A 1,117,845-nucleotide genomic window follows, 5' to 3' on the forward strand; every position below is an offset into this window, starting at 1 on the left:
GATGATTTAACGTATATGGAAGGAAATGTGTGTAGGTTATATGCAAATACTTCACCATTTTATATAAGGGACTTGAGCACCCGAGGATTTTGGTACCCGCGGAGGTCCTGGAACAAATCCCTCACAGATACCAAGGGACGACTGTATATCTCTTGCATTTTCTCAGCCCTGCCCAGATTGCTCCCTCCTGGGCCTTTGTTCCAGCAGTTCCATCTTCCTGCAGTGCTCTTGGCTCAGACCCTTACGTGGCTGTCTCCTTTGTATCACCTTTGTAACCTTTGTATCATTAAGGCCTTCCCTGATCATCCAATCCAAAGCAGCCAGTGTCCATTCCAATACCCACGTCTCCACGTCTCCACTGCACTTCTCACCACTTGATGTTCTCTTGTTTATTCATTGTCTGCCTCTTTCCACTAGCGTACTAGCTTCACTGGGGCAGAGACCTCTTCTGCTTAGTCATCACAGTTCCCTTTGCTCCTGGCACACAGTAGGAGCTCAATGAAGTGTCTGTTGAATGAATGTTTCAATAAGTGAGAAAAATGGGAGGCAAGTCTAGGTGAAAGATATACAATACATAGAAGATATGTATTGAAGTGGAGAGGAAGGAGTTGAGGAAATGGGTCATATTACCTTCCTTTTTCATTTTTCACAGAAAAATCATAGTAAAATACTATGTAGAAAGTGAGGTAAGATTGGGCTCAGAATGGATCTCAGAGGAATGTGTTAAGGAATCAAAGAGGAAGTGGAATAGAGAAATGAGAGATACAGCTATGCTCCCAGGGAATGGAGAGAAAGTTCTTGGAGAATTCCCAGTACAAAGTGGGTAACTAGGAGTTAGAAGTTCTTGCTCTTGATGGCAGCTGTTCTGTTTTTGCTTTTCATTCTCTTTTATCTTTTTTTGTAGTTTTCTTGGCCTACTTGAAATAACAATACTAACACTCTGAGCATGTCATGTGCTTGGCATGGTGGTAGATCTTTTCATGTGTTTACTGCTCATCTCATCAACACAGTAACCCCTGAGGTGGGCGCCGCTATTAGTCCCACTTTATAGCTGAGAAAATGGAGGCTTAGGGTGGTTGAACAGCTAGTCAGTGGGAATGCCAAGAACCAACCCCAGGCCTGCCTCTAACATCTACCGTCTTAACCACTCTGCTCTACCAGCTAGCTGTATTTTCCAAGAGGTGATCAGGGCAGGTTTTCCTTCAAGTCTCACTGTTGCTTTGGACCTACAGAGTAAAGGTGCAAACGTAGGAGAAGTGTTTGTTGGCTCTGGTCCCACCAGACCCCAACTCCGTGCCTCTGGCCTAGAAGGAGTAGGGAACCCACCAGGCCATTTAGGGAATGGTTTCCTCATAATTCGGGTTCCCTTTATGTGTTAAATGGGACTAAGCTGTGGCCCCATTAGCTCATAAACCCATTTTCAAAGACAGCTCTCTGAGACCTTTCCCGCTCTATGATAATTGACATACTCAACTTTCCCGCAGTTTTTTGGGTCAATTTTAATAATTTATATCTTTCTAGGAAGGTTTGCCAGGGGGTTCTTTGTACTGTATTGGGTTTGCCTGTGTAATTCTCTTAAACACTACTGTTTTCTCATTGTTAGTTTTACATATTTTAATTCTTTCTCTCTCTTGTTTTTTTCCATATCAGGTTTATAAGGAATATATCTATTTTATTGGTCTTTTCAAAGAAACAGCTTTCAGATTTGCTTATTCTTTCTATTTTTTTGGTCTTTCTTTTGCTTCAGGTTCTGATTTCTCTTAAATTTTTTGGATTTATTTTGCTCATTTCAGATTTCTTAAAATAGGTATTAAATTATATATATATAGTATATATAATATATACATATATAATGATATTATATAATATATTACATGATATATTTATCATTTTATATTATTATATATAGTTATATAATATAAAATCACATATATTGTATAATTATAATGATGTCTATATAATATAGATATAATTATACAGATAATTATATTGTAAACATACAATTACAGATATAAAGAAACAATTATACAGATATTATAATTATGTATAATATTTATCATTATATATATGATATATAAAAAACTTCATTTAACTCAGTTTCTTTTGTGACCCATAAGTTTTGGTGTGAAGCATCTTTTTCATTGCCTTCAAGATAGTTTGAGTATCACCTTTGATTTCTTCAGTTCTAAAGTTAGTTTAGTATATATATCCTAATTTTTAAGTAAAGATTTTATCTTTTTATCCCCGTTTTATTGGATTATTATCAGATTATTTGTTCTGTAAACCTATACTTTCTCTGCAAAAATTTTTAGTGTATAATTTGTGCCTAAATTCATAACCAAATTTTATAAATGGTTGATGGAAAAATATTCTGTAGTTGAATCTCAGGATCCCTATATCACTATCAAATGTAGATAATTGAATGTAATACTGATTTACTTCTAATTGAGATCTATTGACATCTTTCACCATAATTGCCTTTTAATCAAGTTCTTGCACTTCTGAAGAGCTTTTGCTTTATATATTTAACTGTTATGTTGTTTGGACCCTTCAGTCTACTGATTGTTATACTTCCTTTATAAAAGTGTATCTTTTATGTTACATAATATCTCTCTTTATCTTGTTTGGTCAGTTTTTCCATAAATAATTAAAATGCCATGGTATTAAAGTTACTCTTTTTCAAAGTAGCATAGGCAACTCTGTTCCCATCACGCTGTACTGGGCCTTTGGGTTTATCTTTCTAAGACTGTATGTCTCAATATTGAGTCTATGAAAATAAACTATAAACAATTCCATGTTACTTTTTGCCGTTTAAAAAACCTACGTATCCTCAGTGCGCTTAATTTAGACATTAATTATAGCCAAATGGTTTTTCTCTATTACAAAAGATAGTACATAATTTTCTATTGGACCCAAGATACAGTTCTGTTCTACCTGAGATCATCAGACTTACCAGTCCCACTAAATACCCCCCAGACATTGGTGCAAGAATCTGGCAATATTAGTAAGACTGCATTAGATTCCCATTCAGAAATCCTATGCTTTCTAAAGAAGGAAAAATGTAGAGATGTATTTTTAGACCACTATCTTCTGAGCCAGCCTTTGAAGTGCTTTGGTGATTTATAAAGATAAATACTTTTCCTACTCCTAGGCCCATTTTTTTATAATTGAAGTATATAGTTGATGTATAATATCATATAAATTACAGGTGTATAATATAGCGATTCACGAATTTAAAGGTTATACTCCATTTATAGTTATTATAAAGTATGGGCTATATTCCCCATGTTGTACAATATATCCTTGAGCTTATTTTATACATAGTAGTTTGTACCTCTTACTCCCCTACCCCTATGTTGCCCCTCCCCCCTTCCCTCTCTCTACTGGTAACCACTAGTTTGTTCTCTGTATCTGTGAGTCTGCTTCTTTCATGTTATGTTCACCGGTTTGTTGTATTTTTTACATGCAAGTGACACTGTACAGTATTTGTCTTTCTCTGTCTGGCTTATTTCACTTAGCACAATGCCCTCCAAGTCCATCCATGTTGCTGCAAAGGGCAAAATTTCATTCTTTTTAAGGCTGAGTAGTATTCCATTGCTTATATATGTATATATATATATATATATATATATATATATATATATATATACACACACATCCACATATATATATATATATGTATGTATATATATCACATCTTCTTTATCCATTCATCTGTTGATGAACACTTAGGTTGCTTACTTCCATATTTTGGCAATTGTAAATAATGCTGCTTTGAACATTGGGGTGCAAGTATATTTTCAAATTAGTGTTTTTGTTTTTGTTTTCAGATTTACACCCAGGAGTGAAATAGATGGGTCATATGGTAGTTCTATTTTTGGCTTTTTGAAAAACCTCCATACTGTTTTCCACAGTGGCTGCACCAATTTACATTCCCACCAATGATGTAAGAGGGTTCCCTTTTTTTCCACATTCTTGCCAACATCTGTTATTTGTGTTCTTTTTGATGATAGCCATTCTGACAGGTGTGAGGTGATATCTCATAGTGGTTTTAATTTGCATTTCCCTGATGATTAATGATGTTGAGCATCTTTTCATGTGCCTGTTGGCCATCTGCATTTCCTCTTTGGAAAAATGTCTATTCAGGTCTTCTGTCCATTTTTAATTGGGTTGTTTGTTTTTCCAATGTTGTGTTGTATGAGCTGTTTATATATGTTGGCTATTAACCTTGTATCAGTCATATCATTTGCAAATGTTTTCTCTCATTCAGTAGGTTGTCTTTTCATTTTGTCGATGGTATCCTTTTCTGTGCAAAAGCTTTTAAGTTCTAGGTCCATTTTTGACCTGTAATATGGAGTATGAAGGCAGGAATAACTAAGGCTATAAGAGGAGAGAGTATAGTGCATGTAACTATTGAGTATCTGTGCATATGACGAGCATTGCTGTCATTTCCAGGCTGTATAACTGAACAAATACATAGGTATAGTTTACTAAGTGAATGTATGGATTACAAAGTGCTGTTAATTACATGTGAATTCATTGATCTGTTCAACAAATACTTGTTGAAAGTCTACTGTGTACCTGACTCCAGCCACGTGCTGGTGATGCGGAGGTAAACATGCGTTTATGCTCCTGCTGTTTATTTGACTGTGAATGGCTGCATGGTTAACTCATGGCTTCAGATGCTGGAACTTATTCTAACAAGTTTCTGAGCTGCTTCGCAAACCAGATGTCTTTCCTCTTCCTCCTTCTCTTTCTTCTTCTTTCCATCCCCTTTATTACTGTCATAGGAAATTTGAAGTAGAAGGAAAGAAAAAAAAACAATGTTACATAAATGGTCACTTTTTGGAATAACTCTACATTTATACAGTGCGTCCTCGTGATTTTAAAAATGCCATCATTTTAGGCTGGACTTTTTAGGATGTTCACCATGCTACCACCATTCGGCAGTTACCTTAAAAAAAAAAAACACTTCCCCTAAAGTGACTCCTTTACTCACTAGCATAACCTGGCCATTAAATATTAAGAATTGCTTGGAACCCATACATTAAGTCAGGCTATGGTGAAACAAAATTAGCAAAATTCGAGTTGGTGTCAGAAATCAGGTGAAGCTGCTTTGGGTAAGGGCCGGCTCGTCAGATTACCATCTGCATATGCGGCTGTGGACCAGGTGGGGGCAGCAGAGAGCGGGCTGAGGTCCAGGATCCTAGGTCACAGGTGAAGGTGGCAAAGGGTTAGGAGACAGAATCAAGGTTTTGACTGTTATCTGAGAGAAAGGGAGGAAAGCAAGAGAATTAGAAACTCAACAAAGGTCAGAATTCAGGGAAGCAAGGATTGAAATACGACTGACGTAAGTCAAGAGCTGGGTGGTGAAAGCAAAGGGAACAGGAGAAACAAGAAGGTGAGTGTGGGTGGGTAGCCGGGAGGTGCCAGAGGGAAGCCAGCCTATCTCCCCAACATTGCTTCCAGCACCTTCCCAGCACAGGTCCCTGCTTGGTCCTGCTTGGTCTTCCAAGGGCAGTGGCTCTTAATGGACTGAGATATGGGAGACAACAGCCACGTCTCTCTGGAACCGAAATTGCAAGGTTCTTATCTTATTAACAAACATTAAAGTAAGTCGAGTGCACTTGGGACGATTTGGGAGTGATCAGGGTGTGGCGACGTGGCTTTGCTTGTGCTTTTTCTTTTGGTTACTCCAGAGAACTAAAGCCCTCAGCATCCTTCTGTTCAGCTTTTGGAAGATTTTTCACAACCACCCAGGAAATACAGTTCGGTGCTCCTGTTTACTTAATGATCTACTCCGCTTGAAACATCACGCTCTCCCCGTGCGGTCTTGTCATAATTGTCTTCAAATGGTGCTAATTAACAGCCAATACATGGGCACCATTCCCTCCCCTGACGTGGCACCCTGGCACACTGCATTTAGCACCCCTCGTGGGAAGGCATCCTGGAGATCCCTTATCTGCACCCTCTCCCCATCTACCCCTTACCACTCATGGAAGCTGCCTCACCAGAGAAACCGCTATTCAGTAAAGAACATTACCAAGTCCTAGCAGATGGCTACTTATCTCAAGACACGTATATTCACCAAAATCCTAGCAGAAGGATTTTGGAGAATCCCTTAGCGCTGATTATAACAGAGTTTGAACTGTGAAAAGCGGTTGGGAAATGCAGACAGAGTATGGAGAAAGAAAGACCTGGGGAGAATACAGGAAAGAGTTCTTGAAAAAGAAAGGAAAATTTGAGTTAGAACATGAAATGATAGGCACTGATTTTCTTGGGAAAATGGATGGAAATTTTTTGGTGCGTGATGACCCGGAAAAACAATCAAAAATGGGTGCCTTTTACTCTTAGCTGTGTCGGAGGCAGCTTAACTGCTACTTTGTTGATCAGAGAAATGAACATCTTCCTGCCTTTATCTCTCTTTCTGTAAAATGGGAATTCAAGTGCTTGCTGACAGTGTTTCCAAAAGTTTTGAAAGGTAAGAATAGAGAATATTACTGACAGCCCAGTGGTTCCCTGAGAGGTTTCTGTGAATGAGTGCAAACACATGGAGTATTTCATTAATGAAGTTCAGGGTGTCCAGCTTTTCCTTCGAGAGTAAACCTACGCCCTGTGGTATCCATTCGGTTTGCATTGTTCTGTCATGTTGTTTGTAAATCTTTGCAGGGATCACCTAGTATTTTGTTCTTTACTGTTTGAAATACTCTTTTAAAAACTGAATATAGAACTTCAGTCCCTGCCGGTTTGTTCTTTTCCACTTGGCAAAGGTTGATTGATTTTATTTTTCTTTTGGCCTGTGTTTCTCAGAGGTTTGAAATGAACATGGCTCTTTTTGTTTACTTCTTTACCCACATTGTCAATAAGAGAATCGCTCTGGGAACAGGGTACGCAGTGTAATTTCTGCAGCAGAGTTTGCAAAGGGAGGAAGTCTTGACATAAATTTGGAATACTGTATTGCTTTAGCTTTGTTTTTTCAGGCGTTGGAACTGTTGCCGGGGAGTTATTCTTTTCCACTAATGAAAGTTCACACATTCTCTTAAGCGGTACTGTTCAACATGGCAAACCTGTAAAAAAAAATAATGAAAAATATGTTAAAGCAAATGTAATGTAAGAAACAGGAAGTAAATACACAGAAACAGTAATATACAGAAACATGACAACTGGCGATGTCATGATGTGGTTTGACTGTATGTGTACGAGGTACAGGAATGGCCTTGAATGGGACAGATTCATAGAAAACAGTGTTGAAAGATTAATCCAACCCAGGGGTTTGCAACTCTTGCTGCACATTGGATTCACCTGGAGATTTTTTAAAAAATGATGCTCTGGTCTCTTCCCAGAAATGAGAACATCTGAGGGTGTGGTTTAGGCGTAGACATTTGTAAAGACTCGTTAGTTGACAGCCAGGGTTGAGAACTGCTAGTTACCAATGGAAAAGTGCTCATTAGAAGTCTCTCCAGGCAAGGGATCTTAGCCTAGTACTAGACACCTGTGTGGACCGATGCACATTTGTGGATTTTTTCTAGCTGTCAATAGGCCTCTTCTTCTGGCACTGCTCCCATACTTTCTGGCTCTTCCTGACTTTCAAAATAATAAGCTTTTCTTCAGTTGAACTTCTGGAGCACTTAAGATGCTATGAAAATGCTGAGTGAAATGGTATGAAATAGTATTGATAGCCTTTATTTAACCTGCATTGGAAATATATATATTTTTCAAAGGTCCTGATCCAGTTGTGGAAAGATTGTTTTTGAGAATGGATGAAATGTCTATTTTGTATCTCAAGGGCAACACCTGCATCCTCGGAGCCAGCTGTCTTCCCCCATGCAATTCCAAGGATGCCACGTGTCCCAAATGGGACCTTTGACATGGCCTAAAAGTTCCCTATTAAAAAGAATTCACATTAGCTTGAAAGGCGATTTCCAGACATTGAGACCTATTCATTTCATTTATATCTGCTAGTCTGTTACATCCAAAGAAAAGCACTCTGAGAGAACAGGACTCAGAAGAAGTAAATAAACGCATTTGAGATGAAGAGGGAGGTAACAGCCAGGAACAGGCAAAGCAAACCCAGGTGAAGCCAGATAATAGGGAGATTATAGGTACCTGAGGGTAGGGAGGCAGAGACCCCGGGAGGCTGAGCAGAAGAGAAGAGATGCTGGGCTCCACTGTCACCAACCAGGAGCCACTGTCTTCAAACTTTTAAATACCATCCGTACACTGATGACCTCCACCCCCCATTTATATTTCCATTCAAGCCCTTTCTATTGACCTAGATTGTCAACTTATATCCATTTGGGTGTCTAAATTGGCATCTCAAACTTAACATGTCTAAAGCTGGACTCTAGAACCCTCTCTTCCTCCCACCCTGGGCCCACTGGTGTCTTCCTTATCTGAGTAAATGACTGCTCCATACTAGGGTTCTGGAGTATGGACCCCAAAAGCCTTGGGGGCGTTCTGGCCTCCTTTCTTTCTCTCACTCCTTGGACGTCACATGTATCAGCAAGCATGTTGTCTCTACCTTTCAAGTTCACCTAGAATGTAACTACGTGGCCACACTGACCACCACTGCCCTGGTGTAAGCACCCTGGCTTCTCACCTGGGCTGGGGTAGTGGCCTCCTCCCTGGTCCTTGCCCCTCCTGTCTCTCCCCACCCTACCCATAGGTCTGTACTAATCAGGTATTGTGGGCCTTTTCAAACTGGAGTCATATCATGTCACTCCTGCCCGAAGGCCTCCAGTGGTTTTCCATCACACTGAGAGTAAAAGTCAGCTCCCTTTGGACGGTCCTGTACAGCTTGGAGCTCCTGTTACCTCTCCCACCTCTTCTCCTTTGTCTACCCCTGTGGGCACCAGTTCAGCCCCTCTGGCTCCACCCTGTTGCCCAGATATGCCTGGGACACTCCTGGCCTTGTGCTTGCTACTACTCTGGGCTGTTGCAGACCCAGGATGCTTCTCCCTCACCGTCTTCAGGTGGTCACTCAGTGTCATCTCTAGGGTCACCTGTCTGATTGCCACACTTAAAGGTCAACCTTGCTTTTGTGCCCCTTGTCCCCATTCCCTGCTTAATCTTCACCTTCACACTTGTCACCACTTGAGCTTCTCTCTCTCTTTTATTTAGTAGTTATTGTTTACCTCCCTTCTTCCTCCACTAGAATACAAACTCCACGAAGTCAGGGATTTTGGTCTAATTTGTTTCCTATGTTCCCAACACCTGGAACAATACCTGGCATGTTACAGGGGCTCAGTAAATAATTATTGGATGAAAAAAAGAAATGAATGGGTGTCCTAGCTAATCTCTAAAATCCTTCCCAAGTGACTGGGTTTGCCGTGCTCTGTGGCCGAGTCTTGGCCTTATGCCCTAGTCTCCCCAGAAGTGGAACTTCCCACGTCTTGGACAACCTGAGGCTCCATGGCCTATTGTGTGACTTCCGCACCTGTCCTGCCCACCTGGGGCTCTGCCAGTGCTGGGGTCGGTTGTGGTCACTTGCTGTCCCTGCTCCGTCAGCCAGCTGGGGTCCTCCTCGCTCACAGCACTCACACTCCCTCTGTCCTTTCCTCTCCGGACCCACCTCCTGGCTGACACCTCACTTGGGCTCACATTCTCATTTTTCCCTTAAAAAAAGCAAACTCTGGCCCTCACCAGCCTGGAGTTTTGATACATTGGTCAACCTCAGGCTTACTTAAGCATCCCTTTTCAATAATTCTTAATGATGCTTCAGGCTGGCTCTGTGCAGCAGACCCATAAATAAGGATTCTTTCAAAGGTTGCATTGGAGTGTGAGAAGGTGGGAAAAAATGCTTCAGGATGATTGGACCGTGGCTGTTCTGAAATGACTGATGAAGGTGTGTGGTCAAGGGTTCCCACGGCCCTGGTAGGCTCTGATGGGGGGGAGGGGACAACAGTAGATGGGAGAGGGTCCTGGGCCTACCAGTTCTCCTCTGGCTTCTCTGAACCCTAACCTAACCCTAAGACAGCCCACGGCTCTGACTGTTGATCTTGTGATATAGAGGTTTCTGGGGGCAGGAGTGACCATGGAAACTGGAGGTTGTTTCTGGACTATTTCACAATACTTTTCTCCAGGAAAAAGAAAAAAAAAAGCCTCATTCTCTTCATCCCAGGGTTACATAACCTAACATTTCCCTTGCTGGTTGAAATGAATACCCTTTCTTTGCCTGAGTAAATAGGACACAAACTCTTTGGGACAGACTGCTTCCTCTGCTCGAGAGCGTCTGCTGGCTCCGGCTGCTTTGGTTGGTTTAGTGGTGACCCACAGCTTGGCTTGGGCCAGTTCTCCTTTCACGGCTCCTCCTTGGAGTGTGGATTCCAGCAAAACACCTTTTAAATGTCTCAACAAACAAAGACCCCCCTGTGGTGACTCTGGAAGACAGGCTCCCTGTGAGGTACTGGGGCTGTCTGCGGCTGGAAATCTACAGTTGCTTCTTACACACATCTCTTAAGTGCAGAAACACCCCAAGAAGCACTGAAAACGGAAAGATTACAAAAACCAGTTACAAACCCTCACACGCATATCAACTGTCTGTCCCACCTTTACAGGAAAAATGTTTACCTGCTAACTTAGTATTCAACCTTGATCTTCTAGGGTTCATTCTGAATGCCAGGAGCTGCTTCCTGTTACTACTTGGTCATTGCTGGCTGGCCCTAAGGTTTTAAAAATCAAGATCTCTTTGGAGTTTTACAAGTAAAGTGTTAAAAAATGAGAAATGACTATCTCAGTCTATTTTAGAAGAAAGGTCCAAATTGTAAAACTTTATTAATTTGGTAAAAGGTGTTAGTTCTGAAAAGAGAAAGTAATCATACAGGCAATGTTAAAAATTTCAAAGAAACATAATAGTATACGTCACAGCGTTTATAATGATAAGCCCATGCCTTTAGTAGTTCTTAATCTTGTTTAGGCTTCTTAAAGAATCACATGGAGTTTCTAGACTCCCTTCTCAGAAAAATACACATGTGTTTATGTAGCCAAGAGGTTGGCTACGATTTCAGGGGATTCCAAATCCCCTGGAACCATCCATGTGGATCTTTGCTTTGGAAAGTGGAGTAAGCTAAACCAGAAAAGGCTAGATGATTTTATAAAAGAGAAATATAGATATATATAGTAACCAACCACAATTTGATTGTGGGGAAAATGATTAAACACATTCATTGCCCAAGTGATGGCAACAAAATTATATTCATATTATTATCCTTTTTAAGCACGTTTTACCCTTACGATGATCTAGTGATCTAAATGATTGCCTTTTATTTTCTTTTATCCTCTTATTTTACTTAATGCCCAAACTGTGTAATTGAAATATGTTATGCCTTGTCTCTGATGTAATTATCTAGTTTTGCTTCTTGTTTTCTATGTTTCTTTTTTTTTTTTTTGCCTCATGTCCTTACTTCAAGGACCTTAAAGGTATTAGGCCTTGAGGGAAAATAGTTTCCAGTATAGATTGTGATGTTGTAGAGGAAGCTTTCCAAACGCAGGCAGGGATGTGCTTGGGGGTTGAGGCTGCTCGGTCCCCCTGTAAAAAATGGTCAAGCTGCATTGTTTCTGCTACTTGGAGGTCAAGGTAAATGTACGTCTCCTAGGCCGCTGGGGATGACAGAGGGATGGGGATTGGGATGAAGAGGACTTTCTGTCTCTTCTATTCAAGTTGAAATTCATTTTAATGAAAAAAAAAATCTGTGTGTCCGGCACTGTGTGAATTACTGCCATAGAGCTAGGTGGAGTATGACACATACCCAGGTAACCTGCAGTTGACCGCAATCAGTTGGTGGTCGAGGTGTGGGAGATGCACAAGTAACTCAGTACCAGACAGAATTTTCATTTCCCTGAGTGTTATCAAGTGTTCAGTAAAACTATATTTCAGTTCTGATGCATCAGTTATTAGGTTGTCATACAATTCATCTGTTGAAGGGTCTATCCCTTCTAGACACAAACTCCTCAAGGCCATGTCTATCCATCTTTGCCTGGCATAGAGGAGGTGCTTCTTAAGTACTTGTTACTGGAGGCGACAAGTGCAAGCAATGCTCAGTGGGGATTCAGAGGTGGGTGGGCAATCAGGAAGGGGCTCCCTGGAGAACATGTTCTTTGAGACGAACTTTGAAGAGGTGCTAGGATCATAACTAACCCAGACGGGGAAGAGGTCCATACATAAGTGTGGGATACTGGGAGCAGGGAACGAGACCACCTGACCAGAGCTTGAGGCTGAAGAGGTGGGCTGGGACCGGATTCTCAGGGAGATGGTGAGTGGTCGCACTTAATTTGCTCGTGTAGTGACATGACCACGACGATAAGTCAGGAAGGTAATCTGGTGAGGTGTGTTCAGTGGACCAGGAATGGGAGGGGCTGGAGGCAGTCAGATGCTACTGGGATGCTATTGCAATAGTCCAGCTCAGAGCTGAAGAAGGCTTGAGTAGTAACATGAAGAAGGAAATAGAAGGGATGGAGGCTGAAGATGTTTTGGGGACAGAGTCTGAAGTTCTTGTAATCCATATTTCCCTAGAATAAACCAGCCCAGGAAAAAAAAATAGGATGAAAACAACAGTAAAATAATATTGTTCTCGCTCTGTTCTCCGTCAACTCTTTTTTTTTTTTTTTTTTAACAAGCTGAAGTCCTATCAAATTCTTCCTTCCTGTGTCCCCAGATGAATAAGCAGTTGCTGCTGAACTTGCCCCAGGTGTTGAGAATCACTGCAGGCCTGCTGAAGCCACCAATATCAGCCAAGGCGGTTGCTGCTGGTGCCAGTCAGAGGCGCCAATGAGGGCAGGGTTCACTTGCTGCTAGGTGGCCAGATCCTCAAGTGGGGAGAGCTGCTCACTCCTAGTTGTCATGTGGTTTAGGAATCAAGGCTTCCCTTTGCTCCCAATGTCTTACAGAGATTTTTCTTCTGCTTTTTATAGCAACCTGTTCTTGCAGTACAGTTGACAAACAGTGACAAATCTGTGCTGTATTTAAAAACCGTTTTCCTCTGGCCCTGGCTTCTTGGCCTTGCATGACATTTGTGGGGTTCTCTTTTCGCCTTAGAAGTTCTCCTATTACTCCATGAAAATAAACTCCTGGAAGGGCCAACCTTCTCCAAATGCTAGTTGAGACCTTGCTTCCCACCAAGGAGAAGCGTGTGTGTGTTTGTGTATCTGGCAACCGAGACGGATGGGATTGAGCAGTGGTCAGGGGCTGGTGTTTGGGGAGAAGATGGGGGGGCAGGGTCTTGGGGGAGTAAGGAGGGTCATGGAGAGATTTTCTTTGCTCAAGAGTGACTAGCTTTTCCACTTTTCTTATTTTAAAGATTTAAAAAAATATTTAATTATTTAATTTATTTTTGGCTGCATTGGGTCTTCGTTGCTGTGCGCGGGCTTTCTCTAGTTGCAGCGAGCGGGGGCTACTCCTCGTTGTGGTGCAGGGGCTTCTCATTACGGTGGCTTCTCTCGTGTGGAGCACGGGCTCTAGGCATGCGGGCTTCAGTAGTTGTGGCACGTGGGCTCAGTAGTTTTGGCTTGAGGGCTCTAGAGCGCAGGCTCAGTAGTTGTGGTGCACGGGCTTAGTTGTTCCGCAGCATGTGGGATCTTCCCGGACCAGGGCTCGAACCCATGTCCCCTGCATTGGCAGGTGGATTCTTACACTGCACCACCAGGGAAGCCCCTAGCTTTTCCACTTTAAACCATTGTATTCTTCAGATGCTATTTCCTTTGTCACCCCTATCAGTATAAAAGCCCATTTATTCTTCTAGCAGAAGTTTTTTTCAATAATTATTTCTTCACATGGGATGTTTGTGACTTGCTATATATCTTTTTCTATATAAAGAAGAGGCATGTGGTTTATGAAGGGAAATTTTAAAGGCCTTTCTATAGATGAAGGGTAAGGTTTAATTGAATTTGTTATCTTTTTGCAAAAGTCTTTTCTGCCTAACCTCTTTGTTATCTGAAGGAAGTTGGTCCTTTTTTTTTTTTTTCTTTTTTGAGAAAGAGACTATCTTTATCCCTATAAGCTTCAACTAGAGAGTTTCAATTTGAGTCATCAGGTATTGGTTCTATTAAGGCTCTGTTTTCAAATACCCTGGACCTGTACATTGAAAACAGGACTGCTGGATATTGTGCCTTCTGCTCCTTAAACTAGCACCTGTGATCCGGGATGAGTGTTTTAGTTACAGTTTATTATGGCAAGGAACACAGACTCCCTTGGATACCTGGTAATAAGGGTTATGGAAGAATCTGTGTGACATTCACAACCCGGCCAGTGACCAACGCAGCTGTACAGACCCTGCCACGTGCTCACGGGCCCAGAGCCCCATATTTGTTCATCTTGGCCATTGGTTTCTGTGTCCTCACATAACTTCATTTGCTAAAAGGGCCTTTGCTAACTGTGGCCTCCAGTCTACCCCAAGACATACTTCCTGCCTGCGTGTCTTGCTATCTCAGTCTAGATTTCCAAAATTCATACATCCTGAGAGCTGAATATGATTGGTCAAGTTCATCTTTTCACATTAGGCCATGTCCTTGGTCCCTGCCTATCTGGGTTAGATGCTTATCTCTGATCCAATTAGCTCTGATCTGAGGTGGGGCTGAGGGTCCTATGGATGTGACTTGGTTGTCTAGGCAACAGGAGCTGAGGGCAGGGCAATTGCCCTTAGAGAGCTGAGTGAGTGGGTGCTTGGGTACTGACTGGTATCTCAAGGCAAGCAGAGCTTCAATTTTGATTGCTCTTCATGAGGCAAACTGAATGTGCAGGGCCTTCAGAGTATGATGAAATCATACTTAGAGCGCTGCCCAAAGCAAACATCTTTGCTAATAAGGGCAAACAAACAATTTGGGCAATTAACTATGTAATTGAGTCCCAAACTCTGCTATTGCCTGGGGCATCAGACAAAACCACTCCAAATCAAAAACCTGAGTTTTATTTTAACCTGAATCACCCAGATCACAGCAGAATTTTGCTTGAATGACCCAGACAGATTGTATCCATTTTCTGCTTTACTTTGCTTGTGAAGACCAGGCTGCTAGTGATCACTTCTGGAATGAGAGGAAGTATTTAAAAAAAAAAAAAAGTTGGAATCTGGAAAGATCTAGAACTTCCTTGTTCTGTATTTCTTAACAAACAACATGCCACTGTAAGGGAATGTGTATGTTGATTTTTTAAAAAATAAAGATATAGTGGATAACCTGACTTCGACAAAATAAAAAAGGCTTCATTTTTCACTTACAAAATGCATGTGAGAGAATTAGGCATGAAGGTGTGATACTTCTCTTTGAATTATACTTATGAGATTAAATTTGCATCGTGTTTGTTTCAATTACACTGTATCACGCTGCTTCCCTTACATTGTTCTTTTCTTCCTATTTGTTTTTTCATTATTCAGTCTATCTAACAGTGGTGAACACAATTTAATTAGAAACTTTTCCTCAAAGGAGATTTTTTTTTTCCCTAGAAGAAAGTACAGAATATTTTAAAACAACGTCAGTCCAAGCAGACATTTTTATTTTTAGTGTTTTCATTAGCATGATAAACTTTAAGATGATTCATAGTAACCTTTCTATATCAATCAGTAGAAACATGTTCTTACCCATTCACTGATAACGTCTCAACTTTTTCTTCCAATGATACATGTAAAACATTTGTGTTCCCACCATGTGCTGGTTTTGATTCTGCAGTGGAGTGTTAAAAGCTTTGGTGATTGAGTCAGACCACCTGAGTTTGAACCATGACTCCAGCTATAAAATGTTGGGGTAGGTACTTAACCTTGGTATCCTATGGTTTCCTCATCTGTAAAATGGGTTTGCAATGGTACTTACCTCATTGAGTTGTTGTGAAAGTGCTTAGAATAGTATTGACCTCTAGTGCCTGCTCAGAAGGCCTTTGCTGTTATTTGTACTCTCCCACTTGAGAAAGCACATATTGGAATACAAATGAATGTCAGAAATAGTCTTTGAAGGATGATTGATCTAATTTTTATTTTATCTGAATTGTATATTATACATTTAAATTTTCTAGCGAGTAGAAAATAATCTATAACCTTCAGAATTCACCGGATGTACTATTTTGAGAAATGTTGCTCTAAATAATTTTCTCCTCTGTATTGATATGCACAACTGATTTTAGCAGGTAGCTAAATGCTATTTGAAAAGCATACCTCACCCATTCTGGCAAATCAAATAACTGAAGGATTTAATTAATTTAGAAAAAAATATTTTGCTTTCAAAATGTTTTAAGTGTTCAAAACATTTTAGTGAATAATTTACCTTTTGCCACAAATCATAATAAAAATAATAAAAAGCTAATAAAACTGCCACAATGCATTAATATACATGATGGGTTTTTTGGTAAGTGACTCTTGTTGAAATTCTATGTTTCTTAAGTCAAAATGAAATACTTTACCCATTACCTAAAATATGTCTTGCTCTATGTGGAAATTAATCTCAGACAAATTTGCATACTCAAATTATTTTACAGGCTAACTTGCAAGTATAGAGATGCTGGAAAACAATTAAGAGCCTTTATTTCTAAATGTTTTAAAGCATTGATTGTGAGAATTTTGATTTTCTCTCCTAAGCTGATTTTGAGATGCATGGCTTGCCCTACAGATGTCAGCCTTCACTTGGAGATTCTAGAAAGCCCAGGAGCAAGAGAGCCTCCTCCTCTTCACCCTCTCTTCTACCATTCTCACTTGCAGAAAACCAGCCTTTCTTCAGACTTGAGCAGAAAAATCTAATATGTTCCCCCCCACCAAATCCTTTAGAATACATACTACCCATGCAAATGAAACAAAACAAAGCATCCCAGAAACTCTTAAATGGCTGGAGGAAAAGCCAGATGTTCATGGGAAGATCAGGTGGCAGAGGAATGGCTTCAGAGTCAGAGAGAAGCTAACCTCTGCGAGATACTGAAGTCAAGAACCTAATTCATCAGTGACCAGACATGCAGAGTCGTTGAGTCAGTGCTGAACGAGAAAGAGACGAAAACGCTCACCAAACAGGTGTCCCGACCCCTTAACTAATCTGGGCTTAACAAAATTTATGTGCTGAATGAATCCTTGATTATTATTATTTTTCCAACTCAGCATGCCTGTCTAGACTTCAAGCTTCATTAGTAGTGAAGAGAAAATCAGTTGGATTACATTAAAAAAAATTTCAGGCAGATTAACAGATGACTTACACCCTTGTGAGATGTCTACCTTGGCCCAAGTGCTAAGATAGTTAGAAACAGGCCTCATGTGGAGAAAGAAAGGCCACCCCCTCCTCTATTTCGTACGGGAGATGTTTCCACTCCTAGTCAAATGGTGGTGCTAGTTCTTTATTTTTGAGTTCCCACATTTCCTAATTTCATGGTCATAACAGCCTCCTGTCTACTGCCTCAGAACAGCTTTCACCAAAACTGAAAATAAAGGCTCCATGCTCAGAAGCTCCTTAACGGGCTTGAAAGGTTCATGTTCCTTTCCCTTGCCCCTTCTATAGCATAAGAAGACAGTCTTTCAGTGACATTCTTCTCCTCAAGTAGGTACTCCGATTTCTTCTTCTCAATATATTTTTTTCTTTTTGTTTATGTGCTACTATTTACAAGCATGATGTAACTTTAGAGCTTCCCTCTCCTATGAAAAGATGTTCATTTTTCTCTTAATGCTCCAGGGATATTTTGCAAAGTTACTGGCAAGCATTACTACGAAGTTAAAATGTTAAATCTAAACTTGGTACAGTGAAAATTCACTTTTCAAATAATATTCAGCTGAGTCAGAGGGCAACCCGACTACCCTTTTCTTAGTACAGCACTGACAGGCTGTCTGCCTGTCCCAGATAACGCCTATTTATGTGATCCAGCTCTAGCTAGGAAGTTCTGGATTATTGAAATGCGGCAGAATTTCTAAAGTTATTAATTGGCCTGATCACAGACTAGCATGAACACGCTACCTGTTTTCTTAATCTTTGGTGCCGTAACTTATGTGAGTTTGAACTAAGCAATCTGAATAAGCCATTATTTGCTTCCTGAAGGCAGTCAAGTTTTCTGAAAACCTACGCCATCTAGCAATCCAAAAGTCAGCCACCCTGTCTTTAAAGTGCCCTGTGATTTCAGGTAAGTTCTTTTGGGTCTTGTTGCCTCAGTTTGCTCCCCTGTAAGAAACTCCCGGTCGCTTTTTACAGGGGATGGTATGCACATAAATGCCTCCCCACCACAAGCAGAGTGCTACTTGAGTAATGATGTGGCAGTCACAAAAGACAGGGCAGTGTACTTTCATTTTGGTTAGAGGAATGCCACACGTTTCAGGAAATGCGCGTTGAGTTCTAAGTTTTGTGCTGTGTCAAGAGGGTAACCAGTTTCTGCTCTCCCAGACATACCCATAGAAGCCAACATGATTTTTTTTTTAATCTTAATGTAAGGATTGGGCTTTATCAGGACTTGGATCACGGCAATGATTCCTGTTCAAAGGTGCCAGATTTCTATTGGCTTTCTGGGCCAGATCTAATAGGCTTGCAGAGCAACTCCACGCACGAGGTTGCTGGGAAACTCATCTGGTTTTGAATGCAATGTATATATCACATATATCATGTATATGGTGTAGATTAATGTTGAGAGTGAACTTATGAATATGAGGTAGAAGAAGTATTTGGGTTTTATCTTAACATGAACCGAGAGACAAAGGAAAAGAAATTAGGTGGGCACTTTTGAGATCTAGGCTTCAGACCCCATTTCTACTTCTTACACCCCCTTCTTATTTCTCCAAAGCAAACGTTTGCTCCAATTTTGTGAGTATCCTATGAAGACTGCTCACTAGGCTTTAACACACGTGGCTATACTATTCCAGAGGTTAGATGTAATACCATACAGTGTGTTAGATTTTAAAGAAATTAGGAATAAAAATAATGTAATTATCAGAGATAACATGGAGGGGGAAAAAAGCAAAATTTTGAATATGAATATAAGGCTCATATTTCCTAGCAGGATATTTTTCTTAGACCCTTGGAGATATTTGTTTTGTTTTATGGCAGTGACAGTCAGGAAGAGGATAAAGCTCATGCATCTCAAACTTGCAACAAGGACAAAGTGCAACAATTATCTTTCACTTCAGTTAACTCTATCTTTCATTCAAGTTTAGGATGTAGAGCTAACTACCTCCTTCCTTCTTCCTAATACCCACTGTAAACCTCTGTACGATATAAATATTTGCACTGCATGCCTGCTAAACATTTTTATGAGGTTTTCTCTAGCTTCTTTGAGTATCTGTCTGTATTCATTGAGTCCAGCTGATCAGAACAACTGCTGGGGCTGAGGGCCTTGTAGTTAGGCTTCAGTTTGCCAGAAACAGAGAACAGCTCTGGTTTATGGTTGCAGATTGGCTGCAAAGATTAATAGGCAAGGATGAGAGTGACCCACCTCTGAATACACCGTCCACAGTTTTGTAAAATATTCATAGCCATGTTTCACCCGTACTGGTTGAGAAGTGGTCCTGCCCTTTCATTTCCATCAGGGCTGTGTCTCTGTCCTTAATCCCCCTGTGAATCTCCCTGCACAGGGTGTAATAAAGTGCTAGTTTTAGATGCAGGTACTTAACAGGTGGCTTTTGATGAAGGTGATGGTGAGGACGGTGAGCTTGCCTTCTGGGCAACATCTCAGTAGACTTCCTCTGGATCATTCCCACTGGACCCCGACAAAACCTTGCACATCAGTGAGTTTATGAGTCTTTCTAAGGAGTGTAAAAGTGTTTTCTTTCACAATCTGAAAGAGTCAGGATGCAGAGGCTTGCATTATCTATTCACCCCTAAAAATATCTTGCAGCTTCTGCTCAGGTTTCCCCTAGCAGGAACTCTCTGGGGAGGATTCAGATATTCAGTAGTTCAATTCAAATCCACAGGAGACTGCTGAGTCCAAGCCATAGCTCCCATCACCTTCTAGTTGTGATACTTAACCTCTGCCCTCAAAGTTCTCATCTGCAAAGTAGGGATAATAAGAGTGGCCACTGGATATAATTGTGTGGAATAAATGATATTAAAGCACTCAATGCGGTCCTCACGTGTTAGAAACTAAATATAATGAAGTCATTTTTATTCCAAGCCTAGTACAGTATCTTATAATAGACGTTGGAGGAGTAAATGACCAGACCTCATGGTCAGCACCACAGACACTAGGAGTTTGCATCCATTGGACCATAACAGGGAACTTGACCTGAAAAAAGAAAAGACAACAAATGCAGCCAGCTGAGCTTGCCACGGTTGCAGTGCTGCTGCTTCTGTAATGAGCATAACGTGTTGGAAGAGAAGGAGCAGAAACCCTTAGTATCCTACCCTCCATCATGACTTCTTTTCCTTTGTGACCCTAAGGATAGTCACATCCATTTGTGATAAGAAGAGTAGCAAAGAAAATGGGCAAATACTTGGCTGAGACAAGTATGTATGAAACTTGGCACAAATGCTTCACATTCATTTTGCTGTCCAAAGGAGTGTTTTGCTTGGTGGTTGGGCAAAACCTGAATCTACGCACGTGTGGAGTTGTACCCTGACTTCTCATTCGGTGTGATGCCAGAGACCTTGGATGGTCTCTCCCTCACTGGCTGTATAACAAATACTTCACGCCCATGAGGTGGTAGGAACAGCAATTATATTGAATATTAACAATTCCCGTTTAAGGAGCTCTTGTTTTGTACAATGCTTTTTAAAGGCATGATCGCGTTTAATCCTCACTACAGCCTCAAGTGGTAAACAATAGTATGATTCCAATTTAACAATTGAGGACACTAAGGCTTTGCAAATTTAGGTAATGTGTCCAATGTTAGATGGCTTTATAAATGACAGTTCTAAGACTTGAAGATAAGCTTCTCTGTTTCCCAAGCCCATGCTCTCAGCCATCATTTGACAGAATATTCATTTCTAAAGTTTTTGATCATTATGATCCTTGCCTTGGAGAAGCAAGTTGAGCATCTAGGGCTGACGAGAGGTAATATCATACCCTCTCCAGGCCTCAGTATCTTCATCTGTAAAAGGGGAATAACGATATCTGAATTACAGAAGTTTTATGGCCATTCATGAGGATTAAATTAAATAATGGACGTGGAAGACCTTTATAAAAAGTTCAGTTTTATGAAATACAAGTTTTACATATGGAATGCATAAATAATGACTTAGTTACATATCAAATCTTGTCACCATGTGAATGAGAGTGGCCCTGGAGTGAGGCTATGAATTGGGTTTGAGAGGTAGGTTGGTTTATGTTCCAAAGACCTGAGAGTGTGTGCAGTGGTGGAGGTGTGGGTGGAGAGTCTTGGCCTCCGGAGCGTGTGGCAAAGCTTGTAGATAGGGTGGGCAGAAGGGGTGGGGCTCTGGCAGGATAGTGGCAGATAGGCTGGGAGTCAGCCCGTTCCCTCTCTGAGTAATCCTCTCCCTGGGGCATCCCTGCCGTCTTCGGGATGCTCTCTGACTTCTCTGAGAAGACAAGTGGCTAGAAGCTGCCCTTGCCGTTCTGTTGTAAAAATCCACAAAGGCTGGTTCAGCTGCACACCTGGAGCTTCATTTTCCTAACCCCGGCCTTCAGGAGCTTCAGCTGGCTTCATCCTTCTATTTATAGCCATCCCCAACTCTCCATTCTTTGAGGTTTCCTGCTAAGAATGAATACAAATGGGGCACAGTCTTCCACCTCCTCTTTCTCGCTGCCTTGAAGAAAAAGCACAGCCCCTTGTGGGAACTGGCAGTCACGAGGGGGAAGAGACAGACCCCAACAAAATGACAGCTTAGGGAAACTGACAAGTGTAAGACTTGGTAAGTCATGGCTCCTGGTCTAGGTCCTTGCCCTTTGCTGGGATAGTAGATTGCCACTGGGGTTTTGGCATTTCTTTTTCCTCTGATTCCATCAAACTGTTCTCTTATCAGATAGCCAGCAGCTGAGCAAGCTCTCCAAACATACCTCTTCCTCTAGGTTGGTTCAGGAGCCCTTAAAACACTTTCACAAATGGATAATCTGCATTTCTGAGACCCTTCCTCCCTCTGCTGTTCGTAGAAATAGTCTCCATGGGGTAATTTCCTTTCAGAATTTCTAAAAAGATACAAAGAAATCTGCAAGAAATTTTGAGTTTATCTCACAGAAAACATTTGTCTTTTGTATGCTCATCTTTATTTACTATAGCCATCATCTGTCAACGTTCATTTCCTTAAAACCATGTACAGTAAATAAAGATGATCACATCACATCTGATAATCCATTTTAATATACTTCATTTTAAAACTATGTGACAAATACAGATACAGATTTCTTTTCTTTCTTTTCTTTTTTTTTTTTTTTTTTTTTTTTGCTTATCTTTGTTTCTATAATTAACAAGTGAAACTGGTACCACTCAAGACAAAAGGACATAGATGGCTGCCTCTGTACCTTTTAGCAAGAAACACAAAACTCTTCCCCAAAGCCTTTTACCTCACCTCCAGGCTTCCCTTGCATCAAATTTTACTAAAGGATATTTAGAGATTAGAGTTACTCAGAATCCAATACAGTTCAACTTGGTACACACTGTTAATTTTTTTCCTGATTTTATTTAAGGAATGAGCTGTGGTTTATTAAGGTCTGTCCAGAGTCTCTGTTCCCAACCAGACTGAAAGTGCCTCAAGTGCAATGATGGGCTTTGTGCCGGCTTCACTCTAGTGCTGTGGGAGGTCCTGAGATGTTCGGTACATACTTGTGTTCAATAGAGCCTGACATATTCCTTGATCCTGAGGTACAATGTTGTATGATAGATCTCTAGAGCTTACTTAACTGAAACTTTATGTCTATTGATTAATAACTCCCATTTCCTCCTCTCTCCAGCCCCTGGTAACTACCATGCCAGTCTTTGATGTTATGAATTTGACTATTTTAGATACCTCATATAAGCAGAATCATGCAGTACTTGTGTTTCTGTAACTGGCTTATTTCACTTCCTTCTGGTCCATCCATATTGCCACATATTGTAAAATTTACTCTTTTTTAAAGGCTGAATAGTATTCCATTATATGTATATACCACATTTTCTTAATCCATTTATCTCTTGGTGGACTTTTAGGTTGTTTTCACATTGAACAAACTATTTTGAATAGTGCTGCAATGAACATGGTTATGCTAATATCTCTTCCAGATCCTGGTTTCAATTCTTTTGGATGTATACCCAGAAGTGAGATTGCTGGGTCATCTGGTAGTTTTATTTTAATTTTTAAGAATCTCCATACTGTTTTCTACAGCAGCTAAACCATTTTGCATTCCTCTCAACAGTGTGCAAGGGTTCCAATTTCTCCACATTCTCACCAGTACTTGTCTTTTGTGGTTTTGATAATAGCCATCCTGACAGGTGTAAGTGATATTTCATTGTGGTTTTGATTTGCATTTCTCTGATGATTAGTGATGATGAGCATTTTTTCACGTATCCACTGGCCATTTGTATGTCTTTGGAGAAACGTCTATTCAAGTTCTAAGTCCCTTAAAAAATTGGATTGTCTTTCTGATATTTAGTTGTATGAGTTCCTTACGTATTTTGTAGATTAACTCTTTATCATATATTCAGTTTGCAAATATTTTCGTCCATCCTATGGGTTGTCTTTTCACTCTGTTGATTATTTCCTGTGCAGATGCTTTTTAGTTTGATGCAGTTCCACTTGTTTATTTTGTTTTTGTTGCCTGTGCTTTTGGTGTCATATCCAATAAAATATTGGCAAGACCAATGTCATGAAACTTTCCCCCATTTTCTTCTAGGAGTTTTACAGTTTTAGGTCTTACAGTTAAGTCTTCAATCCATTTTGAGTCAATTTTTGTGTACTATGTAAGATACCATCCAATGTCATTCTTTTCCATGTGGATATCCAGTTTTCCCAACACCATTTGTTGAAGAGCAATCATTTCCCCATTGTGTATTCCTGGCAACCTTGTTGAAGATCAATCAACTGTGTATGTACTGATTTATTCAAGGCTCTCTATTCTATTCTATTGGTCCATATGTTTGTCTTTATGCCAGTACAATACTGTTTTGATTACTGTAGCCTCATAATATTTTTTGAAACCAGAAAGTGTTATGTCTCCAGCTTTGTTTGAACAAGTCCAATTTTGAGGCCCCATTTCCCTCATCAGTTGAATGAAGGCATTGGACTAGGGGAGCCCTATGGTCTCTGTGGCCATGCTTTATGATTCTATAGTTCTTGCTTTCAGCAGTCTCCACTTAGAACAGTGAATTGAGATACTTATATAAGCACAGTCAAACCCATGGGCATCTATGCTGGGAATAAAATATACATCATCATTCCATTGATTTAGGACTCTAACCAGAAAAAGAAGACTCTGATATCTCTTGCAGCTGCCTGAAGTGTTTTATGTTTATGAATCCAGTGATTTGAGGATAAAGAGAAGGGGTCAGATTGTGCTTTCTTTTTGCCTCTTTTTTTCCCTTCTCTTCTAAGGGTAAATAAAAGGCAAGGATACCAATTAAAAGAAAAAAAAGGGCTTCCCTGGTGGCGCAGTGGTTGAGAGTCCGCCTGCCGATGCAGGGGACACGGGTTCGTGCCCCGGTCTGGGAGGATCCCACATGCCGCGGAGCGGTTGGGCCCGTGAGCCATGGCCGTTGGGCCTGCGCGTCCGGAGCCTGTGCTCCGCAACGGGAGAGGCCACAACAGTGAGAGGCCCGCATACAGCAAAAAAAAAAAAAAAAAAAAAAAAAAAAAGAAAAAAAAAAGAAAAAAAAAAGAAAAGGCAATGACTTATTGGGGGTTGGGAGTTGGGGGAGAAAGCACACTAAATAATTTAATTTCAGTTACAATAAATCTCAAGTGATAATACTCCACTCCTGAGAATGCTTTCTGGTGGACAATGCCTGGGCATCGTATTTTAAGTAGAAAAGTACAGGGACAGGGTGACATCATAATATTCAGCATGAAGAACATTGCTCACATTGGTTTGCTGGTGTATTCCTCCAGATTATTTAGGCTTCACAAATCAAGCAAAGAGGTACTTCCAATCTAGTTTGTGAAGGAAAAGATTCATAGAAGAGTGTTGTTTTCTAGGAAACGAAAAAGCAGAAAGCAAAGGTCTCCTGCTTACTATGGCATTCATGTTGCATAAGCAATATTAATATAGTTGAGTATTCATCATTCAGAGCAGTTCACAAATTATTCATGTTCAGACTACACAGGGCCCTTGCTTCACACTCTTCTCACCATCTGGATTCTATCCATTTTACTCCTCCCTCAGCCCTTGGAATAGAGGCGAAATTTAAGTGGGCCAATTTTCTACTTGTTAGCAGCCATGGTAATGTGTCCAGTAGGGAAAGGGATTTATACTGTTAAAGTGAAGGAAGTTTTTGGATTGTTTAAGGCTTTAATTTGTTGACGGGATTTCTAGAATCCACTAACACCAATATTTGAGAATTGAGTACACTAGGCAACTTTGTAGATTTACAAAAGTGTAGCTAACAAGGGCTGTATTTAAATTTCTTATCCAGCTCTTTAGTTCTAAATTTATTGCCAATTTTGTTTATCAGACTTATTCTCAGAGGAGTGGTATTTGCCGTGGCCACAAGGAAACATCTGTGAGCTTAAACCTTAGAGGCAGATAGCCAGTTAGAACATTTGACATTTAAGGCTTAGATTGCAGAAGAGAAAAATTAATCAAGGCAACCCTTAAAACTATGGAGAAGGCAACTAAAAAAAATGTCTTATCACTGACAAACTGAAGTATTGAGTTCATGTTAATTAAGAAATGTCAGGATTTATAATGAATCAACGAGGAGTGTCGTATTATGGCAAGTTTGGAAGTTGATGTCAATCTCTATTGCCAGGATTTATGGTAGATTATATAACGGAATCCTGAGCTCTAAGAGATCAAAGGAAAATGCTGGCTCTTTCTTCATCCATTCTCTTCAGTCAAGCCTACCCAGCAAGAAGCCAAGTGGAGAGCTGAGCAGTTATCTGAAGTGGGCAGTAGAGACAGCCAAAACCAGATAATACATAACCAGAAAGTCACCGTGGAGGGAAAATGAGGACTGAAAATAGACGGGAAGGGGGTAAAATGTCAAACAGTTTGGTCAGTGTCCACAGTCCAAATTCACTGGATGACAGCCAATTCCTGGCTTCATGTAATTATTTAGAATGAGTCTAAAAGACTGAGTTAAAAAAAAAAGACGAGTTCATTACCAAGGTTGTTGTATGTTTATGCAAAATTTCTCTGTATCTGTATTTACTATCTGTGACATGTCGAATTCTGAGTATTTCTAGGGATTTCACTATTTTAGATTAGTATGTTGAGGTGATTGAGGAAGCCCATATAATCTATAGTCTTACATGGAGAAAGAATTTTAGATTAATTGAATGTTATATTTAATTAAACTTTCCCCCCTACAGCATGGGCTTATGAATTTTCCATCGAAAACTCTGATTCTCTCTTACCTTTACCATTTCCTCATGTGGCAATTTCTGTATCCCCTGGATTTTAGTAGAACATATCAAGGAATTGTACAAGCCCACTGGAATAGGATTTGCATTACCGTTGGTTAAAAAATGAAAAATAAAACTACCAAAGTCTCAGATCAATGTGGTTTTTTTTCTTCTATTTGATATGAAAACCATAAACTACTTACTCTGAGCAGATGTTTCCTAGACCTAAAATATAGTTATCAGTCCTTGGCCCCTGTAAATCTGTCATTGTGTACCTGCTAATCCTGAAGCCTCCTTAATTCAATGTTAAACTTTCCATTCGTTGTTTTTTTATTGAGGAAAAGTTCATAAATTAGGTTCCCTTCTGCTTGGAATTAAGAAAAAACACAGTCAGGCTAGTATTACAGAGAGAAAAACAAAGTTAAGAAGTTAAACAAGTATTTTTTTCACTCTATCATGTCTTGTACATTGAAAGCCATTATGTATAGCATTTTAAAAACAAAAAAATAACCCAGGGCCTTTTTTCAATAGCTCAGGCTGATGTTTGAAATTCACAGTGAAAACTGCCCACAGAATACTCTTGAAGTACTCCAAGGGAGTCAACTGGAATATCTTATAATAAAGTAAAAATTCAAGAAGAATTTTGCATGCAAGTAAGGATTAAGGAAGTTGTTTTATAAGTAATAGGATAAAAGTGTGTATTAAGTGTCATTGCTAAACTTCTCACTTGCTCTGGGTAGTGACTGCTTTTCCCATCATAGAGCAATGTCTGAATCTCTGTTGTAAACCCATACAACACAGCCACAGCAGGTGCAACCCTGCTGCTGAACTCATGTTTGGAGATACTGTGGGCCAGGACTTTTTGCTCTAATAGCAAAATTGACCTACAGAAATGGAACTCATCCTATGGACCTGAGTTGATGTAGTGGATGGTGTACTTAAAACATCCTCTGTATGCACTGTGTGGTCGAAGTTTCTTTACATGTTATCAGGGATGTTAAGGAATGTATCTACAATGCTCAGTAGTCCACTTTACGTACAGAAAGCCCAAACTTTTTTTTTAAAAAGGTCTTTTATTTCATTCTTTTTCCTCTCAGAGTTTTACCATAGCTGCTAGGAAGTAAAAACATTTCCTGATTTGATTTTCACAACCTCCTTCTTCTTTTGCCAGTTGTATGGTACTAATAAGAAGCAAAATATGTGTGTGTGTGTGTTTAAATTTTTATTGAAGTGTAGTTGATTTACAGTGTTGTACTAGTTTCAGGTGTACAGCAAGGTGATTCAGTTATGTGTGTGTATATATACATATATGTTCTAACATATATATGTATATATATGTATATATTATTTTCAGATTCTTTTCCCTTATAGGTTATTACAAAATACTGAATATTCCCTGTGCCATAGAGTAGGTCCTTACTGGTTATCAGTTTTATATATAGTGGTAAATATGAAACCCCAAACTCCTGATTTATCCCTCACCCCTTTCGCCTTTGGTAACCATAAGTTTGTTTTCCATGTCTGTGTGTCTAGTCTGTGTGTTTAATTTAACTCTAAAATAGGAGAACATCTTCAGAGTATAGACTTTGTATTTTCAATTACCTACCTAAAAATAGAGGCAAGATTCTTACATTCTCAGTCACTGAGAAACCTTTCTGTTGAATTGAATTATTCGAAGTGGCAAGTGGCAGGTTCTTAAGGGAAAAAAAAGCTGATTAGGTGAACATGTAGCCATTTCACTTTATTTGTGATCACCAAGTAATCACATTGTTTTTTATTTAAAATTTAAAAGAGAAAATAACTGACTTTCAAGTCCATTTCTCATTCTCTCCATGGAACATTTCTAAACTAGTTAGCAAACCTCTTGAAAAGCCATGCATATATTACAATGAAAGTACAAATTGTCACCATTGCCTAGGAGCCAATTTGAGAGGCTATTTATTTAGCAGTTTGTGAATCCAGTACAAGCATGTGATATAAAAGATTAAAAGCCCCTCTGGTTTGTAAATACCATGCTATCATTCGAAATGTTCCAAAGCCCAGGAAGTCTGAGTCAACTGAGTAGTACTGGAAAGTTGATTTTTATGTAACCTGCCCAAATTACAAGGGAGGGCTGGGGTATGGGACCCAGGTCTGTCTGCCAATCAGCTAGAGATGCTAGTGGGTTAAACCTGATTTCTCTAAGGATCAACCTGGCATTGCTCAGTGGATCACTTCCTCATTGTAGAACTGGCCTCTTTTAGGGAAGTATTTCAGGAAAATTTTTTGTTGGACCTTGTCTACCCTGCTGTATAGGAAATGAAGGTTTCTAGGTGAAGCCTTTACTTAGTGACTAACCAAAATGTTAATGTCACCAATGCCAGGCTTGGCCACTGTCCCCAAGAGTGCAGTGGGACTGGTCGGGCCAGTCTTCAAGGGAGGGTGGGGCTGTGCTATTGTTCCTGGGTCCACGGAACCTGCAGAGCCTTGTCTGCAAGGGCCTGGCCGACTGCTGGCTGCTTAGAAGACCCGCAAAACCTCCTCTGGCTTAGGAATTTTAAACAGCTATAGTTCTAATCGTTGTATTAAGAGTCTGAGCAGCTGTGAAGGAATTCTCATGTGAATCATAGAACTGGGAACAGGGTGAACTGCCAGAGCTTCTTACTTTCAAGGAGACAGTGCCCGTAGCTACTTGCCAGCTCAGAGCAGAGAGCTAGTTTGGAGAACAAGGAGATAGACAATGAAGAGGAAGGAAGGAAAAGGTTTTTAACCAAAAAATGAGTCCTTTACCCACCTGGGGCTGAAGAAAGTAGAGCCAGTACAAACCACTGGGAGTTTGGGTCCTATGCAATTTTTTTAAGATGCTATTCCTTTCCTCAACTTTTGTGTTTCTACATGCTTGTCGGTCTCTGAGTGGGCTTGAATTTCTCTTCGCACTTTGAGGTCCTGGATCAGAAGCTGATTATCCCGAAAAGGTCTGAGGTTGTGCTGTTGCCAGGACTTTGAAAGAGGTCTGAACAAAACCACTGGGATTCCAGATGCCATGGAACCTGGGGCTTTTTGTGCATTTATCTTGTGTCACTTGGGTAATAACACCAAAATAATTCCCCCCCATTTTTTATTTATAAACAACACAGAATATCCATGTTTCTCCCACTCCAAAAGCTCTATGTTTTAGTAAATGTTGGTCTTAAGTATCAGTAGAAAGAATCTAAGGGCTAAAGAATAAAATACATAAAATATGTTAGTAGGTTAGTGTAGTACCCACATGTGGGGTTGCCCGCTACCATTGCTTCTTTCTTTTCTTAAAGATCCAGCTCTTCTGTTTAAATAGCCAGTTCTTTAAAGTCCTGTTTCTTTTATGATCTACTTTGCTCATCCCTGGAGTCAGTCAGTCAAGTAAGTAATATAATGACAGTAATACTACTTCTCCCTGTACTGACCGCATTTTCTGCTGGCCATGGTGCTTTGCACCTTGCAGTGAATAGCTTACTTAGTCATTACAACATCTCTAGGAGTGGGTATCATTATACCCACTTTCTAGGATGGTAAACCAATGTTCAGAGAAATCAAGTAATTTGCTGAGGGTCATCCAGTTGGTAAATGGTATAACAAGACTTGAACTTAGAACAGTAACTCAAGAGCTTGGCCACTGTAAATATGGGTTTTCAGATTATGTTTGGAGGCAAAGGGCTTAGCTATTGAAGGAAATACAGAAGTAGTATTTAAAAAAAAGGCTTCTTCCCTCGAGAAGCTTATAATCCACTGAAATGAGGAGCTCAAATTTCCACTGTGAAATATTTGTATCCCCTTTGCCTGGAACAAATTCTTATGATTTCCTTTTTTTACTGTTTAGAACTCATCCACTCAAGTCAAGAACTCTGAGTGTAAGCCTTTACCAGCTTTGGGCAGTGACTTTTCTATTTTTCATCATCCTATGAGTACACTGTCTTGCCTGTAAATGAGACTTAATGGAGATGACTGATTATATCTGGATCAATTCAACTTAGCAAAAAGGCAACAGGCAAAGGTTAGTTGACCAGTATCCTCATTTGCCAAATTCAATTCCCATTCTGACTTCTCTCTCTCTAGTGAAAATGTGACATCAGATTTGATTTCTAGAGAGGTGAAGGGGTCTTTGATCAGTAAACCAGAGCCATATCATCAGGTTTGCTTTGCTAATTGAGTTTGAAATAGATTAATGGTAAACATTATTTTGGGGTCCCATGGGCACATATGAACTGAAGATGGCAAGAGATGACTCAGATGGATGTATAAGGACTGACAGAGGGAAGAATAATCCACAAAATTGGTAAATCACACATGAATAACCAAGAACTGAATACAATATAACAATATGTGTTCATTTCCACCATTGAATAAGTTACCATTATCCTCTCTTCACTCTCCATTTGGGTCAAATTACTTCTCTGCTGTATTTCTGTTCTTCCTGGTACCTATTTGCCGTGATTTCTCCTAGTTTTGACTCTATCTTTTGGTTTTAATCTTGTCTCTAAGTAAATTGCAGCCCAGTAAATATACTCTAGTATTGTTTATTGTAACTCCTGCCTTTAGGCCAGGTGCCATGAGAAGGCACTTCTCTTATTAATTTATCTGTTTGGATATGTGCTAACGGGAGCCCTAATGCATACTTTGATTATGGTTCGTTGAGTCTAAAAGATGCAATTTTGTTCATTCAATTTATTTTGGCCTGTCTATGTAACAGTGCTACACAGCTAATTATAGTAGTTTTCTGTTCATATTGTTGACCTGACACATAGTAGCAAATCAGATGGATCAGAATTTTCTATCCAGTCTGAAGCTATATGTATACAGCAACAATATATTCTCATAAGAAGTGAAAATCTTAGTCATCTGGAAGTCTGGGTTCCATGATGCCTAAGAGAGCTAGACACCAGGAGCTAGAATCAGCTGAGGACATGCACACATACATCCACGTCCACGTTTTCTTCCCATTACAACATGTAGCCACTGTTTGGGCACCTATTTAAGTAATAATGTTACTGACCATCAAAGTGTAAATATTTTGGTACTAGTTGAGTACTAAAAACTTTTCAGAATAGTTTTGTGAACTTTACTTAGCACAAGCATGCTGAACACATTTCTTCCAATTGCTTTGGCAACAGGAGACATTGGCTTGTATGTTTTAAAGAAATCCACCCATGTTTCTGTTGATCTTTCTTCATCCCACTGGACCATGGGAACAAGATGTAGCTGGGAATCCTTGTCAACCAGGAAACCAGAGTCCTTTCAAGGGATGGATAGGAAGGCAGGTGAGAGGGGAGAAGCATGTTTTAGAGGGTTGATGTTTATCTTTTGGCCTGTCAGGGAAGATTTTCTGGGATAAGAACAAGGCTTATTGATTATCCTTCCTGTGCCATGAAACCTCACCAGCTCACTTCACTGCAGGTTTGTTTGTCCTCTTAACACCAATGCCTTTGCCTTGCATTTCAGCTGAAATCCTTTCTATCCAGGAGGAAAACCAATAGAGAAAACAGGGGAGGTGTTTCCAGTTTTGAGAGCTCAGATCAAACTAGAGATATCTGCTCTAACTGGAAATCTGAAGAAACAAATTATGAACCTTGTTCACTAGAAATGATGTAAAAAACAGCTTTGCTGGTTTTCATAGGAAGGCTTTCTGTGTAGCCTCTCTGAGAACTGGCTACATGAGCAATTCATCCTCGAAATTTGAGGATGTGTAGTATCCAAGGTTTAGGTGACATTGGAGGAACAGGGTGTTAATCTAGGGGATGCTGGACTTTGACTTTTGTCCACGTGGTGTAGACACAGGTTAAGCTGCTGAGAGCTTTGACACTACTTTCTAATGTTGAAGAGCTTTGGAGGAAGGTTATGCTTCTGAATGTTGAATTATGTAGAAGTACCATTTTTCATTTTTAAATCAACTCATCACCTTTCTTTTGCTTCCATTTAAAAATAGTTGTTGTGTTTTGCATATTTTATATAGAATGCATGTTAATTTGAACATTCTTTGAAAAGAGAAAAGAATAAAGATGTAAATAAAAATCACCTACTCACCAGCCATAGATAATCACTAACAATATTTTAATATATTTTCTTATAGTCTTTGCTTAGTATTTATGTATGTGTATATGTATATATATTTATTTGCATATTTATATAGTAAATAAAAAATTCCCACAGTATAATGTTAACAAAAACCCAAAATACAAAACAATTTCCATTTGCAAAACATATACATATATATATACAAAGTATGTATTTTACAAACTGAAATTATGTTGTATCTTGGATTTTCATTAACATTATATTTGTATAGCATTTGTGTATAACATATATACATAATATGCACACATATACACACACATACACACAGGTATGTATTTTGCAAATTGAAATTATGTTGTATCTTATAGAAGTTATTTAATTATTTAGGTGTTTCAACATGCATTTTGTCTACATCTATTTCCTTAAAAATAATTCCTAAAAGTGGAAATACAGTGTCAAAAGGCAAAGCTGCTTTTAAGCTTCTTGAGGGGGTACTGCCAGATTTCTTCTATTTCATTCTGAAACATTATTATTTTGCAGAAACTCTCTTAAAAGATTCCAAGCAAAATTTGTCTTAATCCCATGTAGAAATCAAATTATTATTTTATTTGGCCATATCACCTCTGGTCCTTGTCCATGAACTTATGCTATTATTGACTATTTCTATTAAGATAATGGATAGAATTTTATTTCCTACATTTTCTTCTGTTGTATCATGGGTAGTTTCTACTATGTTACAGTATTTTTTTATCTTTCTTGTTCCCTTCCTCCTTCCTTTTTGCTTTGCCTGTACCCCTTCAGAGAAACCAGTGAATACAGCTTGATGTGTTCCTCTATTCCTTTCTCGATGGTCACACACAGCACTGTGATATACATTGATATACAGGGGAATGGTCCCTATTTATCTTAAAATGTGGGATCATGATATACACAGTATATGCATGTGTGTGTGTGTGTGTGTGTGTGTGTATTACTCTGTGTCTTGATTTTCTCACTTTGAAATACGTCTTGGAGATTCTGAGAAGGATGTCTTATTCTTTTCCATAGTTGTATGAGGTATGAATTTTCTAAAATTTATTCAGATATTCTGCTATCAATAGACATTCTGTTGTGAATAGTTTTCAACACATAAAAAAAGTGCTATCACTACAAATATTTGTAGACACATATTCTTAGCTGTGGGTGGTTTTATTTTTATGGTCTAATTCCCAGAAGTAAAATTACTGGTTCAAAGGATATGTGTATCTTTAAATTTTAATGGGTTTTCCCATATTATTTTCTAAAAATATAATAACAAACCACACTCCCACTAGCAATGTTTGAGAAAATAATTTTCCTCACATTTCCACCAGCACTCCTATTTCTCTACTTCCTAATTTTTGCTAGTCTAATGAGTAAGCATTAGACATTTCAATTTTTTGACTTCTAATGAGGTTAAGCATATTTTCATATTATTATGGTCCCTTTGGATTCCTTATCTGTCAATTACCTATGTGTATTCTTGGCCCCTATATAGTTGCTTTTTTTCTTATTAATTTTTAAAACTCTTTGAATATTATAAATTTTGGGGGGGTCGCATTAGTTGCTATATTTTCGCCATCAACAATTTGTTCTTTGATTTTATTTTTGTAATTTTCTTCCACAAAATAAAAAAAATCTTATGATATCACATCTATCACTCTTTCTTTACAGAATCTGGGTTTCCAGTCTTGCTTTAAAAGGTCTTCCCACCTAGTTTCTTAAATTTTCTTCTAATTTAAATCCTAATTTTTATTTTTTGTATTTGTAATATTTTACCAGTAGTATTTTTCCATCTTGAATTTATTTTTATATAAAGCTAGGAGGTCCAAGTGTATTTTCTTTTAGATGGATAGCCAATTGTTTAAGCATCACATAGTCAGTAAGCTGCCTTTTCTCTAGTAAATTAAATTTCTGCATATACTAGTGTCTATTTTTAAAATTTTTTTCTCTAGTCCACATGTCTGTTTATCTATTGCCAGGCCTGAGCCATACTGCTTTCTGTGTAATAGCTCTGTAATTTATTTTAGTATCTGGCAAGGTGATGCCCCTCCCCCCACATTCTTCTTAATTTTGGTCTAGTTTTCAACACTTAAGAGTTCCATATGAATTTTAAAGGAATTTTATTAAAAATAATCAAACAGATAAAAGCAAAGCATATTGATTTTATGGTTGTAACTAACTTAAATGTGTGCTCTAATTTTCTGTGGTTTGACAGTTTTGTGGTCTTCACATTTGTTTAGACCTTGTGTTAGGAACTTGCATATGATTAATTTTCTTTATACAGGATTGCTCTCATATCTTGTTGTATTTCCTTTTAGAGTAAAAGTAACCTAGTAAGAGGAATAACACTGAAAGGAAATGTATTAAACCATCATTGACATTAGTTGACCCTGGTGGTAGGATTATGAATGAATTATTTTAGCCTCTTCCACTTTTCTGTATTTCCCAACTTTTCCATATTTTTCATGCATTATTTTTATAATGGTAAGACGTCAATACAATTTATTTTTAAAATGGAATGGGAATAATAGTGCCTTGGAAAATCATACATACAATAGTTTCCCATGGAATTCTATTGTTATCTCCCTGGATCAGGGATTCTCAAGGAGGAAAGTTGGTGGGTAAGGGGAAGAGCTCTTTGTTAGTGTTGTATGTGCAATTTAAGAAAACATTTTCCTTATTATTCACCATTTTAACCATAGCACCTAGCTGGTGTCTAGAAGCACTCTGAATATTTGATCATGAATGAACTTTATAAAACATTATAACAACATGTGGTAACATTTTGTATTTGGAAAACAAGTTAAAAATCTATTGTTTTCACAGTATGAAATGAGAAAATGAAATTCAGTAAAAATCTCTTGTTGCTTGGTGAGAATATACATCTTCCCTTCTATGAATCAGTAATAAGAAGTTTTACCCAGGAGGCCAATTCTCTCCAGATGGTGCTATCTGGAGAAGGAGCATGATATTTATCTCTTTATACAAAGGACGAGAAACACAACACTGAATTACAATTAAGTGTCACATCTTATCATCTTACTGCTTCAGCACCTAGCACAGAGACTAGCACTTAATAAGTGCTTAAGGAGTATTGGCAGACTAATTTTAAAATACTGGATTATTTTTGGTGACCAAAGAATTGAGCATTATTAGGCTTCTCATTTTAAAAATGTACATGATATTTCTGTCCTTCTATCTGTTACTAATATATTATACTAGTGAGAAATATTATGTAAGGACTGGGAGGAGAAAACCCACATCTGTCCTTGCCAGTGGGCTGCATGTGGAGGTGATGCAGTGGTTTTACTCTCTAAATGACTGAAAAATAGGTTATAGTTCCTGTTGCTTGCTGACAATTAGTAGTGTCTGTTTAAATCATGCACTTTTATTGGGCCTTAAAATTATCTTTCAGTTAGTTTCAATTTCATCAGGACAAGAGACACGCTGAGGAGAATAGATTGCTGCTCACTATTTTGTTTGAAGATTTCAACTTCATTCCACCCCTTTCCAGTTGAGTGCCCTTGCAGTTCTTCCTTTTCTCTTTCTCATCCTACCATTTTACTTCCCCCTTCTTTCTTATCTTCACCCTTCTTTCCTTGTTCCTGGAGAAGCATTGGAGAAGCAGCCTGAATCAGGAAGAGGTAGGGAAAAGAGAAAAGAAACCTAGACTCGCTAGTTCTTCATTCCTCCTTGTGTCACCTCCCTTTCCTCATGCTCCGACTTTATCTGCAATCTTAGATACAATCCAATTTATAGTATTCACTCTTTCATTCAAGAAGTATTGAGCTCCTACTATGTCGGGGTGGTGTTCTGGATGCTCAGCTCCAGGAATGAACAACGTAGACAAAGATCTTGCTTTTGTGGAGATTACATCTTATGGTGGAGGGAGGCAGATAATAAACAATAAGCTTGACAAGTAGGTATAGATGTCAGAGGGTGGTAAGTACTCAGGCAAAGAGCAAAAGTAGAGCAAAGGAAGGTAGAAGGGAGAGGGGCTACGTGGGTGTGGAGGGAGGATGCAACAAGTTGGTTAAGGCAAGCCTCGCCGAGAAGGGAGCACTTGAGCGAAGACATGGACGAGATGAGGAAGTGAGACAGTGGGGACCCAGGGAAGAAATTTCCAGGCAGAGGGGAGAGCTGGTGCTAAGCCTGGAGGAGAAGCATTCCTCATAGGAGGCCAGTGGGCTTGGAGCCCAGTCCGGGAGAGAAGGTCAGAGGGCTAAGGAGAGGATGGGACAGGTAAACTGCTTTTCAGTTGGGGAGTTGAAAGGGTAACACTTTGGATAAATTTAAATGAAAACTTTCTCAAACATGCTTTCATACTATCTAAAAGACTCAACTTTCATGTGAAAACTTTATTAGCAAGCAGACTGCTATATGGTTAACCTTCCCTCAGAGCTCTAGGTAACTTTTGTTTCATAAACTTCTCTTCCTTTTTTGAATTCACCTATACAGAGAAGAATTATAAAGGATCCACAGAAAACTAAAGCAGAGTTCTCCCAGAGCTATGGAGATAGAAATATATTCAAGTTGCCACTGAGTATATTTATGTGTTTAATGTTTGAGGGGGCAGAAGTATTCGACTTAGTGATTGCTTAGAAATGTGACTCATCTAAATGGATAAAGAAGATGTGGCACATATATACAATGGAATATTACTCAGCCATAAAAAGAAACAAAATTGAGCTATTTGTAATGAGGTGGATGGACCTAGAGTCTGTCATACAGAGTGAAGTAAGTCAGAAAGAGAAAGACAAATACCATATGCTAACACATATATATGGAATTTAAGAAAAAATAATGTCATGAAGAACCTAGGGGTAAAACAGGAATAAAGACACAGACCTACTAGAGAATGGACTTGAGGATATGGGGAGGGGGAAGGGTAAGCTGTGACAAAGCGAAAGAGCGTCATGGACATATATACACTACCAAACGTAAGGTAGATAGCTAGTGGGAAGCAGCCGCATAGCACAGGGAGATCAGCTCGGTGCTTTGTGACCGCCTGGAGGGGTGGGATAGGGAGGGTGGGAGGGAGACGCAAAAGGGAGGGGATATGGGAACATATGTATATGTATAACTGATTAAATTTGTTATAAAGCAAAAAAAAATAATAAAGAAAAAAAAAGAAATGTGACTCATCTAGTTCCATGACTCAACTAGGAGCTTTCAGAGAGAATGTAAGGTCAGAACCTAGTGATTGATAAGAACAAAGAAGAGGGCGTAGATGCATACATGTCTAGCAGGGAGGCCAGGGTGACACACTGGAGGTGAGTATTCAAGGAAGAGGCAACAAGGAACATGTCTGGGTAACAGGGTAGGGTTTGGCACAGTTGGGGGTTGCAAGTGGTTCATCACGGCTGGACTGCAGGACTCTGTGGAGAGACTGGGGGTAAGCAGATCACTCAGAGGCTTGCACTGACCCAGCAGGCTACCAAAACCCAAATAACAAAAATCAGATACGAATCTAGAGAGAGCACTCTGGCTGGAGTATGAGCATGACGCAGTGGACAATTGATGGAATGAGATTCTTGAGGAGATAGGAGTAGATTGGGCCATTGGAGTTCATCTACTGATATTTAAAAAATATGAAAAGAAATTTTAGGTAGCAAAATCAGGACAGAGCTACCAACTCTTTGGAAATGATGGGACTAGGATGTTTGGAAAGAAGTCAGATCGTTCACTTGTTTATCATCTATGCATTGTGTGTCTCTGCTCAGACCCAGGTGGCTGCCCGATGCTCTGAGAACAAGTCAGTGTGGGAGGTGCTCGTAAGAGAAGGATTCCAACTCCTCCTTCACAGAACCCCAGTTCATCAGACTCAGTGGTGCAGAATTGCAAGGATGGGCTTTTGGCATATCCACGATAACAGGAATTCACTCTTGTTCAAAAGCGATTCATTCCTCCAACCAGTGCGTGTTAAATATAATCAATGTACATGGCACCGTGATCGGTTCTCGGGGAGCTAGCTGTATATGTCGAGGATGTTTCATTTTATTTGAAGTGAATCACAGACATGTAAACTAGTCAATTATACATTTCAGGCAAAGTCTGATTCGCTTTCCAAAAGACAGTGACACATTAATTTCCTCAGAGACTGACCTGCCCTGGAAGCACTGAGAGAGTCTTGTTTGGGAGACTGATTATAGTCAGGATCTTGGAAAGTAGGTGGGAATAACTGAGGCAGAGAGGGATATACCTGAGAGGATGGTAACAGCTCTTGAGCAAGGGATGGGTAACATTGGGGTGAGCGCAGTGGGTTCAGGGGGCAAGGAGGGCTGGGAGGAGTGAGGGCTTGTGCTGGAGCAGGTACATGGGCCCTGATTGTGGAGAGTTTGACAGACCTGCCTACCAAGATGGGTTGGCTTCCTCTGTAGGTGACAGACAGCCATTAGAGCTCTTCAAACAAGAAACTGACACACCGAAAGCAAGTATTTCCATTGAGAAGTCCCAAGATACAGGGAGGATTAGATTGGGAAGAACCTGGCCTCAGGAGGAGGCAAGGGCAATGCAGAGAAAAAGGCAGATATGGATGAAGATAGAAGGAAGAGAGGAAAACGCTGACCAAAGATCTGTCGGTGTGTGGGAAAGCCTTTGGTAGGAAAGAGAGTCAGAAAATGTGAACCAGCCTGGCTGAGAGTGAAGTGCGTTCAGATGAAGCAGTAGAGACCCTCTACCAGTCATAATTCTGGCACTAACAGACCCATGTGTCTATAAATCCCAATATGTTTCTGGGCTTGAGCAACTTCATAGTCTTGTTAAATTGAAATAAAAATCTGGACTTCTTTAAATCCATCCTCTTTCCATAAAACAGTAATGGTCTCTCATAGGTATCATTTATCTTTGGATGAAGCTGCTGAGGCAAAATCCTGTTAAAAATGAATTCATTATCTGAATGAGCTGTCATTTTATAGTGTGATGTGAAGGAGGTTTGGGGGGCAAAGCATTAGGACTTTTTAGCAAAGTATGTTGCATACCATTTGTTATAAACCATTCTCTGCCCCTCTGTTTATAACCATATAAATGTGACAGAAATGTAGGCTACAGGTCACACTTATGTAGAAACAATGTCTACAAAATGTTAAAGGTTAGATAATTTCAGGCTCTCAGTAATAAAAGCTGTGTAGTTCTATTAAAAGGTAATTTTTGTATCTTGCCAATGTCATACATTTTTGATCTATGGATTAGGAAGGGGATGGAGGTGGGGTAGGCATTGGGCATATGGAGTGTTTAGACAGAGAGAAGCCCTTTAGATTACGTATAAAATATAACTAGGAGCTTTTGGCTCCTAGAGAGAAAATTGAGAAAATCCACTTCTTTGGAAACACTGCTAAAACGACAACAGAGGAATGAAAAAAGGCATAAATCCATGAGGACAGAAACAATGAGAGAGGAGGTAACAGCAAACTGGAGTGATGCATGAAATTCTAGGATGTGAAAGCTGATGGATGACTGGTAACCCACCGAGCCAACCAGTTCAGGTGAAACCCAAGCCTGTGTGCTAGGGGCAGCCATTGAAAAGCAAATCCATCAAACTGTGGATCCCCAGAAAGGCATGGGATTTGGAGACGGCAGGTGCCTCTGAAGATGAGGGTTGCGATGGGGCTGAAAATAGAACTGGTTGAAAATCTTTAAAAGGAGCAATCAGAGCAACAGATGCACTTCCGATTTCCGAATCGTCTACAGTGTAGTGGAGAGGGGTAAATGTCTTCCTGAAAATAGAGTGAAGACTGTCCTGCCAAATGGAAGACTCCTTGCACCTTGCATCTCAATACAGACAGCAAAGCTCATACCATCCAGGCAGCAATTTGGAGGAGTTGTCTCTGAGGAAACAGTCTAAGAGAAAGGACCCTCTAAAACTGATATTTAAGAGTCTCTCAGTGAAATGACAAGGTCCCACCTGATTAGAGATGCACACGTAGAAATATGATTTGGATTAATCAAGGATCACCAGACAACACCAGTAACATGAAAGATAGACACACAAATAAATACACACACACACACACTCCAGTTCTGTTGGAGGAACTATATAGGATGAATAACATCTTGTACCTTTCTTGAGCTACTCTTTGCCTAAAGGAGGCAGAAACAATCTACTTGGTCTTAGCAGCATCAATGCTTGGACTGCTTTCATTCTGGTCTCAGTGCCTGGCTCTTTCTCAACTTCAGATTTTTTTTTTAACATCTTTATTGGAGTAAAATTGCTTTATAATGTTGCATTAGTTTCTGCTGTATAACAAAGTGAATCAGTTATATGTATACATATATCCACATATCCCCTCTCTCTTGCATCTCCCTCCCACCCTCCCTGTCCCACCCCTCTAGGTGGTCACAAAGCACAGAGCTGATCACCCTGTTGTATGTGGCTGCTTCCCACTAGCTATCTATTTTACATATGGTAATGTCTATATGTCAATGCTACTCTTTCACTTCGTCCCAGTTTACCCTTCCCCTCCCATGTCCTCAAGTCCATTCTCTAATTCTGTGTCTTTATTCCAGTCCTGACCCTAGGTTCTTCAGAACCTTTTTTTTTTTGAGATTCCATATATATGTGTTAGCATATGGTATTTGTTTTTCTCTTTCTGACTTACTTCACTCTGTATGACAGTCTCTAGGTCTATCCACCTTACTACAAATAACTCAATTTTGTTCCTTTTTATGGCTGAGTAATATTCCATTGTATGTATGTGCCACATCTTCTTTATCCATTCATTAGTTGGTGGACACTTGGGTTGCTTCCATGTCCTGGCTATTGTAAATAATGCTGCAATGAACATTGTGGTACATGTCTCTTTTTGAATTATGGTTTTCTCAGGGTTTATGCCCAGTAGTGGGTTTGCTGGGTAATATGGTAGTTCTGTTTTTAGTTTTTTGAGGAACCTCCATATTGTTCTCCATAGTGGCTGTATCAATTTACATTCCCACCAACAGTGCAAGAGGGTTCCCTTTTCTCCACACCCTCTCCAGCATTTATTGTTCATAGATTTTTTTGTTGATGGCCATTCTGACCAGAGTGAGGTGATACCTCGTGGTTTTGATTTGCATTTCTCTAATGCTTAGTGATGTTGAGCATCCTTTCATGTGTTTGTTGGAAATCTGTATATCTTCTTTGGAGAAATGTCTGTTTGGGTCTTCTGCCCATTTTTGGACTGAGTTGTTTGTTTTTTTGTTATTGAGCTGCATGAGCTGCTTGTATATTTTGGAGATTAACCCTTTTTCAGTTACTTGGTTTGCAAATATTTTCTCCCATTCTGAGGGTTGTCTTTTGGTCTTGTTTATGGTTTCCTTTGCTGTACAAAAGCTTTTAAGTTTCATTAGGTCCCATTTGTTTATTTTTGTTTTTATTTACATTTCTCTTGGAGGTGGGTCAAAAAGGATCTCGCTGTGAGGTATGTCACAGAGTGTTCTGCCTATGTTTTCCTCTAAGAGTTTGATAGTGTCTGGCCTTACATTTAGGTCTTTAATCCATTTTGAGTTTATTTTTGTGCATAGTGTTAGGAAGTGTTCTGATTTCATTCTCTTACATGTAGCTGTCCAGTTTTCCCAGCACAACTTATTGAAGAGAATGTTTTTTTCTCCACTGTATATTCTTGCCTCCTTTATCAAGATAAGGTGACCATAGGTGTGTGGGTTTATCTCTGGGCTTTCTATACTGTTCAATTAATCTATATTTCTGTTTTTGTGCCAGTACCATACTGTCTTGATTACTGTAGCTTTGTAGTATAGTCTGAAGTCAGGGAGCCTGATTCCTCCAGCTCTGTTTTTCTTTCTCAAGATTGCTTTCACTATTCGGGGTCTTTTGTGTTTCCATACAAATTGTAAAAATTTTCACCTAGTTCTGTGAAAAATGCCATTGGTAGCTTGATAGAGATTAAACTGAATCTGTGGATTGCTTTGGGTAGTATAGTCATTTTCACAATGTTGATTCTTCCAATCCAAGAACATGGTAGATTTCTCCATCTGTTTGTATTGTCTTTAATTTCTTTTTTTTAATATTTGAATTTTATTTATTTTTTTAAAAAGCAGGTTCTTATTAGCCATCCATTTTGTACACATCACTGTATACATGTCAATCCCAATCTCCCAATTCATCACACCACCACCCCCTGCTGCTTTCCCCCCTTGGTGTCCATACGTTTGTTCTCTACATCTGTGTCTCAAGTTCTGCCCTGCAAACCTGTTCATCTGTACCATTTTTCTAGGTTCCACATATATGCGTTAATATACGATATTTGTTTTTCTCTTTCTGACTTACTTCACTCTGTATGACAGTCTCTAGGTCCATCCACCTCACTACAAATAACTCAGTTTTGTTCCCTTTTATGGCTGAGTAATATTCCATTGCATATATGTGCCACATCTTCTTTATCCATTCATTAGTCGGTGGACACTTGGGTTGCTTCCATGTCCTGGCTATTGTAAATACAGCTGCAATGAACATTGTGGTACATGACTCTTTTTGAATTATGGTTTTCTCAGAGTATATGCCCAGGAGTGGGATTGCTGGGTCATATGGTAGTTCTAATTTTGTTTTTTTGAGGAACCTCCATACTGTTCTCCATAGTGGCTGTATCAATTTACATTCCCACCAACAGTGCAAGAGGGTTCCCTTTTCGCCACACCCTCTCCAGCATTTATTGTTTGTAGATTTTTTGATGATGGCCATTCTGACCGGTGTGAGGTGATACCTCATTGTAGTTTTGATTTGCATTTCTCTAATGATTAATGAATACCACATCTTCTTTATCCATTCATCTGTTGATGGGCATTTGGGTTGCTTCCATGACCTGGCTATTGTAAATAGTGCTGCAATGAATATTGGGGTGCATGTGACTTTTTGAATTATAGTTTTCTCTGGGTATATGCCCAGTAGTGGGATTGCTGGATCACATAGTAATTTTATTTTTAGTTTTTTGAGGAACCTCCATTCTGTTCTCCATACTGGCTGTATCAATTTACATCCCACCAACAGCGCAAGAAGGTTCCGTTTTCTCTCTAGCCTCTCCAGCATTTGTTGTTTGTAGATTTTCTAATGACACCCATTCTATCTGATGTGAGGTGGTACTTCATTGTAGTTTTGATTTGCATTTCTCTAATAATTAGTGATGTTGAGCAGCTTTTCATGTGCCTCGTGGCCATCTGTATGTCTTCTTTGGAGAAATGTCTATTTAGGTCTCCTGCCCATTTTTCATTGGGTAGTTTGTTTTTTTAATATTGAGCTGCATGAGCTGTTTATATATTTTGGAGATTAATCCTTTGTCCGTTGATTCATTTGCAAATATACCCCATTCTGAGGGTTGTCTTTTCTTCTTGTTTATGGTTTCCTTTGCTGTGCAAAAGCTTTAAAGTTTCATTAGGTCCCATTTGTTTATTTTTGTTTTTATTTCCATTACTCTAAGAGGTGGATCAAAAAAGATCGTGCTGTGATTTATGTCATAGAGTGTTCTGCCTATGTTTTCCTCTAAGAGTTTTATAGTGTCTGGTCTTACATTTAGATCTCTAATCCATTTTGAGTTTATTTTTGTGTATAGTGTTAGGGAGTGTTCTAATTTCATTCTTTTACATGTGGCTGTCCAGTTTTCCCAGCATCACTTATTGAAGAGGCTGTCTTTTCTCCACTGTATATCCTTGCCTCCTTTGTCATAGGTTAGTTGACCATACGTGCATGGGTTTATCTCTGGGCTTTCTATCCTGTTCCATTGATCTATGTTTCTGTTTTTGTGCTAGTACCATATTGTCGTGATTACTGTAGCTTTGTAGTATAGTCTGAAGTCAGGGAGTCTGATTCCTCCAGCTCCTTTTTTTCTTTTCCCTCAAGACTGCTTTGGCTATTTGGTGTCTTTTGTGTCTCCATAAAAATTTTAAGATTTTTTGTTCTAGATCTGTAAAAAATGCCATTGGTAATTTGATATGGATTGCATTGAATCTGTAGATTGCTTTGGCTAGTATAGTCATTTTCACAATATTGATTCTTCCAATCCAAGAACATGTATATCTCTTCATCTGTTGGTATCATCTTTAATTTCTTTCATCAGTGTCTTATAGTTTTCTGAATACATGTCTTTTGTCTCCTTAGGTAGGTTTATTCCTAGGTATTTTATTCTTTTTATTGCAGTGGTATATGGGAGTGTTTCCTTAATTTCTCCTTCAGATTTTTCATCATTAGTGTATAGGAATGCAAGAGATTTCTGTGCATTAATTTTGTATCCTGCAAATTTACCAAATTCATTGATTAGCTCTAATAGTTTTCTGGTGGCATCTTTAGGATTCTCTATGTATAATATCATGTCATCTACAAACAATGACAGTTTTACTTCTTCTTTTCCAATTTGGATTCCTTTTATTTCTTTCTCTTCTCTGATTGCTGTGGCTAGGACTTCCAAAACTTTGTTGAGTAATAGTGGTGAGAGTGGACATCCTTGTCTTGGTCCTGATCTTAGAGGAAATGTTTTCAGTTTTTCACCATTGAGAATGATGTTTGCTGTGGGTTTGTCATATATTGCCTTTATTATGTTGAGGTAGGTTCCTTCTATGCCCACTTTCTGGAGAGTATTTATCATAAATGGGTGTTGAATTTTTCAAAAGCTTTTTCTGTATCTATTGAGATGATCATCTGGTCTTTATTCTTCAATTTGTTAATATGGTGTATCACATTGTTTGATTTGAGTATATTGAAGAATCCTTGCATCCCTGGGATAAATCCCAGTTCAACATGGTGTATGATACTTCTAATGTGTTGTTGGATCCTGTTTGCTAGTATTTTGTTGAGGATTTTTGCATCTATATTCATCAGTGATAGTGGTCTGTAATTTTCTTTTTTGTAGTATCTTTGGCTGGTTTTGGTATCAGGGTGATGGTGGCCTCATAGAATGAGTTTGGGAATGTTCCTTCCTCTGCAATTTTTTGGAAGAGTTTGAGAAGGATGGGTGTTAGGTCTTCTCTAAATGTTTGATAGAATTCATCTGTGAAACCATCTGGTCCTGGACCTTTGTTTGCTGGAAGATTTTTAATCACAGTTTCAATTTCATTACTTGTGATTGGTCTGTTTATATTTTCTATTTCTTCCTGGTTCAGTCTTGGAAGGTTATACCTTTCTAAGAATTTGTCCATTTCTTCCAGGTTGTCCATTTTATTGGCATAGAGTTGCTTGTGGTAGTCTCTTAGGATGCTTTGTATTTCTGTGGTGTCTGTTGTAACTCCTCTCTTTTCATTTCTAATTTTATTGATTTGAGTCCTCTCCCTCTTTTTCTTGATGAGTCTGGCTAATGGTTTATCAATATTGTTTATCTTCTCAAAGAACCTGCTTTTAGTTTTCTTGATCTTTGTTATTTTTCTCTTTGTTTCTATTTCATTTATTTCTGCTCTAATCTTTATGATTTCTTTCTTTCTAACAACTTTGTTTTTTCTTCTTTCTCTAGTTCCTTTAGGTGTAAGGTTAGATTGTTTATTTGAGATTTTTCTTGTTTCTTGAGGTAAGCTTGTATAGCTATAAACTTCCCTCTTAGAACTGCTTTTGCTGCATCCCATAGGTTTCGGATCATCGTGTTTTCATTGTCATTTGTCTCTAAGTATTTTTTGATTTCCTCTTTGATTTCTTCAGTGATCTCTTGGTTATTTAGTAATGTATTGATTGGCCTCCACGTGTTTGTGTTTTTTACGTTTTTCCCCTGTAATTCATTTCTAAAGTCATAGCATTGTGGTCAGAAAAGATGCTTGATATGATTTCAATTTTCTTAAATTTACAGAGGCTTGATTTGTGACACAGGATGTGATCTATCCTGGAGAATGTTCCATGCACACTTGAGAAGAAAGTGTAATCTGCTGTATTTGGATGGAATGTCCTATAAATATCAATTAAATCTATCTTGTCTATTGTGTCATTTAAAGCTTCTGTTTCCTTATTTATTTTCATTATGGATGATCTGTCCATTGGTGTAAATGAGGTGTTAAAGTCCCCCACTATTATTGTGTTACTGTCGATTTCCTCTTTTACAGCTGTTAGCAGTTGCCTTATGTATTGAGGTGCTCCTATGTTGGGTGCATATATATTTATAATTGTTATAACTTCTTCTTAGATTGATTCTTAGATCGTTATGTAGTGTCCTTCCTTGTCTCTTGTAACATTCTTTATTTTAAAATCTATTTTTTCTGCTGTGAGTATTGTTACTCCAGCTTTCTTTTGATTTCCATTTTCATGTAATATCTTTTTCTATCCCCTAACTTTCAGTCTGTGTGTGTCCCTAGGCCTGAAGTTGGTCTCTTGTAGACAGCATATATATGGGTCTGGTTCAATCTCCCCTTGGGTCACTGCTCCTTCCCCTAGGTCCCAGTGCTGACACTACTTTGGGTGTGCCCTCAAGGGGTGGAGTCTCTGTTTCCCCCAGTCCTGTCGAAGTCCTGCTGTCAAATCCCACTAGCCTTCAAAGTCTGATTCTCTAGGAATTCCTCTTGTTGTTGGACCCCCAGGTTGGGAAGCCTGGCGTGGGGCTCAGAACCTTCGCTCCAGTGGGTGGAATTCTGTGGTATAAGTATTCTCTAGTCTGTGAGTCACCCACCCAGCAGTTATGGGATTTGATTTTACTGTGATTGTGCCCCTCCTACCGTCTCATTTTGGCTTCTCCTTTGTGTTTGGATGTGGGGTATCATTTTTGGTGCATTCTAGTGTCCTCCTGTCGATGATTGTCCAGCAGCTGGTTGTGATTCTGGTGTTCTCGCAAGAGGGAGTGAGAGCACATCTTTCTCCTCCTCCATCTTGGTTCAGGGCCCTGTAGTTTATTTTTCTTGTCATTAATTTCTTTCATCAGTGTCTTATAGTTTTCTGTGTACAGGCCTTTTGTCTCCTTAGGAAGGTTCATTCCTAGGTATTTTATTCTTTTTGTTGCAATGGTAAATGGGATTGCTTCCTTAATTTCTCTTTCAGTTTCATTTATTTCTGACCTGATCTTTATGATTTCTTCCCTTCTGCTAACTTTGGGGTTTTTTGTTGTTGTTTTCCTTCTTTCTCTAATTGCTTTATGTGTAAGGTTAGGTTGTTTATTTGAGATTTTTCTTGTTTCTTGAGGTAGGATTGTATTGCTATATACTTCCTTCTTAGAACTGCTTTTGCTGCATCCCATAGGTTTTGGATCATCGTGTTTCCACTGTCATTTGTTTCTAGGTATTTTTGATTTCCTCCTTGATGTCTTCAGAGATCTCTTGGTTATTTAGTAGCATATTGTTTAGCCTCCATGTGTTTGTATTTTTTACAGTTTTTCCCCTGTAATTGATATGTAGTCTCATAGTGTTGTGGTAAGAAAAAATACTTGATACAGTTTCAGTTTTCTTATACTTACCAAGTTTTGATTTGTGACCCAAGATATGATCTATTCTGGAGAATGTTCCATGAGCATTTGAGAAGAAAGTGTATTCTGTTGTTTTTGGATGGAATGTCCTATAAATGTCAATTAAGTCCATCTGTCTAATGTGTCATTTAAAGCTTGTGTTTCCTTATTTATTTTCATTTTGTTTGATCTGTCCGTTGGTGAAAGTGGGATGTTTGTTAAATTTCCCTACTATGATTGTGTTACTGTTGATTTCCCTTTTTATGGCTGTTAGCATTTGCCTTATGTATTGAAGTGCTCCTATGTTGGCTGCATGAATTTTTACAATTGTTATATCTTCTTCTTGGATTGATCCCTTGATCATTATGTAGTGTCTTTCTTTGTCTCTTCTAATAGTCTTTATTTTAGTCTATTTTGTCTGATATGAGTATTGTTACTCCAGCTTTCTTTTGATTTCTATTTGTATGGAATATCTTTTTTCATCCCCTCACTTTCAGTCTGTATGTGTCCCTAGGTTTGAAGTGGGTCTCTTGTAGACCGCATATGTATGGGTCCTGTTTTTCTATCAATTCAGCCAGTCTTTGTGTTTTGGTTGGAGCATTTAATCCATTTACATTTAAGGTAATTATCAATATGTATGTTCCTATTACCATTTTCTTAATGTTTTGGGTTTGTTTTTGTAGGTCTTTCCCTTCTCTTCTGTTTCCTGCCTAGAGAAGTTCCTTTAGCATTTGTTGTAAAGCTGGTTTGGTGGTACTGAATTCTCTTAACTTTTGCTTGTCTTTATAGGTTTTAATTTCTCTGTCGAATCTGAATGACATCCTTGCTGAGCAAAATAATCTGGTTGTAGGTTTTTCCCTTTCATCACTTTAAGTATGTCCTGCCACTCCCTTCTGGATTGCAGAGTTTCTGCTGAAAGATCAGCTGTTAACTTTATGGGGATTCCCCTGTATGATATTTGTTGATTTTTCCTTGCTGCTTTTAATATTTTTGTTTGTATTCAATTTTTGGTAGTTTGATTAATATGTGTCTTGGTGTGTTTCTCCTTGGTTTTCTCCTGTGTGGGACTCTCTGTGCTTCCTGGACTTGATTGACTACTTCCCTTCCCATGTTAGGGAAATTTTCAACTATAATCTCTTCAAATCTTTTCTCAGACCCATTCTTTTTCTCTTCTTCTTCTGGGACCTCTATTATTCACATGTTGGTGTGTTTAATGTTGTCCCAGGTGTCTCTGAGACTGCCCTCAATTCTTTTCATTCTTTTATCTTTATTCTGCTCTTAAGCAGTTATTTCCCCTATTTTATCTTCCTGGTCACTTATCTGTTCTTCTGCCTCAGTTATTCTGTTATTGATTCCTTCTAGAGAATTTTTAATTTCAGTTATTGTTAATTTCATTTATTATTTAATTTCATCATTGTTCTTTTGCTCTTTACTTCGTCTAGGTCCTTGTTAAATGTTTCTTGTATTTTCTTCATTCGATTTCCAAGATTTTGAATCATCTTTCCTATAATTACCGTGAGTTCTTTTTCAGGTAAACTGCCTATTTCCTCCTTATTTGTTTCGTCTGGTGGGTTTTTACCTTGCTCCGTCATCTGCTACATATTTCTCTGTCTTCTCATTTTGTTTATCTTACTGTGTTTGGGGTCTGCTTTTCACAAGCTTCAGGTTCATAGTTCCTGTTGTTTTTGGTGTCTGCCCCCAGTTGGAGAGGTTGGTTCAGTGGTTCCTGTAGGCTTCCTCGTGGAGGGTACTGGTTCCTGTGTTCTGGTGGGTGGGGCTGGATCTTGTACTTCTGTTGGGCAGGGCCGCATCCAGTGGTGTGTTTTGGGGTGTCTGTGAACTTAGTATGACTTTAGGCAGCCTCTCTGCTAATGGGTGGGTTTGTGTTCCTGCCTTGCTAGTAATTTGGCATGGGGCGTCCAGCACTGGAGCTTGCTGCCTGTTGGGGGACCTGGGTCTTAGTGTTGAGACGAAGATATCTGGGACAGCTCTCACTGATTGATATTACATGGGGCCGGAAGATCTCTGGTGGTCCAATGTCCTGGACTCGGCTGTCCCACCTCAGAGGCTCAGGCCTCACACCCACCCAGAGCACCAAGTCCCTGCCAGCCACATGACTTGGAAGAAAAGGAAGAAAGAAAAGGAAAAAAAAAAAAAAAAAAAAAAAGAAGAGTTAGAACCCCAAACCAAATGGTAAAAGCAAAACTAAATAGACAAAATCACACTAAGAAACATACACACACACTCATAAAACAAAAACAAAGAAACAAAGAAATAAAAAAATGAACAGTCAGAACCCTAGGACAAATGGTAAAAAGAAACCTAAACAGACAAAATCATACAGAGAAACATACACACTCAAAAAAAGAGAAAAAAAAGTAGAAAGCAACCAAACCAATAAAGAAATCCACCAATGATAACAAGCAATAAGAAGTAAACTAAGATAAACATAAAACCCAGAAACAAATCAGACTCAAAAAGCAAACGCCAAGTCTACAGTTGCTCCCAAAGTCCACCGCCTCAATTTTGGGATCATTTATTGTCTATTCAGGTGTTCCACAGATGCAGGGTTCATCAAGTTGATCGTGGAGATTTAATCCAGTGCTCCTGAGGCTGCTGGGAGAAATTTCCCTTTCTCTTCTTTGTTCTCACAGCTCCCGGGGCTCAGCTTTGGATTTGGTCCCGCCTCTGTATGTAGGTCACCTGAGGACGTCTCTTTCCCACCCAGACAGGAGGGGCTTAAAGCAGTATCTGATTAGGGCTCTCTTGTTCAGTCAGGCTGAGGAGAGGGAGGAGTACGGTAGTCATAATTGGAAACGTGGGGTGAGCCTGTGGTGGCAGAGGACAGTGTGACATTGCAAAAGCCAGAGGCATGCCATGTATTCTCTTGGGGAAGTTGTCCCTGGATCTTGGGATCCTGGCAGTGGCATGCTTCACAGGCTCCTGGGGTGGGGGGGGGGGCGTGTGTGGGTAGTGACCTGTGCTTGCACACAGTGTTCTTGGTGGCAGCAGCAGCAGCGTTAGTGTTTCATGCCATCTCTGGGGTCTGAGTTGATAGCTGTGGCTCACGCGACTCTGGAGCTTGCTTAGTTGGTGCTCTGCCTTCTGTGGGTGCATGGAGCAGGAATCCCCTCCCTCATGCATGCCAAAGCAATGGTCTCTTGCCTCTTAGGCAGTTTCAGACCTTTTCCCAGACTCCCTCCCAGTTAGCTGTGGTGCACTAGCCCTCTTCAGGCTGTGTTCACACAGCCAACCCCAGTCCTCTTCTTGGGGTCTGACCTCTGAAGCCCAAGCCTCGGCTCCCAGCACCCTCCGCTCCAGTGGGTGAGCAGACCAGTGTCTCAGGTTGGTGAGTGCTGGTCAGCACGTATCCTCTGTGCGGGAATCTCTCCACTTTTCCCTCTGTACCCATGTTGCTGCGCTCTCCTCCATGGGTCCGAAGCTTCCCCCCCGCCCATCCCCCATCCCCACAAGTGAAGCGGCTTCCTAGTGTGTGGAAATGTTTCCTCCTTCACAGCTCCCTTCCAGAGGTCCAGGTCCCATCCCTATACTTCTGTCTCTGTTTTCCCTTTTTTCTTTTGCCCTACTCAGGTACGTGGGGAGTTTCTTGCCTTTTGGGAAGTCTGACGTCTTCTGCCAGCGTTCAATAGGTGTTCTGTAGGAGTTGTTCCATGTGTAGATGTATTTTTGACGTATTTGCGGGGAGGAAAGTGATCTCCATGTCTTACTCCTCCACCATCTTGAAGGTCCAATTCTTATGGATTTTTAATTTTTCAATAAAACCTTTTCTCTTCATTTCTGATCACACATCAAGGGGGGTTCAAACCAGGAAAAATTTGTGTGATGCCGAGTTCTAGAGAGCCTTTCAAGTAGGGCTCCAACAAGGGTCCTCTTGCCTGGTGTCACTCTCACCAATAGACAGAGTTCAGTTCAGAAGCAAAGGACAGCATTATTCTTTGATCAGAGGATGGAGAGGTGCAAGCTCATGCTCTAGAACACATGCTGTCCCCACAGGTGGAGCTGCTTTCCTGGGTTCTCCTCAGTGGGGAGGAGGCGGAGTTCTCAGGGTTCACAGTCATGCTGCTCACAGCCTCATCTTCAGGTTTAAATCCAGAGTTATTATGGGTGGTAACACCTGGAACTAATTTATGGATGTTTTCATAAACCATTTCTAGGAATCCCAGAAAACCTAGGAGAAGGTTTTTATTTTGTTGTACTAAAAGCTAAATTTTAGATTTTAAGTATTTTATTCTGTGTTGTCAGCAAATGAAATAAGAACACATTTGCTGTCATTCTATGCATTTTCCCTCATATTTCATCGTTGTCATTCTATGCATTTGCCTAATGTGTCATTCAGAATGAAGAATTTAGAAGGATGAGCTTTCATTTTGTGTATGTGATTCCATGGAGGGCTTTCTGCCAAAAATTTATTACAACGATCCCACCTCTGTCCCCTGATTAAGGAACTGAAGACTCTTCTCCATGACAGCTGTTTGTTGATCCACATCGCTGTACTACCATTCATGTGTCTTGAGGTCATCTTGGGGTGGTATATTTAATTGGGTCCCTCTAGTATTGTAAAACTCCAAGAACACAGAATTTATTTAAGTCTTGAGTTTTTTTTGTTTGCTTTTCCAGGAAACCTTATGGCTATGTCCTTTGATTTGGGACTATAGAGTTTCTGGATAAAGTCTCCAATTCTTAGTTTTCTGGGTAAATTCTTGGGAATTGGTAAAACTCCCAAGACTACTCTTTGTCATATTTTTCTAATTAACAGGGAAAGAGCCATATAAATCTTAGATTTTTAAGATCTTGGGTTATTGTATCTACCTGTCTATTTCATATCCATTAATTGTGGTAACATATTGTGTATAAAACAAATCACATCTTTACATGTGCGTTGAGCATTTCCTATGTGGAAGGCATTATGCAAGAGTAGAGCAAAGAAATATAAGCCATGATATTTGTTGTCTTGGTGTGAGTGTTCTAGTTGGGGAGATGAGTTGTGAAAAGTAAAATAAGAAATATTTATATAACAGACACTGTAAGAGTTTGCAAACATTATTAAGACTAATTATATGTCAAAAATTATTATAGAATTCAAGGCAAGAGCAACGAACTTAAATTGAGTTGCATAACAAAAACTTATAAAAGGATGACATTGTGTTGGAGGAGTGGATTTGGGCAGAAGGAGAAGAAAGAGAGGAGCAAAAATAAAGAGGTGGAAAACCATAAGGTGTATTTGATGAATAGAGAGCAAGGAAATCATGTATATGGCGGAGGGGCACCCTTGATCCCAAACTTCTGGACTGGTCAGGATGCTTGGGTTGTAAGAAGCTGAAACCAAATCTGGCTCACTTAGGCAGAAAAGGAATTTACAGTATTGGGTCTTCCAACCCATGTATATGGTATATCCATCCATTTATTTAGGCCTCATTTAATTTCTCTTTATTTTTTATAGTTTGAACAGTTTTTTGTGTAGATTTGCTCATCTTTTGTTAAATTTATTTTTTATTGAGTTTAGTTGAATTACAATGTGTTAATTACTGCTGTACAGCAAAGTGACCCACTTATACATATATATTTATTCTTTTTCATTTTCTTTTCCATTATGGTTTATCACAGGATATTGAAGATAGTTCCCTGTGTTATACAGTAGGACCTTGTTGTTTATCCATTCTATATATACCAGTTTGCATGTGCTAATCCCAAACTCCCACTCCTACCCTCTCCCACCCCCCTCCCCTTGGGAACCACCAGTCTATTCTCTATGTCCCTGATTTTGTTTCTGTTTCATAGTTAGGTTCTTTTGTATCATATATTAGATTCCACATGTAAGTGATATCATATGGTATTTGTCTTTGTCTTCCTGACTTACTTCATTTAGTATGATAATCTCTAGGTCCACCCATGTTGCTGAAAATGGCATTATTTCGCTTTTTTTATGGCTGAGTAGTATTCCATTGTATATACGTACCACATCTTCTTTATCCATTCATCTGTCGATGGATATGTAGGTTGTTTCCATGTCTTGGCTGTCATAAATAGTGCTGCTATGAACATAGGAATGCATGTAGAATATTTGCTCATCTTTTATTAACACTTTTGTTCCTAGATAGTTGATACTTCTATGTTACTGTCAAAGATATTTTTAAAAATATTTCAATTTCTGTTGATGATACATAGAAATATAGTAGATTTTTCCATGTTGTCCTTGTATCCAGCAAACTTGCTAATTTAACTTATTAATTATAATAATTTTGTCTATAGATTTTTTTGAATTTTCCAAACATTTCATACCTTGTATGAAAAATGACATTCTAATTTCTTCTTCCTAGCTTTATTCTTTTTCTTGCCATATTGCATTGACCAGGACCTTCTAAGACAATATAAATAGAAGATGATGGTAGGGATTCTCATTTCTGATCTCAGAGGGACAGCTTTTAACATTTCACCATCAGAAGTGATGTTTGCTCTACAGGGTTTTGTACATACTTTTCAAAAAAGAAATCAGTTAATCCTAACTAGTTGAATAACAGTTATTTTAAAATTAATATAATATTTAATTTTAATATTAGTAATATAATATGTATTAATATAGTATTACTCAATATAAACTTTATTAAAAATTTTCTGTATCTATTGAGATGGCCACATAAATATTATCCTTTATTCTGTTAATATGATGAATATGATGATTATATTAGTTGATTTTCAAATGAATTTTTTGTTTTTGAACTACATCCAACTTGATTGGGATATATTAATTTTTGTCAAAGTACAAGTTGATGAATCACACTCAGAAAAAATAGGACTGAGGACAGGAGAAGAGACCCCTTTGACTGACAGTCTTCAAAGGGAGAAGAGGATTTCCTCCAAAGCCAAGTCAGGAGGCAGCATATCTTTGTGACTAAAAGCATAGGTTTTGGACTCCAGACTGCCTAGTTTGATATGCCAGCTCTGCCTCTTACTTGGTGTGGATCTTAGTTCTGAGTGGCCTTCTCTGTGTAAATGATGATAATACTCTATCTACCGCATAGGTTTATGCTGAGGATTAAACAGTACAGCACATTAAAGTGCATAGGTCATTCCAGGCTCTAGTGAGTGATTTAATTTCAGTTATTATTATGGTTATTAGAAAAAAATCTCCTATAAATGGAGAGTTCAACTGAATGTTGAAAATTGTTTAAATGTATTTACCAGAAAGATTTTCATCAACTGAAAACACTGAGTAGTTGTTTGATATTTTGTCCTGATTCAAAACCTTGAATAATTTTTAAAAGTCATTTGTGATATCTGACTGTTCAACGACTTCCAACCTTTAAATTTTTGACAGCTTTATTGAGGTATTATTGACACAATAACTATGTCTATTTAGAGTGTGCAATTTGATGTTTTGACATATGTGTTACCCATGAAACCATCACCATAATCAAGACAAGGGACATATCCACTCACACCCCCAATGTTTTAATCTCTTTCCCCACCCCTCCCCAACCCCATTGGCCACCAAGAAATGGCTTTGGTGCTCTGTGGCAGTCTAACCCTGCCTCCAAAACCATGCAGAGGAAGACAGCAAAAGTGCTTCCCTACTCTGTAGTTCTACTGGATTTTAATGAACATCAATAGAGTTTGAGCCATATAAACCCAGTACTAATACAGGGTTTAATACTGTACTAATACAGTAAAATACAGGGTTTGTTTCAGAAAAGGTGATACTAAAAATGCACGTAGATGAGGGACTTCCCTTGTGGTCCAGTTGTTAAGACTCCACGCTCCCAGTCCAGTGGGCCTGGATTCAATCCCTGGTCAGGGAACTAGATCCTGCATGCATGCCACAACTAAGACCTGGCGCAGTCAAATAACTAACTAACTAAATAAATAAGTATTAAAAAATATATATCTCTTTATAAAAAAATAAAAGTGCATTTAGATGAAAGTGTTTGTTTATTTGATTTCCAGCAACCAAGGTGAGATCTTATCAGCTCTGCCATGACAGACAACACTTTTATACTCCACAACCACTGTCCCATCCTTTTGTTTTTCACTCACTGTCAGTCAATTTCCCAGGGAGCATATGCAGCCTATGTGTCCCCAGCATTATATGGCAGGAACTGGGGGAAATAATAAGGCTTGGACCCATCTTTAAGAAACTTAGAGTTTAGTAGAAATGAAGTGAAAGGAGTAGTAGGGTAAGGAAAGTAGTAAACTTGTTAAGCCTACCATGTGCTAGACACCGTGCTGAAATGGTTTGTACACATTCTTATTTACATCTCTCAGCAAGCCTATGAGATAGGTCCTATTAGCCTATTTACAGATGGGGAAACTGAAGCTCAGAGAGGTTAAATAACTTGCCCAAGGTTCCTGAGTTATCAGTGGCAAGGCTGAAAGTAGTCTGTAGCTCAACATCACATTAGTCTTGTTGCTGCCACTGCTCTGAATTGCACCCTAGACCTAGTAGTGAATCCCTTCTTGACCCTCTGCTTCTCCCTCTGGTCCAATTTTTATGCACACCAATCTGAATTTTTGAGGACCCAGACACTGGGCTCCTGCCTTCTCCCTGTTCTTTTTCTTAGGGCCAGGGTCAGTCATCCTGGTCCCCAACCCTGCCGGAGCTTCTTCTTCTGCTGCTTATGGCCCCGGATGCTGACCATCTGCTGGCTCTACCTTGCACCCTGCCTGCTTCCCTGTTTCCCATCTCAAACTCTGCCTGCCCATCACTCTTGACGGGAACTCCCTGCCTTGTCCTGTTGGCCTGTTGTGGCCCATTCCTGGGTCCTGCTCTCTGACCATCTTCTTTTGTTCTGGTCCAGCCTTTCATTATCCACAGCTGATCTGTCCTCAAGGTCTGCTCCTTCTCAGAGGAGCTCAAGTCCTGGCTTCTTCAGGTCCTATAGCTGGTACCTGTCTCATCTGCATCATTTGACTTCATCAGTACCTCCTTTTTGAGATATCTCTCCTTTTTTTGATCTAGATTTGGACTTACTGCATGAATCATTAACAAATAAATGTCTCCACAATTAATCACTTCCAATTTAGAGTTCAGTCTAGTAGATGATAAGGAAGTAATAGCTCATATTGAATAACTTGACCTCACCAAGAGAAACCAGGATCCCTGTGTTTCATGGGCATGTAATGATATGAAGGTTACAAGCATAAAGTGCAGTGCTGAAGACATTCCTACTGGCCTTCCCTGGTGAAATGTTCATACTAATTTTTCCTTTTATCTCTGAGACCACTTTTACACAATTTTTAATAAGTCATTAAATTAAATAGATTCAATTTTCTCTGTCTAGCCAAACTGCAGATAGAAGGATCTTTATATAAAACTAATAATAAAAGACATTTTTACCTGCCTCTTTTCTCTAGAAGGGTGCCGACACGTCACCCATGAGCGAGGGGCACACTTGTTCTTTGTACCTTCTTTCTCTCTCCGAGGGAAATTGATTAGCAGACAGAAACGGGGGTGCAGATGTGGTTTTTACATTAAAAAAAAATTTAAATCCTTGGAAGGATTGGGCTTGGCTGGCACCTAGGGCAGCATGGAAACAGCAGCTGCTGGCAGTATCCATGTGGAGGCCTAGCCCAGAGTTACACCAGAGGGGGTTTGAGATGTCGCCAGGTCTCTGCGTCTTGGAGTCACTGTTGCGCCCGACGTCAATCTTTGTATAAGGCTTCTATAAACTCTCTGGGAGTTTATGCCAATCCAGTGCTTCAGCCATGGCTTACCCATGATGGAATACTGATCATATTTTAGCCAGACTTCATGGGATACTAGCCATTGATCACAGTGAGATTGAGTTGCAGGGTCTTTGGTGATGTTTTGTTGTTGTTGTTTTAAAAATTTTTATTGGAGTATAGTTGATTTAAAATGTTGTGTTACTTTCTGCCATACAGCAAAGTGAATCAGTTATACATATACATATATCCACTCTTTTTTAGATTCTTTTCCCATATAGGTCATCACAGAGTATTGAGTAGAGTTCCCTGTGCTATACAGTAGGTCCTTATTAGTTATCTATTTTATATGTAGTAGTGTGTATATGTCAATCCCAATCTCCCATTTATCCCCCCCCCTTTTTCCCCCCTGGTAACCATCAGTTTGTTTTCTGCATCTGTGACTCTATTTCTGTTTTGTAAATAAGTTCATTTGTACCCTTCTTTTTAGATTCCACATATGTGATATCATGTGATATTTGTCTTTCTCTGACTTACAGCATTCAGTATGACAATCTCTAGGTCCATTCATGTTGCTGCAAGTGGTATTCTTTCTTTCTTTTTTATGGCTGAGTAATATTCCATTGTATATATCTACCACATCTTCTTTATCCATTCCTCTGTTGTTGGACATTTCGGTTGCTTCCATGTCCTGGCTATTGTAAATAGTGGTGCAATGAACACTAGGGGGGTCTTTGGTTTTTAATAACCTTTATCATCTGCCTTCTTCCTTCATCAGAGAGATAACATAAGGTGTCTATATTACCACTTTCACTATGCAGCCGAAAGAACAGGATAGAGGTTAAATCTACAGTTATGCATTGATAGACTGCAGCAGGCATCTACAGCAGTAGAAAATGCTGTTTTCCCATTCATCAGAAAAAGAATCACCAGTCCTAGTGAAATGGGCCCACTGTGAACCAGAAGACAAGAAACAGACAGGATACATGGAATTTTGAACAACAAGAGAGAATAGCCTACTCTACCCATATGTTTGATCACTATTATTAACTGGGCTGCTGATAATTCTGAAAGCTTTTTCATAATTCTTTTCTAGAAAGATAAAATCTAAAAATGCAAGTTTCTCCAAGTTATAAATGGTAACTTTTTAGAGTTTTAGAAAGCTATACTTCTTTTTTTTTTCTAGGGTAACATTTTTATTTTTATTATAAAATTGCCACTATAAATAGCCAGTCAAGTTCATCAGGCAGTTAATTTACATTGTAAAATATATATGAATCATTAACCTAAATTTAAAAAGTAGCTGATATCCTGTTGTCACATACTGTATGTGATCCCTTTTGTCACAAAGGTAAAAAATGGTTTCATAACCTTGCCAATATAATACCAAAGAATTAAGAACTTATTTGTATTTGCTAATTGAAGTTATTCTGGTTATGAGCCAGAAACTGTGCCTAACTCTCTGATGAAAATAAAAGGATTTTTCACTTTCAGGATTTTCTTATGGGTAAATAGGGTTCCCCTGATTTTTCTGGTGTGTGTATAATTATATGGGATGTATATATCTCATGCTTTTATGCTAGTGAGTGTTAGTTCAATTTGGTTATGTTTTTAGTTCGCCTGTTGCATTTAAAGAGAATTTTTTGCATATAGTGCCTTAAACCAGAAACTTAACCCCAATGATGAAAAAGACTTTGGGGTTTTCATAGAGGTTGGTAGGGGACATATTTTGGGGGAAAGGGTCTTTTTACAAGGTATCAGATCCAATTTTGCAGACTGTGGCTACTCTGACCATGAACCATGACGGATCGTATGAGCCATGATATTGAGATTGAAAGGGATGGTTGCCTTTGGACAAGAGAAGAGCTAAAAGCTTTTGACCTCTGCTCTGAGTCTAGCCTCTCCAGCCCCATCTCCCAGGGTTGCCTGGCTACACGTCCTATACTCCAATCCTTCTTCCTCTCATGACCATCACCCTTCATTCTCTTGTTCCTTCATCTTGGAGTTCTCATCTCCTCTGGACCTGTGAAAAGCCCAGATAACAATAACAGATGACATTCACTTCTGGAGCATACTATATACTGTTCAGTGTTCCAGGTACTTTACACATACTGATTCTTTTAATCTTCACAATAACCCAATGATAAGAGGTTCTATTCATATCCCCATTTTACAGTTGAGAGAATTGAAGCACTAAGGGCCTAAATAATTTGTCCAAGATCACATAGTTGGTAGTAGAGCCAGGATGTGGACCCAGGAGTCCAACACAAGAACCCATGTTATTGGTCACCACACTATCCTGAACCTTGAACTCAGATCAAATATATAGCACCATCACCATATAACTAATCAGCAGCATGTTGATCTCTTCTGCTTGATTGTATGCTACTTGTGATGAGCAATATGCACCCTTTCCAGCACCTGGGAGCACACATAAGTGCTGTCCTATAACCTTAATTATTGTCATCATTGTCATCCTCATCCTACACTTCATCATCTACCACTTATTAGGCACATTTATGTGTCAGGCACACTTCACATAAATGAGATTTAACTCTCACAATGATCTTAATGAGGTTCTAATTATCCCTATTTTATAGTTGAAAATACTTTACATTTAGGAAATGGCAGAATGGGAGTTTAAGGTCTCCAGTGGGAGAGACCTTCAAGATGGTGGAGGAGTAAGACATGGAGATCACCTTCCTCCCCACAAATACATCAAAAATACATCTACATGTGGAACAACTCCTACAGAACACCTACTGAACGCTGGCAGAAGACCTCAGACTTCCCCAAAGGCAAGAAACTCCCCACGTACCTGGGTAGGGCAAAAGAAAAAAGAATAAACAGAGACAAAAGAATAGGGACGGGACCCGCACCAGTGGGAGGGATCCGTGAAGGAGGAAAGGTTTCCACACACTTGAAGCCCCTTCACGGGCGGAGACTGTGGGTGGCGGAAGGGGGAAGCTTCAGAGCCACGGAGGAGAGCGCAGCAACACGGGTGCGGAGGGGAAAGCGGAGAGATTCCCTCACAGAGGATTGGTGCCGACCAGCACTCACCAGCCCGAGAGGCTTGTCTGCTCACTCTTCGGGGTGGGTGGGGGCTGGGAGCTGAGGCTCAGGCTTCGGAGGTCAGATCCCAGGGAGAGGACTGGGGTTGGCAGCGTGAACACAGCCTGAAGGGGGCTAGTGCACCACAGCTAGCTGGGAGTGAGTCCGGGAAGAAGTCTGGAACTGCCTAAGAGGCAAGAGACCATTGTTTCAGGGTGTGCAAGGAGAGGGGATCCAGAGCACGGCCTAAACAAGTTCCAGAGATGGGCGCAAGCCGCGGCTATTAGTGCGGACCCCGGAGACGGGCATGAGATGCTAAGGCTGCTGCTGCAGCCGCCAAGAAGCCTGTGTGCAAGCACATGTCACTGTCCACACCTCCTCTCCGGGGAGCCTGTGCAGCCTGCCACTGCCAGGGTCCCGTGATCCAGTAACAACTTCCCCGGGAGAACACACGGCGCACCTCAGGCTGGTGCAATGTCACACTGGCCTCTGCCACCGCAGGCTCACCCCGCATTCCATACCCCTCCCTACCCCCGGCCTGAGTGAGCCAGAGCCCCCTAATCAGCTGCTCCTTTAACCCCATCCTGTCTGAGTGAAGAACAGATGCCCTCAGGTGACCTACACGCAGAGGTGGGGCCAAATCCAAAGCTGAACCCCAGGAGCTGTGAGAACAAAGAAGAGAAAGGGAAATTTCTCCCAGCAGCCTCAGGAGCAGCAGATTAAATCTCCACCATCAACTTGATGTACCCTGCATCTGTGGAATACCTGAATAGAAAACATATCATCACAAAACTGAGGTGGTGGACTTTGGGAGAAAATGTAGACTTGGGGTTTGCTTTCTGCATCTAATTTGTTTCTGGTTTTATGTTTATCTTAGTTTAGTATTTAGAGTTTATTATCATTGGTAGATTTGTTTATTGATTTGGTTGCTCTCTTCCTTTTTTTAAAAAAATATATTTTTTTCCTTTTTCTCTTTTTGTGAATGTGTTTGTATATGCTTCTTTGTGTGATTTTGTCTGTATAGCTTTGCTTTTACCATTTGACCTAGAGTTCTGTCTGTCCGTTTTTTTTTTTTTTTTTTTTTTTTTTTTTTTTTTGCGGTATGCGGGCCTCTCACTGTTGTGGCCTGTCCCATCGCGGAGCACAGGCTCCGGACGCGCAGGCTCAGCGGCCATGGCTCACGGGCCCAGCCGCTCTGCGGCATGTGGGATCCTCCTGGACCGGGGCACGAACCCGCGTCCCCTGCATCGGCAGGCGGACTCTCAACCACTGCACCACCAGGGAAACCCTGTCCGTTTTTTTTGTTTTTGTTTTTAAAGTATAGTTTTTAGTGCCTGTTCTCATTGGTGGATTTGTTTTCTGGTTTGATTGCTCTCTTCTTCCTTTCTTTTTATTTTTTTCTTCTTTTTATTACTTAAGATTTTTTAATTTTTAATAATTTTTATTTACTTATTATTACTTTTAAATAAATTTATTTATTTTTAATTCATTTTTGGCTGCCTTGGGTCTTTGTTGCTGCATGTGGACTTTCTCTAGTTGTGGTGAGCGGGGGCTACTCTTCATGTGGTGTACAGGCTTCTCATTGCAGTGGCTTCTCTTGTTGCAGAGCACAGGCTCTAGGCACGTGGACTTCAGTAGTTGTGGCACGTGGGCTCAGTAGTTGTGGCTCATAGGCTCTAGAGCGCAGGCTCAGTAGTTGTGGTGCATGAGCTTAGTTGCTCTGCGACATGTGGGATCTTCCCAGACCAGGTCTCAAACCCAAGTCTCCTGCATTGGCGGGTGGATTCTTAACCACTGCACCACCAGGGAAGCCCAATTTTTTATTTTAATAACTTTCTTTTCTTTCTTTTTTCTTTCTTTCTCTCTCTCTTTCTTTTTTTCTTTCTCTCTCTCTCTCTTTCTTTCTTTTTTCTTTCTTTTTTTTTCTCCCTTCTCTTCTGAGCTGTGTGGCTGACAGGGCCTTTGTCCTCCACCTGGGTGTCAGGCCTGTACCTCTGAGGTGGGAGAGCTGAGTTCAGGACTTTGGTCCACCAGAGACCTCCCAGCTCCATGCAATATCAAATGGCAAAAGCTCTTCCAGAGATCTCCATTTCAATGCTAAGACCCAGCTCCACTTAACGACCAGCAAGCTACAGTGCTGGACACCCTAGGTCAAACAACAAGCAAGACAGGTACACAGCCACACCCATTAGCAGAGAGGCTGCCTAAAATCATAATAACTTCACAGACACCCCAAAGCACACTGCCAGATGCAGTCCTACCCACCAGAAAGACAAGATCCAGCCTCATCCAGCAGAACACAGGAACGAGTCCCCACCACCAGGAAGCCTAAGAAACCCACACACCAACCTTACCCACTGGGGGCAAACACCAAAAACAATGGGAACTACGAACTTGCAGCCTGCAAAAAGGAGACCCCAAACACAGTAAGTTAAGCAAAATGAGAAGACAGAGAAATAAACAGCAGATGAAGAGCAAAGTAAAAACCCACCAGACTAAACAAATGAAGAGGAAACAGGCAGTCTACCTGAAAAATAATTCAGAGTAATGATAGTAAAGATGATCCACAATCTTAGAAATAGAATGGAGAAAATACAATAAACAATTAACAAGGACCTAGAAGAACTAAAGCACAAAAGAACAATGATAAAGAACAAAATAAATGAAATTAAAAATTCTCTAAAAGGAATAAATAGCAGAATAACTGAGGCAGAGGAATGGATAAATGATCTGGAAGACAAAATAGTGGAAACAACTACCACAGAGCAGAGTAAATATAAAAGAATGAGAAGAATTGAGGACAGTCTCAGAGACCTCTGGGACAACATTAAATGCACCAACATTTGAATTATAAGGGTCCCAGAAGAAGAAGAGAAAAAGAGAGGGACTGAGAAAATATTTGAAGAGATTATAGTTGAAAACTTCCCTAATATGGGAAAGGAAATAGTCAATCAAGTCCATGAAGCACAGAGAGTCCCATACAGGATAAATCCAAGGAGAAACATATTAATCAAACTATGAAAAATTAAATACAAAGAAAAAATACTAAAAGCAGCAAGGGAAAAGCAACAAATAACATACAAGGGAATCCCTATCAGGTTAACAGCTGATATTTCAGCAGAAAATCTGCAAGGGGAAGGGAGTGGCAGGACATATTTAAAGTGATGAAAGGGAAAACCTTCAACCAACATTACTCTACCCAGCAAGGATCTCATTCAGATTCGACGGCGAAATTAAAATCTTTACAGACAATCAAAAGCTAAGAGAATTCAGCACCACCAAACCAGCTTTACAACAAAGGCTAAAGGAACTTCTCTAGGCAGGAAACACAAGAGAAAGAAAAACCCTACAATAACAAACCCAAAGCAATTAAGAAAATGGTAATAAGAACATACATATCGATAACTACCTTAAATGTAAATGGATTAAATGCTCCACCCAAAAGACATAGACTGGCTGAATGGATACAATAACAAGACCCATATACATGCTGTCTACAAGAGACCCACTTCAGACCTAGGGACACCTACAGACTGAAATTGAGGGGATGGAAAAAGATATTCCATACAAATGGAAATCAAAAGAAAGCTGGAGTAGCAATTCCCATATCAGGCAAAATGGACTTTAAAATAAAGACTATTACAAGAGACAAAGAAGGACACTACATAATGATCAAGGAATCAATCCAAGAAGAAGATATAACAAGTGTAAATATTTATGCACTCAACATAGGACCACCTCAATACATAAGGCAAATGCGAACAACCATAAAAGGGGAAATCGACAGTAACACAATAATAGTAGGGGACTTTAACACCCCACTTTCACCAATGGACTGATCATCCAAAATGAAAATAAATAAGGAAACACAAGCTTTATATGTTACCTTAAGCAAGATGGACTTAATTTATATTTATATGACATCCCAACCAAAAACAACAGAATACACTTTCTTCTCAAGTGTTCATGGAACATTCTCCAGGATAGATCATATTGTGGGTCACAAATCAAGCCTTGGTAAATTTAGGAAAATTGAAAACATATCAAGTATCTTTTCTGACCACAATGCTATGAGACTAGATATCAATTACAGGGAAAAATTTGTAAAAAATAAAAACACATGGAGGCTAAACAATACACTACTAAATAACGAAGAGATCACTGAAGAAATCAAAGAGGAAATCAAAAAATACCTAGAAACAAATGACAATGAAAACACGGTGACTCAAAACCTATGGGATGCAGCAAAAGAAGTTCTAAGAGGGAAGTTTATAGCAATACAATCCTACCTCAAGAAACCAGAAAAATCTCAAATAAACCTTAATCTCAATCTAACATTACACCTAAAGCAATTAGAGAAAGAAGAACAAAAAAACCCCTAAAGTTAGCAGAAGGAAAGAAATCATAAAATCAGATCACAAATAAATGAAAATGAAATGAAGAAAACAATAGCAAAGATCAATAAAAGTAAAATCTTGTTCTTTGAGAAGATAAACAAAATTGATAAAACATTAGCCAGACTCATCAAGAAAAAAAGGGAGAAGACTCAGGGCTTCCCTGGTGGCGCAGTGGTTGAGAGTCCGCCTGCCGATGCAGGGGACACGGGTTTGTGCCCCGGTCCAGGAAGATCCCACGTGCCGCGGAGCGGCTGGGCCCGTGAGCCATGGCCGCTGAGCCTGCGCGTTCGGAGCCTGTGCTCCGCAACGGGAGAGGCCACAACAGTGAGAGGCCCGCGTACAGCCAAAAAAAAAAAAAAAAAAAAAAAAAGTTAAAAAAAAAAAAAGGGAGAAGACTCAAATCAATTGAATTAGAAATGAAAAAGGAGAAGTAACAACTGACACTGCAGAAATGCAAAGGATCATGAGAGATTACTACAAGCAACCCTATGCCAATAAAATGGACAACCTGGAAGAAATGGACAAATTCTTAGAAAAGCACAACCTTCCGAGACTGAACCAGGAAGAAATATAAACATACCAATGACAAGCACTGAAACTGAGACTGTGATTAAAAATCTTCCAACAAACAAAAGCCCAGGACCAGATGGCTTCACAGGTGAATTCTATCAAACATTTAGAGAAGAGCTAACACCTATCCTTCTCAAACTCTTCCAAAATATAGCAGAGGGAGGAACACTCCCAACCATATTCTATGAGGCCATCACCCTGATTCCAAAACCAGGCAAAGTTGTCACAGAGAACGAAAACTACAGGCCAATATCACTGATGAGCATAGATGCAAAAATCCTCAACAAAATACTAGCAAACAGAATCCAACAGCACATTAAAAGGATCATACACCATGATCAAGTGGGATTTATCCCAGGGATGCAAGGATTCTTCAATATATGCAAATCAATCAATGTGATAAGCCATATAAACAAATTGAAGGAGAAAAACTTATGATCATCTCAATAGATGCAGAAAAATCTTTTGACAAAATTTAACACCCATGTATGATAAAAACCCTCAAGAAAGTAGGCATAGAAGGAACTAACCTCAAAATAACAAAGGCCATATATGACAAACCCACAATCAGCATTGTTCTCAATGGTGAAAAACTGAAAGCATTTCCTCTAACATCAGGAACAAGACAAGGTTGCCCACTCTAACCACTATTATTCAACATACTTTTGGAAGTTTTATCCACAGCAATCAGAGAAGAAAAATAAATAAAAGGAATCCAAATCCGGAAAAGAAGTAAAGATGTCACTGTTTGCAGATGACATGATACTATACATAGAGAATCCTAAAGATGCCACCAGAAAACTACTAGAGCTAATCAGTGAATTTGGTAAAGTTGCAGGATACAAAATTAATGCACAGAAATCTCTGGCATTCCTGTACACTAATGATGAAAAATCTGAAAGTGAAATTAAGAAAACACTCCCATTTATCATTGCAACAAAAAGAATAAAATACCTAGGAATGAACCTACCTAGGGAGACAAAAGACATGTATGCAGAAAACTATAAGACACTGATGAAAGAAATTGCAGATGATATAAACAGATGGAGAGATATACCATGTTCTTGGATTGGAAGAATCAACATGGTGAAAATGACTCTACTACCCAAAGCAATCTACAGATTCAATGCAATCACTATCAAACTCTCAATGGCATTTTTCACAGAACTAGAACAAAAAATTTCACAATTTGTGAAACACAAAAGACCCCGAATAGCTAAAGCAATCTTGAGAAAGAAAAACGGAGCTGGAGGAATCCCTGACTTCAGGCAATACTACAAAGCTACAGTAATCAAGACAGTGTGGTACTGGCATAAAAACAGAAACATAGATCAATGGAACAGGATAGAAAGCCCAGAGGTAAACCTAGGCACATATGGTCACCTTATTTTTGATAAAGGAGGCAAGAATATACAATGGAGAAAAGACAGCATCTTCAATAAGTAGTGCTGGGAAAACTGGACAGCTACATGTAAAAGAATGAAATTAGAATGCTCCCTAACACCATACACAAAAATAAACTCAAAATGGATTAAAGACCTAAATGTAAGGCCAAACACTGTAAAACTCTTAGAGGAAAACATAGGCAGAACACTCTATGACATACATCATAGCAAGATCCTTTTTGACTCACCTCCTAGAGAAATGAAAATAAAAGCAAAAATAAACAAATGGGACCTAATGAAACTTCAAAGCTTTTGCACAGCAAAGGAAACCATAAACAAGAAGAAAAGACACCCCTAGAATGGGAGAAAATATTTGCAAACGAAGTAACTGACAAAGGATTAATCTCCAAAATTTACAAGGAGCTCATGCAGCTCAATATCAAGAAAAACAAACAACCAAATCCAAAAATGAGCAGAAGACCTAAATAGACATTTCTCCAAAGAAGATATACAGATTGCCAAGAAACACATGAAAGGATGCTCAACATTACCAATCATTAGAGAAATGCCAATCAAAACTAGAATGAGGTGTCACCTGACACCGGTCAGAATGGGCATCATCAAAAAATCTACAAACAATAAATGCTGGAGAGCGTGTGGAGAAAAGGGAACTCTCTTGTGCTGTTGGTGGGAATGTAAATTGATACAGCCACTATGGAGAACAGTATGGAGCTTCTTTAAAAAACTAAAAATCGAACTACCATACGACCCAGCAATCCCACTACTGGGCATATACGCAGAGAAAACCATAATTCAAAAAGAATCATGTACCACAATGTTCATTGAAGCTCTATTTACAATAGCTAGGACATGGAAGCAACCTAGGTGTCCATCAACAGATGAATGATAAAGAAGATGTGGCACATATATACAATCAAATATTACTCAGCCATAGAAAGAAATGCAATTGAGTTATTTGTAATGAGGTGGATTACCTAGAGTCTGTCATACGGAGTGAAGTAAGTCACAAAGAGAAAGAGAAATACCTTATGCTAACACATATATATGGAGTCTAAAAAAGAAAAAAAAAGCTTCTGAAGAACCTAGGGGCAGGACAGGAATAAAGATGAGAAGTAGAGAATGGACTTGAGGACACGAGGAGGGGGAAGAGTAAGCTAGGACGAAGTGAGAGAGTGGCATTGACATATATACACTGCCAAATGTACAATAAATAGATAGTGGGATGCAGCCACATAGCACAGGGAGATCAGCTCGGTGCATTTTTACCACCTATAGGGGCAGTTCAGGGAGGGTGGGAGGGAAATGCAAGGGCGAGGAGATATGGGGATATATGTATAGCTGATTCACTTTGTTATAAAGCAGGTATTAACACACACACACACACACATACACACACACAGCCAGAAGACCCCTCCAGTGAGTTCCAGAATCCTTTTTCTTAACAACTGTACATTATACGGTCAATTAATTAAGAAAATCAAAAAGGAACTGAGTAGGTAAGAAAAAAAGCAATGAAATGACGAGTTTTGCTTCCCCAGGTGTTAGGATTTCTTCCATACTTGTGTTAGATTCTAGAACACTCATATCATGTGTAGCTGTCTCCACAAAGGATGGGCCAGGTCGTTCACCCTGGTTTTCTTGGACTCACGATACTTCTGTCCTCCCGTGGATGCCTCCACTTTACTCAATTATTTTCCTCCACACGTTCTATTGATTACGTATTCATTTGGGATAGTTGGGTTATCTCTTTCATTTTGAAACTGTGAGACAGTTCCCTTAGTTTCCAACTTAGTATGAAGCTCTTCAATTAGATTGCTTTTCTTATAACACCTCAGCTCATATCAGTGCAGAAATGAGAATTTTAATTTGTTGTAGAATTGAGAAGTTATTTTGGAGCATAGGGGTACTTTAAAAAAGGCAAACTGGTGTTTAAATAATGAAGGATTTTCCTAGGCTTCTTTGGACAGCCAGTTGGCCATGCAAGAGACCTGACTGCTTGTGAGAGGATGAGAGGGTTGATCGTGTACAAGAAAGATGCAGAAAAAGAAGTCGGCATAATCCAAAGTCAAGTTCCATCTTCTCTGGTCCAGATTGGAGCTATCACTCCAAGGATCACTGAAGGGCATTTTCCCCTGAGCTGTCTTTGGAGACTGCCAGTGGCTTCAAATGCCAAGTTGTGACCACCTCAGCTGCTATAACAAGGTTAATTTATGAGAACTTGAGAGGAACTGCTTGGCTTCTAGCTGACCAAGTCCCACCTGCAGCTTGATGCTTCCCTGGTGTCTGAAGCAGTTCATCACTCTTGCCCTGCCTGGGGAGGGGGCCTCACAACCTGGGTGAGAAGGTTCAGGGCTTTTTGCTGCACTTTTTGGCAGCTTGCTGCTGTCTGTTTAGGGACAAAGCTGAGTTCCAAAAAATGAAAACAAGTATAAACTGAAATGAAGTCTAGGTCCCAATGGACCTTTGGATGATATAACAATAATTGGCTAAAATAAAAACGTTTATAAAGCAGACAGTGAACAGGCAAATGATAGCCTTTGCCCATTCTTTCATTAGAGGAGAATCCTATCTTCCACGACTGTTATTTTTGGGATAGCTGATAGCTAATAGAACCAATCTAACATCTACAGGGTTTTTTTTCAGAGTTCTGGACTAGGTTTCTTAGCATAATGCATTGTTGTGATGCTTATGGTCTCCAATTTTTTTTGCCAAGCCTACTTCATCAGTCCCCTGGTGTCCCACAGATTTTTGAAGCATTGGAATCCTAGCAACAGATTTTTCATTTAAGTAGGATCGTCCTGATCACCAGCCTCCCACAGGCTGGTAAAAGTTTTGTGCTGCTTCTGAGCACTCACAGAGCATCCCTAGAGCATTTTTTTGTTGAGCCTGCTCTTCCACCAGTTTAGTAGAAAAATATAACTTGCTTGTGAATCTACAATCAGGTGTCAAACCAAGACGGCCTTCTCCTAGGAGATAATACCACCTCAGTGGAGAGGTGGTTTTTATTGATTTGTTTGTGAGTATGATTTTGTCTAAGGATATGAATAATAGAGAAGCTCTTTAACCTTTTTAAATTTGGAAGGCCAAATTAATAGTAGTCCATTCCATTCCAAGAATTTTCTGATTATTTTTAAATTCACTGTCCCTCAAATCTTATATATATGTATATATATATATATATATATATATATATATATATAAAAGCAACATGTAATAAAGTGAAAGTTGAAATGTATAATACATCATAAACTTGAGTTTTTGAAAGATTTCCCCCCTAATTCTAAAACTAGAAACAACAATATTAAATATTTACTATATTCCAGGTACTATGCTAAGCAGTTCACTTCTATTAGCTCATTGAACCCACAATAACCTTTTGCTGTGGTAACTATTATTATCCCCATTTTACAGACAGGAAATTGAGGCACAGAGAGGTTATGGAACCTGCACAAAGTCTCATCACAAGTAACAGCGTAGGCATCTGAATCTTGGGAAGTCTGGTTTCACAGCCCATGTTGCTAATAATTGAGCTGAATTTAATGTAGAGAACTTCAAAAACATGAAAAAACTGCCCATTTCCCCACCATTTAAAGATACCTGGTAAATGGAAACAATTAAAACTTAGCTATACATACATGTATAAAACCATCCTGTTGTATACAGTGAAATTATAGGATGTGATATGTCAATTATGTCTCAATAAACCTGGAAAAAAACTGAGCTGCATTTACTTTCTGAATTTTTATGTGCATATAACTTAAAAAAGATAGCTTATTTGCACATACTGTTTAGTACCCCACCCCTACTTCCATACTTTACCATGTCAAAAATCATTCTTCTTGATCATGATTTTTTTGCTGCCTAATGCTCCATTGTATGGAAGTACATAATTTACATAATTAAAATTCTTATTAAAAGACATTTATGGTATTTCTTCAGTGACCCATTGGTTGTTTAGCTTCCATGTGTTTGTGGGGTTTTTGCATTTTTTCTTGTAGTTGATTTCTAGTCTTAAATCTTTGTAGTTGGAAATGATGCTTGATATGATTTCAAGCTTCTTAAAAATTTGTTTGTTTTGGAACTTCCCTGGTGGTCCAGTGGTTAAGACTCCACACTTCCACTGCAGGGGGCACGGGTTCGATCCCTGGTTGGGGAACTAAGATCATGCATGCCGGGTGGCACGGCCAAAAAATTTTATTCGTTTTGTGGCATTGCATGTGACTTATCCTGGAGAATATTCCCTTGAAAACAGTATGTATTCTGCTACTTCTGGATAGAATGATCTCTCTCTATATATCTATTAAGTACATCTGGTCTAATGTGTCATTTCAGGCTAGTGTTTCCTTATTGATTTTCTGTCTGGATGATCTGTCCATTGATGTAACTGGGGTGTTACTATGTGTTATCAATTTCTACCTTTATGTTTGTTAGTATTTGCTTTATGTGTTTAGGTGCTTCTATGTTGGGTGCATATACATTTATAATTGTTATATCTTCTTGTTGGATTGATCCCTATATCATTATGTACTGTCTTTCTTTGTCCCTTTTTACAGTTTTTAAAAAAATCTATTTTGTCTGATATAAGTATTGCTACCCTGGCTTTTTTTGTGTGTCCATTTGTGTGGAATAACTTTTTCCACTCCCTCACTTTCAGTCTGTTTCTGTATCTAGATCTGAAGTGAGTCTCTTGTATGCAGAATATATATGAGTCTTATTTTTGTATCCATTCAGCTACTCTATGTCTTTTGATTGGAACATTTAGTCCATTTACATTTAAAGTAATTATTGGTAGGTATGTACTTATTACCATTTTGTTGATTGTTTTCTCATTGTTTTTGTAGTTCTTCTGTGTTCCTTTCTTCTTTTGCTCTCTTCCCTTGTGATTTGATGATTATTTTTAGTGTTATGTTTGACTCCCTGTCTCTTTTTTTGTGAGTGTGTCTATTATAGGTTTGTGGTTTCCATGAGGTTCATATATAACAAAATATGTAGATATAGATATATTTATAGTTACATATAGATTTTAAAAAATTTGATGATCTCTTAAGTTGGAACACATTCTAACAACCCTGCATTTTTCCTCCTCCTCCCACATATTTAATGTTTTTGCCATCATATTTACATCTTTTTGTTTTGTATATCCCTTAACTACTTATTGTGGCTATAGGTGGTTTTACTACTTTTGTCTTTTAACCTTCCTACTAGCTTTATAAGTGGTTAATCCACTACCTTTAGTGTATGTTTACCTTGACCAATGAATATTTTCCTTTCATAATTTTCCTAATTCTAGTTGTGTTCTTTTCTTTTCCACTTAGAGAAGTCCCTTTAACATTTCTTGTAAAGCTAGCTTAGTGGTGCTGAACTCTTAGCTTTTCCTTGTTTGTAAACTCTTTATTCCTCTTTCAAATCTGAATGATAGCCTTGCTGGGTAGAGTATTTTGGCTGTAGGTTTTTTTTTTTTATCACTTTAAATATATTGTGCCTCTCCCTTCTGACCTGCAAAGTTTGCTGAAAAACCAGCTGACAGTCTTATGGGAGTTGCCTTGAATATAATTAGTTACTTTTCCCTTGCTGCTTTTAAGATTCTCTCTTTATATTTAATTTTTGCCATTTTAATTAGAATGTGTCTTGATGTGTTCCTCTTTGGGTTCATCTTGTTTGGGACTCTCTGAGCTTCCTGAACTTGATGTCTGTTTCCTTTCACAGGTTAGTGAACTTTGCAGCTATTATTTCTTCCAATAAGGTCTTTGTTCCTTTCTCTCTTTTCCTCTGGGACCCCCTTAATGTGAATGTTAGTATGCCTGATGATGTCCCATAAGTCTCTTAAACTATTTTCATTTTTTAAAATTCTTTTTTCCTTTTTCTGTTCAGCTTGGGTGATTTCCACTACTCTGTCTTTCAATTTCTTGATCTGTTCTTTGTATCATCTAATTTACTGTTGATTTCTTTTTGTGTATTTTTAAATTTCTGTTATTGTATTCTTCAGCTCTGTTTGTTTCTTCTTTGCATTTTCTAACTCTTTGTTAAACTTCTCATTGAGTTCGTCCATTCTTCTCCTGAGTTTGTTGAGCATCTTTATGATTATTATCTTGAGTTATTTATTGGATAAATTGCTTATCTCCTCTTTACTTAATTCTTCTCTGGGTTTTTGTCTCATTCCTTTGTTTAGGACATATTCCTCTATCTCTTCATTTACCCTAATTCTCTGTGTCTATTTCTCTGTATTATGTAGGTCAGTTACAATTCCTGATTTCATAGAAATGGTCTTACGTAGCAGGTGCCCTATGGGTTCCAGCAGCTCATGTCCCTATAGTTGCCAGAGCTATACGCTCTAGGGGTGTCCCCTCTGTGGGCTGCATGGGTCCTTCTGTTGTGGTTGGGCTGACTGCTGTGGGTGCACTGGTTGGTTGCCAGGCCCTGCCTCATATGGTGGCTGCTGGCCTGCTGATGGGTGAGGCTGAGTCCCAGCATGACTGGTTGCATGGCCTTGGGAATCCTAGGATTTTGGTGGCCTGGTGGTAGGCAGGATTGAATCCAGGCATGCCTGGCTGTGGGGATTGGGGCCCCAAGACTGGTGTTGGCTTGCTGATGAGTGGGTAAGCCCCTAGTGCTAATAGGGTAGAGGGAAGACTCCAGTATAGTGCTTGTCAGCACAGGTGTCCTCGTGGTAGAATGAGCTCCCCAAAATGGCTGCCTTCAGCTTCTATGTCCCCAGGGGGAGTCCCAGTTGCCTCCTGTCTCTCTGGATATTCTCTAAGATTGGCAGGTGGGTCTGATTCAGGTTTCTTTCAAATTACTGCCTCTGTACTGGGACATGGATTGTGTGCCCTTTCAGAGCAGAGTCTCTGTTTCCTACAGTCCCCTCTTTCTCTTGTATTCAAGCCTCACTGGCTTCAAAGTCAGTCATTCCAGGGACTTGTCTTCCCAGTGCAGGACCTGTGGGCTGGGGAGCCCAGTGTGTGGCTCTAACTCCTTGCTTCTTGGGACAAACCTCTGCAATTGTAATCATCCTCACCTTTGTGAGCTGCATACCTGGAGATGTGGGTCTTGACTATACTGCGTCTCTGCCCCTCCTACTAATTCATTGTGGGTCCTTCTTAAATCTTTAGTTGTAGAAAATCTTTTCTTCTAGTCTTCAGGTCATTCCCCTAGATAGTTGCTCTATAAGTAGTTGTAATTTTATTGTGTCTGTGGGAGGAGGTGAGCTCAGGGTCTTCCTACTCACCATCTTGGCCAAACCTCAGGATATGCACATTTTAAGTTCCTTGATTTATATTGTCAATTATTCTCCAGAAAGATAGTCTCAAGTTACATTAATGCTAGCAGTCAACAAGAAGGCTTATTTTCCTGGACACTAGATGCCTCTAGGTTATTATTCTTCCTACTCTTTTTATTTACTAGACAAAACAAAAGAAAAAAAATCTCATTTCAGTGCATATTTTTTGATTTGCAAGAAGTACAAAAATTAACAAATATTTTATTTATCCCTTGAATAAGTATATGTGGTTCAAATGTTAAAGAAACAAAATATTATACAGGATGAGTACCTCTAATACCGGCTTCCCAGACATCCATCAGTAACTCTCTCAGGAAGCAACCACTCTAGCATTTTCTCAAGTAGCCTCCCTAAAATAATTATGCACATATAAGGAAAGGCACATGGAAGTAAACACGTTTGTGTGTGTGTGTGTGTGTGTGTGTGCGCAATGCATGTGTGTCATTTTTTCCCCACACAAACAGAAGCACACTGTACATATTGTTTTGCCCCTTGCTTTTTTCACTTAACAAAATATCTTGAAGATTTTTCCATATTAGCAAGCAAAGAACTATCTTACTATTTTTAATGTCTATATACTACTTGGACATTATTACTTGGACATTATTTAAAAAAAACAAATTCTGATAGATATGTTGCTCAAAACAATTGATTCTCACATCCACTATGATGGCTACTATCCAAGAAAAAAAAAAAAACCCAGAAAATATCAAGTGTTGGTGAGGAACTGGAACTCTTTATAAGGAATTATAAGGAAAAAGCTGCAAATATTAACATTTGTTTATTGTCTATGGGTATTTCTTCTTCTTCTGCAATTGCCTGTCAATATTTTTTGAGCCTTTTGTTATTGTGGTTTTTTATTATTTTGGTTATTGTTTATGATATGTAAAACTTTTTTATCTAATAAAATTACCAGCCTATTTGTACTAAACGATGCAAATTTTATTTCACATTTCATTGTTGGCCTTTTAATTTTATTTTATGATTGTGGGTGTTTTTGTTGTTGTTCTTTGTTTTGGTGTGGCTATAGAGAATTCTTTTTATATAATCAAATCTATCAATCTTTTTGGTTTGGTTTGTGAATAATTTTCCTGGATGATCAAAGCCTCCAACTGTCCCTTTGTTTACTTGGATTCTTTTGACATAGAATCATGGGATTTGGACTAGAAAGACCTTAGAGTTAACAGAGGAAAATTTTCCAGTCAGTGCAAAAGCCCCTATAGCAACACTGATAGATACAGGTCTTCCTTTGCTTGAATGAATCAGTGGCCCAAAACTCACCACCTAACAAAACACATTCTATTGACCAGCTCTGTTTTATAAAGCCTTTTACTGAATAAAGCTTTAACGTATCTCCTTGAATCTTCTATCTAGTTTTGTCTTCTTAATAAGCACAAAACAGATTTATTTTCTCCTCTACATACAGTGTTTCAATTGTTTTTTCATAATTTATTCCTTTTTTATTTTTTAAGCAATCCATATTTTAGATGTATTATTTAATGTTGCAAGAAAACACTCCAAATAGTATGGAAGCATTACCTTATTGTAATGAGTATGTGTGTTTTTACCACCTTAACCATTTTTTTTTTTTGGGGGGGTAGGAGGTTTTTTTTTTATTAATTAATTAATTTATTTTTGCTGTGTTGCGTCTTCTTTTCTGTGCGAGGGCTTTCTCTAGTTGTGGCAAGCGGGGGCCACTCTTCATCGCGGTGCGCGGGCCTCTCACTATCCCGGCCTCCTGTTGCGGAGCACAGGCTCCAGACGCGCAGGCTCAGTAGTCGTGGCTCACGGGCCTAGTTGCTCCGCGGCATGTGGGATCTCCCAGACCAGTGCTCGAACCCGTGTCCCCTGCATTAGCAGGCGGATTCTCAACCACTGCACCACCAGGGAAGCCCCACCTTAACCATTTTTAAGTGTACAGTTTGCTTGTTTTAAGTGTGTTCACGTTGTTGTGCAGCACATCTCCAGAACTGTTTCATCTCACAAAACTGAAACTCTATAGCCATTAAACAACTCACCATTTCCCCCTCCACACAGCTCCTGGCAACCACCATTCTACTTTCTATTTCTATGAATTTGACTCCTTCGGACACGTCATATAAGTAGAATCACACAGTTTTTAAAGTTTATGATTGGCTTATTTCACTTAGCATAATGCCCTCAAGGTCCATCTGTGTTGTGGCATGTGACAGAATTTCCTTCTTTTTTAAGGTCACACAATATTCCATTGTATGAATATACTATAATACATTTTGTTTATTCCTTCACCTGTGAAAGGATACTTAGGTTGCTTCTACGTCTTGGCTATTGTGAATAATGCTGCTATGAACATCGGTGTGCAAATATCTCTTTGAGACCCTGCTTTCAATTATTTTGGATATGTACCCAGAAGTGGGATTGCTAGATCATATAATAATTCTTTTTTTTGAGGATCATATAGTAATTCTATTTTTTGAGGAATTGACATACTCTTTTCTATAGCAGTTGCATCATTTTACAATCCCACCAACAGTGACTAAGAGTTCCAGTTCCTCACCAACACTTGATATTTTCTGTTTTTTTTTTTTTTGGATAGTAGCATCATAGTGGATGTGAGAATCAATTGTTTTGAATAACATATCTATCAGAATTTGTTTTTTAAAAATAATGTCCAAGTAACAGTTCTCCAATTTCATGTATTCCATAAAAGCAATCTTATAAACTAGAATGGGTCCATGAGTTCTTATATTTGGAGGACTTTTATCTCTTATGGGTTGGTTCTATTTTATATATATATCATTTATAAAATCGTTTCTATGGGCATAAGCTGAAATTCGGTGTCTGTGGTCAAATTGGGATTAATTTGAATTGAACTTGATTAAGATGAAATGACTTTATTAGCTTCATATTGACTTGGGAGTTGGTGGTGGCTAAAGAAGGTACTGGGACATTACATTAAAGAAGGTACTGGGGCAGTGTTGAAACCTGGTTTACCTCCTGCCTCTGTTAGGTTAGAATATTAGTGCTGCTTTCAGCACTCAGCAGGTATTTCCTAGTGTCTTAAGGCAGCAGGACACTTCCCACCATTTTCAAATCATGGAACATAGGCTGTTGGTAGAGATTTCTCTATCGTGAATCCCTTCTAGTATTTCATGTTTTATCTTATTCATAAGATGAGGCTTCACTGAGTTTTGGCTTCACTGTCCTGGCTTGACCACTAGGTGATTTGGGGTCAAGTTTCTCAATCTTGGTAATTGTTAGATTTTTAACCTTTTAAATAAAGATTATAATGCTTGTACCTACTTCATATTGTCATGAGGGCTAAATGAGATAAGGCATGAAAAGCATTTAGCAAAGTCCTTGGCATGTAAGTGTTACATAAGCATAGTGGCTGTTGATGTTGTTATATCTTGTAATCATACTGTTGAGGCCAATAAAACTTTATTCTCAAGATAAAGGTCTAAAACCATGGTGTGGCTCTTTTTCTAGGGTAATTTTACTAGCTCGGATACCCTCTATTTATCTTCTGGGTAGATGGTTTTTCTTTCTTTCTTCTCATGAACATGAAGGGATTCCAAGTCCAGTTTTGATTGCATACTGTCAAAGTGAAAAACAGCTGTTGTCAGGATTATAAAAGTCTTCGCTGTGTCCTGTGTGTGTGATATACCTCAAGGATTTGTTTTTTGCTAAAGCACTTTCCTTTACTCTCAAATGATAAGTCCATACAGGCTATAACCCCAAACCTCTTTGATCTAATTTCCAAAATATGACCATGCCATAGATTAAATAGTTTATTTCGCCTTGTTGTTCATGCTCTGACTTGATTTTGAACTTCTGTCTTTACAGGCATCATATTTCAGTTTCTTCTGGCAGAGATTCTTTCCTCCTTATCTTTTGGTTTCATCTGTTAGCAATTTACCCACAACCATCCACAACATGGTCCTCTCTTCCCTCCCTTTCTCCTTCTTTGCCTTCATCCCTCCTTCTATCCCATTTTCTCCATTATCCACTCACACATACTTATTGAGAAGCTACTGTGTGGAATGCACTGCACTCCTTAAGATCTGGACCTGGGCACTGTCTTTGCTGGTTTCGTCACTGCAGATCTAACAGGTCAGTTGATTTATGGCTATATTATCACTAGGTTCCCCTATATTTGTTGAAACAAATATTCTCTGAAGATAGAAGAGAAGATATTCTCTGAAGATAGGCTGCTTCCCAGGCCCTTAATTTCCTGTGCTGTCCCGGAGCTGACAAAATGTTTCCTCACCTCTAAAGGCTCTCACCTCGGCCTTCACCTCTGTCTTGAACTTCCTTCTTATTCTCCAGGAACATTCTTCACATTTCTTAGAGCTTCCTTAGTTAATTTTTGATAATTTTTTTTCTTTCTCTATTTTTAAAACAAAGCCAAGTATCATCAGAACTTGTTTCTGGCCTGTGCATGTCTATGGCTGAGTTAACAGGTTTAAAAAAAAAATCTGATGCCCAAGCACTCAGAATTTGGTTCACTCTGAAAATTTCCCTTTAGTCATTTGCTTAGTGTTTCTACCTCTTCTCCTTAAGCTCTAGGCTTTATTTTGAAAATATCGAGGCTGACGTTTGGCTCTTCAGGTGGGTGAATGTGGCTAAGTCCACTGATGGGTAAGGCTTTCCTCTACTCTACTTGCTTTGACCACCTGTGACATCTCTAGAGGCTGCTGTCAGCAGAAATGGGGCTGCTGCTGTAGCTGTGTCTGCCTCCAGCTAGCCAGGTCCCTTTATTGGGAGGAAACTGTTCCGTTTCTGACAGGGGCGTGAGAGGAGGGTCTGTCGTTCACTGCCGTTCCCTAGCAATACCCAGCAATATCAATTTTCTCTCCTCTGTGCCCTGATGGCAATCTTTCCATTATCAGAATCATCTCCTCCTCCTCTTCCCTTTTTCTTCCTGCTTCTTTTTCTCTTCTTCCTCCTTTTCCTCCTGGTGACTTTATCAAAGCTTACCTTAAGTGTTTCTCACTATAAAGCCTTCATATTTTTAGAATAAACTTCATTGAATCGTCTTCTGTGCTCCTACGCTTATCTCTCTGTTACAGCACTTATAATTTCGTATTATAGCTCTCTCTCTACCCTGCTCACCCATGAGCTCATACAGGGTAAATGCGGGGTATTATTAATATCATTTCCCTTAAACGTAGCAGAGTATTCATGCTGAGCAGATAGAGCAGGGTGGTTAAAAGCACTGACTCTGGAATGAGCCTGCTGAGAGTCATATCTTGTCCCTGCCAGTTCTTAACTGTGTAATCTGGGCAAATTGTTTAACTTCTCTGTGCCTCAGTTTTTTCATTTACAAACTGGAGATAATAATAATGATGCTTAGAACAGTTTCTGCCATACAATATGGCCAGTTAAATGTTTGCTACTGTGTGAATTGAATTCAGTTTAATAGAATCATTATAATCAAGTTCACCAGTCATGTATTTAGTGAAGGTGTGTATGTTGTACATTGATGGTCATTACACCTAGAATAGGGCCAAGTATATAGACATTCAATCAATATTTTTGAGTGAAATGCATGAATGTGCTGAGCATTATAGACACAAAGAAATATAAGTCCTTATTTCTTTCTTTCAGATTTCACAGACTGATTGGGAATACAAAAAGGAGATAAGATAATATTTGAGTGCTACATGAATGCACCATTCATCTGTCTATGGACATTTGGGTTGCTTCTACCTCTTGGCTCTTGTGGGGAATGCAGCTATGGACATGGGTATGCAAATATCTCTGTGAGACCCTGCTTTCATTTCCTTTGGATGTATACGTAGAGTGGGATTGTTGGATCATATGGTAATTCTATTTTTAGTTTTTTGATGAATTGCCATACTGTTTTTCATAGCAGTTGCACCATTTTGTAATCCCACCAAGAGTGGACAAGGAGAAGTCATTCATTTTTCAGCTGATTTTAAGGGAACATAAATAAGCTAGTTTTTTTTGTCTCTAATATTACTATGTACTTGCAGTATGTTTATACCTTTAAAAAGTGTGTTACTGGTAGGAAAGTATTAAACCACACTTCTTCATCTCTGTACAGTTGTAAGAATTGCATAAACCAAGATGATTCTCAAAGAAAATGACTTTGTATTTTTTTAGGTCAAACTTTGGTAACCTGTAGTGTGCATAATTAAAATGAAGGTGGTTTATTTCCTTCTGGATTCTCTGGACTCTCTGTTAGCATCTTCCTAAACTCACTGAATAATCAAGTAATTCTCAGTCAGTGACTCCTATTTCCTGATTTAGGCTTTTCGTTGTTTTCTGAACATTTCTATCTATGTAGTTTGCTTCTTTTTAGACATATCCCATTAGGATAATCATGAGCAAATTACAACTTGAATGCCACTTGCCTGTGCTTTCTTTTTCAAACAGTGGAAGTGCTGAAGTTAATCAAACTTGTGGACCTCAAAATACAAGTAGATCAATCACTCTTGTTACTGATGAGCAATTAGCTACTTCTTTATTACTCCAGGAAAACATGATTCAGTTCAACAAAAATATATCATCTCAATGAAAAGAGAACAATGAGTACCTCTTCCTCTTTTTTTTCTCTTGAGAAGTATGTAGCCCCAATATTTGATTGATTTATTTTTTGTCTTTTTAAGCTTGTGAGGTTTGTATTATTTTAGACAGAGGCCACAAAGAGGATGATTGTTTAAAATTATCCCTGTAATAACTATAAGGGGTTCCAATAATTTTATTAAATGGTACATGATTATTTTTGTGTTTTATAACAAACGCTATGTATTTTAATACAAAGGTAAACTTTTTACTATCTCAGGTTTATTTTTTCATCAAAAAGTCCTCTAGCTACCAGATAACATGACCAGATTACATTTGATATGGTGGTTAAACTGAAGTGCTATATGAAATATAAATGAATCTGGTTGAGGAAGACTCAAGGTGATGAAAGATACAAATTTGGGTGATTATATGCATTTGATTTTAAGTTTTACTTTGATTAAAAATATTATTAGGGCTTCCCTGGTGGCGCAGTGGTTGAGAGTCCGCCTGCCGATGCAGGGGACACGGGTTCGTGCCCCTATCCCGGAAGATCCCACATGCCGCGGAGCGGCTGGGCCCACGAGCCATGGCCGCGGAGCCTGTGCTCCGCAACGGGAGAGGCCACAGCAGTGAGAGGCCCGCGTACAGCAAAAAAAAAAAAAAAAAAAAAAAAAATATTATTAGAGAAAACATAATGTGTGGCAGCTCTTTTCTATATCAAACTTGGATTTAGATGAGGAGCCGGTAGATTAGGTCAAGGATACAGATTCTGGAGTCAGAGCGTTTGGTGCCAGTCCAGTATCTGCCACTTGTGAGCTGGGTGACACTGGGCAAGCTACTCAGAGCCTCACATTCTCATGTGTGAACTATAGTTAATAACTGGTTGTTGTGGTGTTTAAATGAGTTAATATATGTAACCTGCTAGATCTATGGCTGTTATGGAGGAAGTGCTTGTAAGATTTTGCTACTGTTTCTCTAGCATTGGCCGTGAATCCTTGGTTGTTCTATCTTCTTCATATTATCTCAGGCATCAGTGTTGTTGTCATCTGCAAAAAAATAGGTTTTTCTTTTTTACTGAGTGGTTTTAAAATGTGGACTAACCAAAGGTCTAAAATCCCCTTTCCTTTTAGTCACTTAGTAGTGCATAAATGGAAAGAGTGGTGGATGGAACATTCTGTACCCCGAAAGCTCTTAGACTCTGGCTGTATCAAAAGAGTCAATGAGTGCATCACAAGTATATTCTGGGTGACTGCAAGAGCCTTTAATGCCTGAATCATTGACGATGCAGATGTGCTGCAGGAGGCAAACCCCTAGTACATTGTTTCTTTTACTACAGAAATATTTCTGAGCCCAGAAATAGAACCCAGATTACTATTCACGACTACAGACTTTTAATTTTAAAAGTAGTTGCTGTTTTTCTTTTCTGTGTTTTGTTGTATATATATTATCTCATCTGGTCTTTACAATCATCGTTTTTGAAGACGAGTATGAAGAGCCAATGTGATTTTGTGTGTGATAGTGTTTTAAAAACTTTTCCACAGCTTTATTGAGATAAATCCACATAAATAAAACTCACCTATTTAAAGTGTATACAGTTCAGGAGTTTTAATTTATTTTTATTTACTTATTTCTTTTAAAAAATTTATTTTATTTATTTTATTTTTGGCTGTGTTGGGTCTTCACTTCTGCGCGCAGGCTTTCTCTAGTTGCGGCGAGCGGGAGCTACTCTTCGTTGCAGTGCACGGGCTTCTCATTGTGGTGGCTTCTCTTGTTGCGGAGCATGGGGCCCAGGCCTGCGGGCTTCAGTAGTTGTGGCACAGGGGCTCAGTAGTTATGGCTCACGGGCTCTAGAGCGCAGGCTCAGTAGTTGTGGCGCACGGGCTTAGTTGCTCTGCGGCATGTGGGATCTTCCTGGACCAGGGCTTGAACCCATGTCCCCTGCACTGGCAGGTGGATTCTTAACCACTGTGCCACCAGGGAAGCCCAGGAGTTTTTAGTATATTCAATGTATTATGCAACTATTAACAATCTAATTTTAGAACATTCTCAATTCCTTATGCCTCTATGGAGTCCCATTCCGGGCATTTTATATAAATGAAACAATACAATATCTGGTCTTTTGTATCTTATTTCACTTAGCATAATGTTTTCAAGGGTCATTCATAGTGTAGCATGTATCAGTACTTCATTCTTTTTATTGCCAAATAATATTCCATTCTATGGATATAGTACATTTTGTTTTTCCCCTCATCAGTTGATGGAAATTAGGGTTTCCACTTTCTGGCTATTGTAAATAATGCTGCTATGAATGTTTGTATACAAGTATTTTGTGTGGACATATGTTTTTGATTCTCCTGGGTATATACCTAAGAATGGAGTCGCTGAGTCATACGGTAACTCTATGCTTAGCATTTTGAGGAACTGCCAAATGGTTGCAGAATTTTACATTCTTACTGTATGAGGGTTCCAATTTCTCCACATCCTGACCAACATTTGTTATTATCTATATTTTTGATTTTAGCTATCACAACCGATAAGAAGTGGTAAAAAAATTTTTTTTAATTGAGAAAAGTAATGGGACAGGGGGCAAGGAGGAGGTGCTATAGGTTACTTCTCTTCATCTCCCTCCCAGATTTGGGTCAATGTTCCCCAACAACACTGATGAGCGTAGAGCCTTCAATCTTCTGGGTGGCCTTGCCCTACTTCCAGGTATTTTTTTTTTTTTTTGCGGTACGCGGGCCTCTCACTGGGCCTCTCACTGTTGTGGCCTCTCCCGTGGTGGAGCACAGGCTCCGGACATGCAGGCTCAGCGGCCATGGCTCACGGGCCCAGCCGCTCCACGGCATGTGGGATCTTCCCAGACCGGGGCATGAACCCGTGTCCCCTGCATCGCCAGGCGGACTCTCAACCACTGCGCCACCAGGGAAGCCCCCAGGTATTTTAAAAGGGGTATTTTGTAGTTTTCCTTTAGAACCAGCAGAAAGATGTCTCCGATGAAGAACATTTTCTGGGTTTCCACTGAAAAAATTTTTCATAAGCAGCTACAATTTTACCAAGCTTTCCAAAGTGCTTTTCCTTCAGAGTAAGAGACAACCCTGTTACCTCCTTGAAGTAGAAGCCCCTTCCTTTGGAACGCTAACCCTAAAACCAGACCTTCTCTGACAGGTGTTTTATTTTGGCAACAAATGAGGAGATATGGGATTTGAGAAGTCATTGCTAAGCAGGTCAGCTTTGTTCAGAAATCAGGTCTAATTTTACGACTTTTTTTTTTTTTTAAATCACATTCTCTCAACTGGAAATCAAAAGTCAGGGTTCAGATTGTTCATCCTGCCTCTAGGCAGGATGGAACCCAAGATTTGTTTCCGGAGTCCAAGATGCATTTGAGGAGAAACCTGGAAAAATAACCCAAGTGGAGAAAAATAAATGATTCTATTGATATGTGAAAAGCAACAGAAAGAGGCAATCTTGATGCACTGCAATCTATGTAGTATAAACGGTCTCATCACCAGTCTTCAGACACTTAAAACAGTGTCCAGTAGGTAAGTTAGGTATTTAAGGAAGCACGGTAATCTGCTATGTGTCAACATTAATGGGCTCAATTTTTGGCTGATCCTGACTTCGCCATATGACCTTGGGCAAGTTTGCCTGAAATGGATGATATTAACTTCTTTAGGGAAAGGGTTGGAATTTCTTTTGAGTCATGATCTATGGGGTCCCAGCTATGAAACAGGAAGAAGCATATGCTGATATGTGTAATATTTATATGTATTTGGTCCATAATCATACTGGCCATTTGAGAGTTACATTTTGATTATTTTCAAGTCATTACTTCTGGATTTTTCTCTCTTCACTTGCTCTCAATAATTCCCTTCCAATAACTCAGCTTACCCACTTAGAATGTGTCTAATGCAGACAGTAAGACACAAAGAGTCTTGGAATATGAATAAGAACGATGATACACATAGGACATTTTTGTCTGAACTTGAATGTTTTATGAAATTATTGTTAGAGAGTAGAATTGGTAGAATGTACTGCAGCTGTAAATTTAGAAAAAAATGGAAAGCATTAATATTTAAACCAGGAGGTTTATGTGGTACTGGTAAATGTGGTCCAATTTTTAACAAAGTAATTTTAGACTTCTCATAACAATCATCCTACAAAAACACAAATGATGATATGAGACACAGATATAACTTAGTTCACAATATTTCCCAAAACTACAGTCTACCAGCCAGGCAGTACGGCACACTAGAGAGAAGGTAATTAAGAAAGTGCTAATAGCGTTCCCTTTTGTATCCCACTCTACAAGGCATGGGGCTTGAAACAGCATATTATAACAGGGAGATACTTTACTGTAATAATGTCTAAATAGGAATATTTAATATGCATTAAGAGGTCCTCATTTTCTTGCAGTGCCCTTGTAGGTGGCTCTTTAAGATTTCTGTCTCTATGCATTCTAACAAAGGAGTCGGCTCCGCATTTTGGTAGGCAGACTTTGCAGACATGTAGCTTTGGTAAAGGAGAGGTGGATGGTGTATGTGTGCCCAGTGTGTTGGTGAATCAGCACTACGGTAACAGTAGCTTTTAGCAGCTACCAGATTTGCTAAAAGCAGCCATGTCCAATTAGCAGTAAGTGCCATGCATCTGCAGTTACTAGGAATTCAACCTCTTTTGAGGCTGTATCTTAATGTAGCTTTATTTATTTTATTTTTTTTACCAAAAATAACAAAAACCTTATACTCTGGGAGAATAAAGAAAAATCAGCAATGGCAATATGGAAGCACTCTGAAGTGTTTTTATTGATTTAGAATATAGAGGGAAATGTAGAGTTAATGACATTTTAAAAACTGCATTATTTCAAAGTACTATTTTACTACAGTTTACTTCCAAATTTTGAATTTCCTCTTCATATTAATCTTGCAGTTGTTTCCTTAGAAATTTCTAATATTGCTGTGGGTTCCCTATTCATGTTTCCATGACTTTCTGCAAAATATTGTTGCCAGGATAATAAAAATAACAGTTCCAAAGACATAGAAAAAAGACATAGAAAACAAAAAGATGTTCAATTTCTTTTCAAGGTGTCAAATTCACTGCAATGGAAAAGAATACAATATACTACTAAAATGTTATTTTAAACATATAGTACTTATTTAAAAATATTTTCAGCATTTATTTCCTTGAACATTTGATATCCCCCCCTTTTTTTCCCTGAAAATGTTTGTTTACACTCAGAAAGTATTTCTGCAAGTTCTGGCAGTATAATATTTCTTCCTTGTCTTCACTGCTTTCTCTTTTTTAAAGGATATCATAGGAGAAAGACAACTGTTGAGTTAAGCATTTTCTGGAGCTGCTACGTTCTAGTAAGACTAATGGACTAATAAAGTAATTACTTCATTGTAAGTGGAGGGTATATCTTTCCTTCATTTTCCTAGTTCTTTTAAAAGTGCCAAGAACACCAAAATAATCAAATATAATGTAGGACATGGTAACTTTTATTTGCTGCTTATATTCTGAGATTTACCATAATGAATAAATGAGAAGTGTTAAAATTGCAGCTTTGAAACATACTTATGAACTACTTGACATCTTCAACTGTTTATGTGTTTTAAGAGTTAGGATTGTGATATCATGACAAGAAGATGCTATGGACTATTTTGGTTTGTACTGCCAACCGCTCAGAATGAGGCAATTTCTATATACACAAATCTGTTTGGAAAATTATGCAAATAGGAAGTTATTCTCAAAATCGGTTGAGTGAATTTTAATACGTTAGTTGCTGACCAATATCATTAGTTGAGGTGCATAGATATTGCCATGGTGTTTATTTATTAAATGTGTACAATTATTTAGTATGCATACGTTTGGCTGGACTTTATCCACATGGAATTTCTAAATCTTGCAGTTTCTGATTTAACCTGTTTCTGTGGAAAATAATGGAAGCACATGGTCAGTTAAGCCCACCTCCTCCAGCTTCTTCTCTCTTTTCCTCTTAGGTATCTTTGCCCTTGTCTGCATTTCCTTTTGCTCGCCTGTTCTTCAAATCCATCATATTTTGTCAGTGACATCAAATCTGCTGCTCTGGGAATGTGTAGAATTTTATGATGCTCAAGATCAAATTGATTGTGATAATGCAGAGGCATCAGATATTGCAAGGGGATGAGAAAGGGGAGTGGTCTGAGATGCTCACACAGACAGAAAGCCTTCAGAATTAGCTGGAAGGAGAGAAACAAGGGGGAAAAATCCCTCAAATCAAAATAGTTAAAGGAAATATACATTTTTGCATTCCAGATATGATTTAGAAAAAGAAGTCTAATTTTAATTAAGAAAGAAAATCGTCTGTGATTTCCAAAGTCTAGGAAGCAAAAAAGTATCTGTACTTCATATGAAATTAACCAGCCATTGTGAGCTAAGCAGTGATACTCTTAAGTCTGACTGTCATTATAGAGAGAATAAAACTCTCTCTCCTTCTCAAGTAATATTTATGAAACAAAGGACCACTGAAGATGATAAGGGTTTTTCCCCTGAGATCTACTTATTTAGCCAAAAACTTGATCGATTTCTTTTGTTCAGGCTAGTGGCCATATTACAACAGCACTCAGTCCTCGTTGACCTGACTTGGCAGAATCGCTAAACCCAGTATCCATTTTCAACCCTTATTTTATTTGACCTGCCTGTCAGCCAAACTTGACCCAGTCGATCACTCCCTTCATCTGGAGACTTCCCTTCACCCCAACATACTCTGCTCTCCGGGCTTTTCTCCTTCTAAACTGGCCACTCTTTCTGTCTCTTTGGCTTGTTGCTCCTAATTTCCAGTCTCTCAAAGTAGGAGCTCCCCAGGATCTGGTCCTTGGACTTCTTTTCTTGGTCTCAGTCACATCTGGTGTCATGGCTTTAAATACCATCTATCACCCTCTCTCTCCTTGAACTCTAGACTTGTCCCTGCCTACTTGACCTCTCCATCTGGATGCCTAAGAGGTTTCTTAAACTTATCATGTCTGCAAACAAACATGCCATCTTAACTTATGGCAAATCCTTCCTTCTGATTCTCATGCCAAATACCATGGAGTAATTCTTAACTCTTCTCTTCCATGTTCTCAATCTAAACACCTGAGAATCCTGCTGGCTTTAGAATAAAAAATACATCAGAAATGTAACTACTTCCTATCACTTCCATCCCCATTGCCCTGGTCCTAGCTACCACAATTTCTTGTCTGGAGAGTTGTAGCAGCCTTGTAACTCGTTTCCCTGCTTCTGCCTTTTTTGCTCATGATCAGTCTGTTCTAGCACTTAAAATGGAAGTCACATAATGTCATGACTTTGTTCAAAATCTCCCAATAATTTCCACTTTCACCCAGTAAAAGCCAAACCTGTCTCCCACCCCTTCTTACCTCTTTGATTTACTGCTTACTCTTACTTATTCTGCTGAAGACACACTGGCATCCCTAGTACTCCTTGAAGCATTGGACATGCCTCTGATCTAGAACTTTCACATTTGCTCAGACACATGGCTTGCCCTTCATTCTCTTGAGGTCATTTTTCAAATTTCACTTGAGGCAAGGCCTTCCCTGACCACCATATTTGACATTGCAGCCCTCTCTAGCTTTCCCCCTCTTCCCTGAATATACTGCACTCCCTTCCTTGCTTCATTTTCTCTCTTTATCACCTTCGAACCTATTGTGTACTTTACTGATTTATTTTTCCTTCTCCCACTGGACTATAGGTTCTGGGAGGGCAGAGTTCTATGTTTTGTCCATCGCTGTATCCCCAGTAATTAGAACAGTGTCTGACACATAGTAGGCATTCAACTGATGTGTTTTGAAAGAATTGAGAGTAATAAATTATGATTGGTCAAAATCAGCTAGGTGATCTCATAGTATAACATTCCTTGATTGGAGGAGAAGGGAAGTATGTGCGTGGTGGGTGGGTGGAGGAGCTGCATGGAGCCATACTTGGCAGTAGGGTGAGAGTTCACAAAAAATGATCTAACCTCCCTACTTGGTGGGTCCTATTATCCCCTCCTGAGTCACATCAAAATGGCTTGACTATGCCTTTTACTAGTGCTGAGGCTATTTTAGCATTCCACTAAAAACCATTTAAAATACAAAAACAAGGCTGTACTACTTTAACTCTGACCTTAGAAGACTCTCAGTTTTATAACAGTTTAGAGAAAATGTGGAAAGGTTGAATATGTTTGCTGGCCTCAATCTTTTTATTACTCATCTCTATAAAGAGGCTTTTAGGGACATATTAAAAATTTTCCATCTCTCTTGTCTCTTGCTTTCCTTCTCATCTTTCTTCATTGCACCCAAATGGCCAAAAGCAAGACCCTGAGAGTCTGGAAGAAATGTGTTATGGTCAGAGCAGACTGGGGTGGAGCTGGCCTAGAACCTTGGATCCTGCCCTCAGATGTGCTACTCAAGTTATAGCTCTCGAGCAGAGTGAGCTCATGTGTATTCCCTATTACCAAGAACTCACTAGGCTTTTGTTTCCCTCAGAAGGAGAAGTTCTCATTTGGAAGTTTTATGTGTTTGTGTCTTCTCCCAAGTGTTTCTCTGTGTCTGACTAGATCTAAGATGAAAGCTTTGGTTCTGAGATCAGGTGCCACACCAAGAGGCAAGAAAAGAGATAGCAGAGTGTGGTGTATTAAACTGAGAAAGTAGGTAGTTTTCTAGACAAACTGAAAGCCAGAAATGACATCATCTTGTAATAGCTTTCCTGTAATAAGGCAATGGTCTGAACTCGAGGAACCTGTTAAGTCTGCTTCCAAACACAGAGACCATTTCTAGGGTTAGATGTAGAGTGGTATGTACCCTCAATTCTATTCTGAAACAAGGCAGTTTATAAACTATAAGGTAGCTGATAAAACCACAGGAATAGAAAGCTTTACAAAATCTCCAAAAACACTGGGAGTTTTAAAGTTCAATGTTCATGCCATATGAATGCTTTTTTAAAAATTTTATTTTATTGAAGTTTAGTTGATTTCCAATGTTGTGTTAATTTCTGCCATACAGCAAAGTGATTCAGTTATACATATACATTCTTTTTCATATTCTTTTCCATTATCGTTCATCACAGGATATTGAATATAGTTCCCTGTGCTATACAGTACCTTGTTGTTTATCCGTTCTATATATAATAGTTTGCATCTGCTAATCCCAAACTCCCCATCCATCCTTCCCCCATCCCCTCCCCCTTGGAAACCACAAGTCTCTTCTCTATGTCTGTGAGTCTGTTTCTGTTTCATAGTTAAGTTAATTTGTGTCATATTTTAGATTCTACATATAAGTGATACGGTATTTGTCTTTCTTTTTCTGATTTTCTTCACTTAGTGTGATAATCTCTAGTTCCATTCATGTTGCTGCAAGTGGCATTATTTCATTCTTTTTATAGCTGAGTAGTATTCCATTTTATATATGTACCACAGCTTCTTTACCCATTCTTCTGTCGATGGACATTTAGGTTGTTTCCATTTCTTGGCTACTGTGAATAGTGCTGCTATGAGCATAGGGGTCATGCCATGTGATTTCTTTGTAGTTTCATGTCTTTGTTATTTAGCATTCTTTAGAGACACCTGCTTGATAAAAATACAGCAGGAATTTTTGGCCAGTTTTGTTAGTTATGGGCTGGTTTGTTTTTTTTTCCTAATAGGAGTAGCAAAATAGATGCTAAGAAGCAAACTACTTTCATGATTATAGATGTCTCACGGGGCCTTCTTTCATCAGTGGAGCTTAAAATGCACTTATCTCTTCAGTTCTTTTTTATGCATTTATTTAAGTTTTCAACCTGTTTGTTCTTCATAAATTATTCCATAATACTTGAACAGGAGCAATGATAATCGTGCATTTAGAATCATAAAATGACAGCAGGTTTGAGCTCCAGGGGACTTCAGAAAAAGCCTAGCCCAGTTGTTTATTTTACAGAAGAAGAAAAGGAAAGCCAGGTGGTGACTCGCCCAAGGTCTTACACTGAACTGCTGGCAGAGCTGGGCATTATGAAAGCTGCCTCTCCTAATCTCTCAGCTGTTCTTATTATTAAATCACAAAGAGGTTATTTCTCAAAATGAAGAAATAACATAAAGTTATTTCTCAAAGTAGCCTTTCTGTATTTTTTGGTCACATGGGAAAATAAAAATTATTATGAACTTTGGAGTAACAACAACAGCAATGACAACAACAAACTCATCAAGACATATTCTATGGTCTAGAGAACTCAAAACAAAACCAGAATATTCCTGTGATTTCCATTGCATGAGACAATATGGTTCTGCTAATATATTAAAAAAACTGTGTTTATAAGTTAGATTCTTTTTATTGTATTTAAATATTCAAAGAATTTAAGCTATGTTAATATTTTCCTGGCACTCCCAGCCCTGCATGCCATACCATGGAGCTTTGTGCTGCAGAACACCACCTGGTGGCTGATATCTAGACAATGGATATCTTGGGACCCATTTTCATTTTTGATAAAAATGTCGCAGCGTGTGGCTCCACTTGGTAAATATTTCTGATGATGTAAATCTGGTGCCATACCCAAGTAGAAATGGTCCTTACTCAGGGTCATTCTCAGTGAAGTACAGCCTCTTTCCTCTCATCATCAGAATTTGGGTCCTTCTGGGACTTTTCTTTATCAGAACTGAAAAAAGTTGGTGGAAATCTGAAAGTTATAAAATCAGTAAAAACTTTAATCAAATGTGTCTGAATCTATGCTACAAATTAAGCTATATAGAGTTTACAGAAAGCTTTAGCTGAAGCGTACATACCTATGTGTGAACAAGCTGTTATCAGGGTTCACCACATCATGTAAAATCTAGGTGAGACTGGCACAGCCCTCGATTTGTGAAGACCAATTTCTCTATGCCTTCAATATACACATATTCCCAGAAGACTTGTTTAATTACTTCATTCAATGCGGGTCATTTTACTGTCTTGCATGTCTTGTCCACTTTCCATACTGAGTGGATTCTGGGGGGGAATTTATTCTCTTCCTTTGATTTCCACAAAAGGCTACCCAGACAAGACCTTGTAGTTACTGCCAGATTTTACCGAAGAAGAAAGAGTTTACAGCACAACAAACAAGCATCTTGAAATAGAATATTAAATATCCCTCTTCTTAAAAATATCTTGTCCAATTCAGACTTCAACATCCTTGCTGCTCTCAATTTTCCCGTCTTCTTTTCTCCTTTTTTCCATCTTGTAAACAATCCCAGCCTCTGTACTATTGCGTTTGGGGTTGTTGTCTTATGCAGAATATTTCAGCTCATTCTTTGGTTTGTTGTCTCCTTCTTGGTCTTACTTGAGTCCATGCATTAAAAAAAGCAAAACAAAACAACTCAATATACCATTGAGTTATTTTTTTAAGTGAAGAAAATTTTCCTCTGAAAGGTGCCACTTGTTAAGATTTTATAAATAAATATGTAAATAAGTTATTTTACACACACACACATACACACACAACTACAATTAATATATAGCCCCCCAAACATCATAGTCTGGTGTTAATTCTAGCTGTTCTTCATTTAGGATTGGTGAATGTTTTGGCTCCATGTGGCAAAGGGAAAATTACCTGCTGTATTTTAAATCTGGGTCCTCTTCTTTTAATTGCCTAACTTCTGCATCTTCAGTCAATCTCCTTTTGGATTTCATTCACTTCAGATAAGTTTTTCCTTTTGTATGGGCTACTCTACTAATCATAGAGAAAATTCAGTTTGTCTGCAGTTGCTTAAGGATCTGACCTCAATGTACTGTCTTTGGTGTATAGTTGTTTTTTTTTTTTTAATGATGGATATACTTCATTATACATTTGTCAGTACCCACAGAACATACAACAAAAAGAGTGAACTATAGTGTAAATTATAGACCTTAGTTAATAATAATTTTCAATGGTGGCTCATCAATTATAATACATGTACCACAGAAATGCAAGATGTTAATAATAGGGGAAATTGGGATGGGGGGATATATGGTAACTGTGTACTTTCTGTTCAGTTTTTCTGTAAACCTAAAACTGCTCTAAAAATAAAGTCCATTAATTGAAAAAATCATTAAAGTAATCAAAATGCTACATTGGAAAATATTCACTAATGCAAAAGAAATGGGTGAGGAGTGGATCTCCACATTGTGTAAGAAATCTGAGATCCCTTGAAAACCTCAGCTAGTCTCACTCTGCGGGTCAGAAGATATGTATAATTATCATTGAGAAGGATGAGTACCACAAACAAATGGTCATCACTGTCCTTCTTAGTAACTGTTTCCTGCTGACATTCTCTCTTTCTACCTCAGGAGTAACAGGTAGATTTCAGAAAATCCCAGGTCACAGACTTCAGGTCATAATCATACAAGAGAATAAGGGTTTTCAATATATAGTATCATGTCATTTACATATAGTGACAATTTTACCTCTTCCCTTTCAACTTGGATACTTTTTATTTCTTTTTCTTGTCTGACTGCTGTGGCTAGGAATTACAATACTATGTTGAATAGAAGTGGTGAAGGAGGGCATCCTTGGCTTGTTCCAGATTTCAGTGGGAAGGCTTTCAGCTTTTCACTTTTGAGTATTATATTGGCTGTGGGTTTGTCATAAGAAGCTTTTATTATGTTGAGATATGTGCCCTCTATACCCACTTTTTTTTTACATTTATTCTTTTTTTTAAATTGGGGTATAGTTGTTTTACAATGTTGCATTAGTTTCTACTGTACAACAAAGTGGAGTTCCCTGTGCTATGCAGCAGGTTCTTATTAGTTATCTATTTTATACATATTAGTGTATATATGTTGATCCCAATCTCCCAATTCATCCCATCAGCCCCCCACCCCACTTTCCCCCCTTAGTGTCCATATGTTTGTTCTCTACATCTGTGTCTCTATTTCTGCCCTGCAAACCAGTTCATCTGTACCATTTTTCTAGATTCCTCATATATGTGCTAATATATGATATTTGTTTTTCCCTTTCTGACTTACTTCACCCTGTATTACAGTCTCTATGTCCATCCACATCTCTACAAATGACCCAACTTCATTCCTTTCTTTGGCTGAGTAATATTCCATTGTATATATGTACCACATCTTCTTTACCCATTCATCTGTCGATGGGCATTTAGGTTGCTTCCATGACATGGCTATTGTAAATAGTGCTGCAATGAACATTGGGGTCTTTTTGAATTATGGTTTTCTCTGGGTATATGCCCAGTAGTGGGATTGCTGGGTCATATGGTAGTTCTATTTCTAGTTTTTTAAAGGAATCTCCATACTGTTCTCCATAGTGACTGTATCAGTTTACATTCCCACCAACAGTGCAAGAGCGTGCCCTTTTCTCCACACCCTCTTCAGCATTTGTTGTTTGTAGATTTCTGATGATGCCCATTCTAACTGGTGTGATGTGATACCTCATTGTACTTTTGATTTGCATTTCTCTAATGATTAGTGATGTTGAGCAGATTTTCATGTGCCTCTTGGCCATCTGTATTTCTTCTTTCGAGAAATGTCTATTTAGGTCTTCTGCCCATGTTTTGATTGGGTTGTTTGTTTTTTTAATATTGAGCTGCATGAGCTGTTTATATATTTTGGAGATTAATCCTTTGTCTCTTGATTTGTTTGCAAATATTTTCTCCCATTCTGAGGGTTGTCTTTTCATCTTGTTTATAGTTTCCTTTGCTGTGCAAAAGCTTTTAAGTTTCATTAGGTCCCATTTGTTTATTTTTGTTTTTATTTCCATTTCTCTAGGAGGTGGGTCAAAAAAGATCTTGCTGTGATTTATGTCATAGAGTGTTCTGCCTATGTTTTCCTCTAAGAGTTTTATAGTGTCCAGTCTTACATTTAGGTCTTTAATCCATTTTGAGTTTATTTTTGTGTATAGTGTTAGGGAGTGTTCTAATTTCATTCTTTTACTTGTAGCTGTCCAGTTTTCCCAGCACCAGTTATTGAAGAGACTGTCTTTTCTCCATTGTATATCCTTGCCTCCTTTGTCATAGATTAGTTGACCATAGGTGCGTGGGTTTATCTCTGGGCCTTCTATCCTGTTGCATTGATCTATATATCTACTTTTGTGCCAGTACCATATTGTCTTGATTACAGTACCTATGTAGTATAGCCTGAAGTGAGGAAGTCTGATTTCTCCAGCTCCATTTGTTCCCCTCATGATTGCTTTAGCTATTTGGGATCTTTTGTACCTCCACACAAATTTTAAGATTTTTTTTTTTTACATCTTTATTGGAGTATAATCACTTTACAATGGTGTGTTAGTTTCTGCTTTATAACAAAGTGACTCAGTTATACATATACATATGTTCCCATATCTCTTCCCTCTTGCATCTCCCTCCCTCCCACCCTCTCTTTCCCACCCCGCTAGGTGGTCAAAAACCACCGAGTTGATCTCCCTGAGCTATGCGGCTGCTTCCCACTAGCTATCTATATTACGTTTGGTAGTGTATATATGTCCATGCCACTCTCTCACTTTGTCACAGCCTCCCCTTCCCCTTCCCCGTATCCTCAAGGCCATTCTCAAGTAGGTCTGTGTCTTTATTCCTATCTTACCCCTAGGTTCTTCATGACATTTTTTTAAAACTTAGATTCCATATATATGCATTAGCATACGGTATTTGTCTTTCTCTTTCTGACTTACTTCACTCTGTATGACAGACTCTAGGTCCATCCACGTCACTGCAAATAACTCAATTTCATTTCTTTTTATGGCTGAATAGTATTCCATTGTATATATGTGCCACATCTTCTTTATCCATTCATCCGATGATGGAACTTAGGTGGTTTCCATCTCCTGGCTATTGTAAATAGAGCTGTAATGAACATTTTGGTACATGACTCTTTTTGAATTATGGTTTTCTCAGGGTATATACCCAGTAGTGGGATTGCTGGGTCATATGGTAGTTCTATTTGTAGTTTTTCAAGGACCCTCTATACTGTTCTCCATAGCGGCTGTACCAATTCACATTCCCACCAGCAATGCAAGTGTTCCCTTTTCTCCACACCCTCTCCAGCATTTATTGTTTCTAGATTTTTTGATGATGGCCATTCTGAGCGTTGTGAGATGATATCTCATTGTAGTTTTGATTTGCATTTCTCTAATGATTAATGATGTTGAGCATTCTTTCATGTGTTTCTTGGCAATCTGTATATCTTCTTTGGAGAAATGTCTATTTAGGTCTTCTGCCCATTTTTGGATTGGGTTGTTTGTTTTTTTGTTATTGAGCTGCATGAGCTACTTGTAAATTTTGGAGATTAATCCTTTGTCAGTTGCTTCATTTGCAAATATTTTCTCCCATTCTGAGGGTTGTCTTTTGGTCTTGTTTATGGTTTCCTTTGCTGTGCAAAAGCTTTGAAGTTTCATTAGGTCCCATTTGTTGATTTTTGTTTTTATTTCCATTTCTCTAGGAGGTGGGTCCAAAAGGATCTTGCTGTGATTTGTCATAGAGTGTTCTGCCTATGTTTTCCTCTAAGAGTTTGATAGTTTCTGGCCTTCCATTTAGGTCTTTAATCCATTTTGAGCTTATTTTTGCGTATGGTGTTAGGGAGTGCTCTAATCTCATACTTTTATAGGTATCTGTCCAGTTTTCCCAGCACCACTTATTGAAGAGGCTGTCCTTTCTCCACTGTCCATTCCTGCCTCCTTTATCAAAGATAAGGTGACCATATGTGCATGGGTTTCTCTCTGGGCTTTCTATCCTGTTCCATTGATCTATATTTCTGTTTTTGTGCCAGTACCATACTATCTTGATTACTGTAGCTTTGTAGTATAGTCTGAAGTCAGGGAGCCTGGTTCCTCCAGCTCCGTTTTTCGTTCTCAAGATTGCTTTGGCTATTCAGGGTCTTTTGTGTTTCCATACAAGTTGTGAAATGTTTTGTTCTAGTTCTGTGAAAAATGCCAGTGGTAGTTTGATAGGGATTGCATTGAAGCTGTAGATTGCTTTGGGTAGTAGCGTCATTTTCACAATGTTCATTCTTCCAATCCAAGAACATGGAATATCTCTCCATCTATTTTTATCATTTTTAATTTCTTTCATCAGTGTCTTATAATTATCTGCATACAGGTCTTTTGTCTCCTTAGGTAGGTTTATTCCTAGATATTTTATTCTTTTTGTTGCAGTGGTAAATGGGAGTGTTTCCTTGATTTCACTTTCAGAATTTTCATCATTAGTATATAGGAATGTAAGAGATTTCTATGCATTAATTTTGTATCCTGCTACTTTACCAAATTCATTGATTAGCTCTAGTAGTTTTCTGGTAGCATCTTCAGGATTCTCTATGTATAGTATCATGTCATCTGCAAACAGTGACAGCTTTCCTTCTTCTTTTCCAATTTGGATTCCTTTTATTTCCTTTTCTTCTCTGATTGCTGTGGCTAAAACTTCCAAAACTAAGTTGAATAAGAGTGGTGAGAGTGGGCAACCTTGCCTTGTTCCTGACCTTAGTGGAAGTGCTTTCAGTTTTTCACCATTGAGGACGATGTTGACTGTGGGTTTGTCATATATGGCCTTTATTATGTTGAGGAAAGTTCCCTCTGTGCCTACTTTCTGGAGGGTTTTTATCATAAATGGGTGTTGAATTTTGTTGAAAGCTTTCTCTGCATCTATTGAGAAGACCATATGGTTTTTCTCCTTCAATTTGTTAATATGGTGTATCACATTGATTGATTTGCGTATATTGAAGAATCCTTGCATTCTTCTAATAAACCCCACTTGATCATGGTGTATGATCCTTTTAATGTGCTGTTGGATTCTGTTTGCTAGTATTTTGTTGAGGATTTTTGCATCTATGTTCATCAGTGATATTGGCCTGTAGTTTTCTTTCTTTGTGACATCCTTGTCTGGTTTTGGTATCAGGGTGATGGTGGCCTCGTAGAATGCATTTGGGAGTTTTCCTCCCTCTGCTATATTTTGGAAGAGTATGAGAAGGATAGGTGTTAGCTCTTCTCTAAATGTTTGATAGAATTCGCCTGTGAAGACATCTGGTCCTGGGCTTTTGTTTGTTGGAAGACTTTTTATCACAGTTTCAATTTCAGTGCTTGTGATTGGTCTGTTCATATTTTCTATTTCTTCCTGGTTCAGTCTTGGAAGGTTGTGCTTTTCTAAGAATTTGTCCAATTCTTCCAGGTTGTCCATTTTATGGGCATAGGGTTGCTTGTAGTAATCTCTCATGATCCTTTGCATTTCTGCAGTGTCAGTTGTTACTTCTCCTTTTTCATTTCTAATTCTATTGATTTGAGTCTTCTCTCTTTTTTTCTTGATGAGTCTGGCTAATGGTTTATCAATTTTGTTTATCTTCTCAAAAATCAGCTTTTAGGTTTATTGATCTTTGCTATCGTTTCCTTCATTTCTTTTTCATTTATTTCTGAATTGACCTTTTTGATTTCTTTCCTTCTGTTAACTTTGGGTTTTCTTTGTTCTTTCTCTAATTGCTTTAGGTGCAAGGTTAGGTTGTTTATTCGAGATGTTTCCTGTTTCTTAAGTTAGGATTGTATTGCTATAAACTTCCCTCTTAGAACTGCTTTTGCTGCATCACATAGGTTTTGGGTCTTCATTTCTCCATTGTCATTTGTTTCTAGGTATTTTTTTATTTCCTCTTTGATTTCTTCAGTGATCACTTCGTTATTAAGTAGTGTATTGTTTAGCCTCCATATGTTTGTATTTTTAACAGATCTTTTCCTGTAATTGATGTCTAGTCTCATAGCATTGTGGTCAGAAAAGATACTTGATACAATTTCAATTTTCTTAAATTTACCAAGGCTTGATTTGTGACCCAAGATATGATCTATCCTGGAGAATGTTCCATGAGCACTTGAGAAAAATATGTATTCTGTTGTTTTTGGATGGAATGTCCTATAAATATCAATTAAGTCCATCTTGTTTAATATAGCATTTAAAGCTTGTATTTCCTTATTTATTTTCATCTTGGATGATCTGTCCATTGGTGAAAGTGGCGTGTTAAAGTCTCCTACTCTGAATGTGGTACTGTCGATTTCCCCTTTTATGGCTGTTAGTATTTGCCTTATGTATTGAGGTGTTCCTAGGTTGGGTGCATAAATATTTACAACTGTTATATCTTCTTCTTGGATCGATCCCTTGATCATTATGTAGTGTCCTTCTTTGTAATAGTCTTTATTTTAAAGTCTATTTTGTCTAATATGAGAATTGCTACTCCAGCTTTCTTTTGGTTTCCATTTGCATGGAATATCTTTTTCCATCCCATCACTTTCAGTCTGTAGGTGTCTCTAGGTCTGAAGTGGGTTTCTTGTAGACAGCATATATATGGGTCTTGTTTTTGTATACATTCAGGCAGTCTCTGTTTTTTGGTGCGAGTATTTAATCCATTTACATTTAAGGTAATTATCAATATGTATGTTCCTATTCCCATTTTCTTAATTGTTTTGGGTTTGTTATTGTAGGTCTTTTCCTTGTCTTGTGTTTCTTGCCTAGAGAAGATCCTTTAGCATTTGTTGTAAAGCTGGTTTGGTGGTGCTGAACTCTCTCAGCTTTTGCTTGTCTGTAAACGTTTTAATTTCTCCATCAAATCTGAATAAGATCCTTGCTGGTTAGAGTAATCTTGGTTGTAGGTTTTTCTTCTTCATCACTTTAAATATGTCCTGCCACTCCCTTCTGATTGCAGAGTTTCTGCTGAAAGATCAGCAGTTAACCTTATGGGGATTCCCTTGTGTGTTATTTGTTGTTTTTCCCTTGCTGCTTTTAATATGTTTTCTTTGTATTTAACTACTGACAGTTTGATTAATATGTGTCTTGGCGTGTTTCTCGTTGGATTTATCCTGTATGGGACTCTCTGTGTTTCCTGGACTTGATTAACTATTTCCTTTCCCATATTAGGGAAGTTTTCAACTATAATCTCTTCAAATATTTTCTTAGTCCCTTTCTTTTTCTCTTCTTCTTCTGGAACTCCTTTAATTCGAATGTTGGTGCACTTAATGTTGTCCCAGAGGTCTCTGAGACTATCCTCAGTTCTTTTCATTCTTTTTTCTTTATTCTGCTCTGAAGTCGTTATTTCCACTATTTTATCTTCCAGGTCACTTATGCGTTCTTCTGCCTCAGTTATTCTGCTAGTGATCCCTTCTAGAGTATTTTTAATTTCATTTATTGTGTTGTTCATTGTTGCTTGTTTGCTCTTTAGTTTTTGTAGGTCCTTGTTAAATGTTTCTTGCATTTTCTCTATACTATTTCCAAGATTTTGGATCATCTTTACTATCATTATGCTGAATTTACCAAGGTAGACTGCCTATTTCCTCTTCATTTGTTAGTTCTGGTGGGTTTTTATCTTGCGCCTTCATCTGCTGTGTATTTTTCTTCTTCTCATTTTGCTTATCTTACTGTGTTTGAGGGTCTCCTTTTTGCAGGCTGCAGGTTCGTAGTTCCCGTTGTTTTTGGTGTCTGTCCCAGTAGCTGAATTTGGTTCAGTGGGTTGTGCAAGTTTCCTGGTGGAGGGGTGGACTAGTGCCTGTGTTCTGGTGGATGAGGCTGGATCTTGTATTTCTGGTGGGCAGGTTCGTGTCTGGTGGTGTGTTTTGGGGTGTCTGTGGACATATTATGATTTTAGGCAGCCTCTCTGCTAATGAGTGGGGTTGTGTTCCTGTCTTGTTAGTTGTCTAGCATAGGGTGTCCAGCACTGTAGCTTGCTGGTTGTTGAGTGAAGCTTGGTGTTGGTGTTGAGATGGAGATCTCTGCGAGATTTTTGCCGTTTGATATTACATGGAGCTGGGAGGTCTCTTGTGGACCAGTGTCCTGAAGTTGGCTCTCCCACCTCAGAGGCACAGCACTGACTCCTGGCTGCAGCACCAAGAGCCTTTCATCCACACGGCTCAGAATAAAAGGGAGAAGACGTAGAAAGAAAGAGGATAAAAGAAAAGAAAATAAAGTAAGAGAAAATAAAATAAAGTTATTAAATAAAAAGTAATTATTAAGAAAAAAAATTTTTTTAAGTAAAAAAACAACCCCCCCCCCAAAACGGACGGATAGAACCCTAGGACAAATGGTGAAAGCAAAGCTATATAGACAAAATCTCCCACAGAAGCATACACATACACACTCACAAAAAGAGGAAAAGGGGAAAAAATAATAAATCTTGCTCTCAAAGTCCACCTCCTCAGTTTGGGATGATTTGTTGTCTATTCAGGTATTCCACAGATGCAGGGTACATCAAGTTGATTGTGGAGATTTAATCCGCTGCTCCTGAGGTTGCTGGGAGAGATTTCCCGTTCTCTTCTTTGTTCGCACAGCTCCTGGGGCTCAGTTTTGGATTTGGCCCCGCCTCTGTGTGTAGGTCGCCAGAGGGCGTCTGTTCTTCTCTCAGACAAGACGGGGTTAAAGGAGCCGCTGCTTCGGGGGCTCTGGCTCACTCAGGCCGGGGGGAGGGAGGGGTACGGAGGCGGGGCGAGCCTGCGGCGTCAGAGGCCGGCGTGACGTTGCACCAGCCTGAGGTGCGTCGTGCGTTCTCCCGGGGAAGTTGCCCCTGGATCCCGGGACCCTGGCAGTGGCGGGCTGCACTGGCTCCCCGGGAGGGGAGGTGTGGATAGTGACCTGCGCTCGCACACAGGCCTCTTGGCGGCGGCAGCAGCAGCCCCAGCGTCCCACGCCCGTCTCTGGGGTCCACGCTTTTAGACGCGGCTCGCATCCGTCTCTGGAGCTCCTTTAGGCAGCGCTCTTAATCCCCTCTCCTCGCGCACCAGGAAACAAAGAGGTAAGAAAAAGTTTCTTGCTTCTTCGGCAGCTCCAGACTTTTCCCCGGACTCCCTCCCGGCCAGTTAGGCTGTGTTCACGCCGCCAGCCCCAGCCCTCTCCCTGCGCTCCGACCGAAGCCCAAGCCTCAGCTCCCAGCCCCGCCCGCCCCGGCGGGCGAGCCGACAAGCCTCTCGGGCTGGTAAGTGCTGGTCCGCACCGATCCTCTGTGCGGGAATCTCTCCGCTTTGCCCTCCACACCCCTGTGGCTGTGCTCTCCTCCGCGGCTCCGAAGCTTCCCCCTTCACCACCCACAGTCTCAGCCCGCGAAGGGGCTTCTAGTGTATGGAAACCTTTCCTCCTTCACAGCTCCCTCCCACTGGTGCAGGTCCCGTCCCTATTCTTTTGTCTTTGTTTTTTCTTTTTTCTTTTCCCTACCCAGGTACGTGGGGGAGTTTCTTGCCTTTTGGGAGGTCTGAGGTCTTCTGCCAGCGTTCAGTAGGTGTTCTCTAGGAGTTGTTCCACGTGTAGATGTATTTGTGATGTATCTGTGGGGAGGAAGGTGATCTCCGCATCTTACTCTTTTGCCATCTTCCCCCTCTCCTTCAAATTTTAAGATTTTTTGTTCTAGTTCTGTAAAAAATGCCATTGGTAATTTGATAGGGATGGCATTGAATCTGTAGATTGCTTTGGGTGGTATAGTCATTTTCACAATATTGTTTCTTCCAATCCAAGAACATGGTATATCTCTCCATCTGTTTGTGTCATCTTTTTGATTTCTTTCATCAATGTCTTATAGTTTTCTGAGTACAGGTCTTTTACCTCCTTAGGTAGATTTATACCTAGGTATTTTATTCTTTTTGTTGCAATGTTGAATGGGATTGATTCCTTAATTTCTCTTTCTGATCTTTTGTTGTTAGTGTATAGGAATGCAAGAGATTTCTGTGCATTAATTTTGTATCCTGCAACTTTACTAAATTCATTGATTAGCTCTAGTAGTTTTCTGGTGGCATCTTTAGGATTCTCTATATATAATATCATGTCATCTGGAAATAGCGGCAGTGTTACTTCTTCTTATCCAATTTGTATTCCTTATATTTCTTCTTCTCTGATTGCTGTGGCTAGGACTTCCAAAACTATGTTGGATAATAGTGGTGAGAGTGGACATCCTTGTCTTGTTCCTGATCTTAGAGGAAATGCTTTCAGTTATTCACCATTGAGAATGATGTTTGCTGTGTGTTTATCGTATAGGGCCTTTATTATGCTGAAGTAGGTTCCCTCTATGCCCACTTTCTGGAGAGTTTTTTTTATCATAAGTCAGTGTTGAATTTTGTCAAAAGCTCTTTCTGCATCTATGGAGATGATCATATGATTTTTATTCTTCAGTTTGTTAATATGGTGCATCACATTGATTGATTTGCATATATTGAAGAATCCTTGCATCCCTGGGATAAATCCCACTTGATCATGGTGTATGATCCTTTTAATATGTTGTTGGACTTCTGTTTGCTAGTATTTTGTTGAGGATTTTTGCATTTATATTCATCAAGGATATTGGTCTGTAATTTTCTTTTTTTGTAGTATCTTTGTCTGGTTTTTGGTATCAGGGTGATGGTGGCCTTGTAGAATGAGTTTGGGAGTGTTCCTTCCTCTGCAATTTTTTGGAAGAGTTTGAGAAGGATGGGTGTTAGCTCTTCTCTAAATGTTTGATAGAATTCACCGGTGAAGCCATCTGGTCCTGGACTTTTGTTTGTTGGAAGGTTTTGAATCACAGTTTCAATTTCATTTCTTGCAATTGGTCTGTTCATATTCTCTATTTCTTCCTGGTTCATTCTTGGAAGGTTTTACCTTTCTAATAATTCGTCCATTTCTTCCAGGTTGTCCATATTATTGACATAGAGTTGCTTGTAGTAGTCTCTTAGCATGCTTTGTATTTCTGCAGTGTCCGTTGTAACTTCTCCTTTTTCATTTCTAATTTTATCGATTTGAGTCCTCTCCCTCTTTTTCCTGTTGAGTCTGGCTAAAAGTTTATGAATTTTGTTTATCTTCTCAAAGAACCAGCTTTTAGTTTTATTGATCTTTCTATTGTTTTCTTTGTTCCTATTTCATTTATTTCTGCTCTGATCTTTATGATTTCTTTTTTTTTCTAACTTTGGGTTTTGTTTTTTCTTCTTTCTCTAGTTCCTTTAGGTGTAAGGTTAGATTGTTTATTTGAGATTTTTCTTGTGTCTTGAGGTAGGATTGTATCGCAGTAAACTTCCCTCTTAGAACTGCTTTTGCTGCATCCCATAGGTTTTGGGTTGTGTTTTCATTGTCATTTGTCTGTAGGTTTTTTTTTTTTAAACATTTTATCAAGAAGGCACATTTCTTTTTATACAGCAGGTTCTTATTAGTCATCAGTTTTATACACATCAGTGTATACATGTCAATCCCAACCTCCCAATTCATCACCCCCCCCACCCCGTGGCTTTCCCCCTTTGGTGTCCATACGTTTGTTCTCTACATCTGTGTCTCAATTTCTGCTGTCTCTAGGTATTTTTTGATTTCTTCTTTGATTTCTTCAGTGATCTCTTGGTTATTTAGTAGCATATTGTTTAGCCTACATGTGTTTGTGTTTTTTACCTTTATTTTTTCCCCTGTAATTGATTTCTAATCTCATAGCACTGTGGTTGGAAAAGATGCTTGATATCATTTCAGTTTTCTTAAATTTACTGAGGCTTGATTTGTGACCCAAGATGTGATCTATCCTGGAGAATGTTCCATGTGCACTTGAGAAGAAAGTGTAATCTGCTGTTTTTGGATGGAATGTCCTATAGATATCAATTAAATCTATCTGGTGTACTGTGTCATTTTAAGCTTGTGTTTCTTTATTAATTTTCTGTCTGGCTGATCTGTCCATTGGTTTAAGTGAGGTGTTAAAGTCCCCCACTATTACTGTGTTACTGTCAATTTCCTCTTTTATAGCTGTTAGCATTTGCCTTATATATTGAGATGCTGCTATGTTGGGTGCATATATATTTACAATTGTTATATCTTCTTCTTGGATTGATCCCTTGATCATTATGTAGTGTCCTTCCTTGTCTCTTGTAACATTCTTTATTTTAAAGTCTATTTTATCTGCTATGAGTATTGCTACTCCAGCTTTCTTTTGATTTCTATTTGTGTGGAATATCTTTTTTCATCCTCTCACTTTCAGTCTGTATGTGTCCCTAGGTCTGAAGTGGGTCTCTTGTAGACAGCATATATATATGGGTCTTGTTTTTGCATTCATTCAGCCAGTCTATGTCTTTTGGTTGGAGCATTTCATCCATTCACATTTAATGTAATTAGCAATATGTATGTTCCTATTACCATTTTCTTAATTGTTTTGGGTTTGTTTTTGTAGGTCCTTTTCTCTCTTGTGTTTCCCACTTAGAGAAGCTCCTTTAGCTTTTGTTGTAGGGCTAGTTTGGTGGCGCTGAATTCACTTAGCTTTTGCTTGTTTGTAAAGCTTTTGATTTCTCTGTCAAATCTGAATGAGATCCTTGCTGGGTAGAGTATTCTTGGTTGTAGCTTCTTCCCTTTCATCACTTTAAATATATCATGCCACTCCCTTCTGGCTTGCAGAGTTTCTGCTGAGAAATCAGCTGTTAACCTTATGGGAGTTTCCTTGTATGTTATTTGTCATTTTTCCCTTGTTGCTTTTAATAATTTTTCTTTGTCTTTAATTTTTGTTGATTTGATTACTATGTGTCTCAGCATGTTTCTCCTTGGGTTTATCCTGTATGGGACTCTCTGAGCTTTCTGGACTTGGGTGGCTATTTCCTTTTCCATGTTAGGGAAATTTTTGTCTATAATCTCTTCAAATATTTTCTTGGGTCCTTTCTCTTTTTTCCTTCTGGGACCCCTATAATGCGAATGTTGGTGTGTTTAATGTTGTCCCAGAAGTCTGTTAGGCTATCTTCATTTCTTTTCATTCTTTTTTCTTTATTCTGTTCTGCAACAGTGAATTCCACCATTCTGTCTTCCCGGTCCCTTATCCGTTCTTCTGCCTCAGTTATTCTGCTATTGATTCCTTCTAGTGTATTTTTCATTTCAGTTATTGTATTGTTCATCTCTGTTTGTTTGTTCTTTCATTCTTCTAGGTCTTTGTTAAACATTTCTTGCATCTTCTCAATCTTTGCCTCCATTCTTTTTCCGAGGTCCTGGATCATCTTCCCTATCATTATTCTGAATTCTTTTTCTGGAAGGTTGCCTCTCTCCACTTCATCTAGTTGTTTTTCTGGCACTTTGTCTTGTTCCTTCATCTGGGATATAGTCCTCTGCCTTTTCATTTTGTCTTTCTGTGATTGTGGTTTTTGTTCCACAGACTGCAGGATTGTAGTTCTTCTTGCTTCTACTGTCTGCCCTTTGGTGGATCTGGTGTATAGTTCTAGCTATTACCTTTTTTATTATATAAGTTTCAGGTGTACAGCATTATAATTTGACATCTGTATACACGACAAAGTGTCACCACCACAAGTCTAGTTACTATCCATCACCGTACAGTTGACTCTGTTCACCCACTTCACCTACTCCACAACTTTCTTCCCCTTTGGTAATCACTAATCTGTTCTCTGTGTCTGCGAGTTTGTTTTTGTTTTATTTTGTTTTGTTTTTCTAAATTCCACATGTGAGTGAAATCATGCATTGTTTGTCTTTCTCTGTTGACTTATTTCACTTAGCATAATACCTTCAGGATCCCTCTGTATTGTCACAAATGGCAAGATTTCACTTTTTTATGGCAGAATAGTATGTATGTATGTAGGTAGGTAGGTAGGTAGGTAGGTAGGTATCTATCTATCTATCTCACATCTTCTTTATCCATTCATCCATTGATGGACACATGTTGTTTCCATATCTGGGCTATTGTAGATCATGCTGCAGTGAGCATCAGGTGAATATATCTTTTCAAATTAGTGCTTTTGTGTTCTTTGGATAAATACTCAGAGTGAAATAGATGGATTATATGGTAGTTCTATTCTTAATTTTTGAAGAATCTCCACACTGTTTTCCACAATTGCTGCACCAATTTACAGTCCCACTAACAGTGTACAAGTGTTCCCTTTTCTCTACATCCTCTCCAAAACTTGTTATTTCTTGTCTTTTCAATAATAGCTATTCTAACAGGTGTGAGGTGATGTCTCATTGTGGTTTTGATTTGCATTTCCATGATGATTAGTGATGTTGAGCATCTTTTCATGTGCCTGTTGTTCTTGTTTGGAAAAATATCTATTCAGATCCTTGGCCCATTTTTAAAATCAGGTTGTTTTTTTTGTTGTTGTTCTTGTTGAGTTGTATAAATTCTTTATATATTTTGGATATTAATCCCTTATCAGATATATGATTTGCAAATATTTTCTCCCATTCAGTATGTTGCTTTTTTGTTTTGATTATGGCATCCTTCACTGTGCAGAAGCTTTTTAGTTTGAGGTAGCCTCATTTCTTTATTTTTGCTTTTGTTTCCTTTGCCTGTGGAGCCAGATCCATAAAATATCACTAAGACTGATACCAATGAAGTTATTGCCTATGTTTTCTTTTAGGAATTTTATGGTTTTGGGTCTTACATTCAAGTCATTGATCTATTTTGAGTTAACTTTGGTGTATGGTGTTTGATAGTGGTCTAGTGTCATTTTTTGCATGTGGCTGTCCAGTTTTACTAACATGTTTAATTGAAGAGACTATTCTTTCTCTATTGTATGTTCTTTGCTTCTTTGTTATAAATTGTTCATATATGTGTGGACTTATTTCTGCGCTCTCTATTCTGTTCCATTGATCTGTGTGTCTGTTTTGTGCCAATACCATACTGTTCTGATTACTATAGCTTTGTAGTATAGTTCAAAATCAGGATGTATGATACCTAACTTTGTTCTTCTTTCTAGAGATTGTTTTGGCTGTATGAAGTCATTTGTGGTTCCATATACATTTTAGAATTATTCATTCTAGTTCTGTGAAATATACCTTTTAAATTTTGATAGGAATTACATTGAATTTGTAGATGGATTTGCATAGTATAGGCATTTTAACAATATGAATTCTTCCAAACCATGAATATGAAATTTCTTTCCATTTATTTTTGTCTTCTTCAGTTTCTTTCATCAGGGTCCTCTTGTTTCAGTGCACAAGTCTTTTACCTCCTTGGTTAAATTTATTCCTAGGTATTTTATTCTTTTCGATGCAATTGTAAATGGGATTGTTTTCTTAATTTCTCATTCTGATAGTTCATTATTAGTGTATAGAAACACCATGGATTTCTTTATGTTGACTTTGTATCCTGTGACATTACTGAATTCATTTAGTAGTTCTAACAATATTTTATGGTGTCTTTAGGGTTTTCTGTATATAGCATCATGTCATCTGCAAATAGTGGACCCCAGACCAATTAAATCATGATCTCTGCAGTGGTAATCAGATCTTAATAGTTTTTAAAGTTCCCAAGGTTCTTCTAATGAGCAGTCATTATTGACAACCACTTCTAAGGTGCCTTCCAGGTCAAAAATGACTATGATTCTAACTTAAATGAATAAGAAGCAAATTTGTCATAAAGACTCTATTGTCTACTCTTCCATGCATGGGTTTATTCCTCCAGAAATAGTCATTTCTTTACTAAGGTGTATACTTATCTTTGGAGCATCTGTTGGGACACATGTTGTGCAGCTTGTACCAAAACAGCATGATGTGTGCTGAAATATTGCTTTGGGTTTTATAGATTGTCTTATAAATTAGTTTTGCTGATACCTTGTTTGATTTTTGGTGAGTCGTGTGGATGTCTTTCTTTGCAATCCAGGGGGTTGCTGTCACTTTTTTTTTAAACTCGTGAATTCTACCAATTGATTTTTAAAATTAAAGAAAATTGTATAACCATTTAAAGTTTTTTTTATTTTTAAAAATATTTATTTATTTATTTATTTATTTATTGGCTGTGTCGGGTCTTAGATGCGGCACGTGGGATCATTCGTTGTGGTGCACAGGCTCTTTGTTGCGGTGCGTGGGCTTCACTCTAGTTGTGGCGTGCAGGCTCCAGAGCGTGTGGGCTCTGTGGTTGCAGCATATGGGCTCTCTAGTTGGGGCATGCAGGCTCAGTAGTTGTGACGTGTGGGCTTAGTTGCCCCTTGGCATGTGGTTCCCTGACCAGGTATCAAACCCATGTCTCCTGAATTGGAAGGCGAATTCTTAACCACTGGACCACCAGGGAAATCCCTGTAACCATTTTTTTAAATTGAAGTATAGTTAATTTAAATGTGTTAGTTTCAGGTGTACAACAAAGTGATTCAATTATACATATATATGTATATATTATATATGTATGTATATTCTTTTTCAGATTCTTTTCTGTTATAGGTTATTACAAGATATTGAAAATATCTTGTGTATATTGAACATATCCTATGCTATATAGTAGGTTCATGTTGTCTATCTATTTTACATATGGTAGTGTGTATATGTTAATCCCAGACTCCTAATTTGTCTCCCCCACCCCCTTTCCCCTATGGTAAGTTTGTTTTCTATGTCTGCGAGTCTATTTATGTTTTGTAAATAAGTTCATTTGTATCAGTTTTTTAGACTCCAGATATAAGTGATACCATACAATATTAGTCTTTCTCTGCCTGAGTTACTTCATTTTTTATGATAATCTCATCTCTAGGTCCATCCATGTTGCTGCAAATGGGCTATCACTTTTAAAGGGTGATAAATCTCCTTAAAATCCCAGCTCTCCCATTTACAAGTTCTATGACCTTGGACTCATTTCCTCACTTTTCTGTGCCACAGGTTTCTCTGTAATAGGGATAATTTTAAAACTTACTTTATAGGGTTTTGAGAATCATACTGGTAAAGTTAGTTTACATAATTAGCACTCAAAAATGACCACTAATAATCTAGTATCTGAAAACATATTTTAAAATGTATTTGAATATATTTCAAAATGTTATTATGTATAAAGATATGTAAATTGTATTTTACTATATTAAAATGGATAAGTTTAAAATACATAACAAATATATATGTTAATATATTAAAATATTCAACATGTGTTTAGATTTTTCTGTGTATTTCTAAAAGCAGTTTATTTCCTTAAGTGTTACATAATACTTATAAAACATATTTATATAACTTCCAAATAATAACCTCTGTAGCTCCTGGAAAAGTAGGGCTGTGTTTGATATTCTTTTGCATCTCCCTTAGTTTCCAGCACTCTGAGAACCACTCAGAGTCACTGTTCCATATGCAGAAATCTTTAGGTACACGTCTTCCATTATTTCTACACATTCTCTCCACCTTGCTACATTCTTCAGTGGTGTAAACATATTCCCTCTCCTCCCACAATGGAAAGAAATATGCATATTGAGCAATTCCAATGCCCAAGAGCAAAAATTACTAGTCAGTGTTGAAAACAAAAACAAGTTTCATTTTTGTGTGTGTGGTGGTTGTTCCTGTTGCTTTTTGGTGTGTGTGAGCTTTTGTGTGTGTTTCTTTTCTTCCAATAAGTTTGTCCTCTGTTTCATTTCTTCCATCAATTTCCAGCATTCTATCTCCAGACTATATATTTCAAGGACCCTACCCCCAGCAACTTCCCACTGTCCTTCATTCATTCTCAAGGGCAGGGGGGATGGTGCCAGTCAGGGGCTAGTGACAGGATAGTGTTTTCTACTGTGTTGGAGGAGCTAAGAACTGATTAAGATTCTCCAAGGCAGAGAAAGACATGGGCATCCAGTCTTGAAAACAGTTTGTTGTTGGTTGTTATGGCAGAAGAGAGGTGAATTAGCTTGAAGAAGGCCAAAGAAATTACCCAAAGTCTCTGTCTGTAAATGAACTTATCTACGAAACAGAATGAGAGTTACAGATCTAGAAAGCAAACTTATGGTTACCAGGGGGTAAGCGGGGGGAGGGATGAATTGGAAGATTGGATTGCCACATACACACTGCTGTATATCAAATAGAGAACTAATAAGGACCTACTGTATAGCACAGGGAACCCTACTCCATACTCTGTAATGGCCTATATAGGAAAAGAATCTTAAAAAGAGTGGATATATGTATAGGTGTAACTGATTCACTTTTCTGGGCACCTGAAACTAACACAACTTGTAGATCAACTACACTCCAATAAAACTTAAAAGAAAAATAAAAACATGAAATTGCCCGAAGCTCAGGTGCCTTTCTAAGACACACCAACCTTCATTCACTCACACATTCGGCTACCAGGTGATGAGAAGGCAAAAATGGATGTCATCTCCAGTTTTGTCTTCAAGGAACTCACAGCCGATGGGGGCCTTGGGGGATGGACAGAGGATTAAAATACAGTGTTAACAACTGTATTCCCCTCAGCCTGGGGGAATGAGTAAAGAATTTGGAAGGGAAATGGAAGGGAAATGATGCTGAAAGGTTAACATAAATCAGACCAGTTAAGGGAGCGGTAAGGAGAAAGGTGGCTGTGTGGTAAAGGAAAGAGGCTAGAAACTGCAGGAAAACACAGGCAGTGGGGTGTTGCTGGAGCATAAACTATGACGCTCGCCTCTCTCTTGCTTTGCTGTCAACAGGTCAGATTGGCAAGTAGGGTGACCATCCGTCCTGGTCTGCGGCAAGGTGAGACTTCCAAGGTTAAAATGGGACAGTCTCGGCACATCAGGAACATCGGGCTCCCTATCTTTGTGTGGGTATCTGCCAGCTGAATCATCTGCCTGTTTTTTCTTTTGTTTGTTTGTTTGTTTGGTTTTGTTTTCTAAGTAACAGAAGAATATGTTAAAGATGGGATATGGAGGAGAAAGAAAGGGGAGGTATGATTTTTGTGGCTTGGAAGAAGACACCCTCCATGAAGGATGTGGTTATGCTATGGAGGACTGCTTTCCAGCTCAGGACAAAGGCAGGGACCACGGAGAAGAGGCTGTGCCCTGCACTTGTGAGAATGAAGGGTAATGGCAGATTGCTGGGGTAGAGTCCTTGAAGTGCCTAGTCTGGAGATAGAATGCTGGAAACTGATGGAAGAAATGGAACAGAGGACAAACTTATTGGAATGTCTTTAAAAATGTGTGGTTTCTGTCATCAGTTCATTCGCCATGATATAGATGGTTATCAATAGTTACATTCATCAAGATCTAAAATTTCTACCATTTTCAGATATTTATCAGTCACATTGAGGGTCATTGAAGTGATGTTAGATAATTTCCTCTAAAAGTTGTGTTCTATTAATCTATACAAATATCAGTGTCTACTGCATGCTTTTTATTAATCTTGGGGCCAGATAGCAATTAAACACTCAGGACCTAAGAACATTTTATAATATAGCGCTTCATGTAATTCTGTAAGACACTGAACACATTTACCTCTTTTCTTTTGGGCCTTTAAATCAGAACAGTGCTGTGCAATAGAAGTATAATGTGAGTCATATGTGTCACTTAAAATTTTCTAGTCATCAAATTAAAAAGTAAAAAGAAGCCAGTGAAATTAACCTTGACACATTTTATCCAACATATCCAAAATATCATAATTTCAAAACGTTAGCAATATAAAAATTATTAATGAGATATATTACATTCCTTGGCTTTGGACTAAGTCTTCAAAATGTTGTATGTATTTTTCACTTACAGCACATCTTTCATCAGCCATATTTTATCTATATATAGATATCATAAAACTTACAGTTGAAAAAGCAAATTCATATACCCAACTTGTCACAAACATACTTAAAAGTTTTAAAAGTTTTCCAATGACTGAATTGAGTGTCAGTTTTAAATTTGAAGTCAATTGAGTTAATTAAAATGAAATGAAATTAAAAAAAAAAACCCTTCATTCCTCAGTCACATTAGCCACATTTCAAGGGCTTATTAGCCACATATGGTTAGTGGCTGAAGATTAGAAAACAGAGAAGTAGAAAATATTTAGTAAATGAATTTGAAAGCGGGTACATTTTATTATTCTCCTTTGTCATGCTTTTTTTTTTTTCTCTTTAGCTGTTTACAACTATAAAAGCCAAAAGACTCTCTCCATCTTTTTTTGTAGGCATTATTTCCATATATGTCCTGTAGATGGCAGCACTTTCTTCCTGAAACTGTAAGAGGGAGGAGTTGCTAGGACTTGTCACTCAGATTCTGGCGTTTTTCATAGAGTCAATTCTTTGGAAAATTTTTTGGTGGCATAGGTTAGACTCTTTTCAGTTCTATTGTCATTCTGTATAGATGGCTGCTGATTATGGAAACAGTCTCAGCCTCTAATCTAGAAAATTGCACATTCCTCAATTTGGGGTAAAAGAAAAGCAGCTCTAAGGTGAGAGAAGAAAGAGATGCAATTAAAGGACTCCTATCAAAACGCTTTCATTTGCTCAAATCCATATTTTGGAAATGGTGATTCCAAGTGCTGCTTAATAAAACTTTTCTAAGCACATGAGAGGTAGATTTTGTTTTAAAGACTGTGGCAATGTTAATCTGTTTTTTTCATTTTCCAGGCAACTTTGTAAGTGAATGTTTTAGAATGCATACATACAGTTTCATATTTCTTTTCTATGTAAGACATCCACATCCATTATTAAAACAACTGAACAGGGCTTCCCTGGTGGCGCAGTGGTTGGGAGTCCGCCTGCTGATGCAGGGGACACGGGTTCATGCCCCAGTCTGGGAAGATCCCACATGCCGCAGAGCGGCTGGGCCCGTGAGACATGGCCACTGAGCCTGCGTATCTGGAGCCTGTTCTCCGCAACGGGAGAGGCCACAACAGTGGGAGGCCCGCGTACCACAAAAAACCCCCACAAACAAACAAAAAAACAACTGAACAAATAACATGTAGCTAAAGTTATATATATATGTTTAAAGTTGATGGATTAACATTTTAGCGTCCCTCCCCTCCCCTTCATTTTGTGTTTGTGATAGAAGAACATGAGATAAAAGGGGTACCAGCAATAGGCATTGGAGGGATTCAAGTTGAGTTTCTAAGGACCGATGTGCATTTTTTTAAAACATCTTTATTAGAGTATAATTGCTTTACAATGGTGTGTTAGTTTCTGCTTTATAAAAAAGTGAATCAGTTATACATATACATATATCCCCATATCTTTTCCCTCTTGTGTCTGCCTCCCTCCCACCCTCCCTATCCCACCCCTCTAGGTGGTCACAAACCACCGAGCTGATCTCCCTGTGCTATGTGGCTGCTTCCCACTAGCTATCTATTTTACGTTTGGTAGTGTATATATGTCCATGCCACTCTCTCACTTCGTCCCAGATTACCCTTCCCCCTCCTCGTGTCCTTAAGTCCATTCTCTATGTCTGCGTCCTTATTCCTGTCTTGCCCCTAGGTTCTTCAGAACCATTTTTTTTAGATTCCATATATATGTGTTAGCATACGGTATTTGTTTTTCTCTTTCTGACTTATTTCACTCTGTATGACAGTCTTTAGGTCCCTCCACCTCACTACAAATAACTCAATTTCATTTCTTTTTATGGCTGAATAATATTCCATGTATATATGTGCCACATCTTCTTTATCCATTCATCTGTCGATGGACATTTAGGTTTGTTCCATGACCTGGCTATTGTAAATAGAGCTGCAATGAACATTGTGGTACATGACTCTTTTTGAATTATGGTTTTCTCAGGGTATATGCCCAGTAGTGGAATTGCTGGGTTGTATGGTAGTTCTATTTTTAGTTATAGAAGGAACCTCCATACAGTTCTCCATAATGACTGTATCAATTTACATGCCCACCAGCAGTGTGAGAGGGTTCCCTTTTCTCCACACCCTCTCCAGCATTTATTGTTCATAGATTTTTTGATGATGGCCATTCTGACCGGTGTGAGGGGATACCTCATTGTTGTTTTGATTTGCATTTCTCTAGTGATTAGTGATGTTGAACATTCTTTCATGTGTTTGTTGTCAACCTGTATATCTTCTTTGGAGAAATGTCTATTTAGGTCTTCTGCCCATTTTTGGATTGGATTGTTTGTTTTTTTGATATGGAGCTGCATGGGCTGCTTGTATATTTTGGAGATTAATCCTTTGTCAGTTGCTTCATTTGCAAATATTTTCTCCCATTTTCAGGGTTGTCTTTTTGTCTTGTTTATGGTTTCCTTTGCTATGTAAATGGTTTTAAGTTTCATTAGGTCCCATTTGTTGATTTTTGTTTTTATTTCCATTTCTCTAGGAGGTGGGTCAAAAAGGGTCTTACTGTGATTTATGTCATAGAGTGTTCTGCCTATGTTTTCCTCTAAGAGTTTGATAGTGTCTGGCCTTATATTTAGGTCTTTAATCCTTTTTGAGTTTATTTTTGTGTATGGTGTTAGGGAGTATTCTTATTTCATTCTTTTACATGTCCCTGTCCAGTTTTCCCAGCACCACTTATTGAAGAGGCTGTCTTTTCTCCATTGTATATTCTTGCCTCCTTTATCAAAGATAAGGTGACCATATGTGTGTGGGTTTATCTCTGGGCTTTCTATCCTGTTCCATTGATCTATATTTCTGTTTTTGTGCCAGTACCCCTATGTGCATTTTTGTATAGCTCGTGAGGACCCCTGGTACAAAACCCCATCAAAGTGTGGTGTGTTTTCTTGATACTCTTTGAGTGGCATTTTAAAATCACAGCCTCTCTTTTCTGTAATTATCACTCAGTCTGTCTCCCAAATAGAATCTCAAGGTGCTGGTTGAATTCTAATCATGATTTTGCTTATTTTAGTTTTATAGGTAGAATATTCATAGTGTAACTAGTATAATAAGTCTAATACCAATGCTTTTGACTCAGAATGTTTACAGTTTTCTTAATGTACTCTTTACTTCTTAAGTTCTAGGATAGTCTGTGAAATGGTAGAGGAGAAGGTTTGAGGAGAGAAAGAGACAATTTTATTTAGGACAGGTACACGTCACAAGCTGTACAAGATTCTTTTGCATGTGTTTGCTTTTATTACCTCTTCTAATCTAAATAGCAGTTTTTTTATAGCTAAAGAAACTAGACTTGGAGAAGTACTATACCTGTCATTTAGCAAATTTCTAGGTATATTTCAGAAAACCTACCCCAAATATTTTCGTTTCTTATCTTTTTAGCAGAGACCACATATAAGGACTTTCTATATGAAGACATCTGAGGAATTAAAACATGGTGTCATTTCTATAATTTCTTGCCCCATATATTTCTGGTTGTCTTTCTACTATTGCATTTCTTCTATTCTGTCTGCTTCCTTAAGCAGTTTTTTTGTTTGTTTTGTTTTCTTTTTCAAAATATAATATTTACCCAAAGTTCAGCACTTGGCTTTTTTTCCTTTCTCCTTCTTCAATTATCACGTCTGATCCCATGGCTTCAACTATCTTCCTATGTATGTTAATTTCCAAATTTGTGACTTCATTCTTTCTGTTAGTCTGAACAGGATAATTGCTGAACAAATAACATCATAAATCTCAGTGGCTTATTTCTCTCTCACACACAAATTCTAATGCAAATATTCTGCACCTGCTTTCCCGATGGCTCCCCACCAAGTGGTGACTCAGGGATCAGCTCCATCCAACTTACCCTATTTTATGTCTTGGAGCCCTTTAGCAGTCTGGCGATGCCTATGGGCCTCCTCTAAGAATAGTGTTTGTAAATGTGGAAAAGAAAAAAAAAAAGAGCTAGTAACCAAAATTCAAAGTTAATTACAGAATAGTGACAGGTAAATATATTTCAAGATATCTGCATCAAGTGTAATGTGATATGAAATATCTGTGATTTCTATGGGAGACAAAGGCACATTTTGCTAACACTGTTGTAACCACTGACCACATTCATAAATACAGGGAATGCTAAGGTCCAGTTAAAATTCATGAAAATACATTTCCCCCATCCAAACTCACAGGACTCCCTGAATGGCTTAGATTTAAGGTTCTAGTGGCTCCACAATTACCAAAGACTTCTTGGAGTCCTTTACTAGATCTTATGCATTCAGTTGACTGACAAAGACCTTGTAGGTTAATATGAGACAATTGGGGGCCAAACCAGGAAGGGACATACACCACCTGCAGTCAGAGTTTATGGGCTAGAACAAGTTGTACTGTCTTTCTGAGGAAGAGGGCTAGGAACTGTATTTCAGCTGTGTGTGCAGGAAGGAGGTAAGATGTGGAGAGCATGGAGCAATAATTGCTTCAAGCAAGAATTATCAATGGATGCTAAAACTAAGAAGGAAAAATATGACGAGAAACAGAATATTCTTTATAGCTTTGTAGTACTGCCACACAAGATACTTTTTAATTGGGAAGGGAAAATATTAACTTTATGGAGAGGAAGAGATCTAGCCAGACATGACCTTATCCAAGTGATCAAAGGTGATGTCATCAGTAATGAAGCAAACTGGCACAGGTGATGCACAAAGCAGGAACAACATCATTTCTGTGATGTTCCTGCCCAAAATGCACAACCTGAATTTAGTCAAAGGAAACATCCGAAAAACCCAGGGTTGTCCCCAGACCACTTGAGAGAAAATTCACAGCCCTCGCCCCCTGGGCCCAGCGTCCCAGGTCCAGAGGGGACCGGGCTTCCCGGGGTCCCCCGAGTGCTGCTCGAGCCCCTCTCCCTGGTGGTGTCCAGGGGGCGGGGAGCCCACGTGGGTGGGACGGGGCCGGTGTGGGAGGGGCGGGGCGGGGAGGAGCGGGGTGTGCCCCCGTGTGTGGCTGGGGGAGGCCACTGCCTGTTTAGTACTTGCTATTGCTGCACTTCCACTTCTCTCCCAGCGAGAGAAAGACTCGAGTGGCCAGGCCCAGCCGCAGCAAAGCAGCCAGACACGAAGAGAGGGGCTGTTTGCTGGGTGGGGGTGGGGGGTTGCTCTGCGGATGAAAATTCGAGGGCCAGCATCAACTCCTCTGCATTTTCGTCCTCCAACCAGCAAACCGAGAAACAAACACCCCCAAGAAGAAGGAGAGTAAAGTCAGCATGAGCAAAAACTCCAAACCCCTCTCCACGAGCGCCAAGAGGATTCAGAAGCAGCTGGTGGACATCACTTTAGACCCTCCACCCAACTGCAGTGCTGGTCCCAAAGGCGATAGCATCTATGAATGGAGATCAACCATCCTACGGCCTCCAGGGTCCGTGTATGAGGGTGGCGTATTCTTCTTTGATATCACTTTTACCCCAGAATATCCCTTCAAGCCTCCAAAGGTTGCATTTTGGACAAGAATCTATCACTTGTAGTATTAAGTCAAGGAGTTATTTGCTTGGACATATTGAAAGATAACTGGAGTCCAGCACTAACCATATCTAAAGTCCTTCTTTCTATCTGCTCACTTCTTACAGACTGTAATCCTGCTGACCCCTTGGTGGGAAGTATTGCCACTCAATATATGACCAACAGAGCAGAACATGACAGCTTGGCCAGACAGTGGACCAAGGGGTACGCTACATAAATTGGATTTTTACAATACTTTACATTATTTGTCTGTCACAGAGAGAGCTGCTTATGATTTTGATGGGGTAGGGGAGGGTGGGAGTTGGTAAAGAGTAGGGTATTTCTATAACAGATATTATTCAGTCTTATTTCCTAAGATTTTGTTGTAACTTAAGGTATCTTGCTACAATAGACAGAATTGGCAATAGCAACGTTTAAAACTGTCATTAGTTCTGCAATATTAACTGAAATGCAGTACAGAGAAGAATAGACATTTGGGTTCAGTTGCTTGTAGTCTGTAATGTGAAACAGCTTAATTTGTACAGGTTACACACATGGCCATTTATGTCAAGTCCTTGCAAGACTATACAGTTTTTTGTTTTAAAAAATTGGAATTTGTTTTCCCTTCTTGGAAGGGAACATTGATATTTAACAGCTTTTAGAGACTGTCATCCCATATATATAAAATGGACACATGGCTATACGACACCGTATAGGAAATGAGTAGTTACGTATTTTATTTTATATGCCAATCTACTTTCTTATGAAAAGATAAGAGGTTTGCATCAGAACTTGTGAAAACCTGTAGTAAAATACCTCAAGCTGTTAACTGTAAGACATGGAATAGGAGTTGTTCAGTGGATTGGTTCTATGTTGAGGACTACTGAAGTCTGCATTTGTTACTGTGCTAATAAACAATATTAAAACAAAACAAAACAAAAAAAGGAAAACCCAGATTGAGAGATAGTCTACAAAGTAGCTGGCTGGAACTCTTCAAAATTGTCAAGATCGTGAACTGTTCCAGATTAAAAGAGGCTAAAGAGACATGACAACTAATGCAAGGTTGATTTTGCATTGGATATTGAATCAGAAAGTGGGCATTTGTAAAACAATTGGTAAAATCTGAATAAGGTCTATAGGTTAGACAACAGTAATGTATCTGTATGAACTTACTGATTTTTATCAGAGTTCTGTGGTTAAGTAAAATAAAATAACCTGTTTTGAGGACGTACATCCTGATGTTGGCAACTTACTCTCAAATATCTCAGGAAAAAAGAATAAATAGGTAGATAGATAAGTAGGTAGATAGAATGATAGTAAGAATGATAGAATGAAAAAGTAAGTGTGATAAATTGTTAACATTTGGGGAATCTAGGTAAAACATGTGGGAATATTTTGTACTATTTTTGCAAAATTTCATTTAAAATCTGAAACTATTTCAAAATAAAAATATTGTTAAGCCTCTTTTTTTAAAATAGATCTTTATTGGAGTATAATTGCTTCACGATACTGTGTTAGTTTCTGTTGCACAACAAAGAGAATCAGCCACATGCATACACATGTCCCCACATCCCCTCCCTCTTGAGCCTCCCTCCCACCCTCCCTATCCCACACATCTAGATCATAACAAAGCACCGAGCTGATCTCCCTGTGCTATGCCGCTGCTTCCCACCAGTCAACTATTTTACAGTCGGTCGTGTCTATATGTCAATGCCACTCTCACTTCGCCCCAGCTTCCCCTCCCACCCCATGTCCTCAAGTCCGTTTTCTATGTCTACCTCTTTATTCCTGCCCTGCAACTAGGTTCATCAGTACCATTTTTTTTTTAAGATTCCATATATATGCGTTAGCGTATGGTATTTGTTTTCTCTTTCTAGCTTACTTCACTCTGTATGACAGACTCTATGTCCATCCACCTCACTACAAATAAGTCAATTTCATTTCTTTTTATGGCTAATATTCCATTGTATATATGTGCCACATCTTTTTTTTTTTTTTTTTTTTTTTTTTTTTTTGTGGTACGCGGGCCTCTCACTGTTGTGACCTCTCCCGTTGCGGAGCACAGGCTCCGGACGCGCAGGCTCAGCGGCCATGGTTCATGGGCCCAGCCGCTCCGCGGCATGTGGGAACTTCCCGGACCGGGGCACAAACCCGTGTCCCCTGCATCGGCAGGCGGACTCTCAACCACTGCGCCACCAGGGAAGCCCACCACATCTTCTTTATCCATTCATCTGTCAGTGGACATTTTGGTTGGTTCCATATCCTGGCTATTGTAAATAATGCTGCAATGAACATTGTGGTACATGTCTCTTTTTGAATTATGGTTTTCTCAGGGTATATGCCCAGTAGTGGGATTGCTGGGTCATATGGTAGTTTTATTTTTAGTTTTTTAAGGAATCTCCATAGTGTTCTCCATAGTGGCTGTATCAATTTACATTCCCGCCAACAGTGCAAGAGGGTTCCCTTTTCTCCACACCCTCTCCAGCATTTATTGCTTGTAGATTTTTTGATGATGGACATTCTGACTGGTGTGAGGTGATACCTCATTGTAGTTTTGATTTGCATTTCTCTAATAATTAGTGATGTTGAGCAGCTTTTCATGTGCACCTTGGCCATCTGTATGCCTTCCTTGGTGAAATATCTATTTAGGTCTTCCACCCATTTTTCTAACTGGATTGTTTGTTTTTCTGATATTGAGATCCATGAGCTGTTTGTATATTTTGGAGATTAATCTTTTGTCTGTTGTTTCATTTGTAAATATTTTCTCCCATTTATATATATATATATATATATATATATATATATATATATTTATTAGTTTCTGCTTTATAACAAAGTGAATCAGTCATACATATACATCTGTTCCCATATCCCTTCCCTCTTGTGTCTCCCTCCCTCCCACTCTCCCTATCCCACCCCTCCAGGCGGTCACAATGCACTGAGCTGATCTCCCTGTGCTACGCGGCTGCTTCCCACTATCTATCTACCTTACGTTTGGTAGTGTATATATGTCCATGCCTCTTTCTCGCTTTGTCACAGCTTACCCTTCCCCCTCCCCATATCCTCAAGTCCATTCTCTAGTAGGTCTGTGTCTTTTTTTTTTTTTTTTTTTTTTTTTTTTTTCTGTACGCGGGCCTCTCACTGCTGTGGCCTCTCCCGTTGCGGAGCACAGGCTCCGGACACACAGGCTCCGCGGCCATGGCTCGCGGGCCCAGCCGCTCCACGGCATGTGGGATCTTCCGGGATAGGGGCACGAACCCGTGTCCCCTGCATCGGCAGGCGGACTCTCAACCACTGCGCCACCAGGGAAGCCCAGGTCTGTGTCTTTATTCCTGTTTTACCCCTAGGTTCTTCATGACATTTTTTTTTCTTAAATTCCATATATATGTGTTAGCATACTGTATTTGTCTTTCTCTTTCTGACTTACTTCACTCTGTATGACAGACTCTAGGTCTATCCACCTCATTACAAATAACTCAATTTCGTTTCTTTTTATGGCTGAGTAATATTCCATTGTATATATGTGCCACATCTTCTTTATCCATTCATCCGATGATGGACACTGAGGTTGTTTCCATCTCTGGGCTATTGTGAATAGAGCTGCAATGAACATTTTGGTACATGTCTCTTTTTGAATTATGGTTTTCTCAGGGTATATGCCTAGTAGTGGGATTGCTGGGTCATATGGTAGTTCTATTTTTAGTTTTTTAAGGAACCTCCATACTGTTCTCCATAGTGGCTGTACCAATTCACATTCCCACCAGCAGTGCAAGAGTGTTCCTTTTTTTCCACACCCTCTCCAGCATTTATTGTTTCTAGATTTTTTGATGATGGCCATTCTGACTGGTGTGAGATGATATCTCATTGTAGTTTTGATTTGCATTTCTCTAATGATTAATGATGTTGAGCATTCTTTCATGTGTTTGTTGGCAGTCTGTATATCTTCTTTGGAGAAATGCCTGTTTAAGTCTTCTGCCCATTTTTGGATTGGGTTGTTTGTTTTTTTGCTATTGAGTTGCATGAGCTGCTTATAAATTTTGGAGATTAATCCTTTGTTAGTTGCTTCATTTGCAAATATTTTCTCCCATTCTGAGGGTTGTCTTTTGGTCTTGTTTATGGTTTCCTTTGCTGTGCAAAAGCTTTGAAGTTTCATTAGGTCCCATTTGTTGATTTTTGTTTTTATTTCCATTTCTCTAGGAGGTGGGTCCAAAAGGATCTTGCTGTGATTTATGTCATAGAGTGTTCTGCCTATGTTTTCCTCTAAGAGTTTGATAGTTTCTGGCCTTACATTTAGGTCTTTAATCCATTTTGAGCTTATTTTTGTGTACGGTGTTAGGGAATGATCTAATGTCATACTTTTACATGTCCCTGTCCAGTTTTCCCAGCACCACTTATTGAAGAGACTGTCCTTTCTCCACTGTACATTTCTTCTCCCATTTTGAGAGTTGTCTTTTTGTCTTGTTTATAGTTTCCTTTGCTGTGCAAAAGCTTTTAAGTTTAATTAAGTCCCATTTGTTTATTTTTGTTTTTATTTCTGTTTCTCTAGGAGGTGGATCAAAAAAATCTTGCTGTGGTTTATGTCATAGAGTGTTTTTGCTATGTTTTCCTCTAAGAGTTTTATAGTGTCTGGTCTTACATTTAGGTCTTTAATCCATTTTGAGATTATTTTTGTGTATGGTGTTAGGCAGTGTTCTAATTTTATTCTTTTACATGCAGCTGTCCAGTTTTCCCAACAACACTTACTGAAGAGGTTGTGTTTTCTCCATTTTATGTTCTTGCCTCCTTTGTCGTAAATTAGGTGCCCATATGTGCATGGGTTTATCTCTGGGCATTCTATACTGTACCATTGATGTATATTTCTGTTTTTGTGCCAGTACCATACTGTCTTGATTACTGTAGCTTTGTGGTATAGTTTGAAGTTGGGGAGCCTGATTCCTCCAACTCCGTTTTTCTTTCTCAAGATTGCTTTGGCTATTCAGGGTCTTTTGTGTTTCCATACGAGTTGTAAAATTTTTTGTTCTAATTCTGTGAAGAATGCCATTGGTAGTTTGATAGGGATTATATTGAATCTGTAGATTGCTTTGGGTAGTGTAGTCATTTTCACAATATTGATTCTTCCAATCCAAGAACATGGTATATTTCTCCATCTGTTTATGTCATCTTTGGTTTCTTTCATCAGTGTTTTACAGTTTTCTGAGTACAAGTCTTTGGCTTCCTTAGGCAGGTTTATTCCTAGGTATTTTATTCCTTTTGTTGCAATGGTAAATGGGAGTGTTTTCTTAATTTCTGTTTCTGATTTTTCATTGTTGGTGTATAGGAATGCCAGAGATTTCTGTGCATTAACTTTGTGTCCTGCAACCTTACCAAATTCATTGAGTAGCTCTAGTAGCTTTCTGGTGGCATCTTTAGGATTCTCTATGTATAGTATCATGTCATTGGCAAACAGTGACAGTTTTACTTCTTCTTTTCCAGTTTGTATTCTTTTTATTTCTGTGGCTAGGACTTCCAAATCTATGTTGAATAAGAGTGGCAGGAGTGGACATCCTTGTCCTGTTCCTGATCTTAGTGGATATGCTTTCAGTTTTTCACCATTGAGAATGATGCTTGTTGTGGGTTTGTCATATATAGCCTTTATGTTGAGGTATGTTCACTCTATGTCTATTTTCTGGAGAGTTTTTAATCATAAATGGGTGTTGAATTTTGTCAAAAGCTTTTTCTGCTTATAGTGAGATGATCATATGGTTTTTATTCCTTAATTTGTTAATGTGGTGTATCACATTGATTGATTTGCGTATATTGAAGCATCTTGCATTCCTGGGATAAATCCCACTTGATCATGGTGTATGATCCTTTTAATGTGCTGTTGGATTCTGTTTGCTAGAATTTTGTTGAGGATTTTTGCATCTATATTAATCAGGGATATTGGTCTGTAATTTTCTTTTCTTGTGATATCTTTTTCTGGTTTATCAGGGTGATGGTGGCTTCATAGCATGAATTTGGGAGTGTTTCTCCCTCCCTCTGCAATTTTTTGGAAGAGTATGAGAAAGATCAGTGTTAGTTCTTCTCTAAATGTTTGACAGAATTCACCTGTGAAGCCATCTGGTCCTGGACTTTTGTTTGCTGGAATATTTTTAATCACAGTTTAAATTTCATTACTTGTGATACATCTGTTTATATTTTCTAATTCTTCCTAATTCATTTTGGGAAATTGTACCTTTCCAAGAATTTGTCCATTTCTTCGTGAGTGTCCATTTTATTGGCATATAGTTGTTTGTAGTAGTCTCTTATAATCCTTTGTATTTCTGAAGTGTCAGTTGTGATTTCTCCTTTTTCATTTCTAATTTTTTTGATTTGTGTCCTCTCATCTTTTTTCTTGATGAGTCTGACTAAGGGTTTATCAATTTTCTTTATCTTTTCAAAGAACCAGCTTTTAGTTTTATTGACTTTTGCTATTGTTTTCTTCATTTCTTTTTTTTTTTTTTACAGTTTTTTTTCCTGTAATTGATTTCCAATCTCATAGCAATGTGGTCTGAAAAGATGCTTGATACAATTTAAATTTTCTTAAATTTTTTGAGGCTTGATTTGTGACCCAAGATGTGATCTATCCTGGAGAATGTTCCATGTGCACTTGAGAAGAAAGTGTATTCTGCCACTTTTGGGTGGAATGTTCTATAAATATCAATTAGATCTATCTGGTCTATTGTATCATTTAAAGCCTGTGTTTCCTTATTTATTTTCTGTTTGGATTATCTGTCCATTGCTGTAAGTGGCGTGTTAAAGTCCCCTACTAGTATTGTGTTACTGTCAATTTCTCCTTTCATGGTTGTTAGCATTTGCCTTCTGTATTGAGGTGCTCCTATCTTGGGTGCATAAATATTTACAATTGTTATATCTTCTTCTTGGATTGATCCCTTGATCATCATGTAGTGTCCTTCCTTGTCTCTTATAACGTTCTTTATTTTAAAGTCTATTTTATCTGATATGAGTATTGCTACTCCAGCTTTCTTTTGATTTCCATTTGCATGGAATATCTTTTTCCATCCCTTCCCTTTCAGTCTGTATGTGTCCCCAGGTCTGAAGTGGGTCTCTTGTAAACAGCATATATATGGGTCTTGTTTTTGTATTCATTCAGTCAGTCTGTGTCTTTTGGTTGGAGCTTTTAATCCATTCACATTTAATGTAATTAGCAATATGTATGTTCCTATTACTATTTTCTTAATTGTTTTGGATTTGTTTTTGTGGGTCTTTTTCTTCTCTTGTGTTTCCCACTTAGAGAAGTTTCTTTAGCATGTGTTGTAAAGTTGGTTTGGTGGTGCTGAATTCTCTTAGCTTTTGCTTATCTGAAAAGCTTTTGACTTCTCCATTGGATCTGAATGAGATCCTTGCTGGGTAGAGTAGTCTTGGTTGTAGGTTTTTCTCTTTCATCACTTTAAGTATTTGCTGCCACTCCCTTCTTGCCTGCAGTTTCCGCTGAAAAATCAGGTGATAACCTTATGGGGATTCCTTTGTATGTTATTTTTTGTTTTTCCCTTGCTGCTTTTAATATTTTTTCTTTGAATTTAATTTTTTTTAGTTTGATTAATATGTGTCTTGGTGTGTTTTTCCTAGAGTTTATCCTGTATGGGACTCTCTGTGCTTCTTGGACTTGGGTGACTATTTCCTTTCCCATGTTAGGGAAGTTTTCAACTATAATCACTTCAAATATTTTCTCAGACCCTTTCTTTTTCTCTTCTTTATCTGGGACCCCTCTAATTCGAATGTTGGTGTGTTTAGTGTAGTCCCAGAAGTCTCTGAGGTTGTCTTCAATTCTTTTCATTTTTTTTCTTTTTTCTGCTCCTCAGCAGTTATTTCCACCATTTTGTCTTCCAGCTCACTTATTTGTTCTTCTACCTCAGTTATTCTGTTATTGATTCCTTCTAGTGTGTTTTTCATTTCAATTATTATGTTGTTCATCTCTGTTTGTTTGTTCTTTAGTTCTTCTAAATCTTTGTTAAACATTTCTTGTATTTTCTCAATCTATGCCTCCATTCTATTTCCGAGATTCTGGATCATCTTTACTATCATTACTCTGAATTCTTTTTCAGGTAGATTGCCTATTTCCTCTTTACTTATTTGGTTTTGTAAGTTTTTACCTTGCTCCTTCATCTGTGACATATTTTTTTGCCGTCTCATTTTTTTTTAAAATTTTTTATGAGTGGGATTGTGTTCCTGTCTTATTCGTTGTTTGGCCTGAGGCTTCCAACACTGGGATTTGTAGGCTGCTGGGTAGAGCTGGGTCTTGGGGCTGAGATAAGTAACTCTAAGAGAACTCACTCTGATGAATATTCCCTGGAGTCTGAGGTTCTCTGTCAGTCCAGTGGTTCAGACTCGGAGCTCCCACGGCAGGAGCTTTGGCCCAACCCCGGTCTCATGAACCAAGATCCCGCAAGCCACTGGTTCACTTTGGGGTTCCTCCCATCTCCTTGGGTGTCAGAGTCCTTCACCAGCGGCCCAGCAGGTGCCCTAGCTGTAGGGAGATGCTAACTCCGTGTCTTCCCACACTGCCATCTTGACTCCGCTCCAGCCTGACTCTTATAAAACCAAGGAGGATGGTCCAAACTTTTGTTTGCCTTGTGCTTTTCTATTTATCAAAGAACCTTAGGTAGTGACAAGCTGGGTTGGTCACTGGTATTCTATTTAACATCAGAGTATAAGTCTAGGAGATTCTGAGCCATGTGGAAAGAACATAGTTCTCCATATTTTGATCCATTTTTCCTAAGAAGTGTACATTAGTGTGCTTTAATGTATGGATACGACTATTAATTTGCATCCCAATCCTGCAGATTCTGGAACATTTTATTATCTTGTTATCCTCTTACACGTTTGGGTAGATTTGAATGTCTGAATTGTCAATAGTTTTGCCAAGACTTCATTGGAAAATCTGGTCTTGCAAGTTTATTTGCACAAGGCATCTCTCTAAGCATGGCTTCTTGAACCCCAGAAGAAAAGATCTGATTAAATTTGTTTATTAACAAAAGCTTATAGTATTGAATGGCAGCCTCTGGGAATCTAAGGAAATATTTACTTTCATTTCTTACTGAGGAGCAACCATTACAGTCATTTTACACCCTTTAGAAGTGACGATTTACTATTAAATGTATTCTGATCTTCAGTATCCCTGGTCTTGACTCTGACTGCATGTGTGTGCCCACTGTATTTACACACACACACACACACCAGTGAGGTTATGGCAATGAGGAAGTTAAAGATCTTATAATTTAAAATTATCATTTTGATGTCTTCAGATGCTAGATTTGTTGAAACCTGTCTGATTGTCATTTGCCTTAGAAATCAGGTACTGTACACTGGTAGGAAAAGAGACATCCCAAACCAAAAACCCCTCATGTATTTGTCAGGGCTCCACAGCAAATAAAATCCAGTTGAAGCTACCCCAACCTTATTGAGGTTAGATCTTTGTATAAATAATCTGTCTATTCAAAACATGTCTTAAAATAAATACCAGTGAAAGGTTTGGGGCTCATCTCTCAGGTGCAATGCTGAACACTGTTTTAGTATACTTTTTCTCAGTTGTTGCTATTTCTAGAGAACTTAAAAGATGTAAATTTCTATTGATGACGAATGATTGAACTCTATAGCCCACTGGAGATCCCTTTGATGAAAGCCAATTATGTTTCCAAGCTAAAGTATGATCAGCTAGTTACTAGCAACTTTAAGTTTCCAGAAAATGGTTTGACTCCCAAATTGTTTAAAATCTATTTGTAATAGTAGATCACATATAAATAAAAGAAGTTTAGCTCTAAAGAGCACAAAAGAATAAAGAATTTAAACCCATGCAAAATCCCACCATATTAATCATGATCTATTTTAATTTTTTTTTTTTTTGGTGTGGATTCCACTCTGCTCTATTCATATGCATTTACGTTTTATTTTAAAATAGAAGACATATGATTTGCATTAGGCTCTTTGACTTACAATGGTATTAAAAAACCTTTCCAATGTTTCTACAGTGTTAATAATTACTTGCTATATATGCATAATAGCTTATTATAACATTTCACCCCAGAAGTTTTTCAACTATTTTATTAATTTTGGAATTTGAAAAATTTCCTCCAATTTAAAAGATAATAACTGCTCCTTCCAAAAGCATCTACATACTTTTCCCTTCTACTGAACTATTTTCTGAGGACAAATTCCCAAGAATAAGATTGCTATATCTAAGAATATACATGGATACATTAGATAGATATAGATGTGTATGTGTGTGTGCACGCACACATGTGTATACTCTTACCATTTATTATTTCCAAAATGTCTTTCCCAGTTTACAGTGGTGTACACACCCTGTATAAATGGATATATACCATTTTTTACTATCAGCTTTCCAAATTTGGTATTAGACCCAATTTTTGCCAAACCTAATTATGGAGGGCAATGCAGGGCTGTGGGGAGTAGTTGGGTTTTGAAGTTAGACGGTTGCAGGATCTGGTCCTGGTTCCTAGGGATTCCATGATATTAAGTCAAATTGTTTAACCTCTATAAGTTTAGTTTCCTTTTCTAAAACATGGTTAATGGTATTTACTTCATAGAGTTTTGTGGGTATCAAATGAAATAGTTTATAAGGTACATAAACAGGAACTGGTTGAATAAATATTTGTTGAATAAGGAAAAAAATGAATACATGTTCATTCTTTCAATATCTACTTTCTCTACTACTCTTACAAGAATAGTTTTCTCAGTATAAATAAAAAGCAAGATCAAGTTTATCTTTAAATGGTAAATCCTTCCCTCAGTAACATTAAAGACTGATTAGTATTTTGAGCATTCCTCCAAAAACCTGTATCAGTTCTTTTCTCAAAAAAATATCTTTTATAAGGGAAATATCAGTTAGGAGGTATTTTAGCAGAAAATTCAAACTGGTTTACACAATTAGAAAATTTATCTCACGTAACAGATTCCACATGAGTGGTGGAATCCACAGTTGGTTGGGTCACTGGCTTAATCATGTCATCAAAGTCTCAGGTCCTTTACAACTTCTGCTCTGTCATTTCCCATCCGTCCACTTCACCCTGAGACTGGGTCACCGTACTGTCAAAACGTTGATGTCAACAGCCTGTGGAGTAATGTTTTCTTGTTCACATCAATAAGGGGACAGAGAAAAACTCTTCCTAAAAGCATGGAATGTTAGTTGTTTCCCGTCAAATTAAGTGGTGTACTCACCCCTTGACCAGTGGACTACCTTGGATTAATTGGAATCTCCCTCTGAAGCTGGGATTGTTGGTGGTGAGGTTGGGGGGATGCACGATTTAAATTAGGATTCCATTAAACTGAAGGAAATGGCTTTGGGGTTGGCACAAGCAGTTTCCACTCTGAAGAAAATGTAAGTTTTGGACACATTAATCCCTACTTGCCATGTTACGTGAACTTTATCAACTTGAAAAATTCCTCCAGAAAACTTAAATCCATTCTCAATGCCATTGATTTTTTTCAATAGCATTTAATTTCATAGCTAGAAATAATTGTGATTCAAACTATTGCCTTGATTTAGAACTATTATTGATCCTTTGGATTTTGCCTCACAATATAACCATAAAATGAAGAGACAACAGGGCTATGCATACATTCAGAAAATATTTACTGAGCTACAGCTATGCCTGGTGTTAACTGCTAATGATGCAATGGACAACAAGTCAAGGTCTTTGATATTGCAAAGCTTATAATCTAGTAGACCAATAAGTCCATGTTTTCAGTGGTATCAGATAGGATTGTACTGAGTTCTTCTTAAGTTTATAGTCGAGCACTTAGTATAACTGCCATGCAAATAACACATTCCATCTTGTTATAGGAAATAGAAGACAAGCCCACTTTTTTGGTACTGGTGTCACAAATTTATTTTTCTTGACTAGATGTTTTGCCAGGAAGTGGTTGAACTCTGGCTAATTGCTATCAGAAGGAACAGCTCAGCATAAATTACCCAGACTTAAACTCTTAGTTTGGGGTAGATTTTCCCCAACATTTAAATGGACAATTCCAAACAGCCTAAGCCAACAGGTTAATTCATTTAGCAGCACTTGTACTAATAATAGCCCCATCAATATATAGTTTTTAACATACACTGTTGCATAGATACCATCTTTATTTCTCCTATGGGTTGCCATAATGGCAGTTGAAATTGTGAGTAATGGAATGACAGGGAGCATTTAGGATCTATAATTGACAGGCTTGGTGATTGATTGAATGGACAGTGCATTTCTAGGTTGAAAGTAATGGAATGTGGGGGTGGGCGCATAGTAATATAGAGAACACTGAAGGGAAAATAGTTTGAGACAGGCAGAGGGTAGATTAGGTGTTCGGTCTGGGACAACAACCAAGTTTGAGGTTTGTCTCTGTCATCTCAGGTGCCTATAGCAAAGTACCATAGACTGGGTGGCTTAAACAACAGATATTTTTTGGATGGTTCTGGAGGCCAGGAAGTCCAAGATCAAGGTTCTGGCATATTTGATTCTTGGTGATGCCCTCTTCCTGGCTTGCTGATGGCCACCATCTCTCTTTGTCCTTATGTGACCTCTTCTTTGTGTGCTTCCTCTTCTTATAAGGACACTGATCCCTTCATGAGGATACCACCCTTATGACCTCATCCTTATTACTTCCCAAAGACTCCACTTCCAAATGTCATCACATTGCCAGGTAGGACTTCAAAATATGAACTTTCAGGGAACACAACATTCAGTCCATAACAAGGTTCTTATAAAATGTCCACATGAAGATGTCAAATCAAGGGTTGGCTATTTATGTCTACATTCCCATCAATCAATAAGCTTCAGAGAAAATGAGCTTTTAAGACTTCCTTGCACAATAGGAAAGTAAGATCTTGATAAGATATGATGGCATGATGGTCTATGGAAAAGTTTTAAAGAAAAACACTGAAGATAGGTGGTATAAGTCAGGTTGTATTAACCTGGATAAAATAGAAGGGTACAAGTATAGGGGAAAGATAGGTGAGTTAAGATGGAAATTCTTTGCCTCAAAAACCAATTCTGATGATTTGTGAATCTAACTTATGTGGTGACATTCTAGTAGATCCAGGACAAGTCACTTCAACATTATGTGCTCTTAACTTTTCATTTATAAGTCAGAAAATATTACACAACACTTGCTACACTTTTCTAAGAGCTGAACTGAGAGTGTTAATGCAGTTAAAATGGAAAAGAACTCTTTATTTTGTTTGGAAGAGATTTCATTATAAATATTTATTAAATTAGGGTAAAACACTCTAGAAATATTTATTATGCAGCATTAAAATTTTAATTATCAGTAACAAAGACAGGCATAATTTTGACTGTTTTGTAACAGTCCAGTTATTAAATATAATTGATATATAACTGTAACTAATATATAATTTAACTGTAATATTTAATTTAAATATAAATAATCAAATATAATTGATAAATATAAGTGAAAAAGGTTAAAATTAAACTATCTAAAGAGGAATCTTAAAATTGACCAATTCTTTCCAAGAGGTGATGGGGTACGTGATTAAATTAATATGTACAAAGCAAAGAAGAATTAAACCAATATAGATAATCTCAGACTTTTTTTTTCTTTTTTTTTCATTTTTTTAAAGTTTATTGTTTTTATGCTTTTTTTTGCTTTATAACAAGTTTAATCAGTTATACATATACATATGTTCCCATATCCCCTCCCTTTTGCATCTCCCTCCCACCCTCCCTATCCCACCCCTCCAGGCGGTCACAAAGCACCGAGCTGATCTCCCTGTGCTATGCGGCTGCTTCCCACTAGCTATCTACCTTACGTTTGGTAGTGTATATATGTCCATGCCGCTCTTTCACTTTGTCACAGCTTACCCTTCCCCCTCCCCATATCCTCAAGTCCATTCTCTAGTTCAGACTTTTTTTTTTTAAACATCTTTATTGGAATATAATTGCTTTACAATGGTGTGTTAGTTTCTGCTTTATAACAAAGTGAATCAGCTATACATATACATATATCCCCATATCTCCTCCCTCTTGCGTCAGTGTTTTTGATATCGTTGATTAGTTATGTATATAATTTTGCTATTATAAATCAGATTGAGTCTGTTTTTTTTCATAAAGATTCTGTCATAATGGGAGGCAAAAAAAGGTTAGAGAGATGAAGGGTCTAGAAGTCTCTCTGCACCTCAAATTAGATCTGAAGATGATTACGTTGCCTATTTCAGTTGTTTCTGAGCAAAAAGAGAAGAAAGTGAAAGTGTTCAGATCAGAGAGGGAAAGTTTGAAGGGCAAAAAAAAAAAAAAGAAACACAAAGAAAGCACCTGAATCAGTTAGAGACGTCAGATATGCACCAGCCGCATGGATTATACTAGAATTTTCTACGGAAGTCTTGTAAATCACTGAGAAATAGTGTACCACTTATTTGCTTAACATTTTCAGTTAATGTGCCTCAGGAGTATTTTGCGGATAACGACCCTCACTCTCTACCTTATTACGGAGGCAGAGCTGTTTCTCTTTGTCCCGTTCTCCGTCTGTGATATACTTTTTATTGCTCAAGAGCTATAGAATCATGTCCATGCTATTGTTGTCTGCCTGATGGGAATTCACGTAATTGAAAGCGTTTATCCTCTCTTAGTAGAAAAATTGGGCATTTGGAAGTACTGAAATCCCCCACGTTTGTCCACAGCCTAGGAAATACTGTTCACTCAGCTTTGTTCTAAAGTTTCCACTTCTCCCAGTATAACCTGTTGAAAATTTAGTCCTGCACAAGAACTAAAGCTGGAATTTCTTGTGGCAGGCTAGCTGTCCATGGTCATGTAGTTACACCTTTGGTTGCTATCTTACCACTGATCAAAAAATAAAATTGCATTCTTTCAGAAGAAACATGGAATGACCGGAAGAAAGTCCATACTGTATTGTAAAGTGAGAAAAAACAAGTTACAGTGCAAATGTTGAATAAACTCTATTTGTTGAGTAAGCAGCTCTATATGTAACATTTATGTATATATGTTTAGATATTTGCTTAATTATAGAGTGATAACCTCTGGGCAGTGAGATGAGGGAAAGTGAGAAAAGACTTTCACTTTTTACATTATACTTTTTATTTTATACACTTCTGTATTTTTTGAATTTTTAAAAATGAGCAAGTGTTATTTTGTCATTAAAACAAAAACAACTGACAAAAACCTCCAGGAAGTAAGAACTTACTTGGAATGGAATATGTTTAAATAATTAATTTGTCGATACTGCTTGACTATTATTTTCTCTTGCTAAATCAAAACTCCGCTGCTTTTCTCAGGAGGTTGTTTTAAAAAGGAAGGGTAAGTGTTTCTAATTAAATGAACAGCTCAACCTTCCCACCTCCAGCCTAAATTCCTCATTTTGGTTTTGTTAGTAACAAACGGTACATGCAGATTTTTAAGGTAAATCAAGGAATGTGGGTGTTCAACAGGGCAGTGCACAGCGCCATAGTCAGTGGGAAACCATGCTTTTGTAACTGTTGGTTTATCAGATTGGAGCAGGAAGGGAAATTTTGAACAGCAGGACGTGAAGTCCCAGTAGGGGTCTCAACTGCTCAGATGTACTGGGCACTGTGACATGCACCCAAATGTCATGGAAGAGTGGCCCTTTAGCTTATGCACCAATCTGAATCTCTCTGAACTTTCTTGATTCTACCGCAAAGTAATATAGAGAAATTAGTTGCTATTAACTTTTGTAATAACTTTTGCATTATATACAAAGGTGGGTTGTACCTTGTGTGGCCATGGGTATATGCAAAACAAACGACCAAACAGAAAGCTAGAGTCTGATCCCTTTTTGGTTTTACCTTTTAAAAGCAGGGTTTAGCAAAATATGTGGCAGATTCTCCAACCATTTACCAAATAGACATTATCTGCTTTTCAGGGGATTTATGGTAGAGGCCCCCGCTGAGGGACCTTTGAGAGCAATGAAGCCAGAGGGACAAAAGGGCTAAGAGTGATGATTGTTCCATGATAACCTCCACGCTGGTGAGCAATTCAAAATTGAGTTCTGCCGACTTGAAAATCCACATTTGCGAATCAATGATTGCGAACTTTGTATTCTTATCAGGTGGACAGTCTCAGTGTCCAGTGTTTTTTAAGCCACCCAGGTTGTGGTATTTTGTTATGGCGGCCCTGGCAAGTGAATACACTCTCTCCTTTGTGATAACACTCAGTCTCTGGAACAATCCTTACTCATTCTTCTATAGAAGCAGAAAATCTATTGATGAAAACTAATTACCTTTGCTACAGTGTATGTTCGAAGGCCGCTGCTGGGCGGCAACCTGGTGACTCAGGAAAGCTAGCGTTGTTTTCTTGCTTCACGGGTCTTTGCACAAGTAGGAATTGAGGCATTTTCTCCTTTTCACTGATTTAGGGGGAGATCCTGCTTGTTGTAAAGTCAAGAACAGAGTTTTCAGACAGAGGCTTATTATCTTTGAAAAAACGAACCTCTCACATCCTCTGTTGCCAAGTGATTGGGCTGTGGAGGTTCTAGTTGGAAAATTGATCCCTGGGTCAAGTTCAGAGGGTGAGCTGCTTTTTTGGATTGTTATCAGTAATGCTATGGTGTCAGATGGCTTTCAACTAAATAAACATACGTAACACCTTTGGTAAAGAGAAAGCGGTCTAAAATAAGAATGAGGAACAGATTGGAACACAATGCTTTGCACAAAGTAGGTGTCCAGTAGCTATTGGTGGAGTTGGAATAAGTGAATTAAGCAGGGCTATTTTAAGGAACATTGTCATTAGAGAGTTAAAGAAGGTTTCTGGAAGGGTTTGGTCAGTTTTGGTTCATGTTGCAATGATGCTGGATTGAAACCATTTCACTAGCTGGTAAAATCTATTAGCATCCAGAGATAGAGACTGTTACTCACTTGCTCTTGTTTTACTTCTATAAGTCTGCTTTGGTCACTCCGAATGGTGCCATTTTGAGAAGTACAGCTATTTCAGAGAAAACGGTGAAGTTGGTGTTGGCAGGGTGGTGAGAACAAAGGGCTGTTCTTCAATAATGAATAACTCTGACATTTTGTTTGAAGTTAAGTTGTGTTGTTTGAACTTTTCTGCCTCTGAACAAAGCATAATATGCCAAGAATGGGTAACAATTTCTGGATCACTGGGGGCCAATTAGTTATGGATGGGTAGTGATGGCACTGCATGGTGGTCTTCCTTCAGTTTCTAAAACCTTCTGCTGCTTGTGATGGACTCTCAGCTTAGTGTTTGCACAGTATTGGGAGAGCTGTGTTATCATTACTTTCTACCACCAAGATGCATCTGCAGAAGTCTGTGATGATCACAGAGCTTAGAGACGATCAGTTAAGTCAGTCTATATTTAGGAAAAATGTCTTCCATCCATGGTGTTGAACATTTTCAGGTGAAACTGAAAGAAGCCAATATCTTTCTAGACATTTATTGGTACCTTAACAGAATTAGTTGATTAGATGGGTAGAAAAAACCTGGGACTCAGTGAAGTCACTGGTAACCATTAAATAACTATACATTTATTCAAACTGCTTTTCTCTTGGTTTGTCACTGACTTCATTTTAATGTTATTTTAATTGACTTTTCCTTCATCTTACCATAGAGAAATAGTGAAATAACAGGGTTAAGGTGGACCTTGAGCCAATGTCTATTCCAACGTATCCCTTTGATTTCAGGAAAGGTCAGACTTCAAAATGTTATCTGCATGACTACTCTCTAGGCATCCAATTCTGTCACTGGGTAAAGCCTGTCAGAAGAGGTAAAAGGAAAAGTTAGGACAAAAAGCAGACATTAAAAGGAACACAATCTCTCATATGGAGCATACATACCCCCAAACAGCAGAACTGCTTACTGATGGAGAAAAATACTAGCAAGTTAAAGTAGTGGGCTTTAGAGTACTTAGAGCAGTGGGCAAGGGAGAAACAAAATCTCCTGCAAGAGATGGATGTTCAAGGCCTCTTTACACTAGGTCTCAAATAGCACCAGCACTGGGCAGGCCAAGAGAAGTCAGGTCCAGACATCTGGTCTATCCAGAAGATGTGCTGGGTTTTTATGATTTGGAAAGTAAGGATGTGGTCAGGAAGTCAGTTACTATACGAATGGAAGTGTAAGGCCCTTAAATCCCAGAAGGGAGGCCAAAGGAAGAGGATAAGGGATGGAGGGGCAGTTTTAATTGCAAGTAGAGAGGTTCAGGACTTTGGAGGCAGGGAAGAACAGGTAATGCAAATTCAAGGAAAGAAGCTGAGTCAGAGTGGATCTGGCAGCAGGAATCAGATACATTATTAGTAGGATTCCTGGAGAACCTAGGGGAGGAGTGGAGACTAGTTTGGGGAAATAGGCAGTGCCCTGGCTAAAAGAGGCCAGCACAAGCAGGCTGAAACCACAGTACTGAAATATTAAGAAAAGAGGCCCGGGAATCCAGTTCAGGATGGAAAGGATTTGTGGGGGCAATACCAATGGTTACTACAGCAATTTTACTATGAGAACTACCAAGGCAGAGACTGTTCTCTGCCCTTCATATGAACAGACTGGCAGGATTATTTGGCAGCTAAAGCAAACCATAGAGCTGTGGGTGCTGGTGGCTATTAATTGCAGGAGAGACAGCAATGAGTTCTCACTTACGCAGATGGAGGGGGAACTGTTGTGTTCAGAAGACCGGCCACAGGACAGTCTTGGTTGGAGAAGGAATTGTGTATAGGGAGAAATAAGAAGTCGGGCTGATGGGACAGGCTAGCAGGTAGGTATTTGGGTTTTATATGGGAGGCAAAACAAGTCCAAAATGCTTTGTTGAGGATGAGAGTGGCATCTCAGAAGGGTTAATCTGGGTTTATAGGGAAGCCAGCTTTGTGTATGAAAAGCCAGAGGAGGGCATGTCCAACTCTGAGGTTTGGGTTTGCTTTTTCTTTTATCTCAAATAAAGGCATTGGTGAGGATGGTGGCTGTGGAAACTATGAAGAAGAGGTGAAATTAGCAATTAGGTATTTCACTGGACACAAATGCCTAGTGTTGATGATGTAAAGAGCAAGAGGTTGTGGTTAGAACGGTATTAATACCAGAATGGGCATGTGAGGACCAAGAATCCCTCTGGCAGACAGAGGCCAGAATAATTAACTCAGAGGAAATGGGTGACCATGCATGCTTAAAAGGTACAGTAGATTATGCAAAACCAGGAAATCCACGTCTTGACATTCAACTCCCCAAGACAGAACTCGTTCCTGGACTAATTTTTAAAAGTAGTTTCCACTTTCCTCTGAAAATCACAGACAGCCGTCATTCTTGAATTCTACCTTTTTTGTCATGTGGTTTCCCATTTTTTCTTGTTTTGTGCACAGAATACAGAAAAGCAAACACAACGCTGTGTAACTGTACATTGCTGGGAAAAGCCTATTCATTTCTTTCTTTTTCCTCCCTTCCTTTCTTTCTCTTTTTCTTTCTTTCTTTCTTTTTCTTTCTTTTTCTTTCTTTCTTTCCTTCCTTCCTTCTTTCTTTCTTTCTTTCTTTTTCTTTCTCTCTTTCTCTCAGCAGTTATTCCTTCCTTTTCCTTATATGTTTCATTACTTAACCCAGTTGTTCTCAACTGGCAGCACATTAGAATCACTCTGATTCTAAAAACAATACATACAGCTGACTCCCCCAAGATTCTGATTTCATTGCTACGGGGTGGGGCCTGGGCAGGAAAATGATTTAACAGCTCCTTTCATGATTCTAAGGTGTAGCCAGGATTGAAAGCCACTGGACTTTCAAGTTTTCTCCGTTCTTCCGAAAAGCAGAAGCCCAGACTTGGGTGGAATTCAGATGAAGATTAGGCTTACATTTTTTTTTTTTTTTTTTTGCGGTATGCGGGCCTCTCACTGTTGTGGCCTCTCCTGCTGCAGAGCACAGGCTCCGGACGCGCAGGCTCAGCGGCCATGGCTCACGGGCCCAGCTGCTCCGTGGCATGTGGGATCTTCCTGGACCGGGGCACGAACCCACGTCCCCTACATCAGCAGGCGGACGGACTCTCAACCACTGCGCCACCAGGGAAGCCCTAGACTTACATTTGATGCCATTGGTTGTTAATGCTCAGTCCACTCAAACTGTCCCAATAGGGCATTTGGTATCAAAATCATGAGACAAAACTACTGACCCACGGTCAGCTTCAAACACTTAGTACTCCTGAAAGTGTTTTTGCTACTTTGTACATATAATCATAGTGCAGTAGACATTTCCAGCTAGATATTGTCTCACTTTTTAATGTGATTTTTAATCAAAATCTAACAGAGGGTTCTTAAATATAACTGGGTCATAAATATTCAGATTTTCATCATCACTGTTGTAGGGTGCAAACACTTGCAAAACTAAACCTTTTTTTTTCTTTTAAAACTATACATCTTTTTCAAACTTCCTTTGAAGTAGAATTTTATATGTGGATGAATCCTTGAAGGTTCTTTTAATGTAATCTCTTAATTTTATAGATGAAGAAACTGAGATCCCAAGAGATGAAATGATTTCTCTAAGGGCACACAGCTAGTTAAGGACAGAGAACCTATTAGACCTGGACCCTGATGTGCTGATTCCCAATCCAGAATGTTCTTTCTTCTACACCCTGCCTCTCCCCTGTTTCCATTCCTTTATATTTTCATCTATTTCAACACACATTTACTAATTGATACACACCAAATTGTGTACGACAGGTCAGAATGACTTTAAGTTTTTATTTAGTGGAGCAGAATAAAATATATTTCTAATAAACAGTGACAAATATTTGTTTAAAAAGTACTGTGCAAAAGATATATTTTCAGATTAGAATTTTACTTTTCCAAATTAAATTTTTAGTGGAAACAGCAGAGCTCTTAAGAATAGCTGATATAACTGATTTTATTGTTACTCTGCTTTTTTGTAAAAGTCTGAAGCAGAGGTGAGTAGTATCAAAGAATAATAATAACAGCTAAAATCCTAAAAGATTAGGTACACATGGGCAAACTGTAATATGCTATATAAATTATATTATATACTATAATATCATTAACTGTAATATGCTACAGAACCATATACTATAGTCATGTAAATCATAGAATTATGAAAAATTGGGGACTTGGATTATTATGTTCAAACCCTTTGTTTTAAAAATGAGGACTTCAAAATTTCCTTGACTAAAGGTCAGCCAACAACCTGTTGGAATTGGAACTTAAATCTGATTCTCCATCCTTCTTGTTTTGGTATTAAAAAAATGAAAGAAAGAAAGAAATTTATCACTTGTTTTCTTTTTATTTATAAAAGTAATGTATGGTCATGTAGAAATATGAATATAGAGAATATTAAAGATTATAAAGAGGCAAGTATTGTGTGTATTTTTATAGTCTGATTTCTTCACTTTATGTAAGATGGCAAGTCTATTTTTGAACAAATTATTTTTAAGAATAGTATTATAATTCAACTTATAATTGAATTTACTTAAGGATAATGATTTATTTAGCCATTTCCTCATTAATAGATATCTTTTTTTAGTTTACTTCCAAGTTTTTAGTAAGTGATGCTTCAATGAATATCTGTTTGTTATCTTAGTGTGAATCTTAGATTAGTTCCTTAAGATAAATAATTTTTAAAGTATAAATATGTGTAAGACTTTTGATAAACACTTCCAGATTTCCCTCCAGAAATGTGTATACAAATTTAAAAGTGTGTGGAATTGCCCATTTCACCACTCTGTGTTATTCTGGCTACCTTCTATAAATCAGGCTACCCCGATGTCATGACTCTCCGCCCGAAATCTAATCATTTAAACATAAAAAGTGTATGTGTGAATGAACAATTAAGTCCTGACCAAATGTGGAAAAATGTTAAAGGTAAATCAAAGTCAACTGAATATTCAGTATGCCTCTAATTTCCCAATCTTGTTCATGTTCTTCCCAATATCCACTTGCTGAAATCTGAAATAAAATTTAATCTTATTTTGTACAACACTTGAGATTTCTGAGCTAGTGGTTTTAACAAACCATGTAACAAACCATGGAAACTGGCTACTGTGCCAGCACCATGACCTTCATAAGTCACCTAGTAGCAACCTACATGTCACCCTGTGTCCCCCAAGGCCACCGCAATGACTCTCACTGGGGGAAAGAGTAAGTGGTGGCTGACATCCAGCTCTCAACTGCTCTCAAGCCAAAACACCTTTGCACGGGGCAACGTCTGCCTGGAAAATGGGGCACATTCTGCCAGTTTCCACAAAGACAGTGGCAGCCCAGTGCCCACTGCTCCCTCTCTTGAGGAGATGCTGGCTGTTTTGCTGGCTGGAACGGGAAGGGCATTTTGTTGCTGGGAGCCAGGTTCTTAAGTGCCACTGGTCTTTGCAGGGCAAGTTTGGCAAAGGAAACCCTCTTGGGGCTGCAGGAACCTCATAAGCATTAAGTGTAGACAACAGCCAGAATGGGTTGATTCCAGAATAGTCCAAGAGAAAATGGTGTTAGCAATTCTGTACATGTCTATTTAGAAAGTAATTTCATATCTCATATTTCACTTTTTATAAAAGATATATGTGACTGTGTGTGTATTTAAATATACTCTTCATTTTGGAAGTTTTAGATTTACAGAACAATTTTGAAGATGGTAGAGCTCTCCTGTATACCCTACTCCCAGTTTCCTTTATTAGTAAGATCTTACATTAATATGGTCTATTTGTTACAATCAAGGAGCCAATACCAATACATTATTATTAAAGTCCATACTTTATAACAATTTTCTTAGTTTTTACCTAATATCCTCTCTCAATTCCAGTATCCAGGATACCATATTACATTTTGTTGTTATATCTTGGCTGTGTCAGTTTCTGAGACTTTCCTTATTTTTGATAACCTTAACAGTTTGGGGGCTTACTGGTCAGGTATTTTGTAAGGATGTTCCTCAATTGGGATTTGTCTGATTTTTTCTCATGCTTAGAGTAGGATTATAGGTTCTGGGGGGAGGAAGATCACAGAGGTGAGATGCCATTCTCATTACATCTCATCAGGAGTATATACTATCAACATTTATGTTATTTATGACTTGACGTTGACCTTGACCATCAGGCTGAGGTGGTGTTTGTCAGGTTTCTTCACTGTAAAGGTACCCCCTTTCCATACCGTATTTTTGGGAAGGAAGTCACTATGCACAGCCCACTCTTAGGGAGTGGGGAATTATACTCCCGCTCCTTGAGGGTAGAGTATGTACATAAATTATTGGGAATTCTTTAGCATGGGAGATTTGTCTCTTCTCCCCCATTTATTTTATTTATTCAATCATGTATATCAGTATAAATTCATGGATATCTATTTTATACTTTGGGTTATAATCCACTTCTACTTTATTTATTTTGTTGCTCATATTGTTCCAGCTTTGGAGGAAGATAGATTTTTTTAATATAAAAACACTCTATCAAAGAACTAAGTCAACTTCAGTAATAGGAGAAAATACTTTTTACCCTTAACTGGTCTCATTTATACCATTCTCCTACCAAATGCAATTCTGATTGCTTGTAATGTAAAAACTGGTGTTTATTTTCTCATGTGCTAAGATCAGAGAACAAGTGACAAGTTTTCAAGGCTGAGGTAGGCAGCAGGTAACTCAGTGTGATAAGAAGTCCCTTTCCCAGGCCTCTTTCTAAATCTCCCTGGGGGCCCTGTTGCTCCTGGGATGAAGGTCGCACTCTTGACTCGGTTATCTTAGACTACATGATGTAGACACCGTGACTACTTCCACCTCCCTCACTGGGTTCCAGTTGCTATAGGGCCTTTTAAATTTCCTTTAACATATTATCCTTCCCACCAAAAACCTTTGGCATATACTAGTTCCTCTTGTTTTTTAATAAAAGGGTATCTCCCACCCTAAAGCCACGCCTTCTGTTCAGATTTTCAGCAATGTTTATCAGTTGGTTCATGCAATTGTGGTGACTGGAAAATCTGAAATTTGTGGGGCAGGCCAGCAGGCTGGAAACTTAGGCAGGATGGAATGCTATTGTCTTCAGGCAGAATTCCTTCTCCAGGAAACCTGAGTTTTTGCTCTTATGGCCTTCAACTGATTGGATGAGACTCACCCACATTGTAGAAGGCAATTGTAAGTCAACTGACTGTAGATGTTAACCATATCTACAGAATACCTTCACAGAAACACCTAGGTTAGAGTTTGATTCAATAACTGGGTACTGTAGCCTAGCCAAGTGGACATGTAAGGCCAACCGTCACAGGGATGAAGACAGAAAAGTGCTATGAATGGGAAAACAGCCTAGTGATAGTTCAGGGAGAGCCTGGAATGGGGAAGGAGAGTGGAGGATGCACTTTCGTTGGAGTGGTCATGGGAAGGTGACATTTGAGCTGAGATGTGGAAAGGGAAGAAAGAAAGGAAGGAGTTTCTACAAATTCCTAGGTGATATTGATGCAGTTGCCTTGGGGACTATACTTTGAGAACAGTGGGGTTTAAGGGTACACCTATTATAGTATGCCATTAATCCTGGGAAGGCCCCTAACATCTCAGAGTGATCATTTTTCCTCAAATTGCCTTCCTCACATGCCCTGAGAGGCTGAGAGTTTTGTTGAGAAGGTAAAATCTCAAGAGGGAAGCTTTGAAAGATCCTAGGACAAAGTAAAGATAAAGGCTCCAGGTACGGACTAGGCTGTCTAGGAAGTGACAAGAAGCACAAATTCCACCCATTATTAATGAATGAGTTATGAGACTGTGATTCTAGGTTATCACTCAGGGCAAGCCACTTAACCCTTTAGGGCTTCAGTTCCCAACTGATACAAGGAAGAGGTTATAATGGACAAGCAAGTCTGAAATGCACTGTGGTGATATCCTGTGGAATGAGATTGGTTGGGTGGTATGATTCAAGTACTTTGTTATCAAACGATGTCTGTGTGTTTTGTGCAGAGAAGGGGTTCTTCCCATATTAATGGCTTTTTAACTCTCAACGTTTCTTACAAAGGAGGAAAACATTGGTGCAGCAGGGGTTGCAGAGAACCTGGGATTGGACAGACGAATGTTCAAGCGTTTATGAGCCTTGCCCTTCACGTGAGTGGGGCAGCAGTGAAAAGATTGTGGCCCATTAACCTAGATGACCTTTAACATCCTGTCCAGCCCTAGCATCCTTGCTTGTCTTGACCTAGTTTTATCATAAAAGTCACAAGGCTGGTCCAGGACACAGCTGCTAGAGAGAAGTGGCTGGGAGTGGTCCGTGTCCTGAGAGAATGTTCCTGATTCTGCTGGGGCCAAGATCAACCTCCAAAGTCAGATGTTCTTTGCAAACCCTGTGTGCTCGAGTCTGCCATCCACCCTCCAGCCAGAGGCTGCCTTTTGTGCCCTTGACACAGTTCCAGTGAGCTACAGGGCAGGGACCTCTGCTGGAGGGCAGCGGTCCCAAGAGCTAGAGACCTGGCGGAGTCTGGGGCTCTTTTAAATGAATACACCCTTTCTTCATCTCATCCTTGCTGGACTTGATTTAGAGAGTAGTTAATGAAAGAACATGCCCATTTTCTCCCAATCTTGTTTTCAAACAACACCAAAGGCAAACAACCATTTGGATACACAAATGTTGCCGAAGGGGACATTTGGCTTTTTACAAGGGGTAAACATCTTTATTCAAGGGTATAAACTGAACCTCTCAGAGTGCCTTTTGTTGACTTGTTTTAAAAATCCGTAATTTGACATATGAACAGTTATTAAGATATTTTATTCTGGTAGGCATCACGCGTGTCCTTGAAAAGAAATAGTAGATATGTTGACTTTCCTGGATTAGAAAATTTCTTTTCTTTCTTTTTATTTTTTAAAAAAATTTTAACATCTTTATTAGAGTATAATTGCTTTACAATGGTGTGTCAGTTTCTGCTTTATAACAAAGTGAATCAGTTATACATATACATATGTCCCCATATCTCTTTCCTCTTGCGTCTCCCTCCCTCCCACCCTCCCTATCCTGCCCCTCTAGGTGGTCACAAACCACCGAGCTGATCTCCCTGTGCTATGCAGCTGCTTCCCACTAGCTATTTATTTTACGTTTGGTAGTGTATATATGTCCCTGCAACTCTCTCACATTGTCCTAGATTACCCTTCCCCCTCCTTGTATCCTCAAGTTCATTCTCCAGTAGGTCTGCATCTTTATTCCCGTCTTGCCCCTAGGTTCTTCTGCCCATTTTCTTTTTTCTTTTCTTTTTTTTTAGATTCCATATATATGTGTTAGCATACGGTATTTATTTTTCTCTTTCTGACTTACTTCACTCTGTATGACAGTCTCTATGTCCATCCACCTCACTAAAAATAACTCAGTTTCGTTACTTTTTATGGCTGAGTAATATTCCATTGTATATATGTGCCACATCTTCTTTATCCATTCATCCGTTGATGGACACTTAGGTTGATTCCATGTCCTGGCTATTGTAAATAGAGCTGCAATGAACATTTTGGTACATGACTCTTTTTGAATTATGGTTTTCTCAGGGTATATGCCTAATAGTGGGATTACTGGGTTGTATGGTAGTTCTAGTTTTAGTTTTTTAAGAAACCTCCATACTGTTCTCCATAGTGGCTGTATCAATTTACACTCCCACCAACTGTGCAAGAGGGTTCCCTTTTCTCCATACCCTCTCCAGCATTTACTGTTTGTAGATTTTTAGATGATGGCCATTCTGACCGGTGTGAGATGATATTGCATTGTAGTTTTGATTTGATTTCTCAAATGATTAATGATGTTGAGCCTTCTTTCATGTGTTTGTTGGCAATCTGTATATGTTCTTTGGAGAAATGTCTATTTAGGTCTTCTGCCCATTTTTGGATTGGGTTTTTTTTTTATTTTATATTGAGCTGCATGAGCTGCTTGCATATTTTGGAGATTAATCCTTTGTCAGTCGCTTCATTAGCAAATATTTTCTCCCATTCTGAGGGTTGTCTTTTCATCTTGTTTATGGTTTCCTTTGCTATGCACAAGAGTTTTTTTTTTTTTTTTTAAACATCTTTCTTGGAGTATAATTGCTTTACAATGGTGTGTTAGTTTCTGCTTTATAACAAAGTGAATCAGTTATATGTAGAGATATGTTCCCATATCTCTTCCCTCTTGCATCTCCCTCCCTCCCACCCTCCCTATCCCACCCCTCTAGGTGGTCACAAAGCACCAAGCTGATCTCCCTGTGCTATGTGGCTGCTTCCCACTAGCTATCTATTTTACTTTTGGTAGTGTATATATGCCCATGCCACTCTCTCACTTTGTCCCAGATTACCCTTCCCCCTCCCCGTATCCTCAAGTCCACTCTCTAGTAGGTCTGTGTCTTTATTCCCGTCTTACCTCTAGGTTCTTCATGACCTTTTTTTTTTTTTTTCTTCTTAGATTCCATATATATATGTGTTAGCATACGGTATTTCTTTTTCTCTTTCTGACTTACTTCACTCTGTATGACAGACTCTAGGTCCATCCACCTCACTACAAATAACTTAGTTCCGTTTCTTTTTATGGCTGAGTAATATTCCATTGTATATATGTGCCACATCTTCTTTATCCATTCATCTGTTGATGGACACTTAGGTTGATTCCATGTCCTGGCTATTGTAAATAGAGCTGCAATGAACATTTTGGTACATGACTCTTTTTTGAATTCTGGTTTTCTCAGTGTATATGCCCAGTAGTGGGATTGCTGGGTCATATGGTAGTTGTATTTTTAGTTTTTTAAGGAACCTCCATACTGTTCTCCATAGTGGCTGTATCAATTTACATTGCCACCAACAGTGCAAGAGTGTTCCCTTTTTTCCACACCCTCTCCAGCATTTATTGTTTCTAGTTTTTTTCATGATGGCCATTCTGAGCAGTGTGAGATGATATCTCATTGTAGTTTTGATTTGCATTTCTCTAATGATTAACGATGTTGAGCATTCTTTCATGTGTTTGTTGGCAATCTGTATATGTTCTTTGGAGAAATGTCTATTTAGGTCTTCTGCCTATTTTTCGATTGGGTTGTTGGTTTTTTTGATATGGAGCTGCATGAGCTGCTTGTAAATTTTGGAGATTAATCCTTTGTCAGTTGCTTCATTTGCAAATATTTTCTCCCATTCTGAGGGTTGTCTTTTGGTCTTGTTTATGGTTTCCTTTGCTGTGCAAAAGCTTTTAAGTTTCACTGGTCCCATTTGTTTATTTTTGTTTTTATTTCCATTTCCCTAGGAGGTGGGTCAAAAACAATCTTGCTGTGATTTATGTCATAGAATGGTCTGCTTGTGTTTTCCTCTAAGAGTTTGATAGTGTCTGGCCTTACATTTAGGTCTTTAATCCATTTTGAGTTTAATTTTGTGTGTGGTGTTAGGGAGTGTTCTAATTTTATTCTTTTACATGTAGCTGTCCAGTTTCACACCACCACTTATTGAAGAGACTGTCTTTTCTCCATTGTATATTCTTGCCTCCTTTATCAAAGATAAGGTGACCATATGTGAGTGGGTTTATCTCTGGGCTTTCTATCCTGTTCCATTGATCTATATTTCTCTTTTTGTGCCAGTACCATACTGTCTTGATTACTGTGGCTTTGTAGTATTGTCTGAAGTGCGGGAGCCTGATTCCTCCAGCTCCTTTTATCTTTCTCAAGATTTCTTTGGCTATTTGGGGTCTTTTGTGTTTTCATACACATTGTGAAATTTTTGTTCTAGCTCTTTGAAGACTGCCATTGGTAGTTTGATAGGGATGCATTGAATCTGTAGATTGCTTTGTGTAGTATAGTCATTTTAACAGTGTTGATTCTTCCAATCCAACAGTGTTGATTCTTCCAATCCAAGAACATGGTATATTTCGCCATCTGTTTGTATCAGCTTTAATTTCTTTCATCAGTGTCTTATAGTTTTCTGCATACAGGTCTTTTGTCTCCTTATGTAGGTTTATTCCTAGGTATATTATTCTTTTTGTTGCAGGGTAAATGGGAGTGATTCTTTAATTTCTCTTTCAGATTGTTCATCATTAGTGTATAGGAATGCAAGAGATTTCTGTGCATTCATTTTGTATCCTGCTACTTTACCAAATTCATTGATTAGCTCTAGTAGTTTTCTGGTAGCATTTAGGATTCTCTGTACAGTATCATGGTGTATAAATTTTTACAATTGTTACATCTTCTTCTTGGATTGATCTCTAGATCATTATGTAGTGTCCTTCTTTGTCTCTTGTAATAGTCCTTATTTTAAAGTCATCTTGTGTGATATGGGAACTGCTACTCCAGCTTTCTTTTGATTTCCATTTGCATGGAATATCTTTTTCCGACCCCTCACTTTCATCTTGTGTGTGTCCCTAGGTCTGAAGTGGGTCCCTTGTAGACAGTATATATACAGGTCTTGTTTTTGTATCCATTCAGCCAGTCTGTGTCTTTTGGTTGGAGCATTTAATCCATTTACATTTAAGATAATTATCAATATATATATTCCTATTCCCATTTTCATAATTGTTTTGGGTTTGTTATTGTAGGTCTTTTTCTTCTCTTGTGTTTCCTGCCTAGAGAAGTTCCTTTAGCATTTGTTGTAAAGTTGGTTTGGTGGTGCTGAATTCTCTTAGCTTTTGCTTGTCTGTAAAGGTTTTAATTTCTCCATCAAATCTGAATGAGATCCTTGCTGGATAGAGTAATGTTGGTTGTAGGTTTTTCCCTTTCATCACTTTAAATATGTCCTGCCACTCCCTTATGGCTTCAGAGTTTTTGCTGAAAGATCAGCTGTTAACCTTATGGGGATTCCCTTGTATGTTATTTGTTGCTTTTCCCTTGCTGCTTTTAATATTTTTTCTTTGTATTTAATTTTTGATAGTTTGATTTTATGTCTTGGCATGTTTCTCCTTGGATTTATCCTATATGGGACTCTCTGTGCTTCCTGGACTTGACTGACTCTTTCCTTTCCTATATTAGGGAAGTTTTCAACTATAATGTCTTCAAATATTTTCTCAGTCCCTTTCTTTTCTCTTCTTTTTCTGGGACCCCTATCATTCGGATGTTGGTGCGTTTAATGTTGTCCCAGAGGTCTCTGAGACTGTCCTCAGTTCTTTTCATTCTTTTCTCTTTATTCTGCTCTGTGGTAGTTATTTCCACTATTTTATCTTCCAGGTCACTTATCCTTTCTTCTGCCTCAGTTATTCTGCTATTGATTACTTCTAGAGAATTTTTAATTTTGTTTTTTGTGTTGTTCATCATTTTTTGTGTGCTTTAGTTCTTTTATGTCCTTGTTAAACATTTCTTGTATTTTCTCCATTCTATTTCCAAGATTTTGGATCATCTTTCCTATCATTACTCTGAATTCTTTTTCAGGTAGACTTTCTATTTCCTCTTCATTTGTTTGGTCTGGTGGGTTTTTACGTTGCTCCTTCATCTGCTGTGTATTTCTCTGTCTTATTTTACGTAACTTACTGTGTTTGGAGTCTCCTTTTCACAGGCTGCAGCTCCGTAGTTCACTGTTTTTTTTGGTGTCTGCCCCCAGTGTGTAAGGTTGGTTTAGTGGCTTGTGAAGGCTTCCTGGTGTAGGGGAGTGTTGTTCTGGTACATGAGTCTGGATCTTGTCTTTCTGGTGGGCTGGACTGTGTCCAGTGGTTTGTTTTGGGATGTCTGTGAACTTAGTATGATTTTAGGCAGCATCTCTGCTAATGGGTGGGGTTGTGTTCCTGTCTTGCTACTTGTTTGGCATGTACCCCCTCCCCCCCTTTTATTTTCTCCAAACACTGCTTGGTCACCTAAACTTCCCTTTGGATTGTACCATCTAATATTTAGGGATCTCAACTCAACAGTAGGACCAAAGAGCTCCATTTTAACATTTTGTTTGTTGATATATGCATACATTTGACCAAATAAACATGGCACAACTTTTTCTAACCTATCTACCATCCAATCACTTAATTCAGTTAAGAAAAAGACCCAAATAATGAAGCCAATCTTTCTACCACCAAGAGTCTCCATTGTGTTATCCTGAATTGATTCCTGAACTTAGTCTCCACCTTCAAGGAATGTCTAATATGGTTTGGCAACTTGGTCTTATAACTGAAATTTCTGGACATGAATAAAAGACAGTGTAGAGTTGGGTATCATGAGATTTTCCCCAAGGTACCATTAATAATAAATGCTGTTAATGATCATGGGGATTTATGGTGTTTGAGTAGAACAGTTGCTTCTGGTCATGAACAGAGAAAGACAGTTGGCCTGCTGCTGGGTGTATGGTACTGGGGGCCTCAGAGCAATTCTGCTCATTGCTCTTGACTTTGTCAGCTGTGTGGTGGACCTGGGGGTCACTGGGCCACATTGTTACAGAGTTCCTGAAGGTCACAAAGAGAAGGCCATGGTGGACTGAGCTGGGATGCAAGGATCTCAGAGGAAACTCGGTGTAACTACCAGAAAGAGCCTCTCTTGATCTGGTAGGCAGGGCGGGGACACTCAGAGACACGTGGCTTTCGAAAGGGCATCGGCTGGTCAGAACATCTCATCTCACCCTATACTTCCTGAGGCAGGGATATTGTTCCATATTTCAGATAGTAATATACATCTGGTCTATGCTGTATGACTCAAAATAACAGGCAAAACATAGAAAAAAACCTCTATCTACATGAAGTTAGATAGTAAGTTGGAGTGATTTTAATCAGTCAATCAATCAATTAATTAATTCATGAATTCTCTTCCAATATATTTAAGGAACACCAAATATGTGCCAGGCAGTGAACTAGAGACCTGCAAGCTTCTCAAAATCTAGTAGGAAACACCACGCAAAAACAATACATATAATTCAAAGTGACAAATCCTATAATAGCAGGTTGCCTACCTACTCCCCATGAAGAATTAAACCTAGGTGGTTCAGTTGTTAAGTTTAGATGCATGTACTTGTAAGATAAAAACACATTTAAAAATATTAGCGGAATATGATGTTATCTTTAATGCCAGGCTATTTAATTGTGTCTTGATTTCCAAAAATTTGGAATAGAATATATTTGACTGTGGAAAGGAGTAACATCAGACCTCCTTTGATGTCTATGCTTTGGATCAGAAAGCTTATAAATACATAGCAATAGGGTTTTCTTCTAATATAAAAACAGCTATTTAGCTTCTTTTGCAAAAATGGAAAATTAGTCATAAATATAAAACCTCTTTTTTCCATTAAAAAACATTGAAGGTCACAATGTATTCCTGTTTTCCTGTCTCTTATTGGGACCCACATTCTCCAAATTCACTGGTTGTGTTTATTGATAGGACATAAATGACAAGACTAAGAGATACGGTTAAAAAAATTGGGTGGTTTGTGGGTTCAACTTTACTGATAATTCTGTACATAAAGGGATTCCAAATTAGGCTATGGACACATTTGCCATTTGAGTCCCAAGAATTTTGGTTGTATAGTAAAGCATCTTAATACCTGATATTTAACAGTGCTTCAAAATATTTCTTTTTATTTTTGTGAAAGCCGCAGTCCTTTTCCTGTCACGAAAGCCAAGGTTTTGTCAACAATCTACCACCTATTTACAGAGGTTTAAAATCTGCTGATGAGTATTTACTTGTCTGTATGGTGCCTCAGTGGGAGCAGTAGAAGGTGGTTTGCAGCAATGGGTGTGAAAACATTGTAAAATAGTTAAAACTGGCATTTCAATAATTCATTCCCAAAACACACTGGATTCATAAGTGAGTGTCTGTTTTTCAAGTTTACATAGCTTGCTTCTGGTGTTAATGTTCTATTCCACACCTAAGGTACCACTATGCAGAGTTATTTTTTATCCCCAGGGAAACAGTCCTGATTTGCACTCAATTTCAATGATGCTGTGCTAAGCAAACTGTCATTTTGGAATGGTAATAAGCAAGGCTTCAACAACAGCTCTTTAGCTCATCTAAAACCTTCTGGTACCACAACCCTAGGTCTTATCACCCTTTCTGTTACCTTTAATGCATTATTAGCTTATATTTCTGGGGCCCCTGTACTTGTTAACTACTGGAAAAATAACGGTGGAAACTGGAGAGAAGAATGTGCACTTCCGACATCATTGCATTTAATCTTTGCAACAACTTTTTGAGGTAGGGATTGTCCCAACTTTATAGATTTCAAAAACTTTAATTTGTCCAAATTCACTCAACCTCTAAGTGGTCCAGCTAGTATTCAAACTAAAATATGTGAAAAGATGCACAGCCGCACAATAAAAAAAAAAGTGCAAATTAAAACTGCATGGAGGGGGATAGCTTCAAGATGGCGGAAGATTAAGACGTGGAGATCACCTTCCTCCCCACAAATACATCAGAAATACATCTACATGTAGAACAGCTCCTACAGAACACCTACTGAACGCTGACAGAAGACCTCAGACTTCCCAAAAGGCAAGAAACTCCCCACGTACCTGGGTAGGACAAAAGAAAAAAGAAAAAACAGAGACAAAAGAATAGGGATGGGACCTGCACCTCTGGGAGGGAGCCGAGAAAGAGGAAAAGCTTCCACACACTAGGAAGCCCCTTCACTGGTGGAGACGGCAGCAGTGGGGAAGCTTCGGAGCCACAGAGGAGAGCGCAGCAACAGGGGTGCAGAGGGCAAAGCGGAGAGATTCCCGCACAGAGGATCGGTGCTGACCAGCACTCACCACCCTGAGAACCTTGTCTGCTCACCCATGGGGGAGGCTGGGGGCTGGGATCTGAGGCTCGGGCTTTGGAGGTCAGATCCCAGGGAGAGGACTGGGGTTGGCTGCGTGAACACAGCTTGAAGTGGGCTAGTGCGCCACAGCTAGCAGGAGGGAGTCTGGGAAAAAGTCTGGACCTGCCTAAGAGGCAAGAGACCATCGTTACAGGGTGTGTGAGGAGAGGGGATTCAGAGCACCACTTAAATGAGCTCCAGAGATGAGTGTGAACCGTGGCTATCAACGTAGACACGACAGACAGGCATGAGATGCTAAGGCTGCTGCTGCAGCCACCAAAAAGCCTGTATGCAAGCACAGGTCACTACCCACACCTCCCTGCCCGGGAGCCTGTGCAGCCCACCACTGCCAGGGTCCCGTGATCCAGGGACAACTTCCCCAGGAGAACACACGGAGCACCTCAGGCTGTTGTAACGTCATGCTGGCCTCTGCTGCTGTAGGCTCCCTCCGCATTCTGTACCCTTCCCTCCCATGGCCTGAGTGAGCCAGAGCCCCCTAATCAGCTCCTCCTTTAACCCCGTCCTCTCTGGGCAAAGAATAGACACCCTCAGGCGACCTACATGCAGAGGAAGGACCAAATGCAAAGCTGACCCCTGGGAGCTGTGAGAACAAAGAAGAGAAAGGAAAATCTCTCCCAGCAGCCTCAAGAGCAGTGGATTAAATCTCCACAATCAAATTGATGTAACCTGCATCTCTGGAATACCTGAATATACAATGAATCATCCCAAATTGAGGCAGTGGACTTTGGGAGCAACTGTAGACTTTGGGTTTGCTTTCTGCATCTAATTTGTTTCTGGTTTTATGTTTATTTAGTTTAGTATTTAGAGCTTATTATCATTGGTAGATTTGTTTGCTTTCTTCCTTTTTTTAAAATATATATATATCTTTCCTTTTTCTCCTTTTGGGAGGATGTATGTGTATGCTTCTTTGTGTAATTTTGTCTGTATAGCTTTGCTTTTACCATTTGTCCTAGGATTCTGTCTGTCCGTTTGTTTTTTTTTTGTTGTTTGTTTGTTTTAGTATAGATTTTAGCACTTGTTATCATTGATTGATTTGTTTTTTGGTTTGCTTGCTCGCTCTTCCTTTTTTTATTTTTTGTTTTTTAATAATAATTTTCTATTTTTTATTTTAATAACTTTAGTTTCTTTCCTTTCGCCCTTCCTTCCTTCCTTTCTTTCTCTTTCTTTCTTTCTTTCTTTCTTTCTTTCTTTCTTTCTTTCTTTCTTTCTTTCTTTTCTTTCTTTCTTTCTTTCTTTTCTTTCTTTCTTTCTTTCTTTCTTTTTCTTTCTTTCTTTTCTCCCTTTTCTTCTGACACATGTGGCTGACAGAGTCTTGGTGCTCCAGCTACGTGTCAGGCCTGAACCTTTGAGGCGGGGAGAGCTGAGTTCAGGACACTGGCCCACCAGAGACCTCTGGGCCTATGTAATATCAAACAGCGAAAGCTCTCCCAGAGTACTCCATCTCAATGCTAAGACCAAGCTCCACTCAACGACCAGCAAACTACAGTGCTGGACACCCTATGTCAAACAAAAAGCAAGAGAGGAACACAACACCACCCATTAGCAGAGAGGCTGCCTAAAATCATAATAAGTTCACAGACACCCCAAAACACACCACCAGACGCAGTCCTGCCCACCAGAAAGACAAGATCCAGCGTCATCCAGCAGAACACAGTCATGAGTCCCCTCCACCAGGAAGCCTACAAAACCCACAAACCTACCTTACCCACTGGGGGAAGACACCCAAAACAACGGGAACTACGTACCTGCAGCCTGTGAAAAGGAGACCCCAAACACAGTAAGTTAAGCAAAATGAGAAGACAGAGAAATACACAGCAGATGAAGGAGCAAGGTAAAAAACCAATCAGACCAAACAAATGAAGAGGAAATAGGCAGTCTACCTGAAAAATAATTCAGAGAAATGATAGTAAAGATGATCTAAAATCTTGGAAATAGAATGGAGAAAATAGAAGAAACATTTAACAAGGACCTAGAAGAACTAAAGAGCAAACAAACAATGATAAACAATGCAATAAAAATTGCATTCTAAAAGGAATCAATAGCAGAATAACTGAGGTAGAAGAATGGATAAGTGACCTGGAAGATAAAATAGTGGAAATAACTACCACAGAGCAGAATAAAGATAAAAGAATGAAAAGAATTCAGGACAGTCTCAGAGACCTCTGGGACAACATTAAATGCACCGACATTTGAATTATAGGGTTCCCAGAATAAGGAGACTAAAGGAAAGGGATTGAGAAAGAATTTGAAGAGATTATAGTTGGAAACTTCCCTAATATGGGAAAGGAAATAGTTAATCAAGTCCAGGAAGCACAGAGAGTCCCATACAGGAAAAATCTAAGGAGAAACATGCCAAGACACATATTAATCAAACTATCAAAATTAAATACAAAGAAAAAATATTAAAAGCAGCAAGGGAAGAGCAACAAATAACATACAAGGGAATCCCCATAAGGTTAACAGCTGATCTTACAGCAGAAACACTGCAAGCCAGAAGGGAGTGTCAGGACATATTTAAAGTGATGAAAGGGAAAAACCTACAACCAACACTACTCTACCCAGCAAGGATCTCATTCAGATTTGATGGAGAAATTAAAACCTTTACAGACAAGCAAAAGCTAAGAGAATTCAGCACCACCAAAGCAGCTTTACAACAAATGCTAAAGGAACTTCTCCAGCAGGAATCACAAAAGAAGGAAAAGACCTACAATAACAAACCCCAAACAATTAAGAAATGGTAATAGGAACGCACATATCGATAACTACCTTAAATGTAAATGGATTAAATGCTCCAACCAAAAGACATAGACTGGCTGAATGGATACAAAAACAAGACCCGTATATATGCTGTCTACAAGAGACCCACTTCAGACCTAGGGACACATACAGACTGAAAGTGAGGGGATGGAAAAAGATATTCCATGCAAATGGAAATCAAAAGAAAGCTGGAGTAGCAATTCTCATATCAGAGAAAATAGACTTTAAAATAAAGACCATTACAAGAGATAAAGAAGGACACTACATAATTATCAAGGGATCAATCCAAGAAGAAGATATAACAAGTGTAAATATTTATGCACCCAACACAGGAGCACCTCAATACATAAGGCAAATGCTAACAGCCATAAAAGGAAAAATCGACAGTAACACAATAGTAGTAGGGGACTGTAACACCCCACTTTCACCAATGGACAGATCACCCAAAATGAAAATAAATAAGGAACCACAAGCTTTAAATGATACATTAAACAACATGGACTTAATTGATATTTATACGACATTCCATCCAAAAACTACAGAATACACTTTCTTCTCAAGTGCTCATGGACCATTCTCCAGGATGGACCATATCTTGGGTCACAAATAAAGCCTTGATAAATTTAAGAAAAGTGAAATCATATCAAGTATCTTTTCCAACCACAACACTATGAGAGTAGATTTCAATTACAGCAAAAAATCTGTAAAAAAACCAAACACATGGAGGCTGAACAATACACTACTTAATAACCAGGAGATCACTGAAGAAATAAAAAAATACCTAGAAACAAATGACAATGAAAACACGGTGACCCAAAACCTATGGGATGCAGCAAAAGAAGTTCTAAAGGGAAGTTTATAGCAATACAATCCTACCTCAAGAAACAAGAAACATCTCAAATAACCTAACCTTACACCTAAAGCAATTAGAGAAAGAAGAAAACCCCCCCAAATTTAGCAGAAGGAACTAAATAAATGTAAAAGAAATGAAGGAAACAATAGCTAAGATCAATAAAACTAAAAGCTGGTTCTTTGAGAAGAAAAACAAAATTGATAAACCACTAGCCAGACTGATCAAGAAAAAAAGGGAGAAGACTCAAATCAATAGAATTAGAAATGAAGAAGGAGAAGTAACAACTGACCATGCAGAAATAGAAAGGATCATGAGAGATTACTACAAGCAACTATATGCCAGTAAAATGGACAACCTGAAGAAATGGACAAATTCTTAGAAAAGCACAACATTCTGAGCCTCAACCAGGAAGAAATAGAAAATATAAACAGACCAGTCACAAGCACCGAAATTGAAACTGTGATTAACAATCTTCCCACAAACAAAAGCCCAGGACCAGATGTCTACACAGGCGAATTCTATCAAACATTTAGAGAAGAGCTAACAAACACCTATCCTTCTCAAACTCTTCCAAAGTATAGCAGAAGGAGGAACACTCCCAAACACATTCTATGAGGCCACCATCACGCTGACACCAATACCAGACAAAGATGTCACAAAGAGAGAAAACTATAGACCAATATCACTGATGAACAGAGAGGCAAAAATCCTCAACAAAACACTAGCAAACAGAATCCAGCAGCACTTTAAAAGGATCATACACTGTGGTTAAGAGGGGTTTATCCCAGGAATGCAAAGACTGTTCAATATAGGCAAATCAATCAATGTGATAAACCATATTAAGAAATTGAAGGAGAAAAACCATATGATCATCTCAATATATGTTGAAAAAGCTTTTGACAAATTCTACACCCATTTATGATAAAAAACTATTGAGAAAGTAGGCATACAGGGAACTTACCTCAACATAATAATGGCCGTATATGACAAACCCACAGCCAGCGTCGTTCTCATTGGTGAAAAACTGAAACCATTTCCACTAAGATCAAGAGGAAGACAAGGTTGCCCACTCTCACCACTATTATTCAACATAGTTTTGGAAGTTTTAGCCATAGCAATCAGAGAAGAAAAAGAAATAAAAGGAATCCAAATCGGAAAAGAAGAGGTAAAACTGTCACCGTTTGCAGATGACATGATACTATACATAGAGAATCCCAAAGATGCTACCAGAAAACTACTAGAGCTAATCAATGAATTTGGTAAAGTAGCAGGATATAAAATTAATGCACAGAAATCTTTTGCATTTCTATACACTAATGATGAACAATCTGACAGAGAAATTAAGGAAACACTCCCATTTACCATTGCAAGAAAAAGAATAAAATACCTAGGAATAAACCTACTGAGGGAGACAAAAGACCTGTATGCAGAAAACTCTAAGACACTGATGAAAGAAATTAAAGACGATACAAACAGATGGAGAGATATACCATATGCTTGGATTTGAAGAATCAACATTGTGAAAATGACTATACTACCCAAAGCAATCTATAGATTTAATGCAATCTCTATCAAACCACCAATGGCCTTTTTTCCAGAACTAGAATAAAAAATTTCACAATTTGTATGGAAACAGAAAAGTTCCTGAATAGCTAAAGCAATCTTGAAAAAGAAAAACAGAGCTGGAGGAATCAGGCGCCTGGACTTCAGTCTATACTACAAAGCCACAGTACTCATGACAGTATGGTACCAGCACAAAAACAGAAACATAGATCAATGGAACAGGATAGAAAGCCCAGAGATAAACCCACACACATATGGTCACCTCATCTTTGATAAAGGAGGCAAGAATAAACAATGAGAAAAGACAGCCTCTTCAATAAGTTGTGCTGGGAAAACTGGACAGCTACATGTAAAATAATGAAATTAGAACACTCCCTAACACCATTCATAAAAATAAACTTAAAATGGATTAAAGACCTAAATGTAAGGCCAGACACTATCAAACTCTTAGAGGAAAACATAGGCAGAACACTCTATGACATAAATCACAGCAAGATCCTTTTTGACCCACCTCCTAGAGAAATGGAAATAAAACCAAAAACAAACAAATGGAACCTACTGAAACTTAAAAGCTATTGCACCGCAAAGGAAACCATAAACAAGACAAAATGACAACCCTCAGAATGGGAGAAAATATTTGCAAATGAAGCAACTGACAAAGGATTAATCTCCAAAATATACAGGCAGCTGATGCAGCTCAGTATCCAAAAAACAAACAACCCAATCCAAAAATGGGCAGAACATCTAAACAGACATTTCTCCAAAGAAGATATACAGATTGCCAACAAACACATGAAAGGATGCTCAACATCATTAATCCTTAGAGAAATGCAAGTCAAACCTGCAGTGAGGTATCACCTCACACCGGTCAGAATGGCTATCATCAAAAAATCTAGAAACAATAAATGCTGGAGAGGGTGTGGCGAAAAGGGAACCCTCTTGCACTATTGGTGGGAATGTAAATTGATACAGCCACTATGGAGAACAGTATGGATGTTCCTTAAAAAACTAAAAATACAACTACCATACGACCCAGCAATCCCACTACTGAGAAATCCATAACTCAAAAAGAGTCATGTACCACAATGTTCATTGCAGTTCTATTTACAATAGTCAGGACATGGAAGCAACCTAAGTGTCCATCAACAGATGAATGGATAAAGATGTGGCACATATATACAGTGGAATATTACTCAGTCATAAAAAGAACCGAATTGAGTTGTTTGTAGTGAGATGGATAGACCTAGAGACTGTCATACAGCGTGAAGAAAGTCAGAAAGAGAAAAACAAATACTGTATGCTAACACATATATATGGAATCTAAAAAACAAAAAAGGTTCTGAAGAACCTAGTGGCAGGACAGGAATAAAGATGCAGAGATAGAGAATGGACTTGTGGACACGGGGATGGGGAAGGTTAAGCTGCGACGAAGTGAGAGAGTGCCATTGACATATATACACTACCAAATGTAAAATAGATAGCTAGTGGGAAGCAGCCAAATAGCACAGGGAGATCAGCTTGGTGCTTTGTGTCCACCTAGAGGAGTGGGATAGGGAGGGTGGGGGGGGGAGACACAAAATGGAGGTGATTTGGGGATATATGTTTATGTATAGCTGATTCACTTTGTTATACAGCAGAAACCAATACCATTGTAAAGCAATTATACTCCAATAAAGATGGTAAAACAAAAGTGCATGGAGATACTATTTTGACAAACATCAAGAAGTTCAAAGATCCACCATATTAGTGAGTGTGTAGGAGTTCAAATTGTACAGCCACAATAGAGGGCATTTAGGTAATATCTAGTAAAATGAATATTGGGCACATTAATCCTATGAAAATTGACTTATATACAAGGTTACTAATTATAGCATTGTTGATAATTTCAAAAGTTTGGGGACAAACTTAATTCCCATGAATGGGGAACTGGCGAAATAAATTATGATTCTTCCACACAGTGGAATACTATGCAGCCGTAAAGAATGAGGGAGATGTTTATGCAGCAAAGTAGAAAGATATATTGTTAATGAAAACAAGAAACATGGTGCAAAACAGGGCATATGTTACTATTTTTAGAAAAGGATGTGGAAGTGTGTGTGTGTGTGTGTGTGTGTGTGTGTGTGTTCTATATGCATGGAATATCTTTGGAAGGAACCTTTTAAAAACTGTAACATCTGTTGCACCTGGAAAGGGGAATTGGTAGGTGGCAAGCAGAGGTGGGAGGAGATTCTGTCAGTATGGCTTTGGAAATATCTTTTGAAGATTAAAGTACAAACTTCATGATATACTTAAAAGTAAATAAAAAATTTTAAATGAGATAATATCTATAAAGTACATGATATTTGCTCAATGAACAGCCATTAGGCTTTACCTTAGGCCTCTGGTGAGATATCAATAGAGAAATCAACTCTAGAGAAAGGATGTTTTGGGATGTCTTAGTTGTTGTCAAACCAATCCGAAAGAAAAGTCTCCAAAACTGAGTATCAGCTCATACTGCACTAGCTCAGAGTGAACAGAGATAATCCTCCCTACCAGACCAGCTTATAGAAAGGCTAAGGCAATCTGGTTCCCTTTGCCAACCTCTTTCCTCCTTACATATAGATGGGGGGTGGGGAGGAGGTGTTTGCAGATGATGAAACTGCCAAGAATATACACAAAGCTATTACAGCCATTGTGAGCAAGTGCAGGCTCAGAGTTATGAGGTTCTGGGTGAGTTTCTATGAAAACTCCTTTAAACAATGTGAAGGGTTTGTAACTGGAGTTGCAACTGTCCAGTCAGCAAATGCTAGATTATGCAAAATGGTAAGTGGGTCTGGTGGGCAGAGATGGAAAAGTATATTAAGTATAGAGTGAAGGGTGAATTTGGGCTGATTGAGAAACATTCATTTGAATGAATGCAGCATTATTTCAAGGATAAGCATGTCCCGATTCTTGAGCAAGAGCTATTTTTAGTTAAATCTTTCTTACGCCCATTCTGAAAAAGCTAAATGATCACGTCAGAAAGAGTCAAAGACCACATTTTGCATGAAAGAAAAACCAGTGGGAATGGGACTGTTAGACCTAAGCTTTTCCATGTTTTACCCAAGCACTCAGAAAATGACTTTATTGCTTTTTATGTTCTTCTCTCTGTAGCATCTCAATGTAGCAAGGAAGTAAATTTTAGGTATTTGGAATAGTCTCACCTTCAGTTTTTCTTTGGGAAAGTCATTAGTCCCTTTGATTTGACTGTTATGGAACATATCTTATGAAAGCCATAACTTTGCCCCCAGGCACTGCTTGGGCTTGTTTATTATAGATCATTAATTGCTCACACAAGAACAAAGACTGTACTGGTTAGGGTAAGGACACATCCTCGTTGAAATGTGAAAAACAATTCCCTCAGGCACTCTGGGGGTTAATCAAGAGATAGTTTGATATCGCTCCTTCCTGTTTGGAATTTTCGAACAGCTTGAGAAAGAAAAACACAGGATATGCCTTACCTAGAGATACCTTCTCCCAGGCCCTTTTGCAAATCTACAAGTAGAGATTTCCTTAGTTCAATAAGATTTCCCTTTTTAAAAAATTCAAATACCTGCATGTGAAGTGAGAATGGAAATTAGTTCAATCAGATATGTTCCTATAAACTGCAGGCTGAAGTTAAGACTTTGAACAAGCTAGAATTTGGATGGGATGGGGGTTGGGAGAGTGGAGAGTTGTACAACTTGAACTGGGCAACCCACCCAAATCGAGACCTGAGAAGGTTGTGTTGAAGAAGGAGTGTTGTGACCGGGACTGTTGAAAGGGGAGGCAAGGGAGTTGAGATCACACATGTAAGAGAGAACACAGTGGCTGGGCAGGCATTTTTTTTCTTTATTATTATTATTATTTTTTTGGCTGTGTCGGGTCTTAGTTGCGGCATGCGGGATCTTTCATTGCAGTGAGGGCTCTTCTTTGCGGTGCGTGGGCTTCTCTCTAGTGGTGGCGAGTGGACGCCAGGGTGCGTGGGCTCTGTAGTTTGCAGCACACAGGCTTAGTTGCCCTGTGGCATGTGGGATCTTAGTTCCCCGACCAGGGATCGAACCCACATCCCCTGTCTTGGAAGGCGGATTCTTTCCTACTGGACCACCAGGGAAGTCCCTGGGCAGGCATTTTTTTCTGCTGTGAGCTTGGATTAGAATTCTGGGCCTCATTGGGGTGACCTCTGTTGCCTAGGGCTGGCCTCAGAGAAGAGGTAGGCTTGACAGCACATAAGGAAGAGGTAGAGATGTATTAAGGACAGAAAATTGAGAAGAAGGGCAGGGTGGAGAAAAGGGGAAAAAAATGACAATTTGTACATTTTAGCCATTTATTAGCATAAGGCATAAAATTTTGTGGAATTTTTTTTTGTATTTATGGTACAAAAAGTTGCTGGCAAGTGTCATGAAAAGTAATGTTTTTATTTGAGAATCAACCAAAAGCTTGCCACTATATTCTTCTGAATCTAGTGTCTATAATGTTATTCCCAGCAATCTTTCCAGTTAAGAAGCTATGGTTTTCAGGAAGCCTAGCACCTGTGGATCATAATGTAATTCCTGTGATGAGTATGATAGCAAAATGGAAAGATCTCTTTCAAATTAGATTCTCTTGGAAATTGGAATGTGTCAAATACAGTAAAGCAATTTTTGGGGTTAAAGATATATTTGCAAGTTTGTACAAGTTAGAAGATACAGGAAGGATATAAAGTTTTCCTTTAGCTAGAAAGTTTGATTTGAATGATATAGGTATAAAGGTCAGACCTTAATGAACCCTCTTCCAGGAGTAATGCATGAAAATTCATTTCCTCATGTTCCTAAGGCAAGCTATTTCTCTGAACACAAGTTGTTTCAATGTTTTTAACTTATGTTCCAAAACCCTTCTCCCCCATTTCTTTACCAGTGACTTGAGAATGTGAAGCAGTCTTGTTGTGTTTTCCAGAGTTGGAAAATTTTAAGACTGTAAGAATAGCCCACTGAGCTATTAAGATTATGTCTTAGTTTGTTGCTGCTGATCATGGCCCACACTAAAAGAAGAAAGAATGAGGTGTCAACAGGGAGAGAATAGGGGTGGTGTAGAAAGAATGATGCACCCTAAACTTGGAGACCCAGATTCTAGTCCAGTTCTCCTGGACTAGACATTCAGCAAGTATGACCTTTCTTTATGGATACAATTAAGAGTTTGGGCTTGACAACCCATAAAGGGGTTATTAATTCTAATAGCCTATTATGAGATAAGAAATCTGAGTTGTTCTAGAAAATATGAATCTGCTTCCAAATTCTCCTCTAAGCTCTGGTTCTGAGTTCTTGCCTTTATATTCACTTCTTTCGAATTAAGTTATTGAGGAATTCAGTTAACAATGCAAATGTGATATCTGGGAGGGGTATAAACATTCATTATTCAAATAGTATTTATTGGGGCCAACTATGCATCAGGCATTCTACTAAGCAATGGGCTCATAACTTGGAAAAAGACAGTCCCTGTGTGCCTTTTAAAAATTTATAGGTCAGTGGGAGGATACAGAGAAATACACAGGAAATTCCAACAGCGTGATAAGAGCCATAACCAGGGTTTTTTAGGGAGCATTCATAGACAGGCCCTGAAGAAAATGGAGAATATCAAGGAAGGCTTCCTGGTGACTGTGATAGCTCAAGGGAGACTTAAAGGATGGGTAGGACTAAGTCAGATGAAAAAAAATAGGAGGAAGTTTCCAGGTAAGGTGAATTGAAAATATGAATATTTAGATTCAGACAGAGTCCACAGAGTGTGAGGAACTTGAAAATAATTCAATATGGCAGGAGCACAGTACCTGTGGGAGAGAACGCTGGAGAAATGAGAATAATAATTCAAGTCCTTTTGCTCTTGAGAGAGACTACACTTCCCATAGTATGGAGAATGGATAGGGGAAGAAAAAGGCTGGAGGCACATCTTGGGAGAGAAGATAGCAGCCTGAAAATAATAATGATGATGAAAAAAGGTAGTAGACTAAAAAGAGATCAAGGAGACAAAAGTAAAAATGATTTGTGAGAGATCAAACATAAGGAGTGAGAAAGAGGGTCGAGGCTGAAGGCTGGGTTTTTTTTGACTTGCACAATTACACGAACAGCAGTGCCATTTGCTGAGATAAGAAACAGAGGGAGGAATAGGTCTGGGGAAAAAAAGTTAATTTTGAACAAGTTGAGCTTCGAATGGCGAGCGCATAGTAGGTACTCAGGAAGTATTTACTGAATGAATGAACATGTAAGTAAAAATGTCTAAGAGGTATCTGGAAATGGCTCCTAGCCAGCAGAGAGCTCTTGGTTGGAGATTTCTATTTTTAAGTCTTCAATCTACAGATGAAACTTAGAACCCTGGGAGTGGTTGAGATCATCCAGAGGGAGAGGTATAGAGGGGACAAGAGGGCCTAGGGGCTGAACCTAGAGGAATACCAACATCTGTGGGCAGACAGAGGCAGAGATGCTATTGGACAAGGCTGAGTAGGAGGGGCCATTAAAGTAGGACTACATACTAAAGCCCTAGAAGTAAGCTCTCTGAGGGCAGAGACATTTGTTGTTTATGTTTGGGTGGCTGCTGTGGACTTAACTGTGTCTTCCCTGAATTCATATGTTGAAGCCCTAACCTCCAATGTGACTGTATCTGGAAATAGGATCTTCAGGAAGTAATGAAGCTTAAATGAGTTCACGGGTGGAGCCCTAATCCAACAGGACTGTGGCCTTATGAGAAGAGAGCGCTCTCCCCACCATAGGAGGACACAGGGAGAAGGCCAGAAAGTGAGTCCTCAGTAGAACTTGACCAAGCTGGCACCCTGATCTTGGATTTCTGGCCACCAGACCTGTGCAAAAATTAATTTCTGTTGTTTAAGCCACCCAGTCTATGGTCTTTCGTTATGGCAGCCTGAGCTAACTAAGACAAGGCCCAGCACTTAGACATGGCCCTGGTAAACAGTAGGTAATCAATATTTTTTGAGTGAATTGAACACATGAGTTATTCTTTGGCATGTTCATAAATATATCACTCTCTTGAGACCGTAGGATTATAACTGAGGGGGTTGGGAGAAGGGGGGAGCCCTGGTAAGCATGGCTAGCCTAGGGTGCTGGGTGCTGAGGGAGCCAGTTATCCAGATGAGCGTGGTAGCAAAATAGGAAGAAAGACCCGAAAAGGCTCAAAATGTACAAATCTCCTTTTTTTGTTTTACCATTTGAATAAGGCTGGTTCTGAAATTGGGCCAGGTTCCTTGTTGATTACCAGGTGTGTGTGCATGTGTGTGTGTGTGTGTGTACAAAGGCCCTCCTTAACAGTAGAGAGTACTATTTGAATAAGCTTGAATTTAGGCATAATCTGGATATTGCTCTCCACAGAGAAATAATACCCTAAGCTGGCAATGAGATTCCTCAAGTAAACAGCAGATAAAGGGAGAGAGTGGGACACGGGGTAATAATAATTGGAATAATTGGAATTCTTTTACCACTCATGGTACTTATAGAGAAAGCACTTTCTAAACTGTCTTATGCCACATGCTATATAGTTAAATTACATAAACAATTCTCTAAAAAATGTAATGTGAAAGTTACTAAATTCTATTAAGCTGAATTAAATTAAATCTGAATCACATATTGATTCACAATAAAGAGTAGCCATTCTGCCTGGCAACCGAAAATCCAAACTATCTCCCTCAGGTTCTGGGTAGGAAGACAGGAAATGGCATCTGAGGTGCTGAGTTTCATTAGAATAAGGATTTTGGGTTTGATTCTTGGCTTAAAAATCATTACAATTTTTAAATTTTAGTTTTTGGAGTGGCTGTTTAAGAACATGCTAGAGAATCCGGATTTCATTTGCTCCTCATTGACTCATATCTTTGCAGGCTTCTGTAGCATTTGATCATGTAAATCCTGTTATAGAAAAAGGTCCATGAATAGCGTGTTAGCAAAATTCTGTGGCCTTGAGGGAGCTGGTCCCAGAGAGAGGGGTCTGACTGAGAGGAGAGCTCTGTACCTTGCTGACCTCTGTACCCTGACAATGCTGCATGCCCAGCACTGGACTGTTATGCTATTGGTTGGAAATGCGGTATATTATGTTCTCCAATATGTAAGAGGTCATGGTCCACATTTTGGGCCAGGAGGCAAAATAGATCTATGATGATAGAAATCAGAACAGTGGTTGCCTGTAGGGGTTAGGTGCTGTCTAAAACAAGGCATGAAGGGAACTTTCTTGAGTGGTGGAAATACTCAATGATTTCATTAAGATGGTCATCACATGGGCATATCCAAACTTGTCAAACTGTACACATAAGATATGTGCATTTCACTGCATAAAAATTTTAATTCATAAGACAAAAATCAAAGGTCAGTTGAAAAAAACTCTACGAGCTAATCAAAAGCCCTTAAAATAAATAGTATGAAACATTTTTTTAAAGGCAGAAATTTAAAAGGAAATTATTTTTCTTCTACTTTAGAGAAAAATAGATGGTGTCAAATAAATGTGCAATGAAAACTCCCAAACAGAGCATTTATGATCAAAATAATAATCAATTTGAACAGGGCTGGAGCTCCATGTCTCAGATTGAAGGAACCATTTCTAGGAGTGTAAGCTATTTTGGAAATATTTCCACATTTATTTTCTTTCGTGTTTCTGTTGGAGGAATCATGTTTTTGTAAATGTAAAAAGCTTTTAATGGAGCTAGAGAAGAAACTTTGTTTGGTCACAGTATTATCTGGTTACGAACTGAAAATTCAGAGCTCTCTCGTGAATCATGCTGCCAAGAATTGCAGGCTTAATCCTCAAGACTGTATGCATTTGAATTGTGACTTTATGGCCTCAGTCAGTATGAGGATACCAAGATAATTGTCTAGCAAAAAGTTTGAAAGTGGGAGAACGTTACTTGGAAAGTTAGCTTTTAGAGATGGGTTACCCAGATAGATATAATATTATTTTATCCTTTTAAGTATCTGGATGAATAAATTAGCCTATATTTGATGATCTCATATGGCCAGGCACAGGGCTAGGCACTCAGAAAATACCCAAATAACTCTTTGCAGACCCTGTCCTCAAGGAACTTCTGAGCAGGATGAAGGGATAAAAGTATATATAAATAACGAGTTCAAGAATGAACGTAATATTGGGTTGGCTCAACGGTTCATTTGGGTTTTTCTGTAAGCTGTTACAGAAAAACCCGAACGAACTTTTTGGGCAACCCAATACATGCATGAGAATTCAAAGGAGAGGTATTCAAAGGAGAGGAAATTACTTTTGAATAAGAAATAAAGGCATTTTCGATGGGATAGCATTTGCCGGGGGGTGGGGGGGGCTTCCAAAAAGGCTTTCCGCTGACAAGCCAGCAGAGTGGGGTTTGTAGGCAGAGAGAATGGCATCGGGAAAGCTTTGAGTGCTTGGAGTGTCAAGTTTTTTTTTTTTTTCTTTTGGCTGAAGCATTGGCTACACATCACGGGGAGGTACACTAGACAGGATATTATGGGAAGAGAGGAAGGCCTGAACGTCAGAGGAAGCTATGATCTGGGTGAAGAGTAGAGCCGGGTCATGAGAAGATGGATCTCAAAGCTGTAAAAACCAAGGAAATAAAAGGCGGCAGGATCTAGGAAGAAGTGAGGGGGAGGGAAGAGGCAGGTGTCCCTACGCGACTCTTACAACAGGTAAGGTAATGAGGGGCTGCAGGAGGGCCATAGGGATGTCAGGGAAAGGGAGAAATCGCAAAGCTAGAAGAGTCAGGAGTGTGGAAGGCAGGGGAAAGACCGCCCTCAAAGAAGACTGTGAGACTTTAATCTGGGCGACTGGAGGGGTAGGGATGCTTTTCACAGACTGGGGGGTTGAGAGGAACCCCATGTCTGGAGGAGAGAGAATGATGACCCATAGTTTGAAGAAGCCAGCAATGCCCAGGAGACTGCTGGAAAAGTGGGTCTGGAGATGCACTCAGGGGTGGAGCTAGAGAAACAGACTTGACCCTAGTTCACCTGCGAGTGCCAGGAAGTCACAGAGCGGGGGAGTGTGAGCCTATGCATCGAGCATGGAGAAGAGGAGGGAGGGAAGAGGAGGGAGCCCGGAGCAGGACTGAGAGGCTGTTTGCCAGAAGCACTAGAAGAAAATTGGCAAGGTGCGGTGTCCTTTCCCACCCACTCTCATGAAGCCTGGGAGACGGCTCTTACCAGGAACAGGAAGGAGAATGCTGGAAAGAAAGTGTGCAGGAAAACGGCCTTGATTGGACATCTTGAATTAACTTTGATGGTTAGCTTCAGAATAAGCAAAGTCTATGAAGAGATAATGAGGTTTCTTATCCTTCCCACGTTCAAGGAGAATATTTGCAAAGTCCCTGTCCTCCATCCTCCACTCCTTTCTGTCTTCTTGTTTCCTCTCCTTCCTCCCCCCATTCCTTCCTTCCCTTCCCCTTCCCTCTCCTCCCTTCCTTGCACATTCCTGTTTTATTTTGGACTGGCCTAGTGCATGGGTGGCCATGGCTGACCTAAAGGAGGAGTTAGGATTCACCACCATCAACAACAAAGGGTTCTGTGCTCCAGTATGGCAATATTTTGGGTCTTTCAAAGCACAAAATATATATTAGCATTATGACATCATGAACATTTTTGCAACTTAAAAAAAAAAGTAACTTTTTACTTCTTTCTTTGTACTGGTCTCAAGAGTCGCTCATAAATCTCTTGGTAACTGCATAGAGTCCCAGGCCAGAGACTGGCCACTCCTGGCATTGTGATTAGAGTCATTTAATACCCAAGGCAGTGACTAATGTCTGTCAACAAAGGCTCCACTAGGTGTCACATGTCCTGAGACACTGGGTGAGGGCCCCTAGGAGCCCCTTCTTATTGTGTGTTAGCACCATGGTCAAGAGAAAAGTTGAGAACCTGGTGGATCCATGTGGGCACCATTGAGAAACGAGAGACCCTTTCCCCATGATCAATGCCTCTATAACCAGAAAGCCTAAAATCAGTTCAACAAAGGTACCCACCTTTGTCTTATCTTCCTACTCTGGGCCCTTAATAATATATCTTTTCATGTTTACAGAAAGCAGTCAGCTGAGCTATTCATGGAAAGGTTTGTGGGTTTGGTTAACGAGGTGGAGGAATATTATGTTTCAGTTGGAAACACATCCCTAGAATGCCAAAACATTTATTCCAAAGTCTGGTTTCCTGGTGCAATCAGAGGCAAGGCAACAGTGTGTCTGTTCAGAGACTGGGGGCTGGGGGCCAGCAAGGCATCGGATCCAAGTGTATCCCAGAAGGCTTTTATTGTTAAATTATATTCTTCAGGAAAAACCGCCCGTGTCACATTTTGTAAACTTGATATCTACGCACTTTTGACTGGCATCCTGTTTTAGCGTAAGCCTATGATTTACAGCAAGCCTGTTTTCCCTCTTGCCTAGGATGGCAGCAGAAAACATGGGGCACTTCCTAGGCTCGAAGTATAAGGAGCAAAAAAGGGCTGGAGTTTTGCTTCTCCCCAATTATGCTGACTTGAGTGTGCTACCTTTCTCCCCATGAGCAGACAGCAAGCTTCTCCTCACTCCCCACGGCCATTCATCCATCTCTGTGCAGCAGCCCAGTTGCTGTGCCTGCCGGGAGGGGCTGCCAAGTGCCCTGCCTACTGGCTGCTTCCCGATTCCCTGCCATTCCACATACAAACACATCCCCACACGCTCTGCCTTGCTCACACACGGAGCCACAGGCACATGTGAGCACATTCTTTCCTTCATTCTCACTGTCTCAGCCCTTGACTTCTACAAGCCCATGGAACATTTCTGGAAAGACGCTCTTGATCCAGCAGGGTAGGATTGTTTTGATTTCTCTTTGTAGCTTTAGCATTTTGAGAAAGCAACTTACCTTTCTGGCCAGTGTCTGTATCCTAGCAGGGAGATGAGGATTTGCTGTTTTCCATGGGTTTATGTGCGCATCTCCTTCTGCTTTCAGGACTTGTAAGGTTCTTTGTGTAATTTACATATAATTCGGCAGGTTCATATTTTTAAGAGCCCTCTGAAGTGCTTTTGCATGGGTTTAAAAAAGACATTTGAAAATTGAAAGTGTGATTTACCGACACGAAGTCATCTGTAAAAAAATTGCTTTGGAAAGTAATGGTTGCTGGCCATAAAGAGAAATATCTGTGATTCACCTAATGTGTTTTTTAACCCTTTCTTTGCTTACAATCTATAGTTACTGTTGCTGAGCTCAATTTTGGCTTCATAGTAAATCAGCTGCATCTGCATATTACCCCCAAATGGTCTGTCTGTTCTTGTAAGAATTAGGTAAAATGTGTGCTTATTAGTATAAAGATATCCCAAAATATTACTATCAGTAACAGCATCCTTGTCATTTATATATGACACAAATATTTTGTCAGGTATTCTGTCAGGTGTTTGGTATAGCAGTTAAAGCAAAGTATCTGATGGTCATACCAGAGTTCATTAGGCTGGGGCAAAGGAAGTTTATTAAAAAGTATAAACTGTCCAAGATTATAGGTGCACAATATATTTACCATATCTTTTAAATATATACTTATATATACAATTATATACTATATAGTATATATATTATATATTATATATATATATAATGTACTTGAGCATGTTTAGTTTTTAATTCAGTACAAAACTTTTTTCTATTTCTCTTTCAATCTGGATATTTGATTCTGCATATCCTAGTCCAAGTGAACCAAGAAGGTCCAATCATAGGATGAAAGAACAGAAATGTATCATTGCCTTTTCAAATTTGTTGGTTAGACCAACAGTGTAACCTAATTGCCAAAGGTTTGATTAATGACCTGAGGTTATTTTTTTTTATGGTAAGGTCACGTTTCATATTCAGTTTTCTGAAGTTTTGGTTGCATAATCAGTGGAAGGCATGAAGACCCATGTCCGCCTAACGGAAGGTTTTTGTAAATCGTCATTCACATTAGAATTCCTATTGGGAGCGAGTACAGTACTGTGGTCCAGCACAAACAGACGAGTCGGGCTGGGAGAATCTCAGAAGGTCGTGGCTGGAGGGGACCACTTTGGGAGAATTTTGAAGATGAGGAAAACTGAGGTCGGGCAGCACTCTCCTGCTGCAAAGCGCGGCTCTTCCTATATGTACACCTTGAATCTCCACCCCTTTCCCCCCAGATGCCTCCCATCAGTCCCGGCAGCTGCTAAATATAGCTGTCTGCATATGCAGCCGCATACCCCACTCTATCTGCCGTATCTCGGTTACAGAGTGGTCCTCCCCAGGGTCATTCTATGTACACACTACATATTTCCAGCCAACGAGGAGCGTGAATCAAACAGTAAGAGAGACAAACAGAGATAGATTGGAGCCTGGCACGGGGCACATAAGGTAGCACGTTAGAGAAAGCCGGCCCCTGGATTAGTCTTCCGAGTTTATTTTAAACCCCGTCTTCTCTGGGCCACCTTTAGGAGATCCCTCGGCTCCCCCGCCCTCCTGCAGTGAAATTCAGCCTCTATCCAGCAGCGACAAGTAAAGTAAAGTTCAGGGAAGCTGCTCCTTGGGATCGCTCCAAAACGAGCTGCGCCTGGAGTGATGTTTAAGCCAACGTCAGGGCAAGGCAACAGCCCCTGGCCGGCTTCCAGCACCTCTGTAATGCATACGAGCTCGGGAGACCGGTACTTAAAGTTGGAGACCCGAGCCCGGGAGTTGGCGGAGCGCGCTCGCGCCGGGCTGCACTTGCTCGCGTCCGGCCGGCCCGCTCCATCGGACGGGCCGGCTCCCGGGGCAGGGCCGGAGCTCGCGTCGCGGCGGGACATGCGCTGCGCCGCCTCTAACCGCGGGCTGTGCTCTTCTTCCAGGTGGCCGGTCGGCTGCTGAGCCCTCTGCCGCGGGGGGAGACGGTTTGCGCCTAGCCCGCGGCCACTGACCATGACCATGACCCTGCACACCAAAGCGTCTGGCATGGCCCTGCTGCACCAGATCCAAGCCAACGAGCTGGAGCCCCTGAACCGCCCGCAGCTCAAGATCCCCCTGGAGCGGCCCCTGAGCGAGGTGTACGTGGACAGCAGCAAGCCCGCCGTGTACAACTACCCCGAGGGCGCCGCGTACGATTTCAACGCCGCGGCCGCCGCCTCCGCGCCCGTCTACGGCCAGTCGGGCCTCGCCTATGGCCCCGGGTCCGAGGCGGCTGCGTTCGGCGCCAGCGGCCTGGGGGGTTTCCCGCCGCTCAACAGCGTGTCTCCGAGCCCGCTGGTGCTCCTGCACCCGCCGCCGCAGCTCTCGCCCTTCCTGCATCCCCACGGCCAGCAGGTGCCCTATTACCTGGAGAACGAGCCGAGCGGCTATGCGGTGCGCGAGGCCGGCCCTCCCGCCTTCTACAGGTACCCGCGCCGCCCGCTGCGCCACGTCGGGGTGGCCGCCGCGCGCCCGGCGGCGGGAGGGAGCGGGGGGCGAGGGGCCGCGCCGCCGGGAGCTCGCGGGGCCCGCAGGCCGCGGGGCCGGGCGCCCAGCAACCCGGCCGCCGCCGGAACCGCGGACACGCGACCCGAGGGCTAGCGCGCGGCCCGGCCCAGGGTCACGCGGGGATCTCGCGTTCGAGAGTCAAGTTCCCTGGCCTGGCGGCTTAAAAAAAAAAAAGCAACATTCTGTTCTCCACGCCTCCCCCACCCCCGCCCCCAGTGTCTGCGTGAGATGCAGATCCGAAACCCCGTGTGCTTCCTAACTAAACAAATATTGGAAAACTGTGCAAAGCAGAGGTTATTTGTGTGTGTGTGTGTGTGTGTGTGTGTGTGTGGAACACCCCAGAGCAAATAAACACAAGGTGCTCTGAGTCCCTAGAAAATGTTCCGCTTTGGTATTTAAGGCTGAAGGTGTCTGGGGCTAGCGGAGCTCAGAATTTTATTTATTTATATTATTAGTATTATTTTACAATTTTGCTTTAATGTGCTTGCAAAATTTCCTTTCTCCTAGAATTTCGGGGTGGAAATATGAACGCTATGATGATGGTGATGATAATGATGGTGAAGGTGATTCCCTTGGGAAGCTATTCCTAGCACCGCTTTCCTCGCCCTCCCCGTACCACCTTGGAGGGCTGTAGGATCGAATTGCGCTGCTCAGAGGAGCAATAGAATTCAATGGCTCTTAAGGAGTTTCTGATTTCTGAGTTACCCGGCTGAGTCCGTGTCAGAGCAGACAGAAGACTTCTGACAGCCAGAGATTTATAAGTGTCCTGTGTGTTTAACACATGCCACATCGAAGCTCGAGTGTTTTGAAATACTTTCCTGACAGCTAAGTTTCATTTCTGGCCTACCGGGGAGGAGAATGCCCCAGGACTGGGGAGCAGGGGTTCAGCCCGGTTCTGTGCTTTTCCTTCAAGGGCGCAGAAGCAGTTGGTAGTTTGGGACACTTTTGTGACTTAAGAGGCAAATGTTTTGTGTCCTTATTTATTTTTCCCAGTAGAGATTATACTTTCCTTCTCCCCTCTTCCTCCCATTTCCCTTTTGACAGCGTCTCCCTTCTCTTCGTGATGGACTTGAGGAAGGCTTAGGCAGGTGGTCTGGGTGAATACCTGTGCCCTAGGTGCTGCTGGGAGGCCTCAGGGCACCCACGTGGCTGGGTGCTGAGTTAGGCACTGCCTGACTGTACACTGGTGCCTGGACTTGCCTTCCACTTTCACCCAGATCCTTCTGTATAGCAAGCTGTGGACTGATTTTCCATTCAGTGTTCTATATCCAGAGATATTTGTAGCAGGAGAAATAGGAGGAAGGTGCAGGGTGGCCCCAGAGGATGGTGACGGCAGACTCTCGGGGTATCTGAACATACTCCACATCCTTCAGCCCCTCAAAGGACTTTAGAACATCCCACAGCCAAGCAGGTCCAGCCTGAGTTATTCCTCAGAAGACAAACAATGAACAAAACTTTAAAAAGTTGGCATCTATCACGTTAATTTAACTTGTTTTAATTCAGGGTTAAAATGGGAAACAAAAAAGAATTTATTCTGCCCACTTAAAAAAAAAAGTGTTAGAACAAAGTATAACGATTAAGTCTAACTCAAACCTTTTAAACTCCTTGTTGTGAAGGAAGGCACTGGTATGATGTGAATTCCATAACCTTACGGTAGACTCCAGAAACTATTTTCTTTTCCATTTAATTTTCAGTTCTTTTATTGCAAATTAATGCCACTGAATTTCAATGGGCACTAATGAGGCTGCTTCTCAGTGGATTATTTACTGCCTTGCTGATAATTACAAAGTGAGCATGGTCAAATAAAGAGGGGAATCACATTTTATTCAAAATTGTTCATCATCCCAGTGGCAAATAATATCGCTATAATATGCCCCATCTTAAACTTTTTGCATTAGATGATATTCAGATACTTTTAGAATAATAAAAAAATACGTGGAACTTAAAAAAATAAGGTAAAAAACTCATACACGTGGGATTCTGTGTGGGAATTCAGTTTTAGAATAATTTTTTTCCTTTGTCGTTTATTTACCATAACATCCTTTCTTTTTTGTTTGAATTCTGCCTTTATTACCCAGGGAGGAAATGAAGGCTCTGTGAAATAGAGTTATTTCAAATAGACAGATGTTACTTAATATTTTTCCCCGTCTCAGGTTTGCTGTTTGACTCTGCGTAAAAAGAACTGATCAGATTCTTTTAGGAACCTCTAATTTTCTTCAGTAGTTACGAAAAGTTTTGGGGGCCAAAAGCAATGTTTTCAAACTGCTTGTCATGACCCAGAGGATCACCAAATTAGTTTAGTGAGTCTAGAACATTTTTTAAAGGAATAAAATAGAAAAGAATATAATAGAAAATAGCCGAGTGGGTAATATCTAATAAGGGAAGGTTTTGTTTCCTGAAAATTTGTTTTAATTATACATGCTTGTTTGTGCTGGCTGTGATTAAAAATGTATTTCTTACGTGGTTTGAGGTAAAGAAGTTTGAAAGCTACTGACCTAAAATGTTATGGTCAGTAGAAAACAAAAAGTTTAGTTAAGTGGCTGGTTGTTTTATCGACACAAACCAAAAAGCAGTTTTGATTGTCTTTATTTTATTTTTCTCTTACAAATTAGCTGGTGGCTTTGGGTCAGTTAGATTAAGCTTTATTACTTCTGGTTCTTAACTTTTCCATTTATAAAATCTACTGTGTGGATTGTCCACCTGAACGTCCCACAGGGATGTTCCGAGAATTTGTGCGAAGTTCACATCATTTAGCGTTAAGATGCTATGGGTATTTTCTTATTTTGGCCACAATATGTAGCCTTATTTATGTATGAAGAAATGTAACAGATAAAACTGCCCTGGACATATAGTAATGGGGAAAGATGGTCACATGTACCAACAAATTGTTATTTAAAGGGAATAAATTTGTAAATAGGCAAGCTGTGACTCTGCAAAATATGTCTTACCTAAAATGTCATAAAATGTCATGATGAAGGCAAGTGGGAGTTATCTTATCCTGGGTTCCTTAGCAAGTTCAAATATCTTAGGGAGTTTGGATAAAACTGAAGATGAAAATTAATTATATCCACTATGTTTTAAAAAATTCAAATGAGGTATTTAATACTCTGTGCTGATGTCAGTTTTATTACTCAATATTCTTAAAGGCTAAATATTGCCCACTTCTCCAAAAAACTTGACCAATATACAAACCTTTTGCATCAAAGCCAAAGCCCTAGTGATTTGTCTACTGCCTGTATGCATATATTTAGTGCCTAGTTTGTGCATTGGTGAACACTTAGAACTATTTCTCAACTTTGAGCAAGGCTCACTTCTAGGGAGAGATTTGAATGGTTAATTTTCAAATTTTCAGTAATTCTTTCTTTGTAGTTAGGTGATATCTCAGCACCCTTTTTTCCTGTTCTTACTTTTTTCAGTCATTTAAATTGTTACTGTTTACCTGACTCTTTGTGTTGGTCTAAGAATAGTTCAAGGAGCCACATATTGCCTCGGGAATGAGTATATTTTAGGTTGAAACGGAATCACATCTTCAAACCCCATTTCATTTTCACCTACTCTATGTGGCTTGTACGTGTTTTGTAGAAAGCCCCTGAAAGGTAATTGCCACTTATTCTAACCTTCTTTCTCACACTCCATTAATTTGGATCTCTGGATTACTTTTGTGAATATATTTAAGATGTGACATTCATAATTTGGGAAGATTCAGGTTCAGCATTTTGGTTTCTTATTATTTTAAGGATGTAAAAGACAGGGGTAAGAAATTGACAATGACAAGAACAATAGATATCAGAAAAAACTATAAAAGATGTCAGACTTTCTGATCATGATAAGACATTAGTACTTTTGTCAAGCGAGCTAGTATATGTGAAAGCAGTACATAAGCTATACAAGCAATCGCTATTTTATTATTTTATTCACATATTAATATTTGTTCTGGTGCTTTTGTAAGCTAAAAATAAAACTGCAGGGAAGAACTGATTTAAGTGGTCAGGAGTTTCACTGCAAATATAGATTGATGATAATATGAACTCATTTTCTGTGGAAGCCAAATTTAAATAAAATCTTTATTACCATCTGCAACATTTGTTTGCAGTCTGGGTTATCATAAAGAACGTCTATCTTATCGATACATTTTTTTAAAAAGTCAGCACCCCGATTATGTGATAATAGTTTTACGTAAGGAAATATATGAATTTTAATTCTATTTTTTCTAAAATGCATATTCAGCACAAAAATAATAAATCTAACTCCCCCCAGTGACTTCAGTATTATTTTTAATGTAACTTTAGAAGAACCCAGTAGAGAGGGCTAAGTGGGTTCCCTTCTTCTCTAGGACACATTGACTTGATAGAGGCAAATTACTCATTTGGTTTAATTCTAAGTCTCAGTTTGCTTATCGAAGAAAGGAAAACAGAGTGGCCACAACTGTTTAGAACCCAAATTCATACTCCAGGAAAAGATGCTATATCAATCCCCAAAATACAGCTGCTTGAACACAAACCAGCCAAAGTGAAAGTATAAAGGATTTCATGAAAGGAGGCAGTCCATCAAAATCATCCAGCAGTTTTATTTTATATTTTAAACTCTGCTGATGCATTGACAGATAACATCATTTTAAAAAACAGTGTGTCTGAGCTGTTCCCTACTCCATCCCTAAAACATACTCTCACAGCGTCCTCTGAAATCTGAGGACTTAAGTGGGCTGGAGGTGAAGGGAAACACCTTTATGATATTCTTGAGCTCATGAGAGAAGAAACCATGAATGCTGAGTTCTGCACCTTAGAGAATATTAGTAGGAATTATGGGGGAACATTTTGCATTAATCAACAACACTTTTAATTATATGTACATGTTTAAACCCTATTAAAAATACGAAGGCTAGAAAGGCAACTGTTCTGGTCCCAAATGACAAAATTTTATATGGTTTAACAAAGTGATAATTGAATAAGGAGTAGGACTGACTCTTGGAAGTATTATGGTGGTGTGACGGTGGAATCCACGATGATGGTGGCGGTGGCGGCAGAGAGAAGGAAGAGGAGGAGGGTGACGGTGACGACAATTATGATGCTAGCAGCCGGGAGGTGTCGAAGTCAGTTGGGGTAGTATTTCTGGATGCCTATTATGTAGCCTGGCGATATCTATCCAAACAGAAATGAAAAATTTTTAATGTACTTTACTCATTTTTGTGGAGTTATAGTTTACATATATAGTTAAAATTTTCAATAATAATACTATCAATAGCATGAATACCATAAATCTATTAAGTACCTCCCATTGCTATACAGAAATTTAAAACGAAAAGTCCAAACACACCTGGATTTTTTTCTTTGTTTCTCCCCTGAACTTTTTAGAGGAACACGTTGAGTTCTTAGTTTGTTCCCATAACATCTTCTCCTTTAATCAAGTGTGTCATCTTTCATGAGATAGTAGGTGACTTTGTCTTTTCATTTTCTACTTTCTGAAGCTCCGGTGAATTAGGCTTGGGAAAATTATAGTAGATCAATGAAAGTTAATAAAGTTAATTAAGAAGCGTTCAGGACTGGATATTTCCCAGTGAGCCCTCGATAAACTCAGCTAGGGTCCTTCTTTTTGAGGGTCCCCCCAAAGTTGTCACCTTCAAGATGGGCCAGTGACCTCTGAGGTTTCATATTCAGATTCTCACCTTCAGCTTGGAAGCTACAGAGCTGTCTGGCCCGAAGGCTCCCCCTCCGTGGTTGTGGTCCCATTTCCAGCCTGCATCCCTCGCCCTCATTCCTCCTGTTCCCAAACAGTGGCGAGTGCAGGGACCCAGCAGCCTTCGTGTGTGCATGCCAGGCACTACTTACTGGGCAGTTTTCTTGGCAACTCGATTCACAATTCACTTCTCTCACATAAAGACTTGGAATTTCTTTTAAGACCCTGAAAGTAAAAGAGAATTCTCTTTTAGTTTCCTGCAACTAAATAGTGTTAGAAATAGTAATTTTTGCATTGGCATCCTTTCTCTTTCCTCCTCTGATCTTTGTTTTGATAGTCTGTTCTCCTGTTTTCTTGTTTCTTTGCTTTATTTTCTACTGTTCTTCCCTTTAAACTCTTCTTGGCTTCTTTTCGGCTATCCAGCTTTCTTTTTTCTTTTCTCTTTTAGTCACTCCATCTGTGTAGTCCCACAGTTTTCCTCCCATCTTTTCTGGTTTATTTCTTTATTGACCTCTGTTGTCTGTTATTTTAATAAAATTTGGAACAGGGCTCATCAGAGTTCCTCCCTAGCCTGGGAAGGCCAGTGGTATAAGAATATGCCTTAATAACCCATTCACTACATTAAAAGTGGCATTAACTACAGTAAAAGTTTCAAAAACGATTTTTTCTTGTCTTTAAGGATAGATGCTTAACAAAAATTCTGGAAGAAAATTTCACTTAGTAAAATTGCTTTCGTGGATCATTCATTCATTCATTCATTTGGCTACGTTGTTCCAAAGCGTGTAGCTCATCAAAGGCATAGATGAAATATCAATAACATGTGTGTTTGTATTCCTAGCAGTTAACATATCAGTGTTAGCACAGAGCAACCAGGAGTCTTACTGCATGAGTGGGTGAAATCCTAGGGCCACAGGCTTCTGCATGTCAATTTGGTATGGAGGTGATAAAAAGTGCAGCCTTTGCTGTGGTCTCCCGGTGGCCTACTTTTCAGGAATCTAGATCCACGTGAACTTACACCATGCATTTAAGACCGACTGTAATTTCCCTCGTCGTCAGCAAAGACATTCCTCTTTAAACAGTCGTAGGTACATCCATAATTCATTTTACTTACTTCATGAAGGTATTTTAAGTGTTTTTTTTTGAAGGTTTTTTTTGATGTGGACCATTTTCAAAATCTTTATTGAATTTGTTGCAGTATTGCTTCTGTTATATGTTTTGGTTTTTTGGCCACGAGGCATGTAGGATCTTAGCTCCCCGACCAGGGATTGAAACTGCAGCCCCTGCATTGGAAGGCGAAGTCTTCTGGACCGCCAACGAAGTCCCTAGTTTGGTTTTTTTGTGTTGTTGTTGGTAAAACTTTCACTATACAACATTGTCAGAAACATAATTGATTTTAAGGGTGCTTTATGCTAACTTTGACTTCTGCTTTTTTTGGCGGGGGAGGGGGGAAGACATTTCTGCTGGATTATTTCAAGCACTTCAGAGAGAGAGAATGTGCATTCTAATTTGAGTACAGGATACAATTTAGTTACAGTGGGAAGATATTTTCTTTAGTTATCTGACAAAACTTGAGAGGCCTCCAGAAGCCTCTTGGATTTCTAATAGGAGGAATCCCTGAGCACTGGTCCAAGCAGAAAGCCTATCTTACATCACTGTATTTCTCTCAGCCCTTGGCAAAGTGCATGGCACACCAAGTCCCTAGAAGCATGGTAGGCAGGAAGCACCAGTTACCCTGATTCCCTCTGGTCTCTTGCAGGGAGAAAGGCCAGTCCGGAAGAGATGTTTAGATGGGATTGGAAGAATGTGGGGAGTTTGCAAATACCCCTTTCTCAGGAATGAAAATGCAAAGGACTCCACTGGGCATTTCAAGTTCAGTGATTCCCAGTATTCACAGACTGCACTTTTATGAATTTGCATACTTGCTGACATTTTTGTAACCTTCCGATCAGTACTCATCACACTTTCTCAGTCATTCACAGTAGCACGGCCGTGCACGAAGTAGTGAAAAATTTGAGTCATCCAACATGCACGTTCCTAGCTGAGGTCAAATAAGGTGAGCTCTGCCTGCTTGTTTTAGCTCTCAGACTGTAAACAAGTGTGCTGTTTGAGGTCCATTTAGTGCCACTTTGTTTGTGTGTTTTTTGCATTTTTGCCCTTTTCATTAGTGATTTTGCTGTTTAAAAAGCATCGTGCTGAAGTGCTGTCTAGTGTTCCTAAGTACAAGAATGCTGTGATGTGCCTTATGGAGAAAATACGTGTCAGATAAACTTCATTCAGCATGAGTTATAGTGCTGTTGGCCATGATTTTAATGTCAACAAGTCAACAACATATGTTAAATAAGATGTCTTTAAACAGAAACACACACACACACACACACACACACACACACACACACACATGAAACAAGGCTGTATATTGCTTGGTTGATAAAAATGTTACAACCAGAGGCTCTCAGGAACTTAACCCTGTATTTCCCCTAGGAGTGATGGTATGGTATTCACCAATTCATTGTTTGTGGCTTCTACTGTGTACTTCACAGAACTTAACTTGCAAGTAATAAGAATTGATTGTATATAATAAAGTGACGAAAGCACAGGTTTGGGAGACCAGCAGCTTGTTTCTTGACCCTTGCCCAGTTGTAATCTCTGGCTCAGTGTGCCTCAGTTTACTCAATTGTAAAATGCCAATCAAAATAGAACCTACGTCTTTTGGTTGTTGGGAGGATTAAACGAGTTCCGAGACGTCAAGGGCTGAGAACACACCCAGCACGTAGCCAGCCACAATTTTTCATTACTTCTTTAGAAGGGAATTGGCAACTCTGCACTGAAGAAGGTGACTATGAGAGCTCTTTAAGAGTCTGGCATGTTTGTAACTTCTCTATATTTGTTTATTTTGCCTTCAAGGGATCAACTTTAATACCCTATTGTGATTAGAAGTTAAACTTTTCCAACCTAAAGGAAGCAGGAAGCTAGTATTTTTAGAAATGCTCAGTGTAGGCCAGATACTGTGCGAGCAAAAGAAAACAAAGCAACTGTAAAAAACTCCAAATAAATAAAAAATAAATCAATCAATAAAAAAGAGGGAAAGGCATTAAGTATGCTGGACTGAAGCAACGCTAGAGAGGGAAGTAGTTGAAATTGACAGAAACAGTCTATGGAGAAGCCATGACGTACAAGGGCAAGGAGGGAATTTCTCTGTGATTCTGAAAGAGGGACACAGAGAGGGAAGAGGGATGGGAGCCAGCATTTATAGAGCGTCTGTAAAAGTGGATTTTCAACCTGGCTGCACGTTAGAATCAAGGAGGATTTCAGAATCACCCAGATGATTAAAAAACTACTGAGAGTGGCTTCCCTGGTGGCGCAGTGGTTGGGAGTCTGCCTGCCGATGCAGGGGATGCGGGTTCGTGCCCCGGTCCGGGAGGATCCCACATGCCGTGGAGTTGCTGGGCCCGTGGGCCATGGCCACTGAGCCTGCGTGTCCGGAGCCTGTGCTCCGCAATGGGAGAGGCCACGGCAGTGGGAGGCCCGCGTACCGCAAAAAAAAAAAAAAAAAAAAAAAAAAAACCTACTGAGACCTGTGCCGTATCTCGACAGTTTGGATAACTGCCCTGGGGGTTAAGTGTGAATAAGCAATCAGTCCACTGATTCGAAGTCTCCCAGCACTTCTGTAAGTGTTATCACATTTAATCTTCCTATGCCTGTCTGTCACGGTGGCCCCAGGGTTTTGCTGTGTTCTGAGCCCAGGAAGACTATTCATACCCAGGGCTGCCTGTTTTCCAAGTCTCCATTTAACTGAGTCTCTTGGGTTTCAGAAGCAGAGGGAGGGAGGAAAGAGTGCTGAGGAGAAAAATGACAGTAATGTTAATTTCTACTCCTCATCTTTCCAGAATAACGTATAAAGTAGGCGGTTGCATTGGATATTGACTAGATACAAAGAAGGCAAATGGAAGAGTATGAGGTTGCAGACTTCTGCCACAGGATATGAAGATGAAATTAGGAAACAACCAAAAACATGAATGCAAATACAGTTGACCCTTGAGCAACACAGATTTGAGCTGCTTGGATCCACGCACAGGCGGATTGGTTTCAACATAAGTACTATAGTGCTACATGATATGCTGTTGGCTGAATCCACAGATGCAGAACTGGGGATACAGGAGGAACCACGGATATGGAGGCGGGCTATAAGATATACCAGGAATATTTTTAATTAAAGTACAGTTGATTTACGGCATTATGCTCATTTCAGGTGTATATACTCGGATTTTTGATTGGGCTGAGGGTTGGTGCCCATAATCCCCGTGTTTGTTCAAGAGTCAACTGTACACACCTATGCCGATTAGCGGGCATGATTTGGGTTTTTGGTAAAGGTTTAGATAATTGGAGGTCATTGAAATCCTTGAACCTTCCTCTCCAACAGGGTTCTCTTCTCTTTAGTTCTTCCGATCGTTGCCACACACCAGACTCTAGCCTTCTTGATACAGCCTCTAAATATCAGTACAATTGTTTGATTGAAGTGAGCATGGGACTCCTCTGATGTCCACACGATGTTCTAGACCCTACACCATGAGGCGCTATCAACCCATGGGCCCAGGGCTCTCTGGTTCTTTGTGTTTTGTGTCTGATGCTCAGAGTTGTGATTGATAAAACCAAAGTTGCTTTTCCATAATGAGCCCAACCCTCATCTAAGGAGTCTGTGTTTAACATTAGAAAATGGCTAGCAAAGGTGTTAGGTGACTGGTAGGCATATTCACAAGTTGTAGCGTTTCTATGTTGAGCAACTGTAATTCACAGAAATGCGGTACCAGGCATCTTCTTGCAGGTCTCAAAAACACAGAAAGAAGCTCCTTCTCAAATGCCTTTCGTGTCCTCCTCTCTTTTCTCTGCACACAGCCAATTGTCTATTATTGCTGTAATAGTTCCTTACTGATTTTGAGCTTTCAAACTCTAATTTTCCAGTTTACCTGAGCTTACTACCCAAAGTAGACATTGGATTGGGTCCTTCCTCTCTTTCAAAGCCTTCAGTGGCTTTTCACCATCACAGAACAGATGCATATCCTATAGTGCCATGTTCAAAGCCCTTGTAATTTGACTCCAACTCATCGTCTCCTGTCACTCTTGTTCAAAACCAAATTTAAGGGGCTTCCCTGGTGGCGCAGTGGTTAAGAGTCCGCCTGCCGATGCAGGAGACATGGGTTCGAGCCCTGGTCCGGGAAGATCCCACATGCCATGGAGCAACTGAGCCCGTGCGCCACAACTGCTGAGCCTGTGCTCTGGGGCCCATGAACCACAACTACTGAAGTGCATGCGCCTAGAGCCCGTGTTCCACAACAAGAGAAGCCACCACGATGAGAAGCCCATGCACTGCAGCGAAGAGTAGCCCCTGCTTTCTGCAACTAGAGAAAGCCCGCGTGCAACAACAAAGACCCAACACAGCGAAAAATAAATAAAATAAATTAAAAAAACCAAAAAACAAAAAAACCAAATTTAAACGGTCACATTCCCACTTCCATTCTTCAGTCATCTCCATCTCTCACATAATATACCTTTCTTTCTTCTTGTCCCATCTATGTTAGGCTGAGTCTACCCAAAAGTCAAAGTTCAGTTCAAATGCCACCTCCACCAGATGGGTTATCCACCTGGCATTCTTTCAGTGTTCATTGTGCACATAGAGCACCTTTTTGGGTACCTCTATTATGGAAATCACCATAGAATGCCTTTCATTATGGTTGTGAATAGATTTTTCTCCCCCATCTATTTAATTGTTACCAATTATTAATAACATTAATGTTCATTCATATATTAACTCATTATTAATGAAATGATTGTTTCATTAATTTTATAGATTAATTTAGAGTAATTGTCTACAGTTTATTAATTAATGTGTATATTCACTCAGTAAGCTTTATCAAATGTCAATCATATAATGACTTCTGTGGTAGCTACAAAGATTGGACACCTTATCTGTCATTAAGTTGCTCATAGTTAAGTGAGGGAGCTGACAAGTGTATAGACAATTGAAAACCAGTGGAATAAGAATAGTGATAGAGGAGGGACCCACTAGAGGCACTGAGGAGGGGCACTTAACCAGACAGAGGGCTCCCATCTACTGAGGAACAGATCCAGAAAGGTTTGATGGAGGTAGGATTTAGGCAGTCAGAGAAGAGTGGGTGAGGCTGTGAAGAGATGCTGAGTCTGATTTCCTGGTCCTCCCTAGAGTTCCAGCCCAGTTCCTTGGACAGAATGAATGCCTAATAATTTATAGAGCCAAATTGTTGAATTAACCGAAAAGAGTAAATTGTTACAAATAGGACAAATAACTTTAATAATAGCAGTGGCTAGTATTTTTTGACCATAGTGCAGTAGGCACCTTGCTGAAAGCCTTAAACGGATGATCTTGTTGAATCCTTACACCAACATAAGAGGCTGATACTGTTATTATTCCCATTTTATGGGCAAAGAAACTAAGAGAGGGCAAGTGACTTGCCCAAGCTCACACAGCCAGTAATGGAGAAATAGGGAATCTAAATTTAGAAGGTGAACTCTGGAGCTCAAGTTTTAACCTACTATATCATGCACAAAAATTGACAGGATGTCTTCTGTCACTGATTTATTTACTTGGCAGTTGGTTTAATTCCTTGTAATATCTTTATATTTAGTTGTGACAATACTTTCATCTTAGACTACATCCCAAGACTGCTTCTTTTAGTTTTATGGGAAATGACTATTTTTATGCTGCTTGCTAAAATCATGTTTAAACATTTTTCCATTTAGTAAGGGAACGTTTTCCCTTCTGATACCAGGAGGAGCCATTAAATAAAATCCTACAAAGACTTCCCGATAGCCACCTTATGCATTTCTCTGAGTGTGAAACCCACCCAAGAATTTAAAATCTGGATTTATACTATTATAATTAATAATTAATATACTACTAATAATATAATATTATTATAATAATATATTATAACATATATATAATATAATAATATATATAATAAATTATAATATAATATACTAATAATTAATATAATTATATTAATATATATAATAAATTATAATATAATATACTAATAATTAATATAATTATATTAATATATTATATTAATATATACATAATATATATATTAATAATTATAGTATTCATTTGGTCCAAACCTCTTTTTACACAAATAAAGCCATAAAATCAGAGTATTTTAAATCTAGGCGGGACCTTAGGCCTGATGGATTCCCACCTCTTTATTTTCTAATTGAAGCAACTGAAGTCTTGAGAGGGGAAGTGACTTCCCCAAAGTTCCCCAGCTGGTGTGGGCCGAGCCAGAGCTGGCACCTATGTCTGTCTCCAGCCCACCACGTCCTACTTAGCAGATGGAGGTGTGACCAGCCTTTGTTCACTGAGGATGGCGGGGCCGTGCCCTGCGTGCTGTAGTTCTAGCATGTAGGGTAGAAGCTCAAGCAACGTGGAATGAAGGAACGCCTGACGCTGATCACTACAAAACTACAGCGATGGCTCAAGTGAAGGCACCAGCCATGCCTGTCTAGACAGGCCATGAATTCAACTTCATGTTTGGCCCCGTGAGAATGTTTAACATTGGTTTAACACTTCAGTTTTAAGAATCGGGGAGACTTATTTCCTATACTTAACATTTAGATCATTTCCTCTCAGTTCTAATAACTATACAGTCAGCCCTCTGTATCCAAGGGTTCTGACTCCGAGGACTCAATCAACCGCCCACGGAAAATATTGGGGGAAATAATTCCAGAAATTTCCCAGAAACATAACTTGAATTTGCTGTGCACAGGCAACTGTTTACTAGCATTTACATCGTATTCACAACTGTTTATGTTGTATTAGGTATTGCAAATAATCTAGAGACGATTTAATGTATGTGGGAGGATGTGCATAGGTTATATGCAAATACTATGCCATTTCATATAAGGGACTTGAGCATCCATGGATTTTAGGATTCTAGGCGGGAGTGGGGGGTGGGGGGTGTCCTGAAATCAATCCCCTTCGGATACCAAGGGATGACTCTATCTTGTTACTTTGTGTTTGAAGATTTCCTTTCTTGTTTTTCTTTTTTTTCCTCTTGGGCTTAAAGGTTAAGAATTACCTGACTGGATTTCTCTAGAGACTTATACTGATTCCTTTTAGATTTCTAAAGCAGTTGGATGCTATTTTTATTCCATAATTACCAATGTGAAAATGGAACTTGCATTATTTCATAATAGATATTTCACCTTAGTATTGGCAAAATTAAAAAATAATTCAGTCTGTGCTTGATCCAGCAGCCTCGTTACAATAGGCATTTTTTTTTATAACAAGGTCCCATGTTGAAAATCATGTGTCTTCTTTTGGACTAATCACTAAACCCAGTGTTGGCTATATACTGTTTACTATTAAATTTTTCCCCTTGTAGTTTAATACTGTTCCAGGAAATGAAATGTAAGTTTAATAAGAATGGCAATTGATGGAACCATATGTCCCAGGTATAATTAATGTTCCTGATGAATGTGTTAAAGAAGGGCATGGCTGATGGGTTATAACTGTACTAAACCAAGATGATTTGACACCACTTATTCTGTAGAAATTTATATTTATAGGCTAGGATTTATAATTAAAACTATACTATTTTTTTGACTTTCATTTTTTTAATGAGTTAAAGAACTGTTAGAATTGTCAATTAAAATATATGAAAAGAATGTGTTAATAATCTTACAGTTAGTAATACTGTAAAGAGAGCATGGAGGGATTAACTACACTTTTTTTAACATTTGATGACTTTTTTTCATGGAAAGGAGGATTTTTATATGTGGGGAAGAACAACAGTTTGAAGTGGAGAAGTTACTATAGATTTCTTGAGGTTGCCTTTCCCATTTCTTTTCTCTTTTGTGAAAAATTGTAGACCAAAAAGTATTTTCTTCTGGTTGTGAAAATGGTATCAGTAGCCTCTCAGCAAAATGACTTTCACTAAGAAGTTGAGGACAAAACTTCCGTGGTGATATTTTGAGAGCTTTTGTCCCGCATTCTGCATTCTGGTGGTTCCTTGTAGCCCAGGGATGCTATTGGTATATACAGAAAGGATAATTAGGTCAATGGTGACTTTTTCTAAGTCACTATTTCTCCTTGGAATATGATCATTTTAATATTCTCAAGGTATAGGCTAAAACTTTCTAATTGGATCTACAGGAAGGAGAGCAGCAGCTGGCGGATGGAAAGTGAGAATGATCAATTAATTCAAGGCCACGTGCCTCATGGTGTGGTGCTAGATCGTACTTAGCATTGAGTGAGCTTCTCTTTGGTGATCTAAGCCATGTGAATCAGAAGGTGCATTAGTAGTTTAAACTCCTATGTAATTTTAGTAAATGAGTAAACACTAATTTACTGTGATATCCCATTGGCCCAATAGTTAATGCACCTTCAAAATTGCCTAATTTTGTCCAAAGCAGACTTCTGTCTCTTGACAAGAAAAGCATGGTTAAGCCTGTGGTGTAACCTTTCCCACTGTCCTGGACTCAACTCTGTCATTTCTGCCAGGCTCATGCATCTCTGTTGCCTTCTCTTAAAAGCATCATATTTAGGATTGCCCAGTAAAGTATAGGATGCTCAGGTAAATTTGAATTTCAGATAAATAACAAAAAACTCTTTTAGTCTAACTATGTCCCACATGATATTATACTAAAAGATTCTTTGCTGTTGATCTGAACTTCAACTTAACTGGGTATCTTGCATTTTTATTGGGTAAATCTGGTAGCCCCAGCCATATTACCTGACTGTTTACTGAGCTTCATTTTTGAAGGCTGAAGGTTATGTTTTATGGCTTTCTCTTCCAGCTGGAACACGGATGTCCACCTGCCTTTTCCTACCAGGAAAGGAGGCACGCCGATGTGGAATCTGTACACTTAAACTTTTGTCATCGTTATTGATTATAATTAAGGACATAGGTTTAGAGTAAATACAGAATGATATAGCTCTTCATTCTGTTACCTGAAAAGATAGACAAAGTACAAGGGAAAATATTACAATGTAATATTACAATATTATAATTCTATGTGAGGAGAAAATCAAAGAGTAAGGACCTAGTAAAAAGAGACCTGTCATCAGAACACCTAGTTAGATAATTTTGTGAGTGAGTAATATACTGAGTGAACTTTTTTTGGTTGTTTGGGGGGAATTCTCTTATTTTTGCAGCATTCTGATTGATTTCAGAAAATAGTTTAGAAAAATTATTCTCTGAAATGCTTTCTAGAGCGTGAAAGATTTAGAAGAAAATGTACAGCTCCTATCTAGATAGAGCATTGAACAGATCTGCACTCCCCCTCATCCATTTCTTTAGTTTTTAGCACGTTGGGGTGGCTGACTCCATACAGGAGAACTTGAGCTTGGCTATGGTGGCTTGGGAGATGGCGTGCTGCGTGAGGGGCCTCAATGCATGGCTGCAAACGGGCTTTCAGGGATGGCGTGTGGCATGGGGGACCTCCAATACATGGATAGTAGGGGGTTTGTAAAGAAATCAAGGCTAAGGGGTGAAATAAGGAGCTGCCTGGGAGTCTGTGGGATAAGTAATTGCTCCAACAGTCTTCTGAGTATAGGTCAGATAACTGTACGTGTGTAATTTTCTAGAGGGAAATTCTCTGAAGTCTTTTTGGTGAGACCATGGGGAACAAAGTGTGAGTGAGAAGTCCCAAGTCTTTGGAAACATTTCCTTTTACTCAGCCCAAACTCAAGGACATTGAAGAACTCCCAGAGTCACATGCCAAGGCATAGCTGGGGTTGGGGGGAGGGTTGGTGGGAGGAAGAGTTAGAACTCAGTTCTTAGCTGCTTGGGAAACTTGTTGCTTGAGCTGGCGGCAACTGAGGCCACTGGCTAACAGCTGAGTGATTTTGCCCCAAATGGATGTGAGCCAGGTTTGAACAGAGCACTGGGGATGGGAGGGTAGTAAATGGAAGTTTGGTTGGTTTGATTGTTTTCTGCTTCATAGCATGCTTATACCTTGCAGAACTATGGCAGAAGATTCAGTATTTTATGTAAGAGTATTTCAGCACGAAAGATAACAAGTCATAAATACCACTTATAAGGGTAATAACAATGTATAATATTGACTTCCCTGTGACCAAGGCCAAGTCTTGTAAGAAGACTGAGCAAGTGGAGTAGTGACTGGGAATCTGAGCCCTTTTTCTCAGAGATTTCAGATTGCTTCTGACTGCACTGTCTAGACAGAACCATGAGAGGGTACTGTCTAGAAACCAGAGGAATCTCAAGAGGCTGCTGTCCAGAAATGAGAGGCAAGTCTGCAAATGCAAAGGCTACAACATGCCAGCCTGTGCTGGGAGGCCTGAGACACTGATGTTTCCAAAGAGTAGCAGAGCAGCTGTTTTCTTTTTTTCTTCATTTCACAGTATTTATTAATTCAGTTTTCAAGATCAGATCATTTTAAAAATCACCTGAAAATTCTTCCCTAAGAAATAACATTCCTGTAAGTTACAACTGTTTTTCCAGGGTACAAATCAATCAAGTCTTTTAAAAACAAATTCTGTCTAATCCTGGGTGGATTTTTAGAACAGATCCATTCTGGAGAGTCTCTGTGACCTCAGAAGCCCAGCCCTGACCTTCTCCTCAGCCAGGCATCTGGGGGTGTCAGTAGCCTGAACTCCGTGTGGCAGCCATGATGGTGGTGAGGCTGCAGCACAGGCCTTTGGTGACCTGTCTTTATTCCTCAGGTTTGGTCTTCAGGAGTGTCAGGATGTTCTGGAGGGTGTGGGGTGGCAGCAGGACAAGGGGTGACCATCATGTGATCAGGTAGTCGGTGTCGGTGGCCAACTGCTTGGTGGAGTGCAGGGCTGGCTCAGGGATGTGGAGGATCGAACTCCTGGCTGCTTGAGACTCAGTCTCTAGAAAACTTTGCTGCATTAACTTTGCTGACTTCCTGGGTACCACACTGGACCGTTGGTCCAAGGAGTATTTGAAATCACTGTTTGCCAGTCTGGTTTAGAGTCACCAATGCAGCCTGTCTGACATGCTCTTACTTCACCCTGTTGATGTTGTAGGACCCCCACCTAGGTTCACCGGATGGCTGACCCAGTTTTCCCTTTCATTTATTCATTCATTCATTCATTCCACAACCGATATTTATTGGCCACCTACTCTATGCCGGGCACTATGCTAGGCACTGGGAACAGACCAGTAAACAAATCAGACCAATCAGGAAAGGTCCCACTAGGGAGGCGACACTTAAGCAAAGATGTGAAATAGGGAAGGGCATGAGAATATCTCAGTGAAGAGTATTTCAGGCCGAGGTCACAGCAGTGAAAAGGCCCTGGGACAGGAGTGTGCCCTGTGTGTATGAGACAGGGAGGCTGGGATGACCGAGTGGAGCACCAAGTTGGAGGTGAGGACAGAAAGGAGTGTAGGCGTCAGAGTGAACAGGGCCTTTGCAGGTCATTGTCGGGGTGCTGGCTTTTCCTCTGAGTGAGTGGGAGATCCCACAGTGGGTTTTGAAGAGCGGAATGACCTGATCTGAGTTTTTTTTGTGAAAGTTTTCAAACCTTGACAGACGTGCAGTAGCATAACGACCCTTCATGTATTCATCACCCAGCTTTGGCAATTATATTTTCTTTGTACATATTTCTGTATGTGTGTCTGAAGGATGGGGACTGTTGTTTAAACAACACAACTATACTGTGATTAGCATAGTTAAAAGTTACCAGTACTTTTGTAAGGATCAAGAATTTGCATTTGATTTATACTTTCAAGGTCAAGCCGTTGGGATTTCCTGAGAGTTTTGATGTAGCATGTGGGAGGAGTCAAGGATTAGACAGTAACTAAAATCCCTTTCAGTGTCATACATTTATTGGCACACTACTATGTATGTATTTCAGAATAGGTTTTAAAGATTAACATCAGCATCTGCCTTCAGGATCTTTCGTTTCTTTTTGCAAATATTATCCAATGCTATCAATTCCCTATAGCTAGAGACAACAAATGTGGAAAAGTGTCACAGAGTTACTCACATGTTAAGTGACTTATTCTAAAGTCCCGTAGATGGTGGTTGAGAAAATCCTGGTAAACGGGGAGTGACTTACCCAAACTTGAAATTTCTTTTGCTCTATTATCTATTTTTCTCTAGAAGAAATTTGGGCTGGCAATTAAGATGGAGTTACTAATCTCTCGAGGCATTTTTAATTATTTCAAGAGCTATCATGCAGCTAGCTCCATGTAATTCAGGTGAATTATTAAATTGAATTAATTTAAATGAAATCAAAAGATTAATTGGCTGCCTCCTATATATTATTAGATGTTGTTCACAAGGTTTCCACAGTCTAGTGGGCATGGAACCTGTGGAACCATTATTGTAATCAGGGAGGCAGAGAGAACGTGCCTACAAGGTATAGAGATAGCAGAGGGAAGAAGTGAGCCAGGATGCGATTAGGATTTCTCCTGGATCACAGGGGCTGGGCAAGGGTATTCTTGGCAGAAAACAACATGAGCGAAGGCATGAGAAGAGTGAAGCCATGAGAAGAGTGAAGGCATGAGAAGAAGAGTGAAGCCATGAGAAGAGCGAAGCCATGGAAAGAGCGAAGCCATGAGAAGAGCGAAGCCATGAGAAGAGCGAAGCCATGAGAAGAGCGAAGCCATGAGAAGAGCGAAGCCACAAGAAGAGCGAAGCCACGAGAAGAGTGAAGGCATGGCAGGTTAGGAAGTGCACACAGTTGGCTGCTGGAGTACGCGGTACCTGGAAGGTGGGTAAAGGAGCAGCAGGAGATGAGTCTGGAGAAAGTCGAGCTATTGCAGAGAGCACTTTGCATATGTTACCCTAAGTCAAAAAGGTAACAGTAGCATGTCAAAACTCCAAAACTCCCCACAAGTTCCAGAGTCGCTGTCCCTGGTAGGGTGTCTCACACACACCAACCCAATCTCATCTCGCCATGAGATCCACATAGTGTGTGACTCTGTAGGTGTCCCATGTGCTCCTAGGGTCTCTGGATGACATAATCTGCAATTGTCATTGCTACACCACAGAGCAGTCTACTGTGTCTTCTCAGAAGTAAGCAAGATGTTTTTTTCTTTGTTGCATCAGCAGCAAAAGAATAGGCTGCTCTTGGAGCTTGCTTCCGGTAGAGTGGATTGGAAAATCAAAGAGGGCTAACTCTGCAGGTTAGTTCTAACTTCCGCATCTAAGAGAGCTCTTGATACCTACCCAGAGGTGTCAACATCTCTGGTCACTGATTATGGTGAAGAATTTGGCCTTACTATCGAGAAAGGTTCTGTGCAAAAGAACCTCTGTTCATTTTAAACCATATCCAAATTGTCTTCTATTCTGGAATCGTTTATTTGCTTCAGAACCCTCTCCAGCCATGCGTGTTGACTGAGCAGAGCCTCAGTAGATGAATTATGTCTCCTTTGTCTTTGATATCTCAGCTATATTTTCTAGTACCCAGCTTCCCACCTCAATCATTGTTAATAGAGGTCAGTGAACTAAGAATATGTCAAATATACAGATGTACGTCCCCCTCCCCGTTTCTTTGTTTATCTATTTCTTGTCTGTCTTCCCTCTATTTTTTTTTTCTTCTTGTTTTCTCATGCCTCATATTAGTGAGAAGTGACATTTCTGCAGGCAAGCCACTTTGGCAGTTAGAAACACAGTGGCCATCACTGACAGCTCCTTCTGATGGAATGGGTGTTTGTCCTCTTTGATTGGTCATGGGACTGAGTGCTGAGCAGGCTTAAATGCAGTGCTAGGGCCTCTTACAAACTCATCTTTTACACATTTTATTACTCTTGGGAAAGAGTTTTGAAAAATGGGCTGTGCACTGGCGAGACCCACTGAAGAAATTCTAGCTGGTTATAGATGTTATTGTTGGTCAGAGGCATGGGTCAGAATCATGGTCACCCAGCGTAAAGGCTGGAAAGCAATTTAGAAAACATAGTCGAGACTTCTCATTTGATAGAGAAGAAACTGAGACCCAAAGAGATTAGTGACTTGCTTAAGCCATGCAGCTATTATTGGCAGCTTTTTATCTAGAACCCAGGAGTTCTGACTCAGTGTGGAATTTTTCCACCACAATACCCTGCCTCCCTCATTGAAGTTTATTACATTTGCAGTGAAGCTACCCCTAATGACATACAGATTCCCAAAGAATTTTTTTAAGTAAAAATTTCCATTTGCAATTCTAGACATGTTTGTGTGGTCTTTTTATGTGATGATTTACTGTCCCTGTGTCTTGGATGGGATCATCAGTTTATGATTTATGGGATGATTTATGGATCACACTCAAAAGCAGACCAGAGGCCAGTGTTAGAGCAGCACTGTGTTTGGTATTTTGGGGTTCCGTACCTGGAGTGCCTTTTCCCAAAGGCCCAAGTCTTCCTCCTTGAGTTGTCTGCTTTCCTAGGACAGAAGCTATCCTTCTTCTCTTCCTTCTGTTCCTCCTCTCCTTATTGTTCTTCCTCCTTTTGCATATGTCCTTTGTCCTAGGATGCTCCCTGGCTGGTAATAAGTAGATACTTACCCAGTGCTGTTGAATGAGTGAATGAATTTCTTAATATTTCTGCATGTGAGTAGATGATTATTCTCCTGATATAGTGTCTTATTTTCTGTGGAAATTAGACTGCAAGTCAGACTTGTTTTAAGAAGGTGTGCTGTCAAACCACAGCTCTTTCCTGACTTAGCTCCTTTGTGTCACCCATATGCCCCATGTCTTGCTTCTTACTTTGGGCTTCTTATCCTCACCGTTCATTAGCACTTGCAACGGGTTGGTGAGAGTAGAGAAAGGAGAGGTGGTGAAACTCCAATCAGGTCACTTGGTTACACATTAGTAACTGATAAAAGATAAAAAGATACTGGCTAAATGGGTTTTTTAGGGAATTTTATGCCAGGTTGTTCTTGTTTCCCATTAGTGTGGAAAATCAACACTTGCTTGTATTTGGGGGTGAAGATATTTTTTTAAGTGAGTGGGAAAACCTCTTGACATTTCACAGAGACTTAAGGTTTGACTGGCAAATGCTAACGTTTCTGTGCATAAAGAATTTCAGGACTCTTGTATATAAGCACTAATGACATATTATTTTCTATTTGTTGATGAGTTAAAATAAGCGTTTTCTGAAATCATATTTTTAGGAGATATTCAAACTTTCATCAGCGCGTTCTTCTGTATGACTCTCGGCTCCATTATCTCTGTTTTCATGGAACATAACAGAGTTCTTAACCTTTGCACTAGAAATTGAATTAGCATTTTCCATTAAAAAAGTATTATTGGCCTTGTAATAAATAATTACGGACAATTTCTAACAGGATTACTATTTATGAGTTTAGGAATGAGATGATTTTGTTTGTAATGATTTTGTTTCCCGTTGTGACATACTCTGCCCTTGACTTGTGATGAGTTGGGGTGCAGTTCCCAAGGACTCTCTTCTCTTTGGGGAGCCTGGGCTCTGGGATCAGACTGCCTGTGTCCTTGACACCATCCTTTCCTTATTGGATGACTTGGGTGAGTTAGCTAATCTCTCTGAACCGTGGTTACCTCATGTTTAAAACCACCAGTTATAATAGTACTGCTTGGGGTAGTTTGAGGGTTAAATGATTTAATTCCACGTAAAGCACTTAAAATAATGTCTGCCACAACTATCAATTTTGTGCGAAAATTTGCTTGCCTACTCCTCCAGCTGCTAGACCAAGGGTCATGCTGGGTTTTCCAGAAGTCCAGGGTGTGGTCTGAACTTTGGGCAGAAGCTGAAATAGCAACCATAACTCTCTCCCTAGATAATTTCATGGAATCGAAGTGAACTGCATTTATCACCAGTCACTTTTTGGAAGAAGTTTTCTTTTGTACCTTTTAGGGAAGAACATTATCTGCCTCTGTTTATTAACCGGAAGATACAACAAATACAAATAAAAATTATTAAGTGGGTAATATGAGACAAGAGATAGAGTAAGTTTTCAGGTAAGCAGTATAAATGAGCTAGAGTCTTTAATTTCCAACAAAGTTGAAAGGACCTATATTTGTTATCCAGAAAATAATTTTTAACTTGCCTACCGCAGAACATAACTACCACCTATTTTACTGGGCTTCCCAAATGTGGCCCAGGACTTATTTAACTCTAGCTTTTCTAAAAATGAGATTCAGAATTTTCCCTCTCTAGACTCTACCATTTTATGTCAACTTTATTCTTTTTAAGAACATTTCTATACTGCCATGGAAAAAAAATAAAGGTCATATTAAAATCCAAATACAAAGTTGCATAGAGTAGAAATACCCATAGGTAAGTTCTGGCCAAAGGCACGAACCACCTCTAGCTTATGCCCATCCCTGTTTATATTTAAAGCAGAAGGGAGGTACACAAGAAACCATGTTCCAATTGATTTGTATGTTGGTACACACACAGGCATCAATAACTGGCTTCTTGTTATCTTGATACAGTGTTCTGGTATTGCAACAGATTCAGCTGTGTCTCTTGCAAAGTTGTTCTTAATTCTTTACTGATTAATTTATCCAGTAAGTATTTATTGGGTACTTTCTGTGTGCAAAGTACCATACCAGGTGCTTTGGGGGTGATAGAAAATACTTAGAATATAGTTTCCATACTGTTGAAAAGCTTACAGCCTGGTTGGGCAGGCAAGACATACAATATGGAGCATATAACCTTATTCCACAGTCAACTGTCAGACGCTTACTAGTTGTCATTACTGTGCTGGAAACTGGGAAGCAAAGGCGACGCTAATAGGATCTCTTTCCTGGAGACTCACAGTGAACACATATGATGATGAGGAGGGTTTTGGAATAGTTATATATGTGATACTCTAGGAGCGCATGTTGATGCTATTGAGAAGTTCAGTGGTTGCTACCTGAGAAGGGGCCATTTTCACTCAGGAGATTTTTCCTTTTTGGCTAAGACAGGAGGCAGTGTGGACAAAGGCCCAGACATGTGCTAGCCAGGTTGGGGAAGTGAGACACTTAAAATTAACCCTCAAGGGAGGGACGGAGCTGGAGACTGGACAGTGGCCAAGTCATCATGGTCAATACTAAAGAGCCTGCATTTCACCCATAGACCTGGAGTGGGTGCTCTTAGTCTGAAGTCTTTTAAGGAGACCAATCATGGACTTCAGGGGGCCCATGAACACCCAAAAATTATAAGCAAAATCTGTGTTTCTGTAAATAAGGGTATTTTCCTGGGGTCCACCCAGAAGAAGAAGATTCAGAAGCCGTATGATAGACATTGAGGAGACATAAAGGATTTCATGTCCATTTTGCCTCACTCTTGCTGTGGTGTGGAGGACAGGGTTGTGATGTGGGAGTTACAGGCGAGTTGGGAAGACTTTCAAGAAGACTCACCATGTCTGTACCTTCATTCAGATGGCAGATGTTTCTTAATCACTTACCTGTGTGTCAGACTGTGCTGAGCATGAGCTGGGAGACCATGGTGAGTAAGGTAGCCACAGTCCCTGCCATGGTGGAGGTTACAGTGTATGGGGAAGGGTAGATAATTAAACAGAACACAACCAAATGTGGGTCCATGGCTTCAATTATTTATTTATGTACTTGTTCATTCAACAATTATTTCTCTGCTAGGCTCTCTTCAAGGTTTTGGGGGAAGGAAGCTTACATTTGGGGAAGACACACAGTAAATAAACGTTAACATTTGGTTTGATGTTGGGTAGCCATTAAGCGCTATAAAGAAAAACCAAACCAATACAAAAGGGTGAACGGTAATTGGGAGGCTACTTTAGAGAGGTCAGGAGAAGGTGAGAAACCCTGAGTGGAGGGAGGAAACAAGTCTGGAGAAGAGCGCCGAGACCTGGACGCACTTGGCCTTTGTGGCACAGCAGCGACTTCAGCGCTTGGAACTTGGTGAGTGAGGGAAGCCGTGTGAAGAGTCCAGGTGAGAGTGACAGCCAGGGAACAGATGGCGCTGGGCCTTTGAATTTTATTCTTGGTGTGGTGGGAAGCCATGAGGGTTTTGAATAGCGAAGTATGATTCTGACTGCATTCTGTATGTGTGTATGTGTTTTAACACCCCACCAAGTGATGAACTCAATTTTGACCCTTGCTCCCTGGAGATGGTATCAGATCCCATAGGTTAAGGGCTTAGTCTCCTGAGGCTGCCCTTCAGATGCTGATCGCAAGGCCCAGTCATCATCTGTGCTTCTGACCAACGGGCTTTAAGTCCAAGTTTCCCATGAGCCTCTGCTTGGGTTTGATTAATTTTCTAGAATGGCTCGCAGAACTCAGGGAAACATTTTGCTTACTAGATTACTGGTTTATTATAAACACTTGACTTACTAGATCACAGCCAGATGGAAGAGATGCATAGAGCAAGGTATGGGGAGGGGGTGCAGAGCTTCCATGCCCTCTCCAGGTGTACCCCTCTCTCCATACCTCTGTGTGTTCACCCACCCAGAAGCTCTCCAGCCCCTTCCTTTTGGGTTTTTATGGAGGCTTCATTACCTAGGCATGATGGTTAAATCACTGGCCATTGGTGATTGATTCAGCCTCCATCCCCTCCCCTATCCACCCAAATCAGGAGGTGGAGCTGAAAGTTCCAACCCTCAATGCTTGGCTGGTTCCCCTGGCAACCAACCCTCCTCCCTAGATGGGGTCCAAAAGTCACTTTGTTAACATAACAAGAGATACCTTTGTTGCTTTCATCACTTAGGAAATTCCAAGGGTTTTAGGAACTCTGTGCAAGGAATGGGGATGAAGACCAAATATATAATATTTCTTATTATAAATCACAATATCATAGGGAGTAAAGGCCTCTACTACAATAGGGGGAGTTCAGGGTACATCTAACCTAGCTCATGGAGGTCAGCAAAGCTCCCTGGAGGAACTTAAGTTTAAACTTTGAACTGGAGAATAAATAGGAGTTATTCAGTGGGTGAGGAAGGTTTTTCCAGGAAGGGGGAGCAGCATGCTTGAACGCCTAAGGTGGATCAATGGGCCACAGGGCCAAAAATGGGAATACAGGAGTAAGAACAGGCTTTTAGGGAAAGATCCTGAGTTTAGTTTTGTGCACATTAAGGTTGAGGTTTCTTAGGGTCATTCAAGAAGAGCTGCGGAGTGGCTAATTAGCATCTAGGTCTGCTGTCCAGGAGAGGAGTATGGGACGGCAGTTTCTTGTGCTCACACACATGGCTGAGATTCCCACAAAGAGCTGTCAGCTGAGACAGCCGAGGGCTGGGGGCAGAACCTCAAGGAACATTGACATTTAGGAGCCTGGTGGGGGAAGAAAAGCCTGCAGAGGAAATAGGGGTGTGGAGTAGTGGCCAGTGAGATCTGAGTGGGTGTCCAGAGAAGTGGTGAAGACTTTACCTGCTGTAAGAATTTAAAGCTGAACCAGTGTGAGTTGGAATATGGAGGATAAGCCTTATGGAATATGGGAAGCGAAGCATGGTTTTATCTGACAGCTGAGATGTGTAGGTGATGGGAGGTGGTGACTAAGTGGGGAGCATAGTGTGAGCAATTTGTGAGAGGTGGATTTGATAAAATTTTGCTCAGGGAGCTACAAAGAGACCAGTTCTGATTGGAGCAGGGAATTCAAGCACTTGGGCTTAATTTTATTTGTTGATGATTTTTTAACTTGAGTTTTCCTGGTTTATGACTGCCCTAAAATTATAGGCAGAAGTTTGAAAGTGTGTTTATGTGTTTTCTAGACAGTTTCAGCATTTTCATTGTATCGTCAAACAAGTCCATGACCCACCAAAAAGGTAATGATCCCCGGGTATAGGCAATTAGAAGTTATTGAGAGATGAATGTTGTCTTTTATGATGATTCTTTTGGCAGTGGTTGGCAGGATGAGTTTGAGGAATGATGGGAGATAGGACTTTAATTCTAGTAATTCAGACATGGAGTATTGGTCTCTTATGTGAGAATGAGGAAAACCAGGGATGCAAAGAAGGATAGGCATTGTGTTTTGAAGAAATGATGGACTGAATTTGATGATAGCTTAGATGTAGGAGGTACATTTAGCAAATATATATTAATGACCTACTGTGTGTCAGTTAAAATTGGGAGCAAATGAGACATGGTCCCTGCCTTCATGGAATTTACTGTTTACATATATTTGTAACATATATTTGTCAATAAACATATATTTGTCAATAATGCCTCAAACATGGGACTGGAAATTATGGTAAATGCCATGAAAAGAAAGTTCAGGGAACTTTGAATGCTCACAGTTTCGGGGATTTGATTGGTGAGGGGACGTCATGAAGTTGTTCCACTAGCACTTAATCACCCCCACATTTCTAGGGAGTGGATATTTGTTGACTCTTTTAACTTTGCAAAAAATATTGCCTTTAGAAACCAAGGCTCTAAAAAAATTTTTAAATGCTTGGCTAATCAGGGGAATAGTGCTTTTGGATGGCTGGTACCATGATTTGTGGTTAGAAAAACAAGAGTATTTGGTTACACTGAGCTTCAAACTTTCCCTTTGATTAATGAAAATCTTCCTGGCAAATACTTTTTAATGGGCTCTGTTTTTACTTGGTCCAAGAGAGTCCACTCTCTGACATCAATATGAATGCCTTCTGACATCTCTCTTAATCATAGTGAATATGTAATATTAGTGGGGCATCCATTTGGAAATATTTAGTTGTCAAACTGATGTAATGAAAATGGAACTAAATCTAATGAGTTGAGTTTCTAGTTTCCATAGGTGCAGTGGTGGTGTCTTTTGTTATTTGATGCTCTCCAGCTTCCGCCATTCTTTTTCCTGCCATTACTTTACTCCATTCCTTAGTCACTTGTGTGCCTCAGAGTTGCAATGTGTTAAGTCACTGATGCAGAACATCCCTCCCTGTCTCATTCAAGCTTCTGCCCAACTTCTTTTCAGAGAATCTTTAAAAGTATCTGTAGGGCTAAAGAACATCTAATCTCTTAATACGTAGCCTAATAGACTAGTCAACTTCTTATCTATGTCTTATGAGGAAGTGTCCAGGATGAGAAACTCACTCAATTTGGTGACAATTTAGTGAGAATAGGAGACAAGTTTTACAAAAAGGGAAACGTTTTAGCAATTCGGCAAAAGAGTTAGTTAAATCTTCACATAGGATAAAGGGAGAGGGCATTTTTATCCAAATGGATAAAAAGGCTTTTATCCAAAGCCTCTTATTAGGAAGGCAGAACCTGAAGACATTTAGAACATGAAAGGTAGTTAATGAGAGTAGTTAATGTTGGTCCTGCGGAAATAAGGAGAAGCCAAAGGGCCTCTGAGGCAGAGGGAGAGGAAGAAGGATTGCCCTAAATGTAATGTAAGCACTTCCTACTAGAGAGGTGTGAGGCTAAAGGTTCCGGGTCTATGACAGCTGCAGTCGGGCAAGGCCAGACAGAGGACAGCTGGAAGAGGTGAGTCCGGGACCTGTGAGTAGGCTTATCCCTGGGGACTGGTCTAACCTTGGGTTGGTGCCTGAGCCACCCTTGTGTGTTGGTCTGAGTCCAGACATGGGCACCTCCCTCTCTGATCCTTTCCACTGCAGATAATGGGGCCAAGTGAGTCTGCATCCTGAGGACACAGATCTCTATCTGGATGCAGCTGTGCCAAGTGAGCTTGGCTTGACTCTCAAGACAGCCTTGAGCATCGCATTTCAAGGTGCCGCAGGGCTTTGCAACCCATGAGATGATCTCACTTGCCTTTTTGCTTGATCTGGATTATATTCATTTTTATGCACCCCTGGTCTGGGAGTCTTCATCAAGCAGGACTGAGCCAGAATGATTACTGACAATGTTATATATGTGAACTTCCCATCTGGATTAAAAAGTTGCTTTATGGAGAGGAAACATGACCCGTGTAATTTCCCCGCTCTTCTTCTCAGAAGCTTTCTGATTTTATGCCCTATGTCTACAGTAGACTTTCAGTATTCCAGGGCCATCTTAAAGGTAAAGTGTGGATGAAAGGCATTTTGCCAACAGCATACAGCTCTGCTAGATCTGGGGAAAATGGGCTTTTGCTCTTACATCTTTTACCCATATTCTTAAAAACAGTATTTGCATATCCTATTTATATTGTTTTGAAAATTGTTATATTATTGACTCAGTCATTGCTTAATTTGTTTGATATCAATATTTATTGAGTTCCTATTCTGGAAGAGGCTCTGTGCTATAAACACTCAGCGTCCCAAAGATAAGACACAAGGAACTTAGTGGACAGCAATGAAGATGAGGATGTACAATTGAAGGAGTGATAATGTAGTAAGTAGCGGAAGAGAAGTAAAGAAAAACCTGCTATCGAGTTCAGAACAGGGATACGTTATTTCCAGCGTGTGGGGATTAGGAGTGGCTGATAAGAGGGGAATTCATGCATGGATGATGCTAAGTGAAAGAAACCAGTCACAAAAAGACAAAAACTATATGATTCTACTTATATGAAGTAGCCAGAATACCAATGCATAGAGACAGAAAGTAGAATGGAGTTTGCCAGGGGCTGGGGGGAAGAAGAAATGAGGAGTTGTTGTTTAATGGGTAAAGAGTTTCAGTTTTGTGAGATGGAAAATTTCTGGAGATCGGTTGTACAACAGTGTGAATATACTTATCACTGAACTGTACACTTAAAAACAGTTAAGGTAACAGATTTTATATTATGTTTACCTTGCCACAATTTAAAAAAATATGGTATTTTATTATGCAGGGATGGATGGAGGATACTTGACACCTTGGAACTTTTGCCCATGCACATACTGTTCACTCACTCATTCATTCATTCATTCAACAAACATGAATTGGATGCTTGCTATGTGTTAGGTGCTGAGCTGCTTCCCGAGGGTCGATACTAATAAGGTTTATAAGACATCGAATCTGTCAATGTCAAGCTTGCTCACCACCCCTTCGCTCCCCACGTGCTAAGCTTCTGTAGTGAAATCTTCACAGCTGCTACCTGCTGACTTGAATCGTGCATGAGACCTTAGTAAACAAACAGTAGAAAGATTTGAGGTTATTTGGGGGGGCGTTGACGGCATGGTGATGAAATGGAAGGAGATGGGTAACCGAATATGAACTAGAATTGAAAACTGTGAGGCAGCTCTCTCTAAGGATATTAAAAAAAATAAAAGTCTCCTGTTTATGGCTGCCAACCTAAGAGCTAAGTCATTTAGAATGGAACAGACTGGCAAAGTCAGACGCACTCAACCCAAGGAGCTCCTTATTTTGTGACTATCACGGCAAATGTAGTTTGAGAGCCACTGCCACAAAATTGTGGGCGATGTTGATGAGTGAGAAGGGCAGGGAAGGGTTGTACAATTTGAGCTAAAAGGAAAGGCAGGCTTGTGAAGGGAAGGAGCGGGGACAGTCAGGGTGGTCTGGTTATTTGGGCGGGGAGTGGAAAGCCGGAAGCATGAGCTTCCTTAACCGAGAGACCCTGGCAGCTCTATCTTCAATTCACTTTTTCTCATCTTATTTTGTTTTTGTTTTTAAATGTCATAGGCTTCATTCCATCTTTCCTTCCAATATTTTTCTACTTCTTTTTTTCCCCCCTTATATACCCTGGAACACTCCATTCATTTCAAGGTATTCTTGAGTGCCATCTACATTTCAGGCACTGTGCTGGGCTCTGGCTATATACTCCCCAGTTCTCTCATACCACCTTTATTCTGTTGCACATGCCTAGCCAATCCTGGGCCGGTGTCATTTCTGCTCCTGTGCGTGGTTGGATGAGACACACAAACTTAGTCTTGTCTACTCCTTTCCTTACCTCTTTGCTCCCTGTCTCCTTCAAGGTGTCTTCAGTGAGGCTGTTCCTTCTACCTGTTTCTTTAATCCCAACTGCTTGACTTTCCTTCTTGACTTTGTTCTGTTTTCCCTTCTCCGTACCTTCCACCATTCCCTCCCTACTGGCCCATTCCCTTCAGTCTCCATGAGGCCTTCTCAGGCCCCTTCCATTCAAAAAATGCCTTTTTGTCTTTATATGCTTTAGTGACAACCGTATCTCTTTCTCTTCCCATTCACGTCCAAGTTCTCAGAGGAATGGCCTTCACTCATTTTCATTTCCTTATGTTCCATCCACTCTCCACCCACTGGATTGGCTTGTACTCTCTACTGAAACTCCTTGCTAAGTGTCCTCCTTGTCAAATCCAACTTCATTTTATCAGTCCTGGTTTTATTGGACTTTTCTGCACCTTTGACACGATTGGTCACACTCTCCTTCTTAAAGCTTTCTACTTCTTTAAGCTTTTTTGCTTCCCCATTTCCTTGGTTCTCCCAGAACTTTCTGAGTGTGCCTTCTCAGATTCTTTTCTGAGATATGCTTCCTCCCTGAAAATTTTCAAGGTTGGTGTAATCATTTGTGTTCCTCTGTTCTCATTCTACATGTTCTTGAAGAGGAATACTGAATATTGACTAGTATCCTCAAATTACAGTCAAGTCATAACAACTGATACCTGGGGTTACCTTGTAACAATGATGTAAAATTTTGAATTATCTTTCTATACATGTTCTATGTTGCTCATCAGTTCATCTGACTTTCAAATGTTCCAGCTGTTTTATGCTTTGTCTCCATTTTCTAAAGGCCCTTAGTGTGGTCTAGAATTGGAATGAGTATTGGTCTCTAATGGTTCTGGGTTAATTGAGAATCCCTAAAAAAATGAATAAGTCTATTAGAAAACAGCTAATTTCATTTTGTCATTTTCTGGATAATATATTCTGGTGTAGGAAGTCCATTTTTTAAGAAAGTTTGCAATAAACAATTTCCCCTGAAGGTTAATATAATAGGCAAACCCCTTTTGCTGCAACAGACAGCAAGAGGTAATGAAAGATTAGCTTACATTATGATTCATTATTTCAAAATGTCAGAATAAAGTGGATCTGCTACATCTTCCAAGCCCTCTTATTCTTTAGAGGAGAGTGCATGTTTTGCTTTTCTAATGTTAATGGATTCACTGTGTTTTTTTTGTTTTGTTTTTTTGTTTTTTTCTCCTATTTTTTTCCCCAGGCCAAATTCAGATAATCGGCGCCAGGGTGGCAGAGAGAGATTGGCCAGCACCAGTGACAAGGGAAGCATGGCCATGGAATCTGCCAAGGAGACTCGCTACTGTGCAGTGTGCAATGACTATGCCTCAGGCTACCATTATGGAGTTTGGTCTTGCGAGGGCTGTAAGGCCTTCTTCAAGAGAAGTATTCAAGGTAATAGTGTGTTGAAAACAACTTATCCCATTTTTTAATCCTAAGAGGGGAAGCAACAGAGGAAGGCATATGATCAGCCATTTGTACAAAACACTTATACCTAGTAGGTCCACTAGTATCTATGGTAGAAACATGGAGAAGAGACAAGATCCCAGGAGAAGGAATTGGCAAATGTCAGGGCAGTTGTGGTTGAGTCATTATGCTTCCTCCATTTGGCAAGATCCCAACAGTCTTGAGCAACTCTAGAGGAAGAGGATTTCAATAGCTGTGTCTCTGAGATGTTGTCCATGCCATGACTGGGGGATGGCAGGTGGATATTTATGTGTTGTAGGCAACTAGGCTTATGTGATGTAGTGTGATATTAATTATCCATATATAATTATTTCTCCAGCTTAGCTTTGCGCAGATAAGCATTCTGATCTTTGCTCCAAACCAATTCTAATTTAACTCGTTCTTCTCTTGCTCTTCTTCCATCTCTTTGTTGTCTCAATGGATGACATGACCTTTTGCTAAAATGAGAAGATTCAATGGCTGGTGACTTGTAATAAGGGATGTGTTACCTGTATCAAGCGGTTATTAAGTATACACCTGTAAGATTTCATTCATGTCATTTGCAATGTCTGCTTCAATCCTTTTCTTTTATACAGTTTTCCAAGTGCAGCTTCTCTGATAGACTGCCAGCTACATTTCATTTCTACTCCAGGAGTGTCTATATTGTTGCTATATTGTCTATATAGGATATACTGGGAGAAACAATCATTTTTACTACCTAAAATATCTATGCTAAAGATCCTTTGACAAAAACAGAGATCTGACAATGGTTTAAACTAGCTGGATTAACCTTTTGTTTTAATACTGGACCATTTTTCTCTGTTCTTATTCTGTTATCTTTTCAGCTTAAACAAAGTTTAGTATATAAATACTAAGAATATTTCTGATGGAGTTTTTGTGTGATTCCTTCAATGGAAATTGAGACTGAAGTAACTTGTTGAAAACCAGAGTCTACTAAATTAATAGGTACTGATTTCAGACACTTTTGAATAGAGAATGAATCACTATTCTCATGGACTTTTTGCTGTAGCTCTTCACTGCCCTGATGTGGGGTGAAAGCTGGGGGATGATACACACTATTTATTTTTCCTTTCAGTGCCAGTGGATGGATTTTTTTAAAGGCTATTCATATCTTAATAGAGTAGTATGTGAGGTCAACTTGGTCCATTTTAAAAGCACTTTTTCTTGACAACTATTACTTTCAACATCTTTTAGAAATCTATTGTAAGACTGGGACTTTTTTATTAGAATTTTAATAAAATTTATAATATTATATGATAGTGGATTTTTGTATATAGATACATACCAACACAGATTATTTAATTTTACTAGCAGATATTAATACTATCTTAATTAGAAAAGTGATATTTGTATTTTGGTTTAATTTAGTATAAGCCCTTAAAGGTCTTTTGACAGCCATCTTCATTTGTGATTCTTCTTTTCACTTAATTTTATATAATCTAAGATACCATTATTTTTATCAAGCATTTAATCTGGTATGGAAAAATCATCTGATAGAGGTAGATTTAGTGGGTAGATTCAACTACAAACTTGGACAAGTCATTTATCTGAGACTGAGTTCCCTCATCTGTAAAAATGATTTAGAGCAGGGGTCAGCAGTTTTTCCGCAAAGGACCAGAGAGTAACCAGTTAGGCTTTGCAGGCCATTCAGTCTCTGTGACAGCTACTCACTTTGGCATTGTGGCCTGCAAGGAGCCATAGGCGCTGTGTAAATAAATGGGTGTGTGCCAATAAAATTTTATATACACAAACAGGTAACTGACCAGGACTGGCCTGTGGGCCATAAGTTGCTGACTCCCGATTTAATGTATGACAAGAGAATTGATGGTTTCCAAATCTAACATTTTGTCTTTCATGTTTATTGAGAACTTACTCCGTACCTGTGCTAGATAGTCTGAGGGAAATAAAAATATGTGTAAGAAGTAATCCATAATCCCACAAAATTTAGAATTTGTTTGGGAAATTTATTTGGGGAGGCAAAGGTACACGTTCTCATGATAGTATTAGAGAGTAAGTTAGTATAAAGTGCTGTGCTATGATACAGATAGGGAAGACAATAGATGAATATAAGAAAAGAAGATATTGTCAGTTATAAATGTAAAAAGACTGAGATTGAAGGTAGAAACTATCTTCCTCCAAGGAACAATGACAGTATTTTCACACATTATTTTCTTCACGTGTGTTCAGCATTTAGGAGTGTGCTGTGTAACACCACATTGAACTTAGTATTGTCTCTAGGCGTTAAGGCATCGGAACAAAAAACACAGGAAAAAAATACTTATAAAAATTAAATGAAGTAAATGTAAGTGTATAAAAAGAAATATTTTGTTGATATGGCTTTATCTCAAGTTCAAATATTCAAAAAATGTTTGCTTACTCTTTGATAGTTAAAATATGTATCTGATTTCTAACTTGTACATACAGACTAAATAGTAGGATTTCATTATACTATATGAAGTTGTACATATAAACTGCTTACAAATGCAATTTCTATGTGGCTTCAGAAACTTCTTACTTATCATGGTATGAAGACATTTATAGAAGGTTTCTTAAATGAGATGACTATTGAGTCCAAAGTTCTACAGGAAGCCTGGAAACAAGGCAGAGTTATTAACTTTTATAGATAGAGAGGAACCTTAAATATTATAAAGTTCACTAATTTATTAATTTGTTCATTGAATGCCTCTGCTAAGCAAAGCACTGTGTGAGGTCCTGGAGATACAATTACAGTAAAGACATAGTCCTTACCCCCATAGAGCTTAAAGGTAGTAGGAGAGATGGACAAATAAACCAGCAATTAAATTACAGTGTGATAAGTACCAAGATGAGGGTGAGTGCAGATTTTACAGGAGTCCAAACTTCACTTATTCCTGGTGGGGCTTGAGTCAGGCTCTCAGAGAAAGTTTCCTGATTTAAAATTGTCTGGAGAATTTTGCAAGTGAGCAAAATGAAGAAGGGCAGGTTGAGTGTTCAATCATATGAAAATGGGACTGAGTATGCGGGTAAGGACCAGGAGGTAAGATAGAGTTTGGGGAGTTCTGTGAATAAAAATTAACAAAATTAATATACCATCAAAGACATTCCTGGGCCATATATTTCTTCTTAGACTGTGTAAAAACAAAGTAATTTATTTCCTTTTGACTTTAATGGCATTTCCATCTATTTGATTTTTTTGTGTATATAAAAGGAAAACAGCAGAGCAATAGAGTCTTTCTCATCATAGTCTTGATAGCTTGGAACTAAAAAGTTTTACTGAACTTCTGTGACTCTTTATAAATCACGCTGCCCCTCAAATCTATTTAAGGACAGTGAAGGGTCTGACATGCTGCAGGTAGAAAGTTCTGAAGATGCTGTAGCTCTTCCTGTTTTTCTTGTTGCTTAAGAAGAGAGCTAGAAATGAGTATCCATCAGATTACTCTAGTGCTCTAAGTGTTTAGTTGAAGAGGTAAAGTGTTTGACTTGAAAGCATACAAATTTTCATCCCCTACCTGGTGTATGAACTTGATTACTCAAGAAATTGAATAATGGCCTCCAGTTGAACGTACTTTTTTTTTTTAAAGTGAAGTCAAGGATACGATTTAAGGGAGATGTGTGAAATTGGATATTCTGTGAATTTATTAATCATTGCAGGTAGAGGAGCAGTGTTCCTTAAGATGTGTTGTAGGCAGAGACTCTTGGATGAGTTACATAAGCAGATTTGGTTATAGGTTCAGCAGCCAAGTACTACCTTTAAACATTATTCCAAGGAAAAAAGACTCCATGGAGCTCGCTGCTTGGTCATAATATTACAAATAAATATTATAAAGATCATATTATGGTCTTATATTATAAATGGTCATGAGGCACAGTGGAGGCTCAAACCTGTCTGTACACTCCTAGCTGCACTGCCACTTTATATTTTCTTTCTAAGGCACCTATGGAGGATGCTTAACACTATGCTTTACAGATATGGCCCAGGCCCATGTTGACTTAAAGGTTAGCTAAGGCCAGAAGGACATGGTATTAGGGTAGAGTCTGGTTATGGTTCAGCACAGTGGGGGTCTTAGGTCCGACAAGGATAACTGATGTCCTTACCCACCAGGCCCTAGAAAGCTTCAGGGTGAGAGTCCAGCACCCTGGATAGCTCCTTCAACAGCTGCCAGGGGTAAGCAGAGACTGACTTTCTAAAGAACTTCAGGCCCGTTCAGCTGGTCTGTGAAAAGAGAACTTAGTTCTTTTGTGCTTAGGAGTTCACTCTTGTTTGCCCAAGATGGGTGAGTTTTTAAGCTAAGCTTCCCATTTCCAGTCGCCTTCTGTCTTGACCTATGTGCCCCTGTCTAGAAAAGGCCAGAGGATGGGGTAGAAATGGAGGCTGCTCTCTCCTTACAAAACTGTCTTATCTCTGGGGTCCTTTCCCAGATGCATCTCAGAGTTGATCCTGGCAGTATATGCACCCCAAGATACGAAGTCTTTTGTCTCCACATTTCCCTACTTGCTCCTCTGCAGTCTAGTCTCCAGGTGACAGCAGGAGAGGTCTTTTAGATACATTAATCAGGTCATATGGTCTTAAACTTAAACTCTCACTGCACGTAAAGTCCAGATTCCTTTCTATGCCTTAAAATACTCTGCATGGTCGTATTCCTGCTTCCTTCTCTCCCCATCACTGTAATCCAGCCATGATGGCCATCTTTCTCTTCTCCCAACACATGACACACATTCCTTTCTCAGGACCTTAGTATATACGGTTTCCTTTTTACCTTTGCTTGCAACACCCAGCTCTTTACTTGGCTGGCTTCTTGTCCAATCTCTCTACACAACCGCATTCTCTGAGAAGTCTCCCCTGATTACCCCACCAAAAATAACCCTACAAACCTTTGCCTCTAGTTTTTTTTTTTTTTTTTCTTTTTGCGGTATGCGGGCCTCTCACTGTTGTGGCCTCTCCCGTTGCGGAGCACAGGCTCCAGACGCGCAGGCCCAGAGGCCATGGCTCACGGGCCCAGCCGCTCCGCGGCATATGGGATCCTCCCAGACCGGGGCACGAACCCGTATCCCCTGCATCGGCAGGCGGACTCTCAACCACTGCGCCACCAGGGAGGCCCTTAGTTTTTTTTTAAAAATACCTTTCTTATTTTCATTTAAGGCCCTTAAACCCTTAATGAACTTTTAAATTTATTCATTTGGTTGATTATTATCTGTCTGCAACAGGTGCCACCTTCAAATATTCCTGCCCAAACTTGGATGGAAGCTCAGTGAGAGCTGATTTCTGGTTTGGTCTGCCCTGTATGTTGCTATAACTCCCATGTCTACAGTCATGTGGGCACATGTCTGTTAAATGATAGAACATGGCAAGAAGTCAAAAGAATAGTAGATAAAACCTGCTGGAGGGCTTCAGAGAACAGAGTTATTTCATCAGGTAAGGCTAGCAAGAGAAGTGTTAATGCAAGTGGTATATTTGATATAGGCCTGGAAAGAATTGGAGGATATTCGTAGGCATTAAGAAGTTTGGAGAAGAATTCCAGAAATGTGAAATAGCGTAAACCAAGAAATGCACAGTGGAAATTGGGTAAATCAGCTGTGAAAGAACAGAGGGCTTGCTGTCTTCTCTCTGCCTCTTTATTTTCCCTCTTCGTCTCTCTACAAGCAGGCATTCCACAGAGTTTGCAACCTCTGTTCCTTTCACCTTCTCATCCTTTTCTCCACCCAGTTTCCTAAGCAATGTCATACATATCTGTTATGGGTTAAATTGTGTCCCCCCCAAAAAAGATATGATGAAGTCCTAATCCCCCAGTACCTCAGAATGTCACCTTATTTGGAAATAGGGTTGTTGCAGATATAATTAGTTAAGATGAGGTCATACTAGAGTATGGTGACTAATGTTCTTATTGGAAGAGGAAATTTGGACAGAGAGACAGGGAGGATAATGCCATGAGATGATGGAAAGAGATATTGAAGTGATGCATCTACAAGCCAAGGAACAGCAAGGATTGCTGGCAAACACCAGAAGGCAAGTAATTCTTCCCTACAGGTTTCAGAGGGAGCATGGCCTTGCTGACACCTTGATTTCAGACTTTTAGCCTCCAGAACTGTGAGGCAATACTTTATGATGTTTTAAGTTACTCATTTATGGTACTTTGTTATGGTAGCCCTAGGGAACAGTATTTAAGACCTACAGTATAACAGCTATGTAAATATCTTCCAAGTTTAGCTCCCATTCCAACCCTGCTTCTTAGTGATGCCTACGTATCCCTGACACTAGCCACTCCTCGTAACTACTTTTATATCAGTTCCCTCACCATTCCCTCAGGCATCTACACTTAAAAGCTTGGAGTTAGTTATCCTCATCTTTTCACTCTGCAGTCCTTCCCCGTGATGGTTCCCATCAAAGCTGTTGTGTAATCCTGTTGGGTCTATCTCTTTAATGTCTATCCATCCAATTCCCACTACTTAGAGTTTGCCCCATTAACTTTCACCAGGATCATTGCAGTAATTTAATTTTTCCTTTTTCCTTCTTCATTTAAGTAAGTCACTTCCTTCATTTGTTTTCCTTCCTCCAAACCTGTCTGCACACTGACAGTCTATTAACATTAGCAAATCACTAATCATAACAATACTTTGCACAGAATTCTTTAATGACTTCTGGGGCCCATGGAATTATCCTTAGACAACCAAGCATTCAAGGATTTCCCCAGTCTTGTCCTAGCCTATCTTTCTGGTTGTCTTAAAGTCATCGTTTCTACTTCTAAGGTAGACTCTCTAGACTGGACTACATACTGTTATTCAAACATGACCATCCCATTTCTTTGCTAGGAATTTCTTTCCGGATTTACCTGTAAAATTTCTTCTTGTCCTAGTCAAAGTGATTGTCATCAAACCTCTGATGTTAATGCAGAAGTTCTCTTTCTTCTTGGCACTCCGTATTATAGTCAGCACTTTGTATCTGTGGGTTCAACTAACCCCTGATTAAAAAATATTAACAAAAATTCCAGAAAGTTCCAAAAAGCAAATTTTCCTTGTGCCAGCCATCTATTTACATAGCATTTACATTGTATTTACAACTATTTGCATTTACATTATATTAGGTATTGTGAATAATCTAGAGATGATTTAAAGTATACTGGAGGATGTGTGTAGGTTATATGCAAACGCTATGGTAATTTTATATAAGGCACTTGAACTGCCACATATTTTGGTATCTGAGGGGGATCCTGTAACCAATCCCCTGAGGATACTGAGGGATGACTGTACTTTGTTCCCATTGCCTAGGATTGCAGGTACAGGCATACCTTGTTTTACTGCCCTTTGATTTATTGCTTTTTGCAAATACTGCGTTTTTTACAAATTGAAGTTTTGCAGCAACCCTCTATCGAACGTCTATTGGCACTATTTTTCCAACAGCATTTGCTCACGTCATGTTTCTGTATCCCATTTGGGTAATTCTCACAATATTTCAAATTTTTCATTCTTACTATGTTTGTTATGGTGATCTGTGATCAGTGATCTTTGATGTTACTATTGTAATTGTTTTGGGGCATCATGAACTGCATCCATATATGGTGGTGAATTTAATTGATAAATGTTGTGTTCTGACTGCTCCACTGATGAGCTGTTCCCCAGTCTCTGTCCTTCTCCTTGGACCTCCCTATTCCCTGAGACACAACAATATTAAACTTAGGCCAATTAATAACCCTACAGTAGCCTCTGATTGTTCAAGTTGAAGGAAAAGTCAATTGATATAGCAAACTTCATTATTGTCTTATATTAATAACCTTACAGTAGCCTCTGATTGTTCAAGTTGAAGGAAAAGTCAATTGATGTAGCAAACGTCATTGTTGTCTTATATTAAGAAATTGTCACTTTGAGCAACCACCACCCTGATCAGTTATCAGCCATCAACATTGAGGCAAGACCCTCCACCAGCAAAAGGATTACTCGCTGAAGGCTCAGATGATGGTTAGCATTTTTTAGCAATAAAGTATTTTTTAATTAAGACAGGTACAGTTTTAAGACGTAATGCTATTGTGAACAATAGATGACAGTATAGTGTAAACATAACTTTTATATGCATTGGGAAACCAAAAAATTCGTGTGACTCCTTTTATTGTGATATTCACTTTATTGCAGTGATCTGGAACCCAACCCTCAAAATCTCTGAGGTCTGCTTGTATTTGTGTATGTGTGTCTTTCTCTTACTGACTGTGAGTCTCCCAAAGGCAAGGCGCAAATCAAGGCTTCATATTACGAGTCACTCAATGAATAAATACAGGAATGAAAGGATGGTTAGGATCAGTTTGCTTTAAGCAACACAAAGCCATTACATTTTTTCAGTCATGGGAGAGATATGACAAAACAGTCTTTAATTAAGATTAATCTGCCAGAGGCATTTAGGAGAGACCAGAGAAGGGAGCAACTAAAAGCGTGAGGATGAATTTGGCTGATATTCACATACCTTGGACATACTAAAAATCTGAACTTTGGTATTTGTGAAATGGGAAAAAGGAATAGAATGAAGGATATTCTAATGAAAGAATCTATGTTGTTTTAAGATGATTCAATATGAAGTATCTGGAAAAAAAGGAAGTTAAAGAGGTTCAAAAACAGAGGGAAAATGCTGGTGTCATCAACCTGAACTGGGAATATCAAGAGGAAGGCCAAATAGATAGGGGTCGAGTAAGTTAAATTCCAGACGTACCGAGTTTGACATGATAGCTGGACATTCAGATAGAATTATCCAGCAGCTACAGAAACAGAAGCAGCACTCTGCAGACAGTCCAGGAGTGGGAATTGGAATCAATTTCCTCAATTAATTTTAAAGAAACTTGATGAAATGAATGGTTTAACTACCTCCTGAAGGTTGTCCCTTATTAATAATGAAGAAGTAACTCCAGAAACATCCTCTTGATTCTCATGATAATATGAGTTTCCTGGATCTTACCAAAACCTTGTAAGAAGCACTCTCATTATCAAACGTGTATGTTCAAGGCCCTTCTAAACAGGAAAATCACAAATTAGCCCAATAGGGCCAAATACTGCTCTCCAGGATCTTACAATTTGAGAACATGCTGGTACCAACACATTAGCTGTACAAATAGTAAATGGCAGGGAACAAATCTAAGCATTTTTATGATGTTCAAATAAAAAACAAGCTTCCCCCCACCCCCAATTATTAATACTATGGGAGTCCACAGACATCTTTTCTAACCCAGAAAGATGCAAATTGTGCAACAGAGAAATAAGGTAATTGGGGCCAAAGGGCAGAAGAGTTTTAGGGTGTATACATATGAGCTATCATGTAATTTTCAAATGAAAGCATTTATAATGAAACTTTTTTTTTTTTTTTTTTTTTTTTTGCGGTTCGCGGGCCTCTCACTGTTGTGGCCTCTCCCGTTGCGGAGCACAGGCTCCGGACGCGCAGGCTCATCAGCCATGGCTCACGGGCCCAGCCGCTCCGCGGCATGTGGGATCTTCCCGGACCGGGGCACGAACCCGTGTCCCCTGCATCGGCAGGCAGACTCTCAACCACTGCGCCACCAGGGAAGCCCCTATAATGAAACTTTTTAAAAGAAAAGTCTTACCTCTAGCTGTTGGTAAACTTGCCAAATGTTTGGCTCCTGGCTGTCAACGGAGAAAAAAGAAAGGCCCAACCCTAAAATTTAAGACTTGAAAACCTCCTTCCATGTAAGCGTGCCATCCCTATTACCAATTTTAAGTGCTAGTTACTCTTTAATGCTACAGTATGAAAATTAGAGGTTTGTGCGCACATGAATGCATGCATTTGAAGACTGGCTCAGAAAAGCAAAATCATAGTCTTTCTACCTGTGAAATGACAGTGGCTCTTCTTTTTTTATCCTTCAGCCAAATAATCTTTATCTTGGAGATAATTAAGACAAAATGCATCTGACAAATAAAATCAGTATAGAGCCCCTATTTCTTGGCAGCTCTTGTGGACACAGCTGAAGCTTTTAGAGGTCTTTAAAAACCATGGCAACAAATGCCTTTGAAGGGTAAGCAAAGGTTCCAAATGTTTTTAATCGCTGGTGTTTTTATGCTACCACTTTAAGCATTCTTTTTCATTTTTTTGTCCATCTGATTGAAGTTAAATTTCCAATTTCCCTACTAAATGGTTCTGTCCTGGTCATGGCATTGACTATTTCCATTAAAGTAGTAGACTTTGTGCCCATATATAGTGGTTAAGCTTATCAACAATTCCATTAGAAAGCCTTGTTTATGAGTGGCATTAATTTCACACAAAAGTTATAGATAGCCTTTAATAGTTACATTTTCAAAGGGCATTAACTAGCCCTCAAAATTATGTGCTAACACTGTTCTTACAGAACCTACCAATGGCGGCCCATGGCCTAATCCTGCCTAAATTTCCCTTTCCTTCATAGAAAGCTGCTGTTGATACCGTTAAAATGCTATTTCCTTTTAGATCCTTTCAGAGAGAATGGGCTGATTCTCTGATACTCATTCAGAGAAAAGTATACTTTGAGATGTAGTCTGATCATTTCTGAACTATATATCATACTTTGCTATTTCAGAACTGTGCATACAGGTTATACTATAACCTGCTTGCCTGGCTTTTTGACTGAAAAATAACAACACTCAAGAAAAATCTGTTTCATAGATCTGCCATCCACTTTGTAAAACTTTTTCTTGGAATTATGTTAATTCTCTGCTCATGTGTGAGTTTTAGAGCAGATTTAATATTTTTAAAGAAAAGTAGTGCTTTACTTGAGTAACAGAGAATATAGTAGGGGAAATATTTCTGTTATTTTCCTCACATTTTCGTCTTCCTTTCGCTGAAATAAAAAAGAGATTTCATTTTTTCAGTTGCTAAGAAATAAAGGAACAAAGAAGTAAACAATTTAATTATTAAATTATAATTTCTCTCTGCCATAGGTACTATTCTATTTTCTTTGAGAAAGAGTACATGGATTTTAAATTTTATCCAGATGAGCATCATCTTTATCCGATCCATTTGGCAGTTTCAAAATCATGTATTAGGAAGTGTGGAGGGAATAAGTAAAGAAATTCTTAAATCATCCCCCAGGGGTGAGTGGCTAGATTACATTTATAAATATACATTTTTTGTGTGATTCAAATCTAAGCACAGCGATTTAAAAGAATCCTACACACACTTTACTATATTTCATTAAGTGATGCACACAATATTTTCCTTATACACCAGAGAAGATAAATTATAGTTCTTAAGATAATTGAAATTCATAATTGTTTTGTTCCTTTGACACTTCAGAGTTCCTAACGAGAGATTTCATTTGAAAATTATGTAAAAGTACACTTAACCACTGCTACTAACCAGTGACACGATGGTAGATTGTAGTCACCTTGGAGATGGTTTTCTTCTTTATTTTGTTTTTCTGACTGCTAGCATGTTGATCACTCTTCCTGCTACACAGGTGCCTGCAGACCAGCCCCATCTCTGCCCTCTCGACCCACCTCCTCATGTGCAGTTCCTCATACTGGCCTCTGTCCTTGTCAAGTTAATTTGGTGGGTGTCTTCACCAACCCCTTGTGGGAGTTGTTCTCCCTCTGCCTGTGTTATCTGGTACATGCCATTCTCTCCCCTCTCACCACCCAACCTGATTTCTACGAAGTGTTGTCTTTTACCAGACCCAATTCTTACTTTTCCTTATTGCACTTTTCTTACCTCATGTCTTCTTAGCCTACAGACCTCCCTGCTCAAGTTCCTCACAGCATCCCTACCCAAGAGGGCTAACTCTTCGAGCTCAGAGACTTAGAACAAGATTTTTTTATGCAACAGATATTTCTTGAATGACTATTTTATTTTAGCCCTGGGAGAAATGCAAAAATATAAAATCCATAGACTGTGAGATCCAATTAAGAATTCAGCTTGTACAAAAATGGAAGGATTGTGATAATACACACTAAACCATAGAAGCATTAAACTCAGCACTACAGGAGATGCCTCAAAGCAGTATAAAGGAACAAAGGGATATCTCAGAAGATAACGGTTATGAGTTGAGAGGAGGGAGTGGGCACAGAGCACTGGAGTAAACTTGAAGACGTCGTGGTGTTTAAATTGATACTCTGTTCAGAGGACCAGGTGGAGAGTTCTACTTCATTGTAAGTGCCCTGTGATTTAATGTTGTGATCTCATGGCTCACTTCTGCATGTTTAACACTGTAGAACATTATATATTTTAGGGGAGTATGGGTTTTTTATTTTTATTTTTTTTGAAGTTTACCTGTAGTTTATTTAAAAAATTTTTTTTATTGAAATATTGATTTACAATGTTTTGTTAGATTCAGGTGTACAGCAAAGCGATTCAGTTTCATAAATATATATGAAACCCATATATATATATGGGTTTATTATTTGTAACATATCTTAAAAACATATTCCATGTGTATATCTGGACCGCTTTTTTTTTTTTTTTTTTTTTTTTTTGTGGTACACAGGCCTCTCACTGTTGTGGCCTCTCCCATTGCGGAGCACAGGCTCCGGACTTACAGGCTCAGTGGCCATGGCTCACAGGCCTAGCCGCTCTCGGCATGTGGGATCTTCCTGGACCGGGGCACGAGCCCGTGTCCCCTGCATTGGCAGGTGGATTCTCAACCACTGTGCCACCAGGGAAGCCCTGGACTGCTTTTATTAGCAGTAAGTCTATCATGTATTCAGAAGTTGATAACACTTTACTTATTTCCAGGATAATGTGCTATTTCAGTTTACTTTTGAAGTTTGACATGGAAATGATGTTAATAAAAATCTAAAGATGTTCCTCTGAAGTAATATGTAATGTAGCTATTATGGAGGTAAATGTATTTGATATTTGATGTGGATGAAAACAATTGGTCCCAAGCTAAGATGTATTTAAGTAGGCTTAGCCTAGACTCCATAATTTTTATGTTTGCAACTTTCTTGACTTTTTTCCCTGGTTTTAATCGTATGAGATATTTATGAAACAGTGTTCTAAAAAATGGCTAGAGACTTTCACTTCTAAGCTTTGACATAAACTTCCATATAATGTGAACCACTGGTAGATGATAAACTTAGATACATCCTTTAATTTTTAAAATTGTGGCAGGAAACCTGATCTCAGAGGAGAAAAAAAAAATAAGTTGGTCAGCTTTAATCAATTTTGTAAAGGGCATTTGGAGCATTTCAATTCCTCTCTCCTCCATTCTTTTTATATAATACTTTATCCTAAGGTCAGTACTGTTGAGACAGTTGGTATAAAGGCATAAGATGACGACAATACGTGAATTTAGATCCCAGAAATGGGCTTTTTTTTTTTTTTTTTTTTACTCTACCACCTGTTCTGTCTGTGTTCCTTCCTGACTTTTTGTAAATCCACACAAGGACTAGGAGGGGCAAGGTAGGTGCTGGTTCAACTCCAGAGCTGAGGTATCCTGCTCCTTTTTTCTTATTTTTGTATCTCCTTCCTGAACCAAGTAAGGGCACCAGAGTCACAATCCTGAGTTTGGATCCATTTTCCTAGAAATACAGGTACTGTTAAGGGCCCTGTGGACCATGTATTACTCATTAAATGCTTCCTAGAGAGACGCTTTTTCTGAATACAAGATAGGAGAAAGTCTTTGAGTCAAAAGTTTCTTGTAAACACTTCCGTGTGTGTTGTATGTATTAACATACATATGCACATATACATAGGTACATACATAAATACACATATTCACATATACTCATATATAGAGAGGGAAAGAACTATGTACAGACTGGAACTAGGTACTACAGTATATTAACAGTGACTCTCTCTGAGTTATAGGATTATGACTAAATTCTAATCTTTTTGATAACTGCAGTTTAATTTTTCTAATAAGTATCTTTACTGGTGTAATAAAAAATTATTTTAAAGATCCATGTTGTAACTGATTTATTTCACACTAGTATTTACTTTACTTTTTCCTCAGTAGAGGAAGATTGTCATGTATCTAGCAAGTCTTCATACTGAGTTTCAAAACATTTTTATTCTCTGTTTGCAAGAGGACACATATGCACTGAAGTAACAGCTTTCATTTTATTATTCACGGGTCCAAGTGAAATTGCATCAGGTGGACATGAGGTAGCTGAGGCCAATAAAATAGTGTTCCTTATGCGTTGTTGAGAAGCTGTAGCAGAGGAGGTGAAAGGCCTTGTGTCAATGATACCTAAGGAATCTAGGTCTTTAGAGTAGCTGGCCTGACCAGCAAGGATGAAATATTTCAGTCATGCAGCCAAACAGTGATTGTTTACCCTAATCATACATCCCAGGGAGGAAGAGCCAGCTTTTTGGGAGGACCTTGGGTGTTAACAGTTGTTGATGGCAGTTGCACGCTAGTAGAACTGAAACACTGTGGAAATGAGGAATTGCAATCCGGATGTCCAGAACTGGCAGCTCTCAACTTCCTTTTCATATTTCTCGAGTCCCACAGCATGAAAAAGTCTTTATATTTCCAAAGGATGTTCCCAATCAAAGACTTAAAATTTAGTCATTGAAGAGGACTAGTGTTAGTAAGAGTTTCCCCCCTTTGATTTGAATATGGTAGGACAGCCACTGAAATTCACAAAGCCTTGCATTAGAATGAGGCTTTTTTTCCCTTGGTGTCTTAAACTTTTGGCTAAGGTACTAGACTCTGCATTACACCAGCATTTTCCAGACCTTTCAAGAAAAAGGATTAAAAGGGGAAAGGGGATAAAATTTCAGGACTGATTGAGAAAACACATCCTGACAGTAAGCTTTCATGAAAGGAGTGGTGCTTTCAAATGCATTTGCATCTTATGTTTGTCGTGAGGGCTCCACACAGTTGAAGAGCATACTGTACATATGGATGCCATACATGAGTTGATTACTCTGGAGACAGTGCTTGATCCTCACCTCGACTGTCTGCCCTTTGCCATAACTCCTTGTGCCAATGGCATCGTGACTGGTGACATGTACTTTAGCAGTTCATTCTGCTCCCACTTCTTCATTTAGAAATTTTGTACTTTTCATTCTGAAAGTGGTTGGATAAAGGGTAGCAAAGTCATCTTGAAGCAGCTGGAAAAATTGAAAGCAAAGAGTTATCTTTGGCTGTAATGGACTAATCACTGTAATGGTTCTATTCTTTTGTTTGTTTATCACAAAAAATAAATTTATACCTTTAAGAAGGCCTTGGGATAGAAAACTAACTACTCAGGGACAAGGAGCAGATGTTCTGGTCTTCTCGAATAAACTGTCTGATGTGCCAGGGAGTTCCGGGCTCTGCATTGGTGGCTCCTTGCTACCCCAGGTGGGGCTCAACGGTGGAGGACATCTTCTCTGTGCTAATGTGCCCCTGAGATGAGCTGTTTCTTCTTGCCTCGGGGCAAAAACAGAGTATTTTGTTGCATTAACTCTTAGAAATGTGAAAAGCGAGTCTTAGTGATTTTCTTTTTAGAGATGTGAAATTTTCTCACTTGACCGTCATAATGCTGGAGCCCCTTTATCCAAATTAATTTTAGTTTTTAAGGCCATTCAATTTGTTTTAAATCCCTTCATTTTTACCTCTTCAAGAAGGCAGCTCTTTGAAATACTACTACTACTACTACTACTACTACTACTACTACTACTACCACTATACTACTCCTAGTAGATTAGTCCCTTTAGTTCTTTTGCCCTTGAGTAGTTTGCCTGCATGTGGCGAAACATGTCAGAGTCAGGAAACAATTGGAATAGACAAGGTGAGAGGTAAAATTAGATAGAACTGGGGACAAATAGAGGAACACAGAACGCGCAGCCTGGGAGCTGATGGGAGCCCTGCCTCATCACGTGGAAAGGTTGCTTTGCCGAAGGAGACGCAGCAGCTGATTTGGAAGTAGAACTGGCAACGATTCATAGCAGATTGGATTTTGAGGGAGAGAAAGGGGATGACTGTGGCATGTTGTCAGGATGATTGGAAGAACACAGGCTAATGCTTGCAGTTGTTTTTAATGATGCCTTTGGACCACCGAGCAACCGGGAGTTGAACGTGAGATGAGTTCTGGCCTACCATCCCACCTCTTGATCCATTCCTCTCTGTTTTTAGTATTGTATCTGTGAATTAGTATCTTACTTTCAATTGCTTCATTTTTTCCCTAAGGAGTTTAGCTTTGTATTTTCAGTAGAAAAGAGACCACAATCGTACCTCATATGGTGCCATCCTGCTTTGGACTCCCCTTTTGCTTAAAGCCATAACTGGATTAGGGATTGCTGTGATTTATCATTCATGATATGAAATCATCTAACTACTTAATAGTGTATTTGAAATGAAGGGACTAGAAACTAAAGAATGAATCATTTATCAAGAAATAACAGGTCACATTGATTTATTTCTGCACTTTAGTAGAAACTTGTTCCTTCAAAATCGGCTTTGTTTCAGTTACCAATTAAGTGGGGTGAACTGTTATTAAAAAGGCCTATGTGTCATTACAGTAGCATTCTTCAAAGAAAATCTTTACAGGAGCAGTTATCATGGGGCTATCTGCTTGGTACCTGCCAATATGGCAGTAGATTAAGAAGGGTCAGAAAAACAAGGCTTTTAGTATGGAATTAGAGGCAAACAATTTTAAAATTAAACTTTTTGGATATGTACATTATTGGAATAGACTTTATTTTATGGTTGGTTGAGTCTAAATAGTCCGTTTTAAGTCTTGCAATGTCCTGATACTGACACAAAAGAATATAATCTCTGTGAGAGCAGTCCCAAACTGTGGGCTCTGCTTCCAAACTGAACAAGCATTTTGCAGTAAATTAGAAAAAAAAATTCACAATAACCTTTATAATTGTTGCTTCAAAATGAGAATTTGGAATGGCACCAAATTATTAATCAGTAGAAAGAATAGGTTTCAAAAAGGTAATTATACCAAATTTAACACTTCTTGAAATATTATGTATTCTGTTAAATAAAGTGTAGTCCTTCTTCCATGTTCTCAGTGAAGATAATTCAGGTAGCTTGAATCAGGAATCGGAGTACAGATTGGCTTAATAGTTTGGGGCTTACTGACTATAGATGACTTTCGTCCTTTATCTTCTTGGGCAGGAGAGGCAGCCACGTTCACTTTAAAGCCCAGAAGTGAATTATTAGTTGAGTTTAGCCCTTTTCAGAGGCATGTTATGACTTTCCTACATTCTTGGACTGTTAGACTGCAATTCTCCATTGTTTAAAAAGGTGTTTGAATGTATTTTATTAAGAGGTTTGAATAAATAGCTATTTTTCTTACATTTTTGCTTTCTTTTTCAAGACTAAGAATAGTTTCCAGCTCTGACAGTTAGCCTTATGCCGACTGAAGTGAATTTTTGGATAAGATGAAGTGTTTCGGATGATTTACACTTGATTGCATAAATGTAGCCTAGCAAGTTATATAATGTGAAGAGAATTACTTAAGGGTAAAAAAGGATTGTTTAACTATTAAGAAATGATAGGTTATTACAGATTGGTTTGAAGGTCTTGTCATTTAGGTGCTGTCCCTAAAAAGCTGAGCTCTTCTGGTTTGGAGATTGAGTTTATAATAATAATGATGGTTAAGACTTCCCTGGTGGCACAGTGGTTAAGAATCTGCCTGCCAATGCAGGGGACATGGGTTTGATTTCTGGTCCGGGAAGATCCCACATGCCATGGAGCACCTAAACCCGTGCACCACAACTACTGAGCCTGTGCGCCGCAACTACTGAAGCTTGCACGCTCTAGGGCCCAGGTGCCGCAACCACTGAAGCCTGCGTGCCTAGAGCCTGTGCTCTTCAGCAAGAGAAGCCACTGCAATGAGAAGCCTGTGCACCACAATGAAGAAATGAACCTTTAAAAATAATAATAATGATGGTTAATGTTTAATAAGTACCTGCCCTGCACCAGGCTTTACGTTAGGGTTTCATATGCATCATCTCATTTAATCCTTCACAAAATTCTAGGAAGTCAGCACTAAAATTACTCTTATTTACAGATGAGGAAAATGAGGTGTATAAGAAACAAAACCAGTATTGAACCCAGCCAGTTGGACTGCAGAACCCATTTGTGTTGTATTAACCACTGTGTTCTTTGGCATCCCCCAAGGGAAGGAATGCTTCTATAAGGGACACTGGAAGTGAGGACTGCCACCTGACCATAGTTGGCTCCTTGTCCCACTAAGATAACAGGCAGAAATGGTGGGTACAGAGTTGGCTGGGGTTAGTCCTGTTTGCCAGGGGAAAATGGGGCTGTTAGTGTCCACTGAGCAGAATCCGAGCCACCCCCTGTGCCTGCTTATACCCTATTGGCATAGGAAAAAAGTGAATGATGACTCCACCCTCTATATCAGGAGGGGACCAAGACCCTTCATGGATAAAGGTTTGGGTCAGCAGAAATCAAGGGATGCCAGGCCCAGTTGGGGCAGGAGGAGAGTCACATACTCAGCATGGCTTCAGGACAGGAGCATCTGCCTGTGTTTTGGGCATCTGCTACTAATTCTCTGCTGGACTATCTGAGGACCGAAAAATGCAGCTCACACTTAATCTTTTCCCCATTCTTTATAAAAGAAGTGTGTTTTCTTTTGCTTAGTGAAGTTCTGGTGGTTAAGTTTATTGCTTGGCCCATGGGTTGCTGAGAAGAGAGAAGCAACCACTAGATGGGAATGGCAGCAGAACCAGAAAAGAAATGAAGATTGTTAACGCTGGGCTAGTGTTGGTTTGAAATTTTTAAAATATTTTTTTTCTTTTTTGATCATTAAAAAGCAATGAATTCACAAATACACATGGTTAAATGTTAAACAGTACAAAATAGTATATGATGAAAAGTTAAGGTATTCCTCTGCTCTTATTCAAAAATCCATACTTCCTTTCTTGATAGGTAAACACTATATTAACAGTTTCTTCCGAAAATTACATAAATACACATACACATACTTATACACACAGATGCATATTTTGGTCACATAAGTGGTATCATACTCTACACATTATTTTGTGCCTAGTTTTTTTCACTGAATAATGTATAGTGGAGATTTTTCCATATTAGTACATACAAGTTTCATTTTATTTTATTTTATTATTATTATTTTTTTGCAGTACGCGGCCCTCTCACTGTTGTGGCCTCTCCCGTTGCGGAGCACAGGCTCCGGATGCGCAGGCTCAGCGGCCATGGCTCACGGGCCCAGCCGCTCCGCGGCATGTGGGATCTTCCCGGACCGGGGTACGAACCCGCGTCCCCTGCATCGGCAGGTGGACTCTCAACCACTGCGCCACCAGGGAAGCCCTGTCCATAGTAATACCTTCTGTTGGCACAAAGTTTTATGGTTGACTGAGTGTTTGCATATATTATCTTTCTGGGCCTCATGGTAGCCACTAGGGAAGGTATCAAAAGGCCCAGAGGGGTTGCCTTGTTCATCCAGGACGCCATGGGACTCAAATAGAAGTTTGGTGCTCCTGGCACTGTGGCATTCCCTAAATATGCCTGTATTCCTTCCACTTAGTGCCACGACCACCAGTGGAGGTCAACTCTTGGCAGTAGGAAAAAAAAAATCATCAATCTGGAACCCCAAGAAGCCAGGTGAAAAGGAAATGTGTACGTCAGGAAAGTGAGAAAAGAGAATAATCATAGTTTAGAACTAGATTGGGCCCTAGTGATCAACAGATTCACCCCTTTCCCTGTACAGATGAGGATCTGAGGCCAAGACATCAAAAAGCTTGTTCAGACCATACAGCTATGCCATTTTATTTCCTCAGGCTAGTTCTGGAGAGGGGAGGGAAAGGAGACTCTAGATTTTCCCAGGCTCTCTCATTCTCATCAACTACAATGGGGTGTGGACTGCATATAGACCTTTGAGAAATGAGAAAACTTTCCAAGCACGGTGAAGTGGCTTGTCTGAGAGAATTCTCCTCCGGGGCAGTATGACCATGTAGACTTGAGCTGTCTGGATGCCCAGACAGTGTGGATTTTAATACCACTTCTGCTTCCCACTCATTCACTTACTGAGCGTCTGATATTCTCACAGCTCTTTGCCAGGCTACAGGGCTCCTGCAGCTTATGGTGAAGTAACATCTCCCACCATGAGGACCATAAAATGCAAGAGATTATCTGTGCTATTTTGGATTTAAATTTACCATGCAAATAGGTACAATTAAGTACAAAACAATTCTCCTTATGCGTAGGTTTTGTTTTGTTTTATCCAACAACCATCCTGTAAAGGTTCACTGGCAACACAGTGAATGAAAACCAGTATCCAGGGCTTCCCTGGTGGCGCAGTGGTTGAGAGTCCGCCTGCCGATGCAGGGGACGCGGGTTCGTGCCCCTGTCCGGGAAGATCCCACATGCTGTGGAGCGGCTGGGCCCGTGAGCCATGGCCGCTGGGCTTGCGTGTCTGGAGTCTGTGCTGCGCAACGGGAGAGGCCGCAACAGTGAGAGGCCCGCGTATCGCAAAAAAAAAAAAAAAAAAAAAAGAAAACCAGTATCCATTTATTTCTACTTGTTAGGAGAAATTGTTATTCAAGCTGAGAAAGAAGACTAGTAGTTCTTTCTAAGTTTGAAAGATTGTCTTTTGGTTTATTTCCACATATTTGAAGTGGACTTCAGTTTAAGAAAGTGACTGAACTCATCTGTTAAAACATGCTAGAAGAGACCTCTGACCATGGAATCAGAAGTTCCTGCCTCTTCTTTTATCTTTACCAGGATGTTTGAGAGGAGCTTCACTTGGGGCGTTAATTTTGGAGGCCTCCTGAAGGTGGATGAAACCCCTTATTTAGCAGTTTCATGGTCAAATGCCTACAAGGGAACATTCAGGTGTGGCAGCTTGAAGGACATTCATATTCCACACCACATCGGATCTTAGTAAATAGTCTTTCCATTTTCTCCTTAAAGCACCACAATGACCCAGAGATGGCAGGGTGGGGTGATGCACTTATCGGTGGTTCTAGGCATCCAGGACTTGAAGCACATCTCTGCTCAGGCTCTGAGTTTTACCCTCTTGCTCTGATCACTTGTCCATTTTCCTCTTATTTGCTCTTCAGCTTGGGACAAGAACAGTTTGATATTGTTTCTACTGTTTTTGGCCACCACTGTTTGGACTTTAAATGAACACAAGAAGGAAGAAAGCTTGAAGAAAAGCTCTGGAAACAATTGAACAGAGCAAAGGAGAGGGGTCTTGAGGTGAGCAGAACAGGACTGGCATGGAACTCATTGCTCTGATTGTCACGCTGGTCCCCTCTTTGTCTGATACTTATCAGCTGTTCCGGGGGAACAATTTCAGAAAGTCCTTTTCTGGGCTGTGGAACAGCACTTGCTTATGTGTTGAGCCCTAAGAGGCGTTATGGGAAGCAGTTCATGGTCTCTGGGGTTTGACAATGAGCTGGTGGTTACTGATTTCATTATGTTTTCCTTTATTGCAGCTGTTGGTTTGATCCTGTGCCATGGCCTTAAAACAATTGTGGTTTTGCACATGGTAAATGAGGCCAGACAAGGAGAGGGATCATGTTGTTGCCCTGGCCAAAATTTTTAGCAGACGGGGGTCTGATGAGGGCAAGTAGATAGAAGATTTCCCCTTTACTTCATTTAGAAAAATAAACTTTCCAGGACAAGTATCTTTCCTAGAATTCCTTTAAAGTTTTTTTTCCCTTTAAAAATAGACTGAGGTATAAATAATACTTTTATTAAAAAATACTTTCATTAAAAAATAAAAGTAAAATGTCATTTGTAGGTGGTTGCTGTCCCTGATAAGATATACTAGAATTGATTAGCTGTAAAAATTAATTTGGGGATCCATTATGAAGGTATACTGTTTTTATTTGCATGCCATTATGTACAGATGTGGTTGTGAAATCGTTCAAATCATGGCACACTGAATGTCCTCACCGGATTTTTAGGAATGTGTTCTCTGAGACAGCCAAATTCTGTTTCATTTTGTTTGGCTCATTGCATTGGCTGTAAATCAGAGAATATTCACTTTAATATCTGAGTCAAATTTTGGTTCTAAACATAATACTGCAGTTGTTCTTTCACAGAATGTAAATTTTTTATTTACTTCCTCAATACCTTATTTCTATTTTCTCTTTTTTCTTTATTTTACACTGGAGCGTGCTGAAAGGTTTTCTGGAAAGATTTTTGTATAATATATGTTGTAACCTATGGAGGAATGTATTTCATGTGATTAAGCTCTCATAACTTTAACTGTGGAAGTATTAGGAATCACAGGTTTTATTTAATTTCCTTGCTGCTTCTGAAATGCCCTCCCAAAGATATAATACAGTGATTACATTAGGGAATTCTATTTTTATTACAGTGCCAATTGTAACGTATTTAGGCATTCTGGTTCAATAGTTCTCAAGTTCTTTCCATTTCACCAACGCTATTGTGTTGTTACTGGGGGAACCAGGACTTGTGAATGACACAAACCTGGATTTCAGTCGTGGCTCCTCCAGCAACCAGCCAAGTGGCCTTCAGTAAGTTACTCAGTCTTTTGAAGTCTCAGCTTCTGCTTCTATAACATGGGAATTGCAGTACCCTACCTCCTCAGTTATGATGTTAAGATGAGATAAAGGGCTGAAGTCACTTAGCACAGTGCCTGGTCCATGGGGAGAACATTCTAATACCATACACAAAAGTAAACTCAAAATGGGTTAAAGACCTAAATGTAAGACCGGATACTATAAAACTCTTAGAGGAAAATATAGCCAGAACACTCTTTGATATAAAACACAGCAATATCTTTTTTTTTTTAGCAATATATTTTTGGATCTACCTCCTAGAGTAATGAAAGTAAAAACAAAAATAAACAAATGAGACCTAATGAAACTTAAAAGCTTTGTACAGCAAAGGAAACCATAAACAAAATGAAAAGACAACCCATGGAATGGGAGAAAATATTTGCAAATGATGTGACTGACAAAGGATTAATCTCCAAAATATGCAAACAGCTCATGCAGCTCAATATCAAAAAAAGAAACAACCAAATCAAAAAATGGGCTGAAGATTTAAATAGACATTTCTCCAAAGAAGGCATACAGGTGGCCAAAAACTACATGAAAGGATGCTTAACATTGCTAATTATTAGAGAAATGCAAATCAGAACTACAATGAGGTGTCACCTCACGCCAGTCAGAATGGCCATCATCAAAAAGTCTACAAACAATAAACGCTGGAGAGTGTATGGTGAAAAAGGAACGCTCCTACACTGTTGGTGGGAATATAAATAAGTTGGTAGAGCCACTATGGAGAATGGTATGGAGGTTCCTTAAAAAACTAAAAATAGAGCTACCATATGATCCTGCAATACCACTCCTGGGCATATATCTGGAGAAAACCATAATTCAAAAAGAGACATGTACCAAAATGTTCATAGCAGCCCTATTCACAATAGCCTGGAGCTGGAAACAACCTAAGTGTCCATCATCGGATGAATGGATAAAGAAGATGTGGCACATATATACAATGGAATATTACTCAGCCATAAAAAGAAACGAAACTGAGCTATTTGTAATGAGGTGGATAGACCTAGAGTCTGTCATACAGAGTGAAGTTAGTCAGAAAGAGAAAGACAAATACCGTATGCTAACACATATATACGGAATTAAAAAAAAAAAATGTCATGAAGAACCTAGGGGCAAAACGGGAATAAAGACACAGACCTACTTGAGAATGGACTTGAGGATATGGGGAGGGGGAAGGGTAAGCTGTGACAAAGCGAAAGAGAGGCATGGACATATATACACTACCAAACGTAAGGTAGATAGATAGTGGGAAGCAGCCGCAGAGCACAGGGAGATCAGCTCGGTGCTTTGTGACCGCCTGGAGGGGCGGGATGGGGAGGGTGGGAGGGAGGGAGATGCATGAGGGAAGGGATGTGGGAACAGATGTATATGTATGACTGATTCACTTTGTTATAAAGCAGAAACTAATTTAAAAAAATAAATAAATAAACTTAAAAAAACCAAAAAGACGCATGCCCTCCAATGTTAGTTGCAGCACTATTTATAATAGCCAAGACATGGAAACAACCTAAATGTCCATCAACAGATGAGTGGATAAAGAATATGTGGTGCATATATATAATGGAATATTACTAGGCCATAAAAAAAGAATGAAATAATGCCATTTGCAGCAACATGGATGGCCCTAGAGATTATCATACTAAGTGAAGTAAGTCAGACAGAGAAAGACAAATATCATATGATATCACTTATATGTGGAATTTTTAAAAAATGGTACAAAAGAACTTATTTACAAAAGAGAAACAGACTCACAGACCTAGAAAACAAACTTATGGTTACCAAAGGGGAAAGAAGAGGGGGGAGAGATAAATTAGGAGGTTGAGATGACCATATACTCACTACTATATATAAAACAGATAATCAACAAGGAACTACTGTATAGCACAGGGAACTCTACTTAGTATTCTGTAATAAACTATATGGGAAAAGAATCTGAAAAAGAATAAATATTTGTATATGTATAACTGAATCACGTTGCTGTACACCAGAAACTAACACAATATTGTTAATCAACTATACTCCACTATAAAATAAAAGTTAAAAAAAAGAATTTCATTCCTTTTTAAGGTTGAATAAAATTCCATTCTATGTATAGTAATCCCCCCTTACCTGCACTTTTGCTTTCCTTGGTTTCAGTTACTTGTGGTCAACTGTGGTCTGAAAATATTAAATGGAAGTTTCCAGAAATAAACAATTCCTAAGTTTTAAATTGTGTACAATTCTGAGTAACGAGATGAAATCTTTTGTCATCCAGCTTTGTCCTGCTCAGTGATGTGAATCATCCCTTTATCCACTGTATCCCGCTGTTAGTCACTTAGTAGTCATCTGGGGTATCAGATCGACTGTCGAGGTATCATGGTGCTTGTGTTCAAGTAACTCTTATTGTACCTAATAATGGCACCAAAGTGTGAGAGTAGAGATGCTGGCAATTCAGATATTCTCTTACTGTGCCTGATTTGTAAATTAAACTTTATCACAGGTATGCATGTGTAGGAAAAGACATGGGGTGTGTGTGTGTGTGTGTGTGTGTGTGTGTATATATATATATATATATATATATATATATATATATATATATATATGTACTGTCTGTGGTTCAGGCATCCACTGGGGCTCTTGGAACAAATCCCCTGCAGATGGCGGAGGGACTACTGTATATATCACGTTTTGTTTATCCATATATCTATCAATGGACATTTGGGTTGTTTCCACCTGTCAGCTATAGTGAATAATGCTGCTGTGAACATGGGTGTACAAATATCTGTTTGAGTCTGCTTTCAATTCTTTGGGGCATATACCCAGAAGTAGAATCTCTGAATCGTATGATCTCCAACTTCATTTTGACTTGCCTCCCAAGCTTCAGTATTGCATTGACAATAACTTGCTTGGTAGTTGGTTCTTGGTGTGCTCCTGAAATCTCAAATGCAACATATTTAAAATTGTTCTGTACCTCTTTTTCCCACTGGCCTCCCAAATCAGATCCTCCTTGTGATTAATGACTAGAACAGTCTTCAAGACACCCTGGCACAAATGACCAGAATCTTTGACTTCTTTCTTCCTCCTCTTCTGTAGCCCTAAGAATTTGGCAAAGCTATTTCAAACTTCTTCACATCTTCTCTCTGCCTCATCTACTTTACTACTCAGAGATATTAGTGCATATTTTGATATGAGTTTTTCCTTGGCATAACTTTGAATACTTCAGGATTCTTCATTTTTTTAATGAAAATTATACACTCCCGTTTTCATTAAAAAACCCTTTTGAACTCTCATTTCTACAAGATTCCCTGCCAGTCCTCTTTTTCCTTTTGCCAGCGGGGCCCCACGGCATCACCGTTTGGACTGGTTCTTCAGTGCTAGCCAGCAACTCCCATAACACTTCTTTCCTTTGGTCACAGTCAATGAATGTATGGACACTGCTAAGATCAAGCAGCACTCATGAGTCAGGGTTGGAGTAGCTGGAGATAATGCAGGAAGTCAATATTTTCCTTGGAGTGTAAGGGAGGACTAGACTTCTGTTCCTTTGTACAGTCATGTCCAGGAGAGTTGGACCATTCATTTCATCCCTGTCATCTAAGTGAAATGTTATTGCCAAAAGAATTCAATATTGGTTTGGCCTTGCACAGTATTTTTCTTTCAGATAGTTAAATAGAAGACAATAACATTGGTCTTATTAATTCCTCACTTTTTACTTTCTCATGCATGAGCTTTCTAAGAAGCAGAATACTCAGTGGTCAACCAGTTGCAGAGAATCTTACCATTGTTGCCTATGGAAAGTAGATACAGTTCCTGAGTGAAGGTCTTGTCCTTTGGGGAAGTTGAGCCTTCCATATATGAATAAGAATTCAATCTCTGGAGTAAGGGAGCCCTTGCTTCAAAACCCATCTCTGCCACTTGCTTGCTGTGTGGTTTTGAGCAGGCTTTTTAACTTTTATCATAGGTTTACATCTGTAAAATGGAGATAAATATAATCCCTTCCTCATAGAGTTGCTGGGGAATTAAATGAAATAATCCGTGTATAACGCAGTGCCTGGCACATCATGGTCAGTACCCAAATGAGTCAGTTTTCTTAGAAGCAAGAATGTTTGGTCATACGATCTCATGCACAAGTGTGAAATGAACAAGCTGAGGAGGGGCTGTAGCTGGAAGCCCCCACTCAGGTTGGGATCGTTGCTTGTTTATATTGCAGTGCTTTGAAAATTCATGAGCAAACCCTTATTTTTCCAATGCTAAGGCTCAAAACTATGTTTTGACATGTTTTCTGTACCTTAACACCTCAAGAAAAGTATAATTTTTCACGATAAAACAAAAAGTTAGAGGTTTCCTCTTGGCCAAATATGTATACGATCCTGTGATTCCATATCAAATTTGAAACTGTATTTAACACTCTATAAATGCATATTGATTCTTAGAAGGAGAAAGAAATACTGATTTTGTCATCTTATCTGGCATCTTAAACAATTTGTGTACGGCTCTTGGATACTTCAAATTCTAATTTCAATGGGCCTTTAATGAAAAGGTGACCAAGCTTTATAGATGCTAGCTAAATTTATGGATTAATCAGGTATAAAAGAATGGGACTTTGAAAATGAAATACTATTTTGTTGAAACCATACAATGAGACTTTCAGATAAGATTAACTAAAGTTGACTTTTTTTTTTTTGATTTGTGGTTGCTTAAACACTGGAGAGTTAATTTATCTTTAACTTGAGAATTCATTTTCATTTCCATGCCTTAAAAATATGAACAGTTAGCTAACTGCTCATATTTTGATAAAAAATGCTAAGTGCTTATTCCTTACCATGCTTGGATTTTTGCCTGACCTCATCAGTCTTCTTGATTTTAATTCATTTTTCCCCCAGGGAACTGTGTATATTTTTACTGAGCTCATTTATAAAAAATCATAAAATAAGAGTTGATGTCATATAATTTGAAGTTTTTCTGGTTATGACTTAAATCTGTGTGTGTGCTTCCTTCAAACTTTGAAATGTGTCAGTGATAGAAATAGTTGGAAAGCACAGTTCAAGTACAACTTCTGAATCCACAAGTTAGAAAGTAGTAAAAAAGGAAGAAAAAAAAAGTACACTACATACCTATCACAGAACTGTTATTGAGGCAAGTTGATGTTCAGATTTATGTAATATTATTGAAGCAAATATTTTAAATATCTTTAACTATTAAGACGAGCAGTACACATTGTATTTTAGCTTCAGTTACTGAAGGGTCCATGTATTTTATATGTAGGAAACCCTACAATTAAGATATACCTCCTTCCCTACTAATACTTTGATGCTGTTAATAATTCATTTATAAGAATTAAAATTTTTTATGGGAAGTAATAAAAGGGACCCATTATTTTCACAGCTAAATCTGTTTCTTTCTTTTTTTTTTAATAGATTTTAATGAAAGGCCAAGTTTCCAACTTTTTTATTATTACTGGTTTATAATCACCTTCTTTAATTAAGACTTTATTTTTTAGAGCAGTTTTAGGTTCACAGCAAAATTGAGGGGGAAAGTACAGAGAGTTCCCAGATACTCCCTGCTCTCTCTTTCTTGGTGATGGCAGTGAGAGGGGGGAGATGAGAGGAAGAAATTGTTAATCACCTTGTAGAACTGAACTTCAGAAAAGTCGTAAAGTAGAAGTTCCAAAAAAGTTAAAACACTCCTAAAAGAAATCACTATTAGTAAAAGGAACCATATTAACATGCATACATAACGAAAAGGTTAGAGGGAAAAATAAAATAAAATTCACAAAAACATTTCTATAAAGAACAAGCTTTGAAATAATTCGAATGTGTTGATTTTTATTTGGGGGCAGTCATAAAATACACTCATCTTAGAAAACCAGCAAGGCATCAGAATAGAAATAGTGGTGGAGATAATTCATGGGTAATCCAAGCTCTTACTTCTCGCTTCCTGACCTGTCACATCTGTGAAGACCTGCTCCTTTATGCTAATGTCTGGCCCCATCCAGTGTTGAAGAGCAGACTTGCCTCTCCCTCTGCTGGTTTCGTCCCGTAGGACCAAGTCTTGATTTTGTGGACCTGAGTTTTGGGGTCCTGGGATGTAGTGACCATTGCTTTGTTGGGGGTCACCGTCTTCCTTTATACAACTCCAGTCTGCCCCCTCAGGAGGCCTGTGCTCCACAGAGGGGGTTCAGGGGGCGAGGGAGGGGCAACACAGAGCTTAGGGATTCCATTTTGTTCCGATAACAAATATATGTTGAGCTCCACTCTGTGCCTTGGTAATGTGCTGGGCACAGGATACCTGGTGACAAATGAGACAGAGATAGTCCATTCCTTGTCAAACCCAAAGTGACCTGGGGGTTGAAACAGCAATTAAAGGGCAATGTGGTAGGTGTTATGACAGGACAAAAGACAGGCATCACTGGAGGGGCAGAAAGGATTTCCCAGAGGAATTGCTATCTCAACTGATAACACCTGAAATATGAGTAGGAGTCAATTGGTCTGAGAGTAGAAGTGTGTTCCCACAAGAAAGAAGGGCATGTGCAAAGGGGTGAGAAGGAGCACAACATGAACAGAAAGACACAGCTAGAGCTTGGATGTGACTTAGAGGGTGGTGAGAGAAGGCTAGGAGAGGAGGTAAGGGCTGATCAGGAACAGCTTGGTGAGCTGTCTTGAGGCATTTAGATTTTATCCTGAGGACTTTGAGGAACATCAGACTATTAAAGTGGGTTACTGACATGATGGTGCGTGATTTTATAAAAATCCCTCTGTCAGGGGTGGGATAGGGAGGGTGGGAGGGAGACGCAAGAGGGAGGAGATCTGGGAACATATGTATATGTATAACTGATTCACTTTGTTATAAAGCAGAAACTAACACACCATTGTAAAGCAATTATACTCCAATAAAGATGAAAAAAAAACATTTTACAGAAGAGACATAAAAAAAAAAATCCCTCTGGCAACGTGGTGGGGCATGATTGGCAGGGGAAGGCTGCAGGCTGTGGCTGTCGTGATAACCTGGGTGGGAAATTCTTGGGGCTATGGTAGTGATGGCGGGCCCAGGACAAAGCTGATGGGGCTTTGAAAAAGAACTTTAAAATAATTGATTTGGTAGGTGTTTATACTATGTGTGTGTGGGGTTTGAGTGAGGGAGAGGGTAGAGTCTAGAACAACACGCATGTTTCAGGCATCATGGTGTGTTGGTGAATAGGAACAGGTGAATGAGGAGAGAAGATGGTCACTTAAGTTTGGGACACATACATCTCAAAGAGTCTGTGAGACAGTTGAGTCTAAATGAACTGGGGGCAGGTGTGGGAAGCTTGGTAAAGAGATTTGGTCTGAGGTGACTGCCAGAAAGCACTGAGGGAAAAGGGTGACAAAAGGAAAGATACACACTATTAAATTCCTCTCAGGTTACTGCTTGTTTTATGTTATTGTTTTCAGCTTTACTGAGGTATAAGTGACAAAATGGTACGATATTTAAAGTGTGCATTGTGATGATATGATATATGTATACATTGTGACAGGATTTCTCCCCTTTGAATTAGTTAACACATCCATCACCTCATATATTTACTTTTTTCTTTCTCTGTTTGTTTGTTGTTGCTTTTTTTCTTTGGGTGAGAACATTTAAGTTTTACTCTCTGAGCAAATTTCAATTAAACAATACAGCACGATCAACTATTGTCACCATGTTATACGTTAGCTCCTCAGACCTTATTCATCTTACAGCTAAAAGTTTGTTCCCTTTTATCAGCTTCTCCCCATTTCCCTCACCCCAGCCTCTGGCAATCACTTTTCTATTGTTTCTATGAGTTTGACTTTTTTTTTTTTTTTTTTTCAGATTCCACATAGAAGTGATACCATGCAGTATTTATCTTTCTCTGTCTGGCTTATTTCATTTAACTGATGCCCTCCAGGCTCATCCACCTTGTTGAAAATGACAGGATTTCTTTATGTTTTAAGGTTGAACAATATTCCATTATATATATTCTGCATTTTCTTTATCTGTTCATCTGTCAACAGACACATAGGTTGTTTCCATCGTTGGTTATTGTGAACAGTGCTGCTATGAACACGGAGGTACAGATATCTCTTCGAGATAACAATTTCATTTCCTTTGCATACATGTCCAGAAGTGGCACTGCAGGATTGTATGGTGGTTCTATTTTTAATTTCTTGAGGAACCTCCATACTGTTTTCCACAGCAGCCGCGCCACCAACAGTGCACGAGGGTTCCCTTTTCTCCACATCCTCACCTGCTTGTTTTAATTTGGTCTGTTGTTATATTTCTTTAGAATCTCTGAATATGGGCCATTGCTTATTTTTTGTAACGAACAAATATAGACTTTCTGTGTGATGGTAATAATGCAAAAATAGCTGAAAGAGGGAAAATAAGAAGAAAGGGGGAAATGAAAAGTCAAGGAAAAGAATCCCAGAGAGGCCTGGGGAAAAGCTCTGTGGGAGGCCCCTGGAGCCGTGGGTGAGTCTGGTAATCCCTGCTTACAGGCAATTCCTAGTAATTCCTCTCCCCACTCTTCACGTTTTCTGCTTATGGTTCACTTGCCTCATCTCCTCTCCCACCCCCACTTCCTATTATTCAAACCCTACATTAGCTCAAAGGCTTTAGTTTTTGGTGGGCAAAAAAAAAAAACCCAGTGATTATTTCTCCAAACCTTCACTTGCAGCTCACATCTTGGATTTGGCCTCTTGCGCTTCATTCTATGCAAGAGGAACTTTTGGGCTGATCTGGTCACAGGTACACAGAGTTCCTCAGTCTCTTCAGTAAAGACACTGTATGTTTCATTAAGATAGTTGGTGCGAGTTTTTTTTTTAAATGAACTCTAATTCAATAAGATTTTCTCTTCCATTATTTTTATAAGACCAAATAATAACATTTAAAAAGAAATTTCTTCTTTAAGAAACTTAAATCAGTTCCTTTAAGAGCACATCTTTACAAAATTATACTCATTAGGCAACAAAAAACTTCCATGTTTTCCTTTCTTCTGATTAAGTTGAAGACTTACAAATAGTTGTTAATGGTGTTTGGTTAAGAAGAATTGGTTTAATTGTTTATATGAAACAAGTACTTGTTAACTTTTTCTTGTTGCCAATTTGTCAATTCTAAATTTTCACGTAGGTTAGGTAGGAGAAAGCCCAGCTTTGTCACAAAAGGTTTGCATTATGAACTTGCTTCTCTTGTGCATCTATTTTTGTTAAGGGATGAATTCGATTGTACAAATCCTGCATATTTTATGTGTTAAACATGTTAGTTCAGGAATTTCACTTGGTTTTTAAAGATACATATCTACGATGGCTGTCCAATCCAAACATAAGATTTAACCATTGACTTCAGACCCAATTCAGTTCTCCCATCTTCTGGCTTGCAGAACTTCTGGCTTTTGGGAAAGAAAGTGAATCAAAGTAATTTTTGGTTCGAATTATTATTAACTGTTTTCTTCTGATATAAACTTATATTTTAAGAGTTAAAATAAGTCAACATGTACTACATAAACATCATGGAAGACCAAACACTAAGAGTTTCTTTGAGGTGTCAGAAGAATACACCTTTTGCCTAGAGTTTATATCTGCCCAGATAAATTTTATTTCTGATTCTATTATTTCCTCAATTTGCCCCTGTTAATAGGGAAGATTCTAAAAGTAATAACTATGCCTGGGTGTTCGAGGCAGTGTGTGGTCTCTTACTGAAGTTACAAGGTTTTAACTCTGTTTGTTGATTCCTCTTATGCAATAGAAGAATGCAGATGTTAATTTAATGTGAAGCCTGTTTATACAGTGACTTTTATAATGTATATCTAAAGATAGAGAATCGAGTTTTATGAGACCAACATTTCTTATCAAGTCCCCACTCCACCCTATTCTAATTGGGCTGACCCTTAAGTTGAATAAAGAGCAAAGAGGTCTGTAGTTAAAACATTTCACTACATGTTGAGTCTTGCCCTTAGTAAATGAGAAAAATGGAGACTTAAAAGAGAATCTGAATATACACTCACTGTTTTTTGTGAATGGAAAACATATTTTAAAATAGTATGTATCATCTTTTTAGTCTAATTCAGGATGTTTTCCCAAGAGGTGCAAGTATTTAGACTCATATAAATGGGCTGCTTTATAAAAACATGCCAATAATACTTTTTAATTTGTGAAGTTTAATATTCTGTACATTATCAACCAGACTTCTTCTGAAGGATAACGAAATGGAGGTGACTTCTAAATCTTAGAGCAGAAACTTCATGTGGGCAATTGGATAACTGTCCCCAGAGCTCAGAGAAGAGGGTTGGGCTGGGAGTTTAAGACTGTACGTCATCTGTATTTAGTGGTGATGAAAGCCGTAGGCGTGAGATGGATTTTCTGGTGGGAGAATTCAGAGTCACAGAAGAGGAAAGGGCCTGGCATTGAGCCCTGTGCAGTTCTGGATTGTTGTGGCATGGAGGGAGGCAAATCTGCAAACTCTGGGAATCTCCAGCTTGAGAGGTAGAAGGAACCTCCCAGAATGCTGGGAGCATTTTTTGTTTCAGAAGCCGAGGGAAAAAAGCATGTTTCAAGAGGAAGGAAGGAACTGTCAGGTGCTTCTGATGGGTCAAGTGTGATGTGGCCTGAAAGTATCTATTGAATTCAGCAACAGAAGTCATTGGCTGTTTCCGGGAAGCTGTTTTTGTGGAGCAACAAAGGTGGAAAACAGATTGATGTGGGTTGAGCCAGGCAGGAGAAAAGGAGGAAAAAGACCTCCAGTGCAGACATCTGTTAGGTGTTGAGCTGAGAAGGATGGACAGGATAAAAGACAGAAGTTCGAAAGTGCTGTGGATCAAGGGAGACCTTTTTTGTGGGTCAGACTTGCATGACATGATAAAAGCCAATAAGGTGAAGTAAACCTCTGTGAATTACAGGACACCATTAGAGAAACAATCTTCGGAATTATTGGAGAACCAGAAGGGAAAGAGAGGGAGAAAAGGATAGAAAGCTTATTTAAATAAATAATGGATGAGAACGTTCCCAAAACAGGGGAGAGATTTGGACATCCAAGTTCATGAAGCTCATAGGTCCCCCCCAAATTTCACAATATTATATGCTAATTATATCTTAATAAACCTTGGGGAAAAAAAGCCAGTTAGAAGGAAGCATTGAAGCGAGAGAGATTCAATAAACAAGAGAGAAAAGAAAGAGGATTTAGAATAAAATAACAGCAACAACAACTAATATTCGTTCAGTGTTTGCCCTTCCCAGAGCACCGTGCTAAGCCCGTGACATGTAGTCTCACATTTAGTTCTTAGAATATGTTATGCAGCGGTGCCGGGGGGAAAGTGTGGCCTAAGGATGTTAACCAACTTGCTCAGTGTCCTCCAGCTAGTGAGTGGTGGACTGACTTACTACCTTAAGGACCGACCTTGGTCACCACCACAGCCCACCACCCCCCAACTGGAATGTAGGTGTTCTGCGCTGCGTTTGAAGATCTGCTTAAAGATTCTTTAAATTATATTTTAAGACAGGCCACTTTGAAACCCTCTGTCTGAAAGTTCTAACAGCTCTATTTGGACAACAATTTTGGTGGGTGGCCTGGGTCCAAAAAGAAAAAAAGTCCTTATCTACTGAGAAAGCTTAACCTTGAGAATATATATGTAAAACATCGTGCCCCCAAATATAGGCTGTGTGAACTGAAGGGGATTTGCCCAAAGAACTCGCAAAGCAACTTGGGGAGGCAGAAATTAGTTGTGGGAGAGTTGTTTTTTTATTTTTAACATCGCAAGAAGGACACAAAAAAGGATGATGGGTTGAGGCAGCAACATAGAAAGGCCAAAGAAGAGATGTGAAAACATCCCACAGACAGCTTCCCTGTAGATTCCGACCAACTAAATTTCCTGAAATAATACTAATTCTGTCCTCTTACTTTCGATAGGACATAATGACTACATGTGTCCGGCTACCAACCAGTGCACGATTGATAAAAACAGGAGGAAGAGCTGTCAGGCCTGCCGGCTACGCAAGTGCTACGAAGTGGGCATGATGAAAGGGGGTAGGTACCTTGGACCCAGGGCACCCGCCATGAGGTCCTTGTCCCCCACCCACTGCTGGCCATTTCCATTCTAGTCACCACGGGAGTGGAGTGATTTCTCTTCTAATTAATCTTTTTCCTATTCTCACTTTTCTTCACAACAAAACTATTTTTTATAACTCATTTTATTAAAAAATAAGAAATCCGAACACACCATTTTGTGTTTCCTATTTTCAATGTAAGTAATTATATTTAAAATCAAAATTGTGTGGGAGGTGGTGGTGGAAGGAAAAGAAGACTGCTCAGCGAATTATTATAGAAATATGTTTCAGTTACTCTTTACATTCCTCATGCTAGAAAACCGTATCTGGGAAGAAACGTTCCTTACACCGAGACTTGTACATGTGAAAGCTAAAGAGCTAGGTTGTCATCTTTCAATCCCTTCACATCCCTTAGGGAATTTGAATTTCAATCAAAAGGCAGCTTTCTCCTTTAGAAGTTGAGTTAACTAGCAGCTCCCATAATCTCAGTGTCCAGTATGGAGCTGGGAAAAATGCAGTGATTTCTGAGCACTAGCATCACGAGGTGGTCGGGATCTGTGCCCGTGTATTTGTGCTGTGGGTGTGTGTATGTGTGGTTTTCTGTCTCCTCATGTATCCAGTCTTCCAGTTTTCTTATACAGGAATCCAGTGTCTGGTTCTGGGAATATTAGGTGCTCCATAAATGTGGTTGCCTGATTGATCTCCTTGTATTCTTTGGAATCTAGTCTTGAAGAACACTTCTAGTCTTGAAGAGCCTTCAAAATACTGGGAGAGAACAAGAGGAAATGTGTAATTGAAATAAAGGAATGGGTGCATCCAGTGTTTTAGGATGATATAAAGGAGAGAGACAGACCTATGATGGTGCTGCCTGCTGATCAGAATGGGAAAAAATCTTTCTGGAGAGGAGGCTTGAGATTAGTTAAGGAGAACAAAGTGGCCATGAAAAAGAGTAGCAATTGTGCAAATAGAGGGAAGCTAACCTTTAACTCATTAACACTTAGACAAAGGGGGAGACAGAGGAAAAAGCAACAATCATGCCTGATTGTTATGGCGCTTATAGGCAAAGATTCCTTTGTTAATGGCCATAAATAAACCTACCGGTTGAGATTTTGAATACAGCATTTGGAATAAATTCTCTTGATGAACAGTCGAAATGTTGAATTTACGCATTGTGTGAGCTGTGACTATATGTCTTGAGTGTCTGAAAAAGCAGCTTTGATTCAAAGGATGATTAATTCCAAGAATTTAATAGCCACATTCAGAAAATGACACTTTGAGTCATAAATGGATTAAATATTTAAGGAATTCATTTTCTTTGTACTGTTGGAGAATTAGTCAGGCTTAATTAAACTCACAAAAAGCTTCTTAAGGTAACTTGATAAGTGACAGGAATAAAACAGCTACATGCAAAAAGTTTACTTTGAAAGAGTAGAGTCCAAGTTTAATATTCTTCTTTGAAAATTGTAGGTAGATTAAGCCCAGACTCTTAAATTCTCTCTAAAAGCTGAAATGATCAACTTGTAAATTAGTCCAAAACATTTTTTTTTCTTTGAGGGTACCCATACATTGACCCCACTTCATAGAAACAATTCTGTTTTTCTTAATTAACATCCAGATACAATCTGGATGCATAAATATAAATTACGCATATACATTTTTATCTAACAAAAAATTTAACATGGAAAGACATACTAAAAATCTTCCCACTGCTTTCAAATAGGACTTTAGATAATTACTGCACATAGTCAATCTATGTGTGCATGCATGTACTTGTACATGTATATTTATGACTGCAAAATATATATCTATACTAGTTTGCTGCTGTGTTAGTCTGCTCAGCCTGCCATAACAAAGTCTACAGACTGGGTGACTTAAACAGCAGAAATTGATTTCTCACAGCTCTGGAGGCTGGAAGTCCAAGATCAAGGTGTCAGCAGGTTTGGTTTCACCCTAGACCTTTCTCCTTGGCTAGAAGGTGGTCCTCTTCTCGCTGTGCCCTCACATGGCCTTTTCTCTGTGTGTGTGCATCCGTTGTGTTTTTTTCTCTTCTTTTAAGGACCCCAGTCATATTGGATTAGGACCCCACCCTTAGGACCTCATTTAATCTTTATTACATCTTTAAAGACACTATATCCAAATTTAGTACTCTTCTGAGGTACTGGGGTTAGGGCTTCAATGTGATTTTTCGAGGAGACACAATTCAGTCCATAACAATTTCCCATAGAGATTCCTTAGCAGTTGTTAGTATCCATCTGCATAAAATGAAAACATGTGTCTTTCTGGCAGTTTATACATGTGTATAATTTTACAACAAGCTTTAAAATTGTAAAACTATAGGCTGTGAGAACATCTCATTTTAATTATATGTATAGTGTTTGCCATAATGCAATATAATTTATTTTTTTTCCACAGTATGGGATACCACACATAACCTCATGACACCTTGTATAACAACTCCCCAGATACCACCCAATAAAGACCTAATTTACAGCTGGAAGTACAGTTATAGCCAACTATAAAGTTTGAAATTACTTGTAAAGAACAGCTGTGACTAGATAAATCTTTACAACATTTTCCTACTGGTTTCACAAGAATCCAGTGTCTGAACCAGGCTAGAGACCAATTAGAATACTGAACCTCTCCATAAGAAATAAAATGTTTCATTTCAGATAAAAGAGAGAGAACGACAAACTTACCTCCTACTTTTTTTTTTTTTCTGTACGCGGGCCTCTCACTGTTGTGGCCTCTCCCGTCGCGGAGCACAGGCTCTGGACGCGCAGGCTCAGCGACCATGGCTCACGGGCCCAGCTGCTCTGCAGCATGTGGGATCTTCCCGGACAGGGGCATGAACCCGCGTCCCCTGCATCGGCAGGCGGACTCTCAACCACTGCGCCACCAGGGAAGCCCCCTCCTACTTTTATAGCAAGGCAGAATACATTTATTAAAGTACCCTAAAGATCCAAAACAGTGCATGATTTATCTACATGAAGAAATTTATTTTAATCTCTTATGATGCCTGCTGTGCCCTGAAAATCCCAACATCATTATTAGATTTGGTCCTGAGCCAAGATGGTTCAGTAAGATGCAGGATTTAAGACATGCTTTAGGGGATGCACTTTCCCACCTTAGTGCTGCTGGTTTCTGCCGAGCTTGCAGTTTCCTTTTCATGTGTCTCCCTCCCCTTCAACCTTAAGTGGCAGATTAAATGTCTCTTCTTCAGGGAGGTCTTCCTTTTGCCCCACACTAGGTTAGCTTCCTGTGTTCTCCCTTTCATAGGAAACAGCTCTTCCCTGAGCCCTCCTCACTATTATTGTTAGTTGTTCAACATCTATCCATGAACTCCACGGTGGTGGAGACTCTCTCTGTCCTGCCTACTGATCTAGCACTAATCAAGTCACAAAGTGAGTGATCAAGAAATTTTTTTCCCATGAAATAATGACTTAATTCATTTAAATAGTTATTTGTTCAGGGCTGCTTAAGGGTGAGCTATTATGAAGAGTACAAACATGGATAAATCACCTAGTCCTTTCCATCAGAATCCTCATTGTACAAAGAGGACATGTGCACCTGAAGTGGCAAATAAAAATCTGGAAGACAAGTTGAGACCAGGATGGAAGATGAAGATGAGAATGGAAGACCAGCAGCCAGTGGAAGTTCAGAGCTTTGGCCAGCCGCTGCTGGGTTTAGTCCAACCCAGAGTGTTATTCAGACCATCTGACTTCCAAGGTGTATATTATTATCCAAGAACTTGGCATTCTAGCTTGGTTTGGTGGAAAGGGGAAAACCTCAGAGATGGAATTCTTGGCCCAAATACTGCCTTCCCCTCAGATTTGCTGAGCAATCCTGTTACAGTCATTTTTATGAGTTTCATTATCCTCAGATGTAAAATAAAAATAAGTAATTTATACTTAACAAGTTTCTTGTAAAGGTCACAATTCATAACATGTGAAGTACTTTATAAAGTACAACACAAGTGTTAGTGATTACAGGCAGACCTCAGAGATATCAGGTTTGGTTCCAGAGCATCGCAATGAAGCAAATATAAAGTGAGTCACACAAATTTTTTGGCTTCCCAGTGCATATAAAAGTTAATGTTTATGCTATACTGTAGTCTACTAAGTGTGTAATAGCATTATGTCTAAAAAAATGTACATACCTAGTTAAGAAATACTTCATTGCTAAAAAATGCTAACCATCATCCGAGCCTTCAGCAAGTCATAAAAGTAACATCAAAGACCACTGATCACAGATCACTATAACAAATATAATATTAATGAAAAAGTTTGAAATATTGTGAGAATTACCAAAAAGGAACACGAAGACAGAAATGAGCAAATGCTGTTGGAAAAAGGGCACCAATAAACTTGCTTTATGTAGTGTTGCCACAAATTTTCAGTTTGTGAAGAACACAATATCTTCAAAGTACAATAAGATGAGGTATGCCTGTAGATCTTCTATCCTAAAAATAATTCCTATCTTACCTAAATACTCAGCACAGATTTTTTTTGGAAGGAAAAGAATGGCAATTTTATCACTAGTACTAAGTATAAATATCTAATTCCTTTGTGGAGAGTAAAACCCTGGCTCAGACACATCTGCTTTTTTCTTTTTGGCATCATATGCTGGATATAGCTTCATGATGAATGAGCTTTGTTGTTTATCATTTTATGATGCCAGAGATTTATACAAACTTGTTAAAATTCCTCCCGATAAACTTGGAAGTGTGTTGGTGGCAAGGTTTTCATTTTTCAGACAAGGAAATTGTCACCAGAAATTAATTGATGTGCAGGACTCATGCACTACCCATCTTGGTTGTGCTTCCTTGTAACACATTAAGAAGAAATTTGAGATAAAGTAATAATTGTCACTAGTCTTTATTTTGGTGACAACATTGCAATTTAATTTTGAGAAATATTCCAAAACAATAAATAAATTTAGCAAATTAATGTTACAATTTTAAAGTGAGAAAATAATAAAAATAATAATATAGATGGGGAAATGTATGCTGTGGGTTCAGAATAACTGAGATGCCTGATGAAGAGCTGGAAAATAAAATATTTCCTTTTGCCTAAGTTTAATATTTATAGTCATATTTATAGTCATGTGTTACTATAATTTGTTTCATTGATGGGATGAGCTTCCAGTCCAGAAAATTAGGTTTCCTTTGATCCTACATTGGCTCTTTTTTTTTTTGCCAGAAGTAACTGTTTATTAATGTTAATGACAGGAGAACCAAATCAATGAATTAAGAATGAAAATGTGAATTTCTTTCTTGGGATAGTCCAACAATTCTGTGAGACTTGTAGCTGCATGTGAATCCAAGCTTTTTCAGAAGGCAGGGTTGGGAATTCATGTTATTTTCTCTGTCTCTTTTGTTTTCTGTCTTTTCTCACTCCTTTTTGGTATCATCTAGTCCCATGACTTTAAATACCATTTATATGCTGATGACTGCCCAGTTTATACCTTTAGCCCAAAGTTTCTCCCAAGTCCATGACTTCTGTATACAACTTCTCAGGTGTCTTCCTCACTTGAGTGTCTAAGAAACATCTCAAACTTAATTTGTTCAAACCTGAATTTCCGTTCTTTACCCTCAAACATGCTTTATCTGCAATCCTTCCCATCCTAGCTAATAACTTCATCTTTTGAATTGCTCAGGCTAAAACAAATGGAGTTAACCTTGATGCTTCTCTTTCTCCCACACCTCATGTTCAGGAAATTCTGGTGGTTCTATCTTCAAATATTTTTGGAATCTGACCACTTCTCACCACCTGTATTGTTGACACTCTGGCGTGAAACACCACCATCTTTCTCCCAGCTTATTGCTAAAGCCCTATCTGCTTTTTTCCTTGCTTCCCTACCATCTATTCTCCCTAAAGATACATTAAAAATGGAAATCAAATCATATCACTTCTCAAAACATTGCACGGCTTCCCCGTTCACCCAGCTGACGTCATTACAGTGGCCAGAAGACCACGTCTCCTCCCCATTCTTACTTCTTTCGCCTCTTTTCTTATTCCTCTCTCTCCCACTTACCCTAAACCACGTGAGCGTTCTTACGTGTCAGGCGCACTTATGTCTTGGACCAATTACTCTAGCTTTTCCCTCTCCCTGGAATGTCATTCCCCCAGATATTTGGACACCTAACTCCATCACCTCCCTCAGATTCTTTGCTCCATTATCAATTTATCAATGAGGCTTATCCTGATTGTTGCATTTAATAGCGCAGCCCACACATCCCGCATTTTCACCTTCTAATACACCATAGAATTAATTATTAGATGATTTATTGCTTGATGTCTGTCTCCCTTACTAGAGCATAAGCTCCAGATGGGTGCTTACAAACAAACAAAACATGCTTGTATGTTTTGTTCACTGATGTATTTCAAGTGCTTAGATCAGTGCCTGCATCTAATAGACAGTCGAGAAATAGTTGTAGCATGCATGAATTAATAGAATGAATGAGCACAACTGAAAGTACACTGTAAGTGTTGAGCTATGAATAGATTGAGCATCAAGAGTCCTGTTTTTCTAATGAAGGGAGAATATCTGCTTGGAAATTAAAACCTGTATAGGAATTAGCTTTCACCACATAGCAGAACCTCACCTCAACATCTCAATGGCAATACAACAAGAAGCATCCATTACACGTCAGGGAGAGACTAGGAAGCTGCTGATATTGGCAGGGCTTACTCATATGTCGGGAGGTCAGCGGGCTGTTTTGGCTGGAGCAGCTAGGATGACTGAGTTTTGCTTCACACGCCTCTCATCCTCCAGCAGGCTAGTCCAGGCGTGTTCTCCCAGTAATGGCAGAGGCACAAAAGACAACAAGCCCCAAATCACAAGCCCATTTCAAGCTTTTTGCTTGCATTATCAGCTGATGTCTAAGGGCCAATGCCCGTCAAATGGCTGAGTCCTTAGGTTTCGTGAGAGGGGCCTTCAGAGTTATCTGGCAAAGGTTAAAAAACTGGAACCATTTTTGTAATCTATCACAACCAGAAATATGAACTTTTCAGATTTGAAACTGAAAAATAATTAGAGAGTCATGGACTCTTAACACTTGGAAGGGACCTGTAGGTTCATTTACCCTTTTCCCATACTCAGTGCAGGAATCCCCCATCTAGCTTTCCTGACAAGCTGTGTGAGGGGTGCTGAATATGGATGTGAATTTTATCTTCGCGCCTCTTTTACATACATGATGAGTGGACACAATAGGGCAGGAAAAAACCAGAAGTAGGCGTGAACCAGTACTTCTGGAAAAATATGGGCTTGTTTCAGATGTGCTGTATTTCCCTAATTCATTTAGATGTAGGTTTCATGTATGTTACAACTGGTTATGAATGGATGTTAGAAAACAATTAAATGTAAGGCTATTTTAATATTTCAGTAGAAGTTCACTGCATATATAAAATGAACCAAGAAACACTGACAATCATACTTTTGCTTTTGTATAAGTTATAGAATACTGATTTCATTGTTTTATGCTGAAGTAATTTTGATTGCTTATTTAGAGGTCATTTTGGTTTTTAAAGGACAGGAAGAGGGATCTTCATTTACCTTTTCACGAATGACCATGTCTCACCTTGAATGTTAAAAGAAATGCTGACGGGTTTTTTAAAAATTCCAGAAATCGGTCTTTCTTGTTCCTATAATTTGATTTTGCAAAAGCAAATCATTTTTGAGATGATGTAATGACCCCTTCTGTCAATAGAATTTACAAAATGCAGAACTTTGGGGGCAGTAATTGTATGAATAAATTGCTGTTTTCAAATTCTATAAGCCTAACACCTCATAAATTTTCATGTGTTTACATTTTGTTTCAATGATTGTGATTAGGATAATAAACGGTGTTTAGAGCTGAATGAACTTAAAAGATCCCCTAGTCCACCTCTTTGTTTTTCAGCTCATTGTTCTTGTCCAAGTCACACAGCTAGTTAACCACTCAGACCAGAAGCCAAGACTCCTGACACCTGGTTCAGGGCTCTTTTCATTGTATTGCACTGCCTTACTGACCTGGAGTGATTTAGATCATCATGAAATGTAGACACATGTATAAGTAAGATGCTAATGTCACACAGACCAAATTATGACTTAGGAACAATTACTATGGGCACAAAATACTACTCTTCTTCAACAAAAACATTAATCAACGCATTTGGCTTAGTTGCACAGCAGAAGTACCACATTACATTTATATGGAGTGTGTGATGGTTATTTTAAAAAGAATTACTTAATATTTAATTACTTCCTATTGCTTAATGTCATTTAAAAAGGACATTTTCTCCTTCAGGCCAAGGGTTTTCACTATTTTCAGGTAACAGTTGCAATATTTGTTGAAAGCCCATCTGTTTTTATTTTTTAAATATTTAGATTATTCTGCTATTAAACAAGGTAACTTTGTCAAGTAAAAGGAGACCTGGCTAAGGGTCCAGTCTGAACCTGGCTCTTTCAAGACCCTTGGGCAGATCACTTAATTCTTCTGAACTCAATTGTCACTTTTGAAAAATATGGGCTTAGGACTGAGTGGTCTCTAGAGCATCTTTCAGATCTTAAATCTTGTGTCTTATGATGGGAGGGTCAGAATTTAAAGCTTGAGGTATGTATACAAGTTTCCCAGTATGAGGAACCACCTCACTAGCAATCATATTTATATTTCAAGCTAAATTTGCAGAGCAACCAGCAACTGGAAACACCTGTTGGAATGGACAAAGCTATTCTCTTCATTGATTAGCTTGGAAAGTCAGTCTCTTTGGAGTGAAGAGTGTCACCAAAATGAGTTTGATGTCCATAGTGATATGAGCAGATGGCTATAATATCACTACACTTTTTTTAGCCACATCAAAGAAAGAGTTCAAGAACAAAGTTTGTTGAGATAGGACTTTGAGAAGATCAGTAAATTCTTGTCTGTTATTAAAGATGTAATAGTCATGCCTAAGACTTGAGTCCCAGGAGCTGGTGAAACCTTCTAGTGTCTGCCTTGTGGAACAGAGAAAGGAAGAGGCTGAAAAGATAGTGAATTTTGAGAAGTACCTGGTTAAGTACCACACAAGGGAGTCTGGTGAGTTTTCCTTGAAAACTTATTCAGTAGACGTAAACCAACACACTTTAGCTGAGACCTCTTGGAAATCACGGAAATATATGCCAGCCCTAAGAGAGACTAAAGGTAAAGTGAGGAGTCATTATAAAGACATGTTCTGGTTATATCTGGAGGTGACACATTGTTTAGTTTAAGCTTGACTGAGCAAATAAAAGGTAGTGAGAAACATACAAAGTTTGTACCTAGGGGTTGATATCTTTAAAAGCTTGCTTAAGACTAGACTAGTTACTATTATATTTATTTTGTATTACATTTTTGGCACTGTTATTTAGAAAATTTTACCTAACAAATGCCAGGTCAAGTCCAAACTTCTTAGCCTAAGTCATTTACAGATAACCTTCACTGAGCATTTACTATGTGAAGGTGTTTGGAGACACAAGGGTAAAACATGGTCACTGAGCATAAGCTCTAGATAACCTAATGATGGAAAGAGATTTTTCACATAAAAGGTGACCAAGCCCCCTCATTCCCTCAAGAGACCTAGGATTGGAGTTGGCCTAAAAATTCTTGCTGCCTCAGTTTACCCCCCAGTTGTGACCCTAGTGATATCTTTCAGTGCTCCCAGGGATCAGGCAAGCTCAAGTTTGCTGGCTGGCCCTTTGTACTTTGGGGTTTCAACTTCCGGCTGATATTCGTGGGGATATGTCCTATTGCCAAGTTAAGTTAAGTCCTGCCCATACTAGATTTATTTCTTTCTCTCTGTGGGTCCCAGTCTCATAGAAAACATACTTGCATGAAAACGTTAACTACTTCATCAGGCTCTTCTGAGAGTTAAAGGCATGAATTATCTTTCGATAATTTAAAGTGGGCACACAAATGTTAGGTTTCATATTTCATATATGGTGTAGCATGGTGGTTATGTCTTTAACTTTGGTAATCAGACCCCATGGTTTCAAAATTTAGCTCTGTCTAGACGCGTATGACCATGAGCGTGATACTTAACTTCTCTAACCCCAGTTTCTTTATTTGCCAAATGAGGACAATAATAACATCTACCTAACAAGGTTGTGTGAGAACTAATCTATAGCTTTTAGTATTGTATTTGGCCTGTAGTGAACCCTCCATAAAAGTTGGTTACAGAAGTAATAAAGAGTACATTCAATTGTTGCCTTATGTACTTAATTCTAGTCTCCATATAAAATTCAATTCTACACTGTCACAATTAATCAAGGATTATTTAGTAATTAATTATTATGTATTTAGTTCAGCTTGGATAATCAGTGATATATAAAAGGTAGTGCCTAGCCTCGAGGAACCTATAACTTAGACTCCTGCCAAGCCTGATGTTCAGAGTTCTCTATCTTCTGAATCACACCTATTTTTTTTCAGACTCTCTTTCCTACTGTCCTAAGAAACCTTTGGCTACAACGAGCAGGTCCGCTTTTTGACCACAGAATGTACCTTATCCCTTTCTGCCTCCCTTCAATCTGAAGTTAGTTATTAATACTTTCTTTATTAGTAGTAAGTTTCCCTGATGGCTAAAGCCCCTCTCTTTCACTCGTTTAGGACTCCCTGTAAGTCATCACCTTTTTCCTCTGAATAGCTCTTATATTCCTTCCCTGTGTTAATCAGGTCAGGTGAGCTGCTTGTCAGTATCCTGGTGCTAACCCAGGTACTGAGCATCCTGAACCCTGCCAGCCTGAGGACAAGCTGGACACACTGGTGTGAAGCCAATTCCAACCTCAAGAGAGCAGTTTCTGCCATCTTGACGCTTGACTGCTGCTTGACCTCACCACCCTTGATTTTTTTTTTTTTTTTTTTTTTTTGCGGTACACGGGCCTCTCACTGTTGTGGCCTCTCCCGTTGCGGAGCACAGGCTCCGGACGCGCAGGCTCAGCGGCCATGGCTCACGGGCCCAGCTGCTCTGCGACACGTGGGATCCACCCGGACCGGGGCACGAACCCGTGTCCCCTGAATCGGCAGGCGGACTCTCAACCACTGCACCACCAGGGAAGCCCCACCCTTGACTTTAACATATACTTCATTGTCTACCTTCTGCCTCCTCATTTTCATTTCTAATCTTTGGCATGATCCCATCTGCATAAAGCTTTGATTTTTGACTACTAAGTTATTTATCTGACTGCTCATTTCTCATTGCTAGAATTGTGTCTAGACTTTACTGTCACTCATAGATACCCGGACCACTCAGCTCTGGCCTCAGTACTGTCACTGAGTCTCATCCCTAGGCTGGCCTCTCGAGTGGTAGAGTGCCCACGACCCTTAGCTTCTGGTCCTTTGATTGTGCGGTTCCACCAGCACCCAGCCAGCTGCCTGGTACTACACTTAATATATCTTTGTTTATTTGAACACTTAATTGAATGGGATATAGGATTCACCTTCTAGGTGCCAGATTGAGTTCAGCCAAGCTAACGACTTAGTACTGTATTTTAAAAATATATTCGTCTCATGTCTATGCAGTTAGCTTTTTAATTTCTGGAAGCAGAGAGTGTCATATTCTTGTTTTATTGATAGCACAGTGATATCTTGTAAGTATTTGTTATTGATGGTGAGTTTAATGCTAATAGGAGAAGGAGAAGAGGTGGTTTATCTTAATGTTTAGATAAACCATTCTCTTGGCATTAGTCTGTTGTTCAGATCACTAAGCATGACTGAAGTAACACCACTAACGGTAATCATCTCTCCCTCCCCCATCTTTCTCCCTCTCTCTTTTTGCCTAGTGGATAGACCTGGGGGAAATGTATTATGCAATTTTAGGCACAAAAAGTAATGACACCAAATACTACAGCTATCATAACAAATAAATAAAACTGTACATTAAGTCAAAGAAAAGCAAGTTTTAGGAAGTTAAAAAAAAGCCGTTTCCAAATTTATTAAGTTAAAATAAGATTTCCTCATTATTGAATTATTTGGGTAATATTTAGTATCACAGGTAAGATGAACTATTTTGTTGGTTGTTGAAACTTTTTATAGATATTTGTTTTGAGAAGTTCTAGGTATAGCATCTTTATTGTGGATAATTCCTGTTTTATTTTTCCTTTAGCCTATAGTTTTATGTTCCTTATTTTGTTTCTTGAGGATTCAAAATATGCATTTTGCTATACATGGGAATTTCCTATAAAATATTAGTTGTAGTACGATGGTTTCATAATGAATTTTCCAGGTATTCTTTCTTGCAGGCAGATATTATTAGCTCTTTTTTTAAAAAAAACATATTTTCACACATTTTTATTCCCTCCCTCTCTCTCTCTGTCTCTCAGTGTGGTTTCAATTCATTAAATGAAAGATTAAAAAAATAAGTTCTAAGGATTTTCTTTAATAATAATTGATTTTGGAATAACTTACCTATGTTTGCTCCAGGACTGCAGTTCACCATTTATTCACTTGAGGACTTCCCAAAATTAAATGTTGTACATGTGGAATTGATTCACTTCACATGGATGTGTTGTTTACTCCCAAAGTGATGTAGGTTTCTGACTTTAAATAGTGGTAATGGGTCAGAAAATTGCCCATCCACATCTGTCAGATAGTCAAGGAATATATTTTGAAATTAAACCACTGGGAGGATAAGGAAATCAGTACTAGGTGACTCTTTGATTTAAATCCAATAAAAAATTTAGAGAATCATCTGATACAAGGACAAATAACAAAACAAACAAACAGCAGAACAAACCCTAGCAAGATGAATTTCAAAAATACTGAGAATATTAAAAGAATAAAATACAGTCAGCCCTTTGTATTGTGGGTTCCACATCCACGGATTCAGGCAACTGTGGATCAAAAATATTTGGAAAAAAATTCCAGAAATTTCCAAAAAGCAAAAAGTAGGAATACAATTTTATTTTTTTTCCATTTGGATAACCAAATTGTCCCAGAGCGATTAATTAAACAATACGTTATTTCCTCATTGATCTATAAAGCTACTTCCTTTTTATATGAAGTTCCTCTCTAAGAGAGAATCTGATTCTGAGCTCTCTTTGGTATTTCTTTCCTCTATTTGTCAATAAAACCACAGTTTTACTTTCCATAACTTTGTAATTACTTTGACTTTTAATCCTTCTTGAAAAAAAATTTGTTCTTTTTCAAAATTGTTTTGGCTATTTATGGCTACTTTTGCTTCCAAAAGAATTTTTAAAATCAACTTTTAATGAAATTACATTGAATTTATAAATTAGTTTAGGGAGGTTTGACATCTTTATGATACTTAGTCTTCTCACCCATTAACATTATATAATTCTCCATTTATTTTAGGTCTTTTTAAATGACTTTTAATAAAAATTTAAAATTCTCTCCCAAAGGTCTTGCATATTAAAAAAATTACTCCTAGCTATTTTGTGTTACTGACATTTTAAAGGCATATCTTTTAAAAAAGTTACATTATCTTATTGTTTCAGACATGTCATATATTTTTTAAAAACATACAAATTCAGGATTGCATTGCTTATTCATTTAAAATTTTCCCATGTTGCTGAGTATCCTTCAATATAAGATTATTTGTGCGGTTGCATTAATATTCCAAAATGGAATACTGTAATTTATTGAATTATTTCCCTAATTATTGGTATTTACATTGTTTCTTGCTTTCACAATTTTAAACAGAACTGTGAACAGCTTTCTTGCTAAATCTTTGTATACCACAATAATTATTTATTTAGGATTCACTCCTAGAACTTGAATGGCTGAGTCAAAAGTTATGCACTTTTCCCATGACTTTTGATATATATTGTCAGAATCAATCCAGTGGTGTTGGTTCAGAAATCATAATATCACATAAAAGAACAGTAAACATTACAAATTATGCTATATAAAGATATATTTCTTGATGTGGACTATATCATGAAGAGAGCAGAATATAAATAATATTTAAGTATTTTAATTATTTAGGCTTATACTGAGCAATAAAGAGGAGAGTGAATAAGTGAATGAATACATGATTCTGGAAGGGTACCCAACAAGAAGCTAGTAGCAGTTAGCCCTGGGTAAGGGTCTTATGCATGATTTTTATTTTCTACTTTTTTCTTCTCTGTCTTTTCTGTTTTCAACAATGCACGTGAATTATTTATGAATAAAATTAAAAAAAAACTTTGATATTTTTATATAGGTTTAATGGAATAATATTTCTCCTTCATGTCTTTAATTTTTAGGAAACTTTCTTCATGGCAATTCTTTTTATATGTTTCTTTCTCTCTTCTAGGAATGAGGTTGCCAGCTATCTTACTGTAACAACTGTGTACTTTATTCTTATTGTGGTTAGCTGCTAAATTTCACAACTGTAATTATTTTATTCCCCATTGGTACTTAACTATGTTTTAGGCAAGCTCAGAAATATCATGGAGTGAGTTTATTCAACATCAGAAACATGATATTGAAATGTCAATAACCAATGACTGTTTTGGAGTCAGTCCCTCTTGAAGGTAAACAGGGAACAAAGAGATTTCGGGAACAATAAAAGCTTTCCAAACAATTGAGAAAAAAGTTGTTTTGAAACAATAACGTATGCCCCATCCTTTTATTTCAATGTGTTTTCTTAAGGCAATTACTGGCAAAGAGTTTGATAATATTATGTTTAAAGTTATCTTTTTTCTCAGCCAGGAACCCCACTGCCATCAGGTTTTCTTTCCGAGAGATTTTGTAACTGGTACACAGTAGCTCATTCTCACTGCCTGCTTCACGTCTACCAGCAGCACACCTTGTTCTGAAATATTGTGAAGTTGAAATGTTTTTATTTGGGCAACTTCTGCAATCAAGGTAATTCACCCCAACTTCAATGAATAAGCTGGAAAAGAGCAAGCCAACCTCTGTGACCTTAAACTTTCACTGAAACTTAGAGACGGGTTAGCTCAGCTGGTGAGAGTGGGGTGCTAATGACACCAAGGTCGTGGGCCCTATCCCATTACAGGGCAGTGACACTCGGAGGAAGAGCCCCACTGCCTTGGCACAGACTCCCTGGGCCATCTGCTAGCCATTCACAGTGAGGCAAAGGAGTGTGGATGTTTTAGTGAATCATGTCGTAACTTAGGGTGTCTCCAACTCGAAGCCAGTTGTGGGATCAAGGAAGGGAGCCAACTGAGGCTGGGAGAGGGGCCCTAGAGTGTCTCAGGCCAGGACACAGTGGTGGAGGATGAGAAAAACTAAATGGGCTTCAGGAAGTGGCTGTTAGTCCAAGCACTGTTTTCAGTGGGTGTGGCACAGAAGACTGACTGGGCTCAGCCACCAGGAGGGTTCTCAGGCGGAGTCGCGGCATAAGCCAGTGTCAGGTATCTGCCTGGAAGGGACAGGGTCCTCCACATCGGAAAGGGCTCTGGGGCCGGCGTCCATCACTGGAAGATGCGTAGGCAAGTGCCATAAATGGTTCCCCAGCTGCCACTGAGTTCGGGGCTGAGACTCACCTCTGAAAACCTTGGGCAGAAGCATGACCTCTAGAACTTGGCCAACTGATCTGTAGGGGAGTGATGTAGGTGAGGAATGGGGGACGTTTGGTGACCTGCACAGTTATCTGCTCAGGTCTTGGGTGTGGATGTGGAAAATAGGCTGTGCTGAGTCTGGGAGCCTGATGTAATCACAGGTTTCACCAGAGGGACAAATAGGAAGGCTGACATACTGTCGTTGTCTGCACCGGCTGGCTTGGGGCCTGGGAGAAACTGAACTGTAGGTGTGGGCCACAAACAAATTCAGCTGTAAGACGCTGTGAATGAGGAGACAGAGGACAAAAGAGGGGGCACTGTGACCAATTATCAAGACTGCACAAACTAGGTGGAGAGAATGTTCTATTGGCGGTAGCATCCTTTTCATCTCTGACATAGTTCCTGAAGGATATACTATATATCTCATGCAGACTGTTCAGTGGAATTTCTGTGAAGAGGGAAATGTTTGGTTTGGAAGAAAATAATTTCTTTTTCTTTTTTTTGTGTCTCATTAAGAAACTTGTGTTTCAGCTTGTGTTATAGTTATATCATATGTTAGTACAGGAGTACAGCAAAATATATACATCTATGGGGGGTGCTTGCTCACGTATTTTTTCCTAATAGAGATGTGTAATCAAAAAAATATAGACCTCTCTGGTCAGTAGTATAACCTATAGACAAAGCTATCCCTGGGGCTAACCAATGTGATTAAATATCCTTAACTCAGATATTTTGATAAAGTAGTAACGAGGGTAGTATAGTTACTGAAAGATTTTCTTTACAGTTTTTTCAATAACTCTATTAGCCAGTTCACTTGTTATAAGTTTCATAGCTCTTTTACACTCAGTGAATTTTCCTGTTTCTTCCCATGTCTGTATCTTTCCGATGTTTCATTTTCCTGTATCTTTATAGCTCCCTCTAACAATCTCTGAAAATCAATCAGAAGCTTCAAAATGTGTCATCTCACTTTGTAACCTGCTCTGACTCCGGAAGGGCCTGCCTCACAGCTGCCTCCATAAGTGATGTAAAATGAATACAGTGCCAGAAATTCTAGTCCTGGGAGCATCTTCTTACTTAAGCTTATTTATTGCTCTGATTTAGAGATAGCAATCCTGTTTCCATTGCCTCTTCCCAAACCAATTAGGTTAGACTCTCTGAGGGAGGTTCCCAGAATTGTTTTCAAAACTCCCCAGGTGGGCTTCCCTGGTGGCGCAGTGGTTGAGAGTCCGCCTGCCGATGCAGGGGACACGGGTTCATGCCCCGGTCCAGGAAGATCCCATATGCCGCGGAGCGGCTGGGCCCGTGAGCCATGGCCGCTGAACCTGCGCGTTCGGAGCCTGTGCTCCGCAACGGGGGAGGCCACAACAGTGAGAGGCCCGCATACTGCACAAAAACCCCCCCAAACCCAAAAAAACTCCCCAGGTGATTCTAAGACATGCTATTTGTTCTCCTCGAGCACTGTTCAGCATCCTCAGATATTACTTAGTTTTTGCACCTTTGTCTACTGTATGGCCCAATAGGTACCCACTAGCCACTTGTGGCCATTTAAACTCAAATGAGTTAAAATTAAATAATATTATAAATACAACTCCTCAGTTGCACCAGCCACATTCAAGTACCCAGAATGGCTAGTGGCTACCGTATTGTCCAACCCAGCTGTAGAGCATTTCCATCACCACAGAGAAGTCTATTGAGCTGTGTTAACAACTGGGAAACATCAAATTGGAGAAGTGAAGGAGAGAGGGTACAATACAACAGAAACCCCAAAGCATTTGGTGTGATTGGTAGATACTGTATCTTACATTACATTTGGAACTTAGTTTATGAATCCCTTCATTTTTAGATTCAGTTGAAATAAGTTTTAACTTAAATGAAGGACTGGTTTGATTTTATATGATTTGCTTACCCTATCTTTGTTTAACTTATCTCCCTTGTTAGAGTGTTTCTAGCAGCATCTCACTTAATCCGTAACTTATTTTTTGTTGTGTGTGTCATTTAAAAATAATTTAGTCATAGGGCTTCCCTGGTGGCACAGTGGTTGAGAGTCTGCCTGCCGATGCAGGGGACACGGGTTCATGCCCCGGTCCGGGAAGATCCCACATGCTGCAGAGCGGCTGGGCCTGTAAGCCATGGCCGCTGAGCCTGCGCGTCCGGAGCCTGTGCTCCACAACGGGAGAGGCCACAACAGTGAGAGGCCCGTGTACTGCAAAAAAAAAAAAATAATAATAATAATAATAATTTAGTCATAGAGGTTATCCTCTCTGAAATCTATATTGCTTTATGGAAAAGGTGAACAGCTGGTGAAAATCGTCCCAAGGTTTCTAATCCCACCAAACGAAAATATGGTGCCAGTCATTGCCTTGTACCATGACATTTGTGAAATCCAGGGAGGGAAAGATCTCATGCTGTAATAATACATCAGTATAAACACCCTACTAGGCCAGTCCTACAGATTCTTATGATTACAGGAACATTAGGAGTGGGAGAATGTCAACCTTAATATCATTTTCATTTATTAAAAAGCAAAAAGCTAAGAGTAGCCATTTTACCAGCTGAGTCTTTACTGACTTTTGGTGAGAATCACTTTCTCAAATTACTTGAAATCCCTTTCTTGACACGATGCTTCCACTTACACCATTGTGTAGATTTTCACCCGTACCTCGTTTGTCACTTTGTATGCCCTTCTGCTATTTCGGACACTTTTATTAAGTCCCTTCCTTGCACGTAAACAGAACACATCAGTCCATTAATGGAACTCATTATGCTCATTTGTCTTTGCCAAGAACTATTGGAAATGATCACAAATGACTATGTAATTATAATTAAGATCTTTTAGATGCATTTGCTTTATTTTTAACAAGTTCATTCTGTTAAGTTTCACCCTATTTCAAATAAAGACATTTGTGGGTACAAAGAAGAATTATTAAAATGGCAGTTTAACACATATCTTTGGCAGATAAGCTGGTTATTGTATTTGATAATTGTAATGAATAGCTGATAATATACAGATAGTGACTCGAGGAAGTTTATTCTCTTCGGATACCTATGAGAAACTTATTCTGATAGGACCTGGTAACCAAAGTGATCTTTTTTTCCCATTTTAGTCCATATATCTTCAGTTTTAATTTTGTTCTCCCAAAGAAGGCTGAGTCCCAGTGTGATATTTCAGATTTTGTAAAATCGTAATATTATGAAGAAGAATAATGTATATTAGATCTTCTTTTCACATACTGAGCTAAAAATTATAAGCATCACTAAATTACCAGAGAATTCTTTTAACAATCAGGCCCTTAGTTCAAAAATGATTCCTTTTAAAAAGGAATTATTGTGATAATCTTGTAATTTTCAAAGTAGCATCTTTAGAAACCCCCTGTCCACCATTATTCTTCTTGTTTCCATTCCGGATATTTCATCAAAACTTAAATTTTTCTTTCCTCTGCTGCATGTGGGCTTTACGTGCCTTCTCTCTTAAAAAATAAAATCTTTAGTTTCAGGAGCTCTGTGTTCTATTCCTTCACTTTAAAATCATGGGAAAAATAACTGTCATTTCCTTATCCCTGTCTCCAATTCCCTCATCATTTTCAGCAAGCCAATTTTCTCTCTTTTTTCTGTCTACTGTAAGGAACTTTTTACTTTGCTTCATTCTCTGCAATTCAGGGCTCACAATTTCTTTGAGCTTCTCAGATTATCCTTTGTACTTGTGTCTACTTTTTTATTAAAATATCTTCAGCCTTTTTTGACTTCATCATCTGTACATTGCCGTATTTAAAACCCATCTGCTTATTGATTGAAACTAACTCTCTGTCCTGCTTAATCATATTGGATGTGTAACTTCTGAATGAGTTAAAAAATCATCATGTACTGTGAAAGAATTTGCCAGCACGTTCATGTTACTGCATAGTGTGCATTGAAGCTGAAGTAAAATAACTCATAATAAATATAATATCAAGAAACGATAGTGAGAATCTGCATATCCTGTGCACTGAGTGAACAGTCAATAAGGCAAATCGTCATGACATTTGACAAATCATAGTAGTATTGGGGGTGGTATAGCGAGTAAAAGGGCATGGACATTGAGATTAGCAGTCTTGAGTTCTAATTTTTTTGTCAGTTCCTAATTGTGTGCCTTTGGGTTAAGCCATCATTACCTCTACAGGCCCTTTCATTTATAAAATTGGGGTTAATATCTCAGATGTTTCAATGAAGTGATATGTAAAGCACCCTCCACAGAACATAGTATAATTGCCTCCATAATGATAATTCTCGTCCTTCCAAGAAATGGGCACTTCTGCTTTGAATTCAGGATAGGTGAACTTCAGCCTAGATCAAACCATTTTATTATCATTATTGCATAAATGTACTCCATGGGTAGCTAAACTTGCTTTCACTTCCTCTACCAGCTAAAACCTTGGTATCAGCTCTAAAGAATGTATTAGATGGAATAGCCCATCTGATCAAATCTCAACTAAATATTCTTTCTAGTTTTTAAAATATTTCTTATTCAGTTACAAAACAAGTCTATCATCTGGCTTGAAACAATTTCTTCTACCTTTTCCCTAGTCAGACCATTCAGACAGTCATCACTAACTTAATGACTACACAGGCTTTTTCTGGAAGGCTGGAGGCCCTAGACACTGAGGTATTCCTATGAATAAACCTAAAATCCATGTGTTCAATTCTAATAGCTTCTTTCTTAATTGAATCAAAGCCCTGCCAGTTTAAACAGGATAATTTCAGATTGTTTACTGGACATCCCAGAGTCACAATAAAAATATACTTTATATGCCATAACCATTTCCAAAAATATAGTAAGCTTAAAAGAGATATACACTTACCAGTTGTCAAGAATCAAAGAATTTGATGAAGCTGATTATATATGGGGCTGTGGCACCAGCCCTCGTGAGAAAGGGCAGAAGTCCCCCTGTGTTCTCTCCACAAGGGACAGTATGCTTCTGGGGAAGCCCTTTCTTTCCTTACTAAGAAAGCTGGAATCTGCAATTAATTTTCCACCTATATCTCCCTTTGGAACATATCCTAATTACATATCTATAATTTCATGAGCTATGAGTAAAGTCTAAGAACTTTTCTCTGAAATGGCAGCAATAGGAGTATTTTTTTTTCATTTGAGCTACAATCTTCATTTTGATGCTCAACTCTTTATCCTTTATCATAACTTCTGATTTGCACTAAACATGGGCAAAATGACTGGCTTTTAGACATGGACACAGGTGCAATACGTATGAGGCCAGGGAACCACCTAATTATCTTCACAAAGTATTAGGACTTCAAAGAATTCAAAGATTCTGTAAGTTCGACTTATGACTGGACTGTTATTATGATTGATGTGTTATCCAGGCCTTGAGCTGTTTTTACAGATGTTTTTTAAGTTTGCATCTTATTTGAGTTTAAGAGTGTTCCGGCCAGCTTATTTTGGAATATCTTCTGCTACCCTAACTACTGACATCAGCTTTTGCATTCTGACTGAGGACTTCTTTCTTTTTTTCTCTCTCTCTTCCTGCATCCTTAGCAGTGTAAATCTAGTTTTATAGGAAACCAGTAGTTATGTCAGGTTGCTAGGTACCTTCTCACTGAAGAACAAGTATTCTGGAGCAGCATATATTTAGTATTTGACATTTAATAAACATGCTTAAGATATTTTCAATAGAATTTCAGCTCTGGCAATTGTAAACAAAGGATCCAGTCGGTATTTGTTAAGGCAAACAGATGTGGACACGCTTCCTGCATCGAGATGCATTAAGTTTTCTGAAAAGTGGATAAGAACTTGTGAGAGTGAATAATGGAGTTCAAATCAGATGGGGCAAGATATTTGATATTCAGGAATAAATCACAGTATAATAAATCTGTTACTTTGCTTGGATTGAATGAGGAGTCACTAACACTGAAATATAGTCAAAGAAGAGGAAAATGGAGATTTTATAGAGGAGAGCCTGGCCCCAAGGTGATACTTCTACCCTCAGTGGAATGTTGTCTTCTTTGAAAGGCACTGGTTCTAGTCAGTACATGAAACATTCATTGATTGTTACCTAGGAAAGCTCATTTATTTACAAGGTATAGAGTTAAATCTAGCAGGAAATACAAAGATCTAGGCACAGTCCTTATCATTAAGAAACTTTCAACTCTTGGCATGTTTCAGAGAGAGAAACTTTCTGGCTTGGGGCAATAGGGGCTCCTTTGGCATAAGTATGGTGACAAAGAATTGCTCCTGCTGTATCAGTGGTAAGAATGAGATATTTCCTTTTGCTGAGCTCTCTATTAATATGGGTTGTAGAATTTTGTGATCCTTAAGGCTCTTGATAATTCTGTTTCCTCCTCCTCTATTATTAGTACTTGTTCAAGTCAACATTTTAGGAAAGGAGCCCAGTGATTTCTGTTAGCTACCAGGTCAAGTAATAAATTCATCATTTAACATATATTTATCGAGCCCCTAATTTGCCCAGGTCTGAGCTGTAGGGTGTATGAAAGACTTCTAATAGATTTAAGGTGACAGGGTTCACAAATGAGAGTTTGTAGAAAGGAATAGACCCTTTTAAGCCTCAAGAAATATGACATTCACCCACTTGAGGATTTGTTAAATCACCAGCAAGGGTGAACTAGTCTGTTGATCCAGTTGTAGGATTGTTGTAAGATGACTGTCCCACTGGCAGGCACTTCTTGTCCAAGAGAATGTAATTGGGTGTTGGTGACTCAAGCGAGGCTGGGAAGGCTCATCCATGACCAAATTAAAGACAACAGGGACTTCATTTGTATCCAGTGCTGCACGGATCAGCATGAGACAGAGAAGAGACCCATGGGGAGGTGGGGAGACAAACTTTCTTTTATAAGTTGGAGAAGGGAAAACTGCAGGTCTGAGTAGCAGAACTGCTAAGAAATGGGAGAAAAGTGAGAACCTCACAGGCTAAACCTTGGTGTCTTATTTATTCCTCTTGGCTACAGAATGCCTGCCAGCGGGAGACTCATCACTAAGATATTACAGGGAAATGAAGCCAGGCAAGAAAAATATGTATTGCTTTTCTCCTCACCCCATAAATTTTGTTATTAATAAATCAGATTCTTATAGAACAGCCTGCCACAGCTGCCTCTAGAAACAAGGGTTTATTAGCCGGATTTTTATGAAAATGCACAGTAGTTTTATGAATGAACATTATGCTTTTAAGTCAAAATGGATGTCATTGAGACCACATGGGATCGTGACTTACTCCACACTTGATTTGGACCTGGACACTTGGTTTTGTTGCTGGGATAAGGCAGCATGATTTGACATGCGATTAAAGGTGTGGTAACCTGTGATTGATTTCCCTTTCTTGGCACTCTCTGTCTAGACTTTTGGGAAAATTCCAAAACAGTGCATTCCTATATGAAGGCTACCTCTTTGGTTGCTTCAGCTTCCAAAAGGGACATTTGTAAAGCAGTACAGCAACAAATCAGAACAGGAACAATACAATCCATTTGGAAATAAAATTTCATCAAAGTAAACTGGATAAATTATCAAATATTATCAAAGCAAATTACGGTTTTCCAATACGATTTGGTGAAGAGAGAGACGAATACTCTCTCCGCACTTGCTTGCAGAATTCCTTTTAAAAATAATAACATATATGGGTTTTGTTTTCCAGATTGTAAACATAAATACATGCTAATTGCAGAGAAGAATCACTGTGTACTTCTGCAGTTGGTGTTTGTCAAGTGCTTTTCTGGCAGACGACGCCAGCTCAACAGGGCAGAAACGTGGGTTGTTGTAAACTTCTGGGCACACACTCTACGATGGAACAGGCATGACCAGGCAGAGCTGACAGCGTATTAATTAAGCTTTCTCCTGTCATAGAACTTCAGCTGCTCCCTTCCATCATTGCTGAGTTCTTATTGTCACAGCAGATAGGAACCTAGCTCTAGGGCCTGGGAAGAAGCATGAAGACTGGGCTGGGGTAGCATGATTGGCCACCATGGGGGGCTCTGGTTACCCTTATGCCAATGGCATAATTAGAGCAGGTACCACTGGAGTCCTAGTTTAGGAGGAAAGGGGGGAAATGTGCTCTTTGCATCCACAGGAGGAAACACTGCTCATCTGTACACAAGTTTACTCATCAAGGACCATTAGCTCACCATGGTTAATCACCCCAAAGGAGCCTAATGTTAAGAGAACTTGCCAGTTTATTTGAATTTGGGTGCTGGCAGATGACACCATGGGATATTATGGTTCTTCATGAATACTGCAGTCTATTGAGAGGTTGATAGATAGGCCACTGGGCTGGAGGAGAAGGACCAAGTTAGTTGGTATACAGCACTTGGGACAATTGAGGTTAACTGGTGGTGGTGACAGTAGCCTGGTGGAAAAGTTAATAATTAACTACTTTCAAGGAAAACTGAATTAACCAATCTTGTCTGGCTCATGTACACGACCTCCTCCCCAATACTAACAGATTTATTCCAAAGTTATGTAAGATAATGGAAACAAAACTTAACAATATGGGGAGGGGACAGAGGAATCAAGTCATAAAATTAGACCACAGGGCACTGAGGTTACAGAGCTGGATCAGGAGACTGAATGTGGAAAGACTGATCCTAACTTGCTTCTTTTATTTAACAATTTATTTAGGACTTTTGCTACTTAAATTGATCACATAAAGTGAGTTGTCTTACCAGAAAGACCGATTTCAAACACTGCTATAACAAAATTCCAACAACTGGAATTCCAAGATGTTTTAATATATGAAACTTGTGTTATTAATATATTCAATATGATTCTAGGTCCTACCGACTCATTTATGTATTCCACCGCCATATCTATTGAAGTCTAGTAGGTAATTACGTCTAATGGTAAACAAGACAGATGTAATCTCTGCCTTCATGTGGTTTGTAATTGAGTAGTCTTTGATATTTTGTTGTGATTGTTGTCTGTCTTTAATAGGAGATGCTTATAATTTTAACTTGTGTTAAACACTGACCATAACTAACTCTCTCTCTCTCTCTCTCCATCTCCTGCTCTCTCTATATTTTAGGAAAAGATAAAAAGCTACAACAGGGTTAAATTTATGTGCCCAGTTACAAAGCTTATTCTACATCCTGAAAACTTTTTAAGCAGCAAAGATATAATCTTTGTAGTTTCAATTTATAAGTCGGTGTTTCTGACAGCCTTAAATTTTCCTCTTGACTAACTCCATGGTCTTCTCCATACACAATGCAATCATGAATGTAGAATTATACTTTGATGCAAGCTCTTGGGTAGGATGACTCAGCTGTTCTCCTTCAACATAGCGGCCTGAATGGCAGTGACTAGTTATTCCAAACAATCAAGACACAGTATAAAATTAATTTTCATGTTATATAAAAGCACTTCTTGCTCAGTGTTTTGCCCTTGACTTTTAAGAACTAAATTTTTCATTTTAGATCAGTTTTACATTTACAGAACTATTGACGGGATAGTACAGAGAGTTCTCAGATGCCCCACATCCAGTTTCCTCTTTGGGTAACATCTCATACTACTATATGGTACTTTCATCACCATGAATGAACCAATATTGATATTTTGCCATTAACTGAAGTCAGTTATTGTTCAGATTTCCTAAGTTATTACCCAATACTTTTCATCTGTTCCGGGATCCCATCAGGATATATTATATTAAGTATTCATGTTGTCTTAGGCTCCCCTTGATTGTGACAGTTTCTTTGTTTTTGATGACCTTGCCAGTTTTGAGGATTACTGGTCAGATACTTGGTGGAATGTCTCTCAATTTGGATTTGTCTGATGTTTTTCTCATGGTTAGACTGGGTTAATGAGTTTTGGGAGGGAGACCAGAAATGTAAAGTGTCATTGTCATCACATCATATCAAGCATACATATAATCAATCAATATGACTTATCACTGTTGATGTTGACCTTGACAACCTTACTCGAGGCAGGATTTGTTAGGTTTCTGTATTGTAAGGTTATTCTTTTCTTCTCCTTTTTCACACAGTTAGCTTTGGAAGGAAGTGCTTATGTGCAGCTCATACTTAAGGAATGGGGGGGTTATGCCTTAAGGCTGGAGTACTTACATAAATTAGTTGGAGTTGTCTATTCTCAGTTAACTTATTTATTCAGTCACTTATTTATATCAGTATGGACTCATGGATATTTATGTTTTGGGGTATAATCCAGTTCTTATTTATTTTGCTGCTCATGTTGTTCCAGCTTTGGCACTGGGAGCTTTATGAGTTGGCTCCTGTATTCTTTTGACATACACATCATTGAACGATTTTTTTTTTTTGAGCACATTCTTCCTTTTAGTTCTGTCACTACAAGATGGTTCAGACTCATCTTGTATATTTCCTTCCCCAGTCCTAGAATCAGCCATTTTTCTGTGGAGTCATGGTTCTCTTATTGGAAACCAAGATCTGAGCAGTAGATGTACTTTCTGTTCCTGGGATATTGTTACTTCTAGGACCTCTAAGGTGACAGTGCAAGGAGATATATGTGTTTGTACTAGCCCATGTATATACACCTATTTATAAATATTTTTATTTATATATTTTTATACAGCTTAACATCTGTATCTGTCTTAAGCTAAACATGAATACACACTGATGTCTCCAATTCTTACCATTACAGCATGGATCATTCTAGTCTTCTCTTACTTACAAGTCACTTCTTTCTGCAACAGTGTGAAACCTGGCTCCCATTATGTGCCATTCATTTACTTAATTATTTAATTCCAACATACCTAAGCGTGGTTTCACGATTCTTATAACCTTTAAAGGCCAAAGGGGCTATACACAAACACTGTACTCTGGTTGATAAAGTTATAACAATTAAGGGTCTTTTTATGGCCCAGAATGGGGTCTGTCTCAGTGAATGTTCCATTGGAACTCGAGAATAATGTGTATTCATCTGTTATTTGATGGAGTCTTCTGTAAATCTCAGTTAGATCAAGTTGATTGATAGTATATTTGAGGTCAATTCCATTCATATTGATTTTCTGCTTACTTAAGTAATCAGTTATTGGCAGGGAGATAATGATGTTTCCAACTATAATAGCAGATCTATTTTGCTTTCCAGTTCTAAACTTATTGCCTCCCAACAGAAGTATCTTTAAAAAATGGATATAATATATGGAAGAACTGTTTTTAAGCCTTGGATATCAGGCAGCGTGGGGCAGTGTTTCTTGAGAAAGGGAAAATAGATGAGGTGAGCCCTACTGTTGCTCCAACTTCCTGCCTGGAGAGAAATTCGAGGCCATAGCCAGGGAGGGTGAACTCAGGTGTAATTAAACACAGAAATTAGTACATGATGGTTATCCAATGAATGACACAAGAAAAGAATAAGATGAAATAAAAGCTACAAGAATGAAGGAGGTAGAGCCACTAGACTGGAGTGGGGTCCAAGATTGACTATGGAGGAAATGAGATTTTACTTGGGATTTGGTGGCCAATATAAGAGGAGTGGAAATTGTACAAGGTGGAGATGTTGGAAAGTATTATAAAAAGTGGCAAGGCCAACCCTGTTTCATAAAAAAGTAAAGGTTTGTGGAGGGGATTTGTAAAGATAGATTTGAAAAGTACTTTGGGATTATTTGTGGAAATTCGTGAGTCAGTGTAGTGTTGGATTTTATTCAGTAGGTTAGTGGCTTTTTAAATTTAAAATACAACCAGTAAACTCTTTTAAAAATAAGTTATTTCCCTAATCCCAGTACAAAATACATATATATATATATATATATATATAAACAGCTGCTTTAGACAAATGGGGGGAACGGGGCAACCAGAAGCCCTAATTGTACCCCTATTGCTTAGAATTGCCGAGAGTCTTCAGAGCACAGTTAAACGACTGCTGTAGCTAAGGAGGTCTTTGAGAGCTTTAGATGGACAATACATAACAGGATAAAATAGGTGTGTCATGGAGATTTTTCAATTGCCAGTTGATTTGATTGGAAGGAAGATTGAAGGTAGGCAGGGAGACAAATTAGAAGCTGCTGCATCAATCTAGGCAAAAAGGGAGAAGTGTGTGAACCACGATGGTGACAGTAAAGACAGAGTGAAAGGGAGTAAAGGAAGATATATGTGAGTAAATACAGGTTGGGGTGATTTGTTGGATGTGAAAGGAGGGAGAGGAAGAGCATTAAGTAGCTTTAAATGAACTGGATAATTCATCACCTCAAAGTGGATCATTGATGTACCATCATCAATGATCCACTTAGAGGCTATGATAATATTAATAATAATCTATAATTACATAATTCACCTGGGTTGAAATCTCTGTGCTGCTCTTGGTGTGACCTTGGTCATGATAGTTATTCTAAACTTCTTTTTTTCTGTTAAATGAGGACTATACCAGTGCCTACCTTACAAGATTCATTTCTAGTATTTGAAGGGAAAGCATTAGAATTGATGCAGGGAAGTTTCTCTGGTGCAAGTTTCATTAGTTCTTATCTTTATTTAATTCTTAACTAATCAGCACTCCTGTTTTCTTCAACATGTTGAATTAAAAAGCTTTTAGTATATTTCTCTGCCTGGGTTTTTAATACCTCATGAATAATGTGGAATTATTGAGAAACAAAAGAAAGGTGATTATGCAAATGTTTGAAATATTTAATAATACATTAAAGTAGTCTTGGGAAATTGGAGAAATAACTTTACTGAAGTTATAGTAGCTTTTTGTAGAGGCAAAGGGTACTAAGAAGAAAAAAGATCATTTCAGAAAAAGAAAATTTAAAAAGCAGAATGCATTAGAAGCAAATAAGCCAATGAATTCTATTACTTAACGAATATTCAGATAGCATATTCATTTTTCCTAAGATATAATGACCAAGCCAAAGAGTTTAAAAAATTTAAAAAAAGGATGATTAAATAAACTCAAGTATTAGAAGCAGTCTTTCAAAACTCCTAGTTTGATGCATTAAGACAGATCTTTTTATTTTAGGGCCAGGACATAATTGTTTAAGCAGTGGACATGTCCCCAGCCCCTTTCTCCCTGCCAGGGCTCAGCCCCTACTGATGGACCTCCCCAAGCCCAGGCAGCCTTAGAGAGATTCCTGAGGGATCTTAGAGAGTGCCCTGGGCATCATCTCTCTCCCTTTCATTCTCATTCTCACATTGGTCTGTGCTTATTGGTTTAATAAATGCCCTGAAATTAACACTTCCTAGTGGATTAGAATCACTGAAATTCACATTGAGTATTACTAAACAGAGGTTCTATACGCCGCTTCTAAATCCTTACAACAGTGCTACAGGGTATTAGGGAAGGCTTAACCCAAGGGCATAAAATTCAAAGTGGTGGCATTTCACATGTGTGGTGGGCTTGCTTGATGAGAGAGAGTTTGTTTCTCGAGCCTGAGGGTAATCACTGAATTATTGTAAGCTTATGAAATTTTAAAAGGAATGTAGAGAAATTTGCTGTGATACAACTCTTGTCTAATCAGTGACACAACTTGAGAGCTAATAACGTTTGTACGCTAGCATATCCATTACATGACATCTGAATTGCGCTGCTAAATATAGTGCTCAACCATTCTGGGAAATTACATTTTGGGGTACTGAATGGCAACACATCTTGTTTATATGGCGTTACAAGTCAAAGTCCTACTTGTTACAAATAAACGTCTTGACTGTCAAGAGGCTGCCTGTTTAATACTTGCATGATCTAAGCTAATTGTTTTTCTTCCCTCCTGCTTTGTGAACTTTTGTTAAGATAGCAAAATAGTTAAAATAATTTACACAAAGGAAATTGAGCTTAAGCAAAAATACTTATCAATCTATGTTGTCTGGAAAAATTCTTGATAGGGAGCATAGAATGAGTTTTTAAATTTATCTTTGGATTTCAATTATGCGTGCCACTCCATATAATTAGGAACTGGCTGTATATTCCATAGTGACACAGGCTGTATTTATTGGTTGTGATCTGCAATTCTCATTTAACCTAGGTTAAGATAGTAGAAGTTGGGCCATTTTTCACCTGTTCCACTCAATTCCAGTTTGATTTTTTTTGAACTACTATGAAATATGCAATATTATCACTGGTAGTGACACCGATATGTCACTACTTATATGACAATTACTGCTTACAAGTAGAAATGGTTGCTTTCCTCATTGAGCTGTGCCTTGGGATCCTATCACATGCAGTCTGCCACACAATACGTACAACTTGCTATTTTTGTTCTGTTTGTATATTTTATAGAGGCTTTGACATTTGAAAAATATGGAACATTGAGGGGTAAATTTAAGAAAATATTTGTTAGTGCTAATTGAATCTACCTTACCCTATTTGATGATTTGATGATTTTATAAATATTTATCTCTTTCCTCCATCTCTCTGGTTCTGTTTTACTATTCTGCATTCCAAGCCTGTGGACATTTTTGTCTTGTGTTCAACAACGTGAATCAAATATTTGAGACTCAAAGTGGTGTGGTGATTCAGCTCACTGCTCTAAGAAGTGCTGTACCTAAACCATTTGAGTAGTCAGCTTTGAAATTTCTCCAAGAAAGGAAATCTCATGCATTGGCTCAAATGTAACTTTGTCTCCTAGAGAAGCCTTCTTTGTCTCCTCCGATTAGCACCTCCTCCTCCCTTCCATAGTGTTTTGGGCAGTTCATGCATTCATTCCACAAATAACAGAATAACTTTTGATTCATGGCTTTCTCCCTCCAAGCTGAAAACTTGATGGAGGGTAACATGATCTTTGTTTCCCACTGCATCATCGGTGAATATACATTGTAAGTATTGAACAAATTTTTACGAAAAGAACAAATACTTTGGTAAATAATTTTTTATAACTGTCACTCCTAGAACCTGAATTGAGTTTAAAATTCTTCTTCTGGAGATCAGATTGTCTGATCAGATTGTATGATTGCTGGGAACTTCTAAAGTGGGTGGTAATACTATGTTTTGTTTTGCTTCATTAACCTATCTACTTGTCTTTATTTTGGAAATCTTTTTAAATGAAGATAAATTACAGTTATAACATAAAGCATCATCTTCATTTTTAAAAAGTAAAATGCATGTGTATAGTCATAACTTGATTACTCAGGTAACTTGCTTTCATCTTAGTGTAAACAATATCACCTTTAAACCATTTCTTCTTTATTCAAGTCACTTGCTTTTATCTTTCCATGTAGATCTAATATTAAAAGATTTTATTGGAATGCTGCAGCTTTCCAATAAGATCTGTCCACATTCTCTATCTCTTTATAAAGTTATAGAATAGGGGGACAAAGAGTATTTGCGTTATACTCTGTTTAATATTGAAGAACAATGCATTTTTTTTCACCCTAGTTCCCACCCAAAGTAGGTAAATAACAGTCAGAATCATCCTGTCAAAATTCTGACCTCAGAATTTCCTAAGAAATGTGAACCTGTAGGAATTCTTTGCTTTTGATCTTCTTTTCCTGTTTTTCATTCCAAGGCCACTGGTCTTACATTCTAAATGGAAGAACATAGAGTCCTACAATCTCAGGATGGAAAGTATATTGAAGGTCACGTAGTGCAAATACTGGGTAATTGAATGCCTTTGGTAACACCCCTGTAAAGTCTTCATCTAGCCTATTCTTGGAAACCTCCAGTGATCTAACACGTCCTTTCCTGCGGCAGCAGATTCTATCTTTGTTGTCAGCTTTGACTCCTACAAACTGATTCCTTGCAGTGAGCTCTAACTACTCATAGTTTCCACATATTTTTTTCTATTTTACCCTTTGGGCTCATAAAGAGCAAGTTGAACCCATCTCTCTTAGTCAGTTTGGGGTGCTATAACAGAAATACCATAGACTTCATAGATTAAACAGCAAACATTTATTTCTCACAGTTTGGGAGGTTGGGAAGTCCAAGCTTGACAGCACATCTGGTGTTTGATGAGTGCTTGCTTCCTGGCTTGTAGGCAGCTGTCTTCTCATATCCTAACAGGGTGGAGAGAGCAAGCTGGCACCCTGGCCTCTACTTATAAGGGCACTAATCCCATTCATGAAGGCTCTACCCTCATGACCTAATGACCTCCCAAAGGCCCCACCTCTGAATACCATCACATTGGGGATTAGATTTCAACATATGAATTTTGGGGGGGACACAAACCTTCAGACCATAATGCCATTCTATATAGTATAGCCCATGTGAAGGTGACACTCATGTTTCCTCAAAGTCTTTTTTTCTCTAGGCTAACCCCTTTTAGTTCCTCAGTGGTTCTCCATGTGACCTGATTTCACATCTCCTCACCATCCTAGTTCCTCTGAATAGATTTGTTTTGCTTGTCTCTGCAGCATCCAGCACTGAGTGTGATACTCCAGGTGTGCTCTGATGAGCTGAGAGTAGGCTGAGTATCACCTTCCTCAGTTCAGATATTATACTCTCGTTAGCACATCTAGCAATGAAAGAGTTGAAATGTCTGACTATGGACAACGACTGGTCAGATACAACGATTCTTCTCATTTTACTTCTTTACTATTTTACTTCTAGGTGTCCTTAAATTTGTCGACTTTGTTGGATACAGTTTTAAAACTCTGTTAACTGGAAGAAACAAACAAACTTCATTTCAGAGCTCGGATCTTGCATCATACTTAATAGAGAATGGTCTCAGACAAGTTCGTTAACCTTTCTAAAGCAGCAGTTTTATAGTATTTACCTTACAAGAATATTGTGAGGACTAAATTAGTTGTGAAATGCTCACATGTAAAGTATATATTAAAGTGCTTAAGCACATGGTGAGTGCTCAGTGCATGTTAGTGATAATAATCTTTACAATTGTTACTTATTCTAAGAGTTCTGGGAAATGCTTATTTTAATACTGAAGAAATAGGAAGGGTTGTGGCTTCATTATATTTTTGGTATTATCTAACATATCTAATCTAGACCTACAAGAATAAAAGCTATACATAAAAAATTCACCACCGCACATTTGTTCAAATGCCTTGACAAATTAAAACAAAATAGAACAAAGTTCTGACATTAGTTATTCATTTCGAGTAAGAGAACAGGTGATATGTTATAAAGAATGTTGACTTCTCATGTGTTTAATATTAAAAATAATTGTATTAACTTTTTACCAAAATGATTATTTCTCTTATATAAATCTAAGAACTGCTGCTATCTGCCATATTTTGGAAAGATTACAGTTTTTGAAAATATGGAAGCTAGTATCATTTTTGTCCTTTAAAATATTTGTTTTTGCTGATACATTTCAGCACCACAGCCTGGACTTTTCCAGGTTAAGATGCTGAGCCAAACCTCAGAGTCAGAGTCTCTGCAAAAGAGAGTGGAGTCCCCTCCTCCCCTATAATTTAGTTAGTGGAAACCACAGCTGGTAAATCTTTGGGGGGAAACTATTTTCAATTATTTAAAAACTTTTGTATCAGGAAAATAGAAATACATTTGTGTCAATCTTAGAACCAAGTAAGCAAGTTGAGGGTTGTGGGTCAATTCCTCAGGTGGTGAGGTACAGTTTAGTAGCAATGAAAGACTGACTGAACACCTGTAGGATCCAGAGGCTGTCAGATACGTTTTGGATAAATCATTCCTCTTTAGTGTCTTCCATTAAGAGGTGTAGTTGGATGATAAGGATGTTTATTAAATGCTTTTTTAAAGATGCCTTTTTAAATTACTGTTGAAAGAATATTCATAGCAGAAGCAATCTTTGATATGAGCCATATTTCAAGAATAATTATTATCATGTCCTTTTTACAGCAGCTGTTACACACACACACACACACACACACACACACACACACATGCACCCCAGTGGCTTGTTAGACCAGCTTGTACTGGCTCACAAAAGCTTACTGTTAACTTTTCAGGGGTTTTGTATGCTGCTTAATCTCAGACAACTAGCTTGAAATTTGCCATGGAAATGGGAATAGTTACACCATGGAAATTGGTGAATGCTACAAATCAAAGCCTTTTTTTTTTTCCCATGGACAGCTGTTGTTAAACACTTACCAGCACAACTGTGCCCCAAACTCTTTCCTCAAATAAAATAAAGGGCTGTTAGCATTGAAGATGGTTTTAGTGTGAAAGTTTATATGAGAAAAAGAATAAACTGTTTTTTTCCCCCTGTGTTCTCAGGGATACGGAAAGACCGCAGAGGAGGGAGAATGTTGAAGCACAAGCGCCAGAGAGATGACGGGGAGAGCAGGAACGAAACGGAGCCCTCTGGAGACAGGAGATCTGCCAACCTTTGGCCAAGCCCACTCTTGATTAAACACACTAAGAAGAACAGCCCCGTCTTGTCCCTGACAGCTGATCAGATGATCAGTGCCTTGTTGGAGGCTGAGCCCCCCATTATCTATTCCGAGTACGATCCTACCAGACCCTTCAGTGAGGCTTCAATGATGGGCTTGCTGACCAGCCTTGCAGACAGGGAGCTGGTCCACATGATCAACTGGGCAAAGAGGGTGCCAGGTAAGAACACTAAGCTCGACTGTTTTTTTCAGAGCCAGTAACTATTCATGAACTGGTTGCGGTGTCATGGGAGAAACAGTGGGAAAAAATTGTTATCTAATTGGTTTCAGGGTTACATCAGAATTGGTTAAAATTTTTCAGTATCCATACACTGTAATTCTCCTGGAAGTTAGGATATAATGTTTTGAAATCAAAATCTAGATGATTAAACTCTTTAATCTGACATTATTTTTAACCCATCGATATTCACCAAAAAATTGGGGATGGACTCTAGGTAATAAATGCATTTAATATTATATGTTCACAGTGGCAGAAATTTTTAACACTAAGTGATCTATGCCCTATAAATTTTTAATATTGAGGATTTTTCTCCAAAACACCTAAATTATGAATCATCAATTTTACCTTAAAAGATTTTATTTTAAGGTATTTATAGACTAAAGAGATAATTTTTTTTTTTTTACTGAATGCCACTTATTCATTCAACTGCCTAGTCTTAATATTTTAGGACAAAGGTAATACAATAGAAAAATAAATTAAGTTCTCATCCCCGAGAGGAGCTTGTAGAAAGATGACAGTGGCTGAAGTGATACTTGGTCCTCCAGTTGATACTCTCAGAACTGGTGTTCCTGTAAAACTTGACTGTTGCTCTTGTTGTTCAGGGAGAAGAACTCTAGTTATTATGGAAACAAGACTAGAAAATGACCTCCTCCATGCCCCATCATATCCATTCAGGAGCTAATGTAGATTAACCAAGGCAAGAGGAAGTTAAATCTTTTTTTCTGGGCTTATAGATCAAATGAGTAATGGATTTAGACAGCGATTGTCTTGTGTGCTTTCTTTTAATAGGTTAAATTAATTATTACCTATGAAGCAGGGGACTTTTTTTTTATTAAACTAAATAAATGTGGAATTTTGTACTTGCATTTTAGAGATCTATTATAGGCCAAGAAAAACATATATCTGGCCTTAGATATTGGTTCATGTGTTTGCATTTCTTAACATATGAACATGTCCTTTGAATAAGGAGCCAGCAATGTTGTGATCCAAACTTGGTAGAGGGTATCTGTTTAGGTAGCAGAGGTTGGGTTACATGGAAACATGGGGATTAACAGGCATATTTAGATTTCAGGCTCAGTCCAACTGGCAAATAAAAATTCCCAGCCATCTTTGGAATTAGGAGTTTTAATGAGCACTTACCTACCTTAGCATTCCCATGTGAAGCAGATCCATGATAAGCAAATATTGGAATTTACATGTAATGTAGTTATAGGTTTTATCTTTCTATTTATTATTGCCTTTGTTTAAAAAATAGTTTGGGAGAAGAGGAAAAAAGAAACGAACAACTAAGGGTCATATCCCTGAGAGCCAACTCTAGTTACTGTTAAGTTTTATTGTCCTATAAGCATATATTTTCCTGAATGAAGTTATGGTAATACTAATTCTAGAACACTGTTGAAGTCAAGTATATATTTTTCATACTTATCAGTAGACTTCCATCATGACATTTTTACAATTATAAAAATTTGAAGGGCATTTGAAACAATGAGAACTAAGTTCAAATACATTACCAGTGGATGAAGATTTCATGGCAATAACCTTCTGAATTTAGGAATAAAATGGAGCTGGAAATCAAGGGAAGGAAAATATTATGTCCATGCTTAGCCATCCCATTGTTAAACCCAGAACTAAACAAATTTATGATAATGTGATGTGTAGCAAAACCACTCTATAACTTGATTATATTAGTTTAAAAGACCTGAATGATTCCAAAATCCTTGGACCAAACTCTATCTTGTTACTTGATATTTAAAAAAAAAGAATTATTAAGGCAAAAATGAAATTATGTATATGCTATTGGAATATAGCTGTTGTAAATCAAAAACCTAGTAGTCTGACCAAGCAGAATAAAAAGAGTCATTGATTTTAAAAAGATGAAAAATGAGGGAAGAAAAAATGTCTTCTGGAATCATCTTTGAAGATGATTGTCAAGCTTCTCAGAAAATTTGACAAAGTCACATTTTGAAAAGCTTTTTTGTATCCAAATACTTTCTGTCATTAAAAACATAGTTCACACCGAAAATCTAATATAGATAATATTACATTTATATGGTCACAGTTAGAGAATAATAACAATAATAATAATTTAATATAGAGGGAATAGAAAACATCATTAGTAAGAAGGGCAGTAAGAAAGCAGTTGTAGAAGTACCTGGAATTAGCTGTATGATACAAAAACCTGCATAGAACATTTGGATATCCTCAGATGGCTATCAGTATAACAGAGATTGTGAATTGACTTCATTTTTAAAAATTTCAGCATTAATGGAGTATAATTGACAAATAAAATTATATTTAAAGTGTACATTATGGTAATTTGATATACTTAGACATTATAAAAGGTTTCCCTACACCTAGTTGATTAAACATCCATCACCTCACACATTTACTTTTTTTTTCTGATGAGAGCATTTAAGTTCTACTTTCTTAGCAAATCCAGTATACAATACAGTGTTTTGAATTATAATCACCATGTTTTATATTAGCTCATCAGATCTTTTTCATGTTATAGCTGAAAGTTTATACTCTAACCAACCTCTCCCTATTTGTCCCATCCTCTAAACCCTGGCAAACACTTTTCTACGAATTTGACTTTTTTTTTTTTTTTTAGATTCCATGTATAAGTGATACCATGCAATATTAATCTTTTTCTGACTGGCTTATTTCACATAGCATAATACCATCAAGGTCCATCCATGTTGCCACAGATGGCAGGATTTCCTTCTTTCTTGTAGCTGAATAATATTCCATTATATATCTATGTAGATATAGATTTATCAGATCTTCCTTATCCATTCATCTGTTGATGGCCATTTAGTTCATTTCCATATCTTGGATATCTTGGCTATTCAAATAATGCTGAAATGAACATGGGACTACAGATATCTCTTTGATATCCTGTTTTCAATTCCTTTGGATATACACCTAGAAATGGGATTGCTGGATCTTATGGTAGTTCTACATTATATTGGGGGGGAACTCTTTATTGTTTTCCACAGTGGTTGCACAAGATTACAATCTCACCAACAGTATACAGGATTCCCTTTTCTCCACACCCTCACCAACAGTTATTATCCATTGTCTTTTTGATGATAGCCAACTTAACAGGTGTGAGGTGATATCTCATTGTGGTTTTGATTTGTATTTCCCTGATGATTGGTTGAGGATATTTTTATGTACCCATTGGCATTTGTATATCTTCTTTGGAAAAATGTATATTCAGTTCCTCTGCCCATTTTTTTTTTTTTTTTTTTTTTTTTTTTTTTTTTTTTTTTTTTTTTTTTTTTCTTTTTGCGGTATGCGGGCCTCTCACTGTTGTGGCCTCTCCCGTTGCGGAGCACAGGCTCCGGACGCGCAGGCCCAGCGGCCATGGCTCACGGGCCCAGCCGCTCCGCGGCATATGGGATCCTCCCAGACCGGGGCACGAACCCGTATCCCCTGCATCGGCAGGCGGACTCTCAACCACTGCGCCACCAGGGAGGCCCCTCTGCCCATTTTTTAATCATAGGCTTTTTTCTTTTTCTTTTTTTTTTTTTTTTTTTGCTATATGTGCTCTTCATATTAACCCTTTATCAGATACATGATTTGCAAATATTTTCTCCCATTTGGTAAGCTGCCTTTTTGTTATGTTGATGGTTTCCTTTGCTATGCAAAAACTTCTTAATGAAGTCTCACTTGTTTATTTTTGCTTTTGTTGCCTTTGCTTTTGGTGTCAAATCCAAAAAAAAACTATTGCCAAGATTGATGTCAAGGAGCTTTTTCCCTATGTTTTCTGCTAGGAGTTTTATAGTTTCAGGTCTTACATTCATGTCCTTAATCCATTTTGAATTGATTTTGTGTGTGTATGTGTGTGAGTGGTGTAGATAGGGGTCCAGTTTCATTCTCTTGCATGTGAATATCCAGTTTTCCTAACATATTTTGAAGACACTATCCTGTTGCTATTGAGTATGCTTGGTTCTCTTGTCAAATATTAGTTGACTGTATATGCATGGGTTAATTTCTGGGCTCTCTATTCTGTTCCCTTGATCTACTTTTTTTAAAATGCCAGTACCATGCTGTTTTGATTACTATAGCTTTGTAATATAGTTTGAAATCAGGAAATGTGACACTGATGCCTACAGCTTTGTTTTTCTTTCTCATGATTGCTTTGGCTATTTGGGATCTTTTGTGGTTCCATAAAATTTTAGGATTTTTAAAATGTTTTTGTAAAAAATGCTATTGAGACTTTGATAGGAATTTCATTGAACCTGCAGATTGTTTTTGGTAGTATGGACAGTTTAACAGTATTATTTTTTGCAGTCCATGAGCATAGAATAATTTTCTATTTCTTTGTACCTTCTTCAGTTTCTTTCATCAATGTCTTATAGTTTTCAGTGGTCAGATCTTTCACCTCCTTGGCTAAATTTATTCCTAGGTATTTTATTCTTTTTAATGTAGTTGTAAATAGGATCATTTCATTCATTTGTCTTTTTGATAGTTTGTTGTTCGTATATAGAAATGCAACTGCTTTTTGCATATTGCTTTTGTATCTGCCAACTTTACTGAATTTATTCTAATAGTTTTTTGGTGGAGTCTTTAGGATTTTCTATGTTTGATGTCATGTCATCTGCAAATAGAGACAATTTTACTTCTTCCTTTTCAATTTGGATGCCTTTTTTTTCCTTTTTCTTGCCTAATTACTGTGGTTAGGACTCCCAGTACTATGTTGATTAGGAGTGGTGAGACAGGGTACTCTTGTCTTGTTCTTGATCTTAGAGGAAAAACTTTCAATTTCTCACTGTTTAGTATGATGTTAGCTGTGGGCTTTTTACGTATGCCCTTTATTATGTTGAGGTATGTTTCCTCTACACCCACTTTGTTGAGAGTTTTTATCATGAATGGATGTTGAATTTTGCAAATGCTTTTTCTACATCTATTGAGATGATCATATGGTTTTTATCCTTCATTTTGTTAATGTGTGTTGATTGATTTGTGGATGTTGAACCATCTTTTAATCCTTAGAATAAATCTCACTTGATCATGGTGTGTGATTCGTTTAATGTATTGTTGAATTTGGTTTGCTAATATTTTGTTGAGAATTTTTGCATCTATGTTCACCAGGGATACTGACCTGTAATTTTCTTTTCTTGTAGTGTCCTTGTCTGGTTTTGGTATCAGGATAATGATGGATTTATAAAATGATTTTGGAAGTGTTTCCTCTTCTATTTTTGGAACAGTTTGAAATTCTTCTTTAAGTGTTTGGTAGAATCCACCAGTGAAGCAATCTGGTCCTAGATTTGTCTTTGTTGGGATGTTTTTGATTACTGATTAGATTTCCTTACTAGTAATGGTCTGTTTGGATTTTCTGTTTTCATGATTCAGCCTTGGTAGCTTGTGTAGTTCCAGGAATTTATCAATTTCTTCTTGTGTCCAATTTGTTGGCGTATAGTGATTCGTAGTAGTTTCTTATGATCCTTTGTATTTGTGTGGTATCAGTTATAATGTCTCCTCTTTCATTTCTGATTTTATTTATTCACGATCTTTTTTTTTTCTCTTGGTAAATCTAGCTAAAGGTTTGTCTATTTTGTTTATCTTTTCAAAAACACAGCTCTTAGTTTCAAAGATCTATTCTGTTGTCTTTTTAATCTTGATTTCATATTTCCACTCTAATCTTTGCTGTTTACTTCCTTCTACTAGTTTTTGGCTTACTTTGTTCTGCTTTTATATTTCCTTAGATGTAAAATTGGTTGTTAATTTGAGCTCCTTTTTTTCTCAATGTAATGAGTGCTTTCCTTTTTTCTTAATGCAGCTTTAAACTTCCTTGTTAGACTGCTTTGCTGCATTTTGTAAGTTTTGGTGTGTTTTATTTCAGTTTTCATCTGTGTCAAGGTATTTTTTTATTTTTCTTTGACCCATTTGTTTTTCAGTAGCATGTTGTTTAATTTCCAAATATTTGTGAATTTTAAAGTTTTCTTCTTCTACTTGATTTCTAGTTTCATACCATTGTGGTTGGAAAAGATACTTTATATGATTTCAATCTTCTTAAATTTATTGTCTTATTTTGTGTTCTAACATATGATCTATCCTGGAGAATGTTCCATGTGTGCTTGAGAAAAATGTGTTTTCTGCTGCTATTGGATGAAAAGTCTGTTAAGTCCATCTGGTCTAATATATAGTTTAAGTCCAATGTTTCCCTTATTGATTTTCTGTGTGGGTGATCTACGCATTGTTAAAAGTGGGGTATTGAATTTCCCTACTATTGTTGTATTGCTGTCTATTTCTCTCTTCAGGTCTGTTAATATTTGTTTCATGTGTTTAGGTGCTCCTATTTGGGGTGTATAATTATTTGAAAATATTATATCCTCTACTGGATTGACCCCTTTATCATTAAATAATGACTTTTTGTCTCTTATTAAAGTCTTTTGTTTGAATTCTATTTTGTCTGAGATAAGTATAGCTATCTCACTTTCTTTTGGTTTCCATTTGCATGGAGTATCTTTTTTCCATTCTTTCACTTTCTATCTGTGTGTGTCCTTAAACCCAAAGTGAGTATCTTGTAAGTAGCATAGAGTTGGATCTTGTTTTCTGATCCATTTATTCACTCTATGTCTTTTCATTGGAGAATTTAGTCCATTTACATTTAAAGTAATTATTGATAGGTGTTTACTTACTGCCATTTTGTTGATTTTTTTCTGGCTGTTTGTAATTTCCCTGTTTCTTTTTTCTTCTCTTGCTCTTTTCCTTTGTGGTTTGATGACTTTCTTTAGTGGTATGTCTAGATTCCTTTCTCATTATCTTTTGTGTATCTATTATAGGTTTTTGCTTTGTAGCTACCATGAAGCTTACATACAACAACTTATATTTATAAGTCTATTTTAAGTTGATAACTTCTAAAGCTCTATAATTTTACTCTCCTTCCATGTTTTATGTTTGGTGTCACAATTTACATTTTTACTACTTTTCATGCTAGATCTATAAGTTAATTACCCACCATCATTACAACATTAGAGTATTCTGAATTTAACTCTATATTTACCTAATTAGTGAGATTTTTACTTTCCTTTTTTATTGAAGGATAGTTGATTTACAGTGCTTCTGGTGTAAAGAGATTCAGTTGTGTGTGCATGTGTGTAAATTCTTTTTCAGATTCTTTTCCATTATTGTTATTATAAGATATTGAATATAGTTCCCTGTGCTATACAGTAGGTCCTTGTTGTTTACCTATTTTATAGATTTATATGTTCATATGTTTTTTTTGTTACAATTAGCGTCCTTTCATTTAAGCTTGAAGAAGTACCTTTAACATTTCTTTTAAGTCTAGTCTAGTGGTGATGAACTCCCTCAGCTTTTGCTTATCTGGTAAAGTGCCGATCTCTCCTTCAATTCTGAAGGACAACTTTGCTGGGTAGAGTATTCTTGGTTGGTGTTTTTTTTTTTTTTTTCTCTTCATCACTTTGAATATATGATGTGACTCCCTTTTGCCCTGGAAAGTTTCTGCTGAAATACTGCTGATAGTCTTATCTGTTGATAGCCTTGTATGTAACAAGTTGTTTTTCTCTTGGTGCTTTTAAGATTATCTCCTTGTTTTTAAATTTTGACACTTTAATTTTAATGTGTCTTGGTGTAGGTCTCTTTGAGTTCATCTTATTTGAAACTCTCTGAGGATCCCGGATCTGGATGTTTGTTTCTTTCTCCAGGTTAGGGAAGTTTTCAGCTATTATTTCTTTAGCTTTCTACTCTTTTCAGTTTCTCTTGTACTGACCTTTTCTGGGACCACTGTGATGTGACTGTTGGTTTTCTTGATGTTGTCCTTATATAAGTTCCTTAAGCTGTCTTCGCTCTTTTTCATGCTTTTTCCTTTTGACTCCTCTGATTGGATGAATTCCACTACCCTGTTTTTGAATTGCTGGTCCTTTCTTCTGCTTGATCTAGCTGATGTTGAACCCTTCTATTGAACTTTTCAGTGCAGTTATTGTATTCTTCAGTACTGTAATTTCTGTTTGATACTTTCTTATATTTCCTATGTCTTTAGTGAATTTCTCACTTTGTTCATGCCTTGTTCTTCTGACCTTGGTGAGCGTCTTTGTGACCATTACTTTCAACCCTTTATTAGGTAAATCACTTATCTACATTTCATTAAAGTCTATTTCTCAGGTTTTATCTTGTACTTTTGTTTGGAACATATTCCTCTGTTTTTTCACTTTCCTTGACTCTCTGTATTGGTTTCTGTGCTTTAGATAAAACAGCCACCTCTTTCAGTCTTGACAGAGTGGTTTCGTGTTGGAGATGAACCTTACTGTTCAGCCCAGCCTGAGCTCTTGGTTGTCTCTCAGACCTTTGTGATTTTCCAAGGTGAATAATTTGTTCTTAGAGGCTCCCAATAGTTGAGGGTATGCCAAGACCTGTCAGTATCCTAAAGCGGAGGATCTCAGTGAGCATGTAGATAACAGGCTGATTGGTAGCTGGACCCTAAGGTAGCAGCTTTTAAAGTATACAAATAGATCCCTTTTAGGGGAAGACTGGGTGATGGGATTTTCTGTTTGCTTCCTCTGTGCTGAAGCTTGGCAGGATAGCCCCTTAAGAACATTTGTTTGTTTGTTAAAAACCTGTGGGGCTGGCAAGTGCAAGCTTTGCTGGCCACTAGAGCCAGGTGATCAAGGGATGTATTCCTTTGGTGGCAGCTGCAAAAACTAGGATACCAAATGTGTGTACAAGCTCCTTCCAGGGAGATATTGGCAATTTGGAGCAGCCTACAGGGAGAATGTAGAGATGGTGTCTCCTGCTTTCCCAGTCTCTGGGGAGAATCAGTCAGTCCCTAAATTGTGCTAAATTAGAAACCTGACTCTCAGGTAGCAGCTTTTAAAGTATGCAAATGGACCTTTTTCAGGGAAACACTGGGAAATGCATGTATCTGTTTGCTTCTTTTGTGCTGGACCCTGGGAAGATAGTGAGTCCATTAAGAACAATTTGCTTGCTCTTGTATTATGGGTGTGGTTGATGTAAGCCCTGTTGGCTTCCAGAGCAATGTGCTTTGGGGGCCTACTCCTGGGATACTAGATGTTGAGACCAGACCCTTCCCTTCCCAGGTAGCAGCTGGGAGTTGTGAATTCCCTTCTGATTTTATGGCATTGTGCCAGGGTTTGGGGGTGGAGTTTCAGTGAGAGTGTGTCTCAGCCTTTCCTACCCATTTCAATGAGGGTATTTTCTCATTTGCCTGAAGAGAAGGAATCATTCGGCTAGTCTCTGGATTTCTTTTAGGGGAAATCACTCTGTTTGTAGGGGAGATTTGGTATGCCTGTGGGAGTTTTGAGTTCAGAGGTCTCCTATGTCACCATCTTGGACTATAACCCCCAGTTGACTTCATTTTGCATGATGAATTTTAATAAAAATAATCAGTTCATTGGACTATTCTAGTAGTTCGAGAAGTACGTTTTCACTAACAGAGTATTATCAGAATTTTCAAATGTTGGTGATTGTAAGTTGAATTTTCCTTTCTCTTAATTATCTAGGGCATATTTTTTGACTTGTAATATCTCTCTACTCAGACTCAAGAAGTGAAAAGCATTATGATAAAATACATCATACAAGTATGATAATCAAGTTCCCATCTGTAAAGTACTTATAGCTGACCTGGCTTAAGATCACATCACGACATTAATTTTTCTCCCTCTGCAATTTAAAAACAATAGCAGCAAGGAGAATGATAAAACCTACCTACACCACTCTGACAAGTGATGCTTTTTTATAACAGGTGTTACATATCTGCTTTTTGATATCTAGCTATAGAGAAGGATTTTTCTCTTTATTGTTTGTACTAAAATTTGTTAATCTTTAAGAAGCACTTTACATAAGCTATCCATGGATGGAGAGTTAGTTTTAAAAGAGATTGTTAAATCTTAATTCATTATTATCCTATACACAATGACACTCATCAACAAATGTAACATCATTATCTGAAGGTCAAAAAGGAAAAAACGTATGACTGCAAAGTTGTTATATTTTTAATTTCTGCATCACACTTAATCGCATCATTGATTGGCTGATTCTTATTTTTCAGTGTTAATCAAGTACATTTGATTTTTTCCCCCAGAAGCTTGAATGGCATCAGGAAACCGTTAATTTGATTTATTAAAAATTATGCCTTTTCCAAAATTCACTATAATTTTATATACCTCAAGGGCAATTTCATACTTCAAGTTTGTGTTCTAGTTCTGTTTAATGGATATTTGGACAAATATCTAGCCCTGGGCTCTTCACTGCCCTTTAAAGGCTGAAGAGTAGAAGCTTGACAGTCTCACTGAGCCCTAGGCACATCTGGGTGGGTTATGAGTGTGCTGAAGTTGCTGGCCCAGGAAGAAGAATAAAGGGGACATATGTTCACAGTCAAGCTCATGGGAAACATACTACCTTAACCACTTCTTCATTCTTTCAGTGGCAAACTAGATGGCCTTCCTCCTTCTCCTTTCCTGCCTAGGTCACTCTGTACTCAATACTAGATGAGTCCCCTCTTCCTTCTGAGCCCCCGACTCCCCACCATTTTACTGTGGATTCCTTTCTTGCTGTTTGGCCCCAGGGAGAGGGGAGAGGTTCACTTTTTCTGAGCATGCCCCCCACCAACCCCAAGCTCAGGTTTCTCTGGAGCTTCCTGTGTTATCTCTGAGACTTCATGGTTGTCTTAGACATTCCAGGGCTCAAGGCTGCTTCTGACGCTCTGTTCACCAGGAATGCAGTAATTACCTTCCTGGACTCTAATATTCATCCTCATCATACAAGTTAGCAATGGATCGAGCTCAGGAAATGCTTGTTGAATGAATGAATAAATGAATGAATGAAAGAAGCCTTTGGAAACTAACGATTTTTAAGAAATCTCTGAGCCCTGTTAGAACTCAATTTTTCCATAAAGTCGAAGGGATCTTTAAAGTTGTGGTGTTACTCTTTTTCACCTCCCTTCAGAATCTACCTGCTGTTATGACATCCTTCTAGCCGCTGCCTTCATGAGACTCATTTCCAACCTTTCTTTTGTGAGGGCCAGAGCAATATCCAGAGGCATATACAGAACTTGGGCTCTGAGGACTTTAACAGGCTTCACTTGGCTAGCAGCAAGGTTGTTTCACTTAGCGAGTATAATTTAAACCTTAAAATGGGTATGGCCAAGGCACCAAGGAGAGGGCACAATACCTCAGTCTGGGAATTGGGGGCATCTTCAAGGAACATATTTTATTCTGGGAGGTTCCAGTGGATTCCAGGGACTTGGCAATCTTACCTAGTACTCTGATTCCCAACTTGTAATCAGATCAGTGGACCTTACTTTAAAGCTGTCATAGTTTTCCAGCCTGTTTCAGCATGGCACAGTGATGAAAGATAACTTGGAAGTGACTTGGAAGCATGGGTGACATCCCAGAGAGGTGACAGATACTATGTTTAAGGGTAAGATTTGTGGTTTAGACTTTGCAACTTTTCTATAATAAGAGACTTAGGACTGGGTTAGAATTACCCCCGCATGAATGGTGGCAGCCCCCTGGGAGCTTTCTTTGGAGCACTCCATTTCCAAGTCAGCCCTGCCTGGCTTTTCACTGCTTCTCTGGAAGCTCTGGTTGAAATCCAAGGAAAGCACCTACTTCCTGATTTTTCTTTCACGTGAAACTTTGAAGCCCCATGGAAGCGTGTTGGCCCAGATGCTGTTAAGCCTTTCAAATACTTTTCTCATCTCGAGAGTGTTTGAGAAAAATGCCCCATCTGGGCTTCTTTGCCCCACCCTCCTCGGGACTCTGTTTCCGTGAGTCTGGGGTGGGGCGGGGCCCAGGGTTCTCAAGCCTCCTCTTGGGGAGTTGTTGGCCTGTGGCTGTGCTGCTTCTGGGGCAGGGGGGAGTTTGACATGGAGAATGTCAGTTTTTTTGTATCTATTTATGTGCTAAACAGATGTAATACTACTGAAGTGTGTTGAAATAGGTTGAATTGTATACTCCCGAAAAGATGTGTTGAAATTCTAACCCCTAGGACCTCAGAATGTGATCTTATTTGGAAATAGGGTCTTTATAGAGGAAATCAAGTTCAAGTGAGATCATTAGAGTGGGCCTTAATTTTTTAAAAAGAGGAAATTTGGATTCAGAGATGGACACGCAGGGAGGGAAGATGATGTGAAGGCTCACAGAGGAAAGATGGCCCTGTTATCGGAATGATGCTTCTCCAGGCTAAGGAATGCCAAAGACCGCCAGTAAACACCAAAGGCAGACGAGGCAAGGACAGCTCCTTCCCAACAGGCCTCTGAGAGAGCACGGCCCTACTGACACCTTGATTTCAGACTCCTAGCCTCCAGAAAGGTGAGGCAATGCATTTCTGTTGTTTTAAGGCACCCACTATTTAATACTTTGTGTGACAGTTCTAGGAAACGATTACCAATTGTTTTAAAAATAAAAGGGACTTGTATTTTTAAGGCAGAAGAAATAAGGAGCTTTTGATTTTAAAAGGGATGTTTGGCTCACCTGGTGGAGGCTTGGCTAATCATTTACTCTTGTAGATTCTCTCCTTTGCCTGTCCAAGTGCTCCACTGAACTTCTGGCTTTGAAGTTGTTTTAGAACTTTAACAGTTCCATGCATCTACCTGGCAACTACCTGATAAAAATTTTTAACCAACAAAAGAATGTTTCATCTGGTACTTTAATAGTTTCCTCTTTTGCATTTATATCTTTGATCCATTTGAATTCATCCTGGTTTACACTATGAGGTGCGACTCCAACGTTGTTTTTCTACAGGTGGCTGCACAGTTGTTTCGATTCCATTTATTGAACGGCCTCCTACAGAAGTATTGTTAAGACTTTTCTTGACCTTCCAAGTTGACTATTTGTTAAGAGCTTTTAAAGTAGAGTGATAGATATGACCCATTAGTTTACATGGTTGGTTATTTTTTTTCCCAATTCTAAAATAAAAAATAAAAAAAGAAAATAAGGGATTTATTCACAAGTTATAAATTTTGCCTAATTTATATTAACTGAATATATAATGTGATTTGGCTGTCTTGTGTAGATGTATTTCATAACATTCCACTGACCTTAGAAATAAGAAGCAAAAGTTCATGAGACGTGATACATTTTTTAAAGACTAGTGCTGATAAGAGGTAATCAGTAGAATTACCATTCAATATTCATAGGACAGAAAAATTGTTCCCAGGAGAGAAAGATAAGGATGTACCAGGCTTCCCTTCTCTCTTTTCCCATCTGTTGAAAGCGCTCCCCAGATACTTCAGTACTGGGCCCTGAGCGATCCTGCTGCTTTTAACCAACTTGAAAAGCTAGTGTCCTCAGAGCCTTAGCTGTTTACTTTTAGACTCACGATTTCCAGATTTCTTTCTGTAGGTCCCAACACCTAAATTTTCAGTTCCCACTTTCAACTGCCCACATATCTACTGATATATATGAAACCAAACTAGCTGTTTTCTCTTTCTCCCCCTTATGGCAAACTCATTTGTTTCTCCTAATCCTCTCCATTTCTGCCAGGGGCTCCACCCTTCTCGTTTTTTTTTTTTTTTTTTAATTTTTTTATACAGCAGGTTCTTATTAGTTATCTATTTTATACATATGAGTGTATATATGTCAATCCTCTTCATTGCGGTACATGTGCTTCTCACTGTGGTGGCTTCTCTTGTTGTGGAGCATGGGCCCTAGAGTGCACGGGCTCAGTAGTTGTGGCTCACGGGCTGTAGAGCTCAGGCTCAGTAGTTGTGATACACGGGCTTAGTTGCTCCATGGCATATGGGATCTTCCCGGACCGGGGCACGAACCCGTGTCCCCTGCATCGGCAGGCAGACTCTCAACTACTGCACCACCAGGGAAGTCTCCACCCTTCTCGCTGACCTAACTTTGGAATCGTCTTTGTGTCTGGCTCTTCTTCACTGTGGACCATCAGTTCTTCCTCTTCAACATCTCTAGATTTTGGCTTTGTTTTCATTCCACTGTCACCAGCCTGGTCCACATCCTAATTGTTTTCGAAGCCCAAATTACTGTAATATCCTCCTAACTGGTCTTTTTTGGTTCCAGACTCTCCTCCCTTCACCTTCTACTCATCACTGCCAGAGTAATTTCTGTAAATCATCACTTCAGAATGCTCCACTCCCTGTATTAGTTTCCTATGGCTGCCATAACAAGGTTTCACAAACTGGGTAGCTTAAGACAATAGAAATTGATTGTCTCACAGTTCTAGAGGCTGCACCTCTGAAATCAAGGTGTTAACAGGGCGATGCTCTCTCTGAAGCTCTAGAGGAGAAGCCTTCCTGGCCTCTTCCTAGCTTCTGGAGGCTGCTGGCAACTCTTGGCATTCCTTTGCTTACAGATACATCTCTCCAATCTCTGCCCCTCTGTTGTCACAGCATGTTCTCCTTGTGTGTCTGTATCTAAATTTCCTTCTCCTTATAAGGACACCAGTCATATTGGATTTAGGGACCACCCTAATCCAGTATGACCTCATCTTACTTGATTAAATCTGCAAAGACTATTTTTGAATAAGATCACATTCATAGGTTCTGGGTGAATATGAATTTTAGGGGAAACAGCTATTCAATAAAAAATTTGGCAGTGGACTTGACTGTCTAACTTAGCAATGGCTTTAACAGATAAGTGATAGTGTACCTTGATGCCTAAAATGCAGAATTAAACTATGCCTCAGGGCGCCAAACCCTAGGTTAACCTTTTTCAGACAGACCCTTGTGAAGGACCTTGTAGAAAAGCTGTTCACCAGCTCGGTCTCTCCCATCGTATTTGATTTCTACTTTCCAATCTGATCTCCTTGCCTCACCCTTTCCTCCTGCCGGTCTCCCCTCCACAAATTGTTCATTTTATTTTTCTTCTGCTTGAATACCTGCATCTCCCTCTCTCTGTTTCACTTCTATACTCATTTTTTTCCCCTAAAGGGACGCCTCAACTTCTACTTCCTTTCTGAAACTTCAGACTAGCTTAATCAGTGTAATCTTGGATTGAATTTGCCATCACAGTATAATCAGTCCATGGTCCAGAGTGCCTTGTCAGATGTATATAGATGAACTAAATCAACCAGGGTCTAAAACACAGCAAGAGCTCTTAAACTGTACTCCTTATTTCTCTGATGGTGGATTTGTTGCTGGATGATTCATTTTTACTATGGTTGGATGTCTTCTTTTAAATGGAAAGATGAATAGGTGTCTCTTGATGGCTGGGTGTCTCTTTTTGTCCAGGGAACTTTGTCAAAGGAAAAGTATTTTGACAATCTAGGTTGACTTGCTTAAGCCACGAACTTGTTCCTTACAAGTTGTATATGTGCAAAATGCGTTTATATTAAATTAATCATATTTTAATTGTAGTAAGGGTGTCTTTCATTTATATAAAACCTGCTACAGATACAGCTATGTGAAGTGATCCTTCCTTTGACAAAACAAATGTTCTTATTTTTATTGAAATATGCTTCTTCAGAAATTGAGATTTCTTAGCATTATGACCATTTGGAGTGACTATAGTATAGCTGCATTCTCAGAATGACCCTGAAACTGTATGGCTTCTCTGAGACACATGTGGCTTTCTTCTTGGGATGAGTGCACTTGATCTTTTGGCTTAACCAATTCTCTGTCTAGATCCCTGGAATCCATGTATTCCTAACAGGGGTGTATTTAGACACACTGTGGGCTTAGCCTCTGTGTGCCCTAAGCGTCAACATGGCCAAACTGAAGTTTCAACTTCCCTGCTATCCAATGGAAGTTACACCTCAGTGATGTAAGATGTTAGTTTTTTTAGGGGATTGAAGACCAGAGAACTGCAAAAAGAAGAGAAAATCAGTATTGGTCCTAATGAGATCTAAGTAGGCGGAGCCATCAAAAACAAGGAGAACCTCAGAAGGAGTAGGGGAGTAGAATTAAACGAATTCACCTATTTCCTATACAACTCTGTAAAACCAGTAATTTCTAGAGAAATCTCAATCAATAGATTTGAAATTTGTTTCATACCACCACACTGTTATTGCTTTCACAGGAACCAGAGAGCTCACATCAACAGGTTTACACTGTAGTCTTTATGTTAGACTACAGTCTAAACTGACTGTTTATTTGGGCCACAATTATGACTTTTCTCTCCTCACTTCCCCCCAGCCCCCAGGTCTCAAATACTCATGTTAAACATTTTTCTTGCTAGTGTGAAAATAAATCCACTGCCTCTAGCAAGTGCTTAAACAGTGAAGCAGGTTGGAAAGTATTAGTATTAAGCTAGATATAATATAGAAATATATTCTTTTTCTCTAACTCAAATACGTTATTTCCTAGAGGAGGCAGTGTGACTGTTCTCTTAAGGTGATTCCTAGCTGAAAATGGTAATAGTCATTAGGTAAATAGATGCCCATTCTACACCCTGCTGTTGCACAGAGGGTGGGGAACTAGAAAAAGTGCTGTGGTAAGGTCCTTTTACTGCTTGTGGTATTCTAACATTAATAGTAAGGTTGATACAACCTTGGGGTTGTTTATATTTAATTTTTAAGCTCACCTGAGTCACCACAAGCAGCTTGGTGTTAGTTCATCTTCTTCAAAAGGATAAGTGACAAAATTAGCTGTTCTTGTTGGGCGCCTCTAGTTCCAGGGAATCTTAGAGATTCAATTCTTGTTGCCTTGGTTACTAAACTGTTCCATGCAGTTTGCTTAACTTCAAATGGGTACTTCACTTACGAACATTCTCCCTTGTAAGTAAATTGCTTGACGTGTTAAAATCTAATTTCTGCTTAAAAATTATTGAGTCAAATTCACCACAATTTAGTTCAAAAAAACAAATGGCCTTGTCTTTTTGGTCTAGATTTTTTCACCTAGTTGCACCTAGCAGAGCCCCTAGCACAATAATATGAAAAATTAGAAGTGTGATTGCTAAATAAAATTTAATAAAATGGTGGCAGTGCCCATCTCTAGAGGGAATTGAAGTTTCTCTTTGTAGTATAGCATGTGTTTATCGTGTGACCATTTCATAAATATGAAATCTAGTAAAATGGTGGGTAGTTTTTCTCTGGAGGGTGTTAAAAGTGTCTCTTCATAGAATAGCATATCACGTAATAACATTTGGTTCTTTTTACCTGGTCAAGGTGTTTGCCTAAATTTGCTTAGGGCATTTGAAAGCCATCCTTGAAAATTAATGGATAAATGCTATGAATTTGAGAAATCATTCAAGGTCTTAAGCCGTGGCCTTAAGCATGCATTTAAGTTGTATCTGGCAGTGTTTTTCTTCTTGTATCAATAAGGCAGAAATGGGATATAATCAGTTTTGTTTTTTCTTTATTGCTGTGCACAATTCAGAAATATAAACTGAAAAAAAATACTGCCCCTCCTTGAGTAGATCTGAAATTCCCCAAACTATGATCCAGAAGAATGCTACCTTTATAGTGGGTCTGTGAGAGTGGAAGGCCCCACTGAGGCTGATTAAGAAAGATTTCAAATTTAAAAGGTTGACAAATATGTAGATATATATCAAATAGTCAGTTAGTGTCTAATAACTGTATCAAAACACATGACTCACAATCTCATGAAATCAGAGAGATCTACTTTAATATCTTTTAATTTTCCTTCTTAATAGCAGATCACTTTGACTGAATCTTTAGTGGAAAAATAACTGTCAGAACAGGAACATGGTTATTATTAGCCTCTTTAATCACTTTCTGATTTGTCTTGTTTATGTTTAGTAAATGGAATTTAATATAGCTTAGAAGCTACATTTTTTAAAAAAAGAGGTATGGATGGATAGTGGTGATGGTTGCACAGCAATGTCCTTAATGGCACTTAAATGTCAAAATGGTAAATTTTATGTTATGTATATTTTACCACAATAAAAAAGGAGGTATAATACTTTACATCAGATACATGAAAAGGAAAGAGGCATCACATGGCAAAAAGGTGATAGAGAAAAATGATACAAAGTTCAGAGATCATTTCTCTTATCCAAAACTTTGGATTTGATTTTTAGGTAGAATATAAACACATTGTAAAAAGATAAATGAATAATCCAATGAAGTGGAGTGGAATAATTAACTAGAAACAGGTTATACCTTAGGCTCTTAGAGAGTCTTCTATAATAAGAGCACAGTTTCATTCATTTTACAGTGACTTAATGAGTTCCTCCTACATGTTCTACGTGTGGGAATACACTAGAGAGCAAAAGTGACAAAATCCTGCTTTCAAAGAACTTCTTTCAGTGTGCTAGCTGTCACATGGGGAATGTGAATGCAGTTATTATGGTTTGTCCATTTTCCACATGAAGAAGAAGAAGTGGAGCTGAATTTAGTGATTTATCTGTTACAAATAGTAGCTAACTAGGTGTCAAGCACTGTTCTAAGCATTTAACTGATATTAACTCAGCTGATTGCTTTTATTGTTCCCATTTTATAGAATAGGAAACTGATGGACAGAGAGGTTAATAAAGTTTAGTATTAGGGAAATAACTTGCATTCTAGGATACTTTCCTGTGTGAAATTCTTAAAATAGGCTAAAAAAAATGATTACACAGTTTCAAAAAGTTGTACCATTTTATCACTATTAGATTTTTTTTAAAAAAAGCAAAATAATGTCTACTCCCCCTTCTCCTGCCTTAAGACATAGACATCATCAAGAGGGTCTGCATAATCAAAACTAATTGAGATTTGATTGTTCTTTGCTTTTGTTTTGTTTTGTTTTTACATGTTATTACAATTAAGAAAAAAAATTCCTGAGTTATATCAGCTCCTGCCAATTTTTCTGAGTTAATATTAACTACATTTTGGCTACATTTAAATGCTTTAAGCTATCCTACAAGCTTAAAGTATTTGTACATACAAATATTTACATGAAATTGGAAAGAATATAGGGGTAAGAAATTGTACCTATTTTAGAAGAAATCCTATTTCAAATATAACTTCTTTTTTTAGGATTAGAATCAGCCACTTGTAGCAGAAAACCCCCAAGTAATAGTGGCCTAATATACAAACTTATTTTTCTCTCACATAAGATAAATCTGTACTTCTTTACCAGTAGTATGGCAGCTCCACAGTCAAAACGACCCAAGCTCTTTCTGAGTTTCTGTTTCCTATTCCTGTACCTGGAATAAAATCTGAGTTCTATTAGTAATAATAAGAGTTGAATGGATATTTGGTAGACAAATAGCAGTCTCTACTGCAAGTTATCTTCATATCATAATTGGAGAGTTAGACATTCTCTTTAATGAATATTCTGACTTGAATATTCATTTATATGCTGAACATCAACATATATCACAGATAGATCATTTTAAAAAAGAATCAGAACAGGAAAAAACAAAATTCACATGAAAGCCATATTGAAAAAAATCTGCTACTTTTTGAGTGTTTTATTATCAAGCATTGGGTGAAGTATCATCACAATATTCCTATGAGTTAGGTACTATCATTGTGGCTGTGTTACAGAGAAAAGAAACAGAGGCATCAAGATGAAAGCAGCTTTCCCAAATGGCATGAGCTAAGAAGTGGTAGAGCTCTGGGAAGTCTGGTTCCTAATGATGTACCTTCAAAGCCCTTGCATTATGCTGCTTCATTTTGTCATTCAGGATGTTGCAACATTTCAAGACGTTGCAGCTGGTCATCATGAGCATTGATGATTGTTTTATGGTCTGGTGAGAAATTCTGGCTGTTCGAATTATTTAACTGTTGGGATTCTGTACTCATGTGATTGTACTGTATGCATATTTTTTAAAGTGTGTGCAGTAGATCAAAATACACACACTCACATTTAACTCTGAGAATAGTTCTTGAAGGAAGACTTTCTGTATGTGAGGGAATGTGTTCTGAGCACAAGTAGTGGACAAATATTACATACTTGTCTTCAGAGGGCTGATGATGCTGAGTCCTCAGATGCTGAGACCCAGGACCCAGCATCAGTGCCAATTGAGAGCCAACAGCTTCAATGACCTGAAGTTTTTAGTTTTTACATTACTTCTGCTTTTGCCCCTATTTGAGATTCAAAGATGATGAATTTGAAGTGGAGTTCTACTTCTTCCACTGGAGGAGACAAAGTTTCTGCAACTGCTCGTGTGTGAGAGCATGCGTGAGTGTGTGTGTGTGTGTGTGTGTGTGTGTGATTAGAGAAATTCCACGCATCTGCAGGGAGCACTGCCATTAGCAAGGAGAGTGGTGTGGAGTGGAGAAGAGAGTGAGGAGGAATTGGGGACCAGGACTGGCATCTCCCTGGGGCTCCAGAACCACTCACCTAAGTATATAAATGCAAACACTCCCCAATGTATGAATTGGTCATCTTGGGACAGAAATGTTCAACAGGAAATGCCCTCTTCAACCCACACATTTTCAGGGGTAGCGCTTGGCTTGTTCTTCCATCTTTGTTTGAATCATCCCATTAATCAACCATAGTGAAAGATCACTTAGTCATCTGTGAAACTGTAAACTCTTCATTGTTAAGAATCACTGGCGTGGCACACATCTTTTTCTACTCATGAACAAATGCAAACTCAAATGCTGATTTTTCTCATGAGTTTTTTTTTTTTAATGTTTCTTCTGCTAAATAGTCACAGCCTCTTTTCTCATGTCTCCCCACCCCACTAATCATCTTTTCTCAGTCTCTATATTCCAACATGTCTCAGAAGATTCATGGCCAGTGCTGTGCCATCTGTGGCTCCTGTCTAGGTACCAGCTTTTGAGGGACCTGCAACCCTCAGAGGTTGCAAAGCTGGGCTGGGGGGATTCCTGGAGCATGGGCGGTGAATCAGATACCCGCAAACCCAGGAGGCCTACTGCCTTATCACAGTGCACCTCAACCTTTTTGTTCATTATTGCTACCCCAAGTAGAAAAATTTAGTGTAATTTAATTTAGAGGACTACCAGATACTACAGAATAGGACTTTATCAGGTACCCACAGCTTTGGAAGACCACAGACCGTTGTTATAGCCAAGATTTTTTGATCCCCCAGATCTAAGTTTTCCCTTGTCAGAGATAATAATTGTCCCTGATGAGAACAGATGTATTAATATAAGAGGTTCACTACTCCATATGAGCACAAAACATTGAATAATATGTCTTACACATGTATGGACTATGTTCTCAAGTATTTATAGACCCATGGAGCCAGTAGGTTTTAAGTTCTGTGAGAAGAGTTTTTTTTTATGCATTTTATTTTCTGTTATTATCTCCAGTTTCTAGAACAGTACCTGGAACATAATAAGCACTTATTAACTATTTGTTGACTGTTGCATGATCAATAAAATACAAATTCAGTCTACACATTACTGATCTCAGTATTTTTTGGTTATGATACATTTTCTCAATCAACACTCACTAAAAGGACATTAATGTGTGTGCTTAGGGGAAGGGGGTTGGGGTAGGTCCTCAGACTCTACTGATGTTCCAATGGAGTCTCTGCACTTTAAAAAGTGGAGAAACACTGCCTTAAGGAGCCCAGAGTATGGTTGGAAATGGCGGCTAACAATTTATTGATTATTTTGTTCACTTAGCAATTTTCATTGAGTATGCTACAGGCCCGGCACTGTTCTGGGTGCTTGGGATACCCCGCCTCCCTGGTGCTTAGTCTAGTGGAGGAGATGAAAAAACCCAACGTGATGAACAAGTTAACTATCTATTTTTGGAAGATGACAGTGAACAAAGGAAAAGGAGAGAGGGAGACAGGGGAGCCGGAGTGGGGAAGGGGGAGGGGGTGGGTCAGAATAAAACTCTAGGAGAGAGCATTTGTGCAACACTTCAAGGAGGAGGTGAGAGAGTTGGTTAGTCATGTGGAGGGAACAGCATTCCAGGCAAAGGGCCCAGCAAGTGCAGAGTCCTCGGAGCAAGATCAGTTCTGGAACATTCTAGGAACAGGAAGGAGGAAAAGAGCAGAAGGAGGCAGGAGCGAGTTAGGAGAAGACGTGGCCTGAGAGGGGAGGAATGGGGGCTCATGTGAGTCCCTGTAGCAACTAAGATTTTGGCTTTTATTTGGAGGGAAATGGGGTCTCATGCAGGATTTTGAGGGACATATGACTTACATTACAAGGGTTCACTGTGGCTTGCTGGTTTGAGAAGAGCCCCAAAGAGGGCCAAGGGTCGAGGCAGGGAGAGCAGTTGAGAGACTGCGACAGTAAGTAGGTGAGGAATAAGGACTGATGGTGGCTCTGGCAAGGGTGGTAAGAGTGGCAGTGAGGGGTGGTCACACCTTGAATATTTCTTAAGGAGGAGCTGACAGGACTCTCCTCATGGGCTGGGTGTAGAGTGTGAGAGAAAGAACAGTGTCAAGGATGGCTCCAGTTATTTTGGCCTGAATAATTAGAAGGTGGACTTGTCAGCAACGGATATGGAGAAGTCTACCAGTAGTGTTTTCTGGGGTGGGTGGGAAATCAGTTCAGTTTTGAAATATTTTCAGACAATCTGAGCAGAGATGTCCTGGGATTTGGAAGTGGGTCTGGACTTGATATAACGTCATGTGTCCCCAGCATAGAGATGATTGAAATCACCAAGGAAGTGAGTATAAGAAAAAAGAGAAGGAGATTGGTGTTTTCATATTCCTTTTTCTTTATCTTATATATCTACTCTATTGTTAGATTATGCCAGTTTTTCTTCACATCTAGAAATTTTCAAACATCTGAAAAAGAAGTGGAAAAATGGTACAGTTCCCTCCAAAACACTTGTGTATGTATGTGTATTTTAAAGAAAACTTCAGACACTATATTTTTGCACCCATAAATATTAATACCTTAGTGTATATCTCTACTAGAGAAGGACTGTTAAAAATAGAGCCCCATATCATAACTATATTTAACAGGCAAATAAATGATAATTTTTAAATATCAATTTCCTAGTTTTCCCCAGCCATTCCATTCAAAATGTCTATTTACAGTTGATTTGTTCCAATCAGGATCCAAACAATGTCCAAACCATGCATTTGGTTGGTGTGACCCTCCCATTTTTTTTCTCTTGCCATTTGTTTACTGAAGAAACAGGAAATATACCCTGTAAAATATTCTACAGTTTGGAGGTGGCCAATTGAATCTTTCTGATGACATTTAGCATAATCTCCTCTCCTCTCTTTCTTTATTGTTACCTGTTAATTAGATTTTAAGGTTTGATTACATTCCTGTTCAATATAATTGGTAAGAACACTGTGGAACTGCATCAGGATGTGATAAGATCTGGAAACACCACTTTTAGAGATGTTAAGATTAATCAGTGATTCCAGGGTTAACAGTTTATCTGTTATCGTTTCCTGTCAACCCTTCATTCTGATAGTTTTAGTTACCACTAGTTGCCTAGATTCATCAAGGTTGAAAGAAAGTTTATTTTAACAAGGTTGAAAAAAACAAAGGAGACCAAAGGCTGAGCCTTGGGACACTCAGACATTATGTCAGAGTGAAGAGGAGGACCTGTCAAAGGAGATGGAAATGGGGTCCTCACTGTGGCATCTTGAAAGACAAATGAAGAAAATACAGGAAAAATGATCAGTTGTATCAGCTGTTACTCTTAAGTCAAGTACACTGAGAATTGATAGCTGGTCATTGTAGTCAGAGACTTGGAGGTCACTGGTGACCTTGTCAAGAGCAGTTTTATAGAGTGGTTGTGGTGAAGGCCTAATTGGAGTGAGTTCATGAGAAATTGGGAGGAAAGGAATTGAAAACAGGAGAGATGAGAGGGAGAGTGGATGGATCAGGGCAGAAGAGTAAGGTTGTTGGGCTACATGACAGGCCCACTTGACGTTTGGGTCATGAAGGTGTGGTTGTGTGTTTCTCTTCAGTCAGTTCAGCTGCATGGGGAGCTGGCAGAGATTTGAATGTAACAGGGCAGTAGTTCTGTAGATGAAACAAGAGAGGGACCAGGGATTCTAATGAATAAAAATGGTGCAGGTGAGGCAGGAGTGTAGCTGCTGAGTGGGTAGGGGACGGTGAAAGGGGAGTGGGACCCCAAGCATGCTGCCTGTCCTTTATAATTAGGGTCAAGAGCTTGCATCTCCCAGGAGCTCTGCTGCTTCACGGAAGTCTCTGAAGTCGGGTTCTTCATGGATGCTTTGAAATCTGCCCAGAAGTGTGTTTGGAAGACCTGCATTTTGTGTAACCTTATCCAGAGTCCAAAGGCCCTTCAAGAGACTCCAACAGCAGAATGTTTGTGGTTGCTTGAAACCGAAGTGGGTTACCTCAGCCCATACCAGATCCACCCAGAGCCTCCTGAAATGAATTTTCTGCTCTGATATCCTCCCACCTGCTTTGGTGTGATCACAACCTTCAGCACGTATCCTCTGGTGTGATGTAGGGCTCCTAGTTGATCTAATTCCTTTTCAAATAGAATCTTGTACTATAGCAATCCAGCAAGGAATGAGATAGTGATTGAGTTTTCTTTCCTTGGCAAACCAAAAACAAAACTAAAGTAGAAGAAAAGAAACCTAAAATAAGCAAAGGAAAAAGCAAAGAACATTTTAATGCCAGAAACTGAAATAGTCCACTCAATGTTTGAGACAAAGCACTCAACATTTCTTATAAATAAAAATTCTGCAGCTTACATACTCAAAAGCAGCTACTAATGTAAATTTATTGTCTTCTTCACCAGTAAAGTTTTACCCAGGAGACTCTTCCAGGCCATAAGGATTTATTATTAGAAAGTAAAGGACATGATTTTAAATGACTATTCTAAATGAAGGCACATGATAATTCTTGATTTTCTGCAAGAGAAGATGTGCAGAGATCTTTTTCTACCCCTAAGCAGAAAAAAAATGAGCAAAGATAATTTTACTGTTTAGCTGTGTTATTGATGAACTCTGCCATCACAATGTCACATGACTGGGGAAAACTACTGAAATGGATCTGGACAAATGGTTCATAGATTTGAGCAGAGACTTTGGGCAAAGCTTTTACCACAGTCCTTTCAGAGGTGGTCAGAAGCAGCCTGTCTGAAGCTGGGTGAGCACTGGTGAAGCACTCAAACTTGGTTCGACAGATTCTGGTTTAAAGGCTAGCTTTGCTACTAATTAGCTGCTTATTCTTGGTTGAATTAGTCTCTCAAAACTTCTCTACTAGTATACATCTCATAAGGATGGAAGGGGTTGGAAAGATTAATTGAGACAATACATATACTTAGTTATAAAGGTCTGGTACCATAATAAGGTTTGTGATAGATAACAGTCATCTCAAGAAACACCCCTCAGAAAAAAGTTTCCGCTTGGCTTGCCATTTCCCTGGTTTCAACAGCTACAGTAACGTAGAAATTATGCGCTTATGCAGATATATCTTTTTAAAAAAATTTTATTGAAGTTTGGTTGATTTACAATGTTATGTTAATTTCTACTGTACAGCAGTGATTCAGTTATATATATATATATATATATATATATATATATTCTTTTTCATATTCACTTCCATTATGGTTTGTCAAAGGATATTGAATACAGTTCCCTGTGTTATACAGTAGGACCTTGTTTTGTTTTGTTTTTTATACATTTATTTTATTATTTATTTTTTAAACATCTTTATTGGAGTATAACTGCTTTACAATGGTGTGTTAGTTTCTGCTTTATAACAAGGTGAATCAGTTATACATACACATATGTCCCCATATCTCTTCCCTCTTGCCTCTCCCTCCCTCCCACCCTCCCTATCCCACCCCTTTGGCTGCATTGGGTCTTCATTGTTGTGCGCGGGCTTTCTCTAGTTGTAGAGAGCAGGGGCTACTTTTTGTTGTGGTGTGCCGGCTTCTTGTTGTGGTGGCTTCTCGTTGCGGAGCACGGGCTCTAGGTGCAAGGGCTTCAGTAATTGTGGCACGTGGGCTCAGTAGTTGTGGCTTGCAGGCTCTAGAGCACAGGCTCAGTAGTTGTGGCACATGGGCTTAGCTGCTCCGCAGCATGTGGGATCTTCCCCAGCCAGGGCTTGAACCCATGTCTCCTGCATTGGCAGGCAGATTATTAACCACTGCACCACCAGGGAAGTCCCAGGACCTTGTTGTTTATCCATTTTATATATAATAGTTTTCATCTGCTAATCCCAAACTCCCAATCCTTCCCTCCCTCACCACCCTACCCCTTGGCAACCACAAGTCTTCTGTATATCTATGTGCTGTTTCTGTTTTGTAGGTACGTTCATTTGTGTCATATTTTAGATTCCACATATAAGTGATATCATATAGTATTTGTCTTTCTTTTTCTGACGTACTTAGCTTAGTATGATAATCTCTACATCTATCCATGTTGCTTATGCAGATATTTCTTCTTTTTAAAAAAATTTTTATTGGAGTATAGTTGATTTGCAATATTGTGTTAGCTTCTGCAAAGTGAATCAATTATACATATATCCACTCTTTTTTGATTCTTTTCCCATACAGGTCATTACAGAGTATTGAGTAGAGTTCCCTGTGCTATACAATAGATCCTTACTAGTTATCTGTTTATGCAGATATTTCTTGACTGATCTCCTGTTGACTCACAAGGAGAAAAATAATTTAGCTATCCCTCATCAACGCAAGTTTTGCTTTCTTCCTTCCCCCCAATATAATTATATCACAAGTACTGATTAAATCATTACTGTGATATGTAAATATTGCACATTGCTAAGCCACATAGGGGAGTATGACCACATTTTTCTTTTTGAACAAATCTTTCATTTTTCTTGAGGTTAATAATTACTTCATATTTTCCACTGCCCAGTTTTTAAGCTTTATTTTTTCCAGATATTTCAACATTTGTCTAGTATGCCTACACAAATATGCTCAAATACAAAGTCACAATTTTTCCCCCTGGGGTTATACCTGACAGCATCTTCCATCTTTGGTTCAAATTGAAATCCTACATCATCTTCTTTTTTGGTTTATTTCCTTGCCTCATTTATGGGGCAAATCCTTGAGGAACTTCCTAAGAAAGGACACATGTTAGTTAAATTTTTTAAAGTCCTTGCATGTCTGAAAACATCTTTTTTCTTATTCTTCCATCTAAATGATGATTCAGCTGGGTATGGAATTTTCCTTTATTATTTAGAAGACATTTATCCATTGTTTTCTAAAGATCCTTATTACTATTGAGTAGTCTGATGCTAATCTTATCACTCATTCTTTGTATGTGTCTTTTTTACCACAGCCCCCTTTCTCACCCAAGCGTTGTGGCTCTTTTATATCTAGTGTTCTGTAATTTCATAATTATGTGGTCTTTTCATTCACTGTGCTGGGTATACACTCAGTGGACCCTTTTGGGTTTTGGGAATTTTGCGGGGAAGGGTTACTTTAAAAAATTTCTTCAACCTTATCTTCCAATTCATCCAATAAATTAAAAAAATATGTCTGAACTATTTTAAATTTCCAGGGGCTACTCTTTGTCTTCTAAAGCTTTCTTTTAGAAATATATAAAAGCTATAATATATACATATATTTTATATAGATTTTGGTTCATTGTTACTGTGTTACCTTTTTATCTCCCTGAGAATATTAGTTATAGGTATTTTCTGAGTTCAGTTTTTTAATTTTTATATTTAACTTTCTTTTTTAGTGAAATATATTAGATATATGACATTGTGTAAACTTAAGGTGTACATTGATATATTTATATATTGTAATATGATTGCCATTGTAGTGACAATTAGCACCTCTATCATGTTACATAATTACAGTTATAGGTATTTTAAAAACACTTTTCTTCTGGTCCCTGGATTATCTCTTTTCTCCTTCCTTCCTCCATCCCTTCCTCCCTTCCCTCCCTTCCTTATTTCCTTCCTTCCTCCCTCCCTCTCTCCCTCTCTCCTTACTTCTTTTTCCCTTGCTCTTGATTTTGGAGGTTTATCACAAAATATTTGACCATTCATTCATTTTTTTTTTTTTTTTTTTTTTTTTTTTTTCTTTTTGCGGTATGCGGGCCTCTCACTGTTGTGGCCTCTCCCGTTGCGGAGCACAGGCTCCGGATGCGCAGGCCCAGCGGCCATGGCTCACGGGCCCAGCCGCTCCGCGGCATATGGGATCCTCCCAGACCGGGGCACGAACCCGTATCCCCTGCATCGGCAGGCGGACTCTCAACCACTGCGCCACCAGGGAGGCCCCATTCATTCATTTTTAACCACGAGGAACCAAAAATGCACTGAGTGAAACTCAGTGGGGTTCAATACAAGCATTTCTCTGGGACTGATTAGTTTCTCCAAATCTATAATTTTCCAATCTCCTTTTCAGGAAGTGAAAGCCTAGTTGCCTGTTGTATGGAAGTGAAAGTGAGGGTAGAGTGATCCCCTAATCAGAATGTAGATTCATTAATTTGCTTGTCTTCAGTCCTTAGACCTCCCCGACCCCCATCATGCTTGGAATTCCAAAGTATGAAACTATTAATTCTCTTTCTCCAGAAAATAAAATTCAAGTATTTTGACAGGGATTTGGGGGATAGGGATAGAGAGTAAAAATGTGAAGCCTGATGTTGATAAGTAGGATGGGGGCCAGTTAGTTTAACCTATTATACAGATTTTCCACCAGTTTCTCTGACATCTTAGCCACTTTATCCCTCTGCGCTACTTTATCCTGCTGAGTTGTTCTGGGATTCTGAGGGGCCGTTGCCTTGATTCTCACTGATACCCTTTTCCATCCTCTACTCCTTGTGTTATCTCTAAAAGAAGAAATGATTTTAGAAGCTGAATTTTAGACTCTTCCCCAATACAGAAAATAAAGGTAATTTTCTTTTAGTTTTTTTCCTTCTGATTAAAGCTCTTTCCACCTTTCCAGTGGAACTGCCTCTCTCTGGGGGAAGGTGTCTGCCTGGAAGAGTTCTCTTATGACTGGATACAGAGCAGAGCCGGTGGCCACAGGGTTTCTAAATCCTTTTGGTTTCTGTTTTCAGGTTTAAAAAGTGCTACAAGCCTGAAGTATAGTATTATGTGTCAAAATTATCTCTCCCTGATAATATTTTTCAGAGTGAATTTTTATGTTTTAGATGCTCTTTTTCATACATAAATCTTTACCAGAATGTGAAGAAACTTCCATTTTTAAAAAACAAATGTCAAAACCATGCTTTCAAATGAAAGTTGCCCTTCAATTCTACTTGAGCAACTCTACACCTGAGACAATAATGCTGCATTTCTCAAAATACTGTAGAAAATATTCTAAAATTTCTCTTAGACCCAACTTGTAAGCCTCACACATCATTATGTTGCTGTTTTTATGGTCCCTAAAATGGTATAAGGGACCTAGTTAACCAGATTTTTATTTACATAACAATTGACTGTGATAAATATTTTTTCACTTTTTGCTCTGCTATATATATAAAAAGTGATTTTTATAACCATTTAAAGTTTAAGCTATAGTTTTAACCATATGACTAATAGCCAATAACCTAAGTGAGCTTAAGCAAATAGAATCTGTAGAGAATTCTGATATTTGTCAGCGTCAGTGCAGGGAATCCTTTTGTCCTGAGCATTTTATAGAATAACTCATTATGGTTGAGTGGTTAGAATAACTTGTGGTTATTTGGTTAAGTTTCTTTTTGAGGCATTTTTAGCTGATCTATCACTAATTCTATTCCTGCTACCCTCCTCCCCACCAGCCATCTTGTATAAGGCTTGACATAAAATTTTGTAATTAGTTTTTTTCGAGACAAATTTTGAAATCAACATATTGCCATTTTCTTTTCAGGCAGCCCCTGAGTTTTGATTTTCAGAAATTGAAGTTGTGGCATGATATTCTCACTAGATAGTCTTATCTCTTGATTAAACTCATTAGTAGAAGAGAGATATATTGTTTACCTTGATGCAGACAGGATCCTCAAATCATTTATGGCTCTTATGGAAAGCGATGTCAAATGAATTAGACACATTCTCTTGCAACCTCTAACAACCACTGGGTGTCTATTTAAGCTAGGAATTTTAGGTGATAGAACAAAAAGTGTGTAAATAATCTGCAAAGAAGATAATTACTTTACAGATACAATTTACTTTTTCTTACAATAAATGGAGTAGCTTGTTACTTATGAAATTGTTAAGGCCCTTGATAGCGTGCAATCAATGCTATCCATTTAGAGATAAATGTTGTTTTGCCAATCACTATGTTAATGTTAACCTAATAATTAAATCACACGCTGTTGTAGGGCTTTTTATACTAATGTGAAGAACGTTCTTTGTTTAGGAGTAATAGATCATATTCTCTAACTATTTTCTTAATTATGTGGTATATACTGGTTTGCTGAAAAAAAATCAAAGTGATGAAAAAGTTTATAAATTAAGAAGCAAGGGCTCCCCTGGTGGCACAGTGGTTGGGGGTCCGCCTGCCGATGCAGGGGACACGGGTTCGTGCCCCGGTCTGGGAAGATCCCACATGCCGCGGAGCGGCTGGGCCTGTGAGCCATGGCCGCGGAGCCTGTGCTCCGCGACGGGAGAGGCCACAGCGGTGAGAGGCCCGCGTACCACAAAGGGGAAGAAAAAATAAAAAAGCAAAAGCTGTGTTGTCTTACTTTTCCAAAAGCACTCCTTAGTAGATAAACATTGCTGAACAGTGTTATGAAATTGTCTCCAGATATTTTCCAGGCATTTTCACATACTTACACACCTAATTAATTTTTTTTTTTTGCGGTACGCGGGCCTCTCACTGTTGTGGCCTCTCCCGTTGCGGAGCACAGGCTCCGGACGCGCAGGCTCAGCGGCCATGGCTCACGGGCCCAGCCGCTCCGCGGCATGTGGGATCCTCCCAGATCGGGGCATGAACCTGCGTCCCCTGCATCGGCAGGTGGACTCTCAACCACTGAGCCACCAGGGAAGCCCCTAATTAATTTTTGTACAGTTGGGATCATATATCATCTGATCTGCAACTTGCTGTTTTTTTACTTAACATGCTGTGACCGTCTTTCCAAGCCATGACATGTATCTCTAAAATGTTTTTGAAACTGCTATAGTTTTTAAACATTTTAATTTCTTTATATACCTATGTGTGTTTAAACTGATTACTTACTTACATCTTTGTTTATTTCTTAGACCTCCCAATTTTTTTGCTATATTACTGCTTTAAGATTGTCAAGATTTATAATAATTACTACTCTGTAGTTATAAAATGTATTTATTTATATAAAATAATAATATTTAATAAAATAATAATAAAATTCTCAGAGAAGAATTTACTAAGCAGAGAGGTCATTTACTTTGGATCAGTCTTTCTTGGATCCCTTTTCTTTTGACTGGAGGATATCCTTGAGTAATTTTTCAGAATAGGTATGAGGGTTATAAACTTTCTGACCTCTCATATGTTCAAAAATCTTGCCTTCATATTTGCTAGCAGTTTGATTGAATATCAAATTCTAGGTTCAAATTCTTTCACCCTTAGAACTTTGAAGATACTGCCCAACTGTGGTTTAGAATCTGTTGCTGCTAATGAGAAATTCTGGTGTCAGTCTGAGACATTTCTTTGAGGTCACCTGACTGTTTCTTCTAGGAAACTATTATTTATCCTCTGACTGAGGAAACTTTTCTATCATGTCTCTAGGTGTGAGTGTTTCTTTTGTTTAGTCCTTTAGATATTCAAAAGGCCTTTCAATTAAAGTCTCATCTTTCTTCAGCTTGGCAAAATTTTCTTCTGTTATGTTTTGGTTTTCTTCTTCCCTTTTATTGTCTCTCTTCTCTCCTTCTTGAAGGCCTTTTTGATATATTGGATTCCCTATCTCGCTCTTCTATGTCTTTGAGATTATCTCATATTTTTATATCTTTGTTTTCTTTTTACACTACATTTAGAATACTCTTTCACTTTGGGACACCACCTATTAGATCTTCAGTTATGTCAATTTTATTGGTAAGTCTGTGTTTGAAATTTTAATTTCAATTTTGGTAACTATATTTTTAATTTCTAAGAATTGGTTGTTTGTATTCTACATTTTCCTGAAACCCTACTTTTACATTCCACAATACCTAGAAAGAACTTATTCTTATTCGTAGCTGATTAGGCGTACACTCTGAGTGCAGAATATTGTGGGGCAAACATTTTGTTACTGTCTTCAAGTCTCCCCAGTGCCTAGACGTTATCACCTCCCTCAACATCCCTTTCTCTCTTTTTCTCTACCCCTCACCACATGGCTAAATTACAATTTTCATTTTACTATCACTCTTTGTACTGGGACCAGCAGACTTCCATTTCATGCTGTCATCCCTCAAATCTGCATTGCCAGTACTGCTTTGCATTCCCTTATTTATTTTATTTTATTTTATTATTTATTTATTTATTTTTATTTTTTTTGCGGTACGCGGGCCTCTCACTGCTGTGGCCTCTCCCATTGCGGAGCACAGGTTCCGGATGTGCAGGCTCAGTGGCCACGGCTCACGGGCCCAGCCACTCCGTGGCACGTGGGATCCTCCCAGACCGGGGCACGAACCCGTGTCCCCTGCATCGGCAGGTGGACTCTCAACCACTGCGCCACCAGGGAAGCCCCATTCCCTTATTTAAAGTGAGGTGAGAAAAAATAATAGCTGTGAAGAGAGATGAATTCAATCCCACTATACTCCTTTTTCATTGCAATCTTCTCCCATTTTATGGATGAAATAACCTGTTGTAGATCTCTCTGAGAATGGAGAAGATAATTTTAAAAGTACTCTTTTATTCCCAGAATCATCTCTGTTTTATTTTTTTCATGGCTTATTCATTTCATTTGTTTGTCTTATGTCCTCTCTTTCTTGCTCTTGGTTTTCCTCAAACATCCGGTGGTCCATGGTGGTCTGTTTGTTGTGTTCACATTTATTAGTTAGAGTCAAGGTTGGAACAGGCAGCTGGTCAGTGATTTCACTGCGGGTGTGGGAATCTGTTCCCCTGCCATACCTCTCCCCACACTGGGCAAGCTGATCTGGTTCTGGGTCAATGAATGGACCATTTCTTCTTGCAGGCATACTTCCAGCCTGATGGATGGGAGCAAGCAGGGAGACAGGCTGGAAAAAGGTCAAGCTAGAGAAGACTTCCTCTGTGCATGGTCCTGGGCAGAGCTGCCTTCTTGATTTATTTTTTCTTCTTCCTGTCTACAGTTGAGATCTAGAGTTTCTTAGGCTTTCTCTGGCATCAAAACCCCTAGCTGGATTCTTCTTCATACAGATAACCCACATTTTCAGTAAACAGAGCTCAGGCTTTGGGTGGAGGCTAAAAGGCTCAAGCTTATTGGGCAAGAGGTGGGAAGTACATGGTTTTCCATGCTTTTCTGAATGCAGTTCTTTAATGAACTACTCTGATAATTACTCCAAGGTGCTTTGCATTTGTGAACTCTGGCTTCTAGGAAGAACTCCTTTACCTCTGGTGTGTTACCTCTGCTCTGATTTCTGTGCCAGTTCATTGCATCTGCTTCCTACCTTGAAGGCGTAAGAAGGGAGGGGAGACACGTGGGTGCGCTCTGTCCCTTTCCCTGAACCAGAAGCCCTTCTGATTTATTTTTAAATCAGATTTTATATTTTTACAGACTCGTGAACTTTATTATTGTAGCTTATCAGTGTTTGGGTCCAGAGTCAAACCTTTATCAGCCTATAATTTTAAAAAAGAGCGTTTATTTTCATGTGGAAGGAAGGAGCAGACTAAAGTGAAGTTGTGTATTCCAAAATATTTTGAAACGTTTTTCTAAATGAGTCATTCAGGTATACAGCTGGTGTGAGTCCTTGCAAAAGTGTGTGTACATCTGCGTATGAACACACACACACACACACACACACACACCATTTCTCCATGTCTCCTCTCATCTAACTGTTCCAGCAGACACAGGCAGCTAAGTGGTGGCTGGTGGTAGGAGTTTCGCCATTTGCAGTGCCAGTGGCTCTGGCAGGAATGTGTGCAGGAGCCAGCCACATCGACAATAGGAGTAAAATACTGAGTCATCAGGACATGACTTTCCCTCCCACTTACCTCTTCTCTTGCAGCTGACAACTCCCCCAAACAGTAGTGGAGGCAGATTCTGTTGACTTGCTGAGCCTGGGTCCACTGTGAGCCACAAACACCTTAGAGACTTTATTTCAGGATGCTGGAACTCATGAAACCAAATGAAACTCATGGTCTCTCCCCACTCCCCCAATCCTGTTCTATGTGTCTTTGTAAGTGGCACTTTCCCTCCCCACCTGACTTTCCTTTTGAAACATACCCTAATTTTAGTTTATCCACTGTCACCTCTATGGGTCTCCTCCTTTCTAGTGACATCATTATGGTGCAGTCCCCATAGTCCTGGACTCTTGCACTAGGCTCTGCTGACCTTCTGCCTTTTAGTTGTTTCTCCTTTCCATTATGTCTACCTTTGCCTCCAGAGAAGCCCTTCCAATGCATGGCTCTGATGATGACCAGATTAGACACTTTGCAAAGATAGTATCCCTGTTTGATTCCCTCTCTGTCCTCCACGTGCTCACCGTGATGCTCAGCATTCAGTCACTAAGGTTAATGAAGACCAGGGATACATAGCTGGCAGAGGATGGAGGTTAATGCCAGCTTGCATTCTTCTGTCGCTATCCCTTCCCTATGCCTTCTCCACCACTGGCCCCTCACATCTCTCAGTCTTCCTGTCATGACATGCCTGGCCAAGGACACTCCCATATAAGAAGGCTTCTCATGACCATACCCATATTTTATAGAAACAGATAAAAATTTATAGGGAAGAAAACCCCACCAGGGCTTCTTCTTTCTGGGCTTCCTGAAGATAAGCCTGGTTATGGAGCAGTCCCAGCCTCGGGACTTACAGGAAGTGGGCCTCTTTCTCTCCTACTCTAGAAAGCAGATCCAAGATAAGGAAGGCTATGTTACTACAGGAAGTGCCGTGGAGCTCCTCGAATTTATATTTTAAAGGGATTATTCACAGTTTATTACTAGTAACTGATTACATGGGGAAACACTGGACAGCTGACCAGGAAACCCTGCACTTGAAGAAATGAAGTGTCTGCACTTAGCAAGGCAGTCAGCCTCGTACATTGGCTCACCCACACTCTCTGTTCTGCCCAACAGGGCGACTTCCTGTCCTGTTGAACTCACTCCATTTTCCTTTTTCTGTGTCTTTCCCACACCATTCTCTCCCCATCGAGTGCTGATCTCTGCATGTCAGATCCTCTAAAACAAGCTTAAATGCTACTTTTCTTCTATGACATTCCTCACCCCCATCCCAATAGAAATCTTTGGTTCCATCTAGCTGTTTGTTTACATGTTTATTATAGTATAGTTTACCTATATCAGATTTTTTGGTGCGTATGCTTTATTTCTTCCAGACTCAGTGTATTTCATTTATTCTTGTATTCCACATAGTACCTAGCATGGTACCTTGTACAACACAGATGATCAATAGATCTTGTGGAATGGATTTATATTAAATTGGCATCATTTGTGTGTCCTGGATAGTAGAGGTTTTAATCTGTGGGAGAATGTCTATAGTTAATTTTAATTTTAATTTTTTATTTATTTACTTTTTTGCAGTACGTGGGCCTCTCACTGTTGTGGCCTCTCCCGCTGTGGAGCACAGGCTCTGGATGCGCAGGCTCAGCGGCCATGGCTCACGGGCCCAGCCGCTCTGCGGCATGTGGGATCCTCCCAGACCGGGGCACGAACCCGTGTCCCCTGCATCAGCAGGCGGGCTCTCAACCACTGCGCCACCAGGGAAGCCCTATAGTTAATTTTTAAACGTGGCTAATAGTAATAACAGCAGTAAGATTATCTCATTTAATCCTTATGACAACTCGGTGAAGTAGGTATTTATTTTCATTTTACTGGAAAGGAAACAGGTTTGGAGAAGTTGAATAACTTGCCAAGGATACACAGCTGGTAGAAAAGAGTAGAGCCACCGTGTTCTGTCTGTGTTTGAGTATGTGCTGGTTTATTATTGTCTGACTTGTAAACAAACTAAAGAATATAGCTGGCTTTTCAGTCTACTCCCATTTTGATAGCTTGACTCACCATACTGCAAGATCAACAAGGGAGAATTCCCCTGAGTGAGTGACTTTTCTGCAATGAGTGTTTGGGATGCCCCAAACTGTTACTACGCTGTCAATGTTACCATTTCCTGAACCCCATCGTGCTACAAGCACCAGCCCCACCAGCCCTCTTCCCTCCTCCACTTTGTTAGAAGCCGGAACTGAGAAAATCGTTGTGTAAGTTACCATAACTTTCCAGATACTTTTGGAAACAAACAGAAGTTCATCAGAGGGCCAATAATTGCATCTTTTGGTAGAAAGTAAAGCTTTGTGTACTATAAACACTCAGTGAATGTTTCCTGAATAGAGACAGGACTGGAAGAACACCGCTCCCTGGCTTTCTTGATTCACAGATGGTTCATAGAGCCTTCCCATTTCCGTAATTCCCTTTACCTTCTGTTGGATACCTAGCAGAGTTGTTTACTTGTTTGGTTTTGTTTGAATTTTCATTATTGATTTAAAGCAGAGGTTGGCAAACTTTTTCTGTAAAGGGCCAGATTATAAATATTTTCAGCTCTGTGGGCTATATAGTCTCTGTCACACCCACTCAACTCTGCCATAGACAAGAAAGCAGTCATAGACAATCTGTGAACGAGGGGCATGGCCGTGGTCAAATCCGACTTTATTGGAAAAAATGAGGGGATCAGCCTGGGTTGTAGCTTTCCGACCCCTGATTTGAAATGTGCTATGCTTATTAGATGCTACTGTGTTTGAGTCTGTGTTTTCCGTATTTTTCTAAAATTTACTGGGCAGGAAATGACTAAATTGATGACACAACCATCTAATTTAATCATTGAGATAATAGCATCTCACACGTAATGAGTGTTTGCTACGTGTCAGGCAATTTGCTAAGCACTTTACATGCTTTATATTATTTATAAAGCAAGTACTATTATTATCTTCATGGACAGCCAAGAAAACTGAGTCACAGAGAGCCTGCTGGGTTACATATCGCCAATATATTTGATACAGGTGGACTGATTTCAGGATTCATGAGCACCTACACAGATACTAATGATACTAAACTGAGATGGGCCTTACAATCGGAAATCTGGTTCACATTCCAACTTTATTCCATGGCACATTACATTAAGGCTGAGCCTCAGTTTTCCCACTTATAAAAGGGGAATAATAATAGAACTTGTTCTTCCAACCATAGAGACAGCTGGGAGGATAAAAAAGTATGTGAATGTGCTTTACAAACTGTAAACACTCTATAATTGTTAGTTATCAGTCTGTCACTTGGATAAATCTTAGTCTTTTTTATTGAAGTGTAGTTAATTTACATGATTGTGTTAGTTTCAGGTGTACCACAAAGTGATTCGGTTATACATATATCTATGTATATATCTGTATTCTTTCTTTTGATTCCTTCCCATTATAGTTTATTACAAGATATTGAATATAGTTCCCTGTGCTATACAATAAATCCTTGTTATCTATTTTATATATAATAGTGAGCATCTGTTAATCCCATACTCCCAATTTATCCCTCCCCGCCACCCCTCTGCAGAGAAAGACAAATATGATAACACTTATATGGGGAATCTAAAAAATAGTACAAATGAACTTATTACAAAACAGAAACAGACTCATAGACATAGAAAACAATCTTAGTCTTTTTTTTTAATGTGTAGTAAAAAGTAGAAATTTTTAAGAAAGGCAGTGACATTCTTGAACCCATAAGAGGGTTATCAGGGTGTTGACACCTAAAGCCATCTTCACTGTTTTTCTTCTTGATCTCTCCCAGCCGTAGGGCACTCACCTTTTCTGGGTGTTTGTTGTTATATATCTAGGTCCCTCTCTGCTATGAAGGAAAGGTGTACCAGTCATTCTCTCACTCCTTTACTCTGTTGAGCAAGATTAAACTGTTTTCAAAGGGCTTTTCCTAAATCACTTAGGCTGGGTGGACATAGGGAGGATAGAGGTGAGGCTGGGATGCAAAGAAAGAGGTCAAAGGGCACATAAAATATAGTTATATTTTTATAGAGTTCAAATGTGTGATTCCAATTTAACCATGTCTTGTTAAAGATTGATTTGGCTGATACGGTTCTGAGGCACCCCTTTCCCAATGCCTTCCATCCCCTCCTCACAGCCTCTGGCCAGATGTTACTAACTGACTCACAGGGATGGCATGGTACACATCTCCCCATCTGAAAAAAATCACAAAGTAAAAGAATTGCATTAACCTTAAATGCTGCTCCTTTTTCCACCCAAGCTATTCCTCCACAATACTGTGCTTAGTAAATTCCCCCTTTAGTTTTTCCTCAGCTCTCTTTTACTAGCTCTTTATGTAACAAATGTCTATATTAATTTGGTGTATTAGTCAGGAGTCTCCAGGGAAATGAACCAACAGGATCTATGTATCTTTGTATCTATGTATCCATCATCTATCTACCTATCTACAGATCGATACTTATTTTTAAAGAATTGGCTCTTGGGACTGTGGATGCTGGCAACTCCAACATCTGTAGTGCAGGCCAGCATGGTGGAAACTCAGGGAGGGTTGCAGTCTTGAGGCAGAATGCCTTCTTAGGGAAACCTCACTCTTTACTCTTAAGTCCTTCAGCTAATTGGACAAAGTCCATCCACATTATGGAGGATAATCTACTTTACTTAGTTTCCTGATTGTAAACGTTAATAATATCTAAAAAATACACTCACAGCAACATCTAGACTAGTGTTTGACCAAATAGCTGAGCACCATAGTTTAACCCAGTTGATACATAAAGTTAGCCATCACGTTTGGTATCAATAACCTGTCATTATAGCCTACTTGTAAACTGGAAGTAGAGAGAAATGCTGGTCATTCTGAACCAGTATTTCTGTGGAATGCTGAGATCAAGGAACCTCTTCTTAAGTCAGAGGCAACGAGAGATATCTGCAGTGGCCTTGCCTCTACAGTTCACCCAACTAGTAGGTTCTCCCAACTAGTAGTTTGGCTTCAAGCATATAATATCACACGATTAATTTCAAAGAACTTTTGTCAAGGATGAAGATGTTGATGTGTTTATTATTTTTACCAGTCCAAGAACTGTAAAGAGCTTGTTTTTTTTGTTTGTTTGTTTGTTTTTTAAGATTTAGGTTTTTTAATGCTTAATAAAATAAGCTTCATTCTGGGTTTCCCTGGTGGTGCAGTGGTTGAGAGTCCGCCTGCCGATGCAGGGGACACGGGCTCGTGCCCCGGTCCGGGAAGATCCCACATGCCGCGGAGCGGCTGGGCCCATGAGCCATGGCCGCTGAGCCTGCGAGTCCGGAGCCTGTGCCCCGCAATGGGAGAGGCCACAACAGTGAGAGGCCCGTGTAATGCAAAAAAAAAAAGCTTCATTCTTTCATTTTAAAAAATGGGGAAAAGAAGATAGTCTACAGAAGTGTGATTGCCTGCTATTTGATAGCATCATAACTTTATTTTCACCTAAGAGATTCTGTTTTGCTTCCAAGAAATTTTGGCTGAGTTCAGTTACTATCTATATTAGTTGCAAAATAAAGTAAGTCCATCAACCAGTTACATTTTCATAGAGGAGAGGAGTTTAACACAACACTAAGCCAACTATTTAACTTAAAGTTTTCACAGCAACTTGATTTAATCAGTTGCTAATTTTGGTACCATAATTACTTATAGAACCTTTTCTTCCTCTTATCTGAATTCTTACTTTTAATGGCTGTCAAGTTGGAAAATCATGCTCTGATTGAGTTCAAGTATGTGCTTGAAAAGTTAGAACAGGCAATGTTAGCAAATGCTTTCATAGTTATCTCAGAATAATAAACTGGTAACAGTACATCCAATGGGAATTTATCCATTCTTAGATTTTTTTCTTTTTGTCTCCCCGGCATTTATAGTACATTCATTTATGCCACAATATAACCTTCATAGATTCTGATAAATCTGGTCTTAAATGCAATTTATTTCTTGAAACATTCTAACACCACATCAATTTAAAAGATTCTTCAGATTTTACAAGGCAAGAAATCTATTCAAATAGAATTTACATGGATATTTTAATGTCTGGTAATGGTTGCAGTGAAGCTATTAATGGTCGTATTAGGTACTAAAGACAACTTTTACATTAAATATCAACATTTTAGAGCTCTCTGCTGAAAATGTCAATAAAATCTGCTTGAAAAGGTATGGTGGGGACAATACCTCTTAGTAACACAGTATGCCACACCATTTTGTACACAGTTCAAGCTTTTAATGAGCATTCAAAATGTGTGCTCTTTCTGAGGTAAATAAACAATGTAGATGCAGTGTGAATAACCATGAGAACTAGAAATGGACATAATCAAATATAATACCTCTAAGGAATAGAGGTAGGAGGTTTTCACTTTTAATTTGTACCTTCTACACTGTTTGAATGTATATTTCTACATGCATAATAACTCTAACAATAATAGTTCCAACAGTAATAGCTAAAGGTTTGTCTTTTCAAATGTACAGTTGAGTAAAAAATAAAAGTCAGTCATTTGAGATATAAAATTATGAAACTGTTCCAAGTGATTTTTTTAAAATTTATTTATTTGTTTATTTATTTATTTATGGCTGCGTTGGGTCTTCGTTGCTGCGCACAGGCTTTTCTCTAGTTGCGTCGAGCTGGGGCTACTCTTCGTTATGGTGCACGGGCTTCTCATTGCGGTGGCTTTCCTTGTTGTGGAGCATGGGCTCTAGGCACACGGGCTTCAGTAGTTGTGGCACGTGGACTCGGCAGTTGTGGCTCGTGGGCTCTAGAACGCAGGCTCAGTAGTTGTGGCGCACAGGCTCAGTTGCTCCGTGGCATGTGGGATCTTCCCAGACCAGGGCTTGAACCCATGTCCCCTGCACTGGCAGGCGGCGGATTCTTAACCACTGCGCCACCAGGGAAGTCCTCCAAGTGATTTTTATGTGAATGAAAATTCCTCCCTTTTACATGACTTCAGAAAATTATAAAACTTTCCCATATTTTTTTCCCAACTTCTTAAAACATAATTGACATATAACATTGTGTAAGTTAAAAGTATATAATGGGATGATTTGATACATGTATCTATTGTGAAATAATTACCACAATAAAGTTAATTAACACTTCCATCACCTTACATAATTACAATTCTTTTGTGGTGAGTACATTTAAGATCTATTGTCTTAGCAACTTTCAAATATTGTTAACTGTAATCACCATACTGCACATTAGATTCCTCAGAGCTTATTCATCTTATAACTGGAAAGTTGTGCCCTTTGACCAATATTTCTTGATTTCCCTCATTCCTCAGGCTTGGTAACCATCATTCTATTCTTTGCTTCTATGAGTTCGACTTTTTCAGATTCCACGTGTGAGATCACACAGTATTTGTCTTTTCTCTGTTTGACTTATTTCATACAATATAATGCCTTCAAAGTCCATCCAGTTTGTTGCAAATGTGAGGATTTTCTTCTTTTTATGGCTAATATTCATATATAGATACACACATGTATATTGTATATACACACACTTATATTGTTTTAATACATTTGAGTTAACTTTTCTGAGTGGTGTAATATAGGGGTCCAATTTTATTCTTTTGCATGTGACAATTCAGTTTTCCCAGAGCCATTAATTGAAGAAACTATTCTTTCTCCATTGAGTATTCTTGGCTTCCTTGTCAATATTAGTTGACGTATATGCATGGATTCATTTTGGGGCTCTTGATTTTATTCCATCAGTCAATGTGTCTGTTTTCATGCCAGTACCATACTGTTTTGATTACTATAGATTTGTAATATGGTTTGAAATCATGACATATGACGCCTCCAGCTTTGTTCTTATATCTTGGGATTGCTTGGGCTCTTTGGGGTCTTTTGTGGTTCTATTTAAATTTAGGGTTGTTTGTTCTATTTCTGTAAAAAATGCCATTGGAATATTGGTAAGAATTGCATTGACTCTATAGATGGCTTTGGGTACTGCAGACATTTTAACAATATTAATTCTTCCAATTCATAAACACAGGATATCTTTCCATTTATTTGTACCTTTTTTCATTTCTTTCATCAATGTCTAACAGCTTTCAGTGTAGAGTTTTAAACCTCCTTGACTAAATTTATTACTAAGCATTTTATTGTTTTTGATGCAATTGTAAATGAAATTGTTTCACATATTTATTTTTCAGATAGTTTGTTGTTAATGTATAGAAACACAACTGATTTTTGTATGTTGATCTTGTATCCTGCAACTTCACTGAATTTGTTTATTAGTTCTTACAGTTTTTGGTAGAGCCTTTAGGATTTTCTAAATATAAGATCATGTCATCTACAAATATAAACAATTTTACTTCTTCTTTCTGATTTAATTTGAATATCTTTTATTTCTTTTTCTTGCATGATTGCTCTGGCTAGGACTTCCGGTATGATGTTGAATAGGAGCGATGAGAGTGTGTACCCTTGTGTTGCTTCTGATGTTAGAGGAAAAACTTTCAACCTTTCTCTGTTGAGTATGATGTTAGTTGTGTATGCTTGTCATATATGACCTTTATTATGTTGAGGTATGTTCCTTCCATATCCAGCTTTTGAGAGTTTTTATCATGAAAGATTGTTGAATTTTGTCAAATGATTTTTCTGTATCTATTGAGATGATCATATTGTTTTTATCTTTCATCCTATTAATGTGGTATGTCACACATTGATTTGCATCTCATGAACCATCCTTGTATCCCAGATGTAAATTCCATTTGGTCATGGTGTATGATCCTTTTTTTTTTTTGGTACGCGGGCCTCTCACTGTTGTGGCCTCTCCCGCTGCGGAGCACAGGCTCCGGACGCGCAGGCCCAGCGGCCATGGCTCATGGGCCCAGCCGCTCCGTGGCATGTGGGATCCTCCCAGACCGGGGCACGAACCCGTATCCCCTGCATCGGCAGGCGGACTCTCAACCACTGCACCACCAGGGAAGCCCCTGATCCTTTTAATGTACTACTGAATTCAATTTGCTAATATTTTGTTGAATTTTTTTGCATTTAAATTCATTTGGGATATTGGCCTATAGTTTTCTTTTCTTGTAGACTCTTTGTCTAGCTTTGGTATGAGGCTAATGCTGGACTTATAAAATGTTTGGGGGTGTTCCCTCCTCTTCAATTTTTTTGGAAGAGTCTGAGAAGGATTGGCATTAATTCCTTTTTAAATGTTCGGTAAAATTCACCAGTGAAGCCATCTGGTTTGTTGGGAGGTTTTTGATTACTGATTCAATCTCCTTACTCATTATGGCATTTACAGAGTCTTTTTGGTTCTATAGGTCCTGCTTATCTGGAAAATATAGTAAAGTAACTTACAAGAATTATATTTCTTGTGATGTTCCATTATGTTCTGATTTGGATTAATTCAGAAATACCATAAGAGTAATAACTCTCTCACATTTAGCTTTTATTTCCTATTCAGACAGACACAGCATAGAACTAATAAAATTCAAAAAGCAAAATTTTACTAATTGATAGAAATTAAATTACCTTTTATTAGTCATCTTCACCTAATGTTTTAAATAGTTTACCTTTTTGGTAGGGTTTTCTTCTGTAATTGAATAGTCCTTTAACAGTGTAAAATTATGATGATTTTTTTCCTTTCAGCACTCACAGACACTCCAAAATTTTTATATGTATCTATGTATAAAGTAGACATAACTATATAAATATATAGTTAAAATTAAATCTACCACTGAAAATAATAAGATAATTTTCAATTGAGGCTTTTTGAAGTCTTTAAAAATGTATGTAGAGACTTCCTTTTCTGGTAATATAGTGACTAGGTATCCTGGATAATCTATTGAAGACAACTATAAATGCTGGATTACATGTTAAATAATATCTTTCAAAATGCATCACTGAGCTGGCTAGAAAGTATGACATTATAGAGAACAAATGAAAGTGAAAGCAGGAATCTTGGAATGTAAGCAAGCCCGAAGATATTTCTGAAACCAAAGGACCTCAAGTTTCCATTCTGACCTGCACATAGTCCAACAGAAGATTCCCACATAAATCTGGGATTCCAAAACTATACCCTCGGTGTTATGATGAATGAGAAAACAACTATCTCTGCAGAAAGAACAGTAACAAAACTTGCCTGACACAACATAGGTTCTGGAGAGAGGAAAGGAAAATATCTTCCCTGTGAAACAATAACCACAAGCTGGCCCTCATGTGAGCTTTCAGCCAGGATTGTAGTCCAGAAGAACCACAGCCAGACTTTGTTCTTTAATTTGGACCCAGGTTGATAGTGACCACAGGGCACTGGGAAAAGGAAACACCAATCCTCACGGGGGAATGGAATTTCAAGTTGGGCCTCAAAGAGTTCCCACTAAAATATTTCAAAGGATCTGTACCCACACTCAGAAATCACCAAACACCCACCCCTGCCAAAAACAAACCACTATGAGTAAGCCAGCAGGAAAAAAAAGAGACAATAGAATCAGAGACTTCGTATATTGGAGATTTAGACACCTAATATGAAAGATGTATGTTAAATCTGTTTAAGAAGTAAAAAGAAGATTGAAAATATTAGCAAGTAGTAAGAAGCTATAAAAAATGATGACACACATTTTAAAACGGAACCTAATAGAACTTCTGGAAATAAAAGTATAATGATTGTAGTGAAATAATTGTTAGATGGGTTAAACAGTATGGATTTAGCAGACGTTTAGTGAACTGAAAAATATATTCAGACAGTTGATCAGGAATGAAGCTTAAGGAGATAGACAGATGACAAGTATGAACTTCAGTTTAAGAGACACGGAGAACAGAGTATGAAGGTGTAATAAAGTTCAGCCAGGGTTAAAGAGGAGATAGTGAAGGGAATGGAAACATACAACATTCAAGAAATATAGTGGCCAAGAATCGTCCAGAAATGTTGAAAGACGCTGATCCTCAGATTCAGAAGCCTACAGTTTGCAATCCTAAGTAATAAGACTCTAGAAAAAATGTTTGATATGCACAAAGAAATTGTGAGTAAAATATTGAGAAATATGTGAGTAAATAAAAATAAGCATTGACTAATGAAGCAATGATAATGTCTAATTTGAAGGTTAAATATTTAAGTAGAACTAAAATATGGGACCATAATAATATCTAAGTTGGAAGGGGGATGATGGGACTTGAAGTGGTCCATGAACTTTGTGTCCCTGGTATCTCTTTTGTGTCCAAATTCCTCTTCTTTTAAGGATACCACTCAGATTGGATTAGGTCCCACCCTAATGGCCTCATTTTCACTTAATCACCACTTTAAAAGCCTTATCTCCAAAAGCAGTCATATTCTGAAGGACTGGGGGTCAGGACTTGAAGATATGATTTTGGAAGGGACACCATTCAGCCTGTAACCATGCAACTTTTGTAGTAAAATCCTGTCTTCTGGAAGAGGAAGAGGCCAAAGTTATTTTGGAGGATTGAAATTGGCTATTTAACCTAAGATGATTTTAGAAAAAATGACTATTAAATATACCAGGTCTCCTCCTTTTTGATTTTATTAGTGACTTGACATGTTTTAAAAACTCAGAATAAACAAAAGGCTCATAATCATAACTCAGTTACCTGCTCCTTACTTTAGTGTTATAAAACTATCATTTCTAGGGAATAGCATCATAAAAAATCATATTTTAATTTACTTTCAAGAATGTATGGTGACTCAAATTAAGAAAGCAGAGTGTGAAACCTGCTTTCATGAGCAGTTGACAATTAAATATTAATTACATAGTTCTTCTAAAGTTCTTGAAAATAATCTGTTTTAACTAGGGTGACTATTCCTCTTCTTCAGTATTGTTTGTAATATTGCTTTTCTTGATTAATCTGGGTTTATTTCTAGATAATGGAACATAAATCTTGGACACATTTGCTTTCTAAATACCAAATTGCACATGGAATTAAAACTTAATGAGCTTTTAGCGCTGTAATCTCAATAGGCATAATCCATAATCTTTGTTCACTGTTGGTTTTTCAATAAGAAACATTTTATTGTGTAACACAGTGGGTCATATAATCAGAAGAACAGATTTCCAAAATTGCATAATGTTATTGCCTAGTTAATTGCACATAATTTTTTTAATGACAGCCATTTTATTCAGTATTTGCTTGCCTGAAGTTGAAAGATTTAGACAAACAATGCACTTTTGGTTGTCACATTTTAGAAAAGATTCTTAGGAAAAATAACAGTCCTTTAGTTGGTTAGTAAGTGATGGGTTTCTTGGAACATGTTGCTTGCTAATTTTACTAGACAAGAAAATAAATTCAAATGGTCAGCTACATTCCAATTTGTATTCTTCTTTTAAAAGTCCTCCCCTTTTGCATTCTTGGATTTTGACACTCCTACACACCAGTTAAAGAAGTTTTTAGAGTGTTCAAAAGAAATTGTTGCAATTAATTTCCTGGTCTCTTCTCTCTTTGATGTGTCACTATAATGCTTTGAATAATTTTCAGCATCTGGCATTTGCTCAAGGACAATTTCTTGACTCTGAGGAGGGGGAGAAGCAACGAAGGAAAGCATATATATTTTTTCTTAAATAGGAGACAAAAACTATTTTTTGTCTAAATAGTCTAAAACATTTTTCTAGAGAGGTGACAAAAAATAGATAACTAATTTGCATAGTCGACTATTGTAGAGATCTTTTCTCTTCGGGATAGCCATTAAGGGCAGAATTAGACCAACAGTCGATAACATCCGACATGTCTAGGTTATCTTGCCCAAAAAAAATTCAGATAGATGAGCTTTGCAAACTGGAGCCATCTGAAGTTTTAAAATGGCTGCAGGTGTCTTAGTAGGAGACTAATTTTATTTTCTAATGATTAGAAAGAATGACCAGACCATGAACTCTAGGGTTGTGCTGCATTTCTCATGTCCCGCACAGGATGTTCTGAGCAGTTTCTGTCTGTAGTTGTACAGTGGTTCTAGTCTTCTTGTTCACTCAATACCTGCATTTTAAGGTTTAGAGGTATTCTACCTTTCCTTGTTTCTTTACAAACTTGTTTTATTTTTACTTCTATATTGCCATTCCTAAAGTAATGACAAATTTTCAGTAGTGGGTAAGAAGGGAAAGAAATGATAAAACCAGTGATCTGGAGGAGTTTCTTATTCATGGCTTTTTTCACTTTTTAATAACCAGCACCTAGCAACCAGGAGGCATTTGGATGATTTCTGTGGGATTGAATTGATTTTTTTGTAGAGTAAATGACAGTAAAGAAAATAGTATTACAGAAACTTTCAATCTAAGGGAAACATCAAGACTAAAATTTCTATATTCTCCTTCTTCTTATAGATCATTAGTTTTTACCTTGTAAAACAAATCTTCATTTAAACATAAGACATTCCTTCATGACAGATCAAGGCCAGCAGAATGAACTTGAGAAATATGTGTAGAACATTTATTAAAAACTCTGTTGTGAAATATAAACCTAAGAATATAAGACTGTTCTCATTGTTCACACAAAGTCACTGCTGCTCTAGCTTGAGCAGTTTCAACCATATTGAACTTAAAAATTCAGATGTGTGCAATCTTTTAGTATCCCTTACTCCCTTGGTAGACATTTGCCCAACTTGGTTTCCCAGCAGCTTATCCGTCTGTGATTAGGCTAAACTCTTCATGTTCATAGCGAACATGTTTTCCTCAAAAGGATTGTATGTCTTTGGTTAAATGTAAACATCAAAACTAACGAGTTCTGCGGTGTTTCCAGACAAATCAGATGTGTCTTCATCCTCTTTATACTGTTAAACTTGAGCTTAACATTATGTAGATATTTTAATGTGTTACAAATATATTTACCTAGATAATCCCATTTAATTCATTCACTTTGTGTTTCATTCAGTCAACAAGCATTCACTGGCTGCCTGCTGTGTACCAGTTGAGGAAGACATAAATATGATTAAGGCAGGGTCTGTGCTCTGGAAGAGCTCATAGCCAAATGGGCAGGCTACCATGTACACACCAGGAACAAAGAGGAGCTGAGGGCTGGAACTCAGAAGCCGTGGAGACCTGGGTCTAATCCCACTTTAACTGCACTCCTAGGCATGTTACATGACTTTTGTTTAGGAGCTTCTGTTTCCTTACTGGTAAAACAGGGTTAACATATAAATTGCTTATCTCAGTGAATAACAATGTGTTCATAGAATGTCTAGAGCGATGCTTATCCAATAGAAATGAAATTTAGGCCACATAGGTAACTTAAATTTTTCTAGTAGCCACATTAAAAGGTAAAAAGAAACAGATGAAATTAATTTTTAAAAATTAATTAATTAATTATATTTATTTTGGATGTGTTGGGTCTTCGTTGCTGTGTGAGGGCTTTCTCTAGTTGTGGCGAGTGGGGGCTACTCTTTGTTGCGGTGCGCAGGCTTCTCATTGCAGTGGCTTCTCTTGTTGCGGAGCACGGGCTCTAGGTGCACAGGCTTCAGTAGTTGTGGCTCACAGGCTCAGTAGTTGTGGCTCGTGGGCTCTAGAGCGCAGGCTCAGTAGTTGTGGCGCACGGGCTTAGTTGCTCCGCGGCATGCGGGATCTTCCCGGCCCAGGGCTGAAACCCATGTCCCCTGCATTGGCAGGTGGATTCTTAACCACTGCACCACCAGGGAAGCCCAATGAAATTAATTTTAATGATATCCTTTATTTAATTCAATATGTCCAAAATATTAGCTTTTTAACATGTAATTAATATAAAATATTATTAATCATCTAGTTTATATTCTTTGTTTTGTAGTAAGTCTTTGAAGTCTGGTTTGTATTTTACATGTAAAGCATCTCAATTTGGATGTTAACTTTTCATTGAGAGTATTTGAATCTGTATTTGGATTTTATAAATTTTAGGGTGGAAAAAAAGTAGGTTCACATACCCAATTAGCTCTGAATATACCTAAAAGTTTTTTTAAAACTGAATTGAGTATCAGTCTAAAAATTTAAGCTAACTAAAATTAAATAAAATTTATAATTCTGGTCCTTAGTCACACTAACCACATTTTAAGTGCTCAACAGCCATAGGAGGCTAGTGGCTATCATATTGGATAGAGCAGCTCAAGAATGACAACTCAGTAAGATAAGTGCTATAACAGAGGGGTGAGTAGAGAGCTCTAGAGAGTTAAGAAAGGAATCCGTGAAGTGGATCTTGAAAACCCAGTAGAAACTTACAAGGAGATAGGAGGAAAGAAAACACTTTGATGTGATCTCTTGGAAGCATGTGAAGTAGCAATAGTAGGCTCATTTAATCATTTAACTGAGTTATTGAACACACATTATGCGAGATGTTGGGGCTAGGTATTGGGGCTTCAGTTAGATAGACATGGTCCTTGAGCTTAAGTAGCTTAGAGTCTAACTATGATTCACAGGCCTGTTTTCCAGAGAGGTGGGTATTAGTGTCATCTTGGGTGTGCCAAAATGCCTTTGCTTCTGTAGCTCAGAAATCTAGCTTGTCCCCTTCAAGATTTCCCTGTGAATAATACTTTTTTAAGCTGTATGCAAATTTAATTTGCTTATTCATTTCCAATGAAAAATGCTGTTTTTTGTTGTGTTGTTGTTGTTGTTGTTTTATTGCTTGTGGTTGGCATGGCCCGTACTGAAGGTTTCCTGTGGCATCTAGGGTCTAGTAGTCATTTGCTTATTGGCATTTCAACTGTCAACTTTTGGATGGGACAGATTTCATTCCTGTCTTTGGCTCTTTTACTTGAATACCTGGGGCAGTGGTAGGAGTGGTTGCTATTCTGTCACCTGTCTGGGATGTTGGACCTCTCCTTGAGACAAACAGAAGATGATTTAGATTCAGATGACTCATTACTGCTGCTAACTAACACCCTCATAGAGCCATCAGTACCTTGCTTATTTTGCAATTCTGAGTCCCTAGAAAGGATCAAGTAAACTTCCAACTATTCAGTTGACTCTGTGTAGATTTTGCCTGTTGCTTTGTTTTCACCAACTCTCCCTGAAGAGTAGGCCAAAAAAAAAAAAAAAAAAAAAGAAAGAAAGAAACAAACCAAAAAGCAAGACCAAAACAAAACAGCCAAGAACAGTCTAGTATATCTAGAAAGATTCTCAAGAAAGACTATTTTCTACAAGATAATTGTCTACTCCTTAAAATATTCAGTAAAAGAGACTTTTGCTGCCATCCTTGATTATGTTTTTTAGTATCTCATAGTGCTTCTAGTTATAGGAAGCTTTTCCTAGAATCTAATCCATATGTCTGTTTTCTCACTGGACATCTTTAATATGGCTACTTCCCATCAGTAATACAATTCTCTTATTTTCTGAGAAATGTGGGTTGAAGTGACATTCAAACCCAACTGTGAGGAATTAAAATATCCAAGTAGAATTCAATCTGGGAACCAAAACACTAGAAATAAAAAATTTGGTAATCAATTTTGGCATTTGAAGCTAAGCTAAAGTCAGCAGTTATGACACCTATATGTACAAATGCAGAATTTTTTACACAGTGATTTTTACCTCTGTTATTAAACTCTAGCTATGCTTGAGCAAACAGTCTGATTCAGTACCTGTCCACTCTTGGTTGTAGTTATCTGAGCACTGGTGGGCTACTATTTGCAAGTTCTATTTCTATGATTAAAAGTGAATTTAAATAGGTATATTGCACATTTTGTGGACTAACTAGTTATCTTTAGAAAACCTAGTTTTGAAAACCTTGTTAGGTATAACATAAAAGGCAAAAAATTAAAGTGCATGTGGGTATTAAATTTTTTAAATGTAAGAGCCCCTTCCCGCCTTCTCTTCAATCCTTCATTAATGCACCAGTTCTCCCGGTGGCTCTGGCCAAATTTTAAATGATTTGCCTGTCTCTCACGGCAAGCAGAAAGTCCTGACTTCCTGCAGTGGAAGATTAAGAATATAGATCATTTGTTCTATTCCTTCCCCCTTCCTCTTTCTCCACCCTTCAATTTTTGTTTCATGCACAAGTGTGTGTGCATGTGCTTGTGTGTGTGTGCATGTGCTTGTGTGTTTTATGCATGTGCTTGGGGCTATTTTATCAGACAGGTTAGTTCAGGAAGAAGATAAGTAAGAGTAGCTGCTTGCCCATCTTTCCTACAGGGAAGGATTCTCATTTTTCTTAATTATGAGTTTATGCTCCTGGAAGAATTGCATACAATTCTCTTTTGTGTCTCCCAGATACTTTCCAGCACATAAGTGCTCAATAAATCTTAGATGGATGGATGGATGGATAGATAGATGGTTGGATGGATGGATGAGCACAAGCAACCTTAGGCACATATATACTCAGTAAAAACTTGTTCAATTAAGTTGCAAAATAGTCCTCCCAATAAAGCCAAAGCAAAGCATAAGGGCCTTCTGAAGTCCTAATGCACTCCTCATGCTGTTGACCCAGGACCTGTGGGTGACAAACCCTCTCCCACTTGTTACTCCATGTGTGACAGTGGGCAGTATCAAAAGCCCTTCATCAAAAGCGAGTCCAAGAAACTATCTCAAAGTAAGTAAAGAGGCTTTCTTGTTTCTTTCTCTTTATGGAATAAAGTGTATTGTAACAGATAGCAGAAAACCTACTAAATCACATTTTAAAAAATCTTTGCAACCAAGAGAGAGGTGCTCATTGAGAGAGAGAGAGAGAGAAAACAGGAGAGAGATTAGTTAAGTCTGCCCATTTTTGCCTGGGGTAATTTCATTTGAGAATTTATCATTGAAAGGATCAATTTCCCCACTTTCCAAGGCAGGTTTCTTACCTTGACTTAAAATCAATCTTTATAAATAGTATTTAAATAATGTCATTTTATAAATAAATAAATAAATAAATAAATAAATAAAAAGTCATTTTCCCAGATGCAAAGAAGAAAACTTTAGACTTTTCACATGCCCTCACATACCTTCAGTGTTTCACAAACGCTAGCGTGGGATCTTGTTTAGGAGAGACACAAGTAGAGCAGGAACATGTGGGGTGCACACTCAGAACTCATACATCCCCTTCTATGTTCTGAAGGTGACCATCTGTGTGAAAATCAGCCCTTAGGCACAGGGGTGGTAGCTCTGGATCCCAAACTCCTGAATCCGTCAAAGGGCTTTTGACTTCCCATGCTGGAAAAGCAAATAACTCTACTGGTCAAACTGCTTGTCTTTCTTCCTGCTTCCATTCATCCATCCATCTAAGATTTATCGAGCACTTATGTGCCAGAAAGTAGCTGGGAGACTCAAAATAGAATTGTATGCAATTCTTCCAGGAGCATAAACTCATAATTAAGAAACATTTCATATAGGAGATGATGTAAGATTATGACCTAAGATGTATGTCTAATATTTGATGAGAACATTTTTAAGTTCAAAAATGTATGTCTAATATTTGATGACAGCATTTTTAAGTTCAACATTGAAATTCTAAATATATTGTGCTATTAATTTCCAGTTATAATTTTTTTTGGTCAAATCTTCAAAAACTGAATTATCAGTACTACTACTTTATCGCATTTATTCCACTTAACTGGCAAGAATTTTAGGGGAAATAGAGTACCTTAGCTGCAAAAATACTTATATGCCAAACTGATTCTCTCACCTTGAATCATAATGAGTACTACTACCACTAATAAACTACCGCTTAATGAATGATTACCAGGTACCGGGCACTGTTCTAAGCACTTCATATTTATTGGCTCGTTTCCTCATCATGGCAACCCTATGGGGAAGGTGCTTTTTTTAATTCTTTTGAGATGAAGAAACTGAGGGATGGAAAAGTTAAGTAGCTTTCTCAAAGTTTCTCCGCTATGAAGTGGATGAATCAATATATTCCTGAGGTCACCTTCTTAAGTACTCATAGTTATGTCACACTGAATATTATCTACCTATACTGCAGTTTCCTTTGAGAAAAGACCTTGCCTATCAAGAATATTAATATCTTTTCATAAACAGCTCGTTTTATTAGTTCTTATAGTGTGTTTGGAGCAAGGTCCTTATTTGTCTGTAAAAAACAAGGACTGCATGACTGCCTGCTGTGGTTACCACAGTGCTATCATGGAATCACATTCAAACGTCTGCACAGTACTGAGACGCTCCCCAATTTGACTACACTCCGCCTAGGCAAATATTTCTTTCTCTCAACACACCCTCTGTTTTAGCTAGTGCAGCCACCTCCCTGTCATCTAGATGTGCTATGCTCATGCCCAGATGCAAGTGTCTGCTTGTGTGGTTTCCATGTTGCTTCCTGTGCCCCACTGTCTTCATTTGTGTCATTATGTTTTCATTTATGTCTCCATCATATCTGATGGGCTGCACCAAACCCTTCTGCCTTAGTACACCTGTTCTCCATCGCTTTTCCTACCCTCAAAAACTCTTTAAGCTGGTAGGTTGTGCCTCAGGATTGGGTGCCAAGTCTTGTAGTGCCTTGTTTTGATACCCATGAGACCATGTTATATAGGTAGCTCTTTATAGATCATTTAATTTCTAACAATTCAGTAATAAGCATGTACGTAGAAGGCAAAATTAGAGCTTTGGGGTCTATCCCAATATACAAAATAAATTAAAGTGCACTAATTTCCATCCCTAACACATGCCTTGAACATAACAGCTCTTCAATAAATATTTGATGGAATGATATTTTTGTTGTGTTGGTTTTCCTGAGCAAAACTGTCACACTTGGAGTAAAGTGCAGAGAAGCTGATCTTTTGGATCATTTCAAACAGGTGGTAAGCCATTCACTCCCTATTAAAGACAAAAGAGATTTGAGTGACAAGAAGGTTTTCAGCCCATCCATGGGTATTATTTTAATACTTGATCCCAGCTGACAAAATGGGACAAATGAGACTCTTTCATAAGCAGGTACTCTCCCTCCCTATATAAATGCCCTTCCTAGTCCTGGCCAAAAGAAGATCAAAATGGCAAAATAAAACTTTTGTTTTAAAATAAAATAAAAATAAAATAAAATAAAAAATGTGAAGAGCATCTCATCGGGGTTTATTGTTTTGCCCAACCATGGTTGATAGGACTAGATCTGGTCAGTCTTTGGGGGAAATCAGTATTGATACATATTTGGCTTTGGAATTTTCTCATAATATACTTATTTATTTTTTTGTCCATTCAGTTAACATGTAATTTACCAATCAACTAGTAAATGAAAGGATCTGTGGTAGCCCATTCAAGAAATAGAAATTGAGACATTTGATAACTGCAAACCCAAATTGTGCTCAAATTACATGATCTTTTTTTTTTTTTTTGTAGCAACCTTAGGAGACTTAGAATGCTTTTACACTCTGATCCAAAAGAAGTGTTTTTTTTCTTTTTTTTCAGTCTCAGTCTCAGTGTTGCAAAATGAGACAGAAGACACAAAGTATCCCAGAGGGTTAACATTATAGCTGTAAGAACTTCAAATGGACAAGTATAACCCATTACAACTGCTAATACTGATACATCGGGAGAAAAATACCTCCTGAGAAGTAATGTGCAGAATGGCTGTGATTACTGGAAGCTGATAGAACCAGGAATCTAAGTTATTTTTCAACAAACCATCGTTCCACTTTCTGCCTCTTTCTTGACATTTTGCTTTTAGCAGGGCAAAAATGATTTGAGATTTTTGTTGGAGTTCAAAATTTAAATCAAGTTCACTTTGCTAAAATTCCACTGAATGGAGTAGCAGAAGAGAAAAACATAGAAATAAAAGAAAAGGGAATGAAAAAGCTTTAGAGATGCCACCATCCTGAAAAGATTAGAAAAAAGGCCACTGAAAGCCAAGGGGAGGGAAAGAACATTTGGAGGTGTTCCTGAAGTCTTCCAGAAGTGATGAGGGGATCCCAGCCCTCCTTGGTATTTTCTAGAACTTGTTATTCGGAAGATTATTTGCTTTTAGATTTATTGCTTTTATATTTTCTGTGTAGTTAAGACTATTCATTATCTCTTATCTTTCTCTTTGTAATTTCTCTGAATCATTCCAATTGGGGTATAGTAAATGGCTAGGTAAAATGTATATGTAAACATGCCATTTACACATAGCCACAAAGATAATGAGGCCTAGCCTAGGAGACTCCACCATTAGGATATTATAGTTGCCAATAAGATCAGCATTAATTTTTTTATATTAATTTCTAGATCCTTGCAAACATTCACTCAGAATCTTTTTGAATATTAAGTTTCATGAAAAGCACTGTTCTGGGTTCTTTGGGGAAAGCAAAGATGAGTGAGCCTGTGTCTTCCTCTCTACTAAGTCCATGCATTGGAGGAGTAATATCTTCTAGGCTGAGGAAAGGATGAGAGAAAGGATCAGAAACCTTTTTCGGTCAATCAATTACATTTTTCTGAAAGCATGTCATTAATCATGCACAGTCTTGTAAACTCCAGATCAAGATGATATCATTGATCTACTTAACCAAGTATAATCAATTCTCGTAAGATTGAGGATCCTTCATGTATTTATGACTATTCTTCCTGCCAGCTTACATTCTGAAGTTTAGGTATTCTTCACATTCTTATTCTGTCTAAAGCAGCGTCCTTTCACACATCTGCATGGGTTTCAGACTATTTGGCCTGGCCATCAATTTCTAGTCCTAAAATTTGACTTTTATTGGTGTCTAAGATGCCTTGGACAGAATACATAGAAGTTCTTCAAAGTGGGCTGGGTGGCCAGTTCTTTCCTCATCCATTCTGGCCACCCCTCATAATGGACGTGTCAAAGTTAATGACTTTGTCTTCCTGGCCAGTTCTCAGCTGGCCATTTAAAAACCTCACACATCTGACACATCTTTATAAGAGATGTGAAAGTTGAGAAGCATGTATTTTTGAGGTTTTGCCTGTCTATTTCATGTATAAATTCTTATTAGTAGATTTTTCTATCTCTTAAAAGTAAATAAAATGTGTTTTTTGATATCTCAGTCAGTTTATAATTCATTAAATTATCTTTATTATAAGACCTGCCATTTACCTGTACTCTTTAAATCCTGATGAATTTTCACAGACATTCTTTAGTTAAATAAGGATAGGAACGATTTCCCTTAATAGCTTATGAGGTGAGTCATCAAATGTGAGTCATTAAGGCCAGCTTCTGTACATGCTCTTAAGGAGGACTTGGGTTTTTTTTTACTAGATCTGTATTACAACCTTTTTTTTTTCCATATCTCTTTGTCTCATATGCACAAAGCATTCCAATAGTTAATGATATTCTCATTGCTCTTCAATAATGTTTTGAGAGCATTCCAAGAAAAGTAGGGTCTGGAAGAGGACTTCCCTGTTGTAATGTAATGTGCATGAAATTACCAGCAGCCTCTGATTATCTGGGAAGTCATTGACTTCTAGCCTTCCCCTGCCAGGGGTTCTTAACCTGGGGTCCATGGACACACAGAGTTCTTAAAAAAGAACTGAATTTCAGTATAATTGGTTTTATTTTGTGATTTTTAAAATATCTGCTTTTGTGCATCTAGAATTCCATTCTGAGAAGGGTCCATAGACTTCATCAGACTTCCAAAGTGAGCAAAATGTTTAAGAACCCTGTCATAAATCTACTTCAACCTACAAATTATAGATGATGAAACTCATGGTCAGGGTGTCAGAAGAGAATTGATCATAATATTCTTGGCACTTTTGATTATTAAAAAGGAACTAAAGCAATGATAGCTATCACTTATTTGTCAACTACCAGTGTTTTCCAGGCAACGTGATACTTTTTATTTTTCACCGCAATATACCGTAGGGATATTGTTATCATTCCCATTTTGTAGGTGAAGTAACTGAAGCCCAGAGCAGTTCATTTATTTAAAAAATACTCATAGAGTATATATTACGAGCAGACATTGTGCTAGGCATCAGGGATGAAATACTTCACCCAAGGTCACATCACTAGGAAGTGGCAAAGCTGAACTCAGCAAAGCCCACTGTCCCTCCCGTCACACACTGCATCTTCATAATATCTCATTCTACATTGGAAAAGTTAAAAATCCTATTGAGGAACACAGAACTCTAAGAAGGTAGCCAACAGATACTGTTCTCTTTGTATAAATATGAAACATAATTAGATCTTCCTGCAAAGTAGTAATTCTTTTTAAAAATTTTATTATTTATTTTTGGCTGGGTTGGGTCTTTGTTGCTGCGCACGGGCTTTCTCTAGTTGCGGCTAGTGGGGGCTACTCTTCGTTGTGGTGAGCGGGCTTCTCATTGCGGTGACTTCTCTTATTGCAGAGCACGGGCTCTAGGTGAGCAGGCTCAGTAGTTGTGGTGCACGGGCTTAGTTGCTCCGCGGCATGTGGGATCTTCCTGGACCAGGGCTCGAACCCATGTCCCCTGCCTTGGCAGGCAGATTCTTAATCTCTGTGCCATCAGGGAAGTCCCCAAAGTAGTAATTCTGCTCATGCTTTTCTTTGTTCTATCATTGCCTGAGCAAACCAGAGCCCAAACAGCGATTTCCTAAAATAACTTCATTCTCTTCTAGGACCATCACTAGTCTTGTCATCATGAGATAGAATAAAAATATATGTCGTTTTCAGTGATGGCATCTGTATGTCTTTGTATTCAAGAAAAGACATCTACTCTTCTGCCTCTAAATAGTCATAAATCTTGCCTCTAATTTGGTGCACATGCCATTGGTTTTCGTATGGTGGTGAGGGAAAGGTGTGGAGGAATGGTTTTGTTGTTTTACTGATCCCATGATTTTCTCATCTGTGGTCTGAAATACTTAGAACAAGAGACCTTACAGTCTTGAAGACAGATTATATTTTCATTATGAAACGTAAGCTAGGTTTATGATGATAAACACAATTTCTTGGAATCAAAAGAGCCACTTCATGCCATCTCCAGTTCTGGCTTAGCTCCTTTTTCCAGGTTGGAAGCTGATTTGAGAAGCTGACCTTGACACTGACAGCAGTTGAAAGTGTGATGAGGAGTTTTAGCCCATTGTGCCCTGGAGGATTTCCTATCTGCTTCATAGGTGGTAGGAAGGGAAAAGAAAAAAAAAAAAAAAGAAAGAAATGCTTTCCTTTGGGTTTATGACAGTGGAATATAGGTTGGAAATCTGACTAATCCAAAATTACTGGGCATGGATATTCTCTTTAATTTTAACTGGTAAAAATAAAGACAACTTCTCCATAAGAAGAAAAAATAATTATGTTCACAATATTTTTAGTTCCAAGAATTCAAAATGGACAAAGCAGTTTTGAGTTTCATTTTCCTCAAGTTTCATTACAGGTTGATACCTTGCTTGGCAGGTTTGTAAGAAAAAACTATCCCATCAGCTCTGCTTGCGGCCCTCTGGGATGAGCAGTGGACAGCTCCAAGGCTGGCACCCTCAGTGCAGTCAGGCCATCCAGCCTCTCCCCAAAGAGAAATCTGGCGCAAGGTCCCCTGGGAGGCACGAGGTGACATCATTGCATAAGCCAGGGCTGCATTTGCTGCCTAAGTGGACCTTCCCAAGGTCCTGGGGGAGGGAGAACACAGCTGCAGCCGGCTCCTTGAGGCTGGGACCCTGTCTGCCCTCAGGATCCCTTTGGGATTAAAGAAAAAGAACACATGTGATCTTTTCATGCTCATCTCCTAATGTGAGAAAGTGGATGGAAGTGTTGCATCCCAGCCATCAATGATCAGGAAGCAATGTATTTGATGGCATTTTTGAATTCTTATTATTGAAAGTATTTTGATAAAAAGTCACAAACATGGCCAGAGTTGGTTTTTTTTTTTCTTTTTTTTTCAGAATCAGTAAATAACAGATGTTTATGTTTCCCTTTCTGGACATCTGTTTAACAACTTTGGACATAATGAGTACAAAGAAAGGAAAGCATATGCCAGCCCCATGCTCTATTTTTCTTTCTTTTTTTTTTTAAAGTTATCAAGTCACTGTTTCCAGTATGGGAAAAAGTGTTATCATTTTGATGCGTTGGCATTTTTCATGGCATCTTTGTCTCTTTTTTTCTCTGCACATTCCTTCAAATTGATACTGCAATCCCATGAATTCAATTATCACCTAGTTCCGGATAAAACCCAAATCTTTGATTTCGGCCTGCCTTCCAGGCTTCTCAGCCTCAGACCCTTGTTTCAGCAAACCACTAGACTTTTCTACGTGGTGGCGCCACATGAAGCTTAGACTAAATATGTTCCACCCGGCACTCACTGCCTTCCCCTTTGAACCCCCCTTCCTTCTGTCTGCCCATCACAGTGGCCAGCTCTACCATCCAGACACTCAGGAGATCCTTGGTTCTTTCTCCCCCTCTTTTTATCTCATCAGTTGGTAAATTCCTTTCATTCACCTTCCTTAATATTTCATCAGTGGCTCTCTTATGGTTCATTCTCCTAGTGGAGAATGAACTTAACTAGTTAATACTCCTCGCTTTAAAATCCTTCAGTGACTCCTCTTTGCCTCAGGGTGAAGCCGAAGCTCTGTGGCACCACCTGGCCCCAGCTTCCTTCTCTGGCCCCATTTCTGACCATGCCCGCCCTGCTTTCTGTCTGGTCTAGGGACAGTTTCAGGAACATGCCATCCCCTCTGGTCCCTCTGTAGCTTTGCCTCCCTTTCCATCAAGTATACCATCCAGACTCAAATCAGAAATATGAGTCTTGCCACTTTGGACTAGCTGCCGGTCCTGTGTGCATCCAGTGAGCCCTGGACAGTCCTCCAATGTGGTATTAGATAGTACTTTACAATATTTTTTATTTTATTTTATTTTTTAAACACTTCTAATTGAGGTATAGAGTTAATTTACAGTGTTGTATTAGTTTCAGGTGTACAGCAAAGTGATCCAGTTATATATAAACATACATATATAAATATATATATTTATATACTTTTTCAGATTCTTTTCCATTATAGGTTGTTATAAGATATTGAATATAGTTCCCAGTAGGTCCTTGTTTATCTATTTTACATATAGTAGTGATTACAATCTTTTTTTAAATTGGACTCTCTTTTCTCTTAGCTTTGATGTCAGAGACCAAGACATATTAAAAGTTTTTGCCCGTAACATCAGTATTGTGCCTGACACATGGTAGGTGTTCAAAATAGTGAAGAAATTAATTTTTCTGTAACAATTTATGCTTTTAAGCACTCCAAAGAATACTGTATTTGTGAGTATTGTTGATTTTTTTTTAATGGTAAGACTGGGTATTTAAATTTCACATCTTGCTCCTTAAAAAGTTGGGTTTATGCATAGATCTTACTGAATTTTTAAGACTTAAGCAACACTATATTCAAAAGGACAATATCCCAGTTAAAGGGAAAGATATATTCCTATTTTAATCTATGACCATATTTAGAAATATTTTTAGAGATTGGAGGGTCTAACAGCTAAGTTTTCCAAATATTCTTCTTGCCTCTTTAGCGTGTTCTCTCTCCCTTTCTCTCTGTCTCTCTTTCTCTCACTCTTGCTTTCTTTCTATTCCCACAGTGACAATTTCAATCCCCTCCTTTGCTACTCTTAACTCCCTACCTATCACCTCCTTCTCCTTCCCAAGAAAGGAGCTCTCCTCCTTCTTCCCAGAGAAACTGGATACCTTCTTACAAGAAGTCCTCCAAATTGCTGCACCTACTACAAGAAGATAATTCACTTACACTCATCATCTCATTCATTAAGAGAAATGTTTATTAAGGGTCTTTTCTCAGCCAGGCACTGCATTAAGTCCTGTAGGCATAATGCCATCAATACATAGGCCCTGTGCTCAGTCTGTTTCCATTCTGGTGAGTGATGCTAATGAGCAAATAGGCACTCACACAGATAAGAGCTGCCCTAGGAATGAGAACTTGATCTTGATGCTGTGAGCGCTGAAGTCCTTGGAAGAGTGTTCTGGGAAGAAGGGAAAGCATATGCAGTAGCCCAAGGAATAACCTTTGCTCCAGCCTCAGAGATTAAGGTGTCTGCTCCACAGATATTTTTCTATATTTTGGCACTTAACACCTGTCATTATTATCATATGTCCACTTTCTTTGCTTCCCCTATAGACTAGGAGCTTTTTGAGAATGAGAACATTGTCCCATCTCTGTTACCGATAGTACCCAGCCTCATGCCAGGTTTATATATATATATTGGAGATACTCAAGAAATATTTGGTGAATATTGAACATGACATGTCAGTGGTAAAATATTTACAGTTTCTTACTGTTATGGATTGAATTGCACACCCCCAAAAGATATGTTGAAGTCCTAACCCCCAGCACCTGTGAGTATGACCTTATTTGGAACTAGTCTTTGCAGATATAATCAAGTTAGGATGAGGTCATACTTGGGACTTCCCTGGTGGTCCAGTGGTAAAGAACCTGGCTTCCAGTGCAGGGGATGCGAGTTCAATCCCTGGTCAGGGAACTAAGATTCCACATGCCGTGGGGAAACTAAGCCCACGTGCCACAACTACTGAGCTCGTGAGCCTCAACTAGAGCCCGCGTGCAGCAAACTACAGAGCCCATGCACCCTGGAGCCTGTGCGCCACAACTAGAGAGAGAAAACCCACACGCCACAACTAGAGAGAAGCCTCCCTGCCACAACTAGAGAGAAGCCTGAGCAGAACACGCGGGGTAATGAAAAGATCCCGCATACCTCAACAAAGATCCCGTGTGCCGCAACTAAGACCTGACACAGCCAAAAACAAATAAGGAAAAAAGAAGAAAAAGATGAGGTTGTACTTGATTAGTGTGGACCCTAATCTCATATGACTGCTGTCCTTACAAAAAGAGAAGAGACACAGAGACACACAGAGAAAACCATGTGATTATGGAGGAGAGATTGGAATGATGCATCTACAAGCCAAGGAATGCTAAGGATTGCCAGCGACCCCAGAAGCTAAGAGAAAGGCATGGAACAGACTCTACCCTAGAGTCTTCAGAGAGAGCGTGGCCCTGCTGAAACTTTGATTTCAGACTTCTAGCTTCCAGAACTGTTGTTGCCTGTTTTTCTAAGCCACCCACTTTGTGGTACTTTGTTATGGCAGCCCTACGAAACGAATACAGATACTCTCTACTTTTATTAGGAAATATCATTATAGCTCCTGTTGTAAACCTTAGGTAGTCAGCATTACTGATGGGACCCAATACCAAGCCACGGGCCATGTTGAGTTAGTGAACAAATGGAATAGTTCTTGCTTTGAAGGTAATTGGTACTTAGAGAATCTCTCTTTTAGGTTTGCTTAGCTACCCACTTTATTTATTTTTATTTATTTATTTTTTTGCGGTATGCGGGCCTCTCACTGTTGTGGCCTCTCCCATTGCGGAGCACAGGCTCCGGACGCACAGGCTCAGCGGCCATGGCTCACGGGCCCAGCTGCTCCGTGGCATGTGGGATCTTCCCAGACTGGGGCACGAACCCGCATCCCCTGCATCGGCAGGCGGACTCTCAACCACTGTGCCACCAGGGAAGCCCTACCCACTTTATTTTTAGAGTGGCTATTTAATGGCCTGGCAAGAACTGCTATGCTTATAAAAGGATCCACCATGGATGAAAGAAATATAGTCTCTGGCTTTCTAATCTCCTTATGGCCTCTCAGCAATGGCGTATATAAGGTCAGTGTTCATTGACTTCAGATCTGGGGTGGAAGAGGCTGAAATATTTCTTTCTCCTTCCTTTTGTTGCTTGTCCTCTCTGGGGCTGAAATTTGTGTAGGATAATGGAAAGAATGTGGGAAGTGGGGCGCTATGGGAAGGCTGGAAGAGAGGAAGCAACCTTTTCAAAATAAGTCCCCCATGTGCTTGTGAGACCCTCAGGCCTCCACCACCCCAGACTTGTGGCCCTGCCTCTTCTTGGTATGGGGCCCTGTATCTTGTCCTCTGGTTTCTCAGGAGAGGTGTTGTTATGTGACTTGTTACTCAGCATTTCTGTTACTTCTTGATGATTTTGGCTTGCAAAACTCCCATTTTAACCTTCCGAATTTAACTAAAGGAAAGGGAGAATAAGCCTCTTGTTTTGCTCCTAATTCATTCTAGAACGAGATGTCCTTGGGTAATCGGCAACAACAGGTGTTCCTCTAGCTTTTAAATCAGGTGTGTGTGTGTGTGTGTGTGTGTGAGGAAACACTCCCTAAAATTATAAGATAGTCATCAATTTTGGTTTCATTAAAGGACTTGAGCTGGGTGAGGGTAGGAAGAAATCATCATTTTTCATTTGTTTGAGGAACTTGCTCTAAAAAGGAGATTGTCCGCTTCCCCTTCAGTCTTTGTGTTGATGACATTTGTAGTGTTTACGGGGAGCACGCAGGTATCCAGAAAACTCAGACTGATGACAATAGTATTTGAAATGCTTCTGTAGGTCTGCTATGAGGTACACAGGAAAAAATGTATGCTCCAAGGTACAAGTGCTTGTTGACTTTTAAACGCAGCCAGCCTGTGCTCCTTATCAGAGATCACAGAGTCACTCCGTGGTGCTGGCCTTCCTGTCCATTTGACAAGCATGTCAAAGGACAGTCTTAAGCACTTTATAGTTTATTAATTTTTTTCCTTCTTTAGTTTGCCATCTACTCTCAGAAACTGGAAAATAATTTCTTTTACTTTTTTCCCCTTTCTCATTTAACCTGAAATTGATTTCTTTCTGAGCTTGGAAGGGAAAAAAATTAAGCTGTAGTTAATACAATTGCTTTGCTGAATAAAAATAAAAGACCAGTTTACTTTCAAGCTGTGCTGTATCAGCGTAAAGAGCTGTTCTGTCCCTCCAAGGAGGATTTTGACATGAGAGTGCAAAATTTTATAACATCAATATAGGATAATTGTAGCCAATACAAGAAGTAATAGAATTGTTTATTTGGATAATGGGATTTTTGTGTGCGTTTGGAAAATTGGGAAGCTAGGAGACACTCTTAAATCCATCAGCTTCTCCAGAACTCTTCTCAAATGCTTATTGTCATGACAACCATCTCTTCATGAACCAAGGCTCCGAGTGTAATACAGATGGGATTGGTAACAAGGTAGAGTTGCCATCTGCTTTGTTTTCTCTGAGGGACATTTTTTTTGATCCCCAAGTATGATCTTCATACCTGAAAGTCTTGACTTATTTTTCTTTCTAGAGTCAGATATAGTTGTGAGATTAGTTCTTTTCTCCTGACTTTATCTGTCATCACATACCTTACTTATTGCTAAAAGGAGGGAAAAAAAGGATAATTATGTGTGTGTGAAAACAAGTATACATACTTTAATGATTTATTCCTCTATCTACTTTGCACAGTCTGATACAAGGTGCCTAGTAATTCAACAGTACAGTCAAAAGTGAGATCAGAAAAAGCAGGACTCAGGCAATAATGTCCCCAGGAAACAGGGAAAACTATTACTGCTTTTGAACATTGTATTAATGTCTGTGCTTCTTGATGGTAGGGCTTTGTGCAGTCTTTAAGAAACCCTGGTGTTCTTATTTTCCAACGAAAAGGAGCACATTAATTCTTTAGGAGAGGAAAACCTTTTCCTGTTACTACATTTGGAGAGAAATTTGCCAAATAAATGATTGCTTACATGCGGGATGCAGCTCAATACCTTTCATCCACTCCTTTACCAAAGATGCAATGACATTTTCTCACATCCACCTACTACAAAAATTGAGAACATAATTTTTTAAAGGGAGATAGTCAGCATTTCACAAGTTCACACATGCTGTGATCAGAATTAAGATATATCCAACCTTTGAAAAATAAGAAAATACATATCTAGCCATTGAAAGGAGTGTGGTAAACTGAATCACTAAATAAAGGTTAAGGGAAATATTTTATGAAGTTCCGCTTTAAAGTCAAGAATACTTCCTTCTTTGTATTAAAATTATTTTACATATGCTACAATATGTAATTCTAAACTTAAAGTCTTGAGGTGCTCCATTTTTTCTTTCTAATCAGAGAAGTTCTACAATTACCTCTCTAGATCAGAGGTAATTTATTTCCATACACTTTCTTCTTTTTTTTTTTTTTTGTCCTATACATTGATGTGTAAACATAGTCAAATACTGGTTGTTGAGTGAAATGTAACCACAATAGATCACACACACAGATGCATATCCAGAGACATGTTCGATGACTCAACAATAAATGTGGGCTGATGTCTGAAGCAAGGAAAAACTTCTAGAAATTTTTTGAAGTAGAGTCTGAATACACTTTTGTGGGAAAGTCTAACAATTTTTCAAAGGAGCATTATAAGGAGTGTGGTTCCTTGAATATAGTTCTGGGAGGGTGTTTAAAACCAAGCAACAACTGAGCAAACTTGAAGCCAGTTTTGTCTTTGGATATGAGTAAACTACTTTCCCAGTGAGTAACCTACTTTCTCAGTGAGTAACCTACTCAGTATACCTAAGATCTTTTCAGAGGAAGGACAATTTTCTGCATTCAGTTTCTCTCTCATGTATGCATTGTAAGAGACGTGTCTGGGAAATATCTCAGATCCTTCCAAGCAAGCTCTCTGTTGTTTCTCTTTCATTCAGATAAAAATGGGGAAGAAGGAGAATAACCACAAACAACAGTGTTGGTTTTTCTTTTGGATGTGCCATAGGAACTCCACCTTTGAATCTGTATACGTAAAAATAAGTCACAGAGTAAAATGTGTTAAGCTCTGCTGCACTGTTCTAACGGGATTAGTAATGATGTCATAGTGTCTTCATCATACAGTGTCAGCTAAAACATGACACTCTTGTCAGTCTGCAGAGTCAAGATTGGAAAGTTCGTGGATTTATATAGATATCATGACTTTCATCATCTGTAATTCTTTCAACATATGGTCTTCTAAGTAAGGGGTGTTTGAAGGATGGTCCAGTAATTTTAAAAGGCAGTACCTTTGTTTATTTTAAAACCTCTGGACTGAATTCTTCAATCCTTACTCAAATTAATTTGGCTGTCAACTATGCTAAATGTGACATATTTTAAAAACGTCAACTTTGTCACATTCAGTTCTTCACTTACCACTGGTTTTTATTGCTTAGCATGGCCTTGAGAATACCACTTTATTTCCCAAGGCATGTAGTCACCTCAGGGTAAGATTCATCCTCTCTACCCCAAGGCAAATAAGGAGCAACAAAGGACCTCAGTGGAGGTCTGCTGAGTTCAATAGAAAGCCATGGGCCATTTATATTGGGGCTGGTCGGGGAGGGGTGCATGAAGACAGCGGCATTCTGGATTTGCTAAACATCTTGAAATGCTTTGAGTATAATAAAACCCCAAACGTGCTTTCTTTTTTCATTTTTTCACATATGTATTTTAGGAGAAATATAATCCACATGCTCTTGTTCCCTCCACTTTTAAATCATGAAAATGTTGTTTTGTAAGAACTGTTTGATGTCCAGGAAGTCTTTTATCCTTTTTATTAGGTTATTTTTTACATATAAATAAAAAGAAAAAATAAACAGAAAACGCGACATGACATCATGATTTAGGGCAAACACAAAGTGCTCTATTTAAGTTTGAAGTTCTAAATCTCCAATATTTTAAAACCAAACATTTCTCTTGGTACTTTGCAAAAGTGGTCTTCCCTTCTACTGGACAGAAGTTCCAGCCTGTTGGGATGAAGTAGGGAAGAGTACAAATGTTCACTGAGTAGCCACTCTGGTACTGAGACATCTGCTAACTCCTTCATTTTTACAATAACCCAAAATGATTATTTTACAGATGGGAAGAGCTTTCAGAGACCTTAAGTAACTGGCCGTGGGTCACGGAATAATTTCAAGCCAGGTCTACGTGTCTTTTTGGTTCATTCTCTTTTAATTACTTCTGTCTTCCTCATTCTGTTGGGGGAGAAGGGAGGGTGTGTACCTTCCAAAAAGTTACATCTTGGGAAGTGACTTGGAAATACCTAATAATCAGGCCTGAGGATGAGGATGTTGTAGCCTCTGGAAAGTGTCCGCTTGGTATTGGCAAGGTGCATATTTAGTACGGTGTTTACATAAGGGCTTTGGATAGGTGATGTTTGCCAGAGGGGGCCTGGGAACACTTCCTTTTATTATAGAGGAGGAAAGCCAGAATACACAGGGATGTGACGTGGGGCAGGCTTGGTAGGAGGCCCATGTTCTTGCACTGTGATTCAGTATGTCTAAACAAGTGATAGTCTCTTACCATTTTATTTTATAACAGTAGTACATATTTGGTAAGAGTGGTATATTACATTATTTATTTAAATGGAGTAAACTCATTTCTTTGAAAAGAATTTTTCAATGCTTATATGTTACGGAGACATCTTCAAGTGTTAGAGAATGAGAATCACAGTTCTAATGGGTCTCTCCATAATGAGGCTGCATATAAAGGAGATTCTATATTTTTATTTGGAGGAGGGAGGTTATAGTCAATTATACCATGAGGTACATGGTTCGTAGTATGGCATTAAGTTACTATCTTGTGGAGAAAAAGAAAAAAAAAAACACAACAAAATGGAGGATGTGAAGACTGCTTAGCATTTGAGCTGGGATCTAGGTTGTTCTGACATTATCTGTTCTATAGGCTTTCTCTCAGAAATCCCAAGTTTTATTCAGTTTGTAGCTGATTTATGCTACAATCTCATGTTCCATATGTTTCTTTCTTTTTTTTTTGGAAAAAAAAACCTTATTTTATTTTGGCATCAAGGGGAAAAGAGATGATTATTTAAATCTTCTTTCACTGAGTTAAGGCAAAACAGAAAGCATGAAATGGGCAATATTATAACTGACATTTTGGAGAACATTGGGGTCATCATATGACTGAGAACATGATTAATTTTTTGAAGGTCAGGAAACTAATATTTTTCCAGTGGATTTACTAAGGGAACCAACCACCTGGCTTCTAGTTTTGAGACAACTGCTCCCCAGGAAAAAGTTGCTTTTTTTTTCACAGAGATTCTACTTTGTTTTGCATCTATAACATATAGATTGTATTCCATGGAAATAAGAAATACAATTACTGTAACCCTCATTTTTTTTCTCATGCCTCTACTGAAGACCCACTCTGGTTTATCTTTTACTCAACAGCAGTGCAGAACTTAAGGGGCATTCGTATTATATTAGTCATTTTGCCTCAGGCTCTCGGCACACTTTGCAGTGTCTTGCCACACCCAGTAAGAGTGGGTAAGGCTTTAAGGATCTCCTGTGTGCCAAGGCAAATTAAGCAATTAGTATGGCAGTCCCTAGCAGAGTGGGGAAGAGGGCTTAGGATCTCATGAGGCCCAAGGGAGGGGGAAAGACATGCCACGAGCTCCTTTCACAGTCAAAACTCAGTGGAAAATCTTGCAGGCAAAACAGTTACCTTATAACGAAGAAAGAAGGCAGAAATATCTTGGTGATGAGGCTGGAAATAACAAGCTGCTTGTCTGTATGGAGAGACTCTTTTTCTCTGAAAGAGGGCTTCCTCAACTTCATCAGGTCCCTGCCCACATAACAGGTGGGGAACAGGACTGGAAGTATTTCTGTCTGTTTCCAGTATATCCTATCTCTGGGCACTCATTTACTAGACCTGTAAGTGCAGACTAGAGAAAAAGGCCCATGTTCGCTTTCTCTTAAAATTTTATTTTATAAACTGAGATTTCCTTGCAGCTGATTTCACTTGGTCTCAATAAACTACTGTTACTACTTTTGAGGTATGCATTCTACCCCACTGGTGTGGATTCCACAGCCCTGAAGACCCCTTGCCACTGTCACTAAATGAGAGTCCCTAAGTGATGGGGGGTAAATCATGTCTCACTGTGTCACCTGTAAGAAGTTCTGTCACTGATGCCTCTATTCATATCCCATAGATGCTGCTAGCTCCCACCTTCATACTGGCCACACTTTCAAGTGTTCAAGAAAGGCATTGTTGGATGCCTCTAAGTTATGATAGCAGATTCAGCTGAAGTTACATAATAGATTATTCTTCCTGTTTCGAAGGAAAATAAGCCAAAGGATTGAAACTCGGTGTCTATAGAGAGTTGGCCCAGTATAATTTTGTTTAGGAGTTATTACATTATTTTTCTTCACTGTATATGAATTGAGAGTCTTAAAGGACATTTATTCTACACCAAAAGAGCATGCAGCTCCTGTGTGGTTAAAATAATATTGAGATCAGTATATTGGAAGAGACACTCCATCCAGTAACTTCCTTCAGTAGCCCTCACATTCATTGAGAAGGTTAATTGACAGTTTTTGCACACTCCCTGCAACCCTGCCCCAGGAACTTGCAGAGGACACTTTGGAAGAGACACAATAACCCTTGTTTGCAGGCAATATGTACAGCTGGGAAAGATAATTAAACAGACTATTCCTTTTTGAGAGATCTACATCATTTCAACAGAAGGACCCAGCAATTCTGCTGGATTCAGACTGAAAACTGTCACTAACAGACATACTGCAGACAGATTTCATAATCACCAGACCTCTGTGGTACAAATGGTTATGGTGAGCTTCTGAGACTCCCCAAAGACCACTAAAACTGTCCGACTTAAATAGCACTGAAGTTTTGACGTGAGAATTAAAAAGTATGATTCAGTTTAATATGTAAGGTTGCTATCAGAAAATGCTCCTTTGGTTTTCCAAAATTGATTGGTTACATGGCTGCAGTTCTCTCTCGAGGTACCCTCTAAATCTCATCCTGCGTGATTGTTTGGGGCTTATGGAGGGTATTGAATTACATTGTGTAGGTTTCATTATGGGTGACATTATCACACTATTACATTTTTTTCCACATCAAACAGGGAATGTCATGAGAAGAGAGAAAATACCTCATGAATGTTAACATTTCTGAAAGTAAGTTTGATTTATAGGGTAGGTTTATATTGCTGTTATGAGACTTTATCTGAAAAATTGGGGTGAAATCTTAAAGAATTAAAACTTCCCTGTGAGTTTTCCTTATAAACACTGCTCACTGGAGATGATATATCCCATTAGACGTTGGCTACTGAGAAACAGAAGCATTTCTTGCTGCCTTAGGCAGTGCTTCTTCCAGAGCAAGGCTAGTCCACTGTTTTTTAATCCCTTAGTTTTTCTTATGAACAGAACTGCCCATTTTCTCTCCAGTTGCAAGTCCTGCTTTGTGTGACTGAAACCCACCCCTTCCAGTGGGAAGACACTTGCTCTGATAAATTCTACACTGTAGGCTTTGGCATGGCTGAATGATGTAGCAGAAGGTGCAATAAATTTAGACATGAAAAAAGCAGAATTTGATAGAATTATGCATTTTGTGCTTCTAATGAGTACATAGTCTAGCAGGATTTACAGATACATGCATAATTAATGTGAATATAGTGTAAGATAATGATCTGTTAGAAGCATGAAAAGATGCTCAATATCATTAGTCATTAGGGAAATGCACATTAAAATCACAGTGCCAGTGTGATACCTCTGTACATCTACTAGAATGTCTAAAATGAAAAAGACTGACCATACTAAGTATTGGTTGAAGATGTGGAGAGACTGGTACTGTCGTCCATTGCTGTCGGGGATGTAAAATGGAACAATCACTTTTGAAGACAGTTTAGCAGTTTCTTAAAGAGTTAAACATATACCTACTGTATACCTACCTTATAATCCAGCCATAGTACACTTAAATATTTACCCAGGAGAAATGAAAGCATATGTCCATACAAAAAAATTGTACATAGATTGCTCATGGCAATTTTATTTGTAATAGCCCGAAGTAAATCAAATATCCAATGAAAGGGTAAATTGTATTTAGTTATTGGCTATATCCAATAAAAAGAACAACTATTCTTTATTGCTGAGTGGAATACCACTCAGCAATAAAAAGAATCAACTATTTATACATGTAACAACATAGGTAAGTCTCAAAATAATTATGCTGAGTTAAAGAAGTTAGGCAAAAAGGTTAGAGACTCTTGGAGATTTAAATAAATGCAGTAATGGTGGAAATATAGAAAGGAGAAAAAGAATTTTATGGTTACTTTAAAGATAGAATTAATGAGGCTTGGTTATGGGATGGTGGCTAGAGGGGGCTTACACTCTGAGGTCTTTCTCCACCTTGGGTTTCTCTATGTGGATCATCATCTACTTGGTGGTAAGGATTATATGAAAGATGGCACTTAAGTATATAAGAAATGATGAGCTAATTGTTTAATGCTGATTCTTTAATCAACACCCCCAAGAAGAAACATTCAGTAGGCAAACCATCACTACTACTGTTTAAGGAAAATAAACTTACATTTTGGCTTTTTAGTAAATACAAGTATAGATAACTAATAAAAGTATAATATTAGTGAGAAAAAAATAAAGAAGAGGACAAAGAAAAATGGGATTCCTAGACCCATCTCATGGATAAGAGAGAACAAAGGGTTGAGGGCAGAGAGAGAGAGGAAGGAAATGTGATGGGGGTACCTCAGGGCAAAAGAACAGGGAACCGATTTGGAAAGGAGCAAACTTTATGGACATCTTGTTTATGCAGTGCCCTTGTCACTCTGGCATGTCTTAATTTGTGTGGTTAGATTTATTTAGTCACTTGATCCAAAGTCTACAATTAATTGCAGCACATAGGAAGTACTGTCACTTGTGGTCAAGGGCATAGGTTCGGGAGATTATATTTCCATCTCTGACCTTAACAAGTATATAAGCTCTCTGAACATCTGTTTCCTTATCTGTAAAATGATATCCCCGTGAGTTCTTACCTCTGAGAATTATTGTGTTAATAAATACTTTAAAAATTGGTATGGGAAGTACTTAGCATCACTTCTAACCCATAGTAAAAGCTCAATCAATTGATCTTCTTCTTCTTTCCCGTTCTCCTTCTCTCCCTCCTTCTTCTTACTATTATGATTACTATTAGGCATCCACCATATTGTCAGTGATGACTGGAGAAAGCTTTACTCTCCCAATAAGCCATTGGAAAACAAGGGCACTTTTTAGTGTTTATTACCAGAAGTAACCATAATGTCACTTTTATTCATCTGACTCATTCTCTCCCGAGTGATTTATTTACACATTCTATTGTATTAGTCTTTCTTTTCCATGGTGTGAAAAAAAGAGCATGGCTTAGTGATGAAGCAAAGAGGTAGAAATTTAGTGACTTTGGTCTTGCCTGTGCTCCAATTCCTATTTGGTTTAGGGCAAGTAATTTAAATTTCCTGCACCTAAATATCTTCAGCTGAAACAGAAATGAAATGTAATAATCACATAGGGCTATTAGAAATGTCTAAGTAAAAAGCATACACATTTTAACACTAATTCAGAACTTTATAGAAAACTAAGTGGGTTGCTTAAGTTAGTTTGTTTCTGTAGATATGACACTAAGACATTAAGAAAATGCCACAGTAAAGTTCATTGATATGCTAGGTTTAAAAAATAGTTACTTGACTTTCTTATTGTGTGCTTCTAATTTATGTTTTCCACCTAATAGAAAATAGACCCTACCACTTCAAATCCCTGGTTGCATTCATTTCACCAGCATTACTTTTCATTTGAGTCAGCAGGGTTTTCTTGTCTTGTTTCAGGATTTGTGGATTTGACCCTTCATGATCAGGTCCACCTTCTGGAATGTGCGTGGCTAGAGATCCTCATGATTGGTCTTGTCTGGCGCTCCATGGAGCACCCAGGGAAGCTCCTGTTTGCTCCGAACTTGCTCCTGGACAGGTGAGTGACCTAGCTGTAGCTTGGGGGAAGCACATTCTTGATAATCACCAGTTTGATCCTGAAGCTCCTTTATTCAGCATTCCACTAACCTTCCAAGAACTTTATCAGATATATTTACAAATGGGTGGATTCCGGTGATGTAGGGTAGTCGAGTTCACAGAAGGCTAAGGATAACTGTCTGCCTGATGTCTCCCCAGATTAGCTCTCTCATTTCTAAAATATACATGTATATTGTATATGTATATTTATATATACATATATGCATGTATCAATATATATACACATATGTATGTATCAATATATATACACATATGTATTTGTGTGTATTTACAAAATTATGAACTGTAATTTTCTAACTTCACCTTCATCTTGTGTTATATCAAAGAATGATGAGTAACTTTCCTTTAATTAAAATCTTTTTTTGGCTCATACATCCAAACCACAATAGTCTCTTCATTTCCTTTTCCAATTTTGCCATCAGTAAATGAAGAAATTTGAACAGAGTTCTGAAGACCACTTCCAGTTTTATGAATTCATAAAAGTTAACTTGCTTATTTTAGAAAATGAAGATTTCAGTTTTCAACTGTGCCACCTTATTGCATGTATTCTATTTGGGTTGACTTGGAATGTGAGTCCTATGCTTCTTTCTTATTCGGTCATTGCTTAGAGTAATCGAATTTAGACATTATTTAACAGCAGCTACCACTGACAGAGTCCCTACCCAGCACCAGCTGCTGTGCTGAATACTTTACATACATGATCTCATTTAATCATCATAGCACTCCCGGGAAGCCTTATCATTCACGTTTTACCAGAAAGGAAGCTAAGTTTCAGAGACATTCTGCTACTTGCAAAGAGCATTGAGCTAGCCGGTGGTGGAGCCAGGATTGGAATTCAAGATCTGTCTGTCTCTGGCACACTCAGGTTGGCTCCTGCCCTGTGCACACATCCTTCACACTCTTTCCTCATCAGCAATGCCTTCTCTGCTCTGCTGCTGTGACCTTTTGTTACCAGATGTACCTTGTCTTTACGGATGACGTAATCATTTGAATAAGAAAGATCCATCTTCTAGTTGTTTTTTGCAGACTTTTTTTTTGCCTCTGCTCATCAGTCCAAGGGTGCCAGGTTGCACGCGATGCATCTTTGTGCTTTCCTTCCTTTCGGAGCGCCACGCTGCCCCCTCATCTCCTGTCCTGCTCTGGGTTCCTTCCCTACACCTGCCAAGCCGCCTGGAACAGAGTTCTGGCAGCCTTTATTTATTTAAATACTGGAGAATTGTATACGTATTGGTTACTGTTTCATCATTTTGTGTTATTATAGCTTTTTTCATCATTTTGTGTTATTATAGCATCGTCAACAGTGATGATGCTGTTCAACAAGCAGCTCTTTCTTTCCATGGAATATAGTCTCGTATCACAGTTTTGTGGACTGATCGAGAACGGTCACTGGTCTGGTTCCGTAGAACTGCCCTCACACGGTATTTAGCCTGCCTTTTAGAGGATGTCTCTACAGTGCTTCTTCACTTCTTTTCCTTCCTTTCCCTTCCCTTTCCTTCCCTTGTTTCTCTTGTCATTTTTCCCTTCCACCTCTTTTTGCCTGTTTTCCTTTGCTTTCCTCTTTCCTTCTTTTTTTTCTTTTTTGGCCTATCTCCTCTTCCTCCTCCTCCTTTTTCTTCTGCTGCTTTAAAAATTTTTCTGTTACAGTCATGTCATTCCATGACCAAGTTATAATAAATTTGCAGATGAAAATCATAGACCACATACAATGTTTCTCCACAATAGACTGGAAGGTGTCTTCAGGGTTTAGGATATTGGGGACATTCCTGACTGAATTGATGGGTTCCATGATTTACTACCTCATCCATGTTTGCCTTCTTAGGTACACACTTCCTGAGAGCAATCATCAGGCATTGCATTTTAGATATGAAAGCGTTTGTGACATCACCTCACCCCGATGAAACTCATTTTGCCAGCAAGGTGATATTGTGTAGGATCTTATCAACCACCTGCCTTTCTTTTCCACACACTGTCAGTGTGCTTAATTTTCTCCCATGTTTCTCACTGCAGTGTCAGTGACTGAGTTCTCATTTCTCTCCATTCCTACTTTCTAAAATTCCAGATAGGAAGTTCCTACTACCTCTAGACCAGGATTTCTCAACTTCTGCACTATTGACATTTTTGGTTGGATTAGTCTTTCTTATGGAGGACTGTCCTGTGTATTTTAGGATGTTTAGCAGCATTCCTGGACTTAACCTACTAGATGCTCTCGTAGCAGCATCCCTTTCCCCAGAGATGACAACCGCAAATATCTCCAGACATTTCTAAATGTCCCCTGTGTGTGGGGGGAAGGGAGGCACAGAATTGTCCCTGGTTGAGAACCACTACTCTAGATTTTCCCATTTCAATATCCTATAAGCTCTTCAGACTCACAGTATTGAATACCTTATCTTCCTCACCACGTTTGTTCCTTTTCTTTTTCTCTATTAGTGGCATTCACCTAGACACTGAAGCTGTCAAGTTCAAGTTAACCATGGATTCCACTCCCCCCACCAGATTATCCAGTTAACTGTCAAGTCCTTCCTGCCCTGTTTCTGAAATCCACACCTCCCCTTTGTCGCCATTCCTCCCCTAGCACAGGTCCAAGTCAGCCCTCCCCAAAGGCTTGCCTCTCCACCACTGTCTTTCTCGGCCACCGGCCCTCTTGCCTTCAGTGTCTTCACCACAGGGCTGCCAGAGACTTCTTTCTAAGGCACAGCTGTCATCCTGATGCTTCCTGATTCAGCTTCCATTGGCTCTCTCCCTTCTTTAGAAAGTACTGTCTAGACTTCTTACCTTGATAATTATGAATCCCTGTTGCAAGTGTCACAGACACAAACATCAGCAGAGCGGGTCAGATGATGTAATGAGGAAGGCCAGTGGCTTTGAGTCCAAAACGGAGTTCTGGGGATTAAGTGAGCCTGGTGAGCTCTTATCCAGGCTAACAAACACCTGGGCCCTGACTTCAGCCTGAGAGCCACGAACTTGACTTCACTCTTCAAGGTTTTTTTCCACTGCTTCTGAAAGGCCCTGTACCTTTAGGATTCCTCGTCAGAATCTTGGGACCTTCTTTAAGGCCATTTCAGATGTTACTCTTCCAGAAAAGCTTCCTCAAAACTCTCTCCTCTTTAGCCAGAAAGTAGCCTTTTCTTTGTCTGTGTTCTCATGGGGTTTGGTTTCTGCTTCCCTTATTCTCCTTCTGTCACCTGTAAGTTATGATTGTATGTCTTATCTTCCCTTTCAGCTCATGAACTTCGTGCAGGCAGGAACCAGAACTTGTTCGCCTTTTTTTTTTTTTTTCTGCGGTACGCGGGCCTCTCACTGCTGTGGCTTCTCCCGTTGCGGAGTACAGGCTCCAGACGCTCAGGCTCAGCGGCCATGGCTCACGGGCCCAGCCACTCTGTGGCATGTGGGATCTTCCCGGACCGGGGCACGAACCCGTGTCCCCTGCATCGGCAGGCGGACTCTCAACCAGTGCGCCACCGGGGAAGCCCCTTGTTCACCTTTTTGTCCCCTCCAATGAACAAAGTCTTCCATGATCCCCGCTAAGTGTTTGTTAATTGCACTGGCCAGGGTCCCCCGGTGGCTCATGGCAGAGTCAGGAGAAGCCACGTCTTCTGATGGTCATTTCAACTGTTCTTGCCATCAAACTCACTCACATCTTATTCAGGGCTACTTAATTCCTGGTTTAGACCCTTCTAGACTTTGAAGAAATTAAGATACATTTGTTTCGAAAGGATTTTTTAAATTACTAAGTGCATTTGACTTATGCTTATACTTCTGCTTATATTCCACAAACCTGTTAAATTCTGAATGAAGATAAACAGAGGATCTTATTTTTCTTCCATCACTAGACCCACTATGGAGTAAAATCCTCCAGGTCTTAATACATTTAAGAACATTTACATACATACATTTCTAATCATGTTAATGATTAGAAAAATATATAAATAAATATAAATTATATAAATAATATTATTTTTAAAATATGGTCTATAGTATATAATTTTCTATATTTTTCTAATTATTAACATGTACCTAAATATTATAAAATTTCAATATTATTAAGTTACTCTCTTGGTATTAGAAGATAACTGCTTTTGATGACAATGATATATGCATAACAGTAAAAAATATTGTGACCAGCAACCCATTTGAAATTTTATATACCTGGAAGATGACTTTTGAGTGATAGCTGAGAGCACTGTTTATGTTTTTGCCTTGCAGGCTCCCAACCCTTTTGATAACATTCAGCTTTCTGATTAACATCAGTCACCTTGATCTCCCTTTTGCTCTTTTCCCATCCTTTTGCACATTGTAAACATTTTTTGTAACAAACTGTAGAAATCCATGAGTTTCAAAGCCAAGTATTTGAGAGCTGGTAAACAAAAGATGAGTGTTAGCTGCATCATTTTTATTTTATCTCAGGCTTGGTGATACTACCTTTGCAAAGTCGGCCTCCATAGGGTGTTTACATCTGCACAGGCATGGAGACAAGAGAAAGCCAGAAGTCCCAAGGAGTCCTGTCACCCAGGGATTATCAACGTTGCTAACTAGAGACAAGGGTTTATCTGTGATAGATTATAATGATATCCTGTTTTCTTAAGCTTTCTTTGCAAATACAGGCACTTGCGCTTTCCAAGGCTATCAAGAGGATAGAATATACCTCAGTCTTTCCTTGTAATTACTCAATGTTAGTATTGGCAAATGGGGTTTAGTGATTATAGGAATATAAAAAAATTGCCGGGTTACCATCCCACACTTGTGAGCAGAGGACTGTATTTCCTATCTAGCATCCAATTCAAAAGAGTTATTGCTTGATTTACTCCCGATGATAACCCATGATATCTTGATTCTGGTAGTTTATAGCTTTCCTGGTAGTCATATGCTTGAAGGCTAATTTTATCCTTGCCACTTAGCCTACCCACAGTTTCCAGTTCTTCCCTGTATCTTGCAGCAGTGAGTTCCAAGCACTTAATGCAGTCTTCTCTTCCTGTGAAAACCAAGAAATAAAGCTTATTATCAGGTATTAATAGAGAACCCAGTAATTTCTCTCAGTGTGTGTGTGTAGGTGTGTGTATTTTATAAGAGGGAAGTTAAAGATAATAAGAACACCTGTGAAAGTAATCAGGAAATGGAGAAAACTCATTTTCCATTCTAGCACCTAATCCTTTGGTGTGTTTTGGCACCAGAAAACACAAAATATGTCCTCTGTGTCAACTAGGAATGCACCTCTTCGTTTAGTCCTGCTTGAGTGCTCACCCTGGAAAAACAGAGACAGAAAACAGAAGCAAAAGTGTTCAATATAAGTCATTCCTTGAGGGATCTCTTTGTTTTTGCAGGAGTAAAGTTTACTATCGCTGGAAGGCAGATGTGATGTTAGAGGACACAGTGTAAATTGCCAGTTCAGTAAGACTATCCAGTTTCCAGAGCACTGTCTAAATTCTGTTTTGCTGGCGCCATCCATGCTAACAAATTCTGAGAAATATTTGCGGATTTCTCAGTGAAGCCAAAGCACTCTCTTTCGATTCCTATTCACTCTCAGAGAAAAAAAACTATTCATCCATTTGAAAGCAAAGCTTAATTCGACAAGAAGAATATTCCCTCTCAAGCGTCTGGCCAGAGGGTTGTTGATCTAGCTCTTTCCATCGCTCCTGCATCAGGAGGCTCTGTCTGTAGGAAATAATATTGGACAACAGAAAGTTCTTTGACTTGTAGGCATGGAATAGGAATAAGTTCTCTTCCTTAAGAGAAAAACAGGTTGTTGCACTGGAGAGAACATTTTGCTTCTTCTACTAAATAGCTGACTGTTTTCAGACCATAAATTCACTTTAAACTGAAAAAAAAGTCATTTTCTAGAAGCAAGAGCATGCTCATTTCAAGTTATTTATTGTAAATATTTCAGAAAAAAACATGCAGATAAAAACATGCAAACGAAACAATGCTTCCAGCAAATGCTTTTACTGGCCTTTTTTTTATTGGCCTTTTAAATTTTTTTCCCTGTGTAAAACTTGATGTAAATTCTTTGCAGATTTTTTTTCACTTGGAAGAGTGAAAAAGGAAAGTTCGGAAATAAGTTGATAAATTCAGAATGTAATTTGTTTAAAGGTTTCTTGGGCATAAAAAGAAGGACCTCCCTTTATATTCCCTTTTTAGATTTCTTCTCTCTGAAAAATGTATGCTCTACTGAAGGGGGATATTATAGTAGCAGGGGCAGCAGGTGGGTGGGGGAGTGATCAGCTCCTCAGCAAAGTCAGTCCTGGGCAGGAGACAGTTTCGGTTACTCCAGTGGCTTTGCTGGAGTCCCTCATAACTTTCCAGGCTTGTGTTGGTTTGCATCCCTATATGGCCCATTCATATCCCAAGAACTTTGTTCATAACTTTTTTTTTTTGCTCTGCCTTATAGAGTTGGATGAGGAAAGAAAAGAAAGGAAGCCAACCTTTATGTAACTTCTTTAATCTGTACAGTAGTGTGTTGGGTTATCTTCTATACTATATTTTATTCATTATGTGAGAATACAAGTAGCAAAGGGTTTTACCAGCTTGTATTCTTGGCTCTGGATCCTTTGGTTCTTTCCAGTTCTGAGTCCTGAATTACTCAAGAGCAGATGCCAATTGATTGATTCTTTAAAGTCTTTGGTGCAGAGTTCTGACAAATCCTGGGAATATGAAACTGTAAACTGCAGAGAAGAAAAATTGAGGCCAAAAGAAGAGAGAAATTAGCCAAGCTGCTAATATTACTGCTATCTCTGATTGAAAAGGTATCAAAATATCTATTGGACTAAAACCCAATTTCATTACACACTTTAAGTGGGTCAATTATGTGATATGTGAATTATATCTCAATAAAAATATTAAACACACACACACACACACACACACATATTGGAGTTTTGGAAAAAGTCAGTTTGACCAACAAGACCTTCAATCATGAAAGCGCCTGTAGGGGTTCTACTGGAAAAAGGTAAAAACCAAAACATTCAAATCAAGATTTCACCTTAAAAACAAAGCAATTAAATAGTGCTTTGTTATAAAGGGTGCTAAGCCACAAGTCTTTAACTCCTCAAGAGGAATCAGCCTATAAACAGTAAGGATCCACTTAATATAAAATTGCCCCAGAGGAAAAGGCATAATTCCAACCAAAGAATTAATCCTGTGTAAGAGGTTAATTTAACTTTTCTTACATGTTTACCTACCACATTATTTTTGCATTTGCCATAAATTGTTAACAGTTAAACTTGCTAATTGATTTAAAATACAATCATCATAATATTTTTGACAGTTTAATTCTAAAATATCTTGATATTATTTAAGTCACACATGCTACATAGAGGTAATCACATAATCCCTCTCTCATATCTGCTTTAATCGCAGCTGCTTTTCCATAGTCGGAATTGGAAAGATGCTCATTTGTCCTATGAGTGCAATTAAAATCCATTGATAAAGGGAGATAACACAACTTCAAGTCTGTGTTAGTTAGGATTCAGTTTAAGTCAACTCAGTAGATATTTATTGAGTACGTCCATGTCTCTAGGGTTCTGCCTGATACTGGAGGATATGAAAAAAAATGTGTAAGAGGCAGACCTATCCTCAGGGAACTCACTGTCTAGTGGTAGAGTAATATTGGTGTACAAATGAATGCAGGCAAAAGCAAGACATTATAAGCAAGCCTCCACCACACCCCACGTCATTCGTGTCTAGTTTAGCTTCCTCCATCACTTTTTTTTTTAATTGAGGTACAATTGACATGACATTATATTGTATAACATATGTATACAACGTATGAGTTGATATATGTAGGTATTATAAAATGATCACCACAGTAAGTCGAGTTAACATCCATCACCACAAATAGTTGTATATTTTCCTACAACGAGAAATTTTAAGGTCTACTCTCTTACCAACTTTCAAATATACAGTAAAGTTTTATTAACTATAGTCACGAGGCTGTACATTACCATCCCCAGAACTTATTTATCTTTTAACTGAAAGTTTGTACCTTTTCACTATCTTCACCCATTTTGCCCACCACCCACCTCGGGCAACCACCAATTTGTTCTCTGTATCTTTGAGCCTGGTGGATTTGTTTTTTTCTAAGATTCCACATATAAGTGATATCATACTGTGATGTGTCTCTCACTGTCTGACTTATTTCACTTAGCATAAGGCCCTCAAAGTCCATCCATGTTATCACAAATGGCAGGATTTCCGTCTTTTTATGGCTGAATAATATTTCATTATATATATGTATATATATATAAACTTTTTCTTTATCCATTCATCCATTGATGGACACTTAGGTTACTTCCATGCCTTGGCTATTGTAAATAATGCTGCAATGAACATGGAGGTGCAGATATCTTTTCAAATTAGTGTTTTCATTTTCTTTGGATAAATGCCCAGAAGAGGAATTTCTGGATCATATGGTAGTTCTATTCTTAAATTTTTGAGGAACCACCATCCTGTGTTCCATAGCGGACACCCAATTTACATTCTTACCAACAGTGCACAGAAGGGTTCCCTTTTCTCCACATCCTCACCAACACATGTTATTTCTTCTCTTTTTTTTTTGAATTTAATTTAATTAATTTTTTTGTACAGCAGGTTCATTTTAGTTATCCTTTTTATACATATTAGTGTATGTATGGCAATCCCAATCTCCCAATTCATCCCCCCAACCCCCACAACATCCCACTGCTTTCCCCCCTTGGTGTCCATATGTTGGTTCTCTACATCTGTGTCTCAATTTCTGCCCTGCAAACCGGTTCATCTGTACCATTTTTCTAGGTTCCACATATATGCGTTAATATACGATATTTGTTTCTCTCTTTCTGACTTACTTCACTCTGTATGACAGTCTCTAGATTCATCCACGTCTCTACAAATGACCCAATTTCGTTCCTTTATCTGGCTGAGTAATGTTCCATTGTATATATGTGCCACATCTTCTTTATCCATTCATCTGTTGATGGGCATTTAGATTGCTTCCATGACCTGGCTATTGTAAATAGTGCTGCAATGAATATTAGGGTGCATGTGTCTTTTTGGACTATGGTTTTCTCTGGGTATATGCCCAGTAGTGGGATTGCTGGGTCATATGGTAATTCTATTTTTAGTTTTTTAAGGAACCTCCATACTGTTCTCCATAGCGGCTCTATCAATTTACATTCCCACCAACAGTGCAAGAGGGTTCCCTTTTCACCACACCCTCTCAGCATTTGTTGTTTGTAGATTTTCTGATGATGCCCATTCTAATTGGTGTGAGGTGATACCTCACTATAGTTTTGATTTGCATTTCTCTAATAATTAGTGATGTTGAGCAGCTTTTCATGTGCTTCTTGGCGATATGTATGTCTTCTCTGGAGAAATGTCTGTTTAGGTCTTCTGCCCATTTTTGGATTGGGTTGTTTGTTTTTTTAATATTGAGCTGCATGAGCTGTTTATATATTTTGGAGATTAATCCTTTGTCCATTGATTCATTTGCAAATATTTTCTCCCATTCTGAGGGTTGTCTTTTTGTCTTATTTGTAGTTTCCTTTGCTGTGCAAAAGCTTTTAAGTTTCATTAGGTCCCATTTGTTTATTTTTGTTTTTATTTCCATTACTCTATGAGGTGGATCAAAAAACATCTTGCTGTGATTTATGTCAAAGAGTGTTCTTCCTATGTTTTCCTCTAAGAGTTTTATAGTGTCCGGTCTTACATTTAGGTCTCCAATCCATTTTGAGTTTATTTTTGTGTACGGTGTTAGTGAGTGTTCTAATTTTATTCTTTTACATGCAGCTGTCCAGTTTTCCCAATACCACTTATTGAAGAGACTGTCTTTTCTTCATTGTATATCCTTGCCTCCTTTGTCATAGATTAGTTGACCATATGTACGTGGGTTTATCTCTGGGCTTTCTATTCTGTTCCATTGATCTATATTTCTGTTTTTGTGCCAGTACCATATTGTCTTCATTACTGTAGCATTGTAGTATAGTCTGAAGTCAGGGAGTCTGATTCCTCCAGCTCCGTTTTTTTCCCTCAAGACTGCTTTGGCTATTGAGGATCTCTTTTGTGTCTCCATAGAAATTTTAAAATATTTTATTCTAGTTCTGTAAAAAAGTGCCTTTGGTAATTTGATAGGGGTTGCATTGAATCTGTAGACTGCTTTGGGTAGTATGGTCATTTTCACAATATTGATTCTTCCAATCCAAGGAAATGGTATATCTCTCCACCTGTTTATATCATCTTTAATTTCTTTCATCAGTTTCTTATAGTTTTCTGCATACAGGTCTTTTGTCTCCCTAGGTAGGTTTATTCCTAGGTATTTTATTCTTTTTGTTGCAGTGATAAATGGGAGTGTTTCCTTCATTTCTCTTTCAGATTTTTCATCAGTAGTGTATAGGAATGCAAGAGATTTCTGAGCCTTAATTTTGTATCCTGCAACTTTACCAAATGCATCTATTAGCTCTAGTAGTTTTCTGGTGGCATCTTTAGGATTCTCTATGTATAGTATCATGTCATCTGCAAACAGTGACAGTTTTACTTCTTCTTTTCCAAATTGTATTCCTTTTATTTCTTTTTCTTCTCTGATTGCTGTGGCTAGGACTTCCAAAACTAGTTGAAAGAAATCATAAAGATCAGAGCAGAAATAAATGAAATAGAAACAAAGAGAACAATAGCAAAGATCAAGAAAACTAAAAGCTGGTTCTTTGAGAAGATAAACAATATTGATAAACCATTAGCCAGACTCATCAAGAAAAAGAGGGAGAGGACTCAAATCAATAAAATTAGAAATGAAAAAGGAGAAATTACAGCAGACACCACAGAAATACAAGGCATCCTAAGAGACTACTACAGGCAACTCTATGCCAATAAAATGGACAACCTGGAAGAAATGGACACATTCTTAGAAAGCTATAACCTTCCAAGACTGAACCAGCAAGAAATAGAAAATATGAACAGACCAATCACAAGTAATGAATTTGAAACTGTGATTAAAAATCTTCCAACTAACAAACGTCCAGGACCAGATGGCTTCACAGGTGAATTCTATCAAACATTTAGAGAAGAGCTAACACCCATCCTTCTCAAACTCTTCCAAAAAAGTTCAGAGGAAGGAACACTCCCAAATTCATTCTATGAGGCCACCATTACCCTGATACCAAAACCAGACAAAGATACTACAAAAAAAGAAAATTACAGACCAGTATCACTCATGAATACAGATGCAAAAATCCTCAACAAAATACTAGCAAACAGAGTCCAACAACACATTAAAAGGGTCATACACCACGATCAAGTGGGATTTATCCCAGGGATGCAAGGATTCTTCAATATAAGCAAATCAATCAATGTGATACGCCATATTAAGAAATTGAAGAATAAATACCATATGATCATCTCCATAGATGAAGAAAAGGCTTCTGCTAAAATTCAACACACATTTATGGTAAAAACTCTACAGAAAGTAGGCATAGAGGGAATCTACCTCAACAAAATAAAGGCATATATGACACACCCACAGCAAACATCATTCTCAATGGTGAAAAACTGAAAGCATTTCCTCTAAGATCAGGAACAAGACAAGGATGTCCACTATCACCACTGGACAGCTGCATGTAAAAGAATAAAATTAGAACACTCACTAACACCGTACACAAAAATAAACTCAAAATGGATTGGAGACCTAAATGTAAGACCGGACACTATAAAACTCTTAGAGGAAAACATAGGAAGAACACTCTTTGACATAAATCACAGCAAGATGTTTTTTGATCCACCTCATAGAGTAATGGAAATAAAAACAAAATAAAACAAATGGGACCTAATGAAACTTAAAAGCTTTTGCACAGCAAAGGAAACTACAAATAAGACAAAAAGACAACCCTCAGAATGGGAGAAAATATTTGCAAATGAATCAATGGACAAAGGATTAATCTCCAAAATATATAAACAGCTCATGCAGCTCAATATTAAAAAAACAAACAACCCAATCCAAAAATGGGCAGAAGACCTAAACAGACATTTCTCCAGAGAAGACATACATATCGCCAAGAAGCACATGAAAAGCTTATGTATTGAGGTGTTCCTAGGTTGGGTGCATAAATATTTACAACTGTTATATCTTCTTCTTGGATCGATCCCTTGATCATTATGTAGTGTCCTTCTTTGTAATAGTCTTTATTTTAAAGTCTATTTTGTCTAATATGAGAATTGCTACTCCAGCTTTCTTTTGATTTCCATTTGTATGCAATATCATTTTTCCATCCCCTCACTTTCAGTCTGTATGTGTCCCTAGGTCTGAAATGGGTCTCTTGTAGACAGCATATATATGGGTCTTGTTTTTGTATCCATTCAGTGAGCCTGTGTCTTTTGGTTGGAGCATTTAATCCATTCACGTTTAAGGTAATTATCGATATGTATGTTCCTATGACCATTTTGTTAATTGTTTTGTGTTTGTTTTTGTAGGTCCGTTTCTTCCCTTTTGTTTCCCTCTTAGAGAAGTTCCTTTAGCATTTGTTGTAGAGCTGGTTTGGTGGTGGTGAATTCTCTTAGCTTTTGCTTGTCTGTAAAGCTTTTGATTTCTCCATCGAATCTGAATGAATCCTTGCCGGGTAAAGTAATCTTGGTTGTATGTTCTTCCCTTTCATCACTTTAAATATGTCTTGCCACTGCCTTCTGGCTTGTAGAGTTTCTGCTGAGAAATCAGCTGTTAACCTTACGGGAGTTCCCTTGTGTATTATTTGTCATTTTTCCCTTGCTGCTTTCAATAATTTTTCTTTGTCTTTAATTTTTGCCAATTTGATTACTATGTGTCTCGGTGTGTTTCTCCTTGGGTTTATCCTGTATGGGACTCTCTGCGCTTCCTGGACTTGGGTGGTTATTTCCTTTCCCATGTTAGGGAAGTTTTTGACTGTAATCTCTTGAAATACTTTTTCAGTTCCTTCTTCTCTCTCTTCTCCTTCTGGGACCCCTATAATGCGAATGTTGTTGTGTTTAATGTTGTCCCAGAGGTCTCTTAGGCTGTCTTCATTTCTTTTCATTCTTTTTTCTTTATTCTGTTCCACAGCAGTGAATTCCACCATTCTGCCTTGCAGGTCACTTATCCATTCTTCTGCCTCAGTTATTCTGCTATTGATTCTCTCTAGTGTAGTTTTCATTTCAGTTATTGTATTGTTCATCTCTGTTTGTTTGTTCTTGAATTCTTCTAGGTCTTTGTTCAACATTTCTTGCTCTTCTTGATCTTTGCCTTCATTCTTTTTCCAAGGTCCTGGATCATCTTCACTATCATTATTCTGAATTCTTTTTCTGGAAGGTTGCCTATCTCCACTTCATTTAGTTATTTTTCTGGGGCTTTATCTTGTTCTTTCATCTGGTACATAGCCCTCTGCCTTTTCATCTTGTCTGTCTTTCTGTGAATGTGGTTTTTGTTCCATAGGCTGCAGGATTATAGTTCTTCTTGCTTCTGCTGTCTGCCCTCTGGTGGATGAGGCTATCTAAGAGGCTTGAGCAAGTTTCCTGATAGGAGGGACTGGTGGTGGGTAGAGCTGGCTGTTTCTCTGGTGGGCAGCGCTCATTAAAACTTTAATCCGCTTGTCTGCTGATGCGTGGGGCTGGGTTCCCTCCCTTATGGTTGTTTTGCCTGAGACAACCCAACACTGGAGTCTACCTGGGCTCTTTGTTGGGGCTAATGGTGGACTCTGGGAGGCCTTACACCAAGGAGTACTTCCCAGAATTTCTGCTGCCAGTGTCCTTGTCCTCACGGTAAGACACAGCCACCACCTGCCTCTGCAGGAGACCCTTCAACACTTGCAGGTAGGTCTGGTTCAGTCTCCTGTGGCATCACTGGTCCTTCCCCTGGGTTCCAATGGGCACATTACTTTGTGTGTGCCCTCCAAGAGTGGAGTCTCTGCTTCCCCCATTCCTGTCGAAGTCCTGCAATGAAATCCCGCTAGCCTTCAAAGTCTGATTCTCTAGGAATTCCTCCTCCCATGCCAGACCCCCAGGGTGGGAAGCCTGACGTGGGGCTCAGAACCTTCACTCCAGTGGGTGGACTTCTGTGGTGTAAGTGTTCTGTAGTTTGTGAGTCACCCACCCAGTGGTTATGGGATTTGATTTTATTGTGATTGTGCCTTGCTACTGTCTCATTGTGGCTTCTCCTTTGTCTTTGGATGTGGGGTATCTTTTTTGGTGAATTCCTGTGTCTTCATGTTGATGATTGTTCAGCAGTTGGTTGTGATTCCGGGGCTCTTGCAAGAGGGAGTGAGAGCATGTCCTTCTACTCCGCCATCTTGAACCAATCTCCTATTTCTTCTCTTTTTGATAATAGCCATTCTGACAGGTGTGAGGTGATATCTCTTGGTTTTGATTTGTATTTCCCTGATGATTAGTGGTGTTTGAGCACCTTTTCATGTACTTGTTGGCCATTGGTATGTCTTCTTTGGAAAAATGTCTCTTTACATCCCCTGCTTATTTTTTAATCAGGTTGTTTGGTTTTTTGCTATTGAGTTGTATGAATTGTTTATACATTTTGGATATTACCTCCGTATCAGATATTTGATTTGCAAATATTTTCTGCCATTTGGTAGGTTGCTTTTTCATTTTGTTGATGGTTTCCTTTGCTGTATGAAAGCTTTTTAGTTTGAGGTACTTCCACTCGTTTATTTTTGCTTTTGTTTCCTTTGCTATGGTGTCAAATCCAAAAAAATTATTGCCAAGACCAATGTCAAGGAGCTTACCACCTATGTTTCCTTTTAGGAGTTTTATAGTTTCAGTCTTATGTTCAAGTCTTTAATCTGTTTTGAGTTAACTTTTGTATATGGTATAAGATAGTGGTCCAGTTTAATTCTTTTGCATGTGGCTGTTTAATTTTCTCAGCATCATTTATTAAAGAGACTGTCCTTTCCCCACTGTATATTTTTGGCTCCTTTGTTATAAATTAATTGACGACATATGTGTGGGTTTATTTCTGGGCTCTCTATTCTGTTCCCTTGATCTATGTGTCTATTTCTATGCGAATACCGTGCTGTCTTGGTTACTATGGCTTTGTAATATAGATTGAAATCAGGGAGCATGATGCCTCCAGCTTTGTTCTTCTTTCTCAAGATTGCTTTGATATTTGGGGTCTTCTGTGGTTTAATACAAATTTTAGGATTATTTGTTCTCTTTCTGTGAAAAATGCCATTGGAACTTTGATAGGGATTGCATTGAATCTGTGGATTGCTTTAGTTAGTATGAACATTTTAACAATATTAATTCTTCCAGTCCATGAGCATGAGATATAGTTTTACCTATTTGTGTCTTCTTCGATTCCATTCATCAGCATCTTATAGTTTTCAGTGTACAGGTCTTTCACCTCCTTGGCTAAATTTATTCTTAGGTATTTTATTCTTTTTGATGCAATTGTAAATGCATCATAATATATGTTAATAAGGGACTATATGTTAATAGTTCCTTATTAACATAGAGAAACACAACTGCTTTTTGTATATTGCATTTGAATCCTGCAACTTAACAGAATTCATTTATTCTAACAATTTTTTGGTCTTTAGGGTTTTATATATCATGTCATCTTAAAATAGTGACAGTTTTACTTCTTCCTTCCTGATTTGGATACTTATTATTTCTTTTTCTTGCCTAATTGCTCTGGCTAGGACTTTCAATACTATGTTGAATAAAAGTGATGAAAGCATCCTTTTCTTATTGCTGATCTTAGAGGAAAAGCTTTCAGCTTTTCACCATTGAGTATGATGTTAGCTGTGGGCTTGTCATGTATGGCCTCTATTATGTTGAGGTACTATACCCACTTGGTTGAGAGTTTTAATCATAAATGAATATTGAATTTTGTCAAAAGCTTTTTCTGCATCTACTGAGATGATCACATAATTTTTATCCTTCATTTTTTTAATGTGGTGTACGATATTGATTGATATGTGAATGTTGAACCATTCTTGCATCCCTGGAGTAAGTCTCACTTGATTGTGGTATATGATTCGTTTAATGTATTATTGAATTTGGTTTGCTAATATTTTTTGAGGACTTTTGCATCATCAGGGATACTAGCCTGTAATTTTCTTTTCTAGAGTGTCTTTGTTTTTGGTATCAGGGTGAAGCTGACCTCGTAAAGTGAATTTGGAATTATTCCTTCCTCTTCTATTTTTGGAAGAGTTCATGACAGTTTCGTATTAATCCATCTTTAAATGTTTGGTAGAATTCACCAGTGAAGATATCTGGTCCCTTTCTTTATTGGTATGTTTTTGATTACTGATTTAATCTCCTTACTAGTAATTGGTTTGTCCAGATTTTCTATTTCTTCATGATTCAGTCTTGGTAGGTTGTATGTTTCTAGGAATTTATCCATTTCTTCTAGGTTCTCCAATTTGTTGGCATATAATTATTCACAGTAGTCTCTTATGATTCTTTGTATTTCTGTTGTATCAACTGTACCTCTTTCACTTTCTAATGGCTATGTAAGGGAAAATCAAACCCTGGTTTATACTTACATTTATAAACTGGTTCATTCTTGACATTTCCATGCCAGCATAACTAACGATACTCATTATACATTTATCCTGCCTAAAAGTGCATGCTAATATAGATAACTCTAAAAGATCATTCCATATGTTGGTCTTTTGGGTCTGGCAGGAGGGCAGCAGGGTGTTTCAGCAGAGATTTATTAAGCCTCTGTGGTAGATGACCAAAATTTACACATTTTTGAAATATTATTTCTGACAAGGTATTAGTACTGCTTGGATATTTTTCTATGATTACAGCTTTTAATTTTATGACTGGATAGAAGTTTGGAATTTCACTTCAAAGTAAATGAAGTTAGTATGTCTATTTCCATTTCTTATGTAAAGTTACAATTCTCTTTGTTATTAGTGTCATGGTTATATGCCCTTATGATCTGTAATTGAATTCCAACCTCTTCTTTGCTATTATTGACTTCTCCCTGTAGGCTCCTAATCCAAATACTAAGGATCATATTTCTCTTGTGATGCTTCAAGAGGCACTTCTAAGTCATTATATATTCTTATTCATTATTTTACCTGTTTTTCTATTTTATCAAATGCAAGAGAAATGAAAAGCACACAGTCAGTATTTTCTTTGGTCTTATAATACCACAGCAGAGAATCAGTTTCTTAATCTGTTTATATATTGGCCACTCTCCATTGGCACAGATTCTGAGATCCATCATGACTTTATTATTGGAAAATATGATGCCACAGACATGCTACAATAATAAGGAGAGGTTAGTCATACCCCTGATAAGAAAAGGGCTTCTTCTGTATCTCCAAGTTTGATAGGACAAGCTTAATACTTTGTGAAGTTGAGCCTGTGACTGGATCCATCTTAGCCTCTGAGGAGAGCAGAGCCTGAGGGAGCACTTAATTCAGTGTGGGTGTGGCATGAAATGCAGAGATGAAGAAGGTGTCAAGACTTGTAGTCTTGGCAATTGAAAGAATGGCAATGCTGTTGATAGGAAGACAGAAGAAAGAGTAGGTGTTGAGAAAATCTGATGAATTTTTCCTTATATATGTTGGCCTTAAGGTACAGGGAGGATATACTCAAGGCTATGTCCTGCAGAAAGGTGGAGCCCAGAAGAGAGATGGATATTAAAAGCTGGAGATAAAAGATTTGAGTCATCTCCTTAGTTAAAAGTGTGGGATGAATGTGATAAGTAGGCAAGACAATGGAGAAAGTGGTGTCCAAAGGGCTGAGGAAAGACCTCTTAAAAGGCTGATGTTTAGGAGTTACAAGTAGAAAAGAATCCCAGCCTGGGATTGAGTTGTTTGAGAAGTAGGAGCACAGAGTCTCTGATTCCAAGGGTGTGATGGCTTTCAAAAGAAAAAGGGTGGTGAATTATGCCAAATACTAGAGAGGGGTAGGCAGGAGTAAGAAGGAAGGTGACTAAGGATTTGATAATTAAGGGATCATTGTTGTCCTTAAAGAGAAGAGAGCATTTTTCGTAAAAATGTAAAGAGGTAGGGGAAATAAAACCAGAGTGTAAATGTGTTAAGTGTAAGTATAATGTACGAAAGAGAACATGGGTAGGGAAAATTAGAGAAAGGAAATACAAAGTAGCTTTTTCAGATGTTTGGTAGTGAAAGGCAGTGGATCTCTAGTTCTTGACAGCACAGCATCAAGGGGGCTGGTGTCCTAGGTCAATCCAGTGATGTCCAATGAGAAATTTTTTAGTTGCATTATGAGGCTTGTTTTTTTCAGTGTGTATCAATCGATTGATTTATTGTCCTCTTTTGTTGCTCGGGGTGTCCCATCTTTGGTTAATAGAGTTTCTTCATGTCAACGTTTGTGTCATTTTGACATAAGCCATTAATCTTCGATGCCTCCTTACAGAATAGCACAATAACATCTCCCAACCTCATAGTTCCTGCCCCAGAGCTGGAATCAACCATTTCTACAAGGGGCACTTGTTTCAGGGAAAATGGTATTTAGAACTCAGTCTTGGCACTTGATGTGTTCACTGCTTTAGAGTTGCCATTGCTTCTTGACCTTTTCAATGGATAAAATTAGGATATAGCTAACAATTAGTCCACTGAATGTAGTTGAAGATTTCTAAGTAGCTCAATTTGTCTTTGAACTATGTTCCACTGAGGATGGAAAGTCAAAATATTATATTTTGCAGACACTAGTTGTAACCTTTCTCTCTGAAGTTATGTTGCCACCTTGCTATAGAGTAAGAATCATTCATTTCAACTTGATTTTCATATTTTTAATTTAATTTTTTGAATATGTAAAATATTTGTTTCCAAAGTCAAAACTTTATAACCAGGTGTATTCAAAGAGTCTAACTTGCACTACTGACCTCTCCACTGGGTGTTCCCTCTAATGTCAAGTTTGAATTAAGATTAGAAGGGAGGTGGATATACATATGTATGTGTGCTCGTATGTAGTCATATCCGCACCCCAGACACAAAAGTAACATATGATATATAATTCTGCATATTGCTTTGGAGGTTACTACATGTATGTGTATAAAGATCTTCCTTATTCTTGTTCATGATTATTTTATCTTCCATTGTGTGGATCCCTTATTGATGGGCATGTAGGTTCTTTCCAATTTTATGCAATAAACCACAGCAGAATGAAGGCAACCATAATCAACTTTGTGAGTAAGTCACTTTGTATTTTCCCTAGTCTATCTTTGTGATAGATTCCTGGACGTGGAGTTCCTGGGTCAAACGGTGCATGCATACATAATTGTAGTAGATACTGGAAAATTTACTACCAATGATATTGTGTCATTGTGCTTTCTCACCAGCCATGTATAAGAGGGCCTGTTTCTCCACAGCCTCTCCAACAGAATATGTTGTCAAACTTTTGGATTTTTGCCAATCTGATGGGTAAGAAGTATATTAGAATGGTTTTAATTACATTTCCTTTTATTTATGAATAAAACTGAGCATCTTATTTACATTTAGAGCCTTTTCATTTCATCTTCTGTGAATTGTCTATTCATATTTCTGTCCATTTAGTATTAGCTTGTCTTTTTAAAAAAAAAATTTTAGGAGCTCTGTATATGTTAGAGATAGAGTAGCTGTTCTCAATGTAAATTGCCAACATATTTTCTCAATTTCTCATCTGTATTTAAACTGCTTATGGAGGATTTTGCCATGCAAAAAAGTTTGCATATTAAGTTATACAGCAGAAATATATTAATCTTTTATTTTATTGAAGGGTTCCTCTGCTCCAAATTATAATTATATTCACTCTGCCTGCTTCTAGTACTTTCTACTCTCATACCTTGAGTCCATTTGGAATTTATCCTGATACAACAGTGTGAAATAAAGATTGACTTTTATATTTTCCCAGATGGCTTTGCAGTTTTCCCAACATCATTTATTTTAAAAAATCAATATTTTCTTCTTAATTACATACTGAATGTCTTTATAAACTTGTCTCTTCATGAAATTTTAATTACCTGCTAAGGTTTATCTCTTTATGAATCAACATCACCTAGCTTTATTTATGGTAGCTCCAAATTGTGTTTTAATTCTCGTTGGGCTATCTCTCTAATGTTGCCTTTTGATTTTTAAGGGTTTTATAGGTGATTCTTCCTTGTTCCTTTTTTTATGTGATCTTTAGAATTGTTCAGCTCCATAAGAAACTTTGTTGGTAATTTTATTCGGATCATGTAAAATATAAATTGGCTTGGGGAGTATTAACATCTTTATGGTGTTGAATCTTCCTATCTAAGAACAAGTTGTGCCTTTTCACTTGTGTTTAATCCTTTGTGTCTTTCAGAAGTGTTTTCAAATACCCTTATATATATTTTGCACATATTATAAAGATCATACCTAGCTAATATATATGTAGATATAATATATAAGTATAAATAAATATGTATATTGTCTGTATGTAGGTAATTGATATTTGCATATTATTTTAATAGATTACTACTTTACTAAAGTCTCTTATTGTTTAGTGTTTCCACTAATTTCCATGGGGTTTCTAATATACAATCACATCACCTGCAAATAGAGATTGTTTTACCTCTTCCTATCCCTAAGCATCAAAATATTTTTTCTTATCTAGTTGCATTGAATAATAACTCTAATACCATATAAAAATAGTAGCAATAGTGGGCACCATTTCCTTATTCTTGTATATTCATGTTACAAGAGTTTCTATAGATTTCTGTATTATTAGATGTTTTTATTAGAAATGAAGGTTATTGTCATTTTTGCATCAAAATTCATAAGAAAGCTTCTTATGAAATTTTCTCTTTGTGGTCTTTACAAGTTTTTGTTATCAATGTCACACATGCCTCATAAAACTAGTTTGGGATTTTTCTTTGCTTTTCTATGCTCTGGAAAGTTTGAGTAGCATTGGGATTACTTAATCTTTAAAATTTTAAATGTTGGTAGAGTTCCCTTTTGAAATCATCTGGACCTGGTGGCTCCCTCAGAGGGGAGCTTTCTGGAAACTTTAATTCTTCTGTAGTAATTGGTCTGTAGACTATATCTTCTGGAGTCAGTTTTGGTATATAAATCTTCTGATAAATTTATCCATTTCATCTAAGTTTTCAAATTACTGCACTGAGGTGGACAAAGTAGTTTCTGATGATTAAAAATTTTTTTTCTCTGGGTTGATGATTACTTCCACCTTATAATTTATTTTATGTGTTTATCTTTTTTTAGAACTTAGGTCAGCTAGTGGTTTCTCTATTTTGTCAATCCTTTTACCCTTATTTTTTTAAATTAGTTCTACTGGCTTTAACTTCCTAAATCATTGTTGTATTTTTAGATTTATTAAGTCCTTCCTTTTGCTTTCAGTCAGTTAAGTTTGTAATTCTTGCTCTAGCTTTTTGAGTTGATATTTAATTTATTTATTTTCACTTTATAATATAGGTAATTAATACAAAGAATTTTCTCAGAGCTCTGTCTTAGTTATGTCCCATAGATTTTGATATACTTGCTTTCATTATCATTATTTTTTTAATTCAGCAATTTCATATTTTATTTTCCCTTTCATTCAAGAGTTGTTTAATAAACAGTTTAATTTCCAGGTTTGAAGGGCATTTTTTGTTATTAATAAACATTTTTTGCTTTGGAATCAGAGAATACCGCTTATACTACTTGAATTATTTTTGCAATTTATTAACATTTTCTTTGTCGACTAATATAATTTCAGTTTTTCTAAATGTTTAATATATGCTTGATATGAAAGTTTATTTACTGTTATTAAGATAGAAGGTAAAATATTATCTGCCTATCTCTTTTCTTTGCTATTTTTACTTTTTTGTTTGTTTGTTTTTAGGTATTTTGTATTTGTGTTCTGGTTGTTAAATTTATGTATATTTAGTCAATTCTTCCTTTAGAAACTGTTCATTGCCTGCTATGAGCACCTACTATGAGTTACTAAGTAAGCTGGAAATTTAACATTCCTCAACCTCCCTCCAATTTAAGCCCATAACATTATTTTAGTGTTAAACTTTGTGAAAGTGTTAAATATACTTATTCTTCTACTACTTGATTTGTCAGAATCAAATGATATTAATTAACTCAGTTATTACCTATGAGGTAATCATAAGCTAATAGTAATTTCTATGACTCTTCATTTCTCATATTATTTTTATTTATTGTATTTTTGTGCAGAGTTAGTGCGTATAACACTTAGATGCTCTTTTTTGTCGCCCCAACCCCAAATATTAGTGTTAACTCTATCATTAAATATATTTAAAGTCCACCTTCAGACCGTATACTGATGGTTCTCTAATCATCTTTGGTTGTCTGGAGCTTCTATTATCAGGAAAGATTCATGAGACCACTTAACAAATTTTTTTTTTTTTTTAGTTTTAGAACGTTTATAATTATTTTCCTGTGTCCTTTATGTGGAAAGTTTGGCTGTATACAAAGTCGTTGTCTTACATTTTTCTCAAGTAATTTTAAACAATTGCTCCTTAGTTTTTTAGTATGAAATGTTGTTGTCAAGAAGTTGGATGGCAGTCTGACTTTCTTTCCCTTGTTAGTGATTTGGACTTTTTGTCTGAATGCTTATAGGGTTTGTTTGTTTTTTCATAGACTTAAATTTCAGTAGTTTTATTAAGATATGTCTCTGTGTTGATCATTTTAAGTCAGTTTTCCCAGGTGCATGGTGTGTCTTTTGACTACATAGATTGAAATCTTCTTTACTTCTCGACTCTCCTGATTTATAGTTTTAAGTAATTGCTTTGCTATATTGCTTCGGTTTGCTTCTTTAGGGGCCCATTTGTACATACAATGGGTACTCTACCTGTATTCTATATTTATGACTTTCTCCTAAATCTTTTTATTCTTTTTCTTTACTCTTTATCTTTCCATCCTTTATTCCTCTCACTATGCTGTTCATGGAGTCTATTTGCTCTTACATCCTGTCTAATTTAGTCTGTATTTCTGAATGTTTTTTCTTTATTTTAAAATTTATTTCCAAAATGTCTCAGTTCTTGTTTATTTTTTTCTGTTGCCTGATCATATCATTTCTGTATTTTCTGTTTCTGAAATGTACAACTCTTTCAAAGCTTTGACCATTTTCTTCATTATTTTTAACTTATTCTGAAATATTAGGCTACAGTTTTCATCTCCTTTGTGGATAGCAGTACCTGGAAGAGCTGAATTGTCAAAGCAGACCCCAATGAATCATAGGTCTCAACCACACCAGGTTTTTATTAACAACTAGCAAAGATACATGCTAAAAATGGGCATTAAACAAACACAAATTCATCCTTCATTAGAAGGACTTAGAACCATCAAATGGAGCTTTCAAAAGACCCTTTTTCATCACTGAAGTGTGTTTTGATTTTGGGAGCAATAGATGATTGCTATGTACATGGTATAAGTTCACTCGGAAGAAGCCATTTAGATTTCAAGCTACACAGTTTTTATATTTTGTTAGTCAGGCAGAAAGAAAGCCTATGAGATTAATTTCCATTCTCTAGCAGCTGCCTCCCATTAAAATAAAAAAATTCCAGGTTTTTTGTTTAATCATGAGCAATTTAGACAGACTTGATATATCTGGCTTAAAATACTCTTAGACAAGAACTTCCCTTGCTATCTTCCTGATATTCAGTCCCATCAGAATGTTTAGAAGTTTTAGTTAATCAATATATAAAAACTAAATCTATTTCTATATACCAGCAATAAATATAAAACACAATTAAATATAATTATATAAATGCTTTATATAATTATATGTAGTTTTACAGTAGTAACAGAAACTATAATGTATTTTGGAATAAATTTAATAAAGAAATTGCAGGAGTTCTGTAGAGACAATTAGAGAATTCTATTGAAAGACATTAAAAACATAAAGGCTTAAAAAGAAAGCTATACCATGTTTATGACTAGGAAGATCCTTTATTGAAATATACCAATTCTCCACAAATTGATCTATAAATTCAGTGCATTTCCAATCAAAATCTTGAGTTAATTCTAAAATTTATATGGTAGAGGTCAAAGACCAAGTATAGCCAAATATTTCTGAAGACTGAAATTAAGGTGGGGAGATTAGGTTAAAACTATAATAATTAAGTTATATTCATAAGGCTATTATAATTGACAGTGTGGTAATCACATAGAAATAAGCACATTGACTAATGAAATAGAAAAGAGAGTTCAGAAACTGACATTTATGAAAAATTGGCATCTGATAGAGCATTGAGATTGGGAGGGAAAGAAAGAAGCATTACATTAATGGTCCTGAGACCATTGTTATTTACAAAGAGAAAAAAGAAATCTGGTTTTATTTCATAGCATGTGAAAAAATTAACTCCAGATGAAGAATTTAATTGAGAGATAAAATTAAACGTTTTCTAGGAAAATATCCATCTCAGTTTTGAGAATGATGTCTTAAACAGGGCACAAAAAAGTACTAACCCTAAAAGAAATATTGCTAAAGCTGATCTCTCTAAAATGAAGAACTTTTATAAAAAAAAAAGAGAAGGTGGATCGCTGAAGAAATGGGTATTTATTTTTTTATTATGCTTTATAAAATACATATATATGATCACAGTTCTTTTGTATGAATCAAATATTAGACTGAAAATGAAGTAAGGAAAGAGAGAACAACTTAAACAGCTCAGAATGGCTGTCCCTTTACATCCATCATCAGCTCAGTCAGGAACCTGCATCACTCTAAGTTTTCTGAAATGTGAAATGGAAATACTTGTGGAGGGCCCTCACAGGTGCATTTAGAGATGGTATGTTCAGGAAAATGGAATTGAAATGTTTTAGTAAGAGTCATGGGTCCAATCCTAGAAATAGATGATGGTTGAGTTTTCTATAGTATGTAATTGCAACACAATAAGACTCAAAAGCATTTCAATAAAGTGTGGGTGGAAGAGGAGCAGGCTGCTTCAAGGGCTTCATTAGCTTCTGCCGACTGGAGCTCTCCAGGCCATTGGGAGGAACCCTGTTTACCTTGGTTCAGAATCAATTTGAATCATCACTGAGGCCTGAGGGTTCAGAGTGCAGCACGAAGTCCTTGGGACTACACCAGGAAGGGAAAGAAAAGATAAAAATGTTTTTCTAAAAGCCCAGAAATGGGCTCCAGTTTTGTTTACCAATTGTTTCCAGAACAATATATTGTAGTGCCAATCACTGATGAAATGGTAGGATTAAACTTCAATCCCTAATTTAGTTTCTTCAAGAAGTTCTTGGTAAATTAGAGTGATGGTATTGGCCCAGTATAGTGTAACTCTGTCAGTTGAAATATATAATTTCTACATGTACTGTGGCCTGAAGCCTTGGGAATATTTAATAAAGGGAGAGAGACAGTAAATGAGAAAAGAGTATCATAAAAACAAATGAACAGCAAAACAAAAAACAAGATCTTGCCCTTTATGGTAGGGATGCTGAGAAAGACACACTCATCCATAAAGGAGATGTAGATAATTTCTTATTTCTCTCCTGAAAATGCCAGTACATGTAGCTCTGGGTGGAGGAGAACCAGTTCATCTGACCTTTGAAGTCACATTGATGATGTTGAACCTTGCTGTTAATGAAACTCAGTGCATTTTTCTTAAGTTTAATTTCAGTTTCTAATAAGCATTTGTGAGCTATAACCTTTCCCTCTCCTAGATTTCATTGCTTCAAAAAAGCCTCAGAAACAGCCCTTGTAGAAAAGAAGGCTAAGTTTTAAGTAATGACAGTAAGTCTACAATGTGTCATACTTGCAGTTTATAATGTACTACCCTCAACATTCTTTCATTATCATTGAAACAGCTCTTTCAGGATATTAAGATAGACACCATAATGCTCATCTTTCCTCTGGGAAAATGAGGTTATAGCTATTAATGTATCTGCTTACGATTGTAAAGCTCCTTAGTGTCAGGAATCAATACTCCTCACTCCAGCATCAATGTTCTTTCACTCCACCATTAATGAGTGATGTTGATTAATAATATCAACATTTTCCTGGGCATTAGAAATATAAAGAAAAATAAGACACAAGCCTGTCCTCTGATAACATATAACCTATTAGGGGTGGGGGAAGTAGTAAGATAGTTACATGAACAGACAAAGCTTAAAATGTGTCAATAAAAATTAGCTAAGTAAGGGACAGAGGTGGTGGGTGCTGTCTATGGGTATGTAATAGCTGTCAGTGTCAATTACCCTTCTTCAAATTAATGTTTTATATTCGTGTTTTTATCTGGCTAAACTGTAGATTGAGATGTATGAAATGAAGTTAGAAAGTAGAAATTATATGGTGAAGTCGAGGCAGGGATCGTCCATAATAAAAGACAAAATTTTAAAAATGAAGGAAACAAAAGAACTCCACAACAGTTGTAAATATTAAAGAAAGATGTATTCCATCAAAGAGGGTTGTTTCCAATGTAAGCTAAGAAATACTGCCATCTTCTGTGGACTACTCACGGGCCGAGTTTGTGAACTGGCTTCCAGGGAAAGCCGTTATTCTCCTAATGGTTGTAGGTCCAACTTTAGCGTGAGAAGACTGAAGATTCTTAGAGGAAGGCAGTGTTCCGGCCATTATTTATTTATTTTTTTGAATTTTTGAATTTTATTTTATTTATTTTTTTATACAGCAGATTCTTATTAGTCATCTATTTTATACATATTAGTGTATATATGTCACTCCCAATCGCCCAATTCATCACACCACCACCCCCGCCCCTCCACTTTCTCCCCTTGGTGTCCATACATTTGTTCTCTACATCTCTGTCTCAATTTCTGCCCTTCAAACTGGTTCATCTGTACCATTTCTCTAGCTTCCACATATATGTGTTAATATACACTTGTTTTTTTCTTTCTGACTTACTTCATTCTGTATGAGTCTCTAGATCCATCCATGTCTTACCAATGACCCAATTTCGTTCCTTTTTATGGGTGAGTAATAATCCATTGTATATATGTACCACATCTTCTTTATCCATTCGCCTGTTGATGGGCATTTAGGTTGCTTCAATGTCCTGGCTATTGTAAATAGTGCTGTAATGAACATTGGGGTGCATGTGTCTTTTTGAATTATGGTTTTCTCAGGGTATATGCCTAGTAGTGGGATTGCTGGGTCATAGGGTAGTTCTATTTGTAGTTTTTTACGGAACCTCCATACTGTTCTCCATAGTGGCTCTGTCAATTTACATTCCCACCAACAGTGCAAGAGGGTTCCCTTTTCTCCACACCCTCTCCAGCATTTGTTGTTTGTAGATTTTCTAATGATGCCCATTCTAACTGGTGTGAGGTGATACCTCATTGTAGTTTTGATTTGCATTTCCCTAATAATTAGTGACGTTGAGCAGCTTTTCATGTGCTTCTTGGCGATCTGTATGTCTTCTCTGGAGAAATGTCTGTTTAGATTTTCTGCCCATTTTTGGATTGGGTTCTTTGCCTTTTAATATTAAGCTGCATGAGCTGTTATATATTTTGGAGATCAATCTTTTGTCCATTGATTCATTTGCAAATATTTTCTCCCATTTTGAGGATTGTCTTTTCATCGTGTTTATAGTTTCCTTTGCTGTGCAAAAACTTTTAAGTTTCATTAGGTCCCATTTGTTTATTTTTGTTTTTATTTCCATTATTCTAAGAAGTGGATCAGAAAAGATCTTGCTGTGATTTATGTCAAAGAGTGTTCTTCCTATGTTTTCCTCTAAGAGTTTTATAGTGTCCGGTCTTACATTTAGGTCTTTAATCCATTTTGAGTTTATTTTTGTGTACGGTGTTAGCGAGTGTTCTAATTTTATTCTTTTACATGCAGCTGTCCAGTTTTCCCAGCACCACTTACTGAAGAGACTATCTTTTCTTCATTGTATATCCTTGCCTCCTTTGTCATAGATTAGTTGACCATATATACGTGGGTTTATCTCTGGGCTTTCTATCCTGTTCCATTGATCTATATTTCTGTTTTTGTGCCAGTACCATACTGTCTTGATTACTGTAGCACTGTAGTATAGTCTGAAGTCAGGGAGTCTGATTCCTCCAGCTCCGTTTTCTTCCCTCAAGACTGCTTTGGCTATTCAGGATCTCTTTTGTGTCTCCATAGAAATTTTAAGATATTTTGTTCTAGTGCTCTAAAAAATGCCATTGGTAATTTGATAGGGGTTACATTGAATGTGTAGACTGCTTTGGGTACTATAGTCATTTTCACAACATTGATTCTTCCAATCCAGGAACATGGTATATATATCCATCTGTTTGTATCATCTTTAATTTCTTTCATCAATGTCTTATAGTTTTCTGCATACAGGTCTTTTGTCTCCCTAGGTAGGTTTATTCCTAGGTATTTTATTCTTTTTGTTGCAGTGATAAATGGGAGTGTTTCCTTCATTTCTCTTTCAGATTTTTCATCAGTAGTGTATAGGAATACAAGAGATTTCTGTGCATTAATTTTGTATCCAGCAACTTTACCAAATCCATTGATTAGCTCTAGTAGTTTTCTGGTAGCATCTTTAGGATTCTCTATGTGTAGTATCATGTCCTCTGCAAACAGTGACAGTTTTACTTCTTCTTTTCCAAATTGTATTCCTTTTATTTCTTTTTCTTCTCTGATTACCATGGCTAGGACTTCCAAAACTAGTTGAATAACAGTAGTGATAGTGGACATCCTTGTCTTTTTCCTTATCTTAGAGGAAATTCTATCAGTTTTTCACCATTGAGAATGATGTTTGCTATGGGTGTGTCATATATGGCCTTTATTTTGTTGAGGTAGATTCCCTCTATGCCCACTTCCTGTAGAGTTTTTACCATAAATGTGTGTTGAATTTTATCAGAAGCCTTTTCTTCATCTATGGAGATGATTATATGGTATTTATTCTTCAATTTGTTAATATGGCATATCACATTGATTGATTTACGTATATTGAAGAATCCTTGCATCCCTGGGTTAAATCCCACTTGATCATGGTGTAGGATCCTTTTAATGTGTTGTTGGATTCTGTTTGCTAGTATTTTGTTGAGGATTTTTGCATCTATATTCATCAGTGATACTGGTCTGTAATTTTCTTTTTTTGTAGTATCTTTGTCTAGTTTTGGTATCAGGGTAATGGTGGCCTCATAGAATAAGTTTGAGAGTGTTCCTTCCTCTGCAGTTTTTTGGAAGAGTTTGAGAAGGATGTGTGTTAGCTCTTCTCTGAATGTTTGATAGAATTCACCTGTGAAGCCATCTGCTCCTGGACTTTTGTTTGTTGGAAGATTTTTAATCACAGTTTCAATTTCATTACTTGTGATTGGTCTGTTCATATTTTCTATTTCTTCTGGTTCAGTCTTGGAAGGTTATAGCTTTCTAAGAATGTGTCCATTTCTTCCAGGTTGTCCATTTTATTGGCATAGAGTTGCTTGTAGTAGTCTCTTAGGATGCTTTGTATTTCTGCAGTGTCTGTTGTAACTTCTCCGTTTTCATTTCTAATTTTATTGATTTGAGTCCTCTCCCTCTTTTTCTTGATGAGTCTGGCTAATGGTTTATCAATATTGTTTATCTTCTCAAAGAACCAGCTTTTAGTTTTCTTGATCTTTGCTATTGTTCTCTTTGTTTCTATTTCATTTATTTCTGCTCTGATCTTTATGATTTCTTTCCTTCTGCTAACTTTGGGTTTTGTTTGTTCTTCTTTCTCTAGTTCCTTTAGGTGTAAGGTTAGATTGTTTATTTGAGGTGTTTCTTGTTTCTTGAGGTAGGCTCGTATTGCTATAAACTTCCCTCATAGAACTGCTTTTGCTGTATCCCACAGGTTTTGGATTATCGTGTTCTCATTGTCATTTGTTTCTAGGTATTTTTTGATTTCCTCTTTGATTTCTGCAGTGAACTCTTGGTTATTCAGTAACGTGTTGTTTAGCCTCCATGTGTTTGTGTTTTTTACATTTTTTTCCATGTAATTGATTTCTAATCTCATAGCGTTGTTGTAAGAAAAGATGCTTGATATGATTTCAATTTTCTTAAATTTACTGAGGCTTGATTTGTGACCCAAGTTGTGATCTGTCCTGGAGAATGCTCCATGCGAACTTCAGAAGAAAGTGTAATGTGCTGTTTTTGGATGGAATGTCCTATAAATATCAATTAAATCTATCTGGTCTATTGTGTCACTTAAAGCTTGTGTTTCCCTATTGATTTTCTGTTTGGATGATCTGTCTATTGGTGTATGTGAGGTGTTAAAGTCCCCCACTATTATTGTGTTACTGTCGATTTCCTCTTTTATAGCTGTTAGCAGTTGCCTTATGTATTGAGGTGCTCCTATGTTGGTTGCATATATATTTATAACTGTTATACCTTCTTATTGGATTGTTCCCTTGATCATTATGTAGTGTCCTTCCTGTCTCTTGTAATATTCTTCATTTTAAAGTCTATTTTATCTGCTATGAGTATTGCTACTCCAGCTTTCTTTTGATTTCCATTTGTATGCAATATCTTTTTTCATCCCCTCACTTTCAGTCTGTATGTGTCCCTAGGTCTGAAGTGGGTCTCTCTGTCAGATGGCATATATATGGGTCTTGTTTTTGTATGCGTTCAGTGAGCCTGTGTCTTTTGGTTGGAGCATTTAATCCATTCACGTTTAAGGTAATTATCGATATGTATGTCCCTTTGACCATTTTGTTAATTGTTTTGTGTTTGTTTTTGTAGTTCCTTTTTTTCTCTTGTGTTTCCCACTTAGAGAAGTTCCTTTAGCATTTGTTGTAGAGCTGGTTTGGTGGTGCTGAATTCTCTTAGCTTTTGCTTGTCTGTAAAGCTTTTGATTTCGCCATCGAATCTGAATGAGATCCTTGCCAGGTTGAGTAATCTTGGTTGTAGGTTCTTCCCTTTTATCACTTTAAGTATGTCTTGCCACTGCCTTCTGGCTTGTAGAGTTACTTTTTAGAAATCAGCTGTTAACCTTATGGGAGTTCCCTTGTATATTATTTGTCATTTTCCCTCACTGCTTTCAATAATTTTTCTTTGTCTTTAATTTTTGCCAATTTGATTACTGTGTGTCTCGGCATGTTTCTCCTTGGGTTTATCATGTATGGGACTCTCTGCGCTTCCTGGACTTGGGTCGCTATTTCCTTTTCCATGTTAGGGAAGCTTTCGACTATAATCTCTTCAAATATTTTCTTGGTTCCTTCCTCTCTCTCTTCTCCTTCTGGGACCCCTATAATGCAAATGTTGTTGTGTTTAATGTTGTCCGAGAGGTCTCTTAGGCTGTCTTCATTTCTTTTCATTCTTTTTTCTTTATTCTGTTCCACAGGAGTGAATTCCACCATTCTGCCTTCCAGATCACTTATCTGTTCTTCTGCCTCAGTTATTCTGCTATTGATTCCTTCTAGTGTAGTTTTCATTTCAGTTATTGTATTGTTCATCTCTGTTTGTTTGTTCTTTAATTCTGGGTCTTTGTTAAGCATTTCTTGCATCTTCCTGATCTTTGCCTCCATTCTTTTTCTGAGGTCCTGGATCATCTTCACTATTATTTTTCTGAATTCTTCTGGAAGGTTGCCTATCTCCACTTCATTTAGTTGTTTTTCTGGGGTTTTATCTTTTTCCTTCATGTGGTACATAGCCCTCTGCCTTTTTATCTTGTCTGTCTTTCTGTGAATGTGGTTTTCATTCCACAGGCTTCAGGATTGTAGTTCTTCTTGCTTCTGCTCTCTGCCCTCTGGTGGATGTGGCTATCTAAAAGGCTTGTGCAAGTTTACTAATGAGAGGGACTGGTGGTCATTCTGGCCACTTTTAATTCTCCTTTTTCAATTCCAGTTTCTTGGATTGTTTGGCACAATGCTTTGCATGTGTTGATCTACCCTATTTCATTTCAAAGCCAGAATACTTTTTGTGAGCCTTCAAACCAACCATTAAAATGACTAGCTTGCTTCTTATCCTAATGAAATACACACTTGAAAATTTTCTCTTCTGCAAATGGAGTCTGCGTTATCTCAAAACATCTTGTCACTCAGGCCTCAGTTCAGATGTCACCTCCTGGAGGTCAGGCTAGCTGAATTTTACCCTCTACCATGCAGACTGCTGCTCCTTGTTTTATTTCCTATAAAAGCACTTGTCACAATTGGAGATTATCTTACTTGTGTATTGACCTTTTTTTTTTATCTGTCTTTACCATTTGAATGGAAGCTCCAGGAAAGTAGGGACCTTGAATATCTTGCAAAGTGCTTGGGATCTAAATAAGAGCTTGATAAACCCTAATTGAATGAATGATTCTAGAATCCCCATGAGAATTCCTAAGTCATTAGTTTAGTGCTTAGAATCATGATATCCCGTATTGGCTATTTTTCATTTGTCTTAAAGGATAGTGAACGGATTAAGGTTTTCTATAAAAGAAAGAGGGTAAGAAAGGAATTGCTTCTTCTTCAGACATTTCAATGGCTGTAATTGACTGGTTTTTTTTTTTGTTTATTTTTTTAACATCTTTATTGGAGTATAATTGCTTTACAATGGTGTGTTAGTTTCTGCTTTATAACAAAGTGAATCAGTTATATACATACATATGTTCCCATAACTCTTCCCTCTTACGTCTCCCTCCCTCCCACCCTCCCTATCCACCCCTCTAGGTGGTCACAAAGCACCGAGCTGATCTCCCTGTGCTATGCGGCTGCTTCCCACTAGCTATCTATTTTATATTTGGTAGACTGTGTTGCATTTTATTTTTGCACCACAAAACAGCATTTGGGGGTGCATTTTTGTTTTGTTTTTTTGTGCATAAAAACTTTTGCAATTAGAATGGCCAGGTTAAGAAATGTGAATTTTATTTTCTTCCTGCTATAGAGACCTGAGGAAATACACCCACTGTGAGTCTGATCTTTGAAACACGCAAATCTTGGTCATTCTTAAGTTTTCCCCTGGAATTCTTTTAGTACTGCAATGGCCTCTCTTGGCCTGGGGCTGAAGATTGCCCTCCCGATCAAAGCCTGAGGGCCTCGTTTCTGTGGCTGCCTTGCCAGCCTCATCCACGACCACTGTGCCAGGGATCACAGAGTTCCAGAGTTCCAGAGGCTGACCTTTTAGTTTCTTAAACTCATCAAGTATTTTTTTTTCTTCTAAAACCTACATACACATCTCTTTCCTTGGTTCACTCTTCCCGAATCTTTTCCTATCTGATACCTAGTTTTTTAGGTTTCAGATTGTGTCACCTCCTCATAAAGGGCTTCTCTGACACCCCCTTTTCCCCTGATCTAAGGTAGTCCTCTTGTTACTCTCTCTCTCGTAAGACCCTGTACTCTTCCTTCTTGGCACTGATTACAATTAATAGTTTTACTTATTTTATTGTTTTGTGTGTGTGTGTGTGTGTGTGTGTGTGTGTGTCTGTATTTAATGCCTGTCTACCTTACTAAATTTACGCTGCAGGAGGGCACTGTTTCGCTCATTGTTAAACCCTCAACACTTAATTTAGTGCCCAGAGCATAATAGATTCTCACTCAGTAAATATTCACTGAATGAATAAAGGAATGAATGAATAAAATTGATCTTTGAGTTCCTAGTGTCTAGCACTGAATCTGGCATATATAAGAGACTAAAACATAGTGTATAACTAAAATCAAGTTAATGAAGAAGCGAAGTGTTTATCATCCACAGAGAAACAATTATTGGTTTATCAAAAATAGAAACTTGCTCTCATACAGACCACTCTCTCTCTGTTCATTCATTTACCTTCATTCCAGTTAAGAGAATCTGCTCATCTAAGTACATGGGAGAAAAACTACCTAATTGCTTTGTGTAATTCCAACACATCCAAATGGAAAGTGAATAATCGGAGGCATTCTTCCTGATGTTTTACATACTTGATGCAGGCATCTTAAAAGATTGACCAACTCCCTTTTCAACTGGATATTTGAATAGACGCAACCATTAGAGAATTTTCTTCTAGGGACTTACTTTAGCTCTTAAACTGTATACACTGAACAAGCAAACTCAAGTGGATCGTTATCTATAGAAGTGCAGAATTCCTTCTCCTTTTGGCAAACCATTCAGACCCAGAAGTATGTTTTACACATTCTGACAGAAGCACCTATAATAGCCAACTGTAACCTCCTTTCTTGCTACTTTATCACCCTAAAGTATATGAAAAGACTGCATGTTAAGGCATTGTCTATTTATTAGAAAATATCTCTTGGCTTCAAAGCTCTTTTGACTATCAACCTACTGTTGTGAGAAAAGTAAATAGCAACGAATTCCCTAGAGTCTTACTCCTAGGTGACATGTGGCTTAATAAAGATAATTGGATATTAGATGACTAAGTGTTTGAAGCTAATACACAGACACATCTTTCAGATAGGTCACTGTAATGCTTCCTGTGTAATTTTCATGACAACCATTTGCACCGGTATGAACAAAAAGGGTCTGGATCCTTCTGGGTGAGTAATAAACATATCAATTATCTGTACTCTGTTGCCAAGATTGGAGATGGGCTCCCAGCAACTCTTGCAAGGCTGAAATCCACCCTTAGAGACTGCAATGAAGAGAGAGGAGCGGGGGCTGAGAGTCCTCTTGGCCTTGTGTCAGGGCATGATTGCAGGGACATGAGTAGGGTCCTCATTCTGGAAGGGATTGGATGTATGGCTAGATATGTATGGATGGCCTGGCATCCTGTGGCAGCCATTCCAACACTTCAGTCATCAGTGAGTTAATGCCTCTGAAGGAGAATGACTTTTTCTTGAGCTGAACATATCCTGAGGTCACTGCCTGAAAGAAAGCCTCACTCCTTTCTGTGATTTCAATGAGCATGGACTTCCTTATACCAAAAGAATCTTTTTGGCTTTTTTCTCCATTTATTGGAAGTCCATTTACTAGGCACCAATGTTGATTGGCTTCTCTTAGTAGATTCCCTTATGTTTCAAAGGAAAACAACAATAGCAACAATGCTACATATGGATTGAAGCTGAGAAAAGCAGAGAGTTGAAAACCTTCCTCCTACTGTCACCCTTCCCTACTTCTTCAGCAAGGTCTGCTTGACTTGGAATGTGCCTTCTGAGGACTTTACATTTCCAAAATGCTCCTAAATTGCTCCATGCCTTTATTCCTCCAAATCTCAATGAAGACAGCACTGGCTTTCAGTCTCATAGCAACTCTTCTCAAGGTAATGGACCACAAGTTATTTCCACTTGAAATCCAGTTCTTCCAAATGAATCATACAACATGGTTTTTATCTCCTTTTCCTCAGAATAACTCTAAGAAGATGATCTTTTGGCCATATTCTTAAATTTTCCCCTAGTGGTTCTTATTATATTCCAGTTTTCTCTACCTAAACACTATCCTTTCTAAGAGGAATGACATTTTTACTAGTTATAATTATGTGTTCTTAGTTCATTTGCCTTGACATATAGCCTGTGATAGTTAAAATACACTCATACATGAAGCACAGACTTTGACCCAAAGCCACGAACTTTACATGTTCACAGGTGCACAGAAGGAAGGCTGAGCATGAGAGAGAAATGTTCTCCTTTTAGTGAGTTCATTGAGCCCATTCTTGCAGAAACAAAAGAGCCCTGGGTAATTTTTCAAAACACTCAGACTTTTGGTCAACTCTAAAGCCAGTCACTTAATATTCTGCTTTGTTATAATGATAGGAAACTTGGTCTCAGTGTTTGTAAGGTTCTACATTTCAGTTATTTGGTTTCTTCTCTCTTTTAGTGGATGCCACCCCTGGGGATTGTACCACCAGTGGTATCTTAAATTGGAACCTCCCTCTCTAGGAGTATAGCTTCTGTAGCCTCTACTTCCTCACTCCTTTATTCCTACTGGACCTACTCTTTATCTTTGACACACTTAATTCCTCCTATTCTTTGATTATAGTTTTCTGATTTCATTTTCCTCCTGGTTCATCCTAAGCCCTGTAATCAGTCACCTCTAAATCTCTCTCCTCTCGACTCTTCTCTCTGCCTAAAGAATCAGTCTTCATCCTCGGGCCACATCCACTGTCTACTTTTATCACTTACATCCCCGGGCTGCTCAATACTTTTTCTGAAGCTGGAATATCATCTTGATCTGGCCCACAGATTTATGTTTCTCTTCTTGACGTCTCTAGCCTACATTTAGAGATCATTCTGGGCTTCTTGTCCCCCTCCTTCCTGGTTCCTTTTCATCTCTCCCACTACTCCTCGTGTGCAGCTTCATCTTCCTTTTAGGCTGGATTCCCCTGAGATGCTGTCTGTTTCTCTCCTTCTACACTCAAACACTCTCTCGGCAGCTCCCAAAGCTGAATCTCCAGGTGCAAAGGTTTTTCTGAGTTCCAGATCTCTAAGAGCTATTTGGATATCCTGTAGGCATCTCAAACATCTCCTCCATAGAACCTAGTTTTTTTCCTTCTGCCACTAATTACAACTTTAATTATTCCTTTTTTCTACCCTTCCCTTCCCTTCCCTTCTCTTCTCTTCTTCTCTTCTCTTCCCTTCGCTTCTCTTCTCTTTTTTTTTTCTTTTCACTATCTGTCTCCCAAAGAGATTGGTAGTTCCTTTTGAATCAGGCACATTCCTGCCTTGCTCATCATTACATTCTTATCACCCAACATGGGCACATAGATGGTGCTCAATACGTTTTTTGAATATAGAACAATGTATACAGCAGGAGTGAAGCATGGCCCAAAGGCCAAATCAAATCTGGTACTATTTTTGTAAATAAAGTTTTATTGAAACATAATCATGCTCATTGGTTACATATTGTCTATGGCTGCTTTCACCATAAAATGTCAGAGTTGAGTAGAAGCAACAGAAACTATATTACTCTCAAAGCCTAAAATATTTACCCTCTGGTCTTATACAGAAAAAAAAATTGCTGATTACTGATGTAAAGGATAGTCTCAGAGCACAGAGGAAAAGTGTATAACCCAAGGAATAGAGAATGCTGGGCTGTCAAGGAAGGCCTCCTGGAAGAGGAAATATGTACCTGAACCTTGAAAGATGAGAAAGAGATATCCAAGAGCAGGATGCGGTGGGATAGAGGTGATAACCTTAACAGGAGTAAGTGCTATGGATAATCTGCATCTGTTCACAAGTGTCGTGAAGCATAAATTATAAGGTAGGCAGTAAGAAATGGACTTGAGAAGATTGGGCAAGGGCCAGAAATCCAGGGGCATTCTTGAGCCTTGTCTGATCCCAGGCCCCCAACAACTTTTACGGTTTCCTCCCATGTCCTGAAGTCTCTAGCCTCAATCTACCTTCCCATATTTTCTGCAAATAATATTACATCCCATTTCCTAAGCAATTTGAGGTGATATTGTTTCTAACACTAAATTCTCAGAATTTCCGTCTATTTTTTTTTGGCGGTACGTGGGCCTCTCACTGTTGTGGCCTTTCCCGTTGTGGAGCACAGGCTCTGGACGCACAGGCTCAGCGGCCATGGCTCACGGGCCCAGCCGCTCCACGGCATGTGGGATCTTCCCGGACCGGGGCACGAACCTGCGTCCCCTGCATTGGCAGGCGGACTCTCAACCAGTGCACCACCAGGGAAGCCCAGAATTTCCCGGTTTTGACACTGTTTCTTCTCTTATTCTTGAGTTAGAAAAGGGCATTCCTGCTCCTATGATGATATTGAGTCTGTACTCATCTATAAAAATTCCATCTTTCTCTCCTTCCCTCCCTCTCTCAGTCCCTGCCTTTAGTTCATCCCATTCCTTGCCTTTTCCTTTTGACCTTCTAACCTTCAACGTCTTGGTCCCTCCTAATCTGCCACTTCTCTTCCCACTACTCCTTTTGACTGGTTCCACTCTGGCTCCAAGGCCAGAGATGCTGTTGCTCCCCAATTTCCTCCCTCTCTCTGTCTCTCTGAACACTGAGTTACCTTGTAAATTGAGAAGGCTTACCGGTCTTTAAATGCAGAACACTTTTTGACTTCATCTCTTTAATATTTCATAGCCAGAAGCATTTGGCTTTTCCAAACTTGTAAAACTCTTTATCTTTGGGATTTCCCCATTCCTTTCAGTTCCTGCTTGAGAACCATTCAGTTCTTGGCTTGAGGTCACGTCTTTTTTTGTACAGGTAACCACACACCATCACTCTGACTCCTTCTGTCCACCTCTCCAGGTGAGGGGTCTGCCTTCCAATTTCTTTCAGACCACGGTTTTACCAGATATTTTGCAATGTTGTAACAGGGCTCTCTAGCTTGCTATATCTGTTTCTTGTTACTTGGCATTAAGGGGGTAAATAGTCTTGATGTTAGTAGCCCACTCTCAGGACCAATTTCTTTATTGATCCCTATAGGCTAACTACTATATCAAACAACCATATATTCATGACTTATTTATTTCTTATTCAACCTACAGGCCACTGTGGGTATATGCTCATTCAGGCACACAAGAGTTTAATTGGGTCAAGGTCACATAATTGGTAAATAGTGGTATCAAGATTTGGACCCAGGCAGTTGGATTCCAAAATCTTAACCCACTTTCCTCTCAAGTAATCAGCTTTGAGATACAACCATTCAAATTTTGCATCTTTCAAGGTATATCACTTACAATTTGCCATCTTCAGCATTTTGTCCCACACGTCAGTGGTTTGTATATGTAAACCTCTTGATCATACAAAGAGTTATAGAGTCACGGCATATCAGAGCATGTGCTGAGAGATTTTTGTAGCATCAGAGATACAGAAGTTCTTTAAATACAACTAAACCTGCCACTATTGATATTAAACAACCTCTTAATTCTTAACTTTTTTTCTAACCCTCTTGTAAATTTTTTCAGGACAGCCGAATTGAATGTCTTATGTTGATCTCCTGGGGGTTTTCAGTTTCCATCTATCAATATCCACTTATACAAAGAGAGGCTAGGGGGTAATTTTACATTTTGTAAAATTATTTTTGAAGGTATACAAGCAGGTTTGATCTGCACACCCTCATTAGAGCTCTTTATTTCCCACGTGGAGGAATAGGTACCTAAGGGCTTCTGGGAAACAGGTGCTCATTTCTATAGAGGAGAAACTTCCATGAGCAAATGTTCTTTTCAAACCTGTTTCTTCTCCCATGACTTAAGTGCAGTTGGACTTCACTGGGAGAGGGTAAGGAGGAGAACGACCTTCCCCCTCCAGGCGGTTCTGAGGTGCTCTGAATGCCAGACTGATGTGATCGGTGGAATTCATCACTGCAGGCTGATGTGTCTCACAGTGGGAGTCATGGGCTGGTCTGCTTGGTAAACTACTCCTGCTCTATGCCTGAAGCCATGCTTCTTTTAAAAATAAATCTTGTTCTTCCAAGCCCCATGTGTCTCACAGCCTCAAGAGTACCTCATGGATTTAGACTAATCTTGTCTTATCACAGACAGGTTACCTCCAGAATCTTAACAATCACCCCATCTCTGAGGCCACTGATTCATCTGTTCCCCGGAAATTGAGTTAAATGTGCTAGCCTGACAGGCTCCTTGAAGTTAGTATAGGATATTTCGACAGGGCTTTGAAAATGAAGCCCTGACCCCAATGTGTAATGACCTCAGTGGACAGTAAAGGGTTCCTTTGTGTCGGGCAGGTGACAAGTCTCAGTTAACCTTCCAAGTCCACATAGATTTGTACCTGATCTTAGGGTGAAAAATCACCTGTCCACTAGCTCACATGGCAAGCATTTTCACCTGGTGGTAATGCCGGTGAGAGACCCTCACATACCGTGTAATCAGTCATTTCCATGCAGGCGACATTCTAGCGATTTACTGAAAATATCAGGGCCATCAAAGTACACACTTTTAATTTATTACACAAATAATGGATTGGCTGAAGTGTTTAGACCAAGTGAGTTTTTCCCGTTGAAAGGTAGTGTGTTCATTCTTTTGGAGTCATCAGCGTAAAGTTCTTCCACACTCTTAGAGCATTGCTTAGAAAACTGTAGCTTCACTGCAGTGAATATTCCCCCAAGAGCCCTCAAACTTGAGACTCCCACCAGCAAATATGAAACTCTTCTGTTTGTACGGAAGGTAAGCCCCAGGGTCCTTCTATCATATTGTCTCAATGATTTATACTTAACGTATGCTCCCTCCACGTCCGCTGAAGTAAAAGACACACACACACACACACACGCATAGTGAGAACTGAATTGAGAGTTGTGGGTGTGTGCCATGGCTGAGGGCTCAGTCCTAATGTGTGCTGAAGTACCAGCACTGTGCTGTGGCCAGATAATAATTGCTGCTTAGAAATAGCAGGATATCCAGGGAGAAGAGGCTGAGAAGAATACACTCTCTCTGGAAGAGTGCAGATCAAGCTCCTCGTGGGAAAATGTGGGAGACTATTGAAAGGGGATGAGAAGAGAATTGTTAAGACTCCACTTTCTCAGTTTCTGATCTGAACTTTTGCTCACAGCAGGTGAACACAGGTTCCCTCCCACACAGAGATGTCCTCCCCTGCCGGTCTGCAGTCTGTTAAGTAAACAAAGTCTTTATACTGAGAAAGGAACATTTCACTATTTTGGCTATGAGTTGTTACTTTTAAAGCTTTATCCTCCAAACATTTCCCCATCTCCTTGTTTATTTTTTCACCAGAAAGAAAATGTGCCACTTAAAAAAATTCAACTACAGGATAAGAAAAGCTCACTTCTAGATTAAGGCCACTTCTAGTTTAAAGCTCACTAGGGCTTAAGGCCAACTCACCTTTTGGTGTGATCACCAGCTAATCCCCTCGAGGAGCCAATTAGCTTTCTTTCTTTTTTTTTTTTTTTCTTTAACATCTTTATTGGAGTATAATTGCTTTACAATGGTGTGTTAGTTTCCACTGTATAACAAAGTGTATCAGCTATACGTATACATATGTCCCCATATCCCCTCCCTCTTGCATCTCCCTCCCACCCTCCCTACCCCAAACCTCTAGGTGGTCACAAAGCACCGAGCTGATCTCCCTGTGCTATGTGGCTGCTTCCCACTAGCTATCTATTTTACTTTTGGTAGTGTATATATGTCCATGCCTCTCTCTCACTTCATCCCAGCTTACACTTCCCCCTCCCCATGTCGTCAAGTCCACTCTCTACGTCTGCGTCTTTGTTCCTGTCCTGCCCCTAGGTTCTTCAGAACCTTTTTTTTTTTTAGATTCCATATATATGAGTTAGCATACGATATTTGTTTTTCTCTTTCTTACTTATTTCACTCTGTATGACAGACTCTAGGTCCATCCATCTCACTACAAATAACTCAATTTCGTTTCCTTTTATGGCTGAGTAATATTCCATTGTATATATGTGTTACATCTTCTTTATCCATTCATCTGTCAGTGGACACTTAGGTTGCTTCCATGTCCTGGCTATTGTAAATACTGCTGCAATGAACATTGTGGTACATGACTCTTTTTGAGTTATGGTTTTCTCAGGGTATATGCTCAGTAGTGGGATTGCTGGGTCATATGGTAGTTGTATTTTTAGTTTTTTAAGGAACCTCCATACTGTTCTCCATAGTGGCTGTATCAATTTACATTCCCACTAACAGTGCAAGAGGGTTCCTTTTCTCCACACCCTCTCCAGCATTTATTGTTTGCAGATTTTTTGATGATGGCCATTCTGACCAGTGTGAGGTGATACCTCATTGTAGTTTTGATTTGCATTTCTCTAATAATTCGTGATGTTGAGCATCCTTTCATGTGTTTGTTGGCAATCTATATATCTTCTTTGGAGAAATGTCTATTTAGATCTTTCGCCCATTTTTCAATTGGGTTGTTTGTTTTTTTGATATTCAGCTGCATGAGCTGCTTGTATATTTTGGAAATTAATCCTTTGTCAGTTGCTTCATTTGCAAATATTTTCTCCCATTCTGACGGTTGTCTTTTCGTCTTGTTTATGGTTTCCTTTGCTGTGCAAAAGCATTTAAGTTTCATTAGGTCCCATTTGTTTATTTTTGTTTTTATTTCCATTTCTCTCGGAGGTGGGTCAAAAAGGATCTTGCTGTGATGTATGTCATAGAGTGTTCTGCCTATGTTTTCCTCTAAGAGTTTTATAGTGTCTGGCCTTACATTTAGGTCTTTAATCCATTTTGAGGTTTTTTGTGTGTGTGTGTGTGTATAGTGTTAGGCAGTGTTCTAATTTCATTCTTTTCCATGTAGCTATCCAGTTTTCCTAGCACCATTTATTGAAGAGGCTGTCTTTTCTCCATTGTACATTCTTGCCTCCTTTATCAAAGATAAGGTGACCATATTTACATGGATTTATCTCTGGGCTTTCTATCCTGTTCCATTGATCTATATTTCTTTTTGTGCCAGTACCATACTGTCTTGCTTACTGTAGCTTTGTAGTATTGTCTGAAGTCAGGGAGCCTGATTTCTCCAGCTCCATTTTTCTTCTCAAGACTGCTTTGGCTATTAGGGGTCTTTTGTGTTTCCATGCAAATTTTGAAATTTTTTGTTCTAGTTCTGTGAAAAATGTCATTGGTAGTTTGATAGGGATTGCACTGAATCTGTGGATTGCTTTGGGTAGTATAGTCATTTTCACAATGTTGATTCTTCCAATCCAAGAACATGCTATATCTCTCTATCTGTTTGTATCATCTTTAATTCTTTTCATCAGTGTCTTATAGTTTTCTGAACACAGGTCTTTTGTCTCCTTAGGTAGGTTTATTCCTAGGTATGTTATTCTTTTTGTTGCAGTGGTACATGGGAGTGTTTCCTTAATTTCTCTTTCAAATTTTTCATCATTAGTGTATCGGAATGCAAGAGATTTCTGTGCATTAATTTTGTATCTTGCTACTTTACCAGATTCACTGGTTAGCTCTAGTAGTTTTCTGGTAGCATCTTTAGGATTCTCTATGTATAGTATCATGTCATCTGCAAACAGTGACAGCTTTACTTCTTCTTTTCTGTTTTGGATTCCTTTTATTTCTGTTTCTTCTCTGATTGCTGTGGCTAAAAGTTCCAAAACTATGTTGAATAATAATGGTTAGAGTGGGCATCGTTGCCTTGTTCCTGATTTTAGAGGAAATGGTTTCACTTTTTCACCATATGAGAACAATGTTGGCTGTGGGATTGTCATATATGGCCTTTATTATGTTGAGGTAAGTTACCTCTATGCCTACTTTCTGGAGAGTTTTTATGATAAATTGGTGTTGAATTTTGTCAAAAGCTTTTTCTGCATCTATTGAGATGATCAAATGGTTTTTATCCTTCTGTTTGTTAATATGGTGTATCACATTCATTGATTTGCGTATATCGAAGAATCCTTGCATTCCTGGGATAAACCCCACTTGATCATGGTGTGTGATCCTTTTTATGTGCTATTGGATTCTGTTTGCTAGTATTTTGTTGAGGATTTTTGCATCTATGTTCATCAGTAATAGTGGCCTGTAGTTTTCTTTTTTTGTGACATCTTTGTCTGGTTTTGATATCAGGGTGATGGTGGCCTCATAGAATGAATTTGAGAGTGTTCCTCCCTCTGCTATATTTTGGAAGAGTTTGAGAAGGACAGGTGTTAGCTCTTCTCTAAATGCTTGATAGAATTCGCCTGTGAAGCCATCTGGTCCTGGGCTTCTGTTTGTTGGAAAAATTTTAATCACAGTTTCAATTTCAGTCCTTGGGTCTGTTTATGTTTCCTGTTTCTTCCTGGTTCAGTCTCTGAGGGTTGTGCTTTTCTAAGAATGTGTCCATTTCTTCCAGGTTGTCCATTTTATTGGCATATAGTTGCTTGTATTAATCCCTCACGATTCTTTGTATTTCTGCAGGGTCAGTTGTTACTTCTCCTTTTTCATTTCTATTTCTGTTGATTTGAGTCTTCTCCCTTTTTTGCTGTATGAGGCTGGCTAGTGGTTTATCAATTTTGTTTATCTTCTCAAAGAACCAGCTTTTACTTTTGTTAATTTTTGCTTTTGTTTCCTTCATTTCTTTTTCATTTATTTCTGATCTGATTTCTATGATTTCTTTCCTTCTGCTAACTTTAGGGTTTTTTTTTTTTCTTCTTTCTCTAATTGCTTTAGGTGTAAGGTTACGTTGTTTATTTGAGATATTTCTTGTTTCTGGAGGTAGGCTTGTATTGCTATAAACTTCCCTTTAGAACTGCTTTTGCTGCATCCCATAGGTTTTGGGTCATCGTGTTTTTGTTGTCATTTGTTTCTAGGCATTTTTTGATTTCCTCTGATTTCTTCAGTGATCTCTTCGTTATTTAACAGTGTATTGTTTAGCCTCCATGTGTTTGTAATTTTTACAGTTTTTTTCCTGTAATTGATATCTAGTCTCATAGCATTGTGGTTGGAAAAGATACTTGATACGATTTCAATTTTCATAAATTTACCAAGGCTTGACTTGTGACCCAAAGTATGATCTATCCTGGAGAATGTTCCTTGAGCACTTGAGAAGAAAGTGTATTCTGTTGTTTTTGGATGGAATGTCCTATAAATATCAATTAAGTCCATCTTGTTTAATGTGTCATTTAAAGCTTGTGTTTCCTTATTTATTTTCATTTTGGATGATCAGTCCATTGGTTAAAGTGGGGTGTTAAAGTCACCTACTATTATTGTGTTAAACTGTCAATTTCCCCTTTTATGGCTGTCAGCATTTGCCTTATGTATTGAGGTGCTCCTATGTTGGGTGCATAAATATTTACAATTGTTATATCTTCTTCTTGGATTGATCCCTTGATAGTTATGTAGTGTCCTTCTTTGTCTCTTGTTATAGTCTTTATTTTAAAGCCCATTTTGTCTGATATGAGAATTGCTACTCCACCTTTCTTTTGATTTCCATTTGCATGGAATATCGTTTTCCATCCCCTCACTCTCAGTCTGTATGTGTCCCTAGGTCTGAAGTGGGTCTCTTGTAGACAGAATATATATATGGGTCTTTCAGCCAGTCTGCGTCTTTTGGTTGGAGCATTTAATCCATTTACATTTAAGGTAATTATCAATATGTATGTTCCTATTACTGTTTCCTTAATTGTTTTGGGTTTGTTATTGTAGGTCTTTTCCTTCTCTTGTGTTTCCTGCCTAGAGAAGTCCCTTTAGCATTTGTTCTAAAGCTGGTTTGGTGGTGCTGAATTCTAGTAACTTTTGCTTGTGTATAAAGGTTTTAATGTCTCCATTGAATCTGAATGACATCCTTGCTGGGTGGAGAATATTGGTTGTAGGTTTTTCCCTTTCATCACTTTAAATATGTCCTCCCACTCCCTCTGGCTTGCAGAGTTTCTGCCAAAAGATCAGCTGTTAACCTTATGGGGATTCCCTTGTATGTTATTTGTTGCTTTTTCCGTGCTGCTTTTAATAATTTTTCTTTGTGTTTAATTTTTGATAGTTTGAGTAATATGTCTGGGCCTGTTTCTCCTTGGTTTTATCCTATATGGGACTCTCTGTGCTTGCTGGTCTTGACTATTTCCTTTCCCATGTTAGGGGAGTTTTAACTATAATCTCTTCTAATATTTTCTCAGACCCTTTTTTAACTCTTTTTCTTCTGGGACCCTTATAATTCGAATGTTTGTGCATTTAGTGTTGTCCCAGAGGTCTATTAGACTGTCTTCAATTCTTTTCATTCTTTTTTCTTTATTCTGCTCTGCAGTAGTTATTTCCACTATTTTACCTTCCAGGTCACTTATCCGTTCTTTTGCCTCAGTTATTCTGCTATTGATTCCTTCTAGAGAATTTTTAATTTAATGTATTGTGTTGTTCATCATTGTTTGTTTGCTCTTTAGTTCTTCCAGGTCCTTGTTAAACATTTCTTGTATTCTCTCCATTCTATTTCCAAGATTTTGGATCATCTTTACTATCATTACTCTGAATTCGTTTTCAGGTAGACTGCCTATTTTTTTCTTCATTAGTTTGTTCTGGTCATTCTTTAACTTGCTCCTTCATCTGCTACATATTTCTCTGTCTTTTCATTTTGTTTAACTTACTGTGTTTGGGGTCTCCTTTTCACAGGCTGCAGGTTCGTAGTTCCTGTCATTTTTGGTGTCTGTCCCCAGTAAGTAAGGTTGGTTCAGTGGCTTGTGTAGGCTTCCTGGTGGAGGGGACTGGTGCCTGTGTTCTGGTGGGCGGGGCTGCATCCGGTGGTGTGTTTTGGGGTGTCTGTGAACTTAGTATGATTTTAGACAGCCTCTCTGCTAATGGGTGGTGTTGTGTTCCTGTCTTGCTAGTTGTTTGTCATGGGGCATCCAGCACTGGAGCTTGCTGGCCGTTGGTTGGAGCTGGGTCTTAGCCCTGAGATGGAGATATCTGGTAGAGCTCTCGACAATTGATATTACAAGGGGCCAGGAGGTCTCTGGTGGTCCAATGTCCTGAACTTAGCTCTCCCACCTCAGAGGCTCAGACCTGACACCAGGCTGTAGCACCAAAACCCTGTCAGCCACACAGCTCAGAAGAAACGGGAGAAAAAAAGAAAGAAAATAAAAATAAAAATAAAATGAAATAAAATAAAATAATTAAAATAAAAAAATATTAAAATGAAAAAGTAATTTTAAAAAAAGAAGAGAGCAACCAAATCAATAAACATATCCACCAGTGATAACAAGTGCTAAAAACTATACTAAGATAAACATAAAAATCAGAAACAAGTCAGTTGCAGACAGAAAACCCCAAGTCTACAGCTCCTCCCAAAGTCCACCACCTCAATTTTGGGTTGATTCATTGTCTATTCAGGTATTCCACAGATGCAGGGTACATCAACTTGATTGTGGGTATATAATCTGCTGCTCCTGAGGTTGCACGGAGAGATTTCCCTTTCTCTTTGTTTGCACAGCTCCTGGGGTTCAGCTTTGGTTTTGGCCCCGCCTCTGCGTGTAGGTCACCCTCAGGCATCTGTTCCCCACCCACACAGGAGAGGGTTAAAGCAGCGGCTGATTAGGGGGCTCTGGCTCACTCATGCCTGGGGGAGGGAGGGTTACAGTAGTTATAACTGGAATGCAGGACGAGCCTGCAGTGGCAGAGGCTGGTGTGATGTTTAAACAGCCTGATACACGCTGTGTGTTCTCCTAGGGAAGTTGTCCCTGGATCATGGGACCCTGTCAGTTGTAGGCTGCACAGGCTCCCCGTGGGCAAGGAGTGTGGATAGTGACCTGTGCTTGCACACAGGGTTCTTGGTGGCTGCATCAGCAGCGTCAGACAGTGTCTCATCCCTGTCTCTCGTGTCTGTGCTGATAGCCACGGCTCGCAGCCATCTCTGGAGCTCGTTTAGGCAGTGCTCTGCCTTCTGTGGGCAGACAGGGAAGGAATCCCCTCTCCTCATGCACCCCGAAACAATGATCTCTTGCCTCTTAGGCAGCTCCAGACTTTCCCCCGGCCTCCCTCCCGGCTGGCTGTGGCGCACTAACCCCTTCAGGCTGTGTTCACACCACCAACCCAAGTCCTCTCCCTGGGATCTGACCTCTGAAGCCCGAGCCTCAGCTCCCAGCCCCAACCCGCCCCAGCAGGTGAGCAGACAAGCCTCGCGGGCTGGTGAGTGCTGGTCGGCACTGATCCTCTGTGTGGGAATCTCTCCACTTTGCCCATCGCACCCCTGTTGCTGTGCTCTCCTCCATGGCTCCGAAGCTTCCCCCCCTCCCACCCCCAGTCTCCACCAGTGGAGGGGCTTCCTAGTGTGTGGAAACTTTTCCTCCTTCACAGCTCCCTTCCAGAGGTGCAGGTCCTGTCCCTGTTCTTTTCTCTCTGTTTTTTCTTTTTTCTTTTGCCCTACTGAGGTACGTGGGGACTTTCTTGCCTTTTGAGAAGTCTAAGGTCTTCTGCCAGCATTCAGTAGGTGTTCTGTAGGAGTTGTTCCACATGTAGATATATTTTTGATGTATCTGTGGGGAGGAAGGTGATCTCCATGTCTTACTCCTCCGCCATCTTGAAGGTCCGCCTTGCCAATATAGCTTTTAAAGATTCCCCTCTGCTTATGTCAAGCTCTCATGCACCTGGACTTCCACAAAGCAAAATGCACTGTGGCAATTGTTTTCTGGATACTTCGGGTAAAAAGGCCAACCTCTACCCAGATATCTATGGATCTACCTATTTATCAATATGTCTGTAGCTAAGACCTAAATATGGTCCCTACGGTGTGCTAAATGCCATTCTAAGCACTTTACATAAAAACTCTTTTTACCTTTATCAGAGAATTCTATGACAATTGCTTCAGTATTGATGTGGGGTAAATTTGGGGAGACTGACATTAGATATAAGACTCTTTCTGTACCTCTTCTGGGGAATGTATCCTGTTGTATTGCACTCATTTTTTTCTTGTCCGTTTGCCCCTGTTCTGGATCCCTTTATTTATTTAAAATTTTTATTGAAGTATAGTTGATATGCAATGTTGTGTTAGTTTCTGGTATACAGCAAAGTTATTCAGTTATCTATCTATCTATCTATCTATCTATCTATATTTATTTATTTATCTATACATACATACATATATATATATATATATATTCTTTTTCAGGTTCTTTTGCATTATAGTTTATCACAAGATATTGAATATAGTTCCCTGTGCTATATAGTAGGACCTTGTTGTTTATCTATTTTATATATAGTAGTGTGTGTCTGCTAATTCCAAATTCCTAATTTATCTCAACCCCCACCCATCCTGATCTCTTCATTAACAAGGGCCATGGCTTTCTTCTCTGTCCCCTAATGTTAGCACAAAGCCTGATATATAAGGGGTCCTCAATAAATCTTTTTGAATGAATTAAAGTAGAGCAAGAAAGGAAAACAAAGAAAATCTTATTGTTGGAATACTTTCTTTTGGTTGGTAGGCAGTGTGGTTTGACTTAACAGGTCTGAGTCCTAATTTCCTCATTTGGAAAATAGGGAAAATAATACTAACCTTAAAGAGCAGTTGTAAGAAGTAAATGAATTTATCAAAAGTACCCAGCATATTTTAAGTCACTGTGAAAAAAGATGGCTTATTCCATAAATGGTGTTAAGAAAACTAAGTAGCTGCCTGGAAAAATATGAAGCTGAATCCCTGTCTCACATCTTACACCAAAAGAAATCTCAAATGATGATTGCACAACTCTATAAATATACTAAAATCCATTGAATTGTACACTTTAAATGGGTGAATGATATGATATGATATCTCAATAAAGTTTTTATAAAAATAAATCCCAGAAGATCAAAGATTTAAGTGTAAAAACATGGAACTGTATTAGAAGGAAACATAAGGTAGTTTTTAACATGTTATTGGAAGGGAGAATGACCTTTTCAAGCAAGACATACTGTTCTAAAGCCATAAATGAAAGTTTGATAAATTTGATTATGTAATAATTGAATATTTTGCAGAAGAAAATACTAGACACAAAATCAAAAGAAAACTATGACAAATAGTGAGAAAATAATTAAAAGCACATAGAACAAAAGGCTAATTACTGTAATATATAAAGAGCTCTTAAGAATCAATGTGAAAATGACCAAAAACCCAACAAAAGATATGGGCAAAGTACAAAAACAGGCAGCTCAGAGGAAGAGCTTATACCAATATATTCTCCAACCAACAGCCGAATGGTACAAGCTCTTTAGAAGCAATATTTGAACTATTTGTCCAAATTAAAAATACATAAGTCCTCCAATCTAGCAATTTGGCTTCTAGGAATTTATTCTATAGCTATTTATACATGTGTCTAGACATAAACATAAGTATAGTCATTGCATGAAACGTTTGTAACAGCACAACACTTGAAATCAAACTAAGTGTCAACCAACAAAGAAGTAGTTAGAGAAATAATAACATTTTGTTTAGTGAAAATCTATGCAGCTCTTAAAAACAGTTGATGAGGAACCCCAAAATATATCCATTAACAACAAAACAAGGTGCTGGACAATGTGTTTACTGTTCATGTTTTAAATTTTTATATATTGCACAAACATATGTTTGCATATGCATAAAATATTCTAGCTTCTTTCTATCCCCCCAAACCCATCATGCCCAAAAGTCAGTTCATGAATAACAAGATGAATGAATTCCTTTCACATGTATCATCTATCTCTGCATTTAATTTCTGCACCAACCTTATGGAAAAGATACTAATACTTTCTTTTGAAAATATTACATGTTTTGAAGTTTTGAGTTTGCTTATTCAATAGTTGCAACTACTAATGCTAAATCCTTGATGCCAAAGCTCTGTTGTACAGGGAAAAAGCCTAAACTTCTTATATAATGATGTAGGACATCCTTCATCAACCAACATTGTCCGTCTTTCCCAGATTACTCTCCTATCTCCTTCTGCTTCTAGCACACTGCTCCAAGTTCTTTCACACTGTTCCTCCTTTCCATGTTTAGGGTCTCTTCCAATGATGCTTTCACACCTCAGCTCAATGAAATCCTATTTACATTTTCTTAAAGTGTCAACTCAAATGCCACCCATTTGGCAAATCTTTACCTGTCATCCTAGGCAACACCAATGGTTCCAGCACAACTACAGCTCATAGTTTTCATAGTTTGTCCTGTATTTCAGAAGCATTTTATATAAGTCTATTAAAATTGATTATATTATTTCAAGGTCATGAGCATATTGAGATTAGAGGCCCTATTTTTATTCTCATTACTACCACAACGTCTAGAATATAGTAGCAGTTTGATAAATATTTATTAGAAAAAATATTTACCTGAATTCGAATCATTTTTAATTACCCATAGGTTGAAGAACGTCATATTCAGCATGACAGATTTGGGGATTGAATAATACATCTCTGCTAAGAATTTGAAATGAAAATGTTTTATTGATGGAAAATCTTTCTTCATCTTGCCTTCTAGAATTCAAATGAATGTTCATGCTCCATGAAGAGGATGGGCTGTGGTTTTTTGTTACAGATTTGGAGCCAGTAAATTTTTACGTATGTGAACCTTATCATGTCTTCTGGAAGCTTTCCTGTTCTTTAATTCCTTTTTCCTGTGTTTTCATAGAAACCAGGGAAAATGTGTTGAGGGCATGGTGGAGATCTTTGACATGTTGCTGGCTACATCGTCTCGGTTCCGTATGATGAATCTCCAGGGAGAGGAGTTTGTGTGCCTCAAATCCATCATTTTGCTTAATTCTGGTGAGTGGATAACATGGGAAAATTTAGTGCTGGTTACTGGAAGAAATATTTACTTATATTTTCAACCAGGTACAAGCTACCTACTACAAAGACAGAATCACAAATTGATAGAAACAATTAACACATTTAAAATTAAAAAATAAATAAAATAAAATGCCTATCTTCTTTTTAAATTACTTATGGAGGTGAAACCAAGCTGGTCAAAAATGATGAATGAAAAACAAAAATTGAACATTGAATCCAATGGCCTTTCTGTTGAAATACTTTTATCCTCTCACAGGTATTGGGGATGTTTTCATTAAAGTGTTACATGTATGTGGACATAAGTCTGTTGTTAGTTGTATATGTCAGAAAGTAAGTAGAGCGAGTGACCCTGTTAGGATAGTGTGACCAATTCTAAGTTCCAGATCGTAAGCAAAGAGGCTTATTTGAGACAGACCATGTTTCTGGTCAAAATTGATTAGCTGAAAAATATAATTGGCTCAGAGATAGAAAAACATGGAATTCGGTATATTGGTCCAGCTGGAAGAGTGGTTTTCATTTGATCCATGGTGTCTAATTCAACTGTCCCCTCCTATGTATTCATTTGAGAAAGCTTAGCTGAGAGTGGCATCTGTTTGTTTTTTTTTTTTTTTGTGGTGAGGTTGGCTGTTGCATAATGAGTCACTCCAGGTCACCCAGATGGAAACTATGGCTCAGCCTGAATCAGCACCCTGACTCGTCCCAGACTCCTCGGTAGTTGAGTCTAAGCACTAGATCCCCAGTCTGCACCACCTGAAGCTTAACAATGGGGTGTCACCTGCACCATAGATGCCCTTAATCTGGACCTTAGTCCCCCAGCCTCAGGGCTATCTCATGCTGGAGATCTCATTCTCACATACAGATCACAACTGTTTGGAAGCCCTGGACCTGATTTTAGATTTAGTTTCTTACATCATTTGATACAGTCTCAAAGTTCCCAATAGCTGAACTACAGTTTCTGTTGATCCCATATGGAAAGAGTTGGCACTCCCTTGTCTTTTGAGATGTTTTGTTTCTTCCTGATGAATGCCAATCCCATCCCATATCCCCTAACAATTTTCCACTTCTCTCCCCCACCAATGGTAGTAACCTATATTGCTTAATGGTTGTCATAGTAATCATTCTCACTTAACTGATAAATGGAAATCTGTACTATTACACTAGGCAGGGACTGAATTACAGAATGAAGTTGCATGAAAAATAATGTGGTCTCTACTAAGGAAGTGATTACCACTCCATTCAAGTTTCAGGTTCCACTCACGTGCATCGTGCTTTTCATTTGAGTCATTTGTCCTGTATGTTGAAGGGTCCAGATCCCACAATGGCTCTTTATTGGATGAGAGTTCTGGGAGCAGTGCCACTCGGCTGCACAGTGCCAGGTCCTGAACCTGCTCCTTCTTCAATGGAGGGCTGGCACACGCCGACGTCTCTCATGTGGCCAATCTGTTAATTTCAGGGAAGGCAGGCCTGTCAAGTGCTGGGACTTTTTTCCTACCTTTACCAGGAAATAATACCCCAGACAGGAAGTGAAATTAGCTGGAGTTATAAAATCAACAAAAGGAGCTGCTCTGATCTTGGTAATCAAAAATATATCCTTCAGATCTGCAGAGTTTTTTCCTGCATTACTTGTCTGTTCCTATGGGGGGGGTGTTTTTTCATATTATGTAATAAAAAAGGCAGGACTTTTGCCATCCAAATATTGGATTTATAGACCTAAGTTTTTTAAATCCCAGAGGAAAAACTTTAAGCCCTCACAAGAAAGTATTAAAGACGGGCACCAGCATCTCCAAACAGTATTTCCCACCTCAGGACCTCCACCTGCTACCCCCTGACACCAGTTACACTTTCCTGCTCTATCCTTGTTCTTTTACCTCTTTCTCAGGATCTTCTGTGAGCTCCCTTGCGCCGGGAGGGTTGGAACGCTATTTTGGAAATACAAGGCACTGTTTTACTGACAGAGTGTATAGTTGTCTTTTTCATGAGATACCAGCAGCTCATCTTTTCTTGTAAGGACGGCGCTGCTGACTCATGAGCTGTAGCAAAACAGAAGCCATCTCTCAACTTGGGAAAAGCGGAATCGCTCTTTCCCCTCCAAACGTGAGCTCTGTTTTGGAAAAGCGGATCTGCCGCTGAGCACAGCTTCTGGTGTCTCATATTGTTCCTGAAAAACAGAATCTAAAAAACGTGACTCCTAAACACACTGGTGTGGTGCTCAGGGCCTTTTTCAGAGTCAAAAAGTGATCAGTCATATGAGGGTCACCACGACAATCAACAGCTTTTTCCCACAACTGGAGGTATGGACTTTTCTAAAAACCCAACCAATTCATTGCTCTGATCAGGGGCAGCTCTTCACCTGTCATGAGACAAAATACAAAGTGACACTAATTCCTGGAATCTCTGACAGAAGCCAAGCTAAAAATGATTCAGGAAACCTGCACTAGAAGATGCTTTTCTGGTCCCTGGGAAACAAGACCTCCGTGTATGGAGGAACCCTGGGTTTTGGGCTGAGCCCCTGTCAACAAAGTCTGAGAAGGGTGTGTTTACATTGGCCTTGACTTTGGGGCCGAGACACAAGGGGAGTTGAAAGGTTGTTATGAGGACCTGCTAGGAATGTCTTTCTGGAAGCCTTGAGAAGGTCTCCCAAATGCCAACATTTCCAGGGGAAGCCCTCTTCACAGCTGTTTGGGGGTGGGAGTTATTCATCATTTCTGAGACAGAAGAATTTATTACTTTGCTTGCAAAAGCCTCTAATCATCCATAGGACAAACACTGTTTGTTTTTATACTCCCCACCAAAGGACAGAGGCATTGCTAGTTAATCCAAAGATGCCCTAGCCAAATCAATGCTAGTGTCAAGGCATTCTGAGAACTAGCTGGACAGGGTTCAAGGTAGGGCAAATGCGTACAGAACAGATGAGCTCAGGGCAAAAGGCTGGAAGGCAGCAGCAGTGGGAGAGGAGGATGGAGCTGGAGCTACAGAGGGGGACCAGGAAGGAGGTTCTGTGCCCATTTACTGTATTCCTGCTCCCCAGCGTGACTTCAGTTCTCCTTCGTAATTCCAGTATTTCAAATTCTTCAGGTCTGGTTCAGATCTCACCTCATTCAGGAAATCTTGCTACAACCCAAGTCCATAATGAGATTTTCTTCTCCAGACTATTTTAGTTCTTAGAGCCAGTACCTCACAATCTAGCATTTGGGTAGTTGGTGCACTGATTTCAATAATTGATTCAATAATTTCATTAATTTATTCAATAGCTTATCAGTTATGGAATTCCCACCATGAAATTTAAGCCAAATATATGAAAATGAATGACATCGTTCTTTGGTTTTGGTTTTTCAGTGTTTTATTTTAGCCAGGATGGGTTCTTTATGCATGTATGTCCCAATTTCCCTATAAACTATTAATTTTTTTATTCCTCACAGCCTGTGAACTGCCAAAAAGTATTAGACCATTCAGTCATTTAATAGATGTGTATTTGCTGGGCATGACCAGAAGCACCTAGAAAGTCCCCATTTTTCCCGTGCTGTTCCCACCATGATGAAACATATCATCTTTTTCAGTGTACTATAGATCTAGATAATGTCCAACTATTAATGGGAAAAAAATAATACCCATCTCCTTGGGTTATTGTGAGATCAAGGAGAAACTGTGTATAAAGTGTCTAATGCAGTTCCTGGAACATTGTAGGTCCTCAATCAGTGCCAACTGTCATCATCACTCATGAGAATATCTGGCTTAAACGGAGTCAGTTCATGCCTTTTTTTCAATAAAATTAAGTGCTTTTAGTTTAAAGGCCTCCCTTCTGCTAGGCTTAAAAAAATATGCAAGGACAGGAGGGTAATAATAACAATAGAGGTTGTAAGTGTTCTCCTGAGGCTTTGTTAATTGTGCTATTTAATTTTATTTAGAGAAATTTTAGAGCAAGATTATCTCATGGATAATAATTGATTGTTATTTGAACCTTAATTTTGACGGACCTTAATGAAAACTCTGTGGTGTCCCCATTCACCATCAGTTGACTCTGTTTCTTCTCATCCTCTTTACCCACCTGTGTGATCCTCATAAAGCCTTCAGAATCCACTCTCATTCAGAACACCACCCATTTAGGAAGTGTTTTTCAAGACTCAGAAAAATTCATGAGTCAAAGCTTAATACGTGGGCTTCCCTGGTGGTGCAGTGGTTGAGAGTCTGCCTGCTGATGCAGGGTACGTGGGTTTGTGCCCTGATCCGGGAAGATCCCACATGCCGCGGAGCGGCTGGGCACGTGAGCCATGGTCGCTGAACCTGCGCGTCCGGAGCCTGTGTTCCGCAACGGGAGAGGCCACAACAATGAGAAGCCCGCGTACCACAAAAAAAAAAAAGCTTAATACGTATAAGTCTACAATCTCTAATAAATGTTGGGTTTGGCCTTCAAGAGCAATTTAATAATTATTTATCCCCATTTTCTGAACATCTTTCTGACCACAATTCTTTATATGCCTCAGTAATTCTGAAGAGCCTCACGCACTTCACTCCCAGGTAACTTTATCCAACTGGCTCCCTGGAGAGTCTGTCAGACCCCTGACTGCAGCTCCTCTGCCCTCTGTGTTACAGTGGATCTTCTTTTCTCTCCTGACCCACAAACTAATTCCAATTACTCCAACTCTTTGGCCGCTGGATCCCGGTGTTACCATTGGCAGGCATGTTTGTTACTCCTGGAAAGTCTTCTGCTATAAAAATGTTGTACCCTTGATTACCTGTTCATCCAAAACTGATCTTCAGACATTTCTCTTCAATTGATGGAGTATTAAAGGATAAAGAGCCAAAACCACTGGGGCTAAAAACCCGAGGTGGAAAGTTAAAGGAAAGTAAAATGCCAGGAAGGAAGGATTATGACAACATCTCTGAAGTGTGTATCCCGGTGTTCATTTAAAGAAAAAAGGATATGGAATATCCTATAGGTGCATATACATTAAATGTAAACATAAAAATGGTACCAGCTCTTGTCTGTCACCTAGTTCTGCTTTGTTAATAATGGCATATCTTGTCATCTTGATGCCTTGATGAAACATCTGATGCTGAAGCTGGTGACATCCATTTGCTTTGTATATGTTCACAAGAGGTGCAATCTCATCAGAGAAGCATTTGTAATCGTGATTAATTATAACAGGCTCCCATCACAAAGACTGTTTCCTCTCTCAGAGCTGAATTCTTTGCTTTCTCTCTGCTAATTATTAGACAATTATTCACTGCATTGATTTTTTTTTTTTTTTTTGCTGTACGCGGGCCTCTCACTGTTGTGGCATCTCCCATTGCAGAGTACAGGCTCCGGACGTGCAGGCCCAGTGGCTATGGCTCACGGGCCCAGCCGCTCCGCCACATGTGGGATCCTCCCAGACCGGGGCACGAACCCGTGTCCCCTGAATCGGCAGGCGGACTCTCAACCACTGTGCCACCAGGGAAGCCCTTATATTTTTAAGTGTAGAAGTTAGACAATGATTCAGAGTCCCTATATTTAGATGAAAAAACATTTAAAAAACATACTGTAAATATGTTGACTGTAAACATTAAGGATCTTTCATTCTTAACAGTTGAAAGTTCCTGATGGGAACAAGCCTTGGAATCTCAGATAGACACATTGTCAGGTATGCCCATTGCTGTCACAGTGGAGAAGATTTGATTGTATTATCTATCTCTTGAGTTCTTTATAATGTCAACCTTCCCCTCCAGGGAGCCTGCTTATTGTGGTAATTTTGAGATAAATGGCACTTGATAGTTACTAAGTGGTTCACTGTCTTCTCACTGGCGGATGGATTCTGTAGGCGGTCGGCAGCTCTTGGAGTCTTTCCTTGTTCCACCTAATGTGTGGCCTTAAGCCTCTTGGCCTCCGTTAATTTCTTGAACACTCGGCACACCATGGACTTTGTCTTAGAGAGCCCAGGCGTTCAAGAGAAGCAACTCTGGCACTTAGTTAGGGGGTGATGGATGCCCTTTGAAAAGCCACTTCCCTGAGCGTCATGTGTAAAATGGAGATAATGATACCTAACACACAGAATTGTTGTGACTATTGAAACAATGACCACTTAGTGCCTGGCACATAATATGTGCACATAAATGTCTATAGACTCTCCAAATACAAAAACCCTGGCACGTTTTTCTTAGCAGATAATACATAACTTCCTGCCTGGGAATTCTGAAGTGGGATTTCACGCCAGTCATTTGGGGTTAAAAAAAATTGCATTCTCACGGCAAAGATGTCCTTCTTGTGAGTGGAATAGTCCCAGGCCCCAGACGGGGTGGATTGGGTCCTGTGTCTTCTTGCAGAGATTTCTTGGAACTTCTAAGGAACTGGGGGAACCAGCCAAGTGCCTGTAACCTGGGGAAGACTTGGGGGTCTTAACTCTTCAGACGGGGCAAAGGCAGGAGCCATTGGGAGACTAGAAATCTTTGTGATGATCCTGATATTAGGAGCAGTTATCCATTCGTATTCAAGAACCTCAGAGGGAAGAGCACCTGCCCATCCTTTTATGCTCCAAGGAGCATGGACAAAGGGGGAAGCTGTCTCCTAGGTCCTTGATTCAACCACCATTTTCACCCACATTCTCTAAGGCCCAGAAATTACCTGTCCGTATTCTTAAGTTTGAATAATATACGGGACCATTAAAAAAAAGAAAAATGCCACAGACTACCCCACTGCTGACTTAAAATGCTCTTTGTATGTTGCTTGAATATGAATAATCACATTATGTAAATGAATGAGTGCAAACTCCATGTTCACAGCTCTTATATACATACAAAACCAAAACAAATTCACAAATTAAATACAGACTGAAAGGCAAACTGGTAATAATGTTTTGGCAGAAATTGAGTTGCTTTTTGCAGCCTGCTGGGGCAGATCTCTGTCTGCTAGTCTACCAAGCCTGCTGTGAGGACCCTGTTCTCCTCGCTTGTCTGTGTTCAAAAGGATGGCAAAACCTTTGCTTCTGTAGCACCCTGTTTTGGCAAGAACACATCATTTATGTATTTTGTTTGCTTCTGCATTTATTTTTCTGAGATACTTAAGACATAACTGTTAGACTTGAGGCCATAATGAGCACGGGTGAAAAATATGTAACTTAGGAAACAGTCAAAGATGATACGGATTATTTAGATGGGTCCACCTCAATACTCCACACGTTTCCATCCTCTGGGGGTCTTTGAAAAAATTCTGTTGCGGGGACCCTTCCCAGAGATTCCAATATCATTAACCGTGAATATCGGTATTTGTTTAAAGCTCCCACCAAGACTTCAGTCTCACCAGGATTGAGAACTCTTGATCTAACTGACAGAACATTCTGAAATTAATGTCTTAATGATATTTTTTAGAATATTGTTAAGATAAAAGCGCACAATTTTAAAAGGCCAAGAGACAGTTTAAGGACCTTTGAGAATCCTCTTTTAATTCTCAGCAATGTATGGCAATTAGTTTGAAAACTACTGCTGTAGGTGATGAAATGTCTGCTAAGTTAAACTAGTTCTCTAGTACATTATAAAATGAACCATTCTGCAAACTGTGGGGAAAAACTGCTGGTGCTCAGAAAGAACACTGCCCAGCACTGGGGACAGGAAATGGAGGCCTGTCTTTCACACATTGGCTTGGTCAGGGGACACAGGCAATTAACAGATCATTTCAGTGTCATGAGATAAGGGAATGTCATGATGAAGAGAAGCAGAGTGTCCACAGAGATGGACAGCAGGGTCCTTACCTGAGCACCGATGCTTCAACTGAGTCATTAGGGTGAGCTGGACTTGGCTGGAGTCAGAAGAAAGGCAAGAGGGAAAGTTCTGGCTCCACCATTAAACTAACAGGGTCTCATCAAGCCACTGGACCTCTCTTCACTGGTCTCCTCAACTATAAAATAGAAATAATAATTCTAAACTGTCCTGTGAAACCAAAGGTTTGTCATGACATAAAAAGATAGCTTAAAAATATGAGCTAATATCATCATTACTATTATAATCTGTTGTTTTTTTAGAGGGAAAATATTATGTGATCTAATATCCTGCAGAGACTTTGGTGTCAGGATCTCCCTGTCCTAATCATAGGACAAGAATTACACTTAGGCCCTATATTTGGAAGGGCCATAGATGCCCTCTCTCTGCCCTCATGCCTGGCACATTGAACTATAAATCTAAATGTGTGTTGACACCTGAACTGAAGAAGACCATGAGAAAACAGCAACAAAATCCCGCTAATTTCTTGAACTCAGAAGTGAAATAAAATATTGTTTTTTAATGGGGTTTTCCTTTCCTTGCATGGTACTCATTGAACAAGTAAAAGCCATATTGGAATATGTATGCTTCCTGAAACATTTAAATGGAAAGTCAGACTGTCAAGTTTTCAGTCTAAACCAAACACCCCTATGCTTAGTTGGAAGACCTACTTCTGGGCCTAGCCTTTCATGTGTGGGCCCACGGCTACATCTAACTGCTTCTCTTGGGTTGAAAGAAAGATGGAAAAACAAACTCCCTGCCTCTCCCATGCGGTCCTGGTCCTTGAGCACCACATCAGCCTCAGACTCCTTCAGCACTTTCCCCCAGGGGGTACGGCTACTTTTGAATGTTGAGGTAGCTTGAGGTTGCCTTGGTTCTATTTTCTCTGAGTTTTTAGTTTATATCTACTTTTTAGGTTTTGTTTTTCTTCTGGCATATAAGACAGACAGCAATACCCCACTGAACTGAGTGATATCCATGGATTTATAAGCTACTATATGTTAGCTTAACTACCATTTATTGAGGATTTACTACTTTTCCAGGCATTAAGTGCTGGAAAGGAAACGTTGCCTCTAGTTACCTCATCTGTAAAATGGGAGGTAGAAGTAGTTCCTACATACTAGTTTGCATAAAGTGAGCCGTGTGGACTGCTCCCTGGACCCTAGGGATGCTCCATCAAAGTGACCCCGTGGTCATACCAGTAGTGATTATAGTAGCAGTGATTAGTAAGGCAGTTTCTACCTCAGGGACCGCACGATCTTAAGATAAAGACACATATAAAAAGAGAATTGTTCTTTTTTTTTAATAGATATTTACTGGATTATAACTGCTTCACAATACTGTGTTAGTTTCTGTTGTACACCAAAGTGAATCAGTCATATGCATACATATGTCCCCATATCTCCTCCCTCTTGCGTTTCCCTCCCTCCCACCCTCCCTATCCCACCCCTCTAGGTGGTCACAAAGCACTGAGCTGATCTCCCTGTGCTATGCGGCTGCTCCCCACTAGCTAGCTATTTTACATTTGGTAGCGTATATATGTCGATGCTACTCTCACGACGCCCCAGTTTCCCCCTCCCACCCCGTGTCCTCAAGTCCATTCTCTATGTCTATCTCTTTATTCCTGCCCTGCAACTAGAATCATCAGTACCATTTTTTTTTAGATTCCATATATATGCGTTAGAATATGGTATATGTTTTTCTCTGACTTCAGAACTGTTCTTTTTAAAAATAAAATTATGATTACAAAAAACTATGTTAAATTTAGATAATTTTAGAATAACAAAATATATTATTAAGGAAATAACCACCTGAGGTTAACCAACCATGCGGACGTTTTGATGGGTCTTACTGCAATAGAGTATAAGGGTTAAGAGTAAGGGACTCTAGTTCCAAGTTCAAATCCCCTTTTTGCTACTTAGTAGTATGACTTTGGACAAGTTACTTAAACGCTTTGGGCTCCTGTTTCCTGGTCCATGAAATGGCGAGCATAATAGTGCCTACCTGTTAATACAGGTTAGCTTTTACAATACAGTGCCTACTTTAGACTAACAATTTGTGTTCAAAACTATTTTCTTTTTGTACTGTGTGTATATATGTTCATCTTTATATTTACCCATGTTAATTAGGATCATACACATGTACTCTCTTTAAAAATAAGATTTTAGGGAATTCCCTGGCTGTCCTGTGGTTAGGACTCTGAGCTTTCACTGCCAAGGGTGCAGGTTCAATCCCTGGTCGGGGAGCTAGGATCCCGCAAGCTGCACGGCCAAAAATAAAAAATAAAAATAAGACTTTAAATGGCTGCCATAATCATTCATGTAGATATAAGATCATTTATTTAACGAATCTGATATTGTTAAACACAAGTGACTTCTCTCTTTTGTTATTATAAACAACGCTTGTTTTGCATTCTTATAATTGTCTTTTGCCTGCTTGTGATTATTACTTTGGATAATGTTTCTCGAAGTGGATTTGCTGGGTGAAAGAGTATAAATAGCATTGTCTCTTAATACATATTGCCTACTGCCCCAGAAAACTTTATCAACTTATACTTTTACATAAATGTAACCTTTTCATGCATGTGGAAGACAGAGGTGGGTGCATCCGCCTCAGAGGCAGCGATGCAGACAGCTCCCTCCAGCCCAGCTACTGCCCTCAGCTGTGAAATTCCCAGGCAGGAATTTTTACACAGGACATGTTATAAACATCATATTACAAACATCCCAAGCTCACTCCTTTGGAAGCAAAGTATCGCTTCAGAGAATGTTGTTGTATTTTATTATCTATTATCTATATAGGTGCTTGTTATGTCATTTTTAAATTTTATGACTTGCACAGACACTGTGCTGGTGAACTGCTCTTATTCTAAGCACTCAGGATGCACAGAGGGTTGGCATTTAGTATCTTACCCTCTGCCTTTGGTCCCTTTGCCACCGTTTTTACTGAGGGATATTTATAAAAAGAAAGACAAGAGGTTGAATGGCCGTAAGTGAACCTCCCTTTAAAAACTCATCTCGGGAAGGACAACCTGCCTCCTCCAAAGATTTCATTTGCTCTGGGTTCTGGGGCTTTGTGTGATTGACACGACCTTTCCTTTTTCATCTTGATGGTGAAGCCCTTACTTTTGGTAGAGCGGATGTTACTCTGAGTGAGATAATATAACCTTCGTGTTCAGCGAAAGCCAAGCACTCAGCACCTTCTAGTAAGACCTGCTTCCTTTGCGTTCCAACCTGCCAGTCCTCATGGGACAAAGCTGATCTTTTCTCTACTTAGATAAGTAGCTCAGGTTACTGATGACATGTCGCAGGTATTTCCAACTAAGAAAATTTTTCTCCGAAGCTTTAGTAACAAATTTGTTAGTTCCCTTTTCTGCCGAAATGGCAAACCTTGAAGAGTTTCAGAAATGCGAACAGCCTTAGGGATGACAGCAATATTATGAAAATAGTAATAAGTAATATCCCTACAGCAAGCTCCTTAGTCCTTGGAATATCCCTCACCAGCTCTGTTTCCCTCTCATCAGTCCAGGCATTGACAAAGCTTGTGAAATAATAGAAATGAAAGGCACTTTGATTTTGTATTTTCAATAGCATTTTCTTCTACCAGATTACGAAAGGCATACATGCCTGAGGCAGAGACCTTGGAAAATACAGAAAAGCCACCAAGAAAAATAATCTCCCAAGTAATCATAATTTCACTGCACAAAAGTAATCATTGTTAACATTTTGGTAAATGTTCTTAATTAAAGAGACTCTTAGAAGATGCCTGGGTCCACCAGCACCTCTTCCCCACACCATCTTGCACCTTGTTTGGAAAATCTGGAGTGCTCCTAAGTCATTCCAGGAAAATTATTAGTTTTCTCAAATATCTCTGGAGGCGAGGCTATTGGCAGTCATTTCTAGTTTCTCACAAACCTTGAAGTTAGGAAATTCTTTGTGTAGCCTTTCAGTACTGCCCGGGAGTGAGGGGTATTTGGGTGCTCATTCCAACTCTGCCCTTTATTTACCCACAGGGTGACCTCAGGCAAGTCCAGCCTTGCTTTTCTGTCTGAAAACCCTCCCAGCAGTAGCATCCACTAGCCCCAGTTCCTTAACCTCTCTGAGCCTCTGTTTCCCAACAAGTAAATTAATGAGTGGCTCAGTAGGGGACCTTTTTACATTAAAAATTATTTATTTAAAGAATGTCTATATGTATAACGGAGTCACTTTGCTGTACAGCAGAGATCGGCACAGCATTGTAAATCAACTATCCTTCCATTTTAAAAATTAATAAAATTGTTTATTTGTAGAATTTATTTTTTAGAGCAGTTTTAGGTTCATAGCAAAGCTGAGGGAAAGGTACAGAGATTTCCCATGTAACCTGTCCCCCTCCACGCCACCCCCAGTCTCCCTCATTATCAAAATCCCACACCAGAGACGTATATTTGTTAGAATCGATGAACTTAACGTTTACATACCTTTATCACCTAAAGTTTATAGTTTACATTAAGGGTCACTCTTGATGTTGTACACTCTATGGGTTTTAAAAAATGTAAAATGACATGTATCCATCAGTATACTATTGTACAGAGGAGTTTCCACTCTGTATGTTATTTAGGACATTTAGGACATTCTGCCCTAAGAATCCTTTGTGCTCAGACTATTCAACCCACCCATTTCCCTAACCCCTGAAAACCACTGATTTTTTTTTGCTCTCTTCTTAGTTTCATCTTTTCTAGAATGTCATGTAGTTGGAAACATATATTATGTAGTCTTTTCAGATTGGCTTCTTTCAGTCAGTAATATGAATTTAAGATTTTTCCATGTCTTTTGATGGCTTGATAGCTCGTTTCTTTTTTTTTTTTTTTGGCTGCATTGGGTCTTCGTTGCTGTGAGTGGGCTTTCTCTAGTTGTGGTGAGCGGGGCCTACCCTTCGTGGTGGTGCACGGGCTTCTCATTGCAGTGGCTTCTCTTGTTGTGGAGCACAGGCTCTCGGTGCGCTGGCATCAGTAGTTGCAGCACGTGGGCTTCAGTAGTTGTGGTGTCATTTCTTTTTAGCGCTGAATAATATTCCATTGTCTGGAGGTACCACAGTTTATCCATTCACCTACTATAGGATAACTTGCCTCCAAGTTTTGGCAATTATGATTAATGGTGCTATAAATATCCATGTGCAGGTTTTTGTGTGGACATGAATGTTCAACTCATTTGGGTAAATACCAAGGAGCATGATTGCTGGCTTATATAGAAAGGGTATGTTTAGTTTTGTAAAAGTCTGCCGAAATGTCTTCCAAAGTGGCTACACCATTTTTCATTTCTACCGGCAATGAGTGAGAGTTCCTGTTGCTCCACATCCTCGCCAGCATTCGCTGTTGTCAGTGTTTTAGATTTCGGCCATTTTAATAGACGTGTTCCAGTTTTCAGTTCTCTACTGACGTATGATGTGAAGCATCTTTTCATATACTTATTTTCCATTTCTATATCTTCTTTGGTGAAGTGTCAGGTCTTTTGCTCATTTTTAAATTGGGTTCTTGGTTTTCTTTTTGTTGAGTTTCAAGTTCTTTGAATATTTTGCTAAGAGTCCTTTAGCAAAGGTATCTTTTGCAAATATTTTCTCCCAGTCTGTGGCTTGACTTTGCCTCGTCCTGAGATCAGTGCTTTTTAAACCTTCTGCTAGAGCCTCATGTTTCAGAAGGAGCCTCTGGTCACCAGAGGATGGGGACATGAGACTGAGGAGGAGGGGCTGAGTGAGCAGGCTCCAGTCTCCCCCTCTCCCCTTCTCCTGCTTTAATCAGAGAAGTTTGACTTCATTCAGTTTATAAACTATGTGAATGTTTCACATGAAGTTCACTCTTCTCAAAGGATTTTGATTCTCAAAATGGTTTGAAAAACACTGAACTTAAATCCATAATTCTGGAATTCTGTGTCTCCTTTTTGCAATGTAATACGTCCTTTCCCAAGGCTCTATTAAGGAGAAATGAGATAAGCCTGTCACAGTCATGTGATACTTTTTCAACACAATTTTCATCTACTGTAGAGCTCACTTGAAATGACGGAACTGATACGTCTAAAGAATAGGTATCATCTACATGTCCACTTATCTTTCTGAAATAGTAATTTTGGACACTAATTATCTTTTTCAAAATAATCAGCGAGAACTATCAGCCATTTTGCCATTTTGATTCTCTATCTAGGAAAAAGGGGAAAAAATATATCTGAATCTCTGTGGTTCTGGAGATAAACATGCAAACCAGCACCAAGAAGCGGTGGACTTTACAGTCACACAAGAAGGTGTCACTTCACAGTGGCCAGCGTTGCTCATCACAGGGTTTTTAAATAGTGCTGTTCAACTCAGGATGATGTGAACATGTGCATTCAACCAACTATATATTCTTAGGTCATATGTCATTTTTTCTGGCTTTGCAGTTAAGTCAGATGAATGTTTAATGATGTTTTATAAACATCTGTATTCACACTAACCCAGTTTATTAACTTAGCAGAGGAGGGAGGGTGTCCAGTTCATTATTTTGTTTATACATTGCCTATTCCACAGAGGATTAGAAATGGCTTACTGAATTTCTTGTGATGCAAAGGGAGTAAGGCAGTAATTAACACAATCTGAAAAAAAGGAAAATAATGTGAAGAAAATAATAAATTCAGGAGTCAGATTAGCACACAGTAGCCCATCTGTATGGTTGCTAGGAGTGGGCCACAAATTTGGCTCTCAGTTTCCTTTGCTGGGCCAAAGCAAAGGGAACACATTCTATTATAAGCTCCACTGGCTTTTAATAAAAATAAAATAAAATAGACTAGTTGTTCCACATAAAAACTCTCCTTTAGGCACATCTCAACAAGGTCTATTTCTCACAACCAGCACTCGATAAAGATTATGCAACTGAGAATTCGAGTGTTTTATTCTCTGATAAGAAAGTAGGGTGCAGATATTTGAGGTTGCCAGTTAAGGGAAGATCCATATATTTTGATAATCAGCTGGGCAGTTGTTAGGGATAAAGGCCTCCTATGAAAATTGTTAACTGTGTACAGGGTCTGATAGGATGAGCTCAAGCCCTGACCATTATACTAACAAGAGTGAAGGTCAGGGCTGGGCCAAGGCATTGAGATGCAGTAGAATTCATAACATGGAGCAGGAAGTATTCACATGCTGCTTCATCTCATGAGTTCCAGATCAGGAGTCTATTCTCCAATTTTCTGGTTCTGGGTCATTTTCCTCCCTGAATGTCTGGCGCAGATATCCAGGTGTGCTCTGTTTACTGCTGCTGTGTAATAAGTTACCCCAAAACTTAATGGCTAAAAGAAGAAAAAAAAGCTTTGGATTCTATTAGTCATGGATTTGGATAGAGCACAGAGGGCATGGACTGTTTCTTCTCCACCATGTCTGGGGCCGCAGGTGAGGGTCATCCGCTGGGAGTAATTTGATAGTCGTGGGCCAGAGACATCTTAAAGGACTTTATTCCCATGCCGGTGATTGACGCTGGCTGTTGGCTGGGACATCAGCTGGAGCTGTCCACTGGGATGCTTATCTGTGGCCTTGGCTTCTTCACTGCCTGTTGCACTGTACCCCTTACAAGGCGGTGAGGGCTCCAGAAGCAACTGTCCCAGATGACAGGCAGAAGCTGTATGCCTTGTATGATAGGCATGTCATACCTTAGAAGCCAGGTGGCGTCACTTCTATTCCATTCTATTGACTGCAAACAAGTCATGGGTCCATCCAAATTCAAGGGAGGGTCATAACCAGCACATCTCCATGACAGGAGTGCCAAGATCACATTGTAGAGATGCATGTTCGATGGGAGATACTGTTGTGGTCTTTTATGGAAAATAAATCTGCCCCAGCGTGTGTAAAGAGCCACTCCCTGCTCTGTGTTGTTGCTCTGTTGTCTTTGAAATGCCAGGTGAGAAAAGGTGAGATGCAGGGAAACAAATTCAGCCAGAATGTTTTAACCTGCCTTTTCTGGGAAAAAAGTGAAACCCTCAAGGCCTCCTGAGACCAGGCTAGCTCACCTGGACTAGGAGTTCCGCATGGAACCTTGTGAACAAACCCCTTCATATTAGATGGGCTGCACATTTTCCATCAAGTGTCTCTTCAGACTGTCTTCTTCTTGACCTCAGAAAGGTAGTCATTGACTGAAGAATAGGAAAATCAGAACCCTGGCTGTTTCTTAATATATTACAGACATAATTAACAAAAAGAAGGCTCCTGGGCTTCCCTGGTGGCACAGTGGTTGAGAGTCCGCCTGCCGATGCAGGGGATGCGGGTTCATGCCCCGGTCCGGGAAGATCCCACATGCCGTGGAACGGCTGGGTCCGTGAGCCATGGCTGCTGAGCCTGCACGTCCGCAATGGGAGAGGCCACAAGAGTGAGAGGCCCGTGTACCACAAAAAAAAAAAAAAAAAAAAAAAAGAAGGCTCCTAAGCAATATAGATTTATAATGGCTTCATCCTAAAAGGTATAAGGCTAGGATACTATTTATTACAAAAAGTAAAGACTTTCATATATAATACTGAGACACATGGCTGCCACTAAAATTGTTTTTTGTTTTTTTTAAGTGGACATTTGAGATTTCTTTTCAGGCCAACAAAATCAGTTCATCAGTTTCACCATCTGAAATCATTCAAATCATTAAGAGATTTGTCTTTTGAGTCTGCTTGAATGCATTGATATACCAAGTATTGACCTTCAAGAAAATCTATTAGATTTCACTAAAAATTACACTAAATTGATACATGTCACTGAATCATTCGTAGATGAGTTCATAGTCATCTGTGCCAAAAGGGCACTCATGGGTATTTAGTGATGCCAAAATAAAAAGACCGCCATGGTCCCTGTTGTGTTGTGATCTTCGCTGTGATCCCTCTCACTCTGAGACCACTTAGAAGACAACCTGGAGGACTGTAAGATCTTACAAAGACTAGAGTAACAGTAAACGTTTGCTCAAGGGTTGGGCTATGATAAACTTCTTCACCTTTCAGTAAATAATCACACATTGGTAGAAGGATGGAAGTTTCCTACATATGGACAAATATTGCTCAAAGCAATACTCTTCTTGTTCAATTCATAAAATGAGAAGTCAGTTCCTTCATGGTATAGAACAATCTCTGAAATCTTAGTAATGTTGGGAGCTGCATTTTTGAATGATAACTAACTAAACATTCTGGCATCCCGGGCTTACCTCTTGATTCTTTGAACTTATTGGTTGCTACAAATTATGTTAGTGTTCAGAATGAATGGTTAGCATGACGGGATGATGAGGCAGTTCTAGAATCTAGATCATGCTTTCTATAACAAAATGTGGCAATACTGGCATTTGGGAAGAGAAATAATTTCTAACTATGCAACCGAAGCCCTTAGAAATGTGGAAAATGGCAACAAAAGGAGGTATACAAAGCATCCCTCTGACTTCATCTGTCTTTATACAAATGTATTCCTTTATACAGTCAGTAAGTCACAAAATTCTTCTCATATTGCTTTAGAGTAGAACTATAATAAATAGGCTCCAAAATGTATAATGGCCCAAACAAATGGAGGTTTATTTCTTCTTTACTTAACAATGCTGGGTGCTTGAATAGGTTAGTGCCAGAGCCTTCTTCTGTGTGGTCGTGCAGGAACTCTGCAATATTAATTGGGTGACTTCCATGGTCATCCTAAGAGTTATCTCTATTCTAATCAGCCCAGCCAGAAAGGGGAAAGAATCATGGAGGACCACAATGTGGCAAGGAAATGAAAGGAGAGGACATTCTCAAAGTAGTTTCAGCATCATGATAAGACATTTTTCACCGAAGATAATGGTCAATGTTTTCAAGAGCTTACATTTTAGTAGCCACAAAAGAACAAATCATGGTAATCATGTGATTCTTAATCCTAGCTGAACATCAGACTCATCAAGGGGGAGTTTTTAAGAAGCACAGATACAAGAGCTCCACCCTCAGCTTTCGGTCAGCAGATTTGGGTGGAACCTGATCAGCCACATCTTGGAAAACCCCACAGAAGAGTCTGAGAGACAACCATGCTTGGGAATCACAAACCTTGGAGATAAATCTCTTAGAATTGCCAGGAACCAATACCAGTCTAATAAAACATGCATATCCCTTTGACTAGCCTGAAGTGAAATAGATAATAGTTTATCCCTATACATTGTTTTTTTACAAAAATGTAATTTCATGTAGTTTCACAACTGTCATAAAGGAGGAATAATATTGAACTAATTTAAAATAAAATGCTACGTCTTTTAATGCAGATGCCCAGGCTCGACTACAGTAGAAAATATTATAAAGTAGTAAAATGCTTACATGTGTATATAATGAATGTTTGGATATAAGATGATTAGAAGCCTTTTTCTACAAGAAATACAGGCATGTGAAAAAGCAGAGGTAGAGTTGGGACACCTGAATACGAAAACTGAAAAACTAACCAAAACCTATTTCTATATGATAAGAAGAGAGAACTTACACTGATTTAGTAATAATATGCCAAGAAAAACCAAAGACTGTGAAAGCAAACAAAGTAACCCCCTCAAAGCAGGTCAAGCCAGTGCCAAAGTAAACAGAAACATATACCCTATCTTATATATATAGGAAACACATACCCTATCTACTATATTCAAAGCAAATATTCAGTCTCTAGCACTTAGAAACGCCTTGGGGACCATATCCTCTGGAGGAGTGATGGAAAGGAGATGATGGGTTGGAAAAAGAAATAGCAATACATATAGAAATTGATCAAGAAGCGAGTGGGAAACCTCTACAGGTAACTTCAGCGTAAGACAGAACGGCAAGAGCCACAAAATAACGTTAATATGTACTTTTCACAAAATGGATTTCTTATCATGCTACAAAATTATTTAAAAACACACGGGAGGTAATAACACAATATTTCATTGATGTCTACTATTTTATAATCGTGGATTCTAATTTCGTTGAGAAGAGCCTTACATCTCTTCTATACATTTGCAATCAGTTGTGTTGCTTTTGTAGTACTCAGACAACTGCACTGAAATCACCTCAACTAGGTGTGTAGTGGGAAGGCTTATATCATACGTTCAACTGACAGATTGAATTAAACTTAAATTTAATATTTAATCTAAATTAAAATATTAAATGTATTTAAGTAGTAAATAAATTATTTGATAACTTTGAGAAAATATATTCCCTTTAAGCTTTCCTCTCTGTAGCCAACTCGCATCCTGGACCTCTTGGGAACAGTCTTACCAAAGCTTTTCAAGACTTCTCACTACAGTTTTTCATTTGGAATAGGATTAGTTCAGTAGGACACTCAAGAAAAAAAATCCTTCATTGTGGGGCTTCCCTGGTGGCGCAGTGGTAGAGAGTCTGCCTGCCGATGCAGGGGACGCGGGTTTGGGACGCGGGTTTGTGCCCCGGTCCGGGAGGATCCCACATGCCACGGAGCAGCTGGGCCCGTGAGCCATGGTCGCTGAGACTGTGCATCTGGAGCCTGTGCTCCGCAACGGGAGCGGCCACAACAGTGAGAGGCCCGCGTACTGCAAAAAAAAAAAAAAATCCTTCATTGTTTGGGACTGTCCCGCGCGTTGTAGGACATCCAGCTCAGCCCTTCCCACTAAGTGGCTTCAGCGACCACGAGCTGTCCAACACCCCGCCAGGACCAGCAGCCCCAGGAGGAGAAGCCGCAGTCAGAGGTGAAGGCTAAAACGGACACAGTGCTCGTGAAAGTGTCAGCCTTGAAGGCAGTTATGAGCAAGCACACCGTTCGGTTGTGGAAGCCATTCCCAGCAGCCCACCTTCAAGGCTGACCTGCCGATGAATCCCTGGGTCATCTGTGAGCCAGATTCAAAAAGCAGCTCTTTTTTATTCCAGCTGAGCGGCAGCTTTCTGGCCTAGACCACATACAGCTGTGGGTTTGAGGAGTTTTCTTCACTCTCTTTTCCCTTTGAGTCATTCCCTTTGCTTTTCTGGTCAAGCTGCTATAGATGGAATGACTGTCCCAGGGTCACATTCTTCCTTCTGGAAAAGACAAAAAAGAAAATGGCCTTACTTGAAGACTTTGTCCTCAAGCATCTAGTGAGCCTCAGCCTTCCTCACTTCTCCGGGAACAGTCAGGTGTGCCCCTCAGTGGAGGTCAGTGGCCGGGCGTGCAGGACCTGGGGCTGTGCTGGTGTTTCCTCTGGACACAGTCACACGCACACGTGCACTACTGTGTCCATATCTGCATTCTTCCAGCCTCCAGAAGACTCCATCATCTGGAAAACGGATGAGGGGTAGGTAGCAAGGGTGTTCCTGTGGGATGGAGCAAAAAGGGGGAAGGAAGGAAGAGAGTGTCCAAGCAGAGAAAGAGAAGGAGGGAGAGAGCAAGAGCAACGGTCACTGAGAGCCAGAGAGGGAGAAAGGCTGACCTCTCTCTCGTCTATGGGGTGCCCGTGCAGTCCCGCTCCCCATTCTTTTCTGCCACCCGCTTTCTCCATAGGCTCTTCCTAAAAGCTCCCAATGTTGGCTGCAAGATTCAGAGTATGTGGAGACTCAGGTCTGCCAACAGCAGTTCAAGACTGGATAATGACATACAGATTGTTTTTTTCCATCTTTGGGATTTGGAGCAGCCTGGGGAGTTGCAAAAGCCTGCCTTGTTGTAAGACTCTTTTTGAAGGCTCGCACTGTCTGATCACTGGCTCCGTGCTGCTGGGAACACTGGAGCGGCTGTCCAGGGTGGCAGGGACCACCTGGGATATGGAAATTACCGGGAACCCTGTTTGGCTTTTGCCAGAGCACCTGAAGCATTCTGGGAATTCGGATTTCTGTTGTTTCTCGCCACTGGCCCCTTAGGGGCAAAAGGCAGCAAACACGGACCACGTGCTTTGCCAGAAAAGCCCCAAAGGAAGACGGCTGCAGTTGTCAATTATTGGCATTTCAACAGGACTGTATATTTACTTCGAAGTATATTTGCACGGCTAGGAAGCATCTGGCAAGGATGAGATGATAAGCTGTGTTGGTGCCAAAACAGGACTAGAAAAACAGGCTTGTTCTGAGAATGGCTTGCATCCGGAGAGACAGTGTTAAGACAATCCTTCCTCCACAGGCAGTAGCTGCTCTTAAGACATTAACGCTTAAAAAAAAATAAGGCTTGGAATCCCTATCTCATGACACACTGTGCGCACACAGTAGGTTCTCAATGAGAGCATGTGGGAGGGGGGAGCCCATGGGAGGATGGGGAACCAGCAGCACAAGGGAAAACCACACTCCCCAGAGCCTGAGTGCCAAGGCTCTTACCTCCACAGGAGAGGGCAGAGTGCAACACGGGCCCTCAGGACGCCCGTGATTCTGCACAGGGTGCCCTCACCCTGTGCACGCAAGTAGGGGACGCCGAGTGTCACCTTCCCACGCGGGGACATGGAAGCTCCTTGGTTCTGTGGTTTCCCTGAACAAGAATGGGATTATTGGTGAACGAGGCAAGCATCCTGGGTGGTAACAAAAAAGGAATTTGGTAGAAAACACATCATCCAAGTTGGATTAACTCAGCTCTGTGGCCTGGGCAGATTCCCAGGACATCCAGCCAGAGGCAGGGCCTCTGAGAGACGCGAGGCTAGAAAGTGTGTGATGACATGAGGGCAGGGAGAGGCATGGCCGTGGGGCTCTGGAGAGGCTGCCCCTGACCCCCCCGCCAACCCACTGGCACACACCTCCCTTGCCATCCGTTACCTCCTGGCCAACACCAAGGCCACTAGACATATGCCCATTTTTCTAGTGGACACAGTCTTTATCAGAAGCCCACATGGAACATAAGTAATCCAGCAATTTCTTTCTTATCCCACTGCCTGTCCACTGCTTACTCATTCTGTGCTCAATTTCCTTTGGATCAGAGTGCCTCTGGGTATCAAAACTACATTATTCTATTCTAATGCCTGTAAGCCAAGAGCCTGACCATTCTGGTTTTGCTATTGTTGTATTTGTTTTAAATATTAGCCCTTTTCCATTCCAGGCAATTACAACCGTATTTACTGTAAGTTCCTCTGTGTGGATGTTTTCCCCATTCCCGACCTACAGGCTGCTGTGTGAGCAGTAACGCATCACTGTGTTAAAAGTACAAAGTTGGGAATTCATAAACTTGGCGGCCTTTAACTTGAAAATACCAGTGAGGATGGGGGGAGGGGAGGAGAAGAAATATACTTATATGGGTGGGCCAGTGGGCTCGTAAGACCAAAAAAAAATGTTGCTAAATAGACGTATATCTTGAGAAAAATACCGCGCCATCTGCTCCCTGCGAGATGATGCATTTGGGTAGGATGAGCTGATTTCTGCAGTGTTTACTTGATAGAACAGCCATCGTTGTGGTCCCAAGACAAGAAGACTCCATCCTGCTGCCTTTTGCTTTCAGTACTTCTCACCTCTTAATCACTCACCTTCCTCTGCTCCTTGGGCTGAGCTCACAACTTAAGTCAAAGAGTCAGGATTCTTTCAGTTGCAAGTGACAGAAACCCAACTAACACTATCTTAAGCAAACAAGGGGATTTATGGATTCATGTGTTAGAAAGGACATTCTGGAAGCTCTAGGGTCAAATGAAAAAAGTAAGAACCAGGACCTTGTGACAGGAACCAGGATTTCTCCCTCCCTCCCCTGCCCGCTCCTGCCTCCCCCGTGTAACTCTCACCTCTGCTGGTGGTAGCTGGGCTCCATTCTGCAGGGGGAACTCCACGTACCTGGAAGATGGTGCTTACAAGTCCCACATTCTCATACGCCCAGTGCCTCCACCCTAGAGGAAGGAACTTCTGCCCGCAACTTCCATATACAAGCTCAGAAAAAGCTCTGATTGTCTATCTCGGGGCTAATACTAGCCAAAAGGATAGAGTGACCTGATTGTCTAATTTCAGCCTTGAGTCTGTGGCCTGTGGCCCCAGGAGCAGGATTTATTACCAGAAGGAAGGCAAGAGGGGAAAAACAACAACAACAACAACAACAAAACATGCCTGGCAGTGAAATACAGCAGTTCCCGGGGTCCTCTCTACCCTCCCATCATAAACCTTTCAGCTGAGGATGAAAAGTACGAAGGCCCCAAAGCTGACCTGAACTGTAACAGCAAATTAAAAATTGCCTGTCAGTCACTTAGCAAATCACTTTTGCTCTCTCTGTGCACCTCACCGAGAGGTCACGTGTCTAATAACAGCGTCTCCGTTATAAAACCGGATGTAGTATCAGCACACTGGCTCATTCTCAACGCTGCTCCATCCTGTCGAGTTTGCTCAGCAGGTTAATGCAGCTCTCTGCCCTTCGGTTTCTTCATGTGAAAAGGAACAATAATGCCTCCTTCATGGAGCTGTCATCAGCGTTAACAGGATAGTTAGCGTTGGTGACAGGCGTGTCAGAGGAGAGGTGGCTGGTGTTAACCACCTTGGCCCCAAGGCGAACAGTGCCTTTCCAGGGAATCTTGATGACGAATCCTGGAAACTGGCTCCCACACAGGGGGCCACATGAGTTTCCTAGACGTGTGCCCTCACACACGTATATTCCTAAGGAATTTTGCATGGTTGCCTGGACCGAATAGATCCCGAACTTCCCCGTTGCTGGGCGAGGGTGGGGGGTGGGGGGAGGGGCACTGGCTCAGTCTTAACGTCCCACGCACTTGCCCAGCTTCCTGGACCTCATCCTCTTTTGAGTTTCTCTCTCACTCTCTCTCTGCACATTCAGGAGTGTACACATTTCTGTCCAGCACCCTGAAGTCTCTGGAAGAGAAGGACCATATCCACCGTGTCCTGGACAAGATCACAGACACCTTGATCCATCTGATGGCCAAAGCGGGCCTGACTCTGCAGCAACAGCACCGGCGTCTGGCCCAGCTTCTCCTCATCCTCTCTCACATCAGGCACATGAGGTGAGGCGTCCTTGCGTTTCCCATGGGAGAGACGTAAAGCAGTCAAGCCCCCAACAATATGCTACAGCTGGCCCAGGAAGGGCTGAGGCCTGAGAACAGATAACACACTCTGGTCGGTTCCCGGCACATAGCATAAAGGCTGTGGGAGGATAGCAGAGGGAGGCAGTAACTCAGTCTGGGGTGTGGGCGGGTGTCAGAGAAGCCTTCAGAGAGGAGATGATACTTACGCTCAGTTTGGCGCATGCGCAAGATCTTGAGCCGGGGAAGAGTGTGCAGCGTGCAGCTCAGGGGAGGAGGGTTCCCTCTGGTTGTCCACTTGGCCCCAGCCAATCAGGGGAAGTCCGCGAGCACACTCGTCCTCGGAAAGCACTGCGCACATCCGTTACTGTTCCTGTGTCACCCTCTCCTTACTTGACAAGTGGAAATTCTAAATGAGAGACTCTGGGTCCAAACGCCTCGTGGATGGTCAACGTTGACTTCTCCATCCCTCTCAATCCATTCTTGTCACCCCTGTTTGCCATTACCCTCGCCCGAGCCACCGTCATCTCCTCCTGGATTTCTGCCCCAGCTGCCTAACCTGTCTCCCTGTCTTCAACTCAGAGCCTTTCTAATCCATTCTCCACAGTAGAGCCAGTGTGATCATTCTGATACCAAATCTTCTCACATTGCTTTCCTACTTAAAGCCTTGAAATGGCTTCCCATTGCTGTTAGATGAAAGTATAAATCCATTTATTTTGCTTATATTCCTTCTTATGCTCTAGCCTTACTTAACTCTCAGGACTTCCTGGTAGTTTGGGCTGTAGCCCTATTCAGCTGTTCTCTGAGTCAAGGGGGACTTCCGCTTCAGGCTGCAGATGGGCTGCACAGCTGTTTACCTCCTCTGGGCTCACGCACACATCTGCGGGTCAGCTGATGGAAGCAGGGCACAGCTGGGAGACTGTATCTAGCTGCAGGCCTGAAGGTTGGCCAGGTGACTACCCTGTGTGCCTCTTGCCCTCCTTGTAGCCACAGGAGAGCTGGGACATGTTCACCTCATATTGATGGCAGAGGCACAAGAAAGTGAGTCTGTTTGGGGAAGTGCATTTTAATCTTTTAGTTAAGTCATGTCCACGAACATTCCATTGGCCAAGCAAGTCACATGATAAAGCCCAAAGTCAAGGATCATGGACACATTGCACAGAGAGTGAATCTTTCTGAGCAGTAAGTGAATCTATCATAGCTTAGATATGACTCCTTGCAGGAAGCATCTCCTGACCCTTAACACCTAGGTGAGATTTATACCCTGTCCTTCCTGACTGTTACTGCTCATTTTTTATCTTTCAGCACCATTAGACTGTAAACTCTGTGAGGCAGTTATCACAACCCATTTTGCTTACTCTGTGTACCCAAGTACCACATAGCATAGGGCTTGGCACGTAGTAACTACTCAATAAATATTTTCTATAGAAGGACGATAGCAGAGGAAATGGAGCCTTTCTGTGCCAGAAGGTAAAAGTGGCCTTGTTTCTATTCTAAATGGCTGGCCAGAGGCTTAGTGGGTACCATTCCCGTGAACAGAACCCAGCCTGCAGGGAAGAGATGAAGAAAGTATCGGATTCTTTACTCCAGAAAGGCCACAACAGTGAGGTGAAGTGGTGACACTGCTGCATGATGAAGTCTTTATGACCTTGGGCTTACAGCAGAACCCCAGGAATGAAAAAGAGATTCTGTTTCTTAGTGGCTATGAGGGAAGGGCCAAGGTGTCTAGAAAGAGTTAGATTAATTTTTAAGGGGTCTTCAGACCTTGAGACTGAGTCAAATGGCAAGAAGTTCATCCCATCAAAGTCCCAGGTGCCTCCTTTTCTGGAGATAACTTTGCCAACTGTTAGCTTCTTGAGAAAATAAATGTATCTTTCTTTCTTTGGATGTCCCACAGTGCCGTAAATGAAGTCTTACATGTCGTATATGCTCACAACATTATTACTGAATGAATGAGTGAATAAATGAATGAAGGAACAAATTACCTGAGGTTTTTCCTGTGAATTTGAAATTCACAAATGCTGGCTTTCACTTGCCAAAGTTGGGGAGAAAGTGACTGCAGTCTCTGTTCTTAGGGAGTCCCCAAGAATCCCTGTGTCACAGATGAAGGACTCACATTGGCCAAGTTGAGTAGGTGACCGCATTTGGAGTACACATTTTCCGTCCTATCCCATCCATTTCTTTGGATGAATATTACACAGAGGGAAGAGGGGGATAGATCAGAATAACATAATCCCCTACCAAATTTCCGGACCGAGAGAGTGACCTTCCCCTTGAAGGAAATGCATTGGCTCTACTCTAAGCTAGGAATTTCACCGATGTAGAAACTATGTATCACAGATGAAGGGTTTTTTGTGTTGTTGGTAGGAATTGCTGAATTTTCTTTCTTTCTTTTTTTATTAGTCTCTGCTTTACAACAAAGTGAATCAGTCATACATATACATCTGTTCCCACATCCCCTCGCTCCTTTGTCTCCCTCCCTCCCACCCTCCCCATCCCACCCCTCCAGGCAGCCACAAAGCACCGAGCCGATCCCCCCGCGCCACGCGGCCACCCCCCACCATCCATCCACCCCACGCCCGGCAGTGTATACACGTCCATGCCCCCGCCCCCTCACAGTCCCCCCCATATCCCCAAGCCCACCCCCAGTAGGTCTGTGTCTCTATTCCTGTTTTAACCCTAAGTTCTTCATGACATGTTTTTTTCTTAAATTCCATATATATGTGTTAGCATACGGTATTTGTCTTTCTCTTTCTGACTTACTTCACTCTGTATGACAGACTCTAGGTCTATCCACCTCATTACAAATAGCTCAGTTTCGTTTCTTTTTATGGCTGAATCATATTCCATTGTATATATGTGCCACATCTTCTTTATCCATTCATCCGATGATGGACACTTGGGTTGTTTCCATCTCTGGGCTATTGTGAATAGAGCTGCAATGAACATTTTGGTACATGTCTCTTTTTGAATTATGGTTTTCTCAGGGTATATGCCTAATAGTGGGATTCCTGGGTCATATGGTAGTTCTATTTTTAGTTTTTTAAGGAACCTCCATACTGTTCTCCATAGTGGCTGTACCAATTCACATTCCCACCAGCAGTGCAAGAGTGTTCCCTTTTCTCCACACCCTCTCCAGCATTTATTGTTTCTAGATTTCTTGATGATGGCCATTCTGACTGGTGTGAGATGATATCTCATTGTAGTTTTGATTTGCATTTCTCTAATGATTAATGATGTTGAGCATTCTTTCATGTGTTTTTTGGCAGTCTGTATATCTTCTTTGGAGAAATGCCTGTTTAAGTCTTCTGCCCATTTTTGGATTGGGTTGTTTGTTTTTTTGCTATTGAGCTGCATGAGCTGCTTATAAATTTTGGAGATTAATCCTTTGTCAGTTGCTTCATTTGCAAATATTTTCTCCCATTCTGAGGGTTGTCTTTTGGTCTTGTTTATGGTTTCCTTTGCTGTGCAAAAGCTTTGAAGTTTCATTAGGTCCCATTTGTTAATCTTTGTTTTTATTTCCATTTCTCTAGGAGGTGGGTCCAAAAGGATCTTGCTGTGATTTATGTCATAGAGTGTTCTGCCTATGTTTTCCTCTAAGAGTTTGATAGTTTCTGGCCTTACATTTAGGTCTTTAATCCATTTTGAGCTTATTTTTGTGTATGGTGTTAGGGAATGATCTAATCTCATACTTTTACATGTCCCTGTCCAGTTTTCCCAGCACCACTTATTGAAGAGGCTGTCCTTTCTCCACTGTCCATTCCTGCCTCCTTTATCAAAGATAAGTTGACCATATGTGCGTGGGTTTATCTCTGGGCTTTCTATCCTGTTCCATTGATCTATCTTTCTGTTTTTGTGCCAGTACCACACTGTCTTGATTACTGTAGCTTTGTAGTATAGTCTGAAGTCAGGGAGCCTGATTCCTCCAGCTCCGTTTTTCATTCTCAAGATTGTTTTGGCTATTCGGGGTCTTTTGTTGTTCCAAACAAATTTTGAAATTTTTTGCTCTAGTTCTGTGAAAAATGCCAGTGGTAGTTTGATAGGGATTGCATTGAATCTGTAGATTGCTTTGGGTAGTAGAGTCATTTTCACCATGTTGATTCTTCCAATCCAGGAGCATGGTATATCTCTCCATCTATTTGTATCATCTTTAATTTCTTTCATCAGTGTCTTATAATTTTCTGCATACAGGTCTTTTGTCTCCTTAGGTAGGTTTATTCCTAGATATTTTATTCTTTTTGTTGCAATGGTAAATGGGAGTGTTTTCTTGATTTCACTTTCAGATTTTTCATCATTAGTGTACAGGAATGCCAGAGATTTCTGTGCATTAATTTTGTATCCTGCTACTTTACCAAATTCATTGATTAGCTCTAGTAGTTTTCTGGTAGCATCTTTAGGATTCTCTATGTATAGTATCATGTCATCTGCAAACAGTGACAGCTTTACTTCTTCTTTTCCAATTTGGATTCCTTTCATTTCCTTTTCTTCTCTGATTGCTGTGGCTAAAACTTCCAAAACTAAGTTGAATAAGAGTGGTGAGAGTGGGCAGCCTTGTCTTGTTTCTGATCTTAGTGGAAATGGTTTCAGTTTTTCACCATTGAGGATGATCTTGGCTGTGGGTTTGTCATATATGGCCTTTATTATGTTGAGGAAAGTTCCCTCTATGCCTACTTTCTGCAGGGTTTTTATCATAAATCGGTGTTGAATTTTGTCGAAAGCTTTCTCTCCATCCATTGAGATGATCATATGGTTTTTCTTCTTCAGTTTATTAATATGGTGTATCACATTGATTGATTTGCGTATATTGAAGAATCCTTGCATTCCTGGAATAAACCCCACTTGATCATGGTGTATAATCCTTTTAATGTGCTGTTGGATTCTGTTTGCTAGTATTTGGTTGAGGATTTTTGCATCTACGTTCATCAGTGATATTGGCCTGTAGTTTTCTTTCTTTGTGACATCCTTGCCTGGTTTTGCTATCAAGGTGATGGTGGCCTTGTAGAATGAGTTTGGGTGTGCTCCTCCCTCTGCTATATTTTGGAAGAGTTTGAGAAGGATAGGTGTTAGCTCTTCTCTAAATGTTTGATAGGAATTGCTGAATTTTTAAATCCATTAACTGCTTGTCAGCATGAGCCAGCCTAATTAGTTAATACCAAGTATATTTGCACTGCATATACAGGCCTTGCTAGTTTTACTGGCAACACATGGCCAAGGGCAACAGCAGCGAGAGTTCCTGTTTGAATTGTGTGACGAGCTGGAGAGAAGTTGCTATTCTATTGCAAGCTTTGAGCTTTCTCTCTCTCACTCTCACACACACACACCCACACACACCCACATACCAACAACAATATTATGGTGCCTCATTACAGCCAATCTGAATCATGGAACTCTGTTGTGTTAAGCTTGGCCCCAGCCATATGTTGTTATTCAGAGCATTTAACACCAGATTTCATCTGATGGTAAATGTGATTCATTAGGTTGCAAGAGGAAGATGGTGTCAGATCCAGGGGCATTTAACTTTAACAGCATTTTAAATTAAAACAAAAACAAGAAAACGAAATGCCACTGAAAAACGTAATTTAGGTGGTTGTGTTATATGTCCCGAATCACTTTGATGCTGTGTTTTCATGGCGCGTCTCCAGCTAGGGCTGACTTCTCCCCTACTGAAAATGCAAATATTTTTTTAGGATGTTCTTGGTCTGCTTACTCATGATCCATGACTCTTTTAAAGAAATGTCAAGCTAGAGAATAGGTTTTTTTGTTTTTTGGTTTTTTTTTTTCCTGGTGGTAGAGTTGTGGGGACAGAGCAGAGATGTAGCCGGTGGAGGACGGGCCTGGGGGTCGGGGGAAGAGTGGTAAAAGGAGAAGCGCCATTTACCTGCATTTCCCTAGGTCCATCTGTCCCATATTTGCTGAGCATTTACCATGTCCTTGCCACTGTTGGAGACCTACGGGATGGACAGATTGCAGCCCCTCACTGAACTTGCACAGTGTGTGTTGGGATGTGGGTTGGCAGTGTGTGTGTGTGTGTGTGTGTGCACGTGCTTATGGAACAAGAATAAACATACATACAAGACATACATACGTAGGAGAATTTCAGGTTGTCATAGTGCTGGGAGAAAAACAGTAACATGAAAGCCAACGGCTAAACCTGCAGGGCCTTGAGCCGAATGCCCCTGGGGTCATGGAAGGCCTTTCAGAGCAGGTGGCATTCGAAGATGTGGGGGAAGTTCATCCAGGTGGAGGGACAGCAAGTGCAGATACCCTGAGTCTGGAAGTCTTGCTTTGTTTCTTTAGGGCCAGCATGAAAACTAGGGTGGTTAAAGGGAGTAGGTTGGGGAGAGAGGCAGGACAAGCCATGTCAGTTGGACCTTGCATAGCACGGCCAGAAATTTAGATTTTATTCTGAGTTACATGGGAAGCAACTGAACAGTTTGAAGCAAGGGAACTTCTTGAACGGTTTATTGCACATTTAGAAAGCTCTTTCCTGGAAATCTAAAAAAGAGGGGATATACGTATACGTAACTGATTCACTTTGCTGTACAGCAGAAACTAACACAACATTGTAAAGCAACTATACTCCAAGAAAAATTAATAAAAAATAAAGTAAAATAACAATTTAAAAATTAATTAATTAATTAAATTAAAAAATAAAAAACCCTTTCCTACATGGTAGCCTATCTCATCTGTTCTCTTTTTAGATGTAATCGTGATAGAGGGAAAGAAACTCACCTGCATAGTAAATCCTAAACTGGCTCTTTAAATAGGAAGAAAGGTTGGCATATCAGTGTCCCTGGGGTTTTTCTTACTTGCCCTTCCTCGGCATTTCAGCAGTCCTGGATCTGGGGATGGTCTAAAGTGGTCCTGTCTGTGTCTTCCCGCCCACAGTAACAAAGGCATGGAGCATCTGTACAGCATGAAGTGCAAGAATATGGTGCCTCTCTATGACCTGCTGCTGGAGATGCTGGATGCCCACCGCCTGCACGCCCCAGCCAATTTCGGGAGCGCACCCACGGAGGACGTAAACCAGAGCCAGCTGGCCACCGCCGGCTCAACTTCATCACATTCCTTGCAAACGTATTACATCACTGGGGAGGCAGAGAATTTCCCCACCACAGTCTGAGAGCTCCGCGGCTCCCCCAGGGTTCTGAGAATACCTGTCGCACTTTATCCACGTCATGCATCACTCTAGCCCACTTCTGCCCCTGCACACACTCTGGCATGCACCCAGCGCTGGCTTTCTAATATGGGTGGCCATTCACTTGCTTGCTCAGTTCTAAGTGGCACGCCTTCTTTTGGGAACAGCCAAAGGGATTCCAGGGCTACTTTCTTTGTAACAGCTCTCTCTCTCTCCCTTTGCTCCCTTACTCAGCATGAGGATTCCCTTAGCGTTTCATGACTGAGCTCCGTCTACGAGCTGGGCTCAGATGACTGTGCACTTTAGCTACTTGTGACCCAAGGCCTGGAGAGTGGACATTTCACCTCCGTGAATGTGAAGCACTTTTTAATGGATCTTATTTAAGCATAAGCCACAGGAAAGAATTGAAAGTGGCTCCTTTAATTGCTGACTTGGAGAAAGCTAGGTCCAGGGTTCATTATAACATCCTCTTGTATTCCTATAGTAACATATCATTTTATTAAAATCAGACCTTAAAGCTTCTGCTCTGTTGCATGGCTGTAGCAGAATATCTGGTGATTGTCCACCCACTTCCCCTATAGGAATACAAGATGCACACAGGGAAAGAAGAGCCCCTAATTGTCAAGACTTTGTCAACTAAATACACTGCACCTTCAGATTTGCTGAATGCTTTACCATTAGCTTTTGAGAGCACTAGGTATAGGTCATGGGTTCCAATTAATTCTTGCTTCCCATGGACCCATGGAAAACAGCAAGTTGATCCCAGTTAAGTCACCTCCACATACACCAGTTTCTTTGTGAGAGATAAATTCTTGTTTTTTTTCATTTTATAAAAGAAAGCCCTCTCCCCACCCCAGGACTTGCAGTAAATGGGCTTCAGGACCTGTTCTGGTGTGATCTCACTCTTATCAGCAGAGGGCGCTCTGCTTGGCTCTTCCTGGTGTATAACTTACAAGGTGAATTAGGTGTAGTGCCCAGGCTATGACCAAGGGCAGTTTAAATGAGCAGGCACCCTGGTGACACTTTTAGCCCTGGAGCACTGGGCATAATACTAAACGTGCATGAATCTTGTAGGTACTAGAGACCAAAGAGGAAAGCAGGGCAGAAACTGGATAAAACTGTGAGGCTCAGAGTGGCCCTGCCACAGGCTGCAGCCACTTAGGAGTGCTACTGGCAGACCCCATACTGCACTGCGGGGCTGCCCTGGGGTCCATGGGGCAGTCCTCCTCTTCCTCATTTCCCCGCATGGCCCAGGTTGGAGGCACACTCTGGGCGGGGGAGGAGGGCCAGGACTGGAGCACTCCATACTCAGGCTGCCTGGGGCCTGGTCAGACCACACCTGCCCTTGGTTGTTTAGAGCTCATCCAAAAATCAGGGTTTGGCCTTGAGGGAAAAACAAACAAACAAACAAACAAACTTCCCTAGAGTCTATTTCATTAACCTTCATAAGCCAAGAGAGCAAGACTAGAATTGGGCCATAGGAATCCTTAAACCTATAGGCTAAACAAGAGAGGCCTACTCCAGCCACAGGGCAGATTTCCCTGGGTCTTTGCTTCTCTAAAGCAATTATGGATTATTTCCCCTTTTCAGCTAAGAAGAAAGTTTGGTTTCCTCTGGTGACCGCATTGTCTGTTAACTCAAACCCCAGTGATAGGCAATGTGTCAACCAACAACCCAGCCAAGCTTCTAGGGCTTCTCTTGGGATGCCTGTTTCAAAAGTGGATTGCATCCATTTCCAATGACCCAATCAGTGATCACCAAAGGACTGGGAACCTGGGAGGGCCAAGGAAAAAATAAGTTTTTTTCACAAGTGCATCTAAATTTGGGGGCAATTTTATGTATCAATATCTGCAGTAAGAATGTTTAGAACATAATTCTTTTGTTGTTTTTGTTTAAGAAGCACTATATAGTATAATATATATTTTTTTGAAATTGCAATGCTTGTTTGTCAGACAATTGAATGTAGTAATTCTGTTCTGGATTTAATTTGACTGGGTTAACATTCAAAACCAAGGAAAAATGTTTACTTTTTTTGTATTACTACCTTGTGATGTAGTCATTGATGCCTAAGGCCTGGTGATTATTCATTTAAATGAAGATCACATTTCATATCAACTTTTATATCCACAGTAGACAAAATAGCACTAATCCAGATGCCTATTGTTGGATACTGAATGATAGACAATCATATGTAGCAGAGATTATGCCTGAAAAGGAAAATTATTCAGGGCAGCTAATTTTGCTTTACCAAAATATAAGTAGTAATATTTTTGGACAGTAGTGAATGGGTCAGTGGGTTCTTTTTAATGTTTATACTTAGATTTTCTTTTAAAAAAAATAAAAACAAAAAAAAAATTCTAGGACTATAGGTGATGTAATACCAGCTAAATCCAAACAATAATCCAGTGGAGGGTTTTACATTATTCATCTGAGCTGTTTGTATTCATGTTAAGACACTACTACATTTGAAATGGGGCAGAGAACACCAGATGGTTGGTATGTTAGCCCGGGAGTTTCAAGTAATTTAAAAAATCTCTTCTTATTTGAAGTGCCACTAATGGACAGCTGATACTTTGCCGCTGACATGACTCTTGGGTGTAGGGAACATGCTGTATTTTTCCCCCCACTCTGAGACAATTTAAAGTTTGAAAGCCATGGTGGATCGGGGTGGGGTGGGTGGGTGAGGGTAGGGTGGGGAAGTGGGTTTAGGAATTTGAAGAATGGGAAATATCATAATAAGAGTCTTGAAAGTATTTTGAAGCAGATCAATACTGGCGCCTGGGGTATGCACCAGGGTTCAGTATTTCACTTGTGCCCTGTTAACCACAAATAAGTAGCTGTATCTGACAGCCATTCAGATATAATGGCAGCTTGAGTTCTAGGGAAAAACTAGTGACATCTGCAGTACAGTCCAAGGAATAGCTAGTGGTCTGTGTTTCTTTTAGCCATTGCCTAGCTCCAGGCTTGCGGTAATGATTCTGCAATGCTGTCATGCAACAGTCAGAGAGGCTAGTTCATCCAAAGAGAAGACCCTACGTAGCTTGCAAAATCCAGCCCCTAAGGAAGTGTAGTCGTTGATTAGATTTCCCTATTAACCTTACAACTATGTTTAACCAACCATGCCATATCCTATGCCTTTTGGGGGCTGAACAAATAAGGGACTTACTGATAATTTTCTTCTGATCCCATTAAGATGTTCTTGCGTTAAAATCTTATACACTGAAATGGCCGTTGATTTAGGCCACTGGTTCATGAAACCAATTCCAAGTCCCTTCCTATTCATACTTCCCAACTCTGAGTTGGACTGTGGATACTGGGAGTGATCACTAGGACCATAGAAATGTCTGATATTCACAGGCAAATTTGCTTCAGGAAGCTGGTTATTGGAAAGACAAACAGAGTCATACATAGCTTCTGAGACAACCGTGATTCTCTTTGGTGCAAGTCTTGGGAGGATGATTCAGATGACACTGCACACCTCTAGGATGAACTCCCTGAACACTTACTCTCAACTGGAGCAAATGACTCTAACTGTGGTCCCAAATATCCACCTTTTCATTAGTGTCATCTCTGTTTCTAACTGCAGTTCCTTTCCGTTTGGATTAAAGTGAGTGTGGCCTCTTTCTAAGTCACTTAAAATTGTTTTCTAAGTACCTGCTGCCTCTATTATGGCACTTCAACTTGCACTGTCTTTCAGAGATTCAAGAAAAATTTCTATTCTTTTTTTTTTTTTTGCATCCAAATGTGCCTGAACTTTTTAAATATGTAAATGCTGCCATGTTTCAAACCCATCTTCAGTGTGTTTTTGCAGAGCTGTGTACCCTGGAAACCACATACAGCCCCATGAGCAGGTGCCTGAGGCACGGACCCCTTTGCATTCACAGAGAGGTCATTGGTCATAGAGACTTGAATTAATAAGTGACATTATGCCAGTTTATGTTCTCTCACAGCTTATAAACAATGCTTTCTGTGCACTACAAATTCTTCAGTGTAGAGCTCTTGTTTTACGGGGAAAAGCTCAAATGCCAAATTGTGTTTGATGGATTAATATGCCCTTTTGCCGATGCATACTATTATTGATGTGATTCTGTTTTGTTGCAGCTTTGCTTTGTTTAATGAAACACACTTGTAAACCTCTTTTGCACCTTAAAGAAAGTAAAGAATCCAGTGGGATGCTCAAGCACCTTAAACAATTTTCTCTACCTATTTGGTGTTCAAATAAAGAAATAAATGAAAGACGTTTGGTTTTTTTTGTCAGCTCTCTTCTTGCTGGTGGTTCAGCACTGGCTGCCCAAGATCAAGGATCAAGGTGGTGACATGCATCTGTAGAGCACAGTGAATTCAGATGATCAGTCTGATGCCAGGCTCCCCTCCAACCCCACCTTTAGGGTAATATTTTAATTTTGTTGATTTTTTTTTTACTATTTTACAATTATTTTCTTAGTGGTTACTCTTATACTATGCATCTTAACCTATCACAGTCTATTTTAGATTAATACTAACTTAAATTTGATACAATAAAATAAAACTCTTTGCTCCAATATAGCTCCATTCTCTCACTTCTCCTTCATATTATTATTATTGTCATATATATCTATATATGTTATAAACCCAACAATAATATGTTATATTTGTTGGCTTATACAACTTTATATCTTTTAAAGAAGTTAAGACAAGAAGTGAGAAAATATATATATTTATAGACTTTTTAATATTAATCAACATATTTACCATTTTCAGGGCTCTTCATTTCTTCCTGTGGATTTTATTCACATGTCTGGTGTCATTTTTTTTTCAGTCTGAAGAAATTCTTAGAGTGTTTCTTGTAGGGCAAGTCTACTAGCAATGAATTCTCTGTTTTTCTCTGGTAATGTATTTATTTCACTTTCATTTTTGAAACATTTTTCTGGATGTGGAATTCTTGGTCATCAGTTTTGCTTTGTTTTGTTTTGAGCATGTTTGAGCACGTATCATCCCACTGCCTTCTGGCCTCCATTGCTTCAAACCTTTAGATGCTCACCTGTATCTGATGAGTCAGCTCTTCTTTGCTGCTTTCAAGATTTTCTCTTTGTCTTCATTGAACAGCGTGACTATGATGTATTTAAGTGTAGATCTTTCTGTGTGTATCCTACTTAGGATTCACTGAGCTTTTTGGATGTATAGATTGATGTTTTTCATCAGGTTTGGGAACTTTTCAGCCGTTACTTTTTCAAATAATTTTTCTCCCTCTTCATCTCTCCCCTCTCCTCTGTGACTCTCCTTAAATACAGGTCAGTACATTTGATGTTGTTCCACAAGTTTCTGAGGCTCTGTTCATTTTTCTCTAATCCCTTTTTCCTCTCTCTGCTCTTCAAATTGGGCAATTTCTATTTACCCATCTTCAGGGGAATTGATTTTTTTCGTCTGCCATCTTGTCTCTGAGGTTGAGTTCTTTCAGTGAATTTCAGTTATTGTCCATTTCAGCTCCAGCGTAAAACTTGAGTTCTTTTTTCTTATAAATTCTATCTTTTATTGAGAACCCCTATTTGTTGATTCACTGTTGTCATACCTTAACTCTTTAAACATGATTTCTGTTAGATATATTAATGCATTCATAATAGCTGCTTGGAGTCACTGTCAGCTAAATCCAGCATTGGGGGAGACACATAAACAGTTTCTTTTGACCTCTTTAGTCCCTGAGTATAGGTCACATTTTCCAGTTCCTTTGCATAACTCATATTTTTTTTTATTGAAAGATGAATGCTTTAGACACTATGTCATTGCAACTCTGGGTTCAGATCCCCTTAAAGTGGTTTGGTATTGGTGCTGTGTTCCACTGTTGCTTGTTTCTGTGTTTAGTAACTCACTCGATTTAAAATGGTGAAATTTGTCTCTCCAGCAGTATTTGGCCTCGGATATTTCTGCTAGGTTCTTAGATTATCCTTCTCATTTTGGTTTTTGAGTCTGACTTCCGAGGAGCTGCCCCTGTGTCTGTATAGCTTCATGATTATCTAATGACCGAACAGACCTTTCCCGGCACCTGGAGCCAGGAGGACTTTTATCCTTGGCTGATGAACCTGCATGTGGACTGGGGAGCACATTTGGTTTTCAGGCTGTTTTCAAGTCTGACCCAACTTTTTGCCTGCAGGGTTAGACCGGAGTGTGGGGGGAAGCTGGGCACTTTCCAGCCTCTGCTACACAGTTCTGCAGCCTCAGCCAGGAAGGCACCTGCTATAACCACAGCAACAACCTGGGGCAATTAGAGCCTTGGTCTTCCCTGCTCATCCACCAAATCAAGTGAGCCACCTGAGACCATGGGTGGGGGATGAGAGAAGCCCCTGCACTCACCCAATGCTCAGCACTTTTTAAAGAGTAAACATCTCTCATATTGTATGCCTTTGGCCACTTCGCAGAGTGCTGAAATGGTTGTGTTCGTCAGTTTTGTTCAGCTTTATAGTTGCTTTTTGGAGCAAGGATTTACCAGTCTCCTCACTGGGCCATCCCTGGAAGCCCCCCTCTCCACATACCCTGTCCGTTGTCTTATTATCCTTCTGGGGCTACTAAGGAACAGAGCTGTCTAGAGGTGCCATGTGTTTATTTCCAGGACTCAGCCAGCTTTGGGAGAATGTTTAGCAATCTGTGGAACTTTTAAATCTATCTGTTGGAGTTGGTCCAAGTTGGAATGCCTGACTGGGAGTAGATCCATTCACACACTGGCTCCAGATCACACTCTTCAGTGTGACATATTCTTAAGCCTTTGGGGACATTTGCATTCAGAATTGCCATATTGAATTAATTAATTAATTTTATTTATTTATTTTGGCCACACCACGCAGCTAGTGGGATCTTAGTTCCCCAACCAGGGATGGAACCCAGGCCCCCTGCAGTGGAAGCGCAGAGTCCTAACCACTGGACCCTCAGAGAATTCCCACGAACTGCCATATTTAGATTTGCTTCTCAAAAAATACAGAATGGATGCCTGGGGGCAGCAAATTTTCATAACTTTTATTGTTTGGACTATGTGCATTACAAAGCTAGTTTTTTTTTTTTTTTTTTCTTTTTTTTGCGGTACACGGGCCTCTCACCGCTGTGGCCTCTCCCGTTTCAGAGCACAGGCTCTGCACGCGCAGGCCCAGCGGCCATGGCTCACGGGGGCAGCCACTCTACGGCATGTGGGATCCTCCCGGACCGGGGCACGAACCCGTGTCCCCTGCAGCGGCAGGCGGACTCCCAACCACTGCGCCACCAGGGAAGCCCACAAAGCTAGTTTTATGTTCACATTCATGGTTGCTTAAGAGTGCAATATTTGTAGCTACCACCGAAAGACTAGCACTAAGGCCAGGGGAGAGACGTTCATTCAAGAGAGAGATACATTTTCTAACAGAACTGTCTACAGATAATCTGGGACACCTGCTTGAAGGTACGGGTGGGGTGAATTCCTTACAGCGGGAAACATCTCTGCATGGACTGGATAACCTCCAAGCCAAATGTTGAAGAGATTCTTGCAACAGATGGAATGATCTTTGATTTTCCTTTCAACCCTGAGTCACAACACATGCAGGGTCACACACACAAAAGTACCATTTTTTGGGTACTTCACTATGCCAGATAACAGCTTCATACACATTTTTTTCTTTTTTTGCTGTACATGGGCCTCTCACTGCTGTGGCCTCTCCCATTGTGGAGCACAGGCTCCGGACGCGCAGGCTCAGCGGCCATGGCTCACGGGCCCAGCCACTCCGCGGCATGTGGTATCTTCCCGGACCGGGGCACGAACCCGTGTCCCCTGCATCGGCAGACTCTCAACCACTGCGCCACCAGGGAAGCCCTTCATACACAGTTTTGCAGGCCATCCTTACAGCTATGATATGAGGGTAGATGTGTTATTATTTTTACTTTACAGATGAGGAAACTGAGCATTAATACAGTTACGTTAAGTTTCCCAAGATCAGACATCTTGTGAATAGCGGACAGTGGATCAGTCCTCCTGACCTGAAACATGCTTGGCACTTTCTAAACTGGGGTTTGGGCTTCCTAGGGGTTACTTAAAAGTCACAGGGTACATATGAAATTGTACTCAAGATCAGAGAAAGTGTTAATTTTTGTATTTAAACAAGCTTTCACATTTTATGAGTAGAAAGAAAAATTCCCACGAACTTTTAAGGCAAAATGGGACTCTTAGAAATACGGCACTTGGGCAGGATGCTTCATGGCATGCCCTTCGACTTCTGGAGAAATGTGTCCCCCTCTCTCATTAGTGGGTGGACCTTGGTTAGGAAAGTTTGAGAAACATTTCTTCTGCTAACGCCCCTGGAACTTGGTGCCAGTGTTCCTGGTTTCTGAGGTCACCCAGGCACCCTTCCTGTCCCTGGTTTCTGCCAGGAACAGTGGGTGAGCTGAAGAGTGATTTTCGTCTGTCCCTTGGCACCAGGAGAAGCTCTATTTCTAGCTGCTGACCTGAGACACTGAAGTCAGAGGCAGTGGCACCCTCCCTGGCAGCAGGCCCTGTTTCAGTGTGACAGTACCTGGGCCAGGCTCACCCCCTTCCCTTGCCCCAAGACCAGCTCCTAGCTCACAGCCCACGAACAGGACCATGGCCCACGTCTCAGGCACTTGGCATCTGTGTAGAACTGACAAAATAAGAGCTTTCATCCTAACTAGATGAAGGTGAAAACAACAACAACAACCAAAAAAACCACAAAAAAAACCCCCCACAAAAAATACTGCAGCAAGGAAGCACTGGAGGCAAACATTTTTAAAAGTGATTTCAAAACGGGGTGGGATAATGTCAGAGGCCAGGCCAGCTAGGAGCAGAGGAAGGGACTCCAAAGCGTCCAGCTCCAGACCCTTTGCCAAGAGCCAGTCGCCCAGAAGGCCCTGGAATAGACAGTGCTCTGGGTGCCTTCCCAGACTCAGTGCTCCACTAGCCCCTTCTGCAGCTGTGCAACCTGTCGTCAGATGTCTTTTCACTGAGAAATCAGAAATTGTGGGAAAGGCCAGAGAAAGTTCTGTGAGCTGGTAAACATTTCACCGGCTGCATGAATTCAGGCTCAATGGGGTGTAAGCTGCAAAGATTCCTCAGTACTTCCAGATTTTTTAACCAGAAAGAGCACGTGTCAATACCCAGGGCACCAGACCACAGGCTGAAGGGGCGGCAGGGACAAGGGAACAGCACAGTCAGCAGCAGGAGATCCTGCCACCGCCTCTGGGAGCTGCTCTGCGTCTCCTCCCAGTCCCTTAAGGACACCAGGAGCAGATGGAATCTGGGGCTCAACAACGGCGAAGAAGGCATTTCCTTCAAAATGAGGGGAAGGGCCGAAGGGGCCAAACTGGGGCTGCTAGATGCTTCACTAAGACTGGATTAAAAAGCTAGAGCTTTTTAAGAGCTAGAGCTAAGAACCCATTCATTCATCTTTGACTTTATTATTAAATATTCAGAAACACCCATTAACAATCCTTACAAGCCAATGTATCCTTGAATGCAAAAAAAATGTATATAAGGGAAAGCATTAGCAAGTTTATGAAAAGACAGGAGGTTTGGATAGAGAAGCTGGTTTCCAGTACTTGGCAGTATTGGTACCAACTGCTTCTAGCCCGGGATCACGAGAACCTGAGTCCAGGAAGTAGAAAGACCCGGATCCTGAAAAGATAGAACCCCAGGTGGCTCTAGGCTTATTCCTGTAGGAAAAGCTGCTGAGCTTTGGCCTTGGTTTGAAAAAGTAAAGGAAAGCCTGTATCAGAGAGCTTAAAGCACTCTAGGGATATTTTCATTTCTTTTCTATGATTTCATAGAGGCAGGAAGATAAAAGAGATGCCCTTTCAAACGTCCTGGGTCCCGTTTCCACTAAAGTGTTCTGACAAGTGAGTGTTCCCATTCCCCAGCGCCCACCTCTCTGTGACCTTGGAGACACAAGCCTGCAGCAGCTGCCAGGGCTGTGTAGACCTCTGGGGACCACAGAGACCACCAACAGAAGACACTGCTTGATGAAGGCCCCAGGGGAATGGTGCCAGGACCTCACCGAGCCAATAAACAGGAGCCCAAACTCTGAACGAACAAGGTTTATCACCTGCCAAATTATGTCACCATCCTGGTCCCATACTTCCCATTCCTGCCGAGCTCTGGGAAGCCACATGTACACTCGCTCTGCCACCGGGAAGTCCCCAGCCCTGAGAAAGCAGCTCTGCGGAGGGGCCAGAGCTTCACTTTTCTAATGGCGGCATTCACAGCTGAGGGAACGAGTACCATTGACCTGGCAGGTGCACCAACTGGGGCTCTGCACACGCAACTGCTGAGAGGCCAAAGGATTTACAGGACCCTCTATGCCTAGTACTCATGGAAGAAGATGCCATTTCCATTCCAAAGACAAACCTGACAGCTCTGGCCTCACCTCACCCCACAAAATCCAACAAAAACCTGGGGGGATAAAAGAAAGAAAGAATTCTTCATGGCTGCCACAGAAGTGTTCTCAGGGGAAGAATTCCCCAGTGGCAGCCAGACTGAGGTGAGGGATTGTAGATCGAGTGCTGAACTGAGCCGGTGGGGATGTCGTTCTGAGAAGTCCTGTCAGGAGAAGGGAGTCTGAAAGGCTCAATGTCATACTTAGTGCAGCTCTCCCACGAACAACTCCACTAACGGTGTTTGTCTTGGGCGACTGTACCTCTTGAGGCAGCTAACTTTTTCTGTAGAGGACCAGAGAGTAAGTATCTTACGTAATGTGGCTGGCAATAATTTCTCATTGGTCTGTTTTTGTTTTACAACCCTTAAAAAAATATGAAACCCGGGCTTCCCTGGTGGCACAGTGGTTGAGAGTCTGCCTGCCGATGCAGGGGACGTGGGTTCGTGCCCCGGTCCGGGAAGATCCCACATGCTGCGGAGCGGATGGGCCCGTGAGCCATGGCCACTGAGCCTGCGCGTCCGGAGCCTATGCTCCGCAACGGGAGGGGCCGCAGCAGTGAGAGGCCCGCGTACCGCAAAAAAAAAAAAAAAAAAAAAAAAAAAAAAAAGTAAAGCAGGGTTAATCTGTGGCGCCTGTACCAGAGAGGGAAGGCACTAGAAGAAGCTGCCCGTGACTTCTGGTGTCCCCGCCCCCATCACTTCCTGCCATCAGGCTGTCCCTGATGGACTGGGTTCACCTGCCAGCAGAGTGACTTCTGGAGGTGGGAGGTCATTTAGGAAGTGGAGTTTTTTCCTGAACAAATGAGTCCCATTTGGAGGACAGCTCTCCCGGGAAGGCTCTTCTCCGGGGATTCGGCAAGTCCCTGGGTCCAGTGGCCTCCTCATCCCAAATTGGGGGCCTTCACCACTTTGCTCTTAGGTCCTGGAACCAGCAATCAATCCAGGATGACCACCTGGAGTGGACTCAGCCATTAGGATTCTGCCACTTTCAGTAGATGACCTGTCACCATTTATTTTGGGCATATCAAAAAAATGTTTTTAATTAAAAAGCAAATCAAGTGTCTCCTCATGAAAGAACAGAAGCACTTTTTTCTTGTCTTTTAAAATTATTATTATTAGTGCAGCAATTTGGATCTCAAAAACAAATCACGCTCCTTGTCACAATTAAATAATGTTCTAAAATTTTTTCTCCCCCTGTGACTCTATTCACAATGCTAAGCTTTGAATTTCATATATATCTTTCTAAACTTTTTCCTTTCTTAAACAATTACTAGTTTTCTTTCTACAAAAGGAGGGGCATATCCATTTGCAGTAACATGATGGACCTGGAGATTATTGTACTAAGGGAAGTTAAGTCAGACAGAGAAAGACAAACATCATATGATACAACTTATATGTGGAATCTAAAAAAAAATGATACAAATGAACTTATTTACAAAACAGAAACAGACCCACAGATTTAGAGAACAAATTTATGGATACCAGGGGGCAAGGGTTGGGGGGAGAGATAGTTAGGGAGTTTGGGATTGACATGTACACACTGCTATATTTAAAATAGATAACCAACAAGGACCTACTGTACCAGCACAGGGAACTCTTGCTCGACATTCTAATAACCTAAATGGGGAAAGAATTTGAAAAAGAATAGATACATGTATAATGTATGTATAACTGAATCAATTTGCTGTATACCTGAAACTAACACAACGTTGTTAATCAACTATACTCCAATACAAAATAAAATTTTTTAAAAATGGGGGCGTATAACAGAAACCATTCTACATCTTTTTTTTTTTTTAAAGAATATATGGTAGACATCTTCCTCAGTAAATATAGATTGGTCTCACTTTTTAAAAACAGTTGCATTATAGTAAACACTTTATGTATGCACTATAGTTTATTCAACAAGCCCCGTGCTGACAGACATTTGGTTGCTAAAATCTAGTGATAACAGGCGGTATCCTTGTCTTGTTCCTGACTGGCATTGAGACAATTATCTATTTATTTGGAAAATGACAAAGTAGTTCCCTGCTTCACAGCAACTACAAAAATAATTCCAGATAGATTATAGACCTACTCGCAGAAAGTACAAGCAAACATTTGCATAATCTTGGAGTGGAAAAGGCCATCTTAATATACCCTATCCAGAATCTATAAAGGAAAAAGAACCTGTCAGATCTGATGACATAAAAATTAAAGCTTCTTGGGCTTCCCTGGTGGCGCAGTGGTTGAGAATCTGCCTGCCAATGCAGGGGACACAGGTTCGAGCCCTGGTCTGGGAAGATCCCACATGCCATGGAGCAACTAGGCCCGTGAGCCACAACTACTGAGCTTGCGCGTCTGGAGCCTGTGCTCCGCAACAAGAGAGGCCGCGATAGATGAGAGGGCCACGCACCGCGATGAAGAGTGGTCCCCACTCGCCGCAACTAGAGAAAGCCCTCACACAGAAACGAAGACCCAACACAGCCAAAAGTAAAAAAAATAAAAAATAAATTAAAAAAATTAAAATTAAAAAAATTAAAAAATTAAAAATAAAAACTTCTGTGACTAAAGTCAAGACAAATGATATGATGTACAGAGTTAATTTTCTAATATGCAGAGTTCCTTAGAAATAGTATAAAAATGTAAAAAAGAAAAAACAGTAGAAAAATAGAGAATAAAACAGGCTTCACATACAGGTAACACAACTGGAACAATCCTGTCATATAAACTGGTCATGGAAATGCACATTTTAAAAACAATGAGCTAATGTTGCCTCAACTGGGCAACATTTTAGAAAATGGATAACATCTCTTCCAGACCTTTGGCACAAGGGAATCACCCAGAGAGCTTCAAACAGATACTGATACCCAGAGACCAATGATTTAATTGGTTTGGGGTAAGGCCCGGGGCTCTACATTTTTAAATACCTCCTGAAAGATTTTAATGTACAGAATTTGAACATTAATAATTTGGGATGAATTCCCATAATTTGGAAGCCACTGCTCTATATTTAGGGAGGGTCTGAGGAAAAGGGTTCTCTTCTCCATTATGGGTGGGACTGTAAATCATTACCACCTTTTAGAAAATAATCTGGCAGGATTTATTAAAATTTATTAAAGTTTAGAATATACATACCTTTTTGGTTCAGTAACTCCACCTTGAGCAATGCAACTTGGGGAAATAAAAGCAGCACTACACAAAGACATGCATGCATATACCTGCAAGCATGATTAATGCAGCATTGTTTAAACAGCAAAAATCTGGAAGGAAACAACTGTTGAAAAAAAGATACTGAGATGTCCAATGCAGAGGAGATAGACACATATGTATAGATATGTCTGTGGAATATTGTTCAGTGAAAAATGCAAGTCACAGAATAATAAGAATAGATCCAGTTTTTAAAAACACGTGTACACTGTTTGAATAAGAAAATCAAAAGACATAGAAAAGTAACATCAAATTGGGAGATAATTGAGAGGGACATAGGAAACGGTTCATTTTTCTTTAGAAAAGAGAATCTTTTGTAATTCAAATAGTTGATTTTTTTAATAATTAGCCTTTAAAATAGACACATATAAAAAAGAGAAATGGGATTTTTCCTAAGATGAATGAAAACTTATAACAAAGTAACTAATATACTCTACTATACTTTATAGCGAATTAATAGTTATGTATACCATCTATTAATATTATTTATTATATAGCTTATATTTATATATAATTGCATATATCCATCATTACTAAACTCAGTTATACTGTATACTGCTATAATTAAGACAGCAATGGAAAGATAGATCAAGAACACAAGATAGAGTCCATAATAAAAATCCAGTTTTATAGAGAAACATATTATTCAGTGAAGCTGACATTACAAGTCGGTGGGGAAGACTGTTTACATAACATGCCACTGTGGCAGCTGGGGAGAGTTAAATGGTCCCAAGACGGGGAAACCCAGGGCAGGTGGTGGCTCAGAAGCCCAGCCCTAGAGCCCAAAGTGGCGCGTCCTTAACAAGTTTCCAGGTGACTCTGGACCACACTGGGAACCACTGGCCTGGACGGACTGCTTTGTAGCATGACGCATCATGCCTACAGCTTCTGGTCAACCTGTAAATCCCACGGGGAGGCGTGGTGTGGAGGTGGGACGTGAGCTGTGCAGGTGGCTTGCGGTTGGGGTAGCTGCCTGAACTGTCCTCGATGTTGGCAGCTGTTTGGCAGCTTCACCTTCTGAGTCCAGCAACTGCCTCAAGAACGTCTCCTGCGGGATGTAGGCCTGGGCTGGGAACGCACATCTGTGAGCCCCTGACGTGACTTCCTCTGGGAGATTCTGGATTTCTTCTCGACCACCTGTGGCAGCAGATGCAGTCATCTGCTGCGCAGCTGACAAAGGACTTTCTTCTCCTGATACAATTGGGCTTTTCACATTCGGTTACGATCCTGCTTCTGTATTAGGTAACAGGTTAAAAAAAAAATTGCAAGTCTGATTCATGTTGCTGTGACCTTCATATTTTAGAAAGATTATATCCAAGTCCCACTAGCTTCCTCAGCTTCCAGATTAAATGTTCCTCGTTGTTCAGCCTGGGTTACCGTGTATCGCCCTGGTTTTTATTAGCCATTTTCAACTTTCCAACTTCCTTAGCCTTCCAAGATGCTCCTGACTGACCACAGAGTTCAAGTGAGTTCCTCTGGTTCCGACCTTCTGCCTGACAACCAGCAGAAATCCTCCCCCATCCGAGGAGTGCTCCACTGCTCTGCAGAGAAGGCTGTTTCGCAGAGGCTGCCAGAAGTGCCCCCAATTCACCCAGCTCCTTCACTTACTCACCTGAATGAGGGTTCTCCTCCCCTGGTTGAGGTCCCTCTGTGGTAGTCCCCAGTGGATTCCTGGTGGATATTTTATTTATTTATTTATTTATTTAATTTATTTATTTATTTATTTAGCGGTACGCGGACCTCTCACTGCTGTGGCCTCTCCCGTTGTGGAGCACAGGCTCCGGATGCGCAGGCTCAGCGGCCATGGCTCACGGGCCCAGCCGCTCTGTGGCATGTGGGATCTTCCCGGACCGGGGCACGAACCCGTGTCCCCTGCATCGGCAGACAAACTCTCAGCCACTGCGCCACCAGGGAAGTCCATTCTTGGTGGATATTTTAAAACTCTGAGGGAGAGGTTAGTGAGAAGCCAGCAACCGAAGAATAAAAGTCACTCCTTTTAAGTTTCATCATCTCTGGCTTACTTTAGGTACAACAATGGGCCATGGTTACCCCATATATTATTAAATCTGAAATTGAAATGACCACTCTTGGTGAAACACATCCTCTCATCACCCGAATTAACATCTTCGTGCTGCATGTGCCTAAGCCAGAAAGTGCAGACCACTCCACCTGCCCCCATTTCCACAGACTCTTCAAAAACGCATCCCTCTATAACGTCAGCCAGATGACAAAGAAGTTAAAAGGAGGGGAAATTTGCTGACAGAAAATGAAGAGCCTTAGCAGGTTTAATCTCCCTTTTCTTCTCTAAATTAGAGGTTGTTTCAGTTTGTTCCCTTCAAGTGTCCTCATTATCCTTCACCCCAAGTTTCAGGACGTAATCGGTGGAGGAAAATTCAGAGGCTCCTGTATGTACATCAAAGGCCCAGTGATGACGTTTTAATGGGTAATGAAACGGGAAGGGATGAGATCCCAGCTGAAATTTGACTCCAGAAGAGTTTGGAGCAGTTCCTGCCCCACCATGGTGGGCATTCAATACATTCTTGTGATCTGAGTGGATGCCGCACTTCCTGGGCATTTCTGGTCCTATTCAGCATATCCTCTGAGAATATTTTATTTCCGTATAATTCCCTATGGGTACATTTGGGGATGGGGATGGTTGACAGGTGGGCGGGGGCAGAGAACCCAGCTATTGGGACTGCTTTCAGGTCCATCCAGACCAGCTGGAGACCCTGCTTTTCTAGCCATGATTGGCTCTCGTAAATCAGCTCCCTCCACGTTTCTTTGCTTTATGATCTCTTAAGTGGCTTGCCAATAAAATTTTGTAGCTCTAATTTCTTAATATTTGGCCCCAGGGCATGGGCTGTAAATCTGCCTACCCCACCTTGCCTTTTGACAGTAAATCTCAGCTCTCGGCTTGCTGAACTACCCATCCAAGCCTTTTGAAAGCATCTCTTCTCACTTCTTACAAAAACAAGGGAAGCTGCCGCCGCGCCATTTTCCAGGAGGCAACATTCCTGCTCCCCAGGCATAGTTTCCACAAAAACCTTTCACTCCTCCCTGGACTCTTTAGTAAATCACAACTTTTAGTTTCCAACTTTTTTTTTTTTTCTCTCCATCCTAGCTTTATGGATTTTCTCCTTCCTCAGCTTTTCTAATGTTTTCTGTTTGCTTGTGCAAATCTCACTACCAAGGTATTATTAATCCTACCCTTCGTCTCTTCACCCTTCCTCACCCACCACTCTCTGAGGACATCACTCCCTATCTCCAGGCCACAGCAGGGCTCCGGACAGCCCTTACCCAGGAAGTGAGGGCCTTTTGAACAGCCATCAGTGTCCTTTTAGCCCCCGATTATTCTTTCAAACCCCCCTGCTCATCCACAAAGCCTCTGTTGACCACAATCTCTCTCTGTTGCCTGGGAAGCTGCGGGCACAGGCGAGGAGGCTCCTAATGGTACCGTGTCCCCTCCCTCATTAGGCACGGGAGACTGTGTGAGCTCTAGACAGAAATCCTAGTCTCTTCTGTGGCTGGCTCGGTCCTTGCTAGACTGGTGTGTTATCATCCGGGGAAAGCCAGTATCTCATGGCTTTAATGCTTACACTCACCAGGGCTTCCTACTTATGTCCTGTTCCAATGTTCTTTTAAGTCTTCAAAAAATTTAATAGAAATGCACGTGATGCCTTCCGTTGAGTGTCTCACAGGGGTTTTAGAAAGGCACAAATGGGACTCTAAGAGTTTTTCCTAATCAAAGCCACATTATTTTCTCAGCCACATTTAATTTTCCAGTGATGGGAAATGCATAGTCCGTTAATTGCCATATGGAGAAGAAGTGGCTCTGAAGTCTCCTTGTGCTGGCCTCCACCATGACCGATGTCTCATTGTGTGGTGATTTCCATAACATGGCAATGCGTGTCTCTTGAAGGGCTGGATTGCTCTAGAAGCAAGACCAGGACCTCCAGGTATTTGGGGCCGGGGTGACAGGGGAGCGAGGGAAGAGCCAGGCCTGAGGAGGGACCGTCTCAGACAAGGGTGCAGGGCGTCCTTCAACTCCCGTCTCCACCACTGCTCACAGCCCTTCCGGAAGCAGGAAGACAAGAAACGTCACACACAGGTTTGTCGCCTTTAGAAAAGAACATCTCGGGCTTCCCTGGTGGCACAGTGGTTGAGAGTCTGCCTGCTAATGCAGGGGACACGGGTTCAAGCCCTGGTCTGGGAAGCTCCCACATGCCGCAGAGCAAATAGGCTGAGAGTCTGCCTGCTAATGCAGGGGACACGGGTTCAAGCCCTGGTCTGGGAATATCCCACATGCCGCAGAGCAACTAGGCCCGTGAGCCACAACTACTGAGCCTGCGCGTCTGGAGCCTGTGCTCTGCAACAAGAGAGGCCACGACAGTGAGAGGCCCGCGCACCACCATGAAGAGTGGCCCCCACTTGCCACAACTGGAGAAAGCCCTTGCACAGAAATGAAGACCCAACACAGCCAAAAATAAAAATAAATAAATTAATTAATTAATAAAAAAATACTTAAAAAAAAAAGAAAAGAAAAGAACATCTCAACTCTGATCTTCCCTGAGCAGATTGAATTAGAAGGCCTGCAGTGAGTCCAGAAATCAGAAAGCCTAAAAAACCTCGAGACGTTTGGTTGAGAAGGTACTCAGGCTATGAACATCATGGAAACTATGGAAGGCAGTTCCAGGTAATTCTGAGTACCCCAGTTTGGTTTAAATTCTCAATTTAGAGCAGGATTTGTAAACTAAGTACCTTCGGGAGTTAGGCTGGGACAGGCAATGAGAGAGGCTGATAGGATAGTCATGCCCATGTAGTAACTGTCTCCTAGTCTTCAAGGGACAGCAGCCATGTCACTCCAGCAATGACCATCATGTGGGAAGGTGTGTCCAGGACACATGAGCTTTCCATTCTCAAGAGAAGCCTGAAACGTGGATTTTATATAAATCCTCTCCCTCCAATTATTAAATGGTGGATTAAAATGCCACGAGCGCCAAACCATTCCATGAGGGGCACTAGTGGGCAGATCGGAGGGACAGAATAAAATCTGATTGTAGTTGGACTTGAATGATGGACTACAATTGTATTTCTTCTGCTAGACAACGAAAACAGAAGATTTTGGAGCAAAGAAGGGACCTGACCAGAAGAATGCTTCAGGGATATTCACATGGCTTTTTGGTACCCTTGGGATGGAGTGGAGAAGGGGCCTCAGTCAGGAGATTATAGGAGGTTCTTCCAATTGTACAATGAGAACAGAAAAGAAAGGAGAGTACGGAAGATGCTGGGAAGCAAGAGTCTGTGAGATGTGACTAGCTGTGGAAGGAGAAGGAAGAAGGAATCATCCGGAGTCCTCTGTGTCTAAATATACACGACCCCTATTCATCCTTTTTCTTTAATATACACTTATGTTTCCGCTTCATCTATTCCACCAAAAATGATCATTTAGGTTGCGTTCTGATAAGTGCCTGCTTAATTGGGAAATTTAGAATCATTTCTTTAGGGAGAAGAAAAGCACAGACAAAATATTTCATAATCTCTATAATAAATGCAAAGAAATTGATACAAACAAAATGTGGCTTAGCAAACTGTACATACATAAATATCATTTTTTGACTATAACATTCGACTTTTTTTTCCACATAAAGCCTCCCATGATTTTATTACATCCATTTTTTCTTTATACCTTTTAAAAAAGTGCCTTTTAGATTTACAGCATGTGCTTCTAAAGCGAGGTTAGAACATCATGCCCCAAAGAAAAACAAGGTAAAAAAGAAGCTGTCACATAAGCTCTTAAAAACTGTATGTTACAAGGTTCTCAAAGCTCTTCAGCACTGGTTGGCGGGTAGATTGTTGGATGCCGACATGGTGCTCAGTTAGCATCATTTATTGAGAGGACGGAGCAGCACTGTGGGAAAGCTGCCCAGATGGTCTCTGGAAGTCCCTGGGTGTGCACAGGATGGACCAAAGGCCCAGAGTTCACTTGTCGAGGGAACAGTGGAGGTCCTGAATCTCTTTAGTGCTGAGGCTCAGTTTCAAACAGAATATCTTCCAAACCTTCTGCATCTATTTGCTCTCCTCCTGTCATCATTGTTTATCATCACCTCCGAAGCCACGATTTGCACACAAGGGATACAGAGGCGAGCTACAGCTGCCGCACCGAGGGCATCCGCCAAGATTCAGGTCCTCTCTTTGCTAGTTTGGGATTGCCCTTGGCCGAATCCTCCTCATGCTACCAGCACTGCTGCAGATGGCATTGCCTGGTTCAGAGTGGAGGAGGGCCATTTGTGTATCTGAGCATGGGGTGGAATGATCGGGCAAAATTGTTGGAGAGGGCGCAACTGTAGTCTTCCTGTGACATTGGTACTAGGCAGGCAAGCCCGATGAGGAACAGCAGGAGAAGCTGAAGAGGAAGAGCCGCTCGGAGGACTCTGAACAGGAAGGCTCGGCCGGACCGGGCTGGCCGAGGCTCAGAAAGGGAGGAATCGGAGCCACCTTTTATGGACCTGAGAGAAGAAGCGACATCAATGACTCAAATATCTCAAATGTTGGATGGATGCTGCTTTTTGCTTCCTCACCTTCCTGGAAGCTAAAGGGTCAGGCTGAACACAACCCAACCTGGCAATTAGTTGCCAGCCTTCTGCAGTAAACCCAGGTAATCTCCCCACCACCTAATGAAGCGCTGTCTGGAAAATGCACTGATGGAACATAGACATTTAGTCAACTAAAGGTAACTAACTGGGTTCAAATTCCACCCCTTAATTTGGTAAAACATTTTCCATCAACAAAGAAAACTGCTCCACACACACTCTACCAGCATAAATTAAGTAGATCCGGGATAATTAAAATGTGGACGTTTGATGCAGTACATTTTTGGTTTAAGAATATCAGGCAAAATTAGTTGCTGTCAGGATGATACAAGGTATCCCTCCCATCTAGCCGTCCTGGATGTGCCAAAGTCCATGCAGCAAGGACAAGAACAGCTGCGGTCATTTTGCACAGACCCACAGAGTTGAATTATTCTTAGAGTATACCCTGGTTTCATCTTGCACTGAATCAGCAGCTGGCCCTGACATTAGTGGGTTCCAAAGCTGTAAGAACAAGGATGACAGTGGAGCCAGTCTACAGATCACTGGTGCTGCGTGACACCCATTCCAGGCTGATCCTTCTATCCCTAGCTCTGTGAATTTGGGAAGTTCCAAGTTTTCCTATCCACTTTAATTTCCACATCTACATTGAAACAGTGCCTTAGAGATGAACTGTGAATTTCAGAATTCATAAGAAAGACTGCCTGTGAAATGTTGAAAATGGAAGTAGGTTCTGAGCAGGGGGCACTGCTTTCTCTTTGTGAGCATCCATGAATGTTTTGCTACTAGTGGAAAAGATGAGGAAAGAAATGTTATTTACAGGAGGAATTTTGTACACATACACACACACACACAACACTGCAGAAGCAAAAAGAATACATGTACAAGTGAGACCCATTGCCCCACACCTAGTAGGAATTCTCTAATGGTTTAATGGTAAGAACATTGAACGTGAGGCCACTGGAGAAATATGAAGGTGTGAAAACTGTACTGGTTACTCTGTACGTTTATCTCATAAGAAAACACTATGTCTCCAGCTACGTTATTATTCATTAATTTCTGAAGACAGATTACACTGGTATCAGTGAGGGATAAAGAGTGACACCAAAGAAAATAAATGTTAAAATAAAAAACAGACATAATCCCCTTAAAAGGCAACAGAGGGACTGCTCAAAACTCCTTCATTAAACTACCAAGAAATATGTGAGACGAACAGACTAGACTGGCCCCGAGAAGCCCTGAGCAGCCGCGTACCATACTATTTCTACTGCAGCTCGAAGTGTGATGAAAAAACAAATCCCTGGCCTGAGCTGGGACTGTGTTTTTCTGGTCTACAAACCTTGAACAGCTCACTTCACCTCTATACTACAAGCTCTTCTTCAAATCCTTCAAATTAGACTAAACGGTCTTCCAACTTGCAAGTTCTGTTTATACATTTTACGTCTTCTACTGATTGGTCAGTGTAGAGAGTCTGCCAACTGGAAGGCCACAAGAGTTCAATCACCATCTAGTGGTCAAACTGATTAACTGCCCTATGCTAAGGCAAATGAGTTATTCCCAAAGGGCTGAACAGGGCAAACTGTATATTTTGTGATGATATACTAAAGCATAAAAGAAGTTATGTCACATACCTGTGAAATAGAAACTTGTCTAGTTTACCTAAATGTAAAATATTTGTGTTGAGATAAGGCCTTAGAGAGTATCTAATCCATCTTTACTTCTGTAGGTAAATAGCTAAGGAGAGTTCACATTTGATCCTCTACCTGCTGGGCGACAAAAGCATTTGTCTTGGGTTCTCTCACTTAATTCCCACAACAGTCCTCAGCGTGCTTGTCACCTTCATTTTAGAGCCGATGTAAATGAGGTACAGAAAAGTAAGGGAACCAGCTCAAGGTTATACAGCTAGCAAGCGGCAGAATTAAGATTTCAACTCTGGTATTTTAACTCCCAGAACTTGAGCTTTATAAATAGAGTAAATCGCCTGCCCCAAATCCACCACTAAAGGAAGAGCTCTAGCAGGAACTCAGCGTTCCAAAGTCCCTGCCTACTGTGCTCTCTGTTATGTTTTGTTGTTTGGTGACATAAATGAAGGGCACCCAGGTCATATTTACGTCACACGTATCTCACATATAGAAGCAAAGAAGGCAATACTTGTATCCTAAAATACTTGGAGGTGAGTGGTTTCCTCATGTCTAAAATAAAGGCCTCTACTCATAAAGCTTCGCAGTATGACACAGATCATCAAGTCAGAATACGGATACGAGGGCATTTTGTTTTGATCGTGGGAAAGTAATTAGTCTCTCTGGCCTTCAGTTTTCTCCTTTGAAAAGATGAAGGTGCATTAACATCATAAAATCTTTTTGGTTCTGACAATTTATGAATTCAGCAGTTTAAGTGTCTGGAGAAGGAAGGGATAGTTACCCATGAGCTCTGGATTGAATCTTCCTTCAATACATCTTTTCCTTGACCTGAATATATGCCCTGGAAAACAATACTCTCCACCTGTCACCTGTCTGAGTTATAACAGAAACATAAAAGAGAGCTCCACGTTTCTTTATTATTTGGTGTTTAAATAAAATAAGGGAGATTTCTAACTGACTCTTTTTCTTTAGGAGACATGTAAGGACATTAGTGATGGGCAGATTTATGCCTATAATTGATAGTAACAGTCTGGCTGACAGGGCTGAATAGCCCCTCTTTGTCAATTATTAGCTTCTTTGAACAATAAAGCCAAAGATCAAGATCAAAACAAGGGCTACACACTGACCAGTCCACTCCTGAGAAAAGCTAGAAAGGTCACCATCTTTGGAATACGGGCTCAGATGCTGCAGAGTCTGTTGAAGGACATGGCACATTTAACAGCATCAGAGCATTCCGTATTAAAATTTAATTAGTGTGTGCTTTCTAATGTTGAAGAATGCCAACCTGGGGAGAAATAATGGGCTGAGAGAGAGACAAAGAGAACACAGAGTTCTTAGTGGGCTTCCATGCAGTTGACTGCTCTTAGAAATGTCCAACTGTTCTACTGAAAAAAATGCCACCCACTTGGGGCAATTACCAAGGTTTCAATAAGCCCAAAGTTGCTTCCGCTTAGGGTAAATCTGTTCTAGAGTTTCTAGTACTAACAGGTTAATGATACCAAGTAAAAGGGTACTTTTAATATTTAATCTATTGACCTAAAATCACATAAGTTTCAAGTCTTGGGAAATGTGACAAGGGGAAGAACAAAGACATCTCACTGAGCCATCACTCATCGCTTTCCAATGGCCTTATTCCACAAATAGATGCAGTAGGGATGGTGTTGATAGAGAAAAACTAAATGTGTGAACTTACTTAAGGAACTTAATCAATGGAGATATTTCAGATAATCCTGTCCAAAACATGCTTATTCTCTACAAGTGAATATTTATTTTATTATCTCTCTCACTCCCCTCACTCATTCAAATGTGGGGGTAAATAATTGCCCAGGTGTTGTTTCATCTCTTTCTTAAAATATGTATAGTTGTAGGAGAAGGAGGCTATAGGGGAGGGGGCCACACATACGAACACACCACAGGAAAGAAAGTCTGGCCAAGGGTTATGAGAAGCCTGAAGAGTGTGCACGTGGAGTGTGACTCATCTCAAAAATTTTACATCATCAAGGAAATAAAATGAGTTCATTCTGTGCATACATCATTTATACAATGAAGAGACACTTTCAATTCATTCTTCTACTTGTTGGCAAACACTGGCAGTAGAGGAAAAGAAATTTTTTGTCAGGAAATATCAGGTTGTCCACGATCGTGTAGCCTGTTCCTGTGTGAATGGTCTTTATTCTCTGGATATGTGGTTCAGAAGGCAAATTCCCAGGATCAACTTAGGATATGCCTCTCTTTATTCCAAGATGAACATTCTGGCTGGTCCTAAGCTATCTCAGGCAACCCATGGTAGCCCAAGCCCTGGAACTGTTGTTTAAAGTACCCCACCCATTAGGAGCCCTTCGGTTGGGAGGAGTGGATAACAAGCTAGGATCCAGAGTCAGAGAGACCTGGGTTCCAATTCTACATCTTCACACAGATGTAGAGAACAAACGTATGGACACCAAGGGGGGAAAGTGGCGGCAGTTGGTGGTGGTGGTGAGATGAACTGAGAGATTGGGATTGACGTGTACACACTGATGTGTATAAAATGGATGACTAATAAGAACCTGCTGTATAAAAAAATAAATAAAATTAAATTAAAGAAAAAATTCTACATCTTCATGCCTCTAATCCCTGGTGTCCTTGTCTGTAAACTTGGGAATGAACACGTTGGGAGGGTTAAATGAGGTAACAGATGTACAACGCTTAGCATGGTGCTTAGAACACGCTAAGTGCTAAATAAATGTCAGCAACTTATCATTCTTATTTATCTGTATTATTAAAGCAAGGGTGTGATGACTCATAACCTTAGGGATTTTGCTGGATTCAGCCTTTCCTTCCGAGGAAATATTCCTGATTTATAGCAGTGCTTTCAAAGAGGTGATGCATTTTCTAAAGTGTCTGACTTGGTCCCGGGAAACACTGGGAATGCAGACCTCAAAATATAAAAGAAACATAGTGGAGCCTTACCCTATAACTGTCCTCAGCCCGGGTGTCCAGCCTGCCCCAGGGGCAAGGCTGTTTTAGGCTGAGGTGCTTTGAGAGCTTTGAATAAATAAATCCCCAGGGTGGAGTTTGACAGAAAAGACTTTTAGAAAAAAAAATTCCACAAGAAACTGAATGGTGTTTAGAATTAGGCCCCGGTGTACATGCAAAACCCCCACTGTGCCTGCTTAGATGTATCTGGCTCCCTTGAACACATTTTTAAATGAGGTCTTTTTTCCCTCCCTTTCAGTGTTTCAGCCAGTCATTGGCCACTTCTTATTCTGTCTCAGTTCTTTATGCAGAAGATACCAAAGACTAAAGATGCCCAGAGAAGTTTTGCATTTTACAATTCTCAGCTTTGGAATGAAGTTATCAATTCCCTCTCTTCCGACTACAGAGCAGTTATTCCTTTGCTTTGCTGGAAATTGGAGTAAAATCTTCCCATTTGTGAACTTCAACTAATCTATAGTAGAATTTTGAAGAGTTATTGGCTATCAGGTTAGCCAATTTTAAGTCAAAAGTAGAGAAAAAGTATCAGCTGGGCCATCATAAACATTGCTTCAAAAAGCATGCATCTTAAATAGGTTTAATCTCAAAAATTGTGGATAGGGGCTTCCCTGGTGGCACAGTGGTTGAGAGTCCGCCTGCCGATGCAGGAGACATGGGTTCGTGCCTCGGTCCGGGAAGATCCCACATGCCGCGGAGCGGCTGGGCCCGTGAGCCATGGCCACTGAGCCTGCGCGTCCAGAGCCTGTGCTCCGCAACGGGAGAGGCCACAGCAGTGAGAGGCCCGCGTACCACAAAAAAAAAAAAAAAAAAAATTGTGGATAGTTATTATGAACATATACTTTCAGATGTTTTTCAAATGTTTAGAATTTTAAGGACTCTTGGGAAGCTCCTTGTAATTGATTTAGGGGGTCTCTAGATTATGACATATTGTGTTTTTTATGACAGGAACCATATTGTATTAGTTTTGTGGGCCCAGGGTCTAAACATAGTTGGTGTTCTGTAAACACTGGCATCAATTCATATGTAGGCTTAGAATATTATGTAAGAGAACACAGAATAGCAGCTGTAGAATCAATATGAAATATACAGCAGGCAAGAAACTGATATTATTAATATTTGACTTTAAACCACAAAAATAATATAAGAACCCTCCCTTCAAACTAATATCCAGTTTCTTTCAACTCAGCCTCTTTCCTCTCAGGAAGAATATATGCCTAAAATGTTCCCATTGCAGATCGCTGGGGTCAACATTCTAAACTGTTTGTGCTTTTGCAACAACCTTTCATTTTGCTGGACCAGTGCAAGATCAAACGCAAGGTAATCTCAAGTCTCAATGTAAAGGAACACCGTGACAGCCTGGATTGTGAGTGAAGTTAATTCTTTCCCAGCAGACTCTCCGTGTCATTGCCCACGTGGGTGCACCCCAAACAGAGGTACCAAGGAGTTAAGAAGTCCAAGAATGTTCAACCACAACCCGTCTGCCAAGCTGTTTGCCGAAGTTGGCCATTCAGGTGAAGATCGTTTGTATTCCAGGTCCTGTAAGCAGCAAAGTGAACATCATGCTGTGTGCTCAGAAAGATGTTAATAACCAGTGCTGGACAGAGCAGAGCTGAAAGGCGCCTTGCGGATGTCACAGTGAGAACGTGGCTGTCCCAGCTGCAAAGCCCCATTAAGAGACAATATTGAAGCAGTTGCTGCCCTGAGAAACGAGGTCTTTGACATTTCAGAAGGCCATGTGACTGTCTGAAAGAACTGGGGAAATCCGGGAACCGAGCTGTGGTTGCTACTGACATCGCATAATAACATAAGAGCTTTCTCCCTTCTCATCACCATCATTTATGTCAACCACAGAATGGCTCTCTGGTGTCCTTAAAGGAATGTTGTGGGGACATGCCCCGTCTCTGTTCATGGCACATCAGCAATTTGTGGGAAGCAGATGGACTACATAAAACAGTGATCTGTCTATAGTGCATGATGTCTTTTCTTGTAGGGGGCTAAGAAAAAATCAGAGCGTCTGGAGAAGCCCATTGTTATCTTCAAAAATCCCTGTGAGTTTTTCTCCATTCATGTTTCATGATTGATATTTTGTTATGGACAAAAAAAGCCCCACAAAATTGTCATCAAACCAAACCAAAGGGAAAGAAAAAAAAAAGGCAAAACATAGTGGAGGGAAGCTTAAAACCAGAAAGCACATCGAAATCCGTTCTGCATTACTTCAGCTGAGTGGAAACCAGATGCAAAGGCCAGCCCCTTCCTCACACAGCTGGAAAGCTAAAACTATTACTCAGGGCTTGTTTACACTTCCTTATGCCCCACCCTCCTTCCAGGAATTGGGATTCCAGCTCAGTGGTGATAAGTTTCCAGAGGGGCAAACTATGTTAACAGTGAACTGCTCATGATTGGAGTGAGGAAGCTGCTTCCAAGGACAGTATTTCCATTTTTAGAAAGTTGTCTGGGGAAACATGAACTGATTAGTGGAAGGGCCAGGGAGCACAGACATCACACCGACAACGAAGGCGGCAAAGCACTGCTAACTGCAGAGACAGGGACTGTTGGAAGCCAGGCATAAAGCAGAGTGGCAGCTGTGAGGCTCTCTGGAGGTCCCCGGGCGGGGGCACTGACTGCTCTTGTTTTCAGAGTGAAAGAGCTCGCCAAGTGTCAGGAAGGTGAGTGACTGAGTGTGCTGGCCTGAGAGAAATTTTAGGATCAGCAGAAGAGAGAAGGGGCTTATAAATGTTAAGTAATACCAAATTAGGACTTGCCATTTTGAGAATCCAAAACCCACAATCTGGATAAAACACAAAAATAAAATAAAAAGCTGGGGATGTTAGTATATTTTATTCAGATTTGTGGGTTCTGGGAATGGTAAAAATAATTCACTGATCTATTACCTGACTTATTGTAAAATCTAGAAATAAAGAGGATGATAAAATTCTGCCGTGAATCAAATTGCGCTGTGACATCAGTGATATCGAATCTTTACGAGCACACAGAATAAAAAATCATTGGATGAAGAGTACCAGATGGCCTAGGTATAGTTAAACAAAATTTTGATGGGATCCAAATATTTTACGCTCCGAGATTTTTCTTGTACTTCCCACTTAGAAAAGTCTCTTCCAATTTATTAGGCAAGGGTGTGGACTGAAATGAGTAGTTTCTCAACTACCCTGAGGAAGACCAGATATAGGCCTACGTAAATTCTGGACAATTTTCATCATCCTCTTGGAGTTCTAGAACAGTGTGGAAACCAGGAGAATAAGGTACCTGCTATGTGGACTGTTGACAGAGGGTCCAGGCTGTGAGAGACTACATTTGCCTCGTGGCTGTTTGCAATGAACAGGGGTAAAGAAAGAAGAATGTTCAGTCCAGGCAAATAAAGACAAGCTACTGATGAAAATTAAACTAAAAGTTCAGCAAAGGAAATACAAATCAAATGAAATGATCAGTACCCATGAATCAAGGAAACTGGCTTTTCTTTTGTTGAAGAAGTGAAATCAATTTACATCTGTATTATTCATCATTGAAGAAACATGGCGGTTTGGGCATTCACACCACAACGGGTATATTTCCCTCACTTTTCATGGTAGAAACACAAATGACTCCACACTAGCCAAAGATCTCTGTATATTTACTTATAATAAATCTAAAATTCAATACGCCGTGCCATGTATTTCAAATATACCTTACATTTTTTCATCTTCTAGAACAATATTAAAATTCTTGGTAGATTAAAAATAATGGCAGAGTGAAATTATTCTGTGTAGAGTGATGAAGACCCAACAAGTTAAGTACTCAAGTTAAATAAAGCCTAAAATTTGACTCGAAAAGCCAGTATTCCTTCACATTCTTAAACTAGGATCTATAGGAAACTAGCGAATGTAGTAAAAAACAATCCTAAAAAGATAATAACATTTATCAGCATAAAACTTAAGTGTTTATAACAAAAAAAGTACAAATGAAACCAATACTTCTAAAAACTAAGGAAAATGGAATGATAATAAAAATGAATATAATCATAAAGCCAGACCAAAAAAAGTAACAAAACAAAAAACAAGCTTCTAATTACACAGAGAAATCAAGATAGAGAGGGTAGCAGGGGTCAAGTTGGTCTTTTTCTCCTCATTGTGTGCCAGTGAGACAGCCCCCCGACAGGCCTTGTGGGTGAGTCAGCTGGAGTTGTTGCCACTCTGGGGGCAATATGATCACCGAAAACCTTCAAGACCACCTTCAGGAACTTCTTTCCTTGAGGGTCAACAGAACCTCCATTTGTCTTCTAAACTCAATGGTCTCATGAGATGCTCACAGTTTTGTCCACCTCTGGCTGAGGCACCCTTTTAAGTGGAGCCTACTTTTTTTTTGAGTGGACTGTGGCGGAGGTGGTTTGAAGGGAGGGGCCACTAAAGGGACAAGGGAGCACTGCTCTAGAGATGGTCCTGTGAGCAAGAAAAATAACCTGCCTCCCTGCATACCAACCAAACGTTGACCTGATTCTTTTGAAAAACAGAACTGCTCTTTCCATTCCTGAGTGCATGTGGGGAGGGTTTGAGGCAGGGCTGAGGAAACAGAGCTTCTCTGCGTCACTGTGTGACAACCCCACGTTGTACGGGGACTCCTCCTTTGCAAGGGGAGAGCCCGTGGACCCTGCGTGAGGTACCAAGACTGTCACGTTCCACTGGTCCCTCCCATGGGCCAACTGAAAATGACCAGTGGAAAGTTACCGTTTTCTGCCTGTTTGGGCTACTTCTTCCTGATGTAGGACTCACAGATCCTGAGGTGTCCAGTTCATCAGCAGAAGACCAGGAAGACAAATCCTACGTGGGAAATAGATTCTCTTAATGATTCCATGTCCCAGAGCTGCAAGTACTCCCCACCCCATTCCTACCTATCCCTCAACCCATTTCCTGGGAAAAACAGAATCAGATGACCGCAGGAAGAACAGAACCTAATACTTCTGGTGTGTTGGGCTTTCCTGGTTGTGAGTTTGGGCCTTCTGGAAAATACAGGTGGAGCTTTGTTATTACTGGGCCGCTTGGAGCTTTATTATTTCTTAGTGACATGGACAGGAGAATGGGTTGAAGTGAAGGGGGTAAAGGAATCTGCCTTCCAGCTGCAGGGTGCTCAGGCCAGAGAGAAACCAAATCATTTGGGTTAGAAACAAAAGATTGTCAGTCACCCAGGAGCCTGCCTTTTAGCATCAGAGAAACTGTATTGTTGCTGGCACCGCTATTATTGTGAGTAGGTGGTTCTTTTGCCTGCAACATGTTTGTGGGTTCATAATAGGATTTCACAATTGAATGTTTGAAGTCTTACCTGCAAATGCGTTTCTTAAAACCAACAATATTACCACGATGCAGTAAATTTAAAAATAAATAATAAACAAATAAAAGTGAACATTGAACATTTTGTATGATTTAACTGCCAGCTAAGGAGAGTTCATACCTTCTAAGGTTTGAATATGAAACTCATGTGCAACAATTGGTTGTGACCTACTCTCGCAGTGTTACTGAAAGCACATGAATTCTTAAATAAACTGGGTAGAATAAAATGCCACAGTAGTGGTGGTAATAGGGTTAGCAGTAACAATTACAAGAGGTTTTTTGGATGTAACAGAATCAAAAGTAGTGTCCTATTATAAAAGTTTTTGAGTTACTTTTTTATTTTGAGCCAGACTTATAAGAGCAGTGATTGAGAGGGGACACTCCAGTCTCACAAGTACTACATTCAGAGTCTCTAAAATGGATAAAGATGATGCTTGCTTGGTCTCCTGTAGGACATGCTACACAATGATGTCTGTTGAGAGCTTACCTGCTGACTGCTTGACATGTCTAATAACTTCTCCAGCTCCTTGATATGACGACTGACCTCCTTCAAGAGAAGTTTGAGCCGATTTCCAATCACATGCACTTTTTCTTTGGCTTCTAAACAGTCTATGCCTTCAGCATTCACCAGTAGTTGGCGAGACATGTCTTGCAGTGAGGCCACTTTGAGTTGGGATTCCAACAGCTCATGCCTTATTTGCTATGAATATCATAAGAAATATTTTTCTAAGAATTTTCAATAATTCGAGAAAGTTCTAAAGGTGCACAATGACATCACTTTAACTTAGTGGACAATTAGACCTGAGCGTCAGAATGCTGTGCTCACAAAAGGACAGATACAGCAACCCATGACATTTGGGAATCAGGGACCTCTGTTCTAATCCTGCCTCTGCCAAAATGTATCCTATAAGACCCCTGAATCTTTCTGATCTCAGTTTTCTCATTTGGTAAAATGATGACGTTAATTCCTGCCGGGTCCACAGTAAGTATTACTGGAAGGTTCAAACTGGTGAATGTATGTTAAAGTATTTAAAATATAAAGTGTTATGCAAATGAGACATAAACTATTCTTTTAAAAAGAGAAGTAAAACATTAACATATAAATATAGAAAAACTCAAGTATGTGGAGGTATACTCAGATATCTATTCAAGATTTTTTAAAAGATATATGGGTGATTCATCAATCACAACTTAAGGTCTGAGGTCAAAAGTCTAGTAAAAATGCAGCTGCATAGCTATTTCCTCCTGGTTTCTAAGACCTTTATGATACTGAACTAAAAGCTGACAATTCTGTTAGGTTTGTGCGAGTGCTAAATGTTAAGAAACAGCATTTTAAAAATACAGAAAGTGACAAAATGCAAATCATTTTCTCCTAATGAAACTCAAATATGCTTCTTTATCTTCTATAAAATCACTTAAGTACACTGTACATTATATTGTCCAAAGTTCTTTTTATAAGAATCTGTACAGAAATCCTGTAAATTTCCTTTTGAATTTAATACTAGAAAAAGTTTCTTGCTCCTTGAGAATTGGTTTGTTTCCTTTTTGTCAGGTAATAAAAATCATTTAACTTATCATGTTTCCCTTGTTGTCTTAGCTTTCAGAAAACTTGGTGCTAAGGTCAGTGTTGAATCCGTATACTTAATTCTTCTTAAGAAGTCTTAACGGTCTCTAATTCCTTTAATTATCAGCCACCCAATATATTCTTGGGACGTAGATTCAACACATACAGTTTAAATTAAAAACAAATGTAATGTGCCAAAGAGCTGCCTTGATAAAAACAAGCTAATTAAGATTAAGACCGTCTGAGATTTTTAGATGAGGAATGGCTTTAGAACCAGATTCTAAAGCTAATAGATATCATCTTCTATGTACATGTTTGCTTCACAGAGATGGGAAATCGTGAGGGGTAAAGAAAGACTAAGAGATTATAATGTAAAAAGTAAATAAGTAGTACCAACTATAACATAACCAGACGCCGTCCAAGTCCACACATCTTACCGTAAGCTGTTTGAGATGGTCCTGAAGTATCTCTGCATCAAGGTTAGAATCAACTGGCACAATTTCATTTTTCCTTCTGTCAATGTTCTCAAGCATAAGAAGCAAACCATGACTCATTTCATGGAAATCCTAAAAAAAACGTGGAGTATAAAATCATTTTGAATGAGATATTTTTCTTTCCCTCAGAGCTTAAATATCCATGCTTTACAATTCCTACCGTTGGTTTTAAGATCTTATACACAACTCCTTTCTAAGGAAGGCGCTAGAGCTGTCGTAATTATCTGAGTTCATGTTCTTACCAAAAGAATCTAATTTATTACTCGAGGGAAAAATTAGACATAAGGAAAATTGGCATCAAAATGTTTTATGTCTAGGGCTATAATACTAGGTAGAGGGAAGCAGCTCTGCTCTTGTATCTTCCTCCTGTATTCAAATCTTCCCATCTTTGGGCTTCCCTGGTGGCGCAGTGGTTGGGAGTCCGCCTGCCGATGCAGGGGACACAGGTTCATGCCCCGGTCCGGGAAGATCCCACATGCCACGGAGCGGCTGGGCCCGTGAGCCATGGCCGCTGAGCCTGCGCATCCGGAGCCTGTGCTCCACAACGGGAGAGGCCACAACAGTGAGAGGCCCACGTACTGCCAAAAAAAAAAAAAACAATCTTCCCATCTTTGAAGGCCTAAATTCAATCCCATCTCTCCATGCGTCCATGTGTTCGTTTATTCAAGGTATAGTTACAGAAGATCTCCAACGTGGGAGGTGCTGTACTAGGAGGCAGTGCAGGGGTGAAACCACAGCTTGGGTACCTGCTTTCAAGTTGCTATTATCACTCCTGGGGCACCTATAATCCTGGGAAACAGGCTTCCCATCCTGCTCAGATTATAACCCAAAACTCCTGGCCAGGACTCACAAAGCCCTGCATAATCTGCTTCCTGACCACCTCCCAGATCTTTCTCATCCCTTCCTTCCTCTCTGAGTACTCTCTGATCACACTGGCCTTTCTCTGTCTTTGAAGACACTAAGCCCTTGCCTGCTTCTGGGACTTGCCATCTGCTTGACCTCCTTCATGGCAACATCTTTCCAAGAATCAGCTCAAACATGCACAGAACTTCCCCAATCACCTTCCCAAAGTGCTTTTTTCGGTTACTCTTATCATCAACATCTGTAAGTAGCTTGGTTAAACATTTATTTGCATTTTTATTGTCTGTCTTCCCCAACAAAAGCAGAGGCTGGGCTGTATCCTGCCTGCTTAGTGCAGTATCTGTCAGACTTTAAACACCTGGCAAATAATTGTGGTCTGAATGGATGAGTAAATATTTGTAACGCTCACTTGGATGTCCAAGAAATGTCTTTCTATGTGCTCAGAAAATACCTGTGGAATGAATAAAGAATGAGTCGAAGGAGGAATGGTGAGGCTGAGATAAACGTGTGGGAATAGTCTCTTGTTAGCTGTAAAGAAGTGGGGTCTTTGAACTCCTGGTCACATGTACAAATTCTCCAGTAAAATGAAAACTTTGGGCACAAAGTGATCTCACTCAACTACTGACTTTGGAGGGTAACTGCATCCCCCCTAGTGATCTTGATAAATCAAGTCACAGACTCAGCTACACTGGAAATGTTTGACTTCAGAGCATGGCTGGCCCAAAGCCCCACAGACCTGACACTGCATCAGTGCGTCCTGGAGAAGGCCCCGCCATTCCTCCAGCAGGGAGCACACGCGGTCCCAGCGGCCATTCATCTGGGACAAGCGACCCTGCAGATCCTGGCTCTCCTCACTGCCCGTCTGAGTGAACTCGGAGCTGCACAGATTGATGGAGAGGATGATGGCCTTGTGGTGGTCCACAGCTTTCTGGAGCTCCTGCAAAGAGAAAGGAGAACAATCAAACAAGGAAAATCACAATAAAAAGACTAAAGAAAAATAGTCTAAGACCTTTGGAAATGCTTCACCCAAATTCAAAGATCCATTAATTAACACTGGCCTTAGCAGGATGGCTAGGTAAGATACAGTGGGTGTACACCATTGGGAACCACACTGTAGTTAAAAGGGATGGATCAGATGTATACTTGATGATGCGAATCAATCTTCAGAAAATATGGTATAAAGGGAAAGAGAAACAGATTTATATGGGTGACAAAACAGCATTGATATAATTTAAAATACATGTGCACACACACAAAGCCACATTTCTCATGAACATATATGAAAAAAGAATATGTGTTAAAATTTCAGAATGGTTGCCATGGGTTTGAGGAATTGGGATTAAGAAACAGTGGGGGGAAAAGGATAGATAAATAAAATTAAGGGGAGCTTTGCAGGGAGCAATGATGACCCTGGGGAGTGAACTAAGGAGTATGATTAACACCCATATTCCCAGCATGGGAGCTCAACAACAGACCAAACCAAACCAAACCAAGCCCAAACTGGTCTCAATGTTGTGTGCATAGGCATGAAATGGGAAGCTTGATAAGAAAGCAGATTCCCAGGTCCTGGCCTCCAGCTGTTCTGACTTCACAGGCCACCGAGGGTTAGTGGCCCACAGGCTGAGAACATTGCCTCTGTCAGAGGCCAGATTTTTGTGATGGTAAAGAGAATGAATTGTATTTCATCAGCTAAGCAATTTAGTTTAGTTTCACAAAAAAACAGGTGACTGATTTTTTTACTGTGTGCATTTCCCCAAAATCTAGAACTAAATTTCAAGAATTTAAGTACAAGTGTATGTATTAATAATTGAATATCGGGGTACTGTTTAAATATTCCCAGATCAAGGTAGGGTCAGTGATCCTACAAATCACATCTACTCAGGCAACATGTTCTTATAATTTCTCACCATTTCTGTTATGTTTCCAACTTGTCTTAAATTTGCACTTTTCAATGGATTCTTAACATCCCATAATGTAGATTCAACCACAAGGACAGTATAAAATCAGGAAATGTTGTAGAAAGTACTAGGTTATTCCACAGATTTATTCTCAGAAAACAGACAGGAAAGATGGAGAAGCGGTGCCAAGGAGGGTGGCTTTTTCTTATCACACAGGCTGACTTTCAAGGTCTCGTTTTTCCACTCTCATCTCACTTAGGTCTCAGACTCTGGCCAGTGTTTGTTTCATCAACTTATTTGGAATTGGTTATAATGCAACACTGCCTTACATTTTCCTGGAGAGAAACTAAAGTAATGGAAGTCCTCTAGAGAAAAGAGCATTTTGCAATCCAGATCATGTAAATTGCATCCTTCATCCTGAAATTGATGGAGCTGGTGCAGAGGCTACTCTATAAGAAGTTTGAGCATCTGTGGGGAAGACTCATTTCACTGTTTGAAAATTTAAAACAAAACAACTAAAACTAGCCAGAAATACAGCACCCCAAAAGAAACAGCATACAGAGAAACCAGGGAGAAACAAAGGCAGTTAATCCTTGAGCCTGGACGGCCCAGTAGCCCTCCTCTTCTGAGGAAGAGCACAGCTTGACGTTCTCCAAGCAAAAAGGCAGGACCAAGAGAGCTATTAAGAAGAAACTGAGCTCTCCATCCACAGTATGCTTACAGAAGTCTCCACATATCAATGCACTTCAATAGCTGGGCTGAGAAGGATTTTTAAGATCTAGAGAGGGAGTTAAAAGAGGTTATCTTGTGCACTACACCCATCCAGGTCAAAATCAAATGTAAACGTCAGGTGTTTTACTGTGATTACTCCACGGGTTTTGTTTGCTTGGATTCATGTCAGTGAAAATTGCTTCTGCCACTATTATAATCTATTTCAGAAGTTCTGCTGATTCCAGAATGTCAAGTGACTTCTTTAGGTCTCCATAAACTCACATGTATACGATCTGGGAGAGGACTCCTCTCCAGCTCTAGATATAGACTTGTAGGACCCTGGACATAGCTGTATTTCCTTTAAAAGAGGTCAGTTAGATCCCAGAGGTACCTGGATGTTTCATGAAACTTTAATTGGTCATTTCTTAGCCACCAATTCATTAAATCATGATTATTGTCATGGGGCTGGTTCTGCAACGCAGTCCAGCTCTCCACCCTTCCAAGCCTTCCTATAAACACTCTGATCTGGGGTGGCTGGGGAAGCATTCGTGTCCGTTTGTGCTGACCATTCCCCCCGCTGCTGTGTGACTGCACAACAGGCCAGGGCTAGTGGTTTCATCTGACCGGCCATGCCACGTGGCAGCTTTCTGTCTGGCGCTGCAGGAAAGGCCAAGGGTAGCTACCTTGAGCTTTTTGATCTGGAGCGCGATGGGCTGGATATCGGTGCTGCGCTGCAGGCGCTGAAGCTGTTCCAGGGCCTCCTCCGTCTCCTGCAGCCAGGTCAGAACGCGGTTCAGGTCCGAGTGAAACTGTTGCCACCTCTGGGGATTCTGTTTCATCCTCAGCTCCTTGCTCAGGGCCTGCGCCTGGAGGAGCTCCCAGCGGTCAATCACACCTGGCAAGACAGCACACGCGCAGGATAGCGAGGGATCGTCCTCCACCGAGAACGTTTAGGAAATGTTTGAAACCTACATGGGTGGCTAACTTTAAAACAGCAACAGAAAGAAAGTAATGCCTCTGGGCATTTCTGTTGTTGTCAGCTGTAAATAACAGTATGGTGGCTGTGTGTTTTTCCTATCTGCATTTTTAATGATAATGGAGAAAAGATATTAACTACATAAGATTTAACATCGTAAGGAGCTTTATGAAGTAATAAGCATGAAAGTGGGTGAAGATAACGTTCAACTCTTGGTTTCCTTCTGCAGGAAAGCTCTGAGAGTACACGGAGCACACACAGAAGGTTCCTGACTAGTGGTTAGAGATGGTGCCTTAAAATACATGGGACATGGGAAAAAACCCACTGTGATTATTTTCACCTCCCCCTCTGTCCCCAGAGATCACTGTAACATGGAGGAAAGTTCTCAGGATAGACCAGTGAAGAATGAGGTCAGCGGCACAGTGGAACTCGGGGGCAACGAGGTGCTTCGAGATCTTCTATTTCACTCTGTCTTGAACTGAGAACAACCCACTCACCAGCTGTTTGGGTTTCGGTGCTATTCAGGTTGACAAAGCCAGGAAAATGCTCCTCTTCCTCTGTCAGTTTGTGTTCCAGTCTTTTCACTGAGTCTATACTGCCGCTGCATTCACCCAGCAGTTTCATCTGTTTAGATACAGAAAAGAGGCCCCCCGTCACGAAATACTCAAATTGTCATGAGTGCAAGAACTCCCGGAGAAAATATCTTGGAGTTCCTCAAAAAGGGCAGTAGCTGTGTGCTACTTCTCTATAAAGAGTAAGCCGCTCTGCTGAAAACAAAAAAGTCAAGTTCAAAAGCATGCTTCTTAAACACGTGACACATTCATATTTACATAAAGCAATGCCTTGAAGATATACTTGGCACACGTGGTTTTGCATAAGTCTTCAAAATTTCTTTTAAAATTTATGAATCAAAACAGACTAAACCGATCTGGGATTTAACACTCAGAGCCCTCAGCTGGCAATACAATATATAGTTTTTGGCAAGCTGCTCCCTGTTTCTTCAACTGAAGGATGGGAAGAGTAATATTACCACAAATCTCAAAGGGACATTTATTTGTATTAAATAATTAAAATACTTACAAGAATAAAACAATATTAAAGCCAGCTGTTTCATGAGAAAATTTAAGCAATGGTTAATAGATACTAAAGGAATAAATTCTAACATCAAAAGGAAAGCTTCCAACTCCGTGTTTAATATCATGCACAGTATTCAAAGCTTAAAAGAACAAATCATTTCAAAACACTCCTGCTATACTGATCAGAACGTTTTCTTTCAAAGTCTTTAACAAATTACATTGCTATTAAGTTACTTTGATTGCTTTTGATTGGTGTTAAGTATAACCTCAGTGATGTCAGCATGCTCATTGTGAAATTATGTTTTTAAAAAAGAGGTTTCACTATGATAGAAGTCAGTATAATAGGCCAAACTGGACAGGAAGTAAGCTCATGATTAATTAGTCTTCTGTGATTGTGAGGATATTAATGTTAGCATATATAACTAGAACGGTTCTCTCTCCTGGTTTCAAAAAAGCAGTACGTGGGTGTTGTCATTAGGCTTAGGGAAATTAATTTTTCTTTCCTTTTAGGAAGCGGTCTTTTGGGTATGAAAAGAAATGACATGAGGCATAGAAGAGATTTACTTTCAAATCCTCTTGCCTAAGTATGTGTAGGAAAACAGGTAATTCTCTGGGAAAAGTTATTCGGTCAGTAACCTAAGCAGAGCAAATGAAGTTATTACTTTACAAAAAGCTTCGAAAATGGAACTGGTAATACACACAATCTCTTGCCATCTTTTCCCCAAATCTCTCGTTAGTCAGAACTGTTTTCTCCAGAATGAACATACAAATAACAGAGCATTAAAAAAGTCCCAAGATCATCAAGTGAATCAAGACACCTAGGAAAAGAACTAAAACAATTCCATGTTAGTAGTCTACCAGCTAAAATCTGCTGCTCCAAGGATATCCTTGGTCAGAAAATCATTAGCTGAATTTGGAAAAATGCCTAATCACTTTCCAGAGCCAAAGCATTTTGTTGCTTTCAATGAAATGGATTTCACTCAGTTCTCAGTGTAAAGGACCAGTCTGGTCATTAGGGTAGATCAGTGGGTCTGAGCACAGACCAGTTTTGCTCAAAAGGTAATCGACTAACAGGGCTTTGTTTTGCACACACATGACTTCAAGGGCAGCTTGGTACATGGAGAGCTGACACAACCCTTGTGCCACAGATGGACTGTTCTTTGTCACACGCTTGTGATTACCAGGTATGTGTCAGGATCACGAGGGTCCAGATACTCACATAGCCTCTGTAGCTGGAGTCTAGCTCTGGTCCTGTGGGAGTTTTGCTGTGGATGATATTCTCCATTTGCTGCATCTGAAAGTGGCTGCCATCCAGGGCTTTGCCCAGTTGTTGGATCTGTGACTCCAAGGTGCTAGGATCCCCTGCAGTGACGACCGTAAGAATCTTTACAAGCTTGACATTCAAGGAGATGGTTAAGAAATTCTACAGCTAAGGCAGTAGAGAGATGGTACGTGTGCGGGTAACCATAAAGCACATTTAGTACCGACATGTTGTTGGGTTAGGAGTTCGAATTACCAGACCAATGAATGTGCTTGACCAAGGTCCAAGCAGACTGGGTGTTGCAAAAGGGGCCTGTGGTGGGTTCTAACAGCCTGCGCTTCCGCTCCCTCTTCCGGCTCATCCCCTGAAAATTGCGTGTTGTAAGCTTTCTAAAGACCTCAGGTGGTGGCTTCCGCTCCCCAGTAACTAGGAGGCAGTTACATCTCAGGCTCCCTCTGCAGTCACTTATCAAACAGAAAAAGACACACCCTCTAATCTTCCTTTCTGCATCTCAGTAGAAGACAGTGCCACTGAAGTCCCAGGTGGCTGCATCATTCACTTAAGGTGGGACTTCAAGTGAACCAAGAAAAGACTAGCTCAGGATGGGTTATGTGTGGAGGTACCAAACTAGCAATGGCTTGCTTTTGTTTCAAACCTGAAACAAAATCAGGAGAAAGCTAAGATTTTACCATTTCCACCCAGGTATGTTCTCACTCACAGCTTAGAACTTCTAGCTCATCTCCTTTGAGAGATGTGACATCCTTCTGCAAAATTATTGTGTGTGTGTGTGTATTACAGTCTGCATTCAACAAGAACATTGATCATCAGAGTGAAGCTAGCACAGGGTGAAAGCAGAATAAATATTAGTAAGCTTTATTAATTCTTTTTTGGAAAAAAGACCTTCTAAATACACCTGGAAGAGGTTTCTCACTGGGAATCACTCAGGCAGTAACCATTTCAGTAATGCTACTTACTTCCTGTCCTTTTGCTTTTCTGCAAAAACCAAAGTGTAAACTAATAAACTCACAATTCAGTATCCTATCACTGTGGTCAAACCCTATTCTCTCCAGTGTCCTCCAAATTACTGACCCTGAGCTAGTTTGTCTAGAGCAACATTAAGCAAAACGAGTTCCATTTTCCTTTCTTTAAGCCTTCTTGTTTCAGGAGTAGCTCTGTCCTGAAAGGAAAATCTAATTCTTTTTTTTTTTTTTTTTTTTTGAAAATCGAAGTCTTTAAGATACTGTGGAATACATTCTCATGTCAAATTGCTTTATGGGGAAGTAAGACTTATTAAACTAAAAGTATAATTTTTGGGCTTCCCTGGTGGCGCAGTGGTTGAGAGTCCGCCTGACAATGCAGGGGACACGGGTTTGTGCCCCGGTCCAGGAAGATCCCACATGCCGTGGAGCGGCTGGGCCCGTGAGCCATGGCCGCTGAGCCTGCGCGTCCGGAGCCTGTGCTCCGCAATGGGAGAGGCCACAACGGTGAGAGGCCTGCGTACCGCAAAAAAAAAAAAAAAAAAAAAAAAAGTATAATTTTTTAGAGCTGAATATCTGATTTTACCCCTTGTCTTATATGGGACCCGTGAGATCAGGAGGATGAATGGTGGGCCTGAGGTCCCATGTATAGGCTGGTGGACTTGGGACCAGATCCTTGAGCCCTGATTCCTCAGCCAGAGGTGGGTCTGTAAGCCCTCCTCGAAGTCACGTGGCCAGACCTGCTACAACCAAGCAGGGCACTAAAGCACCAGTGCTAAGACTAGTGTTTCCATCTCCTATTTTCTGCCATTAATGGGCATCATAGGTCCACACTTACTGAGTGATTACCATTTAGCAAGTTGAGCAGTTGCTTTATTGCCCTTGATTATTGGAATCTTATTCTTGGTGTTGATCCACCAAATGTTTTGGGTTTCGTTTCTGAGACGGCAGTCAGAGAGGAAGTTCTGCCTTAACATGCTTTTGGCACAGAGCTGTGAGAGGTACAGTAGATGTGCTGGGAGAGGAGGAGGCTTGTTACAGGTGAGGGAGAGAGGTGCACTTTGGCTTTTGGTGCCTACCAGAGGGATTTCTGATTGCACTTTCTGTGAGTTTAACATAGGCCTCGGGACTTGCGGGAATCGTTACATCTGCAAAAAGAGCACAGTCTAAGTTGACAGCTAAGGTCTGGAAACCTTGATTCCCTGATGGCAGGAAAATAACTTTCTTAGGGAGAAAAAGAGGAAGTTAGTCATCCTCGGCAGATAACTCTTGAACATATAGAGAAGTCTGAGTACGATCACCAAAGGGTTCCTGAGATAAATCATTATAAGGGCTCACGTGGATTGAGTGTTTTATGAGCCAGGTGCTGTTCTAAGCACTCATTTATCCTCACAGAAACCCTGCAGGGTGCATGGAAGTGTTATTCTCATTTTATTGATGAGAAAACTGAGGTTCAGGGGAATGAAGTTACTCATCCAAGTTTCAACAGCTAGTAGTGGCATAACTGGGATTTCAACCAAGACAGTCAGGTTCTAGAGCAGCGCTGTCCAATAGAAATAACATGAGCCACGTACATTATTTTAAAGAGTCTAAGGGCCACAATGAAAAAGTAATGAGAAAAGGATGAAAATAATTTTAATACTTAATTTTACTAAACCAATATACCCTAATTCTAACATGTAATCAACATAAATAGTATTATGCATATTTTACATGCTTGCCTTTGTGCTAAGTTTTTAAATTTTGTGTATTCGTTAAGTTCATTTGACACAGCAAATCTCAGTCTGCACGGTCACATTTCAGTGATCAGCTGTCACATGTGGCTGAGGGCTACATATTGGACAGTTCTGCTTTAGATGGAAAATGCCTAACTATTAGGTTGTACCATAAAAACAAAATAGAAACGAGAGAAATCGTTTTCCTTTTAGACAGTGTCATACCCTTGGGAATCCAAATGTGAACCATCAGAAACAAGCAGAAATTCTCTTTTAGAGAATGTGTGAGATGCGTTTACAAGTGCTACAGATTGGCCTCTTGATTATTTATTCTATTTTGACTCACCTTCCTTACAATGCTCCTCTTCCTCCGTCCATCCCTTCACTATATGTGTTTCTTGAAGTCTCATACTTCTTGTATCCCTTCATACACTCTTCCTGTGCTATCTCCTTCCTTCCCTTGGTGACCACTATGTGGAAAACTACCTAATTGGCATTTCCGGTTCCTGAAATTCAGATCCATGCATCCATCGACTGCTGGCTTTTCCCCTTGGGATAGTCTACAGCATCTCAAGTTCAGGATGTGCACAGAGGAACTCATCACCTCCCCCTTTTTCACTGCCCTGCCTCCGTGGCTCCACAGACACCCAGAACATTCTCTCCTGCTCATGGTCCTCAGAGCCTAGGACCACCTGCATCTTTCACCAAGATGCCCAAGCCAGAAAGTCACTTCAATCCCAATTCAATCAACCATCAGTCACGGAGTAGCTGTCTTATGATTTCTCATAGCTCTTCCATTCTTTCTATTCCCAGTGCTGCTTCCTTAGTTCAGGCCACCATCATATCTGTGTCCTGGATTGTAAAACAATTCCTTTTGGACTCTCTTTCAATGTGCCCTTCTCTAGATAGTATTGAGACAAGTTCTTTGAAAATATGCATCGGGACTTTCCTGGTGGCGCAGCGGTTAAGAATCCACCTGCCAATGCAGGGGACATAGGTTCGATCCCTGGCCAGGGAAGATCCCACATGCCGCAGAGCAACTAAGCCCGTGTGCCACAACTGCTAAGGTGGCGTGCCACAACTACTGAAGCCCATGCGCCTAGAGCCCATGCTCTGCAACAAGAGAAGCCACTGCAATGAGAAGCCCGTGCACCACGAAGAAGAGTAGCCCCTGCTCTCTGCAACTAGAGAAAGCCCACACATAGCCACGAAGACCCAACACAGCCAAAAATAAATAAATAAAATAAATAAATTTATTAACCAAAAAAAAAGAAAATATGCATTTGACCACATTGCCTCCCTCCTTAGAGCCCTGCTGTGGCTCTCCATGGCCTTCATGACAAAAACCAAACTCCTTTCCATGATGAACAGGTTGCTTTATGACCAGGTCCTGGCTTGCTTTTCCACCTCCTCTTTGTTCATTCCATTCCTCCCAGTCTACATACAGCCTTGTCATTCTGGACAAACTCCAGGTGACCAAAAGCGCTGAGGCTAATCATAAATCCGAGATGGGCATGCTTTCCTTTCTTGCTCTGAACATTGCTGTGCCCTCCTGACCAACTCCTATGCATCCTTCAGGTCTCAGCTCAAGTCTCTTCCCTGAAGCCTCTCCTCAAACCGCCAGCTTAGTCATCCCTGGGCTGTGCTTCTACACCACCATGTGTACGTTGCTATCCTAGTACCAAACATTTCACACAGCCGTTTCTTGTCTGTGTTCCACACTAGAGTGTGAGCTCTTTGAGAAGAAAAGGAACTGTGTATTTCCAGTACTTATAAAGTGCTTGTTGTGTAGTAAGAACATAGGTATATGTGCGATACATCAGTGGCCACAACGCCAATTTTATATTTGCGAATCATGTTAATATCCTATTATTCGTTTGTGTATAAGTTCCCCTAATGGGAGAAGGCAGATGATTCTGCTCAGCGAACGGATTTCTGGTACAGTATCCACTCTTTTTCATTTTCTTTCAAGCTAGCACATAGGAGGAGCTCTTTCTTACCTGACAGACCAACAGCTCCCCTGAGGTAGAAATCTTTATCTTCCTGACCCTCTTCGTCCTCAGAGGGCAGAGTTCTGGACACAGCAGACTCTAGGTCACGACTGAGGTCATAGTCATGGTCCCACTCCAGAGGGATGGAGTCCACACTGGCGGGGGTGTCTCGCCCGGACCTCTCGCCCTGGAGGGGCTGGGCGAGTGAGAGGGAGGGGTTGGAGGCGGGCTGGGGGGAGGGCGCGCTGTCCGCGGAGGTGTCGTGCCAGTGGAGGTCCGACAGAGCTGCAGTCTCCTCCAGCTCCAGCTCGCGGTCAGAGAGGTCGTGCTCGTCATCTGGGAGCTGGAAACGCAGTCAAGCCAGCCCTGTTACAGCAGCGCTCAGCTGACCCCCTTCCCACTCTGTGCTCTGCCTTTCACCAAATCTCAGCACTCAAGCTTATCGGGACCACACTCCTACCTTGCTGGGGGTAATTTTAAACTTCCTATCATCAAATAAATAAGTATCTTCTGATAACTTTTTAAAATGTCTTATACATTAATCTAGTAAATTCTCAGTTTTATCATGGAAAAAGGGAAATAATATTAAGACCTACTTCAAAGAATTGATATAAGATTAAATAAGATAATGTAAATAAAGGCAACCTAGTACCTAATCTGCAACACAGTAAGTACAGAATGGCACATATCAGGAACAAAAGGGAATTACTAATAAAACCTTAGCTGGCCCTTTTATACCTTATATTCCAGATACAAAATATATTTTATCACAGAAGATTCCAAATATTCTAATAATAGCATCTTGACAATGAGATGTGATTATGGTAGCAATTAGGGAAATGGAAGAGAAAAAAGAAATTCAACTAAACAACTTCATCAATTGAGCCACTGTTTACAATGCTCACTTTCATTCCCTTGTTTCTTCCAGAAGCTTCTTTATCTTCCATGGAAGATGTGTACCAAGTATGCTTCTAAGCTCTTTGTATGTATATATGTTAACTCATTTCATGCCCAAAGCAATCCTTTCTACAAGGTAGGTACTGTTATTAAATCAGCTTTACAACTGAGGAAACCAAGGCAAGTGACGTGAAGTAACTTGCCCAAGGTGACGTAGCCAGAGCTGGGGCTGGAACCCAGGCACTCTGGCTCCAGAGTCCGGGCTCTTGCCCACTCAACGATGTTACCTAAGTCCACATTATTAATTCTCTTTAGATTTCATGATAATGAAAAAACAATGTCACATACAGGCAGGCGAATCAGTTTCTTATGGTATCTTTCCACGCGCCCGAAGACCTCCTGACAGTAGCGTCGGAGTTCATCCAGCTCTTCTTCAATGAACGTGGCATCCAGGGGTTCACTCTTTTCTATCAGCTGTTCTCCTTGGGCAATTATCTGCTCAATCTTATTGTGGTTCAATGAGATTTCCTGCTGGAAGGCCTAGGGAGCACATATTGCATGTAATTTTTTATTGCTCACTTGGACATGAAGTAATTCTAAAATACATATTTAGAAAAGCCATGTAGGGGGATATTAAATTTACCATAGACAATGACAAGCCAAGAGGCTATGACTTTCTAAAGTAAAACATAAAAATTTTGGGCTTCCCTGGTGGCGCAGTGGTTGAGAGTCCGCCTGCCGATGCAGGGGACACGGGTTTGTGCCCCGGTCCGGGAAGATCCCACATGCCGCAGAGCGGCTGGGCTGGTGAGCCACGGCCGCTGAGCCTGCGCATCTGGAGCCTGTGCTCCGCAACAGGAGAGGCCATGACAGTGAGAGGCCCAAGTACCGCAAAAAAACAAACAAACAAACAAACAAAAAACATAAAAATTTTAAATCAGAACAGGAGGCAGAAATGGCATTGTTAGAATTCCATGACCAGAGAGGTGCCTTTTGCTAATAAAATTTACCACCACAGACAGTGCGGGTAAGAGAATCATGGGAACAAACATTCAAACCCATCATAAAGTTGAGAGCACTAGTGGCCCCTGATGAAAAGCAATGGTAAGCAATACAGTGCCACTGAAATAAATTTAGCATTTTAAAGATTTATATTGGATATTTTAATTTTAGATTTCCTGACATGTCAAACATGACGAAGGAAAGCCATCCGAATGACAATGTCACAAATTCTTCTCAGATGATTTTTTTAAATTGTTTCAGGACATAAGCAGGAAAGATTATAATTATTTGAAAAACAGGTAATTCTGGAGGATTATTTAGACTCATTCTATATGATTCAAAACAGTTCAGCTACAGGGGACAAGTTTCAGGGGATAAATTTTAATTCAACACAAGAATAAACTCTGGAGAAACATCCCTGGTGGTGCAGTGGTTAAGACTCCGTGCTCCCAATGCAGGGGACCTGGGTTCGATCCCTGGTCAGGGAACTAGATCCCACATGTGTGCTGCAACTAAGGGTTCGCATGCCAAAACTAAGGAGCTGGCGAGCCGCAACCAAGGAGCCCACCTGTTGCAACTAAGACCCTACGCAACGCCCCCCCCCAAAAAAAAATAAACTCTGGGATAGTTGAAATTGCACAATAATAAAAAGACTGCCAAGGGAGAAGGAGGGTGTTAATAAATGCTACGACCCTGTCAGAGTCCAAAAAGAAAAGATTCAACTACCACTTGGTAGAAAATGAAGCTTTTAAATATTGATTTACCTGTAAAATGACTTGCAAGAATTGAGGCGAAGGGAGGGATGGAGAGAGAGAGGCTGGGCAGAATACCAGGGCTATTTTATGATTTTTTTATCCTGAGAATCACTGATTAAAAGTAACTTCCTTGTTTTATTATAACAACCTTAAAGTTATGGGCATCAGGATTATTCTTTAAAAAAAAACTATCTTATCTTGGGAGGAAAATTTCACAAGCTGCATTGCATATTATTCAAGATGTTAAACACTCTTCCTTTCAGGGAACCCTTATATCTAATATATATCCCTCCCTATTAAAAATGTTTAACTAGCCACTGTGTTTGAGTTATATACTGAAACATACCAAACATGCTTAAAAACTAACTTGGCACCTAAGAATGTAGACTATGTGGAATGAAATCCCAACACGAGAAAGTTGAACTGCTCTGGATCATGTGAGTCAAACAATTTGAAGGTGCTAGAAACAAATCAGAAAAAAACAACAAGAACGAAAAACAACAATCCTGGCGATCAAGTTAATAATTAAAGTGTATATGTTAATGGGAGTTGTATCTCTGGGTAATGCTCTTCATTTCATTTTTAATATCTTTCTTATTTTCTGAATTTGTTTTCAATCAAGAAGAACTAATTTTTTGGACTTCCCTGGTGGCACAGTGGTTGGGAGTTCACCTGCCAATGCAGGAGACATGGGTTCAAGCCCTGGTCTGGGAAGATCATGGAGTGGCTAAGCCCATGCACCACAACTACTGAGCCCACGTGCCACAACTACTGAAGCCTGCGTGCCTAGAGCCTGTGCACTGCAATGAAGAGTAGCCCCTGCTCGCTGCAACTAGAGAAAACCCGCTCGCAGCAACAAAGATCTGATGCAGCCCAAAATAAAAAAATATAAATAAATAAATAAATTTATAAAACAAACAAAGAACAGTTCTTTAGTATGTTCTTCACAAAAGTATCTAAAAAATCCTTTCCTCTTCAGACTCTCTTAGCACTGATAATTTGAAAAAAAAACCCTAATTTATCACCTTGAGTTGCTTTATTTTAGCTTGAACATCACACTCGGAAAAATGCTCAATGTTAGTGAGTTGCAAATCCATCTCTGTCAGCCACACCAGGATGCTGTCCCGTGCAGTCTCAAACTCCTCCCGCTGGCCAATGAAATGCTGGATGTGAAAAGAAAAGAATAAAAGTGAAAAAGTCCACAAACACGTGCTGAGATGGAACTGCCAATTCCAACGTTCTCCTGGAAAGTCATTTTCTCAACGAGCAACCAGAACCCTGCAATTTTTTACCATATAAGTTCATGCTGGATACCTCAATCTCTTGCCATCCCAGTCTTACAAAGTCACTGAGACTATGTCCTGATATGGTGTACAAATGGCCCAATCCTGTCCTCCGGGCCTCTAGGCTACAGAGGAGGCGTAGTATAGACCTTGAGTCTGCGCAAGATGGAGGTGACGCGCTTCTGCAGGTTGTCCCATCTCTGGTTGCCTTCGTGGATCATATGTTTCAGGCTGCAGGCCGAGTCGGTGCGGTTCTCTCTGGCCAGGCGGCGGTACTGCTTGTTAATCAGTTCCAGCTGGGTCAGGGTCTCATGGACCTGTCGCTGGAAACCCTAAGACCACAAAGAGGCACATCAGACAGGGAGATCAGCAGAGGGCTCTCAGCAAGGGTGTCTGGGCTTCACATTGTGATGTCAGGCAGAACAGGAAGTCAACTCTTCCCCCAAAATGGGAAAAGACAATTTCTAACCAGCATATACTTCCACTTGTTAAAGTAAAGTAATATAATCAGTGTGGCTTAAGGAAAGGGAGTCGATCAAACAAAAATATGAAAGAAAATGGTAAACAGTAATAAATATATGTATATACACAAATACATATACAATATAAATATAAATATATAATATATACACATACATAGAGAACATACACACATACACATGATATATACATATATATATATATAATACACACATATACATATAACATGTACACATATATGTATATAATATATACATTAGAACATACACATACACATATATAATATAGCTTTTTTTTTTTTTTTTTTTTTTTTTTGCGGTAGGCGGGCCTCTCACTGTTGTGGCCTCTCCCCTTGCAGAGCACAGGCTCCGGATGCGCAGGCTCAGCAGCCATGGCTCACGGGCCTAGCCGCTCTGCGGAATGTGGGATCTTCCCAGACCGGGGCACGAACCCGTGTCCCCTGCATCGGCAGGCGGACTCTCAACCACTGCGCCACCAGGGAAGCCCAATATAATATAGCTTTTAAAATAATTAACAGCCTGAAAAAAACTTTCCCATAAAGCCAACTGATTACATAAATATGTATGTATGCTGAAATGTGAGTTTCAAATGTTCAAAATTTCTGATGTCCATACTGAGAAAAGATATCATAGAACTGTCTCTTTAATTTGTAAAATGTTATTTCCTAAGAAATCCAGAAATTGCCAAAATTCTGGTGTCCATTAAAAAAAAAAACTACCTTTTGCAGAAGGTCTTCTAAATGCAAGCTATTATTAACTTTTAAGAAAAACAGCTTAGTAAAAAAAAGTGTGGAACATGCTCTATTTCTTTTCTGTTGCCCTCCTGAATGACTCAGTTTTCATATAGCGTTTTAGAGCTGATGTGACACCTTACATAGTAGTCGCTATTTACTTCGGAGGTTACCCCATGCACAGCTTAGAGTTTCCGCAGGTAAAATACTCTCTCTTCTTTTTCTCTGTAATGTAGCATAACCCTAGCATAAGAATCATTTGGTCAAAATAAAATGAAGCTTTTTTATTTCAAACTTATGTGTATGATTTATGACTGATTTTCATCCTGGCATTGGACAGAAAGTTATATAACTGATTGGACTGTACTCATCTAAATCCCCAAGTTTTGCTTCCTTTGGCTCGTCACACTATTTACATGCCACCACACTTGTGCCTCTGAAATGGTTTTCCTTCTGAGAGTTGCTTTAAGAGCCTTTATCCGAGTAAATACAACCTTGTATTCTACAAACTTTAAATTATTTCCCCAGGAAAGGAAGTGGTAAGGAAAGTTCAGCTTTTGCCATTACTGGAAGTCACAGAATATGTTTTCTCACTGGCGTGAAGGCGGGCACCATGGTTGGGTACCCCAGCACACCCAGATCTGTCCCCAATATTTGTGCAATTGAACAGGTAAAGACTGCCCTCAAACAAAATTTTGTTTTTGTAATTTATTTCTGTCTCTTAAGAAAATTAACTACAAAGATAAGTAATAAAATCATTCATTATAACTAGCTATATAACTATATAGCATTATAAGCTTAACTACATGGCTAACCTTTGCCATAAAATCTGAGGGTCTAAAATAGCATCAACAAGGATCTTACTTAATCTGCTTTGTAGTGTAAGCCAACTATAGAAGGTTTAACCTTTATGAAGCTGAGTGTAATAAGATGCAGTATAAGAATATTTCCACTAGCATTTGTTCACACTGGGATGATCTGAAATCTACTGCAGAATTTATTGTGGCTTTTTACTAGAACTTTTCTAAGGGAAAACCTTTTAGATAGGATTTTTTTTTCCTGGAATTTAGTGGTATAGTTACATATAAGTGCATATTCAGACATCAGAATAACTTTTATTTATTTCACATAGTATTTGAACACTTTTATAGATTCATGACTTGCCCATCTATGACTCGTAGATTTTAAACTCCACAAGAACAAAAACTAAACTTCATGTTTAGTTCATAAACTTCATAACAGGCCTCAAAAAATGCCTGGTTAATTGGCGGCACGAGGTAAAAATAAATCCAGCTGAATTTGGTTGGATTTTTTAGTCTTAGTTTAAAATATCTCAGGGAGCTTGGGGCAGACTTAGCAACCAAGAATGATTTTTGTAAGATTCATGCATCAGAACTGCTCTCTGTCATTGTATCTGAGAACACAACTGCCGATCAGTGGGCATTGATGGGAAAAGAAACTTCAAATTAAAAAATGGTCAGCTTAAGGCTACGTCAGGTCCTCTGTGAAAACGAGAGGCTGAGAAGTTGGGATTTCATCCTATCACAGTGACAGAGCAAGCCTCGAGACTGCCCAGAATGGCAAGGAACTAGAATCTGTTACTGAATGATTCCTTTGTTTATGAAAATGATTATACTGCTGCTATTTTTGTCTCTATAAAATTGAAAAATCTTGGTGACTCAAGAATGGCACTGCTCTTCATTTATAATTAGAGATGGTTTATGATTTAAAATATTTGATCAATTCTGGAGCCAATTCTATTTTATCAATGATTAAAAAATACATATATATCTATGCTCCAGTTAGGTAAAAAAAATCAAGAAAATACTTTGAAAGACAGATATTTTTGTTTTTGTTTTTCTAAACATCTTTATTGGAGTATAATTGCTTTACAATGGTGTGTTAGTTTCTGCTTTATAACAAAGTGAATCAGTTATACATATACATATGTCCCCATATCTCTTCCCTCTTGCGTCTCCCTCCCTCCCACCCTCCCTATCCCACCCCTCTCGGTGGTCACAAAGCACTGAGCTGATCTCCCTGTGCTATGCGGCTGCTTCCCACTAGCTATCTGTTTTATGTTTGGTAGTGTATATATGTCCATGCCACTCTCTCACTTTGTCCCAGCTTACCCTTCCCCCTCCCCGTGTCCTCAAGTCCATTCTCTAGTAGGTCTGTGTCTTTGTTCCTGTCTTGCCCCTAGGTTCTTCATGACCATTTTTTTTTTGGTATGGAAAACCATCATATCTGAATCTTAGAAGGTTGACTGTAAAAAATTATGAAATCAAAAGAATGCCAAGATCTTTTGGGGAGAATCATGATTCGTGTTTTCTAACAGAATTGAATAATTCTATAACGTAATGAAGAGCATTACTACTTTATTTGTAATTCTTGACAATCTTAAAGTAAAAACTTCCTTTCTCTTCTTCTTTGCCTACTTATGAGGTAATAATAAAGATGGCCAGAAAGTTATCACCTAGCTGTTTGAACAAATAATATGTGGGTGAACAGCTTGTTTAGGTCTTGGGACACCAACTACCAGCTGGCTACTCTCGTAGCAAAATAAAGATGAAATATTTGAAAATCACCTCAAATTTCTTTAGTTCGTCCTTGGCAACTGTATAGAGCACCCCAGAAGAGCTGGGGAAGGCAGCTACCCTTTCCGAGCATTTCAGCCAATCTTCAAAACGAGAAAAGTCATCCAGAAACTTCTGCCACAATCGCCACGTCTCTTCAATTCTAAGACAGAAATGAAAGAACAGAGTCTGATTGCCTGAGACTGTTTGTGCTCCAGAACCCTGTCTGATACCTGCAACAGGACTAAGAGTGCCCAAAACAAGCAACCGGGTGCCAAAAGATAACCGTTCCTTGAGCCAAATTTGCCCAGACTGAAAAAGAAACAACTGTTTGAGCTAAGGTGAAACAGCTGTGTGTGTGTGCATGCGTGCGTGTGTGTGTGTGTGTGTGTATGTGTGTTTAAACACACGTCCTGCAGCTCTGGATTTGGAAGTAGTCAAACTGAGTAAGACAAGCACATGGTGTGAACTGTTCTGGGTATGCGCAAGGAAGTTTAAAAGTGCAACACCGTGCCTGCAGTGCACACTCATACCAAGCTTCTGCTGAACTTATACTAAGGTTTGAAAATCCATTTAAGCTCAATGTCAAATTTACCCTTATCAAAATCTACCGATGATGGCAAGATAAACATTATCCTTTCAAGAGTTCCCCAGAGAGCACAAAGATTATGTGCCTTAAGTCACTGTGATAATTTTCTAACATATCACTGTTTTTTTACCACCTTGAGTTTCAAAGGGCTTAAAGATATGTCCTTTGTTTTATTATTTCCTTTTTCATGAAAGAATGTTACTTTTCCAGAGCACCAATTCTGTAACATTATATTTGTTCAGCAAGGGAGTATTTTAATTTCTCTGAATTATATTTAAACTGTTAGGTCAGGTGTAACTTGGCTTGTTATATTTATATATGACCTTTATACGTACTTATTTTCCCAAGTAAATGTAGATGACGGCAACTTTGGGAAACCAAGGCTATTTTTGGACATTGCAACCAAAAGCAAATAGTGAACCGTAGACACTCTGGGTAAATTTTTTGTTTTTTTGGTCCTTCCTCTTTCGCAACTGTTTGCACAGCCCAGCTTACTTTAGCCTTCTTTCCATGGACACAGCACAGATATTTCTCCACCGCCGGTCCAGGTTGCGTGTAGCCTGCTGGATGGAACCGCACTCGGCATCTGTGGCACAGGCATCACAGTCATGCAGGAGAACCTCACACAGGTTGAGGACAGAGGCCACACCCGTGCTGTGTTTCTCTATGTCTCTCTGAAGCTCCTGCAGGGAAGGAGACATGCTTCATTCAAACGCTTGTGTACAGATGGGAGACACTGCAGCAGTATTCACTGACTCAGAAATGGTTAGGCAAAACCTTGACAAATATTTCATTTCTTTGAACGCATGAAGTTTCTTCAAGTTCCTTTATAAAATACCACAACCTCAAAAGTATGAGAAAATGAATCTAGAAATATTTTAGCTATGTGAGCAAAGCCAAAATATCAACTGAACAAATAAAAGAGACTACATCAACTGTATTGAGTAAAATGAGCTTCTTTAGTGATTGAAACATGAATCTTGCCCCAGTCTCTACTTCACAGATATATCCCTTCCATTCCAATCCATAGATCAATCAGTCAAAGGAATACATGTGCTCCTGTTAAGAGCTGGCACTCAAAAACTGGGATTTGATCTCCAAAGATCTACAAACTGTTTTAAACAGTTAATGCCCCCACCATTAAAAGGTACCATGGTCTAAGGGACCTAGGTTTTCTGTCATGTATGGCATCGTTATCATCAGCAGCTTCCTCAGTGAGCAAATTTAAATGTAGGACAGAAATAGGAAGATATGAAATATGATAATAAAGTTCAATTTTTGTAATATTTTTATCTTATATTTTTAGACCAGCAATTCCTGTGATAACTTCCATATAACTGAGAGGTTATGCAAGAGATTTGAAACGACAGTTTAGTGAAATACAAATATTGTACAGAATTTATTTTCTTGTGTCTATGGAGTTTATGAAATCTCCAAAATTAATCAAAGGCACTGTTATTGCATTCAACAATAAGCTTGAGTTTGTATAGAAGACATTAGAACATGGTGTTAAGGAGAAAAACAGGAAGAAGAATATACATACAAGAATATAAATCCCAGCTACCTGAGTAAGTTGAGGAATTATCAAGAGAAAAACTAGGCAAATTCGAGAACTATATAAAAGAAAAGGAAAATACATTGAGGACCTTGATGAATAGGGCAAGCAAAACATGGCACCAACAGGCCTCCTTTTTAATAATGGAATACTTTGAGTAAATTGAGTTAAAAGCTCAACAGAAAAAATAATGCACATTTTTTACATTCTATGCGGTTAATATGAAGATTTCACATGGTAGAACTCTGGGCAAATTCAATGCCTTGTTTATCATTCACCTGTTGATGAATACTTAGGTTGTTTACATGTATTCACTTGTAAATAATGCTGCAATGAACATGGGGGTGGAGATATCTCCTTCAAGATAGTGATTTCATTTCCCTCAGATACATACAAAAGTGGATTGCTGGAAAATATGGTAGTTCTATTTTTAGTTTTTTGAAGAACGTCCATACTCTTTTCCATAGTGGCTGCACCAACTTACATTCCCAACAACAGTGTACAAGGGTTCCATTTTCTCCAAATCCCTGTCAGTACTTTTTATCTCTTGTCTTTTGATAATAGGCATTTTAACAGGTGTGAGGTGATATATCATTGTGGTTTTTATTGGCATTTCCATGATGATTAGTGATGCTGAGAGTCTTTTCATGTACCTGTTGGCAATTTGACTATCTTCTTTGTAAAAATGTCTATTCAGGTCGTTTGCCCATTTTTAAATTGGATAATTTATTTTTTGCTATTCATTTGTAGGAATTCTTTGTATATTTTAGATATTAATCCCTGATCAGATATGTGGTTTGCAAACATTTTCTCTCATTCCTAGGTTGCCTTTGCATTTGGTTGATCATTATTTTTGCTGTGCAGAAGCTTTATAGTTTGATTTAGTCCCACCTATTCATTTTTGTTTTTGTTGGTTGTGCTTTCAAAAATCACTGCCAAGACCAATGTCAAGAAGCCTTTTCCCTATGTTTTGCTCTAGGTTTCAGGTCTTAAATTTAAGTCTTTAATCCATTTCAAGTTAATTTTTCTAAGCTGTGTTAAATAGAGGTCTAGTTTAACTCTTTGCATGTGAATATCCAGTTTTTCCAACACAAGTTTTTGAAAAAGCTACCTTTTCCCCAGCGAGTATTCTTATTAGTCAAACATTAGTTGACTGTGTATGTGTGGGTTTATTTCTGGGCTCTCTATTCTGTTCCACTGGTCTATGTGTCTGTTTTTATGCCAGTACCATATTGTTTTGATTACTACAGTTTTGAAATATAATTTGAAAGCATAAAGTATGATGCCTCCAGCTTTGTTCTTCTTTCTCAGGACTGCTTTGGCTATTAGGGGTCTTTTTTGGTTCCATATGACTTTTAGGATTTTTTTCTATTTCTGTAAAAAGTGCCATTGGAAGCTTGACAGGGATTGCATTGAATCTATACATTGCTTTTGTTGTATGCACATTTTAACAATATTAATTCTTCCAATACATGGAATATCTTTCCATTTATTTGTGTTTTATTCAATGTCTTTCATCAATGTCTTATAGTGTCAGAGTACAGATTTTTCACCTCCTTGGTTGAATTTATTCCTAAGTATTTTACTGTTTTTAATGTTATTGTAAATAGGATTGTTTTCTTTGTTTATTTTCCAGATACTTCATTGTTAGTGTATGGAAACACAGTGATGTTTGTATGTTGAATTTGTATGCTACAACTTTCCTGAATTTATTAGTTATAAAAGTCTTCTGGTGGAGTCTTTAGGATTTTTCTCTATATAAGACCATGTCACCTGCAAACAGAGACAATTTTTACATCTTCCTTTCTGAGCTGGATGTCTTTTATTTCTTTTTCTTGTCTGAGTTCTCTGGCTAGGCCTTCTAGTGCTATGTTGAATAGAATTGGTGAGAGTGGGTACCCTTGTCTTATTTCTGATCTTAGAGGAAAAGCTTTCAATCTTTCACCACTGAGTATGATGTTAGCTGATGTCATATATGTCCTTTATTATGTTGGGGTCCATTCCTTCTGTACCCAATTTGTTGAGAGTTATTGTCATTTGAATTTTGTCAAATGCTTTCTCTGCATCTATTGTGATGATCATATAATTTTTATCTTTCATTTTAGTAATGTAATGTATTACATTTACTGATTTGCATATGTTCAATCATTCTTGCATTCCAGAACGAATCCAACTTAATCACAGTGTATAATCCTTTTAATGTGCTGATGAATTTGGTTTGCCAGTACTTTGTTGAGAATTTTTGCATCGATATTCATCAGGCATATTGGTTGATAGTTTTCTTTTCCTATGGTGTCCTTATCTGGCTTCAGTATCAGGGTAATGCTGGCCTCATAAAACGAGTTTGAGAATGTTCTTTTCCCTTCAATTTGTTGGAAGAGTGAGATGAATTGGCTGTAAATGTTTGGTAGAGTTCACCTATGAAACCATCTGGCCTTGGACTTTTCTTTGTTGGGAGGTTTTTAATTATTGATTCCACTGCCTTTCATTATTGATCTGCTCAGATTTTCTATTTCTTCATGATTCAATATTGGTAGGTTGTATGCTTCTAGGAATTATCCACTTCTGCTGGGTTGTCCAAATTGCTGGCTTATAATTGTTCAGAGTAGTCTCTTATGATCCTTGGTATTTCTTGTAATGTGCCCATTTTCATGTATAATTTTTATTTATTTTGGTCCTCTATCTTTTTAAATTGATTACTCTAGCTAAAAGTTTGTCGATTTTGTTTATAATTTCAAACAACCAACTCAGTTTCGTTCATCTTTTCTGTTGTTTTCCTATTCTGTATTTCATTATCTCTGCTCTACTCTTCATGATTTCCTTCCTTTTGCCAACTTTGGGCTTAGTTTTTTCATTTTTTTTTCTAGTTCCTTGAGGTATAAAGTTAGGTTGTTTATTTGAGATCCTTCTTTTTTCTTTTTTTTTTTTTTTTTTTTGCGGTATGTGGGCCTCTCACTGTTGTGGCCTCTCCTGTTGCAGAGCACAGGCTCCGGACTCACAGGCTCAACAGCCATGGCTCATGGGCCCAGCCACTCCGCGGCATGTGGGATCTTCCCGGACCGGGGCACGAACCCATGTCCCCTGCGTTGGCAGGCGGACTCTCAACCACTGCGCCACCAGGGAAGCCCCTTATTTTTTCTTAATGGCAGCATTTATCACTATAAACTTTTCTCCTAGAACTGCTTTTGCTGCATCCCATGTTTTGGTATGTTGGGTTCCTTTTTTTATTTATCTCCAGATATTTTTTTATTTCTCTTTTGATTTCTTCTTGGATCCACTGGTTGTTCAGGAGTGTGTTGTTTAATTTCCATGTATTTGTTAATTTTCCAGCTTTCTTCCTGTTATTGATTTCTAGTCTCACATCATTGTGGCTGGAAAAGATACTTGATGTAATGCCCATTTTCTTGAATTTATTAAGACTAGTTTTGTGATCTAACATATAATCTCACCTGGAAAACGTTCCATGCTCTGAGGTTGGGGTGGGCCTGGGGTTTCTGCTGGCTGGGCCCTACAGTCACCTCTGACTGGGTGAGGTCACAGGGTATGTCCCCTGGCAGGGCAGTGCCACTGGTTGGACCCTGTGATTGGGCAGGGCTACAAGCTGGTCTCTGCAATTGGCCTTTTTTTAAAGATTTATTTATTTATTATTTATTTAATTTCTTTTTGGCTGTGTCATGTCTTAGCTGTGGCATGTGGGATCTTTCATTGTGGTGTGTGGGCTTCTCTATAGTTGTGGCGCACAGGATCCAGGGCACGTGGGCTCTGTAGTTTGTGGCACGTGGGCTCCCTAGCTGAGGTGCGTGGGCTTAGTTGCCCCGTGGCATGTGGGATCTTAGTTCCCTGACCAGGGATCGAACCCACATCCCCTGCATTGTAAGGCGGATGCTTTACCACTGGACCACCAGGGAAGTCTCACTGCAATTGCTCTTGATGGGGTCTCAGGCTGTGCTCCCAGACCAGAAGGTGCTGCTGGCTGGACTCTGTGTTCAGGTGAGGCCTCAGGCTGTGCTCTGTGATCATGCAGGGCTGCAGGCTGTGCCCTGGAGTTGGGCAGGGCCACAGTCTAGGCTTTGCCATCAGGTAGATCGCTGGCTGTGCTCCCCTGTTGGGCAAGATTACTGGTCAGTCTCTCTGGTTAGGAGAGCCTGCCAGCTGAATCCCACAGTGAGTGGGCCTAGAGACTGTGCTCCATGGTCTAGCTGGGTTGTTGTCTAAGCTTTCTTCTTGGGTGGGGTCGCAGGCTATGCTTGGTAATTGGACGGGGTCACTGGCTGGGCTTCCTGACCAGGCAAGGTTGCAGGCTGTGTTCAGCAATCAGACAAGGCCCTTGGTTGGACTCCACCACTGAGTAGAGTTGTAGTCTGGGCTCCATGGCTGGGTGTGGTTGTAGGTTGGGCTCTGAGGATGCCTACGGTCACTGTTCAGGCTCCTTTGTTATGCAAGGCCAGAGGCTATGCTCAGCAGTTGGTATGGCTTCTGGCTTGGCTCCCTGCCCAAGCAGGGCTGTTGGATGGGCTCCATGGCTGCCTGGATTCTTTGGCCAGGCTTCCTGGTGGGGGGGTATGGAGACTGCTCAGCTGTTGGGTGGGGCTGGGAATCTGCCTCCCTTCCCAGGCCGGGGGGGGTGGGGGTAGAAAGAGCTCCAAGGCCTGTAATGCCAGTTGTCAGGGGACCCAAATCAAGGAGAGCTGCTGAGTTTGCAGGCTAGACGGGGCCACTGGCTGGTCTCTGCTGATGAGCAGAGATGCTGGCTGGCATCTCTGCTTGGGTGCAGCTGCAAGCAGGAATGCAGTCCACCAAGATCTGAGTGCAGGTGCTGTAAGCCCCACACCCCTTCTCCATCTCTATCTGATCCCCCGTGACTGAGCCTCATAGATTTTCTTAGTGATCCCCATGAAGAGAGATCCAAGCGGGCCTCCTGGGAAGCGTCATACAATACTGGGGGAGCTGGTTGCCCACTTTGGCTTCTCTCTCTTTTTTTTTTTATTTTCGGCCGCATCCCACGGCTTGCAGGATCTTAGTTCCCTGACTAGGGATTGAACCCGGGTCCCTGGCAGTGAGAGCATGGAGTCCTAACCACTGGACGGCCAGGGAATTCCCCACCTTGGCCTCTCTTTTCCAACTGGAAAAACCACAGGCTGGGGCGCTCTGGTGCGGTGCTGTGCCAGCCTGGGGCAGGCGATGTGGGCAGCGTGCAGCCACTCCTCTCACCTTCTAACGTGGTCCTTCCCGGTCTCTGTTGTCCAAGGGCTGCTGCAGCCTCACCCTGGGTTCTGGGATTTTCACAATGGTGTCCTGTCTATGGATAGTTGCTTGTTGGTTTTCTTGTGATGGGGACTTAAGTCAGGAATGGCTTATGCCACCGTCTTGGTGACATCACTCCTCCATATACTTTTGAATCTCTCTCAGAGGGGAGACTCTTAAGGCGAAACCACTGTGGGAACCAGCGCTGGCGTGTGAAACCCAGAACTCTAATCAACGGACTGTTGGAGGCTCAGTGGGGAAACCTCTGACCGATCCAGTCATGGGGGCCCCCCAATTGGTGAGATTTACCTTCAGGAGCTTGACCAGGTTAATACAGTAAACACTGGAGAAAATCCCCAGGTGCTTCTGCTCAGAAGTTTTTGTTCAGATCAATATATAAAATAAGGTTTGAGGGGGTCTTATAATTAGATAAGTACCCAAATACAGATCACAATTTTAGTCTCAGCTTTAACTTCCATTGGTGATGGTCTCAAATTGTCACATAGTGTCACTGGATTCATTCTTTTTCATTTATAACACAGAGAAATCTGACAAAACGTTCTCTGAAGCCATCTCAAGACTATATATATTTCTGCCCAATTAAATCTATAAAAATTAAGTACATTGGCAAGAGAGACATACAGGAACTCCATATAGGGAAATAGAAGACAATGTATTTTTTACCAATTTAATCTGTCCACTTAAATATTTGTCAGAATTTTTCCCTTTTGGAAACAGATTACTATTTATCTGTCTTTTAAAACATGGATCCCCAAATGCTACAATTTTTACAAAATCATGGTCAAACAATTTCCATAAAGGAAACTAGTAAATATGATATGATTAAAATAAAATTTGCTAAGCGCCCACTTTATGCTGGGCACTGTGCTAAGTGCTTTTCTTGTTACCCTTTTACAATAACACAGGGAGCTGTGTACTCATTATCAGCAACCTATATGTAAGGTAGCTGAGGGTTAAGAGTTCATTACTTTGCTCTGGTTCACACAGAAAAGTGGTGAGGCCAGGATTGGAATGCAGAAAGTCTTCAATTTTAACTACTGGTGTACAGGTTTTTTTTTACCTTTAAATTTTAATTAAAAGGCTATATGAACATTTATTAATATATTAAAAAGTCAAAAACTACTACTAGGCTTCCAATGAAGTAGTACCCTTTTCATTTCACTCCTGATTCTTCTCCAGAAACAACCATTTCCATCTCTTGTAGCCCTGTCTTCTGGTTTTTACTTCTGTTTTTCTAAGTAACATATTTATATTGTTATTTCTTGATTTTTAAATGTTAGACATTATCAGTGCTTCTACAGAAGAGAAGGAATAAACTTCTACATGACTCACAGGGCTCCAATGACTATCTTAGCACCTCTTATAGCTAGAGCAATATCACTTCTTTGCATGATTATGGTGTTTTAATACTTTTCACATTTAAGCAACAAAATATGCTATGGTTATATTTCTTCTCTTACATAACTTTTTGTTTTTCTAAAATCAATAGTTCTCTCTCTCTCTCCCTCCCTCGCTCTCTTTTTCTCTTTAAAATATGACCCAGCAATCCCACTACTGGGCATATACCCAGAGAAAACCATGTTTCAAAAAGACACATGCACCCTAATGTTCACTGCAGCACTATTTACAACAGTCAGGACATGGAAGCAACCTAAATGCCCATCAATAGAGAAATGGATAAAGAAGATGCGGTACATATATACAATGGAATATTACTCAGCCATAAAAAAGAATGAAATTGGGTCATTTGTAGAGACATGGATGGACCTAGATATGGTCATACAGAGTGAAGTAAGTCAGAAGAGAAAAACAAATATTGTATATTAATGCATATATGTGGAATCTGAAAATATGGGTATGGATGATCTTATTTACAAAGCAGAAATAGAGACACAGATGTAGAGAACAAAAACATATGGATACCAGGGTGGAAAAGGGGTGTGTGTGGGATGAATTGGGAGATTGGGATTGACATATATACTCTACTGATACTATGTATAAAATAGATAACTAATGAGAATATACTGTATAGCTCAGGGAACTTTACTCTATACTCTGTGGTGACCTAAATGAGAAGGAAATCCAAAAAGGAGGGGATAGATGTATACGTATAGCTGATTCCTTTGCTGTACAGTAGAAACTAACCGAATATTGTAAAGCAAGTATACTCCAATAAAAAAAAATTTATATTGCTAACTGCTGTTCTTTCTCTTATGGTGCTAATAAAGCTCCTTCCGGTATGGTTAAGCCCATCAGGTCATCTGGTTCAACTATTTTCTTCCTTGGAGATGTTCCTCTTAGAGCACCCAGACTCCCTACTCCTGTCTGGACAGGCTCTTCCTAGGTTTCAGTACCACTGTCATTTGGGACTTTCCTTTACCACCATCCTGGGGACTTCCTTCTCCTGGGTTGAATATTATTTTTCCTCTCATTTCAGTATATGGAGCATATCTTTCATTAGCTTCTTGTGAATGTGTGCATAGAAGGTAAATATTTTATATATTAAATGGCAGATATAATATTCTGAATCATAAAAAGTTTTTCTCAGCTTTTTGAAGGCATTCCGCCATTGTATACTAGCTTCCATCATTGTTTTGGAGAAATCCAACTCTTTCATCTTGGAAGGCTTAAAATCTTCTTTTATCCCCCATGTTCTAAAATTTCATAATAGCTTTGTTTTTAATTTTCCTGGGCACCTGTAGGGTTTGTGTTCTAGAAGTGTGTAAATTTTCAATTTGGGAATTCTTTTTCTGCATTACTACTTTGGTAATTTCTTCCTTTCCACTTTATTTTGGGGGCAGGGGGACTTTTACAGAATAACTGAATTGGATTTTGAAACTCTTGTGTAAATCCTGGCTGCAGCACAAGCCTGGCTAGTGACCTCGTGAGAGGTGATACTGTGGGGTTTGGCACAGAGTCTTTCACTTAATCCCTCTGTTTTTAACAGAGTGGCTCCAGCACAGATGGCGTCCTGTGTCATCGAATTCCAAGTCCCTCAGGATGGCCTTCTCCAGAGAGTCAACAAAGCAGAGCTGCCTGACTAGCTGGGCTTAGGGGAAATCTGCTCATCTCACCACTCCTTTCTCAGACTTTCACGCCATTTTCCCTTTAAAGCCCCACAGACTTGATAGCTCCACTTCCTGGGTGAGCGTTTTGGGAACTCTGCGGCATGAATCAGCTTTCTCCATCCTCCACTCTGCTAACACCATCACTGTTCATCTGTCTACTTTCCACCTTCCAAATTCTCTCGGATGTCTGGCAGCTCTATCATCTTCTCTTCTGTTCTTTTTGTCATTGTGGGTTTTGACCTTTTATTTTATTAGGGTTTTAGTAGTGGCTGCAACTACAGATGCGTATAATCAATTTCCCTTACTTAACTAGATACTGTTTTGATTTTCTTACATTTGCTAAATTACAGTACTGGTCGTTAGCATTTTAACTCTTGTCACATGTAGATATCATTACCATGTTCTCCAGGAGAATGTGGGGAGCTGGAGGCCAACCACAACCCCCAGAGTTAGTCATCAGAATTTCAAACATCAGAGAGTCCATCAGAGGGTTTTAATCTTACAGAAAATTGAAAAATGTCCTGCTAACAATTTCTTGAAAAATAAATGCTAATTTAAACATCCAACACCTAAAAACTGTATTTTAATAACTGTTCTCTTTGTAAAATAAAATACATAAACTACTTCATAGGACTGAAGACATAGGTCTGTTTATACATTTTTTTAAAGTTAAGCAACTTGAATATAATGGCTTAATGTAATGGAAATAACCAGAGTGCAGGCAGAATTTTCAAGGACAATCTAAAAGCATGAAGTAACAATACTTCTTATGGGGGATTTATTACTGACAGCTGGAGTCTACTGTGCTGAGTAAGAATAAGCAAGGGGAGTGGGAAGTGAAAATCCCTTCTGTATGTATTTTTCAGGGTCACCCTCTTTTGCTTTGCTGGGCTGTGTATTGTGCTGTATTTGCTACACACATGAAGATGACATTACAGTATGGGGTCTGCAGGTCATGCAATCCTCCTTGCAAAATAAAATTATGTTAGACTCTAAAAACTCTAAGTATGCATTGTGATCTTTCTCCAAAGGCTGTATGCAGAAAAAAGAAAAAAGGCTCATTTCTAAGTCCATGGTTGTGAGTTAGCGACCCACAAATAAATAAACAAAACTGTCAGCACTGTTCTGGATACATTATTGCAGCTCAACCTAACCTACCATCTTAGGATGGCTTCTTGGCAGACCAGTGACATTAACCCTATGATGGCAGACCTTCTTAAGAGTCAACTTTGTGAGGAGATGGAACTTATTTGCCCCAAACACCTCTCTAGCCAATGCCTTCCCTTTCTCACCAGTCCTGCCCAGCTTCTTCCAGATTTTCCATCCCAATTCACCATCTCACAATCATGTCTCTATTCTGGCCAGAAAAACAGATTTTCAAGAACCTATTAACTTTCCTTCTATTGTTTTACATTTTACCTGCTGCTTGTTAAGCTTTTTCTGTATTTCTTCTGAGTCACAGGAATCGTAGACGATCGGCTTGGCCAGCTCTGACTCTATGTGGGCCAGCCACGTTCTCAGGCTGCTCATGTTTTTATCCAGCTGCTGTACGGCGACCAGAGTCTCCTTCAGCTTCTTTACCCTGTGGGCAGAGAAGGAGAGACATCAACTTCAGTGAGAGGCTTCACTCATGTTTCCCTCATGAGCAGAAGCCAGCACTGGGTCTAAAGCCAGAGTCCAGCCTGGTTCAGCCACCTACTGGCTGTGTGACTGTGGGCAGTTGTACACCCCTCCTGTGTCTCTGTTTCTTTGTCCATAAAATGGAAATGAAGTAAGAGTACTTGTGAGATTTAAATGAGGTGAATGACAGAGGGTGCCAGTACATGGGCAACATCAAAAAAATATCAACCATGGTTATACTCAGCACAGCTATACTAATATAACAGTGATAGAAACCTCATGGTTGTCACATAAATTATTACTTTCACAAATAATATAATCTGTACTACCTGACTTTTGCAAATAATATAATTTATACTACTATGAAGAATAACTGGGAGGAAAAAGTTAACCTTTCCAATGGATTGTCACCAAACAGATTATACATCCATGGCTCTAATCATTTCACCCCCTGTGGGATGTATTCCAGCAATATTGTGGCAGAAACTCAGTCAAAAGAAGAAAGCATACTGAAGGTAAAACTATCAGTGAGTTATCACATGCACTTAAGCAATTTGAGCTTTAATGATGCCATATCACGTTAAAGGTAACTAAGGACCTGTTGGATTGTAAGTGGCAGAGGGCAGGTACACAATCTTCCACCTGCAGAGCCTAATTCAGTATAGTATTTGCTACATAGCATGCTTAAAAAATAACGACAAATAACTATTCTCCCATTCTCGCCAGGAAGGAGTAAAAACTCATTCCTTTAAGAATTGTCATTTCTCTAACAATCATCTGTGGACACTTTATATAAAAGATGCCAGAAAGACAAAAGAAATCAGATGTGAATATTTTCTTAATGAAATGTACAACCTGACCAGAAATCTGAACATGGAAAGAATGAAATATAACAAAGTGTGGTAAGAACTAAACTAAAGAAGTGAACGAAGTCTCTGGCTAATAAATAAAGAGTGATCAATTCTGTCTGGCCATGTTCAGTAATTATTCATTCATTTACCATTTGTTCATTTCTTTATTCCTCCTACCAACATGTATGGTGCTAGGTGACAGATAAACAGAGATGACTAAAGTTTCATCCTTGCCTTTGAGGAGCTTAGACTTTGAGAAAGGAAGGAAAGTGAAGAAATGACATGTGAGCTTCATCTTGAGAGGTGGCTACAAGCCAAGCAGAACATTTCTGGCCTAGGAAACATAATGAAGAAGAGCAAGATTGTGAAGGTAAATAGCGTCACAATGCCAAGGAGATCAGTGGTGGACGGACGGGGAAGAGAAACAGGAAAGAGAGAAGAAGTGGTTAGAGGAAGAGGTAAGACTGATGGGTGGATGGGAGCAAGATTATAAAACTCCCACAGTGACATGACAATGGATTTGTATGTAGTTTCAAAGATAAATAAGAACTTTCCCAAGATCTATTAGCACAGGAATGTTAAGGTCAGTTTTGATTCTGAGTGCATAACTCTGAGGCAAGGCTGTGGTAAGAGCTCATTCAGGAAGTACACAGAATAGTCCAAGCAGTTTGCATCAAAAGCCTACACTTGGGGCTTCCCTGGTGGCACAGTGGTTGAGAGTCCACCTGCCGATGCAGGGGACACGGGTTCGTGCCCCGGTCCGGGAAGATCCCACATGCCGCGGAGCGGCTGGGCCCGTGAGCCATGGCCGCTGAGCCTGCGCGTCCGGAGCCTGTGCTCTGCAATGAGAGAGGCCACAACAGTGAGAGGCCTGCGTACCGCAAAAAAAAAAAAAAAAAAAAAAAAAGCCTACACTTGGAAACAGTGGAGATAGAGGTGAGGAGTGGATTGCTAAATTCACGAACTGACATGACGTGAGGCAGGAGGAGTTAAGAAATGATGTCTTTTCCAGTTGGGTGACTAGATAGATGCTGCTGCCTCAAAGGAATGAGGAGCAAGTTCTTGGGATTAATGGTGCATTAAGTTTGGGGTATGATGAGTCTGTGGGATCAGCTAGACATGTATGGAAATATAGTTCTCAGGTCCAGAAGAGACGATGAAGTTTATTGCATTGGTTTACATACTGCTGGCATAGAGTTGAAGCCCTATGAAAGTATGTGTTTCATCCTGAAAGGGGTTGGACTAAAAAGAATGAATTTTAAAAGGTTAAAGAAGGAGGAATCACAGTTGAAGAAAAAATAATCAGAAAGGAAGGAGGTGAAGCAGGGAAGTGTAGCATAAAACTAAAGGCAGGAAATGTTTCAAGAAAGAATTGGTGGTGGGCGGGGGATAAGACTGATGGCATTTTAGGGTACAAACTTGCAACGAGTAGTAAATAAGCCCTAGAGATCTAATGCACAGTAAAATGAATATAAACAACAATATTGTACTCTAATTTTGTAATGTGATAAATATCGCCACAATGGCAATCATATTACATTATATCAATGTATCAAAGTAACAAGCTGTACACCTTAAATTTACACAATGTTGTGTGTCAAATACATTCAATTAAAAATAATTTTAAAAAAGAAGGAAGTGTTGGTCACAGTGTGATTTGAATGCCTTCTTCATTAGATTCCACCTGGTTTGCCTCACAGAAATGCAGATTCTTAGACCCCAACCCAGTCCTATTGAGTCAGAACCTCAGGGGGTGTGGCCAGGGAATTTACACTTAACAAGCACTCCAAGTAAGCCCTAGGCATGCTTAAGGTTGGAATCATGGGTCTACTTTGTCAAAGGCAGAGCAAGGTATTTAATGAGGCCTAAAAAGAGCCATTCATTAGAAGAGGTCTGCTGACCCTAAGTGAATAGTTCAGCAAAAGCTATGGAAACAGAAAACAGGATGCATTTGAGAGAAATACACTTATGATGAAAGAGGATTGTTAATTATTTTTAAAAAGTAGGCAGCAAAGGTAGGTAAATACGGTATGAATCCTGTAGAATGATCTGGCTACAAGAAAAAATTGATTTTTTGTTTGTTTGTTTTGTTTAATGCAGTTTAATGTTTTGGAATCGCTTTAGAATGTTTTTAGGCAGAGAAAAAGGAACTCATGAGGAAGGAGCCAAAGACAGAAGAAAAAGGAGAGAAATTACAGATGAATACAGATGACGGAGCAAGGATGCACAGGAGGCAGGATCAAGGGCATAGAGCAGGGATAGATAAATTAGATTTGAAAAGTTATTTCCCAGTGAGGGCAGGGTGTCAGCAGGAATTTGGGAGGGACACAGATAGTACTTCTCAACTCTATTATTACCAAGTAATAGTAGCAAAAATCGACTACTGAGTCCCTGTTGAGGGCCTGACATGGCTGACTGGATGTATGTATATAGATGGCTCTAAAATGAAAGGCGATGTGGAGGAGGAGCACATGATCAAAGATTTCTGGTACCACCCTTACTTAAAATTCAATTCTGCTTATGGACTGTAAGTTTTTTTTATACTTTCCACCTTTTGGTTCAGGACATGTGGTCACCTTACTGAAACTGCTCCTAATAGAAATGAATGGCAAATAAGCAAAATGTCTCCATCTCCGAGGTGTCAACTTGGTTCAACTAAAGAGGTATCTGCTTGGAAAAAAGGTCAAGAGCAACATGTCTTTTGCTCTAGGGATCTTCCAAGAATGAACCAGGAAGAAATAGAAAATATGAACAGACCAATCACAAGCACTGAAATTGAAACTGTGATTAAAAATCTTCCAACAAACAAAAGCCCAGGACCAGATGGCTTCACAGGCGAACTCTATCAAACATTTAGAGAAGAGCTAACACCTATCCTTCTCAAACTCTTCCAAAATATAGCAGAGGGAGGAAAACTCCCAAATGCATTCTACGAGGCCACCATCACCCTGATACCAAAACCAGACAAGGATGTCACAAGAAAACTACAGACCAATATCACTGATGAACATAGATGCAAAAATCCTCAACAAAATACTAGCAAACAGAATCCAAGAGCACATTAAAAGGATCATACACCATGATCAAGTGGGGTTTATTCCAGGAATGCAAGGATTCTTCAATATATGCAAATCAATCAATGTGATATACCATATTAACAAACTGAAGGAGAAAAACCATATGATCATCTCAATAGATGCAGAGAAAGCTTTCGACAAATTTCAACAGCCATTTATGATAAAAATCCTCCAGAAAGTAGGCATGAGGGGAACTTGCCTCAACAGAATAAAGGCCATATATGACAATCCCACAGCCAACATCATCCCCAATGGTGAAAAACTGAAACCATTTCCACTAAGATCAGGAACAAGATAAGGTTGCCCACTCACACCACTATTATTCAACACAGTTTTGGAAGTTTTAGCCATAGCAATCAGAGAAGAAAAAGAAATAAAAGGAATCCAAATTGGAAAAGAAGAAGTAAAGCTGTCACTGTTTGCAGATGACTTGATACTATACACAGAGAATCCTAAAGATGCTACCAGAAAACTTCTAGAGTTAATCAATGAATTTGGTAAAGTAGCAGGATACAAAATTAATGCACAGAAATCTCTTGCATTCCTATTACACTAATGATGAAAAATCTGAAAGTGAAATTAAGAAAACACTCCCATTTATCATTGCAACAAAAAGAATAAAACACCTAGGAATAAACCTACCTAAGGAGACAAAAGACCTGTATGCAGAAAATTATAAGACACTGATGAAAGAAATTAAAGATGATACAAATAGATGGAGAGATATACCATGTTCTTGGATTGGAAGAATCAACATGGTGAAAATGACTCTACTACCCAAAGCAATCTACAGATTTAATGCAATCCCTATCAAACTACCACTGGCATTTTTCACAGAACTAGAACAAAACATTTTACAATTTGTATGGAAACACAAAAGACCCTGAATAGCCAAAGCAATCTTGAGAACGAAAAACGGAGCTGGAGGAATCAGGCTCCCTGACTTCAGACTATACTACAAAGCTACAGTAATCAAGACAGTATTGTACTGGCACAAAATAAATATATAGATCAATGGAACAGGATAGAAAGCCCAGAGATAAACCCACGCACATATGGTCACCTTATTTTTAATACAGGAGGCAAGAATATACAATGGAGAAAAGACAGCCTCTTCAATAAGTAGTGCTGGAAAAACTGGACAGGTACATGGAAAAGAATGAAATTAGAACACTCCCTAACACCATACACAAAAATAAACTCAAAATGGATTAAAGACCTAAATGTAAGGCTAAACACTATCAAATTCTTAGAGGAAAATAGAGGCAGAACACCCTATGACATAAAGCACAGGAAGATCCTTTTTTGTGGGGTATGCAGGCCTCTCACTGTTGTGGCCTCTCCCATTGCAGAGCACAGGCTCCGGATGCGCAGGCTCAGCAGCCATGGCTCACGGGCCCAGCCGCTCCACGGCATGCGGGATCCTCCAGGACTGGGGCACGAACCCATGTCCCCTGAATCAGCAGGCAGACTCTCAACCACTGCACCACCAGGGAAGCCCTAGCAAGATCCTTTTTGACTCACCTCCTAGGGAAATGGAAATAAAAACAAAAATAAACAAATGGGACCTAATGAAACTTAAAAGCTTTTGCACAGCAAAGGAAACCATAAACAAGACCACAAGACAACCCTCAGAATAGGAGAAAATATTTGCGAATGAAGCAACTGACAAAGGATTAATCTCCAAAATTTACAAGCAGCTCATGCAGTTCAATATCAAAAAAACAAACAACCCAATCCAAAAATGGGCAGAGGACCTACATAGACATTTCTCCAAAGAAGATATACAGATTGCCAACAAACACATGAAAGAATGCTCAAAATCATTAATCGTTAGAGAGATGCAAATCAAAACTACAATGCAATATCATCTCACACCAGTCAGAATGGCCATCATCAAAAAATCTACAAACAATAAATGTTGGAGAGGGTGTGGAGAAAAGGGAACCCTCACACACTGTTGGTGGGAATGTCAATTGATACAGCCACTATGGCGAACAGTATGGAGGTTCCTTAAAAAACTAAAAAGAGAACTACCATACGACCCAGCAATCCCACTACTGGGCATATACCCTGAGAAAACCATAATTCAAAAGGAATCATGTGCCACAATGTTCACTGCAGCTCTATTTACAATAGCCAGGATATGGAAGCAACCTAAGTGTCCATTGATAGATGAATGGATAAAGAAGATGTGGCACATATATACAGTGGAATATTACTCAGCCATAAAAAGAAACGAAACTGAGTTATTTGTATTGAGGTGGATGGACGTATAGTCTGTCACACAGAGTGAAGTAAGTCAGAAAGAGAAAAACAAATACCGTAATGCTAACACATATATATGGAATCTAAAAAAAAAAAAAAAGGTCACGAAGAACCTAGGGGCCAGATGGAAATAAAGACACAGACCTACTAGAGAATGGACTTGAGGACACGGGAAGGGGGAAGGGTAAGCTGGGACAAAGTGAGAGAGTGGTAGTGTATATATGGACATACATACAGTACCAAACGTAAGATAGATAGCTAGTGGGAAGCAGCCACATAGCACAGGGAGATCAGCTTGGTGCTTTGTGACCACCTAGAGGGGTGGGATAGGGAGGGTGGGAGGGAGGGAGACGCAAGAGGGAAGAGATATGGGGATATATGCATATGTATAACTGATTCACTTTGTTATAGAGCAGAAACTAACACACCATTGTAAAGCAATTATCCTCCAATAAAAATGTTAAGAAAAAAGTATAAAATAAAATAAAATTGTAAGAAAAAAAAAATCTAGGGATGTGATAGCGACTTCCCTGGCAGTGCAGTGGTTAAACTCTGAGCTTCCATTACAGGGGCCACAGGTTGGACCCCTGGTCGGGGGACTAAGATCCCGCATGCCACGCAGTGCAGCCAAGAAACAAAACAAAACAAAACCCCCAAAACTCTAAGGATGTGATATATTTCAAGGCAGGGATCTGCAAGAGAATGTTCTCAAAGACAGACAACTTGCACTCAGAATCACCTGCTATTTCTCCACTCTATGACTTCCAGATAGTAAAGAAGTGATTCTCAAGCTAGGACCGGTCCTGGATCACTTAGGGGTGCTTTCCATCCACACGTGCCACTGCTAACTCTCTTCCCACCTTCTCCCCGCCCTCCGTGCCTCCCCAGATGACTATGATAGGCTTCTCTGGTCAGGAGCCACCTCTCTGAAGAACCTGTCTCATAACCAAAGTATTTTGAGAATTTTTATTCATTTTTAATTGCTTAAAATGGACATCATCACTTCTATTACAGTTTCTGTAAATCAATGTTTCTCTCTCAAATGAAAATCTAGTTATGACACCATCACTTTTCCTCTGTCATACAAATGCTTAAAAGTATTTTCACGATGGTCGGTTCTTGATAATAATATCTATATTTCATTAATTATAATAAAATTCCCTATATTTGATCAGTGTATAAAGGCATGCTGAGATGCATTACCTTATATTGTTTTAAAAAATGTGTATTTAAAAAATTATGTTCATGTTCACAGTATATAAGATTGATAGGGTACAGAAAACATGCATTGCAATATGTTTATCATAATTCATAATTCCATTCAAGATAATACTTTTCTAATTAGCTTTATAAGTACAATTTGTACTCTGTCTCTAGGGCATTTCAAGGCATTAGCCTTGAAAAATAATTCCAAGAACTGTTACATACAACCCACTCACATTTCTCTCATATGTCAGACAAAATTCACTTGAGCGTCAGTCAGTGAATGACAGTTTTTGAGCAGCTACTGGGTATAAAGTTCAGGGTACGTATTCTACCAACGACCATGGTACGGGCTTAGGACTTAACATGACCTTGGCCATCCTGCTTTAATGTCCCAGATGGAAAGGACAGTCTACAATCAATAAACCCATTGGAATAGGACTGAAGAATGGCTCACTGCACTGATGTCCATCTTGGCTTTATCCCAATAAGAATGTCCTCTCAGGAACCTCTCCCACTTGATCAGCTTCCTGTCTTCAGGTCTGATAGGATCTGAATGCTGACTATGCTTTGGGATGGGGTTTTAAAGAAAATTCATAACATCATCAGGGTTTTGTGTGGACCTAGAGGCTGGGAGGGTACTTCACTCAGTACCTGCTTCCTTCTTACCCTTGTTCAAACTTCCTGGTATTATTTATGCTCACCTTCCTCCTCCTCATGGGAAGTTCCCTGGAAAGCTGGAACTGTGAATTTCCACTTTGGGTTTTCCCTTTCCACTTTTGGCTGCCAGACTAAGCTTGTTGCCTTGCACAAAGTTGGGTACTATTTAAATGTCTGCTAAACATTAATAATCAGTGTTCTAACTAAAATATTGCTTATTTTGTTAACATATTTTAATTTAATTTATTTGATATTAAATGTATACTTAAATTTTCCTCTAGGTCCAACATTTGCAAATGATCTATTTGCTAAGGACTAAAATTCATTCATTTTCTTGGTTCAAAATTCACTGACAAAAATGATCAAAAGATCCAAAGCACAAAGGGGTATAAGTAAACACTGTTCCACTGGATATTGTCTACAGTAGCCAAATATTTTACTGGACTAGTAATCTTGTATAACATTGAAGGAATTCCAATAGTCAGAGCAGTTAGTGCAATATGTCAAGGGCATCGTGATGTGGAAATGCTTGTTCATACAGTCTATTAGGGGCAAGTTCCTCTTTCAAATGAACGTGTAAATCGTAGTAGTCAGGGAGGGTGAACGCTTAAGTGGTTCTCCTTTCTCATTTAAAAAAAAATGTATTTGACTACAAATAGCAAAATACATTGTGTGTGTGTTGAGGGGAGCGGATGTGAACTGCGAGAAGGTGTGGGATAAGGCCCCCATACATCATCCTTGAGCTATTAAACTTGGTATTTGCAGGACGAGGATCATTCTTTTTTAAGAGAAATGTCCCACATTTTTTTTCATCATTTCTTTAAAGGAAATCCTTGGGTGAAGCATCACAATAGTTTTATTTATCACTAAGAAGTTTGAGCAACACTCCTTTTGGTAGCATACAGGGTTATAATTCAAAATAGGTGTTTATAGATGTCACATGTCTGTGTAAGTTTAGTAAGCCCGGTGAATCTGTAAGTCCCTTCACTCTGGTTCCCCTTCAGAGTCCAGTGTGTTTCCTGCACACTTGACCTTTCTTGAGAAGGATTCTACTATGAAATCCAGTTGTCCAGCTTCTTAATATTGTCATATGCATACGTACATATACACATATATATCTACATATTTCATATATATACCTCACTACTTTCCTTCAAACAAATTTAGTAGATCCATAAACCCAAACAAAAAAATTCATATTCTCAATATAAAAGAACCAAAAGTACCATTAATAAATTTTATTCATCAGTAGGGATTTGTTTGGGGGATGTTATGGTATAAGAAAAATATTTTTTAAAAACAAAATGAAAATTCCTGATGTAATGGTATTCTAACTGAAAAAAAATCATGAAGTAAACATTTGTATAATGCACTAAATTGCCATTTTAGACATAACCTTCTATATTTTGCACATACTATTGAAAACCTTTATACTAGTCAGTGACCAAAACCTACTGACATACATAAAACAGAAACAACTTTCTCTCACACACAAAACTCTCCCGGCCCCTGAAACATGAGTAGATTTTTATTTATTAAAGGGAACGCTTTCAGCTACAAAGCTGTGACTGGCCATGACTGAATTTCAGTTTCAGCAGGAGCCCATCCTTTAAATAGCAGATGATGGACTAACAGGACCTTTCCACTGAATCTTTTTCTGAATCTCTTTCCTGTGTCTCAGGCTCTCTACTGTAACCATACTCCTCGTATGATGCATCCAGTCCCAAGACAAGTAGATACTGAACCATAACAAAGTCCATTAACCTTTTCATCCAGCTCCGCAGGCCCAGTAGGAGACAAGAAAACAAACTGACAAATAAGCCTGAGGAGTCCACAGCCAACGATCTCCTCACACCAGTCATCTCCACGTAACACTGGCCAACACAATTATGGAGTAAAGCTCCAGCATCCATCCTATAACCCCCATGTAACATGAAAGCTATGCCCAAGGGAAGAAACTCAAGGAGATGCCTGCCTTGTGATACTGCAGTTACAATCGGGGAGGTCTGCGTCCACACAGCCGTCCTCTGCCATCCTCAGGGCACACGGATCTTCCGCCACCACCATGAAGTTTCCACTTGCAAAAGTCAGGTTTGCAGAGCAAAAGGCTAAACCCTGCGTGGGGATGAAAGTTTCCCCAGTCTGTGTATGAAAGTATGAAAATGCTCACTCCAGACAAATGTTGGTAAGTCTCTGCCTGACAATATGACACTGAGCAGTGAGTGACAAGTGGTCATGTTTCTAAATAAAACCTACATTCATTAACATGTGCCAGGCTTGATCTCCTGGAATGTAGGCCACGAGTGTAAGAAGGGAAAAGGCTCAGGGTAATCTGCTAGGAGGGGGAGGCTCCAGGTCTAAAGAAAGAAGGGTATCAAAAATAAGACCGGCTGCAGACACTCTGCCATTCTGGAAGGACCTTCGACTTTTCTCGCAGGCAGTTTAAGTTGGAAAAGGTATTTGCAAAGATAAATGTACCAAATGCAAACAAGCAAAACCTCTACGAGTACGGCGGCAAACTGTAGCAGCAAAAAGGAGCAACTGCTTTTTTTCTTCAGTCTGATTTGCCAGTTAAGTGGTGCTAAGTAGGAGTTTTAGGGGCTGTTTGGGAAGATGGGATGGACAAGATATTCTGTGGGAAAGTGCTTGCTCTTCACCTTTAAATAGACTATTTGAACATGAAAAGTAATGAAGAAATACTGTTCTCCTCTTACATAAACCTTTGTCTTTTAAAAAAATAATGATATAAAGTGACAAAAATAATGTTCATTTTAAGGTAATTTTAAAAAGGATCGGTTCATTAGCTTGGCGGAATCTCAGATAACTTTTTTTTCTTTTGTGAATTTCAAGAGTTTCTAAATTTTCTGCACTGACTGTATATAAATTTCATAATTTAAGTTCTTAAAGAAAATAAGCTCCCAAATTACTCATTACTGGTAATTTAATAAAAAATGACTAATGCTGTCTGCTTTAAATCCTTTTTGGATTTTAACATACATACACACAAATAAATTACAAATAAATAAATAGATAATGAACATTTGCTAATTTTTTTTAAAGGCCAATATGATGAATTGCAACTAAAATAAAACAAAGCATTTGGTTCTGGTTGTGTGAGTTGACTGCTTTTAAAATAGTAATACATTTTCTTTATAAAAGAAACAAACCTGCATTTTACATTTTAAAAATTCCAGAAAACTTGGTCATAAATAAAATTATTTTAAAAATCCTGCTACTTAAAGATATGCTATTGTGAATTCTTTATAAAACAATCACTCCACTGATATATTATTTTTATCAGGAATGTACATATGTAAATTTGGTTAAAGGAATATATTGGTCATAATTCCATAACAGTAGACAAATTTGGTTTTTCGTGATTATCATTAACATTTAAAAAACTTAGATCTTTAAAAATTTTTATTGCCATTATTTCCTTAGTTTAATTCCTTTTTACTTTATATAGTTTTTCCCATGGGTTAATTTTTTTTCCCATGTTCATTATCCTTAGCACAATATATTTATTCTAATGAATTAAACATAAGGCTAGGCTTTAAAGACACAATTATTGTAGTACCAAAAAAATGGCAATAATATCAATTTCCATCAATAGGGAAAATACTGGATAAATCACGTTGTATAAATGGAATGTGGAATGTTCTGTGGAATGAACCGTGGAATGCTCTGCAGCCATCTAAAAGAATAAGACTGGGGCTTCCCTGGTGGCACAGTGGTTGAGAGTCCGCCTGCTGATGCAGGGGACACGGGTTCGTGCCCCGGTCCGGGAAGATCCCACATGCCGCGGAGCGGCTGGGCCTGTGAGCCATGGCCGCTGGGCCTGCGCGTCCGGAGCCTGTGCTCCGCAATGGGAGAGGCCACAATGGTGAGAGGCCCGCGTACCGCAAAAAAAAAAAAAAAAAAAAAAAAAAACAATAAGACTGGCACATATAGCATTTTATAGTATACATGGTCCTTTCCCCTATGTTGTCTCATTGGAGATGTGGCAGTTGTTTTAATGAACACTTTGAAAATGAGGACTATAGGGCTCAGAGAGGTTATACAGTTAAGCCCTAGGTCACACAGCTGGAACAAGGTGAACTAAACCTAGGAATCTTGATTAGTTCTTGGTCATTTCCTTACTTGCTGCATCAAAGAATTCCTGATCCTGGCTTGACTTTTCTGAATGGATTGCCATGAGGTAATACCAGCCACAAATTCCAAGAATTAAGTTTTCTTTTTCCTCTTGTTTGGGCAGAACTCCCATTAGACTGAAAACCCTTCTGAGGTCAGCTGCTACAACTTTGCAAAGCCTTCCTTGTACTGCACAAGCCTCTAAACTCCCTCTGGGATGACAGCGGACATTTGTTGACTGAGCACTTCACTGTGCTAAGTGGTTTACAGGTACCACCTCATTTAATCCCCCTGATAACCTTTTACACCGTGTAATTGAAGCACTGAGAAGATAAGTAATTTGCCGAACATCACAGTGTAGGTGAAGCAGAAACACCTTATAATTCAGGCAAAAGCCCTAAGCCCAGGCTCTGCTATATTCTTATCTGTATGCAGGGCACATTTCAAACACTATGTCTCAGATTGACAAACTCAACAAATACTGGAGTGACAATTATATGCAAAGAACTATGTTAGGTTCTGGGATTACTGTGGTGATCAAGTCAGATACTTACATTTCAATGGAGGAAAGAAACTTTAAACAATCTATCACACAAGATATTTATTATAATCAAGAGAAATGCTATGGACTCTGTACAGAAAGCCTACTGAGCAGATGAGAAGAATCTAATCTAATCTAGAGAAAAGGAGGAGCATGAAGAAGAATTAGGGGCTGGCCTGGCCAGACAGAGGAGAGAGAGCAGGAAGAAGTAACAGAAAGGGGAAGGCCTTGAGGTGAGGAACCACGCGTATCCTCACTTCACCTTTTACCCTTATTTGGTTGGGAACCATTTTCTTTGTCATCTTTACATCCCACAGGGGTGTCTGCAAACTATGTCTGGTCACCTGTTTTGGTAATAAAATGTTACTGGAACCTGTTTGGCTTCTCTACACACTGTCTAAGGCTGCTTTTGTGATTCAATGGAAGAGGGCTTTGTTAGGGACTGTTCAGCCCACACAGCCTAGATTATTTACCATATGGCCCCAAGCAGAGAGTTTGCCAGCTTCTGCCCTGTAGCAACATACAGAGGAAGTACTTCATAAACAGGAGGCATTCCATAGTTTTTAAAAATTATATTTGTTTTTACTTCTATGCAATGTTTAAGGGAATTATAATTAAAACACAGTTAAAAACAACCAGTCATAAGGGACCACATATTGTAGGATATCGTGTATATGAACTGTCCAGAATAGGTAAATCTAAATAGGCAGGAAGTGGATTAGTAGTTGCCTGGGACTGGAGGAAAAGGAGGGAGGGCAGAAAGGAAAAAAGGGGTTAAAGTTTTTATTTGGGGGTGAGGAAAATGTTTTAAAATTGATTATGGTGATGGATGCACAGCTCTGTAAATATACTAAAAATCGCTTAATTGTATACTTTTGATATATGAGTTGTATGGTATGTGAATTGTATCTCAATAAAACTATTATTAAAAAAAAAAGAACCAAATAACTAATGTGTGCTTTGTCTTTGGTGATGGGTAGTTAGGTTTGGTAGAGGAAAGAAGAATATCCTTATATTAGAGAGTCCAGTTAACTAAAAAAAAGTCATTACAGCAGGGCAAACAACTTGAGTCTGACGTTCCTAGATACCAAGATGGGAAATGTTTAATAATGTGTTCTCTATTATTAGAAGCTCTGAACTACTGATGCTAAAAGACATTTTCTGTTAGTGCTAGGCGCTGGAAAAATTGCCATGTGGGTTTTTGCATAAGGTCCACTGATAAAATGAGAGCTAGAGTCCTTGAAGACAGTTTTACAGAAATTACAGTTACACCAATTTTTTTTTTTACAGAAATTACAGTTAGAGTCAAATTATGTTGACTCTTAATGAAAGCTAAAGGCTCAGAAATGCTTTTAAGTATCTAGGCCAGCACTGATCAACAGAACTTTCTGAGATAACGAAAATGTTCTGTGTCTGCAGTATCCAATAAGGTAGACAGTATCCTCGTGCGGTTACTGAGCACTGGAAATGTGCCTAGTGCAACTGACTGTAATTAAAATTAAATTCTAATTTAATTGGGGGCTTCCGTGGTGGCTCAGTGGTTAAGAATCCGCCTGCCAATGCAGGGGACACCCGTTCGATCCCTGGTCCAAGAAGATCCCACATGCTGCAGAGCAACTAAGCCCGTAGGCCACAACTACTGAGTGTGCACTCTTAGAGTCACAACTACTGAGCACATGTGCCACAACTACTGAAGCCCACATGCCTAGAGCCCGTGCTCCGCAACAAGAGAAGCCACCGCAATGAGAAGCCCACGCACCACAATGAAGAGTAGCCCCTGCTCGCCGCAACTAGAGAAAGCCAGCGCACAGCAACGAAACCCAACACAGCCAAAACTAAATAAATAAGATAAAATAAAAATAAAAAATAAAATCAGATTGTTTAAAAAACATTCTAATTTAATTGTACTCCATTTCAACTCATTTAAATTGCCACATGTAGCTAGTGACTGCTATATTGAACTGAGTAGGTCTAGAAAGTATACGATAATATTATCCATTGAGCCCTAAAAATAACTGAACAAATTTTTTTGTTATCCTAAAAAGCTGACAATGCTTGGTGACAGTCAGTTTAAAAATTCAAAGCAAAACATATCTACTTTGTACTTAGAATGGTCTAAGCTAATCCACTAGTAATAGGAATCTGACTCAAAGTTATGCATTCTATTTGTATATAACAGGTTATTATCAGTGAATCTTCTTTCTTTTTTCCATCTTTCTGCTAGCTGGGAAGCTGTTCACCTGAAAATATGATCATCTTCAAAAATAACCTCTCCATTCCCAACAGAATCAAAACAACATAAAAATATCCAAAGGCATAAGTTACGTTCTGTTTCAATTAATCAATGTTAAAAAAAATTTGGAAGAGGGAAGAGTAGTGAATGAGACTGAATCATAGAAACTTAGTATTTCAGCTGGCAGGTCATAGTTGAAGATGGGTATGGAAGACAGTCATCTTGCCTGTGCACAAGCACAGGCAATAAACCAAAAAGTGGAAAGCAAATGTGATGGCTGAGTGTCATTTAGGAGAGGCTTCAAGGAACTATGAATCCAGTGTGGCATTAAACTTCAGGACAAATGAATGGTCAAAATGTCATCTGGTCTATGTTGGAAGGAGATAATTAGAAATGGACAATATATATATTACATCTGTGTATGATGAGATTCTACAAAAGTAGGAACATATGAGCATGTCTTTGGAAAAATTAACTAAATAACACCTAGAAAATTCTTGATTGAAAAACTAGATAGAAAAGTTACAAATAAACATGGCTTTGAGGAGTAAACACCTAACTCATTGTATGTAATGCTGGCTACCAGCTGGGCATACACCAAACTAGCTGCTTATGATTAAATTAAATTTAAAACATTTTGATTTAGTGCAACCCCATATTCCACACCACTGAACGAACTAAAAATTGGAAAAGAATATTAACTAGTTTAACTGGATTACATGGAAATGAAAGCCAATCCATGAGTCATAATCTGACTGAAAAAAATCCAGGGATGTTTACCAAGTGGGCAGCTTCCCTAAGAAGGGTATTTATAGCACAAAGGGCTTCAGTTCCTCCCTCTGAAATAAGATTTGGTTATCAGTGACTGAGGAGTGAGGCTAAACACAGCACTGGGATTCTAAAATCTACCAATGCCTAAATACTTACAGTAGTTTAAGCTGCACCGTTAAGTTTCCATCTCTTTATGGTACTTTTACTAAGGCATTTAGCACATCATTTTACTTGATTTCTTCACATGTCTAAATTCCCACTATGAACTCCTTGAAGAAAGGGCTTCAGTCTTTGTACCTCCTATATCTCTCATAGTCGCTGTCAGTACTTCACAAAGGACTGGGAAATTAGATTGTAGAAATAAATAACAGAATCTAACTTCCCTTTAATTGCATTCTCTAGAACAGGGACAAAGAAGTGATAAGCTTGGCAGGTAGGAGCGTGTAGTATTCTAGGGCATGGGCTGTAGAGTCAGAGAATACAGACTCTGCCACTCAGCACGTGCATGACCAGGGGCAAACCTGAGCCTCAGCATTCTGCATCTGGAAAATGGGTATAATAATAATACCCACCTCAAAGAATGCTGTGAACAGCACATGAGAAGATGTACATGAAGTCTTTAGCATGGTCATTGCTACAAACTAAGGGTTTAGTAAATGTTAGCTATTATAATACTATCATTAAACATTTTAAAAATTGGTAAACATTTATTCCATTTTTGTTTCATTCTCGCTAAAACAAATTATAATCTCACCTTCTTAAATGAGACCCTCTTTGATAACTCCCTTATAGAAAAAGAAATATACTAAATGTTTTTTAAAATCAACACATGGACTTGCCATGCCCATATGAAGTCTTTGTGGGCACACAGTATTCAAAAGGCACTATTTCATGTCCACCTTCATGCAGCATGGCTAAGGAAAATAATCCGGATTTTTAAAAAAGTGTATTTTGGGATAGCTCCCAAATGGCTGTGAATCAGAAGCATGTGTAACATTCCAACTCTCCTAACTGCCATAAAGAAGACTATCCATTCAAATATTCAAGTATTCATTCATACATTCATTCAAATATTTATTGAGCCCCAACTGCATTCAGGTACTGTTCTTGGTGCTTGTGATATACAGTGAATAGAATGGGCAAAGATGCCTGCCCTCATGGAGGCTACGTTCCAACAAGAAGCAAAGTTCACCTCAAATAAAGCATCTACCTAGCTCTTCCCTTTAAAAAATAACCCTTCTGTCAAATAACACAGTGCTGCATTCAATCATATCAGATTTCTATATTGCAGTAAAGATCCTTAGATACTTTTTCTTTTTACTTTTATCCCTTTCGCTCACCCTGCCCTTCCGCAACAGAAACTGAATGTAACATTCCTCTCAGATATGAGGTAGACACTTATAGTTATCACTAGAGCTAAGTACAAAATTACAGTAATGCAGCAGATTAGTTTTACGTCTAAGCAGAATGGCAATAATTAGATTTATTCCCACACCTTGCTAATCAAAAAGACAGTAGGAATGTGATTATATATATATATATATGTATATATTAATTAAATATACTATATTTATATAATTATATAGATATAATTTGCCACTTCAGACAAACACACCCTCCACCGTCAGCAGTTTCACTTTCTTCCTTATAGGAGGTTGAGTACTATGAAGCCCCAGAATACAGAATTTTCTCTTGGGAATGGATTTTGTTTGGATATGACTTTCCCTCTTTCAGTTAAATGCAAACACCACTGAATTTATGAAATAAGAAGGAGAATTTTAAAGTTAACGAAAAGTGACATTTATGAGACAAGCATGAACTGAAATGCTGGGATAAAGAACACAGAGATTTATTGGATGATCTTTAGCTGAAATGGAAGGCGGCCTGAATGCTTTGAGATTCTGCATGTGTGTCCTATTGATGAAGGTCCTTTTTACCTGGCTGCCATGAGGTCCAGGAGGTGCTGCCACCGGTCATTGATCTTCCCGAGCTTGTATTCAATCTCAGATGCTTTGCTTTCATGGCTGGCTCGGGCAAGTCGTTCTCCCATTTGCTGGAGCTGTATTTTGTTCTCTTGGGCAATAGCAATTTCCTCTTGATAATCCTGTGTAATAAATGGCAATCACAGAGGTCAGAAAGCATATTCTTGAGGCATTCAGTCTGGCTCTACTAGAAACATGATAATTACAGTTTTCTACTGCTTGGAAATAGTTCGGGCAGAAGGAACACTGTGTGAATATGAGTCCCAGTACACAAGAATTAGTGGTACCTGTTATTTTCGGTAAGTAGGCAAAGTCCAGATTGAATTTTTATATAGATGTTCTTAAAGGAAGTGGGGGTGCTTTCCATTTACTTCAAATGGGCATTAAAAAAAGCAATAAAAGTATGTACATAGAAACAAAAGACAAAGCTTGAAGGATTTCAATGCTGGGAAGTTATACCTTGTTGCTGTAATCACCAACCACATGTTATACTTAGAATCAATCCTCATACAAATAGCTGACAAGATGCTAATAAGATGTGTGACTGTGTGTGTATATGTAAATGTATATATGTATGTGTATGTCAACTATTACTTGTGCAGAATGATTTAAAAGCCTACTTTCATTTTAAAGAGCTGCCCTCTATACAGTGTCAATATTTTACAGCACATAAATCATTGGCAAATTAACTCTCAAGAACAATAACCATTGGTCTTAGAGGATCAGTGGGTCTCAAACCTTCCTCATCTATCCAGTTTCTGTAGTAGCTCCTCTTAAGGATTGCTTTAGGTAAGAAGGACAGGCTCTCAATGTGGTCTATAGTAACAGAAAGGCCACTGAACAGCATGATTTAAGTGATGATGAAAGGACATCCCCCCTTGACCCCTACCTGTCCCCCCCACCCTCCCCCCAGGCTCTGGACCGACTGATCCTCTTACTTTCTTGTCACAGTGACAGCATCCAAACTTTAGAATCATGTTTTTCATTTCTGGCTTAAGTTCCTGTTAGGCAGCAAATATTTTCTCAGCAAAATAATATACCAAGACAGATATGATAGGAATATGGATATCTTCACCTTCTATTGCTCTCAAGTTACCTTGGTAACAGGGCTACCCTCTCAAATCAGTTATCTAAGTAAAAAGGGCCCCAAAGAATGGATGGAGCTGGGGTAATTTTATTCTGCTGCAGTTGTGAGTGCCTCTTCAGGCCCAGCACCTCCACCTACTCTCCTTTCTATGTTACTTCAAGCCCATGGGAGTCAAAGACCAATATACCAGGTGCATTTCTTAATAGCTATAATGTGTTTTTACAAATTTGAGATGATATTACTGAGAAATGTTTATTTCAAAGGAATTATGCTAAGCTTAAAATAGTAGTTATAGTAAAATAATACTCTTAGGTTGTCTTTTAAAGTACAATGTTGAGTGTTAATGTCAGTAGGTACCCATACCATGGTTACAGTCTGTTTATTAATTTCTTTTTTCTAAGTTGTCAAAATTACCAAGCCTCCATGTTATTCTTCTTTACAAAAGAGATACCACATGGGGTAAGCTCATAAAGACTTTATTTTAAAGTCCATAACTTATTATATATACAGAATGGTAGAGTTGATATTTTAAAAATTATTTCAGGGCTTCCCTGGTGGCGCAGTGGTTGAGAGTCCGCCTGCCGATGCAGGGGACACGGGTTCGTGCCCCTATCCCGGAAGATCCCACATGCCGCGCAGCGGCTGGGCCCGCGAGCCATGGCCGCGGAGCCTGTGTGTCCGGAGCCTGTGCTCCGCAACGGGAGAGGCCACAGCAGTGAGAGGCCCGCGTACAGCAAAAAAAAAAAAAAAAAAAAAAAAAAAAAAAAAAATTATTTCAAATGTTACCAAATAGTATAAAAAAATTATCTGTGTGTCAAGCCCCCAAAATATGCATCTTAAATTTCATGATAAAAATCAATCAGAGTATAAATACATTTAATTAAAATTTATTCTATAGCAAACTTCACTATAATACCTATTATACATTAATCATGTCTGGTAGAACATTATCTGACACCCAGAAACCAGCAAAGGGTAGAGCTTTTAGCGATGCTGAAATGAAATCTGTATCATCTCAGCCCACATTTTAAAGGTTTACAATAACAAATATACAAATGCTGATGCTTAGAACTTGCAATTTTAAGTAAACCTATAGAGTTATTCATATCACATACTGGCTCTGGAGTTTTTGTTTTTCTGTGTATATGCCCAAGCACATACATGAGAGAAAAATAAACTCCAAAGCCAAGATGTAATATTAATAACTTTGTAGGTAAAGATATTTTTCCTAATAATTATTTATATTTCTTTTCATAATGAATGAAGCTATAATTCATTTATTCAGTAAGTAATGACTGAGTACTTATGAAAAGTCAGGCATTGCTCTGGTTGCAGGAGATACAGCAATGAACAAAACAGACAAAGTCCCTGTTCCCGTGAGGCTTACAGTCCAGTGGGGCTTCACTGTAGACAGATAATAAACAAGTAAATTGGGAAAATGCATTGCACTTCAGATGGTGATATGTACTTAGAAGAGATATAAAATTTAAATGATTAGCTGTTCAAAAACAGTGTGGAAACACTGCTGAAACCATCAAAAACATTTTTAAATGCTAGTAAATTTGACCAGTCCTGTACAGACATGAAAAATGATCTAGATCCATTTGAGCATATAAAATAGCTTAATAATCATACATAACTTGAAATTAATATGAAGCTAAAATTCTCAGGTAAGTCCTCATTCCTGTAACTGTCTATAAATCATGACTTACAGAGAAAATGACAGTTTAATTGATCTTAGGAATTTTTTCTTTTAGTTCCTCCCTGGTGATTTTACCTCTTTAAAAACAAACAATAAATCAACTATACTTCAATTAAAAACAAAGACAACCAACACACATAAATAATTCCTGCTGAACAGGTAGATAAAATCTAAAAATACTGAACATTATCTATCAGCAGATAATCTATTTCATCGCAAATTGAAAAAATTCTATATATTCTGTATGTAAAGGAGGTCTTTTCAGTCAAGTTTATTTTATATTTAAAAAGATAAAATGTTTATAATAGAGTGCTCCTTTCTCAGGAAAGTAACTAGGAGTAAGGTTGTCTTCTGTACTCATTAAAAGAGCATCTAAGCACATGTAGCCACACATCCCATACCTTCCTGAGCTTCTCAATCATTTCTTCAATGAGAATGTCTCCATTCTGAGAAATTTTGCTTTCCATCTGAGTCAACCATTCGCAAAGCTCCTTGTTCTTTTCACTGAAGACGGCCCATTCATTCAGTCTCTCACTTACTTGCTGCTGCCTTAAGGAGAGCTGAAAAGTTTAAAATGGGAGAAAATGCAAAAGGATAATCAGAGTGGAACTCATACCCTGAGGAAAAGAGCAAATAAACTCTGTTGGGTCGACTAAGATGAGCAGTAGTTGTGCATCTCTTTAGGCCACTGTTCCCTGAGGCCCAGTCCCAGGAGCTCCGCTCTAGCCTAGCAAGTTTCACAAGTGGGAGACACAGAAGCCTCTACTTCCCTCCCAAAGAGCCACATGCACATTCACTTACTAAAGGTTCTGAACAGTCTAGTTTCTCGGGACTTCCCTGGTGGTACAGTGGTTAAGAATCCACCTGCCAGTGCAGGGGACATGGGTTTGAACCCTGGTCCTGGAAGATCCCACATGCCACGGAGCAACTGAGCCCACGTGCCACAGCTACTGAAGCCCACATGCCTAGAGCCTGTGAGCCACAACTACTGAGCCCACAAGCCACAACTACTGAAGCCCACACTCCTAGAGCCCATTTTCCAAAACCAGAGAAGCCACCACAATGAGAAGCCCGCGCACCGCAACGAAGAGTAGCCCTTGCTCTCTCCAACTAGAGGAAGCCCGTGCACGGCAATGAAGACCCAATGCAGCCAAAAATAAATAAATAAATAAATTTATTTTTAAAAAAATCTAGCTTCTCGCTACAGTTGGTTCTGTGCAGCTATGATACAGGATCATGGAATGTACTTTTACTAAGAAGGAAAGAAATAGGAAAGAAAAGAAGGAATAAGAAAAGGAGGAAGGTAAAGGGTAGAAAAAAGAAAAGAAGGAAGGAAGGAAAAGGGAAAAAGGAAAGAAAGAAAAAATGAAAGAAAAATAGGGAAGGAGGGAAGAATTAATTGAGCGTCAGGTGTCAGGAGAGAGTGGAGTGTCAGTGGAAGAGGCACAATCCCTGATCAGCTCTATCGTGATCACTTTACTTTGAGCAAGTTCTTTTATTTCCCTGCCTGCTTTCTATTTTGATTTTTGTATCTTTGTTTCTTTTCTTTTCCCTGTAACAGCTTTGCTGAGATGTAGTTTCCACACCATTTCCTGTTTAAAGTGTGTGACTCAGCTGTTTTCAGCATGTTCACAGTTTCAAAGCCACTACCACCATCAATGCTATAACATGTTCATAAATATAAAAAAAAACCCAAATCCCCTGTACCCATCAGTACTCACTCCTTTACCTACCCCTGCACCCTCCTCCCAGCCTTAACCTACTCTCTATCTCTGTGGATTTGTCTATTCTGGACATTTCACATAAATGGAATCATTTGATGTGTTATCTTTTGTGATGGACTCCTTTCACTTAGCATAATGTTTTTAAGGTTCATCCATGTTGGAGCATGCATCAGTACTTCATTCCTTTTTATTGCTGAACATATGTTTCCATATAGATATACCACATTTTATTTATCAATTAATCTATTGATGGACATTTGAGTTGTGTCCACTTTTTAGCTATTATGAATAATCCTGCTATGAACACTTGAGTACAAGTGGGCATATGTTTCATTTCTCTTGGGGCATATTCCCAGGAGTAGACTTGCTAGGTTATATGGCAACACTACAGATTGTTTTGTAAAGTGCCTGCAACATTTTACATTCCCACCAGTAGTAGGGTTCCAATTTCTCCACATACTCACCAACACCTGTTATTATCTGTCTTTTGGATTGCAGTCATCCTACTGGATATAAAGTGCTATCTCATTGTGGTTTTGATTTGCATTTCCCTGATGGCTAATGACGTTGAGAATCTTCTCATATTCTTGGCCATTTGTATGTCCTCTTTGGAGAGCTATCTGGTCAAATTTCTTGCCCATTTCTTAATTGGATTGTTTTTTATTATTGAGTTTTAATAGTTCTTTATACAATATAGATACAATACGCCTGTTTTCTTATCTCTAGGTCTAGAACAATCCTTTCCAGAATTCTAAAACTTTCTGACGTCATAATACTCTTGTCTTTGCAGTGCTGGTTGAGATACTAAGGAATGTTTCTAGTTGAGCTAAACTGCACATTAGCAAAATAAAATGTGATTTTAGTGGTAAGAAGATAATCCACTTTTGCAGACATTCTAAACAGTCATGTTGATAATGCTAGACTTTCTGCCATTCATCCCACCACATTAAACACCTACCTTTCAATTTTCCTTTTTCCGGCAATACTTTATTAAAAAAAAAAAATCAGACATACAGAAAAGTTGAAGGAATTGTATGGTAAACAGCTATGATATACTCCCTAGACTCTAAAATTGTTAACATTTTGCTTTAACACATATATTCCTTTATCCATGGATCTATTTTACTCTTCAATGCATTTTGAATAAATTTCCTTTTTTTAAATGAAAATGAAAATATTTCTAAGGTGTTAAACACTTCCTAGTTAGCAATTCTGCCTAGGGTTGGCTCTGTTAATGATTAGGTAAATAATATTCAAGGTCCCTCACAGCCCCAAATGTCTGTGATTCTATATCCTAGAAAAGAGTGGGAATTAATCACATGAAAAAGAATGAAATACCTAGGAATAAACCTACCTAAGCAGGCAAAAGATCTATACTCTGAAAACTATAAGGTGCTGATGAAAGAAACTGAAGACCACACAAACAGATGAAAAGAAATACCATGGTCTTGGATTGGAAGAAGCTATATTGATAAAATGACCATACTACCCAAGGCAATCTACAGATTCAATGCAATCTCTATCAAATTACCAATGGCATTTTTCACAGAACTAGAATAAAATAATTTTTAATGTGTATGGAAACACAAAAGACTGTGAATAGCCAAAGCCATCTTGAAAAAGAAAAAGGGAGCTGGAGGAATCAGGATCCCTGACTTCAGACTATACTATGAAGCCACAGTAACCAAAACAGTATGGTACTAGCACAAAAAACAGACACATAGATCAATGGAACAGGATAGAAAGCCCAGAAATAAACCCATGCACCTATGGTCAACTAATCTGCAACAAAGAAGGCAAGAATATAGAATGGAGAAAAGACAGTCTCTTCAATAAATGATGCTGGGAAAACTGGACAGCTATATGTAAAAGAATGAAATTAGAACACTCTCTAACACCATACACAAAAATAAACTCAAAATGGATTAAAGACCTAAAGATAAGACTGGATACTAAAAAACACCTAGAGGAAAACATAGGCAGAACACTTTTTGACATAAATCACAGCAATATCTTTTTGGATCCATATCCTGGAGTAATGGAAATAAAAACAAAAATAAACAGATGGGACCTAATTAAACTTAAAAGCTTTTGTATGGCAAAGGAAACCATAAACAAAATGAAAAGACAACCTACAGAATGGGAGAAAATATTTGCTAATGATGTGATCGACAAGGGATTAGTTTCCAAAATATACAAATAGCTCATACAGCTCAATATGAAACAAACAAACAACCCAATCAAAAAATGGGCAGAAGATCTAAATAGACACTTCTCCAAAGAAGACATACAGATGGCTAACAGGCAATGAAGAAAGGCTCAACATCATTAATTATTAGAGAAAGGCAAATCAAAGCTACAATGAGGTATCACCTGACACTGGTCAGAATGGCCATCTTCAAAAAGTCTATAAATAATAAGTGCTTGAGAGGGTGTAGAGAAAAAAGAACCCTCCTACACTGTTGGTGGGAATGTAAATTGGTGCAGCCACTATGGAGAACAGTACGGAGGTTCCTTAAAAAACTAAAAATGTAGTTACTATATGATCCCGCAACCCCACTCATGGGCATATATCTGGAGAAACCTCTAATTTGAAAAGATAAATGCACCCCTATGTTCATAGCAGCACTATTTACAATAGCTAAGACATGGAAGCAACCTAAGTGTCCATCAACAGATGAATGAATAAAGAAGATGTGGTGTGTGTGTGTGTGTGTATATATATATATATATATACATATATATATATATATATATATACACACACACACACACACACACACACACAAACACAATGGAATATTACTCAGCCATAAAAAATAATGAAATAATGCCATCTGCAGCAACATGGATGGATCTAGAGATGATCATATTAAGTGAAGTCAGACAGAGAAAGACAAATATCATATGATATCACTTATATGTGGAATCTAAAAAAATGATACAAATGAACTTATTTACAAAACAGAAATAGACTCACAGACATAGAAAACAAACTTATGGTTACTAAAGGGGACAGCGGGTGGGGGGGGATAAATTAGGAGGTTGGGATTAACATATACACACTACTATATATAAAATAGATAACCAACAAGGACCTACTGTATAGCACAAAGAACTATAATCAATATCTCGCAATAACCAATAATGGAAAAGAACCTGAAAAAGAATACATATATATTCTGAATCACTTTGCTGTACACCTGAAACTAACGCAACATTGTAAATTAACTATACTTCAATTAAAAAAATGGTTAAAAAAATACTGAAGAAGTTCTCTCAAAAAAAAAAAAATGTTGGGAATTAGACTATGAGCCCGGGATACCTATACCAGGGCCAAGCTGAGTGAGCTGCCTAGATGGCAAACCCCATAACCTGCCATAATTTTTGAAATGCCACTATTAGAAATTCACTCTTTTGAGTTAATATGATCTTTTAAAATAAAAATTTCTCTGGGTAGAGTGACACTGATTAATCCATTAAGTATTTCCCCATTAGTATAATTCAGTTTACCATGAATTTTTCTTTGAGGCAGAAAAATACAGAACAACAGTGCATTTACTTGGTGTGGGTATTGATAGGAATGAGAAAAACCAAGAAAACAAGATTAAAAGTTTTGGAGACAAATTTCACCTACGTTAAGCTTTACCAAGACAGCACTGAAGAGCACAATTCGTCCAGCACCATTTTCCTCTCAATCTCTGACAGCAGAGTGTCATCTGATCTGCTAAGATTTTGAACTTTCTCGTGGATATGACTTTCTTTTTCATTCACAGAGTAGCAGAGTCAGGCTGGTATTAAAATTCTGCTTTGATTAATGTCCAAGCTGAAACTATATTTTCATAGTTGAAACTGCCTGAAGCAACTGTTTTCCATGCAAAGGTTAGAAACCCCTGCCTTTCAGACTTCAGACTAACAAGTCTTGCTATGTGCATCGCCTCTCTGCCTCTTCCCCCAAATCTTGGCCATCAGCAAGAATAAATTCTAGGGCTTTTCTCAACAACATCTGCAGGGAAGATGACTACATAACAGAAAACTATTATTACTTTGAGGGGTAGGTATTACTCTGATTTCAGAGACAGGGATAGAGGAGGTCAGACAAATTTGAGGCATTTGTTTATATCAATAGAAAATAGAACCAGCAAAGGGATTCCCTGGTGGTCCAGTGGTTAGACTGGAAAGACGCCACGCTTTCAATGCCGAGGGCTGGGGTTCAATCCCTGGTTGGGGAACTAAGATCCTGCAAACTGCATGGCATGGCCAAAAAAAAAAAATGACCAGCACCAGCAAAGCTTGAATCGTTGATACAGGTTGCAATATAACATTATGATCAAATATCCAGAGGCAGATGAGGTTCAAAAACAATCTCCATCACTTACTAATGATATGACCAGGGCAAGGCTACTTATCTTTCTTAAGCTTTACTTTTGTCATTTGTAAATTAATCTTTCATTTGTTCCAAAATTCATTAAGCAAATGTTTATGGTTTGCAGTAAACATGTGTCTACTATGTGCCATGCACTGTCTTATGCACTGGAATACTGTAAGCTCATAATAGAATATATTCTTCAAATAAGAAAATAATTTTAGAAAGTGACCAGTATATCCTAAAGACTTAACAAGAGTTCAGTCTACTTAACTATATATGACAACAGGGCATCATTTGAGTTTTTAATATTTTTTCCTCCTGACACCCATGTATTCAATAAGCAGCTTAAATATATATTTCTAGTCTTTCTCACATACCACGCAAGTGTTGCTTTCATTTCATTTGCTTATGTAGAGCAACGGTTGAAAGAAGAAACAGGTAGGCCACAAGTTCTGGTTACAAACTGGCGCCCAAAGCATTTCAAAAGATTTAAATTAATAATGGGGACCGAATTTTCCTTTTGGTTTGTAAAACTAATATTTAGGCTGTACGATAAGTGAACTTTACCATCACTGTCTTTGAGTTCAGTGGAAACCCTTAAATTACTTATCAGTTTAGCACATATTTACGTTTTCTCAAGGGTATAACAGGCTGCACTGCCAACAGCTGACAAACACCAGTTAAAACCTCCAGAGCGTGAGGCAGCTGAACAGGAAACACATCCTCTTCTGCTTCAAATATTTTTACCATGACAGTTTGAAAGAACACCGAGCAATTACAATGATGATATATTTATATCTCAACTGGAATTACACACAGCTCTGCAAACCAAAACAGGAATAAAAGCAAATGCAAGCCACGGCTGTACACAGGCACAACAAACCATTTGGTGAGTCTATTTGAAGACAGGATGCTTTTCTCCATTACCTCTACTCTGTGATGCTTATAAACAGCGCGGCCTCCTCCTCCTTGCCTGCAGCCCCAATCAATCCGGACCTCTGACCAATTGCTTCTATTGGAATATGAACGCACTACTTGGTCTTTAACAGAGGGATTATGCCATGTTTCTCTAAAGTTTTTAACTTTGAAAATGAGACATAGGCACAAGCTCGTTTCCTTTTGCGGTTTCATACTTGACAGAAGTTCTCCGGAAACACTAACTCAAGAAGTAGTAACTGGTCTATATTTCTCCTTACAATTAACCCTGACACCTTTGGTATGAATACACATGACTGAACTCTCACTGGTTTAAATAATGCTGTTTAGACTGAAGTAATGTGAGACAAGTATGCTTTAGCTTCATGCCTTAACACACTCAATATAGAAAGTTTCTAGAAACACTATGTTTCTGCTTCCTCTATTTTTTTACTTGTCTAGTCTACTCACAGGTGCAAGGTATTAATCTCTTTACAGCATGTCATATAATCAACAGAAGCTTTCAAAATGTATTTCTAAACAGACTGTTGCCTAGATATGTTTAAGTCTGGTAAGCAATTTTACAACATATAAACTTTTTTTGCTTTTCTCCTTTTCTAGCTTTAGTGAGATATAAGTGACGTATAACACTGTGTAAGTTTAAGATGTACAACACGATGATTTGATATTCATATATATTGTGAAGTGATTACCACAAGGTTAAATAACATCTCTATTACCTCACATAATTCCTATTATATGTTGTGTGGTGAGAACATTTAAGATCTACTCTCTTAGCAACTTTCAAATATATAATCCAGTCTGTTAACAATAGTCCCCATGCTGTACATTAGATCTCTGGAACTTATTCATCTTGTAACTGGAAGTTTGTATCCTTTGTACCTGGTGGCATTCTTACATAGTACCAGTTTCCCTAAATCAAAAAGTATTACAAAATTATAATCTTCTTACCCTCCTAAATATTCAGAAACCTTGTCATTATTTTACATTTAGAGGAACATAAGATATAAAATAATATCCTAAAGTCTTGTCTTAATAATCAACAGTAGACACACTCAGCTCTTCTAGGCACTGGAGATGCAAAGAAAGGGTTTGTCCTCAAGGGCTTCATGGTCTTGAACTCAAGTCACAGGCATTAAAAAAGAAGAAGGAGAAGGAGAAGGAGAAGAGGAAGAGGAAGAGGAAAAAAGGAACAAAGCACTGTCACATGATGGCATAGACTAAAAGGGAAATGGGCGTTCAGAAGAACAGAGGACTGAGCATTTCAAACAATGGCATCACAAGAGTACTGGAATTCAACAGAAGAGGATAGTTTAGAAAATCAGAAAGGAAGGAATAGTCTAGGCAGGAAGTCTAGACAGGAACAATGGCCTGAGCAAGGTCTTGGCGTAGAGAAGTTCATGGTAGGTTTGGGAAGGAGATGGAAGCCAATATCTAAAGTGTTATCTCTCTGAAAGCTTTACAGACATCAATTAGCTAGAGAAATGGATCTAGTCTAATTCATTTCACATACTATGCTAAAAAGTACTGAGTCAGCACGTAGTGCTAGACTTTTCCCAATTTTAAGAAAAACAGATGAATAAGGCTCACAAGGGTAACTGAACATTGCTGTGGGCATTTTCCAATATCTGTACCCACCAAATATCCTTCATTTATATATGCTATGATAAAATCTTTACATCAAAAAGCGTACACTAATTTACTGGATAGTATTGATTCTGGATTGAAGAACTCAGAAAAGAATAAAGTGTGATGAACATCATCACATTCCATGTAAGTTTCTCACTGTGTTCATTGAGAATATAGAACTCTGGGGAAAGTGGCTAAATTAATTTTGAATGCAAATCATTAACATATTTATGAAAATCATCTCTTACAATTATTTTTTTAAAAAGCACACACACACACACACACACACACACACACACACGAAACTGTTCACACATTTACCAAGTGTGCTCCAGAGTTTTTCTCTAGTTCATCCTTCCAGCACCTGCTTTTCCCCAGCCAGGTCCTCTCTCTGCTCTATTCCTCTGCCTTTTTCAAGCTGCAACCTTGTCTAACACATCCACTTTCTCCCTCTACACCAAGCTGTCCCTTCCACTCTGATCTCAGCACTCGATTCAAGATTTATCCAGTTCAACAAGCATTTCCTTTATTCTCTGCAATCCACACCACCCTTAGTTTGTAGGGACGTCTATTGTAGCTTGTGAAATTCACAATAATTAATGTGAATGATTCACTTAACAAATATGCATCATAACCTATTTTGTGCCAGGCAAGGCAATCGAGGTACAGGAAGGAACACGATAGCAGAAACATGGTTCCTGCTTCCTGGAGGGTATGATCTCAAGGCTATGAGTCGGAGCTATTCTTCACTTGCGGGTCTGTTATTCCTCTTTGCCTCAAATGTCCTCTCCTTGCTACTCCAGCAATCTTTCCCTTTCATTTCCAAATCAAAACCCAATCTGGGATCTCTTTTAAGGTATTGTGCACACAGGATGTACTTACTAAATAAATAAAGTATGGCTAAAAATGCCATACACCCATGAATTATGAAGAAACAACTATGGTAGATCAACAGCAATAATAAATGTTAAATGTACAAAACCACTCACAGCATTAGCTACGACTGCAAATAAAACCTTGTTTTTTCACATTTAAAGTAAGAAAGAGACCACCAATATCTACCTAGCAAAACCACATCTATGAACCACAAAACTGTATTTCCTCTTTAAAATATTTTGACAGCCAGTAAAAGAAAGGGCAAGAGAATCCAGTTTGGATGCATTTAAAATATAGTGTTAAGATATAATTGCCTTAATCTGAAGCATTCTTATAATAAGTACAGTGTCTTCCTCTATCCAAATGTGGACATAGCCACAGACATTCCGAATCATCTTCCAGTTCTCTGCCTTTCTGAGCGGATGCTGAGTCCAGAGTTTGTCTCACCTGGTGGCATAGTTCTTCCCACTGCCTTTGCAGAAGCTCCATGCGTTCGTTAAGGATGGAGATATCGTCTGCACTGATGTAGGTAGAGACAGCATCCTTCAGCACCGTCAGCCGTGCCAAGTCATCTGTCCAGCTCCCAACTGCATTTTCCAATTCCTAGATTTAAAAAAAAAAGCACAAAACTTGAATACCCATGGGCATCTATCATCAACAGTTTCTGAAGTGTATTTGGAATCCCCTCTTGATGTCATTACATTTCCATCCCATTCTATTTGAACATCCAACTTGGTAGCTACTTTATTTGCTTCCTACATAATCTGATAATTTGCCAAGTTCTTCTTATATAATACCAGGTTGCTTGCAGAATCTTTCCTAATGGGAAATGGAAATCTATTTTCCATTTCATTGATCTTTTCTGATCATCTTTTCTAGTTCAAGTTTCATCACTGCATTGATCTTCCTTAGTTTTAAACCAACATTACCTTTGTCCCAAGTGACTGATCATGTTAATAAAATATAAAAAAAACCCCAAACTACTAGATTTAACTTTCATGTTCAAAGACTATCGGTTGCTACATTCTGTGATACAGATTTACAATGTAGTAGCTGAAAGGATCAGTTGCTGTTATTACTCAATTTAAAATAATGGACTGAATATGTTTCCTGCAGGAGAAGAGATTTCTTTAAGTTACTGGAAAAATATGTATTTTCTCCTTTTGGGGAACAGTCTAAGGAAAAAATGCAATATTTGAATGAGTTGACAATAGTTTTTGCAATGCTTTGAACAGATGACTAGTTTTACAATTTGTACAGCTCTTGCTTTTCGCCAGCTGTTGATGTTTTTAGATTCCAGCTAATTTTGTACATGAATAGAGTAGTTCACATGGCTTTTTCCCTCTGTTTTTGTCTCTTCATACAGGAGACAAGTTTCCAAAGGCAAAGGCGATTAATGGTACTGTCTGAGGCTAACTTCTCAGGCAATTTAAGCAAAACTAGGTTATAGCCTGAATTTTCTGGGTAATTGCTTTGTTTTGCTGCTAAGGTGGTTTGCGGAAGAGTAGCAGAGAGCTGGACCAAAATGCATCCTTCTAATCTCCAAACTTAATAGCAGGTGTGTTTGTAACTGTTGTGTATTTTGGGAAATGAGGTCCCATGGTAACGGTATTTGGCTGAAAGACCAAACTATCCTGGTGTATTAAATATGCATCATTTCTGCTTATATCCATAGACATATTAAATTGTCATATCAATGTAAAGATTTTCCTCTTTTTATACCAATTTTCAACTCCCACCCCCCCAACTCAACATCAGATTTGGTGTATGGGTTAAAGGAGAAACACCACCTTCAGAAACCAACTGTTTCAGGCTCACAGACTCTATTTTAGATGAATCTGTGTGGTAAAAATATAGCCTTTGGGTTCAGGAAACCCTGGTATTTACTAAGTTTGAAAAGTTACTGAACTTCTAGCTGCCTCACTTTTCACATCTGTAGAAGGGAAATAGCAGACTGTCCTCATGAGCTTGCGTTCATGACAACTAAGGTAACACTGGTTAGTCACTGGCGTATAGGAGGAGCCCAGTAAATTCCCATTCTTGCTTGTTGAAAGTTTTCTTTAATCATTTGTCATACATTCACAGGCACAGACTTAAAACAAATTCTTTTTAATCTTTGCATACTACTGAACTTACACCTCAAGATAGTATTTCTCTCCCTTGCCATCCATGACATAAAGTATACTACCTTTTCATTTTCCTAAATCTGCTTCTTACAAATTTCAAAGATCATCCTTACATTTTAATACTGAAGAAAATTTCTTATATCCACCTTTTCATGATTTCCAGACTTCTTTAAAAATTAATCTCTCTTAAAGGCTTACAGCTTCTTAGCCAAAAAGAAGCAGAGAACTTCTGATCAAAACCCAAATCATTTAAGTCTGTGTGAAGTTTTAAACAGAATTACTCCAGTGCAGTAATTTGCAAATGACTTGGAGAACACAAGGACATGTCATTTGGGGGGAAAAAGCATTTTTAAGGGTAGTTGTGATTTTGTCTGCATACTGCTCAGCAGAGAACTGCTATTCAGGCACTCCACTTGCCTACACAGGAGTGAATGGAACAAATCCTACAGACACTAAATCAGGTTGGTCTCAGGGAGCTCCCCATGCAGGGAGGGGTCTGTATTAGCTTCTGATTTGCTTCCAAGTGCCATTTGAAGTGTTGATCCTAAACTTTAAATAGTTAGGGCCCTGAGTATCTGAAGGATTGTGTGTCTTCATGCAGTAACTGAAAGCAGCTACTTATAGTTCCTACTTTTCTTACAGGAAAGAGCCTGGAGGGCAGCGTGTATTTCTCCAAGGGCCATCGTCTGCAGAATTTCCAGGCTGCTGAGCCTCACTCTTCTTTCTGTGAACTAGACTCTTCTAGAATGGCTCTCCAGTGTGGACACTTTAAAAAGATTGTCTTTATTGCTCTTAACCTAGTTTTTAAATATCTTTTAATGTTGTGTGTTACATTTTCATTTACTTACTTAAGGTAATCCATAAACTAGTCTATAATTTCATCGACTGCAATAAATCAACAACCATGTTTCACCGGAGTTGTCTGCCCTAATGCAAAATACCAGAAACTTGCACCTACATGCAGACATTCATAGGAGCTTGACTGAATTATGCTTTCAAAGGCGTTATTACACTGGAAGCACAAGTAGTTGACGGTTAAAAGCTCACTCCAGCAACTTACCTTGCCACGCATCTGCTCCGCGTGGAGCTCTTCGTGGTGATCCGGCAGAGGTGGGGAAAGCCTCTTTTTGAAGGTTCGTAGTTTCTCCAGAGAATCAGCTATTCCGTTCTCACATTTTTCCCAGTCCTATAATGGGAAGCAAAAGAAATTTCATGGATTTTTAAGGAGCAGGAAGTTGGAAAACAAGAAAAACTCTCTTCTCAATTCCCAGAGAAAGAATTAAAGTTACACTGATGAATACTGTGAAAGCGCCCCCACCCACGCTACGGGGGGGAGCATGGGAAGAGCTGAGTTCTAAACTGGACGGTTCTCATCATCTGGGTGACCGCAAGCAGGTAATGCACTACGTGTTGCTTATGAAAACTGAAATGATACAAACTCTCTATAATTGTATTAAAGGATTAAAGGAAACGATGGGTGTCAAGACACCAAGTACAAGACACCCAGAATATTATGGGTACTCAGAAATGTTACCTGAATCCAAATCTATCTGCAGAGGTGAGAGTATGAACACAGTACTTTGCCTCTTTCCTAACTCCACCCATAATGGTACTAATGTCTACACTATCTCAAGGCACTATAAAGGATAGAAAAGAGGATATGAAATCTCTTTCAGGGTGAAAATACACATAGGTAAGAGAAGTGACATGAAATGTAAAAATAATATAACCCTGACTCTGATTCAATTCAATATATAACTAGTATGAGCCACTTAGATTTGAATTGTTACAGAAGTAGAAACATGTACTCTAAAAAGCATGGCATTTGACTGGCTTTCTCTTGATAGTACTGAAACATATGTAACAAAGGGCTAAATGTGTAAAACATTAAAAAAACCTATCCAAAGAAAAAAAGTAGAGGAAGAAAAATAATGCACAATTTTTAAAATGTACACCTTATATGCCAGCTACTGATAAGTGTTCTGAAGGATAGAATGGTGGTGTGGAATGTGGAGATCCCTATGTACTGACAAAAGAAAACATACATGATGTGCTTGTGTTTCGGAAGATTACACACCAAAGGTAACAAGAGTTCCCTCTGGGGAAGATACTAGGATTTGGATGGTGGTGTAGGGGAAATTTCATTTTTTACTCTCTATGCTTCTATTATTATCTACATTTTTTTTCAGACACATGTATTTCTTATGTAATTAAAAAAGGAAAGAAAAAAATGAGAGGAACCATGATGGAGACTTTATTCTTTACAGCACCCTATCTACAAATTAGCCCACATCTGGTGTCTCAGTGCCAATGAAATTCAACTAAACAAATCTCCTTCATTTTGTCCAATACCTCCCATTCCTGGCCTCCCCCTCCCCAGTAACCCTCCCCTCAACTTAAATTACTGAGCTCCAAAGAGAGACAACCTGAGTTGCTTTTAGTGGTTAGCCTGGAGCCAAATCCTGCTGCATTTCCCTTCACATTATCCCTTTCATCATCTTTCGTCACCGGCCTTTTCCTGTCTAGGTTCTTTCTATCTTCTCTCCCAATGCCTTATTTTCAGCACAGCAACGCACGATGCTATTACAACTGTCTTCTTTAAGAAGTGTTGGCTACAGTGCCTCCCTGCTCGTGATGTCTTTTGGTTTCTAAATAAACTGAGAGTTTGGCCCAAAGTTCTCATTTCTCTTTAAAATTCCTTCGAGGAACTTCCTAGGGTACATAACCTCATTCCCTCTTCTCATTCACCAGAAAGAACAAAAACAAGACCCCCAAAAACAAAAGCCCCAAATGTCTATTTTGGACAGATTTGTTCCAATTCCGCTTTAGTGAAAGATCTCGGTGTTCTCAGGCTACACTTAGTTCATGAACGCTAAGCATAGTGGCGGCAGACAAAAGATTCTCTTTTGCTTAAACTGAACAACATTCTCAATTAAATCATCACACACTGAAATCTCTGAACACGCAGGCAAGAAATGTTCATTGATCTAAAAGAGAAAAGGTCAGCTTTTTATTCTTCCTAACGAAAGTAAGAGGCAATAGTGAAGCGGGTAAACATGCAAGGCATAGAATTATAATTATTTTTGGCATATTTACTCAGCATTTAATTAAAAGCTAAAAATATGTAAGCTTTATAGCTACGGTGAAAAGATACAGTAAAATGAGGCTGTATAAACATTAGAATTTAGCTCCATAAATTCCTTTTTAGGCAAACAGGATCTAGTGTATGATCCAAAAGAAAATAAAACTTTAACAAGAGAATAGGGATTCCCCTTTCCAAGGATGGCTTAGATTCTGAAGCTATAACCAAGTCTTTTTTACTACATGAATTATAAGGAAATAACTAAATGTTATGGTCTGCAATCATCTATCAAAGTGGATGTTTTATACACCAACAAACAGACTAACAAGAAAAGCAAATGTAGTGACTCAGCCATCTCGCCTTATTAAGTCTTAGAAACGTGTCCAAAAATCAATCACAAATAAAGAAAAAGATATGATTAACATGTTCTCTGCAGAATGATTTACAATGTTTTTAATCCTTTCCTGAAAGTAAAAAAAGAAGAAAAAAAATCAGGCATATCATATTACTGATGAATTGTGCTGTGTGCACAAAATGGTTCTCTAACATATGTTGGGTGGCATTTTTGATTGATTGCTTCCTACATAGAGGGTGATATATTATATTTTTTTCAGCATTTTATTTTATTTTTTTAACATCTTTATTGGAGTATGATTGCCTTACAAAGCTGTGCTAGTTTCCACCGTACAACAAAGTGAGTCAGCCACATGTATACATATATCCCCATGTATTATTAAATAAAATTCAGTAGAATAAACCCAATGAATGTGCATACTTTAAGCATTAAAAAAAGCAAAATGTGTTTCATTAGCTTTAGTTATTACCTTTGATCCAAAAAGTGACAGTCCAAATTTAATAGATAATCTTATTGAAGTGTTGGTGATTATCAACATATATAAAACTTCAGTATTTAGCCATGTTCAATTTCAAAATGATAATAATATAAACAATAATAATTACCATCATTTATTGAGTGCTCAGTATGTACCAGGTACTCTGATACATGATTTATTCCATTATTTCATGAAACCCTCACAATGCCCTATGAAAGAGATGTAGTCATACCCACTCTACAGATGAGGAAACGGAGGCTTTGATAGGTTGAGTTAACCAGGTTACTTGGTTTCTTAATGGTTTTAACTTGGGTTTATCTGAGTTTAGAGTCTATGCCTTAATTCAACTGCTGCTTTAATCGTGTCTTATGCAAGGAATTGGAAAGTGAGGGAGAAAAGCATACTGTGGGAGGTCTACTAAATCTACATTTCCCTAAACTTGCTGTGTGATCAGCCTGCTATCTGTATCCAACTAAAGGTTTAATATACCTCCTGGAGATTTTATCTCATAGCAACTTGCTTGGATAAGCTAAGATCAAATCAAGAGTATCTTCTTGGATAGGTTTTTTCCCTGCTATAAAAGAAGAGACATCAATCTTGAAAACCACTTTAGAGTCTTAGATTAGGGAGTGGAATCTACTCTTTGCATTCTTGTCTAGATTTATAAAGTCATCTCATGGTTTCTGGCTTAGCACCGGCCATGAATCAGAATTCATTGCTTGGATGGTCTTACTAGACTTAAAACTACTTTGTTGGGGAATTTTCCTGAAAGACCACCTGCTGAAAATTGGGAAACTTTTCTAGTTCATGCAAGACAGGACAACATCCTAAACAGGACACAGGGGATCAAAATACTGCGGGGTCTGACATAACGATCTGCATTATTTGATTCGCAGGATAACAACGTTGAGGAAGCAGCACAACTATTAAAAGGGCTTTTTTTAAAATGTCTTTATTGGAATATAATTGCTTTACAGTGGTGTGTTAGTTTCTGTTTTATAACAAAGTGAATCAGCTATATGTATACATATATCCCCATATCTCCTCCCTCTTGTGTCTCCTTCCCACCCTCCCTATCCCACCCCTCTAGGTGGTCACAAAGCACCAAGCTGATCTCCCTGTGCTACGTGGCTGCTTCCCATTTTACGTTTGGTAGCGTACATATGTCCATGCCTCTCTCTCACTCGTCCACCTTACCCTTCCCCCTCCCCGTGTCCTCAAGTCCATTCTCTACATCTGTGTCTTTATTCCTGTCCTGACCATAGGTTCTTCAGACCATTTCTTTTTTAGATTCCATATATATGTGTTAGCATAATGTATTTGTTTTTCTCTTTCTGACTTATTTCACTCTGTATGACAGACTCTAGGTCCATCCACCTCACTGCAAATAACTCAATTTCATTTCTTTTTATGGCTGAGTAATAAAGGGCTTTTTGAACTGCATTAGGCCTACAGGAGGAAAGAGCCGAACTTACCTGCAACAAGAAGGCCAGTTTTTTCTTCTGCTCCTCCAGATGCACGCTGGCTGATCTCCATCTCTCTTGGATTTCAGCGAGTTCAGCCTGCAAGGCAGCCTCAGCTGCACCATCGGCAGAAAGCAGGAGCTGCTTGCCAGCCTCCACGGTGAGGATGTAGCTGCCTTGCTGTCGCAGGAACACTTTTTCTTTGAACTGAAAGAAACCGTAGATTTTTACTTTCTCATTTTTCTCTTTACCATTTCCCCATTATAAGTATTTTTAAATAATCCTAAATTTTTGCATACATAACATGCCCTATTGTTTCCAAAAAGCTTTACTGACCCAGGACTTTGGGCCTGAGTGAAGCAATGTATAAATAAATGAGGATTCCACACAGAAAGCTTAGTTTCTGCTCCCAAGTTAAACGCAATCACGATGCAATAGGAAAATTGCTCTATGAGGCTGATGCACAGGGGGCACAGAGGGACATCTGACCCACGCTGGGTGCACAGGGAGGCTTCTTCAAATGGTGAAGCCTTCATGAGTCTTGAAAGACACAGGAACACAACCAGGTTAAGAAGGACCTGCTGTGATGAGAGCCAGGAGTCAGGGAGAAGACATCTTCCACACATAGAAATTGGATGGGCAAAATTGCTATATGGGATAAATATGATGAATTTAGGACACTGGACTTAGTTTTCAGTGGCTGGAATATAGGATTCCCGTAAAAGAGTGGTAGAAGATGACACCAGACCACACCTTGCACAGGAATTTGGTTTTTATAGTAAAAGTGACTGAGATTCATGGAAGAGTATTAAGCAGTTGGGTAGAAAATGGAATGGAAGGCCATATATTGGATCCTTTAAGACAGGTTAGGAAGCTACTGTCTATCTAGGCAAGAAATCACGAGCACCTAATCTAAGGTAGTGGCAGTAGGAATGGAGACTTGAGGGATATAAGATATGGGGAGGGAGATAAAATGAAGAGTATAGCTCTAGAATGACTCTGGGTTGCTGACGGATAGACCAGATAGCCGGTGATATTTCCTCGGTTTGGGCACATGGAATGGACTGGTGGAGATGGTTGATCCAGAGATCACAGGCTCTATTGGAACCATGGAGTATATTGTGTCTGTGATACACATAGATATAAAGCTAAAAGGGGGTTGAATACATGAGTTGGAAGCTCAGGAGGTGAATGTGACCAGAAAATACCAACTTGACCCTTCTCTGCTGGTAGGGATTAGTGGAAGCCATGTGTATAGATGAGGTTTCCCAGAGAAGCAAGGAGGAGAAAGGAAGCAGAGAACAGTGACCTTCAAAACAAGAGGAGCCTATGAAATATACTGGGAGGGACTGATGAGAGGGTGTGGAGGTCTCCATCTAAGAGGCTGGACCCCTAAACTCCCAGGCTGGGGAAAGTAAGGGGAATGGACAAAGAGCTCCCACAGGACTGAGTCTTTCATCTTTTCTGGATACTTCAGTTAAACTGCTCATGAGTAAAATATGTATAATCAGTGCAAAGTTTTCCTTTCCTTGCCATTGCCTTTCCATCCACGCTGGGATTCACTGAGCTGCTGGGAGGCCTTGGTGGGTGAAGTGGAGTCAGTCTTTGTGAGAGGCTGGGACTCGCCCTACTTTCATTGTTAAATATGGACTTTGTAATGCCATCATTTTATATATTTCTGTTGACATTTGAGAACAATGCTTGTCCTCATTCCAGTGTTTCTAATATCCTTCTCAAGAACCGAGGCCAGGGTAAAGTGTGCAGCAGAAATGCAGAAGAGGTTTAAAAACCGCCTGTTTTGCACCTTACCTGCACTTCATCAAAGAGGGTCCTTGCTTGCTGCAGTGGTATTGGGACACTTCCGAGACCACTCACGGGTAGATAGGACACTTCAACCAACCATTTACGAAGCTTTTCTGCCATCTCCTGATAGCGCTGCCACTGGCGGATCTGGCTGTCAATGATGCCCCGCCTCTGCTGGGCCCTGCGTATCACCCCCTGCCACTGATTACTGAGAAGGGTCAATTTGAGGTTGAACTCATCCCTGGTGAAGAAATAATTACATAAGGAAAACCACCGTTATCCTGGATGTAGTTACATAATCAACCGATACATACATACATACTTGATGACCGTACGCCCTAAGAGGTGACCTAGGGCAGAGGTTTTCATATATCATGCCATGATCTGTTATCAGGTCTACTGAAAGTAATTAAAAAAATTAATAACAGTTAAGCTATCAGTGTTTGCACATGGTGAGTGTGTTCACATCTTAGCACAGGTGGAAGACATATCTGTAGGGTCAACTGTCATTTACCCTCTCTCAGAGTGCATGAGAGGGGACAGGGTGTAGGGCAGCAGCTACAGTGCGAACGGCTCCCTGGACGTGCCTGTAGCCATGTGTGCAGCACGGGGCAGCATCCTGTGCATGTAACAGCAGGAAAGGAGGGGCCCAGCTTATCTACAACCTCTGTCTTCAGCTACAATTATAAGTCACTTTGGATGAACAACACTGGGTTACTTTAGCTAGAATCAGAAACCATTTAACTAAAATTATGTTACATAAAAATATTTTTAAAAACTGTACTCCATAAACTCTCAGTATTCCCTCACAGTAGACAGTCCTAATCTTTAGCAGATGATTTCACATACTAATCTAAATCATCCCTTCTAACGTTTTAAGCCCTCTTCACTTGTTCTTAGCAAAATGAAAAGTATCTAGTTATCATTTTCTGAATAAAGGTTGTGCCTATACTTAGAGATGTTAAATTTTATTTACGCTTTCTCAATTTCAGGCTAACTCATCTCAGATCTTGTAGTTGGTTCTTCCTACCTCTGTTTACTACCTTTAAAAATGTTGGTAGTTTTTTATTATGTTTTCCTTAACATCCAACTGTGGCTTTAGAACTGTTTTGTCCAGTATCAAATAGAATGAGTTTCTTTATAGATTACAGTGTTAATCACACATTTTAGTACTAAAGTGTAACATTACTTGCTCATTCTCTATGTTACTAGTGTTGCTTTTCTTCCTTCCTGTGGGGGGGCTTCTGCTCTGAGTTGGATTTACTGTCCTGGGCTCCTACATTCTTGATACCTCTTATTATCGAGGGCCACTATAAACTTTGATTTTGTAACCAAATGTGTTATTAAGTGCTTCTGGTTTTGAGAGGAAATTGTGATATTTATAAGTTAATTTCAGTAGAACCAAATATGATGAATTAGGTTCATGAGACTTCCCTAAAAGTTACAAGCATCCATCATCTCTGAAAACATCTAACTCCAGGGCTTGGAGAAGAGTACCCTAAATATTGCTTCACTATCAGCTAGCCATCCAGGGTCTCTTTGGAGCCTCTGTCCTCACTTTGTAGAACCAAGCTGCTCTGAGCTATCTGTCAGCATGAGGAACTACTCAAAACACGATACTGGGCTCAACGCTGAACTTGAACTCTCAAAAACAAAACGTATAAACGAACTTTTAAAACGCAATACATTTGTAATCTAGGACCTTGCTATTTGTCAACAGGCTCTCATCTGTAATTTTTTTCACTCGCAACTTTCAAAATTATCCTTGGGTCCCACCCTCCCTTTTTCATCTCGTTGGTGTTTTTCCCTGCTAACATTTAAAATTTAATAGATGTTGGCTTGAGCATGAATTTTAAATTTTATTTTACTTAATGACTCAAGCTTTTATAATATTGTTACAGAGTAGGGAGGATAAAGCAAAAGATAAGTTAATTGCACTTGAATGTGTCTTATTTTGAAGGCCTTAAATTCTTAGTAAAGCTCACATTTAAGTTTGGCTTCCTTAGAATAGAATAAATATGGCATCACATTTTGCTGTTCCAAGCTTAATCATGAAAATCTTTCATGTACTTCCAAAGAAATATCCACTTAAAACTGAAATTGCGTCCAAAACTTTAAAAAAAAAAAACTCTTAATAAAAATAATGACTTATTTTCTATTTTTTTGGAAAAAAACTAAGTTAATTATAATCACAACTACTGTTCTAAATATGGAAAAGACATACATATGTGATAAAATAAATGAGGTTTGTACACCAAATATTACCACAGAAAGTAATGGGGTAGAGTAAACACTGTTACTAAGAAATGTAAATATAGGACGAAATTGCCAATTCATATGCCATAAATCTAAAGAGGAGCTAGATTTTACCTCTGCATTTTGAATACAGAGATAATCTGCTAAGTAATAAAGAGGAAGCAGGGTTTCAGGTTGAGTGTAATCTGACTTAAGTTAACCCACCATTTTCAAATGTGGAGGTGTTATCATGGTATAGGAAGCCTGGCTGGTCCTGACTAAAGGCAAGGTACATGAGTGGTAGGCTTGATTCTATTGCTACTTAGTTATGTGACCTCGGTCAAATCAGTTCACATTTCTGGGTCTCAAGTTTTCATTTGTAAACAAGAGAGATGGTCTAGTGATCTCTATGTTCCTCTGAGGAATAAAATTTCTGTAATCATATGAGAATATTAGAAGCATCTGTTGACAAACCACTGATACATCACTGACACAATTCATTCTGGTCTATTCATTAATTCTAGTCCCCTACAGATGCCTAGCGAAGGTTGGCTAGGTGTTTCCAATTACTCTATGTCCTGCATGTAATATAATAGCACTTCTTTAAAAAGTTTCAATACTTAGTCATTTCAGAGATTCAGACAAGTCTTTCCTCCAATTTCTGAGGCTCCTCTCCAGTACAATTGCCTTAGGAAAACTGGCTCTATGCCCTCTAACCTGCTCATTCAAAAGAAAATGGTTAATTTACTGGAACCTTTCTTCATAATAATATATCAAAGATCCTACCTGTCATCAACTTGACCTTGTTCTAGAAGATGCTGTCCATCAACAATGATCGAGTGTAAAATCTGCTGACGACTGAACATCTCTGCTTGAAACAACTGTTATTTTTAAAAAAGAAAAACATAATTTAGAGTTCCTAATTTTAGTGACCAGTTCTCCAATAACTTTCCAAAAATGCTGGTTCAAGCAAGACTATGAAAAATATTTCCAGCTGAATCAGGTTGTATATGAAAACCTGCAATGTAAGAATATTTTTAAACCATCAATTAAGATAAACTTAAAGATACAGTTTCGTTTTTGTTTACTAAAACTAAATGACTAAAAGTAGAATTATGTTTCCCTTCTTCCTTTCAAAATCACCTAATAAAGTTAGTTAACACATAATTTGTATTGTTTTTTTTAATATGCAGAATATGGTCCATTTTCAGACAGAGAATCACTTAAGACCTTTTAAAAAGTTGAAGAATGGAAAAAAATCCACCCTTTTTATAAACTCACTGTTTTTCAATTTAACTCAGTTAATAAAATTGTTTCACTGCTATAAAAGCTCAAGAGAAAGTCTTTCAGGTTTTCACTGTTTTTTAAACAGCTTTATTGAGATAGAATTCTATATCATACAATTCACCTATTTACAATTTAATGATTTTTATTATATTTCCAGAGTTATACAACTATCACCACAATCAATTTTAGACTATTGCCATAACTCCCCCCAAAAGCTCCATACTCATTTTCAATCACTCCCCATCTCCTTTCAATCCCCCCAGCCCTAGGTAGCCACTGATCTGTTTTCTGTCTCTATGGATTTACCTACTCTGGATGTTTCATATAAATGAGATCAGGTAATTTACTGTCTTTTGTGACTGGCTTCTTTCCTCTTAGCATAATGTTTTCAAGGTTGATCCATGCTGCAGTATGTATGAGTACTGTGTTCCTTTTTATTGCTGGATAGTATTCCATTAAATGGATATACCACATTTTATTGTATTCATCATCAGTTAGTGGATATCTGGGTCACCTCCACTTTTGGGATATTATGAATAATGCTGCAATGAACAAAATTCTGGTACAAGCTTTTGTAAGGACATATATTTTCCTTTCTCTTGGGTGTATACTTAGGAGTGGAATTACTGGGTCACATGGTAATTCTATGTTTAACACTTTAAGGAACTGCCAAATTGTTTTCCAAAGTAGCTTCACCATTTTACATTCCCACCAGCAATGTATGACGATTCCAATTTCTCTATTCCCTCATCAACACTTGTTTTCTTTTTCATTGTAGCCATCCTAGTGTGTGTGAAGTACTATCTCATTTTAGTTTTGATTCATTGTAGATTACTTCACTGTTGGTCAACTCTATAAAACTGGACTTAAAAATCCCTTACACATATTTAACTTTTCTATTTTTAAAAATTTAAGCAAAATGCCTTAAAATTAATTTCATCTCTTTAAAGTCCAGCATTAAGCTTTTCTCTGTTTTAGCTGCATCCTATCTCTCCATTTGTGTATATTTCATAAACACAGGAGCAAGTTAGTTACAGCAGTAAACAGCAAAATAGAGACTAATTGCAAATTGATTAATTTGCTTTTTGTATCTAATTCTTTCTTGATGTGTCTTGAGAAATGATTATAATGCAGTTTGATCAAGAGGCACGCCTGGAGATATTTGGTAGTTTGATTTCCTAGTATAAAATATGTATATGTTTTTTAAAGAACTCACAATTTTTATTTATCAAAGACTTTTGATCAAAGCATAATCTCCTAAGCAACTAGCCTTGACAATATTAGTGTAGTCTGTAATTCAACTGGGAAATTATCTTACCACAATTCTGGCACCATACCTTGCAGGGTACTGAAGCCTGCCCCATGCTTATAACCAAGACTGGACTGCATTTTTGTGATTAAGATATTGAAACTTCAAGCTTAAGAAAGAAGGCAAAAACATCGCATGCATTTGAGCAGATTCAGCACACATTATAGGACTTTCATTCTTCCACATGGCATTTTGCAGCATCTTCCAAAGGCCTAAAACAATTTTATCACCCAAAAATGTACTGGCATAACTTACCTCATGTGCTCTTTGCTGCTCCAAAAGATGCTGATAATTGCCTGAAATCTCTACTGCTAACTTCTGTTCTGTTTGAACTAGGAATTCCATCCATGTTTCACATTTTTCCAAGAAAGTTTGATGTTGTAGCAAAAATGACTGTAACTTACTGACAGAAGGAAAATGAATAATGGTGATGCTGTTGCTTTTTTTCTTATACCTTCAGCATATAAAACTAGATTAAATATTCTCTGTTCCAATTCTAATTTGACCTCCACAAAGCTCATGTTAGGTGTAAAATTTTGTGAAAAATCGAAAGAAAATTGAAGAAAAGAAATTTAAATGACAAAATTATATATATTTAATATATTCTTATATAAAAGTTTTATTTTTTGATTAAAACAATATTCAGTACATTAAACATGGGAAATCACTTCATATTTTGAGTTTCTCACTTTTAGTTCAAATTGTGTGAATAACATTGGAAAGATCTAGAATTTATAAATATATACAAATCATGAACTTATTTCTACTGATATTTCAGAGTGGCCAAAACATCTCTGGGTTACTCTACCTGAATCTTTCTGTAGTCTGGGAGGAGATCAGAGACCAGTGCCGGTTCAGATTCTGCATCCTTTTGATTTCTTTATCATTTAGGGGTAACCTGTATCCAAGCTCATTTAGCCGGTCTAAATCTGGGACCATGCTGCTGAATTTTAGCATCTGTCCCTGAAAGCAAGATGCAAAACTAGATTTAGCACCACGGTCAGAAAAGGCAGAGTTCTTTCAAAAGTGCACAGTGATCTTCTGATTTCAGGAAGAAGCTGGTCTTTGGTCTCCTCTGCATTTCTAGGCCACCCCCTTGCAACCTCCAGTGCTGCAAAGAAAGCAAAGCTGGATCTCTTCATCAGCTTCCACTGCTGCTGCTGCTGTTGCTGCTATAGCTACTCATTATCCCTTATTGAACATTTAATAGTTTATGTGTATTATTTACTTGATTTATTTACTCATAAGTAATTCTTGCTTGAACTGATAAAGGAAGAAAATTGTGCTGATGACTGAAAGGACTTATTTCTTACCCTTTATATTTCATTTATCCATGTTAATCTGCTCCTTTATTATTTAATAATAATATTAGTTATAATAGTAATAGCTAACTCCCATTTATTGAGCACATATGAACCAAGCATTGTTATAAGAGCTTTACAGGTAATAACTCATTTTATCCTCAAAACAATCCCATAAGGTAAGAACCACTACTATTCCCAATTTACAATGAGGAAGAAGAGGCACAGACACTAAGTAAATTGCTCAAGGCCACCCAGCTAGTAAGTGGTAGAGCCAGGTAAACACGACTTGTTGGGTTCTCCTTGGATGGAACACAATCCCACCTGAGCTCCCAAATCACCACCCGTTATCTTAAGAGCTTCAGTTTTAGGTCCCTGACCCCAACCCCAAAGTTGGTGAGACTCAACTGAGAAAGTAGTCTATGTTTTCAGATCGCTTTCCTCCCTTCACACACAGGACGAAGCTGCCTGTCCTGGTTTTCCTGTGGGTGTTCGTAACTCCATCTAGGAAATCAGCTACAGGCAGGAGAAAAGGTCAGGACACCTTTGGCTGTGTGTGTGTCCACTCTGTGTGCTCTGCAAAAGGCTCATAACCCTGAAGAGAGAATAAATCTTGCCAACTGTCGAAGCCAAAAGCAAACTATTAGATGGCAGAATTTCCACAGGTGGACATCAGCAGTGAACAAAACTGACATGCCATGGTCCCTCTTATGGTGCTCAAAAAGAGTAAGACACTATTCCAATAGCAGAGAGAACAGCAGTCACCTATCACATGAACTCCTTGGATGGTACGATGAAAGTCTGAAGAAAAATAACAGTGGGCTATGAAACTGTGTCGCTGGGGGGCCTGGCCATGGACAGAAGGGGAGGCTTTCTGAGAGTGACCCTGAATAAAATGACCAGGAGTTGATGCCTTTTGGGGACAAGGAACGGATTCAAGAAAGCGGGGGATGGGCATCTTACACACAGACGCCGGGAAGCACTGCAGCTCCCAAGTGCCTGGAGAAGGAGACAGAAGGTGGTGAAGGCGAGACCCTTAGGGAGGTGGAAGCCGGCTATTGCTGGTCTTGATACGTCGCACAGATCTTTATCCTGAGAGCAGTGGGAAGCCATGGAGGGTTTTAAGCAGAGGAATAATAGTAATAAAATGTGCATGTCTATTGTATTATTTTATTTACTGTAAAGTCGTTCATGATTAAGTAAAATCTTTTAAAAGAAAAAGATCGGGCTTCCCTGGTGGCGCAGTGGTAGAGAGTCCGCCTGCCAATGCAGGGGACACGGGTTCGTGCCCCGGTCCGGGAAGATCCCATATGCCACGGAGCAGCTGGGCCCGTGAGCCATGGCCGTTGAGCCTGCGCGTGCGGAGCCTGTGCTCCGAAACGGGAGAGGCCGCGATGGTGAGAGGCCCGCGCAAAAAAAAAAAAAAAAGAAAAGAAAAAAGAAAAAGATCATTCTGGCAGCTATAGGTTGGAGGGAGAGAGGTCGCTGCAAAGAGGTCCACAGAGGCTGAGGCTGTGGCCTTGGCCCCTGAGCAAGATCGGACAGCGTAAAGTAGGAGTGGATGATGGTAGTGATGGAGATGGGAGGTTCAAGAGCTATGAAGGAGGTGATGGATTGGGCGCAGGGAGGGCCCAGAGGCAGGAGGAGGACTGAGGTGGACCCGAGCTCTGCTCCTGGGGGCCTCCCATCACGGACCACGAGATCAGCTTGAGCTCCGTGCCACCACTCCTCTCAAGAGAACAGGAAAGCAGAGCTGGCAAGAGTGTCCTTGGGAACAGAAAGTAGGCATATGTCAGGAGTTTTGAGTTTTCTTTAGGATTTTGAAGATAGAAGATCTGGAACGAGGATTTGAACACACTTACCTTAAGTTCCTCCATCCTTTCCTGGATGGTTGAGAGGTCAGACGAGTGGTTAGGGTCCTGCCCTTGTAGCATTTCTTCAGCTTCTACTATCCAGGCTTCCAAAGCTTCTAAACTCTTGGTAAAGGTTTCATAGTCAAGAACTCCAGCCTTTTTTACACAAAAGAAAATTGGTATTTAGAAATCTAGTGAAAGGGCAAGTGGATATTAAAATTATTTTTCATATTCTTGTGCCAAATTGCCATGCTCAAGGTGCCATTTCTAAAAAGACAAGGCTACCATAATTTAAATTTTCTTCTTTTTATTTATATAGTTTGCTTAACACTTAGAATTACTTCTACGTGCCATTAGTTAACCAATTAAAGTTATTTTTTACATACATTATCAAACAGAAATATATTCTGATTCTTGCAAAAACTTGTCAGGTAAACATGACTGTTAACGTTAAAGCCACTTAATGTCTATTAATTGAACATATTTTACCGTGGAAGGAAGCAATGATTTGGGGGCAAAAGTACATTGTCGAGAAAAGTGCAAGACTCCCATGTTCCCTTGACCCCATTGGAACTTCCAAATTTGTTTATTTTTTAACTTCTGGTCTTGAAGGAGGCATTGTTTCGATGATGAAAAGTTTTTCTTTCCTGTGTTTATGCCCAGGTTTTATAGAATGCCCAATTTATAACACCTGCTGAATGTGAGCTCTGTACCTGTAACATAGTCTGCTGTTTGCAAAGAGCCTGTTCTAGGGCACGTAAGTGTTGACTCAAACAGAGTTGATCAGACTGAATGGCCGATGCTGCCGAGGCATCTACTTGTTGCTTGAGTTGCTCTCCCAGCTCGTGGAGAACGAAAAGGGAATCCTTAACTGTCCCCAGTCCTTTGAGGAGGTCCTACAGAAGATGAAAGCATGCCCATCATGAAACAACATGTTAAGTGTACTCCTTATTATAAACAATTAGGAACACTCAATTCTTTTTTTTTTTTTTTTTTTTTTTTTTGCGGTACACGGGCCTCTCGCTGTTGTGGCCTCTCCCGTTGCGGAGCACAGGCTCTGGATGTGCAGGCTCAGCGGCCACGGCTCACGGGCCCAGCTGCTCCGTGGCATGTGGGATCTTCCCGGATCGGGGCATGAATCCGTGTCCCCTGCATCGGCAGGTGGACTCTCAACCACTGAGCCACCAGGGAAGCCCAGAAACACTCAATTCTTATTTGTCAAATTATTACATTAAATAACCTTCACCTTCAGGGAAAAAATCAAGAACTGAATTCCATTTTTAAAAACACGTGTGTGTATTAACATTTAAAAAATGTACTATTCTGATTATAAAAGCTACATACATTCATTGTAGGACATTGGGGAAATGCAGAAAAACGTATATAAACAAGAAAAAACATTATCTACAAGTAGAGCCAATAACTGAAAACATTTTGGCAGTTTTTTCCTGCCTCTTCCTGTAATTGATATCAAATTGAAAACCCAGTGCTACATTTTACCTTTTTTGACTTAATATTATACACACAAGAGAGGAACTATACGTGTGGTCACATTTTAGTGGTTACAGCACACCCTCCCCTCTTGGTGGGTGCAGAAGCCTAGCTATGGCTCTGGTGAGCAGGAGGAAGGGTAGACTCTATCTCTGTTCTTTTCTGTGATATCTCTTGCCTCCATTTTTTGTGGAACTCTTTTATATGCTCCAAATTAATAAGCTGGTGGAAATTCCCTGTTTCTGGTTTCCATCTACCTCTGAGGGATGACAACTGACTGATTCTTCCACCTGTTGCTGGTGCCCCACCAGATACAGAGAGAGCAGAGCCTGCTACACCCGTGCACGGGCTACAGTGAGAAGGGGAAAACAAAGGGCAACTTTAACCCTGACAGAGAGATCAGAAAATTCACAGCAATCATCTCGAGCACTAGACTCTAGAACAGGCATATCTCAACGAAGGAGGACTGAAAATTGAAAATGACAAATTTCATAAAGATAAACTATGTGGAAAGAGAAAAAAAGCACAGAATTTACTGTAAATCTTAAACTTTAGCTTTAAAGTGATTATTCATTTTTCATGTGAAGGTCTTAGAATGGGTTAAACTTTTATTTATGTGCTTTTTATAACTTGCCTAATTCTAATAACTGATTTGGGAAAGTTTATAAGAAGGTCTTTGAAATAAATTCATTAAAATAGAGACAAATAAGGACAAATAGTAAGAGGCATGTGATAGGTGAAACGAGAGAAGAATTGCTCTTGAAAACCTTAAGTAGGTTATTGGTAGCTCCAGTGAAAAAGAGAAATATTAAAAAGCTATTAAAAAGAAGTATACCCATAAATCAGGAAAGAAAGACCTCTTCCTACCATTAAGTTCTTAGAAGAAATTATTATGTGGATGCTTACATAAGAGATAATGGACCTCCCTGGACAATACTTTGGAACAGTGGAATTTTAAAAGATGTAACATTACTCTTCATATGGTCATTTCTTATATTGACCATCTCTGTAAAAACAGATAGCCTAAGTCTTTCACATGGACTGTATTCCATTAGGAAAAATGGGAAAACAACTCTTTAAAAATAAAACAACGGGAGGGGGCCTCTTAAATCTGTTACATGTGCAACTGTGTTCTGAAAACCTAGCAGCCTCTCTGATACTTGAAACAATTATTTTTGGATAGTTGTCTCACATAGAGACATAACAAAAGCTTAAACACAGCAGCACCAGCCCTGCTAAACTTGAGAAGTCTAAGCTTGAGAAGTTGGTAACACGCAATAGTTCTTGGACATACGTTGCAATCTTGAATCCATGTGGCAACTTCGTCGTCCGCGATGTCCTTGTCAGTGGCTGCCTTCAAGAGCTCATTGGTTCGACCCTCCTGCTGTTGAACTGTAGCAGCACACTGTTTGGAGTAGTCCTTGTATCTCTGCCAAAGCTGAAGTAGGGCCTTGCTGGCGTGCAGCTGCTCTGCAATCTCTTCCAGCAAGTGATTCCATCTGGAAAAGATAGCCAACACTCATGGGCTGATTCCCACCTCTCACCAAATGCTGTTATTTACTATTTTATTTTTCATGATCCTGGTTCATGTGAATATGGAAATAATGCAGATGTCTCATTTCTACTGAATGTAATAAAAAGTAACATTTCACTCTCATATTTCAAGGGTAGGTAGTAGAAATGAGGTCAATCTTGGGGTATACCGCAGTTCTAATTCCTTTCTGAATATCTTCACTACATTTACTTATCCTTAAGTTCATTTTGTGAAACTGAAAACATTAATAGAATAGAACCTATAAAGCTCAAATTCAGAATGCCAGTGTATTAATTGTATTGTTATTTATAATAAGATCGTGATATGAATAATGAGCAACCGGCATGTTCCATACCTCATATTGACTTCTTTTAGTGTATTGGTAAGAGTTTCTGTCACAGGCGGGTGACTCTCTTTTAACAGTTGGTTGGTGACAGAGCCAAATTTCTGTAAGCTCTTTTCCTGTTTCTCTAGATCATCTTGAAGACTCTGCCCAAAGGAAAAGTGCCACAGATGACATAACAGGATCTAAAAATTCTAATGATCAAGTTTAAGAGTAACTTATAGCTGTTTTCATAAATACAAACATACAAATACAAAAACCATGCCTTTGCCCCAATGCTTTATGAGCTTTCTTTAGATAACCATTTTTTCTTTTTTATGAGTTTGTTCTTATGGGTGTGAGGAGGCCTCTTAACAATTGAGACTTCTTGGAGTGGGAGCTGGAGTTCTGCTGGGAAAGCTCACACGGGGAGCCCCTGTCCACCATCGAGGAGGAAGGTGTGGGGTTGCTGGGTGTGCAATCCATTATACTGTGGCTCTCTTTGCTGCTCAGGGTCAAAGTCCAGATCTCTGCTTTATTACTTACCCAAAGTTGCTCTACCAGAGATTCCTGATGGTGAGACTTTAAGAAGTCATAGCTTTTCTGAGTACCAGCTCTAAGTTCTATCTCTGATGTTCTTCCTTGCAAAGAATATTTATTAGGCAGGCTATAGGCTTGGTGGAGTTGTCTACCAAGAACCAGTGAAGAAAGATATTTCCCTGGAAATGTTGCTGAAGTGATAGACTCAGTTCTTAGTAAAACTCCATAGGTGAAGCAGGCTGCAAAAATCCAGTCCCACTTACCACTGATATATGGTTGCCATCAAATCAAAATATATAAGGGATAGACCCTGAATCCTTTCATATCTTAAGACAGAAGATGAGAAACACAGAGTAAGCTCAATTAAAAAGTACTTCTAACCTCCTCAAAGTTATAAAATGTCTTTTTAAGCTTACTATTCTCAAAATAAGTTTTAATGATTCTTAGTATCTGCAACAACTATTTTAAGGTTTAAAGAAATTTAACCTTGTACTTTGTATGTACAAGGTTACAAAGTACATACTTTGTATGTACTTTGACTTCCCTGGCGGTCCAGTGGTTAAGACTCCACACTTCCAATGAAGGGGGCACAGATTCGAACCCTGGTGGGGAACTAAGATCCCACATGCCGTGTGGCGCAGACACACGCACATGCACACGCACACACACAAAAGAAGGAAACTGTATATGCTCATTTTATCCTTCCTCCCTCCTGCCTCACCCAAAAAAAGGGCATTCCCTTCAGAAAGTATGCATATCATGTCAGCAACATATAAACTTTGATTGCCAAGCCAGGGACGTGGACCGATGTAAGGAGGGACATGCGAGGCTATCACCCCACCCTTTAGGGCCTGACTTGCTCATCCCATAGGCTGCATTATTTAGCCAGGGAGAAAGGGCAATGGCAGGTGAGAGCACCCAGCGCCCAGGTGTGCAGGCGAGTGAGGGCAGCAGCTGATTGAGAGCAGTGACCTAAGAGAGGACAGTGTGCTGTTTAAGTCAAACAGCAGCAATGTCCTCCTGGATGAATACAGTGATGATGGACACACAGGAAACCAAGCAGTAAGCGCTAGAAAAGGAGGATTACATGTACACACCATTGACATTCTGCTCAATGCAAAGAAAACAACTTAATGGTTTAAAAGTTTATGACTTTTGTTATTTTTCTTTTTGTTTTCTTTTTAATCCTGTAGAATGTGTTTAGAAAAGCAGGATAAAAAAGAGAAGGGGAAGACATAAAAGGCAGCAATAATGGATCCAGGAGATTGATTTGGGTATAAAATCATTTTATAAAATACATTCATGTGGATTTTTTTTTTTTTTTTTTTTTTTTTGTGGTACGCAGGCCTCTCACTGTTGTGGCCTCTCCCATTGCAGAGAACAGGCTCCGGACGCGCAGGCCCAGCGGCCATGGCTCACGGGCCCAGCCGCTCCACGGCATGTGGGATCTTCCCGGACCGGGGCACGAACCCGTGTCCCCTGCATCGACAGGCGGACTCTCAACCACTGCGCCACCAGAGAAGTCCTCATGTGGATATTTATATAATTAAAAAATCATTTAGTTATATACCAGTTATTCCAGAATTTGGTATCCACAGGCAAGTTTGGTTATGTAACAAATAAAGCAGGTAAAATTAATTTTAAATATTTTTAAAATAATTAAATGTAAACAATATACACTAATTATTCCAGGATGATGTTCGCATTTGCTCATTTAAAAAAAATTTTTTTTCTCAAATTAAAAAGGATGTTAAGGATGGGTTCAATTCATCCCTTACCTGAAGATTGTCTACCTGAACCTGCACAGCTTCTAAAGATCCGGTCAGCAGACGGAATCGGGAGAGAGAGTATCTGGCCTCCATGAGGTAACTGTTTATCTCATCAAAGGCCACTTTGTGGTGGCTCCACTGGTCAAGCACAGACTTCAGCAGGATCTTTAATTGCCCAACCTTTTGAAAGAGACAGAGGCTTCTTATAATTGCATAATATTTTAAGTGATAAAATATATAAATATATATTGCATTGATGGGAAAAATATTAACATTTAAGAACTTCATTGGGATTTCAACCATTATAAATAAACTCAAATTAAAAAAAAAGATTTGAAAAGTAAAATGTAGCAATGTTGAAATTTAAGCCTTTCATACTTTTGATCATGCAGTCTAAATTAAAATGCTTAAAAAGGTTTTATATATATATATATAACCTTTACCTATAGTACATATTATTTATATGTATTATAATATAAAAGTGATAAAAGGTCAGTATATTTAATACCACAGTTTAGGAAACATATTAAACGAGTGTTTTAAATGCATTAACCCATTTTATTCTCATAACAACCTTATGAGGTAGATGGGATCGTTATGCTCATCTTATATTAAGGAAACTGAGGGACAAAGAGGTTATAAAAATCACCTGAGATCATACTGTTAGAGTGTGAAAGATCTAGATGTAAATCTAGGCAGACTGGTCCCAAGAAATGAAACCTATCTATCATCTGTCCATCTACTTACCTACCTATCTATTTATCTATCTAACTATTTACCTATCGATCCATCCCAGGTATGTCCAAGCTCTCTCTCTCTCTCTCTCTCACACACACACCCACACACACCCACACTCAAATGAATATCTTAAGATAAAACATCCAAGAACATTCTTTCCTGTACTTATCTGCAACAGAAAAGGTTTTAGTTTGATCTGTATCATATCTGCTTTGGACTTCCTGGATTTCACTTCTAATCTTTTGAATATGGAGTAAGTATGGCCATGATTAAGAAAAGAGATCATATAAATTAACTTGCACCTGAATTCTCTGCTCTTTTTCTTAGCATAACCAAAAATGTTGAAACCAATCGAGGTACTATCACATGGGCCAAAGGCCTAAGAAAACGAGGCAACACTCCCGCGTACAGGCAGGTGTCAGGGCCTGTCCTAGGAAAGTCAGGAACAAACATGAATGTAAAGCCAAGAGATCAATGAGAATTTCTAAATCGTCTATTTCTTCCTTGTATTATTTTTGGTTGTTTTTCATGAGAAGATGTTTCTGTGAAAGAACCACTCAATTTATTTAGATGGTAAATTGCTTCCAAAGAATTGTGATGATTTATAAAAGTGCATAAAATAAAACGAACTAGATTTAAAATCGGGTTAAAGATAAGGTAATTAGAAAGCTGCCCTCGGAGACCATCACGTGGACTGTGAGAAGCGGTTTGCTGGACACCTTGGTCCCTGTCAAGGTGTCAGTCTGTTGGTGCCTCAGCCCTCACCTCTGGAAAGTGTGGGCAGGAACCACTGGCACAGGTGTGTGCAGAGCAGGAGTTGTTACATGTATTCTTACTGGAGGATTCAACCCTCTATTCAGCACATAATGTCAAACATCTTCACAGAGCTTACGTTTTAGTGAGAGAATTTAAATAAACGAGCAGACCATATCATATGTTAGAAGTTGATAAATAACACAGATAAAAGCAAAGCGGAGAAGAGAGTCAGAGAATGTAAGGGGAGGGTGCAAAGGCTGTCATTTAAAACAAGGTGGTCAGGAAAGCCCTCCCTGAGATGGCGAATTTAAACAAGGGCTTTGAGGAGAGGGAATGGCCATGCGGATATTAGCGAGAGGGGGCTCCGGGCAGAGGGAAGAGCCAGGACAAAGTCCCCGAGTGTGGAGCACACCACTGGGTTCCAGACTAGGGGGAGACCAGAAGCACAAGAAACCTGTGGGCTAGCAGTGGGAACCGCATGGTTTTGGCCTCATTCTGAATGAGACAGGAAGATATTGCGGGGTTGTGAGCAGAGGACTGGTGTGATCTGACTTCCATTTTACCAGGACTTCTCTGGCACGGAGACTATTTAGGAGGCCACTGAAATAATCAAAGCAAGCAGTGACGGTGACTTAGACCTAGGTGCTAGCTGCACAGAGTGGGGCAGAGGCTGGATTCTAGATGTATCCTGAAAATAGAGCTGACAAGATTGTTGATGGACTCTGTGTGGGTCTGAGGGAAAGAGAGGAGTGAAGAATGACCCATAGGTTTCAGCCCATGCAACTGGACAGGTAGAGCTGCCATGAACTGAGGTGGCAGAAAGTGTAGGTTTGTGGGGGAAGAATGGGAGTTGGGGGCTTCCCTGGTGGTGCAGTGGTTGAGAATCTGCCTGCCAATGCAGGGGACACGGGTTCGAGCCCTGGTCCAGGAAGATCCCACATGTCACGGAGCAACTGGGCCCGTGAGTCACAACTACTGAGCCTGCGCGTCTGGAGCCTGTGCTCCGCAACAAGAGAGGTTGCGACAGTGAGAGGCTCGCGCACCACGATGAAGAGTGGCCCCCGCTTGCAACAACTAGAGAAAGCCTGTGCACAGAAACAAAGACCCAACACAGCAAAAATAAATAAATAAATAAATAAAATTAAAAAAAAAAAAAAGAATGGGAGTTGGTTTGGGCAGGAAGTTTGAGATGTCTAATGGTCATGCAAGCGGAGATGTCTACAGAGGACTTCCCTCTGTGTCTGTCTCTGTCTATAGTTTAGGCGAGAAATCCAGTCTGAGGATACACATCTGAGAACCATCTGTGCCTAGATGGTATCTATGGACATGGGAATGGCTAAGATTATTAAGAAAGTCATCTTCATAGTAATGTTAATTACAGGAAACATCCAAAGCTAGGCTCTTTAAAAGAAGATTAATAAAGTGGACTTAACACTACCAATAGATGCTGTGTAGATTCTGTGATTATTTATTTATTTATTTTAGGAAAACCAAAACCTATGTCACATTTGGACATGAGATGGCAACCACAGTCTTGGAGGCAGCTCTCCACAAGAAACCTTACCATGTGGTCTAAATTTGCCCAGGTGTGGTTGAGATCCTGAAGCGTGCTCATGACAAAGCCAGAGACTTCTTCTTTCTTGTTCTGAATCAAAGCAAGTCCATTCTGCTCAATTTTCTCTACCTCTTTTTCTTTTGCTTTAATCAAATCTTCCAGATCCTGAAAGACGAAGAAACAGTCATTTTAAATTATTCTATTATGGAACTCTGGGGTACACTGAAATTGAGCCATTATAGTCCCACAGCCGAAAAATCTTTTATTAATCTGAAAAGCTTATCATTCTCAGGATAGGGTCGCCAGAGTGATACTTCTTCTTACATTTAAATTTTTAAAATTCTCTTTTCATTCCATGAGAAATTAGCATAACAAAAAACACACAAAATTTAAATGGCACTAGATAAGTTTTTTCAAGAAGCTACAAGGAAAGAAATATATGTTGGAAATGGTAACATGATTTATATTCTCACATTCATTTATCTTGCTGTTGGAAAAGTTACACAGTCCTAGCTCATGGGATGAAATGTGTTAGAATGGTATTCTGGACCCCAGTATCTGAGATTTAGTTACATTTCTGTGACTATCAAGCTGTGCCACTTTGAGCAAGTGAGAAACTTCCACAGGGTCTCAGTTTCTTCAGATGAAAAATCAGAGTCTCTATTAACCTGTCTTTCTCCCTAAAATACTCTGATTCTAAGTGAGTATGAAAAGTTGTACAAGTTTTTTTTCATGAATTGAATCCTCATTTTCTTTAGAATTTGCATTTATAATGGTCAGGATGAAATGTTCAAAAAAGAAAATGAGGCAATGATCTGGAGGTCATACTTAACCATAATCCTCACCGATATTTTAAAGCCATCTGAAACTCTGGAAAGCTCAGTGAGCCAGGCTGAGACTGCTATCAACATTTTATGGATGAACAGTGGGAGATTATGTCATGCAACCTGTCTCCAGTCACAAAAAGGCCAGAAGTAGAATTAGAATCCAAGACTTCTGAGCCCACTGACTCCCAGCCCAGTGCTGGAGGCAGATGGGAATTGTGGAGAAGAGGTAAATCCATGTCGGGGTGATGTGAGAAGCTGTATATTGATCCTGGTTACATGCTCATAGTCAAAAGTACACCCCCCAGAACTAGATATGCAGATTGTAGGCCTTGGAGGTTAGAGCGAAGAAAATTGCAAAATATTTTAAGTTTGGATAATGTCTCAATTCTGTGAAAAAGATTTCCAGCTTCCTGTCATGATCCACATATGGATAACTCCCTTGGGCTTGGGTAGTGCTATGGATAGGATACTAGTGAGAAGTCCTGGTCTCTGCTGTTTTAGTTACAAATGTACCTCTTTTAATTTTTGCTTCATGTGGTCCAATCTTTTAATCACTCCCTACCTTATGTATAAAATAGGAATAATAATACATTTGCTTATCTCAAAGGGATAACATTAGATAAATAAATCTATGAAATCCCTTTTAAGCTGTTAAAAACTAGGCAAATGTAAGAGTTTATTTTATTCAGCCATTTGGTAATCTGCACCGCTTCACTGCAAATTTATTTATTTTTCTCTCCTTAACTATTATGAAGCTATTTTTGCCTTGATATATTAATTAGAAGTTCATGTAATTAGTAGCCTAAAGAGATCATTTTTGTTTTGAATAACTGTTCTTTCATTTTCACTTTATAATTTTGTCAGTATTTTGACAGCTCTGATAATTAACCTGAAAATAAATATAGTGATTACCAGTGTTACAGGTCCTTTATACAGTAAAGAAAACATAATGAACTTTACCATTTAAGGATTTTTCTCTCTGCTTCTCTAAAAGATTACATAATCATAAATAATCCTTCCAACATTGTCTTTAATATGATCCTAAAACTCAACCACTGGAATTGAATTTATCCTCATTTATCCATAGATGTTAACTTTTTAAGTGAGCAATATTAAATGAATGACCCATTGCTTAGAAACACATCTCAAAAGTGTCCTGCACATTTATGTTGGCATAAAAGCAAAACCCAGGAGGGAAACAGGAATGAAATATATATTTTGTGCAAAACAAAGGTGTTTTCCTTTCCCTCCAATAATAATTAAAAGATGATTCTGTTTCTGATCAATGAAGGGAAAAGCCAAACCTAATATTTTTTTGCTATCATAAATCATTCTTAACTTGGGTTAATTCATAAATATCAGTTTTTATGTTGGTTCAAATTCATAAATCACTTCTGAAAGAGTGGGAAAATATCCAAGATTTTTTAAACAAAAGAAAGCTTGAATCCAGTCACCAATGTAAGTATGCTGGCTTGAATTCTACACTCTGGTCCAGAAGAACTATTTCTCAAAAATGACAATAAATTTTTATCAAGGTTTGTGGTACTGCCAAATGGAACCTGCCAGTTAGGCTACTGTGATTTATATGTGATGCCCCCAAATAACTATATGGTCTACTTTCATTCTGTTCTTTGTTTCAAAAACACTGACTTTTCATTTGACATCACAAACTGGCATTGGAGTTAAGTTCTTTCAACCATACTTGAAGCTTTTCCTCCTGACACTGCCTGGTGTGACCCTCTGGGAGGTTAGAAATTTGGGTCTGAAAAGGAGTGAAACTTGGTCAAGTTTCTGCTACATTTTCCAGCTAGCAATCTCTCCCTCTGTGTTAAATAGAAGACATGTACATAAAAGGAAAATGGAACATGGCAGAAAAAAGTATACATTAAAGAGAAGAAAAAATAGTAAGAAAGAGAAAAATAAAAGGAAAGAAGGCAGAAGAAAAATAAAGGAAAAGAAAAGTTAAATTAACCTATATTTCAGTCTTTTAATAGTCAAGTTTATTATTATAACAGTGTAACAAGGAAGCACTAATCTTGCTAATGTTAATGCTGAAATTATGTTTTAATTTTAATGAAAACATTTTAACTTACGAAGTCATCCTTTGAAGTAAAATTGTGAAATTCTGGCTTACTTGTACATTTTAGAATTCATAGCTTACTACTTGAAATCCTACTGGCTCCTGGAAAATTGAAAAGGCAGTAAGACTAGCTGATGCATGTTTTTGGTCTTCCATCTTTTACACACCAATCTTCTGATGTGAAGGTTTTTATTTTTTTTTAAATATCAAGTTAGTTCCCTGTATGATACTTTTCTTTACCATTTTCATGCACCCTCAAAATTGTAATCCATGAGCTTGTCAGCCCAGCACAAGAGCATGTGCTCTTCCTTTTGGAACCAAAAAGCTTTGACTGAGAGCTTAAATATACATCTCTTTACATATGCCCCTAAAGAAAAACTGCTGGTTGGAAGGAAGATCATTACCAAAGGCCTTTCTTTTTGAAAGCTGAAATATAAAAACAAAATTTGGGGAAATAAGCGTTTCTGTGGAATTGCTTCACAGTTTAACCTTCAATTGTCCTTAGGAAACACTACAGAGAGCTATCACAGCTAATCTGTAACACACTACAAATTATTGAATTATTTTTTAAAAATTACAGCATTTGCTGTAACAGCTTACATTTCTTTTGTATAAACAAGAATCCCTGAGGCAATATTAAGTGGTTCTAAGTCACTGGAAAACATTTAGAGTCTGCCCACTCCACATGCACCAAGATCCTTATCACCAACAGGAGAACAAGCAGGCGCTGCTCGGTCTTCCCAGTGGGACACAGTAGGAGGTAACACTGTCCCCTGGGAAGCGCTGGCTCATTGGAGTTGAACCAGAATCCAATCAAGCCTCTAGGGCTGACTTCCATTTATAGGAAATACAGGGGAGAGGAGAGCATCTCAAGGAACTACACAGGCTAATCCTGAACCTGAGTCCAGTCTACAGTTTTTGCAACAAGTTAATAGTGTCAAAAAAAAAACTTAAAGAGACTTAAAAGATCTAAGAAGAAAGGGAAGATGTGGACACTGTGACATCTTTGTTTAAGTAAATTAACTTTAAAAAAGATATTTTAAAGACAATTGAGGAAATAGTGTTATGAGTTGGGCATTAAATAGTATTCAGGGGTTACTGTGAATTTTTTTGTGGGGATAATGATATTATGGTTATATAAGAAAAAGGTCCATTTCTTTTAGAGAGGCACACTGTAGCATGCAGGAATAAAATGACACGATGTCTGGGGAGGTGGAGTCAAGATGGCAGTGTGGGAAGATGCCGAGTTAGCATCTCCCCATAATTAGGATGCCTGCCGGCTGCTGGTGGGGGACCCTGATGCCTAAGGAGACGAGAGGAACCCCCAAGTGAACTGGTAGGACGTGGGGGACTGAGGGGGGAGGAGAAGTGGAGGCCAGAAAGGATCGGCACCCCTGGGGCCAGGGAGATAAGGAGAGGCAGGTGGGAGGAGCCATCCAGGAGGAGCGGGAGAGGAGCAGAGGGCATTTGCCCCGCCCACTTGGGCCCGGGGAGCCTGCTGAGTTCCCAGGCTGATCCCCTGCCCTACAGGGCCCCCTTCTCCCCCCGGCCACATTGGTCCTGGGGGCACAGGAAGGAGGCTGAGGGGAGAACAGGAGAGTCAGGTGAGAAGGGCCCTCCAGGAGGAGCAGGAGAGGAGTGGAGGGTGTTTTCCCTGTCCACTCGGGCCCAGGAGCCCCACTGAGCTCCCAGGTGAGGTCCCCACAACCCTCTGAGACCAGGGGTGGGGGGCAGACCTGGGCGCCTTCTGTTCCTTGAACCTAAGCCCCACTCCCTACAGAACCCAGGACCTTTTCCAGCCCTGTGGGTCCTGAGCATTGGCCTCGCCAACCACCCAAACCTTGCCCTTGTTTAGGCCCCGCCCTCCACAGCCAAGGCCTTCTCCCCTATTTTTTTACTTTCTTTTCTTTTCTTCTTTCTTTCCTTTTTTTTTTTTTTCTGCCACGCCATGCAGATTGGGGGATCGTGGTTCATGAGCTGGCAGTCGGGCGAAGTTCCTGCGGTGGGAGCTCTGAGTCCAAAGCACTGGACTGACAGAGAACCTCAGACCCCAGGGAATATTCATTGGAGTGAGGTCTCATGGAGGTCCTCATCTCAGCTCTACCCAACAGCCTACAAACTCCAGTGTTGGAAGCCTCAGGGCAAACAACCACTAAGACAGGAACACAATCCCACTCATAAAAAAAATTAAAAAATGAGACAGCAAAAAAATATGTCACAGATGAAGGAGCAAGGTAAAAGCCTATAAATAAATGAAGACCAAATAAATGAAGAGGAAATAGGTAATCTACCTGAAAAAGAATTCAGAGTAATGATAGTAAAGATGATCCAGAATCTCAGAAATAGAATGGAGGTGCACAATTGAGAAAATAAATGTTTAACAAATATCTAGAAGAACTAAAGAATAAACAAACAGAGAAGAACAACCCAATAACTGAAATGAAAAATATACTAGAAGGTTATCAATAATAGAATAACTGAGGCAGAAGAACAAATAAGTGAGCTGTAAGACAAAATGGTGGAAATAACTGCCAAGGAGCAGAATAGAGAAAAAAGAATGAAAAGAATTGAAGACAATTTCAGAGACCCTCTGGGACAACACTAAATGCACCAACATTCGAATTATAGGGGTCCCAGAAGAATAAGAGAAAAAGAAAGGGTCTGAGAAAATATCTGAAGTTATAGTTATAGTTGAAAACTTCCATAACATGGGAAAGGAAATAGTCACCCAAGTCTAGGAAGCACAGACAGTCCCATACAGGATAAACCCTAGGAAAAACACACCAAGACACATATTAATCAAACTAAAAAAAATTAAATTCAAAGAAAAAATATTAAAAGCAGCAAGGGAAAAAACAAAAAATAACATGCAAAGGAATCCTCATAAGTTTATCAGCTGATTTTTCACCAAAAACTCTACAGGCCAGAAGGGAGTGGCAGAATACATAAAGTGATGAAAGAGAAAAATCTAAAACCAAGATTACTCTATCCAGCAAGGATTTCATTCAGATTTGATGGAGAAATCAAAAGCTTTTCAGACAAGCAAAAGCTAAGAGAATTCAGCACCACCAAACCAGCTTTACAACAAATGCTAAAGAAACTTCTCTAGGTGGGAAACACAAGAGAAGAAAAAAACTCACAAAAACAGACCCAAAACAATTAAGAAAATGGTAATAGGAACATACATATCAATAATAACCTCGGGGCTTCCCTGGTGGCGCAGTGGTTGAGAGTCCATCTGCCGATGCAGGGGACGTGGATTTGTGCCCCGGTCCGGGAAGATACCACGTGCCGCGGAGCAGCTGGGCCCTTGAGCCATGGCCACTGAGACTGTGCGTCTGGAGCCTGTGCTCCATAACGGGAGAGGCCACAACAGTGAGAGGCCCGCGTACCACAAAAAAAAAAAAACAAACCTTGAATGTAAATGGATTAAATGCCCCAACCAAAAGACATAAAAACAAGACCTGAAAGGATACAAAAACAAGACCCATATATATGCTGTCTACAAGATACCCACGTCAGACCTAGGGACACATACAGACCGAAAGTGAAAGGATGGAAAAAAGATATTCTATGCAAATGGAAATCAAAAGCAAGCTGGAGTAGCAATACTCATATCAGATAAACTAGACTTTAAAATAAGGACTGTTACAAGAGATAAGGAGGAACACTACATAATGATCAAAGGATCAATACAAGAAGATATAACAATTATAAATGTTTATGTACCCAACATAGGAGCACCTCAATACATAAGGAAAATGCTAACAACCATGAAAGGAGAAATCGAGGGCTTCCCTGGTGGCGCAGTGGTTGAGAGTCCGCCTGCCGATGCAGGGGACACGGGTTCGTGTCCCTATCCCGGAAGATCCCACATGCCGCGCAGCGGCTGGGCCCGCGAGCCATGGTCGCGGAGCCTGTGTGTCCGGAGCCTGTGCTCCGCAACGGGAGAGGCCACAGCAGTGAGAGGCCCGCGTACAGCAAAAAAAAAAAAAAAGAAAGGAGAAATCGACAGTAACACAACAGGAGTAGGTGACTTTAACACCCCACTTACACCAATGGACAGATCATCCAAACAGAAAATAAATAAGGAAACACAAGCTTTAAATGACACAATAGACCAGATAGATTTAATAGATATTTATAGAACAATCCACCCAAAAGTGGCAGAATACATTTTCTTCTCAAGTGCACATGGAACAATCTCCAGGACAGATCACATCTTGGGTCACAAATCAAGCCTTGGAAAATTTAAGAAAATTGAAATTGTATCAAGCATCTTTTCTGACCACAGTGCTATGAGATTGGAAACCAGTTACAGGAAAAAACTGTAAAAAACACAAATACATGGAGACTAAACAGTGTGCTATTAAATAACCAAGAGATCACTGAAGAAATCAAAGATGAAATAAAAAAAATACCTAGAGACAAATGACAATGAAAACATGATGACCCAAAACCTATAGGACGCAGAAAAGCAGTTCTAAGAGGGAAGTTTATAGCAATTCAATCTCACCTCAAGAAACAAGAAAAATCTCAAATAAACAATATAACCCTACATTTAAAACAACTAGAGAAAGAAGAACAAAGAAAACCCAAAGTCAAGGAAAGAAATCATAAAGATCAGAGCAGAAATAAATGAAATTGAAATGAGGAAAACAGTAGCAAAGATCAATAAAACTAAAAGCTGGTACTTTGAGAAGATAAACAAAATTGATAAACCCTTAGCCAGACTCATCAAGAAAAAAAGGGAGAGGATGAAAATCAATAAAATTAGAAATGACAAAGGAGAAATCACAACCGACACTGCAGAAATACAAAGGATTATAAGAGACTACTACAAACAACCATATGCCAATAAAATGCACAACCATGAAGAAGTGGACAAATTCTTGGAAAGGTACAATTTTCCAAGACTGAACAAGGAAGAATTAGAAAATATAAACAGACCTATCACAAGCAATGAAATTGAAACTGTGATTAAAAATCTTCCAACAAAAAAAGTCCAGGACCAGATGGCTTCACAGGCAAATTCTATCAAACATTCAGAGAAGAGCTAACACCGATCCTTTTCAAACTCTTCCAAAAAATTGCAGAGGGAGAAACACTCCCAAATTCATTCTACGAGGCCACCATCACCCTGATACCAAAACCAGAAAAATATATCACAAAAAAGAAAATTATAGACCAATATCACTGATGAACATAGATGCAAAAATCCTGAACAAAATACTAGCAAACAGAATCCAACAGCACATTAAAAGGATCATACACCATGAACAAGTGGGATTTATCCCAGGGATTCAAGGATTCTTCAATATATGCAAATCAATCAATGTGATACACCACATTAACCAATTAAGGAATAAAAACCATATGATCATCTCAATAGATGCAGAAAAAGCATTTGACAAAATTCAATACCTATTTATGATAAAGACTCTCCAGAAAATGGGCATAGAGGGAAACTACCTCAACATAATAAAGGTCATATATGACAAACCCACAGCAAGCATCATTCTCAATGGTGAAAAACTAAAGGCATTTCCACTAAGATCAGAAACAAGACAAGGATGTCCACTCTCGCCACTCCTATTCAACATAGTTTTGGAAGTCCTAGCCATGGCAATCAGAGAAGAAAAAGAAATAAATGGAATACAAATTGTAAAAAAAGAAGGAAAACTGTCATTCTTTGCACATGACATGATACTATACATCGAAGATCCTAAAGATGCCACCAGAAAACTAGTAGAACTAATCAATGAATTTGGTAAAGTTGCAGGATACAAAATTAATGCACAGAAATCTCTGGCATTCATATACACCAACAATGAAAAATCAGAAAGAGAAATTAAGGAAACCCTCTCATTTACTATTGCAACAAAAAGAATACAACACCTAGGAATAAACCTGCCTAAGGAGGCAAAAGACTTGTACTCAGAAAACTATAAAACACTAATGAAGGAAACCAGAGATGACATAAACAGATGGAGAAATATACCATGTTCTTCGATTGGAAGAATCAATATTGTGAAAATGACTATAGTAACCAAAGCAATCTACAGATTCAGTGCAATCCCTATCAAACTACATATGGCATTCTTCACAGAATTAGAACAAAAAATTTTACAACTCGTATGGAAACACAAAAGACCCCAAATAGCCAAAGCAATCTTGAGAAAGAAAAACAGAGTTGGAGGAATCAGGCTCCCCGACTTCATACTATACCACAAAACTACAGTAATCAAGACAGTATGGTACTGGCACAAAAACAGAAATATAGATCAATGGTACAGGATAGAATGCCCAGAGATAAACCCACGCACATATGGGCACCTAATTTATGACAAAGGAGGCAAGAACATACAATGGAGAAAAGACAGCCTCTTCAATAAGTGGTTCTGGGAAAACTGGACAGCTACATGTAAAAGAATGAAAATAGGGCTTCCCTGGTGGCGCAGTGGTTGAGAGTCCGCCTGCCGATGCAGGGGACACGGGTTCGTGCCCCGGTCTGGGAAGATCCCACATGCCGCGGAGCAGCTGGGCCCGTGAGCCATGGCCGCTGAGCCTGCGCATCTGGAGCCTGTGCTCCACAACGGGAGAGGCCACAACAGTGAGAGGCCCGCGTACCACAAAAAAAAAAAAAAAAAAAAAAGAATGAAAATAGGACACTACCTAACACCACACACAAAAATAAACTCCGAAAGGATTAAAGACTTAAACGTAAGGCCAGACACTATAAAACTCTTAGAGGAAAACATAGGAAAAACACTCTTTGACGTAAACCACAGCAAGATCTTTTTTGACCCACCTCCTAGAGAAATGGAAATAAAAACAAAAATAAACAAATGGGACATAATTAAACTTAAAGGCTTTTGCACAGCAAAGGAAACCATAAAGAAGACAAAAAGACAACCCTCAGAATGGGAGAAAATATTTGCAAATGAAACAACAGACAAAGGATTAACCTCCAAAATACACAAATAGCTCATGGAGCTATCATATAAAAAAAATCCAATTAAAAAATGGGCAGAAGACCTAAATAGACATTTCCCCAAAGAAGACATACAGATGGCCAAGAGGCACATGAGAATATGCTCAACATCACTAATTATTAGAGAAATGAAAATCAAAACTACAATGAGGTATCACCTGACACCAGTCAGAATGGCCATTATCAAATAATCTAGAAACAATAAATGCTGGAAAGGGTGTGGTGGAAAGGGAAACCTCCTGCACTGTTGGTGGGAATGTAAATTGATAAAACCACTATGGAAAACAGTATGGAGTTTCCTTAAAAAACTAAAAATAGAACTACCATACGACGCAGCAATCCCACTACTGGGCATATACCCTGAGAAAACCATAATTCAAAAAGAGTCATGTACTGCAATGTTCACTGCAGCACTATTGACAAGAGACAAGACATGGAACCAACCTAAATGTCCATCAACAGATGAATGATAAAGAAGATGTGGCACATATATACAATGGAATATTACTCAGCCATAAACTGAGTTATTTGTAGTGAGGTGGATGGACCTAGAAGTAAGTCAGAAAGAGAAAAACAAATACCATATGCTAACGCATATATATGGAATCTAAAAAATAAGTGGTACTGATGAACCTAGTTGCACAGCAGGAATAAAGAGGGAGACATAGAGAATGGACTTGAGGACACGGGGTGGGAGGGGGAGGCTGGGGCGAAGTGACAATAGCATCGACATATAGACACGACCGAATGTAAAACAGATAGCTAGTGGGAAGCAGCAGCATAGCACAGGGAGATCAGCTCGGTGCTTTGTGTCTACCTAGAGGGCTGGGATAGGGAGGGTGGGAGGGAGGCTCAAGAGAGAGGGGATATGGGGACATGTGTATGCATATGGCTGATTCACTTTGTTGTACAACAGATACTAACACAGTATCATGAAGCAATTATAGTTCAGTAAAGATCTATTTAAAAACAACAACAAACACAGTATGGTACTGGCATAATGATAGACATATAGATCAATGGAATGGAACTTAGCTTCCAGAAATAAACTCATGCATTTACAGCCATTTAAAAATAAAAAATGACATGATTTCTGGGATTCACTGTAAAATCTTTACAAAGAAAAGAAATAATGCAGGGAAGTATGTCAAAATTTTGATAATTATTAAATCTGATGATCAGTATAGCAGGATTCTCTACTTACAAGTGTATCTGAAAACTCATAAATTCAAATTTATAAAAACAGGTGAAAAAAACCTAATAGTTAGAAAAACTCTATAAATCACACAATCAGAGAAATTTGTTACCAAATGCAGCATTTTTCCATACTGAATCCTCAATTCTCAGGACCCGCAACTTTCTTCCGTGTACACAATGAAATTTTGTAGTGGCGCCTGTCAGCCACCTGGACAAGTTACCTGACAGTCTTTCAGTGCGTTCTGAACTGCAGCCTGATCTCCAATTCGCTGTTGTTGCTTTAGTCTCTTTTCCTGGGTTTCAAACCAAGTTTTCAGACATTGTACGTTATTTTCATATTCTGACCAAGATTCCAATAAGCCTTCCAACAGCTGAATCTGAACAAACATAATGAAATGAAATTTGCAATTTTATTTTTGAATCAAATTACTGGCAGGTCACTATTTCCTCCAGATTAAGAATTCTTAAAAGACAGTCCATTGTATATTAAAAATGAATGTTAAAAAGTATAAAGCCATGACCATTACTGGTAAATAAGTAAAGAACTTAAGTCAACTTGAGGCAAAGGAAAAAGATATTAAGAAGCACCTTTAATAAACTAAAATAATATGAAATATCCAAAGAGCAGTGGGTACACAGACAAAATAATGAACAGGGCTGAAGAACTGTTAGAACCTTCAGGGGCCAGTCTCTTCAGAAGCAGTTGTGTGCCCAGTGTAGCCATACTATTTGTGGAATGAGTTTTCTTAACAGAGTGTACCTGTTTGTGGCGTTTTCATGAAACATGGACAGCAGAGAGCACTTGGCTCACCTTCTCAGTGACGAGACCCTGCAGGATTTGCCAGCTTTTATTCATGGCTCCAAGTTGCTCAGCAAAATCAGTCTTATCACTGCGTTTACTTTCCACATCCTGACTGCTGATTTGTAGCACAGACTGGTTCACAAAATCGACGGTCAGCTGTTTACAGTTAATGTCGATCTTAAAACCCTAAAAAGGGAAAGGCGAAAATAAGAAAACAAGCTTATATGTTTAAATGTCTTATATTTTACCAGGAATTGGAAAGCCTTCAGTAACCTTAAGATTAATATTATCACTTGTGTGATTTAGTCCAAATGGCACAATCGGTATGTATTAATATAACCCATTGCGGGCTTCCCAGGTGGCGCAGTGGTTGAGAGTCTGCCTGCTAATGCAGGGGACGCGGGTTCGAGCCCTGGTCTGGGAGGATCCCACATGCCATGGAGCAACTGGGCCCGTGAGCCACAATTACTGAGCCTGCGCGTCTGGAGCCTGTGCTCTGCAACAAGAGAGGCCGCGATAGTGAGAGGCCTGCGCACCACGATGAAAAGTGGCAGCCGTTTGCCACAAATAGAGAAAGCCCTCGCACAGTAACGAAGACCCAACACAGCAAAAATAAATAAATTAATTAATAAACTCCTACCCCCAACATCTAAAAAAAACCCAAAAAACACAGATGCGATGCCTCTTAATCAAATATATGAATTTATAAAAAAAAATTTAACCCATTATCTTCAGAAGTTGAATATATATAGTATATGAATATACTGAATATAAATTGAATTTATACATTTTGAATGTATAAACATATTGAATTTGAGTTTGTAAAGATTTGAATTTATAGATATATTGAATATAGATTTTTTTTGGGTAGGAAAGTAGAATTGGGCAAATTGTATAATCTCACTATAAAATATTTACAAATTATAGTATTTATTTTTATGATTTCTTAAAATGACACAAAATCTTATTCAAAATTATTCCTAATACTGGACAACTTTCCTATGCCTATAACTAGGGAAGCAGTTTTCTTACTAGAGTAGACCTACCTGGTCACTATATATGAAACATATACTTTCACACCTCATTTCCATAACTTGAGTTTTTGAGTTTCTTCAAATAAAACAGTCCTAAAATATGCAAAGCTAAAAACAAACAAAAATGTTTAATTACCTTATATTTCTGAAGGTATTCATGAATTGCCTTGTAACCGATGGAGTTTTTAATACTCTCTTCATCCATTTGAATAACATTTTCCATGAGAGAAATCCAAGCCATGACTTCAGAAATGGCATGGCGAGAAGGCAGCTTATCCATTTGGAGCTGCCCATGTCAGAGACAGAAGAAGTCGCAAGTGTTAAAATTCAAACTCGATTTCTGTTAACCTAAAACTCTACTAATTCCTACTAAAGTACCAACAGAGATAACACTTCTTAATGACATTTTTGGATATTAACCTTGTTAGAAGCTTGAAATTAAACATCAGGCAAACATTGAACAATAATAGTCCTCTTATGTTCACTTGACATCGAATACTATAAACATTGCATAAACACTACCTAATTAATCAAAACACCAGCAGGAAGAAAATATTATTCTTATTTTATAGCTAGTTTTATGAGTATAAAAAAACGTAACTACAAAACATTCAACAGATGTATTTTATTAATTATCTTGTAAAATCTCTGTGTATTATGACTCAGGAATGTTACCACCACACTACAAACTATCATTTTCTAGATTTTTGGCGCTCTCATATTTATTCCAAAGAGCATAGCCAATTTCCTCAGTCTTTCACTAAAACATACTTAGAATCCTGAATCTTCCTTAACATATCATACATTTATGCAAATGCTTGTAATGACTGAGAGGAACAAAGGCAATCATTTAAAATATTTATGGACTTCTATGTGGGCAGAAAGATATACAGGTTAATGTGAGATGTTTCCTGCCCTCTAGAAATGTCCAGCTGCTGATTAGAAGGGATAAGACATTTATATGAAACACATCTTTACACCTTGTACACAGTGATGAATGCCCATGAGAGATAAAGATAAAATATCTGGGAGTTCAGGGGAGAGAAGCATAATTTCCAGATAAGAGAGCTACTTACTTCTCTTCCCCTAGTTCTCTTCACTTGTTGAATGTCAGCTCTATTGTAGGTAAGGTTATAGGTTTTTTACATATATTATTATTATTAAATCTTCATAACTACTCACTTTATGAGACAGGTATAGTTACACATATTTTATTTATGAGAAAACAAAGAATTTAAACATGGGCAGACAAGAATTCTAAAACACACACACACACACATGATAAAGAAGCCCTTGGAAGACAGGGAATTTATAGATAGGGCATTTGTAGAACCGTTCATTATTTTTTTTTAATTGGAGTATAGTTGATTTACAATGTTGTGTTAGTTTCTGCTGTACAGCAAAGTGACTCAGTTATACATATTCATATATCCACTCTATTTTAGATTCTTTTCCCATATAGGTCACTACAGAGTACTGAGTAGAGTTTCCTGTGCTATACAGTAGGTCCTTATTAGTTATCTATTTTATATATAATAGTGTTAATATGCAATACAATGGAAGACATAAAAGACGAGATGTCCAAGACAAAGCTGATTTAAATTTGTGAGCAAAAGCAGATCAATGTACTTTTCCATCTAATACTGCTTACACCAATTATGGCCAATTAAACTGATGATTATTTCTGTACCTGGTGCAGCTTTTCCTGTACGGTTGGAATATTTGTCAGCAGGTCAGTCCACTGGCCATCAATGTGTGACAGCTCAGAACGCAGGGCAGCTGTGTCCACTTTCTTTAGTCTAAGAAGCTGATTTCCAGTGCTCAGAACAGACGATTTCAAGGTAGATTTGGCATCCACCTCTTTGGAAAACTCCTAAAAGAAACAGCAATGTTCTAATCAGGATTGAGTAGCCAGACCCTTCATTTAAGAAAAGAGACTAATTTATTACATAAACAAGTTTTCTTTACATCTTAAAGGGGAGTGGTGACATTAAACACTCTGGAGGAAAACAAAAGCAACGCACCCTTGCCCCGAATGAAAGCCAACATTACTTAAACACTACTTTAAAGAGGCAATGTTGAACCCTACTATTTTGCATAATTATTCAACACACAGAGTTAACGCTGACTAATTCTCTATAGCTTGATTTACTAAGTAGATCCATTGACAACTGATGTCCTTTTCACCTGTAAGTCAGGCCTGAAAACGATAAAACTGAATCAAATGCTTTAGATTCTTGAGCTTACCAGAAAAGCGTTCAGATGATCACGGACCATTTCCAGTTCTTGAGGAACTGTCACAGATTGTTGAGTCCAAAATTCTAGCCTGTCTTTTGCAGACTGTAACCAGTGGATGAGATCGGCAGATTCACTTTGATATCTGTAAGGACAGTAATAAGCCTATTAAGTAAACATCCAATTCCGACTTTGTACTAACCCGTGTTAGTCACCAATGCTAATTTTAAAAGGAGACACAGGGCTTCCCTGGTGGCGCAGTGGTTGAGAGTCTGCCTGCCAATGCAAGGGACACGGGTTCGTGCCCCGGTCCGGGAAGATCCCATATGCCGCGGAGCGGTTGGGCCCGTGAGCCATGGCCGCTGAGCCTGCGCGTCCAGAGCCTGCGCTCCACAACGGGAGAGGCCACAACAGTGAGGCCCACGTACCGAAAAAAAAAAAAAAAAAGGAGACACAACAGATTTGGGAGAATAATGCCCTGGGTTGACACTGTCAAATTCCCTTCTCTTAATATTCATACCTTAAGCAAGTCAGTCTCTCTGAGTTTCAGCTTTCCCATCTCTAAGTTGCAAATAAAAATACCTTTCTCCTACTCCTTCACATTGAGGCTATTTAGAAAATATTTCATGATTGGGCTTCCCAGGTGGAACAGTGGTTAAGAATCTGCTTGTCAATGCAGGGGACACGGGTTCGAGTCCTAGTCCGGGAAGACCCCATGTGCTGCAGAGCAACTAAGCCTGTGTGCCACAACTACTGAGCCTGTGCTCTAGAGCCCGCGAGCCACAACTACTGAGCCCACATGCCACAATTACTGAAGCCTGTGAGCCCTAGAGCCCATGTTCTGCAACAAGGGAAGCCACCGCAGTGAGAAGCCTGCACACCACAATGAAGAGTAGTCCCCGCTCACCACAATTAGAGAAAGCCCGTGCACAGCAACAAAGACCCAACGCAGCCAAAAATAAATAAACAAAATAAAATAAATAAATATTTTTAAAAAGAAAATTATTACATGATTGTTATTCAAAGTTCTTAGAAATAAAGGTGGCATAAAAATAAGGATGTCACTATGTAAAATCAACCCCCCACCTCTCTTGAATACCTCCCATTGCCCTCAAGAAAACCTTTACCTTCTTAAAACAAACTTTCTCTTCTTTCTCTCCTTCTAAGATTTACTTGACCACCCATGTACAGTCAGTAGGCAGAGGAGACAACAGCTCAAAGGTAAGAGGTATTGCATCATGTCTGCCTCCCCGCCAATTTTTAAGTACATGTTTATACAATTATACAAGAATCCAACTGGAAGCTTTGTGCTTGTCTCTATTTTCCAAACTCTGTGATAAGTTCCTAGAGGGACCACATCTTCATTAACTCAGGTACCCAATAGCCTTATAAATATCCTGCAGCACTAATGTAAAAATCTGTGAAAGAGTCACTGTATTACCTGGTCCAGTGTTTCAATATTGTTTCCAATCTGTGAAGTTCCTTAGACACTTTGTTGGTGTCATTTAACCAGTGTTCTCCAAGTTGATTTAGCTGGCTTTCTAGATCTGAGCAGCTAACAGATATCAGAAGTCGTTTCCCATCATCTAGTACCTGATATAATTTGGGCTGGTATTCATTAAGGCTGGATTTCAAATGCTAAAATGATTGAAAATACTGGGTCAGAAGTTGAGATAATGCAAGTTTTCTCCCCTGAAGTTGGTAAGTTCTCCATAATGTTCCCATTACCTTTTAGTCAAATTTCAACTATTTGCACCCAAGTTTCATTAGAAGTTTCGAGACTTTTCATCTATATCTAAGAATATAACTTTAGGTGCACTTAAAACCGTCAAAGTATAAATATTTCAAGAATAGTGTGACACCAACACAAAGTACAAAATAATGCTTGGTGGAGGCTAAATTTTCAAAAAGAGCTCTCTCAAAAATAAGAAAAAAGAAGGTTTTTAGGGGCTTCCCTGGTGGCGCAGTGGTTGAGAGTCTGCCTGCCGATACAGGGGACACGGGTTCGTGCCCCGGTCCAGGAAGATCCCACATGCCGCGGATGCGGCTGGGCCCGTGAGCCATGGCCACTGAGCCTGCGCGTCCGGAGCCTGTGCTCCACAGCAGGAGAGGCCACAACAGTGAGAGGCCCGTGTACCGGAAAAAAAAAAAAAAAAAAAAAAAAAGGCTTTTTAGTGTTCTAGTAAAAAACAACAAACTGTAATTATTTCAGGATAGTGTGACTTCAGCATAACAAGCGGAAAACGCTTGGTGGAGGCTAAAGTTTCAAAAGGGGCTTTCATTAAAAAAAAAAAAAGACCTTTCTATGTTCTATTACGAAACAAATACTTAAAGTACTTAATAAAATATTTGATTGCAAGTTTGTTTAGATCCTGTTAAAACCATGGGAAAGCTTCCAAAGGAAATGTGGCAACTTTTTACACCAAGTTGTCATTTAGACACTGACCTGGTAGAGTGTTATCCGGTCGATAAGCCTGTCTTCGCTCTCCTCCACCAAACCCACACTCGGGATGCTGGTCTCCACCACCTCCAGCTGCCTGCTAAGCTCCCGCTGGTCCTCATCCAGGTGGGACCATGTCTAGAAACACAGCATCAGTCTGTGAGCTAAACATCCTCATTAAGGGAGAGTAGTCCTCTTCGTGTGCAAATATGCACCTGACAGTCTCTTTAAAGACATGTCGGAGATGCCTGCATTGGGGGTTTGCTTTGGGAAGCGAAAGATAGCTTTGAAGCAAGTCATCAGATGGTGACCTTGAAAAGCACTGTGAATGGGCTTTCACTTCTGCAACTAACTAGCTGTATGACCGGGGCAAGTTACTACGCTTCTCTGACCTCCCTCATTTTCAACATTAAAAAAAAATGGGGATAATAATATCATGTCCATTGTGAGGATTAAATAGAATAATGTATGCAGCACACCTGGAACACAGAAGGCAGCTGATATTCACAGTCTCATCCTTTACCGCAGTGATGATGAACGAATGACTTAATTGAAAGGGACGGGTGTGTTTACTTTCCAAAGTAAGTGAACTAAATACATTACATTTGTAAATTTAAAAAACCCACACAGACATTTAAGAAATATGAATATATAGTATAGACATTCTACTAAGGAGAAATCCCAGATCACTTATTCTAAAATTATAATTTTTAGGGAATTCCCTGGTGGACCAGTGGTTAGGACTCTGTGCTTCCACTGCAGGGGGCACAGGTTCAATCCCTGGTCGGGGAACTAAGATCCCACAAGCTGCACAGCACGGCCAAAAAAAAATAAAAGAAAATTATGATTTTTATTCTATTTAAAATCAGAACATCTTTTTTTAATCATGTGAAGTCTTTTTCAATAATGTATAGCAAAAGTCAGCAGTTTTTCAGTCTGACTATTGAGACCCCAAATATCGTCATGCCCAGTCTGAAACTGGTATTCATCTAGCTGAACTCACAGTAAGGCACCACAGCCTTTACCTAAATGTGGATAGGAAACACCAGGGGCACAGGCAACACATGATGCTGAGTCTGAGACACCTCCGAGGTTATAGGAGGCAAATCGCAGGAACGAAGGTGTCTTGCCTGAAGGATCTGCTGTGCAGTAGGGAGTGTGCTGTAGGGGAGGGGCGGCATCAGGGGCTCACCTCGAGAATGTACTCCAACTCCACACCCCTCTTGTGAGCCCCTTTGAGCACAGCCGAAGCCTGCGCCATCAGGTCTGTATGGAACTGAGTTTCCCGTAGGACTGCAAAGCTGATAACCTTCCTGAAGAGTGTTTCAGTCAAGATCATATGAGATTCCAGGCCCTGAAAGTACTCCTGCAATTTTTCAGATAGAAAGAGGTGAGCAACTCATTCATTTACTACCTTACAATAAAAATTGCTTCAAACCTGCAAGCTGATGGAACTTGGCTAATATATGAGTGACACTGGTCCTCCCCTGCTGGCCTCCACTTACTCAGGCACTCACCGCTTCCTGCAGAGACGGGAGTGGGGTGGGTTGGGATGGGGGTCCAGCCTCCTAACTGGCCGCTCCTGGCCCCCCACTCAAAGCACCTACACTGTGCTGTGCTGCAGATACCCTGTCCCCAAAACAGAGCCTTTCAGAAGCGAACAGCTGCTGAAACACTCATCCGCCCTCTCCACTCCTCATCTTGGTACCATCTGGGTGGACACTTGCTTCCTCCACCACAGATACTGGCCTCCTTTGTCCCTGGGACACATGAGCGCCCACTCCCCACCTTCAGTTTCTGCCTGCACTCTACTTCCTGCAACGTCCTCACTTGACACATTCACAATTTTTCTTCCTCCAGGGCTGGGCTTGAGTTCTACTCTTTTGTACTTAATACTCATGGCCAAGCACAGCTGGACACACACCAACTGGCATTAATATTTTTAAATTTCCCTCAGAACTTACCTACACACAGCAGAATTGCAGGCCTTGCACAACGCTACAAATGTGTTTTAAAATATTACTTTCTATACATAAAAATCCCCAGAAGATGGGGAGAAGGTTATCCCATTTCCTGTTCCCAGCACCACGGATGAAACTAAAGGACGAGGAATCATTAACATCAGCTAACACTGAGTGTGTACTACCTGCCAGATGCCCTATAAACGCTTCAGCAACTAACCCGTTGAATCCTCATAACAACCCCATAAGATAGGTAGTTTTATTTCCCATCTTACAGACTCTGCGCTACTCAGTCTAATGCAACATGCCCAAGGTCACACAGAGCTCTCCCTCAGAAAATGGTCTGGTCAGGAGAAGCTAGAACCATTATTTTCAACTGACAATTATTATATCATAGAATCTTAAAGCTGGAAGAGAACTTGGAAGTCATTTAGCCCAAGGTTCGCAGAAAGCTGATATTCCTATTACAACCCCGTCTCCCCCTGACAGCCTTGGATGGACTTCTCATGGCCAGGAGGGGGTCTGTTCAATAGCAGCCTACTCCTTTCAGAGTTCTTCATCTACTGAGCTTTATTTCTCTGTTATTTATACTCATTGATCCCAGTTTCCCCTCTGGAATAACTCAGGATGATATTTTATTGCTATGGTCAAAGATTTGAGAAAAACCAGCTGTGAACTTTAAAGCAATGTTTTCAAAGCCAAATGATAAGGCTTTAATAAATCACAAAGTTTTGGACAAAAACCTCTGGGAAAAATAGCAACAAGTACAATTCTCCACACTGCCCCCCTCCCCCCAAATCTACCTTTATAAGCCACCAAAGAGCTACGTGATGGTAGAATGTTAATCATCTGTAATCTTAGGGAATTTTTTAAGTTTCCTCATAAGAAATTTCCACTACCTGGGAGGTTGGGTCTCTGAACTGGCAAAACTGTTATTTTTGTAATATTACTAATAATGCAATTTGTATGTGTGTGTGCATTAAACAGGCATTCCTCCACTAAGGAGCAGTGTCTACCCTGAACCTGGTTACGGTACACACTGATGGAACACTCTCAGGGTTCCCAAGTTTGGTTATATAGTAAAAGCACTTGCCGTCCCCAGGAAGAAACTCCTGAGGCCCGCGGTAACCAGAGGAGCAGGGGCTTAAGGACCAGAAGAGCCAAGTGATGCATGTAACAGACATAAAGCCAGTCCAGAGCTGAGTGGGCAGCTCTGCATTCCCAGAGCAGAGTGGGGAGTTCTCGGCCAGGACAAGGGAAAGCAGAGAGAACACCTAGGACTAGATGAACATGTGGGCATGAGGGATGCAAAGGAAAAGGGCAGAGTTAAGAATGAAGCTGGGCTCCTTTGAAGAGAGTCCCTGGGTTTCCTGTCCACTGCAGTTTACGAAAGAGAAAGCCTGGCTGATACTGATCATTAAAATTACTGGTATGGTTGGTATTCTTTGTTCACTTACAAAATTATAGGAATATATACTCTCTAATTTTTCTGTGCTATTGAGTGCCAGTGGGCTTGAGTATACATTTGTTGACCATTTTAAAGAGTAACTTATATGAGTAGAAACTCATAAACGATTGATAATGTTAGGTTTTACTAAATATATGTCAGTGAGTGAGAATGTGCTTTCAAAACTACATTTTCTTTCTCTCTGATTTTTTTTTTTACCTTGTGTTTGTCAAGTAGTTGTTGGATTTCTTCTTTGGAAGACACGATAATTTTCTGGTCTCCTGCCATCTTCTCGCGTCCTGTCTCCAGCAGGTCAGCCAGATCTTGCAGGGCCCTTTCATACTGACCCTTCAGTGCAAGATTCTGGTTCAGACCGCCCCGCCGGGAGCCAATGGTCATCATCAGCTCATCGTACATGTCCTGAGAAACAGACAGATACTCATGCTCAATTCAAACCTACCTCTTCATGAGGTACGTTTAACACCTGTGCTCACAGGAGGTCAATAGTTTCCATGGGGTTAAAATGCTGAAAAATTGTTCTTGTGGCTGAGGGAAATGTCATAGAAAATGTAGTTTTAATTTTTATCATGCTCTCAGATTTTCTAATTTTAGAGTAACTGAATAGAGCATCCTCAACATTTGGTCTGCTAAGTAATAATCAGATTTGGGACTATTCCTTAAATAAAGAGCTACAGAAACAGAGGAGTTTAATGTGAGCAGAAAGACTTTAAAACTTAAAAAGGCAATGTTTTTGCCAAATGCGGTGGGGTAAATAAATAACTATTTAAGCTGGAAAGACATTTTAGCGGACGATGATACACCAAATACAAAATTTATTTGAGCCATATGGACCTGATTAATGTATCATATTAAGGTTTAGCAGGCCAAAATGCCTCAATCTGGAAAAGTTCAACTTTAATGCGTATTTACAGCTATGACGCTTGACTCTTACACCTGACATTTAAGGACTGTCGGAAAACTGTCTAAGAAGGACAGAGTCAGGGCCATGGGCTCATCACATGATGAAATGTTAGATAATGGAATGAGATAGTTGAAATAAAAATGTTCTTTTTAAAATAAGAGGTATTTTATTTTCTCAAAAGTAAGAACTTGTGACCCTGTATTGGACTCATACTATTAATCCCTCAATGGTTCTGTAATACGGCATGTGTGCAGAGAAAATCTGACACGTGCACATATTTTTTCTCAATATAAATTAACTGTGTTGCCTTTCAGATGCTACACTTTGCTGGTTTACTATCCCAGTATCTTCCTACCAACCTGAGATCAGATTCTTGCCTAAGTGCCAGATTTAGAAAAACACTAATCCAAAGTGTTAATTCTCTACTCCTGAAAGATGCCAGGAAGTCTGTTTGGATTTCAGCTACCTTTAATTTTTTGTTGCTGTTCTGGAATTGAAACAATGTCTCTTTTCCATTCAAACATGTATGAAATAGAAACTATAATTTTGAACTTGAGAAAATACACTTTCTAAAAGTATTAGCTTAAGTGTTTTTTCCTTAAAATTTTTTTGGGTGTAGTACAATACAGGGTAGATAGCCTTTTTTTAACTTTTCTAGGTAGGATTGCCAGTTATTAAATTTTCTACAGTAGAAAATAATATGCCACAACTAAACTATGCTATAATGCTTAGCCATTGGAATAATAATGTCAAAAAAATCCTCAAAGCATGAGAATACAAGAAAATACAAGAAAAGAGTTAAAAAATTTGACACAAGGGTCCTCCAACAAATGCACACAGACTGCCCTGCAGTATATCTCAAAATATGTCAATTTATTTTGTTGTACTAAATATGATAAAAGTTTCAGAAAATGTTCTAAGAGTTACTTCGAAGAAACATTGGGCCTAAATGACATGAATTTTATAGAGAAAGCCTGAAAAAATAGAGAAAATAACTTTTTCTTGACTTCCAGTTAGGATGTACCATTGAAGCTGAATGCCATTGGTAGAAAACTGTACCTGGAGTTTGGAGAGTTCTTGCACCCAAGGCTGCTCAATCTGCAGCTTGTCACCACGCCTTTTCAACTCAGTGATTCCCGCATCCAATTCCTTTAGACCGTCTTCAGCCTGCTGTATTGCCTATATAAGATTTATGACATTTTATTAAAACTCCCATGAACAATTTGCCATGCAAAGTATGATTATCGTGTCTCCTAATTTGTTCCTCTCTTCTCCACCTAAAACATTTTCCATGCAACATAAAAATGATGGTCCTCTATTAAACAGAAAAGTGAAGAAGGCCCTTTATTATACTACAGATCAGATATTTTAAAGGTAAGGAGGTTGGAGGAGCTTAGCATGGAGGGCTGGGAGAACAATGGCTTCCTTGAACAAATAAGGGAAATGGTGAATAGCACCCTGAAAAAGAAGCGTGATTTTAGGACGTCTTTAGAAAAAGGTATTTGCCTAAGATGTTCTAGGGGATCGTGTTCTGGTTTTCTGAAATGCAGTTTTGAGCATCTTTGACGAGAGGTGCAGTGAGGAAAGAGGAAACTACGCTACAGCATGGTCAGAGAGAGCGTACTCCATTGTGAAATGGGAGGGCAAGCAATCAAGTATGAAAGTGACAGCTAGCGCTGGGCCTTGTCTTCCCAGGGTGAGGTCTACAGAAGCAGGACAAGACATCAACCTGGCCTTCAAGGAGCTTCCAGTCTGCTTAGGAAGCCTGAGTAAACAGAAGAAAAGGAAACAAGGCTGAATACAGTTATGTACTAAGCTTGCTGCAGCTCATCCCTGTTAGAGGACTTTGGAGCAGGGAGATACCAGTGAATCTTGGAGCAGTCGAGGAAAGCTTCTGGAAGAAAAGCAACCTCAGCTGCCCTTGAAGGATGAAAAGAACATGGACTCCAAATGGCAGATGAAACACATGTGTCTTATTTTCTCTTTCCTGAGTCCCCACTACAACCACTGCCAATATTCTGTTTGCTTGTTTTCTGGTGTGTTTTTCCTTCATAAATCTACAAGGGCAAGGAAACAGGAAAGAGGGGAATACCAACAAAATTTTGCAAGCTGAAAATCAGAAGGATACATGGGAATTGACTTAGGAAATCTGAGAAAGCTGAATCCTAAGCTAGCAGGGTTGCTTTATCACCAAATTAAAGCAACAGGAACCTCTGGAACCCTGGGCAACATGGGGCGGTTGCTAAATAAGGAGGGTTGGTGGAAAGCTGCTTAAAGAGCACTTGGATTCCCAGACCCCCCTCCTCATTCCACACTGGCTCTTCCCTTCCTTGGTGAAAGACTGAAAGTTCATTTTCTGGAGAAGGTAAAACAGATGTCTCTGGACTGAGGGGCACCAGGCACAGTTGTGGGCTTGAGTCCTTGACTGAAAACAAGGGGATAAAGTGACAACACCCACTGAATGCTGGATATGGAGCCCCTACATCTCCTAGAGTGCTGAAGCCTTGTTTCTACTCTCCAGACAGAAGGGGGTGGGCGGGAGAATATGAAAAGACCAACAGAAAATACCTAAAAAATTTGACACAAGGGTTCTCCAATAGCCCACACAGATCATCCTTCAATAAATCTCAAAATTGTCAAGCCTCATCCATTCATGAAGTTCCCATTCAGTCTCTCATGCTAAATGTGAATAGACAACAAAGCATTTCCATATATCTGAGAAAAGCCTCTAACATGAAAGACAGAGACCAAAATAAGCAAACAAATTAAAAGCAACCTGGAGGGAAATAGACTATACAGGAAAAACCAACAAATAAAAAACTCCCCCAAAGTCCCCTCAAAACGCTTTCAACCCCAAAATCACTAATATACCAGAGAGATTATAAAAGACAATGCATCTATTTTAAAAAGAACAGGATACTACCAAAAATGGATCATTTGGAGAACCAAAAAGAGCTCTGAGAAGATTAAATGCATGAGAGTAGAAATGCAGAAGTCAATAGAAAAGTTTAGAGTTGAAACTGAGGAAGTCTCCAGAAAGCAGAGCAAAAAGACAAAGAGAGAAATGTCCCTTGATAAGAAAGTTAGAGGATTGGACCAGAACATCCAACATCTGCCTAAAAGGAGTTTCAGAAAGGGAGACAGATAAAATAGAGGGATGAAAAATATTTAAATAACTCTTAGAAAATGTTCCAGAATAGAAAGATGAGAGCTGCCAGATCAAAAGAGCCCATTGAGCCCCCAGCCCAGTGGATGAAACAGACTATCCCCAAGCATGTCATTGTGAAATTTCAGAAGACTGAGACCTTTGGGAATTAGAACAATTTTCAATTCCTCAAGCCAACACTGGAAGCTAGAAAACAATGGAGGAAAAGCCTCAAAACTCTATAAAGAACTGACCAAGAATTCTAAAAAGAGCCAAGCTATCAGTATGAGTAGTATGTGAGCATATGACTAGAACATTTTCAGACATGCAAAATATTGAAAAATATATGTAGCATGCATCCTTTCTTAGTAAGGATGTGCACTAAGAAAGCAAGGAAGCAATACAGTAAAGAGAAAGACTTGAAACTCAGGAAAGAGAAGACCCAGCAGAAGGGAGAAGTGAAGGAAATTCTCAGAATGGTAGTAAAGGGAGATTGAAGAAGACAGCTGTGCAACAGGCTTATGGGGCAACAGGTCTGTTCTAGGTCAGAATGACACGACTCAAAAGATGAATATATCCCCATGCTTCTGCTACTGTTACCTCTTTAACCCAAGGAGGGTAGGGATGGAATTAGCACTTTTTTAGTTGCTTTCCATTTATTCAGTGAAATAATGAGTAATTTATTTTTATCTCTGGAATTTACATTGGTTGTATTGGTCAATAGTCAGTAGAAGTGTTACTTGTGATCATACATATCCTAAATTTCACATTAGAAATTAAAGGCAAAGCACTCTTATGGCTGCTCAAATTCTGTTTGGGATTGGGTACATTATAAGCCCCCCAAAAATAATAATAATAAAAAAGGGTCCTTTCAAGTAGAAGTTATGACACGGACGAATGATTTTCAATTTGGGAAGAATGAGGGATCTCTGTTAAAAAACCGATGAAATTAGGGTGCAGAAAGATACATGTTCACATATAATTTTGCGAACTGTTTTAGATGGTCAGAGAGGGAGAGAGATCTAGATATCTCGTCCTATAGGGAAGTATTTGAGGTGGTCTGTATTTCAGGTGATTCCCTATGGCCTCTACCCACAGAACCATTAGAGGTCTACTGAAACTAGGGTATGCAATTCTATTAAAGCACACATTTTCATAATTACTTAGTTTATGAAATGGGATGTTCTGTGTAACATCCTTCCCGTTTCCTCCCTCCTCCTGAGCTGTCATGTCAAGCACCAGATGCAGGAGTGGTCACTGACACTTATCCTCACCCCCACACATCCCTAGTGACTTTCCACTGCCAGGGGTCTCCAAGGTGAGTATAAGTACCCAAAAGTGTATAAGATGATCGATGAGAATGAAACACTATGTCTTTCCTTTATATACAACCACATGCATTTTTAATTTTCAGTTGTGTGTATGCTTTATAACACAGTGCCTGCTTATAATTTATAAATAAGTAAATACACATATATTTGTGGTGTGTGCTTATTGTTTTAACCAATGAAGTGCGCAAGCAATAAAGTTGACCGCTCATTTGTAGAACAAAGTCCAAATTCTCTGACATTCAATAGGCTCTATAAGTTGCTTCCAATTTTCTCTTTGAACCCTACTTCCCCTCAATCACCTTTGTTCATTGTTAAGTTCAGCCAAACAGGATTATTTGCTTTTCTCCCCAAGTGCCCTGAATGGTCTAACGTTTAGGCCTTTGTTCTTGCTGTCCTCTTTACTAGAACACCTTTCTTCCCAGTCTCTGTGTGCCCAAACTTCTAAGTCCAGCTCGAATTTCCCTTTACAAAATTTTCCCCTAATCCTACCGCTGCTGAAGGTAATCTCCCAGCTTCTAAACATCCATAGTGCTGTATGTGTAATGCTACCAGGACGGTCTGACTCCCCGTCAAGTGTCATTGAGGTTCATATCTAATCTCATTGTTAGGTGGCAAACACCTTCAGGTCAGCATCTGTCACTAACACCTTTTCCTCTCTCACATTTCCTGGCTACACACAGAAGTAAGTGACAGAGTCAATGTAATCTGATGTAAACCTGGTACTTAAAAACAAAATAGATGACAAACAAAAATGCTACAGTAAGCCATTAATATTCCAAAGGATATTTGGAATTTCATAGTGAATCAGATCTACTCATTGCACTTGCTCTTATGGAAAAAGGCAGCTGTAAATACCTCTATTTGCTCTGCCACAGGCTGTTCAAACACATTTGCCAGTTTCTGCAGAATGATGTACTTGTGGTCAGCCAGCGATGTAAACAGCACCTTCAGATCATTCTAAGGAGGAAAGCAACAGGAAGGCTTAACATGTGTAACAGGAAATTCAAAATAGTTGTAAATATAACACACATTCTTAGAAATAATATACTGGGGTAGGAAGTTAATAGTTTCCAGAAGAAACAATATTATCTTATGGGAAAATAAAAGGAACTGGTAACAATTTATACAAGTGCTAAAAAATTTACACAAGTGCTAAAATTTATTATACAAAGCATTTCCAACACAACAGAGATGGAGACGAAGTACACAAATAAAAAGCAATATTGGTCACCCGAATGTTCTTGTTATTTCTGTAATAAATGAGCACATTTAAATATTGCAGCAGAAATATTACACTAAGGACTTCTAGCTAGTAAAACCACCTGTAGGTGGTGTTGTGTTTGGGGGAAAAGTATTATTCTTAAGAATAATTATGATCCTTTTTTTCCTCTCTCCTCTCCTTCCCTCTCTCCCTCACTTCCTTCTTTCTCTTATTTTCAAAGAATTTGCACACGCTTATAAAAAGCCATCCAGAAGTTTAGAAGATCAACATTATTCACAGTGACCAAAGACATATGAAAAGACAACACAAAAAGATCTTAGCTAAGCCTATTCATAAACATTACTCATTTAAACATCCAAATATACTTATATTGAGTTAACTTTGTACAGAAAGGAGATAACTATCAGAATTTTGATATTCAATTCTAAAAGGAATAATGAACTAGAACAGAACTTGAATTATAACATTTTTAATTTTTCTCCTGAAATATCAACAAGTAAGCTCTATTTCTTATTAGTTAGAAACTTCTATGATGGGCTGGTTGCTCATCATAGGCTGAAGTCTGACTTATCACATTCTCTTCAGCGGACGCTGATCGCATGTGTGTATGGTACCAAGATGCAAAAGTTCTGACTGTCTCATAGGTAGAAGGATAATCACACCAAAGAAGAAAAAAAGTCTTTAAGGATATATGGCAGCATTATAACACAAAATACAAGGCTAAAGCAAAAAAGTAGGTGTATTATGCAGTTTAAAAAGAAGAAATAGAACTGAACATGAGATTTAGAGAAAAGCATATGATCCTAAGAGGCAATAACTGTCGCTAACCAAAACCCAAACCAATCTGCAAGCCTAGCTGCAGACTACATGAGAAATTATAAGAACAGCACTGGGAAAACGATGCCAGAAACAAGGGTTCTGCTTATGAGTTATGATAATGCTTGTGTCATTCAGCTGTGTTCAGTGTAAGGCCACGTGGGCCATTAGAACCATGATACATTTATCTGTTTATATGCATAAGAAAAGATGTTCTCATTCGTTTGAACAGATTCAAAAGAAATAAAGTCCTTATTACCTACATATATTTAGAAAAACATTAGTTCCGTTCATCTAAACGAGTAGATAAGTATAAATAACATGGGTTAGAAATGAAGAGGGTATATGTATTTGCTGTATATCATCTTTACATTTTTAATAGCACATTTTCTATATTAATCATATTCTACTCCAGGTAATAGAGAACAGAGTTCACATTTCTAGAAGCTGCACTAATTACTAGAAGAGACTAGCCAAGAAGAAAGTAAAGAAGAGAATATGACTGATTTAAAAATTACTAAATAAAAGACTTTAAGACATGCTTATAACCATATGGATGTTGATATTTTCTTAAGAATGAAAATCCAAAGGCTTTAACCATTTCTTAATACCACACTTGTGATACAGCAGGGTATTTAAGGTATCTATATACTACACACATAACAGACATTACAATTTTTTTCTTACAGTTACTGGAATTACTTGTAGGGCATAAAGAGGTGGGCTTCTAGCTGTTTGAGAAACAGAAAGTTTCAAGTTTTAAAATCATTTGCGTTGCCTTGCTCATTCAATAAGAAATTCTTTCATTTTTTACTTTTTAAATAAAATATTCAACTATAAAAATGTCTAGGAAATTTGTTTGGGTTTAAGTCTATGAATAAAAGTTTTAAAAATACAGAATAGGTGATAATTAACTTGCGATTCAGTGTAGATAACATACTTCTACATAACATCTACCCATTTTCCAGATTGTCTGTTGGGTATAGGATAACGTTAGCATCTGGCAAAAGCTAATACTCAAAAGTTAACTGGGGGTTTCCCAGGTGGCGCAATGGTTGAGAGTCTGCCTGCCGATGCAGGGGACACGGGTTCGTGCCCCGGTCCGGGAAGATCCCACATGCCGCGGAGCGGCTAGGCCTGTAAGCCATGGCCACTGAGCCTGCGCGTCCGGAGCCTGTGCTCCGCAACGGGAGAGGCCACAACAGTGAGAGGCCCGCATACCACACACACACAAAAAAAGTTAACTGGAAAATGAAGGCTACCATTCCAATAAGCACCGAGCACTGAGAGTATACCAGATGCTCAGTGCAAAGTAAAATAAAATGGTTTGTGGCTTGACTTTTAATTATATTAACATTGGAACTCCTTCACTCAATTAAATTGGAGCACAGACATTTTGAAATGTCAGTTTTTGTTTGTGAGCTGGCCACCAGCAAGTAGAAACTTGTTGGCAGAAGAAAAATAGAGAACATGATTGAAAGAGCATTTCAAGATTACTTGTTCTTCTCTTGATCCTCTACCCAAAATAAGTTCCAGAGTATTCATGCTTAGTTCAGTTTTTACTGTGACTGGCTATGATTACCGATAACAATTTAAAAGTACCAAAGACACTAGCACAGAGAACGCAATTTGAAAAAGGGAAACACGCCTCCTAGTGACACACCCATTTGCACTTCTAACCCACCTCATTCATGGCCAATTGACTGGAATGCTATTAAAACTCAGTGTGTTATTTTATGCCAGAGGAATTTTAGAGTAATGAAACAAGTTTCCATAAGTTGCACAACAGTTTAGCTGATTTTAGACATACTATGTACAGATGTACATGCAATCAGGTCTTGCATGCAAGACAAAATACCCAAATAATCAACCCCAGGTTTTCTAACTGAAAGGGAAATGCTCTTTCCTCTCTGTGTACTACACAGCATAACAGATACAAATGCAAATATCCAATGCAGGTCATTTTTCTAAGCCACAGACTTGCGACTATTCACCTGAGTATTTTAATTCTACCCGATATCCTTGCCTAGCCAGTGGTACTGCTAGCGACCCAGTCTTGCCCCTTGGCCCGTGGCACTGCTCCCACCTGTCTTTTCTGTCAGCCAATGCCCCCCACATGCTCACGTCAGAGTCCCTGGAGTTCCTCAGCAGTGCCCCTTTCTCTTGTTGCCCAGATGCAAACAGATGCTCCCTTATTGATTCTGCCTTCCAAATATACCTTGAATAGGTCTACTTTTCTCCAACTCCCCCGCCATCATTCTAACAATATAAAATATACAAACATTCTTTGGGTCAAATCCTGGCTCTAGTTCTTGATGGTTAAATAACCTTGGAAAAATAATTTAACTTTTCCATTGGTTTTAGATCCTATATCTATTACCATAAGTACTACTATTAATTGCAGCAACAGTAACAAAATTTGCTGAGTGCCTACTACGTTTCAGACACTGTTTAAAGTATTTTACACATTTTAACTCATTTTATCCTCACAAAACCTTAAAAGGTAGTTACTGTGGGCATGATTTAATAGTTGAGGATACTTAGGTCAGAGAAGCAGCTAAGGTTATGCAGCAATAGGTGATAAAAATCATAATATTATTATGTCAATAATACATGTGAAGATTTCTTGTGAATAGAGCAATGATACACAAATGTTTGTGATAATTTTAGTTTATAGTTTTAAGAATGTAAACTACTGGAAGGCAATGATAATTTGTCCCTCTAGATGAATATCTAGAAAATTCCACATTTCCTGGCTAGTGGTACGTTTATTTGACACTTTACAGTATTTTCTTGGAATTCAAAATTTTACATCAACCCCTTGGCCCTAATTACATGTATTACATGAATCTATTTTATAAATCTTCTGTGTTCACTACAAATAAAATTCAATTAGAATGTAAGTATTCCCAAAGGGTGCTATTTATTACTTCCTGCATGTTTCTTTGGTCTTATGTTTTAAACTCCAGTTTTATCAACTGGAAATTATCATTATAATATGCCATATATATGAACTTCACTGGTTGAATTTAAAGTTCTATTCAGCCCTAAGTTTGGTTGGCTGATTTTCTCAACCTTCCACTTCTAGGAGCATAAAACTTTGTTTTCTATTCCTTGAGTTCAACCCCCTTGTTTTTCTGTAATGTTCTTGCTCTTTGTACCTTTGAAAAAAAAGGTAGGTCTATATCATACCTTGATAAGATCCTGTTTATTGTTGAAGGTAGCTGGAAGATGGTGAAACATCTCTTGATAATGTCTTACCTGGAAATTTAGTATTTGCTGAAGTCTTTCCTTCATCTGATGACATCGCTGATTTACTACTGAGTCTAGCAAAGATAACCTGCCCACAAGACAACCCAAAGTGTCTTCAATAACATCTCGGTTATCACCATTCTCTGGAAAGGCTTGGGAAAACAAGTTCTTGTTCTTATCCATTTCTTCAGACATTTCCTTAATATCTTTGGCAAGAGTCTGGGGTTGATAAGAAAGTGCATTTCAATGTTTAGATCTATGAATTTATATACAAATAGAGTCATTTCCTCATAGGAAGTCCACTATGTCTCTCATACTGCTCAGTGATAATTACATCTAAGGCAAGTTGGACCACTTCATACACTTCTATAAATATTAGGCAAGTTACTGTTATTTTCTCAGAAACTTTACATCATTTTCTAATATTAATATATAATATTTGGTGAAAAGATGAGTTTTCTAAAGTGCCATTTAGAAATTCATAATTATTATTTTTAGCCTGTGTTTCATATGTGGAAGGAAGCTTTGCAATATACAACAGGGTTCCTACAGAGAACTCAGTTTTTTCCACCTCCTACATACACAAGACAAAGAATAAAAATACAAAACATAAATATCTTTGACAGCTTTTAATATTTAGGCAATTCTTTTCTGCATTATGCTGCTTGGAAATACACCTCATTTGTCCCTTATTAGAACTGTTTTATGCTTGACCTTCTTTATATGTAATGTTAATTATCCAATGTCAGCATTTCAAGTGCCGTGTAATGTCATACACTCACAGACACGGGCTGCCAACCTTACCTCTTGGTTAAAGAGGCAAGTTTCTGCCTCTGCTGGTAAAAGTGCTGTGGCAGCAAATAAACGTTCCTCCACATCATCCAGCCAAGTAGAGGTAGCCGAGACCCCATTGTATAACTTCTGTTCCAAGTCAGCGTTCTGCCTCTTTGTCCCTCCACTCTGAGAAAAAAAGTAAGGAACAAAGGATTAATTACAGTGTTTTGAGGAATCAAAGAAAAATACCAGGATGAGATGCTGGGGTCCAGTGGCTCTGCCTTTCCGGGCTAATCACTAGCGCTGGGTCTCAACAGTTCACGCCCAGGGGTGGAGCAACCCCCTGGGATCCCAGATCCACAAGCAGACCAAGTGCACCGCCCTACCTGGGCTGAAACCTCCTCGAAGGCCTGGTTCAATCCATCCAGCAAAGACGTCACTGCGGATTTATCCTGGGCCTGTCTGTCCCCTTTGTACAGTGGCATGCCAGATAGGAGCCGATTTGGCCTGCTGTAAAGCTGCAGGCAGACAGGAGAGCTTATTTAGGACCAGTTGTACTCTATCCAGGTGTTCTCATTTAGAAATGAACACTGAAGCAAATGCTGGAAAAACTGTGTTTATGGAAACCTCTGCTGGAGAAAAACAACCTTACAACACACCATCCATGTCCACTAAACATGATAACCAGATTCAGCAATGGCAATGTTTCCCTGATGGACCAAGAAAAAAAAAAGAGAGAGAAGAAAAGAGTAGAAAAAAATGCCTGAATTCTCATCACAGACTTCCTCTCAACTTAATCTTGGTTTTAGCACAACCCATGATGAAATAATTCAGCCGAAATACCAGAACTAGACTGATCCCTTTGCTTTCATGATTCCTTTACTTCCCCCCTAAACTCTTTTAGGCAAACACAGTGTCTCCCCAGTAAGGACCATGATATGGCCTAGCACTCAAACATTTTAATGATGTTTCTGATCAAACTCAGTGTCCTGTAATTTTTTTTTTTTTTTTTTTTTTTTTTTGTGGTACGCAGGCCTCTCACTGTTGTGGCCTCTCACGTTGTGGAGCACAGGCTCTGGAGGCGCAGGCTCAGCGGCCATGGTTCACGGGCCTAGCCACTTCACAGCATGTGGGATCTTCCCGGACCGGAGCACGAACCCATATCCCCTGAGTCGGCAGGCAGACTCTCAACCACTGCGCCACCAGGGAAGCCCCTGTAATTTTTTAGAACACCTCATCTTGTCCTTACTTTTCAGGCTGATTAACTCATTATCCTCTAAACATGCCAGGCTCATTCCCCACTGTGGCTGGACTGTTCACCACCCAGCATCTCTTTATAATCCACTGCCTTAAATTCCACACCTCTTCTAGCCACTTTCCTTTTTTTTTTTTTTTTACTTTTGTTTCCTTTTTAATTCCTGCTAATGAAGCCTCCCCAGCTGCTTAATTTTTCAGAAATGTCTCAAGTATTTCCTTAGTTGGGTTACAGGTTCCTAGGAGCAGAAGCCATATCTCATCCTGAGGCCAGGTGTTCTGCAGAGATGCTAAATACAGTGGAAGTGAACAAAGAAACATTGCTCCGAAAGATGGATGCCTTTTGACCTAATGAACTTGAGGCAAAAGTGCCCATTTTTGCACTTGAGATTAGTTTAGTATAACATCCAGTGTACAAAATTGTCAGTAAGGTAACATGTAAAAGGAGGGACTTCGGAGTTAAACGGACCTGCATCCCCATCCCAGTTCGGCCTCGTCTTAGTCACAAGACCCTGAGAAATTATCTAATCTCTCCAAGCCTTAGCTGGCTGATCTACGAAGAGAGGTAATGTCAACCTCAGCACAGCACTGTTATGTTAACACCTAGAACACAAAATATGTTCCTAATAGATCATGCCCCTTCTTTTTGGAAACTCATAGCCGGACTACTTCTTCCTGTACTTTTCTCTCACCTCTTCACACCAAAGAGAAGAAAGTGCTGACAGGGCCCTGAGAGAAAAAGCAGCTCTCCAAGATGAGAGTAGGTATGGAGGAGACGTCCAGGTCAACAATGCTGGATGGGTGACTCATGTAAGTGTTTAAGTTGAATGGACAAGAGGCAGAATCAGGGGTCGGGCATTTCACGAATGAAGAATAGTAAGTAGGGCTTCCCTGGTGGCACAGTGGTTGAGAGTCCGCCCGCCGATGCAGGGGACACGGGTTCGTGCCCCGGTCTGGGAAGATTCCACATGTCGCGGAGCGGCTGGGCCCGTGAGCCATGGCCGCTGAGCCTGTGCGTCTGGAGCCTGTGCTCCACAATGGGAGAGGCCACAGCAGTGCGAGGCCCCCGTACCGCAAAAAAAAAAAAAAAAAAAAAGAATAGTAAGTAAGCATGGAATGTGACTAGAAATATCCCAGATTTATCTGACTTAGGATAGTCAGAAAAGGCTGCAGTCCACCATTTAGGACTGTAAATATCACTTATAGACCAAGGAATGGGGAAATCCTATAACATGAAGAGTGCTGTTCTGAAGTCCAGGAGATCTACATCAGAAATCAAGAACTCAAGCCATGAGTCTGAGGAATGTTTGATCAGGGGTGTGAAGAAGGATTCATTCAAACACAGGTAGGAGGTCCATGCAAAAGGTATAAGGGCCCTGTGTGCCAGGGTGGAGTATGATTTCGAGACAACTGCCTCTGGAAAGGGAGGGCTTTCTATTCTCCAGGGCCAGAGCTGGTGATGTTCCTGTGGACACTGGCAAAGAAGGCCCCAGCCAGGGAGTGAGAAAGTGTGAATGCCCCAAGATGCTGCAAAAGGAGACAGAGATGAATGGCTCTGCACGACTTACACACGGCTCTCAGCAGATGGGGGACCTTTAGACACCCCCCTTTCAGGTGATCCTGGCAAGGTGTACCTGCCCTACAGTGCCCGCTTTGTCAGCTCCTGCCTTTCCCTCCTCAGATGCTCTGTAATTATTGATACCCTTTCTCTTCCGGGGTCAGCCTCTCCCAGCTCCCAAGCTAGTCCGGAGCACAGCAGTGAAAACAGCAGCTTCCCCAGATCCACAGTGAAGGTCTTAGAACTTGCTCTGATGATACCACCGTGGTGGGACGGCCAGAGCAGGGCTGACCCAGGACCTGGGATAGGCTTCTATCTCCAGCATCCTGCCAGGCCACAGCTGTGGTGAGCATCACAGGCTTCCCTGACTAGCTCTTAAGGGGTGAATCTCTCTGACTCTCTGTTGTTCTCAGGCTTCTGCTTAGGGTGAACTCATAGCTATTATCTATCTGGAACCTTCGGTTGCTATATTTAATTCCAGTGGATTTGGCTTGCTTGTTGGAACCAAGTCCAACATCACGAGTACCCACCCATCTTGGGAACCAGCCTACAGGTGGGCCAGTGACCACTGTAACTGACCCCTGAATCCCCCTCCCTTTAGCTCCACTGAGGTCCCAGTGTGTTTCCCAGTAAGATCTTCTGAAATGATTAAATACCAGAAGTAGCAATAGAAAATAAGATAACTTGATAACTTACTGACAAATTTGTAGCTTTTTTTTTTTTTTTGGCCTGGATGTGTATATCCTTAGTTTGCATCCTTAATTTTCAAAGTTGTGGGAAAAAAGGGGGGGCCCATTTGAAATTTAATGGTTTATGCTAATGAGTCATCAGATATTAATCTTCTCTGAGGAAAACAGTATCTAGAAGTCAAATAAATTTCCACATATATATATATCATTATAAAGGGATATGTGAAACAGGCTTGTTAAGAAGAGTGTAGGATGAGTAATTTTTTATGTCTTATTTTGGAATTGATAATGAAATATAGGTTGCTGCACAGTTATATTCATTCCCATAGCATCAGCTGTACATCTGCTATATTAGTTAATATGTAAAAGCAAAATGTTCGATACCACTTGCTCTTGTTCCTGTTGCAGAACATTCTGAAGCAGTTTCTGCTTGGTACTAAATTCTTGTTGTAGGCTTTCCCATTTCATTCTCATCTGGTCTTCAGCAGGTGATTTCTGCCCTTCCATCCCCAACTCCTGGGATAACACATCAGGTTTTTCGCTATTAGAAGAATAAATAATCTAAGTTTACAATGTGTGTAGAAAGGCAATAAGTTCTAGGTAATTTATTATGTGTACTAGATCTGGTTTCTAAAATTGGAACCAGATTATTTCAGTCATTAGCTTATACTTTAAAGATATAAATTAAAATAGAAAACTTGAGACTAATAGTAAAGCAAGTATATTCTTACTCATATAATTGAACCATGAGCACAATAATTAAAAAATACACTGAAAATATCTCAGCATTAAAGATAAAAATAATCATAACTTTTAGAACCAGAAAGTAGACGATAAGACTTGTATCCTTTGACAAATAGCCCACAAACTAATTCAAAAGCCCTAAAAATGCTGCCTAGTCTATTGAGAGTTTTCACCCTGAGTTCAAGGAAAATACTACAGAACAGGTTTCAGGACATGCAATAGGAGTACAGAATGCGGAAGAGTCATCCTTAAAGAGAGGCATAAGGTAGCATCTGAGACTATGGCTCTGGGGTGAGACAGATCTGGGTTCCCTGTTCCAGCACGTTAGATTTGTGACTTTGAGTAAGTCACTTCACTTCTCAGAGCCTCAATTTCCTCATCTTTATCTTTTTAATTTTTTATCCTTTTGGCTGTGCCATGCGGCATGTGGGATCTTAGTTCACCGACCAGGGATCAAATCCCCACCCCCTGCATTGGAAGCGCGGAGTCTTAACCACTGGACCGCCAGGGAAGTCCAATTTTCTCATCTTTAAAATGAAGACAGTACCTATCTTGCAGAAGTATGAGAACTAAATTTAGAGAAGATGTGCATAATGCCTATGACCCTATCTGGTCAAAAACAGCCACTCAATCACTGGGGCCTAATGATAATGGTAATGGCAATGATAAGAGTCTGGAGGACCCAAGTTCCAATAGGTCCTAGTTTGTCAGGGGTTTTGAAGTCCTAACTAGAACCATGTCAGCCGAAAGACATACTAGATAGCCATTACTATTATTTTGATGGAAACTTTTGCACAAGTGAAGAAAAAAAATAGCCAGTTCATTGGCAGAATAATACTATATACTACCCCAAAGCCAATTATTTTCAGAATAAGTATTGAATAGAATAGTTTCTTTAGGTAGGTCTGTTGAAGTAAACCTTAAAAAATTATCTATAAGGCTATGATGCCAGACTTCTACTTCTAGGATATAAGAGAATCTTTCTCACCTGCACACTTAAAGACATGTAAGAGGTTAAGTTCAACAATGCTAGTAATAGCAAAAAAACAAAAATTTAAAAAAATGGCAACAATATAAAGGCCCATCAATAAGAAAATGGGTAAGTTGTTATTGTTACAAGTTAAAATACTGTTAAGCAGTTAAAATGAAAAAACTAGATCTATATGTATCAACATGGATTGATCTAAAAAGGTAATGCTGAGTGAAAAAATATCAAAATAAAATTGATACCTCTAATTCTGTTTGTTATATTAGTCTCTGGATTTTTCTGACTTTTTTTTCCCCCCGTTTGGCCTCATCCACGGCTTGTGGGATCTTAGTTCCCTGACCAGGGATCAAACCTGGGCCCTCGGCAGTGAGAGTACAGAGTCCTAACCACTGGACTGCCAAGGAATTCCCTAAGAATTTTTCTGCTTTTTAAAAAGCATTTTAAATAAAAAACAAGTTTTAAAATTCTTCTGAAATTAAATTTCTTTATTGTGCTGTTTTTTTGGGGTGGTGGACTGCAGTGCATCACCTTTAATTCATTTATATTTGCATAACAATTTAGTATAAAACCTGGGGATATTTGGGAATTCCCTGGCGGTCCAGTGGTTAGGACTCCGCTTTCAGTGCAAAGGGCTTGGGTGCAATCCCTGGTCAGGGAACTAAGATCTCGCAAGCCGTGTGGCCAAAAAAGGAAAAAAAAAAAAAAAAAAAAAACCTCCTGGGGATATTTAATATGTATATATTCTTATGTTTAAGCATTGACACATATATAATGCCACCAGCAAATTAGTCTTAAATAAGAACACAACTTTTCATTTCCCATAGAAAATATTCTTCTTTTCCTTTGATATTTATATCAATTAATTTCCAGTTGAGTTTCCTTAGTGATCTTGGAAGGACTCCTCCATCAATTCTCCCGTACGTCACATAGTACTTATTCTTTATTTATTAAATTTATAGCCATGAAGCAAACCATGCCCATCCCACAGGGATTTTCTGACATAAACCAATTCACACTTGATAGTCTTAGAAAATCAGCTAATATGTTGAAGGCTGAATATATAAAGTTTTTCCCTAGCAATGTTATTCTGTTCTTTTAAAAATATATACATATATTTTTCTTTTGACTTCTGGATAGTGTTTAATTTATGGTTGTTTGTTTGCTTGGTGTATTTACCTAAAGGCTTGAAAGGCATGGCTGTTCTGTCATCAACTAGATTTAAAGGAGATTTTTCTAAAGATTTTGTATAAAAATTAAAGAATTTATAAGTATTTGGAGTAAATGTTCTACAGAAAGCAAGTACTGCACTGCAAATTTCTCTTTAAAATATTTTTATATTTGAACGAGCAATTTATAGCTGTTTGTCTTTCATTTGGCTCCTTTCCAAAGCTAAAGGCCAAGGAAAGAAAAGAAAATCATGGCAAGAAAGTTGCAGAATATTCCTACCGCTGCTTTTCGTGACTCTACATACAATGAGGAGGCAATGTGTGGATGGGTTCTTTGTAAAAACAGAGTTTGTCAAAAATATTCAGAAAACTATGAGGGATGAATAAACATCTTAGAAGAACTGGAAACAGAAAAGAAAATTCAAGGTGAAGGCAAGTCTCAGAGTCGAAAGAGCGTTCCTCGTTTTAGATTTATATAGACACATGTTTATGGCCTTATCAGCATTTTTAGGCCTGAAGACAACAGAGACTTTTAAAACCCCATTATATTTTAACACAATTTGTACCGTATTAGGGTTATTTTAATGGAATTCCTGACCGTAGATGTTATTCATTCCTATTGTATGTATTCATTCCTATTCTTTTAAATTGATATTTATTAGTTTTTACTGCTTTTTGTTTTGTTTTTCTTTCCTTGAATATCTTCCTATTTCTTATATGTATATACATATACAGTCAACACGTGTGTCACATGTCAGCAACTTTATGTCAAACTGAATAAACTTAAAAAAAAAAAAGGAAAGAAAAATATCCAAATCTACCCTCGCCAAAGTTACTTTTGATCATCCACATCTACTCTATTTCTTACTCATACATGTACTATACATTCAAATTTATACCACATTTTTTACTTAGGACCACATATACATTTTCTGATATTGTTACATAATTTTTTGTTAAGATTATATAGGCATAAAATTTTTCTTAGGCCTTTTTTTTTTTTTACTAATAGGCATTTCTGTCTTTTTAATTATTTGGTATTATAAATAATATTTCAAAAGTCATCTTTATACCATGTATTTCCTCCAAACAAATGTTCAGAAATGAAAACATTGGAGGCCATGGAGTTAAAGCTCTTTGACACATGATGGTGTCATGTGTCAAAGGATGCTGCTAAATTTCAACCGTTAGCATTGCATGAACACAGGTTTCACTGAAAGTTTTTTTTAATGTTTTAGATTTTAAAGATACTTCTCCTATATATCCTTTCAGTTGACATTCACAGTGTTCACAGCACAGCCCTTCTGTGATGATGGTAGTCAATTGTTACTCTAATTCTATTGATAAGCAAATAAAGTCTCAGAGTTGAGTTACTTTTCCACGGTGACAAATACAGAACTGGAATAAAACCCAGACCTGCCTCGAGATACAGGGACACTTCCACTCTTCTTCAGTTTATTTTCCTTCCTACCTTTTAAACCAGAATCTTCAACCTGAAAATTCTCCACTTTCCTTAATTTTTCTTCAACACTTTACTTTCCTGTGTAAAAGACTTTCAGTCTCTACTCCAAACCAGGACTCAAAGCTCAATGACTTTATATACAGAAACTGTAGAAACAGATCATCAAGAAAACTCAAGATACTTAGAAGGCACATACATTTATTTTTCAGAATGATATTAGGGGAAGATTAGCTCTGGTAGGGAAAATGTTTTGCAGTTAGATATAATTATTCAGTTAGAAACATCATGAATCTAATTTTATAATGCATTTCTTATTTGATTTTAAAAATGAACTTAGCATCTTCTATAGACAGAAATGCTAAGCGTAGTGGAAAGAGGGCAAGCAAGTTAGCCATTATAATTACTAGCTATACTCATGCTGCGCAACAAAATGTTCAAAATGCAAGTAAATTTAACATCATAAAGTGAAAACAAAATGATTAAATTTTTGCAGATGTTCAAAATAAAATTTTGAGTGAGATGTTTACATTTCTTCAAATGTTAGGAAAACAGCGACAAGAAGAGAACGGTAAGCTGTCATCAGAGAAATGTAAATCAAAACCACAATTAGGTATCACCTCACACCTGTCAGAATGGCTATCATCAAAAAGACCACAAATAACAAATGTTGGCAAGGATGTGAAGAAAAGGGAACTGTTGTACACTGTTGGTGGGAATGTAAATTGGTGCAGTCACTGTGGAAAACAGTATGGAGGTTCCTCAAAAAACTAAAAATAAAACTGCCATAAGTTCCAGCAATTCCATTCCTGGGTATATATTTGAAGAAAATAAAAACTCTAATTCGAAAAGATACATGCACCCCAATGTTCATGGCAGCATTATTCACAGTAGCCAAGATATGGAAGCAACCTAAGTGTCCATCAACAGATGAATGGATAAAGAAGATGTGGTACATATATACAATGGAATATTACTCAGCCATAAAAAAGAATGAAAAATTTTCCACTTGCAACAACATGGATAGACTTGGAGGGTGTTATGCTTATTGAAATAAGTCAGACAGAGAAAGACAAATACTGTATGATATCATTTAAACATGGAATCTAAAAAAACAAAACAAACTAGTGAATTAAAAGAAAAAAAAAGAACGAAAGAAACCTACCCAACATCACCAGAGGTCTCTGCAGCTGAGTGTTGGGTTAGAATTTCCTCTCCAAGACTGGCTACTGACTGGAGGAGGCTCTTCTGCTCTGCTAATTCCTGTTCCAACTCCTGCTCAAGGAAAAGGACAAATAAAAACATCTTTGTTACTTTATGATTATTGTCTACAATCACAGCTCTATGGCTAGAAAATTCTCAGAGAACTTTGGTAGTAAGTTTTTAAGTTTGCACATTACACAAAAGGTGTGGTTTAGGTAACTGTTCAGACATGTCTCCAAGTCTTCTGTCGCTTTCTTCGGCTTTGATAAAAGATAATCTCTGAATAATCTTGAAAAAAAAAAATCAATGAGAAAAGAAACTTTTGCTGGGCAATGGTGCCCCCAAGTGGTACAAAATGCACTTTCACTTTTCAAAAATCGATACTGCCTTGTTCTAACTGAAAGAGATCCTTGAGAGCAACAGCTCTCTTCAATTTCCCGCTCACTTGATAAACTGGATCATCAATGGACTCAGTTTTACTTTTTCATTATTTATAAGAAATGTCTCTACTCTTTGATAAAATATTTTAATATGCCCTCTCCATAAAGTTAAGATATCAATGAGCAATCCTTCTCAGTCATCAAAGCTCATGTGTCTCACCTGGCAGTAACTTGCAATCCTATTTTGTGATGGTATCTACTTGAGAGCTGAAAGCAAATTTCATTTCTTTTAAAAACATGGAACTCAGACATTTACCAATTCTCAGAGGCCTTTCTGAGGTTTTTATTATTTATAATAGAGGCCAGACTAGAAACAGAGGGCAGATTATAACTGAGTTACACTGTTTTAAAACTAAGCACAAGCTTTTCTTAGAGAACTGACTTTAAAATGACCAATCATTCCAGTGGTCACAAGTAAGTACATGGAAAGGAAACAGCCAGGTCCTGCTTCTGTCCAAAGAGAAGATAAAGGGGCATTCTATCTTTAGTACAGAAGGAACTTGTCCTTCTAAAACATTTCTCTCAAGGTGTTTGTTTGGTCTATCTGCAGGCGAGAAGGTCAGGAAGTGCGTTACTTTTTGTTGCTGGAGGCTGCTCTGTCGCTGTTGGGTCCACGCGGTTCGAGCTTGAGCCAGCCATTCCTGAACGCCAGGGCTCTGAGTGGCAGCCAGGTCAGCATCATTCTCCTCCTTCTCCTGGGCTGTCCCCTGCTTTAAACGAGGCAGAAATCAAGAGTCATACTACCCACTGGAAGACCTTAACCAAAACAGAGTGACGGCTCCTTTTTAGCGTGGTCTGAATGATACCAAAGTGGCTCCATTTGGACATGAGACCACATTAAAAAAAAAATGGTAACACAAAACCCACCGAATTTATGGCATTTGCAGGAGGGAGAACAATAAATAGATGATTATACTCAGAAACACTTGAGGGGAAAAAACTGTCCTTGAAAGGCTAGGATTTTTAGCTGACTGACGTGGTCACCACATATTATTCTGGAATTTTTTCCATGAGAATGTAACTCTAGATCTTATTTCCTTTACTATCACCACCAGGACTAGACTCCACTGCCATCTGTTGCCACTCTGGCTTTGACAAAGTATGGCTAAAGGAGAAAGCCAATGTAATTACTTATTACCCGGGCAGGAAGGAGTTCATTCTTCCTGCCAGACTATCCTGACGGAATTTAACAGGCCCTAAAATACGGTGTGTCAGAATGGAACTAGTTCTGAATGAGTGCCTTTCTACTCCCATATATTTATACGTCAAAGGATAAATTACACCATTTTGGTATGATTCATTTACTAAATACGAATCAGCACCCACTGTGTGTCAGGCAATGTTTTGGGCATTGGGTGGTATTCAGCCCAGAAGCCAGACAAGGGCCCTGCTGGGGAGACAGACAATAAACAAACAAGAAGACACAGACCTACTAGAGAATGGACTTGAGGATATGGGGAGGGGAAAGGGTAAGCTGTGACAAAGCGAGAGAGAGGCATGGACATATATACACTACCAAACGTAAAATAGATAGCTAGTGGAAAGCAGCCGCATAGCACAGGGAGATCAGCTCGGTGCTTTGTGACCGCCTGGAGGGGTGGGATAGGGAGGGTAGGAGGGAGGGAGACGCAAGAGGGAAGAGATATGGGAATATCTGTATATGTATAACTGATTCACTTTGTTATAAAGCAGAAACTAACACACCTTTGTAAAGCAATGATACTCCAATAAAGATGTAAAAAAAAAAGATACACTGGGATGGTGTTAAGAGCTACAAGGAATGTGAAACTAAATAATGGGATGGAAAGTGAAGGGGAAGGGTTTCTTAGGCTGGGCAGGAAGGCGCCTTCAGAGCTGACAACGTGTGTGGAGTGCTGGCAAAGATTGAGGGAGGGGCCTCCAGGCCAAGGGAACCACTGGAGCAAAGGATGGACGTAGGGGAAAGAAACTTAGCATCTCAGAGAGAGCAGAGACAGGGCAAGCATGGCTGGAACAAGGGGAGGGGCCGGGGGCAGGCACAGAGAAAGGGAACATTCTTTAGGGTGCTTCCATAGAAGAGTCGTCCTGCGGAGATGCTGCTCCCCCGGCCCCTGGCTCTTCTCTGTGGACTCTGACCACGGAATGGGGTACAGCCACCTCAGCTCAGCCCGTCTGACTGCCCACAAAGACCCTTCTCTTCCTCTTATTTTCAGAATTGTACACTAACTCTTACAGAGAAATAGATGGGGGCTGTTTCCCCTCTGTCTTACCCAACAGAATCTCATAATGAAACTGAAATGTTCCAGATCGTCAACCTGGCAGCACCGGTATCTGTGCTTGAAGTGCAGTGAAGGAAACAGTGAAACCTACAGGTACTATTTATATTTCATCCTTTCCAGATTCTGAGCCACCTTAGCTCACAGGTACTTGCTTTCCTTTAAGACGATCCAGCTCCCCAGGAAAAGAATGTGGTTTAGGTAGAATAACTGGCGTGCCACTGGCCTAAAACATGTTATTTGCATTCCGCAGGACCTTCAGGTGACTAGTGACACCCAGGTCGTATGTTCCCCGCCCTCCCAGGAGTGCCTCTTCCAGAGAAGCAATGATCTTCCTGAAGGTGGGAGCTTTGGGGTGGTCTGACATTCCTCCAGGACTGAAGGCCACACATTTCTTCAGAAAGCAGTCTCTCCCATCTGAGAACGCTCCATCTATCCAGAATAAGCTCTGAGAGATCCTGGCTTTTCCAGGCAAGGAGGAAACAGCAGGTCAAAACGGACCTGTAGGGCTTCCCTGGTGGCGCAGTGGTTGAGAGTCCGCCTGCCGATGCAGGGGACACGGGTTCGTGCCCCGGTCCGGGAAGATCCCACATGCTGCTGAGCGGCTGGACCCGTGAGCCATGGCCGCTGAGCCTGCGCATCCGGAGCCTGTGCTCCGCAACGGGAGAGGCCACAGCAGTGAGAGGCCCGCGTACCGCAACAACAACAACAAAAAAAATCAAAACGGACCTGTAGAGAATGACCCCCAAGAAGTCAGTGTAACAGGTTGAAAGCTGTCCCTAGTCAAAGCCCCAGTGACAAAACAGTGGCCATGGCCCTGACCTGCGAACTCTCTTTTGTGGGCTCCAGCCACTTCCTCTCTGCTTTGCCCTTCGGTAAAGGTTTGTTTTCAGAGCCCAGCCTGAAGACTCCCGTGGAAACTCCTCAGGGCCCCAGCTCACCCTTCTCTGCAGGTAACTATAGTCTGACTGAGAGCTCTGATTTCAAATTTCTCACACTGGGGAAAAATGCCAATTGTACCTGGAAAAATAGCAATTGAAATCTTAGGTCTTAAGGAAAACTTAACCACTTTTACATGCACAGACACATCTCAGATTCTAAGACAAAATCTAAGAAGGGGACTCATATTTGATTAATTGAATCCACAGCTTTAGAAAAAAGGAAATTATGCAGCATCAGAAACAGATGCCTAGTATGCATTTTCTCTGTGGTCAGGTTTGGTTTTTCAGTTAGCCAATTTTTCTCTGGCTGATTTCATCATTTTGAAACATCAGTCTTGGACCACAGGAAGCAAAAAATGATTAAGAATCCGTTCAAATTTCTTTTCCTTTCCCCTTGGGGATACGAAGGCATTGACAGAAGGAATAAAAGAATGGTAATTACAGTATCTGAGGTCTGATAACAGTTTTCTGACCTATCTAGGGAATAGGAAATAAGGTGGATTACATAGCCCCACTCAGGTGGGACCCAGAGGGGTCCCATCTGGGTGGGGCTATGTGAGCTGTTTATTCTGGAAATACTAGAAGAGTAACCATTTTTGCCAGGAACATTCCTTGGAACATTAGCGAGGACTGGACGATGCTAAACATTAAATAAAACACTTGTTTATAAAGCATTTCACTATTTATATAGGGTGAACTCTGTTCCTTAGATGAATGATAATGTGTGAAAATGATTTAAACTTATTACAAAGAAAGACATCATGTAACTCAAGAGATGTTATTATATGCCTGTGTCATATAGAGAAGGAAACTATTTGGGGGTGGGGTGGGGAGAACTAATGGATTATTCACTGACCTGCCTAGAAGTCCAATTAGTTAAAAAGAATGGCCATAAGACATATGACCATTTTACAGATAACTAGCACTGAGGAATTATGTGCGTATGGTCACACATGATTTAGGAAGGTACTCCAGCTCTCCTGAATTACGCAAACCCAACTTCACTGACGTCCACACTCAGTGGAAGTTTTTTTTTCCCCCAGTTAACGTTAGTTAATTTTAGATCAACTCTGAATTCTTTACACCGGGGCAAATAATCCTTTTCCCGGCAATAATAATGTAAACAGGACTCTTTTTATTCCTGCAGTTGGAAAAATAATCTCCTCAACAGCTCTGATTGTATTTAGAAAATCAATATTTTATATCCTGGGAACTCATGAGATGAAAAGATGATGGTATTTATAGATACTTTAAAATAAACAACGACCAATTTCAGTGCAAACACTGCCACATTTTTCTGTATTTACACTTCACACAGCAGTATCCCCAGGGAAGCTTACACTTGTGGGCAGAGTCAGAACTTTAGTCAACGTGAAGAATCCCTGCGGCCAGGATCTGCTGGGTGTGGGCACCAGCCCTACCAGTCTCAGACCAGGCCTTGGAGCATGTCAGGAGTTTTTCCTACCAAAGAATGCGGTCTGCAAACAGTTGCTGTTATTTATTATACTGAGACTGGAGCACTTCCTGTAAGCACTACTTGAATGAAAATCCTCAGGATTTTTTGGAAAAGTTAAACACTACTATGATCCCTATTTTACAGATCAGAAAACATCAGTGAGACAAATTTTGGGAAGTTCAAGAATCTTGCCTCAGAGTCACCTACTCAGTAACTGGCGGCGCCAGGCTGGGGAGACTTCAGAGCAGCAGTTCTAAAGTGACGGCTCGAGAACCAAGCCTGGCTTCTGGATATGCTTTGTTTGGCACACAAATTATTTTAAAATTTTAGAATAAAATGTCAATGTTTTAAAATTGGAAACGTTTAGATATAAATATGCTTTCTCTGGAAAACCTAGCAATGCTGCCTGTAAATTCTGGAGCTGAGTAACAACTGCTTCTTTGACAGGTGACCAGCTTGCCGAGGTCCTGACTGGGTCAGCTTCACTCATTTATATTCCCTTCCCAGGCCCTGAGGCCTTGCAACTGTGCCAGCACCCTTCCCCTCTTTAACCTCTACATGTGCCTGTGTATTAGGCTGGCCCTTCCGTTCCTACCTGCCTCTAGGCATAGGGCACAACTGGAGATTGATAAATGATAACTATCCCAGAGATGAAACCTTGAAGTCCTTCCCTTTGTTTTGGTTTCCTAAAGTTCATTCACACACCAACAATGGGGGAAAAATGAGGGGGAAAAAAAAGCATTACGCGTTAGATTGACAATATCTTTTATAAAACTAAGTGAACTGTGGTATTCTCTCCCAGTTAGAAAATCCTTCTAGTTTTGTTCAACTTTAATACTTTTAACATTTTACTTTTTGCTTTAATTCATAAAGTCAGATTGCATGCGCATTTTTTTTTTTTTTTTTTGCGGTACGCGGGCCTCTCACTGCTGTGGCCTCTCCCGTTGTGGAGCACAGGCTCCGAACTCACAGGCTCAGCGGCCATGGCTCACGGGCCCAGCCGCTCCCAGGCATGTGGGATCTTCCCGGACCGGGGCACAAACCCGTGTCCCCTGCATCGGCAGGCGGACTCTCAACCACTGCGCCACCAGGGAAGCCCGGGCGTGTGCATTTTAAAGTATGTGAATTTAACGTGAAAAGTTGCATTTTGTCTTTATTGGCACTTATTTATCTAACAGTGAGTTCAAGTATTTTTTCATATGTTCATTGGCCATTTGTATTTCTTTTCCTTTGAATCACCTCTTTGTATTTTTTGTCTATATTTCTATCAGGTGACCCTTTCTTATTTTTTTATTGATTTACAATAAGATTTCTGGAAATTAAGGGAATTAATTCCTGGTCATGTGACTTGCATAGTTTCTTCCATATTTGTCCATGTCATTTAATTTGGTTAATATTTTCTTGGTCATACAGGACTTTCTCACTTCTATGTAGTAATTTTAAAGAAACTAAAATTCTGGGTTTGGGGCATACTGGCAAAGGTCCTTCCCATCCTAAGATTTTTTTTTTTTTTTAAATAGCCATACATCCAGAACGTTTTAGATTTAGTTTTTACATTAAATATTTGATCCACCTGTGATGCACTTTTTTCTGTAAAGAGTGGGATAGGGAATCTAGTTTATCATATTTCAAGTGGTTTGCCTATTACTTTATTTATTTATTCATTTTAATTTTATTCATTTATTTTTGGCTGTGTTGGGTCTTCGTTGCTGCGCGCGGGCTTTCTCTAGTTGTGGCGAGCGGGGGCTACTCTTCGTTGCGGTGTGCAGGCTTCTCATTGCAGTGGCTTCTCTTGTTGCGGAGCATGGGCTCTAGGCACACAGGCTTCATTAGTTGCAGTGCACGGGCTTAATTGCTCTGCGGCATGTGGGATCTTCCCAGGCCAGGGCTTGAACCCGTGTCCCCTGCATTGGCAGGTGGTTTCTTAAACACTGTGCTACCAGGGAAGTCCCCTATTACTTTATTATTATTTACACAGTGAATCATATTTTAAACAGTGACTTGAAATGCCACCTTAAACACTTATCTAATGCCCTTGTATACTGGGATCTCTTTTGGGAATAATTATTCTAATTTTTCGTTCATCCATTTATTGTGCCAATACTAATTATTGTAAATTGTATTTTAATATATAAGAATAATTAACCCCTCATAACTCTTTACTGTCAGAATTTTACAGTTTTTTTCAGGTTTATTTTATTCTAGGTAAACCTGGTATCATTTTGTCACATTTCAAAAATATACAGTTAGTATTTTAGTTGTGAATGACTTAAATTTATGTTTTAGTAGAGGAAAATTTGACATCTTTAAGATACTGTATTCCTATCTAAAAATAAAGTTTCTCTCTATTTTTTCAGGTTTTTTTGGTATCACTCGGGTTTGAAAATGTCGAGATTTCAAATACTTTATATTTTGTTCATGTTATAGATGGAAAGTTATTGTATATTATTTCACTAACTTTTTATTTATACAGGAAAGTTATGGATTCTCTATTTCATCTTTTTAGTAAGCCAGTCTTCTTACTAAATTCTTCCATTGCTTCTAATAGTTTTCTGTTGACTAGGCTTGATGTTCCAGATCATATAATCATATGACTAGCAAAGAACTGAAAATACGTAGTTTAGTCCAAAAAAATTTATTACACTGAGAAAGCAGAAGCAATCGTAGTGAATGTTCATTAAGCTCCCACTTCAATATTTGTGCCATATCCCCTGCCAGCATCTGTACTCAAATACAGATGTTTCCCACCCTCCTGATACTGGTTCCAAGACCACTCCCTCCCCTTTGATCCCATCTTCTCCCTTCTAACAAAAAGATTGTTGTGGTAATCTCACTTCTTTTTCATCAATTTTTCCTCTACTGAGTTGTTTCCATCTCCCTGTAAACATGTCATTATTCTTTGATCTTAAAATGGAACAAATTTCTCCTAACTTACTTCTTATAGTTTATTCCATTCCTCTGTTCCTCTTTATAGTGCAACTCCTGAGTTTCCTGCACGCTTCCTCTCCAACTTCCTTCTCCATTCTCACTTTCATTTCAGAGGGTTTTTTGCCTCCACTATTTCACTGAAAAAGCTGTGGTTGGGGTCACAGAAGACCTGCACATTGCTAAATCCAGTGGTCAGTTCTCAGTCCTCATTTTAACTCACTTACCCTCAAGTGTCTCCCAGGAACCCAAATCTCAGTTTTCTTCCCACCTCACTGGTGTTTCCTTTTTACTCTTTTTGGTGGGCTCCTCCACATTTTCCACACTTTTCACACTGGAGCATCCCAGCACTTGGTGCTCTTTATCTCTCCTCACACCCTTGGTGAACTCATGGAGTCTCAAGCCTTTGAGGACCATCTAGAGGCTGATGATTTGGTCTAGGTCTGTCTCTTGAATTCCAACCACTGCTTAACATTGAGTACGCATCTCAAACCTAACCTATCCCTAATGAAACCATTGACCTAACTCATCCTCCTTCCCCCAGTTCTGTTCCTCAGAGTTTTCACTTTCCCAATTATCCACAATCTAATAAGTCCTCATCACTTCTAACCTCCTAACTGGTCTCTCAGCTTCCACCCTGGTCCCCTACAGCAGTTATAATTTGATCTTGTCACTCCTTTGTCCCCCAACACGCCAATGGCTTCTCAATTCCCCCAGCATAAAAAGCCAAAGCCCATACGATGCCTACAAGGTCCTTTGCACTGGGCCCCTGTTACCTGTCTGACCTCTCTCGTCTTGGTCACTCCACTCCAGCCGTTGGGCTTACTGAACAGACCAGGTAGGAGCCCACCTGGAAGCCTCTGCCCTTGCCTCGCCCTGAGCCTGGAACTCTATCCTTCCATGTCCACATGGCTCACTCCTTCAAACGTAACCTGAGGAAGGCTTCCTTGGCCACCCTCTTTAAAACTGCAAATCCGTCCAGCCTTGCCTTTATCTACCTGCCTTATGGGTATTTCACCTATAGCTCTTATCATCTTCTAACTTAGCATATAATAATGCACCTTAATTTTATATTACTATCTGTCTCTCCCAAACATAATCCCTTGAAGATGGAATATATAGATATACAGATACAGATAGATGTTGCCCATGCTCTTTCACTCTATCACATAGAATAGTGGCTGGCACATAGTAGTTTCTCAATAAACTTTTGCTTAATTTTTTTTTTTTGGCTGGACTGCACAGCTCATGGGATCTTAGTTTCCTGACCAGGGATTGAACCCAGGCACTCAGCAGTGAAAGCACAGAGTCCTAACTACTGGACCACCAGAGAATTCCTGCACAGTTGCTTAATTTTTGTGTAAGATAATAATAATTCTAATTTGTATAGATTAAAAAAGAACAAAATCAAAATATTAGACAATAATAGTATGCAAGGTGCATGGGAAGAAATCTGAGTGGATGTGTTCTAAGTTTCTTGTATTGATCTGGAAGCAGATTAAGATATTAACTTAGAATTTATTAGGTATTTATGATTTAAAAAGTAGAGGAAAAAAACAAAGAAAAGCATTCAACCACTTATAAACTAAGGTTGAAAAGGAGAAAGAAGAATAGAAAGAACAGGACAAAAACAGAAAACAAAAAATAAGAATAAAAGTTCAAACATATCAATAATCACAATAAATTTAAATGGACTAAACCTGCCCTTCAAAAGTCAGAGGTTTTCTGACTACATATGTTTAAAACCAACAAAATATAGCTAAATGTTCTTTATAAGAAACAAATCTAAAATATAAGGACCCAGAAAGGGTGAAATCAAAGGAAAATTAAAAGAAATGTGAGGCAAATATTACCCAAAAATAGCTCTAGTCATCTAAAACAAAGATCACTATTAGGGAACATTAGGTCATTACACAATAGTAAAATGGTTCAATTCACCTGGAATATATGACAAGTCTGAAGTTGTGGGCGCTAAATAAAAGAGTCTCTCTGAAAAGTAGAATATAGGAGAAATAAAGGAGAAATATAAGAGTGTCATAGGATATCTTAATCCATGACCTATGTTTAAATATTTTTTAAAATGATGTACTTGATAGATTTTGGTAATTATTTTCATTTTCTTTTCTTTTCCTATGCTGCAGTTTTCAGGTGTCTGCATTCAAATAGTTCTTACAAAACCTATTTGAAAACCTATGCCAGACTGTGCAAAGCAGGTGTGTACATAAGTACGTATCATTCCCCAGCTGTCCCCTTTACGTGTCCCGTGCTCAGAGGCCAGACCAGCCACGTGCAGAGATGCAGCATCCATGGCTGCAGCCTCACCTGGATGTGGAGCTGCTTGTCGTGCAGCGCTCTCTGCAGCTCCAGGAGGCTCCCCTTAAGGGTTCTCAGCTTCACGGACAGCTGCTCCGCCTCGTCCTTTGTGTGAGCCTTGCCCTCCAGCAGCAGGTTTTCACTGTGGACTGAGAGCTCTGATAAGGCCACCACCTTCTGTTCTATTTCCACCAGCATGTTCTGGAACAACAGAAATAAGGCTGAAATTCACAAACCCTGCCAGTCTCTGCAAGACCGTGTCTCACAGCGAAACACAACACTTTACTAGTCTTTCACCAAAAGATCATGCCTCCAGGTTTTTTTTTTTTAACCTAGTTTTCTTACAACCTTCAAGAGTGGTACGTAGATTCTAAAACTTCTTTGAGCTTCCTAATTTTTCTCTTATTTAAGATTAGATATTATATAATGAAAAACATATGGAAAGCACATTTTATATAGCCAACAGATAAGTAGAAAAAAACATTCCTTAGTGTTATCCCATTATTATGATTATTTTACTATTTTAGTGTTAGACTGTTATGCATGTGGCTAATAATAGTAAAGACAACACAAGATGAGCCCTTTTTGTGTCAATTTAAAGAGGACTCTCTCTTTCAAAACATTTTTCTTTGGGTTGACTTTTTTCCCAGATCGATGCTTTTTTTACTTGATTTTTATTATTTTTGTCTTTTATATAACATAACCTCACATTTCTGAAAGTTTTCCTAAGAATTTTACTTTCACTTTCTGTGGCAACTCTCTAGTGCTGCAAGGTTTTCTTCTAAAATGGAGGCTAAATCCAGAAAAGAAGCAAAAATAGTCTCCCCTCTTCCAAAGTACGATTTAAAACAAAAACCAAAAAAGAAAAACAACTAAAAATATCAAGCAAAACAAATAACCATATTATTTTCTACAAAAACTGTTCTGCTTTTATATTCCTTAACTCTGAACTCTTTGAAATGTACTTTCTAATTTATACTCAATTATACATTAATAAGAAAAGATATTTTATTTCCCTGCACAAAATCAGAATTACTACCATCAACTTCTAGGACTAAAAGTATGATCCTAAAACCTAGAACTAAGTGGGAAAGTGAAATATTTCATGAAGTGGGGCTTAAAGGATGATTTCCTGAGGATTACTTTTATGGAGCTAATATCATTCTGTGCAGGACTGTCTTTTCCATTAGGCACAGCTGACACAGTGCTGAGAGCCCATAACACTTCTGGGGACACAAGAAAATGTCTTAATTTTATGTTCTTTTAAAATCAGAAGAAAAAAATGAAGATAATAACAATTAATATATAATGATACCACCCCAGGTTATATTAGTCTCTATACCAAAGCAATTGTAAAATCAAATATAATTTTTAGTATTTTTATAGAGGAAGAGGCCCATGGAAGCAAAGTACCTAGGGCTCCAAAAGTCATAATGGGGCCCTAATTCCACATGATAGCCACACTTGTAATTATACAACTGGCTTAAAGGCTTGAATCAATTGACTGAGGAACTGTTGTGTACCTGTGTGATTCCACATTCTTCGAGTTTTAAAAAATACCATTTCAATACTTTGGAAAAGTCCTGAAATATATTATCTCAACCATGGACTTTATGCATAACTATAAAAATAGAGACATCCAAAAGGGAGAGATGGGAGTAATGATGAAACATAATTTTGAAATGCTAGTGCATGGGTAATTTTGAGTGCTAGAAGGGAATGCTAAAAATACATGTCTCTTCAGAAAAGGAACTTCAGAAAAAATGATAGAAAGAATAGAAAACACTTGCACATGGCTCTCTACTCTCTACCATCAGGCAGAGATGCTTCAAATACACTGAAATAAGTTGTCCAAAGAATTTAAAAATCCAAATTATAATAATTAATATGACAAAAAAATCTCAAATCATAAAAGGGATGACCAGAATGACATATGAAGTATTAAGAAGTGGCATTCATAATTAGTGGCTTGTGCATATTTCCTCCGATTCCAAATGGGAGAAATATGAAGTTGTGCATACGGATATTTAACCTTGCAGATTAGGCCGGGTTTTCTAGAGACTTGCTAGTTAGTTAGATGAAAGCACTTTTAAAACATACTTTACCCATGTGTAAAGTCTACTATGCTGATAATCTTTGAAATTCTATGATTGGTACATGGGAGTTTATCATCTATCCTCTATGCTTATATGTGTGCTTGAAAGTTTCCATAATAAAGAGGCAAGAAAATAATCTTACAATAAAAACCTTGATGCCATTACCCCTTACCTTAATTTCTAGAGACCTCACATCGAGGAAGGAAATTCTCTCCTCCAGAAGACAACCTTCCCATGTTCAATCTGTCTGCTTATAACTGACAATTTTGCCAAGTTTTCCACATAATATTTCTGAATTAGAACCAAAATTGCAGCAGGCCACCTAGAGACATCTCCTGTTGTGTTTATCCACAGTCCGATTCACTGATACTAATTCTTCTCGTTGGGTACTTATATTCCTTATTAGCCACCAAAATAGATACCATAAGTGTTTTGGCATTTACAGTCTTTAAGAATGGTCCTTCAGGAAGCTGAAAATGCTCTAAAGAATAGATACACTTGGTAAAATTTTTCAAAAGACTAAGTCCAAGCCTGGATTTTATTTACGCTTTTATAAGGTATTGTTTTTCTACTCTCTAAATATATAAAGTATACAGGTTGTGAAAAATCATACAACCATACCAAGCTTTGTTACCATTATGTTTTCTGTAGTTAAAAAATGTGACTTGTGATGTTGGCGTATTCCTTCAAGAACATTTTTGTACCTGGCAGTCCACCAGCTGGGCCTCCATGTCCATGGGCTCCTTGGGTGACCCCAGTGCAATGTCCAGAGTGGCCTTAGTGCTCAAGAGCCAATGGTCCAGCTCATCGGCTTCACAGCGATACCTCTGCAGGGCCTGTTCCTGTTTCTGTTCCTCCAGCTGATCATTTAACTTCTCCTAATGAATTAAGCAGAATGGAACCTAAATCACTCTAAGGTAAAATCATTAGGATTCAACACAGTACAGCAACGGTTCTCAGGCCTGAGTGCACATCAGAATCACCTGTGAAACTTAAAAAAAAAAACAACCCATGTTTAGGGCACATCACAGACTAGTAAATGAGAATTTGGGGAGGTGAGCCTCAAGATTAGTATTTTATAAAAACTCCTACAATGATTCTTTTTTTTAAAATTAATTAATTTATTTATATTTTTGGCTGCACTGGGTCCACGTTGCTGCGCGTGGGCTTTCTCTAGTTGCAGCGAGCAGGGGCTACTCTTCATTGTGGTGCATGGGCTTCTCATTGTGGTGGCTCCCCTTTGTTGTGGAGCATGGGCTCTAGGCACACGGGCTTCCGTAGTTGTGGCACGTGGGCTCAGTAGTTGTGGCTCACGGGCTCTAGAGCTCTGGCTCAGTAGTTGTGGCGCACAGGCTTAGTTGCTCTGCGGCATGTGGGATCTTCCTGGACCAGGGCTCGAACCCACGTCCCCAGAATTGGCAGGTGGATTCTTAACCACTGCACCACCAGCGAAGTCCCTAAAATCTCCTACAATGATTCTAACGTGTATCTAGAGTTAAACGTTCTTAAATAATACATCTATTGGACAAGGCAGATAATATGAATGATAGAAACTGGTCAAGGATTAGAACAAAGCAATGGCATAAGACAGTAGGTAACTTGGCTTCAATGTCTGGGAAACTATAGGGAGTAGTGGGGTCTATGGAAAACTGAAGAACATATCTGGTCCACCTAAAAGGGCAGCACCATGTAGTTTGAGGCAACTAATCCCCTACAGGAAAGGGTGGTCCAGTGTTATTAGTTTCTTGAGCAAAGTCAAAAATTCAGAACTTTTGGTTAGATCTCTGAGGATGTTTTAATGATGGGAAATAATTCATATTTTTAAAAAAATCCAGGCCAATCACTTTATTTCAGAATTCCACGAGGGTTTCATAGAGTGACTGGGGACAGTATTAATGAATTAAAAAGTTAATCCTTAAGATACTCTAAGTACTTTATGTTTAAAATTATGTTATTAATAATCTATTATTATGTTTTCAATTAAAATTTTTATTAAATTGTTTAAAAGAGAGATTAAATAGAGCAGACATGCTGACATAAAATTTCTCCAAAACCAGAAAATATATGAATACCTAGTCTGACTAATTTTATAACAGGTAAAACTAGAAACAGCCTACATACCCAACAATAGGGGGACGGTTAATTGAATTATGGTATAATCAGCAGCTAAATAAAATAAGTGTATATAATAAAGATTATTTGCCAGAGAAGCTGCTAGACCCTAGAGATACAAGGACACAGACACTTTAAATTATAGGATCAACAATATAATATATGATTGTATACGTTTAGGGCCAGGAATAATAAGAGAGAAACAACAACAAAAAAGGAAGATAACTTATTTTTAACACATCTGCTACCGTGACTAAAATCTATCTCTCTATTAAATAATACTAAAGTTAAGTAACATGAGAACCAGAACTGCAAGAATATTTTCATGAATTAATGTGCTTGAATTGGCTAACTAAGGATTTATTCTTCACAGTATTGGTAATACTATTCATAAAAATGCTCTTATTTAAACACAGCAAACTATCATGCAAACCTTCTATAATTATTCCTCACAAGACTCATGTCTACCAAGTATCAGCTTTCCATAGTCTCAGTTTTGCATGCTTGAAATGACTCAGAAAGGGGTGAAAAGACACATTCATAGCTCCACACTGACTCAGGGCTCTATTCACGAGGCCCTCCTGGACACACAATACCAGCTTCTGCTGAGTGGGAAACAATAAACGCGTTGATCACGTAAGTAGCCCAACATACTTATCAGCATAACCCTAAGAGTTAATCTGGACCTGAGGGGCACCTTCAGAATGGCTTGTTACCTCCAAAAGCTGTCGTTTCCCTGATGCCTTCATCTTGATGGTGGATATTCGCTCTGCTAAGACAGCGAGCGTGGACTGCAAGGGCAGCTGCTCCGAAGGGTCGGACTCTGCGGGGTCAGACACCAGCTCCTCCGCGAGCGCTGACTGCAGCTCACTGATTTCCTCTTGAAGCATGAGAATCTCATCCATCAGTGCCTGTGGGGAAGACTGTGGAATCATACTCGTGTGTGTACTTTTTCGCACTGAGGAATCGTGGCACTAGCTGATCCCATGTGGTTTGATATTAGTGAAGACACTTCACTTGGAAGTCGTTTAATCAACAAACAGGGGACCTACTAACCTAAGTTTCTAAAGGACAGTACCAGACTGAATGTCAGGAAATTTCTGATTTTAAGACCATTTGTATTGGTAACTTAAATGAATTTGAACTAGTTCATTAATCTTTCTGGTTTTCAACAGGCACATCTGTAATCCAACGGGGGTATGCTCAAATATGTTTGAGTCTACAATTCTATGTTGAAAATAAAATTCATCACTTTTTTCCTCAACGTGATTCTTCCCACTCTAAACTTCCCTGAGTCTGAAACAGCACTGCGTTTTAATCACAAACTCACATTACACAAGACAGGAAAAATTTGTCACCTGTTTCTATCCTGTTACCCTCTCCTTATTTTTCTCCTCTCCCCAACTCTAAAATTTGAAGTTTCTCAGGGCTAATTTCCAGACCCCTTTTCTCTCTTCACAAGCTCTCCCAGGTGATGTCCATTGCCAAGGCTTTAAACCCTTCCTAATGTGGAACACTTAGTAGGAGAATAAAATTTGCCACCCCAAAAGGTCTCTGGCATGCTGATTATTTTGAGCTGAAAATAATCAATGTCCAAAAGACTCAAGAAAAAACTCTGACCTTCCCTCTAACTACCTAAAGAATCTAGAAAGGGGACCTATTACAGGAATAGAGGTATCATCGAGATATCTGCAAAGAATAGGGCTGGATGTGGTGAGGGAAACTCTTAAGAGATCAGAGTACACTCTGTGTCCCACTGTCTCTGGCCCAATTAATATTTGTTTACCAAACATTTGCTTTTCCATCTTTATGTGAGTTGCCTTCCTCCTCTTTTAAGTTTCAAACCACTACCCCCAACATCCTCCTTTGTCTTTAGCTGAAGATAGTATTGAAGGCGAGAGTTTCAACCATTTTGGCAAGTTATTCAGTTTTCCTGGGTCTCTCCCACGTATACATGTTATTAAACTTTTATTTGATTTTCTCTGGTTAATCTGTCTCATGTCAATTGAATTCTTAGACCAGCCAGAAGAACCTAGAAGAGTAGAGGAAAATTTCTGCCTCCCTGACACTTATAAAGGTATATCTCTAACCCAGATATCTGTCCTAAGTTTCAGGCTTGTATATTCAACTTACATATTTCACGGGTGTCTCCATCTTATCATGTAAAAGTCCACTTCTTCCTCTGTTGTCCCCATCTCAGTAAAAGGTAACACCTTTCTCATTGCTTAAGTTTGAGACCTAGGAGTCATTCACACCTTCTGTCACCATATCTAGCATCAAATCCAACTGCTTTCACCCCAAAACGTATCTTGTATATCTCCTCTGCTCCCACCTAAGTCACGCAAACTCCTTATCTGAATTGCTCTCATGGTCTACACTCTTGTCTCTCCAAACCCCTCTTCACAGAGTAAGTAGAGTGACCTTTTAAAATGGTAAATCAGATCCTCTCAGTCCCCTGCTTTAAAATACTTAGTGGTTTCTTGCCTGTAAAATAAAATCCAAACTCCTTCCTGTACTCGTGCGGTCTCACCCCCGCCTGCCTCTTGTACCACACTCCCTTCTGGCTTACTACATTCCAGCCTTCTTCAGTTACTCCAGGACCCTCAGCACTTTCTGCCTCAGGCCATTTGCACATGGTGTTCCCTCAAGCTCTGGAATGCTCTTCTTCCTCTCTGTGAGATGGTTCTCTTCATCCTTGGAGCCTTAGGTTAATTGTCACATCTTCAGAGAGGCCTTTCCTGACCACTGACTCTAAAAAAAAATCTCTATTGTTCTCTTTTAACAGCACCCTATTTCCTGCTTAACAGCTATCACAATTATACACTGTTGGTATTTCTCATTTTTTGTATTTTATGATTTGCTCTTTAGCTGGAATCTTGACAGAGGAATTCTTTTTTGGGATTTGAATGACATGTTAGAAAAACAGGCCCTACCCCTACAGGAGGGGCGATCATGACTCCAAGTAAAGAATCATTGCTTTTATAGTTGCCAATATTTCACAGTTTCCAATATACACCTACTTGCATAATTCCCACCTATTCCGTAGGACTGTAGGCTTCTCTGTAAGCCCAGTGCCTCCTCAGAGTGGGCTCTCAATAGATATAAAAAACAAAACAACAAAAACGCTCTTCTTTCCCTAATATCAGTTGTCATCCTGTCCAACTGCTGTTTAAGTAAACTATTACATTGAAATTATTATATACATCTAGAAAAGTGCAGACTATAAGTGGACAGTTCTATGAATTTTCACAAACCGCGCATACCTGTACTCCTGGCACCCAGATCGAGAAACAGAACATTCCCAGGACTCCACAAGCCCCCCTGGACCGCATCCCTTCCTTTCCAGAGATCACCATGGTGCTGGCTTGCAAATGTCATAGATCACTGCTGCCTGTTTTTGAGCTCTACAGAAATGGAATCATTCCTGATGTACTGTTCTGTGTCTGGCTTCTTTCATTCCCTCAAAGACTGTGACTGTTGCATGTAAAAAGAGCTGACCCTTTTTATCGCTGCATTGTATTCCACTGTCACCTGGTTTGTGGGTCTTGTCCATTTAAGCCTTTCTAGTGGGTTCATAGTGGTATCTCATTGCAGCTTTAATTTGCATTTCCCTGATGGTTAATTAGACTGAGCACTTTTCCCTATGCTTTTTGGCCACCTGGAGATTGTCTTTTGTGACTGCCTGCTAAAAATCTTTAGCCCATTTTCTATTGGAGTCTTTCCTTTTCTTATTATCTTATTGAGCAGTCTTTCCTTTTCTTATTCCTTTTCTTATTGGAGTTGTGTATATATTCAGGAGTGCCTGTGTTTCTTTTAGTTCTGTGTATTGCAAATATCTGCTCCCATTTTGTGATGTGTCTGTCCCTTAATGGGTAAGAGCTTCCTTATGATGTCTTTTGATAAACAGAAGCTCTTCATTTTATTGTATTCTAATATATCAGTATTTTGCTTCATTGGAAAAGTTAGGGCCTTTGTTGTCCTATTTAAGAGATCTTTGCCTACCATAATGTCATGAATATATTCTCACATGTTACCTTCTAGAAGAATGCCATTCAAAGTGTGGTCCATTCAGTGGCATCATGTACTGGTTTGTCTCTAGTTCATGACAAGAGAAAGATATTGCAAGTAAACATTAAGAAATTTTACAGCAACTTGACGTTGACATGATATCCAACCAGTATTTTATTTTATTTTACTAAAATGTTGAGTTAGAAATTTAAAAATTTAAAAAAAGGTTATACACTACAGATACTTTGAGAAGCACTGTTTCAAAACATTTTTTTTTAATCTTCACATTTAGATCTATAATCCACCTAAACTTAATTACCGTGTCCAGTGTAAATAGGGGTCAAAATTCTTTTTTTTTCTTCTTATTGACCCTGTATTATTTAGTGAAAAGATGATTTTTCATCCACTGTTGTGCAGTACAGTTTTTGACATAAGCCAAGTGTCCATGTAGGTGGGAGGGCGCTTCTGGCTTTGCATTTTGCACCATTGATCCATTTGGTGTCTGTGCCAATACCACAGTCTCATAATTGCTTTAGCTTTATAAGTCTCACTCTCTGAAAGGATACATATCCTTCAATTTTATTCACCTTCTTCAAGGTTGTCTTGGCTATTCTTGAGTCTTTCCATTTTCAATACATATTTTTTAGTACATTTGCAATATGTTTTAGAATTATCTTATCAATCTCTACCAAAGAACCTGCTGGGATATTTTAATGTAATTGTAACAAATGTACAGACCATTATTGTTTGTTATACATTCAAAATGTTTTTGGTCCAGTAAAGTATTTTCTCCTACTTTATAATCATTTTTGGTACTTGATTGCCAAAAATATAAAATTCATATTATGTGGTCTGTTTTGAGGGCTTCTCCATAACTAGACTGACTTTATTATATCTTTTTTTGCACTGATTCTCTGTACAAGCAAGAAGAGCCCCTCACTACTTCACACCACGTTCATTCTCATTCTCTCCTCTGTGCCTTTCCTCACACATTTACATTTACAGTGTCTCCCATCCACTCCTGTTACCATTCCAAATTTTCAAAATCCATGTCTCTCAAAAGACCTGTTAGAGTCTCTGATCTTCGCACCACTGTAACCCATAATCACATTGCTGGGTTTTGTATAATGTGTTGGTAATTCATCTACCCCTAAATCATATGTTAAAGAATAAGTTTCTATTTCAGTTGTGCACATAGTAGGTGCTCAACACATCTAGTCGAATTCATTCTAATTCATAATAGACAAAACAGTTACCTTAATCATGAAGCAACTAGGAAAAAAAAAAAAGCTTCCTCATTCATTTAATCTCAGTGGATTTGACCAACCAGGCATACAGTGAAGTGAACAACTTCCATTTCAGACTCACAATGCCTAAAGCAGCTCTCTGAATGTTCTGCAGTAAGTGATGATGCAATTAGGAATCCTAGAACTGTTAGTTTCCATTCTGTTAGAGTCAAGCCTCCCTATTCATGCTTCAGTTTACTCTCAGGGGAGAGTGGATATTTTTGGAAGGTTGCTATAGTTTTTAACTTCAAGATCCAGCAGCCAAACTTACTGGGGGATGGGGTTTTCTTTTGTGGTGATGTAAATGTTTTGAAACCAGATTGGGAGGGTGATTGTATGACATTGTGAAAGTACTAAAAGCCACTGAACTGTACACTTTTAAATGGTTAATTTCATGGGATGCGAATTTCACTTCCATCTAAAAAAACAAAATGATCCAGCAGTTAAGTACGTCTTTGACCAATAACTGTCTCAGCTGGTGGCCAGATGCTTCCCTCCAACATCTGACTCAAAACTAAGGAGAGGAGATGAAATGTTGTTCCTCTTTGCGTTTCTGACTTGTGTTTACAAGGAGGGCATGTGTATGACCAGTTTGTGGTTTAGAGAAGTTCCTTGAACTTTTCTAAAATGACTCACTCTGGGGAGAACATGGAGCTCATGTCTGGTTCAACACCAAAGGTGAACATGAATTTCATTGTGACTTTCAGAACTATCTACATCAGAGTTCATCTCAAACTTTGAGCTGTTATTTATATTAAAGAAACAGAACCGAAATAACCTCAGAGCTCTGCCTACTAACCATCACTGAGTTGCTGTGGCAAAGACAACACATGCCCAGGAAGCATTAGCTGCCCGTGATAATGAAGGTCCTGATCAGAGGGCTCACCACCCAGAACAACAGCCACAAATCAGCTTATAAACTGCATTGATGTCTTAAAATTAAACTTATTGTTCAATTTAAAGAGGGTAACAGGAAAGGCACAGCACTCCACCCAAATTCAGCAGATTTAGACAAGTGTTCGGAGGAAAAATGTAGGAATTAGAGTAGCTCTCTAAAGAAACATTAGTACTTCCAAGAGAGTGTTGGGAAAAAATTAGCAATTGAAGTATTTTTTATTAATTTTTAGAAAATACTAAAAGCATACTGGACTTTCTCACCCACGTTCCACTGGAATTTAGAAAGAGTAATTCTATCGTATTGCTTGAAATTTTTAAAGTATCATTCCAGAAGCCAAGAACAAATTTAGATATTGTGATACCATTAGCCTTCCATGTGGGCAGCGCAGTCCCAGAATTCACAGAATTTAGGTACAGACAGCAAAAGTAGGTCAGATGGAAAATGTTAGATTTGTGATGATACAAGAAATTATACATTATTTATATTTCTTTCCCTCTCATTAGAGCATTAATATAGTTGTTAAAAGCTCCAATGATGGGTAATCATTGAATTAGCTATACCCCCTCATTGCTATAATTGTTGGCACTCCCACTCTCAATTTAGAATGGGACAAAAGTCATGTGGTTGGGCTTAATTACAAGAAAAGTCACAGGTTCATTTCTAATTCATAATACTTAGCGTTAATGTGCAATTTTGAGTTTTCTCTGTTAAATCCCTTGAATAATACTTTTGCTCTACCTTCAGTTTGTGTTTTCATACTAATACCTAAGAGGCAGGGTGATGCTGGTGATTAGGAGCTAATTTGCATTTTAATTAGGAACTCTGGAAGGTCAAGGCAGACCGCCAGGATCCTGCTTTCATACAGTTCCTAAATCCTGTGGGACCTGCTGAAGGGTCTTTGGGAGCTTCTGTCACCTGGGACACAAGAAGGATCAGCCTTGAACAAAAGCAGAGGCGACTGGAAAGGACCTGAAAGTACCCAAAATCAGAGAGAGTCAGATTCTGTAAGCCCTCTCCTGGAAGGCTGGCTTCTGATAATCTAAGTCTGTGACACTCTAATTCATTTTAATCCAACCTTTGGATAATTTATGCCAAATCCTTTTTGGTTGCTTAAAAGAAGCTGTAGTCAAATGTATGGACATTCTCCTGCCCCTCCAGGTACAGTGAAGAGTTGGGGAGGGTGTCAGGCAGACAGTGCCCCAGGAGGCACACTGGGGCTATCCGGACGGCCCCTTCAGGTGACAGGGAGGTGGCTGTTGACAGCTAGAAAACTGGAGTACCAGTTAGAGAGGACTGTGGTGCTCCGGGGACACTGCATGGTAGTAGAGACCTAAGTCCCTGACTGTCTTCGTGATTGTCTTAATCCAAGTAAACAAAGGTTAATTTTTTTTTTTTTTTTTTTTTTTTCAGTACGTGGGCCTCTCACTGTTGTGGCCTCTCCCGTTGCGGAGCACAGGCTCCGGACGCTTAGGCTCAGCGGCCATGGCTCACGGGCCCAGCTGCTCCATGGCATGTGGGATCTTCCCGGACCGGGCCACGAACCCGTGTCCGCTGCATCGGCAGGCGGACTCTCAACCACTGCGCCACCAGGGAAGCCCAACAAAGGTTAATTTTAACTTTATATTTTCACTGCACCCTCCCCAAACCAGATGGACTATGGGTGACTTTAGGATAGCAGAAAGACCCACAGAAGGTCATTTTACCGAAATAAGGCCTATAAATGGATGCTATACACTCTGATTTCTATCTTAAGAAGCTACAAGAGTGTCAAAAACCTGAAACCACTGTTTCTCAACATGCTGTCTCTAGATGAAATGTTCTCATTTTTGTGTTATACTGCAAGGTCCTTTATTGTAAAATAGTACAATTTTATCTTAGACTACACATACGAACGAATAAGCAATGTATTCCAAGGTTATCCTGTGTTCCAAACTACAGAGATGTTAAGTAGAAGAAAGGTAAAGTACAGAGTTTCACTCTTAAAGCTGGTAAATTACCCAGTATTTGATAACTACATAATTGCATCATGCTTTCATAGCTCTTAATTTGCATTTAAAAATATCTTTCTTTTCCTCTGTCTTTGATAGGGTAGTCACATGCTCCTGAGTTCTGGCCGTAGCAGCGTTTTCCTGTACCATGGTGACTGAACATTTAGGTGACTGCACACCTCAGTACCCAGACCCAGTTACACCTGATTATGTGTTACGAGTACACCCGATAATGTTGCTAAAGCAGTAACCAGATTTAAGCTATGCACTTTCTTAGCGTGCATTTTAAGTTGATACATTTTTAACAATATCTGTCTGAGTTAGGTTAATGTAATCATCTCGGTTTCTCACCTAAAGCTGAAGCACTGTCCAGTGTCCCTTTTAAAAAATGATTCAAGTCTGGGAAAACCACAAGATTACAACTTGGAACCCCTTATTCTTCAGCTGCTTCTTTGCCTACTGGAGTCTGAGAGTTATTCTCTTCAGTGATAACGGGGAGGTGCTGGGCACACACTGGCTAGGTTTCTTCAAACAACAATACCCCAAGAAGGTAGACTTGGGGTACACTTTATTCTTACAACAATGGTTCAAAACAAAATAAAAATAACGTGGCAACTATAAGGAAATGCAGTTTGTGTAATAAAAGTAAAAAAGCAACATCAAGGTCTGAATTTCCTTCTTTCCCTCTTAGACCCCTCCCTGAAGCAGTGATGGAAACAACCACCACTTGGGATCTTGTTTACTCTGTAACAGGTGATACAGTAAAACGTGTCAGCCTGCTGTCTTATACACATGCTTCGCCAGCTGGTCATAAGTAAGAGTGCACCTATTTGATCATGCAGGAAACTGAAGTCATCGCTATTCTTACCTGGTGTTCGGCCATCTGGCTCTCGGTACTCCTACCATGCTCTGGACTTTCACTGAGTTTCATCTCGATGGCCTCCATTTTCGTGGAGATGGACTGGAGGCAGTCCTGGTACTTCTGTTGGCGTTCCAACGCTTCGTAGAGTGTGCGCTGCTTTTCGCTGATCTAAAGAAGAAAAGGGATATTACCAAATATTCCCCAGCCCCTTATCTTCTAGATTATGACATTTCTTTCCTCACCGCTTTACCTCTGTGACCCAACAAAGGGTGTTCAACTGTATATGGGATGTGTAAACATTATGCATTTATTTCATAAGACAATCGCTAAGGTAATCGGTGTTTGGTGGGCTAAACAATTCCACACTTCGAAGACTTACCACATTCTTTAAGGTTTCCCAAGAACGCTGTAAATCATCCAGCTTAGCAGTAGCAGAAGGCTCTAGTCTTGGTTCACAGAGCTCTTGGGGTGGCAGAGGGCTGGGGGGAATCCTGGAGGCATCCGTCTGCAATGACTCAGCAGACAAGGCTTGGTAATAAGCGATGTCCTATGGGTGCAAAGCATGGTGTTGGATTCAAGAGGAAAATGAGGTTTAGGTCATGATGCTCTGGGTACTGCTTGTCGTGTGGAGGGAAGGTTTAGGATTCACACCCATCCCCGGGGGCTACTAACTATCAAAGTCAGTAAATGCCTGTCACAAGAAGGCCATATCAAAGCACACTGTAGTTGCTTTAGAATTTTTTAGAATTGGTAAAAAAAAATTTACCAATATTTCAAGTTGCCCAAACTCATTCCTATTTTATATTTGGTAAAATGGAAATAGTGGGTTGGCCAAAAAGTTCGTTTGGGTTTTTCCACAACGTGGAATACATTTTTAAGTGGTATACATATTTAAAGACTGATTAACCAGCAAAAAAGGAGAACCTAAATGATCTACTGCCTAAAATGTTGCTTAATGTGTGGATCAAGGTTTTGAATAATTTTTTAAAACCCTTGATTTAAATATATTTAAGTCTATAGAAAGTCTTTTTTCAGATATAGCCAGATCTTTAATATTTGTGAGTTCATTATTCAAAGTAATTAATTTAAATATGTTAATATTAATAAGGGAAAATGTAATGGGGAGGTTAAAACTACTCTAAGAAACAAATAATAGAGAGGTTTTCTCCTATTCGATTCCCGGAAGTACACAAGAAATAAAGTGAATGCTGAAAAATGAAGCTTTTGAATTTTCTTATTTCTTGGATAATAAGTATTATTACATATTTTATTAGTATTGATAATGGCATTACTATCTCAAGATACATAATTCATGTGTTTTTAATTGTTTTTATGGTTGTTTATCTGTATATTTATAGAAATTGAACTGAGACGTAATGTTTATATTCTGGAAATTGCTATAATAAAGTTCACTACTTTTGGGCTTCCCTGGTGGCGCAGTGGTTGAGTCCGCCTGCCGATGCAGCAGACACGGGTTCGTGCCCCGGTCCGGGAAGATCCCACATGCCGCGGAGCGGTTGGGCCCGTGAGCCGTGGCCGCTGAGCCTGCACGTCCGGAGCCTGTGCTCCGCAACGGGAGAGGCCACAACAGTGAGAGGCCCGTGTACCGCAAAAAAAAAAAAAAAAAAAAGTTCACTACTTTCGCAGTTGTTTAAGATCAAAAACCTGAGGCTTATTGATAATCATGTCTTGGTAAAAAGTATTGACGAAAGCCCCAGACACCTGGGAAACCAAGGAAACAGCAGGAAGGAGCCTGGTGTCTTGTGAGTCTGTACCAGGGCAGGAGCAGGGTGGTGGAATACAACAGAATGAGTTCAGACAGGAGTCTGCCACTGGAGGCGTCAGGACACCTGAGAGCCCAGGTTAAATCCTCCTCCCAAGTAGCTGCAGAATTGGAGCAAGTCACTCACATCTCATGCATGGGTTCCCTCATCTGCATAACACTGGGTGGTTTTGAGATTAAATACAGTGATGTTTGAGTGGCCATGAGACCTTCTACCCATTTTGTTGCTGTTGCTGAGGCTTCTAGGTAAGTCCCCAGCATTTATTGATGACGTTGAAGCATGGAGACTGGTTCCTTTTCATTCCTAACCCTGTCACTCATCTTGAGTAGATTATCTTGGTATTTTCAAGTCCTTGACAGGCTTATATCCATTCATCCTCACCCACTTCCACTTCTTGAACATGATAGGCTGTCATCACTGAATGGATTCACCCCAAGTGTATTTCTGACTGTGGTTAAGTTATGTAAACCCTTCTCTTGCCAACTGCTGTGTTTCCTTTGCCCCTTGAACCTCTGCTTCAGCCACTTGGAAAACCCCAACCATGACTCTATGCAACTTTTCTTTCCAGTACGCACACACACGATCAAAGTCCTTGAGGAGATACTCCTGCAAGTTCTCAAATTTTCAAGGCTGTCTATATTCAGACTCACCTCTATCTCTCTCCTCCTGGTCCTCTTGATTAAAGAGGACCCTCCTACCTACTCCCACACCCTCATCCACCTTCGCTTTTGCAAGGGTCTTGGTCCATTAATACCTACTCCCTCTTCACTGTCTTTCTCCTCAGCATGTAAATAAAGCCAAATTTTTTCCATCTGAAAACACCTACACATACTCTTTTCTGATTTTTTTTCTTGCAGGATATCACATATTGGAAAGCTCTACAGATCAATATGTGATGGCTCATCATACACAAATACATTCGGAATCATCATTTCTTCCCTCTCCCTTTGCCTTCATAATCCAGTTTCTGAAAATGGTAGTTTACACTTAATATGTTCACTTTCTCACCCTCAGTCCACTTATAAGTAGCCAATTGGGCTTCGAATCTAGCGACTCCACTGAAAATGCTCTGGCCGCAGTCAGCAGTGGCTGTTTTCCATGATATAAAATGATTATTTTTCGGATCTTCTCTTGCTTGGTCTCTCACTAGCATTCAATACCACTGACCATCCCTTTTTGGAAACACTTTCCTTTTCATCTCTGTTCTCCTCCCAGCTCTCTAGTCATTCAATCTTTCTCTTCTGTAGTTTGTTTTTTGCCCTCATTCTTAAATATTGCTGTATTTTTAAGCTCCAGACTCACATATCTTGTTGTACAAGTTTATCCTACAGTCTCTTCAAACTCAATACTTCAAAAAAAAAAAAAAAAAACGACATCTAGGATGAGAAATGGATTTAGGAAAAATGAGGAAGTATTATCCATCTTTCAGTGAATGGAACTTCTAATCACCTTACTTGGGATTTATTCTCTATTTCTTCTTTCCCTTACCACCCCCGCTTATGTAAGGATGAAGGTCTATACCCTTGCCAAAACACTGGTTCAATCTCACGTTACACCAACAACTTCCTAATTCTCAGGTTGCAAACTGGCAGCCTGCAGGTTGCCTCTAGCCTGCATACGTTTAGCTTGGTTTATACAGTGTTTTAAATTGTGTAAAATTTCTCTTCATCCAGAGAGGGAGCTTTCATAAGAATCCCAATTCATGGCTTCTCTTGCAAACCAGAAGGGAGGTAAGACAGGACTCTGTGTCCAAACAGCTACAGTAATCCTAACGGAGGAGAGGCTGCCTCGTTCATGTGGGGAGGTGCTGTCCAGGTGCCCACAGTCCCTGTGCTGTTTCTCTCATTTACATCACCAGTCTGGACCAGACATCAGAGTGTGCAACCTCTGTCCCTCACTAGCTTCCTGGGGTCTGGATTTGTCTATCTCCATTCTCCTGTCCACACTGATCCAGAATGACCTGTTCTAAAAGTCACTTCTGGGCAGAGCTTCTAGTTAAATTCCTCCAGTGGTTAAGAATTAGCTTCTGGACAAAGTTCAAATTCCTCTGTGTGGCATTCAAGGTCCATCAGGGTGTGTTTCCTGTAACCTTCTCAGTTTCATTTCTCCTCCCGCCTCTTTCTCCAAATCTATGTTTCTCCAATCATACTGATATTATTTACAGTTGCCTTGATGGACCATGTTCCTTCCTGCTGCCTGAAAAACTTCCCACGTGTACTTCCTTCTGCCTGAAAAACTTCCCATCACTCTAGTGCACTCCAAGTGTACCTACCTTCCCCGGCCTTAAAACAAAAGGGGGACATCCCTGACCCGCTGAACCCCAGCCTTGTTTAGGTACTTACTCTGCGTCCTTCCTTAACACTGTGCTCCCCACTTTCATGGCACTTGTCCCACTCCACGGTCATCATTTGCCCACTCTCACACAGACTATGAGTTCCTTAAAATCTGGGGAAGTGTCTTTGATCCTAAGCATATCATGGAGTATTTGGCAAATAACAGGCAAGTATATACAGTCATAAAAAATGGTATATGTAGGGCTTCCCTCATGGATCAGTGGTTGACTGAGAATCCGCCTGCCGATGCAGGGGACACGGGCTCGTGCCCCAGTCCGGGAAGATCCCACATGCCGCGGAGCGGCTGGGCCCGTGAGCCATGGCCGCTGAGCCTGCACGTCTGGAGCCTGTGCTCCGCAACGGGAGAGGCCACAACAGTGAGAGGCCCCTGTACCCGCAAAAAAAAAAGAAAAGAAAAGAAAAGAAAATGGTATACGTAAAAGCACTTTTGTAAACTCTATTGTTTTGTATACATGGAAGGTAGTACCATTACTGTTTACGAGGAAAAGCAAAACGTCCTTTAAAGTAAAAAATTTAAATTAAGTACTCTATAATAAATAAAGGTTCCCCCAAAGAATAAAATAAATTTGTCACAAAAAAATCTGTTTTCTGGCTTGTGTGTGTGTGTGTGTGTGTGTCTCAGGTCTATTAGACAGGAAAGACAACCCTTGGTTTCCTAAAATCATTTGAAAATATATCACCTTTTGTAGATTAATAATTTGCATCTATTTGAGGAATACATAGAATCAATAAAATAAATCAATCAGTCCTATAAGTAACTACTAAATAAGGGCAATATTTGGCATAGTGACAAATCACCCTTAGAAATATGTCTCTTGTTGGTTATGTGTCTATGTTATGGGAGTTATTATCTATCAGATTCCTAGGGAATTAAATTTGGAAAACCACTGCTACAATTTGATTAGCATTTTCCAGTCTAAAATGTACTTTCAAAATTAACCTCACATTTAACTTTCACCATTTTGTGAATTAAGTAGCTTTGCTTCCCATTACAAATGAGGGACTTTCTGGGTACATTCAGCTTAGAGGAAGAGCTGGGACCCATTCTGAGCTTTTTAACCCAGAACCGGGGGTTCTACCCATTACACTACCGCTCTTTGCAAACTTCTACTGCCCTCAGCTCTTCCGAGGAGGAGCCCAAGTCTTGGCTTGCTTTTAATAAGATCGAGAAGCCTGCAGCAAGTTCTGCGGCTGCCTCGTTATTTCTACCCTCAAGTAAACTAAACTGTTATCACATTTCAGCTAATAACTACTGTCAGAGAGAGAACACACTGACTGCAGGGGATCAGTTAGTTATATAACGGAGATCTACTTACAGAAGCGGCAAGCACACAGCCTTTTTTTAACAGCTGCGACTTTATAAAGCCGTTATATTTGGCTGCTCCTTGGAACAGCTGTGCACATTCTGTACAGTGTTTTGAGGCTGCAAACTGGAACTTATGGGAATTCTAAATGTTCTCAGTTTCAAGAGAAAATTGTGTAGATCCAGGCATCACTGCCATGTTGCAGTATTTGTTCATTTTCCTCTGTCTTACATCACTGGACAACATGACATGTGGCTGGAATGATGGGGTCGATTTGTCTAACACCAACCATTATATTTTTGCTTTCCAACAGCTTCCTGCAAGTACAGCTGCCTGACATGAACTAAATGAAGATTTTTTTCCCCCTCATTTGCAGTTCCATATGTAAGTATGTTAGGTTAATAATGTGATTTAAATTGATGTTGATATGGGCAGAGTGTCAAAACGGGATTAAGACAAAGCACAATTTTGCTCATAATTTTGGGATTTGATTGAGCTGGACAGTTAAACTAATCATAATAAAAATGTTTGTGTATTTTACCGTTTACAGAATACTTTCACATGTACATGGAAAGACACTTCACAAGATGCAGCAGATGCAGCACTGAGACTTATAATTTTAGGAAAGGGATACTCTTCCCAAGTGTTAGTCCAAAGGTCCGTGTTCATTGTTCGATTTGAAAATGTTAAGAACATTAAGCACATTGTATAGGATATATTTTTCTTACACAATAAAAAGCTGACTCTAGCTATGTTTCTATGATTCTAACAACATCTGTGACCACAGGGAAGAACACATCATCAAAGAATGAGTGATTCATATTTTAAAATCAGAATTTGGAGAACTGTTTTCCAAATCCTCCAGGACACTGTGAACTTTTTTTTTTTTTTAATTTCCTCTCATCACTTTTGTTATTATTCATCGTATGGCCACTTTTTCTCTAGATTACAAGGTGCTTAAGGGCAAGGGCCACTGCTGTCTCCGCCTTTGTTACATCTCTGGGACCCAGCACAAGGTTTTATGCCCAGCAGGTGCTCACAATGTATCTGATGAATGTATGAATTGATATGTTCCCTAAAGCTACACATATTTTTACCAAGAGATTTTTTTTTTTTTGGCCGTGCCACACAGCTCGCAGGATGTAGTTGCCTGACCAGGGAATTCACTCCAAGAGAACTGTCTTATCTAAAGGTTTCATCGTTTCATTTTCCCTTTTTAGGGGGAGGTAGGTTCTTTTTATCACAGAAATCCTATTTTGAATGCTTTTGCTTTAAAATAAAAATAATATGATTGATTTGTAATATAGCTTATAGAACACTTGCAATGTTCAATGCTTCTCCCTTGATAATAAATTTTAACTTCTTTGAACACTAGTAATTTCATGATAAGGCAATTAAAATTGTTTTTAGTTTTTTGGCTAAAGGAAAAAAAAGAAAGTATTATTCAACACGTATTAAAACAATTTTGGTTATTGTAAAAGCATCTTTTTGATCTCTATCCAATATTTTTCATGAAAATTTTTGACATATTTGACATCTTTTTGATTTCTATCCAATATTTTTCATGAAAATTTTTGACATATTTAATTTTTTTGTTTTGTTTTGTTTCTCACAAACTTTTTACTTTAATCTTTTTCATTTAGGTCTTGTGTAGTGTGCTTCAATTCTTACTTTGGAGGAAAATATTTTAATTCATCCTGGTAACTAATGACATAGTATATTAAACAAATTAAACAAATTACAAATTATTGGCCTATTAAATATAATCTATATTTAATATAGTGTACACAAAAAAGACACCTCATAACAGCAAGCTATGGTCCCCATTTTATAAAAAATAAAATTTAAGATTATTGAAAGCTAAGTAAGAAAACTCAAAAATGCAAATCTACTTAGGCACTCCAAAATATACACTGACAGCCTTTATATTTGTTGGCAATTAGCAAATAAAGAAAAAGTCTGATACGGTGAACATAAATTTTCCATCTTCAAAATCTGAGCTGGTAAGCGTCAAAACTATGTTCAGTGAAAATGTTAAAACAGCAGTAGAATCATGTTATTTTCCAACAGTGACATGAACATTTCATTTTCTGTTAGGATGCAGTACTCCATTACAGACAGCTGTCAGAAACCAAAGCCATAATGCCTTAAAACAGGCCCTTCTCCCGCTATCATTTCTGTGGCCTAATTTTTGCTCATCTCATTTCAGTAGCCTGGGAGAGGAGATGGTGGGTTAAGCCAGTATTGGCCTCACATGACAATCACAGTTTGTGCAACTATCACACCTAACGGTGTGTTTCTCAAAGTCTACGATTCATACCCATAATCTCGTAAGAACAGAGAATGGAGCCCTGCATCCATTCAGAGATCTTAGCTGGAGGAATGCCAAGTGGGCGGTACCTGGTTAATGGAAGCATCTGTATTAGCCACAGGTGAAGGAGAGCGACAGGCAGGTGGAGAGGAAATCTCACTGTTGGTTCCCTCCTCCCCAGACTCCTCAGTGACCGGTGACAGCAAAGTGTGACAGCGACCTGCAGTCATCTGTCACATAAAATGTTGCCCAAAGGACATGAAAATTGGTTAGCTATGATAACCTGGTCAGGCACGCACAGGCCAAAACAGAGATAACTATACAACAAAAGTTAGAATCACTGAGACCCAAATTTACATACAAATTCTGTGTTACTATTTGAAAATTTTGTCCTCACGTGAATATGCTCCTAGGGACCATTTGTAAGACAAACAGGGATAAGGGATGCACGTCACATTATAGAGTGTTCTTGCTGATGAATTATCTCTTTCATTTATTTTCCTTTTCTTGATTGATTGTATCTTTATAAATTAAAATCATGAATCATACAAATGAGAGAAGGGTCTATGAAATAAAGCTTGGTCTTTTGTGGATATTTCAAATTCCAAATATTCTAGCAAGATAAATGCACCCAGAGTAATATATTGCCCAAAGAGTCCAGGTATGGCTATACACTACCCAAAGCACAGCACATTATGTGTGGAAAATATACAGCACTGAAAAACACTGAGTTATCAAAATAATTAACGCAGTTTAGATGCAAAGTTATGAGGAAATAATGTTGCAGAGAGAAATTAATGGAACTTATTTTAATCCAAAGGTAAACTTTGGATTTTCTATTTTCTTATTTGTCTAATAATAGCTTTCCTTCCATAATTTATTAAACATTTACACAACAGAATACACAAACATACCTAGTCAGCCAGTGCTTCAGCTGGAAAAACACACAAAACATATATGTAGCATGATTCTCCCATCCCCCAGAAAACTAGAAAACTGTGCAAAGGAATTGTTTTGAAGCTCAGAGCTTCTGAGTATTATTGCTAAATTATAAACAAATGCAGGGCCAACCTTCAGCACGTTAAGTAATTCAGGAGTCTCAAACAAATAGCTTCATTTCAACTGTCACTGTTTACAGCGTCAAAGATTGGCCTTGGCCCAAAGGTAGTCAGAGAGTCAAGGGGACTGTTCCTGAGTTCTAATCTGCAAGACCTAGCACTGATCCCTAAACCAAGCCACGGAGAAGAGCCCAGAGCCACTAGGCAGGAGACAGAAGAGAGCGAGCTGGCACCCAGCAAACTGGCCTTGACCCTTACTTACCATGACCACAGAGGGGTGGGCCGAGGTCGCGGGGAGGAGCTCCCCGTCCAGGTCCTCCATCCCCTCCGCCAGCCGCTCCACATCGGTCACCGTCAGCAGCATGGTGGCGTGCTTGGCTTTCACGGTCAGCATCTTGCACTTGGAGTTCAAAGAAGCGATCTGCTCCTGGTAGCCCTTGATTTTCTGAGCCAGCTCCTGAGAAAACATTCCCGCCCCCCCGCGCCCCGGGTGTCACAGCAGCATCCGAAGGAAACAGAACTAATAGCGTTCATCTTCCTCCGGGGCTGGCCAATGAAATCTCAGGGCTGCGCCAGACGGAGCGGCGGGGAGGCAGGATGTGGACGGTGCTAGAGCGGAGCCTGCTTGCCGCGCTCCCCGAGCCAGACCACAGCGCGGCGGGGCCGGAAGGGGTGCTGCGGCGCGCGCGGCGGCAGAGACAACGCCAGGCGGCTGGGGATTCTAATCCCGAGAGGCGCTCCGGGCCGGATCGGAATTTATGGGAAGTTAAGCCCTGGCAACTTCTTGAAAATGCCTAAGGAATCTGAAATTGCCAGATGGTTCATGCCAGGCAAATTAGGTCATGTGATGACTAACACTGCCAAAAACGCAATGCTCAGCTCTTACCCTCCGGAATGTCAAACAGAGCAGTCATTTGTGACAGACGCATCACAAAGTAAACTGCTCCTAATTCCTGTGACCTGGGGAGTTGATTTTTTGCAGATAAGGTGAATATCACTTAGGAAACCCTTATTTTTTTTATGCAGATTACACCCCAAATAAAATTCTGTACATTCATGAAATTTTCCCTCATGTACGCCATCATGCCTCCAATGTTTCTGATGCCTCAAACTAGAGCTTTGAACTTGACGTTTGGTTCAATTTTAATGGCTTTAAAATTTTTTTGTTGTTGAAAAAAATTGTTTTGAGAGATAGAAGTTTTAAAACTTTTACAAAGAGCTAATTGAAAATATATTCTCAATAGCACATAGCTCTTAAAAAATCTAATATATTAAAATATTAAAATCCTAAAAGAATAATCTAAAATGGTGACTCTAAAATGTTAAATTTATACTTTCTTGCTTAAAAGATGCATACATAAGTTAAAAAATGAAGATTTAAACATTCATTCTTTTTTATTACATTCATGTAAAACATTAACCCTAAAAGTACAAAACCACTATTTTTTTCTATTCCTTTTATTTGGCTCCTTCACCTGAAAAGCTGTCATTTAGCGTTTGTACAGAACACATTTTGTGAGTCTTTAAAATGATAGTGTGTGTATACACACTCAAACTAGAGCTTTGAAGCTGAAGTTCAGAAACAAACAAAAGGACAAGAGCAAAATGATTCATGTATGTATATGTACATGTGTATGTGTATATGTACACACATACCATTTTGCTATTGTTGTCATTTTGTTTCTCTCCTCCCAACCAAAACTGACTGGGTGGGTGGAAGGGAAAGCCGTCCAGCAGAACTCAGCCAGCATCCTGTCTTCTTTCTAGTACAGAAGTACAGGAATTTTTTAAGCAAGGATTTAAAAAGTAGAAATCATCACTTCTTTACCTTTCAGGTTTACAGATACTTAGTTAAACCTAATAGGATTTTTATAATAGTGATTAAATAGCTATTCACCACATATGGTCTAGTGCCTAACACATGAGTACTGTATAATAATTGGTAAACGTGTACACATGGAAGTCATCTACCAGCGCACCGGACTCCTTGAATTCTATGTTTTCATAGGACAAATCACTAAGCCTCCTTACCATGGCTTGCACCATCTGGTAGATTTGAAGACTCTGTGTGAATGGAATTAGTCTTAGTCCTCCCATACTTTGTGCCTACGTGGATGGTCATGGCCCCTACTGCAGTACCCTGCTCAGCACGCTGACAGCAAACGCCCATTTCCTAAATCGATGTTCTCAAGTTATTGTATATAAAACTCATCTAGGGGACTTCCCTGGCGGTCCAGTGGTTAAGACTTCGTGCTTCCAATGCAGGGGACACAGGTTCAATCCCTGGTCGGGGAACTAAGATCCCACATGTCACTCGGCACAGCCAAAAATTTGTTTAAATAAATAAAACACTAGTAGCAATATTAAAAAACAACAACAACAACAACTCATCTGAGTTGTTTGTTAGAAATGCAATACTGGTCTAGGCTTCAAAAGTTTTCGATGTACTAGGCTTATGAGAATCTGCATTTTATGGTTAGTTCATGTGATTCCCTTGGAGAAACATCTCTCGAGAACTTTCTTCTGTAAGAATAAACCTGCCTATATCCCATGAACTTTGTGGCTTAGTGGTCAAATTTGCTAAATCAAAATGGAGCACTAAGGAGGTTAATGTGTCCCCCAGTCTCAGGAAGCATACGTGTTTTTAGTTTTTACTGAGTATTTCCGAAAATGATTACAAAGGATGAGTGTACAGGTGGGAATTTCAGGTACAGGAGCAGGCCTTCTGCATCACGTGGAAAGCGAAGAGCTCTGAGTATTCTCTCCTATCATTTAAAAGCGACAGGATAAGGTTTTTTCGAATTAAATGCAACATTTGAAAAATTACAGGAAAAAAATGCGAATTCCTTAGAAATGAACAAATGACCCATTATCTTTATGAGTTTAAGTTATCCATATGGAAAGTAGCCTCACCTCAAGATTAAATTCTATTAAAAGCAGACAGAAAATACAGGAAAAATCATTCTTCCAAAATTCTATGTTATGCATCTGGCCTTCCCCATGCAGCACTTTCCTTCCTGTGTTTGTTTTACACATACAATGAGCCTCACACAGGACTACTTCATTTTAAATATGAAAATGGAGGGCTTCCCTGGTGGTGCAGATTGAGAGTCCGCCTGCCGATGCAGGGGACATGGGTTCGTGCCCCGGTCCGGGAAGATCTCACATGCCATGGAGCAGCTGGGCCCGTGAGCCACGGCTGTTAAGCCTGCGCGTCCTGAGCCTGTGCCCCACAACGGGAGAGGCCACAGCAGTGGAGAGGCCCGCGTAACGCAAAAAAAAAAAAAAAAAAAGAAAGAAAAGAAAATGGAATCTAAATCACATGACAAAACTAACACATCTACACTAATGTTTAGAAGTGGGAGGAGAAAATGTGACAAAATGAACGGAGCACCGGACAGCAGCCAGAGGACAGTCTACGGCTGACTCTGCTGAGAGCCGGCTCTGTAACGATCTTGGGCAAGTCGTTTATTCTCCTGGACCATCAGTCCTTTCTTTTATGTGCGATCTTAGTTCCCTGTCCAGGGATCGAACCCATGCCCCCTGCAGTGGAAGCTCGGAGTCTTAACCACTGAACCGCCAGAGAAGTTCCCAAAGGTAGTAGATTAGAATCTGGTTTCTATCAGTTACTAGATCTGGAAGATCAGGAGGTCATTCTAAAAAATCAGTTTTTGTTTTCTTACCGGTAACATGGAGATGATACACACAAAAAAATTCTTACCTTATAGGGTTGTTGTAAAAGATACTCTAAAAACTTTGTGAATTGTTTAAAAAAAAAAACAAGCCACAGCAGCAATGATAATTATTGTTATTCCAGATAGATTTTTTAAAACATATTTTCTGTGCTGTGACTGAAAAGTTGTTACAACAAAATTCTGGGTCTTACAAAATGGGATTAAAATTAGTTTCAAAATAAATTTGTATTATACAGTCTAATGTTGATATAAAAACAGTGTTTCAAATAGTTGCGAAACAACTTTTCATTTAACTGCTTTAGTGGCAGAAGAGAAATGAATCGTTAACACAGATGATTATCTACGGTGTAGAAGTAAATGTAGGTGGGATATTTATTTACATTACTTGTAAATCATATACAAATGTTAAGTGTTGGATGCACTCACTGGCTGTGACAAGAAACTAGAGAATTGCATTTGGAAAGGGGGGAAGTAAGATTTTCCAACCTTACACCTGACACTAACACGACATTGTTAATCAACTATGCTCCAATATAAAATTAAAAATTTAAAAAAAAAGCGACAGTTGAATATTTTGGGAATCTTACTATGATATTTGGTTTGGAAAAATTGTTGTTTCTTATGACAATGAAGTTAAAATAGAGCAGATGGAAGGAAAAACTGAATGTCTATCTTTGGCACAGAGAAATAAGACACACCCCACCCCACCCCCCAGTCACTTTCCAAAATTCATGATGCTGGGAGCCAGCCCCCAAGGAAAGAGTAAATGTGATCTATATAGGGTTTGACAGGTCAGGAAAGGAAATTCACTGCTAACTGTCAAGGAGCTGGAACACTCAAGCTCCTTGTATGATCTCTGAGACCAGGTCTGCACAAGGGGTGTCCAAGTCCTAAGGTCATAATGATTCCAAAGGTACAAAGAAGGAGGTACATTTGAAAATGGGGAAGATGCTAACAGGCTTAATCTGGAAACCCACAAAACAAACAACATGAGTCGTTCTCTGATTCTGGTAAAAAGAGGTGAATTGACCTATATGTGAAAGAGCAAATGATTTTCTTTTTAACAAGAAATACCCCTTCTTTTAAAAGAGGACCATCAAAGCAGCAAGGCTTAGAGCACTGCTGTTCCTTGCAGTCTGTAAAGACAGGGAGTACAGTGTGTTTTGGTGTTTGAACTGTGAGAATTCTGCAGGAGGCAGTCAGTGGGTCGTGCTGGAGATATGTCATGAATGCTGGGTCAAGAGGTTTTGGAATCAAGGGGAAGACTCATGCTACTGGGTCTTGGAAAGTATCAGCAAAAATAGCCCTCAAAATGTAAGGAGAGTCAAAGAGGCTCTCCAAGAACTCAACACATTATGCCCTGGACAGGGAAGACCTTTCTCTTTCATCCGCTGGTAACCAATCACATATCCTCACCAAGCCAGTGTCCTGCCCTTGAACTTGGCTTGTCATACCTCGTGCCGGGAAATCTGGGCTTGCAGCTCCTGGATGTTGCTGGTGGCCACAGGCTTATCCTCAATCTCTCTGTGAGCTCCTTCTATGAGCTCCTGGAGGTGATGCATTTCTTGCTCGTATTGTTCATATTGCACCACAGCCTCCTTTGAAAGAAAGAAAAAAAAAAGACAATTATCTGTCTATGTCAATAACTGTGTAAGTGCTTCTGTGCTGCTATCTGCCAAACTCTGGTGCTAACTCCTATTTACCCATGTGTCAAGGGAACAAAGAAATGATGGGGAAAATTCCTAGATGATTCAAATCCTCAGCTCTGGTCAGATATTTCAGAGCCTTCTCTCTAAAACATTTTGGCAAGATTATTGATGGACTGAAAATAGTTAAGTGGCTAGATCTTCTTTCTCCTCCATATTGTCCTAAAGACGGCAATATCATGGTCTAGAACATGGTAGAAAGCAGTATGAAAATCATGATTACTTCATTTTTCCATCAAAGAAATACTAAATATATATGTAAGGCACTCAGCTAAGTGCTGGAATAGGAGATATAAAAATGAATGAAGCATGACTTCTACCCTCAGGAATTTACTGTCTAAAAAATTACAAGCTAATGCAAGTAGAGTTGACGAAATAGACAATTAGTGGTTTAATGAGAGGACATGTATACAATTTTTGGATAAAGTAGGTGAAATATTAGTTGAAAGTAGATAAGAAATAGTGTCATTTCTTCTGAGTAAATAATTGTTCTCTTATTAGGGGAAGAGACTAAGAGTTATAGTTGGATGTACTTCTCAGGCAATAAAATGCTGAAATGAGCTGAAATATTTTTAAAAAATCTGTTATATACCCTAGCAGTAAAGTCTTATTACAAAGTTCTAGATGATTTTCAGATGAATAATGAGATAAAAATCTATGACTGAATATAAAAATTAACCTTCATAAGTTGTTCTTTATAAAAAAAATAATTGCTAAAAGATAGTTTTCACAAAAGGATATTTTTAATAGAGCTTTCCCCAGGCTTTTGTGGATGATCCAAATGATAGCATCTCATGTCCTTATTTTATATAACCACAACAAGCTGTCAGAGTTAACACTCTGGATGTGTTTTGATGGCTGAGCCCACGCAAACGCTAAGAAAAGCAGCCCATGACTCATCTGCTGCTGCTCTGCGGGTGGCGTGGGGACCGCCTGCAGACGCCGGCTGGCCCCGCTGCACGTGCCTGCACGATGTTGCACTGCTGGATGGCCGTGTGCTGGAGCCGACTGGCCCCCTCCTGCAGGCGCAGAGCTGCGTGGCACAGCGGCAAGCTGGTGACAACGTCCTCGGGGATCCGGAGCGCGCTCTGGCTCATCTGCACTGCGTGGACTTTTGGCTTGAGTGACTCCATCTCAGAGAGCAAATGCTGAAAGTGCGAGTTCATATTTCATCTTTTAAATTTTATACCTTATACAAATTTGATAATTTATTTACATAAAATATATGTATACATAAAATATACATTTCCATTTAAAATGTATAGTCTGAAATATTTTATGTTTTAATGGTTTCTTTCATAAGCAAGAGACATTTACTAAATTACAGCTCTGTCCCAAGTTATACAAATTTTCCCAGGAATTGTTTTATATCATGCCTACAGTGCTCAGACTATAACAGAGTTTAGAAATTACTTTTCCTAACTATCCTTTCTTTTTCAAAACTATAGCTTCCTACCCATTTCCCCTGAATTATTTTTGCTTGCCTGTCGGTGAGAGAGTTGCTCCTTGAGACTAAGACGTCCCACTTCTGGAGAAGTCAGTGTTGTCTGGGCTTGCTCCAAAGCAACTTGTAAGTTTCTGAGCTCTGTTTCGAATTTTTTCATATCCTGCAGAGTAAGAGCCATGTGAATGTCAATATATAAGCACTTGAAGTCCAAAGTCATAGGTGGAGAATAGCATCATGTAACCAGGCAGGACCCTATAGGGCCAGGCAGGACCCTATAGAGCCTCTGGGGCAGACCCCCTCCCCAATACCCTCTGCTTGAGGTCCTCTCTGAAGTACCCAGGTAACAGTATCTCATGCACATTTCCTGAGCTGTTTAACGGAGCTGAAAAGCCCCCACCAGACGGAAGATGTTAACTGCTTGATGACCATGAGGTCACAGCCCCAGGCCTCCTGGAGCTTAAGGACTGATACTGTTAAGCCTTGTGACATCTCCCTGTTACCTCAACCAGCCAGAGAACTGTGCACAAGCTGATCACATACGCTGTGAAGCCCCTCTCCCTCTCCCGGCCTTTAAAACTGCTTTGCTGAAACCCTGTAAAGCGTTTAGGGTTTTGCGAGGCATGAGCCACCCTTCTCCTTGCATGGCCCAAATCTTTCTCTGCTCCAAACTCCGCTGTTTAGGTGTTGTTTGGCATCACTGTGAGTCAGACACACAACCATAACCATCACAGTCAAGAAGGCTCATCAGAGGTAAGCGCTCTACGTTTGCTATACAACCACGATTGTTTTTTTAATGATAGACTTTTCCATTTAAATTACTTTTTAAAAAAAAAAAGTTTTATGTTTTACCTTGGCAGCATCATGGAGATTCTGCAAATGAATTCTGATCATCTGCCGCAGCCCCTCAGTCTCCCGTCCCAGGTCGGCTACTTGCCGAGACATTTTTTCCGTATGGTACACGCTATCGAGGTACTGTAATTTCTCAGTCATCACTTCCAGGTTGTTGTAAATCTCTTCAGATTCTTCTAGCATGGTCTAGAGTGAATTATCAATGTTCATGACATTGACAGGTAGGCAGAGAGGTATGGGTAATCAATACGGTGTGGTTTAAAGACCATCAGACTGGGGAGGGAGTAAGGAGACGTAATTCACATTTTCCATGCACATTGTGTAGGTCGTGTGTCTTACTGTGTTTAACCTTCACAGCCCTGTGCCTGCTCCCCACTTCCTGTTACCCCCTTTTCAAAAAGAAATCACATTTCAGGAGCTGTAAACAATTTGTTGAGGCCACCTGTGCTGGACCATAAGGCTAGTGCTCCATCTGCCACCCCAAGCGGCTCCCTGGTGAGGGTCAGGACGTGAGTATTTCCAGCAGTGGTGATGCTCTGACGCATTGGGTATCTTCATCAGGTCACTGGCCCCCCTTTTCTCATATTCAAACTAAAGCGATGCTTTTCAGGTCTCATATTCTGTATCTAAGACCTAATCATATATGGATCTAAGAAATGAAAATAAGACAAGAGCATCACAAACACTTGCTTTAAGTGAGACAAAGGGGTAGAAACAAGTTGGCATAAAACAAAGCCCTTGTTATTCAAGATAGTATCATCTCTTGGGACTAATAACAACATAAACAGAATAATAAGCATATAATATGCATTTTATGAGCAGAGTGAAAGAAGAAAGGGTTAAGGATGCCAGAAATGAGATGTGCTACTACTTGCAGGAGGGTTGAGAGAAGGCTTCCTGGAAGAGTCACATCTGAGCTGAGTCAGAAGAATGTTTGTACTGACAGACGGGGAGGAAAAGGAAAGACATTTTATGCTGAGGGGACAGCATAATAAGCAAAGGCACATAAGTGAGTGAGCACAAAATGTGCGGTTCCTGGGGTGTGTGATGTGTAAAGAGGAGAAATGGGAGATGGGACATTACTCTTAGGCAATAGATTCTTATTTTAAAAAATAAAGTACATCTTTTTTCTCACAATAACTGTCAAATACATATATTATATATATATATATATATTATATAACATATATATTATATAACATATATATATTATATACCATATTATATATTATATATATTATAATATATATTATAAAGCTTAGAAAATATTGAAAAATAAAGAAGATAAAATAGTCCATAATCCCATATCTCAGAGATAACTTTAAGCAATAACTGCTGTTCAGTTTGGGTATAATTTTAGGTAATTGAGATTATAACATACCTACAATTTTCCACCTTCTTCACCTGATATTAGAACCCATGCATTTTCTCTCTCTGCATTGTTTTTGGATAAAATCAGGCAGTTTTCAGGCACGGGAGAACTCCCCAGAACGGTGTGTGACAGGCTGAGTTTCCTCCTGAACGTCTGTGTGAGGTCACCACCAACACCTGACATCTGTCCTCCTGTGCCCCTCAACGCACTCAGCCCGCTGAACTGCCCAAGTCAGAAACACCTGGGAACCATGCTTGGATCCTCCCTCTCTCTCAGCCACACCCAACAGCCTCCAAGTCCAGAGTTCTTGCTGGGTAATACCCCTTGATTTTTGTCCTCTCTCAGCCTCCAAAGAGAGGCCTTGTCATTGTCTACTGGAATACTGAAACCACCTTCTAGTTGTCTTACCTTCATCCATCTGTTTTCCACAGGCTTCTAAGTCATCTTTCTTAAACTGTAAGTCTGAGCTTGTCACTTGCCTGCAGAATATCTGTCCAAGGCTTAGAGTGACTTCAGGAGAAAGGCCAAGTTCTTAACAGGCTTCCATGATATGTCTTTGTTTTCTCCCTCTTTCCAGCTCTCTGCAGACCTCCTCGCCAGTGCACCAGCTAGAGCACCCCTCACTCCTACTGCCGGGATTTCAACACGCGGTTTTGTCTAAAACTCCACGACAAGTAGGCTGTGTGTCTTTCAGGATTCAGCTCAGAATCACCTTTTCCTTCCTTATTCTTCTCAAATCCTGGGCAGTCTGGCTTGGGTACCTCCCATGAGCTCCTTCAGCATCTTGGGCTCTCAATCCCTGCACTTATCACACTGTATTGTAATTGTCTAGATCTGTCTTTCTATCTCCTTTCTCTCTTTAATTATCAACTCCCTGGGGCAGAGGCATGGAATATCCTTTGTGTTTCAAATGCCTAACAAAATTCCTAGCTTTGGAAAGCACTCCATAAGTGATTATTGAATACATAAATGAATGAGAGCTGGAGCTATTTTAAAAAAACAAAAACCATACCAAAACAAAAAACTACCTTCTTGGTTATTTTAAAGACTACATTATATTTTACGAAATCCAAAAATTTACTCAGAAAACTTATTTGACATTTAAGTTTTCTTTAAAATTCCAGTATAGTCATTAATACTCATATAAAATATTTCCTACATTTCAGATTACAAAGTAGTAATGTTCTCATGATCACGATACATTTTCCAATTGTTTTTCAAAGAGATTTAACCAAGTTACCAGCAGTGTTTGACAGCTCTCACTTCTTTAAATATGAACTTTTAAAAATACTTTTAACTTGATCATTAAAATGCTCTCTCTTGTAAATTTACATTTCTAGATTTCTAATGAATATTTTTTCATTGTTTACAACCAATGGTAACTTAAGTCTTGTCTGTTAATGTATAATGCATAACGTCAGGCAGAACAACTCTGTAGTTGTTTAAGAAAGATTTCTTGAGAGGAGTGTGCAGGATTGATTAGAGAAGAAAGATAAATACAGGGAAACCAATTAGGAACCTGTTAAAGCATTCCAAGAAGGAGAAAATGAAGCTTTGATCTAGAACCCTGTCAACTGGAATGGAAAAGGGGATGCATTTAAAAGACATGAATATACATAAATCAGAATAAAAGAGAGAAAATCTAAAATACTTGAGGATACTAATGTAACTTAAATAAAGACCATTTTGTATTTGATTGCAAGATAACTGGCTATTAGATATCTGTATCTAATTCAAGCCTAAATTATAAGGGGATGAAATAATTTCCTGGATGATATGGTCGAGAGAAAACTTCAGAGGAAATGAAGTAATGCGGCCCCCATGTGGTGTGGACTCATTCCCAACTGACCCCTACTTCCTGCGGGAGGTCAGCCCACTGTGACCAGGCAGAAGGGCTGGAAGGAAGAGGCATGGGATTGAGGCTCTGACTGAGGATCCATGTGCCAGGGACTGTGCTTGATGATGGCACATACGTTAAACCATTTGATATTCATGATAACTCTGCATTATGAATATCAGTTACATCTCCATCTTATTGATGATAAGATTGAATTCTGAGAGACAAAGTAGTTTCCTCCAAATTACACAGCTCTAAATGTCAGAACTTGGTTTCCGCATCAGTCTGAGTCTGGAGGCTATAATCTTTCCACCTGTCCCTACAGCTCTTCCTGGGGAAGAATTTCCCACCATATCCCTGCATATAATTATTTCAAAGAAGGTGCAAAAAAAAAATTCCTATCTGGATGATTATTTTTGGTCTTGGGAAATGGAAAGTCTAGGGGAGACAGAGGAGGATGTTTATTTATATATATGGTCTTATGAAATCTCATGGGTAGCTACTTTCTTTCAATCCCCTGGACAAGTTGTTAGGGCTACCTTACCTTTCTTTTTTCCTGGCACCTAAAATAATTTTACATCATGGTCCTCTAAATTTTCTGTCAGCCTAGCCAGTTAAATCAAAGCACTCTCTTAGTTACTCTTTGAAAACTATTTTCCCGAAGTTACCTGATATGAAATGTATTGTTCCCGAAGTTGGCTTGCAGAATTCCATGCAATCTTTCCATGTACTGAGACTTTAGCTTTCTCAATCCACTTCAGAATTGACTCCAGCATTTCATTGTATTCTTCTAAATGGGATGCTGCCTGAAAAATCATTAACATTCAGATAAGAAATGTAAACTCTGCTTCCTGAGCTAGAAGTCAGTCTTCGATCTCTCTTTGGATATAATAATCCTAGGAATTGATCATTATGATATCTGTGATATCTAAAGGTATCATGAAAAATTATTTGCTTATTGAACATCTATTAAGGACTTCCCAGTGACTTTAGGATAAACTCCAAGTTCTTACTATGGTTGAATAATCTTTTAAAAAAATTCTCCATTCTTATCTCTTATTCCTCTACCTAGCTCTTCTCTCTCTCTCCTTTCCTACTCTACCCTCACTGAGTAAGGAGGTGGTAGGTGGGGATTATAGGTTTCAATATTATAATTTATTGGTTGCAAATTCTGATTTAACTCATCCCTGATTGCAGAAAGAAACATAATCAATTTGCAAAAGTTCAGTCTATGCTCAACAATTATGATGATGTGTGACCTGAACCAGTTAAGTAAAGGCAAACATATACATATATATATATATATATATTTACTTATTTATAAAATGTCCATTTATATGAACACCTTTGTCAATAAATTTATAATATGGTTTGATATAAAATAAAGTCAGGTTTACATGTAAATCTTAGGAATACAGGCATGGTATGAAATAAGCTACACTTAAATTACTCTCATCATTGTCCATATTATCTTTTCACTTATTTTTAAAAGCAAAAAATAGAAAATTGAATTTTGGCTTCAGAGAATGTTGATTACCAGCTGGGAAAACATACCTGGCTGAGCCTAGAGAGCCGGTTATCGGCCTGTCTAATGGCCTGCTGGTGAAGTTCAGTCAGTTTTCCTATCTTCTTGGCCAGTGGTTTACCCAGTTGGCCATTCTGTTCCGAGAATTTTTGTACTGCTTCATCCAGGTCCATTAATTTTAAGTTACAGACATCTAATTCCTTTCCTAGCACCTGGATGGTCATCAAAAGGAAAGAACGTTAGACTGTAGATAATAAATTTCTCCAGATTTTCCAGAATCAGAAGGATTATATTTTAGATGATTTTTGTAGAAGCCAAATATATAAGAATAATTCAACTATGATCAGTTCATTTCTGTTTCTTCAGTTGAAAAGGCAGAGCAGGATGTTTTGTAACCCTGGTGTTTATTTCCCATGAGGCTGAGAGAGCTAAAATTTTCCTTCAGTCCCACCCAAAAAGGATTAGTCACTTTACTCATTGGCAAAATGAGAACAGGGATTTAACTACCAAGAACATCCTTCATGGGCTTCCCTGGTGGCTCAGTGGTTGAGAGTCCACCTGCCGATGCAGGGGACACGGGTTCGTGCCCCGGTCCAGGAAGATCCCACATGCCACGGAGTGGCTGGGCCTGTGAGCCATGGCCGCTGAGCCTGTGTGTCTGGAGCCTGTAGCTCCGCAGCGGGAGAGGCCACAACACTGAGAGACCCGCGTACCGCAAAAAAAAAAAAAAAAAAGAACATCCTTCATTTTGAAATTTATATACTTGTAATCCTAAACCATCATTTAGTCCTTTGACACTATATATGCATGTATATTTATGAATACAGTTTAACTGTGATAATAAATTGTATGATATAAGTAGCTCTATATTATTGTATTTACAATTTTTTTTTACTGCCTGCCTTTACTCTCTGGTTTTCATGAAGCCTGCTAATCAAGGAGGCTTTTTTTTTTTTTTCTGTATCTTCAAAATAAACGAATGCACTCAAAATATTTAATTCATTCAAGAGCACCCCTTATATTTCCACTTCTCCTTCCTTACCTTTTGGTCAGTTTTAGCTTGAACTAAATTATCTGTCTTTGCTCTCAGCTTGGTTAGAATAGTTGTGAGATCTTTGGCTATCTTCTGAATTTGCTGGCTGAATTCCTGACTCATGGCCTTGCTCTGTTCAACTTCTTTTATTTTGTCCTGGATCTAAATAATCAATGAGAACAGCAAAATCAACCATGGTAAAAATTGGATAATTAATACTAACATATATCTCCATCTTCAGATATTGCCAAGAGGCACTTTAGGTCATCAACACCGCTTTGGCATCAAAGTGCCTCAACAAGCCAGCCACGTGCAATTACAAGCTCTCATGGTTTTCCCTGCAGCCTTACTTCCCACCATTTTACGTATTAACTGCACCTCTTTCTGCTGCTATTTCAGCAAAGGAACAAGCAATGCATGTACAGTGATTCACTCATCAGATGTTTACAGGAAGCAGTGCAGATAGCTGACTTTGAATTCTATCTTCTCCACTTACTAACTCTGTGACCCTAAACATACAAACTCTTCTAAGCCTTTTTCTTCATAAAATGGAAGACGATTCCAGATAATTGGAGGCACACAGATTTGTGTCCATGCACCTTTTCATAAGTAACTGTTAATGATCTGTTAACTCTTTTTCTAACTTCCAATTACCTCTGTATAGTATGACAAAAAAGCACAGAACATGTCCAATGGAAAGGAAAATGAAAAATCTCAGTTAATATTTACAAGTTTCTAATGGCTTTGATTTGATATGATAACAAACATTCATATTTTGCTTATAATAAAATGTTGAAGGGAAGATGGTAAAGAAATATGTTCTTTGTATAAATGAAAGGCCTTAAAAAAATCTCTTTAAGTGATGAAGATGTAATGTATGGCATGGTGACTATAGTTAACAATCTTATATTGCATACTTGAAGGTTGCTAACAGAGTACTTCTTAAAAGTTTTCATCACAAGAAAAAAAAGTTTTATAACTATGTATGGTTTGAATGCTAATTAGATTTATTGTGCTGATCATTTTGTAATATATAAAAATAGCAAATCAAATCTCCTTAGTAGTGAGGAAATACACCATTAAAAGAGTACTTTTTGGGGTTTCCCTGGTGGCACAGTGGTTGAGAGTCCGCCTGCCGATGCAGGGGACACGGGTTCGTGCCCCGGTCCGGGAAGATCCCACATGCCGTGGAGCATGAGCCATGGCCGCTGAGCCTGCACGTCCGGAGCCTGTGCTCCGCAACGGGAGAGGCCACAACAGTGAGAAGCCCGCGTACCACATAAAAAAAAAAAAAAAAAAAAAAAAAGAGTACTTTTTTTGACTTCATTATTTTGAGTTGAGCACTAACGTAAATGGAATGCATGTGAATAACTCTATTATAGGGAAATTTATCCAGAGGGAAAAAACCCTGAAATTTGAACTTCTTTTTTTAAGATCTGAACTCGCCAAATCATCCTTCCCGAAAGACCTTCCAATGTCCAAGAAGAAAAACCAAATAAATAATACTGTAAAATATTAGTATTAAAATTAACATTTTAATACTTAAAATAGAAAATAATATTTTAGTTTAGGTCAATAGTAGGATGCAGTAGAATTAGACTTTGATGAAAAATTTTAAACACTTTGTATCATACACTGGAGAGTCTAAAAGGTACAGCACACTTACATGAATTTTATAGTTTTATAGTTTCTACAATGCAATACTACTTTCCATTTCATGTAGTAGTTTAGAATTATCCTCCCTTTATCTTCTGTAGACCAGTTTTAACTAAACTGCTTTAGTGTTAGGCCACCAAGAAGGTCCTAAAACCCATTATGTTTCCATACAAATGCTACCGAAGCTATTTTCCCAACGTGAAAGTGTATGTTCTTTACGAGGAGTTAAGATAGAAATATCTCTCTGATCTCAGTACTATGAATGGCTATGTAGCAATTTGTTAAATTAAAAAAAAAAAGATTTGTTTTAAAATTTATACACATTCCTTTCCTTAGTTATTTGGAAGTTAGAGTTAGACTGATAGGACTTCCTCTAGACACAATACGGGACCCTATAGCATGCATTTGGGGTAGAAAACTCATTCCTGGTTTTACCTTATTTTTTTTAACTCTGATTTTCCCTTTTTTCAAATATCTTCACCTACTACATCTTGCTGAACTGAAACAACCAAAGAAGAGTGCCTGGCAGATTCTGGATACTCAATAAATATTTGTTGAATACATGAAATGTATCTTTGTTTCTTTGAGTAATTTCCTTTTGGAAGCAGATAAATTATCTTTAATGTTTGACAGTATTGTTAACATCTAATATCTTCTCATATGCTTCTTGCCTATGAATAAGACCTCTAATTTAATATTATTATTTTATACTGATCTTTTTTTTTTAACTCTGTTTCCATGAAGACAGGATTGTGAAAATCACGAACTCTCATACAAGAGTACTGAGCCTATAAAAGAGTGGAAAAGTACTCTTTCTTGACCATAGGTTTACCTGATCATGGATAGTTCCTAGGTCCAAGGCTGCTTCAGCTAGCTGAAGAGAGAGTTCAGAAGGTAATATAGTATAAAGACCAAGATACTTATTCTTCTGTTCTTCAGCTATTTTCTCAATGTTCTGTCGGTGATTTGTGGCTTCTGTTAGGAGAATCTGAAGAAAAGATCAACATAAGAAAGTTCTGGGAGCCTGATAAGGAAATTAATTTTTATGGATACAGAGACAAGGCTATGTATTGTTCCTCAAAATATGATTAAGTGTGGAATTAGAGAAACACAGTTACAAAAAGCAAAATTTTCTTTAGTCTCAATAAGAAGCATGTCCACTTTATACAGAACAAAAGAAAGCCCAATGAAATAATACTAAAAGTCTTTTATGGAAAACATTTCTAAAATTTTTTAATTCAATTATTTCATTGAATATAAACAGATACATTTGATTAAAAGCAGGACAATTTTTTAACATGATGGGTCTAGGGAATGAGTTTTGTACCTTAAGTTCTTCAAGTTGAGCATCTATTTCTATTGTTGGATTCCCCAAATACTCCTTCGTTTCCTGAACCCAAGATTTTACTGAATTGATTAGGGTCTCCACCACTTCTCGCTCCTTCAGCTCCTGCCTTACCACCTTTCCGCTCTTCTTCACTTTCTCCTGTATGCTTTAGAAACAATAAAGGGAGAAAGCAGATGTGGATTGAAATGAAAGGAACCCCCCCAATATATGACATCAAATTGTCAAAAACAGACATTAAAAAAGTGAAGCCACCTATCTTTTTTCCAAGTAAAGACACTTCCCCCAAACTGCCAGATAATTTTCAGAAACATTTAAGTTTACTTCAAGTATAACAGAAGAAAATACATCATGTGAAGTGAATGATTTATCCCTGGAAAATTGGGAGCTGACATACTCCCATGACACTAAACTGCAATTCATTTTCTTGTCGAGAGTAACCTGAAGATTGTTTATTTATTTCCTCTTTGAAAATCTACTCATGATGCAGAATCATCAGCCTTTAAAAGTAATGTGTAACTGGAATATTTGTGCCTATTAGAAACTAGTCTTTAAATAAAGACTCAAACTTTGGAAATTTTATGATTAATAATGTTCAACATCCAAATTGTAAGTCTTTATTTGAATTGACATAAATTTGGTTAAAAAGATTTAAACACGTGGAGTCAGATTATCCTGAACTCATCTATAAGTGAAGGGGTGAATGTAGGACATGTATGAGTAATAGTAGTTAATACAGGAGTTAAATTACATAGTGATGTTTCCTCTCTGGCCCCATAAGTGAATCAGGCTGGTTACATATCATTAAGATTAACTTTCAGGACTTCCCTGGTGGCACAGTGGTTAAGAATCCCCCTGCCAACACAGGGGACACAGGTTCAAACCCTGGTCCAGGAAGATCCCACATGCCGCAGAAAAACTAAGCCTGTGTGCCACAACTACTGAGCCCATGTGCCACAACTACTGAGCCCGTGCGCCACAACAAGAGAAGCCCACACACCGCAACGAAGAGTGGCCCCCACTCTCCACAACTAGAGAAAACCTGTGTGTAGCAATGAAGACCCACCACAGCCATAAATAAATAAATAAATAAATAAATAAACAAACAAACAAATAAATAAAAGATTAACTTTCTCTAAGTTCACTATCAGTAAATGACTATTATTTACCTGGACTTTGGTATCATCCTTGCTCTAATCTATGTGTCATCCAATTTAGCCAATGAGTTATCAAGATTTATCAAAACCAAGTACTCAATAGCTCCCAACTGTTTACCTTTTAAGCTTTATGTCTCATGAATCGCCCCATCACCCAAGAGTTCTCCTGAGGTGACATGCTTCCTTCCGCGCTTTCTTACTTGCTATTCCCCTGTTTGCAGAACTCTCCTCCCACCTCACTGGCTGGCTTAAGCCTGCTTAGTCTTTAGCTTCAATACCCTTCTGAAGAGAAGCCTTCCTTGACTCCTCTCCTAGATTAGTTGCCTCTGCTTTGATTTCCCTTAGTGCCCCCCCACCATCCTTGCATCTTTAGTTGTCTACCTCTGCTGCTTGACTGTAAACTACCTGAAGGCAGAGATTGCATCTGGTTCATTACTATATTTCTAAGTACGACTAGATATGTACTAGATAGCAAGGATGACAGGAACAGAGTCCCACATTTTTAAGGTGGTGTGGGGGGAGCACCCCCAGACTCTTAATACCACATTTGGCCCTTTGGGTCATGGCCAAGTTTAGAAGCAGAGAATGAGAGCGGGTGTATAATTACTTCAGGCACTGGTCCTGCATTGTCGTGATTTCCTGCACAGTGGGTGGCTCTTCTCCAGGGTACAGCGTGGCCCCATCCTGGAGCATGCTCAGTGCTTGCTGCTCTAGCATCCATAAGCCCGACTGTTGCTGTTCCAGCTCCAGAATGAATGTGTCATGATATTCAAGAAGAGTTAAGAGTTCTGCTTTTGAGGCTTTCTCTGCTGAACTTCCCGGTAATTTATCTTGCAGCTTATTAATCATTTCAGTGGCTTTTTTAACCTGATGACAAATGTACATACTATGAAGTTCAAAGTAAATAAACTGAAAAAAAAAGAGGGTGATTCCCATAAATGCCAAATCTGACACTAATGCACTGGAGCACGTTAAAGATGATGGTGTCAACTCTAAATCTTAGGAAACTAAAATGTGAACAATCTCCTTAACATGGAAGGAAAGACCACTACTATTATCCTGGGTTTTAAGATTTAATCTCAAAATAACATCAGGGCAGGGACTTCCCTGGCAGTCCAATGTTTAAGACTCTGTGCTCCCAATGCAGGGGGCACGGGTTCGATCCCTGGTTAGGGAACTAAGATCCCACATGCCGCATGGCGTGGCCAAAAATAAATAAATAAATAAAAATAATAATATAATAATAGGGCAATCAGACATTTCATAACATAGAAAAAGGTTTTTTAAAAAATTCTCTTTTACTAAACAGATAAAAGAAAAACTCTTTTCAATACTTACGCTAACATGAATAAGTGCCTTTGAGTCATAAAGGAACATGTGGCTTAAAACTTGAACCCTACTTAAAAGGGAAGATATTAAATTAAACAGGATTTGGAAAATGAGTTAAATTCCTGCTTATTTCATGGCAACGACAAAGTGTTTTGCACTTTTTCAGGGCCAGGAAAGAAAGTGTCACTAAGAGCCTCACAAATGGGGCAAAATGGGCTTGTCCTCCTTTCAAAATGTGATTACTTGGCTTATTTCCTATTAAAATAACTGGACCCAGACTTGGGACTAAATTGCACATTGCATATGTATTTTATTTCATATTTTGGTTTTCACATCAATGTAAATAGAGATTTTTTAAAAAAGGCTTTTTACTTTCATAAGGCCGATTTGAAAAAAGGAGCAAAATACCACTTTTCAAAATACATTCTCATCAGCAAAGAAACAATACTTTGAGCCCATCACTAATGGAGATTACCTTATTGTTAAAGCTCTTCCACTCATCCACTGCATCTTCCAGTATCTTCTCCTGGTCCTGGGCCACAGCGCGGAGCCGTGTCCAGCGCTGCCAGACAGCCGTCATCGACCTGCTTATGGTTGCTTTGCTGGCGCCATTTCCGGTTCTCTCCAGTTCTGAAGCTTTACCCTCTAAGGCCACAGTTTTCTCATGAAAAGAGTTAACTACTGACACTAAAGCCTGGGTGGTTAGAGGAACAGAGGTTGAGGGAAGAGATGGTTGTTTTCAAAAGCTCCATGGATTTTGGTAAAGCTTAAAATTATCCGCAAAAGGAAATGTTCCTACATATGTTTATTTTCCTCTGGTAATTCTTACTTTTACAATTAATTTGTAATTGAGTTAGGCTTGGCTTTTTTAAAGAGGTAAGGTGAATACGTATTTATTACAAACAAACATGCTGCTTGAGATGACATTCTCCCATTTTTAAAAACTAGCAAAAATATAAGTGAATGGAATTTGATATTTAAGTATGTCACATTCTACCTTATACTGCTGTGATATGAGTGAGACTCAGTTATTAATTTTTGAATTTTAATTGAATTAATCTAAGTTACACTAGAAAGTATTTACTGAAATCTACTGTATCACATCTTATCAGAAGCAAATTGCTCTGAATGTGTCTTTTTAAACCTAGCTATGTATTTCTAAAGGGGATCCTAAAAAGATGACAGCATTTAATTAAGTTAAAACTGCTATGAAATGTGGTTAAATGTATCCTTTTTGTGTTGAAAAAGCCCAGGTGGAAATGAAGATTTATTGACTTGTTTCTGGAACTATCATATTGCAAAGACCCATTACAGTTACAATGAAAGAATATTAAAAAAACAACAACAAAACTAACCTTGTGTCCTGACAATTTTTCTTCTGCTTCATGACTGGAAGAAGTCTTCAATAAAGAAAACTCAGACAGTTTCTTTTCCGCATCATTCATCAGTTCAATAACCTCTTCCCTTGCTTTCTGGTAATCCTGCCATTCAGCTGCACATCTTGAAAAAATCCAACACACATCAATAAGCAACTTAAAATCACACATCTCTATGCAGAGTTCTGATGTCAATATGTCTAGTGATACTTAAGAGAAAAGAATGAACAATAATGTATATCATTAGTATATTCCATTTTCCATGTGAAAATCCATTTCACTAGAATATAAAGAGCAAAACAACTCCAATACCTCTGCAAGAGATCTAATTGGACCTGTGACTCCTGTATTGTCCCCTGGCTTTTCTCTTCCAGGGAGGCCATTTTCTGTGCTAAGTCCTCTTTTCCAGTTGGCTTGATGAGTGGGCCCAGCTTGGCTACTAGGCCTTGGAGTTCCTCCAGATTGCTGTGGAACTGATCCTCTGTACTAAAAAACTCCATGTGGTTTTTGAGACTTTCCTCTGCACTCTCCACATCTAGGCCGTTGCCTGTCAGCTGTAACATTTCATGAGCATCGTCAAGCCAGTCATTAGCTGCTTGAAACACTTGATAGTACCTTTGACACTGACTGTACATCTGAGTCAAGGTAGCCTGAAAAACAGCAATTGCAAACATAATCAACTCTCTTTTGCAACGTGTTTGCCAAAAATAATTTATGCTTTCCATTTCTTTTCCAGTCTTCAGTCACATGGATGTATGTGTATAAATGAATTGATAAGCTGGTAACATTTTTTGGGTGCAATCCATTATTATCCTTTACATTCCCTTCTGTTGTTCTTGTTATAATTTTATTATTGCAGTTAAAATAAATAAACAAGGACACAGATGGAATAGAAATTTATGATGGTTCTGAAATGTCCTCTCTTTAAAGAAAAAATATAATGCTTACTAATATGTGGCAGAATGAATATTCACCAAAGTGAAATAATGACTCATTTAGGTAGGAGTATAATAATACCAGTAGGAATGTAAACTGGTATAGCCACTATGGAAAGCAGCATGGAAGTTCCTCAAGAAATTAACTGCCAATATGATCCAGCAATCTCACTTCTGGGTATTTATCCAAAGAAAATGAAATCATTATCTCGAAGAGATATCTGTACTCTCATGTTCATAACCATGCTATTCACAATAGTCAAGGTATGGAGACAACCTAAGTGTCCATCCACAGATGGATGAATTTAAAAAAAATACACACCTTGGAATATTATTCAGCCTTAAAAAAGAAGGAAGTCCTGTCATTTCCAAAAACACGGACAAACCTGGAGGATATTACTCTAAGTGAAATAAGCCAGACAGAAAAAGATAAATATCACATGGTCTCACAAATATCATATGGACTCTAAAAAAAAAAAAAAAAAAAAGCAAAAGCTGAAATCAGAGAAACTTAGAGTAGAAAACTGGTTGCCAGGGGCTGCAGGGTGAACAAAATAGAGAGGTTGGTAAAATGGTGCAAACTTTTTGGGAATTCCTGGTGGTCCAGGGGTTAAGATTCCATGATCTCACTGCTGAGGGCCCAGGTTCAATCCCTGGTTGGGGAACTAAAATCCCACAAGCTGTGTGGTGCAGCCAAAAAAAAAAAAATGGTGCAAACTTTTAGTTTTAAGTTGAATAAGGTCTGAGGATCTAATGTGTAACATGGTGACTGTAGCTGATAACAGTGTAACGTATAATTGAAATTTGCTTAACAAGTAGCAATTAAATGTTTTAACCAAAAAAAAAGATAAAGATAAATACGTGATGTGATGGATGTGTTAACTTGTTAATTGACTTGAAGAAGGAATTCTTTCACAATGTATACATATATCAAACCATTACACTGTACACTTTAAATATCTCACCATTTTCTGTGTCAATTATCCCTCAATAAAGCTGGAGGGGAAAAAAGGGAGTGTAATAACACCAAACTTCCAAAACGGCATTTACCAGACTAAATAGTCATTTCTGGTAGTGAAATAGTAGCCTATAAGTCTTGCATAGAGACTAGGATAGAAAAGTTGAAGATTGGAAAGCTGAGCCCTGTGCAATGAAGTCCATTCAAATCCAGAAGGAAAGGAAACACTCTAATTGGCCATCAGTGGCTGGACAAGACAAGCCATTACTGTCAAGCAAAGATGCAGAGAAGTGGTAGAGAAAGTACATGTAAGATTAGCACTTAATGAGGAAAGAGTGAGGATGGCAAAGCAAAGAATCAGCGGTGGAGGGTAGAAATGCCACCAGAACCGTGACCTTTAGTCATTTGGGCCAAGCCAATCAATAAGACTACCAATCACAAATGGCAGAAGTAGGGCCACCTTAGCAGATTCAAGAGTTTGGTTCAAAAATCACCAAATCAACAGAAGCAAGCTTACATGACAGATGTTTTTCAAGAATGAAAATTCCAGGTAACTTCTGTTTTGATTCTTCACTCTGGGTTAAATACTGCATCTCTATCTCTACAGCTATAAGGACACAGTTTTTTTTTTTTTTTTTTAGTTTCTGCTTTATAACAAAGTGAATCAGTCATACATATACATCTGTTCCCACATCCCTTCCCTCCTGCGTCTCCCTCCCTCCCACCCTCCCCATCCCACCCCTCCAGGCGGTCACAAAGCACCGAGCCGATCTCCCTGTGCTCTGCGGCTGCTTCCCACTATCTATCTACCTTATGTTTGGTAGTGTATATATGTCCATGCCTCTCTTTCGCTTTGTCACAGCTTACCCTTCCCCCTCCCCATATCCTCAAGTCCATTCTCAAGTAGGTCTGTGTCTTTATTCCTGTTTTACCCCTAGGAGATCATTCCCTGACACCATACACAAAAATAAGCTCAAAATGGATTAAAGACCTAAGTGTAAGGCCAGAAACTATCAAACTCTTAGAGAAAAACATAGGCAGAACACTCTATGACATAAATCACAGCAAGATCCTTTTGGACTCCTAGAGAAATGGAAATAAAAACAAAGATAAACAAATGGGACCTAATGAAACTTCAAAGCTTTTGCACAGCAAAGGAAACCATAAACAAGACCAAAAGACAACCCTCAGAATGGGGACATAGTTTTTTGAAAAAAAATTTAACAGTGGCCTGAACCAACATGAAAAGGTAAAAATGTACTAAATAGACTCTAGTTTAAGAAGTCAGAATTTTACATGATGAAGTTTACTAAGATTTTAACCACATGTTAAGATTTTTTTAAAAATTGTATTATTTAGTGTTAACCTTAATCTATGTGAAAAATAAAGTTAAATGATAGTTAAGAGTCATTGGGGGCTACCTCTACATCAGACCCTGCACTAAGAATATAAATCTGAAGAGGGAGATATTATTATCCCTCTTCCACAGAGAAAACTGAGACTTACAGGATGTAAGTAATTTGTTCAAGATCAAATAACTGAGATTAAAATCCAGGTGTGCTTTACTCCAAAGCTATAGTGACTATATTATCCTAAGGAAGGCTGTCCTTAACTTAAACGGCTGGTTGAAATCCCATAGAATCAGAGGGACAGATGTGGAGAAAAAGGGTCAAGGGATTAAAGTAAGTACACCTCTGGGCACTGTTGTATCTCTCTTATTTTTGAACGCACAGAGCCCCAGAACAAGTCACAATTAGGAGGCTAACCTGGGAAGTTCTGAGCATGCTCTCATTTCTTTGTTATCTTCAAGTCAAGTCATGATGGATATTCTAGTCTTGCTTCTCTTGTGCTTCAGGGAAGCCAGAGAAGAGGAAGCACTCCTCCCCGAGGAAGGGGTGGAGAGATGGGGCAACTGATGGGAGACCCCGCAAGAAAGCCTGGCTCAGCATCAAGTCAGGACTGCATCATCCATCTGCCTCTCTCCATCTGGAGACTCTTCATCCAGTACTAAGCTTAGAAATGCCAGGTTTCACATTGTTTTTTAAAAAGCATCACTACTTATTCATTGCTAATGAATGAACTTTATGATTAATTCCTCACATATGGTATTAATTATACTAGTGTTATCATTTATTATCTCTCCTAAAGGAGAGGGATAACTGAGATGTTCCTGTATTAAAACTAAAGTCAAGTCAATATGAAAATCACATGAAATGAATACCATGAGCATAAACAATAAAAGCACCTTTTTAAGTCACAATTGAAGATGATTCCATGTAGTAGTCAAAAAAAGAAATATTTAAGGAAGCAACTCTAAACAAAAAATCAAAACCAAAGAAATTTCTCACACCTATTTACAAAGAAGCAAAGTGGAAGAAAGAAAGGGGAAGCCCTGTGGTACCGACCTGTCTGGTGTGGAGAGCTTCCTGCAGGGCCCTGTCCAGCTCGGAGAGCTCAGCCAGCGTGTGCTGTAGGTCGGCAGAGATCAGCTCCTTGGCTCTCGTGAATTTCTCCTTCTCCCTGTTACTCAGTGCTTTCATTATCCTCAGGCTGGACTGCACCTCTTCCTGATGGATCTGGACCTTTCTGATCTCCTCCTGGACGTCCCGCAGGTTCAGGTCCAGGCACAGTGGCTCACTCAGCGCTGTCTCCACGCTCCGCAGCCGGTCCAGGGAGCGGCTCAGCTCCGTCTGGAAGTCTCTGCTCTGCACCATGCGGCTCTCACACTCCGTCACCGTCACACCAATGGTGGAAGTCAGCAGTTTTAACTCCTCTTGCCAGGCTTGGATCTGATGCTTGGCTTTCTCATAAGCTGAGGGGTCAAGATGCGGAACAAGATCTTCAAGATGCACAGTCACTCGTTTTAGAAGAATTCCTGAATCCTGGAGGCTTCCCGCCAGGGAGTGATACACTTTGAGCTTCTCCTCTGCAGGAAGCGTCTCCTCGTTCACCTTGGCCTGCTCTGTTCTCACAACCTCTAGTTGTTTCTCTAGCTGGTGGCACATCCTTTCATGCTCTTGATAAGCACTGGTGGTGTCTTCTAATAAGCTCACCCTTTGTTCTGTCTGTCGCTTCAGCCTGTGGTACAGGGTGACGAGATGCAGCATCTGGTCTGGTTGCCATGGCTGCCCTGTGCTGCGAAAACTTTCTTTCTTCTGGTTCAGTTCATCCACTGCTTCTGCAAGGGCTGCCACCTCTCCCCCAAGAGCTCGACAACCATCCTGAAGACACAGAGCCTCTTCAACACTCAGGTCGCTGGGGACTTGGCTCACCTTGGAGAACTGGTCTTCAAGATCACACAGAGACTGGGTTGTCAACTCGATCAAGGAATCATATTCTTTCTGGGCCAGAATTGCTTCCTGGACTTTATAGAACTTGTCTTTAGCCAAGTCGACAATTACATTGAACTGCAGGGGCAGTGTATTTAGCTTTTCGTTGAGGTAGGAATGATCGACTTCATTCAGCGTCGGCAGTATGGCCTGTCCAGTTCTCTGTAGCGTAAGGAGGAGATTTTCATATTCTGGAGATTGTTCAAGGATGTGTTGGTATTTGGCCAGTTGTGTCTGCAGCTCAGCACTCTCATTCATTAGGTTGATTTCAGGAAAGGTAACAATATCTGCTTGTTTTAGCCAGTGACAAGCTTTATCAAAATCTTCCTTAAAATGCTTCCTAGAAACCAAATTTTTCTCTAGTTCTTGTAGCCGATGGCTGCACTTTTGTAAAACGGTGTCATAGACACTCTGCAATTCCTGAAGCTTCCCCAGTACCTCACTCTTTTCCTGCTCTGTGACTCCTTTCATTAATTCGCGACCCTGGGCCCAAAGTCCAGTGACTTCATTTTGGTAAGTCTTGAGGCTGGCTTGTGCGCTCTTACATGTTTTCACTTGTTTGCTCACGTCATCCGGTAACAGGCAGATATGTTCACGGAACATTATCTTGCGCTCATGTTGCTGAATTTGGCTGGTTGCCTGGAACACTGCCATGAGAAACTGGGTTTTCTCGGACAAAGCCTTGTTTAAGTACTTTCGTCTCTGGCCCACTAAGTCGCTGAGACTATTCATATGCCTTTGGGCATCAGAGAGTACCTTCTGGATTATCTGCCTCTCATTGAGGCCAAGATCAGCCATCACCCTATCAGCATCCTTCATGAGTGATTTCAGGAGCATCTGTTTGACCTCCAGTTCACTGCAAATGGCAAGGTGATCCATGAGAAGGTTCTGGGTCATGTCAGGCGGGGGGCTCTGCTTAAGAGCCTCAGCAATGTTGGGTCGCTGCTCTTCCGCCCAGTCCATCAGCTCCTGAAATCTGGACCGGACCACACTTAACTCCTCCAGGTTGGTGACAGACACTTGGATTTTCCTTTCAACGAGGTCCTCAAGCTGAAACCAGCGTTGCTCAAGGTGACTCGTCTGTTCTTTGACTAGTTCTTTGTCATCTACATTCAGATGGTCTATCATATTCTGCTTTTGCCCTTTCAGATCGTCAATAGCCTGCTTTCTCTCCTGCACTGCCAGTGCCAACTTCTTCAAAGCTTCCAGGTGGATGGCTGTACTCTCTGCATCAGATCTATATGTATATATTAAAAGACATAAAATCAAGTTAACTTTAGTTAATACCTGTGTTTGTTCATATCACATTAAAGTGCATATCACCATCTTCTTTCTTAGCTTAGAGTGGTTCAATTCAGGGCTTATCGATAGAGATGCTATAATTATTATGGAATGTAAGACCCATATATTTCCATAGCAGAAGTTGAACCAAGATAGGTTGCCCAGATACTTCTTCTAGCTAAGGCTGCCCTCTCATCACATCTGAGGTGTACTTTAGCTTCTTCCTCTGACTCTCAGCGACTGAGCAGGATCTGCATATTAACAAGTTCCCTTGATGATTTGTGGAAACACTAAATATTGAGAAACACTGATCTACTGCATTCTTGAAAGGCACTCAGAGAAATTAAGTGATCTGTGATTGATGTGCTTTCCTGTGAGAAGAAGCTCCAGTAAACAATCCAGTGCTAGATGGTATACCATGTGCAAGAAATAACCAATGGCTCTAACAGCTGCTCATGTGTGGAACTTAGATATTTTCTGTTTACCATTAGAAACCTTTAGAAATAACTGTGAAATGCAAAGAATTCTCATCCCTTTGACTACAAAACACATATGAGAAAATTCAATCTTAGAGTCTTTTTCACTTACAAAATGATTAGTTCTCAAGTATGAGGAAGAGTGTTGGGAGGCCATATGATGAGTTCTGTTCGGGACGTATTAGATCTGAGGTGTTTGTGGGTTAACCAGATGGAGGTGCCTATTGTCCGTCTGAAATATGTTTTTTTGCTGATATTGGATTTATCTCAAAGATTAGTAAAATGATGAGCATCAAGAAAAAGTAAACAAATCAGAAAGTAGTGTACCTCCTCCAAAAAAGAAACACCCCAAAACAAAAAAACCCATGATTTAACAATTTAACTACAGCTAGAATAATGTTTTCAGTTTTAATTGCTACAACTTGATAAATCTGGGCAGAAGAAGTACAGGTTTTAATAATTATAGTGATCAGAGCATAGAAAGATTTCCCTATGATGACTCAGTGTATGTGGGAGAGAGGGAATCCTTTTCAAAGAAAAAGTTAAGAGGGGTTCAGTTGCTATAAAATCAAATAAGACACACATTAATTGAATTTAGATTGTTCACTAAGTTCTAGAATACCACAAGTACAAGACAAAACTAGACTGAATTACATAGAATGTGTTACTTTACAGAATTGACAAGAAACCCATGGAACTATAGATTCAAGAAGGATTCATGTCCTGAAATCATAGATGATAGTCCCATAACTGGTAATGAAAACTAGAAATATTCTTGGGATATTCTTTGAACTCACAGTGTAACAGCTTTGAAATATTCCTGAGGTCGCAGGTAGAAATGGTGCCATTTTCAAATATTTTCCTTTTACTCACTGCCTAAATTAATACTGAGCAAGGAAAATCATGATTATGGATACAGATGACACCAGATTCTTAATAATGTTTTATCAATATTTATAATGATAGAAAATGAATGTTTAAAATGTAAGAAAGACATTTTTGATTTTTATGGAAATTAAGAAATTTCTGGCTTAGCATTTTGGTGACCTACTGGAGAATTGCTGTTACCTGGCTAAGTTATCCCATTCTGTAGTAAATTTTTCTAAGAACACTTCGACGACATTCATACAGTTGTGGTAATCTCGTGTTCTCTGGAAATCCTCTTCCCTTTGCAAGCACAGATTTTTGGACTGAAGGCACAGATCCAGCCACTGGTCATTTAAATGACTTATTTCCTTGTGTTCAGGAGACTCCTGCTTCTTGGTTAACTCATCCACCTTCTCTGTAATAGTGGTCACTGATGACTGTTTGCACTGTAGTTTCTTAACAAAATCCTAAAGGATAACAACAATAAAATAATGTTGAATAACCCCCCCCCCAAATAAATACAGATTGAGACATAGATACAATACCTCTGAATACTTTATGTAATTGAAGAATGTATAGTGAGGGACAAAGAGAAAATCTAAAATCATCATACTTCCTTATGAACAAATTTCCAAGTGTTTAAGAATCAGAGGGTACTGTGGTATTTTCTTGTGTTACTTTGAAAAATATAAAGAAAAACTGATAAATGTGAAACAGTATTATAGCCACTAAGGAAAAAAGTTAATATTTTATCTTAAAGTGCATCCTTAGTTTTCTAAAAATTTTTAAAGTTCATGCTTTTGAGAACAAAATCTAATTTATATCCTTTCCATTCTTCTTTCTGCATATGCAAACAATATCCCAGTAGAAAATAAAAGTGGCTGATTGTCACAGAGAAAAAATAAATGTTAAGGTTTGTTAAAAATCTGGTACAGGGCTTCCCTGGTGGCACAGTGGTTAAGAATCTGCCTGCCAGTGCAGGGGACACGGGTTCGAGCCCTGGTTGGGGAAGATCCCACATGCCGCGGAGCAACTAAGCCCGTGTGCCACAACTACTGAGACTGCGCTCTAGAGCCCGTGAACCACAACTACTGAGCCCGCATGCCACAACTACTGAAGCCCACGTGCCTAAAGCGCGTGCTCCGCAACAAGAGAAGCCACCGCAGTGAGAAGCCTGCGCACTGCAACGAAGAGTAGCCCCCGCTCGCTGCAACTAGAGAAAGCCCACACACAGCAACAAAAACCCAATGCAGCCAAAAGTAAAATAAATTAATTAAAAAAAAAGAATTCTTAAAAAAAATAATCTGGTACAACTTCCAATCAAGTTAATATACTTATAATAGTTTTCTATTATATTTTAAATTATATAAATATTTTATTGGTTTTTAAATCAGTTGTATGTTAATATGTTGTATATATTAAATCTATATTTAATAAATTGATAAATCCAACAGCTTTAGCAATATTGTGATGAAAAGTTAATGAATAATAAGGCTTCATGTTTGTTTAATGGCAGAGTCTTCTGGTTCTGCTAGCTAAACCACAGTTCTTTATTCAGAAATAAGGTACAGAGTGAATGTCCTTCAATGCAAGTGGCCAACTGGAGCTCCAAGAAAATATCTGAATGTTCACTTTCTGAGCTATATTTTTCTGGCACCAAATGAAAGTTGTTCTATCTCATTCCTTAAATAACTTTGTGTAAGGATTGATTGACATACACCCGTCCTGGTCTCCTCTAGCTCCCCTGGAGGCACGTTAATTCCTACCTTTACTTGAGACACCATGTTCTGTGCAATATTTAGCTCCAGTTCTGAGTGCCTCCTCTTCATATTCTGCAGCTGCTGATTGGCATCCTGGAGGTAAATCCAAAGCTCAGCCTTCATGTGCTTGATCTCTTCCCAGCCCTGAGTTAAGTTCTGTGCCTGGGCAAGCCTTTGTTCAATCTGGAGAAAACACAGAGGCAAAAGTTAGCAATGGACAGAAACATTTATGTTCAATGAATCAGCCTGTCCATGTACACAGGCCAACACACGTGCACGCACGCACACACACACACACACATACACACACACACGAGTGATAAATCCAAAAAGAATTCTTTATTTGCTTCAAGAAAAACAGATTTTATATTTAGGTTTTCTAAAGACTTCACATGTCTGAGACTTATGCCATATGATTTCAATCAATACTGTGAAGGTCTAGAAGTTTTAACAATTTATTAGGTCAGAAGCTGCCCTAATGGTTTTTCACATTGGGCATTTCAGTGGATACATCTGTTTGACTGAGTCATCAATTTGGTCTTGGGGTTAACTAGAAAAGACTTATATTGTCCTCTAGTGCACAGTTGCTGATACTTCTTATAGAACACTGAGTTATTAACATTTTAGATATATGTTTAGATCTGCTTCACTGGTTTTTGAAATCATATAACTTATTTCGATAAATCATTTCTGTAAAAAAAATATAGGAGCTATATCATCTTTCTTAAGGATTTAAATACAGACTTGCTTTGGTAATGTAATAAAACATAAAAGTAAAAAAACATATGTTAGTTTAATTATTTTAATATCTATAATTATTTAATTATCTTAATTTCTTCATTATTTTTTCCTTTAGATCATTTTACTATTCTGGAATATTAATCAGTTAAATAACAAAACCAAGTCTTTTTTTTTTTTTTAATCCAAACATGTTGTGTTCCAGAGTTTAAGGCAGCAGCAGCAAACACACGGGCTCTGTGGCGCCATCTGTCTGCTGCAGACAGGTACTGCTAACTCATCACAACACTGTCCAAAGGGCCCAGATACAGCTTCACAATTCTTCTCAACACCACACTCAGGCACTGCCAATGAATTAGAAGGGTCATGACAGATGTCTGCCATCCTAATAGGAAGGGTCAGGAGGCCCTTTCACACTAAATATGACCGAAAGAAAACAATGGAAAAGGAGAAAAGAAAAAAAATGAGTGAAAAAATAGGAAAAGAGGAAGAGAGAATGGTAATTGAGGAGAAAAGAGAAGAGGAAAGAGGTGCGAATGTTTAGCAGTTCAATGGGACTAAATATTTCACTTCCAATTCAGTGGCATCAGTATTAGAGTGTGCTTACTTCTCTGTGACTTAGTTGAAATTCAATACATATTTAGTATAATGCTTGTAGGAGCATTATAGCAAGAATACCCCAAAGAGAAAACTTTTTTCACATCTAACATTCAAGCAAGAGAATATAGTCAGATATATCCAATGTCCTTTTTTAACTTTTACCATTTGTTCTGTTTGTTGAATGTCTTTTGCTGTGGTTTTCACTGAAGAGTTTGACAAGTCACACATGGTGCAAAGGAGATCCAAGTAGGTCCTTGCCTGTTCCTGCAAAGCTCTGAAGTGTTTGACCTGAAAAAACAAAAAACAAAACAAAAAAAAACTTGTCAGAGTGAAAGAGACGCATGCTATATTTAGATAGGAAATATTTGTACGATTTGTGATATTTTGTTGACATTTCAAAAATAAACTTGCTATGCTCAGTATTTTCACCATTGTTGTAAATGACATATATTAGTTACTCAAAAGAAAGCTTTCCAAACACACTGGCAGGGAGCCAGTCGTCCACCAGCTGTTTCTTACTCTAATTAGCCTGTATGGTCTGGGAAAGGGGAACAACCAAGAAACTTCCACAGTTTTCCCAGATTCTCTGTTCACATTCTAGCTTGTTTTCTTTTCTTTTTTTTTTTTTAATATTTATTTATTTATTTTTGGCTGCATCGGGTCTTCTTTGCGGCATGTGGGATCTTTTATTGCGGTGCACGGGCTTCTCTCTAGTTGTGGTGTACGGGCTCAGTAGTTGTGGCACACGGATTCCAGAGAGCGTGGGCTTCTGTAGTTGTGGTGTGTGGACTCCAGAGCCTGTAGTTGAAGCACGCAGGCTCTCTAGTTGTGGTGCATGGGCTTAGTTGCCACGTGGCATGTGGGATCCTAGTTCCCCAACCAGGGACGGAATTGGCATCCCCAGTTGTCAGGCTACTGCAGGATGAGAAGTGATGATGGCCTGATGCAGGGCGATGGGTGGTAGAGGTGGTGAGAAGTGGCTTTCGCTTACTCCGTCTTTGTGATTAATGGGGAAGGAGGTATTGACTGCAAGTTGTATGGGAGAAAGTTGATCTACAGAAACAGCAGGTGATCTTCCAAAATCATAGCTAATAATGGAGCCTAACTTTTTGACTCATCTCAGTATATTTCCTCTAAGCTGTGTGGGTTGCCTAGACACATCATTCTCACATAAATGTAACAAATACGGATCAATTTCCCATTAAGTAGAAAGTAGCACCTAAACTTTTATCCGCTGCACAAACTGACTGGTGTTTCACTTCCAATTAGTATCATTAGCCATTAACCAAAACCATCCCATCAGGTACCCATGGCTCAGAGAAAGTTATCTGTCCCAAACAGCCTTTGGAAATGAGAAGAGAATGAGATATCCGAATTTTTATTTTATAAATATTTTAACTTTAAAAAATAATGATTTATTTTAAAATGTATACAGTTGGCCTGATTCCAAAAGCATTGGGAGCAGCTTGTTGATTGTCAATGACAAAACAGTTATGAAAGATTTTTGCTAAAAATCAATTTCAAGGGCAAATCTGATAGTACTTTTTCTCATTCCCCCAAATTCACATCATGCCTTATGAAAACAAATGACATTCTTAATGGAATCAAATCAGTCTGTCATTGACTAATGGTAGTGAGGACCATATTATCATTACATATGTATTGAGCGTTTACCATGTGGGAGGCACTGGGGATCCATGACGCACCCTGGGACCCTGACCAAATTCAACTGCAGCCAATCAAAGCCTGACCAGAGTCTGACACCCTGTCAGTAGTGGAATTCTCCAGTGACACATCCAAGCTAACTAATGACCCAGGACCTGCTCGACTTTACATGAAAGCAGTACTTGCCAAAGGAAAGACTGATCAAAACAAAGCAAAACAAAACCAAAAAGAAACAACAAAAAACCTCTTCCCCATCAGAACTGAGGTCCAGGTGTTTCCAATACCTCTAATTCCTTTCTCTGTTGCTTCCAAAAGGGGGCAGCCCATTTTGAGAAGCAGTGTGGAGGGGGCAGAAAGCAAAACAATGAACCATACAGTCACTGAATCTGGGCCCCAGGAAGGATCAGCATCCTCCTGCAACCACAGCTAATGCGGGTAGCTGGAGGAAATTTCCTGTTCTAGCGGAAGGTCATTGGGATTAATGTTATTTTCTCCCTCCCTTTTACTTCTTTTTTTGGGAACAAAGGAGAAGAATCAAACTTTGGTCTGGATTGTTCTGAATAAAGTACATTGGAAACAAACAGCCACAAGACAATGAATGACCCAAGAAAGCTCACAGTCTAATGAAAAAGCAGAATACAGACAATCTTTATTTCATTTCTTGATTCAAGGAGAGCCATGTTTGATTTGTCTATATTCTATTTTTTTTTTTTTTTTGGGGGTACGCGGGCCTCTCACTGTTGCAGCCTCTCCCATTGCAGAGCACAGGCTCCGGACGCGCAGGCTCAGCAGCCATGGCTCACGGGCCCAGCTGCTCTGCGGCATGTGGGATCTTCCCGGACCGGGGCACGACCCCATGTCCCCTGCATCAGCAGGCGGACTCTCAACCACTGCAGCACCAGGGAAGCCCCATATTCTATTTTTTATAAGGTGTAATACATGCACTTCTGTGAGCCATTTCATGACTTAAATAATGTAAGTCATTTACGCCAGAAAGTATACTTTGGGGGACGTATTAACTGCACATATTCTCTAAGCGGACTAAATGAACAAGCATATTATTTTAATATCAGTTTGAGGCAAAAAAATTGAATTTTTGCATTACTTCCTACCTGGCAGCAACCTTTAGAACTAAATTCCTTTAAAATATATTCTTTGCACTACATAGAAAAGTTGCTTAGTACAAAAAATTTAAAAACATCCCTCAAATATTCTGATGAAGTCTCAGCAGCAACATTTTAAGCATGTAGATGTCAAATTAATATGCCATAGGTTCCTTTCACATGATAACAATTAATAATTCATTCAGCATTCATTCAATAATTATTTAATAAGCACCTCATTTTGTGCCAAAAAATGCAGGAGAGGCTAATTTTGCTTTTCTGTTTACAAATCATGTACACTGCGGTACAACACTTGAATTTCTTCATAACTTTCAGAAGCAAGCATACTTATAATCACTTTACCTGTTAGAACACTGAGGCTCAGAGAAATTCAGTGATTTACCCATGGTCACCCTGTTGAGCAGGTACTGGAATCGATCTTTTGGCTACAGTGCCCATGCCCTATTTATTCTACCAGATTGACCTCAGTTGTGCATCCGTCTTCCTGGTTAGAATGTGGACTTGACTGGAATCAAGCTCAGACCTTATTTATACTTTTGTATCTCCAGCAACCAGCACAATTTGGCACATAAGAGGTACTTAACATGTTTTCATCAAATGAATGAATCACAGCATAACATAAGCTTTCAGGAATCACAAACTACCTGCTTAACGGCTTCTGCCCTGCTGAGAGGGGGATGTGCGCTTGGCTTTAAGTCGGGCTGGACTGCAGAAAGCCAGGCCTGGCACTGCTGCAGGGTGTCTTGTCGACTAACCTGCTTCTGAAGTTCATGTTCCAGACTCTGGTACACCTGAGACAGAACAATCATGCTGTGGTTGTGAGAGCTGTTTTATATCTCTAAAAAGATCACTGGAAGCAAATGAAACAAGTCCACTTTAAATGGATCCCTCTCCCCACCATGCCCCCCAAAACCAGACACATATCTACGGAGTCTGCATATGTTCCCAGTTTATAACTTCTCAACCCACACATTACAACATAATATCCTGTTCATGGAAAGACAAGGTGGGCAGGGTTATGTAACGCTAGAAATGTGTTAGAATACATAAAATCTTTGAAGTAAATTGGTCAAACATAAATCAAAAGTTTTTGCAGCTTTCCCCCATAGTATAAATACTGTCCTTTTCATTTAAACTAGCAACTAAAAGTAAAAATAAAATGCCAGCTCATGAAAAGATAACCAATATTTCTCTAACTGAAAAGCTTCTGTTTTAGGGGTAGGGTAAATTGGAACTAAATTATAACACAGGGGAGGGGAGAGTTTGATGCCCTCATTTCATCTTAGAAGTTACATTCCAGGACAACACTAATCTAGAATAACCCAGACATTTTCTAATGCATCTATTCAATTACTTAATCCTCAACCAGCCAAGCAATTTCCATTTTATCCACAAAGACATGTTGAGAAACTATTATGTGTTTCCTTGAAATCAAGGTAAAATATACCTATGATGTTTTCTGAGCAAACTCTTCATCAAAAACAAAAGAAAGAAAAAAGACTATGAGGTTAGGCTGGCTTTTCTTTCCTTATTGAGACAACAGAAGCAGTAATTGAATTCTGCTTTTCTCTGTCATCTATTAAATTACTCATTTTTATCTGATATTAGGACTATCCCTTATTTATTTTTATTCCAAGCAGAACTAAAAAGAAAAAAGGTATTTTGCTTTCTTTAACATTTTTGCAAAGTTTAATTATAAGATTCTGACCCTGTTCTTAGAATTTCATCTACTTTTTAAAAGTTTATTTTTAAAATATGCTTGTCTTTCAAACATTTACTAATTAAAAAAAAAAAAAAAAAGCTGTGTCCCTAATGCACAGAAAAAGGCTGCTACAAAGACAGTGCTAAGAAATCTCTGTTGAGTGAGTGAACAAATGAGCTCACCAGAAAGCTCCATGCTGCTGTTTTTCTTGTCTCACCCCCTTTTCCCCTTTGTCATCATCTGCAATTATTTGTTTTATCCCTCTTTTTAATTAACTTTTTGAAGGTGGATTTTCCAAGTCTAGGGATCAACTAATGTCACCCAGCATTTTTTTTACTAGCGTGATGAACACAGATAATTCTCCCCATGTCACTTGTATTTCTCCAGTTCTTACTAAATAGCCCAGTAACAAAAATAGATGGACTCTTCTCAGTGTCATTTATAAATTCCAGAATAATAAAGAGTAATCCACTAATTTTACTTAATTGTTAAAAGGGCAATTCTTATTTATCTTAGACTTATATCTATAACATTAAGGATTCCATTTTATTGGAGGGATACCCACTGAAGTATACCTCAAAATTGGTGCTTACTTCTTTTCTCAATTTCTATATGAATACATAAAAACACTGAATTAGAGTAGAACCTGGGCTGCATAGAGTTAAAAAGAAATAATTATTGTGTGACTTACAGAATAAACTTATTTTGATGTCATAGAATAAACGGCAAATTAGAAAGAAGCATTATTGATGGTGTGCAAATAAAAACAAACAAAATTAAAAATTTTTTCATAATCAGTTCATGGAATAAAGGGATTGCGTAAAGCCACATGTCTGAAATTCGCCACTTCATCACATCAATCAAATATATGATATGTTAGTTCTATATTCACATAGAGACTATGAAATCTATCCTCTTATTTTCTGTCTGGAAAAACACCAAAACGATCCCAAAGACTGAAGCACAAAAACTATTTTTAAAAACCTCCAGTTTGCACAGTTTTTCTCCTTAATTCTTCATCATTCTAGAATGTTCCAGTGGTACTCACCCTCTGGGCTGTACTGCAGATGGCTGAGTAACTATCCTTTGTGCCCTGCAGATGAGCGCGTACATTTTGTTTAAGTTTCGCTTGGAGGTGGTCTGCACACTGGCTGATCAAATTGTCGCCTTTAATTTTAAGGTTGTTCAAACGGTCTTCAAAACCAGCAATTTCTTCCATCATTGCCTACAAAAAAAAACGGAACAAGTACTGAGTTCTCATTCCATTTTTAGTCTTTAAATAATCTATTCATCAAACAGAAAGTTAAAGATCAATCATTTCACTGTTTAAAATGTTTTTAAAAGAGTTTTGCAATTTGCCTTGGTTACCATATCAACAAATGAAAAAAAAAGTATATTTTCAGAGATACTCCAATGGGAAAAGTTAATGAATTTAATGGATTGAGTTACATACGAATAATGAACTAATCTTTAAGTGATTTCATGAGGCTGATCTCAGTTAGAGATCTGCTCCATGGTATTATTACCAGCAAGAAGGATGTTAATACATTTTTCAACTCTATAAGTTATAATTCTGGTATAATTTATATCTAAAATAATCTAATTACAACTAAATCTAATTTACTAATGTCTAATTTATCTAATATGATATCTGATTTATGTAATAATCGAATGTCTAAATTATGTAATATCTAAGTTACATCTAATAATACTTATATTGATAAAAATAAAAACAACCATTATCACTTACCATTTATTAAGCACCTGGTATAGTGCAGGGACTATATATAAGCCCGGATAAATGTGCATTATTACTATTGTTTTACAGATGAGGAGATTGAAGCACAGAGATGTTATAAAACATGTTCAAGGGACTTCCCTGGTGGCACAGTGGTTAAGAATCCGCCTGTCAATGCAGGGGACACAGGCTCGAGCCCTGGTCAGGGAAGATCCCAAATGTCGTGGAGTAACTAAGCCCGTGTGCCACAACTACTGAGCCTGCGCTCTATAGCCCGTGAGCCACAACTACTGAAGCCTGTGCACCTAGAGCCTGTGCTCCGCAACAAGAGAAGCCACTGCAATGAGAAGCCCGCGCACCGCAATGAAGAATAGCCCCTGCTCGCCACAACTAGAAAAAGCCTGTGCACAGCAACGAAGACCCAATGCAGCCGAAAAGAAAAGAAAAACCATGTTCAAGGTTTCACAAGTAGTAAATGGCACAGCCCCAGCTTTGGGCCCGTCTCTGCCCGATTCCAGTTCACACACACCACTATGCCCACCTGTGTTCTCTAGCGAGTGTTCTCACAAGATCACTTAGAGAGCAGGAACCAACTTTTTCAAATCAGGTTCTAATTTCCTTACAATGCTGATGACAAGGGACATTCCAACACAAAGTTTCCTGGGTTGACACATCAATACATCTAAGGGAAACCAGGTGGTCCTTCAGTAGCCCAGGGTCCACCACTTTTTTTCCAGTGGTGCTGGGTTAACAGTTATTATATATGCCATATTGAAAAGAAACATTTTGTCTTCGAGCTGGAATGGAACCACTACGTCATGAGGTTACTGAGGGTATTTTCTCAGTGCCAAATAGACTATATCATGTAGTTAATTTTCTGTTGGTATTTGCTAAATAAAATTTTCTCCTATAGGAATACTGAAGCCCAGAATGGTTAACCGGTCTTCCTAAGACACACTACTAGATATTTACCACGTCACAATTAAAAATCAGTTTCCCATTAAACTCACCAAAATTGCTCCATAAAATTGTGACTATATGACATCTGTCATCTGGCACATATAATTACTAAAAATACATATTAATAAATATACTAACACCACATATCAGTACTGTACTTTATGGTTTACAAGATACTTTCACATACATTATCTCCCGTGATGACCACAACAGCTATGTGATGGGGCTGGTGTCATTATCACCCTTAACAGAGGAGAAAAAGGAGGCGCAGAGAGGCTAAGTCCCCCCAGTTAGGAAGAAGACAGTCTGGCTAGAACCCAGACTCTTTGACTATTATTTTTGTACCCTATCTTTGGCTATACTTTTCTAAAATAAAGATAATTTCTCTTTGATAAATTACTCCCTAAAGATTGTATTCTGCAATGAAAAACTATTGGCTGGGAAAAACGCTACAATATGTTCAGAAGGTGAATGCCAAGATTCAGCCGTTGTTAGTCACTTAAATATTAAATTGAACTGTTCTCAATTATCAGTCATTCTTGAGACTCAGACCTGATTCTTTAGGTGCAGTCATTACGACCCAGAGAGGTGCATGCGTGCGCTCACACACACACGCACGCACATACACATGGCACACCTGCTGAAGCCACCCTGTATTCTTCAGTTCTTTAAAGCTCAGGCATACCTTGTGGTGGGCCAGTTGCTGGGTAACCGTCTCTAGACTGCTTGTCTCCATGAGGTCGGGTGCCACTAACCTTCCTGACATCTGCAGCAGCCACTTTTCCACTTCTTGGAGCTCACCGTTGTAATCTTCGTGGTCTCTGACTTTCACCTCGAGACAGCAAACATGCTCCTGTGAAGCCAGGTGGCCGTTAGAAGTGATTTTCAAGCCAAAAATCTACTCAAAACTTTCATATTTTTAAAAGCCCAGGACAACTCATAGGGTAGGTAGAGTTACACACATCAGAAACTTACTAGGAACGGAAAAAAAAAGATACAACACAACCCACAAAGTCATTTCGCCATTTAAAATGCCCATCTGAATAAAAGGAAAAATATTGACCCATACCAGGCCTTAAAATTTTCTGACAGATAAAAAGGAGTCAGGACCCCCTTTGTGGCAAATACACATATTTGTATTGAATTTCTGATCACTCCTTACTTTTCCTGCACTGCAGAGGTTCTGGTAATCACTTTGAAGTTGATCTATTTTGTCCTTTAAAGTAACATCCTGCACCAGCTCCAGGAGGGCTTTGCCTTTTTCTCTCACTGATTTTACTGATGGTTCATAGGACAACACCGTTTGTTGAAGTGACTTGAATTACAAAGAAAAAACAACAAGAGCCAGCTCATCTATGTGATCAAGGTGAATATATACATATACGTTGGCATGTATAAGTTTATCTACTTCACATAAAGGCCTGTCATATACTTTAAAAATTAATAAGTATAAAGCAATAAAGAGAGAATGCCTTTTTATGGCTAATACAGTTTTTCAATACAGAGTAAAAGTAAGACATCAAATAGCCCTTCACATGCGCAGAGAGAAGTATGGAAAAGAATTACATTCAGCTAAATTTAACATGGTTCATATTGCTGGCTTCTAGCTCATTCCTTTCGGCAGAGAAATAAACCTTAGTTCTCTATGAAGGGAGCGAGGTGCTATCTTTTGATTTTGACTCGTGAAATCAATAGCAGCTTGAGCTGGATGTGAAGACTGGGAGACAAATTCCAGTTGCAATGTTGCTATGATGGCCTAAAAGTGCTATCTAAATATATCAAGAACTAAAAAAAAAGAAAAAAAATATATAAAGAACTCAGAGGGAACTAAAAAAGAAGAAGTAGTGTGATTCTTATATAACACCTTCAAAGACACACTGTCAGGCTAGGCAGAAGAACCAAGGACAGGAATAGACATACTGGCTGGAGTAGGAAAAAGCTTCCGACAGGAAAAGCTTTGAGGCAAGCCATCACACTGTAATTCTTAAAGAATATCGCTAAATAATTTGGGTCAAATTTAGAAAACAGACTATTCCATGTATAATCTTCAATAACTGTTTCACAGATTTGAGCATGTGAAATATTTATATCTACAGCATGTATAGTGATATCCACATCACCATTTATTCTTTCAAAAATTAATTTCTAAGATGTTTAACTACAGTTGGTTAATTAGAATTCATTTTCTTAGAAGTATGATGTCTCATTTTGAATTTACCACAGGTCAGTTTATAGGCCTTCTGTACCAAAAGATGAAGGAAAGACTCTACATGAAAGATAAAATCTGTAGGTGTGAGATCCTAATGCCAAGAAGGTTTTTCTGGAGGATCCACATACCTGGATCACACTGTCAGAACAGATCTCCATTTACTGATACAACCTTTGAATATCAGACAAATACAATTCCTGAATGGAAAAATAAGTCTGGTGTAGTGTTTCCAGCCAAATAAATCTATACCACTCCCCGCCAGCAGAATAGGCACGTTAAGGACTTTTTCTAGCACTCACTAAGGGTGACACAAACCAGGAATCACATCCCACCAGCTCAGTCCCACGTGACGTCCTCGTGCATCTGTCACTTAGTAACAACACACTACCTTGTATTTAGATAGTTGAGCTTTTTTCTCATATAATTCCATTTTGGGTTCTCCAGGAATGTGTAGGATTTCTTGGTATTCTGCTATCCACTGAGTTAGTGCTTTGTATTTATCTGAGAATTCCTTCGTTAAATGAAGGCCTTTTTCCAGAGTCATGTGCTCCTTCCGGACAGTGCTGGTCAGTTCCTTCAACTGTTCCACATGGTCATGGATCTCTTTTCTTAACGTCTCTGCCTCACTATCTTCCAAGTATGTAAGAGCCCTCTCTCCTTTCTCTCGGGCTGATTTGAGCAAACTCTGGCCTTTCTCCATGTCTTTTAGCAAACCCTGAGAAAAAGTGGGAGGCAAATGCAAACAAACAAATGAATAAACAAACAAATAAATGCAAGTAACTTAGCATTATTTCTTTCCTTTTAAAGAACAGCCTTTGAAGTCCCATTCTTGAGTCCACTGATTTCTCCTTAAAATATGTTTTTTGAAGTTTATAACCAGATTTGGCACGGCAGCAATCAGGAATCTTCTTTACTTCAGCATAGGTCTTTTTTTTTTTTTTTATGGTATTAGTTTTGTAAGAAACCACCAAACTGCCTTCCAAAGTAACTGTACCATTTTGCATTCCCACCAGCAATGAACGAGAGTTCCTGTCACTCCACATCCTCACCAGCATTTGTTGCTATCAGTGTTCTGGATTTTGGCCATTCTAATTGGTGTGTAGTGGTAATTGGGTTGTTTGTTTTCTTATTGTTGAGTTTTAAGAGTTCTTTGTATGTTTTGGATAACGGTCCTTTATCAGATATGAATTTCGCCAATATTTTCTCCTAGTCTGTGGCTTGCCTTCTCATTGTCTTAATGCTCTTTTAAAATTAATATTCTACCTTTTGCATAGGTAATATATGCATATGATACAAAATCCAAAAGGTACAAAGAGTGTCCACTGAAAAGTAAGCCTTCCCCAACCTTTGTCCCTGGGACTCCCAGTTCACTGCAGAGAAAACACTGGTTGTTTCCAGTTTCTTACCTGGTCGTTCCAAAGGTGGTCTGTGCAAAGATACACATAAACGTGCACATTTATGTTCTTTTTGTTTTTAGATAATCAGCAGCATGCTACATATACTCTTCTGCACTGTTTTTTTCACCTAAAAATGTATCTTGGAGATGGCACCTTATCAGTCCAGATAAGCTGCCACATATTTTTAAATGGTGACATAGTATTCCATAGTTTGATGTACTGTTTCTTTAACTAGCCCCCTACTGATGGACATTTAGATTATTTCCAATTTGCTGCTGTTACTAACAATGCTGCAACAAAAATCCTCGTAACACATCATTTCCCACAGGGGCAAATATACCTGTAGGGTAGATTCCTAGAAATAGGATTGCTTTGGTCAAGGATATATGAGTTTTTACATCTTCATAAATATTGTTTAATTATTTCAGAACTCATGGAAAGAATGAACAACCTAAAATGTTGCCTCTGTTGGAAGGCCTCTGTGGAGTTTATCACAGAAACAATCAAGCACATTGCTTTGAAGCATTTACCTTTCATTTCCATCAACTGCAAGTTCGTTCCTCCTTTTTTTTTTTTTTTTTTTTTTTTTACATAGGAGTATTACTTGATTTTTTTTTTTCCATCAGAGTTTTTTTTTTTTTTTGGGGAGTTATGATTTTTATTTTATTTTATTTTATTTTTTTATAACAAATTTAATCAGTTATACATATACATATGTTTCCATATCCCCTCCCTTTTGCGTCTCCCTCCCACCCTCCCTATCCCACCCCTCCAGGCGGTCACAAAGCACCGAGCTGATCTCCCTGTGCTATGCGGCTGCTTCCCACTAGCTATCTACCTTACGTTTGGTAGTGTATATATGTCCATGCCACTCTTTCACTTTGTCACAGCTTACCCTTCCCCCTCCCCATATCCTCAAGTCCATTCTCTAGTAGGTCTGTGTCTTTATTCCTGTCTTACCCCTATATTCTTCATGACATTTTTTTTCTTAAATTCCATATATATGTGTTAGCATACAGTATTTGTCTTTCTCTTTCTGACTTACTTCACTCTGTATGACAGACTCTAGGTCTATCCACCTCATTACAAATAGCTCAATTTCATTTCTTTTTATGGCTGAGTAATATTCCATTGTATATATGTGCCACATCTTCTTTACCCATTCATCCGATGATGGACACTTAGGTTGTTTCCATCTCCGGGCTATTGTAAATAGGGCTGCTATGAACATTTTGGTACATGTCTCTTTTTGAATTATGGTTTTCTCAGGGTATATGCCCAGTAGTGGGATTGCTGGGTCATATGGTAGTTCTATTTGTAGTTTTTTAAGGAACCTCCATACCGTTCTCCATAGCGGCTGTACCAATTCACATTCCCACCAGCAGTGCAAGAGTGTTCCCTTTTTTCCACACCCTCTCCAGCATTTATTGTTTCTAGATTTTTTGATGATGGCCATTCTGACTGGTGTGAGATGATATCTCATTGTAGTTTTGATTTGCATTTCTCTAATGAGTAAAGATGTTGAGCATCCTTTCATGTGTTTGTTGGCAGTCTGTATATCTTCTGTGGAGAAATGTCTATTTAGGTCTTCTGCCCATTTTTGGATTGGGTTGTTTGTTTTTTTGTTATTGAGCTGCATGAGCTGCTTATAAATTTTGGAGATTAATCCTTTGTCAGTTGCTTCATTTGCAAATATTTTCTCCCATTCTGAGGGTTGTCTTTTGGTCTTGTTTATGTTTTCGTTTGTTGTGCAAAAGCTTTTAAGTTTCATTAGGTCCCATGTGTTTATTTTTGTCTTTATTTCCATTTCTTTAGGAGGTGGGTCAAAAAGGATCTTGCTGTGATTTATGTCATAGAGTGTTCTGCCTATGTTTTCCTCTAAGAGTTTGATAGTGTCTGGCCTTACATTTAGGTCTTTAATCCATTTTGAGCTTATTTTTGTGTATGGTGTTAGGGAGTGATCTAATCTCATACTTTTACATGTCCCTATCCAGTTTTCCCAGCACCACTTATTGAAGAGACTGTCCTTTCTCCACTGTACATTCCTGCCTCCTTTATCAAAGATAAGGTGACCATATGTCTGTGGGTTTAACTCTGGGCTTTCTATCCTGTACCATTGATCTATCTTTCTGTTTTTGTGCCAGTACCATACTGTCTTGATTACTGTAGCTTTGTAGTATAGTCTGAAGTCAGGGAGCCTGATTCCTCCAGCTCCATTTTTCGTTCTCAAGATTGCTTTGGCTATTCGGGGTCTTTTGTGTTTCCATACAAATTGTGAAATTTTTTGTTCTAGTTCTGTGAAAAATGCCAGTGGTAGTTTGATAGGGATTGCATTGAATCTGTAGATTGCTTTGGCTAGTAGAGTCATTTTCACAATGTTGATTCTTCCAATCCAAGAACATGGTACATCTCTCCATCTATTTGTATCATCTTTAATTTCTTTCATCAGTGTCTTATAATTTTCTGCATACAGGTCTTTTGTCTCCTTAGGTAGGTTTATTCCTAGATATTTTATTCTTTTTGTTGCAATGGTAAATGGGAGTGTTTCCTTGATTTCACTTTCAGAGTTTTCATCATTAGTATATAGGAATGCCAGAGATTTCTGTTCATTAATTTTGTATCCTGCAACTTTACCAAATTCATTGATTAACTCTAGTAGTTTTCTGGTAGCATCTTTAGGATTCTCTATGTATAGTATCATGTCATCTGCAAACAGTGACAGCTTTACTTCTTCTTTTCCAATTTGGATACCTTTTATTTCCTTTTCTTCTCTGATTGCTGTGGCTAAAACTTCCAAAACTAGGTTGAATAAGAGTGGTGAGAGTGGGCAACCTTGTCTTGTTCCTGATCTTAGTGGAAATGGTTTCAGTTTTTCACCATTGAGGACGATGCTGGCTGTGGGTTTGTCATATATGGCCTTTATTATGTTGAGGAAAGTTCCCTCTATGCCTACTTTCTGCAGGGTTTTTATCATAAATGGGTGTTGAATTTTGTCGAAAGCTTTCTCTGCGTCTATTGAGATGATCATATGGTTTTTCTCCTTCAATTTGTTAATATGGTGTATCACGTTGATTGATTTGTGTATATTGAAGAATCCTTGCATTCCTGGAATAAACCCCACTTGATCATGGTGTATGATCCTTTTAATGTGCTGTTGGATTCTGTTTGCTAGTATTTTGTTGAGGATTTTTGCATCTATGTTCATCAGTGATATTGGCCTGTAGTTTTCTTTCTTTGTGACATCCTTGCCTGGTTTTGGTATCAAGGTGATGGTGGCCTCGTAGAATGAGTTTGGGAGTGTTCCTCCCTCTGCTATATTTTGGAAGAGTTTCAGAAGGATAGGTGTTAGCTCTTCTCTAAATGCTTGATAGAATTCGCCTGTGAAGCCATCTGGTCCTGGGCTTTTGTTTGTTGGAAGATTTTTTATCACGGTTTCAATTTCAGTGCTTGTGATTGGTCTGTTCATATTTTCTATTTCTTCCTGGTTCAGTCTCGGCAGGTTGTGCATTTCTAAGAATTTGTCCATTTCTTCCAGGTTGTCCATTTTATTGGCATAGAGTTGCTTATAGTAATCTCTCATGATCTTTTGTATTTCTGCAGTGTCAGTTGTTACTTCTCCTTTTTCATTTCTAATTCTATTGATTTGAGTCTTCTCCCTTTTTTTCTTGATGAGTCTGGCTAATGGTTTATCAATTTTGTTTATCTTCTCAAAGAACCAGCTTTTAGTTTTATTGATCTTTGCTATTGTTTCCTTCATTTCTTTTTCATTTATTTCTGATCTGATTTTTATGATTTCTTTCCTTCTGCTAACTTTGGGATGTTTTTGTTCTTCTTTCTCTAATTGCTTTAGGTGCAAGGTTAGGTTGTTTATTCGAGATGTTTCCTGTTTCTTAAGGTGGGATTGTATTGCTATAAACTTCCCTCTTAGGACTGCTTTTGCTGCATCCCATAGGTTTTGGGTCGTCGTGTCTCCATTGTCATTTGTTTCTAGGTATTTTTTGATTTCCTCTTTGATTTCTTCAGTGATCACTTCGTTATTAAGTAGTGTATTGTTTAGCCTCCATGTGTTTGTATTTTTTACAGCTCTTTTCCTGTAATTGATATCTAGTCTCATAGCATTGTGGTCGGAAAAGATACTTGATACAATTTCAATTTTCTTAAATTTACCAAGGCTTGATTTGTGACCCAAGATATGATCTATCCTGGAGAATGTTCCATGAGCACTTGAGAAAAATGTGTATTCTGTTGTTTTGGGATGGAATGTCCTATAAATATCAATTAAGTCCATCTTGTTTAATGTATCATTTAAAGCTTGTGTTTCCTTATTTATTTTCATTTTGGATGATCTGTCCATTGGTGAAAGTGGGGTGTTAAAGTCCCCTACTATGATTGTGTTACTGTCGATTTCTCCTTTTATGGCTGTTAGTATTTGCCTTATGTATTGAGGTGCTCCTATGTTTGGTGCATAAATATTTATAATTGTTATATCTTCTTCTTGGATTGATCCCTTGATCATTATGTAGTGTCCTTCTTTGTCTCTTCTAGTAGTCTTTATTTTAAAGTCTATTTTGTCTGATATGGGAATTGCTACTCCAGCTTTCTTTTGGTTTCCATTTGCATGGAATATCTTTTTCCATCCCCTTACTTTCAGTCTGTATGTGTCTCTAGGTCTGAAGTGGGTCTCTTGTAGACAGCATATATATGGGTCTTGTTTTTGTATCCATTCAGCCAATCTGTATCTTTTTTTTTTTTTTTTTTTTTTTTTTTTTTGCGGTACGCGGGCCTCTCACTGTTGTGGCCTCTCCCGTTGCGGAGCACAGGCTCTGGACACGCAGGCTCAGCAGCCATGGCTCACGGGCCTAGCCGCTCCGCGGCATGTGGGATCTTCCCAGACCAGGGCACGAACCCATGTCCCCTGCATCGGCAGGCGGATTCTCAACCACTGCGCCACCAGGGAAGCCCCAATCTGTATCTTTTGGTGGGAGCATTTAGTCCATTTACATTTAAGGTAATTATCGATATGTATGTTCCTGTTCCCATTTTCTTAATTGTTTTGGGTTCGTTATTGTAGGTCTTTTACTTCTGTTGTGTTTCTTGCCTAGAGAAGTTCCTTTAGCATTTGTTGTAAAGCTGGTTTGGTGGTGCTGAACTCTCTCAGCTTTTGCTTGTCTGTAAACGTTTTAATTTCTCCATCAAATCTGAATGAGATCCTTGCTGAGTAGAGTAATCTTGGTTGCAGGTTTTTCTCCTTCATCACTTTAATTATGTCCTGCCACTCCCTTCTGGCTTGTAGAGTTTCTGCTGAGAGATCAGCTGTTATCCTGATGGGGATTCCCTTGTGTGTTATTTGTTGTTTTTGCCTTGCTGCTTTTAATATGATTTCTTTGTGTTTAATTTTTGACAGTTTGATTAATATGTGTCTTGGCGTATTTCTCCTTGGATTTATTCTGTATGGGACTCTCTGTGCCTCCTGGACTTGATTAACTATTTCCTTTCCCATATTAGGGAAGTTTTCAACTATAATCTCTTCAAATATTTTCTCAGTCCCTTTCTTTTTCTCTTCTTCTTCTGGAACCCCTATAATTCGAATGTTGGTGCGTTTAATGTTGTCCCAGAGGTCTCTGAGACTGTCCTCTGTTCTTTTCATTCTTTTTTCTTTATTTTGCTCTGCAGCAGTTATTTCCACTATTTTATCTTCCACCTCACTTATCCGTTCTTCTGCCTCAGTTATTCTGCTATTGATCCCATCTAGAGTATTTTTTATTTCATGTATTGTGTTTTTAATCGATGCTTGATTCATCTTTAGTTCTTCTAGGTCCTTGTTAACTGTTTCTTGCATTTTGTCTATTCTATTTCCAAGATTTTGGATCTGGGAAATAGAATCTTGGATCATCTTTACCATCATTATTCTGAATTCTTTTTCAGGTAGACTGCCTATTACCTCTTCATTTGTTAGATCTGGTGGGTTTTTATCTTGCTCCTTCTCCTGCTGTGTGTTTTTCTGTCTTCTCATTTTGCTTATGTTACTGTGTTTGGGGTCTCCTTTTTGCAGGCTGCAGGTTCGTAGTTCCCGTTGTTTTTGGTGTCTGTCCCCAGTGGCTAAGGTTGGTTTAGTGGGTTGTGTAAGCTTCCTGGTGGAGGGGACTAGTGCCTGTGTTCTGGTGGATGAGGCTGGATCTTGTCTTTCTGGTGGGCAGGTCCACGTCTGGTGGTGTGTTTTGGGGTGTCTGCAGACTTTTTATGATTTTAGGCCACCTCTCTGCTAATGGGTGGCGTTGTGTTCCTGTCTTGCTAGTTGTTTAGCTTAGGGTGTCCAGCACTGTAGCTTGCTGGTCGTTGAGTGAAGCTGGGTGCTGGTGTTGAGCTGGAGATCTCTGGAAGATATTTGCCGTTTGATATTATGTGGAGCTGGGAGGTCTCTTGTGGACCAGTGTCCTGAAGTTGGCTCTCCCACCTGAGAGGCACAGCACTGACTCCGGGCTCCTCAATTTTGGATGATGTGTTGTCTATTCATGTATTCCGCAGATGCAGGGTACATCAAGTTGATTGTGGAGCTTTAATCCGCTGCTTCTGAGGCTGCTGGGAGAGGTTTCCCTTTCTCTTCTTTGTTCTCACAGCTCCTGGGTCTCAGCTTTGGATTTGGCCCCGCCTCTGCGTGTAGGTCGCCGGAGGGCGTCTGTTCTTCGCTCAGACAGGACAGGGTTAAAGGAGCAGCCTCTTCGGGGACTCTGGCTCACTCAGGCCGGGCGGGAGGAAGGGGCACGGAGTGCGGGGCGAGCCTGCAGCGGCAGAGGTCGGCGTGACGTTGCACCAGCCCGAGGCGCGCCGTGCGTTCTCCCAGGGAAGCCGCCCCTGGATCCCGGGACCCCGGCAGTGGCGGGCTGCACAGGCTCCCGGAAGGGCGGTGTGGGCAGTGACCTGCGCTCGCACACAGGCTTCTTGGCGGCGGCAGCAGCAGCCCCAGCGTCCCACGCCCGTCACTGGGCTCCGCGCTTTCAGTCGCGACTCGCGCCCGTCTGTGGAGCCCCTTTAAGCAGCGCTCTTAATCCCCTCTCCTCGCGCACCAGGAAAGCAAGAGGGAAGAAAAAGTCTCTTGCCTCTTCGGCATCTCCAGAGTTTTCCCGGACTCCCTCCCGGCTAGCTGTGGCACATTAGCCCCCTTCAGGCTGAGTTCTCGCCGCCAGCCCCAGTCCTCTCCCTGCGCTCTGACCGAAGCCCGAGCCTCAGCTTCCAGCGCTGCGCGCCCCAGCGGGCGAGCAGACAAGCCTCTCGGGCTGGTGAGTGCCGCTCGGCACCGATCCTCTGTGTGGGGATCTCTCCGCTTTGCCCTACCCAGGTATGTGGGGGGTTTCTTGCCTTTTGGGAGGTCTGGGGTCTTCTGCCAGCGTTCAGTAGGTGTTCTGTAGGGGTTGTTCCACGTGTAGCTGTATTTCTGGTGTATCCGTGGGGAGGAAGGTGATCTCCGCGTCTTACTCTTCCGCCATCTTACCCGGAACTCCCAGCATAGGTCTTTTAAAGTCTTGATCAGCATATCATTTCCAAATCAGAGACTTAAGGAAGAACTTGATGTTTCTCTTGTCCTTAACAGTGCTCCTATAGATCTGAGTTAAAACTCTATTAACGCACAGTGCCATGAATTTGAGATATTTTTTTTCTTTAATAGTTAGTGTCAAACTGGAACTTAGTTAAGAATTTCGTGCGCAGCCATGTGTAAGACATTGAAATAACTTCACAACACAAATAAATGAAAGCCAGTTTTGGCTTAAGAGATTATAACTTGGAATTTAGAGTGAAATGATGAGCCAAGGATCACCAATCATACTGGGCGGGGATAAACACAGGCACTCCCAATTCTACGCCAGAGACAGGAACAGCTCATGAAAAAAGAAGGGTTGGGAGACAAGCCTGATATTTGCATGCCTACCTCCAATGTCTTCATTTTTTTCCCCATCATCACTTTATCTACTTTATCAATTTTGGCAGCCACATTCTTGAAGTTTTTGTGAGTAGAGCTGTACCAATCCAAATAGGAACTTAAAGATAATTCTGATTCCTCCAAACTCTGGATCTCTTCCTCCAGGAATTTTATTTGTTCCTTTGAAAGAAGAAACACAATTGAACAGTGATTAAAGACCTGTGCCAGTGCCTTTCTTGATAAACACGTATTATCTTCACTGGAAGTTAGCGAAAGGAAGAACATCTGGCTTGTGAAGTTTGCTGGCCTATGATGAGCAGGGGTGGCCCACTCACCAGCACCTGGAGGAGAAGGGCTTGGTATCTGGACGTCAGCTGCGTGGCCTGGCAGCCCATTCGGCTGCTCACGTGGCTCTCATCCAGGATCTCCTGGGCTCTGGCTCCCACTTCCTCAACTTCATCTCTGTACGCAGTGACTTCCTCATGCCACTTCTGAAATGACACAATATTGGAGGGAAAGGTTCAATCTTACAGATTCTTGAGTAAGACAAATAAATATATCTTCTTACTAGAAAACGATTTCAGTGTATTGTTACAATATACTTATTCTGTGATGTAATTTTGAAAATACTTCACATAAAACCTTCATGAAAATGTAATTCCAGTAACATGATAAAAACTGTACACTTAATGAGTTTGAGTGCTTTTCTGTCTATATTACATATATTTTTATATCTTTTGTTGTACTTAGATAAATTTTAAAATAGATGAATAAGGAAAAGAAGTTCCAGAGGCCTAAGGATTATTTTGATCATGTGCACTGACTCTACATAAAAATTTGAATAAAATTAATTTTCAAGTATTATGTCAATGTAGTATATTAGAGCAATTTCAAATCAGAGCCATAAAGAAATTATTGCAACCCTAGCATTCATGTATCTTTACCAAGCAAGGTAATAAAGATTGGGAAGAAAATATAAAATACTTCATTAAACTAGACTGCCTTAGGATTCTAATAAATAATTGCTGATAGAAGAATGCTCCATTATAATGTACATCAAATTTCATTGCAAGTAGAAAGAGATTTTGCAAAAGCTAAACCTTGGACCAAAAGTTACTAAATATTTTAAGGAAACAAATTATGCAAGGCAACTGCTACTTTGACAAAGATGAGGAATTTACATTTGTTGTACCTTCATCTGATGTAATTGTATCTCCTTGGCTGCCCGGTTAGACTGACGTCCACTTCTGAGACTCACTTTGTCCTCCATTGCTTTTAGCCACTCGTCTACTTGCTGAAACTTTTGTTCCATCAGTCTCAATTTGTTGACTACATTATTGAACTGAGTTCGGGTCTCGGACAGCCTCTGCTGGTAAGCCTGCCAGTCCTGCCGGAGAGACTCTAATGCCCGGTCCTCCGTCTGGGGGATGCCCGATGGTATCACTTCCTCTCTGGCGTGCAGCACTGAATGCAACAGGGCCTGCCCCTCTGCACAGCGCACCTGGAGCTCCTGTAGGGGAAAGGTATGGCTGCCACACCTCACTCATATTTTACATCCATGTAGGTGATCATGTCTCACTCAAGCCAACTGTGCCCTTCACGCTGGCTTCAAGAAAACTTCACGTTAGGAAAGAATGCTTTGATTCCGACTTACACAAAAAAATATGTACCGAAAACTGAATACTGTCTCCCAAGTCAGGAAAAACATTCTGAAATATTTCCAGTTAAATTAATCAGAATGCACACATATACATACAAATACACACACCGAGAGAAATATTTTTCTCAGTCATCTTAGAAGCAGTGTCTGAAATTCGGCTTTTCAGCCTACAGGCAAAAAACACTGCGATTAAAGGGTTATTGTTTAATATAATAACCTAGGCTTTTTTTGGCTCCTAATCTGTTTAAAGAGCCTAAGGTTTCTTGCTTTGACATTGAATGGGGTCAGTGCTACATGTGTGGTTGAGAAGGGAACAATGGACCTTGTTTTTGCTAAGGAGGGAGCCTTTGCCAAAGATGTTCTAGGGAATGCGTTGGCAAAGAGAAGTTGGCCCTGGAGGGTACAGGGCATACAATCCTGGAAGGCTGAATTATCACACCTGCCCATCAGGTACTCCTAGGTACAAATACATTTCCCTCCACCAAAGCATAAGTCCCAGAAATTTACCCTATAAATTTAGTATGAACCAAGTCTTGAAGAGCATAAACTACTTTTTTTATAGAAAGAAAAACTCATATCCTTAAAGTTGTTGGCAAAACGGTATTATACACTTGTGTTACTTGATCTGATCATCTAAAGTTGAAAGGGGCCAAGTCATATCCTACCAAGAATGTTAAAAGTGCCAACATATTTAGTCAGAATACAATATTATTAAAAAATCTTTAATACCAACGAAATTGCTCACAACTGACCACTTTTACCCATAGAAATAGCAACCTTATATGGTTCAGACTATTGAATACATTTGTCCTCAGCTATGATATCACTCCAAGAATGTTGTAATGTGAATGTATTGTAAATGGAAAAGAAGAACAATTTATATGGTAAAGTATTAATCAAAATGATGACAAACAGAAATTTTATTCCAAAATTCCTAAAATTTTTTAAAGGTAATTTTGTACAATCTCTTTCCTTAATTCAGGGTTTGGCAAACTTTTTCCATAAAGGGTTGGTCAGTAAACATTTTAGGCTTTGTGAGCCACACAATCTCTGCTGCAAGTACTTAACTGCCTAACCTTGCCATTGTGGTGCCAAAGCAGCCATAGACGCTACATATATGAACAGGTGTGGCTGTGTTCCAATAAAATCTTATTTAAAATACGGGTTCTGGGCTACAGTCTACTGATCCTTGCCCTAATTAATCTCCTTTTTAAAAATTAATTAACTTATTTATTTATTTATTTTTGGCTAGGTTGGGTCTTCATTGCTGTGCGTGAGCTTTCTCTAGTGGCGGCGAGCAGTGGCTACTCTTCGTTGTGGTGTGTGGGCTTCTCATTGCAGTGGCTTCTCTTGTTGTGGAGCACGGGCTCTAGGCACGTGGGCTCAGTAGTTGTGGCTCACGGGCTCTAAAGCACAGGCTCAGCAGTTGTGACACACGGACTTAGCTGTTCCGTGGCATGTGGGATCTTCCCGGACCAGGGCTTGAATCCGTGTCCCCTGCATTGGCAGGCGGATTCTTAACCACTGAGCCACCAAGGAAGCCCCTGTTCTTCTTAATATATCACCATTTCCCTATTTTATGGCAGTTTTCACTATTCTACACATCACTGCATTAGATAAATTCTTATATATATACTACATTTCAAGTATTTATTCTGAGGGAAAAATATAGTTAAATATTTAAAAAATCTATATGTTCTAAGACTCAAATTAAGCTTTCAGTAAATGCAAAATAATTTGTGAACATGTTTCACACTGCTGGCAGACCCCCAGATGACTAAGCGAGCTGTAGGACATCAGGACCCTGAAGTAGTTCCGCTGTGCAGTTGGAATGTCACGTCTCCACCACCAATTTCTGCCTTAGCGTCTCCCCTCCCTTTTTAACATTTGTGGTGACTCAAAATAAGACAGTGTCAATAAGAATGAATACACAGTGAACTGAGAGGTTGGAGTTAGGTTTGAGTTTGGGCTACATTAATACTGACCAAAGTGCAACATTTTCTTCTGGAACAGGAGAAACATCTGCTGGTGACAAGTGACTTCTTGGCCCAGTTCCTACACAGAACTTGGAGAGCTTGACCTTTGCTTGCCAAGAATGTCTCGAGTGAAGGGCTGGGAGGGGTTACAGCCGGAAAACCAAGTCCATTCCATTAAGATAAATTACAACAGCTAAACCTAGCAGACCAGGGTATGCTACTATTAAGAATAAAATGGATGAGATCCTTAAATAAGCTAAAGAAACGATGACTCTTCAACTTCTGCTGTATATTTATTTCATGAATGGACTATAATTTAAATAAGATTTTTGTCCCATCTCATTTAATCCTTCCTCAGAGCAACTCTGTGGAGAAAACTGAGTCAGAGACATTTACCTCTGCCAAAGTCACCCAGGGTCAGTTCTCACCATAAGTCAGAGTCCAAACTTCCTAATCCCAACCGTGCACTCCTGCCATTAAACAGCAAACACTTCCTGAGACCCGCTGAAGTAGCCAGAAATGTTATAAGCCAGTGATGACCATCTCAGTCCTGCTTTTCCACCTTGTGTGAGCTGTAGGTACATCTTGCCAAATCCTGAACCAATTCCAATAAGAGCTGACCAGTGTCCAGTAAGTTCCAACACAGAGCTGGTGGGACATGGAGTTGTCTTGCTGGCCTTTCTCTGTTCTCTGCTCTGTGTGCCTGGTTTCCCCTTCTTGGGAACCCCCTGACCCCTATCTGTCTCTCTTTGATGCTCCCATAAGATCCCTAAAAATAGAGTAGTTCTATTATTGTCCTTTTCACATTGTTAGATAGATCATTATGACCTATCAACGGGTCCACATTTCTTTAGAATGCAAGCTCCTTGCAGGCAAGAATAATATTTTAATCATCTTTACCTGCAGTAGCTAGCCAAGTACAGCGTCTGTACTGCATTAGGTGTTCAGTAAATGTTAAATGAGTCCATGAATAAGTGGGTTAGGACCACCTTCCCCATGAGGTTTGCCATCTCGCCCTGAATCTCAGATTGCTTACCTGAGCACCAGTGCTTTTTCTAGCTCCTCGAATTCCTTCTTCTAGGTCTCTGTCCCTGGGCCTCTATCCTCAGAAATGTGGGAGATTTGGGTTAAAACCAGATGGCCTAAGATGGTGCCACCAATTTGACTCTGAGAAGTGTCACGTGCTATTGACTCCTGCAGCTGTGTTCCACATCTAATTCAACCCTTTAGGGAGGAACAGGCAGGTGGACCAGCCAACACCATAAATAAGACCACTAGCCATTCCTGTCGGAGGCCACCTTAGTAACTCAACCAATTCCTCAAGTTCCAGTCCTGCTCAGTCTAAACTGCCTATCAAATGATCTCGACTAGCATACACCACTGAGGTCCCAGAATGCTATAGATCAGACCTTACTAGGGTTTCACTTAATATATATCAGCTATTTATAGGATTTAAGGTCACAGTAACTTCCCACTGCTTAAAATAATGATTCCATATTCAGAATGAAAATTCCTTTGCTTTATGATGAAGCCGACTTTACCTGAAGATCCCGTAACGTTGTCTCGTGAGTGTGGGCATCACCTTCAAGAACTGAATATCTGTCAAGCTTTTCTTGCTCTTGTTCCAGCCAAACTTCAAACGCCTTCAAGTCTCTCTGATACTCCTGGTGCAGGCGAACTAGTTTTTCCGACTTGGTTACTGCTTCCTATTATTAGCATGTAAGATGATTAAGACGGGAATACATTTCTACATGCAGTTTCAACGTACTGTAAGAATTCACTTTTGGAATTTTAGAAAAGCATGATTATTAAGTCATTAAAATATGAATATTTCCTAGAAAAGTAAAACATTAAGATCTAGGCAAAAAATACAAAAAATGTAATATTAGGTATAAAAGGGGTCTTAAAGATCACTTTCCTGAATTAACTTCCTGATCTCTGAATTCCTTATGAAATGTAACATGGATATTCCAAAAAATGAATTAACTTTATTTGTCATAAAAATACATTTTTGCTAATGAAGAAAACTGAAGTTCTTATATTGTGCCTTCAGTGAGGATTTGGACTCACTGTGGATTTAATTTTTCATGTACTTTGTCTAATAAAGTAAGGTGTGCTGAAAGTTCACAAAGAAATAAAGCACAGTATTATAAATATTATTGGTGATTATTTCCTGCTTTAGAAAATTTTCATCAACAGACATGTTAAAGAATTTATGAGTCTTCCTTATGAACCTGCCCCCAATTTGTCTACAATAGGTACATTGCTAGGACTTTTAAATTGAGAATTATTTTCCTTCAGTAACTTTCATATCCTAACAATAGTTGAGGGTTTTTGATTGGTTTTGCCAGTGGGGTATTCAAAGTATTAAAATTCATTTTGCTTTTTTTTTTTTATCCTATCTGCTTTCACAAGGCTGTCATTGCCCCAAATAAATGAGTCTTTAAATAACCACAGCTCCAAACGCTGCCTTTTCAGTGGGTTTGCGTGGAACACGGTGAGCCACACCTTGGTCCGCTCTCTGATATCTCTGTATCGTTCTTGAAGGTCCTGGAATTCTAACTGGGTGACATAGTGCTCTGTCATGCCAGCTCCTTTGACTTCAATGGTCTCCAGCAAGCTGCTGTGGCTCAGCACTTCTTCATTTAATAACTAGAGAACATTTAAAAAAATAAAGGAATTGGTGCATATATAATCATATCAATGGTACTACTAAAATTAGGATATTTTAACTGTATACTTGGCAAGTGATCTCAGGTTATCTATCTGTAGACAGATAGATAGATCACTCTATCCATCCATCTATATCTATATCTATATCTATCTATATGAGTTGGAGGGTGTATTTGATATCTGGCCCGGAACTGTCTCTGAGATACTGATTCCAGTTGACTTGGAAACCTCAAACTTAATTTGTCCAAAAATGGGCTCTTGAGCTCTATTCCATTCCCATCCTTCCCCAGCCACCAATAAACCTCCTTCCCCTTCAGTCTTTTTTCAAACAGTAAATGCTACCATTCCCACCCAGCTGGTCAATTCAGACCACTGGAGTCACCCTTCCTCCCTCCATCCATGATGAAATCCTGTTAGTTCTCTCTCTTCACTGTATCCTGAAATGTGTTCTCCTGTCTCCTGCAAACCCCCAGCTCCTGCTGCTATCACCTTTTACTTGGACTTTTGCAATATCCTGCTAGGCAGATTCCCTACCCCCAGTTCCTGCCCAGTCCCTTTGTCCACCACACTCCACACAGCAGCTTGAGTGATAAAAGATTGTAAGATTCTAAAGGGAATCATGTCACTCCCCAGCTTAAAACATTGATTATTTTCCCAAGGCCGTCAGGATCAAGTAGAAAATCCACAGGCTAGCATACTCATGGCAGTGCAGGATCTGGTCCCCGGCCCCTCTGCCAGATCACCTGGCAGCACCCATCCATTTATTCTCGGCTCCAGCAACACCCAGCCTTTCTTCTAGATCCCTTTTATCTGAGCCAGGTTCTCTCCCTCCTCAGGGACATGCTGATTATTCCATCTGAAATGCTCTTTTCCCACCTCCTCCCCAGGCTGATTTCTCTGCACTAAATTCCTTAGGGCATCACTTCTGTCTACTATTTCAGAGAGGCCTTTCCAGTCTCTCCTCCCCCTCCCCCGACTCCAAGCAGTCCCTAATTGCCCTGTCCCAGTGGCTCTCTCTCATAACATGCAGTTTTTTCTTCAGGGCACTTATCACCAGTTATAATTATTTGTTTATTCATGCATTCTCGGATGAGTATAGGTGTCCTCTCCAGAATACAACCTTTGTCTGTTTTATTTACCTGGAATCGAGCACAATGCCTGCATGTAGCAAGTTCTCAGTAAATATTTATTGAATAGATGAATAATTAATAAAGCAATAGATCATTATAACAATACGATGGGTAGATAATTATGAGTAGATTAATTTTCAGATGCAAACACTCATGCAAACCCAGAAATGTTAAGCGATTTGGCATAGGTCACGTAAGGTCATTTAGTCATTCAAATAACTTTTACTCAGCATTTGCTCTGTGTCACACAGAGAGCCAAATGCATAGGATAAAAAGAAAATTAAGCATCTTTATCCACTGAGGGAGAGAGGTATGTAAGCATATATTCTATAAAACTGATAAAGAGATATGAACAACAGAGAACAGAAGAACTAATTAAGCCTCGGGTGGTGGTGGTATCATAGAAAAGATAGCTTCTGAACTAATTCAGAAAGGTAAGTAGAAGGTTGCCAGATGCCGGGACACAGCTAAAGTATTTTGTGAAAAAGGGAAGAGATTCTGCAAAGGCATGGAATCGTTTAATTCCATTTAATGTGGCACATTCAGGAAATAGTGAGAAATACAGTAAGACTGGCACAAGGGTGGAAGGAGGGTGGGAGAGTGAGCAAAATGAGGCTGGCAAAGAGATTATTAACATTCTTACAAACCAGAGGAGGGAGATTGGTATGATACTGTAAACAGTGGAAAGCAACGGAACTCTCAGGCAGGAAAGAGAGACGTTCACCTTTATATGAAGATAACGGGAGATGGAGACAAGAGACGAGGTGAGCTGTTGCAATTTAGGAAAAGGATGGATTAGAGTCAGGAGACATTTCTGAACTGCAATCAGCAAGACCTACTGCCTAATTCAAAGTGGGGGTAAGAAAGAAGGGTGTGGGGAAACGAGGTTCCCAGTTTCGGATATTCAGTGTGGGGTGACACAAAAGAACTGACACTGAGAATATAGGAGTGTGAAGGATTTGGGGTAGAAGATAATAAGTACTGTTTAGGACACAATAAGTTTTAGGTAGAACAGGCCATCCAATGAATATGCCCTGGATTGAATAAATCAAAGGTTTCCAAAATGTTATGTGTGAATACTATCAGCAAAAAAGAGGTTTAAGAACATACCTCCAGTACCTACCTATCTATCTATCTATGTACCATCAATCTATCCATCCATCTCTTAATCTTTACATGTAGTACTGTACTAATATAAACATTATGAAAAATATACAAAAGTTGAAATATAAAAGGATGTGATAGAAAAGAAAGTACTTTTACTTCCGAATGATGAGCAGGCTGAAGATATGAAAAGCTATTACAAGTTGCCAAATTTTAAATATATCATAAAACACGCGTCCATGAGGTTTTCCTGGAAGAGGACATTTTCACTCACTAACAAAATAGCCACAAACAAAAGTTTGGGTTGAGAAGCCATTAGACATTATAGTAAACCCCTCAAATAGAGTTTGCCTATGTGGACAGCCCTAGGATTCAGGTGAGCACATTTCTGTACAACTATGGCAATTCTGAAGCACCTGTCAGAAAACAAATGGAATCTGAAATCCAGGTCCCACCTTGACTTTGCCGAGAGCAGCTGTTTTGTCCCGCACTTCTGCGTACTGCCTTTCGGATTCTTTTAGGCTGGCCTCCACGCTGTCCATCCAGCTGGAAAACTGTCGGACGTCATCCTGATAACTTGTCCACTTAGAAAGAGCTCCTTCAAGTTGACTGAAAGGTAATTGAAAGGACAGTAATCTACACTGAGAAGCCATGTACATTCAATCTGTCTGATCTCTATCACTGTGTTGGTTCCGTCTACTCCCCCAGCAGGAAGTTCATAGATCAGGACGGGGCAGGCTTGAGAGGGGCTGAATGGCTGTGGCTTATCAAATCTGAGTCTGGGTCCCTGGCAAGCACAGCCTTGAGAAGCAAGTGTCAGTGAAGTCCAGGCCAACGGGTGGAGAAGAGGGACTGGATAGAAAACCTGGAGTCAGTAACCAGGTCACACGAGACACTGGGAGAGGCCTGAAGACAAAACCAGGAGAGATGCCCTGAGCGAGTTGAGTTGAACATCCAGAGGAGAGAAAAAAAGGTAATAAAAGAAGGAAGGAAGAACCGAACAAGAACAAGCATAGTCACTATCTTGCATGAGATTTAAATATCAGAAAATCACAAATGATATAGGCTAACATTTCCTGAATTGGTCTAATTATTAAAACCTGATGATTTCTCTGACTGATAAATTAAGCACTTCCTTCTCTCAATATAGATGTTACATGTTTAACTCCATTAATCATTCGTGTCTAATTTTACTAACAGGCTTGAACCCTTCTGTAGCAGACACTCTGCGCTCCACCCTCCGACCAGACCCCTGCACTACACTGCCAACCGGTCCAAGGCCAACTCCTTGCCCTCTTGGCCCGAGGGCATCCTTTGGTCCCTGGTGCCCTCTCAGCTTTCTTGTAGGCAAGAAATGCCAGGGATTGTCATCCCCTGGAGGCAATCCTCGACTACCTGCCTGACTCATGGCAGTTTGTTTACAAACATTCCAGCTCCCCTGCTCTCTGTGGGTAATTCCCAGACACGCTCTATCTACACTGGCTCCCAGCAACTCCTGCTGGGAATAAGCTCCAGCTGCCCATGTTACTGGATGCCCTCCCTTTCTCACGTGTTGTTCCCCCCACCTACTGGTGTTTTCTGGGGCTACTTCCCAAGTAAACTGATTGGTTTTAACTAATATATCTTCACATGATTAAACATGTATTTATCTTTTGACTTTTTAAGCAGTGAACATCAACACAAAGAAACATGTAGTTTTATGAAAACACAGACATAGGACTGCACGTCAACCTAAATGAAAGATCGCACCTGCCAGTTTCTTTTGTTCCAAGAAGAAAAAAGAAAAGGAAGGAAGGAGGGAGGGAAGCAGGAAGGAAGAACGGGAGGGAAAAATAACGGAGCAGGGCAATAGAGAGAGAGAAAGAGATTGGGGCCGAGGGGTGGAGAGAGAGAAAGGGAGAACCCCGGAACAGTCTATTACTGAGCTATCCTGTAGATCTTTTAGCCATGACTTCACAGCAGCCCTTCGGCTTCACTAACCTTTTACAACGAATCCCTGCAGACAAAAGGGACGCCCACATATCCTTCACACTCTGCAGCTGCTGCTGAATGGCAGGAATGCCTTCCGGAGAGGTATTCTGGAGGACAGATTCCCCTCTGGTCACTATCATTTTCATCTGGATCTCCTTTTCCTGTTTCACTGATAATAGAGCCTGTAAAAGCACATACAGAAGTCCTTTGTCATTTGCTTATTTAACATTTCTAGCTTTAAATATTTCAGAGTCCCTGTGGATAGCAGATGATCTGCAGTTGGGTTGAGCCCCGGGTCTCTCAGGCTTATCAGGTGGAGGACACGAGAGTCACTTGCTGGTGGTGCCAGTAACCAGTCACCAGCCTGAGTGGCCTTGGCCTTTCAGGTCATTATTATTCTCTGAATAATCCCTAATTTCCACTGAAGTTTAATTTTACTGTTTTTTAATAAGAGAAAAATAGATGACAATAGGATTCCTGAATTCTCAAAGGTCACTGGATGAAGAGCTCTATAAAGGTTAAGGTCTCTCATACAACAAATTGAAAGAAATAGCTTAATTCATATTATATATTAATTTATATATTTCAAGTTCTTCACAAGCACTCTTCTTTTTCTATATAAGAAGGATCTTTGAATTCAAAGTTATAAAACTGGTGTTTATCACCTAAAAGGTAAAGTTTCATCTCTCTCTCTCATCTGGACCTTGCCAACCTCTACAGATTCAGTTTCAGCCAGTCATGGCCATCGGCTTTTGCTGCAGCAGGAAAGAACTGCCAGTAATGTCTCACACACCATGCTGTTGGCGTTCTTCAGCTTTGGCTCTTTTGGTCCCACTCTGAAATCTCCGCTGAGGTATCAGGCTTTCTGAGAAAGCTGCCTCAACTCTAACCCGATGCCCCTTGCCCAGCTCCACTCCTCTGTGTGTCCATAGCACCGTAATTATTATTACTGTCTTCTGTGTTTCAGCCTCTAGCCTCAGACAATGAAATCCTTGAGGACAATGACCATATTTTATTCATTTTTGAATCTTTGGTATCAAGGCACAATGCCAGTCTCCCAGAAGACACCCAGTGTATAAATGACAGGTGAATGAATGCAGAATGATTGTTTTATCACAAACGTAAACTAACACAGAACTAATATCTTGTGATGGGAGAAGAACAGACTAACTGATACAGGCAGGCAAGTGAATTGAACAAGATGGGAAAGGTTTTGCCCGATAAAATGTTTCAACCAAGTATTTCTCAGAATAAATGTGCCTGTGATATAATTGGAAACTAGCCTCTTAACTGGCTATATCAAGCAAGTAACCATTTTGGGGTTGTTATTTTCTAATTTTTTAAAAAAATTTTTATATTTTTGGCCATGCCATGTGGCTTGCAGGACCTTATTCCCCTAACCAGGGATTGAACCCATGCCCTCAGCAATGAAAGCACAGAGTCCTAACCACTGGACTGCCAGAAAATTTCCTTATTTTATTTTAGTTTTTGTAAAGTATTTATGACTGAGTATATCTGAGCTCAATCGATTCAGGAGTGCTTAGGCAAAGCCTGCCTATGCAAACAGGATCATATCCACGGAGCATTCTTGGATTTCTCATGGACAGGGTGTGACATTATCATACCAGACAGACAGAAACTCGAGAACTTTTGAGAAAAACAAATTCTGTAAATTAGAGACATTTCTCGTAGAAGGCACACCTCAAGCTTGAGCATCCTGCTGTCCAGCACGCTCTTGTCAGAGGTCGGGTGGCAGTAAGAATCCAGCATGTGGACCGCATCTGTCATCCAGTCTTGCAGGTCTTTAATCCCGAGGGAGAACTGATTGTGTTCTGCAACAGTTCTGTCCAGTCTTGACACTTTCTCCTGGAAATGACAGAAATCATTTTCCAGTTGTCCCTTCCACAGAGACTTCACACCCTGAAGCTACTCAGATTGTAAAGCTAACCCTTTGCTCCAAATAACTGCAATCAGCCATAGGTCCATGTGCTCACAGATACGATGCAAGGCTGGATGAATCTATGAGATGTGAAATAGCTTTCTAAAGAGTACAAATATGAGAATAATTGGGTCAAGAAGCAGAAAGATTACAATGACAATTTAGTGTCCCTCGGCTTACTCGCTACTCTTCTTTACGACAATTAGGATATTTTCTAGAAATTTCATTAATGTCTTCCTCACACCTTGTCTGGGAAGCCCACTGAGGTAGTTTCTGCTCTTACACGATCACATGTGGCTCAGCTGATACCACATACCCACATGACCTACATTGTAGCCAGTTCTAAAAAAACAATTATCTGAGATTCTGTAATATCCCTAAATTGGGACCGTAAATGTGGTTTTATTTATTAAAGCTTATATCTGGGCTTCCCTGGTGGCACAGTGGTTGAGAGTCCGCCTGCCGATGCAGGGGACTCGGGTTCGTGCCCCAGTCAGGGAAGATCCCACATGCCGCGGAGCAGCTGGGCCTGTGAGCCATGGTCTCTGAGCCTGCCCATCCGGAGCCTGTGCTCCACAATGGGAGAGGCCACAACAGTGAGAGGCCTGCGTACCGCAAAAAAAAAAAGCTTATATCCAACAGTGAAGATTTTATGAATATAATTGTCAGCTCTTAAAGCATTTGAGTATCTATTGATTTTTTGGTATCTAAATAAATACAAAGGAATAGAAAGAAGGCTTTCATTTATTCTAATTTCAGATATGTGCCAGATTTTCTAAAGACAAAAAAAGTAAAAAACATTGGTGTAAACACAGACTCTTTTACTCCAGCACCTATACTATTTGGCTGTCTCAATGGTGTTCTATTGGGGATGCAAACAGCAGGTCAGGAGTAAGCCCACACTAAAACAGGCAAAGCCAAGTTACAGCAGGTTCCCTACATTCTCAGGTCTGAAATACAAAAGGGAAATATAGGGAACAAATGTTACAAGGCCATAAAGCTCAAGGTAGGCTGGCCCTACAAAGTTCAAGATGGGTCTGCTGAATGCTCTAAGTGAGGTCACTGTGGGATCCCATTTACTTTTTTTCTAAGCTGTTAGAAAAGCACTTTAATGAGTTATAGGAATCATTGCCAATTTTGAGCTCTGCTCTAGAATCTGAGCTGAAACTCTCAATCAACACATCTTTGACTACTATGTAATGAATATAAAGAATTGAGACAAATGGAAAAAATGATCCCCGACTCACTCTATGTAGTCCACTAAGTAAATGTAAACTGCTTTGAATTCCTGTTTTTCTAAAGTAATTTAATCTGCGTATCTTTAGACACAATACTCTGAATTCTGCCTTATGTTTATGCTTTGAGTCTTCAAGACAAAAGCTCTGGAGAACATACCTCTTCAGAATTAAAGGGAATATTCTGTGCAATCATAGAGATGGGAAGTCTCTTAGTGTTTGAAACCTCCTTTGCTCTTTTCAGACAAGCATGTTGAGATGAGGCAGAACAAATGTTTGGCTGGGCTTGCAAGGCTAGGGAGAGCACCTACACGCCTCAGCCCTGTCCCGGGGCCCCAGGCTCCCGGACCCCAGCTCTGCGAGCTGGGGCCCACACTCACACACAGCACATGGCAGGCGTTACCTTTGTTAAATTGCTTAGAGCTAGATACTGAGAAGACAGCTGTGACACTCGGTGCATAAAGCTCCTGCTGGCCGCTTGGCCCTCCCACAGCTGCTGAGCTTTCTCTTTCAGCCTGTGGAGCTGAGGCTCGTAGCAGTTTATTTCCTCAAGGACTGACTGAAAAGCACAAGCAAGTCACTATTAAGAGGCTGGGGAAGAGCACATCGCAGACAAAGCTTCGGCCCCAAGACCGAGGAAACAAACACGGGCGAGTAATAGGTGTGTCCCGAAGGCGCGTTATTATTTCTAAGCTACACACAGTGTGGACTACAGGACGGGACAAATCACACCTCAAAGGAAAGCTGGAAAACAGGACATCTGAAATTGGGGACGGGTGCACTCTATCTCAGGACAGCAAAATCTAACTCCAGGGTGCTTGCACGCCTGTGATCTGAATGCATGGTAGATGGGGGATGGCCAGACGGGCTGAGGGGCTGATCACCTGCAGCTTCTGCTGTTCCCGCCTCTTGGCTGGCAGATCATACAGGCGATTGCTGCTTTCATGCACCATCTTCTCGGTTTTACTCAGCCAGTCCTGTACAGGCTCAGCACTTACTTCAAAGTCCTTCATTTGGATCTTTAGATTCTATGAGGTTTTAAATAGTGTTAGGGATCAAAAAAAAAAAAAAAAAAAAAAAAAAACAAATGTTAATAACAAGTCCAGAGTCTTCACTTGGCATTCAAAACTCACCACAACCTGACCTCCCCACCCATCTCCCCTTCTTTTCCTGTCCCCAATGTCTGGAAATTTCTATCCTTCACCTTGGCACCAGGCTAATTTGTAAACAACCCTTTAGAGGTTTTTAAGTTCTACTTTTTTTTTGCGGTACGTGGGCCTCTCACTGTTGTGGCCTCTCCCGTTGAGGAGCACAGGCTCCAGACGCGCAGGCTCAGCGGCCATGGCTCAGGGGCCCAGCCACCCCGCGGCATGTGGGATCTTCCTGGACTGGGGCATGAACCCGCGCCCCCTGCATCGGCAGGAGGACTCTCAACCACTGCACCACCAGGGAAGCCCAGCACTAAAGGATTTTAAATTTAAATTTAAATCAGAGCTTTGCGTAGAACTGTCAAAGAGCAAATCCACAAAGGTTAGCTTAAAAATCTATGTGGCAAGAACTGCAGGAGCCTGGGAGAATGGCTCAAGGTTCCATATGTATCCGATCTGGTGTCTACAATGTGGGGACAGTCATGCTGCCATAGTCACCTCTTAGGGAGATGGTAGCTGGGAATGCTTTGGAAAATTAAAAGTGCTTCACAAATGTAAGATACCAGGATAACTCCTGGAGTATTCTACTAAAATGTAAGCTTCATGAGGGCAGGAGTTCTATTCTGTTTTATTCTTTGCTGTATCTCCAGAGCTTAAAATAGTCCTTGGCAAATGGAAGACGTTCAACAAATATTTGTTGAATAATTAAATCAATTTATAAATTCAAGGTGTTTCCATTTTCCTGCCACTGGAGTCTCATGGGGCCACTAAAGGAAAAACTGGGGACCGTGATCAGGAATTAGTGCTACAAAGACAGGGGACTGAGCAGTAGGGGCTCAGAGATCTCATGTAAAAAGTTTGGGTTCCTCATCCAAGTAGTGAAGTCAGAGGGCCTGAGCAAGGGGCCTGGGGCACAGGAATAAAGACAGCTTGATACTAAGTCGAACAATTCCTAATGTTCCTCATACGCTTCCTGTCCTTGGGGTTGTACAGGCCTCCCACCAAATGTTCACTCTGCATAATTTTCCTGTTATTTCTCCAATGGCTTCAGTGACCACCTACAAAGCCTTAAAGCCTTCCATTTACAGAACTGTATTCATACAGCACTTCAAGTCAGAGTGCCTGGGTCTACACCTTGTCTTCAACACTTACTAGCTGTGAGAACTTGGTAGATTATTTAAGCACCTTTTGCCTTAATTTCCTCATCCATAAAATAGAAATAAGAGTCTCTACCTCAGAGAATGGTTATGAGGATTAAACACATTAATATATGTTAAGTGTCTTCAACAGTGACTGGTAAATATTCACTCTCACTGTTTTGACAGCTCTACCCTCTCTCTTGAACTTTGCACTCACCTTCACTGCTACTTTCCTGGCCATTACCTGCTGAGTATATTGCAGGCCCATAAAATTTAACATATATTACATTGAATTAATTTTTCTATCCCTTCCCAAACTACTTTTTCTGTCATATTCATGTCTCAGTTAATGGCATCACCATTCATGACATCTTCTGAACTAGAAACCAAAGACTTAAACTTAACTTCTCCTTCCCGGGGTCCCTCATTGAATTCTTTACCAAATCCTGTTATGTTTTCTTTTAGAGATAAAGCTCTATCCCTTATCATTTCTTTAATTCAGGCTCTTGTCTCTCTCATCTGGACCATTATGAAAAGCTTTCCCTGGTCTTCCAGCTACTTATTATTCGCCATTCTGGTCTACACTGGAGCCAGAGAGTTGACATGTTTATCTCCAGCTTAAAGATCAGTAGGTTCCTCACTCAGCCTTTCTCAACCCTAGAATTAAGCCCTAGTATCCTAAAGTATCCATTGTATGTAATGAATTAATCTCTCTTCTATGTACCTAGAATGGTATGGGTTATGTTCCATCCTTGTGAAAATTGAGAAAATAAATCCTGTTCTGGGGTTCAGATAAGGAATTCTGGCCAAGAGTCAAGGTCAAATTGCTTAGTATGCAAGACATTCCACTATCTGGCCCTAAGTGTCATCTCCGGTCTTATCTTTGTTGCTTTTCCCACAAAAATCTTACGTGAATGTCAAACCCCTCAAAGTCCCCCATTCAGAGTTGACACTCATGACACCCTGGCCCTGCACACTCAGTTCCTTCTACCTGAAATGCACATCGGCTTCGGCCAATTCGAAGAATGTTTAGCCTTCAAGGTTCAGTTAGAATGTCGCCTTTCTGGATACCTTCCTTGACTTCTCCAAATAGAGTTAGTTGCATCCTTCTTTGAGGGATTACCATCTCCTGAGCATACCTATATTATATTGCAACCATCTCTTTATATACTGTTTCCCTCTTCAGAAAATGAATTCCCTGAGGAATGAGAAAAGACTAATCCTTTTGTATTCGTAACATAGTGCCTGGAACACAATAGGTGTTAATATGTGTGTATTCCTAATAGAAAGGAAGGAAGCATGGAGAGAAGACAGGAAGGAAGGAAGGAAGGAAGGAAACAGAGGGGAGGAAGGAAGGAAGGAAGGAAGGAAAAGGAAGGGAGGAAGGAAGGAAGGAAGGAAAAGAAAGGGAGGAGGGAAGGAAGAAAAATAAGAAAAGTAGGAAGTCAGGCGATTTCTGACTTACCCATCTACTCCTGGACATCTCTTGAGCTAGGTAACCTCACTATCTGTGCTAGATGTACAGTACTACCCTCCACAGCAGATGCTTCACAGCTCAGGCCACACTGCACTAATGATCCCTGCACAATGGTTATGACTCTCTATTAAATGGAGGATGCCTACCATGAAAGAATAGCCACCATTACAAAGGAGAATTACAATGATCTCTGGTTAGGGAAGAATTGAAGAAACATGCATTTTCTCTTTCCAGATATTAATTCTCTTTTATTGTTATTTCCATCCTGCATTAATTATGGCCATAATTAAATTAAGGCTCTATTCTGCTAGGAAGTGTTGTTTTAAAAGGGAAAAGAATACTCTCCGTGCCTCACAATTTTACTCTCAGAGAAGAGTTGGCACACAAAACAGATGATCACAAGAACAATATAATTGCACTGTGGCAGAAATTATGTTATGATTATAATAAATTCAATTTATGCTGTCTCTGGATAAAATAAAATAACCATTGTCTCTTTGCATACTGAGCTCCAAAAACCTACTACCTGATATGTGCATTAGGTATACCATCTCAGCCATAGCATTGCCTTACATGGATATTTCTGTTCAATTCTCTTAGGACAACTTCTTAAATTGAGGGATTTCAAATGAAAAATTAAGTGATATTGCCTAAAAGTAAAATCAGTTGTTCCTGGTGGGATGGTGCATGGGGAAGCCTGTGATAACTGCCCCTACCGTGCAAGAAGCTAGCAAATTCCTCAGTGAGGTTCACACTTCAACACTGAGCTGTTTCTTAGAGTCATCCAGTTATCTATTAATATTCAGAGAGGGATGACCAAAATAATTAACAAGGGTATTTGGAGATATTGAATACAATACACTGTATTGTAACTACAATGACAGCAACAGCAACAAACAGCACAGAACATATCCACGTGGTTGGCTATAATATACCTCTAGGGCAGATTCTTTTTGGTGGAGATTTGAATGAAAATTTTTCCAATCTTCTTTTGCAGTTGCAATTTTAGCCTGGATGCCACTAGCTTTCTCTTTGGTCAATAGAGTACTCAAAAATTCTCCTTTAGAAAGCATCATGTTTAGCTTGTGCTGTCCATTTTCACTTTCTGACAAAAATTCCTATAAAGAAAAGGGTAAGAGATTAGGCATAATAAAATGCTTTATCCATTGAATCTACTACTTATTTCTCAATATAATCAAAGAAAAGAAATAAACATTTTTTATTGTATATATTAAATGACTAAGGTTCTCTTACCCTATTTGTACAATAATACTTTATGTATTATTGTATTATGTATGTATAACATCTAATAATAATCTTATGTAACTGATATGGTTATTGTGAAAATTACTGAGAAAATCTGCCTAGAGTGCTCAGGCACGGTGCTTGTCACATACAGAGAGCTTTTATTATTTCCTAAATCCCTATTAATATATAAAAATAGCATGCATTTAGATCAATGGACTAGTTTCTTTTCACATACACATCAATTGTTTCAAGCAGGGATTTACCTGAAATTAAAGCCAAACTTTAATATGCTTATAAAGATCTAGAGGCACATTTTTAAACCACTTAAGCACCATTATTGGATAGGTTTTTTGGCTGCAAGGCTTGTGGGATCTTAGCTCCCTGACCAGGGATTGAACCCGTGCCCCCTCCAATGGAAGCGCGGAGTCCTAACCACTGGACAGCCAGGGAATTCCCATCACCATTATTAGAATTAATTGATCACACTCTTACCTGTATTTTCTGAAGACTTGCTGAAACTTCACTAATATTTTGAGGTATATCAAAACATTTAGCTGTAGTGATCTTTGCATGAACCAACCACTGCTGGAAATCCTTGAAGGCTCTTTGAAATCTCTGCTGTAAAATCTGTTCTTTATTCTGACAGCCCTTGGATGCTTGCAAACAAAGACTAAAACCATGATTTGAAACATTTAATGGGAGGAAAAAAATGACAAAGTAGATTAAAATAATGTTCAACAGAGTCAACAGTCCTGAGTATGCCCTCACGCCATTTGGTAATGTATTTAAGATTAATTAATTTATATTATTACTGAACTCACAACTTAAAATAAACAAACCTCTGGCTTCTTATTTGTGTGAAAATATTTTGAATACCAGTAAGGTTCACGCTCACCAATTATATTCTTTAATCAAGCCAGAAACTTTTCTGCTGTATGTACTCAGGTCTCTGGAAAAACGACAAAGTTCATTCAGCTGAGACTTGAGATCCTCTGTCTGAGGCTCTGCTTTTTGTAGAGCATCCAGTATCTCCTATTAGGAAATAACAAGACAGAGGAACAAGCATTTAAACTGGGTAATTTCCACATCCTCATAGTATACATGCATAAATCACATAATAAATTATTAGTGAGGGAAAAACCAACACAGTAGATTCAGTAAAGAAATGAGACCTATTTTCAGGACTCCCCAAGGCATATAATAGCACTTGGTTAATCTGCATCCTTTTCAAGGCATGGATAGTCACTTGAGCATCCAATGTTACCGGGTAGTCAACTGATCAAGTGGTCAAGTAACTTAAAGTGGGACAAGAAAAAGAAAAGCAAAAATAGCCTAAATTGTTTAAAAAGAAAAAGCAAAAAATCCCAGTCTGCCTAGGCCATTGGAAGATGTGTATGAATATTGTTGGTGTGAGGTGAAGGTGAAGAGAAATCATTTCAAAGCAAAGCAATACTTATTTGGGATTAAAAAATACATAAGGCAACTGGTTTTATGTAGTTTGTATGGTTAACTTTCATATTAAGAATTTATTACATTCCAGAGGTCTAATTTAACTAGCAATTTATTCATTTCATAGTTTCATTCGTACAGTCATCAAATATTTGCTAAATGTCTGGCATGTGCCAGTCATTTTGCTGGATTCTGACACTCCCAAAATGGTATAATTTTTGTACTTGAAGAGCTCACAGTTTAACAAATGAGAGAGAGAGACGTGAATAATCACAGTACTGTGAATACTTAATCCAAAATAAAGTGTTGAGATTTGACAAGTGCACCTCTGAAATCAAGGCCATGGTCTACTGAGTTACACAAGGTGCTTTGCAATCAGAGCTTTCTTCTTATAGCTTGTCACAAGAAGCAAATGAGATCACCAGTGTCAAATACTTAGTACAATTCCTGGCACACCAGGTGCCTAATTAGTAAAGACAGCAGGTTATTTAAGTGGGACTATGTGGATAATAGTATCTCCAAGGTAAAAAAAAAAAAAAAAAATTAAGGAGGAGGGGCAAGAAGTTGAGTAACTACTCAGATAGCTGTTGCTGTTACTATTATTATTCTCAGAGATATTTATCAAGACCTGGCCTAGATTTGTAGGAAAACCATGCCTCTCAACAAAGTAGGTCTGTGTGGTATCCCTCATCCTAGAAAATGGCACCACTGTTCTCCCACTGATCTGAATCAGAAAACTAAGCATCATCTTGGCCTTGCCCATTTCCCTTCTCACTCCATACAAGAGAAACGAGGGCTAGTCTATTCTATGTCTCAACTCTTTTAATCAGTTCAGTTATCTCTTTTCTTCTGCTTCTCAACTCTCATAGACCCCATTTACTCTCTAGAATGGCACAGTGTTCTCTTAATGTGAATCCTGTTCTCTAGTTGTCTCTTCTGTGTTTTCTCATTCCTCAGTAATTTTGGATCTTGATGCTGTTCCTCCACCTCACGCATCTGGTCAATATGTAATCACACCTCAAGGCTCAGCTCAAATCACAGCTCTTCTAAGGATTCTCTGCCCTCTGTCCCACCTCTTAGGGGCTTATTTCGAGGACACACAACACTTTGTTGGCACTCATCGCAATCCACAGTCCCCAATGGTCTTGAGTTTGTTGGCCTTTCCACCTACACTGTGACTCTGAGAGGAGGGATGCTGTTCTTCGTTTTAAAATCCATTACTTAGCTTAGTGGCTGGGCCATAGAGGAGTCTAAAATATTTTTATTTATAAAATTCACAAATAGTAACTAGAAAGTTTCTCTCCCAAACTCCAAACACTAAAATACTAACTACTATTTTACACCACACTGAACCATTTATTTAAGGAAGAACATTATAACAATTAAAGAAATTTACCATATACCAAAAAGTAAAAAGAACCAGAGATTCAAAGTGGTCATTTATAAATTAGATGATATGAAAAGTGAAAAGCTTTTGACCAAATCTTTATACTAAACATTTTTTCTAAACTTCATCATAGATTAAAGCATTGTAGCAGAGTCTTTCATTTTATAAATATCAGCTCATATACTTCTGTTTCAGTTAAGTCCTAGAATGCATCTTTTTTCCTTGAGGTTATACCGGTTAATAAAATTGCTAAATTTCTAACACTAATAACCTAGTGGATATTAAAAAATATGAGTTTTGCAAACAGAGTGAACAAGATATTTTGCAACATGATTTAATATAGTTTATAGATGATGGTCCATTTTTGTTTTTTAAAGGATTTCTTGAGGCTCATCACTTAATTGCAGAAGAGAAAGTAAACACTTGTGAAGGCTTGTGACTATTATTATGATTTTCAACAATGACAAGCCCTCCCTTACAGCAAAACAATGCCAAAGAACCCTGGCAAATCCATTATTTTGTAAAACTTTTCCTATGTACTCATAGTAATGGAAGTATTATCTCTCTTTTTTTTTAATTAAAATGTCTTCCTAGCTTTATTGAAATATAATTGACATACAACATTGTAGATAAATTTAAGGTGTATAATGTGTTGATGTGATACATGTATACATTGCAAAATGATTGCCACCAGAGCATTAGCTCACACTTCCATCCCATCACATAATTACCATTTCTTTTTTTGTGGTAAGAACATTTATTATCTCCGTTTTTATTTTTTATTTTTCATTTATTTTCTCTCCCCATTTTATTGAGATATAATTGACACACAGCACTGTATAAGTTTAAGATGTACAGCATAATGTTATCTCCAAAATAGCGTTATTAGAAAGAAAAGAAAATCTGAATATTGGGAGGCAATGTAGTACTGTCATCAAAAGTATGAACTTTGGAGCCAAATCTGGAAGTAGATTTAAGCAGAGGGCTGTCAGCTTTGAATTACTAGTACAATTAAAAGTCCATATTCACTTTTGCATTATCCTGTGCATTTTTTATAGGATTCACCTATTATTTTCACTAACAGTATCACTGAAAACATGGTAGAATAGTAATGTAATCTAAACACAACCAAATCTTTCTTTTCTAAAAATTTCATTCATACTAGTGGAAGAGAAAGGGAGGGAAGCAAAAAAGAATGAAAAACATTATAAATGATTTTTTTGATATCAGAGTGAATAATACTGACCACATGGGACAATTCCCAACTTCCTTGTCCCTGTTTTACAGAACTGCTTTCTGTGCTTTATTCTAGGGCTTAAACCTAAAGCATAGGAAAGGCATCAGGAAAAAACAAACAAAGAAACAAAAAACCTAGAAACATTATAAATAAAATAGTATAAAGAGATGATTATAAAGTCTTATTTTGTGGTGTGCTATATTTCAAATACTTGATTTAAAACAAGACAATGTTGGAAATACTACATGACTTACTACAATACTGGCTGAAGCTATCTTGAAAAGATTATAACATAAATAGAAACAGAGAAGTTTATACTAAACTTCCTTTTAAGGACATCCACGATTCAGAGCACTATAAAACTGCAGATATTGAAAGGCTTTCCGTGATACCATTTAACAGTAAGAGAAAGAAGACTTCAGGCTTCTGCCCATTCTTCACTCTTCCTTTTATGCTTCCCTTCCTCACATTCTGAAAGAGCAGCAATTAGTTTAAAAAAGAAAAAGTCCACAAGGCAACTGGTGAGCATGGCTAGGAGTTCTGTTAACGGGTTAATTCAAGCACAGCTGTCAAATCCACACACAGGAGAGCTAATGGGGGAAAACTATGAGTTGTGCTTTAGGAGATTACCAAACGTTCTTTCAAAGCTATAAATTCAATCATTTAATTGTTAGAGATAATTCCCTGGCAGGAAAACAGCTATGACTCTCGGTCTATTTATGCCTGTGCCCACAGGCCATTTTTTCAGACTGAATGGCTGAACACAATACTACAAACTCTTACACCATACGAAGGAAAGTAAAATATTTCCACTTACAGTAAATGCTTCTTACGGTAGCTAAAAACTCCCTCTCCCTTATGTCTGTATTTTTACAATGGTTTGATTTACGAGAAAAGGAAACAGATCAGCTTCACAAATTTAGTTAGGTAAACACTTAGTTTTCCAAGTGTGAATGTTGCATGTTCTTAGTTAGCAAGGATTTTTTAGCAACAAGGAGCGGCAAACAAACATTTGAGCAGAACCACAAGGAGAAAACAGGAAGCCAACTTACCCGGCCCTTCTGCCAGCATTCCACCAGCTCCTGATCTGTGTTCCTGCCTTCCAGGAGGGCTAACTGCTGAGCCCAGCTTGTCAGGAGGGAACCGAACTGTCCCAGGGCCTCCTCCAGCTGAGCCACTTGGCCTGAGAACTCCTGCTCCGAAAGGGCCATTTGGCTAACTAGGTTCTCCAAGCTAGTCTGAGTTTGGAAAACGCTGTCTTCCCACTGCTTCCAGTCCGCACGCAGGGCCTGCATCTCCGTGTCCAAGAGCTCACAGCCACTGGCAGTTGTGTTCTGTTTCACTGCAGGGGCCAGCCACTCGACTCTGCTTAGGCGGCTTGCACCAATCTCTCTGGAATCCAACAGCTCCTGTAATGGAATATCACCATGGCAACCGAGAAGGCTCTGAGTCACTTGGGCTGCAAGTTTCCAAATGTGTACAGAGGGGGACCCTGTCCTGCTAGGAAGTTTTAGCAAGTGCACTACAAGGAACCGGCATCAATTCATCCCCCTTCTCCTAAGTCATAATAGCAGAGAATTATCATTGTGAGTGCCCAGGTTTGTGGCCAAATGAGGAAGCCACAACATCCTGAAACAGACTAAAGAGGGACCCTGAAATCAGGCATTGTTTGAATATGCGAAACTATTTTGTTAGTGATTTAAATATTCACCTGTGGTGTATTGCTCCTGTAAATGTGTGAATCCTATTTTTCCCCTAAGTTGATGTCAAGACAAGTGAACAAGGATTGCAGAAGAACTGTGCTCTGCTCATGTCTCTACCCCATTTCCATTTTCTTCCCCGAGATGGTGGCTTAAACCACACTTCCGTTCCACTAGGAATCAAGCTAACCCATCACAAAAAAAGAATAAGCCCTACTCGATTTCAAATACTTCAGTACGTTAAGTAAACATTTTTATAGTAACTAAAATAAATAATTCACAGACATACTTAATCAAAAGTTCAAAGTAACCTTTAGACAGCATTCATTAATTACTATTATTTTTACTTTTAAAAACCTCACTAGAAATTTAACTGTAACTTTTAGGCTTAAAGCACACAAATACTCTAAAAGATAACAAGATAAAATTAAAATATGAATTGTTGATTAGGTAAAATAGTGGCATTTCTTTCTGAGAATAGATTCTTTTACAGAATCTATGTGGATGTTTATATATTTACATATTTATTGCCAAAGCCAGGATTTTGTTAGTATTAATACGAAATTATGACTTTGCTCCTGGATTAAATAGAAGGAAACGATGATTATTAGGGGAAAAAAAACTTCCAGAAGAAAATCAATTACAAATTAACAAGTATAGGAAAAATAGGGGTATTAAGTATGAAGCATGTTTAACAAATTATGTTAAACACAACTATATCTTAGCTAATCTATATAATATAGTTCACATTTCATTAGATTAGCTTGAAATAGATATAACTTCTCACAAGTATATACGAGAGCCACATTTTAGTATAGATCATTTGAAAGTATTTATATAGTAGTCCAAAGTACAATCTTATGAAATCCTTATACACATTTAGCATTTATATACACATTCATCACCCTTTTCTCGGCAGTAGGACGCTAAAAGTCTTTTTTGTTTATCAATGCATGCGGTAAGTAGTGATTTGATGAAGAAAATAACTTTTTGAAAAGAGCTAGGTATAACTATTGGATTTAAATACTTATAATTTTCCTCTGTGAGTGATTTCGAATTTCCTCTGTGAGTTCGGAGGGTATCTACTATGAAAAATCAGTTTCCCAAAATACTCTCTAAGGCATTATCCCAGTTTTCTTTGCATGACCTTGGGATACTTCAATATTTGCAATCACTAATTCCACTCATCCAGATTTTGAAGAAGGATATCATCGTTTAAAAGTGGTCTGAAATGACTTTTTCATGTATTTCCCCATCTTGTATTTAAACTGTAAAAGCATATTAGATGCACATAACACACCCTCATACACACACACGTTTGGCTTTGAAGTTGCCTGTTCTTGGTTACTGCTGGGGGTGAGGAGGGTTGACACTGAAGGACAGAGGAGGTGCTACCTGACCTTCTCCAAGGTCCCTCCTCACACACACACCAGCCTACTCTCAGGCCTGACCTGGACTTTGATAGACAACCTCCATCAGGCTGTACATTCTCCTTCCCAAACCCCAATTTCTTCCTGCCAGCTCCTCCCACATTTCCTATATTTTTTGAAGTATTGTATAAAAGCATTTCAGAAAAAGAGCATCTGGCAACCCAGAAAGCAGCCTTTGTAAAATAATTTCCTTGCTTTTCTTATATCGACATCTCAGAACATGAGTTCATCCTTGCTATCTGGTTTTCTACGTTACTCTTCACTCCCCAATCCATGTCATCCAGTTTCTCTCCTGACCTGACTGTGGAAATGGCTCTTGGTGGTAGCCAAGCAGCCTAACTGCCCAGTTCAGGGGGCATTCGTTAGTCCTCCTCTTTTATTTTAATTTAATTTTATTTATGTTTTATTTTTTAATTTTTTTGGCAGCGTGGCATGTGGGATCTTAGTTCCCCAACCAGGGATCGAACCCACGCCCCCTGAAGTGGAAGCATGGAGTCTTAACCACTGGACCACCAGGTAAGTCCTGTCATTAGTCCTCCTCTTAATGGCCACTTCTTGATGTTTCTGTGATGGTGACCACCTCCTCCACCAGGGGCCCTGGTGGCACCACACTATCCTTTCCCCTCTCATGATTATTTCTCCTCTCTTTTCTCCCTCTCCCTTTCAAATTCTCCTCTGAGGCCCCTTAAATATTGATAATGCCTGGATTTTGGTCCTGTGCGCATCATTCTGTTTGCTTTATACATAGGTCTTGGTTTCATTCACTCTGGTGGCTTCAACTACAAACTGTGTGCTGATCATTCCAACTTGTGTCTTCAATCCAGCTTCCTAATCTAAAATTCAGACTTGAACATTCAACTACCTCCCGGACATCACCAGCTGGCAGTTCAAATCCACCTGTTCACACTGAACACCTCATCCTTCCTCTGTAAGCCATCTCCTCTGTAACCCGTCTCCTCTGCATGAACTTGTTTTCCTCATGTGGAGACAACTCTGCTGACTCTAAGTAAAGTCCTGACCATCACCTTTGACTTTTCTCACATTGTCACTCCATAGCCAATTAAATCACTCATTTACAAAACCCGCTTTTCTTATCGTGTTCTATGTTGCTAAATGCTTTATGCGCATGATCTAATTTAGTCCTCAGAACTACTCTGTGAAGCAGGTACTACTGTTATTATTATTTTGCCAACTAAGAAAGAGGCTTAAGGACATCAAGTGGCTTGCCCGAAGACACAGCTAGAAAAGCAGCAGAGACAAGATGCAGCATCAGGGTCTGATTCTAGAGCTTGAACTTGAAAAGTCTTGTGAGCTATCATTACATTTGAGGTATTATTTTGTAAACATCAGTTTGTGCATCATCATTCCCTCCTACACTGCAGGTGCCTTGAGGACTGCACAACCCTGGCTGAATAAATGGATGGATGGATGGATGAATGAATGGATGGATAAATCAAAATATTAGTGAGGAATAAATTAAAGTATTCTAGGGAATCACACAGGTAATTTAAGAAGTGGCTTTATGTGATTATCTCATTTAAAACCTATGTGGTCATTGTAAGATTTAAATAAGATAATACTCTCCGAACATTTAAAAGTAAATCCTCAAAATCTAGTTATTATTGTTATCATCAACTATTATTTTTATGTTCTGATTTTCAGCTATCACATTCCTGATCACAATTATACTACGTATTCCAGCATTTCCTCATCTGTAACTAAACAACTGAGGATTTCATCACTGCCTAGTTTTCAGATTAAAATCTATTATTTCCACAGAGGGGAAATTATTGCAATTTAATATTCAAGTAACTAGAAATATACTTGTTCCAGTTCCCTCATATATATGAATTTCGGTTTTTTAAGTTGCCCTTATAAGCAGTAACTAGGTGATAGTTTTAATGCCCTTTAAAGTACTGTCTTCCATTATGTTGTTGTGCTATTGGTTAGGAAGGCAGAATAAAACAAGTGAATGGCATTTCCCAGTTATTATTCAAATGCGTTTAACCAACTTACTTCATAAACTTTTCTTCCACTGTGCTAGAAAATAGTATCTGGTTTTGTCAGCCCACTAGTCTGGTGCATATTTGTTAGGCTTTGATGCTATAGCAATCAGCACATTTGCATACAGAAGCATCTACAGACAATGTTCTATTTTCCTCACAAGTGTAAAGTGTTTTAAATTCCCTTTTTTCTCTTGCTTAAGGGCAAGGTAATAAATACCAACAAATGGAAAATAGGAAGAAAACATTTTAAATAAAAAATCTTATCTACAGAATCTTTATCACAGGTGTGTGATACTCAAGAACAGATGAAAGAATGAAGTAATAAAACTCTGTCCATTTTCTGACCTTAATTTTAGATAATTTTTTCTGGGTGGCTGATGAATCTCCAGACATATCTGACCACCGATGAAGGTCTTCCTTTGCTGAATGCAGCCAATCAGTGAATTCCTGGACTGCATCTAAATACATGAGATGATCTTTCACAATCTCTTCTACTTTCCTCATTTTCTCCTAGTAGACAAAGAAAAGAGTACTTTAACAATAGTAATTACTGAGAATCTGAAATCAGACAAGGTAACAGGTCTCTTAATCATCTGAGAAGATTTCTTTCTTATTCCTGAATTTTCTCTATGTTTAATATCTTTATATGAAAAGACCAAATTTTAATTAGACTGAAAGACATTGAAGAAGCAACCGTCTTCCTTTAGGTATTCTTTTAGTTTAGCTTAGAATAAAAATCTGTGCTTAATGAATGTTGACTAACATCCCTCACTAATAATCCACTTAATTATTATTATTATAACTATTTTTGTTATTCAGGCAATTATTTGTGTTGCCTTTGTGTACAGTATTCTACTCAGCACTTTAAATGCATTTGCACATTGAATCCTCACAACAGCCATATGATGTAGATAGTATTATTAACACTATATTATAGGAAGGGACCTCCAGAGATTACAGAGGTTAAGTAACACGCCCAAAGTCATATATCCAAAAGAGGGTCAAAGCTAGATTTCAAATGTAGGTCTTTTTGACTCAAAAGTCATAGCTCTTATTCACTACGAAAATAAAAATTAAGATAAACTAACACATATGTTAAAAATTGTAGTATTAATAACACAAAGATAGTTCCCAAAAGGAAAACCAAGAGTGGGGGGGGGAACTTCTCCCTTATTTCCTTTAACATTCTCACAAATATACAAAAGAAAACTCATGGAAGAAAGTAATGATTCAGAGATAGAACTGAGAGAAAACCTTGATATTACATGAAGGAGTCTATTTCTTAGAGAACAGGAAAATGCAATTTTTACTAAAATGAGAAATAAACAAAATACTTGGTACATGATTGAAATCTGGGAGGTAACTAGACTTGCTTTAATACAGCAGATGTAAGTGGCAGCAAAAGAAAAAGAATTCTAAACACTGACAATTGAGTCTCAGGCAATCTTACAAAGAAAAGAAATGGGTTGATTAACATTCTAAGTGGAGAGAGATGAAAAACCAAAGAATAAAAAATCATCCCAAAATTGCAGAAAGAGAAAAATTCATGAGCATTCATTGGTGAGAAATGACCCTTTATGTAACCCTGTTCACTAAAGGTACACATAGTTTCAGAGCAGCCAGTTCTCCTATAGTTCAACCCATAGTGTATTCTTTACCTGAACCTTGAAGTTTTTTTCTTCACTATAAAGCACTAACCTTGGAAATGGTCATTATATCATTAAACTGTGTTTTCAGTTCCTCTTGAGCCGTTTCCTTGAAAGACTCATCCTCAGTCTTCTGGTAGAGCTCCCTGGCCTTGGCGGTGAGTCGCTGCAGAACTCCGGCCTGATCTTCCGCCTCAGATACGACGGACTGAAAGTGGTCCAGAAGGGAAAACTTCTCTTTCAGACCAGGCTGCAGTTGCAAGGGATGTTCTACCTTTTGATCCACTGATTCCATCCACTGCTCCAACTGGTTTTTCCTCTCTAGATAGTCATTCCATTGGCTAATCACAGACTCTAAAGTGCTAGAATTAATGTCACATGTTATAAAAATAAGTTATCTTAACATCTCGACTAAAAACCAATCACAAGGGCATTGCAGCCATGTAAGCTGTTTTACTGAATGCTATTTAAGTGATGAAAACACTGCTTTTAAGTGCAGGGAGAAACATTACTCCTCTGACCCACAACACAGTTTCTTCAAATGAAAATAAATCTATGTCAAGCTTGAAGATGTTGTAGTCACATATGCATCTGGGGATTTGTCTTCCAAATGTTAATTGTCTAAATGAACAGACACATATGTGTGTTACATTGATAAAACATCAGCTGTGGGGCATCAGTTAAATTTTATTTAATATGCATCAATTCTTTATTTTCTTGGACTCAGTTTATCTTATTAAAGTCAGATGATTATTTAGTGACAGGAGTTAAAAATGTAAGGTATTCTTTCTGGGTAAATAATATAATTAGATTGATTTTTCACTTAAGGATATAATGCACAATGTTTAGGGCTCCTGTGTTGAATGTGTGAAGGAATGAAGGTTCAGTGCATTAATAATATAAGAAATTTAGTCACTAAAGTCACGTAAGTAAGAGTCAAGTAAATAGCTCTCCAGATAGTCAAGTAAAAGGCTCTCCAGACTGGCATTTTTAAAACACCTCCAACATTTAGCTTTATAAACTATTCAAAACTCACTTTCCGTGACCCCTCCCACCCTCCCTTGTGTATAACCCTATGATCCTGGAGTTACATCTGTGATGAATGTACTTCCAAATTGTTCCTTTTGCTCAAATTGTTCCTTTTACATCAATAGAAACCTCATCATACATGCCTTAGAGTCCTATTCTTTCCTCAAAGAATTTTCTAGAAAGTGCAAATCAAACTCACTTCTCCAGAAGCTACCCCAAGCCCTGCTTTCTTCCACAGTCTCATAGCATTTCAGTAACACAATGAGTCAGTTTTTCATTTTTATTTTTGGAAAGTATCCTACCCTAGCCTCTGAGCACTTAGAGGGCAAAACCTACTTTGTTCAGTTTCATTATTTTAGCACAATAATTTGAGCCCTGCTACTGCTCAGAATGCAGTTGCCAAATGTAATTTCTTGCTGAAAGAGGGAAATCAAGGATTTGAATCTGTAATTGTGTTTAACATTTTATTCTAGCATCAGGAAAATATTCACCTGTATTCCTATTCTCTTTTATGAAGCTGGCCTATTGCCAAGCATTGGGAAGTTTAGTTCATGCTCCAGCGGTCTGCTCTACAGAATAACAGAATCATGGGATGTGATTTTTTTCTTTGCTGCCCATTATGAGTTGTGATGAAGATTCAGGTCCTGCTGACGTTGGGAGTCACCACCTATGCTCCATATTTAAAGGAAACAAAACAAAGTACAATTCCCTAAATTTTAGTTGTAACCATGGTTCACTGTTTACACTGCAGTGAATAAATGCAGTGTTGTTTTGTTTTCTGATGAACTTTAATCTTTTATTCATCTATTTATTAAGATAATATTGAGCACACACTTCTTCAGTGATCAAACATATAACCTTTAGAATGTGGCTCCTGGAATGGGTTTTGGTATTTTGGCATGACTTTTGAAAGTCATTTGTACAAAAAGCCAGCCAGATTATTTGTTGATACTTGGAGAAGAGGGAGGAAGATAGTCCTCCACTCACAAATATAACACAACAACAACAACTCCTGGTGTAACAATCTGTATCTTCTCTACTTTCTCATCAGCGTCTAGCGCAGGGGGTTTGGGCGAGCTGGAGGATGTTTGTGTGAGGATGTCCACGCATTGCAGGAGGTTGGCTCTCTTGGCCTCATGCTAAATGCCAGGATACCCCATCGCCGGGGTGGTCAAATACTCTCCCCATATCTCCATATCCCCAGTGTCAGTGATATTACTTCGGTTGAGAAAAAGATTTATATGTAAGTCTAACAGTTGCCAATGACTTAATTTCCCTTAAAAAGCAAAAAGTTATTAAAGTTGTTAAAGACCACATATCCTTGCTTTGATGAATTGAAAGGAGGTACGATTCCATGAGATGTATTATGGGAGATGCAAATATTACACACACACACACACACACAAAGTAAGCAAGTAAACAAACAAACAAAACTGGCCTTTGCAGTTACAGAAAATACCAACTAGGCAAAGACAGACATGCACACAACTAGCTCTAATAATATGCTTGGAAACTCTCCTGCAGGATACCCTCAGCACTGCGCCATCATTTTAATAAGCCACTGGGTTTGAGTCAGGCAAAGAAACACTAAAAATAGGCTCTGTACCTCTGAGCACGGATGGAGGAGCTCATGATGTCAGCCCACACATCTTTAAGCGTCTGTAGCTGAGTCTGGATTACCTTCTGACCTTCCTTGTTGCTACTTCTCAAGGCCTGTTCCCCTTTGCCAATGGCCATATTCAATTTAACTTCCCCTTCCCCTTTCATCAGGAGAATATCCTATGAAGGAAGAATGAACACTTGTCAGCAGGATTGCTAAAACCTGATGTTTTGAAAAACGTTTGTTTCCCATGAGAATCAAGGTAGGGCACACCTTACTCATCTTAAAACGAAAAAACAACAACAACGTCAAACTCTGTGCCCTATTGCACTGGAACACCTTACTTAAATATTAGATGTCCGGGAGTCTGGGAGTCAGAGATGAACTCTGATTTAAGTTCTCAGAAAACTTTGGGCCACTAGCCTAGGAATGGAACTTTACTGAATTTTGCATCAGAGAAAAAAGAAGTCATTACGAAAATGAAGACACACCTGTCAAAAACTTAACAGTCCCGTTTTCATTGCCTGGCTCATTTCTGCTTTTCAAGGTCACCTTCACTGACTTCAGGCTGGGCGGGTAGCCTCTTTTGTACTTCAGTCATGCCCCTACATACAGGCTGCACTGCAAGTAACAATTTACAGGTTGGTGTCTCCCACTAACGGTGAACTCCTAGAAAGCAAGGACTAATTTTTGTTTCTATATTCCTACCAACTTGCATAGTGCTTAGAGTAGCTTTTCCATAATGTTTGCTACATGTTTACTAAAAACCCTCAAAAATTATTTTAAAGCTATTTGAACACAAATATTCCTTTACAAAAGAGAAAACTGATGCCTCCAAATCCTTTTTGCCCAGTTTCTCCATTTGGCCTACATAATCCTCACGTGGAGGCTCACAGAACAACGAGGACCCAACTAAAACATTTGTGAATCTACTCAAAGTCTTCCGAAGGCAGCCGTGTCGGGCCGGCGCCCCGCGCACCTGCACTTGTAACAGCTGTCTCTCCAAGGCGTCTCTGCCCCCCACGGTGTTCTCTGCACAGGCCAGTCTGTCTTGCATGTCTTTCACGCAGGACCACATGCTCTGCAGCGCTTCCTCCAGGGCCTCGTGCTCCTGCAAGGCCATCTGGCAGCTCCGGAGTTTCTCCTTGGTCCTTCGGAGTAAGTTCTGATAGTTAGTGAGAAGCTGGGAGCACAGGCGGGCTTCTTTCCCAGCGCCATGGCCTTCTTCACTGAGAAGCTGCCCTCTCTGGGAAAGCTTGTCAAGAGACTCTCTAAAGAAAACAAACAAACAAAAATTTAATTCTGACATTCTGGAGCGCAGGGGAGTGACAACTGATTGTTGACATTAGAGCAGTGACCAGACAGGAGCTCACAGCTGACATGCCTTTTGGTGAGGATGCTGGGGACCCTCAGAGGGCTGGCTACCTCATTCCCTATGGTTTCTCTGAATGCAGTCAATTCACATGGGGGGTTTGATTCACTCTGTGCTATGCCTAGATGCCAGCCCACTGTACTGTTAGGGCTTCACTTCAGGAAATGGCCCAGGTCTGTCTCTTCAAGCCGATCTCTAACTTTTCTCCATTCCTAGCTAATGTTCTAACCATAAACAGCTCCCTGAAATTCCCCAAACACTCCGCTCTGTTGCAGACACACGGAGACTCCTCCTTCATGAAAACTCTTTTGCTCTCTTCTGCTTCTTCTCTAATTGGCCCTTCAAATCCCAGTGCAGTTATCACATCCCCGGGAAGCATCATGATGACTCCTCTTCTGGGTGCCCTCTGCCTGTCTTGCTCTGTCACCTCATACACTCTGTCTGTCTCAATCCACAGGGCTTTCACCTTCTAGAAGCCAAGGCTGTTACATTCATCTCATATCCCAGGACCCAGCACGATGTTCGGCAGAGATAAAATGCCACACACACACAAAAGTTTCTTTCAAAAGGCCATCTTATGAATACTTATGGGTTCCTTTGTTGTATCTTGGGAACTTATCTCATCTCAGTTTGGGGTTATGTTAATTAGGTCAAGGGAAAACATGATCATATGTGGCTGGGTAGGCTTCATCTTGTTTCATGGATGTCTGAATTCCAATCAGCACATCTATCAGGAAATGCCTGGGATACCAGAAGGGAGAGTACAGATGACATAACACAAACTGTTGTGAATGCTAGAAAAACAATAAGAAGCCCATCTCCTACATTGCCTCTTTTTTTTTTTTTCCTACTATGTAAAGAGTATCCTATGGGCCTCTGTGAGATACATAACACTTATACAACATTACATATTCTTTAAAATACATCTCTTTTACTCGTAATCTGCTTGAGACATGAAGGTGAGACATGAAGGTGGCTTAAGCAAAGATGTGAGTTAAATAATAATTCAGGATGACAGATATCACTTGTTACCATGAGGAGAATTGCTTAATGGATGATAAAAATTCAATGATTCTCAAGTTTGCTGTTCTTTTGAAAAATACAGGACATTCCCCCAAGATATGCAAAATACTGGAAAATATTATGACAAAAAAAATCCAAAGGACTGGGGGGAGCAAGTGGCAAGCAAGTGAAAGAAGTCAGATGACTCAGCTGGAGAAGCTGGGAGACCGGCAGAGCACATTAGGATCGTCCGGAGAAGCAGTCAGGTCTAAAGAAGCTGGGAGCAAATACACCTAAGGACTCTTAGCATCTGGTCTTGGAATATCAGAGAGTAATAGCTCAAGAAGAATATGTAAAGTCATTTCAAATGTTTGAAAGGAGGAGAGAAGTAGGTCTGGCCATGTAGTACTGTACCTAAACAAGAGTCAAGATTTAAAAAGTAATTAAAGTGCAGTGTAATTTTCAGAAAGTTATATAGTTAGAATAATGCTATTATTCTGTTAATTCAGCAAATATTTTCTATTGTTGGCACTATACTAGATAAAGATGATAAAGACCTGATGGTCTCTGGCCTTGAGATACTCACCACTGAGTTGGGGTTTATAAAACTGAAACTGAGCAGGACCTTGTGGGGCCCTCCCAGGTAAAAAAGACCTTCTGTGTCCCCTCTTTGTTCATAGGAAAGCTGTAGTCTCCCAGGCCTCCTTGAGTCACAAAAGAGCAGGCTCAAACAGTTAACGATTAGGACAGTAGAGTCACAGAATCTTTTGTTCCTCCCTGAAGATAGATAAGTGTCTGATGCACATTCCTGAGCTGTTTTGCAGATACTAAAAGCTCCACCAGAGGGAAAAAGCTAACTGCATGATGACCAGACTGTAGCCATGACATAAGCTCCTCCATCTCGAACAGTACTGAATATGTGGCTTGCACAATTCTAGACGGTGGCCACAAGGAAATTGTAACAAACTGGCCCTGGACTTGAAAATTAACTGTGCTTAAAATAATCAATATGACACTGACCAGACTACTTACTGCATGATCAGTTTCAAGATGATTCTAGAAGCTAATTGTACTGTTTTGCACATAATCTCTGTTTGCGCACCCTTGAAGCTTTCTTTTAAAAGCTCTTGCCCTCTGATCGGCAATGGGGAGTTGGTTCTTTGGGACATGAGTTCACCTTCTCCCCAGGATTGCCAGCTTCCTCAATCAAGCCATCTTTCCTTTTACCCAACACTTGTCTCTCAGTATTGGATTCTTGAGTGATGAGAAGCCTAACCTGAGTTCAGTAATAAAATCAACAAAGTGTTTACCCCATGGTAAAGGCTCACAGAATTGGGACCAAAACATTCCAGGGAAATTTTATAATAGTTATCAAACTAGCACACCAACAACAGCTGTCAGTATGGGTTCTGTTTGTATACCTGTTTGTATGTTTGTGATTTTCAAGACAAGGAATACTTAGCATGTTTGACCAAAAAGAGAATTCAGAGGAAACGGAATGAGTATGATCTGAATTAGGCAAATTTTGCTCAGTTGATCATGGTTGCTGATTTTGTTGATCAAGCAGGCTGGATACCAGCCTTCTGCTGTTCAAAGTGTATCTGCTCTGTAAGACGACAGTGAGACAGTTAAAGAATTTTGGCTCAAGCTGCCCTCCCCTAGTGGAAAGTGTTCTATCTTCCAATGCAAGAGTTCCAATGAAGCAACTGAAAATGCCAGGGGTGGAGTGTAAATTGAGGGAGCAAAGCCATGAAAGTGGTGGAGTCCAAAGCATAGGCCAGAGAACTCTGCCCGAGAAGGAGTGAGAAACATTTGTTCAGTTGGCAAGCAATAAGGAGACAAATATTGCAGTGGAGAAAACGAACCTCTAGGACAGCCAGACTTCATGACCATACACCTTTTGCTTATTACGAGGATGGGGTGGATTGGAAATGGTGTTGGAGGCTGATGTGTGTGAAGAATGTATGGAAATTGGGGTCTCATTTATTTCTGTAAATGAAGGGTATCTTTATAATCACATTATAACCTTATAATAACCCCTGAGAGCAAACTATAGTTTTTATTATTATTACTATCACAATGCTTAAAAGCTAATATCAAGAAATATAGGAAATGAGTGGCCTGTCCAATTTGTTGAGCAAAGGGAGATGTCACTGGGATGGAGACCAGCTCCTTACCTCCAACCCGATGCTCTCTCCAGATCACCACACTGCCACAGAAACACTGCACAATCATTTGTATGCCAGACATTCAGGGATAGAAACATAACCACCACCAACTAACCAACTAACAAGCCAACAACCAACCCAAATACCCAACCAACCAGACAAAAACACTTGTTAGTAGGGAAAGAATCTATTCCACTTCTGCACCCTACCTTGCAGCCAGAAGTTCTCCCAGAAACATTTCAATTTTATGGACTTCGTTTTTCTTCTCAGGAATATGTTGCTTACTCTCTCCTAAGTCTTCTGTACTTAATCTTTCATCCATTTCATGGATCCAAACATTCAGTTTTCTGTGTTGATCTTCAAAGCTAAAGAAAACAAACACACCTTAGAGAAATTTTAATATCCTCATTATAGTAAATAAATTCCAATATCTGAGGTCACAATGTCTATGGCAATTAAGATCTCATGAATTTTCAAGTAGAGAAGAAAACTCGACAATAAGCGAATTAAATTATCCCTTATTTCAGTAACAAAATGGCAAATTCTGGACATTTCTCTTGAGATACAAGCAAAAAAAAAAAGAAGCACCTTATCTTGCTGAGTTGATTTCCTTGGTAATTATAGCTGATAATTACCAACAAGATAACATTCCCATGTCAGTGGGCACTCAAGTTTGTGCCTTACTACAAAGACCCTGAATTGGGGCCAGTGGATAAATGGGGCAGTGGAAGCCCTGGGAGAAGAAGGGAAAGTCATCTCTGTGTCTTTGTACCTTATGGGGATTTGAATGTGGCACAAGAGCTCTAGGGCTCTTAAGTTTTGAAAACAGCATAAATTCTCTAAGAAACCTTGACAAGAGTCAGGCACATTACTCTCCAACCAAAAAGGCATTTTGATTATACTGACATCTTTCTTTTCCTAGCAATAGAAAATTTTTTTCTTTCTAATTTTATATTCACCCCTGTTGACATAGCTTCCTGACTGGAATATTGATTCAGAGAAATACAATAGGTGTTTGCTGCCATAATTCCAACCCAGAAGAAGGAGACACAGGAAAGGACTTGGGCAATCTAAAACCTGGGTATCAAAACTCTAACGTCTTGATTTAGCCAAACAGACAAAAAAATATATGCATTTATGACATTAACAGTTATTAGTGAATATAATTCCTTTCTTTTTCTATATAGAAAATAAAGCCAAATGATGCCATCAGAGTTTGAGCAATCAATTATTGTCCTAGTATGAACATGTACTTAAGGTCAAAACTTATTATAACTTAAACTCACAGTCTCAAATATTTTTTGTTTATTCCCAATGGGTCTTTAAATCCTGAAAATATATTCTGTGTATGATGAAATCTACACTTGTCAAAACAACCTACCTCCCAAGTTCCAAAGCACAGTCTTGAAGAGCCTGTTTGTCTTTAAGGCATTGTTTCAGAAATGCTTGAAACTCTTCATTAGCCTTTGTAATTTGTTCCTGAATGCTACTGACAATTTGTTTAGACAAATGTGCATACAAAGTTTGTCCTTCTCGAGTCACCGCATCAAGCTTGCTCTGCCCATCACTGACAGAGTCCAAAAGGTTCTGTTTCAGGAAATAAAGGTAATAGAAAATATTTGTTATTATTCAAAGACCCTGCTGCATGGGAGCAATAATTACAGTTCTGACCTGAGAAAGTGGAGCAAGAGAAGAAAAACAGAGCCCAAAGGAAGAGGCCTTTAACAAGGCTGGAGTGAGACTGATGTATATGATTGGATATAATCAAGACTCAGAATGGAGGATGGTGCCAGCCAGTCACTGGAACCACTGAGGACCAACTGCGAGCAACATCGAACTGGAAAGGATGATGTTCTCATCAAGGCCTGTTCTCAGTCTCTCCCCATTCCCACCATCCCAATCTGGTCCAGGCTCCTCCTCCTCACATGGTTAGTGTGACATATTTTAACTGGATACCTGTCTCCACCCCTCCTCCTTGTCTGACCCCCTGCGCACAAAACCCTGTCTTCAGATCCCTTCTTTTCTTGGTATGCACCTCTTCCTTGGAAGATCATATGCATGGGCATGGCTTCAACAGAGCAAAAGAAGCCCAGGACTGCTGTGCTAGCCCTGCCTCTCCACTGAGCTCCACGGTGGCATTTGTGATCGTCACTCAGACTTTTCTTCGTGGAATTCCACTGCATCTCAAGCCTCAAAGGGGACAACTCCCCATCTGAATTCACCAAACCTCCTGCAAAACCGCTTCCTGTATTATAATGCTCTTCCTACCCTGACTGCTAATGAGTTATCTACATAATTGCCATCACCCATAAGGCCACAAAATCCTCATGTTCCTCATTAATTTTATAAAATTATTTTTATAAGACTTAACACAGTGCTTTGCTCAGATTAGTCGCTTGAAAAATGGCCAAAACTCAATTTGAACCTGGGCTCCTGTCAGTCATTCTTACCTCTGCGTCACAATGGCCTTCCCTTACCAGAATTTATACATTTTTCATTGTCTGTAACACCTATAAAATCTATAATATCTATTGCTTTTATTTGAATATATCGTAGCTCCAAATTTAGATGATAGGTTATTAAAATACACAAATTAGGTCTTCTTTCTTAAAACTCCTTCATGATAATGATGTAAAATAGATACAATTATTTATGCTTTTACTGCTATAAAAACTGAAATTAGGTTTAGTTCTGAATGAATTCCAAAGAATGATCAACAGGCTAAAAAAGAGAGGAAAGGGATCTAGCAATTCTGAAATTCTAACATTTTCTCAACTTACTTTTCATATATTAACTATCTCCTTTCAAGTCAAGAAAACTCATTCTGTTAGGGAAGAAGAAAAATTTGAATAAAATAAGGTTTGGGGAAATAGATGATTTAGGTCTGACTTGAAGGCACTTGAGTGCAGTTTAGGGAAGAAGGAAAAGCAGTGCCAGCTTGCATACCTGAAGATCATGGAGCTTTGCCTCCAGAACTTTGCTGTCCCCAGTTCTATCTGATGATTCCTTTGCCGCTGCCTTTATTCCAGAAAACCACTCTTGAAATTCCTGCATAGACTCTTTGGAAAGTAACGAAAATAAGAAATACATTCAAAACATTGAAAGAGCTTCCAGGATGACCACAATGAATTAATTCTGGCCTTCAGCCCATTGCATCTTGCCTTACAACAAACATTCCAGAAAGAAAACAAAAATGATAATAATATAGAATATAATACAGTATGATCTATAATCATGACTGTTCATGGTAGAATTGAGAAATTACCTCAGATATAAGACTGAAAAGAAATTCGTATTCCTGACATGTTTGATTTCCCATTGTGTTTCTTTCAGTAAAGAAAGATAATTGCCTGATTACGTCAGATTGAGCAATGCTCTAGAGGCGTTAAAGCCATTCCTATGGCAAAGAGAAGAACCATCTCCTCTGCCCACCATGCTGACTTAGAGCATCTTACATTCACACCACAGCAGAGGCACAACTGTGTGGGAGGCCGAGTCAGGGACTTATGTCCAGCAATTTCCTGAATTACATGGCTGCTGTTTCACAGCCTCTCCTAAGATCCAAGTTTACCACGTAACTTCATCATAGCAGTGGGACTCATTTTCCACATAAATGAGCTCTACACAGAAAATCCAGATGAAGTTCAGATTCCTCATGATGGCGGACTCCTACTCTCTTAAGGAGAAAAAGGAAGAATTCCGCGTATGGTAAGAGCCCAACCACAACAATTTGATTGCTCAAATCTCACCACACACACAAATTTAAAACGCTACTCTTGTGGAAAGTTTTCTGGCAGTTTCTAGGCAGCATTTGGTTTGGACCGTGTCTTGTAAACAAACTATTCAAGCTAAGACCTGTCAGAGCTCACCATTGAAGTGTTGTTCCAGAGAATCCTGAAGGCTGGCCTGTGCCTTGCAGCAGGACTGGCTCACAGCCTCATGTCTCTTCATCAGCCCCGTCACTGCACTGCCCAGGCTCTCCAGCTCCACTGAATGGTACTTGCGGCACAAGCTATTGAGATTTTCTTGGGTGGAACTGATGTTGCTTTTCTGACTTTGAAGTTCTTTTTGTATTTCCTACAGAATAAAAATATGCCATGAAGGATATTCATCACATTCAAGAGAAATATTCCATATACTCCACTCTGGAATGTTTTTTGGAAAGTGATGTTGTTGAAATCCACTCAATAATGTATATATGTTTGTTGGACTTTTTTTTTTTGAATATTTGTGATAGATTTGTGTTGATTCTTTCAGAATTATGCCCAGTTCTCCTTGGAAACAACTGCAAACACTGTTGAGAGGTAGCTATGATTTGGGTTATAGTTTAGGATTTCAAGCAAATTGAAAAGGTCTTTGTGGATTCCAGCCCAGGATCTTGGGTTTAGTTAGTCAATTAGAAACTATTATATTAATGGAGTCACCCTCCTATGTTCACATCTTCCATGGGCTACTTGGGTTTTGTTTCAGGATCACAGGCCACATCAAAAACACCGGTAGTTAATTTTAAAAGCGTATGTCCTTAGTCTCAAGTACAGTAAGAAAATATGCTAAAAGACCACAGAACACATATGTTGCTTTCTCAACCATTTAAAAAATATATATCCCTTGGGGCTTCCCTGGTGGCGCAGTGGTTGAGAGTCCACCTGCTGATGCAGGGGACACGGGTTGGTGCCCCGGTCCAGGAAGATCCCACATGCTGTGGAGCGGCTGGGCCCGTGAGCCATGGCCGCTGAGCCTGCGCGTCCAGAGCCTGTGCTCTGCAACAGGAGAGGCCATAACAGTGAGAGGCCCGTGTACTGCAAATATATATATATATATATATATATATATCCCTCTCAGGATGAAAGCAGTCATGCTGATCAATAAAAGTAATTAAGTGATGAAAAACTACTAGGCATTCAAGTTTGAAAATGTGTAGAAATTCAAACAGTTCTTCTATAGGCTCCCACCTTTTTATTAAAAAAAATCTTAACAAGTACAACCTATGAGTAGGTCCTATAGCAATGCATGCTTTCTGTTTTTAGAATATTTGTCTTTGGTTTCTTACCACCTGCATTCAGTCCTCCATCTGTTATTTGCTTTGCTGTCTCCTATATCATGAATTCGTTGGTTTGGTGTTAACATGGGTAATTGAGAACAGAGGTTCCATTTTTATTATAGTCACCAGATACAGGAGAATTAATATTAGTATGGAAGTGTAAACACTTAGTGATAGTTTATGACTTACCTTCACTTTTTTCAATCCTTCACAAGTCTCAGTTTGGGCACAGTTCATCAACGATTCTTCTAGTTTTGTCAGCCAGGTTGCAATGTCATTAATAAACTTCTCCATTTGTGCACTCTGAGAGGTGAACTCTTTCAAGGTTCCTTTTGCCTCTTCAGCAATTTCTTTGGCATGCTCCAGTTTCTGCCTTAAGTCGGCTTCTATAAACTAAACATGAAGTAAGATTTCATTAAAATCTGTGAAGACCAGAGCACTCGTTCAGTAGGATTCCGTTCACGTGCAGCTTAACTGTAAAAATCTCAGAAGCCTAACCATGGATGCTAATTCAACTTTTCTAAGAAGGAAAATCAGTGGGTACAAGTTGCCAAATATCTTAAGCAATGGGAAAATGGAAAGTGTGAGGATTACCGTTAACACTGGACTTCTTAAAGTGGAGGCTTTGACGGAGGTGCCAGGGAATCCACGAGATCCCATTTCCAAAGCAGAGCTAGACTTACACGGAGTAACCAAGCTGGGCACCAAAAACCTGCTCTTCATTCTCCCTGGAAATACACACTTTTCGCCCTGAAGTAGTCGCTACTTTGAACAAACACCACTTGGGGATTTTATAATGGAGCAATGTCACTTTTGTCTCCTATTTAAAATATTCAGTGAGGCTACTTCTCTCCTCCCTGGGTGATTGATTTTGGGAGGGCCCTGGACTCCTCTAGCCCCATGCATAATAATAAAAGGACTTATAATCCTGATCAACTGCAAAGCAGTTTCAATTCCTCAGTTAGAACTTCTAGTCCCATTGAATAATCAAAACTTTGAACTGAAAGCTAAGATGTTTTTTCCTATCCTCAGCTCAGACCAGCTGCAAACAGGAAGCCTCCAGTGGAGAAAGAGGCCAAGTGCCTTTTTTGGTCTTTCTTCACATTCTTTCTACTCCCTGACTTTGTGTACAGCCTCTGACCCCTGCAGGCTTGGACAGGCAGGAGGTGGGTGACAACTGCTGGGCGCTGGCATCTCTGCTCTCCGGGCCGGGTGACAGTTTACACTCACTTCTCTCACAGGCCTCGTGTGTGGGGTTTTCTGAGACTTCCCTCACTGCTGCCGCCTCCCGCTGACGTCCCCTAGATGCAGGCGATACAGTCCTGTCTGGCTCTTCACTTTCTCCTCGTGCAGCCTGTGGGTATCTCTTTAACTCCTAGCGGCCAAGGCCTGTTCCTCCCCCAGAAAGCCTTCTTAGGTACCCTGAGATGCACACAGGTAATGCTCTCTTCCTTCTTTCCTTTCATAATTCATTTCTGGGGTTTCCCTGGTGGCGCAGTGGTTGGGAGTCTGCCTGCTGATGCAGGGGACATGGGTTTGTGTCCCAGTCTGGAAAGATCCCACATGCCATGGAGCGGCTGGGCCCGTGAGCCATGGCCGCTGAGCCTGCGCGTCCGGAGCCTGTGCTCCACAACGGGAGAGGCCACAACAGTGAGAGGCCTGTGTACCGCAAAAAAAAAAAAAAGAAACATAATTCATTTCTGGGCCTGAGGTCACATGCTGGTATTTCATCCCAGATGCGTCTGGGATGCAGGCCACTCAAAACAATCATTTCTCCTTTGGCAAATACATCAGCAGTCAGCCAGCCTGTCTCTCACACTTAAGGTCTTACGTGGTGGGAGTTAGACACTAGACTCCTGTGTCTGCCAACTGCAGGGGGCATATGCCATGCTCTCTAGGTGGTACTGTCAAAATCCTTCTCATTTTGAGGTAAGATGCAGGCACCCCCATACTTCCTCCCTGAGTATAGGTAGGGGTGTGTGTGTAAGAGAGAAACCAGAGAACAACAGAAGCTCTCTCTCAAAACCCTGCCTCCATCTTCACTCTGGCAAAGTCCAACTGTTACCCGTTTATGCCCCTGATATGTACAAGCTCTCCTTTTCAGTTCTGTGGATGATCAGCATCCCTTCTGCCTATTCTTGCTTCAGGTGAAACTTCTAACCTTCTGGTACAAGTATATCATCCACCAATGATACTAACTGATAGATACACAGCCTTGGGTCAGAGGAAAAGTATAGGTGAACAAACAAAATTGACTTGTTAGCAAGAAACAGTAGATAAAGAAGAAATAGGAAGAGAGAAAATGAAGGCAGCAACAAATAGAGAGCTTAAAATAATGAGTTAGAACCCTTGGCCCCAAGCCCGGTGCTGGCTGCTCCCAGGCTCCCTCACTGAAGCAGACCAGTTTGCCTGGTCAGAACTGGTCTGCCTGGCCTGTCTCCTGGTACCTGTGGACGTGCGCCATCTAAAGGGCCTTGAAGGGGGATTTGTGACCGTGATCGCTCAAACGCCATTATTCAGTAAATGGATTAGAAAAATGTCAATAAGAATATCAATATTCATAAATGTGGTTTCTGTTTCTGTGAGGCTTAAAATGGTCCATGAGGCAAGTTGGATGCCACCACTTCCAAAATTTAGTAAGGAAAAAAGGAACTAATCTTATTATAATATTTGAGTTGGAAATATGCTATTAATACTAGCACAAGGAATTCTAAAAATGTTAATATTTTAACCCCCATATCTGATAACATCTATGTGCTTGCTTGGAATTACAACGATAACAATAAGAATATACATGCACATATACATAAACATATACTTTGTAAATAAATACTTAAAGTGTGTGTGTATATATATGTGGACATATATATACACTTTCTTTTGAGAGTGTATAGTATATAGAGTTATTACAAACTTGATTGAGTGCTTACCTGAAGGTCTGGTGGTGTTTCTGGATTTTTAGTTAATTCTTTAAGATCATCAACTTTGGAATGAAGATCTTCTAATCTCAATGCTCTCTTTTTAACTTCAGACTGCAAAATAAAAGACAAAGGGGAAAAACATAACTAATCAAAACACTGACGTGTTATACTTGGCATTTAATAATTTCAAGCATTAACTCTGTCAAAAAGCCCCAACTTTAACCCAGGGTAAAAAAAAAAAAAAAAAAAAACCAAAAAACTAAAACCAAAACTCTGCTTCATTTTCTGAGGACTCTCATTATTTGTGAACGTGGAAAAATGTCACCATTAACTTTCACTGGGAATGTGAGGGAGTAGGCAGAACTTTCTTTCTTCTCTTTTATGGGAAAAAAATGCTCCCGGAAAAAATTAAACATTAACCGAAAGTCTTGAGTCAGCGGGGATTTTCAACAGACTAACTGTCATTTATTTATTAGCATTAATATCATTGGCTACTATGGCAGCATTAAAGTCTTGAGAAAGTATTTCAAAACAAATACACATCAGGAGTGCCTCTTAATTACTGTAGACTATATGTAATATAGAAGAAATATTTCAAATAGAAATTTAAAGGGTAGTTAAATAGAAACAGGTCAATTAGGAAATTGACATCTAACATTTTGACTTTTGTCTTCTTTTTTTTTTTTTTGGCACCAACACTAACACAAAAGGAGAAGAAAGAATAATCAAAGAATCATTATGGAACAAATTAGATGCTTGGAAACGTCATTAGTTATCTGGGCCCATGAAGGAACTTTTTTTTTTTAACATCTTTATTGGAATACAATTGCTTTACAATGGTGTGTTAGTTGCTGCTGTATAACAAAGTGAATCTGCTACACATATACACATACCCTCATATCCCCTCCCTCCCACCCTCCCTATCCCACCCCTCCAGGTGGTCACAGAGCACCCAGCTGATCTCCCTGTGCTCTGCGGCTGCTCCACGAAGGAACATTTTAATAAAGTTTCCCTCTCAACTTAAATGTGGTATTTTGGTGCTTTGTAGACACTAACAAACCTCCTGATGCCTTCAATCTAGAAAGTGATTTACTTGCCCAGTAAGAATTAATGAATTGCCTGCCAGGCCCATTGGCCTTCCCCAGAAGCAGCCTGGGAAATTAAGGCATCACCCCTATGCACCTAAACTTCATTTCCTGCACTGCAGCAGCCACGGCACTGTTGGGCACCAGGCTGAATCCAGCTCACTGATTTTATTAGCTGGTGCATCACAGAGCATAGCATAAAAAACCCATCTCTGGGCTTCCCTGGTGGCAGAGTGGTTGAGAGTCCACCTGCCGATGCAGGGGACACAGGTTTGTGCCTCAGTCCGGGAAGATCCCACATGCCGCGGAGCAACTGGGCCCGTGAGCCATGGCCGCTGAGCCTGCGCGTCCGGAGCCTGTGCTCCGCAACGGGAGAGGCCACAGCACTGAGAGGCCTGCATACCGCAAAAAAAAAAAAACAAAAAAAAACAAAAAAAAAAACAAAAACAGCTCTGTGAGTGAGTGAACCTGGACATAATGAATGTGACTGAGGCCCACTGGCTCCCTGGATCCCAGAGGTCAGTAGTAGGAGTATCCTCCAGGCTGGTTGAACACCTGGCCCTGATCTGTAGCATTTACCACCCTTTTGAGCTACAGCATGATGTCACAGAACATGGAGTTGGAAGCACCATTCAGGTGTACACGTTCTATAGTATTTCCATCATATGGATATAATGTGTCAATAACTCAAGAGCCAGATAACAGTAATTGTCAAATAATAATTAGGAAGTGATAAGTTTGGGGAATTCATTACTTTCATTTTTAATACAAATTAATGGTACAGTTATTTACAATTTAATTTTTAATAATTTTTAATAATGGTTGCGTTTATCACTGGCTCACAAAATTCCTGAAAACGTTGTGACTTTTGTGAGCTGGTACAAGCTGTACTCCAGTACACACCACTGTTTGAGCTGTTATGTTAATTTAACATCAAAGGTAGCAACTAAAGAGACTGTGGGATCCCTCTCCTGACTGTACTTTTGGTCTGGATAATTCCCTCTACTTATGTTTGCTCTTAGAAATAGGAACAACCTATAGGATGTTCTTTGGGTAAATACAGCTGATAACTTAGGCAATACAGATGATTCAACAACATTTTATTCAGACTGTATTCTTTCATGTGTCTGTCATGTCCCATATGTGTGCCAGGCCCAGCACTGGGCCTTGGAGCACAGAATGTGAACAGTCTCTTCCCCCACCAAGGGCACAGTCAGTCCCCTGCTTTGTGAAACAGGTTACCTCTGGGCACTCTATTTCCCCTTACCCTACTTCATTTTTCATCATAGCCCAGTTACCGCTTGACATTTTACATATGATATATATTGTAATGTAAATAATGTAAATATCATAAGGGTAGTGACTTTGTCTGTTTTACTATTAAATTCTCAATGCCCAAAACAGTGCCTGCCACATTTTAGGTGCTCATTGGGAATCTGATGAGCAGATGAATAAATGAATGCAAAAAATGGGAGTTTAAAAGAAGAATTTAAAATAAATTGGTCACTAGAACTTTAAAAGCCCACTTTCGGTGGAAATCTGTGACCCTCCAATCTCCAGTTTTCTTCCACTTCTGCAAAGGCAGTGGAAGAATCCAGCACCTAACTTAAGTGTTTAGGACACGTGGTAAGTACTCAGTAAACATTTTGTTTGAATGAAGAAAAAGTAGATACTAAATATCATTAGATTACAAACATTTTCAATTTGGTTTTCCGATAGGAAGGTGCCATAATCTCAGATGAATGGGACAAATTGTAGATTTTATGAATCTTTACTTTTCTACTAATACTTTAAGAGCCCCAACTAAGAAACGATAAGAATGCAAAAAAGAAAACATCCCTCTTATCCATAGCCTAATCAACTTTCAAGTAAACAGCAAAAGACAGTAAAGAGTTTTATTACACTTATTATGTGTCTTGAAAGGAAGAATGAACTTTACTTTTTTTTTCCCAGTGGTTTGTTTTCTTTCTTTCCTTTTTTTAAATTGAAGTATAGTTGATTTATAACATTGTGTTAGTTTCAAGTGTACAGCAAAGTGATTCAGTTATACACAAATATATATCTATTTTTTCCAGATTCTTTTCCCTTATAGGTTATTACAAAATATTGAGTATAGTATGTGTCTTGAAAGGAAGAATAAGCTTTAAAAAAAAGACAATTTTTTATACTCTGGTCAATGATGTACCACAAACTCACATATGACGGTAAAGGCATTTTACCTCAAATTCTTTCAGGAATTCTTCTGCTTTGAGGCTGTTATTCAGGTTGCTGATGCTTTTGGTCAGCTGTGGAACAGAATTGTTTGCCCATCCGTCGATCTCATCTTTACTTGTAAGTACATCATCCCAAATGGACAGGCCTACTCTCAGCCTGTCCATGTTTTCCTCAATTTTCTCTGATATCTGGGATAGAAAAGAGAGACCATATCATTAAATCTGAGGCTTTCAGATGCTCTTTGCCCAACGAAGTATTAAATATGTCAATGCTTCCTTCATATTCTGACTGAAAAACAAAGTTTTACAAAAATTATTATAATCTAATTAGTGTTCCTGGCTCAAGTAAATGCTAACCATTACATTTCAATGCACATTACAAGTATTTCTGTCATTAGGAGAGTTGATTGAATTTTGATTTTCATCTGTAAATTGGAAAACAATAACAGGTCTATTGCAGTCTACTATAATATAACTCACTCTAAGGTTTAATTTTACAGGATAGGAGTCTAGCTAGGGCAGTACTGTATTTATTTTTGAAAATGACACAATAAGCCCTTTTATTTGTAATGCTGAGATATAAAAATGTGCATAATTAGACTTGCACATATTTATAGAATAAGTAAATGCACAGAACAACCTACTCTGCATGGTTAAAGTATTATTAGTATTACTGTTTAACGATCTTCCCATAATAAGAATACCATTTTAAAAGTGGAGGCAGATAAGGTTTTCTGAAGTCCCCAAATTATTTGATTATAATATGCAAACATCAATATCTAACTTCAGTAATTTAGCTTAAGTAAGGGAATCCACTGTAGGTTAAACTTCTGAACCTAAATATTGATAATAGGGGAGCGACAGAATCACAGGAATTATGAGCTGGAAAACAACGTAAAATATGTATGGATTGAGATGTAGAGTTCCAGAGAGATCGCGTGACTTGTTGTATGGGCACATAGTTAGCAAATGACAGAGCAAGAACTAAAAGCCAAGGATGTAAACTGCAAGTCCAATGCTTTTCAATGCACAATTATAGTCTTATTACTTTAAATTATTATCCATTATTGTTTAATATTCTGGAAGATGTTTATAAATTATTCTCCATTTTATCCATGATCTCAAGGTTTGGAAAAGAAAAACATTTAGAGTTATAAATATGTTATGACTGAAGCTATCAAATGAAATTCTAGATAATCTGCCAATTTAACAAAATGAAGCAAATAATTTTTAACTATTTCTAAATTGTATGTGAACACTATTTTTTTTAGAGTATCATTTTGAATTTAGCATTAAAAGTTAAAAAAGGAAGTCACATTCCTGAATAATCCTTGCCCAAAAATGTGACTGAGAAATGTGAATATATAAACTATTTATAGAATCCCAGGTGATGAGCTTACATCCAGCCATTTGTCCACAGTCCTTTCCATGTCTGTTTTCACCAAGATGAAATCACCACTGTGAATTTTTTTCAGCTCAGACAACAACTGTTTTCCTTTACTGGTAAAATCATCCAATTCTTTCTGTTTATTACACATTTCATTCTTGGCAGTTGCATGCTATGGACATAAATGTTTCCTTAATTAATAAAACAACCAGAGATATGTCAAGAATTTATAACCATTTGCCTCTAAGAAATTTAATTCATGGTTGACCTTATGCAGAAACCACTGGTAATAATGAACTATACAGATATATATAATTTTCTTGAATTGCTAGAATCCCAGAATATAAGCATTCCTCAAAAAAAAGGTTGAGCTTGTCAGCATGAATTAGCTGTATCTAAATATACTGACAGGAGTTTTATAGAGAATGCATTATGAGTAAAAACAAATCTACTAACAAAGTCTAATAAAATAAATACATCTTGAATTATTACCTTTGATAAAGCCCACTTAAGGTCCTCCTGATCTTTTACAGTAGTTCTGGTTACAATCACATTGTTGGCATTTTCTAGGACTTTAGTTACAGCTGACTTCAAATTCTGATACTCTCTCATTAAGTCAATAAGTCCACAGCATAGACCCTGGCTGTAATGATTAAGAAAATACATCATTTATTGTCACATATCAGAATAGGGAAGAGTTCCCCCATGGTTGGACCTGATACATAACTACATAAGGGTACTCTGATAAATGCTGGAATCAAGGGAAAACCTATTTCCACCTACTGATGTCAAAAGCATTCTGGCCAATCTGACTTAACCCTAATGTCCAAAATGTTCTCCATGAATGAAGAATCCACCTAGTCATTAAAACAAAATCTGTTAAATTTTTAAAAAAATTATCTGTGATTTAATTACTTCATAGTATGTGAGTTGAGGGGAAGGAGACCCACTCCTCCCAAAAAAACCCCAAAACCAAACCAAACAAAAACTACTGCTCAATAATTAAAGTACAGGGACTTCCCTGGTGGTGCAGTGATTAAGAATCTGCCTGCCAATGCAGGGGACACGGGTTCGAGCCCTGGTCCGAGAAGATCCCACATGCTGCGGAATAACTAAGCCCGCAAGCCACAACTACTGAGCCCATGTGCCACGACTATTGAAGCCCACATGCCACAACTACTGAAGCCCACGCACCTAGAGCCTGTGCTCCGCAACAGGAGAAGCCACTGCAATGAGAAGCCCACGCACCACAGCGAAGAATAGCCCCTGCTCACCACAACTAGAGAAAGCCCGCGCACAGCAACAAAGACCCAATGCAGCCAAAAATAAATAAATAAATTTATTTAAAAAAAAAATTAAAGTACATATGAGATTTTCTTTTCCATTTTAAGAACACAAATTTTCATTAAATATGAATCCCCCATGAATCGTCAAAATATAAGATAGTTTTTGTTCATAAGAGTAAAATGCTTTTGAGCAAACAATTCTTCATCCAGGAATTTTTCAAAAGAAAGAGGTGTGCACTAAGATTTGGGTAAAATTATATCCTTCACACCATTATTTGTAATAGGGGAAAACTTAGAAATAACCCAAATAGGCCAATAAGTGAGTACATTGTGATACATTCTTATGATTGAATACTGTGCAACCTATAACAAATCACAATTTAGGAGAATATTTAATAACATGGAATAAAGTTTTTGCAATATGGTTAATTTTTAAAAGCCTATATTAATAGTCTACAGTATATAATAAAAAGCTTATATATACATAAAAAATTAAATATGAATGTTACAGATGCTTTATTTGTAGTCGCCCAAACTGGAAAGATCCCAAATATCCATCAGTTGGTGAATGGATCAACTGTGGTACACCTAGTAAATGGAATGTCATTCAGCTATAAAACTAGATTGGACTCTGTGGATACATATCACAATGTGCATTGAGCTAAGTAAAAGGAAGTATTTAACCAAGTGTAGTAAAAACTTATGTATACACCAAAAAATGAACATGAGTGTTTAGATATGCTTTATTTACAATTGTCCAGACCAGAAAGAATCCATTTATGTGTGATTCTGAAAAAGATGATACTACAGAGACAGAAAAATGATCAATGGTTGCCAGGGATTGGGAGTGTGGGGGGGGATTGATGACAATGAGACATAAGGGAATTTTTTCAGATGGTAGAACTGTTACTGTGAAATTTGATAGTTGTGATATTTACACAACTGCATGAGTTTGTTAAACTTCTACAGTTTAAGGGTATACATTTAAAAGGGTGAATTTTACCATATGTAAAACATACCTCAAATACAAACAAATATAACAAAATGAAAAAGAAAATCAGGGGTTAAGACTCTCCTGGTGGCACTTTGTAACTGTTGACAACTCTGGATTTTAAGCATCAAATTTTGTATGTAATTGTTATCTCAAGACAACTTCCTCAACAAAGTTCTGTAGGACTAAATTTTTAATGTTACTAAATAGACAGAGAATACCTAAGTTGGCAAAAGATATTAAACTCTTGATCACACCAACGCAAATCAACAGGCAATGGCCCAATGTCATAAATTAAGTAGAAAGTTAAAAACAAAACTGAGAAGTTTTTTACTTACTTTTCATGAATTAGTTTTTTGGTGTCATCCCAAGTAACCTCTAAGCGGTTTATCTCCCTGTCGACTTCAGGTGCAAAGACTACATCTTTCTGAGCAATTTGCTTAGCTTTGTCTTTCAACCAACATAGTTCATGCTCGTGAGAATTCAATTCATCTTCTAACTGATTGAAAACTCTCAACCTGCAAGTTAAAATGTTATTTTATCATTAATTTACTAAAGGTAGTGAACTAGTATTTCCTTTCCATAAAGCATGCATATTGGTAGCTAGAAAAGCTTTTAACACAGCAATTAATGTATATCAATGGATAAAGATGTTTTTAAAGTTAACTTTGCATAATTTAGACTGTACCTTAGAAAACATTTTAAGTCATTCTTACTATTCACTTTCAAACTGCTATTAAGTTTGTATTATCTTTCTATTTTGCTTTGGTGGTATAAGAATTTTGACCAGGGCCGATATTGGAGGTAAAGTAGGTGAGTACTTATTGAAAGGTCATTGGTAAGAAATTCTTCTGGGGACTTCCCTGGTGGCAAAGTGGTTAAGAATCTGCTTGCCAATGCAGGGGACACGGGTTCAAGCCCTGGTCTGGGAAGATCCCACATGCCACGGAGCAACTAAGCCCTTGCACCACAACTACTGAGCCTGCGCTCTAGAACCCACGAACCACAACTACTGAAGCCTGCGTGCCTAGAGCCCGTGCTCCGCAACAAGAGAAGCCACCACAATGAGAAGCCCGCACACCACCACGAAGAGTAGCCCCCGCTCCCCGAAACCAGAGAAAACCCGCACACAACAACGAAGACCCAACACAGCCCAAAATAAAAATAAATAGAAAAGAAATTAAAAAAATAAAAGAAATTCTTCTGTGCCATGAAGTTCGACTCATATTAATAGTAATATTTAAAAATAAAACTTTACCTACTTTTTGAACAGATTACCACTGGAAAATGATCATGGGTTTTTTTTTGGTCCTTAATAGATTAATATTTGAGTATTTGTAAAAAAAGTGGTCACAGAGAGGCAGCCACTGACTCTTTTAGTTCTTGCATTTTGGTATAGTGCTGACTATATGCATTATCCCATTTAATTCCCAAAGCAAAGCAGCTAGGAGCAGGCATTATCAAAATATCTCCATTTTATAAGAAGAGAGGTGCTTTGCTCAAGGTCACCCAGTAACACATGAGTATGGTATGACTGGGATTTAATGATCAATCGATTCCAGGCAACATTTTCCGTAGCCTCTGTGCAACCTTGGTGAGTTTAGTGCTGTGGGTACTGACGTGGCTCTTGAGCCCAACCCAGGTCTCCTCCAGCAATTTTAGGATCTCCTGGTCTGCTGGAACCGAACCTGCGAGGAAGGGCCGTGCAGCACCAACCCTACCCCTTATTTCCTGGCTGAGCCATTTGTTCCTTGGCCACACTTCGCTCGTCCTTCCACCCTTACTCTGGAGGCCATTTTTCCTTCCCAAATTTTATTCCCTTTTGTAAATTTATTGCTAAGCTAGTCAAATAGCTTATTGCCCATGAGGCATACAACCTCAGGAGTCATTATCACCTAACCAAAGCCTTAGCTTGATGTTTGATTCTGGTTAAAAGGAAGCAAATGACAATGACTGTGGCAAGGTCAATATAATCTTTATCAATTACGGGAGCCTTAGCATGAACGCATTTCTGCTGTTTCTTTGCCCCCTGAAAAATGCAAGAGAAAGTGATGCTGAGAAGATGAGTGGGGAGAAGTTCTACTGAGAAGGAAAAAGAAGGTTGAAAAGACCGCTATAGTAAAAAATTACTTCTCAAATTTACTGCACAAAAATAACTTTGACCCCCTAGCTTCTCTGTTAATCTCACCTGAAAAAACCCCGACTTTGCTTAAACCCACTTCTCTGCATTCTCCACACCTCTAAGCAAACAGGTAAAAGTAGTGGGGGAGAACCACTTTGCCAGGCTGTTTGGTTCCACTTCAAGTGAATGAATACAAATCTCAAATGGCAGCTTATCACTTACCAAGCACCAGAGGCTTCATTCCCATTTTTCCCTACGTTTTCTCCCCACAACTTCTTGTCACTCACTCTCAACTGAGGACCTCACTCCAGTCCTTTCTGAGAGGCTAGAAGCCACCGGGAAAAATTACCTCATATTTTATCACCAGAAATACCAATCTACTTCACTTTCTTTCTCCTCTGCCTTTCATTCTTGCTACAGAAGACGAGTCCCTTCTTCTATCAGTTAAAAATTGCTTAAAAATAGATGATATGATCAATATACTCTATGGTAAATAGAGTGGCTTATATATACGTCTTAGGAAGGTCCTTAAGGAAAACAAGGAAATTTTAGTACTTCTTAAGTGTTAAAATAGTCACTCGGGGCTTCCCTGGTGGTGCAGTGGTTGGGAGTCCGCCTGCCGATGCAGGGGACACGGGTTCGTGCCCCAGTCTGGGAAGACCCCACATGCCATGGAGCGGCTGGGCCCGTGAGCCATGGCCGCTGGGCCTGTGCGTCCAGAGCCTGTGCTCCGCAATGGGAGAGGCCACAGCAGTGAGAGGCCCGTGTGCCACAAAAAAAAAAAAAAAAAAAAAAAAAGTCACTAATTTTATCCTCAAAATATTTTTTTTTGGCCACGTGGCATGCGAGATTTCAGTTCCCCGACCAGGGATCGAACCCATGCCTCTGCAGTGGAAGTACAGAGTCCTAATCACTGGACCTCCAGGGAAGTCCCCTCAAAATATTTTTTAAATAAGTAGCTAAATCCGGTACTATTGTAGTTTTGCACAAGAGTTCATTCCAGACCAAAGAAAAAGTACACGAGACAACCGGCTTCCACGCAGTTTCCATTCACCTCTGTTGAAGCGCTTGGCGGGTTAGTTCTTTCAGCCGCTCTCTGTCAGTCCTTTCTTCAATGTCCTCAATGCTTTTCAGCAACTCCTCTTTCTGCTCTTGGAAGGCTTTCTTCAATACCGCCAGGGCGTCTGCCTCACTCTGCTTGGTTCCCAGAAGGTTCTGGATCCTCTCTAATTCAGAGCAGAGATGATCAGCTGTAGTTCTGCAGGAAGTCCTCTGCTCAGAACGTCCACTTTTGAGATGGTATTGGGCTTTGGTAAGCAGGCCATCAAGACTGATAGCAGCAGCTTCTAATGTTTTCACGTCTCGGATAGCATCCTGGAGGTCCCTTTCTAGTAAGTCAGACTGTTTCTTATTCATACTGTGGGTTGCTTCCACTGTTTGCCTCAGCCGCTGGAGAACCCCTGACAGAGAGGCATGGCCCTGCAGGAATTCAGCCAAGTGGGAGAGGGCAAGCTGCCGCCTCTCCACGACCTGGCTGGCCTCCTCAAACAGCTGGTAGCAGTCCTCCGCTTTGCCCTGGAGGAGGTGAAGGTCCTCAGCACGGCCCAGAGTACCCAGCTTCACTAGGTGACCCTGCAGACTCTGCAATTCTCCCTTTTTGCTCTCTACTTCTGCTGCATGGTCCTGGAAGAGGAGAGAGTTAGTTATTGATTCCCCAGATACACTGTTTTACCGACACAGATACTGTCAGGATTTGGGATGTCAAGATACATTTTAAATGCAATGGACGGCATAAAGGTCAACTATGGCAAATCTTGCAGAAACATTTTTTAAATTTCTTTTGTTTTGCTTTGTTTATCTACGCATTTCACATAAAGCATAACTCTCATTTGGAACTAAATCATTCCATGGAAAATAATTTCTTTGTGGATAGAAATAGTTAAAAGAAATTATAGATATATATAATTATATACATATGGGTGTATACATACATCATACATATATATGTATATATCTTTTAAAATCTTCCAAATATTCAATTTCTTTTAACTATACATATACCTACAATATAACTAAAATATATATAGAATTAGTTCTACTTTAGAATTAATTAATTTTAATTTAGAATTATTAATATATGGAATTAGCCCTATTACATATAATGCATGTTATATATTTACATTGTAAATATTATAATAATATATTTATATACAAATTATAGTATTTATATATTAGAGCTAAGCTCTATTATAGATAATACATATATTTATATTTTACATATTATAATACTTTATTTATATAAAAATTACAGTATTTATGTATATATTAGAGCTTTTTTTTTTTTTTTTTTTTTTTTTTGTGGTACGCAGGCCTCTCACTGTTGTGGCCTCTCCTGTTGCGGAGCACAGGCTCCAGACGCACAGGCTCAGCGGCACAGGCCCAGCCGCTCCACGGCATATGGGATCCTCCCGAACCGGGGCACGAACCCGTGTCCCCTGCCTTGGCAGGTGGATTCTCAACCACTGCGCCACCAGGGAAGCCCTATTAGAGCTAATTTTAACAGTTTGTAGGGAAGGAGTGTAAGCAACAGATGAACATTAACACCTGTTCAGAGGTAGTGAATAAGGCAGGTAGAAACCTGCACAAGTTTTAGCTGCCTTCTTTTTAAACAGATGTAGATTAACCAGGGTGAGCCTGTTGTATAGGAAATTTGGCTAGCTCTCAATAAATCTGGCTTAAAATCCAGCAGAGATTTGCCAACAATTTCAGCATGGTTCCCATTAAAGACAAATCATCATCTGTCTTGATCTTGACCACAGTGGCCTAAATATTCTCCTCAGCTTGACTACTAAACTTTTGAGGGCTTCTTTGAGCATTTATGTTAGAAAATTTACAAATCCACTGTCTGCCCCTTTGCGATGTAAATTTTTAAAAACCTCTGGCCAGCTTTACAACTCAGAAAATCTTTCTCAAGGACGGAGGAGCCATCCATTTGAAATGTAAGTCATTAAGTAAGACAGCATCCCTAACTCATAACAGAAATATGTGAGAAAGTACTTTTCCTTTGGGTAAAACTAATTAGCAAACCCAGCACAGAGTCAGCACTCAATAAATATTAAGTGTTTTATTATTAAATATTGTTATAAACTTACTATGTAAGCTTATTTCCGACTATTCCAGTGCTTGATGGTCAGTATCTGATTTTTTAAATGTTTTATTTTTTGATGTCTGGATAGATATTATGTATAAATTATAAATAAGGAAAATAAATCATAAATTTTAAATAACTTTCAGGCTAAAGAGTAATTCAGAAAAACTCTATCATTAAAGCATTGGAATTCAGTAGTAGTTTTCAGCATTGAACAAAGCAAATGAAGCTAAAAAAAGGAACATTTTTAACACTTCACCCTACAAATCATTTGCTCCACTTTGAATGAACAGTGTCTTAAGGTGGTTGCCTGTTTTATCTGAAGTAGCTTTATCTGTTTAATTTGTCTGTATAACACATTGCCTGGACCCATATGCTCAATTATTAAAACATTTGCATATTAATAAGAAGTTAAATTGCTAAGTGTTTTTTTTTAATGTTGCATCCCATTATAATTCAAGAGCTCTCTCTTATAAATAAATTCTTCAATCTTAAAAGAGTGCACTTTACCTTGTGTCGAGTACGAGCTGCTTGATGGTCCATTATGCTTATCTCAGAAGTCATCTGTAATTCACTGAGGAACAGCTTAATCCAGACAGAAAAGGAAAGCAGCAGTTCATCAAATTGCTGGTGTTCAGCGACCACAGACTGAAGAAAGTGAATCCTATGTACAGAAAGGTGTTGAAGTTAAAATGCGCCACAGCTGGACAGAATGATGATACGTTTTTTGGAATAAGCTTAACCAAGGGCAAAAGCAGTGTTGTCATACACGGACAGACGGGGACTCTTGATGTTTTCTACTTCTCAAATCCCGTTTCTCTCCCACTTTTCCTGTCTCAGTTCATGTGACCACCATCCACCCAGATGGTCCTACAAGTCACCCTTCATTCCTCCATTTCTTTACCACCACATCTGCTCTACGTTGATCCCGTTAGCACCCCCATCACGGTACGTTCTGTGCTCTTCTCTCCGCTTCTACATTCTGGTCTAACTCTCTTCATCTGTCGCCTTGCCTCCAACTGCTGCCACACTGGTCTCCTTCCTGCCACCGTGGCCTCCCTTCAATCCACGTTGTAGGTAAAAGCCAGAAATGACCTTAATGTAATCAGAACATTCTCTGCCAAGCTTAGACACAGGGGTAATTTCCTGCTGCACATAGGAAGGCAAAATCTGATACAGCGAGGCCTCACACTGCCACTCATCTCTGTTTCCCCAATATCCCAGCTCACTACGGTCTTAGAGACTTTTGACTCCCTCTGCCTGTATCCTTTGCCCCCAAAGTACCATGAATCTGCTTCCTACACAGCATCCGGATATTAATAGATGTCACGTCCCCTGAGATGTGGCTTGGCCTCCCAATCTACGGTCCCTGACATATAACCCTATTTTGTTGTTTTCATATTACTGAACACCACTGGAAACAGTCTTGTTCATTCATTTGCTTAATGATACATTTATCCTCTTCCTCACTGAATAAAAGATTGGACTTTACTTGCTTTGATTACTGCTATATCCTTAGTACCAAGAAAGGTGCCTGGGATATGGTCAGGGATCAATCACTGCTTGTGTAATAAATTAGATGGATAAACAATAGGTGATCTGAGGTCAGAGTTCAAAGCTGGCATTAAGAATAATACCTTAATCAAATATTAATATTTGTTACAATGGCTCCTATCCAGAGTTCAACTTTTTAAATAGACTTTCATGTTTTAATCCTTACAAAACCTTCTACACATTATCTTTACAAGCATATACTATATTTTTAATGCTTTTATAAATTTGCATCATTTTAAAACTCTTTACTTTCCCTCTGGGAGACAGGCAGAAGGCAGATCCTCCTCTATTTTACAAAAAATTACTCATCTTTCAAGAGTTTGGCATGAAAACCTTTTGTCAGCCTTTCATGAACCCATTCAAATGTCCTTTCTTTTTGTTCCCATAATATCCTATGCTCACCTCTCATTGGATTTCTTGTTATTCCCATGCTGATCTCTAAAATAGTTGAAGTCAGGTTTTATTTATTTTTATGGTTTCAATTTCTGATATGGTGCCTTGTAGTCAACAGGTACCCAATGAACATTTGCTAATTGAATAAATGAATGAATAGACAATGGAACAAATACAAGTTCCACAGAGGTAAAGAGCAGAACTCTGCTAACTGTTGCTAACCCCAGCACTCAGAAGAGTGCACTACTTATTGTAGAAACTCAGTAAATATTTGCTGAATAAATAAATTAAAAATTGACTAGAAAGGTTAAATGCCTTATTCAAGATTACATGGGCAATCAATACCAATTTAAGTCAAAAATTTGTTTTCTGGCATCTTAGAAAGGAATAAATGTCAATTGTTAATCATCTAGTCAATTAACATTTAATCCATTTTTGTCTCCTTTTAATATAATAATAATTTCCCTGCTCTCTACAAAGATCTATATAGGAATGAAATGGAAAAAAAATACATATCCTCTTGAGAAATATCCTGTGAGGCAAAATTTTAATTACCTTTTTTCTCCTGTACATAAACAGCTTGGGCAGTAATAATACAAACCCGAGTAATCCTATGCTCTTCAATATTGTTCAGCTAATTTGATCATTTGCCCTGATTGCAAGACTAAAATTTTGAATTGAGGTTCATTAGAAATACTAACTATTAATCACTTTGATTTTTAAAATGATGAATGAAGTAGTTTTCTTCCCTTCTATAATTATGCCCTGAATAATTGGGTTAAATAAAAGTAAACAAAGTTAGGCTTTCTTAATTTATATGCTCACCATTTAAAAAAATGAACAATACTAGAAGCTTTTTTTTGAAACCAAACCTTTTGCTAATTATCTGAGGCAGATCTCTCCATCTCTCATCCAGATGCTCCAAATGTAGTTTCATCATTTTCACATCATCTTTGGAGGCCACTGAGAATAGGGATTCCTTTAGTTGCAATAGGTTGCTGTAGTTTGAGGCCTGGGATACAATTTCATTTTGCAGCCCCTGAGAAAAAACAGAATGGATTACAGATCTCATCCCAATAAGACTGACCAGGAAGGACCATGTGACACAGGTGGTTGCTATCCAAAGGCTTTGTGTTCTTGCAAAACGGAGGTCATTGAGACCAGGCTAAAAAGGGTTTTTATCCCTTGATTTAGAAAAGGATCCACTTAACCTCTAATACAACATTAAAAATACTTCTGGGGCTTCCCTGGTGGCGCAGTGGTTGAGAGTCCGCCTGCCGATGCAGGGGACACGGGTTCGTGCCCTGGTCTGGGAGGATCCCACATGCCGCAGAGCGGCTGGGCCCATGAGCCATGGCCACTGAGTCTGCGCGTCCGGAGCCTGTGTTCCGCAACAGGAGAGGTCACAACAGTGAGAGGCCCCCGTGCCGCCCAAAAAAAAAAAATTGCTTCTGAAACCTGAATTAGTTTCCCAGTGCCTGGGTTATATTAAGTTAGGCAAATTTAGAAGCTGTAGAATTTCTTTCAGAATAAAGAAACTGAGTAGGTGAAAAGAATCAAAGAAAAACTGTTGCTGAAGAAAAACACAGCATATCTAACAATGACAGAGGTACAATTCTAGGTACTGGGAACACAGTGTGTCTCTCTGTTTAGGGACTACATTAGGCCAAAGCAGGGAACTTAAAGGGTCTGCATTTTACTTTCTTGCAACAGAACTACTTATTTTTAAATCAGGCAATGAATCTCTTAGGTGATGTGAGTGGTGCATAAAAGCTGTGGTTCCTACCTAATAAGAGATAAAAGATAAGCACTATATAGATAGTTGTAGCACGGCACATAGTTGATGCTTGTCAAAATGTTTTCTTTCCCCTCCCTAGTGAGGCCACATGTGTGATACAAGCAAAATTGCTACAGGTATCAGAGGAAGGAGTACACAGCCTATGGACAACAGGAAAGACCTCAAAGCAGAACCAGGACTTACGCTGAGCAGGATGAAGACACAGGCCAGGAGGTGGGAATGTACAAGGAATGTTCAGACCATGGTAGGGAGGCAGCTTGGCTGACACAGTGCCTGGATGGGGGCCAATCTTGGTCTTCTAATTTGTATAGCACTGTTTTCCACACAGAGACATGTAGGAATACAGATGTATTTTGTTTATTTATTTATTTACTGCTTTACTTATTTATTTATGGCTGCTTTGAGTCTTTGTTGCTGCGTGTGAGCTTCCTCTAGTTGTGGCGAGCGGGGGCTACTCTTCGTTGCGGTGTGCGGGCTTCTCATCGCGATGGCTTCTCTTGTTGCAGAGCATGGGCTCTAGGTACGGGAGCTTCCACAGTTGTGGCTCACGGGCTCTAGAGCACAGGCTCAGTAGTTGTGGCACATGGGCTTAGTTGTTCCGCGGCATGTGGGATCTTCCTGGACCAGGGCTCGAACCTGTCTCCCCTGCATTGGCAGGCATATTCTTAACCACTGTGCCACCAGGGAAGTCCAGGAATACAGTTTTATATGGGCAGATATCTTTGTATCATATTTAAGAAAAGGAGCTATGACTTCCCTTCTTAGAACAACTCACATTGCATTTATAAGAAGATAAACACTGGATTGTGGACTGAGGATTGCCCTTTATCCTCAGGCAGGACAGTCACTGGAGGTTTCTGAGCAGGGACTTTTTGGGAGATTAATGCAGAACATTGGTGCTTAATAAACTAGAAAGGCAGGAGAACCAAGAGTGTGAGAAACCCTCAAAGTCAAGGTAGGAGAACATCTGAAGATGGGGGAATAGGATCAGATGCTACAGACATGCTCTGATGGAGTTTTTAGAGAAGCAATTATGAAAACTAAAAGAACTAGTTTCCTCTTAAACATTTTGTAAAAGGTGATGGGAGAAAGTTGGGGTGTAAATCTGTTACACAATAAATATCTTTTGTGAAGCAATACTGCCTGTTGAATTTTCTGGCACAGATCGCGTCGCTTAAAGCAAGTCATTAATCTCCAGAAATCAGTAACATTATCTGTAGTTTCAGTAATACTTAAAGATTATTTTAAGTATAAAAAGTTGGCTTCTTCAAGAATGTAATAAGCTAGAATTCTTTGTCTTTCTATCTTCTGCATTTGTGCTTATTCATTTTTTGCTGTCTTGCTTGAAAATAATCATTACTGTGACTTTTTTATTACCAAAAATTCATACAAATGCAAAAGTAGAAGAAATACAGCTATTACCCAACTTCAAAAATTGTTCACTGATGGTCAACCTTGTTTCATCTATGTTTCTACCCATTTCTCCTTCAACTCCCCTGCCAGATAATTTGCATTAAAGTGCCAGACATTATGTTACAGGATTTTCTAATACATCATGGAAACTGATCATCACAAAGTTCACCATGACTTTGTCTTTCAGGTCAGGGCTGCTCTTCTTTGCAGGATCATGAAACGAAAACAAGAAGTTAAGTTGCAGAAAAGGTTTCGTACTTGATTTTGTTTTACGATGCAACCATAACAAAGAGCATTTCATTTTCCTCTCACTTCCTTGAACTTGCCTGTACTAATTGAAGTTCATTCTCCACCTTGACTCTGTCTGCAGAAATGTTGGCTTCTGGGGAACTGGTTATAGCTTCACATCGCTCTAACCAAGTCAAAAAGGTAGACAGTTCTTTCTCTAGCCTACACAAAGCAGAGATAAGAAACAAATTCATGCAAAATTATCATACTTGAAAACTTTTCTGAAGTTGAGGGGTTCAACAGTAACCATTATAAATACCACAGTGTTTGTTGTATTTTTCTAGATGTGAAGGTGAAAAAACCACTCCTTTCATGTTTGTGTATGAACTTGCACATGTGTTTAGATGTGTGCAATGTGTAAAGTTACTCATACATCCCCTCCACAATCAGGGATCTTCGTCTTATAATGAAGATCAATGTCTTCCCATGGTAGGCACATGAGTTGATGAGTTTTACATGTGAGATGATCATTTCCCATCACTTAAAGCCCAGAATTTCCTATTTAGGAGTAGCTATTGAAACCCTGGCTGCCAACTGGAGAAGGAAGGCTGCTCACCTCTGCCAGTGGGCCAGCAGCTTCTCGAGCACAGTCTGTCTCTCCTTAGTCTGACTCAGCAAACGCTCATAGCTCTGCTTCAGGGCTGCAGCCTCCTGGATGGAGGAGTCTCTGTGAGACACCTTGTGGGCGCTGGCTGACAGGGCAGCCACCGTGCTGGTCAGTGATTCCAGGGCCTGACAGAGATCCTGATGTGAGAGCAAAAGAGTTCCATGAATGCACAGCATCAAGAAAGGGGACCTAAGTTTTTCTTTGAGACCCTTTATCACCAAACGTTTTCCCAAAGGCATAATAAACAGCAATGGTACTAACAAATGTCTCTGCCCATGATTTTCAGCAAGACATAGTGAAAGTGACAAGCAAGTTACTTCATGAATGCAGAAGTCAGAGGTGAGAATGGAGAGACCATTCCCCAAATAAGAATTTGTTGCTGTTTATCTGAATAATTACAACTTTCCCTTAAGGATTTAGATAATTGGTGAAAATTGTCATTCATGTTATACCAAATGTATTAAAAAAAAAAAACCTACTCCTAATTTATAAGAGCTACATGCAACATGCTGTAATTTTATTTAAAAAATATATGGGAAGTTATGGCTGACATAGTTGCCATCAGGAATCTATGATAAGAACAATTAGGGAAACTGAGAATGTGGCAGGCACTGTGTTATGTACATTACATATATTATCTCATTTAATCTTCATAAGAACCGGAAGAGGTATGTTCTTTCATTTGCCCCCATTTTACAGATCAGAAAATCAAGATAGAGAAAAATAACTTGCTTTAGGAAATCCAAATATTAGAAACATACAATATTATCCTCTCTGGTACTCAATTGTTAACTTAGTTGTCTATTAAAATAATTCTATCAAATCTAATTGTCCTACTTTTCCTCATTTGGGGGTTATTCTTTTAAAAATTACATAAGTAACACAATAATGCATTCTTATGATAAATATTCAAACAATATAAATTCCACTTCCTCTTCCACTTGTGCTTTTGTCAACTGTTTGCTATTACTGTGGCCCCTTTCTCTGTATTTGTGTATGCATGCACACATAATAGGGATTATATATATATATATTTTTTCTGGTTTATTAATTAACACACTCCTTTTGAGTATTTCTTTGTGCATGATTCTCTTGCTTTGCTGCTTCCTCTGAATTCTGCCAGAGGCATCTATTGCTTTGAAAAATATCTCACAGTGGTTACCAGTTCAGGGACCAGATCAAAAAAGCTAGTCATTGGGGAAAAGATCAGTGAGGACATAGTCTTTGCACATCTGAGTGTAGTGGGTTAGAGTCTGAAATCTGCTATGCAAATATATACATATTTTTCTTCACATTTAATTTTTTATAATGTTGGCAAGAGGTAACAGGGTTTATTAAAGCTATAATCTGAAAAAGTTATATGTTCTAATTATGAGAGAGAAATATATCTTAAATGACTATTCTTTAAAATACATTTTTAATGAAAACTTATTTGCACAGTTATATTTCTTGTGTTATATGAAGTGAATATGTTTGATCTATATTATTCCTCAAGTAACATACAATTTTTTTCAATTTTAACTCTAATAAAAATGTTTACTGTTTTCCTTTCAAGCAGGAATTTTCACACTTCTGAGTAGATAAATAAGAAGAAACGTTGAAACATGCTCTTACCATATGTTCTTGGAGAACTTTGTATGTTTCTGTAGCTGAAGAACATATTTTAATTGGATCAGCAAGTTTATCTTCAAATTCAGACACCATCTGCTGGATCTAAAACATTGGTAATATATAAAAATGATGATGGGGAAAACATACATCAAGGCAGAGAAGGTTATTGGGGAAACAGCATTCCTATCTTTTTTGGAAAACGTTCAGTGTGATGATAAAATATATTTTTTTAAAAACCCCAAATCAATGTGTTCCACTCTTTGAAAGGAATATAATTAAGACTTAATACCTATCTGAACACAATATATAATGGCATTTTTATATTCTCTGAAAAAAGGTTACATATAAATTACAAACTCAGTCATCACTGACAACTTGGTAAATAATTGGCATATTGTGTCTTTTCCTTATTCCATTATTTCTGGACAATTTATAAAATGCAATGTGAAATAGGTCACTTGAGCATACAAGGACCAATTGTTACCTTTTTAAGATTCTCTTCAAACTTTTGCTGCTGAGATAAATGTCCCAGGATTGTTCCTTCCAGACTCTGTGCTTGTTCTCGGAGTTCTTCCCAGTATCTTATTACCTGTGTTAACTTGGCTTTGATTCGAGCAGATTCTCCAGTGGTAATAAATTGAGCAAAAGACTGAGCTGCTTCTTCTAGTCCTGTAATGCTGCTCATCTTACTTTCTATTTCCTGAATCATGACCTAATATTTAAAACAAGAAAAATGACAATGGGGGCTGAGCAAGCCTGCCTTCCTGAAATGATATAATCATCTGCAGAGAGAGAAAATCAGCAGAATTTTTCCTTAACTGACATTTCAACATACTTGCACCATTAGAAAGCAGCTAGCTACAAACAAACACCACGCGTTTCCTGACCTCGTTTGGGGAGGACAGGTATGCAGACAATGTCTGAAAATACAAACTGGTGGTGGGCATGCTCGCTGGATGGAGAATAAGGAGAAAAGGCAACCCCTGCTCACAGTGAAGCAAGAACATGTCCCTGGAACTCTTACAGTCTCTCTTAAGGTACAGAGAATTCTCTGCTTATCCTGTGAGTCAAGAGTTTTGACCAACTGGTCTGAAAAGTAGTATGTTCCCAAACTCATAGGAATGCTAATATTGGCATTCATTTAATTTTCCTAAAATGAAGCTGAGTATTTCATTTTTACCAAACTAAAAGCTTTTCTGACTCTGCTCCTACCTAAACCCAGTCTTTTCATATTTATCACCTATACTTTATGCCAATGGTTTCCAAATTTGGAATACATTAGGGTCACCTGGCTGCAACCTCAGGGAGTCAGACTCACTAGGTCTCAGGCAGGGCCCACTTCACAGCTCTGACAACTTCCCAGGTGATGCACTGCTGCTGACCCAGAAAATCCACTTGGGGAACCACTGCTTTATTCACTAGCTGCAGACTCTACAGTAAGGAGCCTACAGATTATGATTTCCATTTGGGGCAGGAGGACATTTTACCTATTAGCCAACACAAGAAAAGTACTGAAAGTGGGCACATGCACGTGCATGTGCATGTGTTGGGGGGGCCTCTTATAAACAGAAGTTTATTTATTTATAAGAGAAGAAAAACTATCTCTGAGAAAAAGAGCCAAATCATTCAATTAAAATAAAGCCAAAAATTCAGACAAGTCTCAGTTTCAAATAATTTAAATAGAAAATACTGTTACCCTAGAAAAAATAAATGTGTGACTTCTGTCTAGATGAGACAACAGAGTCAGAAATAACTTCTGTTTAGATAAGACTCTTGGAAATAGCTGGCATCAGATTAGTGCCACGTACACATCAGTTGTTTTTATTTTTCATATTCATGACTATAGTGGTATATCTGATAGATATTTGTTGTTTGAGCATTAATACAATCTTTCTTTGTTTTGCTGTTTTTTAAGATGATTTTTTTGGAAAAATTACTCATAAATTCAACAAATGTATTTTGAGTTTTTTATGTGCTAATAGTTGTTCTAGGTGCTTCCAACACCTCAGTGAAACCATCTTAGTTAAGATGAAGGTTCTTAGTTCTTAGAGTAATATATGGCATTAACAAATTCATAGATGCAAACTATATAATTATATTGTTGGATTGTGGCAGAAGAAATTTCCAATCCATGAACAGAAGATGGAAGATGAACCCAGTGTATGTTCTTATCATTTGTGAGTTATCAATTAGGAATAAGAAATTAGTCAATTTGGAATAGCATGTAATAAAGAACAAAAATGGGCTTATAGGTAAATATCTTCACAACAACACTCAAATGCTTCATTAATTTTAATCCTAAGAGTTTGAAGTGAAAATACTATGACAAGTATTAACATATTTTGAATATTTCCTATAATGTAGTCTTCTGTTTGGAAATAGAAAGTGAACCTATGAGCCCCAACTCCACACTACAGTGTATTCAACTCTATCTTTGCTTATTTCTAGCAAATATATTTTTCCTGATACTCATATTCATTTTTAGATAGTTTTCAAAGTGCCATATTGGAATATTAAAATGTATTTCAGCCTGATGGCATGGAAATCCACAACTGAATGTTTATATACTTAAAAATAAAATACTTAATCATTTTGTTTCTTAAAAGCAATGTGATGATATTTGATCACTGATGTATTTCAGAAGTTCTGGAATTAAGGTTTAAGAAAATAGAAAAATGAATTAGAGAAAGGATAAACAAGTTAAATTGTGTAAGTCAAAAATTTTTGAAGGAAGAATGTTGAGACAAAACTATTTAGATGCGTTATTTTTTGTTTTCTTAGAATTAAATGGCAACTTTTAAAAACAGTTTTAAAGATTAAACATATTTCATTCTTTAATGGCTGGGCATCTGTTTTGCCTAGTATATCACACAAGACATAAGCTAGACTGCATACACCAGACTCCATGTATCCTTGACTGCAGAAGATGTGTGATAAGCAATCTGCACGGCTTGTAATCTTAGCTAAACAATATTGCATCCTCCCACTGTGCACATGGCAATGCCTTGTTCTGAGTCATAATGTGAAACATTCCCTCACCTTGGTATTTATTTTACTATATTTAGTCGAATGAAATGGCAAAGGGTTTTCCCACTCCAAAAAAATGAGCTGAGTTAGAAAAAGAAGCGGTTGAATTGTGAAAATGTGTTGTGTAAAAATAGCATAACAGAAAGACAAATGAACATTCAGAATTCATTTCTTTCAGCCCATTTTTTTCCTTAAGCTACTTGAATGAAATGGACGATGATAGTCTATGTACTTGGTTATTTTAGAACTGGAGGATAACATATCAGAGCATCTCAGTCCATGCCCCCAAGGGCATCATAAATGCCAGCAATTAGATTGATGGAATCTGATTACTTCACCTGAAGAAAGTAATTTCTTGAAACCCTCCTTGTGGTTGGTGAGGGTAAATGCCACCAATACTTGAGCTAGACATTTAGAATAGTTCTTAAAAATAAGGTTGTAGATGACGAACACATTTCATGGTGTACAAATCCATCAACAGGACACTCTAATGGGGTTAATTCAAAATCAAGGAAAAGAATAATGTAACCATAAAAACATTTTAATGATATTGCACACAATAATGACTTTGAATGCATAAGCCAGACAATATTAATACATAATTCCATCTATTAAGTGTTGCCCAGTATCAATCAAGACCTTTTAGCTCAGCATTTTGTGTGAATTTAATTTTAATAGAGTCACATAGCAATGATAGATTTGTTCTGGGGACAAATAGCATTTGATGAAATGTAAGAAAGGCACTCTTAAAATCTAGACATGGGGCTTCCCTGGTGGCGCAGTAGTTGAGAGTCCACCTGCCGATGCAGGGGACACGGGTTCGTGCCCCGGTCCGGGAAGATCCCACATGCCACCGAGTGGCTGGGCCCGTGAGCCATGGCCGCTGAGCCTGCGCGTCCGGAGCCTGTGCTCCACAATGGGAGAGGCCACAACAGTGAGAGGCCCACATACTGAAAAAAAAAAAAAAAGTCTAGACATGGATTATAAATGTAACTTGTGAGCAGGTCACCTTAATTTGGTTGATTTGTGTGTCCATGGCAGATGACGAAGTTTCCAAGTCACTGAGTTCTTTTTCTTTCTCAGTTATCCAGACGGACAGGGTCTCAAAATTAGTGCCAAAATGATTCCACTTGTTTTTCACCATTTCCATGGTTTTAATACTAAAATTAACCAAATTAAGTAAATAAAATGCAGTATCTTAATAGAGAAAAACAATACATTTTCCTTTAAATCACCAGGTGAAAAGATAGTGAAGACATCTGTGACCACATCAAAGCTGAAACTATTAGAACAGGGGGAAAAAATGCAGATTTGATCTGAGTTAGTCAGTCCTCAAGTATTCCTGTCTCCTCTGAGAATGAGGTAGCACTAAGCTATGTTATGGATGGAACTGTGCTTTGAACAAAATATTGCTGGGTCCAAAGGGTTTGAATCCAGGCATAACCTTGTTAAACTGTGCCCGTGAACAGTAGTTGCCAGAACTTATTTTAGTAAACTTCTCACCTTGATTCCAGTGCACACAGTTTTTTTTAACAGTCCTACTTTTGTCAGCATGGCCCTTTTGCTCTTAGAGGAGAGATACTGCAGTGATGCTTTATACTCAGAGATCTTTATAAAATACATCTTTATGAATCAAGATAAAGCCTGTAATCTGAATCCCATGCTGTCGCGCAGGAACTGTTTCTGTTATTAGAATGGAACCTGCAATCTATTATCTATAACAATTTCAGATATTCTTAGATGTCTGTATGACCTTGATTCTAAAAGACTTTATAAATTCTTGTACATGAGCACCCTAACTGCTTTTAGACAACTTGGGCTTATTTGTAATAAATCTAGTGAATAAAATTTCAATTATAGGTTCCCAGTTTGTATTAGTTATGCACATATAACCATGTGATAGTTATGCATATACAACCAGGTGATTATGGCTTTCAGTTTAGAAAAAGACTGGGAAACTAAGAGTATATCATTGAACTGTTAAGTCCTTGGGTTAAAAAAAAAAAAAAAGAAGGAATTTCCCTGTTTACCAAAAGGCACTTGAAGACATCAAGGAAAATACAATGGCATCACTGATTGTCAAATTCAATAATACTGCAGCCTCAAATGTATACCCTGGATGAGTCTATGCTCTCATCAGTACAGTTAATTCACGCTATATTATATTTCAATTTTTTAAATGAAATAAAGATTCAAGTGGATATTTCTAATGGAAGTAACTTCCTTTCTAATAAACTCTAAGTTTTACTATTTCTACCTTGATAGATAATATTTAAAGGTTTAAGTCACAATTTACTTTAAATAAATTATTTAATAAATTTTAAAGTTTAGACAAAGGTACAACATTAATTATAAGGTGTTAATAGTATTAAAAACAAATTTTACATTTTAAAACCCATCTAGAAATTATGTCCTATACCTTAAAAACAATACATGTTGGTGATTTGCCACTAAATAATCTTTAAAATAGAACCGTTCAGCCATATTATTTTGAGGAACATTGGTCATATGTTTATCCCCTCCAAATTTTTGTGTGTGTCTATCTTGTACATAACAGGATACCATAGGCCAAACTATTTTCTTTCTTTTTAGATATTTAAACACTAGATGTTTAAAAATAAAATATATTTTTGAAATTAATTTTTGGAAATAGTGTACAATCAGTGACAATTTGAATATTGAGGCACTGTAAGCAAGCTCTGTGAGCTTCTTGGAGTTGAAGATGCTTGGTCTATGCCATATGTATTTAGGCCTATAATCTACACAACCAAAAATCTACCCTTCCCTCTAACTGGTGACAGCAGAATAATACAGTAAAAAAATTATCTTAAATATTGGTTCTTTTTTTAGATTCCCTTCTCCAGTGTACAAAGGCCACTTAAATTTTATAGATATGGCTTTCTCATGAACAGAATCAGTTTACGATGCAAAACCCACATCACTTATATTTTTCTGCTCTGTTACAGATGTTGGATTCTCTATTGGTGATATTTTCTTTTGAATTGTAAGTTGCTTCCTCAAAACATGCTGAAATACACAGACACTTGGAGATTTTAAAAGAATGTTTTGAATACAATATACAGGAAAGAGTGTATGAAACTTTATCTCAGAGAAGAAAGTTTAGGACTTGTCAAGCACATACTCTTCTTCAAGTGTGTCTTCTAATTTTTTGACTTGCTCTTTGATTGACTTGGCCTGCCGCTGAAGCAGCTGCTTATTCTTGGGCCCAAGTGGGATCTCTGAAGCTTCCTTCACAAGATTCTCAGCCTGGACTGCAATACCTTCTGTTCGTTTAGAAAACTCCTAAAAAAAGATATTATAATTGTTAGAACAGCATCTTCTATTAAACTCTGCCCTCAAATAAACTGCACATACTGTCGTCTCCCCCAGAATAGATGGATAGATAAATAGATAGATTCAAACATATAAGAATATTGGCATATAATATTCTTAGCAATAAAACAGACATTTTTTCATTATGGCCAAAATAGACACTTTGTTGAATTATTTTCATTTTACATAAGTGAAACCACAACCAGACCTTCATAGTTGGAGAACTACTTTCATAGTTATCCAACAATTCTCAAGAAAATGTGTACTCCATTGTCTCCCGGTTTGGGTTTTTTGTTTAGAATTCTGAGCCACATTATAGTAATTAACTTGTCTACACATATGTTAGTTTATTACAGGCTAGTTGGGCAATGATCATTAGTGATTTTTTTTTCAGTCATAAAGATAACAGATTTCTAGGCCATTGAATATAAATACTTGTTTATTTAATTGAAGGATATCTTAGTCAACACAGAGTATCACTGATCTTTAAAAAAACATTTTGTTAACTAATTCTCTGAAAAGAGCTATAAACTGATCTTAATGCTGTTAAATCTTGTTTACTATATATCCATATACTACACGAGGGAAAGAAGATAAGTTTTGAACTACTCAGACCTGGACTAGGGTTCTGGATTTGCTAATTACTAGTTGTTCGTCTTTGGCAAATTACTTTTCAGGCTCTTTCACATAAAACACAGATAGTAACACTTTTCTCAAAAGATTACTGTTAACATTTCATTAGCAATTTCATTGTTAAGTGCCCAGCACTCTGGCATACCTATTATAACTTTTTTTTTTACTACCTTCACATAAAATTGAGGATAAAATGGTTTATAAATTTCACACACTGATTTTCAATAATAGTGAATCACCTTAATTCAAAAATTAATTTCATATATTTGAGGCACTTGGTAAATTTTAGTTATCTCAACTTTGTCAGGTAAATATATTGAATACTGAATTAGAAAAGGTAAACCCAGAGACAATCCTGAGTGGAAAAAAAGTAACTTAGGGTCTCATTTCTTCTCCTGGATTATATCAGAGGAGCTTCAAATTTTGATCATAAACTGCTCTCTCCTAAATAAGTAATGTAAATATTTTTTTAAAGTCATACTCCTGATAGCCACCTTTTCCTACAGAGCATCTCTCAAAATCATTACATAACGCCATATAAGATAGTTACTACATAATACTATTTCATCTTCATATTTGAAATATTTAACGTCCTCATAGAAAGATCAACATTACTTCAGAGAAGTACCCTGCAATTTGAAAGAATCAAAATGAGTAAGTACATCTTCCTTATGGTAGAGAGATTTATAATATCCTAAAATACAGTATGTACTAATGTCACAACATTAAATTCTGTGGTTAGAAGCATCTACTATCACTATATGTGAACTTACTGCCATTGTAGATTCAATTGTGAAATCTGTGAATCACCACAGAACCCCATGAATATAATAAGAAGCATAAAAGTGTTTTTTCCCCCTAGTGTTTCCCTGAACCCAGGAAAACACATGGAGAAAGCAGAGTTATGTTTGAAATGCTTATATACATTCAATCTAAGAGCCTTTTGTGGGAGCTACGTATGGGGAAAGCACAATGCAGAGGAATCCGAAGAACAGAATGACGTTGATAAAAATCGAATTAAACAAAACTAGAATAATGTTGTAAGGCTTTATCTCTATGGCCTAAGAAGACATATGAGTGGCAGCATGGTGCAGCAGGAAAGAATGGACTCTGGCGTCAGATAGGTCTAGAGTTGAAACTTGGCTCTGACCTTCACACACAAACTAGCTGTGGGACATTGAGTCACACCACTCATTGAATTTTCATCTCATCAGTAAAGCCATCCTGTGAAGATTAAACATGATATTGCTATAAACACACACTGGCAGTCAGAAAGCCCTCAAGTTCCTCAGCACAAGCACTCAAGGGTTACAGCAGACGTGAAGGCTATTAACAATGTCAAGTAAGCAGAGAAACAGAGAACAATTATTCCAGATGACATATGCTTGTGCAGCAGTGTATATCAACAATTAGTAAAGTAACTCAGTTTTTTAATGAAAATATAATATGGTGGGCTCCCCTGGTGGCTACAGTGGTTGAGAGTCCACCTGCCGATGCAGGGGACACGGGTTCATGCCCCGGTCTGGGAAGATCCCACATGCCACGGAGCGGCTGGGCCCGTGAGCCATGGCCGCTGAGCCTGCGCGTCCGGAGCCTGTGCTCCGCAATGGGAGGGGCCACAACAGTGAGAGGCCCGCGTACCACAAAAAAAAAAAAAAAGAAAAAGAAAATATAATATGGTGGCTGAGGTTATGAGCTCTAGACTCAGACCTCTTGGGTTTGCATCCCAACCTCACCAGTTAGTAATCCTGAGATCTTGGATAAATTCAGTAACAACTTTGTACCTTATATTTCCTCATTTATACCACATGATTAATAATGGTACCTATCTCTAAGGATTATTTTGATGATTAAAGAAGATGATAAACATCAAATGATTAGATCAGCAAATAGTGTATGTTCAATAATTGTTAGTTCACATCATTAAATCAGTCCCAAAGTATGCAAGGTTATTTATTGGCTGAGGAGAATGTTAGAAATAAGACAAAAAGATCACATTTGTTTCATCTATAGCTGGCAAACCAATTCAAAGGAGTTAGAGCCGCAGGGTATCAGAAACTCTGGATGGAACCCAGGAGGAACACCCATGTGATAATTCACACAATATATGTGTTTGTATTTATAAAAGACACCTGATATATATTAATAGGTAAAATAATTAAAATTAAAAATAAAAAATAATTTTCTATTTAAATGGCTGATGAAAATCATACAGAATTGAAAGATTCTGTGGCCTTATAAAACTTCAAACTCCTCAGTGAGTTAATAACAGGAGAAATAGTGACAAATTTACAGTACAAGAGACACAGAAGCCTTTTACTGGTGAGAAAACAGAAGCACAGGGGTTTCCTCGCTAAAGGTTATGAAAGGATGGATGTAAGAATGTTCTTTCTTATACATTGACAAACACATTTCTACACTAATTCAGTCTTTCTATAAACCCAAAACACATGCAATAGGAACCAAAGGGGCCTGTACAACTCCTCTAAATGAGTCGCACAAATTTACTGGTCTGCTCTGAGTGTCCAAGGTGTTTGAGCTTACAGGGTTGAGCTTAACAAGCACATCTACTAAATATTATCTCTTGGATGTCCCACTGGACATCGAACTCAATATGTTCAAAACGCAGTCGTTCACCTTCCCCCACTAACAGCTACTCCAATTTCTTGTCTCGCTCCCATTGTCTCCGTCAGGCTCAGAACCTTGGGTATCATGCTTTTTTCCTTCACTTTGTCTCTTTTACATCTGTCCCAATATCTCCATTGCCATCCCCATTACCCTAATTCATGTACGCATGCAATAACTTTACAACTAGAACCCATGACTCCAGACTTCTATGCTTCCAATGTTCTACACCTGCTTAAAAACTCATCTCCCTAAAGGACAGCTCTGCTCATGTGACTCTCCTTCTTACAAACCTCTAATGGTTCCACGTAGCCTAGAGAGTAACGCTTTAGGCCTTCAAGAGTCTTTGTGATGCGGCCCAACTTTCCTTTACAACTTCACTCCCCTTTTCTGCTTTATAGCAGAGAATCCCCATTTCTCACACTTTTATACTTCATGGCATTTCCCATTACAGGAATGCTGGTTTTCTGCCCCAAACTCTGCTTTTCTATGTCTTACCTGCCCTTCAAGTTTCAGTTCAAAATATCACTGACTTCAGAAAGATGTTTTAGAAATTTATCCATCTATTAGGAAACTATTTCCCACTTTAATGAAAACATCTTGATGTTTCAATCTTATTTATATTTTCATTCCCCAGAGCAACTTGACCAATGTGTTGAAGAGTGAATCATAAGTAAACAATAAAAATTGATTAAATAATTATAATAAGTAATGAAATGAAACACAGTTTTTCTTGGGAATAATGGGTACCAAGGGACTATGTGGTTTTGCCAATATACCTTTGTTTGTTCCAATTCTGAAGATAAGCTTTCCAAACTGCTAAAACTCAAGAAGCGCTCGTGGCTGGAACCTGTTTGAAAAAGGTATCTGACCACTGTCTCTTTGTTTGTTTCAAATCTCTCCCATTTTCTTAATGTGACCTAAATTAGAAAAAATAAATAACATATGATGTTATGAATTACCAGAATGTATCACAAAATATTGTCACATTTCCATTCATTTGTCAGGCTATTAACTTCCAGTTAACTCTGAGTTCAAATGTCAAACAATTACACAGAATAAAAATGATTTTAATGTCTTCTATAAGAATTCCCCTTTTGAGTCTCAATTCATCTACCAAAAGAGGATGTATGGCCTAAGAGTCTGAGTTTTTTTAATCTGCTATAAAGTCCTATGAATCTTAGGATATTACTTAACTATAGATAAGGGACAAAAGAAAGAAACCCTCCCAATGTCTCTCAAAAAAAAAAAAGAAAGGATGAAAGAGAGAGAAGGAAGTGCAGCAGGCAGTGAGCAGGGGGAAAAAAATATACAAGAACTTTTTTAAGTTAATGTGTTAAGGACACAATAAACCATAAAGGTGTGACTGCTGGACTGTCCAGAAAAGTGAAATAATCCAACATAAATTTCTGGATTCAGACAAGTGTGGATTAAAATCCTGGGTTTACAATTGATCATTGCTCTGTGATTTCAGGGAAAATCCTCTAACTCTTTGTTTTTAAGCATCCACACTTGGAAAATGTGCTAATTACAGTATCTATCTCACAAGGCTGATGCTGTGATTAAAAGAGATAACTCGTGTAAGTGTTTAATGGAATGCGGGCGCCTCAGAGGCGGGAACAATAAACCTTTGCTCCCGCTAGTAGGAGACGTGTAACCTGTGAACCGGAAGTTAATATAGCCCATGACATAACTTCCAGTCTCCTACCTGGATGCGGCGCTCCTGCTTCTCCCGGTTGTGCTCCATGTTGTCCAGGGTGCTCTCTAGCTTCTGCAGCTCCTCTGGGACTCGGCCAGGCAGCCCACCTTCTCCCTGCCGAGCCTGTGCGATCTGCTGCTGCACGTCCCTCTTCTTTGCATTGATCCTCTTTGTCTTTTGCTGGAAGCATTTGTTCAACAGATGGATAGAAATGTTAACTCTCTAAGCACCCAGGCAGGGACATAAACACCCACACTTTAATAGTTACGGAAAGGTACAATCTCCCGCAGCAGGGGGCCAAACTGCATTTTAAACAGGATGAGTAATTAAGATGGTAATGAAGGCTCTATAGTAATCAAAGATGGGCATTATTTATAAATATTTTATGGTTTTTAATGGGAAACAGCATAATTAATTTGGCCAGAGTGTTTTAATTATGTGCTAATTTAGATAACATTTAATATTTCGTGCAATACTATAGATGGAATTTGGCAGAACTATTCATTTGACATAATTCTCCTTAAAGAACTATATTCTGCCTAAAAACACAAAGTCCCAACTCCAATTTTTTAAAATTATCCATGCTGTAAAAATGCTAATATGAAGAGATTTAATTCCAGGGTATATTCAGAATGATTAATAGTCTGAGATATTTGGGGAAAGTTATGTTTTAAAGTAAACTTTTTATTGAAGTATAATGTACAAACAGAATGGTAAACAAATCTCAAAATACAGCTTATGAATTTTCACAAAGTAAACACACCCATATAGCCAAGCACCTGGTCCAAGAAATGTGAAGAGTTTTTAAATATTAATGTCAATATCTATAATCTCATATTTCTCTGATTTAAAGTAAACTGAAATCCAAACAAACTTTTACAGTGATTGAGAACAATATAACACTAAGCGTTATTTTCTTTTGGACTCACAGCCTTTCTATAATTATTAAGTAAATCTATAAAGCCTAAAGGCTGCTCTTTTACATATACTTTTTTTTTTTTTTTTTTTTTTTTTGTGGCACGCGGGCTTCTCACCGCTGAGGCCTCTCCCTTTGTGGAGCACAGGCTCCGGACGCGCCGGCTCAGCGGCCATGGCTCACGGGCCCAGCCACTCCGCGGCATGTGGGAGCTTCCCGGACCAGGGCACGAACCCGCGTCCCCTGCCTCGGCAGGCGGACTCCCAACCATTGCGCCACCAGGGAAACCCCCTACATATACTTTTAATGCAACTTCCATTTTGATATATGATTACATATAAAATTAGCTAACATTTTCTTATATATTAAGTTAGCTAAAATTCTGTCATTAGATTAATTTGAAAGTCATACTTCCACTTATGTTGAGTTTGACAAGTAAAGCTGATTAAAATTGTTAATTATCAATATATGTACCAGAATTTCTTTAGTTCTGGTTCTAATCCTTTGTAGGAGCACACTCTTCAGAAAAGACTGGTACTTCATGTTAATTTATAATTTCCCAAACCAGGGTGTATTCAAACTTGTAAATTGAAGAGCAAAGATTGCAACATAATAAAAGAATAGCGATCTCAAATATGAAGTAGTTTGTTTATGCTCTCCTTCTCTGTTATGAAAAGGACCATTTAGCAATTTAGCAAAGGACAATTTTATGAAGGTTTTCATAGCAAAATCAACTTTTCTTCCACAATGTTCCTCAAACTTTTTGGTACCATCAAATCTCTCTGGCTGAGAATTTATCTTGCAAGATGTTCTAAAATATTTAATGTTTAATAGAACGAACAGAAGTGCCAAGTTTTTTTTAACTATTCATCTGAGTTGCCTCCCAAGCTCCCCATCTTCCCCCCTCCAGTCAGTGGATAGACTTACTCTCCATCTCTCTGGCTCTCAGTAACTAAACAACTTTGCATAAATGCACTGAAGTAAACAGGCATTCTACCTGGTGATGAAAGAGTAGTTGCTGTGCTTCAAACAAATTTTCAGTGTCCAAGATCTTCTCAGCTTCTTCCTGGACTTCCTTAGAGCCAGTCATTAACTCTTCAAGGGAACTTTTGACTATTTCTTTGTACTGGACACAGTCTCCAAAGTTGCTTAACATCTTTTCAACCTAGATTTTCATGAAAAATCAATCGATCAAACTGTTAGATTAGGGACATCTAATTTTTCTATAGAGAATTTCAGATCTTTCAGAATCAGGGAACTTTGTCATCCAAGTGATCATTTTTCCATGCTAGTTTATAAATGATTTCAAGAAATCCTGATAACTATTTATTATACTTTACATTCTTACATTATCTTCCCATGTACAAACTCATCAGATTCGTAAGACAACCTGGTCAGTAAAAGTATTCTTTCAAGGGTAGATGTGGCCCTACTAGAAATGGAGTAGATGGGTTTGTATAATCTACAAAGGACTATAAACATTGAAATGTATATCAAGTTTAAAATGAGTAGATCTTGCCTGAAAGAGACTTTACTGGCCTGCTGACTCAACATGAATATTTTATTATTACTAGCTATCAGTTATTTACTCTGTTCCAGGCACTGTACTAAGTGCTTTACAAACATCATTGCATTCAATTCTTGACATCACCTTTTGGGGTAAGTATTTTTATCCCTGTTTTACAAGTACATAAATCAAGGTCCAGAGATGTTAAATGACAAGCTCATGGTTACGTAGGAAATGGGGTATCAGAGTTAAGCTCTAGAACTGGGCTCGTTTGACTCTCAAGCCTGGTTTGTTAACCTTAAACTGACCATGAAAGAATGCTTTTAGTAAGAGTCAAAGCGTGGATCTATAAGCTTCGTACTTTAAATATAGATAGTTAACCTGAACTAACATCCAATAACGTCACAGACCATAAAGCAAACATCCTGCTCATCTTCCCCACCAATCTTCATATACATAAGTATCTGAGCTATTCTGTTTAAACTACACATTCTTTATAAAATTACTTGTTAAACTGCAACCCAAAGGAACCTTCCAGATTCTTCACCCCGAGTTGTCCATTTAGAGGATGAGTAAATGCTTTACCTCTGACAACAAAGTCCCAAGAGCCTTGAAGGAACTAGATAATTTTGCCAGCTCATCTCCTTGCTTTTGGGCTTCATTCTCAGAAGAAACTTCAATCAAAACTTTAAGCCTGGATTTCAGCCAGCTGAGAGTCTCGCCTTTTTTGGTAACACCATTTCTGATCTCCTGGAATGAAAGAACACCTTTGATGAACAAAATACAACTGTGAATCATAACTTTCCAGCAAGAAAGTACTCAACCTAAGAAGGTTTGTAAGGTGGAGGTAGGAGAGCCAGGCATTCATTCACCAAGAGAATGCCTGCTTATTTCACTTTTTGTTCACATCTTTAACAAAGTCTACAAGTGGTAGAAAGAAATGTTTCCCCAACTCCAATACCCAATGTGTAAAATCAGTACTCTCTGTGCCAAAAAATTACCTCCATAATTAGATGTCTATGTATTTCCTTGATCACAAGAAAGATGCTTCTAAAAGTACTGTAGAAGAATACGTGAAATTGGGAATTATATACTTTGTCACCTTATTTTCTGTGAGCTGGAAGGAACGTAGTATTTTTTTGAAGAAAAAAAAAGAAAGAGTCCTTTTTTAAATTAGTGGATTTCTCTTGTTGAAGAATTTACTTGTTGAATATTATAATAGATGCCCTAAAGATTTATTTTAACTTCATTAACTCATATTTTATGCCTCATTTTGTTTAGTTTCTGGAAGTCAATACCCCAGACTGTAAGAAGCACAAACAGGAACTCAGCTGTAATCCAGGAAGGGAGAGTTGACTGGCCAAGACGATGCCAGAAAGACTCCGGACCGCAGCCCTCGTAGGTCTAGGGACCAGGGCAATGGTGACTGGGGCAGCCTCTCCCTCCTACACCAGCTCTGGGTAGATGAGAGCTGTGGGCCTCCAAGTGCTACAAGAGGGTCTTACAGGGCAAAGGCATATGGAGGAAAATGGTTGGTTTTAGAAGCAAGTGATTTCTTCATTCTAAGATGTGAATTTTTTTGGTACTATAACAGCAACCAATAGCAAATATAAATATGCTCCTACAGGTGTAGGATGATATCATTGAGTACCTTTAGCATTTAAAGGGATTATAAATTTAACAGGAAAAAAATGGAAATCGGAGGATAGGAATAGAAAGGAAATAAATTCTCATTAACAGCAACTCTGTGACTTGCAAGGGTGTAAAATGCTGAAAGATAAAGAATGTTCACCATAGCATGTGTCTACAAAATTAAGAGCCAAGCCAAGAGGGAGAGGATTGCTGTGTGCCAGCCATAGAATGCAAACTGGGTTCAGGTCTGAGGTTCTGTTGCCCTGGCTGGGCTTATCAGGCAGTACTCATGCTCACAGAGACTGATCCAATCCAGGCTGAAAGTGACATAGAAATGATGCTTAGAGACCTTGCCCAATTCCCTCATTTTCCATACCTGGCTTTTGAGTAGCTGAAAATGTATAAAAACCTATAGGGTTCTTGTTTTCTATGACAGTTCTTAAATCTCTGCTGTGTTGTACACCCATTCATGTAATTTTCCTCTCAGGATTCCCCATTAGCTAAAGATGCATTAGAGGCACCACTGAGCATGACTAAATCTCAAAGCTAACATGATTCCATAGAAAAAAAAAAAAAACCCTGCAGTTCTCCACAGTACCAGGAGAAAACTTATTTTAAGACAATTTTCAGGAAGTTAATTTTTTTATAGAAAGAAAACATCAGTTAGACAGTTATCATTATTATTTTATTCATGGATATTTTCTAATAACAAAAAAATGGCCCAGAACTTACCTCTACAGCACATTTAACCTCTCCACTGTTGGCAGTATCAATGGCCTTGTTCTTAATCCCCTTCAACTGAGTCTCCTTTGCAGATATCCAAGAGGAGAACTCAGAGATTCTGAAATAACACAGGTATTGACTTATTAAAGGGAGAAAATATCCCCATGGTTAGAATACATTTTCTATTTTGAAGTTATTTATGGAAATTTAACAATCAACTGATTAGAAAATTGGTTAACAGATTTCATTCGACTGATTAGCAAACTGATTAACAAATTTCCCGGCAACGGTTCCTGTGCTCAGGCACTTGAAGGAAAGAGAAGGCAGAGCGGATGGGGCTCGGCGGCGGAGGAGGATGTGTCCTAGAGCCTGGGCACCTGCGAGTGAGGAAGGTACCACCTGAAGTCTGGCCTTACGTGTCTCCACCTGAGTGAGACAGAAACCCAAAGAGGCAGATGTCCCTTTTGGGGGATGTGAGGAAATCGGGGAGAAAGGGATTGCCTAATTCTGCTTCAAAGAGACAACATCTGGATCACTTGGAAGTAAAGTGCTTCACCCTGTTTCTGACTGAAACTCATTCTTTAAATTAAATGAGGCATTTCTAGAGCATGAACACGACTGTACCATCTGATTATCTTTCTTGCGTGAGATGAAACATACATCATGGCTTGTTTTGCAAAGATGCCTGAATTAACAGAATTAGGAAAGACTACATCCTTCTCTGGGAACAACCCCAAGACTACCTGCTGGTGTAGTCCTTCCACTTGTCTGGGTCTTCCACCAGCTTCGTGTAGGTGCTGTCAATGGCAGCTCTGAGCTCCTTGAGGGTCACATGACAGCTCTCAGGTGTGTTCCGTACAGCGTCCCGGACTGGGAGTTTCAGACAGAGTTCTTCAATAAGCTGTAACCTTTTCTCACAGAGATGATGAGCACCCTTGTCACTGAAGAAGATCTAATGAGCAATAAACGTTTTTATAATCCCTGTGAGAATCCATGCAAGACTTTCAAATTTTCATAGCAGATACTCATCTAGTCTAGCAGTATAAAGTAATTAAGCTATTGAGTGTTTTCAGACCCACATGAAAGGATCAGCTCTATGCTTGAAGGAACATTGTGACTTTGAGACCCTGCACTCAGGGTGTGTGGGACGTACCCTGTGCTCTTTGATGATCTTTTCGCTGCCTTCCTGGGGCACCAGCTTGGTCTCTCGGTCCAGCTCAGCTCTGCATTCTTCTACAGAAGCTAAGAACATGTTCTTCTCCACCTCGATCTTCAGGTGAAGCAAATGATATGGAGCTTCTCCTTGAAGATCCTACATGCCATGGGACGATTCCGAAAAATAAGATACCATTTCTGTACATTTCCAACTGAAGTGGCAGAAAACCTGAAAGAGTCCCTTGAGGACCAATATGATTTAATCCTTATTGTCTTCATTGGGCTGCTGTGCTTTGTATTTTTCCAAGTACCAGGACCACAGAAAATCTTTTCAGCCTGCTGTTAGTTGTGTGTTTCCACAGTGATTATTCTGCCTAATTTTTACAATAGCCCCACACAGTATTAATGTTCCTGTTTTAAAGATTAGACCACTGAGGCTCAGGGTTAAGCAGAAAAACTAGATTTGAATCTAAATTTACATCACACACTGATTCCACATACCCTCTTCCTAGCATGTGTCCCTTTAAATTTTGTCAACAGCCCTGTGAGGTAGGAAGGACAGATACTATACTCACTACACAAGGGAAGGAACTCAAGGAAACATTATCAGTGAAAAAGCCAGGATTAAACAGCCCACAGCTCTGACCACCTGCCATGTCTTCTTTTCCTCAGAGCATACACTGAGAAAATGAGCAAGCCAGCACGCAAACAACGTGAAACTTTTTACATTCTTCTTTGATACAAACATAAGCTTCATCATTACCTTTAGTCCTACAATTTAATTTTAGCCAACCTGTCTCCTATGGATTTAAAAGATTATCTTTAAAATAAAACACTGAGATAATTGATGAGAAAAATGAGTTAGGGCTTTGGAAAGAATAGGACAGATTATATCCTAGAGAGTTTAAAAGTGTGTGTGTATGTAAAATAAAATACAGCCTTCAATTATAGTCTCTACTCCATAGTACATATATGATAATATTAAGCTGCAAAGACATCTTAAAAAGCCTGGATTTCTTTAAGCATCTTATTTTTTTAAATTTTCAAATTGAGCAAGCAAAAAGGTATTTCTTTCTTTTAATTTTTATTGAAGCAGAGTTGATTTACAACATTGTGTTAGTTTCGGGTGTACAGCAAAGTAATTCAGTTATATATACATATATATCTATTTTTTTCAGATTTTTTTACTTTATAGTTTATTATAAAATATTGATTATAGTTCCCTGTGCTATACAGTAGGTCTTTGTTGTTTTTTAAAAAAGAATTTCTTTAACTGTGTTTTTCTTATGCAAAGGGCTGATTTTTTAGTCTACAGTAATGAGATTAAAAAAAAAAATCTGGGGACTTCCCTGGTGGTGCAGTGGTTAAGAATCCGCCTGCCAATGCAGGGGACAGGGGTTCGATCCCTGGTCCCGGAAGATCTCACATGCCGCGGAGCAACTAAGCCCGTGCACCACAACTACTGAGCCTGCACTCTAGAGCCTGTGCTCCGCAACAAAAGAAGCCACCGCAATAAGAAGCCCGCGCACCACAACCAAGAGTAGCCCCCACTCGCCGCAACTAGAGAAAGCCTGTACGCAACAATGAAGACACAACGCAGCCAAAAAAAAAAAAAGTTAAAAAAAAATCCAGAAAGTATCAATAACACGACCTGATAGAGAGTGTTCCAGCTGCCTATCTTCTGGACCCCGTGACTCCTTCCTCTAGTACATATGAAATTCACCACTCAATATTCCCTCAGAGCAGCACTGTGAATGTGCTGCTTGAGCAGCTTCCTCCAGTCCACCTCAAAGATGACACCTTCAAAGGGTCTCTGTTCTCCTGCAGCTGCTTCCCCTGACATGCAGATTCTCAAGTCGGCTTCCATGGGACAGGCCCCACGCAAGACACTCCAGTCAGGCTGAACCCCGTGGATCCCTGCGTCCCCGCTGGCACACCCTCTGGCTTTCTTTCTTTGTCCCCATCACCCCCAGATCTGCTGCTTCTTTAAGGCCCTCGCTCAAAACTAATTATCTGCTTCATTGTTTTCCGCTCTCCAAGTGGGTCCACTTCTCTCTTTCAAAGCTTTCATCAATATATTGCCTACACAATATATTTTTGGGGACTTATTATATATTCTACTTTTATTATTTTGCAACTAATCATCTCCCTTACTGGAATCTAAGCTCTATGGGGGAAAAGGAATATGCTTTGTTCATCATTGAATCCTTAGCATCAGTGTTTTTATTTATATGTTTCAAATCATAACAAGCTAAACCAGATGGCAAAATCCTTGAAAACTTCAAATATATATGGATATATATAATACATAATTACATATACTTATATATATATAATGTAGATATTATGTTAGGTATGCTACTGAAATGAGAAATATTTCTTGTAACTTCAGTAGCATACCTAACATAACTAGGATGGGAAGAGTTTAAGAAATGTTGCTGAAAAAGTTAAACACCTTGATGTTCCTGCTCCCAAAAATAATCAGGAAAAGAAAAAGAGTAGTCGTAAGTACTACGATAAAACTGATGCTACTTAAAAATAGGAATAACAAAATTCTATCATATTTTACCCTGTTTTATTCAAGTTCAGCTTTTTCAATGGGAAAAGTAACTATGACAACTTTCCCTGATTTCTAAATTTCTCTGACAGTTGAACCTTCACACCCTCACGCTCTCTCCCATCATCCAAGACACACGACACTCCCATGTTGTCCTGACTCACCTTCCACTGTTTGTGAAGCTTTCTAACGGCTTCCTGTAGGCCCTGCTGTTCCTGCTCAGGGAGAATGTCGGTGAGTTCGTCACAAGCTTTCAGGAAAGCATTGAGCACCCTCTGATCCAGCTGACTGAAAAACTCCTGGTGTGGAGAGGGGGAAAGTGGTCAAGAGTGTGGGGCAGATAAAGGCAGTGTGAGACACGAGACAATGAAGGAGTCACACTGCTAAACAAGCCTCTTAGCTAGCTGCTGCCCTCTTCAAACCTTCTGGGCAACTACCACTTTTCGTTCAGGAACTAACTATAATTACCTACAGTTATGAGTCAGAAATCACCATATCTGATTCAACTAGGGTTTTTTTATGTTTTAGAAAAAAATCTTTGCAGTTTTCACATTTGGTAGAATATTCTAGAAAGCCAATGAGAGATCCTAAAACCTTGATCTCACAGTGATAGAGTTTTCATTCCTCTCTGGTAAAAGAAGAGCTGAGTAGAAGCCAGGACTAACCCTCACAATCCCTCCTCACTCCCTAATGGCAATGTGTTCCAGACCTTGCTGGTTCATTATGAGCCATTTCTGTGTTCACGCCAAGCACACACATGAGCACACATGCTGTGGACTGAATTGTGTTGCCCCCCGCCACCATTCTGTCCCACCAAATTCACATGTCAAAGCCCTAACCTGCAAGGTAATGATATTTGAAGGTGGGACCTTGCGGAGGTGATTAGGTTTAGATGAGGTCATGAAAGTGGGTCCCTCATGAAGGAATTAGTGCCCTTATAAGGAGAGGCATTAAAGATCTTACTCTCTGCCATGTGAGGACACAGTGAGAAGGTGACCATCTGCACATAAGGAAGAGTCCTCACCAGAACACAGCCAGGCTAGTACCCTAATCATAGACTTCTAGTTTCCAGAACTGAGAAAATAAATCCCTGTTGCTTAAGCCACCCAGCCTGTGTATTTTTTATGGTAGCCCAAGCAGACAAATACAACATGTGCACAAATACACATGACTAAGTCTCACAAAGTCACATGACTAAGTCTCACAAAGTCTCAGGATTATGTATGCATAGATATTTTGAAACAACAGTGATTCAAAATAAAGTACCGCACAGTAGAGGTGTATAAATTTGAATGAGATGTTGGATGGTCACAGACCTTAATCCTAAATCTAGTCAGCCACATCGCAAATACATTGCATTCGTACTTTGAGAGTGTGTTTTATACAAATATCCACTGAAATTTCAGGAAACGTAACTCAAAATATATGTTCTCAGAGGGCCCATCATCTCCATACACCATTTAATAGATTACTCATATTTGCAATACTGACATGATTTAAATGAGTATGATTAACAAGGAGATGGCTTCACAACACTGGGTCAAGTTGTAGATCAGCTACTGAATTTCAAGTGACATGGTATCTATACTGTGATATGGTAGATTTATGAAATGAGCACAAAGACATAGCCATCCACCTAAAGTTATCTCTTAAAAAGAATACGTTAGTTATGAAAGAGTTTTTCAGCTAAATAATGAATTAGTAGTTTGGAGAGCCTGAATTATTTATCCCGTGATTCTCTACTACTCCAGGGGCTTAAAAATGGCCAATTGTAAGGCAGCTCATCAACTGCTCTTGAGGTTCTTTTTGCTGCCATTTCTGTGGGTCTCATATGTAAAAAGTTTCTGCCTTCCTAACTCATTTCTCCCCCTCCCATCCCCCCTCCTCTTTCCCCCCTGCCCCTTCCTCATCCTCCGTCTTCTTCTTCCCACTCTCTCTCTCTCTCTGTCTCTCTCTTTCTCTCTCTCTCTCTCTCCTTCTCTGTATTAGATCTTTATGCTCTTTTTATTTTTCCTCCAAGATGGTCTGCCCATGCCTCCAGGTCAAGGACCCACATGGGATGCACTCACGGTGTGTCTCTTCAGGAGGTCTTCTGGATTCCCCTTTTCCTCCATGCCCTCCTGAGCGGTCCTCAGCACCTTCTCCAACTCTGCCCGAGACTCCTCAAACTTCTTCATCAAGCGGCTGTTGGTTTCCACATGTTTCTTCCAATCTCCAGTTTTCTTTACCATATTCTTGATTTAAAAAATAATCATAATGGGATACTGATCTCTCATTATTGAAAATATCATTTTGTTAAAGAGTGTTGTTTCTTTCAAAAAACACTTGGAAAGAATACATTTCATTATGATGAGAGTAATCAACCCTCTTAAATATTAATTAATATTAGAGAAAGATGAAGTAAAATTATTGGTTTCCAAACACCAGTAGATGAAGCATTTACCAAAAGTGAAGACATGAAACGCGATGATTACATGTCCTCCTTCTTGGAATTTTCCCTAGTTCACATCTCTAAAGCAGGCAGAGAACTTACCTGAAAAGCAACATGCCCATCTGAAATCTTTCTCTGTAGCTTTGTCTGATCAAAATGCTTTAGCACGTTGCTCAAAGTCACAAACTTTTGAACACTATGACTGCCTTTCTCAATTTGAGTCATGGCTTTCTTACAGCTTTCTTGACAAGCTAACAGTTCCTACAGGGAAAGGAAACCCACAATAATAGTATTTAAAAGGGCAAGAAAGAAAGCGAGTAACCATTACAAAACAATAAGAACAGTATTATATAGCTTTTAGGCTTTTAATAAGCAATAAGTAAAGTCGAAAGTACAGAGAAGCATTGCTTTTCAGAAGAGCACAATTTTAAGCAATCACTGAAGTCAGTGCTTTTTACATGAGGCATTTAAATGTCACATTGAGTTTTCTGAATTTTTTTTACATTTCATGCCCATCTTAATAACATCCAGAGGATGACAGAGCATCAAAATTGCTACCTGCCTAGTACCTGTATTCCTCCAACCAACTAATACGCCCATAATTTATTGAAAGGACAATAATGAAATCAATCTACATAACAGGTTATAATCTGACTCAATAAATTTAATGCCAATGCACATTATAAATACTTTACTGAAAGTCAGACGCAGCAGATTATATATCATTCTGTATCCTAAAATACACAACATTTGAATTCCTAAGGTTCAAAAGCTATCAACCTCATTAATAAAATGGTGGACCCCAGATCCTAACAAAAAAGGCAGCAGACCAAAGGGCCTGGGAAGACTTGGAAATTGTCACACATCTGCAGATGAGAAGCAATGGTGACTCACAGGCCCTTCCATCTCTGATTGTAATGTAGCATCCTGGCGATTTCTGTGCTAGACAGCATGGAAGCTATTCAGCTCAGCCCGAGGAAAGCAGTCATTTTTTGACTTGAATCCACACCATCTGCACTTCAACATCCTTAATTGCTTTGAAAAAATATTTCAAACTGGTTATTTGGATACCAGTTTGGGTAACTTAGATGCAAATATTAAGAGCAAGGTTTCTGTTTTGTTTTGGGAAAACAGAGTTAGGACACACTTTTTCCTTTTGAAGATTTAGGAGATAAAAGAGTAACATATGTTATAAAACTCTTATTAAGTATTATATTTATTATTATTAATATATTAAATACAATTTTAATCACGGAAGGATTCTTTGATGGCAACTTATAGCAATTTGGGAACGTAAGAAATGGCACTGTGACTTCAAAATGAAAAACAATTTTTAACCAATATAATGAGAACCCATTAAAATAGGGCTTGGTGGTATAATCATTTTGGCTTGCCATTAATAATAATAATAATAAATATTAGTTGCCACCAGTTATAGAGTATGTGCTCTAATGGGTTAGTCACATTATAGAATATCTAATGTAATCTCCACGAGAAGTTCTTGACTTAGGTACTACCATCCCCATTTTAGGGTGAGGAAATAAAGCTAATCAAGGCTTTGTAATTTGCTATATCAGATCTGAATACCTGTCTGACTCACGTCAGATACTCTCTGCTCTTTCTGCTAAGTGACACTGCCTTCCTTCCATGAATCTATTTTGATGATAACAGTGGCAAACCTTTTACCCATCAGTTTCACCCTCCTCTGATGCATAAGTTGATTTATAATAAACCAACTAAATAAGTGAATTAACTGACACACTCAGTAGGAGGCTGTTCTGCATACAGATCTGTTACTAAAAATAAGACAAAGAAAAATGATTAGTACTCCAAATATATTTCCAGAATTTTATGGTCATGTAAACAGCCCTAGTTCTAGAGGCAAGAAAAAATCTCATAAGACACAAATGATAGATACTGGCTAGAAATGGAATGCAATTATTTATTTTTTATATAGTTAAATATATACAATTTAAAATTTATCTGTAAAATTTTTATCTATATAAATATACCTATATATAAGTATCGAGAGAGAGACAAAATTTTTATTTTATCTATGGTGGATAGGGTTTTCATCTTTAGACATGTGTTTTTGTTTTGAGTTGCCAGTACTAGTCTAGAAAAAGGTTTCTTGTCCTGTCACTGAATTTCTATCATTATATGAACCTCAGTCTTATCACACATGCATTAAATTAACTCCATCTCCTGAAGGGGACTTTTCCTTACCTGACGTTTCTGTTTAAAAAGAGCACTTGATTGTGCCTCGTGCTCAAGAACTGTCATAACTTCATCGATTTTCCCAAGTGAGTCATAAAAGACCGTCATCTGCTTTTCTAATTCTTCCAACGGTAACAGCAGCTGCTGAGACTCATAAATGAGTGGAGAGTAACAGTCTTTGACCTTTAAAAATGCAAAGACAAAAATTCCATTAAAGGCCATTAAGGACCATAGCTCTCAGGAATGTTTTCTTCAGGATAGGGTCATTTTGGGCTTACAGAGCTCCAGTGACATTCTTTAATATTTCCTGTGTATTATTAAATTTTGATGTAAAAAAAAGCACTACTGCTATATCACTGAGACAAGTAAATGCTATGGAGTTTTCTCATGAAAATTCATCTAAATCGTCCATCTGGATAGCACTTGCTCATCTAAATGTTAGTGAGCCAGATGGCATCAAATTCCACTTCATAAACTCTGAAACCCATCTTCCCTTTGGCCTCAGAAGCTGACCTAAGACAGTCATGAATTACATTATCTAGACCAACTTGTACCTTCCAACTTTATTTTCAAGAACTCTACTACTTGATCCCTTAGCCGTAGACAAACTTACAAACGTGTTGACTCATTCTTCCCAGAGAGGCCCTGTGCTTTCCTAACCTCCTCCCAGCTCCACACTTTGCTACTCTTCCCCTATCAACATCCCACTCACAACAACCGCTCATGTCATATACAAACTTATTCACAAAGTTTCTCACGCAAGAACATGTCTCTCTAGTCTGAACTGGCCCAGCCGTCATCTGTTACTTGTCTTCTAAAAAAATGCTGATAGTTTATACACCTGCATTGTCTTTATCTTCATGATGAGCTCCTGGAGATGAAGATCTCCATAAAGTGTTGCCTTGTCACATTTATGTCAGAATCCAGCACCTCATACAATCCTGCAAGAACTTCCCGTCCCCCTCATTTTATTTAGAGTTTCTCCCAAAGCATTACTTTTGGAAACCAAGAAAGGAAATTAAGTACTCATTAGTAGACCATTTGTTTTTTTCCTTACATTATAATTATTCTCATGCTCTTGTACGCACTGCCTGAAGGAGAAAATCATCTAAAGAACGCTACTGTCCTATTGCCACAAGGCTCAGCTAAAATTACTGAACAAAATAAAGAGAATCTGCTGACATGTATAAAAATCAGTGTGCTTTAGAAGTCTTCCCTGGATACAACAGGAAACTTACCAAGATGCTACATCTAATGCAGCAATTAAGAAATCATGATGACTTACGTGTGTCTAAAAGAGTTCTTTGCTTTCTCAGAAGTTTCCGTAAATCACTAAACCTGACCTAGGCTAAGATGAGCCAGCCCAAGACAGGGCTCTGAAGCCTGCTTGAAGGTTACAAGTTGTTGACTCCAAATTGTACCCAATCTTTTTAAATAATCTTAACTTGATTGTTTGAAAGAATTTAAAATTAGCATTCTACTATATACCAGTTTGACAAAATTTTCTTATCTTTCATGGCCATGATTCTTCTTATTTTCATCCATCTCACTTATTCCTCTCTTTCATTAATTCTCCACAGCTGGTTTCATATTGGCTATTCTCTTTCTACTTTTCCTCTCCTAATTAACAGGGTTTTCTGCTGTTATTTCCTTTATTGTCCAATTGTTCATTATGAAATTTTTCTATTCACTTATATAATCACTCCTTTCTTTTACCAGATATTAATTGCACAATCTAAGTGGACTTTGCCAGCAGTATCACCTTCATAAAATTCAACTTTAGATAGATAAAAAATCCCAGTGAAACTTCCAAACTCTTAAGGAAAATCCCTCAATAGAACAGAAAAGGCTTATGGCTAGTGCTTGATATTCACTGAGCTTCCTGCACAGAAGTGGCATAAATGAATGTATCTTAAGGCCAAGGTAGCTCTGTGAGATGAAGAGGGAGAATTTTCACTGCATTGTGGCTGTGTAAGTGAAAAATAGCATAAATAATCTTAGAGTGGACGTATGTCAAATACATCTCAATAAAAGGTATTTGGGAATTCTTTCTCATTTAAATATATGACGTCTTCCTCCCCCTTCTTCCTCCTGTTCTTCTCCCCTTGCTTCTCTCTTTGTTTTATCACTTTCAACTGGTCCTCTGTCCTCACCGAGGAGGCCCATCTTTCTATTAAAATACAGCTACTAGTACTTCTAAATTAATAAAGGTAATGCTTGGTATCAACTCCATAGTTTCATTTTTAAAACTCATGACAAAGTTACTAGATGAAGAATCCCAATAAGAAATAAAAACACGATCTGCTAACAAGTAAATGATTTGCCCACGGTGACAGAGAACGAGTAAGGTGAGCTGGAGGCAGTGTTGGCCCCGCACAGAGTGTCATGCTTTAAAATATTTTCCCACCTTGGTTAGCTGCTCTTTGAGCCCAGACATGGTTGCAAACATTTCATTAGCTTCTTCTTGGGAGATCTCTTTGCTAATGAGGTGTGCTGTCTTTGTAATCATCTTATACTGAGCATCCATCACAGGCACCCTCTGCTCAATATCCTACATGAATCATTGAAACAGCTACATTACCACATGATACATTTTCTCTTAATTTCAAGATTTGACAACTGGACACAAATCAGTATGCACTGAATAAAACTCTAGACCTGTCATCATCTTTTGGAGATCCCAATGACTACTTTCCTTCATTACTAATATATGATATACTAATAATATCATACAAATAAATGTTTCCTTTAAAAGTCGCCATAATCCTTAAGCTAACCTAAAGATAAACTGAGGTAATCTTTACACTTTCAAAATACATATGTTAATGTAGGATGTAAACATTATATCAGGTAAATGCATGTTAACAATTTGGGGCAATTCCCTGATTTTAAAAATTAAACAACTTTTTCTTTAAAAAAAGTAATACATTGTCATTGTAGAAATTTATAAATTAGAGATAATAAGCTAAAGAAAATTTAATACAGTCTTCTCACACCAGAGCCAACATCCTTACCACCACAAGGCTCTGCTAAAATTACTGAACAAAATTAGTATTTTTCCTGTGTGTTTACACCCATTTTTTATTTTTACAAAAAAAGATGATACTATTTTTGCTTTCCTTACTTAATAGTATATTGGAAAAGCCTTTCTATGTCATTAATATTCTTCCATTACTTCATTTTTGAGAGCGGCAGGGTCTTCAAAATATGTAAACAGCACAATTCATTTAGCAAATCCTTTATCATTGGAGGCATTTATGTAGAGGTGTTAACTCCAGATGTCTGTTTTTTTCCTAGTACTTTATAATTTGATTGTAGAAAATAAAAAATCTCAATTAAAAACTATTTTGAAGTTACTCTATGGTCAATAAACCTCTTCAAAAAATTCAGATAGATTTTTTTATGAGAGGTGCAAATCAGGATATGTACACATGTCAAATGATGTCAAGGAGACACAGAAACAGCTTTTGCAATGGCCTAAGTAACTTCACTGATCTTTCTATTCACAATAGAATTGGTTTTTCACTTCATGTTCTAGAAAATCAGCTCACCTCTACGTCTTGAATTAATAATTTGACATTAATGAAAGAGACTTCTAAGGGCTCTGAAAGTTTCCTAAGGGCTTCAGTTGCAAAGTCAGACAGGGTAGTAACACAATCTGTGTATTCTTTCTTCATTCTGTCCAACTCATCAGCTCGAGCATACTGTTAAGAAAAGGGAGGGGGGCAACATCGAAAGCCATTAAGCCAAGACTCTGGAAGCTTGTAACTTTCACTTCTACATACTCTCTGGAATGGTTAGGTGGTAGGAAAGACTCTAATTCCTGATTCTTATTTTAGATACACTTGAAGTTAGTCTAATTACTGTGAAAAGAAGAAAGGAACTAGCAGAGAAGCAACGAATTATGATTTGATGCATGAATCATTCCATATAAGTAGGCTCCATATGCCAACATAATCCTTAATCAAGATTTACATTTCTGTTATGTTCCTCCATTACAAATGGGAAAGAATAAAGGACCAAATATAAACATAACAGTTCTAAACACATCTGTACTCTGCCTTAATAAGCCCATGCTATAACAATAAGAGTCTTAAACAGACTGTTTATCACAACATTTATGATGCACCCATGTTCTAGGCATAAATAGATATGAAAAACATACTTGCTTGACTTCCATAAACAACTCTCTCCATCGTCCATTTAGCAACAGTAACTGCTGTTTGAGATCACGGGAAACCATCTCATCACATGTTTCAATCAGAAAATTGCCAGCATCGTTCATGGCAGTGTGCTGCTGTATCCAATGAGGCAAATTTCGAAAAAAGTCCTATACAAGAAACAATGCACACTACTGTAAACCATAAGCCAAAAGTTAATAAATGATATGAAAGTAACCAGACTAAGAGAAATATCTTTGCTCTAAAATCTGTGCAAATTTTAAGGTGAATCCTAAATCTCTTTCAAAAGGGAAATTTTTAATAAAGAAGGTCAAAAATATGAACTAGAAATGCTGAATGTCTTTTTATAAGAATATATGCACTATCTTTTGCTAAAGACAAAACAAAACATGATGACCATTTTGTTATTCCTATTTTAGAGAGGAAAAAGCTGAATTTCTGTGAGTGTAAGGGACTCGTGCCTATAGTCTTTAGGCTAGTAAATACCAGTGCCAAAGTCATATAAAAGGCATAATATTTTAGGGAAATATATCGTTTAAAAATCGTTTGACCTGTTACTTTTGATTTTATTCTATTTTACTTTATTTTTTGGCTGCACCATGTGGCTTGTGGGATCTTAGTTCCCTAACTAGGGATCAAACATGTGCCCTCTCATGCCTCAGCAGTGAAAGCACAGAGTCCTAACTACTGGACCGCCAGGGAATTCCCAACTTTTGATTTTAAAATCTGAATACTGTATATGAAGATAATTAACAATCACAGAGATAAACCCTTGAAGGAAAAAATTAAATTATCTGGGCCAAGAACACAATACAATGACATCCTTCCTTATTTAAGGTTACACACTTGGCTATGGAACAGCTTCCACTTGATTTCGAATTAAACGCATATGTGCATGTGCATACATACACATATACACCATGGTAAAAACCAAGGACACCAAAGATAATTCAAAATCGATTTCCTAAGCCATGTGCAGGAGGACTTCTTAGATAAATCGATGAGAACAATTCTGTTTCTGGCGGTTATATTCCCTTGGATGAAATTAACACATGACATCTACTAGGGCACTGCCTGTCTAATCAGAAAAGCCAAAATCTGTGTGGGTTACAGTTGCTCAGATACACAAAAATACTTAATCTATATGAAATATAGAATGGGAAAACATAAAAATTATACATCTACTTGTACAACACAATAACAGAAGAACCAATCTTGCATGACAAGCAGTAATTCTAATGTAAGTACTATACTTCTTAATGGGAATCTGGCATTTTAATCTTTTACATACATATAAATAGTTTTTCCATGAGAAAAATTTCAAGCTCCCATTAAGAAGTGTATATGCAGAAATCAGTCCATTCCATGTGATCTTTTAATGTAAATTATATTAAAGTAAAACAGTTAACTCTTGCAAAAAAACACACACTCCTGTAACCGGAGGAAAAAAATCACTCCTACCGAGAATAAGACCGTTGACTGAGGGCTGATAAAAATCCCCAAAAGAATAGCCAAAGAGACAAAAATGTAGTGACCCATCTGTTGAACCAGTGTATGCCATCACACAGATTTGGTACTACTTTAGCCAAAGTTGTTTTCATCTTCTCTTAAATTAGGAAATTCTCAGAGGCTGTGCACTGGACCCGCCCCTTCAAGCCCAGACCTTACTGTGTGTATAGCACCCTCTGCTGCCTATTGGGTTTGGCCACTGCTCCATGGGCTACTGCTGTTCTGAACGAAAAAGTCAAACACTGCTTTAACATAACTTTTATAAAGCAGCGTGTTTCTTGGTCTAAAATAATTTAATAACCTGAAAATGCAGCTTTTCAGGCAAAGTCAAGATGTTTGTAACACGTTTGCAGACATATAACACTCCTTAGACAACTTTGCTGTGAAAATCTCCTATTTCTAAATTCACCTGTGCTTGTTTCCTTTTATAAGAAGGAGTCTTACCTTTTTGGCATGTTCTGACTGATTTAGCATTTTCTCAGCATCCTCTAGCCAAGCCTGAAGACTAGCCACGGTATTGTCATATCGGTCCCAGTTAGCAATGACTTCTTCCAGCATGCTCCGCACGCTTCTGACTTCCACTGAGAGGTTCCTCCACTGGACAGTGGTTTCATTCATGAATTTCATCACATTCTCAGCCTCTTCCACTGAAACGGATAGAACAAATTATAATCCTTATTTTATATTTTAAATGCACCACACCTTTTTTCTACAGTCTATACACTGGTGTGCATTCCTAATTCTTCCTAGGATTTTAAATTCAACAGATATAACATTAGAATTATATTCAGCTAATGTTAGGGACATGTTATACCTTACTCATAGGTATTTATAAAGATTAAAGGCAATGATATATTTTAAATTCCTGATAAATGGGATGCAATAAATGACATATATTTGTTTGCATTTTATACGCACTCAGACACATATATAGTATAATCACAAATGCTATAGTTCATTTTCAGCAAATATGACAGATATATCTGCAAATTGAAACAGACATATTTTACAGTTGTGTCTCTGCACTAACTTAAGTTTTCATAATATTCAAGTCAGTCCACTTTTTGCCTTTAACCATTGGAATTTAAAATAGGTTTGAACATTACAATTTAGAAAACGAATGCTTATTTTCCTCTCTCTTAGAAGGTCACACACACAGACATACACACACACAGGCATATGATTATACAAGATAGGCACTGCACAAGATTATACAGGATAGGCATTGCACAAAGTCAAGGGGACTGAATCCAGTATGTGTTTCCCAGGCCAATGGCATGGTCACACAGAGATTCTGCAGAGAAAAAAATGATTTGATCATACTGAAACCTGTAGGTTCTAAATTCTACTGTATTCAATACTGCAACAAATTCTGTCTTGTGTTTTACCTGAACCATCAGCTTTGACATACATCTCAGCTGTCTGTTTCAAGATCTGGTATGTCACTTCATATTGTTCAAAGAACTTGCTATTTTCTATAAAAGACTAGAAAAAAAGAGAATGGTTAAACGATAACCAATACTGGCTTATGTAGACATGCCAAGGTCAATTTTCTTCAGTATAGATATGTGGATATGTTACCCAAATCTACCAACCTCATTCTTCTGAAAAATATCAAATTAATTCAACTGCCATAAATAACCTGATTATTTCTGAGAATATAACTTGATTCTACACTTTTAATTCTAATTCACTCCTACTTTGAGAAAATATTATATTTCTCCTCCACCCAAGGGTTTGCTTTTAGAAAAGACAGAACTTTCTCCAGAGAACCTGGGGCTAACATTTAAAAAGCACTAAATTTGGAACAATGTTGTAAAGTGTCCCACTGTGTTTTAGCTGTGGGATTCTGTTACTTTTTGAACAATAATTCTGGTGAATCATGGCTCTGAGGAACTTCAGGTTATAAATAACGGGCACAATGCAATGCACACTTTCTTAAAATAAAAAGTAAATACAAAAATATTTACAAGTAGAAAAACGTTAAATAATCACACATTCCATCCACGTTATCCATATGCTGTCATATTTCTATTACCTAGTATAAAAATTAAAGGTAAGATATGTCTATATCTATGTCTGTATAAAACTTACATATGTATTAGAGTTACTATAAGCAAATGGATACTATAAAATTGAGAATATACAAAAAATCCTTAGGTGAGTTTTATTATTGTTAGCTCCAGGAAATATGAAATACTTCTTATTTCAAAGATTATTCCTACTTCTGTAAAGTAGAAAGTTAATGTAATTATAAATAACAACATACTACCAAAGGCTTCTTAATTTCTTTTAATAGCATAATTAGTTCCTATGATGTAAACTCAGTAAAATACGTTGTGTCACTATTATAAAATACAAAATTAGCCTTCAAAAACCAGCTGAAGTCCTGAATAGGATGTTGATGAATGCTTAATATGGAGATGCAAAATGTTTGTGTGCAGAGGCAAAACTATTCATACAGCAATTTCATAGACATCCTTAGATTTTATTGATAGAAGTTTATAGTGTTTCAAGATTAAATTAAAAATACATATAATACATTTCATATCATTTTATGTTTGCACTTACTTATATAGTAACTATTCTTCAAAGATATAATGAATAGAGAAAGCTGTGAATTACCTGGGATGGGGTTCCCATTTTTGCATGAGAATTGGTTAGTTCATTATTTAGCCTTATGTCCTACTCCCTTAACCTCTGCCTGCTCCCCAAGTGGGGAAGGAGTAATTTAGTGGAATTTAAACTTTGAATAATTTAACAAATAGGGAGGTCCTGGTTCGATCAAAAATGGAAGATTACACCTAATGTTCAGGACACTGTAAGAAACTGAAGAGATAAGCGTATTTGGCAAAGTTTAAAAAAATAGTTTCCATTCAGTTTGGACACAAATTCCAAGAAGCTAATGGAAAAAAAATTGTTTGAAGTGTCAAATAAATGGGAAATAGTGCCTATACTGGACATTAAGACTTACACATGCTTTTGCTAGAGTGGTTTACAAATTCATTATAACTGAATAAGAGAAAAGTTATTTCCAGTTTCATTTTTGGTCTAGGGTAGGAGGGGGGGAGAATGCTTTTAGAATATTATAAATGTCGTAGACATTCATTTAAGTGTTTTTGAGCTTTCCTATGAGGAAAACTAGGTAATTAATTTTTGAAGGAAGAAAATTTACTTGTTATTTTAATTTTTGTTTCATTTATTTTTGCCCTTTTTTTCTGAGTCCTGAGTAACTCCATTTAGTAACAAAATTATTTTGTCTATTAGAATCACTTTAGCAGGAGGACTGCTCAATCTCCTTTTTGCTGTGAGCTATCTAGATAAAGTCTCTCAGAAGAATGCAAAATTAAGCACAAATGTTATGTTTAAAGTAACAGTGACAGGATTAGTTTATTTCTTTCAAAATATGGCTTACATTTGGATATCAAGTTCAACAAATAAGACATGTTGGTCAAGGGACTTTTAAAGTTGGTGGCACTTCAAGAAAAATAAGATATCTCTTTATGCTACAAAATGCAAAGTATTGGTGGAAGGGACTAATTTTCTACTCTCAAAAGATAAATATAGATATAATAAACAAAAAGCTCATCAATTTCACTCAAAGGGAGGTAAACCAGACAATTTAAGATTTTAAAAATCAACTTTGAGAATAGTTTCATTAGAACTGCCTATTTACTTTAATAAAATCATTACAAATAATAGACCATATGTTCACATTACTTGTTGCATTCACATAGTCTACGCTTCCAAGAGCTCTTCTTTTATGTGAAAGAATGAAACGTTGTCTCATTTCTTCCATTGTAAAATTGGAGCATGTGTTAACTAACATGGTTATGTCATGAACAATTCAAACCAATCATCTTCTGATTTACATTACAGTATGTAATCTCTCACCAGGATCATGTGGCCTAATTTAATCAACAAGCATTTGTGAAGTATTTTCCAAGAATTCCTTGAGCGCTTAGGGGTTACGTACCTTACGTAGCCCCTATGTAGTTCTCTAATTCCCTAACTCTTATAAAAAGTATCTTTTTTTTACAGATGAATAAAATTGAATTGAGAATTCAGACTAAGGAAAAGATAATTATGGAATCCTTACATCCCAAATATTACTTTGCTTATTGATGTAGCAGCATATGGCTCATTACAATCATTTCTTTTAGAAACCAAGTAAAGGATTATATTTAAGAAACTGATTTTATGATTTTATTTGAAAGTCTTCATGCACCTTGAAATAGTCTGTTCTAAAGAGAATGATTTTCCCCAAAACTTCAAAAGAATGAGAGAAGCTCTGTGGGGTATGAGACAGAAGGAAAACAATCATGAGTCAGTCTTTTTTCCTTAAAAAATCCAGGGGGTGGGCTTCCCTGGTGGCGCAGTGGTTGAGAGTCCGCCTGCCGATGCAGGGGACACGGGTTCGTGCCCTGGTCCGGGAAGATCCCACATGCTGCAGAGCGGCTGGGCCCATAAGCCGTGGCCACTAGCCTGCGTGTCCGGAGCCTGTGTTCCGCAACGGGAGAGGCCACAACAGTGAGAGGCCCGCGTACCGCAAAAGAAAAAAAAATCCCTAATATTCTATTATTATTATTTTTGTTGTTGTTGCGGTTATTAAAAATTTGGGAAAGATTAAGTTATTTATAAGGTCACATGGGTAGCGAGTAGTTGAGCCATGATTCAACACATTTCTATGTGACTGGTGTCCAGGCTTCAATAATCTCTCCCACCTCACCCCACCCTGCCCCAATAACATGCTGCCCATAACTGACATAATAGTAACTAGCAGGTTGCAGGATGGAAGTGTAAAATACTGTCAATTACGGACCAGCATTAAATGGAACTGATACTTATGTGAACTACATTCTTTAGTTCACTGAGCTGCAAGAGATCATTTTAATTATTTGGTCTTTTCAGTTTAAAAAAAAAACACAACAAAAACCTTTTTTTCCCAGCCAATTTTGTTAGAGAGTAAAGTTCAGTACTTAAGCACAAAGGTTTCTGATTCGGAAAGATGTGGATTCAAATCCAGATTCCACTTCTTACTAACTCTGCCACCTGGAGCATGTGACTTGAGCGTTCAAAGGCTCGATTTCCTCAGTGAAACAATGTGAAAATGCCCAGCCCATAGGGTCATCACTGAGAAGGAAGATGACACATGTAAAACACTCGGCACATAGAAAATATCAATATCCTACAATTATTAAAACTATTAAACTATAAATACCTTAAACCCCTTTTTCAAATAGAAGCTTAGGCGATAAATATGTATTTTTATCAGGTGATAAAATATTAGGAAATATTTATTAAAACCCGATATATTTGTAGAGTTATTAGCAATTTTACAAATAATTTTGAGAGTTACGTTACCTAGCAGTTTAAAATTAGCAACTCAGTGAATGTCTATGAAGTAGGCAGAAAGTACTGATTTTTTTTTATTCATTAGTAATAATTCTTTACTTACATATGCTTTAGTTGAGAAGTTCAAAGAGAATTATTAACATCTTTGTGTTGGAACATGAACCTGGTGGAACAGTCCCATTAGGTATGTCAACCTAATTGGCGCTCCTTAAATAGCGAGAACAAAGACGCATCTTGAATAATTACCTCTGAGCTCAGAGTGTATCATTTGACATGATTAAACCCGAAAATATAAATGCATATCTGTATTTAATATTTTGGGGACTAATGCAATTGCTGAAACTTAAAAAAAATCAGATTTCTCATTACTTTCCAAAATCATTCAAAATGAATAAGGGAACATAGCGTCACAGATTTCACATTTTTGGACAAATGTTTCCTAGAAAATTGTAGTAAATCTAAAGAAAGATTTTATTGTTAACCTATTAAACCTTTTTTTTTTCAAATTCATGTTGTTTATTTAGCGCTTAGAAAATAAAATTAAAATGTAGCAAAATATATTATGGTTCTAGGATGCTTCAGTAAAGATATGGTTTCAATAAATATTCAGTCATGCCAGTTACAGAGCCACTGAGATTAGTCAGGTTAGAAATTGGCTTATATTTTAAATTCATCAATTTATCATTTAGAACTTGTGATTCAATATAAATGGAACAGTTACAGGACTGGGATGCCCTATTGACATTAATTTTGTGAGCAAATTTGTACTGTTAATAAATTGGGGGGGGGGCATGTTTAACTAAGAGAAATAAACTGTCATTAATAATTATAATTCTCTGATTATATGTAAATGGAAACTGCTAGTTACAGAATAACCTACTTTCCTCCTTAATGCAGGGCTACTACTCTATGTAAATATAGGATTATCTATGCTGATAGCCCAAAATATGAGAAACTCTTCAAAAATTAAGTTGGTACAGAGATTCGCAGACAAAATTTTACTTTTCCTGGGTGCACACAGGAAGCAGTGAAGCTCACAGAATGACTGTACAAACGGCATGCTTGACCTAATTAAAAAAAAAAAAAAAAGATAGTCCCCACATGAACAATTGAGGATTGTTCTAAACTACTCATGATTGGATTTTAGAAACATGAAGATAATCTTTAAGTATTTTAATTCCAGTTCAGTAGTGAGTTCACAGTCAGTTGTATGCAATGAAAAAACTTGCTTTTTTAAAGCAATAAAGCCAATCACAATGGTTCAATATGATTACTGCAGCAAAACCTTTCATATCTCCAAAGAATATAGGTATATATTTCAGATTGTTGTGAAAAGCTCACAAACTTACATCAAACCCATTTAACACACTGGTACCTTAATGTTTAAATTCAAGATAAAAATCACAGTGCCCAATAAACTAGAAGATATTAGATACTAAAGCCAGGTGTCCTCTGACCTCTCCGTCAGCGCCAGGGAGACTTACCATGTAGTTCTGCAGAAGCAGCTCCACTGAGCCTCTCCTCCCATACTTGATGATCCAAGACTTCAGCTTTGACTCTGCAAGAACCAGCAGTGAGAGCAGACGGTACTTTAATTCTAGAAATTCCATTTTCATTAAGTGTAGCTCTGATGTGGAGGAAACAAAATGAAACCTAGAAACAAAACACAGAGAATTTATAGGATGTAACTAATAGTAACAGAACGGGGCTTACTTAACCTGTTACATGTGAGTATTAAATAAAATGCAGGCACAAGGTCTTCTAAACTCTGGCTGATCAATCACTCAGGAGATCTGGTTCTGTTTCTAGCTCTGGGTTTAAAGGCAAATCACAATTGATGGAAGTCTTTGATTTAGTTCTTTCCCCTGCCAAGAGAGCTCTCGTCTGTTTCTTTTATAAGCTGTTTTTGCAATATTACATAATGTTCCTTACAGTACTGAATAAAAATACAGCCTCTGAAGAAACCATTTCTGTGATTTCCAGGCTGTGGGTACACGCAGGTTTACTCTTTTCAACTAATAATATACTAGAATATTGGCATTCTTAACATACATTACGGGAACTCAATTTTTATGTACCAAATGTAAGCACCTCATTAAAAAAAAAAAGTCAATTCCTTGAAAGAAAAGAAATGGGAAAAAAAGCATCCACCGAGCCTTTTAAAGATACTTCATTTAAAACCGGACGTTCTCTTACCTCTCAGCCATGTCCTCTAATTGATCAGGTGGTACTGGGATCCCGTTAACAGACCTGGTTCGGTAGATTTCATGGAATGCTCTTTTGTGGGCATCTGTGTTTTGAAGCAGATCCTAAGATACAGTTTAAAAAAAAAAATGAGGAAACATGTTCACAGGAGGCTAAGAAGCATAATTTTCAGCTTGCACGGATGAGGCAGTGTATTCAACAACTTGATGATGCTTCCATAGCCACACGCGGCTTGGTGCCGGTCACAGGCTTTTACATTGTACAGGAGCCTGGGTGCTTGTCCATAGGCCCTGTGCTAGAGCCGTAGCTAATAATTATGGCATCTTTTAAACACACATGACACTTGCACAGCAATGCATTCAGACATTTTAAAGGCACATGGTCCAAAGGGAAATGTAGTCAGTGTTATAAACAATGATTGTTAGTGTTTTTCTCTTTCCCTGATTTTGAATCTATTGATTTTTCAAAGCTTAAAACTAAGCACAACTAGTTTAACCCTTTAATGGTCAAAATAAAAATATTAAATTCTCTACGGTTATTCTATTTTGAGTGCATGCAGGGTACCATAAAGTGATGTTTGCTTGCCATCTTAAAGTAAGTCAATTACATTACAACATATTATGAAAATACCCTTGTGGTTAGGAGATTTCAATCAAGCACAGGGAAAGTCCCATAGATACCACAGTGGGAAGAGTAAATGTGATGTTTTATAAAGATTCTTTTCAGATTGTATAGAACTCCACAAATTCTAATAATTTATTTAGATTTGTTATCTGGGTTTTTCACTGTCAAAAGACATATTTATACAAAGACTTACATGCACTTCACAATTCCTACCCAATTTCTCACACAGAAGCAAAGAAAGAGAAAGGTGAAAGTAGATTCATGCCATATTTTCTAGAGCTTAGGTTGTTTCTCAATAGCAGAGTAAATAGCCAACAGTTTGTCACTCACTGAAAAATAAGATATATTAGCCCACCAGAATGACACATTAAAACTAACAGTTTCTCTCACACTAAGATTTAGTAGATTAATTGGAGAAAACAGAAGCAAAAACCAGCCTAAATCGTAAGAGATACACTTGATGGAAGGGTACACATGAAGGCTTTCATACATAAATTAAGATGTGAAAGTCATATGTGTTTGTTTAATTCGGGGACATTAGTTTTTACATTGTAGAAAAAAATCCAGGACCAAACTATTTCTATCCTGATATATATTTGCTATTGCCACCTTTTGACCTGCTTTGAGTCTGTAGGTAACCGCACAGAAATTCACAAGTCCCCTGCTCCCAGAGGGAGGGAACTACAGGCATCTCAGAGCTGATTACAGAGGCCAGAGGACTGTCCTAGAGCATCTACTGCCTGTGAGTATTTGAGTCATTCTCTGCCTCCTCCTTAACATCCAGACACATTTCTGTGGCTTTTATCTTGCCCAAAACTCCCCCAAATGACTGCAGGGCAAACTGAGAGCCACCACCACTCCCAGCTCTGATTTGTTATGTGTGGCCGTTTGTTAATGTATCGGTGGGGGTCTGTGACTATACTGGGATACCCAAATGTCCAGGTGCCTCCCAAGAAGCTTTCCCTATTGTAGTTTTCTGTATCTAGTTAATCAAAAAAATCTTGACAAGAAATCAAAACCAACAAAAACATTTTCACACATATGACAAAAGAACTACAACTGGCGTGATGTCACTGGGTCCTCTGAAAGGCCGTCTCACTACAAAATAGCTGGATGCTGAGCACAGCATATGACTTTAATTCACTGGTGAGCTCACAGGAAGTAAGTGAAACCTTTTAGGGCTCCCACTCTTGGTATAACATGACCCAAAACTGGATCATGGTCCTGTGAGCAAAAACAGATTGAAAAAGCTGATTGTCCTGGGCAAACATCTAAACCACTGTGGCAGGAGATGGAGTCTTGCAACTTGAATAAGGTGAGAAACACTGAAACTGAGACCCCCTACATTTAGCCAGAACCCTCAAAGAGGGCTGATGTGGGCCTGGTAGACAGCAAATGAAAAAGGAGGAAAGCAAAGGTCACCAAACACAGGAGACAAGCTATCATGAGTGAGAATCAGCAGAAACAACACATTCATGGTGTTAGAAAAATGTAAGTAATTTAATACTTGACAACAACAGTTTGCAGGTTAGAAGAGTATGACCTGGTTAAAGTGTTCTTAATTCCTTATATTGATCAAGAGGAGGTTAAGACATTGATTAACTTTCAATTTCGTTAAGTATCTATATGGTATCATTTCAAGGACAATCACACTACACAACTAGAGTTTATAACTTCAAACCAGTTCGAGGGAAAACATGGAGTAAGAAAAATGAGCAAGTGAATAAACAAACAAAAGCCCCTCAATCAACTTAAAAATAGGAAGAATGTAGAAAAAAGAAAAAGTAGGGCAAATAGAAACAGAGTCAAATGGTAGAATCAAATTCAAGTATATTAATAATTATAAATAAATCCAAATGGAATATATATTTACTCATCAATAGGCAGAGATTGTCAGATCAGACAAATCTAACAGAACCATCTGCTTTTTAAAAGAGATACTCCTAAACATTAAGAACAAGGATAGGTTGAAATTAATGGAATGGAAAACAACATGCCAGGCAAATACTAATCAAAGAAGGCTGGTATGAGTGCCTCAGTACCAGGCAAAATAGATTCCTGAACAGAGGTCATTAGAAGTTAGTAATTGCTTAGTGATGAAATTTTCAATTTACTAAAAGACACATTAATTCTGAACTTGTACATATGTAGTAAGCCTCAAAATATATAAAGACAAAGCTCATAGAACCAGGGGGATAAACTGAGAAACCCACATGGCTGTGGGAGTTATCAACATACCTTTCCCAGTGATTGAGAGAAAGCAAAGGAAGCCATTGGAACAGCAGATTGGGGGTGAGGGAGGGCAGAGGAGGGAAAGGGCTGCAGATCTGTGGGCCTCATAGGCCTTTCAAAGAATTTTTTGGTGTTTCTTTTGAGTAGATGGAAGCCAGTGGGGAGTTGTGAACAGAGGGGTAAAATGAACTGAATTGCATATTAAAAGGATCATTATGGCCATGCTACTGAAAATACTCTCTCCTTGATACACTGCTTCCCTTGGCTTTTAAGAAAACACAGTAGCTGGATCCCCTCCTACCTCGCTGATTGCTTTTTCTCACTCTGGTTTATCTTTTCTTTTTTTTTTTTTTTTGCTGGTTCATCTTCTACTCTCTGATCTGTTAATACTGGATTCCCTCAGGGCTCAGTGCTTGATGCTTTCTCTGTCTACACGTCCTTCTTTAATTTCAGTCTCAGAGCTTTAAACATCCCTTTATATATTCAGAGTCATCCTCAATGACTCAGTATTTATCCCCCTCCTGCCTCTTAGCTCCTACTGCCCACTCCACACATCCACTTGGATGTGAAAAAGTCTCATACTTACCCTGCCCCTGACTGACCTCCATTTTTCTTCCCAAACCTGTTTCATTGTCTCTCCATCTCAACTGATGGAAACTCCATTTTCCCAATTGCTTGGTTGAAAAATCACAGTGTCATTTATGACTCCCCTTCCTTCACAATCCATATCTAATGCTAAAAATTCTCTTTGCTCTGCTCTCAAAATATACTCAGAATCTGACCACTTCTCAACATCTCTACAGCTATGACCTTTGCTCAAGCCACTCTACCTGGATCATTGAAATTGGTTCTCTGGTTCCTACCCTCTATCACCAATCCAGCCTTATCCTCACACAGCAGCCAGAGTGATGCTGTTAAAAGAGTGATACTGCCATTCCTCTGGTAAGAAAGTAGATGGAAAAAGATTATTAGGATACAGCAGAGAAAATGAACAATGTCAAAAGTGTAATTAAGGAAAGTGAGAAGGTGCAAAGAAACAATAGTGGGGACAAATGGAGGCTTAACTATAGGCACAGAAAAGATTATAAGAAAATATATAGAAGAGCATTTTGAATAATTTTGTGACAATAATTTTGAAAATGTAGTCAAATGAACAAATTCTCAGAAAGTATGATCAGCATGATTGACCTGATTAAAATTTGAAAGTCTGAATATTTCTAAAATCATTTTTAGAGGCTGGGGACACAAGAGTGAAAAACAAACAATAATTCCTTGGCCTTATGGAGGTGACATTACAGTGTAGGAAATCAAGCAATAAATAAGGTAAATAATTAAATTAGCAGTTGAGATGAAGATAAATGCTAAAGAGAAAAATTGAATAGGCAAGGGGAAAGGGAAGTTGTACTTTCAAAGAGGTGGCCAAGAAAGGATTGACTAACAGCTGACCTTTCAATAAAGGCCCAAAGGAGATGAGGAAGAATGTATTGGGAATATCACTGGAGAATGTTTCAGGCCAAGGGACAAGAAAATTCCAGAATGATGGCAAGGGCAAAGGCCTTCAGGTGGGAATGTGCTTGCATGTTTGGGATTATCTTTTCAGTGAGGTTTCACTGACCTCCCTACTTAAAATTGCAACACCACCTAATACTCCCTGTCCTTTTACCTTCTAATATAAAATTTATTTATTTATTATGTTTATTATTTCTTAACTGCCTCCTCCTATGAGAAGGCAAGTTACATTAGGGTAGGGATTTTGTCTATTTTGCTTATGGGTTTATCACAAATGCCTGTAATGCCACTTTACACATAGAAAGAGCTCAATAAATATTTGTTGAAAGAGAAAGAAAGATCCTTTTAGGACCATTTGGTCCTGTCCAAAATGACCATAAAACATCTGGCTCATGTCAAAAGGTCCTTGATAATTGGTCATGTTTGGCTCTGTCTGAAATGTCCACGGAGATATTTGGTCTATAGCAAAAGGTTCTTGATATTGGCCCTGTCCAAAACCATTTGGCATGGACCAAATATGCTCATGGACATTTTGGACCAAATGTCGGCTAACTGGAAAGACTGGAAAGGCATAGCCAGGGGAATAGAAAGAAAATTAGGGAACCAAATGAAGAAAGTATTTCAAAGATGAATAACTATCTAAAATGCTTCTAATAAGTGAGGTAAAATGAGGACTGAGAATTGGCCATTGACTGAGGAACAAAAAGAACCTCCTGAACCTGACATGGATAGCAGGGCAAGGAAAAACGTGATTGGAATGGGTTCTAGAAAGAATGGGAGAAGAGAACTATGAAGCTAAAATAAGATCTAAGACAATTCTTTCAAAGAGCTTCACTGTAAAAGGAAGGAAAAAAAAAAAAAGGACAGTAGCTGAAAAGGGAGGTAGGGTTAAGAAAGAGGCTTTTTAAAGATGAGAATAATAATGGTATATTTTATGTGGGTGGGAAAAATCCAGCAGAGAGAGAGAGAAAAAAAAATAAAGAAGCAAAGAACTACAGGAATTATCTTTTGGAAAAGAGCAGGGAGGATGGGATCCAGTGCCCATGTGGAGGGGCTGGCCTTAGCTCAAAGCACAGATGGTTCATCCATAGTAACAGAAGAGGAGACGGAGTATTCAGGCACAAATGCTTGTAGGTGGGTTGATGTGGTCGTGGGAGCTTGCGGAAATTCTTTTTTGATTGCTTCTATTTTCTCAGAGAAATAGGAAGCAGTGTCATCAGCTAAGAGTAAGGATGAGGGAGGAGGTGTGGAAGGTTTAAGGAGACAAGTTATAAAATAGTTGCCCCAGAAATGCAGAGGGAATAGAGTCCAAAAATGCCTTTGGAGTGCCAGGAAGCATTAAGGACCCACTTGGGTTAGTCATCGTGCCTGGGGGTGTGTTCTTCTCCAGCCACAGTCAACTGCCTGAGTGTGGGCAGGAGCCAGGCAGAGAATTGGCTTTAACCAGGGTTATGTTCAACCAGGAGTGCAGGACAAAGTGAGACCTGGTTGTCTGTTTGTTTTCCACATACAGAGTAAATCCCCTTCATGACACAATAAATGAGGTGCACAAATTCAACTGCACAAAGTGCAGGGTTGCATCAATGAGACAACGAAGAACAGCATTTTGAGCTAGGTCTGTACTATCACAAAACGCAGAGGAAGTGTATTAGAACTTACGCTGGGCACAACAAACCATGCAATGAGCTAAACAGAGTCACAAATGACTAAGAGACCAGCCAGGCCTAATCCCACCCCTTTCTAAGGCCACTATTAACCCCCACCCGGACCCCACTCCTTTAGCATCAGGACACGACAACCAGTGAGTTGGTTTGCCTTCCTTTGAGAATGGAGGCAGGAATGAGGGCTGGAGCCTATGGCCAATCACGTTATTATGTAAATTCACACTGTCTTTTGCCTTATCTTTTCAAAGATAACAAATAGCAAGAGAAATAACAAAGGTGACTGCAGATAAAAGAACATCACAGAGCTATTAGAAAATACCTCAGGTAATGAGTCTACTGGAATTGTCGTTAACAAGTACAGAAAAGGGAAGTGCAGATCAGAGAACTTCTAAGAGGGTGCAACATCTATGAACCAGTATGAATGGATGTCTGGGAGGCCTGATTCAGGGCAAGTTCCAGACCATACTAGTGAAACGAGGATAGTTATCAGTTAGCCATTAATAAATAATAAACTGTAACCTGTCTCCACTGATCAGGCTTGCTTTAATAAAAGCTTGCATGTTCTCTAAGGGTCACACAGCCTAAAAAATAAGATGTTGGCCAAGGTGAATTTAGGAGCTTGGAGTCAGCTGTGTCCAGTTTGAGCTCCAGCCAGTTAAGACTGGCTAGGTCCACTGACCCTCCATCTGGGCATGCATTGAGTGGTGGCCTATTGACATCAGAGGGCCCAAAACTTCACCCTATGTTCACGCGAATGCCACCATTTTCTGAACATACATCCCATGAAGAAGCCTGTGGCTTAGCTGCATCTGCACAGAACAAGTATCACCTCACCTTTTTCTTATCTCTCATTACCTTTCCCTCAGCTCCCCATGCCTCAGCCTTATCTCATAAATAATGAGATCCCCTCACCTTCAGGGAGGTGGGTCTGAGATTTGTTCTCCCATCTCCTCACTGGACTGCCCTGTGAATAAACCCTTTCTCTCCTGCAAACCTCAGTGTCTCAGCCTTTGGCTTGCTGAGCAACAGGCAAACAAACCTGATTCAGTAACACACTAGAACTGTTATGCTGGAAGGTTTTCCAGCCAGAATGTTTACCTTGTGTTGCTCACGTTTCCGTTGTATTGTGTTGGCTGTTTCCTCATGCACCTGCTGAATGGTTATTTCCTCTCTCAGGGCCACCTCTGCTCTATATAACCAGGCCCCTATGGTGCCCAGAGGTGCAGGAAGAGACTTATCAAGTTGTATATGCCAATCAAACAGCTGAAATACAAAAGTAGAAAGACAGTATCTTAACACAGAAGACAATTCCTAAAATTCCCCCAAATGATTTTAAAGCCTACAAAATGCTTGAGGTTAATAATTTTGGGTTAATGTAATAAATATCAAGTAAGAAAGTATCTGTATTCTGAATCTGATGCTTTGAGAAGTTCAGAACACAGATATTTTCCTATTTGACATTTATTAAATTAACCCAAAATTATTAACTTAAATGGGGAGAAAATGACACTTAGAAGCAAGTTTTGAGGAAACTTAAAATACATCTTAGACATGGAAGGATATTATTGGGAGATCAGGCAATTTTCTTCTTATAAGGAATAGCATAAAGTGCCCACTGATTTTCAGACTGGCTTTTGCTGAAAGGGAATGGACTAGCTTTGCTGACATGCTCAAAGATGCAGCAATTATACACTTGCTGATGTGTATCCTTTAAAACCTTCTCTATGATGAAAACAGGTCCAGAAAAATCAGGGTCATCTAGACATCTCTGGAGGAAAATGAGTATTCACAATTCTTACTATAATAATATAATTCTCTAACCATCTTGTCATTTCTTCCACTTCATCCAATTCTCAAGTACTGTTTCCTAGCTTATTGCAATGAGAGGTGGGATGGGTTGGGGTGCCTGAGATCTAATCTATTCTATGATAGAGTTTAGTGGGAAAAGTTAGATTATGAAAATGAAGAAAAGAGGGTGAGTACAAGGCAAATATTCCCATGAGTGACAGAAGTTTCAGAGGTTTTGAAATCTTGGTCTTTAAGTCTGCAAGATATTAATATGAAAGTTACAGAGTAATTTTCCTTCAAGTTCATGACCAGATAAGAAGATAAGCTTAAACTAAAGAATATAAAAATAAATGTGAATATAGGAAGATGATTAACTGTTGATGAAATCTGATGATGGAATTTGGAGAAGTTGTTGAGGCTCCATTCCTGGGGAGTCACCTCTTCTAAACAATGCAGGATTAAACTGTGCAAAGTGAGAAGTAACCTAGGTGGTCTTTCAGGATTTCAGTGTATCATCTGGTCAATGGTGATATCACACTTAGGGCAGGCAAAGCAGGAAAGAGTTGTTAAACAAGCACTTCCACTAACTGAAAGGAAAACTTGACAAGTGGACAAAGTCTATCCCACAGATAAACCTTCCCACCTCAGACAGAGATAGGAGGACCTGATGTAACATCGTTTTGAAGAAAGAGATGACAGAAAATATTTTTGACTAAATTATATGAGTCTAATGAAATGAATCGTTGGAGAACTTACTCTAGAGGACACTCTATCCCAGGACTGTTTTACCAATGCTTGGTCAAGTGACAATTTACCACCTCTGTGTATTGGTTGTATCAAGTGTTCAATCTGTTTCCTTTTCATTTCATATTGAACTCTGAAGTGCTTAAATGACTAAAAGAGGAAAAACAGCAACAACATGGCAGTTAGTCAAAAAAGGCAAAAGCAAAGGAAACCACATTTCCTAAATAACAATCCTTTATATTTGGATAACATTCAATATATGTTGTTGACAATAATAATGACAGTCATGATGCTAACAGCAGCTAGCATTCATCAAGCCCGGATGATGAGCCTGGTTCCATGCTAAGTGCTTTCTACATATTATCTTCTCTGGCTCCCCATCGCCCTACAGTCTAGACAAGCCCTGTTATTACTACCAAGCCCAGAGGTGACCTGGCAAAGACAAGTAGTAGAGTTAGGACTAAAGCCTAGGATTTCTCATTCCTAGTTAAGTAAACTACAAGCCACTCCCTGCTCATCAGGAAATAATAATCAACAGGAGTATAAATCTATATTAATAATCAAAATAGTTGTGTTCCTTTAAAGCACCAAATAATTAACAAATAGAAATTGCACATATCAAAATAGTACAGAATTAACAATATCTTAATTTGTGTTTAAGTTAAGTGTATAAAGAGGTTTACTTTAGGGGACATCACTTAGGTAATAATCCTTTGCTTTAATTTTATGGTATTAAAATATTAAGCAGTATATCTTTCTTTTGTCACAGTATGGTTAACATAAATTTATAATATGTAGACTTAACTGTAAGTCTAATACTAACCTCAGAAAGTAGTGATTTTAATGAAAGTCCTACATTTTATGTTCAATTAACACATCCTAAAATATGTCTCAAAGTCCAAATATGAATTGAAAATGCCACTCAATGTGCAATTATATTAAAGAACATGAGAATAGCCCTGCAGAATCTAACAGATAACATTTGAAAGAAGTTTTTAAGTCACTGAGTAAACAAACATGTAAATTCACATAACGAACACTTGGGGGAGATGGTGAATAAATATTTTCCCACAAACTTTACCTTCCATTCCCTCTAACTTAATGTAATTTTAAAATGCCAAAACATAAAATCAGTCTTCAATTTTGTTCTACAGAATTCTATATATGGAAAAACTGGAAAATACACTATTAATTGATAAGTAGAAACAGAAGATTTTGATTACATAATAAACACATAAATGAAAGAAAACATTCCCTCTGCTGTCTAACCCTATTTTAAGAGACTTGTGATCATCTTTGGCCTGAAAGGAATGTTTCTGATTTATACTTTTCTAATCCTTAGTTTTCATCTTATAAATTAACATCTGTATAACTGGTAACTTTATAACTTGTAATTTATTTATTTATTTTTTTGTGGTATGCGGGCCTCTCACTGTTGTGGCCTCTCCTGTTGCGGAGCACAGGCTCCGGATGCACAAGCTCAGCGGCCATGGCTCACGGGCCCAGCCACTCCGCGGCATGTGAGATCTTCCCAGACCGGGGCACGAACCTGTGTCCCCTGCATCGGCAGGTGGACTCTCAACCACTGCGCCACCAGGGAAGCCCCCGGAATTTATTTTTTGATAATTTATGCTAAGACTAAAACTCGCTAATGGACTAAATAAGTACATTCACTCTGTTCTTGCATTATAGTCTCAATTAACTGATTTAATCATTTTAATGGAGCTCCTCCCAGAAAATTATCTTTTTTGGGGAAAAAATTACATTGTGTTTCACAGCAAAAAGTACAAACATATAATCACATACGGAATGTATTGCATTGCCAAGTCCATCAAATATAATACTGATGGCATCATCAATCTGAATTCAGGCACGCTTTACAGAGAGGATTATATAAAATCACACACTAACTCTAACGGCTAAATCTTTTATCATCTGCCACTTCGCATCTCTTATATCACGCACACCTTTTTTTGTAGCAAAAATGATCAAAACATAATGTAGATTAGAATATACTGTAGTTTTGCCACTAAAATGCAATGATATTTTAAGTAGGAGAAATGTCAATGCTACACAGAGTTAAGTCACAATTTAATGGAAAAATCTCTTGAAGTGGAAATTGGAAGCTGAAATACAATTAATGATAGTGTAATGAGACTGGAAGAAAGAAGAACCACCACAGCAGTAACACTGGCCGCAATGTGAATGCAATAGTGTTGAAGGAGGCAGGTGGCAGGAGAAACTGATCTCATTAATGGGCCCACTCCAAATAGTCATGTTGCAATTTTTTACTTGATTCCGTTTATTCTATAGTAATTTTCAACATGGCACTGAAGTCATTTTTTGGTGGAATTTTTTTATTAGGTAACATCTGTAAGATCATGAGTTGTACAAAAACAGCGATTAAATGTGTGTGTTTTGGGTCATCTACAAGACTCTGAGTTCTCAGAAAGTCATGAAGCCTCAGAACTCTATATAGTGCAGATACGTACAATTTAAAACTACCAACTCCATCTCTGGGTGTACACCCAAAGGAAATGAAAACAGGATATTGAAGAGATATATGCACTCCATGTTAATTGCAGCATTATCACAATAGCCAAGATATGGAAACAACCTAAGTGCCCATTAGTGGATGAATGGGTAAAGATGATGTGGTGTATATATACACAGAATGTTATTCAGCCACGAGGAAGAAGGACCTCCTGCCATTTGTGACAATGTGGATGAAACTTGAGGACATTATACTAAGTGAGATAAAGCAGAGAGAAATAGAAACACTATATAATATCACTTATACATGGAATCTAAAAAAGTCAAACTCATAAAAACAGAGTGCAAAATGGTGGTTATCAGGGGACTGGGGGTAGAGGGGAATAGGACGGATATTTAAGTATATATAAGTAAATAAGTCCTAGATGTCAAATCCACAGTACAGTGAATATAGACAACAATACTGTATTATAATCATCAAACTTGCTAAGACAGTAGAACTTAAGCATCTCAACCACTAAAAAGAAATGATAATTATGTAACATGATAGAGGTGCTAATTACTGCTACAATGGCAATCACATCACAATATATAAATGTATTAAATTTTAAAAACTACCTATATATATAGAAATACAATTATTAAATTATATGTAAACAAAATAATGTATATTATTTCTTTAAAGACATTTCTCATTAATATCATTTGAAAGATTAAACAGATTAAATGACAAATATGAATCTTACTCATGAAAGGCTTTTAAAAAAATTGAAATCTGTTTTCCATACATTACCTGATATTTATCCTGCAAATTTGATTCTGTCATCTGTGCCCTTGTCAAATCTCTTTCAAATTGTTCTATCCAACCTTTTGTTTCCTTCAAAATTAGCCTGTCTTCTCTCTAGAAACCAGCAGACATTACAATTGTATTAGTATCTGTGCATTTACTTAATTGCTGATTAATACTTGACTGATCCTAGAATACACTGAATATTTAATAAGTTCTAAATGTCTCTGAAAAATTTTCTTTCTCCCTGCCCTCACCTCTTTTGGAGAATAAGAAACAAAAATTAATTCTAAAAAAAATCTTAATTATTGTGCTGAATACTGAAATTACCTACCTCCATTGTTCTTCTCAAGAAACATTTATTTAATTAAGAAAATGTGCTTAAGAAGAAATATGAAAGTACAAAAATACTCAGAAAAAGGAATGGCTGGAATGGGAGTAGAAACAGGCCTGTGGCTGCTTCTTAACCCAAGGCCATTGGTAACAGAGGACTGTTCTGGATCAGATTAATTTTGACTGAATTCGAGGAACTACAGTCACAGTAATATTGGATTACTAGTGTATACTATTTTTAAAAACCTTATCCACTAGTGTAACATAAACTCCATGAGGACAGAAAGCACATTTATCTTGTTCAGTATGGTATTCCCAGAATCCAGCAACATGGAACCTATCAGATAATTTATCAAATTATCTGCTGAATGAATGCATACAAGCTACCACTCACATCTCAAAAATGAAAAAAAAGTTGGACAGTTACATACTTGCTTCCACAAATAATAGGAGTCATTCTAGCACTGATTTAGTGAAAATATCCTAAATTTTCATCGAGACTTCTTATCTGGTAAGAAGGCCAAAGTAATCACAAACATATTTAACATGAGTTTTTGGCACTTACAAATGGCTTTCCACTACAGCATCTCATCTGATGGTCACAGCCCTGTGGCCCAGATGAAATGACTGTCTGCTGACAGGTGAAGTGGCACAGAAGAAAGAATTCTGGCTATGGAGGCAGGTAAAGCGGGTTTCAAATTCTTGTTCTGACATGTGTTAGCTCTGTGAGTTTGGGCACAATATATTTTTTTTCTTTTTTGAATCCTGTACTTCAGTTTTTTCATCTTTCTTTATATTCCATCTAGGCCTGAAGTTAAGGATCTATCAACACAATAGACTTTATGCCAATACTGGAATAAAAAATTAGAAGTAACTAATTTCATATCAAATGTTGAGTTAATTTTTATCTCATGCTTCATGAAGCATGAGTTTATGTATATATAAATATGCTATAAAATGTATAATGTGTATGTTTGAGTGAGCGTGAGAGAAAGAAAGAAAGAAAAGTAGTGAGAAGGCTGACAGTTCAGCTGCTTGACATTTAGATGGTCTCTATAGGCAAATAGTCGCCTGTGCCTTTGAGTGCATGTGAAAGTCACCGATTGAAAAAAAGCCCAGTGCAGAGGTTGGCACACATGCTATCATGATCTGTGTCCTCTCACTTCTTGGTGTTACAAAGACAACCCTTTTCTGCCTGGAACAATTTCCCCTGGATAATGCCTTGCTCAGATCTCAGCTCAGGCACACTCTTCTCCGGAAAGCTTTTTCTGACTCACAAGTCTCAGTTGTGAGTTTCTCTTCCACCAGTGGTCCTCAAAAGTTAGTGGACACTAGAATCACCTGGAGGGCTCATGAAAAAGACTATTGGGCACCACCCTCAGGCTTTCTGGCTCAGTCTATCTAGTGGAGGCTGAGAATGTGTATTTCTAACAAGTTTTCAGGTGAATCTGATGCTGCCTGCTGGTCTAGGGACCACATTTTGATAACATTTTTCTATAATCTTGTAACAACCTGATATTCTCCCAGTAATATTCAAATATTCAAATATTCCCCCAAAATGCACTGTATTTTTTTTGGAGGAAAAATTAAGTCTTATTTATTTTTAAAACCAAACCACTAGGAAAATATATCACAGTCTTGAAACAGCAAACAGGTTGTATTATCATTTCAAGTAATAAGTTGGTAAAAACACAGCAAGGTCCTTAATAAAATGATAAGGTGCCAGAACTATGGCAAGAACAATGCATGTCGCGAAAGTGGTGCAACCACTTTGGGTCGCACCAAAGGTGGTGAGCCAGAGGGGCATGGCAGTGCCCAATGCACTGGTGCACTTGCTGCATGGACGCCTGGCTGTCCTCACAACAGCCGGCGCTGCACCGGAACATGAGGCCCTGCATCTTCCAGATGTTGTCTCTCTCCACACTCTACATCATTTAGTCCACCGCCTCCTGTACCCGGAGCTGCTGTGCTGCACCAGGGCGACCCCGTACTGCTCCATCCCGCACCGGCGTCCACATGGACTCCCGCGCACGAGCCCGCCCCCGCGCTGTATTTTATTGTCCACTATTTGTCTCTTTTTCCCCCCTGCATTCCAAACCCCTTATGTATCTTCCCTTCTCCAGCCTAACACAGTGTCTGGAACCTGGTATCAACAAATAATTGTGAATGTCTGATTGATTGGTAACATAGTTAATTAGAGAAAGATATGGAACAGAAGCCCAAGACTCCAAAGCCTCAGCTCTTCCCATGATGTCTCTTTTGAATGAAGAGGTGAACGGGGTCATGGCACATGTTTTATTATCGGTTGAAGCACTAACGACATATAAGCTCAGAGGAACTCAATGCTCTTGGTCTACCTCCAAGGGACCTGAGGTCAATGTGATCACTAAGTGAGGCCCACCGAAGTGAGTATGGGACTTCACTGTGAACCTCCGAAGACAGGCTCATCATCACCTTTTCTTCACCAATTGAAATTATTTCACAGAGTCATCTGAGAGAAAAGGATTATGTTCTTAAAAATAGCTTTATTAGAGTACATTCAGTAAATGATTTTTCTAGTGGTGGGGAAGTGCAATAAGATTAAAAAGGATGTAGCTATTTACACACTCAACATTCTCCTTTTTAAGAGGAAAGTGAAGTACAAAATAATATTTAAGTTCCCAAAACCCATTTAGTGTAGTGGCTTTTCTTCAATTGGTAACTTTCACATGTATTGAAAGACATAGGCGACTATTTGCCTACAGAGACTATCTGAATGCCAAGCAGCTAAAGTGTCAGCATTCTCACTACTTCTCTTTCTTTCTCTCTCTCACGCTCACTCAAACATACACATTATACGTTTTATAGCATATTTATATATACATAAACTCATGCTTCATGAAACATGAGATAAAATTTAACTCAACATTTGATATGAAATTAATTACTTCTAACTTTTTATTCCCATGTTGGCATAAAGTCTACTGTGTTGTTAGAGCCTTAACTTCAGGCCTAGATGGAATATAAAGAAAGATGAAACAACTGAAGTAGAGGATAACTTGGATATGGGAAAAAATTCTTAATCATTAATTCCACAAATATTTTTTTGAGCACTCAACATGTGCCATGAACTTTACTAAACCATACAACTCAACATTGCACAGAAGAGATGTGATGAAACTCAGGATTACAAACTAATTGAACACTTACCTTTTTCAATTATTTCCTGCTTAATATTTTAAAGTACAAAAATAAATCTTTAACTTTATTTTAATTTTCCACGTCACATATAAAGAAATTGTAGTTATTTTAATTTTTCCTTTTATTAGTGTTATTAAGTATTATTAAAAAGAAATTAATGTCATCTTATAATTAAAGATTAGTGAGGAAGTCCATGGGAGTGGCTTAGACTGTAACTTTTAATAACACATATGTCATTTGTTCTACTAGAAAGGAAAAGGAAATAACAGAATTAAGGTGTTAAAATAAATGTGTACATAAAGACAAATACATGCAAAAGAATGGCTGACAAGCTACAGAATGCAGAATGTTTGAAAGAGGTCACTAATTCAAGATTACTTAAATCTTACCTTAAGAATTTGGATAGAATTTGCAAAAGATGGGAAACCTGGAAGTATTTCCTAACAATATAAAAAAATAATATATAGAAAAATCATATAAATCATGGAAAAAATTATATAGGGAACAAGAAATATGCCGAGGCATCTGTCTATAAATAAATAGACAATAATTTTAAGGGTATAATTATTTTAAGATGTTTTCACAACTTTTGAAAGTATCAAAATATTTGAATCAAATAAGGCAGTGTAGTATTGTAGCATTTGATGTTTTTGTTTTAATTTGTAATAGTCATATGTGGCTATATATATACATTATACATACGTCTTGAAGTAGTAAACATTTTGAAAGGAGAACAATGTAAAAAAAGGTATATGGATTCATAGTTTTCTCTATAAATACTGTCATAATATGCATCTCTGTATTCCTATACAATTAAGACTGTGCTGTGCTTCTGAAAGCAGTCAGTAAAATTTGTTGCAGTGGGGGAAGGAATGAGTGAACAAATAACTGAACGTTTAATAGATGAGAGAGATAAGCCAACATGCCTATTTTATTTATTTACAATTGTGTGCTAATTATCCAAGGACTACCTTTAGGGAAAAAGTTCCTTTATCAGTTTTAATGGATGAAGTAAGAAAAGCATAGCAATGTCTATTTCCAATAAAATTCGATTTAAAATAGCATCTATGTAATATCTAATTTAAATAAATTCATAAAACAGAAATGAAAATCAAATACACCAAAAAATGAAAGCCTGATAGACATGTTGATGCCAATATTTTTTAAAAAATGAATTAAAAGAACCATTTAATAAAACCTGAGTAGACAAATAATGAGGATTTCTAGGTGATGACACCAACCCTAATATGTAGTGTATAAAATCTTAAAGGTTCATTAGACAGAATTAGATGGTCATTTAGCTGCATTAAAAAAACATAAGCCCTACATCATAAAAACATTAAAAAATTCTTTTCATTCTGCTCAAAATATTCATTTTTAGATGCTCATACCCTACATTACAAACGTCTCATTAAAAAAAGGGTAAACCTTATTTTCTAAAAGAAAAATCAGAATTTATCTTCTAGAGAATGAGATTAGTTTCTTAATAATAAAGTTCTTTAGTACAGTATATTAGCAAGTTTAAAGCAGGAGTGTGCTTCAAATCTCTGAGGATTTTTGCATTAAATCCTTGCTCTTGAGCATTAATGTAAGTATCTCCTTTTATTTCTCAGACCTTTCCAGCCACCATGTTTACTCATCTGGAGAGATGACTAATGTCAGAGAAATTAAGAGTACAAGCTTAGAAATCAGCTCAGAAGTAAATCCAATTGGGTAACATAAGATCTTGAGGTATGATAATCAGGTGGAAAGCTGATATTCTCTATGCCATATAAAGTAAGTCTAGGGCTTCCCTGGTGGCGCAGTGGTTGAGAGTCCGCCTGCCGATGCAGGGGACACGGGTTCGTGCCCCGGTCCGGGAAGATCCCACGTGCCGCGGAGCGGCTGGGCCCGTGAGCTATGGCCGCTGAGCCTGCGCGTCCGGAGCCTGTGCTCCGCAACGGGAGAGGCCACAGCAGTGAGAGGCCCGCGTACCGAAAAAAAAAAAAAAAAAAAAAAAGTAAGTCTAATACACCTCCTTACAGAGTTTCTTATTCACAGAGCACTGTCCATGCCCAATTATATTCTCAAAACCCAGAAAACCCCAAATGAATCCCAAGCACATGACTCAGTCCACACTGGAATTTGCACAGTCTTTCGCTTTCAGCGGTGCTCCTTAGGAACATTATTTTTCTAACTATAGAATAAGTAAGTCACTCTGGTGATCAACATTTGTGCCTGAAGCCTGGCAAGGAACAACAACAAAAAAAAGGTTTCTTGAAACCATAGTTTTTTAAATAACTAACACAGTTCTATCAAATGCCACCTTAACTTCATCAAGTGACCTAGGAAACACCAGTTACCGCTGTTTTGCTTAATTCTTTTACGAAGATTTCTATTAGTGCAAAATCTTTTCCTACTTGAAAACTTTGGTTTATGTTCCCCTGACCTTTTCCTTCCTTAGATCCATTTCTAAGACACACAGTACACTTTGTTTTTTGTTTTTCTTGTTTCTCTTCATTATAATCTCAAACCTCTCTGAAAACTCTAGTTGAGACCTCAACAGTAAAGACAGAGAGATTGTTTTGAACATGTCCTGAAAATTCCATTTATAATTTTTCCCTGATGTCATTCTGCCTAATAATTAATTTTAAATTCAGTAGTAAATCCATGTCCCTCTAAAAAAAAAAAAACCCCATACCCACCCAAAAAAACCCAAACTAAAACAACAACAACACAAAACTAAATCAAAACTAAACAATACTATAGTACTTTAAAAAAATAGGAGAATAATATCCATTGTTGTTCAAAACAGAACGTAGGCATTCTGGTGTGCTGGCTGGACTGTAAAATGGGAGATCTTTCTACAGGAGGATTTGAAAAAATCATTTCAAAAGCATTAAAAATCCATATGCCCTTTAGTCTAGGAATTTCTCTTCTAAGAAAGAACTGTAAAACAATGCTTATTACAAAATTGTTCATAGAAGTATTTTTTTATAACAGCAAAAAATAAGAAATTTTCAACAATTAATATTGGGTAAATAAATTACTGTACATCTATACGATGTTCTAGAAAGAATGGCATGAGAAGGGTTTTGTATGATGTTAACAGAAAACAGAAAATTATAAAATTGTATGTATACTACAATTCTATCAATATTTTTGTTAAAATATTTTATGTGTCTACACACATGGAACACACCAAAGTATTAATTATTTTAGAATAGGTTCTCTGCAGAAGGTCAAGTACAGGTAATTTTCTTTTTCTTTTTTTCCCAACTTTTGTTTTTGTTTATTTATGACAACAAATATATATCACTTGAGCAGTATGAAAAATGTAAATGTTATTTAAACTACTGAGAGGCTGAGAATCTAAACACAGTGAATAATTAGAACTTTCATAAGTTTGCCTTACTTACATATGTTTGCAATGAATAGCAACTTATAAATCTAAAAGTCAAAATTATATTTTATCAGACTGAACAGGAGAAGGGAACTCAGGATCTAAATGCATAAATAATATGATGGATATAAAATTAATTCAATCGTCAAATTGCTACAATAAAGTTTCCTGACACTGCTATCTTTACTTTATTCTACTCTACTATTTTATTTCATTTCATTTCATTTCATTTTATTTGCCATGCCGTGCTGTTTGGGAGATCTTGGTTCCCCGACCAGAGATTGAACCTGTGCCCTCGGCAATGAAAGTGTGGAGTCCCAACCACTGCACCACCAGGGAATTCCCTATCTTTCCTAGATATTAATCCCTCACTATTATATGTTCAGTATTTATTATTAATAATGCTTTCTCTGCTATATCCAACATAAAAACCAGAGAAATCTTTCCCTCTAATCTCCTCCCCAATTGGTGATATCAGTCTTTACTCAGTTGCTCTCATATTAAAATGCATTCCAGTTTAATTTTTTGAAAACAGCATATTAAAAATCCAAGTCACTACCATTGAGTGTATTATCAGCACTCAAAGAAAAACAAACACTCACATCATTCTCTTGCCCATCAGTGCCTGTACTGTGAACGTCGGGATAATGTGTCAGAAACTGGGCTACGTAGGTCATAATAGACTTCTCATCTGGTTTATCCACATCAACATCTGGAAAAATCAAACCCAAATGTGAATAAATTAATTAGCATTAAAAAGATTTTAATAATACAAACTTTGAAATCTAGAGAATGTACCAAAAGACACTGTCCTAAATGCAAAAGAAAAATAGAATACTATTTAGACATGGTGAGAGGAAAACCCAGTTTAGTCTGGATAATCCATGGGGGAAATTTTATTACTCAGAAAGATGACATATTTTAACCAAGAGCCTTTAGGAAAATAGTACGTGTCATTTAAATAATCTCTACACTCATCAGAAATATGAGATATATATAGTTATTCCTACATTCTGTCTAGTTACTAAAATACAAATAATATGTACATTTCAGAATTGGGGTAGATGAGTAGTAAAACATGCTAACAGATGTGGCACTGAATGACAAGTGACTACATAGTCTGTATACTACATATGGCCAAATATCAATTTATTTTAGAAAAGAGAGAGATGACTTATGTCCAAGTCCTTACGCAGCTTCTCCATTGTGGAGCCTTCCGTCTAAGTCACTGTACTTTGAAAAATCAAGTACTCTTTGAGTGAAACAGAGCCTGAAAAGATCTCAACCACTGTCATTTTAAAGTATATAGATGTTTACCTAATTAAATCAGTAAAAATCAAGCAAAGATATTTATATGAATTTAGTAATTATAGAATCAGGGTAAGACTGGATACATAAAAACTGTTGAATGTTTTCAACAAGTCTTAAATATCCCATTTAAAGGCAATGGAATAAGGGGTTACATTTGGAGATTAGAAATACAATATCTGCACCAATAGAGAAAAAAAAAACAGAACAAACAAAAACCATGAAAATCAAAATATAAAACTGCCCTAATATTTTGCATTGTTTCTTGTGATTTGAAATATAATTTCTAGCGACCATCAATGTAGGATTTAAGAAGTGGACAACTCTTAAAAGACTTAAAGATAATGTATTCTGGATTCACGAGATGACTCAGAGGTGATTTTAGAAATGATAAGATCACTGATGTGGAGAATGCATGTGAAGAGTAAAACTTTCATGAAGAGTGAAAGTGGAAAGAAAAGCAACATTTAATACATGACTTAATATAGTATATGTTTTTAAATACACGTGGGACTAAATCATAAAACAATTGTTATAATAGATATTGGTCTATTTAATCTGTATTCCTAAGAGTTTATATGTTCATGTTGGCTAAAAACTTTTGGGAAGTGGAAGTTCTCATTACGAAAATAATCACTTTATATGTGGGATAGCGTTGCATTTGGGCAAACTCAATTTCTAATGATCAAAGAAAATATTAAGATCCTCTAGTCTGGTGGATATGAAAGAACCATTCATATCCTCCTCCTATCCTACTCTAGGAAGAAATTTCAGCTCTGATGCATTCTCTGAAGTGAGTGCTGTGATATTTGTGTGTCTTTCCCCTTGAGCTGAGTAGTGTCCTGGATACTATTGGCCTTTTGTGTGTGTGTGTGAAGACACAAGGTGGAAAGTCCTTGGCTCCCCTAGTGAGACTGGAGTGGGGGGCAGGCACCACAGGTCCCTAAAATGTCAAGGGATCTCCATGCTGGCTGTCATCTCAGAGGGAGCCAAGCAGGTAGACACTGTTTTAGAGCTAGAAATGTTCATTCTGAAATCTCATCTTTAAAAATAACTTGCAGAACTTCCCTGGTGGTTCAGTGGTAAAGAATCCACCTTCCAATGCAGGGGACGCAGGTTTGATCCCCGGTTGGGGAACTAAAATCCCACATGCGGCAGGGCAACTAAGCCTGTGCCACAGCTACTGAGCTCGCACGCCCTGAAGCCCTTGCGCCACAACTAGAGAGAAGCCCACGTGCCACAATGAAGACCCGATGCAGCCAAAAAATAAAAAAATAAAATAAATAAAATATTTTTAAAAAACTTGCTTTCACTGTATTTACATTTTTGCATTCATTAATGGAAATTTCCATAATTACCAAGCCAAATAAGAAATTATCTGGGACTTTTGGAAAATTCACTTTGACCCTTTTATTTCAATTTAACAAACAACTAGAAGTTTATTAAAGGCATCAAAATTGCCTTTTGAAGGCTTGACAGAGTTAACTCCATTTCCAGAAAGTCTTAAAATTCACAGCCTTACCAAAAAGTTGCCAAGAAATTCTAGTGAAAGATATTAGGTCAATCACTTGGGTAGTTTGACTGATTGACACCTAAATACTGGATAGTTATCAACATTTCTAAGTTTCTAATGACTAACACTTTAACGATACGCGCTGAGATTACTAACAATTTTTTACTCATCTGGATTCTGTGACACTCGTCCTCCTCGCAGTACGCTCACTTGTAAAACTTTCATTCCATCCTTAGGTACATTGAGTAAGTACATTTCCCCTGGCTGGTACCACCCATGTCAGGGGCTGTTAGGAGCAACACAGCTATATTTTGCTCCCGTGTATAGTGGCAAATATTTTTCCAAAAGAAAACTGATGCAGGAAGATACAATTCCTTCCCACTTTTCAAAGTTTTCTGACCTCTCGGAATATCTGGGTTTAAGACATATAACCCTACTGAGCGGAGGGATACAAGAGCCAGCAGTCGCTCAACATGCCTTCGGGATCCAGGAGTCTCGGGATTCCCAGCTCCGTTTCAGCAATAGTGAAAGCCTCCTCCAGGTTTTCCCGGTTAGATCTTCCTTTCACCTTCTCCAAGTCCACTAGTTCCGGTTGAATAGCATGGATGACTGAATGAAAGGCCACTCCACTTCTCCAACTCCGCCCGAAGTCTTTTACTTCTATTCCACTCTGCCTTTAAAAAAAATAATGATAATGTCACTTTCTAAACAGGTAATGCACACTTCCTCAAAGACTCAATCCAATCCTCCTCGGCAATGGATGATGTGCAGTTAGCTATACCGGTATACTGGTTTTGAGAAAAAATAAGCAAAGCAAAATTTTTAATGGGTACCAAGATAAGGTGCAGAAATTCTGGTTTCATACTTAAAGAGTTTTCTAAATTCGAGCTTTCAGTAATTGAAAGGCTCAATGGAAAGCACATTTTTAAAGGAAACCAATAGAGAGAAAAAACACCTGACAAAATAAAAAAAGGGAACATTTTAAAAACACTGGAACTGGTAATAATTCACCATTGTGTATTTGTTTGAAGAAGTCTCTAACACATTTCTAATGATAATGACAAGCAGCCTGTGTTGTACATGCACAGATGATAACAGACAAATATAATGTGGCTGAATTATATCAAATGCTGTAGAATGAACAAAATGCAAATGGTTGTGATCATGTCTCTAAATTAGTCACAGAAAACCCTATACTCCACATAAGTACAGACAAGATTAATTTACCCTACCATCAAACTGTTTGAGCAAATTGTTTTTTAAACTTTTTTTTTAGAATTGGCTTGAGGGCAATGTGCTGGCGGCAAATCGTTGCTCTTTCATGGATTTACTTCAAAGCCAGATATGATCACTAAGAAGTGATTCAAATTGGTAGCAATATTTTGGTGTTGAAAACAGAAGTGAGGCAAGCTCACAATGAATAATTTTTCTCTACATGTAACTTATCAACCATAAAGACAGTTTCAAAAAGAGTTGCAAAGATGTCTTTGAACAACATTTTTTGATTAAGTCTAGAGCCTTTAAAGGTGATCAATAAATTAGGTAACATTCAGTAGATAAATATTCTGGTAGTTTCTTTTTAGAAAATTAGTCTCATTACAGTTGTTTCTAAATAAAGCAGAAATAATATCACTCAATTCTTCTTTTCTACTATATTCTCAAAATTTCCACAAACTGTAAGAGACAGTATATATTACTGATACCATGATTAATATAAAAAGTTGGTAAATGCCTTTACATTTTATCTCTGCAAACTTTAAGTTTCACTTCAAATCATGTTTTACCAATGTACACTGAGTTTGCATAAAATATATTGTGCTACAAATAACATCCTTGGACTTAATCACTGGCTTCTTAAATAAATATTTTAAAAACAATTTTGTAAGATTGCAGCAACATCTCTTAGTTCTTTTAGAGTTTCTGTCTCTGGTGGTACAGATATAATTTTTTCAGCCAATGCCTGACACACTGGCAAATATCCACCCAGGTTAAGCAGCATGTTCTTTTTATCTATTCATTTGTACATTTGCCTCTGGCTTCATCTTTCTTTTCTTCCTATATTTTGCCATTGCCCACAGTTCCCCGTTTTAAAATGATTTTGTATTCACAGTCTCTTTATGCCACCTCAAATTATTCTTTTTAATTTTTTTTTACATTTTTTAATTTTTATTTTTTTTGAATTTTATTTAATTTATTTTTTTATACAGGAGGTTCTTATTAGTTATCTATTTTATACATATTAGTGTATATATATCAAATTACATTTTAACAAATTGAGTTCTGGTTCAAGATGGCAGAGTAGAAGGACGTGCTCTCACTCCCTCTTGTGAGAACACCAGAATCACAAATAACTGCTGAACAATCATTGACAGGAAGACACTGGAACTCACCAAAAAGATATGCCACCTCCAAAGACAAAGGAAAAGCCACAATGAGATGGTAGGAGGGGCACAATCACAATAAAATCAAATCCCATAACTGCTGGATGGGTGACTCACAAACTGGAGAACACTTATACCACAGAAGTCCGCCACTGGAGTGAAGGTTCTGAGCCGCACATCAGGCTTCCCAAGCTGGGGGTCCAGCAATGGGAGGAAGAATTCCTAGCGAATCAGACTTTGAAGGCTAGCGGGATTTCACTGCAGGACTTCTACAAGACTACAGGAAACAGAGACTCCACTCTTGGAGGGCACACACAAAGTAGTGTGTGCATATCAGGACCCCGGGGGAAGGAGTAGGGACACCATAGGAGACTAAACCAGATCTACGTGCTAGTGTTAGAGGGTCTCCTGCAGAGGCGGGGAGTGGCTCTGTCTCACTGTGAAGACAAGGACACTGGCAGCAGAAACTCTGGGAAGTACCCCTTGGTGTGAGCCTTCCCAGAGTCCACCATTAGCCCAAACAAAGAGCCAAGGGAGACTCCAGTGTTGGGTCTCCTCAGGCCAAAAAACCAACAGGGAGGGAACCCAGCCCCACCTATCATCAGACAAGCAGATTAAAGTTTTACTGAGCTCTGCCCACCAGAGCAATAGCCAGCTCTACCAACCACCAGTCCCTCCCATCAGGAAACTTGCACAAGCCTCTTAGATACCCTCATCCATCAGAGGGGAGACAGCAGAAGGAAGAAGAACTACAGTCTTGCAGCCTGTGGAAGAAACACATATTCACAGAAAGACAGACAAGATGAAAAGGCAGAGAGCCATGTACCAGATGAAGGAATAAGATAAACCCCCAGAAAAACAACTAAATGAAGTGGAGATAGGCAACCTTCCTGAAAAAGAATTCAGAATAATGATAGTGAAGGTGATCCTGGACCTTGGAAAAAGAATGGAGGCAAAGATCGAGAAGATGCAAGAAATGTTTAATAAAGATCTAGAAGAATTAAAGAACAAACAAACAGAGATGAACAATACAATAACTGAAATGAAAAACACACTAGAAGGAATCAATAGCAGAATAACTGAGGCAGAAGAACGGATAAGTGACCTGGAAGACAGAATGGTGGAATTCACTGCTAAAGAACAGAATAAAGAAAAAAGAATGAAAAGAAATGAAGACAGCCTAACAGACCTCTGGGACAACATGAAATGCACCACTATATTTGCATTATAGGGGTCCCAGAAGGAGAAGAGAGAGAGAAAGGACCAGAGAAAATATTTGAAGAGATTAGAGTTGAAAACTTCCCTAACATGGGAAAGGAAATAGCCACCCAACTCCAGGAAGCACAGAGAGTCTCATACAGGATAGACCCAAGGAGAAACACGCTGAGACACATAGTAATCAAATTGGCAAAAATTAAAGACAAAGAAAAATTATTGAAAGCAGCAAGGGAAAAACAACAAATAATACACAAGGGAACTCCCATAAGGTTTAACAGCTGATTTCTCAGCAGAAACTCTACAAGCCAGAAGGGAGTGCCATGATATACTTAAAGTGATGAAAGGGAAGAACCTACAAACAAGATTACTCTACCCAGCAAGGATCTCATTCAGATTCTGTGGAGAAATCAAAGCTTTCCAGACAAGCAAAAGCTAAGACAATTCAGCACCACCAAACCAGCTCTACAACAAATGCTAAAGGAACTTCTGTAAGTGGGAAACACAAGAGAAGAAAAGGACCTACAAAACCAAACCCAAAACAATTAAGAAAATGGTACTAGGAACATACATATCAATAATCACCTTAAATGTGAATGGATTAAATGCTCCAACCAAAAGACACAGGATTGCTACATGGATATAAAAACAAGACCCATATATATGCTGTCTACAAGAGACCCACTTCAGAACTAGGGACACATACAGTCTGAAAGTGAGGGGATGGAAAAAGATACTCCATGCAAATGGAAATCAAAAGAAAGCTGGAGTAGCCATACTCATGTCAGATAAAAGCGACATTAAAATAAAGAATGTTACAAGAGACAAGGAAGGATACTACATAATGATCAAGGGATCAATCCAAGAAGAAGATATAACATTTATAAATATATATGCACCCAACATAGGAGCACCTCAGTACATAAGGCAACTGCTAACAGCTATAAAAGAGGAAATTGACAGTAACACAATAACAATGGAGGATTTTAACACCTCACTTACACCAATGGACAGATCATCCAAACAGAAAATTAATAAGGAAACAGAAGTTTTAAATGACATAATAGAGCAGATAGATTTAATTGTTATTTATAGGACATTCCATCCAAAAACAGCAGATTACATTTCTTCTCAAGTGCACATGGAACATTCTCCAGGATAGATCACATCTTGGGTCACAAATCAAGGCCTCAGTAAATTTAAGAAAACTGAAATCTTTTCCCACCACAACGCTATGAGATTAGAACTCACTTACAGGGAAAAAAACATAACAAACACAAACACATGGACGCTAAACAATACGTTACTAAACAATCCAGAGATCACTGAGGAAATCAAAGAGGAATTCAAAAAATACCTAGAGAGGGCTTCCCTGGTGGCGCAGTGGTTGAGGGACCGCCTGCCGATGCAGGGGGCGCGGGTTCGTGCCCCGGTCCGGGAAGATCCCACATGCTGTGGAGCGGCTGGGCCCATGAGCCATGGCTGCTGGGCCTGTGCGTCCGGAGCCTGTGCTCCACAATGGGAGAGGCCACAACAGTGAGAGGCCCGCATACTGCAAAAAAAAAAACCTAGAGAAAAATGACAATAAAAACACAACGATCCAAAACCTATGGGATGCAGCAAAAGCAGTTCTAAGAGGGATGTTTATAGGTATAAAAGCCTATCTCAAGAAACAAGAAAAATCTCAAATAAACAATCTAAACTTACACCTAAAGGAACTAGAGAAAGAAGAACAAACAAAACCCAAAGTTAGCAGAAGGAAAGAAATCATAAAGATCAGAGCAGAAATAAATGAAATAGAAACAAAGAAAACAATAGCAAAGATCAATAAAACTAAAAGCTGGTTCTTGGAGAAGATAAACAAAATTGATAAACCATTAGCCAGACTCATCAAGAAAAAGAGGGAGAGGACTCAAATCAATAAAATTAGAAATGAAAAAGGAGAAGTTACAATAGACACTGCAGAAATACAAAGTATCCTAAGAGACTACTACAAGCAACTCTATGCCAATAAAATGGACAACCTGGAAGAAATGGACACATTCTTAGAAAGCTATAACCTTCCAAGACTGAACCAGGAAGAAATAGAAAATATGAACAGACTAATCACAAGTCATGAAATTGAAACTATGATGAAAAATCTTCTAACAAACAAATGTCCAGGACCAGATGGCTTCACAGGTGAATTCTATCAAACATTTAGAGAAGAGCTAACACCCATCCTTCTCAAACTCTTCCAAAACCTTGCAGAGGAAGGAACACACCCAAACTCATTCTACAAGGCCACCATCACCCTGATACCAAAACCAGACAAAGATACTACAAAAAAAGAAAATTACAGACCAATATCACTGATGAATACAGATGCAAAAATCCTCAAAAAAATACTAGCAAACAGAATCCAACAACCTATTAAAAGGATCATACACCATGATCAAGTGGGATTTATCCCAGGGATGCAAGGATTCTTCAATATATGCAAATCAATCAATGTGATACACCATATTAACAAATTGAAGAATAAAAACCATATGATCATCTCAATAGATGCAGAACAAGCTTTTGACAAAATTCAATACCCATTTATGATAAAAACTCTCCAGAAAGAGGGCATAGAGGGAACCTATCTCAACATAATAAAGGCCATATATGACAAACCCACAGGAAACATCATTCTCAACGGTGAAAAACTGGAAGCATTTCCTCTAAAAACAGGAACAAGACAAGGAGGTCCACTCTCACTACTATTATTCAACATAGTATTTGAAGTCCTAGCTATGGCAATCAGACAAGAAAAGAAATAAAAGCAATACAAATTGGAAAAGAAGAAGCAATATTGTCATCGTTTGCAGATGACATGATACTATACATAGAGAATCCTAAAGATGCCACCAGAACACTACTAGAGCTAGTCGATGAATTTGGTAAAGTTGCAGGATACAAAATTAATGCGCAGAAACCTCTTGCATTCCTATACACTAACAATGAAAGGTCAGAAAGAGAAATTAAGGAAACAATCCCATTTAGCATTGCAACAAAATGAATAAAATACCTAGGAATAAACCTATGCAGAAAACTATAAGACATTGATGAAAGAAATTAGAGATGATACCAACAGATGGAAAGATATGCCATGTTCTTGGATTGGAAGAATTAATATTGTGAAAATGACCATACTACCCAAAGCAATTTACAGATTCAATGCAATCTCTATCAAATTACCACTGGCATTTTATACAGAACTAGAACAAAAAATCTTAAAATTTGTATGGAGACACAAAAGACCCCGAATAGCCAAAGCAGTCTTGAGGGAAAAAAAACGGAGTTGGAGGAATGAGACTCCCTGACTTCAGACTATACTACAAAGCTACAGTAATCAAGACAATATGGTACTGGCACAGAAACAGAAATATAGATCAATGGAACAAGATAGAAATCCCAGAGATAAACCCATGCACCTATGGTCAACTAATCTATGACAAAGGAGGCAAGGATATACAATGGAGAAAAGACAGTCTCTTCAATAAGTGGTGCTGGGAAAACTGGACAGCTACATGTAATAGAATGAAATTAGAACACTCCCTAATACCACACACAAAAAGAAACTCAAAATGGATTAGAGACCTATATGTAAGACCAGACACTATAAAATTCTTAGAGGAAAATATAGGAAGAACACTCTTTGACATAAACCACAGCAAGATCTTTTTTGACCCACCTCCTAGAGTAATGGAAATAAAAACAAAAATAAACAAGTGGGAACTAATGAAACTTAAAAGCTTTTGCACAGCAAAGGAAACCATAAACAAGGCAAAAAGACAACACTCAGAATGGGAGAAAATATTTGCAAATGAATCAACAGACAAGGGATTAATCTCCAACATAAATAAACAGCTTGTGCAGCTCAATATTAAAAAAACAAAGAGCCCAATCCAAAAATCGGCAGAAGACCTAAATAGACTTTTCTCCAAAGAAGACATAGAGATGGCCAAGAGGCTCATGAAAAGTTGCTCAACATCACTAATTATTAGAGAACTGCAAATCAAAACTACAATGAGGTATCACCTCACACCAGTTAGAATGGGCATCATCAGAAAATCTACAAACAACAAATGCTGGAGAGGGTGTGGAGAAAAGGGAACCCTCTTGCACTGTTGGTGGGAATGTAAATTGTTACAGCCACTATGGAGAACAGTATGGAGCTTTCTTAAAAAAACTAAAAATACAATTACCATATGATCCAGCAATCCCACTACTGGGCATATACCCAGAGAAAACCATAACTCAAAAAGAGTCATGTACCACGATGTTTATTGCAGCACTATTTACAATAGCCAGGTCACGGAAGCAACCTAAATACCCATCGACAGACTAATGGATAAAGAAGATGTGGTACATGTATACATTGGAATATTACTCAGCCATAAAAAGGAACGATGTTGGGTCATTTGTAGAGATGTGGGTGGATTTAGAGACTGTCATACAGAGTGAAGTAAGTCAGAAAGAGAAAAACAAATATCATATATTAATGCATATATGAGGAACCTAGAAAAATGGTACAGATGAACCGGTTTGCAGGGCAAAAAAAGAGACACAGATGTAGAGAACCAACGTATGGACCGCAAGGGGGGAAAGCGGCCAGGGGTGGGGGTGGGGGTGTGATGAATTGGGAGATTAGGATTGACATGTATACACTGATGTGTATAAAATGGATGACTAATAAGAACCTGCTGTATAAAAAAAAAAGAAAACTAAAAAAAAATTAAGGTGGGTGTAAATAAGTGAACAGCTGATAAATATTCGTCATGTATTAGATATTTTCTGATTTTCTTAAACTTTATTGTTTTAGACATTTTCAAAAAAGAAATATATAAAATGTTTTCCTAAATATTCACCATGTTGGAACAATTAACAATGGTTTGTTACATGGTCTTCCTCTTTATTTGTTGAATACACACACACACACACACACACGTACGCACACACACCTATAATGTTTTGTATTAGATCAAACTAATAGGTGATAGTCCTAAAAAGCTTTAGTCCGAGCCTCTGAATTGTAGATACAAAATCAAAGAAAATTTAGATACCTCACTTAAAGAAGTGATACAAACTGAAAGAAACTTAGATACATCAGTTAAAGAAGTACATCCAGTTTATAGGCTAATACATATTTGCTTCAAGTTATTTTGAATGGGTCTGTATACACTTGTCTTCATTTGTTTGGTCATATTACTGATTTTTGTCCTAAAATACAATTGTTCTTAGACATTTGAAAATAAGCTATGCAAATGTCAGACATGCTTTCATTTCTGACAGTACAGATAGTAGATGAAATTGGTAAAAAAAAAAGAAGCGGGATTAACTATCTTGTGTTACTGAAACAGTTTTTTGATTTACTTATCAAGTGTTTTGAAATTTTATATGAAAACTGAATATACTCTGACAATTTGGTGTTCACTGGATGTTTTATCCTTTTTCGTCATCTTCAGTCTTGTGAGATGGATAAACCTTCACACTACGGAGTCTCACAAATTATAATTTTATAGACATGTCATATACTGAACTAGATACAGATTCTAAAGTTATTTTATCCATGTCAGGTAAGAAATTGCTTGAAAAATAGTGTAAAATAGCTTTTAGAAAAATTATCAACAATGTGGTAGCATGACAGAATCATGTGTTCATTCCAGACTATTCATGGCAGAAAGCGGTCATCTCCCTAAATCTCTACAATTTATGCAGCTGTTAAATAAATGGATCTCATTGAGGTGTTGATAGGTGGAGAATCCTTGGGTTCACAAATCTGGACATTTATACAGGTAAGGAAAACACAACTTCCATCAATGTTACAAACATACAAGTTGCAGGAATGATGATTATTATTAGACCCCTGCACATCATGTGTGAAACAAAACTTATGCAGGAAAACTCCAACATCACTGAATTTGATTTTATTTCAAGCTATGTAATATTAAATGAAAATTTATTTACTTTGTTTATTTAAATGCTGTGTAGAGCAACAGACAACAGAATATCACATTGGCATTATTACAAAGTTTTATCGTGATAGCATCGTGATATATGTTGTAGCATGTGGTCACCAGTCCTCTCCTACCCAACATGTTTCTTCTCCCTGCTTGGTTAAGCTGCAGAAGAGATTAGTAATACCCACTGTAGATGGAATGCGAAGAGCATGCCAGCAATGTGGGGAGGGCTTTTAATTTCATCCCTATGAGAGTCCCAAGAGCCACAAAGCTTTGCTTTCAGAAATATTTTTAATTGCAACTTGAATCATAAAAATATACCCCAAATTAGAAAACCATCAACACACTTTACAAGTTAAACAAAACTATATAAGTTAGTAACACTAATTACATCTTCTCTATGTTTATTTTTTTCTCTCCTTATTTTTGCTCTTCAAACTCTTTAAAAATAGAACTTCCTGTGTTTAGTGCCTCAGTGTTTTATAATGATAAGTACTTGTTTACAACTATTTTCCAGAAGGAGAGAATTAGATGTGGGTTATATCTAGGCATGTGAAACAAAATAGAAAGTGAGTTAATTTTACATGTCATTTAGGAGAATCTTACAAAAACACAACTTCTAGGTGAAGAGATCTTATTACTTACCACATCTGACCACACAATATTGGTATGATCAATTGAAAAGCCTATTGAAATTGCTATGAGAAAGTACTTTTTGAGAGTAGTAATTTTATATCCAGTATCCTCACATATATGTGCACACATGTAAATTTATTATGCTTAGAAGCAAACTCCCAGTCCATATAGCTGGAGCTGACAAAAGAATGTACATTCCAGATAAAAGATAAGATCAAAGAAAACATTAAAAAATAAAATTGCTAGAAAGTTTCAAGGTATACAAACAAATATGATTATTTCAGAATGTGGATCTTAGTCCACAATATTATTAAATAGAACTCAATAGTCTTATGAAGAGATAATCACGTTTAAACCTCTAATTTATTTGTGTAAATATTATCTAGTAGCAGCAGAAAATCCAAACAATGACCTAAATGGAATTAGTCCTCATGCTAATCAAATGTAGGGATTAAACAACTTAATTGGGTCCCATCACACAAGTGAAGAAGGAATTAGTTTTATTACACCATTTTTCTAGAGTATCAGGGATGCTTTCTGTTTACATTTTAATTCAAGGGAAGAGTGAAATGAGAGCCGAAGCAAAGCCATTCATTCATATGTCTCCACAAATTTTGCAATCACTGGAATGTGCACTCAGTCATAAACTGATAACTCAAATCATTCAAGGGTTTCTAATTTAAACAAACTCCTTCTTGGTACTTACTTGGCGACTGTGTACTGGACCCATTTTAATAAAGCCTTCTTAGCATTTCCTTGGATCTTGGTGGCCACCTTCCGTTTGCTTGGGGGGCTGGTGGTCTCAGAGCTGACCATGCTGTCCACGGAGGATGTGCTGCTGGATAGAGACTGCAGCTGCGGTAGGTTGCTGGTCAACTCCTCAATCTGCGTGTGCATCAACAGTCGGCAAACCGTCAGCGTTATCTTTGTTCTTCTCTTCTCAGGTGGTTTACTTTCCCAACTTGATTGACCTTAACACCCTTAACCTCCCAACAATATAAGCTCTTAAAGGGCACAACCAATGTCTTACTCCTGTTTGCACACATCTAAAATGGGACCTTGTACACAGTAATGAACACTTGTTAAATACATGCATGAATGAAGAAAACAAAACCTAATGGTTCTCCAAACTCAAAGAATGTACACACCAAGAGTGAATCCTAATGTAAACTACAAACCTTGAAATGATGGTGATGTGTCAGTAAAGGTTCATTAATTGTAACCAATGTTCCTCTCCCATGGGGGATACTGGTTAAGGGGAGGCTATGCATGTGTGGGTACAGGAGGTACATGGGAAATTTCTGTACTCTTTGCTCAGTTTTGCTCAGAACCTCAAACTGTTCTAAAAAATAAAGTCCATTTCTTTAAAAAACAACGTTACAGCTAGAAGAATTATCCCAGAGAGAACAGCAAGTTAATTTCTCCCCTTAATGTCTAATAGGAGCATAGAACCTCTCCCTTCCAGAGGACAAAGAAAAACTTCCTGAACTATTTTTACACCAATATTTCATCTCCATCGTGTTCTACCCACTTTTCGGATTGGGTACCTGGCTGAGTTCTTTGGGGAGTTCCATATATAACACCTTAGCGGAGAAAAAGAAGGCATTTTCTGCCAACAAAAACCAATGTACATGTGAAGGTCACATCTCTGCTAACTTGAGGTTCAGCCGCAAAGGTACAGAAAATGAGGTCATTATTCATCATTAAAATGTCCACCACTACCTCCATCTGTGACATTTATATCAACTGAAAAGGGAGCTGAAGAAGTACAATACCTGGAAATACAGAATAATGGTCCACATCAATCCAAGAACTATCGAGGGTCGGCCATCAGCTATATCAGTGGAGTTAATGTTGACTAATTTAATCTGTTTAAAAAGAAAAACTTCACTAGTAATGTCCTAGAAGATTACAGACCATTTAATTATGCAATAAGTAGCACTTTACTAGACATCAATAACATTTGGTCATGCCTGTGCAGCAGTACACAAGAGTAAGCAGGGTGAGCCATAAAAACATGGTTTCAGTGGAAATTTCAGGGGCATTCATTAGGCGCACACAATAAACACAACTACAGAATGAATTTCAAAAACTGGTTTAAAGTTGAAAAAAATATGACATCATGCGAAGAATTACCAACAAAATGCCAGACAGGAAAAAAAAAAAGGTTATTCTTTACATTCAGAGGTTGACTGGAATGTAAAAGAAACTGTGAGGGGAAGTTTTAGAAGATGCGTGCTTACTTTGAAATTTGTTACCAAATAGCATGAAACTTATGTTCTCTTTTACCTATAAAAGTCAGGAGTTAAAAATTCTAAAATTTGTACTAACCGGTGATCCTCTGTACATGGCCTGACATGAAAAACAAAGGGAGAAGATGATACATATACATAAATAGTCCTTCAAAATCCACATTATTTGTTCAAAGGTAATAAAAATGCAAGTGGTAAATTTAGAGCGTGATTTGAAGAATACATTTTAAAGATAAAGGAAAGGCAAGAAATAGTTAATTATTAAGAGAAACAGTTAAGAGAGTAGAAAGAGACTGGGGGGATTCAGTTCCCTACTTTGGGGCACTGACAACTGTAAAGCACTCAGAATTAATCTGTCTACAATTATCCCCAATTATTCATTTCAATGTCTTCCCAACTATGAGAAAGTCCCAGGAAAATAGACATGTATGGTAGGTCTAGCTCAGTCAACCTCTATAGAATACAATTAGCTGCTCATCGTCCTCTTCATAATCCCTGGACAAATTAGAAAAAAACTAAAGTACTCCTTAGACTTCTAGCTCAATAATTCTCAGCCAAGATTTAATAAGGTGTGATACTAAAATAAAGTTCAGAAGTTTGTAAATAGCTTACTTTTAAAAAAATATCAGAAGCAAAATCATCCCACAAACACCTTACTCTTGAGTAATTAGTTTAAATTTACTAGTTATACATCTGAGGAGTTAAGTAAAAGCTAGCACAAAAGTCATCGTAAATAATTTGAGATATACCCATGGGATTTTATCTCACTGCTGAAGTTCATTCATCAGGTTCAGAGACAGAAAAAAATTGAGAACTTCCACAGATCACAAGATCATATGTCTACTTCTTTTAAACCTAGCACTGTGTAAGATATAAAAATACTTGTTGGTGGAAAATAAAGAATGTCACATTTCTTTAATCTTTTATGACAGAACCTATTACAATCTTTATAATCATTTTGATTGCTCCATTTTACAATTTCTCCAGAATTTTCACTATATCCATTTTAGTATCCATGGGCCACAAATTTATAACACGTTAATAAACACAAGATTAATGCCTTTCATAGAGGACAAATTATTTCTCTTTCCTTACATATCATTCTTTTTTAAAATGAAATTGAGGGCTTCCCTGTTGGCACAGTGGTTGAGAGTCCGCCTGCCAATGCAGGGGATACGGGTTCGTGTCCCGGTCTGGGAAGATCCCACATGCCGTGGAGCGGCTGGGCCCGTGAGCCATGGCCACTGAGCCTGCGTGTCCGGAGCCTGTGCTCCACAACGGGAGAGGCCACAGCAGTGAGAGGCCCGCATACCGCAAAAAAAAAAAAAAAAAAAAAAAAAAATGCAATTGAATATATAAGTTGAATTTCCTACCTCAACCCAGCTCCAACTGCACTTTGAAGCTTATACATTCAGCTTATTATAGAACCTGAAGATCTTTTGCTCAATTTGTGAAGAAAAAACGTTTTTCAAAATTATTTTCTTTCTTAAAAACTTAAAAACCGTAATGGGTTTGGGGAGCACAGGTTCTTTGTTTTACCTCCTCTCCCTTGCAAAATCGTATGAAATATACAATAAACTTTTAATAGCCCTAAGATTGTGGGATGGGCAATAGAGACACATCCAAAGAGACTGAAGAATTCCAGAAACCAGAAAGGATGAATCACATAGATGGACCTCACCTCAGACCTTCTGAGACAGAAAATAAGGAAGGCTGCCTAAGAATCTGTTTTAACAAAACCTCTAGGTTTGGAGAAGTTTGATTTTGTAAGCCAGAGGCCCGAATGGACTGAATTATCTTCAAAATTTACATATTGAGGCCCTAACCCCCAATGTGACTGCATTTGGAGATAGAATCTTTAAGGAGACAATTAAGATGAAACAAGGTTATAAGAGTGAGCCCTAATCCAATAGGACTGGTATCCTTATAAGAAGAGGAAGAAACATCAGAACTCTCACTCTCACTTTCTCTCTCTCTCTGCACACACACACAAGAAAGGTCACATGAAGGCACCGCACCAAAGCAGCTGTTGTCAAGCCTGGAAAAAAGGAGGAAATCAACCCTGATGACACCTTGATCTTGGACTTTCAGCCTCCAGAACTGTGAGAAAATACATTTCTGTTGTTTAAGCTATCCAGTCTGTGGTATTCTGTTATGGCAGCCATAGCAGACTAATACAAGGCCCACAGACATTTCAAAAAAATATTTGAATTATTTGGGAAAAATTTCAAAAAAAATTAAATAAAAATTCCAGACTACCAGCTTTTCTTGATACATGGGAAAACCTAATTAATAGATGCATCACCACTTTATGAGTTGTTTTCTACCTATATATATACAGGTAGCCAAATACCTGCATTATTTAATAAATAACTTAAATAAATTAAATAAATAATAAGATTTCAATAAAAATCCAGACTACTGGCTTTTCTCATTCAATTGTTAAACCTGGGATCACTGTGCTTGCATTTCATCGAGGTAACTCCAGATGGAATTATTTGCTTCCTTCTTCTAGACAGTACGTGGGACTACTCAGTTATCCTGCTACCATGATCAGCTTCTACCTTGCTTCATCATTTACATCATCTATCTGGACCTCACAGGAACCTAAATTTATGTCCTTGTGTGCACTATGGCAAGCTTTAGGAAACGTGGTCAGTGACTGGCTCCTTGTATTACTATTTAGAATGATCCACCTGACACCTCATTGGAGAAAAACTTGTGGAAAGTAGTGATGAATCTATTCATTAGAGCCAAACTTATACAATTCTTATCAAATACTAACGTATGCCTTTATTCAGTAACCCTGTAAACAAGTGGAAAATAAACACAATGGTAGGGTTTTCATCAGTAAACTTGAAAAGTGCCTTCATTATTCCTTATCCGAGTACTAAACAAATCTTCTATCGTCTAAAGAAAAAATCTAAATGGAGGACAAAGTAAATACAAAGGTTAAAGACAAATTCTTGAAAATATATTTGAGACTTAAGTTCTTAAATTATAAAGAACAAAAATAAACAGTAAGAGGGAGGGCACCAAAGAGTCTTCAAAAACTCATTCTACCCCACTGTCAATTATTTTGTGAGCCAATGGGGTGAAGAAATGCAAGAAAGAGAAGCCCAAAACTATGTATTTCAGGTAGATTTTAAAAAAATCAAAGTAGTTAGGGATTTGTGGGGACAGAAAGGAAATACTTTGGATTTTGTCCTGAGACTCAAATGCATTACTTTTTGCCCTTAGTAAATATAATATTTAAAATCTGAATCCTCTACTTTTTAAAAAGTTATTCAGGTTTGTTCTGTGAAAATGGACCTGGTACAAACAAGTCTTCTGTGAAAAGAAGACTCTTTGGTTCTCTTTACAAACAATGCCTTTCATGGGTTAAGTCATTAAATTTTTCTCCAAGACATTAATTAATAAGAAGAATTTTGTTTTCATATTCTAGCCAGTGAATACACATCAGAACAAAGAAGGACACTATTGTTATATAGCCAAAATGGAAGATGAAATGACTGGGAAAACTCTATAAATAACCTATTAAATAAGGCTTTTTTTTTCAGCTTTCCATGAAAAACTCATGAAGTGAGAGAAGGAAGAAGAGAAACACTCCATTAAAAATGATGTTAAAGTGACCTGGAAACAATGTCCAATATTCTACTAGAAGCTAAGACTGTTATTCTACACCATCTTAATGCCTAGAATCTCTCTTTGGTGTGAAGTTAGCACACTTGACTGAACTTTATACTGATTCATTATACTAACAACTCATCAAAATGTAAATTATTTAAGAGCCAGAATCTAGTTTTCTTTAATTTTCCAGAATTAATATTTTCCAGAATTCTCATTTTACAGAAAGTATTCAATTATGCATTTGTGGAATAAATGAAATAATTTATTGCATATAGACAGAGAAGTAAATAACTGAATCATTCTATTTTTCAGAAGTATCTGGATATCCATTTATAAAGCTGGTTTTGGTATTGCCAAACACCGACTTCCTGAATTTCCACAAATTAGAAAAGGCTAAAATCTAAAAGGATTGGTGCAACCCTTCTGGAGGGAAATATGTCAACACCTAACAAAAAAAAATACACACTTATGTTTTGACCCAACAATCATACTTCTAAAATTTTACCCAGAAGATACACTTCCAATAATACAAAAATACTTATGCACAGTTATTAATTGCATCATCATTTCTGTTTGAAAAATGTTAGAAACAACCTAAATGCTCATTCATAAGAGAGTGGTTGAATAAACTCTGGAACATCCAGACCACGGAATACTATGCAGCTGTAAAAATGAATGAGGAACATCTCTGTGAACTGATTTGAGGGATTTCCAGGATATACTGTTAAATGAAAAAGGTAAAGTGCACCTGGTGTATCACTAGTATGCTTCCTTTGTATAAGAAAGAAGGTGGTGTATGAAAATAACCTGCTCATTCCTGCAAAAGAAATACAGGAAGGATAAATCAGAAATTGGAGAAACTGGTTACCTAGAGGTGAGAAAAGGAGTAAAAGGAAGGATAATGGTAATAGAGAAGCAAGGATGAGGAGGGAATGCCACTTCTCTAAGTGTAACTTTTACTCCTAGAATCATAATAATGTCTCATTCTCTAAAATAAAAAATAATTAAGGCCAACTAGGATGTGTGTGGGGTTGCCCAAAATGGAATATAACTCTATTACTTAACTCTATTACAAATGAATAACATAATCACACTGAAAGGATGGGAGAACAGAAGTGACCTAGGTAAATCTGGACAACAGTCTCTTGACAGTATATTGTAATGTTGAAGACCAAAAGAACTGTACACAAATACTGTTCTCCAGTTAATCAATATGTTTCTCACAAAGGTGTGGGTTAGCAATTCTGAAACAATTTTATGTGTATACACTAGGGATGAAAAAGAAGAGAATATATTGTAGATGAGAGCCAGGTTTCTCACTGTCAGAGAAAACAGAAAGAAATCATCATGAAATGGACCTTGTGGTATTGGACTGAAATCAGAAGTATCAATTTGAAGTAAAGGTTTACATGCACACATAATAGAAGAAGCTATATAGAAAGAAAGAGAGAGAGAGAGAGACAGATGGAAGGGAGAGAAATATAGATATGTGTGTATACCCAGATTAGTAAACATACATATATCTAGATCTGCATATTGAGAGGGCAATGAAACCTCAGTAGCCATGAGCACACCTAGCACCCAAATCTTGGTTTCTAAATGCCATTCACTAATGAAAGGAACAAAGCCTCCTTAGAGAAGTGGTTGATTCTAGGACTGGGGTAAGGAAAATATAAGATAAACCTGGAAAATCTGTAGTTCCAGAAAATAAGGAGATGCTTGAAAAAGGATGGGTCCATGTCAAAAGAGTACAGGAGCCAGTTTGAAGGAACTCTTAATGGACAAAGCTAGAACAATCTGATCAACAAAATAATAACAATAATAACAATAATAGTAGTCATACTGGATTATAACTATAGAATAAAATAAATATCCATGAGTCCATAATGAAATAAATAAGGAATTGAATAAATAAATGGAGAAGAAAGGCCATCTTTTTCTTACATAACAATTCCAATTAGTAAGTACAAAAGAAATGTGGGAAAAACAAAATCATCATTAGGCAAACAGCACAGAAGTAATTATTGAAGGCAAGTGATGCTAAAATCAGTGAGCAAGAAGCAGAATATTAGCATAATCTCAATTACATCCCCTAAGTTATTTCTGAATTATAAATGGAAAAATGGTAGTTTTACCATAAAAAAAAAACCTCAGCAGATGACTTAATCAAGTGGTTGAGGTTAGCATCACCAGCAGTAAGACAAGTCAGAATCCTATCTATATCCACTAAACTGATTCACTGAGAAGAATACATCACTTCCTTGGAATTCTTGCCAAAAATATATAACCTCAATCTAATCATGGGAGAACATCACACAAACCAAACTGAGAGATATTATGAAAAATAACTGCCTAGCAGTTATCATTAAGGTCATGAAAGACACAGAAAGACAAGGTCATAGAATGGAAAAGACAAAGGAGCCATAACAATTAAAATGCAAGGCATGTTATTGGATTGGATCCTGGAACAGAAATAAGACACTGGAGAAAAAATGATGAAATTAGATTAATTTCTATGCTTTACTTAACAGTATCATACCCATTTTAATTTCCTTATTTGGTAGTTGTACTATGTTACATATATGTACTATGTACAACTAAGTCCCTCACATTAGAGGAAGCTGGCTGAAGTACAGACATGAAATCTCTGTGCCTTTTTTTTCCCACTCTTCTGTAAGTCTAAAACGATTTTACAATAATATTGCACATATATGTTGTATAGATTGCATGCAGTGTTTTTACCCAACAATCAACAATGAAAATATTCGTATGTCCACGCTTTCTTCTTGAAGTGTTTTGTCTTTGTTTCTCTCTTACCTTCCTTCCTTCCAGGAACTTGAGTGCCGTGCCAATGTTCGCCACAGCATGGATTCGCTTCATCCGGCGTCCTTGTTCACACGGCTATAAAAGGGGGAAGGACAGGAATAAGGAAAAATGCACACATTAAAAAGATGGTTATAAAATCTATTTAAGTGGATTCAAAATATACTTGAAGAATGTTCAAGAACAGCCAACATACTCAATATCTATAAAGGTTAGCAGGTACAGAGAGGAGCGTTATCCCCACAGCACTTGGAAGGTGTATAATTTACTCAATAAGTACATTCATTCTCAGCTTCTGAATGCACTTACCCTTAAGGTTTCTGTATGCTTAAGGTTGGAAATTCACAAAATTCCTATGTTGTCTACTAAGACTGTTATTCCTGCAAGTTAGGAAGTAGTTTTATGAAAAGTGCTCTTGGTGTGTGTGGAGGGCAGGAGATAATGGGAAATCTCTCCTTTCCTCTCAAATTTGTCATAAACTTAAAACTTCTCTAAAAAATAAAGTCTTAAAAAAAGTACTCTTGGTCACTCACATTTTTTTTCAGTCATACTAACATGAAAGTTGTTGACAGTATTAGTGGCGTTTCTCTGTTTGAAGGACCAAAAAGCATGGTGCATATGAGCCAAGGTTAAAAAGTAGGAGTGCAAGAATGAAAATGTTCTTTGCAAAATAGTATGTTCTGGTACAAGGATACTAAGTTACTTGTGTTTGATTCAGCAAAATATAATAAATAATTTAATAAATAGAATAAAATAGTAAGTGCTACACTGTTCATTTTAAAACTCAAAATAATCTCAGTGAAGAAGATAACATTACATTTACAAGACCTAAGAGGATAACAGGTCCATGATTGCAGAGCTGATAGACTGGTCTCTTCTCTGTGGCACTAGAACTCTAAACAATCTCCCATTAGAGCTCAAAACTAAGTATATTTTCAGGGCCTCTCTGGTGGCACAGTGGTTGAGAGTCTGCCTGCCGATGCAGGGGACATGGGTTTGTGCCCCGGTCCAGGAAGATCCCACATGCCGCGGGGCGGCTGGGCCTGTGAGCCATGGCCGCTGAGCCTGTGCATCCGGAGCCTGTGCTCCGCAACAGGAGAGGCCACAACAGTGAGAGGGCCCCGTACCACAAAAAACAAACAAACAAACAAACAAAAGCTAAGTATCTTTTCATTTCCAGTTAAAAGTGTAACAGGTAACTTTTTATGACATCATTTTAAACAAATATTTAAATAGAAAATATACTTTAAAAATGTTTATCCTTTTCTTGCATGGCCCACTTATTCAGTTATTTGATTAATTATCTTTTATACTGTAAAAAGCACCTAGGAACCCACAACTAAAACAAAGCCAGGACCCAGAAATTAAGCACAAAAGCCACATTCCTCAATTTTACCATTCATTCCATCCCCCTGAACTCCTACACCATGGCAACCATCACAATAAGCCCAGCCCAATGTTTTCCCTTTTATACACATTCATTTCATTTATTGCATTCTTAAAAAGAATAGTTATTTCAGTTCTTAGCTCTTATATAAAGAATATCACTGTATTAATCTTTTGATACTTACTTTTCGACATAATAAGATTGCTAACATTCATCCATATTGTTTCCTGTCACTGTATTTCATTCATTTTGACAGCCATATACTGTGCCATTTATTTACTCTCCTCCTGATGTGAATCTGAATTATTTCCAGGTTATTCCTATGTGACCTGTGCTGATAGGTCATTCTTGTACATCCCACCCTTGGTAGAAGTATAAAGAGTTTCTCTTGGATGTATACCTAACAGTGGAATTGCTGAGTCAGGGGGAATGTGACTTTTGAACTTCTAATCTAATGCCAAACTTTTCCGAAGTGTTTGTACTACTCACTCTTATCAGCAATACAAGAATAATCCTGTGGATACACATTTTGTCCAACACTTGATTTTTTTTTTTTTTTTTTGCGGTACACAGGCCTCTCACCATTGTGGCCTCTCCCGTTGCGGAGCACAGGCTCCGGACGCGCAGGCTCAGTGGCCATGGCTCACGGGCCCAGCTGCTACGCGGCATGTGGGATCTTCCTGGACCGGGGCATGAACCCGTGCCCCCTGCATTGGCAGGTGGACTCTCAACCACTGCACCACCAGGGAAGCCCCAACACTTGATTTTGATAGTTATCTTTAAAAAATTACTTTCAGTTGAATGTATGTAACATGGTCTTTCATGGCGGCCAGTTGAATGTATGTAATATGGTCTTTCATGGTGGTCAGTTGAATGTATGTAACATGGTCTTTCATGGTGGTCGGTTGAATGTATGTAACATGGTCTTTCATGGCGGCCGGTTGAATGTATGTAACATGGTCTTTAATGGTGGTCGGTTGAATGGATGTAACATGGTCTTTCATGGTGGTCGGTTGAATGTATGTAACATGGTCTTTCATGGTGGTCGGTTGAATGTATGTAACATGGTCTTTCATGGTGGTCGGTTGAATGTATGTAACATGGTCTTTCATGGTGGTCGGTTGAATGGATGTAACATGGTCTTTCATGGTGGTCGGTTGAATGGATGTAACATGGTCTTTCATGGTGGTCGGTTGAATGGATGTAACATGGTCTTTCATGGTGGTCAGTTGAATGGATGTAACATGGTCTTCATTTGCACTGCCCTGCTCAGCAATGGTGTGAACATCTCATCCTCTGTTCTTTGGCAAGTCTGTTTCTTTTTCCTTTTATTAATTTTTATTGGAGTATAGTGGCTCTACAATGCTGTGTTAGTTTCTGCTGTACAGCAAAGTGAATCAGCTCTACATATACATATATCCCTCTTTTTTGGATTTCCTTCCCATTTAGGTCACCACAGAGCACTGAGTAGAATTCCCTGTGCTATACAGTAGGTTCTCATTAGTTATCTGTTTTATACATAGTAGTGTATATATGTCAATCCCAATCTCCCAATTCATCCCACCAACCCCCATGCTTTGGTATCCACATGCTTGTTCTCTACATCTGTGTCTCTATTTCTGCTTTGCAAATAAGTTCATCTGTACCATTTTTCTAGATTCCACATATAGTGATATTATATGATATTTGTTTTTCTCTTTCTGACTTACTTCACTCTGTATGACAGTTTCTAGGTCCATCCACAACCCTGCAAATGGCACAATTTCATTCCTTTTAATGGCTGAGTAATATTCCATTGTATATATGTACCACATCTTTTTACTTAACTTTTTATTTTATATTGGAGTATAGCCAATAAACAACGTTGTGATAGTTTCAGGTGCACAGCAAAGTGACTCAGCCATACATATACATGTACTATCCATTCTCCCCCAAACTCCCCTCCCATCCAGGCTGCCCAATAACGTTGAGCAGAGTTCCCTGTGTCATACAGTAGGTCCTTGTTGGTTATCTATTTTAAATATAGCAGTGTGCACATGTCAATCCCAAACTCCCTAACTATCCCTTCCCCCCAAACTTCCCCCCTGGTAACCATAAGTTCATTCTCTAACTCTGTGAATCTGTTTCCGTTTCGTAAATAAATTCATTTGTATCATTTCTTTTTAGATTCCACATACAAGTGATATCATATGATATTTCTCTTTGTCTGACTTACTTCACTCAGTATGACAATCTCTAGGACCATCCATGTTGCTGCAAATGGCAGTATTTTATTCTTTTTAATGGCTGAGTAATATTCCATTGTATATATGTGCCACATCTTCTTTATCCATTCCTCTGTTGATGGACATTTAGGTTGCTTCCATGTCTTGGCTATTGTAAGCAGTGTTGCAATGAATACTGGGGTGCATGTATCTTTTTGAATTATGGCTTTCTCTGGGTATATGCCCAGGAGTGGGATTGCTGGGTCATATGGTAGTTCTATTTTCAGTTTTTTAAGGAACCTCCATACTGTTCTGCATAGTGGCTGTACCAATTTACATTCCCACCAAGAGTGTAGGAGGGTTCCCTTCTCTCCACACCCTCTCCAGCATTTACTGTTTGTAGATTTTTTGATGATGGTCATTCTGACCAGTGTGAGGTGATACCTCATTGTAGTTTTGCTTTGCATTTCTCTAATAATTAGTGATGTTGAGCATCTTTTCATGCGTTTGTTGGCCATCTGTATGTCTTCTTTGGAGAAATGTCTATTTAGGTCTTCTGCCCAATTTTTGATTGGGTTGTTTATTTTTTTGATGTTGAGCTGCATGAGCTGTTTGTATATTTTGGAGATTACTCCTTTGTCAGTTGCTTCATTTGCAAATATTTTCTCCCATTCTGAGGGTTGTGTTTTCATCTCATTTATGGTTTCCTTTGTTGTGCAAAAGCTTTTAAGTTTCATTAGGTTCCATTTGTTTATTTATTTATTTATTTTTAAACATCTTTATTGTAGTATAATTGCTTTACATTGTTATGTTAGTTGCTGCTGTATAACAAAGTGAATCAGCTATACGTATACATATATCCCCATATCCCCTCCCTCTTGCATCTCCCTCCCATCCTCCCAATCCCACTTCTCTACTTGGTCACAAAGCACTGAGCTGATCTCCCTGTGCTATGCGACTGCTTCTCACTAGCTATCTATTTTACATTTGGTAGTGTATGTATGTCAATGCCACTCTCTCACTTCGTCTCAGCTTACCCTTCCCCCTCCCCGTGTCCTCAAGTCCATTCTCTAAGTCTGTGTTTTTATTCTTGTCCTACCCCTAGGTGCTTCAGAACCTTTCTTTTTTTTCTTTTTTTTTTTTTTTTTTTAGATTCCATATATACGTGTTAGCGTATGGTATTTGTTTTTCTCTTTCTGACTTACTTCACTCTGTATGACAGACTCTAGGTTCATCCACCTCACTACAAATAACTCAATTTCATTTCTTTTTATGGCTGAGTAATATTCCATTGTATATATGTGCCACATCTTCTTTATCCATTCAGATGTCGATGGACACTTAGGTTGCTTCCATGTCCTGGTTGTTAAATAGTGCTGCAATGAACATTGTGGTACATGACTCTTTTTGAATTATGGTTTTCTCAGGGTTTCTGCACAGCAAAGGAAACCATAAACAAGCTGAAAAGACAACCCTCAGAATGGGAGAAAATATTTGCAAATGAAGCAACTGACAAAGGATTAATCTCCAAAATATACAAGCAGCTCATGCAGCTCAATATCAAAAAAACAAACAACCCAACCCCAAAATGGGCAGAAGACCTAAATAGACTTTTCTCCAAAGAAGGTATACAGATTGCCAACAAACACCTGAAAAGATGCTCAACATTACTAATCATTAGAGAAATGCAAAGCAAAACTACAATGAAGTATCACCTCACACTGGTCAGAATGGCCATCATCAAAAAATCTGCAAACAGTAAATGCTGGAGAGGGTGTGGAGAAAAGGGAACCCTCCTGCACTGTTGGTGGGAATGTAAATGGAGAACAGTATGGAGGTTCCTACATTTGTTTATTTTTGCTTTTATTTTCATTACTCTAAGAGGTGGGTTAAAAAAATTCTTGCTGAGATTTATGTCAAAGAGTGTTCTGCCTATATTTTCCTCTAAGAGTTTTATAGTGTCCAGCCTTATGTTTAGGTCTTTAATCTATTTTGAGTTTATTTTTGTGTATGGTGTTAGGGAGTGTTCTAATTTCATTCATTTACATGTAGCTGTCCAGTTTTCTTGGGTTGTTTGTACTCACTGTTTTGAAGATGTACCTCATATATTCTTGATATAATCCTTTCTTAATCCTTTTGTAACCTGTATTGTGAATATCTTTGACCAATTTTTAACTTTTTTTGTCACTTTCTTTAAAGTTTTTTGATTAAAAAATGTTCTGAATTTAAAAATAGTCAAAGGTAACAATCTTTTATAGTTAATATATTTTGCCTTATTTTTTTCCCTGTCCTGATGTCTCAGAGATATTCACCTATATTTTCTAAGAGTTTTAAGTATTTTTGCCATTAGGGCCTTTATCTATGTATATTTGATTTCTATAGAGGCCATGAGATAAGGATCCAACTATACCATTTTCTTGCTCTTCCATTTATTGAACCATCTTTCCTTCCCAGATCTGACATCCACCTCTGACATAAACTAAATTTCCATTCATGCCTTGGTCTGTTTCTCAACTCTATTGCATTAGTCAATATGCCCATCCCTGTATTAACACTGCACTATCTTATGTGATAAAGCTTCTCTGTAAGACCTGATATCTAGTAAAGCAAATATCTTTTCTCTGCTTTTCTTCTTTGGTTGTATCCTGGCTAAAAGAGCAAGGTATAAACATCTATTGTATAGTTCTACCCCATATTTGCATCTATTTTAACACAACTGACCTACCCTAATTAATACAGTGATCCTCCCTACCAGTCTACAAGCTCTTTGAGGGCACCAACCATACCTCATTCATCTCTGTTCTCCTTAGAGGGCAAAGGCAGTGCCTTATCTATAATAGAGACTCCAGATATGTTAGCTGAACAGTCAAAAGATAATGCCAAACCCAGCTGCAGACTTGACTTTTACTCTCAATATATGATTGATGTTTAACAAAGTTACCTGGTGAATGTGCAGGGGCCTTCAATGCTCCCAATTTCCTAAGAATGCCCATGTGCACTTTTAAGTGGATTTTTAAGCTCCTTTTGAATGCAGAGTGTTAAGGAGTCTTTAATAATACTATACAGAAGGTTAACAAAATACATAAGAAATGAATTTCTCTGCAGTCCTTAAGCCCTATTCATATTGCTTCTATTATTTTTAATTTTTCTATGGAATTCTCCACATTCTTAAAAAATATCCTAAGTATAAAATTACATTTAGTGTTCCTATCTTTATGTGTGATTAAAGACATATAAGCACCGATCCATTCAAAGAGTAAATGTTCTACAAATAATAATCAAAGGGCACAGAGAAATCCAAGAATAATAATTATAAAAACTTAAAACTCCCTAGCATCTGAAATAAAATCACAGACAAGAGAGTCACAATAGGTTATTAAAAGAAACTAAGATACTGAGAGTACTCCCTTACCTTGAGATGCTGGTGGTAAAGGGAATACTAAGGTATTTGGCTGAATTTCCCAGATGATCATGGTCAAAGTCAGAGTCCTGGGCTATGTGAATCATGATCTTAAAGTATAGTGCTCTTTAATAGAGTTGTACGTATGAGATAATTATAGATTTCCTGAACAGTGCTAACACTCCTGAGGGAAATGCTTTTGTTCACATTCTCTCTTTGAGAGCTCTACAAGAATGCCTAGGATACTCAGTCCTTTAAATGAAGCTTTTCATCTTAATGTGGTCCTGAACCAAAATATCTACATGTACAAAATTTAAATAACCATTGTGATGGTTTATTTATAATTTCAGAATAATTTCATTTTATATAATTCAGAATCTTGAAGGGTTCAGTAAAAATAAATAATAAAAGTTAAATCAGAAGCTGTCCTTCTGTGTCTCAGTTTTTCTACCTGTTAAATGAGAATGCTGAGATTCTTTCTGAAATTGCTTCTAGCTTCCAGATCCTATCATTGTAAACACATCGAAATGAGTAGGGCACGTAAACAGAAGTAGGATTCTTGTATCAAAATATACGCTCTTTCTAGAATCGCTTAGCTTGGCAGGTAATGCCCATTGAGGTTTCTGTATACTGTTGGCCGAGTACAATGGCAGAATTATAATGACACTTAGAATGACAGGCTTCTTAAATACCCATCTGAATTGTAATGAAGGTTCCTTCAAGTAAATAGCTTAATTCAGGAGGGTATATGAAGATAGCCAGTTACAACAGGCCACCAAGGGAGTATATATTTCAGGTCGATGACCCCCACATCCTAACGTTAATCCAGTTTATTTAGCTCATGCATATATCTGTTTATTCCAAACTGGCTTTTCATATGTGTCTTCTTTGATTTCTCCCAATGTGGAGCCTGAGATAAGAACAGGGGTACATGAAGGTGACCGAGGAAATGATCCCAGGTAGCAGGAGTGAGAATGCATGGAGAGTGAGACAGGGAAGGAGGAAAAATCAATAAATAATAATCAATAATAGTACGATGTGCTATTAAGGGTCTCCACAATAGGCAACCATGGCTCAGTTCTGCTGGGGATCCAATGGGGCACTCTACCTCATGTGTGAAGTAAGCCTTGGAATCATCCCTCCTACAAATGCCAGTCTGGAATTTTTATTCAGACTCCCATCCCGTTTGGGACCATTAACTCTCCCACACTTCAGGGCTGCCTTGTGCAACCTGCAGCTTTGATAAAAGCCCTGAGTGCAGAAATCCAGAGACAAGCTGCCAGTGCTTGAGTTGAGATGCTGATGGAGGGTGTGGATCATGTCCACTCCTGCAGCTGCTGGAATCAGAGGTGATCTGAGATGGCGCTGGGGGCACCAAAAGCATCTGCTATAATATGAATTCAAGTAGATAATGACTTACACAAAATTATTATTATCAGTTTGTATCTTCCCAGAAACAACTCTGTTACAAAAGCTATGGTGAAGGCTCCCCACAAGAAATGAACTGGAAATTTATGATCAGGCAAAAACACTTTAAAAAAAATCAATTATCCAAGTAATAATGACTGTGTACCTCTTTATCATGATGCAACAGATTAAGAAAAACTAGTACCCCCAATTTTGGACCCCATGTCTAGTGCATTATACAACATTCTGAAGATTATTTCCTGAGAGCCTTTTAAAAATTATGGTAAACATCACATAAATAATCTATGTTTGCAAACTACTTACTTCTCTACTACTCTGAAATGAAAAAACATGTCAGAAAGAAATAAATATCTTATTATTCGAGTAATGTAGAAAAATAGATTTTATAGGTCACTGTAAATTTGTTTTTCACTCTGCTGGTTCCATTGAGCTTAACAACAAATGATTCTGAACATGCTGCTCCTATTACAAACGACTGATGACAGAGAATGTCCATAAGCGGATGAAAAATGCCACGCTGATTTCAAGGCTTAATTTTCAACAACTATATAAATACACAGATATGGACCAACAATCCTTTCCAAATGGAAAGTAAGCACTTAAAGTGCATTAGATGTTAATTTCCAACAAATCTTCCTGGATGCCACACAGATGCAGTAGTTAACCAGGAGTGATTATCGATGAAGTTCTTTACTCTTACTTCTAGGATTACTATCACTATACATAATGTTTTAAATATACTACAGGTGTGCAGGAATGAGAAAGGAAATTTATTCCTTGTTCCCAGAAGTGACCGATAGACTAGTGTTCCCTGTGTATTACCAACCGCAAAAGAGAAAAACTTTCTCTTACGTGGGTAGCACCCTTTATACTCCCAACTCCATAGCCCCCAAATTCCAAATGGGAAAAGTTTGACAAGTCTGGTCACAGAAAACATCCTTACCAGCTTCTGCCCAGACAGGACCTCCAGCAGAGCGAGCAGCTTCACACCATCTTTCATGTCTTCAAAAAGATCATCTACCACCATTGGGGGTTTCCGCTATAAAATAAAAAAATGAATAAATGCAAAAAATACTTCTCTTACTCTCTGTCAGACATTTGTTACTCACTGTGGCAAAATTTGAAGAAAAATGTCTAAATGCCAAAATCCTTTATTTAGAATATGGTTGGCAATTACCTTTTGATGGCTGCAAAGAGAAAAACGACCCTTTGGAGGTAAACTTAACATTCAAGAACCTCATGCTTGGGCTTTCACATACACACCAGTGTCTTTCTAGAAAGGGAGTTTTGACAAGAGTGGGATGGTGTGGGATAAGGGAAGGAAAAGAGGATACTATAAACATAAAAGATAAGAGAGAGGTTAAAGCAGGACGTAAACAGGGAACAGGTGGTACCCCAGATAAACTGGACCAACCTCCATACCTTCACCCTGAGTGAGCACATTACTGGGCTGAGGCAGGTGCCAAATTTCCTTGAAGATTCTCTCCAGGGTAACCTCAATAACTCAGTGACCTGCTGTGGGACCACTGTTAGCACAGCCAGAGGGACAGACTGAACCTCCTGTGGGTTAGCTGGCCATGTCCGTTCTGTTGCACAAGCTGGCAAATCCAGCAAACCTCTCTCACAGCGTGGCATTGAACCCAAAGGATCAAAAGCACAAGAGTACAGACTGATCAAGGCAAATCTATCACCACTACTGGAGAAATAAGTCAAAGCCCATTTTCAACTCATGGAGGGTCTTCTGTTTTTTATGAAGATTATGAAAATACTTAGTATACTAGAGTTCATGAAATCTTGAAATTAGGTATCTCTTGCCTCATAAGAAAGTAAAGGAGCGATGATGTCAAAGTTGATGGTCAACAGTAATTAGGTGACCTCAGATTTCTCACAGAATATGAATTTTTAAAATTTATAGGGCTTCCCTGGTGGCGCAGTGGTTGAGAGTCCGCCTGCCGATGCAGGGGACACGGGTTCGTGCCCCGGTCCAGGAAGATCCCACGTGCTACGGAGCAGCTAGGCCCGTGAGCCATGGCTGCTGAGCCTGCGTGTGCAGAGCCTGTGCTCCGCAACGGGAGAGGCCACAACAGTGAGAGGCCCGCGTACCACCAAAAAAAAAAAAAAAAAATTATAACCTGGATCAAGCTCTGTAGTTTTCTAATTCTCCCTGAACATGCTAAAGGCCTAATGCTGTCTACTTGACTTTCAATTGTCTTTCTTTCTATCAAGAAAGAAAAAGGAAGGAAGGGAGGAAAGAGAGAGAGAGAGAGAGAGAGAAAGAAAGAAAGAAAGAAAGAATGTTCTTTGAAGAGATATTTAATCACCAAATGTTTTACTGAAATGTGACTTTCTCTACCCACTGATATGGCACATTTATATTTCTCTTATGACTGAATGAATTAGTGTCTCTGAATGGAACAATTCTAATTGTGAATGCATTTTTTTCACTTTGTAAAATGAACAGCTGAATACATTTTGTTCTCATGCTGCAAAATACATGTTCAAAAATAACAGTTTTCATTTTCAAGCTTTCTCTTTTAAATTCCACTATTCACACTGCTTACTATTTATACAGCAAAAACGTAATAGTGACTTTATATTCTAAGCATATAAATAAAATTATTCAGAATTTGAGCATTTACAATGCAAAATATTTGATGTGATAAGAATCAGAATTATGGTATTAGCTATATATAATCATTAAAATTATGGTCTATTTCTCTTTCAAAATGTCCATTTGTATCCTAATAATACAAATACAGTGGAATAATGAGGGGAAAAGTTAATAAATATGTGATGTATTCTGTGAAAAAATACAAATTAAATTTTTCTTGTATTGTGTTAACCTGAAAATATATTTTAAAAATTAAACAAAGCAGAGAATTTTCATGAAATAATAAAAGAGTCCAAGAAATTGGACACCAAAAAAACCCCCCAAAACTGATAAATTGCATCCATCCATCCATCATTCTGACTTTAAACGTACACAGGTCTCTACCACTTTGCAGAACATTCTCTCTCGACCCCGTTCTGCCCCTCATGTGTGTCCTCTGGCATCCCTACTTGTGCTCCACATGCTCCATGCCCCTCTAGACACTCCTAGAAGTGGCCTCTAGGTCAGCTCTGACCGCTGAACAAGCCAGTAGCCCATCAGTCCCTCTGCACTGGACATTGTTGCTACCAACTTCTCCTTGAGCTGTTCCTCCCCAAACTTCTTCAATCAGCCTGCCTGGTTCACAGGTTTCTTCTTCTTCTCTCTCTGTCCTTTCTTCCTAACTGTAGCCATTCACCAAACTCAATCCTGACTCCTCCATTCTTTACAAAATTTTGTCTGGATATATGCGACTCTTTTTTTTTTTTTTGCAGTATGTGGGCCTCTCACTGCCGTGGCCTCTCCTGTCGTGGAGCACAGGCTCCGGACGCGCAGGCTCAGCGGCCATGGCTCACGGGCCCAGCAGCTCCGCGGCATGTGGGATCTTCCCAGACCAGGGCACGAACCCATGTCCCCTGCATCGGCAAGCAGACTCTCAACCACTGCGCCACCAGGGAAGCCCTAGATGTGACTCTTGAATCCTTCCTTGCAAGTAGTGTTCTTTCCTAAACATTGTTGAGCACATGGCGGGCACTCAACATACATTGCTGACTGACTGAATGAATGAATGAAGTTTTGTAAAATAAAAATAAAAAAATTACCTTTGCAGTCCCTATGCTCATATTAATGGTTCTTAAAATGTAGTACATATATATGATGGGTAAAGAAAAATGTTCTCCAGGTTCTAGGCAATCACAGACTACAGCACAACACATAGAAGCATCTTGCTTCTGAATGTCTTGTTCACAGTAGGAACTCATTAAAAACTTGTTGAAGGAATGAGTTCCTAGTTTGTGTATGGGAAAAAAAGAATAGGTAGTTTTTATTCCAAGAACAGAGATGCCTAGAATAGTCTCACTTTCCTCTTTTCCCATTTAGCAAATTCCTGGTCAGTTTTTATGACTGAGCTCTTATGTAATCTTTTCAAGTTTTCCAACTAGAATTAAATTACTTATTTTGTCTTAAGTGCATTTGTTCCGATTATAATGACCGCATTGCATTATAGTTATTTATAAAGTTGTATGCCCAGGAATTCAGATCATGGGACTTCTGGAGGACAAGGAAGTTGAATATATCTTTAAATACATAATACTAGGCACAGTGCTTAGCACTAGTTGGTAGTAAACACATAGATATCTCAACAGAGATATGTGATGCTTATTTGCAAATACCTTTTGGAATCTTGGAGAGATGTACACAAATAAGGACATGAGGCAAAAATTTCTCTTTTTATAGGAAACATGAATTGCTTCTGAAAAATTTTTCGCCAGTATCTTCCTACACAAAGTAAAGAGATGTAGTCTGATGGCTATTAGCAGACTAAATAGAGATTGGAGAAAATATTTTTCTTTAAAATAAAAATTTTTATGTAATTAATAATATGCAGCTATTGTATTTTCAACACTCTGAATTATAGAACCTAGCATGTAATAAATTCTTGACTTACTACCTCAACCAGTAAAAGAGGAAGAAAATAAACCTCTGGCCACCTTTCCTGCAAAGAGCTAGCTAAAGTGAATACTAGGGCTTCCCTGGTGGCACAGTTGTTAAGAATCTTCCTGTCAATGCAGGGTACATGGGTTTGAGCCCTGGTCCAGGAAGATCCCACATGCCACAGAGCAACTAAGTCCATGCACCACAACTACTGAGCCTGCACTCTAGAGCCCGCGTGCCACAACTACTGAAGCCTGTGCGCCCAGAGCCCGTGCTCCACAACAAGAGAAGCCACTGCAATGAGAGGCCTGCACATGGCAACAAAGAGTCGCCCCTGCTCGCCGCAACTAGAGAAAGCCCGCAGGCAGCAACAAAGACCCAGTGCAGACAAAAATAAATAAAAATTAATTAATTAATTAAAAGTGAATACTGGAGAATGATCTTTATTTTTCTACAAGTTATACCCAATTGTACATAATGTAAATATTGTGTAAACCATTTTATTTATCAAAACACTTTATTTATCAAAAATGACACCAGAATAAGAAAAGTCCTAGTAATTATTGGACAAGTTTTGCTTTCCCATTTTGTATAAAGTACTGTTTACATATAGCAAATGATCAACTAGAAGGGGCCTTTACTATTGTGACAGCATCGCATTTATTTTTTGAAACAATGTTTTAATAGAAAACCTGTCATCTAAAATGCCTCTTTTGTCATATATATACATATTCACAACATAATCTGTTTACTTGGCAGGATTCAGGTCATGGTGCTGGAGGCCAAAAGAAAGAGTTAGAAATGAGGGTAATTCACTGGAGCCTGAGTTAATGGAAAATAAAGATAATGTGGTTTGTTCCGATGGCTTGAGAATTTGAAGTTTCAAGCACTAGACAGAAATCTATTGGGCACTTTTTAAGACCTCAGCTATCTATTTTTTATTAAGATAAAATTATGATACGTTCTTTCTTTTGCACAGTATTTGGAAGAATTAAATTCTTGGCCCTGTGAATCACATTTAGATATTCTACAGATACGCATGCCAAATCTGAGATGCTCAAAGAGTGGAATGTCCTGACTGAGTGAGGGGAGAGGAAGATGGAGAAAAGAAGAGAGAAAGAGGTACTTGGCTTCTGTGGCTACTCCCTTCTAGAAACCCTCCTCAAACTAGGTTTAAGCTCTAAATTCTGGCTGTCAGAGTATTGCCTGGTCTAAAGTCTCTAGAAACTCAGGGAAAATGTACATGCCTGGCAATGCCCTTGGTAGTTAACTTAAGAGTGGAACAGATCTCATAGAGTTTTTTTTTTTTCTGTTTTTTTCTCCTCTCCCTTTATTTTTGCAGCCGTTTTAATGCCATGTAATGAGATTCATTCCCTTTCTCTTAGGACTTAAATGGGATCAAATGTTTCTCCTTGAACTTTATGAAATCTAAGAAAGCACAGATATCTTTGGCATAATTTTTACTGACCATTTCCTGCATTTGGGAAAAATAATCCATTTTTTAACATTGTGTGTGTGTGAATAACTTGTGTCACTTTACTAGTTCATAAGTACCAATACATGTTTAATCCTTATCCACCATTTACTTTCATATTTTCATTCATATAAGGATGACCATGTTTGCTATATGACATGCTGATTTTATGTCCCTACAAACAAGTGCAACACTCAGGAGAAAAGGATTATGAGGATACTTTTCATGAAAAAAGGCATAACTATTTGGCATGAAATGAAAATTTAAGGAATTCTCACATTTTAAAACTATATAGAAATGATAATAGCCATTCTGACAGGTGTGAGGTGATATCTCATTGTGGTTTTGATCTGCATTTCCCCCATGATCATCAATGTCGAGCATCTTTTCATGTACCTGTTGGCTACCTGTATGCCTTTCTTGGGAAAATATCTATTCAGATCCTCTGCTCATTCTTCAATAGCATTTTGTTTGTTTTTTTTGATATTGAGTTGCATGAGTTCTTTGTATAATATGGGCATTAACCCACTATCAGATTTGCAAATATCTTCTCCCATTCAGTAGGCAGCCTTTTCATTTTGTTGTTAGTTTCCTTCGCTGTACAAAAGCTTTTTAGTTTGATGTAGTCCTATTTGTTTACTTTTGTTTTTGTTTCCCTTGCTTGAGGAGACATATCCAAAAAACAACAACAAAAATTACTAAGATTGATGTCAAAGAGCGTATTGCCTATGTTTTCTTCCAGAAGTTTTATGGTTTCAAGTCTTACATTTAAGTCTTTAATCCATTTTGGATTTATTTCTGTGAATGATATGAGAAAGAAGCCCAGTTTGATTTTTTTTTGCATGTAGTTGTCCAGTTTTCTCAACACCATTTACTGAAGTGGCTGTCTTTTCCACATTGTATATCCTCACCTCCTTTATCATAGATTAATTGCCCATATACATGTGGGTTCATTTATGGGCTCTCTATTCTCTTCAATTAATCTATATGTCTGTTTTTGTGCCAGTACCATACTGTTTTGATTACTGTAGTTTCATAGTATAGTTTGAAATCAGGGAGTATGATGCCTTCAGCTTTGTTATTCTTTCTCAGGACTGTTTGGGCTATTTGGGGTCTTTTGTGTTCCCATACAGATTTTAGAATTGTTATATTTTGTGCCCAGCAACAGATAAATGGATAAAGAAGATGTGGTATACAATGGAATATTACTCAGCCATAAAAAGAGTGAAATCTTGCCATTTAGGACAACATGATGGGTGGACCTAGAGGGTATTATGATGAGTGAAATAAGTCAGACAGAGAAAGACAGATACAGTATGATTTAACTTATAAGTGGAATCTAAAAAAACAAAACAAATGAACACACATAACAAAACAGAAACAGACTCCTAGATATAGAGGAAAAACAGGTAGTTGCCAGAGGCAAGGGGGTTGTTGGCAGGAGAAAAATAGGTGAGGGTGATTAAGAGCTACCAACTTCCAGTTACAAAATAAATGAGTCATAGTTATGAAATGTACAGTGTGAGGAATATAGTCAGTAACTGTGTAATGTCTTTTATGGTGACAGTAACTAGACTTATTGTTGTGATCATTTTGAAATGTATAGAAATATGGAATCACTATGTTGTATATCAGGAACTAACAATGCTGTAGGTCAATGACACTTCAAAAACAAATGAACAAACTCATAGAAAAAGAGATCAGATTTTTTTGTTTTCTCAAGGGGACTTGGCCCTGGAGGAGCCTGGGAGCAGCAGCAGTTGTTGCTCCTCGTGAGGGTGCAGGCAGCCCACAGCTGTGGCGGGTCTCCAGAATCTGAGGTCAAGGACAACTAAAGGCAGGGCTGTGGATGGGCCAGCAGGGCCATCAGGCAGGGGAAGAGGTTGCGGCAGTTCAGCAGAAGGCAGGGTCCTACTCTGGTCCAGCTGTCTAGGAAGAGCTGCTGGCCTGGAAGAGGGAGGCAACCTGTGCAGCAGACATGGGGGGTGGGTGGATTGGATGAAGCTGGTCAAAAAGTACAAACTTCCAGTTATAAGATAAACAAGTACTAGGGATTTAATGTACAACATGATAAATACCAATAACTCTGCGGTTTATTATAAATGAAAGTTCAGAGAGTAAATCCGAAGAGTTCACACCACAAGGAAAAGATTTTTTTCTATTTGTCTAATTTTGTAGTTATAGGAGATGAGGGATGTTCACTAAACTTACTTTGGCAATTATTTCATGATGTGTGTAAGTCAAATCATCATGCTGTACACCTTAAACTTACACAGTGCTATATGTCCATTGTCTCTATAAAACTGGAAGAAAATAAACAAATAAAGTGAAAAAACTAAATAGAAATGAAAATGTTGGTGCATAAAGTAAATATGACAAAGTAGTCACTATTATAGACTACATATATGAACTCCAATATGTACTAGATGTTTGTGGCTTAGATAGTTATACATTATATATAATTTAGTAGGTGTTTTAATAGAAATGAAAGAAAGAAGCAAAGAAGGAGAATGGAAAGGGTAGCAAAGAATGAATGAGACATTGGTGAACATCTCAATGCTAAGGGATTGTACATGTCACCTCACTCAATATTCATAACCACCACATATGGGGGTATCACCCCCTCTTTAAAAGCAAGGAATCTGAATCTCAGAGAGGTTAAACCATTGGCCTAGATCACACTCCTACTAACTGACTAGGTTTGAGCCCAGGTTTATTATACTTTGAGCCACCTTGTTAGAAAGCTTAGTATAAAATTATAGGTATTAGCATCTTTTTCTGAATAACACACAAACCTATAAATGTGATTTTTATTAAACATCAATATGAAAAGTATTAACTGATCAGCTAAGGTGCCTGCCACTCTACTAGGAACAAAATATTTATTAACAAAAAGCCACTTTTATATGAACGGATATAAGAAAGACTAAAAATAATAGTAGGATATAAGAAAGACTAAAAGGTAATAATAGAAGCACATGTATATAAATATACATTGGAATAGACACGAATCATCCCAGCTCACACCATGTCCCCCTGTGGTCATGTCTGTGCTACACCCTCATCTTTTGTTAACTGAGTGACCAGAGCTGGGCCCATCACATTCTCTACTTGGATCTAGAAGATGGCTGGAACCAAGTTGTCACATGGCAATGACCTAAGGACAAGTGACATAAGGTCCTGCTGCTGAGACCCCAAGAGCCACTCTCCCTGCCTGGGTTAGTCAGTGTGTCAGGGGTCCCCAAGACATTCCTTAGCTTGATGACTCTCAAGATGGACTCAGAGGACATAAAAAAGCTGCTATACTCATGGTTACAGCTTATTACAGTGAAAGGACACATTAAAATCAGCAAAGGGAGAAGGCACACAGAACAAAGTCCAGGAGGAACCAAATGAGAGCTTCCAGTGCTGAGTAACTGGTTCCCCTCTAGTGGATGTGCACAGGGACACGCTGACTTTCCCCAGCAATGGTGTAAAATGTTGCCAATGAGGAGAGCATACCTGAACCTTGATGCCGGGTTTTTATCTGGAGTCTGTCATGTAGGCATGTAGCACCTGCCTAACTGACCTCAGCTACTCAGTCTTGTCTTCCCCTGTCCCTATCCCCAGCAAAAACAGGTGTTCACTGTACAACTCATTAAAATCAATTGATTTTATCAAGTAGTATAGCATGGCCCCAGGCCTCGGGCATACAAAACACCCCTATCAGGCAGAATATTCCATGTGCCCAGAAGTTATCTCCCAGGAGCCAGTCAAGGACCATTCTTAAAGGCAAGTCTTTATTTGGAATGTGCAGGGTTTGAGCAACCCAGGCCTGCTGAGTTAACACTTTCCCGCCCAGTCAGCATTTCCTTCCATGCCCTGAGGCGCTCTGTACCTTTTTACTAGATCTCACTTCTTAGTTAAATCATTTAAAACCAATTTCATTCACTTGCAACAAAATAAAGCACAACTGACATGTGTGCCTCTTTTGTTATTACTTTGTAAACACTGTCCTGAACTTAACAATGTACATTTATTTCAGTGCTCTCCCACTCCATGATGAGATTCATGCAAGCCACCAAAAATAAATGCAGGGTTTTTTTTTAACATCTTTATTGGAGTATAATTGCTTTACAATGTTGTGTTAGTTTCTGCTTTATAACAAAGTGAATCAGCTATACATATACATATATCCCCATATCTCCTCCCTTCTTGCTTCTCCTTCCCACCCTCCCTATCCCACCCCTCTAGGTGGACACAAAACACCAAGCTGATCTCCCTGTGCTATGCACCTGCTTCCCACTAGCTATCTATTTTACATTTGGTGGTGTATATATGTCCATGTCACTCTCTCACTCCATCCCAGGTTACCTTTCCCCCTCCCCATGTCCTCAAGTCCATTCTCTACATCTGCGTCTTTATTCCTGTCCTAATAAATGCATTCTTTATTGATGCCAGTGTGCATTTTCAGGGGAACCTGACTGTATTTAATATGAGAAGATGTTTTATAAACTTTTGATCAATTGATAGTGGTAAATGAAGAAGGTAGGAACAGTTGAGTATTATTGATAAACAAACATGAAAGAAAGAAAGAAAGAAAGAAAGAAAGAAAGAAAGAAAGAAAGAAAGAAAGAAAGAAATAGAAAGAAAGAAAGAAAGTCATTTTGCATGGACAAGTGTATGCCTATATATCCAAAATTATAAAATGTTAATGCACTAAAATTATTTTTAGCATTTTTAACTTTGCATTAATAGGGCAAACACATGCACATCAATTAAGAAGAAAGAAGCTTTGGGTGTTTGAACAAAATCAGTGATGTGGAAAAGTACAAAGCTACCTTGAAACATTACCAGCATATCATGGCTCCATCAGCAGGTATCTACACATATGCAAGAATCTTAGAGCCCCTTAGTGGTAAATATCAAACGGCTATCAAGGAGCTCTGCAGCATGAAGGGTTTAGTCTTCAGCAAAGGAAAGGGCTGAATCACCCATCTCATTCCAGGACCAACCCAGGTCCTCACTTACCATCATCACTTTTAGTTTCACAACTATTGGGCAGTCTTTCACTAAGGGCTTTTCCCTCTTGGGGAAAGAGCTCTTAAAACATTGTATAATACAAAAATTATAGCATTTTACTTTAAATTACTAAATACATATCCTCGGGTTTAAAATTTGTGATTGCTGGATACCTAGTGATACCAGTAAAACTGAACTGGAAAAGACCTAAAGAAAGAACCCAGGGCACAGATAATGCTTTACTTTATTTGAGACATACACATGGTCAAGCACAGTCAGTCTTGCTGAAAATGATCCAATATCATGGCCTGACATATTCCCCAGATGGCCTCCTGTGCAATATATAAAGAGGTCTCAACGTGGAGGCTGGACCTCAAGGTGTGTTCCGGGCACCTTGAAACCTGTGTGCACACAATGGCCCCTCATTTCTCAAGCCAGACCAACCACTCCCGCCTCCGGTTTCCAGGTTTCAGGTGGGAGCTTTTTCACAGGCTGAGAGACAGGGTATGGGGGAACATCCCATCCCAGGACCAGCCTAGAGTGTTCGCATGCTCTTCCAGTTATCTGATGGGCAGGAACAGCAAGCTAAACAACAGGAACTGAGAGGAGAGTGGGAAGGGAAGAGAGGTTGACCAGCAGATGCAGAGCAAGCTACTCCCCAATGGTTGGCAAGGAGCCTGCCACACTAAACTGTCTAAAAATGCCAAAGCAGCTGGACTAGGTTTGTAAAATCATCATCATAACCGCTGACAGGAGCCAGATAAAGTTAATTCAACTTCTGGGCTTCCCTGGTGGTGCAATGGTTGGGAGTCTGCCTGCCAATGCAGGGGACATGGGTTCGAGCCCTGGTCTGGGAGGATCCCACATGCCGCGGAGCAACTGGGCCCGTGAGGAACAACTACTGAGCCTGCGCGTCTGAAGCCTGTGCTCCGCAACAAGAGAGGCTGTGATAGTGAGAGGCCCGCGCACCGTGATGAAGAGTGGCCCCCGCTTGCCACAACTAGAGAAAGCCCTCATACGGAAGACCCAACACAGCAAAAATAAATAAATAAATAAACTAGCTCCTTGTATGGTCCAGCCCTGCCTCAAAAAAAAAAAGAAAAAAAAAAAGAAAAAAATTAATTCAACTTCTAAAAGGTTCTGTCATCTTATCCAGAAAATCTAATTAGATATTACCAGTATTTCCAGAAACAAGGTGAAGTAGTTTTTTTGTTAACTGTTATGTATGATATGTTTCCCCTTCACTCCCTTTAAAAAAGCATTGTTCTGATTATTTTCCACCTCTGCTTGGCAAAAGTGAGAAGATAGTTCCCATTCTTTTCTGTTTCCTATGACAGATTGCATAACCATTTCCATTTCCTTAATTATTTAATTCAATTTGGAATAAATATCACAAAGGCAATAACTGTCCTCCAGCCCAACTTTAAATCTGCTTGGAAAACTGCTCTTAACAACTTTCACATGTAATGATTTTTTTTTTCACTATATAGTTTAAAAGAAGCACACTCCTCAAGTTATTTGTTTTATTCAGGACAAAGCTGGGGTTATCCTTTACTCCTATGTTTTGCTGATACTCCATAGCTGATCTGTCAACAAATCGTGGTGGCTTTATTGTCAAAACTCACCTAGAATCCAGCCATTTTTCACCACCTCCACTGCTATGACCTTGGTCCAAGCCGGCCATCTCTCACCTGGATGACTCAACAATCTCCTATTTTATCTTCCTCCTTTGGCACATGTCCCTCTTCAGTCTATTCTCAACAGAACAGCTTATTTTCCTTCTCCTCTGTCCATCTCCCCCATTGAGATATAAACACCATAATGCAGGGGTTACTTTTCCTGTTCTGTTCACTGCTACATTCTAGAATCTTGCCAAGCATACAAACATTTAAAAATATTTATTGAATGGATGTACGACTAGACAAAATACATTTCTAAAAGAAGGAACTTTAACAAATGTTGTCAAAAATTTTATTAAACCGCATGGACACTGCTATAGCTACATCTTTGTTATTAATAAATTAATACATCCTATTAATAAACTAAATGCCATTCATTTTGAAATGATGATTTTCTTTGTAATCTTTTAGTTGCATATTTGGAAATAACTAATTTATCATTATGCTTGAGATTATCAAACTAGTTTTAGAAAATCAATTAAAGAATGGTTTCTGGGGTGTATTATTACATTTACTTTTTCCTCTTCGCCTCCTCATCTCCTCATCTTAGTTCATGAACAGTCCCACCAAAGTGTGTACAAGGAAACAGATGGGCTCAAATTTCAATTTCGAAAGCGTTTCCATGTTATCTTTTAGCACCATTGGTGGAAAGACAACTGAAGAAGAATAAAAGCAGCCACCCAAGTGATATTTTATGACTGTGAAGATGTCAAAGTCATTATTAGTTTGAATTATTTAAAAACAAACATGGAGGGCTTCCCTGGTGGCGCAGTGGTTGAGAGTCCATCTGCCGATGCAGGAGACGCATGTTCGTGCCCCGGTCCAGGAGGATCCCACATGCCACGGAGCGGCTGGGCCCGTGAGCCATGGCCGCTGAGCCTGCGTGTCCGGAGCCTGTGCTCCGCAACGGGAGAGGCCACAACAGTGAGAGGCCCGCGCACCGCAAAACAGAACAAAAAAACAAACAAACATGGAAAATCAAAAGTATTCCTTTTAAAGGAGTATATGAATCTGACTTGGTCTTAAAACAAAACGTGCTCTTAATAGAGCACATTTGCATTGAATCATGTGCTCTTCCCCAAGATACATGGAAGTTTTAATCCCGGTACCTCAGGATGTGAACTTATTTGGAAACAGGGTCTCTAGAGAAGTAGTCAAGTTTAAATGAGGTCACGGTGGGGGAGGGACGGAGAGGGGGTCCTAATCCAATATGACCAGTGTCCTTACATGAAGGGGAAATTTGGACACAGTCCTAGACAGGCGCAGAGGCAGGGATTGGACTAATGCAGCTACAAACCAAGGAACCTCAGGTACTCCAGGCCTCCAACTGAGGCTAGGAAGAGGCAAAGAAGGATTCTGCCCAGAATCTCAGAGGGAAGCATGGCTGCCTAGTCTCAAGGACTGTGAGATAATAAATTTCTCATTTTATGGCACCCAGTATATCGTACTTTGTAATGGCAGCCTTAGCAAACTAATACAGAATATAAATAATTTTAAACGGTGCTTTTTTGTTCAGTTCATCTAAAAAGTGAGGAGATGCTTATATTATGCCCGAGGTCATCCAAAAGTCGGTATTTAAAATGTTCAGTGCCTATACTTAATGGCCCCTTAGATCTAAGGCTGGCAGATGGAGAAAGGGCTGTTTATTGCAAATTGAAAGAGAAGCTCCATTTATAGAAACACTAAACGATGGCTATCTCTGACATATTTTTTTCCCAAAGGACTTAATGCCAAATCATATATTTATTTCAAAGTCAAATATCATAAAGACTTAATCAAAGGTATTTAAATATAACACTCCATTCCATTTGACAAATTTAGAGAAAATGTGAAACTACAATTATTTGATAACAGAGTATAACCGATGTTTAATGTTAAGATTACTTATATTATCTTTTTTCTAATTAAAAATAAAATTTTAGGGGAAAGATTTTTGGAAAACACGTCTTTAATCTGTCCCCTTTGGGGGTCAAGGTGACACTGTACAATAGCCTATGGATCTTGCATAAAATTTAGGAATTTGCTAAGATAAATACATTTTTAAATATGAAAGATCTAATGTAGTTTTAACTGCCAATTTAAGAAAAATATTCTTCCTAACATAAATTCTTCTGCTTAGAAATGCAGACTATTCTGATAGACCTAAAAAACCTGCAGTCATTAGGTGGGAATCCCCTCAAATTCAAGTCCACCCAACTCTGTCTTCCTCTCCCCCCCCATTCCAAACTTAGGCACATCCACACCCATCCTTTCTATTCCCCCTCTGGCCTCAGAGATTGGGAGCTGTCTCTCCTCTGGTAAAAACCTCCACCGGTCCTCTTGATTTTCTCCCCACCCTGCCTCTTTAGGAGGAGTCTTGTATCTTAAAATAAGCTTGTTTTCCTTCATTTTCACCCTATCCCTCTCTACCAGCTCTTAATCATTCCCTTCCATAGACACACACTTAAGACCACTCTTCATTGAAACAGCTCTTACCAGATCCCATGTTCTGCTTTAGCTAATACTCTATCTCCTTAACATGTAATATACACTCAGGTCCTAACATCCTCACCTCTCATTTACTTACCAGTTTTCTAGAGTCGGGTTTCTGCCACGACTTGGCCACTCCCAGTGATGCCTAATGACTTCTAATTGCCAAATGAAATGTGTTCATCTCTACTAAGTCATTTCCCTCTGTGTAACTGAATCTATTAGCTTTCCCTCAAGTCTCTTGTATTCTCTGTCTCCGTGAATGATCCTAATCATTTGTTCAAGGCAGAAATCTAGAAGTCATTCTTGATTCCTTCTCCTCCAGCTTCCAACTGATGACTCAGTTGTATCGGGTCCACACCTACCCATTTTTCAATCTATCCACTTTTCTCCATTCCTCCACCACTACTTTAGTCCAAAGGATCCTCACCTCTTATCTGAGTTATTGCAAATTCACTCCACCTCCAATTTTACTGGTTCCTGCTCTAATTTATGTGAGAGGGGTGTGTGGGGAAAATGAGAGGTGGGGGAGGGAGAGAGAGATGAGAGAGAGAGAGAGGTTGAGAGAGGGGTTTAGCCCAGAGTGATCATTTCATTTTCCTGAGATTCTTTAACGTCTCCGGTGCCCATAACACAACATCCAAACCCTTTTAATGGCTGACCTTTGATCGATTCTCAGTTTCGTCTGTTGCCAACCCGTTCCGGGAACCCACATTTTCAGGTATTCTGAGCTTCATTTCCTTTACTGTGCCAGGCTCTTTCTTACCTCTTAACTTTTGAAAACATTAGTTCCTTCACCTACCCAATCCCAAGACATTTCTCTGGCTCCAGCTTAAATGTTTCTTCCTCTGAAAACCTATTCTGATGCCCTCCTTCAGGTTACTTGTATGGTTGGCTGCGCTTGCCCTGTGATCCCTGACACCCTGTACTTCTCTGCTCGTGGAATTTACCATACACACATCTCTGTAATGCTGTCTCTTCTTCTGGCCTGTCAGTTTCATAATGTCACGGACTATATCTGTTTTTGTTCACCACTGTATCCAAAACCCCTAGCACATAATAGGTGCTTGAAAAGTATTTGCTACATGAATAGATAAATAAACGAAAGAAGCATGGTGTATATAACACAATGGTTAGTGTCCAAACTTTGGAGTCCTGGGATTGAAATCTGGTTTTCCACGTACTTGTTATATGATCTTGAGCTTATTAATTAACTCTAAGCTTCAGTTTCATAATCTATAAAATGGTGAAAATACTACTTATATTTGATTGTTGTGTTATTTAAATAAAATAAAAGATAAAGTTGCTAAGGCACAGTAATGGGCACATGATGAGTTCAGTAAACAGCAGCCCTGCAATTTAAAATCCTAGTTAGCAATGAGTGATGACAGCCAGCACTGAACCAGGACCTAACTTTGAAAAACTCTTACTTGGATCAATATTGGGCTAATTAAAAAACAAATACTCCACCTTCTTTCACTGACAAAGCAAACAGAATAGAAAGAGGCAGGTTTCTTCTTAAAAAGGAAGAAAATTATAGGGTCCACATTTCAGTATGAAGTCCTCTTCCTGAAAGGAATGATCAGATATATGAAATAAACAGAACCCACTAATTTTTGTTGATGTTATATTACATTATATTGACAATTCATGATTTGCAATGTTTTGCATAATTTCAGAAGCGTGAAGACTTCAGTTTGAAAACAAAGCAAATATTTTTTAAAACCTGATAATTATATCCACAAATTTGAGTAATCTACAGAAAATTCTCGGTTTTTTTCCTATTTTTAATACAAATTTTTGTTTTAAGAAAAGCGTATTTTTTGAAAACAGATTGCTCTCTTATTTGCACCCTATGTCTTCATACTACTGTCAAAATATTTATAAAGAATTGTTACAATAGAATAAAATGTCATCAGTAAAAGAGTTTGTTTTATTTAATTAGCAGTAAATAGTTTTCCTATTTGCAACTAAGCAAAGCAGCCTACAACAAAAATGAAAAATTCCCATTAAAAACCCTCCCCAAATTTATCTCCACAAAGCATATTTTGAACATCTCCCAATGTACCCAACATTGAATGATCTTAGAACAGAGGATCAATTTTTTTTTGCTTCTCAATTCAACATCCCAGCTCTGTAAACCTGCTGCAACTTATTATTAAAGCTATTTTTGGAAACAGTCAATTTTCAAAGAAGATTTCTGAGAAAACAGGTATAATTTTTCTTCCAGTTTTATTGAGATATAATTGACATATAAAGTTTTCTTTCTAAATAAGGTTTTTTAGTTTGCTTAAAATCTTTAAAGAAGGCATTGCAGTAGCAAGACATAATCACAGAATTTAGGATGAGATGGTTTATCACTCTAGTTTAAATCCACAAAAATTCCCATGACTTGTGCAATAGCTCCCAGAAAATTGAGATCCTGCAAAATATTTACAACTTGCATTCTAGAAGAAAGTTGAAACTCTTTTTTTCCTGCCAGCTTAGCACCTTCTCCTTTCTTGTTCTCAGAGATAAATAACTTGGCATGTTATATAGCATAAGTAATAGGTGAAGTAAGACTAGTATCTGATCACCAGCATAAAAATATTTTTGACATGGGTCACTTCCTTGCCTTTATTGGTAGATGTCAACAGAAAATTGTAGGAAACACACACACACAACCAAGGAATAAAATGCATTTTAATTATTTTGAAGGATTTGGTTATTAGATATCTGAAGCCATTCCAAAGCACAGTGCTATGTACAATAGGAACTGAAACACAAACAAACATTTGATATGAAAGAGGAGACAAGCTCATTACTTACATCATTCTTGGACCAAGGTTTGGAAGAAATTCTCATGTGCTTCAAGCCAGACCTCAGGATGAACCTGTGGCCTGTTATGGACAGAATGTTTGTGTGTCCCCCCACCCAAATCCTTATGTTGAAGCCTTAACCCCCAGTGTGATGGTATTTGGAAGTGGGGCCTTTGGGAGATAATGTTGGGTAACATTAATCGTTATTTTTTTCCCCATGTGATTGATGTTTTTCCTACTCTAACAAAATAAGTAAAGATAAAGAACCTTTGCTGTTGCTGCTTCGTTAAGCCCCTCTGCATGGTACTCAGTGCTGTGCTTAGAGCTATTAGGATTTACAAAGAACTCCAAGAATTAGCACATGTCTTGAAGACTTTACAATGTTGTTGGGAAGGTGAGATATGAAACAGTATAAAATAATCTAAGACATACTGGCGGAGGGTGGGGATAAACTGGGTGATTGGGATTGACATATACACACTATTATATATAGAATAGATCATTAATAAGCACAGGGAACTCTACTCAATACTCTGTTATAATCTATATGGGAAAAGAATCTTCAAAAAAGTGTATATATGTATATGTATAACTGGTTCACTTTGCTGTACAGCAGAAACTAACACAACATTGTAAATCAACTATATTCCAAAAAAAAAAAAAAAAAGAATGCAGTGGTAAATCCAAATGCAATGACTCAAAAGTAAAAAAAAAAAAAAAAGAAAGAAAAATTTCTTTCTCATTAAAAAAAAAAAACAAAAAAACTAGGGACTTCTCTGGTGGTCCAGTGGTTACGAATCCACCTTCCAATACAGGGGACACGGGTTCAATCCCTGGTCTGGAAACTAAGATCCCACATGCTGCGGGGCAACTAAGCTCACACGCCACAACAAAGAGCTCACATGCCACAACAAAGAGCCTGCGCGCTGCAATGAAAGATCCCGCATGCCGCAACTAAGACCCGACACAGCCAAATAAATAAATATATAAAATACTTTAAAAAAAAAGAAAGAAAAGAAAAGAAAATAGCTATCTTCTACTAGCATAGGCAGATACTCATAGACCCACAGGCCACACATACACAAAATACATGAAATCTCTAATCTCTAGCATATTTTTAAATTAAAATACTCTGAGCCCATTAAAAAAAAAAGACATGCTGAACTTTTCCACCTGTGCTGCAGGCTCTGGAGAAGTGCTGAGATTCTGATTCTACCAAACCTGAGGCAGGAGCAGCAGAGAAGGCAGGGGGATGGCGCTGGGGGAGGAGTGCAGGGGAAACTGCTAAGATTCTGGAACCTTTGCTCAGTATCTCACATGTGGTCAGAAATGACTTCATGAATGAGAGAGGTACGTGCTACACATTAAGGGTAGGACTTAGGTATTTAGACGGGAAATAGCAGGAGTGAAAAAAAAGGAACAAAAAAGAAACTAAAAAGAACTAAAAAAAAAAGAACATAAAAGGGTACACACTGGTAGAGCCCCTTCCAATACCCAGTTATCACATAAATATGTAAAGTAACTTGAAACAATGATAAAATGGTGATAAAAACAGATTAGAAAACAAATTCTTGGCATATAATCCTTCCACAAAGGCCCTTTGTATACTGTGTGCCATGGCACATATTCCAATTTTAGCTTCTTTTTAAGAATTCAGAACACAGATAAGTGTGTCCCAGGAATTCTGCTTTAAAATCTTCTGCAAAGATATTCAACCCTATTAAAAAATATAAAAATAACTATAAACTATTTTCACCAGATTGGAAAGTACTGTTAAAGAGGATTAATAGTATAAGGAAATGGGCATTCTCATAAGCTCTTGGTATATATTAAAGTTATAAATATGTATACTTGTGGACTATCCACCCACTTCTAGAAATTTATCCTAAGAAAAATAATCACACAAATGTACAGATATATATGCCCAAGGACTTTCACTGTGATATTTTATATAATATTAACCAACTAGAAACTAATTATATAACCACTGATAGACAACTGGCTAATTATGATTTATAATTTATAAAGAATTTTATTATATTTATAATGACAAAGTATTATTCAGCCATTAAAATGATTATGTGGCTCTGTATCTAGTCACATGGGAAGATGTGCAGATGTGCTGAGTGAATAAAGGCATACAGAATAAGTGAATAAGTGAATACAGAATAAGTGGTCTATAACCACTTGTGAAATTGTGTATGCCAGCGTGTAGAAAAATGGTGATCAACATGTCAGTGATGGTGATATCAGGCTTATGGAATTTAAAGTGATTTTTATTTGCATTAAACTTTCTAAGAAGTTTATTATCAAAATAATTTACAATTAGCATGTAACCTTTTATGATATGAAAAAACAATAACTCTATTTCCATTTTGGAAAAAAAAATACTGTCCTCAAATGATGACAATTCTGGAGTATAAGTAGTGGCTGGGGCCAGATGGCACCAGCCAAAGCTTGAGAAAATGAGCCCTAAGGGCATTCAGTGCCTTGTCACAGGGCAGATTCTGGGTGCAGCCACTGGGCCAGAAAATTCCCATTTTACCAAGTGGCTTTTGGAGAGATTATAGGAAAGACAATCCCATTTTATCCTGTATCTAGACACATTATTCTTTTTTTTTTAAGCTTTTTTTTTTTTTCCGGCCGCGTTGGGTCTTCGTTGCTGCGTGTGGGCTTTCTCTAGTTGCAGCAAGCGGGGGCTACTCTTCGTTGCGGTGCGCAGCCTTCTCACTGTGGTGGCTTCTCTTGTTGCGGAGCACGGGCTCTAGGCGCGTGGGCTTCAGTAGTGACAGCACGCAGGCTCAGTAGTTGTGGTACACGGGCTCTAGAGTGCAGGCTCAGTAGTTGTGGTGCACGGGCTTAGTTGCTCCACGGCATGTGGGATTTTCCCGGACCAGGGATCAAACCATGTCCCCTGCATTGGCAGGCAAATTCTCAACCACTGCGCCACGAGGGAAGCCCTAGATATTAATCTGGTCTTCTGTTTTTGCTGGATTTTGAGGTTCCCAAGGCCTGGGAAAGTGTCTTACTAGCTTTTTTCCTGTCTCCAAAGCCTATCATAGACACACAATAAGCAGTCAGTTTGTACAATGGGACTGAAATAAGTTGCCATGCTTTGTTTGCTTCTGAACTATGAAAAGAGGCTTTGGAGGAGTCCCCAGTCAAAAACTGCTCGTAGGATTATGCCTTGCACACTTTAGGCACTGCTCTCGGCAAAGATCTTCTAACTGAATGCAGACAATTGTCCTGTCATCTGCATTTATTTTTACAAATGCAATGTTTTTTGGTTCACATATTTTTTCATCAGCATTATAAGAGATTAATTTTTTTGTAATGTAGCTACATGGAAATTTGTTTTATGTTAGTATTTATGTTCAAAGTCATTACAATGTATGTATACCCAGTCACCTGATACAATCTAAGGTCAGTATGGATAATCTCAGACTGATTAGCCTTTGTAGCATCCTGCCACGATGATTACTCTTCTGTAAGAGCACCTGAGAGGGGGCCCCAGACATGATCTCCTTAGATAAAATTCTTTGCTCAGGGAAGACTACTCATTGCTTTTTATCTGCTCCAAATAGAAACAAACACAAACAAAACTCCAGCATGAATTCTCCTTCTGATATGAGACACATCAGTACAGAAGAAATAACTGAATGAAATATTTCATCAAGATTCATGGAATTGAAATGAAGTAACTGCTTTTGACTCTGGTTATCTGTTAATATTCTTTGAAAAATGTTAGCAGATGCCACAATTAAACTGATAGGTGCCAACATTACTGACTAGTTATAGTGACAATAGCCACAGCAGCATTACTTTAAACTGTGCGTTTAATGATGTATTGGCTCAAACTAAGTAAACATAGAACTCTGGGTACTTTCCTTTACCTTGGCCAGATGAGAGTTGATCCATTTTGTAAAAGTACGTTTTTGTACTATCTCTTGCTCATCTAGAAGAAAAAAAATTATCTGGTTAGATAACATGTCATGAAGTTGTATCATGAAAAAAATTCATAGTTACACAACTCTAGAAATTATTATTATATTATTTTATCTTATAATTCATTTTACCAATTATTGTCTTGAAGGAAGAGCCAGTAAAACTTCAAATATATTAGGCAAGTCAATTATTTATTTAAAAATTATCAGCAAATGCTTTAAAATTTGCAATATGTTAGCCCTATGTTTATTTTCATTCATTTATTGAAAGTTCACTGAATAGTTAAACCTTAATAAATCTGTTTTTTAAAAAGTTCACTTGAGGCCAACTAAGTGCCAAGTTTTATGCGTGGTGCAAAGGGATGCAGAGAGATCAAGAGGACACAGTCTCTACCATGATATATCTAAAGGTAAATATCTAGAAGACAACATAGGCAGTACGCTCTTTGACATCAGTCTTAGTAATACACATCAAACTAAAAAGCTTTTGCACAGTAAAGGAAACTATCAGCAAAATGAAAAGGCTGCCTACTGAATGGCAGTAGATATTTGCAAAAGATGTACCTGATAAGAGGTTAATATCCAAAATATACAAAGAACTCATGTGACTCAACATCAAAAAAAATAACAACCCAATTGAAAAATGGGCAGAGGATCTGAATAGATATTTTTCCAAAGAAGACATGCACATGGCCAATAGGTATATGAAAAGATGCTCAGCATCACTAATCTTCAGGGAAATGCAAATCAAACCACAATGAGATATCATCTCACACTTATTAGATGGCTATTATCAAAAAGACAAGTAAGGGCTTCCCTGGTGGCGCAGTGGTTGAGAGTACACCTGCCGATGCAGGGGACACGGGTTTGTGCCCCGGTCCGGGAAGATCCCACATGCCATGGAATGGCTGGGCCTGTGAGCCATGGCCGCTGAGCCTGCGCATCCGGAGCCTGTGCTCCACAATAGGAGAGGCCACAACAGTGAGAGGTCTGCGTACCGTAAAAAAAAAAAAAAAAAAAGACAAGTAACAAGCACGGGAGAAAATAACAAGGTTGTAGAGAAAAGGAAACCCTTATGCGCTATTGGAGGGAATGTAAACTGGTGCAACAACTATGGAAGACAATATAGAGATTCCTCAAAAAATTTAAAAATAGAACTACCATATGATCCAGCAACTCCACTCCAGGGTATTTAGAAAACAAAAACACTAATTAGAAAAGATATATGCATCCCTATGTTCACTGCAGAGTTATTTACAATAGCGAAGAAGATATGGAAGCAATCTAAGTGCCCATCAACAGATCAATGGATAAAGAACAAAGAACATGATGTGGCGTGTGTGTGTGTGTATATATATATACATATATGAAATGGAATATTACTCAGCCATTAAAAAAACAAGTGAAAGTTTGCCATTTGCAACAACATGGATGGACCTAGAGCGTATTATGCTAAGTGAAATCAGTCAGAAAGAAAAAGACAAATACTGTATGATTTCACTTATATGTGAAATCCAAAAAACAAACAAAAAAATGAACAAACATAAAAAAGAGAAACAGAGTCATAGATACAGAGAACAAACAGGCAGTTGCTGGGAGGGCAAAGTCAGCTCTGTGGTGCTGTGTAAGCTGCTCCAGCACGGCATCTATGCAGATGACAAGAGGCTACAGGACATCCCCGTGAAGGGGAGGAGATCTACGGCCTGGATGAGGGCACCCACACCCACTCCAAGTCAGCCAAGGACCCTGAGCGCTGGACCAACATTCCTCTGCTGGTCAAGACCCTGAAGCTGATCATCAACGAGCTGTCCAACGTCATGGAGGCCAACACTGCCCGTCAGGCCACCCCTACAGAGTGGAGCCAAGATGACTCCAGTGACATATGGGAGGACTAGGAGGAGGACGATGACGAGGAGGAGGATGGCTTAACTCTTGTCTGATATTCTTGCCACACGTAAATACGAAGAGCATTACTACAAGGACAATGAGGAAGACAACCCTGATTCCCTGAAGGACCCTCTCTAACAGATGGCTCTGCAGGCGCACCTCACACACTTCCTCTGCCAGTTCGCTCACAGCCCAGCTACATGGTGTTCTCAGGCCACCTCAACAATAATGACAGGCAGGTTCTGCAGACTACTGGCATTTGAAAAGGGCCTTCTCCTGCCTGCCACACACCATTTTGCAACAAAGTTAGCAGAAGGAAAGAAATCGTAAAGATCAGATCAGAAATAAATGAAAAAGAATGAAGGAAACAACAGCAAAGATCAATAAAAGCAAAAGATGGTTCTTTGAGAAGATAAACAAAATTGATAAACCATTAGCCAGAATCATCAAGAAAAAAAGGGAGAAGACTCACATCAATAGAATTAGAAATGAAAAAGGAGAAGTAACAACGGACACTGCAGAAATACAAAAGATCATGAGAGATTACTACAAGCAACTATATGCCAATAAAATGGACAACCTGGAAGAAATGGACAAATTCTTAGAAATGCACAACCTGCCAAGACTGAATCAGGAAGAAATAGAAAATATGAACAGACCAATCACAAGCCCTGAAATTGAGACTGTGATGAAAAATCTTCCAACAAACAAAAGCCCAGGACCAGATGGCTTCACAGGCGAATTCCATCAAACATTTAGAGAAGAGCTAACACCTATCCTTCTCAAACTCTTCCAAAATATAGCAGAGGGAGGAACACTCCCCAACTCATTCTTCAAGGCCACCATCACCCTAATACCAAAATTAGACAAAGATGTCACAAAGAAAGAAAACTACAGGCCAATATCACTGATGAACATAGATGCAAAAATCCTCAACAAAATACTAGCAAACAGAATCCAAGAGCACATTAAAAGGATCATACACCATGATCAAGTGGGGTTTATCCCAGGAACGAAGGACTTAATCAGAGATATAAAGAGATGAAGGCCAGAGAGAGGGGCCCATGTTAACACCTTTCAAGGAAAGGGTGAATTCTGCTCTTTCCACCAACATCTACTGTGTGTCAACTGTTGGCTGTAAACTAGATGTTGTGAGGATCGGAGATGAACAAGATATCATTTCAATTCCTCACCCTTTGAAAGGTCATGCTCAAAAAAACATAATTTCAGCTTTCTGAAAAAGGACCTTTTGGCTAAAGTCTAAATATTAAGTTCTAGAGAGGTAGAGCTGGAGCTGACCTCTCCTGGGCTTTGGCTCAGAATCCTGGACTGCCTACTAGAATATAAACCCCATGAGGACAGTAACTTTTTTCCCAATGCCTACAAATGTTACAAATAAATCCTGTTGAATGAATAAATGAATAAAATAAACAACAAAGCCTTTAAATTTAGAGAAAATTTGGATATATCCATAAAATTTAAAGAATGCCATTATTTCTAATGCACATTAAACATGCACTTTTAACTTTCAAGTAATGACCAGAAACAAACCCAGGTGGCCTTGGGATCAGATGGGGAAGGAGGCTGAAGGACACAAAGAAGACTGTTAGCAGAGGCTGAAAGAACAGTGAGGAAACTGCTAGCTGGGACTGGAAGGAGAGCTACACATATTTTATGCGTTATATATTCTGTCATCTGTAGTAACTTGAACTTTTGCAACTGGCTAGGGAGATTTCGCTGCCAGAAAGTTGTCAACCGGCTTCTTTCAGCTGCACATTATAAGGTACTGGAAGAAAGGGAGACGAACCAGAGAAGGAACTATTTAGTTTGCAAACAGAATTTAGAGGAAACACAGGAGACCTTTGATATGGCGCATCAGAAGAAATAATGGTTTGTCATTGTCAGTCTATCCTGGAAGAAGATTTGCAAAGTAAAAAATAGCTTCAGGACAACAATCAATCAAGACTGTGACTGTAAGAACCATTGTTAAGAACTCAGAAAGATTTAAGGCAGTGTTTTGTTTTGTTTTTTTTTTAAATTTATTTATTTATTCATTAATTAATTTAGTTTTTCAGTGTTTGATGTTCTCAGCCAGACAAACCATCTTCTAAGAATCTTAAGGGCACTGCCCACTGCAGCCTCACATGTGCTCCAAAGTTTATTTCAGACTTTGGGTTTGGGGGGCCACAGAATGAACTCCAAGCAGATTTTTAGGAAGCCAACAAACCTGTTAAGCCAAAATGCCACCGGTCTGTACTAAAGGGACAGGACAGTTCAAAATGAAGAGAAGACTTGGGAACCACAGCTTTATATGGCTAAGAGGACCATCAGCCACAAACATGAGCCACTTCTTATCAAAAAGACAGGGAAGGACCCTTGCCCTTGAATTAAATGAGGGGGCCACGTGTGCCTGGCTGGACTTCAGAATGACTTCAGAACATGACTTCCATCTCCTTTCCATTCTTCCCTTCTTTGGACAGAAGCATCCATTGCAGTGGTCCTTCCCCATCTCATCACTGCATGTTGGATGAATGGGGAGCAGTAACTTCTTTTTTTAGTTTCCAGGTCTGGGGACTGACAGAAATTACACCCGAGGGGCCTCCTCTGTATCTGGACCAGATGCAGGTCATACGAGACTGGAGGTGGAGCTTGATAACATAATTGGATGAGACTTTTGATGTCTTGAGAGGGAATGAGTGTATTTTGATGTAGAAAGAGTATAAAGCACAGTGATCAGAGGACAGATATTAAATTATGGACAAAAACTCCTCCAGTCCCAGCAGGCATTCTCCTTTGCAATGTGACTTTGTCCTTCCTCGCCTCAAGAGCAGAATTGATTTCCCCTCTCCTTGAATTTGATCTTGCATTGTATTTGCTTTGATCAATAATGCAGCAGAAATGACTTTATATCATCTGCTTCTAGGCCTCAAGAACTCTTACAGTTTCTATTTTAGCTGTCTTGGATCCCTGTCCTAAATTCACCAAGCAAGGAAAGCAGTCTATATTGGAGGAGGGTCCATGTGGAGAAGAACTGAGATGCCCTATCCAATAGCCAGAACCAACTGCCAAACACATGGGTGAGGTCATCTTGAACCTTCTAGTTTGGCCAACCCTGCAGATGAACACAGCCCAGGTGAAGCCAGCAAACTGAGACTCATCTAAGGCGTCAGAGTTGATGCATCTGTTACTCCTCCCTCCCACATCCCCACACATACCTGATTACAAATTCCTCCAGGAAAAGAGCATTTTCCCCATCGTTGTATCCCAAGAAATGAACCCATTGCCTGGAACATTGCCTTATATATGTGTTCCTCACAAAACCATCCATGTTTAACTATGAACTAACCAGCCAACCCACAGGTTATGAGAAATGATGAATTATGATTGTTTTAGCTACAAAGTTTTGAAGTGGTTTGTTACACAGCAAAGGCTAACTAAACAAAGGCATTTACTTATGTGACAGATACACACGTGTGTATGTGCATGTGCACACACACACACACACACCTCCTTCACTCTATCTTCTATAAAAGAAAGATTCTAGGCTTGCTTGATTGGGTCTACCTTCCGGGTCTTTGGTGTTCTGATCAGATGAGCAATGGAGAGAAAAGTGGCAAGAACCAAGGGCATCCGAAGTTACTCTGCACAAGTTCAGCATCGACTAATGGGAGAGGACAGAGAAGGAGAGGAGGGGAGAAGATCAAGAGCCAGTGGAAGAGTGAGATTGAGGAAAAAGATGAGAAAAGGGAATTTGTAGGGATTTTTGCCTATATTGAGTGCTCTAATCACTGCTTCCATTTTTTTCAAGCACACGTCAGTAAAGACAGTGCTCCTAAGATTTTTGGAAGTGGAGTTCTTTCGTATGTATTTCTCTTGTATGTAAAACCAGAGACTAGATAAAAAGAGCCCAGTTTCATTAAAGTTACATTTGCCAAATTTAGTACCATATCACTTTAAATCTAAGACACAAGGGATGAGAAGAATATAATTATCTCAGTTCCTAAATTAGAAATTTCTCAACCTCAACCCTACTGACAGTTTGGGCAGGATAATTATTTGTTATGAGAGGCTGTCTCATGCATTATAGGACATTTAGCAGCATCCTTTGCCTTTACTCATGAGTTGCCGGTTTGAAAGTGGCAGCTTTGACATTAAAGTCAAAGTCTGTCTGACTTCAGAGTCTCTCTTAGACTTGACCTGGGTACATGGCAATGTACTTGGATCACAGGCTTGGAGCACCTTGGATGTTTTCCTCTTTCTGTGGCTCTTTAAGATGTGTCATTATGACTATCAAAAATGTCTCCAGACATTGTCAAAACTCTGCTGGGGAAGAATCATCCCAGTTGAGAATGAACTATGTCCTTTGTATCTATGTGTAACAATGGGAATGAAGTGGTATGAACATTTAAAAAATTTATATCTGTTTCAATTGAATTATTATTGCCCAATTAACTACTCCAAAACATCACTATCATATTGGGTTATTCCCACTGTTTGTATATTTATTTAGACAAAGACTTACTCATGATATATTTATTTAAGAAATGTCAAAATGCAGTAAGTCAAGGACATTTGCTGAAAGATGACATGATTTTTCCAATATGAATAAAATATCTTATGATGTCTGAGATACTGTTATTTAAATCTGGAAAATTTGGTCTTACATGATAGGGAGTGGGTGGGAGAGGAGAGGGTGTGTATATCCTGATAACGTGTTTGGTTTACTTAACTATTCTAAACCTTCTAAAAAAATGTTTTTTTCGGAAATGTATAAAACAAAACAAAACCAAAGATAGTCTTTCAGCTTCAGTTGGCTATTGTTAGTTAAAAATATAGTCTGAACCATTCATTATAACATTTTAATTTTATCACTGTTAGGCAAGGAAAAGCAAATAGCATATGTCAGTCAGCAAATTACAAGAAAATTTACATATTTAGAGAATTTTCATATATTTGTTTGGGAGGCAGTTAAATATGGGTGGTTTTCTAAGGACACATAGATCAGACAAGGTTCCAGGCAGTGGGTTAGTCTCTAGGGAAACAATGATGGAGGAAATGCTTTCCTACCATGAGGAATTTTAATTAGGTATGTATGGGGGTGTGGGAGAGAGAAGGTAATACATACATCAACCTTGAACCTTTAAATAGGCCTCAATTTCATACATTTTTAGTGAAAATCATTTGGTGAAAAAAAAACTCATTTAAATTGAGAAGAACCTGTTTATAATCTTTCTTTACCCCACTTAATGTTAAAATTCATACTTTTCTTTGCAGAAATAGTAATGTCTCTGATTACAAAGACACAGTCTCTGATTGGGGGTGATACATACTATGTGGCAGGCCCACCATATTATATTTCTAAAGTCCAAACGATCCTGAATTTGAAAACAAAGCTTAGACTTCTGCATAAAGGATTGTGTGTACAATATAGAAAAACAATGATAGACATGTGCCCTACAGAGGAGTAATAATCATAATAAAGAGAAGATAAGCATAAATATAATGAGAGTGAAAGCAGCAGAGTTCATTATGGCCATTCATACGATGGCTTCCTGCGATATCTTCTAGCTCTAAATAAAGACAATCAATTTAAATAGTTTCTCCAGAACTTCGGTAGTTTTTTTCTGTCACTTTTTTCTTTCTCTATTTGTGGGTATAAATATAGCAAAAGAAAATAATCACATGGTGAATTCATAAGAATACCTTATATTTTTACAACACTTGAATTTACTCTCATTTCCATGTATACTTCTCATTTGACTCACACAAGTAGCCTGGCTGAGCAGACAGAGGAGGTATCATTAGCCCAGATGGAAATAAGGAAATGAAGCATGGTGGGGTTAAGAAATATGCCAGAAATCTAGAAACTGAAATGAAGTCTAGGAAGTTACAGAACCATGGCCAGAATTTAGGAAGTCTTACTCCTATTCTAATTTTGATCCATTCTCTGATTGTTTGATTCATGTATTTAATAAATGGCATTATGCCCCTCCTGTATGCCAGCACCCACTTCTGACCAGCTAGGGATGCAATTGGAGAGGATGGGTGTGGTTCCTTACAGTCCAATAGGGAGGACAGGAATCAAAAATAAGCACATCGGGCTTCCCTGGTTGCGCAGTGGTTGAGAGTCCGCCTGCCGATGCAGGGGACACGGGTTCGTGCCCCGGTCCGGGAGGATCCCACGTGCCGCGGAGCAGCTGGGCCCATGAGCCATGGCCGCTGAGCCGGCGCGTCCGGAGCCTGTGCTCCGCAACGGGAGAAGCCACAACAGTGAGAAGCCTGCATACCACAAAAACAAAACAAAACAAAACAAAAGAAGCACACCACAGCCCAAGTTCTGTGTATGAAGCACAAAGTAAAAACAGTGGTGTGGCATATGTGAGAGGATCAAAAAAAGAAAAAAGAAAAAGACCACAGTGGAGGAAATTAAAGGCAACATGAATGTGGAAAAAAAATAAAAGCCAGTCTCTACAGCTTGCAAGGATGGCAACTAATGGGAAAATTCTGCTTCTATATCTAAAATTTTTCCTAATAAGTTACATAAAAAGGCAAATGATAAAGAAAAGGTGAGGACAATTGAGCTAGGTCGTGTATGTTCCACCAGCTTCCTGAGCTACAAGCTATGAGGACCTCTCCTCCCCAGTGACACCTTGACCTCCTGTCTTCAATTCTCCAACTTTTTCCATCCCTCCTTCTGGGCCCACCTCGCCCCTGTTGTGGCACCCTCAACAGAAACAGAATTCAACCAGAAGTTTGTGGAAGCTGGCTCACATACAAATGATTCCCCTTCCCCATCTCTGTATTTGTATCTGCCTTGGTATGATCATTTGTCAAGGTCAAGATAACAGAGAAGAAGACTCTAGAAGGAATTTTGTCAGTAGGAAGTGTTTTGGGGGATATGCTCTCAAAACCTACACTTTTAAGGGCATAAGGGAAGCAGGATTTTAGAGAGAGAGATGCTGACCTGAGATGCAATTAGCTGGGGTGGTCCTTCAGAGAGGTCCTAAATGGAAATAAGGGGCAGGGACCTTGTACCCACTGGCGGTATATGGGCTGCCCTATCGAGAGGCATACCTCAGATGAGGCAAATCCCCTGGGCTGAGGACACATCCTGGGGAGGGGCTCAGCTGTGAGACATACACGTATGACATACTGAATACAGAGGGAGGCAACATTTGCTTTCATATCTGTTCAACACCAGAGTCAAACCTCTTATCACCATGAGATGTTGTTTTTTCCATTTATTTCTAAATGAACACTGTTTCCAAGGTCCACTGTTGCACTTTTCTGAGGACTGAATTAGAAGTGTGGCAACAAAGAGGACAGTGCAAAGAAAGGGAAAGGGCCACACCTCTCATGAGACTACCAATTACATGGAGTTCTCCAAAATGTGTCAGACATCTGTTTTTCTACCAGATTGAATGGTTGCTCACTGATTCACATGCTTTCTCTAGCCAACCAACCAAGCTTGGTTCTGCCTTTCTCCCTTCTAGGCCTGCCTGCCTAGGTACCTTTTCTACTTCTCCAACCAGACAACTCTGGCAACCACTATCTATCCCTGCCCTCTGTCTGGCTCCATGTCACCATATATCCTGTCTGAGTCCTTCTCCCACAGATGATGCCTCTCTCCCAGCTCTTAAACACCACTGGTCAGGAGCCAGATGAATGGATAAAGAAGATGTGGTACATATATACAATGGAATATTACTCAGCCAATAAAAAGAATGAAATAATGCCATTTGCAGCAACATGGAAGGACCCAGTGATTATCATACTAAGTGAAGTAAGTCAGACAAAGACAAATACTATATGATATCGCTTATATGTGGAATCTAAACAAATTATACAAACGAACTTATATCCAAAACAGAAATAGACCCACAGATGTAGAAAACAAACCTATGGTTACCAAAGGGGAAAGGGGGTGTGTGGAGAAATTAGGAGTTTGGGATTAAAATTACACACTATATATATAATATAGATAACAAACAAGGCCCTACTATATAGCACAGGGAAATATACTCAGTATTTTCTAATAAGCTATAAGTGAAGATGATCTATATAATATATAAGAATATATATATATATATATATATATATATATATATATATATATATATATATATAAATCAGTTTTCTGTATACCTGAAACTAACAGAACACTGTAAATCAACTATACTTCAATTAAAAAAAAAAAAAGAAAGAGTTGACAAGTAGTGGCATGTGGGCAGAATCTGGGCCCAAAATGTGTTTTCTTTCACCAGCAACATTCTAAGGAAACATTTTAATTTGAGTGTTTTTAGGTGTGACTTAACATTTCCCAGTTTTCCACAGATTCATTACTTACAATCTTCTTAAACCAGCCACATCTCAAATCACCTGAAGGTAAATGAGTTTAAAACGTCTAGAAAAGAGGAAGATCTGACTTCCATATATGCAGATGGGAAGGGAGGTAAGGAGGGAATATGATGAGAAATCTCAGGAAGAGGTAATAAGCAGAATAAAGACTCTCCCAATATAAAAAGGAGCTATTGTAATTTTTTGATATGGTTATTTTAATTATATCCTTGGGAAAAGGCAAATAGGTTTCTGTTCACTTTCTCCACCCCACTGCCCAATATTTTAAATTGGTATAAATTTAAAGAAGTGCACTATTTCAACTGAATTATTTCAAGGAAACTCAGAACAATCAGAACTAAATAAAAGTTATTTGTTAGATAAAGGAAACATATGTTTGGTAAATGTATATAAAAATGTAAGATTTTGGTGTTTTTATATATAACCAAACACCAGATTCCAAGTTTCAATCAGCTATAAAAATGCATGGTACATTTTATATAAAACTTTGGAAATCACCAGAAGATATATCAAGAGGAATTTATTAACAGTATATTCCAGGTAGCCAAACACCAGCATAAGACTTTCTACTGTATCTACATTTTACTTACATCAGGTAAGTAAAATGGCGCAGCTACCTAAGTATGTTTTGGGGGGTCACCACTGAGGAAAAACTGTTAGGATTCCAGAAGCAAAGTTGGGTGCATCTGGTTACCATCCTCTAGAATCTACACACAACAGTAAGGAGGAGAAATTTTGAGTTATCCTCATATTTTATAAGAAGTCTAAAAACAAAATTAAAAATATGATGAAAGAATTCCATTACATTCACATAAAGATATGTCAATGTACTTTTAAAATTAGAATTTAAAAATAATAAAACTGGAAGTAAAAAAATAAAATAAGCCATAATAGACTATGACAAATTTTTGACTTGAGATTGAGGCTTCAAGAATATTTTGGTCACTAATTTGAAGATATTTAGCTCTATCATAAATGCTTATAACACTGATGTCTTAACTTTTAGAAACCATCTCTTAAAAATACTTAAATGTAAATCATCTAAATTTCTGTTTTAAAATTTGGCTTTTATCTTATCTTAGCATTCCTAGCAAACTTTCACAATTCAGGCTTTCACTGTAAATGGTTTAGTGAATAACCATTTCACTAAATGGTTTTAGGTTTCCCAAAATCATGAGCATAAATCAGTAGCATTCATTTCACTTCTATCAGTTTCAGGTTCAGATAAAATAGGAAGAAAAAAAAATTCACTTGAGTTATTTAAAAATCTTCTCTACATAATATCAGTTTTTTGTACCAGGGATCCAGACTGGAATTATATCAGAAGAAGGAGTATACACACACACACACACACACACACACAAAGGCAACAACAACAAATAATACCTTTTATCGCACCAGGAGTCTTGAAGGTTGTTTTTATCATATTCCACCTTTTATGGTGGCTTTTGGGAGGTGTCCCAATTCAATCAGTATCTAAACCAAACACAGCTTTCACCAAGGGAACTTTCAACTCTCCTTGCAGCACTGTCCTTAAAGTATCCCTACAGCAACGCCTCTATAAGAGCATATCCTTCTTCTCTCATTTTTTAGCTTTACCCCCTGCTTACTGAACACATGCACTGCTCCCTAATGCCAGGTTTCCACAAAGACAGTTTTCACATCGATTTATAGAAAGTGCTTCGGATGCATTTTCAGGGGGAAAAAATGACACCTTTTTCAGTCAGCGTTTAGGAATTCAGGCATTCTTATTATGTTAAAATCTTAGTAACTTTAAAGGCTTTTTTAATTGAAAAAAATCATTCAATTTATTCCAAGTCCCCAATTTTAACCTTAGATATATATGTAAAGTTTTAATTTTAGAATCTGAGAGAAAGAAATTCAGTGAATCCTTTGTAAACAATATTACATTGGCATTTAGTTTCTCATAGTTATATTTACACAAGATATAATCTGGTTTATTTCTAATTTGTTCTTTGAGTTTGCTGGATTCTTTTCCAAATGTCTAATGTTGTGGAACACACATTAAAAGTTATAATTACCATATTAGAAATACACATTATAGCAAGTTGCTAAGGAAGTCACACTGCTTTTAAATATATATATATAATATATATATAATATATATATGCAAACAATATTGGAAAGATTTTACATTATTTAAATACATTATTTTTTGTGTGGCTTTAAATTAAAGCCACACAAAAAATAAACAAATACACGTACAAGAATCCACAAAGAGTATTTCAAAAGTGCCATGTTATGCTTCCTAAGGCAATTTAAGACTAGATCCCCAAGGAAGAAATGTTTACAGATTTGTGGGTCTCTGCAGGCTAGAATAAAACAATTCCTTGACCTGGGATTTCGAGGCAAAATAGAAAACAGTTGTAGCCATACTCATGCCTGTTAAGTGACAAAATTAGCAACAGGATTGTTTTCATTTTTCTATCCCATTTAGAGTAACGAATGTTTACTGTGACATAAAATTTGTTAATCCCAAAAGTTTGTTTATAAAGAATGTTGGCTATTACCATGACTTAGAAAAAAATCCCTACAGTTCAGGAGAGGCAAAAATGGAATAATCAATTTTCTCAGAAGTAAATTTTGGGCTCTGGGAGTAAAAAAGACCTGATTTGGAATCCCAGCATCAACATTCACTGTGAGACCTTAAAAAAGTGACTCAGCCGTTTTATGCCTCAGTTGACTCTTATGTAAAATAGAGATGAAAATAGTAACACGAGCCCTACAGCATCACTGTAATGATTTAATTAGGTGGCTAAACTTTATATCACTTCAAAATGTCCTCTTGGGGCTTCCCTGGTGGCGCAGTGGTTGAGAGTCCGCCTGCCGATGCAGGGGACACGGGTTCGTGCCCCGGTCTGGGAAGATCCCACATGCCGCGGAGCGGCTCGGCCCGTGAGCCATGGCTGCTGAGCCTGCGCGTCCGGAGCCTGTGCTTCGCAACGGGAGAGGCCACAACAATGAGAGGCCCACATACCGCAAAAAAAAAAAAAAAAAAAAAAAAAAAAAAAAATGTCCTCTTATTCAGACACTTGCCTTGATGAAAGAAAAAAATAACTAAAACAACTCTAAGGAAGGATATATTTCTAAGCAATGGTAGAAAAGAAATAAGATGAAAATAATTTACAATAGATTTACAAATAGGATGTCTTATCCTTTCAAATTTCTCATTTAAACCTTATTTCCATTCCATAAGCAGTGCCTCAGTGCTGACTAAGGGCAAAGAATTATGGGGATGAAAAGTTAGGTTAAACAGGGTTTGTAGTCCTAAAGGAGCACCAAGTTTCTTAATTGACTTTAAGAAAGATTTACTGCACACAAATTATGTGCAAGGTGCTGACTAGGTATATTGATGACTTGGGGGGTCATGGGGGGCAAAGGAGGGCAAAGAGAACAGAGGAAGAAGACACGGATCTTAAACCTAGCCTTGTAAACTTAGCCCCTTCACATCCCAGAAAAGTATCTTCCCCTCCAACAGTATGGCTGTGTGTGTGTGTGTGTGTGTGCATGCACGTGTGTGTGTGCGGAAGGGGAAGAAACATCATGCAAACATAGCAGCTTCCATTTTATTTTATTGCTCCCAAAGCTTGAACTTGTGGTGCACATGGCAACCCAGAGTTAAGCAACCCAGCCCATTGAGATAAGAGAGAAAGGGCACTTCAGTTGCTGCAACCCAAGGGTCCATCAGCAGATGAATGGATAAAGAAGATGTGGTATATATATACAATGGAATACTACTCAGCTATCAAAAAGAATGAAATTTTGCCATTTGCAGTAACACAGATGGACTCAGAGGGCATTATGCTTAGTGAAATAAGCCAGATAAAGACAAATACTGTAGGATATTGCTTATATGTGGAATCTAAAAAGTACAACAAACTAGTGAATATAAGAAAAAAGAAGTAGAGTCACAGATATAGAGAACAAACTAGTGATTACCAGGAGGAGAGGAAAGGGGGGAGGGGCAGTATAGGGGTAGGGAATTAAGAGGTATAAATTATTAGGTATGAAATAAGCTACAAGGATATATTGTACAACACAGAAAATATAGTCAATATTGTATAATAACTATAAATGGAGTATAACCTTTAAAAATTGTGAATTACTATATTGTACACCTGTAACATATAATATTGTACAACAACTATACTTCAATTAAATTTTTTTAAAAAAAACAGAGAGAAAGGGCAATAGGGAAAGAGGTAGGCAAGACAAAGATGCTGGTTTGTTTGAGAATAACATGTTCTCTCTGCTCTAGCTGGAGCAAGCAACCAGCATGACCTTCACTTTTATTTTCAGTTTGCACTGTCAAGGGCAATATTGTTTCTTTTCAGGAAGAAACAATACCAACATGGAGAAAAAAAAATCCATGTTAGGGCTTCCATGGTGACACAGTGGTTAAGAATCCACCTGCCAATGCAGGGGACACCGGTTTGAGCCCTGGTCCAGGAAGATCCCACATGCTGCGGAGCAACTAAGCCCATGTGCCACAACTACTGAGCCTGCACTCTAGAGCCCATGAGCCACAACTACTGAGCCCACGTGCCACAACTACTGAAGCCCGCGTGCCTAGAGCCCATGCTCCGCAACAAGAGAAGGCACCACAGTGAGAAGGCCGCACACCACAACCAAGAGTAGCCCTCACTCGCAGCAACTAGAGAAAGCCCGTGTGCAGCAACGAAGACCCAATGCAGCCAAAAATAAATAAAGAAAATAAACTTATAAAAAACAAAATCCACATTAAAAAATAGCTACAACAAAGAAGTGTGATAGGAAGGAAGTGAAAAAGGGACCCAGGAAGACACAAGAGCAGGAAAATACAGATTCAGAGGCAATTTGAGTCCAATTCATCACCTTTCAAATTATATTAAAAGCGTGGTTAAAATAGCATTTTTGGCAGTACACCTCCAATTCACGGCACTCTAGGATAAGGCTTAGTGGAATTATCAAAAGAGTGTGGATGCCAAATGGACATCAGGCAGGAAGAGAAACCACAGGCTCATTTTCAGCAAGATGTCCTTATAGCATCACTACACACAGAGCTTGGCCTGACTCAAATATTAATTTCACAAACAAATGCAGTTATGAGAGACTCTTCATCATTTAAGGCTATAATCTCAGTGGTAGAAAAACAATCTCTTGGTGTTTTTTGTGGTGCTATAAAGTGTCATTTGGTTTCCTACACATTATTTTAAATATTAACCAAACCATGCTAACTCTTTGTCAATGAAATAGATTTTCCTTTCTCATAATAATATACAAGTGTACATTGTTTTGTTTGCCTAACCTACATAATTCATAGTTTTCTTTAATGGCAAAGACCTTTATTAGTGGATTGTTCTACTAGCCTATGGGGAAGTACATATAACAGGTACTTTGAACGCCTCTACTGAATTCTTTGCCTCCCTTCTTACCATTTCTTGAAGCAAAGGCAACAGGGAAGGATAAAAGAATATTTTTTCTTCTTCATGATGTTTTTAGTCTGAAACTCTCTTGCTGTACCAATGCCAAGTAGTTATTATAACTGTTGCCTTGAATCTACAGATATTTCTCCAAAATCCAAGAAGTTAGTGATGTTTACTGAGTTGTCAAAAAAAACAGCTTCCAGGCTTCCCTGGTGGCGCAGGGGTTGAGAGTCCGCCTGCCGATGCAGGGGACACGGGTTCATGCCCCGGTCCAGGAGGATCCCACATGCTGCAGAGCAGCTGGGCCAGTGAGCCATGGCCGCTGAGCCTGCGCATCCAGAGCCTGTGCTCCGCAACGGGAGAGGCCACAACAGTGAGAGGCCCGCGTACCACAAAAAAAAAAAAAAAAAAAAAAAGCTTCCTACCTGTTTTCTGGAAAAAAAGGAGGGAGATCCGACTCCTTAACAAAGGTAGTCTTGGTTATAAAAGATAAACATACTGATGAGGAGAGCTGGAGTCTCACCCTACCGAATATTAAAACACAATAAAGAGCTCAATTAATTCAAACAGTGTGATAACAGAGAAGGAACAAACCACAGAATGGAATGGAATACATAGCCCTGAAAGTGACTCTAGACTATTTAAAAATGAGAAGGATTACTTAGTGAATGGACAAAGGAAAATGAGAAGCAAATTAAACAGAAAAATCCATTTACAGCCTCACTTTGCCCCAAAATAAATTACAACTGGGTTAGGGAATTAAAGAAAATAAAGCAACTGTAACAACTACCAGAAAAATGCATCAATATCTATGTTTACTAAATGAAGAAAGATATTCTAGGCCTAAAAGTAACAGAAGAGGGAGAGATTTCATTGCATCAAAATAAATGCACAGTTAACAAATCATAACCATAATTAAAGGCAAAGAGCATATGGGGAAAATATTTGCCCAAAATATAATACCAAATATTTTAAATGAAATCAATGAAAGAAACCTTTAAATCCTATTACATTGTTAAGCAAAGATATAAACCAGCAATTCACAAAATGGCTTTTAAAATATGTGAAATAAGGCTTGCAGTTACTTAAATAAAAAGTGAAGGGCTTCCCTGGTGTAGCAGTGGTTGAGAGTCTGCCTGACGATGCGGGGAAAACGGGTTCATGCCCCGGTCCGGGAGGATCCCATGTGCCGCGGAGCGGCTGGGCCCATGAGCCATGGCCGCTGATCCTGCGCGTCCGGAGCCTGTGCTCCGCAACGGCAGGGGCCACAACACTGAGAGGCCCGCGTACCGCAAAAAAAAAAAAAAAAAAGGTGGAGTTTAAAATAGTGAGATAAGCATGAATTCCAGGGGTAATTTTTAAACAGAAAGATTTTGAGCTGCAAAGAGCTCCTATTTCTAAAAGCTAATATTTTCAATTATTATAATGAAGCTTAAGCAACATTAATAAATTAGCTATTTATTTCCCGTGGTCTCAGTACAATGATAGATCAGTGGTTCTCAAAGTGCCTTCACAGCATCACCTGGGAACTTGTTAGAAATATACATTCCCCAGCTCTAATCCAGACCTACAGAATTTGATCAGCAACCTGGTTTAACAAGACTTCTGGGTGATTCTTATGTACAGTCAAGTGTGGGAATCACCACACAGATCATAGGCTATATGAAACTCTGTGGCACAGTAGTTAACAGCATGTATCCAAAATGCCTGGTCTAAGTCCAGCTCCACCTCTTGGGCAGGTTACTTAAGACTCTCCACCTTTCAGTTTCCTCATCTGTAAAATGGGGATAATAATACCGCCTGCCTCATAAGGTTGCTAGGAAGATAACATAATACCCAAAAAAGCATACAAAACAGTGCTTAGCATACAGTCTAGCTGTATTGTTGAATAAAAATTAAAAAATAAATAACTCTTTATTTTAAAAGGGAAAAGACCAAGTTAAAAAATTTTTTAAATAATAATTACATTATCAAAAATGACGTTAATTTTCATAGCTGTAATAGAAACATAGGTTAGTAATCGGTGTTAGGAATGCTAAGAACAGGAGAGAGGAAGAAAACAATATACACAGGCTGCATCCCAAATACTCTCAAATACTGTGACAGTCGAGGGCCATACATAATTCAGGGATCTTGGAGGTAAGCCTGGCAGTGCAAATTCTTATGCTCAGTCTAAAACAATTTGGGAATGGAAAACTCATCTCACTGATGGTAAAGATTGTTTGTTTGGCCTTCTATGCTAATAAAGCAGCTGTGGAAACATGGCTTGAGGCCCTACTTTGATGAAATAAACAACCCTTCATTAATTTATAAGTGATACAAATACGATCTTAGCCTGTCATCAAGATGTGTTCTTAGTGATTTCAGTCTATTAATAGTCACTCTTCTGAGTCACAATTTTGTTACTGAAATAATTTTAAAACAAAAAGTGCAAGTCTAGTAATTATTTCCATGTTGCCTAAACCCTGTCTGACAACCCCACTGAATTCTTCAATTATTTAGTCATTAACAATAACTAAATGAATTATCATGAAGTCACAGCAACATAAATAGAAAATACAGTCTTATAGTTTCTCTCTATTTTTAACGACTCTTGCTCAAGACTAAACATGATAATATAAAAGTTAAAGTATTATTACTTTCCCTGTTTTATATAGATATTTGATTGTTCAAAATCTGTATAACATTTACTCTGTCACATTCCAAATGTGTGCTCTTCCATCTCTGTGTATAATTTTCAGCTCCTTTCATAAGCACAGAATAACCAGGGAGTTACCTGTGCATTTAGGATCAGGTAGATGAGGAAGTCACTGAGGCCCATGGAAAACAAAGAGGTTGTGGAAGAACAAAGTTGTCAACTTGGACCTTTTGGGGAGGCCCAGACTTAGCATCTCTAGGAGCTGGACTCACTGAGGCCATCTTGAATCTTTAGTGTCTCCTCACAGCGCAAGGAATGGTGCTGGGTCTTTCTCTTCCTTCACCTCAAGCAAATTTGGGTTGGGCGGTGTGTTCCACCTGCTCCCACCAGAAAGTCAGACTCACAGACCCTAGTAACTGTTCCTCTAATCAGAGGCAACTGAAAAGATGAGATCCATTTCCTCCTACGAATTCATAAAGAGCTGTCTCGGAAGGTTTAGACCCCAGTATCAAGGAAAGAAATCTTTCCTGTGTTGCCCACATCACTGAAAAGGAAAAAAACCCAACTCCTCCCCACAGCGGTATGGAGACTGTCAGCAGGTAAGTGGTTACCCAGGACCCTCTCCCTGATCAGGCCCCGACCTGGTGTGAGACCTCTCTGCCCAGTCTCAGGAAGGGATGAACAAGGTGATTTTCAGCCCTGTGGTTGGAAAACTAGGAGAAGGGAAGGGTCTGGCTCAGAAATCAAATTACTCCTTTAATCTGTCTCTTAATCTGGACTTTTGGGACCCATGTAAGAATACAGAGATTTTTTTCAATTGACAATTTATCTCAGCTACCTAGTTGCAATAAATTTAACCAGCAAACTTTACCTTACAATGTGTTCAGTTCTGAGGTTCCTCTTAACCCAATATACCTAATGCAAAGGCTGTTTTCTTGTCTTCTGAGATTGCTTAAGAATGGGAAACAAAGTATCCATTACTAGTCTTGCTTTTTAAACAACGGCCTTGTCAATGAACTCTAGTTTAGATGGCACATCAGAAAAGAAAATCAAAACAAGAAAGGAAAACTCACTGCGCAGAAACAAGAAAGCTCTGAGATTCCTTAGAAAATGAAGTGTATATATGTGTGTGTGTGAATCCTGCAGCATCCTCGAAGTTAGAGCCACACACCTACAGTCCTTCAAAGACATTAATAAGAGCTGCAGGATGAAGGGGAAAATATATTTAATTTTTACATGTATATACCTTTTTATCCTAACAAGAGAAGAAAGCACGCATGTTCCCTTCTTATGAGATGAGCTGAAGGAAAAGTCTTTCCCTAAGGACAGCTCACTTACTGCCAGAGGTTGAAGAGTTCACTTAAAAGGGAAGAGAGCAGAGATAAAGAGAATCAATTAATGTAATGCCAAAAACTATAAAATAAAACTGATTCCATGAATTTTGCTCTTTGTTGTTTTGTGTTAAATGGGTTTTGTGTGTTGGTGTGTCTTCCTAGTCATTTGGCTTCCTAGAGTAGGCAGGGAAAGTACACCAGTGAAACATATCTCAGCCACAAATTCTGAAGCAGGGCGAGATCTTTGGTCTAATAAACATTTCAGGAATGTAAACACCTAACGGGAAGGGTAGGTGTTTCTGTCATTCACACCTCATCATCAGTTGCTCTAACTAGACAACATCTTGGTCAGTTGCCTCTGGTAATGAGAAATAAAGAAAGGAAGACTTTCTAAGGGTGAGTTAGAGGTGGTTTAGGAAACTATACTAGAGAGAAAGAATGAAAAAGTAGGTTGGATTCCATTTCTCACAATTCTCCTTCCCTCTGATAGCCCCGAACTACCATTCTCCAATTTTGAATATGGAAATAAATGTTCAGGAAGCTTTTAGAAAGCTCATCCTCAAAAAATGTTAAGCATGTAACCTTGGGACTTTCATAAATAATAACTTTTCTGTATGAATTTGCTGAGGATTTCCCTATAAAAGTCCATTACCCTAGTACTCTAATACATATGTTTGAGAATCAGGTCAATCATTTTTTTAAAAAAACGGACTAAGATTAACAAACTAATTGCGATAATAGCACCTGTCTATCCTAAAATAACATTTATCCCAGAAGGCTGAGTTCTGGGACTAAGAAACAGAACGGGTTCATTTTCAAACACAGCAGACTCTCACTGAAGCTCTGTATCACCTGTTGGAACCACAGAATATATTTTAAATTTACAAAAAAAAAAAAAGAAGGAAAAGGTAAAACTTTAACAATATTCATCCAAGCTCCAAGTCATCTCTTTACCAATTACAGCTTCTCAGTAAGAAATGACAAGAAGGCCCAGATGCAAGAATCTCCTGATTCCGACCTGTGAAAGTGGACACTGACACCAGTTTGTAATGACAACTTGAGCCACAGAATGGGGGAAGAATGAAGAGAGACAATATCTACTATGTTGATATATATATATATAATATTTTTATATATCACATATCATAGCTATATACATCCACATCACATATATATATATATATATATATATATATATATTCATAAATTTGCACATGACTTTGGAGAGTGTCTAAGAAATAGGTCAACACCTTTGTATGGCAAAGGTGTCCCCAAGCTCAACCCTGCTTGAGAACCTCTCAGACAAGGCTTAGACACACTCCTCATGTGACTCTTACCCAAACGAAGTTTAAAAACCGATTCTTTAGGGCCTTCCCTGGTGGCGCACTGGTTAAGAATCTGCCTGCCAATGCAGGGGACACGGTTTCAAGCCCTGGTCCGGGAAGATCCCACATGCCGCGGAGCAACTAAGCCTGTGCACCACAGCTACTGAGCCTGTGCTCTAGAACCCATGAGTCACAACTACTGAGCCCACGTGCCACAACTACTGAAGCCTGCATGCCTAGAGCCCGTGCTCCGCAACAAGAGAAGCCACCGCAATAAGAAGCCCGCACACCACAACGAAGAGTAGTCCCTGCTCGCAGCAACTAGAGAAAGCCCATGCGCAGCAACGAAAACCCAATGCAGCCAAAAAGGAAATAAATAAAATAAATTTATTTTTTAAAAAAACCCAGTGCTTTAGACCCTTAAAATATTTGTATGATAATGCCATTATGTTAATTGCCGATAACAGTCAAGAGAGCAGTGATATTGCATCTCAATATAGATCAGCCATCATCTAAGATGTCTTTCCATTTTTAGAGTTCAATGTCATGGGAATAAACATGTTCTGTGGAGTCAGAACAACTTAGGTTTCCTAGCACTTACTAGCTGTGTGACCTTGCGTAAGTTTCTTAACCTATCTGGGCACCAGTTTCCTTAGCTCTAAAATGGGGAAAGTAGTAACAGCTACCTCACAGGGTTACTGGGGAGTTAAATGGTCAACACCTGTGTAAAATATACAGCAAAGGGCCTGGAAGATAATGAGTACTTAATCTATGGTAAATTTTATTAATATTATTATTACTCTCCATCTGAGCAACTTGATGTGAATATAAACTCTTTAAAAATACCCAGTTTAACCAAAGTTTCTCTTATAACTCCTGCAGCATTATCAGTAATGTTCTGGGAAACGACTCTTGCATAATCCACCAAATAAGAACAAAGTGGACCTTGACTAATCGGCAAACATGCCCGTGCATGTCTTTCTGGTAACCAGTCAGCTATTTAATTGTTCCTACTGTGTTTTTTTTTTCCTTTTCTTTCTTTCTTTCTTTCTTTCTTTTTCTTCCTTTCTTTCTTTCTTTCTTTCTTTCTTTCTTTCTTTCTTTCTTTCTTTCTTTCTTTCTTTCTTTCTTTCTTCTTTTCTTTCTTTCTTCCTTCCTTCCTTCCTTTCTTTCTCTCTCTCTCTTTTTTTCTTTTCTTTTCTTTTCTTTCTTCTTTTAATATGTACCAACCTGTCCTTCTCTACTAATGTTAAATCTAATCCACATTAGCTATTTGCTGTGTGCAGTTTTTGATATATATTCACATTCTGTAGCTTTAGGGTATATCCAAAATAAATAAAAATTGTCATGCATAAGAGGATTTGCAGGTGATCCAGAGGAGGCAACATGTTAGGGTGCCACAGCTCACAGCACAGACACAGAATAACTGATTAGTAGGCATTTTTTGCAGAACTATTAGCACATACTCGGGTTTTGATTTTTGAGTTCTGTTATGCACAGGACAACTCTCTCATATAGTTATATGATGTTATTTTTTGTTTGTTTCAATCAATTCCCAAGAGTACATTATACGCTAGGTTCTTGATGATTAATTCTTTGCAACTTGGTGTGTTCACGTCTCTATACCTGGTCATTTTTCCATCAAAATAACTTCTAAGGTATACATTCCTAAATTTGTCAGAGGTAACTAAAGAATCACGACTACGCAATGGTGGCTCTCCCCAAAAGACACAGGTATTTCCAAGTGACACACAGACCAAAGGGCTTTCAAAACCTTGACAAGATACTTTGGGTCACAGCCAGTATAAAAATAGATGGCCATATTCTTGACCTTCCTACTGAAATGAGCTAGAGGAAGTATGGAAATTATCTTACACTCTCCTGAAGCCGACAGTCAAAAATCAGTGGAAAAATCCGGCTTTGTCTCTGGGTTTCCCCAAATCTAATTCCTATTTAGTCCAATAATAGTTAACATGAGTAGATAACCCTCAAAGCAAGCAGAGGAAATGGAGATACAATTTGACTTAATAATTGAGCATTAGCAAAAGATCTACGGAAAACAGACTGTGAGCAAAGCAAATATGTTTTACACTAATCTTTTTATACAAGAAGGGCTTTTTAAAAACAAATTGAGGAATACATAAAATGCCAGCTTTCAATTGTCAATCCTAATCTTTCATACATTAAAAAGAGATTTTCTTGTCTTTTCTTTAAATGAAATCAAGCTTTGGCTGGGAAGGCTATTCACAATCATGGGGGATAATGAGATTCTTTTTATTTTTTAAAAAGAATAAAACCTGTTGCGGGCTTCCCTGGTGGTGCAGTTGTTGAGAGTCTGCTTGCTGATGCGGGGGACACAGGTTCGTGCCCCAGTCCGGGAAGATCCCACATGCCACGGAGTGGCTGGGCCCGTGAGCCATGGCCGCTGAGCCTGCGCGTCCAGAGCCTGTGCTCCGCAACGGGAGAGGCCACAACAGTGAGAGGCCCGTGTACCGCAAAAAACAAACAAACAAACAAACAAACAAAAATGATAGTTAATACAGTAAAGTCGTATCATGGCCACAGAATGTGTAACTGACATACAGAAGTATGATTTAAATAAAAACACCCTATTAAAAATGTCATGCCAAAAATGCACATGCATTGTAGAACAATATATAGAGAAAAATTATAAGGAAAAACAACTACTTATATGATCTTACCCAGAGACTATAAAGCTATATTCTTCCAAACAGTTTTTCTGTGTGAATTTGTGTGATGGAGTTCTATGCACATAGGTACAGGAGAGCATGATTGCCTAAGGGCTCTGAACATAAGCTCTAAAGCCAGACTGCCTGGTTTCAAATCCTGGCTAAACTGGGAACACATTAATAAAAGCCTTCTTTGGGGTTGCTTTAGGGTTGTCATGAGGTTTAAATAAGATAAACCCATATGAAGCACTTACAACAGTCTCACATAAGTTTCAATAAATATAGTGTGAGAGAGAGAAGGAAAATGAGACCACAGATAAAATCATATTATACTCTAACTTTTTCTACTTAATTTATCTTGATGTTAATAAATATTAACAGATTCTTGGTTATCCTTACATTTTTTAATATAATGTTTATTAATATAATAATGTAATATTTATATATGCTCACACCCTCTTACATATGCAGAGTACTTCTGGGATCAAAGTGTTACATACGCTTCTGCATCTTCACATTACACCAATACAAATCTTCCTCATTTTAAAAATGGATGCATAATATTTCATCATATGGATATATTTTACTATTTATAAGAAACTCCCTATAGGGAAAATTAGAATTTTTATATTTTTATAAATATATATATATAAATACATATATATGGATGTTTATATATGTGTATTTATATATAAATTAGGGTATAGATATATATATATATAGCCAAAAATGCTGCAATCAACAATTTTGTAATATAGCTTTGCATACAAGTGCATGTACAATACAGCCAAGGGATAATATCCTAGAAACAAAATTGCTGACTGGATGTTTATATGCATCTTTACTTGGATGCCTAAATGCAGATGTTTTCTTATGGCCTTTGTCCATTTTCTACTGGCTGATTTTCTTGTACTGATTTATAAAGACCTTTGTGATTACAAAATTATATAACTTTTGTTATATATCTGACATATTCTTCTCCCATCTTTTCATTTGCTTTTTGTATAGTTACACACTTTGTTATGCAGATATTATTACATACTCAAATGTACAAATCAATCCCTTTTTGGTTCTGAGTTTTTGACAAGAAAGGATTTCCCCAGGACTAGATTATAAAAGAAAAAATTAAACCTCTATAATATCTTTTAATTATGTGGTTTCATGTTTTAAAATGTGAGTTAAGCCATGTGAAGTTGCCAGGAATCAAGTGATGTTTGCCTACAAAGTGTCAGTTTCAAACAAATGTATTTAAACCTTTGGTCTACTTGAAATTGTGTGTGTGTCTGCGTGTGTGTGTGTGTGTGTGTGTGTGCGTGCACCCGCACTTGTGCATGTGTGAGGTGTGAAGACATAAGGAAATAAGTCAACTGGTTCCCTCCCTGTTCCCCATGGTCATCCAATTGTCTCCAAATGATTTAATGAATATCGATCTCTTACATATATGAGCCTATTTTGGACTATATATTCTGCTCTAGGATCTATCTGTCTGAATTACTGTGGTTGTTAAATATATTTCAATATCTGGTAGAACTAGTCTTCCCTCATGACTCGATTCTTTCTCAAATTTTTTTCTGGATATTAATATAATGTGTACTTTTTAACGAATATCATTTTGATTAATTCAAATTTTTAAAAAATTATTGCTAATATCTTTCTGAAGAGTGAAATTTGGGGTTAATTTAAGAAGATCTGACATCTTTACAGTTGAGTTTTCCTGTCCAAGAAAGGGTATATATTTAGTTTAGTCAAATTCTCTTTTACATATGCCTCAAAAGGGTGTTCAAATATTTCCTTATACAATTCTTCCACATTTAAAACCTACTGCCTACTGAATTTTGTTACTGTTTTTAACAGTTTCCAATTGCCTTTGTGTTTTCCAGTCATCCATTCATATTAATGCAACTTATGATGTTTGCCATAACAATTCAAATATTTATCTTTTTTAATTCTTGTTTGATTGAATTGGCTGGCATGTGACTGCTGACTAAAACTTATTAGGCCTGATGCTGGCTATACACACACTATGAAGATATTTTAAAAATCAGAATTAAGTGCCAATTTTGTATAACTTATTTTGCATTTGGATGAGTATTTGGTTTTTCTTCTTTGAGTTATTACTATAATAAATTATATTAATAACATTCATAATACTGAATCATCCCTAAATTCCTACAGAAACCCCATTTGATGGCATATTAATATTTCAATAAACAGCTAAGCTCTAGTTATTATAGGTCAAAGAGAATAAAAGTATCTTTATGGTTTTTTCTTTAACCTGATTCTCTGATGTGCTTCAGTGAAGAAACAGGTCTGAATAAGAACATTCTCCACATCTACAATGGCTTGCCACACTCAGGGAATCTTTGTAAAGAATTATTTCAGGACCATGATGCTTCCTTTTTTTTTTTTTTTTTTTTTTTTTTGTGGTACGTGGGCCTCTCACTGTTGTGGCCTCTCCCGTTGTGGAGCACAGGCTCCGGACGTGCAGGCCCAGCGGCTATGGCTCACAGGCCCAGCCGCTCCGCAGCATGTGGGATCTTCCCGGGCCGGGGCACGAACCCATGTCCCCTGCATCGGCAGGCAGACTCTCAACCCCTGAGCCACCAGGGAAGCCCAATGCTTCCCTTTCGAGAAGCCCATGCCTTGCTTGAGCTCTGAATAAGTGTGTGTTGGCTCTCAATGTCCTTCTCAATGATCCAAATGTCACTATTATTTGGCAGACATTTTTTTGTCGGTGGGGGGAGTTGGGGGTTGGATTTTGACTAGTATTTTCAAGTTTACCAAAGTTAAATTGTTTTCCATTATTTTTACGTTCTTTTTTGTTACTTTTGGTAAGGCTCAGGGAGAGATATAAAATGAAAATATCCTTCCTCACAATCTTTTACCAGAACACCTAACTAGGTGTATTTAATTGAACAGCTGTATTTAATTAGATATTTAGGTTGTTCCAAATTTTCACTGTGATAGATATCATTGAAAAGAAGGAGCATTTCAAAAAACCAGGATTAGAGAAAATCCAGTTCAGTTACACCAAATAATTACTTGCGGAAAAGTAGAGGATGCCTGTAGAATAATGAAAAGGGTGCCAACTAGTGCTACTTTTAAGGGGTAAGCTACTCAGGCAGAAAGGAGCATAAAGGGAACAATCTCTTGGGCAAGTTCCTCTTACTTAATATCATCTCTTTTTTTTTCCTTCCCACATCCTCTCTCATACAGGCAATATTGCTGTGAGAGATTAGAATGTCTCTCTCACTCGATGTGTAAGATGCTAAGATACCAGGGTTCCATTAGTAATCACAGAAATGGTTTTTAGGTCAGACATATTGTCTGGAAGTAACTCCTTTTATGCCACATGGAGCTCAACTACCTTAAATTATGATTATGAGGATATTACATCAACTTAAGAGTTAGGTGGATGGTCACCCTGAATGAAAGAGGCAAGTAGGTACAAACTCCTATCTTGGGTTTGTATGTGCTGTTTTGTTTAGGAATATTGATATCAACATTTTATTGGTCACCTATCTTAAAGACAAATGCCACAGAATTTTTTAAATGTTCCACTTTTATCCTTTATTTTGAACCTACAGACAACGAATCTATTTGGCTTTCAAGACTCTGTAACTTGAACCACCCATCTACTGCATTAGATACAGATGCCTCAAACCAAACTGAGTGCTAAAGGTAGACAGTAGAGAATCAAACATCAGTGTCAACAACAAAAATCATAGAAACTTTTAAATAACTGCTATGCTGAGGCTCTGTGCTAGGAAATAAAAACAATGAAATGTATGATGTGATCTATGCCTCGAAGAGTCTTACACTGTACTGGATTAAATAGATCACTTCCATACAGATGACAATTTACAATGTGTAAAATATTCTAAAATTGAAATGATCTGTGATATAGTATCACACAGAAAGGCAGGAAGTATTCTACAGGTTCTTTTGTCCGAATTGTTTTATGGCTTCACTCCCTGAGTAGATATAAATTGGACAGCCAATAAGAGGCTTGATCAGTGGTTGACAGTTTCTGGTACAAGGAAGGTCAAGAAGCATCTAGTACAAGGAAGGAAGATACATCCTCTCTGAGGGCCATTATGGATGCCGGTGATGACTGAGGAGGGAGGGGTGAGTTACAGCAGAGAGACCAGATTACCAGCAGAGCTCTTTCAAAACACACATGCCTAGGCTTCCTCCTCTTGCAGTTCTGGCAAACTTTAGGGGCATCAGGGGGAGGTGTGCAGGCATGTTTTAAAGAAGCTCCCTCCCTACTCTGCATCCATACAGGCCTGGGCAGGGGTGGGTTGGGGGTACTGTCCTGAAAAGATTCATCCAGTTGGCCCCCCGGGAGGGCGCCCAGCACTAACAGCATCTTCCAAGACAGCCATCTTATCCCTCTACAGCCACATAGTAAGCAGAGAGTTACTCAGCTAGTAGATGGCAAAAGCAAAACTGGGAAAGCCCAGAGTTTTAAATGTTTCAATTTCAATCCTTCTTTTTAACAGAGATTGGGAGTATCTGATAGCCACTGCATGAGATTATTGAAGAAATATGTAATAAAGCTATGGTCTAGTAATAGTTTTGGTTATCTGAAAAAAGTCTACTAGTAATCTCAGAAAACCATTTCCTATCAGGAAATTTAATATGAATCTACTTGATTTTAAGTTCTTATCTTCTGTGAGCTTTAAATAAAAACCAATGAATGTGAAAAATTTTCATCCTCTTACCAGAAAATTAATCACAAAAATGAGTTTGGGTAATAAATGGATCTAAACAGACAGAGGTGTGCAGCATAAATTATAATTTGAAAGGTACAAAAATAGAACTGAATAGGAACCTTTTGTCTGAGAAGTCTGCAGTCAACATTTTATCCATCAATTCACACTGCCATTAATATCTGACAACTTTTTTTTTTTTTTTTTTTTTTTTTTTTTCTTTTTGCGGTATGCGGGCCTCTCACTGTTGTGGCCTCTCCCGTTGCGGAGCACAGGCTCCGGATGCACAGGCCCAGCGGCCATGGCTCACGGGCCCAGCCGCTCCGCGGCATATGGGATCCTCCCAGACCGGGGCACGAACCCGTATCCCCTGCATCGGCAGGCGGACTCTCAACCACTGCGCCACCAGGGAGGCCCTCTGACAACTTTTGAGTCAAGCAAGAGTCATATTACCGATCCTGAGGGATGTCAGGGGACAGCAAAGGACCATGTGATAATCTAGTGTGGTTTTCTTAACTAAACATGAAATACAGTTATTCACCTAGAATATTAATTCAAAATGAAATAAAGGATTTAGCAAATCTTAGTTGAATCAATTACTTTTTCTCATACACAGTCTTTCATATTTCACCAGTTTGTTTGTTTTTGCTAGTTTAAACCTACAGTCTTAATGTATAAAAGTATATTTCACTCAACAGGGGAATCAGAACTAAGAAAATAAATTTTATTTATTTTTTATCACCAATAACTTTGTAAATTGTGTTCATCTTATAAAATAATCACCTGAAGATATAACAAACAAGATCTTAGATTACAAGAACACTTTTAAGAAATTGATGGGGCAAAAATCCATCAATTCTAAATAGGTCATAGCATATTACCTATTCCTACCTGTTAAATAGTTCCATGGAGTGTCAAAAAAGACAAAAATAATTAATTATTCTTATAATAATTACAAGTGTAGTTTCTCTTAACCACAAAAAATTACCAAACCCGAAAAACGATAAGCCTCCTATATGTACTGAAGTCATTATTTAAAAAAAATAAATAAATCCTGTATGGTTTCCTGTTACCAGCTGCAAAATAACAGTCATACCTTTGTCAGTATGGTCCTGGCTTTCCTAAGTTGTTTGTCATTGACCTCCAGGATGCATCCTTCTCTCTAGCTAAACTGAATTATTAGATATACCCTGACTTATCCTAAGGTTTCCCACCTCTACCCCATTGCATATGCTGTTTTCGAGATGTGGATATGCCACCCCTCCATGAACAATCTCACTCACTCATCCTTTGAAACTCATCTCACATTGTTCATCAAGAATGTCAAGGTCTTCCACCTGATCATGCCCTCCCCACCTCCATACAGATCTAGAGACAAGAGAACTTATTAGTGCCCCTCACCCCTCTTCAGGATCATCCATCATATTTTGCCTTATACAATTATTTTTATGTGATTAAAAAAATTTTTATTGATGTATAGTTGACTTACAATGTTGTGTTACTTTCTGCTGTAGAGCAAAGTGACTCAGTTATACACATATATACATTCTTTTTCATATTCTTTTCTATTATGCTTTATCCCAGGATATTGAATATAGTTCCCTGGGCTATACATTAGGACCTCATTGTTTATCCATTCTATATGTAAGAGTTTGCATAATTATTTGGGTTATCTTTTCCACAGAGCCATCAACCTCTTTGGGTCAGGGATTGAGTTTTTCCCATCTTAGCACCTTCCACAGAGGCTTGAATAGTGTAGACCCAGAGAAGGTGCTCAACAAAAGAATATAATGAAATATTTTAGATAATAAAATATCTGACTAGTATAGTACCATGAAGCACATACCATAATAAAAAGTAGAATATGATGAAATGTGTTAAGAAATGACACATCTTAAAGAATCACAGAAAGAGGAAAACATCCAAAGTGCTCCAAGCCTGTGACCCAAGTGCATTGCCAAGTATCCAGGTCAAGTCTAAGAGAGACTCTGAAGTCAGACAGACTTTGACTTTAATGTCAAAGCTGCCACTTTCAAACCAGGTGACTTTGGACAATTTACCCAGAGTTTCTGGGTCTTTATTTCCTCATTTACTAAGCAGAGATTAGAGACGTCTGCTTACAGGGTTGTGAAAATTATACACGACCACTGTGTGAGCATCTGGATGTGTTCTCAGCACATACACAACATGGGGTCCCACAAACAAGGGATCCGTAATCACGAAGGTCAGGAGAGGACAACAGTGCTGGCTCCTCTAAACCAAACTCTCCACCAAGAAGCACCCACTCACCTTCTCATTAACTTCTTTTACCAATATTTTAGATCAGAAATACACTCATTTCCTCCCCACCGCCATGCCCCACCTCACCCAGGCTGTTCAATTCCTGTTCATTTGGATTCCGGATAGTCTTAAGTGACTGAATAGGAGAGTCATGTTTAGGAGAGCTGAAGTTCCACAGAGGAAAGCTGCCGGTTATGCCATTGTACGTGGGACCTGGGCCACTGGAAAGGAATGGTTGTCAGACTGGCGAAGGGATCTGAAAGCATGTTATACAAAGAATGGGTGGGGGATGGGAGTGCTGGCCTGTAAAAGAGAAGTTCCAAGGATACCAGGGTCACCTTATGTGCAGCAGAAGACAGACAACCTTTGCGTGGCCCAATGGGTAAAACTAGGACATCCGAATGAAGTTACAAGAACATAGATTTCTGTTCGGTACACACGAAGAATTTGTGTTTGACTCTGGTATGTCCAAAGATGCAATGTGCTGCCTTACAGGCAGGGATGTTGGCCTGAGAAGAGGTCAGATTCTTTTTTTTAAAATCTTTTTATAAATTTATTTATTTATTTATCTTTTTTTGGCTGTGTTTGGGTCTTCATCGTGGTACGCGGGCTTCTCATTGCCCTGGCTTCTCCTGTTGCGGAGCACAGGCTCTAGGTGTGCAGGCTTCAGTAGTTGTGGCACGCAGCATCAACAGTTGTGGCATGCAGCGTCAGTAGTTGTGGCTCGTGGGTTCTAGAGTGCAGGCCTAGTAGTAGTGGTGCACAGGCTTAGTTGTTCCGCGGCATGTGGGATCTCCCCGGACCAGGGCTTGAACCCATGTCCCCTGCATTGCACCAGGGACATCCAAGATTAATCCAAGATTATTCTATCTTTAGGATTTATTTTAAACTTGATATCCCATAAATTTAAGAAAACTTTAGGAAACTTCTTTGTGTCTGATGGTGCACAAGATTCAATTTATAGCAAGCAATGCAAACTATTATATATGGAATAGACAGACAACAAGGTCCTACTGTATAGCACAGAGAACTGTATTCAATATCCTGTGATAAACCATAATAGAAAAGAATATGAAAAAGAGAGTGTGTGTGTGTATGTGTGTGTGTATATAAAACTGAATCACTCTGCTGTACGCAACATTGTAAATCAACTATACTTCAACAAAATAAATTTTTAAAATTCCAGCAACAAATGACTATAAAAATGTATAGTCATTTACTTTAAATTATTAAATTTTACAGTAAATTTGTTGAAAAGTCTCTAACAACATTCACTAAATAAATACCTCCCTTTAATGTCATGTCTCCCTCCAGCTACCAACAATTTTCCTACTCTCTTGTACTGAAAAACTCTTCCAAGGAATTTCTAATATGTCAACCTCCACTTGCTTATTTCCGTCTCCCTCAAGCCTAATCCAGTCAGACTTTTATCCAATGAAAACACTCCTGTCAGTGCCACACCTCCGCCTTACCAAATCCCATGCTGAATTCCCAGGTCTCAGAGTACATGGCCTCTCAGCACACAGGTATTGCTAGGTACCCCTTTATCTTTGAAACTCTGTCAGACTTGGATTCCAGGTCATCCTCTTCTCGTTTGTTTTTTTCCTTACTTTCCTTTCCAGTCTCCACTGCTGTCTCCTCTCTTTTTGCTGAACTTCAACTATTGAAGACAACCAAGTGAGCAGTAATCACTTCCTTCTCCACTGACATTCTACCTTCAGGAGATCTCATCCAGTGAAATGTCACCTATATTCTCCTGGATCATTAAACGTCTATCCCCAGCCTTGAATTCTCCCCTGAGCTTCAGCCTGTTTGGTAAAACTGCTTTACAGACATCTCCACTGGATCTCATAACATCTCACTGTGAACAGTTCTAAAGCACAGCACTTGATTCCATGCCTCATCTTCTTTTTCTTTTCTGATTATCATTTATTAGTATCGAACAAGACTATCTGCTGTGCACCAATCCAGTTCGCTGCTATGTATAAAACTGACATGCTCCTGGCCCTGACAGATCAATACCTTCTATTGCAGACTATATATAGAGATGACTTTTGTCCTTTGTCTGTCCCCACTCCCCATTTTCACAATGGGAGATGTTTAGAGTAGGATAGAATTTTCAGTTTTTGGGGGCTTTTTTTTAGATATAACAATTCTTTTCTTTTCTTCTTCTTTCTTTTCTTCTTCTTCTTTTTTTTTTTTTCTCCTGGACCAGGGATTGAACCCCGGCCCTCGGCAGTGAAAGCACCAAGTTTTAACCACTGGACCACCAGGGAATTCCCCATGCCTCATCTTCTAAACCCCAGGTATAGAGGACACATTTGTTCCACGGTGCTTTATGTTTGTTGTTTACATGGCCTAGAATGTCCTCCCCATTTCAAGGCTCCATCCTTCTTGTTCAGGTCTCTGATCAAATGTTATCTCTTACACATGCCTTTGCTGACAACCCTATTTCAAGCAGTGTTGTAGCAGTTTATTAAATGGTTAGTGAGTGAATAAATGAGCAATCACTGATCTCTTTTTTTTATCTCTTTTTTATCATAATACTGAAAGATGCTGCCACTAGCTATAGCAAACTACCTTGCCAGAAATTCTATATTCTTTTCTGAATTTGGAAATACTGGAACAGAAATCTGTTAACAGAGCTGTTGTGGGAAAATGTACTTGGCTCTACATCTGCCCCTAGAGGGAACTCTGGAAACTTTATAAAGGGGGTGTGATAGTAGCTAACACAGAGTCCAGGCTTCGACAAAGCCTGAGACTTCCAGGCCACAGTTGCCTCACCTATAAGATGCCACTGTAGGGTCTATGCTGGTTACAGTCTCACCAGTTGTTTCAAACACACTATGTCCTAAGTAACTAATTGGGGATGTTGGCCTTATACTTGTGCATAGGAATAAGATGAAGTCTGAGCTGACGGCTTGAATCAAAACCATTGAAGGTGGAGGGCTGAGGATGACCGTCTTTACTTCTCCTCGCACCTCTTTCTCAAAAGGGTGTATCCGGAGCAAACGATGATCTTAAAAAATAAAAAGACAGAAAAGATGGACGCTCTGATCTGTGGGGAAAATTCGCTAGAACTTCCCTAGAGAAGAATGAATTGTCTGTATATACCTAAAGGCCAACTTGGCATGACGAGATATTTTTCAATTATTTTCTCATTTAAAAAATCTTACAGTATTGTTTTAACTTGATCCTCCTTCTATAATACTTATTTCTTTAAGCCTTCCACTATATATGGTGACTGGAAGTATTAACTGTTTAGCTCAACTCAAGACAGATGTTATATGGAAGCAGAGTGGAAGAAAAGGGTACTGGAAGCATTATTTTTATAGGACTGTTTCATTTATATCATCTGAACTATGGGCTGCATAAAACAAAGCTTTTAAAGGTTAATTGGAAAAGAGATCTTCATTCCTATTATCTTCCCTTCCTGTTGAATTTAACAACCTTAAGTAAAGTTGGCATTATAGATTAACTTACTGGAGCACTGGTTTATTTCATAAAGGACTGGTTCTCTATAAACGCACAGAGAAAGGCACAGCAAAAACTGTTCGATCTCTGTGCCAGGAGCGTGAGTGCTTTCATACGTCCGGGGAAAATGTGGATGTCAAATTGGTAGATAAAATAAAGTCCAATAAAACCATTCTTACCAACTTCTTAAATCACAGATATTTATTTAATGACATGAATGTTTTTTCTTAAATTGAATGTGAAATGGTGGATCTTTGTTTTCATGCATTGTTCTGGGTGCTATTTTAGTAAACCAACAGACATTTGAGTTTTTTGCAACATGATGTTCTCCCATTAAGCATCTGTTGGCAAATGTGTCCTTATATATTAAATAGACGAGCATCTTACAGTAACTAAAACTCCCTAAAGCGTTCTCCTCTTTGCCTCAAACTTACCACCTTATGAAATGTATGTGGTTTAGCAAGTGCAAGATAAATACCTGCTGAACTGGATTTGGTTCACCAGCCCAGATACCTGTTACTCTAAAGACCATATTATTGACTATCATCCAATTGCAGAGTGCATGTCTAATGAGAAAATAGCCACAGGTGACGAATTCTTTCTTTGGTTGTAAATATTATGAATATATTCATAAGAAAAAAAATCATAATACATGCTTGAATATGTAGTACACATTACAGTCAAATGAAAAGTTTTTCTCCTTTAGAAAAACTCCCTTTTTCTTTCATAGTCCCCATGGCAACTATGGTATTGAGTATCATTTACTTTGTATATGATGATGATTATTTTATACGTATATTTATTTCTTCTTTTTTTTCTGAGACTAGGAATTGATCCATGAACTCCGTCTAATTTAGTAGCAGAATCACTGAGTTGAGGAAGTGGAGCAAACACACTTCCCTTTTATTACACTTAAACAAGGTAAGAGAGAGAAAATACCTCCTGGGGTTTAGGGAGAAAAGAGCTTAGGCTTAGAAGCTCAAATTCAGGAATTGAATATACACATTAGAATATTAAAATCATTCTTTTTTAAGGAATTAAATTAACTCACATTTGCCAATTTTTTTTTCACAAGTCCCCATGGTCTCTTAGCAATATCTCCCAAAATAAATATGGTTTCAGCTACAGGATTTTCAAAATAACATCACGTGGACATAGTATACTCTTAATTTTCAAGATTAAAAGAAAGCTTACCATTTGCAGAACACAAGAGGAAGGGGCAACATGGCAATTACTCATGACTGTTGAGTAATTGAGTAATCCAGTAATTGAGTAATCCAGCCTCTAAGAGTCTGGATAAATCTGCTCTTTTTATGCAGAAAAAGAATCAGGTAGACGGAGCATCAGTAATATATACACATACATGCAGTATTTGATCTATATCTGACAGATAAAGATCACTGATCAAAGAGAGCATTTTATGACATAAGTGTTATTTTTCATCTAGCTGCTCTTCCTTGCTAACCCAGATGTTTTATTGCTGTTCATGTGTGTGACAGAGAGAAGCAGAAGTAAATTCAAGTGATGTCATTCTCTTTTGCAAGAGATCAGAGGCCTTTTCTATGTCTTCCACAATATTCAAAAAACAAAATGAGAACAAACATAGGAATTTGATTTTCAACCTTCATAGGAGATAAATAAGCAACACGGTCCAGGAAAGTTTATTGTCCCTTTAATAATTTCAATAATGAAAATTCACAGGAGAGAAAAACTATCATTTTGAATTTATTTAAAGCACTAAGTACAGGCTCCTGTGAGTCTCTCAAATCATCATAAATTTTAGACTGGAGACCCCACTGGCTGATAAAAGCTCTACAAGCCTGCCAAGGAAAACATCACTGTGGCTCTCTAATAAGTGCTGGGAATACAGAGGAAGGATTTTTTTTTTTGCCATCCTATCTGTATCTTCTCATCTGATGGCAATAGGTTATCACACACCCACATCTTTCCAGAACTCCTCCAACTTCCCTCTATTGACATGCTGAGCAATCCCACATAAGTGACACTTTCAGATCAATGCACTAAGAAAACTGTGGCTCCTAAAGAAATGTCATGAAGGACTTTTATTACATCGAATATGAAATGGTGGCTCTCGTTTAAATGCACCCCTCGGGAGGCTCTAGATATGTTAGTAAACCAACAGACATTTGAGTTTTGAACATGTTTTCCCATTAAGCATATGGAGGTAAACCTATTTTTAAGTATCAAGTAGACATGTATCTTGGAATTAGTGCTCTAGACATTATCCACCACGACCAGATTCATCAGTGTTTTTCAATTACTTTACAGATAAAGATGAATAAACTACAGAAAAGTTGCTGAGGCATGGTCAATTCCTTTGGTAAGAATCTACTGATTAAAAAATTGATCATTTACATCACTAAATTTCTACTGCTGGTCTATAGAAAGAATTAAAATTCATTGGTTGGGTTCACTTGAGTCAAGTGTATTCAGGGACATCATTTTATTTATACCACTAGGTCTTCTATTGCTTACTTATCCTAAGAAAGCAATGGCAAACATTAAATTGTATATTTGCCCTCTAGCCTTGAAGGTTAGACACAAGAACTCTAATCAGATGCTACAAGTCAGCAGATGAGTATTAATAGCTGGAATGATATCTGGTAGGTTAAAAGTGAAAGATAAGGTAAGTGGAGACACAAGAACTACCTGGATGATGAAGAGCACTACTTGAGTTGAACCTCAAAATAATGTGGGACTTGAAAAGATTCAGTCAGTTATTTGAAATGTCTCTCTTTTCGTAGCAACAAGAGCCAGTAAAGCCCATTAATATTAGTTGGACTGACCAATACATTAAGTGTAGCAGCAGTTGACAAGCCCTGAAACTTGATGTATAGTAACAAAGATGAACAGGTGAACAATAAGAGGACAGCTCTGATGTGGCAAAACCTTAGAAGAGATGACAAAGCAAGACAACAGATGGTGAGAGGCTACAAGGAGCAGATGCTACCACGCAGGTGACAAGGGACTGACAGTCCAAAGGAATCTCACCTTTGCATAGCTTTCTTTTAGACACAGGACAGTAAAATGTATCATCCAAACAAGATTTTTATTTAAGTGGCTAGTAAATTGTAATAATTGTGCTTTTTTTTAAGTTTCCTAATTTAAAAAACAAACAAAAAACACCCAAAACAGAAACCTCTTTTAGGTGTCCTCTTCTCTATCTTCTATGGAAAATAAGAGGCAGAATTTTAGGATTGGTCATGAGCAGGTAGAAGCTATGGTAACTTTTCTCCCTTGTGGTAGAAGTGTTTGTGACCTGGCAAATAGTTAAAAAAAAAAAAAAAAGAAGCAAATGGATCTGTGAAAATCTGCCTCCATATTTTCCTTCTGACTACTGACAAACTTTTAGTTCCATCTTCTGTGATCAGTCTCCTCTTTCTTCTTGGCTTAGACCTCAGGCAGTCTCAATTCTCTTTGATGTTCAGAGAAATTGGGAGATGGGATGGACTTGGAATCACTGGAGGAAAGTTTTCCTCTAGATGGCTCTTTATTTCATGAGGGAAAAACGTAATCCATGAAGTTTTTGGACATTCTGGATATGAATCTATGTACCATGAAATTAAAAAGCTCTTACTTAAATGTAGCTATGCTAACAACAATATTTCAATAAGGAACTAAATTTCCAGTGAGGGTAGGAAAAAATAATTTTCCTCTTTTCTTGATGGAAACCATGCTTTCATTTTCCAATGTATTTATACTGTCCTAAAGTTGAAAACCTAAAATTAGATAATTTGGGAAGATCACCTTCCAAATCTAAGAAGGCACCAAAGAGAACTTGGGAATGAGAAAAACACTGTTGGTGTGAGGTGAGGAAGCCTCCTTCCCCACTAAGCTAGGGAGAACTTATTTATACCAAAAGCAGGAATGTTGGTAGATGTTCAACGGGGAGTTAAAGGCTTAAAAATAGGAAGAAGAGAAGAATTTGCTGACAGTCAAGAGACGGAATTTATGGATGATGGTGCTAGTTGTCAAGACCATGAACAACAGAGATCTCTGAACACTCTGATTGGTTCAAGATGGTGGAGTAGAAGGACTCATTCCATCTTGCGAGAGTGACAGAATCACAACTAACTGCTGAACGATCATTGACAGGAAGACACTGGAACTCACCAAAAAAGACACCCCACATCCAAAGACAAAGGAGAAGCCACAATGAGACGGTAGGAGGGGCTCAATCACAATAAAATCAAATCCCGTAACTGCTGAGTGGGTGACTCACAAACTGGAGAACAATTATACCACAGAAGTCCACCACTGGAGTAAAGGTTCTGAGCCCCACGTCCGGCTTCCCAAGCTGGGGGTCCAGCAATGGGAGGAGGAATTACTAGAGAATCAGACTTTGAAAGCTAGCAGAATTTCACTGCAGGACTTCTACAAGACTACGGGAAACAGAGACTCCACTCTTGAAGGGCACACACAAAGTACTGTGCATATCAGGACCCCGGGGCAAGGAGCAGTGACACCATAGGAGACTGAACCAGACCTACCTGCTACTGTTGGAGGGTTTCCAGCAGATGTGGGGGGGGGGCGGGGGGGGGCTGCAGCTCATTGCAGGGACAAGGACACTGCCAGCAGAAGTTCTGGGAAGTACTCCTTAGAGTAAGCCATCCTGGAGTCCGCCATTAGCCCCATCAAAGAGCCTGAAGGGCCCAGTGCCGGGTCACCTCAGGCCAAACAACCAACAGGGAGGGAACTCACATCCACCCATCAGCAGACAAGCAGATTATAGTTTTACTGAGCTCTGCCCACTAGAGTAACACCCAGGTCTAGCCACCACCAGTCCCTCCCATAAGAAAACTTGCACAAGCCTCTTAGATAGCCTCATCCATCAGAGGGCAGACAGCAGAAGCATGAAGAACTACAATCCTGTAGCCAGTAGAATGAAAACCACATTCACTGGAAGACAGACAAAATGAAAAGGCAGAGGACTATGTACCAAATGAAGGAACAAGATAAAACCCCAGAAAAACAACTAAATGAAGTGGAGATAGGCAACCTTCCTGAAAAAGAATTCAGAATAATGATAGTGAAGGTGATCCTGGACCACGGAAAAAGAATGGAGGCAAAGGTCGAGAAGATGCAAGAAATGTTTAATAAAGATCTAGCAGAATTAAAGAACAAACAAACAGAGATGAACAATATAATAACTGAAATGAAAAATACACTAGAAGGAATCAATAGCAGAATAACTGAGGCAGAAGAATGGATAAGTGACCTGGAAGACAGAATGGTGGGATTCACTGCTGCAGAACAGAATAAAGAAAAAAGAATGAAAAGAAATGAAGACAGCCTAAGACACCTCTGGGACAACATGAAATGCACCAACATTCTCATTATAGGGGTCCCAGAAGGAGAAGAGAGAGAGAAAGAACCAGAGAAAATATCTGAAGAGATTAGAGTCGAAAAATTCCCTGACATGGGAAAGAAAATAGCCACTCAACTCCAGGAAGTGCAGACAGTCTCATACAGGATAAACCCAAGGAGAAACATGCCGAGACACATAGTAATCAAATTGTCAAAAATTAAAGACAAAGAAAAATTATTGAAAGCAGAAAGGGAAAAACAACAAATAACATACAGGGAACTCCCATAGGGTTTAACAGCTAATTTCTCAGCAGAAACTCTACAAGCCAGAAGGGAGTGCCATGATATATTTAAAGTGATGAAAGGGAAGAACCTACAAACAAGATTACTCTACCCAGCAAGGATCTCATTCAGATTCAATGGAGAAATCAAAAGCTTTCCAGACAAACAAAAGCTAAGACAATTCAGCACCACCAAACCAGCTCTACAACAAATGCTAAAGGAACTTCTCTAAGTGGGAAACACAAGAGAAGAAAAGGACCTACAAAACCAAACACAAAACAATTAAGAAAATGGTAATAGGAACATACATATCAATAATCACCTTAAATGTGAATGGATTAAATGCTCCAACCAAAATACACAGGCTCAAAGAATAGATACAAGAACAAGATCCATATATGTGCTGTCTACAAGAGACCCACTTCAGACCTAGGAACACATACAGACTGAAAGTAAGGGGATAGAAAAATATATTCCATGAAAATGGAAATCAAAAGAAAGCTGGAGTAGCAATACTCATATCAGATAAAATAGACTTTAAAATAAAGAATGTTTCAAGAGACAAGGAAGGACACTATATAATGATCAAGGGATCAAACCAAAAAGAAGATAATAATGATTATAAATATATATACACCCAACATAGATCACCTCAATACATAAGGCAAATGCTAACAGGTATAAAAGAGGAAATTGACAGTAACACAATAATAGTGAGGGACTTTGACACCTCAATTACATCAATGGACAGATCATCCAGACAGAAAATTAATAAAGAAACACAAGCTTTAAATGACACAATAGACCAGATAGATTTAATTGATATTTATAGGACATTCCATCCAAAAACAGCAGATTACACTTTCTTCTCAAGTGCGCACGGAACATTCTCCAGGGTAGATCACATCTTGGGTCATAAATGAAGCCTTGGTAAATTTAAGAAAATTGAAATCATATCAAGCACCTTTTCCGACCACAACACTATGAGATTAGAAATGAATTAGGGGAAAAAATCATAAAAAGCACAAACACATGGAGGCTAAACAATACGTACTCAGTAACCAAGAGATCACTGAAGAAATCAAACTGGAAATCAAAAATTACCTAGAGACAAATGATTACGAGAACACAACGATCCAAAACCTTTGGGATGCAGCAAAAGCAGTCTAAGAAGGAAGTTTAGAGCAATACAAACCTACCTCAAGAAATAAGAAAAACCTCAAATAAACAATCTATCCTTACCTCTAAAGGAACTAGAGAAAGAAGAACAATTAAAACCCAAAGTTAGCAGAAGGAAAGAAATCATAAAGATCAGAGCAGAAATAAATGAAATAGAAACAAAGAGAACAATAGCAAAGATCAATAAAACTAAAAGCTGGTTCTTGGAGGAGACAAACAAAACTGATAAACCTTTTAGCCAGACTCATCAAGAAAAAGAGGGAGAGGACTCAAATCAATAAAATTAGAAATGAAAAAGGAGAAGTTACAACAGACACCGCAGAAATGCAAAGCATCCTAAGAGACTACTACAAGCAACTCTATGCCAATAAAATGGACAACCTGGAAGAAATGGACAAATTCTTAGAGAAGTATAACCTTCCAAGACTGAACCACTTAGAAATAGAAAATATGAACAGAACAATCACAAGTAATGAAATTGAAACTGTGATTAAAAATCTTCCAACAAATAAAAGTCCAGGACCAGATGGTTTCACAGGCGAATTCTATCCAACATTTAGAGAAGAGCTAACACCCATCCTTCTCAAACTCTTCCAAAACATTGCAGAGGAAGGAACACACCCAAACTCATTCTATGAGGCCAGCATCACCCTAATACCAAAACCAAACAAAGATACTACAAAATAAGAAAATTAAAGACCAATATCACTGATGAATATAGATGCAAAAATCCTCAACAAAATACTAGCAAACAGAATCCAACAACATATTAAAAGGATCATATACCATGATCACGTGGGATTTATCCTAGGGATGCAAGGATTCTTCAATATATGCAAATCAATCAATGTGATATACCATATTAACAAACTGAAGGAGAAAAACCATATGATCATCTCAATTGATACAGGAAAAGCTTTTGACAAAATTCAACACCCATTTATGATAAAAACTCTCCAGAACGTGGGCATAGAGGGAAACTACCTCAACATAATAAAGGCCATATATGACAAACCCACAGCAAACATCATTCTCAATGGTGAAAAAATGAAAGCATTTCCTCTAGGAACAGGAACAAGACAAGGATGTCCACTCTCACCACTATTATTCAACACAGTTTTGGATGTCCTAGCCATGGCAATCAGAGAAGAAAAAGAAATAAAAGGAATATAAATTGGAAAAGAAGAAGTAAAACTGTCACTGTTTGCAGATGACATGATACTCTACATAAAGAATCCTAAAGAGGCCACCAGAAAACTGTTAGAGCTAATCAATGAATTTGGTAAAGTTGCAGGATACAAAATTAATGCACAGAAATCTCTTGCATTCCTATACACCAACAATGAAAGGTCAGAAAGAGAAATTAAGGAAACAATCCCATTCACCACTGCAACAAAAAGAATGAAATACCTAGGCATAAACCTACCTAAGGAGGCAAAAGACCTGTATTCAGAAAAATATAAGACACTGATGAAAGAAATCAAAGATGTAACAAACAGATGGAGAGATGTACCATGTTCTTGGATTGGAAGAATCAATATTGTGAAAATGACTATACTACCCAAAGCAACCTACAGATTCAATGCAATCCCTCTCAAACTACTAACAGCATCTTTTACAGAACTAGAACAAAAAAGCTTAAAATTTGTATGGAGACACAAAAGACCCTGAATAGCCAAAGCAATCTTGAGGGAAAAACACGGAGCTGGAGGAATCAGACTCCCTACCTTCAGACTATATTACAAAGCTACAGTAATCAAGACAATATGGTACTGTCACAAAAACAGAAATATAGCTCAATGGAACAGAGATAGAAAGCCCAGAGATAAACCCACGCACCTATGGTCAACTAATCTATGACAGAGGAGACGAGGATATACACTGCAGAAAAGACAGTCTCTTTGATAAGTGGTGCTGGGAAAACTGGACAGATACATGTAAAAGAATGAAATTAGAACACTCCCTAACACCATACACAAAAATAAACTCAGAATGTATTAAAAACCTTAATGTAAGACCAGACACTATAAAACTTTTAGAGGTAAACATAGGAAGAACACTCTTTGACATAAATCACAGCAAGATCTTTTTTGACCCACTTCCTACAGTAATGGAAATAAAAACAAAAGTAAACAAATGGAACCTAATGAAACTTAAAGCAAAGGAAACTATAAACAAGACAAAAAGACAACCCTCAGAATGGGAGAAAACATTTGCAAATGAATCAATGGACAAAGGATTAATCTCCAAAATATATAAAGAGCAGCTCAATATCAAAAACAAACAAACAACCCAATCAAAAAATGGGCAGAAGACCTAAAAAGACACTTCTCCAAAGAAGACATACAGATGGCCAAGAGGCACATGAAAACCTGCTCAACATCACTAACTGTTAGAGAAGTGCAAATCAAAACTACAATGAGGTATCACCTCACACTGGTCAGAATGGGCATCATCAGAAAATCTACAAACAACAAATTGGGAGATTGGGATTGACATATATACTCTAATATGTATAAAATGGATAACTAATAAGAACCTTCGGTATAAAAAAATAAATTAAATTAAATTAAAAAAAAAGAAAATCTACGAACAACAGATGCTGGAGAGGGTGTGGAGAAAAGGGAACATGCTTGCACTGTTGGTGGGAATGTAAATTGATACAACCACTATGGAGAACAGTATGGAGGTTCCTTAAAGAACTAAAAATAGAATTACCATATGATCCAGCAATCCCACTACTGGGTATATACCCAGAGAAAACCATAATTCAAAAAGACACATGCACCCCAATGTTCATTTGCAGCACTATTTACAATAGCCGGGTCATGGAAGCAACCTAAATGCCCAATGGCATACAAATGGATAAAGAAGTTGTGGTACATATATACAACGGAATATTACGCAGCCATAAAAAGGAACGAAGTTGGGTGATCTGTAGAGATGTGGATGGACCTAGAGACTGTCATCCAGAGTGAAGTAAGTCAGAAAGAGAAAACAAATATAATATATTAACACATATATGAGGAATCCAGAAAAATGGTACAGTTGAACCGGTTTGCAGGGCAGAAATAGATACACAGATGTAGAGAACAAACTTATGGACACCACAGGGGAAAGTGGTGGGAGGTGTGCTGTGGTGAATTGGGAGATTGGGATTGACATATATACACTAATGTGTATAAAATGGATAACTAATAAGAACTTGCTGTATAAAAAAGTAAAGAAAATTATAAAATTCAAAAAAATTTTTCCCTTTAATAAATAAATAAATTTAATTTAATTCAAAAAATTAAAAAGACCATGAAAAATAGTAGAACTAGCTGGGCACAGGGTTAACTTAATGGAAGAAACTGAGGCTCACCTAATTGGGTATTCATCCTTAACTTGGGCTAATCAATACATTTGAGACAAACCAAAGAAGAGGCATCAATAGGTTAAGGTCAACTGTCAACCACCAATGCCACCGAGAAGCAAATGGTAGGAGTAAATGAAGCAGATGAACGATACCAGCCTAAGTCAGATGAGAAAACCACAGCATGATAAGGATGTAAATGCTTTCCTTTCCTGAAGGACAAAGGATCCTGGCAGGATACAGCCCTGCTGAATAGCTAAAGTGTAAAACTGAAGTTCAGGCCATGGGCAGAGGGCACCTTGGACACCCGTAGACAAGATTACAAATCATGATCTGAAATGATTTGAGAGTCACTAGACTAGGAACGGTTCCAACAGGAATGAAATCTAAACAGCACTGAGACAAATGGTTCATAAGATGAGGTCTAAGCATTGGGCAATGTGAGACTGTTTAAACAAAGAGTGAGGGTGAGGGGTATGTGTTCCCTACGGATTCCATCCTGAGTCCTTTACAATCAGTCACAGGCTGCATGTAGAAGGCTACACAGGCTTTCGAAATTCATCCCCAGTGTCCCCCAGTCACTTTGTTTGTTTATCCAGATGTTCCTTGTCCTGGGTTGTCTTGTCTCTTGATGTCCACTCACTTTATGCTCCTTCAATTGATGCCAAAGTCTGGCGCTCAGCAACCTGGAGATAAGACACTGTGCATCTTCTCCACCCTCCACTCCTCCACCATCCTGACCTCTTCATCCCTCAGCTGGAGACAAACTTGGACATTGCACGAAGTGAAGAAGGAAGGCGATGTTAATTAGTACTTTCCATTGGGTATCACTTACTCGCTTCCTCATTTGAAAACAAATTGCATTGGGTTGTATGTATTTTTGTTATTTTCAATCCTTTCTGGAACAAGTAGAATATAAATAAAATTTCTCATGATCTGAAACCAGACCCAGAGTTGCTTTATTTTTTGGTTAATACCTGTCGAGTTTTAAGTAGTTACTATTCAGAGAGAGAGAGAGACAGAGACAGAGAGAAGTCGGAGAGGCAGGGAGGGAGAGACTAAGAGACTGAGTGAGTCCTACCAAAAGAGTTAACCTGGGGGGAGAGGCACCCGCTCTGTGGCCACTAACTTTGAGCTGAGGAACAACATAGGAGTAACTGTGAGACAGGGCAGAATGTAGAAGCAGGAGCAGGGGCCAGCCAGGGAAGAGCATCTGTGTATTTCACACTAAAGGAACTGCTCTGCAGGTGAAATAATCACTGGCAGGAATACAAGGCAAGATGGTAGCGTCTTGGCCCCTATTATTTTCCTGACTTCTCGCAACTTCTCCCTCCCACTCACAGCATCAACCTGAGAGCTGAGCCAGTGGTCTGGGTGATTCAAGGAAAAGGAAAATAAAACTCCAGTACTTCAACTGCCTACATATTATTACAACAGGGTTGGAGATTATTGTTTGCCCTGCATTCTTGATTTCAAGATTATATTCTGCAATGTAAGGACTAAATTCAGTGTAATTATAACACAGGTCGTATTGTTTTGCAAAAATGTTTGTGTCATTTTGAATAAAATGCTACTGATGGTGCTGCCCTTTGCTGAATGGGAATCAGTCCGTTCATAGGAAAGGAAGCATCAGTTCCTGACATAAATCTCCTTTCAGAAGTTCCCATTTAAGTCAGATGCAGATACCAGGAGAGCTACTCTCCTTCTGGATTAGGTAGTTTGACTATATCTGAAGAAAATGTTTGGGAACTTCATGCGAAAATATTCCGTAATAATGGGGAACATACCAACTTATATTCAAACTTTTAAGTCACTGATAATGATAATTAGATTTTCACCATCTTATTCTTTTGAAAACTTGCTCACTAAAATGATTATACAACTGATTCTTAAAAAGCATATAGTATATCACATTTAGTCTGTTTCTTACTGTAAAATCCAATACAGAAAGAAGAGCATCCTACGTCAAAAGATTATTAATCTTACTTATAATAGTGAAAAGTGAGACCCAAAAGAGGATTAGTTAAACCAACTATGGTGCATATCTAAAATGGAATAATTTAGCCATTCAATGTCAATGTAGATTTATATTTATTGACGTGTGAAGAAGTGCACTATATATTGCTCCATTAAAAAATAACTACAGAGAATAAAAGAGTATTCACTATATAGTATATAGCTACCTTTTCTCCTCTATAGGTGTGTGCACTGAAAACATGTAGAAGGATATCCACCAAAATACTTAGATACATCTGTCTGTCATCTATCTATCTGTCATCTATTCATCTACCTCAGTGAATTGGAGACATTATCACTTTGTTGTTTATACTTTTCTATGCTGGTTGAATTTTAAGAAACATACTATTTGTATAATCTGAGAAAATTAAGCTATCTAAATTTTGGGAAAAAATTTAGAAACCTGTCTAATACATTTTTTGGTTAATCTCACTGATAAAATGCTAAAAACGATTACTATAGTTTATGAAGAATATTTTTGCTTAAAGTATAGCAATCTTACTAGCTTTCCATTTGGACTTATTTCTTTCAGCCCATGTGGCTAAAAAAGTAATGATAAAAATCTCTGTATTTTCTAGACATCTATCTTAAATTATTAAATAGCCAACTAGCAATGGAGATGTTTTTGAAAAATGGACTCATGTTTCCTCTCTCAAACCAGAAACAAAAGCCACCTGGTATTTCAAAGCACTGATTGTTCTTGAAATGTAAAGGGAGTGTCTAATGTTCTGCATTGATAATCTGACCTACATAGAAGCTATTTTGGATAACAGGAAATAGTTATCTTTATCAAACACATAAAAGCTGTCATTAATGTATAGCTGGCTATAAAGCAACTCTGCCAGGAAGAAATGCATTACAGCACCTGAGTCCAGTGGTTTGCACTTAAGCCTGATTCAACTTTTCCCTTATAAAACTCCCTTTCTGAAGCATCAATAACTGAGCCAATTAAAACCAATGTCAGGTTGGAACTGCACATAGCTTTCTGGGTAGAAAGGCTTTCTTTATAGTTTGGAGCATAGGAACAATTTTGTTTTTCTAAACACAGATGTTTAAAGATATTTTTATAGTTGTGATCAAGGATTGAGGTTTTAGTAATTTAAAAATTATTTTAAATGACTCTTGCAGCTATATGTGTTCATTAGAGTAATGCTTGGTTTTAAATAAAATGGGCAGAGTATGCCATTCAACTAGTTCATACCTTCCCCAAACCAAAGTTAAAACACGAAGTTCAGGAAAGTAATGATTAACAATTACTATTCCTAAAAGTCTTGGACACAGAACAAAAGCCAACTTTTCCTGGTATAATGAACAGTAGGTTAACATTAAAAAATCTGTGGCAGGGCTTCCCTGGTGGCGCAGTGGTTGAGAGTCCACCTGCCGATGCAGGGGACATGGGTTCGTGCCCCGGTCCGGGAAGATCCCACATGCCGCGGAGCAGCTGGGCCCGTGAGCCATGGCCGCTGAGCCTGCGCGTCCGGAGCCTGTGCTCTGCAACAGGAGAGGCCACAGCAGTGAGAGGCCCGCGTACCCCCCCCCCAAAAAAAAAAAAAAATCTGTGGCATAAATGCACCGTGGATGCACCATGGGGAAGGAAGCGAGCGTCTTTCATCCCTCCGTCCTCCCAGGCCGTGGCTTGGCAGTGCTTAGAGAAAAGGAGCCACAGTTTGCTGTCCACAACCCAAAGGCCCATCTGGAGTGAGGCGAGAAGGGGGGCTCATTGGCAATTCTGTCAGACTGTGGCCTAGTTCCCAAAAGCTGGCATGAGAATTAACACGAGGAGGGGCCAGTGCCCGAGGCGGAGCATCAGCACAGTGGTAGCCAGGGAGGCTCCTGGGGCCATGTCTGGCGTCAGACCAGGAGGAATGTCAACCTACTTCCAAAGCATCCTCTGCCCCCAGTCCAGAGTGACCCGTGGCAAAATTCTTCAATTGTGGTTACAAACTGGTTACTAGCTTTGAAGTCCCGTAAGGAACAGGACACGACTGTCAGTTTCAGAGTAAGATCCTCTATGCTTAACACAGTATCTGGAACATAGGAGGTGTTCAATTTATATTTGCTGTAGGAATGGAATATCTGCTGAATGGCCACTCGTTACTGTATTTCACAAACAAAAGACACACAAATGCAAAGAAACTAGTCACTTGCATGGCAAAGCTTTCAGAAGAAAAAGCGTCCTTGAGAATAACATTATTTTTTAAGCTACAGCCTATAGTTAATAATTTCTAGTTCAAGTGACGACAGCAAATAAGTAGTCTCTACAGAGAAATTTTTGCAATAGCCCTATTGAAGCAACAGTTAAAAAGTCAAGTGATGAGCTCTCTCTCTCCCCCATCTCCCTCTCTTCTTCCCTCTCTCTCTCTCTCTCTCTCTCTCTCTTTCTTCAAAGGCACATTGCAGAGGAGGTGACTTTACTAACCTAATATACATTCAACAATTGTTCAGTGAACATTTACCATATTTTGCAAAGTTGAGACAGACGTTGGCTATGCCCCTCAACAGCTCCAGCTATTTGTAAAAAGTGCTCTAATTAGAGGTAAATACAAAGTGTAAGTTTTTATGTGAACTAAGCACACACTAAATATCAACCTTGCTTTTCAACTCAGAACAAAGCCGAAAAGGCAATGCTTATTAATGAGCCATATAATTTTATCATGAGGAGAAAATTCCATAATTCTGGAGAAACTCAGATAATCTAAGGTCCTAGTCTGATTTTGCCTTAACTAAATGCATAACTTTATACAAGTTGTTTAATCTTCAGGAATCTCAATTGCTCATCTTTAAAAATCAGAGTTAGACAAGATCTTTTACGAGTTTTCCCTCAAAAATGATAAGATTCTATAAGCCTTTCAGGACACTTAGATTTCAATCACTGAGTGTTACCTAGGGAATCTAAAAAATGCAGATTTTTATGGGTAATGTTAAACAGACAACGTGATATTTTTAATATAACTGGCCATCTTCCAAATATTTATAGATACTTGATGGAGTTTTATGTGACCACTGCTATCATCATATTAAACTCAAAAAGTATGTCCAAGACTCGATGGTGTCATGAAACTGTTCTTTTTAAAAGTACAAAGTATCACAAGAAAAAAATATACAAGGCTTTAAAATATATCAGAACTACCACTCCTTCTTTGTCTGATTATTGTGGTGGTGAGCTATTATTTTGAAAAGGTGCCATTTTATCACAAAGGTGAGACATGTATTTCATAGAAAACAGACATTGTAAAACCAAACAGAAAATGTTAAAGAGCTCTATTTGTAAATGGGCAGGAGACCTAAATAGACACTTCTCCAAAGGAGACATACAGATGGCCAGTTGGCAAATGAAAAGATGCTCATCATCACTATTATTAGAGAAATGCAAATCAAAACTAAAATGAGGTACCACCTCACACCAGTCAGAATGGCCATCATCAGAAAGTCTACAAATAAATAAATGCTGGAGAAGTGTGGAGAAAAAGGAACCCTCCTACACTGTTGGTGGGAATGAATTGGTACAGCCACTATGGAAAACAGGATGGAGGCTCCTCAAAAAACTAAAACTAGAGCTACCATATGATCCAGCAATCCCACTCTTGGGCATATATCTGGACAAAGCTATAATATGAAAAGATACATGCATCCCTATATTCATAGCAGCACTATTTACAATAGCCAAGACATGGAAACAACCTAAATGTCCATCAACAGATGAATGGATAAAGAACATGTGGGGGGTGAGTGTGTGTGTGTGTGTGTGTGTGTGTGTGTATATATATATATATACATATATATATATATATACATATATACATATATACATATATATATATATAAAATGGAATACAACCTAGCCATAAAAAAGAATGAAATAATGCCATTTGCAGCAACATGGATGCGCCGAGAGATTATCATACTAAGTGAAGTAAGTCAGAGAAAGACAAATACCATACGATATCACTTATATGTGGAATCTAAACTCTGACACAAATGAACTTATCTACGAAAGCGAAACTGACTCACAGATATAGAGAAGAGACCTGTGGTTGCCAAGGCGTGGTGGGGAGGGATGGATTGGGAGTCTGGGATTACCAGATGCACACTATTATATACAGAATGGATAAACAACAAGGTCCTACTATATAGCACAGGGAACTAAATTAAATATCCTATAATTAACGATAATGGAAAATAATATGAAAAAGAATTTAAAAAGAGTGCTATTTATATACACATGTTTCCAGTCTGATTTAACTATGCTTTATATTAGTTCATTAAATTCATTAATTATGCATAGGTGTCTACCTAGCATAATTATGAAAATAGAAAATTATCATAACATTAGAACATGAAATGATCTCAGAATATTTGACACTCACTGTATGAGACCCATGAACTTGGCAATGTTTTCACAACTAAATGTTTTCATGCCTTTTGACTTATAAACACAAAAGCCATGCACTCTTTAGGGATTTTTCACAACTTTACTGAATAAGATGAAGTCAAGACACAAGAAATTTCCACCAAATCTTTTTATATGGCCTGTATCACGTTTCTTACAAATTTGACTGTAGTGCTACTAATCGTAGAACAGAGATATTAAAGGGATATAATTAACGTGAATACATCTAGAAATAAGAAAATAATTCCTAGTTTCTCATCATGAGTATTCAGTACAACCTAAATGTTTTTGATAGAAAGCTGGATATTAAAATAATTAATAATCAAAATGATCTTTCCTTTTGATGAAATGGGTGTGTGACTTGGGTACTGTATGGGACCCTGCACCCAGGTGGGTCCTATACCCCGATTGGCCCCACACATGGCTCAGTGTTCTGCTGCATATTAACTGTTCTTAATAACTGTTGAACAAGGGCCCACACTTTTATTTGTACTAAGCCAAAATCAAAAATTACATAGCTAGTCTTGTCTCCTATCCATAGTGATCCAGTTGATCATTAGCAACTCTGCAAAAGAATAATCTTGAAGGAATAGGCACTAATGTATGAAAAGCAAGTTACCCCTCAATTTTCTCTGAGGTTGGAGTTCCTCTACTTATGACCTTGGCTTATCATTTCGCTGCTCAAGAACTCTGTCACTTCATCTTCAAAGTAAGAACTTCAAATTATAAAAGGTAAGTCACTTCCAATCTAAACAACCACACCAGTTCTATAAAACTGGGACCTGGGCTTTTAAGAATAAGGTGTTTTCAACTCAGGCAAAGTAAAGGATTACATGAAAATAATTTAGACCATTAAATGGTCCGCTAGTCCGGTCAATTTACTTAATTACATCTGCGTGTTTTGTGGAGATTTCATTTATTCGTTCATTTATTCATCAAACATACACTTACACATCATATCTATCACCCAGTTTATAAATCCCTTGTTAATTATCATGGCACTCCAGTAGACTTCAGCCCCACAAGGAGAGAAACCCCATACATCATATTCACATCTGTAGTCAGAGGACTTGGACACAGCAGATGCGCAAAAAATATTTGTTAAATGCAGGCATGCACAATTGGATGAACTGAGTACCTACTACATGTCAACTTTTGTGCTCAGTACTGGATATCCAAAGCTGACTAAGACAAGACCTCTACCCTCAAGGTTCGAATATTCTAATGGGACACAGAGAGAAAGAAACAAACCATGACAGACTGATATAATCAATACTTTAACAGAAGCATACTGAAAGTAGAGGACAAAGGAGGAGTCATTTCACTTTGGCCGGTGGCATTGAGAGAGTGGAGACAATGTGTAATCTGAGTCTTAAAGCCTCAGTCAAGTCTGGGTAAAGAAAAAGAAAAAGAAAAAGGGGAGAGAGAGACAGAGAGAGAGAGAACATGCAAACACATGGAAGTGAGATGGAAATTAGCTTGAGGAAAACCAGAAGTGGTTCAGGGTGGTGGAAACAACATTTATGGAGGGTGACCAGAAACAAAGATAGGAAGTTAAAAGGAGCCACATAGGAAGATCCATTTCGAATAACGAATTTATCTTAAAAGGTTATGATGAGTCATTGTAGGCTTTGAAACAGGGGGAAAGACCCAACTGGAGTTGTATTTTGAACAATCTCTTTCACTATAATATCAAGGGTACTGTTTAGTTTAGCTCCCGGGTTTCTGGGTAAGAATTCTACATTTTTCTCTTCAGTATTAGAGCAATGAATGCTCATTTCAACCACAAGTGGATAAAAATCTGTGAGAACTCTCAGAAAAGTAAAGGAGCTGAAAACTGTGACCGTGAGTATTAATTAGTATAATTCTTGGCAACATGAACACTATGGCCCATAAAATAATAAGAACATCAGCAACAATAACAAAAAAACCCACAAGATAAGTCCTGGAAATTTCAAAATTCTTCCCAAATCAGTAAACAAGTCATCAGTATAATAAAGAATAAATAGATAAAAGGGATTCAAAATGCCACGTGAACAATGTTGGTGACACGTGAGGAGAAAGGAGGCAAAAGAATGGAGAACAGCTGTTCTCATAATTCAAGGTAAATAATCTTTTTAAAACATGGGTGGGGACCAGTGTTTACTAAACATGAAAGATTAATATCAGCAGAGGAAGGAATTGTTTGTTTTCAATCCAAGAGGTCATTGTGAACAATGAGGAAACAAAAAGAACATAGGTTACCATAGAAACCATTTAAAAAATACTAAAGCAAACTTGACTACTTCCAAGGAATTTAAAATCTTACATAAACCATTTCACCTTGACTCTGTTTGAGGCAGTTGTCAATTCCTCCTTCTCCCATTTTCATTCATTTATTTGAGTAAAACAAACAGAAAATTATCATTTGCCTGTCCTCAGAATTATGGCAAAGTGGCACATATTCTTACACAATAACTTCTAGCTAAATGAGTACATGATTCACTGAATCCTATGACTGATAATTGCTTAATTACAAAATGTCATGCAAAGATCAGGAACTATGTATTTAGGTGTGAATACCACATAAAAAATGTGTCAATATTCTCATTAGCTCCAATTAGAAGGAAAATATAAGAGAAAAATAATAACCTGGGGTGTGAATTGTTTCTATAAGGCTTTTAACATATATCAGGAATATATCACATGACATTTAAAGTCTAGCACTTTTTCCCTTTATCGGTATCTATTACCTAACCTTTACATTCATGAAACCCTAAAGTTCACAGGCACCTGTGTGGCCTTCATTTTCTTACAGAGGCCAGTCCACGGCCCCAGGTTTGACTCAACACAGACGGAGTTAAATAGCTACCAGCACAATGACTGAAAGAGTTCTCCCAAATGCAAACGTCGTTTTCCCAAATTCAGTTACAGCATTTTGGGGAATGGTACCTACCACCCCAGTCTCGATGGAGGGGCAATCCCAAAGTCATTACAATGATTCAGATAATCCAAACACCTTGAATGTCATACTTTCATTATGTCCTAGAGCAGCTAACTCAACAACGACCAAAGCAGTGAAAAGAGATGTCGCCGACTCCATAAAGACTTTCTCCAAAACAGGAGAAGAATGCTCTTAGTTTTGTTATGTGGAACGAGTCTAGAAAGATAAAGTCAAGGGGTGCAAATGGAGATTTATGAAGGAAGGAGGTGCACTAAGGTGCAAGAGTCACACACAGGTGTCCAAAATGGCATCAGTGGACGCACCAGTCTCACGAGGACAATCCTTCAGTTCACAGCAGGGCCCCCAACTCCACAAGGATGGAGAACTGATTAGGGCCTGAGTGAGAGCTATTTTATTCTTAGGAGGCATTATTGATTGGGCTCAACATCAATACAGAATTTTATTTATATAACTAATTCTTAAGGAATTGCTCTTATCCAATTAACTTCCAAGAACCTTGCAACTCTTTACGGGCAACACACAGGACCATTCTTTTATTCTTCCAGAAATGATTTTGAAACTATATGCATCAACTCAGGCCTGATATTTATATATAAAAACCACATAATTTTTTTATGTGCTATAAACATTGAAACCTGCACATGTAAAGAACATTAACGGCATCAACACAATTGATCACTCCGTCCTTGAACTTTCTCCTTTGGCTGCCAGGGAAGCCTTCTGTCTTCTTTCTTCTGACCACAGAGGCTGCAGCTCTGTCTCATATGTGGGGCTCTCCTCATCCTCCCGCCCCTGATGTTGGATGTTCTAGTTCTCAAACCTCTTTTCTATCTATTCTTATTCCCTGGGGGGTGTCAGCCCATCCCACAGCTTTAAATACTCTCTGTGTGCTTATGATTTCCAAATGTTTTTTCCAGCTGTGTCTTCTCCCTTGATCTCTACAGTCCCAGACACTCAATGACTATCTTGGATGTCCACCAGGCATCTAAAATGTAACATGTTCCCCCAGAGCTCTTGATTTCCCTTCTCAACCTTATTCCCAACAGTCTTATATATTTCCTCATTTCCAAATGAAAAATGAAGGGGCCAACTTTCACTCCTCTCTCTCACACACCACAGCCAATCCATCAGCAAAATCTTTTGGCTTTACTTTCGAAATATATCTAGATTTCTACCACTTCTGTCTCTATCCACTGTTTAATATCTAGTCAAAGCCACTCTTATCTCTCTTCTGAGTTATCAAAGTTGACCCTCCTAGTCTCCCTGCTTCCACCGCTGAAAATCAGTCTGATATTAAGTATTTATATTATATTCACTCAACAATACTTATGAATTGTCCATATTAGGAAATGCACTGTGCTAGTCAATGTATAGGGCACTGACATGCATCTGACCCAATTTCTACCTTCAAAGTAGTTGACATAATTTTAGCATTTGTAAACTTTTGTGAATTTTGATTTAGCAGTTTTCTTTTTCTATTTGAGAGCCAATATTTTTACAGGCCTTTAAAAATCCTGAAGGCTTCAGGCACTTTCTCCATAATGCATAAAAGGCTCTGCAGAAGGAAAGGCTTGGAGCATAGGGCATTATACAAATGTAAATGCTTTAATACATTTAATAGTAATATGAACGTGTAATATATCTTTAGGAAGGAAAAATGTGTTTAAGGCACGACAGTTACAAAAACAACACACACATCTGAGGGGTCAATACAGTCACCCATTCAGACTGGACAGGTGTCCTTAAAATGATTTTATGGTCAAAATCCAATTTTGATTAAAATTCAGTTCAAGATTTTTTTTAAAGAAAGCAAATAAAGTAGGAGCCAATTTAACTGGTTTCTTCCTTTGTTTTAACGTATGTTTTGACTAATCTCATCTTCGATTCCTTAATTTAGGGATCATGATTTATCTACTTGTTCATCAAATATTTATTGAACTATGATGTTCCAAAATATCATTGTTTTGTGTTGAGTTTTGTGTTATATTTAAATTTGAGATGCTGTCATATAATGTCCATTATAGGAAGAAAGAGATTAAACCAAAAGGAGAATTTCAGCCTAAATATGATAAATGGATCTTTGACACTACTTTGTAGTTTAATAAGAAGATTCATTAAGTCAAAGCAACAAAACTTAATCTTTAAAGCACTATCAAAAATCAGAATCTTCACAAGATGGCAAATTTTTCCTACCAATGCTTATTTGATGTTAAGCTAAAAGAAAATTAAGTCTTCATTAGTTATAGTTGTTTATTCTACTTTTCAGTAAGCTTTTTTGTTAGTCTGAGGATTTTTTTTTTTTTACAGTAAAATGGATTTATAGGAAATACTATATTTAACCAAAAAAGTTCAATGTTGATCATAAAAACAATTTTAGGGGAAGGCCATGATTTTTTTTTTGTACAGTTAGCAAATTTCATAGATATATCTCCAAGAGTAAATGTTTACTCCTTTCCTCATTTGTTTCTCTTTGATGTCATTCACAAGGTTTAAAAATTAAAGTTTAACCTTGCAGTCAACAATCCTTTTTTTTTTTTTTTTATTAAATTGATCTCTATGTGACACACTACCCTGCCCATTTGAGTCTTCTCTGGGATTTACCACTTGCTCTGTAAGGTTGCATGGATGCCACCCTTCCTTGAAATAATCAACACTGATACTTTAATTTAAAAATCCTAGTAGACGATCTTCAAATGAAAAAAATGTAATTGATAAAAGTGAGTTAACAAATCCTTTTTAAGCAAACGTTATGTAGAAGCACTATGAAAAATGACAAAATCCTTAACCTCTTGTCACTATCTTAAATCTGAACAGTTCAACATTTATTTTTTTAGATGTGATTTTAAACTAAAGTGACTCCACAAGCCACCTGTTAAATAGATTCCTTTAGTAAGCCTTTAAAAGCAGAAAATGTATATACTAATTATGTGTATTTAAGATTTAAAAATGCCCTGTATTATGCCAGTGTCTAATATTTGCTTTTATTTAAATATTTAAATATTAAATTGCTAATATTTAAATGGAGGAAAGTTACAGAAACATTCATAGTTCTTAAGAGCAAACAAAACTCTGCATTGCAGTCTGTCTGCTCATCCATAATTCAGGATCCCAGCCTAAAACATTATGCCCAAACAAGTACAAATATTGGCAAAGGTGAAATATTGAACTGCTACAGAAGCAGCTAAATTATGTAGCAATCTACGTGTATGCCTTAATTTAGTAGCACTGGAAGTAAAAACTAAAAGCAGAAAAACAGTCAACAATTATGGTTGTAAACTAAATAAGCAAGAGAAGAAAGCCAAGTTACCATTATTCAATGTTACATGCTTTTTATTAGTTATACATGGAGCTGATATGACAATAAAACCCAAGAGGGGGAGAAAAACATTAGTTACGTGGATTATCTATCCAGGCAAAGGGAAGAGGATTCTAGAAGAATGTTCTTATATATTTGAACTTTGAAAATAGCAACTCTGGTTCTATTTAAGCTAATAAAAATTTCCTGTTCCTCAAATAAATTCCCTCACTTGTCTTAATTATCTGGGTAATAATGCCAGCCCTCCGTTTACTAGGATCTTGGCCCCTGGTTTGGAGGTTCTAGCAGGCAAGAAAAGTTACTCAATACCCTTGGCAGAAGACAGGTCTCCTCTGGCTGGCTGACTCTTGTTTGGGTTCAAAGCATCACTAGGATGCACAGTGAGAGCTGAGACGAAGAGGAGGCCTTGCCAGCTGAATCGGCAAAATTAACCCAGCAGAGCAATATGTTAACAGACAAATCCGCAGATCACCTTTCCTTCCAGCCCTGTCATTTGGCTTTCACTGTTGCAGGCTAGATGTGTTGCATCTTGTACAGACCTTACATTTTGTTGTCACCAATTACCTATTTTATGACATAATTGATGCTAAAAGTTAATGATAGGTATCTAGGGCTCAGGAATTTTCTCTCCTTCGGAATTGTAAGGTTTATTGTTCTAAATTTGTCAAGTACCCTTAGGACATGTTATAACTCTTTCTTATACTAGAAAGGAAAAAAAATTATACAGTAAGTATAGTCCCTTCATTGTGTAATAAAGTTACTTGCTTTATACAATACAGAATATATAAAAACGGTTAACATTCCTCCCCAAATCCGCATGACTAGCCCAATTTGCAACAAACTGTCAGGTCTGTGCCTTCTCATCCAATTTTCTTCCATGACAATCGGAACAGCTGACCATATGACAGTATTTATAGTTATGAAAGCACCTTTTGTCTATTACGTCACCGAGCTTGACAACAATCTTGAGAGGGCTGAGCAGGGTGAAAACAGTCCATGTTTTGCAAGTGGGGTCCCTAAACACATAGACGCTAATTAGGACATTTACCGTCACAGGCCTAGGGTGCGGGGAGGGTGGGACTCCAGGGCTTTCCCCCACTCCACCCACCTCTCAAGCAAAACCATCTGTACATCCACAAAAACAAACAAATGAACAAAGCACTGACCCATCAGTACCCTGCTCTCTCCTCTCACCCCTAACCATCACCTTAATAAAGAAAATTTTATTGATGTATAGTTGCTATGCAATATTATATAAGTTATTACAGGTATATATAATACAGTGATTCACAGTTTTTAAAGGTTATACTCCATCTATAGTTATCATAAAATATTGGCTATGTTCCCTGTGTTGTACAATATATCCTTGTAGCTTATTCTATACATAGTAGTTTGTACCACTTACTCCCCTACCCCTATATTCCCCTCCCCATTTCCCTCTCCCCACTGGTAACCCCTAATTTGTTCTCGATATCTGTGAGTCTGCTTCTTTTTTGTTATATTCACTAGTTTGTTGTATTTTTTAGATTCCACATATAAGCAATATCCTACAGGATTTGTCTTTCTCTCTCTGACTTATTTCACTTAGCATAATGTCCTCCAAGTCCATCCATGCTGCTACACTACAAAAAAAATAAAATAAAATAAAACACTGAGGCATCAGTACCCTTCCCTCTCCTCTCACCTCTAACCACTACTTTAATAAAAGAATTTTCATTCAAACCAAAATAAGTATAAAGAGTAGAGTGCTGGTAGAACCATAATCTGATTCTGAATTAGGTGTTTCAAACTTACTTTCTACACCTTTCCTTTGTTGTCAATATGTATCTTATCCACAGAATTTTCACATTTAATCATTCCAAGGAAAATCTGCTTCATTACCTAAGTATCTTCCCACACTTTTGCAAAGAACCCTAAGTTTCCATTCCATCATTTTGAAGCTGAGGTTACTGGGGCACAAAATGGTTCAGTCATTTGTACCCAGGCAAATGGCAAAGACGAACAAGACAGAGTAAAGAACTCCGAGTTCAGTGTTCCATCCACCCAAGTAAAGATGTACAACTTAAATTGGAGATCCTTGACAATGGGGAGACCCAGTCAAAGGTTTTTCAGCCTATGGAGGAGGTTTATGCCCGCATATTCAGCAAGGATCTGGTCTTTTATCTAACCAGGTTCTTTCCAGCATGATGAGTGGGATTTTTCAACAATCAGTGGGAAACAAACGCCGCTTGCACTGAAGCATCACAAATCAGCCCAGGCAGTTGAACAGGGGTGGGGGTCACGTGACTGCAGGAGCTTCAGTCAAATTGGTGGTCTCCGGTCAGACAAAGAAAAACACCCATTCTCACTGATAGCCTAATTTTCTATAAATCGGAGCATGTTCCGGGTCATGAACAGCCAGAAGTAAGAGTTTGGTCTGTATTTGAAAGTGAAAAGTGCCTAACTGGAAATGACTGCTCGTGTGCATATTAAATGCATTATAAGCCAGGAAAGTGGGGCTGTGACAGATTAATGTGATGGCTGCGGTGCAAAGCCACATGCTCAAAAGCCAAGCTACAGTATTATGCTCAAGCTCTCTTGACAAAGCCTAGAGCAAAACACTGCTAAGTATGGCCAGTTTTATATCCTGATAATAGCCATTTGAAGCCTGGGAGAAGTAACATGAGGACTGTGACAAAAGAAGCAATATTTTCATATAGGTGTAGATGATGATTCTTTTTCTGGTTCAAGGAATACACATATTAAAGAATTTAAAAATTCACACTTACGAATTCATCTATGAGCTGCCATAACATTTCACTGTTAACTCTCTTGTGTAAAACCATTTGGTGCTGGAGAAAGAACACAGGTGAAGGATGGGGCTCCAGTCCACACAGGGCCACTAGCCATTAATCTCGTCAGGTCATGACACGCCTCTGGGCCTTTTGGCCTCTTTTTGCTTAAAGACTTTCTAGATGTCCAGGAGCTTTCTCACTGGCATAACTAAACCACTGGTTTACTTATTTGACTGTAGCATATAGTTATTTGTCCACCATTGTCATGATATCCTTATCAGGGCCTTGTCATGGTGCTGTATCGTCATTTTTTATTGAAAGACAGTTTGCCGATGACTCAGTTCTCAGCCAGACACTGAACTGAATAGCTGTTAAGGTCACACTAATGCAGACACAAAACCAAAAAAGGAGCTTTGTCTTTTTTCTACTTAAAGAAGACAGCATCTTAAAATAGCATGGACTAGTTTGAAAACACTAGGATAAAAGCCATCATGGTGCTATTCCTTGCTGCAGCTTCATAAAATTGAATAAAAATGCAAGCAAACCGAAGAGAATCTGAGGTAAGTCGGCATTTAAAATTTAAAGCATATGAGAAAAAAAACAAAAAACCCCTGACGTTTCTGCCCCTTACCTTGCAGCCTTTGCATCACATTGGTGATGTCCCGAGAAGCCCGCGAGGCTGTCCTGGAGGCTGCCATGGTCCCACCTTGGCATGGAACCACGAATGGAGACTCTTTGCCTGACGTAGTACAGCCCTAGGCCCCTCCAGAAAACATACTTGAACTTCTCCAGTTCTATCGAGTCATGGACGAATCCCAGGCACTCACAGCAGTCAGCGAAGAGATCTCCCAGAAATCCAACCACTTCTTTTTTCTTCTTTTGCTTTAAGACTGTCCTCTTAAATGAACTCAGGAACCTGAAAACCAAACAGAAAAGGTTCAATAATTTTAAAACATCTATATAGGTCACCCGAGTGCAAAAAGTAGAGCTATCCTTATTCAACTTGAAGAGATGATTCATCTTTTATTTCTGAAGTGAAATAACTAATGTAAAAATACTTATAAACTACAAAGTAGTAGGCAAATATGAGGAATTCTCATGGTACTTGGTAAACACATAATCAAAACATACACAGTAAAATTGGTTACTAAAAGGAGAAGTGTTAATTTTTTTTCCATGTTTTCTTTTTAAACTAGACCTTTTTCATTGATCTGTGAAAGTGAAAGTACCTGTATTCAAAACACCAGTTCTATTTCTTAATATTCACAGGTTCTCTTATCTGAGCTATTTTAGCCCACTTTGCACACCTATTTTGCTCTGTTGTGTTTGTACACTTTTTAGGAATGAGATCAGATCTTAGCTCCTAAAATTTGATGAATTGAAACAGGATAAATATAAAACTATTTCATTCTAGAAATTCAAATTTCAAATCTTGTCATTTTAGAAGACAAATGGGTTTGATCTAGCTTTTCCCTCCCCATAGAAAGATTCTAAAGTAAGTTGGAAGGCTGGGGTGGGATGGGGGGCTAACAGAGAGAACATTTTCCTTCCAACACCTTTCCTTCCTGTATTCTCTGCTTTGCTCAAGTTTAATTCATCATGCTGGACCGGGGGAGGTAAAAAAGAGATAAGAGAGTAGTTGATGAAATCTTGACATGGAGACATGTACTTTGAACATGAATTTCCTCATCCTAGGGTTAGCCAAAGAGGAGGTCTTGCCATGAACAGGACAATTGATGACAGAAAGAAGAGGAGGGTGAAAAATGTACCCAGAGAAAGAAATTTAACGAAGACACCAAACCAAGGGGGCTTATGTGAGCATGATACTTTTACAATTCATACTCATCTCTGGGCTATGATGATGAAGGTGAAGAAAAGAAACAGGGCTTGGGCTTCCCTGGTGGCGCAGTGGTTGAGAGTCCGCCTGCCGATGCAGGGGACACGGGTTCGTGCCCCGGTCCGGGAAGTTCCCACATGCTGCAGAGCGGCTGGGCCCGTGAGCCATGGCCACTGAGTCTGCACGTCCGGAGCCTGTGCTCCGCAACGGGAGAGGCCACAACAGTGAGAGGCCCGCGTACCGCAAAAAAAAAAAAAAAAAGAAAAAAAAAAGAAACAGGATGGGGGCAGGAGAGGATGGCAAAAGCAAGACAGTAAAGAAAACACAGCGCATCTATGTGTGTGGTCCACCTTCATGTAGGGGATGCTCCAACTTCAGCAAGGAGATCAGAGGAGTCTATGAGTGCTATCAAACATAATAACGTGAATGTGTGGTCATAAAACTTGTATTATTTGTGAAGAATTGGTTAAGTAATACAGTATAATTACAGATTACAACTGATTTTTATTTATTTATTTATTTTTTTAATTTTTTTTTCAGTACGCGGGCCTCTCACTGTTGTGGCCTCTGCCGTTGCGGAGCACAGGCTCCGGACGCGCAGGCTCAGCGGCCATGGCTCACGGGCCCAGCCGCTCCACGGCATGTGGGATCTTCCCGGACCGGGGCACGAACCTGTGTCCCCTGCATCGGCAGGTGGACTCTCAACCACTGCGCCACCAGGGAAGCCCTCTTCTTCTTTCTTTTGATGCCGCATTAAACTCAGAGTTCCTCTGCCTGTGTCCAACTTTAGCTGGTATACCCAGTCTTACTTCCACAGTATAACTAACACATTCTGAGCATCAGAGTTCAAGCTTGGGGGAACAGGATGAATATGATACACAGCTTACTGCTTGAGGAGCTTAGAACACGGTGGAAGATACAATATAGAAAAACTATTATAACAAAACCATGGGTACAAGCAAATACAGAAATGAAGGATACAAAGGATGGGCACTAAACCAATTTGGAGGTTCTGAGATTGTCCTGGGAGGGAGCTAGCCCCTGACCTGAGCCGTGGTAAAGGGGTTAGAGGTAGTCAGGTGAAAAATACAATTTGTGGGCTTCCCTGGTGGCACAGTGGTTGAGAGTCCGCCTGCCGATGTAGGGAACGCGGGTTCGAGCCCCGGTCCGGGAGGATCCCGCATGCTGCGGAGCGGCTGGGCCCATGAGCCAAGGCCGCAGAGCCTGCGCGTCCAGAGCCTGTGCTCCACAATGGGAGAGGCCACAGCAGTGAGAGGCCCACGTACCACAGAAAAAAAACAAAAAACAAAAAAACAAATACAAGATGCATGCCAGGCAGGATGGATAGCTTGAGCAAAGGCATGGACACAAGAAACAGCATGATTTGTATGTAGAACTGCCAACAGTCAGTGAGGGACTCTACCAGGTGACATTCTGGGGCTGAGGCTGGCAAAGGAGGGAGCCGCCAGATGGCTGAGCCCTGTGTGCCCTGCCCAGAAGCTGGTCCTCAGTCTCCAGGAGGCAACAGGAAGCCTTGAGGGATTTTGAAGCTGGACGTGACCACGTGTGATTGAGGTTATTCTAGCTACATTTTTTTTAAAGTACATTGCTCTTTTTCTTTTTAATTTTATTTATTTATTTTTGGCTGTTTTGGGTCTTCATTGCTGCACGCGGGCTTTCTCTAGTTGTAGCAAGCGGGGCCTACTCTTCGTTGCGGTGAGCGGGCTTCTCATTGCGGTGGCTTCTCCTGTCGCGGAGCACGGGCTCTAGGCATGCGGGCTTCAGTAGTTGTGGCACACGGGCTCAGTAGCTGTGGCTCGTGAGCTCTAGAGCGCAGGCTCAGTAGCTGTGGCACACAGGCTTAGTTTCTCCCCAGCATGTGGGATCTTCCCAGACCTGGGCTCGAACCCGTGTCCTCTGCATTGACAGGCAGATTCTTAACCACTGCACCTCCAGGGAAGCCCATTCTAGGTACATTTTTTAAGGGTGTATTTGAGGTTGACAGATCAAAGTTCCAGGAATATCTGTTAGGAAGGTATCTCAGGCACCCAGGTGGAAGATGATGAGAGACTGAAACAGGATGGTGAATGGAGGGTACAGTCCAAACGAATCTTGAGGAGGCAAAACGTGCAGGACTTGGTGACTGGGGGGAGACAGGGAGTGGGGGGTGAGGTAGGCAGGGGATCGTGAATGACTCAGGGCTCTGACTTGAGGTTCTGTGGGCCACGGTGCCATAGGCTGAGCTCAGTAGAGGCACTGTGCGGGTCACTATTTCCCCAAACTCTGCAGTTCAGACCCTCACATCCCTGCTGAACAGCGTCTCAATTAACCCTCCACACGCTCAGCTGAGCAAATCCAAAGGCTCGCTGGACCCAGCCCAGGACCCACACTCTGCGCCAAGCCCCCGCTCACACAGCAGCATGCTTTCAGCAATTCCCTCCGTTCCTCCAGCACCAACAAGCCACACTATGCGAAGTAAGACCTGTCTTATAATCCTTACCAGTTAGTCTTATCTCCCTCTAATCAGACCGTGAACATTTTGCAGGCATAGAGATCATAACTCTTGCTGTTTTGACACCCCACCCACTGATATTAACTAAAACCCCGAACACATCCCAGCCCCCAGTACATATTTTTGTTTTCTGGAATCACTTTCACTCTCACTCCTTTGCCGGAGTGAGTCACATAAGTGTCTAATTTTACATTTAATTATTGTTTTCCTCTATTCATCACTAAAGCATGAACGTGTAGTTTTCTACAGGATCACCCTCAGAAAACTCCTTCCTCCCCACTGCAAAAGATGTTGAGGCAACATCCTTCCCTTTTTAGACATAAGATTAAATATTTTGCTTTTACCATTCATGTACATACATATTTCCTATTTTGTGAAATGATGATATTCTTGCTTTTTACTGATACTTAAATGTAAAGGGCCATGTGATTGGATAAAAATTTCAAATTAATCAGACAAAGATAATAAAAGGAGATTTTTACAAGATATGTGTTCTGGATGTTAGAAGATGTGAGTTAGGACTTAGCTTTGCTCTGACTAGCTGGATGATTTTGAGCTGGTTCTGTGGATGGAGGTCCTCAACAACCACCTGACATGGGATCCTGGTAACGGGAAATGCACAGACTCTGGACTAAAAGAGACATGGAGCTGAGTCTTAATTCTGCCTCTTCCTGTCCATGTGGGCATGACCTACAGAACTAGGACATGAGAGGAATGTCCAGCACCGTCAATGATCTCACTAGTCCCAGGCTAATTAAGAGTTTTTAATCAGGTGCAGGATACTGGGTGGGGTGGGGTGGGGGGAAGAGAGGGTGAGGGATGGGAAGGGAGACTTAGGGAGACACTGATGGGTTGTGTGCCAATTAATAGTCCTTGCACCATCTTCTAATCATTTCCAGGGAAGGAACTAAGATTACAAAGCAGCTAATTATATCCACCACACCTAGCAGAGAGGTAAGAGTCCTGTATTTATTATGTCATACAGCAAATGTATTGAGAAACCACATGTAAAGGACACCAGTACTGAGTAAATAGCAGTGAACAAGACAGATAAGCCCCTCTTAGAGTTTATGTACCAGAGTGGGGGATGATACAAACAATATTACAACAAAGTAGGTTGCGTATTGTAATGGAGAAATCCAGGGTACTGTGGGAGCAAAGAAAATACCCAACCACTACCATCTGCTGCATTTATCATGCGGGATGCAGAGGGAATTTAGAGTATCTGCTATCTGGGATTCTCCTATCTGAACAATGTACTCTTCTTAACACCAACACCTGTGAAAAGCACGGGAATGAATCATCACAACTTGACTTTTCCAGTGTCTAAGCAGAATGGACAACTGGCTGCTAAAGCAGGTTCCTATTTGTGCTATTAAAAAGGAATACAGTAGGAAAGCACTAGAAGAAACACTGCTAAGCCACAAGATTACATCTTCAAGCAATGCAACTGAGGTTTTTAATATTAGGAAACTGGAGCAGAAAGTTCCAGCCCCTGCAACAACCAGAGATGATATGGCTCATTTCTAGCTGAAAAAGATGAACTGAGACCATAAAGTGTAAACTGATTCACAACCCTATGAAGTATTACTTCATTAGATGTCTAAATATGTCCAATAGCACTCCTATTAAAATCCACTACTAAACAAAAATTTTAAAAGCTAATGAATACATTTCAACCCCCCTTCTATCTAAGTCCTTTGCTGGAGCGAGTCACATAAGTGTCTAATTTTACATTTAATTATTGTTTTTCTCTATTCATCCTTTAGTAACGGTACTAATTAATGAATGCTAAGATGGCTAAATGGTGGGGAAGAAGAGGGACATCCTGCAGTTAATACACAAACGTTACTGATGCCTGTGTACGGGCTATCAGTGAATAGTGCTGGTAATTATTCACTCATGAATTTTACAAGGTAACATAAAAATGGGTCCTTTCCCTGGAAGAACAAAAATATGTAGAAGTACTCAAAAGATGAAGTACAGAGCTGATCAGCATGACAGATACTATGTCATGACTGAACATTTTTTTGTAAGCCTGGAGTATAAATCTTGCCCAAAGATACCTGCTACCTTCCTCCCGTGCTTTACTAGAGTCTATATTGCACTTCGCGCCAAACATGAGTTCTCACTGGTTTAGACCACAAGGAAGGACACATTTAACACATTTCAGAGAGGGAGATATGCAGACTTCCTCAAAGGGGAGCCTTGGGTCCTGCACGCCTGTCTTCAGACCACAGGGTGTGACTGCTGTATCTAGTGCTGGTGCCGTCTGCCCTGGGGAGAAATTGCTACCAACCTTGCCCAGTCATGGGTTTCTTACATCCGGTTTCTGTGACACCTCTCTTCATCTCCAAGTATCTGTGTGGGCTGCATAATTATCAGAGAAAAGGTCCTACTGTAGCACCCTCCCCACTTTGCACAAGCAATTCTTGAACATTTTTAAACGATAAACTACCTTTTCTCAATCCTTACTCCTTTGCACAGAAGAATCAAGTGGAAAAAAATTCTTACGTGGGGGACGAGGACAGAAATAAACCAGTTTGTGAAAAAATCATTAGTTAAGACATAAAAGGGAGGCTATAATGTAATAACTGAGCAAATATTTTCAAAGGCTAGCAATATTATCTGAGTCAGTCTGAAGATGTGCCTTTATCTTCAGCCTGAAATTTATTAAGTTAGTGTTGATCTGGCACATTTTGTTCTAAAATTGCCACGAAGTAATAAACAGACTCAAAAATGCAAGAAAAAAACAGATGTGTTTTTTATTACACTGTTCTGGTGATGTCAGGAACTTTTTATCCATCCTATTAATCTTTTTCATCATGGAGAACAGCAAGCCTCTCAAAGAACAAGCCTCATGACTCATGGTTAAATCAGCATTTTACACAGATGTGGGTCATATTAATAATCTTTGCTTAATTGAAAAGTATTATATTTCTCATGCACAAGTCTGGCTCCTGAATACAAACGCTTTCTTTTTGGAAAAGTAGCTCTCAGATGAAGACAAAAATAGACACCCATTAAAGAAGAGAGAGAAAAAAATAACATTCATTTTGAACTCTCTTAACATTTACAGAAAATTTTCAGATGCATACAGGTTTTCTACCCCAAACTGAGAAGCTCAGAAATGGACATTCTGGGATGCTAAGACCGGTTTCACAGCTGGTGTCTTTTTCTCCCCAGGGTTGAACCTGACTCTATTTGTGGAAGGGGGCCTGAACTTGCAGCCTCCAAGCTCTGTTACCCGAGGCAGCCCGCTGAAGCCCGTTTCCCAGACGGCTTTCTTTCCTTGATGGCTAATAGCTGCTTTATTTTGCATGTTTTCCTGCCCTTTGCCACACACCTGCCGCTCTGTGAACCACCATTTCACAGAACTCCCTCCGGCAGTGATGCAAAATCTGTCTGAAACGTGTCTTTCTGGAGAGGAGATGAAAGTTATCTTGCCCTCTAGCGTAGGGTCCGCCTGCCAGCAATCGCAGGGCGACAGCTGGAGTCGAGTCTGAAGCCCCGGCCTCCGCTGTTCTGAAAGCCCCGGGCCGTGCTACCCATTTCCCCTCCCCCCGCCCTTCCTAAAATAGTCGGCAGTGGAGGAAGGGAGGCTCCTGGAATTTGTTCAACGCCCTACATCGCCCATCTGATAGTAGCAACAGTCTCGACCATCGCAATAAGAGGGTGGCTGCCTTTTTCTTCTGCATCACTGGACCCCAGAAGAAGTGCCACAAGCGGAAGTGACAACTCAGAGGGGGGATATTAATAGGGGTATCTACGCACGAGGTGCAAGGAGGACGCTCCCCACCTCCGTCTCTCCGCATCCTTGAGTATCACACACGTAACACACACCACCGCCACCATCACCATCCTCTCCCTCCCATTAAGCACGCACAACCCCGAGCACGCACGTACAAACTTGCTTACAATTTGTCTGCAATTTGTGCTGCCTGCACCCATATTCTGTCTCTCCTTCCTCTCTCCCTCTCTCCCTCTCTCCTTCCCTTTACCTTCTCTCTCTCCCGGGCTCGTTCTGGTTCCAGGTAGCGCAGCGAGCGCAGCGAGCGCAGCGGCGGTGCCGGGGCGCGCTCCGGGCCGGCCGCGGTGGCGGGAGCCGGGGCGCGGCTGCAGGGCTGCGGGGCGCCGGGCGGCCCTGGTGACCGAGTACCACACGCCGGGCCGGCTCCCCGCCGGCGGCGGATCCGCGGCCGCGCTCCCGGGCCCGCTCGCACACTCACTCACTCACTCCTGCGCCCAGCTGCTCGGCGGCTCTGCCCTCCCTCTTCAAGAGGTCCTCCTTCCGGGTGCACCCCGGGGGTTCAGGCCTCCTCCCACTCCCCCGCCCCCGCACGAAAAGCTCCCTTCGGGAAGGTTGGCTAGGCGGGTTCAGCCCCCAGGCAGGTTCCCGGCGCGACCCGTGCGCCGCCACGCCCCTCCCCGCGCCCCGCGCCCGGCTCCAGGATGCGCTGGTCCCCGGCAGAGCCAGGGGCGGGGGCCCGAGCCTCTCTAACCCGCTTCCCTACCTCCCGCAGAAGCACGGCCTCCGGCGTCTCCCCGCAGCGGCAAAGCCTTTCCGTGAGCCTCCCTCTCCGGGAGCCTTTCCACGGGGTCCACCTCCCGGGGGTCGAGGAGGAGAGAAATGGCCGAGAGGGCTGGGAAGGGGATTCGCTGCCCCGGCTTGCTAACTTTGCCTGGGGTTCCCACTGCCCGGCTGACCTTTCTGAGCAGAGCCTATCCTGAAAGGCTGGGGAGGTTCCCTGATGGTCCCGGGAAGGAAGTGGTGCGGTTCAATGACATTCCTCTGGCTCCTTTTAAATCAACTTTCAGAAAGATCCGAACGGCTGACCTTTTGGCTGTCAAATCAGTAGCATATAATTTTAGGGAGACTGGTCAGACTATAGATTTTTGTTCATGTGGCTTAAAAGGCTTAGATTTCCTGAGAAGACACCCGACATCTGAATCGTATTTATTCTTGCTTATTCGTTAAGATGACGCTGGAGAATTACCTTCAGGTTCTTCCCTCACGCTCTCCCTGCGGCTTTCATCACAAGTCCTTCTCATGGTGTAGAGGAGAGTCTGGGGTTGCCTAGTAGCCTTCGGAAGAATGTATCTTGTTGTGGTTTTATGGTTTCCAAGCAAAGTCAAACATAGTCTCTCTTCACCAACAGCAAAGCCCAAGTCCAACAGGATTGTGGCAACTCAAATAGTCGAAGCTATGTGGCAAGAATCTTAAAGGTAATAATTACCTTCTCGAATCTTCTATCTGAAAATAGTTTTTCCTATTCTCTCCATTTGCAGAATGGAAGGATGGGGCTTTAAAGCGGATGAAGTTTTTCTTTGCCTCCTGCCTTTCCCTCCTCACTTGCTGCCAACACTCCACTGATTAATTTTGCATTTCCTTCCAATTCTCTTCCTTTTGGATTCCATCAAAATAATATCTGAGGGCTTCCCTGGTGGCGCGGTGGTTGAGAGTCCGCCTGCCGATGCAGGGGACGCGGGTTCATGCCCCGGTCCGGGAAGATCCCACCGCGGCTGGGCCCGTGAGCCATGGCCGCTGAGCCTGCACGTCTGGAGCCTGTGCTCCGCAACGGCAGAGGCCACACAGTGAGAGGCCCGCGAACCACCCCCCCCGCCAAAAAAAATAATAATATCTGACATGAATCTGGTAAACTCACCTGATGTGTTATCTTTCCTTGTGTTTACATATTTCAGAGCCCAAAGAATTGAATCTCTAAGTACAGCACTGGTTGCACCAGGGAGTCGTGCCTGGAGAGGGGATGTTTCGGATCACTCTCAACATATCCTGTCTCTGCCTCAGGGTGACACTCACCGTGGATGCACAGAGCTCCTCGTGGAGATAACCGGCCAGAGGCTAGCGGTGCCAGTTAGCTCCCTCGGCCTGCGTGGGACCAGACTGAGATCCAAGCTGCAGGCCTGCTACCCAGGAGGAGAGGATCTGACTGAGTTCTTCCCCTCTGTCTGTGCTTTCATCTAAGCAACTCAACCCACCAACTGAAACTCCCTCATTAGACTTAGCTGCTCTTCTCCCAGGCACAGACAGGCAGAAGCCTAGGGCTGCCTGGCTGGCATTGGTTGCCTGATGAACTGAATGTCCACTCTCAGCTCAGTTTTATCCTCCACAGAAGGACTAAACACATCATCGACTTTTGGAACAGGCTTGTCTTTTTTTTTCTTTTTCTTTCTCCATAAACCCCAGGGAAGTGTGTTGTAGCTTCATTTATTCAACAATTATTGTTTGAAGGCCTACCATATACTGAATATTTTCCTAACCATTGGAGCCACAGTGGTAAGTAAAACTGGACCTGGTTCCTGCCTTCACAGAGCTTCCAGTATAATCAGGAAGAGAGACACTCATCAGAGAGCCACACAAATTATTATAAAACCTCAGCCTCCAAGAGAAGGAAAAAAAAATGAGAGCCTTCAGTGAAAGGAGTTAATTTAGTTTAGAGGTCAGAAAGACTTTGCTAAGGAAGTGACCTTTGAACTGTGATCTGCAGGAAAGGCAACATTGACTAGGAGAAAGACAGGTAGGCTGGGGTCTGGAGCAGCGCTCCAGACGGGGCACAGTGTGCAAAGGATCAATGGAGGAAAAGTACATGGTGCATTTGAGGAAGTGAAGCCCAATGTGGCTGCAGAAGAGAAAGCAAGGGAGGGGACAGGAGCTACACCAGGAAATGGGCCCCTTGAGACCCCAAATGAAGCAAAGGGCAGATTGTGCAGGTCTTAAAAACCAGCCCGAAGAGACGGGTCTTTACATAAAGCCTTTACAGTGTTCTCAGTAAGTGGTGCAGTATGATTACATTTATGTCTTGAAAATTTCCCTTTGGCTACAATGTGGAAAACAGATTAGAAGTAGGGCCAAAATGGGTAAAGGTGGACCCGTTGGGAAGTTGCTACAGTAATCTTTTAGAAAGATCATAGGCCTAATTATTAGAGTGATGGTGATGGGAAAAGTGCATGGATTTGAGGGATATTTAATAGATAAAGTGTATGGGACATAAGGTCATGGGTGACAGAAGGAAGTCAGAATAGTGTAGTGGTTAAAGTCTTGGGTTTTGAAGTGAGAAAGGGCTATGCTTGAGCCTCAGCTCCATCATTAACTACCTGTGTGATTTTTAGCTAGTAATTTAACCTCTCACAAGTTCAGATTTCACAAACCTGTAATCAGGATGATAACAGCATATCTCACTCATAGGGCTGTTTGGGGGACTAAATGAGCTAATAATGGCAAGTACTTCATACTTCAGAGCCTGGCATGTGGTCAGGAAACACAATATAATTAGCATCATTATTATAGTTATTGTTATAATTATTATTATTCTCGATGTTTCTGAAGTTGGCACATAAAGGGACTACCGACTCTACTTTGCAACAGGCTGATTGGGTTAGAGCGCCAGTTTCTGAGAGCAGCAAAATATAACCAGGGGGCCATCACAGAGACAGTGGTCTGGGGAGCAACCTGACTTCCTCCTCCACGGAGTCCAAGGTCTGTCCTCCTCATCTGTCTACTCTTCATACCCTCTGAGTTTACACAGAATCCTATTCCTATACATCATGGCATCTGGGCCCCCAATACCTCCTCCCTGAGTTAATAGGAAGTGGCAGAGAACAGCAAAAAATGCCAGTTGATTTTAGTTCAGTGTTATCCCAATGGCTGCATCACTGTGTTCTATATATTTGTAAAATAAGTCACAGTGCCCATATGAAATCAGCAAATAATCCTTTATATGTCTATCCATTCTCTTTTAGGTAATTGTGTTAACACCATGGCAGAGATTTACCACATTTAAAAATATGTTGTCGATTTATCAAAAGCAGCAGCCCAGAGTCTTACAGAGGTGCATCTTTATGGGGATGAGCTCACGTGCAATTCAACAAGCAGGTCTCTTCTTCCACCTCTCTCCATTAGTCTTAAGTCCCTTCAAAACAAACCTCTATGCACAGGGCAGGGAAAGTAAACAAAATGTCTCTTATGTTTCCAAGGTAAAGGGGCTTTGTATCGTCATGGTCTGGACGCAGTCAGTAATGGTCTGGTTGGGTTAGGCAGCCCCTTGGTAATTGCCTCTGCTGGAGTTCTCATAGTCTGCTAACGAGAGAGGAAAGACAGACAGGGAAGGAGGGGCTTACCTCTCCTGGCAAGGAAAGCTCTGGAGGATTTGGGGTCCAAAGAACTAGGATTCAACCAAATCCTCCAAAATGTCCCTTTTGCAATTCTCAATAAGGGCCATGACTTTCACATGAGAAGTTCAGCAAGGCTCTGAATTCATCTTACATTATAAATTTGCAACCTGCAACAACACACCTTAGGTCTGATTTTTGGCTCTGTCAACATTGTAGCTGCGAGGGTAAGAGTCCTAGAAGCTGGCTGGGTCTCTGACCATGCTTTGATCCAAGATGGTAAAGTTTCTGAACTTGTCATTTTCTTTTATTTATGGTCTTCATTGTCAGAAGTAGCTGACACACCCCATAGTTCTTCTAGTTCTTTTTCCTACTGTAAGATTCCACAGCAATAGCCAAATTGGTCTCCTAAATTCTTGTCTTCAGTAGGCCCTTAATTTCAGGTGTTAATTTCTTCTCCACTACTTGCCATGTCTCTTTGGAATTCTATTTTGCATTGGAATCATATCATCACTCTATGTGAACCTAGGCAGGTCAACTAACCAACTTGAGATTCTCATCTTTGAAGGTCTGGACCCAGGCATGGCATGAAATATTGTGTCATCTAGGATTCATTACAGAAAAATAAAAACAACTTGAGGATTTGAAACAGGGATTTAGGTGTTCAAAGTTTTTGATAAGGCTAGAGAGGTGACCATTAGTATGGCTGCTTTTAGCTGTCATGGCAGGTGCAGTTCAGAACTCAGCAACTCACTGCTGCCACCTAGAGGTCAAGATGCTGCAGCAAATGGTAAGCAGCATCACAGCTGCCTCTGCGCTGACTCCTGGTGATGGAGCTTGGTGTCAGCCACTGTAGAACTACAGTCATTGCTGCTGGAGGGGCAATTTCTCTATGTCCCATTTGCCTTCCAAATCTCAAGTGACAGCATTGGCAGAATGCACATTTCATCCACCCTACCCCACCCCACCCCCAGGAAAGAGCCTGGGAAAGGTAATCCTCAGTCTTCCAGCCCCTGAGATACAGGGAGAGAGAACATAGCACGGATTGTTAGCCAATGAACGGTATACAGTGCAAACACAGGTTAGGGGAGAAAAGCAAGCATGTATTCAAATTAAAACTCCAGTTTAAAACATTAGGTCTTTTTAATCTATTTTAACTCTCATATTGATATTATTTTAGAATTTTACATGTTAGGATTTAAGACTATTTTTTAAAAGAACACACACACAAAACTAGCATGGCCGATGAATTTTAAGATGACATTGTTGACTATCTTCTTGTCACTTTCTCCCTATGGTCCCTTCAGGAGCTGTTCTTAGACCACTGTTGTCTCTCCCCTACTTTAACCATCCACTCCCATGATCATGGTCTTGGTCTTGTCATTATCAATAATAACAAATATTTGATACTGATAATCTCAGTTGTTAACACTCCACTCTTCACCTCCTCTTTTGTTTCCAGCCCACTTATTCTTTTGTTTCAATTCCAATAATCCCTCAGCTGAATAGAAGCTTATAGCCATTGATAAGCCACTGCCAGCCTTTATGACGCCTTTGTATTAGAGAGGGAGCCTTCCTCAAGATGCTTCAACTCCTTCTTTTGGAGACTATTATACTAGAACATTTCTGAAGAAGTAAAACGGTCACTCTTTGCAGATGACATGATGTAACCGAAAGTGGTGTCTGGCTGCTCGCCGCTCAAAAGCCAATAAAGAGGCAAGGTTGGTGGAAAGGAAAGTTTGCTTTATTCTGCATGCCGACAACGGTGGGGGGAGGGCAGACACCTGCCCAAAGGCCGACTCCCCCTGACTGACAATCAGTGGGCAAGAGCTTTTGTAGGTGGAGGGAGGGGGCTACCTACAGAAGCAGCACTATCAGCTCTGACAGTCATCTTGAAATTAATCATGAGGTGGTCTCATCAGTGTCATCTTGATTGTTTTAAGTACAGTTACTCTTCAGTTCCAGGGTCAGTTTGTTCCCATTTCCTTGAGGCCAGTTCTTGGAATTGTGACAGCTTATGTCATGGCTACAGTCTGGTCATTATGTACTTAACTTCTTCCACCTGGCGGGGGTTTCGGTATTTATAAGACAGCTCACAGGATACAGCTCAGAATATTATCTGTAGCCCTTGAGAAGGAACTAAAGGTCCTTGACTATGCTTAATGACTAAATTATTATTATTTGGTCTCCTTTGGCTGTTTTCCTTTGTTTCTGTATTTTCTCATTTCTCTGATTCAACTTATTCTTTGACTAAAGTTTTTCCACAGACAAAAAGCAGGCTGAGGATGTGGGGTAATAGACCGTAGGGCCCTGCTCCATTTCAATGATACTATATATAGAAACTCCTAAAGACACCACCAAAAAAACTGTTAGAACCCATCAATGAATTCAATAAAGTTGCAGATACAAAATTAATCAACAGAAATCTGTTGTTTTTCTATAGACTAACAATGAACTATTAGAAAGAGAAATTAAGAAAACAATCCCATTTGCAATTGCACCAAAAAGAGTAAATACCTAGGAATAAATCTAACCAAGAAAATAAAAGACCTGTACTCAGAAAACTCTACAACATTGATAAAAGAAATTGAAGATGAAAAAAACAGATGGAAAAATATACTGTGTTCATGGATTGGAAGACTTAATATTGTTAAAATAACCATACTACCCAAGGCAGTCTACAGATTCAGTGCAATCCCTGTCAAAATACCAATGGCATTTTTCACAGAACTAGAACAAATAATCCTAAAATTTGTATGAAACCACAAAAGATGCAGAATAGCCAAAACAATCTTGAAAAAGAAGAACGAAGCTGGCGATATCACACTCCCTGGTTTCAAACTATACTACAAAGCTACAGTAACAAATCAGGATGGTACTAGCACAAAAACAGACCACAGGTCAATGGGACAGAATAGAGAGCCCAGAAATAAACCCACACTTATATTGTCAATTAATCTATGACAAAAGAGACAAGGATATACAATTTGGAAAAAGACTCTTCAATAAATAGTTTGAGGAAAACTGGACAGCTACATGCCAAAGAACCAAACTGGACTACTTTTTCACACCATATACAAAAATAAACTCAAAATGGGTTAAAGACTTAAATGTAAGACCTGAAACCATAAAACTCCTAGAAGAAAATAAAAGCAGTAAGCTCTTCGACATTGGCCTTAGCAGTATTTGGAGGGATATATCTCCTCAGGCAAGAGAAACAAAAGCAAAAACAAAATGGGACTACATCAAACTAAAAAGCTCTTGCACAGTGAAGGAAACTATCAACAAAACAAAAAGGTCGTCAACTGAATGGGAGAAGATATTTGCAGCATTATTTACAAGAGTCAAGATATGGAAGCAACCTAAGTGTCTGTGGATGGTTTAATGGATAAAGAAGATGTGGTATATATATATACACAATTACTGGCCATAAAAAAGAATGAAATCCTGCTATTCACAACAACATGAATGGACCTAGAGGGTATTATGCTAAGTGAAATAAGTCAGACAAAGAAAGAAAAATACTGTATGGTTTCACTTATATGTGGGATCTAAAAAACAAAACAAATGAACAAACATAACAAAACAGAACAGACTCATAGATACAGGGAACAAATAAGTAGTTGCCAGAGGAAAGAGAGTTTAGAGGATGAATGAAATAAGTGAGGGAGATTAAGAGGTACAAACTTCCAGTTACAAAATAAATGAGTCACAAGGATGAAATGTATAGCATGGGGAATATAGTCAATTTTATTTTAATATCATAGTGTGGGATATAGGGTAACTAGATATATCAAGGTGATCATTTTTAATGCATAGAAATATTGAATCACTATGTTGTGTACCTGGAACTAACATAGTATTGTAGGCCAATTGTACTTCAATTTTAAAAATATGTAGACACTGGGAAGAAATGCATCGAAATGCATCAAAATTCTAATTATGGTTATATGTGGGGAGTAGGGATTATGGGTGATTGTTATTTTTTTTACTTTATGTTTTATGTATTTATAGTTATCTGAAATGAGCATGTATTGCTTGAAAAAATAGAAAGAAAACAACAAATGTCGTAAAAGGCCATTTTTTTGATAAAACAAGAGTTCCATCCACAAAATAATTATTGTAATAAATATACAAATCAAATTTCAAATATGAAAGGGACCCACATAGAAGGGGTACCCTTAGGTGTATATAGTGCATAGCCTACATCAATCATATATGTCAGTCCTGTGACTATTGATCCTACCATTTTTTCATTGTCCACCACCCCTTTTATATTTATTCCTCTTAAAATGGTTTAGATTTCATATTTACTTTAAAATTCACCTCCTTGCATTTATCCTTAACTACCTTTCCTCTCACTTTCTCCTACTCACTTGGCTAAACCACATACCTTGTTAAATTCAACTTTGCCTACTTGGTGCATGCACTCACAGTGCTGAGCATGGGTGGAGAAAAATCCAATCATGCTAGCTGTTCTTTGCATTTATGATCACTAAATCAAACGCCCCTGAATACTCTGCATCTCTGATCAATACACTCTCCCACTTTCCTGCACAAATTTCATACATTTCCCTGGTTCCACAAACTTCCAGCATCCTTCCCCCAACTAAATTTTCAACTGCCAACTTTTCTTCCTATTTCTCTTGCACATCTTAAGCAATCAAGAAAATTACCATAAGCTTCCACTAACATCTGCACTATTTGCATCAGTGCCTTATATAATATTCAAACTTGTCTGCTATTGCTACAAAAGAGCTCTTCAAGCTCCTAGCTAAGGCTAATTCCTCCACTTATTTACTCAATCCATCCTTCCTGCCAACAGTATTTTCCTCTCTTCCCAGAATCATTTATTTCTTTTCTCTTTACTAGTTTATTCCCAGCAGTATGGGAACATTCTGCTATTTATCTCATACTAAAAAATAAAAATTTCTCTTGATCACCATCTGAGAACTAAATACCACCCATTTCTTTCCTTATTTTTAAGCAAACTTCTTGAATGTGTTGACTGTACTCACTGTGGGCCATTTCTCTCCTCCCACTTGCTTCTAAGCTCACAGCACCTACCTTATCTGGATTACCAGTGACTTCTTTGCTAAATTAAATGGTGGTCTTTTTCCCTATCTTGACCTATTAGAACAACTTGACAAATTTTATTTTTTCTCTCCTCTTTAAAGTGCTTTGTCACTTGCCTTCTGAACCCACCACACACACACTTCCCTTGCTTTAACGCTTCTTCTGGCTACTCCTTCTTGGCTTCCTGGTATTCTTTTTTTTCTTTCTTTTTTTTTTTGGGGGGGGGGAGCTGTGAAGCTGTGAGATCTTAGTTCCCTGACCAGGGATCAAACCCGGGCCCTCGGCAGGGAAAGCCCAGAGTCCTAAACACTGGACCACCAGGGAATTCCCCTTCTTGGTCTTCTCTACTACTTCCTTCTCACCTCCTCAACCTCTAGTCTTTGGAAGACCACAAGCTCCAACTTTAGAGCTTTTCTGTCTTCCAGCTGCACTAATTCCTAGGTAATCAAACTCGATTTCATAGTGTTAAATATTATGTATATACTATGAACTCCCGAACTGAAATCTTTAGCTCAGACCTCTCTGCAGAACTCCAGACTTGAATATCCAATCGTCTATTTAAGGTATCCACTGGTTCTAAAGTTTAAAACGTATCCCAAATAAAATATGTCCAAAATGAAATTTGCCACCTTTCCATCTTTCTTTTCAAACTTGCCCCTCTTTCTGCCTTCCTCACATTAGTTAATGATAACTCCATCCTTCTCAGTTAGTTGCTCAAGCTAAAGCCTTGGTGTCACACTTAATTCTTTTTCTCATTTCTCACCTTCTGTCAATTAACAAATTATGTCGATTCCTTCTTTTTTTTTTTGTTTTTGTTTTTGAATTTTTTTTAAAATTAGTTTCTGCTTTATAACAAAGTGAATCAGTCATACATATACATCTGTTCCCACATCCCTTCCCTCATGCATCTCCCTCCCTCCCACCCTCCCCAATCGATTCCTTCTTTAAAGTATATCTATAGAATGTCCTCGTTCTTAGTAAATAAGGTCTGAACTATGTAATAGTACTAGAGCATGGTATATCCAACATACTCTCAAATGGTTCAGAAAAAATAATATGATGAAAGATAAAGAAGAATATTCATAGGAAGTAAGTGAGGCAAAATGTAAACAATTGAGGAGCCTGGTTGAAAAGTATATGGGAGGTCTATGTCATACTCTTGAAGTTTTCTCTAGGTTACAAAAAATGTACCTAAAATCCATTATTCATCAGCTCCACTGCTACTACCTGGACCATCACCTCTTAACTTCAGGCTAATCTCAATATAACAGCCAGATAAATCTTATTACAGCATGAATCAAGTACTTCCACACTTTTGCTCAAAATCCTCCAGTAGCGTTCCATCTTACTTAGAATGAAGACTGAAGTGACTTTATGATCTATAAGGCCCTACGTGATTTGCCCCTAAGACCCTGTTAGCCCTCTAGTCTCAACTACAACTCTTTCCTTCACTCCCTGCCCGGCAGCCACATGCACTTACTCCTTGATGCTCCCGAAGGGGACTAGGCAAGTTGCTGCCCAGGGTCCTTTCAGGTAACATTCCTTCTGCTGAGAAATTCTACTCTGAAAATTACTCACAGGGCTTACTCCCTAACTTTTTTCAGGTCTTTTATCAAATATCACCTTCTAAGTCTTTCTTGGATGCCCTATATTAGATTTTTAAATCCCCTCCACTCTACTTCAAAACTTCTATCCTGCTTTCCACTTTATTTTTTTCCTCCAGCACTTAACACCAACAATGTGTATGTATTTACTTACTAATCTAGTTTATTTTCTATTTACCCCTAGAATGTAAGCTCCACAAAGGCAGATATTTTTGTCTGTTTGTTAACTCTTATATTCCTAGCATTTAAAACAGATGTATAGAATGCACTCAATAAACATTTGTTGAATAAACTAATGAATAATTTATCAATCTCACTATACCTGATGAAATTCTACAAATCATCAATTATACTGTTACATTATTATCAAACCCACTAGAAAGTGGTTACCCAAATCTCCAGGATATCTGGATCCTCAGTGGGCCATTAACTCAGGATAATCCCATGCTTCATGATGTAAAGGGGTAGAAAATGATGTTTTTCTCTCTTTTCAACTCTTCATTCTATCTTTTCTTTTTGGTTCACAATTTTGCAGCCACTCCAAACACTTCTGTCACTGTGCTTTTGGCTCTGTTTGGATATACAGTTTTATGCCTGACATGGCTCCTGATAAGTAGATATCTCTGAATCCCCTGATAAATTCACTTCAACTTTGTGCTCTTTTCCTATTTCCCTTGGGTTTGTGTCACAGTCTAGGCATATTGGAGTCTTTTCTTTCTTCTTTGTCTTATATTAAAATTATCTATCCTTTCTCTGTCCTTAGTTATCTCTTTTTCAGAAGGTATTAACATTTTCTGGATACTTTAAAAATTAATTTCATAGGCCACCACCATTCTGCCTCACTTTGGATAATGACTTTCCTAAATACTGTTTTGAATTGACCCTTTGTTTACAAAATAACTGTGCCAGTAATGACATCAGGTTGTAGATGGGTTTGCAGTGGGAAGAGATCATGTGGATTGAAGAACTTCTTAATTGGATTCCTACAAAGAGTGTTCCAGACTGGCTGAATGAGCTCAGTGGAACACAGTTTTATTGACCACTTGGAAACACTCCAAGAAGCCTCTGAGAAAGGAAAAGAGACAGTTATTTGTGAATTTCCTCTTCCTGGTTTATTGCACTACCCATACCTATTTCCAGCTGAAAAATTTGTGAGAACTCATCAAAATCAAGTTTATATGTGACCATGTTTCAGTTCAGAATCATTATGATACAAGCAGCAGAAAAGCCAGCTGAAACTGGCAAAACTCAGAAAGAAGGTTTATTAGCTTGTGAAAGTTCGAAAAGTAGGCTTCAGGATTCACCCAAAGTTTCCATCAAGGGTTTGGTTTCTTTCTTTTCCTCTCCTCTGCTGCTCACATGTTAGCTTCACTCTAAGGCTGATTGCCCTAGTGGTTGTAGACTAGCTACCTACGTCTTGGTTCACCAATTAGAAAAGAAAGTACTTGTGTCTAGAAGTTCAATGCTAGGGTTCTAAAACTTACCCCAGATGGACTAGCTTAGGCTATGTGCCCAACATCCTCATCCTAACCAACTTCTGTGGCCAAGAAGAATAAAATGTCCTCATTTAGCCAACCAGGACCCATCCTGGGTATTAAACTTGACAAAATATTTTCCCAAAGCCAATGGTCTACATGAACAAACTATAGATAATCTGTATTTGTCAGAGTCTCCAAAAGAATCAGAAGTCACACTCTAGATTAAGATAATTTGAAGTGAGGTGTATTTGTTTTTGCTTTTGTTTTTGTTTTATTCAAAAGGCCAAATAACAAAGGGGTGTTGTAGAACCATAAGACCTAGCACAGGAACTTGGAGAGAGCAGCAGTAGAACCATTACTGACCCTGGGACCAAAGGAAGAGGGGAGGGAACCTGGAAGAAAAGTCTTTTGGGAGGTAGTGTGTTGAAAGGAGCAGTGAGCCATTAGGAGCACAGGTAACTTCAGAGGAGGTTGAGAAGGATCTAGGGGAACTAGTACTCTGATATCCTTGTCTTCTCCTTTTTCTACTCGGGCTTCCCATTGTCGAAACCTAAACAGCACTGAGGGTGCAGGAGGTCTGTTGATGTGGCCCATACTGGTCAGCCTTCCAGGGCAGGGTGCACAATGGAAAGGGGCAGAGAATAGAGGTGGGAGGACAAATGGCTCATACTCTGCACAGTATCTGAATCAAACGTTGGGTACTGTGAGGAAAGTGGAAGGGGATAATACATCCTGAGAAGACAGCCAGCCAATGTTCCCTATAGACCAGAAGTATTTTACTCACTAATCTTACTAAGGACTCCTAAGATACTTAAGGAAGCACCTGTATTCCAAAAAACAGACAAAGCCTCTTAAAAATACATACAATATCACATTATATGCATATGAGAATTCTCCTACCCCAATGACTAGAAGCATGGACCCACTATTTTTCTTAATTAACCATATTTATTGTCATCATATGTATCAACAACTACATCAACAATATTAGCTAATTGATAAGACATATTGCATGACTTCTAGGAAAGCTTCCTAAACAAAAATACTTTGCACATGAAAGATTATCATGTGGATGAGAGAGACCTCCTATTACCTATTTTTCTTGAACATAAAATAGAGAAAAAGAAGTTACTTTCAGCATGAAATATTTAGATTAAATAGAGGGAGAACTTCTTGACAGTAGGATCTGTTAAATCCCAAAGTTTTTACCCCCTGAATTTTTTTGAGCACAGCTTTGTGATTCTTCTGCTTATGTTCTAAGATAAATCTGGCAACCAACAGGGCCTACAATGGATATAAAAATTAATTTTCCTCTCCAGGTGCAGAACCAGAGCCCTCAGATTCCTCTCCAGCCTTCATGTGGCATGACAGGGACACAAGCATAGAATGATAGTAAAGACCAGAAAAGGCAAGACTAAAAATCCAGGAAGATAAGCAGAGTTAGGGCTCAGAATATTCATTCATTCATTCATTCATTCATTCAATATTTACTGGCCTACTATGTATAGGCCAGGCAATGTTCTTTGTGTTAATTAAAGCAGTGAACAAAACGGGAGACATCTTTGCTTTCATGAAGTTATCTTCTAGAGGGGGAAGGAGACAATATATACACAAATATAAACCATACTGGATAATGATAGATGCTATGGAGAAAAATATAAAACAGAGAAAAGATAAAAGTTGTGCCCAATAAATGGCTGAAATTTTAGTTAGGGTGGTCAGGAAAAACAGCACTGAGAATGTAACTTCTGAGAAAAGTCCTAAAGGAAGTAAATCAAGAAGTAATAGTATAACTGGGAAAAGCATCCCAGGGGGAGGAGAGAGCAAGTACAAAGGCCCTGAGGTTGAAAACCTGTTCTATTTGAGGAATAGGTAGGAAGCTGGAGTAGCTGGAGTGTAGCGAGTGATGGGGAGAGCCATAGGAAATGAGCTCAGAGAAACACTGAGCAGTAGTGGAGGACAGATCCTTTAGTCCTGGTTAGTCATTTTGGGAACTTTGTTGTCACTCTGGTTGATAAAGGAATTCACTGGACAGTCCTGAGCATAAGAAAGGCATGATGTAACTTGTATTTTAGGAAAACTCTGGTTACTGTGTTGAGAATAGCCTGAATTATCAAAGGCAAAAGCAGAAAAACAAATTAGGAGGCCATTGCAACAGAAGAGGTGAGAGATGATTGTAGCCCAGAGCAACATGATGACAATGTGGGTGGTAAGAAGTGATTAGATTCTGAATGTATGTTGAAGTGAGAGATTTTAAGATTTATTGACAGACTGGATGTAGGTCATGAGAGAAAAGTCATTAGGACATTAAGACCAGCAGTGTTTCCAAAGGATTCCATGAAAACATGAGTTCTAACAGGTCTGAAATTGGAAGTGGGCCATTCTCCTGGAGCAATTAACAAGTGAAACTCTGGGCCAGTTGGGATGGATAGAATAACAAAGTTTCTTAACCCAGGATAAGATCCAGAGTGAGTTAAGGTGAGGCAAGAATGGCTGAGGAAAAAGTGATTGGCAGATCTACACCAGGTGATCAACACAGTTTTAGTCAGGGAGGCCTCAGGATACCTAGAAACATGAATCATGATCCTTTTGACTCTAGTGGACTTTGAGTATCGGGCAGCAACTTGATCATCGTGGAACAAAGAAGCAATTCATTGGTTCTGAAAGAGATCTAGTTACAGAGAATCAAACACATCGCTAGGACACCCAGGCTGGAGCTGGAGCAACATCATAACCAATCTGATGCTTAGATATTGAGCTATTGTCCTAATGCTCTTTGTATTGTCTCCACTAAGCCAGGGCTGAGAATCTCAGAGGTGAGGCTGGGATCAATCCAACTGGAGAGTAAAGCAGACTGCATGACTGGAAGCCAAGCAAGTTAAGACCCTTAGGCTTATTGCTCTCAAAGACTCGAGTGCTAACAAGACCTGAAGGTCAACAATAAACTACAGAAGGCATTTTTGTCCTTCTGGGGCTTCCACAGCCTCTGCTGCCTTGGGTGCTGCTCCAATGACCTTCTGGTGGTGCATTCAGTCTGGTCACTATGTGTATCATGGAGGTGGCTCCCTGGTACTTCTTTGGACAGGGTTTCTCCTACTTCTGACTGTTACTGAAGTTGGAGAAAAGAAGTGCATTCCCAGATAGAGAAGCTCAGACTGTGAAAGCCATGGAAGTAAAAAATTATTTGGCATGTGTAGAAATGGCAAGGAGTCATACTTTTTTGAAACATAGGGATGGTGAAAGGTAAATCCAGGAAGAATGGCTTTAAAGACCAGGGTGAGAAATCCCTCTGGGGAGTCATTGACACTTTGGGAGGAAGAGAGTAACAGTATGAGTGCTGCAGTTTAAAAAGCATTATCAACCATCTTTGTGAAGATGTCTTAGTTTGCTGAGGCTGCCATAACAAAACTCCACAGACTGTGTGGCTTAAACAACAGAAACACATTTTCTCATAGCTCTGGAGGCTGGAAATCCAAGATTAAGGTGCCAGCAGGGTTGGTTTCTACTGAAACCTCTTTCCTTGGCTTTCAGACAGCTGCCTTCTTGCTGTGTCTTCACATGCACACTCATCCTTGGTGTCTCCTCCTCTTCTTATAAGGACACCAGTCATATTGGATTAGGGACCCACTCTTATGACCTCATTTAACCTTCATTACCTCTTTAAAGGTTGTATCTCTAAATATAGTCCCATTGTTTAGGGCTTCAACATATGAATTTTGGGGAGATACAATTCAGTCCATAACAGAGCGGTATGAAAACAGACACAAGGATACAATTGTAAGTTTCTAAGTGAGAGGAAATTGGGATCTAAACGAAGGTAATCATAATGGAAAGGAAATGAAGATGTGTATGAAAGACATTTCCTAGGTAAAAGCTACAATGACTGAGCAATTGATTGAATACAGAGGCCAAGAGAGAGGAAGCAATGATAAATCACAAGTATTGAGCCTGAGTGACAAGGAGGATGATATTGTCCTTGAACAAAAATACGACCTCTTTATATGTATATTTGCCTCTTTCACTTTGTCCTTCATTTATTTTCTCTAGAAACCACCTCCACTCCATTCCCTAAAGGTTTTCAGGGAACATGGCCCTGGCAACACCTTGATTTGGAACTTCTAGCCTCCAGACTGAGAGAGAAGAAGGAAGAGGCAGGAAGGACCCTCCCCTGGAACCTCTGGAGGGAGTGGGACCCTGAGACACCTTGATCTCAGACTTCTGGTCTCCAGGACTGGGGGAGGATAAATATCTGTTGCAATGTCTGTTGTTTAAGCCCCCAGTTTGGGGTATTTTGTTACAGCTGCCCCAGGACACTCACCCACTGATAATAGCCCCACATTCATTCCCGTGTCCCATCTTTCCATGTGTGTAAATCCTTCCTCCAACAGCGAGAAACAAGATTCCCATCACCCTCATTAAATCCATTCATTAGCTTAAAAAAATCCAAAAATCCAAGGAGACTCAGTATTACACAACCTGCCCCATGGTGGGCTGGGCAAGGTACAGCAACACATCTCTTACTCTGGAAGAGATATTCTGAATGCCTCCAATCACTGGACCTCTAGAAACTTAACCTGTGCGGCAGGTTCTTGAACACCTAGATCATTTATCTGCCATCTTTGAGTAGTTAATATATATTACTAAAGAATTTAGGGTGCTTACAACTTCCGGCTCACCAAGTCCAATTAAAATAATGTCAACAATGTAATGGATCGATGTGATGTTCTGTGGAATATTGAAATGATTGATGCTCACATTATGATATGAAATGATTGGGCTACATTATGATAGTGGGAGAATGGATATAATCCATTAAAAGTATACTTTGGCCTCTGCCACATAAATGCAAGTTGCTTCTAATTTTCATTGAAAATAGGAAAAATTGCCAGGTCAGTGACTTCATACCAAGTACCAAGGGCTGTTTTTATTTGCTCCAGCACAGATACCATATCTGGAAATGCAGCCATAATTGGTTTCACTGCTTGATTAAAGGTGCTATAATCTACTGTTATTCTTTCTAACCCATCTGGCTTTTGCTCAGCTAAAACAGATATGTTAAATAAGAATATGGTAAGAATCACTAGGCTTGCACCTCTCAAGCCTCTGATGGTGGCACTTACCTCGACAGTTACCCAGGTATGTGGCACTGCATATTGTTTCCTCTCTTGGAGGAAGGTGGAGGGTAAGGGGAAGCAAATCAGTTCCAGGGGTTTCCAGTCTGCCTTTTCTTCCAGAAAGGACCTTACTCCATATATCAGGGAGCTAATTTAGAGACCAATCTTGTACTAATTTTTTCTGTTTCCCCACTGGACATTTTGGAACTAGGATAATAACTATGGGATAATGTTTGTGGGTTTAAATATGTTATTAGGAAAGGTCTTAAACGTATACAGGAGAGAGAACTACCGTATATCCATGCAATTCTAGAAGACAGACTTGGACAAGACTGTCACAGACTCCACAAGTCTCTACTTTGACAATGGACTAGGTGTTTCCGGGTCTGCCAGAATCAGGACAGAATCCTATCACTTCTTGAAGAACTGAGTATTTCCCTTTTTCCAGTAATCCTGGTACATAGCCTCAGATTCTCCAAAGAAGCCTCAGGGAAAGATTCACTGTTTTCATCTATGGTCAGTTTACAAGGCCCTTCCTTAAAGAAACCCATTTGCCCCCTCAGTCTAAAGACTCAGAGTTTGCAAAGTGGTTTGGGTGTGAAAATTAATTAAGAGGCTGTGAATCCCCATGTTGGCCATTTGAATTCTGTTTCTGCCAAATACACCTAAATTTTTCTTCCTATAGAAAATTGTTCTTCCTATATGTCATTGCCCAGAAGAATTTTGAAATTGATTATCTTACAGGTATTGATGTCATGAAAGAGAAATCTGATAAAGTTGATTCTTAATTTGAGTCTCTTTTGTTTGCGGGTGTTATTTTCTCTTTCAAGTAGCATTTAAAATCTTTCCTTTTACCTTAATATTATGAAATTTCATAGGGTGATGTATCTAGTTACGGCTAGATTTTTTTTAATTGTGTTTTTCTTATAGCTGAGACATTCTCTTCTACTTTTTACTTAAAAATTTCACTTCCACCTTATCTTCGTTCTTTTTGTGGGAGAGTATGTATTGAATATTAGACCTTCTAAGTGGCACTCTGCATCTCTTACCTCAGCTCTCATTTTTTTGAAATCTCTTTTTAATATACATTCTAGAAGATTATATGACAAGTTTTGTTCTTTAATTTTTATGTCAGCAATCATAATTTTAATCTTTAAGCATTCTTTCTTATATGATGCTTTTTATAACATTCTGTTTTTATTTATGGATGTAAGAATTTCTCAAATCTCTCTCAGAATATTAATCTGGCTTCCTGAATTATCTGTCTCCTCTGAGCACAATTTTGCTTGTTTACTTGTGTTGGCCCTTTTTTTATTCTAATATGTATTTATTGTTTGTTGGGGTGCAGTTGCTTTAGAGTGATGTGCTACCTCCTGCTGCACAGTGAAGTGAACCAGCCATACGGGTACACATATCCCCTCCCTTTTGGATTTCCCTCCCATCCAGATAACCACAGAGCACCAAGTAGAGTTCCCCATGCCACACTGCAGGTCCTCATTAGTTATCTATTTCATACCAGTGGCATATATATGTCAATTCCAGTCTCCAAATTCATCCCACCCTCCCCCTTTCCCCCCCTGGTGTCCACATGTTTGTTCTCTACATCTGTGTCTCCACTTCTGCTTTGCAAATAGGTTCATCTGTACCATTTTTCCAGATTCCACATATATGCATGAATATATTATATTTGTGTTTCTCTTTCTGGCTTACTTCACTCAAGCAGCCCAATCAAAAAAGGGCAGGAGATCTAAATAGACATTTCTCCAAAGAACACATACAGATGGCCGAGAGGCACATAAAAAGATGCTCAACATCACTAATTATTAGAGAGATGCGGATCAAAACTACAGGGAGATATCGCCTCACACCGGTCAGAATGGCCATGATCAAAAAATCTACAAACAACAAATGCTGGAGAGGGTGTGGAGAAAAGGAAACCCTCTTGCACTGTTGGTGGGAATGTAAACTGATACAGCCACTATGGAGAACAGTATGGAGGTTCCTTAAAAAACTAAAAATACAACTACCATATGACCCAGCAATCCCACTACTGGTCATATACCCTGAGAAAACCATAATTCAAAAAGACACATGCACCCCAATGTTCATTGCAGCACTGTTTACAATAGTCAGGACATGGAAGCAACCTAAATGTCCACTGACAGATGAATGGATAAGGAAGTTGTGGTACATTTTACAATGGAATATTACTCAGCCATATAAAGAACAAAACTGGGCTTCCCTGATGGTGCAATGGTTGGGAATCTGCCTGCCAATGCAGGGAACACGGGTTCGAGCCCTGGTCCAGGAAGATCCCACATGCCGCGGAGCAGCTGAGCCCATGAACCACAACTACTGAGCCTGCGCTCTAGAGCCCGTGAGCCACAACTACTGAGCCTGTGTGCCACGACTACTGAAGCCTGCGTGCCTAGAGCCTGTGCTCTGCAACAAGAGAAGGCACTGCAAAGAGAAGCCCGCACACCACAATGAAGAGTAGCCCCCGCTCACTACAACTAGAGAAAGCCCGTGCGTAGCAACGAAGACCCAATGCAGCCAAAAAAAAAAAAAAAAAGAACAAAATTGGTTCTCCTTTATACTGCCAATTCTTCTCATATAACTGACAATACTTGGGTATCAGTTTGCATTTAAGAAAAAAGACAAGGGACTTCCCTGGTGGTGCAGTGGTTAAGAATCTGCCTGCCAATGCAGGGGACATGGGTTCAATCCCTGGTCCCAGAAGATCCCACATGCCGCAGAGCAACCAAGCCCGTGCACCACAACTACTGAGCCTATGCTCTAGAGCCCATGAGCCACAACTACTGAGCCCATGAGCTGCAACTACTGAAGCCCAGGTGCCTAGAGCCTGTGCTCCCCAACAAGAGAAGCCACCACAATGAGAAGCCCATTCACTGCATCAAAGAGTAGTCCCCACTCGCTGCAACTAGAGAAAGCCCATGCACAGCAACGAAGACACAATGCAGCCAAAAATATAAATAAATTTTAAAAAATTATCTTTTTTAAAAAAGAAAGAGGACGTGGTGTGAGTTTTCTTTCTATTGTATATAAATATCTTTTATTCTTGCTACCATTCTTCCTGATTAATCATTCTGACTGGGACTTCTGTGTGGGCAGGGTGGGCCATGTATCATCTAACAGGCACTCTTGCTGAGTGATTGTCCACTTGCAAGTTGCTCAATTACCAGACTGAGGGGAATTTTGCTCTCTTGGGCATAACCATTGACACTGAAAGCCTTAGTTTCTTTTGGAAAGTTCATTAAAATTCTTTAGGAAGAGTCATAAACTTTGCTTCTCCTCTTTTCTCCCCTCCCCACATCCCGCCACTTTAGTCCTAGGCAAATTGGGACAGACAGTCACTCTAGTTAGTCTACCTGTGTTGGCACGAGGTGGGATGGAGGTGTAGGAGGGCCTCCTGGTATCTTTCTCCTATATACAGATCTTTAATGAACCTCCCCTTTTCAGCACTACTTCCCATTCCTACTCTGCTTACTCCTCTGACTTTGAGGCAGGAATCCCTATTGGGTACCTTGTTTATAAAAATCATCCACGTAGGATATTCTCTTGGTTATGGCTTTCTTTGTGATTTCATTAATCAACATACACCCTTCAGTCTTCCAGAAATGCCTTGGCGCCGCTCTTATACTAAAGATACTCTCCTCTTATCTGTCTCATTTTGTGGTTATTCCTTTTTCATGCTTCTATTTTTTTTTATTTCATTGGAATGTCAGATGGATGAGAGGCAAATAAGTGTGCTACTTGCTGTCTTGAGCCAGATGCTTCTTCTCATGTGATATTAACAAGATACTATGTGTGGCTTAGTACATTTTGTCATGAAAAAATTTTAAACAAATACAAAATTAGAGAGAACGCCCAATACACCCATGACCTAATTTTAACAATCTTCAAGATTTTGCCTTATCCAAATTTTAAACATGTTTTCCTTTGATAAAGTATTTTAAGGCAAATCTTAGGTATCAAATTATTGCACCCTTACATACTTCAGTATGCATCTCTTAAAAAATGGTATTTTTTAACACAACTGTAGTATTGTTATCAGTGACAAAATTAACAATTCTTTGATGCATCTAACATGCAATCTGTAATTAACTGTTCATAATTGGTTGTGAAATGCTTTTTTTACAGTGACTTTCTTTTCTTTTTTTTTAAACTCAGGATTCAAATAGGGTCCACACAATGCATTTAATTGTTGAATTTCTTAAGTATATTTATATCTGGAGCAATTGCCCTGCTCCTCCCTCTTGATTTCTCCTGCCATTTACTTCTTACTGAAACTGGGTCAGTTGTCTTGCATAATGCCTGACATTCTGGGTTTATCTCTTTGCTTCCTCATAGTCATAGTTCATGCAAATGGAAATTGGGTCCAAAGTTCTGATTAAGTTCAGGAACACCTTCATGTTACAAATTTTTCATCTGTGCTGTTGAGTAAGGAGACACGTGGTGTCTGGCTATTCTTTTGTGAAGTTTAAAATGACTGGTGGTCTCAGATGACAAAACTTGATACTTTTATTGTAATGTTCCCTTTTAACCTATAATTTGATGGGTTTACTCAATGATGACTGTCGTTTGATTAATTATTTCACTAAGCATTGCAAAATGGTGATTAAAAAAAAAAGAAGAAAACTTGATCTTTTCTTCTACATGTAGCAGTTGGGAATCTTCTGTAAGAAAGCCTTTGCTCCCTCAGTTGGAGTTACCCAGACATACAGTTTGTTCAAGAAAGACAGAACAAACACTTAGCTATTTTCCCTCAGTTTCCAATTTTCAGAGTAAGAACTTCATGCTCTGGTTAAGTCCAGTGGTAGTTATTGTTTCTGTAAAAACTATTGTTCTCTCAATTTCTGCAATTGTCAGATAGATTTTTTTCTCCGACAGAATCATTGTTTAAGAGAGTATTCAAATAGTCACATGGAAGGGTACTTTGATTTCTGGTATGTTGTTTATTTCTAGTTTTATTACTTATTGTTTTTTTTAAACTTCCTCGAAATATGATAAACATCACATTTAAAGTGTTCATTTTGATCAGTTTTGGCATATGTCTATGTATATTCTTAACAATCAAGGTAAAAAAATATTTTCACTACCCTGCAGAAATTCCTTGTGCCCCTTGGTAATCCATCCTTCCCTCCCTAGGCAACCATTGTTCTACTTTCAGTCATGATGGATTAGTTTGCATTTTATAGAATTTTGTAGAAATGGAATCATATAATATGTATCCTTTTTATTGCCTGGCTTCTTTTACAAAGCATAGTGATTTTGAGATTCATTCATATTGTCGCCTATATCAATAAGTTTTTCCTTTTTATTGTTGAGTAGCATGCTATTATATGAATGTGAAACAATTTGTTTATCCATTCAGCCACTGATAGACATCTGGGTTGTTTCCAGTTTGAGTAATTACAAATAAAGCTGCTGTGAATATTCTTGTTTAAGTCTTTGAGTGGATGGATATTTCGTTTACTCTTGGGTAAATACCTAAGAACAGAATTTTTTTGTCATTTTGTAGGTATATTTTTAACTTTTTAAGGAAACTGTCAGCCAGTAAGTTCTTTTTTAACCACTCTGTGGATCTCAGCCTTTTAATTGGCATGGTTAGAGCTTTTCTGTCCCACACAGTAGCTACTAGCTACATGTTGCTATTGAGCATTTGAAATATGCCTAATCTGAACTGATATGCGCTTTAAGTGTAAAATACAAACTGTATTTAAAGACAGTCCAAAAATGTAATATATTTAATTAATAATTTTTATATTGATTACATGTTGATTCAAATGCAAAATTAGAGGGACTTCCCTGGTGGTCCAGTGGTTAAGACTACACACTTCCACTACAGGGGGCATGAGTTCAATCCCTGGTCTGGGAACTAAGATCGGCATGCCCACGTGTTATTTTTTAATTTTTAAAAAAATTAAAAAAAAATGTAAATGTAAAATACAGCTAATTTTGATAAGATGATTCTACTTTATGTTCATAAATCTTACTATGTACATTGTTGAAAATAGAAAAGGATAAGGAGGACGAGCACATGAAAGAGATGTCTTCCTATGGGCCTCCAGATCCAAGATTTTTATAGCACTGGACTTTTTAGCTACCTGGTCAGCAATAAAACCTATAAATCTGACAATGCCCGTACTGCCCGTTGATCAAAATATACATAGCAGGGGTGGCCCAGTGGATGGTGCCTTGGTGGCACAGTGGATAAGACTTTGAGCTTCCAATGCAGGGGGCCTGGGTTCAATCCCTGGTCAGGGAACTAGATCCCACATTCTGGGCGCATCTAAGAGTTCACATGCCACAACTAAGGAGCACACCTGCTGCAAATAAGACCCGGAGCAACCAAATAGATAAATAAATTTTTTTTTAAAAAAGGACTTTTATCTCAAAAGTCAATGAAACAAACAAACAACCCAATTAAAAAAAACCAAAAAACAAAAAGCAAAATATACATAACATGCCTAATGCACATGACTAACATGAAAAGGATTATTTGTAATGGAGGTGTTTTAGGCTGACTATAAGCAATCTCTAATCTTTTGGCTGCAGCAAATTTAATGGCAGAGAGATAAGGAGTTATGTATTGCCATCTTCTGGTGAGTTTCATCTACTCCTGGCAGTATTTAATCAGATGGTGGATAAGGTTTCACAATAGACCCTTAACATAGCTGACTTTCCTAAATTAATGCCCTTATCAATATGAATATATGTATTTATTAAATTAACAGTGTAAATTACACCTGAAAAAGAATTACCTATTTTTATTTTTTTTTCTTTTATTCTGGCTGTGCCACGCAGCATGGGGGATCTTAGTTCCCCCACCAGGGATCCAACGTGGCCCCTGGCAGTGGAAGTCCTAACCACCGGACCGCCAGGGAAGTCCCATCGAACTACCTACTCCTAGACATAGACTGTTTTTAAGTTTCAAAGGGCTGGGATTGTGATTGTTTTGTTCATCATTGCATCCCCAGTACCTAACACTATTTAGGGTCAATCTAGGTATTCAGATACGTATGTTGAATAATAATAATAATAAGTTTTGTTATTGTCTTTATATTGTCTGACTTTGCGTTTTGAATCAAATGGAAATTGATTCCTGAGTCTGAGGCCTCAGGGCTATCTCACAATTTTCTAAGCTCCTCGCCTTGCTTCTTGTTTTATCCAACATATTTCTATTACTTCTGGGTGTTAAAAAGCCCCAGTTTTCTCTGAAAGAGGTGATTTTCTTCCTCTTCCAAACATCCTATCTCTTCCAATGTCCTGGTTAATTTCAAGCACTTGATATTTTCCCCATGGAATATACAAACAATGCCCGAGATCTTTCCCTAGTGATGAAATTTTATCTTGTTGACTCCTTTATTCTCTACTATGGAAGGTTTGGCCACATTGACCTGTAACAATTCTGTTCTCCATTACTGTGTTATCCTTCACGCATGCTCCTCTGGCAGATGAACCTTGCATTTTTGCTGGGATGCCTCTTTCTGATGAACGACGATCTCAGAGAATGCACATTTTGGTTGTCAGAGCCAAAGTACTCACCATACGTATTACATACTGAATCTGGAGGGGATAAATATCAACTAGTCCACCGAATGGATTTTGTGTATCACAAAACAGTGGCATGTCAGTTTAGAGTGACTTGTTTAAGGTTGTAAAGCACACCAGGAATAGATGTTCTTCAGCAGTTTTGCCACCTTTTTTCTCTTGAATCTTTTACACATATTTGCCTCTCTAACACAAGAAAAATAATTTTATAGGAAAGCTGTTTCCTCATAGTCTTGTAGTGAGAAATGATTTTTCCTTCCTTATTTGATTATGTCATTATGCTTCACACTCCTCTCTGGTACATTTCCAGGAGGAACTTCATCTGAGATTAGTCTTTCCTTTTCTACCCTGTCTATCTGTATCTTTCTTCTTTTATCATCTCTCCTTTTCCCCTTCATACCAGTTCATTTCCTCATTATCCTCTTCCTGACTCACTGATTCCTTTGTGCTTATATATTTTCCTGTCCTGGCGTGGTCATTTCCTCCCTGTCCTGTGATTACCACGATTCCAAACATTTTTGGTGTTAAGCTTCTGAAATAAACTGATGCACTTATAAGACACTTTTTCTAGCAAATAAAACCTCACACCTTATTCAAAGGCATGGTTTTTGTGTATAACCATTAACAGCTTTACCCTCTTCCCACTTGTTAATTGACAAAAATGATAACTACCATAATTGAATAACTACTATGTCTCAGGTACTGTAGGAATCACTTTCCATACATTATTTCTAATATTTATAAACTTCTTAGGAGGTAAGCATTACATTCTGTGAATAAATGAACAAAGTCTCAGAAACTAAAAATAATACATCCAAGGTCACTCAGCAGAGGTAGGATTAGAACTCAGAATTATCTGAGACCAAATTTTGTGTTCTTCTCATGAGATTATATAACCTTTTAAAACTAGGTTTAGTAGAAATCTAAATAGTAGAAGCATATTTCTACTATCTCATTACTACTTTATAAAATTTGAATAACCCCAAAGACATTTAAAAATAATCCAAATTTAATGGAAGCTTTTTCCAAATCTGGTAATTGTAGGACAGCACAGTCCAATAAAGCTCTCTGTGATGATGGAAATCTGTATCCGTGGTGCCTAATATGGCAGCTACTAGCCACGTGTAGCTTGAGCGCATGAAATGTGGCTAGTGTGACTAATAAACTGAATTTATAATTAAATTTAATCTTAGTTCATTTATTTTTGGTTTTAAATAGACAAATGTGGCTACCACATTGGATAGGGTGGCTACAGAATGTACAAGCATTCCTCCAATTTTTTCCTATTGTAGTAGTTTTACAGCATTGCTTGCCTACTTTTAGGTCTTTCTGTTCCATTTGAGAAGGGCAAAATAAATTATTTGAGTCTTTGATTATGATCAGAGTAATGGGTGTCAGTGGAAATTATTTTTAAATATTAATTTCTAAGAGCAATATTATGGCATCACCATATATCTTTGCTCTTGCTTAGCTTCTTTTCAATGAATGTTAAAAACTTAACACTCTTTTCTTTAATTGGGACTTAATTAGCTTCAATGTGTAACGTAAAGCTTTTCTTTTAACACCACTAATTCACAGCATATTTTTTTCTTTACTCCATAGCATCATTTATTGCTCTCTATATGCTTTGTACGCATGCATTTAGTATTTAAGATACAAAGAGGATGAGGTTACATACTCCACATTGTGGGTATCATCCCTGTGTCATATAATTTATGTATCAAAACATTAAAAAAAACCCTCAAAATGAACTGGGGATGTTATTCACATAAATATTTTTAAAGATATTCTTCACAAAGTATATCTTTTTAGCAAACTAAAACATACAATGAAATCTGTTTGAAATAAATAAAAACAAAATTATGTAAAGATAAAATGTGGACCCACATAATATATATCTACCTTGTTTTTAAAATATCATTTACTGTTTGATTCTTTTGTATTATAAAATGAATCACCATTTTACCAAAAATAATCCTCTAAAGGTTCCTTTAATAAATGAACTCTTTTATTAAAAAGAGATTATAATTATCTTTTGGGGAGTATATCTATCGCTTACATATAATACATCTAAAATTATTTTGATAAGGGCCAATTCAGGTTATAGTAATGAATAAACCAGAGTTGTTTCAAGGAAAAGTTTGTACTTTGTAGTGTATAACAAAATCTCAGTTACAAAATGAAAATATTTGGGCATTGAGAACCTTGAATGTATAGGCATTTGGTATCCATTAGTGTAAACTGTGTGTGATTAAAAAAAAATCATTCACAGGGGAATACAATTCCACTGACTATACATAGATTTTCAAGGACATTTCTGTACTGTCTCTTCCCCTGGAATTCTTCTGTTAGGGTGTGAACTAAGTAAGAGGAAATGAGCATTTAATAAAACTTAAAAACAACTACTCCAGTGTTAGCCTGCTTTTTGTTTTCAAAATTTTAATGACCTGTAAGAGAAGGAAAAAAGCTGGTGGAAGCAAAAGTTAGAGAAAAAAAATTAGTTATTTAGAGTATTGTATTTCTCTTAATATAATAACACCATTTCAAAGCTTAGACACATTTTATTTATAATCAAAAAGTACTTTTGGTGGAGAACACTGCTGAGAATATTTTTATATCTGGACAATTCATTTGAGCTGGTTAGCCATAAGCTTCTGTGTCATGAATTCCCTTGAAACAAATAAATGTGATGGAGGTATTTTTTCCACCTATGGGATAACACAAACTATCTTTCTCATTTATTGTTTAAGTACACTTCTTCAAGGTTAAATTTATTTTAAGTTATTCAAAATCATAAAATCATGCTCTTACATGTAAGAAACAACAATAAATTATGTTCAAGATTTAATATTCACCAAAAAATATTACCATTGTTTTACTGTTTTCCTTTTCCATTTCTACTAGTCGTTTATTTTTTTATATAAATATAATTTCTACTAAAATACATATTTAGATATTGAATAGACCCATTTTAGTCCTGTTGAAGTCCACTACTACTGTTTCAGTTTAACTTTATTTTATATCTTCTCGATTAATAGCATGACATTTAAAAAATGAGAACTTATAATAATGTCACTATAATTAGGAAATTATCACCATAAAATTGGCTAAAATAAAACCTAGAATAGCTCTTAGAGATTTTCTAATCCAAGTCATTTTTAAAGACAGTAGGAATAGGATTTGTATAGGTCAGGCACTATAGTTACCATAGATTGACCTCGGGATCTAAATGCTTTATAAGAGTCCTTTCATTAACTCATTTGTTAGTTTTGGGATGAGTATTATAATCAACTCAATTAACATGTGAAAATATTTAAGTTCAGAGACCTAGGAAAGAGTGGAAGAAATGAAAGAAAGAAATCAATAGTCAAACAACCGAAGAGGTAAAACACCTGCTATACATGATAGGAAAGAGGAAATTAAATTTCTAATCTGTCAAGTTAGAAATGATTTGAAAGATAAAATTGAAGCTCTCTTGTTTTCTGAGTATTCCATTGTACAATCCTTTTGGCCTCGGACAACTGACTGTCATGTAAAATAAGCTTTTAGGGCAAACAGAGTTTAGGTATGTGGACTTCCGGGTTAAATTGTTGAATCTCATTTTACACATTAGGGAAAAACCTCATTGTAGTTAAATGACTTGGCCAAGGTCATAAAGTGATTCCTTTAAGTACCTGAATGTTGACAAAAAGTCTAGACTAGGGTCTGGAGGCTGGGAGGAGATTATAGAAGGGGAAAAGAAAAGGGAATTCTTACCTCTTTCCCTCCATAGAGCCATTTTCCATGTTCCAATTATTTGAGAGTAGGAATGAGCTTCCTGGATGTAACTTTAGCAACTGCCTTGATGTCATGGCAGACAGGAACAGAAGGAATTTGGGCAGCTGATCTTCTGACTGTGGGTTCCAGTGGAATGTAAACCACCGAATGCTTTGTGACCAGGCTAAAACTTGAACCAGGGCAGAAGGGGCAGAGAGTGGGACTTGGCTGAGAAGACGAACCTGCAGCAAGTAGTGTGTTAATTATCTCTACACCACACCCCACTCCCACCCACAGTCTTCAACCTTGCTCTCCATTTTGTTCTTTCTTCCTTAGATTTGTTAAAAGAGAAACTGAGGCATATTAAACTTTTTAAGAGCTAGTTGAGGAAAAATCTGTTGGAATTAGGTGGGGCCAAACCAGAGAGGTTGGGAGACCTCCGCCCCACCCATAGGGGCTAGGGGAAAGATTTTACCGAGAAGAGGTGGAAGCCAAGCAAGGAAATTATTCCATTGGCTAAGCTTAAGCATTTACCTTATTTGGAAAAGCACTGTTGGCTGTTCGTGGTTGGCTGTTCATGATTGGCTGTTCTTAGGTTCTGATTTCTTAACATTGAGACATTTAAGCTTAGGTTTTTGTTTGCTTGTATAGGTTACTATGGCATTAAAGCCCCCTCAGTCTAATGGCATCCTTGTTAAGTTAATTTAACAGATTTAACACTATTATTATTAACCAAACCTTGTCAAATTTTTATTTGCCAAAACTTGCATAACCTATCACACTTTGTACAGTTATGTTTTTTTTTAGTAACCCAACTTTGTGTAGCCTATCACGTTTTGTGAAGTTATGTTCATATCCATTCTCTTATTTAAGTTTTACCATAACTGGAGGTGCCTGATATTAGAATCTCCATTTTACAAATAGGGCCTTTGCTTGACTATGAGTAGATGGGGAGATTGTAAGCAGGCAGGGCAGGGGGTCCCCAGAGAAAGAGAAACAGGTATGGTCTTCTTGACAGAAGAGAAGCCAGTTTTAGCCTAAGCCGTTTTGTGATCTCAGCCTGGCCACAATCCTTGCCCTTGAACAGATCTCAGTAATTAATGATCTTAAGGGATCAAAAGAATGCAGAATCAAATGACTAATATCAGACAAGAGAAGTAACTATAGCAAAGATAATATATCAGTTGTAAAGGGTCCCAGTTCTGTTTCAGTGGTAATGATTAGCCTGAAGCGCTCAACCACCAGATCAACTGGAACCTAAGGGATGATGTTGTTGACCTTTTCTAACCCTCATGACTTCAACTAAAGCTTGGACTCTGTCCATGGCCCAAGCCCTTTCATGAATATGTATGTACTCAGCTTAAAACTTCCCCAATTTTGCTGTTTGGGGAGACACTGCTTTGGGAAAGATCCCCGGTGTTCTCCTTACTTGCTGCAAGTAATAAATCCTTCCTTCTCCTGCTCTTTGGCTTGGTTGTGTCTTTTTGCCTGACACCTACAAGAGGCGAACCCTGTTTTCGGGTAACAGGATGGCTGTAGTTCTGTAACATCCCGTAAATGCTAGAGTTCACGTGCTTTGCTCTGGAACATGAACTACTAGACTAAGTGCTCTAGTTTTCCCCAGGAATGTCATAGAATCTCTTTAGAAAGAAAACCACTTTTTTGCAGAAGGGAGGAGGGGGGAGTGGTGATGGAGGAGTGGGAATTGGGAGGTGCAATGAAGAATACCTGGTTATCTGGCTGTCAGGTGTGCTTCTTAGATTGGGGGTTTGGGGGGAAATGGGCAGTGGACTGCACAATAAACGTATTTACAGTCAATCAACTTATTTTCATTCCCACATCTCTCATACTTTTACTCATACCTGGCATTTTCATGTCCCAAGATTCTCTGAGGTTTGGCGGGATAGACTTGATCCCTAGAGACCCCGTCTTGTGTCTCCTGTCCTATTTCATTTGTCACCACTCCATAGCTCATTTCAATCTTTCACAAAGTTTTTTCTAAATCCAACTGTGTATTCCTCTTTGTTGTATGCATGCTCCATTCCTTTTCCTATACTCCTTTCCTTTTCTTTCTTTCCTTTTTTAAAAAACTTTCATTTTGGTGTCATTGTAGACTCACATGCAGTTGTAAGAAATCATAAAGAGGGATCCCGTGTACCCTTTACCAAGTATCTGCCAATGGAAACATCTTGCAAAGCTATGATACAACATCACATACAGGATACTGACATTGGTACAATCCATTGATCTTATTTAGACGTCCCCAGTTTTACATGCATTCGTGTGTGTGTGTGCGTGTGTGGGTGTGCTTATGTCCTTGCAATTCCCTCAAGATTCATCCAACTTGCAGGTAACAATGATTTGTTCCACCTTTTTGCTGGATTCTAGCATAATGGGAATTTGAATATCAACTTATCAAATGTAGCTTTAGAGAGCCATAGAGAATACGAAAGTTTTTATTTTTAAAAAGAAAGAAATTGGTTCCAAAAATTTTAAATATTTGCCATCACTCCTAATAGGTTTTAGAATGAGTTTTTGAATGAGTGACTTGGGGAGTGCTCAAGAATGAACACTGATCATTGTAGGAGCCTGTATTATTGCGATAAAAGCAAGTCGTGCCATGTGAAATTAGTTTTCTTATTAAAATATGTCTAGGCTGTAGGACCTTCACTATTAACAATGATTGTATCAAACAGAGTGAACTATTCCTGTGGGTGAGATAAAATCAGTGAAGCAACACTGACTCAGCTCTACTGCATCTTTCAGACCTCACGGGGTTTCTTCTCAACGTGACAGGCATGCAGAGATTTGAATGTGCTGTTCATGTAAAAATGCAAGTAGGTGATGCAGGCTGTACGGTAGCTCCAGTTATGAGAGATGCTGGTCCTTTTCTTGGGTTCACATTCCTGACTGTGTTGTTCATCTCCTGGTCTTGGGTGTCTGCTCCAGCAACTTCCATATCCTCTGCATTCCAGCAAGAAGAAAGGAAAAATGGGGAAACAGAGGGCACTTACCCCTAACAACAGGGTTGAGAATTGACCCTTCTCACTTCCATTCACACCTAATTGGTCAGCACTTAAATCACCTACACATACCCAGTTACTTAGTATACTGGGACTTTATTTCACCCAATAAAATAATACACAGAAGAGTAAATGTATAAGAATGTACAAACGAATACATATATAGACACATGAACTTCTCTTTAAAATCCACTTCCTAGAAATATATCTACAGTTCACTGCAGCATAGATTGTGACCATAAAATGCAATATTTTTGTTGAAAAAGTTTTGAATTAGCAAAAAACTTGGGAACAGCCTAAATGTCCTTAATAAGATCAGTTAAATAATTCCATTTATTTTATTGGATCCAAATCCAATAAAATAAAGGCAATAAAATAAATCTTGTTAAGATCTTTTAAAGTAGATATTGCAAATGAATCTTTGGTATAGTATAGAATGTACTGGAGGATGCTGATATCTTTACGTTTCATGGTCTTCCTACTCCAAGAGTGTGGTGTTTCTTTCCAAATATTTCTTTTCTTTTATGAATAAATTTGATTTTATAGTCTCCTTGATATAGATATTGTACATTTCCTGTTAGTGTATCCTTAACTATTTTGTAGTTTTCCTCATTAAGATGACTATATTCTACTACATTTTCTATTGTTTATTTAAGATATATAAGAAAATCGCTGATTGTTAGTGTGTTGGTGTTTTATTCAGTAAAATTACCAAACTCTTATTGCTTTTCATAGTTTAACAGTTAATTTTCTTGGCTGATAGCTGCTATTGAAAAATCGCAATCAGATTTCAGACCTGAGCCAGTCTTAGACCCAGAGTCTATCAAATACAGTGGAGTCTATGACCTCTTGAGGATAGAAACTATAATGCCATGGGAAGAGTTATATAGCAGCAATTTCTTTCAATCTTCCCACAGTGACCTATGGCTGGGATATTCCTTTAAAGGGATAGGAAGAGTTATTGCATCTTGCACCTGACATGTAACATTCTATTATATACTACAATGTCTTTGGAAATAAAAAATAAAATTATAATTATTTGTAGATAGAGTGATTGTCTATTTGCAAAATTCTGAAATCTATTGACAAATTATTAGAAATAATAATAACCTTACAAAAGTTTGCTGGATCAATATACAAAATATACAAATATACAAAATTGATTAAGTTTCTACACCAGTTTGTGGTTTGTATTTTCATTTTCTTTCTGACTTTTTAAAATGGGAATAAATTCTTGATTCTAACATATTCCATTTAGTCAACTTTTCTCTTAGGTTTGTGTTTTTGGTACGTTTTGTTTAACAAGTCCTACTTTGTTTTCTAAAAGTATCTATCTGGAACTCTTATTTTTGCATGGTACAAATTTGGGATTCATTTTCTTCCTATGTGGTTATTCAATTGTACGACAGCGTAGCTTTCTGAACAAACCATCTTTCTCCATTGTTGCTGTCATACATCAAGGATCCATTTCTGGTTTCTCTATTTACCTGGGATCCATTTATGGATTCTCTATTTATTCTGAATCCATTTCTGGATTCTCTATGCTGCATAATTGGTCTGCTATTTTACCCCTGAGTCAAAACTATACTGTACTAGGTACAATACATTAAAATAAGTCACAATGTGTTTATAAGTCTCCTAAGCTAATTCTTCTTCTTAAGTGTCTTGGCTATTTTTGGCCCTTTGGTCTTTCATATATATTTTAGAATCAGCTTGCTAAATTTATTAAAGAATGCTCTTAGGATTTTTTTAGGAATTAAAAAACAATATGTCTGAAAAATATATGTATATTGAAAAGAATTGATATCTTTTCAGTATTGAGTGTTCCTATCCATGAATATATTATATCACATTGTTAAAGTTTTCCTTCACATCCTTCAATAAAATGTTATCATTTTCCATATGAATCTTGCACAATTTGTTATATTTTTCTTCTTTTCTGTATTTTGTTGCTATTAATAACTTCTTTCTTTTGTACATTCCATATTGTTTGTGGTAATATAGACAATCATACATAGATTGTAAGAAAAATTATAATTTCATTTCTATCTTCCCATTGTATATTTATTTCTTTTTCTTATTGTACTGGCAAGGCTGTGCAGTCCCATGTTGAATGGAAATTATAAAAGTGGTCAGATTTGTCTTGTTTCTTAAGGGAATGTTTTAAAGGAACTATAAAAGGAATGGTTTAACATTTCTTCATGTTTATAATGTTCACTGAATTTGTTTTTAATTCATACTACATTTCAGGTTAAGAAAGTTTCATTCTTTTCTTTAGACTATAATTAATAATCAGTATCTTTATCCCTTTTTTGGACAATTAAAGCACCTGAATATTTTAGCTCATTTTGTACCTTTTAGTTATAGGCTGTACTTTCCTACAGGATTTTAGTTCTGTCTTGATCTTTTTAGTCCAACAATTAGAATTTATTGTTATCGTTTTCATAATATAAACTTTTGGATTGATCCACACCCTTGCCAATTTTTTTACATCCAATTTGTTCTCTAAAATAATTTTCCTTCTTTCTGACCTTAAGTCTTTGGTAATTCTTTGGATAATAAAAATCACTCAATTATTGTTTTCCTGAAAATGCGTGTATTTTACTTTTATCTTTGAAAAATGGCTTCATTGTATACTCAGTTGCCTAGGTAGACAGGTTAATTTTTTCTCTCAGAACTTTGAAGATATGATTGCATTGTCTCTGGTTTCCACTGTTACCACTGCAGTTCAGCTTTTAGAGGAATTGACTTACTTTGGAAATAATCTGTTTTCTTGGGTCAGAAATCTGGCCATAGGGTGGTTTAGCTGATTTCTCTGCTCCAGGTCTTATAAGACTAAAATCAAGATATCAGAAGACCTGCATCCCTAACGGGAGGCTTTGGGCAAGAATCTCTTTTCAAGCTCATTCAGGTTGTTGGCTGAATTCAGTCCTTTGAGATTGTAGGTCAGACTGAGCTCCCCATTTCTTTACTGGCTGTCAGCAGAGCGCTGCCTTGGCTCCTAGAAGCCTCTCTGGTTCCTGACGCCTACATTTTAGAATGAGCAGCAGCGTGATGAATCCATATTAGTCTGGGATCTCTCTGACTTCCTCTTGGCTGCATCTCTACTGCCTCTTTTCCATCACATCTCTCTGACTCTAAGCAGAGAAAGTTCTCTGCTTATAAGAGTTTATGTGATCACATGGGGCCCACTCACATGATCCAAGGTAATCTCCCTTAATTGCATCTGCAAAGTCTCTTTTGCCTGTAATGTGACATTCACAGGTTCCAGGGATTAGGGTGTGGATGGGGCATTCTGCTTACCAGGAGTGCTTATTGATTTTTTTTTTTAATAAGCCCTTGTTTCTAGAAGAATTTCTGGGAATTCTTTGAGATCTTGGTTTAAAGTGTGTTCCTTTAGAAAGCTTGCTTTCTCTTGGTGTGTTGGTTAGTGCTAATACAGCTAAATACTTTACATTTTCAACTTGATGTTTGTTGGTACTGTAAATTCAGGTCCCTCACACACTTGGGCACAGGATTTTGATGAGGAATTCTCAGTGGAGCTTAATTTTCTTTCCCCATCTGCCTGAGTCAAAGGCAAGGTGAGCGAATTTCCTTTTGCAGGGTAATTTCTTCTTCTTGTCCAGTTTGCAGGTGATTGAGCAGTAGGTGCTGACAGCCACCCTCAGGATGAACATGAAGTCCAGGGCTCTGACCCTGAGGCTCTACCTCTGCTTCTCAGTGTTTATCTCAGAGTGGACTTCTCCCTCTAATGTGATCATCTTTTACCATAGCCTCAAAAAGACATTCATAAAGACATATTACTTAGAAAGAAATACCACCACCACTACCCCAGTCCCAGGAAATTATCTCTATCTCCACTGCAGTTTGAAAATCTTAAATCCCAGCAGTAAGATTTTCACACACATAACCTGACCTCTATTTTTGGTCTTTCCTAGTTTTGTCATCCCCCTACCAAAGGGAGTGAGTTTAAAAAGAAAGGAAAAAGAAGACCAACTCTCATACCATGAAAACAAGGAGAAAAAAAAGCAACAATATGTTAAAATGAGATGTTTACATTTTAATTTATCTTCCAAGTTACTTTTTAAAAGTGACTTTTTTTCGATAGATATAAAATTTCAGGTTTTGTGGGTATTTCATGTATGTTCTGAAAGTACTCTCAATTTAGCTAAATTGTTTGGATCAATTTAATATGGGGAAGGCAAAACCCATGATAGTTTTAAAAGATAAAGCTAAAAAAGGAAGTTTAAAGTCAAATGTGTATTTAAAGTCAAATGTGTTTTATGTAACGTGACAATTTTCTTTGTATCACTTGACTCTGTATCAAGTTATAAGTCAAACTTTCAATATACTGAATGCCCATTAATAAAGATTTCTAATTTGGGTTTTTGAACAGTGACATTTTTATTAACCTGACTTGGGATGTCCAAAATACTTTTGAAACTGGGGATTAGATCCATTAAACTATACCTTGCTTGTCTAATCAAGAGTAAATTGTAACTTGCCCTCACTGATCAAGCTCACTTTAATTGTTCTTGCAAATTGCATACCCTCCAAGCTTAGGCATACCACTAGACTCCTTTAACTACTCATTTGGATAACACCTCTGATAGTGGACCCACGTTGAGTTTCAACGGATGACCTTTCCATGTAAACTTTGACCAAGAGTTCCACCCTCAGATCATGTTAATGCTGCCATCTACTGAACATGTGTCCCATGAAGAAGCATGTAACTCACATATGCTTGCACAAAGCAGCAATGACCTCACCTTTTTCCAGCCTCCAATCACCTTCCCCTGAACCCCTGACCTATACTCTTCACCCATAAATATCCAGAGCTTGTCACCTTCGGGGAGGTGGATTTGAGATTTGTTCTCCCATCTACTTGCTTGGCTGCTTCGTGAGTAAGGCTTTTCTCTGCTGCAGATGTCAGCATTTGGCTTACTGAATGTCAAAGAAGCCTGGTTCAGTAACACTTTCACTTTCAGATCCCTTAGAATTATTTCATTCCCTTATTAAATAAATATTTATTATGAGCCTGTTATTAAGAGCCTGTAGCATTATTATTAATAACATTAGCAAATGTTATTAAGAGCACTATATTGGCCACAGGATTTACAGATATGAGCAAGATCCATAAAGTTCCTGTCCTCATGGAACTTAACTTCTGGTGGAAGAGACCAAAAACAACCAAAAAAGCGAAAGCATGCATAGCATAATGTCAGGAAGTGATAAATGCTCTGAAGACAGTGATGATACCGAGTCAAGGGCGAGAGTGGCTCAAGTGGAAACGCTTTAGACAAGGTGAGTAGGGAATGCCTGGCGAAGATGCAGAGACCTGAATGAAGGGAGGGAGTGAGCCGTGAGATTGCCTCTACAGGGAAGAACAAGCCTCCAGAATTATTTTATGACTACTGGAGAATCCAAATCTAAAGACCTAACTTGTGAAATAACCAACAGTAGAAGAACAAACCTAACATTTTTGAAAGATAAAAATCAACTTCCTGTCTTAGCATTACAAATCATGGGATTTGAAAATCACATAGACATAAACACCCTCTTATATGGATCCCTGCCAGGAAAAATATGAATCCTTTACCAAGCAAATTACATACACAGATAAGAGCGAATGCTACCAACAAGCTGTTCACAGAAAAGAAAAATATTCCTAGGTCACAAAGTGCTAGAAAACAAATTTTCTTCAAGGTTTTGACAGGCTTCTGGACATCTGCAAAAGTGAAAACTGGGAGAAAATCTGCATGATTAAACACTAAACAATGAAAGGAAGTCTCAGCCTGTATCCCAGCCCTGAGATGGAGTAAGCCCTGCTTCTGCACAGAAGGCATTTCCACCAAACTAGACTCATCCACTCCACTCATCTGGTTTGTGGTTTTAGGCCAAATGAGCTCTATATAACTCTTTATAAAAATATATCCATTTTTGAAATTAGTATTTATTGAATCAGGTAGCCTATAGTACAAAATGTTACTTAAAAATACATGTAATAATTGACAAGTCCCATAAGAATTTAGAAGTATGACAATATATTTTCATCCAGATTATGTTTTTCCAGAAATAAGATAGTCTTTTAATTTTCTATTTTTATAAATTCTGTCGAAAATATTGAAAAGTAAAAATAACTATTAAAATACGAGTCCCTTTTTTTGTTTTTCTTAAGCAAAAAGAAACATTTTATTTACTCAATTATATGGAAATAAACCTTAGCAAGAATATTATAGAGATAAGTTTTCATATGCGCTCAGTGAAATCTCTAAATTTTTTATAATATTCCACTATTCTCCTTTAGGTGTCTCTATTTTAATTTCCAATGAATTTAAAGTTAATGTAAATATATCAAAATTAAGAAAATGAGCAGAAACAACTGAATATTTAGAGAATTAGGAAGGCAAAAATTTATATGTGATCAACTTCATATTATGTTTTTTTTCAGATTTTCCTAGATCTACTCAGGAATATATTACAGACTTCATGAAGATGATTACTGCTTCACACTAAATCATATTGTGATGACAATTAGGCTGAATGCAAGTTACACAAGAGTTAATGCTAGAGTTAATCAAAGATGGAGGAAACCAGATTCTTGAATGCAGTTTAGTGCATTTATTAAGTACGGGTGGACACTGTTACTCCTACTTCCAATGGCTTCCCAATGCTCAGAGGATCCAGGCTAAGCTTGTTAAGCTTGCAGACAAAGACTCTTGAAATTTTAACTAATCTATGTCTCCTGAGAAGTCTCATGTAATTCTTTCCCATAGCGCACTTTCCACTATAGTCATCCAGAATACCCACAATATGAATTGTCATGATTCCTCTCTTTTTTTAAAAACATCTTTATTGGAGTATAATTACTTTACAATGGTGTGTTAGTTTCTGCTGTATAACAAAGTGAATCAGCTATACATATACATACATCCCCATACCCCCTCCCTCTTGCGTCTCCCTCCCTCCCACCCTCCCTATCCCACCCCTCTAGGTGGTCACAAAGCACGGTACTGATCTCCCTGTGCTATGCGGTTGCTTCCCACTATCTATCTACCTTACATTTGGTAGTGTATATATGTCCATGCCTCTCTCTCGCTTCGTTCCAGCTTCCCCTTCCCCTTCCCCGTGTCCTCAAGTCCATTCTCTACATTTGTTGATGTTGTTCTTTCTACCTTATTACTCTTTCTCCACTTGGTAAAATTATTTTCATACTGTTATACACAGTACCAAAGTCATTGCTCCTCCATGAAGAAAAACATACTGTTATCATTGTACTGCTTACTATAGGGCTTACCATTCTGTTCTAATTGAATGTTTGCATTTAGGTTGCCCCTAATTGGCTTTAAGTAGGGCCCTTCAGTGTGGAAACTTTTTTCTCATATTTACCTACCAATTTTCATAAAAAATTAAATGTAAATTACATTTTAGAGGTATTTATGAAATAAAGAAATGACTTTTCAAAATCAATATCCCAAATAGAGCAAGAGACATTAAGAATTTTAGTAAGTAACTGAGTTATAGAATAGGTATTAGATAAAATTAATTGTACTGGAACAGAATATGGATTTCCGAAGAGTTTCACCCCCCCAACTTACGACATAAGTATAGCTTTCAAACATTGGAAAGCAGTCTATTTCTTTATCCGATGTAAGTTTAACCCCAATTAGATTATATCTCAGCTGTAGCTGAGAGTTTGGAATCTTCCTCTGTATCGGTAGGAGAAGAAGAAAGAACAAGAAAAAGAGCCCCTTATCCCCAAAGCAGTTTGGAGATGGTGGAAAGGAGGGTACTTAGCAATTCAGCTGAGGAAATGACGAGAAGGAAATTGTTTTGTGTCTCAGGAACCGTGTGGAATTCCAAGATAAGAAAAACAGTTGCTAATTCGAGTATAAAAGCAGGAAACATGATATACTTATTTCCTTTTATGCAAACACAAGTATATGAGGGGTTGTGTGAAAATTATTTTTCTCTTGCTGAACCACAAAGACATAAAATCAAAGTGCTTCTTTTGGACATACTGGTTTTTCTTCTCGCTCTTCTCTTCCTTGTGGATATTATGGCTAATAACACAACAAGTTTAGGGAGTCCATGGCCAGAAAACTTTTGGGGTAAGATTTTCTTTAACTGTTTTTAATTTAAAATTAGGATACAGAGAAATGTACTGCCTAAAAGTTATTGAAACATTGGAAATCTCTGAGCCATTTTGTTTATGGTAAATTGATTACCTAAAGTTTTCATAGATTTATTACAAAAAATTTGTTCATATAAAATGTCCATAAAGTGGGCTATGAAGTCATTCAAGGAGAATCTGGGCAACACATATAGATTATGGCTTGTGTTACAAAATAATGAGAAAATAATAGGAAAAGCTAATTAGAAAACAATAAGAATAAAACTGAGAAAAAATTTGTAAGTCATTGCTGTTTGGAAGTTGATAATTGATTTGTTGGAAAGTTAAGTTTTATTTGTCTTACAGTTATATAGATTATGTATCTTGATTAATGAAACTGAGAATTTCTATAGAGATTATTTTAACTTACTTTGTCAATGTTATATCCTTTAATTTCCAAAGTGAATCTAAATAATAAATCTGTACTGAAGGAGTGTGATGACATGATTAAATAAGAAATCATATTATGAAATTAGATTAAAAAACTGTAATAGAACAAGTGGAAATAATACCACAAATAACATTATAAAGAAAGCCTATCAAGGGGAAAAAAGGAACAATACAACAGTAGCTTTTGGCTGGGTTCAGACACAGCCTCTAGTCAGTTAGCAGCAGCAGGATGGAGCTGAGGTCAAAACCACGAGTCTTCCAAGGCTGGAGACACAGGGAGGAAGGACTGAGACATGAGACATGAAATTGACATGGATGCTTGGGTTCAGGGAAATTTTAAAAATAAAGGGGGCAAGTGGAGTTAAATCCAGAAAAAAAACTTTAAAGGGGATAGTGGAATTTATGAAGAGATCGATAGTCCTATTTATTGGTCCAGGACAAATGTTTCATCTTCACAGAGAACTATTTCAGACTTTTCTTTGTGATTCCAAGGTACGTTTTGGGAACTATCCGGTGAAAAATGAGCAGCGATGCTGCCTGCTCTGAACAACCTACCTGGTCGCCCACCATCGCAGAAATCTGCATGGAAGGAATTAATTAATTCCTTTTTACCATCAACATTTATGTTTGTTTCAAGTCTCAAAATGAGGGATATTAATAAACATCATAATGTAATTATTAAAAAATTAAGAAAAAGAAAGTAAATTATACTTGCATATTGTAAAGAAAGGCTTTGGTAATAAGTTATTCTACGTAGAAACCAATAGACAAATCTTTGAATTGTGGGAGTCTTACTTATATAGGTTCTTACAATACAGTTTGCTGTCCTCCTTCACAGAGAAAGTGAATGTGCTAAACACACGCTAAAAAATAGCTAGAGTGTGTTTACCCTAAATTCATCATTGCAAAAATAAATAACTATATAGATTATTCAAAAGTAAAGTAATTCTTACTGCAAAAAATAATCTGCAAAAGCCAAATCAATATTTTTCAGGCCATTCAAAGTTAAATTTCAGGTTTACTTAAAGACTTAAGGAAAAAAAATCATTATCTACTGATTAAAACATGGATAATAATCATAAAATAAACCTCAATTAAAAACAGAATGTTTAATTGGAGTCTATTTACCAATCCTGAAATTTTTTTTAATATAGAAATCTATGCTTAAGAAAGAATTCAAACTTATTGTTCCAAAGATAGTTCCTAGTCTTTCTTTATCTTACTTTGTGAATACAACAGAAAATAGATGGAAATAATGAAAACCAGGAAGGGGAGTGTTACCTTGATAAGCATTAACAAAGCCAAACAAATATGTTGAGTAGATATAATGTTATAGCGTTTGATGTTATGGGGAAAATATATAAAAGATCACATTAATTCTTCTGGGGTTCAAGAAAATATCAAGTGTAAAATGCAAAAATGTAAATGTGAATATATGAAATGTAAAAATTTCCTAAAATATAAATGTTGATCTTGTAAATTTTTATTTCCTTTTTGTATCTAAATTGATATCTACATCACTGTCTCCGCAAAAATATTATTTGAAAATCTTATAAAGTACAGTGCAATACATTGCCTATTGCTTCCAAAATCAATTGTCTGCTTGACACTTTGAATTCAGAGAATAGGGAAAGAACAGTTTAGAAAAGCAAAACTTGTACATTTAACCATATGAATTTCCCAAACTTAGGCTGCATAAAAGTTGTTTTCCAAATATAATTTTCCTGATTTACTTTAATGAATGTTGAAATATAAGATAATGATACCGGGTTATTACCAATAGTGATAGCTTGAATTTTTTTGGTGATCACCCATTAAAACTTATTAAATGTTGTGCAAACATTACAATAATTAGTGCAAAGGTGGGCAATAAAGTTGGCCTGAGAGTGAAAACACAGCTGAAGACCACCACCTTGCATTTCTCACTTTTGTTTTCTTTGATGCACTTCCCTTCCCTACAAACATCCCCCATGAAAGCAGCAGGAAACATAACCTGTGAAATTTTGCTGCACTCTGCTTTAATGAAATAGACAAGTGTTGTTATATTTGGTTAATTTTTGTATTCAGAGTCTTAAAGAAAACTATTTGGTTATACTTCTTGCCTTACCACTTGTGTTTTTCCCTTTTGGCTAGCAATGTGAAAAATTGGGGAATTTATTGGTTTAGGAACTTGCATTTATTCACCTCATTGAATCCTCACCAAAACTATAATGTCTGTCCTCAAGAAGATTACACTCTTGGAGGAGATTATGTGTCCATAAATATGCAAATATATGCCTATACTGTCATGGAATAATGCAAGATAATGTACATTAAAATGGCAATGATTGTTATGAGTTAGAAAGACAAATATGGCAGAAATGGTCCCTAAATCCTCCTTAGGAAAAAAAATGAGGCTTTATCTGTTCCTATAAATCAGATGAGTTTCAAACAGGGAGACAGTTGTAGGAAGAACATTGTAGTCATTCATTTTTCCTACATTAACTTATTAACTCATCCTTTCATCCGTTTATCTATCCAGTTCATTAGTTTACTCAGAAGAACTGACTGACCACTCCTTATATATTAGTCAATGTGTCAAGTGCTAGTGCGATAAATAAGGCATAGTTGGAAATTTCAGGGAGTTCAGGAGAAGTGTTATCAGCAAATATGCAGAAGTAAAAACACACAAGACGTATTTGTGGAGAAGTGTGAATGACTTGAGAAAGATTTGTGTAGTTTTGAAAGTCACTGTAAAAGTTTGACCTGATTTAACATAATTATTTTCAATTTACTTACTTCAAGTCTCCCCACTTTCCTCTTCCTTAGGACTTTTCTCTAAAGTTGGAAAGGGACAGTGGTGGTAGCTATACACTATCAAGGTTATTGGAAGGAGAGGGCCATTGGTTCTCGATCAAGTTCTGGTCTCTGCTGACTACTGATGTGTATTTCTCATCTGCTTTAGGGGAATTGCCCTTTTTTCTTACCTCTGCTGCTGAGGGCTCTTACCATAAAATTTGACTAAGTACGGTCTGTGCAACATTTGCTAATGTCATGATTTTTCCTTTCTGGTCTACTGGCTCTTATTCATGTACTTTTCCTTCTGTCTCAGTGGTGCAGAACAATGTTGAATGTTCTCCCATAACCCTGGAGCTGTGGGAATTTGGACTGTATATCAGACCCCTAGACCTGGATATACAAATGTCCACACTTCCTCATTCCTCCTCTGCTTTTCAGGGACCCAGAGTTTCTCAGAGGGGATTGTCATTTTTCTCATCTGGATCCCTCTAAGAAGCTGAGAATGGATACCAATTTCTCTGGCATTCCCTAAATCAATCTGTAGCTCATCACAGGCAGAGATGGAGTGATGGCCCCTTCTCCAGGACTCTTACTGGTCACATAGTCTATAGCCCTTCTTCTCTCTCCTAAACATCTCCTCTTTACACTGCTTCTGAAAGTTTACTTGTTATGGATGGATTGAATGTTTATGTCTCCTCCACCGTTCGTATGTTGAAGCTTTAACCCCCAATGCAGTGTTATCTGGAAATAAGACCTTTGGGTGTAATTTGGGTTAAATTAGAGGGTGGGGATGCCACGATGGGGTTAATGGCCTTAAAAGAAGAGGAAGAGATAGTGCTCTTTCTCTCTCTGTCTGCGTGTATGCACTGAGGTAAGGACATGGGCTCTCTCCAGAACCTGATCATTCTGGCACCTGGATCTTGGATTTCCTAAACCCCAGAACTGTGAGAAATAAACATCTGTTGTTTAAGCTACCCAGTCTATGGTATTTAAAGGGCAGCCCAAACTGACAGGGATATGACTCGTAGGCCGTGGTTTATTTTTTCCAATACAGTTCATTATAGTAAAAAGGTATGGTCTTAAGTCCTTTAGGCTCTTAGCATTTTGAAACTGCAACAAACAAACAAAAAAACCCAAACACTTTTCTCTGTCTCACATTGTCTAGTGATTGCAGTAAAACAATTGGTTTTCAAGACTATCATCTATTCTATGTATTTAATAATCCTATTACCAATTCTAAACATAACTTTTTCTTTATTCTGGGTATCCTTGATAACAGCCCTAATCCTTTACCAGATAATTGAAATGGAGGATTGTTAGTTGATTTGTTGGGCAATCAAGTGCAGTCAAGGGCAGAAAACCTTGGTTAATAGCTGAAAATTTTATTCCTTAACCTGGGGAAAAATATGTCACTTAGAGACCTACCTCAGCAGATGGGAGTAGGTTGTTCCCAGAGAGGTTGGGGAGGGAGAAAGCTTTGCTGGGCATGCACCCCAAAGATGTTCTTTATATTCCCTCTTCCCAAATAGTAAACAAATACTGATTATATTTCAAATTCATATCTTTAATTTCCATTTTAAAAACTCTTGGACATTTCATATTAACAGCCTTCTAATTACTTCCTTTATATCAGTTACCTAGGAAGTTTGAATAACAAATGCTTTTCTTTAAAACTGCTGTTTCTCAGTTCCATAGAGAGAAGTTTGAAGATTCATCTCTCACTGAACTCCATGCTCAGAGACTATGATTCAGTAGGTATGGAGCAGAACCTAGAAGAATGTATTTTTTGATAGGTTCCTGACTTTAGAACTTCTGCATCTACATTAATGAGAGAAACTTGCCTATAGTAGTCTTTTCTTATAATAGCCTTGTCAGGTTTTGGTATCAATGTTATGCAGGTTTCCTAAAACAGGGTAGGAATTGTTTTCTATTATCTGGAAACATTTGTGTAAGAGTGGCATTGTTTATTGTTTGAAATGTTTGAAAAAATTCACCAGTGTAATTATCGGTAGTATTTTTAATAGGAAGGTTTTAAATGAAAGGTCAATTTGTTTAACAATATTGGACTACTCTATTGCTTCTTTGATTGCTTTAGGGCAGGAATCGTATTTTCTAGGAATTTGCCCATTTGAAGTAAATTTCTAAATGTGTTAAAGTTGTTCATGGTCTTCTCTCATATGTTTTTCTAAAATTTATTATGAAAGTGTTCAAATATACAGAAAAATTTGAAGAATTTTACAGGGAATTTCCATATACTTACCGCCTGGATTCTACTATTAACATTTTTATAATATTCATTCTATCTACCAATCTGTTAGTTTATATTTCCAAGTAAATTGCAGATATCAGTACACTTCCCCCTAATTAATTCAGCATGTATATTATTAACAGGAATTCAATATTTTTAAGTTTTTTTCTTTTTAAGATCAAACGTACATACAATAAAATGTGTAAAATGATAAAAAATGAAGTGCACAGATTATAACTGAACATTTGCTGAATTTTGACAAATACATACACACCTGAGTAACCCAAACCCCGATCAAGATACAGAACATTATCTCCAGCCCAAAAGTTCCCTAATGACACTTCCTAGTCAATCCCTGTCTACATCATCCCCAGAGGAAACCACTAGTATGTATTTATTGAAAAAATATCTATGTATAAGTGGACCTGTGCAGTTCAAACCTGTGTTGTTCAAGGGTCAACTGTGTTTCTATCTTTGTGAGGTCTACTTTTTTTCCTATTTGCTGTTACTCATAGGGAATAGCTCTTTGGAAGCCCAACTCAGAGTCTAGAATATTTCCCAGAGTCTATCCTCCTTGGTATCCCCTGAAATCCAGTCTTTGTTTTCTAAGCCTACTGAGATTGCACAGAGTTCTACTCAGGTTTTTTGCCTCTTTTGCCTCTCTTTACAGATTACTGTAGGAGAGATTTTCTTTTCTCTTAGAATTTGCTCCCTCAGGGTCTCTGATGGCTTCAACCAGATTTAAAAACATATTTTTGATCTGTATTTTATAATTGGTCGCAGTGGTTTGATACATGTTAGTTTATCACACACAGAAAGTGATGGTCTACCCTGTTCCTTCTGAACATAATTTAACTTACCTTCTACTCTAACAATACTGTTGACTAATTATATTCAGAGTATGACTGATGCCTTGTGACTTTGGTCAAAACTACTTCTAAATCTCCCAGATTTTTCCTTACTTGTCCTACAGTTGAGTCTAGTTTCCAGTAATCCAGAAAGAAAAAAGAATATCAAGGGTGGCTGTTAGGTATCAGAAGTGGAACAGGATAAAATTTAGATAGGGTGGTCAGGGTAAGCCTCAATGAGAAGGTGACATGTGAGCAAAGACCTGAAGTCACCCTTGTAGATGGCTGATAAAAGAGTTTCAGGAATAGGTTACCACAAGCACAAGGCCCTAAATTGGGAGCACAGCTGATGTGTTTAAGGAATGGCAAACAGGGTAGTGTGGATGGAGCTGAATGAACCAGGGGAAGAGTAGTGATGAGCACAGATAATTGAGAACAGATCAAATTGGAGCTTTAAGGCCATTTGGGAGAGTTTACATTTACTCTGGGAGAAATGAAGGGTTTAGAACAGAAAAGTGATGTGATTTGACTGATACTTTCAAAGGTTCACTCTGGCTACTGTATTGAGAATTGAGCAAGGAGAGAAGCAGGAGCCAGATAGAAGGCTATAGTAATAGTCCAGGTCACAGATGATGCTGACTTGGATCAGGGAGGTAGCAGAGTAGATAATGAGAAGTTGAATTGTGGATATATTCTGAAAACAGACCCAATAGGATTTTCCAGGAGATGAGATACACATAGGAAATACTTATTCTTTGTTTAAATTATTGTAATTAAAAGTTTTCTGAACCTTAAATATAATTCTTCATAAAAACGATTTTTGCTGAAGTCTTATTGTCTGAACCATCCTCCTATATACTCTAGGGTACCAAGAACAGCATAGCCTACTTCAGTGATAGCTAAGCTTAATGATTCTTACAATTGGAAAAGATTTTGTGAATTGATCAATGTTCTGTTGTTTTCAGATATCAGAACGATTCAACTCAAAGCCACTAGATGGTGACCTCTACTAAATTTTGACACTAATGGACAGAATTCTAGGTATGATTTATTGAAAACCAGATTCAATATTAGAATCTTAGAATTGGAAGGGACTATAGTGACCATTATCATTAGGCCAGGAAGGGTCAAATGACTTGGGAAAGTTATACAACCATTAGTAATCATAGCTGTCATTTATTGAGGACTTAAGTGCCAGCCCCTTGGTAGTTGTAGAGACACAGGTTACAAAATAGGATAACAACACTTAATTTATATGCTATACCCTGCTAATGTTAGAGTTTGTTCCTTTTTTCCTTTAAAGGGAGAGCTACCTTTTCTAAGGCAAACATTTGGTCTTTTTAGTTGCATTATATTGTAATTACATGAAGTAAAATTATTTCCCCTTGATTCTACACTTTAAAAGTTTCTGTTTTCTTTTTTTTCTTGAAATGAACCTTATGCTACTTTTCTCTATAGATTAACCTTTTGGAATATTTTATTTGTCAGAAGAGACCGTGGCAGAGAAGCTCAAAGGGCATATACACTGAGACCATGTATAGGAACGCTTGTAAACTTTAAATCAAAATAGTCGAAATAAAGTAAATATGTCTCTTTAATCTTATCTATTATACTTGCTTATATCCTGAGATATTTAGAATCTTCCATCAGACCCTAGTGGTTACATTGGTTTATACACAAAAGCAAGGACTTGTACTTGGCAAACTTGAGTATTTGTCTTTTCACTTTACATCATACCTGAGTGAAAGCCCCCCTGACAAGTGCTAGTTGTCAATATTCAATTATTAAAATAAATTGTGTTAATTCTACAACATAAACCTTAGACTCTTTCAATATCAATAAAATTAGGAGATTGTGGGACTTCCCTGTCGGTCCAGTGGTTAAGACCCCACGCTTCCACTGCAGGGGGCACGGGTTCAATCCCTGTTGGGGGAACTGATATCCTGCCCACCATTCAGTGCAGCCAAAAAAAAAGTAAGAAATAAAAAATAAAATTAGGAGTCTGAGCTGAAACATTTTTAAGAGTTTGTTTTAATTGAAACCTTGTATCTCTGATTCTATATCTGAAGTTGTTGATATTTAAAATTCTCCAGTGGAGGCTGTTGATTTAGGGAAGTATAACTGTAGAATAGATAATACTGCCTTACCATATTTCCCCCAAGTATCTCTGTCCGTAACAGGCTACTAAACCTGGTATTAAATTGATACAATTTTTACGCATTTTCACTTTCATTTTAGATTAATATTTTCTTAGAACACACCAAAGAAATAAAACATTTCCCTAATTGGGTTGTTTGACAGTTAAGTGATATAGTACACTTAAAATAGTGCCCGAGACCTATAAATAAAATTAATCAAATTAGAAATGCATATTACTGTTTACCACAATAATAAAATAAAAAAAGCTTTACATTTTATAAACCATATTCCTCCAAACATCAAAATTTTCTTAATCACAGTTTTAGTGAAACCTTTCTAGCTTGGAATAATAGAAGTTCAAATTTAAAAGGAGCTTACAGTTTACCAACGAAGTGTCTACCCAATGCATTATTTTCCTACTCAAAGATATAATAACATTAAGATGGATCATAATATATCTTTCATTCATCTATTCTAAATAGGAAGACAGAATATCTGAGTGAGTTTACTCATATTCTTTGATTAAAGTGTTTCTCACGGTAATCAACTCGTGGAATCTCTGGAGTATAAACTAATGAATAAACTCTTTCAGGGAAAACTGATGACAATATACAATAATAAATTATTCAAATTATGTGCAATATGCCACACAAAAACAAAGATTGCCCAAAACTCTCTGAAATAAGGTAAAATTAGGTATTTTTCTTAACCAAAGAACCAAATTTAGCAAAATGCCTGGACTCATGTACTTATTTGGAAAGAAGACAGAGGACTGGGTTTTATGAAGCATTTGAGTAGTTCATGATTTTTATTTAGCTCTTTTCTAAGAGCAACTAAAACAGTTTTTTCAGTGAAATCCAGAATTTAGGTAGCCATTATAAGCAACACAAAACTTAAAGGAACTTTATAATGATTATACTAATAATTAAAATTTGATCCAGCAAATCTATTATCTGATAAACTATTATGGCATAAAATGGCAAAGAGAAGTAAGTATAATAAAGTGAGCAGATGCTAAAATTTCTAAAACAAAATTTAATCTGATTATTAAATTACTGCTAGAAAATAACATTATCATTTATATCATGGGAGCAAGAGCATCTAAGCCTCAGTTTATCACCACTACCCCCCTCAATGTCTTATTTCTAGGACATTAAGGGTTATGATACTTTGGAATAACTTTTACATTCTTTTCACTTTGGGTCTTTCATGACCAGGCCCTTTCCTATTCTTACTACAACTTCCCAGATTAAGCCATTATTACTGCATGTTTGAATCATTGCTTCACTATCCTCCCTGTTTCTCTGCTTTCAGTCTACCACAGATATCACTACCTGCTCCATCTTCATCCTTCCTAATGGGTAATTTTGCTCAAGCTTCTTCTTTGTCCACAGTGGAGAGGTTGAACTTCTTGGATAAGTACTCATGGTCTTCCATCATCTGACTCCCCAACTTATTGCAGGTAAAATGGCCAATGACCCACTCATTGCCACATCTAAAGGACATTTTTCTTATTTTAAGTCTTCTAGAATGTTAACTGTACTAGGGCTGAGACTTTATTTTCTTCCCTGCTCTCTCTGTACTTAGCAGTACTTGGTATCTAGTGGGTGCTTCATGTGTTAACGAATAGTAAATATCTCTGGGGCATCTGGTTGCTAATCAGTACTACCTAAAATTCTCTCCTCACTTTGATTCAGAGCTAGTAATCTCTCTTGTCTCCGTGGACTACCCTAATTAGCCCTTCTTTGTTTCCCTGGTGTTGACTTCCACCACCGGTTAAATTCTGGTTTTCCTGGAAGTTTGTTCTCAACTCGCTTCTATAAACATATTCCTTTCCTTTAGTAGAAGTGCTTTCCATGAATGGTTGAACTCTTGTAGCATGAAGATTCCCAGTTTTGCTTCTCTTTAAGCTCCATATTTATTTAACCCTGAATTCCAAATATATATCCCAGGGACACACAAATTCAACATCTTCCTAATATCAGCTTCAGCCCCAGTTCTACATTCTCACATTTCTTCCCTGTTTGGATGAATGATACTAGTTTCCACCTATCCACCCTCACCTGCCCACGCCAGAACCTAGGAGTCATTCTAGATTCATCCTTTCCTCAGTGTAGCAAAACGTGTTTTTTTTTTACTGGTTGACTGTGTGTGTGTGTGTGCTTGTGTATGTATGTGTTTGGTTGATTTTTACTTTTAGAAGGTGAAGGTGGTGAGGGATTGTATGTCCTTTGTTGTAAATTTTCTTTTGTTTTGAAGGATCCCCAAGTTTCCCCTCAATCTTGCCTCTTTTCTCCTTCATTGTGTGGTTCCCCAAAAGCACCTATCCTTTTCTTTGTTTCTATTTTTAAACAGCTTTAATGAGCTATATTTCACAGACTATGTAATTCACCCACTTAAAGTATACAATTAAATGTTTTTTTTAATAGTTACAGAGTTGTGTGACCACCACCACAATCTGATTTAAGAACATTTTGTCCTTCAAAAAGAAACCTGTCCCCATTAGAGGTCCCTCCCATTCCCTTCCATCTCACCCCCTTGCCCTAGACCATCACTAAGCTACTCTCCGTCTATACAGTTTGTGTGTTCTGGACATTTCACGTAAATAGAATATAAAATATGTGATCTTTTGTGCTTGGATTCTTTTCTTCCCTACAGGACGATTACTTTCCAAGACTGCCTCTTCCCATACCTATATTCACTTGTAAGTCTGTTTCCTATAGTCAGCGTGCTCATGGACCAGTTCACCTTTTCGTGTTTTTACAGTATTTCCAGAATTGCCCTTCTTCTCCATGATAGCTTATGGTAGAAGTATGGGAGATAATTTACTGGTTTCTTCTTTCCATCATTTATTTTTAATTTACTGGTTTCTATTTTCCATTGCTTATTTTATTTTTTTAAATTAATTAATTTTTGGCTGCATTGGGTCTTCGTTGCTGTCCACGGACTTTCACTAGTTGTGGAGAGCGGGGGCTACTCTTCTTGCGGTGCGCGGGCTTCTCATTGCGGTGGCTTCTCTTGTTGCGGAGCACGGGCTCTAGGTGCACAGGCTTGAGTAGTTGTGGTTCGCAGGTTCTAGAATACAGGTTCAGCAGTTGTGGCACGCGGGCTTAGTTGCTCCGAGGCATGTGGGATCTTCCCAGACCAAGGCTCGAAACTGTGTCCCCTGCATTGGCAGGCAGATTCTTAACCACTGTGCCACCAGGGAAGTCCCCGACTATTTATTTTTTAGGTAAATTGAAGTTTGAATTTTTTTTCTGTTTTCTAATTATGCTGAAGGCATGGTTTTGTATATTTTTATTTGGTCATCTTGTTTTTCTCTATTGTTTTGTAGAAGAAACTTTGGAAAATTCTGGTTTACATGGTTTCACTGCCTTGGCAGCCCAGATTTTCTATAATCCCTTTTTTAGGTTCCAAATTTGGGGACACTGATAAGTACAAGTTAATGTGGAATTTTACTGTATTATCAATAAGGCTAATTTTAGGTTCTGACTGTGTTTGTTGCTTTTTCCAGAGAAAGCCTAACTCTATGAAATTCCAGTCTCAAGAGACTGCACTTTAAGGCTATGACAATATTATATTGATGACAGACATTTTTGAAGAACAATACTGGGTCTAGAAGATCTGTCATAAATCATCTTGTATTTCAGAAATCATCTTCTTAGTATAAAGAATTTATGGCTTAGATTTGACATAAATAGTTGTTTTAGAGGATTTTGATATAAGCATTTGTGATAATTGTGAAAATAGGACATAACAAATATAGTCTTACCACGGGAGATAAATGTGACAATATAAGGTGGAAAGACACTAAAATATATCCAAAAATTAAGGAGCAATGATTATTTTTTGTATTTGTTAATATTGGTTTGTTTTGTTATTTCTGCATCATAGATTTTATGTATACCATCATAGATTACAACAATAAACTAGAGAGAACTTTGGCAATCATAAAATCTAAGCCCTTCATTTGAAGAAAGTAATAAAATAAGTGAATCTAAATAAATTTTATAAAAATCACACAGTATGTTAGGAATAGAGCTGAGTTTGGCACCCTAAATCAGTTATCTTTTGCTGTGTAACAATCCACCCCAAAACATAGTGACTTAAAACAGCCATTTACTTAGCTCACAATTCTGTGGCTGGCAACTTGGGCTGGGGTCAGCTTGATGGATTTTCTGTTGGTCTTTTTTCATGGACCACACTCAGTTGTTGGGTTGACTGTATTTAAAATTCAATGCATACTGAGTTTTCCAAACAAAAATTTTAAAATTATATCCAGGTATCAGGAAAAAATAGGTTGAAATGCACAGAATTTGAGAGAGAAAGACAGGCTTTGGGATAGTGGGAAAATCAACATGGCTTGTGGGTTAGATCATGGGGTAGAGGGTCAGTAAGTGTGGTGGGTGATAAGGCCAGAAGGGTCTTCTAATATCCAGCATGTCTTTCGATTCAATGCAGGGTCTCTGCTACCCAGTTTTATTCAAGAATATGTTTTTAGTTCACAAGAAGAAGCGATAAGGTAGAATTTCCATTTGGGAATGGCATTTTCCCCTCCTTGCAACAGGAAATCTGGACAAATACAAGTTTTGTGAGTTGGAGGATACTGGCGTTATAGCAGAGATTCCATGGGGATTCAGGGGACAGGAATTTCATGATCACAAGGGCATGATAACAGCATGAACCAGGTTGGGAACCAAGAAAGAGCTCAGTAGTCTGCATAGGTCATGTCATCAATGAGTCAAAGATATAGGTGACAGTCCAGGAGTTCTGGAAATATGACATAAATCAGTCAGCCCCCCAGGTGGTTCTAGTCCAGCACTTCCTGTCTCAGAATGAGAACAGGAAGTGAGGCATCATGCAGCCTGCAGGTGGAAGACATTGGTGGGGCTGATGAAAGCAGACAGAGGAAAAGGCAAAGTCAATGTGACTATGAAATTTTTTATCAATTTTTGGCACATTAGTTGCTACTGTAACTCTAAGGGAAATAATCTCTGGACTATATTTGCAACTCCATAAAATTTATGAGCTAAAGAACAGCTTTTTTTAAAAAATGAGACTTTTTAATTACTAATTTTTTAAAGATAATAAAATAGCATAAGCAATATGGAATGTTACAGTTAAAAAAATCTCATTTTGTATCCTTTATTCTTTTGCTTTGATAAATGGAAGCATATCAACTTCATTTATTCATATCCACCTAGTACCATCTTCTATTTCCCAAATCCAAAATTGAAGTTAATCATGTAATCCATAGTAACCATTTGTATTTTGCCTGTGTATTTAGTTGGACACCTATTTATAAAGCAAATTGCCTCTTTGTTTTCTTTGTTTCAGAGGGTGTTATAATGTCCTTCACAGTGTCCATGGCAACTGTACTTGTAATTGGAGGATTTATTTGGGCTTTGTTTGTTTGTTTCTCTCGAAGAAGAGCCAGTGCCCCCATCTCACAGTGGAATTCAAGCCGGAGATCTAGATCTTCTTACACCCATGGCCTCAACAGAACTGGATTTTACCGCCACAGTGGCTGTGAACGTCGAAGCAACCTCAGCCTGGCGAGCCTCACTTTCCAGCGCCAAGCTTCCCTGGAACAAGCCAATTCCTTTCCAAGAAAATCAAGCTTCAGGGGCTCAACTTTCCATCCGTTTCTGCAAAGTCCACCACTTCCCGTGGAAACTGAGAGTCAGCTGGTGACTTTCCCTTCATCCAATACCTCCTCCACCATCAACACTTCCCACAGTCTGGGCCGTCCTGATTTCCACTGGTCCAATCACAGTCTTCGGATTGGGCTTTCAACACCAGCTCCACCTGCCTATGAGTCAATCATAAAGGCTTTCCCAGATTCCTGAGTAGGGTGCTTTTGTTTCTGTTTCTCTCTTTTCTTGTCTTTTATTGAAAGGAAATCACAAATAGGCTAAACAGAATTTTGAGGACATGGCCCAAATGCCTAATGAGTTTCTAACCTGAAACAAGCACACACAAGTTGGACATTACAATGTAAAACACATTTTCTTTGAACACATCTTTTTTCTTTGTCTCACAAAAGAATAATATTTTTCCAAATAGTTGTATATTTATGTATTTTATATTCAATGTGAGAATTATTAAAGATAGTGATTCTTACCTAAGAATCAGCTGGATACAGTATATATATTTTAGACTAAAACTAAAAACTTTAGATATTTGTGGTTTACAATCCTCATTTGCTGTCCAGTGTGACTATAAAGGGGAAGAAATCACTTAAAAGTGTATAACTTTTTTGAAAAATTTTTCTATCCTAAGGAATTTTAATTTAATTTTCTTTAGAAAGACAAGTGAACCACATTACCATCTTGGATTTTTGATGGATTATATGGACACAAAATGACAGAACATAGGAGATTCTAAAGTTCCTTGATTCCACTCATTTATGAGAAGTGAGGGAATCAAGCAAAGGAAGCTGAACTCAGTGGGTGCTGCAGAATACTATAATAATTCTGACTCTTATTTTTCCCCCAGGCTCCTTTTGTGCTTTCCCCAAGAATAGTTACCTACATCACTGAGGCAAAATCCTTGTTTTTACTCACACGGTGATTTAACATTTCTTTACTCTTGTGGTTATATTGTTATAAAAACAACAACAGCAAATCCAATCCATCTGATCTAAAAACAAATTTTAACACTGAGCTTACATTTTTTTAAGGGATAAATTTTATTTCTTACATTTAAAGCTAGCAACTGGGAAAGCACATTATCTAGGGATCTTCTGCAACTTCACAGACAAATAAGGAAGGGTTAGTGGGGAGAAAGTCTTTCAGCCAAATAGGTGTTACAACCATGAAGAATCCTCCTTCCTGGATGGACTCATTGGTCATCATCTTTTATTTGCTTCTCTATGAATTTCAACTTCAGCTTCTGTGAAGAGTCTTTGCACAAAGGTTAAACTATGTCAAATGGTCCTTGGTGCAGATAGTTATTTAAGGAGTCCACCTCCACAGGTAGCCACCCTTCTAAAGGAAGAGAGCTTCAGTGGCCAGATGCCTGTGGCTGCCCTTTTTCATTTAAGGACACGAGTTCACAGGATTATTACTCAAAAGACCTGTGGTTTGTTTCTGATAATGAATATTTAGCTTATGTTGCTGTTTGTTTCTCTGAACATTGGAATTTTCTGTGAAGAAAAATGTACTCTCATTTTAGTTTCTGCAATGCAGCTGTCCCAGCTAATAGTGTCTGAATATGGCTCAAGAATGGAATAATTTTTACTTAATAAAAGATTCTGTATAGCATTTTCTTTGTTTTTTATTTAGCTTATATTTTCCATTGTTCTTCAAGGACAATTATGCTAAAAGATGTCTATAGTAAATGTCTATAAATAGATGCTCTCTAATGCAATATACCTGAAAGAAGAAAGAAAGAAGGAGGGAAGGAAGGAAGGACAGAAGGAAGGAAGAAAAGAAAAGAAAAGTTCGCAGGATAATGAATTTGTTGTAAGTTGTTTCTGGACAAACTTGGCAGTTACCTTATAGCCACGTAAGGTTTTAAGAGATCATTAATTTAGTAACAAGTCTATCTTTTGCTTGTGAGTCATCCTTAATGTTTAACATGAGAAGTAAGCAAAGTGTATGGTTTTTGTCTAGAATTTATGCTGGGAGTAAAAACTGCTTTATGTCTCTCAAATGAGGAAAATGAGAGCAGAAATCCTCTGGGTATTTAACCATCTGGCAGAATTATTGCCTCCTCTCTCCACAAGTTATGAAACAATCAAAATGAGTATCTTGTAAAAATTGTGCAATGTATGAAATGTGAAATTAAAGCAAAAATTGGAGACTTTTTTAGTTGTATTTGTTTTATTTGAAATATTTAGTTGATTACAGAATAAAATTAAACGTGTCAATTTTGATTCAGAGTTTATTTATTGAATAGCCTGTGACTATTTCCTATTTATTTGGTATTTTAACTCAGTTAAGACAAGTCTTTATAAACTATTCCAGAGACACAAACCTTACTTTATCTAATAACGTATAAAAGAAAAAGAGTAACATCACAAATAAAAGAAAAAGAATTTTCAGTGTATTAATACAGATGTAAAAATAAGTAAGTTATTTGTTAAAAACATTAGATTCTTACCTCGCTAGGTCAACAATTCCAAAATTATTTAACTTTTTTAGAGAATAAACTTTTTTATTAAGATATAATTGGCATATAACATTATATTGGTTTTAAGTGTACAACATAAAGATTTGATATATATATATATTGCAAAATGATCACCACAGTCCAATCTAATTAACATCCATAACCACACATAGTTACTTGTGATGAGAACTTAGAAGATCTACTCTCAGAAACTTTTAAATATACAATATGGTATTATTAACTATAGTCACCATGCTGTACATTACATCTCCGGGGTTTATTTATTTCAGAACTGGAAGTTTATACCTTTTTTGATGACCTTCACCCATTTGACATCCCCTCCCTTCCCCTGCCTCCCATGTCTGGCAATCTGTTCTCTGATATCAGTAGAAAGTCCCATTTATTCATTTGGAATTTTGCTTAATATATTCATGTCTTGAAGCAACTAGAAATAAACTTTTTGAAACTAAGAAAAAGAACCCTAGTAATACAGGAAAATCACAAGCAAAAACTGAAGAGCTATAGAAGTGTCTAGTTTTATTGCAAGTGGTAGCTGATTTACAGATAAGGAAGAAAAAAATCAAGCCAGAAATTTCCAAAATTAATTAGCTTCTGAGTAATGGGAGCAAAAGATGGACAGTTTGCTTATCTTTCATAGTGTGAGAGTACAGAACACACTCTTTTGTCTGCCAAATCCTCTGCTAGTCTGAAAACCATATTCCTTTCCCTGACTATCCACATGATTATGGCAGGAACAATCACTGCGTCAAATGTAACCTCATTAATTGGTCTAGGAAAAGGCATCTGACCAAGCAAATCCAGTTGTCCTTTGCAAAGGATATTGTGGTAGGGATTCCCAAGAAAGGCCAATATCTCTCAGATGCTTAAAACTGTAAGAAGTAATTTTAATTTAAAAGCGTTTTTTCTGCCACGTGGTAAGAAAAAGATCAAACTGATCCACAGAGAGAAATTGAAAAAAAAAAAAAAAAGGAATTGCCAATGGATTTGAAATTCTTAGTCCCTGTAGCTCCTGAAGGCTGGCTGTATACACCCCTTGCCTTCCTAAGGCATGGTTAATGAAATTTTTCTTGGATTCGACTGAATATCACAACAGCTTTCCAGCAAATTCTCATTTTTCTATAAACCAAATTGGGTTAGACTACAGTAACTTACCAAAAAGGTTTCTAACTAAACAGATATTTAATATATACTGCTTTATCTCTGAAACTGTTAAATTGCCAAATATGGGCATAAGCATATTATGAGAAATTATATTAGCAATTGCTAGTAAAATTAGAGTATCTATCTTAGGAAAATAGGCATGTAGACAAAAAACAGATTATATAGCAAATGGTAGAAAACAGAGGAAATAATGAAAACTAAAAAGTGAAAGCATAAGATCAGAATTCAAATAAAATCAATTACATTCTTTACAAAATTAATTCAGATGAGATAAACACAACACAAAATAACAGCTTCTATTGGATGAAAAGAATTCCAGCTGCAAGCCAATTTTAAATCTTGCCTAAAATGAAGTGATTCAGAAAAGTTGAAAGTATAGGCAAAGATATATTAAAGTATACCTATTATCAATATCAGAAAAAGTTGAATTCAAGATGAAATATGTGAATAGAACAAAGAGTATTGCTTTATAATATTAAAGACCGTAATCCCAATGAAGATATAAGTTATCTTGAGTCTTAGGTAGCAAGTAGCAAAGCACAAGAAATATCTTTTTTTTTAAATAAATTTCTTTTATTTATTTATTTTTTGGCTGCGTTGGGTCTTCGTTGCTGCGTGCGGGCTTTCTCTAGGTGCTGCTAGCGGGGGCTACTCTTCGCTGCAGTGCATCATTGCGGTGGCTTCTCTTGTGGAGCACGTGCTCTAGGCGTGCGAGCTTCAGTAGTTGTGTCACATGGGCTCAGTAGTTGTGGCTCACAGGCTTAGTTGCTCCGCAGCATGTGGGATCTTCTTGGATCAGGGCTTGAACCCATATCCCCTGCATTGGCAGGCAGATTCTTAGCCACTGCACCACCAGGGGAGTCCCCAGAAACATCTTCATAAAACAAACTACAGACACAGTGAGGGATATAAAGACATATTTGAATATATATGGGGGACATGCCTTAATTTTTAAGATATTTTATGCCTAAATTAATTTATACACTATTTGAAGATATACATAATTAATTTAGGTATATTAATTCTATTGAGAAATAGAAAAAAGAAATGGAATTGCCAGTGGATTTGAAATTCTTAGTCCTTGCAGCTCCTGAAGGCTGGCTGTATACGTCCCTTGCCTCAATATTTTAAGATATTTTATACCTAAATTAATTTATACATTCAATCAGTCAGAATCCTTCCATAAAGGCTTATGTTTTGTTTTTGTATCTGGTTTTCTTTTTGTCTTTTAACTTAGATGAAGATAGAAAGTCATATTGGAAATAAAACCTAAGAGACAAGTCATCAAAATTCTGAGAAAGAAGAGTAATAAGAAGAGACTTGGCCTATTAGATATCAAAATATTCTTAAAGCTAAAGTAGTCATTCAACAAAAAAATCAAAAGAAAATAATGTACAAATCAATGAAACAGAATAAACAACATAGAAATAGAACAAAGTATGTATGGAAAATTAGTTATGATGAGGGTAGAATTTCTAATAAATGAAAAAATTGATTAACAAATGTTTTGGGGAAAACTGGATGGCCATAGAGAAAAATCTCTCACTTATCTTAAAATAAGTTCAAAATGAATACAAAACATAAAACATTAAAATAAAATAAAGGTATATCATAAAAATAGAAAAATATTTTTAAATATATACTTAGAAATAACTTTTCTAAGTGAGTTTGGATGGTGAGAGATCAGATTTTTTTAACTCTGAAGGTTAATTTTTTTAATGAATAAATCTTGCTATTTAAAATCTATATTTGAAACCAACTTTATGAGACTTAATTCATATGCAGTTAGATGCAGAGCATTTTAAGTGTTGAATTTGATCTATTTTGACATAGGTACACACCAATGTTACCATCACCATATTTAAGATACATAACACTTACATCATCACAAATGTTCTCTTCGACTCCTTTCCCAGTCAATCCTCATTTTCTACCTCCAGGTTGAAGCAAACATGGATGTACTTCCTATCATTATAGATTAGGTTTATTCATCCTGGAGTTCTGTACAAATGAAACCACACAATATGTGCTATTTTGTGTCTGGCTTCTTTCCCTCAAGATAAGTATTTGAAATTCATCCATGTTGTTGCATGTTTCAAGGATTCATTTTTTTAACGGACAAGTAATATTCTACCGAATGCATATATGATGACTTCTTTATTTGTTGGGGGCATTTCTTTCCCAGTTTTTGGCTATTCTGAATAAAATTTCTGTGAACATCTGTGTCCAAATCTTTGTATGGATCTATAGTAAGCTGAGGAATAGCCTCCAAAAAAATCAGGTCCTAATCCCTGGAACCCATCAATGTTACCTTTTATGGGAAAAGTGTTTACACAGATATGATTAAGCTAAACATTTTGAGATGGGGAGATTAGCCTGAATTATGCAGGTGGCTTCTAAATGCCATCACTAGTGTCCTTAGAAGACAGACAGAGGGAGATTAGACACACAGGGAAGAGAAGGTGATGTGAAGACAGAGCAGAGAGAGATTTGAAGACGCTGGCTGTGAATATTGGGGTAATGCTGTCACAAGCCAAGGAATGTCCTCAGCCACCAGCACATGGAAGAGACAAGGAACCGATTCTCCCCGAGAACTCCTGAAGGAAGAGCAGGACTGCCAACACCTTGTGCTAAGATTTCGAACTTTTGGTCTCCTGATCTGTGGGAGAATACATTTCTGTTATAGCAAGCTACCCTATTTGTGGTAATTTTTTACAGCAGCCATAGGAAACTAACACAAGAACTACACTTTGAGTTTTCTTTTTTTAATTTTGATTTTTATCAGGTAAATACCTAGGAATATCAGTGCTAGATTGTGTAGTAAGTATAGGTTTAACTTGATAAGAAACCACTAAATTCTTTTCCAAAATGGCTGCACCATTTTCAGTTTTTACTAGCAATAAATGAGTTTCATGTATTCCATATTCTCATCAACACTTCTTATTTTCTGTTTTCATTTGTTTGTTTAGTTTTAACCATTCTAGTAGGTATATAATGTTACCTCAATATAGTCTTAATTTGCATTTTTCTGATGACTAAAGATCAGAGCAACTTTTATTGTGCTTATTGTCCATTTGTATAGTTTCTTTTGTGTAGTACTTTCTCAGATATTGTGCCCCTTTAAAAAAAACTGAATTGTCTTCTTGTGAAGATCTCAGTCATCATCTGATTGATGAGATGAGCTGGGATTTGAATTTATAGTCAGAGAGGGGAGGAGTGCAAATTTAAAGGTCTCACTGTACTCCACACAAAATAACCCAAAATCTCTGATCTCAGACAACTGTCACATTCTGCAAATGCTCAGGTAGAAAAGTCTGGTGGCCTACAACAAAGTAAGTATTAAGCAGGAGTTACAAGTAAAGGGCAGGAGCTAGAACCAGAAGTCATAGAGACATAAAAGATGAAGTGGGTAGTATAAATTTAGCCAGGGTGAATAAACAAAGCAGGAGGAGAGAAAGAGAAGCAGATTGCCAGAGAAAGATGACTGGAGTGGGAAGACAGAGAAAGAGAGAATCTTCCCTGCTTTCCCCACAGTTACCTAGCTCTCTGGTTTCCAGCCTTTTCTGAGATTTATTTTGTGCTCCCGAGTTCCACTTGTAGTGGACAAGCATTTCATTTGCTGGTTTAGCACACCTGTCCATTTTTGCTTACTTAATTTTCTTAGGGAAACTGTTCTTCCGTTCGACACGATCTTATGGTAACTCTCAGCCACCATGTCCCACCTGCCCTATGCTTACCACCTTGCTTATCAAGATGGAGAAAATGCCTCTCTTTCAATCAGTATTCCACTAGTGCTTTTAGTTTCATTCCCTCTTTCATTCTTAATGATCTTACTGTTTCACATACCCCTTCTCTCTCTGGTACTAACAATACTTCCATCTTAAATTGAGATCTTTGGAAACAGACGCTGAAACAGTGATTTGTGTGAAAAATATAGATGGGGGTGGGCAGGGCAGTCTCAGGAAGAATATCTATAAATGAGCAAGGGAAGCAGGACTTGGCAGAAGGAAAATGAGTGGCTTTTCCAGTAGAGGTCTCAGCCAGTCCTGTGGAGATATAGCATGGTCCTTCAGAGTTGTCCCTAATTAAAGCAAAGCGCTGGACAGTGGTTAGGTTTAGAGTTATGGTTAGAGTTGAGTGAGCTCAGAATGAGGCAATATGAAGGCATGCCCTATAAATGGGGTTTTCAGGGAGCTCGCTGCCAGTCAGGTCAAACTATGATTCTTCTGTGAGCATGGGGCTTTCACAGGAACTCTAAACTGACAAAGATTCTGTCCTTGCTGAAATTCTACTCAGGCTCCCCTCAACTCTCTTCTCAACTAGACTTTGACTTTTTTTTTTTTTTTTTTTTTTGCGGTACGCGGGCCTCTCACTCTTGTGGCCTCTCCCATTGTGGAGCACAGGCTCCAGACATGCAGGCTCAGTGGATTAGGGGCCCAGCCGCTCCGCGGCATGTGAGATCTTCCCGGACCGGGGCTTGAACCCGTGTCCCCTGCATCAGCAGGTGGACTCTCAACCACTGCGCCACCAGGGAAGCCCTAGACTTTGACTTTTGAGCTTCCATTTTCATCTCTGCATTGTTCAAACTTAGCAAGAAACCTACTAAGTCAGTTTAGCCATATTCCTCCATTCTCCATATCTGATCACTCTTGGTATCTAATTGGGTTCCCCCTCCTCTACCATCCCCCAGGTGATGTCTGGTCACCCTGGCCTGCCTTTGGTAAGAACCTCGTTAGGTCAATTTAGCCAGAATCCCCTCTTCACTGTGATGTTTCCTCTTAGCAATTTTCCATCCACTGACCCCCACCTTTCTCCCTGACTGTAAATTGTGAATTTTCCTTATTGTATTCAGAATTGAGCCCAGTTCTCTATACTGAGGTCGCTTTTCCCCTATGTTCATGGTTTTTCTGAATAAAATCTGTTCTTACCACTTTACAGTCCAGCTCTGTTTCTTCTTTGACAAAACCTACTTTGACTCCTCCAGTGACTCTTAGGCTGTTGGTTTTCATCGGTACTGTGGTTGCAAGGCTGCCGATTTTCAAGCTACGATGGAACTGGCAAGAAGGAGCTGGGAACAGGCAAGTTAAAAATGCCACGTAGCTCCCTGTTCTTACCAAGACTGTGTTGTTTTTTTTGAATAAATTCCCCTTGGGTTGTTGCAAGTCTTTGGTTAATTTCCAGAGTACTGAAAAAGTTCATAATTTTGGCCAATGTCCTCATTGATTTTATGACGAAGAAAGTTTTCAGAGGTCCTCATTCCATCACTCCAGAAGTGCTTCGGCTTATCTTGGAATTTAGACAATCGTGCTGTAAAAATATACTGGCATAAAGTTCATAGGTTCTAAAAATTAGAAACAGAGATATACTGTAGTGATTCCCCCTGGCTCTGCTTTTCTTATGATATGATATAATAGGTGAGAGTTAACCATCCTTTGGGAGTAGCTGGCTGACTTTAATGGCATAGCCCTCCTCCACCATGAATCTCTTGTGAGTTAAAACAGGGTGTGAAATGCCTACTGTTGGCTAAAAGACTGCTACATCATATCTCAGTTTCAGAATCTGGACCATTTTTCCAAGCCTTTCAGGCCTCCAAGTCTCCTGTTAATTCCACAGTTTCATTTAACCTATTTCTTCTGGACAAGTGTAGAATTTTATAGTTCAGATCCCTTCCCCAAAGGTCTTGGAGTGAAGAGATGCTCATGTGTGATAAACATCAAGATCAAAGGTGTTGCTTGAGATAATTTCAATCTCTGTTTTTGTTTTTTAAAAATTTATTTATTTTATTCATTGGTCTTTGGCAGTGTTGCTCAGGCTTTCTCTTGTTGCGGATTGCAGGGGCTACTCTTCGTTGGGGTGCGCAGGCTTCTTGTTGCGGTGGCTTCTCTTGTGGTGGAGCACAGGCTCTGCACATGGGCTTCAGTAGTTGTGGCTCGCAGGCTTAGTTGCTCCGCGGCATGTGGGATCTACCCATGTCCCCTGCATTGGCAGGCAGATTCTTAACCACTACGCCACCAGGGAAGTCCCAATCTTTATGTTTAGACACTTCCATTCACCTCACTGGAGGGAAATACAGCCATAAGTGGTAGAAATAGGTGATGAGACTTGTGTGCAGGGACTTTTTGTCCTCGGCTCTACCTCTAAGTGTGTGCTTTTCCATAGTTTTTTCCACACTGAAATTCTCATCAGAGGAGACACTTTAGCAACATTTCCCACATGCTCTGACATTTTTTTTTTTGAGGAAAATGTTTCATTCTATTAGGTTAATTCCACCCCAAAGTATTTGCATAAGTGGTGTGGGTCTGGCCTTTGACGTTATCTTCCTGAATGTTCTCTGATTGCTCACTCAGGCGTATTGTAGACGCAGGGTCTGGTCTCATTGAATCTTGTGCTATCTTTACCAAATCAAATCTGTAAAGTTCACTTGCAATTTAACGTATTGTTTCTGAGTCATCTTGACATTTTGACTTCATAAGTGTAAACTGAAAACTGCATTTACTGGAAATTTGTTTTTAAAAATAAAACAACATAGGCCAGATCCCTGATCTACAGATGCATTATAAAATTAGGCAATGCTTATGAGATAATGCTTCTGAAAGAAATTTTTTAAAAGAAATTTATATGTGTTTTTAAAGCATATAAAAGTATAAGACTGCATTCAGTAGGAATAGAAAATATACAAATAATAGTGTAAATTATTACGATGGAATCTAGTTTTTTAAAAGGCGGGGGAGGGGTTCCCTGGTGGCCTAGTGGTTAGGATTCCGGGCTTTCACTGTCATGGCCTGGGTTCAGTCCTAGATTGGGGAACTGGGATTCCACACATCATGCAGGGCGGCCAAAAATATAAAATAAAATAAAAGGGAGGCAGAGAGCATAGTCAAATGTTAAAAGGGTGACGATGTTTAGCATTGTTAAAAGAACTGACCGGGAAGTTTCTCTTTATTTCAGTTATACATATTATAAATACGTAAGATTTTTGACATAGCGAACCTGTATTTGAAAATCAGTGCATAATGGTTTTTATTAATAGAACCTTTGCATAATTCATAATAAATGACTCTAGTAATATTGAAAGTTGAAATTTTCCTGGAGGATAATTTTTATTAGTGACTTAAAGAGTCTAGAGTTATTTCTTGCTGCTGAATGGGATCACAATATGACCAATTCCATCACTTTATTTTTCTTAAGCATTTAGAAATACCCAGGCATGTTGGCATTTAGAGGTAAACAAAATGGCTAAGCAGGGGTGACGAGGAACTTCGAGTATGCTTACCTTATATATTCTAAGGTTAAGAATTTTGGGCAGTTATAAAAGGTTTTTTTTTACAGGGGGAAGGATACTTGGGAAATTTAAATATAGACTAAGTATTAGGTGACATTAGGAGATTATTATAAATTTTGTCAGGTGTGAAAATGTCACTGTGATCATGTAGAAATAGATGTTTACTTTTCAGGGGTGCACACTAAAATATACAGAAGTGAGATATTGTAACATCTGAGGGAAGCGAAGAGGAGGTGGTGAAGATACTTCTGAGTGGAGCCCGATACGTTCGGCTCTAATGAGTTCAAGCTGAACCACCCACTGAGGATTATGTCTCCTTGGTGAAAATCAGCCCCAACACCTCCTAGTTCCTGCTGGTCTCCTCCTGAGATGTGGCGGTGCATCTCTACCATGGGCTGGCCATTCAGCTCAAGTACCAGCACCCAGCGCTCTCTTGGATGTGCGTTCAATGGTCCGACACATGCCTGGAGTGGGGGATCAAACCCTCGACTGAAAACACATGATTCCAACACTGATCAGGGAGATCTGGCTGGAACCCATGATACCCCTACGAGATGTGTTGAATACTGTCCAGAAGTGAATGTGGTAGTTACTGGGCCTTGGGATCAGACAGTTAAATTGCAGCATCCCAGAACTCCTTGTAATGCTGGGACCTTCTGTCTGTGAGTAACACCCTCTCTGTCTGGAGATCAGCTGATTGTGGACAAGGTGGGCAGTAAAGTGTTAATGTGGGGATTACAGAACATGGGTTACATGCAGCAGTGCTGGATGTCAAACTTGAAGTACCAGGCTCGCTGCCTTTGAACATTTTCAAACAAGCAGTTATGTATTAAGCTCAGTTGAAGGCCAAGTGGCAGTTGAGTACTTGCTCCCAAGCCCTGAGGTACAGAAGAAGCATGGCTTCAAGTGTCAAAGAAAATAATATTGAGCAGATTTATCCTACCAATGCCATTTCTTTTAACAACATCTATGGTACATTTGCTATGGGTGGTTCTGATGGAGTTGTAAATATTTGGGGTCCAGTTAACCAGAAGCGATGGTGCTGGTTCTGTAGATACCCCACCAGCATCACATCACTTGTCTTCAGTAATGATGGGACTACACTTGCAATAGCATCATTATATATGTATAAAACGGATGACATGGGACACCCTGAAGATGGCATCTTCTCATTTGCCAAGTGACAGATGCAGGAAAAAAAAAAAAGTCCACCTAATCATCTCCTGCAAGTAGTTTCTCTATGGAAAGCTTTTCTGCTTCCTACAAATCATAGGATTTGTCGGAAGCAGAATCATTACCCCCTGGATGTGTTAGAGCCATTGTTGTTACATTTACTATGGATTTCTCTGTTTTCTGTCTTACGAAAACCTTGTCTGTGTGCCTTTTCATACTGACTTTGTGTAGAATGAGGGTTCTTTGTGTCTTTTGTATTTGTTATCTACTCTAAAATAATTTGACAGAAGAAAACTAAAAGAAGCAAATATGGCAAAATTTTAAAATCTAGGAGATGGATACATAAAGGAGTGTTCATGATACCATTTTCTCAACTCTTCTATATATTTGAAAGTTTCAATAATAATTTTTAAAATGTTTTGTAGCTAAAAAAATGTTTTGGCAACTGAGATTTTGCAACATGTGTATTAGCAAAATTTTTATTACCTTTTCTGGTTTTTTTTCTAAATTTTCTAAAGCCTTATAATACTTTAAAATATAAATCAGACTCAAATATTTGATTTATTGCTTGCTTTGAAAGAAATTGAATATAAAGGGATATAACAGTTCATCTAAAAGCTGTTTTTCATCTTTTTCTTTATTCTATCTTTTTTTCCTCCTTCTTTGCAATGTGATACAATTTCTATAAAAGGTTTCTAAACGAGATAACATAAATAAGAAGTAAACAGTAAAGTCAGGGTCACGAAGAAGTAAAGTAGAGCCAGTAATGAGACTAGTGCTCGAAAAAGAGAGTCTTAACATCCTAAACGTTTACCAGCAAAGGGTCACAGGTTTGGTTCTTAGCTTTCTAGCTATAAATTTAAAAATAGGAATATGAACAGTTATATCATTCAGAGTGTTCATAAAATAAAGGCACATTATTCACCCAGGAGAAGCACAAAAATTTCTTATTTGAAGTTTATCCTAAATAGGATCTGTGTGATATAATGTACAAAGCCCCAAACAATATGCTTAGGGTAACTACAGCAAGGAGTTTTTTGGGGGTGTATCTTAATGTAGGCAGTTGTCATTATGACAAAAAAATAATCACTGAAAATAAACCTATCGGGGCAAATACCATGGTATCATCCAGGTAAGCAGCAACTCAGAGGTCTTGAGAGATTTTTGGAGTAGCTTGAACAAACCATCTTAACCAGTTTCAAGAACCCAAAGGGAATTGCTAGATAAATATTAAAAGAGTCTTAGGGAGCCTGTAAGTTGTGTATGTTAGTGGGCATGAATGGGCATGAACACATTTTTCTGAGGACAGGTTTTTTAGCTTTTATCAGAAGGATCTTTGCTTCAGGAAAGATTGAGAACCACTAATTTATAGAAATAAAGAGGCTACACATCCATTAGGGATATCTTTTTCTTGAGCTTTTCAAAAATATATATGATAATGAGTTTTGAGATTGTTCTCTCTGCCTGCTTCTCAGAATGAAAAAATTCTGCATGTCCTCTAAAAAAAGGAAAACATATATCCCATGAGTCAGCTCACCAGAGCAGGCTGGACCACCTATAAAAGCTGAGGCACTGATTTAGGACTGATTGGTAGAGAAACCTGCTTCATAAATGCTTGGAGGAAGGGCCAGTGTGTATTTTCAGGAAAGATGAAGGTTTTTATAAAAAATAATTTTGTGTATACTCCAAATGAAATGAAAAAAAAAATTCATGTACTGCATTGATAAGTTTAACATGAATATTTTTAAAGCTGGTGTAATCAGAAGTTATCTTAAACATTACAAAATAAAAGTTGAATAAGTCACCCATAGACAGTCTGGCTTTGAGTGATGCAATTTCCTGGAACAATGTACTAACATAAATTGCTTTGTAAAATGTATTCCTCTGCAACTGAATGAAATACCTTGCCGAATGGTGTTTTAGCTGTAAATAAATTAAAAGTTTTCTTTCTGGCAGTAACGAGTCAGGCCAGAAGTTTCTTGAAGTCTTGGCTAGATCATAAGTATAAAAATTTATTATGCATCGTGTGTGTGAGTACAAATTAATATTTCATATATATTTTTTATATTAAGAAAATATATATTAACTATATATATAAGTATATTATATTTACATATATAGCCTTAATATATTTTTCTTAATATATAAATTATATACTATATGAAATCTTAATTTATACATACATATGTATATATATATACATACATGTGTATATATATTCTTAATATATAAACTATACAAAATATGTCTGTGTATTTATATATCTATATCTATATATCTATATCTGTATCTATCCCAAAGAGATTGAATAACTTGCTTAAGGTTTTACACTGTATGTAAATGGTGCAGTGGGATTCAAACCAAGGCAGTATATCTCCAGAGTGTACACTTTGGCCATTAAGCTAGACCCTCCATGTGCAATAATATGGTCATGCTATTTTCTTATAAAAGAAACAGCCTTTCCACTGTTTGTGTCTGGTCTAGGAGCCATGCATCTATTGCACTCAAAATGCTATTCAATTATTAAAGAACAAGTTAATATGAAAGGAGTATCTATCCCTATTATTTTCACCTGGAAACAACTAACTGCTCTGTCAAGAGCATTTGTATAGTGAACATTTTATTTAAGGTTTCACAGCTGAGAGAAGTCTAGAGCAGCTAATACAATAGCTGGATGTCTCCTTTTAGGCAGCTACTGTTTGAGTGTAGGAAGTATTGTTTCATTTGTATGAATTGAGTGTCCATTAAAATGGTTTATTCTTCATTCTTTCAAATTTCTCCAGCCAGCTTTATGACTGTTTATACCAGAATTAACACAATAATTCTACTCTAGGGGTTTATCCCAATGAAATTACTTAGGGAGAGCAAAAAAGCTATATTCATGAAGATATCCAGTATGTCTTTATTTGTAAGAGAATATAAGAAAATATTGGAAAGAAAACACCCCAGAGACCTTATATTAAGGGGGATAAAGACAGCTATATCAACACAATGCAATACTATAAAAATATTATGTATAATTATAAAAATTTGTAAAATCATGGAAAACGTCTGGCTAAGCATCAAGAAAGGATAGCAAAATACTAATTTATAAACATATACTTAACAACCGTTATAATTTCAACAACTAAAATTATATACTTGTAAAAAGAAACGTGAAAGAAATGGAAATAGTCGTACTGTGTTGGAATTATAAACATTTGTCATTTTTTCCTTAATCTTGTGATTTTTATTTCATAAATATTTCAAAAATTCCTTGACAACTTCCTGCATTTTCATTAGAGTTTTTCAGGATTTCATTAGTCATTAATGGACTTCCTCCCTTTTAAATACTGTCTCCTCCACTCATTAGTGGACAGGATTGTGCCAATTAATTAACTTCTCTAGACTGAATTATTTCTTCCCCTGCTGAAGATGGAGAAAATAACACTTAGCTCATAGAATTGTTTAGGTCAAATGAGATAGTGTTTAATACAGTGTTTCCTACTACATAGTATGTGCTTTAAAAAACAAAAAGAGCGCAAATGGATAAGGAAACTCAGCTACCATTTTGTTGAGTGTTCAGACTTTCACACTAATGTGTGGGACATTACCATTTTATGGTGAGAGAAAGAACATCATTAATAAGTCAGAATGAAAGTTACTCTGTTTTTAACCCTGTTTTGGGATAAATAATGAATTATAAAATACCAAGTATCAGACACAGCTTCATTTTTTTTTATCTTTTAAGGAAAAAAGTTATTTCAATTAAAAGAAGCTAACACTCATGAATAAAAATTTGAAAAATTGAGAAAAAGAGGAAAAAGATAAAACATGGTTTTATGACTCCCTCCAAAAATATAGCTCCTATTAACATTTGGGGATGGGAAGGGTTTATTCTCAGCTTTTTGTTTCCTATACATAGGATACTTTTCCAAAAGTAATACAGTTATATTGCAATTTTGTATTTCTCTTTCCACTAGAAATGGTTTTCTTTGTTGCTATATAGTTTCTTTAAACAGAATAGTAAAATGGCAACATAATATTATATTGATTGGGTAGTATAATTTATTAAAATGTTTTACAATAGTGTACCTTGTTTTTCACTATTAAAAAATAAAGCTATAGTGAACTTTTTTTGCATAAACCTTTTTTGGTTTTTAGGATTATTTCATTATTACTTTAGAATAGTTTTCTAGAGGTAGAATATTGGTTTAAATCATGAATATATGTAATGATTTTGATATAGAATGATACACTACATTGCTGACAAGGAATGAATAAAGAATAAGACAAAAAAAACCTAGACATTTTGGAAAATGAGAGTGTCTATTATTTAAACTTGTCTCTTTTATCTTCCATAAACATATAGAATTTTTTTACTGTATTTATTGATCATTTTAGTTTTTCTGTGTGGATTATCTATTCATATTGCTTACACACTTATTTTTAGGCAGTTCGTATTTCATTACCAATTTATATGAATGCTTACATTGAGAAAATTATTACCTTTTAGCATGTTTTCTTCAAGTATTTCTCCAGTGTCTTTCCATTTTAAATTTGATATTTTTGAACAAACAAAATTTTTAAACGTATGTTTTCAAAGGTATCTATGACTTCTTTTGTAATTTTTAAATTTCACTTCAAATTTTACATCTTTCAATGTTATAAACTTGATAAATATTCAATTCTATATTTTTTAAAATGTTACACCATCATTCGGTTTCTTTTATTTGTCTCTAACTATTTTGGTGAAAAAGGATTTCAGTTGCTTCTTCATGTTCATCTCCTACCAGAGGAAGGTATTTGTTTTCACTTTTTAAATAAATTTATTTATTTATTTATTTATTTATTTATTTATGGCTGTGTTGGGTCTTTGTTGTTGCGTGCGGACTTTCTCTAGTTGCAGCGAGCAGGAGCTACTCTTCGTTGTGGTGCGCAGGCTTCTCATTGTGGTGGCTTCTCTTGCTGCGGAGCATAGGCTCTAGGCATGCAGGCTTCAGTAGTTGTGGCTCGCAGGCTCTAGAGCACAGGCTCAGTAGCTGTGGCGCACAGGCTTAGTTGCTCTGCGATATGTGGGATCTTCCCAGATCAGGCCTCAAACCCATGTCCCCTGTATTGGCAGGCGGGTTCTTAAACACTGAGCCACCAGGTTAAGTCCTGTTTTCACTTCTAAGTTCTTTTCCCTTTAGAATTCTTGACTTCCTAAGAGTAAAAAGAAAAAAAATTAAAGAAGAAATGACTCATTCTGAAATGTTATAATTATTATTTCCCTTATCTTTTATTTAAAAAAACCTTTTATTTGATTAACTGGAAGAAAGTTCTAGAATGTCCTTATTTTCTGATAAATGCTTAAAAATTTGCTTCTTTTCTTACTGTTTAGTCAGAAAGAATCTTAGGCAAATTGACAAAAGAGCCCTAAATTATCAAAAGTAGATGTAATATGGAAATAGAAACTTAAACTTGAAAAATAAACAGAAAGAAATTAAGTACAAACATACCTCATTTTACTGTAGTTTGCAGGTATTGTGTCCTTTATAAATTGAAGGTTTGTGGCAACCTTGTGTTGACCAAACCTACTGATGCCATTTTTCCAACAGCATTTAATTTGCTCACTTTGTGTCTCTGTGTCATATTTTGGAAATTCTCAAAATATTTTTAACTTTTTCATTATTATTATATTTTTATGGTGATCTGTGATCAGTGATCTTGGATATTACTGTTGTAAGTTTTTTTGTTTTGTATTATTTAATTAATGTGTACACTTTTTTTTAAAGATATAGTGTTGGGCTTCCCTGGTGGCGCAGTGGTTGAGAATCTGCCTGCTAATGCAGGGGACACGGGTTCGAGCCCTGGTCTGGGAAGATCCCACATGCCGCAGAGCAACTAGGCCCGTGAGCCACAACTACTGAGCCTGCGCGTCTGGAGCCTGTGCTCCGCAAAAAGAGAGGCCGCGATAGTGAGAGGCCTGCGCACCGCGATGAAGAGTGGCCCCCGCTTGCCACAACTAGAGAAAGCCCTCGCACAGAAACGAAGACCCAACACAGCCCAAAATAAAAAATAATAAAATAAATAAATTTAAAGATATAGTGTTATTGCACATTTAGCAGACTATAGTATAGTGTAAACATAGCTTTTACATGCACTAGGAAACAAAAAAATCTTTGGACTCACTTTATTGTGATATTTGCTTTATTGTAGTGGTCTAGAACTGAACCCACAATATCTCTGAAGTATGCTTGCAATTCTAACTTTTATGAAATGATGTACAAATTATAAGTACAAACTTGAAGTAAATGCATAATAAATTGATTTCATTTTAGTGAATTACTCTGCTCCAAAAGAGGCTGAAATTTAGTCATTTTAAACAAGAGGGCTTCTCTCAGAGGAAATCATTTTTAGATTGAGGTGTCTTACTGGGAAGGAAGAACAAAAAGATGAATATTCTTCACATTTGAAAAATGAATATTGTATATAAAAATAAAAGGAATTTAGTCATATCTGATTTATAGATATATTTTTCCTTTAGCTATAAGCACATTCTTTAGAAGAATAGTTTTAGGGATACAAAGGTAATTTTGAAAGATCTTTATAGGTTAAGTTTGTAAGGACAGGTTAAAAAAATTTTTCTCTTGTCTAGATCTTTCCATTCTGACAAGCCATCTACCACCTTCATCTTGGTCTCACCTACCCCAGAAAAGGAGACTAGCAAGCAGGAAATCATCCTACAACTCTGAGGCACTAACTTTAGACTATCCAATATGGTGTAGCTTTTGTGATACAGTTTATGATTCTCCATACTTAGTGACTATCTTGTTTAATCTATTATAATTATTTATTCTGTTATTCATTTATTTAATATTTTTCAAGCTACTGACATTTTCTAGGTCCTTCAAATGGTTTCTAAGAATGAGGGAAAATATTCAAAATTAAAACTATTTAGGGACAGCTAAGATATATTTTTCTCAGTTTGGCTTAATAAAGCATATGGCTTCTCCATGTCTGTATTAGTTTAGTACCTTAAGACGTCAGCTATTTACCTGATGACTCTTGGGTTAACAAAGTTGAGAGGGAGGTTTTAGGAACACCCTGGCCATGTTTTCTTGCTGGGATAAATGTATACCAGGAGTGGAAATGGAAATGGGTAGAATAAGTATACCAATTCTGAAGCCCAAACTAAATAATATTTTCCTAGTTTGGTGCATTAACTTGAAGCTGTATCAGAGGGCAAAGAAAAAAAAAAAATCCCAGCACTGGTAGTGTTTCTAATCTAGGTAAAGTGACTAAGTAGTTTTCACATTCAATATGCTCACTTATCCTAAGGAAAACTCTTAGTTTAAATAGACTACACTATGGAAGATTTTAGATCCTGAAATTATATTGATCCTTTACACTCTAAATCACAATTCATAGATGAATTGAATTTGGGGGATTTTTGTAAAGACACAAAAATCCTCATGCATTTGAAACCTGCTATTTCTTTCTTTCTTTTTTTTTTTAAAAACATCTGTATTGGAGTATAACTGCTTTACAATGGTGTGTTAGTTTCTGCTTTATAACATAGTGAATCAGCTATACATTTACATATATAACCATATCTCCTCCCTTTTGAGTATCCCTCCCACCCTCCCTATTGCACCCCTTTAGGGGGACACAAAACACCGAGCTGATCTCCCTGTGCTATGCAGCTGCTTCCCACTAGCTATCCATTTTGCGTTTGGTAGTGTATATATGTCCATGCCACTCTCTCACTTTGTCCCAGCTTACCCTTCCCCCTCCATGTGTCCTCAAGTCCATTCTCTACGTCTGCATCTTTATTCCTGTTCTGCCCCTAGTTTCTTCAGAACCATTATTTTTTTTAGATTCCTTATATATATATATACCTTATAATCTGCCTCAGCAGATTCTGTTGTACATCTTAAAAATGTTTTCCACCAGACAAAGGACCCAATTTTCTGGTTATTAAGAGAATGCCCACCCACTCAACTCAGCCCTGTCGCTGTACCCTTACCGCATACTGAACTCAGCCTGCGTCGTTTTTATTTTTTGAATTCAGCCTGCATCTTAATCCCCTTTTTGACTAAACTGTTTCTCCTTTTATTCCTTCTGTGTATTGTGAGGTAGCGTTACTTGCTTGTATTTCCCTCATATTCTGTAAATCAAAATGTCTATAATAGATAGACATTCTGAGAGACAAAATCTGCTTTAGTATTCTCTGGAACTAGAACATTAGTCTTGGCAGACTGACATTCTGATTTTTCTACACCCAGTACTTTACCTGTTCTCCATATAGCAGCCAGTGTGATCTTTCTGAAAAACAAACACAAGCTCATATCACACCCCTACTTATTGGCTCTCCTTTCCCTTAAGATAAAGTTCCATATTAATTTCTCATTTATGCCATACTTCCAGATCTTCTAAAATATTTTTTTGTTATACCTAGAATGTTCTTCCCTCTTTCTCTCTCTCTCTCTCTTTTTTTTTTTTTTTGTGGTACACGGGCCTCTCACTGTTGTGGCCTCTCCCGTTGCGGAGCACAGGCTCTAGACGCGCAGGCTCAGCGGCCATGGCTCACGGGCCCAGCCGCTCTGCGGCATGTGGGATCTTCCCGGACCGGGGCACGAACCCGTGTCCCCTGCATCGGCAGGCGGACTCTCAACCACTGCACCACCAGGGAAGCCCTCTTATTTTTAAGCCAAGGTTCACGCACTCAGTAAATCTCAACTTTGCTATAACTTCCTCAGAAATACCTGCTCTACCTCTCATAATACATCATACTTCTTAGGCCAACTCACCTTATAATTATGAATTCAATGTCTGTACTGATTTTACTCTCCTTGGGAGCTGAGACAGTGTTTGGCTTTTCAACTCTGTGTCCCTAAATGAAATAGAAAACGATGCCTCTTTTGGATCTTGAATCCCTATAATCTCTCAAAACAAAGAGGCAGGACTACATTATCTTTCTAGCTAAAAATTATGGTTTTATGAGTCAGAAATTAGAACATTAGTCGCTCAGCCTGGGAAGTACAGTGAAATGACTACACATACATGATATTAGAATGATGATTAACTAAAAAATCAAATTTATCAAATAGCCACATCTCCTGCTTCCTAGACAGTGAGAGTTTATTTCCTGAGGATGAGGCGCCAGGAGCCCTGGAGAGGTAGAGGCCATGTTGGCCTCAGATCTCCTTCCCAGGGCCATTGTGCTGCTCCCCACAGAGACCCCCATCAGGGTTTGGTGTTTGGCTGCTGGTAGTACACTGACCTTTCCTCCTGACATGTGTTACAATAGATCCAGCCTCTTTTCCTGGGGGGACTTGAGTAACAACAAGGGTCTGAAAGGGCTTTTTGTTTATTTGTGTTTTACAACATTTAAAAACCAATCCAACAGATGTGCTCAGGGCTAGAGTGACCTTCCTACAAGATTCCACATTGATTATTCTAAGGATTCCCTCAACTTAAATTTAAAATATTAAAACTTTAAAAATGAGCATGCCTTCTAAAGCTATTGAATCCTAAATTAAATGTCTGCAGTTATTCTTAGAAGTGTGAGGTTGGGTTTGGGAGTGGGAGCGCATGAGGTATGGTCTGGGAAGGACACACATGGCTCTCTCCAGACATTAGCTGAGCAGAGTTTAATAAAGATATAGCAGAGTTTAATAAGGATTGAGGAGAGTTTAATAAATATGTTGAGAACCAATGAGGTGACAAAGGACTCATGCAATAGCCTCAGCACCTAAGATTTCAGCATCTCTAGGGCTGCAGGAGAGGTGCCACCGTATATATTCTGGGTCTTCGGGGAGGAATGTAGTCTCTTCCAAACGATGGCCTATGGAGAATAAATATTCAGAACAGGGCTTCCCTGGTGGTGCAGTGGTTGAGAGTCCGCCTGCCGATGCAGGGGACACCGTTTTGTGCCCTGGTCTGGGAAGATCCCACATGCCGCGGAGCGGCTGGGCCCCGTGAGCCATGGCCGCTGAGCCTGCACGTCCGGAGCCTGTGCTCCGCAACGGGAGAGGCCACAACAGTGAGAGGCCCGCATACTGAAAAAAAAAAATATATATATATATATATATATATATTCAGAACATTTTTTCTTCTAATCTTTGGTCCCTTTAGTTTCCTACCAGAGCCTCACTTTGTCTAAACCCAACCAGAGACCAGAGGACCACAGACCATGGATGAATGTGGAGGTCCACCTTCTAGGGCACAAAAAGCAGAGTGGACAGGAGCAGAGAGCAGATCCAAAGCAGTAACTGGAGAATATTCAGCAGAGGTGGGTACCTGGGTTTGTAAACTGTGGGATCAGATCTGTCCTGAGAGTAGTCAAAACTCAGGCTTCCCAGGGGGTCATATAGGACTGAGGCAAAATGAAAGAAACAGACTGAGAGCATGAAGGCCAAGAAGTGGGCTGGGGAAGGCTAGAAAGGGAACCAGATGTCAAAGCTGGGGACCAGCAAGAACGACTGAAGGACAAGGGGCTGGAGGAAGACCCGAGGGTGGGGCTCATTACTCCAGGATGGGTCTCAACATTGCCAGGCTTCTGTCTCATAGTCTTTCTATTTTTTATTTTATTTATTTATTTTTATTGGGGGACAGTTGCTTTACAATGTTGTGCTAGCTCGTGCTGCCCAGTGAGGTAAACCAGCCACATGTACACACATATCCCCTCCTTTTTGGATTTCCTTCCTATTTAGGTCACCACAGAGCACCGAGTAGAGTTCCCCGTGCTATACAGAAGGTCCTCATTAGTTATCTATTTTATACCTAGTGGTGTATATATGTCAGTCCCAATCTCTCATTTCATCCCACCCCCATCTGTACCATTTTTCTAGATTCCACATATATGCATTAATATACAATATTTGTTTTTCTCTTTCTGGCTTACTTCACTCTGTTTGACAGTCTCTAGGTCCAGCCACATCTCTACATATGACGCGATTTCATTCCTTTTTATGTCTGAGTAATATTTCACTGTATATATGTATCACATCTTCAATGAATATGATACACCATATTAACAAATTGAAGAATGAAAACCATATGATCATCTCAAGAGAGGCAGAAAAAGCTTTTGACAAAATTCAACACCCATTTATGATAAAAACGCTCCAGAAAGTAGGCATAGAGGGAACGTACCTCAACATAATAAAGGCCATATACGACAAACCCACAGCAAACATCATTCTCAATGGTGAAAAACTGAAAGCATTTCCTCTAAGACCAGGAGGAAGACAAAGATGTCCACTTTCACCACTATTATTCAACATAGTTTTGGAAGTCTTAGCCAAGGCAATCATAGTCTTTTTAAAGTTAATGTTGATACTAAGTAGGATAAAGGGCCCTGTGCAGTCTTCTCCTAGTCAAAGCATGATCATACAAACTCAAGATCATTCTTAGAGTAATAGCAACTACAAATATTCACAGGCCACATAGCATCATGTGCAAAAACTTTAGCTCTAAAATGTTTTCTCTAACTCAACTTCTATTTTATTCCTCCAGTCCACAGAAAATGTATTCTTAGTCATTTCTGGGTAAACACAGTAATTTTGAGATTTAACATTCTGTCAGTTCAGGATTTGCTCTCTCCCTCTTTTTCCTCACAGTAGCATCTAAGTTTGTGAGCATGTGTACATAACAACATGAAATTCCAGGAGGCTGTCTCTGGGTCCTTGGGGGATGTTCTGTGCCTTGCTGTTGTCCACTGAGATGTACAGTCCCCTCTGGTCTCTGGGTAGGGTCTGGCCCTTGGTTAAAGATTGGTAGGCCCTTTCAACTTTTTACCACCTGGAAGGCACTTATGGTCTTCCCAAGCAGGAAGTGGCAGACTTTCTTTGTCATATAGGTCTATCTGCTTCCTCTACCATTGCGGAGTGTTTCTCCATTGTTTGCTGTGGCGATCAGATGAGAAATGAAGCCAAGTTAGCCTCTACTACTTAGTCCCCAAGCTTAATAGGGCAGGGTTCTGTCATGCATCCCTTCACTCCTGCCATAAACCTACTACTACCAACAAAGGGCAGAAGGTTGTCTCTCCATCTCTAATCATTTCTTCTCTTCCCCATCTCAGAGGCTCTTTCCTGGTCTGGCGAGAATAGGTATTGTGGTGCAGACACTGTGCAAGCTCACTCAGTAAATATTCTTGCCAAATCTTTCGTTCTAACTTATAGACTTCAGAGTTCTTAAAGTCAAGAGCCAGGGGTTAGACATCATTGCTTCCCATTTCCTCCACTGGTAACACCTCCTCTCTTTGTGGACTCATATATTCTGATCTCTAAGTTTGGGGGGGGGTCACTGAGTTAAAGGCTGGTTACATGGAATGTGTGTATGGTAGAGGGAGGGGCATATGTATGATCATGACATTGTGAATTAGATGAAATTTGTTCTTAAATCTTAATACATTTATTTATTTTATGATATAAGTTACAGGTGTACAGCATTATGATTCAACTACTGGGTACACTACAAAGTGATCACCAGCACAGGTCTAGTTACCATCTATTACCATACAGTTGACCCCCTTCACCCGTTTCACCTACCCTCCCAACCCCCTTACCCTCTGGCAACTACTAACCTGATCTCTGGATCTATGAGTCTGTTTTTGTGTTATTTTGCTTATTAGTTTCTTTTTTTTTAATTCCACATATGAGTGAAATCATACAGTGTTTGTCTTTCTCCATCTGACTTATTTCAGTTAGCATGATATCTTCAAGTTTCATCCATGTTGTCACAAATGAATTTCATTTCAAAAAAGGATTTCATTCTTTTGTATGGCTGAATAGTATTCCACTGTGTATGTATATACTACATCTTCTTTATTCATTCGTCCATCTATGGACACTTAAATTGTTTCCATATCTTGGCTATTATGAACAATGTTACAATGAAGGGGTGCTTTAGATATATGTATACATTATGTATATTACACATATGTATATACATAGATATTATACATAGTATACACTAAAAGTATATGTGTGTATATATATATACACACATAAATATATAAACACACATATATGTTTCCTAATACAAGTTATTGAAAACTAAAGACTTAAGAATATTAAGGTAAACATGACTTCTTAAATATCTTCCCAAATGGGAAGCTCTAGACCAGATGTCTACAGGTTTTCTGTGGCCCTTGTTTTCTGTGAAGGACCAAACAGTAAACATTTTAGGTTTTGCAGGCTCTACGGTCTCTGTCACAACTACTCAGCTTGGCCACTATAGCACAAAAGCAGCCGTAGACAATACATATGTGGTAAGCATTTTCATGGTCCAATGAAACTTCATTTATGAGCCCTGAAATTTTACGTTTCATATAACTTTCAAACAAAGTATTTTCCTTCTATTAACATTTTTCAACTTTTTAAAAATGTAAACATCATTCCTAGCTTGAGTGACAAAACCCAGGGTATTGAGCCAGATGCGGCTCACAGCCAGTGGTTTGCAAAACTCTCATGTAGACCCTCAGGATGACCCTGGCAAATAGTGGACAGGTCTCAGGGCTGAGTGTGAGTTTGGCTGAGTTAGGCAGGCAAAGCTGTCACATCAAGAAGCAGAAGAGGGCTTCCCTGGTGGCGCAGTGGTTGAGAGTCCGCCTGCCGATGCAGGGGACGCGGGTTCATGCCCCGGTCTGGGAGGATCCCGCATGCCGCGGAGCGGCTGGGCCTGTGAGCCATGGCCGCTGAGCCTGCGAGTCTGGAGCCTGTGCTCCGCAACGGGAGAGGCCCACGTACCGAAAAAAACAAACAAACAAACAAACAAACAAAAAAAGAAGCAGAAGAGCACAGCTTTAGCTTTTCATCTTTAATAAGGACCCTCTATTAGCTCTTTTCACTAAGGAAAAAAGGGTGACTCTGGCTTTCTGCCTATTTTCTGAGCCTGAAAACCCCTTCCATCTGATTTTCCTACATTCAGTATGTTTTAGTTTAGAATGCCAGTTTTCTTTCTCTATCTTTGGTCCAGATGGTGAAAAAACGAGACGAGCCAATGTTTTTATGACTTTTTTTTTTTCTTATATGACCTGTTAGCATCAGTAATGGTGATAACAACAGTTACAGAAAACCACCAGTCCTTAATGGAAAGAAAGCTTAATCAAGATCAGAAGACCTAGGTTTCATCCCCTATTTGTAACTACCACCTGAAAATTACTTAAACTCTCTGGATATCAGTTTACTTACTTGTAAAAGAAGGGTCTTGGAGATCAGTTCTAGTTGTATGAACAACTGGTTCTTCTTTTTATAAATATCATTTTAATGAGAAGCCTTGAGGTAGGAAATAAGTTCTGCTAGAGATGTGGGAACATTATAGAAAGATATGCCAAAGTAGGGGAAATAGCAGATTTAAACAGTAAATTCACATTTGTATTTTTGTATTTACTGAGTTTTATAGTAACAAAGTATTCAGAATAAACTCAGCTATAGTAGTTTTTAACATGTTTCTTTCTCTGGAAGATTCCATAATTTAGCTGGATAAAGAGCCTCTGGTTTACATCCATTTCCTTGAAAGAAAAGAGAAGAAACACATTTTTAAAAAATTTTCTGAATTAAGGCTTTTCAACCTGAAGATGGTGCTATGATCCCATTTTGAAATTCAGTTTTGATTTCTAATTTAAATTCATAGGAAAAAACACAGTTCTTTGATTTAGTTTATTTTTATTCAGAGGTAATAAGTTTTAATTATTTCTCTTTATTTTTGTGTTTTATTATTATAATGGGAGAAACTGTCTTCATCATTGGAAAACCTACTGTAGTTACTCTGAATGCTAAGTACTTGCTTAGACCAAATAATAATCAACTTCATGTCTTCTTTTCTTTTAGATTTTGTTGCTTACCTTCAGCAGTGGGTTCCCTGTGACTCTCAATCAATTTATTTTGCTGTTGCTGTTCTCAGATAAAATTGCTTCACTGGGAATTAGGTGATGAACAGCTAAGGATAAAAAAAATTCCATATGAGAATGATTTCAACCTCTAGTTTGTAATTATCAGGTAAAAAAAGATTTCCTGGAATTAAGCCACAGGAACTCTGGCTTAAGTCAGAGCTGTCAGCTGGGAAACCAATTTCCAGACTTTTTGAAATTTAATTCATTGAATTTTTCTTGTAACTGGATTAGAAAATATGATTAAGCAAAGCAGGATATTCTTTTACTGGATCAGTCTGACTTTGAATGAAGGAAATAGATACTGAAATCATAAAGTAGAAGAAAGAAAGGGGGCTTTAGAGCTGTTACCCCTTGAGGGACTTACAAAGAAAAATATAAAAGAATACACACCCTGGCCATTTTTTTTTTAAACAAAAGGGAGAGTAACATTTTGCTTTGTTGTCCATGAAGTTGTTCAGGTAGCTGAATTTTTACCTTAAACTCTGATGCTAGGCTACTTTGAATTAAAAACCCACAAATAGAAATTTTTTATCAAAGTACTCCATAAATGCTTGCCAACTAGTTCTTTGTAATCACCTGTCAAGTGACTGAGCTGGAAATGTTAAAAGCTGGTATGCGTGTGGTGTGTGTTCAGGGATATATATAATTCCACACAGTGCAAGACTTTAAAATACTGATGAATATAATGTTCAAAAAGAAAGAAAAAAATGAATCTTTGGGACTATCCAGTACGATAATTTTTTGGGGGATCATTTGAGGTCATGTATGTGAAAATGCATTAGGAATTATGACATTTTTATGCTAATGTGAAACAGCAGTACTGCTACTATTCTAAGCAACAGTGTGTATATTATACTATCTTAGAGGCTTTTTGAAAATTTATCCAGGGACTTGTTTCAATATAAAGAAAAAGTAGTAATAGAAAGAATAAGGAAAATTATTTCTGGATTCTTTTAAAATTAGGATAGATCTCAAGAAAGATTAAGTCAGGATCTACATGAATAGTATAAAAATAAAAAGGCTTTAGGGCAATTGATGCCTTATAATAAAGGAGAATTATGTTTGTAAGCTTATGAGCCTAAGTATTTGTTGCTTTCTGCATCTGTTCCTGTACATAAAATTCTTATTTTCTGAAGGAATTCCAGTGGCCTTGACCATAACACTAATCAGTCTTTTATTTCATTGTTACTCATTAGAGATTAAACTATTTCACATTAAGCTTGGTACCTTTTTTTGTTTAAAGAAAAGTAACTTTCCTCTTTATAGCTTACATCTTGAAGTTACTCACTATAAATTTATATAAATCAGGCATAATGACAATTTAATAAGAACTTCAAGTCCTATTCATCCCATGAGAGTACTATTGTGACGTCTTTCAGAGAGCTTTGTGATTGCTCAGCCCTACGCTTAAGCCCTATAAAATGATGGGCTTTGAAATGCTGGTCAGGGTAGAGTGAAAAGCAGTTGCTTACAATAGTAGCCAACCCTCAGCCAGTACCAAGTTCTGGTTCAGCTCTAAGGGCAAGAGCACTGGTGGAGACTTTGTCGGCCTCACGGGACTTCAGCACCTGAGACAGCTCTAATATTATCCTTGGAACAGAAAGCTCCCTAGGAACACTACTCAACAAGGTAAGTGAAAACTTAACCTTTCTTCTTTTTTTTCTCCCCCTGTCTCTGGAACTTTTCTCAGGATATATTGAGGTTTTTTTTCTCTTGAAAAAGAATTTTACAGTGTTCCTCCTTTACAACAACAAAAATACAGGTTTCTAAGTCACCTGGTAAGTATAGAAATGCCTCAACTTCCCACATATGAATGGGTTTTCTGAATTCTTTAGTCGGAAAATGCTTTACCCTGTTTTTTCTTTTACTCAATGCTCCTTTAAAAATAATGTGTTAAAGTAGGGTTTTGGGGTTTTTTTTTTTTGGCTTGTATGTAAATTTTTGACTGAAGGTTCAGTGGATACATTTGTTTTGGAAGTTTCAACTTGTTTTTTAGTGCTGTTCTTTCTATTTCATATGTTAGTTATGTGAACTTAAAAAGCATTTATTTTCCTCTTTAAATTTAAATGCTGTGAGTTTTACAGACAGCACAAGAAACAGACATCAAACTCCTAAATTTCTATTTAGAAACTATTTAGAAATGAAATGTGTAAGTGTATTAGATGTAAAAATATACAGGCTTTGTATTTAATATATTTTTCCTTTTATGGCAAAAATTATTTCAGTGGTAATATGTGGTTCAATTATTTTTTTTGTATTAATTTTCACTACAAATTGAGTGAGTTTGTTCAAAACCAAACTCTTTACAGAGATTAAACTCCATGTTAATTGTAACATCTACAATTAAAAGAGGAAAAATGTATATACAGAATAATTTTATAAGGATATGTATATACATATATACATATATTATTAAATAGATGATGCTCCAGTTATATATTAATCAGATACTAAAAATTTAGAGTAAAAGAAGAAACTTTAGTTTCTTGAAGTTGTTTCCTTAGTTAGAAAAAATACTAAACATGGATGTTACAATTTGTTATAAGGAAAGTCCCTATAGTTACTTCTAATACTATAAAAGTATTGCATTCAATATATGCTTGTGCCTAGTGAGAGATAGGCAGCAGTTGAAAAAGATCCTAATTTTTAATCAAGTAACATTCACACACAAAAAAACCTTTTTGATATAAAAAGTAATCATATTGCAGTTTAACTCTTTCTATATGATGAAAATTACTTTTTCTAAACTCTGCAAGAGTCTTAAGACATTACTGCTAGACACTCAGAATTACCTTACTGGAACATCTGTGGTTGGAAAAGCCAATGTGATTCTCTCCCCTTTGAGGTACAGAGAGATGGAAACGAGAAGCAAACCCCAGCTACTCCTGTTCCTGATACTTTTCAGTGTGCTTTTCTCGCAGACCTTGGCATGGCCTCTTTTTGGAGCACCTTCTGCTCTAAGGTAGGTTCTCTTTCAATTCAGAGAGTTGAATATTCCTTCTCCATGGAAATGGGAATTTCCTATATGTTATTTTGGGCAGCTCAATTTAAAAAATTAGGTATTAGTTATTTAAATCTGTTGGTTAACATGTTAAGCAAGTTTTTTCAACTTCAGGTCCACATGATTATTCTGAGTCTTGGAATTCACTCTCAGGGCCAGAGAGACAGTGTCAATGATTAGTTTTATGGGTAGGGTGGATCACATTTCCGAGCAAGGCAGAAGGAGGGTTTGACTTTCCTTTCATTCAAAACCAGTTTTAGATGAGTAATGAGCTATTCTCCTTTGACATCTCAGTTCAGTTCAGTTTCTGTTGGAAAAATAGGTGTCTAGTTGCCTACCTCATTTTAGTTCATTTTCAAGATCAGTCAGCAAATAATCATAAGATGAGTAGTTGATTAGTGGAATATGCATAAAATCATGTTGGACAGACTAGGCAGAATCAATTTGTCAATATTAAAAATTGTGGGATAATTGATCTACTGAGACACCCTCCCCCAATGAATGAATTTTAAGGGACTTGGTTTTTATCATAATTCCTTAGTTTTACTGCTCTCTATGTTGTGTTTCATATTTCAAGTTCATACAGTATAATACAACTCATCTTTAAAGCTTTATCTGAAATAAATTTATGCTAAGGAAGGAAACAGTAAATGGAAACTACATTAGTTTCCTTCCAGTTTACAGGGACTACTATATCTAAGGACAAATACTCACTTCTTTGCTTATTTTCTTATTCCTAATTCTTTGTTCAAGGTAAGCTTATGCTCGATAGAGTAAATAATCCCTTAGCTGTTAGTGGTTCTCTGTGAAGTCTGTTTAAAGCCAGATCATATATTGCTTTGATAATTAAATAGAATGAGTCTATCTGAATGGTTATATCACAAGAGATGAATAATCTCAAGAATGACGAAGTTTGCATTGATTGCTAGGCTTCATACTCAAAGAGGGCTGCTTGTTACTGTCTACCAGCTACTGCCTCACCAAAAAATACACAAGTGCCCAGCAGGTGACACACTCCTTAGAGGTTTACCCCAACAGTGAAAATATGCACACACTTTATTTTAACACTGTGCTGGTATTCAAAATGTGCATGCATTCACAAGTATAGTCATATTCCATGTATAGGCATGTCTATGCTTAGCCTTCCTGTAAAGCATTGTATATCCCTTATTAAAATTGTGTTACTACATAAGATTTGAAACAAAATAGCTCGACAAAATTCATTGAATTTGAGTAACTATTCAGAGATGGAGAAAGTCTTCGGACTTGGTCAATACATAGAAATACATCACACCAAGGTGAATCTTTGAAGCAAAGTTTAGGAACTTAGAGAAAGAAAAATAGTTAATACTCAGCTCTTGAGATATGTTGAGACAAGTAATACTGACCATCAACAAATACATGAATTGCTCCCAATTTTCATATTGAATATAAAATTTTTTCCAAAGTTTCTATTTTGTATAAAATCTTTCTACCTGTGAACTTTGCAAAGTGAAGCTATTGCCAAGGAAGTGTACTTTGCTTCATGCTCTGAAAGACTGAACTAAGTAGCTCTTCTGGTACATAAAGCCTGTAAAAGTTATATGGCATGTATTTTATGGGGTAATAAAAATTCCACTATTTATACTCTTGTAAACCATAGAAGCCATTAAATCAATTATGCTGTTCATATATTGTGAATGGGTGATATATCCTAAGATTTTGAATAACTTATTTCAAATGTTTGTAAAATCAGGAGCACTAGCTTCTGAGAAAGGAATGTATTATACTTTACAGTATTTTTTCCTAACAGTGTGGGTGACAGAATGCCTTTTGAAGGAGCAAATGAACCTGATCAAATTTCATTAAAAGCAGAAACTGATGTTTTACAGAATACATTAGCTGAAAATGACACACCTTATTATGATGTATCCAGGTGAGTTCATTTTTATTGTGTTTTATTTTAGAAAATGTTTTTTTGAAATCTAAACATTTTGTTTTTGTGTCACCATGAAGCTACTCTCATAGCATAGCACTACAAGTTTCCATGTGTCATGGCTTCATTCAGCCTGATTTATTGAAGCTCTTGCTGCTGTACATGATTTTCATGTAGAGAGGTTGTAAGAGGCCAGACTGAGCAACTCATCCACTTATATTCTGTTGCATAAATTTTTAACATCAGAAGATGTGCCAATTCTTGTAAAACTATAGCATTTATAACATTCAAGAGTTTCACCTCTATGTAAAGAAAAGGTGTCTAATAATAAAAGCTATGCATTTCATGGAACCATTTGTCCAGAGCAGCATTCCAGTGTAGAGAGGGTAACTCTATACAAAAGATAAAGCAAAAACTATTTCTCATTTGGATGGAAAATTTGGTTGATATGCTCTATGATCCTTTCTATATTAAGAGATTTTGTTTCCAAATATTTTGGCAGAAGAAATAGCAAAAGGCATAAGAGGATTTTTTACTAAAATCTGGATAATTTCCCTTTGCATATACCTTTATTCAGAATAGAAGAAATAAAGCACCATAAATAAATAGAAACTAAATATATTTTCCCACCAGTATTTCTTAGAAGAGAATTAGTTTTATAGGTTCTACCAGAGAATATTATTTTAATATTGAGATATGCTTCTCAAAAAGCTAATTTCTTTAATTTTTCAAACTGTTGGGCTGGAAATATAGATATAAGTCATTAGAATAAGTCAATAGATTATATTGTTTATTGGGTTGTTAGAAAACCTCCTTTTGGATTTAAGTTTACATGAGGAGCTTTCAAATAAGTTGATGTTCCTTTTGTATCGAATGAGCCAAAATGATATTTTAGCAAACTATTTACAAAATAATGACTATTCTCTCTTCCTTGTTTCAGAAATGTCAGACATGCTGATGGAGTTTTCACCAGTGACTATAGTAGACTCTTAAGTCAACTTTCTGCCAAAAAGTACCTTGAGTCCCTTATTGGAAAACGAATTAGGTAAAGAGAATTTATTATTTTTAAAAAACATGTTATGATTATTAAATTTGACAATTATATTTTCACTGTAAACAACTTATTTACTTTATTCAAAATGGATAACTCTTGATAATGTTTAATTTAGTTATCAAATAATTTATATTCTTCAATAAAATGTACCAGGCCCATGGATTAAGAAAAGAAGTTTTCCTAGTAGTATCATACTCATTGGCTCCAGACACACTTGTTTTTCTTAAATAATAATCAGTTATAAATCTGCATACAAACTGAACTAGACACAGTAAAAAATAAATAAGACATAGTACAAACTGAAGCAAATTTTAAGGTTAACTTTAGTGTTTGTGTTTTACTTCCTACTCAAAGCAAACATTGGAAGATTCTGTCTTTAAATGGACAATAACTGAATATGTAGAAGGTACTACTCAGAGTGGCATAGCTTCATAAAGAAGTATTTATTTTTTAAAGAACTTTTCCTTCCAATGGCAGAACACAATTTCAAGTAGTGCCCTTTTTTTTTCATAAATTATTCACTCAGTTAGGACAGAATGTGTCTAAAGGCACTCCCAGTAAAGGCCAAAGTATGTTGGATTATTCCTTGCTCCCCTATCCTTAGGCTTAAATGCATTTTTCTTTCAGTCTTTTTGTGATAGAAAATGAGTTGGGTGTTGGAATTTCTTTTTATCTGACTCCAAGAAATTCAGACTTTTGGTACCTTTATCATTTCTTGTTAAAATTATTTGGTTTCCTTATTCTCTCGTTTCTTAACAATAGCATCTCAGAAGACCAGGGACCAATCAAACGCCACTCAGATGCAGTCTTCACTGACAACTATACCCGCCTTCGAAAACAAATGGCTGTAAAGAAATACTTGAACTCAATTCTAAATGGAAAGCGGAGGTAAAGAAACAGAAAACTTGCTAAAATGAGAAATTGTAAATGACTTTCAAAATAGAAGCTGCATATGGAGATGTCTCTCTCTCTAGCTCTGAAGCAGTAATTCTCAACCTTGGCTAACATTAGACTACCCTGGAGAATTTTGAAAATACTGATGTCTGAGCCTAACCCAAGACCAAATGCCAGAAAATTAGTGGTTCTAGGGATGCGGCTCTAGACCCTGGTATTTTTTAAGAGTTCCCCAGTTGTTTCTACTGTGCTTCCAGGGTTAAAAATGATGACTATAGAGACATCTAGTTGGAGTCTGGGAACAGGTTTTATCAAATGTGCTGATTTTTAAAACATGTAAAGGGCAGTCAACTAGCAATTTGGTACCACATGGAATTCCCTTTACCTGCATATTTAATATCTGCATTTTACTGAATTAAACCATGAATTATTTTGTCTTCTCAGATTCAGTAAAACCTATGTTTCTCCGTGGTGTGTAAATATGGGAGCACAATATCTAGGACATGTGATACTCTCTCTTTTTATTCCAATTATTTTTGTTTAGATGGTGAGTATGAAAGACAATTCTGTTTGGGTGAAATCAGGCAAGGGGCCTCTTTTTGCCCACCAGATTATAATTCTGTAAGAAAACTTTTAGACACTTGAAGATTGAAGAACCTTTCATAGGTAATGACTCACCTGAATGAGAATTGTTTAGCTCCTAGTGCACTTTACAGAGCACCTAGAACAACCTGGGTCACACATCACCTCTCCTTTAGAAGCTTTCTCATCCAAGAGCCTTAACATGCACGATTCTCTCTTTCTGGTCTGCAGCAGTGAGGGAGAATCTCCTAACTTTCTCGAAGAGATAGAAAAATGATGAAAAATTTCTTTGGAACAAAGCTGCTGACAGCTTCCCAGTGGTGAGTATCACTGTGAGTTATTATATTCTAGTAGCAATCATCTAACTATTTAAGTAGGTTAAGAGTCACTTGGTAAAAAACATCTTAGAGGTCTCTCAGTGAGACCTCATCTAAGAAGGACACTTCTATCTGAAGTGGACCCCAGCTTAGGAAACAGCTTGAAATGATTCATGCAGTGTTCTGATAGCATGAAAGAGAAAGCTCACAATGAATAAACAGTTTGGTATCTCCTAGCTTACACAGACTCTTTCCTATCCTTCTGATGAGATATGAAAAAGACTGACTCACACTAATGAGAAAAACTGGCTTTCTCTTTGATAGTCAAGCCATGCTGCTTCTATTAATTTAAGGTCTAGTCCCATGATTGACTGTTAACATCTCATTTAATTTAAGAATAAGGAAACACCATAAAATTACAGCGTGGCTCATTATTGTGAAAATACCAAGACAGTCTGGGTCTCACTGTGTTTCCTAAAACATAGTAAACTTCATGCACTGAAAGTCAAATTTAGCTTATTTTACCTATGAAGTCAGTGTGGGTACAACGACTCTAATAATACTCACTGTAAAACATTTTTTAAGTAGAGAAAACACGAATAGATTTTATCCTTTGTTAAGTGATAAGATTGTTATCAAAATTGTTTTTATGTGAACATGGATACAAGGCATAGTTCTTTCCTGAGTTACATTACTGTATACATTAGTTCATAAAATATTTTTATAATGCTTGGTAAATCTTTAAAGAAATTTTGTAGCATTGCTATATCAGGTTGTCAAAAATTTCTCTAAAGGACTCCAAAAAAATACTTTTGGTTTTGTGGATCCTATGGTTTCTGTAACACCTGCTCAACTCTGGTACTGTCACATGAGAGACACCTGTAAGATATATGGTCAGGGGTGCTATATGTGCCTATTCCTCATCATGCATAGACATTTCAGAGAAACGAATTCCTCAAATGCTCAAAAAAGAAAGCGAGTTACATATAGCTTCTCGAAAAAATGTTTATAAAAATAAGGTTTTTCCAATAAATTAAGAAATACAATAGGCACTACAATATAAAGGAGGATTAATTACTCTGTCTTTTTATGAGTTTCCATCCTCCATTCTTTGCTTTTTTGAATGGGTGACATTGGACAAATTCTTTTAACAGGAAGTTTTGTTGGTCAACCAGTTGTGAAAATTACAAATGGGTAATTATTTATGACTAATTAGAGAACCCCTTCACATTCTGGCTTCCTTTCCAACAATAAGTCCTTTGGAAGATTGCCTCTTGATATCCCAAAACGCGATCACCTCTTAAAAGCTGATGATGAGGGGCTAGGAGAAATATTTATCAAATGAGTGGAGAAGTAAATGAAAGTAAGAGGCTGTAAATAAAAATGTTTTTATGCTTAAATCACCATTTCTTTATTTTTCAGAATTCTTGAAGGAAAACGATAAGCAAAGTATTTCTATTTTGAGTTCTACATAAGAAATTCAAGAAAACAACTTCAATATCAAAACCAAATAAAATATGCCGTGTTGTGAATGTTGTGATTTATTTTACTCTGATGTAATAATGTGATGTTTACATTGTAAATATTATTTGTGAGTTCTAAAATTTGTCTTTAACTCATGAGAATCCTGTGATTTCATATGCTGTGTATCCTTTCTAACAAATATATATTTAATGATAAGTAAATACTAAGTTACTTCCAATTATATGAGGCTTTTTGGAAGGGTAGTAATAGAGCAAAATTGATGTGTTTATTTATAGGACATACTTAACTATTCAAAAGAGTGGAGCAGATAATCAGCACTTCTAAATTTGAATGTTGAGCAGATAGGATGCTGTGTCAAATAAACTTCAGAGTGTCTAAGAGAATACCAAAAACAAAGAGACATTCTTCGAAAAAGATTTTCAGAAAATGTTGTAGGTTTCCACATTCTTAGGCAGCATTCGTTTTGAACGAGATTTTTACATCTCTCAATTTTGGATCTCTTATCGCCAAAAACTCTCTTCTGATTGAATGTTTCAGTTAAGGAGAATGGCCTCTACTTCTGACACTGGACTTTTCCTTTATGCTTGTGTTAAGTATGTGTAACATGTAAACTGAAAGGAACATTTGTTTCTCAGTGATAAATATTTTTTCCATAATCTCTCAGATAATGCTTAGGTCATATCAACTTTCTTCAGTGAAAGCACTTTTGGAGAAACAACTATTTTTCCAAAATGATTGTAAGAAATTAAATATAGAAAATAAAAACCTTTGGTTATCATTGCATACACTTTCTATTGTTTTGATTCTTTTAAACGATGCAGCAGTAGTGCATTTTAGCTCTAAGTTTCCAAGAACTAGATAGTTTTTGTGATGTTTGAGGTAGGATTATGTTTGATTTTGGGTGTGTCCTAAAATAACTGTGACTTAAATAGGAGAGAAATTTCTTTCTCATACAAGGCCAGAAGTAAAATGTCAAGGGTTAATATGATGGTTCTGCTCCATGAAGTCCTCAATAATCTAAACCCCTTCCAGCTCACCCCTCATTTCCTAGGACATGGCTCTTTTCTTCATGATCCAAAAATGCATCTATAGATCCAGCCATCATACCCACATTTCAGGCAGCAGGATGGAGGAAGAGGTGTGGAAGAAAAGGGAGCAAAGAGTACATGATTGTTCTCTCTTAACTGATCTCTTACTTGAGTATAATAGAGTTTTATGGTCACAGTCATTTGCAAAAGAGGCTGGGAATTTTTTTTTTTTCTGGATGGTCATGTGCTCAGCAAAAAACTGGGGTTCTATGAATATAAAACAAGGAAAGAAGAGATTTATGCAGGGATTTTTGAAAATCTCAGGCTATGCATCTTAAATTCTTACCTAAAAAGCTTAATGAAATGACAAGGGAAGTGAGAGTCAGGTAGACCCTAATTATTAATGACAAATCATCATCACAGGCAAAACTTTGCCTGGTTTCATTTGCTAGAATTAGAACAAATGACTATATAAGGAGAGACTAATCTAGAACTACTAGTAATTGTAAAACAGTTTACACAATTTGAAGTGAATAGGACTAACTTTACCTTTTGTTCATATCTGATTCTACAAATTATTAGATCTTTGTTAAATGACTTTTCTATGCAAATCACTGCAGTGAAAACAAAATGTCTAGATGTTATTTGCACACAAGGAGCTTATAAAGATCAAATGGGGGCATAATTATAGTGCAAATTGAATGTGAATCTAAAGAGTTTTAATTTTATCTTACTAATGGCAATATTTTCAACTGATTTCCTATTCCTTCAAGAAACATTTGTTGAATGACTATGATGTACTAGGTGGATATCTGAGATATGAGTGTTCTGGGCATAAGAAAGAGCAGGTTCAAGTGAGGGAACAGTCCTGACACATCTGCACAACAAGAAAGGCAGTATGGCTGGAGCAGTATGTGCTGGACGAGAGCTGAGGAGGAGATGAGGTCAAAGACATTACCAAAGATCGGAACTTGTGGGGCTTCACTGGCCACTGCAAGGACTTGATGAGTGAGATGAGGAGGTATTGCAGAGTTTTGGATTTTCTGAAATGCTTTTTAACAGGATCATTTTGGCTGCTACACTGGGAATACGGTGAAGGGGTTCTAGGGGTGGAAGTTGGGACACAAATGAGGAGGCTACTGCTATAAATCACATGAAAGATGATGAGACTACCAGGGCACCAGCAGTGCAGGTGGTGAGAAGTGGAGTCTGACTACATCTTGAAAGTAGAGTCAAGTTTTTTGCTGATAAATGGAAGATAAGAAAGAGAAAAGTCCAGAATGATTCCAAGGTAATGACCTGAGCAACTTGAAGGATGAGGTTTCTATTAAATGAGATGAAGAAGATTGTGGGTAAGGAGGTTCCTGGTGAAGATGAGGTCCATTTTGGACAGGTGAAAGCTGATGTTGTGTAGAGTCGGGGATATCCGTGAGGGTTCTGAGGAGATACTGGGCTGGAGATAAACTACTGGGAGATTTCAGTATGCAGATGGGATTTAAAAGCACAAGACAGTAAGATCACCCAGGGACTGAATGAGGCTAGAGAAGAATCTGAACACCTGACCCCTGGGTGTATTCATTCACTCAGGCTCCCATAACAAAGCACCACACATGGAGAGCCTTAAGCAATAGCAATGGATTGTTTCACAATTCCAGAGGCTAAAAGTCTTGGATCAAGGTGTCAGTGGGGTTGGTTCCTTCTAAGCACTGTGAAGGAGAACTGGCTCCTCTTCCCTAGCCTCCCATGGTTTGCTGGCAACTTCTGGCTTGTGAAAGCATTACCTCAATCTCTGTCTTGATCTTCACATGGTGTTCTCCCTTTGTGTTGTGTGTCTCCAAATTTCCCCTTTTTTTATGAGGTCACCAGTCATATTGGATTAGAACCCTTCCTAATGACCTCATTTTAACTTGGCTACTTCTGCAGAAACCCTGTCTCAAATAATGTCACATTCTGAGGGACCGGGGATTAGGACTCCAACATATGGATTTTGGGGGACTCAATTCAACCCATAACACTGAGGCATGCCAACATTAATAGGCTGAGGTGTTGAGGAAAAAATGAGGTAAAAATGACTGAAAAGAGAAGCTAGTGAAATAGGAAAAAAAATAGGAAAGTGTGTAAATCTGGAAAACAAGTGAAGAAAGCCTTTCAAGGAAGAAGGCATCCTTAACAGATTTAAATGCTGCTGTTATGCAAAATAAGATTCATTGGGCTTCCCTGGTGGCGCAGTGGTTGAGAGTCCGCCTGCCTATGCAGGGGACATGGGTTCGTGCCCCGGTCCGGGAAGATCCCACATGCTGCAGAGCGGCTGGGCCCGTGAGTCATGGTTGCTGAGCCTGCACTCTAGAGCCCACGAGCCACAGCTGCTGACCCTGCGAGCCACAACTACTGAAGCCCGTGCACCTAGAGCCCAAGCTCCGCAACAAGAGAAGCCACTGCAATGAGAAGCCCGCGCACCACAATGAAGAGTAGCCCCTGCGTGCCACATCTAGAGAAAGCCCATGCACAGCAATGAAGACCCAACATGGCCAGAACTAAATAATAAATAAATATATATTTTTAAAAAAGAATTAAGTTTTAAGAATCTACATAAAAATGTTACTTGTTTAAAGGAATTCACTTGTATTAATTTGCTAGGGCTGCCATAACAAAATGCTATCGGCTACATGGTTTAAATTTAATATCTCACCATTCTGGAAGCTAGAAGTCCAAGATGAAGGTGTCGCCAGTGTGGTTCCTTCTGAGGTCTCTCTCCTTGGCTTGCAGATAGCCATCTTCTCCCTGTGTTTTTACATGGTCTTCCCTCTGTGCATGCATATGTTTGTGTTCAAATTTCTCTTTATATAAGGATACCAGTCATATTGGATTAAGATGCTCCCTAATGACCTCATTTTAACTTAATTACCTCTTTAAAGACCCTATCTCCAAAGAGTCACATTTTATGGTACTGGGTGGGTAGGACTACAACATGTGAATTTTAGGAGAACATATTTCAGCCCATAGCACAACTAATGTCAAGTCAAAAGCAAGAGCAAGAAACACTGATGTGTGGAGTGCCTTTCTTATAATGTTGTTGATATTAGGAAAAAACAATCTTTAAATATTATAGAAATGTATAATTTTGTCACAATATATCAGGACATAATAAAAAACTATGCCTTTACTATTATGTTTTTGTTATAGAAAACCTCTGAAACTTTTAGTGCGATCTTATCATAGAAAAATCTTCACTTTTGTTATTATGATTATTCATTATTATTTTAGAAATAATAATTCATTATTATTTTTAAAATATGTAAATAAAGTATGTGAAAAATATGTAACAAATTACTTGGGAAATTCCTGAGAATTGTGACCAGCTCTGATTGATCTTTCCTGTACACCAAAGATTAATATTTGTCAGGAATTTGGAAACACTACAACTGAGGGCAAGATTGTGAGAGGGCCTGAACAGAAGGACATGTATGGAAAGTTTACACACAAGATTGCTGACTTCCCATGCTTGCTAGAGAATGCTGAAATACCTAGATGCCCTGAAGGATGAAAATCAGAGGGTTATTCTCTTAAAAATGGGGGAAAAAACTGGCTGGGGAGAACTAGGATGGCTAATGTGGGAGCTGATATCCCAGAATTGTCTTGTTCCATCTAGGCCACCCTGAGTCACATCCATTTCCCCAACTGCTCAGCCTGGAAAGAAACCTGCCTTCAAATAACTTCATCCATGTACCATACAGTGACTCGATTCAGACTTTCTGCTACTGCTTCTTTTGTTTTTCCTCCTGTATAGTTCTTTAATCATTTATCCAAACAGACCTCAAGTTAACGATGGTAGGTACTATTATAAATCCTGAATATGAGTGAACAACCAAATTTCTCAGGCCTTTGAGGAAAACTTGAAGCAGGAAAGACCCAAGTTAAAAAATTGAATATGGATGAAAAAGAACGTCAGAGAAGAAAAGACAAAGTCTAAGAGACAATTAAGAAAATATTGCATAGATAATACAATACCTGATGTAGGAACAGAGAAAAGAAAAACCTCTTAGACTTTAAAACTCCCTGAATTAAAATAAAATTTAAGAAGAGAGTTGTAGGTCAAAATCAAGCAAATTGCCTAAACTGTGAGAGATAAATTTAGAAATAAAAAACGAGTCATAGATAATCAAAAGAAGAAGTCTTGCATCTAATAAACAGAAGTTTCAGAAAAAGAGAATGGAGAAAAGAGATGGGAGAAAAGAATCAAAGAAATATCAGAAAAGTCATTTTTACCTTCCTTAGATTGTACTTCTCATGAGGTCTGACTACACACCTCTTTTATTTATCTATGAATGCATGCTGTTTACTATATAAACTGTTACAGGTTGTCTAATAGTATGATGAATTTTTCAGTTTAGGGCTATATTCTTTTGTAATAGGCATCAAATTTTCCCTGATAATGAGCTCCTAATGTAGCAGATTAACTCCTAAGCATCTTAAGTATGTTTATATTACATGTATATATTACAACTTCCAGGTGTGATAAATTCCAAATATTTAGTTTTCTAAAATCTCTGTAAGCAAAGTTACATATCTTCTTCTATAAGTTTTTATGTAAAAAACTACATATTACTATTAATATTACTATATACTGAAATTTATGCTATAATATTAATATTAAAATAGTATAAAAATTACTATTAATATTACTATATATTATTAATACTATGTAGAATACTCTATAGCAATAATACTAACACATACATGCACATTCTGTTCCTGGGCTTCAGAAATATGCTACAGGATGTCTTAAAGATAGAGACTAAGAAGTCTATAATAATATCTATGAATTCCTGAGAACACTTGGAGCCGCACATTTTAGTAGAACTAAATTTTTAAGAAAAGACACTCCAATTATTTATTTGCCTATTCTGGTTTGGTGCTCCAAACTCAAATGGTACCATCTCTGGTTAACTGATAGTAGCTGCAATTGCTTGAAAGGAGTGAGAGGAGAGACACATTAAAAGCATCTGCCTTTTGACAATCCTCTGTTAACAGCTTTCTCTCCCTGACTGTTAGAAAACATTTCCTGGGTCTTTCTCTTTTACCTTCTGTAATTGCAAGTCTCTTGTAAGATGCATCTCCTTTCATACTTTAACTTTTTTCATTTTCTCTCCAAACAGTGGTGCTTTTTCTTTTTCTCTTCCTTGGAAATTCGCCCTGGTTCCATAATCTTGCTCCTTTTTCTTTTGCTCTTCTGTTCTCTATAGCCTTGCAGATTCATTTACTTGGGCATCTTGCTCTGCTGCTTGCTTTACCCACATGTTAACCTCATTTGTTCCTGTGACAGTATATTCATATAGATCTCCTAAGATTTCTTTTTGTGTCTTAGGTTTTCTCTCCATTAGGCCTTACACACAGCTGACATTTGTTAAGATAGATTTCCTGCTTTACATTTTATTTATCTTTCCAGTTAAAAAACATAGAATCTTTGAGCTAGAATCTACCATTGCATGTAAGGTTATAATTTACTCCTGGTGAAATAACTATGTCATTATTCTTAGTTTTTACCTGGAAAGCATTTCGTTCTTACCATGACACTTTATACAGATGAAGAAACTTAGCCGTATCTCTGTAGACTTGAGTAGAGATGAATGAGATAGAAGTTTGGAGCAGTGATCATATTCTCAAAAAAGAAAATTTATCATAGATGGGTAAGTCTGAAATTGTGTGCAGGTAGTGAAAATAAGACCAATGGAATAGAACTGAGAAAATTCCCATTTTAAGGTCTCAGCTCTTGTTAAGCAGCTGATTGGACAGGAATTAGCCTGAAAATACACCTGCAAAGTAAAAGCAAAATGGTAAATAAAAGGTGATAGCCAAAGTTGGTTTCCATGATGGGGCTACTATAGTAATCTGATTTTAAAGCATTATGATGACACTACATAATGATTTTTAAAAATGAAACATAAGTGAGTATTTTATTTCCCAAACTGAATGTTATTTACTAAACTGTGGGATATAACTGTCAAGTTACTTATAAGTAGCAAACATGTTTGGAAACTAAATAACAATATGACTAATTTGTACTGAAATCATATTACATGGATCATGTTAAGTCAGTGAATTATAGGTAAAAAATTAACTTCGAGTTTTTGCCAAGGTCCACACTTTCTTTTGGGAAGTAATGCACACGTATCAATGATAAAAGATGTACTGGAACAAAAAGTAAAGCAGAAACATCATATTTGTTCTGTATCCCATGGCTCTCAGTGAGGTACTCATGGCAGGGGCTAAATAGGAGAGACTTTTCTCAATGGATAACGCCTAGGTGACCAACACCTTCCACACTTTAGCTTGAATAAACTAGGAAATTTGTGTCATCACTCAACATGTGTTTGCGATAAGAAAAGTTGCTGATTCGTGTCATTCTTGAGTCCATGTTATGAGAAGGAAAACATGACTCTAAAGAAATGGGTGACTAGCAGATAACACTTCTCATATCACTATACATCCTCATTGGTACCCAGAAACTCATTCTTGGGTTTGACAATGAAGCATTGGTCTATGACTATGAAAAAGCAGTATAGGAATAGAACTGAGAGCCAGAGCTTGTGACAAAACCACAGTGAACTTCACACCAGAGCAACCTAAGTGCCCACACTGAATCTAAGAGTTCAAGTCATGGGCTGATGCAATGTTAGTGCCTACTTTATTATTGCCACTGTAAGGTTTTGAGTTACTACAAGAAAGAGCAGAGGCCAGCTTTCCTCACTGACTCAAGGGGTCCTGAGGACAACGTTCTCACTTCTTGGATTCCCCAAAATAATTTTAGCTTCAGGATACTGAAATGAATGCTTAGGAACTGTCGTGAAAGTCTACATCTGCAGGCAAGCTGAGAAGCAAGATGAACTTTTCCAGGAATCAAACACTGAGGGTATTAAAGTGGGAGAGTGTTTGCATAGGGCTCCTTCCCCAGGGCCATTCTGCAGCTCAGGAGCAGCCCGGCTCAGGGCTTGTATTTGGTCCCTCTTGGTCCGGTGACCTTTCTCTTGTCCATTTGCCAGAACAAGGCGGCACCTCTGCTCAGAAGGGGGTTGAATGGCCCCAAGAGCCTGCCTCATCTTCGGTCAACAATTTACTCCTGCTCCCTGGCCAAATTTCAAAGATCCTTTGCTTACTATTTCTACCCACAGACCAACAGAAACAGAAACAGCTCTTCCTGTTCCAGTTTAACTAAAACACAAGGAATATTGACTCTCAAAGTTTATTTTTCTCTGAAACATAGCTACAAGAATCCACACAAATAGACCTCTATTCCATGCTTCAATTTCCCACATTTCTTTAGCTATTTCTCACTTATTATGCTTGAAATGCTGGCAAGGAAATCATAGAATAGGATTTTGGGAAAAGAAAATTATTAGTGAAAGTAGTTCATGTGTGAAATGTATAATTCAGTTCAGATAAAAAGGAATCCCATCTCAAATTCTAACTGTGATTCAGAGCACAGAAAATTGTTTGGGAATTTTGGATTATTCAACATGAGTTAATCCTGTTCTATCTTATTTTAATGAGATCATTTTAATTCATAACATATTATTAGAGCCAAAATTAAAATAAAGAAATGTTATTAGAAATATATGATATATAGGATATTAAAACTATTCTAAATATTTGCTATACTCTAGTCAAAACCCAGTGTTCTCATTGGCAGTATAGCGTACCAAAGTCCAACCAAATTCCAAATTCCCTAATCCAAAAAAATAAAGTAGGAATTAGTTAACTTTATCTTCTAAGTTTAGCACTGCATTTCTGCTGCTATTGCTACTGTAAAATTTTTTCTCTGTTGATCTTCTCAGACATTTAATGACAGTCTACAAAAACAAAACAAAACAACAAAATCATAAAACTCTTGGTCCAATAATGGGGGAAATTAGAAATTTTAAAGGACTTGGGCAAATTGTGGTGATAATTGGAAGTTATTCTCATAGCCACTGCAAGTCTTCCTGCCTGTTCTTACTACTCTGAGACTTTTCAAGAATATAGGATTATGTAAAATATTTCCCATATTTGTTGACTAGAAGGGGCATAGTCTACAAACTATAGCTAAATTTCTGGGTCTTCATAACCAAGCAGGGGTGAAATTGGGGCAGGGTTCAGATGGGCGAGGGTTTGTGGGAATGGGGAAGCTGTGGGAATCACAGCTTACCTACTCTCTCACTGTACCCTGAGGTAAATAAATTGATCCCACTGTTTTATAAGTGATCTCAGCAGTTTGAATGGAATGGCTATCCTCCCACATACAAGAGGTTTGACTGGTTCTCTCATATTCTCCTGCTCTACGGGAAGCTTATGAACCTCTGGAGTCCTCCCTAACTCTCTGAGAAGTCAAGCTGGGGTCCTTGCAGGACTCACTGAGAAGTCATTCACCGGGAACACAGAGAAATGCCCATAGGGGATGCTGGAAAGTCACCCCCAGGGGACACTGGGAAATGCCCACTGGGGACTCTGGGAAGTAACCCACTGGCGATGCTGGGAAATGCCCCCAGGGGACTCTGAGAAGTAACCCACTGGGGATGCTGGGAAATGCCCACAGGGGATGTTGTTGAAACTGGCTGGAGGTGAACTCTGCTGGGTGTCACACAGGCTAGCCTAGCACTGCAGGGACAAAAGGAAAGAAGCCATACCACACCCAGGGAAAAAATGTTTTCCTCCTGCAGTGTTCCTTCCAGTGCCCTCTAACTCAAGTATCTCAACACAGAAATAAACACTGGCTTTGGAGCTGAGAGGCAATAAATTAACAACTGGCATAGGTATATACTCAGAAGAGACTCATTATCTTTTTATTCTCTTCTAAATTAGTGTGAAAGTAAGAAAACCAATAAAAATGATAGAAATTTTTACTTAATGTCTCTTTCAATAAATCCTTTATGTTTTATTCATAATGTTTGAAAAATACCCTTAGAACAAACTATATTGGAAAAAAAATTAAAGGCAATAGCAGAAATCAACAAAGTAGAAAAGAAGGAAATAATAGAGAAGGTCTACAAAGTTCGTATAACCTTTCTTTTTATTTGAAAATATTAATGAAATGTTAAGAAATGTCTAGCCATACTAATCCAGAAAGGAAGAAATAAGGTGTAAAGTCACATGCAAAATATTAGGCATGAAAAGGAGAAACTAACTGTGTATAGAAAAGTGATTAAAAATATAAGAAGAGCAATTTCTATGCCAATAAATTTGAAATTATAGACAAGATGGACAAATTTCTACAAAATTTTAGTTTATCAATATGTATTTAAGCAGGAAGACAAGAATAAATAACCTTATAAATATTAAATAAATTAGAGAGTTTTTTTTAACATTGTTATGGATTGAATGTGTCCCCTCCAAAATTCATATGTTGAAGCCTTAATTCTCAATGTGATGATATTTGGAGATGAGATCTTTGAGAGGCAATTAGGGTTAGATGGGGTCATGAGGGTGGGGACTCGTTTGTAAGTCCAATTTGTTCATAAGTCCAACAAAGTTAACCTAGGTACCCAGCTAACACAATCGGCTATATAGTACTTTACTGTAATAGGTTTATAACACTTTTCACACAAATAATACATAAAACACAAACAAACACAAAAAAATAAACATTTTTAATCTTACAATACCTTGAAAAGTACAGTACAGTACCAGCTACATCACTGCTGCTCTTATGCTTGCTTCTGGTCATCCTGGACTTGAAATAAAGATACTGTATTACTGTACTCTATACAGTACTGTACAGTAAAGTACACAAAAACACAACCACTTGTAGAGGATGCGTGCATGTGACAATGTACACCAGATGCATGAACTAACTTATGTAATTGGACATAATGAACACAAGTTCGCAACTTTGAAAGTTCACAACTTGAAGGTTCATATGTAGGGGAATTACTGTATTGCAATAATGAAGAGAGATTGAACTCAACTCTTCTGAAACAAATGGCAGGAGGGTTCTTAAGCACTGAGGTGAGCTCGTGGAAGAAAGACCGCAGGATATTAAGAAGGAGATTGATTAATGTGAGTAGGCCATCTATGTTTGCTCACTGATGCTCATCAAAGTTAGGCCCCTACCTTTCCACTGAGAATGGGAAATAGAGGCACTGTCTCCTTGCATGGTTACATTTCCAAGGAATGGCTCCCAGGTCCTTGTTAAAGACATTTCTGGGTTATAAAACTGGTCAGACACTGACAAAAGATGTGTCTACATTTCAAGGGGGTGGAGACAGAATGCAATACAAACTATCTGAAGTAAAAACTGAGAAAAGGGAGTTTTAGAGCATATAGTCAGGAAGAAACCTGTCTATAAAATTTAGTCATACGGAGGGAACATTAAGGCTGCCGTGGTCAATTAGTCATCACAAACAATTTATATAAAGCCCTCATGGCTCTTAATTTCTCTTCACTCCTCTGAGAGATGTGTAATTAATCATTCATTTACTCAACAATGTTTTTAAATTTATTTATTTTATTTTATTTTATTTTATTTTATTTTTGGCTGCTTTGGGTCTTTGTTGCTGCTCATGGGCTTTCTCTAGTTGTGGCAAGGAGGGGCTACTCTTTCTTGTGGTGCACGAGCTTCTAATTGTGGTGACTTCTCTTGTTGCAGAGCATGAGCTCTAGGTGCATGGCCTTCAGTAGTTGTGGCACCGGGCTCAGTAGTTGTGGTGCACGGGCTTAGTTACTCTGCGGCATGTGGGATCTTCCCAGACCAGGGCTCAAACCCATGTCCCCTGCATTGGCAGGTGGATTCTTAACCACTGTGCCAGCAGGGAAGTCCCAACGATTTTTCCTTAGATATCTACCCCATGCCAGGCATTGGGCCTGTGTATAGAATGGGGATCGTGGGTTTGTGGTACAGCGAGCAAACAGACAGAAGATAATCACTCACATAAATGTAAGTTACAAGTAAGGCAAGTTCCATAAGTAAAGATATATTGTGTCCTGAGAGTCTGTAACAGGGGTATTTGACATAGTCTGAGTGGCAGAGAATTCCCTCAGGAAGTTATATTTGAGCTGAGATTAAAAGGGCAAGTAAGAGTAAGTGAGGAAGGGAAGAAAACTTCTAGGATGAGTCATGAACCACTGGAAAGGCTCTGAGAATGGAGATGGAAGAGGGATGGAAAAGAGGAAGTAAAAGCAGAAGGAAAAAGGCCAAGGTGGCTGCAGAAGACATTGTCAGAGTAAACATAGCACGAGAGGTGATGAGCTAGAGGCCTGTGAGCAGCGTTAAGAGCTGTCACTCAATTCGGTAAGGATTTAAGGTGGTTAAAGAGTGCCAAGACCCAGTGAGGAAGAGTCTCCCATGTCCTGTGGTTTCATCTGTTATCCATAGGTGCAGTTTGGAGCATCCATGCCTAGAACCAACTTCTCTGTCTTTCAAGCAGTAGGATGTCATGCAACTTACTTTCCTCTCTTATAACACCTCTCCAAGATGACTCACTGATGTTTCGGATCCTGGACTCGTGCATCACAAAATCAGATAGAGAGTAACGTCAGCCTTAAAGGGCTGAACTATTATCACACACACGGCAAAGTTAAATTCCTAACCAGGGATGTGCACTTTTGCATAAAAGCCACAGTCAAACATTCTCTAGTTTCCATTCTCTGCTTTGGCTCTGAGGCACCTCCTCCATCCTGTTGCATCTACATAATCTTGGCTTTCTGACACTCCTAGAAGGCAGATTACCAATACTCACTAAAATGTTAAGCCTTGTGCATTATTTCATGTCAAGAAGATGATTTCAAGCTACATTCTTCAAAAGCATTATGAGGTTCTTGTAATGGTATACATGTGACCCACAGCATGTGCTGAACTAAAGGATGCAATAGTTCAAAGAAATAAAAATAGTTCAAGGAATTATTTAATGTCACCTTTCCTAGATTGAAGGCTGTTGCTTGGAACACATAGGAGCCTCAAGAAATGGAAAGAGTTTTGTTGAGTCTCAGGACTTATGTAGAGCACTTAGCACCACAGCTCCTGACATACAATGGGCATGCAATAATGTTAGATTTTTTAATAATTATCTTTAGTATTAACTATGGTCTTAATTAATGTTCACAATATTGCCCTTAGCCTTACCTGAGGCTGATGTAAAAACTTCCAGAAGAGCAGTGAAAGACATATGTACAACTGGATCCTAAGAACGATTATGTACATTATACTGAAAAACATACCAAACTTCTAGTTGGTCCGTCTGAAACTGTCACATTAGCATCACAAGCTGAGGGAGAGGTACAAATGCCCACAGGTTTTTAAACTGTTTTAACAAGCAAAACTTTGCTCCAAGGCTCAAACTCATGTAATCTCACCCCCTACATTTTGATTACATGGGAAGAGATTATTGCTGTCTTTCTGTTTTCCTTTCCTGAAATAAGAAGTCTTCTAAGAAGTAGAACATTTAACATACAATAATGATCCTTGCTGAGTTGTGGCAGTTTCACAGAGATTTCTGTGGTGTTGGATCAATTTATCAATCCCCATTTTCTATCAAGGTTCAGGTAGACTTTGAACATGTTTATGTGGTTATTCTAGCTACCATTCTAGAAAACCTTCCAGGGAAAATAGCAAACAGAATGGATAGACACCAAGTGTTGATGACCTTAGAAAATGAAAGGATTCAGACATGATTTGGGTCATTTTCCAAAGCCATGGCATTGCAATCATGAACCTTCAGTATTACCAGTTGTTTGAGGCTGACCAAATGCTCTCTGAATGTGCAGAATCGAAGAAAATTGAAACTATAATTTCTAGGAATTTAGATGTGGGTCATAAGAAGCCTTGCAGCTCACCTAATGACCCCACCTTAGTTATTGAATATCCGTTCTAACAGGGGCAACCTAGCCTCATACCCATCTGTTTCTATTAGCAGATTGTTGGATTTCATCAAATTAGGATTGTTTATCTATCTATCTTCAACTTGTCCATCCATCCATTTGCTCATATATTTTATTACTTATTCCTTTATTCATCATTAATTCAGGAAACCTTCGTAGAACATCTATCTTCTATATAATTGCGGGGGGTAAGCTGTGAAAATAAATATGAATAAAACATGGTCCCTGTCCTCAAAGATCTCACATTTATATTCAGGAGCTTGTAAAAACTGGTTTCTAGTTCTGTTCTTTTTCTTCCACTTACAATTTGTTTTGCCCTCCCTCTGCCATCTTCCCCTGACATCGACCTCATTTCACACACTTTGGTCACTGTGAACTCTAATCTCCTGTAACTTTTTTCCTTTGCTGTCCCATGACCATTTACATGTACTAAGAATCAACTAAACTTCATTGGTTCTAACACCTCTCCCCTCACACACACCACAATATACCTAATATTGAACAACCCTCTGGCTTCCCTTTGGGAGAAATATCTTTACCCCACTGAATACAGTCTATTTAATGTCTTATTCAATACAGTCTGCCAATCAAGGTCCTTGGCTGTTCCCTAGCCAAAAAGTGAGCAAGTGACTGAAGCTAGACTAATTTGTTGTTCTTCCCAGAATGTATGTCACTAACAGAATAAAAAGAGTACTGAAGGTAGAGCTGAAACATTTGCAGACAGCAGGTCTGAGACGGGAATGTCTGCAGGTGCCCACAGCTACACTCATTCTTGCCCAGTTCTCCTGCCTTCCCCTTGAATCCGGGAGCCCCCTAACCCTACCCCCTCACTCTAATTGTTCCAATGAGTTTCTTTTCTGTTGGATCACCTGAGTTGCTTTCTGTAGTTTCCAAAGAGAAAACCCTCATTAATATGTTCTCTACTTGTGAAATCTCTGGATTTCTAAGGATTGTGTGAGAGGCTTGCCGCCAACGTTTTCATGGAAACCCTGGGAAACCCCTCATACATGCTCACCATTCAGCCCCTTCAAACTATGCGGGTGCCTCAGGGCATGATGGGTCCCACTGCTTCTTGAAGCTGACCTCCACTGCTCAGCTAAACTCTTCATGTGTCAAAGCTGACTCTGACCTCTTGGGACCTTCGTATACTGAAGCTATGCTGTGTTCTTTGCCAACATGGCATGAAACTTTACTGATATTGCTGTTTTTCTATGTGGGTTTAAGAGTGGTGCTGTCTGTTTGCCCAGTGTCTTAGAGATACCTAAATAAAATAGCACTTCTTATTGTCACTTAAATTTCTTGTCTAGAGGACTGAGACAGGAATCCATGAGAGCTGGGCCTTGGAAAAACAATAATTTAACAGAACTTTAATTGTGTCATTACACTGTGGTCATGGTGATTAAAACTCTTCTTTGCGACCGAAACATGTTTCCTTTGATTCTACACTGAAGGGTTTTGAAATGACTGCAGAAACAAACAGCTGCTCACCTAAAGAATACATCTGAGTCTCACTGAAGATACGCCGCACAGCCTGAAATAGCTGTTTAAAAGGTCAGGTTAGAAGCACTTATGAATTACATGATTGTGTTTGGAATTTTCCCCTTCTATGATCTGAATAATAGCCGTTCCTTTGAGTTTACAGGTGTGTCAGTCTGAGTCTTCTGGAATATTACCGTTCTCCATCTAAATTGCCTCCTGTATTCTGGATCATCATCCATTTCTATTTGCTTTCTTTAATACTATAGTTATCACTTCTGATTACTTTCCTATCTTTTGTTCACCACAAGAGAAAATATCCATTTTATGGCTTTTGTGTTAAGCAAATTTAAGCAATTATAAAACATACAATGTTTTTAGTTTTTTTAAACATAATATCTCTTATTCTTTATCTCTCATGGTAGAGAATATTAGATGGTTTTCTGTGTTATTTGTTCAAATGTTTTGATTTCTGCATAAAATAATTGGTCCTTATCCATACAGAATTTCCATTATTCACTCATATTTTCCTATTGATGTTTAATTTTTGATTTTTTCTATTTTATCCAGTTTCTGTTGGTCTCTAATCAGTAAAGTACTTATTATAAGCTTAGAAGAAATATAGTATTAATAGTAAGTAATATGGCATAGATTGTCAGCTCTACTAATCACCCTGTGTTTATTATGCTTCAAGCAAGCGTTCAACACTGTGACTTAAACTGTGAGAAAAATCAAATGTGATACCCAAATCTTATCCTTCAAATGCCAAGACATAGAGTTGGATGGACAAATTATCATATATAAAATTATTGATATGCACAGCGAAATGCCCCAATTTAATCTCCCTGTGAGGAATGGACTATAAGTGCAAAGGAGTTATGAGCTGGGGGAAATCAATGAAGATTGGAGTACCTTGGGGTTGGCATTGTGAAATCAGTACCAATGTTATGGGGACCCACCCAGATCACCTTCACCAGTTCAATTACCAGTTACCAGTTCAGCCAACCCCCAGTCACTGTGAGGGTTGGCTGATCACCTCAAGGTTGTACCCTAAGTCTGAGAATTGCCCTTGGCTGAATGCGTGCTGCCTCTTCTAAGAGGTCATATTCTCAGAGGACAGTCAGAGGTTAATGACCGATTGATCCAAGAAGAAAAAAGCCAGCTTCTTTGTATTAAGAAGGAGCACACTCTGGGGTATCATTCCTGCTTTAGAGCCCTCATGAAAACAGATAGACTGAGGCCCATTTCCAGCCAAGATGACCACCTTGCTTAGCTTTCTTCCTATCCTGCTTCCCTCACCCCCTTCTCCACTCCTCAGCACATCATTCTTGCAAGAATCCCTCTCTCAGGGTTTGATTTGAAGAAACTCTACCTAAGACAATTGTTATCAGAAGTGAACCTGGGAAGCAGGTTCTGAGCATGAAATTCTGGAAGTGAACTAATCACTGGCCAGATGGTAGTCAGGACATCGTCGCTGGTGGAAGGTAGACTTTGGGAGTCCAGCATGCTATAGCAGAGGGATGGCTAATACTTCAGCTGTGATGAACTGTGGTAGAAAGTAAATGGAAGCAGGTGTACTAGCTGGTAAAATGTCTCTAGCGTTTGAGAACTTCAAGAGAGTAGTAACCAAAGACTGTAGAGTTGGATGGCTCTTGATATGTGCCACTGATGCGTTGAAAAAGATGTCAATTTAGAACAAAGTGTGAGTGTCAGGGGCATCCTGAGCTGCAAAGACAGAAACACTCACCTCCTGCAGACAGGAGGCACACAGAGCTGGAGACCAAGCACTTGATCTAATTGGGAGAACGACAAATTTTCAAACACTTAATTCTGAACCTAGACAGTTTCTCCCAAGCCAAAGCCCTGTCCTAACAGAGAGGAGATGGGATCTGAGGCTTATGATGAGGTTATTCTTGAGGTTCTTGACCTCCCTAATTCCCCCTGAACCTTTTATTGAGAGCCATGCAGAGATATCAAAGGAGACATTTCACAAAACAATCAATGGTTGCTCTACTGTGGATCTGCCCTTCTCTCTCTCCATGACCATCAGATAGGAAACCAGGGTTAAGTATCCACATGACCCTACTGGGCAGTGCTGGGCCTGCAAAAGGAAGGAAAGAGCTCATCCACTAAAGGAGTCACAGGGCCTCACCTGCACGTGTTGGCAGGAACCAGAAAAGCAGTCTTTTCAGAGAGAAATTCTCGTCTAGGGCTCTGAAGGAAGCAAGTTAACCGACAAGAAAAGCTAAATTTAGCAGGGAAATTAATGTCTCTGCTATGGATTGTATACAAATTCCATTCTGGGATAATGTTCTCTGGATTCTAGTGTTTTTTTGCACTTAAAAAAATGCCCCATTAGGAGCTACTTCATTTGACCAATAATACTGCTTACTTTATGGTCTCTGAGACAGCTATGTGAAACCACTGGTTATTTTGTGGCTAACTACATTCTTCTTAATAAATAAATAAATAAATAAATAAAACTATACTTCATAACTTGAATAATTGTATAATCTAGCTATGTTTTTATTATTGGTACCAGAAGAATAATAATATTTTTTGAGCTCTTTTTTGTTCCAAATTCTTGCTAAACACTATGTGTTGCTTACCTCATCTATAAGGAAGGTCTTATTATTGTGCCTATTTTACAGATAAAGAAACTGAGCCAGTGAGATGTAAGTTAAGCTGCCCCAAATTACCCTGCTTATAACTGCTGGGGTCGGAAGGCAAACCAAGCAGCCTTCTCCCAAATTGTGCTTTTAAATATTACTCATACAGAAACCATAGGTTTTTATATTCTTAACTTTATACATTATTTTATTGTGCTTATAATTTCAGTCATTTCTTTTGTATCTTATCTTTTATAGCCACACCCTCTTTTTATTGGTGCTCTTGATAGCCTGGAGCCATTATAATTGTTTTGCTCTCATTGTCTTTGGTTTCTCTTTCATAGTTCTTTAATCATCAGTAAAGTTTCTCTATTATATCTAACCAGAAAAACACAAGCAGGCACTTTTTTTTTTTTTTTTTTGCGGTACGCGGGCCTCTCACTGTTGTGGCCTCTCCCATTGCGGAGCCTGTGGATGCCCAGGCTCAGCGGCCATGGCTCACGGGCCCAGCCGCTCTGCAGCATGTGGGATCTTCCTGGACCGGGGCACGAACCTGTGTCCCCTGCCTCGGCAGGCGGACTCTCAACCACTGCGCCAACAGGGAAGCCCAAGCAGGCCCTTCTTGAATGCTTATCAATGATGATAAAACAGCTACATTAAAGTGCCATTTCTTGTGTATGTAGATAAGAAGCTTTCTTATAGGTTTATCTGTATGAATGTTCTAGTCTGAACAGTGATGTGGCAATGTGCTGAAGTCCAGCTTAAAAATACTCATGGACTGGGGAGAAATAATATGAGTATGAAGAATTGCTTCTATCCATGAGGCAGAGTCATAATTGAAAATAGGCTTGGTAAATATCGTCCATCTATATTGAATAAAGAATAAATTCTGTATATATGCAATTTGTGAGGAATGTGTAGTGAGATGTTTTAGCCAAGTCTTCACATTTAATTACCATTCCCTATATATTGCTAAATCCAAATGAAAAGGACAGCCATGCATCTCATAAGGTAATGTTTAGAACTGGCTCTTTCTAATAATCCATTAGCTCACAAACTCAAAGATATGGGAAATTGTATGTTCATCATCTTATTTTGGAAAATTCTAATGTTATCCAAAGAGTTGATCTATATATAAGAAGAGGGAGGAGAAAAGATGATTTGCTGTTGAAAATTTTACATTAGGATGTTTAGCCTAAGAATTCTTTTCTGTAGAGAGGAATGCTTTAAACAGCTTTGGTAAAAGATGAGATCTCCAGGGCACAGGTATTATCAGGAGTCAAGGCAACATAAGAAATGGCCGAACTGTTTTGTAACAGAGTGATATTTTTTTCTTGATAGTTTGAGAGAGGGAGAAAGTGAGACACAGAGAGAGAGGAAAGCAACGTAAGGGAGAGAAAGAATTCATGAGTCCGGGCAGTAGTTGGAGAGCAACAGGCAGAGCACAAATCTGAGCTGGGTCAAATAAAGGACTTTTAGGAACTGGCATGACTAAGTTGAAGTTGAAGTTGTATTGTAATGTTGATCATTCCCCCGTCCTCCTCTACCAGATTATTACAATGCCTATTCCATTTCTATAATGGTACAGGGAACAGTTTGGAGGGAGGGGTCATAGGTAGTAATATTAAGATAAATTTCATAATTGATTCAATGTGTTGCCCAAACAGGGACAGAGTTTTTGAGATGATGAGATGACTCATAACTTAATTTGACCAGTGTGGGAGTTTGAAGCCCCGGTGCACAAACATTTTACCTGTTACCTACTCATGCTCCAGTAGAACTCACAGAAATTTTAGGGGAAATTTGGACTTTTAAATGGCATACATTGCAGTTGGAAGAGAAGCCAAGGCAACCATTGGAAAAGAATAATAAATCCAAATATTAAACCAATGTGCTGCATGTGGCTACCCCATTTTCAGTCACTTAACTAATGACTAAAATAACATATAATAAAGTTGATATTATTATTCTACTAGTGAATCCTTTTTAATAGATTCCACACCCCTTATATCTCCCTCACGGCTCTCAACATAAATATTCTCATGCTGTAAAATGAAGAACATTTTTTCTCCAATTATCCTGACTTCTTAAAGAGAAACATTCAACCTAAGTGACTGTCGATGGATACATGGATAAAGAAATTGAGGTGTATATGTTTATATACAGTGAAATATTAATCAACCTTAACAAAGACAAAGATTCTGCCATTAGCAACAATATGAATGAAACTGGAGCCCATTGTTCTAAGTGAAATAAGCCAGACACAGAAAGAAAAAAACTTTTTTTTCTTTAACATCTTTATTGGAGTATAATTGCTTTACAATGTTGTGTTAGTTTCTGCTGTATAACAAAGTGAATCAGCTATATGTATACATATATCCTCATATCCCCTCCCTCTTGCACTTCCCTCCCACCCTCCCTATCCCACCCCTCTAGGTGGTCACAAAGCACCAAGCTGATCTCCCTGTGCTATGCAGCTGCTTCCCACTAGCTATCTATTTTACATTTGGTAGTGTATATATGTCCATGCCACTCTCTCAATTTGTCCCAGCTTACCCTTCCCCCTCCCCATGTCCTCAAGTCCATTCTCTAGTAGGTTGCTAGCAGAATCTTAAGATTATTTTCTAAATAAGTGTATTCACCATGTCTGAACACTTTTTAATGCTTATATTGCATAATTTCCCGCATGAAAATTACACAAGTTGTTTAATACAAATGAACCTATCCTTCTAGGGAGTAGTTTCTTTTGCCTCTGTACTTTCTACCTGGATCACAAGGAGCAAAAATAACTTGATTCTTCCTACCTGTTGAGCTTCTGATACCTATTTGATAGGTGTGGGAATTCTATAAAAGATTATAGGTTCACACTAAGAACTTGAAATCTCAGGCACATTACTGTAGCAGAAATGCTTGCTATGAGTCTGAACAGTCAGGATGTAAAGCTAAAAAGTTCTAAATGATAGGAGTGCTAAATACTTTAATGTTTGTTTCTTTGAGTAAGTAAGCTGTTTTTATGCCCAAGAACAAAACAATACTTAGTAAAACCATATTAAAGGAGGAGGCCACCACTTTGTATGTTTCTTTAATAAAAAAATAAAGAATTGATATCATCCCTAAATTAGTTCATCAGTTGTGAATATAAGAAAACACTAAAGAGAACAGTCTTAATTAGAGGCCAACTTGACCCTTGCACAGAGCACAACTGAAAAAAACAAAATTTTAATTCATTAGAGGAAAACATTATACATTGATTTGTCATGTGGATTCAAAATTTCATTACAGCCAAGAGAAAACTGAGTTTCTGATTGTTCTTAGAGCTGCTGCCAGTGAATTAGATCTATGAAATTGATGATAAAAATCTTTTCTTTAGTTTTTAACTTTTTTATTGATAAAGCTTAAAGCACAACCATGAATACTGAACCAACATATACATTTTACTAGAGTTTTAAAAAACATTAAGAAGCTTAAAAGATTGTCTCATGTAAAATCTGGAAGTACCTACTGAAAATTAACTTTTTTGAGTTTGGCATTTCTTTCACTGCCAACTAGCTTCCACTATTCTGATAAGAAATCATCTGTTGATTTGTGATTATTCCTTTCAAGATAATCTATTCTTTCCCTTTGTATAACATTTTTGCTCTTCTCTTGCTCCTGATTTCTTCTTTTATTTTTAAAAAATATATGAAATCTTTCTATGCAGTCCTTGGAGCTTATTTATTTATATATATTTTTTGCTGATTCTCCTTAGAGTTTCACAAATTTTAGCTGTTCTTGGGCTTTATCTCCTAACCTCTGTGTCCCATAACCCCTGGAATCCAAAGTACATGTTACCTGGGTTAGCAAATGTTCTCAAGGCAAAGCTGACTTCACAGCTCCATTTATCTCTCAGACTTTTCCTTTTCACTCAGTTTTTGACCTTTGGAGAGTTATCACTCTTTTTCAGCTCATTTATGTATTCAAAAGCTTTTTAAAATATATTTTATCCGGTAATTTAATTTTCTTCTTTATTTATTTCAGCAGGAGATTTAGTGAAATATGTAGTACAGTAATCTGTTAGAAATAGAAGCATGATTTAAGATTCTTGATCTCTTTAACTATAAACATCTTTATGTTTAGTAAATTCAGACAATATCTTATATGACTACACCATATTATCACCTTCCAAAAATTTAAACTCCAATATTCCATTCTTTTATTGAAAACTTCCTATCCTTTTATTTCTCCTCTTTTTTTAACTGCATAGATGCTTCCCTCTTTCCCTGCAGTTTATCTTTCCCATTTCATACCTTGCCTCCCCAACATTAACCTATATCGAGTCAGTTGGACACTCTCTGAGCAATATGTTCATCCCCCTGAATTCCTTAGTTTGCCTACTCAACAGACCTCAGTCTCTGGACCAGTCTTGCTCTCCATCAGTTCTGCTCCCACACTCAGACTGATGAAGATGATTGGAGAACACACTTAGATTGTGCAAATGGAGTATTGTGGTTTCCAATCATTGGCTCAAATTGAGTTACTTCCCAACTCCTCTCACAGAGCCCTCAGTTTCTTATAAACTTACCCACCCATTATAAAGCCATCAATTTCACCTCTGCCCTTGTTTTTCCCAGCAGACAACTTTATCTTCTATTTTACAGGGAAACGTCAACTTCCAGCTCTTCCCATTGAACATATTTTAAAGCCACAATAATCATTCTCAACAGGAAGGATGCTCTTCTTCCTGTTCATGATTAAATCTCCCTATCTGTGCTATTGATTGCTTTGACTTCCATTTCCTCAGAAGTGTTCCTGTGTCATTCCATTAGTCATTAACACACTCTTTCTACTCGATCTGACTCTATTTACCTGTTTCTTCAAGACTCTGCTCCCTTAAAGTATGCTTCTTGCTTCTGCATCCTTCTCATACATAACTATATGTCGTCTTCCTCTCCTCCTCCCTGCTCCCTCTGCTAAAGCAAAGCAATATCCTCATGTCTTCACTTTTCCACTCACTCTTCTACTCTGTTCAAGCTGGCTTTCCTCACAACCCCACACTGCTATGTCTTGTGGTAAGTTCACAGATGACCAACTAATTTTCAAAACCAATGGGTGCTTTTCAGTCAATCCTCTTAGTACTTTGAAGATTGGCATTCTTCTCTCTTGGTTTCATCAGATCTTTCTCTCTCTGAAAACTTTTCCTTAGTTTCCTTTATTGGCTTCTATTTTACTACCCACACTTTAAATTTTGATATTCTTGAAGAGTTTCATCCTGTACATCTATTTTAATTGTATGTCTTCTCTCCAGTTTATGTCATCAACTTCCAAATTTTAAACTAGCATTTACGAAATCTGTGACTCCCGAATTTAATTCTTTGGTTAACACATTTCTGTAGAGCTTCTGACCCATATATTTAATGTCTTACTGAGCATTTCCACCTGTATATCCTGTATTCACTTCAAACCCAACGGCATAACCGAAGTACCCAGAAAAAAGATGAAGAGTAGATGGATTATTAAAAATGAATCAAAATGTTGAATATTTGGGGTTGTAAGCTGAGTTAAACTCTGATGTCCTTGCCTTTTTAAGGTGAAATCATTCAATGTGACTCATGCGTATGTACCACAGAGATAGCATCTAAAGCAATCTAGTCCTCATTGTCTGGACTCTTAGAAGCGCCTTTAAATGAGCTCAGATAAGAAACATTGCCATTAATTGGCAAGAGCTGGACACTAGCCAGGCATAGATACTAAGCAGACCACTCAGCAAAGAGATGGATCATGATTAGCCTTTTCATGACATTATTATAGCTCCCTCAAATCATGTCTAGGTTCATTATCTCTCCTTGTTACCATTTAATTGCAAGGGTACATTACTTGTTGAGTGACATTTCATAAAAACAAATTCCACAGAACCCCATAAAAGTCTTTTAAATTGAAATTCGACTTTTATATGGGATTCACTTTAAAAACAAATATTTATATTTGATTCTTGTTTTCAAGGTAAATTGTATAATGATTTTACAAATGGATTCCCAAATAAAATAGATGTGCTCCCCAACACCGAACAAAACTGATATTTTTTTTTTTTTTTTTTTTTTTTTTTGCTGTACGCGGGCCTCTCACTGTTGTGGCTTCTCCCGTTGCGGAGCACAGGCTCCGGACACGCAGGCTCAGCAGCCATGGCTCATGGGCCTAGCCGCTCCACGGCATGTGGGATCTTCCCAGACCGGGGCACGAACCCGTGTCCCCTGCATCGGCAGGCGGACTCTCAACCACTGCGCCACCAGGGAAGCCCAAAACTGATATTTTTAAATGCTAATATTTTTGTTAAAATTCTTATATAGCCAAGAATTTTCAAGAGATTTATGGAAACTTATCACAGAGCAGCAGTACTTAAAATGGTAAAATACTGATAATAGAATAGAAAGATTGATAGAATAAAGTTCAGAAAGTAGGCCAAATATATACAAATTAAATACATAATGAAGGTGGTATTTCAAATCAGTAGGTGGAGTATTTAATAGATGTGTGAGACCAATTACTTTTCTACCCCTACCTCATACCACAGAGGAAAATAATTGCCAGAAGGATTAAAGCATTCATGTACAATTAAAAAATAAGTAGGTAATCAATTTACACAAATTTTAAATAACAACTATAAGAAAACACAAACCAGATATGATTATTTATTTTACTAAGAGTTTTTATTAACTGCATGGGGCTTAGTACTGAAAAGCCCAAGTTTCAGAATGTCTGTCATGTTCACCATCCCCTTCTAAAGGATGTGCACCTCCATTTTGCTTCTACATAAAATGATATGTTGGAACAACCTAATTCTGCCACTTAAACCCCACAGCTGATTTTCCATGAAAGATTATATAGTCCAAGTTACAATTAGAAGCTAAGCCCATGGTCTTTGAGGTAAAGTAACATGAGAACTTTGCTCAAGAGGAATAACAATGATTCATTAATCCAATCAGATACTGGGAGCATTTAGTTCAAGACTCAGAGAAATAGACAAACCCAGATACCGTGGCAGTAGAAATTATGATTAAGAAAAAAGCCATGTGTGAGTAGAAGGTATTGGTAAGCAGAGTTTAAAGCACATAGAAGCCAAGAAGAGAAAGATAAAGAAAGAGAAGACCTTTGCAATGTGTAAAATCAAGAGAAAATAATATTAGGAATGAAAAGCTGCTCTAAGAGTCAACAAGAGTATCTCAGAAAATCACATGACTAAAGAAAAATTTAAACAGCAATGACTTACCATTTTACTCCTGTCAAATGTTAACAAGGACATTGGGAATTGACACCATTCACTTTATGAGGAGTGAGCGGATACGGCCACTCTGGGTAACAATCTGAAAGCCTTAGTAAAATTAGGTATTTGGATATGTTCTATGCGAGGTTCAGGAGGAGATGTAACAGGCAGGGGAATGTTCACAGAAGGAATGGTTCAGAACAGGGTTAGAGGTAACCAGCGTGTACAGGGGAATGGATAAGTAAGTATGACATGTAAATACAATGAAAATGATGCAGTCTGAAGTATAAGCTAGTCCAAAAACAACAGCATGGATAGGTCTCAGATGCACAATGTTCAGTAAAAAATAAAAATAGTAAGATAATTCATTTATAATTTTTGAATTTCTTCTATGTGTGAGACACTGTTTTAGATACTGGGCACAAATCAGTAAACAAAAGAATCAAATTTCTCATGGAGATGACATTCTAGAAATGAGATTTATAACAAATATACCTATTTATCCTTCAGACTCACATGATACAAAATTTCAGGGATACACATATACATTTCAGGGATACACACATATCTAATAAAATAAAAACACACGGAGATGTTTTCCTTTCTCCTGCCTTAGCAGCTGGGGAGGAGGTATTGTGTTGAAAGAGCCAAAAGATGGGTAGAGCCCAGATCTCTGTCAGGAGTGAAGTTTACCAGTAAGCAAAACTCTACACTACTACTTCTCCAGCAATTTGTAGTAAAAGACCAGATTTTCTTTCCCCCAATCCATCACAGACCATACTTTTGTTAAAAAAATTTGTTAATAATATTTATTATAACATTTTATTATATTGTTTATTACAATAAATTTATAATTAAAATTTGATTATTATTTAATTTACCATTAGTAGATATGGGCTAAGTGCTTTTCTAAAGATGAAATTTAAAAAGTAAACATACAAAATATAGACCTTTTTTGTGATTAGACTCAGCAAATATAAAATTATCTTCTCAAATTTCTGTAAAGTTTCTGAAAGTGGACTTTTATATCATGTAATTATCTTATAGGTGCCAGGTAGCAAATAGTTCACAGACTAGCCCGTGTCCATAGCACATGATTCATCAGCCCTGCCCTTCAACACCCTGGGAAGTGTAGGGGAAGCGGCAGGGGCTGAGTTCCTTTGTCAAGGACTTTTCTGGGACAGTGATGTGGAGTCATTAGAGAAGGTGACTTGATTATGTTCAGTGGAAAGCATTGGTAAATTCATGAAAATCCAGACCACTGAACTGTTAGCTTCCCCTTTTCTCACGAATAGATAAAAAATGGGACTCACTTTCTGTCATCACAAATTTTTTCAGTTACTTCTTTGATGGATTTCAACAAAGCAAAAAGGGGGCCATGCACATCAGTTTTCTTTTATATGTTTTAAACCTTTGGGGCAAGGCAGTTCTTTTGGTTTTGCCCCTCGATTTTGAGATTCAACTGCTTGTTTTGTTAAACTTATACAGGGCAGGCTACAGGAGTAAGGACAGAAATGCCCTCTGTTTTCTCTACTATAAAATTGTGATAATAACACCTTCTTCCTGGTGGTGGTGTAAAAATCAAATGATATATAACATGGAAAGCACTTAACAGCATACTTAGATGTTAATTTGACCATCATCATGAGGAACCTAAGAGGGTTTTTAAGATAGAGCTTAATAATTTAAGCTCTAAATTCAGATTTTCATTTACAGAAAACAAAACTATTTTATGTTTGTTGAAAAACAACATTAAAATATATTGCATTAAAGCAGAAATAGAGATACAGACATAGAGAACAAACGTATGGACACCAAGAGGGGAAAGGGAAGGTGGGATGAATTGGGAGATTGGGACTGACATATATACATTTTTACATATAAAACAGATAACTAGTAAGAAACTACTGTATAGCACAGGGAAATCTATTCGGTGTTCGGTGGTGACCTAGATGGGAAGGAAATCTGGGAAGCAGGGGATATATTTATACGTATGGCTGATTCACTTTGCTGTACAACAGAAATTAACACAACACTGTAAAGCAACTATACTCCAATTTTTAAAAAAAAGAACTCTGGAAAATGCAATCCAGATTCCAGGAAGGACTATTTCTTTCAATAACACAAAGTTGTTTTTTTAATCTATTCCTCACTCAATTTGAGTAATTAAATAAGGCTGCATATTATTGGAAAGAATTAAGAGAATTAAAAACCAGTGTTCTGGAAGGAGAAAAAAATGAATAAAATGTTTTGGGATCATCTTGCTAATAAAATCCTAAGAATACAGGTGATAATATGTGAATGGAAAGTAGCTGAACTATGAACCACAGTTACAAATGATAACAACCATTCACATATTTTTTTTGTAGGATATTCTCTAATATTCTATTATTTGGGGATAGGATTAAGGCCCATTTTAAAAGACATCATATAAAAAAGCACTAGATAAACAACAAATTGGTAAAAACAATTTGTAATTCAGAAGACAGAAGATTAATATCTATAGTATAAAATAAGTTATAACAAATAAAAAACTCAGTAGAGAAAGAGGGGAAGGACTTTAAATTAACAGTCCATCAAAGAACATATTCAAATGTCTAATAAACTTGAAAAAAATGCTCAACCAATAGCCAGAGAAATGCAAATTATATTAGCAAAATATACTTTCTACTTAAATCACTGTTAGACTTAAAAACACTGTTCAAAAGCCTATTGCTAACAGGGATAAGGGAAAGGGTATTCTAATATACTGCTGGAATGTGATATATAATGGCTTTTAGGACAGTAATATGCAGTCAGCTATTAAATTAAGAATACTACATCATTTGATCCACTCATAGAAATCTGTCCCATAGAAATCAAAGTACCAGTATACAACACTGCTCACTGTGGTAAAACTCATCAGTAAAGGAATGACTGGATAAATTATGCTACACCCATGCCATTAAACATTATGCACTCATCATATTATTGTCAAAAAACAAAATTCAACTATGTACAATGTAAAGATCTTATTGGCTTTATTCAACAATTTATAAATTAGGCGGCACATAATCTAGCAAATAGAAAGGACCTCTGTGGAGCTGCACAAAATGAAAGACATAGAGGCAGAAGGGAGCAGGAACAAGAAAGTTATATGAGGCAAAAGGTGGGTTGGTTACTGCAAGATTACTCACCTATAAGGGTTGGCGGGGGTCTATCAGGCAGATTGCCTAACTAGTGCTGATGAGTAATTCCTGACTGACAGATTTAAGATTCCATTTCTGGGAGAGTCCAGCTGTAGTTGAGTCTCAGTTTGTTGATGTGAAGCCTAGCATAAGTACTTCCATTTTGTGCCTGTTGTCCTGTTTTTAATATTATGCAGCTGTTAAAAAGAATAAATCATGCCACTTGGCTAGGTTGCCACTAGGAGCTGTTGAGTGTGTAAAGATGCAGATAAGTGTGTAAAATAGCATCCCATTTTTAAAAAGAAAACATGGAGAAAGTATGGATTGATGAGGTTTCAACATGAATTACCCGTGCAGGGCAGTATAAAGTTGGTGGGACATGAAAAAGAGAGAAAGGGGAGGGAGACAAGTAAAAATGGAGAAATTTCTACCAATCAAATGATTTCTACAATCATTTCTACCAATGTGTATAATCACATTTATATAAAGTTACATGCAAACATGCAAGCATATGTAATGAAAAATTTAAAGTAATTAGAAGCCACTCTCTAATCCAAAATTGCCTCCAGAGTCTGAATTTGGAAGTCCTGTGAAGTTAGGTTGGTCAAAAGTAACTCCTCCATTTACTCTTTTCCCAGTAAGATATTGGAGAATCACTTTGTGTTAAGTAAAGGTGGAGGATAAATAAGTGTGTTTCTCAATTCTGAATTCAAGGAATAGACTTGTCAACTTCTTTCTTCATTAGAATCATGTTATCAATTCATGCTCCAGAAGTACCACTAAAGAATCTGACTCTGACAAGGAACCTGGGAGATAGGAAGGAAGTACTTTCTGTTGTTAAGTGACCAAAAGTAGAGAATTTTGAACGAAGGCCCCATGCTGCATTTTTCTCTAAGAATTAGTCAGATTTTTCAATGAAGCATGAACAAACAGAAATAAATAATCTAAAACAATGTGAAAATTCTGGGGAAAAAGGAAAGAAAGGAAGAAAAATCATGGTACTAATATTCACCCTGGAAATAGGTCCAATATACATGATGCAGTATTTCAGGGCAAAAATGTTATTCATTTTCAAGGAAGTAAAACAAGGTATCACAGCTATGAGAAGGGATCACAATTAATTTTGCAACTAACGGGAATTACTACCAAGGAAGAAAACAGAATATGAAAAAGATTTGATAGTCAAGGTCATGATGTAAACTAAAAAATAACATCATTGGACATTCAAAGTTCTTTTGATTTTGCAGCAAAATCAATCATAAGAAGTCAGCACTAAAAAAAAAAAAAGTCAGTACTTACACATAGTCTGGTGAAATTTTTAAACTTTAAAGATAAAGGTTTTTTCAAGTCTTCATGCAAAGGAAATTTACTTTCAAAGGCATTAAAATTGTGACCTTGAACTTCATCACAAACGTCAATGTCAGTTCACAGCCTGGTATATGAATGGTAAAAGATCTTAACCAAAACACTCAGCAGTGTATGCTGTGCACAGAAAAGCAATAGGGACCCAAGAATTCTTTTAGTAAAATACATAGGCATTTAATCAGAACCCCAGACCTGAATGATATGTAAACTCTCCAATTAGATGATGAACCAGGGTTAAAAACAAAACAAACAAACAAACAAGCAAACACACACCTTTGATCACCTTTGAAGCCATGTTCTCATTATAGAATGAAATCACTAAAGTGCATGGTTATTGCTTAATAGTAGTAAAATAAGGATCTTACAAGGATAAGAGGTGTTACTGATTAGTCTAAATAACTGAAGTAAACTTTAGAATAAAAAGTTAAAGTAACGGGCTTCTCTGGTGGCGCAGTGGTTGAGAGTCCGCTTGCCGATGCAGGGGACGCGGGTTCGTGCCCCGGTCTGGGAGGATCCCACATGCCGCGGAGCGGCTGGGCCCGTGAGCCATGGCCGCTGGGCCTGCGCGTCCGGAGCCTGTGCTCCGCAATGGGAGAGGCCGCAACAGTGAGAGGCCCACGTACCACAAAAAAACAAAAACAAAAACAAAAACAAAAAAGTTAAAGTAACAAAACAAAAGTTTGCTTATATAAAAATAATTGGGGTTTCAGAATCTGGAATTTAATTAATGACCTAAGAGAAGACATAAGGCTTTGAGTTTACACCTTATCTTCTCTAGAAAAGAATAGAAAGTAACATAAAGATAAAATATAAATATATAATTGTAGCATTGGAAAAAATAAAGGGAATTTGATTTAATCATTATGAAAGCAAAAATAAATGAAAACTGTAAATTCAACTTTTCAAATTTACTAAGAAGATTTAAAAGAAGCATTTAAAAAGTGTATGAAATAAGTTTAATTATTGACACTAATATGATAGATATTTTTAAAACCATAGAAACATGGAAAAATATTTGTGATACAATGTTAAATGAAAGAGCAAATTGGCAAATTGCATGTGGTTATAAATTCTTGTAGATAAACCAGCACAGGAATAAATAGAAATAGACATATCATAATGTCAAATTATAGGTAACTGCTTTACTTATCCATAAAACTCAAAAAACAAGTTTTAAAAACTTTTTTATAACCTTAAAAATAACACTCAGGGCTTCCCTGGTGGCGCAGTGGTTGAGAGTCCGCCTGCCGATGCAGGGGACGCGGGTTCGTGCCCCGGTCTGGGAAGATCCCACATGCCGCAGAGCGGCTGGGCCCGTGAGCCATGGCCACTGAGCCTGCGCGTCCGGAGCCTGTGCTCTGCAAGGGGAGAGGCCGCAGCAGTGAGAGGCCCACCTACCGCAAAAAAAAAAAAAAAAAAAAAAAAAAAAAAAAAAAAATAACACTCAATGTACTGTTAAATTTTATTAAAGCACGATTTAAATTTTTTAAATATGTCAGAATTCAGTTTGCAGACACAGTGTGTATTGTCACTCTGGCAGAAGTGGCTACAGAAAAAAATTTGCCTTCTTTATCAATATTAAAAGCATGTAAAGAATTATTAACCCATTGTCTTATCATATCTTTACATTAGAAGATAGATATTTGGTGAGTCTACACAAACCATATATCAACTAAGGATATTTTTGCAGGAGGGTGAATAGACCTCTTAACTTTGGAAGGGCTTCTAACTAAATATACACTATGTGCAGGTTATAGAAGTAAAAACAAAAGGTCTGTGTGTGACATTTGCAGATACTAAAAATGATCCTTAAATACAAACATGATTTTCCCATTGGAGAATGAGGGCTTGCCAGTAAAATAAAAACATTGCTTGCAGAATTCTCTCCTGAACTCTAGGCGAGCCTCCATGATTAATCTGCTTTCTCCAAAATCAAATATACTACTGAATTTAAGATAATCTAAGATTGAAAATCATTGGTCCCCATGATATTAGAAATCATGGAAAAACTTAGCACTTAGGAAAAATGAGAGGATCTATAGATATTGAAGAAGGCTTTAAATTATAATGTTTACTCTTTCATTTTATTCATGATCTTTATTCTTAAAAATCAATCTGGCTCCCCCTCCACCTTTATTAAGCATCTTCCACTCCCAACAGATTGTCCTACTCTCCGTAACCCAAACAAACCACCCAATCCAGCATCCACTCCTTTGTTCACTGTGTCTTTTCCATTTTCCACCTACCATTTCTTCAACCATCAAAATTTCAGTAATTCTACAAAGCCCACATTAAACCACAGTCCCTCAAGGAGGGATGCCAGTCATCCTTCTCTTAACTTCTATAATCCTTGTTTAATGTATTAATTTATTAATGTGAGGTTCACTAAAAGCAGTGCTTTCCTTGCTGATCATTTCTAGTTTAAAATTTTTAAGTGTACCTTGTACCTCTAGTCAAAACTACAGAGCATACACATGGGCTTCTACTTGTTGAAAAATACTTTGTTGACTCTCTTTTAAAAAAAAATTACCTAAAAATAACGAGTAGTCCTCTTTCTTCACTCTTCATGTTAAACAAATGGAGCTCTTTGTTACTGTGTGTGTTTTTAGTTGGCTTTGATTCCCACTTGGATTTCTCCTTTCTGTTTTCAGTAGCATTAGTCAAAAGCATTGTGCCAGTGGCTGTACGGTCTCTTGGACAGGCAAAAAGGATGCTGCACTTGTACAATTGTGTGCCTGGTATCACATATATATCCTTAAATAAATGTGAGGGGCAAGGCTTTGTAAAGAGCCTTTGAATTTCCCAACTTCAAGTCTCCCTTCTAAACATTTAAGGCAATTGGAATTCTCTTCTGGTCATTTCAGAGACTATTATAAACTGTTAGTATCTACCTGCTTTTCAGACTTTAAAGCACTTGAAGTTTTCCCTTTTATCTTTGAAAGAAGGCAAACATCTCTATTGTCATAACTTGCCTCCACACAGAGTGACGGGGATGGCCACATTTTTCTTCTGAGTATTGCATTGTCATCTGATCTGCCCAAGATTTGAGATGTGATATTTGTAATCTGAACTTCCAGGAGCCAGCAAATACAATTAAATAACTCTGATGAAACCAGTCACAGAGATCTGGGCTATGACATTTACTCCATCATTTAATTACATAAAGAAACACCATTAATAGAATAAGTTGATATTTTAATCAAACAAATATGCAGATATGGAAAACATTTTTCACATTCCCCCGCATATCCTATCTTCATTTTTGCCTCTGTCTTTGTCATTTCTCTACCAGTCACCTAGAAATGTCTTCCCATATCCTTTCCATTATCCAAATTACAAAATCCTACTTACTGACATTATTTATTTTATTTTCTGAACTCAATAACCTGTAAGAAAACCCTTGACTTTGACTATATCTTTTTTCTCTGGTAGTTTCATACACATGTTTTCTGTTTCTAAGTAGTTGCTAAGCTTCTGAAGGGTAAGGACTATGAAGCAGTATTCCACAATCCTACCCCTTTATTATACATACAGAGAAACTGGGGCCCAGAAAACTTAAATTCATTCAATCACATATTCAGTAAATGTTTGAGCATCTGCACCATGCCTGGCACTGTGCTTAATGCTAGATATACAGTGCAGAGTGATAACTAATAGGGTTCCTGTTCCCATGGAATTTAATCAGGTGGAGAGATTCAGCCATTCATCAAATGATCACTTAAAAGGTAAAATTTCTAATTGTGATAAGCCTCTTGAGGAGAGGTCTAAGGTGATATAAAAAGGTATATAGGGGAAATGACCATTTCATAGGTTCCACCGTCAGCTAGAGTATAAATTATAACCCAGATCTTCTACATCACAGACCATTCCCTAGACTGTCCACCACATCCTGTGTGTTAGAGAAATTTCTCCTAACCAGTTGACTGACTGCTTTTCGGGTGATTTAGACTTGAAGATATCAGTGGTATATAAATCTGAGGATTGAGGCCGTCATTTTAACCATGGTTTCATATGACAGATTTTCTGCTCTCTTGAAAGCAGTTCTGAGCAAACATAGAAGTCGTCATTTACATTGAATTTTGCCAGCGTAGCACAGGCCAGTCAATCAGACCCCTAGCTGCTGTGTTCTGTGACTAGATTCTCAACAGTGAGACTTAAGAGTTAGCCAAAGCATGCTTATCCACCACCCGGTGCTCGAAATCCCAACTCAACATCACAGCTACATGGCTCTCTAGAGTATAATGGAATACCTCAAGTGTTGAGGAGAACCCTCTTTTTTGTTTGTTTGTTTCTTGTGTTTTCTTTATAAAATTATAATTTTGGCTGCATTGGGTCTTCATTGTTGTGCGCAAGCTTTCCCTAGTTTTGGCGAGTGGGGGCTACTCTTCATTGCGGTGTTCAGGCTTCTCACTGCAGTGGCTTCTCTTGTTGCGGAGCACGGGCTCTAGGTGCACAGGCTTCAGTAGTTGTGGCACGTGGGCTCAGTAGTTGTGTCTCATGGGCTTCGTTGCTCCGTGGAATGTGGAATCTTCCCGGACCAGGCCCTGAAACTGTGTCCCCTGTATTGGCAGGTGGATTCTTAACCACTGTGCCACCAGGAAAGTCTGAGGAGAGTCCTCTTAAGGCAACACATTCCATATTCAGTGACCTCTTTAGAGTGGTAAAGATTTTTTTTTTTGCATATAGTGGTTTAAGGTATAGCTACCTCCTAAGAGTTAAAACTCAGTATTAGTTCTGTATTCTAATGAGATATGTGACCATAATGATGGAAAGATGATGAAAAATATATATGACACATATATATTATAGTCCAGGTTTCTAACTTTAATCTTAATGACCATGTACTTGACAATGTCAATTCACAGGAAAAAAGAAATCCAAAGCTTGCTGTATTAAAACATCTATTTTAAAATAGAAATAGCTACAAAACACCTGTAAACATATGTGTATATAGAAGCAGTTCTCTTTGGTCTGGAAAATATTCAAGCTACTGCTCTGTTTCATAAGTAACAGCAATTTGTGACAATCATGGAACACGCTGGGCATCATCCACTGCATTGTTATCTGCAGCACAATTTAATGAGCAAGGCTTAGTTTGATTATCGGCCAGTGCCTGCTACCTTAACTGCTCTCTTCCAGTTTGAGGACTAAATTTTATACGTTAATATATTTGAAAGAATACCTAAACATTCTCAAGTGTTTTGTTTGTCATATTATGCTCTCCCATCAAGAAAATCATATGACAATGTTTGACGTCAGCTTAAAATGTTCTCAAATGAATTAAATAATGATTTCTGGGCATAATAATACATTGACTTCATTTTAGATATGATTTTCTAATCCACAGTGTTGTTTATGTCAGGTGAATGTAAGAGAATATATTGATGGCTATCATTTCAAAATATTTTTTAGGTTTTTCTGTTGTGTGTGTGTGTGTGTGTGTGTGTGTGATGTTTCAGAATGAGTTGTCATATTTTGGGAATTAACCCCTTAACAGATATATGGTTGACAAATATATTCTCCCATTCCTTTGTTTTTTCATTCTGTTGGCTGTTTCCTTTGCTGTGCAAAAGCTTTTTAGTTTGATGTAGTCCTACTTATCCATTTTTGCTTTTGTTGCCTGTGCTTTTGGTGTTGTATCCAAAAACATATTGCCAACTCCCATGTCAAGAATCTTTTCTCCTATGTTTTCTTCCAGAAATTTTACATGGGGTGTTATGTTTTAAGTCTTTGATCCATTTTGAATTGATTTTTATGTATGATGTACACACAAAAAACTAGGGGTCCCACTTTCTTTCTTTCTCCCTTTCTTTCTTTTTTCCTTTCCTTCCTTCCTTCCTTCCTTCCTTCTTTCCTTCTTTTCTTCCTTTTTTTTGCTGGTGGATATTCAGTTTTCCCAGCACTGTTTGTTGAAGAGACTACTCGCTGTGTGTGTTCTTGGCATCTTTGTCAATGATTAGTTACCTATGTATTTGTGGGTTTATTTCTGGGATCTCTCATCCATTCCATTGGTCCATATAATCTATCTTTATGCTAGTATCATACTGTTTTAATTACTGTAGCTTTGTAATTTATTTTGAAATCAGGAAGTATGATGCCTCCAGTTGTGTTCTTCTTTCAGAAGATCACTTTGGCTATTGAGTCTTTTGAGGTTTTATATGTATTTTAGGATTTTTTTCCTATTTATGTAAAATACTGAACTTATGCAACTTGAGTAGCAAAAAAAAAGAAAATAATCCAATTTTTTAAAACGAGCAAAGGACTTTGTGATATTGTTCATCTGTATCCTTTATCATATACTTTATAAAAAACTGTTAAATATAGGTAAGTTTCTCTGAGTTCTGTGAGCTGCTCTAGCAAATTAATTAAACCTGAGGAGGGTGTTATGGGAAGCTCTGATTTGTAGCCAAGTCAGACAAAAGTTGTGGGTAACCTGGGGACTTACTCTGTGCGATTGGCATGGGTTGGGAGCAGTCTTGTGGGACTGAGTCCTTAACCTGTGGAATCTGACACTATCTCCAAGTATATAGTGTCAGAATTGAGTAAAATTGTAGAACACCCAGCTGGTGTCACAGAATTGCTTGGAGTAGGGCAAAACCATCACACATTTGGTGACCAGAAGTGTCAGAAGTGAAGTGCCCTGTGTGAGTGTGTCAGTAAGTAGAAGTAAAGGAGATGTATGGGAAAGAAAGACACGGGAGGTAAGAACTGGGTTTTTACCCTACACAGGTGGAAAACTGGGTAGGATTTTTGCTATTTAAATTTGAACAGACATTTCTCCAAAGAAGACAAACAAATGGCCCACCGGTATATGAAAACATGCTCAATGTCATTACCAGGAAAATGTAAATCAAAACTACAGTGAGATATTACCTCACACTTATAGGATGGCTATTCTCAAAAAAAAAAAAAAAACAAAAAACACACAGAAGATAACAAGTGTTGACCAGATTGTGAAAAAAATTTTACACTGTTAGTGGGAATATAAAATGGTACAGCACCTAAGGAAATCCTCAAAAAATTAAAAATAAAACTACCATGTGTTCTCGCAGTCCCACTTCTAGTTATATGTCCAGAAGTTGGGATCTGGAAGATGTATCTGCACTCTCATGTTCACTGCAATGCTATTCATAATAACCAAGATGTGGAAGCAACCCAAGTGTCCCTTGACAGAATAGATAAAGACAATGGTATATATTTGGATACAAATAAAATATGGTATACACACACAGACACAATGGAATGTTATTCAGCCTTAAAAAGGAAGGAAATCCTGCTATTTGTGGTAACATGGATGGAGGTTGAAGGCATTATGCTAAGTGAAATAAGCCAGTCACAAAAGGACAACCTGCATGATTCCACTTATATAACTAAGCTAGTCAAATGCATAGAAGCAGAAAACAATAGTGGTTGCCAGAGCCCCTGGACTGAGGGTATTACAGAGTTGTTCAATAGGTAGAAAGTTTCATTTATGCTAGGTAAGTAAGTTCTAGAAATCTGCTGTACAGCATAGTGCCTGTAGAGAATAATGTAGTATTGTGTGCTTTAAAATTTAAGAGAGGAGATCTCATGTTGTCTTCTTACCATATAACAAACCAACAAAGGGACACAAGGAAACTCTGGGAGGTATTGGATATATTTATTATCTGATGGTGGTAATTTGTCTACTACTGTGATAATAACATGGGTATTTGCATATGTCCAAACTCATCCAATTGTACATATTATGTGCGGTTCTTTGTATATCAGGTATACGTCAATAAGGCTGTTAAAAAAAAATCAGTGAGTGGTTATATATATATGGTCCCTGCCAAGAGGGAGTGAAGCCTAGAAACTTAAATAATCAAGTAAGGCTGAGTAGATGCTTAAAGGCAGTTCTGGATTCAGAGAAGATAAAAAGTCTAGGCTGATCAGGAGAGAACATAGGAGCTGGAAAGGCATATGAAAGATGGTAAGAGGTTGTCCAGACAAAGTGTCAAAATGAAGGAAATCGAGGACAAGGCTAACAGGGCATCTGCTGGAGGAAAAGGGGATGAAAGCAGATAGTCACATCAGCAAGGACTGATCAGAGTAGTTTTCGTGTAAGCTTCAAATGCTAGAAACAATAAAGAGGAGGACTTTGACCTTTTCAGTTTCACTCTTGATGGAAAAATTTTCCATTTGCTGAGGCTGCCAAAAACTGGTTATTTTCATGGATGTTCTGTTCACTTTCATGTTATTAATAGTAATAACTAGAAGTGTATCACCAGCTCTACCACGAAAAATATGGACTCAAAGAGAATTATAGGAGGTAGCTGAAGAAAATATGAGAAAGTTCATTTAATTTTTTTTCTAACATGACACAAATGCAGTTTTTGAAAAATGGTTTCATACAAATATTGGCAGAATTATATTGTTAACTGACTTCTGTCTGTTTGTATAAGCTATAAAGTGTTTATATGTTACCTTAGCAGATTGTAAACTCTTGGAAAGGAAGTGATATGCCTTATCTTACATACCTTTTTGCCCTCCATGTTACCCAGCACTGTGAATTATATAGCATTGGCCCAATCAATTAAATTTGCTAAATTTAATATTTAGTGTATACATCATCAACTAAAATCACAAGTAATATTCTAAATGCAGTGAAAAAGCATCAAAGGAATAAAAGCAACAAGATTCACACCATGCTACTTGCATCTCATGTGAGTGGTTTGCTGAGGTGATAACTCAGTAGAATACAGACATGACCATTTTCTTTTTCTCCATTCACTGCCTTTAACAAAACCCTGTAATATCCTTTTCCCAGCACATAATGGCACCTTTAAGGCTTCAATCTCAGACTTAATTGAAGGCTACCCTCCTTTCCTATTAAGGAGAAAACTGGAGTGAGGAGGACACAAAGTCTGATCTTTCCCCTTCTTGTTCACCAGGGTCTTGGAGTGGATGGGGTGAGGGTGGAGGTGCTTGGACTTCTGTGTCCAAGCTCTGTGTAACTTCTTAGTTACACACCTTCTTCTCCTTTCTCTTCTAGCTTTTCTGGGGCAGTGGCAGGGAGGAGAAAGGGGTGGCTAAAGAATTTTCAGGTTTGCCTGACCTGGCCATGTCTTGGTGGTGAAGAGGCAACACTGGTCCTATGTTGGCTACGTCTACTTACCCTGGTCTCACTCTGGTGCAAACTGTTCTTTTCTGCTGCTGGCGGTCTCTGCACCTTGGAGCATTCCTACTACTGATGTGGATGACTTTCTCGGGGAGATCTTTAGAAACTTCTCAGTGATGCACAGCCTCTTCTCCTTCCAGCACCACCAATGGCTAGGCCCACTCATGTTGGGCCTCCATCTTGTTTTGTCCATTTATGTTGTGGGTGGGATATGTTCTGCCCTCTCCACTAAATTCATGTCCCTTCACATAAAAATGCAAGAACCTTGAAGTTCTCTTTCACATATCTGAGGACAATGGAGATCTGGAATGGAGTGGTGGGGTCGCCTCCATCTTTTTCCCTGCCACGATAGAGCAGGTCCCTTCTTGCCATGCTCCTGTGAACTCTTCAAGCAAGCACTACTCTCAGAAATCTATAGATGAAAAGTAAACACCTGTGTCTCCTTCATACTTACCTACAAGCTCCAAGAACAGGTAGTAAGCTCTTTTTCCTCCCTTTCCTGGAGCCAGCATTTCTGAAGGGAGAGAATCACTCTCCTCTGAGGGTAACATCTTCTGCAGGTAACAGGGCCCAGCAAGTCTTTCTCCTGGAACTCTTGCTCTTGCAAGTCCTCACAGATAATCACGAAAAAGATGAAAGAAACTGATCATCCTGATTTTTGCACTTCAGACACTATTCTTAGAACTAAATAAATTCCTATTACCTATCTCCATACATTTTTACTCTGAATTTATATTGAAAAATGAAGTTATAATTTAAAAAGGCAAACAATAATCAACTAACAGCATAGTAAAAATTATTGTACCAAGGAATTCCTGGTTCTAGATGTCAGAGGGAATTCCTGTTTGGAGCTCTATAATCTTCTTAATAAAAGTCATTAAGATTCATTATACATAGAAAAAGTGAAGAAAATAGCTAAAACAGTTGTGTATATAAATAAATATTTTAAAATGTCTTTCAGGAAAAAGAAAAAATTTGCACTATGGCATAGTGGTCAAAACTATGGAAATTTGAGTCAGAAGTATCTGGGTCCAGGTTATTAACCATGTCCTTGAGTGTGTCATGCAGCTTCCCTGAGCTTCTGTTTCCTCATCTATAAAAAGGGCTCAAACATTTCTTACTCATACGATTATTGTAGGAATTGAAATAAACAATATATGTAGACATACAGGAAGCTCTAATAAACAGTAGTTGCCTTTGTTATTATGTTGACAAAATTACCTGTTACACTTGATTTGTGGAAAAGCAGAATACAATAAGGATAGAGAGACGTCCTTCTAATAATTCATTTAAAGATAGATATTTCTTTTTGGGAAAGGATAAGAGTTATTACTCTGCTTCAAATTTAAGAACTCAATTCTTTTAACAACTAATGCTTCATCCAAGGAGATATCAGGATAAGATATACAGAATGTCTCTGAAGTGGTATGTTCCACTAAGTCATTTGCATTACATAGCAGAAGTATAGTCTTTTAGGTGAGAAATTAGAAACAAAAGTCCATAAACCATAATGGAAAAGAATATGAAAAAATGTATATGTATGTATAACTGAATCACTTTGCTGTACAGCAGAAATTAACACAACATTGTAAATCAACTATGCTTCAATTAAAAAATTGATTTAAAAAAAGAAGGAAACAGAAGTCCATTGTTGATGAGTTTGATAAAATTTCAACCCCAAAGGAACTGATATAGAAGACAAATTTTAGATATGTTAGGGCTTCCCTGGTTGCGCAGTGGTTGAGAGTCCGCCTGACGATGCAGGAGACACGGACGGATTCATGCCCTGGTCCGGGAAGATCCCACGTGCCGCGGAGCAGCTGGGCCCGTGAGCCATGGCCGCTGAGCATACGCATCCGGAGCCTGTGCTCCGCGGCGAGAGAGGCCACAAGAGTGAGAGGCCTGCGTACCGCAAACAAGAAAAAATTTTATATATGCTAAAACTCATAGTTTTAAGACCAAGGTCTACCCTAACCACCATGGACTTATGTGGGATGGCACTGCCCCCTCAAAACATGATGTAGGTGTAAAACTACGTAATTTCTAGGATCCTTCAGGCTTTAAATTTCTATGATTAAGTGAGTGGAATCCTGCTGAAGGTAGTTGTTCCAAGTTTAAGTTTCATTTTTGTCCAGCCTTTTCCTAAAAACAAGATCATCTTGTCCAACCTTCAAACTTGAAGAACTGTAAAATGTTTTTTTCCCAGTCAGAGAAGACGTACCTAAACCTCTAGAATTTTGTGTTCCTGCTCTATCTAAATGAATATTTTCAGTATCACTTAATTAGAATTTCCTATCTATTCCAGTCTGGAAAATACATTATAACAAAAAGAACACCCCGACTCTCTATCCCTTTTTTCTATTTCCTAATAAGATGAACTCTTTGTCATATGTAGGACCCTACCTACTCCAGAAAATCCTGGTCTTCAATAAAAAGTAAGGAAAAAAATTTCTTTTGTAAGTTGTCATGCCCCTTTTATTAATTCATTTCACAAAGTAGGAAAGATTAATACAATAATTGAGTTCTGTTTTGAATTCAGAACGACCCAATTTATTCAACTTGAGAAACAATTTAGACAAAAGAAGACAAATGTACTTGCATGTGGAGAACCCCATGCATATTAATAATGATAATGATGATGGTTTACGCTTGCTGGGCTGGGCACTTGTGGTGCAGCAGACAGTGTTCTGGGTACTTTGCACATGTCCATTCAGTGGGTCCCTGGAGCAGTCGTGAGATGGGTATTGATCATGTCCTCATTTTGTAGTGAGGAAATGAAGAAATAGAAATTTCAGTTGCTTACCCAGATTTGTCTAACTGGTAAGTAACATAGACAATATGTAGGAAGAGATAGCATTAGTGGAAAATACTTTGTCTGTCATCCTGAGCTGTTAACATTTTTAAATTGCACACTGAACTTATAAATTTGGTGATAATTCACTATAGCAGTTATGTCATAAAATAAAATGCTTTAAACTTATATGAGGTTAAAAAGGTTAAATGAATAACACATCATATGTGTATGAAAATGATGGAAGGAAACTAAACCCATGTACAATAAATAATGTTTAGAGTGTATGTGATTAGTATGTCCTGTGAGTATTCAACCTTCCTCTTTATAGAGTCAGGGGAAATTCTGGTTTTAAGACTCAGAGATTGGTACAAGCTCACTTGATTCAGGGGGAAAAAAAAATGGTGTTTAGAAATAGCCACTTGTGAATTGTTCTCTACTTCTACTAGGCAACCACCCACAACTCCAGGTTATAAACTTGATCCTAACTCCCCCAATTATTTTAGAAAGTAGGAAATTGAGCACATGACTTGGGCTGCTTTTTAGGGCAGGCTACTATTTGGATTAAATTTGTATAAAATATTTATAACATTAAGCTACATCATTCTCATAGTCCCGAAGTATGAGAACTTAAAATGGCATGGATGCAGTGAGAGGGCAGCAGGCAGTTGCACAATGTTCTGGAGGGGAGAGAGGCTCATAAGCGGAGACAAAGATGCAAGAAAGTAGAGTCACAGTAATGAAACTGAGCAGGACCCTGTGGAGCCCTCCCGGGTACAAACCCTTTCCATGTCCCCCTTCTGTGTCCCCTGTTTCTTGTTTGTAGGAAATAAGCTTCATTCAACTTCCTTGACCTTACCATGAGTCTCAAAGGGCAGATTCAAACAGTTACTTAACAGGGAAGGCAGGGAATGCAGAAACAAAGGAGGAGCACTTAAGAAACAATAGTGTAGGGTTTCCCTGGTGGCACAGTGGTTGAGAGTCTGCCTGCCGATGCAGGGGACACGGGTTCGTGCCCCGGTCCGGGAAGATCCCACATGCCGCGGAGCGGCTGGGCCCATGAGCCATGGCCACTGAGACTGTGCGTCTGGAGCCTGTGCTCCGCAACAGGGTAGGCCACAACAGTGAGAGGCCTGCGTACCACAAAAAAAAAAAAAAAGAAAGAAAGAAACAATAGTGTAGCCTTGGGACAGGGTCTTGGTTCCTCCTCAAGGAGGATACATAACAATACTTTTGAGTTCTCCTGTAGGAACTAAGGCCCCACCCAAGTGGAGGATGGTAACTTCATGCTGAGCACAAAGGTCCTGGAGCATCACCCTCTTACCTCATCAACACCCAATCAGAAGAAAGTCTGCACACAGTGGAAGATAATGAAGACTCTGACCCCTTCACCAAATGATTCTCCCTTTAAAAACTTTCACAGTGGAGCAGAATCTTCAGAGTTGGTTTTTGGACACGAGTACACCATCTCTTCAGGTTGTTGGTCTTTCCTTTCCAGCCAACATTTGTCTCTGGAGTATTGGCTTTTGAGCAGCAAGCAGCCAAACCTGAGTGAGTTCAGTAACACGACTAACAAGTGAATAGGAAATGAGTGGACTAATACATAAACATAACTGTACAACAATATTTATAATTGATGATGATGAATCAACTCCTTTTTCATCTTAGTGGTTCAGAGTGAAGGGATTATCCTAACTCTTGAACATACAATCTAGTTCATTATAATGTAACCATTGACCAAGGCAATTCTATTGATACAAAGGTAGTTAATTTAAAAGAGCTAAATGTGATTTTTGCAACAATAATGTACTCATAAAATCAAAGGTTGTTTGCAATTATTATAAGAATGTTAACTTCAGTGACCCAGAACTTCTTCTAGGAAATGTTGTAGTCATATTTACCTTCAAACTGTTTTAATTCTGAAAATTATTTTATCTGTAAATGATAAAAAGATTTCTCACTTTTTACTTATATAAGTTATAAACACTAAACTATCCCTCATAAACCATATTCAAATTATGGACATATTTGTAAACTAAAAGTTATACATTTTTTTCAAATCATTTGCTTTTTTTTTTTTTTTTTTTTTTTTGCGGTACGCCGGCCTTTCACTGTTGTGGCCTCTCCCGTTGCGGAGCACAGGCTCCGGATGCGCAGGCTCAGCAACCATGGATCATGGGCCTAGACGCTCCACGGCATGTGAGATCTTCCCGGACTGGGGCACGAACCCTTGTCCCCTGCATCGGCAGGCGGACTCTCAACCACTGCACCACGAGGGAAGCCCTCATTTTTTAAAAAACATATTTATTTATTTATTGCTGCGTTGGGTCTTCGTTGCTGCACGTGGGCTTTCTCTAGTTGTGGCGAGCAGGGGCTACACTTCATTGCGGTGCGCGGGCTTCTCATTGCGGTGTCTTCTCTTGTTGTGGAGCACGGGATCTAGGCACGCGGGCTTCAGTAGTTGTGGGACATGGGCTCAGTAGTTGTAGCTCATGGGCTCCAGAACGCAGTCTCAGTAGTCGTGGCACACGGGCTTATTTGCTCCGTGGCATGTGGGATCTTCCTGGACCAGGGCTTGAACCTGTGTCCCCTGCACTGGCAGACAGATTTCTTAGGGAAAACATATGTAGACTCAGGACTAACTTATGTTTTAAATGCAATTTTATATGTATCTGAAGTTAAAATTTCCCCAGATTAATTTTCTGAAGAAGTCAAAGTGTATGTACTCTAGAGTTAAATTATTTTCATATTGCAAGTATTTAAAAACTCAGTATAAAATATTTTAAAATATAAAATGTTGATTTAGGCTAAGTTTTTACAATGGCATTTTTACCAGAAGTTCCAGAAATAGTAGTAACCTGGTGAAAAAAAATATATGTATCTATACATATATGTGTGAGTATATATATATTTATACACACACGTGATCTAATTTGGTATCTTTTACATTAACTCAGCACCATCTCCTCACATCCCTCCAATAGGATGCCTTTCCTGATATAATCATGGTACTAAATATGGAGGACTCGAAGTGCATATTCTTGCCTTGCTGTAGAAATGCAGGCCCCGTGGCTTGAAAAGCCTATTCTTTTCAGTCCTCCCTAAGGGAGTCTTCTAAACTTAAAAGCTCATATCTGTAGTGAATGCTTCTTCTTGAAAGACTCATTTTGTCTTCTAATTCCAAGGGCCTTCAGTCTCTTTAAGGGGGAATGTTAACTCCATAGTTGAGCTGAGGCTATTTCTAGAAGCCTGATAGGAAGTGAGTTCTTAGTAAACAGAAACCATTGCTAAACCTGCCTTCTCCAGACATCTCTGCAGCACAGATTTGGACAGAATCCTAACTATTAGTTGCTTGGGCAGGTGAGTAGTGCTTTTGATATCTATTAGCATCTTTCCACAGTTTGGTTTCAGATATGCAAAGTTGTTTCAAGGTCACAGCAGACTTAACTGAAGATAATAAGGGATGCTCATAATTAGATAAAAGGCTACTGACTTCATTGGGTGCAACCTTTGTTAATCAGCAGTTTCCTGTGTACAAATGGCTTGGAAATTGGACATTATTCAGGAAATTGCTTAAAAAAAATGAAAGAATGTCTTCACATTTTAATGTCAAGTAGTTTAAACAATTCTCCTGGAGACATACAAAACCCAGAGGTCAATTCTGAATTACACAATTCAGTTATATGATTCAGTGTCTAAAATCTATTCTACTAGAGGAGGTGGAGAGTTTAATCATGAAGTACCTAGGAAGACAGATTAAAACTTAATTTGAAAGAAAAAAAAAACACCTGGTTACAGAAATGATTATATCTGCAAAAGAGAGCACACACTGTAACAGACATAAAGTCTTCAATTCCTAGATTGAGGATCTAATTCAGAGGCAAAATAGCCAACAACTATTGAGTGAAGACAAGGTTCTTGGAAATTCTGGAAAAGTTTGAGTCAGCATTTCCAAATTAAGCATGGTACACCTCAGGTAAATTCTGGACGATGGCAACTGAAGCTAAAGTTGCATTTTTCCAACTGTTCTTGGATTGCTCAATTATAAAGTGGAGATTTTCTCTGTGTCTAGACAGGTCCCAATTACTCATTTTAACATAGATGTACTTATTGCAAGAGAAATATATGAATTGTGACACACATTTATAAACACAAAATATTTAAGACAAGCAGAAAGAACTAGAGTTCCTGATTCAAGAACTAAGATGATTCTATGGTGTAAACTATTAAAGAAGTGTTTCAGAAAGAACATCTTTCCTCTCTTTCCACTACTTGTGTTTAACTCCTATATAAAATAGTGGACATTTGGTTAGAATTACATCTAGTGTTAGGAGATAAGTGGTAAGAGATATAAACCTGAGTTTGACTTGGGGTTTCTGTCCAGTGCCTGTTACATCTTCTTGTGGGATCTTCTTGCAGAATTCCTGGAGAAAGGATAGAGAGGCTGGTTAATTACCCCCAAACATGTGAATTACCCCCAAATTAGTGGAAAAAAAAGAAGCAGATCCACATATATAGAGAACAAACTAGTGGTTAACCAGTGGGAAGAGGGAAGGGAGAGGGACAATATAGGGGTACGGGATTAAGAGGTACAAACTACTGTGTATAAAATAAGCTACAAGTATATATTGTACAACATAGGGAGTATAGCCAATATTTTATAACTATAAATGGAGTATAACCTTTAAAAATTGTGAATCACTATACTGTATACCTGTAACATATAATAGTGTACATCAACCATATTTTCATAAAATATTTTTTTTAAAAAAGGTAAAATGGGAAAGAGACTCGATGAGATAGAGAAAGTTCACACACTCAAATGTGACCCATTCCTGTCACCCCTAAATCTTCCGTTAGGACTATTAATCTCACCAAAGGACTAGTGTGTATTAACTTCTTATGGAAAAATGTAAAAAGACTAAGATCTGTGTCTGGGCTGATATGAATAAAACAAGCCAAGATACATAAATCAAGGAGTCTGGTGCAGAAGAGAGGGCTAACTCCTAGATACTGTGGCTCATAAGAAAAGGGCTTTGAACTTCTAAAGGGGATCTGAAGATAACTGACTTTGAGAGCAAGAATAGGACTCCAGCTGCTTTCTAGGTTGCAGAAGCATCTGCAGACATGCACATAACTTTATGCTTTAAAGAAATTAAAATCTCCTCTAGTTGCTTGTAAGAGTTATGGGAGAAATGAAGAGCTGCAAATTCATCACTGAATCTCTTTTACCTTGTTTAATAACTTCTGGAAGAACCATGTGTAATCACAGGTCTCCCTTTTTTCCTTTCTCAGATTAATGTACTTAAAAGCAAACTTTTGTTCTAGGTCTGTGAAAAATGCCATTGGTAGTTTGATAGGGATTGCATTGAATCTGTAGATTGCTTTGGGTAGTATAGTCATTTTCACAATATTGATTCTTCCAATCCAAGAACATGGTATATCTCTCCATCTGTTTGTATCATCTTTAATTTCTTTCATCAGTGTCTTATAGCTTTTGGCATATAGGTCTTCTGTCTCCTTAGGAAGGTTTATTCCTAGATATTATGTTCTTTTAGTTGCAGTGGTAAATGGGACTGTTTCCTTAATTTCTCTTTCAGACTTTTCATCATTAGTGTATAGGAATGCAAGAGGTTCTATGCATTAATATTGTACCCTGCTACTTTACCAAATTCATTGATTAGCTCTAGTAGTTTCCTGGTAACATCTTTAGGATTCTCTATGTATGGTATCATGTCATCTGCAAACAGTGACAGTTTCACTTCTTCTTTTCCTGTTTGGATTCCTTTTGTTTATTTATTTTTTGTTTCTGATTACTGTGGTTAAAATGTCTAAAACTATGTTGAATAATAGTGGTGAGAGTGGGCAACCTTGTCTTTTTCCAAAAATGGGAAGACCTAAATAGACATTCCTCCAAAGAAGATACACAGATTGCCAAAAACGCATGAAAGAATGCTCAACATCACTAATCATTAGAGAAACGAAAATCAAAATTACAATGAGATATCACCTCACACTTGTCAGAATGGCCATCATCAAAAAATCTACAAACAATAAATGCTGGAGAGGGTGTGGAGAAAAGGGAACACTCTTGCACTGTTGGTGGGAATGTAAATTGGTACAGCCGCTATGGAGAACAGTATGGAGGTTCCTTAAAAAACTAAATATAGAACTACCATATGAGCCAGCAATCCCACTACTGGGCATATACCCTGAGAAAACCATAATTCAAAAAGAGTCATTATCATATTTTTGCTTTCAACACTTCTCAAACTCCAGATTATTCTGTATAAAAAGCAAAGGCAAATATTGCCATGGTATAAATCCTTCAATGTTCTATCTTTACCTGCCTTTCTTCCATCGCCTTTGATTTTCCTTGGCTTTATCTACTTGTTCTCTTCTCCCTATTTAGTAATAGTTCAACAGCTGAGAAATTCAACTCAATGGTTTCATATTTGTTTTGTAAATTTATACTACACTTATATTTTTATTTGCCAAGTCACTTTATACCTCAAACGTTTTATACTTAAAAGTTTTTTTCTTCAGATATTCTGAAAAGCAGAATTTCTTTAATGTATTATTAGTTTAACTTTAGAAAATTATTATTTTCTGCTTTGTCAGAATTAAAGATATGTTTTTGAAATTAGAAATATTTTGTGTAGCCTGGGAGGGAGACCAGAGTCAGGGAATTGTGGAATGTTAAGCATGATGGACAGATGCTAGTGAACTTGGGCAGTGCAGGCAACCATGATTCACAAACAGGCATTTTAGTCCTGACTAATTCAAGTTGACCTGACCAAAACTCAGAAGCAGTGCAGTGTTTCCTTCTCTTCTCTTTTTCTTTGGGGGAGGGGAAAGTGGAGGGTGGAGAGAAATAAAGGTACTATTCATTTCCACATATGCTTTTTCATTTTTAACATTTACATATTTTGCAGAGCAAGAGAACACTTATAATCTAATCATCTCAATTGGGATTGAGGTCAGGTAGAACCAAAAGTGTTTTTATATTAGTAAGTCCTAAATACCCAATTAAGATGATAAGATGGCAGTTATGTACTCTGAATTATAATCATTGCTCACAGAATTTTATTATAAACTTCTACAAATAGGAACACATAGGAAATCTTGTAAGCTCCAAAAAGTAGTGACAGCTATTTCAGCATAGGTTACAGGAGACTGTCAGGTGATTAGAGAGAGGGAGGACAGTTACCATGTTAAAAAGGGCACACTTTGAGGTGGACCAAAGGTGACTAGGTACAGAAGGAATCTATTTAATAAACTTAAGGATATGAAAAAAGCAAAAATTTACTCTAATTTGCAGTAATTCTGCATATATCTTAGAGGTAAATATTTTTTACTATTTACCCCTAAGCAGAATGTAATTTGAGAAGTTCACAAATATGTGAAAGTTAAACAACAGGCTCCTGAATAACAATGGGTCAAAAAGAAATCACTAGAGAAATGAGTAAATGCTCTGAGTTGAATGCAAACAAAAAGAAAACATACCAAAACTTATGCGATGTAGCAAAATCAGTGCTAGAAGGAAATTTGTAGAAGTAAATGCCTCTGTCAAAAAGAAGAGAGATCTCAAATCAATAACTTAAACTTCCACCTTAAGACACTAAAAAAAGAACGAATTAAACCCAAAGCAAGTAGAGGAAGGAAATAATAAGCATTACAACAGAAATAAATGAACTAGCCATCAATTTTTGTCCACCTAGCCTCTTTACTGTTATTTGAATACCCCTGCTACGTTCCTACCTCAGGACATTTATATTTTCTGCTTTTTCCGCCTAGAACATTCTTCCTACAAAGACCTACATGACTTGCTTTCTGATCTCCTTTGGGTCTTTACTCAAATGTCTCCATCTAATTGAGAACTTCCTGAGTTCCCATTTAAAATTGCAATCCATTTCCCTGGTATTTCTTTCCATTTTCTTTCTTATCTTTCTTCATATTGCTCTCTCCATCCAGCATATCATATATTTCCATGTTTATTCTATTTGTTATTAACCCCTTCAAATAGAATATAAAGTTTATAAAAGCTAGGTGCTATATTTCCAGAACCCAAAACAATGAATTGTAAATATTCAACAAATTGTTGATGAATGAGTAAAGGAACAGACACATAGAACTGAGCTATTCTGTAGGGAACATAAATGAACTAGAGCTAAATGTGCTGCACTGAATGTCTGAATGTCTCCAACATAATGTTGAGTGAAAAATAATTGCCAAAAAATACACACAGTATAAAACCATTTATGGTTTATAAAAACATAGAAATAAACTTCAGGATCTATAAGAATCTCCTTTAATCATTCAAAATTCAATAGATAAGGGGCTTCCCTGGTGGCGCAGTGGTTGAGAATCTGCCTGCCAATGCAGGGGACATGGGTTCGAGCCCTGGTCTGGGAAGATCCCACATGCTGCGGAGCAACTGGGCCCGTGAGCCACAACTACTGAGCCTGCGCGTCTGGAGCCTGTCCTCCCAACAAGAGAGGCCGCGACCGTGAGAGGCCCGCGTACCACGATGAAGAGTGGCCCCCTCTTGCCACAACTAGAGAAAGCCCTTGCACAGAAACAAAGACCCAACACAGCCAAAAATAAATTTAAAAATTTTTTTCAATAGATAAGAGTAAGACTTCTCCATAGGAAAAGAGAAAGGAAGAATCAAAATGTAAAAATTCATCTGACTTTGAGCCCTGTCCTTTTTCATATTTCAGTAACATCTTCTCTCATCACTCTACCTTCTCTGCACTTAGTTACTTCTATCATTCCAGAATGTGCCATATCGTTTGGGCTTTACTTTAATTCCAATTATTGGAAATCCTCATCCTTATTCTTCAGTTATATCTCTATCAGAGTTGATGTGAATGGACATGAAAAAAAAATGGTCAGAATTATTTCTGATCTGAGGAATGAAGGAAAAGGCAGAGAATTCTCACCAAGGCAGTCCTGGGATTCAGAGGAGTGTAGTATGAAGCCAAGATTGGGTAGACGCACAGCAGGACTGAACCCTGGACCACAGGCCCAAGGGCTATCTCTGTATTGGAGGAAGAGTGAAATCAAATCAGGAACAGACACGGAAGACCCAGATAATGACCCCAGCCTAGTTCTACAATATCTAAAGTTTACCTTTATTAGATGTCAAGTGACTGATATATGCATGATCCTTCTTTAAGGTCCAGGAGTATAGCAGACAGAGAAACTTATTTCATTTGTATTTTAGAGTGAATTATGGTCAATGAGTTACCTACCCAGGAGCAATTACACCCTAAAACAAGTATTGTGTATTATAATTTAGTGTTTTTATACATTATTATATAAGAATTGATTTTCATAATAACTGCAAATTATTATCATCATCATTATTATTATTATACTGACAACAGTGACAAAACAAACTCATTGAGGCTCAGGGAACTGTCCAGGTTTACACACTAGTGTATGTTAGAGCGATACCCAAGTCTTCTAGTTCCAAGCTCTTTCCACGTTTGAAATCATCCTGCAAAGCTTTGTTTCCCACTGAGGGCATTTCAGGCATCACTTAGAAGGCTGTGGGGCGACAGGAGTAATTTTGCAGGTATAGAAGGCCTTGGTGCTCTGAAATCAAATCAATTGATGGATGGTGTATTCACTTGTTCATCACTTTATTCACAACTGGAATCCCAAGTCCTGTCTAAGTATGCTTGTTTTCGAGTCCAGACATTCTGAGAATGGAGTAGAAGAAAGGAACCAAGAAGGTGACTAAGAAAGAGCAGTGAAAAATTTTTAACAAGAGGCAAACCTACAGCGTGGCATCTCAAAAGCTGAGAGAGCCTTTCAAAGGACAGAAGTGGAGAAAGGTGTCAGTGTTGCTGAGAGTCAAATAAAATGACAACAAAACAGTGTTCATTGGATCTGGCAACATGAAAGTAATTCTTGACCTTAGAGAAAAGCTTATATAAATGTTTTCAGGCAGAAGCCAAGTTGCAATGGATTAAGGATTGTGTGGGATATATTATATTAGAGAGGTTACTGTTTCCATTGATTTTACTATTAACAGGAGAGGTTTATAGTGGCAAGTAGAGTATTCCATGCTACCCAAACACAGAGCTGGGTCAGCTTTGGAGACCTTTTCATGTCTGGATACAGAAAAAAAGCTGTGAGATTTTTTTAATATGTTAAAAACTTTTCCATATAAACTTACTTTTACTTAAATTTCAAATTTCTTTATTGTAAACATTTCAGGTAGCTAAGAATTATTTTATTGTAATTCTATTAAATTATTATTTTCTATACCTCTTTATTATAAAATATTTTGTAATTTAAGAATAGATTTTTCCAGATATAGTTTTATTAAAACATGATCATTTTCTCATTCTCAAATGTCAATAGATTTGAGATGTTCCTAAACAGAGAACAATTTTTTTCTATGAACCTTTGTTTTTCTATGTCATCAAGAATTAGGCAACAGGAGCACAAGACAATGTGAGAACATACAGCATTTTATGAGATGAATTCCAAAGCAGCATAAAATAAAATTATCAGTGAGTAATGAAATAGAAGGAGAGAAATGTGGATCTGTATTCGCTGTTCACAGTCAGAAATCTAATCATCACAATTTAAGTGAAAGAAATCCAACTTAATGAGTCACTTAGTATCCCCTTGAGATTCCAGTACATAAATATTTAAAAGCAGGTAAATTTGGCATCTCTACATCAGTTTTTTCCTAGCCTGAAGTGTTGGGAGAATCTAATCCCGATTCTTTTCTTGCCTAAAGTATTGGAAGATGATAATGTAAGTCTATGAAACAACTTCATTTCCTGTACATCCTCCATGGTGGTTCATTGGCCTGTTGAGGAGCTTATAGCATCTTTTGAAGGTAAACTCTTAACAGACAGAGGTGGCTCCTTTACAATATCTAGCACATGCAAATCCCAGGAAAGTACACAGTAAATAGATTAACATGAAAACTTCTTAATAAGCTAGTCCTTATTTTCTATGTGGGCCCCTTTTCCTAAAATATTTTGTGATTTTTGAGATTATTTTAGAACTGGTATATTTTATTTTACTCATAATGTACAACTAAATCTACATGTAACTAAATCTAGTTATTAGGAAATAATCTAAATTATTTACTTATAATATGCAACTAAATTATTAACTAAATTTGTTTGGAAAATAATTCTAATGTTTTTTACTTGCAAATTTAGGTCTTTTGGTGGAAGACACATGGTTATGTTGGAAGAGGAAACTTCTACTGAGATACTAATAGCAATGGGGTTTAGTGAACAGTGGGAATTGGGAAGAAGATTTGATTTTGCCAGGAAAGGAGCCAGGTGAGAAGAAGAGAACACAGGAACTGATGAAACAAAGAACTTGAACAAGATCAAGAACTTAGGGGATGGGAATTAGCCTTTGCAAAGAGGGTCGTCTGCTTTTCTGAGAGGAGGAAAAGGATAAGATGGGCTCACATACACTCAGTTTTAAGACGGAGAGGGGAGAGTTGAGGCTGTTTACTGTAAATAACCTTGAACTTCATAAAATCTCGACAAGTCACTAGTTAGGAGTAAAGGGATAGTGGCAGAGTAGAGGATTTTGAAAAAAAAAAAAAAAGGTTTGGAAGAGGCGGACTCCTAGAGGACATTTTTTCAGCAGTAGTACAAATCCAGCTAAGCTTGCAAAATACAGCTCAAACCATTCAGTGTAGTGTTGTGACTTGAAGCATTAGCTCTTATAAATGTACCCAAAAGTAGAAACAGGGGCTCTAACCCAAGGTCAGGGATTACCATGTTGTTGGTAATAAAATAGACTCGGGCATAAACTTTCAGTGGCACTCAATTTATGTGAACAAGCTGCCGCAGGTACTTGGGCACATGTGTGGAATGAGTGAATGAACAAATGAAGGAATAAATATATGTATTGTACATGTTGCTTTCTCTCTCGGAGTTCATTATCAAGATGACCACAATAGCCTGTTGCTTTGGGCTTTTTGTTGAGAATGGCTACATAAAAAGATGTGTCAACATTTTGCAGAACTGGTGGCCAGCTAGAAAAAACTAGTCACTATTTCTTAATGGGAGAATTCTAGAAACAAGTATGTGTGGTTCTAATTTTGGGAAATTACTAAAAACTTTGTTGCAGTTTGAGCTTCTCTCCTTCTGGGCTCAATTTTCTCATCTAGGAATAATAGTGATCACTTGTACTGTTTCCAGGCACTATTCTAAGAATTTTACATGTAGTATTTCATTTAATTTTTATGATAACCCAAAAAGGTAGGTGCCATATTCACCTCCATTTTATAGGTAAGAAAACTAAAGAATAGAGTAGTTAGGAAACTCAAATTCACATCTCAAGAAAATGAAGAAGCTGTGGTTCAAACCCAGATTGTCTGACTTTCAAGCCTGCACACCTAGGAACTATGCTAAATATACATTTACATCCTTACAATAATTAATTTGGAATTCTGAAATTTAAAAAGTCATTGGAGGACAAAACTATAGGTGGTCACCAGAAAGGATTTATAAGGAAACCATCAATATCTGCCAGATTCAGAAAAGGTAAAGGGACATGAAGTATCAAGGGGATAATAGAAAAAGAAAGAAATTTTAATGGATATGGAGGGAACATAAGACATGACTCCTTGTGAGGAATCTTTCCCCTTGCTTTTGAAATCTGGAATGCACAGAGCTCAGGCATATGAGAGGATGTGCCAAGGTCTCCTCAAATTCATGGCATTTATTTCACGCAAGATTTGTACCATCATTTTCCCCCCAGGCAGTAATTTGAGTATTATGATGACATGGAAAACATGATCTTTTTTATTAGAACGTAAAGCTAGTAAAGTTTTAAGCTAAAACTTGGGATTAAAATTTTTTTCACCCTTTCCATGATAGTATGCTGTGTTCTTAACCCTTCCAAGGATGAGTATTTACTCTCTTCTACCGTTAAAAGTATACGATTGAAAAATTTGAAAAGTGCTCTTTGAAGGCAATGAGTATGTGTAGCAAATTTATCTGGACATTAAAGATAAAAGAATGCTCTCTTGAGGAAGAAATTTTGGGAGCCACAAAGAATTTCAAAATATACAGAGGCTGCAGTTTCCTTATCTCTGTTTCTTGGTGGTTAGAATGATCTGCGAATTGGAAGGAGTTCAGTGTGCATTATAGGGAAGGGAGTGTCCAGTCCAGATCATTGGAATAATTAATTTGCCATCACTACTTTGTACTGGGAATACAAATACAGAAAGAGAGGCTGAGACGTAATTGCTGACAAATATGCTGTGTGTATTGAGAACCAGAAAATCTGCAGCTGCCACCCAGACTTCTCCATTGTGTGAATTGACAATGAGCCACAAAAGGGACATGAGGTAAATGCAGGGTGTATGCCACAAGCCATTTTAATGAAATATCTGGGGGACAATTTAATATGTAATATCAGCTGGCAAAAGAGACCAGCTGCCTTTTTAGAAGGATGACTCAAGCTAAAAACTCTAGCTCCTATTTTATAATGAAAGATTGCCAATATATAAAACTTCACTTGTGGGGGAAAAAAGTGCTGGTTTTGAAAGTGTAATGGGTATGCATTGCAAACTTCCAAAGATATGGAGGAACAGTTTTTCTGAATCTAGTCCAAGTCAAAACTTATTTGGAAATCTAGTACACAGAAACTTTCTTAAGTGACTTGTCTTTATTCCTAAATCTTTTTATATTGCATGGAACCTCAGAAACAGAAATCTGAATTTTTCTTATGTAGGCAACTAACAATACCTCCTGTTCTAGCCTCCGTTGAATCTCACTGTTAAGAGTTTGGATCCAATTCCTGAGCTTTCTCAGGTTTTGCAGTGCAAATCAACTTATTTCTGGGTAACATGCTATCAGCTGAGCTTTGAGTTTTCTGCAGCCTGCAAAGTTGATTTCCAAGTACCCATCTACTTTTAAGTTTGCAGAATTGTGTCACTATCATCCCCCTCCTGTACTCTTGTGGGTAAAAACCCTTATAAACACGTGTGTCCATTCAATCCACCAACATTAACCGGAAGTTCTGCTAACTTTTAATGGAAAGTATTCGAACAAAGGAATCTGTTTTTAATATTGAAATTCTGAGCATTTTGGCAATAATTTTGGCCAATAATAAAGGGGGAACTTGAGGACTAAGGATCTTCTTGGAGTTCATCTAACTCCACTGCATCTATATCACATATAAGTAAAAAGCACCCTGTTTTTTATGAACTTCAGATTCTGTGGGATTTGAGTTTTATAAGTTGCCTCTACTTTCACGTTAAGATTTTTCAACTCCTTTGCAAATTCATCAGTCTCTGAATGTTGCCTCTGTGACTTTTTCCTTTTGTGGTTTGCTACAGTACTTTTTAATACTACTGAATACTATAATGGTTATAGTTTTAAGCAGTGCTCTGTTAAAGGGAAATACATCTTTCCCCAACTCCTTTCTATATCTTTGTTTACTGACATTTGTTTCATCAGTCTTTAGTTAAGTCAAACTATTAATACCTCTAACCCTTATTGCACATCATCTTGCACAAACACCAGCCTTCTACTGGGACTCTTCTTTGTTCTATAGTAATCAATATAACTACCCTACCTTATCCTATACTAGCAGAAATAGAAGAACTCACAATCCCCCAAAATACCCCTGATAGAATTGAACGGTCCCTACAGCTATTGCCATTTCTAAATCAAGTGTGCTCAAAAATGACCATGGTGGCTGAGATTCTTTGATTTAGTTTCCCATCTCCCCAAAAGAATTCATACCTCCCTCCCTTTGGGGTTGCCCTCACTGGCCAGGATGCCTCCTTTCCTCTCCTTGTTAGTCTCATGTTATATCTCCTTCCAGCCTTTTGTTTATGCAGAACTGTAAGTTTCCTCCCTCCCTCCCTCCCTCTCTCCCTGCCTTCGTTCCTTCCTTTCTTCCTTCCTTTTCTTCCTCTCTCCCTCACTTTCTCTATTTTTTGTCTTTCTATTAAAGCGATAGTGACCATATTGCACACACATTCTGTACCTTCCTTTTTCTATCAAAACATTCCCTTAGCCCTCCACTGAGAGTACTATTTTAATGACTGGTGTTTCACCATTTAAACTTTACACACTCCTTTTCCCCCACTTTAAATCCCTATACATTTGCTCCCTCATTGCTCCCTCCTGCCTCTCTCTGAAAATGATGCTTCTTCCCTCTTTCTCTTCAAGTAGAAACTTTTACTCTTAATTCCATAGTCTCCAAATTTCTTCATTGCTTGGCCTTAATCCCTCTTTTTCTTTCTACTCTTGGATCCCTCAATCTCTGCAACACCTGACCCTTTGTCTAATAATCTTGGGTGTCTTCCCATCGATAAAAAAACAACTCAAAAACTTGCTTTGACTTTGCTGTCCCCTCAAAGTGTTGCTCTGTCTTTTTCTCATCACCTCCACTTCACTGATCTCATTTTATGATAACCCCAACTACTCTTTAACCTCTTTAAATCAAACTTTTGTCTCCACTCAATTTAAACTGCACTCAAAGGCACCCAGAAACTTCCTAGTTGGCCCAGGAGCCTACACTGACCCCCAGTGGCTTTTTAACAGCTCCCCTTTTCCTCAATAACCTTCAAAATATTGTGGTACTTTGCCCTTTGGGATCATTTTCCTAGCTCTCTGGCCACTCCCTCACTGCCTTTATTTATCTCTTCTTCTCTACTGGGGTCCATTTTTAACTTCTACTCCATTCTGTTTATACTTGGTTCTTTTCTGTAGCAACCAAGTAACATATCATGGAAATTCTGGGACTTGAATTCTAGTCTTCCCATCTGGGAAGTGCTCTGTTTACTATTACCTCCTACTTGTTACCAATAATTGTTGGAATGATAAGTAAAATCTGTATGAGTTAACTAGTACATATCTGTAATTAAATACCTTCCAATTTCATTAAATTTAAATTTAATTAAAAGAGGAGAGAGAGAGCGAGCGAGCAAGAGAGCCAGCGAGAATGCCTTAAGTCTGGCAACTATAACTAAAAAAAGAAAAATTCTGAGACTCAAAGAGATTATTCAATGCAAAATTTTAAATGTGTGGGGGAAATAAGGACATTAGTAAGAACTACCAAAAATCCGTTAGTAAATAAATTCCAAGATATGCTTGTTTTTGTAATATACAAATGAAATAATTAGTGGTTCCCTTAATAATTTATAGATTTGCAAAAGTCTACCCTAAGAAAAAGTGGGAGAGAAAATTAATTTAAAATAAAATAAGTAGTTTGGAGTCAAGTAAAAATTGTGAAATAAACTAGATCTCTCTTAGACTTGCTCCAGCAGGCAAAACAGGCTTTAATTCAATCCCTAGTTGAATCTGTATTATGAAGTAAGTAGAGTGCATGGCAACTAGGTCGTAGGGAAAATCTGCCTCACCATCCCCTGAGGCAGTTTGTTGTTCTCACATGACATTGTTACCCTTTGGAGCAAAGGTTAGCATCATTGTTATACCAAAATTATATGGCATCCTATAAAGGGATCCTTTAGCCACATCTGTCATGAAAACAATTCACTCTATTTTTTCTGCCTCTCCTCATTTGAAGTCCTGTACCTAAACAAGTATCTCAGGTCCTAGAGGGGACCTCTCACATTCATTAATTAATTGACTCATTCAACAAACACTTGCAGTGCTTCATATGTACCAGATGCTAGACTATGCTATAATAGAAAGATGAAGAGCTGGCTGATAGATGGAAGTCTAAACAAGTGATTCAAACATTTTAGATGACCTAACTCTCTTTTGGCATTCTCCGCTGTGCTCTGCCTGCCTAGGCGATACTGATCCCAAACTTCTAACCCTCCTGCAAAACAGATCTTTCAGTATCTTAAAGCCCTTATATAATGTGTGTCCATAAGTATTGGAGCCAAACTGAATACGTATCCATTTGCTGATATTACCTGGAGTATGTTACTTCCTCAAAGCAATGAAAATCTAGGAGAATAATAACATGAATAATAACTTCACAACCAGAGATTCTCTAACAGGCAAGAACAGCCCAGTAAGCTGCAGAGGTCATCAAGCATGGCTTTTTTTCTCCCATTTTCTCCTCTGTCTTCAATCCTAGTTCCTGGCACTTGTTTTTCCTTCTCCTTATTTTGATTCCTAATGTCGTCATGTATTTTATTACTAACCACAGTATGTCCACTCAAGTATGCCAACTTCCTGGGCAAGACACAAATTTGAAACTTTTTCCCATCCTGCTGCTTTTAACACTCTATGATGACACCATAGGGTATACTCTGCCAATATTTAGTTCTGTCTCTACCTCAAGTTTATTTAATTTAAATACTGAATTTTTTTCTGACAAATATAAGTGTTTCAAGTTCATTAGAAAAAAATTTGAAAATTAACAAAAGTAGGGGAAAAAATGACCGTTCTACTTAATTTTCCTACATATTCATAAATACTATTAAAATTTGATACACCTGCTTGTAAACCTTAAAAAGCTTATATGTTGTTTGGTATATCATTTCTTTACTTAACATAATAAGTATGTTTTCCCATATCATTAAGTAATCTTTTAAATGAAATTTTAATACGATAAAATTCTATGTGATAGGTACTGCATAATTAGTTAATTCCATTTCCTAATTAATGTTTATTAAATTTTCTATTACAAATAATTCTGTGATGAACATCCTTTAGATATATTTTTGCATAAATATAACCCCATCAACCTTGGTTGCCCACCTGCTAATATTTTCTTCTTCTTTAATAAAAGATTCCTTCACAGCAACAGGCACATTGAAAATACCCCCCATCTCAGGTTGTGTAGCAGCTTGGGATGGTCATTGGACCCAATGCTGGGCAACTGGATATAAGCAGACTTGTGCTAGGTAGGATGGCCAGATAAAAGCAACCCAAATCAGGATGTCACATGCCTTTTATCCCTCACATTTCTCCTTTCTTTCTGCCTGGAATACTGGTGTGATGCCTAGAGATGCATCAGCTAGCTTACAAACCTGATGGAGGAGGCCACACCATAATAAAAGTGAAGCCCAATCCTTGATGGATGTCCTTGAACTAGCTCTTGACAGGGTATTCCCATACACCTCTTACCTGAGAAACATCAACATTTTCTAATTTAATTTTGCTAAAAATTCCCCCACATAACTGTTTTTATTATTCTCCTTGAATGAGGGCTCAATAGAATACAAATATTTTTATAGATTTTACCATTTAAAAATGTGTTCACTTACTACTCAATTATAAGACAAAGAACTCAAATAAAATATGGTCAAGGGCTTCCCTGGTGGCGCAGTGGTTGAGAGTCCGCCTGCCGTTGCAGGGGACACGGGTTCGTGTCCCGGTCCGGGAGGATCCCACATGCCGCAGAACGGCTGGACCCGTGAACCATGGCTGCTGAGGCTGCACGTCCGGAGCCTGTGATCCGCAATGGGAGAGGCCACAACAGTGAGAAGCCCGTGTACCGCAAAAAAAAAAAAAAAAAAAAAAAAAAAAAAAAAAAAAATATATATATATATATATATATATATATATATATATATATATAGTCAAAAGATTTGAATAGACAAAAGAAAGAAAGAAAGAGGAAAAGAAAAATGAGATATACGAATGGCTAGTAACCACATAAGAAGATGGAAGATATTCAATATCATTAGGAAAATAGAAAATAAAATCACAATGAAATATATAAAAATTACTAATAAATTCTCATCTATTAACATGGCTATAATTAAAACGACAAACAATAACATGTGTTGGCAAAGATGTGGAGAACTAGAACCCTCTTGCATTACTGATAGGAACTGAAATGGCATAGCCACTCTGTGAAACACTTTGGCAGTTTCTTATAAAGTTAACATAAATTATCCTCTGACCCAGCAATTCCAATCCCAAGAGAAATGAAAACATACATTGTCAAAAAGACATGTGCACTAATGTTCATAGAAGCATTATTCATAACATCCCCAAAGTGGAAATTATCCAAATGTCCATCAGCTGGTGCATGAATAAACAAAATATATGCATCCATGAAATAAAGCAATGCAGCGACAAAAAGAAGAGAGGCACTGATACATGTCACAATATGGATGAACCCCTTGAACTGTATGCTAAGTGAAAGAAGCCAGATGCAATAGTTTATAAACTGTATAAGTATATTTATAGGAAATGTCTAGAAAAGGCAAATTTATAGAGACAAGATAAATTGGTGGTTGCCAAGAGCTGGTGGTAGGAGCTGGGGTTAACTGCAAAAGGGCACGAGTGCACTTTTGGGGATGGTGGAAATGTTTTAAAACTAGATTGTGGCGATGATCATACAACTATAAATGTACTACAATCATTAATCTATACAGTACACTTACATTAAGTGACTTTTAAGGCATATAAATTATACCTCAATAAATCTGTTTTTTAAAACATATCCCAATATTTTCACTAAAAGTTTATTATATCAGTTACATTTATTTGTTGTTATTGTTAAAACAATGAAGCCTAATGGTCTAGATAAAATAGGCTTAAGACACTTTGAAAATTTGTGTTAAGCATAAAAAAACTATACGTGCAAAAGAAAAATCTCATATTGCAAAAGTGAATGATGCGGCTTCCCTGGTGGCGCAGTGGCTGAGGATCCGCCTGCCAAGGCGGGGGACGCGGGTTCGTGCCCCGGTCCGGGAGGATCCCACATGCCGTGGAGCGACTGGGCCCGTGGGCTGTGGCCGCTGGGCCTGCGCATCCAGAGCCTGTTCTCCGTGGAGGGAGAGGCCATGTCAGTGGGAGGCCCGTGTACCGCAAAAAAAAAAAGTGAATGATGCAGAATAGAATGAAAGAAAGAGCCCCAAAATGTATATGGGACAAAACGTAAAGGAAGACTTCAGTTTAGGTGACTACCTTCTGGAAATCTGTAAAGATATTTTGAAACCTTCCCAAATGGGCAGATGGCCTAAAACCTAGGTCCAAAAACAGAGCCATTTATTTAATTCTTTATTCTTTATTTAATTATTTAATCATTTTTCTTTATTTCCTTATTTAATTATTTAGCTATGCATCAGGTAGTGTTCAGCAATTTCCAACATTTGTACCCTATTAATTCACTGCTTTATGAGACATTAAAAACCTCCACTGTGCAAATGAGAAAACCGAGTCTCAGAGAGGCTCAGTCACCTCCCCAGAAGCTAGTAACTGCAAAGCAGAGCCTCATGGCAAATCCAGCATAATTCCAGAGCCAAAACCCAAATTGTTAACCTTTACAGTGTATTATTTCACTCAATCACCATGACGATCCTGGAATTCCAGTGCCCAGAAAAGCAAAAAGCCCTTAGAAAGTAACCAATTTATATTTATCAAATGGATTTGTCTTCATACATATGAAGGTAATTATACTGTGTTCTTACAATCTTGTAGGAATAGGCTAAAACCATTAACAGTAATTTTTGTTTTAAAGATACATGGTTCTCCCATTCTCAGTTATTAACATTAATGGGAGTATTTTATAGTGTGGGTCCTTCAGAAGTCATTCTGTTTTGTTGTTTTTAGCTAAAGCAACGTTCCAAAATTTAGGTCCTGACTAACTGGTACCCATTTATTTAAATTTATTTATTTTTGGCTGCGTTGGGTCTTCGTGGTGGTGTGTGGGCTTCTCCTTGCAGTGGCTTCTCTTGTTGCGCAGCACGGGCTCTAGGCACGTGGGCTTCAGTAGTTGTGGCGCACGGGTTCAGTAGCTCCGCAGTATGTGGGATCTTCCCTGACCAGGGCTCGAACCCTTGTCCCCTGCATTGGCAGGTAGATTCTTAACTACCGTGCCACCAGGGAAGTCCCCTGTGGCTGGTTTCTTATTACCAAGGCATTGATCTCTGGTTGTCAACTTTATTTTTCATGGCATAGAGAATTTCCCTAGAGGATATGTCTTAATATCTTGTCTACTCCAACTGCGTTTCTTCTGAACATGGCTGGTTATAACTCAAAATGAAGCCAGACTATGGAGTACAGAACCAACATAGGTGTAACCACAAGTCAAAATGTCAGGTGTCAAGGAACTCACATAGCATATGCTGTGTGTCTGACCCAGTTTATTGTTGTTGTTTGAGTTTTTCTGTTTTTGTTAGGGGATAAGAGGAAGCTTTGATTAAAGCTCTTAAATTGTGAGCTAATTCTGGATGACAAAAAAATATGGCAAAACAGGAGTAAATGTTCAGAAATGAGCTGGAAATACCTGCTTGGGGTATGTTATAGAGGATGTTGAATGGTATAGAATTCTGACTTTTTCTACATGTGTAATAAAGATATAAGTCAGAAGTTATTGTGTAAAACGTAGTAGTAATTATTGTTTATTTTTACATAGAGAAGTATTTTACTCCAGAGAACATGGAGTCAAATTATTTAGAAAAATGAAATCTCAGAATTAATATTGAAGACATAACAATAAACACAGAGTTTTGATTTTTGAAAGATTTATCTATTACAAAATTAATTCACCAACTTATTTCTACATACATATTCCACAGCCACACTGTTTTCCTCTATCCAGAGTTTGTGGATAAAGTTTGGGTACCTAGAACACGAATAGCTTCAGTTGTCATATGCAATGGAACATTTCAGAATTTCATTTTTATTGGACTTTTTATGCAGAATTCACATGGTGTTGCATAAAAAATTCTGCCTCTGTGCATTTTCAATGTATTATTCTTGTCAGTTGAAGAATATTTTTATTCTCCAGGTTTAGGTATGAATTCATTTTTCCAGAGTTCATTTATCTTGATTTCTCTATCTAGTCTCATCTAAGTAGAGTTCTCTGCATTGCCCTAATGATTTAGGATATCATTCTCCAAGTGTATGAAGTGTGAGTCATTCTACTGCTAAGCTTTCTTCGGCTTTCTGGTAAATTATCAGGCACACTTAGCACACCAATTAATTGTTCTGTGTTCCAATATCTTTTGTAATTTATGAAGACTGAACCAACTTTAGCATACTATTAAAATAATGACCATTACAAAATCATGATTGTAGTTATGATTTCTAATATCTATGACTATTATAGTCACATTGGCCTTTACCAGAACACTCTGGCTCATTGCTAAGAGTTTCTTCTATCTGCCAAGAGCTTATTAATACATTAATATATTAACAAACTTAAAACAACTTATTAAGCACTTACTTTCTGCCAAGCCTTTGGCTAGAGCAAAGAGAATTCAAAAACAAAAAAGATACAAACATTTACCTAAGAAAGGATAAAATATAGTAAGATAAAAGGTCTTATCTTAAATAATTATGTGAGCTAAACAGAAATCACCACTTGATTTTTTTCTCTCTTCTTTGCTCTAGACATAGGAAATTACTTGTTGTTTATTTTCCATGCAGAAATACTATAAGAAACTAGAGGCCATTGTCTGAATTCATTAGTCTTGTTGATCTAATTAATATATATATATATATATATATAAAAGAGTGACTTACAACTAGAATTTAGAATTTTAGAATTTCAAAATGATTTTTACATGAATTATCTCATTTGTTCTTTACAAACCCTATAAGTTAAAAAAAAAAAAGCAAACCCACAGGTCTTTTCCTACCTACTTTACTAGTGAGACAAAAGTACTCACAGGGGCCAATATTACTTGTTTGAAGATATGCAAGTATAAGCCCCCAAGTCCTTTTATTTCTGATTGAGGTTTTTGTTCCAAGAGATTATATAGGAGTTGGTAGTTATACATGACAGACCTTTAATAAATATATGTTGAATGAATAATATACTTTTGATACTTAATGCCACATGTGATCAAAATCCAGTATGCTAACGTGAGATCTGCCTAGTTGAAAGGTTTTTCATCCACGACTCATAAAAGTAAGTCAAATCAGGTGCAATAAAGTGTCAGTGTTTCTGTGGAAAAATCTTTAAATTGTACTGTAAATCCAGATTAAATTAATATCTCATTAGAAAATCATATTAGATTCATCTCACAATAACAAAAATACATAAATATTTATGGAAAGTGCTCATAAAAGATATCATACAACAGAATCTTGCCATACCATTGTTTCTTCTTTTTCCTTTGTAATTTATAATGAGAGGAACTTTCGTATCATAATGCTAGGTTTTAGAAAATTGGAAATATATTTCCAGTATTTATACACTGTCCACAATGTATAAAATATCATCTGGCTCTATAGTCAATCTCCTAGGATTTTTATTTAGCATAGCTTCTGCATCTGTTAATTCCCAGTCGGTGACTCAGAATTCTTTCTCCTTCTACCAGATATCAATTACCAAGTCCTGTTTATTTCCCAGTCCTGTCAGGTCTTCTCCTATTAAACCGAAGAATCTGAGAAGCTGTGGAATGAATTACAATTAATGTCTTAGAGGAACTGTGTTAAGATTAATGAAATTATAGACTATGAAGTATTTTGAACTTTCACAAGAAAGGCGCTACAATAAATTTAGTCTTATTCATCCCACTAAAGTGGCATCATTTTACACTTTGTCAGAAATTAGAATGTGGTATAAAATCTTCCCATGAAATCCAGCTAATTGCCCCTAAAAGAATGAGTATCATGTTCATTTCTTATGACTGGGATATATCCATATACTGAGTTTTAACAACTCAGAATCTTCACTTGGTCACAAAATGTAATGGCCTGTGTCATAATAGGGACTTTATAAGTGTATGTAATGGATGGAGTATTATGTATTCAAAAGCATTGTGCCCATGGCTAAGGTTGGTTATTGAGCAATGACCCAGGATGCTCATCTCTACAACGAGGGGAAGTGTAAAGAACTGCAGTATGTAGATAAAGATATAGAAGGTGACCACTTCTTCTATCAGTCAACCCTGGCCATTTAGGGGACACTCCTTGAGTATTGGAGAGTTCTAAATCTTCTTTTTGGCACAGAAATGTTTGTAGAGAATTTTCAACAGTCTAATGATTCACTTCTATCTCTCAAAACACCCAAGACCCTCAGTTTATCATTGTTTCCAGGCCTTGTAATCCCTAAAATGACCATCCACTTATAAAGTAGTAGTTTTCTCCATTTATTTAGAAAGCAAAAATTCTCTGGGATAATTTACCAAAAGCTTCACATCCTCAAAAGGGCAACCTATTAATGACATATTTGGCAAAAACCAATTAATGCAAGGAAGGTGCATAATTTCAAATAAGCACATTACATCGATAATATAATAGTTTAAATGATGGGTCTCAAAAGATCACTTGAGTACCCCAAAGCAGGACCAGTGAGACAGTCCCAAACCATATTAACTCTTCTGAGAGCTGCTTTCTCTGTATCTCTGTCTAGAGATTGTCCTGCTCCAAACACCAACGCAAGGTAAAGAGTATCTTTAAAACAGGCTGATGTGATGAGATGCATGCTTTTACATTACTGCATTTGGTTGCCCTCAAAGTCTGCAGCAAACCTAGGAGTTTTTACCATCACATCCTTTTCTCTCAATGTGAATTTCACATGAAACTTCCATCCAAACCCACTGGACATAGTTTAATTCATTTTCTCTCAAATTCCTTACTTCACCTTCAATTTTATTATTACCATCTCTTTCCCACTAACATTTTTTTCCACTGCTCTACATTCAAATGTTTAAATTCCATTTATTACATTAGTCTCAAAGAGGATTTCTCTGCTTGCTAGCATGTTATAGTGGGTACTTTAGTCATTCCTTCTTCTATAGAGTCATAGTGCTTTGAACCTACATTTTTTTAGCTCTTAGGTTTCCATACTTTGATTATTTATTTACATATGTTTTCTGATTAGACTATGAGTTCCTTGGGTCTTAATTGTGCCATTCAGCCGTGAATCAACATTTCTTTCTATATTTAAAAGTTCTCTGAGACAAAAGGTACTCGCAGTGCTAATCGGACAGTTTCTACCATAAGCCTCTATTGCAGGGAAGAAAAGTATACCCAATTTGTATTCAATTTATCATTGATATTATTAGAAAGCTGTTGTATTATGAAACAACTGTTTGGTGGCTTAATTATAGCTATTTCACTTTCTATAATATAACTTTTCTAGGCTTTCCTCAAGATTTTCTAACAAAATTTCCATATCTGAAGTAATGTCTTCCTTCATATATCTCCATTAAAATTTTTTTCTTTGTACATTAATACAAAACACTTAATAGCTGGCCACAGTTACAAACTCAGAGTCTGTTAGAATTTTAATAATATTTTCGTTGTGATGGTCAGACTATTCTGCCTTTAGGTGACTAATTTCGGTTATTCTTTTTTCACTTTTCACTGTTGCAAGGAAAGTTCTTATCAAATTCATTATGTGTCTGCTGAAAATGCCTCTAATATTACCCAGTTTATTACTTATTTTTTTTACAACAAATAGCTTTACATTTTGCTCTGCTACAGCAAACTGATTGTCGTTCATGTGAAATTTGTCATGTATCTTCTTCCAGTTTCTGTTTCCTTCTCTGTCCCTGTCTCTTGGTCTCTCTCTCTAGCTCTTCCAGACATAGGGCTAGCTTCTGCAACTCTTGATTTTACACCAGTAACATGTCTTTATTTTAAATTTAAAAATATGTCTATACTTATTTTCTAACTAGAAAAATAATTTAATTATATTATAACTAAAATGTTACTAAGTATTCCCATTATATTACCAATTAAATAGATATCACTGTAACTTGTGCTGTCTGAATTAAAACCTCAAATAAAACATCACTGGAATGGAAGCAGTCTATTGTTCCTGACTGGATGGATGATGTGTTGATTTGTAATACTAGGAGAAATGCTTACCTCCTTCTTACACACACTTCCATGCAATAATATCTATGTGATGCAACAAGGAAAGTAAAATGTAATCCTACCAAAACAACACAGTTGTATTTAACAGAAAAACACTTTACACTCCTTCAGATTTTAAACTTAAAAGCAAATTAGTTAAAATTAAATAAAATTTAAAACTCAGTTCCTCTGTCACACTGGCCACATTTTCAAGTGTTCAATAGCCTCAGGTGGCAAGTGGCTCCCCAACTGAACAGTGCAGATCTAGATAGTACATTTCCCAAGATTGTGGATCAATTTAATATTTCTATTGTCCACAGTTCCCAGTGTATAAACAATTATGGATTAAATTTGATATCCTAATATCATATATGATATTGTCATATATGATTGCCTAATGCTATATATGATTAAGGATGAGGTAAATCCATGTTTACAAATGCTACAAGTCCATAAAGAAAACTTCACAAAAGAATTGAGACTTTACCTGGCATTAAATATTTAAAGGTAGAAGTGAACAGAGAAAGGGCATTCTAAGCAGTTGAGTAACAAGCCAAAACAAAACACAGATGGGAGATGGTGCAGTGAAAGAATGAATGTAAGAAAAATCCAGATAGTTAGACTGAAGTCAGAAGCAGAAAGTCTTCAGGGCCCAGAGTGGACTTTACCCAAGAAGTAATGTGGAGCCTCTGAAAACTATAAACAGTAAAGTTATTATGAAAGACATATTTTAAGAAGATTCATCTGGCAATGGAGTGGACAGTGTTTGGATGAAGACACATTAGAAGCGTATCACTGTAATTAAATTCTGGTGAAAAGGATCTGAATTATGGCAGTTGGTAAAATCTACATGGAGCAGAATTTGGCAATAACTTATTCTTTTATTCTTCATACATTCTTGAATAGACCATGTAATTACAAAGGAATTGGTAAATATACAAACTAAGCAAAAATGATTGAGATAGGAGAACCAGTATCTAAATATATGCATCCTAGAAAAGTAAACATTACCATTAACTGCTAAAGAAGAATATGTAATTCTGCCAACCATTCAGTGTACAACATTTTTTATTCTTAATAATACCACATGAGACTAAACAAATAAAATATGGCAACTAATCTTCCTAATTAATGTATCTGATTTAAAAAATTTTAACTATACTTTCCTCTCTTCTATAATGATTTCCATAAATATTTAAAGATTCAAATGAAAAGATTGCATTCAATTAAAAAGTGAATTCAATTTAAAATATTGAAAAAATACAGACATGTAAGTTATTTTACATCTGGTGAAATAAAATAGTATATAGTATTATAAATGGAGAAACATAAAGCAATATACATATGTGTAAAAAATAGTACATAATACATGTGTAAAAATTCTCTATGTATGGACTAATAGATAGGAAGCTGCACCCAAATGCCAACACCATTTGTGTTTAAATATGTTGGAACCAGAAGGAATTTTTTTCATCTTTTTCTTTTTTTCCAAAATGTCTATAATGACAGTGGTTATATTTTGTAACCAAATGTAAATACATGCATTTAAAAAGAAAGTTCTAAATAATTTTTCTAAGTTCACATTGCTCCTGATTCATCTGGGATCAGTTTAAATCAACTTGTCTACTAAATGCCTATTGTCTCACAGATCTAAGTGCTTAACATGGAATTCAAAAATTGAAGAACAAGGTTCTTATATATCAACTGAGGTTTTAAATGACATTTATTTGTATTTAGATAATTAATTGGCAAATGAGAGGAGCACAGAAAAGAATACACTGAATTACTTAGATGAAGCAATAACATACATAAAAATTGTCAAAAGAATAACACAGGAAACTGGTTTCATTAAATCCATGCTTTATATGTTGAATGAAACACCACTTGTTCTGATGGTAATGAATGTTGTATTTACATCTCAATAGTTTGAAGTACAAATATCCAATGCTTTGTACAGTTTTTAAGGACTCATTCATATTCTTTAAAGTACTTCCTTCGTAAGAGGTAAATTATGTAATAGTAGAACACATTTGTGTTTGCTACAAAAACTCAATGCAACAATTTAATAATCTTCAAAAGATATTTATCTACTCGAGTGAATTAACTAAGCACTCAATGGAAATTGCTTTAGTTCTCCACAGCGATTTACCCATGTGGTGTGTACTCTGTGCAGATTTCACAAATGCTTCTGGGAGATGCGGACTGCACTCTTGATGCACTGAATGAAGACTCTGTTGTACGGATGGAAATTTACAGATGAAGACTCCATAAAAGTAATAAGCAAGGGAAAATAAAATACTGAAATGCCTTGATTATATGCCTCTTTTAGTCACTGTTGTATATTTTCCTTGGAGAATAACTCTTGAAAGAATATGAGGGCCAAATTGAAATTTAAAAGTATATGACTAAAAAACACACAAGCAAAGTCAAAAGACAGATGACGGACTTCAAGAATTAATTAGTAATGTATGTTATAATAAAGGTCTTTATCCCTAATACATAAATAGCCCTTAAAATATGAGAAAAAGCATTAAAACAATGCAATGTGAATCAAAATCTTAACAGGAATTTTTAATGGAAAATATCAATATGATTTTACATATATATATATATATATATATTTCTTTCCTGTGAATGTCTAAGAAATAGCCAAAACTTTCCTGAAAAAAAATAAAGTTGGAAAACTTGCACTGTCATAAATTAACATTTGTAATAAATTAACAATATTAAAACAGGATAGTATTGGTGAAAAGCTATAGACTAATGGAACAAAATAGTCTAGAAAGAGACCCACACATATACGAACACTTGATTTTTGTCAAAAGTGTAGTTACAAAGCAATAGGGAAAGGATGGTGTTTTTCAATAAATGGTGCTGTTTTAAATATAAATTGAATAGGAAAAAACCTTGACCTCTAGATAATAATTTACATAAAAATCAATTCCATAAGTAAAAGAGAAAATAATAAATCTTCTGAAAAATATTATAAAAGAATATATATATGATCCTGGGGTTAGCAGACATTTCTTAATTAAAACACAGAAACCATAAAATAAGAGATGGATAAATTGATTCATTAAAATTAAGTATTTCTGTTCACCAAGTGATAACATTAATGAAGTGAAAAATTAATCCGTAGTCTGGGAATAGATATCTGCAATTCATATATTAACAAAGGACTGATTTATATATATAAAAACACTTACAAGTCAATAAGAAAGAAGTATAAAATTCTACAGGACAGTAGAATAGCTGGATGGACAAAAATAAAAAAGGGAAATGTGCTCACACTTATTTGTCAGGAGGTAAATGAAAATTAAAATCAGTTTAACTAGAGTGGCTAAAACTATCAATAAAATGACTGATAATAACATTTGTAAAATGCTGGAACCCTCATACCTGGCTGGTGGGAGTATAAATTTGTACAACCACTTTAAAAAAGTGCTTACTCCTATCTACCAAATCTGAATATATGCAGGAGTATATATCCTATGACCCAGCAAATCTACAGTCCACTCCTAGATAAATAACCAGTAGCAATGCATATACACATTAAAAGATATGGACAAGGATGTTTGCACAGCCCCAAACTGAAAAAAAAAAGACCAAATATCTATAAGCAGTAGAATGGATAAATAAATTGTGGTATGTTCATTCAACAGAAAACTATACAACAATGACAATGGAAAGAAATGTTGGTACTGAGACAACATAATGAATCTTACAATCCTAATATTGTTCAAAAGAAGCCAGGTACAAAAACAATACATACTGCATGGTTCCATTTATTAAAGCCCAAAATAAGCAAAAGTAACTATGAGTATTAGAGGTCATGAGAGTCATCACTCCCGGGTTGGTAAGAAGCTGTAATTTGTATATGACAGAGAGGCTTTTGAAATGCTGGTAATTTTAATTCCTGATCTAGGTGTTCATCATGTGAGCTTATTCACTTTATAGTAAAGTTGTAAATCTATTATAACTTGTACATTTTTCTGATTATGTCTCATGTCAATAAAATTTACTTTTGAAAGCAATTATAGTTCATTATTAACCACCTTCTTCAGTGCCCACATCCACACATTTTCTTTTTTTCATATATCTAACTCCAAAAATGGCATATCTAATCTCATTCAAATACCTACGCCCAACTGAAAATGAATCATCCTCTTTTCAGAGAAAGACACCAAAATCATGTCCAGTTTCTGAATTGTGCTCTGAATTGTGCTCTGAGTTTAAGATCTCTGTGGGCTGTGACTTTCTCTTGGTGGGTTTCAAATATGGCTCCTCATGGTCCAGAAAATGATAAATGGTCCAGCGAAATGATGAATATGATCATCCCAACAAGCTCACAATACACAGGAAAGGAGAAACAATATCATTATCACCAAAAGACCTTCCATTTGAAAAATAGAGAAGGAGAAGGACCGTGGAGAGGTGAAATGACTTCCTGCTCTGTGTTAGAATGAAGTCCTCAGGGGACAGCCTGATTTTGAGGACCTTCCTGCCACACCTCAAGGAAGCAGGAGGAAGACTCCCTTTCTGGAAATACATTGCTTTGGCACCTCTCTTCCTGTTGGCATATTTTGAAGGGATGATGATTACCTTTGCTTAGGAGCATTTATGGTTCTCTTTTCAGACCCTGACACTTTCTGGCAATAAACTCCCTTAAAATTCTAATTCACTGCTAAACCTTTATTCACCCCACAAATATTTACTGTAAGTGTACTGTTTTCCACGTCTGATTCTAGATGCTTGGGGGTACATCAGGGTGCACAACAAACACAAATACTTAGCCTTAAGGAAGTTGTGTTCTAGTGGGAATAGGCTGACAACAAAGAACACAATAATTAGTAAATATGTACTTCAGAAGGTATTTATTGCTGGTAATAAAGAAGTTGAGCATGGTCTGCTAGGGAAAGGAGGACCAGGACCAGAGGACAGAGAAATAGTGAGAGGAGGAATGGCAAATTTTTAATACTCATATGGTCAGGGGAGGCCAATTTGCAAAAGTATGATTTGAGCAAAGACTTGAGGGAGAGAGTCAGCCAAGCAGATACCTAATGCAAGAGAATTCAAAGAGGTGGAAAACAAAGAAAATTCCCTCAGGGGTAGCTTGCCTGACAAGTCTAAGGAATATAAACTGAAAGGTTTTTTTCTGTTTTTGTTTCTAATTCTCACTCAATGGACTATTAAAATTATTCCTTCTTTTCTGAATTTCAGACTTTACTTTGCAATTGTTTAGTATATGTCTTATTTTATGTTTCACATCCAACCCAGGTTTACTTCTGAAAACATCTGGTCTTTTATTAGAATTGGAAAAGGATCTTTTTTTTTTTTTTGGACCATGTATTCTATTACATATAGCATAGTAGTTAACAAAATGGATTTTGGTGTCAAAAAGACTTGGCTTTGAATCTTGGCTCTCCCATGTGCTAACTGGGTATCTTCTAGCAATTTACTTAATCCCTTTTAACCTTAGTTGTTCTATAGAATAGGAATTATAATAGGATCTTACTTATAATCACGTTGTATTAAATGAAATAAGCATGTAAAGATTTTAGCACATTATTTGTCACATAGGAACGATTCAAAAAGTTTAACTATTAAGTATTACTATTATTAATCAGAAGAATTGCTTTGGGGGGCTTCCCTGGTGGCGCAGTGGTTGACAGTCCGCCTGCCCATGCAGGGGACACGGGCTCGTGACCTGGCCCGGGAAGATCCCACATGATGCGGAGAGGCTGGGCCCGTGAGCCATGGCCGCTGAGCCTGCGCATCCGGAGCCTGTGCTCCACAACGGGAGAGGCCACAACAGTGAGAGGCCCACATACCGCAAAAAAAAAAAAAAAAAGAAAAAAAAAGAATTGCTTTTGTGAAGATGAAAATAATTGTAAAAGCCCATAAATATTTTAAATATAGACTTCTTTATAATTCATAACTTCTGGTGAGTTATTAAATTCTACAAGTAATTTTAGCATCATTTATTTATAGTTTTAGATGTAAGAAAGAGAAATCCAGAGACATACTGAGCCATTCAGGAAACCAACTGTTGAGTAAAAAATATATATAAATACACTCGATATGAAGTATCATTCAAATGTACCTCTGTGCTTTACCTATAACAATAGTCAATAAATCTATCAAAAGTTTATAAGTAACATATGCCAGGCAATGAGCTTTATGTTACAAAAGATCTGGATTAAGGATCCAACTTCTGTTCAATAACAAGAGCACTGTTGCCCATTCTGCTGACAATGAAATATTATGCAATTAGCATAAAGGCTATTTGAGTGGAGGGAATGGTGAGCTGCATAATGAGAAGCTAATTACAGGGAGAGATCCTGGCTGCAGATATTTGTAGAATATTTCTTTTCTGACAAAATGCAGAATATTTCTGTGACATTTATGGGAATCAGCTGATTTCTAGGATGAATTGGGGCAGCAAAAGGTTGTTATCCTAAATCCAGAGGAAGTACCCCCTGTCCCCATTATTTCATGCTTAAATTTCATGTTCCTTCTTTTTTTTTTTTTTTTTTTTTCTTGCAGTACGCCGGCCTCTCACTGTTGTGGCCTCTCCCGTTGCGGAGCACAGGCTCCAGACACGCAGGCTCAGCAGCCATGGCTCACGGGCCCAGCCGCTCCGCAGCATGTCGGATCTTCCCGGACCGGGGCACGAACCCGTGTCCCCTGCACCGGCAGGCGGACTCTCAGCCACTGCGCCACCAGGGAAGCCCTCATGTTCCTTCTTAATCAACCAAACTATAAACGATTTTGTCACCTGTGTGTCCAAGTAGAGCTGAGAAGCATTGATATGAAGTTATTTTCCACCTGAAAGAGTCGGTAATTTGTGGACTCTTGATGAACTGTTTTCTGACTCTCAAAGTTCGTAATAAACAATTTCTTGCCCATGAGATGGAAAGGTAGAAGCAGAAACTGAGTAACACAGCTTGTATTTTCTCCCCTGTATTCAATGACTCAGTCTCTGCTCAGTGAGTAAAATATCTCAAAAGGTGTGACTACAGCCATACTTCCTCCCCTGTCCTGACTCTACCCTGTCCAGCTTCCAAGAAGGTCACACAGTCTAACCAGGAGTGTTAGACTAGAAGAGACAGATCTTGAATACCAAAGAGAATAGGGAGCCCTGTGAAATGTTTATGTTATTTTTAGTAAGTCTAGATCCCAGTCAAGTAGGTTTAGAAGCTGACTGTGGGGGCTTCCCTGGTGGCGCAGTGGTTGAGAGTACGCCTGCCGATGCAGGGGACACGGGTTCGTGCCCCGGTTTGGGAAGATCCCACGTGCCGCGGAGCGGCTGCGCCCGTGAGCCACGGCCACTGAGCCTGCGCGTCCGAAGCCTGTGCTCTGCAACGAGAGAGGCCACAGCAGTGAGAGGCCCGCGTACCGCAAAAATAAGTAAATAAATAAGTAAAATAAGAAGCTGATTGTGATGTGTAGGATTATAGCTGATTATTATACATTCCAAGCCAAAACTCAAGTGCCAAAGTCTAACACATAGTTTGGCAACAGACAGAAGACATGAAGTTCAGCCTGCCCCATAATAACTCATGAAAAATATAAGTCTAAAATGTATTGTAATAACCATAATATAAATTCACTTTTATGCAGTACTTTACAGAATGCAAACTGCCTTCATATATATGATTACTTTCCCCACTACCTTGTAAGTTATCTCAAGAGCAAGAGATTTTAATTCATTCATGCTGTAACCTTTAGGCCTCCCAAGTTCCATGGATGCCCTCTGGCAAGTTCCTGCATTACCAATTGTAGACAGGAAGCCCCCTTCCTCCTAAGTGTGGGTACCAGCTCTACAAAGCTCTTCAATTAACTTCTAAATTTAATAATCCCAGTCTTTTCTTTTTTATCCCAGCCATGGGGGTGAACCTACTTCCTGCAGTTACTACCTCTGTGAATCCCTGGTCCTACTTATTTGAATTTTCGGTTCTCTAGTATCTGATTGACAATTCTTCATAGCAAATCCTGTTAAATTAACTGGTGTGGTTTCTCTTTCTTGACTGAATCCTGACTAATAGAAGAGTGAGGATTCAAAAAATGTCCAGAAGGCAGGAATAGTGAATTGGCTGAGTTCATCACTTTGAAAGTTTACCTGTGCCCTTTACATACAGATCTTTGTACACAAATGGTTTTTTTTTTTAATTTTTTATTATTTAAATATACTTTTCCATTGGGGTCTTGCTGTCAAGTTGCATCAACTCCCATATCCCACTCCTCCAACTAGTGAATGCATTAGGGCTTCTAATAATGATAATTAGGAATTTTCTGACATTGGCTAATTTTCTTGTAAATAGATGTCTTTTTCTTTTTTTTTTTTTTTTTTTGCTGTACACGGGCCTCTTGCTGCTGTGACCTCTCCCGTTGTGGAGCACAGGCTCCGGATGCGCAGGCTCAGCGGCCATGGCTCACGGGCCTAGCCGCTCCATGGCACGTGGGATCTTCCCGGACCGGGGCACAAACCCATGTCCCCTGCATCGGCAGGGAGACTCTCAACCACTGCGCCACCAGGGAAGCCCTAAATAGATGTCTTTGACTTCAATTTTTACTCCCTTGTTTTGTGAGTGACACTGCAGAGCTGATAGAAGAAAGAGAAATAAGTGAAGGAACTAAGGCAAACATTTCCTTTAACGTATTTCCTTGATGAAAAGGAAAAGAAATACTTAAAATTGAGAGCCCAAGCCTGGTCATCAACGGCTCTGTGGGAGAAATGGTCAGGTGGATTGGTTTTCCACTTTTTAGGGTTTTATTAAGCACTCTGAAAAACTTAGGTCTCTTTGTGTTGAAATGGAAAAATCACATCCAATGTTGAGGCAGCTCTTTAAATAAAGTGTTTCAAAGATTCTGAAAAAATGTTTCTAAGGAGTCAATTTCTGAAGCTAGCTGATTTAGTTTGTTTTGACCTAAAAACAAGCAGCCACTATAGAGACTAAGATACCACAGCACACACTGTTTTTAAGAACCCCATTTTGTTGCTAAGTCAAATAATTCCCAACTGTTATCCATCTACAATCTCCTAGTCAAACCCATGACCAAATAGAAAGGCCTAGCATTGTCACTTTTATAGTCCTTCTTGGAATATTCCTTCCCTTACTATTACAACCAACTACTCTTTTTAGAAAGATTTTCCTTTTTACTGACATTTTAAAATAAAGTCTTGAAATATCTTCAAATCACTACTTTCGAAAAAGAGAACAGACCTCTGGAAAACTTCTTCAAACCTCCAGGTCCAAGTCGCGCACCATCTTTCTCTCGTTCAGTAAGTACTTATGATCACCCACTATGTGCCAGGCCCCATGTCACTGTGCTAAACACTGGAAATAGAAAGACAACCTAGATCCAGAGCCTGCCCTCAAAGAGCTGTTTCTTAAGATGAATAAACATCTATAATATAATACAAGATTGGATATGGTAACTAGCAAAAGAAGGAAACAGACGGAGAGCAATGAAAGTTCAGAAAAGAGCAAGATTAATCTCAATTGCAGAGGGTCAGAATGGAAGAGATGAGATTTGGATTTGATTCAATGCTGATGAATTTCATCACACAGCTGGGTGGGTGGCATGTGAACTGTTAGCAGGACGGATTAGAACTAAATGAATTAAAACTTGAATAAGATATACCCACAAAATAGGAACCAAACTTAGGGAAATGAACTTAGCTATATATTCTCATACTTAGAGTATGGTCCAGCAGTAAGTCCATCAGAATTACCTGGGTGCTTCTAAAACTCGAGATGCCTAAGACCAATTCCCAACACTTCTGATTTATTAACTCGGGTGAATGAGTGCAAAAATCTACTTAAACGATACTGCAGATGATCCATATGTATCATAAATTTGACAGTCTTGATCCAGGGTCATGATGGTAGGTAACAGTGGTAGTGCAGAGAAGCAGCTGGAGTTAGGGACATCAAATATGAGAAAATCAGATGTTCTGAAAGGCAGGTGGACAAACAGAGCACAGCACAGGGTCAGGAAACCCGGGATAGATGAGGTCCAGAGAGGCTGGCCGCAAGGAAGGCATTCTGTCCCCTCTATTTGGGATTTAATTCCTTTATCTTTCTTTCTTTCTTTCTTACTTTCTTTCTTTCTTTCTTTCTTTCTTTTTGTCATACGGGATCCTAGTTCCCGGACCAGGGATCGATCCCACACCTCCTGCAGTGGAAGCCCAGAGTCCTAACCACTGGACTGCCAGGGAAGTCCCTCTATCTGGGATTTAGAGCTAAGGACTCTGTTCTAGGTGAAAATATAGGGAGAAAGCCAATTGGAAAGAGCAAAGTAAAGCCCACAGTTTTAAAGTATTCTAGGTAGTGTATCAAAAAAGGACTTGGGCACTGGACAACACACCCAGGATTTAGTTACTAGAAATGGGGGACAAGATAAGAAAGGCAGAACACTAGTTACTAGAAGTAAACTCAGAAGCCCATTTTCTTAAGTAAGTTTTTAGTTCTGGTTCATTATCAGAATTCCCTAAGGAGTTTTATAATAATATATATCCCTAAGCCCTACATTGGATCTACAAAATCAGAATCTCTGAGTGTGGAGCCCAGAAATATAAATTTTTATAAAAGATTTCTAGGTAATTCTGATATTATTCAGGTTTGTGGAGCACTGAACAAGGACTCCTCATCCTTCTCTTCTCTGACCACGAACACCATAACAGCCCTTGCCAATCAAAGGTCATGACTGAGCCTGTCACTGAGATCCAGTGGTAGATGCTGAGAAGAAAAAAGCGTGTGAACTGGCTGGCTGACACGAGGACTTGCCGTCAGTAGATTTCCAGCACAGAAAGTCATCAAAGTTTGCTGTTGTTGTTTTGTTTTATAACAGTATTTAAAATAGTTCTCTGGCATAAAGATACTTAAAATGGTAAACATTTCTTTGGCCTGTTCTCTTGCTCCATCTCAACAAATGAAGATCATATTCAGTTACTGCTGAGCCTTCTCCATGTTTGAGATTTTTTTTCAAGGAGTGACCATTGACAAAGAGCAGTGTTGAATGATGTTAACTTAAACCAAACAGCGTTGGCAGCATTAAAATATTTGCTTGTTCCATAGCTCCACATCATATTATGCTATATTAAAAACAAAATTTGCCTTTAATTTCAGTTTTAATTTTATCTCTATCTGAAACACAAATGGCATTGATAAATCACACAGAAGCAAAGTCCGAGCTAGAAAGGCAGTAACCAAACTCAGCTTCATAGCAAATGAAACCTCTCTTAATAAGAAAAGAGCAGTAGAATCACAAGACAATGTTTCAAAAATCAGGAAATTTATGCTAAATAGTGTCCAATTCCATGGGACACAACACAGCTGAAATTGAGCCAGGCCACCTGATTCCTTCTTCCTTTGGTAAAGACCATGTCATATGAACCAGCTGCCATGGATATGGTTCAGAAATCTGTCCCTAAAAAGAACTCTGGGCCATCTGTGCTTGTAGTTCTATTAATAGAATGTTCTCCAAATCATAAAACTTCATCCAGTAACTCACATCAAGACCTTCTCCAACATGAGATTTGAAGAACAGAACTCACTGACATTCTTGTGTTCCACTGGGAAGGCACCTGATTTGAAGGGAAGGGGAGTCAGGGGTGTGGTGGCAACCAAATAACATTGTGAACTCCTGAAGAACAAGAGTGTAACTTTTCACTTTCATTTTGCTAGAGTCAGGCACTGTGCTGACAAAAAAAAAAATTGTATTGAAGCAACTTGTAAGTGCCAAGCACAGTATAAGAAGTTTTACAAGGTTATCTCATGATGGAAAGAATAGTTTTCATGATCCTGAAGAAAGACGAGGAAACTTAGGCTCATTGGTTGAGTAATTTACCCAAGCTGACACAGATAGTGAGTGGCAGATCCAAGATTTAGACACAGAGAAACTTGATTCCACACCTCTCTTTGGCAAATTTCATCATTTCACACTTTTTTCTTTTTTTTTTTTTTTTTGTTTTTTTTCATTCTGGTGTAGAACTTCAGCTTTGATTGTGATTTGTTTTCCTTGAGCAAACTTCTGATACGAGTTCTCTATGGCTCATGAGAGACAGGTGAATGACTAATGAAATGAGGCTGAAGTAGGAGGGAGATTTTTAGAAAATTTGTATTTAGGAGATTGAAAGACTTAAACTTGTAGAAACAACAAAAGAGGATTTGAGACACAAGATAGAGTCAAACCAGGCAGGAAATATATGTTTGATAAACTTCAGAGAAATGGCAGAATACACTAAAGAAGAGAAATAAAAAGAATGCTTATTATATTTAGTTTTTTTTTAAAGAAAACCTTTACTAAAGCCATCATTTTCTCTTAAGACCATGCAGTTAGTGGATGTCAGAAACATTGCAAAGATACCTAAAGACATTGATGCAAAAGGTAATAGCATCCTCAAACTTAACATGCTGGTGAGGAAAGAAATGTAAGTACATCAAGGCTGACCCTGACCATATGTCCTTATCGTATTTGTCCACTGCAGCTCTGCTCTCAAGAACAGCATCAAATAAGAGACATGATTAATGAAGATGACAAAGATAATTTGAAACGCAATCTGAACCCAAGTATATGGCATATGACACACACACTCACACACACACATAATACTGCCAAGAACAGAAAAGAGGAAGTTACTAAAATATGTTAAAATTTTTTGATGTAGAAGTTGGGATACAAGTCAAGTGAACAAATTATCTAAGAAAAATGGTAATACAGTTTATTCAGTCATTTTATTTATGTGCCAGATAGTGTTAAATGTTCGAGATAAATGATATTCAATATATGTTCAATCTTAGATAAGTAACAGTTTAGTGAAGAAAATAAAAATTTATTTAAAAATGCCTTATGTGAGGCAAAGAATTAGAAAAGACTTCTAAGAATGTGTACATGATTATGTAAACTGGGAAATTAGACTAATGAGAATCTTGAAGTACATTTTGAATAATAATTTTTTAAAAAGAGCAAGCAATCAGGAAAAAAGGGAGAAAATGCAGACTTTAAAAGATAATTTTAGGGCTTCCCTGGTGGCGCAGTGGTTCAGAGTCCACCTGCCGATGCAGGAGACGCGGGTTCGTGCCCTGGTCCGGGATGATCCCACATGCCGCTGAGTGGCTGGGCCCGTGAGCCATGGCCGCTGAGCCTGCGCGTCCAGAGCCTGTGCTCCGCAACGGGAGAGGCCACATCAGTGAGAGGCCCGCGTACCACAAAAAAAAAAAAAAAAAAAGATAATTTTATAACATAGGATAAGGGTCATCAAGCTGTTCCTGGGGCCAAATTTCTGCGGAGTAGCCAGCTATGCATTATGACAACACATTAATGGGAACTCTGGTTCCCCTGAAGAAAACCTTTTCCATGGCCCTCTAGAATCACAAGAGGAAACTTAAAACCTTGTTTAGTACTATTGTGGTCAGTACAAGGTTATTTTACAGTTTTGCCTTGTTTTATTTGTCAGTATTAAAATCAAGAACAGTCCTTGAGATACGTGCTTCTAATTCCTCTTATTTGTGTAGAAATACTGAGTACAAGAGAAAGAACTTCCAAAAACAGCAAGAGAAACCCTACAAAACAGTATTGTAAAGTAGTGGCAATGGGAGAATAACGTGCTCAGATGTCAAAGACCTAATAAGTAGAAAAAATTCTCACCTTTAAAGGAAAAATGAGACACTATATCAGTGATTATGGGGGGCTGAAGGAAGGGGGAAATGCCTCAGAACCATCTGGGTAGTTTTACAAAACCACACCATAGGCATGCGTGTGCAAGCACGCATGAACCATGAATCAGATATCTTACTAGAGTGACACGTTCCCATGATTGTGCATCAGGGCCATGATGAACCACTATTATTGATGGGAATATATCTTATCCCTCAAGTGTGCTAGGGATGATAAAGACATTTAAATGATCATAAAGAGTGCAAGTAATAGAAGAAATTAAGGCAAACAGAGATGCTTGTGGAATATGCTAACATAGTGGGAGAATTAGTCCTTATCTACCTGAGAGTAGGGTGTAAGAAAGATGATACCCTAGTACTTAACCTCTAAATGTGCTACATGGAAAAATCTCCTTGAGCCAATTTAAAAGGAGCGCAAGAACAAGTCCTCAAAGTAAATTTCATATAATCATTTGTGAAAATACAGTCTCCAAATTACAGAAATTATAAATTTTTGGAATCAGTAAGAGAGATGATCAGAAAAAAAGTGAGAACAGAGAATTAGGAGAGGAAACAAACATTGTGCTTATGAGACACTGGAATATGCAATCTATTTAGTGTCTGAAGACATTTTATTTTATTTATTGCTGGAGAAAATACTGTGTATATTACTTTATAGCAAAGTTCTACATGATTGAATTATATAATAGAAGTAGGCATTAATTTTTACACACAAATGTTACTATTTCTCATTTGAGTTTGGTCATTTCCAGTTAGAAACTGCATAATGTCTGCTATCAGGACTAATCTTTATTCACTGATAGAAACAGTGAACTAGAGGAATTTTTCATTCTAGCCTATTTATACTATGGGCTTATTCCTTTACCCTCTGAAATATTCAAACTTGTATATTTTATTAGGTCCTGTTTCTTCAAAGTGAAAACAAACATTCAAACACCAAAATTGTTAACAAACAGCATACTCATCTTTGGTCTTTGTTTACTGAAATCACCTGCATATATTTTTGTAATTGCCAACATTGTTTTTTGTTTTTTTCCCAACATTACATTTTTTTAAAAATAATTATTTATTTAATTTATTTTTTTGGCTGCGTCAGGTCTTAGTTGCGGCATGTGGGATCTTCATTGAGGCATGCGGGATCTTTCACTGCGGCATGAGCTCTTTGTTGCGGTGCGTGGGCTTCTCTCTAGTTGTGGTGTGTGGGGTTTTTTTCTACTCTAGTTGTGGCACACGGGTTCCAGGGTATATGGACTCTGTAGTTGCGGTGCATGGGCTCTCTCGTTGAGACGCACGAGCTCAGTAGTTGTGGCGCGAGGGCTTAGTTACCCCATGGCATGTGGGATCTTAGTTCCCCGCCCACGGATTGAACCCGTGTCCCCTGCATTGGAAGGCAAATTCTTTACCACTGGACCACCAGGGAAGTGCTCTCCAACATTGGTTTTGATTTTATTTTCTCAACTGCTGTTTTCTTTTGGCCCCTTGAAGAAATTATTTGGGAGAATGGGTGGCTTCATGATTAAATTTTTGCAGACCCTTTGATAACATATGATTATGATAGAACCTAGCCTCCAGTTATCTTCTGAACCAGCAGCCTTCCCAAATTTGCACAAACACAGCCCTCAGTGACCTTTGGAATGCTGAAACTGCATGAATCATTACTATAGGAAAATTGGACTAAGGCATCTGTGCAGTCCAATGTTCAGAGGATGGATTCCATCTTGGTGCATACATAAGCAGTGAAGTTATGTATAGATCCAGCTATTTTATCAAGTCAAGTAAAATTTTCCTACTATTTAGTAGTTATGGTAAGTATACGACTTTATTTGAAACTCTATGTAGCTTACAAAGATCAAGAGGATGACTTATTCAAAATTGCCTGTATAAAAAAAAAAAACTAGTGTCCAAAATCTATTGTAGTTTTGCCACTCAAAATGAAGGTTCATATGATATATTGCACTTCACACAGAAGACTACTTCAAGATTGCTTTTCCATGCTTGCTATTTTAACCTCCATTACTAATAATGAATGCCCTTTTCTAGATGCCATCTGTCCATTTGCATGCGAAGACAGATATTCCCTGACCTTTCATGAGAAATAACTGACTTAATTTGAATCATACTGAAGTTGGTAAAATAGGTTGGCTTTAAACAGATGAAGATGTTTTTCTGAAGAAAGTATGAAAAAAATGACTCCAATACTGGAGTATAGTTTATCCCATCTAAAGTAACAGTATAATATTATTTGTTTCTAAATAGTAGAGGAGTAATCTAAAGTTTTCCCAAATTATTGACGTATCAACTGATAAAAGATGTAATATGAATACCTTAAGACAGGGGTCCCCACCCCCTGGGCCGTGGACCGGTAGCGGTCTGTGGCCTGTTAAGAACCGGGCCACACAGCAGGAGGTGAGTGGCAGGCTAGAGAGCGAAGCTTCATCTGCCGCTCCCCATCTCTCCCCATTGCTTACATTACCACCTGAAATATCCACCACCCTTCCCATGGAAAAATTGTCTTCCACGAAGAAGGTCCCTGGTGCCAAAAATGTTGGGACCGCTGCCTTAAAAAGTCAGTTCAGAAATTGTATGTAGTTCTCTCTACGTATAAATCTCATCCCCCACGAATCATCTCAGATATCACCTATGTGACAGCTTTGCAAATTTCAAAGCATCCTTAGCACTTCCAGGGAGCTCTGTCCTCTATCTCTAAACCAAACTTGTTGCATTTTGTTTGTACTGATAGAATGGCATATTTAGGATCTGTGTCAGCAGCAAACACTGGAACCCTAAAACCTGGAGGGTGAAAGTTGTATCGGATCTATCACTTTACAGGTACTAGCATAGTACCTGGATATAGTAGGTGGTCTATATATTTTTTAAATAAATCAAAGTATATTAAATTTATGACTTAGCATTAGATACAATTGCTTACTTTTTACATGACGTCCACTAATGATGAAGTTGAAGTTTCGAAATCTTAAATTTAGAAAATTATTCTAATGGACCTTTTATTGAATACAATATGGAGAATTTTATGAGAGTTTTTCATCAGTGTTCAAGTAGGAGAAAAGTCATGTGCCTGAGGAAAATGCCATTGAGAAGCTTCTTAAAAGCTTTGGATTTCTGAGTTGCTTTTCCCTTAGACTTCCCAGAATCCTTATGCCAATGAAATGTACACTCCACTAGTATCATCAGAGCTAATAGAACATTGTGCTGGAATTGATTTGTCAAGTACGTTCTAAACTGCCCTAAGTTTCAGTTATGTTAGGGGAAAAAAATGACTTCACAGAACACTGTGGACTATGGAGTAAAATTCAGAAGATTACTTCGCTCAATGAAATGTGAATTTTATGATTGTCCCTTTCCCTGAGCTTATCCTTGCTTATGACGCGTTGTATATCCCGATGTTATATTCATGAGACTGTCAGCTGGTAACTCTTGCATGAGTTGTTTGCATCAAGTACAATGACAAAAGCGCTTTCATTGTCTTTTTGTTAAAAAGCTGATGCAAAGGCAATAAATCAAGCAAATCACTGCATTAGCATCATCAGTCCAAATTGTTCATATGTGGATGGAATAAATTCTTTCCTTATTCCAAATATTTTCCAAATATTTAATTCTGGATAGTAAAATAAAATTTGAATATTTTCAACCTCTTTTTCTTTTATTCTTATTCTTTCATTTTGACCAGGCTTAGGAAAGCAGAAAAGCAATTTTCTAATTTTACTTCAAATAGTCCCTCAGGACTCATTTCTCCAACAAAACTGTCCAAATCACTGTTAAACCTATAGCTAACAGAAACAAAGACAAAATTAGTGAGCGAAACAATAGCCAAACCTATAACACAATTTTTTTTTTATTTTTAGGTACTTCCTTATTAAGTTCTGTTTGTGACATATTGATCTAGAAATTAAATCTATTTAGAAAGAAGCTTGAGATTTTACCTTGATTATTGGACTAATTAGATGTAAGGTAATACAGTGGAAATTATTATAAACAGGGCCTCTGGAGACAATAAACATAACTTTGTAAGGATTTCTTACTTTGTGAGGGAGGTAAGGATGCCACAGTTGAGAGGAAAAAACTCCCCTCTCTGTTCTCTTTCTACTAGCAAATATATATATTTATTTATTTATTTATATTTATATTTATATGTATATATATATATTTATATGTATATATATAGATATATACACACACGGTATATGTGTGTGTGTGTGTGTGTGTGTGTATATATCTATATATATCTATCTATCTATATATATATATATATATATACAGTAAGAAGTAATGGTGAATAAAAGGAAGGGCTAAATGAAGGAATGATTACTTTAGCTTAATGGATTTGCATAATCTTCCTCTAGGGTTAAAACTGTTAAATAAGTTGCTTCTTAAGAAACTGATCGGATAAACTTGTTTAATGTTAGACTTTCCTATGTAGTATTTTAACATATCTCAGAAACGCTGACTTTAAATCTGAATTCAACTGTGTTAATAAACATCATATTTATAAGTCACTACGTGGGAACCTTAAGTTGTCACATCCCATTCAATTTCTCTTTTTTTCTTCTGTTACCAAATGGAAAGACAGAACATATGCCAAGATAATCTAGGCCAAAAAGAAGTTCTCTCTAGGAAACAAAGCTGAAGAGGGGAAAAATAGAGTTTCCAAACGAGCATCTGATTAAATGAAAGCAGCCAGTGCAAACAGAAGTACAGAGGATAACATAATAGTTATTTTGAACCAGGGAGTATTGACCACAGGGAGAAAAAGGATTTACTCTTATCTGCCAAAGTCTAAAGTTTTCTAGGTAACCGTATACCCAGTTTTAGCAAAGTGACTTTCAGATCTCGCAGAACTATATAATTTATCTTTTGGCTGAAGTTAATCAAATAAACTAGGAGGTCTTTGAGGACCAGGTTGACCCTGACCTGGATGTATTCATTCTCCATAGCTCGTTCAATGAGGAAACTATTTCTGTCTTAGGCAGGCTTAAAAATAACAGAAGGAACATTTTCACAAGAACCTATACATTCGGTGGGGTGGGGGGGGATAACCATTTTCAGATGGCTTTCCTCTCCAACACTTGACTACACTCATTATGTTTTGACGTTACTTTCAAGCTGGCCAGCATTTATAGGGACAAGGAAAGGAGGGCTAAAGGGACTGGTCACAAACACCACTGATTAGGAGGGAAGGATAGTATATAAAAATAAAGTGAGATTAACATATCTAGATTAAGGGATTAGGGATATCCAAGTCTGATCTGGAGGATCACAAGAAAAATTGTCCTGAGTTAGTGTCAAAATGTACAGGGAAGCACCTCACCGACTACTGCTAATGATGACATCTGGAAAAACCATGCCCTGAATAATCTGACCCCAAAAAAGGTGAATAACTTTAAAAAAAAAAGTTGTTCCTTTTTTAGTGTCATCTATGCATTATTAGTGATTCACCCTTAAATGACTCAGTTTAAGATGAATAGTGTTTGGATTCAATTATGTGAACTATAATGTATTCAACTACAATTATCCACCTATTTATCTTAGTTTGTGGTTAATCTCCTAAAACCTCACTTAGGCATGATCATAAATGTTTAATCATTCATAATAAATTGTTTATTTTTAATTTTTTAAGGTTTTATGAAAGCTGTATAGGCACATATTTAGTCAAACAGTTCTATAAAGTTATTCAAGCACATATTTTAAGGAGTCAAACAGTTCTTCATGACTTACCCCCCCACCAAAAAAACCCTAAAACATAAAAACCCCATAACTTCCTTACACCCCTCACCTCCATCACATCTTCCAGGCAACAATTTTAATTCTTTTGATTGCTTACCTCTGTATAACCTCCTTTGACTGCCACTCCCTGAGTTTTCAGTTTTAGGTATAATCTATGGATTTGTCACTATGGAAGCTGAGAACTTACTTCTTTTTCTCCACCACTACCTACCCCATAGGCATGGTTCTTTTTCTTTCCATTCTCCCAACATTGTACATCAACGCTGTAATTGGTTAAATACTTAGTACCAAGCCATGTAGTATACTATGGTGACTTGTACATTTTTCTCCCAGGAGTCTTTTATTATTTGTCTCCTTGGTTTACTATGTACCTATAATTAGCAATAATTCACCTTCCATTTGTCCCCTATTGTGTAACCTGTCTCATTAAGTTGAAACGTATTAGATATACTCTATTAGATTCAACTTTGAAAGGCAAGTTTCCTGAAGCTTCCTGACTTAGTCCCATGACAACTGCTTGCCCTCTGGGTCTGTTGCACAAATCATCATCCTGAGAGCTTCTGGACCATAATCCTGGGGACTCCATGAATGTCTCTTGTGCATTTCATGTCTCGTTTTCTTCTGCTTTAAATGTCCTCTCATCTTAGTGGAATGTATCTTTCAGTAGCTTCCAGATAAGGGATGCATGGACCTTAATTCATTGTTGTCTTGCTTCAAGTATTTCTAATGAGAAATTCAATTACATTTTGCTTCTTGATCCTTTTAAGTGTTTTTCTTCTTGGAAGTAATTAGAATCTTCTTGTTCCAAATGTTCTGAAATTCCACAATGATATATGTATGTGGTTCTGTTTCATTTATTTTACAGTGCATCTCTGTGGACATTTTCAATATGGAAACTTAGGTCATTCAGCTCTAGGAAATTTTCTTGAACTATGTTTGAAAATTTCTTCCTTTTGTTTTTTCTGTTCACTCTTCCTAGTTTTGTTTTACAGTTATGATTAATCATCTAGTTTTCATTTCCATTTGCTCCTAGTTTATATATCTGTTTTTTTAATCTATTTTGTGGGATTTTACTTTATCTTTTAAAATAGTTTACTGTTTTCATTTCTGCTATTATATATTTAATTCCCATGGGCTCTTTCTCATTCTCTGACTACTCTTTGTATAGTATTCTGTTCTTATTTCATGGATATATTATCTGTCTTTTTGTTTTTTTCACCTTCTTTCATCATTTTTTTTCCCAACTCTCTTAGTTTATGGTTTGTTTTTATTGTTGATGTTGGTTTGGGCTAGCTGATGTGGTTTTATTATTGTTTATCTGTTCTTGTCTTTTATATAGGATGTCTTAAGATGTCTGATGAGTCTGGATTATCAGGTCATATATAAAAGTAGAATAAAAAGACCTGATTGGGAGTTTTGCACAAGAATGAGACTTTGACTTGTGAACTTCACTCTGAGTTCTGTGCTGTGGTGGAGGGGAGTCTTGAGGGGAATCAGGACTCCCTGCAATACAACTACTTCATGGAGACCATCATGGTTTCTACAGCCAAGGGGACACTAACACTGTAAGGCAGGAGAGAAAGGGATGCTTCTACTGGCAAAGGACTTCTTGGCAGAATTTAGGATTTGATTTGCTCAGTTTCATCAGAATCTGCTTGCATTTTATCACCACAAATTTGTGGCATTCCAACCTTTTACAGTCAATGACCTAATTTTAACTTAAGAAACCCAATGAGAGTGGGGATTCATTTTGCATTATTCTTCAGCCAAGTGCAGGATTAGACCGTGTGTTTGCCTTTCAGAATTATCCATCCTGCAGCTTTAGGAAACAGGAATTTCTTTTAGGGAAGACATAGAAGTCCTGGCCTTTTACTAAGCCCTTGATCCTGAACACAAATTTTCTTTCTCCAAATTGGTTCTTCTTAGAAACCACCAACAAAACACTGTACTTCTTATGTTCACTAAAAAGTTCTATGGCAACAAGTACATGGTCAACCAAAACCTTATCTTCTATAAGCATTTGATCATAGATGACTCAAGGTGATAATTGAAGTAACTCTTACCCCTTAATGCCACAATCTTGAAAGAGGGATGTAAACAGTTTTGGGGGAAGGTGAACTCAATTAATTAGAGCCTCTTTCAAGTGGTATACTTTAAGGGATAATAGAGAAAGTGGGTGTATGGGAGATGACAGCAAAGATTGCAGGACTTTTGCTTCCTGGTTAAAATATTTATGACATTTATTTTTAAAACTCTTAGGGCTTCCCTGGTGGCACATGGTTGAGAGTCCACCTGCCGATGCAGGGGACACGGGTTCATGCCCCGGTCTGGGAAGATCCCACATGCCGCGGAGTGGCTGGGCCCGTGAGCTATGGACACTGAGCCTGCGTGTCCGGAGCCTGTGCTCTGCAATGGGAGAGGCCACAACAGTGAGAGGCCCATGTACCACAAACAAACAAACAAACAAACAAAAAAACTCTTAAAAGCATTCACATTTATATGAGTTTATATGTGGGTCATGCAGTCCTTATACAATTAATAATAATGCTTGAGTTAATATAAGAAGTGCATTTAAATTCTGAACAAATTTTGCCAAATTTTTATGAACTGCTGTATAGGTTACTCATTATTTCCAAAGACAATTTAAATTTCTTTTTACTAATGTTGCAACAACTTATTATTATTCTGAAAATATTATTTCTGCTTGATTTAAACTTTGATTTTTTTCACTTGTTTTATCATTTCATATGTCTTATCTGTCAAAATTCTAGGAAGGACAAATTAACCTATTGATTTTTTTTCTGCTCCACCCCTGCCCACCACATTCTCCCATAATGTCTTCCAAAATCGTTTCTGTTTTTTAATTAATTAATTAATTAATTTTTTTTTTTTTTTGGCTGTGCACAGGCTTTCTCTAGTTGCAGTGAGCAGGGACTACTCTTTGCTGCAGTGTGCTGGCTTCTTATTGCAGTGGCCTCTCTTGTTGCTGAGCATGGGCTGTAGGTGCTCAGGCTCAGTAGTTGTGGCTCATGGGCTTAGTTGCTTCATGGCATGTGGGATCTTTACAGACCAGGGCTCGAACCCGTGTCCCCTGCATTGGCAGGTAGATTCTTAACCACTGTGCCACCAGGGAAGCCCCCAAAATAGGTTTTGAAGACAGTAAAATTATTTAGTTAAACACATCTGTAATAAAGTCATTGAGATGTGTTTATGAGTTTGAATCAAATACTGAAGTTTTCTATTCTGGCTAAACTAATATTTGATGAGATGGGCAATAAGATCTGCATTTATTATAACCCTCAAATAGCTTAATATTAAATTTTAAATTTGTTATTAATTAATTAGCTTTAATTAAGTTTGTTTAATTTTTCCTTCAGGAAAATAAAATGCAGAATTATCCACACCAGAACCATAATGGAATTCATTCAGTATCTATTACCACACTCTGTGTTTCCACTTGAAAGATCATTTAGAAGCTATGATAGATTGCTTTTCTGTTGATAATTTGCTTTTTAATCCATCTGTACTAAAATTAAAACTCAATGAGTTTTTAAGTTGTAGGTGACTATTAAAATATTTGTTCAGCTCTAGAGAGATTTTATTTTGGTTTATTATTATGTATGGCTTCTGTTGGGATTATTATCCCTCGTGCTAAAGCCTTCACTGAACTTGCTTGCTGTTGTGTACTAAGGGCCTATAGACATGCCTGCACCAGATTCATCACTCAGTACTTGTGAAAAAAGGAAGGTCAGAAGGTATTTCCCTTTTACACAGATTTTTCTCAGAATATGGTAAGCTCTTGCCAACCTAAGACTGTGTTTTCATAGAGTGTTTTTAAGTTTATCAATGTATTTCCAAATGCACTTTTTAAATATAAGTTTTACAGTAACTTTTTTTTGATAAGTCTGGGAAGAGAACCAGGGGTGTGAGCTGGATGGTTGCCATTACTATTGTCAACTGGCTGGGACAGGAATTCACCCATCACCACTGGGGGGACAGAGCCAAACATGGGCGTCAGTTTGCAGGCACACTTTCCCCTGGTTTGTGCCTGGGTCATACCCCCTCCAGTATTCCTCTTTCAAAACTGACCACCCCTCTCTGTTGTCAGAATCTTTAGCACAGTCAACACCACCGCTTAGGCTGCAGTCTTAGTGATCTCTCCCTCCTTTTACCCTGGAAGACAATCTTTCTCTTGTGATAGTTGCCTACATCTGAGCTCATCCACTGAGTGTTGCCTTTATTAGTATAACTCAAATTTGTGCAGGGACCTCACTGCTCCTTCTAAGACCGCTTGCATTATAGTATCTGTGGTGATTTATACCTAAGAATACCTACATTTTAAATATATTAATATATATTGCAACCAGGACTTTTATGCCTGGAACTGTGCTGGGTACTTCATATGTATTTTCTCATACCAAACCATGTGGGGTACTCTGTACCTTAAAAGTAGTAATTAATCCTATATTTATTGAAAGAGGAAGGTGTTCAGAATTTTTTAAGTGAAAAATTCAAGTTTAATTCAGTATATGAAGTTGGATTTTCCCCCCAAATTTCTTGAGATATAACTGCCATATAAGATTGTGTAAGTATAAGGTATACAGAGGTATGATTTGATACCTGTCTATATTGCAGAATGATTACCACAGTAAGGTTAGTTAACACCTCCATCACCTCATATAATTACCTTTTTTTAAACCTACGCTCTTAACAACTTTGAAGTATAGAATATAGTATTGTTAACTATAGTCACCATGCTGTACATTATATCCCCTGGACTTATTCATCTTATACCTGGAAGGTTATGCCCTTTGATGAGCATTTCCCCATTGATCACACACACACACACACACACACACACACACAAATCCTGCCCACGGCCCCTGGCAACCACCATTCTGCTATCTATTTCTATGCGTTCAGCTTTTTGTAGATTCCACACATAAGTGAGATCATGCAGTATTTATTTTTCTGTCTGACTTATTTCACTTAGCATAATGTTCTCAAGGTTGATCCATGTTGTTACAAATGGCAGAATTTTCTTTTTATGGCTGAACAATATTCCGTTGCATCTATACCACATTTTCTTTATCTACTCATCCATCGATGGACACTTAGGTTGTTTCCGTGTCTTGGCTATTGTGAATAATGCTGCAATGAATGGGAGAGTGCAGAAATTTCTTCAAGATAGTGATTTTATGTTTTTCAGAAATACGCCCAGTGTGAGATTGCTATATCGTAACATAGTTCTATTTTCAATTTATTGAGTAAAATCCATAATATTTTCCATAGTGGCTGCACCAATTTATATTCCCACCAACAGTGCACAAGGGCTCTCTTTTCTCCACATCCTCACCAACAGTTATCTTTTATCTTTTTTGATAATAACTATTCTAACAGGCATAAGGTGATATCTCATTGTGGTTTTGGTTTTTATTTACCTGATGATTAATGATGTTGAGCATATTTCACATACCTGTTGTCCATTTGTATGTCTCCTTTGGAAAAAATGTCTATTCAGGTCCTCTGCCCATTTTCTAATCAGATTATTTGTGGTTTTGATTTTTTGTTGTTGTTCTGTTTTGTTTGCTATTGAGTCATACAAGTCCCTTATACATTTTGGATATTAACCCCTTATCAGATATGAGGTTTGCAAGTCTTTTCTCTCATTCTATAGGTTTCCTTTTCATTTTATTGACTGTTTCTTTCTCTGCACAGGTTTTTAGTTTGGTATTGGCCCACTTGGGTTTTCTTGCTCTTGTTGCTTGTGCTTTTGGTGTCATATCCAAAAACACAAGGTCACCAGCATCAATATCAAGGAGCTTCCCCCTTGTTTTCTTCTAGGAGTTTTACAGTTTCAGGTCTTACATTTAATTCTTTAACCCTGTTGAGTGAAATATCTTTGCAACAGGAAACTAATGGCACCATGAAACAGGGAAGGCAGCAAAGGCCTGTGGGCTTTGTGCTGCTGCCTTTACTGGATGCTACTGGTCTTTGTTCCCTGACCCAATGGGTCAATGAACATGAACATTGTTCTGGCACAGTGCTGCTAAAAAAAATTATGGAAAAATATAAATGTCCTGAATAACTTGTGCCAGTAACTCCTAAAACCCCTGAGGAGGTTCACCAACTCGTTGATAAATGCAAAACCCCTGTGGAGGCTTCCCGGGTGTTGCTTAGTGCTTAGTCATACCAACATGCTAAGGCTCAGGCATTTTGCTCCAGAGGCCTAGGGGCTTCTCCAAAGACCCTATACCTATGGCACTAGTGGAGGCAAACCTCCATCCTGGGATCGTCAACCAGGACATCCAGGGAAGATGTGGCCAATTATGAAGTGGCCTTACAGGGACATCCATCGCAAACTTTCTTGGTAACAACACATAGGGTCAAGGAAATGGGAGAAAATCAGGAAGCAGAAACTGAGATAAACTTCCCACCTGGCTCTGCATTCCCAGTTGAGTTCTTGGCCATGTCTTGCTCTGTGTACTAGAGTCTCTGGACCAAACATGAGTTTACCTGAGTTTAACCATGGGTTTTTGGACTACATGCCTTCCCCCAGCAGCAGCACAATATATTTTCCTGGAGTGCCAACTTTTGACATCCTATTTGGCTCTTTTAGAAACCAAGGTCCTAACCAGACCCCACCCGGTACTGTTCTGTACCCAAGTTCCTAAAATGCCCTGGGTTAGACATGCCTCATGACAGTTCAGCACAGTCACTGATACCTCTTTTGTAAAATGGAAATGGTACCTTCAGGGGAGGGTGAAAACTGACCTCAAAGCCTTTTCCAGATTACTGAAGGATGTGGCTTCCAACATGATCAGTCCCTTGCCTGAGAACCTTGCGGAACTGGTAGCAGTGCCTCCACTTCCTCCTCCTCTGGCTACTTGGGAAGTCCCTTGGGACCAAGTGTCTGAGATGGACAGGGAGTTGCCATCCTTCATCAGTGGCAGTGCCACCACTGTAAAGGATGCAGCTCACGGGAGGGTCACGGCATTTTACCCAGCCTCAGGCACGTCTCTATTGAGAAGGGTACTCCCAGCTCAGCCTAATTGGCAGAACTCATAGCTGTTCACCTATCCCTTAAGGAGGCCATAAAAAAGGGGTCTTTCTCAGACCCACATTTTAATAGGCTCCTGGGCTTTTGCTAACATCCTTGTGGTTCCGTCTGGCCATTGCCTTCATTTTCAGAAATGAATAATTAAAACACAGACCAAATACCAATGCAGATGATATCTAGGCTGTCCATCACTCTGCTCTTCCAGGATACTTTTTTAAATGCTATGCTGAATCTTACATTCTACTGGCATTCCATCTATCTGCATTACACAACAATAAAATTTATGAATAGCTGAAAAAGAACCCCGAAGTCTTCTTTATTTGCATCACAGTTAAAATATGTAATTAGAACTCAGTGATCTGATACTACAATGAAGCTACATGGGAAATGACAAAATCCAGATGTGTGACTCCAAATGCTATCTTGGGGGTAAATAAGTCTGTCTTCAAGATTGTGGCAGAAATTATGAAGAATAAGTACAGCCCTGTTAATAACTATTTTACTCCCTTCAGCAGCTGCTCTTTAGAACTGGATGCTTCAGGTTGCCAAAAGACAACAGGCACTGGAGTGGAGATAAACAATTCTATGTACATTTATTTTTCCTAGCACACAGAGTTAGGAAAAATGACCCAGAAAATCCTGGAATTAGCTATTTTTATTGTTTAAATGTTAATAAAATTATTGTCATAATTATTATATATGTTATTGTAAAAAATTTAGAAGACAAGGGATATTTTTTAAATTGTCCATAATCCCAGCAACAACTGACCACCACACTTTCTGTATTTTTTGCTACTCTTCTATGTATAATTCAAAACGTTTTAAAAAAATAGTTCTTTGCACAAGTAACCTGATTCCAGGAAAAAAGTGGGTTTCTTACAACTTCTTGACATTCTTTGCTACTGTGACTAAAGTAGCATGATCTTTGGGGAATTCAGCACTTATCTGAGGCAGTTGTAGTTGTGATGTACCTTATCGGGGTGATTACTTATCTACATAATTCCTCATTTTCTCTCCTCTTGCCTTTACAGGAAAGAAAAGGTTAATAATGTACATTCTAAAGTGATTTTTAATGGTAAATACCACAACTTCTTCTTTTCCTCCTTTTATTTTACCTCTTTTCTAGTGGTTCTCAAATATGATGCCATGGCGTCATTTAAAAGGGCAAAGTGAACTTATTTACAAAACAGAAATAAAGTCACAGATGTAGAAAACAAACTTATGGTTACCAGGGGGGAAAGCGGGGGCCAGAGGTATAAATTGGCAGACTGGGATTGACAAATACACATTACTATATATAAAATAGATAACTAATAAGGACCTACTGTATTGCATGGGGAACTCTACTCAATACTTTGTAACGACGTATATGGGAAAAGAATCTAAAAAGGAGCGGATGTATGTATATGTATAACTGATACACTTGGCTGTACAGCAGAAACTAATGCAACATTGTAAATTAACTGTAATAAAAATCTTTTTAAAATGAATAAAAGGGCAAAGCATGTAAATTGTTACTATTAAGGGTTAAATTATGAATGCTTATAAATGACTCACATTTCAATAAGTGAAAGTGGATAAACTACACTTTCCATCAACTTAAGATTCTATGGTCCTTTCTGAATAGTAGTGACAGGAGGGCTGGAGTTGAAAGGGACACAGTGGATTTGAACATATCCTTGGACAGACCCATGTCCTCCACCAGGAGTAACAACTCAGAGGGGAGACTGGCACACCTTCCCATTTGGTCTTTGTTAGGGCAAATACAAATTAAAAATAAAAGGCTGAAAATAAGGGAAGAGACTTCCCCTTCTCCCTATTTTTTCAGCATTTACTTTAGAAAACTTGTCATTGTAAATCTTTTTCTATCCTTTTGAGATGTACATAAATCCTTTTCAAAGGCTAAATAAGCCTCTGTCCAGTTTTATAGTCCAGGGATGTTTTCCTTTAGGACCTCTTCAAAATATAATCATCAAGGAAGATAATGCTCCCATCTCAGTTGCTGTGAGAAAGAAAAAGCCTAACTTCCCGTGGGATCCTCACTCCAAGCTGCAAAACTATGTCCTGTCATAAAGATCAGAGAAATGTATTTTTTCTTTGGATGGAGCAATTAGCAAACACAGGTGTCCACCTCATCAAGTGAATTTAGGATGAGCTATGTGCCAAATGGTATTGTCAGCTCCTCTCACCTGAGGACTAGTTATTGTTTATCTTAAGATCATGTATGGAATGTGTTATATCTGCCTGACCGTGTAAAAGGATACAATTTCTTCCTGTCTTTGCAATCTCTTTAGTGGACTGTGTGTGATGTGCATCACGTTCCGATTTAATGCTTATTCGATAATTCAACTGCTTTCTTTCTCTCCTACCTTCATGGAGAGAACCAAGTGTTATTGGCTGAAGTATGTCCCCCTAAAATTTACATGTTGAAGTCCCAGCCCTCAGGACTTCAGGATGTGCCTGTATTTGGATATAGGGTCTTTAAAGTGGTAATTAATATAGAATAAGAACATTAGGATGAGCTGTAATCCAATTTGACTGGTGTCTTTATAAGAAGAGGAAATTTGGACACAGACACACACAGAGACAAGACCATGTAAAGACACAGGAAGAAGATAGCCATCTACAATCCAAGGAGAAAAGCCTCAGAAAGCACCAACCCTGCTGAAGCCTTGATCTCAAACTTCAGCCTCCAAGAACTGTGCGACAATAAATCTCTGTTGTTTAAGCTGCCCAGTCTTTGTTACAGCAGGCTTAACAAACTAATATAGCAGAATTTGTTTTTAATTCTATCTCCCCGACACCTGCCCATCTTACTTCCTTCCCTTATTTTTGCCTGCCACAAATATTTCCTGAACTCATAGTGTTTGTATACAGCATGTTCTGAGTTAGTTCTAGAGATGCAAAGATGAATAAAACACAGCTTTTCTCTCACAGAACTAAAGACTACAGGAAGGGGGGAGGAAATAAAGGAAGACCTGTGGCGTGTAATGGGTGAAGCTTCAATCTTCATTCATGTTGTTTTCCACCATATCTTCAGTGCCCAGCTCCCGACATAATCCGGAGTAGACACTGAATAAATATTGGTTGAATGTATGAGGGGATATGCAGAGAAGGAGCCTCCAAATTGGACTTGTGGGTCAGAAAGGACTTTTAAGAGAAGTCAGAAAGAGAAAGACAAATACCGTATGCTAACACATATATATGGAATTTAAGGGGGGAAAATGTCATAAAAAACCTAGGGGTAAAACAGGAATAAAGACACAGACCTACTTGAGACTGGACTTGAGGATATGGGGAAGGGTAAGGATAAGCTGTGACAAAGCGAGAGAGAGGCATGGACATATATACACTACGAAACGTAAGGTAGATAACTAGTGGGAAGCAGCCACATAGCACAGGGAGATCAGCTCAGTGCTTTGTGACTGCCTGGAGGAATGGGATAGGGAGGGTGGGAGGGAGGGAAACGCAAGAGGGAAGGGATATGGGAACAGATGTATATGTATAACTGATTCACTTTGTTATAAAGCAGAAACTAATACACCATTGTGAAGCAATTATACTCCAATAAAGTTGTAAAAAAAAAAAAAAAAGAGAAGGCGATAGTTAAGCTGAGTTTTAAAAGATAACTAGGAGTAAACTTTTTCCAAGTAGGAAAAAAAGTTCAGGCTGAGGGAATGATATGTTTTAACCACAATATGTACGAATTGGCAGAATACAATGAAGGAATTTTATGTTGCAATTACAGCAAAGAATACTAGTGTCAGAATGAAAAAGAAATGATTGACGATGACTCTCTTCTTGACTAGTCCTTGACCTTAAGCTCTGTCCTTGGCCCTGTTAGCCAGGTTTTAGCAAGAATTCTGTTGAGTCAGTTTAGTGAAGACCCCCACCCTTGGTGTATCATCACCTTCCATATCTGATCCAATTTCTCATCTCCATCCTCAATATTTTCTCACCCTGGCCTGCCTTCAGCAAGATTCCAGTAGAGTCTGTTTAGCAAGAATCCCTGTAACAGACTTAGTTTCCTCAGTAATTTTCCATCCACTGACCCCGCCACCCTGCTCCTTGGCCATCAATCCCTTCTTGTCCTTGTATTTGGAGTTCAGCCCCGTCTCTCTCCCCTACTCCAATACCTTCATTGTTGTATTAAATAATGGCTTCCTTACCATCTTTATGAGTGTCATGAATAATTTATCTTTAACAAAGTTAAGGAAAAAAAGATTTCAGAACAAGTTTGGCCTATTACGATTTTCCATATTATAAACTTGTACCACTAGATGCATTTTTATTTAAAACAATTATAGCTTCCTTGCAAATTGAATCTTCTAGCATTATGATAGATTATGATATGACTTGCATTATCTCAAGTAATTTTTTGCCTTAAAATTTATTTTGGCGGATTTTAATAAAGCAATATCAGATTTTTATTTTACAGTAGAATGTGTCTTGGATTTTTTAATTTATTTTGAATACCTGAAGCTTTTGTATACACAATTTTGGACATGTGTTTCAGTGAATTTGTTTCAGGTTGTTTCTAATCTTTTCTTCCCCACTAGATAATACCTGCCTTGAATGAGGAACTGTGACTTACTGCACAAGGCCTTCAAAAGATTTTCAAAAAAAACTTATGATATACATTTCTTGTTAAATTACTACAATATTTTAAGTTTGAATACTTTCATATATCAAAAAAGAAAAATTTGCTTTTATGAAATGAAAAACTGGTATCATGATATTATCAATTCATCACAATTTTCAAGACTTTGAAAAGATAAATCATTCATCATAGCATTAAAAAAAATTAAGGTTGGAACACAGAAACTGAAGTTTTAAAGTACAGTAGTGTGGTCTATATTAAAAGTCACAGACTAAAAGTAAGCTACTAAGACTATACAAGTTAAGACCATTGAAAAGAAAAGTAACAATCGAGACTTGTTTACACATAAAAGTTTACTTAATAGATGTTCGTTTTCATAATAAAACCATTCAACACTCACTAAAGGCTTGCTCCATAATTTTTATTGAAAATTACTCCTCAAAGTTTTGTAAAATTTGTTTAAGCTATTTTGATCAATTAGTTATTAAATGATGTAGACACTGAATATTATTTGAATATAAAAACATGCATGCAAATTCTCTTAAAATGGCAATGGAAAATTTAGTTATTACCACTGCTTAATCGGACCAGGGAGAATTAAGTTACAAGTCACAATTTCTTATCCAATGGCTCTATGGGGTTGGGGGAAAAGTAAAGGATACTGACAGGAGGTCAAATCAGAGGGCAGCGATCACTTCCTGTTCATCTCCATAGTCACAAATAGATCTGATGGGTGTCTGACTCTTCAAATACTTAATTTAATTACTTGAGTTTAAGTGATTCATGAGATACATCAAGCAGTATTTCAACCAGCTCATGCACCATGAGATATAGATTAGTCATTAAATAGCTCTGCAGAATATCTCTTCCTCTATGCCATATCAAATTCTTAACCTTAGATTTGTCATTAGATTATCCTTCCTGCTTCTCCGATCATAAGGACAACTGTTAACCTTAACTGAAAACTAAAAATAGCATAACTTTTTAAAAAAGAGAGAGATCAATAAGATGTGATATGAGGCTGTAAATTTTTGAATGAAAGCAAGAAAGCGTCAAGTTTTAAAATGCTTATTTCTTTAGATAGATAGATATAACTCAATTTGGACCATCTATAATTTATAAATGATAGGTTATTCCATTTTAATTAATATTTAATATTATCAGTGCATTACAGTTCCCAAAATTTTCTGTCAGTGCACTCAGGATTCCTCTCCCATAAGCAGTATGGTGTAGTGAAAAGCCCCTGGGTTTTGAAACCAAACTGCCAAGGTTTGAATTCCTCCCACTTTCAAGCTTGGTGATGTTAAGCAGGTAGCTTAATCTTTTTTGAACCTAAGTAGATCCATACAGAAATTGGCACTAAAAATGGAACCTATTTCATAAAGTTGTTTTTCAAGATTAAAAAAGATAATGTCATGGGCTTCCCTGGTGGCGCAGTGGTTGAGAGTCCACCTGCCGATGCAGGGGACACGGGTTCGTGCCCCGGTCTGGGAGGATCCCACATGCCGCGGAGCAGCTGGGCCCGTGAGCCATGACCGCTGACCCTGCACGTCTGGAGCCTGTGCTCCGCAACGGGAGAGGCCACAACAGTGAGAGGCCCACGTACCGCAAAAAAAAAAAAAAAAAAAAAAAAAAAAAAGATAAAGTCTCTAAAGTGCCTATGACACATGACAATACATTTAATCATTATTTCACCTTAGTTTTTAGAAGGGGTCAACAAAATGAGAAGAAATACCATGCTCAAGATTATGCTGCACATATTCATTTTTGGATTATCAATACTCTATTTGAAGCTGTGTAGTTATATACACTGATTATATATATATATATATATATATAAAATATACATATAATATATATAATCTTATTACTATCTTATTAAATATATATATTTAATCTTAGTACTTTCCACTTTTAAATTTTAGAAATATGATAAGAAAAATACATAAATATTAAGCACAGTCTAAAGACTGGGCTTATAAAAATAGCTTAAAATTCCTTTAATTTGGGGGGAGTTAAATTATACAATAATAATTACAGTTATAAATGAGCATGTGAAACTAGCAATGGTTTATGTGAGATTATTTTTCTAACCCAAGCTTTTTTTAGCAACCTCTATAAATCATGAAATATTCATTTGATTAACATCATTGTATGAGGGGAAAAAAGTAGTTGACTGGTATTTGAGCACGTAGACGAACGTAAAAGAAATCACTGACTTTATCAGGATCTATCATGCAGTAGTTTTATTCAAGCTTATCTGAGTTAAAAAATAGAATGAAAAAAATAGGAATTAACCTGCAAGAAACTTGAATTATTTAGGCTAAAGAATACACGACTTAATAGTATAACTCAATATATACTTCAGTATATTATACTTCAGTATAATATATACTTCAGTATAATATATACTTCAGTATATTATATTATTATCCCTAGGTGAATTACCATATATCTAAGGAAGACAGGAAATAGGAAAGGCATTTCAATAGAAGTTTATGAAAGTATGGTAGATATTTTAGTTATTGCTACAAGTTAATCAATGGAAAGATTACTGAAATTGGTTCCTTGTAATAAAAAATAATAATAATTTATTGTTATATATATAAATGAGCCAAAGACAGCCTCTGTGGATTGGCACCTAGGTTTCTTTTTAACTGTAGAGTGAGACCTGTTAGTTCAGAAGCTCATGAGCATCGAACTCAAACTTTTATGCACCCAATTATTTTTAAAACAGCACAAAAAAGCAGATTTTTCAGCCATTTAGAGCCTTCCTACTTTGTCTATCCTGCAAAACCTCACCAGCCATCTGCTGGCCGTTGATAAGATTGAGACTTGTGGTTATAAAACCCCAAGTTGCTGTGGCCTTTCTGACCCAGGGACTCTCCACGGTGCGGCTGAGCCACATCACCTAGAAGCCTAAGTTTCTTCTCTGATCCCCCCACCTCCCCCAGGAGCTCCCTTGCCCTCCTCCCTTCTGGATGGTGGCCCCCTTTGTGAGCCTCTGGACAGCCTCCTGCTGTGTGGCACTTTCCCCTCTCATGCAATCTTCTCCAAGCACTGCCCAATAAAGTTTGTTATGTGGTCGTATCTTTTTCCTTTGATTAGTACCCAAATCTCTTCAACCGTGGCACCATTATCAGTCTAAAGCTGTCAAAAGCTTACTTTAAAGGAATCTACTTTCTGCTTTTAGTGGCCTGCCTTTAAGGCTGGTGAAGAGTTTTAGGAGCCAGCCTCTGAAGAAGGAATTGGTAGTGCTGCTTGCAGAAATGACTGCTGAGCATTTATAAGAAGGCAGTACAAGTAATATGTGCCACCCTGGAAGCAGAGACCCCTGGTGTGGGACAGAAGTGGTTAGCACTAGTCTGTCCAACTGGGATATGGAATATGCTTTGTACTTGTCTGTAACGTCTAGGTTAGACTCTCATAGCAGACCAGAAGAGAAAAAAACTCTCAGCCTGGCTACCTCTTCTTATTTCCTGCAGGAATGTCTTCATGGAGGTATAATAGAAAATTGTATTATCAGCTATTGTCAAGTACTGATGTAAGAAAAATACACTACTTTAAAAATTCTGTATATTTGTATATATTTGTATTTGTATAACCACATAAGCAGTGTCAGTTTTGTTTTGTACTGCACTCATATGGAGACAACCATGATAAATTTAGTGCCATAAAAATAAGATAATTCTCCTAAGAAAGTCTTATGATTCTGCTTATTAGCTGAGAGCTCATTGATAGTTGTTTTTTTCTTAGTTCAGGTTTTATTTTATTTTATTTTTTTGGTCATATCTGCTTCCACCCAATGCAGGACTCTTGTTCTTGTATCAGAATTGCAATGATTTTGTGGTCTTATTGCATTTGTCTTTTCTTAACTGCATTAGAGCACTTTGCTCAGATCACCACTGTAGCACTGACCACATGTATTATAGTTAATTGCTAGCCTCCACTAGGCAGTGATTTTCTTGGGTACAGAGAACGCATTACATCCATTTCAGTATTCCCATCACACAAATAATATCATCACATTGCATATGTGCCAGGCACACAGATAACACCAACACATTTTTAGTGATTTGCTTCATTGAATTATTGTGAGCTACCTCAAATCCTTCTGGCAACCGGCAAAGTAAACCATAAATAGTAATTTTAAGTCAGATATCAGAAAGAGTGTCAGTGCCTCTTGACATTGGAATAGAATAAATATTGGACTGTCATTCTTCTAGGAAAGGATAATTTTCTATGATATTTTTATAAATAAGAATTTCATAAAGGATATTAAACATTGTCAGTACAGATTCAGTCTCTCAACAAAATATGCTGAACATATAGTATGTGTAAATCACTATTGTAAGCACTGGGGGGGGAAATGGTGAAGATGGTAGAAGCTCAAGGAATAGTGAGGAAGAAAAATTTATCATATCAGAGTTCTATCAATTGGCCCCAGCTTTCCTGTACTTCTTGGGAGTATGATAACATAGAAGAATGGTAGTGAATATGAACATGTCCTTAGTCTGTCCTTTAACAGAATCTCTTTAAACACCAAAAGGAAGTTGAAATAAGTGTCATCTACGTAAAGGTAGGCAAAGGTGGAAAAGAAGCTCAAATCTATTTCCTATAATGTTCCTTGAAAAGAAAAACTCATTTTGATAGCCATTAGCCCATGGCAAAAGGCAAAGTTAAGGGCTGGGTTGTGTAGAAAGCCTTTATTTGGGCACCATATTTGACTTGCTCCAGAGAGTTGTAGAAAGGTAGTGGGAATTCAGAATTCCAGGGCTCTAGTCTGGAGTCCCTCTGTGACTTCAGGACAGTCACCTTTTCCTGGTATTTTAGGTGAAGCTCTAGTTAGAGTGAAAGTGATGTAATAAATCCTAATATTTGCTAACCTACGTCTTTCTCTACCTTACCAAATATTAAATGATTATTTTCCATCTATGTTTCCCTATATAGGAAATATGGATTCAGTAATATTAAGCTAGTAAACAAATTTACACTGAAAATAGAACAAGTACAGTAATTTTAGTTAACTTAATGGCTATTATAATTCAGAAAATTAAATTTGATGCTGAAATAATATTCTTTCTTCTTTTAAAGCAATGGACAATAGATAGGGAATGCCATCTTGGAATAGTATTTAGATGGGAAGAGGTTTAAATAGGCTCACAAGATAGCCAGATTCCTGTGGCCTTTTCAGACATACTTTAATAGATTAAGACTCACATTGTTTTTAGGCTATTAAATTTAGTTTAAGGGACTTCCCTGGTGGTCCAGTGGCTAAGATTCCACGCTCCCAATGCAGGGGGCCCTGGTTCCATCACTGATCAGGGAATTAGATCCCACATGCTGTAACTAAGACCCAGTGCAGCCAAATAAATATTTTTTTAAAAATTTAGTTTAAAAATTAAGTGATTCTATTCCCAAATTTAAAATAAGTCCTTTTCTATGGAAGACAGCACTTTTTTTTTTTTTAAACAGCATTTTGGTTACATTGTCAAATCATAGGGATGAAACAAACTGAAAACCCTACGATTCTAATTCTCTGACTTCTTTACTACCATCCAGTAGCTTCCCAGTGGACTTGAGTAAAATCCAAACTCCTAACTGTAGCCACAAATCTTGCAGGGACTCAGCCTCAGCCCCTTGTCTTCCTGTCCTCTCCCTGTCCTGTTCTCTGGGCACTTGGGCCTTCTTGTCTACCAGGAGTATCCTGAGTTCAGGCCCAACTGAGTGCCTCTGTACTTGCTATTTACCCTGTCTCTCAAGCTTTTCTCCTAGATTTTGTATGGCTGTTTCCTTCTCATCACTAAAATTTCAGCATCAACTTTGCCACCTCCAAAGAGACTTCCCTAACTCCCAATTAAAATGATAAATTCCCAACTTGGCCACTATCTTTCCTATTGCCTTATTTTGTAGTCTTCATAGCACTTCTTAGTATTTGAAATTTTTATTGTATTAGTTTATTTATTTACTGTCTATTTCCTCTAGTATAACATAAGGTCTAAGAGACCAGAAATCTTGTCTATTTTGTACATTGGTTGCTATTTAATAAATACTTGTTGAATGAATGAATGAATATGATTCCATTCTGCTTTAAAATATCTCCAAAGAAGGATCACATTTTAACTGTCTAGTTGAACTAACTGTAAAGAGTGTCTTTCCCTTTTAGCTATTCAAAAATACTTATCTTTGGGCTTCCCTGGTGGCGCAGTGGTTGAGAGTCTGCCTGCTGATGCAGGGGACACGGGTTCGTGCTCCAGTCCGGGAAGATCCCACATGCTGCGGAGCGGCTGGGCCCGTGAGCCATGGCCACTGAGCCTGTGCGTCCGGAGCCTGTGCTCCGCAGCAGGAGAGGCCACAACAGTGAGAGGCCCGTGTACCGCAAAAAAACAAAACAAAACAAAAACAAACAAAAAAAACCTTATCTTTTAGCTAGTACTGATTTTTCCTTCTGTTCTTCTTAGAAAATATATCACATATTTGAATTTTTTTCCCAGACAAGAGATTTTAGTTCCTTTAGGCTTTTCTGTTGGGTCTTATGCATTAATATTCTACCAATGTGGACGTCTGGTTCTCCCCTGAAACCTACTCAAGTTTTCTACATTGCTGTGAATTTTTGAAGCTTGGAAAAGTAGCCATTATATGAATAATGTTCTGGTCAGTGTTGAATGCATATGAATCATCATTTAATTCACAAAAGGGGTGGATTGATGGCTAACAGCAATTTGTTTCCTTTATCTTTCCCTAATGAAAATTAAAATCTTATTACTACAGTACCCATGCATGTAGAAAAATTAAAGTTATATTCTTTGCAGTAATAATTTCCTATTTTCATCATTTTTGAAAAGAAATAAAGATGGCTTAATGATTCCAGACTTTTAAAATGTAGCTAAATAACCTTTAAAAATGTGAGTAATCATAAACAAATGTTTTCTTCAGATCCTAATTGGCAATTAATCCATTTTTGTCCTTCCTTCTTTGTCATGCATTTCAATAATATTACAATTTGTTGAGTGGCCTCTGATATCTGGGCTGCACAAATCCAATCAGTGGCATCTCACATTATAGAGTTGCTCGTGATGTGCCAGATTCTACCTCACCTTTGAAGCACAGTCTCTTTAAGAATCCAAAAAAGATCAGGTCCCACTTAATACATCCGGTTAGAAAGTTATTTGTTCTGCATGTAGAAAGAATATTGTCACGTAGTAATAAGATCTCGGATATTAGCCATATTCCTTCTGATTTTAAGTAGACTATTTATAAAAGAATGTTTTTTGAGAATGCTAGCTCATTCATCCTGCTATTTTGCCAAAAATGAAAATCTGTCCTGCTTTTAATTCTTTTATCAAAGTCTTTACTGTGTAACACTTTTTCAGTGACCAGAATCTGAAGATTTATGAATATAAAAACGTATAAGGCACCTCTCCCTTTGCCACGAAGGAAAAAAATCTTTCAAGTATGCAAAAAAAATGACAGTCACTGAGGTATCTTAATATCTAAGTATTATTTAATGACATCTTACTGGTTTCATTGCTTTTTTCCTCTTGTTTGCATGGAGAGTGTTTGTGCACAGGATTTCTGAGTAGAATCAAATGAGAAAAGAGAATGGTCTCCAAACCCAATCTCCCTGGTTCTATTTATTTGGACTACCACTGCCAGGTTTACCTTCTTTGTACACGGCCATCAACATTAATCTGTCTCTCATACTCTCTGTGGCTACCTAAACCATTTGGTTGGTTTCCAGATTCTTTCATAATTTGGTCTTGTTCTATTCAATTTAACTTTCCAGTAAACTCCCAAGACATTCTCCAGTGATGTGCTTTGTCCAAAAATTGTCGTTCCTATGAACACACCTTACTGCTTCTTGCTCTCTTGTTCTCATTCATACTCTGCCCTCTCTTGCCTAGACAATGTTCCTTTTCCTCATCATCACAGTGTCCTTCCTTAAAATTGCAGGCCAAATTATATCTCTTCCCTTGAAACCTTCCCTAACCTCCAGCCTTCCCGCTCCTGACAGCCCAACACCCTCTACCCAGATCATGTCTCCATTGGTCTTCCTTTTCTTGGAATCTCAGAATAGTTCAAAATTCAGCATTTAAATTCATGCACACTGTTTTTTATGTCATACATATTACTCATATTGCTCAACTTTGGCTCTAAGCTCCTAAAAACCAAAACACCAAGTCAAACTTTTTAATGAAAGAAACTTTGTGAATGATTTCTTTATTACTATGTTATTCCTAGTTTACTAACAATTTTTAATAGTATTGGACTATATACAGATATGATTAAATACTAAAAAGAAAAAAAATCTACCGAGATATTCCAGTGTTATCACTCTGGGTCATAATTTTTTAAAGTAATTACAAGGATGTGTTTTTACTATAATAAATTATATTTTGGTGCCTATAAACTTTTGAAAAGATGTGAGAAGGTACTACATATTCTATAGAAGTTATGCACATTTACATATAAAAATACATATAAATAATATACCATTAAAATGATATCTATAGATGTATACATGTATTATATATATATATATATATATATATATATATATATGCACATATGTCTGTATATGGTATATGGTATACTAGGCAGAGATGTTTTTACAATATATTTCCATGTAACTGAAACTTATATTGCTGAAGATTTCCTTGCCTTTTCATAGACAGAAGTTTTATAACCTAACATGAGACATCTGTCACAGAGAAAGACAGTTCCATAAGATTTAGCTTGGCTATTCACCTCCACCTTGGATTTAGGAAACACATTTTGATGATTCATATATACAGCATAAAGGTATCATTGACAATAAAATGACTTCAGGCTATATAAACCCATAAATAAAGGGAAATCAAAACTTTCATACAAGTAATCCATGCAAGAAATCATTTTGTAAATTTGAAGGCACCTATCCTATATTGGCATGATGGTTACAAGTCCCTAAAAAGAAAAAATACATAAGTTTGCAGTTTCCATTTTTTAACACATTCAGAGTTCCCCTTCCCTTCCTTCCAAGACACATGTTTTGGAGTTTTATGGTGCCCAGCATTAATTTTCTTCCAGTTCCTTGCTTTCTGAAACATGCCCAATAAGAAGCTATTAATCAGTTAGTGGAATCAATCATTTGTTTTCCGCAATTAACCATATTGACTAGAACAGGGATTCTCAGTCCTTAATGTGCATATAAATCACTTGGGGATTTTATTAAACTGTGGAATCGGATTCAGTAGGTCCGAGCGAAGATTGGCGTTTCTAACAAGCTTTCAGTTGCTGATGCAGCTGGGCAGTCTACACAGGAGGCTCCAGAATCCTTAGCCATAGGTATTTGTTTCTGTTCAGTCTCACACATAGGCATTCAACAAACACGTATTGAACATGAACTCTGAACCAGCCATTGTGCCCCCCAAAGAGTAAATTTAAGGGCAAGCAGCCTTTTTCAAAGTTTTTTTCTTTATATTTGGCGTATTACATTTCCATTATGGGAAATAGGGTGCAAAATGCCCCAGGGAAAAATGTGAATGGGGAATACTGGCTAGACTTGCTTGAGAGTAATTAATTCCCTCATTTAGGTTAATTTTTGGCTAAGCACCATTTAAATCCTGGGGGCCACCATCCTCATAAGTTTTACTAAAGTGAATGTCTTATATTCTACCCAGTAACTGTAAAAATGTAGCCTGACAGTTCAGTTATGAGGATCAACCAAAGGTTCATTTTCTTCATCCCTTCAACTCTTTCAACTTTTTTCCTAAGTAGGAAAACCCCATGGAAAGAAGATAGTTTTTGAAATCAAACACGTTTGGGTTTAGATACAACATATTCTGCTTACTTGTGTGATCCTAGGCAATTTACTTCAATTGTCTGAGCCTCTGTTTTCTTACCTGTAAACATGGGTTAATAAAAATTATCTTACATTCATTTAAAGCATACTCTTGAACACCTCTGATGTACTGGGCACTGTTCTAGTTCTTGGGATGGGAGAATGGACAAATGAACATAGACTTCCTCCTCATGTGTCCACTGGGTGCATATAATGCTTATAAATAGGATCTGACTGTCAAAAATGGTATAATGGTATAATTAGCATTCCTTAGTAGCTTTCAACTCCTTGGTGTTTTCTAGTTAACTCCTAGGTAAGTATTGGGTTGGCCAAAAAGTTCGTTTGGGTTTTTGGTAACAGCTTATGCAAAAACCCGAATGAACTTTTTAGCCAACCCAATAGAACTGCCATTTTCACAAACTTTCATAGCAGTTCTCACTTACTCATGCTTACTATAAGCCAGGCAAGGTTCTAAGTGCTTTACGTATCTATCCACACTCATTTAACCCTATGAGGCAGGTTGTTATTTTCCTTTCACAAGGATAAGAACAGCAATGCTTAGAAAGGAAATTAAAGAATTTACCAAGACCATGAGCTGGTAAATAGCAGAGCTGGGATCTGAATTCACATAGTTTGGCTTCAGAGACAAGGTCTTAACCACAACACCTTGGAGTAATAAAATTAGAACCATTCTAAATAAGTCCCCAAATTTTCACTTCATGTATTAAAACTGCCCATTCCAAACTGTATGTTAGCTAGGTTTAGTATGCCCTCTGGTGGAAAACCAAAGAAGGAGAGACAAGGAACTTGAAGTGCAACAGGAAGAGACAGGAACTAGTTCACTGACATTCTGGGCTCTAGAAAAGTTTGCAAGCTCATGAAAATGGCTGGAAAATCTACCAGGACGAAGACATAAGACTACTGAGCAAGACTAAATAGTCAACATGATGTAGCTGTCTCACACACTGGCTACACACAGCAGAGTCTCTACAGGGGCAACTGTGTAAAGGAATCTTGTAAAATCTCAAAGAATGAATATCAGAATTACAGTTTTTACTAGAAATCATTTTAATTAAAAAAAGTATTTGTCAGAACGTCAAAAAAACATGATCATGTAGCTATTGTACACTGCCTTCTCAGGAACGCATTGTGAGCAGGCAATGTGGTATTCCCCTCTGTAGTGATAGAATTTTCAGGATTCATGAATTCCTAGGATGTGCCTTCTTAAGGCCCTAAGGGCTGATTCAGTGCTCCCAAGCAAAAGCTGGTGTAAAATAAAACATTATTTCTTTGCTTCTCAGACTATACACTCAAGTGGTTAAAGGCAATAAGTCTTAAATGTAAGCTGGTTGGTGGACCTTGAAGACTGCACAGCATTTTGTATGAAGTCACCAACACTGATACTTTTCCTGTGCTCAGGCAGCTGAGGAGGGGAGGGAAGTACTGGCCCCTCTTATGCTTCTCTTCACTCTTCCTCTCAGTCCCAGCAAAATAAGCACCTTTGTTCCATGGAGGCCAGGAGCCCCTCAGGAAGACTCTTACTCCTGGTAAGAAACAGTCACTCTCTACAAAGCTACAGTAATCAAGACAGTATGGTACTGGCACAAAAACAGAAAGATAGATCAATGGAACAGGATAGAAAGCCCAGAGATAAACCCACGGACATATGGTCACCTTATCTTTGATAAAGGAGGCAGGAATGTACAGTGGAGAAAGGACAGTCTCTTCAATAAGTGGTGCTGGGAAAACTGCATAGGGACATGTAAAAGTATGAGATTAGATCACTCCCTAACACCATACACAAAAATAAGCTCAAAATGGATTAAAGACCTAAATGTAAGGCCAGACACTATCAAACTCTTAGAGGAAAACATAGGCAGAACACTCTATGACATAAATCACAGCAAGATCCTTTTTGACCCACCTCCTAGAGAAATGGAAATAAAGACAAAAATAAACACATGGGACCTAATGAAACTTCAAAGCTTTTGCACAGCAAAGGAAACCATAAACAAGACCAAAAGACAACCCTCAGAATGGGAGAAAATATTTGCAAATGAAGCCACTGACAAAGGATTAATCTCCAAAATTTATAAGCAGCTCAGGCAGCTCAATAACAAAAAAACAAACATCCCAATCCAAAAATGGGCAGAAGACCTAAATAGACATTTCTCCAAAGAAGATATACAGACTGCCAACAAACACATGAAAGGATGCTCAACATCTTTACTCATTAGAGAAATGCAAATCAAAACTACAATGAGATATCATCTCACACCAGTCAGAATGGCCATCATCAAAAAATCTAGAAACAATAAATGCTGGAGAGGGTGTGGAAAAAAGGGAACACTCTTGCACTGCTGGTGGGAATGTGAATTGGTACAGCCACTATGGAGAACGGTATGGAGGTTCCTTAAAAAACTACAAATAGAACTACCATATGACCCAGCAATCCCACTACTGGGCATATACCCTGAGAAAACCATAATTCAAAAAGAGACATGTACCAAAATGTTCATAGCAGCCCTATTTACAATAGCCCGGAGATGGAAACAACCTAAGTGTCCATCATCGGATGAATGGGTAAAGAAGATGTGGCACATATATACAATGGAATATTACTCGGCCATAAAAAGAAACGAAATTGAGCTATTTGTAATGAGGTGGATGGACCTAGAGTCTGTCATACAGAGTGAAGTAAGTCAGAAAGAGAAAGACAAATACTGTATGCTGACACATATATATGGAATTTAAGAAAAAAAAATGTCATGAAGAACATAGGGGTAAGACAGGAATAAAGACACAGACCTACTAGAGAATGGACTTGAGGATATGGGGAGGGGGAAGGGTAAGCTGTAAAAAAAAAAAAAAAAAAAGAAACAGTCACTCTCAACTAGGCTCTTTGGCTGAGGATTGCCCTCTCTGCTCCTTATTTGGGTCTCTCAGGAAGAGGGCAGTGACATTAGAGATTGCTGTACATCCATCTTCTGAGAATCCAGGACTTTATGTACATGTTAATTTATCTAGAGAGAAAGAACATGACCTATTTTACCCTGGGACTAGAAAATTGACCCTTCAGTTGGCTGATGGACTGACATTACTGTATCTACTCTTTTATCTTCCTACAATCCATCTTCCACTCATTTTAGTGCTTCTAGTGCATCCTCTGGAATGAGAAAACTCATCCTTAAAAGTATAAAGTATTTTTTAGAATTTTTACTTCAAATTAAAAAAATACTTTAAAAAATATAGTACTAGTCCTTAAAAATAACTACGTAACTGTGTTCTGAAGTTCAGTCAACAATATACATGTTGTTTTGTGTTGTCACAATCTCTAATATCACTTCAGAGTTTCCTTTCCTGCCACCCTATTCTGAAGGCTTTAAAAAATAATTTTCTACGGACTCTTCCTAGCTCTTGGCATGAAATAGAAATGGTTTTTTCTGTCATGTAAAGAAAATAGGTGATGAGCATTACTTTTCTTCACAGTAGTAAAGGAACTTCGGAGGACATCAGTGTTTCCATGCTGAATTCACACAGTCATTTGCTTGTGTACCTCTCTCTCAGCACTTATTACTTTTTCAGAAACCATATAAGCTCCTTGACCAATCCATCTCTGAATCAATCACAGGACATAGTAGAAATTTTGCACATTTGAAAAAGGGAAAGAGGAGGGAACAAGAAAAGAGGTCATTCTTATCACCATCATGATTATTTTCAATATTTCCTTTGTTCTGAGCCTCTTGTTAGAAGTCATTTTTCCTTCCATTCTATTATCATATTTTGTTTACTTCATATTTATTTCATTTTGCTTTCTATTATGGTTAATTTAGTATTTCTTTTTCTCTTTCTCTCTACCCCCTAGACTTTTTCAACTGGATTTCTTATCTGAGCCATAGAATACAGAAAATTATTTGAGTGATTATTTTCTTAATTTCTTCAAGGAAGGCTCTTAACTGGTACCATTCTAGATGCCTAAAAGAAATGTTAATGTAATAGATGCCTTAGGTCATTAAAGTTCAGTTCTTTCCTGGAGCCCTGGCTGGGAAAGGCTATGCATTTGCATTTGACATCACCCACAGTACTACACTGTACTCCATTACAGTAAGTGTTTTTTTTAATAAACAAATAAATGAATGATTGTAAACTTCTAAGTGTGAGTCATTTGAAGTTTCATTCAGTTCATGCTTTAACAAAATTATTTTCTAGTAAGGTTACTTTCTTTGCTCGTCTGCTGAGGACGAAAAACCTTTTAAATTCTCAAGAGTTAACATAGGTAATGGAAAATTTAACATGAGATTTTTCTAACCTTATCAAAAAGATAGAATTATTTAGGAAGGGGCCTATTTAGACTATCATAAACATCCAGATATTTCTAAGCATTCATATTTTGGCCATAATAAAAAAATTACAACACATACATTTGTTTACTATGTATCAGATATTGCATTAACACTTTACCTATATTTTCTCACTTAATTGTTATGCTAATAATATCAAGTAGGTGTTATTACCTTCTCTTTATAAATATGAAAACTGAAGCTCATAGAGGTTAAAAACTTACTCAAGGGCTTCCCTGGTGGCGCAGTGGTTGAGAGTCCGCCTGTCGATGCGGGGAGCACGGGTTCGTGCCCCGGTCCGGGAAGATCCCACATGCCGCGGAGCGGCTGGGCCCGTGAGCCATGGCTGCTGAGCCTGCGCGTCCGGAACCTGTGGTCCGCAGCAGGAGAGGCCACAACAATGAGAGGCCCGCGTACCGCAAAAAACAAAACAAAACAAAACAAAACCTGCTCAATGTTAAATAGTAAGTAAAAGGGTTAGGATTCCAAACCAGAAATGTCTGACGTTACAAAATGTCTGCTCTTTCTATTTTGGGACACTACTATCCCACGGATGATTTAGACAAATAAAAATTCAGGTTTATCTAATATATGACTGTGTGCCTGCTTCTGTTAATGGGTTGAGTTATCTTTTGAATATTGGCAACATAGAAAGAATTACATTAATGAAATGCAGTGGATGTTTAACCATCAGTGCTTAAAAAAAGAAAGGGGATGGTCTCCTTCCTCTTCCCTTTCATCCTAATGACCCACCACTTCTTTTCACTAACTTTGTCTATTTTATAATCCTTTTGAAACCAAATGATAAAGTGTAGCTGGACATTCTCATCTATGTCCAATATATAAAGTGATATTGGACCCAAAACTAAGCCCTCATAACCAAAACAAAAAAGGCATTAGCAAAACAGTATTTTACACACCTCAAATTATAGGTCCTCTATGGCCCTCAAAGCTCAGGAAGAAAGGAAAGCCTTATTCCTGAGGAAAGGGAGTAGAGAAGAATTTGTAAAGGGTCACAGCTGTTTCCGCCACTAATGTGGAGGCAAAGTCCAAGTTCAGTTGCACCCATTGACTCCCAGAGATGTCAGCCTGAACCCACACAGTCAGTTCTTTCATTCATTTCTTCCACACTTATTTAGTAAGCATTTTCTGGGTGATGGGGAGACAGGACCTGGCCTGCACTGGTAAGAGCAGTTCCCTGTTAGTTTGGGAGTGAGGAGGGGCAGGGGTCAGATAAGGAGCAAGTTGCTGCAAAACCATGAGTGTTGGGGGCTCGGAGAAAAAGCATCCAAGTCTATTTAGATGACCTTTAATCCTTCATTTTCTAGCAAATACCCTCTTATCTCTATACCTAGAATAAACTCATTTTTAGGAAGTATGGTAGATCTTGGTACTAGGGTACCAGAGTGTGACATGTTTAGGTTATGAGGCCAGAAAATGTTCTTCTGTTATTGTTTGTTGTGTGATCTTAGACCAACGTTGTCCAATAGAGACATAATGTCAGCTGCATATGTAATTTAGCATTTTCTAGTTGCCACACTAAAAATAATGAAAAGAAACAGGTAAAATTAATTTTTGTAGTATCTTATTTAACTAAATATCCAATATATCATTATTTTAACGCATAGTCAATATAAAAATTATACATGAGATTTTGCTTCTCTTCATTCCAAGTCTTCAATAGCTGGGATGTATTTTACATTTACAGCACATCTCTGTTTGGATTTGAATAAGCCACATTCAAGTGTTTGGCAGCCTCATGTTGCTACTGCATTGGACCGTGCAGATCTCAACTTTGAATATAAACATGGATAAAAATGTTGAAGATAAGCAAGGCTTCTGTTCTTAATACCTGAGACCAAAATGTAAGTAGTTTATATTTACCTATCTTAGCTAAACACTATGTTGTGGGCTTTGTGTTATAATCTGACAGTACAAATTGAATAGAAAAGCAGTAATATTGTTTCATCCTTTTTTATATTAAATTTCAGATGAATGAACAAATTCAAAAGTATGGTGTTGTAAGAGCACCATCTTGTGGCATTGTGCTGTTTATATTGTTGAAACAGAACTTGGGGAAAGGGAACAATGCCAAGCAATCCGGATAAGATTATGATTTTAAGAGATTAAATTTCTTAAATTTTAAGTAATAGTAGAGGAACGACCATTGTCCTCTCTCATCGGCAATCTTTCAGGCAGACCCTCGAGTTGTATGAACTGGGCTTAACAAACTTCCCAGCTAGACAGAGGACATGGAAATGCTAAACTCTGGGAGTCAGATAACACTCCAGCATGAACCTTGGTAAAGGCAAGCAAGGCTTTAGTTCTAATATGTGAATACAGTATTTACTCCAGTGAAATATGACAAGGAGAATGCTCACAAAAGACCAATGCATATGAACACATTGAGATTTTAGCAGAAACCCTAGAATATAATCATCATCATAAGTGATAACAGATCTACTACGGAGCTGCCAAACCTGAACTTTCTTCATTAAAGTCCTCAATGAAGTAGCCTTTGCCACTAAATGGTCACTTAAACGAATCAGAAATACCAGTTGGTCCCAGCACCGCATTAGGGGGCCAGGAGTGACTCTGAGAAGTCAGACTGCTCACTGGCTTGACCAGAGAAGCCATGTAAAGGAAGTCATGTTGGAGACTAGCTCCCAGTAGAGACCACGTGTGACCAGGTTCAGCTCAAGTGCCCTTCTGAATGTAGGCATGTGTTCTTGTCACAACTTGAACCACCTAAGGAATCTTTTGACATAAAATTTATTTAGATTCAATCCATAAAACATATAGGGTGTCCCTGGATGCCAGAATACAAACAAAGAAGTTTTAGGAAGCTTTAAGCCAGTACTATGATTTTCTGTAAAAAAAATAAAAAATGAATCATTAAAAAAAAATACCATATGTATCACAGTCACCATGAAAGTAGTAACATCTATAAGTTACTCATTATATTCCTTCTGTAGCAGACTTAAAATAGTCCATGTTGGTGATCATACTAGTCCCAAACCTATTTTGGTCTGGGAGTATGTGTTCTTTATTCAGGGACATTCTACACAGATGCAAGATGGCTTAGCCTCCTGTACTTAACATTAGTGTTGATTCCAGGCCGATAAATTATACATCTCAGAGTCCTGGGGAAGACTTGACCTTCTTAATATTAATTAGTGTAGCTAACTGAAGGGTGTGAGGAAAGACTTCTGTTCATCTTTCTCTTGTCCAAGGCTCCTAGAAAGGCGTGCCCACTTTGTATGAGTTGTCTATTATTGCATAAGGAATCTTCCTCAAACTTTGGGGCTAAAAACAAAAAAACAGTTATGATCTGGGGTGGGCGCAGGAATTTGGGAGCAGCTTAGTTGGGTGACTCAGTTTGTACTCAAGATGTTGACAGGGACTGAAGTCTGAAGGCTGGACTGGAGCTGGAGGACCTGCATTCAAGAAGACTCACAGACTTGGCAATTGGGAGGAAGCCATTTGGCACTTTACAGAGACCTCAGTTCCCCACAGTGTGGGCCTTTCTATAAGCTGCTCACAATGGACTTTGCCCCAGTGGGTGATGAGAGAGAGAAAGGGAGGTAGGAATCACCATGTCTTTTATAACCTAGTCTTAGAAGTGACACGCCATCACTTCTGTTGTATTCTATTAGTCATGTAGACCAAACCTGAGACAGTGTAGAAGGAGATTACACACAGTTGTAAATACCAAGAGGTTGGCAAGACTGGGGGATATTTTAAAGGCTATTCTATTCAACATTTTGCTGGAGGTTTAAGACAGTATAATATGGCAAGAAAAAGAAATAAAAGGCATATAGACTGTAATGGAAGAAATAAAACTGCCTTTACTTTCAGAAGACACAGATCATCTACATAGAAAATCCGATAACTAATTGAGTTTAGCAAGGTTGTAAGCTACAAGTTCAATCAATTACATTTCAATATATTAACAATAAATAATCAAAAATTGAAATTAAAGACACCATTTACAATAGCATTAAAACATAAAACATTTAGGAATAAATCTGACATAAGATGTGCAAGACATGACGCTTAAAAGACAAAACATCGCTAAGAGAAATTTTTAAAAATGTAAATAAATGGAATAACTACTGCGTACACAGGTTGGAAAACTCATTGTTGAGACAATTCTCTCCTCCTAATCTAATCCAATAGATTAATAGGTTCATTGCAATCTCAATCAAAATCCCATTATGTATATTTGTAGAAATTGTCAATTATAAAATTTATGTAGAAATGCAAAGGACCTACGATAAACAACTTAGAAAATATTTTTTTGTGAAATAAAAGAAAAAAGGACTGTCACTACTTCATTTTAAGACTTATAAAGCTAGTTATCAAGGCAGTATGGTTTTGGAGTTCAAGAGACAAATAGGTCAATTAAACAGAATAGAGTCCTGAAATAGTCCATGTTTATGTAAAACTGATTTTTGACCAAGATGAAAAGTCGTTTCAGTAAAGAAAGGATATGTCAACAAATGATGCTGGAACAAGCGGACACTCATTTCAGTCGATACCTCCCACTATGTTCCAAATGTAAACTGCAAGTGGATCATAGACCTAAATGTTAAATTTAAAACTATAAAGCTTCTAGAAGAAAACATAGAAGATATATATGCTCTTAGGTTAGGCAAATTTCTGAGATGTAACACCAAAAGCATTAAAGACAAATAATTGATAATTTATACTTGATCAAAAATAAAAACTCTTCCAAAGACACTAGGAAAATGAAAGACAGGACACACCCTGATAAAGCACTTGTACTCAGAGTATATACTCACATATCAATAACACACACACACACAAATCATTTGATAGACACTTGCTCAAGGAAAATGTATGATGGCAAATAACAATGCCAAACGTCATTAGTCATTAGGGAGATGTAAATTGAAACCATGACATATTGCTACATATATATTAAAATGGCTAAAATTAAAGACAGACTATACCAAGTGCTGATGACCACATGAAATAAATGGGATGCTCCTACACTGCTGGTGAGAATGTAAAATGGTGCAGCCACTTTGGAAACATTTTGGTATTTTCTTAAAAAGTTAAACATACACTGACCATATAATCCAAAAATTCCACTACTAGATATTTACCAAGAGAAATGAAAGAACACCACTTGCAAAGACTCATATACAAATGATTACAGCACCTTCACTTCTAATAGCAAAAAACTGGGCAAAAAATTCAATGTCCAACTACCAGGGTGAACACACATATGAACAAACTGGTATATCCAATAGTATATTGCTTATTAAGAAATAGGGATGAACTACTGGTACACACAAGATGGCTGAATCTCAAAGTAATGTTCTTTGAAAGTAGTCAAATAACACATAATTATTTCATTTATACCAAATTCTAGGAAAGGCAAACTAATCTACAGTGACAGATCAGTGATTGCCTGGGGACTAACAGGAGGGATTACGAATAAGCAGGAAAAGCCCGGTGGATGATGGTAATATTCATTACCTTCGTTCTAGCGATGATGGCTTCATGCACGCATGTCAAAACATCAAATTATACACTTTAATATTTTTGTCTGTCAATTATATTATACAACAAAGCTTAAGCAAACCTGTGTTAATTTTATTGGAGGTTCTACTCCATTAGACAAAAGACACACCCACAAACCCATTTGAGATAAATCCTCTACCTTAGGTTTCTGCTGAGATCAAGGGCAAAGCCCTTAAGCTTCTGTGAGGACCTACTGAGAGAACCTCTGTGGCCCACCTTTAAGTCTATGCCTTTGGTAGATCTGAAATAAAACTCTTTTAATTCCTCCATATCCGTAATTGAAACCAAAATATATTCAACTTTAGAATTAAGGAATAAAAAAAAAAAAAGTCCTTATCCTGGGCTCTTATTAGCACAAATACTCTGATTGCAGTCAAAGACAACATTTTATTCTACATACTATTTTTAATCTTTCTAGTATAGTTTTATATATTTCTTTTGTGGCTATTTAAGCCATACAGTTTAACTGGCTTAGTGATGAATGAACTAATACACCAGTATTCCTCAGAGTGTTTTATGGTCTTCCTGTATTGAACCATCCTGAGATGCTTATTTC

The 1,117,845-nt window shown here is 38.5% G+C and overlaps 4 protein-coding genes and 2 pseudogenes across 23 annotated transcripts; 5 read left to right on the forward strand and 1 right to left on the reverse strand.

The window, feature by feature from the left end:
• Window positions 1-110,815: 110,815 nt before the first annotated feature.
• LOC308625904 (ubiquitin-conjugating enzyme E2 E1-like) lies at window positions 110,816-117,716 on the forward strand (annotated as a pseudogene). The gene is made up of 2 exons: window positions 110,816-110,897; window positions 116,991-117,716. The product of its transcript is annotated as a ubiquitin-conjugating enzyme E2 E1-like (transcript).
• Window positions 117,717-169,728: 52,012 nt separating this feature from the next.
• Window positions 169,729-424,541, forward strand: ESR1 (estrogen receptor 1). The gene is made up of 9 exons (XM_081251428.1): window positions 169,729-169,796; window positions 169,980-170,501; window positions 202,170-202,360; window positions 236,712-236,828; window positions 270,339-270,674; window positions 342,715-342,853; window positions 393,525-393,658; window positions 417,056-417,239; window positions 424,146-424,541. Exons 2-9 carry the CDS (start codon window positions 170,050-170,052, stop codon window positions 424,378-424,380), a joined length of 1,788 nt encoding a protein of 595 aa, XP_081107554.1. The 5' UTR covers window positions 169,729-169,796; window positions 169,980-170,049; the 3' UTR covers window positions 424,381-424,541.
• An 18,944-nt stretch (window positions 424,542-443,485) lies between these two features.
• Window positions 443,486-910,046, reverse strand: SYNE1 (spectrin repeat containing nuclear envelope protein 1). 18 transcript variants are annotated; one of them, XM_081251426.1, is made up of 146 exons: window positions 909,925-910,046; window positions 901,210-901,494; window positions 840,817-840,878; window positions 819,924-820,019; window positions 810,556-810,639; window positions 803,632-803,724; window positions 802,563-802,741; window positions 792,115-792,311; window positions 789,419-789,528; window positions 785,824-785,874; window positions 781,928-782,035; window positions 778,654-778,791; window positions 777,208-777,372; window positions 770,072-770,184; window positions 769,360-769,528; window positions 763,909-764,005; window positions 762,965-763,167; window positions 760,996-761,160; window positions 760,382-760,534; window positions 759,238-759,381; window positions 756,840-757,013; window positions 754,716-754,874; window positions 754,252-754,416; window positions 752,347-752,481; window positions 749,624-749,782; window positions 749,214-749,422; window positions 748,480-748,588; window positions 746,701-746,865; window positions 745,606-745,773; window positions 743,702-743,872; window positions 742,773-742,913; window positions 738,545-738,705; window positions 736,412-736,562; window positions 732,860-733,087; window positions 732,379-732,477; window positions 730,714-730,901; window positions 730,196-730,319; window positions 727,531-727,697; window positions 725,222-725,375; window positions 722,618-723,246; window positions 719,780-719,959; window positions 717,657-717,807; window positions 717,178-717,336; window positions 715,784-715,966; window positions 712,489-712,590; window positions 709,748-709,951; window positions 708,387-708,594; window positions 707,464-707,576; window positions 705,899-706,104; window positions 704,727-704,882; window positions 700,955-701,246; window positions 699,982-700,154; window positions 697,399-697,708; window positions 696,046-696,210; window positions 691,617-691,973; window positions 687,387-687,523; window positions 686,984-687,161; window positions 686,179-686,361; window positions 682,364-682,507; window positions 681,883-682,038; window positions 680,007-680,171; window positions 678,315-678,487; window positions 676,790-676,943; window positions 673,936-674,079; window positions 672,969-673,133; window positions 668,984-669,301; window positions 668,127-668,282; window positions 667,801-667,971; window positions 658,868-659,194; window positions 657,433-657,585; window positions 656,956-657,123; window positions 654,621-654,797; window positions 652,515-652,661; window positions 649,244-649,369; window positions 647,750-647,926; window positions 646,185-646,450; window positions 642,436-644,596; window positions 638,450-638,787; window positions 638,117-638,261; window positions 637,237-637,455; window positions 636,040-636,299; window positions 634,258-634,423; window positions 633,763-633,918; window positions 631,284-631,436; window positions 630,271-630,453; window positions 629,385-629,522; window positions 625,508-625,693; window positions 624,696-624,818; window positions 624,177-624,359; window positions 622,960-623,103; window positions 618,073-618,267; window positions 616,842-616,982; window positions 609,379-609,546; window positions 609,006-609,167; window positions 600,674-600,868; window positions 598,550-598,723; window positions 595,759-595,950; window positions 586,435-586,566; window positions 585,382-585,491; window positions 580,244-580,400; window positions 576,745-576,876; window positions 576,389-576,544; window positions 575,594-575,803; window positions 571,150-571,251; window positions 566,878-566,997; window positions 565,116-565,316; window positions 562,681-562,854; window positions 561,495-561,626; window positions 560,490-560,686; window positions 559,061-559,193; window positions 558,504-558,686; window positions 556,950-557,099; window positions 555,789-555,965; window positions 555,199-555,354; window positions 543,889-544,044; window positions 540,840-541,010; window positions 538,555-538,688; window positions 537,960-538,164; window positions 535,888-536,070; window positions 535,184-535,330; window positions 532,829-532,983; window positions 532,276-532,423; window positions 530,211-530,305; window positions 527,196-527,430; window positions 525,399-525,593; window positions 521,069-521,194; window positions 518,330-518,485; window positions 508,750-508,908; window positions 505,515-505,681; window positions 487,642-487,804; window positions 476,830-477,017; window positions 475,758-475,908; window positions 472,088-472,270; window positions 471,681-471,818; window positions 469,247-469,438; window positions 468,011-468,344; window positions 465,375-465,443; window positions 463,277-463,419; window positions 461,479-461,605; window positions 460,689-460,900; window positions 458,133-458,333; window positions 456,479-456,607; window positions 454,965-455,177; window positions 453,878-453,970; window positions 452,424-452,482; window positions 443,486-444,465 (listed from the first exon to the last, which is right to left on the reverse strand). In XM_081251426.1, the coding sequence occupies exons 2-146, from the start codon at window positions 901,274-901,276 to the stop codon at window positions 444,225-444,227; spliced, it is 26,466 nt and encodes an 8,821-aa protein (XP_081107552.1). In that variant the 5' UTR covers window positions 901,277-901,494; window positions 909,925-910,046; the 3' UTR covers window positions 443,486-444,224. The 18 variants fall into 18 exon arrangements, with proteins under 18 accessions (XP_081107552.1, XP_081107551.1, XP_081107550.1 ...); XM_081251425.1 differs by having other exon boundaries at window positions 586,435-586,569; XM_081251424.1 differs by having other exon boundaries at window positions 600,674-600,880.
• Window positions 910,047-948,727: 38,681 nt separating this feature from the next.
• On the forward strand, window positions 948,728-965,119 carry MYCT1 (MYC target 1). Its single transcript, XM_081251228.1, has 2 exons — window positions 948,728-948,794; window positions 962,597-965,119. Exons 1-2 carry the CDS (start codon window positions 948,743-948,745, stop codon window positions 963,106-963,108), a joined length of 564 nt encoding a protein of 187 aa, XP_081107354.1. The 5' UTR covers window positions 948,728-948,742; the 3' UTR covers window positions 963,109-965,119.
• Window positions 965,120-971,604: 6,485 nt separating this feature from the next.
• LOC308625905 (mitotic checkpoint protein BUB3-like) lies at window positions 971,605-975,054 on the forward strand (annotated as a pseudogene). The gene is made up of 2 exons: window positions 971,605-971,634; window positions 974,097-975,054. The product of its transcript is annotated as a mitotic checkpoint protein BUB3-like (transcript).
• A 17,675-nt stretch (window positions 975,055-992,729) lies between these two features.
• Window positions 992,730-997,597, forward strand: VIP (vasoactive intestinal peptide; the record flags this gene model as incomplete). The annotated part of the gene is made up of 5 exons (XM_081251067.1): window positions 992,730-992,836; window positions 994,668-994,790; window positions 995,731-995,835; window positions 996,607-996,732; window positions 997,552-997,597. 5 exons carry the CDS (start codon window positions 992,730-992,732, stop codon window positions 997,595-997,597), a joined length of 507 nt encoding a protein of 168 aa, XP_081107193.1.
• Between the last annotated feature and the right edge of the window lie 120,248 nt (window positions 997,598-1,117,845).

This window comes from Mesoplodon bidens, assembly GCF_964165515.1.
Source record: "Mesoplodon bidens genome assembly, chromosome: 12".
Taxonomy (NCBI): domain Eukaryota; kingdom Metazoa; phylum Chordata; class Mammalia; order Artiodactyla; family Ziphiidae; genus Mesoplodon; species Mesoplodon bidens.

What these genes read in the sequence shown, in the direction of transcription:
- ESR1 (XM_081251428.1), top strand. Translation starts at nt 170,050, where the DNA reads ATGACCATGACCCTGCACACCAAAGCGTCTGGCATGGCCCTGCTGCAC. An exon ending in CCGAACTTGCTCCTGGACAG is followed by an intron (nt 342,854 to 393,524) that starts GTGAGTGACCTA and finishes GTGTTTTCATAG; the next exon opens with AAACCAGGGAAAATGTGTTG. An exon ending in TCTCACATCAGGCACATGAG is followed by an intron (nt 417,240 to 424,145) that starts GTGAGGCGTCCT and finishes TCCCGCCCACAG; the next exon opens with TAACAAAGGCATGGAGCATC.
- MYCT1 (XM_081251228.1), top strand. Translation starts at nt 948,743, where the DNA reads ATGGCTAATAACACAACAAGTTTAGGGAGTCCATGGCCAGAAAACTTT. An exon ending in ATGGCCAGAAAACTTTTGGG is followed by an intron (nt 948,795 to 962,596) that starts GTAAGATTTTCT and finishes TCTTTGTTTCAG; the next exon opens with AGGGTGTTATAATGTCCTTC.
- SYNE1 (XM_081251410.1), bottom strand. Translation starts at nt 901,276, where the DNA reads ATGGCAGCCTCCAGGACAGCCTCGCGGGCTTCTCGGGACATCACCAAT. An exon ending in TATTAATTCAAGACGTAGAG is followed by an intron (nt 759,382 to 760,381) that starts GTGAGCTGATTT and finishes TGATTCATGTAG; the next exon opens with GATATTGAGCAGAGGGTGCC. An exon ending in ACCGGATAACACTCTACCAG is followed by an intron (nt 560,687 to 561,494) that starts GTCAGTGTCTAA and finishes CAATCATTTTAG; the next exon opens with CATTTGAAATCCAGCCTTAA.